General features: G+C 41.8%; 3 protein-coding genes across 3 annotated transcripts in view; 2 read left to right on the plus strand and 1 right to left on the minus strand.

The window, feature by feature from the left end:
* The window catches only part of LOC115155625 (inhibin beta B chain), an 11,773-nt gene extending 2,637 nt beyond the window's left edge, over positions 1-9,136 (minus strand). The window contains exons 1-2 of the mRNA XM_029702426.1: positions 7,979-9,136; positions 1-1,238 (exon numbers count right to left, since the gene is read on the minus strand). The exon at positions 1-1,238 is cut by the window's left edge and continues 2,637 nt beyond it. Of these exons, the coding sequence (XP_029558286.1) occupies positions 403-1,238; positions 7,979-8,378 (1,236 nt within the window). The 5' untranslated portion in view covers positions 8,379-9,136 and the 3' untranslated portion in view covers positions 1-402. The remainder of the gene's footprint in view (positions 1,239-7,978) is intronic.
* A 24,123-nt stretch (positions 9,137-33,259) lies between these two features.
* On the plus strand, positions 33,260-76,271 carry LOC115155626 (ras-related protein Ral-B). Its single transcript, XM_029702428.1, has 5 exons — positions 33,260-33,422; positions 73,079-73,285; positions 73,650-73,858; positions 74,147-74,324; positions 74,515-76,271. Exons 2-5 carry the CDS (start codon positions 73,172-73,174, stop codon positions 74,638-74,640), a joined length of 627 nt encoding a protein of 208 aa, XP_029558288.1. The 5' UTR covers positions 33,260-33,422; positions 73,079-73,171; the 3' UTR covers positions 74,641-76,271.
* A 70,696-nt stretch (positions 76,272-146,967) lies between these two features.
* Positions 146,968-722,695, plus strand: LOC115156297 (low-density lipoprotein receptor-related protein 1B-like). The gene is made up of 91 exons (XM_029703749.1): positions 146,968-147,052; positions 342,733-342,873; positions 403,554-403,691; positions 423,061-423,180; positions 429,265-429,393; positions 442,695-442,952; positions 443,535-443,697; positions 458,754-458,976; positions 462,265-462,454; positions 462,726-462,869; positions 468,943-469,179; positions 469,375-469,555; positions 472,501-472,720; positions 472,941-473,130; positions 475,663-475,785; positions 475,997-476,137; positions 476,855-476,980; positions 477,800-477,916; positions 485,319-485,399; positions 492,118-492,288; positions 495,670-495,852; positions 504,006-504,206; positions 508,074-508,319; positions 509,531-509,728; positions 510,842-511,046; positions 523,154-523,318; positions 524,273-524,517; positions 531,458-531,589; positions 531,899-532,126; positions 533,576-533,750; positions 537,785-537,879; positions 540,430-540,579; positions 556,002-556,142; positions 556,350-556,475; positions 556,823-556,954; positions 567,393-567,527; positions 567,814-567,943; positions 571,412-571,538; positions 571,687-571,838; positions 575,004-575,128; positions 575,411-575,785; positions 585,223-585,412; positions 587,152-587,356; positions 593,435-593,627; positions 595,221-595,346; positions 596,192-596,320; positions 596,924-597,043; positions 598,374-598,487; positions 599,562-599,711; positions 600,930-601,058; positions 614,786-614,905; positions 615,843-615,971; positions 625,352-625,474; positions 625,699-625,839; positions 627,311-627,498; positions 642,589-642,772; positions 646,760-646,845; positions 653,096-653,218; positions 655,970-656,151; positions 656,602-656,801; positions 657,096-657,284; positions 657,529-657,677; positions 657,936-658,029; positions 662,271-662,387; positions 662,865-662,984; positions 664,419-664,538; positions 670,218-670,334; positions 672,068-672,174; positions 673,394-673,526; positions 676,200-676,306; positions 676,672-676,804; positions 681,614-681,736; positions 681,959-682,081; positions 682,360-682,503; positions 682,819-682,953; positions 684,000-684,119; positions 692,063-692,304; positions 694,818-695,041; positions 695,432-695,538; positions 696,698-696,814; positions 697,467-697,640; positions 700,969-701,094; positions 703,006-703,170; positions 705,993-706,154; positions 707,044-707,218; positions 713,158-713,262; positions 717,418-717,494; positions 717,892-717,982; positions 718,683-718,833; positions 719,750-719,824; positions 720,932-722,695. The coding sequence occupies exons 1-91, from the start codon at positions 146,968-146,970 to the stop codon at positions 721,070-721,072; spliced, it is 13,839 nt and encodes a 4,612-aa protein (XP_029559609.1). The 3' UTR covers positions 721,073-722,695.
* Positions 722,696-1,153,433: the final 430,738 nt, after the last annotated feature.

Consider the following 1,153,433-nt stretch of genomic DNA (forward strand, 5'->3'; position numbering starts at 1 on the left):
ATCATTGTCAGTGCTTTTGTTTAGTCAATGTCCTGGTGTGCTGCTTCAGTAAGCGCTTTTCTTTCCATCTTCATCAGAGAAGAGATGAAGGACCATTATTTTTCCTCTAGAAATGGCAAACTAGAAAAATGTTATTATTTGGTGATCAACCATTTCCTTCTCTTCCCAAAACTCTGGAACCGTTCTGAAGTTCTTAATATGGAATGGACAGAACCTGGCCTCGCTCAGCCAGATAAATACAACAAACCATAAATACATCTTGTTTGTGTGTACCTGTTGGTGTGCTTCCATATAACTATATATTTATATGTGTGTCATACAAAAAGGTATTTTTGTACAAGACATTTTGACTATCGTCGTTTAACTTAACTTAACTTTCAAAGTTTAAAAAGTCACAGACACTCAGGCACAGCCACACTCTTCCACTATCATATTGGGCACGTCTCGTTTTACTATGTTGTACTCATCGTCGAAGTACAGCATAGACATGGTACTGAGCTTGGTGGGGATACAACAGGAGTTGACCGAGCCGGGGCTCATGCCCCTCATCCGGTACTGGTTGACCACTGCCGTGTGGAATGATGACGCCGACCCCGGTACCCCCGCCATGTACGCCGGGCAGCTTCCCTCGCAGTAGTTACCGTAGTAACCCGCGGGTGCGATGATCCAGTCGTTCCAGCCAATGAGGCGAAAGTCTATGTAGAACTGTCGTCTGCAGCACAGGCCTCCACTGCTCCCGTCACACTCCAGCCCCCTCTTCCTGATGCGGTGGTTCCCTTCCACCTGCCGTGCCCGAACCACCAGAAAGGGCCTGTGTGAGGGTTCTGCTGGGTCGACTAAGATAGGAACCACGTTGAATGCCTCACAGCCCTCACAACGCACCTCCAGGTCCTGCCGCCGGCCACCCTTACCAAACAGGGCCCTCACTGCCTCTGACAGAGGGAAGGTGTGCCAGCCGCTGCGCTTTAGGTCCACACGCTTCTCCACTAGGGTCCACCGACCTCCTCCCCCTGCCCCTGGCCCTGTCCCTCCCCTGGCTCCACCTGCAGCTCCAGTCCCTGCCTCATGGTAGTGGATTTTAACTGTGACTTTGCGTCGAGGCCCTTTCTCGGAGCCGGTGGGCAGCAGCCTGAAGTAGAGCCACAGGTTGGCCTGAGACACATGCAGGTTCTGGTTCCCTTCACTGGAGATGAGGAAGTGGAGGCTGGACTTAGAGGCTTGAGATGAAGCCAGCTCATCTGATCGAGAAGAGAGAGAAACGTGGGTTTAGTGATATATACTGTACAGTCAAGGGTCGAGAGAATAAACTGACCATTTTAAAGGGCAAGTTAGAAAATCTGACAAGATTCACAAAGTAAAACAGGACAGGAGGATGAAATCCACACAGTTTTCCAACTTGTGTCTCTGTGAATTAAAGTTATGTCACACTACATATGAGTGTAATTTGTAAGAGGGAAAGAAAGTGGACAAACATTCACAGGGAGCCCCAAGCAGGGAGCCAGAAAGAGCACTTCAGTCACTTCTGTCTCTCCACTCCTCCATCACCACTCTCTTTCTCATACATCACATGCCGTTAGCCTAGTTCCTTACAGTCTGTTCCTCCTGACAGCCCAGTTCTGGGAGCAGGCCCAGTTGGCTTCAGGTCTGATTGTGAACACTAGGAGAGTGGAGGAGGGGGGTGGACAAGGCCCGGGCCCCAGGGGGTTAATTGAGTTTGCTGTTTGTGTGTGTGTGCGTGTGTGCGTGCGTGCATGCGTGTGTGTGTGAGGCACTGCTGTGAAACCCCCTGAGCTCCCCGGAGCCTCTGAGACTGACAGCATAAAGACTCCATTGAGGTATTAGGAGACAGCCTCGCTACTGCCTGGCATTGAGCGCGTGGCCCAACTAACCAATAGCATGATGAGGCAAAAATAAAATACATTTGCATGACATTGGCCACTTTCTAAAATGACACAATGAAGAGATTCCAAATGTCTAAGGCATAATGGAGTTTGGAGTCGGCCGTATCTTTTTTGAAGCCTAATTATGTCTTCCAAATTACTGTGAAAACCGAGAGGGTTCTGTCTGAGGGTTAGCCAGGATCGGCTACAGCTGAGCACATGTTGAAGCGGCCAAATGTCTTTGTTTACACACTGATTAGCGTGAGTTGGTGTCAACAGCTGACCACCAAAGATGGTCCTTTTAAAGCAATCCTACGTTTACAACGTACTCCAGTAACAGTGATTTTACATTCATTTCACACAGACCTGTTCAGACTAGTTCTGCCTCCCGCTACAGTATGTCAGCTGGGAGCCAAAGTAACACACACACACACACACACACACACAAACAAACACATCCCTGTGGCAACAACAAAAGCACAAGGTGCATGCATTTCAGCAACATCGACATCGAACCCTCAGGCTGCAGTATCAAGTACGTAAGAAGAACTGTATGTGTGGAAATGCATCAGAAGTGTAGATCTAAAGGCATTGACTCAATAACAGTTTTCCCCTGTTTTAACTGCTGTCATGGCCCGAGGTAAGGAGTATCTAACCTCGCCTCATTTACTACCATGCCTTGCTGCTTGCCTCAACAGCTCCCAGTGATCAACAGGGGAGCTTCTAGGCCAGGGCGTTTCTCTATCTGTACCCTGAGTGACAGTGTATGTGAGGCAATGAAGTGCTGGGTGGGGAGAGATGGCAGTCTGAATCTCTGACTACAAAGATACTCCAGTCTGAAGCATGGTCATATGATCTTGTAAAAAAAAAATGTGGTGAAGCTTTATATTCCATCTGGGAAAAAAATAACATACATGTTTAATGACCCACAAGTTAGGGTATCTGAGACTGCCCACTGAGACTGCCCACTGGCCACAGATGTAAATTCAACATCTTTTCCACGTTGGTTCAATTTCATTGAAAAGACATGGAAACAACATTGATTCAACCAGTGTGTGCCCAGTGGGTGGCCACATTAAAATGGATGCTGAAGTGGATTGAGAATCATCCTTCTAGAAAACACTTAAACTATTTAGCTTTTCTTTCATTTTCTAAAATACCACAAAAACACATAGCCAGGTGCTTTAACCCTGGTGTGCACTGACTACAGGCTGTGGGAAGGTGAGGGGGGAAGCGAGGTGAGGAAGGAGGTTAGGGAGGAGACCAGTTAAACCAGGAGGTGTGCTTCCTGATTCGGAGTGTGCCTGGGGTCAATGTGCTCCTGGGCCAGGCATGGTTAGGGCAGGGCAGGTGAAGGGAGGGTGACATCTGGGTGGGCCTCTCTTTCTCTGGTGGAGCTAGCGCTGCTGGAGCTACAGCTGCCTCAGCGTGTCCCCACCTGTGCTATCAACACAACAACAAGGCAGGCCGACAGGCAGACAGGTCGGTAAGCAGGCGGGAAATCAGGCAGACAGGTAGGTAAACAGGCGGGAAATCAGGCAGACAGGTAGGTAAGCAGGTAATCAGGGAGGCAGGAAGGCAGATGCGCCGGCAGTCAGTGTGTGTATGTGTGTTTGTGTGTGCATGTGCGCAACATAGGCAGGGTGTATGTAGCAGGGTGCTATGCTCATTACTCAAAGTCTGTGTCAACAGAGACCACACATCGCGGAGCACCGCTGCTTTGACAGGAGCCTCGCCTCGCAGTGACACACACACACGGCTCTGACAGGCATCCCTTAGGCTGCTGGAGCACATCGCTCAGCTCTGCACTCCAGGAATTCCACACAGGGAAATAGGAGAGGGGGAAAGAGCACAGCAGGTCAGGGTGAGCTCCATTTGGCCAGCAGTTAGTAAGCTGCTTTAGTGGTAGTGGTGGAGAAATGACACACAGGGAGGGGGTTGAGGGGGGGGGTGCATGGATTGAGTGTGATGTGGAAAATGCCTGGAGCGGCTCCAGACAGGGCATGATTGATGTTTCTTCATGAAAGACTGTGTCCCAGAGTAAACCCAGAAGCCAGCCCTATAGCCCTGCAAGGTTGCATCCCAAATGGCACCCTATTCCCTCTAAAGTGCACACATTTTTACCATGGCCCATATGGCTCTGGTTAAAAGTAGTGCACTATATAGGGAATAGGGTGCCATTTGGGATACACCCCGGGGACTGGGCCAGAGTTAATGACATCCAATAATGAAGTCTTAATTCCGTTACTTGGACTGGAGTCACAGGGAGTTCAACCGGTCCAAACGGCTATACCAACGACAATCGAGATGCTCACATCTCCCCCTGCCCTCCGCTTCGCTCCCGTGGTTACGGGACACCGAATCCCGCCGCTAAAGCGAGGGCCCGCGGGACCGTGTCATAAGAGACGGGGGGTTGGCACTGTTCCTTACCTGGAACGTTGGCAGTGAGCTCAGTCTCAGCCTCTGCTCCGCTATGCAGTCTAAGACTGATTGGTGACTGAGAGCAATAGCTGCCTCCTAGCTCCTAGCAGGCTGAAAACCATACAGTTAAAACTATGTGAATAAGATAGGACAGCGTCCCACACACCTCACAGAATACTTTGGCCTGATACTTCGCAGTCATCCAGTAATGCCCAGCACAAACTCCTCTCAGCCCCTATCAGTCATCCAGTAATGCCCAGCACAAACTCCTCTCAGCCCCTATCAGTCATCCAGTAATGCCCAGCACAAACTCCTCTCAGCCCCTATCAGTCATCCAGTAATGCTCAGCACAAACTCCCCTCAGCCCCTATCAGTCATCCAGTAATGCTCAGCACAAACTCCCCTCAGCCCCTATCAGTCATCCAGTAATGCCCAGCACAAACTCCCCTCAGCCCTACCAGCCAACCAGTAATGCCCAGCACAAACTCCCCTCAGCCCTACCAGCCAACCAGTAATGCCCAGCACAAACTCCTCTCAGCCCCTACCAGCCAACCAGTAATGACCACCACAAACTTCCCTCGGCCCCTAGCAGCACACCTTGATCTTTGACTGTGACATCACCCGGCCTGTGCCTGGGCCTGGTCTAGCTGCCTCTCTCCAGGTCGCTCTAGGGGCCTTGTCCCTCTCTCCATGCCCTGGCAGGCAGTCTGGACTCTGGGCTCTGGGGGTGAGTGCCAGCTGGCCTGAAGGCAGAGGGGGGTCTACAGAACAGGGAGCAAAGCCAGTTCCATGGCACAATGCTGCACAAAGGCTCAAAGGTGTCGTGAATAATGGCAAAAGCAAAGAGGCCTGGTTGGTGAACCATTATATGACAAAAACATTCTTTAGAAAACTGTGATATGGGCACACCATGCACCCTCCTCCTCCATCTCTCCATCACCCGAACCCACAACCGGGGGTGCTCACCTAATAATTGCCTTGCGTTTAACATGGACTCAGAGGTAGATGTAACATAGTAAAATGTAATTCTGGCACACTCCAATTAGTATGTTACGTTTCATATGGTATGTATTCATTTGCAATTCGTACAATTTGTTACAAATTGCAATTCCTACAATATGTTACGAATTTGCGAAATGTATGATATGTTACAAATTCCAATTTGTTGTGGCTAATGTTAGCTAGGTCGCTAGGTAGTTAACACTAATGTTAGTTAGGTGGCTAATGTTAGCTAAAGGGGTTATGGGTAAGGGGTTAGGGTTAAGGTTGGGGTTAAGGTTAGTGTTGGGGGTTAAGTTAAAGGGTTAAGATTAGGGTTAGGGGAAGGGTTAGCTAACATGCTAAGTAGTTGCAAAGAAGTTAAAAAGTAGCAAGTAGTTGCAAAGTTGCAAATTAGTTAAGATGCTAAAGTTGACCGTGATGTGATTCAAACACGCAACCTTTGGGTTGCTATACGTTCGCGTAACCTGTCTTATGTAACATACCAAATGTATGGGAGTCCCATAGGGCGGCGCACAATTGGCCCAGCGTCGTTAGGGTTTGGCCGGGGCAGGTCGTCATTGTAAATAAGAATTTGTTCTCAACTGACTTGCCTAGTTAATTAAAGGTTAAATAAAATAAAAACATTCCCATTCGAAGGCAACAGCTAGGAATCCATCCAAGCTGATTGTGCTGTTTGTGCTGCAGGACCGGCATCTATGCTTCCTCTGCTAAAAAAACGTTAAAAAAACAGTTAAATAGGACGTTCTCACCTCACTAACCTGCCAATTATTGATTTCAGTTATCTAACTGATGATAGATTAGAGCTCATAGAGTGTGTGTGTGTACAGGGTCGGATTAATGCAGGGGTTTACAGGGGCTGAACCCGAGGCCCGTAGGGTGCCCAAGAGGGAAACAAAATAAAGAATTAAAAACTAAATATACTGTATATTATATATGTAGTATATATATTTTTTATATATATATTTTAAATGCAAACGCAACCACAGGAGGACTCAGGAGCCTGCTCTCAATAAGTGTAGACAGCCTGCTGCTGCCGCACTGATAACCATCAGATGGGGGAGGAGAGGAAATGGAGGGCCCACATGATAACTGGGGGGCCCTGCCTTGGTTGGGTAACGTAGAGAAAATATTCCAGTTTTAAAGCAAGTTTTCTGCAATTATAAATATTTTCCATGGGGCAGGGAGTAATTTTTGCAGTTTTAACACTAATTACCTGCGATTACCTGCGATTCTACACATTCTGCCATGACTTATGGCATGTTAATGATATCTGAGTGAAAGTGACAAACAAAATAAATTGGGGCCCCCTGGGGGTCAGGGCCTGGTCGGTATTCGGCCATGATTACTACAAGTTTAGATAGCTGGCTAGACTAACTTACCAATCAAAAAATTGGTAACTGACATGGCTAATTGAGTTACTGTCAGTGACTGACATAACAAGAGAAAAACTGCTGATGCACAACCATGTATGATTTGCTAATCTGGCCCTGTGTGTGAGTCCACTGTAAACCCCAATGTGCTGTTATTATTCAAAAGTTTTGAGGAAACCCATTTTTCTGTGCTCAGAAAAACGTGCTGATTGTCTACACTGTAACGGAAAACTGTAATTTATCCTGTAATTTGGGGTATTATCAACAGAAAAATACAGTATACTGCAAATTATGGTGCATTTTGGGAAAATGTTATGGGCAGGGAAAGAATTGTTGTATTTCTAATGGTACTGTAATTCCACCCCAAAGAAGGTCACCCGTGATACAAGTCAGTATTAGAAGTTCATCCATGTCTGAGGACATCAACTGGCCACTAGGGGTAACAGTGCGTGATGTTACCTTCAAGTAGGTTTCAGTTTTGTTTGGGTATTATGGACAGGGATCGAGGATGGGCGTAAGCCTCTAATGCAAAAGGTTGAATGTTCAGTGACAGAAAGTTGTTTTTTAGATTTTTGTTTTATATCCCAAACCTTAACCATTCGGAGTTAATGCTTAAACTTAATCTTACATTTTATTTCGAGAAACGTGGATGAACGTCTAATTCTGACGTGAGAATGTGAAAGCTAGTTGCGGAATACAGTACCATAGCATATCTTTGGAGTGCCAAAAACGTTTTGACCTCTAGTGGATGCATGGTAGTGTTGTTTCTGGCTTGTTAAGATATTTTGAGGTATGCACTGTAACAGGCTATATTTGTTGCACCTGTGAGTCAGAATGCTGTTCCAATTTAACACCTATGTGATTATAGCGCCCAATGAATTTAAAATGTATAGAAAACAGATTCGAGTGGCATCAAGTCTTAAACCTTAAATGGTTGAGCATTTTGCCATGTCCTTTTGGTCTGTTTTGCCCTGTAGTTGCTGCCAGTTTGGAAGCCTTTGTTAAGACCTCTAGAAGCGCAAGTGATATAAAATACCAACTATTAATTAATATGTTGTAATGTTGAAACAATTTACGTAGCAAAAAAAAACTTGTAATTACAGTAAAATCATGTCAAATACAAACCCCTCCACTCAACTAATTTCATTCATTCCGATAATGGTAGCATTTACCTTTTTCAGTTAAATATAGAGAATTTTACAGTAAGGTACTGTGTGTCACTGAATTAATCATAACTCAGAAATAAAGGGAGATAAAAGGGGTGATCAAATTAGTGATATGAATCATACGATTATCGATAATTACCTGATTCTGCAAAACTGATTATCTCCGACGTCTCCCCTTGCACCTCGTTACTGTAGGAAGCTTGTCCATCAAGGTTGGGGATCTCAACCCTCCCGTCTTCCCGTACCTTACCGGCGTGAAGCCTCCTCAACGCTGTTACCATTGCAGCCTTGGGAATAGGATGAGTGATGTTGGGTCTTTCTCTCATTTGTAACCTGTTCAAGATGTGCCTCTTAACAGCTTCCAAAAGGTCTATGTCCACCCGTTCTGACTCCTCCGGCAACCCACACGATGCGCACGACTCCTGGGTGACGGTTTGAGTCTCTGCCCCCGTTATGCGCACCCGCGTTGTCCCCAAGATACCGCGGATTGAAAGTATGCAAGCCACTAAACAAGCCAGTGTGAGATTATATCTTTTCATTTTCTATTTTTTAGACTGGAATTCCAAAGCACGCTGGAAAGGAATTGTGGTTCCTGAATACAGAGAGCAAAGTTAGAGGGTTAGGCTACTTCACAAGTATCACGATAATGATCCTACTATGCGCCACCGGGAATACACATGGAACGATGATTGATGCACAAGTTACGGTAATCCAAAACAGTCCATGTAGTTTTTGCATTCCAAAAGATCTTGCTGTCAAGAGCTAATGATTATTGCAGATATTATGTTATTTGCTTAATCTCCAGCCTTGTTAGCCTTGGGTCCTTTTTGTCCAAAGCTCACTATCAGTCCAGTTCTCATCTAAAGCACAATTCCAGAGGTTTTGGTCTTGACCAGCGAACTTGAAATGATCACTAAATGAATGGCTCTACCGCGTTTTCAAACGTATCAAAACGAATTATTACAGTCCATATCCTTTGCAAACCACGCATAGTTATCAAACGTATCTCACCGGTACGCTGGCTTTGTATTCGAAACGTCTGATGTGAAGTTCCAAATATGAGGTTACCACTGCTCTTTACATTCAATTCACTCATATAAGCGCAACTTTAGGAATCCAACTAAATTGCAATCCATTCCATAACCAACTGATCCCTTGATCACTGTCTTCTCTGTCTATTGGTGAGTTGGCTATGGGACGTCTCTGCGCCCAGTAAGAGATGCTGTTATCTTTACAGTTTTCTCCTTTGCAATCACGACACGGAGCCACCTAACACCGAAAGTTTTTATACAGGAGTTGAAACCACGTGGGGAGTTCCACCAACAGCGCGCCAGGAATAGTGCTGCTGGGAGAAAAGCGCAGCGCAGGATGGAGAGAATACCAGTGACACCTTTTAACCCCGAATATCAATTTCTCTATTATAATTTTACACTACATTACCTCATAAACAATAGATTTTATTATAGGCCTAAAACAGATTGTCATTTTGATAAATATGGAGCTATATCTGCAAGATTCCTCATACCCTAAAATTTGAAGAATTGTATCGATATTTTGAGATTATTACACACACACACACACACACACACACACACACACACACACACACACACACACACACACACACACACACACACACACACACACACACACACACACACACACACACACACACACGTCACTGTAGTTTTCGGGGTTGATTGACCATAGTAATTTTGTATTCTATTCCAATGTGTTTAACCATCACATTTTTGTAAGGTATTGACAAGTTCCGACAGTCAGTGAACGACTCGGTTTTGTCGATAACTTGGAATTGAAAGACACATTTCTGGAAACTCGTGCCATCGGTGCGCTTTTACGCACAAGAAAAAAGAAAACAAACAGCGCCATCCTTTGTTGAAACACCTTCACTACACTATTGGCCCATTAATCTGAAACTCTGTTAATTATTTCTGAGTAAAGTGCCAATGAATGCAACAGTTTGTCAAAAAACATCAACACCTTCCGATACCTTGATGTAGGTTAGTAGGACAAGTGAAATGGCGCATTAGCCAACGGTCAGGCGTGGTCGTGGATTAGGCAACAGTACTTAGTTTCCCTGGCACAAGCTTTGTTAGTCACATAAGGACACCAGAGAAAGAGAGAGAAAGAGAGAGAGAGAGAGTTAATAATAATTTATGTATCCTGAACAAAAATATACAGTGCATTCAGAAAGTATTCAGACCCCTAGACTTTTTTCACATTTTGTTATGTTACAGCCTTATTCTAAAATTGATTCAATTGTTTATTTCCCTCATCAATCTAAACACAATACCCCATAATGACAAAGCAAAAACAGGTTTTTAGAAATTTTAACAAATTTATAAAACATAAAAAACGGAAATATCACATTTACATAAGTATTCAGACCCTTTGCTCAGTACTTTGTTAATCTAATTTACAGTGTATTCCCGGAATTACCCATGCAAGTTTTCATTTTTATATTTAGATTATGGTCATTTAGCGGTGCTCTTGTCCTTAGCAACTTACAATCAGTGCATTCAACCAAGGTTGATTAAAAAAAATACTAAAAACATATCACAGTCATAGCAAGTAAAACGTTTCTGTAACCGTTACTGAAAATGTTGTTGTAGCATAATTACAGCCTTGCATTTATGGACATGGTTATAATAAAGATAAGTTTGGCCCAGTGGGAGTGCGATTTTTGAAGAGGGTGGAACCAGGCCTTTTGGCTGATCAATGGGTGGTTTCAGGTTGGGTGGAAAAGATGGTGGGTGATGTTGTGTCGGTGAAGATAACCTGAAGTTGACTTGTGATGTTTGTTTGTGTTTCTTCGGATCAGAGGGAGCAGGCGCTCGGTGCGACACAACTTGGGGGAAAGACCTGTATCTTGCTTTGCGCTTAGGAACAGGGCATCATTGAAGGGAGTGATTTCTGGGGTAGCGTTAAGTGTGGAGGTGGAGCAATTGAAGTTGAAGATTCCTGGTGTTTGTGATGGCCGCCGTTTGGTGCAACGCAGACCCAGTGGAGAGCGTGGTGAAACAGAGTTGGCGCAGTCTGCTCTTTTGAGATTTTATTTAGAATTTTCCTGCCAAATTAATGTTATGATATATGAGTTATGCTTTTAGAGCTTTTGGGTCCGAATCCATTGCGGTGTTCTAGGTGTCACGTTTATGGGCATGTTGCAGCAGTGTGTAGGAGGGAGATTCCAAAATGTGGGAAGTGTGCAAAAGGACATGGGACAGAGGAATAGTTCAGTGGAAAAAATGGTGTATGTCAACTGTAGGGTGCTCTTGTATCTTTGGATCAGAGGTGTCCAGTGCGAGAGAGGCAGGTTGAGATGGCCAGGGTCAGAGTAGTGCAGAAGGTGTCGTATGTTGAGGCAGTGAAGAAGGTAGAGGAGGGTGGATGAAGGGTGAGGGATTCTGAGAGGATCCCTGTGAATAGTAGATCTGTGCCAGAACAGAGGAATAGGCCAATGAGTGATATACAGAGTGGACAAAACATTAAGAACAACTTCTCTTTCCATGCTATAGACTGACCGGATTGTGAGACATAGATTGTGTATGTGTACCATTCAGAGTGAGAATGGGCAAGACAAAATATTTAAGTGCCTTTGAAAAGGGTATGGTAGTAGGTACCAGGCACACTGGTTTGTGTCAACAACTGCAACAGTGCTGAATTTTTCACACTCAACAGTTTCCTGTGCGTATCAAGAATGGTCCACCACCCAAAGGACATCCAGCCAACTTGACACAGCTGTGGGAAGCATTAGAGTCAATATGGGCCAGCATCAGTGTGGAATGCGTTCGGCATCATGTAGAGTCCATGCCCCAACGAATTGAGGCTGTTCTGAGGTCAAAGGAGGGTGCAACTTAATATTAGGAAGGTGTCCTTAATGTTTTGTACACTCAGTGTATGTTTCAGTAAGGTTGGCTCCATAGCATTCATAGTAATGGTTATCAACTATTCCGCAGAGATGGAACGTGAGTCACAGGAAATAAATGTTGTGGTGGCAGCTGCAGAGAAGTACTTGGGGTCAATGTTCCCTTTAAGCTGTGCAGCTCCCCTGGGACTGCAGCAACAGAAGAAATATCAGCCCACGCAGAGAAGCATGAGATAGAACTTCATTCAACATTCTAGTTTTCCCCTTTAGTTAACACTATCAACGTTTCCTTCTACTGTGGGAATTGCCAATATTGGCCACTTTCAATGGAACATACCGAAACAAAACCAACTATGCAAGACTTAGTATGCAAAACTAACTATGCAAGAGATTTTCTTGTAGGCAGAATGCACAGTTGGCACGACTGCTCCCGCTCTCCCTCCCTGGCGCCAGGCTGCCCAGCACTACACACTCCTGCCACCATCATTACGCACACCTGTTTCCCTCGCATCAGCGATTCATTGGACTCACCTGGACTCAATCACCTGCTTTCATTATCTCCCGTATATCTGTCTGTTCCCGAGGTTGTTCCCCGCTTCAACATTATTGCCGCTTTGTCCCCCCCCTGTACGGATGCTGGTCTTGTTCTGTCACTTGTCTGTTCTGTCACTTGTCTGTTCAATAAATGTTAAACTCCCTGAACCTGCTTCTCATCTCCAGCGTCGGTTCTTACAACAGGAGTAGGATTCTATTGCACTGACAGGCATGACTCAACCCGTACTCTATAGACCCCGGTGCAGCTTAACCAATCAGAGCTGCAGTATCCCTACAACGTATATACAAATAGACCATTGCCATAGTATATATACACTGCTCAAAAAAATAAAGGTAACACTTAAACAACACAATGTAACTCCAAGTCAATCACACTTCTGTGAAATCAAACTGTCCACTTAGGAAGCAACACTGATTGACAATAAATGTCACATGCTGTTGTGCAAATGGAATAGACAACATGTGGAAATTATAGGCAATTAGCAAGACACCCCCAATAAAGGAGTGGTTCTGCAGGTGGTGACCACAGACCACTTCTCAGTTCCTATGCTTCCTGGCTGATGTTTTGGTCACTTTTGAATGCTGGCGGTGCTTTCACTCTAGTGGTAGCATGAGACAGAGTCTACAACCCACACAAGTGGCTCAGGTAGTGCAGCTCATCCAGGATGGCACATCAATGCGAGCTGTGGCAAAAAGGTTTGCTGTGTCTGTCCAGAGCATGGAGGCGCTACCAGGAGACAGGCCAGTACATCAGGAGATGTGGATGAGGCCGTAGGAGGGCAACAACCCAGCAGCAGGACCGCTACCTCCGCCTTTGTGCAAGGAGGAGCAGGAGGAGCACTGCCAGAGCCCTGCAAAATGACCTCCAGCAGGCCACAAATGTGCATCAACAACAACAAACTTTTCCCACCATGACAGGTATGACACATTCACATCCGACGGTAAAAATATGGCTTCCATTCTGAATTCTTGCTCTTATTTCTCATCCTGGGGGTCCCAGTGATCAAATGAAGTGCCGTTTTCTTTGATAAAATCCATTTTTATAGCCTAACACGAAACATTTTGTAAACCGCTTGTGTCGTGAATTCCGTGTCTATCAACTTTTGACGAAGTAGTCGATGTAATTACACACACTAAACATACGTTTATCTAGTCACGGTTGGTTTCACTGCAATCCTCTGGATGTTTGTAACACAGCCAAACTTGATGGTTCTTTTTGTGGGGCATATTGACTGAAAGGAACTGATTTGAAGACAACGAGCAATGACATCATTGCACACCAATAATATTAGCGATGTTTCGTTGATTGACTGTATTTCTGACCAATGGCCACTGATCTTTTTGAAATCTAGCTTGGTAGATAGCCAATGAGCTGAGGTAAACGCCAGTATGTGATGGTTATGGGTTGGAACACCAGCCCTTGTCAGTAAACGCACGCGTAACGAACTTCATTCGCCATTGAAGATCAGACTTGTTGAAGGCACACGCCATTACGCACAGTTGTATTTTGTGAAGAGTAGTTTCAGGGATTGTATAGAAAACATTATGGTGAATAAATCTGCAAAATCGAAGTCGAAGGCTAAGTATACAAATTTGCAAAACATTTTAGAAGAAATAGACAGTGAGACAGAATATTTACTTGACGATGAATCTTTGAGTGACCATAGCTTTGATTCGGAGGCTGAGGAAATGTTTCTGCAAGGAGAGGACATTCTTCTGGACTGATAAGTGCTAATGTCGTTGTTTGAAATATAAATCATTTGATATTTTTTGGCAAAATATATTTTTTTGTGGAATTTATAGAAATATAATCAGTAATGAAATGTGATGAAATGTGTAACACACTATGTATTGCCAAAGTACACATTGGCAATACATAGTGTGTGTATGACCCATAACCTGTGTGTTTGTTTGGGTGTATGTGTGTATGTATGTATTACATTTTTTATAAAAATGGAATGGAGTAGAACAGCAAACACACACATTGCCACTGTTGGGGGGAGGGCAGGCAAGCCCACAACAATGGCCGTAGTTGAATGGAACAGCACTTCACCATAGTGACTGTGACATATTGACTCTGCTCTATATAATACATATCTGTTTATTTTACGTGATGATACAAGGCTCATACATAACAAATATTTTTTGACCAATATTTTTTGCACTTTTTTATAAAAAAATGTGTTTGTTGGAATTGCATTTTGTTACTTTGTATATAGTTATTTGCACAAAAAATGTACCTTTTTTTGACAAATATTTTTTGACCAATATTTTTTGCAGTTTTTTATTAAAAAAATTATTTGTTGGAATTGCATTTTGTTACTTTGTATATAGTTATTTGCACTAAAAATGTACCTTTTTTTGACCAATATTTTCTGACCAATATTTTTTGCACTTTTTTATAAAAATATGTGTTTTTTGGAATTGCATTTTGTTACTTTGTATATAGTTATTTGACCTAAAAATGTACCTATTTTGACAAATATTTTCTGACAAATATTTTTTGCATTTTTTTATTAAAAAAATGTGTTTGTTGGAATTGCATTTTGTTATGTTTTTATATAGTTATTTGCCTAAAAATGTATAAAAAATCTAAAAAACTGCTACATTTTTATAAAGTCTTTTTTTTGTGTTAGAATTGCATATTGTTATGTTGTATATAGTTATTGGCATAAAAATGTATCACTTCACCAATTCGGTCACTTGGATACATTTGGGCAACTTGTGTGGGACACCTGGGTGACTTCATGCTAAATGTCATGTAGCTCACTCATTCCTGAAGTTATCAGTCTGAAACTTTGCACAACTACAGTTGCCCTCTTGTGTTCTCCAACTAAATTGTCCCCAGCATCCTATCTGACTGTTTGGCATTTGTTGTACATTGAAAGATGATGCTACAACAATCACAAAACAGAAAACGTATGCTCTTTCTTTCTCTTTTCTTCTACCAGATCTATTGTATTATATTCTCCTACATTAAAATTAACTTTGCCACAAACTTCAGAATGTTTCCATTCAAATGATACCAAGAATATGCATATCCTTGCTTCTGGGCCTGTGCTACAGGCAGTTAGATTAGGGTATGTCTTCAGGTGGAAATTGAGAAGAAGGGGGAGTAGCCTCAAGAGGAATGTGATGAAAGAAATAAATGCAGAAATAAATCATTTTCTCTACTGTTATTCTGACATTTCACATTCTTAAAATAAAGTGGTGATCCTAACTGACCTAAGACAGGGAATTTTTACTAGGATTAAATGTCAGGAATTGTGAAAAACTGAGTTTAACTGTATTTGGCTAAGGTGTATGTAAACTTCCGACTTCAACTGTATATTTTTACGGTTCCCCTTTCCCATTTCGTATCATAAAGTGTAATGGATCTATAGTATTGTTCAATTGGGGGCGGTAATGCAACATATTAGAAGACAACCGCAGTTGAACCTCACGAAGAAGAAGTTTAATTACAACAAGAAATCTTATGATATATATCTGACTATCTCTGGATAGTGTCAATACAATACTGAGATATTCACGATGATGCCAGGGCAATGAAACACAGTACAATACTGTAAATGCTACTATTAAACTGTAAGAAAATGATTTCTACTGTATTTTACTGTAATTACAAGGGATTATACCAAGCAGGTTAGCTGTAGGCATTTGCATATTACAGCATATTAATTAATACTAGGTGTTTTATATGACTTGCACTTGTAAAGGCCTAAACAAAGGTTTTCCAACTTGATGTGATTATTTTATTTTTATTGATGCACTTCACAGCAGCACTGACAGATGTGTTGACATGACAACTGCGTCAGAGTTTTGAACAACCCTTCCCCCCCTTTTGTTCCATGCTGGCTGAAGACCTAGCTAGCCATTAACTAGCTAACACCAGACACAGATGAAAGGGGAAACATATAAGTATGTTTGCCATAGATGAAGTGTAACTTTTAATTACATTTGCTGACACCCTACAGTCAAATTTTGGCACCAGTAGAGTAGCTATCTAGCTATATAAACTACGACCCCTCTGCAAACATGCCTTCTCTGATGTTGCTTACAAGGCGGTACTTATTTAAGTTAGGTAATATAATATCATGTTACCATTGGTGTATTAAAATAAGAGTTAGTGTGATGTTACCCTATCCCCTTAAAAATCCCACCTTCAGAATCCAAGTGTTTGACATGGGGGACGGGATCAGTAACTTTATGATTAAACTTTATCTGGTTTCATCCAAATATTATCAAATTTCAAGAAAAACATGATTTTGACTGTTCATGATCTTTTGTGAACATCTTCTTCGGCGGTGAAGTTTAACGGCGGTCGTCATACTATATTTATGGTGCCACCATCTGTACAGGGGGGAAAAAGGAAACTCCTTAAGGTAAATAAGGAAATGCCATACAAAAAAATGACTTAACAAACCTATATCACACTCCCTCATTTCTTCAATAGCTCCCTCCCCACGCTCTGGGGCCTGAGAGGGTATCACTGCTCGTGACAGAGCCTCATGTAATCCCTTCCTTAAGAAATATTTTAGCCCCAGGAACCGCTCTGCCGCATCCACAATAATGTCCATCTTCATGGACTTTCCCTCCACTTTAGCATGACATTGATCACCATTACTATAAAAATCACAAAGTCCACCTTCTTTACACGTAACCTCCCTGGATCCTGCTGGTGGGAAGCAAATTCTGCAGCCTGCATTGAAGGCCTTCCCAACACCATGGAGTCCTCAAGAGTACATTTCGTTCCCTCCACCCTTTTGACAGCTTTTGCAAATGAAATGCTCTGGATGGCCCTTCTGCTTCTTCTTCTTTGGTATTTTGGCGGTCCGCAAACAAATGTTGTAGGTGCATGCCATCACTTACTGTATTGGCTGTGTATCAACCTACTCTTTTGCCTGGACGGCCCTGACTTTGTCAAACTCTGTTAGGGATCTACTACCACACATCACTTAAAGCTGTAATGTAACTTTTTGGTCAACCTGACCAAACTTACATAGAAATGATTGTTATAGATCTGTCATTCACAATGGAAGCAAGTCTAAGAAGTGGCAGATCTGTTTTATGTGTGCTATTTCTATACTTCCCATTCTAGAGTTTTTGTGTAATTTATTTTTGGTTTTCTACACCAGCTTCAAACAGCTGAAAATACAATATACACTGCTCCAAAAAATAAAGGGAACACTTAAACAACACAATGTAACTGCAAGTCAAGGAGGGCAACAACCCAGCAGCAGGACTGCTACCTCCGCCTTTGTGCCAGGAGGAGCAGGAGAAGCACTGCCAGAGCCCTGCAAAATGACCTCCAGCAGTCCACAAATGTGCATGTGTCTGCTCAAACCATAAGCCACCTCCAACGTCATTTTAGAGAATTTGGCAGTACTTCGAAATGGCCTCACAACCGCTGAACATGTGTAACCACGCCAGACCAGGACCTCCACATCTGGCTTCTGCATCTGCGGGATCGTCTGAGACCAGCCACCCAGACAGCTGATGAAACTGTGATTTTGCACAAGCAAAGAATTTCTGTACAAACTGTCAGAAACCGTCTCAGGGAAGCTCATCTGCATGCTTGTCGTCCTCACCAGGGTCTTGACTTGACTGCAATTCGGCGTCGTAACCGACCTCAGTGGGCAAATGCTCACCTGTGATTGCCAATGGCATGCTGGAGAAGTGTGCTCTTCATATCAACTGTACTGGCTAGATGGCAGACAGTGTTGGGGGTGTGTACGGGGGCGAAGTCAGGTGCAGTAGATCAGAGTATAGTAAATAGGCGCACTTTAATTCCGGTCCAAAAAACAACAGCACATAAAAACATAAACGTGCCAAAAACACGGAATATAACAAAAGTATGGCGCCTGACAATATCCACATAACAATAAACAATTACACACAAAGACATGGAGGGGAACAGAGGACTAAATACATGCAGTGTGATTATGGAATGAAAACCAGGTGTGTATGGAACAAGACAAAACAAATGGACATATGAGAAATGGAGCAGTGATGGCTTGAAAACCGGTGACGTTGATCGCCGATGCCGCCCGAACAAGGAGAGGAGCCGACTTCGGCAGAAGTTGTGACAGACAGTGTGTATGGTGTCGTGTGGGTGAGAGGTTTGCTGATGTCAACGTTGTAAACAGACTGCCCCATGGTGGTGGTGGAGTTATGGTATGGGCAGGAATAAGCTGAGTGGCCTACCAGCTTAGAGGGGCCTAACTTGTATAACACATCCACAGGACGGACAGAGAGGAAGGAAAAACAAACAATGGTGTTGTTTACATGGACGATACATTGGAAATAATATAAGACAAGTACTGGAAACAATAGAACACAATGAAAAATCTGGGAAACCAGGCCTGCTATTCATAGCTGACTTTGAAAAGGCCTTTGATAAAGTACGACTGGAGTTTATATATAAATGCCTGGAACATTTCAATTTTGGAGAATCTCATAAAATGGGTTAAAGTCATGTATAGTAACCCTAGGTGTAAAATAGTAAATAATGGCTACTTCTCTTAAAACAAGGTTGTCCACTATCGGCATATCTATTTATTATGGCCCTCGAAATGTTAGCTATTAAAATCACATCCAACAATAATATCAAGGGGTTAGAAATCCATGGCTTAAAAACAGGTGTCATTGTACGGTGATGATTCATGTTTTTTATTAAATCCACAATTTGGATCCCTCCACAGCCTCATAGAGGATCTAGATCAGTGGTTCTTAACCTGGGTTCGATCGAACCCCAGGGGTTCGGTGAGTCAGTCTCAGGGGTTCGGCGGAGGTCAAGACACACACCCGACTCATATGATTCGTGATGACACGCCCCGCTTGGCCATCATTGGCTGCAGGTGATCACGCAACATCGCTTGGCCTATCTGTGCTGCAGGGAATTTGGCGCGCTCAGTAGTCGAATTGTGACTGTCGTGATGGTACGTCGTGTGATTTCTTTCTTAATATTTTAATCCCTTCATACTAACTATGTCGAGCAAAAAAAGAAAGTGGTCGGACGAATATGTACAATATGGATTCACATGTATAACGGAACGTGATGAGAGTCAGCGTCCTAACTGCATGATTTGCAATGCCAAGTTGAGCAATTCTAGTCTAGCACCGGCAAAACTAAGAGAACACTTCCTTAAGCTGCATGGAGATGGACAATACAAGAACACAATGCTCGCTGAATTCAAGGTGAAGAGAGCCATTTTTCCAATTAAGAAGGGTTCGGTGAATGCGCATATGAAACTGGTGGGGGTCAGTACCTCCAACAAGGTTAAGAACCACTGATCTAGATACTTTTTTTAACCTCTCCGGATTACAACCAAATTATGATATTATGTATTGAATCACAAAAAATACAACTTTTACATTACCGTGTAGTTTACCAATAAAATGGTCTGACGATGTGGACATACTCGGTATAGATATCCCTAAATAAATAAAATCTCATTCCAATACATTTTAATAGAAAGTTAGCAAAAATAGATAAGATCTTGCTGCCATGGAAAGGAAAATGCCTTTCTATTTGTGGAAATATCAGCCTGATTAACTCAGATTACACCTAGCAAACAGTTATTTAAATTATATGAGAAAAAACGATTCCGTTTTATTTGGAATGGCAAGCTAGACAAAATTCAACGGGCATGTTTATATCATGAATATTAATTCGGGGGGCAGAAATGATTAAATATTTAAGCATTAGACCTCTCTTCAGTCATACAAAAGTTATACTTAAATCCAAACTGATTCCCTAGCAAATTAATAAGAATCTCGCTCCATGTTCAAGAATGGCCTTTTTCCCTTTATTTAGATTACAACCTTGCACTTCCAGTTATTTGAAAAGGAAATCTCCCAAATATCGCTATTTTTAAAACAAGCCATAGAAAGTTGGTTGCAATTTAATTTAATCCACCAGAAAAAAAAACAGAACAAATAATACAACAAATATTGTGGTTAAACTCAAATATACTAGATAAAAATAAAAATAAAATAAAAATAAAATAATAAAAAAAGGAATAATCTTTGTAAATGATATCATAAATAGAACTGGTGGAGTTATGTCACACATGCAGCTAACAAAAATATATGGGCATTTCTGCTCTACCCAAAATTACAACCAACTAATTGCAGCATTACCGCAAAAATGGAAGAGGAATGTGGAAGGGGGAAAGTAAGGAACTTGTCTGTCGGCCCTGCATTAAAGACCATAATTGGTTAAAGAAAATTGTGATAAATAAAAAAGCATATCAGTTTCATTTAAGGGACAAAAAAATTACAGCTGTGGAATATAGATTGTAAAATAGTTGGGAAGAGATTTTCGACATACTGATTCCATGGCACATGGTTTATGAACTGATACACAAAATGACGCCTGATTCAAAACATATAATTTTTCATTTTACATGATTATACAAAATTCTTGCAACCAATAGAATGTTATATGGGGGATACAACCTTCCCAGCTCTGCAGATTTTGCTACAAAGAGACAGAATCATTAGATCATTTGTTTTGGTACTGTCCATATGTAGCTTGTTTTTGGTTACAGGTCCAGGAATGGCTGAAGAATTGGAACATTTACCTGGAGCTAACTGCAGATAGCACTACTGGGTGATCTAGAAAGTCATAATCAATCAATCAATAATATAATAGTACTTTTATCAAAAATGTTTGTTCTTAATTTACAATCGGAAAATATGAGAATAGAAAGGTTCAGAACTTTTGTGAAACATCACAGCACAGTTTAAAAATATATGGCAAATAGAAATCCAATATGGATGGTGTTAAGTGATATATGGGAGGGGTTGGATGGAGCTGAAGGTTGGGAATAATAACAACTAATAACAACAACATAACTAATGTATAACATACTGTGCCTATAAAACTTATATAGGTTCAGAACTTCTGTGAAAGAAATAGATGGGAGAGGTTGAGGTTAGTGGAGTAAAAACAAACAAAATATAACTATTGTAAAATATTCTGTTCCCATAAAATGAATATAGTATGTACAGTGAGGGAAAAAAGTATTTGATCCCCTGCTGATTTTGTACGTTTGCCCACTGACAAAGAAATGATCAGTCTATAATTTTAATGGTAGGTTTATTTGAACAGTGAGAGACAGATTAATAACAAAAAAATCCAGAAAAACACGTCAGAAATTTTATAAATTTATTTGCATTTTAATAAAGGAAATAAGTATTTGACCCCCTCTCACAGAAAGATTTCTGGCTCCCAGGTGTCTTTTATACAGGTAACGAGCTGAGATTAGGAACACACTCTTAAAGTGAGTGCTCCTAATCTCAGTTTGTTACCTGTATAAAAGACACCTGTCCACAGAAGCAATCAATCAATCAGATTCCAAACTCTCCACCATGGCCAAGACCAAAGAGCTCTCCAAGGATGTCAGGGACAATATTGTAGACCTACACAAGGCTGGAATTGGCTACAAGACCATCGCCAAGCAGCTTGGTGAGAAGGTGACAACAGTTGGTGCGATTATTCGCAAATGGAAGAAACACAAAAGAACTGTCAATCTCCCTCGGCCTGGGACTCCATGCAAGATCTCACCTCGTGGAGTTGCAATGACCATTAGAACGGTGAGGAATCAGCCCAGAACTACACGGGAGGATCTTGTCAATGATCTCAAGGCAGCTGGGACCATAGTCACCAAGAAAACAATTGGTAACACACTACGCCGTGAAGGACTGAAATCCTGCAGCTCCCGCAAGGTCCCCCTGCTCATGAAAGCACATATACATGTCCGTCTGAAGTTTGCCAATGAACATCTGAATGATTCAGAGGACAACTGGGTGAAAGTGTTGTGGTCAGATGAGACCAAAATGGAGCTCTTTGGCATCAACTCAACTCGCCGTGTTTGGAGGAGAAGGAATGCTGCCTATGACCCCAAGAACACCATCCCCACCGTCAAACATGGAGGTGGAAACATTATGCTTTTTGGGGTGTTTTTCTGCTAAGGGGACAGGACAACTTCACCGCATCAAAGGGACGATGGACGGGGCCGTGTACAGTCAAATCTTGGGTGAGAACCTCCTTCCCTCAGCCAGGGCATTGAAAATGGGTCTTGGATGGGTATTCCAGCATAACAATGACCCAAAACACACGACCAAGGCAACAAAGGAGTGGCTCAAGATGAAGCACATTAAGGTCCTGGAGTGGCCTAGCCAGTCTCCAGACCTTAATCCCATCAAAAATCTGTGGAGGGAGCTAAAGGTTCGAGTTGCCAAACGTCAGCCTCGAAACCTTAATGACTTGGAGAAGATCTGCAAAGAGGAGTGGGACAAAATCCCTCCTGAGATGTGTGCAAACCTGGTGGCCAACTACAAGAAATGTCTGACCTCTGATTGCCAACAAGGGTTTTGCCACCAAGTACTAAGTCATGTTTTGCAGAGGGGTCAAATACTTATTTCCCTCATTAAAATGCAAATCAATTTATAAAATTTTTGACATGCCTCTTTCTGGATTTTTTTGTTGTTATTCTGTCTCTCACTGTTCAAATAAACCTACCATAAAAATTATAGACTGACATTTCTTTGTCAGTGGGCAAACGTACAAAATCAGCAGGGGATCAAATACTTTTTTCCCCTCACTGTATGAGCTGGAAGTAGAAGCCTAAGCGTTATTGTTCACTCGTTTACTCCAATTAGGGGAGGAGTGGTAGGGTTACAAAGTAATAACAAAATATGTGAATATACTGTATGTGTTTTTTTTGTACCTCTTTTTAACTAGGCAAGTCCGTTAAGAACAAATTCTTATTTTCAATGACGGCCTAGGAACAGTGGATTAACTGCCGTGTTCAGGGGCAGAATGACAGATTTTTACTTTGTCAGCTCGGGGACTTAATCTTGCAACCTTCCGGTTACTAGTCCAATGCTCTAACCACTAGGCTACCTGCTGCCCCGTATGTATGTACAGTGCCAGTCAAAAGTTCGGACACCTACTCATTCAAGGGTTTTTCTTTATTTTTACTACTTTCTACATTGTAGTATAACAGTGAAGACATCAAAACTATGAAATAACACATATGGAATCATGTATTAAGCAAAGTGTTAAACAAATCAAAATATATTTTATATTTGAGATTCTTCAAATTAGCCACCCTTTACACACTCTTGGCATTCTCTCATCCAGCTTCATGAGGTATGCGTTTCAATTAACAGGTGTGCATTGTTAAAAGTTAATTAGTGGAATTTCTTTCCTTCTTAATGCGTTTGAGCCAATCAGTTGTGTTGTGACAAGGTAGGAGTGGTATACAGAAGACAGCCATATTTGGTAAAAGACCAAGTCCATATTATGGCAAGAACAGCTCAAATAAGCAAAGAGAAATGACAGTCCATCATTACTTTAAGACATGACGGTCAGTCAATCTGGAAAATGTCAAGAACTTTCTTCAAGTGCAGTCGCAAAAACCATCAAGTGCTATGAGGAAACTGGCTGAAATGAGGACCGCCATAGGAAAGGAAGACCCAGAGTTACCTCTGCTGCAGAGGATAAGTTAATTAGAGTTACCAGACTCAGAAATCGGCAATTATCTGCAGCCCAAATAAATGCTTCACGGAGTTCAAGTAACAGACACATCACAAATGAATTGAAATACATTCCAGGTGACTACCTCATGAAGCTGGTTGAGAGAATGCACAGAGTGTGAAAAGCTGTCATCAAGGCAAAGGGTGGCTACTTTGAAGAATCTAAAAATAAAATATATTTTGATTTGTTTAACACTTTTTTGGTTACTACATGATTCCACGTGTTATTTCATCGTTTTGATGTCTTCACTATTATTCTACACTGTAGAAAATAGTAAAAATAAGGAAAACACTTGAATGACTGTTTGTCCAAACTTTTGACTGGTACTGTATATATATATATATATATATATATATTTTTTTTTTATATGCATATAAACTCAGAAAAAAAGAAACGTCTTCTCACTGTCAACTGCGTTTATTTTCAGCAAACTTAACATGTGTAAATATTTGTATGAACATAACTAGATTCAACAACTGAGACATAAACTGAACAAGTTCCACAGACATGTGACTAACAGAAATTGAATAATGTGTCCCTGAACAAACGGGGGTCAAAATCAAAAGTAACAGTCAGTATCTGTTGTGGCCACCAGCTGCATTAAGTACTGCAGTGCATCTCCTCCTCATGGACTGCACCAGATTTGCCAGTTCTTGCTGTGAGATGTTACCCCACTCTTCCACCAAGGCACCTGCCAGTTCCTGGACATTTCTGGGGGGAATTGCCGTAGCCCTCACCCTCCGATCCAACAGGTCCCAGACGTGCTCAATGGGATTGAAATCAGGGCTCTTCGCTGGCCATGGCAGAACACTGACATTCCTGTCTTGCAGGAAATCATGCACAGAATGAGCAGTACGGCTGGTGGCATTGTCATGCTGGAGGGTCATGTCAGGATGAGCCAGCAGGAAGGGTACCACATGAGTGAGGAGGATGTCTTCCCTGTAACGCACAGCATTGAGATTGCCTGCAATGACAACAAGCTCAGTCCGATGATGCTGTGACACACCAGCACCAGACCATGATGGACCCTCCACCTCCAAATCGATCCCGCTCCAGAGTACAGGCCTCGGTGTAACGCTCATTCCTTCAACGATAAACGCGAATCCGACCATCACCCTTGGTGAGACAAAACCGCGACTCATCAGTGAAGAGCATTTTTTGCCAGTCCTGTCTGGTCCAGCGACGGTTGGTCTGTGCCCATAGGTGACATTGTTGCCGGTGATGTCTGGTGAGGACCTACCTTACAACAGGCCTACAAGCCCTCAGTCCAGCCTCTCTCAGCCTATTGCGGACAGTCTGAGCACTGATGGAGGGATTGTGCGTTCCTGGTGTAACTCGGGCAGTTGTTGTTGCCGTCCTGTACCTGTCCCGCAGGTGTGATGTTCGGATGTACCGATCCTGTGCAGGTGTGGTTACACGTGGTCTGCCACTGCGAGGACGATCAGCTGTCCGTCCTGTCTCCCTGTAGCGCTGTCTTAGGTGTCTCACAGTACAGACATTGCAATTTATTGCCCTGGCCACATCTGCAGTCCTCATGCCTCCTTGCAGCATGCCTAAGGCACTTTCATGGAGATGAGTAGGGAACCTGGGCATCTTTCTTTTGGTGTTTTTCAGAGTCAGTAGAAAGACCTCTTTAGTGTCCTAAGTGTCCATAACTGTGACCTTAATTGCCTACCATCTGTAAGCTGTTTTTGCCTTAATGACTGTTCCACATGTGCATGTTCATTAATTGTTTTTGGTTCATTGAACTAGCGTGGGAAACAGTGTTTAAACCCTTTACAATGAAGATCTGCAAAGTTATTTGGATTTTTACGAATTATCTTTGAAAGACAGGATCCTAAAAAAGGGACATTTCTTTTTTTGCTGAGTTTATACACACATACACATATATATATATATATATATATATATATATACTGCTCAAAAAAATAAAGGGAACACTTAAACAACACATCCTTTATCTGAATGAAAGAAATAATCTTATTAAATACTTTTTTCTTTACATAGTTGAATGTGCTGACAACAAAGTCACACAAAAATAATCAATGGAAATCCAATTTATCAACGCATGGAGGTCTGGATTTGGTATCACACTCAAAATTAAAGTGGAAAACCACACTACAGGCTGATCCAACTTTGATGTAATGTCCTTAAAACAAGTCAAAATGAGGCTCAGTAGCGTGTGTGGCCTCCACGTGCCTGTATGACCTCCCTACAACGCCTGGGCATGCTCCTGATGAGCCCTCCATGTGCTACCTCTGGCGAGCACATGGAGGGCTGTGCGGCCCCCCAAAGAAATGTCACCCCACACCATGACTGACCCACCGCCAAACCGGTCATGCTGGAGGATGTTGCAGGCAGCAGAACGTTCTCCACGGCGTCTCCAGACTCTGTCACGTCTGTCACGTGCTCAGTGTGAACCTGCTTTCTTCTGTGAAGAGCACAGGGCACCAGTGGCGAATTTGCCAATCTTGGTGTTCTCTGGCAAATGCCTAACGTCCTGCACGGTGTTGGGCTGTAAGCACAAACCCCACCTGTGGACGTCGGGCCCTCATACCACCCTCATGGAGTCTGTTTCTGACCGTTTGAGCAGACACATGCACATTTGTGGCCTGCTGGAGGTCATTTCGCAGGGCTCTGGCAGTGCTTCTCCTGCTCCTCCTTGCACAAAGGCGGAGGTAGCGGTCCTGCTGCTGGGTTGTTGCCCTCCTACGGCCTCCTCCACGTCTCCTGATGTACTGGCCTGTCTCCTGGTAGCGCCTCCATGCTCTGGACACTACGCTGACAGACACAGCAAACCTTCTTGCCACAGCTCGCATTGATGTGCCATCCTGGATGAGCTGCACTACCTGAGCCACTTGTGCGGGTTGTAGACTCCGTCTCATGCTACCACTAGAGTGAAAGCAACGGCAGCATTCAAAAGTGACCAAAACATCAGCCAGGAAGCATAGGAACTGAGAAGTGGTCCGTGGTCCCCACCTGCAGAACCACTCCTTTATTGGGGGTGTCTTGCTAATTGCCTATAATTTCCACCTGTTGTCTATTCCATTTGCACAACAGCATGTGAAATTTATTGTCAATCAGTGTTGCTTCCTAAGTGGACAGTTTGATTTCACAGAAGTGTGATTGACTTGGAATTACATTGTGTTGTTTAAGTGTTCCCTTTATTTTTTTGAGCAGTGTATATATATATATATATATATATATATACACACGTAAATCTGAAGCAGCCTATACTCATACTTAAGATTAATTTAAAGTATAGTGGATCTGACACTTGCTAATCTCAGAAGGAAACCAGAAGAAAATATAGCCGGTCAGCATGCCCGCAAGACTAACAGTCTGTCACCAGAGACTAGTAACTTACCGACACTATACCTCCAGAAGTCCCTAAGCAAGTGGCATGGTCTCCCTCCCAGAACGAACACATTGCCCCTGTAGGAGCAGCAGGCATGCTTGTAGCGGTCGCATGGTGCAGGGCCTCTCTGGGGCGGTACGGTCCACAGGCTGGGGCTGCTACTGGTCCGTCGACTCATACTAGTGTCCTCGACCTCGGCTGTCATTGGGCTGTGACTCTCTTTAGGAAAAATGGTCACTGACTGATAACTGGGGATGAAGAAGACACAACGGAAGTTGTGTATCAGCCACTAGCCACTACTGTATGCATGTCATTTGTGACTAATGTTGAAAAAGGTACAGCAGTCACACTTCTGTAAGCCATTTATTATGGGGTTCTGATGTCATTTTCAGAGGGGAATGGAAAGGTTCCCTGGATTATGAACGGCTACTCTGTCGTTAGGTGTGATAAATCCGGTGTGAAGAGACACCTGATATCAGAGACACCTGATATCAGAGACAATGCACTGCAGCCCCAAACAACACCATTGGTCAGGACACAAATAGTCGGCCACCACCATACTCCATTTTGTCGCCAAAGTATGGCAGTCCTACATAGACACAGTTGCCATGGCAGCATTTGTTGTTGCTGCTGAAGTATGCTTGTGTCCTTTGGGTGCTTACCTTGACAGCACCCAACTCTGAATTGACCATGGAGCACCTGACTGAGTGGGGAAGTCAGTGGGGAAACCCACCCTCTGCAGGCAATTAAAACATATCAAGGTATCATTTATAACTCCTCTCACTCCTCTTGTGACTCCATACGGGCTTGAGCCTAGCTCTGTTTTGTTGTCTTGCCAAGTCTTATGTTATTCTCAGGCCAAACATAGACAGCACAAACAGATCTGGGACCAACTGAAATCAAGTATGTTTCCATAGTTAGCTGCCCAATAAGACCTTTCAGTGGTGATTTTTTGCCATGTATCATAGACTTATAAGATAAAACGGGCACCAAAGAATAGTTGATTTTCCAAATTACAATGGACAAACCACTTAGGGTGATTCCTCACGAAACTAGAACAAAACAGGACCATGATTTTTGTGATTTTCACTCAATTGAATCCATAGAAGGGTCTTTTGGAGGAAGGATTGTTGACATATTTGACATTTGTACCTTAAAGCAATTGAGAAATAATTCATTGAAGTTGGACATTTTGGCCTTATCCTGTCCTCCTTTAAGACTCCATAATGTTTCATCTGTATGTGCTACAAAGGACAAATTGGTGTCATATGAAGCTTTACTGCTTGCTCTGTAATATGAGTAGTATTTTGATTTCAATACCAATTTTCTTACATTATTATATACATATTGAAAAATATAAACATGAATATTGAAAATATATTTGTATATATTGTTGAAACTAATATACTCTACTGCCATATCAAAGTTCCAGAGTGGGATCTTTGCTAGTTTTTGAGTTATGATCCAATTTGTAAGCATTACAAATGCAGTTCATGTAAAAGTGCATTAAAATTGGTCACCCTCTGCTGGTTTATATTTTTCTATATATGTCAGAAGATTGTTATTGAAAGCAAAATACTACTCATATTACAGAGCAAGCAGTAAAGCTTCATATGACACCAATTCTTCCTTGGTAGGACATATGCTGCGTTTAGATGATACGAGGTAGACGGTAGGCAGCAAACCAGATGTCATTATTTTGAATGAGAGCATCACGGTCATTGTTGCCAACTAATTCTCAGGGGAAGTTGCTAGAGGCAGGTCGATTTGTTGCTAAAAGTTGCTAAATGACGTTGTGATGTCATTGGGTGATGATATCATTACGTAGTAACGTAAAACTGCATCATTACGTAGAATACACAATAACGTTACTCAAATTGACTGGCCATCTCGGCGAAAAATATGATTTGACAATTGTTCATTTAGATTTGTTTGTTAATTATCATATATTTTTATTTGTAAAAGTAATATAAACACAACACATTTTATATGATCAGATATTTTTAAACACAACACATTGAATTATTAAACAATTACACATTATTGAACAATTACATTTTATTTATTTTATTTTCAACTAGTAAACCTACACATTCTGAACAATTATAGTTTTAAGCAGTGTATTGGTAGTTAACGTGCTACCTAACTGATCAACAATTATAGGTACAAGCTATATATGCTATCTTATTGAACAAGCAACTTAACTCAAATAATGATGTGTGCGCTAGGCATCTCCCTTCAGCTCTCTCCAGGTTGTTGTGCTGCTTGGCTGGCTAGCTGATCAATGGTTTCCTCCAGATATTGCCACTGTTCTCGCTCACGCTGCAGTACACACTGCCACCACCGCACCAGGAGTAAGGAGTTGAGAGTGTGCAGTGACATTCTATTTCTTAACTTTGACTTGACCACACTCATTTGGCTGAACAGCCGTTCAACCTCTGCATTTGAGTGTGGCAAGGAGAGTGCCTGTGTGAAGGCCTGCCCTATACAAGAAAGGCTACGGATATTTACACTTAACACAAATATAAACGTAACATGCAACAATTTCAAAGATGTTACTGAGTTACAGTTTATATAAGGAAATCAGTCAATTTTAATAAACCCATTAGGCCCTAATCTATGGACTTCATATGACTGGGAATACAGATATGCATCTGTTGGTCACAGATACCTTTTTTTTATGTAGGTGCGTAAATCAGAAAACCAGTCGGTATCTGATGTGACCACTATTTGCCTTATGCAATGCGACATCTCCTTCGCATAGAGTTGATCAAACTGTTGATTTTGGCCTGTGGAATGTTGTCCCACTCCTCTTCAATGGCTGTGTGATGTTGCTGGATATTGGCGGGAACTGGAACAGGCTGTAGTCCAGAGCATCCCAAACATGCTCAATGGGTGACATGTCTGGCGAGTTTGCAGGCCATTGGAAGAACTGGGACATTTTCAGCTTCCAGGAATTGTGTACAGATCCTTGCGACATGGGGCTGTGCATTATCATGCTGAAACATGAGGTGATAGCGGCGCATGAATATCATGATTATCGGCCTCAGGATCTCATCAAGGTATCTCTGTTCATTGAAATTGCCATCAATAAAATGCAATTGTGTTCGTTCTCCGTAGTTTATGCCTGACCGTACCATTACCCCACCACCATGTGGCACTCTAACCAAAAGGACATGGCAAAATGTTCAACCGTTTAAGGTTTAAGACTCCAATCTGTCCAGCTTATATGGTGCACTACAATCACTTAGGAGTTAAATTGGTGCAGTATTCTCACTCACGAGTGCAACAAATATAGCCTCTTACAAGGCAGGCCTTAAAATATGTTAATGAGCCAGAAACAACACTACCATGCACACAGTAGTGGTCAAAAGGTTTTTGGTACTCCAACAATATGTTACGGTAATGTATTCTGTGGGTTGGAATTATAGTACAATTTGAAATGCAGCAATTACTTTCCCTGCCCACAACATTTTCACACAATGTACCAGAATTTACAGTATGCTGCAGTAAAATGTTTCAGAGTATTTTATAGTTGATAATACCCAAAATGACTGTATAATTTACATGTTTTCCAACACAGTGTACATTTCCCTACTAAATCAGTACTATAACCTAGTCAGTAAAATCTCAGGCTACTTACTGTACACATCTCCTTAGTAAGTGCATTTTACCGAAGTGAAACCCAGAAACTTTTCACAGATCAAGATGAGATCAAGAGATGATTTGCATTGCCTACTCATTACATTGCAATCATTTTTGCTTTATAATGTCGTCATATATTATGATTTTAAAATAGCTTACTAAACAACACAATTTCAATAGCCTAATAAAAACATATTACATTTTATTTTTATTTTAGGCTACATTTTCCATAGCCTAGGCTACTGTAACGTCTGCTTCCAACTCACACTCTCAAACACGTTGATCCCCTGAATGCAGCTCACTCTCCAGATCCCAATCACCTGAATTCTGATCACCTGTTCACACACCTGTATGTCATTATCACACACTATTTAGTTCAGTTCTTTGCACCCCATTACTGTGAGGCATGGCTTGTTTTGTGGCACACCGCTTTTGGAGTGCCCCTCCCCTGATGTGCTCCTCCCCTGATGTGCTCCTCCCGTGTATGATAGTTTTTGCCTGCCTCACTAACGACACCTATTCCCTGCCTGTACTTTAGCCTATTGGATTTCCTGTTATCTACCTATTGCCTGATATCCGGGACTACGTTACTAGCCTTTTCCCTGCCTGTACTGTTGCCCTTTTGGACCCCCTGTGCATGACCTTCTGCCTGCTCCTGTGGTCCTTTGCAATAAAAACCTGCTGCGCTTGAAACCAGCTCTCTGTCTCCCCTCGTGTTCATTACAGCTACACAGCTCAAACTGAACCCACTTACTGCATCGTTGAATAACCTATACATTAATACTTTAGTTTTAAGTTAGATAATAGAGAGCATACTTACGGATTTGATACTTGATATCCCATCTGTTCCTCTTCGTTAGATTTTGCTGCTCTTCTGTGATCATCCAGGCTTTTTGAGCAGGAAGGGTGGGTGTCTCTCAATTGAAAATGAGAAACCATTGCTCAACACTGAAAAGCATGTGATAGCCTACAATTTACAGTTGCATATAGTCAAATGGACATGTTGCCTGTAAGTGTAATTCACTTTATTACTATATAGGCTATAGTAAATATATGTCCATGACCTAAAAGGAAAAAGACAACATAGGCTTTTAGCCAATCCATCTGGACTTTAAACACTTTAAACACTTTGAGAAGCGTGATTATTTACGATACTGAAATATTCCATTCATCATCGGCCTTGACCCTATAAAAAGAACTATATGACAATTATGCTACTCTGATTCATCTTCCTTATCAAATCACCAGTCAATCAAATTTCAGTCAAATATCTTCTGTCATTGTAAAACTATCAAAAATAAATATTTCTAAAATAATTTGTGAAATCTTATCTGTCATCTCCATAACTTGAATTCAAATCAAATTTGATTAGTCACATGCGCAGAATACAACAGTGAAATGCATACTTACAAGCCCCTAACCAACAATGCAGTTTATTTTGCCCCTATAATTTGTGTAAATATGCCAATTAGAGACAAAGTGCTGCTTAATGCAATGTTAAATAATTATAACACATTATTTTCTTGGAGTGATAGAGTGTGATAATTATTTTTTATTATTCCCCATAATAGGTCATGGCATTTTTGTCTAATTTCCTTTGACATGTCAGTCTATTCTACTCTAAGATTCTATTCTATTCTAATATTCTATTCTAAGATTCTATTCTAAGATTCGATCCTATTCTATTCTTATCAACAGGTGGCACTATAATACAAATGTATAGGCCTAGGCCAGGGCTCTCCAACTCTCCTTCAAAACCTAAAGGAGGGTAGCTCTCCAGAAACAGGGTTGGAGAGCCCTTGCCTAGGCAATCTCAGCAGAGACATCCTACACATCTTATTCAATCATCTACCATATGTAATCCATAAAGAAAGACAGACAAAATATAACCGATCATTTTTGAAGACACAAAAATATATGCAGAATTAGTTATACACACACAAAGATAACTAATATCACTATTCATACAACAGAGTGCTGTGTGCCAATTCAAACGCTTTTAAACACAACACTCACTTCCATAAAATAGATAGATTGGTGAAATTAGAGATTTAACCCATAGCCTTGACCCATCCATGTCACGCCCGATCAGAGATAACCGTACTACTTCAAGTAATTAGGGAAGGAAGGATGTATTAACCTATTGAAACGGGCCCATTTGGAGAACGCCAGCGCCTGGGAGCTAGTTTCCAATAATTACCACAGCCACAAAATTGGGTATATCGTAAAAATTCCAGAAAACTAAAAAACAAATGTCTCAATTTAAGGTTAGGGTTAGGCTTAAGTTTAGCAGTGTAGTTAAGGTTAGGGTTAGGTTTAAAATCACATTTTAAGAAGATAAATTGTGAAAATAGGCGGGGTTTATGACTTTGTGACTGTGGTAACTACTGACGACGATAGGCTCTCGACATCATATCCTGTCGGGTTTCTTCCTCCGTGCACGTCCGGAAGGTGGGGTTTTGTGTTGTAGCGGACAGTTAGTCGTTCTGTGTTAAATCAGTGGTATTTAGCAGCCCTATGCCTCGGTATGCACCATTAACGCGCTTATCAAGATAGCAGCAACAAAGGGGAGAGGTCAAAATCCTGCTTTGGTAAGCTTTCATAAATATCTCATAAATATATATTTATTACAGAATATGTATTTAGCCATAGGCTTTGGCTACTTCTCTCTACTTACAGAGTGAGAGGGAAGGAAGGGAGGGAGGGAAGGAAAGAAGATCTGCCTAGATTGAAATCTGAAAATCTTTTGATTTACAGACTATATAATACATGTCCGTATTTGTGACTGCTCTTTAAAACGAAGAAAATACAATAATAAAAAATAGTGGTAGGGCCTTTCCCAGTTGCACTGATCCAACTGAAAGCACACTCCCCGAGGCAGGCGGTAACGGATATGTGGCACGAGTATAATAGACGTCCTTTGGAGACAGTCAAAATGTCCTTGTATATTGATACATTGTTGCAGTCGGCGGTATTATGGACTAAAGCGAACAATATTGCTATAATATTGCTCTTGTAACAAGGCCTAAACAACGATCATTGATGGGTAGGCTACTCTATCACTGCAATATTTTCTTATGTTTATTTTTTTGTCTGGTAGTTAGCTGTTTTAATAACCTCAACTAACAAATCATATTAATCATAGTCTACAAATGTTATGTTGATTGAAGCTTTCCCAGTGACGCTCTCAGTGGCCAATACAGCCTTCATCCTGTAGAGGTCACTGATATATTTTCCTTTATATAGCCTACGCTAACAGATGCAGTAGGCCTATTAACTAGGCTACACATTAGATACAGTAACAGTGTGTTTGGCAGTTCTATCTCTGATGACTTCCCCAGTTCATTCTTCATCTCTCCTAGGGTCTACCATGGCGATTTTAACTGACCATGCTGTAGGTAAACACTGTTAACACTTATTTAGGAATATTCTGACTGCATCTACCCAAGAATCTGTAGAAGTGGACACTTCACAGCTTGTTCCTTATTTGCCTTTTGCACGTAAACACTGTGCTGCCGACATGGTTTGTATCATGTATACATTGATTTGACCCATGTCTAATGAGGTGGACACACCCAAGGTAGCTCACATGCATGTGTGTTTAGTGAAATCTGACCAGTCAGCAAAACTCAATTTTGCTCGTCTTGTCTGTACGTTAGGACACACCTATTAATCATGGCTTAGTATCTTGGCTCTCTGAAAAGGAATGATGTGTACTGCCTGGTCAAAATATGTCACCAGGTCAACAGAGCAAGGCTACTTAGGCCCTTTAAGTAATGGCATTTTAATTTGGTACTGAAACCGAGGCAGAGTATTTATGGTCCTAATGGTGAATTATGTTAGGTGTTGAAAGTATGTAGGCTAATAACACAGATCCTTCCTGGGTATGCTCAACAACAATCATGTCATGTAACCTTTAGGAAGTTTAGAAATTACTTCAATATAGCTTTTTTGTTGTGTTTTGATCAGTGCATGCCTGTTATTTTGCAGCTGCTTGTTACTGTTGTTGTTAGGGTTGGGTTTAACCTTTACATGTGGCCTTTATCACATGACATGACAGTCTGAGGGACCGTATGGTGTGGAACACCACACCAGGGTGTGAGAGGGGCACACACATACATATATACACACACACACACACACACACACACCATGATATGGTAATATAAGACACTGAGCTGTGTAATAGTAACATTACCATACGTGGCTCAAGGTGGAGAAAGTCCTAGTTTAATTTGGTCCCTGAAGGAATACAGCCTGGAAAAACCCAGACATTTTTACTAGGTCTGTTCTCTCATGTGCTAGTGCCACATTGGACTCTGGAGCGCAGCAACCTTAAAGGATACTCCACCCCAAAAACTATATATATATATAAAATCAAGTTTTCAAGGTATGTAACTTTTAAAATACAGAAATCATCCCCATGTGATGCGTTTTGCTGACACTATTGCATTTTTTTGTGGTGACTCGCGGAACTCTGGAGATCCTCAAGGAACCCCTGGAGTTACTAAAGAAACCATTGCTAAGCTGAGGCATGGCTTTACGATAGATCTTTTTTCGCTGCCCGTTAGAGTTAATGTAATTCCTGTTCATCTGTTCTGTTGTATTGTCATCACATGTTTAAGTGATCAAGATGAGTCTGTGATGGTAGGAGTGCAATTTTTGGAGAAATTGGACCCCTGCCTTTCAGCTAGCTGATCCATTTTTGGTTTCAGGGTTGGAATTCAGTGCAGTGTAATCGGAGAAGGTAACCAGAAATGGTCCTGTGATAATTGTTTGTGTTTCTGCTGGTCAGAGGGAGCAGGCGCTCTGCGCCAAACGAATGGAGACGGGATGTGACTTGTTTTGCTCTCCAGAAAAGGGCGCCGTTTAAAGGAGTGATTACTGGGGTAGTGGTAAATGTGAAAGCGGACCAACTGAAGGGGAAGATTCCCTGTGTTTGTGATGCTCGTCGTTTGGTGCGACGCAGACAGGGTATCGTGAATGGTGAAACAGAAGAGTCAATGTCTGCTCTTTTGAGTTTTGATGTTGGTTCTTTGCCTGACAAAGTGATGTTAGGATATTTCAGCTATCCTGTACGAGCTTTTGTGCCGAACACATTGTTGTTACAGGTGTCAAGCTTATGTGCATGTGACGGCAGTCTGTAGGAAGGAGGTTCCTAGATGTGAAAAAATAAATAATAATAAATCAATATTGATCACAAGTATAAGGGAGTTATACTCCAGTCTAGTTGGTGGTGGTAATGCAACATTTAATTTATCGGATGCCAACCGCCGTTAAACCTCATCGAAGAAGAAGAACATCTTAAGGTTGAACACTGACAGTTTTGTAGCTTCAATGAGGCACGAGTTCCTCAAGAGCCTATGCAAATCTCAAATATGGAATATTTACCACTATTACTCTATGTAATCAGCAATATGAATATTATATTAGAATATGTAATATGCATAAATATTCAAGGTACATTTTTAATTAGCAGTGTACAAACTTAACATGATGAACGGGAATTATATTAATGCTAATGGGTGAACAGAAATAACTATCTCAAAGCCACGCCTCAAATAAGCCACACTGCAAATACCTGGTTCGAATCCAGGCTGCATCACTTCCAGCCGTGATTGGGAGTCCCATTGAGTGGCACACAATTGGCCCAGCATTGTCCGGGTTTGGCCGGGGTAGGCCATCATTGTAAATAAGAATTTGTTCTTAACTGACTTGCCTAGAAAAATCCAAAATACTAGTAATAGTGTAGGAAATAAAGGAATCACAATGAAATTAATGAAATCAGAATTGTATCTGGCTAGATATTGCATATGTAAACAGGCCTACACTGAGCACATATAAACTCAACATTCAACATTTTTGCCAATTGCACGCTCCCTCAAAACTTGAGACATCTGTGGCATTGTGTTGTGTGACAAAATTGCACATTTTAGGGGCCTTTTATTGTCCCCAGCACCTGTCCCCGGCACCTGTGTAATGATCATGTTTAATCAGCTACTTGATATGCCACACCTTTCAGGTGGATGGATTATCTTGGCAAAGGAGAAATGCTCACTAACTGGGATGTAAACAAATTTGTGCACAACATTTGAGAGAAATAAGCTTTTATGCATATGGAACATTTCTGGGATCTTTTATGTCAGCTCATGAAACATGGGATCAATACTTTATATGTTGCGTTTTATATTTTTGTTCAGTATATTTGTACAGGTGGTGTCGTCTTGTGCTTTCCCTTCCTTGTGTTCTCTTTGTTTCAGAAAGCACCCAAAATAAGGTTGCATTCTGAGCATTCATCTATCTTTGAAGGCGGAGTGTAGAGGCTGCACTATCAGATCCTCATTTAGGTCCTCTTAACAAGATGACACATCTTTTTACAGCAGGTGTCATGTCTAGTCTTAATTCACATCTTTTGGAGTAACTTCAGACAACCAGTCTGACAAGGCATTCACATTCTCATTCCCACAGCTGGAGTGTTCGTGCTAGGTTTGTTTGTCCCTACCTGAATAAACAGTTTTGTTTACGTCCCATTAAAGTTAAAGGATTATGAATGTCTTATGACAAGGATTATAAATTGGTAATGGCCTTGGGTATGCATGGTTGTCAGAAAGGAATTACTTTTTCAGAAGAGAAACTGTCAAGAATTCGGACTTGACATTCTGCTGCTGTTCTGCTGCTGTTCTATCTCAGAGAAGCCGCTTTATTTCGCTGACTGCTTGTGAAGGACTGGCTGCATCTCTGTTTTTAAGAGGTGGAGAAAGGTCCTGAGAATGGGACTCGACTGGTCCTGAATTCCTTCTCTCCCCCTGACCCCAAGGCACTAACTCAGTTACTGGATGTTTATTTTCACTGTCTCTGAGCTGTCTCTTTCGTTTAGAATGTTACTTTCTAATGTAATCCCTATGGTTACTTTCTGTTAAAGCAGAGAGAATATGAGGAGTATTATCTGATATACAAGTAGCAGAAGAGCCAAAACGATACGTTTCCTCCAGGGTGCTTTCTTTCCAGTTTAACCTAACCACGGTTCAGTTAGCTCCGATTCGAGACCAGGAACCTCATGCACTTTTAACAATCTTCCTAGAGACCTTAGATGGCTTACTCTGGCCTGTTTTCCAAAAAATAATTCAGAATGTAATGTCATCTGAGTTAGAAGACCATCTGCTAATGGTCTAGGCATTGAAGGTTGGGTTATACTGGCACCGATATACAGGTATTTTATGACATCTTGGGATGAGCTCCATTTTTCAGAGACTGATTCAGAAAGAGACCGTTCATTATGCCATCAATCTACTGCTCTGGTCGGAGGGAATGCTGCATATTCTCTCTGCAGGAGTGTCAGCTCCTATCAGTGACCTGGTGATTAATGCCCTGTTGGCTGCCCCTTGTGCCTACTGGAGAGAGGAGAGATAGGGGTCTTGTGGGTACCATCTACACCTGGGTGCAAATACTATTTGAAATTCAAAATACTTTAGCTGTGCTCGATTGGGCTTGAGCTTGGCGAAATGTAACCAAACCCCGCCCGCCTGGTACTCCAGGTAGACTAAAGCAAATGCTCAGCGTTTTTTAATGATTTCAAATATAAAATGACCCCAGGTCTGGGTCTTAGTTGGTACTAGAGGTCCACCTATTATGATTTTTCAACGTCGATACCGATTATTGGAGGACCAAAAAAAGCCGATACCAATTAATCGGCCGATGATTGATTGATTTCATTAATTTCATTAATTTATTTGTAATAATGGCAATTACAACAATACTGAATGAATACTTTTATTTTAACTTAATATAATACATCAATAAAATGAATTTAGCCTCAAATAAATAATGAATCATGTTCAATTTGGTTTAAACAATGTAAAATCAAAGTGTTGGAGAAGAAAGTAAAAGTGCAATATGTGCCATGTAAAAAAGCTAACATTTAAGTTCCTTGCTCAGAACATGAGAACATATGAAAGCTGGTGGTTCCTTTTTAACATGAGTCTTCAATATTCCCAGGTAAGAAGTTTTAGGTTGTAGTTATTATAGGACTATTTCTCTCTCAACCATTTGTATTTCATATACCTTTGACTATTGGATGTTCTTATAGGCACTTTAGTATTGCCAGTGTAACAGTATAGCTTCCGTTCCTCTCCTCGCTCCTACCTGGGCTCAAACCAGGAACACATCGACAACAGCCACCCTCGAAGCATCGTTACCCATCGTTCCACAAAAGCCGCGGCCCTTGCAGAGCAAGGGGAACAATTACTTCAAGGTCTCAGAGCGAGTGACATCACCGACTGAAACGCTATTAGCGCTCACCCCGCTAACTAGCTAGCCATTTCATATCGGTTACACCAGCCTAATCTCGGGAGTTGATAGGCTTGAAGTCCTAAACAGCTCAATGCTTGAAGCACAGCGAAGAGCTGCTGGCAAATGCACGAAAGTGCTGTTTGAATGAATGCTTATGAGCCTGCTGCTGCCTTCCACCGCTCAGTCAGACTGCTCTATCAATTATCAAATCATAGACTTAATTATAACATAATAACACACAGAAATACAAGTCTTAGGTCATTAATATGGTCAAATCCGGAAACGATCATTTCAAAAACAAAACGTTTATTCTTTCAGTGAAATATGGAACCGTTAGGTATTTTATCTAACAGGTGGCAACCCTAAGTCTAAATATTGCTGTTTCATTGCACAACCTTTAATGTTATGTCATAATTATGTACAATTCTGGCAAATTAATTACGGTCTTTGTTAGGAAGAAATGGTCTTCACATAGTTCGCAACAAGCCAGGCGGCCCAAACTGCTGCATTTACCCTGACTCTGCTTGCACGGAACGCAAGAGAAGTGACACAATTTCCCTAGTTAAAAGAAATTAATGTTAGCAGGCAATATTAACTAAATATGCAGGTTTAAAAATATACACTTGTGAATAGATTTTAAAGAAAGGCATTGATGTTTATGGTTAGGTACACATTGGTGCAACGACAGTGCTTTTTTCGCGAATGCGCTTGTTAAATCATCACCTGTTTGGTGAAGTAGGATGTGATTCGATGAGAAATTAACAGGCACCGCATCGATTATATGCAACGCAGGACAAGCTAGGTAAACTAGTAATATCATCAACCATGTGTAGTTAACTAGTGATGATGTTAAGATAAGTTTAATGCTAGCTAGCAACTTACCTTGGCTCCTTGCTGCACTCGCGTAACAGGTAGTCAGCCTGCCACGCAGTCTCCTCGTGGAGTGCAATGTTATGAAAACTTGAAGTCATCCCTAATTAATTGGCCATTCCGATTAATCGGTCGATCTCTAGTTGGTACCAGCCCTTCACTCTCTCTGCCCCATAAACATGTCTACTAGCAGAGCCTCTCTAGGGAGGCTGGGCTGAGGCAGAATCTCCTCTCCCCATAACGTACCCCTGTCTGTCACCTAGTCAGCTCCTCCACCTCTCCTCCAGCTCTGCTCAAATTCACCTAGAGCCCAGACCAATCATGGTCGACTGACTTTGATAAGGAAAAAGTAGGCCTACATGAGGAAAAAGGGTTCTTATAACTTGGCTTTTTGGCCCTGCTTAACTTATCTGCCAGCTACTTTGTAGTTGTTGTATCCATCTTGCCTTCTTTCCCCCTCTCCCTTCTCTCCTTCATTTCATATCTTTCTCTTTCTCTGGGTGAAGCTGAGAATCTCTTTACAAAATGCTTGTTTTCAATTCAATTTCAGTTTTAGGGCTTTATTGGCATGGGAAACGTATGTTTACATTGCCAAAGCAAGTCAAATAGATAAAACAAAAGTGAAATAAACAAACAATTAGCAGTAAACATTACTTACAAAAGTTCCAAACGAATAAAGACATTTCAAATGTCGTGTGTGTATATATACAGTGTTTTAATGATGTGCATATAGTTAAAGTAAGAAAGGGAAAATAAATAAACAAATATAGGTTGTATTTACAATGGTGTTTGTTCTTCACTGGTTGCCCTTTTCTTGTGGCAACAGTTCACACATCTTGCTGCTGTGATGGCACACTGTGGTATTTCACCCAATAGATATGGGAGTTTATCAAAATTTGATTTGTTTTCAAATTCTTTGTGGGTCTGTGTAATCTGAGGGAAATATGTGTCTCTAATATGGTCATACATTGGGCAGGAGGTTAGGAAGTGCAGCTCAGTTTCCACCTCATTTTGTGGGCAGTGTGCACATAGCCTGTCTTCTCTTGAGAGCCAGGTCTGCCTTCGGCGGCCTAGATCTTCTGCACAGATTCTGTCAGACCTGGGCCCTGACAGTAAATCTCAGTAAGACAAAAATAATGGTGTTCCAAAAAAGGTCCAGTTCCTAGGAATACAAATACAAATTCCATCTAGATACCGTTGCCCTAGAGCACACAACGCTGTGAATGATCTGAGAGACAAGGCAAGAAGGGCCTTCTATGCCAATTAAAGGAACATAAAATTGGACATACCAATTAGGATCTGGCTAAAAATACTTGAATCAGTTATAGAACCCATTGCCCTTTATGGTTGTGAGGTCTGGGGTCCGCTCACCAACGTTTGTACAAGGAGGATATTTTTGCAGAATCCTGCATGCAGAGTCTCAATTTGGTGTTGGTCCCATTTTGTGAATTCTTGGTTGGTGAGCGGACCCCAGACCTCACAACCATAAAGGGCAATGAGGTCTGGAAACATTATGCTTTGGGGGTGTTTTTCTGCTAAGGGGACAGGACAACTTCACCGCATCAAAGGGACGATGGACGGGGCCATGTACCGTCAAATCTTGGGTGAGAACCTCCTTCCCTCAGCCAGGGCATTGAAAATGGGTCGTGGATGGGTATTCCAGCATGACAATGACCCAAAACACACGGCCAAGGCAACAAAGGAGTGGCTCAAGAAGAAGCACATTAAGGTCCTGGAGTGGCCTAGCCAGTCTCCAGACCTTAATCCCATAGAAAATCTGTGGAGGGAGCTGAAGATTTGAGTTGTCAAACGCCAGCCTCAACCTTAATGACTTGGAGAAGATCTGCAAAGAGGAGTGGGAAAAAATCCCTCCTGAGATGTGTGCAAACCTGGTGGCCAACTACAAGAAACATCTGACCTCTGTGATTGCCAACAAGGGTTTTGCCACCAAGTACGAAGTCATGTTTTGCAGAGGGGTCAAATACTTATTTCCCTCATTAAAATGCAAAACAATTTATAACATTTTTGATATGTGTTTTTCTGGATTTTTTTGTTGTTATTCTGTCCCTCACTGTTCAAATAAACCTACCATTAAAATTATAGACTGATCATTTCTTTGTCAGTGGGCAAACATACAAAATCAGCAGGGGATCAAATACTTTTTTCCCTCACCTTATGTTAGACTGTCTCTCTTTGTGCCTGCTTTGTATGGTAGTGTCTCTTTGCCTGCCTGTGCTCTATTGAGGTAGTTAGCCTGAATCCCATTTGACTGACTCTGGCTGTGTATCAATGTCTCTGTGCCTGCTTGTGCCGGGGGACGCTGCTCGTGTGCCTCTCAGGCTGATTACAGTACATGCCACTGCAGATGTGTGACATTCTCCCGGTCATGTCGAGCGCCAGCGGCCCCTTTCTATCTTGGTAATGGAAGAGTGGTTTATGGTGCCAGAGCTGCACTAGCAGCGTGTTTATAAAGCAGTAGTGGGAGACAGACAGACAGACAGACAGACAGGGGTCTGGAGTCTGCTCAGTGCTATGAGAGCCCAGACAGAGAGACAGGGGTCTGGAGTCTGCTCAGTGCTATGAGAGCCCAGACAGAGAGACAGGGGTCTGGAGTCTGCTCAGTGCTATGAGAGCCCAGACAGAGAGACAGGGGTCTGGAGTCTGCTCAGTGCAATGAGAGCCCCGGCTGTGTCAGTGGGATGTGGGCCTGATATGTCTGTTTCCATCACCATTGCTCTCACTGGGATAGTTTGATTTTAAGCCACTATGGCCACATAGCATCTGAGTGAGTGGGATAGATTTGAGTGTCACAATCAGATGTGGTCAGAGAGAGAACTGGCATTCATAAAAGGATGCTTCCCCTGTAGATCTTGTAGCACCATAAGGAAATGTAACTTTGTATGTCCTCAGACTTCTAGGACCTATGAGATTAGTCATGTATAACTTACATTACTAACGGAATAATTTATACGTTACAGTATTCTTGTAATAAGATTTATATTGGAAAAACATCTAGCGCCTTGAATGTACGTCTTGGAGAGCATAAATTCACTATTAGATGTCAATATATCACCCTTTGCCAGTTGCGAAACACTTTATAGAACAAAATCATTCTATTAATTAATTGCGTTGCATCAGGATCGAAAAAGTTCAACCACCACGTAGAGGAGGTGACTATGACAACAAATGACTCCAAAGAGAAGCCATATGGATATACACTACCATTCAAAAGTTTGTGGTCCCTTAGAAATGTCCTTGTTTTTGAAAGAAAAGCAAAAACATTTGTCAATTTTTTAAATAACATCAAATTGATCAGAAATACAGTGTAGACATGGTTAATGTTGTAAATGACTATTGTAGCTGGAAACGGCAGATTTTTATGGAATATCTACATAGGCGTACAGAGGCCCATTATCAGCAACCATCATTCCTGTGTTCCAATGGCACGTTGTGTTAGCTAATCCAAGTTTACCATTTTAAAAGCCTAATTGATCATCAGAAAACCCATTTGCAATAATGTTAGCACAGCTGAAAACTGTTGTCCTGATTAACGAAGCAATACAACTGGCCTTCTTTAGACTAGTTGAGTATCTGGAGCAACAGCATTTGTGGGTTCGATTACAGGCTCAAAATGGCCAGAAACAAATAACTTTCTTCTGAAACTCGTCAGTCTATTCTTGTTCTGAGAAGGCTATTCCATGCGAGAAATCGCCAAGAAACTGAAGATCTCGTACAACGCTGTGTACTATTCCCTTCACAGAACAGAGCAAACTGTCTCTGACCAGAATAGAAAGAGGGGAGGCCCCGGTGCACAACTGAGCAAGAGGACAATTACATTAGTGTCTAGTTTGAGGAACAAATCAAATCCAAATCAAATGTATTTATATAGCCCTTCTTACATCAGCTGATATCTCAAAGTGCTGTACAGAAACCCAGCCTAAAACCCCAAACAGCAAGCAATGCAGGTAGAAGCACGGTGGCTAGGAAAAACTCCCTAGAAAGGCCAAAACCCAGGAAGAAACCTAGAGAGGAACCAGGCTATGAGGGGTGGCCAGTCCTCTTCTGGCTGTGCCGGGTGGAGATTATAACAGCACATGGCCTAGATGTTCAAATGTTCATAAATGACCAGCATGGTTAAATAATAATAATCATAGTAGTTGTCGAGGGTGCAACAAGTCAGTAACACAAGAGTAAGTGTCAGTTGGCTTTTTCATAGCCGATCTTTGAAGGTATCTCTACCGCTCCTGCTGTCTCTAGAGAGTTGAAAACAGCAGGTCTGGGACAGGTAGCACGTCCGGTGAATAGGTCAGGGTTCCAGCAGGTCTGGGACAGCAGGTCTGGGACAGGTAACATGTCCGGTGAACAGGTCAGGGTTCCATAGCTGCAGGCAGAACAGTTGGAACTGGAGCACGGCCAGGTGAACTGGGGACAGCAAGGAGTCATCAAGCCAGGTAGTCCTGAGGCATGGTCCTAGGGCTCAGGTCCTCCGAGAGAGAGAAAGAAAGAGAGAATTAGAGAGAGCATATTTAAATTCACACAGGACACCGGAAAAGACAAGAAATACTCCAGATGTGACAGACTGACCCTGGCCCCCCGACACATAAACTACTGCAGCATAAATACCGGAGGCTGAGACAGGAGGGGTCAGGAGACACTGTGGCCCCATCCGATGAAACCCCCGGACAGGGCCAAACAGGTAGAATATAACCCCACACACTTTGCCAAAGCACAGCCTCCACACCACTGGAGGGATATCTCCAACCACCAACATACCATCCCGGGACAAGGCCGAGTATAGCCCACAAAGATCTCCGCCACGGCACAGCCCAAGGGGGGGCGCCAACCCAGATAGGAAGACCACGTCAGTGACTCAACCCACTCAAGTGACGCACCTCTCCCAGGGACGGCATGGAAGAACGCCAGCAAGCCAGTGGCTCAGCCCCCGTAATAGGGGTAGAGGCAGAGAATCCCAGTGGAAAGAGGGGAAACCGGCCAGGCAGAGACAGCAAGGGCGGTTCGTTGCTCCAGCCTTTCCGTTCACCTTCACACCCCTGGGCCAGACTACACTTAATCATAGGACCTACTGAAGAGATGAGTCTTCAGTAAAGACTTAAAAGTTGAGACTGAGTCTGTGTTTCTCACATGGGTAGGCAGACTATTCCATAAAAATGGAGCTCTATAGGAGAAAGCCCTGCCTCCAGCTGTTTGCTTAGAAATTCTAGGAACAATTAGGAGGCCCGCGTCTTGTGACCGTAGCGTACGTGTAGGTATGTACGGCAGGACCAAATCGGAAAGATGGGTAGGAGCAAGCCCATGTAATGCTTTGTAGGTTAGCAGTAAAACCTTGACGCCTCACAAGTCCTCAACTGGCAGCTTCATTAAATATTACCCTCAAAACACCAGTCTCAATGTCAACAGTGAAGAGGCGACTCCGGGATGCTGGCCTTCTAGGCATAGTTGCAAAGAAAAAGCCATGTCTCAGACTGGCCAATAAAAATAAAAGATTGGTAAAAGAACACAGACACTGGACAGAGGAACTCTTTCTTTTCTTTTTATTGGCCAGTCTGATATTTGGCTTTTTTATTGCAACTCTGCCTAGAAAGCCAGCTTTCCGGAGTCGTCTCTTCACTGTTGACGTTGAGACTGCTTTTTTGCGGGTACTATTAAATTAATAAACTTTCTCCCCAATTTCGTGTTATCCAATTGGTAGTTACAGTCTTGTGTCATCGCTGCAACTCCCTTATGGACTCGGGAGAGGCGAAGGCCGAGAGCCGTGCATCCTCCAAACCACGACCTAGCCAAGCCGCACTGCTTCTTGACACAATGCCCACTTAACCCGGAAGCCAGCCGCACCAATGTGTCGGAGGAAACACCGTACACCTGGCGACCGTGTCAGCGTGCACTGCGCCCGGCCCGCCACAGTAGTCAATAGTGCGAGATGGGACAAGGACATCCCTGCCGGCCAAACCCTCCCCTAACCCGGATGATGCTGGGCCAATTGTGCGCCGCCCCATGGGTCTCCTGGTCGGAGCCTGGACTCAAACTCAGAATCGCTAGTGGCACAGCTAGCACTGCGATGCAGTGCCTTAGACCATTGTGCCACTTGAGAGGCCCCTGTGACCCCAAACCTTTGAACGGTAGTGTATACATTAAATTCTGTATCTCCACAGTGTTTAAATTAAGAATTCGATTTCACCTCCTTCCTATAAGCCACATTTAGAATGTTATACAAGAACACTGTCCATATCAGATTTTGCATATTGTTTATGAGTTGGCCCCACATATGTCTGAACGTCTTAGCCCACCACAAAGGACATCAATTCACATGAATTGATGTGATTTATTTTGGTGAGACACCTGGGGCGATTGATTTGCCCTTCGTGCCCGCTCCCGTACCCTATAATTCTATCTTTTTGTGACTAATTTGTATACAGGTAGACCAGAGGGGCTGAGTCCCTGATTGGCAGATGAGTGGCAACCCTGATTAGATGCGCTTTCTGCCCAGCTGTTATTCTTTAAAAATGCTGTTTTGAATTAAAGAAAATTGTACTTACACACTGAAGGCTGTAAAGCCAAAATGTCTGTGTACGCTATCCTCAATGCAGTAAAAAATGTCAAACTTTGATTAATGAAGATTTATGCAACATTTGACTGCGAACCCATTACACCTCTTCGTTTGTCAGATATGATTGTTGCCATCACTCTGATTGCTTTGGTTTGTGTGTTGGATTGGGCCTACAGATTGGGCCTATAGATTAGTCCTACAACTGTTAACAGATTAGAGCCATGACTGAGTGTTGGCCTCATGAGAACTAGGAGAGTAGGATGCAGATTCTTTGTTGGAAATCATGGAGAGGGAGCAGTAAATGTGTACAAGAGCTCAAGAAATGTATCCTGGGTCTCTAATGAAAGGAAAGAGAGAGTGCTAATTGAATACATCCGGACAGACATTAGTATTTGAGTGTTCATTTTTGGAGAATAAAAATTTTAGGCCTATTTTAACAATGAAAAAGCTTTGTCTCAATTCAATTGATACTTGTGAAAATTTTACCTACAAAGATATACCAATTCTTAATTTAATTAAACCAACTTTTGAATGTAGTTTTTATAACGGTGCGTGGAGCTACTGCTGTGCATTAAGCCCTATTGTTTATTCCCCAGTTCAAATAGCAATTACAGAATCAGTTCTATCATAGCGGAAATCAGACTTTTCTTTCGCTGTTACTGTTGGCCAAATTACCAGAGAAAGCAAGCAGCCTGTCCGATGTTTACCTCTGCCATGTGGATTTGTGTCATTCTGATTAGCCAACAGTTTAAGCACATTTTTTTTTTGTTGGGGGAAATCTGAAAAAAAGTCATATTATTCGAATAGTAAAATAATTTCAAATGCCCATCCCTACTTGGGAGTATGAGTGTGTGACAGTAGTTTGGGATTGGGTGGGGGTGAGTGTTCGGGAATGTAGGAGGGTGTTAGTCATTGGGAGGTTCCTTGTATCCCCTCTATTAGTAACTCCCTTAATCATTTCCAGATGACTCAGAAGAGCCATTTCTCTAATACTGGCCCCCAGCTGAAAGACTACTCCTCTCTGATGTCATCACATGGTGTTTTTGCTCTATATATTCCAGAACTTTGTGCATTTACTATATCTTCCTGTAAGAAGGAAGATATAGTAAATTGCCTTGCCCCAGCTAACACACCTGACTCCAATAATCACCTAATCATGATCTACAGTTTAGAATGCAATTTGATTCATCAGATGTGTTTGCTTGGGATGGAGGAAAAGTGTGGCACCAATCAGGCCCTCGGACTGGAGTTGCCCACCGCTGCTCTAAGACATATATGTGCAAGTGTGTTAGATCAGCCCTTATCTATGATCTATTCCCTCAATTTAAATACAAGGGAAGGCACTTCACAAGTGAATTTATGAATGAAGCGAATTAGGGGTGTTAAGAATTCGGAAGAGTGAATCTACTACTAAGCGACTAGGGTGGTTGACTCAGGCTTGAAAGAGAGACAGAGTTTAGCATCCTGCTGCCAAAATTAGTCAGAGTCCTTTGTGTGTCCCTCTGCTGGGGATGGTTAGTATGCATTGTGGGGTGTCGGGCGGCTGAGATTGGGGAGCTGCCTTATATCACAAACTAGCTACAGAATCTGTATTTTAACCGAATGGACCTTACGTACTGTTTCAAACATGATCTTTAAAGAAAGTAAACGTTGACAAATATGCAATTAAAGTAAAACCCTTTTCTCTCCTACATTATTAATACCTACTCCATGATGATAAACAATGGGTGTATCCCAATAAGTTTATCTTCTCCTTAGGGCTGACCCCATGACCCCACTGGTCGATTTGTTTGGTCGATGGGCTGTTGGTCGACCAGTATTTTGCATGAAAGTGAAAAAAATGTCATGCTCTGATCCTGTCAAAACGTCATAAAATTGCCTACCTATTACTTCTTATCCGTTGCGCAAATAGCCTACAGCTGTGTTTGTCTGTCCGGAACTCACTGGTGCAGGAAACTGAGATCCAAGAAAATTTTACATAATGTTGCAAGTTTGCCAGCATGAGCAGGCTGGACCAAGTTAATAATTGATACAATGTTTCAAGTTCCTTGCAGACAGACCATGCATAGCCAATGTGATTTAAAGGATATATATTTTTATCAGGATATTTTCTACCTGTGGGCTGCAATGTTTTTATTTCTTTGCTTTATGTAGGCTATATTTACATATTGGCAATATAAGTTACTTTTAGATTTGTATCATTTTCATTTAGATATAACTTTTATTAAGCACATGACATTGATTTTGAGATATGAAGACTTTTATAAATGAAACTCAACTTCCACGAAAGTATACATATGAAAATCTTGGCACTCCAAATGGAACAAATGTTGCCGACCACTGGTGTAACCTACTACCGTTAACTTCAGGAGCTTAACAAGGCTAGCAGCAGCGGGCAGTGGGGAGGAGGGTCACAGTTTTCTTCTGGTTAGGCTATATGATCTCTGGCTCCCTCTTTTTAGTAATTTGTCTTCATTTTTAATGAAGGACACATGGTGTCTATATTTTGAAAAATACTCGTTTTCAAATTCCAGCACTCTTGGTCGACCAAGATTTTTTTTTTCTTTTGGGAGAGCCCTACTTCTCCTGATGTGTGCACTAATCTACTACTTTATGCAAATCTAAAAGCATGGGCATTTCCACCATATTTCTTATACCAGTCATTCCCTTTCAAATCAGGGAAGTGTACACTTTGGAAGGAAGGGGAGATAATTGGGGAAAAGCCAGTCTCTCTGTACAGGGTGCTGCTTAGGTAACAGATGGAATCCCCTTTCCTCTAAACACCTGCCTTGTGATATCAACTGTAGTCCACTCTGAATACAATCAATGCAACACTAGTCCATAAGCTATCTACGATACTTATTGTAGAGAAAGACTAGAAGGGAACTTCCTGCTTGTACCATTCACTGTGTTGAAATAGGACAAAAGAGAACAAGAAACTCTCTCATCAGTGAGGTATCATGGTTGACAGTCCTGTGCCCCTAGTGCATGGTATACTGAACAGGTGATGAGGAACTGGTTAGTCCTGGTACTGTTCTGGAATGATGTGAGCTCACCCAGAGCAAATGCATACTGTAGCTTGGAGTGAGAGACAGGGTTTTCAGAAAGGGAAGGGAAGAGAGGCCTCCTAGCTGGGAGATGTTTTCTGGGCCTGTAATTCCCCACTAGATTTTTCAGGAAGTCCCCAACTGGCCTCTTGAGGTGAAGGCAGGGAGAGTCATCTGGTTTCCTGTAGATTCATTACTCATATCTAGAACAGAAATCTCTTTCTCTCTCATATTTATATAACTGGAATCTAGCCTGCCAACTGCATTCTGAACACTTTACCAGAGCTGATGTTGAAATCGAACAGCAGTTACAGTATGCTAACAAACTGGTCCCATCAGGGCTCATATTCTGAAACTCAGCAGGTTTTATAGCTTCAACTCATTTTTATGTTGAAGGAAGGAAGGAATGAATGACCCAAAATTTGTTGACGACATCGTAGCATGACACACTGAATGATTAAGTGATCTGATGTTGATCACGTTACATCAAATTAAATCAGTTTGTGTCCCAGTACTATACAAGTCTATTTCAGTCAGTGTGCTATTGATGAGTCACAGTGTAAAACTTAATTTGTAATTGGCAGGATATATTCTGTATCACATTAATATGTATCACTATTTTATTTATAGGGCTTTATTTTTCGGCTGGCGTCAAGCCAGCACAATTGTCAAATGCACGCTAGTTGGCAATTTCGTCATCTCTCAATCAATCAATAACATGTATTTATAAAGCCCTTCTTACATCAGCTGATGTCACAAAGTGCTGTACAGAAACCCAGCCTGAAACCCCAAACAGCAAGCAATGCAGGTGTAGAAGCACGGTGGCTAGGAAAAACTCCCTAGAAAGGCCAGAACCTAGGAAGAAACCTAGAGAAACCAGGCTATGAGGGGTGGCCAGTCCTCTTCTGGCTGTGCCGGGTGGAGATTATAACAGCACATGGCCAAGATGTTCAAATGTTCATAGATGACCAACAGGGTCAAATAATAATAATCACAGTGGTTGTAGAGGGTGCCTACCTTTTACCTCTTAGCTCATGTTGACCAGTAGTGTGTGCCATAGAAAGTATTTGACTCTAGCCACAAAATGAAGGAAATTAGAAGGGGGGAGGATTTCGGCAAGACCATTTTATTGCCCCCCCCCCCCCCCCTTCTAATTTCTATACAACAGGCTTCACGTCAGGATAGGCAACCAAACTTTGTGTGTGTGTGTGTGTGTGTGTGTGTTATATTAAACATAGGAGGGAGTAAAATGTAGGCAAGCAATAAACACTTCAGAACAACTACTAGTCGAATAAGACATGGGAGAGATGACGGATTTTGGTAAAGATATTTATTTATAGACTAACACACTTGAAACAAATAGGCAACTGAAAACTGCAGACATTACTAGTGCCTCGCCTGCCATCAAACCGACATAAAAAATGAACTGGGGGGGGGGTGTTTGGTACAACACCTGTTCTCTTCTATTTTCAAACCCAAGCACCAGGATTGGTAATATACCTGTCTTATATGAGCTCGCTTGCACTGAGGTGGGAGGAGTGGCAATATCTGAGGTGTGTCCTTAAACGTGCTCCAAGGTGCCAATTTCAGTATGCACTGGTGGGGATATTTTAAGACCAACCGAAAACTGGTCTTAATGGTAGTGCGTTGGTTATTGCATGGAGTTTTTTCCACGGAAGTGCAGCCTATCCAGCCATGATGCACAAAAAGCACAAGAGATTTGTTTTTTGTGCCCGTAAACCTCGTATTTAGAAACATAAAAAACAAATAGCCTCCCCTCTCAGTGAAGGCAGTTTTTTCTGTCCTGCCCAATGCATTCGCTAAGTAGTCAAGACTATCAATAAAGGGTTTGGCTCCTGAGACTGCTTTGAAAATAAGCTTCATTAAAAGATCAAGTTTGGCAACAGCAAAACAGTGAGCAGACATCACCGTTTTATCTATGTAGGCAATTACATTATTTTAGCCAGCTCCTGTTATTATTTTGGATGTGTGTTTTAAACATTTAAAAAAGAAAAATACATGAAGGCTATGGAAAGAGAGATTGGATAATCCGGTGATGCTCATATTTAGAAACATTTAAATTATTTTCCTTTAACAATTGCTTGTTTTCTGTTTGTTTGATCAGAAAACAAGCCCTTACAGTAGCCTATAACGATTCAACAGCAATGTGTCTGCTGTCTTTCTTATCCCAGCCATGCATTACCCAAGTATCCTATCCATAAAATATTTCTAAATGGTCTACTCATGAGGCTTTTGCATTATTCCCAATTCACATAGACCTACCTGCAGTACATACTCCATTCAGCTTGTACCCATCCCCATTTCCCAGGAGCGCCTCTTGTCCGGTTAATATTCATTAAAGCCAGTTACACCAATGTTGACTGTCAACACTCCAAACATGTATGTAGCAAACACGAGATGTTATTTCATATTTTTTCTTACAGTTGCTATCACTTGTTACTACAGTTTATTAAGTTACATAAAATACTGTACCAGTCCACAATGGACTAGGATGAGAATATTCTGTGCCCCCAGCTGAATTGGAGTTAAATATACAGAATCTTTTCAGTTCGCTGCAGCTAGCGACAGGAACGAGCTGCAACAAACACTCAAACTGGACAGTTTTATCTCAATCTCTTCATTCAAAGACTCAATCATGGACACTCTTACTGACACTTGTGGCTGCTTTGCGTGGTGTATTGTTGTCTCTACCTTCTTGCCTTTTGTGCTGTTGACTGTGCCCAATAATGTTTGTACCATGTTTTGTGCTGCTAACATGTTGTGCTGCTACCATGCTGTGTTGTCATGTGTTGCTGCCTTGTTATGTTGTTGTCTTAGGTCTCTCTTTATGTAATGTTGTGTTGTCTCTCTTGTCGTGATGTGTGTTTTGTCCTATATTTATATATTTTTATTTTTAATCCCAGGGCCGTCCCCGCAGGAGGTCTTTTGACTTTTCGTAGGCTGCCACTGTAAATTAGAATTTGTTCTTAACTCACTTGCCTAGTTAAATATAGATTAAATAAAAAATAAAAATGGTATACAGTGTAGTACACATGCAAATGAATGCTGACTGAGACATGTTTTATGTGCTGATACTACTCTGCATATTACACTAATAAATAGGCCTACAGGGACTGGCTGTGGAAGACTATGGCTAGGCTTGGGATTTTTACATTTTTAACTTATTTATTCACTTTCTGCTTGATTTAAAAATAACTTTGCCTTGGCAGGCTTGATTAATAAGGACTTTCCCCATTGTGAGGTGTGTCGTCGACTGACATGACTGTAAATCCTGTGTACATTAGTGTGCAGGCCCATCTTGTCTCAATATATCAGATTCATTAATCATTACATCACCCTGCTTTGAATGTATGAAACCCCTGTCGCTGTTGAAGAGTGAACATGTGTGTCTCACTGTCTGGTAGGCTATTCCAGCTGTCATGGAGGAAGACAGTGTAGTAGAGAACATGGGCTGCCTGGCTCTTCCATGCTGCTATATGGACTCACTGTGCTATCTGTTGTATGTGATGTGGAAGGGGGAAGGCAGTGGAGGACATTGGGAAGTAACAAAGAGCTCTTATAGGACCAGGGCACAAATAATAATAATAATGATAATAATCAATAATTTTGCTCTTTTATTTAGCCATCTTATATATAAAACTTTATTTGTTCATCAAATTGTGAATAACTCACCACAGTTTAATGAGAAGGGTGTGCTTGAAAGGATGCACATAACTCTGCAGTTTTGGGTTGTATTGGAGAGAGTCTCAGTCTTGAATAATGTTCCACACAGTCTGCCTTTATTTAGTTTTGATGCTAGCGATGGCCGAGAATCCACTCTCACATAGGTACGTGGTTGCAAAGAGAATCAGTGTCTTAACAGTGCGATTTGCCAAGGCAGGATACTCTGAGCGCAGCCCAATCCAGAAATCTAGCAGTGGCTTCTGATTAAATTCAATTTTCACAGAACCGCTTGTTGCAATTTCGATGAGGCACTCTTGTTCAGATATCGGTAAGTGAACTGGAGACAGGGCATGAAAGGGATAACAAATCCAGTTGTTTGAGTCATCCGTTTCGGGAAAGGACCTGCGTAATTGTGCACCCAACTCACTCAGGTGCTTCGCTATATCACATTTGACATTGTCCGTAAGCTTGTTCATTTGCACACACAAAAATCATACAATGATGGAAAGACCTGTGTGTTGTCCTTGTTAATGCAGACAGAGAAGAGCTCAAACTTCTTAATCATAGCTTCAATTTTGTCCCGCACATTGAATATAGTTGCGGAGAGTCCCTGTAATCCTAGATTCAGATCATTCAGGTGAGGAAAAAACATCACCCAGATAGGCCAGTCATGTGAGAAACTTGTCATCATGCAAGCAGTCAGACAAGTGGAACCCATAGAATTCACTGGCTTGTATGCGAAGCAGTAATTGTTTGAAAACATCTCCTGCCATGCCACTGATGCATCGTGAAACAGTGTTGTTTGATGAAGCCGTTGTCTGTATAGTTTTTTGGGCCTTTTCCCCCAGCCATATCCGGCAGCAGGAAAAATTAAGTCCTCCCCAATAGTATGGGGTTTGCCTGTCCTAGCCACTCGGTAGCTTACCATATAAGACGCTTCTAGCCCCTTCCTATTAATGGTATCTCTTGCTTTTATACATGTCTTACTACTCGAAAGTTGTCTTCATTCTCGCTCCAAAAACTCCCGTGGCTTATTTTTCAAATTGGCATGTTTCGTTTCTAAATTCCTGCGCAAGAGTGAAGGTTTCATTGAGTTGTGAGATAGTGCTTTTGCACAGACAGTGGTTGCTTCTTTAAAAGTTGCGTCATGCTGCAGCACACCTTGCGGGCTGCTGCAGCATTCTGTGGCAGCCATAATTGTCAGCCATTCTGTTCATGTGAGTTAGAGCTAGTTTGACCACCAGAGGGCATCTTTGAGAAGCATTTGATAGTCTTCTATATTGGCATTACAAGAGAATTTAAAACCTTTTTTGTAATAACATAGTATATGGGATTGATTTTAAGAAATTTGGCTTGATTAATTTGATTAATATTATGGTGTTTCTATTCCGAGAAAAATGAAACCCTCAGGGTTTCTGTTAGGCTGGAATGGAAAATATGATGCTGTACAGTGTGACGGTTGGGAGTAGGCTACAGCATAAGAGGATTGGGGGATTCTAAATTGTTTGCCTTCATTAGACAACTTTGTTCCAATATTTCTGTAAATCAGTGATATTTATTACCATAGTAATTTGCTATGGATCCATGACTAAATCAACATCTGCATTTTGAAAAAGTATTTATCATTATTTTATTAACGAAAGCATAAAGATGCTGGTGAAGAAATTCAGTATTGTGCAGTATATGCTTTTACATTTGGATAATAAAGCATTTTGAAGATAAATTTAAAAAAAATATTTTACCAGGTAAGTTGACTGAGAACACATTCTCATTTACAGCAATGACCTGGTGAATAGTTTCAGGGGAGAGGAGGGGTATGAATGAGCCAATTGTAAGCTGGGGATGATTAGGTGGCCGTGATGGTATGAGGGCCAGATTGGGAATTTAGCCAGGACACCAGGGTTATCACCCCTACTCTTACAATAAGTGCAATGGGATCTTTTAATGACCTCAGAGTGTCAGGACAACCATTTAACGTCCCATCCAAAAGACTGCACCCTACACAGGGTAGTGTCCCCAATCACTGCTCTGGGGCATTGGGATATGTTTTAGACCAGAGGAAAGAGTGCCTCCTACTGGCCCTCCAACACCACTTCCAGCAGCATCTGGTCTCCCATCCAGGGACTGACCAGGACCAACCCTGCTTAGCTTCAGAAGCAAGCCAGCAGTGGGATGCAGGGTGGTATGCTGCTGGCTTTTGCCACCTGCATTTGTTTATTAGGCTACTGTGCAGTCTGACAAGTAAACAGCCTACAATACATACTGTCGTAAACATGGGAAAGTGCCTAATTCCTTACATAAGGGAGAGCAGGCCATGTCTGTACTACAAAATGCAGGCACGCGGGAGACTGGGGTTCAATTCCCTGACGTGGAGGAAGGAGTAGGCTGTCCTTGTAAATAATAAACTGTTCTTAACTGCTTCCATATGTGTTATCTCATAGTTGTGATGTCGTCACTATTATTCTACAATGTAGAAAATAGTAAAAATAAAGAAAAATCCTTGAATGAGTAGGTGTGTCCAAACTTTTGACTGGTACTTGCTTAATTCATTTGATTAATATTATGGTGTTTATATTCCATGAAAAACCTTCTGGGTTTCTGTTAGGATGGAACGGAAAATATGGCGCTGTACAACGTGACGGTCGGCAGTGCAGTACTGGGCTATTTCGCTAAAGAATCCCTGTGTCGTGCGGGCAGGGCACGCGGGAAGACCGGGATTCAATTCCCCGACGGGGAGGAAGGAGTAGGCTGTCCTTGTAAATAAGAATATGTTCTTAACTGACTTACCTAGTTAAATTCAATCTGGAGTGCCTGCGCTCATAAATTCAGAGCATTGTCAGTTTGTAAATTCAGACCGTTTCACTCTCGGAGTGCACACTGGACGTTCGGGTCGAGGAGTAGTGTTGATTTGAGCATTCTGGCCTTACAACTGCAGTCAAGCACCCAAGCTAACGTTGGCTAGCTTGCTAGCTACTTCCAGACACAAATGAGACCACTCTGACCATTTGACTTGCCCTAGCACAGCTGGTTAGGCAGTTTTCGTGTTAACCAGAGCGTTTGTGACGTTTACTGACACCGGCCATATTCAACGGGTGTTGAGCACTCATAAATTCATTATTCTGCACTCTGGTACACTGAGACGAGAGTGCTCTGAAATTGGAGTAGATAGCCAGAGCGAATTTACGAAAGCACCCAAATGTCCATTGAGAACGCAACAAGACTATACCATTTAGCTAAACTAAGAATGACGGGAATAATCAAGTCAATAAACGTTGGCTAGTTAGCCTATAGTTAATATACTGTCAAGTTTGATGCATAACTACTAACGTTAGGTAGATAGCTAACATACCAGTACATACTGCTGTAATGATATGCTATGTGGTTTGTAAGGACAGCGTAGCTAACATTGTCAGCCAACATAACATGTAAGGTAACTTGTTTCAAAAGTCATTACTTTATTACATTGAGTAGCAAGCTACCGCGAGGACGCGCTCTATCAACTCTGCGGCTTGAGCATGCTTTTGGTGCACAGTCGATAGCGCGCTGACTTCGGGCAAGAAAGTTGAGGGTTCGAAACCTGCTCCCTGCTTGTTTCATTTGAAGTCATGCACAATTATCAGTTTATTATTTGGTTTATATTTCCCATTAATTGTCAGTTAGAGACATAGTAGTGCATTGGGACCCAAAAGCATAATCAGCGCTCTAACTCCTCCTCGGTCGTTAGGGAAAATCTGGTCTGTGATAGGAGAGGGGTTTTTCACAACTAGCTCGGCTATTTAGACTATTCTTTAGTAAGGTTGAATAGTCTATTGTTCAGCTATTAACGCCCCTCCCCAACTTGCAACAAATTGTTGTTTCTCCCATCTTGTCCTTGCCCTCTTCCACGCGTCATTCTCCGCCTGAGTAGCTCGCTTGTGCTGGCAGGATATGGCAGCATCTTCGGTTGTGCGTCAAGAATTCTGCATAGCAAGTTTGTATGAAGGTCTGGTTATTCACGGGAAAATTGTTATATGCTATGTAAGTACATTTGTGTCTTTTTTTCGAGAGCAAAACATTTTTATTTTCAATCAAAAATAATTGTTCTGAAAGGAAAAACGAGGCTTCAAAGGAAAAAAATAAATAATATTGCAATCAAATATTTTGTAATAGAGCGCAAAATTTTCTGCATTTTATTCCCCCAAAATATTTTGAGAACCAAAAATGTATTTGAAAGCAAAATTTATTTGAGTTTTGTTATCAACCACTTTCCATTTTGGCAATTTTTTGAGTGTCGGTTTGGCTACAACCAATACTGTTCAGCCTTTCTTACCAACACAATGGAAGTCATAGCGGACACCTATGAAGAACTGTGTGATGATGGCATCTCAGGTAAGCAGCACTGGGCGTTCTTCTGTACAACTTCTACATAGCTAGTAGTTAGCTCTTACGATTCAGTGTCGGTTCATAACATTCTACTATATTACTTACATACATACATACATACATACATACATACATACATACATACATACATACCGTAGAATGATAAATCATGCAATTATTATTCTCAAGCTAACCAAAAACATTTTAGCTACGAATGCCTGTTCTCACCATTTTCAGTTGAATTCATCCAACTTTCTTGCAACTCATAAGCAGGCCATGTCCTATTTGTTTCATAGTCGATATATAATCCTATTTCATGACAGTGTAACGGTTAGTTTTTTTTACAGAAGGATGAGAGCACACAATATGTCTGTCAGGGAATGCTATTCTGATATGTCAGATGAAGAGTTAGACCAGAAAGTCAGAGCCATTAAGGCAAAGATGCCCCATGCAGGCTTTAGAATGGTCAAAGGAGGTATCCAAGCCATGGGCCATTGTGTACAATGGAGAAGAGTTAGGGAGTCTTTGCAGCGTGTAGATGGTGCAGGTATCATTGCCAGAATGATCCAGCTTCGTTGCATTGCTCGGCAAAAATACTCTGTTCCTGCCTCTCGCCCACATTGATACAAGGTACTAAGAAGTATAATATCTCCATAAAATCTAAGAAGTTATTTAAAAAAATGTATTTGTACTTATTCGTAGACAAATTTTCAATGATGTATTGGAGTTGATCTTCATCAACTGGTATACATAAATTATGAAGCAGGTTAAACATTTCACTTTTAATTCCAATGCTTTTTTTCAAGATACAACATTGTCATCTTTGGTTGTATAGATAGATTTTCAAGGAAGGTAAGTATATAATTTTGTATGCATATTGTATATTTCCCATCACCTAATGAACAACCACAATACCAGGCTGGTGTTAGGCGTAGGCTAACTCTTGTATAGATGTTCCATCTGGACACTGCGGCCAATAACAAAGCAGCAACTGCTTTTGGATACTTTATGGATGGAGTCAGCAGCAATGGATGGCCTTCAAGGTAAATATTGATATAGTAGAATGTAAAAACAATTACTTGTATTATGCATATTGTAACATCTTGTGAGGAGTTACTTTCTGTATAAAAACTACAAATACCTAGGTGTCTGGTTAGACTGTAAACTCTCCTTCCAGACTCATATTAAGCATCTCCAATCCAAAATTAAATCTAGAATCAGCTTCCTATTTTGCAATAAAGCATCATTCACTCATGCTGCCAAACATGCCCTCGTAAAACTGACTATCCTACTGATCCTTGACTTCGGCGATGTCATTTACAAAATAGCCTCCAACATTCTACTCAGCAAATTGGATGCAGTCTCACAGTGCCATCCGTTTTTTCACCAAAGCCCCATATACTACCCACCACTGCGACCTGTATGCTCTCGTTGGCCCTGCCCTCGCTTCATATTCGTCGCCAAACCCACTGGCTCTAGGTCATCTATAAGTCTTTGCTAGGTAAAGCCCCGCCTTATCTCAGCTCACTGGTCACCATAGCAGCACCTACCCATAGCACACGCTCCAGCAGGTATATTTCACTGGTGACCCCCAAAGCCAATTCCTCCTTTGGCTGCCTTTCCTTCCAGTTCTCTGCTGCCAATGACTGGAACAAATTGCAAAAATCACTGAAGCTGGAGACTCAGATCTCCCTCACTTAACTTTAAGCATCAGCTATCAGAGCAGCTTACAGATCATAGCCCATCTGTAAATAGCCCATCCAACTACCTCATCCCCAGTATCTCTACTTGCACATTCATCTTCTGCACATCTATCACTCCAGTGTTTATTTGCTACATTTTAATTATTTTGCCACTACTGCCTATTTATTGCCTTACCTCCCTAATCTTACTTCATTTGCTAACGCTGTATATAGACTTTTTATTGTATTATTGACTATATGTTTGTTTATTCCATGTGTAACTCTGTTGTTGTTTGTGTTTCACTGCTTTGCTTTATCTTGGCCAGGTCACAGTTGTAATTGAGAACTTGTTCTCTACTGGCTTACCTGGTTAAATAAAGGTTAAATAAAAAAATACAAAATAAAAAAACATTGAAATACAGATAGAGATGTAGTAGTCCCAGAGTTAATGATCCAAGGTCAGTTTTGCATTTCACCTCCTGATGATTATGATGACTGACCGTGTTTAGAATTTTAAAAAACAAATCTTAATCATGCGCTCTATCTCTATCCATCTGTCTCTCGTCTACAGGTATGTTTTGATATGAGAGAGGAAGCCAGTCCCGTCATAGCCACCTCACCCATAAGATTCGGGACGACTGGGAGCCCAAGGCTGATTAGGAGACACCGCTAGAGACACTATGTAATTGTGATGAACTGAGAGAATATTAGGGTAGCACTGTAATTCATTAATCATATGCTGTCTTCCCTGCTCCTCTGTTTTACCTCTTTCCTTTTCTGTCTTCTACACCTCTCTCCCCACCTCCTCTTTCTTTCTCTTTTTTTTATAATGCACATCATATGTGCATTGAAGTACAGATTGAACTTGTATTTAGAATATTACAATTATAATATTTATAATGCATGTATTTATAACACCTGGATAATGAACTTTCAATAAAGCTTTTCACATTCTCCACTGGTTGAAATGAAGTATCTCATTGGAATACTACACCTATCCTGTGTCCTCAGATTAATGCAGATGAAGGGAGGTAGGTATGCATAGGTGTAGTGTACATTTTGTTTTTCTGTATATATGAATTACAAATCAGCCTTTTACTTAAATCATGTTTCTAGTCTTTTGCATAGTTACAATGTGTAATCATTGATTCCCAGGAGCAGGAGTGGTAAACACTGTTGAAGTGTATAATTGTAATGCATACATGCAGACACAGCATCATTCAAAGAATGGAGTTTGATACACCTGGTTAAGGATGACTGAAAAAGAATGTCTCACAGAGATTCATACCTGAACTGCACCTTTTATTTGCCAAAGAAAAGTGCATGATCAGTGAATATATTCAATGTACAGGCTACAATGTGGGCATCTCATTCGTGGTAATAACTACAGTACATGTATATAGGACTTGCATCCTTGGCACAATAAAGTTATTGTATTCTACTTTATCCATAGGCTTCATTAATGCCATTCAGACTTGAAGTTGATATGATAGCTGAGGTTCATAGCTAGGTTCTGAACTAATATTCATGCCAACATTTTTAGGGTCCATACACAGATCAGCTACATACTGTAGCTAGCTACACATCCATAGGCATACAGTTATTTTTATTCTCCACTACACAATAAGCAAATAAATAGTTAGCTAGCTATGTTACTTCAGCTGCATTGCATGGCAAAAATAAGCAAGGCATGCTAACACAATTGTACATTCAATTTGCAGTAAAAGCTTTAGCTAGCTAGATTCTTTACATCCACTGTTTCACAAGACGACAGCCTGGTTTGTTGGATTTCTCAGGAATTAAACAACACGAATTACAAATTCATACTCATGTCATAACACTAGCTGGCTAATGTTAGCTAGTCAGATAACTTGCTAAATAGTGATTTTCGTAAATTAACTTTATGACAAAAACATATGCACAATCGTTTGTCCCTACATTAACTAACACATTCCTCTCAATTGTAAATGTTTTGCTTGACTCATTATGACGTTATAACTACTTACATTTGCTCCCACCGTAATGTTTTGTCAGCCATCTTTGCTGAAGAATGTCACCAGGGACTGGTGGCCCGCATCAAATTAGTCAGTGGAACCACTCGATATGATTGGTCATATAAAAACCTTGGGACCCAAATGCATAATGAGTGCTCTAACTCCCCCTTGTGGTGGTCTGGAGCAATGAAGCTGTGACGCTGGTTACCTCTAAGTCCCGCGGTGTAAGCTCGCAACTTTTAAAGGAGGGACCACTGTATAACACACTGGCTGAGGAACAGCACTACTCCCAATATAAGTGAACCCCAAATCAATGTAGTTCTCATCATATTTGCGCCTCTTCGATGGTCCAATGTCCCTGTCTGTTATCCGGTGCTTTCCCGGGTAAGGGGGCAGTAGCTCTTCGGCTGCATCAGATTCACAACTGTCAGTGTCCATGCTAGGTGGGCTAACAACAAATGTAGAATTACTGATGCTAGTATTGGATGTGCTTGTGGAAGCAGAACAACTTGTGTCGTTGACAGGTGCCAGTGTAGTACTGCTGGTAGTAGCAGCTGGACGCAGCCCTTACTTTTTTTTAACCATTTATACATTTTCAAACAAACGGAATGAGCAGCAGCTACGTTTGGCTACATACGAACCGTTAGTGGAATTCCCGTGAGAGAATAACGGTTAATGTGATTTGGATGTTAATTATTTGACTAGGCTACCTGTATTTGACATTGAGTTGTTATTTTGCTGAACACTATATGGTTTAGTTTTATTTTTGGCAGTTAAACGAGGATACTCATTTAAAAAAAATGTTTGTCACATTTTTATTTGGTGTATCCCTGACGGCATTACGCGTACCCCTGGGGGTATTTGCGCAGCCTCTAGCTGTCAGACACAGACGGACCAGTCAGATAGGCCTAGTACATCCTTACAGCCCTGTACTGTACTAGGCTGTATATATAGGTCAGGTAGAAGGCAGTGATTCCTGCTGGGGCCTGGCACAAGGGACCGCCCTCCATTTAAACTTAGCTGAGACTTTCACTGACTGGCCATGAAGTTAGAGGAATTGAAGAAGGGATCCCATGACTCGGACTCATTCACAAGCGAATCAGGGTTTGTTCTACAATGACATTATCCGTAATGATACTGTTAAAGTACTGTAATGTAGTGTAGATTAGGCAGTAGCATTGTATTGGTACAACATTTTCAACTGAGACCTAAAGTGAATGTGTGATAAACTAGGTTGAGTTGTAGTGTAGCAGTTCCGCTTCTCTTGCCCTGTCTCATTGTGTGTTGGATGGAAGTTAGTAACACATGTACCTCCTGTTTAAAAGTGCTGAGTTCTGCAGTCAGCCAGAAGGGCCTGATGACTGCTGCCAGCCGGTGTGTCCTTCCTGTCAGTTCAGGGCTGCCTTTGTCAGTCGGCTTCCACGTTGGCATGGTTACTAGAAACAAAGACAAGAAGATACACTGGCGTAAAATATGTTACATCCCGTAAATGTAATAATGGCACTGGAGGAGATGGCTGCCGCTTTACAGTCTCCTAACCAATTGTGCTTTTGTGTGTTTTTTTGCGTTATTTGTAACTTATTTTGTACATGTTTCTGTCACCGTCTCTTAAGACCGAAAAGAGCTTCTAGATATCAGGACAGCGATAACTCACCTCATACTGGAATAATATTTTTTTCTTTAACGAGTCGGGGGTGAAGTATTTACTTCAGACACCCGACAAGGCCCAAATCCCTGTGATTCAGATGACATGGAGATATCGGGGATGTACATCGGCGTGCCTTGTAAGGATCTGATGGCGAGTGGGTAATCTGCCTCTACCATCTGTACTATTAGCCAATGTACAATCATTGGATAACAAAATAGACAAACTACAATCACAAATATCCTACCAATGGGACATTAAAAACAGAGTCGTGGCTGAACGACAACATGAATAACATACAGCTGGCGGGTTTTACGCTGCATCGGCAGGCTAGAACAGCTGCCTCCGGTAAGGCAAAGGGGTGGTGGTCTGTGTATGTTTATAAACAGCTGGTGCATGAAATCTAATAGTAAGGAAGCCTCAAGGTTTTGCTTGCCTGAGGTAGAGTATCTAATGATAAACTGTAGGCCACACTATTTACCAAGCAAGTTATCTATATTCTTCGTAGCTGTCTATTTACCACCACAAACCGATGCTGGCACTAAGACCGCACTCAATGAGCTGTATACGGCTATAAGCAAACAGAAAAATGCTCATCCAGAGGCGGCGCTCATAGTGGCCGGGGACTTTAATGCAGGGAAACTCATCCGTTTTACCTAATTTCTACCAGCATGTTAAATGTGCAACCAGAGGGAAAAAAACTCTAGACCACCTTTACTCCACACACAGAAACGTGTACAAAGCTCTCCCTCGCTCTCCATTTGGCAAATCTGACCATAATTCTATCCTGATTCCTGCTTACAAGCAAAAAAACTCAAGCAGGAAGCACCAGTGACACGGTCAGATGACCCAGATGCTAAGCTACAGGACTGTTTTGCTAGCACAGACTGGAATATGTTACGGGATTCTTCCGATGGCATTGAGGAGTACACCACATCAGTCACTGGCATCATCAATAAGTGCATTGATGAAGTCGTCCCCACAGTGACTGTACGTACATACCCCAACCAGACAAATAACATTTTATTTGAAAATAACTCTACTTCTGCCCTAGCCCCCGAGTCAGTGGAGTTTTATCTTGACATTAGGCCGACATGTCCCAGCAGTATAGCCTAGGCCCAGCTGACCGTAGCCCGTAGCTGACTGTGACGCCCCACAGCAATACATCTGCTATAATCAATTTATTATGGAGCCTGTGTGTGTCAGTATTTCTCATGTATCACTTTGGTAATAATCAACTAACCTAATGAAGCTATTAGTTTTCCTCTGTAGATAAATTATAACTTAACTGTGGCCAAGTGTGCATTAAAACACTTGAGTGTCCAGATGCATGTTAATCAATATACGCAACAGTAATGAAACATTTGTTTTGTGTCATTTTCACCATTTGGATTTAAAATTCTCTATCCCGGATCCCATTCATTTGACTGGCAGCTAGTCAAACAGTAATATGCACAGTTTAGTGAAATAGTGTTTGTGTTTGTTTATGTTACGCTGACATGTTTGCTGGAGACATTCACATGAAGCTGGGAAAGATGTGACTGAAGTCCCCCGAGGCAGGACAGAAAAGAGAGGGAAAGTCAGAAAAGAGAGGGAAAGAGAGGGGGGATGGGGAGGGGTAAAGATATGACAAAGTGGGTTGGGTGACATGCAGAGGCTTCGGAAATAGACTTAAGACTGGCTTACTGCTCTGCCTTAACAGTGACAGCTGTTTCTTATCTCTGTGTGCTGACTGTATGATAAATTGATTCCTGTTGATCTTTTCTTCTGTCTGTCATGTGCGGGTAGTGTGCTCAGTTTTTGAATGGAAATGTCTGTCTTTAGGGCTCAGACACACCAATAGCATTTGCTGGCCGAGAGTATTTAGCACCTCTGAACGTAATTTGCTAACCGAGTGGGCACCGATTTTACATGTAGAATCATGTTTGGCAGTCAGAAGTCTGCAGCGGGTGGTCCCTAAAACACAGAGCGCTGAACAATCTGCAGAAGAACACTAGATCCACATTCAGTGCGATGTGTGTGAGCCTTTAATCAGAAACCAAGCTGAAGTAGCAAAGTGTCATGACAAGCCTCCACATTACCCATAAGCACTCAATTACGTTGCGCCGGATGTCATGTATTTCAATGGGGATGTCCACAACCGAGTGGAATCTCCATGCCCCCTTGCGTTTGAAGGATCCATTGCGAGACGGACTCCATATATTTCTTATTTTTTTTACTTTACGTTGTCTTCAGACCAGCAAGAGTCTGTTACCAAACCACAGAAGAAGATGTTTTCGGTGAAGGCTTAATGGGATAGCTAGCAATTTGTTAACAATTACCCATTGCTATAAGTGAGTACTATATTAATAGTAATATTAAATAATACACTTTGGCTGCTATGCCAATTATATTATAACTGTTGCCTCACTTTTTTTCTCCCTAATATCCAATTGGTAGTTACAGTCTTGTCCCATCGCTGCAACTCCTGTACGGACTCATTAGAGGCTAAGGTTGAGAGCCTTGTGTCCTCCGAAACACGACCCTGCCAAGCTGCACTGCTTCTTGACACACTGCTCGCTTTACCCGGAAGCCAGCCGTACCAATGTGTCAGAGGAAACAGCGTACAACTGGCGACCGAAGTCAGCTTGCAGGCGCCCAGCCCGCTACAAGGAGTCGTTAGAGCGCGATGGGACAAGGACATCCAGGCCGGCCAAACCTTCCCCTAACCTGGACGACACTGGGCCAATTGTGCGCTGCCTCATGGATCTCCCGGTCATGGCTGGCTGTGCCACAGCCTGGGATTGAACCCAGGGCTGTATTGATGCCTCAAGCACTGTGATGCAGTGCCTTAGACCTCTGCACCACTCAGGAGGCCGCGATGTTTGTTTTTGATGATAATTATTGGATATAGGTCGTCAGCTACAGTGGTATCTTCAACCTAGGCTAGCTTTTAGGTAGCTAGCTGCTCTGCAGTGCAAGCTAGCTTGACTTGCTGTAAAGTTAGAGAAACAAGTTGAGGAAAAATTAACAAAACCAGTTTTATCACCTGAAACCATCTATTATATATCATGTCTTGAATAAAAAGATCATATTTTGCAATCTCCCAAAATAAATGCGATCTCTGACGAGAGATGGGCTCACCTCCATCTTGCGTACGGCCTAATGAAATACGTCACAATGTAAACCGGGCATCAATTTTACAGCAGTTATAGTTCATGTGTTTACCTGTACACCCAGAACAATTTGTTTTGCATAATTGTGTCAGATGCTCGATTAAATTCTTCGGGAAGATGTGTTAGAAAATGTACTAATGAGACTAGTGAAGTCTCCACCCCTCTAAACGGAAACATTTCTGCCAGTTTGGGGCAAGTCTATTGCAAGTCAATGGGCTGAATGTCCCCTTGAAATGATGAGTGACAAAATCAGCGTACTGGAACCAAGTTCCTCATTAGTCATTGCATCCCACAGTCTGTCGACAGATGCTACAACCATTTATGTGTATGTGTCAACAAGACATTACCTGTTCTGTGGTGGGGTGGAGGTTGTCATGGTAACCAGCTAAGCTTGGCTGTGGCCATGCCCCTGAGGGAGGGAGGGGTAGAGTGGAGAGAGAAAGTGGTGTGTCAGTAGGCTATCCTACACAGAAGCAGGACGGACAGGGCTTGGTCCCTTCCTTGACAAAGCCTTCACAACAGTGTGAAGGGAGTTGTTACAGTATATTACAGGATGCAGTTAATTTTCCAGCTCCAATTTATCATCATTACAGTGACTCTGTATATAGCCGCGGGAAGAAGTTTGGGGTGGGGGTGCTGTGTTTGTTTTGCTCTAAAATGCTATTTGGAGAACATCAAAAACACAACCAAAAAATGTCCCCCAGACAGTATCACAGCAGTATTAGGTTTACAGTATATTAGGTTTTAAAGGTCTGTGGAATGGTGTGTACAATGTACTACTCAACCTCGTCATACATAGGCTACATTGACTCATTTAGCCTGCTTGTGGAACAGTGCAACATGAAATAGATGCATAAAACTCGCTATCAAGGCCGACTTCAAATACCCACGTCAATGTAAAAGTAACCAGAGCATAAAACAGCTGACTGCAAATGCAAACTATGCCAGATAAATCCTACACATGCATTGAAATAAGGCATACATCAAAAGAATTGACTAAGGCCTACAATTGACAACGACAAGACAAATAAACTCGACCAAGGAATGAAGACAAATCTACACATTAAGGCCGCACCCGTGATTCAGTACCGCTGAATGGACAGCACCTCGGTACAGGCAGGCATAGTGGAGCTCCGTGGAATGTGGCTGAATGGACAGTGTCTCTGTCTAGTAGCCAGCTAGAATTAGGCTATTCAGTTTGTGGGCAATTAGACATTTTATGGGCACAGTTTAGTAGCCTACAATGCTTTATATGAAAATCCTAACTGCACACATATCTTTAGAAATTGTAGGATCAATTGTAAGTTGCAGACCCTCTGCTATATGAAGTCACCCTTGTGGAACGGTGCATACAGTGTAATTGTCTCGTGCGCTTCCCACCAAAATTGTTGCTCTGCATTGAGAGATGTTCATTATAATGTGTGCATCCAGTTCATTTTTGTATTTTCCTGTCTGCATTATTCACTAGAAAAGGGAAACATTCTGAGAATATTGAAACATTGTATAAAGGAGCAAGGCGGCTCAGAGAATATTGAAACGTTTGTATCAACAAGACCACTCCGAGAATATTAATATTGCAACATAGTAGCCAACGCAGAGGCAGCTTGTCTCTTTCTGATATTATTGTGTTGCCTACACAGCATCTGGGTGCTCACTATATACAAAAAACAGCCCTACATCCACACACTAGCTTAATTATGTTTAATGACGTTTTGCCAGCAAGATTGATCTGTTAGAATATCTCATTTTAATTCAGGAAGATGGACAAGCGAGACTAAGAGGTGGAAATGCATCATACCAGAGGCAGGTATACTACAGTGGCTAGAAAAAGTATGTGAACCTTTTGAAATACCTGGAATTCTGCATAAATTAGTCATAAAATCTGATCTTCATCTAGGTCACAACAATAGACAAACAGTCTGCTTAAACTAATAACACAGAAACAATTATACGTTTTCATGTCTTTATTGAACACACCGTGTAAACATTCACAGTGCAGGGTGGATAAAGTATGTGAAACCTTGGATTTATAACTGGTTGACCCTCCTTTGGAAACAATTACCTCAACAAAACGTTTTCTGTAGTTGGGGATCAGACCTGCACAACAGTCAGTTTGGACCATTCCTCTTTACAAAACTGTTTCAGTTTCAGTTCAGCAATATTCTTGGGATGTCTGGTGTGAACTGCTCTCTTGAGGTCATGCCACAGCATCTCAATCGGGTTGAGGTCAGGACTCTGACTGGGCCACTTAGGAAGGCGTATTTTCTTCTGTTGAAGCCATTCTGTTGTTGATTTACTTCTGTGTTTGGGGTCGTTGTCCTGTTGCGCTTCAAAAAGCGGACAGATAGCCCAACATTCTCCGGCAAAATGACTTGATAAACTTGGGAATTCATTTTTCCGTCGATGGTAGCAAGCTGTCCAGGACCTGAGGCAGCAAAGCAGCCCCAAACCAAGATTCTCCCTACACCATACTTTACAGTTGGGATAAGGTTTTGATGTTGGCGTATTGTGCCTTTTTCTCTCCACATGTTCCACAGTGTTGTGTGTTCCTTCCAAACAACTCAACTGTAGTTTCATCTGTCTACAGAATATTTTGGCAGTAGTGCTGTGGAACATCCAGGTGGACTTTTGCAAACTTCAGACGTGCAGCAATGTTTTCTTTTAGACAGCAGTGGCTTTTTCCGTGGTGTCCTCCCATGAACACCATTCTTGTTTCATGTTTTACGTATCGTAGACTCGTCAACAGAGATGTTAGTGTGTTCCAGAGATTTCTGTAAGTCTTTAGCTGACACTCTAGGATTCTTCTTAACTTCATTGAGCATTCTGCGCTGTGCTCTTGCAGCCATAATTGCAGGATGGCCACTCCTAGGGAGAGTAGCAACAGTGCCGAACTTTCTCCATTTACAGACTATTTTTCTTACCGTGGACTGATGAGCATCAAGGCTTTTAGAGATACTTTTGTAACCTTTTCCAGCTTTATGCAAGTCAACAATTCTTAATCTTAGGTCTTCTGAGATCTTTTTTGTTCTAGGCATGGTTCACATCAGGCAATGCTTCTTGTGAATAGCAAACTCAAATTTTGTGAGTGTTCTTTATAGGGCAAGGCAGCTCTAACCAACATCTCCAATCTCGTCTCATTGATTGGACTCCTGGTTAGCTGACTCCAATTAGCTTTTGGAGAAGTCATTAGCCTAGGGGTTCACATACGTTTTCCAACCTACACTGTGAATGTTTAAATGATGTATTCAATATAGACAAGAAAAATACAATAGTGTGTGTTATTAGTTTAAGCAAACTGTTTGTCTATTGTTGTGTCTTAGATGAAGATCAGGTCAGATGACCAATTTATGCAGAAATCAAATAAAATTGTATTAGTCACATGCGCCGAATACAACAGGTGTAGAGCTTACAGTGAAATGCTTACTTAGGAGCCCCTAACCAACAATGCAGTTTCAAAAAAATATAAGTAACAAATAATTAAAGAGCAGCAGTAAACTAACAATAGCGAGACTATATACAGGGGGGTACCGATACAGAGTCAATGTGCGGGGGCACCAGTTAGTTGAGGAAGTATGTACATGTAGGTAGAGTTAAAGTGACAATGCATAGATGACAACAGAGAGTAGCAGTGTTTTAAAGAGGGGGTGAGGGGGGCACTGCAAATAGTCTGGGTAGCCAGTTGACTAGATGTTCAGGAGTCTTATGGCTTGGGGTAGAAGCTGTTTAGAAGTATCTTGGACCTAGACTTGGCGCTCCAGTACCACTTGCCGTGAGGTAGCAGAGAGTACAGTCTATGACTAGGGTGGCTGGAGTCTGTCAATTTTAGGGCCTTCCTCTGACACCGCCTGGTATAGAGGTCCTGGATGGCAAGAAGCTTGGCCCCAGTGATGTACTGGGCCGTACGCACTACCCTCTGTTGTGCCTTGCGGTCGGATGCCGAGCAGTTGCCATACCAGGCTGTGATGCAACCAGTAAGGATGCTCTCAATGGTGCAGCTGTAGAACCTTTTGAGGATCTGAGGACCCATGCCAAATCTTTTCAGTCTCTTGAGGTGGAATATATTTTGTTGTGCCCTCTTCACGACTGTCTTGGTGTGCTTGGACCATGTGAGTTTGTTGGTGATGTGGACACGAAGGAACTTGAAGCTCTCAACCTGCTCCACTGCAACCCCGTCAATGAGTATGGGGGCGTGCTCGGTCCTCTTTTTCCTGTAGTCCACAATCATCTCCTTTGTCTTGATCACGTTGAGGGAGAGGTTGTTGTTCTGGCACCACATGTTCAGGTCTCTGACCACCTCTCTATAGGTCTATCTCTTCATTGTCGGTGATCAGGGCAACCACTGTTGTGTCATCGGCAAATGTATTGATGGTGTTGGAGTCGTGCTTGACCGTGCATTCATGAGTGAACAGGGAGTACAGGAGGGGACTGAGCACATACCCCTGTGTTGAGGATCAGCGTGGCGGATGTGTTGTTACCTACCCTTACCACCTGGGGGCGGCCCCTCAGGAAGTCCAGGATCCAGTTGCAGGGGGAGGTGTTTAGTCCCAGGGTCCTTAGCTTATTGCTTACACTATGGTGTTGAACACTATGGTGTACACTATGGTGTTGAACGCTGAGCTGTAGTCAATGAATAGCATTCTCACAAAGGTGTTCCTTTTGTCCAGGTGGGAAAGGGAAGTGTGGAGTGCAATAGAGATGGCATCATCTGTGGATCTGTTGGGGCTGTATGCAAATCCAGGTAATTCCAAAGGGTTCACACTTGCCACTGTACATGTAGGGATGCTGACGTAGGCCTACAGAAAGAAGTTTAAAAAGTTAGGTAATCATTCATTATTTGCATTCTCAATTATCATTCTGTCACTGCATGGGAATGCACATTTGTTATAGCCTAAAATTGTTAGTCTTTGAAGCCAAAAACAAGACATGTATTTTGAGGAAATGTTCTAAATAGCAAGTTGTTCAGTTTATTTTCATACCGATAGGCTTAGGTGAAACCAAAATTGCAGTAGCCCATTGGGTGAATAAATTAAAATAACAATTAGGCTCACAGCTATCACAACCTATATTTTAATAGCAAATTAAACAGCGTGTGGTTTTGAATGGTCACCAAAAAGGTGGGCTCCCCACTTCCCAATTACATGAACCCCTGGCTATCAGATTACAACAAGGTTTACTAGGCCAAGTTCAAATGCTGACATCAAATTCAAAGCAATTGGCACACTGCCTAAACCTCTGACCAGCAAATCAAATGGCACTGTCTCTGCCCTCTAAAAGTGACAGAAAAGGGGCACAGGCTGGCAGCAATGCTCCACATGGTCCTAAAGTCAGCCATTACGGTAAACAGCCATTAAATTTTAAATCGTGATTGAATATTTTTTTGTCTACTTTTTTTGTTGTTGCCTACCCACATAATGCCCCTACTGGGGGAGGAGGGTGGGGGAGCTGAGAAAATGTGTTGTTGGGGGGGTGGGGCTATGATGCTGTATGAGGGTAGTTGTTGAAACATTTGGAGATTACTTCACTTGTGCTTGGTCAATGTGTGTTGGAGAGTTGCCTAAGAAAAAGTTTCATCTACTGTTTCCATGACTCTTTCTATTGATAACTCCCAGTTTGACACTGCTATAAGAATTTCTGGAACTGTTCTCACTGAAGCTCAAAGGCCATGATTGTTAAAATATATGGCAGACGATATGTTATTAAACAGCCTTGTCAAGGGATATCAAGTTGGCCAGAGCATATTATAATTTCACCCACTGAACTAGTTTGACATAATGTCTCTTGGCACTAAAAGTCACCTGACAGCAACTACACAGTGTTCTGTGTATGCAAAGCTATTTCCCTGCCCTGAACGTGTCTGTCTCTTTCTGAGGTTTTCTATGAGTTAGGCTGTGCTTAAGAGGGATTTATCGTATTTCAAAATGACACCCAACAGTAGTAGGCATGATGGCTTGATATCATCATACAGATTTTCATATCATCATATTGTCTTTCATCCCGGGATTTACAGTATTACCAACATAGCACACAAGGGGGTGCTAAAAAGGCAAGAAATGCCCATTGGGCCTAGATTACCAGAATGCTAACACAATTAGAACAAACTAATAGCGAAATCACAAATGCTAACGAGCAAAAGCGAAATAAACTAAATTGCAAAGACAGGCAAATCCAGCTTATAAAGTTATACAAGCATAGCCAGTAGCTACCGTCATTTTTGTCATTTTTGGATAGTGTGGACATTTACAAGTGAAAGTGAATGAGAGAAATTGTGCAAATGAACAAAGTTGTGATGCAAGCTTTTCTGAAGGAAGAGCAGCATGTGCAGAGGGGAGAAGAATGGCGGAGAATAAAACACTAGTAGGAAGCACAGGGAAAAAATGGCAACTGTACATATAACTCATCTAGAGCTCTTTGACTTCTGCCAGAAAGCCATTGTAATATTTCTAATGGCAAACATTTAGTAGGAAATTGCATAAAAGTGTAACTTCATCACCTCATGTGCACCGCACAACAGAGACACGCCGATAGATATAGAAGGTTATGGACTCACCGGCTCCTGCTTTCTCTTGTTGTGCTATTTACAAACACGTGACTGGCTCAACTGTTCTACGGAACTACGGTAAGCTTCATAATGTAAAATAACGTGACAGGTGAAATGAAGAACGTAATCTACTTTCTCTGTTAACGTATTGCACCAGTTGACTGCGGGTATTAACTTAAAAAGTAGCTACGAATATTGCCATTTATTGGAGAACTTCAGAGAAATAGTTTTGATGGTATTGAAAAACCGTCCTGTGTCCTTTTCCAGATACCACAGTATACGGAATATACAATATACCGCCCAAGCCTTGTAGACTGTTGACTGGGCCTTGTGTGTAGTACTGTGTGTAATATCAGTATTGTTTGTTTGTATGTGTTTTACTCACTGTCTAACTGTTGTGCCCTCTGTGTCCACAGGTGGTGTCAGTGAGTGTTTTGAGCATAGTGACGGTGTGTGTGTGTGTCACGGTGTGTGTGTGACGGTGTGTGTGTGTGAGACAGAGACCAGCGATGGCTGCCAGTAAGAATAAGACCCAGAGTTCTCTGGCCCTGCACAAGGTCATCATGGTGGGCAGTGGTGGTGTGGGCAAGTCTGCACTCACACTGCAGTTCATGTACGACGAGGTGAGAACATGCGCACACACACACTTAGCTCAACTCATTGCATAGCTACAGCAGTATTGCCACGGTTCATGCTCACACAAACTGAGCATTCCATGTTTGCTAGCGTGTCATACATCATTGTTACATTGTGTTGAACCCTGTTATCTAACTTGACAATAATTAAATAAAAGTTCACATTACCCAAAGTTCAACTGTTTCCCGTTAAGTACTGTGACACAATGACTGTGTGGTTGAGGTGTTTGTCTTGGTCCTCTGTCCAGTTTGTGGAGGACTACGAGACACCAAGGCAGACGGCTACATGCTATCTGCCTAACGTAGTCTTGTCTGCTGGAGACATTATGACGGTTCTGTGGTTTCCTCCTAGTTCGTAGAGGACTACGAGCCCACCAAGGCAGACAGCTACAGGAAGAAGGTAGTGCTGGATGGAGAGGAGGTCCAGATCGATATCCTGGACACGGCTGGACAGGAGGACTATGCTGCTATCAGAGACAACTACTTCAGGAGTGGAGAGGGCTTCCTGCTAGTCTTCTCCATCACAGAACACGAGTCTTTCACAGCCACTGCAGAGTTCAGGTTGGTGATCCTTCATTAGTTAGCATGTATGGCAGTGATGACAGTCATATGGCGGTGAGTCAGATTGGAGAGTCACAATGATGACAGTAACGATAGAAGACCCAAGCCGTGATTTGTGTGTGTGTGTGTGTGTGTGTGTGTGTGTGTGTGTGTGTGTGTGTGTGTGTGTGTGTGTTTCTATGATTTCCTGCTTGCAAGAAGAGGTGCATGCATCTAGGACCTGTGTACCTTAAATGCTTGTTTGTGGATGTACAATCCTAATAAGTCTTTATATTGTGTGTTTTTTAGAGAGCAGATCCTGCGTGTGAAAGCGGAAGAGGATAAGATTCCTCTGTTGGTGGTGGGGAACAAGTCTGACTTGGAGGACCGCAGACAGGTGTCTGTAGACGAGGCCCGAGCCAAGGCAGAGGAGTGGGGGGTGCAGTACGTGGAGACATCAGCCAAGACGCGAGCCAACGTCGACAAGGTACAGTCACTGTGTGTGTTTGTGTGTGTGGGTGGGTGGGTGTGTTTATAATTACATATTGCAGACAATTCTCTTCTATATGTCATTTTCAAGGTGGTCAAGTGATTCAGAAATAGTGGTGGACTATCACTTGAGTAATTGTCTGTTTAGGTAAGTGTGTGTGGTAACATGGTTCCTTTTCATTCTCAAGGTATTCTTTGACCTGATGCGGGAGGTGCGGGGAAAGAAGATGTCGGAAAACAAGGACAAAAACAGCAAGGGGAAGCACAAGAATAAGAACAAGAAGAGTTTCAAAGAGCGATGCTGTTTACTCTGAACGCAACATGGACCTTTACAACACAAAACACCACGATCTATCGTTACGCTGAGGAACCAACTTGATCAGAATCACAGAGCATCCATCCTCGCGTTGAGTTGAAATATGTGTCTGTTAGTTTTGAATCTGGCCACATTAGTGTTGTTTAGCAGGTGTGGGGTCAGTTCTATTTAAACTGTCAATTCCAGAAGTTAACTAATATTCCAATTGCAATTTTGCTCATTGCTTTTCAATACAGAAAATTTGAATTTGGAATTTCAGTTTACTTGAAGTGAAATGGACATTCTTTCCAACCCAGGGGTTTACCACATTCTCAACCACTGTTTTTGCATCTAAAACTTAAGCTTTGATAGATATTCTGACTGTTTATTGTTTTTAATGGAAGGTGACCACTGTTCTACGACTTGGACTGCAATGCTTGGCCTCTCCCCTGATAACAACAACCCAATTACCAAACTGCCCCAAACATTATTTTAGTCTAGAACGTGCATGGGGATTTTAATCCAGAATGGGAATGGATCTGTGAATAGGTTCAGTCAAGGACAGAAATGTAGCGAAACTCTATTCAATACTTTTCACTGATGTCTGTTTATGTGGTATGAACATCAGACTAAGGTTTGTTTGTTAATTAACAAAACAATTATATTTACTAGTTAGTAAGAGTTGGGGACTAGGACTGAACATGTCATTGTTTCCTCTACAATAGGATAAAGCAATTGTCAATCAAGAAGGCTCATCGTCTTAGGATTCAAAGCACATGTGATATTATTAGGGCCAGTCAGTTTACATTGTCAGGAAAAACTCCTGGCCCTGGTCTAAGTATGATGGATTTTGAAGTGTGAAGTTGTAAGAGTTTACTAACCAGAGGTCCTGTGGTAATGAACAGGCAGTGTTTCTGGAGCCCCCTGCAGGCATTCCTTGGTAAATAAAGGAACTGAAAATGGAACTGCCGCCACATCCATTAGTCCTTTAGATATGGGTCAGTTGGCACCATAACCATCAGCCAGTCACCTTCTGCTTTGGGTTATTAATATTTGTACTTATTTGGGGTTTTATTCAAATGCTTTTTTGTAGAAAGTGCACTACATTGTTTCCAATACCTTAAAAAAATAACTGTTCAGAGTTCCCATGCTAGAGAATGCAAAAGCAGTTTGTGCCATCAACATAAGGATAACATGATATCGCCTACCAACTAATCACTACTCTCTATATAGATAATGTTTGTTAATTAACTGAGTGAATGTATGTGCATCAGACAACAGTTGATACTTCTGGTTCCTTTGTGTCCGTGTGAATGAAACCTGGGTCATGTTATTTGACATCAAATGGAAGAAAATTGACTGAAACAGGAAGGGACTTTTTTGTTGTTGCTGAAAAACATTGTGCCCTAATGAACGCCACTCTGGTGAGGGACACAGTTTGTTTGCTGTTATTGTTGGATCAGTCACTGTTCTGCCCTACAACAGTAAAGTAATATTTCCAACAACTGTCCTAACTGTTCTGCTCTTTTATAAAAATGTGTGTCCTCTTCTGTTGTTTTAAAGCTAGTCTACTATTGCTAGGTTTTTCACTGTCTTCTGAACAAAAAAAGACTTCAAAATGTTGCCAAATAAATGCTTTTTTCTTTGTAATATTGGTGTGGTCTTCTTAAAGTAAAATTGCTAATACAGTGTGTAAAATGTATTTCATTCAACCAAATGGGAGTAGACAATATTTCCTTTTGATGTACTTTTTTTGAATGTATATTTGGAAATGCATACTAGTATTCCAGTACTTGATAAACCTCTCAACTGTGTTTCTGATTGCATGCATGTGCCGTTATTTCGATGGATACATGTCACGTGTTATGATAATGCAAAAAAACAGAGCTCTACAACCCTGTTCCTATGGACCTGCAGTCCTGTAAGATTCCAACCCTAATCTAGCAGACTTGATTGTATTAATTAGCTGGTTGATGAACTGAATCTGGTTAGTTCCAACTGGGGTTGGATTGAAAACCTACAGGAGGGTAGCGCTCCAGGAACAGGGTTGGATTGAAAACCTACAGGAGGGTAGCGCTCCAGGAACGGGGTTGGAGTGAAAACCTACAGGAGGGTATCTCTCCAGGAACAGGGTTGGATTGAAAACCTACAGGAGGGTAGCTCTCCAGGAACAGGGTTGGAGTGAAAACCTACAGGAGGGTAGCTCTCCAGGAACAGGGTTGGAGTGAAAACCTACACGAGGGTAGATCTCCAGGAACAGGGTTGGAGTGAAAACCTACAGGAGGTTAGCTCTCCAGGAACAGGGTTGGAGTGAAAACCTACAGGAGGGTAGCGCTCCAGGAACAGGGTTGGAGTGAAAACCTACAGGAGGGTAGCTCTCCAGGAACAGGGTTGGAGTGAAAACCTACAGGAGGGTAGATCTCCAGGAACAGGGTTGGAGTGAAAACCTACAGGAGGGTAGCGCTCCAGGAACAGGGTTGGAGTGAAAACCTACAGGAGGGTAGATCTCCAGGAACAGGGTTGGAGTGAAAACCTACAGGAGGGTAGCTCTCCAGGAACAGGGTTGGAGTGAAAACCTACAGGAGGGTAGCGCTCCAGGAACGGGGGCCAGAGAGCCCTGGCATGCTCCGGTACTTTGGTGACTAAGAAAGTTTAAAAAAAAATTTACTCCCACTTTGGGCTGGATGTGTCAATGTGCAGTTCATACTTGCTTAATTTATGAGCAGAATTACTGTTGTACCTCAATTGACCATGAAATCCTTACTTTAAAAGTGACTGTTTTCTTAAAGCTGTGCCGTGCCATTTTCCCTACATTCCCTCCCAAGCCAACAAGCTTGAGCCAATGAGCTTCTTCTTCGCATTTGAGTGACAGCTAGCAAGCGGCCTGCCCAGTGTTACCCAATGAAGTTGTAGGGCGGGCCCAACGGCTCAGTGGACAAAGCAGAGAGCCCAATGACATGGTGGACATTTCTGCACATATGTGACGTAGTACGCAATTGTCGGGGACCACTTTTATATTGTGAGTGCTACTTTCATAACTACTGGCTAAAAAGTATACAAGAGTACCAAATAATCTCTTTAATGGCTGAAAATATTGTAGCCATTAAGCATTTATGTTATAATGTTAGTATATACTTGCTTGTTTCATTACAGTCATAAAGCATACAATGTTACTAAGATATTGCCCAGGAGTGTAGAGAAAGAGTTATTAGGGCCCTTGGCTTGACAGCTCAATACCCCTAAGACTGCAAGCCACTCATTGCCTTACAGCTCTATATCAATAGACTTGCTTGGACTATCAAGCTAGCTATCTAGATTTTGATGGTTATATTGTTAAGATTTTCAGGTATTTTTTTATTAACTAACACTTATTTTTATTCGGATTTAGCTGGTTTTAGACTGGCATGGGTTGTCTTGCTAGCTAGCTTGCATATAGATATCAATTTGAATGATTATGTTGGTAAATAGAAGTGCATTCATTTCGGGAGACGTTTTAACAAACATTTAATCAGATACGGTATCTTGTCAATTTTACCAATATTTCAGGACCGGGTGGATCTTTTTTCTTTCTCTTTCCGGCTAGTTCACTCGCTCCCTGATAAACTCCGTTCTAGTTTTGGGCATATTCGAACATGTGAAGGAGGAGAGGATTGGGGAAAATAGCGGGTGCTTGGGCTGCTCGGATGATCTGTTAACAGGATATTTCATCTCAACCTCACATGTAAGCCATGTACATGTGGATAATATTGTAACAACTGAGCATATTTCCATGAAACTTTGAACACTAGAAGGTTAACTGGTTAGGCGTTATACCGCTCCTTCTTGCCTTACACGTTCACATTGCCGACTCAAAAAAGTGATCGGACGGGGTAACAACTCGTGGGCTAGCTAGCTGGTTTGAAAACACGAGTTTTGCTGCCTACATCCGGAATTTCAAACATAATAAATACTGGACTTTGAACCCCAAAACTTCTTAGCTAGACTTTGGTAATTTTCCTAAACATATGATGAGAATAAAATTGCAACTTACACAGTTTTATTGTTAGTAAGAGAGGAAGAGGTGGTTATATACACACTGAGTATACAAAACATTAAGAACACCTGCTCTTTCCATGACAAAGACTGACCAGATGAAAGCTATGATCTTTATTGATGTCTACTACCATTTTTAAGCCTTGTGACAATTGAGACATGGATTGTGTTTGTGTGCCATTCAGAGGGTGAATGGGTAAGACAAAAGATAAGTGCCTTTGAACCGGGTATGATAGTAGGTGCCAGGCACACCAGTTTGAGTGTGTCAAGAACTGCAACGTTGCTGGGTTTTTCACGCTCAACAGTTTCCCGTGTGTATTAAGAATGGTTCACCACCCAAATGAAATCCAGCCAACTTGACACAACTGTGGGAAACATTGGAGTCAACATGGGCCAGCATCCCTGTGGAAAGCTTTCGACACCTTGTAGTCCATGACCCGACGGATTGAGGCTGTTCTGAGGGCAAAAGTGGAGTGGGGTGCAATTCAATATTAGGAAGGTGTTCTGAGTTACAGTTCATATAAAGAAATCAGCCAATTGAAATAAATTCATTAGGCCCTAATCTATTGATTTCACATGACTGGGCAGGGACGCAGCCATGGGTATCAGAATGAGTTTTTCCCCACAAAAGGGCTTTATTACAGACAGAAATGCTCCTCAGTTTCATCAGCTGTCCGGCTGGCTGGTCTCAGACGCTCCAGCTGGTGTGGAGGTCCTGGGCCGGCGTGGTTACAAGTGGTCTGCGCTTGTGAGGCCGGTTGACATACTGCCAAATTCTCTAAAATGAAGTTGGAGGCAGCTTATGGTAGGGAAATGAACATTCAATTCTCTGGCAACAGCTCTGGTAGACATTCCTGCAGTCAGCATGCCAATTGTACGCTCCCTTAGAACTTGACACATATGTGGCATTGTGTTGTGACAAAACTGCACATTTTATAGTGACCTTTTATTGTCCCCAGCACAAGGTGCACCTGTATAATGATCATGCTGTTTAATCAGTTTCTCGATATGCCACACCTGTCAGGTGGATGGATTATCTTGGCAAAGCAGAAATGTTAATTAACAGGAATATAAACAAATGTGTGCACAAAATGTGAAAGAAATCAGGTTTTTGTGCTTTATGGAAATTCTGGGATCTTTTATTTCAGTTTCACGCCCTCCTCTCTACATTTTCCTCTTCTGTCTCTGCTGCTAAAGCCACTTTCTACCACTCTAAATTCCAAGCATCTGCCTCTAACCCTAGGAAGCTCTTTGCTACCTTCTCCTCCCTCCTGAATCCTCCTCCCCCTCCTCTCTCTCTGCGGATGACTTCGTCAACCATTTTGAAAAGAAGGCTGATGACATCCGATCCTCGTTTGCTAAGCCAAACGACACCGCTGGTCCTGCTCACACTGCCCTACCCTGTGCTTTGACCTCTTTCTCCCCTCTCTCTCCAGATGAAATCTCGCTTCTCGTGACGGCCGGCCGCCCAACAACCTGCCCACTTGACCCTATCCCCTCCTCTCTTCTCCAGACAATTTCCGGAGACCTTCTCCCCTACCTCACCTCGCTCATCCACTCATCCTTGACCGCTGGCTACGTCCCTTCCGTCTTCAAGAGAGCGAGAGTTGCACCCCTTCTGAAAAAACCTACACTCGATCCCTCCGATATCAACAACTACAGACCAGTATCCCTTCTTTCTTTTCTCTCCAAAACTCTTGAACGTGCCGTCCTTGGCCAGCTCTCCTGCTATCTCTCTCAGAATGACCTTCTTGATCCTAATCAGTCAGGTTTCAAGACTGGGCATTCAACTGAGACTGCCCTTCTCTGTGTCACGGAGGCTCTCCGCACTGCTAAAGCTAACTCTCTCTCCTCTGCTCTCATCCTTCTAGACCTATCTGCTGCCTTTGATACTGTGAACCATCAGATCCTCCTCTCCACCCTCTCCGAGCTGGGCATCTCCGGCGCGGCCCACGCTTGGATTGCGTCCTACCTGACAGGTCGCTCCTACCAGGTGGCGTGGCGAAAATCTGTCTCCGCACCACGTGCTCTCACCACTGTTGTCCCCCAGGGCTCTGTTCTAGGCCCTCTCCTATTCTCACTATACACCAAGTCACTTGGCTCGGTCATATCCTCACATGGTCTCTCCTATCATTGCTACGCAGACGACACACAATTAATCTTCTCCTTTCCCCCTTCTGATAACCAGGTGGCGAATCGCATCTCTGCATGTCTGGCAGACATATCAGTGTGGATGACGGCTCACCACCTCAAGCTGAACCTCGGCAAGACGGAGCTGCTCTTCCTCCCGGGGAAAGACTGCCCGTTCCATGATCTCACCATCACGGTTGACAACTCCCTTGTGTCCTCCTCCCAGAGTGCTAAGAACCTTGGCGTGACCCTGGACAACACCCTGTCGTTCTCCACTAACATCAAGGCGGTGACCCGATCCTGCAGGTTCATGCTCTACAACATTCGCAGAGTACGACCCTGCCTCACACAGGAAGCGGTGCAGGTCCTAGTCCAGGCACTTGTCATCTCCCGTCTGGATTACTGCAACTCGCTGTTGGCTGGGCTCCCTGCCTGTGCCATTAAACCCCTACAACTCATCCAGAACGCCGCAGCCCGTCTGGTGTTCAACCTTCCCAAGTTCTCTCACGTCACCCCGCTCCTCCACTCTCTCCACTGGCTTCCAGTTGAAGCTCGCATCCGCTACAAGTCCATGGTGCTTGCCTACGGAGCTGTGAGGGGAACGGCACCTCCGTACCTTCAGGCTCTGATCAGGCCCTACACCCAAACAAGGGCACTGCGTTCATCCACTTCTGGCCTGCTCGCCTCCCTACCTCTGAGGAAGCACAGTTCCCGCTCAGCCCAGTCAAAACTGTTCGCTGCTCTGGCACCCCAATGGTGGAACAAGCTCCCTCACGACGCCAGGACAGCGGAGTCAATCACCACCTTCCGGAGACACCTGAAACCCCACCTCTTTAAGGAATACCTGGGATAGGATAAAGTAATCCTTCTAACCCCCCCCCCCCCCCCCAAAAGATCTAGATGCACTATTGTAAAGTGGTTGTTCCACTGGATATCATAAGGTGAATGCACCAATTTGTAAGTCGCTCTGGATAAGAGCGTCTGCTAAATGACTTAAATGTTAAATGTTAAAATGAAACATGGGACCAACACACTACATGTTACATTTATAATTTTGTTCAGGTTAGTTTAGTTAAAAATGGGACCTATTTATGAGGGCTATACATCCAGTAGCGCTCTTTTCTACTCTATGAAAACTGACATCCAGATTCATCCTGCTGTTCAGCAGGGATGGGCAAAATAAAACAATACCATGAAGATCAATGTACAGTATCAAAATAAATATTGTAGTTTCTGATTTAGGTTTTCCGAACAGCAACACCATTCTCAGTAACAGTTACAAAAATGTTTTACTTGCTATGATGTTGTTTAACTACCTTAGTTGAGCAAGTCACTCTGGATAAGCGTGTCTGCTAAATGACCGAAATATACATTTATATGTGAATAAGAACATACCAAAATAAACTGCAAAATACACTGGGTATTATTATTGGCCTTGTTTTCTGGGCAGAGCTCATTAGAATTATACTCAGCATGCTTTGCAATTGTACATTTTTAGTCATTTAGCAAATGCTCTTACATTTAAAGCGATTGAAGGGAGTTTGGGTGAGTTAGAAGGGGAGTTTTGTGATTTGGTGGTTAAAACTGTAGAGAAGAGGTTCCCACTTACAATTAGTGCATTCATCTTAAGCTAGCTAGGTGAAACATCGCATCAAGTACATTTTCCCCCAACAAAGTATTTATCAAAGTATGTTACATTTATATATAGTTAATTTAGCAGATGCTCTTATCACACCATAGTGCGATCAGACTGCTGATACCAATGTAGGGTGAAAGGGAGGCCACAAAATGTAAACATCTTGATAAAATGGTATAGAAAGGTATTTTGAAAATACTAATTACAGTGTTTTGAAAATACAAAAAACTAAATACATGTGAAAATACATTTCCCAGAAGTAATTCATATCCACATTTCAAATACCTGTAATAGAAATACTGCCCATCACTGGTAATGTGAATGCTGGTATTACCAGTAGACTAATGTTTATTTTTATTTAACCTCTATTTTACCAAGTAAGTTGACTGAGAATGCATTTTCTTATTGTCTGGTGGCTGATTAGTTAAGGTGGCTCTAGGCTTATTACCCTCCCTGACATCCAGCTCTGATACATATTTTTCTTGTGCCCCTCTTAAGCACACAGATTAGGTTTTATGTTAAACTCAAAGCTTACTTATTTAGAAATGTATGAAAAGGGCAAACTGAGGAAGGCTAATGACCAATGCAGTGTCATCAGCACACTCCAAAGCCTTTTATCATTCCACAGAGTGGCTCGTCCTCTATAACCCTCGTTATATTTGAGCTAATGTTGGGGATGAGTTATGGTCAGTGATAAAGCACCCTCAGTCCTTTTACTACACAGAAAGAGAAACAGACTCAGTGTAATTGCTCTGGAACAAAACATAAATATAATGGACATAAAATGACATATTATTAGGGCATTGCGCTATCGGCCTACTATAGGATCTTGGGGGGGGTATAGTTGTTGGCCACAAGGTGGCGGTCACACCATTAATAACTTTACATGTCTGTTTGTATTCAATGTTCTCTTCCAGTCCTGATAATAGGATGGACGTGTCCATACTGCTGATTCACTCTTTTCATATAGCCAGTAAATTACATTTGATTGCACAGTACAAGAGACTCTTGTCAGTAAGGCAAATTTCTATTTGAGTAATTGTCTCTTTGTAGATGACTGATGATGGATGGTGGATCCCCAAATCTGCTACGCAAACAAACCCCACATTGTGTAAAGGCCTGGATCCACATAGTGAGATGGGAGAGACTAAAGGAGATATGAGCGAAGTGGCGGTGGCAGAGGTCTAAGTAAGTGAGGCTTTATATACAGACGTAGGATCTTCATTTTATCACCCTGTTGCAGGAGAACGTTCCTGTAATGCAGGAAATTAAAACTGGTAGTGTATTTGAGTTTAAAAAAGCTTCAGAAGTTTGTAATTTTCACTTTGAAATTTCAGATGAGATTTTTCCTTATGAAAAATGTATGAACCTCTACAGGAATGTCCATTAATTAAAATCAACATAATAATTCACATTTCCTTTTGCTGCAGGATTATTTTCCTACTCTAGCAAATTGGCTCAAATTAAGATCCTACACCTTGCTTGAGAGTAGGCCTATCATTTTAGTACCTTATATGGCTGGTTTAATAGACCCAGATAGTCCCGGAGTTTGGTGCAAGGACAACAACCTCTTATTCAAAGTCAGCAAGACAAAGGAGCTGATCATGGACTACAGGAAACGGTGGGCCGAGCATGCCCCCATTCACATCAATGGAGCTGTAGTGGAGCAGGTCGAGAGCTTCAAGTTCCTCAGTGTCCACATCACTAAGGATCTATCATGGTCCAAACACACCGACACAGTTATGAAGAGGGCACAACAATGCCTCTTACCCCAGAGGAGGCTAAAAAATGTGGCATTGGCCCTCAGATCCTCAAAAAGTTATAAAGCTGCACCATTGAGAGCATCTTGACTGGCTGCATCACTGCTTGGATATGGCAACTGCTTGGCATCTGACCGCAAGGCGATACAGAGTGCAGTGTGTATGGCCCATTACATCACTGGGGCAAAGCTCCCTGCCATCCAGGACCTCTAAACCAGGTGGTGTCAGAGGAAGGTCCTAAAAATGGTCAAAGACTCCAGCCACCCAAGTCATAGACTCTTCTCTCATGACAAGCAGTACCGATGCACCAAGTCTGGAACCAACAGGACCCTGAACAGCTTCTACCCCCAAGCCATAAGACTGCTAAATAGTTAGTTAAATATTAAACCAAATAGCTACCTGAACTAACTTTTTGACTCATCACATACACTGCTGCTACTGTTTACTATCTGTCACTTTATTCCTAGGTATATGTACACATCTACCTCAATTACCTTGTACCCCTGCACATCAACTCGGTAATGGTACCTCTTGTACATAGCCAAGTTATCGTCATGCATTGTGTATCTATTATTACGTGTTATACTTTATTATTTCTCTATTTTCTTTCTTTCTGCATTGTTGGGAAGGGCCGTAAGTTAGCATTTCACTATTAGTCCACATCTGTTGTTTACCAAGCATGTGACGAATAAAATGTGATTTGAGTAGGCTTAATCTTGGTCTGTGAAACCAGGCCATTATAATTGCTGTCCTGTTGTGTAGCCATCAGGGAGAGGGGATTTGGGACTACAAAGGTCTCCATTGTATCACAATAGATGACCCAGAGAGAGAAGCCACCTTAAAGATCAGTGAAATTGTCTTTCTAAATGGCTGAACAGAGCCAAGTTGAGTACACTGCACTGGGAAATGTTAAATAGGCCATTTAATGATTCAAATTCAACAGCATCACAGACAGTATCTGGCCTCACCTTTCAACAACCCTGTAGGTCTAGAGAACAATACATACCGTACAGAGTTCAGCTATATTTTTTCATCAGAGCTAGTACTTCACTACTTTGCAGATGCAGTGAAGAGAGAATTCATATACACTGAGTGTACAAAACATTAGGGAACATCTGCTCTTTACATGACATAGACTGACCAGGTGAATCCAGCTGAAAGCTATGATCCCTTATTGATGTCACTTGTTAAATCTACTTCAATCAGTGTAGATGAAGGGGAGGAGACATGTTAAAGAAGGATTTTTAAGCCTTGAGGCAATAGGATTGTCTATGTGTGCCATTCAGAGGGTGAATGGGGAAGACAAAATATTTATGTGCCCTTGAATGTGGTATGGTAGTAGGTGCCAGGCATACCGGTTTGAGTGTGTCAAGAACTGCAATGCAGCTGGGTTTATCACACTCAACAGTTTCCCGTTTGTATCAAGAATGGTCCACCACCCAATCGACTTCCAGCCAACTTGACACAACTGTGGGAAGCATTGGAGTCAACATGCATCCCTGTGGAACACATTCGACACCTTGTAGTCCATGCCCCGACGAATTGATGCTGTTCTTCGGGCAAAGGGGGGGTGCAACTCAATGTTAGGAAGGTGTTCCTGATGTTTTGTACACTGAGTGTAAGTTTTAATGTGTTTACCATCATGATCTGCTGAAGTTCATGAACCTGTATTGTTTATCACCATACCTGACATGAACTATTTCCACAACCTCTACTTGTAGAACACTGATGGACACCAGAGAGGAAGAGGCAGGGTGAGAGAATTTACTCTGCCCAATATCTGTTCGCATAGGATAAGCCCTCTTTTGTATGGAGGTCTATGAGAGAGTGTTGAAATATGTGAGGCTTATTTGATCAAATAGAAGTTTTGTAATGTTTTGGCTGTTACAAATGTACTGATATAAGTGGATGCATGTGGTATTCAAGCAATTTTGAGAAAAGCAGCTTAGTTGTGCCTGTTGTTCACAGCTAGAATGGTCCCACTTGACCTCACTTGCGTTCACTCATTGAGGACATGCATTTCAGTTGTTACAGCGGTCACTTGCTATCTTGTCAATATAATAGATCATCTTTGTGGACACTTAGTACAAGGACAGCCTGGAGGAGAGAGAGGGTAAAGAAGGAAAAAGTAAACAGCATGATCACACTTGTCAAGGTATTAGGCCTAATTTATAATTAATTAGGCATCATTTATATGTGTGAAGTGTAAAAAATTATCCTGACAGCATAATTACATTTCTAATCATACTTGGCCATGACAGCCTACTTTTTACATAGTCATCAGATGAGGGTGTGTCCCAATAATATCTCCTTTCTCCTAAGTGTACACATACCTAAAAGCTTTCATCAAATTCCTTATACCAGTCATTTCCTTTCAAATCAGTGAAGGGAAGTAAACTTTTTTTTCTGTACACTTTCGGCAGAAGGAGAGATAATTGGGACGTAGCCGGGATGTTGTATCGGACAACAATTTATTTATGATTATGTGTTTGACCCTGGGTGTCAGAGGGCTTTGTGATGGAAGGGACTCAGCATGGAAGGTGAGAGAGGAAACCCCTAAGTCATGGTAGACTGCAGGGCAGTGAGAATGAGAACAATGGCAGGAGGCATAGGAATACTATCCTATCCTACTATCTGCATTGATCTGCATGAGCTGTGTGCAATGATTGCATAAGGAATTCAGTGTGCTTTGTCTGGATGGAGCTATAAAGTAGGGAATGAACCAGAGAGAGTGCCGTGAATTGAGGGGTGAATTGATGGAAATCCTCTAACAACATGAGTAACGGGTGAAATAATATTTTGTTTGGACATAAAGATGAGATGTGGCCAAAACGAACGATTGATTGTGACTCTGATCTGCTATTCGTAACAACTGACTAATAATTTTACTGAGGAAGGACCTTGTACAGTACGCTGGTGGTATATAAACTCAAAAAATGAACATCCTCTCTCAGTCAACTGCGTTTATTTTCAGAAAACTTAACATGTGTAAATATTTGTATGAACATAACTAGATTCAACAACTGAGACATAAACTGAACAAGTTCCACAGACATGTGACTAACAGAAATTGAATAATGTGTCCCTGATCAAAAGGGGGGGTCAAAATCAAAAGTAACAGTCAGTATCTGGTGTGGCCCCCAGCTGCATTAAGTACTGCAGTGCATCTCCTCCTCATGGACTGCACCAGATTTGCCAGTTCTTGCTGTGAGATGTTACCCCACTCTTCCACCAAGGCACCTGCAAGTTCCCGGAAATTTCTGGGGGGAATGGCCATAGCCCTCACCCTCTGATCCAACAGGTCCCAGACGTGCTCAATGGGATTGAGATCCGGGCTCTTCGCTGGCCATGGCAGAACACTGACATTCCTGTCTTGCAGGAAATCACGCACAGAACGAGCAGTATGGCTGGTGGCATTGTCATGCTGGAGGGTCATGTCAGGATGAGCCTGCAGGAAGGGTACCACATGAGTGAGGAGGATGTCTTCCCTGTAACGCACAGCGTTGAGATTGCCTGCAATGACAACAAGCTCAGTTTGATGATGCTGTGACATACCGCCCCAGACCATGATGGACCCTCCACCTCCAAATCGACCCCGCTCCAGAGTACAGGCCTCGGTGTAACGCTCATTCCTTCGATGATAAACGCGAATCCAACCATCACCCCTGGTGAGACAAAACCGCGACTCGTCAGTGAAGAGCACTTTTTGCCAGTCCTGTCTGATCCAGCGACGGTGGGTTTGTGCCCATAGGCGACGTTGTTGCCGATGATGTCTGGTGAGGACCTGCCATACAACAGGCCTACAAGCCCTCAGTCCAGCCTCTCTCAGCCTATTGTGGACAGTCTGAGCACTGATGGAGGGATTGTGCATTCCTGGTGTAACTCGGGAAGTTGTTGTTGCCATCCTGTACCTGTCCCGCAGGTGTGATGTTCGGATGTACCGATCCTGTGCAGGTGTTGTTACACGTGGTCTGCCACTGCGAGGACAATCAGCTGTCTGTCCTATCTCCCTGTAGCACTGTCTTAGGCATTTCACAGTACAGACATTGCAATTTATTGCCCTGGCCACATCTGCAGTCCTCATACCTCCTTGCAGCATGCCTAAGGCACTTTCACAGAGGTGAGCAGGGACCCTGGGCATCTTTCTTTTGGTGTCAGTAGAAAGGCCTCTTTAGTGTCCTAAGTTTTCATAACTGTGACCTTAATTGCCCACCATCTGTAAGCTGTTAGTGTCTTAACAACCGTTCCACAGGTGCATGTTCATTAATTGTTTATGGTTCATTGAACAGGCATTGGAAACAGTGTTTAAACCCATTACAATGAAGATCTGTGAAGTTATTTGGATTTTTATGAATTATCTTTGAAAGACAGGGTCCTGAAAAAGGGACGTTTCTTTTTTGCTGAGTTTAGTTACATCCAGTGAAGGAGATGACCGGTTACATTCAAAGATACATTTACATTCAAATGTATGCATCAGCATGTCCTATTTAAGACACGTAAACCAGTGATATTCTGATTCCCTCTCTGTGACTGGCCAAGCATACAGTATATATGCTTTGAGGTGTAGACAGTGCCAGTAGCACCCTTGGGGATAGCGTTGGGACTTTGGCCTGACACAAGATCACTTTTTATCTCCATGCTAATAAGCAGTCTATTCCATTTCCATTTGCTTTGCTGTTGTGTGGCCTTTTGCACACGGGTATAGCGATGGACTGAGAGAAACCAGGTATATTTACATATGCATTCATTGACTCTTCCCAGAAAGGTAGGTGGCAATTATATTAGTAAGAACCATGCATAATATAACAAAGACATTCAATACAGTTACTTAAATAATATTAACATCTACCATGGCAAATTATATCTGTAATGTAGACTATAGAAAAACTCATTTTCCTCTGGTTTGTGCTTTACTCTCCAAAATGAGTTTGTTGTTTTTGTTATTTATTTCAATTGAAAGTTATTATAGTGCAGTATTTTCTTATTGTATGGAGATGAACAGATAGAGATTCACTGATAATCATCTTGTTTTAGATGATGTGTTAAATTGCTTAGATCATAATAATAATTTTGCTGCTTTATTTTTAGACGTTTCCAAGGCCTTCGACACTGTTGACCATCACATTCTCATTCAAAGGTTGACTGAATTAGGTCTGATCAGGCTTCTTGCAAGTGGTTTGAGAATGATGTCACACAGGATACAATGTTTGATTTCTGATGGCGTTAACTATAGTTTCCTGGAAATTACAAAAGGTATAATTGGTAGGTATTGGGACCTCTTCTCTTTGCTCTTTATATAAATACTGTTGGTCTATCTGTTAAAACTTGCAATATTAATCTGTATGCAGATGATACTGTTAGGTATGTCACTGCCCCAACTGCAGACCAGGTGCTGTTTGAGCTGCTATCTGAATGTGTTGCCTTACAAAAAGCTCTGGTTAGTTTCATACTTGTACTTAAATGTAGGCAAGACTAAAACAGTATCAGTCAAAAGTTTGGACACACCAGATGGGTGTTTTTTTTTTATCAAATAGGGCTATCTTCTGTATACCTTGTCACAACACAACTGATTGGCTCAAACACATTAAATAGGAAAGAAATTCCACAAATTAACTTTTAACAAGGCACACCTGTGACTACCTCATGAAGCTGGTTGAGAGAATGCCAAGAGTATGCAAAGCTGTCATCAATGCGAAGGGGGGCTACTTTGAAGAATCTCAAATATAAAATATATTTTTGATTTGTTTAACACTTTTTTGGTTACTACATGATTCCATGTGTTATTTCATAGTTTTGATGACTTCACAGTTATTCTACAATGTAGAAAATAGTAAAAAATTAAGAAAAACCCTTGAATGACTAGATGTGTCCAAACCTTTGACTGATAGTGTTGTAGTTCTCTAATTCTCGCAAAATATTTTCAGATGGACTGCATATTTATTCATTGAATGGTTCTCCAATCGATCAAGTTCACATCTATAAGTATCTGGAAATTTGGATTGACAAGGATTTAACGTTAAAAAAACATACCGATGAGCTAATTAAAAAGCTAAGATTTAAAGTGGGCTTTTTTTTTTTTTTTTTACAATATATCTTGCTTAACAGGAGGAAGCAGATTGTACAGTCAACTTTCTTGCTAGTTCTTGAATATGGTGACACCATTTACCAGAATGCAACAGCCACTACTCTTAAAACCTTTGGATGCCGTCTACCATAGCCCTTTACTTTTTCCACAGGTGACAGTTTTAATACGCATCACTGCATCCTGTAACAAAAGATTGTCTTGTCCTCATTAAAGTCACATTGACCACTTCACTATTCCCTTTTTGTTTACGAAGCCCTACTACACAAGCTTCCGACTTCCCTAACTTCGTTAGTGAAGCATAAAAAACCTGAGATACCTAACCTGTTCACAGGGTTGGTTAACTCTTGAGGTTCCTTGGGTCTCCACCAAATTAGGTAAATCCACCTTCAGTTTTAATGCCCCTCATTTTTGGAATAACCCGCAGAACTCCCTAATTGTTGATGTCCCGGTACCGTGAGTGCAGTTTAGGAGTCTGTTACATTTGTTAAATGAGAATTGCATTTGTTTTGATGTAAAAATGTATTGTGGTGTTGAAATGTTTGTTTTTGAAATTGTAACCTGTATTATTTTTTATAAATGTTTTATTGGAACGTTCTTGTTGTTGCCCTCAGGGCACCATTGAAAATGAAACCATTGTCTCAACAGGCTCCCCTGATTAATTAAAGTAAAATAAAAAAAATAAGGGCTGCCTGCTAAAAACGTCTTGATGCAAAAAAGGTCACTCACTGGCAATCTGCTACCTGTCATTCAAGCCTAGCCAGGGGCAATGATGACACCCCTCAGAACCGTGCATGTCATGACTTCTCAAAGTGCAATCTCTTATCTGAAAGTATATTCAGCTTTTTTTATTCAGACATCATAGTCTGTAATTACTCATTTAGTGGAAATAGCCTATTAGCAACACACACACAGCGGTTACTACTTTATGCCTCATTTGATCTAGAAATACACTAATTAAGGAAATGTGGGCGTTTGACAAGTTAAAAAGCATTTGGACTGAGGTAGATGAAGGTTTATTAAAAAATAACCTTATTTGAGGAAGAATGAAGCCTACAGTAAATTAAATAAGTGGATGGCGTGTGCCAATTAGACTTGAGATTGGCTCTTGATTGATGTACTGCTACTATTGATATCATATATCATGGATCAAGGCTAGAGTTGAAGGGTCACTTTTGAATGAATGATGGTTGCAGGTTGTTCTGATTCATAGACTTTCTGTTTTTTGGAAGACAGACGCCAGCTAAAGTTAAACAGAAACAGAAAACGAATGTTATATTGAAAAGTAAGAGATACTTTGAAACTACATGGGTAGGACTATGGCTACTTTAAAACATGCTGGTATTTACTCTTACCTGATTTAAAGATGATATTGTCTAGCCAGGAACCAACAATTGTCAGTTTCAATTGGTACTGAACATGAATATCTACATGAAGCCCAAAATGAATAGAACAGTAACTTAATAAAATGAAACAACTAATTTACTGGGCATTTTGAAAAATAAAGATATCTTTTTTTTCTTGCTCACTTGGCAATAGAGTCCAAGAGGGTGCTATGCTTTAAGGAATTTGACTCGAAATGAAGGGGTAGACATTTAGACACAAAGGAATGCTTTCATGTTTTTCTACAGATATGACATGCAAGCTCGCATCTAGAAGCAATTATTAAAGTAAAAAACAATATTTGACAGTGCAACAGCTCCCCATTCATAGTGTCACTTTGGCTTCAGAGTACAACATAGATTCCCGCTATGCTACTGTCACATGTCCACACAAAGCAGAAACTGAAGTGGTTTCCTTAGATCCAACATTTGTCAATGTGTAGGGTTGATCACTAACACAAGCCAGGGACTGTCCTACTGTATGTCTTTAGCCAACATGAAAAGGACCAAAGGCTTTGCGTTGGAGAAACTTAATGCGCATTAAAAGATTACCAGAACAGAAGAGTGAATTTGTGTGGAAACAGCCCTTTGCAGGGTATTGATTATACAGTCGAATTAAGTTGTAGTTATGAGCAGGATTTAAACCCTCTATCCTTCAATGTTACAAGTCCTCTCACCCCAGAAGACTTAGGTAGTGGCTTTTACAGCTGGCATGTGAACATACGTGAGTTAGGAGACAGGATCAATTCTGCCTCATCTCACAACCTGATCACTTGGGCTGTGTCCCAAATGGCACCCTATTCCCTATATAGTGCACCATATTTGACAAGAACCCTGTAGGGCCTGATCAAAAGTACAGTAAGTAGTTCACCACAGCCTTTAAAGCAATAACTCCTTCATTGCTCTTCACTACTCACCTTGCACTCTGTACTCATTTCCTTTGAAAAGAAATACAAGTAAATATAAAGTTCTGTGTAGAGTAAAAATACTTTACCCACAGCACCACTAACATTGCAGCATAGCTGAGACTACCATAATTCAAACATCCACGCACAAAGCTTTTTATCGGTCACAGTTTCCTGTTACTATCCTAGCCTGTCAATTAAACCCCAAGTATAATGGAGAAGTTTTAAATAGATAACTGTGTGTTTGAGACTAACACTTGGACAGACAGAGGAAAGGAAAAGATGGGTACCAGACACAAACTATATTTAGATGATATTAGATATAATTTGTTTTTGTGGAAAAAACACAAAGAAGAACCTGTATTTATTTTTGTTATAATACCATGTTAGTTGTTCTTGGCTGTAATTGCCATCAGTGTCACGATCATCGTAAGAACTGGACCAAGGCGCAGCGTAGGTAGTGTTCCACATCTTTATTGTAAAGTGAAACTTCAGCAAATACAATAAAACGACAAACGAAACGTGACGTTCTGGAGTGCTAACAGGCAAATACACAAAAACAAAACAAGATCCCACAAAACACAGTGGGGAAATGGCTGCCTAAATATGATCCCCAATCAGAGACAACGATAAATGGCTGCCTCTGATTAGGAACCATACTAGTCCAACATAGAAATAAAACAACCTAGATTACCCACCCTAGTCACACTCGACCAAACCAACATAGAGAATAAAAGGCTCTTTATGGTCAGGGTGTGACAATCAGATAGATAAGAACAAGAGACAATCAGGTTTACATGCACATAATAATACGGTTATCGTGGATAGTCAAATATGTTGGTTCAATTAAAATGTTTTTTCCTAATAATTTTGTTTAAATTGACTGATCTGAAATGAGGCTACCTGATAAATGCAGAAAATCTCTTCATCAAAATACCACAGCGACCATGTTAATTTTTGCAAAGCCTATTTGATTCTGAGTTGGGACATATACAGTTTGTATGTGAAAACTTCTAAGTTGCATACTTTCAGTTGTTCCGAACACACTTTACTCGCCCTAAAGAGGGAGGCTCCCTCGGCTGCACGTGCGCAGATGAAATACACAGCTAGAACTCCGATTAAGGCGTTACATGTCCTAATAATTTTAAAGATTGCTCAGAAAAGCAGGTGTTTTAATCGCCATATGCTTACTTCGATTATGATCGTACGCCGATTAAAATAAGCAGAGAAAGGTGTTTACATGACTAATTCCATACTCGGCCCACTGACAATCAGTGAAATATCGAATTATTAGTGTGCATGTAAAAGTACTCAAACCTAATTTCCTTTCATTTCTATTTGGCATTATTTTAGATGAACGAACCAACTGACATTCTGAAGACAGGGTGCACTGTGCATCCCAAATGGCACGCAGAACACCATATAGGGAATAGGGTGCCATTTGGAACAGACACGATCACTAAAAGTGCATGGGTTTTTCCTCACTTCATACCTCATGAAGTGGCGGATGCAGCCAGGATCTTTGTCTTCATAGGGAAAACTACTAGGTTGCTTATCAAATGGCACCCTATTCCCTACAGTGAACTTTGTTTCACCAGAGCCCTATGAAATAGGGATGATGGTGTCATTTGGGACGGACTCTTGGAATCCTGCTTAGCTTTTGATAGGCAGGTATTTCACCCACAGCCAGCACTTTTTTTAAATGCACTTCAGCCATTGCCTGAGCATCTCTGAGCTCATTTTCTGTCTCAGTGCAGGTATGGACAAAGCCAAATCAAGAAGTAATGATGAAGCTAACCCATGTCTAAGCACTAAGAAAAACACTGAGGTGCTTTCCAAATGGCACCCTATTCCCTATATAGTATGGGCAACGGTGACAAGTAGTGCACTATTTAAGGAATAGGATGGCATTTGGGATGCACACTCTGAACAGTCTGCAGGTGTCAGGGAAGCAGATTCACATTCTTTCCCCAGGAACCTCATTAGCCCACAGCTGATTGACTCTCTAATGATTCATATAGAATTGGGGGGGTGTATTCATGTCTTTTTAATGCATAAAACTTCCTTATAGTTAGTACTAGGACGTGCATTAGAAGGGGACAGCTCTCTATGGAACAAACTAGATTGGGGACATCCTTGTCCCATTCCTTTGGATCACTTAACAGCAACTTTCTTTGAGTTCAGGGGGAGAGGAACATAATTGTGTTTTTATGATGGATAGTAGTGAGTGAGAACCATGATTTGAGTCTCTGGGAGAGCTGTGGTTATGACCAGTAGGTCAGCAATCGATTCCCAGCCACCTCTACTGAGCCACTAATAAGACACTTGGCATTTTCCCTCATGTTAGATTAGCTACTCCCCTCGTGTGTGTGTGTGTGTGTGTGTGTGCCTCTCCTCCACCCTGCCAGTTATACAGCCTCACTACGGTGAGTATGGAGTCGTGTGCGTGTATATCAGGAATACATTAAGTCCTCTGTGACTATATTTATGCAGTATTGCTGGCATAGGACTATGTGACTACAGTATTTACAGAATTGTTGTATATGTTGGGGTTTGAAAAACGTTGAAATGTCACGCCTATCTGATTCCCATGATGTAATAGTCTCAGTGAAGTTGATGCCTACTGTGAGAGCAGGATCAGTGGTCCCACTTTTAAGTATGAATTACTTTGTGCCTTATATCAAATAACAAACCTCGCTAGTGACCGTAGCAACTGGAGAAAGTTTGTGGTCAACAAGGAGGATGACTATGTGCCATAGGTCCAAATGCCAATCATTACCATCAAACCCCTCCTTTCCATCAAACCCCTCCTTTCCAAAGTGAAATAGATATACAGTACTTTGACACCAGCCTGGATACCCCAAGGTCCAATGGGTCTGATGGTAACAAATCTACGTGGACAGATGATGACAAACAAAGCCCTTTAAATGTTCCCATTTTCTCTCCACGTCAGTAGAAGTTTATGTATTGCTATTCAGGCTACAAATTAGCCAGAAAGAGAAAATAATGCAATGCCATGTCACGGCTGTCGAAAGGAGCAGACCAAAGTGCAGCGTGGTTGTAGTTCCACATTTTATTAAATCCGTGAAACTTTGCAAAACACAAATAACTGAAAATGAAAAAACAACAAACTGTGACGCAGAGGAGAACAAACACTACACAAACATATAATCACCCACAAAAACCCAGGAAGAAAAACCCCTACTTAAATATGATCTCCAATTAGAGACAAAGAGGACCAGCTGCCTCCAATTGGAGATCCGAACAAACAAGCCAACATAGAAATACAAAAACTAGAACCTAAGAACATAGAAATAGAAAACATAGAAAAACACAAAACACCCCCTGTCACGCCCTGACCTACTCTACCATAGAAAATAACCTCTTACTATGGTCAGGACGTGACATGCCAGTTGAGTTTCAGTGTGGACGGGAGGATCCCTTCTCTGGAGATGTACTTATAGGTTGTCACGTCCTGGCCAGTATAAGAGTTAATTGTTATTGTAGTTTGGTCAGGACGTGGCAGAGGGTATTTGTTTTATGTGGTTCGGGGTGGTGTGTTTGTTGTAGGGGATTTGATTTATGTATTCCAGGGTTTTTTGGGCACTGTTCCTTGGTTATGTATTTCTATGTTGATCTAGCTGGTTATGTCCTATGTTTGGTTTATTGGGGTTGGGACTCTCAATTGAAGGCAGGTGTTGTCTATTTGCCTTTGATTGAGAGTCCCATATAGTAGGGTGTGTTTGTGTTTGTCTTTTGTGGGAGATTGTTTGTGAGCACTGCGTGTTGAGCCTGCCACAATGTTGTTAGTCATGAGTATCATTTATTGTTTTGTTTTTTCTGTGGATGCTTTACTCCTTTTGTGAATTAAAAGAATGAGTATCCATATACCCGCTGCATTTTGGTCTTCCCTGCAACACCACGACATAATTCGTGACAGAATCTCCCACCAAACCAAGACCATGCAGCGGAAAGAGGAGCGGCACGCTCAGTATATGGACTATGGGGAAAGATGGACTTGGGAGGAGATTTTGGATGGGGCTGGACCTTGGCATCAGGCTGGGGAATACCGTCGCCCACGGGAAGAGATCGAGGAAGCGAAGGCTGAGAGGCGGCGGTTTGAAGCCATGGCGAGGAAGCCGGAGAGGCACTCCCAAGATTTTTTTTGGGGGGGGCACACGGGTAGTTTGGCTAGGTCTAGGAAGAACCATAAGCCAGCTACCCGTGAGTACATGGAGGAGCGTAGGAGGTGGAGAGCGCCGTGTATCGCTGAGGTGCGCAATATCTCGCCTATACGCACGCACAGCCCAGTCCGCCCTGCACCAGCACCCCACTCGTGTAGGGCTACTAGTCTCATCCAGCCAGGACGGGCTGTGCAGGCGGTGCGATCACGGCCACCTGCGAGCCTCCATGGCCCAGTCTTTCCGGTTCCTGCCTCTCGTGCTTTCTCGGAAGTGAGTGCCTCCGGGCGGGCACGTCCAGTACCAGCTCCACGCACAAGGCTTCCAGTGCGTCAGTTCAGCCCCACCAGTCAAGAGTCGCCAGAGCCGCTCGCCAGTCAAGAGTCGCCAGAGCCGCTCGCCCGCCAGTCAGGAGCCGCCAGAGCCGCCCGCCAGTCAGGAGCCGCCAGAACCGCCCGCCAGTCAGGAGCCGCCAGAGCCGCCCGCCAGTCAGGAGCCGCCAGAGCCGCCCGCCAGTCAGGAGCCGCCAGAGCCGCCCGCCAGTCAGGAGTCGCCAGAGCCGCCCGCCAGTCAGGAGCCGCCAGAGCCGCCAGACTGCCCGGAGATGCCAGAGCGGCCAGACTGCCCGGAGCTGCCAGAGCGGCCAGACTGCCCGGAGCTGCCAGAGCGGCCAGACTGCCCGGAGCTGCCAGAGCGGCCCGACTGCCCGGAGCTGCCAGAGCGGCCCGACTGTCCTCCGGGTCTGCCAAAGTGGCCCGACTGTCCTCCGGGTCTGCCAGAGCGGCCCGACTGTCCTCCGGGTCTGCCAGAGCGGCCCGACTGTCCTCCGGATCTGCCAGAGCGGCCCGACTGTCGTCCGGCCCAGTCCGAGTGGCCCGTCTGCCAAGAGCTGCCGGGGTGGCCCGTCTGCCCGGAACTGCCAGAACCGGATTCACCTCCAGAAATAGGTTGGTTGGGGAGGGGGGGTGTAGCACAGTGCCGTCGTTGACGGCAGCCACCCTCCCTTCCCTCCCTTTAGTTTAGGGGGATTTTTTGTTGTTGTTTGGGGTTTTTGTTGTTTTTGAGGTGCTTCCGGGGTTAGCACCTTTAGGGGGGGGGGTACTGTCACGTCCTGGCCAGTATAAGGGTTAATTGTTATTGTAGTTTGGTCAGGACGTGGCAGAGGGTATTTGTTTTATGTGGTTCGGGGTGGTGTGTTTGTTGTAGGGGATTTGATTTATGTATTCCGGGGTTTTTTGGGCACTGTTCCTTGGTTATGTATTTCTATGTTGATCTAGCTGCTTATGTCTATGTTTGGTTTATTGGGGTTGGGACTCTCAATTGAAGGCAGGTGTTGTCTATTTGCCTTTGATTGAGAGTCCCATATAGTAGGGTGTGTTTGTGTTTGTCTTTTGTGGGAGATTGTTTGTGAGCACTGCGTGTTGAGCCTGCCACACTGTTAGTCGTGAGTATCATTTATTGTTTTGTTTTTTTCTGTGGATGCTTTACTCCTTTTGTGAATTAAAAGAATGAGTATCCATATACCCGCTGCATTTTGGTCTTCCCTGCAACACCACAACATAATTCGTGACATAAGTACTTCTGTAATACATTTACAATACAGCTACTGTAATCCATTGTACGGTAATCCATTTACATTACCACATGTTACTGTAATCTAATTTACAGTATAACACTGGAATTGCCAATGCAGCGACATATTGCCCAGTGTTCTTGTGAGTTTTCATTTACATTTAGGTAATTTAGTGAGCGTTCTTGTCCTTAGCAACTTACAGTCAGTGCATTCAACCGAGTTTGATACAAAAAATCATATCACAGTCATAGCAAGTAAAACGTTTCTGTAACCATTCCTGAAAATGTTGTTGTAGTTAAGGATACACTGGTCTTCAAAATAATTGTCATTACAAGACATCTTATGATATATCTCTGGATAAGGCCAATACAATACTGAGATATTCACAGCAACTTGATGCCAGAGCGAATTACAATGGGTAAATGAAAGCAGAATGGCTGTATGCATTTGGATATTGCAGCATATGAATAAATATTCTGTGTTTCATATCACTCGTACTTCTAGAGGCAAAAACAAAGGCTTCCAAACTGGCCGTGATTACAGGGCAAAACAGACATGGGTCGAAAGGTTTGAAAGGTTTAAGACCCACTACCACTCTAATCTGCTCGCTATATACATTTCATTGTTAGATAACTACTACCACAAATAACTTAAATTGGTACAGGATATTCACCAAATATAACCACTTATAAGGCACAACTTAAAATATGTTAATAAGCCAGCAATTCTTTCACCTCCCACAATATTTCTCAACAATGCACCATCATTTACAATATGCTTAAGTAAATATATAGCAAAACAGCAATACAGTACAGGAGAAAACAGATGAAAATGAATTTGTTAAACACTCAACCATTGACAGTTTGTGACTTGCTGCCACACTTAGCTGTCTCCTGTATAAATATACTTGTCATGGAACTACTACCACATATCACTTAAATTGGTACAGCGCTCTCACTAACAGGTGCAACAAGTATAGCTGCTTACAAGACACGCCTCAAAATACATTCATTAATTTAGGGGCGGCAGATAGCCTAGTGGTTAGAGTGTTGGGCCAGTAACTGAAAGGTTGCTAGATTGAATTCCTGAGCTGACAAGCTAAAAATCTGTCGTTCTGAACATGGCAGTTAACCCACTGATCCTAGGCAGTCATTGTAAATAAGAATTTGTTCTTAACTGACTGGTTAACTAAAGGTTAAAAACATTCTTATTTACAAGGATGGCCTACACCAGCCAAACCCAGACGACACTGGGCGCCACCCTATGGGACTCCCAATCACAGCCAGTTGTGATACAGCCTGGATTCAAACCAGGGTGTCTGTAGTGACCCCTCTAGCATTGAGATGCAGTGCCTTAGATCGCTGTGCCACTCGGGAGCTCAATGAGTAAGAAACAACAACACCATGCACCCACTAATGTTCAAAAGGTTTTTGGCACTCTAAAAATGCAGTATGGTACTGTATTCTGAATTACAATAAATCACTGGCAGCAAATTGTCAGTAAGTTACTATAGAGTTTCAGGATAAGGTTTGTAGAATTCCTAAATTACAGTATATTACCGTATTCTGTGGGAGTACAGCATTCTCACTCACAGATGCAACAAATATAGCATCTTACAAGGCACGTCTTAAAATATATTAATGAGCCAGAGACTCCCTGCCCACAACATTTTCCCACAATACAACATAATTAATACTGTAAAACACAATTACTGTATTTTATTGTGCATTCTACAGTGTTTTGCTGTTGAAATTACAGAAAGGTCTTACAGGGAGCTGTAAACAAATGTATGGGAGTTTACATTCTACGGTAATCCACTGTATTCAGTTTACACAGTATCATACTGTTGATTAATACAGTAAGTTACTAATAAAATTACAAAATGGTTAACAGTGTAGGTTAAAAGTAGGGCTCTATATAGGGAATAGGGTGCCATTTGGGACTCAATCCTAGATTGCCCTGAATGGGCAATCGCCAACTAACTGCCTGCCCTTTCGCCCACAGAGGTCAGCCTGTTGCTTACTGTTTTTCGTGAACACTGCACCTTAGGGAATGCATTGACTGGCTGCCATCTTCAATGTTTTCATAGTATGTATTTGGCAACTCAAGAGAAGCGAGAGAGGAATTCCTGTAGCTATAAAAAACATATCTTGATGTCAAAAGGTTAAGAAAAGCTTAATAAACAAAAAGGTTAATGTCATCAATAGTTACATAATATTTACCATTTCAATTCGACACACACTGGGGCATAATGTAAGACTTCACTAAGCCTGATGCTCTGAATGATAGCTGAGTTGAATCCCTGTCCATGGTGCCGAAATCCTAAATCCCTTCTCCGTCCACCACAGAGCTCCACAGGTGCAAAGCCCCAGCATGGGCTTCATTAACTGATAGCAGCAGAGATGGAGACAGCAGCAGGGGAATGAGACTGGGAGATAGTGAGGAGTCAGATAGAAGATTTTCACCCACCTGAGACAGGAGAATGCATCCCAAATGGCACCCTATTCCCTATATAGTGCCCATAGAGCTCTGGTCAAAAGTAGAGAACTATATAAGTAATAGAGTGCTATTTGGGATGCACAGAGGGAGACAGGGGCACAGTTTGCTGTTGGGACTTGCATCCACTCACCGGGACTCTATTTCAGATGTCGGATTCCGCTCATTGCCTCTGCTGACCCTGAAGGGCAGGGTATCAGCATGATGGGAGTGGCATCAACAGTATAAGAGAGTTGAAATATCATGAACCTGATCAAATGTAGGCCTTCATGTAGTCTTCAAACAGTCTAGTCTAGTGAGTTGTTTGGACTCTTAATGGCTTCACTTCACTTTAATGTAATATATTAATATGATCGTACGCTACTTTTTACCAGGATTCAGAGTGCCAGAGAACCTGTATAGAAACTGATCCCATATGAAAACATACTACATTATACTGTGGTACAAATACTATAGTATTTAATGTAGTGTTTTGCTGACTTTACTGTAGTATTCACTGTGGTGTTTTTTGCGGATAAAAGTCTGAATACTATAGTATTTACTGTAGTATACTGTAGTATTTACAGTTAACTATAGTATGAACACTGTAGTAAAAGAACTGTAGTATATACTATAGTATTTACTCTAGTAGTGTTTTTGCAGACATTACTGTAGTATTTGTAGTGGTTTTGTTTTATCATCTTCAATATAGAAGTGCAGGCTTTCTCCTTGAGGAAACCTACTGGAGATATAGTGCATTCGGAAAATTAGACTTTTTCCACATATTGTTAAGTTACAGCCTTATTCTAAAATGTATTAAATTGTTTTAACCCCCCTCAACAATCCACACACAATACCCCATAATGACAAAGCAAAAACAGATTTTTTTGAATTTTTTGCGAATGTATAAAAATGTAAAACTGAAATATCACATTTACGTACAGTGGCAAGAATAAGTATGTGGACCCTTTGGAATTACCTGGTTTTCTGCATAAATTGGTAATCAGATTTGAACTGATCTTCATCTAAGTAACAACAATAGACAAACATATTGTGCTTAAACTAATAACACACAAATTATTTTATTTTTCTTGTCTTTATTGAATACATCATTTAAACATTCAGTGTAGGTTGGAAAAAGTATGTGAACCCCTAGGCCAATGACTTCTCCAAAAGCTAATTGGAGTCAGCTAACCTGGAGTCCAATCAATGAGACGAGATTGAAGATGTTGGGTAGAGCTGCCTTGCCCTATAAAAAACACAAACACACACTGAGTTTGCTATTCACAAGAAGCATTGCCTCATGTGAACCATACCTAGAACAAAAGAGATCTCAGAAGACCTAAGAATTGTTGACTTGCATAAAGCTGGGAAGGGTTACAAAAGTATCTTTTAAAGCCTTGCTGTTCATCAGTCAGCAGTAATACAAAATGTCTATAAATGGAGAAAGCACTGTTGCTACTCTCCCTAGGAGTGCCGTCCTGCAAAGATGACTGCAAGAGCACAGCGCAGAATGCTCAATGAGGTTAAGAAGAATCCTAGAGTGTCAGCTAAACACTTACAGAAATCTCTGGAACATGCTAACATCTCTGTTGACGAGTCTACGATACGCAAAACATGAAACAAGAATGGTGTTCATGGGAGGGCACCATGGAAGAAGCCACTGCTGTCCAAGAAAAACATTGCTGCATGTCTGAAGTTTGCAAAAGTGCACCTAGATGTTCCACAGCACTACTGGCAAAATAATCTATGGACAGATGAAACTACAGTTGAGTTGTATGTAAAGTACACACAACACTATGTGTGGAGAAAAAAAGGCACAGCACACCAACATCAAAACCTCATCCCAACTGTAAAGTATGGTGGAGGGAGCATCATGGTTTGGGGCTGCTTTGCTGCCTCAGGGCCTGGACAGCTTGCTATCATGGATGGAAAAATTGTTCCCAAGTTTATCAAGACATTTTGTAGGAGAATGTTAGGCTATCTGTCCGCCAATTGAAGCTCTACAGAAGTTGAGTGATGCAATAGGACGGTGTCTGAAAACACAGAAGTAAATCAACAGAATGGCTTCAACAGAAGGAAAATATGCCTTCTGGAGTGGCCCAGTCATAGTCCTGACCTCATCCCAATTGAGATGCTGTGGCATGACCTCAAGAGAGCAGTTCACACCAGACATCCCAAGAATATTTCTGAACTGAAACAGTTTTGTAAAGAGGAATAGTCCAAAATTCCACCTGACCGTTGTGCAGGTCTGATCTGCAACTGATCCGCATGTCACGATTCCTACCGACGGTGGCGCCCCCTCCTGCTCGGGTGGCGCTCGGCGGTCGTCGTCACCGGCCTATTAGCTACCACCGATTCCCTTTTTGTTTTTCCCTTTTTTTATGTTTTCTCACATGCCCTGAGTTAGTCATTAGGAGGGCTATTTAGTTCAGCTGGCCCGCTTCCTATTGTGCGGGATTGTCTTTCTGTGTGTCGACTGCAGTTTGTTCGACTGTGCTTGTTAGTTGTATTTTTCCCTGTTGTTGGGAGCCCTTTATTTTGTACGTTGTGGTTTGATTAAAATTACCACACCGTGTTCGCTGCTTCCTGCGCTTCTTTCCGCCACACCACAGACAAGCCGTTACACCGCAACTGATCCGAAAACGTTCGGTTGAGGTTATTGCTGCCAGATATTAAATCCAAGGGTTCACATACTTTTTCCACCCTGCACTGTGAATGTTTAAACAGTGTGTTCAATAAAGACATAAAAACGTATAATTGTTTGTGTGTTATTAGTTTAAGCAGACTGTTTGTCTATTATTGTGCCCTAGATGAAGATAAGATCAAATTGTATTACCAATTTATGCAGAAATCCAGGTATTTCCAAAGAGTTCACATACTTATTCTTGCCACTGTAAGTACTCAGACCCTTCACTCAGTAATTTGTTGAACCATCATTGGCAGCGATTACAGCCTCCAGTCTTCTTGAGTATGATGCTACAAGCTTGGCACACCTGTATTTGGGGAGTTTCTCCCATTCTTCTCTGCAGATCCTCTCAAGCTCTGTCAGGTTAGATGGGGAGCGTCTCTGCACAGCTATTTTCAGGTCACTCCAGAGATGTTCGATCGGTTTCAAGTCTGGGCTCTGGCTGGGCCACTCAAGGACATTCAGAGACTTGTCCCGAAGCCACTGCTGCATTGTCTTGGCTGTGTACTTAGGGTTGTTGTCCTCTTGGAAGGAGAACCTTTGCCCCAGTCTGAGGTCCTGAGTGCTCTGTAGCAGGTTTTCATCAAGGATCTCTCTGTACTTTGCTCTGTTCATCTTTCACTCGATCTTGACTAGTTTCCCAGGCCCTGCTGCTGAATTACATCCCCACAGCATGATGCTGCCACCACCATGCTTCACCGTAGGAATCAGCTTTCCTCCAGACGTGATGCTTGGCTAAAGAGTTCAATCTTGGTTTCATCAGACCAGAGAATCTTGTTTCTTATGTTCTGAGAGTCCTTTATGTGCCATTTGGCAAACTCCAGGTTTTTTTGGCAAACAGGCAAGTCCTTCAACCTCATGGCTTGGCTTTTGCCCTGAAATTATATATATATATATATATATATATATATATATTTTTAAATTGAACCTTCATTTAACTAGGCAAGTCAGTTAAGAACAAATTCTTATTTACAATGACAGCCTAGGAACAGTGGGTTAACTGCCTTGTTCATAACAACAGATTGTCAACTCAGGGATTCGATCTAGCAACCTTTCAGTTACTGGCCCAACGCTCTAACCACTAGGCTACCTGCCTCCCCGAAATGTGGATATGTACATGGTATGGTATTTCTGTTTTTTTATAAACGTGCAAAAAATGTGAAATGGGAAACCTGTTTTCCCTTTGTCATTATGGGGTATTGTGTATAGATTGAGATTTTTTTTTAATTTAATCAATTTTAGAATAAGGCTGTAACGTAACAAAATATGGAAAAAGTCCAGGGTCTGAATACTTTTCCAAATGCACTGTATATTAAAATAGCACATTTTCTATAACCTGTAAAGAAAATACAAAATAAAATGGAGGAAGAGGGCTTGGGTAGAGGGTACATACCCAGTTTAGGGTAAGCGGCTTGGGTTAGGGAAGGGGGTAAATAACTTCATTAAAAATGTAAAGTAGGGGATGGAAACTTGTTCTTCAGGATACTGGGAAGGGGGTGGTGGTTTGTAATTTTTGAGTGGTGGGATGAATGCTTGTGGTTGTTGATGTTTTTTATGTTTGCATCGTCCTCTACGGGATCGGTGTCCCTAAACCGGGACAGTTGTTGCTCAATATGCGGTAATGTGACTAGAATGACATTATAAACAACAGCCAATTCCGGGACATAGACATGTCTTATATGGGCAGAAAGCTTAAATTCTTGTTAATCTAACTGCAGTGCCCAATTTACAGAAGCTATTAGAGCTAAAAAATACCATGCTATTGTTTGAGGATAGTGGACAACAACAAACACTTATCATGGCAACTGGTTTGATACATTCACCTCTGAAGGTAAATCATGTACTTACATTCAGTAATCAGTAATATTTTTTATATTCAAATGTAGGAACGCTCGTTATTAAATGATTGCCTCAGACCACTCAGAACAGATAAGTACGTTGTTAGATGCTTTTTTCCCCCTTCCACGTCACTTTATGCACAAAAGATCTCTGCTATACACAAAAATCAACATGGTTATCTGCCTTTCTGTGACCAACGATAACTTTAGAATGAATGTGACTTTTGTTTTTCCATCTATTTTTTGAGATTGGACTTCAGCACGTATAGCACGTTAGAGCGTAGAGCGCACCGAGTGGTGTCACCTCATTAGTTAGTATGTGTTACACCTGTGCTGGTTGCTATCTCGTTAGTGGGAAGGTGTTTCACCTGTGCTGGCCCAGGTGCAATTTAAGAGTGGTTGGCCCTGCTTCTGGCTGTTCTTGGGCAAATTTTGTGGAATAATACTAATGTTAAGGTAAGATTGGAAAGGGAGAACACTGATCCGAGAGCAGTGATTCCTTTCTTTCGATCCTATCAGTATCAACACATGCATCAACGACAAACTTAGCGAATGTTCTCTCTGCTTCGTTATTTTGGAAAACACACCCCCCCTCCAGGTGTCGCTCATCTTCCCCATATTCCTCTGTGTATTTATACCTGTGTTCTTTTTGTCTGTTGCCAGTTCGTTTTGTTTCGCGAATCCTACCAGCGGTTGTGCCCCTGCTCCTGTCTGTTCTTGCTCCTGTTTTCTAGTCCTTCCCGGTTTTGACCGTTCTGCCTGCCCTGAGCCTGCCTGCCATTCTATACCTTACCCTACCTCACTGTATTATTGACCCCTGCCTGCCCTGACCTGCCGTTCTGGAACTTTTACAACCTCTCAGGATTACTGACCTCTGCCTGCCTTTGACCTGTTGTTTTCCTGCCCATGTACTAGAAATAAACTTTTGTTTCTTCAACACTGTCTGCGTCTTGGTCATACTTGATACCAAATTGGATTTTAATAACCACATTGTGGGCCTGTTAGAAATCATCAATTGTTAGATCAGATTAGTTGAATATGTTCCAATCCATCATCCTTCTATCCCCCACGGTCTGTATTCCATTGACCTCTTTACCTCATCTATCCCCATTACCTCCCCAATCTTTTCCAGGAGTTTAAAGTAATTGTTGTGTCTTTATCCCTACACAAGGTATCAAATGTTTATTTGTGAATTTCTTCCTTTTCTCAAAATTCTCCATGTTTGATATCAAGGAAGTTGTCAAGGAAGTGAGTTTGTATTTATACAGTATGTACCGTACCGTCAATGCAGAGCTATATGGAGCTATGCGGAGCCCTCTGCATCATTACAAAATTTGGGAGGTGCACGTGTAACCGGTGTGAGATGGCTAGCTAGTTAGCGGGGTGCGCGCTAATAGCATTTCATTCGGTGACGTCACTCGCTCTGAGACCTTGAAGTAGTTTCCCTTACTCTGCAAGGGCCGTGGCTTTTGTGGAGCAATAGGTAACTGATGCTTCGAGGTTGTCAGTTGATGTGTGCAGAGGGTCCCTGGTTCGAGCCCAGGTAGGGGTGAGGAGAGGGACGGAAGCAAGACTGTTACATTGATGCTGTTGACCCTGATCACTGGTTGCTGTGGAAAAGGAGGTCAAAAGCAGGGTTAGTGTAACCGGTGTGAAATAGCATTTCATTCGCTTTGAGACCTTGAAGTAGATGTTTCCCTTGATCTGCAAGGGCCGCAGTTTTTGTGGAGCGATGGGTATCGGTGCTACAAGGGTGATGGTTGTCGATGTGTGCAGAGGGTCCCTGGTTCGAGCCCAGGTAGGGGCGAGGAGAGGGACGGAAGCAACACTGTTATTAGGCTTCCAGAGGCTCCACAATTGCATCACATCCTCTGTACTGAGCCTCCTAACCACATTTGCTTTTAGTACACGTTCCTCCGGCACAGCGGCTCCAGCGGCTCCAGGTGCTCCGACCAACCACTAACAGCATAAAGAAGAAAAATCCATTTTTAGAACTGTTAATTGATTGCATTGTGCAAGAGTAAATGCAATTCAATTGATTATTGAATGTTATGATGGACACAGCTTTGTATTATTAAAACATACACGCAGTCTGCTCAAAAAAAATTCACTCGAGAACGAGTCATTTGGGGTGATGCAGTTCGTGAATGATATTGTGCTTATCACCCTTACAGTAGTCAAGCATGCATTCTGCTAAGAGGTCTTTCACAATCTAGTCTGGTTGTGGCCACGACTAGACCTCATTTCAAATGTATCATGAAATAATCTAATTTGTATGCCTAGCAATTAAGAAATGTAGGCTACATTGTTTAAAACACACATTTACAAGTCACAAATGAAAGCTCCAATAAGCCTCTCATGGTGAATGATGTGAATGAGAGGCTTGTAGAATCATGACTCTTTCAAGTTTTCAGTTCATCGTTTGCTGGTAGGGCATTACTGAGTTAAATGAACGAAGTGAGTCGAAAGATTTGTTATTTTTACTGAACCAGTCAAAACGATCTGAGTCAGTAAAAAGAGCTTACCTACCCATTACTATAGCATATTATAGAAGACTCAGAGAGCATCTGGATGTAGCTCTGGTACACTCTTATGGTTGTTCCGGGTGTGTCTCCTCCTTTTCTTCCTCAGGCGCTTCCTTCCCCCCTTCTCCAGGCACTCTATGTGGGCACTCCCAGACATGTTTTCTTGGAATGGGACCCCAAGGAACTTGACCATTGGGGTCATCTGGAGTGCCTGTCCATACAGTTTAAGATCCACTTTCTTGGTTCTTTTGGTGTGCCTGTAGAAGTGAACACACTGGGTTTTCAGGGGGGTTGAGCTTGACCCTCCACAGATGGGCCCTGTAGGGAACACAATATATCGTCCATACTTATTATGTAGGTTTCTCACTTATGAGTAGCAGAAATTGAGACATGGGAAGGGGAATGGGCAGGGTATATGCAAATTAAATACTGTATTATTTACTATATTTAAAAAAGGTATTTTTACAGACTGTAGTGTTTTGGCAGACATTACTGAAGTATTTACTAGAGTGTTTTTTCCCCCGGATAAAATGTGTATTTATTATAGTATACTACAACACTCTATAGTAAGCGCTACACAATTGAGGGGTACTCCAGTGTGTACTACAGTATTCTACAGTATACTACAGTTTACTACAGAATTCTATAGTAATTACTGTAGTATTCTATAGTAAACTGTAGTATGTTTTCATGTGGGATGATATAGAACATATTATAGAATGTGATTATGTCTGTCTATTGGTCTGAGCAGAAGAAGATTATCAGAGTTTATGGTGTGTTTTTTCTGGGCTGGAGGGGATTCTCTCATCCTACTGCTGCATATTCATGATCCTGTCCTCTTTTGTTGGGACAACTAAGAGAGTAACATCCTGATTACAGCTCTGGGAGCTCAGCCCTGTTAGTCTATCCATAGAGGTGCGCTAGAGGTACACTAGAGATGCACTGGTAATTATGAAGAATAATTGTGCAAGCAGGAATCCTCTAATATAAGATGAAAGACATGATACGTCCAGGTGTACTACCCTAGCAATGACCTTGAAATATAGACAGTGTTGATCCAATGGTACAGTGAATGGTGAAGTTAGCTGGTGGTGAATATCAAACACACAGTGAATATGCCGTTGATTCAATATTGCTCGACAAAATGACCCATAACAATCAAAATTATATTGCAAAATTACACTTTCTGTGATGAATATACAGTGGACATTGAGGCTGCATGCACTTGAGACTCCTGAGTGGCACAGCGGTCTAAGGCATCTCAGGGCTAGAGGTGTCACTACAGACCCTGTTTCGATCCTGGGCTGTATCACAACCGGCCGTCATCGGGAGTCCCATAGGGCAACGCACAATTGGCCCAGTGTCATCCGGGTTAGGGGAGGTTTTGGCCGGGGTAGGCCGTCATTGTAAAATAAGAATTTGTTCTTAACTGACTTGCCTAGTTAAATAAAGGTAAAAAGTAAAAAGTAAAAGGCTGTTGTACTGTATATCATGAATACTGTCATAGCTAGAGGGGAGTTGCCTGGCATGAGGCTAAATATTTGCAATACATATACCACAGCATCTTTTTGTATTATCTCTTTATTGATTTATCTCTTATGTGGACAGGATCTGTATCTCAAAGCAAAAATATGATACCCTGTCAGGATTCTGTTGATAGAACAGTAATGACTAGTTTTAGTAATAACCTTATACTGAACAAGATGACTCTATTACCATAATGTAAACTATCCAATCTGGAGGGATGTCAGAGGGGTTTACAAGAGGCAGACAGATGACAGGACAGACATTATTCTAATGGTTTCCAATGACTCTGTTAGATGTGTTTTTAATCAACATGGAAATCCACAGAGAGGAGAGGAGAGGAGAGGAGAGGAGAGGAGAGGAGAGGAGAGGAGAGGAGAGGAGAGGAGAGGAGAGGAGAGGAGAGGAGAGGAGAGGGCAGGGAGAGGGAGAGGGAGAGGGAGAGGGACTGGAGGATGCCGTTCTGTTTCAGAGTCATCAGTGTTTAATATAATCTAATGTCTCTCAAGAAGTGTCTCTCATGTGGTGTGTGACATATCATTAATGGAGGATACAGCGGCTCTCAGGACTGCTGGATAACTAAAAGCTTCATGTCACAAATTGTCCCTCTTGATTCACGTGTGCTCAGAACGAGAGAGACTGAAGCTCTATGTGTACAATGCATATTTATCAGGGCTATTGTTTTATCATCTGTGGAATGGTGTATGTGCCCTTGGACAAAATTGTAATACTAAAATATTTCAGTTGTGAACCAGACACATTTTACAGTGTAGAAACAGTACTGTCAGATGTTTGTCCTGCTATCCATCCAGTGTACAGGGTGTTTGTAATAATGTATCCTAATGTGGAGGTCTCTGCTGTGAGATCAGAGCTTTTAACAAGGGGCTGGTCAGTCAGCATACTCCACCATGTTACAATCCTTTAGTGTTCCACATGAAGTGGTGAACTCCTCCTCCAGAAAACAGACCAGCAGCATTACAGAGAGAGAGAGATAGACAGACAGACAGACAGCATGACAGACTGCATTACAGACAGACAGACAGCATTACAGACAGCATTACAGACAGACAGCTTTACAGACAGACAGCATTATAGACAGACAGCATTATAGTCAGACAGCATTACAGACAGACAGCATTATAGACAGACAGCATTACAGACAGACAGACAGCATTACAGACAGCATTACAGACAGACAGCTTTACAGACAGACAGCATTATAGACAGACAGCATTACAGACAACTCCCCAAGTCCCTGAGGGGGTCATTACGATGAGGATGAGAAGCTCAGAAGACACAACTCCTATTGACAGATAGAGTGACAGAGAGAGAGAGAGGAAGAGGACAGAGAATGACTCAGAATTAATCAAACTGGAATAGATCAGTGTCTCATGCATTCTGGTAAAGCATAGTTTAAAAAAATGTTTGATGGAAAATAATCTTGCTGTTTCAGCTATCCACTTGTTATGTTAATATTATCTTAATCTTCTCTCAGAATGAATAAATATTGTACAATCACTATTAAATATGGATGTCGCTCCCACTACCTGCTCCCCTCTCCCCCAGGTATATATTTTGATACCATGACTAGCTTTCTGTGCTCTCAAGATTACTTACTGAGTTGCCTTTTATGGATCACTTAATTTACATACAGTACATGTAAGGTGAGGTCAAAAGATGTAAAATATTAAAATGTTCAACGTCTCTTCAGTTAGCTTAGAATCAACTAACTTCGTTCACACTTCTCTCTAAAATTTTAATTAAGTGGCTGTCCCTAAAACAAGACCCTTGTAGACAGCGATCCAAACATTAATACTGTAGTGACACACTGTATCCCTTCACTAACAGCTAGTGTTATGGGGTTGTGGAGGAGACATGTCATTTCTAAACATATAACTTAACTTGATTGGTTTCACTCTTTTCTAAAAAGGAGGAATTAGTTAAATGAACAAATAACGTACCCAGCAGGCTTAGGGTCAAAAGTTCAGAAAAGTTCAAAGTTCATAACTGTAAGGGCTGTCGTGAGAGAGAGTAGACCAAGGTGCAGCGGAGTTAGTGTTCATCATTGAATATTTAATAAAGAAAGAACACTATACAAACAAGAACACTATACAAACAAGAAAACTGACAGCCAAACAGTCCTGTCAGGTGCAAACACTAACAGAAACAATTAGGGAGCCACACACGGTCCAAAACAAAGAAATACAAAAACATAGAAAAAGGAACATAGAACGCCCACCCAATGTAACACCCTGGCCTAACCAAAATAAAGAACAAAAACCCCTATCTATGGCCAGGGCGTTACAATAACCAAAAAAATACTAAACATGTTTATGCCCCAGCCTAGTAGACCTGGGCAGAAAATAGTTGTATTTTGTAGTTTATTTGAAAATGTAAACTTTTCAAATACTCAAGGTTGTCGAATATAGTTTATATAGAGTTAACTAAAAGGCAACTATTTTCTTTGATATTCAAATGTGGTGTCTCAGAAAAACTAATTATATTTGAAAGTATTTTGAATACATCCTAGAAAACCAAATAATATTTGAAGGTTTTTGAATATATGCAATTTATTTGAAAAGACTAAAAACTATTTAGTTGATGTCTGCCACATATTTCATGAAGAATCAAAAACTACAACAGTTTAATTAGTCTCAATATATGATCATAAGCACATGGTTTGGAGGGCTCTGAGATATTAATCTTAATATAGCCTATAGCTACAATTAAATACTATTAAATTAAATTAAATACATGGAGTCATCTCAACATTAGAGTAGACCACTTTCGCAGCTTCAAAATGACGTAACACATATATTTTCGTAATAAGTGAGACATAAGGTAATCCAGTAACACTTGACAAAGTTCTTACACATGTGTAGTAACTTTGATTATTACAATAGCAACATTGTTGTTCCATAGGACTTTGGAAATTGCATTATAATTGAATAACAATGGAGTTATAATATAAACTGTGTGGAAGAAAATGATCTAAGGCATTTAAACTGGAACAAACATTTCAGTAACGGGTAAAAAAAAATCGAACTAACTGATTAGATTAGTTTAGAAATGTATGCTATTTATCTTTGTGTAGCATAAAATTAATCAATCAATGTGCATGCACAAACATAGATATTGAAATTAGCAATTCAAATGATCTACCTGCAAAAGAGGCTGCTGGGAACTATCAAAATGATGGGCATGATTTTGGTTAAAAGAGATGTGTATGAGTTTTAGGCCCCTGTACTGCGTAAAACTAAGCCCTCAAAATTAAACATTATGAAATACGTATTGACACAAAAAAATGATTGGGTAAAAACAATCCAGTTTGGGTAAATGTTGAACAGAACACAGGTTGGGATATTTTGATCCAGCCAGTTGGGTGGAACAAGAAAGAAAGTAACTCTCCCAACATTTGGATATGCATTACCACTTGTGTAAGCATTGTAAAAGCTACACAAGTCTCAGTACTCAACATGTAATGACAATACAACAGAACATGAACTGGAATAAAATTTGCTCTCACAGGTGGCCAAAAAAAACAATTTGAATGCCACGCCCCTACTAACCCACACCTCCAGTCTACTGCTGCATTGGCCTATAGGCTATCTCTGAGTTCTATGCTCTCATTTCTTTAGCCTTCAATAGATCACAGTGTATGAATGTGTCCACATAGCAGAGGCTGGTGCTCTCGCCATAGTGAATCATTTTACTTGCGATTTTTATGTCTAACAACGTGACAATGATTTTGAGAAACAAAAACAATATTATTGAAATAAAACTGTTCCTCCAAAATGCGCATATAAAAATATTCATAACTGGTAAAAACGGTAGGATAAATAAGCTTCCACAAACTTGAAACTCATGAGATACCTATTTTCTTTACTATTACACCCATTTAAAAATTGTGAACATGAAAGCACGTGCACACATCAGAGATCCCAGGAAAAAACCTGCCTGCCTATGGAAATCAAAGGCCCAACCAACTGATTAGTTCTGGCGCCGGCCCTGCAGTAATACTACATCTCAGTGCCGAGGCCATCAGCTGTTTCAGCACAGCTCATGACTAATGTTGGCTAAAATAGAAACTGGTACCAGTTTTCCTCTGTTAACATCCGTTCCCACATGCTTGTGAGTTTAGCCAATATGTTTTGAGGTTGAATATTTACAGTAGTTAGGCTATATCGTTTGGAAATGTGGGCGTAAGCTAGCAATATTTGTAAGCAGTGCCCATGTTGTGTTGACAATAGCCCCACCTGTTGGAAAAATGACACTATGCAACTGCAGTAGCCTATGTAGAGAGTGGGATTGTTCATCTAAGAGAGGGCAGACGCTCAATACAGTTATTATTCAACTAAGATATTATTCATCCAACTTTTCTTTCCAATTATTTCTGCAATACTTACATCAACTGAAATGATTTTCCCTCAGTATCTTGACAGTTCAGAGATGAAAAATCAAGGCTTTGAGCTCCTCTGAAAATAGATCAAGGCTTTAGAAAAAACAAAACACAGAACAGGACAGGGTCGACTTACCATGTTCTGACAAGTCTGAAAGAGGAGGATTATATTGTCTCAGACAGCGTTTTGATAAACTGTCAACCGAACGCACAGTGCCCGAGAGAAAGTGTCAACTCTGAAAAGCTTTGGACAGATCTGTCTGTGTCCCAGACACCATTTAAGGAAATACATAACTATTTGAATCGTGTCATGTTTTCATCCAGAAAGGTTAACTCTGACTTTAGGCTATTTATTAGTATGACCAGCTAAATGTCACCAGGAGCCAGTTGTTATAAGGTGGTCAAAATACATGTATTTATTTGGAAAGATGCCTCTATCCTTTTCAAAATGTTTGGTCTAGCTATTCTCTCTAGGGGCTAGATTCAATCAAACATCACCTGCCATAACAATGCTGAAGAACAGTGTCTTTGTTGACAAACTATTGCCCATGGAAGCATTCACTTCACTGGAGGAGGATATTGTACAGAAGTATTACCATTGCATCATGAGATGTCGGTTATAAATCTGGCCTCGGGTGAGTCTCCCCCTGTGGATCTGATTGGCTCCCTGTCCTGGAGAAAGGGCCCGTGTCACATCCTGTGAAGTGTTTCAGGAAGGAGACAAGTACCCTACAGTGAAGTGTGCATGGAGAAAACAAGACCCCTGAGCTAGAGAGAGGTGTCACACTGTTTAGTCCTGAACATCTATTGAGATAAGTCTGTAGTCCTACATAGAGGAAGAGACAAATACATTTCCTTAACAGTATGTATATCCATATTGTTCAATGGTTTCTCTTTGAAGTTGATGTTGTCTCAGCAAGATAATGGTGAAGTGATGCAGAGTAAAGTCAGGATTAAAGTAATCTATTTACTTTAGTAGACAGGCTTTCAGGGGGAGTTTGTCCTCAGAAAATAAAGTTTTAATACACGTACTGTAACTATGCAACAAAAACAATGGTTTATATATTCCATTCCTTTCAGAGAAAGCAGTAGATTTTTGTAATGAATGCATTCAGAACCATCTGTTGAACATTTGCAATTGAAATCAAGTCAGCTTCTTCTTTTAGCATTAAATTCAGCATAACCATTGTCAATACAGAAAGGAAGTGCATAGTCATTGTGGGTTTCTGGGGCTTGGAATTGGATGGAAAGTATATTGTTCAGTTGCACTAAGCGGTGGTGGACTGGCCATCTGGCATTTCGGGCAAATGCTAGATGGGCTGGTCCATTTTTAGCCCAGTGGGTCTGTCTAACTAGTTTTTTTTTGCATTAAATGATCTAGAACTGGCTAATAAGGGGTGTGGGGGCCTCAAGGAAAGAAATTGTTTTACAAATGCCTGGGGCTGATTTCTGGTCCAGGTCCGCCCCTGTACCTGTCATATGTTGTAGTCGATTTTTATTGCATACAATTTAAAAGGCCTGCTTGTTAGTAAAATCTTCTTAAATGTTATCAAAATGTGCTACATCATGTGCAAGACCTTGGATTAAATAACATGGAATTTTCTCCCAGAACCAGAAAGCGGTTATATAATTTCAGGACGTTTTAAATCACCAACAGACAAAGCAATTTGAATTACAGGCCAACTTGTGAATCAGCTCACAGACGCTAAGCCTGTGTTTGCAGCCAGGTATTATTTCCAATCCATGCAAATGCAGACACCCACCCGCTAGTCGAGACCCGTGGAAATATTTGTGGAAATGCCATTGTTTGGGAGATAATATTGTGGCTGGAAAACAAAGAAGTTAGACACAATGATGAAAATGGTGACTGTTTCATTGAGCAATGTGGCAACAGGGGAAGTTGGGGCCCTCCCACTTTAGACATACAGTTGAAGTTGGAAGTTTACATACACTTAGGTTGGAGTCATTAAAACTCGTTTTTCAACCACTCCACACATTTCTTGTTAACAAACTATAGTTTTGGCAAGTCGGTTAGGACATCTCCTTTGTGCATGACAGGTACATTTTCCAACAATTGTTTACAGACAGATTATTTCACTTATAATTCACTGTATCACAATTTCAGTGGGTCAGCAGTTTACATACACTAAGTTGACTGTGCCTTTAAACAGCTTGGAAAATTCCAGAAAATTATGTCATGGCTTTAGAAGATTCTGTTAGGCTAATTGACATCATTTGAGTCAATTGGAGGTGTACCTGTGGATGTATTTCAAGGCCTACCTTCAAACTCAGTGCCTCTTTGCTTGACATCATGGGAAAATCAAAAGAAATCAGCAAAGACCTCAGAAAATAAATTGGAGACCGCCACAAGTCTGGTTCATCCATGGGAGCAATTTCCAAATGCCTGAAGGTACCACGTCCATCTGTACAAACAATAGTACGCAAGTATTAACACCATGCAGCGACCACGCAGCCGTCAAACCGCTCAGGAAGGAGACGCGTTCTGTCTCCTAGAGATGAACGTACTTTGGTGCGAAAAGTGCAAATCAATCCCAGAACAACAGCAAAGGACCATGTGAAGATGCTGGAGGAAACAGGTACAAAAGTATCTATAGCCACAGTAAAATGAGTCCAATATCGACATAACCTGAAAGGCTGCTCAGCAAGGAAGAAGCCACTGCTCTCCAAAACCGCCATAAAAAGACAGACTACGGTTTGCAACTGCACATGGGGACAAAGATCGTACTTTTTGGAGAAATGTCCTCTGGTCTGATGAAACAAAAGTATAACTTTTTGACCATAACGACCATCGTTATGGTCAAAATGGGCCGAACTTATTGTGGGAAGCTTGTGGAAGGCTACCCGAAACGTTTTACCCAAGTTAAACAATTTAAAGGCAATGCTACCAAATACTAATTGAGTGTATGTAAACTTCTGACCCACTGGGAATGTGATGAAAGAAATAAAAGCTGAAATAAATCATTCTCTCAACTATTATTCTGACATTTCACATTCTTAAAATAAAGTGGTGATCCTAACTGACCTAAGACAATTTTTACTAGGATTAAATGTCAGGAATTGTGAAAAACTGAGTTTAAATGTATTTGGCTAAGGTGTATGTAAACTTCCGACTTCAACTGTACACTACCGATAAAAAGTTTGGGGTCACTTAGAAATAACCTTTTTTTTTAAGAAAAGCACATTTTTTGTCCATTAAAATAACATTAAATTGATCAGAAATACAGTGTAGACATTGTTAATGTTGTAAATGACTCTAGCTGGAAACGGCTGACTTTTTAATGGAATACTGTATCTACATCGGAGTATATAGGCCCATTATCAGCAACCATCACTCCTTTGTTCCAATGGCATTTCGTGTTAGCTAATCTAAGTTAATCATTTTAAAAGGCTAACTTATCATTAAAAAACCCTTTTGCAATTTTGTTAGCAAAGCTGAAAACTGTTGTTCTGATTAAAGATGCAATAAAACTGGCCTTCTATAGACCAGTTGAGTATCTGGAGCATCAGCATTTGTGGGTTTGATTACAGGCTCCAAATGGCCAGAAACAAATAACTTTCTTCTGAAACTCGTCAGTCTATTCTTGTTCTGAGAAATGAAGGCTATTCCATGCGAGAAATTGCCAAGAAACTGAAGATATCATACAACGCTGTGTACTACTCCCTTCACAGAACAGCGCAAACTGGCTCTAACCAGAATAGAAAGAGGAGTGGGAGTACTTGTCCTCTTGCTCAGTGCACAACTGAACAAGAGGACAAATACATTAGAGTGTCTAGTTTGAGAAACAGACACGTCACAGTCCTCAACTGGCATTCAATAGTACCCGCAAAACACCAGTCTCAACGTCAACAGTGAAGAGGCGACTCCGGGATGCTGGCCTTCTAGGCAGAGTTGCAATAAAAAAGCCATATCTCAGACTGGCCAATAAAAATAAAAGATTATGATGGGCAAAAGAACACAGACACTGGACAGAGGAACACCTTGATGGTGTATATCAAGGTGAAGTGTGGAGAATGTTGGAGAGCCAAAGCAGTCCTGGGTTCAAACACTACTTGAAAACATTGCATACTTTTTCTGGGATTGATTGAGCTTGCCTGGAACCAATAGAATGTTCACACAATGGCAAACCCAGCCCATCTGGCACTCCAAGCAGGCTAAAGAAAATGCTAAAAAGCGTTTAAAAGATTTCAAATAGTATTTGAACCCAGGTCTGAGCCAAAACGTTAGAAACTGGGAGAGATGAGAGAGAGGGAGAGGGCATAAATGGAAGCTTCTGTGGATTTTTCTACTTCGTTTAATTGCTACAGTTTATTGTCAAAGGATTATTAACACGTAAAGCACATCATTCTCTCTTTCTCATTATTTTTCCCTGTTTCTAAGCCACCAGTTTATAGTTCAGTAAGGAGTTCATGCTGGGCTAGCGTTGTCAGCTGTATTTGCCGACTGTGACAACCACAATCATAGCCTGTCTCACTTTAAGCTGTCTCTAGTCTCTCTGTTGACCCTACACAATGACCAAATAATGGATCAAAATACTGTTACATGAAGAGAATAATCATAAAGTTGCTGAGTGCACTATTTTATATAATCAAGGATATGGTTTAGGTATGAAGCGAGAGAGTACACCTGCCTGAGCTGTGTAATTCTCACCTGATTCCTCATTGGCTTTCCATCAAAAATTACATATTTGAGGTCAAATTCCCCGTGTTGTTTCTCTAGTCTGAATTTGGTACTTTTTGGAGACTGTGAGGTTCTATGATGGGTTTCTTGAAGTCAATGATGCATAATACCTATATGTAACCAGGGTAATTGCTGAGTTACTTCGTGAACATGACAAATTGCTTCCAGATCTCTCAAGTGCTTTACGGGTAGCTGTAGGGGTCACTCTGGGATTAGAAGTGATATAGGCTGTTGACCTTGAAGGCCCCTCTTCATAAACATGGAAATGATCGCACAGCAGTGAGGCAGTGTGGGCAGTGTGGAAGTCAGACATCCATACAGTTTGGTACATTCGTTGTGGTCACCATGCTAGATATACTGTATGCTAGATATACTGTATGAAGTAACTAATGTTTTAACTCCTCTAATTGGCAGGAAGCAGGTGCTTCCAGTCTGCTAATTATATACATTAAGTTGACAAAATGTTTCTTTATAATTCATTATTTAATTTACAGTAAATAGAGTAGGTGGGACCCTTAATGCAATTCTGTAGTTGAAAATCAAATATTGTTTGTAGAATAGATTAACTGCAAGGTGCTATAAGAGGCTGGTCCAATGCCATACCTATGTGCATTCCCTGAGAATCAGGATAGAAATCAGGACAATGTCATATATTAATGAGCACAGCATAATTTGCTGTCTCAGCAACCCTGATAACGATTAAAGCTGCTATGAATGCACTGTAAAGGGGTTACCATGAATTTGACAGTAGCTTACTGGCAGCTCGGTGGCAAGTAAAATTCTTCACAGCAAATTCTCCAGTGTGAAAAAAAACTAACACTAAGAGTGTTAAATCAACAGTGGACCAATATAGACACTGGAACAGTGTTATATTAACACACTGCTTAGTGTAAAGCAGTGGTCACCAACCGGTCGATCGCGATCAACTTGTCGATCTCCAATGCATTTCTAGTCGATTGCCAAACATTTCTGTAAAAAACCCAACGATAAAGCCTTGTGTTCCTATTTTTTTTTATTAGTCTCTGGCTGTTTCTGGTAGGTGCCGCCAAATCAGCTGCCCTGCGCGCCGGGTTGGCAAACTGTTGCTATTTCATCTGTCTGAAGGTACAAACTCTGCCTTTCCAGTGGGCCTGGAGAGGCAATCAAGTGTACTATTCTACCGCTGGCCAATCAGATTGCTCAGATGACCGAGTCTGCAGTAACGTAGCAGGCATAAAAGAAAGCTATGGCTAAAATTGATACTGTGAGATTTCAAAACATTTAAAACCGTGACTAGAGAGAGACTGTCAACGAATACAGCAAAGAGCTGCTGTTTTTATGAGTGAGTTCATGTTTAGGTTCTTACTCAGCACTGTCAACACTTTGTATTCAACACTTTTATAAGCCATAAAATGTGTGTTCTTCCTATTTCCACTCAGCGCTACAACAAGCAGTGCAGCAGTAATGAATGAGTAGGAAAGTGTATCTATAGGCTTGCATTGTTGTTATTATTAGCGGCTTGGGTCTTTTTTAATATTAAGGAATATTTCACTTTCTCTGTTCATAGGAGTAACAACATGCATTAGTGCATGAGGCAGAAATAATACGGTGCGACTCGAGTTTCGCCATCAGCTGGACGACGGTGTCCCTTTTTGGTCAGTGTCAGGGGAGGAAAGGGAGAGTGCAGGGATGTTGAGAGACGGACCCTCAGTCTGCTGCTCTCTCCCTCCACTGAGACTGAACATCAGATGCAGGCACCATCAGCCCAGTAAAATAAAAAGCAAATTATTGAAATGTATGCTCACTCAGCTGTGCCTCACAAGTAATACAACAATGGATCTATTACCAGTGTGATCATATAGCCTACCTCAGGCTTTAGCCTGCTTGGAGTGCCAGATGGACAAGGTTTGCCATTGTGTGAATATTCTATTGGTTCCAGGCAAGCTCAATAACAATTGTAGTGGTGTGTATGATTATCAGATGTTGTAGGCGTTGCCTTTCTCCACTGTTTTCATCAAAACTCTGTGGCGCAGCAGTATGTCTTTGGCTTTAGTAGCTTATAATCAGTTGGAATGCCAGGTCTGCATCTTACATCGTGCAGAACTCAGAAATATCACAGGCAACCTGGATCTCAATGACAAATCAATATTTAATTTGTCCACATCAAATTGCCTTTATACAGTATGCTGCATTTCAATGGGACTGGGTAGTGCTAGTTCATGCCTCGTGTGTATTTAATGCAGAGAGAATGCAGCCAGTCAGTGCATGGATGATAACTTAGCTAACTCCCTTGATCTTAGGTTGGCTTGGCTCCTGGACTGAACCCTAGCTGCTGTGGTAATGGCGTCCGCCTCTATTTTAAACAAAACCGTAGGGGATGCATCTATTTAGCATTAAACCATTTTGTTCTGACAACTGTCCCAGGGCTATACTGACAGATTCAAATTTTACAGGCCTGGTGGAGAGCCCAAGACCAAGCTCAGATGGAAAGGATTTTAATATTTATACAAATTCTGTTTTTGACAAAACTTTTTTTGCGGCATACCTAATGCATTCTTAATTATGTCCTGTGATTCCAAGGTTTGCCTGGAGCAACAGCCCAGATATATCGTTTTAATAACTAGTGATGGGGAAACAAAGCTTCCTGAAGCATTAATGTTTACCAGCCAATTATGTCGAAAATAGGTTCATTGTTCGAGGCTGTGATTTACACACTGTACACTAGCGGCACCTGCTGGTCAAAATAATTTAGAGCTAACAAATTATTATAGATGATGTCCCACACTTCTTAACACGTGCACAGTGTAGCTTTTTTGTCTTCTACCGAAACCAATACCAAAACAATCAGGTAGTTGTTCAACGAAACAAAGCGTTGGGTGTCATTGATCATGTGCTTCTGATACAGTTATACAAGCTTCGAAGTAAACTGCTTAGCGATTTCAACGCATGCCTCGGAGTATCAAACGTAACAAGACTACAGGAAGCCTCTGGTTCTCTTTAAAAAAGTACCTTTTATTAGCTAATTCATTATGAAACAATGTACAGGTGGTTCAACAGAGAGCTCCAGAATGTTTGAACCTCATTTTAATTGTTTTATATTCAACTGCAAAACCCCAACAGTACGGCTCGCACTTTATCATACATCATAGTGGTGTGAAGCTGAATATATTGCCAAGAGGGAAACAGCAGGCGTATTTAAATTATAGGGAGATCAACTTTGATTACAGCAGTGTCCTTTGAGATGTAGACAGTAGAGGACCTGTCTTTGTGAACTAATGTAAGTGTATGTGCACGAACAGGGCTATGAAGAGAACAGGGCTATGAAGCTGAAGCTGCCTGTCAGTACCTCAGCAGCTCCCTCCATCTTACTTCTTCACAGTTAGACATCTAGACTAGAGGTTTTAGGATCAACTCATCTATAAGATAAATAACTTCAGATCCATCCAGAGATACCTGGTCTCTCTCTCTCTATCTCTCCCTTTCTCTCCGTTTCTCTCTCTCTCTCTCTTTCTCTCTCTCTCTCCCTTTCTTTCTCTCTCTTTCTCTCCCTTTCTCTCTCTCTATCTCTCCCTGCCACTCTCTCTCTCCCTCTCTCTGTCAACAGCAACAGTGTTAAAAATACCTTGGAAATGATCAGGAAGATGATGTGTCTCTGAAGACAGAGAGTGTCACCTGGGGAAAGATGCAGCTCTTAATCATCAGAGATGTACTTATCTGGCGTCTCTCTCCTTGTGGGGACCAGTGGCGACCCGTCATTCAGTAATTTGTTTAGCTAAAAAAATTATTTTGTTATTTGCATGTTATTTTGGCATGAATACGCGTCACACATCAGTTTGCAAACAATGTAAAAAAAAGTATAATCTTTGAGTTAATAAAGCTGCATACAAAAACATGGTCTCGTTTATGCTTTCTTGAGTAAGGCAGCTCCAAAATGCAGGTGTTTCAGCCAAGCTCAGTGCTTTCTGTGGTGGTGGGGCAGCGAGTGGAAAATATGGAGAGTAGGGGTTGGTAATGTTCTCTAGTTGCTCCACGATTGGCTCAGTGTTGTGTCACTCATGGGGACGCTACAGTGGGGAAAAAAAGTATTTGATCCCCTGCTGATTTTGTATGTTTGCCCACTTACAAAGAAATGATCAGACTATAATTTTAATGGTAGGTTTATATGAACAGTGAGAGACAGAATAACACCAAAAAAATCCAGAAAACCGCATGTCAAAAATGTTATAAAATGATTTCCATTTTAATGAGGGAAATATGTATTTGACCCCTCTGCAAAACATGAGTTAGTACTTGGTGGCAAAAGCCTTGGTGGCAATCACAGAGGTCAGACGTTTCTTGTAGTTGGCCACCAGGTTTGAACACATCTCAGGAGGGATTTTGTCCCACTCCTCTTTGCAGATCTTCTCCAAGTCATTAAGGTTTCGAGACTGACGTTTGGCAACTCGAACCTTCAGCTCCCTCCACAGACTTTCTATGGGATTAAGGTCTGGAGACTGGCTAGGCCACTCCAGGACCTTAATGTGCTTCTTCTTGAGCTACTCCTTTGTTGCCTTGGCCTTGTGTTTTGGGTCATTGTCATGCTGGAATACCCATCCACGAGCCATTTTCAATGCCCTGGCTGAGGGAAGGAGGTTCTCACCCAAGATTTGACAGTACATGGCCCCGTCAAATGATGCGGTGACGTTGTCCTGTCCCCTTGCAGAAAAACACCCCCAAAGCATAATGTTTCCACCTCCATGTTTGACGGTGGAGATGGTGTTCTTGGGGTCATAGGCAGCATTCCTCCTCCTCCAAACACGGCGAGTTGAGTTGATGCCAAAAAAAGCTCAATTTTGGTCTCATCTGACCACAACACTTTCACCAGTTGTCCTCTGAATCATTCAGATGTTCATTGGCAAACTTCAGACGGGCATGTATATGTATTCTTGAGCAAGGGGACCTTGCGGGTGCTGCAGGATTTCAGTCCTTCACGGCGTAGTGTGTTACCAATTGTTTTCTTGGTGACAATGGTCCCAGCTGCCTTGAGATCATTGACAAGATCCTCCCATGTAGTTCTGGGCTGATTCCTCACCATTCTCATGATCATTGCAACCCCACGAGGTGAGATCTTGCATGGAGCCCCAGGCCGAGGGATATTGACAGTTTTTTTGTGTTTCTTCCATTTGCGAATAATCGCACCAAATGTTGTCACCTTCTCACCAAGCTGCTTGGCAATGGTCTTGTAGCCCATTCCAGCCTTGTGTAGGTCTACAATCTTGTCCCTGACATCCTTGGAGAGCTCTTTGGTCTTGGCCATGGTGGAGAGTTTGGAATCTGATTGATTGATTGCTTCTGTGGACATGTGTCTTTTTACAGGTAACATGCTGCGGTTATGAGCACTCCCTTTAAGAGTGTGCTCCTAATCTCAGCTCGTTACCTGTATAAAAGACACCTGGGAGCCAGAAATCTTTCTGATTGAGAGGGGGTCAAATACTTATTTCCCTCATTAAAATGCAAATCAATTTATAACATTTTTGACATGCGTTCTTCTGGATATTTGTGTTGTTATTCTGTCTCTCACTGTTCAAATAAACCTACCATTAAAATTATAGACTGATCCTTTCTTTATCAGTGGGCAAACGTACAAAATCAGCAGGGGATCAAATACTTTTTCCCCCCACTGTACGTCACCGCAAAATCTACGGGGAGAGCTCGAAAATTCAAGCCCCTTGGGAGCTGCCTTAGAGTTACATTAGAAGTGCCCATCCAAGAAGGATCAAGGTCATTGGCCACAGATAAAATGTTGTCAAATCACGTTATATCTACCGTAGCTTTGATTGGACTGATCATGTCAACATCATACTTTTAAAATCTTAGCTAGCAAGCTAGACAACCAGGCATCATTATGAATCAAGTCGACAGTCGACTGTCTACTGGCAAATACTTTTCAATCCTTGTCATATGAAGATAAATTATAGAATAAACGTATAGGTGCTCATTGGCCATTGGACATAAACATTACACAAAAAGTTGGAAATCGCAAATTAAACAATGAGTGGTTTGGAAAGAATCAGTGGCTAACTGCGAGCGTTGCAAAGCAATCACTATCCTGCTATTCAGTGGAGTGGGTGTGTGGTCCAAGTCTGGGTTTAAGGGTCACTTTTCCAAGCTTAAAAGGATAATCATTCAACACAGTGGGCCAGAAAAGGTTGACTACATTGGCCATACTGTCAATCCAACAAATGGAAACTCGGAACTGGGAAATCTCAGACTTCAGTGAGTTCAACACAACTGGGAAAATATGTTTTGAACGGTCATCCAACTCGGAATTCCAAGTCAGGATCTCTGGCCTCTTTCTAGAGCTCAGACCTGAAAATCACTGACGTCATGATTCAACCTTGTTTTTTTTTAAAGTTCCCAGTTGTCTTTAAAGCACCATAAATCCAGATAATGCCAGACTTTGATGACAAAATTTGCCCACAAGAAGGAATGCCGAGCCACCTTCTTCTTCAAGTGAGCACAGCCCGACAAGGTGAGTCCAAATTTGTCTGCTATGCTGCTGCAATATAATGTAATATGCCAGGGAGATATGTATACTGTAGCTAAGAAAGTAATACCAAGTGTATGTTGTGTAGTAAGCTGTTACTAGCCCATGTGCCTCACCCTAATAATTTGGTCCCTTTCCCACTCTAATTACTTAGCCTACTGTTCTGACTTGGTGGTGCCTGTTTTAGAGAAATGTAATCATCGAATATTATAACAGCTTTCATTGAATGCTTATATGCCCCTTTTATTTATCCTACGGTTCTGACTTGGTGTACAGGGAGAATACTGTAAGAACTGAATTCTGTCACTGTACATTTCAAAAGTGATTAAGAAATAGTTATATTGACTAAGTCTGTCCTAGTTCGCTCATTAATGTCTTAATCGAAATTACAGATTGCCTCTTATCTGCTCGTCGTCCCCTTATGCCATAGTTTCTACATCTCAATTGTCAGTATAAACCTCATTTGTTTAAGTAAGTCAGCCATATCAACTATGTTTTTTTTAAAAGGCAGTAAACTGTTTCGCTGCCAGACAAGGCTCCTCTGATAGCCAGGTGTAGCGATGGTAAGGATCCACTACATGTCTCCGTTGGGAAAGCTTTATGTAGGCCGTAACAGCTCGTGGGCACCATTTGTCACCGTTATAGTGCAATTAATGTATTGTTTAGTGTTGTGTAGCGGCTTTGCAGGCATGCATCCACCCAAAATTTGGGGAGTTTGCACCATCAAGATTTACATGCTAAAATGCCACTGGTGGGAACACTCTCTGCACTTCTACTTCTGACTCCCAGCACCTGAATTGCAAATCGCTCTAAACATTAAGAAAATATCCTATCCCTTTTTCATGAAGGACTGTGTTACAAAAAGTATGATAACAATATGTGCCATTTTACTGTGATAACAATAGTAATACATTGGATGAATATTTTCTAAACCACCCCCCGTCAACAAACTTCATACTTCAAATGCCACAACTGTTTACTCTAGCTGGCTAATTATGCTGTTCCAAACAACACCTAAGAAGAGATTCACAGTGAGCTGTTAGACAGGTGGTTATGCCTCACTAGCATCTTGGACAACAACAGCATACAGTACATGCTTAATTAGCAAACTTACAGTTACAGTGAAACCTTAAAGCTGGAAGTGGAAACTATGCCTGAGTGGAGAATGACAGAGGAAATCTATCTTAAAGTTGTCTCCCTCCACTGCAACTGAATGGTAATCTATTTGAATAGCAGCCATGCTGCCACTGAGTGTATGCAGGCTATTTCAGCTGTGCTGCTGCTGCAGTGAGCTGAGCTGAGCTGCCTGGAGCAGGATCATTTGTTGCCAGTCAGTCAGTGTCTCTACACCACACTGACACAGAAGGAAAATATGTGTGTGTGTGTGTGTGTGTTTACCTACCTGACAGTCTGATGGAGGGAGAGTATCAGGTTTATGGACTGTGAATATACTAGTTGATAACCGAAAGAGATAGGGGAGCAATATCTTTGAGGAAAAGTTATATTCTTGCAGGTTACCTTTCTAACGTACAGTTATGCTACATGATGGATTCTACGGTGTGCTTAAACACACATACTGTAACACACAACCAACCTCTCCTGCAACATTGATGTCTGACTGGGCTGGAAAATTGAACATATACTGGAATACGTTATTCATCAAATGCTGTTTTGGAGCCGACAACATTGCACACTGTAGGTAGGAGAGTTATTGCTGCTTGCAGTGAGACCGGGACAGAGGAGAAGCAAAACAGTCCACTCTGTAACCTCACTCCATCCATCATAACAGGCCATCGAGATGAGAGGGGTGGCACGCTACGACCACAAAGTGTCAGGTTACGTAAACACTATCTGTCCCATTCATGTGCAGAAGATAAACTGTGAATAGAAGAAAGAAGGGGATGAATATTGAGCAGGCTGGGAAGGCTGAGCCGGTGCTACAGTACAGTACAGTACAGTACAGTACAGTACAGTACAGTACAGTACAGTACTTGATGGACAAGTTAAATTTGGCAAGCAGAATCAGTGGCCATGCCTTATATCTAAAAACATTGACTCTCCCTGACTCCACTTACTCTGCACGCTGTGGTACTAATACTGACTCTTCATGCCAGTATTGTGGTATCTCCAGTGTGGGATCATGCTCAGCCTATTGTGCTCAAACTAGGTTCTGTGAAATCAAAAGATGGATATTTACTGATCAGGTGAAAGCTCTTGGTTGAAGTTGACCTATTTGTCTAACAGGGACTGCAATGAGGAAGTGAAGGAAATGCTCTATATCATACATTCCCTTCCCTACAAACACACACTCACTCCCCCCCATCCCCACCACCAATTTCCCAAAATGTAGTTTAGGTAAAGTTGATTTCAGAATTGATCGCTAGCTGCAGGCAGTCATCAAAGTAAACCCTCATTGCATATTAATACAGCGACATCCAGATCAAAACAGTATCACATCTACTGCTTGCAGGCAGAAAAATAAAATGTATATTATTTGATTCTGTGTGGTTCCTCTCTTTGGAAAAATGTGTATATACAGTTGAAGTCGGAAGTTTACATAGACCTTAGCCAAATACATTTAAACTCAGTTTTTCACAATTCCTGACATTTAATCCTAGTAAAAATTCCCTGTCTTAGGTCAGTTAGGATCACCACTTTATTTTAAGAATGTGAAATGTCAGAATAATACTAGAGAGAATGCTTTATTTCAGCTTTTATTTATTTCATCACATTCCCAGTGGGTCAGAAGTTTACATACACTCAATTAGTATTTGGTAGCATTGCCTTTAAATTGTTTAACTTTGGTCAAATGTTTTTGGGTAGCCTTCCACAAGCTTCCCACAATAAGTTGGGTGGATTTTGGCCCATTCCTCCTGACAGAGCTGGTGTAACTGAGTCAGGTTTGTAGGCCTCCTTGCTCACACACGCTTTTTCAGTTCTGCCCACAAATCTTCTATAGGATTGAGGTCAGGGCTTTGTGATGGCCACTCCAATACCTTGACTTTGTTGTCCTTAAGCCATTTTGCCACAACTTTGGAAGTATGCTTGGCATCATTGTCCATTTGGAAGACACATATGTGACCAGGTTTTAACGTCCTGACTGATGTCTTGAGATGTTGCTTCTATATATCCACATAATTTCCTACCTCATGATGCCATCTATTTTGTGCACCAGTCCCTCCTGCAGCAGAGCACCCCCACAAGATGATGCTGCCACCCTCGTACTTCACGGTTGGGATGATGTTCGGCTTGCAAGCCTCCCTTTTTCTCCTCCAAACATAATGATGGTCATTATGGCCAAAAAGTTATATTTTTCTTTCATCAGACCAGAGGACATTTCTCCAAAAAGTACTATCTTTGTCCCCATGTGCAGTTGCAAACCGTAGTCTGGCTTTTTTTATGGCGATTTTGGAGCAGTGGCTTTGTCCTTGCTGAGCGGCCTTTCAGGTTATATCGATATAGGACTTGTTTTACGGTGGATATAGATAATTTTGTACCTGTTTCCTCCAGCATCTTCACAAGGTCTTTTGCTGTTGTTCTGGGATTGATTTGCACTTTTCGCACCAAAGAAAATTCATCTCTAGGAGACAGAATGCGTCTCCTTCCTGAGTGGTTTGACGGTTGCGTGGTCCCATGGTGTTTCAACTTGCGTACTATTGTTTGTACAGATGAACGTGGTACCTTCAGGCGTTTGGAAATTGCTCCCAAGGATGAACCAGACGTGTGGAGGTCTACAATTTTTTTTCTGAGGTCTTGGCTGGTTTGTTTTGATTTTCCCATGATGTCAAGCAAAGAGGCACTGAGTTTGAAGGTAGGCCTTGAAATATACTGCTCAAAAAAATAAAGGGAACACTTAAACAACACATCCTAGATCTGAATGAAAGAAATAATCTTATTAAATACTTTTTCTTTAAATAGTTGAATGTGCTGACAACAAAATCACACAAAAATAATCAATGGAAATCCAATTTATCAACCCATGGAGGTCTGGATTTGGAGTCACACTCAAAATTAAAGTGGAAAACCACACTACAGGCTGATCCAACTTTGATGTAATGTCCTTAAAACAAGTCAAAATGAGGCTCAGTAGTGTGTGTGGCCTCCACGTGCCTGTATGACCTCCATACAACGCCTGGGCATGCTCCTGATGAGGTGGCGGATGGTCTCCTGAGGGATCTCTTCCCAGACCTGGACTAAAGCATCCGCCAACTCCTGGACAGTCTGTAGTGCAACGTGGCATTGGTGGATGGAGCGAGACATGATGTTCCAGATGTGCTCAATTGGATTCAGGTCTGGGGAACGGGCGGGCCAGTCCATAGCATCAATGCCTTCCTCTTGCAGGAACTGCTGACACACTCCAGCCACATGAGGTCTAGCATTGTCTTGCATTAGGAGGAACCCAGGGCCAACCGCACCAGCATATGGTCTAACAAGGGATCTGAGGATCTCATCTCGGTACCTAATGGCAGTCAGGCTACCTCTGGCGAGCACATGGAGGGCTGTGCAGCCCCCCAAATAAATGCCACCCCACACCATGACTGACCCACCGCCAAACCGGTCATGCTGGAGGATGTTGCAGGCAGCAGAACATTCTCCACGGCGTCTCCAGACTCTGTCACGTCTGTCACGTTCTCAGTGTGAACCTGCTTTCTTCTGTGAAGAGCACAGGGTGCCAGTGGCGAATATGCCAATCTTGGTGATCTCTGGCAAATGCCAAACGTCCTGCACGGTGTTGGGCTGTAAGCACAACCCCCACCTGTGGACGTCGGGCCCTCATACCACCCTCATGGAGTCTGTTTCTGACCGTTTGAGCAGACACATGCAGATTTGTGGCCTGCTGGAGGTCATTTTGCAGGGCTCTGGCAGTGCTTCTCCTGCTCCTCCTTGCACAAAGGCGGAGGTAGCAGTCCTGCTGCTGGGTTGTTGCCCTCCTACGGCCTCCTCCACGTCTCCTGATGTACTGGCCTGTCTCCTGGTAGCGCCTGCATGCTCTGGACACTACGCTGACACACACAGTAAACCTTCTTGCCACAGCTCGCATTGATGTGCCATCCTGGATGAGCTGCACTACCTGAGCCACTTGTGTGGGTTGTAGACTCCGTCTCATGCTACCACTAGAGTGAAAGCACCGCCAGCATTCAAAAGTGACCAAAACATCAGCCAGGAAGCATAGGAACTGAGAAGTGGTCTGTGGTCCCCACCTGCAGAACCACTCCTTTATTGGGGGTGTCTTGCTAATTGCCTATAATTTCCACCTGTTGTCTATTCAATTTGCACAACAGCATGTGACATTTATTGTCAATCAGTGTTGCTTCCTAAGTGGACAGTTTGATTTCACAGAAGTGTGATTGACTTGGAGTTACATTGTGTTGTTTAAGTGTTCCCTTTATTTTTTTGAGCAGTGTATATCCACATGTACACCTCCAATTGACTCAAATTATGTCAGAAGCCTCTAAAGCCATGACATCATTTTCTGGAATTTTCCAAGCTGTTTAAAGGCACAGTCAACTTAGTGTATGTAAACTTCTGACCCACTGGAATTGTGATACAGTGAATTATAGGTGGAATAGTATGTAGAAAAACAATTGTTGGAAAAATGACTTATGCACAAAGTAGATATCCTAACCGACTTGCCAAAACTATAGTTTGTTAGCAAGAAATTTGTGGAGTGGTTGAAAAACAAGTTTTAATGACTCCAACCTAAGTGTATGAAAACTACCAACTTCAACTGTATGTATGAATCTGATATGTCACCTTTTCTTTTCAATCCGACATTGTAAATCGGAGATATGTTCTATTATATACTTCTGGGCTGCACGTGCACCATAAACATGTGAAATACAACATTGTCCAGGGTTAGATCCAGGTAAATACTTTTGGAAAGCTGAGTCATTGACTGCCAGGCTGCACCAGATGGCAGTGTGCGAGTAGGTTTATTTTGACAATGAAGCACCTGACTGCATCCATATTGTTTTGAAACTGGAAGACCTACAGACGGGATTAGGCAAGAAGAAGTCGTAATGTCTAGTTGATGTCACATTACCGAGTGTCTTTGATAACTGCCTAGTCGGTTAGCTAGCTAGCTAGCTGCGTTTTACACTTAGCTATCTATACTGAAGAAAAATGTAAATGCAACATGCAACAATTTCAACGATTTCACTGTGTTACAGTTCATATAAGGAAATCAGTCAATTGAAATAAATTCATTAGGCCCTCATCTATGGATTTCACATGACTGGGCAGGGACGCAGCCATGGGTGGGCCTTCCCTGGGGAGCCAGGCCTAGCCAATCAGAATGAGTTTTTCCATACAAAAAAGGCTTTATTACAGACAGAATTACTCCTAATTTCAGTTGTATGGGGGGGTTGGTATCAGACATCCCGCAGGTGAAGAATCCAGATGTGGAGGTCCTGACTTGGCGTGGTTACACATGGTCTGTCGTTGTGAGGCCGGTTGGACTTACTGCCTAATTTTCTATAACAACTTTTAATGTGGCTTGTGGTAGAGAAATACACATTACATTTTCTGGCAACAGCTCTGGTGGATATTGCTGCACCCGTCAAAACTTGAAACATCTGTGGAATTGTGTTGTTTGACAAAACTGCACTGTGTGACCTTTTATTGTCCCCAGCACAAGGTGCACCTGTGTACAGACCATGCTGTTTAATCCGCTTCTTGATAAACCACACCTGTCAGGTGGATGGATTAGCTTGGCAATGGAGAAATGCTCACTAACAGGGATGTAAACAAATGTGTGCACAAAATTTGAGTGAAATCAGCTTTTTCTGCATATGGAACATTTCTGGGAGCTTTTCTTTCAGCTCATGAAACATGGGACCAACACTTTACATGTTTTGAAAATTTTTGTTCAGTATAGTTAGCTAGCTAGATAATTAACTAATGTCAATTATCATAAACCATTATTAGTAGCTAAATATCTGTCAGATGTAAAGTAAACAGGATCGTTGCATGTCAGAAACAATGCATGTTGGCTAACTAGCTCACCTTAGCTAGATCACATTAGCTATCTAGCAAGCTAATGCCTACAGATGTAACTCGGAGGTGAAGCCTACTTTCGAATTAAGCAATAGAGTTGATACTTATAGAATTAATAGGATTATCATTTAGCTAGCTAGCTACCTAGGCTAATCACCCTATTTGAAGCAGTTTGGCTGTAAAATTTGCCTGGGCTCAATCACAGGCTGCATCTGATACAGTCAAATAAGGAGCATGATGTCGCTGATGTCATGATGGAGTAAGTCGAGGTAGCAATTGTTAGTGAAATTATATACGGTGCCATTAATATAAATAATAACTTAGCTACAAATTCACATGGATCCCATGTAATTTGTCATAACCATTATCACAAAATGGCATGCATATTTGTTGTCAGCTCTGTTGGGTTTCCACTATTTACCAGAGCCACAAAGTCAAAATTGGTCAATGAAAATGAAATGAAAACAAACTTTTGCTTTGGTCTTAATTTAAAGTTAGGTATAAGGTTATCAGTGTGTTTAGGTTAGCTTAGGTTTAAATCAGATTTTAAGAAGAGATATTGTAGAAATAGACGGGATGCATGACGTTGTCAGCAGGAACACGGAGAACAAAGTTTTCCTTTACATTGTATTATACCATTTCAAGAGCTAATACTACACTCAAAAGAAGTGGAGAAGCCACATGTACCATACAACTGTCTACTCCTGGAGTAACTACCTGTCAGAGAGACTGTGAGGCCCTGGACCAGTGGTAGGTCAGCGGTGAGGGCTCTCTCTTTCAAGCACACTCACCACTACCTCTATCTGTCTCACTCCAGGTGTTACAGAGACAGACTGGTCCAAGGACCTCCAGAGCCTTCTGACCAACTAGCTGCGATCTCTCCAGAACGCAGGGAAGTAAGCTCCACTCATAATAGTATACTTGCTGCACTATGTAAACCTCCTTCACTATGGCAGTCTGCTTGTGTGATGCTAGCATATTATCCAGGGCAATGGTTGGATTGGATTTACAGTACTCACTTTAAAACTCATCCTCTCTCCTCCCTTTTAAAGTATCCCAGATTAAATATTAACACTGTTATTTACCAATTGCAATAAAGCATCACATTTGGATTGGCATAGGCTTTTAAAGAACTCATTCAATATTATACGCTTCATTAAAGCCTAAAAGGTAGCATGTTCAACCGTAACAAATAATAACAATTCAACAGAACAGATTAACCGGAATGATGTTTACTCTCATGGGTGGCCAAAAACAACTTCCTAAAAGCCACGTCCCTAGCAAACCAAGCCTCCAGTCATCTTTTCTCTCTTATCTCAATAACCTAGCATCAACAAACCAACCTTGGTCTTTAAAAAAAATCCTGCAACCCAGCAGTTGGGTCATCCAAACAAGCCAGTATTTTTTAAAGTGTAAACTGTCAATATAAGGCATTATTAAATACATTGTAATGTGTTAATTCAAGACTGTTCAGTGTCTATATGGGTCCACACTTTCAGTGTTAATTTAACACTGGGGAATTTGCTGTGTGGTAGAAATGGCCAGATCTCTATCTAACATATGCATTTGATTATGGGAAAACAATTACTCCTTAGTGATTATGGGAAAACAATTTCTGACCTTTCACACTGTACATGATAAAACCGGCCATGTGATGAGAATTGATTTTATTTAAAAAAATATTTTGATTGTTTTGAAACATAATATTTGAACTTGATTATTAATTGATTTGATTGTTTGAAAAAAATCGACAATTTTGGAAAAAACGAATAAAATGACCATTCTTTCTCTTTTCTATATCTTTCTCTTGCTTTCTCTTACTTTAGCTCTCTTTAACTCTCTCTCTCTCTTTCTCTTTCTCTCTCAGAATGGCACAATTCCAAGTACTGCAAACACATAACCTCCAAAGAGACACAGACAGTGAATTGTGCATTTCCGTTAGGCATTGCTGACTGTGTTCTCTACAACAACTAGACTGCAGTAAGTATTTATCCAAAATTAACTTTGCTAGAAAATATTGTGGCTTGTTGAGGGTAAAATGGGTATGGACAAATGTTACACTCTCAAAACGTCTGTTGACTTGGAAAGGCAATTAATATTCCTGTGCCGAGAGGAGGGTTTAGTTTAAGGCTGGTCACGTGGGCCTTCCTGCCTCTCTCCGGCTCCCACAAGTCAGATAATTACCTATTTAGATCTCAACCAGACAGCTAGCCTCGCTGCTGGTGAAGAGCCCTGTGTGTGTGTGCGTGCGTGCGTGCGTGCGTGCGTGCGTGCGTGCTTGCATGTCTGTGTGCGTAGGAATTGGCCGTTTGCCACACCCTCTGAAAGGCAGCTCCATGAAGGAGGTCTGTCAGTATGAGTTAGACATGGTGTGTGTGTGTGCGCGCGTGTGTGAGAGAGATAGAGACAGGGGATGCCTCCTAACTGGAGAAAATAAACAAATAACACATTAAACCATACTATACATTGGCCCCGGGGGCAAACCCTAGCAGACAATCTGAATGCAGGTTGCGGGTAATAAAACATTCTGAAGGTTAGATATTCCCACTCAGACTGGATTTCAATAGGAATTACACAGTACTTCGCAAGCCAGCATAATGTGACAGGTTCATTGTTCCTAAAGAAAGAAACAAGTAGTTCATGTATGTTATTCCTGTGCCATTATCTTTTTACCATGTACTTCCTGAGTAACTACCTGGTATTTTCGGGAATGTAAATGATGTGATACTGATGATTTTGTGTTGTAATTTCAAATAATTTCAAGTTTTAACCTGTCTCATAGTTCATATCCTTCCAGTTAAAGGAGTCATATTATGTGCATTGTGTTGGAGGGGTTGAAGGGTTGCACACTGTAAAACCAAGTGTTTAGCATCTGAACACAACTTAACACTGTTCTGTAACCCTTTTTAAACACAGCAAAGCATTTAGAATTTCTATGAAAATGTGTCACATTGTTAAGATTGTAAACACCAGAACATTTTTACTTGCTGTAGCACTTTTTAAACACATTAACATATTTATTCAGCACAAGGCGTTTAGGTTTTAAACACTAAACACTGTAGGTGTAAAGATGTATTTGCGTATTTCCAAGCATGTCTTTCGAGTAAATGTCACGTCCTGACCAGTAAAAGAGGTTGTTTGTTATTGTAGTTTGGTCAGGGCGTGGCAGGGGGTGTTTGTTCAGAGTGTTTGTTGGTTTGTTGGGCTATGTTAGTCTATTTCTATATTAGTTCTAGTATGTTTATTTCTATGTGGTGTTTGTTGGGTTGACCTTCAATTGGAAGCAGCTGCTCCTCGTTGCTTCTATTGAAGGTCCTATTTAAGAGGGGTGTTTTTCTATGGGATTTGTGGGTAGTTGTTTCCTGTTTTGTGTTCGTGCACCTGACGGGACTGTTTAGTGGCGTTTGTTGTTTTTGTATACGTGTTTCTTTTGTTTTCCTTCTTTAATAAAATAAGAAGATGAGTTTACACGTTCCCGCTGCGTTTTGGTCCAATCCCTACGACACCCGTGACAGTAAACATGATAAATAACCACCCATGTCTGTGTTTGTTAGTGATAGAGGCATGCATGATGGATTCAGTTGTTTCTAACCATGAAAACTTTAAGTGACTATCTAAACAAATGTGTTGCAATTAATAAGAAATCCTTCTTGACCACATTAACTAATTGGTTAACTCATCATTGCCACCTGTTCTTTGATTGAATGCCTTATTTTGTTTTTTTGTTGTTTAATTTTGATATGATTAGCTTAAATTGGATTACTTACTTATAGCTTGAATTGTTTGTTTTGAATTTTAACCAAATTCATTTGATAATTACATTTTTTGGAACAACCAAATAAATTTACTTTTATGACCACATATTTAGTTATGGCCCAGCGTTCCTCGTCACTGTGGTCTGAAAAACCTAGCTCATTGGCCACATCAGACCTGCAATTCATAATATGCTGGTTTGTAAAATTATTAGTAATTCCTATCGGAATCCAGCCAGGTGGAGCATATTCAACAATTTCAATATTTTATCAGCCACAACCTACACCATGAATGTCTGATAGGGTGAAGAACTGAACAAACAACAATACCTAAACCATCTAAACTGGTAAAAAGAGGTCCATACCCTGTAAGTTATTTATCTTTGTATAGTATACGATCAATTAATCAGTCGATGTGCATGAGGAAACCTGCAACAAAGCATGCTGGGAAATATGAGGCCCCTCACGCTTCTTTTTCACTCAGAGTTGAAATGAAACTCAACACAGTTGACTAACAACACCACACGACTGAAAGATTTCTGGAATCAAATGTCCTGTTCAGTTGTGAAGAAGTGTATGTAAGGTGACAGACATTCCTAACACTGATCTGAATAAAACGCATGTAAAGTCACATCAGATTCTAATGACTAAACGGACTATCATGTTTAATCTTGCATTCTAAACACCTGTGTTTAAGATGAGAACACTCACTGGCAAATCTAAATGCCTAATGTTGAAGTTTTAAACACTGACGTTTAGGTTATAAACATGTCACATGTTTCATGGTTTAACAGTGTAGAGGGTTGTGGTCTGGGGAGTGTTGGTTGGTTGACTTACTGTCAGTGCTGATGCTGACACCTCCAGCTAAGCCAATCAATAGCGCTTAATCTCAACTCAGTGGTCATTACTCATAAGTTAGGTGTCCAGAGGCTATACGCTCCCCTCCTCTTCTATCTGCTCTTCTGGTCTCAACCCAGTAAACACACACATGCCCATACACACACACACACCCACCCACACACTCACACAAACACAGCCCACTGAGGTCACTGAGCAACCTGCCTACCAGGATATCACTCCAGCAACCTGCTCCTCTCAGCCCCCGGCATCAATCCTCTTCTCTCAAGTCAATCAGCAGGGTCTCTAACGCCCAGGGTGTGTATGTGTGTGTGTGCCTGTCTGTATGTGTGCATGCGCTGGGTGTGTCGGTTTCTGTGTGTCCGTGCGTCTATGTGCCTCAGTGTGTGTCTGCGGCCGATCCATCTACTCCCTCACTTCAACTCCCCCTCACTTCCCCCCTCTCGTCCACATACAGAGCTAAGATGGTGTTCATTATTTGGTCAGTGTGTGTCCCCACAATGAGCTGTATTTGAAGCTCCATCTGTGCGAGCTCTGCTCCTCTGGTTCTCTACTCTTCTGGGACCCAGGTGGCTTATTGGAGAAGGAGAGAGAAAGGGAGAGGGACCTAAACTGATCCAGCCAGGCAGGGAAACAGTCATTGGTTTTGTTCTCATAACATGTGGATATACTGTAGGTAGTAAGTATAACGATGTGTCGTTGTCTTTTCATGGTCAAACTTCATACAGTATACCACAGGGTAATTCAATATGTTACTCTATTTTTGGTGATCTATTTTCAAAATATATCAAATACAAAATTACAAAAAAATTGGGGGGGGTCTCTGTTATTGTTAGCACAATAATTTATTCCCCACCATTAATATTAAAATAATTATAAGGAGCTGCAAATAAGCAAGTCTCTTGTTCTCTAGATGGCAGTAGTAAGTTAAATATATCACAGTGCATTTCCAACCATGCAACAAGTGTATGTGTGTGTGTGTGTGTGTGCTCGTGTGCACGTGTGCGAGCTTATGTGTGTTTGTGTTCATGCATGCGTGTAGTACAGTATGTATCTTTTATCGAGGGCATGTGCCATGGCAGTATTGCTTGAGTATTCAAAGGTGAAGGCTTAACTCAGAAGAGAGAGACAGTGTTCCGTTGTATTGTAGCGCTCCAGTAGTTTGATATTACATTACTGTGATGGAAAATGTCATTTATACGGTAATCTTAGGTATTATCTGCAACACACTGTAAATTATTTTACTGCAGCATACTGTAAATTATGGTGCATTGTGGGGAAATTGCTGTATTTCGAATGGTACTGTAATTCCAACCCACAGAATACAATACCAAACCGTATCTTTGGAGTGCCAAAATCCTTTTGACCTCTAGTGGGTGCATGGTATTGTTGTTTCTGGCTCATTAACATATTTTGAAGCATGCCTTGTAAGAGGCTATATTTGTTGGACCCGTGAGTGAGAATGCTGCACCGATTTAACTTAATGTGGTTATAGTTTACCATTAAGATAACATTTATGGTGGATAGCTTGGAATAGCAGCAAGTCTCGAACCTTTAATGGTTGCGTGTTTTGCCATGTCCTTTCGATCTGTTTTGTCCTGTAGTTGCTTCTAGTTTGGAAGCCTTTGTTAAGGCCTGTAGAAATGTAAGATATATTCATCAAATCATCCAATATTCATTAATATATTGTAATGTGTAAACACTTTACCTAGCAGCCAACGTGCTTACACCAATCCCTTGTAATTACAGTTAAATACTGTGAAATACAAAACCCTCCCCTAAATTAATTTCATTCATTCATTCGATTACGGTAGCATTGGCGTTTTTACAGTATAATACAGTAAATTGTACGGTATGGTACTGTGTGTCATTACACAGTGCTTGTTTTCATACCTTATTGATATTACAGTATTAATACAAAATACCGAATTCTACCCAACACTGAGCTGTCTGTAAGATGCTGTCACATTCATGGCAAACCCTTTATACTGTATGCTCTGTTTGCCAAACACATATTATTGCTCATTCCTTGAATAAATTGAGAGGTTGTCATCTTATTCTGTTAAAACCAATCTAATTAACTTGAGATTGCTTTGTGTTTTAAAACAACTGCACCAGGCTTTGCAAATTATGCAAATTAGATTAGTATTTTGTAATAAAATGTAATCATATGTAATTCCTTTGATGACAATATTAATGGAAAATGTCAGGCAATTGTCAAATTAATTTATGGACATGAAAAGTCCATGTCTTTGTTGAATATGATGATTGTATCAAAATGGATTGCTGTGGACGGCTTTCTATTTCAAAACTGTAAAATCAAAGACACCTCAACAGCACTTCTATGTTGGAGAGAACATGAAAAAAATATATAATTATGGCTGACTGTGTGGGTGTAGACCCTTAAATCATTTTGATAGTGGCTTATCCCCACCGTGTGCGCACACACACACACACACACACACACACAGACACACACACACACACACACACACACACACACTTTTTAAACATGAATGAATGGACGATGGAGACGTTGCTTTTGTTCTCAACATTTTTGCGTTGCCAACCAGGCCCTGCTCTGTTGTTTTGTATTGGCCACATCTAGTGAAAATACCAATTAATTTCAATCTGACATGAGTGAGGTCAGGACACTCTAACTATGTTTCTCTCTGTCTCTCTGTCTCTGTGGGATGCTGGACTTTTTGCCATTTACAGTAGGACTGTTGTGCACAGCACAACAACACTGGCCTCGGTACCGTTGTAACCCTGCTTGCCCATCCATTTCATGCTCTGCTCTTCCATCAAATGTGTGTCAACATAAACAAGAAACAATTGAAAAAATGTTATGTTCATTTTTGTTCTGCAAACTCAAATGCTATTTTATAACCCCAGTTCTTTTGAAAGAGCAGAATTGGGCTGAATATCAATCTGACAATGATGAACCAGACCAGGAGACAACCAGGACAGGAGGGTCAACGGTAAATAGCTACTCGTTTTGTAAGTTACTTTGCTGACTCAAAATATGTTTAGTCTACTCTATTGGGTAAGGGTGAGAGGTTAGATGAGTATTCGCATTACATAAAATCAGTTCCGTTGTCTTGGTATGGCATACAGCACATTCCTCAAGACACCTGAGAAAGGCACAATAAACAACGCATAACTAATCTCTATGTGAACCCCATCATTTATGACCTTGGGGCATGTTGTTTGCATGATTGTGTGCATCTCCCTGTGTGTGTCGGTGGAGGACAAGTGAGTGACGTGATGCATGAGGGGAAGATTAATGTGTCTTTCTTGAAGCCTAGTTCTAAAAGCATGGCCGCAAGGTCGTGTGTGTGTGTGTGTGTGTGTGTGTGTGTGTGTGTGTGTGTGTGTGTGTGTGTGTGTGTGTGTCTGCCAGGTCCGGAGTGAGCGTTACACTTATTGACTGATGCAAGCCCTCCCAGGACATGGCTGCCATCATTATTAGCATAAGGGCTTTATGTCTAAGCTGACATGATTCTATAGGTGTTACAGTGTTGGTAATTAGGATCTAGGGCTGACACGACAGGCAGATAGAGTTCGTTGTACTGTTTTCTCTAGTAGTGAAATGTTTTATATGCACGAGGTGATCTCTGAAATAATGAGGGTCTCTCAATGGTGGTCACTGGTCACCAGTGTCAATGCTGGGAAAAAAGTACTTGCCCAACATGTCTTTAGAAAATGTAGCTGTAAGGAAACAAAATAAATGCCCCAAAATATTATTATATGTGATGTACAATACAATGTAAAACATTTTGAACCATACACAAACATTATTACATTTATGTTCTGTAAATTCATGTTTGTTCAAATATCATCAACACTTAGCTCTATGTATAAGCAAGTGCAAGCAAATGAGCTGCGATGAGAGAGGCCCATTCGTTCAGCACTTTCAAAATGGACAGCGGCAGAAACGCAGATCAATGAGAAAGCGAGAGGGAGAGACTCAGCCCACAATTTGAAGTATTTTATTATGTGGTCTAAAAAGGAAGGAAAATACAGTTACGAGGATCCACTTTTATAGACAATCTACCGACGCACAGACAGCACAATGAGCAAACAAAATAACCCTCACAATATGAACTGCAATGATCTATTACTGAACCTTTTCTGTAACAAAAATATAATAATGGGAAGACTGCCACTGGCAAACATGGTTACAGACCCAACAACATTATACACAGTGCCATCAGTAATTATTGGGACAGGGACATTTTTTTCTACTATTGGCTCTATATTCCAGAAGATACAGAAGCACAAATGTCATACCCCGCAAAAAAATCTAAAAATGCTAACCTGCCCTGTTATTGTAATGGTGAGAGGTTAGCATGTCTTGGGGGTATGATATTTGCCATCTGTAACTTTCTCACTCATCATTATTCAGGATTATCCTAAATTAATATAGAAGTGTTTTGGAACAAATTATATGCTTATTTACAATAAAAATGACTCCACAATGACACAATACATTATTTACTATTAATTTCTATTGCGTAGAAAATCATCTGAAACACAACCAAAACAAAGAGCAAATGCATTAAAACATGTGTTGAGTAACAAGCTTAATGTATTCATTGCATGCTATAAATATGGGACCAAATACTTAACTTTTTACTACTTTAATATACATATAAGTGAAGTTGTCCCAATTCTTTTGGTCCCCTAAAATGGGGGGACTACATACAATAAGTGCTGTAATCTCTAAACCATTCACCCCATATGGATGGAAATACCCTCAAATTAAAGCTGACAGTCTGCACTTTAACCCTATAGTCATTGTTTGATTTCAAATCCAAACTCATGGTGTATAGAGCCAAAAGAATAAAAAAAGCTTCACTGTCCCAATAATTACAGAGGGCACTGTAGTAGCTGCTCCTTGTGGAGAAAAGCACGAGCTAACTTTAATACAAAAAGTAAGCAATTAACGGCCTCAATCTAACATTGCCTAAAGTTATGAATAAGATACTAATGAGATAGCAATATACTGTAACAATGGAGATGTAAACTATGGCATAAGGGAACGATGAGTGGATAAATGGCAAGCCGTAATTTCGATTAAGACATGAGTGAGCTGAGACGGACGTAGCCTATATGCCTATTCGTTCAGCACTTTTGAAATGGACCAAAACAAAATTCAGAACATGGGCCATTCTCACAGTATTCTGCCTGTACACCAAGGCAAGGCAGAACAGTACGCTAATTAAACGGGGGACATAAGCAGGCAATGAAAGCTCTTACAATATTCGATGATGACATTTCTCTAGGCTACATGTGCACTACCAAGTCAGAACAGGTTATGTTCTGAGGGGTAGATGGACCAAATTCTTAGGGTGAGACACAGCTTACTACAAACATAAAACTGGTGTTACTGTCTTAGCTGCAGTATACAAATCTCCCAGGCATATTACATCACTGATGCAGCAGCATAGAAGACATATTTTTTGACTCACCATTGTTGAGCTGTGCTCACTTGAACAGGAAGGTGGAGCCAAGGTCCTTCTTGTGGACAAATTCTCAATTACTTTGGCATTACTTTGGCATTCTCTGGATGAATTTGAAGTCATGCTGGATTGACAGCATGGCCAATGCATTCAACCTGTTCTAGTCCATGTGTGAAGGTTTTTATCATTTTAAGGGTGTTTGTTTTGGATCGTGCTTGATGTAGGCTGCCCTCGCAAAGGGGTTGGTCGTCATAATGCCTTTGTAGCCTGTCATCTCCTTCATGCATGGTCTCAAAAATACACCTGAAAATACCTAGCAGGCAGGGGAAGCAAAAGAGTGATTGATTTGCCCACAGTTAGCCACTGCTTCCTTCCAAATCACTCAATGTTTAATTTGCGATTTCCAACTTTCTGTGTAATGTTTATATCCAATGACGGATGAGCATTGAGACGTTTTATCTCTAACTTCTCTTCATATCACAAGGATTGAATGGCTTTGCCAGTAGATTGACAACATGATTTGGGATGATGACTGCTAATCTAGCTAGCTAGCTTGCTAGCTAAGATTTTGAAAGTATGATGTTGACATGATCAGTACAACGCTTCCATTCAGCCACAAGAGCATTTGTGAGGTCGGGCACTGATGTTGGGTGATTAGGCCTGGCTCGCAGTCGGCGTTCCAATTCATCCCAAAGGTGTTTGATGGTGTTGAGGTCAGGGCTCTGTGCAAGCCAGTCAAGTTCTTCCACACCGATCTTGACACACCATTTCTGTATGGACCTCGCTTTATGCACAGGGGCCTTGTCATGCTGTCCCCAAAATGTTGCCACAAAGTTGGAAGCACAGAATCGTGTAGAATGTATGCTGTAATGTTAAGATTTCCCTTCACTGGAACTAAGGTGCCCAACCCATAAAAAATAGCCCCAGACCATTATTACTCTTCCACCAAACTTTACAGTTGGCACTATGCATTGGGGCAGGTAGTGTTTTTCTGGCATCCGGCAAATCCAGATTCGTCCTTCGGGCTACCAGATGGTGAAGCGTGATTCATCACTCCAGAGAACGTGTTTCGGCAAGCTTTACACCACTCTAGTCAACGTTTGGCATTGCGCATGGTGACCTTAGACTTGTGTGCGGCTGCTCTGCCTTGGAAACCTATTTCATGAAGCTCCTGACAAACAGTTATTGTGCTGACCTTGCTTCCAGAGGCAGTTTGGAACTCGGTAGTGAGTGTTGCAACCGAGGACAGACAATTTTTTATGCGCTATGTGCTTCAGCCCTCTGCGGTCTTGTTCTGTGAGCTTGTGTGGCCTACCACTTTGTGGCTTAGCCATTGTTGCTCCTAGACGTTTTCACTTCACAATAACAGCACTTACAGTTGACTGGGGCTGCTCTAGCAGGGCAAAAAAATTACAAACTGGCATCCTATGACAGTGCCACGTTGAAAGTCACTGAGCTCTTCAGTAAGGCCATTCTACTGCCAATGTTTGTCCATGTGTGTGTGGCTGAAATAGCCGAATCCACTAATTTGAAGGGGTGTCCACATACTTTGGTATACAGTGTATAATATGATTTGAAATCAATTTATCTGTGGCCAATGATCTTGAGCCTTTTTGGATGGGCACTTCTACTGTAAACGGCCACTTCTACTGTTTGACAGCACCCAAGGGGAGCTTGACCTGCCTAGCTCTCCCGTAAATTCTGTGGTGAAGTCGTGTCCCCATGAGTGACAGAACCCTGAGCCAATCACGGCACAACCAAAAAAGATTAACAATACCTATGTTCAGTGCTTTCGCTGGCTTCCACTCCACCACAGAAAGCACTGAGCTAGGCTGAAACACCTGCATTTTGGAGCTACCTTACTCAAAGAAAGACACCATCTGGTATGTTGCTTTATTTAACTCAAGGATTATTCTTTTTTACATTGTTTGCTAAACTGATATGTGACACAAATTAATGCTAGAATTACATGCAAAACAGGCCAACCTTTTTCATATATATTTTTTTAACCGGTGTGGATCAAAACACAGTATTTATATTACAGTAGGTGTACTTTAATATTAAATACAGAATTTTACTTGCCACTGAGTATGCTGTAAATTGTTTTTTGGTGCTCCAAAAATTAAGTATGGTACTTTCTTTTGAATTACTGGCAGCAATTGGCCAGAAAGGTTACTGTAGATTTTCAGGACAAGGCTTGTGGAATACATAAAATACAATATATTACTGTATTGTGTGGTAGTAAAACATTCTCACTCATGGGTACAACAAATATATCCTCTTACAAGGCACATCTTAAAATATGTTAATTAGCCAGGTACTTTTTCCCCGCCCACAACATTTTCCCACAATGCACCATCATGAATTATGTAAAACACATTTACTGTATTCTGCTGTGCATTCTAGTGTTTTACTGTTGAAATTACAGAAAAGTCTTAGTGTTTCACTAACCATGAGAAATTATAGGTCCCGAACAGTCAAAATCATGTTTTCTTTTGAAATTTGATATTTGGATGAAACCAGATCAAAGTAAGATGATCAAAGTATGAAAATGACTGTTGCTTCAGCATTGATAAAGTTTGATCATAAAGTTACATCAACATTTGAATACATCAACATTTGAATACACACACCAATGGTAATGTCTTATTCTCTTACCTAATTAAAATAAGCACCGCCTTGTAACCAATATCGCAGAAGTCATGTTCGCAAAGGGGCGTGGTTTAAATAGCTAGGTAGCTTGTCTACTGGTGCCAAAATTTGACTGCAGCGTGTCAACAAAAATTATTATTTGTTTCACCTATTCATCTAAGGCAGTGGTTCCCAAACTTTTTATAGTCCCGTACCCCATCAAACATTCAACCTCCAGCTGCGTACCCCCTCTAGCACCAGGGTCAGTGCACTCTCAAATGTTGTTTTTTGCCATAATTGTTTCCAGTGGTTTGCAGAAGAGGATGTCTTCCTTAATTGACCCCCCCACAAACGTAACGGACATATACCAGGAGCTGTGCCAGGTCTGCCACCTCTGCTGACTCATCCAGCTGTAATGCATAGAATTCACTGGCTTATATGCGAAGCAGTAATTGTTTCAAAACATCTCCTGCCATGTCAATGATGTGTCGTGAAACAGTTGTTTGATGAAGGCATTGTCTGAATAGTTTTTTTGTCCTTTTCCCCCAGCATTGTCTCAGCCATATCCGCGGCAGCAGGAAGAATGAAGTCCTTCACAATAGTATGGGGTTTGCCTTTCCTAGCCACTCGGTAGCTCACCATATAAGATGCTTCTAACCCCTTCTTATTATTAATGGTATCTGTTGCTTTTATACGTCTTACTACTCAAAAGTCGTATTAATTCTCGCTCAAAAAACTTCTGTGGGGCTGGAGGATCGGAAATTTGGTGGAGGATTGGTGATGATCTGGGGTTGCTTCAGCAAGGCTGGAGTCAAGTAGATTTGTCTTTGTGAAGGACGCATGAATCAAGCCACGTACAAGGTTGTCCTGGAAGAAAACTTGCTTCCTTCTACTCTATTCCCTAACTCTGAGGATTGGTGTTTCCAGCAGGACAATGCTCCATGCCACACAGTCAGGTTAATCAAGGTGTGGCTGGAGGACCACCAGATCAAGACCCTGTTATGGACAGCCCAAACTCCAGACCTGAACCCCATTGAAAACCTATGGAATGTGATCAAGAGGATGACGGACGGTCACAAGCCATCAAACAAAGTCACCTAACATCAATGTGAAAGACTGGTGGAGAGCATGCCCAGACGCATGAAAGCTGTGATTGAAAATCAGGGTTATTCCACCAAAAATGTATTTCTGAAATCTTCCTAAGTTAAAACATTAGTATTGTGTTTAAAAATTAATATGAACTTATTTTCTTTGCATTATTTGAGGTCTGACAACACTGCATATTTTTTTATATTTTGACCAGTTGTCATTTTCTGCAAATAAATGCTCTAAATTACAATATTTTTATTTGGAATTTGGGAGAAATGTTGTCAGTAGTTTATAGAATAAAGCAGAAAATGTAATTTACCCAAACACATACATATAAATACAAAAACCAGAGAAACTAACAATTTTGCAGTGGTCTCTTAATTTGTCCCAGAGCTGTATATTTAATGAAAAGTACCCTGACCTCACCCTGTAAAGTTTCAACTGAAATGATCTAACATAACTTATCTAGCTAGCTTGATAAACAGTGCTGACAACGTTATTGGGGCTAAATCATATAGCTAACATTGTGACGATATTGATTACGTTAAAAATAACCAAACAGGATAAACAAATAATTTGTGAAACCATGTGAATTATGGTGTTTGAGTTGCTTTGTGATTTGATCATTTCCCTGCAACACTGCCCACTGCATCCATGTTGCTTGACATAGGTGATTTTAAAGAACCTCCAGTCAAGGTGAGCTCCCCATCCATCCATCCATCCATCCACTCAGTCTGTCTTTCCAGACTTCTTGGTAATTTGACATGAGAGGGAAATTAATTTTTCTCACAGTTTGATCTTTTTTATAATGGAAAAATATTATGGGTTATATTTTAGTCACTCAAAAGGCTATTTTACATGGGAATCAGAATGAGTGCACGGGACCTTTAACGGATTCCCATCTTCCAACGCCTCTATGTAATATAACACAATACTATGTGTTTAAATAAGCCAAGACGTGCAACATTATGTATCCTCCCACACTCCCACCCCCCGCCTCCCATTATTTGCCTCTCTCTTATACTGCCTCCCGTACGTCTGTTTAGCTGAACACCTAGCAGATAACTACAGATCTATGTGAATGTACAGAGTGAGGAAGTGTTGTTGATCCGTTCTGCATATTTCTCTTGGCATCCCTGAAGAACGACGTTCGATTAGGGGGGCTTTCCGAGACACCCGTGATAGAAGTGCTGTGGCTGTTTAATCCACACTCCGCAACGATGTCCGAATTTATAAACGCCTTTCTCACCATATCGGGATTATTTTCGTGCGTGAAGACCCTGACAGCCGTGAATGCAGAGCAAGGTAAGAGAATCAGGGAGGCAGGGGCGTAAGAGATGCGCAGTCCGATCAAACTTGCCTGGTTCACGCTTTACCCGTAGGCTACCGATGCATGCTACCGGAATAATTCAGTTGTCTACCATTATGTTTTAACATAATGTTCCTTTTATTCGCCCTTTGCTAGTCAGCATCATTGATGCCTAATTTACAAATTGCCCACTATGGTTCTGGCGAAGGTGCAAATGTGAATGGAATGGATTGACTCCCCATTCATTCCTATTTTTTGACACCGGACTCATTTAGTCAAAATTATGGTATTTGTGTATGGTGCATTTCTATTCAGAATGATGAAGTAATGTAACTTAATACTGAATTTACTCTGAATTTGATATGCATAAGTAGACTAGATCATAGTTCATGGAATATTGTGAGTGGACCGTGGAGCCCTGTGTTTTAGGGTGTAGGATGCAGCAGGTGACAACCGCAACATGGCATGCAGTGACACGCGCACGGTGTATTCATAATGATATGAGACCTTTCAAGAGCAAACGCCTTTTATTGGCATGAAGTAGCCTACATGAATGTTATTTTCTTTGTGTGGTTGTTACAAATGGGGTGTGTGCAACAGTGGTATAAATTGGGACATTCTTGTGAAAAGTGAATTAATTGGAGAGTGGATTTGGGATGCCCCCGTTCCATAAATCAGCTGATCAATTAGATCGTTTTGATGCTCTCTAAGATTCATTTTCTACCTTTCAGCTCATCTTTTGTTTTACTTTGTTGCTCTAGTTGCTGTGTTGTGAGGTAGGCAATAGAAATATAGAAAATGTAATCAAATACACCCAACAGAGCGTGGAAATACAATGGAAACTACAGTAATCACAGGAGGTGAGAGAAACAATGTTTACTTTAGTCTTTGAAATGAAACGATTAAATTGAAGCTCCAACTCCCGGTGGACGCCCTCCTGCTCAGACAAACCACCTGAAATGCAAAGAGAGCCTTGAGTTTGTGTTTTGTCAGCATTGCGCTGCTGCTATGACTCAGGCATCTCAAATCAAAGTAAGGAAATTGGTGTTATAGGCTTTGTAAGTTCGCATGGTGTTTCAAGTGCGATTGAATTTTGGCATGGATTTCTGTACAATTCAATAAAAACAGACATACACTCTGGGCACATGTATACACACACGTCATTTAGCAGATGCTCTTATCCAGAGCAACTTACAGTAGCAATACCACACATTTTCATTTGTACTGCTCTCCGTGAAAATCGAACCCACAACACTGGCGTTGCAAGTGCCATACTCTACCAACTGAGCCGCACACTCATACGACACATTTAATTATTTGTTATTTAAATAGTTATTTTCTCTGTGTTTGAGTTATTTCAAATACTATTTTCAAATACCTGTGCTACATGGGAGTGTATTTGAGTTAGAGAGCATTTGAGTATTTTCAAATTATTTCCAGGTGTATTTCCAAATCCAACTACTTTTCTTTTCAAATAAAACATATCTAAATGCATATCTATCTTTGAAAGTAATTGAAATACCCTAAATAGTATTTGAATCCAGGTCTAACACACGCATATCTAAAACGTTGTTGCTGAGATTTTCATGTATTTCACCATACTTTTGAGTGCTCTGTAGCAATGCGATATTGACCACCTTTTCCACAGAGGTTCATTTTCTTCAGGTCTGCACATTAAATAGTCTTATAAAACGGGTTGTTAGGATCCTGGATGCTGATTGGTTGATAAGCGGGCTTCACCTTGGGCCTAAGAACAGCCCCTAGCCAGGCGTTATCACACGATAATACCCGGATTCTCATGCATTATTGCTTAATTATGCGCACAGATGATAGACATATTTGGATACGACCATTAGAATAGCTAGAGTGAAATCCAGGTAGCTTCTAAAAAGAAACTATGAACTGGTCTGGTATCCATCCCCCTGTGAATACTTCTGTAGAAACTAATTATTCATGGGAGAGATGGAGGAACCTGTTCATAAAGAAGTCAAGATAACATTACATTTTGGATTTTATAGACCTTCAGCATGCCTGGGCAAAATACCAGATACTGGTAAAGTCATTTTGGTGTGAAGTTTTGATTTTAAATTACTGTTGGCTAATGGTTTCCCTCAGAAGAAAACCAAGGACTTTCCTGTAAGTATTCGGCTTGAGAAATGTATAATACAGTATATATGCACCCTTTTTATGATATTGTACTTTTTCTTAAATCAGTCCATGCCATCCTGCATTGAGCAGAGCAGCCAGGGGGTAGCAGTACAACGCTGAGCAGACACAATGATATGATTAGAGTTGAGGTAGCTATGGCCCAAACCAACCTGCTTTTATTTTATCACAGTACCCTTGATCTCATGTGGTGACCGCCATATTAGATAACCATCACTACATACAAACAGCTCAAGGTTGTTAGAAATGTATAGCCCCTTTTACCAAGCTGGGCGAAGGTTATATGTTTCACGGCACAGGACAGGAACAGTAATGTTTCCCTAATTAAATCTAATGAGATCAGAAAGGTTGCCTTCAGGGGCTAATTAGATTAAATGAGATGCTATCTATCAGAGTGAGCATTATGCTATGCTGGACTATCGTCCAATGGGACTGAAGGCGTTCCTGTTGACGGATACAAATCAGTAGTCAATATACAGAGCTATACAGCAAATTCTCCAGTTTTAAATCAACACTGAAAGAGTGGGACCATATGCACAATGGAACTATGGTTAAATTAACACACTGCTTAATGTAAAACCTTATTTGAATATATCCCAGAGTGTTTTAGCTTTTGAGTGAATTGTAGCGTTACTAGCCATGACTGTATTTGTTAGTGACAGAGACATGGTGCGGGAGAATCTGGCGCAATGACATCGGATTGATGTGAAGCAGAAGAATGCTAAATGCTCTTGCACTGTAATTGTTAAGCTGTGGAACGATCTGACCAAGACAATATTCTGAGGGCACGGGGGGAAGGAGATCAAGGTCCAGGGCCAGTTAATTCAATTCGTCCAGGACCTGTCTGCCAGACTGAGGAAAAAACGGCAGCAATTCACTCCGATCAGACAGTCACTTGAGTAAAAAGGAATCTAGTCCAACTCCGATTCCCGGCAGTACTGTGGGTATGGAAGGGAACACAGAGAATGGAGTTCACAAGCTCCGATGAAGCCCTGAACAGGCTGCAGGAAACCTTTCCAGTTGAAAGAGAGCCCAGTGCCCTGAGGAGAGGTGGAAAAAACACACTAGGCTACATACAGTGATGCCTAAGACCAGCTTATCGTAAATTGAGACAATATTCCTTCCCCCTCCCTCCAATACAATCTCTAGTGTCCCCAAGTAAGTGTTCTTCTCTAGGAAGTAACTATAGAATTAGCCGATGCCAATGAGATACATGGACACTGAAAGGACAATATAAAAGAGGAAATATAGAATGTAAGTCAATAACTTTCAGGGATTGTTCTATGGATGTGTGTGTGTGGGCAAGACGCTGTGAGTGAGTGTATGTGTGGTTATGAGTCTGTGCATATGAATGGAGAGTGAGGGAGGGGGAATGGGGATGTCTGTGGGAGGGCGGGTAGGAGAAAATGGGTGTGCTGAGGCGTGGGGTGTATGTTGTGTGTGGATGGATGGATGAGTGGGTGGATGTGTAGAGGGGTGTAGATGATCATGAGAAGAGGGGTAGGGGAAAAGACAGAGGTTGGGATAAACAGGGCCTGAGCGGGCAAAGGAGGAGATGTGGTTATAAGCTTAGCTGGGGGGGGGCAAGGGGGAGTAAAGATGGGAGGTGGGGATATGCTTGGCTTGGGGGGGACAAGGGGGAGTAAAGATGGGAGGTGGGGATACGCTTGTCTTGGGGGGGACAAGGGGGAGTAAAGATGGGAGGTGGGGATACGCTTGTCTTGGGGGGACATGGGGGAGTAAAGATGGGAGGTGGGGATACGCTTGTCTTGGGGGGGACAAGGGGGAGAAAAGATGGGAGGTGGGGATATGCTTGTCTTGGGGGGACATGGGGGAGTAAAGATGGCAGGTGGGGATAAGCTTGGTTTGGGTGGGGTAAAGGGGGGAGAACATGGAGGGGGTGTTGGAGAGGGATGGATTTGGTTTGGGAGAGAGAGAAGGAATCAGTATTTTGCTTTAAAAAAAAATGACTTGTAAACCCCGGGTAAAATGAATAAGAGTTCTGGACAGATTAGGAAAGGAAATCAAACCATTATTATTCCTTGTTTGTCATTGCAATTAAGATTTAATGGTGGTTATTGGTGAGAATGGAGAGGGGCTATTTCCGGGGGATTGGGATGGGGTGTCGGCAGGGCTTCAGACACTTTACTTAGGTGTGCGTGGGGCCTCCACTCATCCCATCTCAGTCTCTCTGCGCACCCACTCACCACAAAAATACTTTCACCAGCCACTGTACTTTAATTTATAAGGTAATATAAACCAACCACCGTATTTAAGGGGCAGTCTTTCTTCAAAATGTTGTACAATGCATCCAGTGTTTTTGTTGGTACATTAGGAGAGGAGTCGGAGCTAAAAAGCTCTAAAAAAGGCATAGCGCCTCAAGTACAGACATACTTTGTTTAAAAAAAGTTTTGGTCTGCTAAGCCCACAAATTCTATATATGTAATGTATACACTAACTATGAATTTATAATATGATCCTCCCATTCTATGGAATTCCCACCACCCTCATATGTCATGTCTGTTAAAAATGTTTTACTTTGTTCTTCAATGATAGACGGAACAGACAAGGTTAAGTTTGATTCTATACAAGTAATAGACCAACAAAATCCAACTTATCACATGGAATGTCCACGGGCTCCATGATGGGAGAAAAAAAGATGGTTCAGCGGTGGAAAAAGTATCCAATTGACATACTTGAGTAAAAGTAAAGATACCTTAAAAGAAAATGACTCAAGTAAAAGTGAAAGTCACCCAGTAAAATATGACTTGAGTAAAAGTCTAAAAGTATTTGGTTTTAAATATACTTTTGTATCAAAAGTAAATGTAATTGCTAAAGTATACTTAAGTATCGAAAGTAAAAGTATAAATCATTTCAAATTCCTTATGTAAAGCAAACCAGATGGCATCATTTTCTTATTATTAAAAAAAAATACAGATAGCCTGGGGCATGCTTCAACACCCAGACATAATTTACAAACAAAGCATGTCTTTAGTGAGTCTGCCAAATCAAAGGCAGTAGGGATGACCAGGGATGTTCTCTTGATAAATGTGTGAATTAGGCAATTTTCCTGTCCTGCTAAGCATTCAAAATTGAATGAGTACTTTTGGGTGTCAAGAAAAATGTACGGAGTAATAAAGTACATCATTTTCTTAAGTAATGTAGTGAAGTAAAAGTAACAAAAATATAAATAGTAAAGTAAAGTACAGATACCCCAAAAAACTACTTAAGTAGTACTTTCAAGTAGTTTTACTTAAAACTTCTTGGGGCTAGGGGGCAGTATTGAGAATTTTGAAAAAAATATGTGCCCATTTTTAACTGCCTCCTAAACCAACTCAGAAGCTAGGATATGCATATTATTGTTCAGGTTTGGATAGAAAACACTCTGAATTTTCTAAAACTGTTTGAATGGTGTCTGTAAGTATAACATAACTCATATGGCAGTCAAAACCCTGAGACAAATTCTGACAGGAAGTGGATACCTGATGTGTTGAATTACCTTTAAGCCTATGCCATTGAAACACACAGGGGCTTATTAGTCGTTGAGCACTTCCTATGGCTTCCACTAGATGTCACCAGTCTTTACAAAGTGGTTTGAATCTTCTACTGTGAGATCTGACCGAACAAGAGCCTTGGAACGGTGGTGGCCGATAAGACTCTGGCGCGCGAGTTCATGTTGGGTACTCTCGTTCCAATACGTTTTAAAAGAGAATGCAATCGTCCGCCTTGAATATTATTCAAGTTCTGGTTGAAAAAGGCACTAATGATTTATGCTATACAACGTTTGACATGTTTGAACGAACGTAAATATTTTTTTCCCCCTCTTTCATGAAGACAAGTCCGGCGGGCGTAGTTCATGTGCTAACACAGAGCTTTTTGGACATAAATTATGAGCTTTTTCGAACAAAACTACATTTGTTATGGACCTGGGATTCCTGGAAGTGACATCTGATGAAGAGAATCAAAGGTAATGGATTATTTATATAGTATTTTCGATTTTAGATCTCTCCAACATGGCGGTTAGTCTGTATCGCAAAGCGTATTTTTCTGGGCGCAGTGCTCAGATTATTGCAAAGTGTGATTTCCCAGTAAGGTTATTTTTAAATCTGGCAATGCGGTTGCGTTCAAGAGATGTAAATCTATAATTCTTTGAATGACAATATAATATTTTACCAATGTTTTCGAATAATAATTATTTAATTTGTTGTGCTGATTGACTGGCGGTATTGGAGGGAAAAGATTTCCTCAACATCAACGCCATAGTAAAACGCTGTTTTTGGATATAAATATGAACTTGATAGAACAAAAAATGCATGTATTGTCTAACATAATGTCCTAGGAGTGTCATCTGATGGAGATTGTCAAAGGTTAGTGCATAATTTTAGCTGGCTTTCTGCTTTTGGTGACGCGTGTCTTTGCATTGACAAAACATTACACACAGCTATTTTCAATGTACTGTCCTAACATAATCTAACTTTATGCTTTCGCCGTAAAGCCTTTTTGAAATCGGACAACGTGGTTAGATTAAGGAGATGTTTATCTTTCAAAGGGTGTAAGATAGTTGTATGTTTGAGAAATTTGAATGATGACATTTAATTGTTTTCAAATTTGGCGCTCTTGATATTTTACCTGTTGTTGATAGGGTGTACCAGGGGTGGGACGCATGCGTCCCACATAGCCCATAGAGGTTAAGAACTTTACACCACTGATATGGTTCTTGAACACCTAAAGAGATTGTCAGCAGATGTGTTTATGTTGTTGCAAGAGTTACATAAAAAAAGAGAAATTTAACTTTTAAAGAGGAGCTGGGTTGGAGAGGCCTATGCTGCTACTTACTGTAGTAACAGCAGAGGTGTAGAGATCCTGACAAATAATAATACACAATTTTCCCTTATATCCCAGCATATGGACCAAGAAGGCCATTTTCAAATGTTGAATTGTACATTACACTGTGAAAAATACACATCGATTTCATTGTACATCCAACCAGGAGCAAATCTGGTGTTTTTAGATAGAATTCCAGCTATATTAGATCAAATCCAGACAAGAACGATTATTTTAGCAAGTGACTGAAATCATACATTTGATAACATTGACAGATGTATTAATAAAAAAGGCAAATTTAGGGAGCCTGAAAATGTTCATCTCTACTATTCATGAATTTACAACATTTTTATTTCCCGAAATGCGTTCAACCATTTACTGCATAAAAAAATGCATGACATAGGGTACTTGGATAATTCTCCGGTATTACGCTTAATTACACCAATAGTAAGTATATTTAGAGACAGAATTTGGAGAATGAACAGATCACATCTTCCGGAACCAAATTTGTATTAAATACATAAACTAAAAAATGTAATTAAACAAAAATGACAAATGTGGACAGAGAAAAGCTGACCCCCGAAACAGTAATTTGGGATGCCTGTTGGGGATCGAGGGTAACCTTAATCCCTGTGACGGGATTGCTAGCTAGGCGGGAAATTCAAAACATCAACAATCTAATAATTTCAATTTCTCAAACAATCAACTATTTTACACCATTTAAAAGATAAACATCTCCTTAATCTAACCACATTGTTCGATTTTCAAAGAGGCTTTACGGCAAAAGCATAAAGTTAGATTATGTTAGGACAGTACATAACCAAAAAAGTACAAACATCCATTTTCAATTCAAGGACAGGCGTCACCAAAAGCAGAAAACCAGCAAAAATGATGCACTAACCTTTGACAATCTTCATCAGATGATACTCCTAGGACATTATGTTATACAATACATGCATTTTTTGTTCCATTAAGTTCATATTTATATCCAAAAACAGCATTTTACAGTGGCAGTGAAATTCCGATTTTTTTTTTCTCCCTCAAATGCTTCCGGTGAATCAGCGTTACAATTTACAAAATTACTATTCGAAAACATTGGTAAATTATAATATTGTCATTCAAAGAATTATAGATTAACATCTCGTAAATGCTACCGCATTGCCAGATTTCAAAATAACTTTACTGGGAAATCACACTTTGCAATAAACGGGGTGCTATGCTAAGAACAATAGGCTAGGATATACAGGATAGCACCATCTTGTAACCATCTAATATCAATAATACTATTGTAAATAATCCCTTACCTTTGATTATCTTCATCAGAAGGCACTTCCAGAAATCCCAGGTCCACAACAAATGTGGTTTCTTTTGACAAAGTTCATAATTTATGTCCAAATAACTCCAAGTTGTTCCATGTTGTTAGCGCGTTCAGTAGGTTCCTCAAAATGTAGGGCGGGGGGGGGGGGAAGTCACGACGAAAAGTAAAAAAAAAAATCTATTTACGTTCGTTCAAACATGTCAAACGTTGTTTAGCATCAATCTTTAGGGCCATTTTTAACGTGAAACATCAGTAATAGTTCAACCCGACCTCTCCTGTGTCTTGAAAAACGTTTTGAAAAATGTCTCGCCTCACATGAACTCACATGAACACGCAGGTGCGCACAATAATGAAGTGACGACATCCCAGGGACGTCAACTTCTCTTCCTTGTCATCCGGTATCTGTTCATCATAGACGCTTCAAGCAACTTTATAAAGATCGTTAACATCTAGTGGAAGCCGTAGGAAGTGCGAAATGAATCCTTTGTCACTGTGTGATCTATTAGCAATGACTCGAAAATAGTACAGCCACAAAATTCTAATTTCCTGCTTGTATTTTTCTCAGGTTTTTGCCTGCCATATGAGTATTGTTATACTTACAGACACCATTCAAACAGTTTTAGAAAATTCAGAGTGTTTTCTATCCAAATCTGTTAATAATATGCATATCCTAGCTTCTGAGTTGGTGTAGGAAGCAGTTAAAAATGGGCACATATTTTTTTCAAAATTCTCAATACTGCCCCCTAGCCCCAACAGGTTGGCGTATATTAGGGGAATGGTAATCTGATACTCAGCAAACGTTACATCTGATTTAGAAATAAAATAAATAAATCACTATCTTACAAAAAATTTCTTAATTTAAGCAGGAATATGTCGTCACGACTTCCTCCGAAGTCGGTCCATCTCCTTGTTCGTGCGACATTCGGCGGTCGACTTCACCGGTCTTCTAGCCATCTCCGATCCACCTTTCATTTTCCATTGGTTTTGTCTTGTCTTCCCACACACCTGGTTTCAATCCCATCAATTACGTTGTGTATTTAACCCTCTGTTCCCCACATGTCCTTGTCCGGTATTGTTTGTTTGTAAGTAAGTAAGTGCTTGTGCACGTTATGTTCTGGTGTGCGTCGGGTTATGTACCCATTTCTTATTGTTCTGTAATCCGATGGGTTTTTATTATTAAACTGAGCCGTTGGAACCGCAGTTTTTGCTCTCCTGCGTCTGACTTCTCTGCCAATACGCACCCCTTACATATGATCTTTAACTGTTTAACTGTTTAACTGTTTAACTACAGGTTAAACTCAAATAAAGCATACTACTTAATAGCAAATAAACCTGGTAAGTATCACACAGCTCTCACAAAACAAATACATGCTAAACCAGTTATAATTTTAAAAGATAAAGATACAAAAGCGGTAATTATATATAATGACAATTTTAAAAGTTTGTGAACATTTATATAAATCAGAATGAAATAACAGTGGGTTGGGTCCTATAGCCTTCTTAGACTCAACAACTCTGAAGCAACTATCAGCAGAACCAAAATGATCATCATTAACAGAGATCACCCAAGAAGAAATATTAGATACTGTTAAAACATTTGCATGTAGAAAAGCACAAGGATTGTATGGCTTTCCCATAGAATTCTATTCAACATTTTGCGACCAAGTAGCCCCCCTATTTACACAAATGACAACACACGTCACTTAATTCAGTACTTCCTAGTTCCATTTATCAAACAGTTATTTCTGTTATAATAAAACCAGAAAAATCTGGAGAGTAATTGAACCGCTTGCCGAGAGAATTAGAGAGGACCCAATTGTAGCAAGTATCAGTATTGGTAAACAGGAATATAAACTAAACTGATTTGCAGATGATCTCCTGATATACCTGACCAATCTTGAAAACTCAATGCCCCCTTTGCAAAAAATACTTCCAGAATGTTAAGAATTCTCAAGTTATAAAATGAATGCAACACGTCTGCCACACTGATCCTCAACACTGGGGCCCCTCAGAGGTGTGTATTTAGTCCCCTCCTGTACTCCCTGTTCACCCACGACTATGTGGCAAAACATGATTCCAACACTATCATTAAGTTTGCTGATGACACAACAGTGATAAGCCTGATCACTGACAACGATGAGACAGCCTTTAGGGAGGAGGTCAAAGAACTGGCAGTGTGGTGCCAGGTGTCATGACGTGACCCTTTCTGGGTATAGATTGTGGCCTCCCCCTCTCTCACTCTCTCCTACACCCAGGTTCTGTTATCTCAAGTCGTAAATTCCTGGCGGAGACTCTCTCCCCCTTTTCATGCAGAGAGTTTCACAGTAGAACAATGGAACTCCCGCCAAATTCTACTACATTCCAGAATTTGAGAACTGAACAACATCCATATTTTGGAGAATGTGTAAACGGTCGGTGGAGAAGCCAGGTACGACCCGATCTATTTTGATTCATGTTTGTGACCTCATGAAAGACACTACAGCCACATTACCCTAACTATGTTTATACAGGTGCCTCAGTTATAAGGTTTGCATCTAATTATTGAATTAAATGAGTGAGTAAAGATGAAACTATTTCTGAAATTCTGTAATGTTATGTTAATCCTTTGTGAGAGAATTGTATTCCCTTTAACGTTTCACTAAGTCATTGGCCCGCCCCCGTGAGCACAGACATGATTAGGCGTCATAGAACCGCCTTTTCTACTGTTACAAATAAAAGCCCCTCCTAAGAAAATCCTCTTCAGACTGAGCAAACCCACAGTGTGAACTGTGATTACGAATAGTTTAGACCACGCATACCTCGTTGTAAGCTGAGGTGGCACAGGTTTGAGTACCAAGACTGGAAAACCATACCACGTGGTGCATTGGCTGCATGGCTGGAAATGGTTAAACTCTGAGACTATCAATCCCTACAGAATTAGAGCAAATCTTAGAAACTAATTACTAGTCTGCAGCTCGAAATTATGTCAACCTGGGATGCGAATACCGACAACCACCGAAACATCTATTCTATGAGAACATTTCTGAATGGTTCTCTGACGTATCCATTCTAACCACGAAATACTTTGATCTTCAGGGAAACAGAAAGAGAGAGAGAGACTCAGATGAACACTCCAGCAACGGACTGACGATTCCAACAGAGATCACAAGGACACATGGGCATAAATATATACTGATTGCAATTATTTCCGAATGAGTGAGCGTTCATGTGCAAAGGATTAGCATTTCAATGAATATAATTATCAACTGTGTGATCCCTTTTGTCTTTCCCGCTCTCTCTCCATCCACACCCTTTCCCGCTCTCTCTCCATCCACACCACACTTCCCTTTGTCCATCAAGCCGTCATATCGGCTTAACCCACTAGGGAATCTTCCCTATCCTTTGTTAGTAACATATATCTACTGTTTGTTTGTTTATGCATTTCTGTGATTATTTAGTTAGTTAGTTAGTAACAAAATGATTTAGCCAATTGGATTATGGTTGATTTATAGTAAAGGCTGGGTTCGTGCAGATAACCAACAATTTACGATGTTTGAAATGAGACTGACGTGAGGTAAAGAATAATTCATTAATAGAAGACTAATTGATCAGATATTAAAATATCTGAAGAGTTATATTCGGAAAATTATAACTTTGTAATCTGAAGATTTTCCGTGGTGCCCCAACTTCCTAGTTAATTACATTTACGTGATTAGTTTAATCACATAATAATAACTACAGAGAATTGATCTGATAAAATAACAGTCTTCACTTTTAATGATGCCAAAGACACGATACAGGACAAAACCTTTCCCTCAATGTGAGCAAGACAATGGCGTTGATCGTGGACTACAGGAAAAGGTGGGCCGAACAGGCCCCCATTAACATCAATGGGGCTGCAGTGGAGCGGGTCGAGAGTTTCAAGTTCCTGGTGTCCACATCACCAGCGAACGATGTGTAACTTTTAGTTAACTAAGCAAGTCATTTAAGAACAAATTCTTATTTACAATGATGGCCTTCCCCGGCCAAACCTGGGTCAATTGTGCGCCGCCCTTTGGGACTACCAATCACAGCCTGATGTGATGCAGCCTGGATTTGAACCAGGGACTACAGTGATGCCTCTTGCACTGAGATGCTGTGCCACTCGGGAGCCCCGAGCCCTGAACTATCATGGTCCTAACACAAAGACAGTCGTGAAGAGGACACAACAAAATCTTTTCCCCCTCAGGAGACTGAAAATATTTGGCATGGGTCCCCAGATCCTCAAAACGTTCTACAGATGCACCATTGAGAGCATCCTGACCGGTTGCATCACCGCCTGGTATGTCAATTGCTCAGCATCTGACCGTAAGGCACTACAGAGGGTAGTGTGTACGGCCCAGTACATCACTGGGGCCAAGCTTCCTGCCATCCCGACTGCTGAACAATTAATCAAATGGCCACCGGACTATTACATTGACACCCCCATTCCATTTGTTTTGTACACTGCTGCTACCCGCTGTTTATTATCTATGCATGGTTACTTCACCCCTAGCTACATGCACAAATTACCTCAACTAACCTGTACCCCTGCACACTGACTCTGTACCGGTGCCCCCTGTATTTAGCCTCGTTATTGTTATGTTGTTGTGTTACTTTTTATTATTTATTTATTTTCTTTTTTACTTTGGTTTATTTGGTAAATATTTTCTTAAACTCTTCTTGAACTGCACTGTTGGTTAAGGGCTTGTAAGTAAGCATTTAACGGTAAGGTCTACACCTGTTGTATTCGGCGCATGTGACAAAAAGTTTAATTTGATTGAATGTGTGTAACGTTTGTCGTCGGGAGACGAGGAAGCGGACCAAAACGCAGCTGGGAGCGAATACATGTTTATTTAACACACTAGAATTAAACATGTACACAAAATCAAGGAAAAACTGCCAATACGTTACGTGCTCAAATAACGAGACAACAACCCACAAACATCGTGGGGGAAAAGGAACTTAAATGTGATTCCCAATCAGACTTCACAAGCGACAGCTGTCTGATTGGGAAATCACCCCCGAGCCCAACATAGAAATAAAACACAAAGAAAGGCTATAACCAAAACATAGAAAATAAAGCATAGAAATGCCACACCCTGACCAAAATAGCAGAGTTCACCTGGTCAGGGCGTGACAGTACCCCCCCTCCAACGGTGCGTAGTCCCGGCGCACCAAACTAAAGTCTATTAGGGGGGGGACCCGGGTGGGCGCCTCACCCTCGGTGGAGGCTCTGGCCCCGGGCGTGTTTCTCCCCCTGCCTCCACCCTAGCCCTACCCCTCTGGCCCGGACTGGACCACTGTGGAGCGGCATGCTCAGGCTCCGGAGCGGAGCCGTCGACCGGAACATGATTGGGCACCGGTGGACCAGACACGGGCCGTGCCGGACTGTGGACACGCACCGTGGGCTTGGTGCGGGGAACAGGAACGGGCCGGACAGGACTGTGGACACGCACCGTGGGCTTGGTGCGGGGAACAGGGACGGGCCGGACAGGACTGTGGACACGCACCGTGGGCTTGGTGCGGGGAACAGGGACGGGCCGGACAGGACTGTGGACACGCATCGTGGGCTTGGTGCGGGGAACAGGGATGGGCCGGACAGGACTGGGGACACGCACCACTAACCTGGTGCGGGGAGCAGGGACGGGCCGGACAGGACTGGGGACACGCACCACTAACCTGGTGCGGGGAGCAGGGACGGGCCGGGCCGGACTGGGGACACGCACCACTAACCTGGTGCGGGGAGCAGGGACGGGCCGGACAGGACTGGGGACACGCACCACTAACCTGGTGCGGGGAGCAGGGACGGGCCGGACAGGACTGGGGACACGCACCACTGACTTGGTGCGGGGAGCAGGGACGGGCCGGACCGGACTGGGGACACGCACCACTGACTTGGTGCGGGGAGCAGGGACGGGCCAGACAGGACTGGGGACACGCACCACTAACCTGGTGCGGGGAGCAGGGACGGGCCGGACAGGACTGGGGACACGCACCACTAACCTGGTGCGGGGAGCAGGGACGGGCCGGACAGGACTGGGGACACGCACCACTAACCTGGTGCGGGGAGCAGGGACGGGCCAGACAGGACTGTGAACACGTACTGGTGACCTGAAGCGTGGAGCCGGTTTAGCCACTCGTCCTGGCTGGATGCCCATCCTAGCACGGCATGTGCTGGGCATGTCCACCGGACGCACTGGGCTGTGCGGGCGCACTGGCGACACAGCGCGCAACTCTGCATACCATGGCTTGGTGCGGGGAGCAGGGACGGGCCGGACAGGACTGGGGACACGCACCGTGGGCTTGGTGCGGGGAACAGGAACGGGCCAGACAGGACTGTGAACACGCACTGGTGACCTGAAGCGTGGAGCCGGTTTAGCCACTCGTCCTGGCTGGATGCCCATCCTAGCACGGCATGTGCTGGGCATGTCCACCGGACGCACCGGGCTGTGCGGGCGCACTGGCGACACAGCGCGCAACTCAGCATACCATGGCTCCTCCAGATCTTCCCTCTGCAGGTCCTCAATCAAACGCCTCATCTCCTTCTCTTCCTCCGCCGTCATCCCCCACGAGAGCAGTGGTCTGGGCTCTTCCTCTGCCCTTCCGGACCACCCCATTAGCCCCCCCAAAAAAAATTCTTGGGGCTGTTTTCCGGGCCTCCTCGACCGCCGCCTGCGACTCCGTCTACCGGCTGGCTTTTCCTCCTCGACCTGGGTCCGCCAGGGTCCTTTCCCCGACATGATCTCCTCCCAGGTCCAGAACTCCTTTCCCTCGCGAGCCCATCTCTCGCGCTCCTTTTCCTCCCGCTGCTTGGTCCTGGTTCGGTGGGTTGTTCTGTAACGTTTGTCGTCGGGAGACGAGGAAGCGGACCAAAACGCAGCTGGGAGCGAATACATGTTTATTTAACACACTAGAATTAAACATGTACACAAAATCAAGGAAAAACTGCCAATACGTTACGTGCTCAAATAACGAGACAACAACCCACAAACATCGTGGGGGAAAAGGAACTTAAATGTGATTCCCAATCAGACTTCACAAGCGACAGCTGTCTGATTGGGAAATCACCCCCGAGCCCAACATAGAAATAAAACACAAAGAAAGGCTATAACCAAAACAGAAAATAAAGCATAGAAATGCCACACCCTGACCAAAATAGCAGAGTTCACCTGGTCAGGGCGTGACAATGTGAAGAAAAAAAATAATGTCAATAAAAAATAATGATAACTCATAATCTACTCATGATCTTTATGTGGACCACAAAAAATATACATTTTTTAGGATGGTTGATAAGTGACAAACAACAAATATATACTGCTCAAAAAAACAAAGGGAACACTTAAACAACACAATGTAACTCCAAGTCAATCACACTTCTGTGAAATCAAACTGTCCACTTAGGAAGCAACACTGATTGACAATAAATTTCACATGCTGTTGTGCAAATGGAATAGACAACAGGTGGAAATTATAGGCAATTAGCAAGACACCCCCAATAAAGGAGTGGTTCTGCAGGTGGTAACCACAGACCACTTCTCAGTTCCTATGCTTCCTGGCTGTTGTTTTAGCCACTTTTGAATGCTGGCGGTGCTTTCACTCTAGTGGTAGCATGGAGTCTACAACCCACACAAGTGGCTCAGGTAGTGCAGCTCATCCAGGATGGCACATCAATGCGAGCTGTGGCAAGAAGGTTTGCTGTGTCTGTCAACGTAGTGTCCAGAGCATGGAGGCGCTACCAGGAGACAGGCCAGTACATCAGGAGACGTGGAGGAGGCTGTAGGAGGGCAACAACCCAGCAGCAGGATCGCTACCTCCGCCTTTGTGCAAGGAGGAGCAGGAGGAGCACTGCCAGAGCCCTGCAAAATGACCTCCAGCAGGCCACAAATGTGCATGTGTCTGCTCAAACGGTCAGAAACAGACTCCATGAGGGTGGTATGAGGGCCCGACGTCCACAGGTGGGGGTTGTGCTTACAGCCCAACACCGTGCAGGACGTTTGACATTTGCCAGAGAACACGAAGATTGGCAAATTTGCCACTGGCGCCCTGTGCTCTTCACAGATGAAGCAGGTTCACACTGAGAACATGTGACAGACGTGACAGAGTCTGGAGACGCCGTGGAGAACGTTCTGCTGCCTGCAACATCCTCTAGCATGACCGGTTTGGCGGTAGGTCAGTCATGGTGTGGGGTGGCATTTCTTTGGGGGGCCGCACAGCCCTCCATGTGCTCGCCAGAGGTAGCCTGACTGCGATTAGGTACCGAGATGAGATCCTCAGACCCCTTGTGAGACCATATGCTGGTGCGGTTGGCCCTGGGTTCCTCCTAATGCAAGACAATGCTAGACCTCATGTGGCTGGAGTGTCAGCAGTTCCTGCAAGAGGAAGGCATTGATGCTATGGACTGGCCCGCCCGTTCCCCAGACCTGAATCCAATTGAGCACATCTGGGATATCATGTCTCACTCCATCCACCAACGCCACGTCGCACCACAGACTGTCCAGGAGTTGGCGGATGCTTTAGTCCAGGTCTGGGAGGAGATCCCTCAGGAGACCATCCGTCACCTCATCAGCAGCATGCCCAGGCGTTGTAGGGAGGTCATACAGGCACATGGAGGCCACACACACTACTGAGCCTCATTTTGACTTGTTTTAAGGACATTACATCAAAGTTGGATCAGCCTGTAGTGTGGTTTTCCACTTTAATTTTGAGTGTGACTCCAAATCCAGACCTCCATGGGTTGATAAATTGGATTTCCATTGATAATTTTTGTGTGATTTTGTTGTCAGCACATTCAACTATGTAAAGAAAAAAGTATTTAATAAGATTATTTCATTCATTCAGATCTAGGATGTGTTATTTTAGTGTTCCCTTTATTTTTTTGAGCAGTGTATATAGATTACTTTATTTCATCACTCAACGATATGAAAGCAGATTTCATTAAATCGAATAATCTTCCAATAAATCTTAGAGGTAGAATAAACCTCTTTAGAATGGCATGGCTACCAAAGTTTTTGTATTTATTTTCGGTAATATCAATTACCTTCTTTAAAAAAAGTATACTTGATCATAACAGACTTTATATGGGCAAATACAATCCATCTTCCTAAGTCTGATGGTGGTTTCACCCTTCCAGACTTGGAATTGCATCAACTCGCTACCCAAGGCTTTTACTTGTGATGTACAGTATAGGTATAGTTAAATGCACTATAGAGAAATTATTGGTACATATTGAAGATGTGCATGCTCATCCCCATAATCTTTTAACGTGTCTATTTTCAAAGGATAAAGCTAAAGCACAACTTCATAGTTAAGAACACTATAATGATATGGAAGAAAATTAAATGTATATATTTAACAAGAACCAATATCCTTCCCTAAAAACACAACGTTATGGAACAATCCTTGCATAGTTTTTCAGAATTCATCGATAAATTGGCCCACATGGAAAACTAAAGGCATGGAAACCATAACTTACTTGGTAATAGGAAATACATTTATTTCCATGACAGCGTTCTAAACCAATTTTGGCTTGACCAGTGTAGGTATTTTCAAATACATCAAACTTAAAAGTTTCATATCACAAAATTGTTATTTGAAATCTTTTGGACATTAGAGCGATCTTGAGGGAATCCTATTTGTCAGAAAAGGATATTCATATGATAGGTAAACTATACAAAACCTTGCAGAGAGCCTATACAACAATAATCTCTTAAAAAAATATAAACTATGGTAACCAAGTTTTAAAAATAACTGATTTTGTCACAAGATGGAGGTAATGTTGGAACATAACTAACGAGATTAAAGTTAACGAAAATGTATGCTTAATCCATTATGAATTAATGTATAGAATTTATTACACAAGAAACAAATGTCACTAATTCTACAGCACAATGGCAGAGTCAAGTCTGAAGTTGAAATATACTAAAAGACAAAAAAATTCATTCCTTCTGGGAATGTAAAAAAGTTCTAAGTTATGGGGGAGTTGGAAGATTAAATGTCTGAGGTAATGTAATGTAAATGTACTTTTAATTTGTCTGTCTGTATATTTGAAGACATGACTTATGAGGGTGCAGTGAGATACCCGATGGGTTGGACAATACTCTTCTCATCAATTATCTATAAGAAAGTATACAAAAAAAATGTAAATCAGCCAATTGTTCACCCAATGGAAAGGTCAATGCTTGATTATCAAAAAACTGAAAGAACATGGTTGACGGAGAGAAACAAAATCATGCAGTTTAAGACCACGTGGCAGAAAGTGATAAGGGCTCTGGAGATAGGGGTGGGGGCTAGTGGGCAGGTGTGACGTAGTGATGTTGTAGTCATTTGTATTGTTTAGAAAATATTTTAGAAAGCTTATTAAAAAACGTTTTTCATGAAATGTGATGATATTTGGATGAAACCAGATCATAGTATGATTACCAAAGTATGACCAACGACTGTTGCTTCTACATTGATACATTTGATCATAAAGTTATTGGTCCCCTCCCCATGTCAAACACTTCATGAGGCGGGATTATTAAGGGGATAGGGTGACATCGCCCTAACTCTCATTTTAATACACCAATGGTAACATGATATTCTCTTACCTAATTTAAAGAAGTAGCGCCTTGTAACTAACATCGGAGAAGGCGTGTTTGCGGAGGACTGTGGTTTTATAGGTAGACAGCTACTCTACTAGTGCCAAAATGTGACTGTAAGGTGTCAGTAATTATAATTAAAAGTTTACATCTATGTCAAAGATACTTATATGTCTCCCCTTTCATTCGTGTCTGGTGTTAGCTAGTTACTGGCTAGCTAGGTATTCAGCCAGCATGGAACAAAAGGGGTGAAGGGTCATTCAAAACTCTGAAGCAGTTGTCATGTCAACACATCCGTCAGTGCTGCTGTAAACCGCAGTACAAGAAGGAAAGGTGACTGATGTTTGTCGGAGACGTAGCCTTCTGGGGGAAGTGCGTGTGCAGGAGCATGAATTCTTGAGGGAGCATGGCAGCAGCGGGTGGCTTGATACAGAGTTTCCTGAAGTCCAACTCGGAGATGGAAGTCATCATGCGAGGAAGAGGGCGGATGGTGAGATGAAGCGAAGCGGAAAGAAGGGAGTGAGGTGCAAACACAAACCGACTGCAAAATAAAGCCAAATACTTTCTCCTTTGGGTCAAGTACAGGAGAGAAAAATGCATGTTACGCGCTTGAAGACCTGATTAGTCGACAGATAGTGAAATTGAAATTGATCATGATGAACGTGAGGAGAAAGAACCAGCGTCAGGTGAGGTGAAGGCTTCCGAGCCTCACCCCAATGATCAAGAAAATGCCTGAGATTACTCTGGCCCAGTGGGAGTATGATTCATGGAGAAAGTAGATCCATGCCTTTTGGATGATCCATTTGTGGTATCAGGCTGGGTGAAGAAGGAGTTGGGTTCTGTCAATTCGGTCAAAGTATCCAGAGGTGGACTTGTGTTGATTTTTTTGTGTGTCTGCTGCTCAGAGGGAGAGGGCGCTACACTTTTAGAGACTCAGGTGAACGCGGTCTCCTGCTTTGCTTTCTAGAGTGGAGTGCCGCTGAATAGAATGATAACTGGGGTGGGGTTGAGTGTTAAGCTGACGTCAGGGATGCCCAGTGTCTGTAATGCACGCCATTTGGTGCGACGTAGACCTGGTGGCAAATGCGAGACTGACGATAAGTAAGTGTGTTTGCCGGATAAGTAATTCTAGGGTATATAAGTTGTCCTGTGAGAGCTTTTGTTCTGAAGCCACTACAGTGTTTCAGGTGCCAAGTTCATGGTCAAGTTGCAGCAGTATGTAGGAGGCAGATTCCAAGGTGTGAGAAGTGGGCAGGAGGGCATGGGACAAAAGAGTGTGTAGTTTCGGTGGAAAAAGTGGTGTTTCAATTATGGGGATGGCCATGTTGCTGGGGATCAGAAATGTATCGGCAAGGGAAGCCAGTGAGCATTTGCCCTCCCTTGATATTTTTTTTTGGCCAATCAGCATTGAGCTAGACTCAGCGAGCGCAACAGTGAATGGTCCTGGCGCACCAAAAAAAAGTGTCAAGGGAAGCCAGCTTGGATTTTGGCGTCACTCCTATTAAATTCCATTGAGAGCATACATCATTGACAGAAAAACTTGAATTGTTGCATCTCGTTGTGTTGTTGTCCTCCAGTGGCTAGCTTGCTAGCTAAAATGGTCCCTTTCCTAAATTAGCCATGGATGGAGATAAGGATTTGGACTTGTGTTTTTTCTTAAATTCTCTGTACTGGTCAATGATTATTACAGCAATTCTGATCCAACCATTAATTCATACCTTTTTGTGCCTCTGGCCTGAGAAGATAGAATTTAATATGTAGCTATAAGGCAAATGTTAACTAGCTAACGTTGCCCATGAATGGAAGTTAGGCTAGCGAGCATGCATTTTAGCGAGGTAGCCTAGGACAACAATAAGCGCGTGTACTGTATATGACAGTGATAGTCCGTTTAATCATCATGAAAGAGAGGAGGATATCATTTCTCTACAAGTAGGGTGAGTCAACATGTTTTTTCTACTTGCACGAAAATGCGCACACACAGAAATCAGAACCATGGACAGCCACAAAATATTTAGCTTTCATTGATTGGACTAAATTGTTTTTGGTATTTTTTAGTTGTCACTGTATTAGACTAAGCAGAGGTGATTTGATGATGTTGAAATGTTGAAATTGAAATGGTGCTGGAATAGTGGAAGCAGCTCCTGTTTTCTTTGTAACTTGCCGTTACTCTGTGGTTAGAAATCAATAGTTGTTTAGGGGTCTGAAAATGTCAGAAACATTAACTTGCTTGACCACGCTGTAGGTCATGTCTGTTACATGCAGTATGCGTTGTTGCTGTGACGTTTTATGATAAAACAAAAGGTGTGGTAGGATTTATTCTGCCACTGTCTTCTTATTGTCTCGGCCTTTAGGCCTATATATCATGGTCGCAAGGCATATGAATTAACAGGATATAGCGCAAACAACGCAATTATCATAACAGATGGGTTGTAATATGGCTTTTTGGGGGGTGGGGGGTGATGATTTTACCCACACACTGCAGTTTATCATGAGGTGTTCTAACTCAGGCGAGCAAAAACTCCAGACTTCCTTGACATTAAAGATTGAGCCCGAGCTGTTGTTAACAAAGAGGTACACCCCCCCCTCTCCTTTCGAGTCTGTTGTCTGATTTTGATGATGCATAGAAAAACAGCGAGATGTATATCCATGTCCTTGTTCAGCCAAGACTCAGAGAAACATACAACATTACAGTTATTCAGGCCCCATTGATAGGATAGTCTCGAACGGAGTTCATCCAGTTTATTGGTTGTCCAGTGACTGCACATTCGCCAACAGAACAGAGGTCAATGGCAGTCTATTTGTTTGGAGGTCCCCTCGCCTGGCTCTTTTTCACCGCGCATCCTCTTTCGATTCCCGGGGATTAGGGCCTCGTCCGGGGTAAGCGGAACATCTAGAGCTGCCAACTCTGTCACAGCTGTCTTCAAGAATGGACCAAGGCGCAGCGGGAATGTGGATACTCATAGTTTTTTAATACTCAAGTAAGGCATCCACAGGAAAAAACAATGAACAAGACAGCAACAGTTTTGTAGGCTAACTAACGCAGTGCAAAAACAACTACCCACAACCCCAAAGAAAAACACACACTACTATATAGGACTCCCAATCAAAGGCAACTCAACACACCTGCCTTCAATTGGGAGTCCAATCACCAACACAACACTTAACACACAAAAACCTGCCACGTCCTGACCAAAACTAATACAATTGCTCCCTCTGCTGGTCAGGACGTGACAAACTCGTTTATCCAAATCAAGGTTTTTTGGTCATAAGAAATGATGGGGGAGATATGATGTACAAAAAAAGGTAAGATCCGCTTATAAAAACATTGCAGAATTGGTCGGGAGCCCTTAAAATGGACGCTATTCACTGCAGTGCCATAGATGCTGGAACTGTGCTTAAAAGGACAATGTGAAAATAAAATATCAAAGCCAGAAAAGCACAGTTCGGGTTTGAAGTTGGAACTATAGTGTGAAGTGTGTACAAGTGATGGGAGAAACCACAATGGATATTGGTCAGCAGAGTCCCCTTATACTTGACCCCTCTTGAAACCAGGGTGAAATAGAGCTTGTTGTCTCAGAGCAGTGAGTGCTGAAAGCTAGTTTGATTTATAGAGGAAGAGATGAGGCAGTGGAGAGGGCTATTTTGTCGAGGGCAGCGCTACTGAGAAGTGATTCATACAACACCTGTATGGTTGACTCTTATTTTAGTTGGCATCATTTATCCCCATGTCTCATATTTATGGAATTGTACCCTCAAGCTTAACTTGGATAGAAGACTTGGGATAATTTTATTAACTTACAGTTTGACTGTTTGGAAAAGGTGCAAAGGTGAGATGTATTTTTTGCAGATGTTGAGATTTTGTTGAACTACAGTAAACGGATGGAGAAAGATGAAATAGTCCCAAAGCATTACACATACTAAAAGGCTAACTCAGTTAAGCTGACAATGCGAGAAACCCAATCTATATTAAAATCCCAAGATGTCAGCAATAAGAACATTTTATATTTCATGAAAGTAATAAATATTTTTGATTTGTGTACTCAGTAAACATTCCACCATATACAGGTAACTGCCAAAATAAATGGAACACTTGAGTAAATGAGGTATACAAAGTATATTGAAAGTTGAGTTCCTGAGTTAATTAAGCAATTAACATCCCATCGTGCTTAGGGTCATGTATAAAAATGCCCAGTTGCTCATTGTTTTGGCTACCTTGACTAGAAGAAGAGAGCTCAGTACTTTGAAATAGGTGTCTCAAATGTGCATAGGGAGTTTAATATATACCACACCCCCTCTGACATTATTGCATACACATACACATATATATATATATACACATATATATACATATATATATATATATATATATATATATATATATACATGCATATATATATACACATATATATACATATATATATATATACACACATAGATATATACATATATATATATATATATACACACATACATATATATATATATATATATATACACACATACATACATATATATATATACACATACATACATATATATATATATATATATACACATACATATATATATATATACACATACATATATATATATACACATACATACATATATATATATATATATATATACACATACATACATATATATACACATACATACACATACATACATATATACACATACATACATATATACACATACATACATATATACACACACATACATATATATATATACACATACATACATACATATATTTATACACATACATACATACATATATATATATATATATATATATATATATATATATATATATATATATATATAGTACCAGTCAAAAGTTGACACACCTACTCATTCCAGGGTTTTTCTTTATTTTTACTATTTTCTACATTGTAGAATAATAGGGAAGACATCAAAACTATGGAATAACACATATTGAATCATGTAGTAACCAAAAAAAAGTAGCCACCCTTTGCCTTGACAGCTTTGCACACTCTCAGCCAGGCAGCCAGCTCTAGGAAGAGTTTTGGGTGTACAAACTTCTTCCATTTAAGCATGGAGGGCACTGTGTTCTTGGGGACCTTCAATGCAGCAGACATTTTGTGGTACCCTTCTCCAGATCTGTGCCTCGACACAATCCTGTCTTGGCGCTCTACGGACAATTCCTTTGACCTCATTCATGTCTTGGTTTTTGGGTCTGACATGCACTGCCAACTGCGGGACCTAATATATGTAGACAGGTGTGTGCCTTTCCAAATCATGTCCAATCAATTGAATTTACCACAGGTGGACTCCAATCAAGTTGTAGAAAGATCTCAAGAATGATCAATGGAAACAGGATGTACCGGAGATCAATTTTGAGTCTCATAGCAAAGGGTCTGAATACTTATGTAAGTAAGGTATTTTCTTGTGGAAGAATGGTCTAATCCCTCCAGTAGAGTTACAGACGCTTATACAATCTGTGCCAAAGTGGACTGAAGCTGTTCTGGCGGCTTGTAGTGGCCCAACGCCCTATCAAGACACTATGTTGGTGTGTCCTTTATTTTATTTTTCCTGTACATGGCAATGGAACAAATGTGATGTTGCAGGCAAAGCCTGCTGCAGTGCATATATGTTAAAAAAAATAAGTTAGCTACCAATACAAGACATTCTATCAGTTATGTGCTATTGTCAGTGGACACCTCAGTTCTACACAGGATTAGGCTAGATGGAGTAGCTCATTGCCCCAGGGTATGTGAGCAGGGATTGACAGTCAGGTGCTTCTAGAGGGCTTGATGGGTTTACTGTATGCTACTGAAGCTCAATAGGACACTTATTGAAAGTGGCACCGTTGGATTTTGATTGTGTTAACTTAGTGTCACACTGCATGATCTTAATAGATGACAATTCAATCAGCTGTAGATTGGGTGGCATGGTGGAAGATCTCCAGTCACCCGCTGGTAAATTGACGGTATTGATCGGAGTACGCAGAAGGAGGAGGAGCCCGTTTGTTCGACCCACATGATCTGTTTGTGCTAATTCGACTTAATTACTCATCGGCGAGGGGTTTAATGTTACAGAATTGGTTTGTGATTAATGAATCAATGAGTGTTTCCTACTGAAAAGGGGCCTGGCTCTGCTAACTTGTCTCTCAAAGTGCCGGGCTAAGACTGCTAGAACTACGGATATGGCTGTTGCCTTGGAAAATAATCACAATTAAAAATAATCTTATAATAACCCTAATATGATCATAATTAGTTTAGTTCAAGATAAGGTTATATAAATGGTAGATGAGATAAATATATACAATACTATTGCAGAACACATTGTAAAATCTGCAAAGGTCACAGCAAATTATCCAGTGTTAAATCAACACCGAAAGAGTGGGACCATATACACACTGGAATTAACACACAGCTTAATGTAAAACTTCATTTAAATATTTCCCAGAGTGCCTTACCTTTCGAGTGAGTTGTGGCATTACCACCCATGACTGTATTTGTTAGTGACAGAGACATGTTTGTTGCATTGAACAATGTTGACTCCTATAGGCTTCACCAAGTTAGATCCTAAGTAAATATTTTATTCACATATGTGACCAACCACCTTGATTTGGTCTTATGTAGCAATATTTGAAATTGTGTTTTTTACATTGGATAAAAGTAGACTCAGAGCTAGAAAATGGTATATCATACACTGCAGTTGAGGAAAGAAATGGGAAAGTGATTCTGCTTTGAAAGTTGATACATTTGTCACCCCACCTTTGAATGTTTTGGTACACCTACAGTACTGGGGAGCTCTTCTTTCTCTACATCTATTCAGCATAGTTGACACCCCATCTTATCAAATCAAATGTATTTATATAGCCCTTCGTATATCAGCTGAAATCTCAAAGTGCTGTACAGAAACCCAGCCTAAAACCCCAAACAGCAAGCAATGCATGTGAAAGAAGCACGGTGGCTAGGAAAAACTCCCTAGGAAGAAACCTAGAGAGGAACCAGGCTATGAGGGGTGGCCAGTCCTCTTCTGGCTGTGCCGGGTGGATATTATAACAGAACATGGTCAAGATGTTAAAATGTTCATAAATGACCAGCATGGTCAAATAACAATAATAATCATTGTAGTTGTCGAGGGTGCAACAAGCACGTCCGGTGAACAGGTCAGGGTTCCGTAGCCGCAGGCAGAACAGTTAACTGGAGCAGCAGCATGGCCAGGTGGACTGGGGACAGCAAGGAGTCATCATGCCAGGTAGTCCCGAGGCATGGTCCTAGGGCTCAGGTCCTCCGAGAGAAAGAAAGAAAGAGAGAATTAGAGAGAGCATATTTAAATTCACACAGGACACCGGATAAGACAAGAGAATACTCCAGATGTAACAGACTGACCCTAGCCCCCCGGCACAAACTACTGCAGCATAAATACTGGAGGCTGAGACAGGAGGGATCAGAAGACACTGTGGCCCCATCCGATGATACCCCCGGACAGGGCCAAACAGGCAGGATATAACCCCACCCACTTTGCCAAAGCACAGCCCCCACACCACTAGAGGGATGTCTACAACCACCAACTTACCGTCCAAAGACAAGGCCGAGTATAGCCCACAAAAATCTCCGCCATGGCACAACCCAAGGGGGGGGGGGCGCCAACCCAGACAGGAAGACCACGTCAGTGACTCAACCCACTCAAGTGATGCACCCCTCCCATGGACGGCATGGAAGAACACCAGTAAGTCAGTGACTCAGCCCCTGTAATAGGGTTAGAGGCAGAGAATCCCAGTGGAAAGAGGGGAACCGGCAAGGCAGAGACAGCAAGGGCGGTTCGTTGCTCCAGCCTTTCCGTTCACCTTCACACTCCTGGGCCAGACTATACTTAATCATAGGACCTACTGAAGAGATAACCTTTAAGTCTTTACTGAAGACTTGAGACCGAGTCTGCGTCTCTCACATGGGTAGACAGACCATTCCATAAAAATGGAGCTCTATAGGAGAAAGCCCTACCTCCAGCCGTTTGCTTAGAAATTCTAGGGACAATTAGGAGGCCTGCGTCTTGTGACTGTAGCGTACGTGTAGGTATGTACGGCAGGACCAAATCGGAAAGATACATGGGCTTGCTCCTACCTAATGCTTTGTAGGTTAGCGGTAAAACCTTGAAATCAGCCCTTGCCTTAACAGGAAGCCAGTGTAGGGAGGCTAGCACTGGAGTAATATGATCAAATTTTTTGGTTCTAGTCAGGATTCTAGCAGCCGTATTTAGCACTAACTGAAGTTTGTTTAGTGCTTTATCCGGGTAGCCGGAAAGTAGAGCATTGCAGTAGTCCAGCCTAGAAGAAACAAAAGCATGGATTAATTTTTCTGCGTCATTTTTGGACAGAAAGTTTCTGATTTTTGCAATGTTACGTAGATGGAAAAAAGCTGTCCTTGAAACAGTCTTGATATGTTCTTCAAAAGAGAGATCAGGGTCCAGAGTAACACAGAGGTCCTTCACAGTTTAATTTGAGACGACTGTACAACCATCCAGATTAATTGTCAGATTGAACAGAAGATCTCTTTGTTTCTTGGGACCTAGAACAAGCATCTCTGTTTTGTCCGAGTTTAAAAGTAGAAAGTTTGCAGCCATCCACTTCCTTATGTCTGAAACACAGGCTTCTAGCGAGGGCAATTTTGGGGCTTCACCATGTTTCATTGAAATGTACAGCTGTGTGTCGTCCGCATAGCAGTGAAATTTAACATTATGTTTTCGAATGACATCCCCAAGAGGTAAAATATATAGTGAAAACAATAGTGGTCCTAAAACGGAACCTTGAGGAACACCGAAATTTACAATTGATTTGTCAGAGGACAAACCATTCACAGAGACAAACTGATATCTTTCCGACAGATAAGATCTAAACCAGGCCAGAACTTGTCCATGTAGACCAATTTGGGTATCTCTAAGGATTCACATGTGAGGCCATGCACTAAACAACCAAAGATTAAGACTTTCAAGTGGTGAAAGTAATAGCAAAAAGTAGTAGTAAAAATACACTTTATCTAGCCCTTGGCCTATATCCTAATCTGATTTTGGTGCAGGTCATATTGTTCTTCACATTACCATCTCTGGTAAACAAACACTATATAAAATAAAATAAAGGTTTATTTGTCGCATGCTCAGGATACAGAAGATGTAAACGGTACAGAGAATTGGTTCCTTGCATAGTAGTCTTTAGACATGTAGCTAGCTAAACAATGAACCATAATCCAACCCACACTACTAGCAATACGAACTGATTGTCATAGCTAGCCACCATGCATGAATCTGTAGGTATCTAAAGCTAACCAACTATATAGGATCAATGTTAGCTAGCTAGCTAACACTAAGCTATAACTAGCAATGCAAATGGCTTTCTGAAATACTATTACTACACAGATCATACAGGTAAAGTTAGCTAGCGAGCCAGCCAGCTAATGTTAGCTAGCTAGCTAACAGTATGCTTTAACTTGCAATGAAACAACTTTGACAAAATTAGATATGTATAATATCTGAAAATGTGGCTCGACTCTAGATCAGTATACATGGATGAACGCTTCTCCTCCATGGTTGCCTTAGTTTGAAGATGTCATCCAGAGACAGGTGTTTTATACAACTGCCTTCTGTGTTCTCTTTTCGACTCCCTCCGCATTTGCAGTCATACTCTGCTTCCAAAACTCGGTCAACTTCTTCCTGTTGATCGCTGTTTCTTCCTCATCACTGTCATTAGAAGACTCTACAATGTCTGGTCCAATAAAAATGTTATCTAAATCAGGGATTTCCTCATCGTCTGATTCATTTTCAGAGTCAGGTTGTCAGCATGGCACGATCATCCTCCAGAAAGTTGTCCATCACAACTTTTTCCCATTGATCTTTGTTGATAGCGCCAGTTAAAATTCAGGCCAGAAATGTTGAGATTAGTAGCAACACTTTCAGTACTCCATGATCACTTTCAAAAAAGCCACAGTAGCAAGGATTATCTATACATACTGAGCAGCTTATGTTATAGACAGAAGCATGCTACATGGCAGATCAAGTCGAACTCATCTCCCAGCATTTCCAACCCATCCATCATCTCAGCCAAACATGTGTTTTCCGTGGCTAAACCAACTAGTCTCGTAATTTAACAATTTTATTTCCATTTACAGATGGCATACAGGTTTGTAATTAACGCACATGAAAAGTTCACATGTTCTAGGCATATGCCAAAAAAAAGCATTTTGATTACACAAAATGTTTGTTTTTGCTAGTGATTTTACGTTTGATACCAGATCTTTGAGGCATGCGTTGAAATCACTAAGCAGTGTACTTCGAAGCAGTTTGCTGATGTCTGTATCACTTTAGCAGAAGCAAGTGGTCAATGGCGTCTGAAGCTTTCTTTTGATCACATGATCACCGTCAAACAACCACCTGATTAGTTTGGTAGAAGACAAAAAGGCTATGCTGCGCATGCGCTACGGACTGTTGGAGGTTATCTATAATAATTTGTCTGCTCTAAATTATTTTGACCAGCAGGTTCCACTAGTGTACACTAGTTGATCAGATCCTCGTGTAATGAACCTATTTAAGACAATTGGATGGAAAATCTCAGTGCTTCAGGAAGCTTTGTTTCCCCATCACTAGTTTTTGCATGTACATTGATTCATTCATTGATTAATCTTATGCTACACAAAGATAAATAACATACATTTTTCTAAACTAATCCAAACAGTTAGTTTGATTTTTTGCACCCGTTACTGAAATGGTTGTTCTAGTTTGAATGGTTAACATAGTCTCCACACAATTTTCCTAATCCTGACGGTCATTCTGAATGCAAGTTGCTGGTGACAAGAAAATTCCATCCATTGTACATACTAACTCTGGGTGGATTACAATAGGAATTATACATCACTTTGCAAGGAAGAAAAATTTGACTTGCATGTAGGGTTGCAAAATGTGGGTACATTTCCCAGGTTTTCCGCACATCCTGGTTGGAAGATTCCTTCAACCAGGATTTCAGGGAAGTAATTTGAATTTCGCAACTCACTTGCAGGCCTGTAAACAAACCATCAGTGTCAAGCCACTGTATTAGGGTTACATTCACCTAGGAACTCACTTGCTGAAGGAGAGAGGGAGAAAGAAAGAGAAAGAAAGAGAGAGAGAGATGTCTCATTCAGGGGCTAAAGTCTACTCTCACTCTGGCCATTAGTTTGACAGGGTGAACCGCAATCACAGCAAGGCAGCACACAAAGAGCAGGCCTGCTACTTACTGTGTGCTCATCATAACCTATAGGAGCCAGCCAGGTCTCGCTGAGGCTGTGTGACATGCTGTTCTCCCTGTTATCTTGTTTCCCACTCTATCCAGACTGGACATGAAGGTTTCCCTTCAGGAAATAACACTGCAGGTTGTCCTTTTGCCTAACTTTGAACTAGTTTGTATATTTGACCTTAGGCCTCCTCCTCTGCCAGGTACGGTTACCTTGGCAGCAGAGTTGTTGTTGCCCTGGGGGTTGTCATCATGGAGATAGCCTCCTGTTGCACTGTACTTGCTATATACACAGAGATGGAGAGAGAGGTAGAGAGGACACATGTTTTTTTTTAACTATCCTTGGGAAAAACAAGGATTGTAAAACTAAACACCTACACAAATAGATCCAGTTCTGTTGGTCAGTAATGCTCATTTCATGCCTCTGTGCCATGGCAGCAGTAGCTGTGCTGTGGCTGTGGCCCAGGCTGTAGTGTGGAGCAAGGCCCAGGGCCCAGGGCTACTGAGCCTGGCTAAAGAGACTCTCTCCTTCCCAGCTGCCACCTGGCACAGGCCAAAGGCAGAGCAGAGGGCTCAGGGGCCGATGCAGCAGTGGCCCAGAAATGAGAACAGGCCAGGGATTCATCCAACACCCAACCAGCCTCATTCAGGATCAACAAAGAGAGAGACACCCAGGGCCAGATGGTGATGTCAACATAGAAAGATAATTAATAATAGTCATTTCATGCTACACTGTCCTTTGTTAAATCAGGGTGCTAAGACATGAAAATTGGTGTTGTAAATACGTCAGTGGTCACCAACCTTTTGAGTCAAGATCACTTTCGCAGTCAAAGCTGAGAGCTACTGCTCAGATTTTTTTTTATTTTTACGTTAACCTCACAAACAGTTTTGTAGGAATGAGGTTTGGGCAGTAGGCCTAATTCATTAGCACACCATATTGGCTATATGATTGGCCTGCCAATATTGTTAATCAGACCCTATTATATTTCAAAACTCGAGCTTTGATAACAAAATAGATCAGTTGGTTTAGCACTGGTGAAGCACTGTGGCGCATTAATTGAAATAATTCGCTTTTTTATTTTACTGGAGGAATGATGGTACCTGTACCTGATGGTCAACGAGGTCAAATCACGATGTCAGTAATCTTCAGGTCGAAAAGTCGAAGCTCTAGAAAGATGCCCGAGTTTTCAAATTGGAATTCCGAGTTGGACGACTGTTCAAAACGATTTTTCCCAACTGCCTCACGGTCCCTGCTCTCTCCTTTCTTTCCTCCGGTGAGACTGACCACAGAGAGGGGACACCGTCTTCCACCTGATGGTGAAACTAGAGTTGCACCGCATCTGCCTCATGCACAAATTCATGTTGTTCCTATGACCAGAGAAAGTTAAATATTCCTTAATATTAAAATCGACATGACAAATTGCTAATAATAATAATAATAATAATAATAATAATAATAATAAACCGAAGGGCTATCAATACTTGGCTACTCATTCATTGCTGCTGCAGCCTGAGCGGAAGTACGGAGAAGCACGTTTTGTAATAGTGTTGAATAAAAACAGTGACAGTGCTGAATATAAACGTAAACATGAACTCACTTATAAAAACAGCAGCGCTTTGCTGTATTTGTTGACAGTCTCTGCGTTCATGGTTTTAAAAGTTATTAATAGTAGCCTATTAAACTTGGATGTGGCCAGGGTCATGGAAGCTCTGTCGCCACGTTGATTTGAGCTATCCAATTGGGCAGCGCAGTAGGTGCACTCGATTTAGTCAGATTTGTTCGTTGGCTTTTCTACAGAAATATTTGGTGATCGACTAGGAACACCTTGAAGATCAACCAGTCAATCGTGATCGACTGGTTGGCGACCACTGCTCTACATATAAAATATTTTTTTATGGATATGATCATACTGTATGAATGCATAGGCAACAATAGTAAACTGGGCAGTCACTGTATCAGATATATATTTAGCTTTTACTCATAGTCATAGGACATTATCGGTAAACTATTAGTGGTATGAGTCACTGATAGGAGACAGATCAATTGGAGAGGTGCAAGGCATTGCCATAATATACATTATGTTTAAGGAATGCATAGGCACTACTGTGTATGGGCATAACACACAGACACGAGGAGGCGGGTGGGAGGAGCTCATTGTAATGGTTGGAATGGATTCAAATGGGGTTTCCAGATGTTTGATACCATTCCAGTCATGACAATATGCCTGTCCTCCTATAGCTCATCACACCAGCCTCCTCTGACACACACAAACAAGCACAGGCTGTAATTTTTAGGTAGTTCATTGAGCTGCTGCACCTGTAGATAGGATTTGGCTGTGTACACTGTTACCCAGTTCAGGGCTTTGGAGGTCTAGATGGAAGAGAGAATTATTTACATTCATTGTTACAACGTATTGTAACATGGAATCTATGTGGAAAAGACATTGGATTTGAAAAAAAAAAGAATTATAAGTAAACTGTTGTTTTGAGGGTGAAATTTCAACCCCAGAATTATGTCATCACTGTAACCAATTTTCAACATAGACAACATTGAATTTTTACCTTTGAAACATCAAATCTTCAACGTTATATCCACTATCAGAAGAAAAATAAACTATAGGCTGGACAGCATCTCCTACTAGAGAGTATATCTACAGCTATTAATTGATATTTGTCACTACTACCAATGTGCTATCGTGAGAAATCTTAACTAAATAATATGTTCTGTTGCTATCGAAGTCATTCCAAAAGGGTAAGTTTAACAGAGCAAATGAAACGTAACAATACTTTGTCATATATAATCAAAACAGTAGAGGCTGCTGAGCTGATGACGGCTTACAATAACGGCTGGAACCGAACAAATGGAATGACATCAAACACATGGAAACCATATTTGATACCATTCCACTTACACTGCTCAAGGCATTACCACAAGCCTGTTCTCCCCAATTAAGGTGGCACCAGCCTCCTGTGTCAACAGCTTTTGTTTAAATTCAACCCAGGGTTCAACTAAAAGCAGACAGTACATGCAGTGCCTTCAGAAAGTATTCACACCCCTTGATGACTTTTTCCACATTTTGTTGGTTTACAGCCTGAATTTAAAATGGATTACATTTAAATGTTGTTACATTGATCTACACACAATACCCCATAATGTAAAAGTGGAATTATGTTTTTAGAAATGTGTACAAATTAATCAAAAATGAAAAGCTGAAATGTCTTGAGTCAATAAGTATTCAAACCCTTTGTTAGGGCAAGCCTAAATAACTTCAGGAGTAAAACATTTCTTAACAAGTCAGATAATTGCCTGGACTAACTATGTGTGCAATATTGGTGTTTAACTGATTTTTTAATGAATACCCCCATTTCTGTAAGGTCCCAGTGAATTTCAAGCACAGATACAAAGACCAGGGAGGTTTTCCAATGCCTCGTAAACAAGGGCAACTATTGGTAGGTGGGAAAAAAATATATAAAAAAGCAGACATTGAATATCCCTTTGAGCATGGGTAAGTTATTAATTACACTTTGGATGGTGTATCAATACACCCAGTCACTACAAAGATACAGGAGTCCTTCCTAACTCAGTTGACGGAGAGGACAGAAACTGCAGTGATTTCACCATGAGGGCAATGATGATTTTAAAAAACAGTTACCGCGTTAAATAGTTGTGATAAGAGAAAACTGAGGATGGATCAACAACATTTTACTTACTCCACATTACTAACCTAAATTTCAGAGTGAAAAAAAGGAAGCCTGTACGGAATAAAAATATTCCAAAACATCATCCTGTACAGAATAAAAATATTCCAAAACATCCATCCAGGCACTAAAGTCCAAGATGGCGTAACAGTCAGGCGTCTTTGTTTTCGTCTTGTCGTGTCCCGTGTATGTATGTATATATCTTATGCTTTGTCCATTAATGTTTTGGTTAGTGATTGTCTTATTTCACTGTAGAGCCTCCAGCCCTGATCAATATGACTTAGCTAAACCTTTTGTTCCATCAACCACACATGCGGTGACATCAACTGGTAATTAAACAGTGTCTCCAGAGACAATACCTCTCTCATCGCCACTCAATGACTAGGTTTACCTCCACTGTATTCACATCCTACCATACATTTGTCTGTACATTATGGCTTGAATCTATTCTACCGCGCCCAGAAACCTGCTCCTTTTACTCTCTGTTCCGAACGTACTAGACGACCAGTTCTCATAGCCTTTAGCCATAACCTTACCCTACTCCTTCTCTGGTGATGTAGAGGTTAATCCAGGCCCTGCAGTGCCTAGCTCCACTCCCATTCCTCAGGCACTCTCATTTGTTGACTTCTGTAACCGTAAAAGCCTTGGTTTCATGCATGTTAACATAAGAAGCCTCCTCCCTAGGTTTGTTTTATTCACTGCTTATCACTCTGCCAACCCGGATGTCCTAGCCGTGTCTGAATCCTGGCTTAGGAAGGCCACCAAAAACCCTGAAGTTTCCATCCTAACTATAACATTTTCTGCCAAGACAGAACTGCCAAAGGGGGCGGAATAGCAATCTACTGCAGAGATAGCCTGCAGAGTTCTGTGTTAATATCCAGGTCTGTGCCCAAACAATGAGCTTCTACTTTTAAAAATCCACCATTCCAAAAACAAGTCTCTCACCGTTGCTAGAGACATTCTGCCCCCAGCTGTGCCCTGGACACCATATGTGAATTGATTGCCCTCCATCTATCTTCAGAGCTCGTGCTGTTAGGTGACCTAAACTGGGACATGCTTAACACCCCGGCCATCCTACAATCTAAGCTAGATGCCCTCAATCTTACATAAATTATCAATGAATCTACCAGGTACAAGCCCAAATCTGTAAACACAGGCACCCTCATAAATATCATCATAACCAACCTGCAAATACATCTTTGCTCTCTTCAACCAGGATATCAGCGATCACTGCCTGCGTCCATAACGGGTCTGCAGTCAAACGACCACCCCTCATCACTGTCAAACGCTCCCTAAAACACTTCAGCGAGCAGGCCTTTCTAAATCGACCTGGCCCGTGTATCCTGGAAGGATATTGACCTCATTCCGTCAGTAGAGGATGCCTGGTTATTCTTTAAAAAAGTGCTTTCCTCACCATCTTAAATAAGCATGCCCCATTCAAAAATGTTTAGAACCAGGAACAGATAAAGCCCTTGGTTCACTCCAGAACTGACTGCCCTTGACCAGCACAAAAACATCCTGTGGCGTACTGCATTGAATAGCCCCCACGATATGCAACTTTTCAAGGAAGTTAGGAACCAAGAGATATTTGCATCCTGCAGCACAAACTCCAAAAAGTTCTGGGACACTGTAAAGTCCTTGGAGAACAAGAGCACCTGCTCCCAGCTGCCCACTGCACTGAGGCTACCACCAATAAATCCACAATAAATGAGAATTTCAATAAGCATTTCTCTATGGCTGGCCATGCTTTCCACCTGGCTACCCCTACCCCGGTCAACAGCCTTGCACCCCCCACAGCAACTTGCCCAAGCCTCACCCATTTCTCCTTCACCCAAATCCAGATAGCTGATGTTCTGAAAGAGCTGCAAAATCTGGACCCTTACAAATCAGCTAGGCTGGACAATCTGGACATTCTCTTTCTAAAATTATCCGCCGCAATTGTTGCAATTCCTATTACTAGCCTTTTCAAACTCTTTCGTATCATCTGAGATCCGCAAAGATGGGAACGCTGCCGCACTCATCCCCGTCTTCAAAGGGGGAGACACTAGACCCAAACTGCTACAGACCTATATCTATCCTACCCTGCCTTTCTAAGTTCTTCGAAAGCCAAGTTAACAAACAGATCACCGACCATTTCGAATCCCACCGTACCTTCTCCGCTATGCAATCTGGTTTCCCAGCTGGTCATGGGTGCACCTCAGCCACGCTCAAGGTACTAAATGATATCATAACCGCCATCGATAACAGGCAATACTGTGCAGCTGTATTCATTTATTGACCTGGCCAAGGCTTTCGACTTTGTCAATCACCACATTCTTATTGGCAGACTCAACAGCCTTGGTTTCTCAAATGACTGCCTCACCAACTACCTTTCAGACAGAGTTCAGTGTGTCAAATCGGAGGGCCTGTTGTCCGGACCTCTGGCAGTCTCTATGGGGGAGCCACAGGGTTCAATTCTCGGGCCGACTCTTTTCTCTGTATACATCAATGATGTCGCTCTTGCTGCTGGTGATTCTCTGATCCACCTCTACGCAGACACCATTCTGTATACTTCTGGCCCTTCTTTGGACACTGTGTTAACTAACCTCCAGATGAGATTCAATGCCATACAACTCTCCTTTCGTTGCCTCCAACTGCTCTTAAATGCAAGTAAAACTAAATACATACTCTGCAACTGATCGCTGCCCGCCCGTCCAGCATCACTACTCTGGACGGTTCTGACTTAGAATATGTGGACAACTACAAATACCTAGGTGTCTGGTTAGACTGTAAACTCTCCTTCCAGACTCACGTTAAGCATCTCCAATCCAAAATTAAATATAGAAGAATCGGCTTCATATTTCGCAACAAAGCATCCTTCGCTCATGCTGCCTAACATACCCTCGTAAAACGGACTATCCTGCCGATCCTCGACTTTGGCGATGTCATTTACGAAATAGCCTCCAACACTCTACTCAGCAAATTGGATGCAGTCTATCACAGTGCCATCCGTTTTGTCACCAAAGCCCCATATACTACCCACCACTGCGACCTGTATGCTCTCGTTGGTTGGCCCTCGCTTCATATTCGTCGCCAAACCCACTGGCTCAACGTCATCTATAAGTCTTTGCTAGGTAAAGTTCCACCTTATCTCAGCTCACTGGTCACCATAGCAGTACCAACCCGTAGCACATGCTCCAGCAGGTATATTTCACTGGTTACCCCCAAAGCCAATTCCTCGGTTGACCGCCTTTCTTTCCATTTCTCTGCTTCCTGCTGCCAATGACTGGAACAAATTGCAAAGATCACTGAAGCTGTAGACTCATTTCTCCCTCTCTAACTTTAAGCACCAGCTGTCAGAGCAGCTTACAGATCACTGCACTTGTACATAGCCCATCTGTAAATAAACCATCCAACTACCTCATCCACAAAAAATTGTTTTGCTCCTTTGCACCCCAGTATCTCTACTTGCACATTCATCTTCTGCACATCTATCACTCCAGTGTTTAATTGCTAAATTGTAATTATTTCACCACTATGGTCTATTTATTGCCTTACCTTCCTAATCTTACTACATTTGCACACACTGTATATAGACTTTTCTATTGTGTTATTGACTGTACATTTGTTTATCCCATGTGTAACTGTGTCGCACTGCTTTGCTTTATCTTGGCCAGGTTGCAGTTGTAAATGAGAACTTGTTCTCAACTGGCTTACCTGGTTAAATATAGGTGAAAAATGAAAAAAATGAAGTAATACTGCAAGAAATGTGGCAAAGAAATCAACATTTTGTCCTGAATACAAAGCATTATGTTTGGGGCAAATCCAACACAACGTTGAGTACCACTCCATATTTTCAATCATGGTAGTTACTGCATCATGTTATGGGAATGTTTGTCATTATTTAGTACTAGGAAGCTTTAGGATAAAAAGAAAAGGAATAGAGCCAAGCACAGCAAAAGTCCTTGAGGAAAACCTGGTTCAGTCTGCTTTCCAACAGGCACTGGGAGACAAATCCACCTTTCAGCAGGACAAACATTTTTACTTTCAAATACCTCTCCTGTGAAGTAATGACGTACACCCATTTTCCTGAAATGAGTCACAAATGGTTTAGGTAGTCTCCACTGCTCAGTTCTCCCTACCTTGGCAGTCATTCTAAATGCAGGTTGCGGGTGATTAAAAGTTCCAATTGTTGGATATTCTGGCTGGATTCCAATAGGAATTCCATGTCACTTTGCAAGCCAGCATAGCCCCAAAAAAAACAAAAAACTGTATCTCATTTGTCTGTGTAGCATAAGATTAATCAATGAATCAAAGTACATGCAAAAATTAATGATGGGGAAACAAAGCTTCCTGAAGCATTAAGGTTTTCCAGCCAATTGTGTCTAAAATAGGTTCATTACACAAGGCTTTGATCAACTAGTGGCACCTGCTGGTGAAAATAATTTAGAGATCACGTGATCAAACAAAGCCTCGGATGTCATTGATCACATGCTTCTGTTAAAGTGATACAGGCATAGGCACAATGCTTCGAAGTAAACTGCTTAGCGATTCCAGCGCATGCCTCGGAGCTCCGGTATCAAACGTAACATCAGATGTATTTTCAGAAAGGGTTACATTTTAAGGATAATATATTCACTTAGGCTCTCACTTGATGAAGGCTACTAGTGATGGCCATGCCGAGTCTTTTCAGTGAGCCGGCTCATAATTCAACAAATCTTGGCTCCGTTCACAACGAGCCAGCTCATTAGGCTGTCCAACGGCACTTCTTTCAAAATGCTGAAAAATTGCAAATCTCCAATGTAAAGCCCAAAAGGTAGGTTACCATTATGTCAATCGTGAAATGTACATTCAAATACATTTTTACCTGGCCAAATTATTAGATGGCCTGCAAAAAAAGAGCAATCTGTGTGGACCAGTGAGGATTCGCCCTCTTTAGATATTTTTCTGCACAAATACGTTGTTTTGAGCTCAAAAAGCAGAAGTAGCAGTATTCAAATCAGGGAGCCAAAGGAACAGCTCTTTCACTGATTCGGTTCCCGACGTTCACCAAAATCATCAGTTCAAAAAAAGCTGATCGTTTGTGAACTGTTCATTCACTTGCATAGAATATGTAATTAAAAGTGTGTTCAAATACCAGAATGGACATCTTTGAATGCCTGTATACTTCTTAGCACAAAAAAACGATATCTTTGACTTGCACACCACCTCAAGCCATGTTATCAAATTATGGTAAGCTTCAGGGTGGTGTATTTGGAATATTTTATCACCCACCTTTTGCATTCAGACTGATTGCAAGGTGGAGTGCAGAAAGTAGCTCAGTTGGTAGAACATGGCTTTTGCAACGCCAGGATAGTTGGTTTGATTGCTGGGGCCATCCTTAGGTAAAAAATGTAAGCATGCATGACTAAGTCGCTTTGGATGAAAGTGTCCGTTAAATGGAATATGTTGTAGTATTAAAAAGCAATACAGATTAACTCAGTGGAATTCTAATTTTTCCTCCATATACAAAGGCATCCTTAAGGTATAGTTCATCCAAATTACAATGTTATAGTTCATAGACTGCTTAAAGGGCAAGGAAACCAATATGTAATTTGGGTGAACTGTCACTTTAAGTTGACCAAAATAACCTAACTGGACATGTACTACACACCAACTTCTCATTAGAAATCATACAAAATATATGTACAGTACCAATCAAAAGATTGGGCACGTGTACCCATTACAGGGTTTCTTTATTTTTACTATTTTCTTCATTGTAGAATAATAGTGAAGATATCTCAATTATAAAATAACACATATGGAATCATGTAGTAACCAAAAAAAGTGTTAAACAAATCAAAATATATTTTAGAATCTTCAAAGTAGCCACCCTTTGTCTTGACAGCTTTGCACACTCTTGGCATTCTATCAACCATTTTCATGAGGTAGTCACCTGGAATGCATTTCAATTAACAGGTGTGCCTTATTTAAAGCTAATTTGTGGAATTAATTTCCATCTTAATGCATTTGAGCCAATCAGTTGTTGTGACAAGGTAGGGGTGGTATTCAGAAGATAGCCCTATTTAGTAAAAGAACAAGTCCATATTATGGCAAGAACAGCTCAAATAAGCAAAGAGAATCGACAGTCCATCATTACTTTAAGACATGAAGGTCAGTCAATACGGAACATTTTAGGAACTTTCTTCAAGTGCAGTTGCAAAAACCATCAAATGCTATAATGAAACTGGCTCTCATGAGGACTGCCACCGGAAAGGAAGTTACCTCTGCTGCAGAGGTTATGTTCATTAGAGGTACCTGCCTCAGAAATTGCAGCCCAAATAAATGCTTCAGAGCTCAAGTAACAGACGCATGTCAACATCAGGCCTTCATGGTTGAATTGCTGCAAAGAAACCACTACTAAAAGGACACCAATAAAAATATATTTTTGGGGGCCAAGAAACACGAGCAATTTAGAACGGTGGAAATCTGTCCTTTGGTCTGATGAATCCAAATTTGCAATATTTGGTTCCAACCGCCGTGTCTTTGGGATGCAGAGTAGGTGAACGGAGGATCTCTGTATGTGTGGTTCCCACCGTGAAGCATGGAGGTGTGATGGTGCTTTGATGGTGACACTGTCAGTGATTTATTTAGAATTCAAGGCACACTTAACCAGCATGGCTACCGTAGCGATACGCCATACCATCTGGTTTGGGCTTAGTGGGACTATCATTTTATTTTTCAACAAGACAATGACCCAACACATCTCCAGGCTGTGTAAGGGCTATTTGACCAAGGGGAGTGATGGACTGCTGCACCAGATGACCTGGCCTTCACAGGAGTGAAGTAAAGCAGCCAACAAGTGCTCAGCATATGTGGGAACTCTTTCAAGACTGTTGGAAAAGCATTCCAGGTTAATCTGGTTGAGAGAATGCCAACAGTGTCCAAAGCTGTCATCAAGGGTGGCTACTTTGAAGAATCTAATATATTTTGATTTGTTTAACCTTTCTAGGGTAGATGGGACAAAATCGTCCCGCACTATTCAAAAGCCAGTGACACATCAGAGCGCCAAATTTAAAAACACAAAATGTCATGATTCAAAGTTCTCAAACATAGGACTATTTTATGCCATTTCAAAGATAAGACTCGTTAATCTAACCACATTGTCCGATTTCAAAAAGGCTTTACAGCGAAAGCAAAACGTTAGATTGTTAGGAGAGGACATAGACAAAAGAAATCACAGCCATTTTCCAAGCAAGGACATGTCAATAAAACCCAAAACACAGCTAAATGAAGCACTAACCTTTGACGATCTTCATCAGATGACACTCCTAGGACATTATGTTACACAATACATGCATGTTGTTTGATAAAGTTCATATTTATATCCAAAAACAGCATTTTACATTGGCGCGTGATGTTCAGAAAATGTATTCCCACCAAAACCCCGGTGAATGTGCACATCAATTTACGAAAATACTCAAACGTTGACAAAATATATAACAATTATTTAAAAGAACTATAGATAAACTACTCCTGGATGCAACTGCTTTGTCAGATTTTAAAATAGCTTTACGGAGAAAGCACATTTTTCAATATTCTGAGTACATAGCTCAGCCATCACAGAGAGCTATACAGACACCCGCCAAGTTCGGGGCAACCTAAACTCAGAATTAGTATTAGAAATATTCTCTTACCTTTGCTGATCTTCGTCAGAATGCACTCCCAGGACTGCTACTTCCACAAGAAATGTTGTTTTTGTTCAAAATCATACATATTTATGTCCAAATACCTCCGTTTTGTTTGTGCGTTCAGAGCACTATCCAAAGGCATAACGCACGAGCGCGGTACCAGAGACGAAAAGTCAAAATGTTCCATTATCGTTACTTAGAAGCATGTCAAACTCTGTTTAAAAATCAATCTTTATGATATTTAACGTAAAATTGCAATAATATTCCAACCGAACAATAGCGTATTCATTCAAGGAGAAAAAGAAGGAATGGCGTGCTTGCGCATATCCAATCCCTTTGTTGCCAGGCAGTCCACTCAGTAACTGAGCTCCTATTATCTGCCCAGTAACAGGAGAAGGCTGAAACCACTTTCTGAAGGCTTTTGACAGCCAATGGAAGCCTTAGGAAGTGCAACATAACCCCACAGACACTGTAGTTTCGAAAGGGACTAGAAAGAACTACAAGTCTCAGATCCTCCAATTCCTGGTTGACTTTTTCAGGTTATTTCCTGCCATATGAGTTCTGTTATACTCAGACACCATTCAAATAGTTTTAGAAACTTCAGAGTGTTTTCTATCCAAATATACATATTCTAGTTTCTGGGGCAGAGTAGTAACCTGTTTAAATTGGGTACGTTTTTCATCCGGCCATGAAAATACTGCCCCCTAGCACAGACAGGTTAACAGACTGATGGCCTTGCAATAGAAGCTGTTTTTTTTTTTTTCCACTCTCGGTCCCCGCTTTGATGCACCTGTACTGACCTCGCCTTCTGGATGACAGCGGGGTGAACAGGCAGTGGCTCGGGTGGTTGTTGTCACAGGAAGGCCAAAAAGATCAAGGACATCTGGTGGTGTAGGTGTCCCAAAGGGCAGGTAGTTTGCCCCCGGTGATGCGTTGTGCAGACCTCACTACCCTCTGGAGAGCCTTACAGTTGTGGGCGGAGCAGTTTCCGTACCAGGTGGTGATACAGCCCGACAGGATGCTCTCGATTGTGCATCTGTAAAAGTTAAGTGTTTAAGGTGACAAGCCGAATTTCTTCAGCCTCCCGAGGTTGAAGAGGCGCTGCTGCGCCTTCTCCACACTGTCTGTGTGGGTCAACCATTTCAGTTTGTCCGTGATGTGTACGCCGAGGAACTTAAACTTTCCACCTTATTGACTACTGTCCCGTTGATGTGGATAAGGGTCTGCTCCCTCTGCTGTTCTCTGAAGGCCACGATCTCTTTTGTTTTGTTGACTTTGAGTGTGAGGTTATTTTCCTGACACCACACTCCAAAGGGCCCTCACCTCCTCCCTGTAGGCCGTCTCGTCATTGTTGGTAATCAAGCCTACCACTGTAGTGTCGTCTGCAAACTTGATTGAGTTGGAGACGTGCATGGCCACACAGTCATGGGTGAACAGGGAGTACAGGAGAGGGCTGAGAACACACCCTTGTGGGGCCCCAGTGTTGAGGATCAGCGGGGGTGGAGATGTTACCTACCCTCACCGCCTGGGGGCAACCCATCAGGAAGTCCAGGACCCAGTTGCGCAGGGTTTGGAGGGTACTATGGTGTTAAATACTGAGCTGTAGTCGAGGAACAGCATTCTTACATAGGTATTCCTCTCGTCCAGATGGGTTAGGGCAGTGTGATTGCGATTGTGTCGTCTGTGGACCTATTGGGGCGGTAAGCAAATTGTAGTGGGTCTAGGGTGTCAGGTAGGGTGTAGGTGATCTGGTCCTTCACTAGTCTCTCAAAGCACGTCATGATGACGGAAGTGAGTGCTACAGGGCGATAGTCATTTAGCTCCGTTACCTTAGCTTTCTTGGGAACAGGAACAATGGTGTACCTCTTGAAGCATGTGGGAACAACCAGACTGGGATAAGGATTGATTGAATATGTCCGTAAACACACCAGCCGGTCTGCGCATGCTCTGAGGACGCGGCTGGGGATGCCGTCTGGGCCGGCAGCATTGCAGTTTAAAATGTTTTACTCACGTTGGCTGCAGTGAAGGAGGTTTTGGTAGCGGGCCGTGTCAGTGGCACTGTATTGTCCTCAAAGCGAGCAAAGAAGTTGTTTAGTCTGTCTGGGAGCAAGACCGTGGTCCGCGACGGGGCTGGTTTTCCTTTTGTAGTCCGTGATTGACTGTAGACCCTGCCACATACCCCTCGTGTCTGAGCCATTGAATTGCGACTCTACTTTGTCTCTATACTGACGCTTCGTTTATTTGATTGCCTTGGAGGTAATAGCTACACTGTTTGTATTCAGTCATGTTTCTGGTCTCCTTGCCCTGATTAAAAGCAGTGGTTAGCACTTTCAGTTTTGCGCAAATGCTGCCATCAATCCACGGTTTCTGGTTGGGGAATGTTTTAAGACGCTGTGGGTACAACATCACCGATGCACTTGCTAATAAACTCACTCACCGAATCAGCGTATTCATCAATGTTATTGTCCGACGCTACGCGGAACATATCCCAGTCCACGTGATCAAAGCAATCTTGAAGCGTGGAATTCGATTGTTTGGCCAGTGTTGAACAGACTGGACCACGGGCACTTCCCGTTTTAGTTTCTGTCTATAGGGTGGGAGCAACAAAATGGAGTCTTGGTCAGAGTTTCCGAAGGAGGGCGGGGGAGGGCTTTATATGCATCACAGAAGTTAGAATAATGATCCAGGGTTTTGCCATGCTGATAAAATTTAGGGAGCCTTGTTTTCAGATTAGCCTTGTTAAAATCCCGAGCTACAATAAATGCAGCCTCAGGATGTGGTTTCCAGTTTACATAGAGTCAAGTGAAGTTCTTTCAGGGCCGTCGATGTGTCTGCTTGGGGGGGATATACATGACTGATTATGATCAAAATAATTCTCTAGGTAGATAATGCGGTCGGCATTTGATTGTAAGGAATTCTAGGTCAGGTGAACAAAAGGACTTGAGTTCCTGTATGTTGTTATGATCACAACACGTCTCGTTAATCATAAGTCATACACCCCCGCCCTTCTTCTTACCAGAGAGATGTTTGTTTCTGTCGGCGTGCTGCATGAAGAAACCAGGTGGCTGTACCGACTCTGACATATCCCGAGTGAGCCATGTTTCCGTGAAACAAAGAATGTTACAATCTGATGTCTCTCTGGAAGGCAACCCTTGCTCGGATTTTGTCTACCTTGTTGTCAAGAGACTGGACATTGTCCTGGGTGGTGGACCAAACAGAGGATCCGCTTCGGGAAAGTCATATTCCTGGTCGTAATGTTGGGGAGTTGACGTTGCTCTTATATCCAATAGTTCCTCCCGACTGTATGTAATAAAACCTAAGATTTCCTGGGGTAACAATGTAAGAAATACAACAAAAAAAAGAAATACTGCATAGTTTCCTAGGAACGCGAAGCGAGGCAGCCATCTGTCGGCACCGGAAGTTAAGGGACAGTAGCCATTACAGCGAAAGCATGCCATGCGATTGTTAAAGGAACGCGCCCCACATCAAAATATTTTTCCACCGGCACAGGTTTCAGAAATTCACAAGTAACGATTAAATATTCACTTACTTTTAAAAAATATTCATGATTTCTCATCCAAAGGGTCCCAGTTATAACATGTAGTGTCATTTTTTTAAATGAAATCCTTCTTTATATCCCAAAAAGGTCAGTTTAGCTGGTGCCATCAATGTGAGTAATCCACTCGTTCAACAGGCAGAGAACGGAATCCAAAAATCTACCACTAAACTTTGTTAAAACAAGTAAAAATAGGTTTCTATTGACTCCTCAGATACCCTAAAAAGTAATCAAAATATAATATTTCATACGGAAAAAAGTATGTTCAATAGACAACCGATATTAGCAGGTGCGTTGGCAGAAATATTAACAAGAATTTAAGCTAACGGCACTGTCCAATTTACAGTGGCTGTTACAGTGAAATAATACCATGCTATTGTTTGAGGAGAGTGCACAATTTTGAACATGAAAAGTTATTAATAAACACATTGGGCAGCCTTCTGTTCAAAATTTTGTATGAAGTGCAATGGTTCATTGGATCAGTCTTAAGCTGTGCACATACACTGCTGCCATCTAGTGGCCAAAATCTAAATTGCACCTGGGCTGGAATAATAGATTATGGCCTTTCAAAGATGATTATACAAAAAAATACAAAAGAACAGTTGGTTTTTTCGTTGTATTCTCTTTTACCAGATCTATTCTCCTACATTCCTTTCACATTTCCACAAACATTAAAATGTTTCCTTTCAAATGGTACCAAGAATATGCATATCCTTGCTTCAGGGCCTGAGCTACAGGCAGTTCGATTTGGGTATGTCATTTTAGGTGTGAACGATGCTTAACCGTTGTAGACAAAGAGCTTTCCACTAAGTGTACCAAAACATTCAAGGGCCATTTTCTCAAAACAAAAAATTCAAAGCAGAATTACTATCCCATTGTTCCTCAACTGTAGTGTATGAAATACAACATTCTAGCTCTCATTCATATATATCTACACACACACTTTAATCCAATGTAAAAGACTCAATTTCACATTTTGCTACTTAAAACCGAATTGAGAAGGTCGGTCATATTTTATCAGCCAGTTATTGCCATGCAAAAGTCTCATGGTAATTCACCATGAACAAACACATTTTGCGTCGCCAGGCACCCATTGCATACAAGCCGCTGATGCCTGCCTTCGGAACATCTACATTTATAAAAAGTATAAATCAATTTAACATCACAATAACACCATTATATATTTTAGTCACATCTAAAGAAACAATGATGAAAATGTATTTCAGAACAACATAATGAGTTGGCTTACTGTATGTTATCTGGCTATGCTCCCTGCCATAGGCTGTAGGTTTATGTACTGAACACGATGGAGAGCTGGTTTCAAGTGCAGGGTGCAGCAGGTGTCTTCTGTAAAGGACCACAGGAGGATGCAGGTAGCTGGGTCCAGGGGCATGCAGAAGGTCATACACAGGGGCTCCAAAAAAGGAACAGTACAGGCAGGGAAAAGGCTAGTAACATCATCTGGGAGATCAGGCAATAGTTTGATAACAGGAAATCCGATAGGCTAAAGTACAGGCAGGGAATAGGCAAAAGGCACTGTTAGTGAGGCAGGCAAAAACTATCATACACGGCGGCGGCCGCTCCAAATAGAAGTGTGTCACAAAACAAACAATACCTCACAACGATGGGGAGCAAAGAACTGAACTAAATAGTGTGTGATAATGACATACAGGTGTGTGAACAGGTGATCAGAATTCAGGTGATTGGGTTCTGGAGAGTGAGCTGCGTTCAGGGGATCTATGTGTTTGAGAGTGTGAGCTGGAAAGTGAGCTGTGTTCAGGGAATCTACATTTTTGAGAGTGTGAGTTGGAAGCAGACGTTACCGTTTGTTCATTTAGCTGGCATGATATGCTTATAAGTCCCATGCCATCATTTTATATTATATGATTTTATAGTAAGAAGAATATAATTGAACGTAGCTAAATAAAATACAAAGGATATTTTTCCCATTCTGGAGCGAGTGTGCATATAGAGTTGCTACGTTGAGCGTTAAAGTGATCATTTGAAACTAGATTTTCAGTTATTTGGCAACTTTAGTTGTAGGTCATACAAACCTTATGTCTTACAAATCAAAACATACAGGATGCGACTATAGGCTATTGATGTTGAGTAAGTAGCAACTGTTCACTCAACAACTGATCATATTTTCACCCATCAGACTATTCTCAATTTAATCTTATCTTTACCAGTATGTCAAATTAGTTTAAATTTAGAATGGCCCATTATTAATTGAGCAAAAACAGCGGCAGGGGAAAAAATAGATATCTCTATGCACTCGAGTAGCGAATGGAGGCCGTGCGCTTGTTCCATCTTTCAATGATGCCTGGTAGGCTACTTCGGTTTTATAGCTGGAACTGTACTTAATATGAGCACCTGAGAAATAAATATAAGAACACTTTCACTCCATGCATCAACCAGTGTTTTTCTGCCATGCATTATATGCGGTAGATTATGTATTGTAATGAATATTCAGTGAGAAAAAGGTGTAGATTCCCACGCAAAGCACGGCAGGCGTTTATTTTCAAAGATGGCAGACGTGGTTTGCAGACGTGGTTTGTCGTCCTCTCGTTTACTTTGTATTTTTCGTCTTTGTATACATTTAAATTTATTTTCAAATCTCTTTTCTATTTTTAAATTAAATATACCTTCCGGTAACCCGCCTCACTCAATGTTACACGAATCTGCAATTCTTTTTTTTAGACCTTATAGCCAGAACCTCCATCAGAAGCTAACCAGCTAATTAGCTACTAGCTATTTAGTCATTGTTAGCCACTGCTAGCGGCCTTTACCTTCTGCACAGGCACCAACCATTTTTTAGCCTGTATAATACCTACCAGACTTGGACTGTTTTTCTCCACTACAACGCCGGATTCCTACCGTAAACCCTGGACCGTTACTCCTGATCATCACAGTTAGCTCGCTGCCACCGAGTGTCCCAGCCTGAAGCTAGCCCTGAGCCAGGCCCACCTCCCGGCCTACTCTGTGATCACCCGGCTACCCAGCCGATGCCTCCCGGACACGACTAGAATCCACTACTCCACAGGATACTTGCCGTAAGCTCTGGACCTTTGAAGCGGTTCATCGCTGCTAGCTAGTTGCTACTGAGTGGCTATAGTGGCTAATGCCCCTGCTCCAAAGCTAGCACCAGTTAGCCGCGAGCCAGGCGCATCTCCCAGCTAGCAAACTAAATTACTACAAATACAATACCTCTTTCGCCATCCGGACACTTTGTCGATACGGCGCCCCGCCGTACCACCACGACTGGTCCGCAGACGTAATTCCATCCGCTGTGCCCTCACCCAGCCGTTGCCGGACCTCGGAGAAGACGCTTCTACTCACCCCGGCCTGCTAACTTTAAACGCTGTGTCTCCCGCGTGCTAGTGTAGTAACTACTACCCCGCGGCTTCCCTGTTCAATCTTTTGCTGTTCACTCGACCATATGATCAATTGGCTACATAGCTGATGCCTGCTGGACTGTTCATGTATCACGGTACTCCATTTTGTTTATCTGTTGGCCCTAGCCCCAAACTAGTAGTTAACAGACCCTCTCTGCCCATTCATCGCCATTTTACCTGTTGTTGTCACAGCTGATTAGCTGTTGTTGTCTTACCCTCTGTCTTAGCTGGCTCTCCCAATCAACACCTGTGATTGCTTTATGTCTCTCGCAAATGTCAATATGCCTTGTATACTGTTGTTTAGGACAGTTATCATTGTTTTAGTTTACAGTGGAGCCCCTAGTCCCACTCTACATGCCTCAGATTCCTCCTTTGTCCCATCCCCCACACATGCGGTGACCTCACCCAGTATAACCAGCACGTCCAGAGATGCAACCTCTCTTATCATCACTTAGTGTCTGGGCATACCTCCACTGTACCCGCACCCCACCATACCCATCTGCACATTATGCCCTGAATCTATTCTACCACGCCCAGAAATCTGCTCCTTTTATTCTCTGTCCCCAACGCACAAGACGACCAGTTTTGCTAGCCTTTAGCCATACCCTCATCCTACCTCCTCTGTTTCTCGGGTGATGCGGAGGTTAACCCAGGCCCCGCGTGTCCCCAGGCACTCTCATTTGTTAACTTCTGTAATCGAAAAAGCCTTGGTTTCATGCATGTTAACATCAGAAGCCTCCTCCCTAAGTTTGTTTTACTCACTGCTTTAGCACACTCCATCAACCCTGATGTCCTTGCCGTGTCTGAATCATGGCTTAGGAAGGCCACCAAAAATTCTGAGATTTCCATCCCCAACTACAACATTTTCCATCAAGATAGAACTGCCAAAGGGGGAGGAGTTGCAATCTACTGCAGAGATAGCTTGCAAAGTTCTGTCATGCTTTCCAGGTCTATGCCCAAACAGTTAGAGCTTCTAATTTTAAAAATGAATCTCTCCAGAAATAAGTTTCTCACTTTTGCTGCCTGTTATAGACCACCCTCAGCTCCCAGCTGTGCCCTGGACACTATATGTGAATTGATTGCCCCTCATCTATCTTCAGAGTTTGTTCTGTTAGGTGACAAATTGGGATATGCTTAACACCCCGGCAGTCCTACAATCTAAGCTTGATTCCCTCAATCTCACACAAATCATCAAGGAACCCACCAGGTACAACCCTCAATCCGTAAACACGGGCACCCTAATAGATATTATCCTGACCAACTTGCCCTCCAAATACACCTCTGCTGTTTTCAACCAGGATCTCAGTGATCACTGCCTCATTGCCTGCATCCGCTATGGGTCCGTGGTCAAGCGACCACCCCTCATCACTGTTAAATGCTCCCTAAAACACTTCTGTGAGCAGGCCTTTCTAATTGACCTGGCCCGGGTATCCTGGAAAGATATTGACCTCATCCCGTCAGCCGAGGATGCCTGGTCATTCTTTAAAAGTAATTTCTTCACCATCTTAAATAAGCATGCCCCTTTCAAAAAATGTAGAACTAAGAACAGATATAGCCCTTGGTTCACTCCAGACCTGACTGCCCTTGACCAGCACAAAAAACATCCTGTGGCGGACCGCAATAGCAGTAGCATAGCATAGCATCGAATAGCCCCTGCGATGTGCAACTGTTCAGGGAAGTCAGGAACCAATACACGCAGTCAGTAAGGAAAGCAAAGGCTAGCTTTTTCAAACAGAAATTTGCTTCCTGTTGCTCTAACTCCAAAAAGTTTTGGGACACAGTAAAGTCCATTGAGAACAAGAGCACCTCCTCCCAACTGCCCACTGCACTGAGACTAGGTAACACAGTCACCACCAATAAGCATTTCTCTATGGCTGGCCATGCTTTCCTCCTGGCTACCCCAACCCCGGCCAACGATGTCCTCTACAAAATAGCTTCCAATATTCTACTCAGCAAACTGGATGCAGTCTATCACAGTGCCATCCGTTTTGTTACCAAAGCCCCTTATACCACCCACCAGTGCGACTTGTATGCTCTAGTCGGCTGGCCCTCACTACATATTCGTCAACCAGACCCACTGTGTGCTAGGTAAATCTCCACCTTATCTCAGCTCACTGGTCACGATAACAGCACCCACCCGTAGCACGCGCTCCAGCAGGTATATCTCACTGGTCATCACCAAAGCCAACACCAACTTTGGCCACCTTTCCTTCCAGTTCTCTGCTGCCAGTGACGGGAACGAATTGCAAAAATCGCTGAAGTTGGAGACTTATATTTCCCTCACTAACTTTAAACATCAGCTATCTGAGCAGCTAACCAATCGCTGCAGCTGTACATAGTCCATCTGTAAATAGTCCACCCAATCTACCTACCTCATCCCCATATTGTTTTTATTTACTTTTCTGCTCTTTTGCACACCAGTATCTCTACTTGCACATCATCTGCTCATTTATCACTCTAGTGTTAATCTGCTAAATTGTAAATACTTCGCTACTATGGCCTATTTATTGCCTACCTCCTCACACCATGTGCTCACACTGTATATAGACTTTCTTTTTTCCTATTGTGTTATTGACTGTACGTTTGTTTATTCCATGTGTTACTCTGTGTTGTTGTTTGTGTCACACTGCTTTGCTTTATCTTGGCCAGGTCGCAGTTGTAAATGAGAACTTGTACTCAACTAGCTTACCTGGTTAAATAAGGTGAAATAAAAACAAATATTTCACCTTCAAAGAAGGCAGGAATCGTGGTCACAGGCAGGCAATGGTCATACACAGGTAGGCAAACAGGTAGGTGTATCAAAACTAGCACTGAAGGCTATAACTGGTTCTCACAAACGAGCTAGGAAAAGGCTTGGTAGAGTCAAAATGAACAATACCTCACAATGGCACAAACAGAATGAACTGAACTAAATAAGGAGCTGATGAGACCAGGTGAGTAACTAACACAGGTGAAATGAATGAACAAAAATGAAAGACAGGGCTACGTTCAAGAACACAGAGAAACAGGGCTACATACAAGAACACAATGAAACAGAACACAAGGTTGTCTAAGAAAATACAGTTCATGGGCTCATGAACCTATGTGTATGGGTGTTTTGAATTAATCATCACCTTAGAAAACGTTGTCCATTTAGTTAGTGTTAGGCTTTTAAATAACAACCACAATGACCATTTTTTACACAGTTTCTGTGGTCATGACTCATGACTGCTACTGTGGCAGTAATACGGTCACCGCAACATCCCTTCTCAGTACTGTACTGTATTGTACTGTGTTGTACTCACTGTACTCTACTGTACTCTACTCTACTGTGCTATCCAAACGTTTGAAACATACGTCTATGATAGGTTCAGATTAGGTCCAGTCCGGTCCGTCTGTGGGCATTAACATCAAGGCCAGTGTCGGTCGGTGCTCAGTGGGTGACAGTAAATGGAAAGAGAGAGGGCGACTCAAGGGAAGGTGTCAGTAAGAGCTGGGAGAGGTGACATTAATTGGAGGGAGAGAGACACAGAAACAGAGACAGAGGTTGTCCAGACCACCAGCATCATAAAGAAAACAGTTATGAGCTGAACATAACAGTATGCCATAGGAAGTTACTAGTCCAACTGTGGTTTGTGACTATTATGATTTCCCATTGTAGCCAATTCAGTAGCAGTAATTACATTACTGATTTTTAGGTCATTGAAAGTTTGTGAAGAAGAGACGAGGAGGTTGTTTTCAAACATTCATGCTTTCATCTATCAGTGGTTTGGTGAAGAGGAGGAGAAAGATCTGTTGATTTTGGTTGATTACGGTAAATTCACGCTCCAGTTGGCTCAATTGACACATTGTAAATCAGCCGTGTAAACTGTCTTTTTATGTAGCATAGCCAGTAAACAGAGGCTGAAATGTGATGGAGTGAATGAGAGCCTGGACATAGGAGAGGTTAACGCCTGGACCATTCTGTCTCTCACAGTGTTGCTCACATCATACTGTATGATGACTCTTCCACCTCAGTAGGACTGGGGCACTTTTCTTTTTCTCTCTGTCTCTCTCTTTATCTCTCTCTCACACACTCTATCTCTCCCTGATCACACACTTCTTTTTCTCTTCTGTCCCCACCAAAGATAATTAATGTCTTTCTGGGGAGAAAATCAAAGGCATGATGCAAGTCATGCAATCACAGGTGTGAGGCCGGAGCTGGAGCTGAGAGGGAAAGACCACACACCCCCTTTACCGCTGTCTGTATAGCAGTCTGAACAAGCTCTAAGTATGGAGGGGAAGAAATCATCTGTTTATTCGTTTATTTTGTCATGAGATGAGAACGACAAGCACCTCCTCTGCTGATGATTCATTATTGTCAAGTTGAGGGAAACCCTCACAATCAATCCCTCTGCTCTGAGCTGACATTTTACCTTGATTGGCAATTACACACCATTGTTCACAGCAACAGATCGCTCCGTTAATAATATTGTTGGGTGGTGACTCAGTCACTGCTGTTCTGTGGCTATGAAAATGGGCCTTTATCCTGTTTTGATTTGGTACTCATAAAGGCTTTTGAATTTCTAATGTTAATGTGCATTGTGCAAACATGAACCACCATTAGCGTTTTAGTGAACAGTTTTTGATGTTTGACAAATTATTATGCACCCTGATTGTTCTGCTATCCCCTGAAGCAAACTGACTTGTTTCTTGTAACCAAGTGATGGCTTGTCACTTCACTGACGTGGTGTCTGTTCTGTTCACATCACTGGATAAGCAACCTGCTCTCATTAGTATTTCAACTTTCATTTGAGTTAAGAGACAGAGCCAGAGAGCCAGAGCGAGAGAGAGAGAGAGAAAGAGAGATAGAAAGTGACAGTCTCATCACCTATGGAACAGACCAAATTATCAGAGAATACAAACACTGCAGCACAACAATTACATTGCTGCTTTGAGACATTCCCTTCTTCCATGTAATCCACTGGAGTGATATATGTGCAGATGAGGATGTGCAAGTAGAAATGCAAAAGAGCAGAAAAACAAAAACAAATATGGGGATGAGGTAGGTTGTTGGTTGGATGGGCTATTTACAGATGGGCTGTGTACAGCTGCAGTGATCGGTAAGCTTCTCTGACAGCTAACGCTTAAATTTAGTGAGGGAGATATTAGTCTCCAACTTCAGCGATTTTTGCAATTCGTTCCAGTCATTGGCAGCAGAGAATTGGAAGGAAAGGCAGCCAAAGGAGGTTTTGGCTTTGGGGATGACCAGTGAAATATACCTGCTGGAGCGCGTGCTACAGGCGGGTGTTGCTATGGTGACCAGTGAGCTGAGATAAGGCGGAGCTTTACCTAGCAAAGACTTATAGATGACCTGGAGACAGTGGGTTTTGGATTGGAGATGCTTAATGTGAGTCTGGAAGGAGAGTTTACAGTCTAGCCAGACACTTAGGTATTTATAGTTCTCCACACATTCTAAGTCAGAAGCGTCCAGAGAAGTGATGCTAGTCGGGCGGGTGCTGGCATATTATACTCAGAATCATGCTACAAGGAAGATAGACAAGGCCGTGCAATATCACCTGATGAGATAAGTGACGCCGTGGCTACTTACAGTACAGTACAGTCTGGTAGAGATCAGATGTTGACTCTGGTGTACTGCATTTTTAGATAGCTCAGCCGTCATGCCAGCCCCTCTGACTCAGTCAGTTGTTTGAGGTGAGATCAGGGCACTGTCCGGTCCAGTATGTGACATGACTCTACAAGCAAAATTGGCAGTATTTCAATGACAACAGCATACAGTAGCTGAAATAAGAAGGAGCCTATAATGTATTAGCCAATAAAATAATAACATTGTAATATATTCCATAAACCACAGTATACACTCTCAGAAATAAAGGTTTAGATTTGTTCCTAAAGGGTTTACAACTGCTTGTCATTGGGGTGATACTCTGTAAGGTCCTCCTTTGTACTTTTAGTTTCAGGTAAATAATTGTACCCCAGTTCATACCTCAGATAGAACCTTTCGCAACAAGAACAAAATATTTTTTGCCCTTATGTAGTACCACCACAGTGACAAAGCCATTTGTTCCGTGTAAGTGACAACAATGTACTGCTAACATATACCACTTAAACGGGTAAAATATGTCTACTCACAGGTGGCCAAAAATATATGCCTTGCCTTTTTGAGTTCCAGTTGGAATTTTTATTCACCCAAAACCTGCATTCATAATGACTGTCAGGATTAGGTGTTGTGAGGAGCCTACCTAAGCCATTTAAACTGGAACAACCATCTCAGTAACGTGATGCAAAACTAACTGATTGGATTAGTTTAAAAACTTTTGTTGTTTATCAATGTGTAGCATAAGATTTATCAATGGACATGCAAAAACACAGATATTAAAAACAATTCTAAAGAACTATGATGATAATAATTGTTACAAATGTGCCTTTTTAGGGTACCACCCAAGTGACAACGCTATTAATTCAGTGGTTCCAAAACTAGGGGTCGCGAACCCATGTTCAGTGTCCAAAACATATATACAGTACCAGTCAAAAGTGTGGACACACCTACTCAAGAATTTTTCTTTATTTTTACATTGTAGAATAATTGTTAAGACATCAAAACTATGAAATAATCATGTCAAAATATATTTTACATTTGAGATTCATCAAAGTAGCCACCCTTTGCCTTGATGATAGCTTTGCACACTCTTGGCATTCTCTCAACCAGCTTCATGTAGTAGTCACCTGGAATGCATTTAAATGTAAAAGTTAATTTGTGGAATTTCTTTCCTTCTTAATGCGTTTGAGCAAATCAGTTGTGTTGTAACATGGTATGGGTGGTATGCAGAAGATAGCCCTTTTTATTATGGCAAGAACAGCTCAAATAAGCAAAGAGAATCGACAGTCCTGTAAGGACTGACGCTGGAGTAGAGTAGCAGGTACGGGGAGTCAAACATTTAATCGGAACAAGACAGGAACAGCCTCAGCACACGGGTAAACAAGGACAAATGACAATCAATGCTGAAGCAGGGAACAGAGCGGAGAGCCAGACCGATATAGGGGAGGTAATGACAGAGGTGATTGAGTCCAGGTGAGTCCAATAATCGCTGATGCGCGTGACGGGGGGAAGCAGGTGTGCGTAATGATGATGGCAGAAGTGCATAATGCTGGGGAGCCTGGTGCCTTCGAGCGCCAGAGAGGGGGAGCGGGAGCAGATGTGACAAGTCCATCGTTACTTTAACACATGAAGGCCAGTTAATCCGGAAAATTTCAACAACTTTCAAAGTTTCTTCAAGTGCAGTCGCAAAAACATCAAGCGCTATGATGAAACTGGTTTTCATGAGGACTGCCACAGGAAAGGAAGACCCAGAGTTACCTTTGCTGTAGAGGATAAGTTCATTAGAGGTAACTGCACCTCAGATTGCAGCCCAAATAAATGCTTCACAGAGTTCAAGTAACAAACACATCTCAACTTCAACCTAGGAGACTGAGAGAATCAGGCCTTCATTATTGAATTGTTGCAAAGAAACCACTACTAAAGGACACCAATAAGAAGAAGAGACTTGCTTGGGCCAAGAAACACGAGCAATGGACATTATATCGGTGTAAATCTGTCGTTTGGTCTGATGAGTCCAACCGCCATGTCTTTGTGAGAGAGAGTAGGTGAACGGATGACCTCCGCATGTGTGGTTCCCACCATGAAGAATGGAGGAGGTGTGATGGTGTGGGGGTGCTTTGCTGGTGACAGTGTCAGTGATTTATTTAGAATTAAAGGCACACTTAACCAGCATGGCTACCACAGCATTCTGCAGCGATACGCCATCCCATATGGTTTGAGCTTAGTGGGACTATGATTTGTTTTTCAAAAGAACAATTACCCAACACACATCCAGACTGTGTAAGGGCTATTTGACCAAGAAGGAGAGTGATGGAGTGCTGCATCAGATGACCTGGCCTCCACAATTTACCAAACCCAATTGAGATGGTTTGGGATGAGTTGGACCGCAGAGTGAAGGAAAAGCAGCCAACAAGTGCTCCGCATATGTGGAAACTCCTTCAAGACTGTTGGAAAAGCATTCCTAATGAAGCTGGTTGAGAGAATGCCAAGACTATGCAAAGCTGTCATTAAGACAAAGGGTGGCTACTTTCAAAAATCTAAAATATATTTTGATTTGTTTAACAATTTTTTGGTTATTACATGAATCCATATGTGTTATTTCAGAGTTTTAATGTCTGCACTATTATTCTACAATGGAGAAAATAGAAAAAAAGAAGAAAAACCCTTGAATGAGTAGGTGTGTCCAAGCTTTTCACTGGTACTGTGTGTGTATATATGTGTGTGTATGTGTATGTATGTGTATTGTCGTGTCTTTGGCTATGCCGGATTAAGTGATATGACATGCTATTCTATAAAATCCTTTCTCTGTAATTAATATCACCTGATTAAGCTAATCATGTAAATGTAATGAACTAGAAAGTCGGGGCACTACGGAAGAACGTTTATAGAGCCGTTATCTTCCGAATAAACTCTTAAAGGGACACACATGTCAAGTACAGAACTAAGCCAACCTCGGCGTGAGCTTTGGTTGTGAATGGTATGAACTTTGAACGCTTATTCACTACAGAAGTGATACTTCCTAGCCATTGAGTTAGCAGCGGCCGCTGTAGACAGGGGCTAGGAAAGGACGGACGACGGTTGCAGTCTAACACAGACGAAGATACCACAACGTATCCAATTTGTGTCTTATATAGTGGCGAGGGGAGGAGGGTGTGTTTCATCGTTTATAACGCCTGTCTCTTCACACGGGCGGGCCACGGATCAAGCAGGGCACTTTTATATATATATATATATATAAATATATATATACTGCTCAAAAAAATAAAGGGAACACTTAAACAACACAATGTAACTCCAAGTCAATCACACTTCTGTGAAATCAAACTGTCCACTTGGGAAGCAACACTGATTGACAATACATTTCACATGCTGTTGTGCAAATGGAATAGACAACAGGTGGAAATTATAGGCAATTAGCAAGACACCCCCAATAAAGGAGTGGTTCTGCAGGTGGTAACCACAGACCACTTCTCAGTTCCTATGCTTCCTGGCTGATGTTTTGGTCACTTTTGAATGCTGGCGGTGCTTTCACTCTAGTGGTAGCATGAGACGGAGTCTACAACCCACACAAGTGGCTCAGGTAGTGCAGCTCATCCAGGATGGCACATCAATGCGAGCTGTGGCAAGAAGGTTTGCTGTGTCTGTCAGCGAAGTGTCCAGAGCATGGAGGCACTACCAGGAGACAGGCCAGTACATCAGGAGACGTGGAGGAGGCCGTAGGAGGGCAACAACCCAGCAGCAGGACCGCTACCTCCGCCTTTGTGCAAGGAGGAGCAGGAGGAGCACTGCCAGAGCCCTGCAAAATGACCTCCAGCAGGCCACAAATGTGCATGTGTCTGCTAAAACGGGCAGAAACAGACTCCATGAGGGTGGTATGAGGGCCCGACGTCCACAGGTGGGGGTTGTGCTTACAGCCCAACACCGTGCAGGACATTTGGCATTTGCCAGAGAACACCAAGATTGGCAAATTTGCCACTGGTGCCCTGTGCTCTTCACAGATGAAAGCAGGTTCACACTGAGCACATGTGACAGACGTGACCGTCTGGAGACGCCGTGGAGAAAGTTCTGCTGCCTGCAACATCCTCCAGCATGACCGGTTTGGCAGTGGGTCAGTCATGGTGTGGGGTGGCATTTCTTTGGGGGGCTGCACAGCCCTCCATCGGCTCGCCAGAGGTAGCCTGACTGCCATTAGGTACCGAGATGAGATCCTCAGACCCCTTGTGAGACCATATGCTGGTGCGGTTGGCCCTGGGTTCCTCCTAATGCAAGACAATGCTAGACCTCATGTGGCTGGAGTGTGTCAGCAGTTCCTGCAAGAGGAAGGCATTGATGCTATGGACTGGCCCGCCCGTTCCCCAGACCTGAATCCAATTGAGCACATCTGGGACATTATGTCTCGCTCCATCCACCAACGCCACGTTGCACCACAGACTGTCCAGGAGTTGGCGGATGCTTTAGTCCAGGTCTGGGAGGAGATCGTTCAGGAGACCATCCGCCACCTCATCAGGAGCATGCCCAGGCATTGTATGGAGGTCATACAGGCACATGGAGGCCACACACACTACTGAGCCTCATTTTGACTTGTTTTAAGGACATTACACATCAAAGTTGGATCAGCCTGTAGTGTGGTTTTCCACTTTAATTTTGAGTGTGACTCCAAATCCAGACCTCCATGGGTTGATAAATTGGATTTCAATTGATTATTTTTGTGTGATTTTGTTGTCAGCACATTCAACTATGTAAAGAAAAAAGTATTTAATAAGATTATTTCATTCATTCAGATCTAGGATGTGTGATTTTAGTGTTACCTTTATTTTTTTGAGCAGTGTATATAAAATGAGTTTTAATGACTCCAACCTAAGTGTATGTAAACTTCCGACTTGGGAAGTTTTTCAACCACTACACAAATATCTTGTTAACAAACTATACTTTTGGCAAGTCGGTTAGGACATCTACTTTGTGCATGACACAAGTCATTTTTCCAACTATTGTTTACAGACGCATTATTTCACTGTATCACAATTCCAGTACACTAACTTGACTGTGCCTTTAAACAGCTTGGAAAAAAACATAAAATGATGTCATGGCTTTAGAAGCTTCTGATAGACTAATTGACATCATTTGAGTCAATTGGAGGTGTACCTGTGGATGTATTTCAAGGCCTACCTTCAAACCCAGTGCCTCTTTGCTTGACATCATGGGAAAATCAAAAGAAATCAGCCAAAACCTCAGAAAAACAATTGTAGACCTCCACAAGTCTGGTTAATACTTGGGAGCAATTTCCAAATGCCTGAAGGTACCATGTTCATCTGTACAAACAATAGTACGCAAGTATAAACACCATGGGACCACACAGCCGTCATACCACTCAGGAAGGAGACGCATTCTGTCCCCTAGAGATTAATGTACTTTGGTGTGAAAAGTGCAAATCAATCCCAGAACAACAGCAAAGGATCTTGTGAAGATATTGGAGGAAACAGGTACAAAAGTATCTGTGTCCACAGTAAACGAGTCCTATATCGATATAACCTGTAAGGCCGCTCAGCAAGGAAGAAGTCCCTGCTCCAAACCCGCCATAAAAAAGCCAGACTGTGGTTTGCAACTGCACATGGGGACAAATATCATACTTTTTGGAGAAATATCCTCTGGTCTGATGAAACAAAAATAGAACTGTTTGGCCATAATGACCATCATTACTGTATGTTTGGAGGAAAAAGGGGGGTGCTTGCAAACCGAAGAACACCATCCCAACTGTGAAGCACGGCGGTGGCAGCATCATGTTGTGGGGGTGCTTTTCTGCAGGAGGGACTGGTGCACTTCACAAAATAGATGGCATTAATAAGAGGTAGGAAAATTATGTGGATATTTTGAAGCAACATCCAAGACATCAGTCAGGAAGTTAAAGCTTGGTCACAAATGGGTCTTCCAATTGAACAATGACCCCAAGCATACTTCCAAAGTTTTGGCAAAATGGCTTAAGGACAACAAAGTCAAGGTATTGGAGTGGCCATCACAAATCCCTGAACTCAATCCCATAGAAAATGTGTGGGCAGAACTGAAAAAGCGTGTGCCATCAAGGAGGCCTACAAACCTGACTCAGTTACACCAGCTCTGTCAGGAGGAATGGGCCAAAATCCACCCAACTTATTGTGGGAAGCTTATGGAAGGCTACCCGAAACGTTTGACCCAAGTTAAACAATTTAAAGGCGATGCTACCAAATACTAATTGAGTGTATGTAAACTTCTGACCCACTGGGAATGTGATGAAAGAATAAATCATTCTCTCTGCTATTATTCTGACATTTCACATTCTTAAAATAAAGTGGTGATCCTAACTGACCTAAGACAGGGAATGTAAACTTCCGACTTCAACTGTACATGCAGCTCTGGAAAAAATTAAGAGACCATTGCAAAATTATCAGTTTCTCTGGTTTTACTATTTATAGGTATGTGTTTGGGTAAAATGAACATTTATTCTATAAACTACTGACAACATTTCTCCCAAATTCCAACTAAAAATAGTGTCATTTAGAGCATTTATTTGAAGAAAATGACAAGTCAAAATAACAAAAAAGATGCGGTGTTGTCAGACCTCGAACAGTGCAAAGAAAACAAGTTCATATTCATTTTTACACAGCACAATACTAATGTTTTAACTTAGGAATAGTTCAGAAATCAATATTTGGTGGGATAACCCTGATTTTCAATTACAGTTTTCATGTGTCTTGGCATGCTCTCCACCAGTATTTCACATAGATGTTGGGCGACTTAATTTTTTTATTTTAACCAGGTAGGATATTTACATTTTTAGTCATTTAGCAGACACTCTTATCCAGAGCGACTTACAGTAGTGAATACATTTTTGTTTTCTTCCGTACTGGTCCCCCGTGGGATTCGAACCCACAACCCTGGCGTTGCAAACACCATGCTCTACCAACTGAGCCACACGGGACCACAGGATAGTTGAGAACAAGTTCTCATTTACAACTGCGACCTGGCCAAGATAAATCAAAGCAGTGCGATATAAACAGCAAACAGAGTTACATATGGAATAAACAAACATACAATCAATAACACAATAGAAAAAGTCTAAATACAGTGTGTGCAAATGAGGTAAGTTAAGGGTGGTAAGGCAATAAATAGGCCATAGTGGCAAAATAATTACAATTTAGCAATTAAACACTGGAGTGATAGATGTGCAGAAGATGAATTTGCAAGTGGAGATACTGGTGTGCAAAGGAGAAAAATAAATAACAATATGGGGATGAGGTAGTTGGATGGGCTATTTACAGATGGGCTATGTACAGGTGCAGTGATCTGTGAGCTGCTCTGACAGCTGGTGTTTAAAGTTAGTGAGTGAGATATGTCTCCAGCTTCATTGATTTTTGCAATTCGTTCCAGTCATTGGCAGCAGAGAACTTGAAGGAAAGGCGGCCAAAGGAGGAATTGGCTTTGGGGGTGACCAGTGAAATATACCTGCTGGAGCGCGTGCTACGGGTGGGTGCTGCTATCGTGACCAGTGAGCTGAGATAAGGCGGGGCTTTACCTAGCAAAGACTTATAGATGACCTGGAGCCAGTGGGATTGGAGACAAAAATGAAGCGAGGGCCAGCCAACGAGAGCACACAGGTTTCAGTGGTGGGTAGTATGTGGGGCTTTGGTGACAAAACGGATGGCACTGTGATAGACTGCATCCAATTTGCTGAGTAGAGTGTCAGAGGCTATTTCGTAAATGACATCTCCGAAGTCAAGGATCGGCAGGATAGTCAGTTTTACGAGGTTATGTTTGGTAGCATGAGTGAAAGATGCTTTGTTGCGAGGTAGGAAGCCAATCTAGATTTATTTTTGGTTTGGAGATGCTAAATGTGAGTCTGGAAGGAGAGATTACAGTCTAACCAGACACCTAGGTATTTGTAGTTGTCCACATATTCTATGTCGGAACCGTCCAGAGTAGTGATGCTGGACGGGTGGGCAGGTGCGGGCAGCGATCGGTTGAAGAGCATGCATTTAGTTTTACTTGCATTTAAGACCAGTTGGAGGCCACGGAAGGAGAGTTGTATGGCATTGAAACTCGTCTGGAGGTTAGTTAACAGTGTCCAAAGAAGGGCAAGAAGTTTACAGAATGGTGTCATCTGCGTAGAGGTCGCTCAGAGAATCACCAGCCGCAAGAGTGACATCATTGATGTATACAGAGAAGAGAGTCAGCCCGAGAATTGAACCCTGTGGCACACCCATAGAGACTGTCAGCGGTCCGGACAACAGGCCCTCCGATTTGACACACTGAACTCCATTTAAGAAGTAGTTGGTGAATCAGACGAGGCAGTCATTTGAGAAACCAAAGCTGTTGAGTCTGCCGATAAGAATGTGGTGATTGACAGAGTCGAAAGCCTTGGCCAGGTCGATGAATACAGCTGCACAGTATTGTCTCTTATCGATGGCGGTTATGATATTGTTTAGGACCTTGAGTGTGGCTGAGGTGCATCCATGACCAGCTCAGAAACCAGATTGCATAGCGGAGAAGGTACAGTGGGATTCGAAATTGTCGGTGATCTGTTTGTTAACTTGGCATTCGAAGACCTTAGAAAGCCAGAGTAGGATAGATATAGGTCTGTAGCAGTTTGGGTCTAGAGTGTCTCCTCCTTTGAAGAGGGGGATGACTGCGGCAGCTTTCACATTTTTGGGGATCTCAGATGATATGAAAGAAAGGTTGAACAGGCTAGTAATACGGTTTGCAACAATTTCAGCGGATAATTTTAGAAATTGAGTGTCCAGATTGTCTAGCCCGGCTGATTTGTATGGGTCTAGATTTTCTCAGCTCTTTCAGAACATAAGCTATCTGGATTTGGGTGAAGGAGGAATGGGGGAGGCTTGGGCAAGTTGCTGTGGGGGATGTAGAGCTGTTGACCGGGGTATGGGAAGCCAGGTAGAAAGCATGGCCAGCCGTAGAAAAATGCTTATTGAAATAGGAGGAGGTGCTCTTATTCTCCATGGACTTTACAGTGTCCCAGAACTTTTTGGAGTTTGTGCTACAGAATGCAAATTTCTGTTTGAAAAAGCTAGCTTTTGCTTTCCTAACTGCCTGTGTACAGTATTTTGGTTCCTAACTTATCTGAAAAGGTGCATATCGCAGGGGCTATTCGATGCTAATGCAGTATGCCACAGGATGCTTTTGTGCTGGTCAAGGGCAGTCAGGTCTGGAATGAGCCAGGGGCTCTATCTGTTCCTGGTTCTACATTTTTTGAATGGGGCATGCTTATTTAAGATGGTGAGGAAAGCACTTTTAAAGAAAAACCAGGCATCCTCTACTGACGAAATGAGGTCAACATTCTTCCAGGATACACGGGCCAGGTCGATCAGAAGGCCTGCTTGCTTAAGTGTTTTAGGGAGCATTTGACTGTGATGAGGGGTGGTCGTTTGACCGCAGAACCATTACGGATGCAGGCAATGAGGCAGTGATCGCTGGGAACCTGGTTGAAGACAGCAGAGGTGTATTTGGAGGGCAGGCTGGTTAGGATGATATCTATGAGGGTGCTCATGTTTACAGATTTGGGGTTGTACCTGGTAGGTTCATTGATAATTTGTGTGAGATTGAGGGCATCAAGCTTAGATTGTAGGATGGCCGGGGTGTTAAGCATGTCCCAGTTTAGGTCACCTAACAGCACGAGCTCTGAAGATAGATGGGGGACAATCAATTCACATATGGTGTCCAGGGCACAGCTGGGGGCAGAAGGTGGTCTATAGCAAGCGGCAACGGTGAGAGACTTGTTTCTGGAAAGGTGGATTTTTAAAATTAGAAGCTCAAATTGTTTTGGCACAGACCTGGATAGTATGACAGAACTATGCAGGCTATCTCTGCAGTAGATTGCAACTCTGCCCCCTTTGGCAGTTCTATCTTGTCGGAAAATGTTATAGTTAGGGATGGAAATTTCAGGGTTTTTGGTGGCCTTCCCAGGCCAGGATTCAGACACGGCTAGGACATCCAGGTTGGCTGGGTATGCTAAAGCAGTGAATAAAACAAACCTAGGGAGGAGGCTTCTAATGTTAACGTGCAGGAAAACCAAGGCTTTTGCGGTTACAGAAGTCAACAAATGAGAGCGCCTGGGGAATGGGAGTGGAGCTAGACACTGCAGGGCCTGGATTAACCTCTACATCACCAGAGGAACAGAGGAGTAGTAGGATAAGGGTACGGATAAAGGCTGTAAGAACTGGTCATCTAGTTCTTTCGGAACAGGGAGTAAAAGGAGCAGGTTTCTGGGGGCGGTAGAATAGATTCAAGGCATAATGTACAGACAAAGGTATGGTATTATGTGAATACAGTGGAGGTAAACCTAGGCATTGAGTGACGATGAGAAAGGTATTGTCTCTAGAGACACCATTTAAACCAGGTGAGGTCACCGCATGTGTGGGAGGTGGAACAAAAAGGTTAGCTAAGGCATATTGAGCAGGGCTGGAGACTCTACAGTGAAATAAGACAATAATTACTAACTAAAACAGCAATTGACAAGGCATATTGACATTAGGGAGAGGCATGCGTAGCCAAATGATCATAGGGTCCAGTGAGTAGCTAGGCGGGCTGGAGACACGGTGATTCAGACAGCTAGCGGGCCGGGGCTAGCAGGCTAGCAGAAGGGCCTTAGAGGGACGTCGTGACGGAAGAGGTCTGTTGTAGCCCCCTCGTGCGTTTACATCAACAGACCAGTCTGGATGGATCAGCAGGGCTCCGTGTAGTAAAAGGGTCCAGGCCAATTGGCAAAATAGGTATAGTAGTCCAAGAAATTGGCTGATTAACCTCTTCAGCTAACAGTTCGATATGCTCTAGATAGCTAGCGGGCCGCGGCTAGCAGGCTAACAGATGAGCATTCAGGGGACGTCGCGACGGAGGTGCCAGTTGAAAAAAACCCTTGAGTGGATTACGTCGATAGTCGAGTCGTGATGAATCGGCGGGGCTGTGTATCGGTAGTAAAAGGGGTCCAGGCCAATTGGCAAAATAGGTATTGTAGCCCAAGGAGTGGCTGATGGACCTCTTCAGCTAGCCGGGAGATGGGCCTGGCGTAGGCTAGCTCCAGGCTAATTGGTGCTTGCTACGGGACAGAGACGTTAGCCAGGAGTAGCCACTCGGATAGCAGCTAGCTAGCTGCGATGATCCAGGTGAAAAGGTTCGGAGCTTGCGGTAGGAATCCGGTCATATGGAGAAGAAGAAGTCCGATATGCTCTTATGCCACTCCTGGCGCTAATATGCAGGCAGCTCAGCTTTGTTTGATGGTTTCCATCTTCCTCTTGATCACATTCCAGAGGTTTTCAATGGGGTTCAGGTCTGGACATTGGGCTGTCCATGACAGAGTCTTGATCTGGTGGTCCTCCATCCACACCTTGATTGACCTGGTTGTGTGGCATGGAGCATTGTCCTGCTAGAAAAAACAATCCTCAGAGTTGGGGAACATTGTCAGAGCAGAAGGAAGCATGTTTTCTTCCAGGACAACCTTGTATGTGGCTTAACTCATGCGTCCTTCACAAAAACAAATCTGCCCAATTCCAGCCTTGCTGAAGCACCCCCAGATCATCACCGATCCTCCACCAAATTTCACAGTGGGTGCGAGACACTGTGGCTTGTAGGCCTCTCCAGGTCTCGCACCATATAAATAGTAAAACCAGAGAAACTGACAATTTTGCAGTGGTCTCTTAATTTTTTCCAGAGCTGTGTGTGAATATATATATATATATATTCAAATACGATATATATATATGTATATCTCAAAGTCATTGTAATGATGTTAACCTTAAAAATCTAAATGAAAATTATTCAAATCTTTAAGATAAAATTCAACCAGAGAGGGCCCTTAGATACACTTGAATGGCTCGGCCTGCTATGATTTAAAACCATACACTATTAAAGAGACTTTGATATTACTGTCCGGAATTGATATGGTGGAAACAATGTGTGGGGAGGCAGAAGTACAAAAACTCACACCAATACCTTTATCAGATAACACCTTGAAATGAAGAATTTATGCTATTGCTAGCAATCATGAGGAAACTGACTGATGACTCAAAAACTCCCCAGCTTATGCTCTCCAAATGGACGTTAGCTGTGAAGGCCTAGATGCTCATGCATTGACTTTTGTTCGCTATGCTGTTCATGTCGGGGGATGCTATTCACGAGGACATATTGTTCTGTCTCACGATTGCAACTGCACAGAGGATGTTCAGTGTGCTGTGTGGCTATAATGACAAAAAACAGATTCCATGGGATCGAATGGTGGGCTTTTGCTCAGATGGGGCTCCATCTATGGCGGGACGGAAGGCAGGCCTCTGCACTCTAGTTATGAATGTGTCTCCCTCTGCCATATTGAGGCATTGTATGACACACTGAGGCTTGATGGTTATCGAGGGGGGGTGTTGCAAAGATTTTTTTGCATTGTGAAAGAAACTGTTGTCATTCACAATGCAAGTAAAAAAAACAGACTTGGTTGACTTTCTGCGAAGTTAAAATGTGTCTCATTGCCTATGTATCAGACATATTTGGAAAACTGAACAAACTGAACGCAAGCATGCGGGGAAATACAAAACCATTCTACAAATGAGTGACCGAATCAGTGGACTCAGAGGAAAGAATTCTTATTGGAGAGTCTTTCAAAAGGGAGCCATGCCCCTTCTCTCAGCTGTGCATGTTTCTAACAGAAAACCGCATCAGTAAGTGTCCCACACGATTGATGACTGCTCACTTCCAACTCTTGGAAGAGCACTTTGGGACATAATTCCCAATCAGTTTGACTGTGATCCTGGTTCAGTTGACATGCCAGTAAGTGAAATCGAACAGCTGATCGAGCTGTTATGTGACCGAATGCATTCACCAGTAACTACGGAGGAGTTTTTATTTCCTGAGTCAAAGAGAATAAATACACTGCCGTGTCCCTCTGAACATTAATACCGCGTTCAAAACACCTGGGAACTCGGAGCTGGGAATTTGGAAATGTCAGACTTCTGACTTCAGTGCGTTCAAGACAACTGGGAATTCTGAAAAAAATTTGCCTCCGACATGGAAAACTCGTTTTGAACGGTCATCCAACTCAGATTTCCAACTCCGGCCTCGGGCCTCTTTCTAGAGCTCCAACTTTCCGTCGTGAAGATCACTGACTTCTTCATTTGACCTCATATTTTTCTAAGTTCCCAATTGTCTCGAAAGCACCATCAGTGCTCTCATCAGCATTAAAACCAAATATCGATCCACACCCCCAGACTCTGAGAAGCTCCTACGTGACATGCATCAAGCACACCCATCTCATTAGTGGTAAGATACATTATGTCAGACTAATTTGGAATTGACTGTCATAGCCCCACATTAAAATATGTGATTGTGAGTTGAGAAGACAATCAGAATTACTGTTAAAATATAATTCAATTGACTGCTATAGCCCCAAATAAAAAAGTAAACATTGGCTGTGAATTAATTATATACTTTTTTGGGGGTCACAAGAATTTTCAGATATCAAAATGGGGTCGTGGGCCAAAAAAGTTTGGGAACCCCTGCATTAGTTCCTTTTAGGTAGCAAAAATGCATCATTGTACCTGGGTATTAAGGGTATCGAGGGTACTTAAATTACATTTGTACCCTGGGAAACAGAAATGTACTTTCACATTGTACCCATTTTTGAGAATGAGAGTGTGATGATTGTACCTTAATATTGAAAATATGGGGTACAAAAATGTACCATTATACTCTTTATCCGCACATGTACCCTAAATAGGTAGCGAACAGTAACATATGAGATCAAATGAGTACCTCTGAAGGTTAATTTTTATACCCCAGGGAGCAGTACCGTACCCTTATTTCTAAGAGTGTAGGGAACTACTAATGTAGTTTGAATATTTCTGACGATCAAAGTGTCAAGCTAGAACCAGCCTCCACTGGCCACAGAATTCAAAGAGAAATGTCCGAGACAAGAGCTGTTAAAGAATCCCAATATGCTCCTCATCTTAAACCAGTGAAGCATCTAGCCTCGTAGCGTAAATCTCCAGAAAGAGCTTGAATTTGGGGCTTCATTCAAAGTTGAGGAGCTTCCATGAGGGGATTTGTCTCACCCTTTTACAGTATGTTGATGTGCCTAATTCATCTCACTGTAATGTTTCCCAACTAGAAATGCAGAACTGGGTGATTGAGGGAGGAGGAGCCATAATTTCACTGTTGTGGTCTTCAAAGTGATTTTCTGTCCTATTTAAATTGTATGTACTTTTCTATGGCCAATTCTACTAGGATAGTCCATCATTTGATGCAACAGGTGTATTGAGCTTCTGTTCATTCCTTTCTAGCTATCCACAAATTCTAGAAACATCCAGGATTGCTGTGCCTTTAGAATGCCTGGTCTTGATTCTATCATGTATTTGCTATGTCAGCATTATGACAATGACTGATGTCTCAGCCCATGTGTAGGAGTGACACGTCACTTGCTAGTTAGACTATTCAATCTCTGGTAATTTAGAATAGCCACTTTACAACTACGCTTGCAGATACAATTCTGATATCAACCTGTCCACACAGTTAGTCTGTGATACTTGAATGAAAATGTGGCAGGTAAATCTACAATATTTTAGGGATTGGATGAAATTGCATTAAAAATACATTCTTTGAATTTGTCTGTCTGTGTGCTGTTCTCAGGGTCTGTAGTAATGTGTTTCTCAGGGATGGCCGGTCAATCTAACGGACATATCGAGCACATCGAGTCTTCATTGTTCATGATTTTCAGAGACAGACAGTCAGTCTTATTTTAGAGTGACAGTCTGTCACAGATTAAAATGGCTGTCAACAGATTATAACACCTTGGATGGTCTCTAGATGTGGCAGCCCTGGGGGACCTTTCTGCAGATAGCACCTCAAACCTCCTTCATTTTTATATCCACCTCAATGCAATCACCTTGTCTCTTCCCGGCAGCTAGTGTTTCCCAGAGGACACATGGGGTGCTTCATTATAGTGAGGCCCCTTACCGTCCATCCTCCACTCTACTGTGACCTAATGACTTTCTACACAGCATAGCCACGGATTAAAGCTCTGAAGCTCATCCTCCTTATTTTCCTTTTTTCTCTTGCCTTTCCTTCTCAGGAGAGAAGATGCAGTCAAAGCTGTAGCAGAGTGCAGACGTGTTTTATATTTATTCGTAGTACGAGAAAATGAAAATGGCATTGCCCTTTGCTGCATTGAATTGATGTTCCCATTGTAGGATTTAAAGCTTATGTTATATAGATAGAGGCCAGCTAATCCACATACAGCTAGACAGTAAGTAGCTTTTTAGTGACTACACAGTTATCAGCGTGGTGGTGCTAAGGGATTCATTTTATGAAGCAAACAGAAGAGCCTGCCTGTGTTACAGCAAACCTGGTTGTTTAAAAGAAGTAGTGTCACAACTTCTGCCAAAGTCGATGCCCCTCCTTGCTCGGGTGGTGCTCGGCGGTCGACCTCACCGGTCTTCTAGCCATCATTGATCAGTTTTTCATTTTCCATTGGTTTTGTCTTATCTTCCTACACACCTGGTTCCAATCCCATTCATTACATGTTGTGTATTTAACCCTCTGTTTTCCCTCATGTTTTTGTCAGTGATTGTTTGTGAGTTGTGTATGCGTGTATTTTGTATCGGTGTGCTACGGGTTATTTTTACCCATGTTATTTGTGTACTTTGGTTTTGGAGTTTCTTTTTTGTTAATTGAAATACTCCAGTTTAACCAAGTTGGTTTCTCCTGCGCCTGACTTCCCTGCCACCTACAAACACGACTATGACAAGTAGCCAGTATAATCGTATTATATAGGAGGAAAGTTGATTGGACATAGATGTCTAGAAATACAGTATGCTGATGGTTGCATTTGTTTTTACCATGTTCATGATTACAGTAGTTTATGGGTGATTGACGGTTAATCACAGGCTGCTGTTGCCCTCAGACCACCTATTGAGTAGCCTGTGAAAATGGTTATGGTTATTAGTATGGGGACTGGGCCATAGGTGCAGATAGAGCTTATTAAAACCAAGACAAAAACAGATCCTAAGAACGATGGATCTTAGGAGCTTTCATAATATTTTTTATATGATTTCCAATACCTTATTTGAGTGGATTGTATGTCGTTCATCAAAGTGAATAGTAAATTGGGACTCCACTATTTGTTAAAGTCATGTTGAGTGTTGGTGTCAAAACAGTCTCATTGATAAATCTCTGTCATTGTAGCAGCAAACGATTTGCAACTGTCAAGCTAAAAGAGCACAGTGATGCTTCTCCCATCTTCTTATTATTCACACTTCAATAGATAGTGGTAAGAATTATACACATCAAGAGGAATGGTATGAGCAAGTAATATTCCTCGTAGTGTAAGACTATTAATGTACGGTTCAGTGTGTGTATTTTGAATTGTAAAACTACTGTTAAGCCGTGCATTCTAACTAGCTCATGGGACATGCACTGCATGTTAACTATTACAGGGAGTGAGATGTGTTGCTGGCAGATGAACTGAAACAGGCAGAGAATATGAGCTGCCTTTAGAAGCTTATTAAAACTTTAAATAGAAAAACAAATGCAATCGTTACTGTATGCCTGTGTCGACGGCAGCACTTCATGTCATTAGTTACTTGAGTAGGGGAACAACTTTGGTTTTAGAAGTGGGGGGGGGCATATTTTCTGTTTTATCTAGTCGGATAAACACTCCAAACAGCCTACCCGACTGCTCGGAGCCGTCCACATGGTCCTAAAGCACACTGTTGCCTCGTTTTGTATCACATTCCAATGATGAGACTGGGGGGGGGACAAAAATGCAATTTCAGAAGGTGGAGGGGACATGTCCTCCCTGTCCCCAGTGAAAGTTGTGCCCCTGTACTTGAGGATTTATTTGAATGACTTGTGGTAGTCTGCTGTGATTAAAAAGTAAGGCCTCCAACTGATGCACATTGATTGGATGCTTGTTGCTCATAAACCTGTGTCAGCCCATACTCAGCCAGCCATGGTAAAACTCAGCCGCCACAGTGCCTACATCAAAAACAATAACAACTGCTAACACAAAATCTATTTTAATTTTTTTAGTTGTCCGCCTTATCTTGTCATTCTGAAATAGTTTTTTGGTATTCTCAAGTTGTGCCCCAGGAGCATAGTTCTCTGTAAGTATTGGAAGTAAGAGGGTAAATTGTTCCACTTTTAGGTGCATAGAGCATGTTCTACAATGTAAACCACACTGGTCTGTCATTACTCAAAACATTTCAGTAAGCACGTTGCACTTAATATATCTGAGTACAGTTACTTGAAGTGTTTTTGTAGCAATTACTGAAACTGATATAGTCACTGTGACCCTTTAAGGGTTCAGATTTTAGTTGTATCAGCTTGAAAGTGTTGACTAACGCCCCCACTAAGCCATGCCTTTAAGTTTCAAGTTTTATAGGGAAATATCAAAATGTTTCAACTTAATATTCATCACCTCCAGCACCACCCCAACATCAACATATGTGAAAATGTTTGAGTAAAAAAGATAGAGAAAGACCAATTAATAGATAACTAGTTGACAATTAGTGGGCAAGGCCTACTCAGAATTGGTAAAAATCACATGATGCACACTGATGGTTTCATTGGAAACACATATCTTCCTCTATTTTTTTACTTCAAAACATAGAAATGCACCATTTTCACATAAATTGAGATTGGGGTGGTGCTGGAGATGATAAATATGAAGTTGATACAAGTTGATACAAGTCGTGCAAAACTATAGTGAAATGTCTTTCTTGCAAGCTCCAAATCCAACAATGCAGTATTCAATATCAGTGTAGCACTAAAAATAACATAAGGTAGAATTACATTTCCCAGTGTGCCTTGCCTTTTAGACTGAATTGTAGAGTTACGGTAAATGTGACAGAGACATGGTTGTTGAATTTGTTCAGTTTCAGGACTGTAGCCTTCACCAAGTGAGTTCCTAGGTGAAAACTGTCATTATAATTACACTCTTTATTACCATGCCTAACATATCCTATAAGGCCTTATTTAGAGGCCTAGCTTTACCCTAATACAGTGGCCTGAAATTCATGGCCTGCGAGAAGGTTTGCAAATAAAAAAAATATCCTGGTTGGATGATTTCCAGGAATCTTTCAACTGGGATTTCTGGAAAACATGGGACATTTACCAGAATTTTGAAACCCTACCAGCGAGTCACATTATGCTGGCTTGCAAAGTGATGTGTAATTCCTAGTTATCTCCTTTCATACCAATTGCCAGGGTTTGGATTAGGAACAATGTGAGGAAACTACCTAAGACAATTAAACTGGAACAACCATTTCAGTAACGGTTACAAAAAAATCATTAGTTTAGAAAAATGTATGTTATTTATCTTTGTGTAGCATAAGATTATTCACTCAATGTACATGCAAAAACACAGATATTAAAAACAATTCCAAAACATCAGCCTGCAGTAGAGCATACTGGGTAAAAATGTGCACTTGTTACCATAATAAAACATTATAATAATTTTGCTGTGACTTCTCATGTAGTTTTGAGTCAGTACCACATAAACCTTTTAAGTAATAATAATGATTTGATTGACTGAGTTCAATTTACTAGAAGTATTTGAGTAAAAAATTCATTGGGATTTACAGTGCAGTTCTATGTTCTGTGTATTCTATTTTCCATGTTCAGGTACTTCAAATCCATATGAATATAAATGTCATAAAGTACACCAGGAGATATCCACGAAATGCTTATCTGACTGATTATATGCAGAGCCTTTATGTACACATAATTAGAATAGATTGGATGGAGTTTATTAGTCACATGCACAGGGATGCAGATGTAATTGCAGGGTACAGTGAAAATCTTATGCTCCGGGCTCCAACAGTGCAAGTCCCTCCCCCAAATAAAGTATATACTGTGTGTGTGTGTGTGTATATATATATATATATATATATATATATATATATATATATATATATATATATATATATATAAAATAGATGTTATATTTGAGGTTCCTCAAAGTAGCCACCCATTGCCTTGATGACAGCTTTGCACACTCTTGTCATTCGTTCAACCTGCTTCATGAGGTAGTGACCTGGAAAGCATTTCAATTAACAGGTGTGCCTTGTTAAAAGTTAATTTGTGGAATTTGAGCCAATCAGTTGTGTTGTGACAAGGTAGGGGTGGTATACAGAATATAGCCCTATTTGGTAAAAGACCAAGTCCACATTATGGTAAGAACAGCTCAAATAAGCAAAGAGAATTGACAGTCCATCATTACATTAAGACATGAAGGTCTGTCAATACGGAACATTTCAAGAACTTTGAAAGTTTCTTCATGTGCAGGCACAAAAACCATCAAGCACTATACACTACTACTACTACTAACTGGCTCTCATGAGGACCTCCAAAGGAAAGGAAGACCCAGAGTTACCTCTGCTGGATACGTTCATTAGAGTTACCAGTCTCTGAAATTGCAGCCCAAATAAATGATTCACAGAGTTCAAGTAACAGACACATCTCAACATCAACTGTTCAGAGGAGAGTTTGTGAATCATGCCTTCATGGTCAAATTTCTGCAAAGAAACCACTACTAAAGGACACCAATAAGAAGAAGAGACTTGCTTGGGCCAAGAAACATGAGCAATGTACATTAGACTGGTAGAAATCTGTCCTTTTGGCCTACTGTCCAAATTTTAGATTTTTCGAGACGCAGTGTAGGTGAATGGATGATCCCCGCATGTGTAGTTCCCACCGTGAAGCATGGAGGAGGAGGTGTGATGGTGTGGGGGTGCTTTGCTGGTGACACTGTCTGTGATTTATTTAGAATTCAAGGCACACTTAACCAGCATGGCTAACACAGCATTCTGCAGCGATACGCCATCCCATCTGGTTTGGGCTCAGTGGGACTATCATTTTATTTTTCAACAGGACAATGACCCAACACATCTCCAGGCTGTGTAAGGGCTATTTGACCAATAAGGGGAGTGATGGAGTGCTGCATCAGATGACCTGGCCTCCACAATCACCTGACCTCAACCCAGTTGAGATGGTTTGGGATGAGTTGGACCGCAGAGTGAAGGAAAAGCAGCCAACAGGTGCTCAACATATGTGGGAACTACTTCAAGACTGTTGGAAAAGCATTCCAGGTGAAGCTGGTTGAGAGAATACCAAGAGTGTGCAAAGCTGTCATCAAGACAAAGGGTGGCTACTTTGAAGAATATAAAATCTATTTTGATTTGTTTAACACTTTTTTGGTTACTACATGATTCCATATGTGCTATTTCATAGTTTTGACTTTGTCACTATTATTCTACAATGTAGAAAGTTGTAAAGATAAAGAAAGATCCTTGAATGAGTAGGTGTCCAAACTTTTGACTGGTATTGTGTATATATAGTATTTGCCCCCTTTCTACTTGTACATCATTTTTTATTCTGAATGTTATCAGATCTTCAACCAAAACCTAATATTAGTTAAAGGAACCTGAGTGAACAAATAACACAACAATTACATACTTACTTAATTTGTTTCATAATCAAAGTTATGCAACACCCGTGTGAAAAGGTAATTGCCCCCTTTCACTCAATAATTGGTTGTACCACTTTTAGCTACAATGACTCCAACCAAATGCTTCCTGTAGTTGTTGATCAGTCTCTCACGTTGCTGTGGATGAATTTTGGCCCACTCTTCCATGCATAACTGTTGTAACTCTTAGCCATTTGTGGGTTTCCAATGAACTGCTCGTTTCAAGTCCTGCCACAACATCTCAATTGGGATTAGGTCTGGACTTTGACTAGGCCCTTCCAAGACTTCACATTTGTTGCTTTTAAAGCAATTTTCATGTCGACTTTATTGTGTGTTTTGGATCATTGTCTTTTGCATGACCCAGATGCTCTTCAATTCGTAGATGGAAGGCCTGACATTCTCCTGATACAGAGCAGAGACCATGGTTTCTTCTATTAAGGCAAGTCGTTCGTGTCCTGAGGCAGGAAAGCATCCCCAAACCATCAAACATCCACCACCATGCTTGACCGTTGGTATGAGGTTCTAACTTCGGAATGCAATGTTTGGTTTTCGCCAGGCATATTATGCCATGTTATTTAAAATGTTATACTTTTGAATCATCTGTCCATAGAATATTCTTCAAACAGTCTTGATGATCATCAAGGCGGTTTTCAGGCAAACCTGAGTTTGAAGCAGCTGGGGGTAGCGGCCTAAGCTACAGAGAGAATGAAAATGTCAGGAAACACAAAAGCCAGCTGGTCTGCACATATACTGAGGGTGCGGCTAGGGATGTCGTCTAGGCTGGCAACCTTGCGAGGGTCAACAGGTTTGAATGATTTACATACATTCTCTGTGGAGTCTGTAAGTATGTAGCCCTTGTTGTCCTCTGGGTCTCTCCTCAGCAGCTCAGAGTTGTCGTTGTCCTCGAAACATGACAAAAAGGTGTTTAGCTCATCCGGTAGTGCGGCGTTCATGTCTGCAATGTGGCTGACTTTCTTTCTTTTTGTAATGGTGATTGTTAGGAGACCCTGCTACATACGCCTTGTGTCTGACCCATTGAACTGCTCCTCCACTTTGACCCTTTACTTGTGTTTTGCCATCTTGAACAATCTGCGTAGGTAGTAATTGTACTGTTGACCCCATAGAGTCGATGTCCGCGCCTCTGTCGAGATCCAATTACTGGACACTGACATTTGAAAAGAGGGGTGGGCAAACTACGGCTGGCTCATCCTAATATTGAGTTGCTCCCAATGGTCCACCTGTAGATTTTTTGAGGATCTGAGGGCCCATGACAAATCTTTTAAGCCTCCTGAGAGGGAAGAGGTGCTGTCGTGCCTTCTTCACGACTGTGTTGGTGTGAGTGGACCATGATAATCCTTTAGTGATTTGTACACCGAGGAAGTTGAAGCTCTCGACCCGCTCCACTACAGCCCCGTCGATGTGGATGGGGGCATGCTCGGCCCTCCATTTCCTGTAGTCCACAATTAGCTCCTTTGTCTTGGTGACGTTGATGAAGAGGTTGTTGTCCTGGCACAACACTGCTAGTTCACTGACCTCCTCCCTATAGGCTGTCTCATCATCGTCAGTGATCAAGCCAAACACTGTTGTGTCATCAACAAACTTAATGATGGCATTGGAGTCATGTGAGGCCACACAGTCGTGGGTGAACAGGAAGTACAGGATTGGACTAAGCATGCACCCCTGAGAGGCCCCCGTGTTGAGGGTCAGTGTGACGGATGTGTTGTTGCCTACCCTGAGGCGGCCCGTCAGGTTGTCCAGGATCCAGTTGCAGAGGGAGGTGTTCAGTCCCAGGGTCCTGAGCTTAGTGATGAGCTTTGAGGGCACTATGGTGTTGAACACTTAGCTATAGTCAAAGAACAGCATTCTCACATTCCCTCATGTCCAGGGCAGTGTGGAGTGCAATAGAGATAGTATCGCCAAGTTAAGGTTGGTTGTAAATTATCTGTGCTACGCCAAACAGTACCTATCCTTTAACGCTCAATGGAGAATCACATTAGCCCGTTACAAATCAGTAGCTAGCTTCAGACAGTAACTTAAGTGCAATAACCTCCATAGCAACTATGTTTCTACACTCAAGCGGAACTTTCCAATATAATCTAGGTAATTTATGCTTTTATACTGTTATATGTTTTCCTAGGGACAACATTTGTGGTGAGAATATACTGTAATATCCTCTCAGGATCTTTTTTTAAAGCAAGATCGGAATGTAAAGCATAGGCCCCCTTTAGATGGATACAAGTCTCCAACAACCATTTAAATGTTCATTCTGCATGTTCTTGGCATGTGCCTCCAGGCCAGGCATCTAAACGACATGTAAGTGCTCCATCAGTCATCTTCTGCTGTCTGCTGGATGACCTCCTCTTCTCCTGGCCATAGACCTGAGAGCAGCTGCTGCTGGTAGTCATCAAAGTAGACTAGACTACACCAGACCTGGGATAACTATAGTTAATATAGTTACTAGACTACATCTCTGTGCTCACAACATGCAAAAGGGATGATTTATATTGAACTGAAGGGATTCTTATCAGAAAGGAAATAACCTACTGGCTGCCAATCATTGTCTTCCTGCTCTTTTAATTAAGTAGAACACCTGGGATATAATGGGTCTGTGCCCTATGGGGAGATACAGGATTTAATTTTCCTTTTTTATAGGTGTTTGTATTTCTGCTAACAGAACCTTCATCTGCCTGTTGGCACCTCTTCTTCTGCCTGATCATAGACACCTGTCATTTCCCCTCGCAGATCAATTTTTTCAGCCTTTTATATTATACTGGGTTTTATCTGGGTAGATTGCAATGCACAAGGAAGACTCTCTCTGGGTTTGTTTGAGCTGCTAGCTTTTTTACACTGTACTTTTTTACTTTTGTGCAGTGGTATAGCCTAATTAAAGTGCGCTGTATCTGTATATCAGGCTCTGGTGTGATTTGATTCCCAAGGACAGCTGGTGATAATAAGAACCTATTATGGCCAAACATCCATTCCTTTGCAAAATACAGTAGCAACTCATTCAAGACTTCAATAGTCTGGTACTCCCTGACACAATATAACACAAACTGTGTGGGATCGGTCCAGCGGGGTTCCGATCTATGGTGTAGCGAGGGGTGTTGTAAACTGAGGAAGACTGAACCTTTTAAGTTGCAAAACTCTAAATGATATATTTAATGTTCACAGAATGGCACTCGGCCGGTTCAAGAAAGAGGAAACAAAATCCAAGTCCGTTTCAGTGCACTCCACTTAAATAACAAAGATCATTTGGATAATCACCAAATTATATAGTCTCTTTTGTGGCCAAACTTGACTTTGGCTCATGGCTACGGGAATAACTCACGCAAGTTCTTCCTCTTTTAAGCCATTATTTGTCTTTGTCTCTCAATGTCCTCTTCTGTCTTTTTATCCTTTCCTCGTTCTATATTTCTTCTTATTTCTTTGTCCGTTCCTTACTCCCACCCACTCCTCCATTGTTCTCCTCTTTTCTCCCCCGTCCCTTCACCTGCGCCGGTAATAAGGGATGTGTTCAGGGAACCCTGTGACATCGGCAGGGATTCCTAGAATAGCCCCCCCCCCCTACTCTCATTGGCCCCTACACCTCTGGATGGTTCACATGTGATTGTTATTAAATCTAAATAAAATAAAATCTATTTTTTTTCATATGCACCGAATACAACGGGTGTCGTCTTTAATGTGAAATGCTTGCTTACAAGCCCTTCCCAATGATGCAGAGTTTAAAATATTATCATGAAAAGGAAAAATAGTAACACAAGAGGAATAAAATGCACAAGAATGGAGCTATATACATGGAGTACCAGTACCAGATCAATGTGCAGAGTTAGGAGGTATTTGAGGTAGATGTGTACATGAAGGCAGGGTAAAGTGACTAAGCATAAGGATAGATAATAATAAGAGTAAAATAAAGATCAGAGTAGCAGCAGCATATAATGAGTATAAAAGTGTGTTTGTGTGTGTGTTTGTGTTATGTTGGTATGTGCGTGTGTGTTATGTACAGTTATGTACAGTATGTGTATAGTATGTAATGTATGTGAATGTGTGTGGATTTTGTGTGAGAGTGTCAGTGTAGTGTGTGTGTGCATGTATAGTCTTGTGAGAGTGCATAGAGTCAGTGCAGATAGGTGCAGTGCAGATAGACCAGGTAACCATTTCATTAACTATTTAGCAGTCTTCTGGTTATTTAACAGTCTTATGGCTTGTGGCTAGATGCTGTCTCGGAGCCTGTTGGTCCGAGAGCCGATGCTCCGGTACTGGACAGTAGCAGAGTGAACAGTCTATGGCTTGGGTGGCTGGAGTCTTTGGCAATTTTTGGGCCTCTGACACTGCCTGATATAGAGGTCCTGGATGGCAGCGAGCTCGGCCCCAGTGATGTACTGGGTTGTCCTCACCACCCTCTGCAGCTCTTTGCGGTCAAGGGTGGTGCATTTGCCATACCAAGTGGTTGTTCAGCCAGTCAAGATGCTCTCAATGGTGCAGCTGTATAACTTTTTGAGGATCCGATTATACAGTATGTTGAATGTGAGTGTGTGTGCTTATTTGTGTGTGTGAGTGTCCACCCAGTAACATCCAGAGTCCACTTCTACAGTAGCTATGATCTCGGCTCACAAAGGAAGACACATCACTAGTTTTGAGGGAAATCGAGTAGAACAGCTGGAATCAAGCTGTAAAATGTGTAACGAGAGGGTAAAAAATCTCCCTGAGGAAAGCATCTCGGAGAAAGTACTGTGGAGCCTTTCAATCAGTCCAGACCAGCAGGAGACTGCAGCGTCTTCCATGAACAAAATCGCTAGTTCTGCACAATATGGTCGACAGCTAGGCAGCAGTGAAAACAAAAACATCAGGCAAAACTTGCCATCTCTACACTTTATTTTCTGAACTGTCTACACTGAGTGTACAAAACATTAGAACACCTGCTCTTTCCATTATATAGACTGGCCAGGTGAATCCAGGTAAAAACTATGATCCCTTACTGATTTCACTTGTTAAATCCACGTAGATGAAGGAGGAGACATGCTAAAGAAGTCTTTTTTAAGCCTTAAGAATTGAGACATGGATTGTGTGTGTGTGCCATTGAGGTGGAATGGGCGAGACAAAAGATTTAAGTGCCTTTGAACAGGTTATGGTAGTAGATGCCAGGTGCACTGGTTTGAGTGTGTCAAGAAATGCAACACAGTTTCCCATGTGTATCAATATGACATCCACCCAAATGACATCCAGGCAACTTGACACAACTGTGGAAGCATTGGAGTCAACATGCGCCAGCATCTCTGTAGAATGCTTTCGACACCTTGTAGTCCATGCCCCGACGAATTGAGGCTGTTCTGAGGGCAAAAGGGGGTGCAAGTCAATATTAAGAAGTTGTTCCTAATGTTTTGTACACTCAGTGTATATAATAATTGTGGAGCTGGGAGACGGAATATGAACACTACACGTGATTCAATAATAATAAGAAGGTAGCCATGTATAGGGTACTGTAGTAAAGCTTCTATTGCTTTAATTCTATGATTGTGATTCACGTTGATGGTTTGTTACAGTATGAGTTACATTTCCCATCAGGGACCGATGATTTATTCATATATGAACGGAATACCCATTCAGTTATTCATTTTAATTAAGCAGAAACACGGGCCACATCAAGGGTATGAACTGTTAGAGAGAGACTTGTCTGAGAGCTGCACCTTGCAATTAGTGGGCATCTTGCTGTGGTTATTATCAATGACATACTCTAACCGACTATGCTAAGAACTGTGCATGGAATATTTAGCTATACTATAAAACCGGACGTTGTGGGCAGAGCTAGAAAGTTGGCTGTCAGAAATATGAAAATGTAAATGTACTTTTAAACCGTCTGTCTGCATATTTCAAGACATGGCATATTGGGGTGTAGTGAGATACCCTATGGGTTGGATGATTCTCTTGTCATCACTCATCTTGAAAAAACGTATACTAAAAACGTGGAAATCAACCAATCCGCCATCATTAACACAATGTAAAAATTGAATTATTTAAATATTGAATGTGTGTGGGCTAGAGAGAAACAAAATAGTGCAGTTTCAGGCCATGTGGCAGAAAGTGATGCGGGTGGTGGAGATGGGGTGGGTGCTAGTGGGTCTGGGCAGGTGTGATGTAGTTGGTGCTTGTATGATGTTGTCATTTGTATGTTTTGTATTGTTTATAAAATATCAAATGAACCATACTATTTAGCTATACTGTAGCCCTCTGACAATAGCATATACTTACTTGTGTATTGTAGTCAAGTGACAACTAGGGTATCCCTAGCAGAAACCTAATATTTTTAATGTACTAAGAACTGTGCATATACTATGTTCAGCTATATCCCACTAACAATAGCGTACACTTGTGTATTGTACTGCAGTGAAGTGATGACTGTTCTTAGCAGCAACTGAATATTATCAATGACATAGTCTTCTGTACTAAGAACTGTGCATGTAATATGTAGCTATAGTCCTCTGACAATAGCATTACACTTGTGTATTGTAGTGAATTGACGACCATCTCTAGCAGCGACTGCTTGGATAGTCAGATTTGAAGGTAAGGCCTGACAGCGAAACGTTTGTTTGAAGATGGCCACCCGGGTTTTATTCCGTTATCACTGTTGGTTTGATTGACTGGAAGACAACAGATTGCCTCCAATCCTGGCTCTCCTTAGTGAGTCTGTCAAATCATATTTTGGCACGGGGACATGCTGTTGGAGAGCCCTGGCTGGGCTGCTGTAGCAGTCAGAGTTGGCCGTCGAAACCTTCACTGTGATTGGATTGACTGATAATCTGGTAATGTGGTCCAATAACTCTCCTGATGAAACAGCAGAAGCAGTCCTGGACCAGACAATGCTGCGAGCTGATACACTGAGCCAACACAGTCGGTGTGAAACAGATTGTGTTTACATTCGGACTGTGCCAATTTACTGCTTAAGAGCAACAGTTATCAATTCTATTGAGGTCAAAATAATTGACAGAGAATTTAATTTCCCTTCGTCCAAACATAATGTGGCTTAGAGAATGTCTGCTATTGCTGATTTGTTGCAGGTTGTTGAGGTGGGAATTCAGTCTAACCATCACTATGTTCCGATAAATAAAGAACGTTAAATATCCGAACAAGCAATGTCAGAGTCCAGAATATAAATAAATATATACAGTATGTATGTTAATGGTGTGTATAGACAGTATGGACAGTATATGAGTAGAAAAGGTGTGTACAGCAGTAGTTACATAGGATGAGCCATGATTAAAATACAGTATATAGTGGTTAAACAGCATGTAAACATTATGAAAGTGACCAATGTTCAGTGACTTTGTACATACATGCACAATGCCTTCAGAAAGTATTCACACCCCTTGACTTTTCAAAGTTTGTTGTGTTACAGCCTGAATTTAAAATGGATTCAATTTAGATTTTGTGTCACTGACCAACACACAATACCCCATAATATCAAAGTTGGAATTATGTTTATTGAAATTTTTAGAAATGAATGAAAAATCAAAAGCTGAAATGTCCTGAGCCAACTAGCATTCAACCCCTTTGTTATGGCTTTTTTTAAAAAAAGTTACTTAAGTTGCATGGATTCACTCTGTGTGCAATAAACACTATTAACATGATTTTTAATGGCTACCTCATCTCTCTACCCCACACATCTGAAATGTCCCTCAGTCAAACAGTGCATTTCAAACACAGATTCATCCACAAAGACCAGGCTGGTTTTCCAATGCCTCGCAAAGTAGGACAGCTTAGTGGATGGGTAAAAGAAAACAGACATTGAATATCCCTTTGTACATGGTGAAGTTATTAATTACACTTTAGATTGTGAATCACACCCAATCACTACAAATATACAGATGTCCTTCCTAACTCAGTTGCCAGAGAGGAAGGAAACCCCTGAGGGATTTCACCATGAGGGTAATGGGGACTTTAAAACCGTTTTTATTGGCTGTGATCAGAGAAAACCGAAGATGGATCAACAATTTTGTAGTTACTCCACAATTCTAACCTACTTGAAAGAGTGAAAATAAGGAAGCCTGTGCAGAATACAAATATTTATTTTTATTTGATTTATTTCACCTTTATTTAACCAGGTAGGCTAGTTGAGAACAAGTTCTGATTTACAACTGCATCCTGGCCAAAATCAAGCAAAGCAGTGCGACACAAACAACAACACAGAGTTACATATGGAATAAACAAACATACAGTCAATACAATAGAAAAAGTATATTTACAGTATGTGCAAATGAGGTAAGATTAGGGAGGTAAGGCAGTAAATAGGCCATAGTGGTAAAATAATTACAATTTAGCAATTAAACACTGGGGTGACTGAGGTGCAGAAGATGAATGTGCAAGTGGAGATACTGGGGTGCAAAGGAGCAAAAAAAAACTGTATGGGGATGAGGTAAAGCAGGAAACATGCGCTGACCAACTGGCAAGTGTCTTCACTGATATTATCAACCTCCCCCTGTCTGAGTCTGTAATACCAACATGTTTCAAACAGACCACTATAGTCCCTGTACCCAAGAACACTAAGGTAATCTGCTGAAATGACTACCGACCCGTAGCACTCACATCTGTAGCCATGAAGTGCTTTGAAAGGCTGGTCATGGCTCACAACACTATTATCCCAGAAACCGCCCGAACAGATCCACAGATGATGCAACCTCTATTGCACTCCACAGTGCCCTTTCCCACCTGGACAAAAGGAACACCTATGTGAGAATGCTAATCATTGACTACAGCTCAGTGTTCAACACCATAGTGCCCTCAAAGCTCATCACTAAGCTAAGGACCCTGGGATTAAACACCTCCCGCTGCAACTGGATCCTGGACTTCCTAACGGGCCACCCCAGGTAACAACACATCCGCCACACTGAACCTCAACACGGGGCCCCTCAGGGGTGCATACTCAGTCCCCTCCTGTACTCCCTGTTCACTCACGACCAAGCACGACTAAAACACCATCATTAAGTTTACCAATGACACAATAGTGGTAGGCCTGATCACCGACAATGATGAGACTGCCTATAGGGAGGAGGTCAGAGACCTGGCAGTGTGGTGCCTAAACAACAACCTCTCCCTCAATGTGATCAAGACAAAGATGATAGTTTTCCTGTGGCTCAGTTGGTAGAGCATGGTGTGTGCAACGCCAGGGTTGTGGGTTCAATTCCCACGGGGAGCCAGTACAAAAAAAAATTTGCAATTGGCCTCATTTGGCCTGCCAAATGAGTTCTGTTATACTCACAGACACCATTCAAACAGTTTTAGAAACCTTAGGGTGTTTTCTATCCAAATCAAACAATTATATGCATATTCTAGTTAATGGGCAGGAGTAGTAACCAGATTAAATCGGGTACGTTTTTTATCCGGCCGTGCAAATACTGCCCCCTATCCCCAACAGGTTAAAGGTTGGTTAAATGGGTCTTCCAAATGGACAATGACCCCAAGCATACTTCCAAAGATGTGGCAAAATGGCTTAAGGACAACAAAGTCAAGGTATTGGAGTGGCCATCACAAAGCCCTGAACTCAATCATATAGAAAATCTGTGGGCAGAACTGAAAAAGCGTTTGTGAGCAAGGAGGCCTACAAACCTGACTCAGCTCCACCAGCTCTGTCAGGAGGAATGTGCCAAAATTCACCCAACTTAGTGTGGGAAGCTTGTGGAAGGCTACCCAAAATGTTTGACCCAAGTTAAACAATTTAAAGGCAATGCTACCAAATACTAATTGAGTGTATGCAAACTTCTAACCCACTGGGAATGTGATAAAATAAATACAAGCTGAAATAAATCATTCTCTCAACTATGATTCTGACATTTCACATTCTTAAAATAAAGTGGTGATCCAAACTGACCTAAGACATGGAATTTTTACTTGGATTAAATGTCAGGAATTGTCAAAACTGAGTTTAAATGTATTTGGCTAAGGTGTATGTAAACTTCTGACTTCAACTGTATATGCTGTATTCTATACTATTCTACGGTATCTTAGTCAATTCATGTTTACATATCTGGCATTACTCTTCTCGTATGTACTATATATACTGTTTTCTAAACTATTCTATGGTATCTCATTTACTTAATAATGTTTACATATCTTGCATTACTCATCTCATAAGTATATACTGTATTCTATACTATTCTACTGTATCTTAGTCCGTTCCGCTCTGACATCGCTCGTCCATATGTATATAGTCTTAATTCCGTCCTACTTAGATTTGTGTGTATTGGGTATATGTTGTGTAATTTGTTAGATATTACTTGTTATATATTACTGCACTGCCTGAGCTAGAAGCACAAGCATTTCGCTACACCCGCAATAACATCTGCTAATCACATGTATGTGACCAATAAAATTTGATGTCTGGCCTGCTATATTCGAGAAGCAGCTTCCATATACCTTTTCTCTCCTACTTTACTTCATGTAATGGTGTGAATGGACCCCAATAACTTCTAATGTTCCATGTTAGAGTGCTACCCTGTTCCTGTCCCTTTCTGTGTCACCCTCATCTGGCATGCTACAGAGAGGTAGAAGGGGAAAGAGGGAGCATGCGTCTCAAATGGCACATTCCCTATACCGTGCACTTCTTTTGACCATAGCCCTATAGGCCCTGGTCAAAAGGAGTGCACTATGAAGGGTGTCATTTGGGAGGCAGAAGAAGACGCATTTGGCTCCTCAGTGGACCATGCTAAGGCTCAAACCTGATCGGAGCTCTCAGCCACAGCCTCAGACGTCTCGGTCTGTTCATAGCCCAGGTCTCTTGGTGCGTGACCTTATTCGCTGTGACATTTTCAGCCATTAATCTCCAGACACACTTAAGTGATGAAGTACCTCTCCCAGGTTACATTGTGCTCGTGTCCCACCATTTTCTGTGTGGCACAGAGGTCATTCAACCCTGCAGTTGTCGGCAGCGTCGAGGCGGGAGGTTCAACTGTAATTTAATCAGCTCACGAGGGACTGCAGGAGATCACTGCTTCAGTTGGTTGTTTGGTCATTTTTGCTATGTTATCACTGTGTGGTAGCATCAGTGTTTGGGATTCGTGTGCCATTTTCACAACAAAAAAGAGAGTCTCTAGTGACAAAAGAGAAAGTATTCTTCCTAATAATGTGTGTGGTTTTAGCAGCATTTACTTCCAATCTGTTTTTTTGTGTCCACAATTGTTAGTATGCTTTTGAAATTAAGCAGTGCAGACACGTAAAGTATGCTACACTGACTATTCCACGTGACAACAAAAAGCATAGCATTTTTGCGCTGTCAGATGAGGAGAAATTTCTCAACTCGGCAAAACAATGGAACATGACTCTCTCAACAGTTTTGGAAACAATAGAACCTTAATGTGTGCTGAGCTATTGCTTTTAGGGATTATTCCTGCTCATAAATAATGTGGGACTCTGGTCTAACGAATTCACACATGCAATATAGTATTCAAGATAGTTAATGTCTCCTTTCTCCCATGATTTCTTTCTGGGCTTCTATAATGGAAGACTATCATTAATTTATAATATGCTGTAGAACAATGCACCGCTGTACCCTACCTGGACACCCCAGGTTTAGTCTGTCAGCTCTGTTTGCCAGTGCAGTATATTGGGAGTAAAAGGTTACCCACTAAACCAGGGCCTTGAACAAAGCAACGATTTACAGTGATGACCCCGTCGCTTTTTCTTATCAGTGTTATTTAATCATAGTCTGTAATATCACTTTATGGATCTGTTGACGAAAAGACTCTCGACAATAGTTACACACTGGTTCCCCTCTCCTCTCTTATCACTTTTGGGGTTGACATTGCGTTAAAGGAAAATTCCACTCAAGATCTATAGCTCAGTGACTTTCAACGTGGCACCATCATAGGATGCCACTTTTCCAACAAGTCAGTTAATCAAATTTCTGCCATGCTACAACTGCCCTGGTCAACTGTAAGTGCTGTTATTGTGAAGTGGAAAGTCTAGGAGCAACAACGGCTCAGCCACGAAGCGATAGGCCACACAAGCTCACAGAACGGGACCATTGAGTGCTGAAGAGCGTAGCGCGTAAAAATGCAAGACTCACTACCAAGTTCCAAACTGCATCTGGAATCAACATCAGCACAATAACTGTTTGTTGGGAGCTTAATTAATGAAATGGGTTTTCATGGCTGAGCAACTGCAGACACACCTAAGATCACGATGCACAATGACAAGTGGCGGCTGGAGTGGTGTAAAGCTCTCCGCCATTGGACTCTAGAGCAGTGAGAATGCGTTCTCTGGAGTGATTAATCACGCTTCACCTTCTGGCAGTCCAAAGTGTTGCATCTTTTTCGATGAGGTTTAACGGCGGTTGGCATCCAATAAATGTTGCATTACCGCGACCTACTAAACTGGAGTTTTTAACTCCCTTACACTGCTTGAAAAAATAAATAAATAAACAAATACCCTACCATCTAACACTACACTCACAAAAAAAAAAACCTTCTCCACTATTGAAATCTATTTAGTACTACTTCAGGTCAACAACCTGAAAGTAAGGGAAACCACCACTTAACACACCCTGTAACTCTTCTGATATCAAGTCTCGCACACCCAAATACCTCTCTGCAGCTGCAACCACAACCTCAATTTTCTGCAACTTACAGTACCTTCCATCCCTGCACTACAGTTGATAACTATTGCTATAAATGCTAAAAATCTAATCTTACTGAAACATACAGTACAAGTCAAATGTTTGGACACACATACTTGTTGAAGAGTTTTTCTTTATTTTTACTATTTTCTACATTGTATAATAATAGTGAAGACATCTACACCATGAAGTAACACATATGGAATCATGTAGTAACCAAAAGTATTTAACAAATCAAAATATATTTTATATTTGAGATTCTGATTATTCTACAATGTAGAAAATAGTAAAAAATAAAGAAAAACCCTGCAGTGAGCAGGTGTGTCCAAACTTCTGACTGGTACTTGCTTAATTCATTTGATTAATATTATAGTGTTTCTATTCCAAGAAAAACCCTCTGGGTTTCCATTAGGATGGAATGGAAAATATGGCGCTGTATATCGTGACAATCGGGTGTAGGCTACATTACTGGACTATTTAGCTAAATAATCCACAAATTGTGTGGGCACGCAGGAGACCAGGGTTCAATTCCCCGATGGGGAGGAAAGAGTAGGCGGTCCTTGTAAATAAGAATTTGTTCTTAACTGACTTGCCTAGTTAAAGAAAGGTTACACTAAGTGCAAGCATAACATTTCTACACCCTAATTGTATAATTGTAGTCTAACCAATACCCAAATGGAGATTCAGTCAAAATAAAAATCTCATTGATTTACCAAGACCAGTCCCCATGCTTGTCTCAGAGCAGCGTGAAACGGTGCTAAAATAGTTTTAGTCTATTGCTTCAAATCCTATAGCTTCTAACTTCAATATGCTCTTTAAATAAATAAGACCTACACCACTTTTAACAGCACATTACTCAACACTAGTTAGACTCATGTCGTCTACGGTAGGACTACATACAGTATATTGAAAAATATGACTTGACTCTCCACCAATAATTACTTATAGAGGACTGGAGGATTCTAAATTAAAACCAAAAGTCGCCTCATGGGTCTCCCAGTGATGGCCGGCACAGATGTCCAACCTGCATCTGTAGCAACGCATTTTGCACTACGGAAGCCCCCATCCACAAAGTATCAAAATACAGAGAGGTGTTGGTGAAGGTATATTGTCCTACATGGTGTCCAGGTCAGGATAACCAAAACATTTCTTTATTATAGACTATCAGAAAGAATGTTGGTACTGATCCAATGCCATGAATGAATGAGTCACTCAGCTTTATGTAGGGGATTTTTATATGACTGTGCCATCAGCTTGATAATATATAACGATATTTTGGAGGTTATTTAATTTTCAATAAATCTAAAGTGAGCAATTGTAATCTGAATAAAGGCCAAACTAATACTTGTAAACATTTATTTCTGTTTTTAGAGGGAGAGAATCGCTGGGCCAATTGTGCACCGCCCTATGGGATTCCCAATCACGGTCGGATGTGATACATAATAATAATACTTAACTTAGAAGCTAACTTAGAAATACATTTGACGATAGAATTCTCCCCCTACTGTCCATCTAGGCAAGTCTATTGTCCAGCTACCTGCTAGAACAGCTGGAACGTTTTCCTGGTCAGCGCCATTATTAGTGCAATGCCCCTTAAAGTGTTGCTCTGTGCTACCCAGTGTGGCGGGGTGGGGGTCCACACCACTCCCTCCTCCTCCCTTCCCCATGGGCTAGCTCTATCTTCTGTGCCGCGGCTCTGCAGTCCATCCCATGCCCTCTGCTCTCGTGCCTTGAACCTTGCACGCTTTCAGTGGATACAGCTGGAGAACTGTAAAGCAATCCCATTGTGTGCCACTCGGGAGCCATAACCAATATGACCAATATATATTGTCCTGCTAATAACAGGGTTAATAATATATATGTAAGAATATCCAAGGGGCTTTTATATAATTTTAAATTAATAATAATAATCGCTTTGTTTAAAAAATAACATTTTGGAGATGATTTTGTTTTCAAATAATGTCAAATAAGCGAGAAAAAGGCCATTCTTGAACAGGTGGTTAGACATTGTTAGTAATTTGTAAATAAGCCTGTTTGTTATTTAGTTGTTTATTATTTATATCTGTTTTTAGAGGGAGAGAAACCAAAAACCTACAGTCATCTCATGGGTCTTCCACTTGAGGCCAGCACAGGTATTGAACCAGCACATGTAACAACACAGCTATGCCATGTCTTAGACTGTTGCGACACTCAGGCGCTGTACAACATGACCGACCGGGAGTGGGCTACAGTACTACAGTAAGAGCAAAATAATCCTAACAAAATAAAATAAAAACCTTAGTGTAACAACAGTTTTAGTAAGTAATACTGAAGTCATGCACAATCATCAGTTTCTACTTAGGTTTATGCCACCCATTCATTGTCAGTTAGAGACACAGTAGGACCCAAAAGCATAATCAGTGCTCTAACTCCCTCTTGCGCTGGTCCGCAGCATAATTGCAAAACTTTTAGTGGAGCAACCACTGTATGCAACTTTCAGTGGACACCCCATATGAGTGTCTTTTAAAACCTGTTAGCAGTTGATGTTACTCTTCAATAACACAAACCCCTAAGCAAATCAGGGGGAGGAAAATAGGTTTATTCATAGATGTTATGCTGAGAGGTAGATGGTCATTCTCCCCTGTCCTCGGTGATGCTCTCTCTGGTTCTCTCCCCACAGAACAAAGGAACAGCATGTAGTTCATATTCTTACAAACCCCTCCTAAAACCACACCTGTTTTGGTTGTCAGTGATTCTTTGTTAGTTCCCCTGTCTGTTTGAGTGACATTTTTGATTTTCTTGCTGGGTAACGTAACAGACGGACGAATCTGGGTTTGACGGATGCCAGGAGACCACTACCTGCCCCAATGCCAATTGCCAACTGTAAAGATTGGTGGAGGAGGAATATTGGTTTGGGGCTGTTTTTCATGGTTTTGGCTACGCCCTTTAGTTCCAGTGAAGGGAAATCTTAAAGCTACAGCATACAATGACATTCTAAACAATTCTGTGCTTCCAACTTTGTGGCAACAGTTTGGGGAAGGCTCGGTGTGAAAGAACTTGACTGGCCTGCACAGAGCCATGACCTCAACCCCATCGAACGATCTTTGGGATGAATTGGAACGCCGACTACGAGCCAGGCCTAATCGCCCAACATCAGTGCCCGACCCTACAAATGCTCTTGTGGCTGAATGGAAGCAAGTCCCCGCAGCAATGTTCCAACATCTAGTGGAAAGCCTTCCCAGAAGAGTGGAGGCTGTTATAGAAGCAAAGTAGGGACCAACTCTATATTAATACCCATGAGTTTGGGTGAAATTTTCAACAAGCAGGTGTTCATTTCTTTTGGTCATGTACTGCAGAGATGAAACGGTATGAACTTTTCATTTCCTGATTATAGTGACCAAAATTATCACAGTTATCAGTATTATCACGGTATTGTTAAAATGTGCTGACAATGTTCAAAAAGTACTGATGCACACACTGAAATAATTTCACCAAGTTTTAAATTGAAAACCAACAAGCAACAAATACAATTAGCAGCACTATGCACTTTTTGTGTGAATAAACATTAAAATAATAACATTAACATTAAAGATGGCACCATGTGGCCATGAGAGGTAAGTTTCCCTAGTGCAGGTTTAAATGAACACAACCTTAAGTAAGCAAACCAAATAAACAAACAACAAATAAAATGAGCAGCACTCATTTTGTAGTGAGGCACGGCAACCTTCAACCTCAGAAAGCCAGGCCTCTCAACAATTTGAAATGGCATCATGTCCTTTGAAAGGGCTGCAGTGAGGTCTTGAGCATTTTTTGATATGGGTGCATATCAAAAATATGGGTGCCTGCCTTTTTAAATGCTTGCTCGAGTGTTTGTGTCACAACTGTAGATGAGGAGGGACCAGTAGCATCACTGGGTTTGCCTGCTGCACACCCACTCTGTAAACAAGGGAAGAGTAAATGTATTATTATTACTTTATAATTATTATTAAATACACACAGTCTATCTCCTGTGTTGCATTTGAGTATATGCAATGACCCCATGCACAATTTACATAAATACACATGAGTCTTTAGAAGACAGTGATAGTAATTGCAATGAGCCCAACAATTGACATAAATACAGGAGTCTTGTATAAGAGTCTATAGTGTTTCTCCTGTTGGAACACTTTTACAACCAAGTCGACGACTGCTGGATTTTAAATGAACAAAATATGTTGGTTGCGTGACTAAACTACATAACGTGTTATTGTGTGCAATGGGCGATTAGAGTCTGCAGACACACAACGCATACAGCAGCAGAACAACGTGTAGTGTTTTTACAATAGTAGGTAACACTGAAAGCTTCAGTTTACATTATTGTCAAGCTATTATCATGTTAGACAAACCATGACATTTTCCCCCATTCCGAAGTCCCCACATCATGCATTGAGCTAAAAGTTAACTAACCTGCATTAATTTTAAAAGTAGTGGGTGTTGGTCACGAAGATGACTCAAGAGATTTGAAGTGTCGCCCCCTTTCGCAGTGTTTTTTGTTGTTGTTATTGTTGTATGTTTTGCAGACAGGGTGTTCATCTTCGACTGAGTGTCCCTCAGCACTCTTGTAAAAGCCAAAATATGACCACACTTCAGATTTGGTCCACTTAGAGGCTGAAAAATATCCCAAGCGCTGTCACTGCCTTCCGCCATGTCTTCACACAAAACAAAACCCACGTTGCATGCTGCGCCTGTGTCAGACAGTTGATAACTTTGGTTGATGCTGGATAGTATTTACCATGAGTTTTTAAAACCTGGTTTTAATGATAATTAAAATTTGAAACGGTAATGCTAATCGTCTGGAATTATACCATGGTTTATCGTGAAACCGGTAACTGCTTCGTCCCTAATGTAGTGTATTTGTTTAATTAGTTCATTGTTGATACAGTCAAATGTTTTACATGTCAGCAATCAAGTTTCAAGATATAGAACTTTCAAAATATGTCATTATGCAAAACTATCATACTGTGACAATTTGTATTTTCAAAGTTCGATATGTGTTGTATCTCTCCCTCTGCTCGTTCACTCTCTTACTCTCTTTGTGGTGTGATTTCATTCCGAAACAGTGAAATTATTTAATTGCTGGACAAAAGTACTCAACAATTTAATAACCTGAGCCGTATCATATATGAAGCCTTCAAATGTGCAAGATGAAGTGATATGAGATGGAACCTCATATTTGTTGAAAATGTTTTTCTTTAGTTACTCCTAAAATGGGAAATCACTCAATCAAAACACACTAGCCCTTAGAAAATTGGCTTGCAATGTATTATATTGTTTTAGTGTGTGTGCTGTCTAGCTAGCTACATCATGGGGTCCTCATAATGCTGTCAAAGAACGAGCTGTTGAGGACATTTAAAATGTTATCTTAGTTTTTGTTGTCTATTTCAAAGGGATATTATATCCATTCCTAACGTCACAACTTACTGGAATACGTTTGTCAATATCTGTTGGAAAAAGTCTGATTATTACCAAACAAATACCTGGTAATAGGTTTCTTTCAGAATGATCCATAAGTAATACCCTGCGAATCATTACCTTTAGAAACTCAAAAATGGACATTAACATTAACTGTACTTTTTGTGTTGAGCATCCAGAAACAGTTTTGCATTTATTTTGGCATTGTCTACATTTAAAGACATTTTGTAAAGATATTCATTGTTTTATAATTGTTAACATTCTTAATGACCTTTGTGACTGACTGTGATATGTTGTTTATTTATCTAAGTTGAATACACTGACTGTAAATCATTATGGATAAGAGTGTCTGCTAAATGTAAATGGCAACATTCCAAAATGAACGGCAAAGCACACTATTATTGGCCTTGTTTTGAGGGTGAGCTCATTCGAATAATACTCAGCACGCTTTGCAATTGTACATTTTTACATACACATTTATATTTAGTTAATTTAGCAGATGCTCTTACCACACTATAGTGCCATCAGACTTCTGATACCAATGCATGGTGAAAGGGGGCCACAAAATGGTGAACCACTATACATTTTTTTCATGAAAAGTATGTTTCATTTTGATAGTCATATTACTGCTCTCAAGTATCTTGTTACAAATACATTGGAGTGTAGTTCAGTCCAGTGAATTACATATTTCAAATACAGGTAACAGGTGAGATAAGGGCAGTGGGAAGGTAGGCCCTTAAAAGACGAGTAGGCGGCCAGTACGTTGCAATTAATTTCAGTGAACTATTAACTGAATATATTTACAAAATAATACATATAGGAGCAGTGAGCATTGTAAATGTACCACTGGAGACTCCTCAGCGGATGAAGGGGAGGACCATCCTCAGAGAATTTCATAAAAATACAAATCTTAAACATTTAAAGTGATCCTTTAAATATAAAACTATACTAAATATAATCACGTCACCAAATAATTGATTAAAACACACTATTTTGCAAAGAAGGTTTACAGTAGCCTCAACAGCACTCTGTAGGGTAGCACCATGGTGTAGCCAGAGGACTGCTAGCTTCTGTCCTCCTCTCGGTACATTGACTTCAATAAAAAACCTAGGAGGCTCATGGTTCTCACCCCCTTCTGTAGACTTAAACAGTAATTATGACAATTTCCGGAGGACGTCCTCCAAGCTATCAGAGCTCTTGCAGCATGTACTGACATGTTGTCCACCCAATCAAAAGATCAGAGAATTAATCTAGAACTGAAAGCATAAGCTACAGCTAGCTAGCACTGCAATGCATAAAATGTGGTGGGAAGTTGACTCAAAGAGAGAGAGAGACAATAGTTGAACAGTTTTGCTAGATGATGGCGCAGACAGAGATGGTCGCCTCACTTCAGGTCCTTAGAAAGCTATGCAGTTATTTTTATTTTTTTGTATTGTCTCTTACATTGTTAGCCCAGAAAATCTCAAGTGTTATTATATACAGCTGGGAAGATCTATTGGATATAAAAGCGATGTCAAATTACCAACTTTACGACCAGGAATGCATCTTTCCCGAAGCGGATCCTTTGTTTGGACCTCGACCCTGGACATGGGATCTTATCCCAGAGGCCAACCCAAAAACAACGAGGTCGCTGCAGGAGAGGCAGACGCAGCTGCCTACTGGTCAGACTCAGAAGGCGAGCACACCATCCATCGCTTCAAGGCATATTACTCGCCAATGTCCAATCTCTAGATAACAAGGTGGACGAAATTAGGGCATGAGTTGCCTTCCAGAGAGACATAAGAGATTGTAACATTCTCTGTTTCATGGAAACATTGCTCACTCGGGATAAGTTGTCAGAGTCGGTACAGCCACCCAGTTTCTTCATGCATCGCATCAACAGAAATAAACATCTCTCTGGTAAGACGAAGGGCGGGGGTATGCCTTATGATTAACAACTCATGGTGTAATCACAACAACATACAGGAACTCAAGTTTTTTGTTCACTTGAACTAGAATTCCTTATAATCAAATGCCGACCCCTTAACCTTCCAAGAGAATTCTCTTTAATTATAGTCACAGCCGTGTATATCCCCCCCAAGCATTGCTCCCAGCCTATAGACAGAAACTAAAACAGGAAACACCCGTGCTCAGGTCTAAACAACGCTGGTCTGACCAATTGGATTCCACGCTTCAAGATTTCTTCGATCACGTGGACTGGGATATGTTCCGGATAGCCTCAGACAATAACATTGATGTATAAGCTGACTTGGTGAGCAAGTTTATTAGCAAGTGCATCGGAGATGTCGTACCCACTGTGACTATTAAAACCTTTCCTAACCAGAAACCGTGGATTGATGGTAGTATTCGCGCAAAACTGAAAGCGCGAACCACCGCTTTTAATCATGGCAAGGCGAATGGAAACATGACCGAATACAAACAGTGCAGCTATTCCCTCCGCAAGGCAATCAAACAAGCAAAGTGTCAGTATAGAGACAAAGTAGAGTTGCAGTTCAATGGTTCAAACACGAGACGTATGTGACAGGGTCTACAGTCAATCACGGATTACAAAAAGAAAACCAGCCCCGTCGCGGACATCGACATCTTGCTCCCAGACAAATTAAACAACTATTTTGCTCGCTTTGAGGACAATACAGTGCCAATGACAAGGCCCGCTACCAAAGCCTGTGGGCTCTCCTTCTCCGTGGCCAATGTGAGTAAAACATTTCAACATGTTAACCCCTACAAGGCTGCCGGCCCAGACGGCACACCTAGCCGAATCCTCAGAGCATGCGCAGACCAGCTGGCTGGTGTGTTTACGGACATATTCAATCAATCCCTATCCCAGTCTGTTGTCCTCACATGCTTCAAGATGGCCACCATTGTTCCTGTTCCCAAGAAAGCTAAGGTATCTGAACTAATTGACTATCGCCTCTTCCACCTCAGGAGGCTGAAGAAATGTGGCTTTTCACCTAAAACAGTCACAAACTTTTACAGCTGCACAATTGAGAGCATCCTGTCAGGCTGTATCACCACCTGATATTGCAACTGCACCACCCACAACTGCAAGGCCCTCCAGAGGGTTGTGCAGTCTGCACAACGCATCACCGGAGGCAAACTACCTGCCCTTCAGGACACCTACAGCACCCGATGTCAAAGGAAGGACAAAAAGATGATCAAGGACAACAACCACCCGAGCCACTGCCTGTTCACCCCGCTATCATCCAGAAGGTGAGGTCAGTACAGGTGCATCAAAGCTGGGACCGAGAGACTGAAAAACAGCTCCACTCAAGGCCACCAGACTGTTAAACAGCCATCACTAACATAGAGAGGATGCTGCCAACATACAGACTCAAATCTCTGACCACTTAATATATGGCTAGGGGTTCTGCTAGCGGAACATCTGCTGAAATTGCGGAGCGCGAAATTCAAAATAAATGATTAGAACTATTTAACTTTCATACATTCACAAGTGCAATACACTAAATTAAAGCTTAATGTCTTGTTAATCTAGCCACCGTGTTAGATTTCAAAAAGGCTTAACGGCGAAAGCAAACCTTGCGATTATCTGAGGACGGCACCCCATCAAACAAACACATTACAATCATATTTCAACCTGCCAGGCGCGACACAAAACTCAGAAATAACGATAGAATTCATGCCTTATCTTTGAAGAGCTTCTTCTGTTGGCACTCCAATATGTCCCATAAACATCACAAATGGTCCTTTTGTTCGATTAACTCCGTCGTTATATCTCCAAAATGTCAATTTATTTGGCGCATTTGATTCAGAAAAACACCGGTGCCAACTCGCCCAACATGACTACAAAATATCTAATAAGTTACCTGTAAGTTACCTCCAAACATTTCAAACAACTTTCCTAATCCAACTGTATGTATTTTAAAACGTAAATAATCGATAAAATTGAAGACGGGATAAACTGCGTTCAATACCGGATAAAAACAACGTGAAGCACGTTCCAGGTCGTGAGCACCAAAACATTAGAGTGCACTAGGCTGGACCCTCGTTCTGAAAAGCTGTACTTAATTTCTCTAAAGAAAAACATCAACCAATTTCCAAAGACTGTTGACATCTAGTGGAAGCAATAGGAACTGCAACCAAGTGCCACAGAAATCTAGGTTCCCATAGAACAAATTGAAAACAGTGAACTCAACAACAAAAAAATCCTGGATGGTTTGTCCTCAGGGTTTCACCTGCCAAATAAGTTATGTTATACTCACAGACATTATTTTAACAGTTGTAGAAACTTTAGAGTGTTTTCCATCCAAATCTACCAATTATATGCATATCCAAGCTTCTGGGCCTGAGTAGCAGACAGTTAACTTTGGGCACGCTTTTCATCCGGACGTGAAAATACTGCCCCCTATCCCAAACAGGTTAATGTTGTTAACTACAACAATAAGACTATTGTAGCTGGAAACGGCAGATTTTTTTTAATGGAATATCTACATAGGCGTACAGAGGCCCATTATCATTAACCATCACTTCTGTGTTCCAATGGCACTTTGTGCTAGCTAATCCATGTTTATCATTTTAAAATGCTAATTGATCATTAGAAAACCCTTTTGCAATTATGTTAGCACTGCTGAAAACTGTTGTTCTGATTAAAGAAGCAATAAAAGACTGGCCTTCTTTCAACTAGTTGAGTATCTGGAGCATCAGCATTTGTGGGTTCGATTACAGGCTCAAAATGGCTAGAAACAAAGTACTTTCTTATGAAACTCGTCAGTCTATTCTTGTTCTGAGAAATGAAGGCTATTCCATGCGAGAAATTGTCAAGAAACTGAAGATCTCGTACAACACTGTACTACTCCCTTCACAGAACAGCACAAACAGGCTCTAACCAGAATAAAAAGAAGAGTGGGCGGTCATGGTGCACAACTGAGCAAGAGGACAAGTACATTAGAGTGTCTAGTTTGAGAAACAGATGCCTCACAAGTCCTCAACTGGCAGCTTCATGAAATAGTACTCGCAAAACACCAGTCTCAACGTCAACAGTAAAGAGGCGACTCCGTGATGCTGGCCATCTAGGCAGAGTTGCAAAGACAAAGCCATATCTCAGACTGGCCAATAAAAATAAATGATTAAGATGAGCAAAAGAACACAGACACAGGACAGAGGAAGTTTGGAAAAAAGTGTTATGGACAGACAAATCTACATTTGAGGTTTTTGGATCACAAAGATGAATATTCGTGAGACACAGAAAAAATGAAAAGATGCCGGAGGAGTTCTTGACGCCATCTGTCAAGCATGGTGGAGGCAATGTGATGGTCTGGGGGTGCTTTGGTGGTTGTAAAGTGGGAGATTTGTACAAGGTAAAAGGGATCTTGAAGAAGGATGGCTATCACTCCATTTTGCAATGCCAATTTCCTCCTACAACAGGACAATGACCCAAAGCACAGCTCCAAACTATGCAATAACTATTTAGGGAAGAAGCAGTCAGCTGGTATTCTGTCTATAATGGAGTGGCCAGCACAGTCATCGGATCTCAACCCTATTGAGCTGCTGTGGGAGCAGCGAGACCGTATAGTACGTAAGAAATGCCCATCAAGCCAATCCAACTTGTGGGAGGTGCTTCAGGATGCATGGGCTGAAATCTCTTCAGATTACCTCAATTAATTGACAACTAGAATGTCAAAGGTCTGCAAGGCTGTAATTGCTGCAAACGGAGGATGCAATGACAAAAGCAAAGTTTGAAGGACACAATTATTATTTCATTTAAAAATCATTATTTATAAACTTGTCAACGTCTGGACTATATTTCCTATTCATTTTGCAACTAATTTCATGTATGTTTTCATGGGAAACAAGGACATTTCTAAGTGACCCCAAACTTTCTAATGGTATTGTATATAGAGAGAGCTTGTCTTTTTTTTCAGTTTCACTTACTTAGCTAGCAAATGCAGCTAGCTAGTTTAGCTTACTGAAACATCCAACTCAAACAGAGGCTAGCTATGGAAGCTAGCTGGCACACTGTAACTCTTCCAAGTCAAGGTAAGCATTTGGTTTGACTAATTTATTGCCACCGGGGCCCTCTGGTGTAACTGCTTACTGACTGTACACTGTAACGTTACTGCATGATTGTAGCGGGTTTACTAACGCGTTGGTTCTATTAACTATGCTGACTATGACGTTACTTTAGCTAATATGGTGACAACAATGTAGGCTGTGTGTAGCGGATTGGCTTGGAAAGGTTTTTTCGCCTGGTCACATACAGTACAGCTGATGTGTTGTGCATTGAAGTCCACAAGCGAAGGGAAGAGGTGAGAGGAGGAGAGTGCATAGATGCGAGAAGGAATACAACGTGGCTGTGTTTTCTCTCATGATCAGGGGTGTATTCAGGGGTGTAAAATAAAATCTAGAATCGGCTTCCTATTTCGCAACAAAGCCTCCACTCACGCCGCCAAACATACCCTCGTAAAACTGACTATCCTACCGATCCTCGACTTCGGCAATGTCATTTACAAAATAGCTTACAAAACTCTACTCAGCAAACTGGATGCAGTCTATCACAGTGCCATCCGTTTTGTCACCAAAGCCCCTTATACCACCCACCACTGCGACCTGTATGCTCTACTTGGCTGGCCTTCGCTACATATTTGTCGCCAGACCCACTGGCTCCAGGTCATCTATAAGTCTATGCTAGGTAAAGCTTCGCCTTATCTCAGCTCACTGGTCACGATAACAACACCCACACCTGTAGCATGCGCCCCAGAAGGTATATCTCACTGGTCATCCCCAAAGCCAACACCTGCTTTGGCTGCCTTTCCTTCCAGTTCTCTGCTGCCAGTGACTGGAACGAATTGTAAAAATCGCTGAAGCTGGAGACTTATATTTCCCTCACTAACTTTAAACATCAGCTATCTGAGCTGCTAACCGATCGCTGCAGCTGTACATAACCCATCTGTAAATAGCACACCCAATCTACCTACCTCATCCCCATATTGTTTTTATTTACTTTTCTGCTCTTTTGAACGGCAGTATTTCTGCTTGCACATCACCATCTGCTCATCTATCACTCCAGTGTTTATTTGCTAAATTGTAATTACTTCACTATTATGGCCTATTTATTGCCTTACCTCCTCACGCAATTTGCACACACTGTATATAGACTTTCTTTTGTTTTCTATTGTGTTATTGACTGTACGCTTGTTTATTCCATGTGTAACTCTGTGTTGTTGTTTGTGTCGCACTGCTTTGCTTTATCTTGACTACGTTGCAATTGTAAATGAGAACTTGTTCTCAACTAGCTTACCTGGTTAAATAAAGCTGAAATAAAAAAATAAAAAAACATTCATTCTACCGATTCTGTTGAAAAATGTTTCTTAAACGGAAACAAACGGAACGAAACGAGGATAAACATACTTGAATTTGTCCAATAGACAAATACAAATCTGTTTGCAACTTTTGGACTAATGATTATATCCTATATCAGGTAGATGCAGGCAAGAGTGTGCACGTGTGTGTCCATGTGTCACTGTCTGTCACCTCAAATTTGTCTCTCAACCTGTGTGTACCTACGCTGTAAACTTTCATTCATAGGCTAGGTTGTAGGAACCTTATGATGGGTATAGGGAAAATTAGCCTAATCCGATCGCTGTTACATTGAACAGCGTGAATGGAATATTAATGACAGTAATCCAATATGCTGTAATATAAATAAGGCCATACTCATGAGTAAAAATTGTCCTCCCTCATGCAACACGTTTTGACTACTAGAGTCTTCCGTTGATTGCTCCTATATGTATTCTTTTGTAAATATATTCTGTTAATATTTCACTCAATTAATTGCAATGTACTGGCTGCCTACTCGTTCTTCTTTTTCTAAATACATGTAACAGGAATATTGCCCATCTCTGGGTGTTATGGACTAGTTGGATTGCTTACAGATATTGCCATTTGAGTAAAATTGCTTATAACTTTGAACTCTTTTGAAAACTACTTTTGGGGTATTTTGTCCATGGACTCTCTGTGAGCATGTGGATCCCAGGGGAATTCAGTGTTTTGACCATGTATCAATGTGTCAGTGACCTCCATCCTTTTACTGTGGATATTGGTGGGCAGAGCAGACGGTCAGAAAGCAAAGCCAGGAGTTTACTCCTCCAGCTTCTATCATTTCTCATCTCTGCTTCTGAAATGATGCTGCAGCTCCTGTGAGCTTGAAACTGAATTAATAATGAACAGTCAATAGGCAGCCAGTGTCCCATTCTCCCAGAAATCACACTGGAGTGACTTTCCTCAAGTATTGAAGTATTGAATTCAAGAAACCAATACATGTTTACTGTTAGTGATGTGGTCAGCTTTCCTAAACTCAGAACAAAAGCAGTATTTGTTTTTTAGATACCTTTTTTACTGTATGCTGGCACTACCGAAGGTTGCTATGGGAATGCTTGTCTGGGAAAATTCTGAAATACTAAGCCTTCCATAAACGGGAAGAGTACAGATGGGCCTGGTATTTTTTAACATTTATTTCTAATCTATCTGATATTACTAGACTCTAGATTCCACATTTCTCTGATCATTGTCACAAGCAGGACATATGCTTACAAAGATGGATGTGACATTGTTTGTTTTTCCTATTCTGTATAGCTGGACTCCAGATACTTTCTCCGATCATTGTTAAAAGACAAAAGCTCAGGGGCCCCAGCGTGTTCAGGATAATTAAACCAGTTACTTCTTTGGTTTTTTTTTCTCTAAAGCTATGACATATCCTGTCACACACACACATACATACATACACACTTTCTCTCACACAAGCACGCACACACACACACACACACACACACACACACACACACACACACACACACACACACACACACACACACACACACACACACACACACTTTCTCTCACAGACGCACACGTGCACACACTGTAGAGAGCTTTACTGTCATATGATGTTTTTCTACCCTCTGTTTGTGCAACACTTGTGTAATCCCTACTGCGAGACGTTTCAATTTCGGCAGGGAGGGTAAACGCTTGGAAATTAGATTGGTCTGCATCTGTTTTGTTTGGTGCAAACAACTAAAATATGCATCGGTCAGTTGCAATGCTATTTAGAGCTGTTGATCAATACTCTGGGCTGTTTTTAGGAAAAGTCTCTGAGGAGAAGCCTTGTCATTCTGTCAGACATCATTAGCTTGGCACAAAGTGAGGTAGATTGTGACTTTTAAGAAAAGAACGTGGCAGGTACAACTGACAAATACACATTCCCATTGTTACAATTCCATCTGTCTTCCTACCATTCCATTATACACAGCTTAGGAACTTAGTCAGCGAACACAACACATTACTTACATTCCCTTATTCCTCTGCCAGGTGGGCATTTACATGTTTATGTTTTGTGGGAGAAGACACTGTGGGGGAAGACTCAACTCATCCTACTGATTATATTGTTCTGGTTGCCTAGGCATTTTTACCATTTGTCTTTGCAAGTTCTATTGTGTGTGTGTGTGTGTGTGTGTGTGTGTGTGTGTCTGTGCGTGTACAGTGCCTTCTGAAAGACCCCTGGATTTTTCCACAAGTTAACGCCTTATTCTAAAATGGATTAAATAAAAACAAATCCTCAGCAATCTACACACAATACCCTAAGCACACAGCCAAGACAGCCAACGCAGGAGTAGCTTTGGGAAAAGTCTCTGAATGTCCTTGAGTGGCCCAGACAGAGCCCGAACCCGATCGAACATCTCTGGAGAGACCTGAAAATAGCTGTACAGCAACACTCCACATCCAACCTGACAGAGCTTGAGAGGATCTTCAGAGAAGAATGGGAGAAACTCCCCAAATACAGGTGTGTCAAGCTTGTAGCATCATACCAAAGAAGACTCGATGCTGTAATCGCTGCCAAAGGTGCTTCAACAAAGTACTGAGTAAAGGGTCTGAATACAGGGTCTGAATACTTACGTAAATGTGATATTTCCGGTTTTTATTTTTAATACATTTGCAAACATTTCTAAAAACCTGTTTTTGCTTTGTCATTATGGGTATTGCGTCTAGATTGATGAGGAAAAAAATGAATAAATGTTAGAATAAGGCTGTAACGTAACAAAATATGAAAAAAGTCAAGGTCTCAATACTTTTCGACTGTATATATGTAACAGTATAGCTTCCATCCCTCTCCTCGCCCCTACCTGGGCTTAAACCAGGGACCCTCTGTGCACATCAACAACTGACACCCACGAAGCATCGTTACCCATCGCGCCACAAAAGCCACGGCCCTTGCAGAGCAAAGGGGAACAACTACTTCAGGTCTCAGAGCGAGTGACTTCACCCAATTGAAACGCTATTAGCGCGCACCACCGTTAACTAACTAGCCATTTCACATCGGTTACATATACACAGCTACTACAGTGTCCTCCGTAATTATTGGGACAGTGAAGCTTTTTTTCTTTTTTTGGCGCTATACTCAAAGTTTGGATTTGAAATTGAACAATGACTATGAGGTTGAAGTTTAAATTCTATGTGACTGTCAGCTTAAATTCGAGGCATTTTCATCCATATTGGGAGAAACATTTAGAAATTACAGCATTTGTTATACATAGTCCCTCCATTTTTAGGGGAGCAAAAGTATTGGGACAAATTCACTTGTGTATTACAGTAGTAAAAAGTTAATTATTTGGTCCCATATTCTATGAGTGAGAAAGTTACAGATGCACAAATATCATACCCCACCAAAATGCTAACTTCCTCTGTTATTGTAATGGTGAGGGGATAGCTTGTCTTAGGGTTGTGATATTTGCGCATCTAACTTTTTCACTCGTCATTATTCATCAATCACTCAGGATTATCCGTAATCATGGCAGCATCCACATTCATGTAGAAATGTTTAGAAACATATTATAATCTTATTTACAATAAGAACAATAACTCCTAAATGATACATCATTTTATTTACCATTCATTTCTACTGGGCACAAGATACTATGAAACACAACCCAAACAATGAGCAAATGCATCCAAAACATGTGTTGAGTCACAGTCTTGATGTTGTCATGATGTGCTATGACTATCGGACCAAATTCTTATCTTTTTACTACTATAATACACATAGAAGTGAATTTGTCCCAATACTTTTGCTCCCATAAAACGGGGGGACTATGTACAAAAAGTGCTATAATTTCTAAACGGTTAACCAATATGGATGAAAATACCCTCAAATTAAAGCTGACAGTCTGCACTTTAACCTCATTATCATTGTTTGATTTCAGATCCAAACTTTTGGAGTACACTGGTTTGCGAATGTATTCACCCCCTTGGCATTTTTCCTATTTTGTTGCCTTACAACCTGGAATTAAAATTGATTTTTGGGGGATTTGTATCATTTGATTTGCACAACATTCCTTCCACTTTGAAGATTCCAAATATTTTTTATTGTGAAACAAACAAGAATTAAGACAAAAAAACAAGATTTAAGACAAAAAACAGAACTTGAGCGTGCATAACTATTCACCCCCAAAATCAATACTTTGTAGAGCCACATTTTGCAGCAATTACAGCTGCAAGTATCTTGGGGTATGTCTATATAAGCTTGGCACGTCTAGCCACTGGGATTTCTGCACATTCTTCAAGGCAAAACTGCTCCAGCTATTTCAAGTTGGATGGGTTCTAATGGTGTACAGCAATCTTTAAGTTATACCACAGATTCTCAATTGAATTGAGGTCTGGGCTTTGACTAGGCCATTCCAAGACATTTAAATGTTTCCCCTTAAACCACTTGAGTGTTGCTTTAGCAGTATGCTTAGGGTGATTGTCATGCTGGAAGGTCAACCTCCGTCCCAGCTTAAATCTCTGGAAGACAAACAGGTTTCCCTCAAGAATTTCCCTGTATTTAGCACCATCCATCATACCTTCAAGTCTGACCAGTTTCCCAGTCCCTGCCAATGAAAAACATCCCAACAGCATGATGCTGCCACCACCATGCTTCACTGTGGTGTCATGATGTTGCCCTCTATCTCCACATGGCCACAGTATAGAGAGAGAGTGAGTTTTCATAGAGCGAACAAAGGAATTTCTTCCACCTCACAGAACTGGAGAACCGAATGACATTTGTGTTCTGGAGACAGTATAAAAGATCGGTGAAGAATCCAGCTATGAACTGGTCCGTTTGGTACAATTTTGTGAAACTCATGAGAGACAATATGGCCACATTACCATAACCATGTTTATAGAAGAGTCTCAGGTATGAGACTTACATCTAAATGGTTGTATAAAATGAATGAATAAGGATGAGGCTATTTGTGAGATGATGGGATACTATGTAATGATGTTAATGTGAGAGAATTGTATTTCTGTTTAAAGTTTCACTAAGTCCTTGGCATGCCCCCAGGGGCACAGACAGGACCTGACGTCATGAGACAGCCTTTTCGATGTTCCGAATAAAACCCCCACCTAGGTTTTCTATCACCAGACCAGCTTACCTCGATAACGAGAGGGCCAAGGTCTGAGACCAGGCCATAAACCTGAGTATAAGCTAAGGTTTGAGTAGATGGCTGAACTTTTAGCCATACCACATGGTTAAACTCTTAGACTATCGATACCGACAGAATAATAACAAGTCTTTGATATTAATTACTAGTCTGCAGCTAGGAATTCGGTATCATTGAACGCAAAGACCGACAACCGCCGAAACATCTGTCCTATAACGACATTAATGAATGTCACAATGAACTATCCTATGTTCTAACCACGACAGAGAGAGAGAGAGAGAGAGCGGACAAACTCTCCAACAGAAACAAACTTTTCAACAGAGATCCCGACGACACACTGAGCGTAAATATATATATTGATTGCAATTATTATTATTCCCAAATGAGTGAGCGTTCATGTGCAAAGGATTAGTATTTCAATTGTTATAATTATCAACTCTGTAGTGCCTTCTCAGCTGACCCCCACTCCCCTTTTGTCTAAGAAGCCGCCATGCCGGTTTAGCCCACTAGCGCACATTCCTCTATCATTTCTTTGTACCATATCTACTGTTTGTTATGCATTTTTGTGAATTACCTAGTTAGTAAATAAATGATAAAAACATTAAAATATCTGAAAGTTATATTAGGAAAATTATAACTTTGTAATCTGAATATTTTCCTTGGTGCCCCGACTTCCTAGTTAATTACAGTTACATGTTTAATCGTGTAATAATAATTACAGAGAGTTATTTGATAAATAAGTCTTCAGTTTAATGATGCCAAAGACACGACAGTGGGGATGGTGCTCTCAGGGTGATGGAGGTGTTGGGTTTGCGCCAGACAAAGCTTAATTTTAGTCTCATCTGACCAGAGTCTGCTCACCGTACCGCCAACCCGCCTTCCCTCCGCTGAGAAAAGGGGAGTCTTCCAGCTTATGGCGAAACTCAAGTCGCATTGCATTATTTCTGCCTTATGCACCAATTCATGGTGTTACTCGTATGACAATAGAAAGTTAAATATTACAAAATATAAACATAGACACGCCGCTAATAATAACAACGCAATGTTATCGGAACACCTCCACTGATGCTACAGTACTGGTGGCTTATAAAGCTTATAAGGTGTTGAACAACGTGTTGACAGTGCTGAGTAGCAATTTAAACATGAACTTACACATAAAAACATCAGCTCATATTCGTTGAGTCTCTTTATCGTTATGGTTTTAAAAGTTTTGTAATCTCACAGTGCCAACTTTGCTGTGTGTTCGAGGCTTCTTTTTACAGTCTATGGCTCGAGGAAACTGTGCAGCCTCTGTGATCCGAGCTATCTGATTGGCCAGCGGTAGGCTTATAGGTGCACTTGATTAGCTCTCTGGGCCTGCCAGGTAGCCGGAGTTCTACCTTCAGACACGTGAAATGGTTCAAAATGGGAACACTTTTCCTCCTCAGCGCTAGGGCTGCTGAATGAAGTTCACCTACCACAACAGGGGAAACTGTCCTCCCCTTCATCTACACTGATTTGAAATTACAGCAATAATAAGGGATCATAGCTGGTCAGTCTATGTCATGGAAAGAGTTCATGTTCTTAATGTTTTGTTCTCTCAGTGTACATTCTTTGTTTCGGGAACTCTTGCTCTAATCTTATATTTTCTTTGTTCTGGGACCTGTTGTTCTGAAGATATATCTTCTTTGTTCTGGGACATCTGGGTCTAATGTTATATCTTCTTTGTTCTGGGACCTCCTGTTCTCTTTTCTTCCCCTATGTGACTCTTTTTAGCTTCTCTGTCACAAATTAAACCTTTAAAGCTCACAATGATGAAGAGTTGTAAAAGGCCCACTGTAGCTTTGTCATTTGTTTTTTTCCTTCTTCAAATAACCATTCCGTTTGTTCAGTCTCTCAAAGACAACCTTTGTCTCGGTAAGAGGGCCATACTTTACCCGACACCATGTTAGAATAAAGTGGGAAGAGAGTCAGCATTTACCCAAAGAGATTTGATAGCCGGCTGTTAGTGAACGTTGTGTAGCATGGGCAACCCTGATGCTTCTTTGTGCAGCTGTCTCATTCTGGCCCTTTCTCTCCCACTCACCCTGTGTACTGGGTTTGGGCAGTATCCAGATTTTCATACCTTTTATACCGTTCCTGTACCATACCGGGGATATCTGGTATTACTGGCAGTGCACACAAGGGGCGCTATCTTTTCCCAAACATAAAATAAGAACAACTACAACAAAATATTAGGCAGCAGGGATCTTGATCCAGGAGAGGATTGATTGTCTCTGTTGTAACCAAGAAGCTTGATCTTGCAAGCTAGCCACTTAACTAACAAGTTAGAAAACCAAATGAATAGCCGGAGCGATGAGCTGGAGATAATTTATTTTGCACATCTTAGATAGTTGATTTATAGTTGGAAGCTGTGGTGTTGCTCCCCCCCCCTCCCCCGGGTTTAAGGTATATACGCTATGTATGGTATATCGCCCAAGCCTACTGTGTACTTTCAACATCATTGCCACACATTGGGACAATGTCTTTGATAGGAAATGGTTTGTTTATTGCGTAGTTGAGGCACGGCAGATGTTTGTGTGTATATAGGGGTGCAAGATGGCGATGGTCAGGCAGTCAGCTCAATTCCCAACTGTGTGAATATCTCCCCTTTCAGTAAGGGAGAGAGAGACAGCAAAATAGTGACAGAAGTGTTAATTATAATTCCCACAAAACTCTACTGGTCCAGTTTGCTTTTGCAGTCCCAGTTCAACTGAAGAAATCAGTCAGTATAAAAGACATCACCATAGCAACAAATTCACAGCATGGAAGCATCAGCATAAATATGTGAATGTCAGATTAGTTTTGTTAAACAGAGGAGTGAGATTGATGAAATTCGAAGTGCAGGAGGCGACAGATGACAACTGTAGTGAGTGATTTCAAACAACAAAGACCACTGACGCATTTGAACAACGAAGTAAGTAAACTAATTTTATCTCCCTGTGTGACAGGCTAGGGGAAATAGACACTGTCCATGGTGCTTATTATTTGTATTTGCATGGTTGTGATCTTTAAGATGTGTATTTCCTTAAAGCTGCAAAATGTAACTTTTTGGGGGACCCGACCAAATTCACATAGAAATGTGTGTTATAGATCTGCCATTTGCATTGAAAGCAAGTCTAAGGAATGGTAGATCTCATCTATATTCACTATTTCAATGCACCCTATCCTTAAGTTTCGTTTTTGCATCTTTTACTTTCAGTTTTGTACACCAGCTTCAAACAGCTGAAGCTACAGTCTTTTTTGTTACAGAAAATATATTTCACAGCGGTAGATGGTATAGATGTTACAATGATTCTCTACACTATATTGTTTTTTTTAGTCACAAACTGAAATTAGGTGAAGTATTAGAATTTTAGCAACCAAGAAATGGCGGAGCTATTTCTGCATAGTGCTTCGTTAAACGTTTATAAGACCAAAGAAATACAGAAACTTTTTTCGGCCTGTGATGAATTTCATTATGACATTGCAATGGGTTTTTGACCAAAAAACTTGAACTATGTTTGATTTGAAGGATGAGTACATCTCCTATCTGGAAGGATAGTACAATTGTGTGAGAGAAAAAATATAATTGATGCTGTTCCTCAATGATGCGAGGAATGAGGATGAGAGCAGGAGTCAGGCAGAGTGAAGGTGGACGTATAGACACTGATTGAGAAGTAGAACAGAGTCAAGATGACTTATGAATGCATAAAATTCTTGCCTCGCTCCAGCCTCCTATAATCTCACATAGGATGCGTCCCAAATATAGTGCACAAATATTTACCAGATCCCTATGGGCCCTGGTCAAAAGTAGTGCACTAAATAGGGAATAGGGTGTCATTTGGAATGCATATTTATAAATGAAAGAGGATGAATTCTTCCCTCCACCCATACCTCCCTGTCCTTCTGACCCTCATCATTCTAGTCGTCATGTCTCATCCCTCCAGTTGACACCACCCACAGTGATCTTCTGATCCCAGTAATCCTGAAGCAACATTTAATCTACAGATAATTAGCCTGCTAACTCTTGATAACTGACAAGAGCAATGTATTTCCAATTTTGTTCACATTAGTGACAGATAAATCGATATGTTATTTTTTGGGGACATACAGATGTATGATTTTAATTTGATCACCCTGTTGCAGAATACCTTCCTGCAATGCAGGACATTTCAAACGTGTAGTGTATTTGAGGTTTCCTATCTTTTACATTTCAGACTTGATTTTCCCTTTAAAAAAACATCAACCCCTACAAAAATGTCAATTCATTATAATCCACATAATAATTCACATTTACTGTTGCTACAGGATTATTTTCCTGCTGTAGAAAACTGGCTGAAATTAAGATCCTACATCTGTAACATGAAAACACTATTTAATGGCACTTTCCTACATGTACTGTATCTATGAGCTCTATAGGCTATATAAGTCACCTCTGTGGCTCTTTGGCTAGTGCATGATAGAGATTCTTCAAGACTGTTCCATGGTACAATGCTAGTTCTCTACAGGTGTGGAGCAAAAAGCAAAACCCTGTCAGGAAGTGATTGGCAGGGCTAGTGGCAATTAAATAGACCTGTTAAGCAGAAGAGGGGATTTTGGTCTTAGAGGTGTCCCTGTGTGTCAGCGTATAGCACAGCTCCAGTCTCCTCTCTTTCTCCTGTGCCCTCAGGCTTAAAGGCAAGCTTCCCTCACTCCCTCCATCCACTCTCCACCCAGCTCCCTAATGGCAGCCAGCAATTACACACAGGACAATTACGCTGTCGTGGCTCTACGTCTGCCATACTTCACCGCTATCTTTTAATTGGAGGAGTGATGGAGTCATTTCATAGCGGATGAATGAGATGTACTCTACCTGCTCTTAGAATAGAATGGATTCCAGAATCTCCCTGGTGCTTCTCTGTAATGAGATTTCAATCCCAGACCACATTTGTTATTATTGTTATTTTATTTTTTACCTTTATTTAACTAGGCAAGTCAGTTAAGAACAAGTTCTTGCTTACGATTCGGGTTCCGAGTGGCGCGGCAGTCTAAGGCACTGCATCGCAGTGCTAGAGGCATCACTACAGACCCGGGTTTGATCCCAGGCTGTACAGCAGTAAAAAATTGTCCCAGTGTCATCCGGGTTAGGGTTTGACCGGGGTTACTGCTGTACAGCCTTGGATTGAACCGGGTCTGTAGTGACGCATCTAGCACTGCGATGCAGTGCCTTAGACTGCTGCGCCACTCGGAACCCGAATAGTCAGGGATAGGATAAGACACCGACTGTATTTGTGGAGAAGGAATGGAGTATTTGTGCTGGCCTTGCACATTTGGGACGTGAGATTTAGCCATTCTCTGGCATTGCTCATTCTGATATTTCTTAATTTATTTTATTTTATTTTTTGAATTTTTGTGTATTGTATTGTATTTTCAGCTGGTGTAGAAAATTTAAAGTAAAAGATGCAAAAACTAAATTTATAAGAATGGGAAGCATGGAAATAGCGCATATAGAACATATCTATTGCTTCTTAGACTTGCTATAACTCACATTTCTATGTGAATTTGGTCAGGTCACCAGAAAAAGTTGCATATTGTAGCTTTAAGCAATTAACTCCAACTATGTGTGCCGTTTGAATAAAAGAAGCAAGGATAAAATGTAGGTTTTAGGTGATGGACGATAGAATCAGGTTACATTTTTTCTTTAAAAAAAATCTGCCCGAGGAAATTCCTAAGAACTAACTGCACATCATACTCAATTTGATCCCACTGCCAAATGACTGGCTAAATTATGCATAACTTTTTAATTGGCTGAGCTCATAGTGGATGTGAGATTTCTTTTGTGAATATGTGATGTGAAAGGTGAGGTCGTGTTGAGTCTGGCAATGGGGGACAGCAGCCCTGGATCTGTTCCAGAGGTCGCCTAGCACAGCGGTAGACAGCCTCCTCCATGCTGTGCTGCTGTCTCCCTTCTCTCGCTTTCTCTCCTCTCACACACGCACTCTTTCCCTCTTCCAACCACCCCCCCTCTCTTTCTCTCTCTCTATATCAATCAATCGCTCTCCTCTGCATCTCTGTATGCCCTGTTTCGTTGACCCAAACCCTCATCCTGGTAGCTTTAATTTACCATCTGGCCAATCAAAAACGTTACCACAGACGGCCTTGTACATTATTTCTCAGCTCTACAGTACAGGATTGTGGCCCTGTATGTACAGTATAAAGATACCTCTTTTAAAATGAGTGTCAGAGAAGCACACAGCACAGCCATGATCTAACGTGTACACCTAACTGCAAACATTGAAAAACTTAGTTGCCCAAGATTTGTATGTGTGCGCACACACATGGTTCACTTTAATGTTGACAACCTCATGTCATCATGGTGGCGTGATATTTTGTTATGAAACCTATTTCAATTCAGTCAGAACGAAAGGGTCTGCTTGCATGGCATTTTGTGTGTTCCTTGGTTACGACCTTCAGCTAACTTCCCTACCATCATATCAGCTTACTGGCAGATCGTACCTTAGCTGTCATTTGTCCACATTGATATCCACATAAGTGAAGAGGAGAGAGGATGATTGTCAACTTCCACAGGGAGCCATGCAGAGGATATGACGGTTACTGAGATTAGTTATGTGATGAATTACCACATCAAGCCCACATAAACCATTCCAAAAGCTCTTGAATGCACAGAGCGATCGGCCCGGGTATGAATGCTAATATCAGCTGCATTAGGTTGCAGTTGACACGCTTATCAAAATTACTTCTCTCTAACTGCTAATGATCCATTAGCTTCTCTAAATGCATAATTTGCAGAGGGTCCAGAATTAACTACCTCTAAAATCCATATTCATGACAAAGGGAAAAATTCTCCATGGAAACCTTCAGCTATATATTTTCATTAAAGGCACAATAGTGACTGACTAAGCAAGGGCTCATTTTCGGGAACGGCACAAGGAGAAGATGAGAGGATGGAGCAGCCCTGTAAGATGGAGGACAGGAAAGTGGAACATGTTTTGAGTGAATATGGAATAGAGGATCATACAGAACTTTTGGAAGAGCTACAGAAGGAAATTGAACATGATGAGAGTGAGGATGAATAAAATGCGGTGTTATGTGCAGTGGTGACTGCCGAAAAGGAGCTGTGTAGAGGGAAGCAGTGTGGTGATGAAGGTTGGCATCAAGTGCAAAAAGACGGATATGTGCTTCAGTAGTTCAGAGATGGAATCTGACGATAGTGAGGATAAAGTACCTGCGGTGACTACCGCAGAGTCCGAGCCTCGTCCCGATGATGACAAATATGATTCTGGCCCAATGGAAGTGAGATTTGTGGAAAGAATGGATCCTTGTATTCTGGCTGATCCATATGTGGTGTCAGGATGGGTGGGGAAAAGGTTGGGGACTGTTGAGTTGGTGAAAGTAACTCGAACTGGACTCGTGATGATTTATTGTGTTTCTTCCATCCAGAGGGCTCCGGACAACAAGACTAGGGACAAGAAATGTGACTTGCTTTTCTTTTCGGTGCAGGGCTCTATTGAAAGTTGTGTTTACCGGGGTGGAATTAACAGTTGAAATGGAGAATACATTGTTTGTCCTGATGAGTTTTAATGCCCGACAAGGTCAAGTTAGGATGTGTTAGTTATCAAATGAGAGCTTTTGTTCCGAAAATACTGTGGTGTTTTAGGTGTCAAGCTTATGGTCATGTCGCAGCAGTGTGTAGGAGGGAGATTCCTAGATGTGAGAAGTGTGCAGGAGTGCAGGAGACAAAGGAATGTGTAGTATCGGTGGAGAAAGTTGTGTGTGTGTAAGCTGTGGGGGTGCCCATGGGACTGGAGATCGGAGGTGTCCGGTGAGAGAAAGGCAGGTTGAGGTTGCCACGGTCAGAGTAGTACAGAAAGTGTCGTATGCTGAAGCAGTGAAGAGAGTGGTAGAGGAAGATGGGTACAGGGTGAGGGGTCCTGAGAGGATACCTGTGAGTAGGCAGAGACCAATAGAGAGGGATAGGAAGAATATGTGCTTCAGTAAGGTGGGTTTCTTAGCATTCATAGCCATGGTTGTCAACTGTACTGCAGAAATGGAACGTAAGTCACAGAAAATAACGGTTGTGGTGGCAGCTGCAGAAGTTTTACTGCAGAAGATTTGCAGGGGGTGTTGAGTGGTAGTTTTCTGTCCTCCCAGACCGTTGGCCTGGAGTAGGGAGGGCTAATAGCTGGCAGGGTCATTTTCCTTTCCCTTTTCCCCAATTTTGTATTACCAGAAGTTGATGTAGATAGGCCGTGACTGGTCTCATTCTCCAGTACAGTAGGTGGTAGTGTATGCACCTAAAAGTTGGATGCGATCCTTTAACCTAATTATGAAGAAGAAGAAGATTTCAAATCAAATGTAGTTAATCTTCAAAATAAAAAACAATCCAAGTTAATCAAAAAAACAAAATAAGTAAAAAACAAATGCATTCAATGAAATATAATTTTTACAATTATCAGTCTGTCAATTTGTTAGTCAGAAGAAGAAGACTAAGGGCTCAATTCAATCAGATCCACTTTAGCCAACATCCGCATAGTAGTTGTTTTGGCGGTGTAGGAGGTGGAACTGCGGTAGAGCTGTCAAATCCACAAGCGGCTCCCGGCATCATAGCTAAAGCGGACATTGCCATTGGCTGCATGGAGTAGTATTAAGAGAAATCCCATGCAGCCATTTTTACAAGTTCAAACACTAGAATGTGAGATGTAATCTACACCTCAATTGGGATTATATAAATCCTCATTATTTTGTTTAAGGATTATTTATTTTGAGCGTCATTGTTTCAATATAGCCTACACTTTCTCCTTCTGAACATGTGGCTTGGCGACAATGATGACCTGACGGGTCCAAAGTAGTTCCATCTCCGACACCACCAAAACATCCACAAAGCAGGTGTCTGCTATCACCGGTTAACGCTTGATCTTTTTACTTTTATTTAACTAGGCAGGTCAGTTAAGAACAAATTCTTATTTTCAATGACAGCCTAGGAACAATGGGTTAACTGCCTTGTTCAGGGGCAGAACGACAGATTTTTACCTTGTCAGCTCAGGGATTCGATCTTGCAACCTTTAGGTTACAAGTTCGACGCTCTAACCACTAGACTACCTGCCGCCCATCTGATTGAATCTAGGCCTACATGTTTTTGTCTTGTTTATTTCATGGATATTTGAAAAGGCAATAATTTAGATTGCATTTCCTGTTCAATAGTGTCAGGTTCCGTAGTGGAGCAGGTTAAGAGCTTCAAGTTCCTTGGCGTCCACATCACCAACAAACTAACATGGTCAAACCAATCAATCAATCAATCAATCAATCAAATGTATTTATAAAGCCCTTCTTACACCAGCTGATGTCACAAAGTGCTGTACAGAAACCCAGCCTAAAACCCCAAACAGCAAGCAATGCAGGTGTAGAAGCAAGGTGGCTAGGAATAACTCTCTAGAACCTAGGAAGAAACCTAGAGAGGAACCAGGCTATGAGGGTTGGCCAGTCCTCTTCTGGCTGTGCCAGGTGGAGATTATAACAGAACATGGCCAAGATGTTCAAATGTTCATAGATGACCAGCAGGGTCAAATAATAATAATCACAGTGGTTGTCGAGGGTGCAACAGGTCAGCACCTCAGGAGTAAATGTCAGTTTGCTTTTCATAACCGGTCATTCAGAGTATCTCTACTGCTCCTGCTGTCTCTAGAGAGTTGAAAACAGCAGGTCTGGGACAGGTAGCGCATCCGGTGAACAGGTCAGGTTTCCATAGCCGCAGGCAGCACCGTTGAAACTGGAGCAGCATGACGGCCAGGTGGACTGGGGACAGCAAGGAGTCATCAGGCCAGGTAGTCCCGAGGCATGGTCCTAGGGCTCAGGTCCTCCGAGAGAGAGAAAGAAAGAAAGAGAAAGAGGGAAAGAATGAGAGAAAGAGAATTAGAGAGAGCATACTTAAATTCACACAGGACACCGGATAAGACAGGAGAAATAATCCAGATATAACAGACTGACCCTAGCCGCCCGACACAAACTACTGCAGCATAAATACTTGAGGCTGAGACAAGCGGGGTCGGGAGACACTGTGGCCCCATCCGACGATACCCCCGGACAGGGCCAAACAGGCAGGATATAACCCCACCCACTTTGCCAAAGCACAGCCCCCACACCACTAGAGGGATATCTTCAACCAACAACTTACCAAACCACACTAAGACAGTCGTGAAGAGGGCACGACAAAACCTTTTCCCCCTCAGGAGACTGAAAATATTTAGCATGGGCCCTCAGATCCTCAAAACGTTTTACAGCTGCATCATCGAGAGCATCCTGACTGGTTGCATTACTGCCTGGTATGGCAACTGCACCGCCTCCGACCACATGCTCTACAGAGGGTAGTGTGTACGGCTCAGTACATCACCGGGGCTAAGCTTCCTGCCATCCAGGACCTCTTTACCAGGTGGTGTCAGAGGAAGGCCAGAAAAATTGTCAAATACTCCAGCCACCCTAGTCATAGACTGTTCTTTCTGCTACCACACGGAAAGCAGAACCGGAGCGCCAAGTCTAGGTCCAAAAGGCTTCTAAACAGCTTATAGCCCCAAGCCATAAGACTCCTGAACAGCTAATCAAATGGCTACCCAGACTATTTGCGTTGCCCCACCCTCTTCTATGCTGCTGCTACTCTCTGTTATTATCTATGCATAGTCACTTTCATAACTCTACCTACATGTACATATTACCTCAATTACCTCAACACCGGTGCCCCCTCACATTGACTCTGTACTAGTACCCCCTGTATATAGCCTCGCTATTGTTATTTACTGCTGCTCCTTAATTATTTTTTATTCTTATCTCATACTTTTTTTGGGGGGGGGGTATTTTATTGAAACTGCATTGTTGGTAAAGGGCTTGTAAGTAAGCATTTCACTGTAAGAGGAATACCTGTTGTATTCGGCGCATGTCACAAATAACATTTGATTTGATGTTCCATTTTAGAAGTTCTGAGTTTGATAGCAATTAGCAGCAGGGTGCCAGACTGCTCCCGATCTATGTCAGTGACCGAAGAAGAAAAAAGCTTTCTAGATTATTTTTGGTTATTCCTGTTTTGGTCTAAATTGGAGTTTCATTTAACATCATATCTACGTGCCCTTCATCTATGGCTTTTAGTGTCTACCAACGAAATTATCCCCAGTATTTTACATTTTTACTGTAGAAACATCCTTAGCTCTCTCCAGTGACATCTCAAGTACCAGTGAAACTTTCCTTAAAAGCCAACACATGGCCTGCCCATCGTGCCAACTATAAACGGCAGACATGTCGAAAGATGTGTTGCCAGAGTGCCAGTGTGTCTGCCATCCCACCTGCCAGTGTCACACAGGTCCCTTCCCGGTCTTCAGGCAATGCATGATGGGATGGCCATCTGACGATTCTGGCTCTATTTCCCAACACCCCTACACCCTCCTCAGTCAAACTCTCCACCACATACACACACACACGAACCCACACACACGAACCCACGCACACACAAAGGAGAGAGAGGGATCTGTTAATAGTGCTGTCCTCATATTGTAAGCCACCTGCTCCTCTGCAAGTTGTCTAGAGACTAAAACATCAATTTGTTGCTGTGGGACATCCCCACTTCTACTCATCTGCCTCTGTAATGCCAAGTGATAATGCAACCTGTCCATCTCTCCTCCCCCCAAACCGTCTGAATATCAGTGACTCTCCCCTGCCAAATAGTCTTCGAGAGAGGAGAACCGTGAAGCGATCTGGAAGATTTCCATATGTTCCATTTCCAGTCATACCATATATTTAAAAAAATCATGTCAGCTGTGATGGAAACAGGAAGTTTCAGTACAATTTTATAAATGCAGACAGATAATTTGTTCATTCAACATAGTGGGATCTTTTTGTTTTGGTAAAATTAAGTATGCGAGAAATGGTGGAAATGCCTTTATGCGCAAACATTGATATAATAACCATCATATACTGTAGAAGTGAACTTGGAGTCATGCGATGATATGGTGTGTGGTCCTCCCACTACAACTCGGGAAACCATGCATTTTATTAGGCTACAGATGAAATAACTGATGAACTTCACAGGGTGGTGAAGTGCACAGTGATCTTGATGCTCCTTTCCAATAAATATTGAGGGTCTTATTCTGGTACATAATGATCGATGCTTGACTGCCGTTTGACAAAATAAAAATATTTGTCTCATCCATAATGATCTCATCATGTAGACTAGCCTACTCGCACTGTATCTGCGAACTGTTGGCTAGAGCGCACGTGCCAAGATCAGAGTACTGTAGGCACATTTGCTGTTTGTTGCAACAGTTTTTCTGAGGAAACTATCGGTAGAGTTGAAAATGCAATGGAAACACATTGAACATTAGATTTTTATTCAGTACATGAAAACTTAAGCAAAAATGTAAATTCTATCTACACTACGTCATCCCACCCTGATTTTAATTTGCATCAAGTCCTTTTGGTGGAAACACCACTGGCGGGAGAAATAGCATATTTTCTTTATGCGGATTTCAGAATATTCACATAAAAATCCAGCGCCAATTGAATGGAAACCTAGCTACTGACAGTGTCAAATTGGGGCCAGTGTCTTTACGGGCCCACTCTTTTGAGCGTTAAATTAACGCTATGCTAAGTGCTGACACTTACACGTTGTAAGTGTTAGGGAGTGACACCTCCATATAGCATTTATAACACTAGGACATGTATATAGTTTACACAAATGGTGTTATGCAATAACACCTCATATAGTATTTTTAACCATTACACCAAGAGGTATATATCTCTTGACAAGGTCACTCAGTGTTGGGTTAAAACCTGTTATGACTAGGGGTTCCGCTAGCGGAACATTTCAACAACATCCGGTGAAATTGCAGAGCGCGAAATTCAGAAATATTTAACTTTCATACATTCACAAGTACAATACCCACCATGTCAGATTTCATAAAGGCTTTACGGCGAAAGCAAACCATGCGATTATCTGAGGACAGCACCCCATCAAACAAACACATGACAATCATATTTCAACCCGCCAGGCGCGACACAAAACTCAGAAATAACGATAGAATTCATGCCTTACCTTTGAAGAGCTTCTTCTGTTGGCACTCCAATATGTCCCATAAACATCACAAATGATCCTTTTGTTCGATTAATTCCGTCGTTATATCTCCAAAATGTCCATTTATTTTGCGCGTTTGATTCAGAAAAACACCGGTGCCAACTCGCCCAACATGACTACAAAATATCTAATAATTTACCTGTAAACGTTGTCCAAACATTTCAAACAACTTTCCTAATCCAACTTTAGATATTTAAAAACGTAAATAATCGATCAAATTTAAGACAGGATAAACTGTGTTCAATACCGGACGAAAACAGTGAAGCACGTTCCAGGTCGAGTGCACCTTGAGTGACACATGAAAATAACAGGGCTACTTCTTCATTTCTCAAAGGAAAAACATCAACCAATTTCTAAAGACTGTTGACATCTAGTGGAAGCCATACGAATTGCAATGAAATGCCTCAGAAATCCAGATTCAGACAGAAAACAAATTGAAAACAGTCACCTCAACAACAAAAAAATTCCTGGATGGTTTGTCCTCGGGGTTTCGCCTGCCAAATAAGTTATGTTATACTCACAGACATAATTTTAACAGTTTTAGAAATTTAGAGTGTTTTCTATCAACATTTACCAATTATATGCATATCCTAGCTTCTGGCCCTGAGCAGCAGGCAGTTTACTTTGGGCACGCGTTTCATCCGGACGTGAAAATACCGCCCCCTAGCCTTAACAAGTTAAAGGTCCTGAACAGTCATTCTGAAATTACTTTTTCTCTCATGGCTAATGCCGGTAAAACAACTGGGACAGCTGTGCCATACAGATTGCAAAATAGTTGGGATGAGATTTTTGATGTACCGATTCCATGGTACAGGGTGTATGAGTTGATATGTAAAATAACGCAAGATTCAAGACTTCGTGCTTTTCAGCTAAAGTGATTATATAGAATTCTTGCCACCAACAAAATGTTGAATATTTGGGGCATACAATCATCAAATCTCTGCAGATTTTGTTGCGAGGATACAGAATCAATAGATCATTTATTTTGGCTACTAGACCATGGTGCTTGCCTACGGAGCTGTGAGGGAACGGCACCTCCGTACCTTCAGGCTCTGATCAGGCCCTACACCCAAACAAGGGCACTGCGTTCATCCACCTCTGGCCTGCTGGCCCCCCTACCTCTGCGGAAGCACAGTTCCCGCTCAGCCCAGTCAAAACTGTTCGCTGCTCTAGCACCCCAATGGTGGAACACGCTCCCTCACGACGCCAGGACAGCGGAGTCAATCACCACCTTCCGTAGACACCTGAAACCCCACCTCTTTAAGGAATACCTGGGATAGGATATAGTAATCCTTCTACCCCCCCCCAAAAAAAGATAGATGTACTATTGTAAAGTGGTTGTTCCACTGGATATCATAAAGTGAATGCACCAATTTGTAAGTTGCTCTGGATAAGAGCGTCTGCTAAATGATGTAAATGTTCAGGAATGGCTGAAAATGCATAACACTGATCTAAAATTGACCCTAGAAATAGTACTGTTGGGAGAACTGGAGAGACCGTGTCAGTCAATTACTAATACTCTTAGTAAAAGTTATTTATCTTCAACTCACAATCTGTGGATTCTATTCGAATAAATAGATTGAAATTGTATGTTAAACATCACAGCATAGTTGAACGATATATGCTGCATAGAAATCCAAAGAGGGTGGCCAGCAGAGATAGGAGAGATGGGTTGAGGGTTGGGATGTAGAATTGGAGACAAGTGGGAGTGGAGTTGCTGGGCGGGGCATAGAATGAAGGTCAAAGATAAAAGTCAAAAAAATAAAGTCTAAATAAAACATAACAAAAGTAAGTTTGAATGACACTGAGGGGCAATATTGTTACAGTTAATGCCGGTTTGCCTGAGGCTAATGCCGTGCAGGTGTTTGTACACATGCAATATACACACACTCTCATTCAAATGCACACATGTGCACATACACAGACAGACACACTGATGTAAATAGTGCCATACTCAAACATTCAGTTGGCCTTGCTGTTATGATTTTTGTTGTCCTTGATATGTTTTGTTTTTTGCATTGTTGTTTTCTGTTTTCCTTTGTATCTCTTTTTCCTCTTTTGTTCATTTTGTTGGTTGTTGGTGGATGGGGGGGGTCTTGGGGGTGGGGAATGGAATTACTGTATTTATTTTTTCTCAGCGGGGGGACTGTGGGGGGGGGGTCTTGGATGGTTGACTGGCAGCTCTTGGGAAACTGTGTGTGTGTGGGGGGATCTTGGAGGGCTGGTGGGAGATCTGTCAACTTGCCCTTGAGCAGGGCATTGACCCTGGTTGCTTCTGTGTTTTGCTCTGAATGGGAGGCTGTTAGATTACTAATGTGATCTAGCTGTTGATTGGCTTCACTGCAAGTATATTGTATGTTTTAAATATTCAATAAATATATATTTTTTAAAAACAACAACTGGGAACTCGGAAAAGTATGAGTTCACTCATGATGTCAGTGATCTTCAGGTCAGAAAATCGGAGTTCTCGAAAGAGGCCCGAGTTCCCGAGTTGGATGACAGTTCAAATTGATTTTACCCAGTCGGAGCTCGTTTTTTTCAGAGTTCCCAGTTGTTTTGAACGCGGCACAATTCCCAGGAAGTTTGAAAAGACATACTGAGTGGGTGATGACTTTGTATTCAGAGCTTGCCTTGGCTGACAGCTCTTTGAAACACCTGTGTCAAGCAACTTGGATGCAGAGAGCAGTGTTTCAGTAAAGCCATCAAGCAAATTTGGCAGTACACAAAGCAACTGAAACAACAATTATATTTTTTATATACATCTCCCATTTGGCATATCTGTGGTGTTGAGGTTCACAGCAGAACTGATGGATGTGTTGACTTATCAACTGCGTCAGAGTTTTGAACAACCCTTCCCCCCCTCTAATTAAAAGTTTACACTTTCCCAAAGATTGGAAAGCTGCCGCGGTCATCCCCCTCTTCAAAGGGGGTGGCACTCTAGACCCAAACTGCTACAGACCTATATCTATCCTACTCTGTCTTTCTAAGGTCTTCGAAAGCTACGTTAACAAACAGATTACCGACCATTTCGAATCCCACCGTACCTTCTCCGCTATGCAATCTGGTTTCAGAGCTGGTCATGGGTACACCTCAGCCACGCTCAAGGTCCTAAACAACATCATAACTGCCATCGATAAGAGACATTACGTGCAGCCGTATTCATCGACCTGGCCAAGGCTTTCAACTCTGTCAATCACTACATTCTTATTGGCAGACTCGACAGCCTTGGTTTCACAAATGATTGCCTTGCCTGGTTTACCAACTACTTCTCTGATAGAGTTCAGTGTGTCAAATCGGAGGGCCTGTTGTCCGGACCGCTGACAGTCTCTATGGGTGTGCCACAGGGTTCAATTCTCGGGCCGACTCTCTTCTCTGTATACATCAATGATGTTGCTCTTGCTGCTGGTGATTCTCTGATCCACCTCTACGCAGACGACACCATTCTGTATACTTCTGGCCCCTCTTTGGACACTGTGTTAACTAACCTCCAGACGAGCTTCAATGCCATACAACTCTCCTTCCGTGGCCTCCAACTGCTCTTAAATGCAAGTAGAACTAAATGCATGCTATTCAATCGATCACTGCCCGCACCTGCTTGCCCGTCCAGCATCACTACTCTGGACGGCTCTGACTTAGAATATGTGGACAACTACCAATACAACTACAGATACTTCTATGTTTCCCCTTCCATCTGTGACTGGGGTTAGCTAGTTACTGGCTATTATGGAACAAAAGGGGGGGTCATTCAACACTCTGATGCAGTTGTCAAGTCAACAAATTCATCAGTGATGCTTGAACCACATCACAAGAGACATGCCAAACAGGAGATGTATAGAAAAATTGACATCCTTAACCGTCCACTGTTTTTATATGAGTATTAAAAAAAAATCTTGACAGCTGTGATGGAAACAGGAAGTTATGTTAAAAAAAAATCTAAATGCCAACAGATAATTTGTTTCGACATTTTTGTCGGTAAAATGTATAATGAGAGAAATGGCGATGGGAAACACATATATGAATATAATTACCATCATACCATAACCTTGGAGTCACGCGATAATATGGTGTGTGGTCCCCCCACTATGACTCAGGAAACCATGCAGTTTATTAGGCTACAGATTAAATAATTTATGAACTTCATAGGGTGGTAGAGTGATTTTGATGCTCCTTTCCAATAAATATCAAGGGTCTGATTCGGGTGACATCGATGCCTGACTGCCTTTTGACAAATAAAACATGTGCACTCTTATCCATAATAATCTCATGATGTAGACCAGGGGTGTCAAACTCATTCCATGTTGGGCCTAGTGTCTGCAGGTTTTGGTGTTTCCTTTCAATTAAGACCTAGACAACCAGCTGAGGGGAGTTCTTTACTAATTAGTGACCTTAATTCATCAATAAAGTACAAGGGAGGAGCAAGAACCTGCAGACACTCTATGGAATGAGTTTGACACGTGATGTAGACTAGACTACCCGCACAGCCTACCCCAGCGTTTCCCTTGGAACCCCAAGGGGTGCACATTTAGTTTTTTCCCTAACGCTACACAGCTGATTCAAGTTATCAATGCTTGATGATTAGGTGATTACTTGAATCAGCTGTGTAGTGCTAGGGCAAAAATCTAAACAAGCACCCCTGGGGATCCATAGGACCGAGTTTGGGAAACCCCGGGCTAAAGTGATATCACATTGGAATGAAGATATGTGGTTGTGTTTGTGGACGTGCAAAAAGCATAATTAGGAATAAGAAAGTGAGGTGAGGATGAAACAGCCAGCCCATAGCGTCAGTCTCCGGGTGAAACAGTGCAACCTGACCCAACAAGGAAAGCCTAAGGCCACGACTACAAGGCACAGAGACATGCTTTATCTTTTTATTTGGGTGCAGTGCTCCAAAAACACCTGGGAAGATTGTTGTTGAGGAACATCATAACTCTTTCCCGGTTGCTGGTTCCCGCTCCCAAGTCCCAGCACCAACCCAAGGTTTCCAGTCCTGGCCCCAACACCAGCACGGTTCCAAGTTTCAGCCCCAGGACCAACCCCTCCACCAACCATGTACACAGCAGGGGCCACCACAACTGTCACTTCCATTGAGCTGCTGCTAGCCCATATCCCACCCCTCCTCGATACAAACACACGGTCAACCACTCCACCAGACCAACCACTCCATTGAAGACTCCAAACTCCTAGTAGATTCAAATTCCCAGAAGATGCGTTCCTTAACAGACAATCTAAAAACAGAAACAGAGAAAAGGACGATAGACGGCATTATATTGTTATGATTTGTTAGATGGTTTAGTGTGTTAGAATTGATTGTTTCAAATTGTTTTACTAATTGAAACTTAATATTTGAATTTCATTATTGATTGATTTGATTGAATAAATAAAAATATAAAATCTTGTGACTTTCAGAAATATAGAGGGTACCCATTGGAACCAAGTGATTTACTCTGGCATAGTTTAATGACACCCTCACTGTGCAAAGCCATAGCATCGTTATATTGGTACAACACAGTATATGTTTGTCCTAATTACTAAACAAATAAGATGATAATGGAGTAGAAAGAGTAGATTGATGATCCATAAATAACTGCGACATAACAGAATTGCAGGATACAAAACACTTATGTTTTCCATGTTCAAATCATTGTCATGCACCAACCAGGATGAATACTAAAAAGAATGTCTTTGGTATTCTATCTTCTGGTCCTTGTTTCTGATTGTTGCATCATTGCATAATGTAGTGTATTTAGGCTGCATTTACACAGGCAGACCAATTCTGATATGTTTTACTAATTGGTCTTTTGACCAATTAGTAAAATTCAGAGCTGATCTGATAGGTCAAAAGATCAATTAGTGAAAGACATATCAGAATTGGGCTGTCTGTGTAAACAGCCCTTTTTGGCACAGTGTAATTTCTTGCACAGCATACTAACTCCCACCAGTCTCCCATCTGTCCTTTTTCTACATTTCCTCCTCAAAGAATCCAGAGTGAAATGTCCACAGCCATTTTTGAGTAATGGAATCTGTATCGCTGGATGTCCAAAGCCTCAAAGGCGAAGTCTTGTCAGTTGTCATTTCCATTTCACGATGCTGCGGCTGCCTGAAACCGATTGCTGTTCTGTTCCATTCTACCCGGTCCCTATAAGCATTATTTCTGTTAAATGCATTTGAAATATGTATTTAAATGACTTCTGAGTATTGAACTACAATGTATTTTGTAACAAGATATTTTTGAGAGCTGTAATTTCTATTTTCAAAATACTAGTTCTGTTACGGCTGTCGTTAGAAGGAGTGGACCAAAGCGCAGCGTGGTACGTGTTCATGATATTTATTAGACAATGAAACACTAGAACTAAAGCAACAAAACGAAAAGCCAACAGTTCCGTCAGGTAACGAATACAAAACAGAAAACAACTACCCACAAAACAGAGGTGGGAAAAGGCTGCCTAAGTATGGTTCCCAATCAGGGACAACGATAGACAGCTGCCTCTGATTGGAAACCATACCTGGCCAAAACATAGAAATATAAATGCCTAGAATGCCCACCCCATATGACACCCTGACCTAACTAAACAGAGAAAAACGGCTCTCTCAGGATAGGGCGTGACAAGTTCACAATTTTGTGGCCCCTTTTCACTCTGCATTGGTATCAGAAGTCTGATGGCGCTATGGTGTTATAAGAGCGTCTGCTAAATTAAAATGAACAATTGAAAAGCATGCTCCTCCCCAAAACAAGGCCAATAGTAATACCCAGTGTGCTTTGCAGTTCATTTTGGTATATATATTTTCTTACATTTACATTTTTGTCATTTATCAGACAATCTTATAGTCAGTGCATTCAACTAATGTATACTGATCAAGAATATTATCACAACATGCAACAATTTCAACAATTTTACTGAGTTACAGTTCATATAAGGAAATCAGTCAATTGAATTGAATTAATTAGGCCCTAATCTATGGATTTCATATAAAGGCCCACCCACTGGGGAGCCAGGCCCAGCCAATCAGAATGACTTATTCCCCACAAAAGGGCTTTATTACAGACATAAATACTCCTCGGTTTATTCAGCTGTCCAGGTGGCTGGTCTCAGACGATCCCGCAGGTGAAGAAGCCGGATGTGGAGGTCCTGGGCTGGGGTGGTCACACGTGGTCTGCGGTTGTGAGGCCGGTTGGACGTACTGCCAAATTCTCTAAAATGATGTTGGAGGTGACTTATGGTAGAGAAATAATTTAATGTTTATCTGACAAGAGTTCTGGTGGACATTCCTGCAGTCAGCATGCCAATTGCACACTCCCTCAACTTGAGACATCTGTGGCATTGTGTTGTGTGACAAAACTGCACATTTTAGAGTAGCCTTTTAATGTCCCCAGCAAAAAGAGCACCTGAGTAATGATCATGGTGTCCAATCAGCTTCTTGATATTCCACACCTGTCAGGTAGATGGATTATCTTTCAAATGAGAAATGCTCACTAACCAGGATGTAAACACATTTGTGCACGTTTTCAAGGAAATAAGCTTTTTGTGAGTATGGAACATTTCTGGGATATTTTATTTAAACTCATGAAACATGGTACCAACACTTTACATGTTAGGGTTTATATTTCTGTTCAGTATAGATAAAGAACAACATGTCGCAATCATAGCAAATAAAACGTTTCTGTAACCGTTACTGAGAAATCTTGCTGCTGTTCAGGCTGACTATTGTAAATGTATTTCTGTATTTTTAAAAAGACAATTATTTTGTAGTTTATTTTGATACATTGATATTGATTACATGCTAGCAGATACCAGACTTGCACTCAAATCAGTGTCATACAACTCTACATTCTATTTTAGAACTGAGCAGTGGAGATTATAGCATGTAAATCTTGGTGGGGCAAACTCAAAAAATATACACTGCTCAAAAAAATAAAGGGAACACTTAAACAACACAATGTAACTCTAAGTCAATCACACTTCTGTGAAATCAAACTGTCCACTTAGGAAGCAACACTGATTGACAATAAATTTCACATGCTGTTGTGCAAATGGAATAGACAACAGGTGGAAATTATAGGCAATTAGCAAGACACCCCCAATAAAGGAGTGGTTCTGCAGGTGGGGACCACAGACCACTTCTCAGTTCCTATGCTTCCTGGCTGATGTTTTGGTCACTTTTGAATACTGGCGGTGCTTTCACTCTAGTGGTAGCATGAGACGGAGTCTACAACCCACACAAGTGGCTCAGGTAGTGCAGCTCATCCAGGATGGCACATCAATGCGAGCTGTGGCAAGAAGGTTTGCTGTGAATGTCAGCGTAGTGTCCAAAGCATGGAGGCGCTACCAGGAGACAGGCCAGTACATCAGGAGACGTGGAGGAGGCCGTAGGAGGGCAACAACCCAGCAGCAGGACCGCTACCTCCGCCTTTGTGCAAGGAGGAGCACTGCCAGAGCCCTGTAAAATGACCTCCAGCAGGCCACAAATGTGCATGTGTCTGCTCAAACGGTCAGAAACAGACTCCATGAGGGTGGTATGAGGGCGCGACATCCACAGGTGGGGGTTGTGCTTACAGCCCAACACCGTGCAGGACGTTTGGCATTTGCCAGAGAACACCAAGATTGGCAAATTCGCCACTGGCGCCCTGTGCTCTTCACAGAAGAAAGCAGGTTCACACTGAGCACGTGACAGACGTGACAGAGTCTGGAGACACCATGGAGAACGTTCTGATGCCTGCAACATCCTCCAGCATGACCGGTTTGGCGGTGGGTCAGTCATGGTGTGGGGTGGCATTTCTTTGGGGGGCCGCACAGCCCTCCATGTGCTCGCCAGAGGTAGCCTGACTGCCATTAGGTACCGAGATGAGATCCTCAGACCCCTTGTGAGACCATATGCTGGTGCGGTTGGCCCTGGGTTCCTCCTAATGCAAGACAATGCTAGACCTCATGTGGCTGGAGTGTGTCGGCAGTTCCTGCAAGAGGAAGGCATTGATGCTATGGACTGGCCCGTCCGTTCCCCAGACCTGAATCCAATTGAGCACATCTGGGACATTATGTCTCGCTCCATCCACCAACGCCACGTTGCACCACAGACTGTCCAGGAGTTGGCGGATGCTTTAGTCCAGGTCTGGGAGGAGATCCCTCAGGAGACCATCCACCACCTCATCAGGAGCATGCCCAGGTATTGTAGGGAGGTCACACAGGCACGTGGAGGCCACACACACTACTGAGCCTCATTTTGACTTATTTTAAGGACATTACATCAAAGTTGGATCAGCCTGTAGTGTGGTTTTCCACTTTAATTTTGAGTGTGACTCCAAATCCAGACCTCCATGGGTTGATAAATTGGATTTCCATTGATTATTTTTGTGTGATTTTGTTGTCAGCACATTCAACTATGTAAAGAAAAAAGTATTTAATAAGATTATTTCTTTCATTCAGATCTAGGATGTGTTGTTTAAGTGTTCCCTTTATTTTTTTGAGCAGTATATTTTAGATGCATGCCAGCAAAGCCACTACTAAACACAACACTAAACAATACATTAATTGCACTATAACAATGACAAACTGTGTCTACAAACTGTTAGGGCCTACATAAAGCTGTCCAGACAGCAGAGCTTTCTTTTCAGCACCATGGAGTGAATCTTTACCACCGCTACATCTGGCTATCAGCAGAGCTCTGTCTGGCAGCGAAACAGTTCATTCCGCCTCATATACTGCCTTTTTTTAAAACATAGCCAATATGGCTGACTTGCTTCAACAAATGTGGTTTCTACTGACAATTGAGATGTACAAACCATGGTATAAGGGACCAATGAGCGGATAAGAAGCAATCCGTAATATCTATTAAGACATTAATGAGCTAGCTAGGACGGACATAGTCAATATAACTATACATACAATACATTTTTGGACACTCCTTGATGTGCTGTGCTTACTTGATCAGGAAGGTGGCACGACGGTCCTTCTTGTGGGAAAATTTTGTCATCAAACTTTGTCATCAAAGTCTGGCATTCTCTGGATTTATGGTGTTTTCAAGACAACTGGGAACTCGGAAAAAAACAAGGACGAATCATGACGTCAGTGATCTTCAGGTCAGAGCTCTAGAAAGAGGCCCGAGTTCCCAACTTGGAATTCCAAGATGGATGACCATTCTAAACAAATTGTCCCCGTTTTTTCAGAGTTCCCAATTGTCTTGAACTCACTGAAGTCTGAGATTTCCCAGTTCCGAGTTTCCTGTTGTTTTGAACGCGGCAGAAGTCTTGCTGGATTGACAGCATGGCCAATGTATTCAACCTTTTCTGGCCCATGGTGTTGCATGTAAATATCCTTTTATGCTTGGTAAAGAGACCCTTAAACCCAGACTTGGACCACACACACTATCCACTGAATAACAGGCTAGTGATTGCTTTGCGACGCTTGCAGTTAGCCACTGATTCCTTCCAAACCACTCACTGTTGAATTTGCGATTTCCAACTTGTTGTGTAATGTTTATGTCCAATGGCCAATGAGCACCGATACGTTTTATCTATAATTTATCTTCATATAAAGGCTCAAAAAGGATTTGCCAGTAGATTGTTAACTTGATTCATGACGATGACTGCTTGTCTAGCTTTCTAGCTAAGAGTTTGAAAGTATGACGATTACATGATCAGTCCAATCAAAGCTACGGTAGATATAATTTGATTTGACAATTTTATCTGTGGCCAATGACCTTGAGCCTCCTTGGATGGGCACTTCTAATATAAATATATGGCAGCACCCAAGGGGCTTGAATGTTCGAGCTCTCCCTGTAGATTTTGCGGTGCCGTGGTGTCCCCATGAGTGACAGAACACTGAGCCAATCACAGCGCAACTAGAGAACATTACCAACCCCTACACTTTTGTATTTTCTGCTGGCTGCCCCACCACCACAGAAAGCACTGCGATAGGCTGACAGTTGGATTTTGGAGCTGCCTTACTCAAGAAAGCAAAAAAGACACCATGTTTTTATGCAGCTTTATTTTTTTTTCATTTTTTCCCCCATAATTTTCATATTTTTATTTTTTGCTGAACAGGTGGGGCTCAAAATAGGTGGGGCCCTGCCCTGAATAAAGGTCGCTTCTGGAACTGAGTCTTAGAATATCAGCTGAGGACATTAGAATATTTTCTACACTTCCGTGTTGCAGTTTGTAATAAAAAATAGGCCAATCAATGTCGGAAATTAAAAGGATTAGTGCAAGTACTATGGATAACAAGGGCAATCACCATGAGCAGACATTTGTTTATGGATAGTAGAATAAACTGTGACTAAAAGTTGACTAAAAGTTTCAATAGTTATGAGTTATTTAGCATTCTTATTTTGAAGAGCTAGTGACCTTCACGTAATTCTAATCATCGCTGGATAATTTCCAGTCTGCTGCAATAAACACTGTTTTTCCCCTCATTGAACTCCAAACATGAATCATTGATCTCATCCACAGGTGGATAGTTGCAAATAAAAATATAACATTAATTTAAGTATTAAATGTCTGATGTTTCTATAGAACGAATGGACACATTTAGTAGGTTACACACCAGTCATTATCTGCATTAATATTTCTAGAGAACATGTTAGTCAATCAATCAATCAATCAAATGTATTTATAAAGCCCTTTTTACATCAGCCTATGTCACAAAGTGCTGTACAGAAACCCAGCCTAAAACCCCAAACAGCAAGCATTGCAGATGTAGAAGCATGGTGGCTAAGAAAAACTCCCTAGAAAGGCCGGAACCTAGGAAGAAACCTAGAGAGGAACCAGGCTATGAGGGGTGGCCAGTCCTCTTCTGGCTGTGCCGGGTGGAAATTATAACAGAACATGGCCAAGATGTTCAAATGTTCATAGATGACCAGCAGGGTCAAATAATAATAATCACAGTGGTTGTAGAGGGTGCAACAGGTCAGCACCTCAGGAGTAAATGTCAGTTGGCTTTTCATAGCCGATCATTCAGAGTTAGAGACAGCAGGTGCGGTATAGAGAGAGTCCAAAACAGCAGGTCCAGGACAAGGTAGCACATCCAGTGAACAGGTCAGGGTTCCATAGCCACAGGTAGAACAGCTGAAACTGGTGCAGCAGCATGACCAGGTGGGCTGGAGACAGCAAGGAGTCATCAGACCAGGTAGTCCTGAGGCATGGTCCTAGGGCTCAGGTCCTCCGAGAGAAGGAGAAAGAGAAATAAAGAGAGAGAGAGAATTAGAGGGAGCATACTTAAATTCACACAGGACACCGGATATGACAGGAGAAATGCTCCAGATATAACAGACTATTGCAGCATAAATACTGGAGGCTGAGACAGGGGAGACACTGTGGCCCTGTCCGACGATACCCCTGGGCAGGGCCAAACAGGCAGGATATAACCCCACCCACTTTGCCAAAGCACACCCTGAGACAAGGCCGAGTATAGCCCACAAAGATCTCCCCCATGGCACAAACCCGAGGGGGGCGCCAACCCGAACAGGAAGATCACGTCGGTGACTAAACCCACTCAAGTGACTCACCCCTCCTAGGGACGGCATGGAAGAGCACCAGTAAGCCAGTGACTCAGCCCCCATAATAGGGTTAGAGGCAGAGAATCCCAGTGGAGAGAGGGGAACCGGACAGGCAGAGACAGCAAGGGTGGTTCGTCGCTCAAGTGCCTTTCCGTTGAACTTCACACCGATGGGCCAGACTACACTCAATCATAGGGCCTACTGAAGAGATGAGTCTTCAATAAAGACTCAAAGGTCGAGACCGAGTCTGCGTCTCTCACATGGATAGGCAGACCATTCCATAAGCTCTATAGGAGAAAGCCCTGCCTCCAGCTGTATGCTTAGAAATTCTAAGGACAGTAAGGAGGCCTTCGTCTTGTGACTGTAGCGTACGTGTAGGTATGTATGGCAGGACCAAATCGGAAAGATAGGTATGAGCAAGCCCACGTAATGCTTTGTAGGTTAGCAGCAAAACCTTAAAATCAGCCCTAGCCTTAACAGGAAGCCAGTGGAAAGAGGCTAGCACTGGAGTAACATGATAAACATTTTTGTTTCTAGTCAAGATTCTAGCAGCCGTGTTTAGCACTAACTGAAGTTTATTTAGTGCTTTATCTGGGTAGCCGGAAAGTAGAGCACTGCAATAGTCTAATCTAGAAGTGACAAAAGCATGGATACATTTTTCTGCATACATTTTTGACAGAACGTTTCTGATTTTTGCAATGTTACAAAGATGGAAAAAAGCTGTCCTTGAAATATTCTTCACGTTTGTCAAAAGAGAGATCAGGGTCCAGAGTATCGCCGAGGTCCTTCACAGTTTTATTTGAGATGACTGTACAACCATCAAGATTAATTGTCAGATCCAACAGAAGATCTCTTTGTTTCTTGGGAGCTAGAACTAGCATCTCTGTTTTGTCCGAGTTTAAAAGTAAAACATTTGCTGCCATCCACTTCCTTATGTCTGAAACACAGGCTTCCACGGAGGGCAATTTTGGGGCTTCACCATGTTTCATCAAAATGTACAGCTGTGTATCGTCCGCATACCAGTGAAAGTTAACATTATGTTTCCGAATGACTTCACTAAGAGGTAAAATATATAGTGAAAACAATAGTGGTCCTAAAACGGAACCTTGAGGAACACCGAAATGTATAGTTGATTTGTCAGAAGATAAACCATCCACAAAGACAAACTGATATCTTTCCGACAGGCCAGGACTGTCCATGTAGACCAATTTTAGATATCCAATCTCTCCAAAAGAATGTGGTGATTGATGCTATCAAAAGCAGCACTAAGGTCTAGGAGCACGAGGACAGATGCAGAGCCTTGGTCTGGCGCCCTTAAAAGGTAATTTACCACCTTCACAAGTGCAGTCTCAGTGCTATGATAGGGTACCCAGCCAAAAATAATCACACAGCCATTTTCAAAGCAAGCATATATGTCACAAAAACCCAAACCACAGCTAAATGCAGCACTAACCTTTGATGATCTTCATCAGATGACACTCCTAGGACATTATGTTATACAATACATGCATGTTTTGTTCAATCAAGTTCATATTTATATCAAAAAACAGCTTTTTACATTAGCATGTGATGTTCAGAACTAGCATACCCACCTTAAACTTCCGGTGAATTTACTAAATTACTCATCATAAACGTTGACAAAATACATAACAATTATTTTAAGAATTATAGATACAGAACTCCTTTATGCAATCGCCATGTCAGATTTTAAAATAGCTATTCGGCGAAAGCACATATTGCAATATTCTGAGTACATAGCTCGGCCATCACAGGCAAGCTATTCAGACACCCGCCAACTTTGGGTCTCACTAAACTCAGAATTACTATTAGAAAAATTGGATTACCTTTGCTGTTCTTCATCAGAATGCACTCCCAGGACTTCTACTTCAACAACAAATGTTGTTTTGGTTCCAAATAATCCATAGTTATATCCAAATACCTCCGTTTTGTTCGTGCGTTCAGGTCACTATCCAAAGGGTAACGCGCGAGTGCATTTTGTGACAGACAATTTCAAAATGTTCCTTTACCGTACTTAGAAGCATGTCAAACGCTGTTTAAAATACATTTTTATGCAATTTTTCACATAAAATAGCGATAATATTCCAACCGGACAACGTTGTATTCATTCAAAGAGGGAAAGAAAAAAATGGCGAGGTCTCGTGAACACGCATCTCCAGTCTCTCTGTCACCAGGCAGTCCACTGACAAACTCTGCTGCTGTTATCTGCCCAGGGACAGGAGACCCGTCAATCTGGTTTCTGTAGGCTTTAGAGAGCCAATGGAAGCCTTAGAAAGTGTCACGTAACAGCACAGATACTGTAATTTCGATAGAGATGCAACAGAAGGACTACAAATTGTCAGACAGGCCACTTCCTGCTTTGAATCTTCTCAGGTTTTTGCCTGCCATATGAGTTCTGTTATACTCACAGACACCATTCAAACAGTTTTAGAAACTTTAGAGTGTTTTCTATCCAAATCTACTAATAATATGCATATTCTCATTTCTGGGCAAGAGCAGTAACCAGTTTAATTCGGGTACGTTTTTTTATCCGGCCATGAAAATACTGCCCCCTAGCCCAGACAGGTTAAGCCATGTTTCAGTCAGGCCAATCACATCAAGATTATGATCAGTGAATAGTTAATTGACTATAACGTGAAGTGACTAGAATTGACTAGAAGTGAGGGATCTAACATTAAGTAGCCCTATTTTGAGATGTGAGATATCACAATCTCTTTCAATAATGACAGGAATGGAGGTCTTTATTCCAGTGAGATTGCTAAGGCAAACACCGCCATGTTTAGTTTTGCCCAACCTAGATCGAGGTACATACACGGTCTCAATGGGGATAGCTGAGCTGACTACACTGACTATGCTAGTGGCAGACTCCACTAAGCTGGCAGGGTGGCTAACAGCCTGCTGCCTGACCTGCACCCTCTCTCATTGTGGAGCTAGAGGAGTTAGAGCCCTGTCTATGTTCATAGATAAGATGAGAGCACCCCTCCAGCTAGGATGGAGTCCGTCACTCCTCAACAGGCCAGGCTTGGTCCTGTTTGTGTGTCCCAGAAAGAGGGCCAATCATCTTTTGGAAGGGGCAGAAAACAGTTTTCAACCAGCGATTGAGTTGTGAGACTCTGCTGTAGAGCTCATCACTCCCCCTAACTGGGAGGGGGGCAGAGACAATTACTCTATGCCGACAATTTTCTAGCTGATTTACACGCTGAAGCTATGTTGCACTTGGTGACCTCTGACTGTTTCATCCTAACATCGTTGGTGCCGACGTGGATAACAATATCCCTATACTCTCTACACTCGCCAGTTTTAGCCTTAGCCAGCACCATCTTCACATTAGCCTTAACATCAGTAGCCCTGCCCCCTGGTAAACAGTGTATGATCGCTGGATGATTATTTTTAAGTCTAATACTACGGGTAATAGAGTCGCCAATGACTAGGGTGTTCAATTTGTCAGAGCTAATGGTGGGAGGCTTCGGCGTTTCAGACCCCGTAACGGGTGGAAGAGAGACCAGAGAAGACTGACTCTGACTCATTGCTTAATGAGGAGAACCGGTTGAAAGTTTCTGTCGGCTGAATGAGCGACACCGGTTGAGCATTCCGACAGCATTTCCTTCCAGAAGCCATGAGAAAACTGTCCGGCTGCTGGGACTGTGCAAGGGGATTTATACTACTATCTGTACTTATTGGTGGCACAGACACCGTTTCATCCTTTCATACACTTAAATTACCCTTGCCTAATGATTGTGTCTGAAGCTGGGCTTGCAGTACGGCTATCCTCACTATAAGGCGATCCTTATCCTGTATATTATGAGTACAACGACTGCAATTAGAAGGCATAATGTTAATGTTACTACTTAGCTTCGGCTGGTGGAGGTCGTGTAGAACCATGTCCAGATAAAGCGTCCAGGGTGAAAAAGTTGAATGAAAAAAGTTGAGAGAGGGGAAAAATAAAAAATATAAAATGGTCATTAAAAAGTACAAAATGTTAAGTTGGCAGGTAGCAAAGAAACGTTAACAACAAACCGCACAGCAGCACGTTTGCTTGCCGGCGGACCTCCGGAGCAGGTTGTCACTTTGTTTGACTTTGTAAACGACACTTAAATGCAAAAATAATTATGGTTGTTAAAGGTCTTGTTAGGAGTGAATGGTTAGACTTGAACTTTATCTGTATTTAACATCCCCTGTATTCTCCCCATAGTCTCCCCACAGTGTTGGTGCCATTTCAAATGATTTAATGCATACAACTGAATGTAAACATGAATCCAAAGTTAAACACAATTAACACTGAATAGTAATGCAATATGTATGGCCATCATTAACAAGAAGAAACATACATGAATCAGACTAATATTAGTAAACAATTGGAGTTTAATGAATTACAATATTGTCACCAAATGATTGAAAAGCCAAAATAAGCTCATTAGAACTAAAACTATAGTAACAGTTATCATATACTTTAGGCCTAATCATATGCAGTACCGTAACACTCTGCTGTATATGAGCTGTTAGTTGTCATGATTAGTTGAGGGAAATGAATAGAGGACAATGGGAGCGTTGCCAACGAGACATCTTATTGGTCCAGATGGGAAAGTAATAGGGGAGGGGCCACCAGATGGAGGATACTAGTAGAGAAGAACGGTTAGGGCCTGTGCCATAATGTTGGAAGGAGAGAGTCTTTGAGACTACTCTCTTTTCTGAATCAGGACTTTTCCTTCACTCTATCTAAATATTATCCAGGATAGAAAATCAGTTAACGTGATATCCACATTTTATCCTTAGGATATCAGGTAAGTCGGAGGAAAAATCTGGCTCTTAGACAGATGGACTGGTTCCCATTGGGGAGATGAGCTATGTGATCTATGTTTGTCAGCCAAACATGTTACACTCCCGTGGAAAAGTGTAGGCCAGTCGAGCACATCGTGGGTTCTGCCCTCAAATCAATTGATACGACTCCCATAAACGGACCCAACGCAAATAGTAGTTTATGTAACTGTTATAATCAATGATGATACCTGCAAAACTTACATCTGTCACAAAACAGACTTGACATTCACTCTGTTAATGGACACTACTATAATCTTTTTTGGTTGTTCTGAGCATCCTCCTGTTGATCCCACCTTTACCTTAGGGTTTCCATTTTCCATGTTCTGAAATAACAGGTGCATTGTACACATACTGCAAACTGTTAGTATATACTAACACATTGTTATCGTAGCGATTAGAAGTTCATATTCTGTGGCTGAAGCATGACTCCAAGTTCGTAAAACAAATCAGACAGAAGTAAAAAGACACATGATGTTCTGTGTATAACCATTTGTTGAGTCTATAAACACAGTTTTGGTGATTAGGAGTTGTTTGCTGTAATTAGGGAAGATCTCCCAGGGAGCCAGTGGAATGGAGGGACATCACTTGATTACCTCCATTAAGGATCTCTCTCTCTCTCTCTCAGAATTAAAGGAGGATGACTTGGGAAAAGCCGAAATGGACCAACCAACCAAACAACACTTTAACGAATTAATAATTTATGCTACTGTAAATTGTCTGGATGAGTCACTGTAGAGGATGGATGTACTTTTGACCCTTTAAAAAAAAAATCATCACAAATTCCTGTGTGAGATGCCGTCACAATTATTCTCATCTTGTCACTGTTATTTTAGGTGTGTTAAGGAACCTTGCAGGATGTACAGTTATAGGTTAATCAAGAGCCAAATGCAGAATCCATTCATTCTAGACCCCTGTAATTCCTGTCCATTCCATTCAACAACCATCCCTCTGAGAATGCTCGCAGTCCATTTACCCTTCAAGCTACATTTTCCCTGTTAAGACTGGAGGGCTTTTCTTTCATCTAGCCAGTCCCAATACAGCACATTTAGATTATGCAAGATGTATGTTCTGTGAAAGGCCAAATGTAGCTCTGTGTAGAGGCGAGGCAGAAGTGGGATGTTTTTGTCATATTTATGAGGAAGCAGGAAAGTATTATTGTGTGTCCGGAGGAAGTGGTCTAATAGCAAATTCTCTGGTGTTAAATAAACACTGAAAGACTGGGACCATATGCACACTGAAACTTGTGTTAAATTAACACGTGTAAAACCTTATTTGAATATTTCCCAGAGTGCCTTGCCTTTAGAGTGAATTGTAGAGTTACCACTCATGACTGTATTCGTTAGTGAAAGAGACATGGTTGTTGCATTCATCCATTGGTAGTTGTATGAACTTCACCAAGTGAGATCCTAAATGAATATGTAATTATTATTAATATTATTATTATTATATATACAGTATATTTTTATTTAACACAATTCAATGCCTATTTTATAAGGCTGATTTTGAGGGCCTAGTTTACCTTAATACAGGGGTCTAAAACTCATACACATAACTTGAACCAAAGCCATGCCTAACTTCGTCATATTTCCCAGCATGCTTTACTGCAGGTAGAATTGTTGTATTGTTTTTAATGTGTGTTTTTGCATATACATGGATTCATTGAATCCTATGCTACTCAAAAATAAATAACATACATTTTTCTAAACTAATCCAATCAGTTAGGTAGATTTTTTGCACCTCTTACTTAAATGATTGATCCAGTATGAATGGCTTACATACAGTGGTTGCTCCACTAAAAGTTTAGAGATTATGCTGCGGGATTTAGAGGTAATTTGTCGTTTAGTACGGTACCCTGCATCACCACTTAATTGCTCCAGAACAGCGCAAATTGGAGTTAGGGTAGTGATTATGCTTTTGGGTCCTAAGGTTCTACTGTCTCTGTAGTACTGTAGCCTACTCCTGACGGGTCACATTGTACAGTGCCTTAGTGGCGCAGCGGTCTAAGACACTACATCGCAGTGCAAGCTGTGTTGCTACAAATGCTGGTTTAATACCTGTGCCGGCCTCAACTGGGAGATCCACGAGATGACTGTAGGTGTTTGGTTTTGCTCCCTCTAAAAACAGAAATAAATAATTGTCATAGGCGTCGTAAGGATAGGACCAAGGCGCAGCGGGTAAAGTGCTTATCTTCTTAATTTATTTAAAGAAAATACTTAAACAAAATAAACAAATGACGAAAAACAGTTCCATAAGGCTCCCAGGCTATACAGAAAATAACCACCCACAAAACACAAGTGAAACAAACACAACTAAATATGGCCTCCAATTAGAGACAACGACAACCAGCTGTCTCTAATTGGAGGTCATTGCCAAAAACCAACATAGAAATAGAAAACTAGATATAAACATAGAAATAGAGAACATAAACCCCAAAACAAACACCCCCTGCCACGCCCTGACCAAACTACAATGACAAATAACCCCTTTTACTGGTCAGGACGTGACAATAATTCTAAATAACAAACTGACTTTATTTACAAATTAGTAGCAATGTCTCACCCCATGTTCAAGAATGGCCTTTTTCTCGCGAGACATTCTCTATGGAAGACATGAACGGTAAAATAATGAAGGAACCCCTTTCAAGTTCAGCCGCAAGTTATTACAGGAATTATGACGCGTCGACTATTTCTCTCTAAACCATATACCTTTGACTATTACGAGCCTGCTGCTGCCTACCACCGCTCAGTCAGACTGCTTTATCAAATCATAGACTTAACTATAATATAATAAACCTTAGGTCATTAATATGGTCAAATCCAGAAACTATGATCTCGAAAGCATTATTCTTTCAGTGACCTACGGAACCGTTCCGTATTTTATCTAACGGGTGGCATCCATAAGTCTAAATATTCCTGTTACATCGCACAACCTACAATGTTATTTCATAGTTCCGTAAAATTCTGGCAAATTAGTTCGCAACGAGCCAGTATACCCTGATTCTGCTTGCAACGAACGCAAGAGAACTGACACAATTTCACATGGTTAATATTGTCTGCTAACCTGGATTTCCTTTAGCTAAATATGCAGGTTTAAAAATATATACTTCTGTGCATTGATTTTAAGAAAGGCATTGATGTTTATGGTTAGGTACAGTCATGCAACGATTGTGCTTTTTTTTCACAAATGCGCTTTTGTTAAATCATCCCCGTTTGGCGAAGTCGGCTGTCTTTGTTAGGAAGAAATAGTCTTCACAGTTCGCAACAAGCCAGGCGGCCCAAACTGCTGCATATAACCTGACTTTGTTTGCAAGAGAAGTGACACATTTTCCCTAATTAAAAGAAATTCATGTTAGCTGGCAATATTAACTAAATATGCAGGTTTAAAAATATATACTTGTGTATTGATTTTAAGAAAGACATTGATGTTAATGGTTAGGTACACGTCGCAGCAAAGAAAGTCCTTTTGTCGCGAATGCGCACCACATCGATTATATGCAAAGCAGGACAGGCTAGATAAACTAGTAATATCATCAACCATGTGTAGTTAACTAGTGTTTATGATTGATTGATTGTTTTTTTATAAGATAAGTTTAATGCTAGCTAGCAACTTACCTTGGCAACGTAAAGCAGGTGGTTAGAGCGTTGGGCTAGTTAACGTAAGGTTGCATCCCCAAGCTGACAAGGTAAAAATCTGTCGTTCTGCCCAGGAAACAAGGCAGTTAACCCACCGTTCCTAGGCCGTCATTGAAAATAAGAATGTGCTCTTTAACTGACTTGCCTAGTTAAATAAAGGTATAAAAAAAATACAAATAAAAAATCGGCGGCCAAAAATACCGATTACCGATTGTTATGAAAACTTGATATCGGCCCCAATTAATCGGTCATTCCGATTAATCGGTCGACCTCTAATGCTGAGCACTTATTGACTGCTTTTCCTTCACTCTGCGGTCCAACTCATCCCAAACCATCACAATTGGATTGAGATCAGGTGATTGTGGAGGCCAGGTCATCTGAAGCAGCACTCCATCACTCTCCTTTTTGGTCAAATAGCCCTTACACAGCCTGGAGGTGGGTTGGGTCTTGTCCTGTTGGAAAACAGATGATAGTCCCACTAAGTGCAAACCAGATGGAATGGTGTATCGCTGCAGAATGCTGTGGTATTCATGCTGGTTAAGTGTGCCTTGATTTCTAAATAAATCACATACAGTGTCACCAGCAAAGCACCCCCACACCATCACACCTCCTTCTCCATGCTTCACAGTGAGAACCACAGATGTAGATGTAACCGATGTGAAATGGCTAGTTAGTTAGCGGTGGTGCGCGCTAATAGCGTTTCAGTCGGTGACGTCACTCGCTCTGAGACTTGAAGTAGGGTTTCCACTTGCGTTGCAAGGGCCGCGGCTTTTGTGGCGCGATGGGTAACGATGCTTCGGTGGGTGTCAGTTGTTGATGTGTGCAAGGGTCCCTGGTTCGAGCCCGGGTTGGGGCGAAAAGAGGGACGGAACCTACACTGTTACATAGAGATCATCCATTCACCTACTCTGCATCTCACAAATTTGGAGTCATCAGACCAAAGGACAAATTTCCACTGGTCTAATGTCCATTGCTCATATTTCTTGGCCCAAGCAAGTCTTTTCTTCCTATTGGTGCCCTTTAGTAATGGTTTCTTTGCAGCAATTTGACTATGAAGGCCTGATTCACTCAAAAGTAGTACCCGCAAAATACCAGTCTCAACGTCAACAGTGAAGAGGCTACTCTGGGATGCTGGCCATCTAGGCAGAGTTGCAAAGAAAAAGTAATATCTATGTTCTTTTACCCAACTTAATATTTTATTTTTATTGGCCAGTCTGAGATATGGCTTTTTCTTTGTAACTCTGCCTAGAAGGCCAGCATCCCGGAGTTGCCTCTTCACTGTTGACGTTAGGACTGGTGTTTGCGGGTACTATTAAATGAAGCTGCCAGTTGAGGACTTGTGAGGTGTCTGTTTCTCAAACTAGACACTCTAATGTACTTGTCCTCTTGCTCAGTTGTGAACCGGGGCCTCCGACTCCTCTTTCTATTCTGGTTAGAGCCAGTTTGCTCTGTTCTGTGAAGGGAGTAGTACACAGCGTTGTATGAGATCTTCAGTTTCTTGGCAATTTCTCTCATGGAATAGCCTTAATTTCTCAGAACAAGAATAGACTGACGAGTTTCAGAAGAAAGTGCTTTGTTTCTGGCCATTTTGAGCCTGTAATCGAACCCACAAATGCTGATGCTCCAGAACCAGTCTAAAGATGGCCAGTTTATTGCTCCTTTAATCAGCACAACAGTTATCAGCTTTGCTAACATAATTGCAAAAGGGTTTTCTAATGATCAATTAGCCTTTTAAAATGATAAACTTGGATTAGCTAACACAACGTGCCAATGGAACACAGGAGCGATGGCTGCTGATAATGGACCTTTTGTACGCCGGTGTAGATATTCCATGAACAATCAGCCATTTCCAGCTACAATAGTCAATTGGGGGTGGCAGGTAGCCTAGTGGTTGGAGCATTGGGCTATTTTGAAGAATATATAATATATTTTGATTTGTTTAACACTTTTTTGCTTACTACAGGATTCCATATGTGTTATTTCATAGTTTTTAATTCTTCACTGTTATTCTACCATGTAGAATATAGTAGAAATTAAAGAAAAACCCTTTTGACTGGTACTGGTACTGTATACTGTTATTTATTTTTCTGAGCTTTCTTACATCTACTAGATATAGGACAAACACTTTATGATTTTTTTTTTTACTGTCTTTGCCATTTATGATTGTACTATTCAATGCGTTTCTCTGAGCTATAGTAGTAAAGGCCAACTTCAATATTTAATGATATCTAAAGGTCCTAAAATTCTAAATCAAATAGCTAAATGATCCACAGCTTAGAACCCCCCCCCCCCCCCCCCCCCCCAATGGCTTAGACTTTTAAGAATTAAACGGGGCCTGAATCTTTGCACTTTCAGAATTTTGACTACAACTGTTCTACACTCGAAAAAGAAAAAGGTTCCTGGAAGATCTTTTAGGGGTTCTTGAAATTGAAACTGTGGGGGAACCTCACTGACGGAGAACCCCCTTTAATGGTTTCTTGAATAACCTTTTGGGGTCCTTTTATTATTATTATTATTATTATTATTATTAATCAGCATAACAATAACAATAACACAATATTTTAGTTGCCAGTGTTTCTTATGATTTTCGTGGCAAAGCAGAATAAAAAAAAATATATATGAGATAAACTCCCAGCAGAGCTCCAAGTTCAATCACTATATCAACTGGTGTATTAATGTGTTGATATCCTGAGTCCTATAAGGTTTTAGAGAAACCATTAATAAAAATTTGATGATAGCCTACATATGATGTGCATAACATTTGGTATTGGTTTTGGTAGAAGACAAAAAGGCTATGAGGCACACACGTGACAGAGTGTGGGACAGCATCTATAATAATTTGGCTGCTCTAAATTCTGTCCATAGAAGGTGCCACTAGTGAGTGTTGATGAAAACCTGGAGTAATTAACCTATTTTCGTGCTTCCGGTGCTTTTTCCGATTCCAAGCTGCTTTCAAACAAGGACCTCTACTGGACACCGTACTTACTAATATAGTTAGGATTTTGTACAAGCACTCATTTGACTGGTAGCTTGGTAGGTAGAGGAGGGAGTTACGGAACATTCAGGGATGTGGGTGTCTGAGGTCGAAACCCGTTGAAAGCACACTATTTAAAACAAAATCTTTCTGCACTGTTGTTCAAATACTTTTTGTATTTAGTATAGCATCTGTTTTAAGCATCCTAAATAATGCCATAGATTCAGTTTGGAAAAATGTTCAACTTGAAGGCAAGTGAAAATAATAATGGAGAAAAAAATCCCTCTGATAATCGCATGCTGCTATTTATTGTTGACCAGCTAATGGGCATTGTGAACAGAAATAAAAAAAAAATTGCACAATTTGGTGAAATTGTCAAAGCCTTTCCCATCACTTCACATCAGGCCTGCTAAACACATTCTACTGGCTTGCAAAGTGATCCATAATTCCTTTTGGAATCTAGCCATAGAGGTGTTATCAGACATTTGGAATGTTTTATCACCCACAACCTGCTTTCAGAATGTACAAGGGAAGGGAACAATAAGAAATAGTGTGACACTACTTAAAGCATCTACATTGGAACAACCATTTCAGTAACAGGTGCAATAAAGCCATGTAAGAAATTGTATTTGTTTAGAAAATGTATGTCATTTATATTTGCGCAGCATAATATTCATTAATCAATCACAAACATAGATATTTAAACAAACAATTCTAAAAATCTACCTGCAATAGAACACGCTGAGAAATATGAAAATGATGGGTGTTGTTTTGGTTCACAGTGATGTGTATGAGTTTCAGGCCCTTGTAGGTTAAAACTAGACCCTCAGTTTAAGACCTTACAAAATGCATATGGTATTGTGTTAAATATAGATATGTTTTAATGATAACATATTCACTTAGGATCTCAATTGGTGAAGTCCACTGGACTGAAAATGGATGAATGCAACAACCATGTATCTGTCACTAACAAATACAGTCATGGGTGGTAACTCTACTCCTTACACTAAGCAGTGTGTTAATTTAACATTGGTTCCAGTGTGTATACTGTCCCATTCTTTCACTGTTGATTTAACTTTCCTAGTGTTAATTTAATTTAACACTAGTTCCAGCGTGTATATGGTCCTACTCTTTCAGTCTTGTTGTTTTAACACTCTCAGTGTTGATTTAACCCTGGAGAATTTGCTGTGCAGGAGAAACAATTGGCTGCAATAGCTACCGGTGCGGTAATCGTTCTACAGTAACTATAATTCCTAAGGTGTACATTTTAGGACATCCCTACCTGCATTGATGTAAGACCATTCCATTATAACTGACTCTGAGTCGTTGATCATCACAACTCTGAGTAGTGGAATGTCATTTCATCTCACTTAAGCAATGTATTTCATCTGACTCAATCATCAGATTATTAACTAAACACACATTTGTTTTTTTTTATCACAAATGTAATTTCCTCTTCAAGATGATAGGCACTGGCGTTCAATAAAAGTTGTGACAATAATTGAATAACTCTCCTAATCAATACAAGCAGTTTGGTAATCCTCACAGCAGTTTCTGGAGTTTAGTCATGTGAAGTATGGTGTTGAAAATTCTAATATTGAGATGCAAGTTGGAAACATTTTATTCACAGTCCTGCAGCCCCCTAGCATTCAAAGAGGTTAAACAAAGGTCATTTAATGGGTGTATTTTGAGTACTACAGTATGGGCTGTCTTGTATTGTTTTCGAGGCTCCAGGTGGAAAACTGTTTCCAGGAGGGGACAGTGGGCTGGGTAGGAGTCACCTTGCTTGTGGGGCAGGAAAGCAGGCACACACACACGCAGGCAGACAGACGGGCATGGAAACTGGCAGGCACAGAGACAGGCAGGCACATTTGGAGAGAGAGTAACCTGGTGTTGTCGCTGAGGACATCCTTGGGACCAAGTGAGTCAAGCTGGCCTGCGGCCACAGGAGTCTATCACCTTCAGACAGCACTTTGCCCATTGGGGAGCGACACTAATACTGCCTGTGGTCACTGCCGGCCCTCCATAGCTTAACACAGGGAGCAGGTGGTGAGAACACACTGCCAAAAGAGACATATTTTTGGGCTGAGATTCTGAAACAGAAGAGGATGAAAATCTTATCAGAACAGCGGTAATGGGATAGGGGTCATTCACTAAAGTGATATTTAATCACAGATTTTGTTTTGATTTACAGGTTTTATATGACATATTTGAGGCTGGAGATACAGTGCTGTTGTAAATAGGATTGCTCTTTTCATCAATAATGCTTAATCAATAATGTCTTATTGATATGTATCATGATCCTAGAAATACCATTTCAGACTAATCAAATCCCAGAACATAATGGGGTGTTTGTTGTGGGTGGCATTCAGCTGTGAGCAAATGTTAAAAGATATTAAAGAAAATGTTCACTGAATATAATATGATGTTTTATTCAAATGAAATGATTCAGAAACAGTTTGACAACTTTTATTAGAAAATGCAATATTTAATGTACCACCACCTGGAAAATATTAGATATCTTAAGAGGTTAGAGGAAAGTGATCTCATTATCTACCGGAAATCAATGTTCTGCTAACCAAAATTTGTTAGCCGCCTGGTGATGCTGCAGCAGTACAGTGAGTGGTCTGTGTAGATCAAATCAAAATGTATTGGTCATGTACACAGATTTGCAGGTGTTATTGCAGGTGCAGCGAAACGCTTGTGTTTCTAGCTCCAACAGTGCAGTAATAATACCTAGAAAACAATACAAAACACATCATCCAAAAGTTTAAAAAAGTAATGAAGAAATATTGCCCTCGGCTAGCCTGGTTCTGGTCTCAGGTTTAGGAATGGCTGAAAAAGCATAACATTAATCTAAAATTTACCCTGGAATAGCCCTGTTAGGAGATCTGGAGAGACCTGGTCAGTCAATCACTAATATACTAATACTCTTAGTAAAAGTATTTATCTTCAACTCACAATCTCTGGATTCTATTTGATTCGATAGATTCAAATTGTATGTTAAACATCACAGCATAGTTGAAAAATATATGGAATGTAGGAATCCGAAGAAGGTGGCCAGCAGAGATAGGAGGGATGGGCTGAGGGAAGCTAAGGGTTGGGATGTGGAATTGTAGACAATTGGGAGCGGAGTTGCTGGGCGGGGTATGGAATGACGGCCAAAGACAAAAGTAAAAACAAAGTAAAAAAAGCAACAAAAAAAAGGAAGTTTGAATGACACTGAGGGGCAATGTCGTTTCATCTAATGGCTGTTTGCCTGAGGCTGATGCCGTGCAGGTGTTTGTATGAGTGTACACATGCATATACACACACTCGCATTCAAATGCACACACGTGCACATGCACGGACACACACATGTAAATAGTGCCATACAAGCACTCAAACGTATTCAGTTGGCCTTGCTGCTAACGATTTTTTGTTGTCCTTGATGTCTTTTGTTTTTGCATTGTTGTTTTCTGTATTCCTTTTTTTCTGATCTCTTTTGTCGATTTTGATGGTTGCTGGAGCATTGGGGGATGGTGGCTTGGGAGGGGAGGGGTTTCTTGGGGGTGGGGAATGGAATTATAAAAAAATTAAAATAAAATGGGGGGGCTCGGATGTTTGAGGGGCAGCTCTCGGGGAACTGTGAGAAGGATCTTGGAGGGCTGGTGGCCTAGCGGTTGGGAGCTTGGTTCTGGTCCCCGTTTTGACCTTGTGGGAGATCTGTCGACATGCCCTTGGGCAGGACGTTGACCCTAGTTGCTTCTGTGAGTCGCTCTGGATGGGAGTCTGTCAGATGACTGAATCTATTTTAAATGTTGAGCGGCTTCACGTAGATTGTATGGCTTCAAGTAGATTGTATGTTTTAATATATAAAGAATGTAAACAAAATAATTATATATATGTGTGTATATATATATATATATATATATATATATATATATATATATATATATATATATATATATACACAGTGGGGGAAACAAGTATTTGATCCCCTGCTGATTTTGTACGTTTGCCCACTTACAAAGACATTATCAGTCTATAATTTTAATGGTAGGTTTATTTCAACAGTGAGAGACAGAATAACAACAAAAATGTCCAGAAAAACGCATGTCAAAAATGTTATAAAATGATTTGCATTTTAATGAGGGAAATAAGTATTTGACCCCTCTGCAAAACATGACTTAGTACTTGGTGGCAAAACCCTTGTTGGCAATCACAGAGGTCAGACGTTTCTTGTAATTGGCCACCAGGTTTGCACACACATCTCAGGAGGGATTTTGGCCCACTCCTCTTTGCAGATCTTCTCCAAGTCATTATGGTTTCGAGGCTGACGTTTGGCAACTCGAACCTTCAGCTCCCTCCACAGATTTTCTATGGGATTAAGGTCTGGAGACTGGCTAGGCCACTCCAAGACCTTAATGTGCTTTTTCTTGAGCCACTCCTTTGTTGCCTTGGCCGTGTGTTTTGGGTCATTGTCATGCTGGAATGCCCATCCACGACTCATTTGTAATGCCTTGGCTGAGGGAAGGAGGTTCTCACACAAGATTTGACGGTACATGGCCCCGTCCATCGTCCCTTTGATGCGGGGAAGTTGTCCTGTCCCCTTAGCAGAAAAACACCCCCAAAGCATAATGTTTCCACCTCCATGTTTGACGGTGGAGATGGTGTTCTTGGGGTCATAGGCAGCCTTCCTACTCCTCCAAACACGGCGAGTTGAGTTGATGCCAAAGAGCTCCATTTTGGTCTCATCTGACCACAATGCTTTCAACCAGTTGTCCTCTGAGTAAGTTAGATGTTCATTGGCAAACTTCAGACGGGCATGTATATGTATTCATGAGCAGAGGGACCTTGCGGGCGCTGCAGGATTTCAGTCCTTCACGGCGTAGCGTGTTGCCAATTGTTTTCTTGGTGACTATGGTCCCAGCTGCCTTGAGATCATTGACAAGATCCTCCCGTGTAGTACTGGGCTGATTCCTCACCGTTCTCATGATCATTGCAACTCCACGAGGTGAGATCTTGGGTCATTTTCTGCCCAGTAACAGGAGAAGGATGAAACATGTTTCGGTCCGGAGCGAGCAGTCGCACTTCGCTTCGCTCCACAGGCCATACAAACGCTTCACACCGCGTGGCCGCTGCCACTCTAACCTGGTGGTCCCAGCGCGCACGACCCACGTGGAGTTCCAGGTCTCCGGCAGCCTCTGGAACTGCCGGTCTGCGGCCAACAAGGCTGAGTTCATCTCAGCCTATGCTACCCTCCAGTCCCTAGACTTCCTGGTGCTGACGGAAACATGGATTACCACAGATAACACTGCTACTCCTACTGCTCTCTCCTCGTCTGCCTACGTGTTCTCGCATACCCCTAGAGCATCGAGCCAGCGGGGTGGTGGCACTGGAATCCTCATCTCTCCCAAGTGGACATTCTCTCTTTCTCCCCTGACCCATCTGTCTATCTCCTCATTTGAATTCCATGCTGTCACAGTTACCAGCCCTTTCAAGCTTAACATCCTTATCATTTATCGCCCTCCAGGTTCCCTTGGAGAGTTCATCAATGAGCTTGATGCCTTGATAAGTTCCTTCCCTGAGGATGGCTCACCTCTCACAGTTCTGGGTGACTTTAACCTCCCCACGTCTACCTTTGACTCATTCCTCTCTGCCTCCTTCTTTCCACTCCTCTCCTCTTTTGACCTCACCCTCTCACCTTCCCCCCCTACTCACAAGGCAGGCAATACGCTTGACCTCATCTTTACTAGATGCTGTTCTTCCACTAATCTCATTGCAACTCCTCTCCAAGTCTCCGACCACTACCTTGTATCCTTTTCCCTCTCGCTCTCATCCAACACTTCTCACTCTGCCCCTACTCGGATGGTATTGCGCCGTCCCAACCTTCGCTCTCTCTCTCCCGCTACTCTCTCCTCTTCCATCCTATCATCTCTTCCCTCTGCTCAAACCTTCTCCAACCTATCTCCTGATTCTGCCTCCTCAACCCTCCTCTCCTCCCTTTCTGCATCCTTTGATTTTCTCTGTCCCCTATCCTCCAGGCCGGCTCGGTCCTCCACTCCTGCGCCGTGGCTCAACGACTCACTGCGAGCTCACAGAACAGGGCTCTGGGCAGCCGAGCGGAAATGGAGGAAAACTCGCCTCCCTGCGGACCTGGCATCCTTTCATGCCCTACTCTCTACATTTTCCTCTTCTGTCTCTGCTACTAAAGCCACTTTCTACCACTCTAAATTCCAAGCATCTGCCTCTAACCCTAGGAAGCTCTTTGCTACCTTCTCCTCCCTCCTGAATCCTACTCCCCCTCCCCCCTCCTCTCTCTCTGCGGATGACTTCGTCAACCATTTTGAAAAGAAGGCTGATGACATCCGATCCTCGTTTGCTAAGCCAAACGACACCGCTGGTCCTGCTCACACTGCCCTACCCTGTGCTTTGACCTCTTTCTCCCCTCTCTCTCCAGATGAAATCTCGCGTCTCGTGACGGCCGGCCGCCCGCCCAACAACCTGCCCACTTGACCCTATCCCCTCCTCTCTTCTCCAGACCATTTCCGGAGACCATCTCCCCTACCTCACCTCGCTCATCAACTCATCCTTGACCGCTGGCTACGTCCCTTCCGTCTTCAAGAGAGCGAGAGTTGCACCCCTTCTGAAAAAACCTACACTCGATCCCTCCGATATCGACAACTACAGACCAGTATCCCTTCTTTCTTTTCTCTCCAAAACTCTTGAACGTGCCGTCCTTGGCCAGCTCTCCTGCTATCTCTCTCAGAATGACCTTCTTGATCCTAATCAGTCAGGTTTCAAGACTGGGCATTCAACGGAGACTGCTCTTCTCTGTGTCACGGAGGCTCTCCGCACTGCTAAAGCTAACTCTCTCTCCTCTGCTCTCATCCTTCTAGACCTATCTGCTGCCTTTGATACTGTGAACCATCAGATCCTCCTCTCCACCCTCTCCGAGCTGGGCATCTCCGGCGCGGCCCACGCTTGGATTGCGTCCTACCTGACAGGTCGCTCCTACCAGGTGGCGTGGCGAGAATCTGTCTCCGCACCACGTGCTCTCACCACTGGTGTCCCCCAGGGCTCTGTTCTAGGCCCTCTCCTATTCTCACTATACACCAAGTCACTTGGCTCGGTCATATCCTCACATGGTCTCTCCTATCATTGCTATGCAGACGACACACAATTAATCTTCTCCTTTCCCCCTTCTGATAACCAGGTGGCGAATCGCATCTCTGCATGTCTGGCAGACATATCAGTGTGGATGACGGCTCACCACCTCAAGCTGAACCTCGGCAAGACGGAGCTGCTCTTCCTCCCAGGGAAGGACTGCCCGTTCCATGATCTCACCATCACGGTTGACAACTCCCTTGTGTCCTCCTCCCAGAGTGCTAAGAACCTTGGCGTGACCCTGGACAACACCCTGTCGTTCTCCACTAACATCAAGGCGGTGACCCGATCCTGTAGGTTCATGCTCTACAACATTCGCAGAGTACGACCCTGCCTCACACAGGAAGCGGCGCAGGTCCTAGTCCAGGCACTTGTCATCTCCCGTCTGGATTACTGCAACTCGCTGTTGGCTGGGCTCCCTGCCTGTGCCATTAAACCCCTACAACTCATCCAGAACGCCGCAGCCCGTCTGGTGTTCAACCTTCCCAAGTTCTCTCACGTCACCCCGCTCCTCCGCTCTCTCCACTGGCTTCCAGTTGAAGCTCGCATCCGCTACAAGTCCATGGTGCTTGCCTACGGAGCTGTGAGGGGAACGGCACCTCCGTACCTTCAGGCTCTGATCAGGCCCTACACCCAAACAAGGGCACTGCATTCATCCACCTCTGTCCTGCTCGCCTCCCTACCTCTGAGGAAGCACAGTTCCCGCTCAGCCCAGTCAAAACTGTTCGCTGCTCTGGCACCCCAATGGTGGAACAAGCTCCCTCACGATGCCAGGACAGCGGAGTCAATCACCACCTTCCGGAGACACCTGAAACCCCACCTCTTTAAGGAATACCTGGGATAGGATAAAGTAATCCTTCTAACCCCCCCCCCCCCCCCCCAAAGATTTAGATGCACTATTGTAAAGTGGTTGTTCCACTGGATATCATAAGGTAAATGCACCGATTTGTAAGTCGCTCTGGATAAGAGCGTCTGCTAAATGACTTAAATGTAAATGTAAAATCTTGCATGGAGCCCCAGGCCGAGGGATATTGACAGTTCTTTTGTGTTTCTTCCATCTGCGAATAATCGCACCAAATGTTTTCACCTTCTCACCAAGCTGCTTGGCGATAGCCCATTCCAGCCTTGTGTAGGTCTACAATTTTGTCCCTGACATCCTTGGAGAGCTCTTTGGTCTTGGCCATGGTGGAGAGTTTGGAATCTGATTGATTGATTGCTTCTGTGGACAGGTGTCTTTTTTACAGGTAACAAGCTGCGGTTAGGAGCACTCCCTTTAAGAGTGTGCTCCTAATCTCAGCTCGTTACCTGTATAAAAGACACCTGGGAGCCAGAAATATTTCTGATTGAGAGGGGGTCAAATACTTATTTCCCTCGTTAAAATGCAAACAAATTTATAACATTTTTGACATGTGTTTTTCTGGATTTTTTTGTTGCTATTCTGTCTCTCCCTGTTCAAATAAACCTACCATTAAAATTATAGACTGATCATTTCTTTGTCAGTGGGCAAACGTACAAAATCAGCAGGGGATCAAATACTTTTCCCCCCCACTGTATATACATATAATCTCAGCAAAAAAAGAAACATCCTCTCACTGTCAACTGCGTTTATTTTCAGCAAACTTAACATGTGTTAATATTTGTATGAACATAACAAGATTCAACAACTGAGACATAAACTGAACAAGTTCCACAGACATGTGACTAACAGAAATTGAATAATGTGTCCCTGAACAAAGGGGTGGTCAAAATCAAAAGTAACAGTCAGTATCTGGTGTGGCCACTAGCTGCATTAAGTACTGCAGTGTATCTCCTCATCATGGACTGCACCAGATTTGCCAGTTCTTGCTGTGAGATGTTACCCCACTCTTCCACCAAGGCACCTGCAAGTTCCCGGACATTTCTGGGGGGAATGGCCCTCACCCTGAGATCCAACAGGTCCCAGATGTGCTCCATCGGATTGAGATCTGGGCTCTTCGCTGGCCATGGCAGAACACTGACATTCCTGTCTTGCAGGAAATCACGCACAGAACAAGCAGTATGGCTGGTGGCATTGTCATGCTGGAGGGTCATGTCAGGATGAGCCTGCAGGAAGGGTGCCGCATGAGGGAGGAGGATGTCTTTCCTGTAACGCACAGCGTTGAGATTGCCTGCAATGACAACAAGCTCAGTCCGATGATGCTGTGACACACCGCCCTAGACCATGACGGACCCTTCACCTCCGATCTACATGCACATTTATTTCTGTGTTTTAAAATACAATATACATGTATTTTAATTAAATCACTTTCAAAATACCTTTATTTTCTCATTTATTTTGATACTTTGATCTTTATGGTAATTTATTGTATTTTGAAATAAAGACCCAGGGCCCTGAGCTTAGTGATGAGCTTGGAGGACACAAGGTGTTGAAGGCTGAGCTGTAGTTGATGAACAGAATTCTTACATAGGTATTTCTCTTGTCCAGGTGGGATAGGGCAGTGTGCAGTGCAATGGCGATTGCGTCATCTGTGTATCTGCTGGGACGGTATGTGAATTGTAGTGGGTCCAGGTTGTCGGGTAAGGAGGAGGTGATATGGTCCTTAACTAGCCTCTCAAAGCACTTCATGGTAACAGAAGTGAGTGCTACAGGGCGATAGTTATTTAGTTCAGTTACCTTCATTTTCTTGGGTACAGCAACAATGGTGGACATCTTGAAACAAGTGGGGACAACAGACGGTGATTTGGAGAGATTGAATATGTCTATAAATACTTCTGCCAGCTGGTCTGCACATGCTCTGAGGACGCGGCTTGAGATGCTGTCTGGGCTGGCAGCCCTGCAAGGGTTAACACGCTTAAATGACTTATTCATGTCCAGAGATGGGCAGTATTTTTTGAAATATGTATTTAAATTACTTTTGAGTATTTTGTAATTTGTATTACACTGGGCTGAACTACACTATTTTCAAGAGCTGTAATTTCTATTTTCAAAATAAAAATACTATTTTTATAGTGGTTAACAATTTTGCGGCCCCCTTTCACCCTGCATTGGTATAAGAATTATGATGGCACTATGGTGTGATAAGTGTCTGCTAAATTAACTAAATATAAATATATGCAAAAATGAACAATTCTAATGAGCTCCACCCGAAAACAAGGCCAATAGAAATACCCAGTGTGCTTTGCAGTTAATTCGGGTATGTTCATTTTCACATATACACTACCGGTAAAAAGTTTTAGAACACCTACTCATTCAAGGGATTTTCTTAATTTTTAATATTTTCTACATTGTAGAAAAATAGTGAATACATCACAACTATGAAAAAACATATATGGAATCATGTAGTAACCAAAAAAGTGTTAAACAAATCAAAATATATTTTATATTTGAGATTCCTCAAATAGCCACCCTTTGCCTTGATGACAGCTTTGCACACTCTTGACATTCTCTCAACTATCTTCATGAGGTAGTCACCTGGAATGCATTTAAATTAACAGGTGTGCCTTCTTAAAAGTTAATTTGTGGAATTTCTTTCCTTCTTAACAATTCTTGACAATTAGTTGTGTTGAGGTAGGGGGGGTGGGGGGTATACAGAAGATAGCCCTATTTGGTAAAAGACCAAGTCCATATTATGGCAAGAACAGCTCAAATAAGCAAAGAGAAACAACAGTTCTTCACTTTAAGACATGAAGGTCAGTCAGTCTGGAAAATTTGAAGAACTTTGAAAGTTTCTTCAAGTGCAGTCGCAAAAACCATTAAGCGCTACGATGAAATTGGCTCTCATGAGGACCCCCACAGGAATGGAAGACCCAAGTTACCTCTGCTGCAGAGGATAAGTTCATTTAGAGTCACCAGCCTCAGAAATTGCAGCCCAAATAAATTCTTCAGAGTTCAAGTAACAGACACATCTCAACATCAACTGTTCAGAGGAGACTGTGTGAATCAGGCCTTCATGGTCAAATTGCTGCAAAGAAACCACTACTAAAGGACACCAATAATAAGAAGAGACTTGCTTCGATGGAAATTTGTCCTTTGGTCTGGAGACCAAATTTGAGATTTTTGGTTCCAACCGCTGTGTCTTTGTGAGACGCAGTGTGGGTGAACGGATGATCTCCGCATGTGTATATCCCACCGTCAATCATGGAGGAGGAGATGTTATGGTGTGGGGTTGCTTTGTTGGTGACACTGTCTGTGACTTATTTAGAATTCAAGACACACTTAACCAGCATGAATACCACAGCATTCTGCAGCGATACACCATCCCATCTGGTTTGCGCTTAGTGGGACTATAATTTGTTTTTCAACAGGACAATGACCCAACACACCTCCAGGCTGTGCAAGGGCTATTTGACCAAGAAGGAGAGTGACGGAGTGCTGCATCAGATGACCTGGCCTCCACAATCCCCCGACCTCATCCAAATTGAGAAGGTTTGGGATGAGTTGGACCGCAGAGTGAAGGAAAAGCAGCCAACAGGTGCTCAGCATATGTGGGAACTCCTTCAAGACTGTTAGAAAATAATTCCGTTACTGAGAATGTTGTTGCAGTTTGCCCGATCTACTTGCACATTGATTTATGTTTTAAAATACAAAATACATGTATTTTAATTAAGTGAGTTTCAAAATACAAGTATTTTCTCATTTATTTTAATACATTAATCTTCGTGGTAATTTGTTGTTGTATTTTGTAATTTTTTACCATTTCTGCTCATGTCAGCCATGGAGAATGAGAGCACACAGTCCTTGTGAGCGGAGGGGGCCAGCGTTGGAGGCTCAATCTTGTTATCCTCGAAGCAGTTAAAGAAGGTGTATAGTTTATCTGGGAGCGAGGCGTCAGTGTCCGCAACGTGGTTGGCTTTCCCTTTATAATCCATGATTATCTGGAGTCCCTGCCACATACATCTCGTGTCTGAGCCATTGAATTGAGACGCTTGGTCCCTGTACTGTAGTTTTGCCTTTTTGATTGCCTTACAGAGGTCATAGCTGGTCTGTTTGTACACATCCATGTTTCCAGTCACCTTTCCATGGTTAAATGTGGTGGTTTACACTTTCAGTTTTGCGCAAATGCTGCCATCTATCCACAGGTTTTGGTTTGAAAAAGTTCTAATTGTCACAGGGGGAACAAAATCCTCTATTCACAGAGTCAGTATATACGTCGATACTATTCTCAAAGGTGACCCAGAACATTTCCCAGTCCGTGTGATCAAAACAATCTCGAAGCATGGATTCCGATTGGTCAGACCAACGTTGAACAGTCCATACCAAAGGGGCTTCCTGTTTAAGTGTCTGCCTGTAGGTGGGGAGGATCAGAATGGAGGTGTGATTTGATTTGCGAAGGGAGGGTGGGGGAGGGCCTTGTAGCTGTCCTGGGAGGGAGATTAGCTATGATCCAGAGTATGTGATGCGTGTGTAGCACGAGATGTGTTGATATATTAAAGTCACCAGCTACAATATATGCGGCCTCAGGATTTACGGTTTCCAATTTGCACTTAGTCCAGTGTAGTTCCTTGAGAGCTGTCGCTGTGTCGGCTTGGGGGGAATATACACGGCAGTGACGATGACTGAAGAAAATGATCTTGGAAGGCAATGCAGTCGGCACTTGATGGTGAGGTATTCCAAATTGGGAGAACAAAAGGACTTGAGTATCTCTTACCACAATCACATCATGAGACAAACCCCTCTGCCTTTTTTTCCCTGGAGAGTTCTTTCTTCCTGTACATTATTCCTTTCCAGGTATGAGTTCTGCTGTGGTCTGGACTGGTCTGTGGTTATTAATTGAGAACATCAATAACAACAGGGCCGGTTCTGTCTAGTGAGGAGAGCATTCATCATGAGGCCACAGCAGGCGCTGGAGCCAGCCAGGAGAAACTGGAGGAGAAAATGGGACAGCTTTGGCCTAGCCACAGTGAGCAGAGCATGAACAGACTGGCTCGCTGCACAGTCACTTCAAATCATCGCCACCTCACCAAAGTGACAAAGTGCCATAACACAGGCCACACGTTAATGTGAAATTACTACAGCATGTTTCTGCCCGTGATCATGTGTACGGGTATCAGGGCTTTGTCTTTCTTGCTCAGTCACTTTTTTATATTGTTGCACGTAATACTATCAGGTTGGGTGACACTCTCACATGATAACAATTGTAATGATATGGAACAGCAGGAATAACAAAGTAGGTAGGCTTATACAGAGATGGATACTAGCAGAATATCAGTGATCACACCTCTTCAATGCTTGGCTGAACATAATCCTCATGTTCAATGTCATATGACCTGTTGTGTGAGCATAGTAGAGCATATTTCTGTAAATTTGGGTTTGGTTTAAGGCTTGGCCAGGTTTAGAATCCTTACAGTAAGACTGTGAATGAGTCTCTCTGTCTGTACCACACCTGTTTCCTCTGCATGCAGCAGCCGTTTGATCAGTTAGAGTGGGTAAAAAAGTGATTTTTAATGTGATGTTATATTTATATTTACGTGGCCGGATGGGTGTGTGTTCATATCACTGCTCGTGGTGGTTTGTTGGACGCTTTTAAGGTGGATGAATTAACGACGGACTGCAGTACACGGATGAGGTCAGCTGTTTATAGACTTCCACTCCACAACTCAGCTGATCTCTATTGAGACAGCAGTCTCCAAGCCCCATGGTCAAATAGCCTGGTTAAGCCAGACTGAACCAGCCCCATATTCATACTGTTGCCTGGTTAAACCAGACTGAACACAGACAAGCTTTCCAGCCCCATAGTCATATAGCCTGGTTAAACCAGACAGCATGCTGCCTACGCCAGACTGTGCTACTAAATTCAATCATAGATACAAGATTGATTAGAGTAAGTAGAAAGAAACCATTACTTTCATTTCTATTAGGTAGCACTTGGAACGCTTTGTTCCCTACGATATCTTGACTAAAATCAATAGATCTCAAAGTTTTACCTCATCATGTTCATCTCATTTATGTCGCCCACATGGAGTATGCAGTATCTCCATTCACTGAAGCACTCCATTTTACATGGGGTCCCTTTGAAGAAGAATTTGCATTTTTTATTATATTTTCATGTCTCCCTATAACACGCCACTGTGCTAGGCTCTGCGTTGGCGTCTCCTTGGGTCTGGGAGGAATAACATAACAAAATTCCATGATTTATCCAAACAGCTCTCTACAATAGCTATTGGGAAGGTTGTACTGTTCTAAAACACTGGTGTGAAACAAACCTTAGCCCTTCTTTCGACTTTATTGACTCCAAGACAAAGAAGTCTTTTAAAAGCATGCAACATTTAAATAAACAGAAATGTACCGTAAAGTGTACATAAGTAAGGAACATAGCTGATCATTTTAACAAATAGTATTTAATTGTCCTACAAGGTTAATATGACACAAAGTAAATGTCTGGCATTATTTCCTGTGTCTGAGATTCACTGTTCATCTCATTAGACTGCAGTAAAGCATCATTACCATTATTATTAAATTTCTACAGTCTAACAAACCAGTGCTAAAGCTCCCTCAAAATAACACTTTCAGCCCTCAGTTTTATTGTTCTGGCCTTCGCTCACAAGTCTAAAAAGGAGAAAGTGGTGATTAAGGAGCCTTTTCAAATAACAACCAACCCTATCCTCAAATCTTCAAATCAAAGTACCATTATAGTTTTCTGGCTGCCTACAGATTCAGCTAACAGGGGTATAATGCCTCTGTTTTACCTGTCAGGTTTGAACACTTGAAAGCTCTTTGGTCTGTTTTTAAAGAGTTGAAATGGCCACCCATTTCTCCCTCAGAGAGCTGGAGTAAGCTGAAAACTCACTGTGACTGGTGGGTTGGGGTATTAACCACTAGCCCAGACGACAGGAGGAAAGAGACAGACATAACACATCAGACAAAAGTTACTTACTCTTATCATCCAATTTAAAAACAGAAATGAGTAATGTTGTCTGAGTGCATGATTATTATTACATGTTGTTACATGTTGTCGTTTTTGTAAACCTGTCAGTCTTATAGCAATTATATTTCTTATTTTGCTAAGGAGGCCAAATATGGCCTTAACCCTAATCCTAACCTTAACCCTGACCCTTACCCTAACCTTAACTCTTACCTAACCCTAACCCTTACTTTAATTAAGACCAAAGACAAAAAGCTAATTTTTGTTTTCATGAAGTTTTACGATATAGCCAATTCTGACTTTGTGGCTGTGGTAACTAGTCATAACGCAGATTGATTGCGGACATTTATTAGCGCCCACACATCGTTGCACGTTGTTGCCATGACAACCCATAATTTATTTTAGAAATAGATGTTTGGATGCCCTTATGTTTTCTTCCCCCAGGCAACTTTAGAAGGTAATATGGTGATTATAAAGTCATTTTATTTAGATCAGAGCAGCTTTACAAAAATATAAATTGCAAAACCGTTTCCATGTGTCATTAATGACGACTTTGAAAACAACTGGAATTCTGCAGAACTATGTTATTCTCAAAACATCAAGCAGTAACTTGAATTGTTGCATATAATATGAATGAGGTGAGTCTGCTGCTGAAAAAACCGCAAGGCAATAGGTCCAAGCAATGATAAATCAAAACACTGCTTGAGGAGTAGGAACGTTCTTGGTGAACAAGTGTTCAAATGACAATACGGCATGGATGGATATACATTTTCCAAACAATGTTTGACAAGTGTCATTGTTGTTGAGGTTTCCTTGTGCTGAGAGGATGCATTACATTAGATTGCTAAGACAGTGGTAGGCTTTAGTGTTAGTGTTGTAGTGTGCTGATGTCCCTCCCTATCCATCGATCGTACCCTGGTGCATATCCGTCTCCAGGATGCCCCTATTAGGCCATTGTGTGATTGTGTGCGTGTGCGCGTGCGTGCGTTGCCTCCATTAAGCCAGTGTTTGGCTGACCTTTGTCTCTATAAGAAAACAAACAGGGAAGGAGGGAATATGTTTGTCTGAGCTAATAAATGGATTTGATTTATTTCTGTCTGCTTGGTGTGCCACACACATCTGTTTTATTTCCTCATATTTCTCAGCTCTTAACTTTGTATAATTACACTCTAACAAGGACCACAGCTCTCCATATGGTGAAGGACGAATTCAATCATGCACAATTAAAGTGTTTCACTCATTAAATACTACAGTAAAGCAAATTGATATATGCTCTCGAGTGAGAAAACAAACAAACGCTATAGACATTTACATACATGGCAAATTTCTATTTCAGTATAGCTATATTATTATGTAGCTTATTAATCTACATATAGACTCTATGCTCGGTTCATAGGCTTCATTAACACAATATAATATTTAAGTGATAATGTCTGGGAAGCCTGTGTTCTGAGGATATATTGACACGGGTGTTGTTAGGCCCGAGAAGAAGTCGAAAACCGTGCCAATATATCCTCCAAACACCGGCTTTGAGGACATTATCACTTTTATACCACGGGTCACCAACATATTCAAATAATGATTGACATATTTTGATTAATTTATTCATACTATTTCATCCTTCTACAAGATATAGTCCCAACACAAATCTAGGGTTACGACCCAAGCCGGCTGGTCGTTCATTCGTTCGATCTATTCAGTTGCCAGAGATGCGATCCAGTTGTTCAGTATTTTTGTTCTGTATCTAAGGACAAAACCCAGTTGCTCCTTCTAAATGTTCCATTGCCATACTGGCTGGCAACGTTCTTATCCCTTGCTTGCTAGCTAGCCAACTACGGCTAACTTACAGTCACGTCAAAAGGTGCAGCCAGAAAAACAGCAAAGTAGGGCATTTGCATTTGTTTAAGATGTTTTTTAGTGACACTTATTTGGATAACAATGAGCTAATGAGGGGCGATTTCGCCTGGCATAGAAAATGTGCTCACTCGTCAGGACACTGTTGTTCAGAGGAGCTAGCCAACAACACAGCTAACACAATCACTTAATACTGAAGCTGGAAAGACTGCAACCTAGCTGCATTTAGTTATACCTCTTTTCAATTGAAATTTCTTTGTATATATATCCATAAAAATATCCATTCATGATTTCGACTGGCTGAGAAATGCTGCCTGCCTGCCTGTCTCTTCCCGACACCTTGATATAGAATTTCAATATTGAAGCAATGTTGCAAATGTCAAAGAAACAGACAGCAAGGTTTAAAACAAATCTCCGCTGTTGAAAACTAAATGTTAGTACAAAGGAAATGTGAGATAATGTCTAGATGTTTTTTATAGTGGAGATCAACTTTATAAATTGCCTGGCTGGGCTGATGAGACAGTGGATTGCTGAGTCAGATGGAACAGAGTAAATAGGCATTTTAACGTCATATATTTAGCCGGTGGTAACTTTTTGAATAGACACCAGCTGGCATGCGCTTTTAACCAGTCAGCATTCAGAATTAGACCCACACGTTGTATTAAAACTAGTTAAGCTCTAGTATATTATTTTCCTCTAAAAAAGTCAGTTGAAGTTGCACTATATTATATGAATATATGTTTATTTCACCACTGTATGTGTTTGCTGCCTTCCTTTTCCCATCTGTGGTGGTCTACATCTCAACGAAGTCCAGCAGTGGCTGACAACCATGTTAATTGGCTGTTGAAAAGGTCAGATGCCAAGTAATGAAACGAGCCACACAGCCACACTGCAATTAGACATTGTTCCTGGGTAATTATCAACAGTAATGCTGCACTGCTATTTTCAAACTTTCTGCCATAATTTATAAGACTGAGTGAAACAAGGTATTACAGTGCATTCAGAAAGTATTAATACCCCTTGTTACAGCCTGAATTCAAAATTGATGAAATTGATTTATTCATCTACACACAATACCCCATAATGACAAAGTGAAAACATGCCTTTAGAAATGTTTGCCAATTTATTGAAAATGAAATACAGAAATCTCTAATTTACGTAACTATTCACACTGAGTCAATACTTTGTAGAAGCACCTTTGGCAGCAATTACAGCTGTGAGTCTTTCTGGGTAGGTCTCTAAGAGCGTTCCACACCTGAATTGTGCAATATTTTCCCATTATTCTTTTAAAAATTCTTCAAGCTTTGTCAAATTGGTTGTTTATCATTGCCAAGGATGAATTGCTCTTGTCTCAATCTTCTCATATTTTAGCTGTAAAGTAAACAGACTAACAGAGGGAGAGAACCCCCGGCACAGCCAGACATTTTATATTCCTTTCTTTTTACCTGGCGAGCCGTGAAAGCTCAGATTGATTATCATTTAGTGAATTAGATACATCTTCTCCTCTCTCTGTTCTCAGGGTTTATAGGTCCTTTAAAAGAGGATGATCTGGCCTCTCCTTGATTGATTTGAATTAAAACATCCCAGCCCTGGTAACATCCATATCATAATTTTGTCTGTTTATTCTAACCTTGCATTCCCAACTGTAACACTAGTATAGATTTCTAGTCAAACATTTAACTACAGAGGAACAAAACAAATGTATAGGTAGTCCAGATGACGAATTACCTCTGTTTCTAGTATAGCGACATGATACCTTCCGCCTTCAGAAGTTACATGTACAGAAGACCCAAGTATTGATAGCAGATACTTTACATTTTAAAACAACAAAATATTATACATTTAATACTACAATTAAACATCAAACTGTAATATTAATCCAAATATTTATTGCCCCCTGGTGATTAAATGGTAGGTCATCACCCAGTACAGTAGCCTACAATACAGTCTCTCTCTGGGGATTTTACACATACCAGACTTGATTACCCACATTTAATCTAATAACCAAATCTCATCCCCTGGTTGGTGTCTGCAGGCCAGATAGGACCATCTTCCTGCTCTCTTCACACTAAAAATACTGGGTCAAAAACATTCCAATTTGGGTTATTTGGTAAATCAGTGAGTGGTAAATATTGGACAGAACAAAAGCTGGGTTACTTTGACCTAGCCAGTTGGGTTGTTAACATTACAAAAACATTGGTTAATTTAACCATCAGTTGTGTATTTTTTGCTGTCATGCTGGGTTGACCTAGCAGCTGGGTCTTTTTGAAAGTAATCCTTAGGTTATTTTCAGGAGGCATAGTTTATTAGGGTAGTGGCTTTCAGCTAGATGGCCACCCGTGAGAGTAAATCTAATTTGTGTTTACATACTGTAAATTCAAATTTTCCATATTTTTTGGCATTTCACACATTTGTCTATAATAATATGATTATTTATGACATATAAGTAAGTATACAACCTTATTACATAATAAGGTACATCAGAATATTGTATCCAACATCAGAATTTACATAAGCTCTAAAGGAACTCATACACTGCTGTAAGGCTAATTACATTTGCAAAAATGTTACTATTCAACATAAAGATGTGCTGACTAGACAACACAACATTTGAAAAGGAATGACATTTAGTCTCATGGGTGGCTAAAAAGAATGATCTAAAAGCCACACCCCTCTTAAACCACACCTCCAGTCTTCTGATCTGACACGCTGGGTCATATCTCCATTACCCAGCACCAATAATCCAGTACCCAGCATCAATAACCCAGCAGTTTTTAAAGAAAACAACCCAACTATGTGACCCAACCTCTGCAATCCAGCAGTTGGGTCAACCAAACAACCCAGCAGTTTTTAGAGAGTACAAAGCCTTTTGAACAGAAACCACAAATGTATTACAGGAACCGTTAATGCAACCAAATGAATTTAGCTTCAGGCTCAGAAAGTGAAAAAGCATTTTATACTCAGTCTTCTTCAACAAGTCTTAAGTTTTGCTTATCATTTCCTTATCTTACTTCAGCTGCAGGGCAGAGGCTGGGACAGAGGCTGCATACCCACACATACAGTTAGGCATGCATGGTTTTCCCTGTAGCTCAGTCGGTAGAGCATGGTGTTTGCAACACCAGGGTTGTGGGTTCGATTCACACGGGGGGCTAGCACAGAACTTTTTTTTTTTTTAATGTATGAAATTAAATGTATGCATTCACTACTGTAAGTCGCTCTGGATAAGAGCGTCTGCTAAATGACTAAAATGTAAATGGTTTTGAATGCACACACACACTGTAAGCTTGTGTGTATGTAATGGATAGGTATTCAGCTATAATTACAGTACTATAGCATGGTGAGAGAACACTGCCTCAATATAAAGCCTTTAACAAGACCTTTACAAAGTTAAGATTCTCCAGTTGTAAACTCATATCTCAAAGAAAACCCTTTCTTTAACCTTCTATTAGCAATTACATAGGAGTTGTATAGCACTCTTCCACAAATGACATAGGCAAACCCAACCTTTGCTTAAGTGTAAGAACAGTAAGAAATCTTGATAGTTGTCCATTTTTAGAGCCATGGCCGCTAAACCTCTAGTCTGTTGGATAAAGAATTTTCCAGCTTTTATTTACATATAATGTATGAAAGTGTAATACTGTGGTAGTCTTAAATATTGATTTCTTATGAACTCTCAGACAAGCTACTCAGTGCTGGTCCCTGAGGACAATGTGATCGGCTGTTTTTGTAGCATCTCAGTGGTGTATTGATTCATCAAAGTCTTTCAATCAGCAATTAGCTTTCCAAATAATGAGTCCAATCTCCCAATTAAACAGTGAAACCACAGCAGGGCTGTCTTTGACCAGATTAGCATCCCGCCGAGCCCAAGTCTACATGTCTGAAGTCTAGCCCACCTTTTATCTACAGTAGGATTTATATAAGATGTATTTATTAATTGATCAACAGTATTCCAGTATAAAACCACAAGCTGCGTGACTTGTTGTAACTATGTGAAATGCAGACGTAACAATGAATTGCAACTATTTCTTCATGATCATCTCTTCCCACACATGGCAAATATCGAATAAAACAGGCTGCTCTTCTCATCGGGCGGTTGTATATGAAATGCTCTGGTGGTTTCATTTTTTTATGTTACGTTCAAATTTCAATTTACCACAATTATATTGGCTCATACTGAAGTCTAATAGGACAGGGTTATGAGAAACATTAGATGCGACATGTGCTCCCTGTTTTCTAATGAAATGAAACTAATCAGATCTGCTAAAGCTGCCTTCCAGCTGTGAGCCTGGGCTCCACTCACTGAGGGAGAAACTGGAAACTTTACATTTCATTTCTTTAGAGCAGGTGTATCTTAATCAGAGGCATCTGTGATGGTACTGTCAGCCAGCAGCAATGATACACTGCTATATCACATTAGTGAGAGGGAAGGGGTTTAATAGAAAGATTTGTATTTGTTTTATCCTTCATTTTCTTACTGATTTCCTGGCTGCTGTTTCTTTACTGGGTGTCAATATTCAGCCAAAAATGTACATCTATAGAAATCCAGTCAGCAACAAAAATGTTTGTTCAATCAAATCAATTTGTTTTAGTTCTCTTGGGTTTTGTACACATTTCTGTTGGATCATGAAGCCAAACCTTTTCTATTCTGGCAATTCTGCGAACATCAAAAATTACCTGGTTTCAGTTCGCTGTTATACCCTTCTCAGTGATAAGAGTAACAATCTACCTTCTCGCCAGCTGTACAATTTGTCATCTAGACATATTCACATCCATAGAGTTGCTGTGTATATCTTCCTGGCTTTGAACACACCATATGCAGTTGCAGAATACACTCTAAATGTAGAGTTATACACATTACTCACAGGGCATCCATGAATATAAATGTTGATGTACCTCCCAGTCATCAACATTTACACAAATGAACTTACCAATTTTGATAGACTGTATATTTGCTACATAGTAGAGTTCAGTACTTTAGTTTGACAATGTATCCCTACACAGCAAAGTTTCTAGAATGTGAAATGTCAGAATAATAGTAGAGAGAATGCTTTATTTCAGCTTTTATTTCTTTCATCACATTCCCAGTAGGTCAGAAGTTTACCTACACTCAATTAGTATTTGGTAGCATTGCCTTTAAATTGTTTAACTTGGGTCTAACGTTTCGGGTAGCCTTCCACAAGCTTCCCACAATAAGTTGGGTGAATTTTGGCCCATTCCTCCATGACAGAGCTGGTGTAAATTTGGTGTAAATTTGTGGAGTGGTTGAAAAACTAGTTTTAATGACTCCAACCTAAGTGTATGAAAGCTTCCGACTTCAACTGTAGTTAGTATGCCAAAAGTTCCAGGATGTCGTACTAAATTAGCCAAAATACGAAGTATACAAGTAGTGGATACTATTTCTGTGCTTTTAGGGCCCATAATGCAATTCTTCAGAAAATGGGCATGGCATCAATGTTTTCAGATTGGAAGAAAATGCCAGAAAATCCGACGAGAGGGGATACAAATTCATTGCTTTAACTAATTATAACAAATGTTAATAACATTTTGAGCAATGTAATAAAGTAATGACTTTTCAAATAAGTTACGTTACACGTTATGTTGGCTGACAATTTGTTAGCTACGCTATCCTTACGAACCGCATAGCATTACAGTATGTACCAGTTTGTTAGCTAGTTACCATCCTAACATTAGTTGGCTACTAATACATCGAACTCACCAGGCAGTATATTAACTATATGCCATCTAACTACCCAATGTTTATTGATTTATTATTCACGTCATTCTTAGCTACATGCTATAGTTGTTCTGAGTTCTCAATGGACATTGTTACTTCTGGCTATCTATTCCTATTTCAGAGCACTCGTCTGAGTGTGCCAGTGCCCAGAATAACTGATGGATTTACTAATGCTCAACACCCGTTGAATATGGCCGGTGTCAGTAAACATCGGCAAAAACAATCATAATTCAATTGTTGCCAGCAGCACAGTTACAGTCACCAAGTGCTGGATAACATGAGCACAGCCTATCCACCTCTGCTAGGGCGAGTAAAATGGTCAGAGTGAGGTGTATGTGTGTATGGAAGTAGCTAGCAAGATAGCCAACGTTAGCCAGTTAGCTTGGGTTCTTGACTGCCGTTGTGAGGTCAGAACGCTCGGATCAACCCTACTCCTCAGCCAGAGTATCCAGTGTACGCGCCGAGAGCAAAATGCGAGAGCGCACTCTGGCACTCTAGATTGTATTTTACGAACACACCCGCAATCGTAAAATGTCTAGCTAGTCATTTGTTATGCTAACAAGCTAGCAAGAGGTTGCATAGCAACAGCATCAACTTCCAGTAGACAGGCAAAGCGCTAGTACACTCAACTGAAATGATACTGTTTGTTTACAGTATACTAAAATGAACTAATAGTATATAGTGTACAGTATGCTAGTATGGGTATTCGAACACAGCTATACACATCACTGTAAACTAAAACCACACCCACCATTATCATATTTTCCAGCATGCTCTACTGCAAGTTGATTTTTAGAATAGTTTGTTTCAATATCTATGTTTGTGCTTGTACATTGATTCATATTTTTTTGCTACGCAAATATACATGACATACATTTCTTTGATTTGTTCCTGAAGGGGTACAAACACTTGATTTATATCTTAAGTTATAGGTATATACAAATAGGCTACCACCACAGCAAAAAGCTTTTTTTCCCCTTTGTAAGTGGTAATATTGTACCCTTACCATACACCACTTAAGCTGGTACACTTCCACTCACAGGTGGCAAAAAACAACTAACTGAAATCCACACCCCCGCTAAACTATGCCGCCAATATAATTTCCCAGTGTCCCTATCCTTTAAGGGAATTGTAGAGTTACCCATGAATGTACTTGTTAGTAATAGAGATATGCTTGTTGAATTTATTTATTTTCAAACCTGTGGCTTTCACCAAGTCAGTTTCTAGGTTTAATGTTACCATTACATTTATGTCAATAAATTATATATTTCAAGAGGCATAGTGTAACCCTAACACAGTGGCTTGACACTCATGGATACCAGGCCACATCAAGCCTGCAAGTAGTGTTTCAAATATCCAGGAACTTTCCCTAACCCTGAGATTTTTGGGATAGCTACTAGAATTTTGAAACCCTAACTGCAACTCACATTATGCTGGCTTTCAAAGTGATGTGTAATTCCTATTGTAATCCACCCAGATTTAGGATATCCAACATTTGGGATTTTCCTTGACCTACAACTTGCATTCAGAATCACTGTGAGGGTGCATTGTGAGGAGACGACATCACCACTCAAACTGTAACAGCCATTTCAGTAATGGGTGCATAAAATATAACTAATTTGATTGGGTTAGTTTAGAAAAAAGTATGTTATTTTTGTCTAGCATAAAATGGATGTATTGATTCATGTACAGTACATACAAAAAACATACATTTAAAAAAAATCTACCTGCAGTAGATCATGCTGGGAAATATAATGATGGAAATGGTTTTGGTTCAAAGTGATTTGTTTGAGTTTCAGGCCCCTGTGTTTGGGTAAAACTAGGCCCTCAAAATAAGGCCTCATGGAATAGTCTTCTTTATAACATATGGTGAAGACCACACGGCTAATAATGTATGAATGCAACAACTGTGTCTCGGTCACTAACAAATTTAGCCATGGGGGTAACTTTACAAGTCACTCGAAAGGCAAGGCAGTCTGGGAAATATTCAAATAAGGTTTTACACTAAGCAGTGTGTTAAAACTAGTTCCAGTGTGTATATGGTCCCACTCTTTCATTGTTGATTTAACACTGGATAAATTATTCATGCATTTTGACTATAAGATACATTGATTTTCAATGGTAGTTAAGTTTTGTCAGGTTCTTATCCTTCTCTATCTATGCACTATATATGAGTGGAGTTGCCCTTTGTCACCTACACAGAGACATGTTGCTTAGCAAAGTGGAGATGATGGGTAATGGATAGCTCTGTGCAGACACTGCAGAGGTAATCCATCCCACACAGTAACAGCTCTCACTCTGACTCTACAACACAGATGATGGATGCTCCTAATGTAGGATAGACACGCACATGCACACACAACCCCCCCATTGCAAAAAGATGAGCCCCAACAGAACCTTGACTGGCAGTTCACCCCGCAGCTTGACAAAGATCCTGTCACATGAAGCACCAATTAGTCACTGTGATTGGTCATCATGACGTGGTTAGGGACATAAATCCTATATAGGACCCAGGTAAAATGGAGTTCTCTGATAGGACACAGTGATTAGGTTGACCTTGGACACAACTTGGAATAGGGCCATATGATTATTAACCACCACATTTACTAACTAACTGCATATTGTCATGCATATGCATTTTTTGGCTGTGCTGCCACCTACCTCTATACAGAGTAGGCACTTCGGATGTATTATGTGTTGTGTTGCATCTAAAGAATTGTTATGAAATAATGGGGGAGGGGGGGGGTGACCTGGCTTATAGAGGCTTTCATTGCATCTTAAGTGTTGACATTTAAGAATAGGGGATAATGATCTGGTTTACAGAGACTTTTGATTCTCACTCAGGGAACTCAACCTCAAGTAACATTTTCTGAACAACATTTTTACCCCGCCGTTGATAATACGAGCATTCAGCTCTCACTTGCCAAATAACAATTACTACCGCTATGATTCAATAACCCATGAGATCCTGTACTTCCGCTGTGAGGCGCATTGTGCTATAATGCTTTGTCTTGCATGTGGAGCCAAAAGGGAAGCAAAGGACCGAACAGCTTAAGATCATTCTCATGAATCATTCAATGTTTACTCTGTGGAATTATGCCAAGCAGCAAGGAGGTGCAAGGAGGCAATTCCAGCATTGTCTTTCTCCTCTGAAACTTTTCCTGCTGGTTGTTCACTTCCTCTGCTAATGGATTGACATGGACCGGCTGCTGCGGAGAAAATAAAAGTGACACTTCTCAGTAACCCGGTCTCAGAGAATTTTGAATTATTCTGTAAATACATCTGAGTATGATATATTACGTTTCGTATGTATTCATTTGTAGATGTTCACCATCCATTTCGTATCATATGTAACGCATTACAATTCGTATTATATACAATGTGTTACACATCCTAGCTAGGTAGCTAGGCTAGAAGTTAGGGTTAAGGTTAGGAGTTAGGTTAAAGGGAAGGTTAGGAGTTAGGAAAAGCAGTTGCAAATTTGCAAATTGTTATTATTCATCCTTTATTTAACTAGGCAAGTCAGTTAAGAACAAATTCTTATTTACAATGATGGCCTACTGGGGAATAGTGGGTTAATTGCCATGTTCAGGGGCAGAACAACATATTTTTATCTTGTCAGCTCGGGGATTCAATCTAGCAACCTTTCAGTTTCTGGCCCAACACTCCAACCACTAGGCTACCTGCTGCCCCAACTAATTAGCTAAAGTTCTAAAGCTGTCTATGATGAGATTCAAACTTGCAATCTTTGGATTGCTAGATTTACGCATTATACGCCCACCTCTTCACCCCGACCAACCATTGCGTTATACGCCCACCCCTCCACTCCTTTAGTTTTGGCCTTAAGTAACCATCTGTCTTAGGTAACCATACCAAACCTAACATATCATACTAAATGGAGTGAATCGTATTTACGTACAGAATAATAAGAAGGGCCCTGAGACCAGGTTATTCTCAACGTTGAAGGTCAGGCTGTGTCTAATGAAGACCCTGTTGTCCTTTTTCATTGATTTCTGACCCAGTTCAGTTAGGATGCAGAGTTGTTGCTGCTCCACGTTGCCATGTGAGAAAGGTCCCCCGGCAGAGTCTGACATGACTTTCCTCCGGCTAGCTTAAGTGCTTAATGGAATTTGTAATTTGTAAACGCATCCTTCTCTCCTTTGTACATCATTATTTTCTCTTACGCAGAACAGTATGCTAATGAGTTGGCTATGCAAGCACTCACTTTATCTACCCTTATATCCATTATTCTTGGCCTGAGGGAAATGGACTAAGTCTTGTGTCAATACTGATGACATTCACATAATTCCATATGGGTGGAAGACTGAAAAATTAGTATAATTCTGAACTCATTTATTACAAAGAACAAAGTAATGGAGCTCTCACGTCTTCATATTCCTGATCAGAGTCAACGTGGATGGCATTTTGGTTCTAAATACCACATGGAGGGTGTCACCATGAGAGATAAGCCTGTAATAAAGATTAATTGGAGTGTTAGCGACAGGCAGCAGCATTGAAATGCATGACATTGGCTCTGCATTGGGATTCATGGCAGACATGATGTGAAGATTAGGATAGGGCTTGAACACGTCCATGCTGCAGTGTGGTTCTATTCTTAATAACCTGCTCAGTTTGGCAAAGCTCCCTCTCCTCTCATCCATAATGTATATGACCCACAGCTGGCCAGGAAGAGGAGTTGGTGCTGACGTACAGTACAGTAATATTGTGTTGCATTGTACGTGTGTGTGCGTGTATGTGTGTGTGTTTACCGTAAAACTTCAATTAATAGCCTGGGTGTTTATTTGCTTCAATCACTGAACACAATGCTTCTATTTGAGCCAGGCGTCTATTTCCTTAATGCACACAGGTTTTGCTCAAGAAAATGTTAAAAAGACTACCACGGTGTAAATTCTGACCAGTATAAACACTATAATAACAAATCCATTGCAGATCAGACTTACAAAGGCTGCCTATCATACACCCCCAATTATTTGATTCAGCACCAAGGAGAGCAGTCCCGGTTCTCACTCATTTGATGTTGTGTTTTCTTTTTAGAGGCGCCATGGCTAGCAACATGCACATGACCGTGGGAGTACCAGAGCTGTGTCCATGGTAACCTCGCAAACAATTAATTTAGCCCCATGGTTTATTTGAAACAGGTGATCATTTGCTGAAATGTGTGCTGATACCCGACTATTAAAAGGGATAGGTGGATATTTGAGACTCAGTGTTTAGTTTAAGTTTTACGGTACTTACATTTGTCCCCCTACATAAGACCTTCAGTGCCTGATGCCAGTTGAGTATTCATTGGGCTGTCACTGGACTGTCGGTTCCACAGCCACACACAACCTGTAGGGGAACATTGTGGAGAGGTTATGTCTGCGGAGCAAATTGACCAGCAAACAACACAGAGCAAAAACAAATGTCAAACTTTTAAGGTCTAATTTAAGGTTTTCAATAATACTGTTGGATATTAATTAAACTAGTCTCTCCAGCATTGTGTTGTTGCAGAGTTCCATTCCATTTTGTATATATTTAGTTCCTGCATAGGGATATATTATGGTAGAGGTTTAGCCATGGTTAGGAGGGAGGGAACATTGAATGGCAGAGGAAAAGTTTAATAAGGGCAATGTAATCATCAAGTAATGTATTTTCTATTAGAGGGCCTGCTCTTTATCAGCCAATTGTTGGATGTTCAGATTTTTCAGCCCTTTCCATGGTCAGGATGTGACAGTACCCCCCCCCAAAGGTGCAGACCCCGGATGCACCTCAAAAAAAAAAACACAAACCCCCCCCAAAAATTATCCCAAACTAAAGGGAGGGTGGCCACCGTCACCGACGGTTCTTGTGCAACACCCCCCCTTCCCAATCCTCCCCCCTACGGAGGTGGCTCAGGAGCGGGACGCAGACCCCGCTCCACCACTGGCTCACCCCACTTTGCTTCTAATTGAAGGCCAAACCAAAGAACCCTGAACATAGAAATAGACTAAATAGACACAGACATAGAAATATACTAACATAGAACATTGCCCCCCAAAAAATGAAACACACTTAACAAACACCCCCTGCCACGCCCTGACCAAACTACAATAACAACCAACCCCTTTTACTGGTCAGGACGTGACATCCCCCTTCCTTTTTTATTTTTGTATCACAAAATGTAACGTGATTGACCACACACTACCGCACAGTAGGTGGCGGCATGCACAAACAAAATGTGTGAGCGCTATGAAGCAGAAGAAGCAGAAGAAGAAGCAGAAGAAGAAGCTCATGATCAGCAAGTCTCAAACCTTTAATGGTTGAGTGTTAAGCCATGTCCTTTTGATCTGTTTCACTCTGTAGTCACTGTCAGTTTAGAAGCCTTTGTTAAGCCTCTACAAGTCCAATTCATATAAAACACCAAATATTAATTGGTATGCCGTCAAATTTAATTACATATTCTCTGTTAGCAATTGCTGTCATTTTATTACAATACAATTTAACAATAAATTACTGTATTCACATTTTGCTGTATATTTACTGCAGCGTTGTGTAAATTATAGTGCATTGTGGAAAAATGTTGTGGGAGGCGAAATAATTGCTGGCTCATTAACTTTTTGCAAGGTGTGCCTTGTAAGTGGCTATATTTGTTGCACCCGTTAGTGAGAATGCTCTACCAAATGAACTGATATGTGGTAGTAGTGCCCTAACAATTTAATGTGTATAGGGGACAGAGCAGAGTGGTAGTAAGTCTTAAACTTTAACTGGTTGTGTTTTGGAAAGTTCTTTCGGTCTGTTTTGCCCTGTAATCGCAGCCAGTTTGGAAGCCTTTGTCTAAGCCTCTAGAAATGCAAGTGATATAACACACCAAATATTCATAAATATGCTGTACTATAAAAACACCTAGCAGCCAACCTGTTTGCACCAATCCCATGTAATGACAAAATACCAATATTATGATTAGTAGCATTTACTTTCTTACAGTATTGTACTGTATAATTTCTCTATTACAGTAACTTGCAGGGAGCTGGTGGCAAGTTATTATGAATATTACAGTAATGTTTTTGGCACTAGCCAGAGATGGGTAAAGATACATCAAAAGGTATGGTATCGTGTTCCAAATACAAAATACCTTGACGACCAATGTATCCTTCACTACAACAACATTCTCAGTAATGGTTACAGAAACTCTTTACTTGCTATGACTGTAATATGTCTTTTTTAATCAACCTTAGTTCAAAGCACTGACTGTGAGTCGCTCTGGACAAGAGCGTCTGCTAAATGACAAATGTAAAATGTGTGTTCATTTACATTTTAGTCATTTTCCAGAAGCGCTTATCCAGAGCGACTTGCAGTTAAGCGGACTACATGCAAGTTTATTTCTGTATTAGAAAGTACAAAATACATGTTCTAATTATACTGTTACAAAATACATGCATTGTACTTCAGGCCAGTGAAATACAAATTACAAAAATTTTATTGAAACTATTGAAATAGCTATATCAAATACATGTAACAGAAATACTGCCCATCGTAAACCTGCAACGGTTTAGTAACCATTGTGCTTCCAGTAATGCACTGTAAATTCTAGAAATACAGTATGTTGCTGTAGTCAGGTGTTCCAGTAATATGCTGTTGTAACCGATGTGAAATGGCTAGTTAGTTAGCGGTGGTGTGCGCTAATAGCGTTGCAATCAGTGACGTCACTCGCTCTGAGACTTGAAGTAGGGTTTCCCCTTGCGTTGCAAGGGCCGCGGCTTTTGTGGCGCGATGGGTAACGATGCTTCGTGGGTGTCAGTTGTTGATGTGTGCAAGGGTCCCTGGTTCGAGCCCGGGTTGGGGCGAAGAGAGGGACGGAACCTACACTGTTACACTGTAAATGTGTGTTTCAGTAAAGGTCCTGTAAATCTACAGCAATTGACTTCTAACATTACAGAGGGCATTTAATTTTGGTAGCTAGAAAGTGTTTTAGAGAGGGTGTGTGTGTTATGGAAATATACTGGGAGACAATGTTATTCACATAAATAGATTTGAAAATACTGAGATTGAGATGATAAAATATTAGTACAGTCTCCACTAGACAATACACTGAGCCTTATTGCTAGGTAGATAGATAGCAAAACACAATATATTGTACTTATAAAATATGTCATTTATCAGGTGGTTTTACTCAAAGCAACTTACAGTCATGTGTGCATACGGGTGGTCCCCGGAATCAAACCCACAACCCTGGTATTACAAAACCAGTGCAGACCTTGGGAGACATGAGGACCAGAACATGGCTAATGAACTGAATGTTTTCTTCTCAAGATTTTAATCAGACAACCTTGTGTCGGAGGTAAAACAAATGGAAGCATCATTACAAATCAGCCCAGCAGAGGAGTTGATGATGTCATTCTTACTCTCCTCAACATGGTCTACAGACATAGAGGGTGTACTCTCCTCAACATGGTCTACAGACATCTAGAGGGTGTACTCTCCTCAACATGGTCTATAGACATCTAGAGGGTGTACTCTCCTCAACATGGTCTATAGACATCTAGAGGGCGCCAAATCCCATGTCAGGGTTTTGTTTGTTGACTTTTCTTCTGCCTTCAACACAATCCAGCCTTACATTCTGGCACAGAGACTCATTCGGGACTTCTCCTTAGATGGGGGGCTGGTTTTATGGCTGTTGGACTTCCTGAGCCAATGGTCACAGCGGATCAAAATAGGTCCCCACGTGTCGGACATTCGCAACACCAACACAGGCTCTCCTCAGGGATGTGTTTTGTCCCCACTCCTGTACATCTTGTACACTAATAGTTGTACTAGTTCCCATCCTGACAGACACCTTGTTAAGTTCGCTGATGACACTGCCTTGATCAGCCTGTTGCATGATGACGAGGAACACCATGGCCTGGTCCTAGATGACTTTGTAGAGTGGTGTGACGAATCACACTTGGTCCTCAATACCAATAAGACCGAAGAGATGTGCATAGACTTCAGGAAGTGGACAACACCTACCTCTGCAACATCTACCAGGGGTCAGAATATAGAGATTGTAGAGGAATACAATTATCTGGGTGTCCTCTTGGGCAATAAGCTTCAGTAGAGTGAATGTGCAGACCTGATCTACAAAAAGAGTCAACAGAGACTGTACTTTCTCAAAAAGCTTGGATCTTTTAATGTTAATTGTACTACACTGACTCTGTTTTACAAATCTTTCATTGAGAGTATTTTAACTTTTTGTATTGTTTGTTGGTTTGGCAATTCCACTGTCAGCCAGAGACATATGCTGAGAAGGATTATCACCACAGCAAGCAAGGTACTTAGAGTCAAACAAGACAGGCCTGGATGAGATCTTTAAGGTCAGGGCCCTCTGCAAGGCTCACAATTTTTTTTTAGACCCAAGCTACCCCCTGTACCCAGACTTTGAACTACTCCCCTCTTGGCGCCGGTATAGGGCACCCATCGGCAGGAAAAACAACTAGACAATCATTTGTGCCAGGTGGGATATCCCTCCTAAATAGCTCGGGCTAATGTCCCTATCGACCCAGTAAGGCCAGTCTCTTTTTATTGGTATGTAACTGTTATGAAAGTTGTATTGTCAATTTGTTTTGTTATTTAAACGTGTCCATGACACTGCAACAAAATTTCTCCATGGGGACAATAAAGTCAGTAAAGTAAAAGTAAAGTGTCTGCTTAAAGGTTTAAATGGTTTGTACCAGGTTAAGGCAGGTCTTTATTTTATGTAAAATGTATAGTGGTTGCACATCGGATAATAACATTCTACAAAATACAGGTGTATATTTGTGATGACAGCTGCTTACAAAGATTATTGTCTTGTACATACACTTTTGTTAGCAAAAATCAGTGCTCTGGGACTTTTGCTATAAAATCTTTGCATTTTTTTTAAAGAAAAATAATGGGTATGTTGAGCAAGTAAACAAAAATGGTTATCCTCCTTCACTGACAACATGAGAGAGTATAAGGTATCAATATAAATATGAGCTAAGGGTTATAAGCTATTAATAGCTAGGTTATATGGGGTTGGACCAGGTGTGCTTGGTTTGCAGAAGTCTCTATGGATGTTTCTAGTACCTTTGAAGCTGAATTGATTACCATTGAAGGTAGGGAGGAAGCTGGTGGAGGCTGGTGGTGACTGAGAGGCCATTTACTCTCCTGGCAGGCAGCAGGGGCCATGAAAGAAAGAGAGGGCCTCTTGACCTCAGAGCAGCCAGGGTTTCCATTGATGTGTCTACCTGCTTTCATGCCTGCCTGTCTGCCGGCCTTGAAAGGCAAAGGGCCACATTTGAGTAATTTGGTTGTACTCTCATGTCAATTTATCTCACCTTTCGGAATCAAAAGCCTTTACTTCTTGACTCTTAATGTTTGCTGGCACTGCAACTGTTGCACCCCATTTCATTTCAAAGTGAAATAGAAAAAAAAAACATTCTATGGAGTGGAAAAAAACGAACAACACTGTCTTGTCGATCCCCAGTAAAATAAATAGGACAACGACTGCATTTGCATGAGAAAGAAACATACAGTCTGACCACAGACACTGCATCACTAAATGGTATGATTATTTGAAGATAATTTCTAACAAACATCAGTGGTGGATGGATAATAGCACAAATAACAGCATAACAAAATGGCAGCTACCGTAGCAGGCTTTGGTCGGATGGAAACGTTCAGTGGAGCCTGGTCGGGCACATTATCACAAGCTTCATTCCTGACACCCTGCATCCGTTATGACGGGCGGAACACCACTGCTCATTAAATCCATTGAGCTCTTTGAAACACAGCAGATTTTAGAGAGCAGAACAGAAAACGTTATTTGGAGACAGGAAGAGAGAGAGGAAAGATGTCTTTCAGAACTGATAGTGAGTAGAACTGGAAAACCATACAGGCAGCTGCTTTTCTAACAGGGAATACAAAACAGACTACTTCTTTTGAAAGTGAAATTATAGTATAGGTTCAGTATGTTGATTAATTTAGAGATACTGTACTGTAAATTCGTCATTAAGATACAGAACTGTGCTTCATTAATTGAAACCCTACCATTATTCATTACAGAGCAGAGTGGACTTCATAATAACTTGGTGCTGTATCATAAACCAATAGGATGACAATTATGATACAATTCCTATCCAGTAAAAGGGGTTGTTTGTTATTATAGTTTGGTCAGGGCGTGGCAGGGGGTGTTTGTTTAGTGTGTTTCGTTTTTTTTTGGGCAATGTTCTATGTTAGTATATTTCTATGTCTGTGTCTATTTAGTCTATGTTCAGGGTTTTTGGTTTGGCCTTCAATTAGAAGCAGCTGTTCTTCGTTGCTTTTAATTGGAGGCCATATTTAAGTAAGGGGTTTTTGTCACTGTGTTTGTGGGTATTTGTTCCGTGTGTAGCTGTGTGCCTCACAGGGCTGTTTTTCATCATTGTTTTTGATTAAGTGTTTATTTTGGTTTTCTTCGTAATAAAGATGAGTATACACATTCCCGCTGCGTTTTGGTCCCATCCTTACGACAAACGTGACAGGGGAAAAGGAAACAATTGCCACTAACTAACCCTCCACCTATATATACACCACTATTACATACAATCAACTAACCCTCCACCTAAATAAAAATCACCACCCCATTCCACTACTTTGACCCTAACTGATCTACTTTAATGGCCTGGGAGGACGGGACTCTTTTGTTGAACCACACCTTGTAAAACATCGTACACCCAAGAGCTTCTCTGCAGCTGCCACCACAACATCCATTTTCTATGATTTACGTTCCATTTCTGCGGTACAGCTGATAATCATGGCAATGAATGCTAAGAAGCCAACCTTACTGAAGCACAAATTCGTATCACTCTGTATTGGCCTAGATCTCCTACTCACCCTTGACCCATCATCCACTGCGCTCTTCACAGCCTCAGCATTCAACACATTCTATTCTACTCTGACCCTGGCAACCTCAACCTGTCTTTCTCACACCGGGCACTTCTGATCCCCAGCAACATGGGAACCCCAACAATTGACACGCACATTTTTTCCACCGATACTACACATTCCTTTGTCCCATGCTCTCCTGCACTCTCACTTCTCAGAATCTCCTTCCTACACAGTGCTGCAACATGACCATAAGCTTGGCATCTGAAACGTCTTAGTGGGTTGGGCACAGAAGCACTCACTTCATAACTGACATACCCTAACATGACTTTATCAGGAATATTAAAAAAGACAGACAATGTCTTCTCAGTTTCACCATGCTCGCCACCAGGTGTGCATCACACCAAACGGCGGGCATCACAGACACAGGGAATTTTCCATTTCAGTTGCTCCACCTCAAAACTTAACGCCACCCCATGAATCACTCCTTTCAAATGCGCCCTGCTCCAGAGAGAGCAAAGCAAATCACAGGTCTTGTCCCTAGTCGAGGGAAGTAAAGCACCCGCTCCCTCTGGACGATAGAAACACAAGTCCACTTCGAGCTACCAGGACGTGTACTCCGAGCATGCAATGACCAGCTGGCAAGTGTCTTCACTGACATTTATAACCCTGACGGGTCTTTAATACCTACATGTTTCAAGCAGACCACCATAGTCCTTGTGCCCATGAACGCCAAGGTAACCTGCTTAAATGACTACTGACCCATAGCACTCACATCTGTAGCCATGAATTACTTTGAAAGGCTGGTCATGGCTCACATCAACATCATCCCAGAAACCCTAGACCTACTCAAATTTGCATAATGCCCCAACAGATCCACAGATGATGTAATCACTATTGCACTCCACACTGCCCTTTCCCACCTGGACAAAAGGAACACCTACGTGAGAATGCTATTCATTGACTACAGCTCAGCGTTCAACACCATAGTGCCCTCAAAGCTCATCACTAAGCTAAGGACCCTGGGAATAAACACCTCCCTCTGCATCTGGATCCTGGACTTCCTGACGGCCCGCCCCCAGGCAACAACACATATGCCACGCTGATCCTCAGCACGGGGCCCCTCAAGAGTATGTGCTTAGTCCCCTCCTGTACTCCCTGTTCACCCATGGCTGCGTGGTGAAGCATGACTCCAACATCATCATTAAGTTTGCCGACGACACAACTGTCACCAACAAAAATGATCTCGCCTTTAGGAAGGAGGTCAGAGACCTGGCAGTGTGGTGCCAGGACAACAAACTCTCCCTCAGCGTGATCAAGACAAAGGAGATGATCGTGGACTACAGGAAAAGGAGGGCCGAGCACACCCCCATTGTCATTGACGGATCTGTAGTGGAGCAGGTTGAGAGCGTCAAGTTCCTTATTGTCCACATCACCAACAAACTATCATGGTCCACAGACCAAGACAGTTGTGAATATGGCACGACAACGCCTATTCCCCCTCAGGAGACTGAAAAGATTTGGCATGGGTTCTCAGATCCTCAAAATGTTATACAGCTGCACCATCGAGAGCATCCTGACTGGTTGCATCACCGCCTGGTATGGCAACTGCTCGGCCTCTGACCGGAAGTCGCTACAGAGGGTAGTGCGAATGGCCCAGTACATCACTGGGGCCAAGCTTTCTGCCATCAAGGACCTCTATACCAGGCGGTGTCAGAGGAAGGCCCTAAGAATTACCAAAGACTCCAGCCACCCTAGTCATAGACTGTTCTCTCCTCTACCGCATGGCAAGCGGTACCGGTGCACCAAGTCTAGGTCCAAAAGGCTTCTTAACAGCTTCTACCCCACAAGCCATAAGACTGCTGAACAGCTAATCAAATGGCTACCCGGACTATTTGCATTGACCCTCTCCTTTTTTTTTACGCTGCTGCTACTCGCTGTTTATTATCTATGCATAGTCACTGTACCCCAACCTACATGTACATTTTACGTTAATTACCTCGACTAACTGTACCCCCGCTCATTGATTTGTTACCGGTACCCCCTGTATATAGCCTCGTTATTGTTATTTTACTGTTGCTCTTTCATTTTTTTTACAGTTTATTTAGTAAACATTTTCTTATCTTATTTTTCTTAACTGCATTGTTGGTAAAGGGCTTGTAAGTAATTTCACAGTAAGGTCTACTGTTGTATTCAGCGCATGTGACAAATACAATTTGATTTGAGCTACCTGACCAATTTAACACTCGGGCTCCCGAGTGGCGCAGCGGTCTAAGGCACTGCATCTCAGTGCTAGAGGCATCACTACAGATACCCTGATTCAAATCCAGACTGTATCACAACCGGCTGTGATTGGGAGTCCCATAGGGCCCGCATTTGGCCGGTGTAGGCCGTCATTGTAAATAAGAATTTGTTCTTAACTGGCTTGCCTAGTTAAATAAAGAATAAATAAAAAATAATACAAAATAATCTAAGCAGTACCCAGCCTGAGACTACATATGGATCAGTCAAAAGGCAGGGATACATATTCTCCATAAATTTCACTCCTACTAGGGCCCGGACTCTGAGGTCTGTCCCCTACACACATTCAACTGAAATGTGATAGTAGTTCCCAAACAGTTCAATTGGTCTAGCATTCGCACTAACGGGTGCAACAAATTGCCTCTTACAAGGCACGTATCAAAATATGTTAATGAGACAGAGATTCTTTCTCAACCTACATGTTCCCACAATGTATCACAATTCACAGTATGCTGCTTTAAATATACAGCAAAACAGGTAATATAGTTATTTATTGTAAAATTGCTGTAATTTTATAGCAGTGTAGCGGAAAGCCATTGAGCCTACATAATGCTTTGCTCTTTACAGTACTGTAGTACAGAATTACAGTAGCTAACTGTAAAATGTTTGTTGTAAATGTACCGCAATTTGTTACAGTGAATGAAGGCATGTGTTAAGGTGGCAAATGGCAGGCCAGAATATTTACAGGGAATGATCTATTTTAGAGCAATACAAAAATCCCTCTGGAAAGATGACTACAGCTCTACCCATAACCTCCTATTATAATGCATCTTATTATAGTGACACAAATGTTACTATTTGTTAAGGAAGTTGAGCGCTGTGCCACTTTATTTTATGGCTGTGTGCCACATTTTATTGGAAGGACTACTATAAATGTCTCTTAATATCTTCTTTTATCATACTAGCGCTCTTAGCCTTCGTCTTTGGATATGAAGATTAAGGTCTTGCAATAGTCCAATTAGATTTGATTGTAATGACAATCTTCAATATTTTCTATTCCCAGTCCCCACTCACATGGGTATGAGTCAGGAAGGACTCAGGGGTTTGCAATATGATCAATATGCTCCATCTTTAGAAGAGGCACCTTTTATAACATAAAAACTTTCAATATTTCAAAGAAGACCTTGAATGAAACGGGGAGGTTTTTAGATGGATGGCACCGGTGGAATTAGATAGAAGAAAAAGTGTAAAAGATGAGATGGTTGACCTTTTCATATCTGTCCCCGGGTAGTGAATTTGCTTGAGGGCACTATAGGGAATAGTGCAGTGGTGCATTGAATTATCACCACTACTTACGTGCTGCAAACTTGTTCCACCATCCTCCCCCTACACACACACACACACACACACACACACCCTTCCTCCTTCCCACCATAATAGTGTTCGGAATTCAGTGTGTGTGTGTGTGAAAGAGAGAGTTGGAGGTGGTAACTGAGCTGCACTTCCTATCCTCCTGCCAAATGTATGACCATATTAGAGACACATATTTCCCTCAGATTACACAGACCCACAAAGAATTTGAAAACAAACCCGATATTGATAAACTCCAATATCTATTGGATGAAATACCACAGTATGCAATCACAGCAGCAAGATTTGTGACCTGTTGCCACAAGGGCAAACAGTGAAGAACAAACAGCATTGTAAATACAACATGGATTTATGTTTATTTATTTTCCCTTTTGTACTTTAACTATTTGCACATCATTAAAACACTGCATATAGACATATGGAATGTCTTGATTCTTTAATGTTTACTGTTCATTTTTTATTTGACTTTAGTTTATTATCTATTTCACTTGCTTTGGAAATGTAAACATATGTTTCCCAGTTTCCCATGCAGAGAGAGAGAGAGAGAGAGAGAGAGAGAGAGAGAGAGAGAGAGAGAGAGAGAGAGAGAGAGAGAGAGAGAGAGAGAGAGAGAGAGAGAGAGAGAGAGAGAGAGAGAGAGAGAGAGAGAGAGAGAGAGAGAGAGAGAGAGAGAGAGAGAGAGAGAGAGAGAGAGAGAGAGAGAGAGAGAGAGAATAATATGCCTGAGCATTAATGCTTTTAAACAAATTATTCGTTCTCTGCAGGATGGAGAGGAGATAGTGGTGGGTAACACGGTGTCAAATCTTCAGCAGAGCATGTGTGAATGATCACATATAGTGTCTGACAGCTCCCGGCAGGGAAACATGTCAACATGCTGACAGATGCCCTGCTATTGGAAGATTGGGATGATTTTTTAGTTGACCAGGTTGTCACTTTGGTCAGGGCTGGGCAAAAATTATAAAGTACCACAATCAATGTGGTACTTCATATTCAATGTAGCAAAATAAACTAGAACATACTTGTATTTTATCATGTATTTACAGTAATTAAAATACATGTATTTTAAACTACGAAAATAAATTAGAAGCAGGCCTCCGAATAGCTACAATACTTTCAGTAACGGTTACATGTCAGGGCTTTCAGAAGGATCGGTGTCACAGTCTTCTCCTTCATCTGACGATATGTTAAAATCACTGTCAGAAAAGGTGGACCAATGCGCAGCGGGTTTCGTGCTCAACATATTTATTTATGAAATAATGCGAACACCACGGAAGAAAAAAATAAACAAACTAGCGACATAAAACAGTGACAGCAGGCTCAACAAAAAGCAGTGCTCTCAAACAACTACCCACGAAAAACAAAGACAAACACACCCTATTATATAGGACTCCCAATCAAAGGCAACTCAACACACCTGCCTTCAATTGAGAGTCCAACCCCAATCAACTAGACATAGAAACACAGACATAGACCAGTGACAAACCCCATAATACATACATCAACTACCCTCTGCCACGTCCTGACCAAACTACAATAACCAAATATACTCTATACTAGTCAGGACGTGACAATCGGACCAATACACAGCGTGATCGTGTGTGTACTAATGCAATAAACAATAAACTTGAAATACAAAAACAAGAAAGCCGTGACGCAGAGCAGGCATACACTACTCACAAAATTAATCACCCACAAAACACCAGTGGGACAAACATCAACTTAAATATGGCCTCCAATTAGAGACAACGACAACCGGCTGCCTCTAATTGGAGGTCATGCCAAACAAAAACTAACCCAGAAATTCAAAACAAGAAACTAAACATAGAAATACAAAAACGGACAAACATCCCCTGTCACGCCCTGACCTACTCTACCATAGAAAATAACAACTTACTATGGTCAGGACGTGACATTACAGAAACGTTTTACTTGCTATAACTGTGATATGGTATTGTTTATCTACCTTAGTTGAATGCACTGACTATAAGTCACTCTGGATAAAAGTCTCTGCTAAATGACCAAAATGTCAATGTATATGTGAAAAAGAACATACCAAAATGAACTGCGGGACAAAGCAGAAAGATGACTGTTTCCAAATAATCTGTGAGTCAACAAAATATTTTCATTGTCACGTTGTATAAATGATTGGAGACAGGCGCAGGAATACGCAATAGGGGGTTTTAAAACTCCACCCAAAAATACAACATGCCATGAAAAGGTCATCAAAAAGAAAGGAGGACCAAGGCACTCTTCATATAATTGATTAAAATGCCTTTATTAGTGAAAAGGCACAGGGACAAAGCCCAATAGAAACACGTATACAAAAACACAGGGAAGTAACCCAAATCCAAGAGCGTGGTTACACCTCTAATAAATACACGGAACGAGACCCGTAATACACGGGGCGAGACCCGTAATTACAAATGCACAACAATACACGAGAGAAGACCCGTAATAACGAGTACACAATACATGCAGCACGATCGCCGAAACCACAAAGCAGAGGTACACAAGACCAACGGACATGGGAACAATAACCAACAAGACAATAGTGAACAGAGGGCACATATATACAATTACTAATCAGTGGAATTGGAATCAGGTGTGCGTAATGAGACAGTTCAGTGACGCCTAGAGGCCGGTGACATAGACCTCGGAACTGGTGCACGGAATGAGCAGCAGTAATGGGGGAATCCGTGACATTCATCCAAATGTTGTCTGATCTGAAAAGTAGAGGGAATGCAGCCCTGCATTCCCACTACTTTTCAGATCAGAAAACTTTGGGATGAAAATACTTTTGTTGTCCTGGAGATTATTTGGAAACAGTCATCTTTCTGCTTTGTATACATTAGTCTGGGCCTACCTATTGTATTAAAAGTACATATTTGTTGCATTATTCACACACAGAATTTGCTGCTTCAAGTTTCGTAGCCTACTTCTCCTCTCCTAGTTGGGTGTGCGAGATCAAGTGTGCCTAGTATACAGTATGTGTGGTCTCAATGAAAAAGAGTAGGCTGCCTTTGCATGGGCGGCAGTTATCTTTCCAAGGAAATGTACTTCCTAAATATATCGTTTTCTACATTGCCTAGAAATAAATACTGATAACTCATGCTTGTCTCTGTCTGAAAATTGTCCCACACCTATAAGGTAGGCTATAAAACGTAGCTCAAACGAAAGTATTTCCAACTCAGCTCTCTTCATACTATGTCTAGCCTATTCGCTGATATAGACCAGTAATACCAATAGTGTAATATAATGGGCTACGCAAGAACTTCTGGTAATTTATTTTTGCGCATTTTGATATTGCCTAGAGATCGCAACATTTCTGTGACCACGGCAAGTGAGCTGTGTCATCACATAAGCCTAAAATAATATTAGGTTCGGTGTGGTTGAGTTCGGGACCAGTTCTTGCGGTAGTGGGTGGAAGTCTGATAGAAAGCCAGCAGGTGTGGGCTGGTGGGGTATGAAATGCTGCGGGTTCTGGCAGGAGCGGGATGCGCAGACCTCTACTGCAAAGCGCACTAAGTATTGTCATTGGCCTTGTTTTGGGGCAGAGCTCATTAGAATAATACTCAACATGCTTTGCAATCGTTCACTTTTACATATACAATACATTTATACAGTATTTACTTAATTTAGCAGAAACTTTTCACACCAGAGTGCCATCAGACGTCTTATACCAATGCAGGGTGAAAGGGGGCTGCAAAATTGTGAACTGCTATAAAAAAAATGGTATAGAACAGTATTTTGTAATTTGAAAATGCAAATGCTCTCGAAAGTATCTTGTTACAAAATACATTGCAGTGTGGCTCAGCCCAGTGTAATACAAATTACATAATTGTCACAGCTCACTTTGATAGCAGGAGGGGTGAAGTCAGGCGCAGGTGACTGAGATCCGTTTAACCTCTCTGGGCTAGGTGGGAGGTTTGCGTCCCACCCTAGTCAACAGCCAGTGGAATCGCGTGGCGCGAAATACAAATACCTCAAAAATGCTATAACTTCAATTTCTCAAACATATGACTATTTTACACCATTTTAAAGACAAGACTCTCGTTAATCTAACCACATTGTCCGATTTCCAAAAGGCTTTACAACGAAAGCAAAACATTAGATTATGTCAGGAGAGTACCCTACCAAAAATGATCACACAGCCATTTTCAAAGCAAGCATATATGTCACAAAAACCAAAACCACAGCTAAATGCAGCACTAACCTTTGATGATCTTCAACAGATGACACTCCTAGGACATTATGTTATGCAATACATGCATGTTTTGTTCAATCAAGTTCATATTTATATCAAAAACCAGCTTTTTACATTAGCATGTGATGTTCAGAACTAGCATACCCACCGAAAACTTCCGGTGAATTTACTAAATTACTCATCATAAACGTTGACAAAATACATAAAAAATATTTTAAGAATTATAGATACAGAACTCCTTTATGCAAACGCTATGTCAGATTTTAAAATAGCTTTTCGGCGAAAGCACATTTTGCAATATTCTGAGGACATAGCTCGACAGTCACAGGCTAGCTAATTTGACACCCAACTCAGATTTCCTACAAGAAAAATTGGATTACCTTTGCTGTTCTTCGTCAGAATGCACTCCCAGGACTTCTAATTCAACAACAAATGTTGTTTTGGTTCCAAATAATCCATAGTTATATCCAAATACCTCCGTTTTGTTTGTGCGTTCAGGTCACTATCTGAAGGGTAACGCGCGAGAGCATTTCGTGACAAAAAATGTCAAAATATTCCATTACCGTACTTAGAAGCATGTCAAACGCTGTTTAAAATCAATTTTTATGCTATTTTTCTCAATAAGAGCGAAGAAACCTGCCCACATCCTGGTTAATACGCTCCACCTGCCCATTGCTCTCAGGGTGAAAACCCAAAGTCAAACTGACCGAGACCCCCAGTCTCTCCATAATCGCCCTCCACACCCGGGACGTGAACTGGGGACCTCGATCAGAGACGATGTCCTCAGGCACCCCGTAGTGCCGGAAGACATGCGTAAACAGGGCCTCCACGGTCTGTAGGGCCGTAGGAAGACCGGGCAAAGAGAGTAGACGACAGGACTTCGAGAACCGATCCACAATGACCAGGATCGTGGTGTTCCCCTGAGACGGTGGGAGATCCGAGAGGAAATCCACCAACAGGTGGGACCATGGTCACTGTGGAACGGGGAGGGGCTGTAGTTTCTCTCGAGACAGATGTCTAGGAGCCTTACACTGGGCGCACACCGAACAGGAAGAGACATAACGCCTCACATCCTTAACCAAAGTGGGCCACCAGTACTTCCCTTTCAGACCCCGCACCGTCCACTCAACACCAGGATGACCCGAAGGAGGTCAGAGTGTGCGACCACCGGATTAGACGATCGCGAACATCCAGTGGGACGTACCTCCGACCCGCGGGACACTGGGGTGGAATGGGCTCTGAATGCACCGCCCGCTCGATGTCCGCATCCACCTCCCAGACCACTGGTGCCACCAGACAGGAGGCAGGGAGTATGGGAGTGGGATCAATGTCCCGCTCCTCGGTGTCGTAGAGACGCGACAGTGCGTCGGCCTTCAGGTTCTGGGAACCTGGGATGTACGAGAGGGTAAACTGAAACCTCGTAAAAAACATGGCCCACCTGGCTTGACGAGGGTTAAGTCTCCTCGCTGCCCGGATGTACTCCAGATTACGGTGATCAGTCCAGATGAGGAAAGGGTGTCGTGCCCCCTCAAGCCAATGTCTCCACACCTTCAGGGCCTTGACCACGGCTAACAACTTCCTGTCCCCCACATCATAGGTACGCTCTGCCGGACTCAGCTTCTTCGAAAAGAACGCACAGGGGTGAAGCTTCGGAGGCGCGCCCGAACGCTGCGATAGAACTGCTCCTACCCCAGCCTCGGACGCGTCCACCTCCACTATGAATGGCAAAGAGGGGTCCGGATGCGCCAGCACTGGAGCGTCAGAAAACAGAGCCTTCAGACGACAAAAGGCTCTGTCCGCCTCTACCGACCACCGCAGTCGCACCGGACCCCCCTTCATCAGTGAGGTAATGGGAGCCGCCACCTGACCAAAGCCCAGGACAAACCTCCGGTAGTAGTTGGCAAAACCCAAGAACCGCTGCACCTCCTTCACCATGGTTGGTGTCGGCCAATTACGCACGGTCGCAATGCGGTCACATTCCATCACCACCCCGGAGGTGGAAATGCGATATCCCAGAAAAGTGACGGTTTGTTTGGAGAACTCACATTTCTCAGCCTTGACGTACAGGTCATGCTCCAGCAATCGCCCAAGCACTTTACGCACCAGAAACACATGTGCGGCGCGTGTGGCGGAGTAGATCAGAATGTCATCGATGTACACCACCACACCCTGACCGAGCAGGTCCCTGAGAACCTCGTCCACAAAGGATTGAAAGATGGCAGGAGCATTTTTTAACCCATACGGCATGACGAGGTACTCATAATGGCCAGATGTGGTACTAAATGCGGTTTTCCACTCGTCCCCAGCTCAGATACGCACAAGGTTATACGCGCTCCTGAGATCTAATTTTGTGAAGAAGCGCGCCCCGTGAAATGACTCCACTGCCGTAGCGATGAGAGGTAGCGGGTAACTGAAACCCACGTGATGGAATTTAGACCTCTATAGCCAATGCAAGGGCGCAGACCTCCCTCCTTCTTCTTCACAAAAAAGAAGCTCGAGGAGACGGGTGACTTAGATAACCGAATGTATCCCTGTCTCAAGGACTCAGCGACATATGTCTCCATAGCCGCTGTCTCCTCCTGAGACAGAGGATACACGTGACTCTTGGGAAGGGCAGCGTTAGCCTGGAGGTTTATCGCACAATCTCCTAGTCGATGAGGAGGTAATTGAGTCGCCTTCGTTTTACTGAAGGCGATAGCCAAATCGGCATATTCTGAGGGAATGTGCACGGTGGAGACTGGGTCTGGACTTTCCACCGTGGTCGCACCGATGGAAACGCCTATACACCTGCCTGAGCACTCCCTTAACCACCCCTTAAGAGCTCTCTGCCTCCACGAAATCTTGGGGTTGTGAGTGGCTAGCCAGGGAATTCCCAGTACCACCGGAAACGCCGGGGAAACAATGAGGAACAGGCTTATACGTTCCTCATGACCCCCCCGCGTCACCATGACCAGTGGCACTGTGACTTCCCTCACTTGACCGGACCGTCGACTATCTAGGGCGTGCACGGGGAAGGGTTGGTCCAGCTGAACTAGGGGAATCCCTAACTTATTGGCGACCCCACGGTCCATAAAACTCCCAGCCGCGCCTGAATCGACTAGTGCCTTATGCTGGAAGTGAGGGGAATACTCAGGAAAACAAACTGAGGCGTACATGTGGCCGACAGAGGGCTCTGGGTGTGGCTGGTGCGGACTCACCTGGGGGGTCGACATGGTGCTCTGCCTGCCATCTGAACTCCAGGGCGAGCTTCTCCAGCACCGGTCCGCAGTGTGCCCTCTGCGACCACAGTGGGTTCAGGTGAGCCCCCCCCCCCCCTCCGGTCCTCCTAGCTGCAGTCCCTCCTATCTCCATGGCCGTTGGAGCAGGAGGACTGGGAGGTGGAACAAAAGACCCCGATTGGAACGCCCCCGGGCAGCCAGCAGGTTGTCCAGCCTGATGGACAGATCTATGAGCTGGTCCAGTGTGATGGTATTGTCCCGACAAGCCAGCTCCCGGCGGACGTCCTCTCTAAGACTACATCGGTAGTGGTCAATCAGGGCCCGTTCATTCCACCCCGATGCAGCGGTGAGGGTCCGGAACCCCAAAGCAAAGTCCTGAGCGCTCCTCGTCTCCTGTCTCAGGTGGAACAATCGTTCACCTGCTGCCTTGCCCTCCGGGGGATGATCGAATACTGCTCGGAAGCGGCGGGTGAACTCCGGGTAGTCGTCCATAGCCGAGTCTGGGCCCTCCCAGACTGCGTTGGCCCATTCTAGGGATCTATCCGTGAGACACGAGACGAGGACACTCACCCTCTCCTCTTCAGAGGGGGGGCGGACGGTCGCCAGGTACAGTTCTAGCTGGAGCAGGAACCCCTTGCACCCAGCGGCCGTCCCATCGAACTCCCTGGGGGGCGTGATCCTGATCTCACTTGAGCTGGGTTCCATTGGTGCCGGTAGAGACACAGGGTGGTGAGCTGGCGTTGGTGTGGGTGGGGGAGCAACTCTCTCCCAGCTCTCCAAACGTGCCAGCACCTGGTCCATGGTTGTGCCCAGGAGATGGAGAAGGCTAGCATGCTGTGTCACCTGTTCCTCTATGGACGGCACTTCTGCTTCTGCTGACTCCATGTAGTTGGTGCGGGATTCTGTCACGGCTCACTTTGATAGCAGGAGGGGTGAAGTCAGGCGCAGGTGACTGAGATCCGTTTAACCTCTCTGGGCTAGGTGGGAGGTTTGCGTCCCACCCTAGTCAACAGCCAGTGGAATCGCGTGGCGCGAAATACAAATACCTCAAAAATGCTATAACTTCAATTTCTCAAACATATGACTATTTTACACCATTTTAAAGACAAGACTCTCGTTAATCTAACCACATTGTCCGATTTCCAAAAGGCTTTACAACGAAAGCAAAACATTAGATTATGTCAGGAGAGTACCCTACCAAAAATGATCACACAGCCATTTTCAAAGCAAGCATATATGTCACAAAAACCAAAACCACAGCTAAATGCAGCACTAACCTTTGATGATCTTCAACAGATGACACTCCTAGGACATTATGTTATGCAATACATGCATGTTTTGTTCAATCAAGTTCATATTTATATCAAAAACCAGCTTTTTACATTAGCATGTGATGTTCAGAACTAGCATACCCACCGAAAACTTCCGGTGAATTTACTAAATTACTCATCATAAACGTTGACAAAATACATAAAAAATATTTTAAGAATTATAGATACAGAACTCCTTTATGCAAACGCTATGTCAGATTTTAAAATAGCTTTTCGGCGAAAGCACATTTTGCAATATTCTGAGGACATAGCTCGACAGTCACAGGCTAGCTAATTTGACACCCAACTCAGATTTCCTACAAGAAAAATTGGATTACCTTTGCTGTTCTTCGTCAGAATGCACTCCCAGGACTTCTAATTCAACAACAAATGTTGTTTTGGTTCCAAATAATCCATAGTTATATCCAAATACCTCCGTTTTGTTTGTGCGTTCAGGTCACTATCTGAAGGGTAACGCGCGAGAGCATTTCGTGACAAAAAATGTCAAAATATTCCTTTACCGTACTTAGAAGCATGTCAAACGCTGTTTAAAATCAATTTTTATGCTATTTTTCTCAATAAGAGCGAAGAAACCTGCCCACATCCTGGTTAATACGCTCCACCTGCCCATTGCTCTCAGGGTGAAAACCCAAAGTCAAACTGACCGAGACCCCCAGTCTCTCCATAATCGCCCTCCACACCCGGGACGTGAACTGGGGACCTCGATCAGAGACGATGTCCTCAGGCACCCCGTAGTGCCGGAAGACATGCGTAAACAGGGCCTCCACGGTCTGTAGGGCCGTAGGAAGACCGGGCAAAGAGAGTAGACGACAGGACTTCGAGAACCGATCCACAATGACCAGGATCGTGGTGTTCCCCTGAGACGGTGGGAGATCCGAGAGGAAATCCACCAACAGGTGGGACCATGGTCACTGTGGAACGGGGAGGGGCTGTAGTTTCTCTCGAGACAGATGTCTAGGAGCCTTACACTGGGCGCACACCGAACAGGAAGAGACATAACGCCTCACATCCTTAACCAAAGTGGGCCACCAGTACTTCCCTTTCAGACCCCGCACCGTCCACTCAACACCAGGATGACCCGAAGGAGGTCAGAGTGTGCGACCACCGGATTAGACGATCGCGAACATCCAGTGGGACGTACCTCCGACCCGCGGGACACTGGGGTGGAATGGGCTCTGAATGCACCGCCCGCTCGATGTCCGCATCCACCTCCCAGACCACTGGTGCCACCAGACAGGAGGCAGGGAGTATGGGAGTGGGATCAATGTCCCGCTCCTCGGTGTCGTAGAGACGCGACAGTGCGTCGGCCTTCAGGTTCTGGGAACCTGGGATGTACGAGAGGGTAAACTGAAACCTCGTAAAAAACATGGCCCACCTGGCTTGACGAGGGTTAAGTCTCCTCGCTGCCCGGATGTACTCCAGATTACGGTGATCAGTCCAGATGAGGAAAGGGTGTCGTGCCCCCTCAAGCCAATGTCTCCACACCTTCAGGGCCTTGACCACGGCTAACAACTTCCTGTCCCCCACATCATAGGTACGCTCTGCCGGACTCAGCTTCTTCGAAAAGAACGCACAGGGGTGAAGCTTCGGAGGCGCGCCCGAACGCTGCGATAGAACTGCTCCTACCCCAGCCTCGGACGCGTCCACCTCCACTATGAATGGCAAAGAGGGGTCCGGATGCGCCAGCACTGGAGCGTCAGAAAACAGAGCCTTCAGACGACAAAAGGCTCTGTCCGCCTCTACCGACCACCGCAGTCGCACCGGACCCCCCTTCATCAGTGAGGTAATGGGAGCCGCCACCTGACCAAAGCCCAGGACAAACCTCCGGTAGTAGTTGGCAAAACCCAAGAACCGCTGCACCTCCTTCACCATGGTTGGTGTCGGCCAATTACGCACGGTCGCAATGCGGTCACATTCCATCACCACCCCGGAGGTGGAAATGCGATATCCCAGAAAAGTGACGGCTTGTTTGGAGAACTCACATTTCTCAGCCTTGACGTACAGGTCATGCTCCAGCAATCGCCCAAGCACTTTACGCACCAGAAACACATGTGCGGCGCGTGTGGCGGAGTAGATCAGAATGTCATCGATGTACACCACCACACCCTGACCGAGCAGGTCCCTGAGAACCTCGTCCACAAAGGATTGAAAGATGGCAGGAGCATTTTTTAACCCATACGGCATGACGAGGTACTCATAATGGCCAGATGTGGTACTAAATGCGGTTTTCCACTCGTCCCCAGCTCAGATACGCACAAGGTTATACGCGCTCCTGAGATCTAATTTTGTGAAGAAGCGCGCCCCGTGAAATGACTCCACTGCCGTAGCGATGAGAGGTAGCGGGTAACTGAAACCCACGTGATGGAATTTAGACCTCTATAGCCAATGCAAGGGCGCAGACCTCCCTCCTTCTTCTTCACAAAAAAGAAGCTCGAGGAGACGGGTGACTTAGATAACCGAATGTATCCCTGTCTCAAGGACTCAGCGACATATGTCTCCATAGCCGCTGTCTCCTCCTGAGACAGAGGATACACGTGACTCTTGGGAAGGGCAGCGTTAGCCTGGAGGTTTATCGCACAATCTCCTAGTCGATGAGGAGGTAATTGAGTCGCCTTCGTTTTACTGAAGGCGATAGCCAAATCGGCATATTCTGAGGGAATGTGCACGGTGGAGACTGGGTCTGGACTTTCCACCGTGGTCGCACCGATGGAAACGCCTATACACCTGCCTGAGCACTCCCTTAAAACCTCTTACATCTACACGTTCCGCTAGCGGAACGTCTGCTCCAATATCCAATGATGGGCGGGGCGCGAAATTCAAACTCCTCTAAATCCGAAAACTTACACTTTTCAAACATATGACTATGTTACAGCTATTTAAAGACAAGACTCTCCTTTATCTAACCAAACTGTCCGATTTCAAAAAGGCTTTACAGCGAAAGCAAAACATTAGATTATGTCAGCAGAGTACCCAGCCAGGAATAATCACACAGCCATTTTTCAAGCTAGCATATCATGTCACATAAACCCAAACCATATCTAAATGCAGCACTAACCTTTGATGATCTTCATCAGATGACACACCTAGGACATTGTGTTATACAATACATGCATGTCTGTTCAATCAAGTTCATATTTATATCAAAAACCAGCTTTTTACATTAGCATGTGACGTTCAGAACTAGCATTCCCACCGAACACTTCCGGTGATTTTACTAAATTACTCACGATAAACGTTCACAAAAAGCATAACAATTATTTTAAGAATTATAGATACAGAACTCCTCTATGCACTCGATATGTCCGATTTTAAAATAGCTTTTCGGATGAAGCACATTTTGCAATAATGTAAGTACATAGCCCGGCGTTACAGGGCTAGCTATTTAGACACCCACCCAGTGTAGCCTTCACCAAAATCACATTTCCTATAAGAAAAATGTTCTTACCTTGCTTGTTCTTCATCAGAATACACTGCCAGGACTTCTACTTCAATAACAAATGTAGGTTTGGTCCCAAATAATCCATCGTTATATCCAAACAGCGACGTTTTGTTCGTGCGTTCTAGACACTATCCCAACGCTAAATCTCGGCCACGAGCATGACGCAAAATATGACAAAAAATTTCGAAATATTCCATTACCGTACTTCGAAGCATGTCAACCGCTGTTTAAAACCAATATTTATGCAATTTATCTCGTAGAGAAGCGATAATATTCCGACCGGGAATCTGCCTGTCTGTAAACTGAGGAAAAAACCGAAAGCCGGGGGCGGGGCGTGTCACGCGCCTAAGGCTTAGTCCATTGACTGACCACTCAGCTTTTGCTCTCGTGTGCTTCAGCCAGGGCTTTGAATGACATCATTCCTGTTTTTCCCGGGCTGTGAGACTCCATTGTTGACGTGAGAAGTGTCACGTAAGAGCAGAGATCCTTTGTAAACGATAGAGAGAATCAAGAAGGGCAAGAAATGTTCAGACAGGGTACTTCCTGAACAGAAGCATCTCAGGTTTTTGCCTGCCATAGGAGTTCTGTTATACTCACAGACACCATTCAAACAGTTTCAGAAACTTTGGAGTGTTTTCTCTCCAAAGCTAATAATTATATGCATATTCCAGTTTCTGGGCAGGACTAATAATCAGATTAAATCGGGTACGTTTTTTATCCAGCCGTGAAATTACTGCCCCCTAGATGTAAGAGGTTAACCACCCCTTAAGAGCTCTCTGCCTCCACGAAATCTTGGGGTTGTGAGTGGCTAGCCAGGGAATTCCCAGTACCACCGGAAACGCCGGGGAAACAATGAGGAACAGGCTTATACGTTCCTCATGACCCCCCCGCGTCACCATGACCAGTGGCACTGTGACTTCCCTCACTTGACCGGACCGTCGACTATCTAGGGCGTGCACGGGGAAGGGTTGGTCCAGCTGAACTAGGGGAATCCCTAACTTATTGGCGACCCCACGGTCCATAAAACTCCCAGCCGCGCCTGAATCGACTAGTGCCTTATGCTGGAAGTGAGGGGAATACTCAGGAAAACAAACTGAGGCGTACATGTGGCCGACAGAGGGCTCTGGGTGTGGCTGGTGCGGACTCACCTGGGGGGTCGACATGGTGCTCTGCCTGCCATCTGAACTCCAGGGCGAGCTTCTCCAGCACCGGTCCGCAGTGTGCCCTCTGCGACCACAGTGGGTTCAGGAGAGCCCCCCCCCCCCCTCCGGTCCTCCTAGCTGCAGTCCCTCCATGGCCGTTGGAGCAGGAGGACTGGGAGGTGGAACAAAAGACCCCGATTGGAACGCCCCCGGGCAGCCAGCAGGTTGTCCAGCCTGATGGACAGATCTATGAGCTGGTCCAGTGTGATGGTATTGTCCCGACAAGCCAGCTCCCGGCGGACGTCCTCTCTAAGACTACATCGGTAGTGGTCAATCAGGGCCCGTTCATTCCACCCCGATGCAGCGGTGAGGGTCCGGAACCCCAAAGCAAAGTCCTGAGCGCTCCTCGTCTCCTGTCTCAGGTGGAACAATCGTTCACCTGCTGCCTTGCCCTCCGGGGGATGATCGAATACTGCTCGGAAGCGGCGGGTGAACTCCGGGTAGTCGTCCATAGCCGAGTCTGGGCCCTCCCAGACTGCGTTGGCCCATTCTAGGGATCTATCCGTGAGACACGAGACGAGGACACTCACCCTCTCCTCTTCAGAGGGGGGGCGGACGGTCGCCAGGTACAGTTCTAGCTGGAGCAGGAACCCCTTGCACCCAGCGGCCGTCCCATCGAACTCCCTGGGGGGCGTGATCCTGATCTCACTTGAGCTGGGTTCCATTGGTGCCGGTAGAGACACAGGGTGGTGAGCTGGCGTTGGTGTGGGTGGGGGAGCAACTCTCTCCCAGCTCTCCAAACGTGCCAGCACCTGGTCCATGGTTGTGCCCAGGAGATGGAGAAGGCTAGCATGCTGTGTCACCTGTTCCTCTATGGACGGCACTTCTGCTTCTGCTGACTCCATGTAGTTGGTGCGGGATTCTGTCACGGCTCACTTTGATAGCAGGAGGGGTGAAGTCAGGCGCAGGTGACTGAGATCTGTTTAAATGTATATTTAATAATCCAAACAGAAAAATGCTGCAACAAGGCAGGTTGCAAAAACAAGTAGGAAGGAGGACAGCTCCAAAGATCCACATGGACAGGGCGCAGCCTGGCAACCCTAATGTCTAAACAAGCAGCTATACTGGGAAAACATACAAAAAATACCCGACTATCAAACAACATGGCAACGAACAATCCCGCACAAATCCCCAAACGAAACAGACAAACTAAATACCCCCACTAATTGACTAACACAAAACAGGTGCAGACCTAATCAGACAAAACCAACAGACACAGAAACATAGATCGGTGGCAGCTAGTAGGCAGGCGACGACGACCGCCGAGCACTGCCCGACCGGGGAGAGGCGCCACCTTCCGTGGACGTTGTGACAATAATACTCAGAAGTAATTTATATACATATTTAAAATACGTGTAACAGAAATACTGCCCATCTGTGACTTTGGTGAAGCAAGAAGTAAAAAAATGTAAGGAAGCAGACAAATAAGAAAACAAACTTGTAGAGGCTGTTTTGTAGTGGCTAGCCAATAGGTGAAGGGTGTTATGTCCCTGTCAAGAGAAAGAGGTTGAGTCACAGACAATGCCAAGACAGACCACTTGTGTATGGTTTTGACTAGATGGGACACAACTATTGTCAGATTTGACTTTTCGTAGCAGATTACAATTTACGCAGCAGGTTAGAAGAAATAACATAGCACGTTAGGAGATTTAGGTTAAGGTTAGGGAAAAGGCTGTTGGGTTATGGTTAGCTAAAATGCTAAATAAATCAACTATCGACACTAATTTCACAAAAGCTGTATCCCTTCTAGCCATATCCCTTGCATATGTATGTCTCTTGTATTGTTGGCCTAGGCTTTTGGCTAACAAGTAATCGATAAGTGTCTCCTCGTGTCCAAATTATGAATAAGCTCTGTACTGCAGAGATTGTTAAATATTTGATCTACAAAATATAATTTGGACATCACCACCACAAAGTAATGGGCTTTTATAGCTATCAGTCTTAAACAAGTTTGTGTCTAGAGATGGAAAATATTCTTAAAATAGCTTACTCACAGTGAATCTCCAGTTTTTCTGAAAAAGTTATTTAGTTAAACAAACTTTATTGATCCCTAGAGAGGGAAATTGGGTAAAGACCACATCCATTATTTTTTTATGTTTCTAGAAACTAGAGTACATGTAATAAGATCATCTCCTTTAACAAACCTGTAACCGCCTCAAACTAAATACACAATCACTTCATAGTCGTCCGACTACAGGTCCATGTTTTGAATGAAACATGTAAGCCATCCATCCCATCCCCTCCATAACATCTCTATCTCCTCTCTCCAGCCACTCTCCTCCATCCAGAGCCCATACTGTGTGACGTAGGGGAGTTTCACTGCCATGACCAGGTGACCTGTGTCCCAGAAGGCTGGCTATGTGACAGGGAGCCAAACTGTCCAGATACCTCGGACGAAGCACAAGACAGATGTAAGTCACTCACTCACACGTTCATCTATGCTACCATTCACCATACACTTCAATAGCGCCAGACACGTGTAATTCACTAATTCATTTATTCGCCCATTCACCATATACAGTACTTCAAGGTCACCATATTATTTCACATTCTGTGATCTCTTATTCCACGGTTTTACTTGCCTTTAACTGAACATATTCTTTATTCGTTCTGCAAATTCTGACCATAGAAACAGGTATTGCTTCATGCTTATATCCATTTTAGATCTTTAAGCTCATTTTATTATATTTTATGATATCAAATGTAGCTGGGTGTCCAGATAAGAATCCACTGCAGTTGCTGATAGATACAGCAGCTTTTACTGTAGCCAAGTTCACAATTCTCTCCATAATTTTACATCTTGATATTTATAGTGGAGGCTGCTGAGGGGAGGATGGCTCATAATAATGGCTTGAATGGAGTCAATGGAATGGTATCAACCCGAGTGGCGCAGCGGCACTGCATCTAAGTGCAGGAGGCGTCACTACAGACCCTGGTTCGATTCCAGGCTGTATCACCACCGGCCGTGATTGGGAGTCCCATAGGGCGGCGCACAATTGGCCCTGTGTTGTTAGGGTTTGGCCAGGGTAGGCCGTCATTGTAAATAAGAATTTGTTCTTAACTGACTTGCCTAGTTAAATAAATCTTAAATAAATAAATACAATTTTTTAAAAATCAACCACATGGAAACCATATGCTTGATAGCATTCCATTGACTCCATTACTAGCCGGCCCCTCCTCAGCAGCCTCCACTGCTTGATAATGATTACAGTACCTTTCCTATTGACCTCCAGTTTGTGAGAAGATGGTACAGTATTTTACTAAACCATGGCATGTATTCCAAGGTTGCAGTGGGCCAAGTCTTCCCCGCCTCACCAGGTATTCCATTATCATTTAGATTAATCGTGTTGGCTCCATTTTATTTACTAAGCCTGTAGAGAGAAGGCCCTGAATATTCATCATGGGAATTTGGCGCAGCTCATTATCATGGATTATGTATTTTTTTTAAGGAATTAGATCAGCTTTGAGTGCTGCAAAGAAAAGCACAGTGAAATTAAACCACCCCTGTTTATAGGCTACCGGTGCTTTGGTTCCAATACCTTACACCATGCCCAAACTGGACGCGCACCTGCATGTGCCATGGTGTGCAGATTGATTTTGTCCCCCCACACCAAATCATGACACACAGGTTGAAATACCAAAACAAACTCTGAACCAATTACATTCATTTGAGGAAAGTTCGAAAAGCATTAAACATTTATGGAAATTTAGCTAGCTTGCAGTTGCTAGCTAATTTGTCCTATTTAGATAGCTAGCTTGCTGTTATTAGCTAATTTGTCCTGGGATGTACACATGGAGTTGTTATTTTACCTGAAATACACAAGGTCCTCTACTCCAACAATTAAACCACAGTCGTCTCTCATCCTTCCAGGCCTTTTCTTCTTTGGACTTTACATGGTGATTGGCAACTAACTTGTATAAGGGGTATTACCACAACCAACCTCTGTTCATCTTTAAATCGCCCACGTGGGTATAACCAATGAGGAGATGGCACGTGGGCTTATGCTTCTAAAAGCCAATGAGGAAAGGAGAGGCAGTTGGGAGAGGCAGTTCTGCGCCACAAATAGAAGCAACTTCTATTTTAGTGCCTGGCAACGCAGACGCTCGTTGGTGTGCGTGAGCAGTGCGGGTGCGATGATTGAATAACATGTATGTGTAAATGTATTTTACACATACATGTCGGTCATGCCCCCCCCTTTTGGTTTTTCTCTGATACTACACAGCTGATTCAAATAATCAAAACTTGACGATGAGTTGGTTATTTGAATCCACTGTGTACTGCTAGGACAAAAAACTAAACGTGCACATAATGGGAGCCCCAGGTCTGAGTTTGGGAAACCCTAGTGATGGGAAACCAAGGTTTTTTTAAAGTTTTGTTGGTGCTCTCACCATATTGTGCTGAAAAATGGTTCATTACTCAGGGCATCATTATCTGTTCACAATGTACTTTAGTGACATCTGCTTGTCAGAAATAAATATCAAATCAAATTTTATTGGTCACATGCAGATGTTATTGCGAGTGTAGCGAAATGCTTGTGCTTCTAGTTACGACAGTGCAGCAATATCTAACAAGTAATCTAACAATTCCACAACAAATAAATCTAAGTAAAGGAATGGAATAAGAATATATAAATATATGGATGAGCAACGTCAGAGAGCATAGGCTAAGATGCAATAGATAGTATAGAATACAGTATATACATATGCGATGAGTATGTAAGATATGTAAACGTTATTAAAGTGCCATTATTAAAGTGACTAGTGTTCCATTTATTCAAGTAGCCAATGATTTCAAGTCTGTATGTAGGCAGCAGCCTCTCTGTGCTAGTGATGGCTGTTTAACAATCTGAAGGCCATGAGATAGAGGCTGTTTTTCAGTCTCTTGGTCCCAGCTTTGATGCACTTGTACTGACCTCGCCTTCTGGATGAACAGGCAATGGCTCGGGTGGTTGGTGTCCTGGAGGGCAGGTCATTTGTCCCCGGTGATGCGTTGTGCAGACCGCACCACCCTCTGGAGAGCCTTGCGGTTGTGGGCGGTGCAGTGCCGTACCAGGTGGTGATACAGCCCGACAGGATGCTCTCAATTGTGCATCTGTAAAAGTTTGTAAGGATTTGTATTTGACAAACCAACTTTCTTCAGCATCCTGAGGTTGAAGAGGCGCTGTCACGCCTTCTTCACCACACTGTCTGTGTGGGTGGATCATTTAAGTTTGTCCGTGATGTGTACGCAGAGGAACTTAAACTTTCCACCTTCTCCACTGCTATCCTGTCGATGTGGATAGGGGGTGCTCCCTCTGCTGTTTCCTGAAGTCTACGATAATCTCCTTTGTTTGTTTGGCATTGAGTGAGAGGCTATTTTCCTGACACCACACTCCGAGAGCCCTCACCTCCTCCCTGTAGGCTGTCTCGTCGTTGTTGGTAATCAAGTCTACTACTGTTGTGTCATTTTCAAACTTGATTATTGAGTTGGCCACGCAGTCATGGGTGAACAGGGAGTACAGGAGGGGGCTGAGCACGCACCCTTGTGGGGCCCCAGTGTTGAGGATCAGCAAGATAGAGATGTTTTTTTCCAATGGCACGTCAGTAAGTCCAGGACCCAATTGCACAGGGCAGGGTTGAGACCAAGGGCCTCAAGCTTAATGATAAACTTGGAGTGTACTATGGTCCTGAATGCTGAGCTATAGTCAATGAACTGTATTACATTATTTTTTATTATTTTTATTTAACATTTATTTAACTAGGAAGAGGGGCATTCAAGTCAGTTAAGAACAAATTCTTATTTACAATGATGGCCTACCAAAAGGCAAAAGGCCTTCTGCTGGGACGGGGGCCTTGGATTAAAAATAAATAAATAAATAAATATAAATATAGGACAAAACACACATTACAACAAGAGAGACAACACAACACTACATAAAGAGAGACCTAAGACAACATAATAGCAAGGGAGCAACACATGACAAAACACAGCATGGTAGCAACACAACATAACAACAACATGGTAGCAATACAACATGGTAGCATCACAAAACATGGTACAAACATTATTGGGCACAGTCAACAGCACAAAGGTCAAGAAGGTAGAGAGAATAATACATCACACAAAGCAGCCACAACTGTCAGTAAGTTTCCATGATTGAGTCTTTGAATGAAGAGATTGAGATAAAACTCTCCAGTTTGAGTGTTTGTTGCAGCTCGTTCCAGTCGCTAGCTGCAGCAAACTAAAAAGAGGAGCGACCCAGGGATGTGTGTGCTTTGGGGACCTTTAACAGAATGTGACTGGCAGAACGGGTGTTGTATGTGGAGGATGAGGGCTGCAGTATATATCTCAGATAGGGGGGAGTGAGGCCTAAGAGGGTTTTATAAATAAGCATCAACCAGTGGGTCTTGCGACAGGTATACAGAGATGACCAGTTTACAGAGGAGTATAGAGTACAGTCATGTGTCCTATAAGGAGTATTGGTGGCAAATCTGATGGCCGAATGGTAAAGAACATCTAGAGAGCACTCTTACCTACCGATCTATAAATTATGTCACCGTAATCTAACATGGGTAAGATGGTCATCTGAATCAGGGTTAGTTTGGCACCTGGGGTGCAAGAGGAGCGAATACGATAGAGGAAACCAAGTCTAGATTTAACTTTAGCCTGCAGATTTGATATTTGCTGAGAGAAGGACAGTGCACTGTCTAGCCATACTCCCAAGTACCTGTATGAGGTGACTACCTCAAACTCTAAACCCTCAGAGGAGGTAATCACACCTGTTTGAAGAGGGGCATTCTTCTTACCAAATCACATGACCTTTGTTTTGGAGGTGTTCAGAACTAGGTTAAGGGTCTTCAGCGGGACACCTGTCGACAACTCCAGGTGAAATGGTAGGGCGCACAATTCAAATAAATAATCATAAAAATTATACCATGCGATTGTTTGAGGACGGCTCCCCACATCAAAATATTTTTCAACCTGCACAGGCTTCATAAAATTACAAATAGCGATTAAATATTCACTTACTTTTTGAAAATCTTCCTCTGATTTGCAATCAAAAGGGTCCCAGCTACAACATGCATGGTCGTTTTGTTAGATAAAATCCTTCTTTATATCCCAAAAAGTCTGTTTAGTTGGCACCATCGATTTGAGTAATCCACTCGTTCAACATGCAGAGAAAGGAATACAAAAAGCTACCGCTAAACTTTGTTAAAACAAGTCAAAATATGTTTCTATTTAATCCTCAGGTAGCCTAAAATGTAATTAAACTATAATATTTCATACGGAAAGAAGTATGTTCAATAGGAAAGCAAAATTAGCAGGTGCGCTTCCTCTTCATTGCTCGCGCACAGACTGATTTCCAAGTCTTACTCCCAGTATTAAAACTCAAAATTCTTCCTCGTTTGGGAAGAAACAAGCATGAAACCTTGAACAAAGACTGTTGACATCTAGTGGAAGCCATAGGAATTCCAATCTGGGAGCTGGATTTGGATATGACCCTGTACGTTCCATTGGAAGAGAATGGGCTCTCAAAAAAAAAAATCCTGTTGGTTTTTGGATATTCTCCTACCATATCAATTGTGTTATCGTCTCATACATAACATTTCTACAAACTTCAAAGTGTTTTCTATTCAATAGTACCAATTAAATGCATATCCTGGCTACTGGGCCTGAGTAACAGGCAGTTTACTTTGGGCATGTCAGTCAGACAGGAAGTGGAAAAAATAGACCCTAGCCTGAAGAAGTTTTAAGGGTAGAGAAAGCTTTTTTGCTCACTCAGAAAGCTTTGTTGTAGAGCATTTAACACAAAATCCGGGGAAGGGCCAGCTGAGTATAAGACTGTATCATCTGCATATAAATGGATGAGAGAGCTTCCTCCTGCCTGAGCTATGCTGTTAATGTAAATTGAGAAGAACGTGGGGCCTAGGATCGAGCCTTGGGGTTCTCCCTTGGTGACAGGCAGTGGCTGAGACAGCAGATTTTCTGACTTTATACACAGCACCCTTTGAGAGAGATAGTTAGCAAACCAGGCCAAAGACCCCTCAGAGACACCAATACTCCTTAGCCGGCCCAGAAGAATGGAATGGTCTACCGTATCAAAAGCTTTGGCCAAGTCAATAAAAATAGCAGCACAATATTGCTTAGAATCAAGGACAATGGTGACATCATTGAGGACCTTTAAGGTTGCAGTGACACATCCATAACCTGAGCGGAAACCAGACTGCATACCCGAGAGAATACAATAGACATCAAGAAAGCCAGTCAGTTGATTATTGACAAGTTTTTCCAAAACTTTTGATAAACAGGGCAAAATAGAAATAGGCCTATAACAGTTAGGATCAGCTTGATATTCCCTTTAAATAAAAGACGAACTGTGGCTGCTTTCCAAGCAATGGGAACCTCCCCAGAAAGGAGAGACAGGTTAAAAAGGTTGGAGATAGGCTTGGCGATGATAGGGGCAGCAACCTTAAAGAAGAAAGGGTCAAAACCATCTGACCCAGATGTTTTTTTTGGGGTCAAGTTTAAGGAGATCCTTCAGCACCTCGGACTCAGTGACTGCCTGTAGGGAGAAAATTTGTAGCAGGGAAGGGGAAAAAGAGGGAGAAGCATCGGGGATAGTCGCGTTAGAAGGGGTGGGAGATGAGGAAATGTTGGACGGGCAAGGAGGCATGGCTGAGTCAAATACGAATCCTGACTTAATGAAGTGGTAATTAAAGAGCTCAGCCATGTGCTTCTTATCAGTAACAACCACATAATCAACATTAAGGGGCATGGGCAGCTGTGAGGAGGAGGGTTTATTCTCCAGGTCTTAAACCGTTTTCCAGAACTTCTTGGGGTTAGACCCACAGAGAGATAACTGTTCCTTAAAGTAACTAATTTTGGCCTTCCGGATAGCCTGGGTGCGCTTATTTCTAATTTTTCTGAACGATAGCCTTGAGTATGCGTGTGCTGACCCTTTCGCCAAATGCAATTCTTGAGGTGGGGTAACTCTGCAAGATCACGGTTGAACCAGGGGCTGAACCTTTTTAATTCTCCTTTTCTTTATGGGGACGTGTTTTTTAACAATATCACTGAAAATATAAAAAAAGAAGGTCCAAGTGTCTTCGACAGAGGGGACCAAGCTGATTCTATACCATTTTACAGAGGCCAGTTAATGAAGGAAGGCTTGCTCATGAAAGTTTTTTAGCAAGCATCTATGACAAATCAGGACAGGTTGTTTCACTGAGCAGCCATTACGAACACAGGCTGTAAAACAGTGATCACTAAGGTCATTACAGAAAACACCAGACTGATACCTATCAGGATTATTTGTGAGGATAACATCGAGGAGAGTAGCCTTTTCTGGGTGTACCTTGTGGAATTGGTGATCATCTGAGAAAGATTTAGGGAGTCCCATTGCTTTAGGACTTGGTCAGGTGGTTTAAGCATGTCCCAGTTTAGGTCACCTAGCAGGACAAATTCAGACTTAGTGTAAGGGGCCAGGAGAGAGCTTAGGGCAGGTAGTGTACAGGCCGGTGCTGATGGAGGACGATAGCTATTTGAAAGTTTAATGCTTAAAACCAGCAAATCAAATTGTTTAGGGACAGACTTGGTGGAGACAACTGAGCACTTAAGGTGATCCTTGGTAAAGATTGCCCCTCCCCCACCTTTGGAAGATCTGTCTTGCCAAAAAAGGTTATAACCAGAAAGGTTAACATCAGTATTCATAACACTCTTTCTTAACCACGTCTCAGTAATGACCAACACATCTGGATTGGAGCTGTGAACCCACACTTTCAACTGATCTATTTTAGGTAATAAGCTTCTAGTGTTAACGTGCAGAAAACCCAGGCTTTTACCAGAGCAGAATTCAGTGAAGCAGATATCAGAGCACAAGTCAGAATTGGGGCTAGCGACAGTAGATGGGCCAAAGTGTACATGCATATGTCCAGATATTATCAACAGTAATACAATCAAGGCACGGCATAGTACAGGGAGAGCTCTGCAGTGCTGACATCTGAATGTGCATCAGATGGCAACAAGATCATATTGTACAGCAATTTCATGAGGTAACATGAATACAAAGCTGGCGAGAGGTGTTGAGAATTGGATGGGAGGCCAAAAGTCTGTGTAACCAATAGAGAGTCACTGTCCCGAGTGTGGGAAAAAAACATAGTCTGTCCCACGGTTGGGTAAAGAAAGTTTGTAGTCAAGAAAGCATGCAGGAGTCATGAGGCAAAATGCACAATAATTAAAAAATATATGTAACGACTTGGGGCTAGCCATTGTAAGTTCAGAGTCACTCGCCCCAACAGTGCGTGTGTGCTGGAGGCGAGCGAAAGCTCGGGAGAGAGGGGTGAGTGTGGTGGAGGTACCTGTACCAGACAGGGGGAGACAGGCCAGGGCAGACGGTGAACAGATCGCCAGGTGGAATCTATGCTAAATGACTAAAATGTAAATGTAAATTAATCCAAGCAGCAGTGCAGCAGGCAATGGGAGTAGGTGTCACACCCACTTGGGAGAAACTTTTATTTCTGGAGGCCAGTGAATGGTCTTTGAAGCATCCTCTGAAGCCCCCTCCTGCTGTTTAAAGACTCCTGACACTTGTTGGGCCCAAAGGCCTTTTACTTCACACCTTAGTGCTAATTGAATTTGTATCCGGCTCAGTTCCCAGTTGGAATGGTGTCCTCAGGTCTTTGCTGTTTATTGGCTAGAGCACCCTCCGTATAGCTTGGAAAAATAAAACCTTGGATGCAGTAATCTCTCCGGTTAAGGCCATGCTGTGGAGGGTAGCATCTTGCATATGTACCTGCAGAAAATACAAGTTTACCTAACTCCAAATCTATCCTTTTGTAAACATAGGTATTCCTTTTGTCCAGATGGGATAGGGCAGTGTGCAGTGTGATGGCGATTGCATTGTCTCTGGACCTATTAGGGTGGGAAGCAAATTGAAGTGGGTCTAGGTTGACAGGTAAGTTGGAGGTGATATGATCCTTGATTAGTCTCTCAAAGCACTTCATGATGATAGAAGTGAGTGCTATGGGGCGATAGTAATTTAGTTCAGTTACCTTCAAATTCTTGGGAACAGGAACAATGTTGGCCATCTTGAAGCATGTGGGGACAGCAGACTGGGACAGGGAGAGATTGAATATGTCCATAAACACACCAGCCAGCTGGACTGCACATGCTCTGTGGACGCGGCTAGGGATGCCGTCTGGGCGGGCAGCCTTGCAAGGGTTAACATGTTTAAATGTCTTACTCACATCAGCCATGAAGAAAGAAAGCCCACAGTCCTTGGTAGCTGGCCACATCGGGGGCACTGTGTTATCTTCAAAGTGGGCAAAGAACGTGTTTAGCTTGTCTGGCAGCAAGACGTTGGTGTCCGTGACGTGGCTGGTTTTCCTTTTGTAGTCCGTGATTGTCTGTAGACCCTGCCACATACGTCTCATGTCTGAGCCAATGAATTGCGACTCCACTTTGTCTCGATATTGACGTTTTGCCTGTTTGATTGCCTTGCAGAGGGAACGCCTACTCTGTTTGTATTCTGCCATATTCCCCGTCACCTTGCCATGGTTAAATGCGGTGCTTCCTGCTTTCAGTTTTGCGTGAATGCTGCCATCTATCCACGGTTTCTGGTTAGAGTAGGTTTTAATAGTTAGAGTGGGTACAACATCTCCTATACACTTATTGATGAAATCAGTAACTGTCTCAGTGTACACGTCAATATTATTCTCGGAAGCTACCCGGAACATATTCCAGTCCGCGTGATCAAAACAATCTTGAAGCATGGATTCAGATTGGTCAGACCAGCGTTGAATAGTCCTTAGCACAGGTGCTTCCTGTTTGAGTTTCTGCCTATAGGAAGGGAGGAACAAAATGGAGTTGTGGTCAGATTTGCCGAAAGGAGGGCGGTGGAGGGCCTTGCATCCCGGAAGTTAGAGTAACAGTGGTCTAGTGTTTTTCCAGCGCGAGTGCTACAGTCAATATGCTAAAAGAATTTAGGTATCCTTTTCCTCAAATTTGCTTTGTTAAAATCCCCAGCTACAATAAATGCAGCCTCAGGATATATGGTTTCCAGTTTGCATAAAGTCAAGTGAAGTTCCTTGAGGGCCGTCGTGGTATCGGTTTGAGGGGGGATATACATGGCTGTGACCGAAGATAACGCTCTTGGGAGATAATACGGTCGGCATTTGACTTTGAGGAATTCTAGGTCAGGTGAACAAAAGGACTTAAGTTCCTGTATGTGTTACAATTACACCATGAATCATTAATCATGGAACATACACCCCCACCCTTCTTCTTCCTGGAGAGATGTTTATTCCTGTCGGTGCGATGCACTGAGAATCCAGGTGGCTGTACCAACTCCGACAGTATATCCCTATAGAGCCATGTTTCCGTGAAACAGAGTATGTTACAATCCCTGATGTCTCTCAGGAAAGCAACCCTTGCTCTGATCTCGTCAACTTTGTTATCTAGGGACTGAACATTAGCGAGTAATATACTCGGAAGCAGTAGGTGGCGTGCGCACCTCCTATGTCTGACTAGAAGACCGGTCCGACTTCCTCTTCTCCGGCGATGTTGTGTGAGTCTGATTATCAGATACTGTAGGCATTCTCTTTCGCCACTGTTTTCATCAAAACTCTGTGGTGCAGCAGTAGGTCATTGGCTTTAGTAGGCTAGGATAATTTGGTACACCAGGTTTGCATTTTACATCATGCTTCCCTTTTTGCCTTCTAGTTTACTATTTTTCCAAAACTGAATCTTTGGCATTATTTAGGATGCTTAAGACAGAAGCTCATACTATACTAAATAAAACAAATTATTTGAACAACAGTGCAGAAAGTGTGGTTTACCATAAAAAAAAAAACATCTCAAAATTGTGTACCTTCAACTGGTTTTTACCTCATACACGTCCCTGAATGTTCCATAGTTCCCTACTCTACTGCTAAACTACCATTCAGGTGAACCCTTTTATACAAAATCTATACTAAAAGTATGGTGTCCAGTAGAGGTCAGTGTTTGAAAGCAGCTTGGAATCAAAGAAAGCACCAGAACCACGGCGAATTCAGTGGGATCTTGCATTTTGCAATAAACGGTTTGAAAAGGTATGTGATCTAACGAAGCTTCTGACGTCATTGGTGATGTACTTCTGATAAAGTGATACACGCATTGGTACAATACTTCGAGTATACTGCTTAGCGATTTCGACGCATACCTCGGAGCTCCGGTATCAAACATAACATCACTAGGAAACCCTGTCTTAGAGCAGGGTTCCCAAACCTGACTTGGGGGCACCCCTGGGTGTATGTTTTTGGTTTTTCCCCTTGCACTACACAGCTGATTCAAATAATCAAAGCGTGATGATGAGTTAGTTATTTGAATCAGCTTTGAAGTTCTAGGGAAAAAAACAAAACATGCACCGAGGGGGCCCAAGACCGAGTTTGGCAAATATTCAACTCTTACCCTACGAGGTCCGGAGCCTGCTGGTTTTCTGTTCTACCTGATAATTAATTGCACACACCTGGTGTCTCAAGTCTAAACCAGTCCCTGATTAGAGGGGAACAATGAAAAAAAGCAGTGGAACTAGATTGAGATCCAGAGTTGAATTTGACGGCCTTAGAGTATAGAGAAAATACAGCCTTTGTTAGGAGATATTGTATGTGTTATCAGTGATGGCACCATACAATGCTTTATTAGTGCTTTGTGTTGAATGTAGTATGATTGATGGATGTATCTTATCCAACCAAATAAGAGGCTCTGTGTTTAACCTCTCTGGGCTAGGTGGGACGCTTGCGTCCCACCTACTCAACAGCCAGTTGAATCCTGTGGCGCGTTATTCAAATACCTTAGAAATGCTATTACTTCAATTTCTCAAACATATGACTATTTTACAGCATTTTAAAGACAAGACTCTCGTTAATCTAACCACACTGTCCGATTTCAAAAAGGCTTTACAACGAAAGCAAAACATTAGATTATGTCAGCAGAGTACCCAGCCAGAAATAATCAGACACCCATTTTTCAAGCTAGCATATAATGTCACATAAACCCAAACCACAGCTAAATGCAGCACTAACCTTTGATGATCTTCATCAGATGACAATCTTAGGACATTATGTTATACAATACATGCATGTCTGATCAATCAAGTTCAAATTTATATCAAAAACCAGCTTTTTACATTAGCAAGTGACTAGCATGTGACTAGCATTCCCACCGAACACTTCCGGTGAATTTACTAAATTACTCACGATAAACGTTCACAAGAAACATAACAATTATTTTAAGAATTATAGATACAGAACTCCTCTATGCACTCGATATGTCCGATTTAAAAATAGCTTTTCGGTGAAAGCACATTTTGCAATATTCTAAGTAGATAGCCCGGCATCACAGGGCTAGCTATTTAGACACCCAGAATGTTTAGCATTCACCAAAGTCAGTATAAGAAAAATGTTATTACCTTTGCTGTCTTCGTCAGAATGCACTCCCAGGACTTCTACTTCAATAACAAATGTTGGTTTGGTCCCAAATAATCCATTGTTATATCCAAATAGCGGCGTTTTGTTCGTGCGTTCAAGACACTATCCGAAAGGGTAAATAAGGGTTACGAGCACGACGCATTTCGTGACAAAGAATTTATAAATATTCCATTACCGTACTTCGAAGCATGTCAACCGCTGTTTAAAATCAATTTTTATGCAATTTTTCTCGTAAGAAAGCGATAATATTCCGACCGGGAAATCGTTTTTTTATTACAAAGAGAGTGAAAGTAAAAGCATGCTATCCCCTCATGCACGAGCCTCAGTCTGATGGCCCTCTGATAGAGCACTTGCCAAACGCGCTAGTGTGTTTCAGCCTGGGCCTTGAATTACGTCATTCAGCTTTTTCCCGGGTTCTGAGAGCCAATGGGAGCCATAAGAAGTGTCACGTTACAGCAAAGATCCTAAATGTTCAATAAACAGAGGCAAGAAGCCCAAGGAATGGTCAGAGAGGGCACTTCCTGTTTGGAATCTTCTCAGGTTTTTGCCTGCCATATGAGTTCTGTTATACTCACAGATACCATTCAAACAGTTTTAGAAACTTTAGGGTGTTTTCTATCCAAAGCTAATAATTATATGCATATTCTAGTTTCTGGGCAGGAGTAGTAACCAGATTAAATCGGGTACGTTTTTTATCCAGCCGTGCAAATACTGCCCCCTATCCCCAACAGGTTTTAAGGATGTTTTTCTTGGGACCTGACTTTTCCCAGTTGAACTCCATGTAGTTGTACTCCACCCTGCATATTCCAGGTAACGGTCATGTCATGGTACCATTTCCTGGTACCATTTGCTTGTCCGTGCCTCTGCCTCTCCCTCAGTGGAGAAGTGTAATCACCACATGTAAAGCCCCAGAGGGGAGACCAGCCAGGCATTCCATTACACACACACGCGCACACAAACACACACCTTCCATTCCATTCCATTAACGTGAGACTGTAGTAGGCCACTGGTTCAGATGCTCAGCCACGGCATAGCTTACCCTACAGGGACTGGACTGCTGACGCTCGCTACCAATACCATACTGCACCAGTGGAACTAGAAAACAGGACACTCTCCTGAAATGGCTAAAAGAAACACCAGTGAATTGTAAAGTGGCAATTCTGGGAGTCCCACAGCAAAGCAGACAGTCTCGACAGAGAGAATGAAGAATTAAAATAAAACTGTGTTTGGGAGTCCAGAACATTTTGAATGGGGTCACCAAGGTGGGGCACAGACCCAGTTGAGGGGGACCATAACATTTTGAACTTTAATCGATAGAAGGTGGATTTTTTTCAATGTACAGTGAGCTCCAAAAGTATTGGTACAGCGACACATTTTTGGTTGTTTTGGCTATGTACTCCAGCACTTTATATTTGAAATGATACAGTATAATGATGATGAGGTTAAAGTACCGACTGTCAGCTTTAATTAAAGGCTGTTTTCATCCACATCGGGTAAACCTTTTAGACATTACAGTACTTTGTGTACATAGTGGGGACCAAAAGTATTGGAACAAATTAATTTACATGACTGTGTATTAAAGTTGAAAAAACTTTTTGGTCCCATATTCATAACATGCAATGACTACTTGACTCTACACATTTGTTGGATGCATTTGCTATTTGCTTTGATTGTGTTTCAGATTATTTTGTACCCAATAGAAATGAATGGTAAATAATGTATTTTGTCATTTACTTGTATTGTAATGAAGAGTAGAATATGTTTCTAAAAACTTCTAAATTAATGCAGATGCTACCATGATTATGGATAATCCTGACAGAATTGTGAGTAATGATGAGTGAGAAAGTTACAGACACACAAATATCATACCCCCCAAAAAATGCTAACCTCACTTGTTACTGTAATGGTGAGCGATTAGTCAGCATATCTTGGGGATATGATATTGTGCGTCTATAACTTTCCTGAAATGCAATAAGGAGGGGACTTGCAGCGCGGGGAGAGTCTCAAATAATACAAAGTTCTATATTAATGTTTGGCTATGCAGACGCTTGTTCACACGCACAAGCGGTGTGAGTGAAATTATTGAATAACGTATGTGTACATTTATTTTACAATGCTCACGCAAGCAATGTGGCCGGTGTGGTTTGTGTGTAACTATGAACTGGGTGGTTTGAGCCCTTAATGCTGATTGGCTGACAGCCAGTCTATAATAGAATAAGGCACCTCGGAGGTTTGTGATATACAGTGGCTTGTATTCAGACCCCTTGACTTTTTCCACAATTTGTTATGTTACAGCCTTATTCTAAAATTGATTAAATCGTTTTTTCCCCCTCATCAATCTAAACACAATACCAAATAATGACATGAGCGTAAGTATTCAACCCCTTTGCTCAGTACTTTGTTGAAGCATCTTTGGGAGCAATTACAGCCTTGAGTCTTCTTGGGTATGATGCAACAAGCTTGGCACACCTGTATTTGGGGAGTTTCTCCCATTCTTCTCTGCAGATCCTCTCATCTCTATCAGGTTGGATGGGAGCATCGGTGCAAAGCTATTTTAAGGTCTCTCCAGAGATGTTTGATCGGGTTCAAGTCCAGGATCTGGCTGGGCCACTCAAGGACATTCAGAGACTTCTCCTGAAGCCACTCCTGCATTGTCTTGGCTGTGTGCTTAAGGTCATTGTCCAGTTGGCAGGTGAACCTTTGCCCCAGTCTGAGGTCCTGATGGCTCTGCAACAGGTTTTCATCAAGGATCTCTCTATACTTTGCTCCGTTCATCTTTGCCTCGATCCTGTCTAGTCTCCAAGTCCCTACCCCTGAAAAACATCCCCACAGCATGATGCTGCCACCACTGTGCTTCACCGTAGGGATGGTGGCAGGTTTCCTCCAGATGTGGCGCTTGGCATTCAGGCCAAAGAGTTCAATCTTCGTTTCATCAGACCAGAGAATCTTGTTTCTCATGGTCTGAAAGTCTTTAGGTGCCTTTTGGCAAACTCCAAGTGGGCTGTCATGTGCCTTTTACTGAGGAGTGGCTTCTGTCTGGTCACTCTACCATAAAGGCTTAGATTGGTGGAGTGCTGCAGAGATAGATGGGAGAACCTTCCAGAAGGACAACTATCTCCAATGAGGAACTCTAGAGCACTGTCAGAGTGACCATTGGGTTCTTGGTCACCTCCCTGACCAAGGCCCTTCTCCCCCGATTGCTCCGTTTGGCCAGGCGGCAAGAGTCTTGGTGGTTCTAAACTTCTTACATTTAAGAATGATGCTGTAGAAATGTTTTGGTATCCTTCCCCAGATCTCTGCCTCGATACAATCTCGTCTCAGAGCTCTACAGACAATTCCTTTGGTTTTTGCTTTGACATGCACTGTCAGCTGTGGGATCTTATATAAACAGGTGTGTGCCTTTCCAAATCATTTCCAATCAATTTAATTTACCACAGGTGGACTGCAAACAAGTTGTAGAAACATCTCAAGGATTATCATTGGAAACAGGATGCACCTGAGCTCAATTTCGAGTCTCATGGCAAAAGGTCTATATGGGAAGTGCCCTGTCTGACCATTTCTTGGCCTTCTGTAGCCTCTTTATCGAAAATACAGGATCTCTGCTGTAACGTGACATTTTCTAAGGCTCCCATTGGCTCTCAGAAGGCGCCAGAACGTGGAATGATAACTCTGCAGTCCCTGGGCGAAAAACAGTAGGGGTTTTGGTGAGTGCTCCTTCTGAGAACAATGACACTGGCGCGCGCGTGCATGTGACGACTCCATTTTCTACTTTCAGTGTTTGAACGGATATAACGTCTCCCGGTTGGAATATTATCGCTATTTTACGAGAAAAAACGCATAAAAATTGATTTTAAACAGCGTTTGACATGCTTCGAAGTACGGTAATGGAATATTTGGACATTTTTTGTCACGATACGCGCCGGCGCGTCACCCTTCGGACAGTGTCTTGAACGCAAGAACAAAACGCAGCTATTTGGATATAACTATGGATTATTTGGAACCAAAACAACATTGGGTGTTGCAGTAGAAGTCCTGGGAGTGCATTCTGACGAAGAACAGCAAAGGTTCTTATAGTAAATCTGAGTTTGGTGAGTGCCAAACTTGGTGGGTGTCAAAATAGCTAGCCATGATGGCCAGGCTATCTACTCAGAATATTGCTAAATGTGCTTTCATCGAAAAGCTATTTTAAAATCGGACACCGCGATTGCATAAAGGAGTTCTGTATCTATAATTCTTAACCTCTTGGCGTTCCCCTAGGATAGGGGGCGCTACAGCGATTTTTGAAAAAAAATCATGCCCATTTTAAACGGCCTCCTACTCAAACTCAGAAGCTAGGATATGCATATAATTAATACTTGTGGATAGAAAACACCCTAAAGTTTTTAAAACTGTTTGAATGGTGTCTGTGAGTATAACAGAACTCATATGGCAGTCAAAACCCCGAGACAGATCAAAACAGGAAGTGGAATTCTGAATTGCGAACTCAACTTCATCACGTTGCCTATTAATCACACGGTGAGCTATGGTTCATTGAGCACTTCCTATTGCTTCCACTAGATGTCCCCAGTCTTTACATAGTGATTTGAGTCTCCTACTGTGAAAACTGACACAATGACACGCTGTGGAACGTGGTCACACGGAGAGGGCCATCACCATTATGACGCCGGCGCCCCTGGTTACCCTCCCCTTTCGAAACGTTTTGAAACACAATGCAATCGCCCCCCTCGAATCTTATTGGAGCTCTCGTTGAAAAAGGCCCTACAGATTTATGTTATACAACGTTTGACATGTTTGAACGAACCTAAATAGGAAAAAAATGCATTTTGTTGAAAGAGTAGCCCTGCGCACGTCGGAACTTTTGGTTCAGCCTTCAGAACGCACTAACAACAACAAGCTAATAGAACATAAAGGATGAACTTTTTCGAACGAAAATACATTTGTTGTGGACCTGGGATTCCTGGAAGTGCCTAAGGATGAAGATAATCAAAGGTAAGGGATTATTGACAATAGTATACAAGACTAGATTTGATATGCGATTGTTCCAAGATGGCTAGCCTATTGCTATTGCTAGCCTATTGTTCTGAGTATCGCATCCCCTTTTATCGCAAAGTGTGATTACCCAGTAAAGTTATTTTTAAATCTGGCATTACAGGTGCTTTCAAGAGATATTCATCTATAAATCTTAGAATGACAATATTACATTTTAAAAATGTTTTCGAATAGTAATTTAGTAAATTGTAGCACTGTTTCACCGCATGCATTTGAGGGAAAATAGTTTGTCAACGTTACGTGCCGATGTAAAATGCTGTTTTTATATATATATATATGAACTTTATCAAACAAAAGAATGCATGCATTGTGTAACATGATGTCCTAGGTGTGTCATCTGATGAAGTTTGTAAAAGATTAGTGCTGCATTTAGCTGTTTTTTGGTTATTTGTGATGCATGTGGTTGGTCGGAAAATGGCTATGTGGCTACTTTTACGATATACTCCTCTAACATAATCTAATGTTTTGTTTTTGCTGTAAAGCCTTTTTGAAATCGGACAACGTGGTTCGATTCAGGAGAGGTATATCTATAAAACGATATAATTTGAAAAAAAAAAATATATATATAAAATTTTGTTAGGCTAATAGCGATAGGATTTTTCGCTGGATGTCCGTCCCACAGGGGTTAAAATAATTGTTATGTATTTTGTCAATGTTTATGATGAGTAATTTAGTAAATTCACCGGAAGTTTTCAGTGGGTATGCTAGTTCTGAACAAAACATGCTAATGTAAAAAGCTGTTTTTTGATATAAATATGAACCTGATTGAACAAAACATGCATGTATTGTATAACATAATGTCCTAGGAGTGTCATCTGATGAAGATCATCCAGGTTAGTGCTGCATTTAGCTGTGGTTTTGGTTTTTGTGACATTATATGCTAGCTTGAAAAATGGGTGTGTGATTATTTCTGGCTGGGTACTCTCCTGACATAATCTAATGTTTTGCTTTCGTTGTAAAGCCTTTTTGAAATCGGACAATGTGGTTAGATAAAGGAGAGTATTGTCTTTAAAATGGTGTAAAATAGTCATATGTTTGAAAAATTGAAGTTTTTGCATTTTTGAGGTATTTGTAATTCGCACCACGCTATACCATTGGATATTGGTTAGGCGTTCCGCTAGTGGATTTTAGAATGAATACTTACCGAAGTCACTGTATGGCCATTATACCACGGCTAAGAGCTGTGTCCAGGCACTCCGCGTTGCACATAACAACAGCCCTTACCCGTGGTATATTGGCCAAAAACCACACCCATTTGGGCCTTATTAAGTGTAATGACATTCAGCCTCCAAAGTGGAGTGCATTCATGGATGCCAAGGCAAGCCAGGCTTCCCCCAAAAATGTAACAATACAAAAAGAAACAAACTAATGAAATTATTTGTAATTTGTGTCTATCTGCATTTCATAATTTTCCTAAAATTCTCAAGAGGCTGAATCTATTTCACCAGAGAAAGCATCCGAGCGAGGTAAACATACTCTTTTTGGCCAGACAGCATCAGATACATGGGCTACACATATTTAAACAGAAAGGCGCTGTTTTGCTGTTGGTGCATATCAATATTTTCAGGGACGACCCATCAGGTCTAAACATTTCTGTGTGTGTGTGTGTGTGTGTGTGTGGGGGGGGGGGGGGCACTGGGGGGGGCACTGGAGTGGCCAATCAGATTTCAGGGGCAGCTATGGCCACCCCCTGGTCACACCACTGTGGGAGACACAACATCCTGTGAACCATTCAAGTGTGTATAGGACAAGTACTGGTATACATACAGTAGCTTAATTTACATCTACATTTACGTCATTTAGCAGACGCTCTTATCCAGAGCGACTTACAAATTGGTGCATTCACCTTATGATATCCAGTGGAACAACTTAATCACATTAGATAATTTAGGACAGGTAACGTATTTTGTGCCGAGGTTCTCTGGAGTCTGGAATGATATCCGTTGTTGTTTTTGTTATTTTTGAGTAGGAAGAGATTATTAATAAATGGTATATCTTCTGTTTTAAAACCATTCCAGTGTGTACATGATGACTACCGATATACATGTACAGTAATAGCTTAATCATATTAGTATAACGTAGCAGACAGGTAGGTATATCTCAGAGCCAAGTCTCTCTAGAACAATATGCATTGTTGTTGTTGTTGTTTACTGCATATATGAAAATATTATTAATAAGTGGGAGTGCAATTGTAATGTCCTCAAATTTTACACTATTTTGCATAAAATGCTCCCTCTTAATGAAATGATAAGCCATAGGCCGTTAGTATAGAAGGTAATGCCATCAGACATAGTAAGCCTGGTGCGTAATGTATAAACTGAAATACAGCACGGTAAGACACAGACACTGCCGACTGTCAAGCCGGTGCTTTATGACTGTGGATGTGTCCCTAATTGCACCCTATTCCCTATAGTTCACTACTTTTGAGTATAACCCTGTAAGACCTAAAGGGGCTTAGGTGGTGGGCGTGACAGGAGAAGTGTCAGAGAGCGTGGCAATGTGCGAGGATGGCCCGTCGGCGTGGCTTGTTTGTCTTTTTAAATATATTTCTTGCAATTCTACACATTTTTCCATGGAGCTGAGAGAAAATGTTGCCGTTTTAAAGCTAATTTCCTGTGATTCTACATATGTGACCGACCGGCTTGATTCCGTCATATGTAGCAAATTTTTATAAATTATGTTTTTTACATTGGATAAAAGTAGAAACTCAGAGCTAGAAATGTGCATATCATACACTACAGTTGAGGAACAATGGGAAAGTAATTCTGCATTGAAAGGTGATACCCCTGTGATTATTATTATTATTTGACCCTGCTGGTCATCTATGAACGTTGAACCCACTTGGCCATGTGCTGTTATAATCTCAAGCCAGAAGAGGGCTGGCCATCCCTCAGAGCCTGGTTCCACTCTAGGTTTCTTCCTAGGTTCCTGCCTTTCTAGAGAGTTTTTCCTAGCCACCATGCTTTTACATCTCCATTGCTTTCTGTTTGGGGTTTTAGGCTGGGTTTCTGTACAGCACTTTGTGACATCGGCCTATGTAAAAAGGGCTTTATAAATACATTTGATTGATTGATTTATTGATAAACTTGTAACCTCACTTTTGAGAAAATGGCCATTGAATGTTTTGGTACACCTACTGGGGAGCTCTTCTTTGTCTACACCCATTCAGCCTCGTTTACGCGCTCTTTAGCTCCGCCCATCTCTTTAAGTATTCACATGTGAATCCATGTACTAAACAACCAAAGATTTCAAGACTAAAGGCTAGTTTACATTACGGGTGTGTTCGTAAATTTAATCTGGAGTGCCAGAGTGTGCTCTGGGCATTCGTAAACTTAGAGCGTTGTCATATTGTCCGTCCATAAATTCAGAGCGTTCCGCTGTCGGAGTGTTCAGAGCACACACTGGACACTTTGGCTGAGGAGTAAGGTTGATCAGAGCGTTCTGCCCTAACAGCAGCAGTCAAGCACCCAAACTACCTGTCTAACGTTGGCTAGCTTATTAGCTACTTCCAGAAACAAATGAGAGAACAGCTCACTCTGACTATTTTACTAGCCCTAGCAGAGCTGGTTAGGCTGTTTTGATGTTATACAAAGCATTAGTGACTGCAACTGTGCTGCTGGCAACAATTTAATTATGCTTTTTGGCCAATATTTACTGACATCAGCCATATTAAATGGGTGTTGAGCGTTTGTACATTCGTCAGCTATTCTTCGCTCTGGCACACTCAGACGAGAGTGCTCTGAAATTGGATTAGATAGACAGAGCGAATTTAGCAACTACGTCTATCAACAATTGTCGCAGTGACAACATGAACATTCTATTAAAATGGTTACTTGCATAGTGAAGTCTTTTGTTTAGACATGTAGCTAGCTAAACAATTAACCGTAATCCCAACTCATGATGTTACTACCCTGCATGAATCTGCAGGTAGCTAACCAACCAGGTTTAATGTTAGCTATCTAATGTAACCCTCTCACCAGGCTCGAATATGACTCTCACAATATTAACTTATGTGGAGTATCTAAACAGCATGGGATGTTAGGTGAGAAGGACATCTCCAATAAGAATTCCTATTGTAAACTATCTAGGGTTATGACAATAGGGTATTAACTTCAGATGAAATTATTATAGGTTTCTGTTATTGAATCAGGATAGGCTATCCTATGCATTAAATTAGATTGAAACATTAAATGACTCCACCAAGGCAACATATATAAGGTTCAATATGTGTATTATTACATTTTCATAGCACAACAGCAAAATAAAAAAAAATAATAAACCCCAATGAGTCGTGCACAACCCATGTTGCTTAATAACCCGTTGGCGCACGTTGGAGCTAAAAAAACAAACAACGACACACATAAAGTCCAGAAGCACCTCACGCTGTGGTTACTCACTACTTATAGATATTCCTTCAGCGAAGTATGACAGTTCCTTGCAGGTTTCCTCAAAAAATCCACAACAAGCACCTCTATCAATGCAGACAGTACTCCTTAGCCGTAACCAATATCCCATGGGAATATGAACTCGTTAAGCTTTCCCAAGCAATTCTCTCTCGGTGTTACACAATGCTAGGCTAACCTCAAGGCTGTCAAATACCACCACGATGAAATGGTAGCTTCAGTCTTTACTAAGTCTTAACAAAATTATAACAACTCTCTTATAAAATAAAATCGGTATTTCCTTTCATGTCTTAGTAGTTATGGGTTTTGTTCTAATTTTGTCGTCTTCTTTTATCATTTTTTTCACCAACGGTCCTAATGTAAAACGTCCATCCTTTTCTCAATGTCTCTCTCCCTCTCTTTTGTTTCCCATGCCTCCCGTTAACCAGGTCCACTCTCCCATTGGCCACAGCTTAAAACCTCTTAAAGCACTCGTCCCGCATGCGGGATCAACATCCAGCGAAAAATCATATCGCCATATTCATAACCGAAACATAACAAAATGTAATATTTTTTTTCTTCTCAAATATAGGACTATTTTATATCGTTTTATAGATACACCTCTCCTGAATCGAACCACGTTGTCCGATTTCAAAAAGGCTTTACAGCAAAAGCAAAACATTACATTATGTTAGAGGAGTACATCGTCAAAGTAGCCACATCACCATTTTCCGACCAACCACATGCATCACAAATAACCAAAACACAGCTAAATGCAGCACTAACCTTTGACAATCTTCATCAGATGACACTCCTAGGACATCATGTTACACAATACATGCATTCTTTTGTTCGATAAAGTTCATATTTATATATAAAAACAGCATTTTACATCGGCGCGTGACGTTGAGAAAATATTTTCCCTCAAACGCATCCGGTGAAATAGCGCTACAATTTACTAAATTACTATTCGAAAACATTTTTAAAATGTAATATTGTCATTCAAAGAATTATAGATTAACATCTCGTGAATGCACCCGCATTGCCAGATTTAAAAATAACTTTACTGGGAAATCACACTTTGCAATAAAAGGGGATGCTATACTCAGAAAAATAGGCTAGGCGATACAGGTTAGCGCCATCTTGGAACAATCTAATATCAAATCTACTCTTGTATACTATTGTAAATATTCCCTTACCTTTGATTATCTTCATCAGAAGGCACTTCCAGGAATCCCAGGTCCACAAGAAATGTAGTTTTGTTCGAAAAAGTTAATAATTTATGTCCCAATAGCTTCTTCTTGTTAGCGCGTTCCGAAGGCTACTCAAAATGTACCGTAGTGCGCGGGACTTGTCGTCACGAATGTGCAAAAAATATATATTTAAGTTTGTTCAAACATGTCAAACGCTGTATAACATAAATCTTTAGGGCCTTTTTCAACCAAAGCTTCAATAATATTCAAGGGGGACGATTGCATTGTCTTTCTAAACGTTTCGAAAGGGGAGGGTGGCCAGGGGCACCCGCGTCATGATGGTAATGGCCCTCCCCCTATGACCAACTTCCAAAGCCTCTCATTCGGTCATTTTGTACCATAGAAGACTCAAACCACTTCTAAAGACTGGTGACATCTAGTGGAAGCCTTTGGAAGTGCTCAATGAATCCTGTGTTTTATAGGCAAAGTGCTGAAGGTGAGTCCACAAATCAGATTTCCACTTCCTGTTAGGATCTGTCTCGGGGTTTTGACTGCCATATGAGTTCTGTTATAGTCACAGACACCATTCAAACAGTTTAAGAAACTTTAGGGTGTTTTCTATCCACATCTACTAATTATATGCATATCCTAGCTTCTGAGTTTGAGTAGGAGGCCGTTTAAAATGGGCAAGTATTTTTTTCAAAATTCGCTGTAGCGAATGGTTCTATGTTAACCACAGGTTCTAGGTGCACTTTCTGCCCCAGTGGTAGCAGGTGATTCCGATGAAGAATCTTAAATGGGTCCATCTCCACTTTCAGGCTTCAAACGGAACACAGGTAAGTTTGACATCTGACTTTCCACCACAAATGGCGTGGAAACCCAGCGATCTGCCAGCTTATATTTTCCGTGCAGTCCTCGATTCCGTATAAGGACTCTGTCTCCAGGCATAAGTTGTGTGTAGCGAATCTTCTTATCATATCGCTGTTTGTTTTCATGGTTTTGCTTTCCAGCAGTGCTCTCAGCAAATGTGTAAGCAGCTTGTAACTGTTTTTTTCATATCAGATATATACTTGAGGTAAGTTCTCTCTGACGAGCTATCACTCGAAACTTCAAAACAGATATCCACGGGCAATCTAGCTTCACGTCCAAACATCAGAAAATAGGGCGAGTAGCCAGTCGCTTCATTCCGAGTACAGTTATACGAGTGCACTAGCTGACCAATATACTGACTCCATTTTTTATTTTGTGTAGGATCAAGAGTAGGATTAAAAGCATGTTCAACAAGGTTCGGTTGAATCTCTCGGGTTGTGGATCTCCCTGAGGGTGATATGGTGTTGTCCTTGACTTCTCCACTCCAAGCATATTCAGTAGCTCACGGATGAGTTGACTTTCAAAATCTCTACCTTGATCGCTATGCATCCTCTTGGGTAGACCATAATGGATGAAGTACCTTTCCCACAATACTTTGGCGACAGTGGATGCTTTCTGATCCTTCGTAGGAAAAGCTTGAGCGTATCTCGTGTAATGATCCGTAATGACCAGGACATTCTCTGTGTTACGTGAGTCAGGCTCAATGGACAGGAAATCCATACACACAAGGTCCATAGGTCCATCGCTTTGCATATGACCAAGCGGGGCAACTATCTTTGGAAGTAAAAAAAAAATGTTTCTACATTTTTATTATGAACACAACAAATACAAAAAAAACAGAAATATACAAACAAGAGTACATGAACCTAACAGACAGGGGTATTACATATCAAGTTTAATTTTCAATTTGTTAAATACTTTTATGGTGCGTATTGCTTTTTTGTTTTTACATTTACTGATCATTTCAAAATAATATTTCAATTCTATCTTAAATAATGTGAAAAGGGGTTTGTTCTCTGCCCACTTCATTTTATGGATAAAGAATCTTCCATGAAAGATAAACAAATTAACAATGAAAGTTAAATCAGGGTCCATATCATTTGGTTCAAAATAAAACATAATATCAGAGTCTTTCAAATTAACATTAATAGTTGTTTGTTTTAAAATAAAATCTTCTAACTCACACCAAAATCTTCTGACATAAGAGCAGTCCCAAAACAAATGGTCAAGAGTCTCTGGGTCACAATCACAAAATACACATTTGTTATCGATAGCTATTTTAAATCTATGTATAATAAAGGTCTTTACAGGGTAGATTCTGTGAATGAGTTTGTATGATACTTCTTTCACCTTATTAGATATACAATATTTACCAGATAACAATGAAACTTTGTTCCAGTTCACTTGTCCTAGGGCTGCAGTCCAGTACATTTTAGCAGAGGGAATAGTAACATATTGACATAGTTTCCTTATATACATGTTAATACATGTATAGTTTCAAATGTCAATTCCTTCTAATTGTATTGAGGCTACAAAATCCTCAACAGTTGCACTTGGAGTAGTGTTATATTCTCCTAAAAGAAGAATAGCACCTTTAGAGACAGCTCTAACAACACTTTGATACTCCTCAGGAGTGAATGTAACATTGTGTGTTCTAATAAATTCTGGATAATCATAGAGTTGTCCATCATTGTTCAGTAATTGTTTAACCCAAATAATGTTCTTGTCAAACCAGTTCTGGAAAAAAAGACTTGTTTTTGTATTTTATGTCTTTATTATTCCAGATTGTATACCTATGAGGGGAAAATTGTGTTTGTACATGAGGTTCCAAGTTAGAAGTACTTGTTTATGAAAGTTTGCAAGCTTAATAGGGATTTTACCCAAATCAAAGTTGCATTTGAGTAAGAATTCTAGACCACCAATTTGTTGGAATATTAAATTAGGGATTATATTCCAGATGCAATCCTTATTTCTTAAATAGTTTTGCATCCATTTAATTTTAAATATTATATTATAGGTTTTAAAATCCAGAACATTTAACCCTCCCTCACCTTGGGTGCTACATATTACCGCTTTTCTTAAATAATGTGGTTTATTCCTCAATATGAAGTTAAATAATTTCGTATCAACCATTTTAGTTACTGACAGAGGAACATCCAAGGCAAGGGAGGTATAAACTAATCTGGATAGACCTTCAGATTTTGATAAAAGTACACATCCAGATAAAGAAAGATCTCTTAATAACCAGGAGTTAAATATCTTTCCAATTTTCTCTACAATAGGAGAGAAATTTAAGTTGGCCCTTTCTTTCTGATCTTTGCTAACTGTAATACCAAGATATGTGATCACATCTTTTACAGGGATATTACATACTGAGTTTAAGTCACATCTTTTCAACGCAAATAATTCACATGTCCTACTATTCAGAGATAAACCTGATACATGTGTGAAGGCATTAATACACTCAATAGCTTTCTTGACTTCATTATGATCGTTCAAAAAAATGGTGGTGTCGTCAGCCAATTGTGAACATTTTATCTCTTTGTCTTGTATCTGAATACCCCTAAAACTATCCTTATTTATATGAAGTGACCAATAAAAATAAGAAGGGAGAAATTGGGCATCCTTGTTTAATTCCACGTCTAATTTCGAATCTTTGTGAAGTTCCATGGGATAATTTAACAGAGGTGTTACTATTATTGTAAAGTGTCTTAATTACATTTTGAAAATATTGACCAAAACCAAAAAATCGAAGTCTCAAAAAGAAAATAATGTTCAACTGTATCAAATGCCTTGTAAAAGTCTACAAATAAAATAAAGCTATCTTCAATAATGTGCTCATTGTAGTCTATCAAGTCCAATACTAGTCGAATATTATTACATATATGTCTGCCCTTCATAAAACCAGACTGGGTATCGTCAATGATTTGGTCAAGACCGTTTTTAAGTCTTTCTGCAAAGATGGATGCAAGTATCTTTCCATCATTGTTCATTAATGTGATTGGTCTCCAATTTTCTAACATCATAGAATCTTTGTTTGGTTTGGGTATTACAGAAATTAGGCCCTGTATCATAGAAACAGGCAGGACCCCTAAATCAATTTCCTCCTTAAAAACATTAAATATACATTCAATAATATCCTCCTGAAAATATTTATACAATTCACTGATAATGCCATCATTCCCTGGAGATTTGTTCTCTTTTAACTTGCGGATACATTTTTTTATTTCATTAATAGAAATAATTTCATCACAAGACTTTTGGAAGTCTTCATCTATGAATTTTGCACTAGTCTAGAAAGGCAGATATGTCACTAGTAGGACAGGCATTACTGGTATAAAGGTTACCATAGAATTTCGAAACATATTTTGAAATATCTTTGGGGTTTTCATTTTCTTTGCCATCTATATTGAGCTTATGAATAGATGTAAATTCATAATTCTTTCTTTCTAAATTGTAAAAGTATTTTGTATTTTTTTCACCTTCCTCCAACCATCTCCTTCTTGATCTTACAAATGCCCCTTTTGCTCTCTCTTCATACATTTGGTCCATTTCTAGTTGTAAAGAGAATAACTGACCCTTTCCTTCTTCATCAAGGTCCTCCATAGAGATTAGAGAAAGTATTTCCTTAACAAGTTTATCTTCCCTCAATCTTTTAAGTTTGGCTGTTTGTCTTATTTCATACTTCCAACAGTCTACTATTGAGTTTCCAAAAACTCCGATTCGGTTTAACTTCAGATCCATTAATATTTAAAGATAAGAATATAACTTTCTGATCAGTAAGAATTGACGGTTCAATTGATACCTTGACTACAGAATTATCTAATGAATTAGAAATCAACCAGAAGTAAATTCTTGACTGTCTGGACATGTCCTTGTTACTCCAAGTGAATTCCTTTTTATCAGGATATTTAGATCTCCAAATATTGACTAATCCAAGACATAGGTTAATAAACTCAGGATTAACTATGCAGGATCTGTCAATCATCACATTAGATACATAATTAAAATCTCCATCTAAGATCATTTTGATATCCTGAAATACACCTATAACTCTATTAATTTGTTTTTCAAATTCTTGAAATAATATCCTGTTGTTTGGTTTGTTGTTGGATGCATAAATATTCCCTAATAAAAACATTTCACTGTTGAAATGTACTGTTAAAATTAACCAACGTCCAGAGTGGTGAGTCTTACTACTGATGACCTTCCCTTTAAATGCACCTCTTAAAACTGTTACACCTGCAGAGTGGTTGTTGCCATATGATAACCAGATATCGTTACCCCATTGATTTTTCCAAAAAGATAGATCGGAAGAACAAGCATGAGTCTCTTGTAGAAAGTAAAAGTCTGCATTAAACCGTTTGCAATACAGGAAAATAGCCTTACGCTTGAGTAAATTAAGAATACCCCTGACATTAATTGAACAAAGAGATAAAGACATAAACTTCAACCAACAACATTGTTATGCTAATATAAACTTTTCCTAAGAATATGTAACTCAAAAGGATTTCCATCCCATTATTAACCTCTCCAAATATATATATATATATATATATATATATATATAAATTGTTCATAAAATTACCAAAGTATTGTTACTCCCACAAGGGGGAGACATTGTGTAGACTTTACAATAAGTAATTATTCACCTATAGTTAGTGTTTAGTTTACCAGTTCTCAGGTCAGCCTTTTCTCATTCAAGTGTTTGTGTATATTTTTATAATAAAAGGCTGCTTTTCACCTGGTAATCAGTTTTTTGGCCTGACAGTTCTGTCCGAGTTAGACTCTGGCTCTCACTCAAATGTTCTGATTTGGCCACATTTCTTTCCCATCGATGATCACTCTTGCACCGATAAAAAAATGTAGTTTTCCCTGCCTTTCGAGCTGCAGCCACCATCGGCCACAGTTTCTTTCTTGTCACTTTGTCTGCTGAGGTCAGATCCTCTGTGAACCTCAATTTTTGTTTGATGAGGAATTCACAATTCTTTGCTCGCCTCCAAAGAAGATCCCGTGTAGATCTGTTGGTGAACCGGATAATGGTTGTCCTAGGTCTCTTGTCTTGATCCTTAAGTCTTCCCAAACGATGGACGATGTCTACATTTTCCTGAAGTTTGGCTTTTGATTCGGGAATGACAGCTCCACAAATGTCAACAACGCTGCATTTGATGTCCTCACCCGCCTCTTCTGGAATTTCATGGAGCCTCAGGTTCCACCTGCGCTGGTATCTCTCCGCCTCATTCACCTTTTGCTCGAGTTCAGCCACCTTCTTTTCATTTTCCTGGCAGATAACTTCCACTTTCTTCATGTCACTTTTGAGGGTTTTCACTTCTCCAAAGATTAAGTCAACAGATTTTTTAATGGCCTCAATTTTCATCGTATTCTCCATAACCATGACCTCCAAGCCATTTGCCCTTTCATCTATCGTTGCTGTCAAAAGCATTACAATATTGTTTTGCATCTCAAGAAGTGACATACCCTCTTGGCCTCTCATCTTTTTCTCCTGGGGCTTGACTGGAGTGCCGGGTTCGTAAGGTAAAGGCCTGAGCTGGGGACTGGAGGGGTGCTAGATGTGAGCATTGTTGTCCGTGTTCACCGCATTTTCATCACCCATTGCAGTATTTCCCCCCACAGTTACATTCTGAAGAGGAGTACCCAAAATCATACTATCTTTTGTGATTAATTGTCCATCTGACGATCTCTCCATTTCTTTCCTTTTGGTTCTGGTCGTGGCAGTTTCCATGTACGTTCGACAAGCTAGTTTTTGAGCTAGCTAGCTTATCAGGCTATCTAGTGTTGTTGCAAACTTCGTTTTTGAGGTGAATAACTTGCAGAAAGTAATCAATTACTTTGGTAAATAAACTAAACCATATTCATACAGGGTTTTATGACCGTATAAATAATTCAATGGTCATAATTGGGTAAGGAAATCCAATGATTCCTTCAGCTACCAAAACAAATTATCTGCATTGACCGCCATCTTGCGCGCCATCCCAACTATCTTTGGAGGTGTTTTCCTCTGTACCCAGCGAGCACAGGTCTTACAATACTCTTCTACTTCCATCTTCATGCGTGGCCAGTAGAACCGGTCTCTGACAAGTCCATACGTCTTGTCAAATCCTAAATGACCCGAGTCATTATGCAGCGACTTGAGAACCATAGTTCTGAACTTCTCTGGAAGTAGTAACTGAGCACGACAAGATTCGGTTGGCGGATGTGTGATCCTGTACATAACTCCATCTTCCATCTTTAGCTTCTCCCATTCTCTCAGGAGCAAAGAGATTAATGGATGTTTGGTATTTGTCACCCTGGTAATATCATGTTTATTAAGAGCAACCCACATCTCTCCTAAACAAGGGTCTTCTTGTTGTGATGCAGAAAGTTCCATAGTGCTCAATCTGGATTTGAGATTTCAACATGCTCAGGTTACAGTATGCTTGAGGCACAGCATGCATAGAGGCTCCCAACTGATCAATCGCTCTACTAGATGATCCAGGAGTTACTCTAACAACATTAGACATCTGGCACATGGCACGGACATCAGATGCAGGAATATCTCTCCAATCTTGTTCCACTGCAGATTGCTGATGAGAGCAGCGAGATAAAGCATTGGCATCTATGTTCTGCCTGCCGGGCCTGTACTTGAGACTAAAGTCATAGGTAGACAACGCAGCTAGCCAACGATGACCAGTGGCATCCAATTTTGCGGACATGAGGACATATGTCAATGGGTTGCTGTCTGTTCTAACCTCAAACTTGGCCCCATACAGGTAATCATGTAGTTTATCAACCACAGCCCACTTCAACACAAGAAACTCTAACTTATGAGCTGGGTAGTTTCGTTCAGAAGCGGTCAGGCTTCGACTCACAAATGCCATGGGACGCAGACCCTCACCTTGATCTTGGTACAGTACTCCACCTAACCCTTCGCGGCTAGCATCTATATGTAGAACGTATGGCAACTGAGGATCAGCAAAAACCAACACAGGAGCTTTTGTGAGGCTTTCCTTCAATGTCTCGAATGCTAATTCACACTTCTCATCCCACCTTGATCCAAATGGTTCTGAGGGGTTAAGGTAGGCTTTCTCCTCTTCCTTGGACTTTCTTCCTTTCTTGGCAGAGGGAAGATATCCCCATAAGAGCTGATTCAGGGGGTAACTCACTTTAGAATAGTCTTTCACAAATCTTCTGTAATATCCACAGAATCCTAGGAAAGAACGCAGAGCAGTCACAGTTTCAGGCCTTGGCCATGTGGTGACAGCTTCAATCTATGAGGGGTCTGTAGCCACTCCATTCTGGGATATGATATGTCCAACATAGTTGACAGATGTGTGGCAAAACGGACACTTGTCAAGGGACAGTTTTAGGCCTTCACTTTTCAAGCGGTCTAACACCTTGAGTAACATCTGCTCGTGTTCCTCCAGCGTCCTTCCAAACACGATTAAGTCATCGAGGTAAACAAGAACTTTGAGTAGGTTAATGTCTCCAACTGTCTTTTCCATGACACGTTGAAATGTTGCAGGTGCTCCGGACACACCCTGTGGCATCCTCTCAAATTGGTAAAATCCAACTGGACAGATAAATGCAGTCTTCTTTTTATCTGTATCGCCCATCGGAATTTGATAGTATCCGCTTCTGCGATCTAACACACGGAACCATTTGCTCCCACTCAAACATGTCAGAGCGTCCTCCACACGTGGGACTGTGTACTGGTCTGGAACAGTGCGCTTGTTGAGGGTCCTGTAATCAACACATATGCATATGGTGCCATTTTTTTCCTCACCACCACAATAGGATATGCATAGGGGCTTCTCGACTCAGATATGATCCCAGAACTTTTCAAGTTATTAAGATGCTTCCTCACATCTTCAACATCAGCTGGGGCCAAGCAGCGAGATCTCTCCCTAAACGGGTTGTCTTCGGTAACTCAGAAAGTGTGGTGAGTACTCTTTGAACAACCCACACCAAACTCATGTGTTGAGAACACTTCTTTCCATTCCATCATCTTTTCACATAACTTCTTCTTCCATCCCTCAGGCACTGAAGAATCTCCAAAGTTCAATGAAGAAGATGTCAGTCTCTCAGATGAATCCTGCATACTTTTCAATGGGACACCTGCAGCAACATCTACAGGAAGCAGATGAGCAATAGGCGTACCTCGTTTCAGGGTGATCTCCTTTGTCGAGACATTCCTGACAGTAAGAGTGATTTTTCTAGACGACACATCTGCAACCATCTGGATTTCAGGCCTTACGAGTAGTTCTTCGGTGAACCGGGGTTCTTCAGGCCTCTCTACCAGAATGGTTTGAGTAGAAGGTATCCCAGAAAATTTTGGAATTCCAGTAACTGTTGCCTGCCCGCCAGGTGGCAGGGTGACAGGTTTTGTCTGTGCGAACCAGACCGTTCCTCTCTTCTCATCATCATCAGCTGAGCTTTCTATCATCCTCTCATATGCCTCTTTGATAGCAGGATGAACTTGTAGTGTGCTAAGGAAACCCTCACCTTCCTTTTCTTTGCAAGCAGTCATAAGTCTCTTCACTACAGATGTATTGGTGCCGACCAGAACAGACACGTCACCTTTCATGGCCAGATCTGCACATACCAACACAAGTGCTTCCATTGTCTTTGCTACACCCACAACCGATCCTGAGAACTCAAGCTTGAGTGACAAATAGCCATCATATTGATACTGATCAGAGCTAAGGCCCCATATCTCTACGTTTCCTATAGGAATCAATGGCAAATGCGTCAAGCACTTGTCATAAAAGGATCTGTAAAGTAGAGTAATCTGAGAACCACTACGTAGTAAAGCTTTAGCATAAATACATTCAATCTGTACAGGAACGACAGAACTTGGACCAACTAAACCTGTAGGTAGCATGTCTTTTATATGTTCATACTTGTGGCACTTGGTGGAACGTATCTTCACCGGGACGTCAGGCCGCTCCTTTACTGGGTCCCTCTGTAGTTTCCCATAGACCGCTTTTGTTCGATAAGGCATGTGTTGACTTTCTTTAAGTTCTCTTCACCTTCACAGTTTCTCTTGAAATGGCCATCTTCTCCACATCTATAACAGAACACTCCGGGTTTGCTGTCGGCTTGTGTCTGTCCTTGTGATGGATTTATTCTCTTATTTTTGCTTTTAAATGCCACATCTGACCTTTATGTGTCAGATTGAGCTGCTGTGACATTAGCAGACATGAGATGCGTCATTTCAGTTTTTTAACCTTTTATCTCTTTTCTCAGCACTTCTATCTCAGTATTAGCTTCTTTGCAAACTGTGGCAATGGGAGCAATAACTGATGACTTCACAACACTCTTCGTTGTGTTCCTGTCTTGAATCATGTCCTCCTCCTCCCTTACTTCTTGCAGTAGTTCAGTAAAGGTTGGTGGTTCACACAGTTTATAGGTCATGCAAATACGAAGCGCAACCATGTCATGTGAGGATGCACCTCTCACTATTTGGCAAATGCGTGTGTGATTCATCACTGACAGCTTAATGCCTCCTTTTCGATAAACAGCATGCAGCAATTTGTCAAGTCTCAACAGGTAAGCTGAAAGCTTCTCTCCTTCACTTTGGAATGTGTTTCTGAACCTTACCATGAGAACAGGTGCACTTTCGGTGGTACCGAATGCTGTTTCTAGAGCCTTCATGTATTCGATCGCTGTAGCATGGGGGTTTCCTGTCTTGAAGAACCTCACAATGTCAGCAGCAGGCCCTTTAAGACTTTCTATTATTCTGTTTTTTCACATTGTCACTGCACTGCCATTCCTCTAGAAAATGGGTGGTTTGTTCAGCCCATGCGTCATACTCTTCCTCTCCACTAGGAGTGGGTTTCACACCTGAGAACAAATGAAGCATACGGTAACTCTGAGTCTCAGATGACACATTGTTGCATTTCTCTACCAGTGAACTTATAGTAGTAACCAGTTCAGTGTTGAGGTCAGCACCAGAGGGACTTACCAGGCCTTTAACATCAGCTACAGTCTTCCCTTCATGTCTTAGAAAGGATAATAGCTTCGCCTGAAAATCTTCACCCTCTCACTCAACAGGAGATGTGACTTGTGAAACTACATGTACAGGCCAGGGACCCAACTCTCCAGGTATCCCAACAACACTTGGCACAGCTATTCGTTAAGGTTGTTTGATATCTCTACCAAAACATACTGCTTTTAATCAGCTGAATAAGAACAACGACCATGCAGTCTAATTTTACCAAAAGCCTTAACATAAGTCAGTGTTTCCAGCAGAACCTCATCCTCTGTCACATTGCTAAGGACAAATGCATGATTAATAGCTAGTTGTTTCTCTCTACACCAGGTAACAATCTCTTCAGCATCCATGCTGTAAGTCTATGCCTATACAGCAATGTTAGAAAGGAATCAATTAAAATGTTCAAATGGTGAGTCAGTGTAATCTTAGTATAGATGTCAGCAGTGAAAACAGTGAACAAAAAAAATCTTCACCAGAATCATTTTTGAAAATATCCATCAACAACAACAAAAATCCCGGACTAGCCCCCAAAAATGTAACCCTCTCACCGCGCTCGAATATGACTCTCACAATATTAACTTATGTATCTCAACAGCATGGGATGTTAGGTGAGAAGGACATCTCCAATAAGAATTCCTATTGTAAACTATCTAGGGTTATGACAATAGGGTATTAACTTCAGATGAAATTATTATAGGTTTCTGTTATTGAATCAGGATAGGCTATCCCATGCATTAAATTAGATTGAAACATTAAATGACTCCACCAAGGCAACATATATAAGGTTCAATATGTGTATTATTACATTTTCATAGCACAACATCAAAATAATCAAAATAATAAACCCCAATGAGTCGTGCACAACCCATGTCCAAATTATTTAAAACTTAACGGGACACACTGCCAACAGTCAGTGAAATAGCAGGGCGCCAAATTGAAAACAACAAAAATCTCATTATTCAAATTTCTCAAACATACAACTATTAAATCCCATTTTAAAGACACACTTCTCGTTAATCCAACCACATTGTCCGATTTCAAAAAGGCTTTGGCCTTTGATGGCGAAAGCATAACATTAGATTATGTTAGGACAGCACCTAAACAAGAAAAACCACACAGCCATTTTCCAAGCAAGGAGAGGCTGTCACGCCCTGGCCATAGAGAGGTTTTTGTTCTCTATTTTGGTTAGGCCAGGGTGTGACTAGGGTGGGCATTCTATGTTCCGTTTTCTATGTTTTGTGTATTTCTTTGTTTTGGCCGGGTATGGTTCTCAATCAGGGACAGCTGTATATCGTTGTCTCTGATTGGGAGCCATACTTAGGCAGCCTGTTTTCCTTTGGGTTTTGTGGGTGGTTCATTTCTGTTTAGTGTTGCTAACCTGACAGAACTGTTTGGCTGTCGGGTTTTGTTTCTTTGTTTATTGTGTTCTCAGTAAAATGAATACATGATGAGCACTCAACACGCTGCGCTTTGGTCCCTTCGACGGCCGTTACAGAGGCGTCACAAAACAAGAAATACAGCTAAAATTAATCACTAACCTTTGATGATCTTCATCAGATGGCACTCATAGGAATTCATGTTACACAATACATGTATGTTTTGCTCGATAAAGTTCATATTTATATCCAATAACCCTATTTTACATTGGCGTGTAATGTTCAGAAATGTTTTGCCTCCCAAAACTCCGGTGAATGAGCACATCAATTTACAGAAATACTCATCATAAACGTTGATCAAATATTAAACTGTTATTCAAAGAATTATAGATACACTTCTCCTTAATGCAACCGCTGTGTCAGATTTTAAAAAAACTTTACTGCGAAAGCACACTTTGCAATAATCTGAGTACAGCGTTCAGACACGAAACCAAACCCGCCATTTTGTGGAGTCAACAAAACTCAGAAATATTATTATAAATATTCACTTACCTTTGATGATCTTCATCAGAATGCACTCCCAGGTATCCCAGGTCCACAATAAATGTTTGTTTTGTTTGATAAAGTCCATCATTTATGTCCAAATACCTCCTTTTTGTGCGCTAAATGTCACGACGAAAAGTCAAAAAAAGTTATATTTACGTTCATAGAAATATGTCAAACGATGTATAGCATCAATCTTTAGGACGTTTTTAACATAAATCTTCAGTAATATTCCAACCGGACAATTCCAATGTCTTCAGAAAAGAGAAAGAACACAGCTAACTCTCACATGAGCGCGCGCCTCTGAGCTCATGTCATTTTCTCACTCATCTACTTCCAGGATCTATCCATATTCACAGTAGAAGCATGAAACAACGTTCTAAAGACTGTTGACATCTAGTGGAAGCCTTAGGAAGTGCAAAATGAACCCTAAGTCACTGTATACTGTATAGGTAATCACTTGAAAAACTACAAACCTCAGATTTCCACACTTCCTGGTTGGATTTTTCTCAGGTTTTTGCCTGGCATATGAGTTCTGTTATACTTACATACATCATTCAAACAGTTTTAGAAACGTCAGAGTGTTTTCTATCCACATCTACTAATAATATGCATATCCTACCTTCTGAGCCTGAGTAGCAGGCAGTTGAATTTGGGCACGCCTTTCAAAATACTGCCCCCTACCCTAGAGAAGTTAATAACCGTTTGCGCACGTTGGAGCTAAAAAAAAACGACGAAACACATAAAGTCCAGAAGCACCTCATGCTGTGGTTACTCACTACTTGTAGATATTCCTTCAGCGAAGTATGACAGTTCCTTGCATGTTTCCTCACAAAATCCACAGCAAGCACCTCTATCAATGCAGACAGTACTCCTTAGCCGTAACCGATATCCCATGGGAACATGAACTCGTTAAGCTTTCCCAAGCAATTCTCTCTCGGTGTTACACGATGCTAGGCTAACCTCAAGGCTGTCAAATACCTCCACTATGAAATGGTAGCTTCAGTCTTTACTAAGTCTTAACAAAATTATAACAACTCTTCTAAAATAAAATCGGAATTTCCCTTCATGTCTTAGTAGGTATGGGTTTTGTTCTAATTTTGTCATCTTCTTTTAGAATTTTTCTTCACCAACGGTCCTAATGTAAAACGTCCATCCTTTTCTCAACGTCTCTCTCCCTCTCTTTTTTTTCCCAGGCCTCCCGTTAACCAGGTCCACTCTCCCATTGGCCACAGCTTAACAAGCTACCCTATTGGTCAAAACTTAAACAAACTTAAAAGTAAACCAAACTATTCACTTATACATTAAATAAATATTTATTCAAAAAGAAATGCATTAACAACATTACAATTTAGGAGAAATTCAATCACCTTTTAAATATAATACCAATTAATTATAACAAATAAACTCAATACTTGGTTTTAACAAGAATAAACTCAATACCTGGTTCAAACAAGGGTATTTCACTAACATCAGACTATAACTAGCAAAGCAAATGGCTCTGAGATATGAATAATATTACTACACATACATGTAATGTTAGCGAGCAAGCCAGCCAGCTAAAGTTAGCTAGTTAGTTAACGGTACACTTTAACGTGAAATGAAAATTACTTTCTGGCAAAATTAGAAACGTGTAATATCTGAAAATAGAGCTAGCTTGACCATCTTACTCGTATACATGGATGGATGCTTCTCCCTCTCTGTCACGGATGCCCTTAGTTCGAAGATGTAATACGGAGACAGGTGTTTTCTCCATCTCCTTAGCTATCATACTCTAATTACACTGATTTCCAAACTCGGTCCTCCAGAAAGTGGAGAGAAACATTTATGTATTTCTACTACGTGATATCTCAAACTGTGTTCGAAAGGATTACCTACACATTCTGACCAGCTCAAATAGACAGAAGCATGTTACATGTCAGAACAATCCAAACTCATCTATCGGCATGTCCAGCCCACTCATTATCTCCGCCAATCATAGCTAGTGGGAAGGTTCTCTCCAACTTTTTCTGTGGCTAAACCAACTAAGCTCATAAATTAATAATTGTATTCGTATTTACAGATGGCATACACGTTTGTTATTAAGGCACATGACAGTTCACATGTTCCAGAAGGCATTTCTGCAAGAAAATGCATTTAGATTTTTTTTTAAAGTTGACGTTCAAATGGCTCTCCTGTGAAGTAGTGATGCGTCCTAAATGGCACTCCATTCCCTATGTACTGTAGTACAATGGGCCCTGGTCAAAAGTGGTGCACTACGTTGGGAATAGGATGCCAGATTGGACAGAGACATTGATCTGCAGTGAAAATAGACAGCCCTTTTCAAGGATATGATGTTTTAATTGAGAATACAAGTCCCCTTGTAATGTGCATGCTTTTACTGTCTTCTCATCTTATATTTCCCTTCGATAAGGGGAGGAGAAGGAGGACATGTCTCAGGTATGAAAGCCGTTCCAGGTCGTATTCTGACAGCACTGTCACGTCATTATTTTGTGTGTGACTGGAGTGAAGCAGTAGGTAATTGGATCTGGTGTTTAGATCGTTGTCCCGAAGTCAGGACGCCTAAGTGTGATACAGATCAAACACAGCCCATAGTCATTTACCCCTCATTAGCATCCGGGTGCTGTTCATAATGTTCACAATGCTGCTGTCAGTGTCTTCTCTTTAACCTGTCATGTGCATTCTGTTCGGTTATGATCTAAACTCAAATTTTCCCATCCAGAGGGGAGGGTTGTGTTGTGAGGCAGAGGGCTTTGGAAATAAGCCTTTTAATTTAGTGGCAATCTCTCCCCAGTTGGAGTAGGGCTCATCTAATTCCGGAGGCTGCTGCCACCTGCTTATGGAGAGCACAGAAACAGACACACCAACGATTATGTTTTCTCACCAGTTTGTGTGTGTGTGTGTGTGTGTGTGTGTGTGTGTGTGTGTGTGTCAGGCCTGGAATTTCATGATTTTAGGGGCAAGGCCACTTGGCCTTAAGGGAGTGCCCAATTTGCCAGGGCACCAATGCCTTTAACCAAAACAGTCAAATTGATTAAATTGATTCGGAAACACTATTCTGTTAAGAAAAACATAAGCAATTACTGTGGAAGATTGATTCGTTGCTTCTTTGAAATATTTTGTGTGTCCCTTGCCTTAGTTATCTATCTAGTACCTTCTTGCTAAAACTTGATGCTTTCCAGATGATATCCATGGAAAAGAAAAGCTTGTAGGCCTATTGTGTAGGCTATACAATAAATCCTTTGTCCTCCCGATGCTGTAGCCTACACTTACCAAACAATATAATCAAGAATTATAGTTAATGAATTAAGATGCATTGATGACTTTAAAGGAGAATTATGTAATATTTTAGCGTTGTTTTTCAGAAAATGTTCATGAATATCTGCAGTAATGACCCAACACACCTCCAGGCTGTATAAGGGCTATTTGACCAAGAAGGAGAGTGATGGAGTGCTGCATCAGAAGACCTGGCCTCCACAATCACCCGACCTCAACCCAATTGAGATGGTTTGGGATGAGTTGGACCGCAGAGTTAAGGAAAAGCAGCCAACAAGTGCTCAGCATATGTGGGAACTCCATCAAGACTGTTAGAAAAGCATTCAAGGTGAAGCTGGTTGAGAGAATGCCAAGTGGGTGCAAAGCTGTCATCAAGGCAAAGGGTGGCTACTTTGAAGAACCTCAAATACAAAATATATTTTGATTTGTTTAACACTTTTTTGGTTACTACATGATTCCATATGTGTTATTTTATAGCGTTGATGTCTTCACTATTATTCTACAATGTAGAAAATTGTAAATAATAATGAAAAACCTTGAAATTAGTAGATGTGTCCAAACTTTTGACCTGTACTGTATAGATTCTGATGCAAAATTGCATTCTAATGGTGCAGCTTTCCTATTTGTCAACCAAAGCCATATTATTTCACGCACAGGACGTTAAGTTGACTAATAAAATAGGTAAACTATTCTACTATGGCGGATAGCAGATTGAAATAGTGATTTTGCTGTCCGTTGCTCGACTTGTTGTCTGAGGAAAAGTGGACAGTTCTTCTAACATCTTCAAAGTGCGCCTCGGCAGAAATGTTTGTTCATTTTCCATATTTTTCCGGGAGTGGCAGCAACAATTTAGCAACAGCACAGAGATGGGGTAGAGCAGTGGTAGCCAGTAGGGATAGCAATAGGCCTACTTTCTTTTCTAAATTCGAAATAAGGACGGGTGGCGTTGCATCCCCGATGTGTCTGTCTTCACTTGAACTTCGGAGCTGCAAGGGCTGAGGGAAGGACCCGGTCATTGGCCAATGTAAATGAGATATCTGATAGTGCCAGTGAGTGAGGTGCTTCGGAGTGTGGTGATTGGAAAGAGCAGTGTGGATTTCACTGGCAGCCGGGAGAAGGGAATTATAATTATATTCAGCCCAAGGGCACAACAGCCACTTTGGCCGCAAGGCATGGATTTTTTTGGGGGGCCATTATAGCCACACGAGGGTGGCTGGGTAATTCGAAGCTGTGTGTGTGTGTGTGTGTGTGTGTGTGTGTTCTAAATGTGCATTGGTGTGTTCATGGTGGCCTTTGGAGATGACAAACTGTATCTCACCCAAAAGATTCAACAAATAGAGGAATGACAACCACACAGTGTACCAACAGGTATATTATATTAGAGTTTGAGTTTCACTCTTGATGTTGATTTCCCTTTGTGATTGATGAGAACTGAACTGACCACTCTGCCCTTGCAATATAGTTTGCTCAGAAATGTTTTTCTACCATGCTGCATTGCAGCTTTCTCAGAATCTTGTCTGGTTATGTTTAGAGCACATGGAATGGTTTGAGTCCTAGACCAGTTCCCATTGTGTTTCAACCATGGCTGATGGTGCATTGATGAGGATAGTAGTTTCAAGTTTCAAAGTTTATTTGCAAATTGGCCAGTGTTGATTTTTCAGTGTAACATTTCTAGTGTTGATTCTTGAGTTAAATTCACCCCTTAAGAGTGAAATTAACACTCAGCGGTGTTAAATAATCCCCAGTGTTGGTGTTAATAACCAGAGTTATTGTGTAGAGAAAACAGTCCAATCAAAACTATGCCCAATGTATCATATTTCCCAGCATGCTCCACTGCAAGTTACTTTTTAAGGATTGTTTTTAATATCTGTGTTTTTGCATGCACAATAATTGATACATAAATTTTATGCTACACAAATTCATATTTTTATGAATCCAATCAGTTACTGAAATGGTTGTTCCAGTTTAAATGGTTTAGGTAATCTTCTTCTAAACTTTCCTAACCCTTACAGTCGTTCTGAATGCAGGTTGCAACATTTCAAGCCTTGGATATCTTAACTCTGGCTGAATTCCAATAGGAATTACACATCACTTTGCCAGCATAATGTGACTTGCAAGGTTGATGTGGTCTTTAAATTATGAGTTTCCTAAGACCCCTGTGTTAAGATAAAATTCAGTTATCAAAGTAAGGCTTTTTGATATATGTAGTTTCATAGAGGTTAATATTAATGACAGTATTTGCCTATGCTTTTTCAAATGAAAGAATTCAATAACCATGTCTGTCACTAACAAATACAGTCATGGGTTGTAATTTGACAATTCACTCGGCAAAAATGCACCCTGGGAAATACGCAAATTAGGCTTTACACCATACAGTGTTAAAACCCCACCCAAAAAGGTTTTACTGTAAAACTACAGGTGTTAATTTCTTACACTGAGAAAGTGTAACAGCGTCAGCACTAAGCAAAGTGAGTCCAGCTTACTCTAAATCAAGTGTTATGTTTTACACTGTAGGTGTTGCATATTACTCTACAGTAAATCTTTGCAAACACCACAATCAACTTCATTTGAACACTTTAAGAGATTAAATGGGGAACACTGTGTCACGTCCTGACCAGCAGAGGGCGTAATTGTGTTAGTTTTGGTCAGGATGTGGCAGGGTTTTTGTTTGTGTTAAGTGTTGTGTTGGTGATTGGACTCCCAATTGAAGGCAGGTGTGTTGAGTTGCCTTTGATTGGGAGTCCTATATAGTAGTGTGTGTTTTTCTTTGGGGTTGTGGGTAGTTGTTCTTGCATTGCGTTTTGTGTGCCTGCAAGACTGTTGCTGTCGTGTATTGTTTTTGTCCGGTGGATGCTTTACTCTTTTTTTTAATTAAAATATGAGTATCCACATTCCCGCTGCGCCTTGGTCCATTCTTGAAGACTGTTGTGACACACTGCAACAGAGTTAAATCTTTAACACTTTCAATCGTGTTATTTTAACACCATTTCAGTGGGACTCATATGTTCACTGAAAATAGTGTACATTTAACACTTTCGGAGTTAAATGTACACCATTGATTTTGCTGTGCAGTGATAATAACAAAAATAATAATAGAAAATGTAATAAAAAACCACATAAGAAGTATCTTATCAGTTGAAGAAAGGCAAGAATGCAAGTATATACAGATCAGTGCCAGTACCATGTGCAGGGGTACTGGAGTGGTTGAGGTATGTTTATACATAAAAAGTGACTGGCAGTAGGATATAAATGTAAACATGGCTGAAAAGTGACTGATAACAGGAATATATAAATACTTATGGTAATGTACTAACAGTAATATATAAACTCAGCAAAAAAATAAATGTCCTCTCACTGTCAACTGCGTTTATTTTCAGCAAACTTAACATGTGTAAATATTGGTATGAACATAAGATTCAACAACTGAGACAAACTGAACAAGCTCCCTGAACAAAGGGGGGTCAAAATCAAAAGTATCAGTCAGTATCTGGTGTGGCCACCAGCTGAATTAAGTACTGCAGTGCATCTCCTCCTCATGGACTGCACCAGATTTGCCAGTTCTTGTTGTGAGATGTTACCCCACTCTTCCACGAAGACACCTGCAAGTTCCCGGACATTTCTGGGGGAATGGCCCTAGCCCTCTCCCTCCGATCCAACAGGTCGCAGCCGTGCTCAATGGGATTGAGAGCCGGGCTCGTCGCTGGCCATGGCAGAACACTGACAGTCCTGTCTTGTAGGAAATCCCACACAGAACGAGCAGTATGGCTGGTGGCATTGTCAAGCTGGACAGTCATGTCAGGATGAGCCTGCAGGAAGGATGTCTTCCCTGTAACGAACATCATTGAGATTGCCTGCAATGACAACAAGCTAAGTGCGATGATTTTGAAAAATGTTTTACCTTTAATTAACTAGGCAAGTCAGTTAAAACAAATTCTTATTCTCAATGACAGCCTAGGAACGGTGGGTTAACTGCCTTGTTCATGGACAGAACAAGAGATTTTTAAATTGTCAGCTCCATGGATTCGATCTTGCAACCTTTCGGTTACTAGTCCAATGCTCTAACCACTAGGCTACCTGCCGATGCAGTGACACACCGCCCCAGACCATGACAGACCCTCCACCTCCAAATCGATCCCACTCCAGAGTACAGGCCTCGGTGTAATGCTCATTCCTTCGACGATAAATGTGAATCCGACCATTACCCCTGGTGAGACTCGTCAGTGAAGAGCACTTTTTGCCAGTCCTGTCTGGTCCAGCGACGGTGGGTTTGTTCCCATAGGCGATGTTGTTGCCGGTGATGTCTGGCGAGGACCTGCCTTACAACAGGCCTACAAGCCCTGTCCAGCCTCTTTCAGCCTATTGTGGACAGTCTGAGCACTGATAGAGGGATTGTGCTTTCCTGGTGTAATTCGGACAGGTGTTGTTGCCATCCTGTACCTGTCCCGCAGGTGTGATGTTCAGACGTACCGATCCTGTGCAGGTGTTGTTACACGTGGTCTGCCACTGCGATGACAATCAGCTGTCCATCCTGTCTCCCTGTAGCGCTGTCTTAGGCGTCTCACACTACGGACATTGCAATTTATTGCCCTGGCCACATCTGCAGTCCTCATTCCTCCTTGTAGCATGCTTAAGGCATGTTCACGCAGATGAGCAGGGACCCTGGGCATCTTTCTTTTGGTGTTTTTCAGAGTCAGTAGAAAGGCTTCTTTAGTGTTCTAAGTTTACATAACTGTAACCTTAATTGCCTACCGTCTGTAAGCTGTTAGTGTCTTAACCTCTCTGGGCCAGTGGGACGCTTGCGTCCCACCTACTCAACAGGCAGTGTAATCCCGTGGCGCGATATTCAAATACCTTAGAAATGCTATTACTTCAATTTCTCAAACATATTACTATTTTACACCATTTTAAAGACAAGACTCTCGTTAATCTAACCACAACATCCGATTTCAAAAAGGCTTTACAACGAAAGCAAAACATTAGATTATGTCAGCAGAGTACCCAGCCAGAAATAATCAGACACCCATTTTTCAAGCTAGCATATAATGTCACATAAACCCAAACCACAGCTAAATGCAGCACTAACCTTTGATGATCTTCATCAGATGACAATCCTAGGACATTATGTTATACAATACATGCATGTTTTGTTCAATCAAGTATTTATATCAAAAACCAGCTTTTTACATTAGCATGTGACTAGCATGTGACTAGCATTCCCACCGAACACTTCCGGTGAATTTACTAAATTACTCACGATAAACGTTCACAAAAAACATAACAATTGTTTTAAGAATTATAGATACAGAACTCCATTATGCACTCGCTATGTCCGTTTTTAAAATAGCTTTTCGGTGAAAGCACACTTTGCAATATTCTGAGTAGATAGCCCGGCCATCACAGGCTAGCTATTTTGACACCCACCAAGTGTGGTACTCACCAAACTCCGATTTACTGTTAGAAAAGTTTGATTACCTTTGGTGTTCTTCGTCAGAATGCACTCCCAGGACTTCTACTTCAATAACAAATGTTGGTTTGGTTCCGAATAATCCATAGTTATATCCAAATAGCAGCGTTTTGTTCGTGCGTTCAAGACACTATCCGAAGGGTAAAGAAAGGTGACGCCCTTGCTGTTCTTCGTCAGAATGCATTCCCAGGACTTCTACTTCAATAACAAATGTTGGTTTGGTTCCAAATAATCCATAGTTATATCCAAATAGCGGCGTTTTGTTCGTGCGTTCAAGACACTATCCGAAGGGTAAAGAAGGGTGACGCCCTGACGCCCGACGCGTTTCGTGACAAAAAAATTCAAAATATTCCATTACCGTACTTCGAAGCATGTCAAACGCTGTTTAAAATCAATTTTTATGCTATTTTTCTCGTAAAAAAGCGATAATATTCCGACCGGGAGTTGTTGTTTTCGTTCAAAGAGAGAGAAAGTAAACATGGTGTCGGCTCGTGCACGTGCCTCCAGTCTCATTGTCCTCAGATCGACCACTTACCAAATGCGCTAATGTTTTTCAGCCATGTCCTGCAAAGCCACCATTCATCGTTCTGGCGCCTTCTGAGAGCCTATGGGAGCGTTAGAAAATGTCACGTTATGCCAGAGATCCCCTGTTTTGGTTAGAGATGATCAAGAAGGCCATGAAATGGTCAGAGAGAGCGCTTCCTGTTTGGAATCTTCTCAGTTTTTGGTCTGCCAAATGAGTTCTGTTATACTCACAGACACCATTCAAACAGTTTTAGAAACTTTATTGTGTTTTCTATCAAAATCAAACAATTATATGCATATTCTAGTTACTGGGCAGGAGTAGTAACCAGATTAAATCGGGTACGTTTTTCTATCCGGCCGTGCAAATACTGCCCCCTATCCCCAACAGGTTAACGACCATTCCACAGGTGCATGTTCATTAATTGTTTGTTTTTTTGTTTTGTTTTTTTCATCTTTATTTAACCAGGTAGGCTAGTTGAGAACAAGTTCTCATTTGCAACTCTGACCTGGCCAAGATAAAGCATAGCAATTCGACACATACAACAACACAGAGTTACACTTGGAATAAACAAAACATACAGTCAATAATAGAGTAGAAAACAACAAAACAAAACATGGGAAACAGTGTTTAAACCCTTTACAATGAAGATCTGTGAAGTTATTTGGATTTTTACTTATTATCTTTGAAAGACAGGGTCCTGAAAAAGGGACGTTTATTTTTTGCTGAGTATAGATGTAAACAGGAGTAATAGTGAGCAGTAGCAAGATCAATAATCAATTAACAACAGCGTATTGGTAGTAATAAGTCAAATCAATAATCATTTAGCAGCAGTGTGAGGGGGTGTGTGCGTGTGGGTGTGTGGCGTCAGTAATGAGTGTGTGTGATGGTGCATGTGATTGTATGTATGTGAGTATATTTGTGTGCGTGAATAAGAGTGACAATGAAGGTACAGTATGTGTTTCTGAGTGGGAAGAGACCTGTGGATCATAGAGTCAGTCTGGATAGTCTGTGGGAGAGAGAGGGCAGTAGTTGTTAGGCATTTAACAGTTTTATGGCCAGGAGACAGAAGCTGTTTAGGAGTCTGTTGGTCTGAGCCTTAATGCACCGGTACCGCCTGCAGACGAGAGCATGGGGAACAGTCCATGTCTCGTTTGGCTGGAGTCTTCTGCAATTTTCGAGCCTTTCTCAGTCATTACCATCGTGTCGTCAGCAAACTTGATGATGGAGTTGGAGTCATGCATGGCCCACAGTCGTGGGTAAAGAGGGAGTACAGGAAGGGGCGAACAGACACACCTGGGGGGGCCCCCGTATTGAGGGTCAGTGTTGTTGCCTACTCTCCCCACCTGGGATTGGCCCCAGGATCCAGTTGCAGAGGGAGCTGCAGTCGGTGAACAGCATTCTCACATAGCTATTCCTCTTGTCCAGGTGGCAGAGGGCAGTGTGGAGTGCAATTGAAATGGTATCGTCTTTAGATCTGTTAGGGTGGAATGCAAGTTGGAGTGGGTCTAGGGTGTCTGTGATGATGGAGTTGATGTGAGCCATGACCTGCCTTTCAAAGCACTTTATGATTACAGATGTGAATGCTACAAGGTAATTTTGGCAGGTAGACTTATAGTTATTGGGAACAGGAATCATGGTGGTCAGTGTGTGGGGATCACAGACTGGGACAAGGAGAAGTTGAAATGACCGCGAAGATGCCTGCCAGCTGGTCTGCATATGCTCTAAGAAAGCGCCCTGGAATACCGTCCAGACCCGCGCCCTTGCGATTGTTGACCAGATTAAAAGCCTTACTCATTTCGGACTTGGAGAGCGGGACTTGTACGTGTTTGTGTCCTCAGCCATAGCCTCGGGGTTGGCTGCGACAGCCCTGTGTGTTGTGGTAACTCTGTACCTATGTGTTAATCCAAGGCTTTTGATTGGGTAAGCAGCAAACCTTCACTGTGGAGACAACGTCGGCGATGCATTTCCTGATGAAGCCAGTAACGGAGGTGCTTAGCTCGTCGATGCTATCGGCAGAGTCCCGGAACATATTCCAGTCAGACCTAGAAAAGTAGTCCTGCAGTATAGCCTCCCTTTCTCTACATAGTGGACCATTTCTCTACATCGTGGACCATTTCTCTACATCGTGGACCATTTCTCTACATCGTGGACCATTTCTCTACATAGTGGACCATTTCTCTACATAGTGGACCATTTCTCTACATAGTGGACCATTTCGCTATGGAGCGTTTCATGGGTACTTACTGTTTGAGCTTCTATTTGTAAACATGAAGCAGGAACACTGTTCTGTATTTCATCCCCTTTCTCCCAACATATGCTCTAACAGTTACTATTTTCTCTCTTTTCCTCTCCCCCTCTATTAGTATTATAAAGGACAACATATCCATCTTGGCACCTGGAGAACTTAAAAAGGAGCAAATTGTATAACCTGTCAGGGTGGTTGTCATGGAACCATGGAGTGACATCAAAGTACTAACGCCTACATTAACCCCCTGCTGTTTCGATAGAGGAGATGTTGTTGGCGCGTATCAAATCAAATCAAATTGTATTTGTCACATGCGCCGAATACAACAGGTGTAGACCTTACCGTGAAAAGCTTACTTACAAACCCTTAAACAACAATGCAGTTTTAAGAAAATAGAGTTTTAAAAAATGTACTAAATAAACTAAAGTTAAATAAATATATATATCAATAATAATAAAGTAACACAATAAAATAACAATAATGAGGCTATATACGGGGGGGATGTCAATGCAAATAGTCCGGGTGGCCATTTGATTAATTGTCCATCGGTCTTATGGCCCTAGACTTGGCGCTCCAGGACCGTTTGCAGCGTGATAGCAGAGAGAACAGTCTATGATTTGGGTGACTGGAGTCTTTGACAACTTTTTGGGCCTTCCTCTGACTCTACCTAGTATATACAGTAGGTCCTGGATGGCAGGAAGCTTGGCCCCAGTGATGTACTGGGCTGTACACACTACCCTCTGAAGAGCCTTACGGTCGGATGCTGAGCAGTTGTCATATCAGGCGGTGATGCAACCTACCAGGATGCTCTCGATGGTGCAGCTGTAGAATTTTTTAAGGATCTGGGGCCCCATGTCAAATCTGTTCAGTCTCCTGAGGGGGGAAAGGCGTTGTCGTGCCCTCTTCACGACTTTCTTGGTGTGTTTTGACCATGATAGTTTGCTGGTGATGTGGACACCAAGGAACTTGAAACTCGACCCACTCCACTACAGCCCCGTCGATGTGAATGGGGGCGTGTTCGGCCTTCCAGTGTGCTTTTAGTCAGTACAAACACAGACAACACATAAGGGCTATGCCACCAAAAGTCACCAAGAGAATGAATTGATACCCTGTAAGAATATTCTATTTAGTAATACAACATGGTTAAATGCATTTTGAGCCTCTGTACTTCAGAATAAACTGTATAATGTATTGTAATGACCATAAATCAATCATTCCTATTCTGGTTTGTTTTTCAGTAGTGTAAACACAGTTAAGATTATGAAATAGTGCTATTGCCAAACCAATTATTATAGGCAACATAAAAACACTGGTTATAATCAGATAATTATCTTCCAGGAAACTGGATTATAGCCAGCTGTTATTGAGTTCAACTGTAGTTTACTGCACCTAATGTTTTGCTAATATGTATACCCCACACAATGGTGCAACATACCATGCCTTCTAAAAGAACGACAATGAATTACATTTATGTGAATGGCACTACAACAGTACAATACATGATTGTGCCAAAAGTATTGATTGACAGATTATTGATAGACTGCACAATCTGTAAATGTTTTCCCTCTATGAATGGCCAGGAGACATGAAAAAAATATTGCACAATTGTCACGTCCTGACCCTTGTAAGAGGTCATTTTCCATAGTAGAGTGGTCAGGGCGTGACAGGTGGGTGTTTTGGGTGGTTTTGGTTTTCTGTTTCTAAGTGGGGTTTTCTAGATTTCTATTTCTATGTTTTTGTTTCTATGTTTTGGCCAGGTATGGTTTCCAATCAGAGGCAGCTGTCTATCGTTGTCTCTGATTGGAAGCCATACTTAGGCAGCCTGTTTTTCATGTGTGGGTGTGGGTAGTTGTTTTCTGTTTTGTCAAGTGTCCTGACGGAACTGTTGTCGGTCGTTTTGTTGAAGTGTTTTTTTTTTCATTAAAGAAAAGAATGAGCACTATACACGCTGCACCTTGGTCTCCTTTAGACGACCCTTGTTACAACAATGTATTCCAAACAAATAGTTTGTGACAAGATTGGTTGTAGCCTTTCGTTAAATAATGTACCATATTATTCAGTTGAAGTCTCCCCCACCCTCCCTCTAAACAATTAGATTTGTGCGTTTTCATAATGATAGTCCATCTAGAAACCTCCCTTAACACAAATTATGTTACTATTTTTTCCCTTACATTAATTTGACTTTTTTTGTGATTGCTGTGCTGCTGTGTTTTGTGTTTTTTTCTAAATGTAAGTTGTTGTGAATTGGCCCCAGCCCCAGTCATCACTGCTTGAGGCTGATGTATGGGAATTTTATAGTACAGTAAGTGGTTTTGAATTTGAGGTATTAATACTCGCAAGTTTATTGAAGTGATAGCCTCCATTTCATTGCATTTTGATGACATTACTCTGCTCTCTCTCTCACAAATGTGCATATCTAAATTCTCTATGTGATTTACATTGGATTTGTGGTCAATGCACACGTCTCAGTTTTGGGTCACACTTTATTTGGATAGTGAAACTATGCTCCAACTAGTTAGTTATATAGTTATTATTAATCGTAGATGTTTGTTGATGTCCACTGGGAAGAAAAAAACAACATCTAAATGTATATTAATGTTGAGGAGACTCGAGACGACATATGGACCAAAAGGCTTGCAGCTAATCTGGTTGACATTTAAAGATACATTAACAGGGACAACATGAATGCCACTGCCTCTCAGAAAGAATACAGACTATTCCTGATGCAAAGCTTAATAGTACAATAACATAGAAATATTGCAAAATATGATATTTTCTGAGAAGTGAGCTAAAGTGAATCACTGGCCCACCCACACTCTAAGCGGTCTCCTGCCCTTAAACTAAGAGCACAGTGTGGGGGAAGAAGGGTTCATTCATAAAGAGACTAAACACAAAGAACAAGTAAACAAACACCAACTAATGAGACCTAGTTACCATCCAGGGGTTCTGCAGAGTGAGGACAGGGCAGGATACAACTCTTTACATTCACATGTTCTACCCAAACACACTAGTACCCAATTCACACTATAGGACCAAATCAAAAATAACTTATCCAAGCCAGCACAGGATGGTTCAGGTCAACCCCATGATGGTCTAGTTATTTCAATGGAAACCAGGCACTGGTGTAAAGCCTGTGTCAGGTATTCTCTAATGAGTGGAGAACAGAAGGAAATGATACTGATGTATTAACTGGAGCAGTGAGGCAATGTTCATGGGTGACCACGAAACCATGAAATGGAACCTCAGCTCTTATATGTCATCGGAACAATTTGCCTCCATTGTCCCAAGGGCAGGAAAATACAGAGCAGAATCTCCTTCCGACTTGAAGTAACATTTCAAATGTCAACGACCTGAAGGACACTGGGGGATAAAAGGTTATTTGAGAAGAGGGTAGTTTTAAGGTTGTTGAGGCTATTGAAGTTAGCGTGGTGAGTTCATTTTTAGGCCTACTCTTGGAGCCATATTCTCTTATGTGTTGTCGGAAGCTACATGGCTTTTTTTCCAAACCTAAAATACACCCACCATTGTTTTCCTAGATCTGTTCTTTGAACAAATGAACTGGCAATTATAGTACTCTTTCAGATGGACCTTATAAATCAGGGATGTCAAACTCATTTTTCCCCGGGGGCCACATTCGGTCTTCAACGAGGGCTGGACGGCCGCACTGAAAATGTAATATACTTACTCACCGACAAAATTGTCCTCTATTTAATGTTTTTGGAATTTTCAATTCTCCCTGTCTGTCTAGCTTACATTTTGGTGATTATTAGCAAGCTGGACACAGTCAAGGAACTGTATGAATGTAGGTCCATTATCATGAGGAGAGTAGAGGAGAGGAGAAGTGGAGAGGAGAAGAGGAGGCTGATTATGTGGCCAGGGTAAGGTGACTAGGTTTGGAATTCAGCCATGACACTGGGGTTGTCACTCCTACTCTCACTACCATGGGAGGTTTAATTATAACCACTCAGTGTCAGGACCTTGGTTTACTGTCCAATCCACAAGATTGAACCCTTTGTAGGGCAGTTTCCCTGATCACTTCCCTGAGGCATTGGTGTCTGCTTTGACCAAAGGGATGATTGCCCCTTACTGCCCTCACTAAGCAGCAACACCGCTGGTCTCCCTTCCACGGCTGTACCAGGCCCAACTCTGCTTAATCCTCAAACAATAGCTTGCAAGAGAGTGTGGTGGTATGTCTTACATTGGCATGACTGGGTCAGTCTCAAGTTAGGATTTGGTTCTTAGCGTCTACAGGTCTAACTATGTTTTTTTTATTTGTTTTTGTTTGCAAAGTCAGAAGCAGAATACACATTATGGGCTAAGGAGAGCTAGCGATGTGTGACCTTAATCATCAACATGGTTGGAAAAGGAATCCATTGGCACACATGCAATCACAAGGCATGAGCGTTACAAATCTAGAACAGAAGAGTTCGATGAGCATCCCTACTGATTGATTTTCTATAATTTTCTTCCAAGAATTCATCATTCCACATACACCGGTGGTGGAGCTCTGATTTAAAATGATAATTATAATGAACATAGCTTATGAAATTTTAGCCAGAAGGCTTTTCATTGCACATTAAATAGATGGATTAGCTAGCCCAGTCCCAGCTGATTTCTCACTATTCTCTCCTCCAAAGAGTGTAAATATCACCATGGTTTTTAATTTAAAATACTATGTGGATAGGGATAACGGAGATTGAAGATTTACTTTGGCAGTAAGTGGACTCACACCAGAAAATGACATTGCATATATTATTTTAAGTTAATGGAAAGGACAAAAACAAAAAAAAGCTGATTTCCATCGCATTAAATAGAGTGGACCCACTTATCTCCTTGTAAGCTCATTGTTCATATGAAAACATTTGATATCCTCAGCCCCTTGGGCAGCAATAGTCTCTCTCTCACCCCACCCTCTGTAATTGAGAATGATATTAACAGTTTTTTCTTCACAGCAACATTAGATGGGATATATGACCCTTGATGGCTTTGGAACCTGGGTGAGCCCTCATTTCCTGTGTTCTATCACTCACCCACCCACCTGCACGCAACCAATTGTGCTATTTTGTGTGTTTTTTTGCATTGTTTGTAACTTATTTTGTACATAATGTTTCTGCCACCATCTCTTATGACCAAAAAGAGCTTCTGAACATCAGAAAAGCGACTACTCACCTCGAACTGGACGAAGATTTTATATTTAATGAGTCGGAAACAAAAAATGTACTGTTGCTACCAGACCAGGCCCAAATCCCCGTAATTCGCATGAAGAGGAGATGGCGATACAGGATCGCGGGCCTTGTGAGAAGTCACCGGCGAGTGGGTAACCCACCTCTACCATCCGTCCTATTGGCCAACCTGCAATCACTGGACAATAAACTGGATGAGCTCCGTTCGAGACTATCCTACCAACAGGATAATAAAACTGTAATATCTTATGTTTCACCAAGTCGTGGCTGAACGACGACATGGATAATCTACAGTTGGCTGGGTTTTCCGTGCATTGGCAAGACAGAACAGCTACGTCCAGTAAGACGAGGACTGGTAGTGTGTGTCTATTTGTGAATAACAGCTGGTGCGCAAAATCTCATTTTAAGGAAGTCTCAAGGTTTTGCTCGCCTGACGTAGAGTACCTTATGATAAGCTGTAGACCACACTATTTACCAAGAGAGTTTTCATCTATATTTTTCGTAGCTGTCTATTTACCACCACAAACCGATGCTGGCACTACAACCGCACTCAACGAGCTGTATAAGGCCATATGAAAACAAGAGGCGGTGCTCCTAGTGGCCAGAGACTTAATGCAGGAAAACATACATCCGTTTTACCTAATTTCGACCGGCATGTAACACCTGCAACCAGAGAAAAATAAAACTCTAGACCACATTTACTCCACACACAGAGTTGCGTAAAAAGCTTTCCCTTGCCCTCTATTTGGCAAATCTGACAATAATTCGATCCCCCTGATTCCTGCTTACAAGCAAAAACTAAAGCAGGAAGTACCAGTGACTCGGTCAATACGGAAGCGGTCAGATAACCCAGATGCTAAGCTACTGGACTGTTTTGCTAGCAAAGACTGGAATATGTTCCAGGATTCATCCGATGACATTGAGGAGTATACCACATCAGTCAACGGATTCATCAATATGTGCATTGATGACGTTGTCCCCACAGTGACCATACGTACATACCCCAACCAGAAGCCATGCACTACAGGCAACATCCGCACTGAGCTAAAAGGTAGAGCTGCCGCTTTCAAGGGGCGGGACTCTAACCTGAACACTTATACAGAATCCTGCTATGCCCTCCAAAGAACCATCAAAGGCAGATCCTACTACACCAGCTCTCACGCTGGTCAGATGTGGCAGGACTTGCAAGCTATTACAGACTACTAAGGGAAGCCCAGCTGTGAGCTGACCATTGACACGAGCCTACCAGACGAGCAAAATTACTTCTATGCACGTTTCAAGCAGACAACCATAGTCCGTGAATCCAAGAACGACAAGATAACCTGCGTAAATGACTACCAACTCGTAGCACTCACATCTGTAGCCATGAAGTGCTTTGAAAGGCTGGTCATGGCTCACATCAACACCATCATCCCGGAAACTCTAGACCCACTCCAATTCGCATACCGTCCCAACAGATCCACAGATGATGCAATCTATATTGCAATCCACATTTCCCTTTCCCACCTGGACAAAAGGAACACCTACGTGAGAATGCTGTTCATTGGCTACAGCTCAGTGTTCAACACCATAGTGCCCTCAAAGCTCATCACTAAGCTAAGGACCCTGGGAATAAACACCTCCTTCTGCAACTGGTTCCTGGACTTCCTGATGTGCCGCCCCCACGTGGTAAGGGTAGGCATCAACACATCTGTCACGCTGCTCCTCAACACAGGGGACCCTCAGGGGTGCGTGCTTAGTCCCCTCCTGTACTCCCTGTTCACCCACAACTGTGAGGCGAAGCACGACTCCTACACCATCATTAAGTTTGCAGACGACACAACGGTGGTAAGCCTGATCCCCGACATCGATGAGACAGCCTATAGGGAGGCGGACAGAGACCTGACAGTGTGGTGCCAGGACAACAACCTCTCCCTCAACGTGATCAAGACAAGTGAGATGATTGTGGACTACAGGAAAAGGAGGGCCGAGCACGCCCTCATTCACATCGACAGGGCTGTAGTGGAGCAGGTCGAGAGCTTCAAGTTCCTTGGTGTCCACATCCCTAAAAAACTATCATGGTCCAAACACACCAAGACAGTCGTAAAGAGGGCACGACAACGCCTATTCCCCCTCAGGAGACTGAAAAGATTTGGCATGGGTCATCAGATCCTCAAAATGTTCTACACCTGCACCATCTAGAGCATCCTGACTGGTTGCATTACGGCCTGGTAAGGCAACTGCTCGGCATCCAACTAACCTGTACCCCTGCACATTGACTCGGTACCAGTACCCCCTGTATATAGACTTGTTATTATTATACATTTATGGTGTTACTTTTATATTGTTATTATTTAGTAAATATATTCTTAACTTTTATTTTTCTTAAAACTGCATTGTTATTTAAGGGCTTGTAAGTAAGCATTTCACCTGTTGTATGACAAATAACATCTGATTTCATTTGATTAGAAAGGTGTTAATAAGTCAGTGCTATGCTACGAACAGTATGCCTATTGTTATGCAGAGGAACTGTTATTGATAAGGCTCATGTTTAACTACAGTTATCGCCCTGTAAATAAATAAACTCCGCTACAGCAGGCTACAAACATTCCTTTTCATGTAATTGATAGAAACATCTGTATTTTGTCCTTTGTGTTTTGACTAAAGTGACATTTAAGTTTGCATGGCTGTTTTATCTCTTGACATGATTCTTTTATTAATCAATTATTGTGAGGCTGGAGTTGTGCCACTCTCATCTACAGTAATTGGAGAGACTTAAATATCACTACCTGGTTAACTAAGACATCAGTTACAGGAGCTACAGCTCCCTGCGTTTGGCATACATCTACCCATTGAAGACGTGTCATACTTAATTATCTAAAACTTTATCGGACCTGACTGTTTGATGTCTTGAAGTCTTAGTTTTGCAAACTTTTCCACAGACCCCACAGCACCATAATGAGCAGAATGTGGTTGGTAGTTTTGTGCTGGGCTATGTAGAATGATTGTCATCATCTCTCAGCTGTAGAAAGACCATCTGTGTATTCCTGCATGGTGGATCAGAACCACTGAATATTCAGTATTTCTCTCATTGCATTTGATCTACACACTCCTACACAGCAAATTATCCTGTGTTAAATCAACACTGAGAGTGTTAAATTAACACTGAAAGTGTGGACCCATGTAGACACTGGAAAGTGTTAAATTAACACACTGATTGATGTAAAGCCTTTTTCCCAGAGTGTTTTGCCTTTCATGTGAATTGCAGAGTGCCGTTTGTAAATTAATGACAGAGACATGGTTGTTGCATTCATCCATTTTCAGTCCTATGGACTTCACCAAGTGACATCCTGAGCGAATATGTTATCATTCAAAATGTATTATTTAAGGCAATCAAGGGCCTACATAACCATTAACTCTGCAATAGTTGAATTAACGTTCATGTAAAATGATGTAAAATAACACCAGTGTTGGCATTAATAACATGTTTAACCAACACCACACCCATTTCCAGCACGCTCGATTGAAGGTTGACTTAAATAATTGTTTATTCAATATCTCTGTTCTGGCATGTACATTGATTGATGACATACATTTTCTAAACTAATAAAATATGTTGCTTGGATTTTTTGTGCCCGTTACTGAAATTGTTGTTCCAGATTAGATGCTTTAGAAAGCTTAGTCTTTCCAACCCTGGCAGTCATTCTGAATGCAGATTGCGGGTGATTAAAAATGAACATCAAACCCTGCATGGATTTCAGTAGGAATTACACATCTCTTTGCAAGCCAGCATGATGTGACAGGTTGTTCATATTACCCAAGCATGTGTTAATTTAACCTTCAATTGGGTTTTTATTCACGTTCATGCTGTGTAGACCAAGCAGCTGGGTCTTTTTTAATGTGGATATCACATTTGGATTTGCATAGGTTTTTAAGGAACTCAGACACCTCTAGAAGCTTCATTAAAGCTACAAAAGTCTCTGTGTTTAACCAAAACATGAAGTAACAATTCAGCAGAACAGATGAACCGGAATTACATTTCTATGTCCAAACATTTTTTTTAAATGGTTTTCGCTTTGTCATTATGGGGTAATGTGTGTAGATTGATGAGGAGAATGTTTTATTTAATACATTTTACAATAAGATTGTAACGCAACAAAATGTGGAATATTCTCAGAAGGGACTGTATTTTATTAGGCCTTTAGTTATCCTCAATACTGTCGCCTAAAAATCTTGACTCATGGGCCACATCAGACCTGCAAATCACAATAAGATGGTTTGTGAAGTGACTGTCTCAGTAACGGGAGCAATAAATCCAACCCCTTACAGATTGGATTAGTTTAGAGATGTTTTTGTTATTTATATTTGTTTAGTATAAGATCAATTAATCAATCACTGAGCATGCAGAAACATAGATATTAAAACAAACTATTCTAACGTTCAACCTGCAACTAAGCATTCTGGGAAGAGTGATAATGAGGCCCCTCCCACGTCTTTTTCACTCAGAGATTTAACCGAAATTAACTCAACCAAGTCGAGTAACAACACCACACATTGTTAATTCCATTGTGATTGAAATAACACTTAATGTATTCATGTGGTGTCAATTTCAATCCCACTGGTGTTAACCACACTAGAATCAAGACTCAGATACAACACTCACAAACAACATGTTTTACCTTAACCCCGAGATTTTTGCCAAATTTGCTGGGTAACACATTACTTGATACCCAGCGTCATAACACATTATGACACGGTCATAACAATGTCATAACAGCTGACATAACGTTTCATAACCTGTTGTATTATGATCTTAACACTGCCATGACACATGACACATATATTTCAATCTGTTGTGACATATATTGTGTTATTTTATGGCTGTTATGACACCTACATAAAAGTGTAAAAACCCACATTGTCATGTCCTGACCAGTAAAGGGGTCATGTTGTTATTGTAGTTGGTCAGGACGTGGCAGGGGTGTGTTTGTTTTGTGTGTTTCGGGGTTTTGGTTTATGTTCCATGTATAGTCTATGTACCTTACAGGACTGTTTTTCGTCGTTCTTTTGTTCAGTGTTCATTTCTTTAATAAATCAAGATGATTCACATCCCCGCTGCAGTTTGGTCCGATCATTACGACGCTTATGACACAAAAAACCTACCACGGTAGTTATTTTATGGCTGGTTATGACACCTACATAAGAGAGTGTCAAAAGCCACATAACCTACCACACAATGCAAAACATTCCATTACACCATAGCCTATATGTCAACAGTATGTTTCTGTTATATAAATTGTTTTTTAAATGTACCATATTAAATCATTGTAATTTCACAGACATTGATATCAGACATGCACCTACTGTACCCCAATGCTCTGTTGCTGATGACTGGGATGAATGTAGGAGCAGATTTCAGGAGCAGGACAAGACACCCTCTTTTTGACTGATGACTGATATAATGGCATGTACATGATAGTCCTATCTGGCTTATATGATTATGATGGTCATAAAGCTTTTTGACAGTGTCATAAAGTGTATTTTCTTAGTCCAAGTAAAGTGACACAGGATGGGCATAATGCTTCTTGACAGTGTCATAAAGTGTATTTTCTTAGTCCAAGTAAAGTGACACAGGATGGGCATAATGCTTCTTGACAGTGTCATAAAGTGTATTTTCTTAGTCCAAGTAAGGGACACAAGATGGGTCATGATGCTTCATGACAGTGTCATACAGTGTATTTTCTACAAGTTCTTTAAAATATGATGGAAAAAACACAACTGTAAAGAATGAATTACAACAACAAAGCATTGAAGAAACAAACTTTCAAATGAAAGGAAACTTCTTCGTAGGAAAAAAACTATTTTGAATAAATGTGTGTGGGGAGGGGGTGTAGCTTATCAAACCCTACACCCCAACCCGAGCATGCCGTTCTGCCACCTCTGGTCTCTTGGCCCTCCCACCCCTATGGGATGCAGCTCCCGCTCAGCCCTGTCCAAGCTCTTCTCTGTCCTGACACCCCAATAGTGGAACCATTTTCCCCCTTAAGTTAGGACAGCAGAGTCCCTGCCCATCTTCCGAAAGAACCTGGAATCCTACCTCTTCAAAGAGCATCTTCCATAATCCCCCTCCTCATCTCTGACTTTGCTGATAACTATTTTATTGAGAAAAAGGTGTACTTACTATACCTGTGATATTTGGTTGTCCCATCAAGCTATCTTTAGATGAAATCACTAACTGTAAGTCACTCTGGATAAGATCGTCTGGTAAATGACAAAAACGTCAAATAAAAAAATGTGTCAATCCAGACATAAAATAACGCAATATATGTCACAGTATATGTCACAGGTGTAAATATATGGATCATGACAGTGTTATGACAAGTTGTCAGCTGTTATGACATATTTTGACATGGTTATGACTGTGTTATGGGTGTCAAGTAAAGTGTTACCATTTGCTGTTTGTATGGTATTCACTTTGAAAAGCATTTATTCAGGCTACTAGGGAATATTCTGTTAAAGAGTTGCACTTATTTCCCTTAAAATACACCTCTTTTCTAATGTTGGTTGAAGCGTTGGCTAGGCCAGCACCTCCCAAACTGTGGATCGCGGCAGGGGTCCAGTTGTGTCACAGGATGACATTGCCCCCCCAACATGTTTTTTGGGGAAATACATTTTCAATGTAGAAAAACACTTTCAGTGTTAACGTAAACGATTAAAACCATATAGAAATGAAATAGAAAACATAATGGACCTACATATTTTTCAATAATAGCCTATAGTCTTTCAGAATTTACAATGAACAAAATAAAAGCTAGACAATCAGGCCCCCATTGATTTTGTTATAATGTTTGAGCATAAGAACACAGGATTAGCCATGCCAAATTGCTTAACATTTTAGGAAATTGGCTTTAAAACTGCAAAATGTTATGTTAGCTCCATGGCAGGATGTGTGGAATTGCACATTTTACTCTCTACTGCCAAGATATATATATATATATATGTATATAAATATATATATATATAATTTTTGTAAACTTTTTTTTACTCGACTCGAAAGACAGCAGTTGGTGGGCCAATAAGTAAAAAAGTTTGGGAACCCCTGGTTTAGGCTACTGCTCTCCTAGTATACTGTATAGCCTACTCTATACGAGTATACTAGTATACTGTATAGCCTACTCTATACGAGAACAAAGATTACATCCTATTGTGTGCAATGTAGGCTTCATTCAGAAACGGATAGAGAAAATGTAACCTAAAAGATTGACTCTTAACACAGGTCTCAGAGGAAAAGTGTGAAAAGAGCCCAGTTGATTGGGCTGCCATTTTGCTCATGTATGAAATATGAACTATCAGAGTAGAGGTCACTTATATTTGACTTTCCCTAAATCTAGCATATCCTCGGGGCTGGGGCGATATGTCATAGTAATAAGAGACCTAAAAAGATCAAATTTCCATTAAATGTAATAAAGCAGACCTGAGAGGAGAGAAGAGGAGAGGAGAGACCATGGCATTGTTACAGGGAATCATTATGGTCTCACTTCTATTGCTCCCACAAATCTCACAAATGTTAAATCTCTTGGGAATGACAGACCCCTTTTGTAATAATAGCCACCTTAATTGTGGCATCATCCTGCCTTATGAAGTGTAATTGAAAGCTGTGAATAAGTAATCCCTCAGCGAGGACAGTTCAAGTGCTCTTGGTTTTATATGAGTTCCTACAGAGGTACATGGAGGAACACTGGGGATCAATAAGAGATCCTGTCACATGTAACAATAAATCTCCTTGTTAAAAGGCTATTGTTGCCGTTATGGTAATTGACACCATTGTATTTAGGTGTGATATAACACATTTACAGTGCTGGCTGTTTGGGGCAGATGTGTTTTATGTGCTGTCGTGGGTTGCTGCCACGCAGATGAGGGTCACCTATATGCCTCATGAATCCTTAAACAGCTGCTCTTTCGCTGTGCGTGTGTGCGTGCGTGTTGTGCTTGCGGTGTGTGCATGTGTGCGTGCGGATGCATGCGTGTGTGTGATTACATTGTTATAGGTTTTACTGTGTGGTTCAGGAGTATGGCTTTCCCATTGTAGCTCAATGAACATCTACCGTGTATAAAGAACAATACTGTCTAGTGTAAACAGAATTTGCATACTCAGGCATATGCCTCCTATATATTGCACTCTGATGTGCTGCTGTGAATGGTAATCTTGTTTCCGTAGTGGGGGAATAGTTATTTGGGAAGAGATTATAGAGTATGAAAAGAATATGTCTCAAAACAGTGGATACAAAGAATGGTCATAAAAATAAATGCTTATATGATTAATTAGGTATAGTGATAGTGTTCGCCATTCGCCTAAATAGCTACGTTTCAACCTCACATTCCGAGGATTTTGTAGTGAGCTGGTTTGGAACCATGGGTTTATTATCAAAGGCATATTAAAGCAACACCCTTGGCTGTTCCTCAGAATCTAACACCTATAATCAGGTGATGAACATAGACTTGTATCACACATCATATCATACACGGCTTGTGAGCTTGCTAACAGTGACTGTCTTCTCTGTTCCAGGTGCGGGGGATGTGGTGGAGAGATGTCCCCTGAATCACATACAGTGCATAGGGACCAGGAAGTGCATTCACTTCAACAAGCTCTGCAACGGAGCCATAGATTGTGAGGATGGCTTCGATGAAGGAGTTCACTGTAGAGGTAAGAGCTGGTTGTATCTCATTTACATCAATTAGCAGTCCATGGACCACAGTAACGGCACTGGTTTTAGTGTAGCATGTGGTAACATAGCCATTTTTAGACTGCAGTATGTCTTTTAGCAATATCAAGCTCTAGTCTTATTGCTATAATAGTGCAGAAGTCCAGTATCCTTTTCTAGCGTAGTATGGTTTCAATTTGGTACTGCAGCTGGTCTTTTATAATTTGCCCTCGGAGTGTGCCAAGGTCACTTCCTATTACCTAGGTATGTTGTCAGGAACAGAGCAGGTTATTGGCTGGTCAGTTGTATACAGGTTGTTGTTGCTCACAACATTCTAAAGCAGCATGTAACACCAATCTTCTATAGACACCTGGCTTACTGTGATACTGACAAAGCCCACCCAGCAGGCAGTACTGACTAGATGCCCGTTAGCTGCTGTCGGCTTTGCCAGTTCTGCCAATACTTTGACCTGGAAGACATACGAGTCACACTGTGTGTCGGTTCAAGGTGATGATCTTGGCTTTAGATTTGAATTGCTGAAAACAGTCTAAACGCCCCATCCCATTCGCTGTGATGCCACTGGACATTGCACTGGCTGTTCTGTTAAATTCAATGTTCTGCTCTGGTAGCATACCGTAATGTTGGCTCTGATGAATTGGCTTGGTGTGTTGGCTGAGAGAAAGACAGGCAAGGAATTGCATTAATATCGATCTCAAAGTGGTTGACATTGTAATAGAGCACTGCGTGTGTTTGTTTTTTAAAACCCTCTTAAAATGTATGATTTTGAATGAATATCAACTCCCAAAGTGATTTCATACTGTATTTGTTGAGTGTGCAGTTTAACTGCTGTATATAGCCTATAGACCGCTACAGGGCTGTCATTGGCCTTAATGCAATAGTGCAATCTAGCCATGTTCTGTCAACCAGAATGTACCTAATCCATTTGCTAAGAAGTTGTTTGAAGGCCTGTAAAGATTTTTTACAAACAAAAAATCGATGCAATCATTTTAACAGGCTCTTGTTTTAACAGTCATATTCATCCTCAAATTACTCATATCTGGCACCATGCAGGGAATGACTGTAGAATTGTATTTGCTTTCTAGCCTTTTAGTGATTCCAGAGGATGGAATATTACAAAAGCATCTAATTTAACTGGAGTGGCAGTGACCTTCTGTTAGGTCCAGCTCAGGTTGGGACACATATGTTCTATTCTACTATTATGCACATAGATAGCAGTGAGAGCAGAGCAGGCTCATTCGGAGGCAGCAGAACGAACAGAGGAGGAATTGAGGTCACTAAGAGAAGTTAGAGAGAACCAGCTGGGTCTATGACAAAACTTTTCCTGCTACCTCCTCTCCACTCCTGTTATGAATATACATGGCTAAATCCCAGGAGGGCATAATACCAAGGTGCCCATATGGAAAAGCACTAAACCCTTCTCTCTCACCTTCAGAAAATGTGTTTATTTTTAATCACATACTCCACTCTGGGCAGTGCATGGTGGAACTTCTTCTCAGGACCACAGGGCATGATCATATTTTTCAACTGAGCCACCTGGCTCTGTTTGCTTAGTACAGTCTGTAAAGTAGCCTGAGGTAACTTCCTTCCCTGAAGTCTACAGGTGCAGTGAAGAGAACATAGAGAAAACTGGCTACTGTACTAATATACAGTATACTGTACACATACTGTAACCACAATCACAACAGCAAACTACACATACAATTTCACTACTCAAGACCAAATGATAATGATAGTAGTGAAGAATAGTACTATTACTCCTACTACTACTAGCAGCCTGAAAATACTACTACTACTACCACTAGTCATACTAGCCTGCTGCTGCTACTACTACTACTAATACTAATACCACCCTGCTGCTACTACTACTACTACTACCACTACAGTACTACTAATACTACTACTATACAGGATTCTACCCTCCATAACATAACCTTCCCTCCAAATCAAACTCTAAACCTACAACCTGATTTTGGACAAAATTACCTGGAAGGATTCCTACTACCAAAGATTCTTATTTCCAAGGTCTATACAGCAAATTCTCTGGCCAACCAACGACCAGCAAAATAAGCATAAGAAAGCTGAAAACACCATCCAACCTAGAACTTAGTGAGTAATGTTTAGTCTGAAGCTACCTTTAAAGCAAAGAAGAGAAATAAATTACAATTATACATTTTACTTTATAAGGACTGAATGCTAAGTTAAGGCTACCAAGCTTGCTAGGACAGATCAGATAAATAAGCACTGAGGTGTGAAGTGAGAGGTGTCAAAGCCCTTGAGCCCAACAATGGCAGCAGAGTTTCACAGCCTCCCCCACCAAAATGCAGATGCCTTTGAAGCCCCCTCCATCTGTGCAGATGTCATTATAATACAGTACCCCTGGATTCATCTCTATTTTGAACTGATATGCAGCCAGGGCCCTTCAATTGTAAGTTACCAAGAAGAAACAACATTGTTGCTTTGATCACATCAGAAGATATCCTCCTCACAATCTCCAAAATACAACAGCCACAGGACAACTTTGTTTGGACATCGTAAAGGACCATTCACCAAAACTGAAGAGATATAGCTAGCTAACAACCTCCTTTTCTACGAGGAAAGAAACGGTGGACAGAAGGATTTTCTACAAGGAATCTGCCTCCTGAAAAAGGCTTCTCCCAAGTGGGTGTGACACCTACTCCATTTGCCTGCTATATTGCTGCTTGGATTCCACCTGGCGATCTGTTCACCGTCTGCCCTGGCCTGTCTCCCCCTGTCTGTGTCGTGAGTTGACTTTACATCAATCTGAAGACTGTTATTTATCTAATTACCTAACTATGTTTAATTGTTACCCGATTAAATTAATCATGTAACAATTAACTCATTAGGATCTGGGGCACCACGAGAGCGGTTCTTTAAAGAGTTACCATCTCTCAAATTAAACTCGAAAATGTCTTTGCCTATCACATCTATAAACAGTCAACTTATCATCATTCTGAACAGTCATAACCTCCTTGCATCTGCAAAAACTAGAGCCTTACTTATGATTCAGTACTACACAAATTGGTTTAATTATGTATTTACTAGCTAATTAAATGGGAACACAGGATAAACATACATACTCTGCACCGGTTATTGACTGGAGATGTAATATGCTGAAAACAGGTCCCTAGCTGAATGACAACAACATTGATGCTTGTTAAAGAAGATATGGAGAGGGAGAGAGAGGGACAGAGACACTTAACACTGGTACATTCAGAAACTACTCTCACCTACCATATACTTTTCACACGAACCGCCGCCGCTTTGAGTAAGAAATCATTAATATATTTACGTGAAATGCCTGGGTTCGCCAGGGGTCTCTTGGTGAACAGGGCAGCATTGGAAAGGCAGTTGGGCCTTTTCGCAGCACGCTTGTAAGACTCTGATTGTCCAAAATGGTTCCAACAAATCTTCTATAATTGTCCTTCTTTGTAGTTGTCCGGTATCCGGTGACTTGTCGTGTAGTCCTGAACAGAACTACAGAGTTGACTTTCCTAGCCAGCCATATCAATAGTTTGAGCAGAGTAACAGGATAGTCCTACTTAAATTAGCTTTCGAAGATACTTTACGTAGGACAGCTAATCAGCCGTACCAGTGATTGTCCGGGAAGTGAGTTTATCATCTCCACCTCGTGTTGAGATTCAAAGTTCAAACCACTTTAAATGTGCAGCTACAGCTTCACGTCTTTCTGGTCTGGTATGTTAATTTCTTAACCCATCATTTATACAGTTCGCTCGAAAGGGGCGGTTCTGGCAAGCTGGCACGCTCCCTGACCTCACTCCGGGCAGTAACTACTCACTGTGCAAAGTTAGGTAAATTCATTATCTCTTATAGCTTCTCAAATCACATCCCTCTCTTAACAAAAACCCTTTCATCATTGTTCATATTACATGCACAACACAGAGAATGGAAACTTCATACATGTAGTGGGTATACTTTCCAAGTTACAGTTTTCCCTTTGTAACATTTGTAATTACATCACAAAATAACAAACAAAAGTACATTAGTGTTCTAAAGTTTCAGTGCGAACAAGTCTGTTGAAACAATGAACATTCCTTTGGAGAATCTTGAGAGCGCAAGCCTGGATCTTCTCCCTTGATTTACAACAGGGCGTGAGCTGTTAACCCCCACTAGTTCTTTCCTTCCCCCTCTAGGGTGAGAGGCGGTCTGATTGCAGTTATGCATTGCAAACCTGATCTGACCTATTTGGAAGCCGATATTTCCACATGATTATTGACTCTGAAATAATGGAAATAATTGTAACGTGAAGTTAAGGTACAGTAGGCATGTAATACTGTACAAGGCAAACAGGAGTCATACTTTACAGAATGCATCATAAGTCCTTTTACAGAGAGCACTAATAGTTACCTCTAAACATACAGACTTCCCTGGATGTGTAATGTCATCCTGAACCCGTCACATTTACGGAAACATCTTGACTGGCTTCTTATTAGAGAAATATGACTGCAATAATAAGACTCCAGATGTCTTAAAATATTACAGTGATAAGGTGTAGCTGCCTGCTGCCTTCAAAACTGCACTGTTTTGACAGGCGCATCTCAGTTTGATCCACAGAAATATGGACCTCTTGCTGCAGTGTGGAGGTAAATTGTGCTTTTATCCTAAAAGGAACACTGCGCTGACGATTCCTCATGTCAAACCCCCACCTGCCAGAAGTCTCTCTGTCTGTCTGTCTGTCTGTCTGTCTGTCTGTCTGTCTGTCTGTCTGTCTGTCTGTCTGTCTGTCTGTCTGTCTGTCTGTCTGTCTGTCTGTCTGTCTGTCTGTCTGTCTGTCTGTCTGTCTGTCTGTCTGTCTGTCTGTCTGTCTGTCTGTCTGTCTGTCTGTCTGTCTATCTGCACTGCTCAGCCATGTTGGAGATTTTTTTTATGTTCAGTCGCCTTTTAAAACACATTTCATAAAAAATATACCTATCCTGAAGTTAGGTGTTATACATTATGTCTAAATGACGAGAGCCGCTCTCACTTAGGAGCAACTTCACAAGGCAAACTGCATTTCTAGTTTTTCATTTCGTAGTTATACCTTTCATCATCTAGTGGACCTAGACAGGCTTTAAGTGATACAAATTACATAATATTTTTCCATCCCTTAATTGTATTTATTTATTAGAAACAATAGATTTCTTAATAGATAAAAAAAACTCACAGAGTAATGAGAAACAATGTCACACAAGTCCTCTCCCTTCCCTCTCTCTACCTCTCAACAGCATTCAATTATCTCACTTGATTAACTTTTCATTAGCAACAATTCCAACAAACAAACAAACGATATCCACCAGGGCGAGGGAGGCTGTGATAAGAGACAACGTCCCTGTTACTAAAATGACTAGCCATGATTACAGTCCAAATAATTTCCTGCTTGCTTCCTTTGTAGCTTGAATGAACGAACCATCCTTTTAGAGGCAACTATTAGCATATTGATTGAAATCATACTTGTCTAATGAAATTGTAGAATATTCACAGAAAAAGGGGTAAATTGCTTACAATATGAACTCTGTGTTACACTCTTACTATGGCTTTATGGTGTTGTTTGGTTCATTCTTATCATTACAATTCATATGGCTGTTTGTAAGACACTGATTGAGTTGTAGTCAAGAGTTTATTTTATTTTAATTGCACTTTATATTACACTGTTTATCAGTGGTGCAGTGTTCCATGTAGGTAATGACATTCAGTTATTCAGTTCACTTAAACGTTTTGTTTTAATGGGAGTTCGTGATTTTGCCCTGTCTAAAGCAGGCAAACACTTTTCAAAGTTAAAGGCTGCATTGTCTTTTACCTCAGCTCAGATGTTAAATATTCTCTGGAAACTATGGAACCCATAACATAAGAAATACATACTTACTCTATTTAATATACTGCTTCCTGTTAGCTTATATTTGATGCAATAACACAATTGAAGGCATATGATAAAATAATAAGGCCATGAATGTTTCGTTTACTGTAGATGTGGATACCAAACTTTTAAGTCCAACTCCTTGACAAGTTACACATTTCACTCATGTTTTGTGTTTTGCCAGTTTAGCTGCATGTCAGGCGCACACACACGGCTACGTGCACACACACACACGTCATATAAACAATGACAGACTCTCACAATCAATATTTGATGCATCTCACTTTGTTTATTCGCAGTCTGGTGAGATTGTCAGTCATATCATTACTCTCCCTAATGGCTTAGACAATCTGGTGAGATCAAATCCTATTATGTAGGATTTTCCTCCTCACGAGTGGATTCTGAAATAACAATGTGTGGGGTTAGATTCACATTCTGACACTCACACACCCAAGAGATTTCTTCTAATATTTAAGGGCATGTCAGAAAAGTTGTGGAGTACCAGTTTCTGAAATCCCTCAGAAAATTGTGCTTTGAGGGATTAACAATATTTCCTGTCCCATTTGAGCCTGATTCCTGAGCTATGGGATTATATGTCTTCAAACTAACATGTACGTGTTCATGGATCGCACATTTTTTATGACTATTTACACTGTCAGGATCTAGACAGTTCTATGTCACATCAAAGCTGACACACTTAAAGCTTCTTGGATAACTTCATAACTTTTAAGATCACTTCAAGAAAAATAATTGTTCTTCTCTTCTACAGACAATTGCTTGGTGTGTTATAACTTGTAAGATCGCTACAAGAAAATGCTTTGTAACGTCTCTTCTTCAGACAATTGCATAGTGTCTTATCAAAAATCTTGCCTGATTGTAATCATACCAGGGGAGACAATTTACTGCAACTTCTGGTCCATTTGAATGTTTGAACCTTGTTACTCTGCTTACCCACTCAGAGGACACCCACAGTGATTAGAGAGCAGGATGGGTTCGTGTTTTAATACGGGAGCAGGGGAGATCCACGCCATGCCATGCTTATTAAAGCTCCTACAGGCTGGAGACGGCCCTGGCTTCTGTGTTGGGTCAGCATCTTAATTTGGTCTCACATTAATTGGAGGCCTTGAGAGCTAACGTGGGAGGCTGAGTAGGGGAATGGAGATGCTGGTTAAAGGGCCGGCCTTCCCAGATACAAAGGCCACGCATATCCCAGAAGGAAAGCCTATAATGAGTCCAGATGGGGGGAGATCACTGTTAGTCTGGCCTGCCCATTTTGTAGCTCCGTGGTGAAGCAGCACCAGCCATGTTTGTGCTGGCACAGGATCCAGTGCCACAGTGATCACTATGCAGGCCATACCTGGCCATCTGTGTGGACTCGTGTGGTGTTTGCTCAGAGCCGGTTAGGTTAGCGCAGGGTTTCCTGGGGACCCCATTGTCGTGCACGTTTTGGTTTTTGCTGTAGCGCTACACAGCTGATTCAAATAATGAACTCCTCATTTATTTAACCATCAAGCTTTCATTATTTTAATCAGCTGTGTAGTACTAGGGCAACAACCAATAGTTGCACCCCTTGGGGTTCCAGGGACCGAATTTGGGAAATGCTGAGTTAGTGGTTTGCTCAGAGCGCAGAGCCAGGTTAGGTTAGCAGTTAGCTCAGAGCCGGGTTAGTTGTTAGTTCAGAGCCGGTTTAGGTTAGCGGTTAGCTCAGTCACTGTGTTTTCAGATGGATGATCGGTTTATCTTTCCTTAGATAAAAAGGTAACCCTTTACAATAAGGTTACATTTGTAAAGGTTTTATAAACGGGTTATAATTACATTATTAATGATTATTTAATTGTTTGTAAATAAATTATATACCATTCATAAACAGTTAATATTGCATTGTTCAAAATAGTGCAGTAACTGGTCAGTGTTATCCAAATAGTGAGCCAATATTAACCTTATTTTCAATAGTTGCACAGTTGAACAATAGTTATTACCCGAGCTACCTGCATTGTGTTCCGCCACCCACCACCCGCCAACCCCTCTTTAACACTACTGCTACTCTCTGTTTATCATATATGCATAGTCACTTTAACCATATCTACATGTACATACTACCTCAATCAGCCAGACTAACTGGTGCCTGTATATAGCCTCGCTACTGTATATAGCCTTGCTACTGTTGTTTTTATTTCTTTACTTACCTATTGTTCACTCAATACTTTAAAAAAAATTACACTGTTGGTTAGAGCCTGTAAGTAAGCATTTCACTGTAAGGTCTACACCTGTTGTATTTGGCGCATGTGACAAATAAACTTTGATTTGATCAGGCCTACCACTCTTGTGTTATCAGAAACTTAATGATGGTGTTGGAGCCGTGTTTGGCCACGCAGTCGTGGGTGAACAGGGAGTACAGGAGGGGACTAAGCACACAACCCTGAGGGGCCACAGTGTTGAGGATCAGCGTGGCAGATGTGTTGTTGCCTACCCTTACCACCTGGGAGCGGCCCGTCAGGAGGTCCAGGATCCAGTTGCAGAGGGAGGTGTTTATTCCCACGGTCCTTAGCTTAGTGATGAGCTTTGTGATCACTTTGGTGTTGAACGCTGAGCTGTAGTCAATGAACAGCATTCTCACATAGGTGTTCCTTTTCTCCAGGTGGGAAAGGGCAGTGTGGAGTGTGATTGAGATTGCGTCATCTGTGGATCTGTTGGAGCGTTATGCGAATTGGAGTGGGTCTAGGGTATCCGGGATGATGCTGTTGATGTGAGCCATGACCAGCCTTTCAAAGCACTTCATGGCTACCGACGTGATTGCTACGGGGCAGTAATCATGTAGGCAGGTTACCTTCACTTCCATGGGCACAGGGACTATGGTGGTCTGCTTGAAACATGTAGATATTACAGACTCGGTCAGGGAGAGGTTGAATATGTCAGTGAAGGCACTTACAATTAGCCCGCAAATTCTTTGAGTACACGTCATGGTAATCTGTCTGGCCCCGTGGCTTTGTGAAGGTTGACCTGTAGGTTGACCTGACTGAGAGCGTTATCACATAGTCGTCCAGAACAGCTGGTGCTCTCATTCATTCTTCAGTGTTGCTTGCCTCGAAGCGAGCATAAAAGGCATTTAGCTCGTCTGGTAGGCTCACGTCACTGGGCAGCTCGCAGCTGGGTTTCCCTTTGTAGTCCGTAATAGTTTTGAAGCTCTGCCACATCCGACAAGCGTCAGAGCCAGTGTAGTAGGATTCAATTTTAATCCTGTATTGACGATTTGCTTGTTTGATGGTTCATCTGAGGTCATAATGAGATTTCTTATAAGCGTCCGGATTAGTGTCTCGCTCCTTGAAATTGGCAGCTTAGCCTTTAGCTCGATGTTGATGTTGCCTGTAATCCATGGCTTCTGGTTGGGATATGTACGTATGGTCACTGTGGGGACGACGTCGTCGATGCACTTATTGATGAAGCCGATGACTGAGGTGGTATACTCCTCAATGCCATTGGATGAATCTCAGAACACATTCCAGTCTATGCTAGTAAAACAGCCCTGTAGAGTAGCATCCGCGTCATCTGACCACTTCCGTATTGAGCGAGTAACTCGTACTTCCTGCTATAGCTTTTGTTTGGTAGCAGGAATCAGGAGGATAGAATTATGGTCTGATTTTCCAAATGGAGGGCGAGGGAGAGCTTTGTATGCGTCTCTGTGTGTGGAGTAAATGTGGTCTAGAGTTTTTTTCTTCTGGTTGCACATATGACATGCTGGTAGAAATGAGGTAAAATGGATTTAAGCTTGCCTGCATGAAAGTCCACGGCCACTAAGGAGCACCGCTTCTGGATGAGCATTTTCTTGTTTACTTATGGCCTTATACAGCTGGTTGAGTGCAATCTTAGTGCCAGCATCAGTTTGTGGTGGTAAATAGACTGTTACGAACAATATAGATGAGAACTCTCTTGGTAGATAGTGTGGTCTACAGCTTATCATAAGGTACTCTACCTCAGCAATAACTCAAGACTTTTTTAAGATTAGACATCGCGCACCAGCTGTTATTGACAAATAGACACACATCGCCGCCCCTCGTGTTACCAGACGTAGCTTCTCTGTCCTGCCGATGCATGGAAAATCCCGCCAGCTCTATATTTTCCGTGTCGTCGTTCAGCCAAGACTCGGTGAAACATAAGATATTACAGTTTTTAATGTCCAATTGGTAGAATAATCTTGATCGTAGATTATCCATTTTGTTTTCTAACGATTGCACGTTGGCCAATAGAACGGATTGCAGTGGGGGTTTACACACTCGTCTACGAATTCTCAGAAGGTCGCCGACCTGTGCCCCCCTTTTCTCAGTCTTTTATTCACGCAAATGACGGGGATTTGGGCCTGTTCCCGAGATAGCAGTATATCCTTTGTGTCGGACTCGTTAAAGAAAAATATCTTTGTCCAGTTTGAGGTGAGTAATTGCTTTTCTGATGTCCAGACATTATTTTCAGTCATAAGAGACGGTAGCAGCAACATTATGTACAAAATATGTAAAAAAATAAGTTACAAACAACTCGAAAATACTAACAAAATAGCACAATTGGCACGTAAAATAGCACGTAAAATAGCAGCCATCCCCTCTCATCTTCAGATGAGGCTTTCATTCCTAGAATAAATAAAGTGCATTCGGAAAGTATTCAGACGCCTTCCCTTTTTCCACATTTTGTTACATTACAGCCTTATTCTAAAAACATATATATTTTTATTTTTCCTCATCAATCTACACACAATAGACCATAATAACTAAGCAAAAACAAGTTTTTATTTTTTGCAAATGTATAAAAAATAAATATCCTTAATACCTTATTTACATAAGTATTCAGACCATTTGATATGAGACTCGATATTGAGCTTAGGTGCATCCTGTTTCCATTGATCATCCTTGAGATATTTCTACAAGTTAATTGGAGTCCACCTGTGGTAAATTCAATTCATTGGACATGACTATCTATACAGTACATTTACCAATGCATCATAAGGGTTTCAAACGTGGGGCAAAAGTACATTGTGGGAGCTGACCATTGGTCTGAAAATCAACCATTTCTGTTCCCGATGAGGAAATGAGAAAATAACAATTGTTTAACTGTGCAAGCATTGAAAATAAGGTTACATGGTGGGCTCCCGAGTGGCGCAGTGGTCTAAGGTGCTGCATCTCAGTGCTTGAGGGGTCACTACAGACACCCTGCGTCGCTTCCAGGCTGTATCACAACCGACCGTGATTGGGAGTCCCATAGGGCGGCGCACAATTGGCCCAGCGTTGTCCGGGTTTGGCCAGTGTAGGCTGTCATTGTAAATAAGAATTTGTTCTTAACTTACTTGCCTAGTTAAATAAAGGTTACATACAGCACATAAGGGTTCAATATTATAAGCATTTGAAAGTGCATTTATAAATGGTTAATAGCTGGAGGTAAATAGTGGCTCACTATTTGGTAAGGACTGGAAATCGCACTATTTTGACCAATTTATTAATGGTTTCTAATGCATTTACAAATTATTAAATAATGATGAATATCATTATTTACCAATAAATAAAATGCTATTTGGTCTACTCTGTGAATTTTTAGCTCAGGATGTCATTACTTACCCTCCCTCTATCCTAGGTTGAAAATTACAAGGTTAAGTGTCACGTCCTGACCAGCAGGTGGAGTAGGTGTATAAGTTTTGGTCAGGGCGTGGCAGAAGAAGTTGTGTTTTCTATGTTCTGTCTAGGTTGGGTGTTTCTATGTAGAGTTAATTGGGGTGGACTTCCAATTGAAGGCAGCTGTGTGGTGTTGCCTTTGATTGGAAGTCCTATATTAGTTGGGTGTGTTTGTCTGTGTGTTTGTGGGGAATTGTTTGTGAGCACTGCGTTATTGAGCCTGCTACACTGTTGTGAGTCGTGAGTATCATTTATTGTTTTGTTTTTTCTGTGGATGCTTTACTCCTTTTGGGAATTAAAAGAATGAGTAACCATATACCCGCTGCATTTTGGTCCTCTTCTCTCCACTACGACATTTTTCGTGACAGAATTCCCCACCAAACCAGTACCAAGCAGCGGAAGAATTCTGGCGAGGACTGGGGAGAACGACTGGTAAGGGAGCCCGAGAGGCACCCCCAATAATTTTTTAGGGGGGGGCACAAGGGCTGTTTGACGGGGCAAGACTGGAGACCCAGGCCAGCGCCCCGTACCCTTTTTAGAGGCAAACAGACTGGACAGGTCCCGTGCTTTGGGGTAGGTGCTATGATAAGGCCTGGTATTTTCAGGCCAGTATGCTCAATACCAGCACCCCGCATGTGCCAGGGGAAAGTAGGCATCGAGCCAGCAGGGGTGATGCCAACCCTGCGCTTTAGACCACCAGTGCGCCTCTACGGTCCGGTGTTTCCCGCACTAGCCTTGAGGTGCGTGTCGCCGGGCTGGCACGTCCAGTACCAGCTCCACGCACAAGGCTTTTAGTGCGTCAGTCCAGCACCGCCAGTCAAGAGTTGCCAGAGCTCCTCGCCAGTCAAGAGTCGCCAGAGCTCCCCGCCAGTCAGGTGTCGCCAGAGCTCCCCGCCAGTCAGGTGTCGCCAGAGCTCCCCGCCAGTCAGGAGTCGCCAGAGCTCCCCGCCAGTCAGGAGTCTCCAGAGCTCCCCGCCAGTCAGGAATCTCCAGAGCTCCCCGCCAGTCAAGAGTCGCCAGAGCTCCCCGCCAGTCAAGAGTCGCCAGAGCTCCCCGCCAGTCAAGAGTCGCCAGAGCTCCCCGCCAGTCAAGAGTCGCCAGAGCTCCCCGCCAGTCAGGAGTCGCCAGAGCTCCCCGCCAGTCAGGAGTCGCCAGAGCTCCCCGCCAGTCAGGAGTCGCCAGAGCTCCCCGCCAGTCAGGAGTCGCCAGAGCTCCCCGCCAGTCAGGAGTCGCCAGAGCTCCCCGCCAGTCAGGAGTCGCCAGAGCTCCCCGCCAGTCAGGAGTCGCCAGAGCTCCCCGCCAGTCAGGAGTCGCCAGAGCTCCCCGCCAGTCAGGAGTCGCCAGAGCTCCCCGCCAGTCAGGAGTCGCCAGAGCTCCCCGCCAGTCAGGAGTCTCCAGAGCTCCCCGCCAGTCAGGAGTCGCCAGAGCCGTCCGCCAGTCAGGAGTCGCCAGAGCCGCCCTCCAGTCAGGAGCTGCCAGAGCCACCCACTAGTCAGGAGCTGCCAGAGTGGCCAGACTGCCCGGAGATGCCAGAGTGGCCAGACTGCCCGGAGATGCCAGAGTGGCCAGACTGCCCGGAGATGCCAGAGTGGCCAGACTGCCCGGAGATGCCAGAGTGGCCAGACTGCCCGGAGATGCCAGAGTGGCCAGACTGCCCGGAGATGCCAGAGTGGCCAGACTGCCCGGAGATGCCAGAGTGGCCAGACTGCCCGGAGATGCCAGAGTGGCCAGACTGCCCTCCGGGTCTGCCAGAGTGGCCCGACTGCCCTCCGGGTCTGCCAGAGTGGCCCGACTGCCCTCCGGGTCTGCCAGAGTGGCCCGACTGCCCTCCGGGTCTGCCAGAGTGGCCCGACTGCCCTCCGGGTCTGCCAGAGTGGCCCGACTGCCCTCCGGGTCTGCCAGAGTGGCCCGACTGCCCTCCGGGTCTGCCAGAGTGGCCCGACTGTCCTCCGGGTCTGCCAGAGTGGCCCGACTGTCCTCCGGGTCTGCCAGAGTGGCCCGACTGTCCTCCGGGTCTGCCAGAGTGGCCCGACTGTCCTCCGGCCCAGTCCGAGTGGCCCGTCTGCCCGGAGCTGCCGGGGTGGCCCGTCTGCCCAGAACTGCCAGAACCGGAGCCACCTCCAGATATAGGTGGGTTGGGGAGGGGGGGTGTAGCACAGTGCCGTCATTGACGGCAGCCACCCACCATATACCCGCTGCATTTTGGTCCTCTTCTCTCCACTACGACATTTTTCGTGACATTAAGAAAAGAGGATTCTAATATCCTAAAGCTCTTTGCAACAATGGGACCAGCTATACTTGTTAGCAACGGAGCTGGTAGTTAGCTAAGGGCACTGGTCCCATGAATGTTTATTTTCGAAAAGCCTCCATATAGAATCATATCTTGTCCTGTCCTTAGTTATCTCCAACCAAGCCTCTATCTTACCTATATCACATAAAATCAAATGCTTGTGCAACATTGGACAAACAGTATAAGATGTTAATGTTAATTTGATTGCAATGTCTATAACATTAATTCAATATCTCCAGCATTGTTCTCTAAATTATGAACTACACATTTAAAATGAAATGAGAACACCTGAAAGCATGTCCTTCCAGTTGGCCAAGTACATAGTCTATTTATCCGCTTCTATGTCTGAGCTTTAAAATCACAAAATAAATATTATATTGCTCTGCACTCCGTCTCCCTATGGGCGTAGCGATGCACTTATCATCTGCTTTGCATCTCTCTGTAGCTGCTCCTCTACAGTAGTTAGTCCCTGATGCATAAGTGAAACGAATGCTATTTAAAAAAAAAAACATTTTACCTGTGACTGAGCAAACAAACCTCCAGTCAGCCATAGAACATCTCTAGAGGTGATTAGAGGTGACTGCTCAATGATGCACTCAAAATATATAAAAACATATGAAGGACATTATAACTGTCATGCACATGAAGGCTTTATGAATGCTACATTTAAGGTGGTACCCAAGGTTTGGCAGTTGCTTTAGCAACAGAGCAAAAGGCAGGCATCTCTCCTTACCCAGCCTTTTGTCTGGGAGTGAAATAGATGGTCTGGTGTCTGCTAGGAGATATGCGGATTAGCTTTGGTTTGGATATCTTTGGGCCCAGCGTCTAGTCGTTTTGCATGTTCTCTTCCCACAAAACAGGGAAGCATGCCAGTTAACACATCCTGAACGATAATGCCTGAATCTTACTGGGCATAGAAGAAAGGATCAAGAGAAACAATACTAGCGGGTGGGCTTTACAGAGTACATGCACCACAAAATACACAGACAGCTTGGTGCATTTGAGCTATTTCAACAAAGTATGTCTTTGTTACATAAATGACATGGTCTGTGTCAAATACAGCTCTTGCCAGTTAAATACAGTACATTTGGAAAGTATTCACACCCTTTGACTTTTTCCACATTCTGTTACGTTACAGCCATATTCTAAAATTGATTATATAATTTTTTCCCTCATCAATCTATACACAATACCCCATAATGACAAAGCAAAACAGGTTTTTCGAAATTTTTGCTAATGTTTTTATAAAAAATATAAAACAGAAATACCTTATTTACATAAGTAATCAGACCATTTGCAATGAGACTCTAAATTGAGCTCAGGTGCATCCTGTTTCCAGTGATCATCTTTGAGATGTTTCTACAACTTGATTGGAGTCCACCTGTGGTAAATTTAATTGAGTGGACATGATTTGGAAAGGCACACACCTGTCTATATAAGGTCCCACAGTTGACAGTATATGTCAGAGCAAAAACAAAGCAATGAGGTCGAAGGAATTGTCTGTAGAGCTCCAAGACAGGATTGTGTCAAGGCTCAGATCTGGGGAAGGGTACCATAAACCTGGCACCATCCCTACGGTGAAGCACGGTGGCAGGAGCATCATGCTGTGGGGATGTTTTTCAGTGGCAGGGACTGGGAGACTAGTCAGGATCGAGAAAAAGATTAACAGAGCAAAGTACAGAGAGATCCTTGATGAAAACCTGCTCCGGGGTGCTCAAGACCTCAGACAGGGGCTAAGGTTCACCTTCCAACAGGACAACGACCCTAAGCACACAACCAAGACAATGCAGGAGTGGCTTCGGGACAAGTCACTGAATGTCCTTGAGTGGCCCAGCCACAGCCATCTAACATCTCTGGAGAGACCTGAAAATAGCTGTGCAGCGACGCTCCCCATTCAACCTGACAGAGCGTGAGAGGATCTGCAGAGAAGAATGGGAGAAACTCCCCAAATACAACCCATTTTTGCTTTGTCATTATGGGGTATTGTGTGTCGATTGATGAAGTGCTTTGAAAGGTTGGTAATGGCTCACATCAACACCATTATACCAGAAACTCTAGACCCACCAATTTGCATACCGCCCAAACAGATCCACAGATGATGCAATCTCTATTGCACTCCATACTGCTCTTTCCCACCTGGACAAAAGGAACACTTATGTAAGAATGCTGTTCATTGACTACAGCTCAGCGTTCAACACCATAGTACCCTCAAAGCTCATCCCTAAGCTAAGGATCCTGGGACTAAACACCTCCCTCTGCAACTGGATCCTGGACTTCCTGACGGGCCACCCCAAGGTGGTAAGGGTAGGTAGCAACACACCTGCCACGCTGATCCTCAGCACTGGAGCCCCCCAGGGGTGCGTGCTCAGTCCCCTCCTGTACTCCCTGTTCACCCACGACTGCATGGCCAGGCATGACTCCAACACCATCATTAAGTTTACAGACAACACAACAGTGGTAGGCCTGATCACCGACAACGACGAGACGAGACGACGAGCCTATAGGGAGGAAGTCAGAGACCTGGCCGGGTGGTGCCAGAATAACAACCTATCCCTGAACGTCACCAAGACTACGGAGATGATTGTGGACTACAGGAAAAGGAGGACCGAGCACGCACCCATTCTCATCGATGGGGCTGTAGCGGTGCAGGTTGAGAGCTTCAAATTCCTTGGTGTCCACATCAACAACAAACTAGAATGGTCCAAACACACCAAGACAGTCGTGAAAAGGGCACGACAAAGCCTATTCCCCCTCAGGAAACTAAAAAGATTTGGCATGGGTCCTGAGATCCTCAAAAGGTTCTACAGCTGCAACATCGAGAGCATCCTGACTGGTTGCATCACTGCCTGGTATGGCAATTTCTCGGCCTCTGACCGCAAGGCACTACAGAGGGTAGTGCGCACGGCCCAGTACATCACTGGGGCTAAGCTGCCTGCCATCCAGGACCTCTACACCAGGCGGTGTCAGCGGAAGGCCCTAAAAATTGTCAAAGACCCCAGCCACCCCAGTCATAGACTGTTCTCTCTACTACCGCAAGGCAAGCGGTACCGGAGTGCCAAGTCTAGGACAAAAAGTCTTCTCAATAGTTTTTACCCCCAAGCCATAACACACCTGAACAGGTAATCAAATGGCTACCCGGACTATTTGCACGCTGCTGCTACTCTCTGTTTATCATATATGCATAGTCACTTTCACTATAAATTCATGTACATACTACCTCAATTGGGCCGACCAACCAGTGCTCCCGCACATTGGCTAACCGGGCTATCTGCATTGTGGCCCACCCACCACCCGCCAACCCCTCTTTTACGCTACTGCTACTCTCTTTTCATCATATATGAATAGTCACCATATCTACATTTACATACTACCTCAATCAGCCTGACTAACCGGTGTCTGTATGTAGCCTCGCTACTTTTATAGCCTCGCTACTTTTATAGCCTCGCTACTGTATATAGCCTGTCTTTTTACTGTTGTTTTATTTCTTTACCTACCTATTCTTCACCTAATACCTTTTTTGCAATACTGGTTAGAGCCTGTAAGTAAGCATTTCACTGTAAGGTCTACACCTGTTGTATTCGGCACACGTGACAAATAAACTTTGATTTGATTTGATGAGGGGAAAAAAACTATTTCATCATTTTAAGAATAAGGCTGTACCGTAACAAATGTGGAGAAAGTCAAGGGGTCTGAATACTTCCCGAATGCACTGTATGATTTATTCAGACAGTTAATTACCTTAGTGTGTATGTCAGTGTGCATTTGTATGTGTGTTTTTGGGCGTGTGTGGGCATGCGTGTTTGTGCACTGTGTGTGTGTGTGTGTGTGTGCGTGTGTGAGCTGAGTTAGTATACATGTATGTATGAATGTGTGAGTGTGTGTGTATATTCATGTGTACTGTACAGCATTGCATTGGGATTCATACAAAATTATTTCAAACATGCCTTTGAAATGAAATGATCCATCTGAGATGTCTTTATCCTTACTAGTTAATGTACTAGGTTCCAACAGCCACCCGGACAGCTTGTATATTGCACCTGCCATCTATCCACCCAACCAATACATCTTCATGTGTCAGCAAGCGGCCTGCAAAGACACATCATGAAAAATGTACTTCTGACGCCTCTATAAATCTATGAAGCATTCTACGCTTTTAAACTGTCAACTTCCTCGGTATAGTTAAGCAATAAGGCAAGAGGGGGTGTGGTATATGGCCAATATACCGCGGCTAAGGGCTGTTCTTATGAACGACACAACGCAGAGTGCCTGGATACAGCCCTTAGCTGTGGTATATTGGCCATATACCACAAACCCCCGAGGTGCCTTATTGCTATTATGGTTACCAATGTAATTAGAGCAGTCAAAATAAATGTTTCGTCATACCCGTGGTATATCTAACCGTATACCACAGTTGTCAGTTTATAAATGCATTTTAATTCCTAAAAACAAGACCAATATGAATCTATTTATTTCTGTTCTGTTGGCTCTCTCTTTCACTCCATAGATAGTGATGTACTGAGGCTTTGGTTATTGGTTATTGTCTGAGCTCACCGATGTCTTCCTGTCTAAGCATAATGTTGTCAGGAGTTTGCTTGGTTCTACCACAAGGTTCCCAGATTGTTTTAAACACCAAATAGTGCTCTGTTGTTGGTAATAGAAGAAAACAAGCCAAATCAATGAACAGTCTTAACAGGCTTCATCCTCACGGTTTCTATTTGACAGAAATTAATGTTCAGGGGCGGCATATCCATATTTCAACAGTTAAAACCTTTTTTCGCTATTTTTGAAGCTCATTCTTTTCTATCTGTCACTTATTCCATTGAACGTCTATCAAGTCTTAAATTGCCAGTCTTTTGTTCTGTTCTATACAGAGAATGGTGTAACACAGAGAACATCCTAACAATAGAATGAACTCTAGCAGCTTCAGACAAGAGAAGTTACACCTCTCAGAACTTCTGTCATTGTACTAGAATACAAGGTGTACTAGAAGTGTGCTAGAATACAAGACTGATATCTCCTTTGTTGTAAGTCCCACAAAGTAATTTTAGACTGCTTTGCTTGCGATAGACTAGCATCCCGGCCTGTCCTGGGGATGTACTTGTACATCAAGCTGCCTCACGCTACAGAAAAAGGAGATATAGGCTCTATGGGTCGTTCCTGCTTCTAGTATCTGTTCTGTACTGTGAGCAAGTTTTTCATTGGTAGCACTGGTCACGACTGACATCAGCTGTCATCCTTGACGACTACAATAAACTTAGGGTACTCTGCTTCAATTATTAGTATAATTGAGTGCAGCACAGTACATGCAGGTTTAGTCTGTAAATGGAAAACGAATGTACTTTGATCCTTTTTCTTCTCCTCTATTAGCTTCTGTGATTTCTCTGAGATTATAAGAAGGCTGTCTGCAGAGAGCATATCTACTAATATCAGTTTACAGTGTATTTCTGTTCGGCATTTCCCAGAGACTGATAGTAACTGTTGCGCAACACACCTATTGATTTTCTCTCTCTCTCTCTCTCTCTCTCTCTCTCTCTCAGAGCTGCTGTCAGCCTGCCATGAGCTGCGTTGCCGCTACGGCTGTGTCATGACGAGAAACGGCACCTTCTGTTTCTGCGCTGACGGCTTTGAGGTCAGCGAGGATGGGACAAGCTGCAGAGGTAGGTATCGTTAACGCTATCTCTTTTCTCCTTCACCCTCTGCCAAACTTCTCGAATCACTAGCGCAGGCAGGAGGCCTGTTGGAAATGAGAACCATCTGTCTGCAGGGCAAGGAGTTCTTCCCTCAGACCCCTTAAGTAGCAGCCCAGTCCAGTCTGACAGCTGCTGTGACATATCAAAGGTCAGGTCAGATATGTAACCAATGTTTGGTTCATGATGGCAATGATAGACTTAAATATACAAAACATTATAATATACTTCTACTTTTCTAGTATATCTAAAGTTTACTATAAATATACTATCATAAACCTTCAATACACTTATTAAAAGTGTACTTTTTATTATTTGGTTTTCAGTCTTTAAGTATACTAAATGTTCACTATCATTAAACTTAAACACACATACAAATGTAATCCTTTTATCAGCTTTTATTTCTTTCATCACATTCCCAGTGGGTCAGAAGTTTACATACACTCAATTAGTATTTGGTAGATTTGCATTTCAATTGTTTCATTTGGGTCAAACGTTTTGGATAGCCTTCCACAAGCTTCCCACAAAACGTTGGGTGAATTTTGGCCCATTCCTCCTGACAGAGCTGGTGTAACTGAGTCAGGTTTGTAGGCCTCCTTGCTCACACACGCTTTTTCAGTTCTGCCCACAAATTTTCTATAGGATTGAGGTCAGGGCTTTGTGATGGCCACTCCAATACCTTGACTTTGTTGTCCTTAAGCAATTTTGCCACAACTTTGGAAGTATGCTTGGGGTCATTGTCCATTTGGAAGACCTATTTGCAACCAAGCTTTAACTTCCTGACTGATGTCTTGAGATGTTGCTTCAATATATCCACATAATTTTCCTTCTCATGATGCTATCTATTTTGTGAAGTGCACCAGTCCCTCCTGCAGCAAAGCACCCCCACAACATGATGCTGCCACCCCCATGCTTCATGGTTGGGATGGTGTTCTTCGGCTTGCAAGCCTCCCCCTTTTTCCTCCAAACATAACGATGGTCATTATGGCCAAAAAGTTATATTTTTGTTTCATCAGACCAGAGGACATTTCTCCAAAAAGTATGATCTTTGTCCCCATGTGCAGTTGCAAACCATAGTCTGGGTTTTTTATGACGGTTTTGGAGCAGTGGCTTCTTCCTTGCTGAGCGGCCTTTCAGGTTATGTCGATACAGGACTTGTTTTACTGCGGATAAAGATACTTTTGTACCTGTTTCCTCCAGCATCTTCTCAAGGTCCTTTGCTGTGGTTCTGAGATTGATTTGCACTTTTCGCACCAAAGTACGTTCATCTCTAGGAGACAGAACGCGTCTCTTTCCTGAGCGGTATGACGGCTGCGTGGTCCCATGGTGTTTATACTTGCGTACTATTGTTGGTACAGATGAGCGTGGTACCTTCAGGCGTTTGGAAATTGCTCCCAAGGATGAACCAGACTTGTGGAGGTCTACAATTTTTTTCTGAGGTCTTGGCTGATTTTTTTTGATTTTCCCATGTTGTCAGGCAAAGAGGCACTGAGTTTGAAGGTAGGCCTTGAAATACATCCACAGGTACACCTCCAATTGACTCAAATGATGTCAATTAGCTATCAGAAGCCTCTAAAGCCATGACATAATTTTCTGGAATTTTCCAAGATGTTTAAAGGCACAGTCGACTTAGTGTACGTAAACTTCTGACCCACTGGAATTGTGATACATTGAATTATAAGGGAAATTATCTGTCTGTAAAACAACTGTTGGAAAAATGACTTGTGTCATGCACAAAGTAGATGTCCTAACCGACTTGCCAAAAGTATATTTTGTAATCAAGAAATTTGTGGAGTGGTTCAATCAATCAAATGTGTATATAAAGCCCTTTTTACATCAGCAGAGCTATGGAGATGTAGAAGCATGGTGGCTAGGAAAAACTCCTTGGGAGGAACCTAGGAAGAAACCTAGAGAGGAACCAGGCTCTGAGAGGTAGCCAGTCCTCTTCTGGCTGTGCCGGATGGAGATTAAGTACTCTAAAAGTATACAGTGCCTTGCAAAAGTATTTATACCCCTTTGATTTCTTCAGATTTTATTGTGTTACATAGTGGAGTTAAAATTAATTTCATTGAATTGTTTTGGTCAACAATTTTCTCAAAATACTGTAATGTCAAAGGGGAAGATGTATAAAAAAATGGTAAGATCAATACAAATTTGGTTAGGCAAGCCTCAATTAGTTCAGGAGTACAATTTGGCATAACAAATCACATAATATGTTAGATGCTCACTCTTTGTGAAATAATACGGGTTGGCATGATTTTAAATTACTAATCCTTCTTCTGTTCCCCATAAATACAACATCTGTAAATTCCCTCAGTCAAGTATTGAATTTCAAGTACAGATTCAACTACAAAGACCAGGGAGCCTTTCAAAAGCCTCATAAAGAATGGCATTGATTGGTAGATAGGTAACAATATCAAATCAGACATTGAATATCTCTTTAATGATGGTGAAGTTAATAATTAAGCTGTGGATTATGTATACACTACCTTCTGAACTGAGCTGCAGGACAGGAATGTGATGTTACCAAAACATACATCTTGTATGCAACAAGGCACTAAAGTAATACTGCAACAACAACAAAAAACACGGCGAAGGAGCACACTTTTTGGCCTAAATGCAAAGCCTTATGTTTGGGGGAAATCCAACACAACACATCACTGATTAACTGCCTCCAAGCATGGTGCTGGCTGCATAATGGTATGTGTATGCTTGACATATTGGGGAGTTTTTCAGGATAAAAAGAAACAGGATGGAGCTAAGCACAGGCAAAATCCTAGAGGAAAACCTACATAAGTGTGCTTTACACCAGACACTAGTAGAGGAATTCAACTTTCAGCAGGACAATAACCTACAACACAAGGCCAAATCTACACTGGTTGCTTACCAAGAAGACCAAGTGGCCAAGTTACAGTTTTGACTTAAAATGTCTTGAAAAGCTATGGCAAGACCTGAAAATTGCTGTCTAGCAATGTTCCCCAACATCTTGACAGAGCTTGAAGAATTATGAAAATAATTATAGGTTAATATTGTACAATCCAGGTGTTCAACGCCCTTAGAGGCTTACCCAAGAAGACCCAAAGGTGTTTCTAACATGTATTGACTAAGGGAGCTGAATACTTACACTCAAAAAAGTAAAGGGAACACTAAAATAACACATCCTAGATCTGAATGAATGAAATAATCTTAATAAAAACTTTTTTCTTTACATAGTTGAATGTGCTGACAACAAAATCACAGAAAAATAATCAATGGAAATCCAATTTATCAACCCATGGAGGTCTGGATTTGGAGTCACACTCAAAATTAAAGTGGAAACCCACACTACAGGCTGATCCAACTTTGATGTAATGTCCGTAAAACAAGTCAAAATGAGGCTCAGTAGTGTGTGTGGCCTCCACGTGCCTGTATGACCTCCCTACAACGCCCGGGCATGCTCCTGATGAGGTGGCGGATGGTCTCCTGAGGGATCTCCTCCCAGACCTGGACTAAAGCATCCGCCAACTCCTGGACAGTCTGTGGTGCAACGTGGCGTTGGTGGATGGAGCGAGACATGATGTCCCAGATGTGCTCAATTGGATTCAGGTCTGGGGAACGGGCGGGCCAGTCCATAGCATCAATGCCTTCCTCTTGCAGGAACTGCTGACACACTCCAGCCACATGAGGTCTAGCATATTCTTGCATTAGGAGGAACCCAGGGCCAACCGCACCAGCATATGGTCTCACAAGGGGTCTGAGGATCTCATCTCGGTACCTAATGGCAGTCAGGCTACCTCTGGCGAGCACATGGAGGGCTGTGCGGCCCTCCAAAGAAATGCCACCCCAAACCATGACTGACCCACCGCCAAACCGATCATGCTGGAGGATGTTGCAGGCAGCAGAACGTTCTCCACGGCGTCTCCAGACTCTGTCACGTCTGTCACATGTGCTCAGTGTGAACCTGCTTTCATCTGTGAAGAGCACAGGGCGCCAGTGGAGAATTTGCCAATCTTGGTGTTCTCTAGGAAAATACCAAAAGTCCTGCACGGTGTTGGACTGTAAGCACAACCCCCACCTGTGGACGTCGAGCCCTCATACCACCCTCATGGAGTCTGTTTCTGACCGTTTGAGCAGACACATGCACATTTCTGGCCTGCTGGAGGTCATTTTGCAGGGCTCTGGCAGTGCTCCTCCTGCTCCTCCTTGCACAAAGACGGAGGTAGCGGTCCTGCTGCTGGGTTGTTGCCCTCCTACGGCCTCCTCCACGTCTCCTGATGTACTGGCCTGTCTCCTGGTAGCGCCTCCATGCTCTTGACACTACGCTGACAGACACAGCAAACCTTCTTATCACAGCTCGCATTGATGTGCCATCCTGGATGAGCTGCACTACCTGAGCCACTTGTGTGTGTTGTAGACTCCGTCTCATGCTACCACTAGAGTGAAAGCACCGCCAGCATTCAAAAGTGACCAAAACATCAGCCAGGAAGCATAGGAACTGAGAAGTGGTCTGTGGTCTCCACCTGCAGAACCACTCCTTTATTGGGGGTGTCTTGCTAATTGCCTATAATTTCCACCTGTTGTCTATTGCATTTGCACAACAGCATGTGAAATTTATTGTCAATCAGTGTTGCTTCCTAAGTGGACAGTTTGATTTCACAGAAGTGTGATTGACTTGGAGTTGCATTGTGTTGTTTAAGTGTTCCTTTTATTATTTGAGCAGTGTATTTCTATCAATCTTTAAAAAAAAATACTAATTGTCTTACACTTTAACATAACAGAGTCTGTTGTGTAGACTGTTGACCATAAATTACAATTAAATCCATTTGAATCCCACTTTGTTGCAATAAAATGTGAAGAAATCCAAGGGGTATGAATACTTTTGCAAGGCACTGTAGTTTCTGTGCCAATAATGAGTTCTGAAGTACTTTCTGAATTTGAGTTCAGAAGAGTGCAGAGACGGTTGACAATGATAACAATTGTTTATTCCACATAAGGAAACATGCACAGCTGAGGAACATGCTTCCTGAGAGTATACCTTTTTGTATCTCAAGAAAATATACTGAAGTATACTTTCAAAAAAGTATATTTATGTCCACAAAATATTGCATACGTTCAAAATGCATTTGCCAAAAATGTGCATATTACCCAGCATCCTTTTCAGCAGCTGAAGTTTTGATTCATGATATTGTTCCTCATATTTAGCTCATTCAAATGTTTTGATGTTCATTTTCAAACTCAATGATGTTGTACTTTTAATTGCACATTACATGTTACACATTTTATTGAAATGTTAATTTATCACCATAATATGAACAACTAAAGTGTGAAATCCAATTAGTGCACGGTTATTATACATATTACTTGTAAGTTGCTGCCCCAGCTATAACTGTTTTGTAAATAGCATGTTAACATTGGTTGAGAAGATTCTTTGGTCTGTCAATGTAACCTTTACATGGCTAATTACAACATCAAATGTGGTTAATGAATGAGACTATTTCTGAAATGCCTATTTGTAAAAAAAGTAATTAAATTATAATTAAAATACCATTTTAGTATACTTCAAATTTAGGATAACTATACATAAAATGTAATTAAGGTGTATTCAAAGTATATTTGTTTTGCTCTTTATCTAATATACTAAGAATATACTTAAGTACAAACATGTATTTAATATACTTAAATGCTAATAAAAACAAATAAAATGGACATTAAAACATTAAATATATTTTAATTGTTCCAATTTAGATCATTTTAAATATTCTTAAGTCTAGTTATCACAGAGCTATGTAAATATATTAAAATATATTAGTGAAGTATTATATAAGTATATATAAAAATATTTATGTTTCGAAAACGAGGCTAGGAATATGCCTGTAGCATAAAGAGTAGAAAAGAGTGCCTGGAGTGACAGTTTTCACACTACAGGATCCAATGACTTTCCAACGTAAGTTCCTTGGTTGTGTGGTAACCCTTTCTAAGGTGGTAGAGTGAGGGCCACATTAAGTATACTTTATGTATTTGGGTCATGTTTGAGCACACCTAATTTGTTAGAAATGGCTCTCCCTTTCTGCCCAGATCATGATGAATGTGCTGTGTATGGAGCATGTAGCCAAACCTGCCTGAACACCTACGGCTCATATAGATGCAGCTGTACAGAGGGATACATCTTACAGAATGACAGAATGTCCTGCACAGCCAAACAAGGTGAGACTAAGAGAAGTGTATTACAAACAACATCATCTGCATATATGCCATATATTCTTCATTTCTATTAATAAACATAGACGATACAATGTTGGTTCTTTGTTCAACCATTCTGGGTGTCCGTATATGATTAGGCCTAGTTCATCTTAAACTTTGTTTTTCAGCATTGGGTAGCTTCAGTAGAGGAACTATTAATTTGTTCCACCACTGACCACATCTATCTTCCCCCGAGTGGCGCAGCGGTCTAAGGCACTGCATCTCAGTGCTAGAGTGGTCACTATAGACACCCTGGTTTGAATCCAGGCTGTATCACAACCGCCTGTGATTGGGAGTCCCATAGTGCGGTGCTAAATTGGCCCAGCGTCTTCGGGGTTTGGCCGGTGTACTGTAGGCCGTCATTGTAAATAAGAATTTGTTCTTAACTGACTTGCCTAGTTAAATAAAAAATATGTCTTCCACCAGGGAATGTGGTAGTAGACAGTCAGTTTAGGATAATGACGGATTTAAGGATTCTGAGGTTTTAAATGGGAACCATCTCAACACTCTGGGAGAGTTTTGTGGTGAGACAATACCTGGCGTTGCCTTGATTTATGTTATGGTCCAATAACTGGCAAACAAAGCAGCACACCTAGCTGGGGAGAGTCACACTGTTGCCAGTTTTAATCAATGTGACTGGTTTCCTACCAGGAATAAACTGAATATGATTACCCATAAACTTAACTGAACCTAATGCTCACACACATTAATATTCATTTAGCAGAGAAAGATTGCAGTACAGGGATAACTATGGGTTTACCATTAGTTGTATAAGCTCATGAATATAAATTTAAGGAGCATATTTTCTCAGAGGCCATGAGATGGGGAGATGTAGAGGATGAACAACATATTAAGGGGTTTAATGTTTATTTCAAGTTTAGAAAATATAAAGCATTGACTTGTTTTCTTCTTCTACACTGTAAAACATTTCCTGTAAAATGTACAATAACTTACTGGCAGCAAATAGCCAGTAAATTACTGGAACTTATTTTACAGTACAGCTACTGTAATCCATTGTATGGTAATCCATTTTATAGCACAAAAATATTACTATAATCTATTTTACAGTATATTACTGGAATTGCCCATGCAGCGACATATTACCCAGTGTTCTTTGCAAGTTTTCAATTTTATATTTACATTTATATTTTGGTCATTTAGCTGGCGCTCTTGTCCTAAACAACTTAGAGTCAGTGCATTCAACCAAGGTTGATAAAATAAAAATGTATAATTACATTTCAGCAGACACTCTTATCCAGTGAAACTTACAGTAGTGAGTGGACACTATTTCCATACTTGTCCCCAATGGGAATCAACCCACAACCCTGGCATTGCAAGTGCCAACCAACTGAGCCACACAGGACAATATCACAGTTGTAGCAAGTAAAATATTTGTGTAACCGTTACTGAAAATGTTGTAGTTAAGGATACATTGGTCTTCAATTTTGACTGTGTAGTTTCGGGGGAAAAAGTGGTGTTTCATTGGTGGGGGTGGCCATGTTGTTGGGGATCAGAAATGTCCTTTACAAGTGAAACAGATTAACATTTCCAGGGTGAAAGCAAAGTGTCATATGCTGAGTCAGTGAGGAAAGTAGAGGATGGTGGACAAAGGGTGAGGGAGCCTGAAAGGATCCCTGTGAGTAGTTGGCCAGTAGAAAGTGACCTGAACAGTTTGTGCTTTAGTAAGGTTGACTTCTTGGCATGTATTGCTATTGTCATTAAAGATGGAAAGGAAATGCCAGAAGTTTGAATTGGTAGTAACAGCAGCAGAGAAGATTTTGGATATCAGAGATTTTAGTGGAGAAAACCTACAGGGGGTTTTGAGAGAAGGGGTTCCAGCCTCCCAGGCCGATGGCCTGGTGTAGGATCTGTTGGGGCGTGTTGGGGATAGTGGTACAGTGCCTACAGAAAGTATTCACACCCCATGACTTTTTCCACATTTTGTTGTGTTACAATCTGAATAAAACATTTATTACATTTACATTTTGTGTCACTGGCATACACACAATACCCCATAATGTCAAAGTGGAATTATGTTTTTAAAAATGCTTACAAATTAAAAAATGAAAAGCTGAAACATCTTGAATCAATAATTATTCAACCCCTTTGTAATGCCAAGCCTAAATATATTCAGGAGTAAAAATTTGCTTAACAAGTCATATAACAAGTTGCATGGACTCACTCTGTGTGCAATAATAGTGTTTAAAACGTTTTATTTTATTTTATTTGTATTACTACCTCGTCTCTGCACCCTACATAAACAATTATCTGTAAAGGCAGTGGCGGTCAGTGCTGTTTAAAATGAGGGAGGACGCAAAAATGTTTTATGAACATGGTCTCATTTCTATTACAGCATATTGGATGACTGTCATTCATATTCCATTCACCCAGCTCAATGTAACATTGATGGGTTTAGGCTACTACATAAAACTCAAATTTTCCAAATACCCATCATGATGTTGCTATAACCTAGCCTATGAATGAAAGTTTACAACGTAGGTGCACACAGGTCTAGAGACATTTGAGCAAGGTGGCAGACATTGACACGTTCAATACGGCCTCGCACACTAGCTAGCTGCCCAGAAAGACTCACAGTTGTAATCGCTGCCGAAGGTGATTCTAACATGTATTGGCTCAGAGGTGTAAATGAGATATTTCTGTATTTTCAATAAATTTGCTAAAACTTCTCCAAACATGAAGCTGGTTGAGAGAATGCCAAGAGTGTGCAAAGCTGTCATCAAGGAAAAGGGTGGCTATTTTGAAGAATCTCAAATATAAAATATATTTAGATTTGTTTAAAAAAATGTTGGTTGCTACATGATTCCATATGTGTTATTTCATAGTTTTGATTTCTTCACTATTATTTTTCAATGTAGAAAATAGTCAAAATAATAGGAAAAACATTGAATAGGTGTGTCAAAACTTTTGACTGGTACTGTATATAGGTTAACATGGTGGTGCAATTTCGTTTTTTTCACCTTTTCTTGTGTACAAATGTGCAATGCACTTTCCAAACTGTAAAAGGCAACAAAACGCAACAAAGCGTTTAGTCTGCTGGAAAACCACGCAAAGAAGAAGACATTTCATGATATACAATGCATTCGGAAAGTATTCAGACCCTATCCCTTCTTCCACATTTTGTTACATTACAGCCTTATTGTAAAATGTATTAAATCATTCTCCTAGAGCTGGATGCCCGGCCAAACTGAGCAATCAGGGGAGAAGGGCCTTGGTCAGGGAGGTGACCAAGTTCCCGATGGTGACTCTGACAGCTCCAGAGTTCCTATGTGGAGATGGGAGAACCTTCCAGAAGGAACACCATCTCTGCAGCGCTCCACCACGGAAGCCACTCCTCAATAAAAGGAACATGATAGCCCACTTGGGAATGGTCTTGTTTCTATTACAGCATATTGGATGACTGTCATTCATATTCCATTCACCCAGCTCAATGTAACAGCGATAGGTTTAGGCTACTACGTGATACTCAAATTTTCCCTATACCCATCATGAAGTTGCAACAAATTGGCCTATGAATTAAAGTTTCCAACGTAGGTGCACACAGGTCAAGAGAAAACATTTAGGTGACAGTGACATTCAATACCGCCTTGCACACTCTTGCCTGCATCTAGCTGATATAGGGTGTAATTATTAGTCAGTTTATTTTGGATAAATTCAGGTATGTTTATCCCCGTTTTGCTCCACTTGCTTCCGTTTAAGAAAAGTTTTTCAACAGAATCGTGGAATGAATACACCCATGATCACGAGTAAACCGAGTTCACTCTCATAACAGCCACGTTGTATTCCTTCTCTCCCCTTCTCTTGTGGACTTCAATGCACAACAAATCAGCTGTATGTGACCAGGCGAAAAAACCTATCCAAGCCAAACCTCTACAAACATCCTACATCGTTGTCACCATATTAGCTAAAGTAATGTCATAGTCAGCATAGCTAATAGAACTAACGCGTTAGTAAACCGCTACAATCATGCAGTAACGTTAGTGTACAGTCAGTAAGCAGTTACACCGGCGTGCCCCGGTGGCAATAAAATAGTAATACCAAAAGCTTACCTTGATTTGGAAGAGTTCCAGTGTTGTGTTGGAAAGTCATAGCCAGCTAGCTAACATAGCATCCCTAGGCTAAACTGGCTAGCAGCATTTGCTAGCTAAGTAAGTGAAACTGAAAGTGAAAAAGAATGACAAAATCTCTCTCTAGCTTCTCCTTCGTTTTGGAATGAATGAATTTGTTCAAAACTGTTCACCTATTGTCTTTCTCTCTCTTTGAGTCAACTACTCACCACATTTTATACACTGCAGTGCTAGCTAGCTGTAGTTTATGCTTTCAGTACTAGATGACTTCTCTGATCCTTCGATCGGGGGACAACATGTCAGTTAATGCTGCAAGGCTGGAGGACGTCCTCTGGAAGTTGTCATAATTACTGTGTAAGTCTATGGAAGGGAGTGAGAACCATGAGCCTCCTAGGTTTTATATTGAAGTCAATGTACGCAGAGGACGGAAGCTTGATGTCCTCCGATTACACCATGGTGCTACCCTACAGAGTGCTGTTGAGGCTACTGTAGACCTTCTTTGCAAAATAGTGTTTTATTCAATAATTTGGTGATGTGATTATATTTAGTGTAGTTTTATCTAAAAATGGTATCATTTTTAATGTTTTACAATTTTTTTTTTTTCATTTCAATGAGGAGGATTGTCCTCCCCTTCCTCCCCCGAGGAGCTTCCACTGCTGGGCTCATTGAGTTCTACAGCAGGATTAATACATGCTCCTCAGGCTCAGCGGCTCCAGATACGTGCTCCCTTTCTGTGTGTGAGGGAAAATAGATCATGCTGCAGGCAGCATAGAGAAGAAAAATACAGAACTGATAATTGATCGCATGGTGCAAGAATGAATGCAATTAATTGATTGAGTGTTATAATTGACACAGCTTTGTAGAACGAAAAGATACACAGCCTCTGCTCCACAAACTCGATCTCGAGAAGGAATCATTTGAGGGGCTGCAGTTTGCGAACGATATTGTGCATATATATCACTCTCACAGCAGTCAAGCAATGCACTCCGCTAAGACGTGTTCACAATCTAGTCCGGTTGCCGCCACAACTAGACCTATCTAGAAATGATCATATTTGTATGCTTAGCAATCAACAAATGTACATTTTTAGAGGTCATGAACAGTCAAAATCCTGTTTTTCATGAAATTGGATGGTATTTGGATGAAACCAGATCAAAGTATGATGACCAAAGCATGAAAAATGTATTTTGCTTATCCATTGATAACGTTTGATCATAGTTACATGTCCCCTCCCCATATCAAACACTTGGATTCAGGAGGTGTGATTATTAAGTGGATAGGGTGACATCACCTTAAAAACCTCTTATGGCTAGGGGGCAGTATTTTCACGGCTGGATAAAAAACGTACCCGATTTAATCTGATTATTAGTCCTGCCCAGAAACTAGAATATGCATATAATTATTAGCTTTGGAGAGAAAACACTCCACAGTTTCTGAAACTGTTTGAATGGTGTCTGTGAGTATAACAGAACTCCTATGGCAGGCAAAAACCTGAGATGCTTCTGTTCAGGAAGTACCCTGTCTGAACATTTCTTGCCCTTGTTGATTCTCTCTATCTTTTACAAAGGATCTCTGCTCTTACGTGACACTTCGCACGTCTACAATGAAGTCTCAGAGCCCGGGAAAAACAGGAATGACGTAATTCAAAGCCCTGGCTGAAGCACACGAGAGCAAAAGCTAAGTGGTCACTCAATGGACTAAGCCTTACGCTCGCGACCCGCCCCCGGCTTTCGGTTTTTCCCTCAGTATACAGACAGGCAGATTCACGGTCAGAATATTATCGCTTCTCTACGAGATAAATTGCATAAAAATTGGTTTTAAACAGCGGTTGACATGCTTCGAAGTACGGTAATGGAATATTTAGAAATTTTTTGTCATATTTTGCGTCATGCTCGTGGCCGAGATTTAGCGTTGGGATAGTGTCTAGAACGCACGAACAAAACGTCTTGATGGAACATAACGATGGATTATTTGGGACCAAACCTACATTTGTTATTGAAGTAGAAGTCCTGGCAGTGTATTCTGACGAAGAACAAGCAAGGTAAGAACATTTTTCTTATAGGAAATGTGATTTTGGTGAAGGCTAAACTTGCAGGGTGTCTAAATAGCTAGCCCTGTGATGCCGGGCTATGTACTTAGATTATTGCAAAATGTGCTTCATCCGAAAAGCTATTTTAAAATCGGACATATCGAGTGCATAGAGGAGTTCTGTATCTATAATTCTTAAAATAATTGTTATGCTTTTTGTGAACGTTTATCGTGAGTAATTTAGTAAAATCACCGGAAGTGTTCGGTGGGAATGCTAGTTCTGAACATCACATGCTAATGTAAAAAGCTGGTTTTTGATATAAATATGAACTTGATTGAACAGACATGCATGTATTGTATAACATAATGTCCTAGGTGTGTCATCTGATGAAGATCATAAAAGGTTAGTGCTGCATTTAGCTATGGTTTGGGTTTATGTGACATGATATGCTAGCTTGAAAAATGGGTGTCTGATTATTTCTGGCTGGGTACTCTGCTGACATAATCTAATGTTTTGCTTTCGCTGTAAAGCCTTTTTGAAATCGGACAGTTTGGTTAGATAAAGGAGAGTCTTGTCTTTAAAACCTCTTACATCTACACGTTCCGCTAGCGGAACGTCTGCTCCAATATCCAATGATGGGCGGGGCGCGAAATTCAAACTCCTCTAAATCCGAAAACTTACACTTTTCAAACATATGACTATTTTACAGCTATTTAAAGACAAGACTCTCCTTTATCTAACCAAACTGTCCGATTTCAAAAAGGCTTTACAGCGAAAGCAAAACATTAGATTATGTCAGCAGAGTACCCAGCCAGGAATAATCACACAGCCATTTTTCAAGCTAGCATATCATGTCACATAAACCCAAACCATATCTAAATGCAGCACTAACCTTTGATGATCTTCATCAGATGACACACCTAGGACATTGTGTTATACAATACATGCATGTCTGTTCAATCAAGTTCATATTTATATCAAAAACCAGCTTTTTACATTAGCATGTGACGTTCAGAACTAGCATTCCCACCGAACACTTCCGGTGATTTTACTAAATTACTCACGATAAACGTTCACAAAAAGCATAACAATTATTTTAAGAATTATAGATACAGAACTCCTCTATGCACTCGATATGTCCGATTTTAAAATAGCTTTTCGGATGAAGCACATTTTGCAATAATGTAAGTACATAGCCCGGCGTTACAGGGCTAGCTATTTAGACACCCTGCAAGTTTAGCCTTCACCAAAATCACATTTCCTATAAGAAAAATGTTCTTACCTTGCTTGTTCTTCATCAGAATACACTGCCAGGACTTCTACTTCAATAACAAATGTAGGTTTGGTCCCAAATAATCCATCGTTATATCCAAACAGCGACGTTTTGTTCGTGCGTTCTAGACACTATCCCAACGCTAAATCTCGGCCACGAGCATGACGCAAAATATGACAAAAAATTTCTAAATATTCCATTACCGTACTTCGAAGCATGTCAACCGCTGTTTAAAACCAATATTTATGCAATTTATCTCGTAGAGAAGCGATAATATTCCGACCGGGAATCTGCCTGTCTGTAAACTGAGGAAAAAACCGAAAGCCGGGGGCGGGGCGTGTCACGCGCCTAAGGCTTAGTCCATTGACTGACCACTCAGCTTTTGCTCTCGTGTGCTTCAGCCAGGGCTTTGAATTACATCATTCCTGTTTTTCCCGGGCTGTGAGACTCCATTGTTGACGTGAGAAGTGTCACGTAAGAGCAGAGATCCTTTGTAAACGATAGAGATAATCAAGAAGGGCAAGAAATGTTCAGACAGGGTACTTCCTGAACAGAAGCATCTCAGGTTTTTGCCTGCCATAGGAGTTCTGTTATACTCACAGACACCATTCAAACAGTTTCAGAAACTTTGGAGTGTTTTCTCTCCAAAGCTAATAATTATATGCATATTCCAGTTTCTGGGCAGGACTAATAATCAGATTAAATCGGGTACGTTTTTTATCCAGCCGTGAAATTACTGCCCCCTAGATGTAAGAGGTTAAATAGCTGTAAAATAGTCATATGTTTGAAAAATGGAAGTTTTCGGATTTTAGAGGAGTTTGAATTTCGCGCCCCGCCCATCATTGGATATTGGAGCAGACGTTCCGCTAGCGGAACGTGTAGATGTAAGAGGTTTTAACATGAATTTTAATACACCAATGGTCATATGATATTCTCTTACCTAATTTAAATAAGTACCACCTTTTAACCAACATTGAACGCGGCGTGTTTACAGAGGAGCATGGTTTATATAGCTAGATAGCTACTCTACTGGTGCCAAAATGTGACTGTAGGGTGTCAGAAAATATAATTACAAGTTTACCCTATTCATATATGGCAATGATACTTATATGTTTTCTCTTTCATCTGTGTCTGGTGTTAGCTAGTTACTGGCTAGCTAGGTCTTCAGCCAGCATGGAACAAAAGGAGAAGGGTTGTTCAAAACAGATGCAGTTGTCAAGTCATTACGTCCATCAGTGCTGCGGTGAACTACATTATGAAAGACATGCCAAACGGGAGATGTATAAAACTTCTTTGATGTCATTGATTCAATGTCAATGTTGTTTTGTGTATCCCTAGATTTGCTTGAGATTATTTTACTGCAACACTGCTTACTGTGTCCAAGTTCCTTGACGTAGGCATTTCTAAGAGCTGCAGTCAAGGTGAACTCATGAATATTAGCTCCCCGCCCACTCAGCCCATCTTTTCAAACCTCCTGGTAATTAGCCATGAGAGATAAAGTACTTATTCTCACAATTTTTGCCTTTTTATCCAAAACAAATACTGTATTATGGGTGCTATTTTAGTCACTAAAATGGCATTTTTACATGAAAATCAGAATGACTGTTCAGGACCTTTGACAAAGGCTTCTAAACGGACAGTGATTACAGGGCAAAACAGATCAAAACGACATGGCTAGCCACTCAACCGTTAAAGGTTTGAGATTTGCTGCCACTCTGATCTTACAGCACTCTCACTAACAGGTGCAACAAATACAGCCTCTTACAAGACCTGCCTCAAAATGTTAATGACTGAGAAACAACAATACCATGCACCCACTATTGTTCAAAAGGTATTTGGTACTCCAAAAAATATGGTATGGTACTGTATTCTTAATTACAGTACATGACTGACGGCAATTGGTCAGAAGCTACTATAGCATTTCAGGAAAAGGTTGGTAGAATTCCTAAAATGCAGTATATTTACTGTGCATTCTACAGTGTTTTACTGTTGAAATTCCAGAAGGTCTTACAGTCTGCTGTAAAACAAATGTCCTTTTTTTCAGGGGTTGGCTGATGGTTGGCTGATGTTGCTCTGAGTATACTGTACTTAATACCTTCTTTTTTTTGTTTTATTTTGTACATTTATTTAACAAGCCAGGTTTATGTGGTCTGTATGTACTTTTAGATTGTTGCTTCCATCAATGCAATTGTCTGCATCATTTCCAATCCCACATATATTTTGGGGGTAAATATTTATATCTATATACATACACTACCATTCAAAAGTTTGGGGTCACTTAGAAATGTCCTTGTTTTTGAAAGAATAGCACATTTGTTGTCCATCAAAATAACATCAAATTGATCAGAAATACAGTGTACATATTGTTAATGTTGTAAATGACTATTGTAGCTGGAAACAACTGATTTTTAATGGAATGTCTATGAAGGTGTATAGAGGCCCATTATCAGCAGCCATCACTCCTGTGTTCCAACAGCAAGTTGTGTTAGCTAATCCAAGTTTTTAATTTTAAAGGGCTATTTGATCATTAGAGAACCCTTTTGCAATTATGTTAGCACAGCTGAAAACTGTTGTTCTGATTAAAGAAGCAATAAAACTGGCCTTCTTTAGACTAGTTGAGTATCTGGAGCATCAGGATTTGTGGGTTCGATTACAGGCTCAAAATGGCCATTATTAACTTTCTTCTGAAACTCTTCAGTCTATTCTTGTTCTGAGAAATGAAGGCTATTCCATGCGAGAAATTGCCAAGAAACTGAAGATCTCATACAATGCTAGTACACTACTCCCTTCACAGAACAGCGCAAACTGGCTCTAACCAGAATAGAAAGAGGAGTGGGAGGCCCGGTGCACAACTGAGCAAGAGGACAAGTACATTAGAGTGTCTAGTTTGAGAAACATATGCCTCACAAGTCCTCAACTGACAGCTTCATTAAATAGTACCCACAAAACATCAGTCTCAACGTAAACAGTGAAGAGGCGACTCCGGGATGCTGGCCTTCTAGGCAGAGTTGCAAAGAAAAATCCATATCTCAGACTGGCCAATAAAAAGAACAGATTAAGATGGGCAAAATAACACAAACACTGGACAGAAGAACTCTGCCTAGATGGCCAGCATCCCGGAGTTGCCTCTTCACTGTTGTACTTTGTAAGGATTGTTTAAAAAACAACAATATTTTGGAGATTGTATCATTTTAATGTAACCGAAAATGAGCAGTTGTAATCTGAATGAAGGGAAAAAGGCCATTCTTGATCATGGGGTGAGACATTCTTAGTAATTTACTAGAGAACCATTTCGGATTTAAGTATAACTTTTGCATGACTGATGCCTTTAGTGAGAGGTCTAATGCTTTAATGTTTAACCATTTCTGCCCTCCGAATTCATATTCGTTATATAAATAGGCCCTTTTAATTATGTCTGGCTTGCCATTCCTAATAAATTTTAGTATTTTTTGTTCATATAATTTAAAAAGCAGGTCTATGGGTGTAGGCAAAACCATAACAAATAGGTCAACTGTGATATGACTAAAGAGTTCATCAGGGTGATTTTTCCACAAATAGACAGGTATTTTCCTTTTCATGGTAGCAAGATCTTATTTATTTTTGCTAACTTTCTATTAAAATGTATTGGAGTGAGATAATTTCTTTCTTTCGGGATATGTATACCAACTATGTCCACATCCCCATCAGACCATTTTATTGGTAGACTACACGATAATGTAAAAGTATATATTTTTTGTGATCTAATTTGGTTATAATACAGAGAGGTTAGAAAAAGTATCAGAACCTTTAAGGCTGTGGAGGGATTCTAATTGTGGTTTTAAAAGAAAACATGCATCATCAGCATACAATGACACCTTTGTTTTTAAGCCATGGATTTCTAATCCCATAATATTATTGTTGGATCCAATTTTACCAGCTAACATTTTGATGGCAATAATAAATAGATATGCTGATAGTGGACAACCTTGTTTTACTCCTCTTGAACATTTAAAACTTTCTGAGATGTAGCCAAATGTACTTATTTTACTGTGCATTCTACAACCTGCTGTATTCAGTTCATGCAGTATCATACTATTGATTAATACAGTAAGTTACTGATAAAATTACAAAAATGGTTAACAGTGTGTATTTGACTTAATCAGTTTTCATCACAATGTTACAAGGTTATGATTATATAATACAATGCTTTCACCTTGCATGTTCCAAAAAGTACATAGTCCAACACTTTGTGACATTTACCTTGAACTGACATTTCATTAGTTAAAAACGTATGTTTGCCTCTTTTAAAATCTAAAACTTGGACAATTTCAATGCAATTCTAGAAATGATGTGGAAGGTAGATAGGCAGGTAGCCTAGTGGTTAGAGCATTGGACTAGTAACCGAAAGGTTGCAAGATTGGCAAGGTAAAAATCTGTTGTTCTGTCCCTGAACAAGGCAGTTAACTCACTGTTCCTAGGCCATCATTGAAAATAATAATTTGTTCTTAACTGACTTGCCTAGTTAAATAAAGGTTAAAAAAAAAATATATAGTAATTGTTTGACTCTTGTGGTACAGTAGATATATGTAGAGTTGAATGACAGCTAAAGTTTTGCATTCAAGAGAACAATGTCTCTACCAGAGAGCTTGGCTGTGCCCAAAATGGCACCCTATTTCCCTATGGGCTCTGGTCAAATGTAATGCATTACACTACATAGAGAATAGAGTGCCATTTGGGACGCAGACAATGTGCTCGTATGAAAGAACCAATGCCCCATCCATGCTGTAGTAGTATCTCAGGGTATATTATCTAGCTCCTAAAGGTTGACTTAGAGGGATCATGGTAAAGAAAAGTGCTTTTCACAGTGGACACACTAATTTATTGCCCATATTAGAAGAGCCAGCTCTGACTTGAACTTCTGTGGGGGATCAGTGGCAATGAATTAATCAAAATGTGCTTATAAAGCCCCTTTTACATAAGCAGTTGTCACAAAGTGCAGAAACCCAGCCTAAGACCCCAAAGACCCCAAAGAACAAGCAATGCAGATGTAGAAGCACAGTGGCTTGGAAAAAATCCCTAGAAAGGCAGGAACCTAGGAAGAAACCTAGAGAGGAACCAGGCTCTGAGCTGTGGCCAGTCCTATACTGGCTGTGCCAGCTGGAGATTATAAAGGTACATGGTCATTAAGGACAGATCGTTCTTCAAGACATTCAAATGTACATAGATGACCAGCAGGGTCAAATAATCCCCGTGGTTATAGAGGGTGCAACAGGTCAGCATCATAGCCAAGCATTCAGTGTTCGAGACAGCAGGTAAAGGAGAGAGAAGATGAGAGAGAGAGAGAGAGAGAGGTGAGAGAGAGAGAGGTGGGGGGGACAAACACTGTCAGTTAGGCCTCAGAAGTGGGTTGTGTTAGCCTATCAGTCACTGGGCTAAATCCCCCTTCTGACACAAAGCTGGGGAAGGAGCTTGGACTGTGGAACAAAACGTTTTGTTCATCTTCCTCCGCTTTTCATTGGGAAACAAAGTTAGTTTGCTCATGTATAGAGAAAACAGCTGGTAACTGACTTTTATTTAGATATGCTTTCCCAGCTCATCTACGACAATAATGGACATAGGGGTGTATTGGGTAGAGGAGGAGATAACAGCTGTATAGAAAATTGTAATTACCATAATTGTTTTATTGAATCTGATGTAGTTTTGATGTAGCTTTGATGTTCTTTCAGGAGTTTGTTCTGTTTAGTTATAAATTACAGAAATGTCTAGAAGAAAATCCACATTGTGTTTAATATCTTCTTAGTCCTCCTGGGTTGATACAGGCATTTTATATTCTTTGTGAAGGATTTCCACCATGTTGTTTTTCCCCAATTTCTCCAAATGTCTTTTTCTTGTGTTCCAGACCCTGGCGACGCTCCTCCAGCTCTACTGATTGGAAGGTCAGATTGCATAGCAACCACACGATTAAATGGATCTAGTCTACAGACCTTGAAACTGTTGGATGAAAATGGATCCCTTTCATTGGATTACAATTACCAGGAAAAGGAAGTGTGTTGGCTTCTTTCCTCAGACTCTTCCAGACGGCTACGCTGTGCTAAAATGAAGAATCTGAATGGATTTACAATGGAAATGGATATCAAAACAGTACAAAGTTTACAAAGTATGTCTTGCAGTGTGTCAAGTGGTCAAAGATATTCTCCAACTTACAATGTTTGGCAACTATTGATTTTTTTGCACACTCAGTCATGCCCCTTCAGAAAGCCTTAAAACGCTCCCGGTCTCTCTCTTTCTCTCCTTCTTCCTCTCTCTATGTCTCTCTCTTCTCAATGTCCATTCCCTCCCCCCCCCCTTCAAGCAACCACATGCACCCACAGCACTTAGGCCTGTATATCTTCATATTTTCAAGTCTGTTTTTTTCCCCCACTTACTTTCACAATGTAGGAAATGCCTACCCAATGCACTTCCCATGGTCACTCTCTTCTTCAGGGTCATTGTAGTGCTAGTCTATCCTGTTAATTCAATAATTTAAGGAATGCTGTTCATGCTCAGTATACCATCAATGTTAGATTCCTTCCTTACTTTGCATTCAGTTATGTGTCTTTACCTTTAATGAATGACATGAATGTCCATAATAAAATGCTTTCTAACATAATGGAAGATCAGCAGGTCTATCCTCACAATATGTCCTTAATCAAAGAAAGTTTTGGTGGCAAGAATTTAATGACTTTGTTTTCATCCATAGATGTAGAACACATGACCATTGATTGGCTCACTGGAAACTTCTACTTTGTGGACCATGTAAGAGACAGGATATTTGTTTGCAGCCATGTTGGGGACACCTGCATCACCATCATAGATTTAGATCTGACCAATCCTAAAGGAATCGCTGTGGATCCTCTTATGGGGTAAGTTATCTTTGTATGTTTACTTTGACTGGCAATTACAAGTGTAACCTTTAGTATCCCTCAAGTCCATTGGCTCCATCTATTGTCACAGATCTTGTCATGGTATGCATTTTTTTTGTGTCCATTTAACATAGAAACCAATTGGCTGGTATTCAATCAAGTGCACGGAGTGGTTTTCCGAATAGCGCTTCCAGAAATGTGTTTTCCATGGTAGTAAACACTTTGGGGGTAGTAAACACTTCAAAACTGCCACTTCTGAAAAACCATTCCAGAAACACAGTACAGTATCTTCAGTTGATTGAATAAAGCCTTTCTCAGAATGTTAAGCCTTTAAAACCTTGTGCCTACCGTATCATATAACAATATGCATGATTGCCTGTTCTTATGCAATGCAGATATTGCTTTCCTTTTGGAGCAGGTCTAGCTGTGTAAATGCTGGGGAGCCAGTGCTCCAGACAGCTCCCACTGTCACTAGGTTTCATCAGTATTTACTGATTCCCTCTCACAAAATGGCTGTGTGTGTGGGGGGGGGGGGGGGGGGGGGGTTATGGAGGTCTGATTATATTATTTCAGTAAAAGGGTTTCTGTTCTGTTGTAAGATTCCCAGGGAGAAGGAACCCAGGAGCTCAACAGACAGAGAGAGAGAGAGAGAGAGTCAGCCCCATTATTTTCATGAGGGTACAAGGACAGGCAGTAGGCATGAATTCAGAACAGCTGTTTAATGAGAAGCCTTTCTCTGAGAGATGCTGTATCTTAGCACCAGGGCTCTTGGTGGAGCAAAGGACATTTACAGTGCAAACAACACCAGAATGAGAGCATCGGAACTTCTCTTCTCGATGTGTGTTATTTGGCGGTTATATACTAACCCAGGCCCGGCATTATGGGCGGGCCTTAGGGGACCTGGCTCGCACTACCGTACCTCCTTGCCTGTCCAAATAAAATATTGAAATATTGATAATGTATTAGACCGAGACGCACGTCGTCAGGAAGACGGATTAATCTCACTTTAAACATCTGAAACAGCACTCCTCTGTCTCAGTATGTGTAGACCATGTATCTGATGCTGTCTGGACCAAAAGAGTATGGCATGTCATACTATTTCTGGCCAGATAGCATCAGATACATGGGCTACATATAGAGGGGCATAGTTTCGCTCACTCAGATTCTTTCTCCAGTGTTATAGTTTCAGCAGAGAGGAAGAGGTGAAGAGAGAGGGCTCACTTTCGCCAAAATCTGTCTAGAATAAGCCCAATGCATTTCTATGGGAATAATATGCAGACCTAAACTTGTCGCCTACCTTCCCGCCTTTGGGACGAAGGCTCCCATTGTTAGGGCGGAGACATGAGCATCTTGTCATTATGGATAAAAGAGCTAGAAAATTATATATCATACACTGCTGTTGAGGAACAATGGGAAAGTAATTCTGTTTTGAAAGTTTGCGAATGAAAGTTCCTCAGTATTTGAAAAATCTTTCCAACACTCCCGGCCTCGATAATAACCAAGCCTCGGTGTGAAAGAGAAAAATATCATGATCTGATGATCCCATATATGTAGTGGTAACGTGACAAAAAAATCAGCTGTCTGTCCCAAGCTCACTGGCACAGGAAACTCTGAGAACCCAGAATAGGCTAGTTGATACAATGTTTAAAGTTCATGAATGACAGCTTCTGGCCGGACCCAGTGATGATTTGATACAATGTTGAACTTCACTAGCAATAGTTCAAGACAGATAGGAAGGGAGGCAGACAGGCAGCATAGAGAGATTGTGATTGAAAGAACCAGAATTTACGTCAGGATATTTTTGACAATTTTTATTTGTCGGCTTATGTATTTTTCTTAGTTGACGATGAACGTTATAGGCCTACTGCTGCATTGGCCTATAGGCTATCTCTGAGTTCTATGCTCTCATTTCTTTAGCTGTCAATGGACCACACAGCGTATCAATGTTTCAATATTGCAGAGGCTGGTGCTCTTGCCATATTTTAATTTTAACATTTAGATTTGTATCATTTTACTTCAAATGTTTATGACTAACCACGTGACAATGATTTTGACAAACAAAAACATTATTATTGAAATGAAACTGTTCCACGAAAATGCACATATAACTGGCACGCAGATCTATAGAAATGGTAGGATAAATTGTAACCCCAAATTTGAAACTCTTTACTATTACACCCATTCAAAAAATGTGAATGCACAAGCACGTGCACACATAGGAGGTCCCGTGAAAAAACAGGCTTGCCTATGGAAATGAAAGGCCCGTCCAGCTGATTCATTCTGGCGCCGAGTCTGTACTAATCTCTATTATACATGGCCCCTTAAAGCTAATATGTATTTTTAACTAATTTGATGGATAAAACCTTTACAGTACTTTTCCTCAGCCTAACCTCAGCATCCAGATTATTCAACATAACTTCAGATGCATGCTTCTGGTTCTCAATATAACTCCTGTATCTCTAAATAATGCAGGGTCTACTCTGCACAGCAAAATGATTCCTGTGAAGTGAACATTTTTATTGATACAAGGATTTTAGATTGGTTTCTCACATCCTCGCAATGAATTCCCCACCTAATTCCCCAAAACACTTCCTTCCTATGAAATGTCTCTGTGTTGTTTTGCTAAAGCAATACGGCTTGTCTCTTATGAATCACTGTGAATCTATGCAGCGTGTTGCTGTGACTGTGTTTGCATGGAGAATGACAAACATTCCCTTTTAACTTCATGAAAATAGAATGAAATTACTCCCAGGACAAACATGCCTGTTTACTTTACATGGAAAAACATTAGTTGTGGAAAAGTTAGTCACTTACACACATACACACACACCAACACATGCACACACACACGTGCGTGCATGATGTGACGTGGTGTGTGTTTTGAGGGATAATGGTGTAGGAGGAGAGTGCATGTGCAGGCCCCTCCGGGAGCAGGGAGCTGGGCATGAATTCTGCCAGCTAGATTGGTTATCAGGAGGAAGCGTTTTTCTGGTCTCGTCTTCCTCTAATTGGTGAGACATAGCTACAGCTGTTTCTAGTGAGAGAGAGAGCCTGGGGCAATGGAGTGAAAACAAAAAGAAATTGGGGAGGTTGGTGATAGCAGCATAGCATGAGGAGCAATGTTAACGGAATATGTTCTGACACCACCCTACATTCTATTTTGCTGTTGTTTAGATTTTTTCTTTCTCTTTCATGAAAAGGAATGCTATTCTTTTACTTTTTGCCTCTGGAAAGCTTTGATGGATATGGTATGGTATATTCTTTCCACTTTTAAAATTATCTTTGAAAAGGAATTGAAATGAGAGTGAACTTTGTTTCATCTTGCCTGTGGTAGTTTTAGTTACACTCTTACTTCCCAAACAAATAATGTTGACTGAGGGGGCATATTTTTCCATCATCATATTTTGATGGGAGAATGGATTTTGATTAGGCTAAAAGCAAAAACTAAAATAACAACGTTTATTAGTTTAGTCAGGCCTAGAGTTCCTTTACCATTTGATTGTGGAACATACATACAGTACTTTAAACCCCTCTAAACCCTTTGATAAATAAATCCTCAACAATATGAAACCTAGTGGGCTCTCTTGGCATATGATGTTGTAGGTTCTCTGCAGTGCAGGCCTCAAATCAAATCAAATTGTATTGGTATCATACACATGATTAGCAGATGTTAATGTGAGTGTAGCGAAATGCTTGTGCTTCTATTTACGACAGTGCAGTAATATCAAACTAGTAATCGAACAATTCCCCAATAACTACCTAATACACACAAATCTAAAGGGGTGAATGAGAATATGTACATACAAGTATATGGATGAGCGATGGCCGAGCGGCGTAGGCAAGGTGCAGTAGATGGTATAAAATACAGTATATCCTCTTATGGCTAGGGGGCAGTATTTTCACGGCCGGATAAAAAACGTACCTGATTTAATCTAATTATTACTCCTGCCCAGAAACTAGAATATGCATATAATTATTAGCTTTGGATAGAAAACACTCCAAAGTTTCTAAAAATGTTTGAATGGTGTCTGTGAGTATAACAGAACTCATTTGGCAGGCCAAAACCTGAGAAGATTCCAAACAGGAAGCATCCTCTCTGACCATTTCTTGCCCTCCTTGATCATCTCTATCCAATACAGGGGATCTCTGCTGTTACGTGACACTTCCTACGGCTCCCATGGGCTCTCAGAAGGCGGCAAAAAGCTGAATGACGTAATTCCAAGCCCTGGCTGAAAAGCTTTAGCGCATTTGCTAAGTGGTCTATCAGCGGACAATGGGACTCATGCTCGTGCACGAGACGACCCCATGTTTTTATTCTATCGTCTTTGAACGGATACAACGACTCCCGGTCGGAATATTATCGCTTTTTTTTAAACAGCGGTTGACATGCTTCGAAGTACGGTAATGGAATATTTCAAAAAATTTTGTCACGAAATGCGTCGTGCTCGTAACCCTTCTTTACCATTCGGATAGTGTCTTTAACGCACGAACAAAACGCCGCTATTTGGATATAACTATGGATTATTTGGGACCAAACCGACATTTGTTATTGAAGTAGAAGTCCTGGGAGTGCATTCTGACGAAGAACACCAAAGGTAATCAAACTTTTCTAATAATAAATCGGAGTTTGGTGAAGGCTAAACTTGCTGGGTGTCTAAATAGCTAGCCCTGTGATGCCGGGCTATCTACTGAGAATATTGCAAAATGTGCTTTCACCGAAAAGCTATTTTAAAATCGGACATAGAGTGCATAGAGGAGTTCTGTATCTATAATTCTTTAAATAATTGTTATGTTTTTTGTGAACGTTTATCGTGAGTAATTTAGTAAATTCACCAGAAGTTTGCGGGGGGTATGCTAGTTCACATGCTAATGTAAAAAGCTGGTTTTTGATATAAATATGAACTTGATTGAACAAAACATGCATGCATTGTATAACATAATGTCCTAGGGTTGTCATCTGATGAAGATCATCAAAGGTTAGTGCTGCATTTAGCTGTGGTTTTGTTTTTTGTGACATTATATGCTAGCTTGAAAAATGGGTGTCTGATTATTTCTGGCTGGGTACTCTGCTGACATAATCTAATGTTTTGCTTTCGCTGTAAAGCCTTTTTGAAATCAGACAGTGTGGTTAGATAAAGGAGAGTCTTGTCTTTAAAATGGTGTAAAATAGTCATATGTTTGAAAAATTGAAGTTTTCGGATTTTAGAGGAGTTTGTATTTCGCGCCACGCCCATCATTGGCTATTGGAGCAGGTGTTCCGCTAGCGGAACGTCTAGATGTAAGAGGATATACATTTGATATGGGTAATGTAAGATATGTAATCATTATTATAGTGGCATTATTTAAAGTGGCATTTTTTAAAGTGTCTAGTGATCCATTTATTAAAGTGTCCAGTGATTGGGTCTCAATGTAGGCAGCAGCCTCTCAGAGTTAGTGATTGCTGTTTAGCAGTCTGATGGCCTTGAGATAGAAGCTGTTTTTCAATCTTTCGGTCCCAGCTTTGATGCACTCTCTCGGTCTCAGCTTTTGATGCGCCTTCTGGATGATAGCAGTGTGAATAGGAAGTGGATCGGGTGGTTGTTGTCCTTGATGATCTTTTTGGACTTCCTGTGACATCAGGGGCTGTAGGTGTCATGAAGGGCAGGTAGTTTGCCCCCCGGTGATACATTGTGCAGATCGCACCACCTTCTACAGTACCTTGCAGTTGAGGGCGGTGCAGTTGCCATACCAGGCGGTGATACAGCCCGACAGGATGCTCTCGATTGTGCATCTCTAAAAGTTTGTCAGGGTTTTGGGTGACAAGCCAAATTTCTTCAGCCTTCTGAGGTTGAAGAGGCGCTGTTGCGCCTTCTTCGCCACACTGTCTGTGTGGGTGAACCATTTAAGTTTGTCGGTGATGTGTACGCCCAGGAACTAAAATAATGTCCACCTTCTCCACTGCTGTCCCTTCGATGTGGATAGGGGGGTGCTCCCTCTGCTGTTTCCTGAAGTCCACGATCATCCCCTTTGTTTCGTTGACGTTGAGTGAGAGGTTGTTTTCCTGACACTACACTCCGAGTGCCCTCACCTCCTCCCTGTAGGCTGTCTCTTCATTGTTGGTGATCAAACCCACTACTGTTGTGTCGTCTGCAAACTTGATGATTGAGTTGGAGGTGTGCATGGCCACGCAGTCGTGGGTGAACAGGGAGTACAGGAGAGGGCTGAGCACACACCCTTGTGGGGCCCCAGTGTTGAGGGTCAGCGAAGTGGAGATGTTGTTTCCTACCTTCACCACCGAAGGCGGCCCGTCAGGAAGTCCAGTACCTAGTTGCAGGGCGGGGTTGAGACCCAGTGCCTCCAGCTTGATGAGCTTGGAGGTTACTATGGTGTTGAATGCTTAGCTGTAGTCAATGAACAACATTCTTATATAGGTATCCCTTTTGTCAAAATGGGATAGGGCAGTGTGCAGTGTGATGCCGATTGCGTCATCTGTAGACCTGTTATAGCGGTATGCGAACTGAAGTGGGTCTAGGGTGGCCGGTAAGGTGGAGGTGATATGATCCTTGAGGTGGTCTCTCAAAGCACTTCATGATGACAGAAGTGAGTGCTATGGGGCGGTAGTAATTTAGTTCAGTTATCTTTGCCTTCTTGGGTACAGGAACCATGGTAGCCATCTTGAAGCATGTGGGGACAACAGACTGGGATAGGGAGTGATTAAATATGTCCGTAAACACACCAGCCAGCTGGTCTGCGCATGCTCTGAGGATGGAGCTAGGGACGCCGTCCGGGCCAGCAGCCTTGTGAGGGTTAACAAGTTTAAATGTTTTACTCACATCAGCCACGGAGAATGAGAGGAGGGGATGCAGTCTTTGTTAGCGAGCCACGACGGTTTCACTGTATTATCCTCAAAGTGGGCAAAGAAGGTGTTTAGTTTGTCTGGAAGCGTGACGTCTGTGTCCGTGACATGGCTGTTTTTGTTTTCTTGCCTGTGATTTCCTGTAGTCCCTGTCACATACGTCACATACGTGTCTGAGTCGTTGAATTGCGACTCCACCTTGTCCCTCTACTGGCATTTCACTTGTTTAATTGCCTTGTGGATGGAATAACTACACTGTTTATATTCAGCCATATTTCCAGACCTCTTTCCATGGTTAAATGTGGTTGTAACGACCGTCGTTGCAGTGAGACCAAGGTGTAGTGGAGGATGTGTTCATCATAAAGGATTTTAATAAATGAATGAACACTACAAACAAAACACGAAAAGAAACGACAGCCAAACAGTCCTGTCAGGATTAACACAAACCTAGACAGAAAATAATCACCCACAAAACCCCAAAGGAAAAACAGGCTGCCTAAGTATGACTCTCAATCAGCAACAACGAACTACAGCTGTTCCTGATTGAGAGCCACACACGGCCGAACCAAAGAAACAAAACAACATAGAAAAATAAACATAGAACGCCCACCCATGTCACACCCTGGCCGAACCAAAATAGAGAACAAAAACCCCTCTCTATGGCCAGGGCGTTACAGCGGTGAACGCGCTTTCAGTTTTGCACGAATGCCGCCATCCATTCATGGTTTCTGGTTAGGGTAGGTCTCCAAGTTAGGATTGAGGGGGTGAGGAATTGGATGATTGGATAGAAACACTTCTGATTTGGAGATGTGGAGAGTAGTCGCACTATTATCATTTCAATTGAATTATGTCACTGAAATCACAAAATTAATGCAGATTCAGCTTCTCTTTTCAGTCCCTATATCTACACCATCTTTCATGGTTATTTAATTTAATGGACAAAAAGACAAAAGCAACAATACCTTGAGATATTGTGTGTATAATGTGCTGGTAGTCATTGTCTGTTTGATGGAGGTCATGGTACATCCCAAATGTCACCTCATTATGTTTTCAATTATTTTTTTAAGAAAGTAGTATTTAACAGAGAATGTATCACCTCACTTTCACATGCAACATGCAACAACTGGTGTTCATAAATACATTCACTGTATTTTTATGGAAGAAAGGATTTGTGATGTGCAGTTTCTCTTTTGAGGAACAACTGCACAAAGAGGAGCCCTGGAGGTTTTGCCCAACTGTTCTATGGACTAGACCAATGTGTCCTTGTGCAGATATAGTAGTATTATATGTATTGAAAGTCTAGCGGTATAAAAAGGGCCAATGAAAGGCATGCCAATGTCATTTATTGTAGGATGCATGAACCTAAAACGTTTTGAAAGACGTTCTAAAAAACTACTGTATAAGGTCACAAGATATATTTACAAAGGAGAAGAAAAATAGACTTCAGATAGGACGTGCGAAGACCATCATAGTCCATGAGCCAGGGTGGTCGGTTGCGCTCACATGGGCCGACGATGTCTCAGTGATTTTCTTGAAGGTCTATGTCCCTACAGTTGGAAAATGTGTGATAGCAGTGGAGCAATGGCAGCTTTTTCTGTGTTATCTTTCATCCCTCCATCCCATAACTTTTTCCGATAGGGACAACTAGTTGGGGCTAGGGGGCAGTATTGAGAATTTTGAAAAAAATATGTGCCCATTTTTAACTGCCTCCTACACCAACTCAGAAGCTAGGATATGCATATTATTAACAGATTTGGATAGAAAAGACTCTGAATTTTCTAAAAACTGTTTGAATGGTGTCTGTAAGTATAACAGAACTCATATGTCAGGCAAAAACCTGAGAAAAATACAAGCAGGAAATGAGAATTTTGTGGCTGTACTATCTTCGAGTCATTGCCAATAGAACACACAGTGACAAAGGATTCATTTTGCACTTCCTACAGCTTCCACTAGATGTCAACGATCTTTATAAAGTTGTTTGAAGCATCTATGATGAACAGAGACCGGATGAGAAGGAAGGGAAGTTGACGTCCCTGGGATGTCGTCACTTCATTATTGCGCGCACATGCGCGTTCATGTGAGATGAGACTTTGTATTTCAAACGTTTATCAAGACACAGGAGAGGTCCTGTTGAAATATTTATCCGTTTCACGTTCTCAAGGCCCTAAAGATTGATGCTAAACAACGTTTGACATGTTTGAACGAACGTAAATAGATTTTTTTTTTACTTTTCATCGTGACTTTTCCCTCCTCCGCCCTACATTTTGAGTAGCCTACCGAACGCGCTAACAACATGGAACAACTTGGAGTTATTTGGACATAAATGATGAACTTTGTCGAAAGAAATAACATTTGTTGTGGACCTGGGATTCCTGGAAGTGCCTTCTGATGAAGATTATTAAAGGTAAGGGAATAGTTCTAATGTTATTTATGATGTTAGATGACTCCAACATGCCGGCTAACTGTATAGCCTAGCCTATTTTTCTGAGCGCAGTAGTCAGATTATTGCAAAGTGTGCTAAAAGTTATTTTGAAATCTGTCAATGCGGTTGCTTTCATGAGATATTCATCTATAATTCTTTGAATAACAGTTTAATATTTTATCCACGTTTTATAATGAGCATTTTTGAAAATTCACCGGCAGTTTTTGGGGGAGATACATTTTCTGAATGTCACGTGCCGATGTAAAATGCTGTTTTTAGATATAAATATGAACTTGATGGAACAAAACATGCATGTATTGTCTAACATAATGTCCTAGGAGTGTCATCTGATGAAGATTGTCAAAGGTTAGTGCATAATTTTAGCTGGTTTTATGCTTTTGGTGACGCCTGTCTTTGCATTTTACAAAACATTACACACAGCTATTTTCAATGTACTCTCCTAACATAACCAAACTTTATGCTTTCGCCGTAAAGCCTCCTTGAAATCGGAAAATATGGTTGGATTTAGGAGATGTTTATCTTTCAAATGGAGTAAAATAGTTGATTGTTTGAGAAATTGAAATTATTAGATTCTTGCAGTTTCGAATTTCCCGCCATGGTATCTTGTCAAGCAATCCCGTTAACGGGATCAGAGCGGGAAGGGGTCCCCAAACAATGTCAGTATATAGCAAGCTATTGTTCACAGTGTACCTCTAGGTACATATCAGAATGACCTGTATAAATTGCTTAAGAGGAAACCCTGATACATGTTAATCTTTGTTTTACAAGTGGTTCTGAAAGGTCATGAAATTACCTTTCAAATGATACATTTGAAAGGTACTTTGAAATCACCAGCTACAACTATTGTAAAAAAATTGCCCCTATTGTGCCATTGACATTAGAATGTTGGCAGCTTAGCAATAGAATTCCATGTAGTGGGGCAGCTATGTTTTTGAATTGTTACTTTGGTCATAGAGGAACCACATTTCACACACACTGCTAGAGCAGGGGTTTAATATTTGTAGATACAAGACATTCACAGGTTTCACTGAAGCCTTTTTCCAACATGGTTGCCAAAAAACACAATGGGGTCTTATTGGATGAATTTCGCATGACCATACCTCTACGAAATATAATTGTAGTATGCCCAATAATATGTTCAAATGCTCATAGTGATGAAGAATACACAAACGAATGAGCCAGGTGTGCCAGATATACTACATTACCAAAAGTATGTGGACACCTGATTGTCAAACATTTCATTCCAAAATCATGGGCATTAATATGGAGTAGGTCCCCCCTTTGATGCTATAGCAGCCTCCACTCTTCTGGGAAGGCTTTCCACTAGATTTTGAAGCATTGCTTCGGGGACTTGCTTCCATTCAGTGACAAGAGCATTAGTGAGATTGGGCTCTGATGTTGGGCGATTAGGCCTGGCTCGCAGTCGGCGTTCCAATTCATCCCAAAGGTGTTCGATGGGGTTAAGGTGAAGGCCCTGTGCAGGCCAGTCAAGTTCTTCCACACCGATCTCAACAAACCATTTCTGTATGGACCTTGGTTTGTGCACAGGGGCATTGTCATGCTGAAACAGGAAAGGGCCTTCCCCAAACTGTTGCCACAAAGTTGGAAGCACAGAATCGTCTAGAATGTCACTGTATACTATAGCGTTAAGATTTCCCTTCACTGAAACTAAGGAGCCCGAACCATGAAAAACAGCCCCAGACCCTTATTCCTCCACCAAATTTTACAGTTGGCACCATGCATTGAGGCAGGTAGCGTTCTCCTGGCATCCGCCAAAACCCAGATTCGTCCGTCGGACTGCCAGACGGTGAAGCGTGATTCATCACTCCAGAGGACGTATTTTCACTGCTCCAGAATCCAATGGCGACGACCTTCATACCACTCCGGTTGACGCTTGGCATTGTGCATGGTGATCATGTGCTTGACAGCGGCTCCTCGGCCATGGAAACCCATTTCACGAAGCTCCCGACGAACAGTTCTTGTGCTGATGTTGCTTCCAGAGGCAGTTTGGAACTCGATAGTGAGTGTTGCAACCGAGGACAGACGATTTATACACACTACTCGCTCCAGCACTCAGCGGTCTCGTTCTGTGAGTTTGTGTGGCCTACCACTTTGCGGCTGAGCTGTTGTTGCTCCTAGACATTTCCACTTCACAATAACAGCACTTACAGTTGACCGGGGCAGCTCTAGCAGGGCAGAAATTTGAGGAACTGATTTGTTGGAAAGGTGGCTGTCACGATCGTCAAAAGGAGTAGACCAAGGCGCAGCGTGCGTAGTGTTCCACATGTTTTAATAAATTAAACTCACCAAAACAAATACAGAAGCAAACGAAACGTGAAGTAATGGTGTGCTTACAGGTACAACACAAAAACAAGGTCCCACAACTAAAGGTGGAAAAAAGGGCTGCCTAAGTATGATTCCTAATCAGAGACAATGATAGACAGCTGCCTCTGATTAGGAACCATACTCGGCTCAACACAAAGAAATATAAACCATAGAATGCCCACCCCACACCCTGACCTAACAACCTAGATAAATAAACCGTCTCTCTCAGGTCAGAGCGTGACAGTGTCATCCTATGACGGTGCCACGTTGAAAGTCCCTGAGCTCTTCAGTAAGGCCGTTTTCCTGCCAATGTTTGTCTATGGAGATTTCATGTCTGTGTGCTCTATTTTATACACATGTCAGCAACGGGTGTGGCTGAAATAGCTCAATCCACTTATTTGAAGGGGGGGTCTACATACTTTTGCATGTATAGTGTATGTCAAGATAAATTATTCTCAGAATTGTGGTAAGAGTGTGCCCAAAAATGTGTCAAAACCACTCCTTTTTTAAGCAATTTATACAGGTAAATCTGATATGTACCCTAGAAGTCAAAGGACAAGGGTCAAAGGTTCTGTCCAAAAATGTATCTGGTGGATAGCTGTCAATCTAAGCTTTCTAATGATATATAATTAAAGAGTATATGTGAGCAATAACTTCTTATACTGTATACGGACATTGTTTGTCATAGGGTAAAATCCCAATGTGAAAAATGAATGGGATGGAGGGATGAAAGAAAGATTGATATCATTGCAGTAATAGTAGCTTTCTCTGCATTATCACACATTCTCCAACTCTGGGGACATAGTCCTTCAAGAAAATCACTATGAGACATTGTCGGCCCAAATTTGGGGGTCTGTCTCATGGACTGTCATGACCGTGGCGATGATTCTTTTTATACTGTTTATTATTTCATCTGTACTCCATTAGCAACAATCATTATTCCAGAAAGCCATCATTGCTTTGCCACATGGAGGCTCATCTGTTTGAGGGAGTTGTTTCTTGCTGACAGAAGCTATTTTTCAGCCTAGCATGTATCGCTGGGTTCAAAGGTCACCACTATCTCTCCCTTGACTTACATTTTAGTCATTTAGCAGACGCTCTTATCCAGAGCGACTTAGAGGAGCGAATGCATACATTTCATACAATTTCATACATTTTTTTCCTGTGCTGGCCCCCCGTGGGAATCTAACCCACAACCCTGGTGTTGCAAACACCATGCTCTACCAACTGAGCTACAGGGAAGCTCAGTTGGTAGAGATTAAGTGGGCTCTCTGCCTCCAGCACCCCTCAGCTCTCTAACTGTCTTTCTCTCTCGTGATGGTCTGATTCTGCTCTGGTCTGGTTCTCTGTCTCAGAGAGCCAACAAGACACCATTAGCAAGGCATGTTACAATCTTAACCATTAGCAAGGCATGTTACAACTACAACCATTAATCCTATTTCGCAACAAAGCATCCTTCACCCATGCTGCCAAATATACCCACGTAAAACTGACTATCCTACCGATCCTCGACTTCGGCAAAGTCATTTACAAAATAGCATCCAACACTCTACTCAACAAATTGGATGCAGTCTATCACAGGGCCATCCGTTTTGTCACCAAAGCACCATATACTACCCACCACTGCGACCTGTAAGCTCTCGTTGGCTGGCCCTCGCTTCATACTTGTCGCCAAACCCACTGGCTCCAGGTAATCTACAAGTCTTTGCTAGGTAAAGCCCCGCCTTATCTCAGTTCACTGGTCACCATAGCAGCACCCACGCACTCCAGCAGGTATATTTCCCTGGTCACCCCCAAAGCCAATTCCTCCTTTGGCTGCCTTTCCTTCCAGTTCTCTGCTGCCAATGACTGAAACGAACAACAACAATCGCTGAAGCTGGAGACTCTTATCTCCCTCACTAACGTCAAGCACACGCTGTCAGAGCAGCTCACAGATCATTGCACCTGTACATAGCCCATCTGTAAATAGCCCATCCAACTACCTCATCCCTGTACTGTATTTATTTATTTTGCTCCTTTGCACCCCAGTATCTCTACTTGCACATTCATATTCTGCACATCTATTACTCCAATGTTTAATTGCTATATTGTAATTACCTCGCCACTTTGGCCAATTTTATTACCTTTCCTCCCTTATCTCACCTAATTTGCACACACTGTATATATACTTTTTTTCTACTGTGTTATTGACTGTATGTTTGTTTATTCCATGTGGAGCTCTATGTTGTTGTATGTGTCGAACTGCTTTGCCTTATCTTGGCCAGTTCGCAGTTGTAAATGAGAACTTGTTCTCAACTAGCTTACCTGGTTAAATAAAGGTTAAATAAAATTAAAATAAAAAAATGTATTAGCAAGGCATGTTACAACCTTAACCATTAGCAAGGCATGTTACAACCCTAACCATTAGCAAGGCATGTTACAACCCTAACCATTAGCAAGGCATGTTACAACCCTAACCATTAGCAAGGCATGTTACAACCCTAACCATTATCAAGGTAGCTCTTCCTGCATTCATATCAATGTAAAGGAGAAGAAACTGATGTTGTATCTTTCTTTACGTATCTTTATTCATCAGATTTGTGAATACATTTAGCCTTCCTTCTATTGGTTAATTGGCGATGCACATTTAATGGTCAGTTTAAAGCAATAGCATTTCCATGTAGGTATTGTAGAAGAGGTGATTCCTGGAAAGAGCTGGCTATAGACTGCTAGCTTAATAGTAGGTACTCGTGGGGGGTAATTTTAGACAGCCATACAAAACTACAAAACCATACTGGCCCTGACACACCATTTTCTTCTATGTACATGTAGGTAAAATCAGGAAATGAATAATTATATTTATAAGACTTACAATGATAAGGTTTAGTGGGGTTACTTTCTTTTCATACCATGCCTACAATTAAACCATTAGCAATGTGTTTTGTCAGGATTCTTCTTGTATCTGTTTTGAGTACCGTGTCCCTTTTTCTTGTCAACTCCTTCCATTTGTAAACCTGTGGGCTCTATACAGTAACTCCAGTTCATTTAGAACTGTCCCTGGTCGTTGGCTCTAACTTAGGTGCAGTAATTGTGTTCAAAAAGTGTTGTGGATATTTCTGAATCATTACCAATATAGGCATGAATAACCATGGCCAATCATTGTGTTGGTGGATATGAGGATGACAATAGAAGGCAGAATACAGTATTCAGAAACCCTCAACAATGATTTACATTCAAGGGCTACCTAATGAGCTTATGTTAATAAACATATATTTACTGTTATTGCGCTTCCTGGAACCTGTGTTCAATTAGTTAGTGTGTGGCACTAGCAACGCAAAGGTTACGGGTTCATGTCCTGCAGGGATCACATACACCTACTATGTATTCACTCACTGTGCTCTGTCACCTTGAATAAAAGTGTTTACTCAGTGGCATATTTCTACAAGTTTATTTATACACATTATCTTCTCGTAGGATGCTGTTCTTCACTGACTACGGAGACGTAGCCAAGGTGGAGCGCTGTAACATGGACGGCACCAACCGAACCAGGCTGGTGGATTACAAAACAGCGCAACCCACAGCCGTGGCCCTGGACCTGGCCAAGAAGCTGGTGTACTGGGCAGACGCCTACTTGGATTACATTGAAGTGGTGGATTACAACGGGAAAAACAGGCATGCAGTCATCCAGGGCAGTCAAGTAAGTGTCTAGCCTCATTGTGTTGTCGTCGTGGGGCTAAGCTGAGCTCTGCTTCTGATGATTGTCTTCTTGGGTTTACAGTTTACACGCCACGAAGGAAAATGAGTCTGAGGACATTTATATGAATATTGAGAGGGGACAATCTGAGCTGTGTTTGTCCAGTGTGTGGTTCAGTAGTTAAGAGCGTGGCGCTAGCAATGCCACGGTTGTGGGTTCAATTCTTGCAAGGATCACATACACATACTAAGACATTACAAGAATGATAAAATGTTCCTCCGTGCAGACTGTTAACTACAGCCTTTCAAAACTATACAGTGGGGGAAAAAAGTATTTGATCCCCTGCTGATTTTGTACGTTTGCCTACTGACAAAGAAAGGATCAGTCTATAATTTTAATGGTAGGTTTATTTGAACAGTGAGAGACAGAATAACAACAAAAATATCCAGAAAAACGCATGTTAAAAATGTTATAAATTGATTTGCATTTTAATGAGGGAAATAAGTATTTGACCCCCTCTCAATCAGAAAAATTTCTGGCTCCCAGGTGTCTTTTATACAGGTAACGAGCTGAGATTAGGAGCTCTTAAATGGAGTGCTCCTAACCGCAGCTTGTTACCTGTAAAAAAGACACATGTCCACAGAAGCAATCAATCAATCAGATTCCAAACTCTCCACCATGGCCAAGACCAAAGAGCTCTCCAAGGATGTCAGGGACAAGATTGTAGACCTACACAAGGCTGGAATGGGCTACAAGACCATCGCCAAGCAGCTTGGTGAGAAGGTGACAACATTTGGTACGATTATTCGCAAATGGAAGAAACACAAAAGAACTGTCAATATCCCTCAGCCTGGGGCTCCATGCAAGATCTCACCTCGTGGAGTTGCAATGATCATGAGAACTGTGAGGAATCAGCCCAGAACTACACGAGAGGATCTTGTCAATAATCTCAAGGCAGCTGGGACCATAGTCACCAAGAAAACAATTGGTAACACACTACACCGTGAAGGACTGAAATCCTGCAGCGCCCGCAAGGTCCCGCTGCTCAAGAATACATATACAGGCCCGTCTGAAGTCTGCCAATGAACATCTGAATGACTCAGAGGACAACTGGTGAAAGTGTTGTGGTCAGATGAGACCAAAATGGAGCTCTTTGACATCTACTCAACTCGCCGTGTTTGGAGGAGGAGGAATGCTGCCTATGACCCCAAGAACACCATCTCCACCGTCAAACATGGAGGTGGAAACATTATGCTTAGGGGGTGTTTTTCTGCTAAGGGGACAGGACAACTTCACCGCATCAAAGGGACAATGGACGGGGCCATGTCCCGTCAAATCTTGGGTGAGAACCTCCTTCCTTCAGCCAGGGCATTGAAAATGGGTCGTGGGTGGGTATTCCAGCATGACAATGACCCAAAACACACGGCCAAGGCAATAAAGGAGTAGCTCAAGTAGAAACACATTAAGGTCCTGGAGTGGCCTAGCCAGTCTCCAGACCTTAATCCCATAGACAATCTGTGGAGGGGGCTGAAGGTTCGAGTTGCCAAACGTCAGCCTCAAAACCTTAATGACTTGGAGAAGATCTGCAAAGAGGAGTGGGACAAAATCCCTCCTGAGATGTGTGCAAACCTGGTGGCCAACTACAAGAAACGTCTGACCTCTGTGATTGCCAACAAGGGTTTTGCCACCAAGTACTAAGTCATGTTTTGCAGAGGGGTCAAATTCTTATTTCCCTCATTAAAATGCAAATCATTTTATAATATTTTTGACATGTATTTTTCTGGATTTTTTTGTTGTTATTCTGTCTCTCACTGTTCAAATAAACCTACTATTAAAATTATAGACTGATAATTTCTTTGTAAGTGGGCAAACGTACAAAATCAGCAGGGGATCAAATACTTTTTTCCCCCACTGTACTTGCAACGGCAGGTCAGAGGGCAGTTCAGGGGGCATTTCAGGTGAAGTAATAAATGCCTTTCTTCTACCTACAAAATTAATTCTACCTTGCCCAATTCACTGTAGAGCTTAAACATCCCAAATGTCACCCTCTTCCCTATATAGTGCACTGCTTATGATGAGCGCCTCTGGTCAACATTAGTACACTATTTAGGGAATGGGGTGCCAGGGATACACCTAAGGTTTGATATCTCCTGAATATGGATTTTACTGGAATACTGCATGGTGATTAATCAGTGTGGATGAGCTTGAGAACCTGTGATGAGGTCACTTACAAATGGCCCAAATTCTTAGTCCTTCTCCCTGTACTACACTTTGGAGATGGATAATTAGGGGAATGATATTATTCAAAAGGATGCCCCTTGAAAGCAACCTACTGTAATGCGAGGGAGACTTATATTGTAGGATACGATGGTGATGGAAGGAAAGAAGGAGGCCAGGGCGTATGAAATACACCTCATTGTGTGTGCAGGTGTTCTTAGCATAATGATGCCTCTTTTTGTTCATAAATGAGTGACCTCAGTAGACCTCTGAGATGTTGCTCTGCATATCGTCTCCATGACAAATGAAAGACAGATTTTACTTTTTCTACTGGCAGACGATGTAGTGTTGTGTCTTAATCCATTTTTTAAATTCCACTTACATTTCAGCTCCAGCTCCAACACCACAGGGTTCATTTAACACAATACTAAAAATACAATACAATATGCAGGTTAAGTCATAGGTCATTGCTATATGATAACCTGTATAGAAATCACAGCCTTGGACGGAATATTCAAAGCAAACTGTTTCAACATCATATTAAAAGAAACAATATGCAGGTCAACCCTGGGCGTATAGTGATTGTGAACAGAATATTAAAAACCTCTGTAGTTTATAGATCACACAGCCTTGAAATACACTGGAAATAAATTGGCTGATATTAATATTCAAGCAAACTGTGTGTTTCTGAAGAACAAGATGGTTCACTGGTTTGCTGGTTGTGTTTTTTCTCCTGCCACATGTTTTGCCGCCCCAGGGTTGAGGTGAGGCCCAGTGGGCTTAGGCATACTTTCTGTGTACAATGATCACCCAACCCTGTCCTGTGTGTGTGTGTGTGTCTGGGGGGGGGGGGGGTTCGTGCGTCTGCATGCACATGGAAGGTGTCGGCCGGGTAAATGTAGCGTGTAGGGCATTATGCCCACTCCATGACCCTGTGATGGCTGGGGAATACACACACATCTCCTGTCTTAGATCCTGGAGCTCCCACAGTTGTGTTATAGATTAAAAGCTTTGTTATTTTTGCAGGAGTGGGGGTTCTGTTGCATGTCAATGCATTGTTCTGCTCTGTTTTAGGTGTCCGACATCCATGGATTAGCTGTCTTTGAGAACTACCTGTATGCCACTCATTCTAACCCCTCCAATGGGAATATCATGGACATCTTCAAGATTCATCGGTTTAACACCACAGAACCCAGGACACTAACCAGCCTAGGGAGTTCCAGAGGCCCAATACGAGTTTACCACAGACTAACTCAGCCAAAAGGTAAAGGATATTTGGTCTCCAGCTGTAACATGTGCATGTATGCACAGTACTTGTAACGCACAAGCTCATGGAGATGTCTGCATCACTGTGACTTGATCCAGTCAGGGTACTGCAATGCATGCTGGTGTCAATTGTATCTGTAGCCTACATGTGAAAAACAAGGTGTGAATATGAGAGAATTCTCCGTCATTTGATAAAGTACAGTAAAATGATTGTGTTAGAGCTGTGTTTAATGAGTCTAACAGACTTTTCTACTCCTCCTGTCCTCTAGTTAGGAGTCACGCGTGTGAGACGGACCCGTATGGAAAGCAAGGGGGATGCTCCCACATCTGTCTGCTGAGCGGTAGCTACAAGTCCAGGACCTGTCGATGTCGGACAGGCTTCAGTCTGGAGAGTGACGGACAGTCCTGCAAAAGTCAGTGTCATATCTCTCCCTCCTTTCCTTATGTCATAAACATGTCATATGTCCGTGTCACATCAATCAATCAATCAAATGTACTTATAAAGCCCTTTTTGCATCAGCCGATGTCACAAAGTGCTATACAGAAACCTAGCCTAAAACCCCAAACAGCAACATCTCTCCCTCCTTTCCTTATGTCATAAACATGTAATCAATGTAGAAAATATATAATGTAGATGAAATAGTTCCCTAAAACTACAAAAGTGTGTCGCGGAAGAACTGCAGCGGTGTCGCCAAAATGGTAAACAAATATATAATAATAAAATGATAATATTTTTTTATTAGGAACAAAAAATTAAGACTACAGATTAATGTATGGGACAATATACAAACGTTTTTGAGAAAGATAATTTGAAAGACAACATTTTACAGAGTAAATTTAATTTTTGGTTTCTTTTCATTTTGATAAGATATGAAAATGCAATGAATTGAAGGTTATTTGTTGATGTAAAAATCTAACTTTACCAATTTTAAGGTTGTGTCATTAGATTTGGGGTGGGATAACAAGACATTCTCATGAAAGAAATTGGGTCAAATACAGATGTAGGATTTTAAATTGATCACCCTGTTGCAGGAAAACTTTCCTGCAATGCAGGAAATTTTAAACGCGTGCTTGTATTTTAGGTTTGACATCTGAAGTTTGTCATTTCAAATTAGTTTTTTCAGACTTTATTTTCCCTTAAGAAAAACAAATCAACTTCTACAAAAATGTCCATGAATTTTAATCCAAATAATAATGTACATTTCTGTTGCTGCAGGATTATTTTCCTACTGTAGCAAATTCCCTCAAATTAAGATCCTGTTTATTGAGATGTGTGTCATGCATATTGTATAGGTCAACTGTCACTTGGTGCTAGTGAGGATGTCACTAACACACTGTTATATTAACAGTATTCCACTTATCGTGTTGCCTCATTTTGTCCAGCTAATAGCCTAGTCACCTATTAAGCAACATTGTGGACTAAACATTCAAATCCTGTTGCCTGACTGCATGCACATGGAAGGTGTCGGCCGGGTAAATGTATCGTGTAGGGCATTATGCCCACTCCATGACCCTGTGATAGCTGGGAAATACACACACATCTCCTGTCTTAGATCCTGGAGCTCCCACAGTTGTGTAATAGATTAAAAGCGTTGTTATTTTTGCAGGGGTGGGGGTTCTGTTGCATGTCAATGCATTGTTCTGCTCTGTTTTGGGTGTCCTACATCCACATCCTGTTGTTGCAGGATTATTTTGCTGCGACAATACAGGTCAAATTAAGATCCTACATCTGTATATATTGCCCAGCCTCAGATAGTCAGACAGTGATGAAGACGAACGCTGGTTGAGACTGCTCCATTAGAAGATTATGTCCCACTATTGACCTGTCAGGAGCTGCAATTCATTATGGCCTTAATGGAGTTTTAAGTTTGTTTGCATTTGTTAGCTTGCCTGATCAATCCACGGACATTGTGTAGTTGACAAAAAAAAAGCAGCAGATCAAATTGAAGACACAATCAGAGGTCCACCGCATTTCGATCGGGTGTACGAGCGCCTTGCCGCATTCCCCCTCCGAGACACATTTGATTTATACCTCCTTGCCAGATGTTCTGATGACACCAGCTCTCTCTTCCCTTAGCCTAATGAGATTCAGTGCTAAATGGTAGTGCTTCTTTATGTCGCATCGCAGCCAGTCACGGTGGGGTTTGAGATCTGGGTCTTAATTGTCTCCTGGGGTTGCCTGGCTCTCCCTCACAGGATGATAAATTGAAGTGATGCCTGTGTGGTCTGTCTCACCCAAGCCAGTATGGTCTCCTGGGTAAAGGGGGTAGAGGGGCTGGGGGTAGAGTGAGGAGAGGTCTGGTTCTGTCTTGTAGCCCTGGAGGATCCCTAGGGTCCCACCCAGAACCCCCCAGAGTGACTTGTGCTTTGCCGCAGTGGAGCTGCCTCAGCTTTCTATGCGGGCTCTCTGTCTGCCTTTCAAAGGAGATACTGTAAAAGTCTGTGCATTAGGAGTTAACAGTCATAGTACTGTTGCTTTATTAGTCTCTCTCATCTGACTTTCATATTGTTAAAGCAGAAGGCCAAAATAGCTAGTGAGTATACTGCTTTCTCAGTGTTCTTCAGCCATTTCCCCTCGCGGACTTGTTATAGGTTTCAGTTTATCTAGCCATTTCGAGGTTGGTTAGCACATTAGCACATTAGCTGAGGTGTGCACTGATTGGAGTCACCTCGTTAGACAGTGTGTGTTTCACTTGCGCAGGCCCAGCGCATCAGTTGGAGAGGCAATGTTGAGAGAGCCACACCTCACGTCAGACAACCACATTAGTTTGAAAGAAGCCTGAGTTTTGGTGTTTGGCTCCATTTTCTTTTTACACCCTAGCCTAAATTGGTGGGGGTTATTCTTTTAGTTTGTCTTTTCGGAGGCACGTTAGTGGGCATCCATGATGGGTGTCTTTTAGAACCCCTTTTGAGACCCTTTGTTTTGGTTGTCAAAGGGAGCGACAACATTTTGAGTTTGTCTTATGGGAAAGTAACAGACTGAAATGCCAGTTTGTAACAAATGTGATTGAAGGGAAGTAAAACATTAATTGGCACTGATCATTGCTCCCAATATGGTGCATAGAGGTGGGTGGAGACAATCACAAAGACAGGTGAAAGATCAGTGCGTGACAGTTAGGGCTTATAAATATTTCAGAATATATTGTCATTTTTTTTCTTCTTTTTCCCAATATAGTAATTTAGTGTTTTATTCTATGAGTTATCATTTCCATACTATACATTTCATGAATTGTTTCTTTCCAATTGCTTCTCTGTGGTGCCAGCGGTTTAAGACAGTTTATTGTAATCTTAAACAGTTTATTGTAATCTGTTTAAGTGCTGTTATTCTCAGAATTCTGAAGAGGTGATTATCAGATTGGAGGACCCGTGCATGAGGGGTTCTTCCCAGCAGTATAAGTTCTGGATTTAGAGAAAGTGAGTGTTCAAACGTATCATCCAATACTTTGTATACTTCGGTCCAGAAATGATTGAGGACTGGGCAGGAATATAGCATGTGGGTGTGGTTAACCCTACTCTCCCCACGTTACCCAGCAACTTGATGTGATGTCACAGTTGTCTTTTGATTGTATTATAAGAGTTACGAAAAATCTTGACTGAATTTTCAGAGTATTCCCTCAAGAGTAGAAAGTTGGTTGTCTTGGACGTGTTTCTAGATATGTCCTCCCAGTCCTCTTGGGTTACTACTATTTGTAGCTCGTCTACCCAATTGGTTACCGCTATAATATTCTCATATTTTGTGTCTTCTTTGAGGATTCTGTATATGTGCCCCAGCACATTCTAGGCATTTACCTTGTTATAAGTCTTTGTTATATTTCTAATTAAAGGATGTACAGTACATAATTAAGCGTTTCATTAGGTCCCACTGCTTTAGTAAGAAAGCATCTTCAGATTTCTGGAGGTTGTATTTAAAATATATATATATATTCTCAAATGTATCTATCCCCTTGCCTGTGAACATCTGATACCTGGTCAGTCCTTTTTCAGCCCATAATTTAAATGTATCACCTATCATAGTTGGCTTAAAGTTGCCGTCTATTACAATTCCTCACCGGTAGATCAGATCTGTTTGGATGCATTTTATTTTGGTGATCTTTGTCCAGACCTCTATAGTGTTATTTATACAGGTATTTTCAATCAACCTAGCGTGTGTATTGATTGTCATCATAAATATAGTTGCACTTATTCGTTTTTCCATTTGTTGGACTTCTATCTCTCCATTTAGCTGTTGATGCCGAGTGCATCCACACAATAATTGTCACGGTTGTCGTCGGGAAAGGAGGACCAAAAAGCAGGAGGATTGTGGATGCTCATCTTGAAGTTTATTTTAACTCAAAAGTGAACACCAAAATAATAAACACAACGAACTCACGATCAACAAAACAGTCTTGTCAGGCTCACACACGCTAAACAAGAAACAATCTCCCACAACTACAAACACACCCTAATATATAGGACTCTCAATCAAAGGCAAATAGACAAAACCTGCCTTCAATTGAGAGTCCCTACCCCAATTAACTAAACATAGAAACAGATTCACTAGACTAAACATAGAAATACATAAACATAACACAGTGCCCAAAACCCCCGGAATAAATCAAATCAAATCAAATCAAATGTATTTATATAGCCCTTCGTACATCAGCTGAAATCTCAAAGTGCTGTACAGAAACCCAGCCTAAAACCCCAAACAGCAAGCAATGCATGTGAAAGAAGCACGGTGGCTGGGAAAAACTCCCTAGGAAAAACTCCTGAGAAAGGCCAAAAACCTAGGAAGAAACCTAGAGAGGAACCAGGCTATGAGGGGTGGCCAGTCCTCTTCTGGCTGTGCCGGGTGGATATTATAACAGAACATGGTCAAGATGTTAAAATGTTCGTAAATGGCCAGCATGGTCAAATAATAATAATCATAGTAATTGTCGAGAGTGCAACAAGCACGTCCGGTGAACAGGTCAGGGTTCCGTAGCCGCAGGCAGAACAGTTGAAACTGGAGCAGCAGCATGGCCAGGTGGACTGGGGACAGCAAGGAGTCATCATGCCAGGTAGTCCTGAGGCATGGTCCTAGGGCTCAGGTCCTCCGAGAGAAAGAAAGAAAGAAAGAGAGAAAGAGAGAATTAGAGAGAGCATATTTACATTCACACAGGACACCGGATAAGACAAGAGAATACTCCAGATGTAACAGACTGACCCTAGCCCCCCGACACATAAACTACTGCAGCATAAATACTGGAGGCTGAGACAGGAGGGATCAGAAGACACTGTGGCCCCATCCGATGATACCCCCGGACAGGGCCAAACAGGCAGGATATAACCCCACCCACTTTGCCAAAGCACAGCCCCCACACCACTAGAGGGATATCTACAACCACCAACTTACCGTCCGAAGACAAGGCCGAGTATAGCCCACAAAGATCTCCGCCACGGCACAACCCAAGGGGGGGGCGCCAACCCAGACAGGAAGACCACGTCAGTGGCTCAACCTACTCAAGTGACGCACCCCTCCCATGGACGGCATGGAAGAACACCAGTAAGTCAGTGACTCAGCCCCTGTAAAAGGGTTAGAGGCAGAGAATCCCAGTGGGAAGAGGGGAACCGACAAGGCAGAGACAGCAATGCCCTACTAAATCAACCACCACCCCGAACCACATAAAACAAATACCCTCTGCCACATCCTGACCAAACTACAATAACAATTAACCCTTATACTGGTCAGGACGTGACAATAATTTATTTTAGTTGGGTGGCTATATAAGAATTCTTTAGGATTGGTAGTGCTAGTCCCCCTGCTTGTTTACATTGTATGATTTGTTTTACATTTGATACTGGCTTTTCTTCCTCTCCAGATGAATTTACTCAGGAGTTTGTCCCACTGTTTAAAAGTGTAAGGAGTAATAGTTATTGGTAGATTCTGGAACAGGAATACACATCTTATTATTGTTAAAGGCACTGATGGGTCTTAGGATAGGACTTTGTAGGTCCTGTTTAAACTGGTTTTCCACTGTTCCAAAGTTATACTGATGTATTTTTGTCAGGTCTTGGGGATAGTAATCCCTAAGTATTTCAGTTTATTTTGATCCCATTTAAGTTTAAATTTAGTTTTGAAGTCTTGGAAAATTGGTGGACCTACCGTCATTGCTTCTGATTTCCTTGTTTTTACTCTGTATCCCGATATGACACTCTATTGTTTTATTTGTTGGGAACTGCCTAAGGTATATTTGTTAAGTAGAGAGTCACATCGTCTGCGTACATTGCAATTTTTTGTTCTTCCTGATCGATCTTTCCTTTTCTTTTTATTGCTTTTATTTATTCATTTTAATGTTATTTATTTATCCAATTCTATATTTAACCAGATGAGTCCTATTAAGATGTGCATCTCTTTCTCTTTTTCAATCTCTCATCTGCCATGTAGAACCCAAACAGAATTACACCAATTAACTAACAAGAAGTAGAGTTAAGAGTAAAGATCCCTTTTCTGTTTCTGTGTCCTAGAACCCAAGAACGACCTGTTCCTGTTCTATGGTAAGGGTCGGCCAGGGGTCATCCGAGGCCTGGATATGAACGTGAAGTCCAGTGATGAGCACATGGTATCAATTGAGGACCTGGTCAACCCCAGAGCCATCGACTACCATGCAGAGTCAGGATACATCTACTTCGCTGACACCACCAGCTTCCTCATTGGCCGGCAGAAAATAGATGGGAACAGCCGGGAAACGATACTCAAAGATGGTGGGTTTATTTTGTGTTATATTTTTATGCTACAGCCTAATTAATGTATCCTTGATTGCAGGTACTCTTTAATAACTAGTACCAGTTATTGTAATGACATAAATACTTTCTAAATCACCCATTTACATTTAAGAAAAAGAAGAAATGCAAGTCAGGGGGAGATAGCACTAACATTGGTGTTCCATCACCTTGCAGACCTGGACAACGTTGAGGGGATCTCTGTGGACTGGATTGGTAATAACCTCTACTGGACCAATGATGGATACAGGAAAACTATTAGTGTGGCCAGACTGGAGAGGGCCTCTCAAACCAGGAAGACTCTTCTGGAGGGGGACATGTCTCACCCCCGAGCCATTGTATTGGACCCCCTCAACAGGTGAGCTCACTGAAGACGAGGCCAAATCATACAATTCCTACCGTATGTGTTACTAATGCACTGATATCAGAGAACAATATGGTTGAAAATGTTAGTTGTCTGTGTCCACATATCTATTCAGTGATTGACCCACTGTAAAATGTACACAGAAAAGAGAATATGCACAGCTCTCTAATCCTATGTGATGTTGGTTATAAACAAACAAACACCCAAGAAAAGGGTAAGGGATATTGTCTTCTCTGGGTGTTACAGTAGAGAACCATATAAAGCACACAATCCTTCTAGACCCTTTCTGTACTCAAAGCAATGGCATTTCCTAGCAGGTAGTGAACAATAGGTGATTCCTGGAAAGAGTTGGCTATTGTCAACTCTTTGGGTATGCGTGGGAGGTCTGTCTCTGTTTGGACGGCCATACAGAACTACTAAATCATGCTGCCACTGACCATGGATATACTGATTCCTTCCCAGAAATAGCTAGCTCCCGCACAGTATTGCACCAACCTGATTCTTCCCACATCAGGGGGTTTAATTTATTTTCTTTGTTATCATGACAGAGGAATAATCTCTAACTACTGACCTTCCTATTGACAGTTGGCACATCTTTATTAAAATGTTGTTTGGGGTCGTAAGTGAGCTTTGGCCGATCCATCAGCGGAAGCAGACATCTTTATGTGCCCTGCAGGATGGGTCTCCACAGGTGAAATGGCTGTTTAAGATCCTCTTCTGTTCGCCCCAGTTATATTTCCCTCTCTGCATGTCACCTCCAGTCTGTGTTAACATGATAGGGATTCACTTTGCTGACATACTGTCTCAATCACTTATTTTTCTGTATTTTAAATGTTCTTTCCCTATCAGTCTCTCTCTCTCGCACGCACACACCCCGCACACATCCTTTTGCTTTGGATATTACTTCACAGAGCTTTAGCCAGGCATTGAAGACTGCGGTGTGTGTGTTGAATTATTCAGTGGGTCATGAAGATGACTTGCAGAGACAGACAGTGCTTGATTCACCCTCTATCACACTGTTTTATGTAGTGCATGTGTTGCAGTCAACTCCATCATTGGAGAGACAGAAAAGGGTGTGCAACCCCGCCAGAGGATACAAATCCCTTAAGCATGTTTATGGGTCACTAGTGACTAGATCATGTCAAATCGTTGACCCAATCACTTTTCAAATATCACAAGTCTGAGTGAAGCCCTGAAAAGATATTGACGCAAACCAGGACCTGGTTTCCGATGTGAGGGCTAGTAGATGAACTTGTGGATTACTGTATATGTTGAATTGGGTTGGTTTGAATCAATGCTTATTTTGTGTGTGTTGAATTTTACAATGGCAAGAAAAAGTATGTGAACCCGTTGGTCATAAAATTTGATCTGATCTTCGTCTAGGTCACAACAATAAACAAACAGTCTGCTTAAACTAATAACACACAAACAATTATAAGTTTTCATGTCTTTATTGAACACACCGAGTAAACATTTACAGTGCAGGGTGGGAAAAGTATGTGAACCCTTGGCAGCAATAACCTCAACCAAACATTTTCTGTAGTTGCGGATCAGAAATGCATAACGGTCAGGAAAAATTTTGGACCATTCCTCTTTACAAAACTGTTTTAGTTCAGCAATATTATTGGGATTTCTGGTGTGAACTGCTCTCTTGAGGTCATTCCACAGCATCTCAATCGGGTTGAGGTCAGGACTCTGACTGGGCCTCTCCAAAAGGCGTATGTTCTTCTGTTGAAGCCATTTTGTTGTTGATTTACTTCTGTGTTTTGGGTTGTTGTCCTGTTGGGCTTCAATTGGCAGACAGATAGCCTAATATTCTCCTGCAAAATGTCTTGATAAACTTGGGAATTCATTTTTCCGTCAACGATAGCAAGCTGTCCAGGCCATGAGGCAGCAAAGCAGCCCCAAACCATGATGCTCCCTCCACCATACTTTACAGTTGGGATGAGATTTGGATGTTGGTGTGCTGTGCCTTTTTCTCCACACATAGTGTTATGTGTTCCTTCCAAACATCTCAACTGTAGTTTCATCTGTCCACAGAATATTTTGTCAGTAGTGCTGTGGAACATCCAGGTGCACTTTTGCAAACTTCAGACGTGCAGCAATGTTTTTTTTGGACAGCTGTGGCTTCTTCCGTGGTGTCCTCCCATGAACACCATTCTTGTTTCGTGTTTTACCTATCGTAGACTCGTCAACAGAAATGTTAGCATGTTCCAGAGATTTCTGTAAGTCTTTAGCTGACACTAGAATTCTTCTTAACCTCATTGAAGAAGAATCCTAGCGTCTCAGTCATCTTTGCAGGACGGCCACTCCTAGGGAAAGTAGCAACAGTGCTGAACTTTCTGCATTTATAGACAATTTGTATTACCGTGGACTGATGAACATCAAGGCTTTTCCAGCTTTATGCAAGTCAACACTTCTTAATCTTAGGTCTTCTGAGATCTAATTTGTTCGAGGCATGGTTCACATCAGGCAATGCTTCTTGTGAATAGCAAACTCAAATTTTGTGAGTGTTTTTTATAGGGTAAGGCAGTTCTAACCAACATCTCCAATCTCGTCTCAATGATTGGACTCCAGGTTAGCTGACTCCTGACTCCAATTTGCTTTTGGAGAAGTCCTTAGCCTAGGGGTTCACATACTTTTTCCAACCTACACTGTGAATGTTTAAATTAAGTATTCAATATAGACTAAAAAAATACAATAATTTGTGTGTTATTAGTTTTAGCACACTCTTTGTCTATTTTCTATTGAAGATTAGATCAAATTTGATGACCAATTTATGCAGAAATCCAGGTAATTCCAAAGGGTTCACATACTTTTTCTTGCCACTGTATATGTTTGATGATAAAACATATTTAATCCCCAATTAATTTGGTTCATTAGGGCTTTTTCCCCCTTAAACTCAATTGTAGGGAATGTATTATGTTTGTGAATTTCAGTTGGATGTACTGGACGGACTGGGAGGAGGATGAGGTGAACGACAGCATAGGAAGGATAGAAAAAGCATGGATGGATGGATCTAACAGACAGATATTTGTCACGTCTAATATGCTGTGGCCTAACGGCCTCACCCTAGACCATGGGACCAGCACCATGTACTGGTGTGATGCCAACTACGATCACATAGAGAAGATCTACCTCAACGGCACTGGCAGACAGGTGAGTGAAGCTGTACTCTAGCGGGCAAAAACCATTTCATCATTATAGCCATGTAATGATGTCATTTCAACCAGCTTTGCCCACTGGGATATCCCACTGTCATAGTTATCTCTGCCATTTCAGTGGTTTTTGTCTTCCCTCTGCTTTCTCAGGTCTTTGAGTACTGTTGTACAGGTTGTGCTCTTTCTTTGATAAGTGTTGTATCTGATTACTCATGCAGGTTGTGTACAATGGCAAACAGCTGAACCATCCGTTTGGGATTTCCCACTACCGTAACTCCATCTTCTGGACGGAGTACATGAACGCTTCTGTTTTCCAGCTGGATCTAACTTCTGGGGACGTTACTCTACTAAGAAGTGAGAGGCCTCCCCTGTTTGGCCTGCATGTGTACGATGCTCAGAGTCAGCAAGGTATGTCTGACTGCTTTCACTTTTCCACCCCTTATCACTAAAGCTTACCTTCGGAGAATGTAGTCTACGCAATCTTATATAGCTGTTCCTACAACTTATCACAAATTGTCCCCCACCATTACTAAAGGTTTCCTTCAGAGAATGTATTCTATGGTTAGCCCTGATGCTTATATACGCAACCTTCAAAAAAAGTGTTGCAATCTATCCACTATGGTATCTTATATAGCTGTTGGTATAATGAAAACAGTATACTCCATCGTGGGAATTATATTTCATGGCATTGGTTAGTTGTTGGATAAATTGACAGTGGCAGCAATTTTACTTTGAATTCAAGTCTATGGAAATAAAAGACTGACTCAACATAGTGCTCCCTGCTGTCTGTGTGGTGGATGATGATAGATTCCTGTTGTGGGTAGATGAATAGATAACATCAGAGAGAGATGCATGATTCGCTTTGTTGATGGTGCAGAACTGTAGGGCCTCACAGCAGGTAGAACCCTTGTTATCGTGGTGGTGAATCACTGTTTAGAGTTTAGACTAATGTGTGTGTGGAGCAGGGGGAGGTATGATTACTGTCATCTCCTCTCAGAAACAGAGAGAAGTGCCAACACTAATCATCTGCTGGGCAATCAATGGATCAAGATAAGGGGCATTTTGAGACGATTCACAGGCTTTTCATTTGTGTAATAATTTCTATTACGTTTTACATCAAAATAATACAGTTCGTTAGAGTGGTGTACGACTGTGGTATGCCAAACATGTGATGCAGAGAAAGAGTGAAAGGGAGAAAATGGCTGGCTGTATATGAGTTCTAATTCTCAGCATGGGTAAAGTAGAATTTCACTGGCCATTCCTCCAAAGCTCATGTCACCAAAGAGATGAATTGGCTCTGCTGTCCTCTGAGTATTACTTATTGACTCTCACAAAACAGAAGTCTTTATCTCATTGGCTCAGGCACTGCCTTTGGACCTGACACTAAACCAAACAAACAATGTTCTCCATGCCTCAATTTTATAAGTGACAGTTTCTTCACACATATTCCGTTTTTTGGTCTCTCTCCCTTGAGAACGGTTGGTTTTGTCCTAAAAGACTAATTATTCCCCTGAAGGGATACAACTGTCAAATCAAATCTACACAATGTCCCCAATAATTTGTTTGATATGTGGTTATACACTATACATAGAAAAGTATGTGGACACCCTTTCAAATGAGTGGATTTGGCTATTTCAGCCACACCTGTTGCTGACAGGTGTATAAAATTGAGCACACGGCCATGCAATCTCCATAGACAAACATAGAATGGCCTTACTGAAGAGCTTAGTGACTTTCAACGTGGCACCGTCATAGGATGCCACCTTTCCAACAAGTCAATTTGTCAAATATCTGCTCTGCTAGAACTGGTCCGGTCAACTGTAAGTGCTGTTATTGTGAAATGGAATCATCTAGGAGCAACAATGGCTCAGCCACAAAGTGGTAGGCCATACAAGCTCACAGAACAGGACCAAGTTCCAAACTGCTTCTGGAAGCAACATCAGCGCAAGAACTGTTTGTCGGGAGCTTCATGAAATGGTGTGTGGCCAAGCAGCTGCACACCATGTACAATGCCAATTGTTGGCTTGAGTGGTGTAAAGCTCGCTGCCATTGGACTCTGGAGCAGTGGAAGCACTTTCTCTGGAGTGATGAATCACGCTTCACCATTTGGCAGGCCGATGGATGAATCTGGGTTTGGCAGATGCCAGGAGAACGCTACCTGCCTGAATGCATAGTGCCAACTGTAAAGTTTTGTGGAGGAGGAATAATGGCCTGGGGCTGTTTTTCATGGTTTGGGCTAGGCCCCTTAGTTACAGTGAAGAGAAATCTTAACGCTACAGCATACAATGACATTCTAGACGATTCTGTGCTTCCAACTTGGGAAGGCCCTTTCCTGTTTCAGCATGACAATGCCCCCGTGCACAAAGCAAGGTCCATACAGAAATGGTTTGTTGAGATCGGTGTGGAAGAACTTGACTGGCCTGCACAGAGTCTTGACCTCAACCCCATTGAACACCTTTGGGATTAATTGGAACGCCGACTGCGAGCCAGGCCTAATCACCCAACATACGTCCCGACCTCACTAATGCTCTTGTGGCTGAATGGAAGCAAGTCCCCACAGAAATATTCCAACATTTAGTGGAAAGCCTTCTCAGAAGAGTTGAGGTTGTTTTTGCAGCAAAGGTGTGCCTGCTCCATATTAAGGCCTATGATTTTGGAATGAGATGTTCAACGAGCAGTTGTCCACATACCTTTGGCCATGTAGTGTAGATGACGTGGCACCCACCTGCCACATTCTTCTCAAACAGGAAATGGCTTTTGTGTTAAGATGTTTTATGTGTGTTTCTTCACAATTCACATTGATCTCTGCACAGTTGTTCATAGAGAGATGACGACAGACAGAACAACAGAGACACATGACAAAATACAATAATAATGCTTTAGAAGAATAGGATTTGAGGTAAACAGTGGTATTATTTTTTTCCTACTCTGTATTTCCAGGTGACAATGCATGCAGTGTGAATTATGGGGGATGCGGTACCCTCTGCCTCGCTATCCCAGGGGGCAGAGTGTGTGCCTGTGCTGACAACCAGCTCCTGGAGAAGAACAATGTCACCTGCTCAGGTACTGTAAGACCATGCAGTGAATCAGCCAGAGCAGTATATTGCACTGTAGACAAACTATGAATATGGTTTTCTCTCACAGCTATTTTGTGTGATTTCAGTGTAAAGTATGCTTTACTTTTCCATGGAATTCATTCCACTTTGGTTTAATTTGTCTCATGTCTGTTTCTCTGATATTAATGTTAGTTTTTCTGTTATGTCTGTTAATAAAGTGTCGTCTGGGGTGGTGGAGCCACAGCACTGTAAGAGCGATGAGTTTCAGTGTAGTAACCATCGTTGTATCCGTGCGTCATGGAAGTGCGACGGGGACGATGACTGTCTGGATGGGAGTGACGAGGAGATCCATAGCTGCTGTGTGTATTTATCTGTCCACCCCACCCAGCACACACACACACACACACACACACACACACACACACACACACACACACACACAAACATCACTTAGCATGCAACATTGCACAAAGTGATATTTTCTTGCTATCAACTTTTATCTCACTAAATGTCATGATATGATTCAAAGATGGTGAATACGGCCCCCCTCCCCTCTTTTCTTTCCCTCATCCCCCATCTATTCGCCTCAGAAGAGAATTTGCTGTTGAGTGGATCGATAAGATAAACACCATGTTAGACGCTTGGGTGCTGACTCATTTCTCACTATGAAAAATCCTATAATGTAATCTTCTGCCAGAATTATCAGAATTGCTAAATCTATTATCTGCTCTGCTGGAATGTCAGCATGGTTTTTCAAAGTGTTCTCCTTTGGGGACAGCCGAAGAACCCTTTTAGGTTTTAGATAGCACCTTTTTTTCTAACAGTGTATAACAAGGTTTGGGACATTCTCTGACCCAAATTCCTGCTTCGCATTGATGTCTGTCATTCTCTGTGGTTTGTACTGTACCTCAGATTTTTGTGAAGTTAAAGTTGGACTTTTAAAGTTAGAAACTGTAAATGTCATATTTTTAAATCCTTTAGAAGGCAAATTCCATTCCACAAAGAAGTTCAACTAGGACATTTTTTAAACAAAAAACCTTGCTTTGGTAATATGTGTCTCTGTCAATCTGTTTCAGCGAACCACAGTTGTTCCAATGACCAGTTCAAGTGCCTCAACAACCACTGCATCCCTAAGAGATGGCTGTGTGATGGAACCAATGACTGTGGGAACAATGAGGATGAGTCCAACACCACATGTTCAGGTAACTGATACAATACCTCAGCTTTTTCTCAGATCTGCAGTCTAGCAATTGTGTTATGTAGTAGAGCTACCTGGCGTTTTCTGAGCTCTGGAAATATATTGATGTGGTATATTTCAGTTATGCAGTTGGACTGTGTATTGTAAAGAAAATATATCAAACCTCTGCCCCCTTAAAAACTCTGCTTAGAGTTTTATGCATAAGCTCTACATTGACAGATAGGTTTCAGCACATCACAATATCAAATAGCAACATTCATAGTGGTGTCTTATGGCACTAAACAAGGCAGCAGCTACAGTGTGATCAATCTCATGTGAAAGCTCAGAATCAAAGAAGTTTAGCACTCTCAAGAGTTAACTTTTCCTGATATTGATTTAGTGTCAGAATCACTTATGTCTGACCCTGCAGAAGTGTTTTTTCCCTCCTCACAATAAGAGCTCTTAGCCTTCCAGGATCAATCAATGGATATCAGTGGGGGTGACTAATGTTGCCTTGTAATCAGATAGACATGCATGTTACACAGCACCAACCACCTCGTGTGCTATGCTGGTGCTGCTTTCCTTGCATGTCTGTCTCTGTCATGGACATAGAGTACATGTGACTGAAAGGTTTGCGTAAGGGCGCCACTCGTTTCCTCCAGACTTGATATATGTGATATATCTGTGATGGAGAGATCAATTTAAGCTCCACAGGCCTGACATTGACATGCCATATGATTGAATGATCATTAGGGTGCTGAACACGTCTGGCTTTGACTTGATACCCATGTGATTGAATTACAAATGCTCTTCTGTCTTCCATGTCTCTCTCTCGCTCTCTCAGCCCAGGCCTGTCAGCCCAACCAGTTCTCCTGTCGGAACGGACGCTGTATCCCCCTGGCCTGGCGCTGCGACCGGGACAACGACTGCGGGGACATGTCCGACGAGACATCATCCTGTGGTGAGTCAGACTCTGAATCTGCATTCTCTGGTCCTGAAACCAGTCAAGAATTTTTTTTTTTTTTTTTACACATCTACCCCCATTGACATCGATGCATGATTTATATGATTGTTAAGTGGGTTAAGCTTGAGCATGTCAAGTTAGGTTTTGGCCCTAAAAGAGTATTCAAACTAAAAGGACCTTGTAGACCTGTTAACACAATAGACCACACACTCTCTCTGGGAAGCCACAGTGTAAAGGAAAGTGCAGGGTTTAGAAACGGCAAGAGAGGCTTTCAAAGAAGATGTGACCACTGTTATGATGACACTGACAGTTCTGACGATTCTATTGACCACATCCCCAACCTTGAAAGGAAACCAAAAGGATATACTGCTGTGAGCTGTAGCTCAAAGGAAATGGTTCAGTGGAAAAGACCGCTCAGCCTATAGTGACCTAACTACACCAGAGAAGCCTTAAAAGCATTGCAAAAATATAACCTCCTGGTGAGACAACTGAATGCTAGCTTGACTATTTGAACTCTTAGTGTGTGTTCTTGTCTAGTGCACAGCAGCCGGTTTCTTATATTTCTCTCAAAGTATAGCCTTAGTGCTTTCCTCTCTCTTAAAGGAGATATAATGTTTGGTCTTAGATCCTAGTTTTTGGGAACTAAAATGCAATATCCACTTGAACAAACAAATATCCAATTTCTCAAACACAGGTTGTTGAATACCATTACTGAGCAGACTATTGGGTTACCTTTGAGTTGGCATAGTATTGGTTGTGTAGGGGTGCATGAGTGTACCAGTGTGCTTGTTATTGGTTGACCAGTAGTGCTGTGAAATAAGAATAGAGATATTTTAACATGTCCTTTTCATCTGACACACTGTTTTCATTCTGTTTCCCCTAAAACAAATTTTCTGACAAGAATGTCCCATTTCTTAATTTATTAGGACCTTGAATACTTTCTTGTCTCTCTATTTTCTTTCGCTTGCTTCATTCATGTAAGAAGTGAGTTTTAGCACTTACATTACTTAGTCCTCTGGGCCAGGAGCTCAGAATTCACTAGCTCAGTGTTCTAACTTACAATTAGAAAGTTGCTGCCAAATAAGACTTGTAGTATTATTTTATTAACGTTTTATTATTATTGCAGAATTACAGGATCTATCAAAACTGATATCAAAGTAAGTTTTAGTGCATGTAATTTGAATGACCGAACAGTTTATTTAGTTTTCATATGGTAGACTTTATTTCTGTATGGTACTATAGTCAAATCTCGCAACTATACTATTTTGACTCGTTCAGAGGGAACTTTCCTGGCCATAAATTCTGTATTTAGTGATGTGATGTGGAAATAGAATTACTCAAAAAGTGTAAAAGAAGTGGGAAAAAATCATTTGAAAGGTTTTTAAACCTCTTTGATGTTAAGTCCCCTATTTAGCAGACTTTGAGAGGTTCTGGACCGGCTACGACTGACATTTTGGTGTACAAAGCGCTCTGTGAACATCGCTTCACACCCAACATTTGCATCGGGAGTGACGTGTAACATTTTCTGGCCTATCCAGACAACGAATCGATTTTCTCTCCCTCTGATCGACAGAGCCCAGCCTGAGAGATGGCATATTAAAGGGGACAGTCTAGCGATTTCAGCAATCGTGGTCCCATGTTGCTCTGATATTCGCAGCCAGATATAGAGCTCTCAACATGAAAAAATACTAAATCATTTTGTATAATTGAAACACAACCACTTTATGTTGGTCCCAGAGGGATGAAATCACATTGTTTGTAATGCTGAAGTTTTAACGTGTCTGCAGACATTCGAGTGGTGTCTCTGCGTCGACTCAGATGAGGCTTGGTATGGCAGAAAATGCTCTGTCGTCAGTTATATGAAATGGGGCCAAATTTGTAGTCACTAAATACACTACATGGACAAAAGTATGTGGACACTGCTCGTCTAACTCATTCCAAAACCATAGGCCTTAATATGGAGTTGGTCCCCTCTTTGCTGCTATAACATCCTCCGCTCTTCTGGGAAGGCTTTCCACTAGATGTTAGAACATTTCTGCGGGGACTTGCTTCCATTCAGCCAAAAGAGCATTAGTGAGGTCGGGCACTGATGTTGGGCCATAAGGCCTGTTCCAATTAATCCCAAAGGCGTTTGATGGGGTTGAGGTCAGGACTCTGTGCAGGTCAGTCAAGTTCTTCCACAGTGATCTCAACAAACCATTTTTGTATGGACCTCGCTTTGTGCACGGGGGCATTGTCATGCTGAAACAGGAAAGGGCCTTCCCAAACTGTTGCCACAATGTTGAAAGTATAGAATTCTCTAGAATGTCATTGTATGCTGCAGCATTAAGATTTCACTTCACTGGAACTAAGGGACCTAGCACGAACCACGAACAACAGCCCCAGACCATTACTCCTCAACTTTACAGTTGGCACTATGCATTCGGGCAGGTAGCGTTCTCCCGGAATCCGTCAAACATAGATTTGACCGTTGGACTGCCAGATGGTGAAGCGTGATTCATCACTCCAGAGAACGTATTTTCACTGCTCCAGAGTCCCTTAGCGGTGAGCTTTACACCACTCCAGCCGAAACTTGGCATTGCACATGGGGATCTTAGGCTTGTGTGTGCCTGTTCGGCCATGGAAACCCATTTCATGAAGCTCCCGACAAATAGTTATTGTGCTGACGATGCTTCCAGATGCAGTTTGGAACTCAGTAGTGTGTTGCAACCGAGGACAGATGATTTGTATGCTCTACGCCCTTCAGCATTCGCCGGTCCCTTTCTGTGAGCTTGTGTGGCCTACCACACAAGCTCACAGCTTGTGGCTGAGCCCTTGTTGCTCCTAGACATTTCCACTTCACAATAACAGCACTTACATTTCACGGGGGCAGCTCTAGCAGGGCAGACATTTGACAAACTGACTTGTTGGAAAGGTGGCATCCTGTGACGGTGACACGTTGAAAGTCACTGAGCTCTTCAGTAAGGCCATTCTAATGCAATGTTTGTCTATGGAGGTTGCATGGCTGTCTGCTCAATTTTATACACCTGTCAGCAACGGGTGTGGCTGAAATAGCAGAATCCACTTATTTAAAGGTGTGTCTACCTACTTTTGGCAATGTAGCGTATGATAATTTTCATTTTATAGTTATAAGAAAGATTAAATCTCATAGTAAGTCATTTATAATTTTACTGTTACTATATTTTGAAAGCATTTCAGTCATTTCAAGCCCTATTCCCCCCACTTTTGTTGAGTAGGGAAAAAAGAATGTATGATTTTTTTATATTTTCATGTTTTCATAATATTTGTACTATGCATTTTAGCTTCTATCCTCAAATGTGAGTCAATGTGTAACTATTTTTACCAGAAAAGTGAGTTCCAGAACTTTCTAGAACTATGCAGCATTATAGTTTTTATTTATGGCCATCTCATGAAAATGAATTACTCTTGGATATGTCTATTTAGATGAAAATCTACATTTTGCTGTAACGTTCAACCTCCCATCCCTTCACTGTATGTAGTAAGGATGGCACATATCAGTCTCTGATGATCAGTGCCAGGCGCTGCATAGTGTTGCATCGACTCCGACTCTCCTTTGTGTGCCTACTAAGCTGCTTCAATACACAGTCACCTTCAACCAGAGTGTAAGCTGTAATTAAAGTTTATGCTCGGCTTCATTCAATCATAATCAAGCTGCGCTCCAAAACATATTCTCTCCCATACTGTTGTTTGAGGTTCCTCAGGCATTACTGCTCTGTAGGAGTTCTCACCGCATCTCTGGCAGTTCAATTTGCTCCACTGCAGCGACGATGTGTTTTAAACACCTGAAGCTCCACACATCGTGGTGCCACTGCCATTTGAGATGGATGCTAATTTGAATTTTGTTTGCCAGAAGTATGGTAGTTGTCAACCTGTATGTTGAACCCAGAATCTCCCCTCCATCGACTAGACTGAGAAACTAACCAGACATTATTTATGCATGTTGATATTTATTTTGAATGAGTGTTAAACCTCAACCAGACGGTCGGTGTCGGAGATAACTAAAATCCTTAGAACGAAAATGTAGAAGATGAGTGTGAAAAACATTCACTATGTCCTAGCTAATGCCCTAGGTGTTTGTAGCAGTAGGGATTCCAAATAATCCAATAAAATGTAGTCTCTGAATTCAAACCAGTCAATAAAGCTCCTGGCCTCCAATGGAAATATCTCAGAAAGTGTGTTATATGTGATGTGAATACAAATGCAGATCACATGTATTTAGCGGTCATCCACATCCATATGCCCAGATTCACATTGACACTAATAGTGGGTGGAATATTTAGCCACCAGCACCATCAACAACAGTTAGAGAAAGTGAGAGCTGGTGTCTCTTTGAGCACACTGGAAGAAGTAAGGAGCAGATGTTGGTTAATTACCGAGGTGTTAGTTGGTTTTAAACAGGCAGCTAGCAGAGTCACTGTCTGTCAAAGCAGCAAAAGCTGGTGTGTTTAGGTGGTTGTTTTTCCACCAAGCTCACCACTTGGTGGAAAAACCAACCTTGCTTAACTCCCAATGGGAAAACTGTTTCTTGTTGTGCTGCCACTGCTGCACTCTGTCATCAATTAAAGCAGCGTTTCTTTCTCTACATTATTTTGGATTAACCAAAGGCAAAACATCTGGACATGTATCATGTTTGTTTCTGTCTCCAATTACATTTTTTATGTCAAGTTTTTGTCTTAATGCCTGAATCTGTATTTTTGCAGCTGTCATTGATGAGACTTAATTATGAGTTTTGATTAGTTTGAATGTGATTTGAAGCACTTCTTAGAATCTTAGATTAGCTTTTCTACCTGAAAACAAGCATCATAGTTTTTTTCTAAGAAATACAGAACACATTTTAACCGTTCCAAAAGGTGCATGCAAATTAAGGGTGCCATTTACAACAGCTACACTTGCATGCAACACACTGTATGTCCATGGAGAACAAGAGCACTTCCTCCCAGGCTAGGAAACACTGTCACCACCGATAAATCTACGATAATCGAGAATTTCAATAAGCATTTTTCTATGGCTGGCCATGCTTTCCACCAGGCTAACCCTACCCCGGTCAACAGCTCTGCACCCCCCACAGCAACTTGCCCAAGCCTCCCCCATTTCTCCTTCACCCAAATCCAGAGAGCTGATGTTCTGAAAGAGCTGCAAAATCTGGACCACTACAAATCAGCTGGGCTAGACAATCTGGACCCTCTCTTTCTAAAATGATCCGCCGAAATTGTTGCAACCCTTATTACTAGCCTGTTCAACCTCTCTTTCGTATCGTCTGAGATCCCTAAAGATTGGAAAGCTGCCGCAGTCATCCCCCTCTTCAAAGGGGGAGACACTCTAGACCCAAACTGTTACAGACATATATCTATCCTACCCTGTCTTTCTAAAGTCTTCGAAAGCCAAGTTAACAAACAGATCACCGACAATTTCGAATCCCACCGTACCTTCTCCGCTATGCAATCTGGTTTCCGAGCTGGTCATGGATGCACCGCATCCATGCTCAAGGTCCTAAACGATATCATAACCGCCATCGATAAAAGACAATACTGTGCAGCCGTCTTCATCGACCTGGCTTAGGCTTTCGACTCTGTCAATCACCGCATTCTTATCGGCAGACTCAACAGCCTTGGTTTCACAAATGACTGCCTTGCCTGGTTCACCAACTACTTCACTGATAGAGTTCAGTGTGTCAAATCGAAGGGCCTGTTGTCCGGACCTCTGTCAGTCTCTATGGGAGTGCCACAGGGTTTAATTCTCTTGCCGACTCTTTTCTCTGTATACATCAATGATGTCGCTCTTGCTGTTGGTGATTGTCTAATCCACCTCTAAGCAGACGACACCATTCTGTATAATTATGGCCCTTCTTTGGACACTGTGTTAACAAACCTCCAGATGAGCTTCAATGCCATACAACACTCCTTCCGTGGCCTCCAACTGCTCTTAAATGCAAGTAAAACTAAATGCATGCTCTTCCACCGATCGCTGCCCGCACCCACCCACCCGTCTAGCATCACTACTCTGGATGGTTCTGACTTAGAATATGTGGACAACTACAAATACCTAGGTGTCTGGTTAGACTGTAAACGCTCCTTCCAGACTCACATTAAGCATCTCCAATCCAAAATGAAATATAGAATCGGCTTCCTATTTTGCAACAAAGCATCCTTCGCTCATGCTGCCAAACATACCCTCGTAAAACTGACTATCCTACCGATCCTTGACTTCAGCAATGTCATTTACAAAATAGCCTCCAACACTCTACTCAGCCAATTGGATGTAGTCTATCACAGTGCCATCAATTTTGTCACCAAAGCCCCATATACTACCCACCACTACGACCTGTATGCTCTCGTTGGCTGGCCCTCGCTTCATGTTCATCGCCAAACCCACTGGCTCCAGGGCATTTATAAGTCTTTGCTAGGCAAAGCCCTGCCTTATCTTAGCTCACTGGTCACCATAGCAGCACCCACCAGTAGCACGCGCTCCAGCAGGTATATTTCACTGGTCATCCCCAAAGCCAACTACTCCCTTGGCCACCTTTCCTTCCAGTTCTCTGCTGCCAATGACTGGAACGTTTGCAAAAATCACTGAAGCTGGAGTCTTATATCTCCCTCACTAACTTTAAGCACCAGCTGTCAGAGCAGCTTACCGATCATTGCACATGTACATAGCCCATCTGTAAATAGCCCACCCAACTACCTCATCCCCATATTGTTTTACATTTTTGTTGCTCCTTTGCACCCCAGTATCTCTACTTGCACATTTATCTTCTGCACATCTATCACTCCAGTGTTTAATTGCTAAATTGTAATTATTTTGCCACTTTGGCCTATTTATTGCCTTACCTCCCTAATCTTACTACATTTGCACACACTGTATATAGACTTTCTATTGTGTTATTGACTGTACGTTTGTTTATCCCATGTGTAACTCTGTGTTGTTTGTGTCGCACTGCTTTGCTTTATCTTGGCCAGTTCGCAGTTGTAAATGAGAACTTGTTCTCAACTGGCCTACCTGCATAAAAAAAGGTGAAATAAAAAAACACCTCAAGTATTAGAATATTCGTTAGCCATATTTCCATTCATTTCCATATGTTTAGCATAACATTCAGTGTGGTGTTGAGATAGCTCTTATTAACTTACTTAGGAATTGATTTCAACCTGCAACACACATATAGTGAAAAAGATTAGTAATCGGGACACTGTGGGTTAATACAGGGCTTGTTTTAAGGGTGTGCTGTTGACCACACACAAAACAATATATACTGTTGCAATATGAGTTGGAATGGAGTGTTTGTAACCAGTTTTAGACAAAGTATTTTCAGAATAAATGTAGCCCTACGGGTTTGGGCTTTAAATAACTGTAGTTGACTGTCTCTTTGCTCTTATGTCTATAGCATTGCCGACCTGTGAACCACTCACCCAGTTCAGCTGTTCCAATGGGAGATGCATCAGTGTCAAGTGGCATTGTGACTCAGGTACGTTCCTACTGAAAACCTACAGCAGTGTTTCCTCAACAACCATCAGGGCTTCAACAAAAATAAACAACTTTGAGGTCAGAATACTTGAGGACCGGAGTAGAAAAACACTGAGCTACTGTACATTTCACTTGCACCTTGTATAACCCACAACCTTGAAATCAACCACGATCTCCTTCTGTAACGAAAGTGGTTCGGAGAACCACACTCTTCCCACTATGCACACCACGTCATTTCAACTTGGATATTTGGGTAATATTTGGTTGAGACATTGATCAATGAGATTATATCCTTTACTCAACCATTTTTTGTTTAGTTGTCATCTAAATGTGTTATCAATGTGCGCGCTTTCAACCATTTGAAAGCACAAAAAGTTAAAATGGGAATACTTTATCAGATATTTGGTATTTATACAACAACTTAATGTGTTGTCTGTGCTTTATCTAATAGAACAACCAACTGTTCTGGATTGCAGTTGAGATTACAGTAGAAGTATGTAGTGCAAGTGATCAATGCTGTTTGAGATTTGCACAGATTATTGTGCAGAATCAGCAATTGTGAAGATTTCTACAGACCTGCAATCTTTGCGTGCTATCTTAAACATGCACACTTCCTATGATTACATAAGAAGACATTTATAGTTACAGTAAGAGAGCCTTAACTTTAGGCTTTTAACTGTATTACAAAAGTCCTATTGAATTGTGTTTGGTTGCCTTCAGATAGTACTCACACGCCTTGACTTTTTCCACATTTTGTTGTGTTACAGCCTGAATGTAAATGTTGTGTCACTGGCCTACACACAATACCCCATAATGTCAAAATGGAATTATGATTTTAGACATTTTTACTAATTAATAAAAAATGAAAACCTGAAAAGTCTTGAGTCAATAAGTATTTAACGCCTTTGTTATGGCAAGTCTAAATAATTTCAGGAGTAAAAATTCACATAAATTGCATGGACTAATTATGTTTAACATGATTTTTGAATGACTACATCATTTCTGTACCCCACATACAATTATCTATAAGGTCCCTCAGTCGAGCAATGAATTTCAAATACAGATTCAACCACAAAAACCAGGGAGATTTTCCAATGCCTCACAAAAAAATGGCACGCATTGGTAGATAGGTAAAAATAATACAAGCTGACATTAAATGTCTAATTGAGCATGGTGACGTTATTAATTACACTTTGGATGGTGTATCAATACACACAGTCACATTTTTTACATTTTTTTTTTCACTACAAAGATACAGGTGTCCTTCCTCACTCAGTTGCCAGGGATTTCACCATGAGGCCAACGGTGACTTTAAAACAGTTACAGTGTTTAATGGCTGTGATAGGAGAACACTGAGGATGAACCAACAGTATTGTTGTTACTCCTACCAACAATATTGTAGTTACTTCTACTAACCAAAATGACAGAGTGAAAAGAAGAAGACCTGTACAGAATACAAATACTCCTAAACATCCATCCTGTTTGCAATAAGGCACCAAAGTAAAACTACAAATAAAAGTCTGGTAAAGAAATTAACTTTATATCCTGAATACAAAGCGTTAGGTTTGGGGCAAATCCAACATCACACTTCACTGAGTACCACTCTTCATATTTTCAAGCATGGTTGTGGCTGCATCATGTTATGGGTAGCTTGTCATCAGGAAGGACTAGGAAGTTTTGTAGCATAAATAGAGCTAAGAACAGCCAAATCCTAGAAGAAAACCTTCTTCAGTCTACTTTCCAACAGACACTGAGAAACAAATGCACCTTTTAGCTAAACAATAATCAACTGTGGCTCAGTTGGTAGAGCACGTCAATTGCAATGCCAGGGCTGTGGGTTCGATTCCCACGAGGGACCAGTATGGACAAATATGAAAATGTATGCACTAACTACTGTAAATCACTCTGGATAAGAGTGTCTGCTAAATGACTACAATTTAACAACCTAAAATACAAGGCCAAATATACACTGGTTGCTTACCAAGTTATAGTTTTGACTTAAATCGTCTTGAACATCTATGGCAAGACTTGAAAATGTCTGTCTCGCAATGATCAACAAAAACTTGACAGAGCTTGAATAATTTTACAAATAATCATGTGCAAATATTATACAATCCAGGTGTAATTGCTGCCAAAGGTGATTCTAACATGTATTTAATCAGGGATGTGAATACTTATGTAAATTAGATATTTCTGTATTTCATTTTCAATACATTTGCAAACATTTCTAAAAACATGTTTTCACTTTTTCATTGTGGGGTATTGTGTGTAGATAGAATTTATCAATTTTTATCCATTTTGAATTCAGGCTGTAACACAACAAAATGTGGAATAAGTCAAGGGGTATGAATACTTTCTGAATGCACTGTATCTAATGCTTGGATAGTTTCATCTGAGCCACTGGCTTAATCCTATTCTTTAACTTTTATTTTTGGTTTAGTTGGAGATGTGAATCCAACATATAACTTGTTAACTTGTCAACACAACCAAGCGAACGAAACAGCGCCTCGCTGTCTCAGTATGTGTAGCTTATCTAGGCTATCTGAAGCTGTCTGGTCAGAAAGAGTATGACATTGCTGCCACCTGTAACATTGAATGTAAGGGAAGCCCGAGCGCATTTGGCCTCCCATGATAAAAAATATATAAAATAATAGCATATCAGCGTTGAGCTAAACTGAGTGAGCTCAACTGTGAATGGTCCTGTCACACCAAAAAAAAGTATCCAGGGGAAGCCAGGTTGGATTTGGCTTCATGGTAATCACATCACAAGCCAAATGTCATTATTGACAGAACAAAAGTTGAATTGTTGTGTTGTTGTGTTGTTGTTCTACGGTGGCTAGCTAGCTAGCTAAAATGGTCCCTTTCCTAAATTATCCATGGATGGAGATAGGGATTTGGACTTGTGGTTTGACTTACATCTCGGTACTGGCCAATGATTATAACAGTGATTGTGATCCAACCATAAATTCATACAATATGCCCCTAGCCTGAGAGGATGGAAGTTCAACAAGTAGCTACTAGATGTAGTATGCTAATGTTAACTTAGATTTTTGGTTTAGATGGAGATGTGAATACAACATTATCAATTATTAACTTGTAGACAAACTGGAATTAAAGCCAGACTAAGTCAATGGCACAGATGGAACTATCCAAGCAGAAAATACAAGATCCCCTTCAAATGTTGATATTTGGTTGTGTTGACAACCAAACACAATTCAATAACAAGTTGAATTCCTCCACTATTGGTGGAGGAACACAATGGCGCCGACAGAGAGGGCTGCCTCTCTTCTAGTTCTTAGAAAACTTTGCATTATTTTGCATTATTTCGTTTTCTTATGTGTTACATTGTTATCCCAGAAAATGTTATGTGTTATTACAAACAGCCGGGAAGAACAAAAGGATATCAGAGGAGGCACGCTCACCACCCACCGCTTCCGAGTATATTACTCACTAATGTTCAGTCCCAGGATAACAAAGTTGATGAGATCAGGGCAAGGGTTTCTTTCCAGAGAGACATCAGGGATGGTAACATACTCTTTTTCTCGGAAACATGGCTCCCCCGGGATATACTGTCGGAGTTGGTACAGCCATCTGGATTCTCAGACCATTGTTATTCCAACTTCCGGGATCCTTTCGAGGCCCTCCCCCGCTCTCCTTTTGGCAAATCTAACCACGACTCCATTTTGCTCCTCCCTTCCTATAGGCAGAAACTCAAACAGGAAGTACTCGTGCTAAGGACTATTCAAAGCTGGTCTGACCAATCAGAATCCACGCTTCAAGATTGATCACGCGGAATAATATTGACGTGTACACTGAGACGGTTGCTGATTTCATCAAGAAGTGTATAGGAGATCTTGTACCCACTGTGACTACCCTAACAAAGTGCGAACCAAGGTGACTGGGAATATGGCAGAATACAAAAAGAGTTGTCATTCCCTCCGCAAGGAAATCAAACAGGAAAAACATCAGTATACAGACAAAGTGGAGTCGCAATTCAACGGCTCAGACACGTGACATATGTGGCAGGGTCCACAGACAATCACGGACTACAAAAGGAAAACCAGCCTCTTCGCGGACACTGACGTCTTGCTTCTGGACAAGCTAAATACGTTCTTTGCCCGCTTTGAGGATAACACAGTGCCACCAACGTGGCCAGCTACCAAGGACTATGGGCTCTCCTTCTCCTAGGCCGACGTAAGACATTTAAACGTGTTAACCCTCGCAAGGCTGCCGGCCCAGACGGCATGCCTAGCCGCAACCTCATAGCATGTGCAGACCAGCTGGTTGGTGTGTTTACGGACATATTCAATCTCTCCATATTCCAGTCTGGTGTCCCCACATGCTTTAAGATGGCCATGCTACTTTCTTGTACCCAAGAATGCAAAGGTAACTGAATTAAATGACTGTCGCCCTGTAGCACTCATTTCTGTCATCATGAAGTGCTTTGAGAGACCAGTCAAGGATCATATCACCTCCACCTTACCCGTCACCCTAGACCAACTTCAATTTGCTTACTGGCCCAAAAGGTCCACAGATGATGCAATCGCCATCACACTGCACACTGCCCTATCCCATCTGGAAAAGAGGAATACCTATGTAAGAATGCTGTTCATCGACTACAGCTCAGCATTCAACACCATAGTACCCTCCAAGCTCATCATGAAGCTTGAGTCCCTGGGTTTGAACCCCGCCCTGTGAAATTGGGTCTTGGACTTCCTGACGGGCCGTCCCCAGGTAGTGTAGGTAGGAAACAACATCTCCACTTCACTGATCTTCAACACTGGGGCCCCACAAGTGTGCATGCTCAGCCCGCTCCTGTACTCCCTGTTCACCCATAACTGCGTGGCCATGCACACCTCCAACTCATTCATCAAGTATGCAGATGACACAACAGTAGTAGGCTTGATTACCAACAATGACAACGAGACAGCCTACAGGGAGGAGGTGATGGCTTTGGGAGTGTGGTGTCAGGAAAATAACCTCTCACTTAACGTCAACAAAACAAAGAAGATGATCGTGGACTTGTAGGAAACAGCAGAGGGCACCCCCCGATCCACATCGATAGGACAGCAGTGGAGAAGGTGGAATGTTTAAATTCCTCGGCGTACATATCATTGACAAGCTGATATGGTCCACCCACACAGACAGTGAGGTGAAGAAGGCGCAACAGAACTTCAACCTCAGGAGGCTAAATAAATGTGTCTTGTCACCTAAAACCCTCACAAACTTTTACAGATGCACAATTGAGAGCATCCTGTCGGACTGTATCACAGCCTGGTATGGCAACTGCACCGCCCACAACTGCAGGGCTCTCCAGAGGGTGGTGCGGTCTGCACAACGCATCACCGGGGGCAAACTATCTTTTCTCCAGGACACTAACAGCACCTGATGTCACAGGAAGGCCAAAAAGATCATCAAGGACAACAACCACCCTGTTCACTGCCTGTTCACCCCGCTATCATCCAGAAGACGAGGTCAGTACAGGTGCATCAAAGCTGGGACCGAGAGACTGAAAAACAGCTTCTATCTTAAGGCTATCAGACTGTTAAATTGCCATCACAGACTTGAAATCATTGACCACTTTAATAAATGGAGCACTAGTCACTTTAATAATGTTTACATAACTTCCATTACTCATCTCATATGTATATACTGTATTCTATACTATATACTGTATCTTAGTCTATGCCACTCTGACATTGTTCATCCATATATATTCTTAATTCCATTCCTTTACTTAGATTTGTGTATATTAGGTATTTGTTGTGAAATTATTAGATATTACTTGTTAGATATTGCTACACAGTCGGAACTAGAAGCACAAGCATTTCGCTACACCCACAATAACATCTGCTAATCACATGTATGTGACCAATAAAATTTGATTTGAGTTTGTCTACAAATTAATAATTGATGTTGGATTCATGTCTCCATCTCAACCAAAAATGTAAGTTAAAGAATAGGACTAAATCAAATCAAACTTTAAATGCAGTTTGATTTGATTTACTCCTATTCTTTAACTTTAACTTTTTGTTGGGATGGAGACATGAATCCAACATTTCAAATTCAGTTGAACCCTGAGTTGAATTGAAACAATAGCTGTTGATGACTTCACAAATGCTATATACTGTATTGTAGGCCTAAATAGCATACTTGATGATTTATGACTCAGAAAATATGGTTACATTTAATTTGCTCTGGTAGACCTCCCTTTGGAATGACTTTGATAGCAACTATTTTGTTATTAAGTGGAGCTTTCTTAATGATCATTCTCACAATTGCACATGGTTTTAGTCAGTGACAAATATCAAAGCTAAGCAGGGCTGAACTTGGTTAAAACCCTGGAATGGAGACCAAAGGAATAACTGTACATATATCAACTCTTCAATAGGAGTTTCTGCCCAACCTGTCATTTTTTTCTGATAGTGGATGTAACGTTATACAGCGTTTGTCTATGTTGAAAATTGGTTACCATGATAACATAATCCTTTCACCCTCAAAACACATTGATGACTTTTTTTCAAATCCAATGTATTTTCCATGTCACATTACTTTGACAAATTAAATTGAAACAACTTTGATTCAACCAGTTTGTGCCCAGTGGGATGTGCAGAGTACGATTACCTTGCCTGAAACGTGACTTCTGAGACCTCCCCAATCTAATGTACATTCTTATGACATGAAGGAGTAAACTTGCTATTTTTCCTCTGTGTCCCAAGATGATGACTGTGGAGATGGTAGTGACGAGTTGAGTTGTGTCCACTACTGCTCCAACACCCAGTTCCAGTGCTCCAGTGGGAGATGTATTCCAGACCACTGGGCCTGCGATGGGGACAACGACTGTGGGGACTTCAGTGATGAGAACACCACCTGTGGAGGGTCTGGAGCTGGTGAGAGAAACCGTGCTGTTTTTTGTAATTCCTTATTGTAGCACTTTTTGAATTCGTAATGCAAATGCAACTTCATAAGTGATAGTGCCATCCCTCATTTTGACAAATTAATGTACTCTGCACTAAGTATCATGTTAACTATCCCAACATCGTGAGTACAGTGCCTTGCAAAAGTATTCACCCCCTTGGTGTTTTTCCTATTTTGTTGCATTACAACCTGTAATTTAAATGTATTTGTATTTGGATGTCATGTAATGGACGTACACAAAATAATCCAAATTGGTGAAGTGAAATGAAAAAAATAACTTGTTTAAAAAAAATAAAAAAAATAAAAAACGGAAGCAAGGGGCACCACCAAGGAGCTCTCCAAAAATGTCAGGGACAAAGTTGTGGAGAAGTACAGATCATGGTTGGGTTATAAAAAAATATCAGAAACTTTGAACATCCCATGGAGCACCATTAAATCCATTATAAAAAATGGAAAGAATATGGCACCACAACAAACCTGCCAAAAGAGGGCCGCCTACCAAAACTCACGGGCCAGGCACGGAGGGCATTAATCAGAGAGGCAACAAAAAGACCAAAGATAACCCTGAAGGAGCTGCAAAGCTCCACAGCAGAGATTGGAGTATCTGTCCATAGCACCATTTTAAGACATTTTAAGCCATTACTTAAAGAAAGAAATAAGCAAACATGTTTGGTGTTTGCCAAAAGGCATGTGGGAGACTCCCCAAACATATGGAAGAAGGTACTCTGGTCAGTTGAGACAACAATTGAGCTTTTTGGCCATCAAGGAAAATGTCTGGCACAAAACCAAGACCTCTCATCACCCCGAGAATACCATCCCCACAGTGAAGCATAGTGGTGGCAGCATTATGCTGTGGGGATGTTTTTCATTGGCAGGGACTGGGAAACTGGTCAGAATTGAAGGAATGATGGATGGCGCTAAATACAGGGAAATTCTTGAGGGAAACCTGTTTCAGTCTTCCAGAGATTTGAGACTGGGATGGAGGTTCACCTTCCAGCAGAACAATGACCCTGCTGAAGCAACACTCAAGTGGTTTAGGGGAAACATGTACATGTCTTGGAATGGCCTAGTCAAGGCCCAGACCTCAATCCAGTTGAGAAGATTGCTGTACACTAGCGGAACCCATCCAACTTGAAGGAGCTGGGGCAGTTTTGCCTTGAAGAATGGGCCAAAGTCCCAGTGGCTAGATGTGCCAAGCTTATAGAGACATACCACAAGAGACTTGCAGCTGTAATTGCTGCAAAAGGTGGCTCTACAAAGTATTGACTTTGGGGGGGTGAATAGTTATGCACAGTCAAGTTTTCAGTTTTTTTGTCTTAATTCTTGTTTGTTTCACAATAAAAAATATTTTGCATCTTCAAAGTGGTAGGCATGTTGTGTAAATCAAATGATACAAACCCCCCAAAAATGTATTTTAATTCCAGGTTGTAAGGCAACAAAATAAGAAAAATGCCAAGGGGGGGTGAATACTTTCGCAAGCCACTGTAGATGCTTTCAAGGTGGGCTAACTACTCATCCTCATTACTGCACATGCAGCATTGAGCGTAACTATTAATTATTCATTTGGCATTTAAATCAGTAGAAATATATATATTTTTTAAAGATAATTTGTTTAATTTTAAATTAACTGTTAATTGACCTGGTCTAATGTCCTTAAGTATTAATTTTCCTCTCTCAGCTCTCGCTCTGCTGATCTAATCTCATCTACTGTTCACAACAGTACAACATCAAGATTTGAATATTTTATTCTGGTATAATTACCTCAGAAAGCTGAGCCTAGCCCGAGCAGCTGAAATGCTCACAGCTCACTACCTTGTCACTAGAATGAGGAAGTTATTCATCAAACCGTGTCCTGATGTCCAGGCCCAGCTCCAGCCTTTTCCTTTCTACTCTAACACAGTGTAGTGTTGCTGGGTTGTGGTCCACCCCTGGGGTTAAAGCTCTGGCTCGGAAGGCCCTGACTGTTATGGAAATACTTCTGATCTCTGATTTCAGAAGTTTTTTTTTTCCTGGCAATGTGGAAATGGTTAGGTTGAATACAGTCGGTCTTGTGACTGACTACCTAGCATGATTAAAAATAACATTTGAAAGATCAATCACACAGATCATTTTGCCATAGCTTTGAATGGAATAGAATTTACATAACCCAATATTGTCAAAAGTTTGCCCACTGGGAACCAATTTTCACATTCACAGAAGGATTCTATTTAAGTGATAATGCCAGAGAAGCCGGTGTTTGGGGGATATATTGGCAAGGGTGTTGTTCGTCGAGGGACGGCAAACTGTGCCAATATATCCTCCAAACACCGGTTTTGAGGGCATTATTACTTTTATACAATGGGTTACCAACATATTCAAATAATGATTGACATATTTTCCCCAAAAATTATTTTAATGAATTTATTCAGACTATTTCATCTTTCCACAAGATACAGTCCCGACACAAATCTAGGGTTGCTACCCAAGCCGGCAGGTTGTTCGTTCTATCGGTTCGGTTGCCAGAGATGCAACTCATTCATTGTCTTTTTCTTCTGTATCTATGGATGCAACCCAGTCATTCATTCTAAATGTTCCATTGCAATACTGGCTGGCAACGTTCTTATCCCTTGCTTGCTAGCTAGCCAACCACAGCTAACTTAAAGTTACGTCAAACAGTGCAGCCAGAACAACAGCAAAGGAGCTGCATTTGCGTTTGTTTAAGTTGTTTTCTAGTGCCATTTATTTAGATACATCCATAACAATGAGCTAATGATGCGCAATTTCAGCTGGCATAGAAAATGCGCTCTCTCGTCAGGACAATGTTGTTCAGGGGAGCTAGCCAACAACACAGTCACTTCAAACGGAAGCTGGAAAGACAGCACTCTAGCTGCATTTCATTTCGTTTGACCAGTTTTTTACTAACATTTCTTTCCATATATCCATAAAAATTATGCCAGCTGATTCATGATTTTGACTGGCTGAGAAAAGCTGCCTGCCTGTCTGTCTCATCCCGACACGTTTATTTCTATGCGACAAATGGAGATTGAATTTCAATATTGAAACAATGTTGCAAATGTCGGCGAGACAGACAGCAAGATTTATACAAATCTCCGCTGTTGAAAATCAAATGCAAGTCTTAATGAAACAAGAGATAATGTCTAAATGCTTTTATAGTGGAGATCAAGTTCATAAATTGCCTGGCTGGGCTGATGAGACAGTGTATTGTGCAGTAAGATGGAACAGCATTTCAACGTCATAGCTTTAGCCGGTGGTAACTTGTGGAATAGACACTGGTTGGAATGTGGTTTTAACTAATGAGCTTCCAGGATTAGACCCACCCATTGTATAATTATTTATTTATTTTTCCCTTGCAGCATTGCCTCCTGTGATAGAGTGCAGTGGGGATGAGTTCCACTGTACGGAAGACGGTACGTGTATCCCAGAGCGCTGGAGGTGTGATGGGGACAAAGACTGTGAGGACGGTAGTGATGAGGTGGCCTGTGAGGGCACCAAGAGGATTTGTGACCCCAAGGCCAAGTTCACATGCAAAGACACAGGTAGGATGGATACTTCTCTGTCAGTAATCGTAATCCAGAACCAAAACTTCCTAGCTACTCGGTTTGCCTAAGAAAATATTTTGTCTGACGGTAGTGTACAATCTTTGACCATTACATTAATGCTAAACTAGAAGCAAATTTAAAAGGATGACATTGACCAACATCAAATAGCAGAGCTAGAAACGTGTTTAATACACATATAAACTCTAGCCTCACCAACTCTCTATGTAGTACGTCATGGAAACCGCATATATTTTATAGGTCCATCTCTACAAAAAAAGAATGGCATGAAAAAAACAATTTAGCTGGAATTTATAGTTGCCGCTTCGCTTTATTGGCTCCTGATTTTAATTTTTTTGTACATAATGTTTCCGCCATCATTTCCTATGACCAAAAAGAGCTCCTGGACATTACAACAGTGATCACTAAACTCAATGAAGATTTATACTTCAATGAGTCGGCGACACAGGACATAATGCTTAACCCGAACCAGGCCCTAATCCCTGATTCGGAAGAGAAAGAGAGGCCGATGTGCGGGTACCATTGGCAGGACAGAACGGCAACGTCGGGTAAGCTCAAGGGGCGTGGTGTGTCTCTTTGTTAACAACAGCTGGTGTGCAATCTCTAATATTAAGTAAGTCTCGAGGTTCTGTTCACCTGAGTTAGAATATCCCATTAGAAGCTATAGACCATGCTATTTACCTAGAGAGTTTTCATCTATATTTTTCAGAGCTGTCAAATACCACCAAAGAATTATGCTGGCACAAAGACGACCCTCAACGAACTGTATAGGGCCATAAGCAAACAAGAAAATGCTCATCCAGATGCGGCGCTACTTTTGGCTGATGATTTTAATGCAGGAAAACTGAAACCCATTTGACCTCATTTCTAACAGCATGTCACCTGTGCAGCTAGAGGCGAAAAAACTCTAGATCAACTTTACTCCACACACGGACGCATACAAAGCTCTTCCTCGCCCTCCATTTGGCAAATCTGACCATAACTCTATTCTCCTTATTCCTGCTTAGAAGCAAACACTCAAACAAGAAGTACCGCTTATGTGCTCAATACGGAAGTGGTCCGATGAAGCAGATGCTAAGCTACAGGACTGTTTCGCTAGCACACTGGAATATGTTTCTGATGGTATTGAGGAGTTTATTACATCAGTCACCGGCTTAATCAATAAGTGCATTACAGTGACCATACATACAGTGTTCATATCCCAACCAGAAGCCAGGTATTACTGGCAACATCCACACTGAGATAAAGGCTAGAGCTTCAGCTTTACACTAATCCCGCTATGCCCTCCAATGAACCATCAAACAGGCGAAGGCGTCAATACAGGACTAAGATGGAATCTTACTACACCAGCTCTGATGCTCATCGGATGTGTCAGGGCTTGCAAACTATTACGGAAAAACAAAGGGAAAACCCAGCTGCGAGCTGCGCAGTGACACAAGCCTACCAGACGAGCTGAATGCATTTTATGCTTGCTTCGAGGCAAGCAACACTGAACCATGTGTGAGAGCACCAGCTGTTCCAGATGTCTGTGTAATCACACTTTCAGTAGCTGATTTGAGTAAGACCTTTGAACAGGTTAACATTCAAAAGGCCGCAGGGCCAGGCGGATTACCAGGACGTGTATTCAGATCATGCAATGGCCAGCTGGCAAGTCTTCACTGATATTTACAACCTCTCCTGACAGCTTGTAATACTGTAATACCTGCATGTTTCAAGCAGAAAACCATAGTCCCTATGCCCAAGAATGCCTAGATATCCTGTCTAAATAACTATCGCCCCATAGCACTCACATCTGTAGCCATGAAATGGTTCGCAAGGCTGGTCATGGCTCACATCAAAACCATCATCCAAGGCACCTGTGCGCCACTCCAAATCACATACCGCCCCACCAGATGCAGACATGATGCAATCTCTATTGCACTCCACACTGCCCTTTCCCACTTGGACAAAAGGAACACCTACGTGAGAATGCTGTTCATTGACTACAGCTCAGCATTCAACACCATAGTGCCCTCCAAGCTCACCACTAAGTTAAGGACCCTGGGACTGAACACCTCCCTCTGCAACTGGTTCCTGGACTTCCTGACGGGACGCCCCCAGGTAATGAGGGCAGGCGAAAACACATCAGCCACGCTGACCCTCAACACAGGGGCCCCTCTGGGGTGCATGCTCAGTCCCCTCTTGTACTCCCTATTCACCCAGGACTACGTGGCCACGCATGACTCCAACACCATCATTAAGTTTGCCGACAACACAACGGTGGTAGACCTCATCCCCGATAATGATGAGACAGCTTATAGGGAGGAGGTCAGAGAACTGGCATTGTGGTGCCAGGACAACAACCTATTCCTCAACATCAGCAAGACAAAGGAGTTGATCGTGCACTACAGGAAACAGAGGGCCGAGCACGCCCCCTCACATCACTAAGGATCTATCATGGTCCAAACTAACCAACACAGTCGTGAAGAGGGCACAACAACGCTTTTTCCCCTGATGAGGCTGAAAATATTTGGCATGGGCATCTGAGATCCTCAAAAAGTTCTACAGCTGAACCATTGAGAGCATCTTGACTAGCTGCATCACTGCATGGTAAGGCGCTACAGACGGTAGTGCGTACGGCCCAGTACATCACTGAGGCCAAACTCCCTGCCAATCCAGGACCTCTATACCTGGCGTTGTCAGGTGAAGGCCTTAAAAATTGTCAAAGACTCCAGCTACCCAAGTCATAGACTGTTCTCTCTGCTACCACACGGCAAGCGGTACCGATGCACCAAGTCTGGAACCAACAGGACCCTGAATAGCTTCTACCCCAAGCTATAAGACTGCTAAATAGTTAGTTATTAAATAGTTAACCAAATAGATACCCGGACTATCTGAATTGATACTTTTTTGCACAAACTTTTTTGACTCTGCTACTGTTTACTATCTGTCGCTCTATTCCCAGTTACAGTATATGTATGTACATATCCTCTTCAATTACCTTGTACCCCTGCACATCGATACGGTACTGGTACCCCTTGTGTATAGCCAAGTTATTGTTACTCATTGTGTAATTATTATTACTTTTATTATGTGTTTTACTTTTCTATTATTTCTCTATTTTCTTTCTCTCTGCATTGTTGGGAAGGGCCCGTAAGTAAGCATTTCACTGTTAGTTCACACCTGTTGTTTACTAAGCGTGTGATGAATTGTCACGTCTGATTGGAAGCCATACTTAGGCAGCCGGTTTTTTCCTTTGGGTTTGTGGGTGGTTGTCTTCTGTATAGCCTGTGTGCCTTATGGAACTGTTTCATCGTCTCTTTATTTTGTTTTGAGTGTTCTTTCTAAATAAAGAACAAAGATGAGCACTATACCCGCTGCATTTTGGTCACCGTTCATCGACGCCTCTGACAGAACCACCCACCTGTAACGACTGCCTTTAGAGAGAGTGGACCAAAACGCAGCGGAGTTAGTGTTCAACATATTTAATTATTGCCAGAACACTATTCAAACAAAAACAAGGAAACAGACAGCCGAACAGTCCTGTTGGAAATTACGCTAAACAGAAACAATTACCCACAAAACCCCAACGGAAAAACATGCACTTATGTGTGACTCCCAATCAACAGCAACGAACTTCAGCTGTGCCTGATTTGGGAGCCACACACGGCCCAAAACAAAGAAATACAAACGCATAGAAACAGAACATAGAACGCCCACCCAATGTAACACCCTGGCCTAACCAAAATAAAGAACAAAAAAACCCTCTCTATGGCCAGGGCGTGTCAGTACCCCCCCCCAAGGTGCGGACTCCGGCTGCAAAACCTGACACTGAAGGGGAGGGTCTGAGTGGGCCCTCTTACGGCGGCGGCTCAGGTGCGGGACGTAGCCTCTGCCCCACCCTTGGCGTCGCCCTCTTAGGTGGCGCACCTGGCCGTGCCGAAGGTCTGGTTGGCGACCCTGGCTTCGCCCGGCTGGCAGGCGACCCTTGTTGCGCCTGGCTGGCGGACGACCCTTGTTGCGCCCGGCTGGCGGGCGGGCGGCGCAGGCTGCGCCCGGCTGGCGGGCGGCGATGGCTGCGCCCGGCTAGCGGGCGGCGATGGCTGATCCGGGCAGACGGGCCACTCTGGCAGCTCCGGGAAGACGGGCCACTCTGGCAGCTCCGGGCAGACGGGCCACTCTGGCAGCTCCGGGCAGACGGGCCACTCTGGCAGCTCCGGGCAGACGGGCCACTCTGACAGCTCCGGGCAGACGGGCCACTCTGGCTGCGCCGGAGGACAGGCGGGTGATTCTGGCTGCGCCGGAGTACAGGCGGGCCACTCTGGCTGCGCCGGAGGACAGGTGACCCACTCTGGCTGCGCTGAACAGGTGGGCCACTCCGACAGCTCCAGACAGGTGGGCCACTCCGGCAGCTCCGGACAGGTGGGACACTCCGGCACATCCGGCACGGCGGGCCACTCTGGCACATCCGGCACGGCGGGCCACTCCGGCACATCCGGCACGGCGGGCCACTCTGGCAGATCCGGCTCAGGATTCACCAGGCTGGGGAGACATGAAGGAGGCCTGGCTCTGGGCGCAGGCCCTGGACTCACCAGGCTGGGGAGACCCGCTGGAGGCCTGGTCTGAGGAGGCGGCACAGGAGAGACCAGGGTGGAGGGATCCACCGGAGGACTGGTCCTTGGAGGAGGCACAGGACGAACCAGGATGGGAAGAACCACTGGAGGACTGGTCCGAGGACGAGGCACGGGCTTGACCAGGATGGGGAGACCCACTGGAGGACTGGTCCGTGGAGGAGGCACGGGCTTGACCAGGATAGGAAGACATGCAGGAGGCCTGGTTCTGGGCGTAGGCACAGGACGTACAGGGCTGGGAAGACATGCAGGAGGCCTGTTTCTGGGCGCAGGCACAGTCTTCAACAGACAACCAGCACGCACCTCAGGACGAGTATGGAGAGCTGCCTCAGGTGACATTTCCACGACACGCTCCATAGGGCGAATGCCGTGCCTTATGTACCAAACTAGCAGCTCTCTCATCTCTCTCTCCTTTAATTTCCCCATTAACTCCTTCACAGTCTCTGCCTCGTACCCCTCGCTCACCTCCAATGTCAACCCGACTGGCTCTGGTTCCGACCTCGGCTCCGCCGACTGTCCCGTGTGCCCCCCAAAAAAAATTATTGGGGCTGCCTCTCGTGCTCGTTGCGCTCTCTCTCCTCATAATATCGCCTCTCCGCTCTCGCCGCTTCAATTTCCCACTACGGGAGGCGATACTCCCCAGCCTGAGTCCATGGTCCCTCTCCATCCAGTATCTGTTCCCATGTCCACGAGTCCATCAATCTGTTCTCCTGTTGCTCCTTCCTCCTCTGCTGCTTGGTCCTGGTTTGGTGGGTAATTCTGTAACGACTGCCTTTAGAGAGAGTGGACCAAAACGCAGCGGAGTTAGTTTTCAACATATTTAATTATTGCCAGAACACCATTCAAACAAAAACAAGGAAACAGACAGCCGAACAGTCCTGTTGGAAATTACGCTAAACAGAAACAATTACCCACAAAACCCCAATGGAAAAACATGCACTTATGTGTGACTCCCAATCAACAGCAACGAACTTCAGCTGTGCCTGATTTGGGAGCCACACACGGCCCAAAACAAAGAAATACAAACACATAGAAACAGAACATAGAAAGCCCACCCAATGTAACACCCTGGCCTAACCAAAATAATGAACAAAAAACCCCTCTCTATGGCCAGGGCGTTACACCACCAAAGAAGGACCAAGCAGCAGAAGAAGGAGCATCAGGAGAAGTATTTGGAGTCATGGACGTGGGAGGAGATCCTCGATGGCAAGGGTCCATGGAGCCAGGCTGGGGAGTACCAGCGATCGAAGGAGGAGCTGGAGGAAGCAAAGAGGGAACGACGGAGGTACGAGGCGTTGTATCCTCCTATTCAGGAGGTGAGGAGGCAACCCCCAACATTTTTTTTTGGGGGGGGGCATAAGGGGAGTGTTGCTAGGTCAGGGGGGAACCCTGACCTAACTTCCCAAGCTATACGGAGGGAGCCATGGAGGAAACCAGAGCCGGTCAAGGAGTCAAGAGCGGATGACGACACTGGATTCCGGAGAAAGGGAATGGTGGCGAGTGCACGACTGAGCAGACGCACAGAGGGAGGATCTAGGCAGCATGGAGGTGTGCGCACTATGTCGCCCATAAGCACTCAGAGCCCGGTGCGGTCGATACAGGCTCCGCAACATTGTCGTGTGACAGCTAGCCAGCAGCCAGGCTGAGAGGCATCGCTTGAGGCCCCCTAGGCTGAGAGGCGTCGCTGGAGGCCCCGGGCTGAGAGGCGTCGCTGGAGGCCCCGGGCTGAGAGGCGTCGGTGGAGGCCCCGCGCTGAGAGGCGTCGGTGGAGGCCCCGCGCTGAGAGGCGTGGCTGGAGGCCCCGGGCTGAGAGGCGTCGCTGGAGGCCCCGGGCTGAGAGGTGTCGCTGGAGGCCCCGGGCTGAGAGGTGTCGCTGGAGGCCCCGGGCTGAGAGGCGTCGCTGGAGGCCCCGGGCTGAGAGGCGTCGCTGGAGGCCCTGGGCTGAGAGGCGTTGCTGGAGGCCCCGGGCTGAGAGGCATCGCTGGAGGCGCAGCCCGGGGCCTCCAGCAACGCCTCTCAGCCCGGGGCCTCCAGCGACGCCTCTCAGCCCGGGGCCTCCAGCGATGCCTCTCAGCCCAGATTCTTCTGAACGGGAGCTACGCCCAGAGCCAGAGCCACCTCCGTAGTGGGAGGATTGGCGAAGGGGGGGTGTAGCACAGGAACCGTCGTTGACGGTGGCCACCCTCCCTTCCCTCCCTTTAGGTTTGGGGTTGGTTTTGTGTTTTTTTGTTGTTTTGGAGGTGCAGTCGGGGTCTGCACCTTCGGGGGGGGGGGTACTGTCACATCCTGACCAGTAAAGGGGTCATTTGTAATTGTAGTATGGTCAGGGCGTGGCAGGGGGTGTTTGTTTTGTGTGTTTTGGGGTTTTTTGGTTCTAGGGGATTTTGGTTCTAGTTTTCTATTTCTATGTTTCTTTTTCCATGTTTGGCCGAGTATGGTTTCCAATCAGAGGCAGGTGTTTTTCGTTGTCTCTGATTGGAAGCCATACTTAGGCAGCCTGTTATTTCCTTAGGGTTTGTGGGTGGTTGTCTTCTGTATAGCCTGTGTGCCTTATGGAACTGTTTCGTCGTCTGTTTATTTTGTTTTAAGTGTTCTTTCTAAATAAAGAAGAAAGATGAGCACTATACCCGCTGCATTTTGGTCACCATTCATCGACGCCTCTGACATGAATAACATTTGATTTGAAATTTGATTTGAAGTGCAACAGAGGTGAATCCAGTTTTTATCGCAGGCCTCTAAATTAGGATGCTCTGTAATCCAGGCTTCACACAGTCACTGGCCTAGCTGCATTAATTAATGATGATACTGTAAATTCTGTAAATTCTGGTATATCTGTGCCTCTTCCCCTGCAGTTATTCCACCTGCTCTGGCTGCCTCTTTGTAATACACATGGCGAGCAAGGGGAATTTGAGATTATCCCTGGTAGCAGGTATCAGGAGACTGTAATTATCTAGCTGTGGATTTTCAATTGAAGTGAAACATTTAACTCAACTGTGGCTGTGCCTTTCTGTTGATGGCAGGAAGAAGATAGATTTTTTACAAAATATCTCAGCAGTAATGAAATGTAGTACTGTATATTCTAGTCTAAACTCGTGATACAGTACACTGTGCATATTTTACAGTCTGTAGACTGCAATCACCTCATTCTGTGGAAAAGATTATGATATGGATCATGCTATGCCTTAAATTGCTTTCAGGCTGTTGGTATGAATTCTTTATTCGTGATTTAGATGTCAAATAGTTTTTTTTCAAAGTGCCTGAGGGATTATTCACCAAGTTTATTACAGATGCTTGAAGTTCACTGTGTGGTTATGTTGATTGGTTCCTTTTCAGCATTTGCAGTAGTGTATTCCCTTAGGGTTCTATTTCAGAGGTTCTACTTGACTGTGTGGACAGTTGATCATTGACATTGTCTCTGAGGAATATCTTCTGTATTTTTTTTGGTTGTGTTTATGGATTGTGCGCATTTGTGTGTGTTTGTGTATGTCTGTATGTATCTGTATACATGTGTGACACCATCAGGAAAGTGTATCACCAAGAGCTGGGTTTGTGATGGAGATATCGACTGTGAGGATCGTTCCGATGAGGATTCCTGTGAGGCAGCTGTCTGTAAGCCTCCAAAATACCCATGTGCCAACGACACCTCCATTTGCCTGCCACCAGAGAAGATCTGCAACGGCAAGACCGACTGTGCTGACGAGTCTGACGAAAGGCCTTTCTGTGGTAATAAGGAGAGATATTATTTGTAGTACACCATATTGCTTGATACCATAGAAATAGATTAGTCTGTGGTCTTTCTGCCTAGTTGAGAAGAAGTGTTCCATGTTTTTAAGTGGAAGAGATGTGTTTAGAGCAGTGGTATTCAAAAACTTTTTCATCTGGGACACCATTTTTTCTCACCAGAATTTCTGGGGACTCCATTCTTGTTGTCAGAAATTTTAGCCACCCCACCCCAAATCTAATGACACAACCTTAAAATCTGTAAAGTTTTATATTCACATAAACAAATAACCCTTCACATTCATTACGTTTCCATCTCTCTTAGACAGTGGTTCTCAAACCTCTTCTCGGGGACCCCCAGATGTTTCAGAATTTGGTTGTAGCTCTGAACTAACTCACCTGATTCAACTTGTCAAGTTGAATCAGGTGTGCTAGCTCTGGAATAGATTGAATACATGGAATGGCTGGGGGCCGCCAAGGAGAAGTTTGAGAACCACTGCTCTAAAAGAACCAATACATACATTTACTCAATAACATTGTATTTATCCAATTATCTTTCTCAATAATGTTTCTATATTTTCCCATAAAATAATCTGTGCGCTTAATTTTTTATTATTTTTTGGCAGCCCCACTGCAATTCTCTGACCCTGACTTTGAATACCACTGGTGTAACGATTATTTTTCTACAGGACATTTTTTACAACTATCTCACTGAGCCACCCACCCCAGAGTATACAAGATGTGTTAAGTGTGCAAGTTCTCATTGAACACGCACAGATCCCAGAAACATATGTGTGAGAGACAAAACTGTCTCTCCCTATGGAGTAGTATTATATCTATTCTCATAGCCTTGAGAGCAGCTCGATGACGCGCCAACATGCTGTTGATTCAGAGACCAATGGGACTGAACATGAAGAATAGCTGTTTGTCCAACACAGATATGTTTGTCAAAGACCCATCGGAGGAAAAATATGTGAAACTCATGTGAATAGTACACATCTAATCCATTTGATTGAACAACCTAAACTTATATGTTCATTTCAGAGTTGCTAACAGAATCAATCAATAAAATATATTTATAAAGCCATTTTTACATCAGAAGATGTCACTAAGTGCTTACACAGAAACCCAGCCACTATGGCCCCGTCCGACAATACCTCCGGACAGGACCAACTAAGCAAGATATCCTGTTACATCTAGATGTTCCGCTAGCGGAACACCTGCTCCAATATCCAATGATGGGCGTGGCGCGAAATACAAATTCCTCTAAAATCCCAAAACTTCCATTTTTCAAACATATGACTATTTTACAGCATTTTAAAGACAAGACTCTCGTTAATCTAACCACACTGTCCGATTTCAAAAAGGCTTTACAGCGAAAGCAAAACATTCGATTATGTCAGCAGAGTACCCAGCCAGAAATAATCAGACACCCATTTTTCAAGCTAGCATATAATGTCACAAAAACCCAGAAGACAGCTAAATGCAGCACTAACCTTTGATGATCTTCATCAGATGACAACCCTAGGACATTATGTTATACAATGCATGCATGTTTTGTTCAATCAAGTTCATATTTATATAAAAAACCTGCTTTTTTACATTAGCATGTGACGTTCAGAACTAGCATACCCCCCGCAAACCTCCGGTGAATTTACTAAATTACTCACGATAAACTTTCACAAAAAAGATAACAATTATTTTAAGAATTATAGATACAGAACTCCTCTATGCACTCGATATGTCCGATTTTAAAATAGCTTTTCGGTGAAAGCACATTTTACAATATTCTCAGTAGATAGCCCGGCATCACAGGGCTAGCTATTTAGACACCCACCAAGTATAGCACTCACCAAAATCAGATTTACTATTAGAAAAGTTTGATTACCTTTGATGTTCTTCGTCAGAATGCACTCCCAGGACTTCTACTTCAATAACAAATGTAGGTTTGGTCCAAAATAATCCATAGTTATGTTCCATCAGCGACGTTTTGTTCGTGCGTTCTAGACACTATCCGAATGGTAAATAAGGGTCGTGCGCATGGCGCATTTCGTGACAAAAGATTTCTAAATATTTCATTACCGTACTTCGAAGCATGTCAACCGCTGTTTAAAGTCAATTTTTATGCAATTTTTCTCGTAAAAAAGCGATAATATTCCGACCGGGAATCTGCAATTAGGTAAACAGCCGAAAGCAAATAAATCACGGGGTCGACTCGGGCACGAGCATGAAGCCCTTTGTCCTCTGATAGACCACTTAGCAAAAGCGCTCGTGTGTTTCAGCCAGGGCTTTGAATTACGTCATTTAGCTTTTTCCCGGGCTCTGAGGGCCCATGGAAGCCGTAGGAAGTGTCACGTAACAGCAAAGATCCTTTGTAATGGATAGAGAGAATCAAGAAGGGGAAGAAATGGTCAGACAGGGTACTTCCTGAACAGAATCTTCTCATGTTTTGGCCTGCCAAATGAGTTCTGTTATACTCACAGACACCATTCAAACAGTTTTAGAAACGTTGGAGTGTTTTCTATCCAAAGCTAATAATTATATGCATATTCTAGTTTCTGGGCAGGAGAAATAATCAGATTAAATCGGGTACGTTTTTTATCCAGCCGTGAAAATACTGCCCCCTATCCATAACAGGATATACTGTAACCCCTCTCACTTTGACAAAGTACAGCCCCCACACCACTAGAGGGATATCAACAGACCACCAACTTACTACCCTGTGACAAGGCTGAATATAGCCCACAAAGATCTCCTCTACCGCACAAGCCCGATGGGGCGCAAGACCGGACAGGAAGATTACGTCAGTGACTCAACCTACTCAAGTCGAGTACAGTGCAAAAAGCCTATTTCGCACATAGTGCACTACTTTTGAACCGAGCCCTATGCAGAAAATTGTAAATGGAAAAGGGTATTGGGAAGAGGGTGCAATTTGGGATACACCATTTGAGAAAAGGCCCAGCTTCATAACCAATTAGGTCATACAGGGAGACCTTGAGGGGCCTGATTGATTTGAGCCAACTCAGCAGGAGTCATTCCTCCAGCTGTAACCAATGGGTGCACAGCGCTCCTATATCCTCCTCCACCCTCCACACACGCAGGCAACTAGGGGACCCCCACAGAGAAAATGCAATCGTTTTTTGTCTGTACCAAGAAGATCGTCTAAATCATGACTAGCTAGCAAAGAGACTTCGGATCTGTAGTGTCCTTTTCTCACCAGAATGCCTTTTCACTTACAATAATCGGGTGCCTAGCTGCTTCAGAGAAACGTATTCCATTACAGACTGGGGAGTGAATGGGAAACAGACTGCACAAAGAAAGAAAAGTAATTCTTATTTGTTTTCCCTCTCCATATTAGTTTTGTGAAAGGAATAGTAGACAACTGCACAACTTTCCGATTTCATTTTGTGTCTTGGCTATAATAAAGGCGTTATCCCTCAGGTCATAACAGAACTGTGGAGCCTCTTTCATTATGTAATAGCTTTCGTTATGTTGTATATGCAGTGGAAATATTCTGTCATCATGCTTGACTAGCAATCTCTAGCTCAGAGCAAAAAGTGTTATTCTTGTGCCAGCAAGTTTTAATTCTGATATTATTTGCATTCCCATTCTTTATTTAAGCATACCATGCAGCGTATTGCCCAACATATTGTGGAATATTATTTTTCTAACCTCCGTTTAGGATCCCCCTGTCCATTAACTACCCAATGCTCTTTTGAAAACCATCTCAGATAAGTGTTTGGTTCTTGCTTCCTGTCCTCTCTCTCTCTACTTCCAGATCGGAGTCGGTTCTTACTTCCTGTCCTCTCTCTCTCTAATTCCAGATAAGAGTTGGTTCTTACTTCCTGTTCTCTCTCTCTCTGCTCCCAGATAAGTGTTTGGTGGCCAAGGTTGGCTGCAGCCATCAGTGCACGGTGGTACCAGGGACGGGGGTGGTCTGCTCCTGCCCTCCAGGGCTCCACCTGGACTCTAACAACAGGACGTGTGAGGCGGTGGACTACTGCAGTAGGCATCTGAAGTGCAGCCAGGTGTGTGAGCAGTACAAGACCACCGTCAAGTGTTCCTGCTACCCAGGCTGGAGGCTTGGCCCTGATGGAGACAGCTGCCACAGCACAGGTTAGGTGACAGAGTGTGTCTGTGTGGGGGTTGTGAGGACTGCGTGTGTAGAGAGAATAGAGTAGAGTAGTACTTTATTGATCCTAACTTGGGAAATTGTTTTATTGCTCAGCATCATTAATAAATTACAAAAACAAGACCAGCATGCATGATAAACACATTTTTTTTAAACACTTGATAAGACATACAGGATGGTTCCTCCACGTTAATAGCCATTAATGATAGAGACCAGTGTAAGATAGGTAAAAAATACTGTTGTCTATCCTACTCCTGGGAATCAAGCAACAACAACATTCCTATTAAGAAGGCATCAGAAAGAAGGCATTGTGTGTGTGTGTGTGTGGTGGAGGGGGGGTATTTTACATAAATCCAATCACACAGCTTTACATGACTGGAACAAACCGTCTACTTGTGTTGTAGTTTGTGTGATTGGATTGATGTTTTGGATGTTTTTTTTGCTTCTGTGCTGCTGCTCGTAAACGAGGAGAACATGGCAGAACATGCAGCCTTGATGTGTCACATTCAGATTTATGAAGCTCGTTTTTTACTACTCGCCTCTCTATTTCCCTCAGAGATCGATGGCAGTTGCAGTGCTAATCATATGTTAAAACAGGGAAAGAATAGGCAATTTACTTAAGAATCACATGAACATTTTATTGGTTTTTACATTAATCAATTTTCTGCGCACAATAGAAAACTGTGTAAGAACCTCATTTAATTTAGACAAATGGGCTAATGAATCTGTGTTGATGTTTCATGCAAGAGCTCTAGCTTTTGTACAGAGAATTTCAGGTATAACTGAATTATAAGTAGGGAATTGTCAGCATAGCAAGTAGCAAACATCCCTTCTCCCTATAGTATCCAGTCTTTCTCATTGTTCTGTGATTTGAGGATAATATGTGTCTCCATAGTCAGGATAGGATTTCTGTTCTGTGCATAACACAGGTTTTGCCTTAGAGTAACCTTGTATCTGGAATTCTCTGAAGATAAGGTGTGTGTACCAGTGCCCAGTCATGAAAGAGCATGATCCAGTGCGTGTGCATGGGCGTGTTTGTGTAGTCATACGTACCTGTGCATGTCCTCCGCTAATGGCTCCAGTTCAAACCGCTCATGTTGGTATTGTTATGGCATCGGTCACCTCCGCTTTAACATCGGTCACCTCCGTTTTAACTCTTTCCTCTTTGTTTCCTTCCTTTCTTTCCTTCGGCCAGATCCCTTTGAGGCTTTCATCATCTTCTCTATCCGGCATGAGATAAGACGGATAGATCTTCATAAGCGAGACTACAGCCTGATGGTGCCAGGGCTCCGGAACACAATTGCGCTTGACTTCCACTTTAATCACAGCCTGCTCTACTGGACAGATGTGGTGGAGGATAAGATCTACAGAGGACGCCTCTCAGACTCTGGAGGTATATAGGTCCTATACGTTAGATCTAGGCTACATGTTAGATCTAAATGGTGTATTCTATTGGGCTTTCAGACTCTGAAGGTACATAGGTCTAAGCTGCACATTAGATCGTAAAAGCTGTGATGTATTGAGGGTATCAGAGTCTTTAAATACTTTGGTTAGGCTAAGCGTTAGATCTAAATGCTGTGATGTATTGGATGAGGAGGATAAACATGGCTTCCTTCCCTCCCACTCTTCAACTGTAATGGAACTTTTTTTAGACTTTCCAACTATATAATTTAGTTCAGTAATGTTCTCAGTTTAGTTCTACTTAGCACCTCTTTGATGCTGTGAGCGATACTGTCCCTCCATTGAGGAGTTATTTCAGTAGGGTAATGCTGAGTGTAGTGGGTAGACTCTAGGACACTCAGTAGTCTTCCCACTGTTATAGTACGTCTCTGAAGACTTTGATGAATTACAACTTCTTGTTTGGTATTTGGGTTGGTGTTTTGTGCTGCACTACATTCTGTGCCTCTGCTGCAATAGAACTCTTTCTCTTAATGTGTTCTTAATATTTTACATTAGGAAGGTGTTAATGTTTTGTACACTCAGTGTATTTCTCCCTTTTGTGATCCTTCCACAAAGGCTCCAGCAGCAGAGGATCACTGTAAACAGCTGGATTATAGACATACTGGCAAAACCTTTTATGTTTAATGGAACACTTTTTTCTTACTCGAGTTTTTTTAGCTACGGTTTTCTCCTCATAAAATGTAATTTTGTTGGCAGACCAACAAACAAATCCCCTCAATACGGGGGAAATTATCAGGATGAGTTGAATACATCCCTTCTCCAGTCTTCTCTCACCTAGTGTGTGTCAGTGGAGGTTGCTGATGGTAAGATGGCTCATAATAATGGCTAGAACAGAGCGAATGGAATGGCATTAAACAAATAGAAACCATGTGTTTGATGTATTTCATTCCATTCCACTGATTCCGCTCCACGAGCCTGTTCTCCCCAATTAAGGTGCCACCAACCTCCTGTGATGTGTGCATTGATGACCATGGTGCTGTGAGTTGGTCCGTCTCACCGGGTCTAAAGGGTGGTGACCATGGTCCTGTGGTTGGTGTTCCATCAGGTGTGACAGGGATCGAGGTGGTTGTGCAGCATGGGCTGGCCACTCCAGAGGGGCTGGCGGTGGACTGGATAGCAGGGAACCTGTACTGGATCGACAGTAACCTGGACCAGATTGAGGTGGCCAGGCTGAATGGAGATATGAGGACCACACTGATAGCTGGATGGATGGAGCATCCACGGGCCATCGCTCTGGACCCAGGACAAGGGTGGGTGCTAACTCACATCAGACCTGGGTTCAAATAGCGATTGTTTTCTGTAAAATACTTTGAGTGTTTGATTGAGTCTGTCAGGAGTGACAGATGTGCAGGGTTTACACTTTTGGTATTATTCAATTTGTTCTGTTGTGCCAGACAAGCTCAATCAAACAAAGCTAAACTATTTGAAAGAAAACAAATACTATTTAAATCCAGGTCTGACTCACATACTGTACACAATCAATCAGGTTTGAGGTCATAATATGAAAAACAACCGCCTTCATATTCTTCTACTTCCATCTCCCTTGATGTATGAAGATGTCTGCTATGTTAAGGTCCATTAGTGATAAAAATATAGGACACATTCATGATAATACTGTGGACATTCTAGCGAAGACAAGTGATATGGCTAATATTTTCCTCTTCCCTGACTCATGCACTTTAGCACTCTTACTTTTTCTATTTTAATACATTGCTTCAATTAATCTCTGAACAATCTCACAGGCACAAAGTTGGATGAAAAAACAGAATAAGAAGATTTTTTGGCATAGTGGGTTTAGCCTAGTTCTTCCATTTATGCATACTGATGAATTACGTTTATGTGATCATAAAAATCGTTTGGTTTATTTTGTTTTAAAACAAAGTCCAGACATTCAGAAAATTCAATTAAGTAGTCTTATAAGAAATAAATCTGCACTGCACATTTTAAGGGGGATGACTGCATTATAGAGGATAACATATTATGATTAATGGATGATTTCTGTGCCTACAGGAAAAGTTTCTCTCCATAGCAATAATTCTAATGTAATTACTTGAATCCACTCAAAAGAGTGGGCCATTGATCTAAGGGGCCTGATCCAATGAATACGGCTATTGATCTGTAGAAGGATATTTTCCCTAACACTGTTTCATTGTCATCATTGCCTAATTTAAGCCTATGCTCTTTAAGGGCTCTATGGGTCTCCCGCACTTGCCTGTGATTCTGTGGGCAAAAGCAGGATAGTTGCCATGTTTGGGCAAAGAAATCGCAGTGTTCATTTACAGGCTACATTGAGCCGTAGAATGTCATAAAAAGCAGATGGCTTCCAATTCCAGCCAATGTCACAGATGCTGTGGAACATGGATTGGTTTGGTGCAGTTCTAGGCCACTCAGACTGCTGCCAATGTGTATGTTCACGAGTCCTACTGACGGCTATACACGTATGGCTATGTAGTTATTGTAGTTTGCAATGCTATTACATTGACAAAAAAGTGAAAATCTTATGAAAGACCCCCCCCCCAAAAAAAATTAAGGGGACTATCTCGTACGAATGGCTTAGTGTCTCTTTTGAACAATTTAGTGTCTTGTTTGAACAACTTTTTTATTAAGTTGTTCAATTAAGATACTAAATCATTCAAACAAGATACTAAGTTATACTACTCAACAAGCTGGATGCAGTCTATCACAGTGCCATCCGTTTTGTCACCAAAGCCCCATATACAACCCACCACTGCGACCTGTATGCTCTCGTTGGCTGGCCTTCACTTCATCATCGTCGCCAAACACATTGGCTCCAGGTCATCTACAAGACCCTGCTAGGTAAAGTCCCCCCTTATCTCCGCTCACTGGTCACCATAGCAGCACCCACCTGTAGCACGCGCTCCAGCAGGTATATCTCTCTGGTCACCCCTAAAGCCAACTCCTCCTTTGGTCGTCTCTCCTTCCAGTTCTCAGCTGCCAATGATTGGAACGAACTACAAAAATCTCTAAAACTGGAAACACTTATCTCCCTCACTAGCTTTAAGCACCTGCTATCAGAGCAGCTCACAGATCTCTGCACCTGTACATAGCCCATCTTTAATTGAGCCCAAACTACTACCTTTTCCCCTACTGTATTTATTTATTTTATTTATTTTGCTCCTTTGCACCATATTATTTATATTTATATTTTAACTTTTAACTTTCTTCAAACTACAAATCTACCATTCCAGTGTTTTTTTCTTGCCATACTTTATTTACTTTGCCACCATGGCATTTTTTTGCCTTTACCTCCATTATCTCACATCATTTGCTCACATTGTATATAGTCTTATTTTTTTTCTACTGCATCATTGATTGTATGTTGTTTTACTCCATGTGTAACTCTGTGTTTTTGTATGTTGTCGAACTGCTTTGCTTTATCTTGGCCAGGTCGCAATTGTAAATGAGAACTTGTTCTCAACTTGCCTACCTGGTTAAATAAAGGTGAAATAAAAAAATAAAAAAATAAGTTGTTCGAATGACATACTAAGTTGTTAGGACGAGATAATTCTAAAAGTGTATCTGTTTTCTTTTTTCGTCTTGGCCTTCAGGGATTCCGTACCCTTAGTCTTGGTCATCTGAGGGAAAGTAAGAATAATACACTTAATCTTCAATGTTTGCTTTAGAGCTGTCCCCGAAGAAAAACATCTTTGCCAACCAAAAGTCGTATGTTCTTTTAAAACATGTATTTTTCCATATATAGACACACCCTATGTGTTTTAATATAATCAACTACAAAATATATGCATTGAGCTTGTCTGATGCTTTAAGCGCACTGTTTGATGAAATAAGACACAAATGACTCAAAGGAGCCTGAGATCAAGATAACCGCCATCCTCCTCCCACTCCTACACCTACTGGCTTTTGCAGATTCTGGCTTTACTCTCCTGAAGTTGCCGGTAACAGGCTACATGAGGAGTCGGCAAACTTTCTCATGTGGAATGCCAATTTATCTTACTTACCATTTCTACCGATCTGTGTGCCAGTTATGGTTTTCATATGCACATTTTCGTGGAACAGTTTCATTGCATTTATAATAACGTCTTCGTATCTCAAAGTCATTGTCACATGATTAATCAAAATTCGATCTAAATTGAGTTTATTTGAGTTTATTTTATTTTTACAGGGACAGTGCACATTAATCAACGTTTCAGTAAAAGTGCCGGTTTTAGCCAGCCGGCTAATTTTCAACCGCAGTCCCTGGGTTGAAAATGAAAATGAAAATGATACAAAGCTAAGAAGTAATGTCTATTGCCATTGCCAACTATCTAAAAATAGCCTATAAAGCCGATAAATAAAAACATTGTAGCCTGAAGTTAGAAAATATTCTGATAAAAATAAATATCCCATACATCACATTGCCTACACATGGCCTGTCTGCAACAAACTTGAAACATTGTATCAACTATTAACTTAGGTCTGGCCCTGAAGCTCATGCTAGCAAACTTGCAACATTGCATAAAATATTCTGGGCCCTCAGAGTTTCCTGCACCAGTAAGCTCGGAACAGACACAGCTGTAGGCTATTTGCTCACGAGAAAAGAAGTAATCAGATAGGACTATTTTATGACTTTTCCACTGGATCAGAGCATTACGTTGTTCCCTTTCACGTTAAGTGGTTATCGAAAGGGAGAGCTCGAAAGATTTTTCAACTACATTGAGGAACTTTTGTCATTCCCAGTCAGTGTAAAAACAGACTTTGTTTACTTGCTGTTTGAGGTGAAGAAAACATTACTTTGAGAAGCTCTGCAGCTCATTAGTCGTGTTGCGGTAAGCCATTCAGAAATACTATCAGATCCCCAAATGACGCATTTATATGCGTCCTTTTGCATGCAGGCCAGGTAGCTTATAGGCCTACTTCAATGCATAATCAGGTGCGTGTTCTTACTCAACATTGACAGAAGCGCTCCAAACAAAAGACAATAGCTTTGTTTAAATACTCATACTAACCATACTATTTGTAATGTAAATTGAGTATGTAGTATGCTTATTAGTCATATTATGCATATAGTTAGTATGCCAAAATTCCCAGTTGCCGTACTACTACATTCGCCAAAATACAAAGTATATATGCAGTGGACACTATTTCAATGCATTTAGGGCCCATAATGGAATTCTTCAGAAAATGGGAGTAGCTTCACAACATAAATGGAATTAAACAAAAAAACTTGTTTCTCAGAAATGTAGCATAGGTTGTGCGCTTTGCAAACAGCGTGTCCACTCCAACAATGAGATTGGAAAAAGGCTGGAATAATAATATGTTGAATGCATTAACAGAAATTACGGTAACCAAACAAACATTGTAGATTCGACATTATATGAATTAACGGTAAATGTACTACGGGGGAATTGATAGACACTAACAATCAAATGCTAACAATTCACACAATGAAGTTATGAAACAGTGAGTATGCACAAATTGACGGGCGAGAGTACATTCTGGAGAGGGACATCTTAGCCAAATGCCACTTCTACTTCAATCCCTGGCACCTCCACGATGGATTAGTCTCGGCCTCCGCAATGGATTAGTTCACTGAGATGGGCACGAATAAGACAGGTGTCTCGTTTCATAAATACATTTAAAAAAATAATAATAATTACATATAATTATATTATATACCCCCAAGCCATGACTCCCCAAGGCCCCTTGTCTTTTTCCACATTGTGTTACGTTACAGCCTTATTCTAAAATCAATTACATCGTTTTTTCCCCCCTCATCAATCTACACACAATTCCCTATAATGAAAAAAATGTTTTTTAGAAATGTTTGCTAATTTATTTAAAAAAAGGAAATCTTAAGTATTCAGACCGTTTACTCAGTACTTTATTGAAGCACCTTTGGCAGTAATTACAGCATCGAGTCTTCTTGGGTATGACACCACAAGCTTGAAACACCTGATTTGGGGAGTTTCTCCCGTTCTTCTCTGCAGAATCCCTCAAGCTCTAAAAGGTTGAATGGGGAGCATTGCTGCATTTTCAGGTCTCTCCAGAGATGTTCGATGTCCGGGCTCTGGCCGGGCCACTCAAGAACATTCAGAGACTTGTCCCGAAGCCAATCCTGTGTTGTCTTGGCTTGTTGTCCTGTCTTGGCTGTGTACCACCGACAACGACAAGACAGCCTATAGGGAGGAGGTCAGAGACCTGGCCGGGTGGTGCCAGAATAACAACCTATCCCTCAACGTAACCAAGACTAAGGAGATGATTGTGGACTACAGGAAAAAGAGCATCGAGCACGTCCCCATTCTCATCGATGGGGCTGTAGTGGAGCAGGTTGAGAGCTTCAAATTCCTTGGTGTCCACATCAACAACAAACTAGAATGGTCCAAACACACCAAGACAGTCGTGAAGAGGGCACGACAAAGCCTATTCCCCCTCAGGAAACTGAAAAGATTTGGCATGGGTCAAATCAAATCAAATCAAATTTATTTATATAGCCCTTCGTACATCAGCTGAAATCTCAAAGTGCTGTACAGAAACCCAGCCTAAAACCCCAAACAGCAAGCAATGCATGTGAAAGAAGCACGGTGGCTGGGAAAAACTCCCTAGGAAAAACTCCTGAGAAAGGCCAAAAACCTAGGAAGAAACCTAGAGAGGAACCAGGCTATGAGGGGTGGCCAGTCCTCTTCTGGCTGTGCCGGGTGGATATTATAACAGAACATGGTCAAGATGTTAAAATGTTCGTAAATGACCAGCATGGTCAAATAATAATAATCATAGTAATTGTCGAGGGTGCAACAAGCACGTCCGGTGAACAGGTCAGGGTTCCGTAGCCGCAGGCAGAACAGTTGAAACTGGAGCAGCAGCATGGCCAGGTGGACTGGGGACAGCAAGGAGTCATCATGCCAGGTAGTCCTGAGGCATGGTCCTAGGGCTCAGGTCCTCCGAGAGAAAGAAAGAAAGAGAGAAAGAGAGAATTAGAGAGAGCATATTTACATTCACACAGGACACCGGATAAGACAAGAGAATACTCCAGATGTAACAGACTGACCCTAGCCCCCCGACACATAAACTACTGCAGCATAAATACTGGAGGCTGAGACAGGAGGGATCAGAAGACACTGTGGCCCCATCCGATGATACCCCCGGACAGGGCCAAACAGGCAGGATATAACCCCACCCACTTTGCCAAAGCACAGCCCTCACACCACTAGAGGGATATCTACAACCACCAACTTACCGTCCGAAGACAAGGCCGAGTATAGCCCACAAAGATCTCCGCCACGGCACAACCCAAGGGGGGGGGGGCGCCAACCCAGACAGGAAGACCACGTCAGTGGCTCAACCTACTCAAGTGACGCACCCCTCCCATGGACGGCATGGAAGAACACCAGTAAGTCAGTGACTCAGCCCCTGTAAAAGGGTTAGAGGCAGAGAATCCCAGTGGGAAGAGGGGAACCGACAAGGCAGAGACAGCAAGGGCGGTTCGTTGCTCCAGCCTTTCCGTTCACCTTCAGACTATACTTAATCATAGGACCTACTGAAGAGATAAGTCTTCAGTAAAGACTTAAAGGTTGAGACTGAGTCTGCGTCTCTCACATGGGTAGGCAGACCATTCCATAAAAATGGAGCTCTATAGGAGAAAGCCCTACCTCCAGCCGTTTGCTTAGAAATTCTAGGGACAATTAGGAGGCCTGCGTCTTGTGACCGTAGCGTACGTGTAGGTATGTACGGCAGGACCAAATCGGAAAGATAGGTAGGAGCAAGCCCATGTAATGCTTTGTAGGTTAGCAGTAAAACCTTGAAATCAGCCCTTGCCTTAACAGGAAGCCAGTGTAGGGAGGCTAGCGCTGGAGTAATATGATCAAATTTTTTGGTTCTAGTCAGGATTCTAGCAGCCGTATTTAGCACTAACTGACGTTTGTTTAGTGCTTTATCCGGGTAGCCGGAAAGTAGAGCATTGCAGTAGTCGAGCCTAGAAGTAACAAAAGCATGGATTAATTTTTCTGCTTCATTTTTGGACAGAAAGTTTCTGATTTTTGCAATGTTACGTAGATGGAAAAAAGCTGTCCTTGAAGCAGTCTTGATATGTTCTTCAAAAGAGAGATCAGGGTCCAGAGTAACGCCGAGGTCCTTCACAGTTTTATTTGAGACGACTGTACAACCATCCAGATTAATTGTCAGATTCAACAGAAGATCTCTTTGTTTCTTGGGACCTAGGACAAGCATCTCTGTTTTGTCCGAGTTTAAAAGTAGAAAATTTGCAGCCATCCACTTCCTTATGTCTGAAACACAGGCTTCTAGCGAGGGCAATTTTGGGGCTTTACCATGTTTCATTGAAATGTACAGCTGTGTGTCGTCCGCATAGCAGTGAAATTTAACATTATGTTTTCGAATGACATCCCCAAGAGGTAAAATATATAGTGAAAACAATAGTGGTCCTAGAACGGAACCTTGAGGAACACCGAAATTTACAATTGATTTGTCAGAGGACAAACCATTCACAGAGACAAACTGATATCTTTCCGACAGATAAGATCTAAACCAGGCCAGAACTTGTCCATGTAGACCAATTTGGGTTTCCAATCTCTCCAAAAGAATGTGGTGATCGATGGTATCAAAAGCGGCACTAAGATCTAGGAGCATGAGGACAGATGCAGAGCCTCGGTCTGACGTCATTAAAAGGTCATTTACCACCTTCACAAGTGCAGTCTCAGTGCTATGATGGGGTCTAAAACCAGACTGAAGCGTTTCGTATACATTGTTTGTCTTCAGGAAGGCAGTGAGTTGCTGCGCAACAACTTTTTCTAAAATTTTTGAGAGGAATGGAAGATTCGATATAGGCCGATAGTTTTTTATAATTTCTGGGTCAAGATTCGGCTTTTTCAAGAGAGGCTTTATTACTGCCACTTTTAGTGAGCTTGGTACACATCCGGTGGATAGAGAGCCGTTTATTATGTTCAACATAGGAGGGCCAAGCACAGGAAGGGAAGGGTCAGGAAGGGTCCTGAGATCCTCAAAAGGTTCTACAGCTGCAACATCGAGAGCATCCTGACTGGTTGCATCACCGCCTGGTATGGCAATTGCTTGGCCTCCGACCGCAAGGCACTTCAGAGGGTAGTGCGTACGGCCCAGTACATCACTGGGGCAAAGCTGCTTGCCATCCACCACCTCTACACCAGGCGGTGTCAGAGGAAGGCCCTAAAAATTTTCAAAGACCCCAGCCACCCCAGCCATACACTGTTCTCTCTACTACCGCATGGCAAGCGGTACCGGAGTGCCAAGTCTAGGACAAAAATGCTTCTCAACAGTTTTTACCCCCAAGCCATAAGACTCCTGAACAGGTAATCAAATGGCTACCCGGACTATTTGCATTGTGTGCCCCCCCCCCAACCCCTCTTTTACGCTGCTGCTACTCTCTGTTTATCTTAAATGCATAGTCACTTTAACTATACATTCATGTACATACTACCTCAATTGGCCAGACCAACCAGTGCTCCCGCACATTGGCTAACCGGGCTATCTGCATTGTGTCCCACCACCCACCAACCCCTCTTTTTAAGCTACTGCTACTTTCTGTTCATCATATATGCATAGTCACTTTAACCATACCTACATGTACATAATAACTCAATAAGCCTGACTAACCGGTGTCTGTATATAGCCTTGCTACTCTTATTTTCAAATGTCTTTTTACTGTTGTTCTATTTCTTTACACACACACACACACACACACACACACACACACACACACACACACACACACACACACACACACACACACACACACACACACACACACACACACACACACACAGACACACACACACACACACACACACACACATACCTTTTTTTCGCACTATTGGTTAGAGCCTAAGTAAGCATTTTACTGTAAGCATTTCACTGTAAGTAAGCATTTCACTGTAAGGTCTACACCTGTTGTATTCGGCGCACGTGACAAATAAACTTTGATATGATTTACTCAGGGGCGTTGTCTTGTTGGAAGGTGAACTGTTGCCCCAGTCTGAGTTCCTGAGCACTCTGGAGCAAGTTTTCATCAAGGATCTCTCTGTAATTTGCTCCGCTCATCTTTGCCTTGATACTGACTAGTCTCCCAGTCCCTGCCGCTGAAAAACATCCCCACAGCATGATAGTGCCACCACCATGCTTCACCGTAGGGATGGTGCCACGTTTCCTTCAGACATGACGCTTGGCATTCAGTCCAAAGAGTTCAGTATTGGTTTCATCAGACCAGATAATCTTGTTTCTCATGGTCTGAGAGACTTTAACTTCAAGCGGGCTGTCATGTGCCTTTTACTGAGGAGTGGCTTCTGTCTGGCCACTCTACCATAAAGGCCTGATTGGTGGAGTACTGCAGAGATGGTTGTCCTTCTGGGAGGTTCTCCCATCTCCACAAAGGAACTCTAGAGCTCTGTCAGAGTGACCATTGGGTTCTTGGTCACTTACCTGACCATGGCCCTTCTCCCCCATTTGCTCAGTTTGGCTAGGCGGCCAGCTCTAGGAAGAGTCTTGGTTGTTCCAAGCTTCTTCCATTTAAGAATGATGGAAGCCACTGTGTTCTTGGGATCTTCAATGTTGCAGACATTTTTTGGAACCCTTCCCCAGATCTGTGACAATTTCAAGTCTCATAGCAAAGGGTCTGAATACTAATGTAAATAAGATATTTCTGTTTTAAATCTTTTATATATTTGCAAACATTTCTAAAAACCTGTTTTCACTTTGTCTTTATGGGGTGTTGTGTGTAGATTGCTCAGGAATTGTTTTTATTTAATACATTTTAGAATTAGGCTGTAACGTAACAAAATGGGAGAAATGTCAAAAAAGTTTGGACACGCCTGCTGCGTGAATCAGGCCTTCATAGTTGAAATGCTGCAAAGAAACCACTACTAAAGGACACCAATAAGAAGAGATTTACTTGGCCAAGAAACACGAGCAATGGACATTAGACCGATGGAAATCTGTCCTTTGGTCTCATGAGTCCACATTTGAGATTTTTGGTTCCAACCGCTGTGTCTTTGTGAGACGTGGAGTAGGTGAACGGATTATCTCTGCATGTGTCGTTCCCGCTGTGAAGCATAGAGAATGAGGTGTGATGATGTGGGTGTGCTTTGCTGGTGACACTGTCAGTGATTTATTCAGATTTCAAAGCACACTTAACCAGCATGGATACCACAGCATTCTGCAGCGATACGCCATCCCATCTGATTTGCGCTTAGTGGGAGTATCATTTGTTTTTCAACAGGACAATGACCCAAAACACACCTCCAGGCTATGTAAGGGCTATTTGACCAAGAAGGAGAGTGATAGAGTGCTGCATCAGATGATCTGGCCTCCACAATCCCCCAACCTCAACCCAATTGAGATGGTTTGGGATGAGTTTGAACACAGAGTGAAGAAAAAGCAGCCAACAAGTGCTCAGCATATGTGGGAACTCCTTCAAGACTGTTAGAAAAGCATTCCTCATGAAGCTGCTTGAGAGAATGCCAAGAGAGTGCAATGCTGTCATCAAGGCAAAAGGTGGCTAATTTGAAGAATATATTTTGATTTATTTAACCTCTCTAGGGTAGGTGGCACCAAATCGTCCCACCTACGTAACAGCCAGTGGAATCCTGTGGCCCGTTATTCAAATACCTTAGAAATGCTATTACTTCAATTTCTCAAACATATGACTATTTTACAGCATTTTAAAGACAAGACTCTCGTTAATCTAACCACACTGTCCGATTTCAAAAAGGCTTTACAACGAAAGCAAAACATTAGATTATGTCAGCAGAGTACCCAGCCAGAAATAATCAGACACCCATTTTTCAAGCTAGCATATAATGTCACAAAAACCCAGAAGACAGCTAAATGCAGCACTAACCTTTGATGATCTTCATCAGATGACACACCTAGGACATTATGTTATACAATACATGCATGTTTTGTTCAATCAAGTTCATATTTATATCAAAAAACAGCTTTTTACATCAGCATGTGACGTTCAGAACTAGCATACCCCCCGCAAACTTCCGGCGAATTTACTAACAATTTACTAAATTACCCACGATAAACGTTCACAAAAAGCATAACAATTATTTTAAGAATTATAGATACAGAACTCCTCTATGCACTCGATATGTCCGATTTTAAAATAGCTTTTTGGTGAAAGCACATTTTGCAATATTCTAAGTAGATAGCCCGGCATCACAGGGCTAGCTATTTAGACACCCAGCAAGTTTAGCCTTCACCAAGCTCCGATTTACTATTAGAAAAGTTTGATTACCTTTGGTGTTCTTCGTCAGAATGCACTCGCAGGACTTCTACTTCAATAACAAATGTTGGTTTGGTCCCAAATAATCCATAGTTATATCCAAACAGCGGCGTTTTGTTCGTGTGTTCAAGACACTGTCCGAATGGTAAAGAAGGGTTACGAGCACGACGCATTTTGTGACAAAAAAATTCTAAATATTCCATTACCGTACTTCGAAGCATGTCAACCGCTGTTTAAAATCAATTTTTCTGCCATTTTTCTCGGAAAAAAGCGATAATATTCCGACCGGGAATCTGCAATTAGGTAAACAGACGAAAGAAAATAAAGCACAGGGTCGACTCGGGCACACGCCTAAGCCCTTTGTCCTCTGATCGGCCACTTGTCAAAAGCGATAATGTGTTTCAGCCAAAGGCTGCCTCGACATCGTTCAGCTTTTTCCCGGGCTCTGAGAGCCTATGGGAGCCGTAGGAAGTGTCACGTTACAGCTAAGATCCTTAGTCTTCAATAAACAGAGACAAGAAGAACAACAACTTGTCAGACAGGCCACTTCCTGGTAAGAATCTTCTCAGGTTTTTGCCTGCCATATGAGTTCTGTTATACTCACAGACACCATTCAAACAGTTTTAGAAACATTAGGGTGTTTTCTATCCAAAGCCAATAATTATATGCATATTCTAGTTACTGGGCAGGAGTAGTAACCAGATTAAATCGGGTACGTTTTTTATCCGGCCGTGTAAATACTGCCCCCTAGCCCTAACAAGTTAACACGTTTTTGGTTACTACATGATTCCATATGTGTTATTTCAAAGTTTTGATGTCTTCACTTTTATTCTACAATGTAGAAAATATGTATTCAACACAGTGAATGGTTTTGTTATCTAGTTCGTGCTGTTGTCTAGTTTTGTCCATTTTCAAATTATCTGAATTTATTCCTTACATGAAGGCTTTTTCTTCAAGTCCTCTGTAATCTATCAGTCTTCTTTGGATCATCTGAATGAGTTTTATTGTCTTGGGTTTTCTGCTTGCTCTTCGTAGTCTAAGGCTGGTTACTGTAGAGCGCTTTGTTGATGTTGAAGTAAAAACATCTTTATACATTCATTTTCTTGGTTGATTTAATGTTTTTAGAATCCTGTTCTGGACAGACTGGGACGCTACCTTCCCCCGTATCGAGGCTGCTTCAATGAGCGGAGGAGGACGACACATAGTGTTCAAGGACATGGAGATAGGAGCCTGGCCCAACGGTCTAACTCTGGATCATTTGGAGAAGAGAATCGTCTGGACTGACGCTCGGTAATTCACTTACATGTTATAATGTTTTTTGTAACCTTTATTTACATATAACCTTTACAAGTCAATTAATAACAGATTCTTATTTACATTGACAACCTATCAGGATAGGAGCACAGCAGTGATGAACATTAGGCTGCAATTATGCATATTTGGATACACATATGGTATAAGCATGAACAGCATGCTATATTCTTTGCCTCATCTCCTTTAGGGAGATGTTCAGTTACAGCGAACAGAAGGCTAATTTATCTAAATGTGCCGTAACCACAGGAAGACGTCTATGATGAGAAAATATCACTTGTAAACCTTCTCTTCTATCGTCAGAATATACATTAAGATAAACATTCTACAGCATTCCCAAAAAACACCTTATGACATCCTTGTTAAAACACCTTCCTCACTATTTGGGAACTGGTGGGAACTGTGCTTTAAATTAACTTTTCATTTAAAAGTAAATAAGGAGCTGCAATGTATACTACCCTGGTAGCCTTACCTGGCTAGTCTTTTTAATCTGTAGACATTCACCTTACTTACTCTTACTTTAACATACAATACATTGAATCAAGAGTAAATATACCAAGTGAATGAGCAGCTGCAATGTACTGTTCAGTACTCCCATGCCATAGCTAGTCTATTTACTGTATATAGACCGGCAGCCTCATGATGAAATCCATACCACAGTGTCTCTTTTCACCAACAGCTCTCATGCCTTCTATGCTAGTCTGTATATACTGTATATCTTTCTCTGTACAATCTCATGACATCCAGATAATGTCTTTTCCCTCTAACAGCTCTGTTGTCATCTTATCTGAGCTGTATGTTATCTACCTGGCTAGTCTGTTATCTATATGAAGACAGTCTAATCTATCATGTCTCCGATGCCACCTACTCTGGCTAGTCTGCTTACTGTATAGAGTCACCCTCATACTGTATCATATCTTCTCCCTCTCACAGCTCTGATGCCATCTACTCAGCGCTGTACGACGGCAGTGGGGTCATAGAGATCCTAAGGGGACATGAGTATCTGTCACACCCCTTTGCTGTGTCCCTGTTCGGGGGCAGTGTCTACTGGACAGACTGGAGAACTAACAGCCTGGCCAGGGCCAACAAGTGGACGGGCCGTAATGTCACAGTGATCCAGAAGACCAGCGCTCAGCCCTTTGACCTACAGATTTTCCACCCCAGCAGACAGCCACAAGGTAAACAGCCTAGACCTACACTGCTAGCCGTTTTTGTAATTTTATCAGTAACTTAATGTATTAATAAACATTATGATACTGTATAAACTGAATAAAGTAGATTACCGTAGAATGCACAGTAAAATTCCATACATTTGTTTTACATCACACTGTAAGACAGTTCTGTAATTTCAACAGTAAAACACTATAGAAGGCACAGTAAAATACTGTATTTATGTTTTACAGTGGTAATTATGGTGCATTGTGGGAAAATGTTGTGGGCGGGAATGAGTCTCTTGCTCATTAACATATTTGAAGGCGTGCCTTGTAAGAGGCTATATTTGTTGCACCCGTGAGTGGGAGTGCTGTACCAATTCAAGTGATATGTGGTAGTGGTTACCTGACAGATATGTTTATGTAGGGTACAGATCAGAGTAGCAGAATGTCTTAAACTTTTAATGTTGACCATTCATGTCCTTTGATCTGTTTTGTCCTCTAGTTCCTGTCAGTTTACAAGCCTTTGTTAAGGCCTAAGGTGTAATATAAAATACCAATAGCAATTACTGATTTTATTTTCATACATTTTAATAATAAAGTAATGTATTGCTGTTATGCTATACAGTTTTTGCATATCAGATTGGGCTCTGTTTCCTGCAGTGTGAATAGCCAAAAGCTTCATGGAATTGGATATTTCAAGCCACATGTCAAACCACCTTCTTAGGTGGTTTGAAGTAGATGAAAATCTGTTTCCTGGCCATGTGACTTGTCTGAACAGTAAAATCTGATATATTTGCCCTTGTTCTTTTTAGAATAGTTTTGAAAGTTGGATCGTCTTATCCTTTGAGGCTTTAATTACAATGATTTTGAACAGTCACAGCAACTGGGAAATGTCCATGGCAGGCATAGTTGTCACCTTAGCTTGCTACATAACTTCTGAGTGATAGGAAGCACGAGCACCACCACCAATCAGCCTACACCGCTGCGCACACACCCGTTGTCACAATGACAACTAGCGTAGCCATGTCAGCAAATGACTGCTGTCTGAACACACACACATTCGATTTGGTCACTTGTAGCTTGCTGTTTGGACACTCGGTATTCCAAAACGGATTTGAAAAACAAAACTGATTTGAGTATTAAGGCCTGCAGTGTGAACAAGGCTTTAATGGTTAAATATTTACCCATGTACATTTGATCTGTTTGGCCTGTAATCACGGCCAGTTTGATGCCTTTGTTCTTAATTGATTTGTTTAGGACTAAACAGCAATGAAGATTCTCCATATAAAGTATTTTTCTCACTTCCCTGCTGTATCCTGAAAACTGGTTGCATATAACTCTTACTCAAATTCTGATAATAATATGTATCAGATTTGGCCCATTATTTTCTAGATGAACTGATTCTACTCATAATTTCTCTGTGTATTGACTAAGAAGCTTTTCCGAATAGGTGAATCCCCTGTTTTATTGAGATGAAGAGAGAGACTATAATGGTATTCATTTTAGCTGCTTCTCTGCCATCATTGGGGCTGCCAATCATGGGGCTTCTCAGTATACCTACAATGAGAAGGGGCTGAATGATTGAAAAAGGTGGTCATGCAGAGAATTAGCTTGAATTAATGGTACCTCAGAATGTGTTTTCTCCCTCTGCCCAAATTAGGCTAATTGGTTCATGCTAAAGTGTCAAGCCGTTTAAAAAAATAATTGAACTAGAATTAATGACAGGAACTGCAGAATGAGAGCGTATTACGAATAATCCTGTCGACACAGATGATAGCCTTTCTCCGTATATGCCCATTGGAAGTCAGAATAAAGGAACTAATTAAATCAATTATGCAGATTATGCATATAGGTGTATGGAAAGTAAAATAGTCTTACCAGTTGCCACCTGATTTCATTTCATAATCCGTTTGGCATTTCAATATACTGTCATTTTCAATGGTTTTTTGTTAATGCCTCTTTGACTATAGGTTCAGTGCAGATAGCATGGCAGAAGGCCTGAATATATTACTCTCATGTAATGTGCATAATCAACAGTTATATTTCCGGGCTCAGAGTAATTTTTTTCAGCATTGAGTGGGTGTTCATTCATTTCACTTTGTTTTTAAATGAATTTGCAGAAATTGATTGATCTGTAAAACAGCTGATCATCAATGAATCATAACATCTTGGATGCCGGTATTCTCTTTCCTTTAACGACCACCGGATTTACTCTCAGACCCTTAAAAATATAATATTTCCTAAGAATGTATATCGCCGGCCATGAACGAGCATTCGTACTTTAGTAATCTTGTTTGCATCTATTCAGCAATTCCGGAATGATGCCAATGTGGTAGGACTTAATGTATGTTTCCACCTCTGTAACTGCCTGCCCGAGACTGTTCTGCTTAGATAAGTGAGCAAATTGAACTGCACGTTTAAAGAAGCCAGTAAGTATGTCTAATCCCATTTTAAAGAGCCCAGTGGGGGAGAGTTGGCTAATATCCACTCCAACCAGTCAGTCCTAAAGCCTGTAGATGCTGGTGCTCTCTGCTTGGCCCTGCAGATCTGGACCAGAGAGAATAAGAGAGGGAGGGAGGGAGACCACAGGAGAGCTGTCAGTGGTACAGTACTTGTCTCTGGGGGTGTTTGGTGGGTGCCAAAACTGGAGCTTGTCTCGGGGCGTCAACAGTCTTGTTGTAAATACATTGTGTGTGTGTGTGTGTGTGTGTGTGTGTGTGTGTGTGTGTGTGTGTGTGTGTGGGTGGGTGGGTGGGGTTAAAACAGGGAGGAGGTGCCAATGATTAGTTAAGGGAAAAGTCGGTCCCAATGCCTCCCAGTGAGGAACTGTAATTGGTTAATTATAGCTACAATAACACATCAAACAGATCCTAACACTCTCCCCTCACTGCTCTGGTGATACACAGCAGACTAACATGATCATATTGGAAATACAAGAATAGTGTCCGTACATTTGTCAAATGATGTATCTCAGATTGCTTTATATTCTATTTACAAAGACGCAGTACAGTGTAGTAAGTACCAGTAGTTGAGTAATGATGATTTCATATAAAGTATTCTGTATTCATGGCTGCGTTAATGTAACCAAATCTACTGAGTGTGCCTGAAATGTTATTAAACAAAATGACCTCTGAATGCATCTCCACATCTTTGCACTGTGCTTGCAGAGATTAGGAATGAATACATCTGATCAGCATGCATAGTGCATGCAATCACTGCATGGAAGTAAGCAGCTGCTTCAAATACATACAGAGTAATAATATTTGAAGCTATAATGATAATTTTGTATTCAGAAAAAGGGCAACTCACATTTACAAGGTAAATATGTGTCTTTCCTACACAGCCACCTTGTCACATTTGCTTCTGAGTGATGGAACGAAAGAGAGGAGTGTTGTTGATAATACAACCTGGTTATAACACATCTTGCTTGACAGAGCCCCAACTCCCTGCATTAGTTTAACATAAACACGTTGAATTATTAATTCGATTTAGAAAATACACCTCCATGTGTGGCTGAATATCTATGCAGTCGTATTAAAAAAAATATGTACCTTTCAAAACAGTGACTGTTAAAAAAAAAAACAACTGCATAATACACTTCACTCCACATATTTTACTGTAACATTTACCATGACTACCTGAGGCTTTTTATGAATATTCTAGCACCTCCTGAGAGTTGAGATTTACAACAGCCAAGTGCCCCAGCCCTGGCTTACACTACGTAGTATACCCAGTAGACTTTACAGTTTGCATTGAAAAGATATCACTCTTTGGAAACTAGCATATTTCTGCTCTTTATGTTAGCTAAGCATGGGGGTTTATTTATTCATGAGACGTCTGCTAGTCTAGAAATGAACAAAGTCTTGCCCATCTTATTGTCATTTCTCAAGGCTGAATGCTGAAATGCATCCAGGCTTTGGTTTCCTATCATGAGTCAAGTGTTGTTGGGTATGTTTTCAACTCACACAGACAGAACAGACGGAGCAGACGGAGCGATTTTCTCTCTACTAAACCATCTGAATGTATAATGTATTCAACGAGACACAGTCCAGGAAATGAGTTTGGAAATGAGTTTGTCAAACTTGCTTTAGGTAAATCACTGCAAAAAGGTATCTTTATATCTGGTTTGAAAATGTATCAAAAGGAAATATCTATCCAATCTGAAAAAGCGGTGCATTTATTCATCTGAAGTGACTGTTGACAAAGAAGGAGAAATTCTGTTTGTTTGTATACTGCTTATATACTGCTTATATAGGGAGCAAATTCTCCAGTGTTAAATAAACACAAACGATGTTTCCATACAACCATTTCATGCTGATTAATAATATATAATTTTATAAATGCCGACAGACAAGTTGTTCGTTCGACATGGTGGGATAGTTTTGTGTCTGTAAAATTCATTATGCGAGAAATGGCGGTGGAAACACCTTTATCTGCAAATATTGATATAATAACCATTGTATCAAAGTAAACTTGGAGTCACGTGATGATACATTTTTTGGTCCTCCAAAAAGAACTCGGGAAAGCATGCATTTTATTAGACAACAGATTAAATAAGTTATGATGAACTTCACAGAGATGTGAATGTGCAAGGTGATGAGCTTGATCCTCTCGCCAATAAATATCCAGGGTCTTATTCTGGTGACATGATGATCGATGCTTGGATGCCGTTTGACAAATACAAATAATATCGGTTTTATCCATAATAATCTCATCATGTAGGTAGCCTACCCCCACTGTATCTGCGAGCTGTTGGCAAAAGTGCATGTGCCAAGACAAGAGTGGGCACATTTGCTATATAAACAGTGTTTGTGACAAAACCATTAGTAGAGTTGAAAATGCGATGGAAACCCACTACGTGATCACGCTCAGCCTTAAATCCGAAAAAGTACATTTGATGGGAACATCTCTGGTGGGGAAATGTGCATATTGTTTTATGAAGAGTTTTGAATATTTGCCAGAAAATCTGTAACAAATTGGATGGAAACCTAGCTGTCGAGCGTGTTAAACACTGAAAGCGTGGACATGTATAGACACTGGAACAGCGTTAAATTAACACAATGCTTAGTGTAAAGACTTATTTCCTAGAGTGCCTTGCCTTTCGAGTGAATTGTATAGTTACCACACATGACTGCATTTGATAGTGACAGACATGGTTGTTGCATTCATCCATTTTCAGTCCTAAGGACATCACCAAGTGAGATCCTAAGAAAAATGCTATCACTAAAATGTTATTATTTAGCACAATACAATGTGAAATCCATAAGGCCTTATTTTGAGGGCCTACACTCTAAACATAATTCAATACTTATAGATTTAATTGTTAACACTCATTGGTGTAAAATAATCCCAGTGTTGGTGTTAATAACCAGAGTTGAAACAAAACCACGCCCATCATTATCATATTTCATAGCATGGTATATTGCAGATTGATTTTAAGAATTGTTTTTTTCAATATATATGTTTTAATTTAATTAAATGTTGTACATTGATTGATAAATTAATGTTAAACAATAAATAATGGATTTATTGTGAAGGTGTAAGCTATATAACATGGATTTATCAGACTTTTTAGTGTATAGATGCTCCAAAGGACTGCATCAGTGGCTTGTAGGCTGTGTGTGGAAGCCAGGAGATACTAAATGTGTTTATGTTAATTAATAGTCAATTTGTATCTATTTATTTAATTTAACCTTTACATAACAAGGCAAGTCAGTTAAGAACAAATTCTTACTGTGCCTCGACACATTCCTGTCTCGGAGCTCCACGGACAATTCCTTCGACCTCATGGCTTGGTTTTTGCTCTGACATGCACTGTCAGCTGTTCGACCTCATATAGACAGGTGTGTGCCTTTCAATATCATATCCATTCAATTGAATTTACCACAGGTGGACTACAATCAAGTTGTAGAAACATTTCAAGGATGATCAATGGAAACAGGATGCACCTAAACGCCCATTTTTTTTGCATTTGTATTATAACTTTTTTTTTACCCCTTTTCTCCCCAATTTCGTGATGTCCAATTGGCAGTTACAGTCTTGTCTCATCGCTGCAACTCCCGTATGGACTCGGGAGAGGCGAAGGTCGAGAGCCATGCGTCCTCCAAAACACAACCCAACCAAGCCGCACTGCTTCTTGATACAATGCCCACTTAACCCGGAAGCCAGCCGCACCAATGTGTTGGAGGAAACACCATACATATGCGAGAGAAGCAAAACTGAACCACCCAAGCCTTACCAGGAGTAGGGAGTTACTCTACCATTTATTTATTACTCTTTAGTTTGTGTAACTAGGTTTGCTGAGTCAGCATCCATTTCAAATGCAACTGCACCAAAGATGTCCCACCTACCCCATCCATTTCTCCTGATGCATTGCCAGTGATTTAGACCACTTGAAAGCAATGTTGAAACACGAGAACCAATTTGGATGGTAGTAGGTGTGGATAGGGTGGATTGCCATTTCGTCAGCGTTATTGTTGTATCAGAGAGAGTATCAGAGGGATTCAGCATTATGGTTGAACAGTACAGGTGGCCAACTGGCCATGGAAAAACTTTACACACAGTTTTACAGCTGTTCCTTTATTTCCTGCATTTCAAAATAACCCTTTAATTATATTGGTCATTTGCAGATTTTCAGAACTAAGCATCTGTATGTTATGTTTTTATAAGCTTTGGTGCCCTTTACCCTGTCAGGAAGGTAAGCAGAACTTTTGACCATAGGCCCAAAACCAGATCATACTTCTGTATTTCAACACTAGTGCACTACCAATTACTCTGTTATGTACTTTATAAAAAGGACTTCCTACAAATGTTTTCCACAGAAATGAGATTCTTGGGAGGCTTTTTGTTCAATTCACTTCATGTATTCATCATGGCCCAAGTGTTTCTCCTCCTTTTGCATCTTTTTCTATATTTTTGCTGACAAGTCTCAACCTGACCCCCTCCTCTCTCTCACTCTCTTCAGCGTCTAACCCATGTGAAGAGAATAATGGGCGTGGCCCATGCTCACACCTGTGTCTTATCAATTACAACCGTACTGCATCCTGCACCTGTCCACACCTCATGCAACTGACCCTCAACAAACAATCTTGCGCCGGTGAGTGGGACAGCCATCTTCAATCCTATAACACCTGTATCTATCATTTTTGTTATCAAAGTCACAAACAAGTGGGATATTGTACACAATCACAAAACAAAGAACCATAAAAATGACAGAATTATGTTTTTACATATTTATGATTTCATTGGCATTTGTGAAGTATTGACTTGGGATTATGATTAGGGATAAACGTCAGCATTTGCATGTCATATCTTACCCCATAACCATATCTGACTAAAAAGGTTAACCGCTTCACAAATCAATGGTAGTCATTGATATTTCTCTCCTAATCTGATTTCTCCATAGTGTTGAAAAGGTTCCTCCTGTACATCCGGCGGTCAGAGATCCGTGGGGTGGATATTGACAACCCTTACATGAACGTCATGACGGCACTGACCGTCCCAGACATTGATGATGTCACCGTGGTGGATTACGACACCCAGGAGGAGAGGATCTACTGGGCGGATGTAAAAACACAGACCATCAAACGGGCCTTCATCAACGGCACCCGCCTGGAGACTGTCATCTCTGGAGGTAGTTAATGGCTGAATCCCAGTTTGTAGGGTATGGGGTGCCACTTGAGACACAGGCACTGTCTGTCCTTCATAAGTGTGTAATTCAGAGAGATAATAATGTATCAGAGATGGTTGAGTCATGGTGAGTTACCTTGCCTAAGACATGACGACTCGTGTTAACTCCCTGAGCTTATTCCCAGGCTTTAGCTCAGTTAGCTAACATAGTCTTGTGGTGTGAAGGAACTCTGGGAACAATACTGTATAGGTCTTTAAATAACGTAGTGCCAGGGCCTGCCACTCATTTGATTAATAACAAGGACATTTACATTTTGAGAGCTTGGGACTATAAGGTTCCATCTGTAAAAAGATGATTCTGAGATAATTGGCTTTAAAGTTCCGAACCCTCATTGGTTTGAATGGTGCCAGCAATTATTTATCTCATATTCTTTTGAACTTAACAACATGAATGGGGTTATTTAGAGTACTATATAGTTAGAGAACATTGAACAGAACAAGATCATGTCAATAACAACATTTTGACAAAAAATGCAGGTAGGACCTTAAAGTCCCAAGCTCTCAATTTTCTGATTGGCATTACTAAGGGATGAAAAGAGTCAAGACAAAGGCAGGAAATAACTTCTACGATCATTATTTGTTTTGTTGTGGCTTTGATGGGAATATCTGTTTTGCCAAATTGTATTGCATGAAAGTACGTATTCAAAGCGCAAAAGACAATTGCTGTTTTTCAAGAAGAGCCTCCTCTCTTCTTTCTTTGATTATCCACAGAGCACACCCTAATTCCCATTCTTTACATTTGTGCCATAGATTTAATTCATGACCACCTGATAAAGAACAGAACCCTGCCTGCATAAGCTTTTTGACACACTCTATTATAATCTTTACTTTGGTAACACATTATTTTAAGTGTCGATAATAAAGCATTTATAAACCATTTCAAAGGCATTTACAAACGTTTGCTCACCATTTATTAATCATGACTCCTTCATTTGTAAATGTTAGTAAGCTAGTTATTCACACATGTATATATATTTCACTAAACATCCTGTGTTGTGTGCTTATTCTTTTACTAGGTACTGCTGTCTACTATCTACCAATTGCATGTTCATATTTTTGTAAGAAATTACACTGGTCACTCAAACATTTCTAAAGTATTAATAAAGTATAAATAGCGTTTAATAAATTATGAACACACACTTTATAAATACCTTATAAAATAATGGTTTATTACGGATCCATAAAATGAAGTGTTATCTTTACTTCCTCTTTATTTAAAAAAATATATAAATATATAAATTGTTAGGAAACATAAACAACATTGAATACCAATGTTTTGGTACCTGTTTGCTGTCCCAAGGTCTGTATATTATCCTGTCTAACTGATGACCCATGTGATTCTGTAAAACTAGATGTTGGATTGACAGCCTCACTCTCTTTGTTATCCCCTCAGATATACTAAATTGCCGTGGGCTGGCATTAGACTGGCTCTCTAGGAATTTATACTGGCTCAGCTCAGAGAATGACGAGTCTCAAATCAATGTCGCTCGCCTGGATGGTTCCCTGAAGACCTCAGTCATTCATGGGATTGATAAACCAAGGTGCCTTGTTGTGCACCCCACTAAGGGGTAAGTAGATTAAACCAGCATCTGTGTACTTCATCATTTTCTACTGGGCTCACCGTCAGCGTGGGATTAGGAAAAACAAAAACCTTCCATGGGTAGACAAGACACTGATGTTTTCATAAAAGTACATTACCAAGCTTCTGTCATGAAAAAAAACAGAATCTGCAGCAATTATTCAGTGGAAATATTTATATTGTGTGCAATTTAGCCACACAGTATCAACATGAAAAAAGTAAACAGCTCTCTACGACTAAATTTATTCATCCTAATCAGACAGGTGTTTTACATTGACGATACATTGGAGATAATATAAGACAAGTACTGAAAACAATAGAACACTATGAAAATCTGGGAAACCAGGTCTCGTATTCATAGCTGACTTTGAAAAGGCCTTTGATAAAGTATTACTGGAATTCATATATAAATGCCTGGACTATTTACATTTTGGAGAATCTCTTATACGATGGGTTAAAGTTATGTATAATAACCCCATGTGTAAAACAGTAAATAATGGCTACTTCTCAGAAATAATTAAATTGTCAAAAGGAGTAAATCAAGGCTGTCCTTTATTAACATATTTATTTATTTATTTATTTATTATGGCCATTGAAATGTTAGCTATTAAAATCAGATCCAACAATAACATAAAGGGGTTAGAAATCCAGGGCTTAAAAAAAGAAAGTGTCACTGTATGCTGACAATTCATGTTTTATTTTAAATCCGCAATTTGGATCCCTGCACAGCCTCATTGTCATGCCGTGTGTAGGTGGCAGGGAAGTCAGGCGCAGGAGAATCAAACTTGGTATAAATGGAGTAGTTTAATAATGTAAAACAAAACCTCCAAAACCAAAGTACATAATAAAATAAACGTGGATACAAGAACTCGTCGTGCACCAATCTAATATCACGAGCATAACAACAAACAATCTCTGACATGGACATGAGGGGAAACAGAGGGTTAAATACACAACATGTAATGAATGGGATTGGAACCAGGTGTGTAGGAAGACAAGACAAAACGAATGGAAAATGAAAAATGGATCAATGATGGCTAGAAGACCGGTGACGTCGACCACCGAGCACCGCCCGAACAAGGAGAGGCATCGACTTTGGCAGAAGTCGTGACACTCATAGAGGATCTAGATAAACAGAATTATGATAAATGCACCATATTACGTATTTGATCTCTAAAAAATGTTACTTTTACATTACTGTGTAGTTAAAATGGTTCGACAGTGAAGTGGGCATACTGTACTCGGTAGTTATATCCCAAAATAAATAAATAATTTCACAACAATACATTTTAATAGAATTTAGCCAAATTATATAAGGTTTTGCTACCATAGAAAGGACAACACCTGTCTATTTGTGGAAAAATCATCCTGATGAATTATTTAGTCATATCCCATATACCTACTTACTTAAAATGTTCACCTTTTGTTGCCTTACAGCCTGAATTGGAAGCACATAAAATGTGACTTTTTCCGGCTTTATTAACAAACAGTAACCCACAATATCCAAGTGAATTATTTTTCTTAAAAACTCTTTAAAACCTTTTCTTAAAAAAATTCTAAAAATTAAAACCGTAAAAAATACATTATTTGGGTAAGTGAACCCCCTCCCCTTCCTGTAAGGCAACAAAAGGTGAACATTTTGAAATGGGATGGTGACTTTCTATTCCCACTGTATGGCCTTACCTACACCTAACTAAAAAATATTCCACCTTATTTGGAACGGCAAGCCAGGAAAAATTAAACGGACCTATTTATATAATGAATATGAATTCGGAGTGCAGAAATATTAAAGCATTGGATCTCTCACGAAAGGCTTCAGTTATACAAAAACTATACTTAAATCCAAACTGGTTCTCTAACAGATTAGTAAGAATGGCTCACCCCATGTTTAAGAATGGCCATTTTCCCTTCATTCAGATTACAACCTTTCACTTCCGGTTATATGACAAACATTTTTAAAACAAGCAACAGATAACTGGTTGCAATTTCAGTTTAATCCACAAATAAAAAATTTTAAAAATTAAAAGTTAAAAGTGAAACAAACATTAGAACATATATTATGGTTAAACTCAAATATACTAATTGTAAGACATTTTTTAATACTGTATAATCTTTGTAAATGATATCATAAATAGGACTGGTGGAGTTAAAAAACATAAAACAAACATGGAAATGTCTGCTCTTCAAAATTACAACTAACTGATTGCAGCATTACTGCAAAAATGGAGGAGGCAAGTGGAAAGGTGAGAAGGTAAGGAACTTGTCTGTTGGCCCTGCATTAAAGACCAAAATTAGCTAAAGAAAATTATGAGAAATAAAAAACTATACCAGTTTAATTTAAGGACCAAAAATTTGACAACTGCACCATACAGGTAGCAAAATAATTAGGAGGAGATTTCCGATGTACCGATTCCATGGCACAAGGTTTATGAACTGATACACAAAACGCCGGATTCAAAACTTACTGTTTTTATATTTTAAATGATTATACAAAATGTTTGCAACCAATAGAATCTTATATATATATATATATATATATATATATATATATATATACAGTGCATTGAAAATATTCAGACCCCTTGCATTTTTCTAAATGGATTAAATATAATGTTTCCCTCATCAATCTACGCACAATACCCCATAATGAAATGTTTACAAATGTAAAAAAAAAAAACAGAAATACCTTATTTACGTAAATTCAATTGATTGGACATGATTTGGAAAGGCACACACCTGTCTATATAAGGTTCCACAGCTGACAGTGCATGTCAGAGCAAAAACCAAGAAATAAGGTTGAAGGAATTGTCCGTAGAGCTTCGAGACAGGATTGTGTCAAGTTACAGATCTGGGACAGTGTACCACAAATGTCTGCAGCATTGAAGGTCCCCAAGAACACAGTGGCCTCCATCATTCTTAAATGGAAGAAGTTTTGAACCTCCAAGACTCTTCCTGGGCAATCGGGGGAGAAGGGCCTTGGTCAGGGATGTGACCAAGAACCCGATGGTCACTCTGACAGAGCTCTAGAGTTCCTCTGTGGAGATGGGAGAACCTTCCAGAAGGACAACTATCTCTGCAGCACTCCACCAATCAGGCCTTTATGGTAGAGTGGCCAGACGGAAGCCACTTTTCAGTAAAAGGCACATGACAGTCCGCTTGGAGATTGCCAAATGGCACCTAAAGGACTCTCAGACCATGAGAAACAAGATTCTCCGGTCTGATGAAACCAAAATTGAATTCTTTGGCCTGAAAACCAAGTGGAGGAAACCTGCCACCATCCCTACAGTGAAGCATTGTGGTGGCAGCATTATGCTGTGGGGATGTTTTCAGCGGCAGGGACTGGGCTACTGGTCAGGATTAAGGAAAAGATGAACGGAGCAAAGTACAGAGAGATCCTTGATGAAAACCTGCTCCAGAGCTCTCAGGACATTTACATTTACGTTATTTATCAGACGCTCTTATCCAGAGCGACTTACAAATTGGTGCATTCACCTTATGATATCCAGTGGAACAACCACTTTACAATAGTACATCTATAGGACCTCAGACTGGGGCGAAGGTTCACCTTCCAACAGGACAATGGCCTTAATCACATAACAAAGACAACGCAGGAGTGGCTTCGGGACAAGTCTATGACTGTCCTTGAGTAGGCCAGCCAGAGCTCAATCAAACATCTCTGGAGAAACCTGAAAATAGCTGTGCAGCACCGCTCCCCATCCAACCTGACAGAGCTTGAGAGGATCTGCAGAGAAGAATGAGAAAAACTCTGAGTAAAGGGTCTGAATACTTATGTACATGTGATTTTATATATATGTGTATATATATATATATATTTTATAAATTTGCAAAAATGTCAAAATAACTGTTTTTGCATTGTCATTATGGGGTATTGCGTGTAGATTGATGAGAAAAAAAACTACCATTTAATACTTTTCAGAATAAGGCTATAATGTAACAAAGTATGGAAAAAGTAACATGTAATGTAATGTCTGTTAACTGTTGGCTTCTGTTCTTTGACTTTAGGAAAATCTACTGGACAGATGGCAACACGATAAACATAGCCAACATGGATGGGAGCAACAGCAAGGTTCTTCACCAGAACCAACGAGAACCAGTCGGTCAGTTGAACATTATAGCTATGTTTGTTCAGACTGTGGAACATTACTGCATGTTCCAACACTATGTTTCCAACATTCTTTATCATGGGACAGATTCCAATGTCATACACAGGAGCAGTACAGCAACCTGGCAGTACCTGCTTTGGCCAATGTAGGGTGTACATTTGAGGACTTCCCTAGTCCTGATAACGAAAGGCCTAAAATGAACACCATACATATTTCTACCCGCATATCCCTTGATCATAAGCACTGGTTGATGTGTTTTTTCTACTATTCTTATAAAGAAAAATTACAAATGGTTGGAATCTAAATAATTTGCTACACTTGACTAACTGAAAACATAATCTGCTGCCATACACAGTTGTTCAACCTGAAGCTTGTATACTCAGATGATACAAGCTTCAGTGAACAATGGTGCATCTGCAGGTTCATGCATCAAGCAGCTGTTCTGTTCTCACCGCATATGTAGACCTGCAAGGTCAAGTCTTCACTTTCTCAGTTAAACACAGTATCATTGTATTTGATGGGTCTCAATCGGGTTGACTTGATGGGCCCTGTCAGAAATATAAATAGATGGTTCACAATATACATCACATTACATCATGTATGATGATGGGCCAGACCTGCGGACGGGAGTAAATTAATGATGTGTTGTGACTGTGAATCTGCCTTCCATAAATCCACACACACACAGAGAAAGCTGTTCATAGACACAATTGAAATAGCCTCCAGTTGCCACCATCAATAGTGCCGTTCTGTCAAATCCCATCATGTCCTCTGGAGATTGGTCAAATTATTTATAATGTCAAGTGGAGGTCATAGCGATATCCTAGGCAGGCCGCAACGAATCATTCCAACAACCACACACACACACACACACACACACACACACACACTCGCAAACACGTAGGCATGCACACACTCACAAACACCGACACAAGTGCACACCCACATTAACACTCAATCCTATAGATACAAATAAAGGCCATATGGAGTCACATCCCAGGCCGCAAAAAGTATTCCAACAATCTCACACTCACCCTCACAGTATCATCTCCGTACCTAAGAAAGGGAAAGTAACTGAACTGAATGACTATTGACCCGTAGCACTCGACTCCGCCATCATGAAGTGCAGTCAAAGATCACATCACCTCCTCACTTCCTGACACACTCAACCCTCTCCAATTCGCCTACCACCCAACAGATCCACGGACAATGCAATGACCACTGTACTGCACGCTGCCCTCACCCACCTGGACAAGAGGAATGCATATGTGAGGATGCTATTCATCGACTACAGCTTGGCCTTCAATACCATGGTGCCCTCTAAGCTCACCACAATGCTCACGGCCCTGGGACTGAACTCATCCCTATGCAACTGGGTACTGGAGTTTCTGACGGGCCGCCCCCAAGTGGTGATGGTAGGCAACATTACCTCCTCCACACTGATCCTCATAAGGGTTAGTCCTCAGTCCCCTCCTGTTCTCCCTGTATACCCACGACTGTGTGGCCTCAACTCCATCATCAAGTTCACTGATGACATGAGTAGGCCTGATTACGAACAACCACGAGACGGCCTACATGGAGGAGGTTGGCACTCTGACAGTGTGGTGCCAGGTGAACAACATATCCCTCAACGTCAGCAAACCAAAGGGGCTGATTGTGGATTTTAGGAAGAACCAGACTGGGCACGCCCACATCCTCATCAACGGAGCCGCCATGGAGACGGTTAAAAACACATCTAAAATGATCAAACCACACAGACACAGTGGGGAAGAAGGCACGACAGTGACTCTTCAACTTCAGGAGGCTGAAGAAATGTGTCATGTCTCATTGGGCCCTCACTGTGTTCTACAGGAGTACCATCGAGAGCATACTGTCGGGCTGCATCACAGCTTGATATAGCAACTCCACCACTGCGGACCACAAGGCGCTACAGAGGGCGGTACACTCAGCCGAACACACCATTGGGTGCACACTGTCTGCCCTCCAGGACACCGAGAACATCAGGTGTCGCAGGAAGGCCAAGAAGATCATCAGGAACCTCAGCCACCCGAGCCACGGACTGTTCTCACGGCTTCCGTCACTCAGACGCAGACAGTATAAGAGCATCATGGTTAGCACTAACAGACTGGCCAATATATTCTACAGCCAAACCATCAGGCTGCTGAATAGCAGCCTACGGACAATTACCCTGCCCACACCCCAATTAGCATTATACTGTATATATGTATCCTTGTCACAGTTGTAAACATGTACCGTGTATATATATATATACACACAGTATGTTTAATTGTTTTATTATTATTGTTTCATTCACACCTGTACTGTTGGAGCTTGGAGCTTAAGTATTTCACTGTACACTGCAAGTAGGCTACATCTGCGACCCTGTGTATGTGACGAAATAAAAAATAATCTAATCAATGACACAAACGTATTATACATCTGACTGGAAAAATAAAATGCACTATATTTCACCACCAGATTTTCGTTTTATAGTGACATAAAGGTTTAATACCTATTATTAACCCTGTCATTCTTCTCCCCCAGGTCTCTCCATAGACTATACAGCCAACAAGCTGTACTGGATCAGCTCTGGTAATGGCACTATCAACAGGTGCAATGTGGACGGTAGTGGTCTGGAGGTGCTGGAGAGCATGAAGAGGGAGCTAACCAAAGCCTCAGCATTGGCCGTTATGGGTGAGTAGTGGCTAGTTCCAAACATAGTGTACCCACATCCAATGACTGGTGGTCCTTTGTAGCTCAGTTGGTAGAGCATGGCACTTGTAATGCCAGGGTTGTGGGTTTGATTCCTGGGACTACCCCTTTATAAATGTATCGCTCCATTACTGTAAGGAGCTTTGGATAAAAGCATCTGCTAAATTGCATATATTAATGACTTGCAGGTGCCGGGTACACAAAATATAAACTCAGGAAATAAATAATATATACCTGCACATTGATGAAGGCTCCTGCTGTTGTATTGTGCAATGTTTTGACCTGAAGGTCTTTATCAGGCTTGAATAGTGGAAAATGTCAGCCAGTGCCTCAGATCCACGTCATAGATTAAGGGAGAACGTGGGGAGGATTAGGGCCTAGGTGTGGTATTTGTTGCTAGTTAACTGGCTCCTGGATAAAGCCTTTTAACCAATACTATGTTTTGACTGTGACAGTTCTGCTTCACTGTGTGAAATTGTCTGGGCATTAGATAATTAAACCACTGGTTGGAGCTGCAGCTTGACTGATGATAGATTGTTTTGTAATGAGAATGGATGTGGATGGCCATTGTGGAGTGTTGTTGCTTGGTATCAGTGCTGGAGGCAATATGTTGGAGGACTATCACTTGGATTTGTGTGTTTTTATGTGTTTGTTTCATACGGAAATGTGCTGAAACATTATATTCCTCCAACATGGTCCTTTTTTTCAATAAGATGGCATTTATTTCTCAAGACCATTTGTTTTGTTCTGCCATTGCACCGTACAAAATACAAAGACTTATGAATGAATGAACTGATTCCCAAACTTGATGACACTTTCATGCAAAAGGCTATGCGTAGTCAGTCTACATTAAGTTGAAAAGTTTGCAAAGAGTTTAGAATCTGTGAATGCATCTTTTTCAATAAACATTTATACATAGTGGGAATAGAAATTAAAATGTTATCATTCTCTATTCTTTTTCCTCCACTGGCAACTAGTCAGCAACATGGTAGTACTTAAATTGAAGAGAGGAAAGTAAAGTTTGGCCTCAGAGGATGACAAACATATGCCAAACATCCAAGTAGGGGAATGTTAATGGGATTGATTTAAAACCAGATGGAAAGGGAAAGTAAGACCACAGTGTCTCATAAGACATTTAATTCAGCACAAAGCATCTGGCTTCTTAATTGCATTACATTCGATTCACCATTTTGGATTCAGGATACAATTTTTTTTTAAACTACACTTCCTAACAGTTACAATCTGGACAATTGGGAGGAAGCCTCTTGCTGTATGAATGTACATGTATGTTTGCCAGGAGTGGTAATGAGAAGCAGTGACAGAAGGTTTCCTTTTTTAACTTGGTGTTGATGGTCAGAAACGTTGTCAGAGGAAAATTCACTGTCCTTTGATACACAGTACTGTATTTAGGCATTGCAGTGCAGTCCTCGTTCCTCCGTGAACAAACGTGTGCCTCTCTCTCGCTGTGAGTTTAAAAATACCTAATTAGGCTGTCAGAACGTGAAGAAACGAATTTAGAAGTTTGCTTCGTTACTTTATAGTGTCTGCTTAGAGTCTGGAGGTATGGAAGTTGGAACAAACATGACAATACATTCACTTCATATATTAAAAACACTTTTTAAGTTGGCAGCCATTTTAGAGTTTTACTTTACGGAGGAAGTACAGTAAAGTAAAATGTTCTCGCTGTTAAAATGGAGACCGAGTTGGAGACTTCATTATCGCATTCCACAAAATGTGAACCAAAATGCAAGGTGACAAAGATTAATGACCTGATATCAAAGCAGTAGAAACTTCCAGTAGAACAGTGGAATGATGTGTTCACAACAAGCCATCTATCACACAGTTTGGTTGTAATGTTTTTCATTGCTTTGACTGGGATATTTCTATTCTGCCAAAGAAAGAAAACAATTGTGCAATGGTTTTATATTATAAGTGTTTATGTTGGATTTTGGAAAGGGTGTGTGTTTGTGTGTGCGTGTGCATGTTTGTAAAACAGTCCTCAACCAGGTGTTTGTAACTCTTAGTTCATAACAGCCATTATCATAACAATGTCATGGTGTGATGGTTATGAGCTTGCTAATGAGAACAGTGTCACAGGTCAGACTAACTTTTTGGCAATACAAAGGTAGCTGCATTTAGAGTAGCTTACACAGTAGCTTTGTGACTTGGCAAATTGTAACCGATGTCCATTGAATTGCAAATATTGTGTTTGAATGCATTTTCCTTGCAACTTTATAGCAATTTGGTTCTAATTTCAAATCACATATTAGTTTTTTTATTATTCAACCGAAAATGAAAACCAACAATCTGAACAGACACAAACAGTCAACACCACATAATGTCATATAAAGATCTCCAGCCCATGATAAATCTGAAAGAAAAAAGGAACATTTAGTAGATTATAGGCATTGGTTGAAGTTTAGTGTTAATAAATATCCCTACCATCATATCTAAGCCAATATGAAACCAATATCGATGGAAATTCACAAATCAGCTTGCCTGGAGGTACACAACACACTCCCCACCTCTCATCAAATCAAACGTTATTTGTCACATGCACCGAATACAACAGGTGTAGAGTAGACCTTAGAGTGAAATGCTTACTTACAAGCCCTTAACCAACAATGCCGTTTTAAGAAAAAAAAAGTAAAAAATTAAGAGATAAGAATAACAAATAATTAAAGAGCAGCAGTGAATAACAATAGCAAGGCTATATACAGGGGGTACCAGTACAGAGTCAATGTGTGGGGGCACCGGTGTCAAGGTAATTGAGGTAATATTTACATGTAGGTAGAGTTATTAAAGTGACTATGCATAGATAATAACAGAGAGTAGCAGCAGCGTAGAAGGGGGGGGGCAATGCAAAAAGTCTGGGTAGCCATTTAATTAGATGTTCAGGAGTCTTATGGCTTGAGGGTAGAAGCTGATTAGAAGCCTCTTGGACCTAGACTTGGTGCTCTGGTACCGCTTGCCGTGCGGTAGCAGAGAGAACAGTCTATGACTAGGGTGGCTGGAGTCTTTGACAATTTTTAGGGTCTTCCTCTGACACCACCTGGTATAGAGGTCCTGGATGGCAGGAAGCTTGGCCCCGGTGATGTACTGGGCCGTATGCACTACCCTCTGTAGTGCCTTGCAGTCGGAGGCTGAGTAGTTGCCATACCAGGCAATGATGCAACCCGTCAGGATGCTCTCGATGGTACAGCAGTAAATTATTTTGAGGATATGAGGACACATGCCAAATCTTTTCAGTCTCCTGAGGGGGAATAGGTTTTGTCGTGCCCTCTTCATGACTGTCTTGGTGTGCATGGACCACAATAGTTTGTTGGTGACGTGGAGCTCTAAACCTGTTCCACTACAGCCCTATCGATGAGAGTGGGGGCATGCTTGGTCCTCCTTTTCCTGTAGTCCACAATCATCTCCTTTGTCTTGATCATGTTGAGGGAGAGGTTGTTGTCCTTGCACCACACGGTCAAGTCTCTGACCTCCTCCCTGTAGGCTGTCTCATCGTTGTCAGTGATCAGGCCTACCACTGTTGTGTCATCCGCAAACTTAATGATGGTGTTGGAGTCGTGCCTGGCCATGCAGTCATGAGTGAACAGGGAGTACAGGAGGGGGACTGAGCACTGTCATGACGTTGCCCTCTTTGGGTTTTCTGTGCACCATTCCCCTACCTCTGTCTCCCACACCCAGGCTGCTGTGGTCAGAAGAGGTCGTAAATTCCTATGAGAAGATCCTGCCTCATGGCCCCAGTATAGAGAGAGAGTGAGTTTTCATAAGACCAAATAAGGAATTCTTCTACCTCACAGAACTTGACAACTGAACAATATTCAGGTTCTGGAGAAGGTATAAAAGATCAGTGAAGAATCCAGCTACGAACTGGTCCGTTTGGTACAATTTTGTGAAACTCATGAGAGACAATACGGCCACATTACCATGATCATGTTTATAGAAGAGTCTCAGGTATGAGACTTACATCTAAATGGTTGTATAAAATGAATGAATAAGGATGGAACTGTTTGAAATTGTGTAATGTGATTTTGGACTGTTTAACCTCTATGGGCTACTCAACAGCCAGTGTAATCCCGTGGCGCGATATTCAAATACCTTAGAAATGCTATTACTTCAATTTCTCAAACATATGACTATTTTACACCATTTTAAAGACAAGACTCTCGTTAATCTAACCACACTGTCCGATTTCAAAAAGGCTTTACAACGAAAGCAAAACATGAAATTATGTCAGCAGAGTACCCAGCCAGAAATAATCAGACACCCATTTTTCAAGCTAGCATATAATGTCACATAAACCCAAACCACAGCTAAATGCAGCACTAACCTTTGATGATCTTCATCAGATAACAATCCTAGGACATTATGTTATACAATACATGCATGTTTTGTTCAATCAAGTTCATATTTATATCAAAAACCAGCTTTTTACATTAGCATGTGACTAGCATGTGACTAGCATTCCCACTGAACACTTCCGGTGAATTTATTAAATTACTCACGATAAACGTTCACAAAAAACATAACAATTATTTTAAGAATTATAGATACAGAACTCCTTTATGCACTCGCTATGTCCGATTTTAAAATAGCTTTTCGGTGAAAGCACATTTTGCAATATTCTGAGTAGATAGCCTGTGATGGCCGGGCTATCTATTTTGACACCCACCAAGTGTGGTACTCACCAAACTCCGATTTACTATTAGAAAAGTTTGATTACCTTTGCTGTTCTTCGTCAGAATGCACTCCCAGGACTTCTACTTCAATAACAAATGTTGGTTTGGTTCCAAATAATCCATAGTTATATCCAAATAGCGGCGTTTTGTTCGTGCGTTCAAGACACTATCCGAAGGGTAAAGAAGGATGACGCGCCCGACGCGTTTCGTGACAAAAAATTTCAAAATATTCCATTACCGTACTTCGAAGCATGTCAACCGCTGTTTAAAATCAATTTTTATGCTTTTTTTCTCGTAAAAAAGTGATAATATTCCGACCGGGAGTCGTTGTTTTCGTTCAAAGAGAGAGAAAGTAAACATGGTGTCGGCTCGTGCACGCGCCTCCAGTCTCATTGTCCTCAGATCGACCATTATCCAAATGCGCTAATGTTTTTCAGCCAGGGCCTGCAAAGCCACCATTCATCGTTCTGGCGCCTTCTGAGAGCCTATGGGAGCGTTAGAAAATGTCACGTTATGCCAGAGATCCCCTGTTTTGGTTAGAGATGATCAAGAAGGCCAAGAAATAGTCAGAGAGAGCGCTTCCTGTTTGGAATCTTCTCAGGTTTTGGCCTGCCAAATGAGTTCTGTTATACTCACAGACACCATTCAAACAGTTTTAGAAATTTAGGGTGTTTTCTATCCAAACCAACAATTATATGCATATTATATGCAATTATATGCAATTATATGCATATTCTAGTTACTGGGCAGGAGTAGTAACCAGATTAAATCGGGTACGTTTTTTATCCGGCCGTGCAAATACTGCCCCCTATCCCCAACAGGTTAAGGAAATACCGACATGCACCACTACTTTACTTTGTACCAATACTTTTGGCTGTTTGAGAAGATTTGAATCCTAAGCAACCAGCCTACACGTAGTTTGAAGTACAATACCAACATTGGGTCCCGAGTGACACAGGGGTCTAAGGCACAAAATTTCAGTGCTAGAGGTATCACTACAGACCCTGGTTTGATTCCAGGCTGTATCACAACTAATTGGGAGTCCCCATAGGTTGGTGCACAATTGGCCCAGCGTCGGCAGGGTTAGAGTTGGTAGGACATCATTGTGAATAAGAATTTGTCCATAACTAACTTGCCTGGTTAAATAAAAAAAATAGCTACTGTTGTAGGTCAAAGCTGTGTGCTGGAAAATCTTGGTGTAGCATGGGTGGAGTAGGCATTGTGGTGCTCATGTGCATTTCCTTTCATTTTTGGCTTCAGATCAATGCCTATTCTCACTTAAAACATAGCCTTTTGTTTTTAATATGAGTTAAGGTTCATGTTCACGTCAAGGACCCACATTTACAGAATGCAGAATAATCTGTTGAGAGCTATAATAATAAATTAACACTCTGGTATCCATCAGGTTCAACAATATAATAGTTTTCTTTTTCATATGTTCCTGGCTATATATGCCATCTGTTCCGAAGGGAAATCGCTTATTAGATAGCGTTAACTTTATTTTCTTGCTAGTATTAGGGGCTATTCTCTGTTGTGAGTTAGCGAATCAATGTTATTGAACGCTGATTAAACACCAGTTCCTTCCTGTAGCTGAGGCCTTTGGTCTGCTTTGAGTCAATCAATGAAAGGCTGTGTTTGGTGTGGTTAGGCTCAACCATCAGCCTGTTTCAATGAAGAGAGATTGAGACCTAACAGGAGGCTGGATCTATCGCCCCATTTTGTGTGTGTGTTTGTGTGTGTGTGTGTGTGTGTGTGTGTGTGTGTGTGCGTGCGTGCGTCTGTGTGTGTGACTGACCATCGATGAGAGGTTTACCCAAGGTTGCCCTGCCTGACAAGTTATCAATAGTTTAGTTTGCGACTGTGGTGTGGAATTGAAGCTAACTGTTACTTGATTCCTGCTGTTGTGTCATGTCATTCTGAGAATGTTCAGTTGAAGTGCTAAACAGCATGTTGAGACTCAGATTGACAGGTTTATTTTTTTTATTTAGTATTTTTTTTGGGGGGGGGTGGAAAATCAGCTTTAATATTGCAGATAGATTGTGTCTTCCATGAATGTAATTGTCTGCATCATTTCCAAACCCCCTATAGCCTATTCCCCCTCAGGAAACTAAAAATATTTGGCATGGGTCCTCAGATCCTCAAAAGGTTCTACAGCTGCAACATCGAAAGCATCCTGACTGGTTGCATCACTGCCTGGTACGGCAATTGCTCGGCCTCTGACCGCAAGGAACTACAGATGGTAGTGCGTACTGCCCAGTACATCACTGGGGCTTAGCTGCCTGCCATCCAGGACCTCTACACCAGGCGGTGTCAGAGGAAGGCCCTAAAAATTGTCAAAAACCCCAGCCACCCCAGTCATAGACTGTTCTCTCTACTACCGCATGGCAAGCGGTACCGGAGTGCCAAGTCTAGGACAAAAATGCTTCTCAACAGTTTTTACCCCCAAGCCATAAGACTCCTGAACAGGTAATCAAATGGCTACCCAGACTATTTGCATTGTGTGCCCCCCCCCCAAACCCTCTTTTTACGCTGCTGCTACTCTCTGTTTATCAAATATGCATTGTCACTTTAACTATACATTCATGTACATACTACCTCAATTGGGCCGACCAACCAGTGCTCTCGCACATTGGCTAACCGGGCTATCTGCATTGTGTTCCGCCACCCACCACCCGCCAACCCCTCTTTTACGCTACTGCTACTCTCTGTTCATCATATATGCATAGTCATTTTAACCATATCTACATGTACATACTACCTCAGTCAGCCTGACTAACCGGTGTCTGTAAGTAGCCTCGCTACTTTTATAGCCTCACTATTGTATATAAGCTGTCTTTTTACTGTTGTTTTATTTCTTTACTTACCTATTGCTCACCTAACATCTTTTTTTGCACTATTGGTTAGAGCCTGTAGGTAAGCTACACCTGTTGTATTCGGCGCACGTGACAAATAAACATTGATTTTGGCCATAAGTGAACAAAAAAATTATCATCCGGAAGCGGAAATCCTATTGGCCAGTGACTTTAATGCAGGCAAACTTAAATCCGTTTTAACTCATTTCTACCAGCATGTCACATGTTCAACCAGAGGAAAAAAACTCTAGACCACCTTTACTCCACACACAGAGACGCATACAAAGCTCTCCCTCACCCTCCATTTGGCAAATCTGACCATAATTCTATCCTTCTGATTCCTGCTTACAAGCAAAAACTGAAGCAGGAAGTACCAGTGAATTGCTCAATACAGAAGTGGTCAAATTTGTATTTTTTATTTTTAACTAGGCAAGTCAGTTAAGAACAAATTCTTATTTTTAATGACAGCTTAGGAACAGTGGGTTAACTGCCTCACTCAGCGGCAGGACGACAGACTTTTACCTTGTCGGCTCAGGGATTCGATCTTGCAAGCTTTCGGTTACTAGTCCAACACTCTAACCACTAGGCTACCTGCCGCCCTCAATGACACTGATGCTACGTTACAGGACTGTTTTGTTAGCATAGACTGGAATATGTTACGTGATTCATCCAATGGCATTGAGGAGTATACCACCTCAGTCACCGGCCTCATCAAATAGTGCATCGGTGACGTCGTCCCCACAGTGACCATACGTCATATCCCAACCAGAAGCCATGGAGCTGAAGGCTAGAGCTGCTGCTTTCAAGGAGCGGGACACTAATCTGGACGCTTATAAGAAATCCCGCTATGCCCTCAGACGAACCATCAAACAAGCAATGTGTCAATACAGGACTAAGATGCTCATTGGATGTGGCAAGGCTTGCAAAGTATTACGGACTACAAAGGGAAACCCAACCACGAGCTGCCCAGTGACTCGAGTCTACCAGACAAGCTAAATTACTTTTATGCTTGCTTTGAGGCAAGGAACACTGAAGCATGCAGTGGGGGTTTGACACCTTAACACTCGGTCGTAAATTAGGCAGGAGGGGAGTCTCTTCCTTTGCTCCTCAGTATTGGGAAAGAAATCACTTTGTTACAGAAGGTTTTGCTACCCAAAAACTCTAACATCCAACAATGAACACTGGGACAATATATTTCAACATCCGAATGTGGGGAATGATGGGAGATGGAACAAGGGAAATTAATGTCTATTTTGTTATAATGAAAACATAACTTGAAGAGCTTTCACACTATGTATATCAGGTTTGCGTCCTTTATGTTGTGTAGGAAATATCAAGGCTGAAGATACATTTTTTGTTAAGATAGGATTGTGATTATAGTTCTATAACGAGATTGTCACGGGTGCCGTAGGGATTTGACCAAAACGCAGCGGAAATGTGTATACTCATCTTCTTTTTTTATTTGGCAGAAAGAAGGAAAACCAAAACAAAAGTATACAAAAACAATGACAATAAACACTCCTGTAAGGCTTACAGCTATACAAAGAACCCACAAAATCCCATAGAAAAAACACTCTTTTAAATAGGACCTTCAATTAGAAGCAACTAGGAGCAGCTGCTTCCAATTGAAGGTCAACCCAACAAACACCACATAGAAATAGACATACAAGAACTAACATAGAAATAGACTAACAAAAACATAACCCAAAAAACCCCAAAACACTCTAAACAAACACCCCTCTTAAATAAGAACATAGCCCAACAAACCCCGAAACACTCTAAACAAACACACCCCTGCCACGTCCTGACCAAACTACAATAACAAATAACCCCTTATACTGGTCAGGACGTGACAGAGATCCTAGTAATGATGATACTTTGTCTCGTAACTAGCCACGCCCTAGGGAGCTCATAGAACATGTCAGCATGATGAAAACGACCCTTTTTACCCAAGGGTATAAAAGATTGAGTTAAGAATTAACATACCAGACTAGAAGGACCACCAGCTGCAGCTAGGTCTACATTGGCCACGACCCTGAAAATTGAAACAAGTTGAAGAAGACAAAGTAGACTAACAATCAAGGTTACAGTTGAGTAACTGTTCTAAGTACTGTATCTAAGAAAGTTAATTTAAGTAGAATCATCCGGTTATTCTCTTCAAACCATCGTCGACTACACTGCTCTCATCACAACCCTGAGGATAATCGACATGGCTGATTAGCTGTCCTCAGAAGACCAGTCTTCCAGAACGAGTGAAAGTAAACACAGACAACCAAGGAGAAGGACATTGTGACCTCTTGTGGACAAAGACTTACATTTACCAATCTGAAGGAGAAGGTCCAATCGGACCCTTTTCACGAAGTGGAACCTTTTTCACAAAGGCCTGGGTCCAACAGAGATACACGACGAAGACCTTCAACATGTAAGTACATGCATTACTTCTTACCCGAAAGGGCAGCTGTTCGGGGCAAGGTATTAGGATTACTGTGAGCGAAGTTTCCAAGTGTTGTCTCTCTTTCTCTCTCGCTTTCTCCCTCTCTCTTTAACTCTCCATCTTTTGTAACAAGTGTCATATTGTGTTAGTCTGCTAGGGACCTGTTTTCATCGTATTAAGTTTCTAATCAATATCTAATACCGCGTGTGTGTGTATCCTGTGTTATCATTTAGTCTGTTAGTAAATAAATAGTAAAATCAATTTGTGTGGTACGGAATAATCAGTAAGACTCGGGTTTGTGCAGATTCAAGAAGTCTGCGACTTTCAGAATGAGACTGACATAAGGGAACTATTAATAAGTGACTGTTATCGATATCTATAAATTATTGAGTTTAATTCGGGAGATTGTAACTTGTTAAACAACTTCTTCCATGGTGCCCCAAATTCCTAATGAGTTAATTGGTACATGCTTAATTTAATCTGGTAACAATTAACCATAGTAGGTAATTATTCGATAAATAACAGTCATCACATTAATGAGATACACGTCACGACACTGATCCTCAGCGGTGCGTGCTTAGTCCCCTCCTGTACTCCCTGTTCACCTACGACTGCGTGGCCAAGACCGACTCCAACACCATCATGAAGTTTGCTGACGATACAACAGTGGTAGGCCTGATCACCAACAACGACGAGACAGACTATAGGGGGGAAGTCAGAAACATGGCAGTGTGATGCCAGGAAAACAACCTCTCCCTCAATGTGAGCAAGACAAAGGAGATGATGTGGACTACAGGAAAAGGAGGGCTGAACAGGCCCCCCATTAACATCAACGGGGCTCTAGTGGAGCGGGTCGAGAGTTTCAAGTTCCTTGGTGTCCACATCACCAATAAACTATCATGGTCCAAACACACCAAAACAGTCGTGAAGAGGGCAGGACAACACCTTTTCCCTCTCAGGAGACTGAAAAGATTTGGCAAAGGTCCCCAGATCCTCAAAAAGTTCTACAGCTGCTATTCGCTGTTCATTATCACTGCATAGTCACTTTTCCCCAACCTACATGTACAAATTACCTGTACCCCCGCACGTTACTTTTTATTTCATTTTTTACTCTAGTTTATTTAGTAAATATTTTCTTAACTCTATTTCTTGAACTTTATTGTTGGTTAATGGCTTGTAAGTAAGCATTTCACGGTAAGGTCTACAGCTGGTGTATTTTGTGACAAACAAAATTGTATTTTATTTTATTTGATAGTTATGATAAAGGAAAACATAATACTTAGGCATATTTGTTTTTTTAGACACTGCTTGGGTGCAATCATAATCATCTATTAGATTTTCCCTGCTGACTGATAAAAATAAAGTAAACAATATCCTTGAGAATAGTTCATTTGCAGAACCGAACAATACACCAAATTGTAACACCCAAACATTTAAAGCAGACAATCAAATGTCACAACGGTGCAATTTAATATAGAAATATCTATATTATTATAAGAAAGTGTTGTAAATAATAGTCATATTTCCGTTGAAGCACCTCCGCTGTCTGCGACTGCAAAATTGAATAGCACGTCTGTGCATAACCATTGCCTCACTGAAATATCAACATTTAAATTCTCATACATGTGTTGAATCTTTGTTGAAAATGGCACTGATAATAAATATGAAAGCATTGCTAATCCTTCTGCTAACTTCAGAACACATTTCATTCATTTTCAGATTGGGAAAGTGGACCAATATTTATTCAGGGTACACCTCTGTGGCCCTCTCTTAAGGTTCTGGCATTAGCACGCAACAGTTCAGTGTTAGGTGAGGTTGGTTGCACTCCGCTGGGTTTTTGAATGAAAAACCCCTGTCACATCTGAGTTGAATGCTCTAGTCTGGAGCCAGTAGTAAGCATCACTGGATTTCACCAGGGGGGCTGGAATAGGGTGGTGTTTGTTCCACGTACTGTACACACTTTCCAAACATGGACACGTATAGACAGCACTCTCTAAACTCATGGTATAACTCTCCTCTCCTAACCACTTCCCCTGCACAATACCAGATAGGTACTCTACATAGGGCTGTGATGGTCATGGAATTTTGGATGACAGTTATTGGTCAGCCAAATGACAGCGGACAACTTAATAATCGTTTGAATAGCAAAAACATATATTTACATACAGTGCATTCAGAAAGTATTTAGACCCCTTGACTTTTTCCACATTTTGTTATGTTACAGCCTTATTCTAAAATGGATATATTTTTTTATTTTTTTACCAGCATCATTTTTTTGAATGTTTTGCTAAGTATTTAGACCCTTTACTCAGTAAATTGTTTAACTTGAAGCACCTTTGGCAGCGATTACAGCCTCGAGTCTTCTTGGGTATGACACTACAAGCTTGGCACACCTGTTTTTCCCATTCTTCTCTGCAGATCCTCTCAAGCTCTATCAGGTCGGATGGGTAGCGTCGCTGCACAGCTATTTTCAGGTCTGTCCAGAGATGTTCAAGTCCGGGCTCTGGCAAGGCCACTCAAGGACATTCAGAGACTTTTCCCGAAGCTACTCCTGCATTGTCTTGGCTGTGTGCTTATGGTCATTGTCCTGTTGGAAGGTGAACCTTCACCCCAGTCTGAGGTCTTGAGCGCTCTGGAGCAGGTTTTCATCAAGGATCTCTCTGTACTTTGCTCCTTTCATTTTTCCCTCGATCCTAGTCTTCCAGTCTCTGCCGCTATAAAATATCCCCACAGCATGATGCTGCCACCACCATGCTTCACCGTAGGGATGGTGCAAAGTTTTCCTCCAAATGTGACGCTTGGCATTCAGGCCAAAGGCTCATCAGACCAGAGAATCTTGTTTATCATGATCTGAGAGTCCTTTGGGTTCCTTTTGGCAAACTCAATTGAATTTACCACAGGTGGACTCCAATCAAGTTGTAGAAACATCTCAAGGACGATCAATGGAAACAGGATGCACGTGAGCTCAATTTTGAATCTCATAGGAAAGTGTCTGAATAGTTATGTAAATAAGGTATTTCTGTATTTATTTGTAAGAAATTTGCTAAATAATGCCTTAAAACCTGTTTTCGCTTTGTCATTATGGGGTATTGTGTATAGATTGATGAGGAAAAATGTTTATTTAATCAATTTTAAAATAAGGCTGTAACGTAACAAAATGTGGGAAAAGGGAAGGGGTATGAACACTTTCCGAATGCACTGCATATATACAGTATATCGATTTTTAAAATGTTATTTAAGAAACACATTTTCTCTTCTCCTCCGCTCTTAAACGCACGAATGCTCGGCCGTCCTGTCCTGCACAAATGCCGGCCGTCCCATCTTCAGTCATCTGTTCTTTCCACACACAAAATAAAATATAAATTAAATGTGTTTTTTTGGGGGGGGTTTACGGTTATGACAGTTATTTTATTTTCATGATGGTCTTCATCCATAACTGTCAGTTACATAGTTATATAGTAATTGTGCCAGCCCTAACTCTGCATTCTACAACAGTGTAGTAGAGCCACTGAAACAAGCAAATCAACAAACATATACCCGTGTGTAGTCCAGACACAGGATAAGAGTACTGGTTTATTTGGGGATTTAACTACATTAAATGTTGCATCATCAGTAACCTATTACATTGTCAGAATGTATATATTCCAGGTTTTATGCATGCACTACATACAGTTGAAGTCGGAAGTTTACATAAACTGAGTTTAAATGTATTTGTCTAAGGTGTTTCACAATTCCTGACATTTAATCCAAGTTAAAATTCCTTGCCTTAAGTCAGTTAGGATCACCACTTTATTTTAAGAATGTGAAATGTCAGAATAATAGTAGAGAGAATTATTTATTTCAGCTTTTATTTCTTTCATCACATTCCCAGTGGGTCAGAAGTTTACATACACTCAATTAGTATTTGGTAGCATTGCCTTTAAATTGTTTAACTTGGGTCAAACGTTTCGGGTAGCCTTCCACAAGCTTCCCACAATAAGTTGGGTGAATTTTGGCCCATTCCTCTTGACAGAGCTGGTGTAACTGAGTCAGGTTTGTAGGCGTCCTTGCTCGCACACACTTTTACAGTTCTGCCCACAAATGTTCTATAGGATTGAGGTCAGGGCTTTGTGATGGCCACTCCAATACCTTGACTTTGTTGTCCTTAAGCCATTTTGCCACAACTTTGGAAGTATGCATGGGGTCATTGTCCATTTGGAAGACCCATTTGCAACTAAGCTTTAACTTCCTGACTGATGTCTTGAGATGTTGCTTCAATATATCCACATCATTTTCCATCCTCGTGATGCCATCTATTTTGTGAAGTGCACCAGTCCCTCCAGCAGCAAAGCACCCAAAAACATGATGCTGCCACTCACATGCTTCACGGTTGGGATGGTGTTCTTCGGCTTGCATGCCTCCCCCTTTTTCCTCCAAACATAATGATGGTCATTATGGCCAAACGGTTCTATTTTTGTTTCATCAGACCAGAGGACATTTCTCCAAAAAGTACGATCTTTGTCCCCATGTGCAGTTGCAAACCGTAGTCTGGCTTTTTTATGCCGGTTTTGGAGCAGTGGCTTCTTCCTTGCTGAGCGGCCTTACAGGTTCTGTCGATATAGGACTCATTTTACTGTGGATATAGATACTTTTGTACCTGTTTTCTCCAGCATCTTCACAAAGTCCTTTGCTGATGTTCTGGGATTGATTTGAACTTTTCACACCAAAGTACGTTTATCTCTAGGAGACAGAACGTGTCTCCTTCCTGAGCGGTATGAGGGCTGCGTGGTCCCATGGTGTTTATACTTGCATACTATTGTTTGTACAGATAAACGTGGTACCTTCAGGTGTTTGGAAATTGCTCCCAAGGATGAACCAGACTTGTGGAGGTCTACAATTTTTTTTCTGCGGTCTTGGCTGATTTCTTTTGATTTTCCCATGATGTCAAGCAAAGAGGCACTGAGTTTGAAGGTAGGCCTTGAAATACATCCATAGGTACACCTCCAATTGACTCAAATGATGTCAATTAGCCTATCAGAAACTTCTAAAGCCATGACATCATTTTCTGGAATTTTCCAAGCTGTTTAAAGGCACAGTCAACTTAGTGTATGTAAACTTCTGACCCACTGGACTTGTGATACAGTGAATTATAAGTGAAATAATCTCTGTAAACAATTGTTGAAAAAATGACTTGTTTCATGCCCAAAGTAGATGTCCTAACCGACTTGCCAAAACTATAGTTTGTTAACAAGAAATTTGTGGAGTGGTTAAAAAAAAGAGTTGTAATGACTCCAATCTCAGTGTATGTAAACTTCCGACTTCAACTGTATATGATCAGGTCTCCCTTGCAAAGAAGTCAAGTTGACCTCAATGGGACTTTTTGGATAAATATAGGTACATAACAAAAAACTCCTCAGACAGTTAAAGTTGATAGATAATGTTACCTTTTCTCAGGTAACAAATTGTGGTGGGCAGATGATGATTCAGCCCAACTGGGGACTGTGAACAAGAGAGACGGACGGACTCCTGTGGTCCTGAGGAATAAGACCAGTGGAGTGGTGTACATGAAGGTCTATGACAGGGAGGGACAGAGAGGTGAGGAAGCTACACAGGCACACACATTTATTTATTCACTTTTCAATCCCATCTGCTGACATTCATAAATGTGACGCCATGATGTACTACAGTACCTATAGCGCTCTGCATAACATATCAGATGTTATCTTAGTAAAGATGTCCATGAAGCTAACATAATGGTATCCTTTCTCCTTACTAATATACTATTCACCATGTCCTTTCCAGGAAGGAACCCGTGTCAGGTGAACAATGGAGGCTGCTCCCAGCTCTGCTTCCCCACATCAGAGAACACCCGTAGCTGCTCCTGTACTGTGGGCTACAACCTGCGCACCGACCGCATGTCTTGTGAGGGTAAGACAACAAGTCTGATTCACAAATAGCACCCTATTCCATACATGGTATACTACCTTTGAACAGATGGGGGCATTGAAAGCATTGACCAGTTCAGACACCCTAGCATCGAAGTTACCACAAGGTCTGTGAAATGAATTGACTGTTGCTAAGTAGCACTATAGAAACCTCTGTAATCATACAAAACATACTGCATTTCACTGGGGTAAATGTACTCTCTGCATATTAACTTACAGTATGTTAATCTTGGAATTCAGAACCAAATCTTGTGTGAGTGCAGTTAACATTTATGTCAACAGTCTGTCACAAGAGACTAACAATTAAGTAATCCCTGTTATACCCTGTAGGCATTGAGTCATTTCTGATGTACTCCATCCATGAGGGGATCAGAGGGATTGCCTTGGACCCCAATGACAACATGGAGGCTCTGATGCCCATCACTGGGACCCTGTTCGCTGTGGGGGTGGACTTCCATGCAGGTAGACACCACCAGGGCCAGTGATGGGCATCTCAGAGTAGGAGGGTTGATCAAAGATCTGTTTTGGCTTATAAATCATAATAAATAAGAGTGGGGACCCAGGACTAGCAGAACACAGTCATTTACAGCACTCATCTCCTCAGTCAACAGTTAAACCTACAGTTCATTGATTTGATGATGTCTTCCACAGCATACATGAAACATACTCCAATTGGCAGTTTGTATTCAAGAGAAAAATGGCAAGAGAGAGGGAGAAAGAGAGAGAGCGAGAGAGTGTGAGAGAGAGAGAGAGAGAAAGAGACAGAGCTGTATTGTAGTATGCTCTCTAACCCTGTTGAATAATGGTTAATGGTGCTGTTGAGTTCTGCAGAGATGAAAGAGTAATACGTCCACGTTACTAGAGACGCAACACGAGAAACACCAACCATTTCTCCACATGCCCTGAACCAGGCCTGTCACAAAGCAATTCCCCAGATATTGTATCAAATGAAGGTGACATGGACATTATAATACATAAACCCAATGGCCTATGCTGGCATTTGTTATAAAAAAGGGTTTTGTCTTGCGTAATTCATGTTCTAAATATGGTGGATTAATTTCAGTTACGAATGCTATGAATAAACTAAGGGCTAGTTGAGCCACGAGACCAAATGATAACAAACAACCATATAGGCATACCGGGAAAGAGAAGGTTTATCTAACACAAACACAACACACACACACAACACACACACAACACACACACACAGTAAGTGTTACAGAAATCCTTTCTTTACAAATATATCCCATGAATTGGAGCTAAGTATGGTGAGGAGAGTTGTCACCTGACCACATTTGATAGAATAGGATGAAGGTATGGAAAAACATACTGTATAATTGCAAGGCAGGACTTACCACACTACCCAAAGCGAAAAATAGGAAATTAGGAAACTACCGGTAGTCTAAAGCAACAACAAAAAAAAGATTAGAAGATTAAACCCGGAGCTAAAATTAGCAGCTAGCAGGCTGGGTGGGTATGTATAAGGTATTGGTTGCCTTCCCCTTTGTTGCTGTTATACAGGTGAACATGCAAACTCTAGCTAAACTCAGAGTCAGCCAGCAGCAGCAGTGGATAGCTCACGCATACTATTTTCATGTCATTATGAGGTAGGTCATTGGTGCAAAAAAAACATGAAAGCCTTCCAGCTGGAACATGTCACATGTAAGATATGTGTTAACAGAGTGTGAATTCTGTGTAAACAGGAAGGGGCAAATCAACATATGATTCTGCCTATTCTCCCGACAACCTGGGCCCACTGTACAGACAGGCAAATACCGAAATGTACTTAAGGCTTTAAGGCTGGACTTGAAAATGAATGGCAATTTCATCCTGTCAGATATGAAATAGAGAGTTAGCCATTTAGATACTATGTTTTGCATATGCAATTTATTTTCCAATAAAACCTATACAATAGCCTTTTCATTTCCCGGTATTGCATGTCAACAAAGAAATAAGCAGTCGTGTAAAGTACTTAAGTTAAAATACTTTAAAGTACTACTTAAAGTGGAACTGACAGCGTTTTAACTACTTTGCAAATATGAAACAAACAGGCAATCATAATACACTATGTATACAAAAGTATGCGGACACCAATTCAAATGATTGGATATGGCTATTTCAGCCAAACCCGTTGCTTACAGGTGAATAAAATTGAGTACACATCCATGCAATCTCCATAGACAAACATTGGTAGTAGAATGGCCTTACTGATTTTCAACTTGGCTCCGTCAACAAGTCAGTTTGTCCAATTTCTGCACTGCTAGAGCTGCCCTGGTCAACTGTGTGCTGTTATTGTGAAGTGGAAAAGTCTTGGAGCAACAACGGCTCAGCTGTGAAGTGGTGGGCCACACATACTTTTGGTAAAAAATATAAAATTCCCAGTTTATGCTACAAAACCAACTTCGTTAGAGGTTTAAGAAATATGTTATATTTGACAAAATATCCCATGATGTACATTAAGGCATTGTTGGCAGAATAGATGGATGCAGTTCAATGCAAGATTCATATAATGCACCAGTCCAAAAAATAATGCTATCAGGTTGTAAATCACAACTGGCCTGGTACATTGTTACTTGTGTCCACAAATTCGGAATGTACTGTTTCCGTTTCAATGACTTAATGTTTTGGACAAAAACGGATGAACATAGCTAAGGCTGGGAATGTCAATACAGTCAAACTAGCAAGGGCAACGATCACAAGTCAATCATTATGTGGCTAATAGGCTAGTGTATCTATTTATGTAGCTAGCTATTTAGTTGCTGGGAGGATGTCATGTCATTGGAGGAGTGGGTGAGTGACAGACTTCTTCCCCTCATATAATTTTTCAGTGGCTACAGCTAGAGATCCAGGTGTCATTTGGTTAGTTATCAATAAATGTGGATTGCTTTGCTAGCTAGCTAGCTAAACTGAACTTGAATGACTTTTATCCACTTAGCATATCTCTTGCATTCGTAAATTCTCTTGCACACTCAGACGAGTGCTCTGAAATCAGAGTAAATAGCCAGAGTGAATTTATGAATGCACCCAGTGTCAATAGTGCAGTGTGCGCTCAACGCTAGGAGAGCGAAACACTCTGAATTTTCGAACAGACAATCTGACAACGCACTGAATTTATGAACTACCCAGTCTGTTACACTGAAGGCAATTTAAGAACTTTAAGAACGCACCCTTAGTTGTCAAACAAATGTATTTGCCATCGATCAAATGGGCTGGTAGCCTAGTGGTTAGAGCGTTGGACTAGTAACCGAAACTGTTCCGGCACTGTTCCTAGGCTATCATTGAAAATAAGAATTTGTTCTTAACTGACTTGCCTGGTAAAATAAAGAAAAAATTCAGTTGGGTCAAGCATGCATTGGCAGGCAAGATGGAGAAGGATGAGCCGGCTACTCTTCCCCATTGTTTGTCAGTGCAATTTTGACAGCCATCCAGCTGAAAAAGTTTGAGAGGGTTTATTAGGTGTTAGCTCATCTCGCTCTGGCTAGCAATAGTTGTTGATGTGTAGGACTGTAAAGTTCCCAAATGTAAGTGGACTACCCATGGTATTTACATATTTGCAGAGATCCATTCGGGTGTATTTTGTGGCTTGTGGCGAATGCTTTCTAATGATCTAAAGTCGTGCTGTTGCTACTGCCTGTAAACACACAGTCCGGTTCAAAGTGAATGATGGCAAGCCCGTGTGGCAAATGGCTTATTTGCATAAAGGCCTACTGTAGCTCTGATTGGCTATGGCGCACCGGTCTGTGTAGACTAAGGTCTGTGTTTATTAGGTTTTATTTACTGCAGCATCTGTTAATTGTCCAAACGCACGGCCACTTTCCCACTCTATTGCTCAAGAATTTTCACAAATGCCTAACTTTACGTCATTCCCAAACATTCTATGAATTTATGAAAACGTGAAAATGACCATATCAAAGTGTGCTGTCAGTTCCACTTTATGTACTTTTTTGGGGTATCTGTACTTTACTTTACAATTTATATTTTTGACAACTTTTAGTTTTAGTCCTCTACATTTAAAGAAAAAATTATGTACTTTTTACTCAATACATTTTCCCTGACACCCAAAAGTACTCATCACGTTTTGAATGCTTAGCAGGGCAGGAAAATGGTCCAATTCACACACTTATCAAGATGATCATCCTTACTTCAAGATGGCGCCGACAGAGAGGGTCGCCTCACTCTAGTCCTTAGGAAACTATGCAGTATTTTTTTTTTATGTATTATTTCTCACATTGTTAGCCCAGAAAATCTCAAGTGTTATTACATACAGCCGGGAAGAACTATTGGATATCAGAGCGACGTCAACTTACCAGCACTACGACCAGGAATACGACTTTCCCGAAGCAGATCCTTTGTTTGAACCACCCAAGGCATTCAAACTGATTCCAGAGGCTGACTCAAAACAACAACGCCGCAGAAGAGGTAGACGGAGCGGCCTTCTGGTCAGACTTCGGAGGCGCACACACCACCCACCGCTTCCAAGTATATTACTCGCTAATGTCCAGTCTCTAGATAACAAGGTAAATTAAGTTAAGGCAAGGTTTGCTTTCCAGAGAGACATCCAGGATTGTAACATACTCTGTTTCACGGAAACATGGCTCTCTGGGGACATGCAGTCGGTACAGCCGCCAGGATTCTTTGTGCGTCGCGCGGACGGAATTAACATGTCTCCGGGAAGAAGAAGAAGGGGGTGTATGTTTCATGATTAACGACTCATGGTGTAATTGTAACAACATCCAGGAACTCAAGTTCTTTTGTTCACCTGACCTAGAATTCCTCACAATCAAATGCCATCCGTATTATCTCCCAAGATAATTATTGTTTGTTATTGTCACAGCCAAGTACATCCCCCCCTCAAGCTGACACCACGACGGCCATCAAGGAACTCCACTGGATGCTATGCAAACTGGAAACCATATATCCGGAGGCTGCATTTATTGTAGCTGGGGATTTTAACAAAGCAAATTTGAGAACAAGGCTACCTAAATTCTATCAGAATATTGATTGAAGTACGCGGGCTGGCAAAACACTGGATCACTGCTACTATAACTTTTGCGATGCATACAGGGCCCTCCCCCGCCCTTCGTTTGGCAAATCTGACCATGACTCCATTTTGTTCTCCCCTCCTATAGGCAGAAACTCAAACAGGATGTAGCCGTGACAAGTACCATTCAACGCTGGTCTGACCAAACGGATTCCATTATTTTGATCACGCGGAATGGGACATGTTCCGTGTAGCCTCAGAGAATAATATAGATTTATACGCTGATTCGGTGAGTAAGTTTATAAGGAAGTGCATATGAGATGTTGTACCCACTGTGACTTTTACAAACATAGATGGCGGCATTCTCGCAAAACTGAAAGCGCGATCCACCGCATTTAACCATGGAAAGATGACTGGGAATATAGCCGAATACAAACAGTGCAGTTATTTCCTCCGCAAGGCATTCAAACAAGCAAAAAATCAGTATAGGGACAAAGTTTAGTCGCAATTCAAAGGCTCAGACACTAGACGTATGTGGCAGGGTCAACAAACAATCACTTGATTGTCTACAGACAATCACTTAGCTCATCTTCAACACTGGGGCCCCACAAGGATGCGTGCTCAGCCCCCTCCTGTACTCCCTGTTCGCCCATGACTGCGTGGCCATGCACGCCTCCAACTTGAAGTTTGCAGATGACACAACAGTAGTAGGCTTGATCACCAACAATGATGAGACAGCCTATAGAGAGGAGGTGAGGTGATTCATAGCGTGGTGCCAGGAAAACAACCTCTCACTCAACTCCAACAAAACAAAGGAGATGATTGGGGACTTCAGGAAACAGCAGAGGGAGCACCCCCCCATCAACATCAACGGGACAGCAGCGGAGAAGGTGGAAAGTTCTAAGTTCCTCGGCGTACAATTCACAGACAAACTCAAATGGTCCACCCACACAGGCAGTGTGGTGAAGAAGGCGCAACAGTGCCTCTTCAACCTCAGGACGCTGAAGAAATTTGACTTGTCACCGAAAACCCTCACAAACTTTTACAGATGCACAATTAAGAGCATCCTGTCGAGCTGTATCACCGCCTGGTACGGCAACTGCACCGCCCACAACCGCAAGGCTCTCCAGAGGGCAGTGCGGTCTGCACAACACATCACTACCCACCCTCCAGGACACCTACAGCACCCGATGTCACAGGAAGGCCAAAACTTTCATCAAGGACAACAACCACGCGCTCCACTGCCTGTTCAACCTACTACCATCCAGAAGGTGAGGTAAGTACAAGTGCATCAAAGCTGGGACTGAGAGACTGAAAAATAGCGTCTATCTCAAGGCGATCAGACTGTTAAACAGCCATCAATAACTGCCTACATACAGAATTTAAATCATTGGCCACTCTAACAAATGGATCACTAGTCACTTTATTAATGCCACTTTAATAATGATGTTCATATATCTTGCATTACTCATCCCGTATGTATATACTGTATTTTATACCATCTATTGCATCTTGCCTATGCCGCTCAGTCATTGCTCATACATATATTTGTATGTACTTATTCGTATTCCATCCCTTTACTTAGATTTGTATGTATTAGGTACAGTGGGGGAAAAAAGTATTTGATCTCCTGCTGATTTTGTACGTTTGCCCACTGACAAGGAAAGGATCAGTCTATAATTTTAATGTTAGGCTTATTTGAACAGTGAGAGACAGAATAACAACAAAAATATCCAGAAAAAAGCATGTCAAAAATGTTATAAATTGATTTGCATTTTAATGAGGGAAATAAGTATTTGACCCCCTCTCAATCAGAAAGATTTCTGGCTCCCAGGTGTCTTTTATACAGGTAACGAGCTGAGATTAGGAGCACACTCTTAAAGGGAGTGCTCCTAACCGCAGCTTGTTACCTGTAAAAAAGACACCTGTCCACAGAAGCAATAAATCAATCAGATTCCAAACTCTCCACCATGGCCAAGACCAAAGAGCTCTCCAAGGATGTCAGGGACAAGATTGTAGACCTACACAAGGCTGGAATGGGCTACAAGACCATCGCCAAGCAGCATGGTGAGAAGGTGACAACATTTTATGCAATTTTTCACAAATGGAAGAAATACAATAGAACAGTCAATATCCCTCGACCTGGGGCTCCATGCAAGATCTCACCTCGTGGAGTTGCAATGATCATGAGAACGGTGAGGAATCAGCCCAGAACTACACGGGAGGATCTTGTCAATGATCTCAAGGCAGCTGGGACCATAGTCACCAAGAAAACAAATGGTAACACACTACGCCGTGAAGGACTGAAATCCTGCAGTGCCCGCAAGGTCCCCCTGCTCAAGAATACATATACAAGCCTGTCTGAAGTCTGCCAATGAACATCTGAATGACTCAGAGGACAACTGGTGAAAGTGTTGTGGTCAGATGAGACCAAAATGGAGCTCTTTGACATCAACTCAACTTGCCGTGTTTGGAGGAGGAGGAATGCTGCCTATGACCCCAAGAACACCATCTCCACCGTCAAACATGGAGGTGGAAACATTATGCTTTGGGGGTGTTTTTCTGCTAAGGGGACAGGACAACTTCACCGCATCAAAGGGACGATGGACGGGGCCATGTACCGTCAAATCTTGGGTGAAAACCTCCTTCCCTCAGCCAGGGCATTGAAAATGGGTCGTGGATGGGTATTCCAGCATGACAATGACCCAAAACACACGACCAAGGCAACAAAGGAGTGGCTCAAGAAGAAGCACATTAAGGTCCTGGAGTGGTTTAGCCAGTCTCCAGACCTTAATCCCATAGAAAATCTGTGGAGGGAGCTGAAGGTTCGAGTTGCCAAACGTCAGCCTCGAAACCTTAATGACTTGGAGAAGATCTGCAAAGAGGAGTGGGACAAAATCCCTCCTGAGATGTGTGCAAACATGGTGGCCAACTACAAGAAACGTCTGACCTCTGTGATTGCCAACAAGGGTTTTGCCACCAAGTACTAAGTCATGTTTTGCAGAGGGGTCAAATACTTATTTCCCTCATTAAAATGCAAATAATTTTATAACATTTTTGAGATGCGTTTTTCTGGATTTTTTTGTAGTTATTCTGTCGCTCACTGTTCAAATAAACCTACTATTAAAATTATAGACTGATCATTTCCTTGTAAGTGGGCAAACGTACAAAATCAGCAGAGGATCAAATACTTTTTTCCCCCACTGTAGTTGTTGTGGAATTGTTAGATTACTTGTTTGATATTACTGCACTGTCGGAACTACAAGCACAAGCATTTCGCAACACTCGCAATAACATCTGCTAACCATGTGTATGTGACCAATAATATTGTATTTGATTTAGATTACTGTCTCTGATCTGGCGGACTCACTTGTGTCTGAGTGTTGGAGTGTGCCCCTGGTTATCAGTAAAAAAAAGAATTTAAAAGAAATCATGCCTTCTGGTTTGCTTATTATAAGGATTTTGAAATGATTCATACGTTTACTTTTACATTTGATACTTAAGTACAATTGAAGTCGGAAGTTTACATACACTTAGTTTCGAGTCATTAAAACTCGTATTTCAACCACTCCACAAATTTCTTGTTAACAAATCATAGTTTTGGCAAGTCGGTTAGGACATCTACTTTGTGCGTGACACAAGTCATTTTTCCAACAATTGTTTACAGAGATTATTTCACTTATAATTCACTGTATCACAATTCTAGTGGGTCAGAAGTTGACTGTGCCTTTAAACAGCTTGGAAAATTCCAGAAAATGATGTCATGGCTTTAGAAGCTTCTGATAGGCTAATTGACATCATTTGAGTCAATTGGAGGTGTATCTGTGGATGTATTTCAAGGCCTACCTTCAAACTCAGTGCCTCTTTGCTTGACATCATGGGAAAATCAAAAGAAATCAGCCAAGACCACTGGATTATCCTTGGGAGCAATTTCCAAATGCCTGAAGGTACCATGTTCATCTGTACAAACAATAGTATGCAAGCATAAACACCATGGGACCACGCAGCCGTCATACCGCTCAGGAAGGAGACGCGTTCTGTCTCCTAGAGATGACCGTACTTTGGTGTGAAAAGTGCAAATCAATCCCAGAACAACAGCAAAGGACCTAGTGAAGATGCTGGAGGAAACAAGTACAAAAGTATCTATATCCACAGTAAAATTAGTCCTACATCGACATAACCTGTGAATGCGCTCAGCAAGGAAGATGCCACTGCTCCAAAACCGCCATAAAAAAGTCAGTCTACAGTTTGCAACTGCACATGGGGACAAAGATCATACTTTTTTGAGAAATGTCCTCTGGTCTGATGAAACAAAAATAGAACTGTTTTGCCATAATGACCAACGTTATGTTTGGAGGAAAAAGGGGGATGCTTGCAAGCCAAAGAACACCATCCCAACCATGAAGCACGGGGGTGGCAGCATCATGTTGTGGAGGTGCTTTGCTGCAGGAGTGTAACGGCTGTATGTGGAAGTAGACCAAGGTGCAGCGGAGTTAGTGTTCATCTTTAGTTTTAATTTACTAATGAACACGATACAACAAAACAAGAAAACCGACAGCCAAACAGTACTGTCAGGTGCAAGATACTGAACAGAAACAATCCCCCACAAAACCCAAAGGAAAAACAGGCTCCTTATGTGTGACTCCCAATCAGCAACAACGAACTACAGCTGTGCCTGAATGGGAGCCACACATGGCCCAAAACAAAGAAATACATAAACATAGAAAAATGAACATAGAACGCCCACCCAATGTAACACCCTGGCCTAACCAAAATAAAGAACAAAAACCCCTCTCTATGGCCAGGGCGTTACAAGGAGGGACTGGTGCACTTCACAAAATAGATGGCATCATGAGAAGAAAAATTATGTGGATATATTGAAGCAACATCTCAAGACATCAGTCAGGAAGTTAAAGCTTGGTTGCAAATGGGTCTTCCAAATGGACAATGACCCCAAGCATACTTCCAAAGTTGTGGCAAAATGGCTTAAGGACAACAAAGTCAAGGTATGGGAGTGGCCATCACAAAGCCCTGACCTCAATCCCATAGAACATTTGTGGGCAGAACTAGAAAAGCGTGTGCGAGCAAAGTGGCCTACAGACCTGACTCAGTTACAGCATCTCTGTCAGGAGGAATGGGCCAATATTCACCCAACTTATTGTGGGAACCTTGCGGAAGGCAACCCGAAATGTTTGACTCAAGTTAAACAATTTAAAGGCAAAGCTTCCAAATACTAATTGAGTGTATGTAAATTTCTGACCCACTGGGAATGTGATGAAAGAAATAAAAGCTGAAATAAAGAATTTTCTCTACTATTATTCTGACATTTCACATTCTTAAAATAAAGCGGTGATCCTAACTGACTTAAGACAGGGATTTTTTACTAGGATTAAAAACTGAGTTTAAATGTATTTGGCTAATGTGTACGTAAACCTCCGACTTCAACTGTATATTTTAGCAATTATATTTTTGTTTTGATACTTAAGTACATTTTAAACCTAATATTTTAAGAGTAGTATTTTACTGGGTGTCTCACTTTCACTTGAGTTATTTTCTATTAAGGTTTCTTTAGTTTTACTCAAGTATGACAATTGGATACTTTTTCCACCACTGGAAATTAGGTCTGAATGGATGTACGGATACGGTAACAACTATCATACTTTATATCATCATAATAATAAAAGATTGCTCCATGAAGAGCTACATAATGTTCCATAAAAAACGGGTATATTAAGAAGGAGGCTATGTAATGTACCTACCTTTTCCACATTTGTACAAAAGGATCAGGTCCACACTCTAGGAATACCAAGACTACTAAAGAATACCAAGAATACCAAGTTTGCAGTCTACACAGAAATGTATATAGAATATTACAAGTGTGCAATTTTTTTCCTTACTTTGTTTCCTGCCTATCCACAGGTAATGACACAGTGTACTGGACAGACATGGGCCTGAACACAATCTCCAGAGCCAAGAGGGATCAGACCTGGAGGGAGGACATCATTACTACGGGCATCAGCAGGGTAGAGGGCATCGCAGTTGACTGGATTGCTGGTCAGTATTGTCTTCTGTAAAACGTAAAAAATGGGTTCTTGCTATGTGTGTACACCCCCCCCCCCCCAAGATTTTATCTCATGGAACTAACCTGTATAAATAAAGGTATACATAAGAAATATTCAAATAAAATTGAAAGATAGCCATTGGGATAAATGATGCAAGTCTACGGAAGTGAGATTTTGAATTACATGTTCGTGTTGTGATTATCTCCTTAGTTTCTGATGAGTAAGAGTAACAATGTTCTTTGTACTCTAATAACAGTATATTTGTCTTCCTCCCACAGGTAACCTTTACTGGACAGACCATGGTTTCAACCTCATAGAGGTTGCCCGTCTTAGTGGTACCTTCCGTTGTGTAGTCATCTCAGAGGGACTCGACCAACCAAGAGCCATCGCTGTTCATCCACAGAAAGGGTATGTCTGTTTGTTTGTCTGTGTGTCTTTGTGCGTACGTGCTTGAATGCGTGTTTGTACGTGTGCCAGAGGCGTCAATTGGGTATGCATACCCTAGCTCAACACCAACAATTTAAAATAGGCTACTAAAATCATTCCAATCCTGATTAAAAGGATAATGTAGTTTAGTGCTATTATTCTGCTTACTTTAAGACCTTGGGGAAGCCTGGGAGTGGGAGGTAAGGCTGTTTGTATGGCTGGTAGGCTTTATGGAAAGCAGAAATCTGTATGTAATGATGAGATGCTTATGTCTCCGCCGTAACAATGGAAGTTGTTGTCCCAAAGGCAGGAAGGCAAGTGATGGTTGGAAGTGCAGAATCGTCTAGAATGTCATTGTATGCTGTAGCTAAGATTTCGGAACAGATGGTGAGTGTTGTAACTGTGGACAGACGATTTTTGCGTGCTAAGCACTTCAGCACTCGGCGGTCTCGTTCTTTGAGCTTGCGTGGCCTACCACTTTGCGGCTGAGCCGTTGTTACTACTAGAAGTTTCCACTTCACAATAACAGCACTTACAGTTGACCTGGGAAGCTCTAGCAGGGCATACATTTGACAAACTGACTTGCTGGAAAGGTGGCATCTTAGGACTGCGCCACGTTGAAAGTCACTGAGCTCTTCAGTAAGGCCATTCTACTGTCAGTGTTTGTCTATGGAGAATGCATGGCTGTGTGCTCGATTTTATACACCTGTCAGCAACGGGTGTGGCTGAAACAGCCGAATCCATGTACTTTTGTACGTATATACATTACCAGTGAAACGTTTGGACACCTACTCATTCAAGGTTTTTTCTTTTTTTGACTATTTTCTCCATTGTAGAATAATAATGAAGACATCGAAACTATGAAATATGAAATGAAATAACACATATATAATCATGTAGTAACCATAAAGATTCTTCAAAGTAGCCACCTTTTGCCTTGATGACAGCTTTGAACACTTGGCATTCTCTCAACCAGCTTCATGAGGAATGCTTTTCCAACAGTCTTAAAGGAGTTCCCACATATGCTGAGCACTTGGCTGCTTTTCCTTCAATCTGCAGTCCAACTCATCCCAAAACATCTCAATTGGTTGAGGTCGGGTGATTGTGGAGGCCAGATGATCTGATGCATCACTCCATCACTCTCCTTCTGGGTGAAATAGCCCCTACATTTTGAGTAAAGCCAGTGTGTCTATGTATGCGGGTGACTCAACACTCTACATGTTAGCTACCACGGTGACTGAAATGACTGCAACCCTTAACAAGTGGGTGGAAAGGAATAAGTTAGTCCTAAATATTTCTGAAAGTAAAAGCATTGTATTTGGGACAAATCATTCACTAAACCCTAAACCTCAACTAAATATTATAATAAATAATCTTGAAATTGAGCAAGTTGAGGTGACTAAACTGCTTGGAGTAACCCTGGATTGTAAACTGTCATGGTCAAAACATATTGATACAACAGTAGCTAAGGTGAGGAGAAGTATGTCCATAATAAAGCGCTGCTCTACCTTCTTAACAGCGCTTTCTACAAGACAGGTCCTACAGGCCCTAGTTTTGTCGCACCTGGACTACTGTTCAGTCGTGTGGTCAGGTGCCACAAAAAGGGACTTAGGAAAATTGCAACTGGCTCAGAACAGGGCAGCACAGCTGGCCCTTGGATGTACACAGAGCACTAATATTAGTAATATGCATGTCAATCTCTCCTGGCTCAAAGTAGAAGAGAGATTCACTTCATCACTACTTGTATATATGAGAGGTACTGACATGTTGAATGCACCGAGCTGTCTGTTTGAACTACTGGTGAACAGCTCGGACACCCATGCATACCCCAGAAGACATGCCTCAAGAGGTCTCTTCACAGTCCCCAAGTCCAGAACAGACTATGGGAGGCGCACAGTACTACATAGAGCCATGACTACACGGAACTCTATTCCACATCAAGTAACTGAACCAAGCAGTAAAATTTGATTTCATTCAAAAACAAATAAAAAATACACCTTATGGAACAGCAGGGACTGTGAAGCAACAAAAACATAGGCACAGACACATGGATTACACACACACACACACACACACGATAACATACGCACTATACACACGTACACATGGAATTTGTGCTGTAGATATGTGGTAGTGGTGGAGTAGGGGCCTGAGGGCACACAGTGTGTTGTGGAATCTGTGGATGTATTTTTATGTTTTTAAAATTGTATAAACTGCATAATTTTACTTGACCCCAGGAAGAGTAACTGCTACCTTGCAAGCAGCTAATGGGGATCCATAATAAATACAAATACAAAACCTCGTGAAGCTGGTTGAGAGAATGCCAAGAGTGTGCAAAGCTGTCATCAAGGCAAAGCATGGCTACTTTGAAGAATTTCAAATGTTAAATATGTTTTGATTGTTTAACACTTTTTTGGTTACTACTTGATTCCATTTGTGTTATTTAATAGTTTTGATGTCTTCACTGTTATTCTACAATATAAAAAATCTTGAATGAGTAGGTGTGTCCAAACTTTTGACTGGTACTGTATTTATTTATAAATAATAAAAATAAATCCTTGGAGGAAATCCCTCCCACTCAGACCAGTAGAAACATGCTCAGACCAGTATAAACACGCTTAGATGTGCTCCTAGCTCCTGCAGTGATGTTTGTTGTCATGCCTGACCTATGTGAAGTTGTTTAGCAGTTGTAGGTGTTGTGTGCAGTCACAGTATGATTCGTTTCAGTTTGCTACTAAAGGTCCGAGATCGACAGTTGACACTGCGTGAAAGAACAGCTGGAGGCGCATGACAGGCTCACATTTCAACCATTTTCTGAAAACAGAGGGCTGTAACACCAAAGTATCCTCTCTAGACCCAATAGAAGTAGGCTTTGAGATTAACTACATTGTAACACTATATGATTTCAGTTACATAGCCTCTGATAACCTCCTTATCACATTCGATCAGACATGTTGTGTATCCTTTCAGATCTGTTAATGTTGTCCAAGCAGTTATATGTCAATAATATTGCTGTTTACCACTATGCCTCTCTCTCCTCTCTCTCTCTCTCTCTCTCTCTCTCTCTCTCTCTCTCTCTCTCTCTCTCTCTCTCTCTCTCTCTCTCTCTCACTCTTCTCTCTCTCTCTCTTCTCTCTCTCTCTCTCTCTCTCTCTCTCTCTCTCTCTCTCTCTCTAATGAAATTCAAAGTGCTTTATTGGCATGGGAAACATATGTTTACATTGCCAAAGCAAGCGAAATAGATAATTAACAAAAGTGAAATAAACAATAAAAATGTACAGTAAAAGTTTAAAATGAATAGAGACAAATGTCATATTATGGCTATGTGCAGTGTTGTTACGATGTGCAAATAGTTAAAGTACAAAAGGGAAAATAAATAAACATAAATATGGGTTGTATTTACAATCTCTCTCTCTCTCCCTCTCTCCTCTCCCTCCCTCCCTCTGGTAGGTATCTGTTCTGGACAGAGTGGGGCCAGAGCCCCTGCATAGGGAGAGCCCGTCTAGATGGGTCTGATCAGGTCACCCTGGTCAACACTGGCATTGCCTGGCCCAACGGAATCTCCATAGACTATGAGGTACAGTACAGGGCTTCCTCCTGATCCATCCATGTGCTATTTGCTCTTATCCATCCACCCCATCCTAAAGCAGTTTTATAACAGCATCCTATCCTCATCTTCCTTTGTTTGGATAAAATGTACCCAATTTACCCCCATAACTTTGCAGGAAAATAGATTATACTGGTGTGATGCCCGCACTGACAAGATAGAGAGGATCAACCTTGAGACGGGTGAGAGCAGGGAGATTGTACTGTCAGTGGCCAACGTAGACCTGTTCTCCGTGGCAGTGTTTGGAGCTTACATCTACTGGTCTGACAGGTAATTTATTATTTCCTTAAATGCACACAGAGTGGGCTGCAAAGTCCGATCCTCTAACCCTTAATCTCAGAGGTCTCAGTGGGGAGATCCTCAGGGGAGTATTTTTACATTAATAGGTGCACCATCTCTTTATGTAAATGTACTAGCATATCTCAATGTCATTATCAAGGGCAAGTCCCTTTACCTTTTGCTAAACCAGTTATCTTGAGGTATTTCATGCTTGCTTGATTATTTTCTTTATGATAAAGTGCCATTGTTAAAATAAATTATGCCAGCCTTTTCTATTTTCTGTCATTGAGAAAAGTTTTACGTTTTAATGTCACATGCACAAGTAGTGAAATGACTTTCTTGCAAACTCAAAACCCAACAATGCAATAATCAAAAACAATGTAATACTAGAAAAAAAACACATGAGAAATAAGAAGAACACAATAAGTATGTAAGCATACTATATACATGGTCAGTTCCAATACTATTTAAAATGTGCAGGAATACTGGAGTAATGGAGGTAGATATGTATAAGGGTAAGGTGAGTAGGCAAAAGGATATAAGATAAACAGAGTAGCAGCAGCTTGAATGTGAGTGGGTGTGCGTGTGTGTCGAGTCAGTATAAATTAATGTGCATATTTTTTTTATATTTTGTATTTTTATTTCACCTTTATTTAACCAGGTAGGCCAGTTGAGAACAAGTTCTCATTTACAACTGCGACCTGGCCAAGATAAAGCAAAGCAGTGCAACACAAACAACAACACAGAGTTACACATGGAATAAACAAATATACAGTCAATAATAAAACAGAAAAAAGTATATATACAGTGTGTGCAAATGAGGTAGGATAAGGGAGGTAAGGCAATAAATAGGCCATAGTGGCAAAATAATTACAATATTGCAATTAAACACTGGAGTGATAGATGTGCAGAAGATGAGTGTGCAAGTAGAGATACTGGGGTGCAAGGAGCAAAATAAATAACAGTATGGGGATGAGGTAGTTGGATGGGCTATTTACAGATGGGCTATGTACAGGTGCAGTGATCTGTGAGCTGCTCTGACAGCTGGTGCTTAAAGTTAGATATGGTGTGTGTGTGTGTGTGCGTGTGTGTGTGTGTGTGTGTGTGTGTGTGTGTGTGTGTGTGTGTGTGTGTGTGTGTGTGTGTGTGTGTGTGTGTGTGTGTGTGTGTGCATAGAGACAGTGCAAAAATAAAAGGTAAATAAAGATACAAGGTTGACTCAAGCCTTCCTACCACACCGCCTGATGAAGATGTCCTGGATGGCAGGGAGCTCGCCCCCAGTGATATACTGGGCTGTCCGCACCACCCTCTGTGGGATGCGATCGAGGGCGGTGCTGTTGCCATACCAGGCAGCTATGCAGCCAGTAAAAATGTTCTCAATGGGGAAGCTGTTGAACTTTATGAGAATTTGAGGGCCCATGCCAAACTGTTTCAACCTCCTGAGGGGGAGATGTGCTGTCACGGCTTTATGATTTGGACACAGAGGAACTTGAAGCTCTCGTGCTCGCCCAAACCCCCCCCCCACCCCCCATTTTCTGTAGTCCAACTCCTTGGTATTACTGACTTTGAGGGAGAGGTGGTTGACGGCAGTGTGGAGAGCAATTGAGATTGCGTCCTCTATGGATTTATTGAGGAGGTATGCAAATTGGAGTGGGTCTAGGGTGTCTGGGATGGTGGAATTAATGTTTGCCATAACCAGCCTCTCAAAGCACTTCATGATTACAGAAGTGAGCGCTACAGGGCGGTAGTCATTGTGGCATGAAGCCACAATGGGCACAGGAATGATGGTGGTCACCTTACAGACTGGGACAAGGAGAGGTTGAAAATTACTGTGAATATGCCTGCCAGCTGTTCTGCGCATGCTCTGAGAATGCGCTCTGGAATACTGTCAGGTCCCCTGTGGCCTTTCGGGTGTTGACCTGATCAAAGACCTTCCTCACATCGGCCTTGGAGAGCAAGATCACCCAATCCTCTGGGTCGGTGATGACCCTCATACCCGGCACGATGTTGTTGTCAAAGCGTGGATAAAATGCATTGAGTTTGTCTGGTAGAGAGGCATCGGTGGGCAGATCACGGTTGGGTCTTTCTTTGTAATCCGTCATGGACTGTAGCCCCTGCCACATGCGGCGGGCGTCGGATCCTGTGTAGTATGATTCCACCTTATTCCTATATTGTCCTTTTGCTCGTTTGATGACTGTGCGGAGGTCATAGCGGGACTTCTTGTACTTATTCCTGTCCTCGGCCGTAGCCTCAGGGTTGTCTACGACAGCTCTGTGTGTGGTAGCCCTGTCCTTTAGTTTAGCTCCAACCTCTGTGTTAATCCAGGGCTTTTAATTGGGGGAACCAGTGAATCCTCACTGTGGGGACAACGTCGCTGATACATTTTCTAATGAAGCTGGTGACAGAGGTGGTTAGCTTGTCAATGTTAGTGGCGTAGTCTCAAAACACATTCCAATCAGCGCTAGCAAAGCAGTCCTATATCTTAATTTCTGATTCTGGTGACCATTTCTAAATGGAGCGAGTCACAGCTACTTCCTGTTTTGAGTTTCTGCTTGTAAACAGGAAGCAGGAGTGCGGAGTCATGATTTGATTTGCAGAGGGAGGGCCTTGTATGCTTGGTTGTAGGTAGAATAACAGTGGTCTAGGACTTTATCACCACTAGTGGCATTAGAGACGGGTTGATGGAAGTTGGGCACCACGTGTCTTAGTGACCCAGAATTAAAATTGCCGGCAACCAGAAAGGCAGCCTCTGGATGTTCGTTTTCTTGCTTGTTTATAGCCGTGTAAAGTTCGTTAAGTGCCAGCTTGTTATTTTTCTTGTCCTGCTGTGGAATGTATACAACAGTCACGATAACTGCTGAAAACTCCCTCGGGAGGTAGAAGGGTCGGCATTTGACCTTCAGGTATTCTAAGACGGGTGAACAGTTGGTCGACACTTCCAACGCGCTGGAGTTAGGACACCAATTAGTGTTGATGTAGAGGCAAACCCTCCCCCTCTCAATTTCCCTGACTCCACTGTCCTGTCCGCCCGTTGGATAGCAATGGGGGGCATCTTGTCCAAGAGCCAAAAATAAAAGTACTTTTAAGAAACAAATAAAAATAAAAAATGTGTGTCATTGATGACTTTTCAAAATGTCTCTCTCTTTCTGTCCTCAGAGCTCACTCCAATGGTTCCATCCGACGAGGCTTCAAGAGTGACGGCAGCGAGGCAGTGACCATGAGGAGTGGTCTGGGGGTCAACTTGAAGGATGTGACAGTATTTAATAGAGGGCGGGAGAAAGGTTGAGGTTTCAACTTAATGCTCCTTATTGATTCTCACCCATCATCAGTAGCATTGTTAAATACATTGTTCATAATCAACTGGGAGCCATCTAGTACAAGGGAAAGATAAACCGTAGCTATAGGCAGTGCATGTACAATACAAAAGTGACGTCATATCACACCAGCACTTCTAGTTCTGGCATTACACTAAACAATTAACTTCATAACCATTAAATTAATGAGGGTAAAGTAATCTTAGGTAGAATATGCCTTGAACACAGTGTTTGTGTCTGCCAACCCAGGTACCAACCCATGTGCCAGGAGCAATGGGGGCTGTCAGCAGCTCTGCTTCCACCTGGGCAGTGGGCGTAGGACCTGTTCCTGTGCCCATGGCCACCTGGCTGAGGACGGCTTTGCCTGCGAGCGATACGAAGGCTATCTGCTTTACTCTGAGAGGACCATACTGAAGAGCGTTCACCTCTCAGACGAGAGCGACCTCAACTCGCCCGTCCAGCCCTTCGAGAGGCCCACCTACTTCAAAAACGTCATAGCACTGACCTTTGATTACCGCCAGAAAACAGCAGGAGGGACCAATCGCATCTTCTTCAGCGACATCCATTTTGGGAATATCCAGATGATTAATGATGACTGGACAGGACGATCAATCATAGCCAAAAGTTAGTGCTGCTTTATGTTTTGATTTGATGATTTTGAGTTTGTTTATTTACAAGTGCCTGCATATATACGTTTATGCCTGACAGAATAAATTGTTCAGATTTTATTATTCTACTATATTTTACTTTCTAGTGCATCCATTCATTTATTTTCCTCTAAATCTTGATCCCGTTGTAATCCATTTGTGAAAAGCTATTTGTGGAGAATATAGTGGCTCGGTCCTAGGATGTGTATACAGATGTAGGATCTTAATTTGATCTTAATTTGATCACCCTGTTGCAAAATAACTTTCCTGCAATGCAGAACATTTAAAACTTTTAGTGTATTTGAGGTTTAAAATGCTTCTGAAGTTTGTAATATCCACTTAGAAATGTCGGACTTGATATTCCCTTATAAAAAATTTTATCACTCCCTACAAAAATGTCCATGAATTACAATCCACATAATAATTCACATGTCCTGTTGCTGCAGGATTATTTTCCTGCTGCAGCAAACTGGCTCAAATTAAGATCCTACATCTGTAGAGCATTGTAATGGCCACCTCTATTTTTCTTGCCCTAAATGGGAACAATTTAACTGTCAAATAAAATGCTTAAGATGGGGGAGTTTTTTAGGTCTTACTATTGATGCAGAAAATTACCCAGCTCTCATTTTCACCACATTTTGACCAAAACAGAAATAAGTGGCCTGAGAGAGTGATACAGTATATTCACCACTCTGGGCAGCAAAGCAGCATTTGCAGCATTCGCAATAGGATTAGCTGGCAATGGGTATCAGTATTGCAAGGAACAGCGTCTGCATAAAATAAGCTTAAGTATTTAGGGATTAAGGAAGTTTATAGGACACATGGGGGCTTGTGAAATTGACATCTAACAAAGATAAATTCAAAATATCTCTATTTGGCTTGAATTTAATAAATACATATAGAATGTGAAACACATAACACCTGGACCTTTTATAGCCTGCTAGTCAGTCAGTCATTCTAGATGGCAGGAGGAGAGCCAGCAGAGCCGTTGCGTCTGTTCTCCCTGTCAATCTTTGCTAGATAAGCTGAGTGGAGGCAGATGAGCAGGGAAAGCCTCTGTTCTGCACTGTTAGCATCTTTTGCCTCTTTCTGAAGTCTCCTCTGAGCTCATGTCACTCACTCACCCCTCACACTCTGGAAGAACAGCATCACCACTCACACTCTGGGAGAACAGCAGAAGTCCACTGATCCATATCCTCATGTTCTACTGTTGGCAAAATTGACAGAGACAGATGGGATGACTGGAAATATACTTTTTTGTTCTTTTGGCTTTGACCAAGAGGAGCAATTATCATTTTGAAAAGAAGCACTGACATATAAAGAGAAAAAGCTATGTGGCTGGCAAATGTCAAGTTGGTGTATGTGTTTGATATCCTTCTTTGCACCTCTTTGTGTAATTGGTAGACCTCAATCCATGCCTAGCCTGATCATGTGTAGAGTTGGAGTGATTTATTTAGCGCCGAAACATCCATTGCCTTTACTTTAGCTTAGCTCGTTATAGGGTTGCCCTCGAGTAAGGAAAATCTAGGTTGACCGAAAGTCGTCTCTTCTTTCGACCAATCGATGGGTCTACATTTTGAAACGTCTATTTTTTCATATAAAGATACACCCTATGTGTCTGAATAAAATCAACTATATATGCATTGAGCATGTCTGATGCTTTAAGGGCACTGTTGGATCAAATCAGACACAAATGACTCAAGAGGGAGACAGAGATCAAGATAACCAGAAGAAAAAAAACGTAACCTGTCCCGAGCATCCTCCTCCACTCCTACTGGATTTCGCAGATTCTACCGTTACACTCCTGAAGTTACCTGTAATAGGCTACACGAGGAGTCTGCAACCTTTCTCATGTGGAATGCCAATTTATCTTACTTACCATTTCTACCAATTTGCGTGCCAGTTATGGTTTTCAGATGCACATTGTCGTGGAACAGTTTCATTTAAAATCTTTGTCATGTGGTTCATCAAAATTCTATCCAAATCTAAATGAAAATGACCTAAAAAGTTACTTCTGTTGCCATTGCCAACTATGTAAAAAATTGTCTATAAAGCAAACAAATAAAAACATTGCAGCCTGTAGGTAGCCAATGTGACTTTTAAGATATTTTTATTAGGATATTTTATACGCATGGCCTGTCTGCAATGAACTTGAAACATTGTATCAACTATTAACTTTGGTCGGAAGCTCATGCTAGCAAACTTGCAACATTGTCTAAAATATTCTGGTCCCTCAGAGTTTCCCGAGTCAATGTGCTTGGGACAGACACAGCTGTAGGCTATTTGTGCAAGCGATAAGAAGTAATCAGATATGCCCTATTTTATGACGTTTCCACTGGATCAGAGCATTACATTTTTCCCTTTCACGCTGAGTCGCTGTCGAAGGGGGGAGAGCTGGATAAAAATGTTTTTAATACATTGAGAAACCTTTGTCATTCTCAATGGATGTAAAAACGGACTTTGATTGCTTGCTGTTTGAGGTGAAGAAAACATTACTTTGAGAATCTCAACAGCTCATTAGTGGTGGTGGGTTAAGACAATCAGAAAAACTATCAGATCCCCAAATGGGCACATTTATATGCGTCCACTTTCGCACAGGCCAGGTAGCCTATAGGCCTACTTCAATGCATAATCAGGTGCGCATCCTTACTCAACATTGCCAGGAGTGCTCTAAACAAAAGACATTGACTAAATTGACAAAACTCGTAAATGGAATAAATAAACCAAAACTTGTTTCTCACAAGTGTTGCATAGGTTGTGCACTCTTCAAACAGTGCGTCCACTCCGAGTGGAATAATAATATATTGATGAGAACGGTAAAAGACTGGAATAATAATATATTAAATGTATGAACAGAAATTACTGTTATCAAACATTAAGTATAGGAATTAATGGTAAGTGTACTACTGGTTGTAACGGAGTGCGTAACTGGCTGCAGGGAAGTCAGGCGCAGGAGAGCAGAAATGGGTAGCAAACTGAGCCCTTTACTGAGGCGAAAAAAACACGGCACTCAGAAAACTCAACACACACGGGTTACTATAACCTGGCGCAAACCAGCCTGGAGTACGCATACATTTACAAATAACAATTCCACACACAGACATGGGGGGAAACAGAGGGTTATATGTAAGATGAGTAATGAGGGAATGCAAACCAGGTGTGCGGGAAAACGACAAAACAAATGGAAAATGAAAGGTGGATCGGCGATAGCTAGAAGACCGGTGACGTCGACCGCCGAACGCCGCCCGCCGAACGCCGCCCGAACAAGGAGAGGGATCGTCCTTGGCGGAAGTCGTGACACTGGTGATATATGTAATGAGGAATTGATAGAAACTAATAATCAACTGCAAACAATTCACACAATGAAGTTACGAAACAATGAATGTGCACAAATTGGTGGGCGAGTGCGCATTCTGGAGAGAGACATGCATTGTGCAGCCACACTCCCCTTCTTCTTGGACTGTGCCATCCCAGCAGCCTCTGCAATGGATTAATCTCGGCCTCCACAATGGATTAGTTCACTGAGATCGCCTCAAATAAGACAGGTGTCTTGTGTGCCATAATATATATATACTGCTCAAAAAAATAAAGGGAACACTTAAACAACACAATGTAACTCCAAGTCAATCACACTTCTGTGAAATCAAACTGTCCACTTAGGAAGCAACACTGATTGACAATAAATGTCACATGCTGTTGTGCAAATGGAATAGACAACAGGTGGAAATTATAGGCAATAAGCAAGACACCCCCAATAAAGGATTGGTTCAGCAGGTGGTGACCACAGACCACTTCTCAGTTCCTATGCTTCCTGGCTGATGTTTTGGTCACTTTTGAATGCTGGCGGTGCTTTCACTCTAGTGGTAGCATGAGACGGAGTCTACAACCCACACAAGTGGCTCAGGTAGTGCAGCTCATCCAGGATGGCACATCAATGCGAGCTGTGGCAAGAAGGTTTGCTGTGTCTGTCAGCGTAGTGTCCAGAGCATGGAGGTGCTACCAGGAGACAGGCCAGTACATCAGGAGACGTGGAGGAGGCCGTAGGAGGGCAACAACCCAGCAGCAGGACCGCTACCTCCACCTTTGTGCAAGGAGGAGCAGGAGGAGCACTGCCAGAGCCCTGCAAAATGACCTCCAGCAGGCCACAAATGTGCATGTGTCTGCTCAAACAGTCAGAAACAGACTCCATGAGGGTGGTATGAGGGCCCAACATCCACAGGTGGGGGTTGTGCTTACAGCCCAACACCGTGCAGGACGTCAGAGAACACCAAGATTGGCAAATTCGCCACTGGCGCCCTGTGCTCTTCACAGATGAAAGCAGGTTCACACTGAGCACGTGACAGACGTGACAGAGTCTGGAGACGCCGTGGAGAACGTTCTGCTGCCTGCAACATTCTCCAGCATGACCAGTTTGGCGGTGGGTCCGTCATGGTGTGGGGTGGCATTTCTTTGGGGGGCCGCCCAGCCCTCCATGTGCTCGCCAGCGGTAGCCTGACTGCCATTAGGTACCGAGATGAGATCCTCAGACCCCTTGTGAGACCATATGCTGGTGCAGTTGGCCCTGGGTTCCTCCTAATGCAAGACAATGCTAGACCTCATGTGGCTGGAGTGTGTCAGCAGTTCCTGCAAGAGGAAGGCATTGATGCTATGGACTGACCCGCCCGTTCCCCAGACCTGAATCCAATTGAGCATATCTGGGACATCATGTCTCGCTCCATCCACCAACGCCACGTTGCACCAGTGACTGTCCAGGAGTTGGCGGATGCTTTAGTTCAGGTCTGGGAGGAGATCCCTCAGGAGACCAGCCACCACCTCATCAGGAGCATGCCCAGGCATTGTAGGGAGGTCATACAGGCACGTGGAGGCCACACACACTACTGAGCCTCATTTTGACTAGTTTTAAGGACATTACATCAAAGTTGGATCAGCCTGTAGTGTGGTTTTCCACTTTAATTTTGAGTGTGACTCCAAATCCAGACCTCCATGGGTTGATATATTTAATTCCATTGATTATTTTTGTGTGATTTTGTTGTCAGCACATTCAACTATGTAAAGAAAAAGGTATTTAATAAGATTGTTTCTTTCATTCAGATCTAGGATGTGTTGTTTAAGTGTTCCCTTTATTTTTTTGAGCAGTGTGTATGTATGTATATATATATATATATATATATATATATATATATATATATATATATATATATATATATATATTTGCCACTTCTCGACTACAAAACATCTTGGTCGACCAAACTAGCCTATCGACCAAACAATCGACCAGTCGACTAATTAGGGTCAGCCCTAGCTTGTTAACTCACTGTTCATAGTTTGTTGGATTCAGGACTCTGGTTAATCGACTAAACAATGTTATCAGAATCAGACTGTCCACCCTCTCCCTTTCCATATACCCTCTTCATTACACTCCTCTCCTTCTCTCTCCTCTCCCTTTCCTCTACCCTCTTCTCTACCCTCCACCTCCTCTACCCTCCTCTCCTCTCCTTCACCCCCTTCTCTCCTTCCTCTCCACAAAGTTCTACTGCGTACCCTGTCATTGAAGAAGGGTGAAGATGTTAATCATCCATATTTCCCTAATGAAGCTCCACGTCCCCCATTAATTACTCCCTGGCCTCTCCAACGATTTCCGGCAAACCAAGCTGTCAGACGCCTTTTATTGCGAACAATTAATTAGCAATCGGGCTGACTCAGATAGTGCCTTAAGTATTCTGTATGTATGGTTTATGGCTTATAGAAAGCACCGGATTCAGTCCGTATCTCCAGAATTGACGACCTGTTCACCATTAAGATCAATTAAGCACTCACTCCACAGCAGATTGTAGAGTATACTGTATGTTCCATTGAGTTGGAGTTCTAGGATATAATTCAGGTGGGAATGTTTCATCCAAGATCTTCACTAATGGTTCAGTGAATATGTTAGATATCTTTGTGCAAAGCAAGGACAGAAATATGTGTGTTTTCCCTACTAGGACAAGCATGTTGTTTATGTTTGTCTTAATCTTGTCCACCAGCCGGCTGTCTCTGTCGAACAGTCTGGTTTCATATCGCCTCAGAAAGAGACTTGAATGGAGGTTGTGACAAGAGCAGACAAAACAACCGCAGATTTTTATTGGGTGATCTCTCAGTTCATCACCATCCAGCGCAGCCTTAGAAGCCCCCCCCACATACACACACACACACACACACCCCACCACCACCCTGCATTTTGGACTTCAAAGCGTGAGTAGCACAAGTGATTTAAACAAGGAAGTGGGTTCGTAAAAAATCTGAAAACTTACAAATAGTTTTCACACAAACTTTATATGCCCAAATTTAAACAGGATCAATCGGGTTTCGCAAAAAATTATATGGTCAATGTGATCGAACATTTATTTAAAGTGTCGATTTTCACAATTTTTCAGTCCCATCTAAGACAGCTGTAGCAGGCTTGCTCCCTCTCTCACCTAGATTTTAAGCTGCACCCCTTTCAAGTCCCACTGTTGCACTGTGTCAACACCCTCTATATGCCATAGCAATTGAGCCTGGTAGGGTTATGGTTGAACTAGTACTCTGATGCAACCCTGTTTTCATGCCAAGCACATACGGTTTGCCGTATCTATTTGGTCACTATTGAATTGCCATGTATTAATCCCTGCTCACTAAGTTAACAGTAGAAACTACAATGAATGAGAGACCTGGAATATGTAAGCTTAATATTTTTTCAGTGACCTCTATTACCAATCGATATATGAACAACAACGGTTTGTAGCAGAGACTACCCTGTGCTGTATATGCTTACATTGGTATTCATGGATTTTAGTTTACTTCATATTTTCCTGGAATTAGGTTTGTTTGGACTTGTCAATGTCTTGTCAACTGTGTGAGTGCCATCAGATGTATTACGGGTTGATTAATGTCTTGTATATTCCATTTAATTATTTAGAATGAACTGGTGGATGGATTTGTTAGTACACAATGTGCAGAGGTTATATCCTGTGTGCGGCAGTTACAATGAATTCAACCTTATGGCTGTAATTCCCTGCACCACAAATGAAAGAAGCATGGTGGTGTGCATGTTAACATATAGGAGCGGTTTCCCAGACACAGATTAAGCCTAGTTGTAGAATAAAAATAGTTTTCGATGGAGGTTCTCCATTGAGTTTGTTTTTTTACTCCAAGACTAGGCTTAATCTGTGTCTGGGAAACCGTCCCTTCATGTCTAGACTAGGACTGTTGCGGTGACCATATTACCTCCACACTGGCACTCATGAGTCGTGACCGCAGTAAAATTCCATGTGACCGTTGAGTCACACTAAGCTCCTCTTATGCACTCTGGACATGTGTTGGTAGTACCCAACTCACTAACGACCATCAGGTCGCTAATGGCCTGGTACTCAGGGCTCCATTGTCCCTCTAATCACTCTGACATCAATGGAAATGCATTCGAAAATCACATCAAACACTTATCATCAAAACAGTATCATGCTTTTAAAACTCACCTCAATGTGATTTATCAATTTGAAGAAAGAAGTTCAACAACAGGTTGAAACTGAGTGGAAAACATGGTCCTTGTGCCTAACATAACGAAATGGACTGCGCTTTCTAAGGTGATGATTAATTCAAAACACCCATACACATATTAGACCTTATGCATACACATAGGCCTATATATGAACCTGAGCCCTATTTTTAAAAACCTGAATTAAAATAATGATTGTGCCATTATACAATACATAGCCTACCGCATATTACGCATGGCAGAAGAAAATAAAGTAAGATGTCTTTGGTACATAATTTGGTCTAGCCTATACTCCAAAATTAAACAAATTCTACTAATCACCTTTGAGTGTGGACGGTATTATTGTGCAAACTGGAGGGACTGGTTACCTTATGCTACCCTCCAAACTTTCAAACCATGATTCTGGGAGAGAACTAGGCATTGCAGTTGGTTCATTGATTGTGCAGGGCGGCTTACAGAGTTAGCCTACAATTATAGTCCATTTTGTATTTGATTTTGAATAGCCTAGTAATAGGGAATTTTTAAAAATATTTTCATAATTAATAGGCTGAGACATTACCTTTAGCTACAGAATATCTCACCACTGTGAGTTTCCATCTCTTCCACTCTCTCATCCATTCCTTTCTCAAGCACGCAGAGAGAGGGGCTGTCAACAGTTTATTTAAATATGTTTGGTTGTGAAAATATGTTTCTATCGATGTTCCCGAACAGATTTCACTTGGTTTCCCAAATTAAGCACTAGGTTGTCGAGCCCATGGCATACAGAGTTTGTGCAGAATATCACCTGTCGCGCAGTGAGAGGCTGGATGCTCCTCAAACAGTGGCTGATGCATGTAGTGAAATAACTGGAATAGCCTACCTGGCATGATGAAAAACGAACCGGAGGGAGGCTATTTGAGTGCATAAGGATGACATGTGTTTTTTCCCCTGTAATTGATAATGGGCCATTCTAAATTCAAACCAATTCGACATATTAGTAAAGAAAATATGACATTTAAAATAGTCTGATGGAAAATATCATAACATGATCACTTGATGAGAGAACAGCATGTGCATTCTGTGGCAGGGAACAGAGTGCAAGCTTTTTTTTTGCTACTTTCTCAAATCATAAGTAACCTATAGTTGCATCATATAGCCCATATATGTTTTGATTTATAAGACATTCTAAGGTTTGTGTCATTCACACCTAAAGTGAATGACACAAATGATCACCTGTATGCTCAACATAGCCACTTCATATGCGTATTCGCTCCAGAATGGGAAAAATATAATTTATATTTTTTCAGCTAAGTTCAATTATATTCTTCTGAGTATAAAATCATAAAATATTAAATAAAGTAATGTTTATTAAAGTAATGTTTATTTTTGTTTATTAAATGAAAAAGCCTACAGCCGATGGCATGGTGAATAGCCAGATAACATACAGTAGGACAACTCATATACAGAAATACATTTCCTTCATATAATAATGTTTCTTTAGAACTGCCTAAAATAAACAATGGATTAGTTGTGATGGTGTATATTAATGTGATTTATTAGCTTTTTTAAATGTAGATATTCCAAAGGTAAGCATCAGTGGCTTGTATGCGTGGATGCCTGGAGATGCTAAACATGTTAAAAGTGTTCATGTTAATTAACTGTCAATTACTGTGAGACCGGCAGGCTTTTTCCATGAAAATAACAGGCTGACAAAATGTCATGACTGCCACAGCCCTTGTCTAGACATCAATGACTTTGTTCCCCGTGAGGTGGATTCAGTTCTGTCCACCTTTATCAATGGAGTCAAAGCACTGCATTACCCGTTGATTTAATGCCATGCCCATTACATGTATGTATTTCAAATGAACTAGTGGAGGCTGGATGATTGGATGATGGTGGTGATGTCCTTGTCTGTGTCCCCCCAGATGTGGGTTCAGTGGAGGGGTTGGCATACCACCGTGCCTGGGACACTCTGTACTGGACTAGCTCTACCACCTCCAGCATCACCAGGCACAGTGTGGACCAGAGCCGGCCCGGGACCTTCAGTAGACAGGCTGTGGTCACACTCTCTGAAGACGACCACCCCCATGTGCTCGCCCTGGACGAGTGCCAAAAGTATGTAGTTCTAGTTCTATTAAGTCTCCCAATAGCCTGGTCCCAGATGTGTTTGTATTGTCTTGCCAACTGCCATGTTCATTGTCACAACATGGGAGTTGGCAAGACATCACAAACACATCTGTAACCAGGCTAGTCTCTTGTTTTTAATGATGTCAGAATTTGTGTGGACCAGAAATGTACTTCATTAGCTACTACTTCAGATACCATAATGTAATTCTATGCCTGAAGCTATGTTTGTACAGTATATGCTCAACAGATATATAACATATATACATTTTGGTAGCATTAAAACACAAGACATGCCTCCTTGGACAAAGGGAATTGTCTTGCTGTCTAAAGACAATTCTGTCTAACGAATGTCACCTCTTGAACGGATCTCAGTGGGTTTAATTTTGTTAGAGCAATCAGTAGAATGTTATATGAGAGATTTTCATCCAGTTCTGTAGAGAAGATTGGATCCCTACGGTGTAGTGAAGGTGAGACATTTAATTGGTTTGACACACTCACATTTGAAGAAATACTGCCTGCAGTGCTTTCACAATAACAAACTAATGTTCCTGTTATATCCTTTAAGATATAAAAGTATGTCTCAAACTACAGTAATTATGCATGCCATGGAGGTTTTCACAGAACACTGACCCAGAGTTCACAAACGAATTTGAGTGGGTATGCATGCAGTATGCAATTTGGCATTTTCACTACAGAACGCTGCTAATTTAAATGTAACCTAATATGATAAATTAGCACTCTCTGACATAGTATTCTAACTAGCCCCTATGAATTCTCAAGACTTTCAATGCTGTAAACATTGTCTACTATAGGGAGGGTCCATCATAACCATATATAGGCTTATCTCTATTTTGCTCAACTTCAAAAGTATACATTGTTCATATTTGATCAGTACAATACAATACAATACCTGGCAGTTTGATGAGGATATAATCCCTCTACTTTCTCTTCTAAGAAGTGAATATGTACCTGCTGTACACTGTAATACAATTCACATATTCCTTTAATTTTGCAGAACCTACTTCTTCAGATAGATAGGGATCTTCCCTTTATTTACAATCCCACACGATTATAATTTTCCGTATTCTTAGTAGTCCCCTCAAAGAAATATGAATACCAATTCCATTCAGCATTCATTGATGCTAATCTGGTTTTTATTAAATGGAAAGTGAGTATCAAAAATGAAACTGCAGCACCAACCTTATTAGAGATGGGAGCTGCAGTAGCTCCTGCAAGGCGACACTAACAAAGCCGACAGAGACAACATGAGGAGCAGATGACAGGTCATGCAGACCATCGTGAGCTATGGGATCACGACCAGATAGAGCCATAGGCAATTTAAAACAGCTGCCTATGAATAATTCTCCCAGCTATTAGTGTTTATTTTCCCCTACGAAGAAAGCCAAGGAGCTTGACAAGTTTCAATTGCAGTCCTATTAAAGCCATCATACACTCCCCTAATTCAATTTCAAAGAGCATATATTTGTTTTGTCCTCTTCACTGACGGGGGTATAAAGATGTCTGAGGGGAAATGTCCATATAGAGAGAGATTGAATCTGGGTTATCTGTTTGCAGTGAAGGTGGAAATTGCTTTTAAGACTTGAGATAAAAAACTTGTAAACATAACTGCTATTATCTATCTCTCCTGTTTCCAGTCAACGGACTCCTTTAAAACGGTTTCTCATTCTCCATCTAGTTAATAGTAGGTTTTTGAATGTTTATTTCAGCCTGATGTTCTGGACTAACTGGAACGAGCAGCGTCCCAGTATTATGAGGTCCACCCTGGCAGGAAACAACATGAAGGTGATCGTCAGCACAGACATCCTCACTCCTAACGGACTCACCATCGACCACAAGGCTGAGAAGATCTACTTCTCTGATGGAAGTCTAGGGAAGATAGAGAGGTGTGATTACAATGGCTTACACAGATATGTGAGTATGACTGACATGAGGATTCTATATGTATGCCACTCTAAATGCAACCACAGTTACACTATGTTACTGTGTTAGACTTTGGGCCGGATTACAAAGAACTTTCAATGGAGATTATCCATTAAGCATGCTTTTTAGTCCAGGACTAGGTTTAATCTGTCGTTAAAACCTAAGGGCTCAACTAATTTCATACCTCGTTGATGTCATTAACACATTCTAATGATGCAAGACATACTGCAGCTCGTTTGACTTGGGGAGCAGACAAGACCACAGAATTTGAGCATATTCATTCAATCTCACCTCCTTCACTAAGGACCAAAAGTATAGGTAGTTCAAAAAGGCAATTACTTCTTGTTGAACCAACATGTGCTCTGACGTTGTCACTGTCCATAGCTTTCTATGGAGGAGAGAAATTATATTTGAAACATGGTAGACACAAAGGCAATGATTCTCTGCTGAAATGTCAGTGTTATGCCCCCTTAAGCTGAAATGGGACTCATTTTCTACCCGCTACATTATCTTCCATTCCTATTGAGCCTGATGGTGTTTCAGCCGTCATACAAGGGATGGCTTCTGTAATACCTACCAGCATTCTTTTCATATATTATATCTCAAAAGACAGAGTCAATTGTTTACTTAATTATAGAAGTAATTTCCCTTCAAATTGTAAAGGAAAGGACCAGTCTCATTTTGTCTGTGAGAGGTTGCTTGCATAATATATATTCATAGTGGTGGAAATTCAGAATATGTACTGTATCCTTCTGTATCCCCGGCATGTAAGGGATTACAATACAATGTGGCTCTCCTTTTTGCCGACGGATTTCAATTTGTGCTTGACACGACCTCTGTGACCGAGGACTTTGGCCCATCTCAATTAGTTACCCATACGTTTGCCAAAGCAGGGTCATGCGGCTCAAAAGTCACACCGTTTGGGTTCCCGCGTGCCCCGCCTGCGGTCTCTCTCATGCTAATGAAGGCTCACACAGAAAAGCCCTGTGGGGGTGAGCCCATCACTCTCCCTATTATAATGTGAAAATTAAACAGAGCTAACGGGTTATCAACAAAGCAGCGGTGAGACACCCTGGGTGGAGAGAGGTGGGGAGACAGAGGGAGAGAGAGAGAGGGTTGGGAGAGAGAGAGCGAGCGAGAGTTGGCTAGAGTGGGACTTCCTGACATTATGTGTGATGATGTGGGGGCGGTGCAGGGCGGTATGTGGGCGGGGTGGTGCAGAGTGGTACTGTATGGCAGAAGGTCCACAGAGGGACTCCATGGCTCCTGCAGCTGAGGGATCTGGAAGTGTCATTACTGCCTGACAGCCTAACACTGTGACTGTGTGACACCCCCTCTCCCCTTCCCCCTGCTCTGACAGACATGAGATGAACACAGAGTACAGCAAAGGGCTAAAAAGGCCCACTTGCCTTCCTCACTCCAGTGTGCCATTTTAAGTGGAGCCGTCGTGTCATTAACCATGCTGCCAAAACTCCAGAGCGCCCGCTGGAGTATGTGATGGGGATAAGATGTCAACACATTAATGCAGTGAAAATACGACCTTTTAAGTGTTAACAGACTGAATACTAATACTAATCGAATACTAATTGAGAACTGCAAGATCTTAGGGCTGGTCCAACTCGAGCTGTCATTTTAAAAAAATGCACCCCCCCCACCCCAACTTTAAAAATATTTTCACATGACCCTCCCCTTGTACTATAAACAAAGAAATCACCCCATCCACCCTCATAAAATGTACAAAAAAAGGATGATTACCACCAGAAATAAAAATAACTGTGGCAATCCTGCATTCATAAATGTGCATGTGGACTTGACCACTTAAGCATGGTTTTGTGGCAGGGCTACGGGCCAGAAGGTAAAGGGTTTGCCGACCACCACGGACAAGCTCAATCTCACTGCCTGTCTTATTACACTACGAGGTAATGATTAGCTAGGGGGAAATCAGATTTTCAACATTTTGATGCTTTTTATTTTATAATTATATAAAATATATGCAACAATTTTACACCAACAGGTTTCTGTACCAATGCACCACACACAACCAATAAGCATAATTGCATACCGATTCTCGACTTCGAGTTTCATTGTGGTTTGCATTTTCAACACCACAATCAAATAGAGTATGTCGGTCTTGACCAATAGAAAATACATTCCTCCGTACTCAGTATCGAAGGCTTGGCTTGACAATCTCCAAATGTCATTAAACTTTTTGGTGTTTTATAACAGATGTCTCTTTCCATTCATGATCATTAGAAAACCCTTTTGAAATTATGTTAGCACAGCTGAAAACTGTTGTCCTGATTTAAAGAAGCAATAAAACTGGACTTCTGTAGACTAGTTGAGTATCTGGAGCATCAGCATTTGTGGGTTTGATTACAGGCTAAAAATGCCCAGAAACATTCTTGGCCAGAAACTTTCTTCTGAAACTTGTCAGTCTATTCTTGTTCTGAGAAATGAAGGCTATTCCATGAGAGAAATTGTCAAGAAACTGAAGATCTCGTACAACATTGTGTACTACTCCTTCACAGAACAGCGCAAACTGGCTCTAACCAGAATAGAAAGAGGAGTGGGAGGCCCCGGTGCACAACTGAGCAAGAGGACAAGTACATTAGAGTGTCTAGTTTGAGAAACAGACACCTCACAAGTCCTCAACTGGCAGCTTCATTAAATAGTACTCACAAAACACCAGTCTCAACGTCAACAGTGAAGAGGCGACTCTGCTGGCCTTCTAGGCAGAGTTGCAAAGAAAAATCCATATCTGACTGGCTAATAAAAAGAAAAGACTAAGATGGGCAAAAGAACACAGACACTGGACAGAGGAACTCTGCCTCGAAGGCCAGCATCCCGGAGTCGCCAAAATCAAATCAAACTGTATTTGTGGGTAAGGGTAAAAGTGACTAGGCAATCAGGATAAACTGTATAACAAACAGAGTAGCAGCAGCGTATGTGAAGTGTGAAAGTGTGTCAATGTGTGAGTGTGTGTAGCGTCAATATGCATGTTTGTGTGTATGTGTTTTGTGTGTGTTGGAGTGTCAGTGTAGTATGTGTGGGTAGAGTCTATCGAGTGTACATAGAGCCAGTGCAAAGGAGTCAGTGCAAAACGATTAAGATAAATAAATAAGGGAGTCAATGTAAATAGTCCGGGTTGCCATTTGATTAACTGTTCAGCAGTCTTATGGCTTGGGGGTAGAAGCTGTTCAGTATGATGGTTTTGGAGTGACAGTCACAGGGACCAGGGCTTGAGTCCCAGTCAGGGTACCATATTGGTGTCAGGTGTTAGAGGGCGTTATTGAAAATATGTCCCAGCAAGTTTTAGTTACAGTACATTTGTGTTAAGCTAGTGATGTTTCTGACAGATTTCTGTACTGCACATGTGATGGCAGAGTATGTAAAACAAATGTGCAACCGATTGATATAAATCATCATGATATCATTCTGCCAGGTAGGCCTACTTTGCATTCAACATTTAATTGGGAAGGGTTTGGGGGAAAAACTTTGAAAATGACTGTTTCAGCAGGCATTGTGGATTTTATAGAGCCAACATACAGTATATCTTGCTTTTAGAAGTGTTTACTTCAGGCCGACTACTAGCATCTATTGAGTTGCAATGTCTCATAAATTGAATGTCCAAATAAACTTAAAGTATCTACAAAATTTGTTTTGCAGTGACACAATTCAAAATGAAGGATACAGCTAAATTGTTTCCTTTTACTGTTTGCGATTCACAGATGATTCTTATGATTCCCATGATTCGATTTACCACGATTTAACCAAACCCCAATTACTACAATGGCGTAGCACATCATTCATTCAAAGAAATGTTTCAAAATAATCTATTCCAATGAATTAAATGAATCACTATATATTTTGTACTATTTTGAGAAATGTGAAGAGGGGAATCGGTTATACAGTAAATTCAACTTTTATGGCCTAAACAAAATCAATAGGAGAGCTTTATGAGCTGCGTGTCTCATGTCTTGACTGTTCTTTCATGTGTTCTTGCAAAGAACACCTGGCCTCTGCTGCCTGTCAGCTATTCCTCTATGTTCTTGTGGATTTATATTAAAATTGGTGCAGATTTGAATGATTTTATGTGTGATATGTTTGCTAGTTAACCTACTGCAGACCTGGGCAAACAATCCACCTACCACTATTGACACTATGAATAGAGGGCAGGATAATGTTGACTGTATAGTAAGCCTCAGAAAGCGTAGTGCATAAGGGAAGTACCAACACACCTTGATAGAGGAGACACATGCAAGCAGATGAGGAAATGTGGCTATATGGAAGAAATTAAATAGTAAAACCTGCAAAATGTGCAATCTAAACCAGGGGGAAATGCACAACCATCCCCTGTGTCCAATAACAAAATCACATAACCCTCCCCAAAGCCTAAAGAAAAGTTTTAAACCTTTTTTAAACCTTTTTTGGACTAGCACCCCCACCCTAGTCAATTTACAACTGTACCTAAGCAAGTCATACAATACTTTTAAAGTTCTCAAAGTACTCCCTGACAAAGGCCATGTTAAAATGAGTCAGAGTTTTAAATTGTTTGTTCTATTGAACATGCCATAACAATAAATTAATTTTATTCATATGAATAGTGCCTTGGTCCTTTTAGTTTTTTTGCTGACCATTTAACCCCTTTGCCAAAGAACATCTACCTACAAAGTTCTACTATTATATCCCAGCAGCGCTTCACTTCCTTTTGTTTTCTACAACTCATAAAGTTTGGTTTTATTTACTCAGAACTCTAATGTGTGTGCTGAGAGTCGGGAAGCAAGTTCAGGGAGTGAGTGTTTTAATAAATAAACATAACATAATACAAAACACAAACAACGCACAGACATGACACTGGAACAGAAACAATAACGCCTGGGGAAGAAACGAAAGGGAGTGACATATATGGGGAAGGTAATCAGGGAGGTGATGGAGTCCAGGTGAGTCTGATGATGCGCAGGTGCGCGTAACGATGGTGATAGTAGTGCGCCATAACGAGCAGCCTGGTGACCTAGAGGCTGGAAAGGGAGCACACGTGACAAGAACTTTCATAATGTGCTTAAACCTGAAACGAGACAATTATAAGTAGACTATAAGAGATTTTGAACACAGTGGTAATTAGTCCCTGTGTATAAAACTAGCATTCTCCAGAGGGATTTCCGTCAAAATCCCTCTGGCTTCCTTGTCATCTCCCTCTCTCTCTCTCTCTCTCAATTCATAGGGGTTTTATTGGCATGGGAAGCATATTTACATTACCAAAGCAAGTGAAATAAACAATCAACAAAAGTGAGAAGACACAAAACATTAAAAAAAATATTAGAATATAACATTGAATATTACACTCAAAAAGATAAAGACATTTCAAGTGTTATATTATCCACGATGTACAGTGTTTTAGCAATGTATAAATAGTTGTAGTAGGAATAGTAGGGGACGATAAATAAAGATAAATATTGGTGGTATTTTCAATGTTGTCTGTGCTCCACTGGTTGCCCTTTCTCTTGCTCTTTCTCTCCTGCTGGCCAGTTGTTTTCCCTGTAACAAGCTGTGCTCCTTGAATCAACACCTGTCCTATTCATCCCTGTATGCCAGCAGGGCTAATGTGATAATGGTTACATGCATGTCCCACTAATTGCTGAGACTACAGAACTGCAGGAAGACCTGCCTAGTGGCCCCAGCATAGAAAGAGACTCCCAAAGGAGCCGTCTGTCTGATGTATTCCTGCCTCCCTCTCTGTGACACTGTCATACATTTACATAGCAACAACATCTGGGTTTAGCAGTAACCTAGGAGAGGTTGTATATGTTTGTGTGTACAGGGGTTGATGATGCAGTGATTCATTTATTTCTTCGTGCTATGTATTCAAAGTCTGTTTTTTTATTTTATGTTTTCATCAATATTTACTAATTTGATGTTTAGATGTAATTGACATGAAGTCTTTGAAAATCATATATGTTTTACTAGAGTACAAGGAGGTAGAGGACTTAAGCTATGGCTTGGTATTGGCACTGTAGACATATTAGACAAGTTATGAATGCTTTCACTGATGTACTGCTTTGTAAATCACAGGTCATCGTGAAGTCAGGGCCAGGAACTTTTTTTGGCCTGGCTATTTATGGGGACTTCATCTTCTGGTCGGACTGGGCTCGCCGGGCCGTGCTACGATCCAACAAGTACACAGGTGGAGAGACCAAGGTTCTGCGAGCAGATATCCCCCACCAGCCCATGGGAATCATCGCTGTGACAAATGACTCCAACAGCTGTGAGTATCTAGACTTACGACACCAACTCCCTGGAATCTAGACTTACGACAACAACTCCCTGGAATCTAGACTTACGACAACAACTCCCTGGAATCTTATCTCAAAAAGACAGGGATAGACTGTTTGTGAATGTTTGGGAGCCCATGTATGTCTGTGCAATGCACTTATGCACACACATGATTTCCCTACAATATGGAATGTGTAAGAGAAGAATAGATCTATTAGTGTAATAGTATTTTTTTTCATCTGTCTGTTGCAGATCTGTGCATTTTCCTACATTTGTCTGTTTAATTTAGATTGGGGTTTGGGGTTCTCTTTACTTATTGGTTTTCCACTAGGACTCACAGCAGTGTATCTACCTACCAGGGCTCCTTCTCTTGATTTGAAGAAAATGGTGGGAATGACAAATTAAGATGGTTTTATTTAGCTGGGGAGAAACTAAAGCTGGCAACGTAATTAATAAAAAATAATCCCTGAGTTCGATAGGAGGGCTCTGAAGTGTGCATACTAGGACATTGGGAAAAGTACTTAAGAGCTTCCCAATGGCTTGACTCTCTCTGTGAAGATGTCGAGGGACTTTTCCTTCTCATTTATTTCATCATCACAAATGATCGCAGACATCTTTTTGACCTCTCCGTCTTGCCAATTGATAAGTAACAACCTGCAATGTTTAAATTAATAAAACATTTTATCCAAAGCTAATTACATTACAGGTAATGCATCCATTTTTAGTATGTATGTGATCCCTGCGGGCATTGAACCTAGATTGCTACCGTCACGCTATTACATGTAAAGCTGAGTCACACAGGACCACTGTTCATCTCACCCCAGTTTTCCTCCTCCAGATAGTTAAATGTGAAGTCAATGTTTCCACATTTTCATCAGTCTTCCTGTCTGTCCTTCCTGATCCTCCCATTCCTCTGTAATCAGATGAGGCCACACACACACACACACACACACACACACACACACACACACACACACACACACACACACACACACACACACACACACACACACACACACACACACACACACACATACCTCACACACATATCCCCCACACACAGACACTGATGCGTGAATGAGAGACAGAGGGTTGGAGGGGAGGGAAGGAAAGGAAAGCTATGGTTCATTTGTCACGTGTCTCTCCGGTGAGCACTGGTGATGCCTGTGCTTTATTGTTTCCCCTCCCTCTGCATCCTTCGCTCTTTCTTTATCAGGGAGGATGAGACCATACCTGCTTGTTCCTGTTACACTGACTGAGCTGATGCGTTCTTTATGGTGGGCTGGTGGGAGGTGGGAGCTGTGGGTTTGGACCGTTGGCCTTGAAATAAACTCTATGTTAATTGAGGTTTAGCCGTTAATAAACTGGTGACATTCAGTTTAGTTTATTGGTCGTTCTTCAGCGTTAAATGTTCTTAAAAACAGTTGATAATAAAAATTCTGAATGTCTTTGACATTGCAAAATACTGTAATAATTGCAACCTCACTTTGTCTCTGTCTTTTTGCCTCGTGTTATGTCTATAAAGCATATGTTGTTGGTCTCCTGTTGTGTGTATAATATCTCTGATTGGCCATGTGTTCTGTAGGTGAGCTGTCCCCATGCAGACTCAATAACAGTGGCTGTGGTGACTTGTGTCTGTTGACCCCAGATGGAAGAGTCAACTGTAGTTGTCGGGGAGCACGTGTGTTATTAGATGACAACAGATGCATTTGTAAGTTATGAGATCATTTATTTTTTAACCCCTTTTTCTCCCCAATTTTGTGATATCCATCTAGTAGTTGAAGTATTGTACCATCGCTGCAACTCCTGTACGGACTCGGGAGTGGCGAAGGACAAGAGCCATGCATCCTCTGAAACATGACCCCGCCAAGCCGCACTGCTTCTTGACACACTGCTCGCTTAACCCGGAAGTCAGCCGCACCAATGTGTTGGAGAAAACACCGTACCACTGGCGACCAAAGTCAGCGTGCGAACGCCCGGCCACCACAAGGAATCAGAAGAGCACGATGAGACAAGGACATCCCCGCCGGCCAAACTCTCCACCAACCCGGACGACACTGGGCCAATTGTATGCCGCCACATGTGTCTCCCGGTCACGGCCGGCTGCGACAAATCCCAGGATCAAACCCAGATCTGTAGTGAAACCACTAGCACTGCAATGCAGTGCCTTAGACCGCTGTGTCACTTGGAGTCCCGAAATGTTCCTTTTTAACCAACCATACATTCAATAATCTTGCAATTCTCACAAAAAATATAACTTAGTTGATTGGTTTAGATCAGATTTTCAACTTTTTTTAGAGAAATGTTTCCTCTTTAGTAATTATCTATACACTTTTATTCACTGGCAAGGACAGACTGTTTTAGGTAGTTGTAATACATTAGCACCCAATTAACTTTGTTTCAGAGGGGAATATGCAGTGTTTGTACTTTTAACATAAAGGTCATACTGGTGCAGATACTGCTAACTTTAAGACCACAGCTAAAGCCATTGTGGTGAGAAAATGCACAAATATTTGACTTAACTTGTTTAACTACCTTAGTCATCTTCTTTTGCAGCAGAGAATTCCTCCTGCAACATCCACAAGGAGTTTGAATGCGGAAACGGCGAGTGCATCAACTATCAGTTCACATGTGATGGAATAGCGCACTGCAAAGACAAATCAGATGAGAAAATGCAATATTGTGGTAAGCAATTGATCTTATATCAGCATTTTGGTACTTCAAATCTCTCTCAGTCAACAAAAATATAATGAATGATCTACTACTACATGCAAGCAAGCACAAGCCCATTCATATAATGGATGTGCTGTAGCTAACCATATGGCATGACAATGATAGCAGGGTTGGCTACAGCACATATGAAAGGGAAAGGGGGATACCTTGTCAGTTGTACAACTGAATGCCTTCAACTGAAATGTGTCTTCTGCATTTAACCCAACCCCTCTGAATCAGAGCGGTGCAGGGGGCTGCCTTAATCAACATCCACTTCTTCGACAACCAGGGAAGGTGTCTATTCCATACAAATTTCAGTCACTTCAGGAAGTATACTGAAATTCCAATTCCAACTAACTTCAATGCTTTTCAATAAGGAATTGGAATTTGGTGTACTTTCTGAGTGGAATTGAAATGGAATTGATCCCAACCCTGATGACATCCATTGAAGAATTGGCTAGAGCACATTCAGTGTGGGACTGCACAGTTGTTATCTAGAGGATGTCATAAGAAGAAGATTACTACCATTACCATTTCCTATTGGAAGTGAACACATTTGTTATGTAATTTCACCAGATAACAGGAACTGTAGGAGAGGCTTCAGGGCGTGTGACAACCAACGCTGTGTGGCCAACAGTCATTTCTGCGACGGGGTGGATGACTGTGGGGACAACTCAGATGAGGCCTTTTGTAACAGTGAGTATGGATAGATCGACCGCTTAATCTCCCAGTCAATCCTGACCAGGTTTCTCTGTGTGTGTGTGTGTGTGTGTGTGTGTGTGTGTGTGTGTGTGTGTGTGTGTGTGTGTGTGTGTGTGTGTGTGTGTGTGTGTGTGTGTGTGTGTGTGTGTGTGTGTGTGTGTGTGCGTGTGTGTGTGTGCAGCATATAGCAGGCTTCACACTGGGCTGAGCCTCTCTTTAATGAGCCCCAGCATCACATAGCTCCTCAAAGACCAAGGGCCAGGAGGATATTGGGCACAAATTGTTCAGAAAATCATGCAAAGATTGCCCCGGCCCGAATCTCCAATCTTTGTCATTGCTATTCTAATCAAGTGGCATTCTTTGCTATTATTTTCAATTTAGTTTCTGTGGCTGTTATTCAGCTGCATGCAGTTGGCCCAGAGGAAAACAAACCCAGCACTCTTTAACAGGAACGTAATGTGCTTAAACCTGAAATGAGACAATTAAGAGAGGCCATGAGGCAGCAGTAGGATTCTCTAAAGATGGATGAAGCTCCCAAGGACTGAGATTTCAGGCACGTCTAGCTGTAATGACTCTCAAAGCATGCAGTCGGTTAGTTTTTTTAATGGCAAATTATCAACAACACCCCTGTTTCTATAACCATTAAAACATTAAATTTTTTGCATTTAAATGAAAATACCATAGTTTCCGTAGATGGTAACTCGAGCAAGAAAACCCCTTTTTACTAGATCGATCAAATATAATGTCCCTGTAGGTTCTCAGTATCTAATTTGCATTTGTTTATTAGTAGTGCTCATAAAAACAGACAATAAATGGCATTCGCATAAACTAAATGATCATTAATAAGTCCTGTTGTTTTTTTGTTTTTTTTACCTTTATTTAACTAGGCAAGTCAGTTAAGAAAAAATTCGTATTTACAATGACGGCCTACACCAGCCAAACCCGGACGACGCTGGGCCAGTTATTCACCACCCTATGGGACTCCCAATTATGTCCGGTTGTGGTACAGCCTGGATTTGAACCAGGGTGTCTGTAGTGACACCTCTAGCACTGAGATGCAGTGCCTTAGACCACTGTGCCACTCGGGAGTGGACTTGATGATTCGTATACCTCTGCTTATTTGCTTCTCACGCATGCACCCACATAATGCACACGTAGACAAACACCTGACATCCTCCCTATCCTAGATATCCTTCCTAGACCTGATGCTAAACACTACTAAGCCTTCTACCTGGGTTACACTATTAACTGGTCCCTCTCTTCCTGGTGAGTTGTTCCTAGCATCGGGTCTTTTCGAAGGGTTCATTTCTCTCTCTCCTCTCAGATGTCACGTGTGCATCGTTTGAATCCTCATGCCAGGATGGGAGCTGTATCCCCGGCTCAGCCTGGTGTAACCAGGTCATTGACTGTGCTGATGCCTCAGATGAAAAGAACTGCAGTAAGTTAAGCCTTTTTAAGGTATGGTATGTGTCATGATCCAGAAAAGTGCACCATGCTAACATGGTAACCTCATCACCATTGATGGATCGCTTGTTTTCAGTCATTCAGCATTATCCAGATTGTAGTTTCTTTGTTATTACACAGGTAAATAAGCAACTTAATGTACAGTGTTACTAACTAGGCCTCCATCCGATTGGCAAATGATTTTCATGCAAATATTCTAAAATCCGCACTAAGAAAATATGCGCATCTTCCTACTAGTGGTGTGTTTCCACCAAACAAACTTGTTGTGGATAAAGTAGTGTACACAAAATGTACTTTTTCGGTTAAGTTTTCATGTAAGTTTTCATGTAAGTCTAAAGTTCAATGTGTTTACATCATATTTTCAACTCTACAGATAGTTTTGTCACAAACTGTTGTGTTAAATGGCAAATGTGCCTACTCTGGTCTTGGCATGTGCGCTCTTGCCAACAGCTCGCAGATACAGTGCTGGTAGGCTGTGCGAGTAAACTAGTCTACATGATGAGGTTATTATGGATAAGAGCAAGAATTGTTTTATTTGGTACGGCAGTCAAGCAATCGTCATCAAGTCACCAGAATAAGACCCTTGACATTTATTGGAAAGGGGCATCAAGATCACTGTGAAGTTCATCATAAGTTAATTCATATGTAGCCTAATAAACTACATGGTTTCCCGAGTCGTAGTGGCAGGACCACAGGACCACAAACTTGCATGACTCCAAGTTTATTTGCCATATGATGGTTATTATATCAATATTTGTGCATAAAGGCATTTCCACCGCCATTTCTCACATTATTAATTTTACCGACACAAAAAGATCTCACCATGTCGAACAAATGTTCGGTCTGCATTTACAAAACTGTACCGAATCTTTCTGTTTCCATTACAGCTGTGGTGAGTTTTTTTTATGCGGTATGACTTTACTTACATAAAAACTGTGGATGGAAACCTGGCTAATGTTACCTTTTTATACCTTAGTGTTACCTACTGTTAGTGGATTTACAGTAGCTCGTGTTTAGCTAGCTAAGGTTAGCTAATGTTTTTGTGTAGACAACACAGACTGCTCTGAATTCTACAAACTGGGGGTGAAAGAGAAAGGCTTCATCAGCTGTAATTCCACCTCCCTCTGTATCCACCCCTCCTGGATCTGTGATGGAGCCAACGACTGTGGCGATTATGCAGATGAGACCAACTGCCAGGGTGAGTCTCTTGTCTTGTCTTCTCCTCTCTTCTCTCCTCTCTCTGCCTAAGGAAGACAGATTGAGGAAGTCAGCTTCAATTAGAGAAGACTTGCATAAAATCCAAAAACATAGATATACCATTTTCTGAAGTGATTAGTGGAGCGGATCAAGAGTTTCAACTTCGTTGGTGTCCACATTACCAACAAACTATCATAGTCCAAACACACCACAAAAGTCTTGAAGAGGGCACAGCAACACCTTTTCCCCCTCAGGAGACTGAAAAGATTGACGTGGGTCCCCAGATCCTCAAAAAGTTTTACAGCTGCACCATTGAGAGCATCCTGGTTGGTTGCATCACTGCCAGGTTTGGCGATGATGCTCGGCATCTGACCGGAGCGCCAAGTCTAGGTCCAAAAGGCACCTTAACAGCTTCTACCCCCAAGCTATAAGACTGCTGAACAATTAATAAAATTACCACCAGGACTATTTACATCGAAGGGGATGGGCTTTGTTTTTACACTGCTGCAACTCACTGTTTATTATCTATGCATAGTCACTTTACCCCTACTTACAGTATATGTACAAATGACCTCGACTAACCTGTACCCCACACATTGACTCGGTACCTGTACCCCCTGTTTATAGCCTCGTTATTTTATTGTGTTACTATTTATTTGATTTTTTACTTTAGTTTATTTAGTAAATATCTTCTTAACTCTATTTCTTGAACTGCATCGTAAGTAAGCATCTACATGGCAAGTTCTCATTGGTCCAAATTGTCTATACATTGCGCCTGAAATGCGATACGTGTTATCTGGCCATTGGCACAATTTTATTGCCAGGAATTCTAATTGGTCAACCACAGGCTAGGGTTGGGGGTATAAAACTACATCCTGTCTCTTTGTTCTGTGGAGAGAATCACTGAGGACAGGGGAGAATGAACATCTTAGATTCAATTGTTAGATTACTTGTTAGATATTACTTGCATGGTCGGAACTAGAAGCACAAGCATTTCGCTACACTCACAATAACATCTGCTAACCATGTGTATGTGACCAATAAAATTTGATTTGATTTGTCTACCTCTCAGCATATAACATCTATGATTTCTCCTCTTTGAATAAACCTATTTTTCTCCCCCTGATTTGCTTTGGGGTCTGTGTTATTGAAGAGTAACATCAACTGCTAACACCACTGAATCACCTCTCAGATGACTCTTCCCTTCCATTGTTGTCAGCCCTAGTTTCCCATGGGCAGAAGTGTGAAGAGGGCCACTTCGCCTGCCCCAGCGGTAACTGCATCTCCAGTGTGTGGCTGTGTGATGGACAGAAGGACTGTGAGGATGGGGCAGATGAGTTTCAGTGTGGTAAGGCTTTGCTATGTTGATAGCCCATTACATTACAAAGATAATATTTCTAAGATGGCTTGTCTGAATGACTTAAAGACATCTATAGGAAGCCAAAAATCCAGTGTATTTATATGGACAGAAAGACTGTGATTACTAGGCCGATGAGGTTCAGTGCAGTAAGGCTCAGTGCAGTGGGTAGACACATTTCATTGCATTACAGAATACAATTTTTTAGTTGGCTTGTCTCACGGCCGGCCTGCTCATTAGGCAGATTGACGAAGGCAGAATTTTCTGAGCTAAACTGACCAAGACGCACCTCCAACAGCAACACATAAAACCTCACAGATTTCTGCCCAAAAACGATGCCAATTTCTCTCAACCAGTGGCATGTGGGCGTTTTAGGTTAGCGCTGATGCCACCTTTTGATAAGCAGTGCCCACTTTGTGAAAGGTAGGGGCTAGGGGCGCAAAATATTTTGCTTGTCCATTCCAAGCGCGCCCATCCAGGGTGCTGTTGGAGAGATGCAGCTCTGCAGCGCTCCACCAACATTCTGTCAAAAATAAATACATCTAACATAAAAAATGTAGCATATATAGGATATGGTAGAAAGAGTATGTGGTCTTTTCTGTAATCTACAGGTTGGAGATAAAATGTATGACAATGTAATGAGACAGACAATTTTTACGATCAAATAGCCTAACATAAATGGCGCTCAATCAAATAAAAAATGTGCTGTCATGTTAACAAGCAACATTTCCTAAAAACAGGACAGGTCAAAGTAAAATGGACAGTATTAAATGGACAATCACAACTGTTGTCCAGGAGTTTCACCCCATTGTCATGATCAGTGGTTTCAAGTTTGTATCCGTCAATTTTTGACAAGCTAATCATAGTGAAAAAGAAAATACTTCTGCATTACCCGCTGTGTAAACACATTGCAAATTGACTCGCAATAACTCCAGGGTAGCTGATATTCAGAGCTTAAATAGCCAAATTAATTAGTCACAAGAATCAGGACTAATAAAACCAATGCAATGGCCTGTTTTACACACGGTGGGCCTACTACATTAGTGGGCATTCATAAAATGTAATTGGAGGCCGACATGGTAGGCTACATCCCAGTAAGCACGAGCCAACGTCTTTTGGACTTCATTTTTTTTGTCCTGGCTGGACGTCATTTTTTGGTGTTTTACAAATGGTAGGCTTACCACATAGATGAGCATTCATAAAATTTTAATTCAGGCAACACTGTTTGCTACACCTTAGTAAGCACGGACCGACGCCTTTTGGACATATTTTTTTGGTGCAGTTCTGGACCAGCCTTGATTTCAACATCCACAGACATTGGGTTTTGGTCCAGACCAAATCAGATTTTCTCCGGTCTGGATCAGCCTTGATTTCAACATCCACAGACATTGGTTTTTGGTCCAGACCAAATCAGATTTTGTCCGGTCTGGATCAGCCTTGATTTGGCCCAAACATAGACGTAGAACACCTATAAATTACTTATTTTCAACTTTCATTCAGAACCAAAAATGAGCATGATTTCAACATCTGCAAACATCCGTAAAATATGTACTTTCATCATCCGGAAAATAAGTATTTTCAATTTCATTCAGAACTGTCTGGAAAAGACGCCTTTTCAACATTCTGGAAATATGTATTTTAAACATACGGAAAATACCTTTTCACCACCTTTCAACTTACTTATTTTAGACGTCTTTTCAACGTCATTATTCTTATTGGGACTATTCTAGTTTTGCGGGGGCAGCATTCTTTGGTCTCACCTATGGCGGCAGAACGGCAAGGACCGGCCCTGGCTTGTCTGAATTATTTCTAGACAACCACAGGAAGACACAAATCCAGTGTTAGCAGTGACAAATCACTAATGATTGGAGTTAATTGTCTCTACTGGATATTGTATTGTTCGTCCTCATTGTGTATTTAATTGCTTGCCAAGTTGTCTGCTAGCCTACTTATGTGTATAGAGCGTATACCTCCAGCCCTGATTTTCAAATAAAGCCACTTAAAAAGGACACAGGGGTGCTTTTTCTCTGGCTTTGAATTAGCATATTCTCCCCTTGTGTGTAACAGTTAATTAGTTATCCATTAGTCATTGTGAATTGTTACCAGAGATGGAAACATGTGGGTTCACTGAGAAGTGGCTGACATCTGAACGGATCACATGGAATGTTCTCCCACACTGACCTTTCACACGGAACCTTGCACATGGAACCCTCTCACCAGGGAAGACAAGAACACTTCTAGCCTACCTCTTTGATCCTTTCTAATGTAGGTGTTACTTACCATGACAAAGACTTTCCACCTAGATAGCTAAACCAAAATTGAGTCATGGTCTGGTAAATAGAATTTTCAATCAAACAGATGACTTATTTATGTATACCGTTTATGTTTCATTACTTTTGCTGTCAAAGTGATGAAGAAGGATCTTCCAAGAGCGTTTGAGTGCCACTGAGGTGGTAATACTTATCCTGACCTGCATCACAGCTAGGCTTCAGATGAATAAATACCCTGAACTACTGAGGAATTAATTAATTTAGACAGAATGGCCCACACAAGTAACACTTTCATATGTTATTAACTGTCTTGAAGAGTAAGATCATATTTATTGAAGTGAAATAAATCACAGTAGATTGTCTAAATTAAGAGCAGAATGAGGTTTGGTAATCATGTTAACTGGGTGACTCAAATTCATCTAACACAACATGATTCTGTGTACCATCAAATGACTGAAAAACACATTCTCATTCATTTAGCTAAGTGCTTCATTACTGTTTGAATTTATTTGAATTTGAAATAATGGTATTGCGAATAAAAAAAATGCACCGTAGCTCCTTTCAAAACTAAGCAGAATGATGCTGCTGTCTAAATGTCATTCAGTCTGTTAGATGTTCAGAACTGGCATTCTCAGGACAAATGGCAAATATTCCCATTTCACTGAGTTGATTAACATATAAAAAGCCAGAGCTATTGATAAACTGAAAGTAAAGGAAAAAGATTAGAAGTAAATGTCATTATATCACTGGAAATCCAAAATCTCACAACTGATTAGATGAAATACTTGTCTGTCATTGTAAAATGTCTGATGATCTTTCCCTGTACAGTGAAATACCACTGAAGCCTAAGATATGAAATATTAGCATCTCCAGAATGAGCCTTTGTCGAGACATCTGAAAGAGACAGAGGCATTGGATCTAGGCCCCCAAGGGAGGGTGGTTCTTTGAATTTAAATGAATCCAGATCTGAAGGTACATATGTGTTCCTGTCTGTGCGTAGGGCTGTTACAGTGACCATATTACTGACACACCGGAGGTCACAAGTCATGATGGCAGTCAAATTCCATGTGGTAATTAGGCTTCTCCAAGCTCTGATGCTGCTGATGGTCAGGAGTAGCATACCAAGCTTGCTAACTGCCTGGTACTCAGCATTCTCTTGTCCCTCGATTTACTCTGACATAAATGCAAATGTAATCGAAAATCGAATCAAACACTTCATGAGAGCCCATGAGCTCATGTTGCACAACATTTCTATAAGTTATGCAATTATATGAGAAAACTGAATCGTAATGGCCTCTATTAAAAAGAGGAGGATCCCATCAGTTTTCTATAGGTTAGGCCTAATATATTTATTTCTCAAGTTTCCTAGTATTAAGCACATTTCTTCTCTTTTATAATAGGAGTATAGCCTACCTGGCTGGCATGCACATGAATCACAGGAATAGAGTCCTCCATTTGCTATTTAAGTGCAAAGATGACATGTATTTTTTCGCCTGTCCCTGATTCGAGACAGGTGCGTGATAATGGTCCACTCTAAATCAAAACTAATATCCCAAATGTATTATTTAGTATATATAAAGATGAGAGTAAATCAAGAATAGTCTGATGGGTAACAATATTGGCCTATCACTTGTGAATGATGCCCAGCTTGTGTGCAGTCAGGGAAGAAACTTTTTCAAATCATAGTCGCAAACCTCATGTAGCCTAGCCCATAGCACTCACCGACCGGTAGCACGCACGTCTGTAGCCATGAAGTGTCTTGAAAGGTTGGTCATGGCTCACATCAACACCATTATCCCAAAACCCTAGACTCACTCCGATTTGCATACCGCCCCAACAGATCCACAAATGATGCAATCTCTATTGCACTCCACAGTGCCCTTTCACACCTGGAAAAAAGGAACATCTATGTGAGAATGCTATTAGTTGACTACAGCTCAGCGTTCAACACCATAGTGCCCTCAAAGCTCATCACTAAGCTAAGTACCCTAGGACTAAACACCCCTCTGCAACTGGATCCTGAACTTACTGATGGGCTGCCCCCAGGTGGTAAGGGTAGGTAACAACACATCTGCCATGCTGATCCTTAACACGTGGCCCCTCAGGTGTGTGTGCTCAGTCCCCTCCTGTACTCCCTGTTCACTCATGACTGCATGGCCAGGCATGACTCTAACACCATCATTAAGTTTGCCATTGACACAACAGTGGTAGGCTTGATGACCAACAACAACGAGACAGCTTATAGGGAGGAGGTCAGAGACCTGGCTGTGTGGTGCCAGGACAGCAACCCCTACCTCAATGTGATCAAGACTAAGGAGATGATTGTGGACTACAGGAAAAGGAGGACTGAGCACGCCCCCATTCTCATTGATGGGGCTGTAGTGCAGCAGGTTGAGAGTGTCCACATCACCAACAAACTATCATGGTCCAAGCACACCAAGACAGTCGTGAAGAGGGCATGACAAAACCTATTTCCCCCCAGGAGACTGAAAAGATTTGGCATGGGTCCTCAGAGCCTCAAAAGGTTCTGCAGCTGCACCATCGAGAGCATCCTGACTGGTTGCATCACTACCTGGTATGGCAACTGCTCGGCCTCCGTCCGCAAGGCACTACAGAGGGTAGTTTGTACGGCCCAGTACATCACCGGGGCTAAGCTCCTTGCCATCCAGGACCTCTATACCAGGTGGTGTCAGAGGAAGGCCCTAAAAATTGTCAAAGACTCCAGCGACCCTAGTCATAGACTGTTCTCTCTGCTACCGCACGGCAAGTGGTACTGGAGCACCAAGTCTAGGTCCAAGAGTCTTCTAAACAGCTTCTGCCATCAAGCCATAAGACTCCTGAACATCTAATCAAATGACTACCCAGACTACTTGCATTGCCCCCCACCCCCCTCTTTTACGCTGCTGCTACTCTCTGTTATTATCTATGCATAAGTCACTTTAATAACTCTACCCACATGTATATATTACCTCAATTACCTCGATTAACCGGTTCCCCCGCACATTGACTCTGTACCGGTACCCCCTGTATATAGCCTCGGTATTGTTATTTTACTGCTGCTCATTAATTATTTGTGACTTTATTTCTTATTTTTTTAGGTATTTTTCTTAAAACTGCATTGTTGGTTAAGGGCTTGTAAGTTAGCATTTCACTGTAATGTCTATCAAATCAAATCAAATTTATTTATATAGCCCTTCGTATATCAGCTGAAATCTCAAAGTGCTGTACAGAAACCCAGCCTAAAACCCCAAACAGCAAGCAATGCATGTGAAAGAGGCACGGTGGCTAGGAAAAACTCCCTAGGAAAAACTCCCTAGAAAGGCCAAAAACCTAGGAAGAAACCTAGAGAGGAACCAGGCTATGAGGGGTGGCCAGTCCTCTTCTGGCTGTGCCGGGTGGATATTATAACAGAACATGGTCAAGATGTTAAAATGTTCATAAATGACCAGCATGGTCAAATAATAATAATCATTGTAGTTGTCGAGGGTGCAACAAGCACGTCCGGTGAACAGGTCAGGGTTCCGTAGCCGCAGGCAGAACAGTTGAAACTGGAGCAGCAGCATGGCCAGGTGGACTGGGGACAGCAAGGAGTCATCATGCCAGGTAGTCCCGAGGCATGGTCCTAGGGCTCAGGTCCTCCGAGAGAAAGAAAGAAAGAGAGAAAGAGAGAATTAGAGAGAGCATATTTAAATTCACACAGGACACCGGATAAGACAAGAGAATACTCCAGATGAAACAGACTGACCCTAGCCCCCCGGCACATAAACTACTGCAGCATAAATACTGGAGGCTGAGACAGGAGGGATCAGAAGACACTGTGGCCCCATCCGATGATACCCCCGGACAGGGCCAAACAGGCAGGATATAACCCCACCCACTTTGCCAAAGCACAGTCCCCACACCACTAGAGGGATGTCTACAACCACCAACTTACCGTCCGAAGACAAGGCCGAGTATAGCCCACAAAAATCTCCGCCATGGCACAACCCAAGGGGGGGCGCCAACCCAGACAGGAAGACCACGTCAGTGACTCAACCCACTCAAGTGACGCACCCCTCCCATGGACGGCATGGAAGAACACCAGTAAGTCAGTGACTCAGCCCCTGTAATAGGGTTAGAGGCAGAGAATCCCAGTGGAAAGAGGGGAACCGGCAAGGCAGAGACAGCAAGGGCGGTTCGTTGCTCCAGCCTTTCCGTTCACCTTCACACTCCTGGGCCAGACTACACTTAATCATAGGACCTACTGAAGAGATAAGTCTTCAGTAAAGACTTAAAGGTTGAGACTGAGTCTGCGTCTCTCACATGGGTAGGCAGACTATTCCATAAAAATGGAGCTCTATAGGAGAAAGCCCTACCTCCAGCTGTTTGCTTAGAAATTCTAGGGACAATTAGGAGGCCTGCATCTTGTGACCGTAGCGTATGTATAGGTATGTACGGCAGGACCAAATCGGAAAGATAGGTAGGAGCAAGCCCATGTAATGCTTTGTAGGTTAGCAGTAAAACCTTGAAATCAGCCCTTGCCTTAACAGGAAGCCAGTGTAGGGAGGCTAGCACTGGAGTAATATGATCAAATTTTTTGGTTGTAGTCAGGATTCTAGCAGCCGTATTTAGCACTAACTGAAGTTTGTTTAGTGCTTTATCCGGGTAGCCGGAAAGTAGAGCATTGCAGTAGTCCAGCCTAGAAGTAACAAAAGCATGGATTAATTTTTCTGCGTCATTTTTGGACAGAAAGTTTCTGATTTTTGCAATGTTATGTAGATGGAAAAAAGCTGTCCTTGAAACAGTCTTGATATGTTCTTCAAAAGAGAGATCAGGGTCCAGAGTAACACCGAGGTCCTTCACAGTTTTATTTGAGACGACTGTACAACCATCCAGATTAATTGTCAGATTGAACAGAAGATCTCTTTGTTTCTTGGGACCTAGAACAAGCATCTCTGTTTTGTCCGAGTTTAAAAGTAGAAAGTTTGCAGCCATCCACTTCCTTATGTCTGAAACACAGGCTTCTAGCGAGGGCAATTTTGGAGCTTCACCATGTTTCATTGAAATGTACAGCTGTGTGTCATCCGCATAGCAGTGAAATTTAACATTATGTTTTCGAATGACATCCCCAAGAGGTAAAATATATAGTGAAAACAATAGTGGTCCTAAAACACCTGTTGTATTCGGCGCATGTGACAAAAAAAATGATTTGATTTATAGGTTTTGATAAGGTTTGTATCACAGCTAAAGCAGACAAATAACTTCTTAAAATTAAGCACATTAACCTGTTTTACGGCGGGAGTAGAGCATAACTTTGAGAATGGCGTTTCCCGCTAATTGATTTCATTTTGGAATATTGCACTTATAGTCTACTGTACTGCCGTGTGAACATTGCTGTGCTTATTATGTGAAAAAAATTGCCTAATAGTTGATCAACATTTTAAGCTAAACTTTCTGATCTGTTGCATCAGCCTAATTGGTTTTAAACATTTTTTTATGCTTGTGGTTGTATTAATTTGGGATCTATAGCATCACACAACTGTCCCAGACTGTGTTTAGAATATTTATTTCTATGCACAGAATAGAATAGGTTAACTTTTGTACTATGGGGGATAGTAGATAGACATAGGCTAATGCTTCTGCTGTCCGTTAGGCCTACTCATCTTGTTGGCTGACGGAAAGTAAATGTGAACAGTTCTTCCAACATCTTTAATATGCGCCTCGGAATTCAATAAGGACGCGTGAAGTTGCGTACCCGATATGTCTGTCTTACATTTACATTTACATTTAAGTCATTTAGCAGACGCTCTTATCCAGAGCGACTTACAAATTGGTGCGTTCACCTTAAGATATCCAGTGGAACAACCACTTTACAATAGTGCATCTAAATCTTTTTGGGGGTGGGGGTAGAAGGATTACTTTATCCTATCCCAGGTATTCCTTAAAGAGGTGGGGTTTCAGGTGTCTCCGGAAGGTGGTGATTGACTCCGCTGTCCTGGTGTCATGAGGGAGCTTGTTCCATTGTTCCACCATTGGGGTGCCAGAGCAGCGAACAGTTTTGACTGGGCAGAGCGGGAGCTGTGCTTCCTCAGAGGTAGGGAGGCGAGCAGGCCAGAGGTGGATGAACGCAGTGCCCTTGTTTGGGTGTAGGGCCTGATCAGAGCCTGAAGGTACGGAGGTGCCGTTCCCCTCACAGCTCCGTAGGCAAGCACCATGGACTTGTAGCGGATGCGAGCTTCAACTGGAAGCCAGTGGAGAGAGCGGAGGAGCGGGGTGATGTGAGAGAACTTGGGAAGGTTGAACACCAGACGGGCTGCGGCGTTCTGGATGAGTTGTAGGGGTTTAATGGCACAGGCAGGGAGCCCAGCCAACAGCGAGTTGCAGTAATCCAGACGGGAGATGACAAGTGCCTGGACTAGGACCTGCGCCGCTTCCTGTGTGAGGCAGGGTCGTACTCTGCGAATGTTGTAGAGCATGAACCTACAGGATCGGGTCACCGCCTTGATGTTAGTGGAGAACGACAGGGTGTTGTCCAGGGTCACGCCAAGGTTCTTAGCACTCTGGGAGGAGGACACAAGGGAGTTGTCAACCGTGATGGCGAGATCATGGAACGGGCAGTCCTTCCCTGGGAGGAGGAGCAGCTCCGTCTTGCCGAGGTTCAGCTTGAGGTGGTGAGCCGTCATCCACACTGATATGTCTGCCAGACATGCAGAGATGCGATTCGCCACCTGGTTATCAGAAGTGGGAAAGGAGAAGATTAATTGTGTGTCGTCTGCGTAGCAATGATAGGAGAGACCATGTGAGGATTTGACCGAGCCAAGTGACTTGGTGTATAGTGAGAATAGGAGAGGGCCTAGAACAGAGCCCTGGGGGACACCAGTGGTGAGAGCACGTGGTGCGGAGACAGATTCTCGCCACGCCACCTGGTAGGAGCGACCTGTCAGGTAGGATGCAATCCAAGCGTGGGCCGCGCCGGAGATGCCCAGCTCGGAGAGGGTGGAGAGGAGGATCTGATGGTTCACGGTATCAAAGGCAGCAGATAGGTCTAGAAGGATGAGAGCAGAGGAGAGAGAGTTAGCTTTAGCAGTGCGGAGAGCCTCCGTGACACAGAGAAGAGCAGTCTCAGTTGAATGCCCAGTCTTGAAACCTGACTGATTAGGATCAAGAAGGTCATTCTGAGAGAGATAGCAGGAGAGCTGGCAAAGGACGGCACTTTCAAGAGTTTTGGAGAGAAAAGAAAGAAGGGATACTGGTCTGTAGTTGTTGATATCGGAGGGATCAAGTGTAGGTTTTTTCAGAAGGGGTGCAACTCTCGCTCTCTTGAAGACAGAAGGGACGTAGCCAGCGGTCAAGGATGAGTTGATGAGCGAGGTGAGGTAGGGGAGAAGGTCTCCGGAAATGGTCTGGAGAAGAGAGGAGGGGATAGGGTCAAGTGGGCAGGTTGTTGGGCGGCCGGCCGTCACGAGACGCGAGATTTCATCTGGAGAGAGAGGGGAGAAAGAGGTCAAAGCACCGGGTAGGGCAGTGTGAGCAGGACCAGCGGTGTCTTTTGGCTTAGCAAACGAGGATCGGATGTCATCAGCCTTCTTTTCAAAATGGTTGACGAAGTCATCCGCAGAGAGAGAGGAGGGGGGGAGGGGGAGGAGGATTCAGGAGGGAGGAAAAGGTAGCAAAGAGCTTCCTAGGGTTAGAGGCAGATGCTTGGAATTTAGAGTGGTAGAAAGTGGCTTTAGCAGCAGAGACAGAAGAGGAAAATGTAGAGAGGAGGGCGTGAAAGGATGCCAGGTCCGCAGGGAGGCGAGTTTTCCTCCATTTCCGCTCGGCTGCCCGGAGCCCTGTTCTGTGAGCTCGCAGTGAGTCGTCGAGCCACGGCGCAGGAGTGGAGGACCGAGCCGGCCTGGAGGATAGGGGACAGAGAAAATCGAAGGATGCAGAAAGGGAGGAGAGGAGGGTTGAGGAGGCAGAATCAGGAGATAGGTTGGAGAAGGTTTGAGCAGAGGGAAGAGATGATAGGATGGAAGAGGAGAGAGTAGCGGGAGAGAGAGAGCGAAGGTTGGGACGGCGCAATACCATCCGAGTAGGGGCAGAGTGAGAAGTGTTGGATGAGAGCGAGAGGGAAAAGGATACAAGGTAGTGGTCGGAGACTTGGAGGGGAGTTGCAATGAGATTAGTGGAAGAACAGCATCTAGTAAAGATGAGGTCAAGCGTATTGCCAGCCTTGTGAGTAGGGGGGGAAGGTGAGAGGGTGAGGTCAAAGGAGGAGAGGAGTGGAAAGAAGGAGGCAGAGAGGAATGAGTCAAAGGTAGACGTGGGGAGGTTAAAGTCACCCAGAACTGTGAGAGGTGAGCCATCCTCAGGGAAGGAACTTATCAAGGCATCAAGCTCATTGATGAACTCTCCAAGGGAACCTGGAGGGCGATAAATGATAAGGATGTTAAGCTTGAAAGGGCTGGTAACTGTGACAGCATGGAATTCAAATGAGGAGATAGACAGATGGGTCAGGGGAGAAAGAGAGAATGTCCACTTGGGAGAGATGAGGATTCCAGTGCCACCACCCCGCTGGCTCGATGCTCTAGGGGTATGCGAGAACACGTAGGCAGACGAGGAGAGAGCAGTAGGAGTAGCAGTGTTATCTGTGGTAATCCATGTTTCCGTCAGCGCCAGGAAGTCTAGGGACTGGAGGGTAGCATAGGCTGAGATGAACTCAGCCTTGTTGGCCGCAGACCGGCAGTTCCAGAGGCTGCCGGAGACCTGGAACTCCACGTGGGTCGTGCGCGCTGGGACCACCAGGTTAGAGTGGCAGCGGCCACGCGGTGTGAAGCGTTTGTATGGCCTGTGCAGAGGGGAGAGAACAGGGATAGCCAGACACATAGTTGACAAGCTACAGAAGAGGCTACGCTAATGCAAAGGAGATTGGAATGACAAGTGGACTACACGTCTCGAATGTTCAGAAAGTTAAGCTTACGTTGCGAAAATCTTATTGACTAAAATGCCGAAAATGCTAGCTAACTAACACAACACTACACTAATCAAGTCGTTCCGTTGTAATGTAATAGTTTCTACAGTGCTGCTAGTCGGTAGAGGTTGGCTATTATACAAAAGCAACTTTGTAGCTAGCTAACATAACATAACACTAATCAAGACGTTCCTTTGTAATGTATTTAGTTTCTACAATGCTGCTCGTCGGTAATAGTTGGCTGGGTATGGAACAATGGCGTCGCGGGGGACGGAAATAGCTGGCTAGCTAACCTAGCTAACCTAGCTAGCCTCGATAATTACTAAACTACACAATTATCAAGCTATGACAAAGACAGCTATGTAGCTAGCTAGCTAACACTGCACTAGTCAAATCGTTCCGTTGTAATGTAATAGTTTCTACAGTGCTGCTAGTCGGTAGAGGTTGGCTATTATACAAAAGCAACTTTGTAGCTAGCTAACATAACATAACACTAATCAAGACGTTCCTTTGTAACGTATTTAGTTTCTACAATGCTGCTCGTCGGTAATAGTTGGCTGGGTATGGAACAATGGCGTCGCGGGGGACGGAAATAGCTGGCTAGCTAACCTAGCTATTACTAAACTACACAATTATCAAGCTATGACAAAGACAGCTATGTAGCTAGCTAGCTAACACTGCACTAGTCAAATCGTTCCGTTGTAATGTATTAGTATCTACAGCGCTGCTAGTCGGTAGCGGTTGGCTAGCTAGCGGTGTTGACTAGCTAGCAGCTAGCAGTGTTGACTACGTTAGGAGGACGAAAAAATAGCTGGCCTCGATAATTACTCTAATTACTCTAAACTACACAATTATCTTTGATAGCTAAGAAAAAATTGTTCAGATCAAACAAACCAAACCGTTGTAATGTAAAGAAGTGTAATATTACCTGTGGAGCGAAGCGAAGTGCGACTGCTCGCTCGGACCGGAAGTACCTTCACTTGTAGCCTGTGAGTAGGACCCAATCATGTGACGGGCATTGGCTAATAAGAATTGGGAGAGATCTGAGAGAGCCATGTGAGTGAGAGGTGCTTCGGCCCACACAGCCGGGGGAAGGGAATTGTTATTATTATATTCAGCCCAAGGGCACAACGTCCACTGGCCGCAAAAGGCATGGATTTTTTTAGGGGGCATTACGGACACACAAAGGGGATACCGCCGGGAAATTCAAGGCATTATCAAGTACTTGTCTAATGGTGAATGCGAGACTGATGAAGTGTGTGCAAAAAAAGCCTTTAATGCAACTTTTTTCAAATCATCATTAGAGTCGCATCATGCAGACTTAGAATGTATTAAAAATCGAAACTTATAGCCCAACATTTGTATCACAACTAAAGTTGCATAAATACCTCTAAATTAAGCATATAGGAGGAACTGTTTCTTTGTTAACTACTCAACACAGAATATCCGCACGTGAGCACTCCCTCAAATCGTTTGAAGGAAATATCCTTTCTATTCTCTTCAGCTATGTTCAATTGAATTCTTCATTCTTTAAAATAATATAAAATAAAGCCATTTTCAAAGAAAATCTTGTCTGCTAAATGAACTAGTGTAGCCCACAGCCATAATGTGTGACATGGCCAGATCATGGCCTAACATAAGGACAACTCAGAGTATGCTATTCTGTTCTTCTGACTACATTTTCTTCATATCATGTTTCTTTAGACCTGTTTAAAGTAAATCATGAATTTATTGTGATGGTGTAGGCTATAATAAATGGATTTATTAGACTTTTTAAAATTTAGATGTTCCAAAGGTCTGCATCAGTGGCTCGTAGGCTATGCGTGGAAGCCAGGAGATGCTAAATGTGTTTACGGACTTTAACGGTCAATTACTGTGAGACCGGCAGTTATTTGCTTGACAATCATCGGCTGACAAAATGTCATGACCGCCACAGCTCTATCTGTGCATCTGTGATTATGTACAGTTCAACAATATAAGGCTTCTGTTGATTTTCAGCATGGAAAGTAGTGACCCTAATAGGAAAAGCATATATGAATAGACGCCAGCAGTCAAGACGCAGCCTGTACCGTGTACCGTGTAACATTTGCACTTGTCTTTTCTTACTAGCACTGACTGCTAATTACTCCTTTATTGAGAACACATTTTACTTACCATGACTGCAATATGTGTTATTCTGCATAATTCCATTAAGTAAAAGTAAAGCTCCATCCTTTTGATGATTATTTTTTCATTATTTCTACCAGTCAGCTCCCCTTGGAACACTACGGAATTTTTATATTAAAAACTGAAGAAGAGAAAACACCCACAAAGTATTTTATTTGGCTCCAAGTCCAGTCAGCCTCTCTGGAAATAGAAAGGCTAAGGGGCAGATGATAACCCAAACACTTGTTGTGCTTTGATTAAAAATATCTGGGCGACTTCTACTACTACAGGGTATTGTTGTTTTTGTCCTGTTTTTCTTTCACTTACGTGTTTTGATTCATGGTATTATGAATGTGCTTCTCCCCTAGACTCCTCTTGCCTGTGGAACCAGTTTGCCTGTTCTAAGAACAAGTGTATCGCCAAGCAGTGGCTGTGTGATGGAGAGAACGACTGTGAGGATGGACTGGATGAGAGTGTGCAGATATGTGGTAAGTACCCAAGGTCATACTCATGTATCTCAAACATGCAGTTTGAGACCAGTCTGAGGCCATTCCCAGTTGGCATTACAACCTCATTACAACATTGTTTTGAGACCAGTTGGAGACCTTTTAGTTTTAGACTAGTTTCTAGACTATTGAAATGATGATATCACAGAAATTATGTTAGAGATATATTGAAAATACTTTGATGGGTGGTGAGGCCAAGAGGCAGAGCAATTTCACCATGTAAATGAGATGTAACAATAATGAATTTGCCAATAAAAAGAAATAATCATACAACAATAAATATAAAATGTTTGCTGAGAATATTGGTATAATTGGATTGTAATGGAAATGTCAAGGCAATATGAATGAAATAGCCCTAAGCTTTTTCCTTGCACTATTGCAATCAAAAGCAAGGAAGTGCATTTTAAACAGACAAGCATTATTGAGCAAATGTACTTACCTTTATTGTCACAGTATGAGGCTTTGTATTGTCTCTGAGGCCACATAAAATGTAACAGATCTTGTACGATATAGGCCTCTGCTTGAATATACAGATTCATTTGACCCTGTTTTCTACAGCAGGAAAATAATCCTGCAGCAACTGGAAATGTGATTATTGTAATTAATGGACCCTTTTGTAGGGCTTGATACATTTTTCGTAAGGGAAAATCAAGTCTGAACTGTCAAAGTGGAAATCACAAACTTCAGAAGCATTTTTTTAAACTAAAACAGTTATACAAGTTTCACATATCCTGCATTGCAGGAAAATTATCCTGCAACAGGGTGATCAAATTAAGAGCCTAGATCTGTAAGTGGCAGGAATGGATATGATAATTTTTCCATCCTTTACATTGTTACTCGTAGTTGTCTTAGGTTATAGTTCAGCTTAGCCCATTCTGCAGTTTGTTTGACCTGCCTCTTTCTCGCTATTGACCCTCAGGCTTGGTAACGTGTGCTCCAGGGTTATTCAGCTGCCCTGGGTCCTACGCCTGTGTCCCTAAACGCTGGCTCTGTGATGGGGAGAGAGACTGTCCTGATGGCAGCGACGAACTGTCTGCAGCTGGATGTGGTAAGTTTGCAATGAGCCTCCATATTAATTTTAAATAGTAAAGACTGTATTGTCTGTGGCTCTATCTGCTGGTGTGATGTTGTGTCATCTACAGTGCATTCAGAAGGTATTCAGACCCCTTCCCTTTTTCCACATTTGGTTACATTAAAGCCTTATTCTAAAATTGATTAAATTAAATGCTTTCCTCGTCAATCTACACACAATATACCCCATAATGACAAAGCGAAAACAGGTCATTAGAAATTTTAGCAAATGTAAAAAAAAATTATGTAAATACCTTATTTACATAAGTATTCAGACCCTTTGCTATGAGACTCTAAATTGAGCTCAAGTGCATCCTATTTCCATTTATCATCCTTGAGATGTTTCTACAACTTGATTGGAGTCCACCTGTGGTAAATTCAATTGATTGGACATCATTTGGAAATGCACACACCTATCTATATAAGGTCCCACCGTTGACAGTGCATGTCAGAGCTAAAACCAAGCCATGAGGTCAAAGGAATTGTCCGTAGAGCTCAGAGACAGGATTGTGTCGAAGCACAGATCTGGGGAAGGGTGCTAAAAAATGTCTGCAGCATTGAAGGTCCCCAAGAACACAGTGGCCTCATCATTCTTAAATGGAAGAGGTTTGGAACCACCAAGACTCTTCCTAGAGCTGGCCACAATTTGGGGAGAAGGGCCATGGTCTGGGAGGTGACCAAGAACTTGATGGTCACTCTGACAGAGCTTCAGAGTTCATTTGTGGAGATGGGAGAACCTTCCAGAAGGACAACCATCTTTGCAGCACTCCACTAATCAGGGCTTTATGGTAGAGGGGCCAGACGGAAGCCACTCCTCAGTAAAAGGCACATGACAGCCCACTTGGAGTTTGCCAAAAGGCACCTAAAGGACTCTCAGACCATGAGAAAGAAGATTCTCTGTTCTGATAAAAACCAAGATTGATCTCTTTGGACTGAATGCCACGCATCACATCTGGAGGAAACCTGGCAGAATCCCTTCGTTGAAGCATGGTGGTGGCAGCATCAGGCTGTTTGGATGTTTTCAGTGGCAGGGACTGAGAGACGAGTCAGGATCGAGGGAAAGATGAACAGAGCAAAGTACAGAGAGATCCTTGATGAAAATCGTCTCCAGAGCGCTCAGGACCTTAGACTGGGGCGAAGGTTCACCTTCCAACAGGACAACGACCCTAAGCACATAGGCAAGACAACGCAGGAGTGGCTTCGAGGCAACTCTCTGAATGTCCTGTGGCCCAGCCAGAGCCCGGACTTGATCCCGATCAAACAGCTCTGGAGAGACCTGAAAAAAGCTGTGCAGCAACGCTCCCCATCCAACCTGGCAGAGCTTAAGAGGATCTACAGAGAAGAATGGGATAAACTTCCCAAATACCAGAATGCCAAGCTTGTAGCCTCATAACCAAGAAGACTGAAGGCTATAGTTGCTGCCAAATATGCTTCAACAGTAAAGGGTCTGAATAGTAATGTAAATGTTATGTTTCAGTTTTTATTTAATTTCTAAAGAACGTTTTTTGCTTTGTCATCATGGGGTATTGTGTGTAGATTGATGAGGGGAAAAAACAATTGAATCCATTTTAGAATAGGGCTGTAACGCAACAAAATGTGGAAAGGTATGCGGGTCTGAACACTTTCGAAATTCACTGTATGTCAATGTTAAAGGAAAATTTCACCGCTAGACACTATTTAGGGTGTTTTTCCAGTCTCCCTCTAAAATGATGAGTTATGAAAAGTGTTTCGGACATAATTATTATTTATATTTTTGAGCTGGGAGAGTTCAACCAATGACGCCATCGGTTGAATGAGCATGCTGTCTGATCTAAAAAATAAATGGAGTAATCTTTTGTAGCAATTGTTGTGGCATTTGTGTATCGCCAATTGCATGATCACTTTAGCAGCAAGGATATATTGTTGTCCTTATTCAATAGAGCGATTGGACTCAACGATGCTCCAATCTGCCACAACATTGCAGGGTATCTAGATTGACTCATTTTCCCTGGCTTTGTAAAGATTTCAGCCTGATGAGAACCCTACTTCCTTGTCCAATTATGTTCCCACCCTTGAAGGCTTTTCAAAATGGGGGCAGTACTAGTTTCTACAGGTTCATGGGAGCTATGTTACTGTCTGTCTGAGATTGCTAAATAATGACAATGACTGCTTCTGATGATTCCTGTCACCAAGAAGAGCTGGACGACGAAACACTTTTTGATGTTATTTTACATAGGGACATACAGACCTATACATTTCAGCTGGAATAAACAGAAGAGGAATTGATACAGCGACAACAAGAACTGCGAGACCAGCAAGCAGCGATTGGGAGTCACGGTCAGACTTCAACTCATGGGGCCTATGCGGGTGCTATCCAGCCATGCCGATAGAAGAGGAATGTTTGTGCTTCAACGAATTCGATCGCCAACAATTCTTACTGGAGAGGGTCAGTGCAGACCCAATGCATGGAGTGTGCGTGTGTGTGACAGACCATCGAAGTTTCGCACATATGGATAGACGGGTACTGGATACTTTCTTCAAAACTTCAAAGATCATCTGGCGGTGTCAGCCTAGACCAGCTGGACCAGGAGGACAAATGAGTAAGTTGTTTTTCTGTCGGTACCTAGCTAGCAATATAAGCTTTCGTGATCGAATCGGCATAACCGGGCTTGCTAGTACCATTACAAGTCAAGTTAGCCAGGTTTAGCTAGCTAGCTAGCTTTGTTTGCTTTACCCTAAATATAATGAACCCTTATTTTACAGCTAGCTAGTTAGTTAATGTTAGCTTGCTAGTCTAGCAAGCCTCAATGCATCTTATTTGGAGCAAAACTGGAGAAATGTTTTGATGATGATGAAGAGAAAAGGAATGACTTTGGCATTATGACTCATAATAGTCTTTGAGTTTCTATACCTGTGTGTTGTAGCTAGCTAACTAATGTGTTTCTGTACCGTGCTGCTACATTAGGAATACAGACAATACACAATAATTGCCAATGAAAGTCTAATAGTGTTTTTTTGTCATTATCTTATAGACAATACCGTTTGGTGGCCTCCAGATTTATTTTGGAATTTGTTCTACGTGGGAATAAGCTAGGCAGAGGACACTGAATCCCCTTGTCTGGGTGTGTTGTTGTTGGCCATTCAAGCAATTTATCCCTCACACAATGGACAGTAGGTTGGATACAAAGAAGTTGATGACCCGAGGAGATGTGAAAGGTCCCATAACAACAATCCCTCCTTGTATTAAAGTGACTCCGAACACCTCACTGCACCCACCAAACACACCATATGCAAGTATTCCCTTTGTAGAACTGTAGTATACAGTACCAGTCAAAAGTTTGGACACCTACTTGTTCAAGGGTTTTTCTATATTTTTTCACTATTTTCTACATTGTAGAATAATAGTGAAGACATCAAAACTATGAAATAACACATATGGATTCATGTAGTAACCTAAAAAGTGTTAAACAAATCAAAATATATTAAGATTTTGGATTCTTCAAAATAGCCACCCTTTGCATTGATGACAGCTTTGCACACTCCTGGCATTCTCTCAACCAGCTTCATGGGACAGTCACCTGGAATGCATTTCACTTAACAGGTGTGCCTTGTTAAAAGTTAATTTGTGGAATGTCTTTCCTTAATGCACACTCTTGGCATGCTCTCAACCAGCTTCATAGTTTTGATGTCTTCACTATTATTTCCAATGTAGAAAATAGTACAAATAAAGAAAAACCCTTGAATGAGTAGGTGTGTCCAAACTTTTGACTGGTACTGTAATTATAAGCATTAGTAGTATATTTTACTGCTACTATATATATGTGATAAATTGCCATAACTGTTCCTGCATACTGCTGTGTAAACTCACCTCGATCTCCAGAGCAAATAAACTTTGAATTGAATACAAGCCATGTCTACTTATTTGCTACATTGACAGAATAATCAACTTTTTTATTGAAACGTGTTTACTTGCCAGCAAATGAAAGTTGAAATGATACACCAACTCCCTGCATCATTTGTTTAAGCAGTAAGATTGTAGCTAGTTACTTCCAAATACATTTCATGAATATTGTAGCTAGTTACAATGAATTGATCCAGGAGTTGAAGTCAACACTTTATTGGTTTCTTGTGCAGTAGGAATCATTTAGTCACTGGTCAGTACACTTGTACAAAAGATTCTATTAAACCTTTTGTCAAACTCCATTATATACACTGGGGGATAAAAATGATTTGATCCCCTGCTGATTTTGTATGTTTGCCCACTGATTTTTTATTTATTTTTATTTTATTTCACCTTTATTTAACCAGGTAGGCAAGTTGAGAACAAGTTCTCATTTACAATTGCGACCTGGCCAAGATAAAGCAAAGCAGTTCGACAACATACAAAAACACAGAGTTACACATGGAGTAAAACAACATACAATCAATGATGCAGTAGAAAAAAATAAGACTATATACAATGTGAGCAAATGATGTGAGATAAGGGAGGTAAAGGCAAAAAAATGCCATGGTGGCAAAGTAAATAAAGTATGGCAAGAAAAACACTGGAATGGTAGATTTGTAGTTTGAAGAAAGTTAAAAGTTAAAATATAAATAATATGGTGCAAAATAAATAAAATAAATAAATACAGTAGGGGAAGAGGTAGTATTTTGGGCTAAATTAAAGATGGGCTATGTACAGGTGCAGAGATCTGTGAGCTGCTCTGACAGCTGGTGCTTAAAGCTAGTGAGGGAGATAAGTGTTTCCAGTTTTAGAGATTTTTGTAGTTCGTTCCAGTCATTGGCAGCTGAGAACTGGAAGGAGAGACGACCAAAGGAGGAGTTGGCTTTAGGGGTGACCAGAGAGATATACCTGCTGGAGCGCGTGCTACAGGTGGGTGCTGCTATGGTGACCAGTGAGCGGAGATAAGGGGGGACTTTACCTAGCAGGGTCTTGTAGATGACCTGGAGCCAATGTGTTTGGCGACGATTATGAAGTGAAGGCCAGCCAACGAGAGCATACAGGTCGCAGTGGTGGGTTGTATATGGGGCTTTGGTGACAAAACGGATGGCACTGTGATAGACTGCATCCAGCTTGTTGAGTAGGGTATTGGAGGCTATTTTGTAAATGACATCGCCGAAGTCGAGGATTGGTAGGATGGTCAGTTTTACAAGGGTATGTTTGGCAGCATGAGTGAAGGATGCTTTGTTGCGAAATAGGAAGCCAATTCTAGATTTAACTTTGGATTGGAGATGATTGATGTGAGTCTGGAAGGAGAGTTTACAGTCTAACCAGACACCTAGGTATTTGTAGTTGTCCACAAATTCTAAGTTAGAACCGTCCAGAGAAGTTATGCTGGATGGGCGGGCAGGTGCAGGCAGCGATCGGTTGAAGAGCATGCATTTAGTTTTACTTGTGTTTAGGAGCAGTTGGAGACCACGGAAGGAGAGTTGAATGGCATTGAAGCTCGTCTGGAGGGTTGTTAACACAGTGTCCAAAGAAGGGCCAGAAGTATACAGAATGGTGTCGTCTGCGTAGAGGTGGATCAGTGATTCACCAGCAGCAAGAGCGACATCATTTATGTATACAGAGAAAAGAGTTGGCCCAAGAATTGAACCCTGTGGTACCCCCATAGAGACTGCCAGAGGTCCAGACAGTAGGCCCTCCGATTTGACACACTGGACTCTGTCAGAGAAGTAGTTGGTGAACCAGGCGACGCAATCGTTTGAGAAACCAAGGCTACTAAGTCTGCCGATGAGGATGTGGTGATTAACAGAGTCAAAAGCTTTGGCCAGGTCAACGAATACGGCAGCACAGTATTGTTTCTTATCGATGGCGGTTACGATGTCGTTTAGGACCTTGAGCGTGGCTGAGGTGCACCCATGACCAGCTCTGAAACCAGATTGCATAGCGGAGAGGGTGCGGTGGGATTCGAAATAGTCGGTAATCTGTTTGTTGACTTGGCTTTCGAAGACCTTAGAAAGGCAGGGTAGGATGGATATAGGTCTGTAGCAATTTGGGTCAAGAGTGTCACCTCCTTTGAAGAGGGGGATGACAGCAGCTGCTTTCCAATCTATGGGAATCTCAGACGACACGAAAGAGAGGTTGAACAGGCTAGTAATAGGGGTTGCAATAATTTCGGCAGATAATTTTAGAAAGAAAGGGTCCAGATTGTCAAGCCCAGCTGATTTGTAGGGGTCCAGATTTTGCAGCTCTTTCAGAACATCAGCTGAATGGATTTGGGAGAAGGAGAAATGGGGGAGGCTTGGGCGAGTAGCTGTGGGGGGTGCAGTGCTGTTGAATGCAGTAGGGGTAGTTAGGTGGAAAGCATGGCCAGCCGTAGAAAAATGCTTATTGAAATTCTCAATTATAGTGGGCTTATCGGTGGTGACAGAGTTTCCTATCCTCAGTGCAGTGGGCAGTTGGGAGGAGGTGTTCTTATTCTCCATGGACTTTACAATGTCCCAGAACTTTTTAGAGTTGGAGTTGCACGAAGCAAATTTCTGTTTGAAAAAGCTAGCCTTGGCGTTTCTAACTGCCTGTGTGTATTGGTTTCTAACTTCCCTAAAAAGTTGCATATCGCGGGGGCAGTTCGATGCTAATGCAGAACGCCACAGGATATTTTTGTGTTGGTTAAGGGCAGTCAGGTCTGGGGAGAACCAAGGGCTATATCTGTTCCTGGTTCTAAATTTCTTGAAAGGGGCATGCTTATTTAAGATGGAGAGGAAGGCATTTAAAAAAAATAACCAGGCATCCTCTACTGACGGGATGAGGTCAATATCCTTCCAGGATACCAGGGCCAGGTCGATTAGAAAGGCTTGCTCGTTGAAATGTTTCAGGGAGCGTTTGACAGTGATGAGTGGAGGTCGATAAAGAAAGGATCAGTCTATAATTTTAATGGTAGGTTTATTTGAACAGTGAGAGACAGAATAACAACAAAAATATCCAGAAAAACGCATGTCAAAAATGTTATAAATTGATTTGCATTTTAATGAGGGAAATAAGTATTTGACCCCCTCTCAATCAGAAAAATTTCTGGCTCCCAGGTGTCTTTTATACAGGTAACGAGCTGAGATTAGGAGCTCTTAAATGGAGTGCTCCTAACCGCAGCTTGTTACCTGTAAAAAAGACACATGTCCACAGAAGCAATCAATCAATCAGATTCCAAACTCTCCACCATGGCCAAGACCAAAGAGCTCTCCAAGGATGTCAGGGACAAGATTGTAGACCTACACAAGGCTGGAATGGGCTACAAGACCATCGCCAAGCAGCTTGGTGAGAAGGTGACAACATTTGGTGCGATTATTCGCAAATGGAAGAAACACAAAAGAACTGTCAATATCCCTCGGCCTGGGGCTCCATGCAAGATCTCACCTCGTGGGGTTGCAATGATCATGAGAACGGTGAGAAATCAGCCCAGAACTACACGGAGGATCTTGTCAATGATCTCAAGGCAGCTGGGACCATTGTCACCAAGAAAACAATTGGTAACACACTACGCCGTGAAGGACTGAAATCCTGCAGCGCCCGCAAGGTCCCCCTGCTCAAGAATACATATACATGCCTATCTGAAGTTTGCCAATGAACATCTGAATGATTCAGAGGACAACTGGTGAAAGTGTTGTGGTCAGATGAGACCAAAATGGAGCTCTTTGGCATCAACTCAACTTGCCGTGTTTGGAGGAGGAGGAATGCTGCCTATGACCCCAACAACACCATCTCCACCGTCAAACATGGAGGTGGAAACATTATGCTTTAGGGGTGTTTTTCTGCTAAGGGGACAGGACAACTTCACCGCATCATTTGACGGGGCCATGTACTGTCAAATCTTGGGTGAGAACCTCCTTCCCTCAGCCAGGGCATTGAAAATGGGTCATGGATGGGTATTCCAGCAGGACAATGACCCAAAACACACGGCCAAGGCAACAAAGGAGTAGCTCAAGAAGAAGCACATTAAGGTCCTGGAGTGGCCTAGCCAGTCTCCAGACCTTAATCCCATAGAAAATCTGTGGAGGGAGCTGAAGGTTCGAGTTGCCAAACGTCAGCCTCAAAACCTTAATGACTTGGAAAAGATCTGCAAAGAGGAGTGGGACAAAATCCCTCCTGAGATGTGTGCAAACCTGGTGGCCAACTACAAGAAACGTCTGACCTCTGTGATTGCCAACAAGGGTTTTGCCACCAAGTACTAAGTCATGTTTTGCAGAGGGGTCAAATACTTATTTCCCTCATTAAAATGCTAATCATTTTATAAATTTTTTGACATGCGTTTTTCTGAATTTTTTGTTGTTGTTATTCTGTCTCTCACTGTTCATATAAACCTACCATTAAAATTATAGACTGATCATTTCTTTGTAAGTGGGCAAACGTACAAAATCAGCAGAGGATCAAATACTTTTTTCCCCCACTGTACATATGTACAAGAGCTAGCAATATCTATACCACAATTCAGTTGTGAGCATACTAGGCATTCTATATTATACTACAACATCAGTCTAACTAAAGATGGATTTTGTGTTGGTTGAATGTTCCAGGCAGGGTCCTGAATGTTCTTCAGCTGGTGAACCTTGTCTTGTGTTGGGCAATGCCAGCTGGTCTTGCAGATGCACTCCATGACCTTTGACTCAGACTATACACTTTGGCTCTTGCCAGCCCCGTGCAATCTTCCTCTTCCGAGTCAGATGATGTTGAGCTTGCGCTTGTTCCCGGCTGAAAGCTTTCAACCAATGGGTCTACATGATCTGTACTACTAAAGCTGGTGTCAAGGTCATCATCATCGAAATCAGCAGCAGGATTAGTCTGTAGGAATCACATTAGTCAGTGATTGTGGTTTGCTTACAACCAGGAAACGTAGATAGCCTGTTTCTACTGCTGAGATGCAGAAATGCTTGTACAGTATTGCGTGTAGTAAGGAAATTCAAGATTTTTATGACACCAATTATATGTAAAAAAAATTATAGTACATATTATTGGACGTATATACAGTAAAAGAGCAGCAGTGGAATTTCCCTTTTTGTTTTTGTAACACAAGTGTTAAAGACGCAAGTCAAATTCCTGAAAAAGGCCTCCCCCACCCCCACCCCTACTTCCTTCAGTGCTGACTCCATATTGTTGAGCATATGTACTTCGACGCCACATCTCTAGAGCAGGGTTTTCCTGGGGCCCCATCTGGGTGCACGTTTAGTTTTTTTCCCAAGCACTACACAGCTGATTCAAATAATCAACTAATCATCTAGCTTTGATGTTTTGAATCAGCTGTGTAGTGTTAGGGCAAAAACCAAAATGTGTGCACGGGGGGGGGGGGGGTGACGTGACAGGACAATGTTTAAACCCTGCTCTAGAGTGCCATGATATTGTCAACTCATAGTGTAACCCTCCAACCATATTTCTCACCCCCCCAGCACCCAACAACACGTGTGATGACAACTCCTTCCTTTGCCACAACAAAGTCTGCGTTCCCCAGCGTTTTGTCTGTGACCATGACGACGACTGTGGTGATGGATCTGACGAGTCACTTGAATGTGGCAAGTAGATTTGTTGCTTTGTCTTTTATTACCTCCATAGAGTAATAACTAAGTTATAACATTATAATAAGTTACAACAGAGATTTAACTAATTAATACCTTACTGTAAGTTGGAAGTAGAATTACTTTTCAGTAATCTAACTGGGATCTGCGATGATGTGTTGGCCTGTGTAAGTGTCAGTTGGTGAGGCTGCAGCTCTCTCTTTGTTTTTCTGTATCTGCAGTGTACCGGCCCTGTGGACCTGAGGAGTTTCGCTGTGGGGATGGTCGCTGCCTGCTCAGTGCTCAGTGGGAGTGTGACGGCTGCCCAGACTGTCCTGACCGATCTGATGAGCTGCCCCTGAACCTCAAATGCCTGGCCGCAGGTAGTGTAGTTTACTGCTGTTCAAATGCCTGGCCGCAGGTAGTGTAGTTTACTGCTGTTCAAATGCCTGGCCGCAGGTAGTGTAGTTTACTGCTGTTCAAATGCCTGGCCGCAGGTAGTGTAGTTTACTGCTGTTCAAATGCCTGGCCACAGGTAGTGTAGTTTACTGCTGTTCAAATGCCTGGCCGCAGGTAGTGTAGTTTACTGCTGTTCAAATGCCTGGCCGCAGGTAGTGTAGTTAACTGCTGTATTGTAGTTTACCGCTGTACTGTACTCTGTGCTGTTAGTACCGTCTGGCCGCAGGTAGTATATTCTACTGCTGTTTGACTGGCCGCAGGTACTCTAGTCTACTGCTGTTTGGCTCTCTCTATTACTGTCAGCAGTCTACAATAAGAGAGGATAGAAACCACACAAAAAAATGCTGGGTTGAATATGTAATATGGTATGGCCTATTGGGGACGTGGCTTTCAGATATTTATTTTAGCCCGTCTGTGATAGTAAATGTCATTCTGCTTCATATGTTCTTTTGTGTTGTCAACACATGTTGAGCAAAGACACTTTTGTAGCTGTAATGAGTCTTACACAAAAGTATGAGTTTCTCAAGTGCCTGTGCATATCCCAATGTTGGGACTGTTACCACTTTGTCTAAATAATATTGCTATTAAGTGTATATGAATACAAACTTAACATGATGAACAGGAATGACATTTACTATTACGGATGGGCAAAAATAACTATTTGAAAGCCACACCCCCAATAGGCCATGCCACATTACATATTCTTCTATAAAATGTAGAACATTATTATTTAAATATTATATAACAAAGTGGTAACTCTCCCAACATTGGGACATGCATAGGCACTTGAGGAACTCATACTCTTGGGTATACCTCACTAAAGGTCAGAAGGTAGCATATCGGTTAAGAGCTTTGGGCCAGTAACCAAAACATTGCTGGTTCAAATCCCCAAGCCAACTAGGTGAAAAGTCTGTCAACATACCCTTAAGCAAGGCACTTAATTCAAATTGCTCCTGTAGATCACTCTGGATAAGAGCATCAGCTAAGTGACTCAAATGTAAATGCGTTAGTACTCAACAAACAGATAATACAATAGACAGATGAACCAGAATGACATTTACTCTTAAGGGTGACCAACTCTCTGAAATCCATGCCTCTACTAAGCCATGCCTACAGTCTTCTGCTCTGACCTGGTGAGTCATAGCTTACAACGCAAATGAGTGGCCAAACTGGCTTTGTCAAAATTACCCAATGTGTATTCTGCAAAATATTTACCAAAATTGGGTTGTTTTTCACCCAGCATTTTTTTTGAGTGCAAAGATAGAAAGACAGTAAGAGTAAAACTTTCAGAATATCATCAATCTAAGTGAATCTCATTTACCACAATGCAGTTTAAATGATTGCTATTGTAAATGCTTTTTGCCTCACCATTGACAGTTATAAATTATCTTCCAGGGAGTCTGTGCAACGGTTCCTTCTTCATGTGTTCCAATGGACGCTGCATCTCTGAAGGGATTCTGTGTGACAAGAAAGATGACTGTGGAGACCGGTCCGATGAGAAGAACTGCAACGTGAACGAGTGTCTTAATCGCAGAGTCAGTGGCTGTACACAGGACTGTCAGGATCTTCCTGTTGGATACAAGGTAGGAATCAGCACAGACTTAAACAGGCTTTGATGTGTAGCTTGGACAACTGCACATGTATCGTATATTCAGAATCATAATCAAGGTTAGGTTTTCTTTCCTAGGGTTTTATGAATTCTAGATATCCCGTCTTTATTTCAGCCAGAGACAGATTTGTAAGTGGACAGACATCACCCGCTGGAAGGCTTACAGATATTATCAATAATAATATAGCCAGAACAATAGAAATGTTTCAAATATGTACATGCAGAATCTGACTTTAATCAAGTTAACTTAGTTTTTTTCTGAATGTTTTGTATTAAAAGAAGCCTATAACATGGACCTGGTAAAGTGCCAACATTATTATCTCAGTGTAAATGATTATGTCGTGTCTGAGGCTATATTAGGCTTTCCCACACAAGATAGGAAGACAAAGTTATACACACACTACAGTAGGATCCTATCATCATTAGGGCCGGGATGATACCAGCATCGCCGGGACGATACCAGCATTGCGATACTCGTTAGTATCGTGGCAAGGAAACGACTTTAACTTCTTTATGAAAACAGCTCTGATGTTGGAAACAAACATTATGTTGTCATCTAGAGTAACATTTATTTATTTTCCAAGCTATAGTTGGACAGGAAAAGGTGCAACGTTCGCTCACCATGAAAAATGTGTCGTTTTTTAAGACAAGTTTAAAAGATTGATGTTTTGTCCTGCTTAACAAAGCTATAGCACACAATATTTGACATACAGCAGGTTTTTAAAGGACCAAAGAGTTTGGTCTGCTTCTTGTTTTTAAAGGAAAAAATATTGTGATAATGGTATTGTCCGTGCCCTCATCATCTTGAACACAAACCTATGCTATGGATACACGCAATGAAAAATTTGAAAATCGTTTCGAGAGGCTTCCGTGCCATCCGTTTGTTTGCCGGGATCCTTGGCGACAGGCAGGCAGGCTCCAGAGAGAGAGAATGCGTCACAAATGGCACCTTATTCCCTATATTTGAAACAAAGGACAATGTACAACAAACCATTAGTCGTAGAAGTGAAAAGTGATGCGTTGCAGCTGAATTAGCTAAAAGCTCATTTACATCTGAAAGTTACATCTGCAGTCAACATTATTCTGACAGTTATATAGTGCACTACTTTTGACCACAGTCCTATGGGCCCTATATAGGGAATAGGTTGCCATCTGAGATGCAACCAGAGAGAAGGACAGTTCTGCTGAGTGTTCAGCGGGGTGACTGTGCTAGTCTGCTGTCTGGCCCGGATCCAGGGCACAGCCGCCACCAAGGTGACCTTGCGGCCATCAGAGATATCAGAATAACACATCCTGACCTTCACTCTGGGCTTTCCCTCCTGCCCCTGTCCTACCCCATGCTCTCTGCATCACAAAGTGACCAAGAAGGACAGACTAAAACAGTCTTCCCTGGCCTGGCTGTCTAGATATTAAAGCAGAGCAGAGCTGTATGACCAGAGAGCACATCAATGAAGACCCCTAGTAGCTAGCTCATCCATCTGTAGGCCTGAACACATAGATCGGCAGAAAGGACCTCAAGGTTGGGAATTCTGGATCAGAGAGTCTTTAAAGCAGGGGCCAGTAACAGCTGATATAAGCATTTTGAGTTATTTTGGTTCTGGAGTTGCTGAATGGCACCAATTGTCTTTTATTTTTTGTTTGCTCTTGAGCTATGACATCATACTGATTTCGCTCTGTTTTTATTGGTCTTGTGTGTAATTTTGTGAGTAGATCTACTGGCACATTGAGGAGCTACACAGCAAATTCTCCAGTATTACATTAAATCAACACTGAAAGAGTAGGACCATATACACACTGAAATGAGTGTCAAATTAACACACTGCTTAGTGTAATACCGTGTTAAAATATTTCCCAGAATGCCTTGCCTTTTGAGTGAATCATAGAGTTATAACCCATGACTGTATTTGTTATTGACAGAGACATGGCTGTTTCATTGCCAGCAGCATACCATCCTGTGTCCTACTGCTGGCTTGTTTCTGAAGCTAAGCAGGGTTGTCCTGGTCAGTCCCTAGATGCAAGACCAGATGCTGAAGGAAGTGATGTTGCAGGGCCAGTAGGAGGCACTCTTTCCTCTGGTCTAAAATAATATCATGATACCCCAGCGCAGTGATTAAGGACATTGGCCTGTATAGGGTACTGTCTTTTGGATGTGACATTAAACAGGTGTCCTGACTCTCTATGGTCACTAAAGATCCAATGGCACTTATCGTAAGAGTAGGGATGTTAACCCTGGTGTCCTGGCCCTCATACCATCACGGCCACCTAATCATCCCCATCTTACAATTGGCTGTAACTGTAACTATTCCTCAGGTCGTTGCTGTAAATTAGAAGGTGTTCAGTCAATTTACCTGGTAAAATAAGGGTTAAGTAAAACAAACAAATTAATTGCATTCATCCTTTTTCAGTCCTATGGACTTCCCCAAGTGAGATCCTAAGTGAATATGTTATCATAAAATGTTTATTTTATTTAACACAATGTCATACGTCACATGTCAAACTCATTCCGTGGAGGGCTGAGTCTCTATGGGTTTTTGCTCTGGGTTTTCGCTTCCTTGTACTTGATTGATAAATTAAGGTCACTAATTATAAAATAACTCCCCTCACCTGATTGTCTAGGTCTTCATTGAAAGGAAAAAACAAAACCAGCAAACACTAGGCTTTACATTGAATGAGTTTGACACCCCTGCGGCATACGCATTTCAAAAGGTCTTATTTTGAGGGCTTAGTTTTACCCTACAGAGGCCTGAAACAAATTGTATTTTACCTTTATTTAACTAGGCAAGTCAGTTAAGAACAAATTCTTATTTTCAATTAACTGCCTTGTTCAGGGGCAGAACAACAGATTTTTACCTTTTCCGCTCGGGGATTCGATCTTGCAACCTTTCGGTTACAAGTCCAATGCTCTAACCGCTAGGCTACCAAAACCACTAATCTAATCACTGTGATACCAAAACCACACCCATCATTATCATATTTCCCAACATTGTCTATTGCAGGTTGAGTTTTATAATTGTTCAAGAAATATTTTTGTGCATGTAAATTGATTAATAATAATCTTATGCTACGCAAAAATAAATGACAAACATTTTCTAAACCAATCCAATATGTTACTAGGACTTTTTTCACCCATTACTGAAATGGTTGTTCCAGTTTTGATGCTTTAGTTAGTCTCATATCTTACTCTTCCCAACCATGTAAGTCATTCTGAATGCAGGATGCGGTGATAAAACATTCAAAATATTTGTACAAGCTAAATTCCAATTGGAATTATGCATCACTTTGCAAGCCAGCACAATGTGACTTGCAGACCTGATGTGGCCTGTAGACCTTGAGTTCCAGGCCACTGTATTATACCCTTACAAAAAAAGGTTTGATTACAGCTGAGTGTTTGTGGGTAGGTCTCTAAGAGCTTTTGCACACCTGTATTGTACAATATTTTCCCCATTATTCTTTTTACACTTTTCAAGCTGGTTGTTGATCATTGCTAGAAATCAATTTTCAAGTCTTGCCATAGATTAAGCCTGTTTAAGTCAAAACTGTAACTAGGCCACCCAGGGACATTCAATATCATCTTGGTAAGCAACTCAAGTGTATATTTGGCCTTGTGTTTTAGGTTATTGTCCTGCTGAAAGGTGAAATCATCTCCCAGTGTCTGTTGGAAAGAAGACTGAACCAGGTTTTCTCTAGGATTTTGCATGTGCTTAGCTGTATTCTTTTTCTTTTTATCCTAAAAACCACCCTAGTCCATGCCGATGACAAGCATACTCATAACATTATTCAGCCACCACTATGCTGGAAAATATAAAGAGTGGTACTCAGTGATATGTTGTGTTGGATTTGCCCCAAACATAACTATTTTTATTAAGGACAAAAGTTAGTTTCTTTGCCACAATTTTTGCATTATTAATTAAGTGCCTTGTTCTGAACAGGTAGTGGTGTGTATTCATGGATGCCAAGGGAAGCCAGGCTTCCCCAAATATTTGACCAATAACATTCTTTTAAGTTATAAAATCATTTCTCTTTTGTCTCTGAGTTTGAGTTTATTTATTTTTATTTTTACAGGGACAGTGCACATTTATCAACGTTTCAGTAAAAGTGCCTGTTCTGTGTTTTAGCCAGCCGGCTAATTTTCAACCGCAGTCTCTGGGCAGGTTATTAGAGAGAATTGGGCCAGTAACCAAAAGGTTGCTAGAACAAATCCCTGAGCTGACAAGGTAAAAATCTGTTGTTCTGCCCCTGAACAAGGCAGTTAACCCACTGTTCCTAGGCTGTCATTGTAAATAAGAATTTGTTCTTAACTGACTTGCCTAGTTAAATAAAGGTAAAATAAAATAAGAATTCATCCATCTCAAGACATTGGGGGCCTTCGGTCCAGAAATACAGTCCCAACAATGCCCCCTTTGTCCATCTCGGACTTCACATTTTCCAGATGAAAGCAGTTGGCTTTTTCTGTGGAGTGTTGTGCTCTGAAGCCAAACTGCATGGATTGTAATGTGAAGGGGCTGTTGTTGTGGTGGGCAATCAGTTGTTCTGCTACACACTTTTCAACATCCTTCAACACCACAGGTAGTATACTAATGGGCCTGTAGTTACTCACGTCAGCAAGGTCACCCGATTTAAAGATGGCCGTTATTATGGCCAGCTTCCAGACCCTTGGAAACACCCCCTGATCAATAGATATGTTGGTGACCTTAGTAATGGGGCCAATGAGTGACTCTTTGTAGATTTTAAGAAAGGAAGAGTCCAGCCCAAACACATCTTTGGATTTATAGTTCTTTAGTGAGCTAATCACCTTGTTCCCCTCTGACTCAGAAACCTCCCATATGATGAAGACAGGTTGAGTGTCATTCACTAGCACTGAGCCCAAGAAACCAGTGGAGGAGTTCTGTGTCAGTAACCTGACAGAGTCAACAAAGTAGGAATTGAAGGCTATTGCTATTTTGACTGCATCCTGTGTTAGATTGTCATTTACCATGATTTCTAGTCTTTTTGCAGTGTTACTATGGTATTTCCCTGTTAACTTTTTTAGATTCTCCCAGATCAATTTAGAATTTCCCTTTGCTTCACCAATTATGTTAATAAAAAAGTTTACCTTGGCCTGTTTGATTTATTTCATCACCTTATTTCTCAACATGGTAAACCTACGTCTGTCATGCTCTAATTTGGACTTTAGGGCTATTTTTAGAGCATGATCTCGTTCTTTCATTAGTTTCCAGATTTCTCCATTTAGCCAAGGAAGAGTGCTCCTTTAGCCAGGTTTGGATTTGATTTTCTTTAGGAAGCCATTTATTGTTGTCTGGATTGTGGATAGAAAAACCTATCAGCTTCCACATCTGTATAGGACAAGAGATCATTCCAGTTAATTCCCTTAATTGCATTTTCAAAATAATTTTATTCACTCTTAGGTATTCTGAGTTGATCAGGCTTTCTAACAGTAGAGAGGTTAAACCTGTTCTTAGAAAGCTTTCTGGCTACAAGTGTCAGATTATGATCACATAGCCCAGTAACCATATTGAATGATTTAGTCACTCTCTCTGGTTTATTACTGAACACCAGATCAATCTGTGTTTTAGAGCAACATGTCACCCTGGTAGGCCCTTTAACTAGCTGTGTAAGGTCAGAGGTATTAGTGATCCATTTCAGAGTTTTCCTACAAGACTTGTCTTCATAATTAATGTTAAAATCTCCAGTTAAGATGACCTCTTTCCAAAAATAACATTCCCTAAGCATGTTATTAAACTTAAAAAAAAAAAACACTTTTGGTGGAAGGTGGTCTATACATTCCAATAAGGGTAAAAGACATTTGGGGAGACAGTGTAACGTTTAGGCCAATACAGTCTAGTTCATTATCACATGACCACTCAATTTGTTTACATCGGATATGTTCTTTAATTTAAGTCATCAGACCCCCTCCTCTTCCTTCAATCCTGTCTCTCCTGAAAACATTGTAGCCAGGCACAATCAAAGCAGTATATGGAAAGTTTTTATGGAACCATGTCTCTGAAAGGCAGAGGAAGTCAAGGTTGGAGCCTGTGAGATGTTGAATTTGTTCACTTTTTGGAATGTCACTGCAAATGTGCCTTGCGCTTAGCTCGTGGGTCCCAGATGACTTGACACATTGAAAAAAGTAAAATGTTCTGTGTTTTCTGATGGCTGGGTTTAGGCCGTTTTGATTAGGGGTAGTTCGGTAGTGCAATTAACTATCCCTTCCGCTTGCACTGGATGCGGGGAACTAATTAAAACAACTTGCATGCCAGAAGCAGAGTCAGGGATTGCGTATAGCAACTTGGATATGTTTGCAGAGTCAAATTTCATTTTGGAGCCGGGTGACTCGAGAGAAACCATGGGACCATAGCACTCACCCACTTCCGCAGCGGCGACGATCAGTGGCCATCAACTGCTTTCCACTCCGGTGAGTATCGCTGGCTCGGTGATGTTAGGCCCAGGGTTGAGTTGCACATCCACAGAAAGCAGGAGGGTAGTGAATAGGTAGTTTAACAGTTTCCGATAAATGTTGGACCTGTGTTTGTTACTCCTAAATGGTTCAGTGGAATAGGGAGCGAGGTTGACTTGGCCATTATTCAGAACATTATGGTATGCTGTGTACTGTCCGCTCCTGTGTAACGGTGAACCGATGTGTTTGGTGTTGGTATTCTCCGGCAGTAGATAGGACGCACTGAGATAATCAGTAAAGCAGCTATGTAACTGACAATCGTCAAATAAAATAAAATGTTATTGCTCACATACACATGGTTAGCAGATAGTTAATGCGAGTGTAGCGAAATGCTTGTGTTTCTAGTTCCGATCGTGCAGTAATATGTAACAAGTAATCTAACAATTTCACAACAACTATCTTATACACACAGGTGTAAAGGAATGATTAAGAATATGTACATACAAATATATGGATGAGCGATGGCCGAACGGCATATGCAAGATGCAGTAGATGGTATAGAGTACAGCATATACATATGAGATGAGTAATGTAGGGTATGTAAACATTATATAAAGTGGCATTGTTTAAGTGACTAGTGATACATTTATTACATCCAATTATCAATTATTAACCTCTCTGGCGCAGGTGGGACGAATTCGTCCCACCTACGTAACAGCCACCTGAATTCAGTGGCGCGATTTTTGAATCGTTTGAAATACTATTACTTCAATTTCTCAAACATATGACTATTTTACAGCTATTTAAAGACAAGACTCTCCTTAATCTAACCACACTGTCCGATTTCAAAAAGGCTTTACAACGAAAGCAAAACATTAGATTATGTCAGGAGAGTACCCAGCCAAAAATAGTCACACAGCCATTTTCATAGCAAGCATATATGTCACAAAAACCCAAACCACAGCTAAATGCAGCACTAACCTTTGATGATCTTCATCAGATGACACTCCTAGGACATTATGTTATACAATACATGCATGTTTTGTTCAATCAAGTTCATATTTATGTCAAAAAACAGCTTTTTACATTAGCATGTGATGTTCAGAACTAGCATACCCACTGAAAACTTCCAGTGAATCTACTAAATTACTCATCATAAACGTTGACAAAATACATAACAATTATTTTAAGAATTATAGATACAGAACTCCTTTATGCAATCGCTATGTCCGATTTTAAAATAGCTTTTCGGCGAAAGCACATTTTGCAATATTCTGAGTACATAGCTCGGCCATCAAGGCTAGCTATTCAGACCCGCCAACGTCGGGCAGCCTAAACTCAGAATTACTGTTACAAAAATTGGATTACCTTTGCTGTTCTTTATCAGAATGCACTCCCAGGACTTCTACTTCAACAACAAATGTTGTTTTGGTTCCAAATAATCCATAGTTATATCCAAATACCTCTGTTTTGTTCGTGCGTTCAGGTCACTATCCAAAGGGTAACGTGCGAGTGCATTTCGTGACAAAAAATGTCAAAATATTCCATTACCGTTCTTAGAAGCATGTCAAATGCTGTTTAAAATCAATTTTATGCTATTTTTCTTGTAAAATAGCGATAATATTCCAACCGGGCAAAGTATTCATTCAAAGAGAGAAAGAAAAAATGGCGAGTTCTCGTGACCGCGCATCTCCAGTCTCACTGTCCCCAGGCTGACCACTTACAAACTCTGCTCCTATACTTTGCCCAGAGACAGCAGACACCCCATTCCACTTTCTGGAGGCTTTAGAGAGCCAATGGAAGCCTTAGAAAGTGTCACGTAACAGCACAGATGCTGTAATTTCGATAGAGATGCAACGGAGGACAACTAATTGTCAGACAGTGCACTTCCTGCACGGAATCTTCTCAAAGTTTTGGCCTGCCATATGAGTTCTGTTATATTCACAGACACAATTCAAAAAGTTTTAGAAACTTTAGAGTGTTTTCTATCCAAATCTACTAATTATATGCATATTCTAGTTTCTGGGCAGGAGTAGTAACCAGATTAAATCGGGTACGTTTTTTTATCCGGCCGTGAAAATACTGCCCCCTATCCCAAAGAAGTTAAATACTGAGCTGTAATTGAATAACAGCATTCTTACATAGGTCTTCCTCTTTTCCAGATGGGTTAGGGCAGTGTGATTGCGATTGCATTGTCTGTGGACCTATTGGGGCGGTAAGCAAATTGGAGTGGGTCTAGGGTGTCATTTAGGGTGGAGGGGATATGATCCTTGACTAGTCTCTCAAAGCACTTCATGATGACGGAAGTGAGTGCTATGGGGCGATAGTCGTTTAGCTCAGTTACCTTAGCTTTCTTGGGAACAGGAACAATGTTGGCCCTCTTGCAGACTGGGATAGGGATTGATTGAACATGTCCGTAAACACACCAGCCAGCTGGTCTCCGCATGCTCTTAGGACGCGGCTAGGGATGTCATCTGGGCCGATAGCCTTGTGAGGGTTAACACGTTTAAATGTTTTACTCACATTGGCTGAGGTGAAGGAGAGCCTGCAGGTTTTGGTAGCGGGCCGTGTCAGTGGCACTGTATTGCACTCAAAGCGAGCAAAGAATTGTTTAGTTTGTCTTGGAGCAAGACATCGGTGTCCACGACGGGGCTGGTTTTCTTTTTGTAATCCGTGATTGACTGTAGACCCTGCCACATACCTCTCATGTCTGAGCCGTTGAATTGTGACTCTACTTTGTCTCTATACTGACGCTTAGCTTGTTTGATTGCTTTGCAGAGAGAATGGCTACACTGTTTGTATTCGGTCATGTTTCCGGTTGCCTTGCAATGGTTAAAAGCAGTAATTTGCGCTTTCAGTTTTGCGCAAATGCTGCCATCAATCCACGGTTTCTGGTTGGGGAAGGTTTTAATAGTCACCATGGCTTCAACATCACCAATGCACTTGCTAATAAACTCGCTCACCGAATCAGCGTATACATCAATGTTGTTGTCCTATGCTATCCGGAACATATCCCAGTCCACGTGATCGAAGCAGTCTTGAAGCGTGGAATCAGATTGGTCAGACCAGCGTTGAATAGACCTGAGCACAGGTGTTTGCTGTTTAGTTTCTGTCTATAGGCTGGGAGCAACAAAATGGAGTCGGAGTTGCAATGTACTGGAGATAAACGCATAATTGCGCTTTTTAAATCTCTGTGTTTTCATAATTCGCAAGTGGTTGAATCTCCCCGGAGAAATCATCCAAGGGAAGTTAGCAGCGCCCCCCAGTCTCAGTATGTGTAGCCAATGTATTTGATGCTGTATGGAACAAAAGAGTATGACATGTTGCCACCTTTGCATTTGATTGATTGATGCCAGCAAGCATTTGGCCTACATTGATAAACAAATTAGAAAAGAATCAGCCAATCAGACCTTTGGTGGCATGAGCTGTATGCTAGTAGCTTGAACAGACACCTCTTCATGCCAACACTTCTTACAAAAACAAGTAGTGATGAAATCAATCTCTCCTCCACATACATGTTAGCTCTCCAAGTACATTTATGGGCCAGCCTTGCTGCCCTGTTCTGAGGCAATTGTAATTTTCCAAGGTCCCTCTTTGTGGCACCTGACCACAGTAGTCCAGGTGCAACAAAACCAGAGCCTGTTGGACCTGCCTTGTTGATAGTGTTGTTAAAAAGGCAGAGTAACAATTTTATTATGGACAGACTTCTCCCCATATTAGCTCCTGTTGTATCAACATGACCATGACAGTTTACTATCCAGGGTTATTCCAAGCAGTTTAATCATGTCAATTTGCTCAATTTCCACATAATTTAATACAATGTTTAGTTCAGGTTTAGGGTTTAGTGAATGATTTTTCCCAAATACAATGCTTTTAGTTTTTGAAATATATAGGACTAACTTATTCCTTGCCACCCATTCCTAAACTTACTGCAGATCTTTAAGTGTTGCAGTGATTTCACTCGCTGTAGTAGCTAATGTGTATAGTGTTGAGTCGTCCGCATACATATATACACTGGCTTTACTCAAGGCCAGTGGCATGTCATTAGTAAAGATTTTTAAATGTAAGGGGCCTAGACAGCTGCCGTGGGGAATTCCTCATTCTACCTGGATTATGTTGGAGATGCTTCCATTGAAGATCACCCTCTGTATTCTGTTAGATGGGTAAGTCTTTATCCCAAAATATAGCAGGTGGTGTAAAGCCATAACACACGTTTTTCCATCAGCAGACTATGAGCGATAATGTCAAAAGCCACACAAGTCCAACAAAACAGCTCACACAATCTTCCTATCATCAATTTCCCTCAGCCAATCATCAGTCATTTATGTAAGTGCCATGTTTGTTGAATGTCCTTCCCTCTAAGTGTGCTGAAAGTCTTGTCAATTTGTTAACAGTGAAATAGCATTGTATCCGGTCAAACATAATTTTTTTCAAAAGTTTACTAAGGGTTGGTAACAGGCTGATTGGTTAGCAATTTGAAACGGTCAAGAGAGCTGTACTATTCTTGGGTAGCAGAATTACTTTTGCTTGCCTACAGGCCTGAGGGCACACATTTTCTAGTAGGCTTAGATTGAAGATATAGCAAATGGGAGTGTCAATATCGTCCGCTATTATCCTCAGTAATTTTCCATTTATTTGGTTATTCGAAAATATAATAGATGTTAAAATGTCAAATAACATTTTGTTAAACTTCTAAATAATCAATAATTCAAAGAATAAATAATCAATCCAACTTAAATTAATCAAATCAAAAGAAAAACAAACAATTACCCCAGAAAACTAAAAAAAATGCATTCAAACAAATAACATTTAACAATCATCAGTCAGTCAGTCATGGTTGGTCTGATGGAGTGGTTCACTGTGTGTTTGTGTCTTTGTGTTGGGGTAGGGGTAGGGGTAGGGGAAGGTGTGGGGTCTGAGCTGGCAGTTGCTGAATGAAGTTGGCAGTTGTGGTTGGTCGGTGCTGTGTCCAGGGTTGGTGCTGCGTCCATGGTTGGTGCTGCTGTTGGGGCTGGAACTGGGAAATATTGGGTTGATGTCGGGACCGGATTGAAAATCGTGCTTTACCAGGGCTGGAAAACCAGGGATTGGTGCTGGGTCTAGTGCTAGGACTGTGGGCCTTGGAGAAAAACAGGAACATTGGCTGGTGCTGGGTTTGGGATCTGTAGAGGGGAGGAAAGACAACCTGAGGAGCAAGCAGGCACACATGGGAGTCCTAGACCCATAGTTCTATGGTGGTACTTCCCTGTGATCTTTGGTACCTCCTCTGCACCTCATCTGGTGGTCTGATGCTGGGACTGGCCAGTGTTTTAATTTAACACTGGTTCCAGTGTGTATATGGTCCCACTCTTTGTGTTGATTTAACCAGTGGTGTAAAATACTTAAGTATTTATTTTTATTGAACCCTTATTTTACCAGGTAAGTTGACTTAAAACACATTCTCATTTACAGTAACAACCTGGGGAATAGTTACAGGGGAGAGGAGGGGGGATGAATGAGACAATTAGAAGTTACTTTAAAATACTATTTAATATGGCTAGACTTGCCGCTAGCGGGACACCTCGATAACATCCTGTGAAATTGCATAGCGCGAAATTCAAATTACAGAAATATAAATATTTAACATTCATGAAAATACAAGTGTAATACATCAACATAAAGCTTAACTTGTTAATCCAGACGCTGTGTCAGATTTCAAAAAGGCTTTACGGCGAAAGCACACCATGCCATTATCTGAGGACAACGCCCCGCATACAAATGCATAAAAAACATTTTTCAACCAGGCAGGTGCGACACAAAAGTCAGAAATAGCGATATAATAAATGCCTTACCTTTGAAGATCTTCTTCTGTTGGCACTCCAAAAGGTCCCAGTTACATCACAAATGGTCCTTTTGTTCGATAAAGTCCTTCTTTATATCCATAAAAACTCAGGTTAGCTGGCGCGCTTCATTCAATAATCCACCGGTTTCCCTCCTTCAAAATGCATACAAAATGAATCCCAAACGTTACCAATAAACTTATCCAAACAAGTCAAACAACGTTTATAATCAAACCTAAGGTACCCTAATACGTAAATAAATGATAAAATTTAAGACGGAGAATAGTATGTTCATTACCGGAGATAAATAACAAAGAACGCGCACGGAAACACTACAGCCAAAATGGGAGCCAGTTCGAAAAACTACAACTTCTCGCAAATTTTTCCAAAAACCAGCCTGAAACTCTTTCTAAAGACTGTTGACATCTAGTAGAAGCCCTAGGAACTACAATCTGGGAGGACTTTGACTCATAATAAACATGAAAGCCATTGGAAACAGTGGTAGGCTGAACATTTTGTTTTTTTGGATGGTTTGTCCTCGGGGTTTCGCCTGCCATATCAGTTCTGTTATACTCACAGACATTATTTTAACAGTTTTAGAAACTTTAGAGTGTTTTCTATCCAAATATCCTAGCTTCTGGGCCTGAGTAACAGGCAGTTTACTTTGGGCACGCTTTTCATCCGGACGTGAAAATACTGCCCCCTAGCCCAAAGATGTTAAACCTGTTGAGGACAGACATTCCGCTAGCGGAACCCCGTTCCGCCAGCGGGTCCCCTCGCCAACAGCCAATGGAATAGCAGGGCGCGAAATACAAAACAACAAAAATCTCATAATTCACATTTTTCAATCAATCAACTATTTTACACCATTTTAAAGATAAACTTCTCGTTAATCCAACCACATTGTCCAATTTCAAAAAGGCTTTACGGCGAAAGCATAGCATTAGATTATGTTTGGACAGCACCTTGACAAGAAAAACCACACAGCCATTTTCCAAGCAAGGAGAGGCGTCACAAAAACCAGAAATACAGCTAAAATGAATCACTAACCTTTGACGATCTTCATCAGATGACACTCCCAGGACTCAATGTTACACAATACATGCATGTTTCGTTTGATAAAGTTCATATTTATATCCAACAACCATTTTACATTGGCGCGTGATGTTCAGAAAATGTTTTGCCTCCAAAACCTCCAGGTGAATGAGCAAATCAATTTACAAAAATACTCATCATAAACGTTAATAAAATTTACAACAGTTATTGAAAGAATTATAGATACACTTCTCCTTAAGCAACCGCTGTGTCAGATTTCAAAACAGCTTTACGGCGATAGCACATTGTTCAATATTCTGAGTACAGAGCTCAGCCATCAAAGCAAGCTATACAGTTACCCGCCAAGTTCTGAAGTCAACAAAACTCAGAAATAGTATTATAAATCTTTACTTACCTTTGCTGATCTTCTTTGGAATGCACTCCCAGGACTCCCACTTCCACAAGAAATGTTTTTTTTCTCGATAAACTCCATATTTATGTCCAAATACCTCAGTTTAGTTAGCACATTCAGATCACTATTCCAAAGGCAAAATGCGCGAGCGCAAAACCCTAGACGAAAAGTCAAAAAGTTCCTTTACCGTTTGTAGAAACATGTCAAACGATGTTTACAATCAATCCTTAGGGTCTTTTTATCATAAGTCTTCGATAATATTCCAACCGGACAATAGCGTATTCATTACAGAGGAAAAAGAAGGAACGGCGTGCCTGTGTGACCGTGCTGTAAACAACTCATTGGCCTCAGGCAGTCCACTTGTTGAATCACCTCTTATTCTCTCCCCAGTCACAGTAGAAGCATGAAACAAGGTTCTAAAGACTGTTGACATCTAGTGGAAGCCTTAGGAAGTGCAAAATGACCCCACAGACACTAGTTTGGATAGGCAATCACTTGAAAATCTACAAACCTCAGATTTCCCACTTCCTGGTTGGATTTTTCTCAGGTTTTTGCCTGCCATATGAGTTCTGTTGTAATGGTCGTCGTAATAAGTGGACCAAATGCGCAGTGGGTTGAGTGCTCATTATATATTTATTTAGAACACTTAAGAAAACAAAACAAGAAAACGCACGAATGAACAGGATTACAGGCTAAACACAGCTATGCAATCACAACTTCCCACAAAGGGACAGGTGAAACAAGGCTACAAAACAAGTATGACTCTCAATCAGCATAACGATGTACAGCTGTTCCTGATTGAGAGCCATACCAGGCCAACACAAAGAAATAAACAACATAGAAAACCATAGAAATACAAAACAAGAACATATCCCAAAAACCCCGGAACACATAAATCAAACACCTCTCTTACATAAATACATATCCCATAAGACCCCTAACCACATAAAACAAATACCCCCTGCCACGTCCTGACCAAACTACAATTACCAATGACTCCTTATACTGGTCAGGACGTGACATCTGTTATACTCACAGACATCATTCAAACAGTTTTAGAAACTTCAGAGTGTTTTCTATCCAAATCTACTAATAATATGCAAATATTTGACTCTGGGCTCGAGTAGCAGGCAGTTTACTCTGGGCACGCTTTTCATGCCCCCTGTCCCAAACAGGTTTTAAGGTATCTTTACCTAGGATTTGTTGTGTGGAGTTAAGTGAGTGTTGTTAAAAGACAATTAGACACAATTGAATAATGCAGCTGAATGTCCATCTGTCTCTGCATAGCATTTTACTGTATCGACCAGCTGCTGAAATATCTTGAGTAAATGGAATATAAACTATTATTTGTTAAATTTGTCTAGACTAAAATGCTTCATTACTTTTTTGTTTGTGTGATGTCAGTGCAAGTGTTGGCCTGGATTCCGGCTGAAAGATGATGGGAAAACGTGCGTGGACGTTAACGAATGTTCCTCCAGCCTGCCCTGCAGCCAGCGTTGCATCAACACCTACGGCTCCTTCAAGTGTCTGTGTGTCGAAGGCTACGAAGCCCTGGAGCGAAACCCCAACACCTGCAAGGCTCTCTCAGGTAAAGCTATTCACATGTCTTGGCAGCAAGCTTGTACTATAATATACTGTAGTCCGTTGGATTAATTCGCTTTTACATAATTTAAATTGACGTTCAAGTGGTATTCTAAATGATGTTTACCTGCATGTATATTTAGAAATGTCGAGCTTGTACTGTAATATACTGGTACTGTAGTCTGATCAGGGCCGGATTAATGCAGGGGCTTACCGGGGCTGAAACCCCTGGCCCTTGGGGGCACAACAGGCAGCAAAAAAATAAATATGTATTTATATATATATATGTATGTGTGTGTGTGTGTGTGTGTGTGTGTGTGTGTGTATATATATATATATATATATATATATATATATATATATATATATATATATATATATATATTATTATTATTATTATTATTATTATTATTTTATTATTATATATATATATTATTATTTTATTTTATTTTTTTCAAACACAGGAGCCACTCTCAATTTTCAAAATACCAGAGAGCATACTTTAGCCATAGAGGATCAATAGTTTCAAAAAAAGAACTGTGGATTACAGTTTTTGACAATTGCTTACACATGATTTCTGAAACCATGGCTCTTTTTCTCTAGACTCAAAACACACACACAACATGCAAAATGTCACACGTCTCTTGCAAAACCAAACACTTCATTCAAAACTATTTTAGCTCTTCTCAAAATGCTGTTTTTACATCAAAACTCTACACACAAACCATCAAATGATTTGCTATTATACACGCCAACAACACACGGATGTGACAAATGTCTTTTGCATGTTCAGTGTGCAGTGGAGTCCACGGCAGTTTGTCATAGCACTCACACATATGTATGTGCACAAATATATACAGTATGTATGCATATTCAATATATATTTACACTATAAACAGAAATGCACAGGAGGAAAAAATGTAATGTATTTTCATCTAGATTTTGGGATGAACAGTAAGAGACAAAACAAATACAGTAGAAGATAAACAAATAGGCTTGTTACTGTAAAGAAAAAAAACAATTAGGGTGCATCCTGTCTCCTATTTGGAGCTGGCTACAGCACCTCATCAACATCACAAGCGATATTCTCTCTGGCTAAACAGCGGGGGACGTAGCCCTGGCATGCCCCCTAGTCAATGTCACCACAGGCCTCCTCCATTGCCTGGAGAAGGGGTATGCGTTGGTGGGGTTGGCGATCGTATACCTTCCAATACCACCCCGAAAATAACTCTTCTATTGGGTTTAGAAAAGGAGAATATGGTGGCAGGTTGAGCATCAAAACTTGCGGATGGTCAATGAACCAATTGCGGACCAGAGCAGCCTGGTGGAAACTTACGTTGTCCCAGATGACAACAAACCTGGACTGCTCTGGTCCATTCTTCTGGTCATTGGGAATGAGGATATTATGCAGGGTGTCAAGGAAGGTGATAATGTGGACAGTATTGTGAGGACCAATAGTGGCATGATGATGGACACCGTTCTGACTAATGGCTGCACACATTGATGTTGCTACCACGCTGTCCAGGGACACTCACGATGGTGCGGTGTCCTATGAGGTTTCTTTCCCTGCGTCTTGTTTCGCCTAGGTTAAAGCCGACCTCATCAACGTAGACGAAATCATGATGCTCTGCAGCAGCATCTAGTTCCATAACTCTCTGAAACAGACAAGACAAAACATTATTGTATGACAGTATGAATAGACAGAGCAGTCAATATGTAGCATAATACACTGAAATACAGTACCAATTACAGGTTAGTATAGCTTACTTGTACGTATTCATAGTGCAGTTGTTTCACTCTGTCAGAATTTAGTTCAAATGGTACTCTGTAGAGCTGCTTCATACGAATCTGATTGCATTTCTGGAGACGGCCAAGTGCAGATAAACTTACCCTATTTATGTTACTGAATGTGTTGTCAGTGATGATGTGGTGTTGCAGTTGTCGTAAACGTATGCTATTGTTTGAAATGACCACATTCACTATGTGTTGTCCCTGCTCTGCTGTGAACAGACGTTTTCTTCCCCCATTGAAGGGTCATCTAGCAATTCTGCAAAAACATGATGTGAATGGTTAGGGTGCAAGATTTCTTTCAGTATGAAATGAAATGTTACTGTAGTGCTGGAAGTGCTGCAGTGCTGTAAGTACAGTAGCATGGTATAGAGGGTAGGTTTACTTACCTGTTCTCATTTTGAAATGTCCAAATGACACTTGCTGCAGTGTAGCGGGCTCAAGTTAGGCTGGACCCTCTGCCCAGCCTCCCTGAAACTCAAACCATGGTTGACCACATGGTCAACCAAAGTGGCCCGGATGTCATCTGTGATTGTTCTCCTTCCTCCTTCCTTGTCTTCATCCTCTTCCTTGTCCTTGTCCTCCTCCTTGTCCTCGTCCCCCTCTTACTCTCACTCCTCTTCCTCTAACTCTCTCCAAAATTGGCCTCCATTGTCCAAACCAAGAAAGCCAACCTGAAGCCTATTTATAGTGCTCAAGTTCTGATTTCTAAGTGAAGAAATTAGCTGTGTGTTTTCACATGGGTGTAGGTAATCGTAGCATTTTAATCGTAGCATTTTGAAAGGCAGTGTTTTCCAAATGAAACACAAGACGTGTTAGTTTTGAATGATGTGTCTAATGTAGAGAACTGTGTTTAGTGTTTTGCAAAAAGTGTGTTTTACAATTGCAAACTGAGTGTAAAGCAGATAATATGCTTGCAGTTTTTCAGACTTGGTCTGAAGATTAGGTACATGAGTTAATGGTTTCACTGAGAGTGCCTCAAATGCCACTTTTAATGTGTAAGCTATTGTAAAAAACTGTATATTTTAGGACAAGAGCATACATGTAACTGCCAAAATAAAGGAAACACAAACATAAAGTGTCTTAAAAGGATGTGGGGCCACCTTGAGCTGCCAGAACAGCTTCAATGCACCTTGGCATACATTCTACAAGTCGACCTAAACCATGCCAGGAAAATGCACCCCACACACCATAACATAAACTTTGTATTCCTCATTTACTCAAGTGTTTCCTTTATTTTTGAAGTTGCCGGTTGCCTACAGTCGGGAAGGCCACAATTTGGGCAGCATGCGTGCCAAATAAACAGCTTGTTGTGTTGTGGTCATAGACATATAATCCATAGAAGGATTTTGCAACCTCTTACCCTGGCAATTTGATTGTTAAACTCGTGGATGCACTAGTAATGCCTGCCGGTCGTGAATGGAAACTGCCATCTATGGATTATATTTTTAGGGTTGGTTGCGGCTGTCTGTTTGCCTTTTGCAAATTTCTAAATGTAATTGCAGGAAAAACGTACAGTTTGGAAGGCAAATGCCTACTACTGAAAAAAGAAGACTAATCTGTCAGTAGAACCAATAGAACAAATGTTTCTCAACAACCCAATTTTTAGAGAACAGCAGCACTGTTGTACAAAGCAGCTCATCTTGAGATAAGCTATTGCCACGATGAGCGCATCGGCCGTCACCGTGAGTAGTAGCCTATGGCTTCATCTTTAGATGAATCAATATGACACTGGCAATTATAATTAGTAGCCTGTAATGTAAGCTAATGTCTTCTGATGTAGAATTGCATGAAATGTGTTTTGAGTCTGATGGAATGGTTCCAATTAAAGAAATGTTTACCTTATTCTCCCAAATTTCATGGTATCCAATTGGTTGTTAGTCTTTTCTCATCTCTGCAACTCCCGTACGGACTCGGGAGAGGCGAAGGTTGAGAGCTCGAAACACAACCCAACCAAGCCGCACTGCTTCTTGACACAAAGCCACTTAACCCGCCACAGGAGTCGCTAGTGCGCGATGGGACCCTCCCCTAACCCGGACAATGCTGGGCCAATTGTGCGCTGCACCATGGGTCTCCCGGTAGTGGCCGGCTGCGACAGAGCCTGTATTCGAACCCAGAATCTCTAGTGGCACAGCCTTAGACCACTGCGCCACACTGGAGGCATTTACCTTATTCTAAATGATGTTTATGGTTCTCTTCCTTTCAGTGGAGGAACCTTTTCTCGTACTGGCAGATCATCATGAAATCCGGAAACTAAGTGTGGATGGATCCAATTACACCATTTTGAAACAGGTAAGAGGAAACCATATATCTACACAAGTGGTGGTATTTGTTTTAAACTGATGACAAAATATGCATAGGAATCCCTAGTATGTCTGTCACTCTGTTTTGGCAAAGTAAGAAAAAATGACAGAAACCAGAAATCACGTGAATACAATTAGACCTGTAACCATACCTGGTTTGCATATATTTATCACTGTCAGTCAGATTACCTTGCAACTACTCTGCCATTTTGTTTATATTTTAAATGTTAAAATTGTACACATTTAGCAGACGGTCTTATCCAGAGTGACATATAATTAGTGGATTCATCGTAGATCTTTCATGCAGTCAGATGGCCAAATCGCCCTATTGTGGCCTCATTGGTTGAATGTTAATGATATTTTTCATAATTAAGAACATTTAAAAAATGTCAAATGTTTTTGTTATATTTCAGTCTTCTGTGATGTATATAAAGTGTAATATTGGGATTCAAACTGTTATACATTTCAACTTTATATCTGACATGGTGCAGGTGTTTTCTTTTTTCTAAGCACATAACCTTGTGTGTGAGGTGTATGCTTTTGTTTAAAAGTAGATATGTTTCAGACTACCAAGAAACACTCTGTGTGACCCTTATATTTCCCACTACAGTAAAGGTCAAAACACTGTACACAGCTGATAATATAACGTTAGAATTATCAGTCCCGCTTTAAATAACATTCAGCTTATAAAGGCTTCATAATGCCTTCATAAGCATTACATGAATGTGTTACAAAGCATCTATATAGGCTGTCATTGTAAATAAGAATTTGTTATGAACTGACTTGCCTAGTTAAATGAAGGTTAAATGTTTAAAAAAAGACAATCACATGTCATGCTTTGTAAAGGCTTCATACATGTAGCATAACTATGTGACATAATCAACAATGTCAAGTTGAATATGATTTAAACATGTGCTTAATAAAGATCATTTTATTTGGTTATTCCAAAATTCATTAAGGTTTAAAATGTTCAACAAGTTAAAATTCAAATCCGTAATTAATTTAAAATTCCAAATAATAAACAAATCAAACAATAAGTAATCAATTCAAATTAGGCAAAATAAACTAATGGTCATCCAATCAAAAAAACAAAAGCAATCAATGAATCAAAAAAGAATCAGAAAATTCTGTCAGTCCAGTCAGTCACGCCACAATATGTCTGTGTCTTTGTGTTGGTGGAGGGGAAGGGGTGGGGTCTGTGCTGGCAGTTGCTCAAAAGATTTGGCAGTTGTGGTTGTTCGGTGCTGTGTCCAGGGTTGGTGCTGGGGTTGGGGCCGGGACTGGAAGTCGCGCTGGGCCCGGGACTGGAGGCCAAGGGTTGGTGCTGGTCTAGTGCTGCGGAACAGGGAAAAAAAACACGAATTGGGAACTGGGGCTGCTGCAGGTGCTGGGTCGGGATCTGGATCTGTAACGGGGAGGAAGGACAACCTGTGGAGCAAGCAGACACAAGGGAGCCCTAGACCCAGAGATCAAAGGTGGTGCTTCCCTGTGGCCTGTTCGCTCCAGGTGACAGTGTGATCTTTGGTCCCTCCTCCGCGCCTCGTCTGGTGGTCTGGTGCTGGGACTGGCCAATGGGATCTGGATTTGTGTTGGATCTACAGAGGGGAGGAAGGACAACCTGAGGAGCAAGCAGACACACAAGGGTGCCCTAGACCCAGAGGTCAAATGTTGCACTCCCCTGTGGTCCACTCGCTCCAGGTGAAGGTCTGTGCTTTATAAAGAGTGACATGTTGTGCTGAAGGATGGCACACGCTCTGAATTACACACATTACACCTAATCTCATTCCCAGACACTTCCACCCACCCTGGTGGACCAACGCATCAAACTTAATCTTCATTAGCTAGGTTTAGGTTTCAAATCTAATTTTAAGAAGAGAAGTTGTGGAAATGGGTAGGGTTTAGTCATAATTATGACTTTGTGGCTGTGTTAACTAGTGTCGACCAAGGGGAACGATGACAAATACTTTACTCAGTAAGGTCCCTCCCATAGAATTCAATGGTCACTCCCACTAAGGCCAACTTTGAATGGTTGGGGACGACATTATACCAAGAAACACTTACCTTGATGAAAGCCCCCAAAATAAGGAAATTTAAAGTGGCTTTCTTATGGAACCAAGTCACATTCCTCAGTACATAAACACGCACACAACAATATAATGAGTGAATGGGAACAGAAGAGGAATGAATACCTGGTGCGGTAGTCTCAGGTTCGACTACTCCAAATCATCTTGGCTCTGACACACACAAACACAAGCTTTGCAGGTCCATCAAATACCTTTCATCAAATTGAAATACCTTTCACACCCTACAGTAACCTGTGGATCATGAGCACCTTCAAAAATCAGCAGTACATTATAACATATTTATTGACACTTTATGTAGTGTCCTGTAATACTTTGTTTGAAGTGAGATGCCTTCGATCATTCATAACAAATCCATAAAGACTCTATATCGCATGTGTCTGTACTTACTTTAAACTTCTTAGGGATAGCCCCCTTTTTTTCAATTTTCGCCTAAAATGACATACCCAAATCTAACTGCCTGTAGCTCAGGCCCTGAAGCAAGGATAGATGCATTATAAGTCACCGAAATTATTTGAAATAACGATTGAGGTAGCTATATAATATAACTCAACACTTAACTACTAAAACTAATTTTAATTACAATAAATAAAAGCCTCTTAAAAGGATCCAACCCTTTTTTTAAATTTTCGACCTAAAATGACATACCCAAATCTAACTGCCTGTTGCTCAGGACCTGAAGCAAGGATATGCATATTCTTGATACTATTTAAAAGGAAACACTTTGTGGAAATGTGAAATTAATGTAGGAGAATATAACACATTAGATCTGGTAAAAGATAAGAAAAAAACATGCATTTTTAATTTTTTGTACCATCTTTGAATTGCAAGAAAAAGGCCATAATGCATTATTCCAGCCCAGGTGGAATTTAGATTTTGGCCACTAGATGGAAGCAGTGTATGTGCAACTTAGACTGATCCAATGAACCATTGCATATCTGTTCAAAATGTTGTATCAAGACTGCTTAAATGTGCCTAATTTGTTTATTAATACATTTTCAAGTTCATAATTGTGCACTCTCCTCAACAATAGCATTATATTATTTCACTGTAATAGCTACTGTAAATTGGACAGTGCAGTTAGATTAACAAGAATGTACCGTAAATTCCGGACTATAAGCCGCAACTTTTTTCCCACGCTTTGAACTTCGCGGCATGTGCTCTGAATCAAAGGGAAACTACACTCAAAAATCTAAGTTTCTTAGATTTTTTTCCAGACCTCAAAAGTCGTACCCTGATGTTGTTTAAGTATTGTTGGGAACACAGAATTTTTTTATTTTATTTTTTTTTTATTAAAAAAGTATGACAAAACTGGGGGAAAAGCATGAAAGAAATTGGGAAATCCGAAACCTGGAAAAAGAAAACCGAGAAAACTGAAGAGGTCGGGCCATCCTAGAAATGTTTTAGAGTAATATAATATGTACAATTTAGCAGAAGCAGACGCTTTTATTCAAAACTACTTAGTCATGCATGCATACATTTTTATGTATGGATGGTCCCGGGAATACAACCCACTATCTTGGTGTTGCAATGCTCTACCAAGATGCATGACAAGGTTATAAATTCTTTGTGAAGCCTCAGTTTAATTTGATTTATAAAGCCTTTATTAAGCAGTGCTTATCCCACCCTTAATAAAACACAGATTTATGTCATATTTGACATGGGTGATTATGTCAGAGTTATGCCACATTTATGACCCCTTTATAGAGCATTACATATGGTTATAGATGATTTGTGACACATTTATGTAGTGTTTATGAAGGCTTTATGAAGCCTTTATAAGCTAGTTGCAAGTCACTTAAAGCGGGACCGATATGTCTATCTTTATCTTCACTATTCATTTCCATTTTTTGTTTCATTTCACTTTTGTTTATTGTTTATTTCACTTGCTTTGGCAATGTAAACATGTGTTTCTTATGCCAATAAAGCCCCTTTGAAGGAGAGAGAGAGAGCGAATCATCTCTAATGAGTCACACAGGGTCGTGAAATGGAATTGCCAGCACTGTGAAACCTTTAAGGGTGCAACACTTAAGATGTGTATAGTGACATGTCTGTAATAACAAGGGGCCCACACTCCCGACCCTTAGAAAACACCCTCATGTAGCCCTACTAACACTCTATGCCTCCAACATGAGTCATTATGTAAATCAGTTACATTTAGTGTCTTCATTGGACTGAGTACTGACAACTTTTTGTATATCATTGTCTAAGCTAATTGATACATGTACAGTTCTTGTTTGTATTTGTCATTTGCTATCTTTATATATTATTTTGTAAGTGCTCCAGGTTACTTAGATACAGGTATAACTATTTGGAGAGATACTTCACATCAGAAGCATTTTTAGCTATAAGAGGCCTTGGTAGCCTTGCCTGACCTTGTTATGAAGTTGAAATGAGAGTTGGGAAGTTGTCAGAAAAGCCACAGTGGCTTACTTCTTACAGAGAGAGCTCTATATTATATATCCTGTCTATCCATCTACATTCAGGCAACACATTACATCCCTCTGTCCTTCTCCAGCTTGTCAACCTTCCAATTTCAATGTGATTATTCACCCGTCCTCCCTGTGGGGTAGTTGACCTGCCCATGTTGATTGGCAGAGGGAAATAGTCTTACCCAGATGCCTCTGGAGATCCTATTTCAATCACTGTTAGGCCTCATCACTACTGCCATGTTATCACATGTTCATTATGTGAATCACACACTCTGAGAATGGAGTTTAAGCTGGGAGAATTCTATAGGGGCCTATTGAGAACCATCTCCTCCTTTCCTGACTGTTCTGTTGAGTGGCCTGGCTGGCCTCAGCAGCAATCATTCACTTTAATCACCATGCTAGCTTTAATGGTAGCTAAAGTGGGGGATCTGCATAATATATGCATATTACAGCCGTCTCTACTAAGTGGCCCCGCTGCATTGCTGTCTGGCTAACACTCGTGTCAATGTAGCACACCATCACATGTTCAATGCAGATCATACCACTAATGATTAATCTAAGATTACCTAATCAGTGTACAATATTAAACTTTTTTATCATATGGAATGTATCTGGCCTTATAATACTACAAATATATTTGAGGCTTACCATCTCCCCCGTTATCATATAGTTAGGCCTACAATAGGCATTATTAGACCTGATGATAGGCCTACATACAATAGGCCTACTTTAGACCTTAGTCTTTTCCCTATTTTGTATTATACCATGTAAACGATTGAGTCTGTCTGTGTGCAGTTCTTCCTACCAGAGAGCTGCTGGTTGCACTTAAGAGCTGTGCTGCTCTCAGAGAGAAGAAAGAGACCTCTCTGCTCCCACGGAGAGGTCCCTGAGGACTCTTTGGCGCAGGCTGTCTTTGAGGGCGTTGATGATCTGATGAAGATGTCTGATACAGCCTGTCAAGATTCTCTGACACCTTATCCTGGCACCCGCTGTGCAGCCCAGTAGGGGAGGTGCGATTGTTTAGGGAGATGTTACTGTCTGACTGACAGGGGGGTCTTCTTAGCCTGGACAGCAAGAGATGTACCTCACTCTTATTTCTTTGATAGCTAAGGCTCCTCTTGGTGGGGCTTCAGTTTTCACTGGGTTTCTGAATATAGCTGGAGGCAGTCACTGCAATTCACGGGGGAAATCATCCAAAATCAATATTGTTACTGCATTTCACAGGTGGACACATTAACTAGGCCTAAGTGTGTTTACAGGTCATTATGTGTGTATTACTTGCATCTGTGAAACACCCAGTTTCAGAGTCTCACTGAAGAACATGCCCTCACTTGTAAATGCTCTCTTACGGCTCTTTACATTACTGAAGCAGTGAATGAAAGGTTACCATGATGTACCAATTAATCACAACATTTATTTAAAAGATGTTCTGCTTTTGAATGTTGCTTATTTTCTAAATTGCACTCAATTGCGATTTGAAAAGTAATTTAACTAGTGAAAGGAGTGTTTCATGTAGTATTTGTCACCATTTACACTGTAGCTTCTGCCTTAATATGCAGGTTTGGGTCATTGGGGCACTCACTATTAATGTCTGACTGATTACTGTTGTTTGTTTCTTGCTGTTTTTCTATGTGGTTTGTGTATGTAATATTTGAACTGCGGTAATATTTTCCTCTTCTAGGACAATAAATATAAACTAATCTAACAATGTCTATCTTATATCCAGGGCCTGAACAACATCATCCACATAGACTTTGACTACAGGAAGGAGTTCATCTACTGGATAGACTCTTCCAGACCCAGTGGACGGAGGATCAACAGAATGAGACTCAATGGGAGTGACCTTAAGGTACTGCTGCTAGAGGGGAGTGATTTATATGTAGCATGCACTTAGCATGAAACACTCTTAACAACACAACTGACCGGTGGACTATGTTCGGGAAGAGCAGTAATAAGATTATCATATGAAAGACCAGACCAGAGACCAGGATGTGAAGTTTAAATAAGTGCCTGCTTGTTTATTTTTTGGAAAATAGATTTTAGTTCTCAAAAATAATAAAATATGCAAAAATGTTTCACAGTGTTATTCACACAATAAACAATGTTAACAAAATAATATTATAGGCCTAGTTAAATTTCAATACCTTGGGTTAATAGTATATGGTTCTACAGTGTTTCAATGTACTGACCTGTTGCACCCTCTACAACCACTGTGATTATCATTTGACCCTGCTGATCATCTATGAATGTTTGAACATCTTGGAGAACAATCTGGCCTTAATGGCCTGGTACTGTTATAATTGCCACCCGGCAAACCCAGAAGGGGACTGGCCACCCCTAAGAGCCTGGTTCCTCTCTAGGTTTCCTCCTAGGTTCCTGTCTTTCTAGGGGCTTTTTCCTAGCCACTGTGCTTGTACATCTGCATTGCTTGCTGTTTGGGGTTTTAGGCTGGGTTTCTGTATAGAACTTTGTGACATCTGCTGATGTAAAAATCGCTTTATAAATACGATTGATTGGTTGATTGAATACCTCAGGTAAAATTGGGTGCACCCTTCTATAGTAATATCAAGTATCACCAGTAAATATCCAGATCAATTCAATATAGAAAACAAAATAACTTTCAAATTCACATTCCCAACAGTCCTACCACACATATGGAGTGATCAGTCCCATCAAACATTGTAGGGCAGCCCCATTTAAACTGGAACAACCATTTCACTGACGTCTGCTAAATGCAAAAACACAGATGTTAAAAACTATTTTTTTTAATCAACCTGCAGTAGTGCATGCTGGGAAATATGATAGTGATGTGCATGGTTTTGCCTAACTAGCCTAACTTCTTAAAATTTGTCATGGCTAAAATGTTGCTGTGTTCGCGCTGCATTAGCATCAAATGGTCACCTCATTCAGATAAAGAGTAAATTGACCTTGTTTTGTATACCTGCTGCTGGCTGGCTGAGGCTCACTCCAAGCTGTCAGTTGTCACTTTTCAGAGAGTAAGGGCCAGTGTGTTGACTTCGGATCCGCAATGCAATTGGTCAATAATCTAACACAGCTTTCAACACATTCATTTCAGGAATTGACAAAAAATGTGTTGAGAATTGTACACAAATGTGTTAAAAAGAGTGCACACTGCCAGCAGCACCCTGCCACGGCTCAGCCACGGCTAAAGGATTTGAGATAGATCTGTCGTTTTAGCATGGAGGTTAATTATGAGAACAGTGAATAAAGCAGACCATAGTTTAAGCCCAAGAATATTACTTATTTAAAGCATAAGACATGGAATGGGCAAAGCTAGGGGATTTGTGCTTATTTACTTCAGGGTAGAGGCAAGTTAATCCCAGTGAAATGAACTGCATATGTTTCTTCTCTTTTGCGGCGAGGGAAATAATGGTGGATATTTTGCATGTACCATATTTAGACTTCCAGAAATGGATGAGTGTTTTTCTACATACATTACAATGTGTTTTCTATGGCAATGCTTGACAATGTAATTTAGACAATGATGTTATAAGTAGCCCCCTGGGTTATAGGTAATGTTCTAACTAACCCTAAACTACAATAACATTATACTGTTGCGCTGACAGAACATTACAGTGAATAATGAGTACAGTGTTTTTTTGTTAATCATAGTTCTAATCTGCCTCTCCAATAACAGCCCTTAGCAAGCCTCCAGTATGTGCGCCTCTGGGTGTTTACTCTGTGCAAACATAAGGCATGTTAATGATGAAACAGGATGATAAAGCATAATTGAAGTTAATCAGAAGCAGAATAGGTGATTTCTAGTCTGAGTACAGCTCAGAGACCAGGGGAGCGCCTCCAGTGAGGTCTGTATAAGAAAGTAGCCAGCCCACCTAAATGAAAGACACAGAGCATCATTATGTTGGCTCCGTTGTTTGAAATACTTCACAGCTTTTATTTGGATTGTGATTATAGTTCTATGCTCATTGTCTATAGTCAGCAGGGTTTGGGGGACCTTACATGTTGACAAGATTCAAATCCACATGAAGAAATATTTCAAATCAATGCCACAAAAAGAGAAGCTAGCAGAAGACCACAGGCTCTACCTAAGGTGTTGTGTATTAACCACTCCCCCCTCTGTCTTTTTACCGCATCCGGAGCAAGTTTCCTGACGGAAAACACTCCTCAATCTGTGACATTTTGGAGACTGTTTGAAGCTCCAGTTTAGTCTAAATTACTGCTTAGGGGACAGCCCAGTCGATTTGGCAAGGCTATATATCTCTTGCAAATGAGGATAGAGAAGGCCTCAAAGCGCATGATGTCCCTTAATGGCAGATTGCATGGGTGTTGTTGGGTCTGAAATAGTGTTTCAAGGCATCAGTTTCATGTGCCAGCTGGCACTATTATTGTTTATTCCTAACAACTTGTTTGCTAATTCAAAAGCTGCCTAAACTGAGAGACATTGATTGAAAGTTCCTGTATAATTCCACCATCATTAAGGATAAGGTTTTTCAAAAAACTTTGCAACAATCTTTCATATGTTTTGGACATTAATCATATGATGATCATATGATGTTTTGGTTGTTGTTGTTGTCATTGTCTCTGCTAGTTGTTTATCTCCCTCTCTCTTTCTCACCAGATAGTCCATCGGACTGCGGTCCCCAGTGCACTGGCCCTGGATTGGATAGGGAAAAACCTGTACTGGTGTGACATCAAGAGGAAGAGCCTGGAGGTGTCTAAAGCTAACGGCCTCTACCCCTCTGTCCTGGTCAGCACTGGTATCAGGAACCCTACTGACCTGGCCCTGGATCCACAGTCAGGGTACTGTATCAGACAATTGGGATCTCTAACCCTAACCCCACTGACAACCTAGACAAACACTCAAGCACGACTACACACTAAGCTGGACTGTCCGACTTTCAGCAGACAGGAGGCTTGTCATTAGGGTCTGTTCATGTTAGGGCTCAATCCAGAAGAAAGGTTATTTACGTGTCAAATCAGCAATTGGTGACCCCTCCCTTACGGAATTACTTGGCACATTGTTAAACAAATGTAATATTCAATAATGACTGTAAGTCACTCTGGATAAGAGTGACTGCTAAATTACTAAAATGTAAATGTACAATGTGATATACTGAGCAGTCTACTTTTACACCTGAGTGTTTTTATGGCACTGAACACTAATTTTGTTTTTTCATTGTCATTTTCCTAATGTTAACCTAACCTTCTAATGATGTTTTGTAAGACCTCTCCACATTCCTCCATGTGTAGGTATGCATTCTGGGTGGACTGCTGTGAATCCCCTCACATCAGTCGTGTGGGTATGGATGGTCGAGGGCATGCTGTTATCATCGACAAAGAGATCTACAGCCCCACTGCCCTCACTATAGATTATACCAACAAGAGGCTGTACTGGGCAGATGACAACCACATTCTGTTCGCCAACATAGACGGCTCACAGAGACACAAAGGTAAGGAAGAATATAATGTTGGACTTTTTCCAATATAAGAATATGTGATTAATCAGGGTTTCTACCCGGGTCTCCTGCTCACCACAAGACAATTTCAGCTGAGCCAAAGCCTAGGCATTAGATTGGGAGCTAACGCAAGTCTTGAGGTCTCAGGCTAGGTTACTCATCACACAAGTGTGATTGCTAAGCCACCTCCATTACACGTGTATGGTGTTTTTTTGTGAGACAGATGTGCTTTCACTTTTCTCATCAACTAATGATGGGTCTACTGTTTTGTATTGTGTCTCTCTCCAGTGTCCTATGATCACATCCAGGGGGTGATGGGTCTGACACTATTTGAGGACTTTGTCTACTGGACAGATGGGAAATCCAAGTCACTCCGACGAGCACATAAAACTACTGGGGCCCAAGGAATTGAGCTGCTCAACTCCTGGCAAGCCATCAAATCTGTCAAGGTTTACCATTCACTACGCCAACCTGAAGGTAGAGTAACCCACACAGCACAGTAGTCCCCTCACTTACCCACCTGCCAACCCAAAGGCATGGTCATATACTGTATGGTTACATAGGTTATTACTATTATGTAGTTTATGATATTATTATATAGGATGCGATTATATAGGGCATGGTATTAAGAATGTTGCTAATGTTCTATTTAATTATGTTGTACTTTCGGTTTTGTTCTCCCCACCCTCTCTTTGTCTCTCCCCCCTCTTTCTCTTTGCAGTGCCCAAGCACCAGTGTCAGGTGGCCAACGGAGGATGTAGCCACTTGTGTCTCCTTTCTCCTGGCAGGGAACACAAGTGTGCTTGTCCAACTAATTTCTACCTTGCTGCTGACAACAAGACCTGCCTCTCCAACTGCACTGCAAGTCAGGTCAGTGCCTATCCCTTCTTACACTCCTCAGCACTTGTAGATATGGTAACTCTGTTATTCTATTCTGTTTTCCCTCAAGGCAGATCTGTTGTTTCATTCCCTTTCTCCTTGTTTATCACACTGTCTCTTCTCTCCTGCCATGCTTATGCAGCTTAAGTCCCATGAAAATAGTAGTGTTGCTTGTTTTGCTTTGCTTTGAACAACAGTTTTTTTTGTGATAAGTTGGAATTCTGTCTAGTTAATTTGTGTGTTTTGTAGTTCCGCTGTGGGACCGACGAGTGTATTCCTTTCTGGTGGAAGTGTGACACTGTTGATGACTGTGGCGATGGATCAGATGAGCCTGCTGACTGTCGTGAGTACCATGTTTTCTCATTTTATACCAACTATGCATTACTGGACTTCTTGACTTCCTTGTAGCTCAGTGTTAAATTAAAATATTGCTTCCATCATATTTAAACTAATGTGACACCAATGTCGATAAAACTTAGCAGACACTCTCCCCGCCTCTTGTCATGAGATGTCCGGCTGTTACTGAGAACCACGTACCGGATTTTTAACAAGGTTGTTAGCATTAGGAAAGAAAGATAATTACTTGCCTCGACCTAGCTCAGTGCTTCTCAATTATTTTCTGTTACGCCCCCCTAGGAAGAAGTAAACATTTCGCGCCCCCCAACTCTCCGCCGCGACTGTAAATAGTATCATTTGTCTATAAAATTGTTATAAGTACACCTCTGCATAACATTGTATCCTTATTAACATTAAAGAAAAAAGAAAGAAATATAGATCAACTTACAACAAAGAATAACTTTATTAACATTGTTTTTTTAGTTTGTAACAGAAAAGACTTCAAGTGCATCAATTTGCCTGAAATTTCAAAAAAAATTCAACCCTTATTTAAACTGTACATTTTTTTGACCATTTGATACTGAAAAATAAAATTAAATATAATCAATAAATAATAATACATTCAAATTGATCAGCAACATTAACTCAGGAGCACAATATATGAAACATTTTGACCTATAAAACAAAAATGAATAAAACAATTTGTGCTGATTTTTTTTAATCAAAATGAGGAAGTCAGGATTAATGGCTACAATGAGCACGTTTTGCAGAGCACAGCTTTTCGAAGCGGGGTTTGAAGCATGATACTGCAACTCTCAGCTCCTGCTCAATGTTTAGCTGGGACCTGTACTTGGTCTTCAGTGCAGCAACAGCAGAGAAGCCAGTCTCACAAAGATAAGATGTTGCAAAAGGAAGAAGAATGCCCATGGACCTCTGCCCTAAGAGTGGATACTGCCTCTCTACACTCAGCCAGAATTCACTCAGTGTCTGTGATGTGAACCTCAGTCTGAATGTGGAGTCAGACGTCATATCAATGAACTGGTCCTCCTCTGCAGAGCTGAAACCAGTTGGAGCTGGTGCATTGAAAAGATCTCTCACCCAGTCATATTGGGAACTGTTTTCAGGGAAGTACTTTTTAAAGAATCCCATCAGTGATGAAATATGCTCCTTAATATATGGAATCACTGAGGTGGCATCATAGTCAGTAGTGTCAACAAATTCATGCAGGTTCTCGAATGAATCAGTATTTCCTTCATCAAGTCGCCTGCCCCACATAGCAAGCTTTCGAGTGAAAGAGCTGATCTTGTCTGTGACCTGAGGGAGGTGTTTATCTTTCCCTTGAAGCTGTAGATTTAGTTCATTTAGCTTTCCAAATATGTTACTCAGGTAGGCCAGTTTTGCCAGGAAGTTCTCATCACTAAATTTTTCTGTGATGTCATACTTGTGCTCCTGCTCCAAAAACATTCTTATCTGCTCTCTGAGCTCAAAAACTCAGGACAAGACTTTTCCTCGTGACAGCCACCTTGCTTCACTGTGAAACAGCACAGCTTGATGTTCAGCTCCCATCTCCTCACAGATAGCAGAGAAGACTCTTGTTTTTAGTGGTCTGGTCTTTATAAAATTGACTACACCTACAATGTCAGTCATAACCTCACTTAATTCAGAGGAAAGGTGCCTTGATGCCAGTGCTTCTCTGTGTATAACACAGTGTGTCCACTCAGCATTAGGTGAGGCCTTCTTGATGAGTGCCCGAAGTCCTTTTCTCATCCCTGCCGTGGTCTGTGCACCATCACTGCAAACACAAATGCAGTTCTCCCACTTTAGCCCATTCTCAGTCAGGAAGCAGTCCAGCATTTTGAATAGCTCTTCAGCTGTGGCTCTGTCTCTGACATATTTACAAAAAAGTAGATCCTCACACAGGGAGTTTGTTTATCACTTATGTACGTTTTGACATGACAAACAGTCTTTGTTGCTGTCAGTTGCTTCATCGAACTGTAAGGCAAAACGTTTGTCTTTGAGTTTATCTACCAGCTGTTCTTTAAGATCGTTAGCAATGTCATTTATACGTCTGGTGACAGTGTCATTGGACAGAGGGATAGTTTTTATTTTTGCAGCACCTGCGTCATCCAGCATGACAGAGACCATGTCTAATGCTGCAGGCAGTATCAGCTCCTCTGCTATGGAGTGGGGTTTTTTGCACTGAGCAATTTGGTACGCCACTTTATATGATGCTAACAGTGCTCGCGGGTTTACTGAAGAAGCATTCACAAAGCGGGACGATTGTTGACAATATTCGGCACGTTTTCGCTGAAAAAACTCAAGCGGCTTATCAGCGTGATTGGGGTGTAATGTCTATAAGTGACGCCTTAATTTATTTGGCTTCATGCTGCCAACATTTTTAGACACAGTAAACATACCGGTCTTTCCTCGTCTCCCACCATAGTCACAGTGAAGCCAAGCGCTACATACGCTTCGTCATATTTCCTCGTCTTAGCTTTCGGGAGACTTACGTTTGTCTCATTATCTCCGTCTCTCTCCGCCTTTCTTTTCATCCCTGTTAAATATTTTTCCATGGTGTCTCTTAAGGGTTTGTTATCTGCACTTCATATCTCCTGCTCTGTACTGTGTGCTCTTGTTCGGTTAAAAAAAACCTACTCCCCGCAGCAAGAAAAAGCATGTTCCCCGGGGTCACGCGCCCCCCCTGGCATCGCTCCGAGCCCCCCCAGGGGGGCGCGCCCCGCTATTTGAGAAGGACTGACCTAGCTCAACATTTAGGCATCGGATAAGAACGAGATTTCAGCGTCCATAAAGTGACCATTAGACTTGCCACCTTTTGGACTGAATAGTTTTTGATGAAATGTATAATTTGTAGTTCTCAGTTGCCCATTTCTGTACATTAAGAACCAACAATGTGCTTTCGTTTTGTAGCATTTCTGACAATGCTAACATATTATTTAGCCAAAGCTCAGAGTTTTAAAACCAGGACCAACAACTCTGTTTCTAGCAGCTGTAGCTAGCTAACACCAGTTGGATGAAAGTCATCTGTGTAAACTAAATCAGAGCACATCCAAAATAAGGTAGCAAACGTCCTTGGCCACTATCAAAGCCAGTTAGCTAGCCAACTAGCCAGTAGTTACAAGCTAACTAGACTGTTCTATAGCTGTATAGATGGTGCACCAACCACAACTCAATGTTGACAATATTTCTTTGTTAGATAAATTCTTCCATAAAGCAGAGCTAGCTAAGTAAAGTTCATAGTCAACACCAAACTTTGCATTTTCTTGCAAAGAAACAGTTAGCTATGTTGAATCTAAACCCGGCCAATGCACATGCAAGTAACGCATCTGCTGTGCAATGCACTGAGTGTACACGCTGGCTAGCTAGTTAGCTAGATCAACACATGAGTCCGACATGTTGCTGTTCGTGCATCCAGTAAATAATGATTGTTTTCAAGTGCAATTTTAGTAACAATGGTTTTGGGAAACAGCTCTGAGATTTAATGATGCACCTACGAAGGCTCTAATGATAAACTTAGCCTTAAGATGCTTTTGGGAAACCTGGATAGGGCTGTCGCGGTAAACGTATGACCACCACACCAGTAGTCGTGAGTCATGAACGCAGTCAAAATCCTTTGACCGTTGGTCATGGTAATCCCTTCCAAAACTGTGCAAATAAATGGAGCTGATGGGTAGCCTACCAAACTTGCTAACGGAATCCTAAGCAGCCTGCATACACATTGTTTGAAGTACAATAGACTAACATGGCTACTTTAGTACTTGAAAGCTGTGTGCTGGAAAACCTTGGTAGAGTATGGGTGGAGTTGTCGTTGTGATGCTCATGTGAATTTACTTTCTTTTTTGGCTTCAGACCAATGCCAACTTCTCACTTAAAACATATATTTTTTTATTTTTAATATCTATAACTCAACCTTTGAAACTATATTTTTTATTACACTTGACTTACTTTATTGCTGTGAACTTTTACTGTGATCTCTCAAATTAGGATTACAGGATAATTGCTGTATATTTTGAAATGCTCGCTAACATTTGCTACTTAGTTACACATGTTTTATTTGAGGGATATTTTTAGAAATACAAGAACTGCTGTTTTACGTTGTCATTAAGTATTTTTTTTATTACAAATGTGTATCTTATCACCATACGTGAGCGTACATAATGTTCAGTGTACAAGTACTGTAATTAGCTGTTTTGCTTTCCCTGAGAACTTTGCTAATATATTTTCATGCAGCTGAATTCAAATGTCAGCCTGGGCGGTTCCAGTGTGGCACTGGCCTCTGTGCTCTTCCTCCCTTTATCTGTGATGGAGAGAACGACTGTGGAGACAACTCAGATGAGGCCAACTGTGGTAAGGAGGAAGACTGGGAATGTTACTATAGAAATTGAATGCCTATGCATTCCCATGCAAGTAGATGGGTGAAGTCAAATTGCTGTGGTCTCAGGAGTCTGTAATCTGATATCTGGCCACAATAGCATATTGATTAAAGAAGAGACTGGTTGTTACTGTCCTTCACATCGAACCTGTTGATGAGAACATAAGACAGTAGCCAGCAGCTTCATACCTTTCTTACTGCTTGATACCTTTTAATACTTTTTGTTGCAATTTAAGTATTGATTTCTGTCACAATAAAAAGCCCATGTGGGAATGTGCTTTAATTTCAAAGCATTGTAAAACATGTTATTAGCTTGTTTTTGGCTTAGCCAACATTACTTTCAATTTATCTTAAGGTGCCCTTTTGTCCTACATATTTTCTTTGATGGATGCTTTTCACCTTAAATGGATGCTCCATCGGTTCTAACTCTTCTCCTCCATTTTGTCTTTCAGAGACGTACATCTGTCTGTCAGGGCAGTTCAAATGCACCCGGAAACAGAAGTGTATCCCTCTAAACCTCCGCTGTAATGGACAGGATGACTGTGGAGACGGAGAGGATGAGACAGAATGTCGTAAGAAGAAGAACCTTCTGTATTAGTACCTGACGGATAGTTTAAGGAATCTTTAGGATTACTTTTTAACTTAGGCTAGACTTTTTCTCTAAGATTATTTTCAGTTTTATAGCTTTTTCCCCAAGAAAGAGTGAGATGGAACTTATTATGTGAAGGTTTAACGGTGGTATCTGACAAGTTGAGACAAGGTCCTTACCGGTGAATTTATAATAAAACTCAGACAGCCTACCCTTAGGTGCAGCCTTAAATAATATTGAGTCAGATAGTGATTAGGTATTCCAAAGGCATGCTTGATTAGCGCTTTCCCTGTGTGAGAGTATTAGCTATCATTGAATTAGAAAGTGAAAGAGAGAACAGAATAGTGAGAGGTATTTCTCTTCTGTTATGGTAACTCTAGCTATCAGCAGTAGCATTATACGTCAGACAATTATCTGTGGGTTGCTACATTTGTTTTGCCTGCCTCTGATTTCAAGATGGAGAGAGTGTCACTATGGTGTTCTCCCCTTGAATTAGACCGTATATTTAAATGTGTAAATGTAAAAGATATTTTCAGGAGTACTGTGCCAATCAAAAGATAATGGTACATATGTGGGATCGTAATTTGAGCCAGTTTGCTAGAGAAGGAAATAAGTACAGCACTAACAGGAAATGTGAATTATTATGTGGATTGTAATTGAAGGCCATTTATTTAGGGGTTGATACATTTTTCGTATGGGAAATCAAGTCTGAAATGTCAAAAAGGAAATAACAAACTTCAGAAGCCATTTTAAAGCTCAAATACTCTACAAGTTTTAAATGTCCTGCATTGCAGAAAAGTTATCCTGCAACATGGTCATCAAATTAAGATCCTACATCTGTAGCTGCAACTGTGATAATGGAAGGTAAATAACGGAACAGAAGACAACTGCTGCTGCTTTTGGTATGCAGTAATACTATACCACAGTTGGTATAGTATCTGACTTCGATTGTCTAGGCTGCATATACAGTATATCGGTTTAACTGTTTATTGTGTTACCCTGTTTGCAAATCAGTTATTTCTGAGCCAGAGGCTGATAATAATAATAATAATATAACTATAATTATTATGATTACACCTGTAAAGTATAGTAATACATGTTATTACGACAGCATGTTTTCTCTTTGTTCCTGCCTCTGTAAATTATAGGTATTTTACACAGCTGGCCTGTTTATCCATGTGATCAAGGCTGTTCTTCTGTTAACATTCTGTCAATAATAGTGTTGTTTGCTCATCTTTCACTCCTTATGCCACTTGCTCCCTCTCTCTTGGTCTCGCTCTCTCTCTCACTCCCTCCCTCTCCCCTCCATTGATCCCTCCCTCTCTCTTTCTCGATCTCTCTCCCTTCCTCTCTCCTTCCCTCCTTTCCTCTCTCCCTCCTTGGCCTGGTGTAAACCTGGGCCCACTCCTCTCCACAGCGGAGAGTACATGTTCCCCGGAACAGTTCCAGTGCAAGGCCTCCATGCACTGCATCTCCAAGCTGTGGGTGTGTGATGAGGACCCGGACTGCACAGACGGGTCAGATGAAGCTAATTGTGGTGAGTGGGGGAGCGCTTAAATCATAATTCAAATAAGTCCTCTAGTTTTATTGAGCCATGGCTGAAATTGTGATTAGGAAATGAATACATTTTACACATGGGCACATTCTCATCTGCTCTGTACTGATTGAGTTGAAGCAGCCATAGAGAATGCCTACTGGTAGTTTATCACCACAGGATGTCAGACTTGTCAGTAGTGTGTATGGCACTACTGACAAGTCTGACATCCTGTGGTGATAAACTATGTTTGGTGTATGCCCCCCGCCCCCAAAAATGTATTTTCAGGTTAGAATAGTCTTTTCAGGTTATTTTCAGTGGTAGAGAACCTTTCAAACCTCCCACAACTATACTGCCCTACCAAGCAAATAGGCAGTAACTGCTCATAGTGTGGAACTAAGATTTTGAAATTTTTTATTTACCTTGGTTTCACAGTAACTTTAGGCAGTTACTGCTAACATGACCCCCATTTTCTCCAAAACAAAATACAATAGAGGCAGGATACTTGTCCACATGACTAAGCATGTATTTAATGTAGCAAAAATGACATTAACACATTTTCGCCCAAATGAGCAGTTATTGCCTTTTTGCTTGGTAGGGCAATATATCTTCCACTGGATATTACTTTAAACTGTGTAGCCTACTGGAGAGCATCTGCGCTAACTTGAATGCCATTTGTTCTGAGACACAATTCTGCTACGGTGAGGGAAAAAAGTATTTGATCCCCTGCTGATTTTGTACGTTTGCCCACTGACAAAGAAATGATCAGTCTATAATTTTAATGGTAGGTTTATTTGAACAGTGAGAGTCAGAATAACAACAACAAAAAATCCAGAAAAATGCATGTCAAAAATGTTATAAATTGATTTGCATTTTAATGAGGGAAATAAGTATTTGACCCCCTCTCAATCAGAAAGATTTCTGGCTCCCAGGTGTCTTTTATACAGGTAACGAGCTGAGATTAGGAGCACACTCTTAAAGGGAGTGCTCCTAATCTCAGCTTGTTACCTGTATAAAAGACACCTGTCCACAGAAGCAATCAGTCAATCAGATTCCAAACTCTCCACCATGGCCAAGACCAAAGAGCTCTCCAAGGATGTCAGGGACAAGACTGTAGACATACACAAAGCTGGAATGGCCTACAAGACCATCGCCAAGCAGCTTGGTGAGAAGGTGACAACAATTGGTGCGATTATTCGCAAATGGAAGAAACACAAAAGAACTGTTAATCTCCCACGGCCTGCGACTCAATGCAAGATCTCACCTCGTGGAGTTGCAATGATCATGAGAACGGTGAGGAATCAGCCCAGAACTACACGGGAGGATCTTGTCAATGATCTCAAGGCAGCTGGGACCATAGTCACCAAGAAAACAATTGGTAACACACTACGCTATGAAGGACTGAAATCCTGCAGTGCCCGCAAGGTTCCCCTGCTCAAGAAAGCACATATACATGCCCGTCTGAAGTTTGCCAGTGAATATCTGAATGATTCAGAGGACAACTGGGTGAAAGTGTTGTGGTCAGATGAGACCAAAATGGAGCTCTTTGGCATCAACTCAACTCGCTGTGTTTGGAGGAGGAGGAATGCTGCCTATGACCCCAAGAACACCATCCCCACGTCAAACATGGAGGTGGAAACATTATGCTTTGGGGGTGTTTTTCTGTAAAGGGGACAGGACAACTTCACCACATCAAAGGGACGATGTACGGGGCCATGTACCGTCAAATCTTGGGTGAGAACCTCCTTCCCACAGCCAGCGCATTGAAAATGGGTCGTGGATGGGTATTCCAGCATGTCAATGACCCAAAACACACGGCCAAGGCAACAAAGGAGTGGCTCAAGAAGAGGCACATTAAGGTCCTGGAGTGGCCTAGCCAGTCTCCAGACCTTTATCCCATAGAAAATCTGTGGAGGGAGCTGAAGGTTCGAGTTGCCAAACGTCAGCCTCGAAACCTTAATGACTTGGAGAAGATCTGCAAAGAGGAGTAGGACAAAATCCCTCCTGAGATGTGTGTGCTGGAAGAAGATGAAACGGCGCACTGGAGACCAGACGCGCTGAGCTGGCACAATCCGCCCTGGCTCGATGCCCACTCTCGCATGGCACTTGCGGGGGGCTGGCCTATAGCACACCAGGCTATGAGCACCTACTGGAGACACCGTGCGCTTCACCACATAACGCGGTGCCTGACCAGTACCACGCTGCTTCCGGTAAGCACGGGTAGTTGGCTCAGGTTTATCGCCTGACTCCACCAATCTCCCCGTGTGCCCCCCCCCAAAACATTTTTTTGGGGCTGCCTCTCGGGCTTCCTTGCCAGCCGTGTTCCCACATAACATTCGCTCCCCTCTCCTGCTGCCTCCGCTCTCCTGGCTGCCTCCACCTGTTCCCATGGGAGGCGATCCCTTCCAGCCAGGATCTCCTCCCATGTGTAGGATCCCTTGCTGTCCAGGATATCCTCCCATGTCCAGGAGTCCTTCTTACCACGCTGCTTGGTCCGTTGGTGGTGGGTAGTTCTGTAACGTTCGTCTGTGGAAGGAGGAGTAGACCAAAGCGCAGCGTGGTACGTGTTCATGATGTTTATTATAATTGAACACTGAAACAAAAAAACAAAGAGGAACAAAACGCAACAGCTCTGTCAGGTGAACACATCAAACAGAAAACAACTACCCATACCAACCCTGTGGGAAAAGGCTACCTAAGTATGGTTCCCAATCAGAGACAACGATAGACAGCTGTCCCTGATTGAGAACCATACCCGGCCAAAACAAAGAAATACCAAAACATAGAAATAGGAACATAGAATGCCCACCCTAGTCACACCCTTGCCTAACCAAAATAGAGAATAATAACCTCTCTATGGCCAGGGCGTGACAACTCCCTTTAAGAGTGTGCTCCTAATCTCAGCTCATTACCTGTATAAAAGATACCTGGGAGCCAGAAATCTTTCTGATTGAGAGGGGGTCAAATACTTATTTCCCTCATTAAAATGCAAATCAATTTATAACATTTTTGACATGTGTTTTTCTGGATATTTTTGTTGTTATTCTGTCACTCACTGTTCAAGTAAACCTACCATTAAAATTATAGACTGATCATTTCTTTGTCAGTGGGCAAATATACAAAATCAGCAGGGGATCAAATACTTTTTTCCCCCACTGTATGCTGGTTAAGTGTGCCTTGAATTCTAAATAAATCAGACAGTGTCACCAGCAAAGCACTCCCACACCATCACACGTCCTCCTCCGTGCGTCACGGTGGGTACCACACATGTGGAGATTATCCGTTCACCTACTCTGTGTCTCACAAAGACACGGCGGTTGGAACCAAAAATCTCACACTTGGACTCATCAGACCAAAGGACAGATTTCCACCAGTCTAATGTCCATTGCTCGTGTTTCTTGGCCCAAGCATGTGTCTTCTTCTTATTGGTGTCCTTTAGTAGTGGTTTCTTTGCAGCAATTCAACCATGAAGGCGTGATTCACACAGTCTCCTCTGAACAGTTGATGTTAAGATGTGTCTGTTACTTGAACTCTGTAAAGCATTTATTTGGGCTGCAATCTGAGGTGCAGTTACTGTCTTCTGTATACCAACCCTACCTTGTCACAAAAAAACTGATTGGCTCAAACGCATTAAGATGGAAAGAAATTCCACTTTTTAACTTTTAACAAGGCACACCTGTTAATTGAAATGCATTCCAGGTGACTACCTCATGAAGCTGATTGAGAAAATGTTAGGAGTGTGCAAAGCTTATTACCTTGAATAATTTCACATAGAAAATATATTTAGATTTGTTTAACCTTTTACATCTAGACGTTCCGCTAGCGGAACACCTGCTCCAATATCCAATGATGGGCGTGGCGCGAAATACAAAGTCCTCGAAAATCCGAAAACTTCCATTTTTCAAACATATGACTATTTTACACCATTTTAAAGACGACTCTCCTTTATCTAACCACACTGTCCGATTTCAAAAAGGCTTTACAGCGAAAGCAAAACATTAGATTATGTCAGCAGAGTACCCAGCCAGAAATAATCAGACACCCATTTTTCAAGCTGGCATATAATGTCACAAAAACAAAACCACAGCTAAATGCAGCACTAACCTTTGATGATCTTCATCAGATGACACTCCTAGGACATTATGTTATACAATACATGCATGTTTTGTTCAATCAAGTTCATATTTATATCAAAAACCAGCTTTTTACATTAGCATGTGACGTTCAGAACTAGCATACCCACCGAAACTTCCGGTGAATTCACTAAATTACTCACGATAAATGTTCACAAAAAACATAACAATTATTTTAAGAATTATAGATACAGAACTCCTTTATGCAATCGCGGTGTCCGATTTTAAAATAGCTTTTTGGTGAAAGCACATTTTGCAATATTCTGAGTAGATAGCTCGCCATCACAGGCTAGCTATTTTGACACCCACCAAGTTTGGTACTCACCAAACTCAGATTACCTTTGCTGTTCTTCGTCAGAATGCACTCCCAGGACTTCTACTTCAATAACAAATGTTGGTTTGGTTCCAAATAATCCATAGTTATATCCAAATAGTGCCGTTTTGTTGTGCGTTCAAGACACTATCCGAAGGGTAAAGAAGGGTTACACGCCTGGCGCGTTTCGTGACCAAAAATTTCAAAATATTCCATTACCGTACTTCGAAGCAGGTCAAACGCTGTTTAAAATCAATTTTTATGCGATTTTTCTCGTAAAAAAGCGATAACATTCCGACCAGGAGTCGTTGTTTTCCTTCAAAGACAGAAAATTTTAACATGGAGTCGTCTCGTGCAAGCGCCCCCAGTCTCATTGTTCTCAGATCGACCACTATCCAAATGCGCTACTGTTTTTCAGCCATGGCCTGCAAAGTCATCATTCAACGTTCTGGCGCTTTCTGAGAGCCTATGGGAGCGTTAGAAAATGTCACGTTACAGCAGAGATCCCCTGTTTTAGAGATGATCAAGAAGGATAGAGATGATCAAGAAGGCCAAGAAATGGTCAGAGAGGGCGTTTCCTGTTTGGAATCTTCTCAGGTTTTGGCCTGCCAAATGAGTTCTGTTATATTCACAGACACCATTCAAACAGTTTTAGAAACTTTGGAGTGTTTTCTATCCAAAGCTAATAATTATATGCATATTCTAGTTTCTGGGCAGGAGTAATAATCAGATTAAATCGGGTACGTTTTTTATCCGGCCGTGAAAATACTGCCCCCTATCCATAACAAGTTAACCCTTTTTTGGTTATCACGATTCCATATGTGTTATTTCATAGTTTTGATGTCTTCACTAATATTCTACAATGTAGAAAATAGTAAAATAATGAAAAACCCTTGTGTGTCCAAACTTTTACTGGTACTGTACATTCTTTTCTGAAACATTTGTTGCAAATACTTTATTTGCTTCTAAGTGTTTAATATTGCAAACTTGTCATAGATTCTGTTAGGAGATCTAAGCCGTTGGCAGCACAGTCAGGTATTTCATCCTACGCTGTCTTAGCCTCTCTCGAGTACGAAGGAGGTTTTGAACTTGGTGTCAGGCTTGCACTACGAGGAAACCCTGAGGAAATGATGATTACATGTATAAATATAATAGCTCCACCATTAATATTCATGCTTTTTGAAGCCATTTTCATCTGCTTGTTTGTTTGTTTGTTTGTTTCCTGATGTAAAAAAGATGAAAAGACCTGCGGACCTCATGAATTCCGCTGTGAGAATAACAACTGTATCCCGGACCACTGGAGGTGTGACAGCCAGAACGACTGTGGAGACAACTCAGATGAGCATAACTGCAGTGAGTATGCCCATCTATGCTGCTCTCTACTCTCTTAGCTCACTTCTAGCCATTTGGCAACTTATATATACATCAAAGGGCTAATGCACTTGCGCAGTTCAGTTAGTATTTTGGAATTGTTTGAAGATTAACTGACTCCCCTCTTGGTCTTTGTCTTTGTATACTGTACCGTTCCTCTGTTTAACTTTGTAAAGAGATCCCACAATCAAAGTAACGTAGGCAGCTCAATGGAGCCCTGTTCTTAACTGTTTCTAACTCGGCTATGCCCTCTGAGCATGTTCTCCTCTCCAAATCCACTTTGGATCTAAAAGAAAGTCAGAGCTCCAGATTCTTCAGCTTTGAACCCATCTTTCCTCTCCTTCCCAGGCTCACTTTTTTTGTTTAGATATTCATAACCAACTACTGGAATGAAGTTTGTTTACGTATGAAAGGGATTTGTTAAGCCAGCTAGCCCATATCTCTGCTCTGTGTGTGTGTGTGTGTGTGTGTGTGTGTGTGTGTGTGTGTGTGTGTGTGTGTGCATTTTATGCTGAGTATGCGTCGTACATTTTATTTATTATGGGCTTATTCCCCTTACCTATTAATGTCGCTTAAAATGCAAATAAATCCCAGTCAAGTGTTGGATGGTAAAGAATTAAGTAGGTGCACTAGCTAGGCTAGCAGACAGGAGAGCGAGAGAGGCTGCAAATCACAATATGCTGCAGACTTCAGGCTCTGTTGGGACCTTTTCTCTAACTGCAGCTCATAACCACAACTACCTTCACTCATACAGTCAGTTAACAGTCCACGATAACCAGGGGATGAGGGGAGGACCCCAGCACTTGAATTTGATGGTGCTTAAATATGGTATAATGTTGTCCTCAGAGACCTAGACATTCAGTGCACCTGAATGTGGAGGTTGCCAGATAGTAGGGATCAGGAGTATACTGGCTATGAATGTATTTACATCTTGAGCCACTGGCATTCCAACTATCATGTCCAACAAATGTCTTTGACGAGCCAACAGTAGGCTTACTGCCAGGGCCCAGTTTTTCCAAAAGTTATCTATCTAGATTTCGTCTATCGGATGGGATTTAACACATAGAAATAGAAGAAATTAACAGATGAATCATTGACTTGAATGGGGACTCTCATTCTATTCATTCTATTTCTATGCCTTTAATCCTATCCGAAAAGTATGCAAAATCCAGATGATCTTTTGAAAAACTGGGCCCAGATTAAGCAATGCTTAAAAGATATCTCCTGTAAAAGGGCCCTTACACAAAACCTCATGATTTCACATGTGGAAGATGTAAGAATTCCACTTATGAATCATGAGAAACATGTGTTTTAGGAGAACTTCACGTGATCATGTGAAATTCATGTTTTTTTTTCATTAAGGGGGCTCTAGGGGATTCACTTCTCTCATGATACCTCTTATAAAGGCCCATGCGTGTGTTTTCTTAGAGGTTGGTTGCTTTTCCACGGCTATTTCAAGTGTAAATAGTCTATATAGCCTAGCCTATAACACACATAGTATATATATAGTCTTTAAGTAGTCTATAATGGACATCACTTGTTAGGGAGTACTAGGGCCTTGTAGAAAATGATGAAGATCCATCCTTGGATGGCGTCGTTGTGTAACTAGTCTAATTAAAGTTATGTGGTGGAGCGTATATCGTGTTTGAGGGCCCGACTCCTATGTCATTTCTATTTCAAGTGTAGTGATGTCCTTGTCCTCTCCCTTGACTCAGAGCCAGTGACCTGTAACCACAAGGACTTTGCCTGTGCTAACGGGGACTGCATCTCCGCTCGATTCCGCTGCGATGGAGACTATGATTGCCCTGATAATTCAGACGAGGTCAGTGATCCCTGTTGTCATTTAAAAACAGCCCATAATGTAGCCTGTAAATAGCATGTTATAGCCTGTAAACTGTGTGAGTCACAACCTCTTGAATAATCTTATTTGAGTGAATTGACCCTTATTAATCTTAACCTTATGTTTCTATCTTGCTTTTTCTTTCATAAATGTGAATGTTTTATAAGGGATGCATATTGAATTGCAAATAGTATTTGATGGCATTATGATATTCAAATCGTAAAATATTCTGAATTTTATTGGAACGCAGACGATAATATTATGGATGACAATGTCCTAATAGAGAGACATTTTATGTTTGTTCTGTTATGCAAATGTGTGAACAATTATGCAAACTGGTTTACTAACCAAAAATACAAAATTAACTAGGCATGCATGGGAATTATGGACCTGTTTTGTGGAATGTAATTTTTTTTTTAAGCGTGAGCTATTCATGAAATATGAGCCAATCAATAGAAAATATTCAGGTTTCCATTGTGTGATGGCTGAGGAGAGAGAGCCATGGAATTACTAATTTATTATGCCTTGTAATTTATTGCTCTGTTAAATACCCCCACGGCAATTACAGCATACAGTATGAGTAATCCCCTCCAAGAGCAACCTCTCTTAACACATTATTGTGTGTGGTCCCAATGACATCATTCTGGGTCAAACTGAATATATGATTTTTTTAGTTAACCTTTATTTAAAAAGGCAAGTCAGTTAAGAACAAATTCTTATTTACAATGACGGCCTACACCGGCCAAACCCGGATAACGCTAGGGCAATTGTGCGCCGCCCTATGGGACTGTGTTGTGATACAGCCTGGAATCGAACCAGGGTGTCTGTAGTGACGCCTCAACCACTGTGATGCAGTGCCTTAGACCACTGCGCCACTCGGGAGACCAAATGTAGTTTAAAAAGTAGTATGCTATGCATGATTTCTCTTGTAAAAAAAACGAGTTATTTTGTCCACCCTATTCTTACCTAAAACTGACTAAACAGGCAATGAAGACTCAATGGGTGTCAATGCCCGGCAATAACCTGCCATCCTGCACATAAAAAGCATTAAAATTGTCAATGAAAGTGTTATGCATGGGTTATAAATGAGCTATTAAGTCCTAGTGAAGGTACCTTTCAAAGAAAGTATTACCATACTGTATACTGTATAAAAATTGGAACGTCTAAATGTGAGCTTCTTGTCCTTTATATCTCTCTACAGAAGGACTGTGAGGCTCGGTGTGCTGAGGACCAGTTCCAGTGTCTCAATAACCTCTGCATCTCCCTCAAGTGGCTCTGTGATGGCCAAGAGGATTGCAAGACAGGAGAGGACGAGAGGAACTGCCAGGGGACAGGTACGGTATACGAGGAAAACAAGGTAAAAAGGTCACTTTTCCCCCCCAAAAAAAACATTTTAATGTAAAATTGAAGTAGTTGTTAAAAAGCTGAGTACCACAAGCTCCTGCGGTAACATGGACTGTTGTAGTTTATATTCTTTGGTTGAAAAACAAGACAAAGTTAGAGTTTTTCTGGACTTTTTTATGGGGAGTAGGGTAAGATGAGGACATTTTGGTGTGGAGTGGGGTGCTTTACCTCCTATGATAGTTACAAGGTACAAGCAGTAGAATTGCCAAGGCTGCTTTCTGTGTCACTTGTAATTAAATACAGTTGCAATTCTATACGCCATGTGTTTTTACCCACAGTAAAGCCATAAGAACATAATGAACTGTATAACGGATAAAAACACTTCAAAAAGTGATGCAAGCGAGTCCCCCCCCCCAAACATTTTTTTTAATCGAATAAAAGTTTAGAGTTTGCTAAAAACACCTAGCAACCTCGCCAAGAGATTTGTACTTTTTGGTATTTTAGCGAATAGCAGGGCAGGGAAAGAAGCTGGGTCGCTGTCATGAAAGACAAACATCATACGCGTCGCGCCATTAGGAATAGGACTATTTGGGTGTACCTGTGCCAAAACTCTGCTATTGATCATTCTTTAGCTGGTTCTCCATGTTCTTAAAAAAAAGAATGGTGAGCCAACATGTTTTAAACACTTTTACCTACTAAACAAATGTTTTCATGGCTTTTGCTTGTCCCTCTAAAGCAGACATATTGCAAGCAATACGGCGCCTTCGGAAAGTATTCAGACCCCTTGACTTTTTCCACATTTTGTTACGTTACAGCCTTATTCTAAAATTGATTAAATCTAAAAATGGCCTCAGCAATCTACACACAATACCCCATAATGACGAAGCGAAAACATGTTTTTGCTAAAATATAAAAAATAAAAAACAGAAATACCTTATTTGCTATGAGACTCGAAATTTAGCTCAAGTGCATCCTGTTTCCACTGATCATCCTTGAGATATTTCTACAACTTGATTGGAGTCCACCTGTGGTAAATTCAATTGATTGGACATGATTTGGAAAGGCACACACCTGTCTATATAAGGTCCCACAGTTGACAGTGCATGTCAGAGAAAAACCAAGCCATGAGGTCGAAGGAATTGTCCATAGTGCTGCGAGACAGGATTGTGTCGAGGCACAGATCTGGGGAAGGGTACTAAAAAATGTCTGCAGCATTGAAGGTCCCCAAGAACACAGTGGCCTCCATCATTCTTAAATGTAAGAAGTTTGGAACCACCAAGACTCTTCCTAGAGCTGGCTGCCCGGCCAAACTGAGCAATAGGGGGCAAAGGGCCTTGGTCATAGAGGTGACCAAGAACCCGATGGTCACTTTGACAGAGCTCTAGAGTTTCTCTGTGGAGATGGGAGAAACTTCCAGAAGGACAACCATTTCTGCAGCACTCCACCAATCAGGCCTTTATTGTTAAGTGGCCAGACGGAAGCTACTCCTCAGTAAAAGGCACATGACAGCCCGCTTGGAGTATGCCAAAAGGCACCTACAGACTCTCAGGCCATGAGAAACAAGATTCTCTGGTCTGATGAAACAAAAATTGAACTCTTTGGCCTGAATACCAAGCGTCATGTCTGGAGGAAACCTGGCATCATTACTATGGTGAAGCATTGTAGTGGCAGCATCATGCTTTGGGGATGTTTTTCAGCAGCAGGGGCTGGGAGACTAGTCAGGATCGAGGCAAAGATGAACGGAGCAAAGAACAGAGAGGTCCTTGATGAAAACCTGCTTCAGAGCGCTCAGGACCTCAGACTGGGGCGAAGGATCACCTTCCAACAGGACAATGACCCCTAAGCACACAGCCAAGACAACGCAAGAGTGGCTTCGGGACAAGTCTCTGAATGTCCTTGAGTGGCTCAGCCAGAGCCTGGACTTGAACCCGATCGAACATCTCGCTCCCCATCCAACCTGACATAGCTTGAGAGTATCTGCAGAGAAGAATAGGAGAAACTCCCCAAATACAGGTGGAACAAACTTGTAGCGTCATACCCAAGAAGACTCGAGGCTGTAATTGCTGCCAAAGGTGCTTAAACAAAGTACTGAGTAAAGGGTCTGAATACTTAAATGTAAATGTGATTTTTCCGTTTTTTTTAATTAGCAAAATATTTTAAAAAACGTTTTTTTGCTTTGTCATTATGGGGTATTGTGTGTATATTGATGAGAATAAAACATCAGCAATTTAATCAATTTTAGAATAAGGCTGTAACCTAAAAAAAAAATGAAAAAAGTCAAGGGGTCTGAATACACCGTTACACATTGTGCCAATGGGGTTAACCCACTTGGTGGTAATTGCAACATGGCTCATAACCTCATCCGAAAGCCCCAATGGTGATGATTGCGTGAGTGGGTTTTAGCACAGCAGTAGGCAGCACACAGCATGCTCTAGCCTGAGGGAAGACGACATATTTAGACCTAAGATCTGTTCAAAGTCCAGCACCGCTGGTTTGGACAGAAACAATGGGTTGTAGCGTTTAATTTTTCACGAATTCACAACAGTGTGCAGACCACATACAAACCGGCCCCACTCATGCTGTGAATGATGGGTTTTATATTATTATGTTGTGGAGTGTGTGCGCTCAATAAAGCTCTCTATCTCTGATCTGGGTGTTTCCAGTGCTCCCCTCTTGCTCCCTAAATGAGTATGTGTGTGCCAGTGGAGGCTGTGTCTCGGCCAGTCTGAGATGTGATGGACAGGACAACTGTCTGGACGGATCAGATGAGGTGGGTGTGGCTCTGCTTGGTACTTTAACCTCGTCCGATATCAATCAATCTATAACTCACTTACTGTAGCTTTCTTTAGCTTATTTACGTAAAACGGCAGAGATAAGAAGAAAAAACAATGATTTTTTTCCAGTGCTGTAGCTGATCTTCCCACACGGTATGAAGCATTTGTAGGGATTGTCCTATTTGTAAGGATCATCCCTACATAATTTGGTGCCCTGTGTAAGGTGAATTCCTAACAGTATAAAAAAGGATGTGATTGAAGACACTTGTATCAAACTTTTTTCACTGAGAATGGCTTGACTGTGTTGGACATTTAATAGTGTATAACGCTGCTTACGTGTTTTGTGTTGCCATGTCGACAGGCGGGCTGCGTGAAGGAGTGCAAGGAAGATGAGTACTTGTGTCTGAACCACGCCCACTGTATCCCACGGAGATGGTGCTGTGACGACGTGTTTGACTGTGTGGACCATAGTGATGAGGAGAACTGCAGTCAAGGTACGACAGGGGCTGGCAAACTCACTTCACATATCAATGTACTACAAAACTTTAACTGCAGCCAGAGTTGGACAGGTATTAGAAATGACAACGGGACTAGTCAGAGCTAATTTGATTCAGTTGCAGTTGAAACTTTGAGAGATGGGGTGGAAACTGTGTCCTCTTAGGAAGTAGTTGTTTTTCCATACAGGTCTGTTTTCATTTTATTTAAATTTACAGGCAACATGTCCTACTACAGTAGAAACATGCCTTTCAGGTGTTACACACACACACACACACACACACACACACACACACACACAAGCTGAAACGTATACAGCCAGTGTGTGTTATAATAGGACATGTTACCTGTAAAAGAAAATTGAACAAATATTCAATTGCAACCAATATTCCCTAAAGAAATGTGGGGCACTGAGCAAATTTTTGTCTAGTGAGCGGAAACTTGAACACTCTGAGAATTTTGTGCAACTTTCGGCGAGCTTTACATATAATCGCTGAGGCTGTACCCTTACAGTTTTAGACAGTAGCCAATAGGCTATTTGAGCATAACGTAGGCCTACCAACAAAACCAATGGAGCAAAACCCATAACATTTTCACATGGAAATAGCTTTTGATTTCTATGATATAGCCTACAGTAGCCTATATGTGGTGTTCAATGCAGGCGTACATTGCATTATATATTTATATTATGAAGGGCTTGACATTAATGAAGGATTTTTTTACTTGGTCTGTAACACCATGGGCCAAATAGGTGACTGTAACATTGTTACATTGTATTGTGTTGTATGATGCAAGAAACCACTTTACAAAATAAAATGAATTACAGATGGTTGCCTCACTTTGAGTTCTTAGGAAACTATGCAGCATTTTGTTTTTTATGTATTATTTCTTACATATAGTATACTAAAAGCCAATGTCCAGTCTCTTGACAACAAGGTAGACGAAATTCGAGCAAGGGTTGCCTTCCAGAGAATGTAACATTCTCTGTTTCATGGAAACATGGCTCTCTCGCGATACGTTGTCGGAATCGGTTCAGCCACTGAGCTTCTCCATGCATCGCGCTGACAGAGATAAACACCTCTCTGGGAAAAGGAAGGGTGGTGGTGTATACTTTATGATTAACGACGCATGGTGTAATCATAACAACATACAGGACCTTAAGTCCTTCTGCTCACCCGATCTATAATTCCTTACAATCAAGTGCCGGCCATTTTACCTACCAAGAGAATTGTCGTCAGTTATAGTCACAGCTGTGTACATTCCCCCTCAAGCAGACACCAAGACAGCCGTCAAGGAAATTCACAGGACTGTATGCAAACTGGAAACCATACATCCTGAGGCTGCATTTATTGTAGTGGGGATATTAACAAAGCAAATTTAAATCAACCTAAATTCTTCCAGCGTATTGCTTGCACTATGTGCATGGGCAATACCCTCGACCACTGCTACTCTAACTTCCGCGATGCATACAAAGCCCTCCCTTCGGCAAATCCGACCACGATGCCATCTTGCTCCTTCCGTCTTATAGGCAGAAACTCAAGCAGGATGTAACAGTGACGAGAACCATTAAATGCTGGTCCGACCAATCGGAAGCCACGCTTCAAGATTGTTTTGATCAAGTGGACTGGAATATGTTCTGATCAGCCTCAGAGAACAACATAGACCTATACGTTGACTCAGTGAGTGCGTTTATTAAGAAGTGCATCGGAGATGTTGTACCCACTGTGACTATTAAAACCTACCCTAACCAGAAACCGTGGATGGAGGGCGGCATTTGTGCAAAACTGAAAGCACGAACCACCGCATTTAACCATGGAAAGAGGTCTGGGAATATGTCTGAATATAAACAGTGTAGCTATTCCTTCCGCAAGGCAATCAAACAAGTGAAATGCCAGAACAGGGACAAGGTGGAGTCACAACTCAACGGCTCAGACACGAGACGTATATGGCAGGGTCTACAGGAAATCACAGACTACAAAAAGAAATCCAGCCACGTCACGGACACCGACGTCACGCTTCCAGACAAACTAAACACCTTCTTTGCCCGCTTTGTGGATAATACAGTGCCACCGTCACGGCCCGCTAACAAGGACTGCGCCCCCCCCATCCGTCCATCACCGTGGCTGACGTGAGAAAAACATTTAAACGTGTTAACCCTGACAAGGCTGCTGGCACAGACGGCATACCTAGACGCGTCCTCAAAGCATGCTCAGACAAGCTGGCTGGTGTGTTTATGGACATATTCAATCGTCCCCTATCTCAGTCTATTGTCCCCACATGCTTCAAGATGGCTACAATTGTTCCTGTACCCAAGAAGACAAATATAACTGAACTAAATGACTGCCGCCCCGTAGCACTCACTTCTGTCATCATGAAGTGCTTTGAGAGACTAGTCAAGGATCATATCACCTCCACCTTACCGGCCACCCTAGACCCACTTCAGTTTGCATACCGCCCCAACAGGTCCACAGATGACGCAGTCGCCATCACACTGCACACTGCCCTATCCCATCTGGAAAAAATAAATACCTATGTAAGAATCCTGTTCATTGACTACAGCTCAGCATTCAACACCATAGTACCCTCCAAGCTCATCATCAAGCATGAGGCCCTGGGTCACAACCCCGCCCTGTGCAATTGGGTCCTGGACTTTCTGACGGACCGTCCCCAGGTGGTGAAGGTAGAAAATAACATCTCCACTTTGCTAACTCTCAACACTGGGGCCCCACAATGGTGCGTGCTCAGCCCCCTCCTGTACTCCCTGTTCACCCACGACTGCGTGGCCATGCAGTCCTCCAACTCAATCATCAAGTTTGCAGATGACACAACAGTAGTGGGCTTGATTACCAACGACAACGAGACAGCCTACAGGGAGGAGGTGAGGGCACTCGGAGTGTGGTGTCAGGAAAACAACCGCTCACTCAACAAAACAAAGGAGATGATTGTGGACTTTAGGAAACCGCAGAGGGAGCACCCCCCTATCCACATCGAGGGGACAGCAGTGGAGAAGGTGGAAAGTTTTAAGTTCCTCCGTGTACACATCACAGACAAACTGAAATGGTCCACTCACACAGACAGTGTGGTGAAGAAGGTGCAACAGCGCATCTTCAACCTCAGGAGGTTGAAGAAATTTGGCTTGTCACCTGAAACCCTGACAAACTTTTACAGATGCACAATCGAGATCCTCCTGTTGTGCTGTATCACAGCCTGGTAAGGCAACTACACCACCCTCTCAAGGCTCTCCAGAGGGTGGTGCGGTCTGCACAACGCATCACCGGGGGCAGACTACCTGCCCTCTATGACACCTACAGCACCCAATGTCACAAGAAGTCCAAAAAGATCATCAAGGACATCAACCACCCGAGCCACTGCCTGTTCACACCGCTACCATCCAGAAGGCGAGGTCAGTACAGGTGCATCAAAGCTGGGACCGAGAGACTGAAAAAGAGCTTCTATCTCAAGGCCATCAGACTGTTAAACAGCAATCACTAACTCAGAGAGGTTGCTGCCTACATTGAGACCCAATCACTGGCCACTTTAATAAATGGATCAGTAGTCACTTTATACACTGCACTCTAAATAATGCCACTTTTATGTTTACATATCTTTCATTACTCATATCACATGTATATACTGTATTTTATTCCATCTATTGCACCTTGCCTATGCCGCTCGGCCATCGCTCATCCATATATTTATATGTACATATTCTCATTCACCTCTTTAGAGTTGTGTGTATTAGGTATATGTTGGGGAATTGTTAGACTACTTGTTAGATATTACTGCACTATTGGAACTAGAAGCACAAGCATTTCGCTACACTCGCATCAACATCTGCTAACCATATGTATGTGACAAATAAAATAACATTTGATTTGATTTATTTTTTACCATACAGAGAATTAGACAATGTAGGCTACCCCTCTGCCTATTGGGTTATTTCCATATTCAAGCCTGTCTTAAAATACAACACTGCCCCATAAGCTTTTACCTGACTGGCTTTTCAAAAATAGCTTGAAATATAGTCTACACGTTTTGTGCTCTTGTAGGAAGCAGTATTGCTGACCTATACTTATCTATAACTGGGCTAATAACTCGCTAACTTGCAAAGAATATCAACAGAATGTGCACGCAAACGGCTCTGCGCTCTGATCTGAAGTCATCTGAAAAGCGCATTCACTCACACATGATTGAAAGAACACAACCACTAATAAAATTATACTCCATTGCACTCTGGCTCTGCCTACAATAAAATCACAGACTCAATCTTGCAAAGTTAGATTTGTTTTGGTCTATAGTGCAAACTATGGGGCGAACTGAGTGAAGTTCAATCTCTTGCGTATTTGCATGGCATTTCTTCTGTGCGGCAGTCCAGGACGAAATGTGCGCACGCGCGCAGTTTAGAGGGAACATTGATTGCAACTATGGGTAGAGTTGAGCATGTTTACTGGAACACTGTAATACAGATTACATGCCTGTCAATATGGTATACACATTCGCTTTTCTTCCTTCATAGTACCATGTCAGCAACAAGGGGTGTTGAAACTCACACATAACACATGGCTAGTAGCATAGCAATCACCATTCTAGCCATGTGTTTTACTGTGAAAGGTGTACCAAGAATTTGTCATATTCTGACTAAGCAAAGGTCACTTTGCTAACAAGAACGTTCTTTCATACAGACACTATAGTGATAGCACAATGCTATTGAATAGAAGTTTAGAACGAAATGGAAAAACCTAGCTATAAGACAACCTTGTGAAAGAAAGCCCATAGCACTACTGTTAACCTTCCGTTTGTAATTTCAGGCATCTTCTTCTGTCGTCCTGATGAGTTCATTTGCAACAACACCTTATGCAAGCTCCATGCGTGGGTGTGTGATGGCAAGGACGACTGTGGAGACAACTCAGACGAGGACACAGAGATGTGTGGTGGGTTGAAATAACAACTTAGATCTTTGATGGATATTTTATTATAACTCTATGCAAGGTCATATTCATGTTTGAAATGGTGGATACTGTTGAATGGACTAGAATGGACTTTGTAGAATGGACTACAATGGAATAATTTTAATAGATTAGAATGGACTATGTTGAATGAACTAAAATGTATTTGACTGTCTGCAATACTTGTGTTATTCTTCTCCCCTCCAGCCAAACTTTCCTGTCCCCCCACACGGCCACACCGATGCAGAAATGACCGTGTGTGTCTGCGCCCTGACCAACTGTGTAACAAGGTTGATGACTGTGGGGATAACTCGGATGAGGAGGAATGTGGTGAGTTTACACCAGCTACAGTTCAAATTACATTACATTTTTCATAATCAAGAATGTTGAACTAAGGAAATTGTATATTCCAATAAAACATTATTCCTAATCCTATCAGTGCGACAACAGCAACAATGTTGTATTAGTCAAGTTCCTTTGATATCCCTACAAACTCCACATCACATCATATAAAGATATCTCAGAGTACCACTCATCCTTTCATGCAAATGCCTTCTCTGTTGCCGATGCAGCCTGATGTGTGTTTGGCTTCTGTGTGCGTCCCAAAGCAGAGGTGGTGTCTGGCAGACCCAGACGGTGTGGGAAGGCAGAGTTCACCTGCAGTACCCAGCGATGCATCCCAGCCCAGCTGCAGTGTGACCTCTTCAATGACTGTGGGGACGGGGGATCGGACGAGCAGGACTGCAAGGCCTGTATGTGTGTGTGTTTTGTGTGTCACACAGATCAATATCCTGCTGTTTAGATGGAAGTATTAAATGTTTCTAGGGAGGAACTTGATCCGTGAGATAGTCTAGGGCTCTTCTGCTATATTCTTCTGCTAGATCCAAATGTTAGATGATGTCAGAACATTTATGGCAATACATGACCCAAATTTGCTGAGTTTTATGTTTGTTTGAAGAAAGTTGATCTTCACCTGGCTTCCACACATCAATGGAACAACTTTTTGCAAGTATATTCGATGGATGGAAATGTGTTTTCATGTGCAATCACATTGTCTTCGACTGTAGCTTCCAATGGAGACATATGTGGAAAGAAAACAAACCCATGTGGGGAGGATGCAATTTGCAATCAGACAAACACAAATGCAATATGTCAGTGCAAATCTGGCTTCAGGAGGAATCTGAAGACTGCCCAGTGTGAAGGTACTGTACGGCCTGGTTTTCCCCTCACTGTTTAATTAGACAGAAAAACGTTACTGTAATAATAAATGGCATTCTTTAACACATTAAAAAATATATACATTTAACTAATATGGTTAAATATGTACATAATGTAGCCGTGGTTAATGAACAATATACATAACATATTGCTTTCTAGTTTTTCCTTGCGGACACCGATTCCTTTAATATATTTATCTCCAAGTAGGTGTTTATAGTATCTTAGTAGCTTTCACTTACAGATAATGTAGTAAGCCATCCAGTTTCAATGAGCTTAAGTAATTACGGATTGAGTAGCTAAGTTTTGCATAATTTAGTTGGAGATAACGATATCTGCGATTATAAATTGAACTCTAAACCTGGCTTTTGCCTCCTAGTTATTGCTTTTGTGCTCATTGGTTATTGATTATTCTATTAAGGGGGAGAGTAACTAAATACTCAAGTTGTAATTTCCACTTTCGGGAATGGGTTAAGACTCTGCTTTCTGAAAGATAACCAAGGCCCATTTAAACCTAGACTTCCTATGCATGTTGTCATCACATCAGCTGACTGTTACTCTGAATATGACTAAGTAACTGAGATCAACATGTGAAAACTGAACCAGTGTTAACAGCAATAGTTGTTTTTTTTAGCAGGTTGGCATTACTGGTAGGCAGCTCTGCAGGGTAGTCTCTAGGTGGCACAGCCACAAAGTCATAACATCAGATTTTAAACCTAACCTTAACCCTGAATTTAGCCACACTGCTAACCTTATGTCTAATCCTTAAATTAAGAACAAATAGCACATTTTTGTTTTCATACATTTTTATGATATCAAATGTTGACATTGCAACTGTCCAATCTAGTGCAAATCCCACTTTTTTTACAGTATTTTTTATTTTAATTTCATTATACAATAGGTATCCTCAAATCCTATAGGTTAGGGCAATATCAACATTAACTGACATTTCTGATTTGCGAGGTATGGCAGCTTAACTGTTTCCATGTGCAGTACAGTAACTGAATGAACATGTTTTTCATTTTCTCCTCAGAAATCAATGAGTGTCTTGAGTTTGACACATGTGCTCACTATTGTACAAACACTAAAGGATCCTACAAGTGTACTTGTGACAGGAATTTCAAGGAAATCAATAGAAACTGTATAGTAAAAGGTATGGACCATTTTATTACTGTATGTTCAAACTGAATTACATTGAACTCATCTTGATGTGCCACATATTGAGCTAGGATTTTTTTACTGTTGTAGTTTCAATTGATGTACAGTATTGTATCTGGTATTTTTAAGCTAAAATGAATTAAAACAGTATACTGTTAGTATAGTATGTATTTCTATAAACTGCAAAATGTTCTTGAATATTGTATACCCTTTATATGAAAAGATTAGTTTTATTCAATAGATGAAACTGTACTTCAATGTAAAGATACTGTCATAGTCATCAGATAACCTTTGCATTAAGACAACAGGATTGTATAAGTAACACTGAATGTATACAAGACCAGCCATTTAACAATTTAGATAGTATAAAACTGAGCTGTTTCTGATGTTACCAATAAGGATTTCATTAATAATGACTGGCAATATTCACTAAAATCTATTTCACATCTTTTCTCCAAAGTATTAAAGTTATGGGTGTATACACCACTGTGATACACTGCACTGTGATACAGTGCCTTCGGAAAGTATAACATATTCTAAATGTTGTTGTGTTACAACCTTGAAATTAAAATATATTAAATAAAATAAAAATCTCAACCATCTACACACAATACCCCAAAATGACAGTGAAAACATGTTTAGACATTTTTGCAAATGTATTGAAAATGAAACATAAATATTCACACCCCTGAGTCAATACTTTGTAGAAGCACATTTGGCGTCGATTACAGCTTTTGTATGTCTTGATCTGGGGATTTTCTCCCATTCTTCCTTGCAGATTTTCTCAGGCTTTGTTAAGTTTCCAAAGATTTTCAATGGGATTCAAGTCTGGGCTTTTGCGAGGCCATTCAAGGACTTAAACATTCTGGTTTGTCTGTATGCTTGGTGTCATTGTCCTGTAGGAATGTAAATCTTCGCCTTCACCCATCTAGGGTTGTTTGCACTCTGAAGCGGGTTCTCATCAGGGATTTGCCTGTATTTGGCTCCATTAAATGTTTCCTCTATCCTTACCAGTGTCCCAGGCCCTGCCACTGAAAAACATCCCCATAGCACATCACCCAGTAGTGATGGTGTAAGACGGGTGGTGAGCTGTGCCTGGCTTTTTCCAGACATAGCGCTTTGTATTTAGGCCAAAGAGTTACATTTTTGTCTCATCAGACCACATCTCAGAGTTTTTCACTTGCCTTTTTGCAAACTCTAGGCATGCTGTCATGTGTCTTTTTCTCAGGAGTGGCTTCTCTCTGGCTACTCCTATAATGCCCAGATTGGTGAAGTGCTGTAAAGACTGTTGTCCTTCTGGCATGTTCTCCCATCTCAGCCAAGGAACTCTGTAGTTCTGTCAGTGGTCATTGGGTTCTTGGTCACCTCCCTGACCAAGGTCCTTCTTGCCCGGTTGCTCAGTTTGATCGGACAGCCAGCTGTAGGCAGAGTCTGGGTAGGTCCATATTTTTTCAGTTTCCCAATGATGGAGACCACTGTGCTTTTGGAAACTTTCAACACTCTAGAAATTGTTCTATACCCTTCCTCAGATATATGCCTCATCACAATTCTATCTTGGAGATCTAGTTTCTGCTCTGACATGCATTGTCAACTGTGGAACCTTTTATATAGACAGGTGTGTTTCTTTCTAAATCATGTCCAAACAATGGAATTGGCCACAGGTGGACACCAAATCCAGTTGTAGCGACATCTCAAGGATGATCAAGGGAAATTGGATGCACCTGAGCTCAATTTGGAGTGTCATAGCAAAGGGGTGTGAATACATATGTACATGAGATATTTCTTTATTTAATATTCAATAATTGAGCAAACATTTATAAAAAACATGTTTTCAATTTGTAATTATGGAGTATTGTGTGTAGATGGGTGAGAGAAAAATACATTTAATCCATTTCGATTTCAGGCTGTAACACAACAAAATGTGTAATAAGTCAATGGGTATGAATTTTTTATATTTTTTTATTTCACCTTTATTTAACCAGGTAGGCTAGTTGAGAACAAGTTCTCATTTGCAACTGCGACCTGGCCAAGATAAAGCATAGCAATTCGATACATACAACACAGAGTTACAACAGGAATAAACAAAACATACAGTCAATAATACAGTAGAACAAAAGAAAACAAAAAGTCTATATACAGTGAGTGCAAATGAGGTAAGTTAGGGCAATAAATAGGCCATGGTGGCGAAGTAATTACAATATAGCAATTAAACACTGGAATGGTAGATGTGCAGAAGATGAATGTGCAAGTAGAGATACTGGGGTGCAAAGGAGCAAGATACATAAATAAATACAGTATGGGGATGAGGTAGGTAGATAGCCCATCTGTAAACAGCCCATCTATGTACAGGTGCAGTGATCTGTGAGCTGCTCTGACAGCTGGTGCTTAAAGCTAGTGAGGGAGATATGATTCTCCAGCTTCAGAGATTTTTGCAGTTCGTTCCAGTCATTGACAGCAGAGAACTGGAAGGAAAGATGACCAAAGGAGGAATAGGCTTTGGGGGTGACCAGTGAGATATACCTGCTGGAGCGTGTGCTACGAGTGGGCGCTGCTATGGTGACCAGTGATCTGAGAAGGCGGGGCTTTACCTAGCAGAGACCTTTAGATAACCTGTAGCCAGTGGGTTTGGCGACAAGTATGAAGCGAGGGCCAACCAACGAGAGCGACCAGGTCGCAATGGTGGGTAGTGTATGGGGCTTTGGTGACAAAACGGATGGCACTGTTATAGACTGCATCCAGTTTGTTGAGTAGAGTGTTGGAGGCTATTTTATAGATGACATCGCCGAAGTCGAGGATCGGTAGGATGGTCAGTTTTACGAGGGTATGTTTGGCAGCATGAGTGAAGGATGCTTTGTTGTGATATAGGAAGCCGATTCTAGATTTAATTTTGGATTGGAGATGCTTAATGTGACTCTGGAAGGAGACTTTACAGTCTAACCAGACACCCAGGTATTTGTAGTTGTCCACGTATTAAGTCAGAGTCGTCCATAGCAGTGATGCTGGACGGGCGAGCAGGTGCGGGCAGTGATCGATTGAATAGCATGCATTTAGTTTTACTTGCATTTAAGAGCAGTTGGAGGCCATGGAAGTAGTGTTGTATGGAATTGAAGCTCGTCTGGAGGTTAGTTAAAACCTCTTGAGCGTCTCATCCCGTTAGCGGGATCATTTTCCAGCGAAAACTCCTAGCGACATTAGCATAACGAAATTCAATATTTTTTTTTTCAAATATAGGACTGTCTCATATCGTTTTATAGATACACCTCTCTTGAATCGACCCTCGTCGTCCGATTTCAAAAAGGTTTTACAGGAAAAGCACAACATTAGATTATGTTAGAGGAGTACATGGTAAAAGTAGCATCATTTGAATTTTCCGACCAAGCTCATGCATCACATATAACCAAAAAACAGCTAAATGCAGCACTAACCTTTTACAAACTTCATCAGATGACACACCTAGGACATCATGTTACACACAGCATGCATTCTTTTGTTCAATAAAGGTCATATTTCTATATAAAAACAGCATTTTACATCGGCACCTGACGTTGACTAACTATTTTCCCATAAAATGCGTCCCGGGAAACAGTGCTACAATTTCATAAATTACTATTCGAAAACGATTTTTTTATTTTATATTGTCAATCTAAGATTTATAGATGAATATCTCTTGAAAACACCCGTCATAACAGATTTTAAATTAACTTTACAGGGTAATCACACTTTGAGATAAAAGGGGATGCGATACTCAGAAAATGAGCTAGAAAACCTAGCTCGGCGCCATCTTGGATCAATCGCAAATCACATCTGATCTTGTATAATATTGTCAATAATCCCTCACCTTTAGTTGTCTTCATCAGAAAGCACTTCCAGGAATCCCAGGTCCACGACAAATGTATTTTCGGTCGAAAAAGTCCATCCTTTATGTTCCATTAGCTTGCTGTTGTTAGCGCGTCCGAAGGCTGTATCCAAATGCTCCGTCGGGCGCGGGACTTGGCTTACGAAAAATTACCTTTTTCCCTCCTTTAGGTTCGTTCAAACATGTCAAACGTTGTATAACATTAATCTTCAGGGCCTGTTTCAACAAGAGAGCCAATAAGATTCGAGTGGGACGATTTCATTGTGTTTCAAAACGTTTCCAAAAGTGGGGGTAGACACGGCCGCCGACGTCACAATGCTGATGACCCTCCTACTGTGACCAATTGCCACAGCGTCTCCTTCACTGAGTTTCGACAGTAGAAGCCTCAAAACACTTTGTAAAGACTGGGGACATCTAGTGGAAGCACTAGAAAGTGCTCAATGATCGATTTTTCACGTTGTGAATTTCAGGCAAGGCTGTGAAGTCGAGTCCACAATTCAGAATCCCTCAGTATATGCATGTCCTAGCTTCTGAGTTTGATTAGTAGGCCGTTGAAAATGGGAACGAATTTTTTCCAAAATGCGCTGTGGCGCCCCCAGTGGTAGGATATTCTCAAGAGGTTAACACAGTGTCCAAAGAGGGGCCAGAAGTTTACAGAATGGGGTCGTCTGCGTAAAGGTGGATCAGAGAATCACCAGCAGCAAGCGCAACATCATTGATGTATACAGAGAAGAGAGTCAGCTCAAGAATTGAACCCTGTGGCACACCCATAGAGACTGCCAGATGTCCGAACAACAGGCCCTCCGATTTGACACACTGAACTCTATCAGAGAAGTAGTTGGTAAACCAGGCGAGGCAATCATTTGAGAAACCAAGGCTGTCGAGTCTGCCAATAAGAATGTGGTGATTGACAGAGTCAAAAGCCTTGGCCAGGTCGCTGAATACGGCTGCACAGTATTGTCTCTTATCGATGGCGGTTATGATATTGTTTAGGACCTTAAGCGTGGCTGAGGTGCACCCATGACCAGCTCTGAAACCAGATTGCATAGCGGAGAAGGTACGGTGGGATTCGAAATGGTCAGTAATCTGTTTGTTAACTTGGCTTTCGAAGGCCTTAGAAAGACAGGGTAGGATAGATATAGGTCTGTAGCAGTTTGGGTCTAGAGTGTCACCCCCTTTGAAGAGGGGGATGACCGCGGCAGCTTTCCGATCTTTGGGAATCTCAGATGATACGAAAGAGAGGTTGAACAGGTTAGTAATAGGGGTTGCAACAATTTCGGCAGATCATTTTAGAAAGAGAGTGTCCAGATTGCTGATTTGTTTGGATCCAGATTTTGCAGCTCTTTCAGAACATCAGCTATCTGGATTTGGGTGAAGGAGAAATGGTGGGGGCATTGGCGTGTTGCTGTGGGGGGTGCCAGGCAGTTGACCGGGGTAGGGGTAGCCAGCTGGAAAGCATGGCCAGCCGTAGAGAAATGCTTATTGAAATTCTCTATTATAGTGGATTTATCGATGGTAACAGTGTTTCCTAGTCTCATTGCAGTGGGCAGCTGGGAGGAGGTGCTCTTATTCTCCATGGACTTTACAGTGTCCCAGAACTTTTTTGAGTTAGTACTACAGGATGCAAATTTCTGTTTCAAAAAGCTAGCCTTAGCATTTCTTACTGCCTGTGTATATTTGTTCCTAACTTCCCTGAAAAGTTTCATATCACGGGTGCTATTTGATGCTAATGCAGAACGCAACAGGATGTTTTTGTGCTGGTCAAGGGCAGTCCGGTCTGGAGTGAACCAAGGACTATATCTATTCCTAGTTCTACATTTTTTTGAGTGGGGCATGCTTATTTAAGATGGTGAGGAAGGCACTTTTAAAGAATAGCCAGGCATCATCTACTGACGGGTTGCGGTCAATGTCATCCCAGGATACCCCGGCCCGGTCGATTAGAATGGCCTGCTCGCAGAAGTGTTTTAGGGAGCGTTTGAGAGTGATGAGGGGTGGTCGTTTGGTCGCAGAACCATTACGGATGCAGGCAATGAGGCAGTGATCGCTGTGATCTTGATTGAAAACAGCAGAGGTGTATTTGGAGGGCAAGTTAGTTAGGATGACATCTATGAGGGTGCCCGTGTTTACGGATTTGGGGTTGTACCTGGTAGGTTCATTGATAATTTGTGTGAGATTGAGGGCATCAAGCTTATATTGTAGGATGGCCAGGGTGTTAAGCATGTCCCAGTTTAGGTCACCTAGTAGCATGAGCTCAGAAGATAGATGGGGGCAATCAATTCACATATGGTATCGAGGGCACAGCTGGGGGCAGAGGGAGGTCTATTGCAAGCGGCAACAGTGAGAGACTTGTTTCTGGAAAGGTACATTTTTAGAAGTAGAAGCTTGAATAGTTTGGGTACAGACTTGGATAGTAATACAGAACTTTGCAGGCTATCTTTGCAGTAGATTGCAAAGGGGGGTCTGAATCCTGGCTTAGGAAAACCACCAAAAACCCTGAAATCTCAATCGCTAACTGTAACATTTTCCACCAAGATAGAACTGCCAAAGGGGGGTCTGAATCCTGGCTTAGGAAAACCACCAAAAACTCTGAAATCTCCATCGCTAACTGTAACATTTTCCGCCAAGATAGAACTGCCAGTTAGCGATGGAGATTTCAGGGTTTTTGGTGGTTTTTGGTGGTTTTCCTAAGCCAGGATTCAGACCCCCCTTTGGCAGTTCTATCTTGGCGAGCTAGCAGTTAGCAGACGGGGTTAGCAAGCAAGCAGTTGGCAGACCGGGGCTAGCAGTTAGCAGACCGGGGCAGGCAAGCTAGCAGTTAACCGACCGGGGCTAGCAAGTTAGCCTTTGGGGGACGTCGCGATGGGGGTAAGTCTGTTTTTGCCTCTTCGTGCGGTGACGTCGATAGACCAGTCGTGGAATTAGTAGGGTTCCAAGTAGCTCTAAGTAGCTAGTAGGCCGCGGTTAGCAGAATGGGCCTTCAGCGGATGTCGCGCCTGAGGGGCCTGTTGGAATCCTCGGGCAGATTATGTTGGTATTCCAGTCGTAGAGGATCGGCGGGGTTCCATGCCCCGTACCGGCAGTAGAAGGGGTCCGGATATTGTAGCCCAGGATTGGGCTTCGGTGGTAGCACAGGAGCCCGGGCCAGGCTAGCTTCAGGCTAATTGGTACTTGCTCCAGGATGGAAACGCAAGCCAGTTGTAATCACCCGGGATTGCGGTTAGCTAGTTGCGAAGATCCAGATGAAAATGTTCAGAGTTTGCAGTAGGAATCCGGGGATATGGGGAAAAAAATTAAATAATAATAATAGGTCCATTATGCTCTGGTTTGAGTCACGTTGTTCGAACTGGCGAGAGCTTTCCGGGCTAAAGGTTAGCTGATGACTGCTAGCAATGGTTTGCTGACTGATAGCTGGTTAGCTGGCTAGCTTCAGTTGAGGGATTCCAGATCCGAAGTAAATAGAAATACTTTAGAGAAAAAAAACAGATCCACGCAACATTGGGTGAGGCGGGTAGCAGGAGAGTATTTAGAAGTTGAAGTTTAGGAAAATATTTTTAAAAAGATATGCGAAGAAAAAGATGTAAGAAGATATATACAAGGGACACGACAGGACAAAGACATCTGACTGCTACGCCATCTTGGATTACAATGAATGCTTTCTGAAGGCACTTTTCCCATTTTAATGACATATCCCCTCTATCCCCACTATTCCTACTGATTGGCACCACGGGTAGTAGTAGTAATAAATGACTGGTCTTGTTACTATGTGATTATGTATTATTATCCTGATCAACAAGGAACATGTTATATATGGGGGCAGTTTGTTGGACACAGATTCATCCTAGTCCTGGAATAAAAAGAAAAATGAAAAGTAGAATCTCCATCAAAAATGCTTTTTAGTCCAGGCCTAAGCTTAATGTGTCCAGAAAACTGCCCAATAATGTTTATATATGACTTGATTGCCATATATTATACTTTTTTGCTTCTGTAAATGAAATGATGCTGTCAAACTGTTGTTTAAAACCCCAAATGGAATTTAGCCACTTTTCATTTTTTTTGCATATTAATAACTCAACAACGGGCAGGACCAGAAGATCGAGTGCTCTACATAGCTAATGACACTGAAATCCGAAGTTTTGTGTATCCGTTTAACCAGAGCCATGGACACAAACTCCTCACTCGCATCGAGGACAATGCCCGCATTATTGGGATGGATGCTCTGTTACACCAACAAAAGGTTATCTGGGCTACCCAGTTTAACCCTGGTGGACTTTTTTACAAAGAAATCCTAGACAAGAGTCAAACTAAAACTAATGTCGGAAACATAGTAAGTATTTCCAAAGGTGTGGTTAGGGTGGTTGGAAAGTCTACTTTACTTTTAAATGTATGATAGAGTTGTCCATTCAATGTCCGCTTACTATTATCCACAGGATATCTACAGTATTGTTTAAGTAACACTATCACAAGATATGCATGTTTTTTTCATTTTTAAATCCATTGAAGCTGCAGTATGTCTTGGTTACTGCAATTAAGCACAATTAATTATAGAATGATTAGCTGTGAGAGCGGGAATATAGCAGTGAGTGCTTGAAGATTAAATGTATCTCATATAGTCACATATCTCCTGTGAGCTAGAGTACAGAACATTAGGAAGGTGCCAAGCTTTTTCCAGGTTTTGTTTGAATTAAAGGAGAATAACAACACATTTGGTGTGTATGTTCCTAACCCCCTCTGCCTTGATGTTGGACTATCTGTCAATGTGCGCACCTCTCTCACTCAGGGAGACAAGGTGGAGCTAGAGGGAGAGCTACGTCACAGGGTTATACAGCCCCCCACCCAGTGCAGTGCTAGATAGAACTTTATGGAATAAAATATAAACGTTCTGTCACAGCGAAAATACTAAAATAGGGAAATCCAATCGATTGGGAGATATGGCATAAAATTTTTTGTGAACAATTTGAGTCGCGGGTTCACAATTGTACCTTTTCTGAGATCCCGGCCAAACAAGGAGGGAACAGCAGCCAGCTCATGCAACAACACACGCACAAGGGGACTCCTCAGAAACACAACACACTGGCAGTTTTCAAAATGGCCTACATTCGACGTTAGCACATCACCCAACACAACACGCCTTTTACTATATTGTCAGAAGCATTATCAGACCTCGCTAGTAGCCTATTTCATTTCTCTCTTTCAATGCTCTGGAAACTAAGCAGAAAATGCTGTGCTCTAAAGATGGCATCGTAGCCACATAAATACATAATTGTCAATCTGATCAGAAACACTGTGCCCACAACCTTTATCTCCTAAATGATGTTGCTGGTGTATTTTAGGCAATAAGGTTTTTCCCCAGTGCGAGTACAGTACAACACACATAACAAGCTCGATAAATGTATACTGAAGAAAAGTTTCACCCACATTTAGATAAGAAAATATCCGCCTACTTTTCTATCATGTCAACCATCCATCCAAAACAAATAATTCCATGTGTCTGCCTTTTGTCTTGATAAACTTTCACATAGCCTATTCCATGATATGGGGTAATCCAATGAGCAACACTGCAGCTGTTGATTGCAGTGATCATCATTCTTGTATGCTATACATAATCAATATACGACTTTCACATGTAGGGTATTTGATGCAAGGGTATTTGATTTAAACATAGGCTATAGGAATACTTTTCAATAATGGTTACATTATGACATTCTTCTGCTTGCTCGAGGAAGGCAATTTGGCCCTGGCTTGCAAATTAAATCCCCTGCATAGTTTTGCAAATGATTGCATTATTTTACCGATTTGAAAATGTAAATGTAGGCTAATAATCATTTTAATAATAGAATATTTGATCTTCCCCAATGAAAACTTGGACAGTGAGCATAAGTCGCGTTTCGAAAGCCTAGCTACTGATGCATGCATCTATCTATTATATCTGCAACATAAATTAATTTACAAGGATATGTTTGCTGTCAGCTGGCTACTAGGAACATTACAATCTAATGACACATTTGTGCATAAATTAACCTTTTAGCCCATATGTGTCATCCTATGAAGTGGTTGTTACGTTGCACACTCACTAGTCTTTCACTCTAAATTTAGTAGATATATTTTGGTGTGTAGCCAACTGTCAGAGGGAAGATGGACAGTGTTGATTGGCAGGAGCAAGTATGTACAATGGGGTTGCAAGGTAAAAGTGGAAGGCGGAATAAGGTCGGCTCCTTTCCTCCTTGCTTGGCAGAGATCTCCGAAATGGTCAAATTGTGAACCCGCGACCCAAAAGGATCACATAAAATGTATATGCCATATCTCACAATCGATTGGACTTCACAAATGTTGTATTTTTGGTTTGATAGAATGTTTATATTTTCGTATTTTTAAAGATATTACACAAAGTTCTATCTAGCGCTGCGGTTACTGGAAAGTTTTATAACTCTGTGATGTAGCTGTAGTTCTACCTCGCTCTCCCTGAGTGAGAGATGTGCACGCTTTGACAGACAGTCCATCAACTAGTCAGAGGGGTTTAGGAACATAGATACATTTTTCAAATTTGCCGTTGTTCCCATTTAATGCAATGAATGTCTCGGACGATTCATTTTTCTCATTTGTAGATATGGCTACTGACAAACTCGAAGAAAGCCAGTAAATTGTTTTACGATGAATTACACATCTATCAATGTCATTTGGAGATACTATTATTCAAATACCATGATGTACATTGATCTAAAGTTTGAGCCATTCCTCACATCTGAATGTTAAACGTTTATTTGCCATATTTAATACAAATATCTTCAGTCTTTGTCACGTTCACGCTTTCATGTTTACAAGCTCTGATTTTCCTTGCAGTGTTCAGACTTCCGTAGACCGAGGGATGTGTCTGCTGACTGGATTACAGGAAATATCTATTGGACAGACCATTCTCGGATGCACTGGTTCAGCTATTACACAGCCCACTGGACTAAGCTCAGATACTCTATAAACGTGGGCCAGCTCAGAGGGCCAAATTGCACCCGTCTGATAACTGACATTGCAGGAGAGCCGTACGCCATCGCTGTCAACCCACCACAAGGGTAAGAGCATCCTTTTCATACAATGTTCAATTTCATCATTATGTTGTCACTTTATACCTTTTTGCTTTGTCATTATTTTGTTACTCTGCTGAAGGAAGATGGCTGTGCAATTTTGAAAAATGCATCCAAGATGGTTTCCAAAATGTGTTTTCTTTACTGATTTGTTAAGCCATACATATTTGACAGGGATTCCAGGGATTCCATAAATATATCAGTGATTCTATAAGTATAGACAGGGATTACAGGGATTCTATAAATATAGCAGGGATTCCAGGGATTATATAAATATAGACAGGGATTCCAATCTCTGTACATTTAATCCCCTGATATCCATTAGACCAGATGCTATGGAGACCCAACAGAAAATACTTGTCTTTGTACCTTCTACAGGATGATGTATTGGACAGTAATAGGTGATCATTCTCATATTGAGGAGTCGGCTATGGATGGGACTATGCGTAGGATCTTTTTGGAGAAGAACCTCAGGAGACCAACAGGTATCTACAGTACAGTTTCTCCTCATGTCACATTAGTATGTTTGATTTAGCTAACATACTGTACCATAGGATAACACTTTTTCACAACTGAATGAAGTGTGAAGACTGAAACAGTAGGGAAATGTCATTACACATACGCATCATATTTATCAGCCTGTATTTTCCAAGTCCATACATATATTTTCAATAAGATGTGATGTTGTAGACTAGCCTAGTTCCAGATCTGTCTGTGCAGTCTTGTTAAAGGCAATGACTGTAGGAGTTGGTAAGTCAGCAAATACCGATCTGGGACCAGGCTAGTTGTAGACTAGAGGATAAAGCTGTTTAAAATAAGGCCATGAAAAAAGTTCATGAATGTCTCTGACAGACCAAACCTATTGTTATGGTCCTGGGGGAGACACTTGGTGCTGATCTAGTTTTTAAAGATGGTTTGGCCTCCTTTAATATCAGGGACCCATGAACTGTCCCAGTCAAGGTAGGGGGAATTCACAACCTGTGTAAAAACGCACACCCATTTAATCACCATGGCAACTTGGGTATTTTATCCAGGCAAACACATGATAGAAATACATAGTAGATTTAACACCAAAAACCTGTAATAAAAAATAAATAAAAAAATATGCTGGTATATGCAGTACCAGTCAAAAGTTTAGACACATCTGGTGTGTCTAAACTCTACTCATTCAAGGGTTTTTCTTAGTTTTTACTATTTTCTACATTGTATAATAATAGTGAAGACATCAAAACTATGGAATAACACATATGGAATCATGTAGTAACCAAAAAAGTGTTAAACAAATCCAAATGTATTTATATTTGAGATTCTTCAAAGTAACCACCCTTTGTCTTGATGACAGTTTTGCACAAACTTTTGACTGGTACTGTATATATCCTGTAGCATGATTCCATTTAAATGTCAATGACTTTCTCTCGGCTGCGTAGGAAGTGAGGTACCAAAAGGAAATAGATGAAATAACTGTCAGTTTATGCAGTCTATCTGCAGTTTATATGGAATGTTGACAGCTGCAATCCATGCAGTTGTGTTCAAATATTTCAAGAACATTGTTTATAATCTGAATGCTCTCAGAATGAAGGCATCTATATTGATCTTTACAAAATTCATGAGGAAAATAAAGCTCGTTTTCTCATCCTCCCCCAGGTCTGGCCATCGATTACTTCAACCAACGTTTGTACTGGGCTGATCCTGAGCTCTCCGAGATAGGCAGTGTGAGATTGGATGGGTCGGACCCTCTGGTTGCAATCAGGGACAGACACGGTAACACCACCCCGAGAACAAAACAAAGATTTACTTTCCAAGCACATACTAGTTACTGATGTGATCGTTGTTTAATTTCCTCTACATTTTATCAACAGATTGCTACAATAACAGAGTGTGTGCGTTTTTTTTGGGGGGGGGGGGTAGTGGCCGTGGCCAATGGCACAGTCTACCACCAACATGTTTAGAGGCCCTCTTGGCCACAGAGACAGCATTTTGTTCTTTTAAAGTAAATTTCCTGCAATTCTATACATTTTGTCATGGGGAGGAGAGAAAATTACGTTTTCAAGCTATTCCTGCAATTTTACATATTTTGCCAATGCTTATGCCGTGTTTGCATGCTATCTGAGGGACTCATACATTATAACAAAATCAAAAGGGGCTCCATGACATGACAATTTTTATTATCCCTGACTGTCTAGTTTTTATTTTGGTGATTGTTAGTTCTCAAAGGAAACTATATAGCTCCATTATCTTTTCTACATACTTTATATTTGGTTTTAGTCATTTAAGTTTGCACTGAAAACCTTTTACCATCCCAAATAGGATTTTCTAACAAACATATATATTATTTTATTTTTTCAAACTGTGTTCATGGTCATATGCTTCTTTCCACCCTGCCTTCATTCTGTTTCCATGGCTGTGTTCACAGGAATATCCCAGCCGTACAGGATTGACATATTTGAAGACTACATCTACGGGACTGGGCTAAAACATGAAGTCTTCAGAGTTCACAAGTATGGCAAACAGCCTGTGGAGTTTCTCCACTTGGGTCTCGAGAAAACTACCAATGTCCTGATCTCCCACCGATACAAGCAGCAAGATGGTAAATATATCATATCTACTGCTGTGTTTCAATGGGTATTTTACTGAATAAAAATAAGGGTCATGGGTTAATAAGGGTCATGGGTAATGCAGGGAAATTCTGAGGGTCATGTGCATAGTGAAAGTACCATTTGAATAGGCTTCAAGCTTAAATGGGGGCGGCATGTAGCCTAGTGGTTAGAGAATTGGACGTGTAACTGAAAGGTTGCAAGATCAAATCCCCGAACTGACAAGGTGAAAATCTGTTGTTCTGCCCCTGAACAAGGCAGTCAACGCACTGTTCCTAGGCCATCATTGAAAATAAGAATTTGTTCTTAACTGATTTGCCTAGTTAAATAAAGGTAAAAAATGGAAGCATAATAAGGGCAACTAACATGATATTACAGTAACATGCCTTGTCCATTGCTATTTTGGTTAGTTATTATTGGCTTATTTCACTGTAGAGCCTCCAGCCCTGCTCAATATGCCTCAGCTAACTCTCTTGTCCCACTTCCCACACATGCGGTGACCTCACCTGGTTTAATTGATGTCTCTAGAGACAATACCTCTCTCATCGTCACTCAATGCCTAGGTTTACCTCCACTGTATTCACATCCTACCATACCTTTGTCTGTACATTATGCATTAAATCTATTCTACCGCGCCCAGAAACCTGCTCCTTTTACTCTCTCGCCTTTAGCCATAACCTTATCCTACTCCTCCTCTGGTGATGTAGAGGTTAATCCAGGCCCTGCAGTGCCTAGCTCCACTCTCATTCCCCAGGCGCTCTCATTTGTTGACTTCTGTAACCTTAAAAGCCTTGGTTTCACATACTACCCACCACTGCGACCTGTATGCTCTCCTTGGCTGGCCCTCGCTTCATATTCGTTGCCAAACCCACTGGCTCCAGGTCATCTATAAGTCTTTGCTAGGTAAAGCCCCGCCTTATCTCAACTCACTGGTCACCATAGCAGTGCGCTGCAGCCGTAGCACGCGCTGCACCCGCAGCACGCGCTGCAGCAGGTATATTTCACTGGTTAACCCCAAAGCCAATTCCTCCTTTGGCCGCCTTTTCCATTCCAGTTCTCTGCTGCCAATGACTGGAAAGAATTGCAAAAATCACTTAAGCTTGAGACTCATATCTCCCTCACTAACTTTAAGCAGCTTCTGTCAGAGCAGCTCACAGATCACTGGACCCTTACATATCCCATCTGTAAATAGCCCATCCAACTACCTCATCCCCATACTGTATTTATTTATTTATTTTGCTCCTTTGCACCCCAGTATCTCTACTTGCACATTCATCTTCTGCACATCTATCACTCCAGTGTTTAATTGCTATATTGTAATTACTTCGCTGAGTCATCTCATCTCCCATGTTAGGAGCAATCAAACAAATATATCCTTCATTCTCTATCTCTCCACTTCTCTTTTCACTGTAGCTCTCGGTTGCTATTTGTTATCTGTATCGTGTTTAGAGTTGTGGAGCGTCAGACACTAAAGGGCAGCTGAAGCGTCCCCCAAAGACTCATTAGTCCAGCTTCTGCTGCTGCTCTCTGTTTATTATCTATGCATCGTCATTTTACCTCTATCTACATGTATATATTACCTCAATTACCTTGACTAACCTGTGCCCCTGCACATTTACTCTGTACCGGTACCCCCTGTATATAGCCTCGCTACTGCTATTTTATTGGTGCTTTTTAATCATTTGTTATTTTTCTATTTTCTATTTTAATTTTTTATTTTATTTATGTTTTACTTCAGCTTATTTTAGTAAATACTTTCTTGACACTTATTTGTCTTAAAACTGCATTGTTGGTTAAGGACCTGTTGTATTCGGCGCATGTGAAAAATAAAATGAGATTTGATTTATGTAGCCTATTCTTTGGGCAGCAGAAGTTACAGCACAGCTAGCAGAACAGGAAGACAAGGAATGTTACATACTGACCAGACCGCACGTGGGCTGATTTTGTCCCCCCACACCAGACGCGATCAGGACACGCAGGTTGAAATATCAAAACAAACTCTGAACCAATTATATTAATTTGGGGACAGGTCCAAAAGCATTAAACATTTATGGCAATTTAGCTAGCTAGCTTGCTGTTGCTAGCTAATTTCTAATGGGATCTAAACATTGGGTTGCTATTTTACCTGAAATGCACAATTTCCTCTACTCCGACAATTAATCCACAGATGAAAAACTGAATTTGATTCTAGTCATCTCTCCTTCCTTCAGGCTTCTTCTTCTTCTTTGGACTTTAAATGGCGGTTGGCAAGCAACTATAAGGTGCATTGTCACAACCGACTGGCATGTGGTCCTCAGTTCATCTTTCAATCACCCACGTGGGTAAATGTGCCTAAAATCCAGTGAGGAGATGGGAGAGGCAGGACTTGCAGCGTGTCGAGCGTTACAAATAGAATCAAGTTCTATTTTAGTGCCTGACTATGCAATGATTGAATAACATACGTGTACATTTATTTTGCAAAGCACGCGACGCGTCCGGGTCTGGTCAGCATGTTGCTGTTGTTTTGATGTCTTCAGCAGAACACATGGACACCCTATTATTTCGCTAGCTTTGAACCACGATGATCCCTATCACCCCAAACACAGTAAATTGGTGTAATTGGAGAACTGTGTTTTTTTGTTGTTATTATTGAAAACCCAACGCTTCCATTGACTTATTGGAGGAATATGGCAGCATGCAGCTGATGTGGTGCATATCAAAGTAGTGTTCACTAACAAGAAAGGAAAGGGGGATACCTAGTCAGTTGTGCAATTGAATGCATTCAACTGAAATGTGTCTTCCGCATTTAACTCAACCCCTCTGAATCAGAGAGGTGCGAGGTGCAGCCTTAATCGAAATCTATGTCATCGGCGCACAGGTATAGTAGTGCTTTGGGACCAGGAATTGAGTGGAATATGGACCATATTTCTTGTTGATTCTGAATTGAAATACATTTGTGCACAGTATGAACTAAATCCATAATGTTTAGCCTCTTCCCTGTCTGTTTGCCTCAGAATGGAGCAATAGTAATAAAGGAGTGGATGTTTTTTATTTGACGGCGTGTATTGAAGCGTCGGCTTGAATGATAAATCGTCTTGGCATTTTAATAGTTTTATTTAACTAGGAAGTGAGTTAAGAACAAATTGTTATTTACAGTGACGGCCTACCCCAGCCAAACCCGGTCAATGCTGGGCCAATTGTGAGCCGCCCTATGGGACTCCCAATCACGGGCGGATGTTATACAGCCTGTATTTGAACCAGGGACTGTAGTGGCGCCTCTTGCACTGAGATGCAGTGCCTTAGACCACTGCGCCACTCGGTTTGCCTCTTGTCTTTCTGCAGCGGTCAACCCGTGCCTGAGAATGAACTGTGACTTCATGTGTCTACTGAACCCAACGGGCGCCACCTGCACCTGTCCAGAAGGGAAGGTACTGGTCAACGGCTCCTGCAGTGATGTCAACGTCTCAGGTAAGCTCGTTAAGACCCCTGCTTAGACCTCACCTACTGCCTGCAAATGTAATTTCACTTCTAAAACTGCTACAATAGCAAGACCCAGCTGAGAAGGAACTTGGCCAAGTAAAATCTTTCTGAATCGCTCAGCATTTTGTGTACAGTCGTGTCCAAAAGTTTTGAGAATGACACAAATATACATTTTCACAAAGTCTGCTGCCTCAGTTTGTATGATGGCAATTTGCATATACTCCAGAATGTTATGAAGAGTGAACAGATGAATTGCAATTAATTGCAAAGTCCCTCTTTGTCATGCAAATGAACTGAATCCCCCAAAAACATTTCCACTGCATTTCAGCCCTGCCACAAAAGCACCAGCTGACATCATGTCAGTGATTCTCTCGTTAACCCAGGTGTGAGTGTTGACGAGGACAAGACTGGAGATCACTCTGTCATGCTGATTGAGTTCGAATAACAGACTGGAAGCTTCAAAAGGAGGGTGGTGCTTGGAATCATTGTTCTTCCTCTGTCAAACATAGTTACCTGCAAGGAAACACATGCCGTCATCATTGCTTTGCCCAAAAAGGGCTTCACAGGCAAGGATATTGCTGCCAGTAAGATTGCACCTAAATCAACCATTTATCGGATCATCAAGAACTTCAAGGAGAGCGGTTCAATTGTTGGGAAGAAGGCTTCAGGGAGCCCAAGAAAGTCCAGCAAGCGCCAGGACGTCTCCTAAAGTTGATTCAGCTGCAGGATCGCGGTACCACCAGTACAGAGCTTGCTCAGGAATGGCAGCAGGCAGGTGTGAGTGCATCTGCACACACAGTGAGGCGAAGACTTATGGAGGATGGCCTGGTGTCAAGAAGGGCAGCAAAGAAGCCACTTCTCTCCAGGAAAAACAACAGGGACAGACTGATATTCTGCAAAAGGTACAGGGATTGGACTGCTGAGGACTGGGGTAAAGTCATTTTCTCGGATGAATTCCCTTTCCGATTGTTTGGGGCATCCGGAAAACAGCTTGTCCGGAGAAGACAAGGTGAGCGCTACCATCAGTCCTGTGTCATGCCAACAGTAAAGCATCCTGAGACCATTCATGTGTGGGGTTGCTTCTCAGCCAAGGGAGTGGGCTCACTCACAATTTTGCCTAAGAACACGAATTTTGCCTAAGAACATGAATAAAGAATGGTACCAACACATCCTTCGAGAGCAACTTCTCCCAACCATCCAGGAACAGTTTGGTGACAAACAATGCATTTTCCAGCATGATGGAGCACCTTGCCATAAGGCAAAAGTGATAACTAAGTGGCTCGGGGAACAAAACATCGATATTTTGGGTCCATGGCCAGGAAACTCCCCAGACCTTAATCCCATTGAGAACTTGTTGTCAATCCTCAAGAGGTGGGTGGACAAACAAAACCCCACAAATTCTGACAAACTCCAAGCATTGATTATGCAAGAATGGACTGCCATCAGTCAGGATGTGGCCCAGAAGTTAATTGACAGCATGCCAGGGCAGATTGCAGAGGTCTTGAAAAAGAAGGGTCAACACTGCAAATATTGACTCTGCATCAACTTCATGTAATTGTCAATAAAAGCCTTTGACACTTATGAAATGCTTGTAATTATACTTCACTATTCCATAGTAACATCTGACGGAAATATCTAAAGACACTGAAGCAGCAAACTTTGTGGAAATTAATATTTGTGTCATTCTCAAAACTATTGGCCACGACTGTACTTCAAAAGAAGACTTGAAATTATAGCATAAGATGACATGCTTGTGCAATATCAACCTCTTTTTACTGGCCCAGGGCTAAATTCATGTCTCTGTAGACACTGATCATATTCATAGTTTACAAATAAAAGGTACTTCAAAAACAAGATCATCATAATGAACATACTGTACGGTGTCTTGATGTGTTGAAGGCGAGCTGTGTCGGCCACCGTGTGAGAACGGCGGGCGCTGCCTTGCCAATGAGAAAGGGGACTGGCGCTGCTACTGCTGGCCTGACTTTTCTGGAGAACGCTGTGAGGTCAATCACTGCAACGACTACTGCCTCAATGCAGGCACTTGCATGGGCTCACCGCTGGGTGAGTCTGCTGTTAAAATCCATATATTGATTGGTGGATGGCTGGATTGATTGATCATGCGATTGACATAAGGTGTTATGTGCCCAGGTGTCTTTACTAATACGTTGTTAAGTTGAAGAACTCTCTAGGTTGTTCGGAGTGAGCAATATCTGAAGATGCTTGTGCTGCAGTATTACAACATTGATTGATTTATTTTGGTAGTATAAGCATGAAGCATATTAGGCTTTGTGTACACAGGCAGCCCAATTATGATCTTCTTTTGACAAATCAGGTCAGCTCTGAAAAAGATCTGATGTGAAAAGATGTGATGTGTCAAAGGACCAATTAGTGGAAGAGTTATCATATTTGAGCTGCCTGTGTAAACGCAGCCCTAGAGTCAAGACATTTTAAAAACTGAACTGATCATGTGTCATATTGTTTGCCACTCATCCTGTCTAACATGGATAAACTAAAATAGTGCAGAACACTTGAGTTTTACTTTATGTCTCTTTGCTACATAATGCATGCAAGAGGGCAATTATTCACAACATCTCAGTCTCTTACCACTGATGGACTGTGTGGACTCACAAGAGATATTACCCATAGAGATAGATACATTTGGGTTACTGTGGTTTCCTGACCGTTAATCAAATAAATAATACATGTTGTGAAGGTTTGTGTAAATGTTAAATCGCTTCATGGATTGCAAGAAAGGCATTTCACTGTACTTGTGCATGTGACATTAAAACTTGAAACCAAAAAATGCCGAAAGTCCATTTTAGAGAGTGTGCTAAATATAATACCTGAATGTTGAACGCTGACATGAATAACATAAATACGGTGATTGAACAGTTGTAATGCTCCTGTCATGACTGGGGTAGATACAGTGCATTCAGAAAGTATTCAGACGCCTTGACTTTTTCCACATTTTGTTACGTTACAGCCTTATTCTAAAATTGATTAAATCTATTTTTCCCCTCATCAATCTACACACAATACCCCAAAATGACAAAGAAAAAAATGTTTTTTAGAAATTTGTGCAAATGTATTAAAAATGTAAATATGACATTTACATAAGTATTCAGACCCTTTACTCTGTACTTTGTTGAAGCACCTTTGACAGTGATTACAGCTTCGAGTCTTTTTGGGTATGACTCTATAAGCTTGGCACACTTGCATTTGGTGAGTTTCTCCCATTCTTCTCTGCAGATCCTCTCAAGCTCTGTCAGGTTGGATGGGAAGCGTCGCTGCACAGGTATTTTCAGGTTTCTCCAGAGATGTTCGATCGGGTTCAAGTCCGGGCTCTGGCTGGGCCACTCAAGCACATTCAGAGACTTGTCCCGAAGCCATTCCTGCATTGTCTTGGCTGTGTGCTTAGGGTTGTTGTTCTGTTGGAAGGTGAACTTTCGCCCAATCTGAGGTCCTGAGCGCTCTGGGGCAGGTTTTCATCAAGGATCTCTCTGTACTTTGCTCCTTTCATTTTTCCCTCGATCCTAGTCTTCCAGTCTCTGCCGCTATAAAATATCCCCACAGCATGATGCTGCCACCACCATGCTTCACCGTAGGGATGGTGCAAAGTTTTCCTCCAAATGTGACGCTTGGCATTCAGGCCAAAGGCTCATCAGACCAGAGAATCTTGTTTATCATGATCTGAGAGTCCTTTGAGTTCCTTTTGCCAAACTCAATTGAATTTACCACAAGTGGACTCCAATCAATTATGGGATTATTGTGTGTAGATCGATGAGGTAAAAATGAAATGAAATCTTTTTTAGAATAAGGCTCTAACGTAACAAAATGTGGAAAAAGTCAAGGCGTCTGAATTCTTTCCGAATGCACTGCACAGTATTTAGACACTGGTCTACGACTTTTGAGTTTAATCTTTTAGTCTGGAAGTGAAATGTTTCCCCTTTAAACATATGTTCTCATCACCTCGTAATAAATGTGTCATCTTTCATTAAATACTTTATCTTGCAACAGTCTGGCCATTCTATTCACAATATCTAAGTACACTCTTGCCCAGGGGGAATGAAGACCAGCTATTTGACAGTTTAGGAATAATATGTTGAAAACATGATCTCAGTCAATTGACTTCAAGCTGTCAGTCTTTTGTATTATGACAGCAGTATTTGTCTAGTGAGCTTGACAGGTGCGTGAAATGTGTTTCAGTGATATGCAATAACTTATTCATATGTGAGTGAAGCAAAGTGAGTATCGCAGCAGGATTTTAAATTATTTGGAGAGTTGCAGGCAAGTTTTGTTCTTTCTTTGTTGACGATCAGTCTTATTTTGTGCTTGGTTCACTAGCCCAGTCAGTGCTCTGTGTTATATGTCCAATGCAGTCAAAGAGGAGTGAAAAAAAGTGATGGGATATTTGTTCTGCTGCTGGGCATACAGGCACTGACTGTTCGGTCTGTTTATTCATGCTTTGCGACTGACTGATTTTTCATAAAGTAAGAGGTTTCACTGTGTTGAGCAGGCATGGGGAGTATTGCTCTTAACGAGCAATGGAAGCTGAGCTTGGGAGAGCTTACTGTCAAATGTTTTTCCTCAAGTACCCCAGTTTGGTGATAAGGAGAACAGGCCTCACTGGAGGCAGACACTGTTATCAATTAAAGGACTGGAAATATTTCAATTATATCTCTCTGACCTCCAGGGACCTTGTGTTATTAAGAATCCGCTATCTTTGGTTTTTCGGCTACTTGATACTCAGCTTTGGGAACAAGAACACACAGCCTTAAAAACACTTGAGTTGATAACCATGCACATAATTGTCAGCCAAACTTCTCTTCTCTCCCCCTTTCTCCCACCCTCTCCTTCCTCTGTCCTCTCCTCTCTCCCTCCAGGCAAGCCAACGTGTCGGTGCCCTGTAGGGTTTACAGGTCCATTTTGTGAGAAACGGGTGTGTGATAACCACTGTCTGAATGGTGGTACCTGTGATGTCAGCTTAGGGAACCAGCCGGTGTGCCGCTGCATGGCAGAGTATACTGGAGACCGCTGTCTTTACCGTGAGTAAAGGGATCCAATTGCATATTGACTCTTGGAGTTGCCCAATGTTTCTTGTGGTGATCCTCTATAGCTTTGTTTGTAGAGCATGGCTCTTGCAATGCCAGGATAGTGGGTTTGATTTCTGGGACCACCCATACATAAAAAATGTATGCATGCATTACTGTAGCTCGCTTAAGATAAAAGTGTCTGCTAAATGGCATCTATTGTATTGATGTCAAAATATATCTTGGGGAGGGCCACATTTATATTGCAAGTGGTATGGAGAGCCTCTGATTTGTTATGAGGGGAACAGCCCCCCCCCCCTCCCTCCTTAGTCACACTCTCTAGAAATCAGAAATATTTTCAGTTTTTCATATTTAAGGTTCCAACAACAACAAGAAAGTCAAAAAAATAAACCTGTTTGTTTTTACCAGAAAGGACAATTCCTTCTTAGCTACAAATACCACGTTTGGGCGAGAGAGTAATTATAAATGCCCCTCTAAACAACGTCTGGGGGTTTCTGTGCTGCACTGATAAATATGTCCTTCTCTTATGTAGGCTTTGTCATTATAAATTGTGAGGAAAACAATTTCAACTGACACTATTAGTGCATTCCAACTGTTACTTGCCCAAGGGGTGATACGTTTTCATCTATGGATGAGATGCCATTTGTTGCAGATAATTAAGTCTCATTAAAAGCCTGTAAAATTCTAATCAAACCAGCTAAAACTATGCTCCGTTTCCTCATTATGAAATGCACCTCTCTCTCTACTTTTCTCTCTCTCTCTCCCTCTGTTTTTTTCTCTCTCAATATCTCTCCCTCTCTCTATCTCCCTGTCTCTGTCTATCTATCTTATTCTCTCTCTCCATGTCTCTTTCTCTTTCCTCTGTTCTTTCTCTCATCTGCAGACATCTGCCACCACTACTGTGTAAACTCCAAGGCCTGTACATTGTCCAGTAGTGGCCATGTAGAGTGTGTGTGTCCGGTCAGATACGAGGGAAACAAATGTGAGGTGGATAAGTGCCTGAGGTGCCATGGAGCACCTTGCCTCATCAACGATGATACAGCAGATGTGGTCTGCAAGTGAGTTACAACATTGCTTTATATTCTGTGTTGGGTTAACACCTTACACAGTAAAACCAAGTGATTAGTATCTGCACACATAAATATACTCTCTTCTGTTACACTTTTTACATGTGTCAAGGCATTTCAAATGTAATTTCGGAACATAAACACCAGAACATGTTTATTTTCTGTAACATTTTTTAAACACATGAACACGTTTATTCAGCACAAGTTGTTAAGGTTTAAACACTGGGGGTGTTGTTTTAACAGGATGTGAAGATGTATTAGCATATTTCCCAGTATGCTTTTCAAGTGAATGTGAGAGACACAGTACGCACCCATGACTGTGTTTGATAGTGACAGAGAGATAGTTGTTGCATTCAGTAGGTTCTATTTCACAAGTCTTCACCAAGTGTATGCTTAAGTAGTTGTTCCAATTAAAAGTAAACCAACATACTGTGCTTTTATAAAGTATTTAGACTCCTTGACTTTTTCCACATTTTCTTAAATTACAGCCTTTTTCTAAAATGAAAAAAACATCAATAATCTACATGCAATAACCCATAATGACAAAGCAAAAAAAGGTTTTAACATTTTGGGGCAAATTTATTACAAATAAAAAACAGAAATACTTTATTTCCTTAAGTATTCAGAACCTTTTGCTATGAGACTTGAAATTGAGCTCATTGCATCCTGTTATCCATTGATCATCCTTAAGATGTTTCTACAACTTCATTGGAGTCCACCTGTGGTAAATCCAGTTGAATGGACATTATTTGAAAAGGCACTCACCTGTCTATATAAGGTCCCACAGTTGACAGTGCATGTCAGAGCAAAAACCAAGCCATGAGATCGAAGGAATTGTCAGTAGAACTCCGAGACAGGATTGTGTCGAGGCACAGATCTGGAAAGGGTACCAAAAAATGTCTGCAGAGTTGAAGGTCCCCAAGAATATAGTGGCCTCCATCATTCTTAAATGGAAGAAGTTTGGAACCACCAAAAACCACCCGGCCAAACTGAGCAATCGGGTGAGAAGGGCCTTGGTCAGGGAGGTGACCAAGAACCTGATGTTCACTCTTACAGAGCTCCAGAGAGCCTCTGTGGAGATGGGAGAACCTTCCAGAAGGACAACTATCTCTGCAGCACTCCACCAATCAGGCCTTTATGGTAGTGACCAGACGGATGCCACTCCTCAGTAAAAGGCACGACAGCCCGCTTGGAGTTTACCAAAAGTCACCTAAAGACTCTCAGACTATGAGAAACAAGATTCTCTGGTCTGATGAAAACAAGATTGAACTCTTTGTCCTGAATGCCAAATGTCACGCCTGGAGGAAACCTGGAACCATCCCTACAGTGAAGCATGGTGGTGGCAGCATCATTCTGTGGGGATGTTTTTTAGCGGCGGGGACTGGGAGACCAGTTAGGATCGAGGCAAAGATGAACGAAGCAAAGTACAGAGAGATCCTTGATCAAATCAAATCAAATGTTACTTGTCACATGCGCCAAATACAACAGGTGTAGACCTTACTGTGAAATGCTTACTTACAAACCCTTAACCAAGAATGCAGTTCAAGAAATAGAGTTAAGAAAATATTTACTAAATAAACTCAAATTAACCAAAACAGTAACACAATAAAATTACAATAACGAGGCAAAATACAGTGGGTACCGGTACAGAGTCAAGGGGTAAAGTGACTATGCATAGATAATAAACTGCGAGTACACACTACCCTCTGTAGCGCCGTATGGTTGGATGCCGAGCAGTTGCTATACCAGGTGGGGATTCAACCAGTCAGGATGCTCTCGATGGTGCAGCTGTAGAACTTTTTCAGGATCTGGGGACCCATGACAAATCTTTTCAGTCTCCAGAGGGGCAAAAGCTGTTGTTGTGTCCTCTTCACGACTGTCTTGGTGTGTTTGGACCATAATAGTTTGTTGGTGATGTGGACACCAAGGAACTTGAAACTCTCGACCCACTCCACTACAGCCCTGTCCATGTTAATGGGGGCTTGTTCGGCCCTCCTTTTCTTGTAGTCCGCAATCAGTTCCTTTGTCTTGCTCACATTGAGGGAGAGGTTATTGTCCTGGCACCATTCTGCCAGGTTTCTGGCCTCCTCCCTATAGGCTGTCACATCATTGACGGTGATCAGGCCTACCACTGTTGTATCGTCAGCAAACTTAATGATGTTGTTGGAGTCGTGCTTGGCCATGCAGTCGTCGGTGAACAGGGAGTACAGAAGGGGACCAAGCACGCACCCCTGAGGGACCCCTGTGTTGTGGATCAGCATGACAGATGTGTTGTTGCCTACCCTTACCACCTGGGAGCGTCCAATCAGGAAGTCCAGGATCCAGTTGCAGAAGGAGGTGTTTAGTCCCAGGGTCCTTAGCTTAGTGATGAGCTTTGAGGGCACTATGGTGTTGAATGCTGCGCTGTTGTCAATGAACAGCATTCTCACATAGGTGTTCCTTTTGTCCAGGTGGGAATAGGCATTGTGGAGTGTGATTGAGATTGCGTTCATCTATGGATCTGTTGGAGTGGTATCCGATTTGGAGTGGGTCTAGTGTTTCTGGGATGATGGTGTTGATGTGCGTCATGACGAGCCTTTCAAAGCACTTCATGGCTACCAACATTAGTGTTACATGCGGTAGTCAGTGTACACATCCTGGTAATCTGTCTGGCCCCGCGGCCTTGTGAATGTTGACCTGTTTAACCTCTCTAGGGGGTGTGGGATGCTACCGTCCCACCTGGCCAACATCCAGTGAAATTGCAGAGCGCCAAATTCAAAAACAGAAATACTCAATATAAAAATTCAGAAAACATACAAGTGTTATACATCGGTTTAAAGATTAACTTCTTGTTAATACAACCACGGTGTCAGATTTCAAAAAGGCTTTACGGTGAATGCATACCATGTGATTATCTGAGAACAGCGCCCAGCAGACAAATCATTACAAACAGTTACCAGCCAAGTAGAGGAGTTACACAAGTTACACAAGTCAGAAATAGTGATAAAATGAATGACTTACCTTTGATGATCTTCGTATGGTTGCACTCACAATACTCCCATTTACTCAATAAATGTTCATTTTGTTCAATAAAGTCCCTCTTTATATCCAAAAAACGCCGTTTTGTTCGCGCATTTTGTTCAGTAATCCACAGGCTCAAAGGCAGTCACAACAGACAGACGAAAAATCAGAGTATCAGTAAAGTTCGTAGAAACATGTCAAACGATGTTTATAATCAATCCTCAGGTTGTTTTAGTCATAATAATCAATAACATTTCAACCGGACAAAAGCTTTGTCAATTTAAAAGGAAAACAAGAAAGGCGTGCTCTCGGTCGTGCGCATGAAAAACCTCTGGGACACTAAATGGTCCACTCATTCAAAGTGGTCTTACTCCCTCATTTTTCATTATACAAGCCTGAAACAATTTCTAAAGACTGTTGACATTTAGTGGAAGCGCAATGTGAGTCATAAGTCAATGGATACTGTAATGGCATTCAATAGAAAGCTAGAAAAATTTAAAAAATCCCACTTCCTGGATGGATTTTCCTCAGGTTTCGCCTGCCATATCAGTTATGTTATACTCACATACATTATTTTAACAGTTTTGGGAACTTTAGAGTGTTTTCTATATGCATATCCTAGCTTCTGGGCCTGAGTAGCAGGCAGTTTACTTTTCATCCAGAGGTGAAAATAGTGCCCCCTACCCTAATGAAGTTAATGGTCTTGCTCACATCGGCTACAGAGAGCGTGATCACACAGTCGTCCTGAACAACTGGTGCTCTCATGCATACTTCAATGTTGCTTTCCTCGAAGTGAGTCTAAAAGGCATTTAAGCTGCTCCAGAGCGCTCAGGACCTGACTGGGATGAAGGTTAATCTTCCAACAGGACAATGACACTAAGCACACAGCCAAGACAATGCAGGAATGGCTTCGGGACAAGTCTCTGAATGTCTTTGAGTGGCCCAGCCAGAGCCCGGACTTGAACCCAATCGAACATCTCTAGAGAGACCTGAAAATACCTGAGCAGCAACGCTCCCCATCCAACCTGACAGAGCTTGAGAGGATATGCAGAAAAAAATGGGAAAACTCCCCAAATACAGGTGTGCCAAACTTGTAGTATCATACCCATGAAAACTCGAGGCTGTAGTCTCTGCCAAAGGTGCGTCAACAATGTACTGAGTAAAGGGTCTGAATGCTTATGTAAATGTGATGTTTCAGTTTTTATTTTTCCTAAATTAGCAAACATTTCTAAAAACCTGTTTTTGCTTTGTCATTATGAAGTAATGTGTGTAAATAGATAAAGAGAAAAAAAACAATTTAATTAATTTTAGAATAAGGCTGTAACGTAACTAAATGTGGAAAAAGTCAAGGGGTCTGAATACTTTCCAAAGGCACTGTATAATGCTTTTCAGAAGACATTTAGTTTAGGCCTAATTATCGTCAACATTGTGGTCTCAAAATCCTGGCACATGGGCAACATCAGACCTCCAAATCACAATATGCTTGTTACTGAAATGATTAGTGATTCCTATCGGAATCTTGTCAGAGGAAGGATAGCCAACAGTTGGAATATTTTATCACCCACAACCTACACTAAGCGTGACTGCTATGGTGAACTACTTAATAACTAGACTACCTAAACCATCTAAACTGGAACAACCATCTCAGTAACGGGTACAATAAGTCCAACCCCTTACAGATTGCATTAGTTTTTGGAAATGTTTAGTTATTTATCTTTCTATAGTATAAGATCAATTAATCAATCAATGTGCATGAGGAAACATATATTTTAAAACAACCTATTCTAAAAAAAATCAGTTAGCAGAAATGAACTCGAGTAACAACACCACCCGATTGAAAAGCTTTCTTGAATCAAATGTCCTGTTCAGTTGGGAAGAAATGTAGATAAGGTAGCAGACATTCAGTGCCAAGCCGCACTGCTCACTTAACCTGGAAGCTAGCCGCACCAATGTGTCGGAGGAAACACCATACAACTGGCAACCGAAGTCAACATGCATGCGCCCGGCCCGCCACAAGGAGTCACTACAGCGCGATGGGACAAGGACATCCTGGCAGGCCAAACCCTCCCCTAACCCGGACGACGCTGGGCCAATTGTGTGCCGCCTCATGGGTCTCCCGATCAGCTGTGACACAGCACGGGATCGAACCCAGGTCTGTAGTGACACCTCCACTGCAATGCAGTGCCTTAGACTGCTGTGCCACTCAGTAAAACCTCAAATCACATTTTATGACTAAATTCTTTCTAAACCAGTTGATGGGGAAGTAAACACTAGTGTTTAAAATCTGAACGCTATATAGGTGTTCTCCTGGTTGGAAACTGACTGTAAAAAGCTGACTATCATCAAATAAAATCAAATGTATCATGGTTAATATTGCATTCTAAACACCTGTGTTTAAGATGAGAACACTTACTGGCAAATCTAAATGCCTAATGTTGAAGTTTTAAACACTGACGTTTAGGTTATAAACATGTCACATGTTTCATGGTTTTACAGTGTAGAGCTAATGCTTGATGTACTGTAGTTGAATAGTCTTCCATCTAAAGACTTTACCGATGTATTTTCTATGGTTAAAGTTTTTATTTCTTTTATTTAACCTTTATTTAATTAGGCAAGTCAGTTAAGAACAAATTCTTATTTACAATGACGGCCTTCCAAAAGGTGAAATGTTTTGTCCAATATACGTTTTGTCCAAATATTGGACAAAACACAAATCACGACAACAGAGACAACACTACATAAAGAGAGACCTAAAGACAATAAATTGCATTTACAAATCACAGATTCAAATATTTCAATGCATTTGACAACAGAAAATAGGCCTTAATCACTACGAATAATCCGTAGTCTTGCATTTCCAAACAATGTAAGAAAGACATAAACCGTGGGCCAACCATCAGTGACACCACCTTTCCTCTATTTTCCTCCAGCTGTACTAATGGCAGGATAGCACCCAGCTGTAAACTATGTGATGGCTACTGTTACAACGGAGGTACCTGCCACCTGGACCCTGACACCAACCTACCCTTCTGTCAGTAAGTACAGTAACTACTAGCAACAGCCCGGAATAACAATAGCCTAAGAATGTTCTCTATTTGTACTTTATTCTTTCTTTGTTCTTCATTACCATTCAGTTATGCCAGGAAGGCTGGCCTATAATGGAACCAAAACTCATTGGTATTTTATTCTAATGATTGATTTTTGAAAATAAGTGGGGAGTTGTTTTTCTTTTTTCTTTTTTTACACAGGGCTAAGGTCCTAAGTAAAGAGAATGTTTGACACCAGTGGATGCAGGCCATGTCATAGCAGGAGGCAGGGTGTTAGAGCTCAATAAGAGAATGAGTCACACCTGGCTGTGGATATAGATCTTTAGAAAGCTAGCCCTCTGTGGCAGAGTAGAAGTAATAAAGCTCTGCGTGGGGTACAGCTACAGACATTGGAAGGTAACTGAAACTACTGAAACATTACTGTTCAGAACATATCACACTGTTCTTTTGTCAGTGTGTTTCTTCTCGGTGGTAGGTTTCAGGAGAACAATTTAGTATTTTGATCTTCAGTGGTAAGGACAGTGTTACACACGCTATGAGCAGCAGGAACTCAATGGCAGTGACTGGTAGAGGACAATAGATTGGCTCTCAGAGACCTGTGGGAATCATCCAGGAAAGAGAATGCTCTGCGCTTCTGGTAGTCCACAAATATTAATTTCAGCTCTGCTATTATCAGGTGTGGTTCAATGTTAAAGACCTCCCCACAAAGATGATTGGAAATCCATCTGAAAAGACGAACCTTGTTGCTCTATCTTTTTACTGTCCCATTGTCCATTCAATTAAATGTGTGGCCGTGACTGGCACGATTCAAGGGATATAATCAATTTCTATGCAAATGATCCCATTTCTTTTTCCACACGGTTAACAGGTCTAGATAATGTGGTTTATTCATTGGGGCGGCAGCGTAGTCTAGTGGTTAGAGCGTTGGACTAGTAACCGAAAGGATCGAATCCCCGAGCTGAAAAGGTGCAAATCTGTCGTTCTGCCCCTGAACAAGGCAGTTAACCCACTGTTCCTAGGCCGTCATTGAAAATAAGAATTTGTTCTTAACTGACTTGCCTAGTTAAATAAAGGTCAAATAAATTGGCTGCGAGGCATAGAGATTTGGTGCGATGATGGATATGTCTGTGTCAAGAAATCATAATGTTTGACCTTAAACTATAACAGAGTAAATTAATATCTCATCCAAGCCACCCCAGAAACTCCACAAGCAGAAATATCATTGAGATGGTAATTAGCAGAAAACTGTCTTAAAGGTCTAAGGGATTTTCAAAACTGATCAGTGTGTTCCGCCAGTAAATATTCCACATGTATATAAACATAAAGTGGGCATTACAATTGTTTTGATGAATTATCAAGATCAACATGTTCCTAACTAATCAGAATTTGCTTGTTTGTTATTTTTCTGTATTGAAATGTTTCTGTTCATTTTGTTTATAAATACTGTAAATAAGCTTGCGAATTTATAACAACATTTTGAAAATCTATATATTTTTTCCTCAATGGATATAGCTGTCATTAGTTTATTTAGCTAAACATAACATTTCTACTGTAGTTTAGTTTTAGATTACTTTATTCATCATGAATGATACAAACAAAAAAAATAGTTTAGAACAAATCTATGTAGTATTTTGTTTGTTGCCATGTTGAAAGGTTTCCATCTGCCTATACAATATCTAGCCTGGTTGTTTTTATCGCTGTCACTCCACCACACTGTTTTACAGCTGCACGTCAGGGTTCAAGAACCAACGTTGTGATGAGCTGGCCAACCCATGTGATTACTTCTGTCAGAATGAGGGGATGTGCACTATCACTGCCCTTAACAAACCCCGCTGCAAGTAGGTCCCTTCCTACATCACTTCCTGTGGCTGTTCCAGAGGTCTCACCCTCCCACCTCTCGTCATTCAGCTCCATTTTGGCCAGTGTGATGCTCTATATGGCTGTTTGAGGTCTCACCCTCCACCCTCTCATCATTCAGCTTAATTTCAGTCAGTGTGATGGTCTATATAACACTTTCCCACTTCTAAAATAGTATTTACTCCCTCTTCAACTAACTGCTAACCAACTGCATGTCATACAGCCCGAGCTGACATGCCCTTCGAGTGACATTCAAGTGCTGTCTGATTGTGAATATAAGGGGATCTGTTGTCCTCAATGCATGTTTGGTGATTCATTTTGCAATGTGTTAAGAGAGAAAATCTGGAGTTGGGATTGCATGGTCTCTGCTGTAGCTCTGAAATAAATCCATTCACAAGCATGTCAGGGATTATGCTGTTTTTTTTCTCTTTTATTTCACCTTTATTTAACCAGGTAGGCCAATTGAGAACAAGTTCTCATTTACAACTGCGACCTGGCCAAGATAAAAACAAAGCAATGCGACACAAACAACAACACAGAGCTACACATGGAATAAACAAACGTACAGTCAATAACACAATTGAAAAAAAGTCTATATACAGTGTGTGCAAATGGCGTGAGGAGGTAAGGCAATAAATAGGCCATAGTAGCAAAGTAATTACAATTTAGCAAATTAGCACTGGAGTGATAGATGTGCAGATGATGATGTGCAGGTAGAAATACTGGTGTGCAAAAGAGCAAAAAAGTAAATGAAAACAATATGGGGATGAGGTAGGTCGATTGGATGGGCTATTTACAGATGGGTTGTGTACAACTGCAGCGATCGGTTAGCTGCTCAGATAGCTGATGTTTAAAGTTATTGAGGGAGATATAAGTTGTTGGCTTTGGGGATGAGCAGTGAAATATACCTGCTGGATCTCGTGCTATGGGTGGGTGTTGTTATCGTGACCAGTGAGCTGAGATAAGGCGGAGCTTTACCTAGCAAATACTTATAGATGACCTGGAGCCAGTGGCTCTGGCGACGAATATGTAGCGAGGGCCAGCCGACGAGAGCATACAGGTCGCAGTGGTGGGTGGTATATGAGGCTTTGGTGACAAAACAGATGGCACTGTGATAGACTACATCCAGTTTGCTGAGTAGAGTGTTGGAGGCTATTTTGTAAATGACTTTGCCGAAGTCGAGGATCGGTAGGATAGTCAGTTGTCACGCTCCTCTTCGTCTGAAGATATGGAGAAATTGCTGTCGGAAAAAGTGGACCAATACGCAGCGGGTTGCGTGCTCATCATTATATTTATTAAATGTGAACACCAAGAAAAAACAAGAAACAACGACCGACAGGAACAGTATTGCAGGCTATAACGAATACTAGCAATGAAAAATCAACAACCCACATACCCCAGGTGAAAAACACACTCTTAATATATGACTCCCAATCAGGAACAACGATAACCAGCTGTTCCTGATCGGGAGCCACACAGACCAACAAAGAAACAGACAGACTAGAAAAACCATACAACACAAACCCTTCTGCCACGTCCTGACCAAAATACTAATGCAATACTCCCTCTGCTGGTCAGGACGTGACATCAGTTTTACGAGGGTATGTTTACGGGGGTATGTTTAAATAGATTACAAACCCTTTTACAGATCCGCTCATCAGTTTCTCATCAGATCTTACCTAGTATTTTCCCTAACAATATTTTATTTGATATTTTACCCATCAGAAAGGATGATTAATTTGTAACCCCCCCCCCCTCCCTCCATTAAAATGCATGATTGTTTGTGCTGTGACATTCTTTCCATAAGGGAATGATTCATTGTCTATATGCGTGGGATGCAATTCTTATTTCTGATCATTTGGTGTTGTGATTCTTGGAGTGCATGTAATTTAGTGTAATTTCATTCCTTCTATCACCAAACAGTTGCAGTGTTCAGATCGCTCATGCTTTACATACACCTCAGCGTCAATCACGCCCAATAGGAAATCACCTCCTAACTAGTCATTCATTACTCCCATTGGATCCCATCCAAACAACAAACCAGAGATGAATCCATATTGTCATACTGTTTTCTGCTGAATATTCATCCTGTTAATCTACTCACTGTTTTCTAACCAGCACTACTTTTAGATGTCTTCTATCCAAAAAGGGTTTCTCTAAGAAAATCTGTAAAAATGTTATCCATGGTTGAGTGTCTGTTCCCATAGCACTCGTTTTATGTGTTGATTAAGGTAGAGACAGCTAAAGACTATGGTTGTTTTCTCCTCTCTGATTGGTCTGTTCCAGGTGTTCAGTCAATTGGGCAGGCACACAGTGTGAAAGGCCCGCCCCCAAGAGCAGCAGATCAGACAACACCAGTGGAGGTGAGTGCAGAATTCAAAGGACTCACCCAGTGTCATACACGGCTTACTACCCATCCTCTAGTTAGCCTTAGGGTTGTGGTCAGATGGATTATCTATTACTGTAATATATACCCCCATATGCTTTGGCTGTTCAAGAAAGCTCATTGGATGACATTTTACATACGTTATTATCCAGAGCAACTTAGAGGAGCAACTAGGGTTAAGTGCGTTGCTCGAAGGGCACATCGGCAGATTTTTCACCTAGTCGGTTCTGGGATTTAAACCAGCAACCTTTCAGTTACTGACCCAACGCTCTTAACAACTAGGCTACATGTTAACTCTTGTAATGAGACTGTGATAACGCTAACAGAAATCCAAAATGCTAAAGCAGTTTCATCCTTTCTCTTCTCTGTTTCAGGGAGCATAGCCATTATCGTGCCTCTGGTCCTGCTGGTGATCTTGATCACAACGGTGGTGGCAGGCATTTTCATCTGCAAAAGAAGGCAGAGGTACACTATGTTAAGCCTAATAAGTAACTATGCTGGCTGGTGTGTCCTGTGATATGTGTATAAGTGTATTGCATGTGTTGTGATTTAGATTTTGTGATCACCAGACACATTTTCATATGTGACAATAAAGTATTAAAATCAATTGAAATGTTGATGTGGCTGGTGATCTCAGGTACAAGCCAGGTCACCTGTGATACAAGTCAGTATTCAACATCCGTGTCTAAGGATGTCTGGCGATGACATGGAAACCGACCACTAGGGGAAACCGTGAGCACTGTTACCTTCAAGTAGATTTCGGTTTTGCTAGGGTGTTGTGGACATGGATGGCGGATGTGTGTAAGCACCTGCCTCTGATTCCAAAGGTTGCAAATTGAAATCCAGCAATAGAAAGTTGTTCTTGTTTTAAGCCTATTCCAAACCTTAACCCTTAACCATTCAGAGTTAATGCCTAACCTTAAGATTTCAGAGTTTTTTCCCTAAACTTAACCCTAACCTTAAATATTCGGTTAAGGTTAAGGCCTAAACTTAACCTTAAACACTTTGAAATTTGATGTTTGGAACAACTTCGAAATTTGACGTTTGAGAAACATGGATGAACATCTAATGCTAACGTGAGACTGTGATAGCTAGTTGCAGGTACTGTACAACATACCACAAATTATCTTATGTTAATGAGTGTTAGTTGTCCTCCTCCTCCCAGGGGGAAGAGGGTGACGAGGCAGCCCATGACGAATGGAGGGATCAACGTGGAGATAGGAAATCCTACCTACAACATGTATGAGGTCGATCACGACAACCATGCAGATGCTGGCAGCCTTCTGCGACCAAACTTTACACTGGACCCTCATAAGGTTTGTATTGAAAGACTATGCACAAAATCCACCATTCTTTTTGTGCGTAATAACATTTTATGCAAAAACTAAATGCAAAAACTCTGTTTGGTTGAATATTGTAAGAGTGTACTGCAAAGGAAAATCTTTTTGTGTTTCTATATTTATTTGGGATAATATAATTTACAGAGACACAACATTGTACTCTCATCTGTTAATCCATCAGTATGCAACCATCATCCATCCATTATTGGTATCATAGTCATGTAATCAGTAGTGTGATTAACAAAATGAGGCTTTAGCATCTCCTCATGTGGCATACCAAATACAATTTCTACCAGACTTTCTGTCCACGGTATGATCTGATATAGATGTGTAGTTACATTAACAGATGGAGCACAAACCTCAGGTATGTGGAGAGAAATATTATTCAGGCGCTCTGTACCAAGGGAACATTTTATCTTCTGTTGATTCATTTTCTTCATGGGCCTCAACACGCACTAACGCCCCGAATACCAAATAAATCACAACAGCTTTACTGATCTATCTTGTTATCTAACTTGCCTGCTACCACTTCAAGCTTAATGCGTTTGCTTCTTGCCATGCCAACTTTGACATCTGGTAGTGTCAGTCCCACCTGGATCCCTTTGCATTAGAAAGGTAGAGGCTGACTGAATCACAAGTAGCTAACTCCACTATAGCGTTTCTTTATCATATCAGTGAATACTGTAGGTGCCATGGTTTTTGTTGAATTTGAATCCTCAATCTAATTTCTAAAACCAAATATAGATGGACAATTGTTGATCTCTTATTCTAATCATCACATAATTTTGAGTTCCTCACTGATGTTGATATATAATAGATTTTCAGTTGGATTATATTGAGAACAGGTTGGCCTTGTGGCATGGTGAACATTGGCAGAACTTGTGTGTTGCAGGGCTGGTGTGTGAAGTCCAGTGACCCTCGCACCCTGGGCATACATACTGTTCCCAAGGAGGTGATACCTGGACAGGTGATTTCTCCCATCCTTCCCCTTAGTTTAGACAACCAACCTCTTACAGGGGAAGGCATGCTGTTATACCGTTCACTATAGAAGGAACAGACGTGAGCTGTAGAACGTTTGTAAATCTCCTTTTGGAAGGAAACCCGCGGACTTGTCAATAAAAAGGAAGCTGAATGACACTTTTAGTGCATTTTTGTGGTTTTAGATATGATTAAATTAATCTTGAAGTATTTAAAAAGGAAAAGTATCATTGCACTTGTAAAATGTACATCTTCTGAATGTATGCTACAACCAATTTGGATAAAACATCCCGTTGAAAAATATCATTGTTAATTTAATGCATATTATGAGTAAACCCTGCGACTGCACATGTAACTCTGTTGCTTTGGCTAATGTGCATGAGCTATATCCTTCTTTTTTTCCTGCTACCTTGCAATAACAACCTTACAGTCTTAGCTGTCTTCTTCATCTTTAACCTTCTCTAACATAAACATAGAAATGCCAAAGTCGTCTGTTGTCTCTGTGTCGAGAAATAATATTGCAATACTGTGTGTATTGCAGTGCAACATATCAGAAACCTTTTTTTAAAGGGATACTTCAGGATTTTGGCAAAAAAAGGCCCTTTATCTACTTCCCCAGAGTCAGTTGAACTTGTGGATACCATTTTCGTCTCTGCATGCAGTTTGAAGTAAGTTGCTAACTAGCGCTAGCACAATTGCTAACAAGCTTTAGTGGAAGTTTTTCTTTGAGTGGAAGTCTATGGGTATCTACAAGCATGCTATCAGATACCCATAGAAGTCCAGTCATTGCGCAATGCTAGTTAGCATTGGCTCACGGAACTACCTCTAACTTCCTTCATACTGGACACAGAAACATAACAATGGTATCCACAAGCTCATCTGACTCTGGGGAAGTAGACAAAGGGCATATTGCCAAAATCCTGAAGTATCCTTTTAAGTCACAGTAACTTATAGTAAGTTACAGATAGTACTGTAGGATATTGTCATCATACAGGGCACCAGATTATGTAGGGTATTTTCCTATGCATTGTTGAGAACTGTGCTAATATGATGTGCCTGTCAAATATCTAACAGCATTTTTACTTCCTCAATGCAGCCCTTGAACTATTCCAACCCAGTGTATGCAAAGATCTACCTTGATGGACAGAACTGTCGCAAACCGGTCATCAACATAGACGAAAGGAGAGGGCTACTCCCAAAGAAACTAGAGGGGACAATTCGGGAAACCGCCGCATAGCCTGAATACACTTTCTACTCCTTTTATACGACAGTGTACAAATGTATAAAAACAAGGAAAATAAGAATTTTCTATTTCCTATCAGGCTCCTGTCCTCTCGGTTAGGTTTGTTGGTTTTTAGCATCAGCATTACCTCTTCAGTTGTGTGCTGAACACTTTGATTTAAAAAAAATGTGTTTCCGTTGTTTGCTTTCTGTTTGTCAAACATTTGTTATTTAGTATATACTGAATGACACTGAAGTAAAGCTGCTGATTTGCAAAATAACTTAACACCGGAACTCTTCTGTTGTAAACAAACGTCAAGATCGATACAGTACTTATTTCTGAACCTATATATGTCTGTCTCTTGTTAGGCCGAGATTTAATCAGATCAAGCGTTAACCGGCGATAGCCGACACCCACTTAGCTGATGTTTTGTCGGAGGTGGAACTGTGTTGAATCTGTGAAATCGGTGAGCAGCTTCTCTTGTGATCATTGTCACGAAGCCAAATCCATCCCATTCGTTTTAGAAGTTCAGAACGAGAAAGTGTAGGCTATGTGGAAATAATGACCTTCAAATTAATCATCATTAAAAAAAATAATGAAGGTAGTCCATCAGCCTCACATTCCAGTGTTTGAACTTGTAAACAAGGTTGCATGGGATTTCTCTTCATTTGACTCTGTGCAGCCAATGGCAATGTCCGCTTTGGTGTCGATTGTGGATTTGACAGTGCTCACGCAGATTCACCTCAGACACTGTCAAAATATCAGCTATGCAGATGTTGGCTAAAACGGATCTAATTTAATTGGGGCCTCAGTGGAACCAATAACTTGTTATTTTGGTGCAGTATACAGATCTAAAGCAGGTTTATATATATTTTTTCTGAATAAATTATATATCATCTTCTAAAACAATAACAATTTGAGATTGGTCAAAGTTTTATGTGCCATGGTTTCCATTGTCATTGATTTCCTCAGAACAAAAACTGTTAATCTTCACAATAACATGTTATAATTTCATGGCTTCATACCTGAGCAATGAATTTATTTTCTGTCTTTGTGTTTGTATCGTTTGATTCAGCCAAGATGGAAACAATCCAGAAGTGGCCAAGGTTAGTTTTAAGAGGATTATTTTCCGTTAACCATCTAATTCAGTTCTTTACAGTATTATATCATCATGTTCATGTAATAATTCCAAACATATATATTTGCTCTGCTACAAATAGAAGATATTTTACTTAGGTAAATGAAATGTATATTCCATCTAAGATGTTCTGTTTGGATCATAGAAATTATTGAAACTCAAGATGAACGTTATGAGAACAGAATCACAGACATCCATATTTTTGTAGGTCTCTTGTTCCAACAACATATCTGTATCAACTTTACAGCATAAGGATGTGAACACGGAAAAGGATTTAGCACGACTCTATGGCTACAAAGTTACTTTAGATAATTATAAAGATACTTTCTGTCACTTTCAGAAAAGGAAAGACGGTAGATATAACACATTTTATAATTTTGTATTTGATTTGTATGTTGTTTGGCTGCTTGTATTTTGAAGAAATGTATTAAATGTAAGTACTTTTATATAAAATGTAAATCAATATAAAATAAAGTGGGCGAATTTCCATTTCAAAATAATTCTTTGGGTTTCTGAAATCTCAGCTTGATAATGGCGCTAACATCAGACTTCAACACGATACAGCTAGTGCTTAAGCAAGACACCTGTTGGAACATTTCCCTTAACTCACAAAGCTGTCATATTTCCAGGGTTTGATTGGTCCATGACCTAACAAGTCAATCACCAGCTGTGACATCTTATCTGTGGTATGAAACAGGCTCAAAGGACAGGAGGATTAGTGTGTGTGAGTGTGTGTGTGAAGGCTAAGTGCATTCATTACCTCCAACGATGAACACTCCATCAACGCCCGCCACACAGCACACTGAATGGTAATTCAGTCCCTTGGAGTTATAACACAACGGCCGATAATCTGCACCCCTCTGTGTTTCACCTGCTCCGTCACCATGGCAACTGCGCTACCAAGAGGGAGGACAAACCGACTGACTGCTCTTTGTCCAGTGCTGCTCCCAGTTCTGTCCCCTGGCATTTTCCTCCCCAGCTATCAACATGAATCTGTACAGTAAAGTGCTGCTATGGGGGGGGGGGGGGCTGCTATTTGATGTGGCTAAACTCTGGCTTATCTCCAGATTCTGAGAGGATTTGCGTCTCACTGCTATCATTAGGAGCCAGACATTTTATAGGTACTATAATGTATATTGAATTAGTCACATCAATCAGGTCGTTTTATGAATTAATTTATTACAAGTGCCATGTGATGTCACTGTAGCTACCCTATATCTTCTATCTGTCAACAGTATGTTGCTGATGTGGTTTAAATTACATGCCTTGATGTTGTCTTTTGACAACAGTTGAATGATTTAGAGAACTGCTAAGATATTATAAATACATTTAGCATATTTGATAACCTGTCAATTGTTCATTGGTAATGAGGTCTTCATGGCACACTTTGAGAAAACAACTGTTGAATGTTTAGCTACAAAAGTGTCAAACATGACAATACATTGTGTTTACCTTGAGGATTTAATTACCTGTCGATTAAATTGTATTATGGTAAAGTGGGTTACATTACATGCCTGCTTTGAGAATAAATAAAATGGTCTCTGAACTTTTAACTACAAAAACATTGCAAACTGAAAACAGTACTATATTTCTGACCTTGTGTAAATGTAAATTGTATGTTGCTGAAGTGTGTTACAGTACATGACATCCATTGAGAAGGAAGACAACTGTTGAATGGTTACTGAAGATACAAACTGTTGAATGCTTAGCTACAAATTGTCAGAACATGTCTGTATTTGTGACCTTGAGGAGTGAACGGTGATAGCCATACTGATGGTGTGGTGGTGATGAGTGTGTCTGAGTGATCCATTGATTAATGCAGCAGGGTGTTTGATGAAACCAAACTGATTGCACTGCTGTGAGTCTAGCCACCTTATCAAGTTCAGTCTGATGAGCAATTACCTGCACTATATCTTATTCATGTCTTTTCCTCAATGTTGGATTTGATACTCCAGGAGTGTGAATAGAGTTGATGCACAGTAAAGATACTTATTAGAGTTATTTACTTAGACAGTGGATAGTCCTCCCCATGTCTGGCGGGCTACTCTCTGTCCAATTTGTGATTTGAATCAGAATAGAGGACAGTAGTTCGACACAGCTTGGTGCACTCCATCTGAAGTGTATGTAGTCCTGCCTCCAATATTACTGAAAGAACAACTGAGAGGAGGTATGAACATAGGTCTCCTGTCTACAATGATACTAAACCCAGCAGAAGTATGATGTACTTGTGCTGTGGAAATACATCTGAGGAGGAAAGCTCTCACAGTCCCACTCAGTTAGCCTATAAAGTGCAATAAAGGAAAGGGAGAAAAATGGAAATTGAACAACAAACCCAGAGCTCTCAGGATCCCTGTCCCCCTCCCCTCACCTTGATCTCTTTTCCACTTAGCAAGCATCATCATACTCCCGCATAAACATACTCCTGCTCTTATTGATTCTATCATCCCCTGGACAGAATCATTAAGAGCCGGAGTCATATTCACATTATTAACTACAGGGCCTGCATACAGTGAGGGCGAAAAAGTATTTGATCCCCTGCTGATTTTGTACATTTGCCCACTGTCAAAGAAACGATCAGTCTATAATTTTAATGGTAGGTTTATTTGAACAGTGAGAGACAGAAAATCCAGAAAAACGCATGTCAAAAATGTTATAAATTGATTTGCATTTTAATGAGGGAAATAAGTATTTGACCCCTCTACAAAACATGACTTAGTACTTGGTGGCAAAACCCTTGTTGGCAATCACAGAGGTCAGATGTTTCTTGAAGTTGGTCACCAGGTTTGAACACATCTCAGGAGGGATTTTGTCCCACTCCTCTTTGCAGATCTTCTCCAAGTCATTAAGGTTTCGAGGCGGACGTTTGACAACTCAAACCTTCAGCTCCCTCCACAAATTTTCTATGGGATTAAGGTCTGGAGACTGGCTAGGCCACTCCAGGACCTTAATGTGCTTCTTCTTGAGCCACTCCTTTGTTGCCTTGGCCGTGTGTTTTGGGTCATTGTCATGCTGGAATACCCATCCACAACCCATTTTCAATGCCCTGGCTGAGGGAAGGAGGTTCTCACCCAAGATTTGACCGTACATGGCCCCGTCCATCGTCCCTTTGATGCGGTGAAGTTGTCCTGTCCCCTTAGCAGAAAAACACTCCCAAAGCATAATGTTTCCACCTCCATGTTTGACGGTGGGGAGGGTGTTCTTGGGGTCATAGGCAGCATTCCTCCTCCTCCAAACACGGCGAGTTGAGTTGATGCCAAAGAGCTCCATTTTGGTCTCATCTGACCACAACACTTTCACCCAGTTGTCCTCTGAATCATTCAGATGTTCATTGGCAAACTTCAGACGGGCATGTATATGTGCTTTCTTGAGCAGGGGAATCTTGCGGGCGCTGCAGGATTTCAGTCCTTCACGGCGTAGTGTGTTACCAATTGTTTTCTTGGTGACTATGGCCCCAGCTGCCTTGAGATCATTGACAAGATCCTCCCGTGTAGTACTGGAATGATTCCTCACCCTTCTCATGATCATTGCAACTCCACGAGGTGAGAACTTGCATGGAGCTACAGGCCGAGGGAGATTCACAGTTCTTTTGTGTTTCTTCCATTTGCAAATAATCGCTCCAACTGTTGTCACCTTCTCACCAAGCTGCTTGGCGATGGTCTTGTAGCCCATTCCAGCCTTGTGTAGGTCTGCAATCTTGTCCCTGACATCCTTGGAGAGCTCTTTGGTCTTGGCCATGGTGGAGAGTTTGGAATCTGATTGATTGATTGCTTCTGTGGACAGCTGTCTTTCATACAGGTAACAAACTGAGATTAGGAGCACTCCCTTTAAGAGTGTGCTCCTAATCTCAGCTCGTTACCTGTATAAAAGACACCTGGGAGCCAGAAAGCTTTCTGATTGAGAGGGGCTCAAGTACTTATTTCCCTCATTAAAATGCAAATACATTTTTGACATGCATTTTTCTGGATTGTGTTGTTGTTATTCTGTCTCTCACTGTTCAAATAAACCTACCATTAAAATTATAGACTGATCATTTCTTTGTCAGTGGGCAAACGTACAAAATCAGCAGGGGATCAAATACTTTTTTCCCTCACTGTAGGCATAGTGTAGCCGGGTACAGCACAACACAGCCTGTCTGCATCAGTGTCACTGAAGGCTGCTCATCTCTACATAGGGAAGAATGGGATAGAATCAGAAACATAAACCCATGTGAATGGAAATGTGTTTCTCTCTATTTGGATAATATTAAAGTACCTTGGTTTATTGAAGTGTAAGTTATGGATGAAACAATGACGTTATGATGTTTTCTGGAGAAATTAATTTGATCAAAACTGTGCAACTATTGACTTTCTCTTTGAGTCAACTACTCACCACATTTTACGCACTGCAGTGCTAGCTAGCTGCAGTTTATTCTTTCAGTACTAGATTTATTCTCTGATCCTTTGATTGAATGGACAACATGTCAGTTCATGCTGCAAGAGCTCTGATAGGTTGGAGGACGTCCTCCGGAAGTCGTTATAATTAGGTTTAATGTACCCAGAGGAGGACGGAAAATAGCTGTCCTCCAGCTACACCATGATTCTACCCTACAGAGTGCTGTCTAGGCTACTGTAGACCTTCATAGGAAAACCGTGTTTTAATCAATTATTTGGTGACATATCTAGTATAGTTTTATCTAAAAATAATACATGTTTTAATGTTACACTATTTTTATGAAATTCACTAAGTAGGATGGTCCTTCCCTTCCTCCTCTGAGGATCTTCACTGATCCCCAGTCCTTAAAACCCCCACCCACCCCTAATGTGGATCACTTTTTATTATACTTAAAAGTGGAAACCAAGGGTGAGAATGATTTGCTCTTCAGCTCCAGTCTGGTCATATATCTGGCTATTGTCAGAGGGGGTTTATTTGTCAGAGGGGTTTTATGCTGGCCTTGTAGAAATGGTTCGGGAAATCATGGGTAACAAATTACAGCATTGACAAGGTTCATGAATCTGTTTTATTATGAGCACTTTGTAAAGCCTGGGCTCTGTCCCTAGAAAGAACTCTAATAAACTACATATGAAAAAGCCATAAGACACATGTAGCCTATCCAATGAATTAACAGTCTTCTTCTCTGTATAGCCAGATCCCCTTTGAATAAAACTTAATTTGTAACATAACTCATTGACATGCAAATATGGCTCCAAGCGCTAACGGTTGCTGCGGTTCTACTTCTACAACATACCTAGACTAGTGAATGGACAGATAAGAGTCCTGTATGGTTCACTTATTGGTGGTCTTTCCTTCATATGTGGTTAGTGATTGGTTTGTCCCTCAATCCCTGTCCTTGATCACCACAGAAAGACTGTCACTAGCCTTGTTTTTCTGATATTGAACAGTGCGTAACAGTTCCGGTCAATACATTTCAACAAAATTAATCCCTAGCCCAATGAAAATGTTGCCCCTGTGAACAATTCAGTCTTATAGCCACCCAGGGAGAGGTGAGAGGGATTGATGTAACTTGTTTGTTCAGATGTGCTCAGGCATGCATGGTTGGAGGGGCACTTTGTGTGCCTGCCATGGAATCAGTGGACACATCTGACTCATCACTCATGCACTGGCCATTTCCATGCACCATTACTCATGGTACATACACAGCCTGTGTACCACGTGCCAGACGGACAGGTTCGCTTGTGTTCTCTGGTAACATAATCCTCCATCCGTCCCACAATCCAATTGCTCTTTGTTCTCCACAGCAGATCCAGCCGAGCTCAGTAGCTTAGTATTATCTCTCTGTTTCTCTATGCCAATCTCATTCTGCCATTTACTGCCTTGTCGGTCCAACGGCAAGGCCCTCTAGGGGCTTGTTGAATGGCATTTCTCCCTCTAAAAATGAAAGACTGGGAGGACATGTGGATTCCTCCCCCTGCTGCTGCAGCCTCTGGGTAATAGAGAGTCAGTAGTATCCAAAAGTATGGCTCTGTGTGGCCTGGCCATTCCTGGCATGCTGGGCGCTGGCTGCAGCTATAATCACACTGTTGGTCTAAATCTCCCATCAGACATGGACGCTCCTGCCAGCTCCCAGCTCTAAGGGAGGCAGTGACCTGCTGCGGTAGCAGATGTTGAAGAAATGATAAGTGAGGTTTTTGTAGACTCTTTCCCATCCTTGTTGTATATTACTGACTCGCTGCACGTCAAGGCACCTGCCAGGCCCACAAGAATGTGAGGGGTGAACGATTTGATGGGTAGAGGAAGTCGATTGTAATTCTTATGGATTTTTCCCACTCTTTACTCTTTAGGTCCATCATGTCAGACGTGGTCCTGTATGGCTCAGTTAGTAGAGCATGGCTCTTGCACCACCAGGGTTGTGGTTCCCATGACTGGAAGTCGCTTTGGTTAAAAGTGTCTGCTAAATGGCATTGATATTAGATGCATGTTTCCTTTTTTACTTTATAATGAATAGTGATGTTAAAATACACCTGTTTATACAAATATCTGTCTAACATTAGATATTCAATAAACACAGATATATCTCACCCCACAATAACACCTACCGTAACATATCCCTGTAAGCTCTAGGACGCGAAAGCACAGCTAATTGATTTAAATCATCCCACTGAGTGTGCCGTTATCTAATTGCTGAGTTGTACGTATCTGGTGGCATTGTTTTAAGAGATCCTGCTGATGAATAGTTAATTGACTGTGACTGTGCTTGGCCAGTGTGTCAGGCCAGATTGACTGAAAAGTATTGTCCATACCATTGATTTTGTTTCATCTATAGTTTGTACTGTTAACTGGGATGCTGCTGCCTACGTCGTGGTTAATGGATTGAAATACATTTCTTATTCTTACACTCACTTGTCAAATATCTGGGCAGCAGGTAGCCTAGCAGTGAAGAGCATTGGGCCACTAACCGAAAGGTCACTGGTTTGAATCCCTGAGCTAACTAGGTGGAACTTCTGTTGATGTGTCGTTGATCAAGGCACTTAAGCCTTGTTGCTCTGGATAAGAGTGTCTGCTAAATTATTGAAATGTAATATAGACTGTTGTTTTTAACTTATATATATCACTAAAAATCATATAAACAAACCTATTATCCCATTGTACATGGGCATTCTGATGCCTGTAAAACATATTTTTTCAAAGTGTAGGGACAACACACATGCTGTGTAAATATGGGTTATTATCTTCAAGCAGTGGTGTATCTGAAAGAGAGGATCCACTAGAAGTACTTAACATCCATTATTTACAAGGACTGATAAAAATATCAATACTTTTTGGTCTAAATTGGACTGTTGAATGTAGAATAATTGCTTTACATTGAGTCCTGTGGCATTGCCCTGTTGAAATCTAAATAATATTAGACCTATTAAAAGGATATTGACAATAAAGCCCTTTATCTACTTCCCCAGAGTCAGATGAACTCCTGGATACCATTTGTATGTCTCTGCATCCAGTATGAAGGAAGTTAGAGGTAGATTCATGGGGCCAATGCTAACTAATGTTAGCTCAATGACTGGAAGTCTATGGTATATACCAGCATGCTAGCAGTTACCATAGACTTCCTCTAGCTAGCAACTTCCTTCAAACTGCACGCAGAAACGTAAAAATGGTATTCATGCGTTCATCTGACGCTGGGGAAGTAGATAAAGGGCTGAAGGTTCCCTTTAAAATAGGTGTGATATCGCTAACAAAATGAAAAGGAAAGGTTTTATCAAACTTTATCGGGGAGAAAAAAGGCATTTGAATATACATTTTTTTACTTGACAAAAGCTGTTAGAATCAGTACCAGTCAAAAGTTTGGACACACCTACTCATTCAAGTTTTTATTTTTTTATTTTTTACTATTTTCTACACTGTAGAATAATAGTGAAGACATCAAAACTATGAAATAACACATGGAATCATGTAGTAACCAAAAAAGTGTTCAATCAAAATATATTTTATATTTTAGATTCTTCAAAGTAGCCACCCTTTGCCTTGATGACAGTTTTGCACGCTCTTGGTATTCACTCAACCAGCTTCACCTGGAATGCTTTTCCAACAGTCTTGAAGGAGTTCCCACATATGCTGAATACTTGTTGCCTGCTCTTCCTTGACTCTGCGGTCCAACTCATCCAAAACTATCTCAATTGGATTGAGGTCAGGTGATTGTGGAGGCCAGGTCATCTGATGCAGCACTCCATCACTCTCCTTCTTGATCAAATAGCCCTTACACAGCCTGGAGAAAATCAAATGATAGTCCCACTAAGCCCAAACCAGATGGGATGGCCTATCACTGCAAAATGCTACGGTAGCTATGCTGGTTAAATGTGCCATGAATTCTAAATAACACAGACAGTGTCACCAGCAAAGCACTCCCACACCATCACACCTCCTCCTCCATGCTTCACGGTGGGAACCACACATGTGGAGATCATCTGTTCACCTACTCTGCGTCTCACAAAGACACGGCAGTTGGAACCAAAAATCTAAAATTTGGACTCATCAGACCAAAGGACAGATTTCTACAGGTCTAATGTCCATTGCTCATGTTTCTTGGCCCAAGCAAGTCTCTTATTCTTATTGGTGTCCTTTAGTGGTGGTTTCTTTGAAGCAATTTGACCATGAAGGCCTGATTCACACAGTCTCCTCTGAATAGTTGATGTTGAGATGTGTCTGTTACTTGAACTCTGTGAAGCATTTATTTGTGCTGCAATTTCTGAGGCTGGTAACTCTAATGAAGTTATCCTCTGCAGCAGAAGTAACTCAGGGTTTTTCTTTCCTGTGACGGTCCTCAAGAAACCCAGTTTCATCATAGCGCTTGATGGTTTTTGCGACTGCACTTGAAGAAACTTTCTTGACATTGGTTTTTGATGGTTTTTGTGACCGCACTTGCAGAAACTTTCTTGGCATTTTCCGGATCGCTTATTTGAGCTGTTCTTGCCATAATATGGACTTGGTCTTTTACCAAATAGGGCTATCATCTGTATACCAACCCTACCTTGTCACAACACAGCTGATTGGCTCAAACGCATTTAGAAGGAAAGAAACAGCACAAAATAACGTTTAACAAGGCACACTTGTTAATTGAAATGCATTCCAGGTGACTACCTCATGAAGCTGGTTGAGAGAATGTCAAGCGAGTGCAAAGCTGTCATCAAGACAAAGGTTGGCTACTTTGAAGAATCTCAAATATAAAACTTAAACATTGATTTACTGATTCTGTGAGCAATTTTTGCATCAATGAGCAGCAGAAATGTTGTTACATGTACATGTAGGTAACATATGTACATGTTGTTCATGGCTATTAGGACATGATGACCAGATGTAGATTTTTGTTTTATTGTCCACAAACAATATATTAACAGTACACAAAACAAGTTGTTTTAAGGAACATTTTCCTCCAGCCGGAGGCTTTCTGTGTCCTTGCTCAGTAATCAGAAACCTCTGCAATATGAGCCAATCACTCCACTGCAGAATCTCTCTCTCTCTCTCTCTCTCTCTCTCTCTCTCTCTCTCTCTCTCTCTCTCTCTCTCTCTCTCTCTCTCTCTCTCTCTCTCTCTCTCTCTCTCTCTCTCTCTCTCTCTCTCTCTCTCTCTCTCTCTCTCTCTCTCTCTCCTCTCTCTCTCTCTCTCTCTCTCTCTCTCCTTTCAAGCAGCAACATTGTTCTGAGAGCATGGAGTGGAGGGACCTGCAGATATGGAGGAGGGGGAGAAGAGGAGGGTAGGTCATAAAGCCCTCATAGACTGTGGGGCTCTGGGCTGTGCAGAGAGAGGCTTAAAGCTTGCCAAAGCATTTCGAGCCTTGACTGTCATCTTCTCTTTCACAACCCATTTATTGTGTCCAAGAAGAAAAAATACCAGGTACAGAGGGTCATGGAACCCACTGTCCAAAAAAGCAAACTATGATGCTGTCACAAAAAGTTATAAAGTACAGGTTGAGATAAAGAAACAATCACCACTGAGCAAAATGATCATTGAAGATGGACATGCTATTGTTCTTGGCATCTGTTGTTTAAATGCAGGTTAAAATAGATATGCATTAGGAAACTTTAAAGCTTACCTAAATTCGATCACACTTTATTTGGATAGTCTATCTGTAGATGCTCTACACTCTTATCAAAAATGGTTCCAAAGGGGTTTTTCAGCTGTACCCAAAGGATAACCATTTTTGGTTCCAGGTAGAACTCTTTTGGGTTCCATGTATAATGCTCTGTGGAAGGGGTTCTACATGGAACTCATGGTACACACACACACACACACACACACACACACACACACACACACACACACACACACACACACACACACACACACACACACACACACACACACACACACACACACACACACACACACACACACACACACACACACGATAACATATGCACTATACATACACATGGATTTAGTACTGTAGATATGTGGTAGTGGTGGAGTATGGGCCTGAAGGCACACAGTGTGTTGCGAAATCTGTGAATGTATTGTAATGCTTTAAACATTTTATAAACTGCCTTAATTTTGCTGGACCACAGGAAGAGTAGCTGCTGCTTTGGCAGCAGCTAATGGGGATCCATAATAAATGCAAATACAAATACAAAGGGGTTCTACCTGGAACCAAAATATGTATTTCAAATGGTCCTCCTATGGGGACAGCCTTTTAGGTTCTAGATATCACCTTGTGTACAGATGGTCATGCTATCACCAAACTCTGTTGGTAAGCAACCGCTTGCTAAGGTTACATTTAGGGAAAGGTTTAGAATAAGGGTAAAGGTTAAGGTTAGAGTTATGGTTAGGGTAAGGGTTGGTCGATAGCTATTGAAATTTTACTGACAGTCTGTAAATAGTCTGTAGAGAGCATCTACAGATAGACTATCCAAATAAAGTGTTACCGTCAATTCATGGGATCATCTTTCTCATTGTACATATTATCCCCTGAGCTATATAACCGTTGGGTGAATACTATGTTGACAGGTGATGCACGTTTAGTGATCCTAAATACTTTGTCACTTCGGAACACTGTAGCAAACACATATGTTGGGCGAAAAGTATGATGGGGTGTTGTGCATTTAGTGATTCTAAGACATCCAGGAAAACATCTCAAATCAATTAAGATTTTATTGGTCACATACATGTGATTAGCAGATGTTATTGCGGGTGTAGCAAAATGCTTGTGCTTCTAGCTCTGACAGTGCAGTAATATCTAACAAGTAATATCTAACAAATTATACAACATATATCCAATACACTCAAATCTAAGTAGGAATGAAATAAGACAATATACATATGGATGAGCGATGTCAGAGCAGAACAGACTAAGATAGAGTAGAATAGTATAGAAAAACAGTAAATAGATATGAGATGTGCATCAACACCAGAGTGCCCTCAAAGCTTATCAATAAGCTAAGGACCCTGGGACTAAACACCTCCCTCTGAAACTGGATCCTGGACTTCCTGACGGGTCGCCCCCAGGTGGTAAGGGTAGGTAACAACACATCTGCCACGCTGATCCTCAACACAAGGGCCCCTCAGCGGTGCGTGCTCAGCCCCCTCCTGTACTCCCTGTTCACTCATGACTGCAAGGCCAGGCATGACTCCATCACCATCATTAAATTTGCAGATGACACAACAGTGGTAAGCCTGATCACCGACAACAACGAGACAGCCTATAGGGAGGAGGTCAGAGATCTGGTCATGTGGTGCCAGGACAACAACCTCTCCCTCAACGTGATCAAGACAAAGGAGATGATTGTGGACTACAGGAAAAAGAGGACCGAGCACGCCCCCATTCTCATCGATGGGGCTACAGTGCAGCAGGTTGAGAGCTTCAAGTTCCTTGGTGTCCACATCACCAACAAACTAACATGATCCAAGAACACCAAGACAGTCGTGAAGCGGGCACAACAAAACCTATTCCCCCTCTGGAGACTGAAAATATTTGGCATGGGTCCTCAGATCCTCAAAAGGTTCTACAGCTGCACCATTGAGAGCAACCTGACTGGTTGCATCACTGCCTGGTATGATAACTGCTCGGCCTCCGACCGCAAGGCACTACAGAGGGAAATGCCATATGGCACAATACATGACTGGGGCCAAGCTTCCTGCCATCCAGGACCTCTACCAGGCGGTGTCAGAGGAAGGCCCAAAAAATTGTCAAAGACTCCATCCACCCTAGTCATAGACTGTTCTCTCTGCTACCACATGGCAAGCGGTACCAGAGCACCAAGTCTAGGTCCAAGATGCTTCTAAACAGCTTCTACCCCCAAGCCATAAGACTCCTGAACATCTTGTCAAATGGCTACCCAGACTATTTGCATTGCCCCCCCCTCCCCTCACCACTGCCACTCTCTGTTGTTATCTATGCATAATCACTCCACTTTTATGTACATACTACCTCAACTAATCGGTGCCCCCGCACATTGACTCTGTACCGAAACCCCCCTGTATATATTGTTATTTTGTACCGCTGCTCTTTAATTACTTGTTACTTTTATCTCTTATTCTTACCCATATTTTTTTTTTAACTGCACTGTTGGTTAGGGGCTCGTATGTAAGCATTTCACTATAAGGTCTTCACCTGTTGTATTCGGCGCATGTGACTAATAAGATTTGATTTGATTTGAGATGAGTAATGCCAGATATTTAAACATTAAGTGACTAAGATACCGTAGAACAGTATAAAATACAGTATATACATATGAGATGAGTAATGCAAGATATGTAAACATTATTAAAGTGACTAGTGTTCCATTTATTAAAGTGGCCAGTGATTCTTAGTCTATGCCTATAGGCAGCAGCCTCTAATGTGCTAGTGATGGCTGTTTAACAGTCTGATGGCCTTGAGATAGAAGCTGTTTTTCAGTCTCTCGGTCCCAGCTTTGATGCACCTGTACTGATCTTGCCTTCTGGATGATAGCAAGGAGAACAGGCAGTGGCTCGGGTGGTTGATGTCATTGATGATCTTTTTGGCCTTCCTGTAACATTGGGTGCTGTAGGTGTCCTGGAGGGTGGGTAGTTTGCTGGAGGAAACAGGTACAAAAGTATCTATGTACACAGTAAAACGAGTCCTATATCGACCTAACCTGAAAGGCCGCTCAGCAAGGAAGATGCCACTGCTCCAAAACCGCCATAAAAAAGCTACGGTTTGCAACTGCACATGGGGTCAAAGATCGTACTTTTTGAAGACATGTCCTCTGGTCTGATGAAACAAAAATATAACTGTTTGGCCATAATGACCCTCGTTATGTTCGGAGGAAAAAGGGGGATGCTTGCAAGCTGAAGAAAACCATCCCAACCGTGAAGAACGGGGGTGGCAGCATCATGTAGTGGAGGTGCTTTGCTGCAGGAGGGACTGGTGCACTTCACAAAATAGATAGCATCACGACGGAGTAAAATTATGTGGATATATTAACGCGACATCTCAAGACATCAGTCAGGAAGTTGAAACTTGGTCGCTAATGGGTCTTCCAAATGGACAATGACCCCAAGCATACTTTCAAAGTTGTGGCAAAATGGCTTAAGGACAACAAAGTCAACAATTTACAGGCAATGTTACAAAATACTAATTGAGCGTATGTAAACTTCTGATCCACTGGGAATGTGATGAAAAAAATGAAAGCTGAAATAAATCATTCTCTACATTTATTCTGACATTTCACATTCTTAAAATAAAGTGGTGATCCAAATTGACTGAAGACAAGGTATTTTTACTAAGATTAAATGTCAGGAATTGTGAAAAATGTTGTTTAAATGTATTTGGTTAAGGTGTATGTAAACATCCGACTTCAACTGTAAATATGTCTATGAGCAATGTCAGAGTGCTATAGACTAAGATGCAATAGATAGTATAGAGTACAGTATATGCATATGGGATGAGTAAATCAAGATACGTAAACATTATTAAAGTGACATTACTAAAGTGACTAGCGTTCCATTTATTAAAGTGGCCAATGATTTCAAGTCTGTATGTAGGCAGCAGCCTCTCTGTGTTAGTAATGGCTATTTAACTGTCTGATGGCCTTGAGATAGAAGCTGTTTTTCAGTCTCTCGGTCCCAGCTTTGATGCACCTGTACTGACCTCGCCTTCTGGATGATAGCGGGGTGATTAGGCAGTGGTATGGGTGGTTGTTATCCTTGATGATCTTTTTGGCCTTTCTGTGACATCGAGTGCTGTAAGTGTCCTGGAGGGCAGGTAGTTCGCCCCCGGTGATGCGTTGTGCAGACCGCACCACCCTCTGGAGAGCCCTGCGGTTGTGGGCGGTGCAGTTGCTGTACCAGGTGATGATATAGCCCGACAGTATGCTCTCACTTGTGCATCTGTAAAAGTTTGTGAGGGTTATACGTGACAAGCCAAATTTCTTCAGCCTCCTGAGGTTGAAGAGGCGCTGTTGTACCTTCTTCACCACACTGTCTGTGTGGTTGGACCATTTCAGTTTGTCAATGATATGATCGCCGAGGAACTTAAAACTTTCCACCTTCTCCACTGCTCTCCCGTCAATGTGGATTAGTGGGTACTCCCTCTGCTGTTTCCTGAAGTCTACGATCATCTCCTTTGTTTTTTGAGGTTGAGTGAGAGGTTATTTTCCTGATACCACACTCCCAGAGCCCTCACCTCCTTCCTGTAGGATGTCTCATCATTGTTGGTGATCAAGCCTACTACTATTGTGTTGTCTGCAAACTTGATAATTGAGTTGGAGGCGTGCATGGCCACGCAGTCATGGGTGAACAGGGAGTACAGGATGGGGCTGAGCATGCACCCTTATGGGAATGAACAGCATTCTTACTTAGATATTCCTCTTGTCCAGATGGGATAAGGCAGTGTGCTGTGTGATGGCGAGTGCATCGTCTGTGGACCTTTGGGGGCGGTAAGCAAATTGAAGTGGGTCTAGGGTGACAGGTAAGGTGGAGGTGATATGATCCTTGACTAGTCTCTCAAAGCACTTCATGATGACTGAAGTGAGTGCTACAGGCTGATAGTCATTTACGGACATACTCAATCCCTCCCAATGTTTACACCATAGTCTACATGTCAACAGTATGTTTATGTGTGATAACGCTCTCGGTAGCCGATGTGAGCAAGACCTTTAAAAACTTCTTAGGGATAGGGGTCCCGCTAGTGGTACAACTTCAGGGGAAACTGGAGGCGGCGCAATTCAAATAAATAATCATAAATATTATGGATATTAAATATTTACGTACATATAAGTGTCTTATATCGGCTGAAAGCTTAAATTATTGTTAATCTAACTGCACTGTCCAATTTACAGTAGCTATTACAGCGAAAGCATGCCATGCGATTGTTTGAGGACGGCGCCCCACGTCAAAATATTTTTCCACTGGCACAGATTTCATACATTCACAAATAACGATTAAATATTCATTTACTTTTAAAAATCGTCCTCTGATTTGTCATCCAAAGGGTCCCAGCTATAACATGTAGTGTTGTTTTGTTAGATAAAATCCTTCTTTATATCCCAAAAAGTATGTTTTGTTGGCACCAACGATTTGAGAAATCCACTCATTCAACACGCAGAGAAAGGAGTCAAAATATGTTTCTATGTACTCCTCAGATACCCTAAAATGTAATCAAACTATAATATTTCTTACAGATAGAAAGAAGTATGTTCAATAGGAAACCGATTTTAGCAGGTGCGTACTGTCTTCATGGTGCTTGCAAACACGAATTTCCAAGACTGTGTCTTTCTGCTAAAACTTATATTTCTTATTAATATTTGAAGTTACAAGCCTGAAACCTTGAACATAGACTGCTGACACCCTGTGGAATCCATAGGAATTGCATCCAGGGAGCTAATATTCAATATGACCTTACTCTTGCATTTCTAAGAGGATGGTCTCTCAAAAGAAAATAACATTCCGGTTGGTTTTCTTTTGATTTTCTCCTACCATATCTATTGTGTTATATTCTCCTAAATTATTCTAACATTTCTACAAACTTCAAAGTATTTTCTTTCCAATGGTACTAAGTATATGCATATCCTGGCTTCAGGGCCTGAGTTGCAGGCAGTTTACTTTGGGCACGTCATTCAGGCGGAAATGGAGAAAAAAGGAGCCAAGGGTTTTTCTTTATTTGCGAGGGTACCAGACAAGCTAAATGCCTTTTATGCTCGCTTCGAGGCAAGCAACACTGAAGCACGCATGAGAGCACCAGCTGTTTCAGACGACTGTGTGATAACGCTCTCAGTAGCTGATGTGAGCAAGACCTTTAAACAGGTCAACACTCACAAAGCTGCTGGGCCAGACGGATTACCAGTACATGTACTCAAAGCATTCATGGACCAACTGGAAAGTGTCTTCACTGATATTTTCAACCTCTCCCTGACCGAGTCTGTAATACCTACATGTTTCAAGCAGATCACCATAGTCCCTGTTCCCAAGGAAACTAAGGTAACCTGCCTATATGATTACCACCCTGTAGCACTAACGTCGGTAGCCAGGCAGTATTTTGACGTCCGGATGAAAAGCGTGCTCGTAGTAAACTGCCTGCTACTCAGGCCCAGAAAGTAGGATGTGCATGTTATTAGTAGGTTTGGATAGAACACACTCTGAAGTTTCTAAAACAGTTTGAATGATGTCTGTGACTATAACAGAACTCATATGGCAGGCAAAAACCTGAGAAGAAATCCAAACAGGAAGTGTGGAAATCTGAGGTTTGTAGTTATTCAAGTGATTGCCTTTCCAAACTACAGTGTCTGTGGGGTCATTTTGCACTTCCTAAGGTTTCCACTAGATGCCAACAGTCTTTAGAACGTTGTTTCATGCTTCTACTGTGAATGGGGAGAGAATAAGAGCATATGGAGTCAGATGACTGAGGCTCAGTTGGTAGAGCATGGTGTTTGCAATGCCAGCATGGTGTGTGCAACGCCAGGGTTGTGGGTTCAATTCTCACGGGAGGCCAGTAGAAAAAAAAAATTGAAATGAAATGTTTGAAATGTATGCATTCACTACTGTAAGTCGCTCTGGTTAACTTGTTATGGATAGGGGCAGTATTTTCACGGCCGGATAAAAAACGTACCCGATTTAATCGGATTATTACTCCTGCCCAGAAACTAGAATATGCATATAATTATTAGCTTTGGATAGGAAACACTCTAAAGGTTCTAAAATTGTTTGAATGGTGTCTGTGAGTATAACAGAACTCATTTGGCAGGCCAAAACCTGAGAAGATTCCAAACAGGAAGCGCCCTCTCTGACTATGTCTTGGCCTTCTTGATCATCTCTATCCAAAACAGGGGATCTCTGGCATAACGTGACATTTTCTAACGCTCCCATAGGGTCTCAGAAGGCAGCAGAACGGTGAATGATGACTTTGCAGGCCATGGCTGAAAAACAGTAGTGCATTTGGATAGTGGTCGATCTGAGAACAATGAGACTGGCGCGCATGCACGAGCCGACACCATGTTTTTATTTTTTCGTCTTTGAACGAAAACAGGGTTTCCCGGTCGGAATATTATTGCTTTTTTACGAGAAAAATCGCATAAAAATTGATTTTAAACAGCGTTTGACATGCTTCGAAGTACGGTAATGGAATTTTTTGAAATTGTTTGTCACGAAACGCGTGGATATAACTATGGATTATTTGGAACCAAACCAACATTTGTTGTTGAAGTAGAAGTCCTGGGAGTGCATTCTGACGAAGAACAGCAAAGGTAATCCAATTTTTCTTATAGTAAATCTGAGTTTGGTGAGTACCAAACTTGGTGGGTGTCAAAATAGCTAGCCTGTGATGGCCGGGCTATCTACTCAGAATATTGCAAAATGTGCTTTCACCGAAAAGCTATTTTAAAATCGGACACCGCGATTGCATAAAGGAGTTCTGTGTCTATAATTCTTAAAATAATTGTTCTGTTTTTTGTGAACGTTTATCGTGAGTAATTTAGTAAATTCACCGGAAGTGTTCGGTGGGAATGCTAGTTCTGAACGTCACATGCTAATGTAAAAAGCTGGTTTTTGATATAAATATGAACTTGATTGAACAAAACATGCATGTATTGTATAACATAATGTCCTAGGAGTGTCATCTGATGAAGATCATCAAAGGTTAGTGCTGCATTTAGCTGTGGTTTTGTTTTTTGTGACATTATATGCTAGCTTGAAAAATGGGTGTCTGATTATTTCTGGCTGGGTACTCTGCTGACATAATCTATTGTTTTGCTTTCGCTGTAAAGCCTTTTTGAAATCGGACAGTGTGGTTAGATAAAGGAGAGTCTTGTCTATAAAATGGTGTAAAATAGTCATATGTTTGAAAATTGAAGTTTTCGGATTTTCGAGGAATTTGTACTTTGCGTGTTACGTTCCCCAGTTTCTGTGTTGTAGTTTGTATATTTGTGAGTGTGTTTCAGGTATGACTTCCTGAAGTTCTCCAAGCAGCTGATTGGTCGGCCTCATTGCTGATTGGAGAGCTGACCCCGCCCCCTCGTCAGGACGCAGCTGTCTCAATTAACAACCCCAATATAAGCCAGTGTGCTGTTGCTCAGAAAAGAGGAAGAGACACAGAGATGATTGCAGAGAGATATTTGTTGGGAGACCCAGAGAGAATGGTTGAGAGTTATAGCATGTTGGTGGTTGCTAAGACATTTGGTATGTACTGTGTTAGTTTGTTGCTCAGAGAGAGCTTCTTTAATGTCCTGAGTTAATAGTTTTTTTCTCAGTTTGTTGTGCAGACATTTGGAATATTCTGTTACATTTGTTCCCAGGGGGGAAGGGGAAGGCACCTAGGGAGTGCTTAGGCAAGAGGCCCGCGGGCATACATATACCCGTAGTAATTTATTGTCTATGCACACTAGGAAAGACCTGGGCGGACCATCCCCTGTATTTTGGTTAGTGCACCAGGTGGTGCTAGTTAGGTAAGTAGTGGGTAGGCAGGTAAGGTAGGAGAGGGGGCTTTGATATTTAGTTTCTTTGCTTTGGTTCCGTCTAGCCCCTTTTCCCCAAAATTACCGCGTGAAGGAACAAATTCCCAGTAAACGGTATTTTCTGCCTTTGTGTCATCCTTGCTCACACCTACACTTCCATACCTCTTTCACACCACGGAGAGTTAAGTTGTAGCAGGGTGTTGCGTTCCCTCTTTCTAGAGGCGTGCGTAACACGCACCACGCCCATCATTGGATATTGGAGCAGGTGTTCCGCTAGCGGAACGTCTAAAGAGCGTCTGCTAAATGACTAAAATGTAAATGAAATGTAAAATGACATGAGCTCAATCGTGCGTGCTCCCGTGAGAGTTTGGTGTGTTCCTTTTCATTTCTGAAGACAAAGGAATCGTCCGGTTGGAATATTATGGAAGATTTATGATAAAAACATCCTAAAGATTGATTCTATACATCGTTTGACATGTTTCTACGAACTGTAATATAACTTTTTTGACTTTTCATCTGAACTTACTGCGCGAGCACAGTGGATTTGGATTACTCGACTGAACGCGCGAACAAAATGGAGGTATTTGGACATAAAGATTAACTTTATCGAAGAAAACAAACATTTATTCTGGAACTGGGATACCTGGGAGTGCATTCCGATGAAGATCATCAAAGGTAAGTTAATATTTATAATGATATTTGTGACTTCAGTTGACTCCAAAATGGTGGGTATCTGTATGGCTTGTTTTGATGTCTGAACGCTGTACTCAGATTATTGCAAAGTTTACTTTCGCCGTAAAGCTTTTTTGAAATCTGACACAGCGGTTGCATTAAGGAGAAGTGTATGTATACTTCTTTGAATAACAGTTGTATATTTTATCAACGTTTATGATGAGTTTTTGTGTAAATGGATGTGCTCATTCACCGGAAGTTTTGTGAGGCAAAACATTTCTGAACATTACACGCCAATGTAAAATGGGGTTTTTGGATATAAATATGAACTTTATCGAGCAAAACATACATGTATTGTGTAACATGAAGTCCTGTGAATGCCATCTGATGAAGATCATCAAAGGTTAGTGATTCATTTTAGCTGTATTTCTGGTTTTTGTGATGCCTCTCCTTGCTTGGAAAATGGCTGTGTGGTTTTTCTTGTCTAGGCGCTGTCCTAACATAATCTAATGTTATGCTTTCACCGTAAAGCCTTTTTGGACAGTGTGGTTGGATTAACGAGAAGTGTATCTTTAAAATGGGATATAATAGTTGTATGTTTGAGAAATTTGAATAATGAGATTTTTGCTGTTTTGAATTTGGCGCCCTGCTATTTCACTGGCTGTGGGCGAGTGTGTCCTGCAGGTGTCCCACATACCCCAGAGAGGTTTTAAGCGCTTTGAAAGGCTGGTCATGGCTCACATCAACAGCATCATCGCGGATACCGAAGATTCACTCCAATTTGCATACCGCCCCAACAGATCCACAGATGACACAATCTCAATTGCACTCCACACTGCCCTTTCCCACCTGGACAAAAGGAACACCTATGTGAGAATGCTGTTCATTGACAACAGCGCAGCATTCAACACCATAGTGCCCACAAAGCTCATCACTAAGCTAAGGACCCTGGGGCTAAACACCTCCCTCTGCAACTGGATCCTGGACATCCAGACTGACCGCCCCCAGGTGGTAGGAGTAGGCAACAACACATCTGCTATGGTTATCCTCAACACTGGGGCCCCTCAGGGGTGTGTGCTTAGTCCACTCCTGTACTTCCTGTTCACCCACGACTTCGGGGCCAAGCATGACTCCAACACCATCATTAAGTTTGCTTACTACACAACAGTGGTAGGCCTGATTACCGAAAACGATGAGACAGCCTATAGGGAGGAGATCAGAGACCTGGCAGTGTGGTGTCAGGACAACAACCTCTCCCTCAATGTGAGCAAGACAAAGGATCTGATCGTGGACTACAGGAAAAGGAGGGCCTTACAAGCCCCCATTAACATCGAAGGGGCTGTAATGAAGCGGGTCGAGAGTTTTAGGTTCCTTGGTGTCCACATCACCAACAAACTATCATTGTCCAAACATTCCTAGACAGTCGTGAAGAGGGCACACCAACACCTTTTCTCCCTCAGAAGACTGAAAAGATTGTCATGGGTCCCCAGATCCTCAAAAAGTTTTACAGCTGCACCATCGAGAGCATCCTGACCAGTTGAATCACCACCTGGTATGGCAACTGCTTGGCATCCAACCATACAGCGCTACAGAGGGTAGTGTACGGCCCAGTACATCACTGGGACCAAGCTTCCTGCCATCCAGGACCTATGTACTAGGCGGTGTCAGAGGAAGGCCCAAAAAATTGTCAAAGACTCCAGTCACCCAGGTCATAGGCTGTTCTCTCTGCAACCACACGACAAGCAATACCGGAGCACCAAGTCTTGGTCCAAAAAGCTCTTTAACACCTTCTACCCCTAAGCCATAAGACTGCTGAACAATTAATCAAATGGTCACCCATGACACCCTTTCCCCACCCTTTGTTTTTACACTGCTGCTACTCGCAGTTTATTATCTATGCATAGTCACTTTACCCCTACTTATACGTACAAATTACCTCGACTAACCTGTACAGTTCTACAGCTGCACTATTGAGAGCATCCTGACCAGTTGAATCGCCGCCTGGTATGGCAACTGCTCGGCATTTGACCGTAAGGCACTACAGAGGGTAGTGCATACGTCCCAGTACATCACTGGGGCCAAGCTTCCTGCCAGGACGTATATACTAGATGGTGTCAGAGGAAAGCCCCAAAATTTGTCAAAGACTCCAGTCACTAATGTCATAGACTGTTGTCTGCTACTACACGGCAAGCGGTACTGGAACGCAAAGTCTAGGACCATTTGGCTCCTTAACAGCTTCTACCCCCAAGCAAAAAGACTGCTGAACTTTTAATCAAATTGCTATTTACATTGTCACCCCCCCATTTGTTTTTACACTGCTGCTACTTGCTGTTTATTATCTATGCATAGTCACTTTACCCCTACACACAAATTACCTTGACTAACCTTCCCCCCCGCACATTGACTTGGTACTGGCCCCTATATATAGCCTCGTTATTGTTATTTTGTTACTTTTTATTTTTTTTTAATTTGGTTTATTTGGTAAATATTTTCTTTACTCTTTCTTGAACTGCATTGTTGGTGAAGGGCTTGTAAGTAAGTATTTCGCGGTAAGGTCTACACCTGTTGTATTCGACGCATGTGACAAATAAAGTTTGATTTGATTTGACTCAATACTATTTAGAAATAATATATATTATTAAAAAGAAGATTGTATTTCATTTAATTTGTTTATTAATAATCTAACGTATTAGAAATATTCACAGTCTATGGGTTTATGGTGATAATTTAGGCTACATGGCTCGAATGCAATGCAATTTCATCTGCCATTTCTGGAGAAGTGCAAATATGATCTGTAACATGGTTCCAAGATGTTTATAAAACATAGAACTTGAAAGCAGTGAGTGGACATTCCCCTTTGTCTTTATATTGGACCTTTATCCAGCTCCTTTTGGATCAATTACGGTGCCTGTAACTGTATTTTGCCTATGATTCATTTTTATTTGAATTCGATTGGAATTGTGTAATGTCTTTTTAGGCCTTATCAATAGCTCTGTGAATTTAATCTTGCTTATTGACTATGTTTGGCATGTCCATGTCCAGACTACAATTTACAGTAGACCTAGCCCCTGTATCAGTGCAAATGCTATAGCCTATGCTTAACAATGTATTTCCATATTGAAGCAATGCAATTACAACTATGTGGAATGCAAACATTCATCATATTTTGCAAATATGGGGCAGACTATTTAACCAACTAGGCTGTAAAATACTAACATCTGAATTGGAGTTGATGACAACGCAATACATAAAAGACCATAAATACACAGCTTGAAGCAACCACATATTTAGACATGAGCATGTTCTGATTGGCCAGTGAGGGGCCAAGCCTCTACACACCCACAACTTGTTTGTTCGTCAAATCCCAGCCCTTTCTCGCCAACGCCAGCAACTGCAATGATAATTGTGGTTGTGAAAATAGCAATATCCAACACAACTATCACATGCAGACAGCATACGGAGCGAACTCTGAGCGGGATTTCTCCTGCAGCTTCTCAGATGGTTTCTGCTAATGTAAAACGTGCTTTAATAAGCCCATTCAATGTGCACCAATACAACATACAATCATAGCGCTTAGATTTACCATTGCGTTTGTTAAAATATAGCCTTAAATCTCAATAGTGTATAATGCGTTCCATACCTTGTGGGCAATATAACAAATATATGACAATATAAAACAGATGTTAAAATGTACCTTGAAGCAATAGGTAAGGGATAAAATCATTAATTGCTGTCCTTGGGAATTAAAAATGACTTACAGCAGAAGGGTGGGGGAGACAGCTGGATATCTTTGTATCATTAAGAGACTCACAGTGAAAGGAGACTCACAGAATAATAATGTAGAAAATAGTAAAAATAAAGAAAAACCCTTTTGACTAGTAGTAGTCCAGGAACAATTTGGAACCAGTACTTGGAGCACTGTTGAAATATATCTTCCCCTTTTCCAGAAAATATATGCTGTAAGACATGTGTGTAATATTGGCAGACAATCAATATTGAGACAAAACAAATAAGAGAAACATTGATTATTTCCATGCAGATACCTTAGATTCATTTTACTGTACTAGCATTGGGTGTTTTAAGGTGCTTTACATGCGTAGAGAGATGGCACTGAACTTTGCATGCTTTAATAACTTGTAGTAATTTCAAGGTCATATCAGAGTAAGATCCCCCGTCGAAGGCTGGCACCATCAGAAAATATTGAGTGAACACAATCACATGCAGCCCTTGCCTTGATTAAATTATCCCCCAGTCAGCACGTTTAGTACATGGGCCCGGATGGCTTCGTCTAATAAATTAAATTATTAAATAGCAGGGGTCCTATAGATGTGGCCTTTTGAAAATTATGCTGCACATGCTGTTCAGAGAAATGGTTTCCAGCTGTACAACTTTATATTAATAATAATTCTGGAAATTCAGCCTATGCTTAATTTAGCAGAACCACATCACCTCTTTCATTTCTTTGTGCATGTGGGTTGCAAATATAATTATACAAATGCAGTTTTAGCCACTGCTTCACTTGATTATATCAGCTTGCTGAGGTTTGTCAATCTGAATGAATCAATAAATACACTGAACAAAAATATAAACGCAGCATGCAACATTTTCAAAGATGTTACTGTTCATATAAGGAAATCAGTCAATTTAAATAAATACATTAGGCCCTAATCTATGGATTTCACATGACTGGAAATACAGATATGCATCTGTTGGTCACAGACACCTTATAAAAAAGGTAGGGGCATGGATCAGAAAACCAGTCTGTATTTGGTGTGACCACTAGATACTGATCAGGCCGTTGATTGTGGGCTGTGGAATGTTGTCCCACTCCTTCTCAATTGCCATGTGAAGTTGATGGATATTTAACCTTTTATTTAACTAGGCAAGTCAGTAAAGAACAAATTCTTATTTACAATGACAACCAAGGAACAGTGAGTTCAGGGGCAGAACAACAGATTTTTACCTTGTCAGCTCAGGGATTCAATCCAGCAACATTTCAGTTACTGGCCCAACGATCTAACCACTAGGCTACGTGCCGCCCCAAATATTATATTGGCGGGAACTAGAACACGCTGTTGTACACATCCATCCAGAGCATCCCAAGCCTGCTCAATGGGTGACATGTCTGGTGAGTATGCAGGCTATGGAAGAACTGGGACATTTTCAGCATCCAGGAATTGTGTACAGATCTTTGCGACATGGGGCTGTACATTTTCGTGCTGAAACATGAGGTGATGGCACTACAATGGGTCTCAGGATCTCGTCACGGCATCTCTATGCATTCATCCGCCAATAAAGTGGTAAAATGCAATTGTGTTCATTGTCCGTAGCTTATCTGTGCCCATACCATTAACCCACCGCCAACATGGAGCACTCTGTTCACAACGATGCCACATGACGTCTGCCATCTGCCCGGTACAGATGAAACCAGGATTAATTTGTGAAGAGCTCATTTCTCCAGCACACTTCTCAGTTACAATGCCAAAATGCAGTCAGGAACCTGGTGAGGATGATGGTTTCTGCAGAAATTCTTTGGTTGTGCAAAACCACAGTCTCATCAGCTGTCCGAATGGCTGGTCTCAGACAATCCCGTAGATAATGAAGCCGGATGTGGAGGTCCTGGGTTGGTGTGGTTACACGTGGTCTGTGGTTGTGAAGCCGGATGGACGTACTGCCAAATTCTCTAAAATGACGTTGGAGGCAGCTTATGGTAGATAAATTAACATTACATTCTCTTGCAACAGCTCTGGTGGACATTCCTTCAGTCAGCATGCCAAGCGCATGCTCCCTCAAAACTTGATACATCTGTGGCATTGTGTTGTGTTGCCCCCAGCACAAGGTGCACCTGTGTAATGATCATGCTGTTTTGTCAGCTTCTTGATATGCCACACCTGTCAGGTGGATGGATTATCTTGGCAAATGATCACTAACAGGGATGTAAACAAATTTGTGCACATTTGAGATAAATAAGCTTTTTGGGTATGGAATATTTCTGGGTTATTTTTTTTCAGCTCATGAAACACTTTACATATTGCGTTTCAGTGTAAATACATACTATACATTGTGTACCCTCTGTGTTATTACTCAGAACAGCATAACAACTAATCATTATGGAGGCTTTCTTATTTTACACAGTTATTCATATGTACACAGCAAATTCAGTTTTAAATTAACACTGAAAGTGTGGACCCATATAGACACTGAACAGTGTTGAATTAAATACAGCCAGCCAAAGGCTATGCAACTCTGAGGGATTTAAAGATGAATGTAGATGAGAATACAAGCACATGGGAGTACAGATGTCGTATCTTAATTTGAGCCAGTTTGCTACTGCAGGAAAATAATCCTGCAGCAAGAGGAAATGTGAATTATTATGTGGATTATAATTAATGGATATTTTTTGTAGGGGTTGATACATTTTTGTTAAGAGAAAATCAAGTCTGAAGTTTCAAAGTGGAAATTACAAACATCAGAGGTCTTTTCAGACCACAAATACACTATAAATAAAACATGTCCTGCACTGCAGTTCTCCTGCAAAAGGGTGATCAAATTAAGGCCAAGATTCAATCAGATCAACCCGGTAACTGGCAATAGCGACACCTGCATAGCTGATGTTTTGGCGGTGTTGGAGGTGTAACTGCTTGGAGCTGTCAAATCGGTGAGTAGCTGCTCTTAAACATTGTCACGAAGCCACACCGGTCCCACTCGCATTAGAAGTTCCGAATCGAGAAAGTGTAGATCAGGTATATAGAAATAATGACGCTCAAATGTAAAATCATTCAATTAAATATTTTGGATTTCAATCAACCTAATCGAGGTGTAGATTAGCCTACATCTCACAATGTCCGCTTTAGGTATGATGCCAGGAGCTACTTGTGGATTTGACAGCTTTAATGCAGTTCCACCTCCAACACCGCCAAAACAACCACTATGCGGATATCCGCGTAAGCATTCTCTGCAGTCAAATCAACAATTCAGCTTTTTTGGGTGGAATGTTATTAATATTAGTAATTAATAAACATTATTTTATTATATAACACTGAAAATCCTGTGTTTCTATGTCATCAAACGGTTGTGTTATGTGTCAGTCTTTTATGATGTTCACTACATATACAAAAGTATGTGGACATCCCTTCAAATTAGTGGATTCTGCAATTTCAGCCACAACCATTGCTGACAGGTGTATAAAATTGATCACACATCCATGCAATCTCCATAGACAAACATTGGCAATAGAATGGCCTTACTGAAGAGCTCAGTGACTTTCAACGTGGCACCGTCATAGAATGCCACCTTTCCAACAAGTCAGTTTATCAAATCTCTGCCCTGCTAGATCTGCCCCGGTCATCTGTAAGTGCTGTTATTGTGATCTAGGAGCAACAACAACTCAGCCACGAAGTGGTAGACCACACAAGTTCTCAGAACGGGACAGAGTGAGTAGCGAGTGAAAATTGTCTGTCCTCGGTTGCAACACTCACTACCTACCTCCAAACTGCATCTGGAAGCAATGTCAGCACAATAACTGTTCTGTAGCAGTGGTGATGAATCACACATCACCATCTGGCATTCTGATGGATGAATCTGGGTTTGGCAGATGCCAGGAGAACGCTACCTGCCCCAATGCATTGTGCCAACTGTAAAGTTTGGTGGAGGAGGAATAATGGTCTGGGACTGTTTTTCATGGTTTGGGCTAGACCCCTTAGTTCCAATGAAGGGAAATCTTAAAGCCACAGCATGCAATGACATTCTAGCCGATTCTGTGCTTCCAACTTCTGCACAGAGCCCTGACCTCAACCCCATCGAACACCCTTGGAATGAATTGGAATGCTGACTGTGAGCCAGGCCTAATTGCCTAACATCAGTGCCCGACCTCACTAATGCTCTTGTGGCTGAACGGAAGCAAGCCCCCTCAGCAATGTTCCAACATCTATTGGAAAGCCTTCCCAGAAGAGTGGAGGCTGTTATAGCAGCAAAGTCAGGACCAACTCCATATTAATGCCCATGATTTTGGCATGAGATGTTCGATGAGCCGGCGTCCACATACTTTTGGTCATGTAGTGTATGTTAATGAGCCAGGCTTCTCAACTGACAGTGACTGCAGGGCAAAACAGAAGGACATGGCTAGCCACTCAACCATAAAAAGGAATGTTATTTGGTTATGCATAAGTCATACATAATTAAAATTACAAAAAAAAGTTTCAAGCTGGGTATTCAATCAATTCAATAAATGTTATGTCAATAAATAATAAGCAATCAATCCATTATTAAATAGAAAACAAGAAAAAAAAGCATAATGTCCAAAAACATTTTCTATTTGTCACGACTCCTGCCGAGGGTGACTCCTCTCCCTGTTTGGGTGGCACTCGGCGGTCGTCGTCACCGGCCTACTAGCTGCCACCAATCCCTTTTTCCTTTTCTGTTGGTTTTGCCTTTATTTAGTGCACCTGTGTTCTATTTAGTAATTAGTTGGGTATTTAAGCCCGTTTCCCCACCTGTTCTGTGTGCGGGCTTGTTTTGTTCTTTCACACTGTGTGTTGTGTTGTGTTGTGTTGTGTTGTGTTGTGTTGTGTGGTGTGGTGTGGTGTGGTGTGGTGTGGTGTGGTGTGGTGTGGTGTGGTGTGGTGTGGTGTGGTGTGGTCTGGTGTGGTCTGGTGTGGTCTGGTGTGGTGGAATGTGTTTTTTTCGTATGAGACTCTGTATTTTGATTACGCCCTGTTGTATTTTTGGGTGAATACTCTTTTTGGTGGTGCGTCTATTAAAGCACTATAGTAAATGCTCTTTTTTCCTGCGCCTGACTCCACACCCACAACGTCCGTCGTTACACTATTTCAAAAACCTAAAGTTTCAGCATCCTTAAAGAGTTAATTCGTTCCGTTTTTGTTTTAGTGTTTTTTGGGGAGTAGATCTTGCCTTTTTAAGTTTTTAAAAGGATTGAGATTAGCTGCCACTCTGTTCTAGTCTCAATGTAAATTGAATTGTTAGGGAACCAGTACCACATTTCACTTAAATTGGAAAAGCACTCTCACTCACGGGTGCAACAAATATAGCCTCTTACAAGACACGCATCAAAATATGTTAATTTTAGTGATGTTACATTTGATATTGGCTCCAAGGTATGCGTCGAAATCATTAAGCAGTGCACTTCGAAGCAGTGTCCCGATGCGTGGGATGTCATCTATAATCATGTGGCTGCTGCCACGAGTGTACAGTATGTTGATCAAAGCCTTGAGTAATGATCCTATTTTCGAAACAATTGGCTGGAAAACATCAATGCTTCAGGAAGCTTTTTTACCATGCACCCACTTGTGTTCAAAAGGTATTTGGCACTTCAAAAATGTGGTACGCTACAGTATTCTGAATTGCAGTTAATTACTGGTGGCAATTGGCCTGTAAGTTACCGTAGAATTTCAGGACAAGGTTTGTAGAATTCCTAAAATATGGTATATTACCGTATTCTGGGGGGTTACAGGATTCTCAACAAATATAGCCTCTTAAAAGTCTTAAAATATGTTAATGAGCCAGAGACTCCTTCCCCACCCACAACATTTCACTACAATGCACCAAAGTGATACTGTAAATACTCATTTATGGTATTTTACTGTGCATTCTACAGTGATTGACTGTATTCAGTTTACACAGTATGATACTGTTGATTAATACAGTAAGTAATTACTGTATAATTATAAAAATGGCTAACAATGTATATAGTTATTTGTTGTATTCCATTTCTCAAGTGACTCTCCAGGCTTCATAACCTTGTCAGGCATTTCCATGAGGCCCATGCTATCTGTCATTGAATAAAAAGTAGCGTTGACATAGCATCTGCGTCTTTTGGAACTATGAGCTTACAGTACAAGTAGCATAATGATGACACAAAGCCTAATAAACCATTCTTCCCATTGTCAAGGCATTGTGATTGACAGAGCCATCTCTCAAAAGTGCACTCAAGTGCTCTATGAACCTGTTGAAGAACATTTTGAAATAGACCAATCCCAGCAAAGGTTGAAGGAAGCATTCAAACAGTAAAATAATGAATCTCAGCTCCATGGCAGTTATGTGCAGGATGATTTGAGATAAAAATCTTATTTTTCCTTCAACACCTTACTCACTTCCTTTCTCAATAAAAAAAATGTGTCTATTCTTTGAAAGCAGCTGGAAGCCATGAGTCTCATTCTAAATGCAATTATATTTGTGCTTTTCACCCCCGCCACACTGTGGATCTGCTTAGAACCCTAGCGGTAGGGTCATGTATTATTAAGCCAAGTCTTTTGTTATTGATGTATTTAAGGGAAGGAAGCGGGAAGTGTCTGAATCAAGGCCCTTCCTTTTTGATGTGGAAAATTGGACTCTCCACTCTCCCTCGAGGGCCAGATTGATCTGATAAAAAGCATTTCCATTATTTCAGTATCTTTGTGCTGTTTGGTTATCACATTTTTTGTAATGTTTCTGTATGGATGATGTTCTTGCCTGGTCATTCTGTGCAATCTGAAAGTTCTAATGTGTTTTTTATGAGTAACAATGGAATATTTGATAGCACTTTATTTGAAGGGGTTATTCCTAGGTACCTATAACCATATAATGACTATTACTGCGCATCAAACGGTCATCCAACTCGGAATTCCAACTCGGGAACACGAATTCCCAGTTATTTTGAACGCAGCAATAGAATACCACAGTATGAGTCATTATACCGATAAAACCTATAGAGGTCAAACAGGGAAATGGTTCCAATCATTTATCCACTTAAACACTTAAAATAAGGTCTGTGTTTCGTGTAGGCTTACCCTGGCATGACGTTTTGATAACCATGTGAATCTCTCTAGGACAAGGTGACTTTTATAAATATATTCGATTCTATTTACCCCACAAAATGAAATGCTAATTAGCTTCTAATGTGGTGAGTTCCCAGTTCCGAGTTCCCAGTTGTTTTGAACACAGCATTAGTAGGAGCGTGACTTTCAGCAAGCTATTTTAGGCCACCCATGAGTATAAATGTAATTCTGGGTAATCTATTCTGTTGAATTGTTATCGCGTGTTACGGCTGGGTAGGGTGTAGGGCACCGCAAGTTATAGGACCAAGATTTTGCTTTGTCCTCTCGCTCTCTTTTCTTGTACCGACAGTGCATGTTGCTGTTTCTTTAGGGGTTCATTTGGCATGAGCTATGGCTAGACAGTAGCCTGTGAGAGTTCAGGTTCAGTAAACCATTTTTATTTGAAGACTCAAGAACTGTTGTGAATATTCGCTCATTTATGAGTTATCAAGGTCATTACAATACAGTAAGTTACTGATAAAATTACATGAATGGCTAACAGTACAGTGTAAACTCATAGAGATGACAGATTATAAAATATGCACTAGTTTGATCAGGGGAATTAGGAAGCTGATGTAGAGGCACTAAACCGTGAGGTGAGGTGTATTACATAATACTCTCCATAGATAGGCTAATACGCATATTTAGCAGCATTCTTCCCCTTTTACCTTTTCTCTAGCAGCTAATTTATCTGCTCTTTCTCCGTGCATGGCTGCACTATCCTGACCAAATGGAAAAAAAAAATACTCTTATTGAGCTTAACTGACCATAATAAAAAAATGTGTGGGCTAAAGGTTGACCTGCTTAGTGTTTATGGAGAAAAGGGTTTTATTTTTAACAGTTGATGACGTCAAATCAAAACTATCACTGGAAGGAAGTAGTGCTGAAGCCAGATTCTTCATGGCCTTTCAACACTAGAGGTCTGTGTTAATGAGTCTATGGGGAATGATTTAGCTACCTGCAATTGGAAAATCTCCACATACTCTAAAAGGTCCCGAACAGTCATTCTGATTCCCATATAAAATAGTATTTTGAGTGACAAAAATATCACCCATAATATATAAGTTTGAAAAGACCGGCTGAGTGGGCAGGGAGCTTATATTAAGGAGTTCACCTTGAGTGACAGATCTTTGAAACACCTACAGTATGTCAAGAAACTTGGACGCAGTGCCCAGTGTTGCTATAAAATCATCTCAATCAAATTTGATGATACACAAAACAATTCAAATAACATTGCAATTGCATCAAGGATCTCCCATTTGCCATGTATCTGATGGATGTATCTGATGGATTTGTTCACATGACAACTCCATCAGTGTTTTGAACGACCATTTCCCCCCCTTTTGTTCCATGCTGGCTAAAGACCCAGCTAGCCAGTAACTAGTTAACACCAGAAACATATGAAAGGGGGAGACATATAAATATCTTTGCCATACTGTAGATGAATAATGTAAACATTTAATTATATTTGCTGATACCCTACAGTAAAATGTTGGCACCAGGAGAGTAACTATATAAGTATATAAACCACGCCCCTCTGCAAACAGGCCTTCTCCGATGTTGGTAACAAGATGGTACTCATTTAAATTAGGTAAGAGAATATCATGTTACCATTGGTGTATTCAAATGACAGTTAGGGTGATGTCACCCTGTCCCCTCAATAATCCCGCCTCCTGAATCCAAGCGTTTGACACAGGGGAGGGGACCAGTAACTTTATGATCGAACTTTATCAATGTAGAAGCAACAGTAATTTTTCATACTTTGGTCATCATACTTTGACCTGGCTTCACCCAATTATCATCAAATTTCACAAATAAAACATTATTATGATTGTTCATGACCTTTAAGACAACAATGAAGACTAGAAAATGGTTTGGTTATAGAGTGAGAACAGATGTTTTAAGTAACCGGAAGATTAGTGGTGAAAGTGAACAGCCTTGCCTTGTCTTAAACACAAATCTGTAGCAGAGATTAAAACTCCTGAATAGAAGTTCCCAGAACAGTAAAGTGCACAGGATGGATCTACTCAAATTAAGATTTTTCAAGCAAAGAAATCAGCCAAGACCTCAGAAAAAAATTGTAAACCTCCAAAAGTCTGATTAATCCTTGGGAGCAATTTCCAAACACCTGAAGATAACACATTCATCTGTACAAACAATAGTACACAAGTATAAACATCATGGGACCACGCAGCCGTCATACCGCTCAGGAAGAAGTTTTCTGGACCTGCGCTCTGTCTCCTAGAGATGAACGTACTTTGGTGCGAAAAGTGCAAATCAATCCCAGAACAACAGCAAAGGACCTTGTGAAGATGCTGGAGGAAACAGGTACAAAAGTATCTATAGCCACAGTAAAATGAGTCCTATATCGACATAACCTGAGCAACGAAAAAGCCACTGCTCCAAAACCACCATAAAAAAGCCAGACTACAGTTTGCAACTGCACATGGGGACAAAGATCATACTTTTTGGAGAAATGTCCGCTGGTCTGATGAAATAACAATAGCACTGTTTGGCCATAATGACCATCGCTATGTTTGGAGGGAAAAGGGGGAGGCTTGCAAGCCGAAGAACACCATCCCGACCATGAAGCACGAGGGGGCAGCATCATATTGTGGGGGTGCTTTGCTGCAGGAGGGACTGGTGCACTTCACAAAGTAGATGGCGTTATGAGAAGGGAAAATTATGTGGATATATTGAAGCAACATCTCAAGACATCAGTCAGGAAGTTAAAGCTTGGTCGCAAATGGGTCTTCCAAATGGACAATGACCCCAAGCATACTTCCAAAGTTGTGGCAAAATGGCTTAAGTACACCAAAGTCAATGTATTGGAGTGGCCATCACAAAGCCCTGACCTCAATCCTATAGAAAATTTGTGGGCAGAACTGAAAAAGCATGTGCGAGCAAGGAGGCCTACAATCCTGACTCAGTTACAGCAGGAGGAGGAATGGGCCAAAATTCACCCAACTTATTGTGGGAAGCTTGAGGAAGGCTACCCAAAACCTTTTACCCAAGTGAAACAATTTAAAGGCAATGCTACCAAATATTAATTGAGTGTATGTGAACTTCTGACCCACTGGGAATGTGATGAAAGAAATAAAAGCGGAAATAAATCATTGTCTCTACTATTATTCTGACATTTCACATTCTTAAAATAAAGTGGTAATCCTAACTGACCTAAGACAGGGAATTTTTACTCTGATTAAATGTCAGGAATTGTAAAAAACTGAGTTGAAATGTATTTGGCTAAGGTGTATGTAAACTTCCGACTTCAACTGTACAACAAGGTCTTCCTCCCAAATAACCCATATAACCCATATAGTCATTACATTTTTTTATTTATATATTTTTTAAATTTAGAATTTCTGAGCCATCACAATCTTACAAAACCCCTTGATAATAGTCAATGTATTGCGAGACGTCTGAGGCTAATGTTTCCGTCTTGGAAAGAGCTCAGAAGACGAAGCACAGAGTTATCGTGCATGGATTGTGATAATAGGTGATATGGAGCAGACCAAACTTGAAGACAATGAGCTCGGATTCAATCAGTCTGGTCATAATGTTATGTGCCAATAAGTAAAATACATAAATATCAGCCTATCCCAGCACCATTTTTAGGATCACTAGCTACGTATCCCCACTCATATTAGAAGAGTTGAAAAAAGTTGAATGATGGACATTTACTAAGACTCACCTTTCAAGAGATGAAAGCTCTGCTAATGATGACATCAAAGGATGTCTGTCATTTATTCAATAATGCAGTTGCAGTTTTTAAATCCATAATATGGCATCTGAAAATTGTGTAAAATAAGCAACGGTGTGCCGGAACCAAACTATAACTATAAATAATGGAAATCAAGATTGACTGAGGGCAATGTGACTTTCTGCTGGTTATACATTATACAAAGTATCCATAGGAAAGCTCGAGAACATACTAAAGTGCTAAAGCGGATCTCAGATAATTTGTACATTTAATTTCTTGAATAGATTATCTGGTAATTCAGTGGCATCCAGTCATTGACCTCAAATGGTATTCCGATAACGTCATTGGAAAACCATTTTATGTGGAATTTGGAAATATATACATTTCATTTGAATGCAAAATTAAAACATTAAACCAACTATATGATATATTTAAATTATTGATTTTTGGTGTTAAACAATGAAGGCAATTTGAGCTTCACTGAGTAATACCATTTATTCCATTCACAAACACAGTGAGGCTGTTGTGCAAACTCAAGAGAAAACTTTACCGCCTTGGCAAATCACTGCATTAATGGTTGAGTGGCTAGCCATGCCCTTTTGCTCTGTTTTACCCTGTAGTCACTATTCGTTTGGAAGTCTTTGTTTAAACAATTAAATAACTATTTAATACGGCTTTATTTTGAGGGCCTACACTCTAAACATAACAAATAACTCTGTAAGTGTTAAATTAACACTCATTGGTGTAAATTAAGCCCCAGTATAGGTGTCAATAACCACAGTTAAATATGCTCCCTCTAATTCTGTCTCTCTCCCTCTCCTTCCCCTCCCAGAGGACCTGAGCCCTAGGACCATGCCTCAGGACTACCTGGCCTGATGACTCCTGGCTGTCCCTAGTCCACCTGGTAGTGCTGCTGCTCCAGTTTCAACTGTTCTGCCTGCAGCTATGGAACCCTGACCAGTTCACCGGATGTGCTACCTTGTCCCAGATCTGCTGTTTTTGACTCTCTCTCAACTCAGTTTCAATTTAAGGGGCTTTATTGGCATGGGAAACATATGTGAAAAAGCAAGTGAAATAGATAATAAACAAAAGTGAAATAAACAATAAAAAATGTACAGTAAACATTACACTCACAAAAGTTCCAAAATAATAAACACATTTCAAATGTCATATTATGTCAATTTACAGTGTTGTAATGATGTGCAAATAGTTAAAGTACAAAAGGGAAAAGAAATAAATATAAATGTAAGTATTTACAATGGTGTTTGTTCTTCACTGGTTGCCCTTTTCTTGTGACAATAGGTCACATATCTTGCTGCTGTGATTGTACACTGGTATTTCATCCAATTGATATGGGCGTTTATCAAAATTGGATTTGTTTTCAAATTCTTTGTGGGTCTGTGTAATCTGAGGGAAGTATATATGTATCTAATATGGTTATACATTTGGCAGTAGATTAGCAAGTGCAGCTCAGTTTCCACCTAATTCTTTGGACAGTGTGCACATAGCCTGTCTTCTCTTGAGAGCCATGTCTGCCTTCGGTGGCCTTTCTCAATAGCAAGGTCTGTAAATGTCTTTAATTTTGGGTCAGTCACAGTTATCAGGTATTCTGCCACTGTGTACTCTCTGTTTAGAGCCAAATAGCGTTCTAGTTTGCTCTGTTTTTTTGTAAATTATTTTCATTGTGTCAAGTAATTCTCTTTTTGTTTCCTTATGATTTGGTTGGGTCTAATTTTGTTGCTGTCCTGGGGCTCTGTGGGGTCTGTTTGTGTTTGTGAACAGAGCCCCAGGACCTGCTTGCTTAGGGGGCTCTTCTCCAGGTTAAGTTCTTTGTAGGTGATGACATTACTATGGAAGGTTTGGGAATCGCTTCCTTTTAGGTGGTTGTAGAATTTAACAGCTCTTTTCTGGATTTTGATAATTAGTGGGTATCAGCCTAATTCTGCTCTGCATACATTATTCTTCATGCAGAGTCTCAATTCGTTGTTTGCCCATTTTGTGAATTCTTGGTTGGTGAGCGGACCCCAGACCTCACAACAATTAAAGGGCAATGGTTTCTATAACTGATTCAAGTATTCTTACATGCTGACCAGATCGCATGCGCCATCGGACACATGTTGATTTTGTCCCCCCACACCAGACGCGATCAGGACACGCAGGTTGAAATATCAAAACGAACTCTGAACCAATTATATTAATTTGGGGACAGGTCGAAAAGCATTAAACATGTATGGCAATTTAGCTAGCTAGCTTGCTGTTGCTAGCTAATTTGTCCTGGGTTTTAAACATTGGGTTGTTATTTTACCTGAAATGCAAAAGGTCCTCTACTCTGACAATTAATCCACAGATAAAAGGGTAAACGTTTGTTTTCAAGTAATCTCTCCTCCTTCACGCTTGTTCTTCTTCTTTGAATTTATATGGCGGTTGGCACCAACTTTAAAAGGTGCATTACCACAACCGACTGGAGTGTGGACCTCATCTTTCAATCACCCCCGTGGGTATATACTTCTAAAAACCAATGAGGAGATGGGAGAGGCAGGACTTGTAGTGCATCAAGCATCACAAATAGAACCAAGTTAAAAAAATAAAAAAAAACCATAAAAAATAGAACCACGTTCTATTTTAGCACCTGGCTATGCAGACACTGAGCAGTGTGATGCAATTTTATTTTACTAGGCAAGTCAGTTAAGAACAAATTATTATTTTCAATGACAGCATAGGAACAGTGGGTTAGCTGCCTTGTTCAGGGGCAGATTTTTTCCTTAGCAGCTCAGGGATTTGATCTCGCAACCTTACAGCTTCTAGTCCAACACTGTAACCACTAGGCTACCTGCCGCCCCAGACTGCATGCACCATCGCGAGGATGAATAACTTATGTGTCAATTTATTTTGCAACGCTCGCGCACACGATGTGTTTGGTTTGGTCAGCATGTTAGCTAGATCCTAATTGGTATGTCAAATTTTATGTTCCTTTTGATGGCAGCTTTGTGGAAGTTACCTGTGGCGCTGATGTTTAGGCCGAGGTATGTATTGTTTTTTGTGTGCTCTAGGGCAATGGTGTCTAGAAGGGAATTTGTATTTGTGGTCCTGGCAACTGGATCTTTCTTGGAACACCATTATTTTTGTCCTACTGAGATTTACTGTCAGGGCCCAGGTCTGACAGAATCCGTGCAGAAGATCTAGGTGCTGCTATAGGCCCTCCTTGGTTGGGGACAGAAGCACCAGATCGTCAGCAAACAGTAGACATTTGACTTCAGATTCTAGAAGGGTGCTGCAGACTAGTGCCCTCGCCAATTCGTTGATATATATGTTGAAGAGGGTGGGGCTTAAGCTGCATCCCTGTCTTGTGGAATTTTAATTGCCCACTTATTGTTTGTGTCCATGGGATTTTATAATGTCGTATGTTTTTCCCCCAACACTACTTTCCATCAATTTGTATAGCAGACCCTCATGCTAAATTGAGTCTAACGCTTTTTTGAAATCAACAAAGCATGGGAAGACTGTCTTTGTTTTGTTTTGTTTGTTTGTCAATTAGGGTGTGCAGGGTGAATATGTGGTCTGTCGTATGGTAATTTGGTAAAAAGCCAATTTGACATTCGCATTTTCACTGAGGAAATGTACAAGTCTGCTGTTAATTATAATGCAGAGGATTTTCCAAAGGTTGCTGTTGATGTATATCCCCCCTATTTATTGGGGTCACATTTGTCTCCACTTTTGTGGAATGGGGTGATCAGTCCTTGGTTCCAAATATTTGGGAAGATGCCAGAGCTGAGGATGATGTTAAAGAGTTTAATAAGCATAGCCAATTGGAATTTGTGGTCTGTATATTTTATCATTTCATTTAGGGGCTGGAGGGTTTGTATTTTGTCCTGTTGTTCATTCTGGTGGTCTTTAATAGTTGATTCTAAGATTTGTATCAGCTCATGTATGTGTTTTTGCTGTTTGTTTTTGTTATAGAGTCAAAAGATTAGACAAGTGGTTTATTCATACATCTTCATTTTGGATTGATAACTCTTCGTGTTGTTGTTTGTTTCAGGTTTTTCCAATTTTCCCAGAAGTGGTTAGATTCTATGGATTCTTCAATTACATTGAGCTGATTTCTGACGTGCTGTTCCTTCATTTTCCGTTTTAGGGACAGACGTTCCGCCTCACCTATATCCAATGGTAGAGCGTGGCGCGAAATACAAATACCTCAAAAATGCTAAAACTTCAATTTCTCAAACATATGACTATTTTACACCATTTTAAAGACAAGACTCTCATTAATCTAACCACATTGTCTGATTTCAAAAAGGCTTTACAACGAAAGCAAAACATTAGATTATGTCAGGAGAGTACCGTGCCAAAAATAATCACACAGCCATTTTCAAAGCAAGCATATATGTCACAAAAACCAAAACCACAGCTAAATGCAGCCCTAACCTTTGATGATCTTCATCAGATGACACTCCTAGGACATTATGTTATACAATACATGCATGTTTTGTTCAATCAAGTTCATATTTAAATCAAAAACCAGCTTTTACATTAGCATGTGATGTTCAGAACTAGCATACCCACCGCAAACTTCCGGTGAATTTACTAAATTACTCATGATAAACGTTCACAAAAAACACAACAATTATTTTAAGAATTATAGATACAGAACTCCTTTATGCAATCGCGGTGTCAGATTTTTAAAAAGTTTTTCGGCGAAAGCACATTTTGCAATATTCTGAGTAGATAGCTTGGCCATCACAGGCTAGCTAATTTGACACCCACCAAGTTTGGTGCTCACTAAACTCAGAAATACTATAAGAAAAATTGGATTACCTTTGCTGTTCTTCGTCAGAATGCACTCCCAGGACTTCTACTTCAACAACAAATGTTGTTTTGGTTCCAAATAATCCATAGTTATATTCAAATAGCTCCGTTTTGTTCGTGCTTTGAGGTCACTATCCAATGGGTGACGCGCGAGCACATTTCGTGACAAAAAAATTCTAAATATTCCATTACCGTACTTCGAAGCATGTCAAACGCTGTTTAAAATACATTTTTATGCTATTTTTCTCGTAAAATAGCGATAATATTCCAACCGGGCGACGTTGTATTCATTCAAAGGCTCAAAGAAAAAAATGGAGTAGTCTCGTGGACGCGCATCTCAAGTTTCACTGTTCCCAGGCTGACCAGTAAAAATTATCCTGCTGTTCTTCGCCCAGAGACAGCAGTCACCCCATTACACCTTCTGAGAGCCAATGGAAGCCTTAGAAAATGTCACGTTACAGCACAGATGCTGTATTTTCGATAGAGATGCTACAGAAGGACAACAAATTGTCAGACAGGGCACTTCCTGTATGGAATCTTCTCAGGTTTTGGCCTGCCATATGAGTTCTGTTATACTCACAAACACCATTCAAACAGTTTTAGAAACTTTAGAGTGTTTTCTATCCAAATCTACTAATTATATGCATATTCTAGTTTCTGGGCAAGAGTAGTAACCAGATTAAATCGGGTACGTTTTTTTATCCGGCCGTCAAAATACCTCCCCCTATCCCAAACAGGTTAAAGCATTTATGTATTGTTTTAGTGATTCACAATAGTGAAGGCATACTGTAGGCTCAGGTTTTCTGGGTCTATGTTTTTGGTTGGACAGGTTTCTCAATTTCATTCTTAGGTTTTTGCATTCTTCATCAAACCATTTGTCATTGTTGTTAATTTTCTTATGTTGTCTGCTTGACATTTTTAGATTTGATAGGGAAGTTGATAGGTCAAATATACTGTTTATGTTTTCTACTGCCAAGTTTACACCTTTACTATTACAGTGAAACCGTTTGTCCAGGAAATTGTCTAGAAGGGATTTAATTTGTTGTTGCCTAACTGTTTTTTGGTAGATTTTCACACTATTTTCCTTCCATCTATAGCATTTCTTAATAGTCCCATGTAGCTCAGTTGGTAGAGCATGGTGTTTGCAACGCCAGGGTTGTGGGTTCGATTCCCACGGGGGACCAGTACGGAAAAAAAACTATATGAAATGTATGCACTCTCTACTGTAAGTCGCTCTGGATAAGAGCGTCTGCTAAATGTCTTAATATTATTCAGTTCCTTTGGCTTTCAAGCCTCATGATTGAGAATAGCTCTGTTCAACTAGAGTGTGATGTTGCTGTGATCTGATATGGGTGTCAGTGGACTGACTGTGAATGCTCTAAGAGACTATGTTGAGGTCAGTGATAAAGTAGTCTACAGTATTACTGCCAAGAGATGAGCTGTAGGTGTACCTACCATAGGACTCCCCTCGAAGCCTACCATTGACTATGTACATACACAGCGTCCGACAGAGCTGCAAGTGTAGTGACCTGGTTATGTTGTTGTAGTTGTGTCTAGAGGGTCTTATAGGGGAGGGAATGCTGTCACCTGCAGGTAGGTGTTTGTCCCCCTGTGTGCGGAGCGTGTTGGGTTCTAGTGACTTCAGACCTTTTTATATTCCAGGATGAGATAGTAAAAGCTTTGTCTTCCATATTTTCTAGTGTTGTTTTTTTGTGGTTTAGGCCTAGACCTTCACAGTAGGTGTGAGCAGAGCATGGTGAGCATCTGATACATAACTCTTAGGTCGCAGGATGGGGCTTGGGCGGGTATGATAGTGGGGGTTGGGCCTGTTGCTCTGCTCATGGCCTGGGCGTATGTCATGTTGTCATTTTGAGCTCCTTGCCACAGGGGCGGGGGGCATGGTGTGGGCAGAAGGGGCATATGTCTGATATAGGGTGGCCTATATAGGGTGTGGCCAGGTTTTAATTTGGGTGGTCATAGCTAGTTGTGGTGTGGTTGGTGATGCTGTGGTCTGGGTGTAGGTCCTCTTGGCATGGGTTCACTCAGTGCAGGTCCTTCGGGAGGGGGTCTTGCAGGTCTGGGGGGGGTGTACATTGCTCTGTTGCTCCTGTGGGAAGTACTGGGGGTACGGTTGAGGGTGACGTCCTTCTGGGTCCTGGCAAAGTTGGGATTGCTGCCTTGTAGAGGTGGACGTTGTCGTAAAGGCTGTTCAAGTCCAGGGTGGAGTGGTGGGCCAGGTATACATTAGGTTTTGAGGCACAGTCTCATGAAATTCCTGCCCGCTTGACCTGGTCGCTCCTACCAGGTGGCGTGGCGAGAATCCGTCTCCGCACCACGTGCTCTCACCACTGGTGTCCCCCAGGGCTCAGCTCTAGGCCCTCTCCTATTCTCCCTATACACCAAGTCACTTGGCTCTGTCATATCCTCACATGGTCTCTCCTATCATTGCTACACACAATTGATCTTCTCCTTTCCCCCTTCTGATAACCAGGTCGCGAATCACATCTCTGCATGTCTGGCAGACATATCAGTGTGGATGACGGATCACCACCTCAAGCTGAACCTCGGCAAGACGGAGCTGCTCTTCCTCCCGGGGAAGGACTGCCCGTTCCATGATCTCACCATCACGGTTGACAACTCCATTGTGTCCTCCTCCCAGAGTGCAAAGATCCTTGGCGTGACCCTGGACAACACCCTGTCGTTCTCCGCTAACATCAAGGCGGTGACCCGATCCTGTAGGTTCATGCTCTACAACATTCGCAGAGTACGACCCTGCCTTACACAGGAAGCGGCTCAGGTCCTAATCCAGGCACTTGTCATCTCCTGTCTGGATTACTGCAACTCGCTGTTGGCGGGGCTCCCTGCCTGTGCCATTAAACCCCTACAACTCATCCAGAACGCCGCAGACCGTCTGGTGTTCAACCTTCCCAAGTTCTCTCACGTCACCCCGCTCCTCCGCACACTCCACTGGCTTCCAGTTGAAGCTCGCATCTGCTACAAGACCATGGTGCTTGTTTACGGAGCTGTGAGGGAAACGACACCTCCGTACCTTCAGGCTCTGATCAGTCCCTACACCCAAAGAAGGGCACTGCGTTCATCCACCTCTGGCCTGCTGGCCCCCCTACCTCTGCGGAAGCACAGTTCCCGCTCAGCCCAGTCAAAACTGTTCACTGCTCTGGCACCCCAATGGTGGAACAAGCTCCCTCACAACGCCAGGACACCAGAGTCAATCACCACCTTCCGGAGACACCTGAAACCCCACCTCTTCAAGGAATACCTGGGATAGGATAAAGTAATCCTTCTAACCCCCCTAAAACAAAGATATAGATGTACTATTGTAAAGTGGTTGTTCCACTGGATATCATAAGGTGAATGCACCAATTTTTAAGTCGCTCTGGATAAGAGCGTCTGCTAAATGACGTAAATGTAAATGTAAAATAGTTGCTTTCACCCGCTGTATGGTGGTGGGGGGAAAGTATTTTTGTGGTAGCATGGTGAAGATGGGGAAAGTTGAAAGTGGAAAGTGGAAGAAGCTTTTTCAATCACTCCCTTGAGTGCTGTTTCCACACTTTCCTGCTGGGCCTTCAGGTCATTTGTGCTCATGTGAATTATGATGTGGCTGGGTGACCCTAGTCTGTCCTCTGACAACAGCTCCAGGGCATGCCTAGTGTTTGGGCACCAGAGTTTAGCCACTTTGTGTTTGGGAAAAAGTTTACCTTCTGACATTTGAGTCAATGAGGACCACAATCTCTGGCTTTTGTGTGTTGTCAGTGGATGTGGGGGGGTTGTCAGGAGTGCTCTCGAGGGACCTGACAGGAATGGTGGTGTTTGTTGGGTTGGTGGCTCCTGTGTTGTCTGTCTCATTGTGGTGTTGAGGTTGTGGTCCGGGTCCAGGTCTGAGGTGGGCTGTTCTGCTGGCTTGTCTGGGGGAGTGTGCTGCTCTTTGTCTCTTTAAATTCTCTCACCTCAGTCCATAGTGCAGCCAGCTCTCTCACAGCTCTCTCAGTCCATCTCCACCTTCTGCCCTATGCGTCTTGTTGGGGGGGGGGGGGGGGGGGAGGGGGGTGTTGTTGTTCTGGTCTGTTTTGTGGGTATGTTCTATCTTATTTCAATATCTACGTTTTAGATTCTACGCTTTATGTTCCTTGTTTTAGGAACATAAAGCAGGATTTAGGCTACTAACTGCCTAGCCAGTTGTATCTCAATCTTGGGTGCAATGATCACGTTCCCGCACTGACTGACTGTGTGGAGGCTCATTAATTTAACGTTACGCTAGCCTACATGATACACTAGTAAAGTAATAAAATATATAGCTTTCGGCTATATTAGCCACGACTTACCGTTCTTTGTGCAGCTTCAAATGTCGAACAAAGTTCGAAATTGTTGAGCCTCCATCTGTAATTTTCTTCCTGCATGTTTTGCAAGTTGCAATCCGTTTTTTGTTGATACAGCGTCGTCTTTATATCTGAAAATAATAATTTTGCGTATCATCTTTCCAAGGGTTCAATCTGAATTCTGCACGCCACGCACAACTTTTTCTCAGCTGGCACAATTTGAATGGCTGCTGTCCAATTCAATCTCTAATCCGTTAAATGAAGAGTTGATGCGCTGCACACTTTTTTTAATAGCATCATTTTTAATATTTGGGCTTGGGGAGGGTATCAAGTCAGGTCGAGTCATAAGGCTCAAGTCCAAGTCAAGTCATGAGTCATTGGTGTTAAAGTCAAAGTCGCGTTGCAAGTCATCATATTTGTGACTCGAATCCAAGTCATGTGACTCGAGTCCACACCTCTGCCCGTTACTGAAATGGTTGTTCCAATTTAGATGCGTCAGGTAGTCTCTTATTTCAATTTACAAACCCTGGCATTCATCCTGAATGCAGGTTATGGATTACCTATACATGGTCACAAGCTGTCAATTTCATATCTCTTAAATAATTATGAATAGATCCGCCATTGAGCACAAAAAAACACTTGTTACAGAATATTTGAAATTGAAGTATGCTGACCAAAGTATGAACAATTACTGTTGCTTTTACATTGGTAAAGTTTGATCATAAAGTAACTGGTCACCTCCCCCAAGACAAAAACTTTGATTCAGAAGGCGGGATTATTAAAGGGATAGGGTGTCAACTCTCTAATATTAATACACCAATGATAGCATGATATTCTCTTACCTAATTTAAGTAGGTACCGCCCTGTAAGCGACATCGGAGAAGGAGTGTTTGCAGAGGGGCGTGGTTTATATAGCTAGATAGCTACTCTGCTGGTACCAAAGTTTGACTGTAGGGTGTCAGCAAATATAATAAAACATTTACACTAATCATCTATGGCAAAGATACTGTACTTATATGTTTCGTCTTTCATCTGTGTCTGGTGTTAGCTAGTTACTGTCTAGCTAGGTCTTCAGCCAGCATGGAATAAAAAGGGGGGAAAGGGTTGTTCAAAACTCCAATGCAGTGGTCAAGTCAACACATATGTCAGTGCTGCTGTGAACCACCTCACAATAGACATGCCAAATGGGAGAAGAATGAAAGAAAATGTATGCAATTGCAATGTTGTTTGACTTGCTTTGTGTATCATCAAATTTGCTTGAGATGATTTTACTGTAACTCTGCTGACTGCATCCAAGTTGCTTAACATAGGCTTTTCAAAGAGCTGTCAGTCAAGGCGAGCTCATGAATATAAACTCCCCGCCCACTAAGCTTGTCTTTTCAAACTTCCTGGTAGTTAGCAGTGAGATAAAATACATGTTTTCTCATTTATTTAGCATTTCTATCCAAAACAAATATTATGGGTGATATTTTAGAACCCCAAAAGGCTATTTTACATAGGAATCAGAATGACTGTTACGGACCGTTAACCACCAACTGGGTTTTTATTCAACTTCATGCTGGGTAGACCAAGCAGCTGGGCCATTTTTTATATATTCCATTGGAATATATACAGGGGGTGTGGCTTATTAGGGGCATGGCTTTTAGATTGTAATTTTTGTCCACCGGTGAGAGTAAATGTCATTCCTGTTGATCATGTTAACTTTGTACACCGCAACATTATTCAAGGACAATGTAACCACTGTTAATATTTTTTTGGGAATTAGAATATGCAGTGTGCAATATTATTCAAGGACAATGTAATATAGCACACTACATATTTTAATATAAAAAGGTATTCATTTTAGTGGTTACCATCCCACTGGGATTTGCATAGGCTTTTAAGGAATTCATACACTTCTGTAAGCTTCATTAACAGGATTAGCTAGAATGAAGTGTATAAAAGATGTCATGCTGAGAGAGGATTAAACAATTTAGATGCAATACCGCCAATCATTGAGATATGGTATTATTGTGCTGCTTTGTGAGGTGCATTTTGGTTATGTTTAACCTTTTGCACTCATACCCGTATACAAGTTCAAAATGACAGATTTGGGCACTGATAAATGCCTAAATTAGAAAGCAGTGGCTGTACTGTAACATGCTATACATGACGTCAGAGTTCTGACTCTGTGCTTCACAGCGCTGTATGGGTTTTGACTGATAGCCATTCTGAACTTGAGCACATCGCCCAACAAGGAGTTGCCTCCATCCCTCCCGCTAATTGGGCAACTTTTGCAAACGTTTTGTTGTCTGAGTGAGGGAAACGCTTTAAATTAAAAAGACTGTGTTTTAGAAGATGGGAAGTAGAGGATTCTAATAAATACACCTTGATGTCATACAAGCAAGCCAAACACCCCGTGAGTCCAAATGTGCACTTTCCATATCATAAAACGCATGTCATATACAGTGTCAACGTTTATGATCACTATATTTGATGTACAGTTAGTTACACAATGACATGTCGTCACACCCCGGGTTGTTCTGAACAGAATGAGCCTATATTTGTCTATTGTGGAGAGAATTTGCGGAGGCACACGCACCTGAATGTACACATGACTATGCGCACCAAAATGATCTGATATGTTTCACTGAATTGCATTGTGAAAGCCTAACACGGTCATATTATATTTCATAATTTAGCTAGTCATGTTGGCAATAGAACAGGCTTTCAAATGGTACCCACCTGACAAAGATTGCAATTTATAATGGACCGTTTTTGGATTGTGTAAACTACAACAGTAATTGTGTGATGGCGGAGATGCAGGATCATGTTCCAAACAAAATAACTCCAAGAGTGCTTGCTCTAGTTCCTCAATGGCACAGCTAAGAGAGCTCAAAAAACCACCCTACTACGTTTCCATCCACAGTTTTTAATGCGAATAAAGGCATATATCTAAAAATAAATCATGAAATCTGTGATGGAAACCGGAAGTGCCGGTACAAGTTTATAAATGCCTACAGATAAACTATCATTAAAGTAAAATATTCAATGGAAACACATTGAATTTTAGATTTTTATTCGGTACATGAAAACTTAAGCGAAAAAGTATATTTTGTGTGCACCTCTGGACATCAATGCGCATATTTTCTTCATGCTGATTTTTTTATATTCCCATGAAAATCTGTCTCCAGTTGGATGGAAACCTAGCTACTGTTGAAGACTCTTCTTTGAGTCAAAAGTGCATTGAAATTGCACACTTTGGAGAGGTGTGTGGCTACTCGGAGACACCAGTTAGTGTCATTCAAACCATTGTAATTATTTTGTCATATGTTGCATCGAACCCACATTTTCCAGGAATATTCTTATCATGTTACTGAATCAATAAATCAACAAATACGGCAAAAAGTACAGTAAATGTATAATGCACATACAATCAACAGTGTAATGTTTGGATTCAGTCTTGTACCAGGTGAACTGTTGTGTCCTCACCTTTGGTCTAATAATTTCCCCAAAGTCTTCAATTGCTACCATTACAATGCATATGGGGGAGGAGGATTATTTAATATACTGTTTGAAGAGGTAGGGTTTCAGATGTTTTCGGAAGATGGGCAGGGACTCGGCTGTCCTAGCTTCAGGGGGAAGCTGGTTCTACTACCATTGGGGTGTCAGGTCAGAAAAGAGCTTGGACTGGGCTGGGCAGGAGCTGCCCTCTCATAAGGGTGGGAGGGCCAAGAGACCTGAGATGGCAGAGCCTATCGATATAGGCCAATATCCACAGGTGTAAAGGCTTAATAATGAATGTCATAAGGTCTAATAAATTGTGTAGTAATTGGATGAAAAGGACAGGTGCTTATTAGAAACAGGCAATGTAATTATTGTACCAGTACAACTCAGGTTTATGGCAGGGAGAACCTCCCAAGCACAAGAAGACTGACATACTATTATGAAACACCTATCCCCAGAGACTCTGTGCAGTGGTAGGCTCAGTCTTTTCTGCCTATTAGCTAAAGTTCTGTCTACATCAAAGTTTGCTGCTCTGTTCAATCACCGAATACGCCTGGAATCTGATCGTTAGGCCCCCTCCATCAGTGTCTGTGTGGGTGTGAGTATATGTTTTTGTGTGTATGTGTTTATGCATGTGTGTGAGGATGGATGGATGATTCAGCAGGCCTCTGGAAGAGCTCCTAGAGCGCCCAGGTTCAGGTTGGCATCTCATCTTATTACAGAGGAACGGGAGGAACAGGAAGGACAGACAGGAGGAGGAAAACGTGACAAGACTACTTCCCTTTGTCCTTTATATTTTGGAGTTAGTCACTTCCTGTATATACTGTAGTTGTCCCCTTTGCCACTTGCCAAAAAACTAACTTTTCTTGAAGAAACAAATAATAATATAATCATACTGAATAATAACATTACTTTTTAACTAGGTTTCCCACTTTGCATATGTATTCATCATAGTTGTTAATTCAGGGCTTTGATTAGTAACCCAAACAAGATGGGACTGAAGGTGGCCCATTAAACTCAGAGAGCCAGATGTTGTTGCTATGTAAATGTATGACAGTGTCACAGAGAGGGAGGCAAGAATACATCAGATAGACAGCTCCTTTGGGAGTCTCTCTCTATGCTGGGGACACCAGGTAGGTCTTCCTGCAGGTCTGTAGTCTCAGCAATTAGAGAAGCTTTTCCAGAACTCGGTCCTGGCGACCCCAAAGGGTGCACGTTTTAGTTTTTCCCCTATCACTACACAACTGATTCAAATAATCAGAATTGTATGATTAGTTCATTATTTGAATTAGCTATGTAGTTATAGGGCAAAAACCTAAATGTGCACACCTTGGGGTCCCCAGGACTGAGTTTGGGAAACGCTGCATGGGTGGAACATGCTTATAACCATCAAAACATTAGCACTGCTGCCATACAGGGATTCAATTTTTATTTATACATTTTTTATTTCACCTTTATTTAACCCGGTAGGTAAGTTGAGAACAAGTTCTCATTTACAACTGCGACCTGGCCAAGATAAAGCAAAGCAGTGCACACAGAGTTACACATGGAATAAACAAACATACAGTCAATAATACAATAGAAAAAGTCTATATACAGTGTGTGCAAATGAGGTAGGATAAGGGAGGTAAGGCAATAAATAGGCCATAGTGGCGAAATAATTACAATATAGCAATTAAACACTGGAGTGATAGATGTGCAGAAGATGAATGGGCAAGTAGAGATACTGGGGTGCAAAGGAGCAAATAAATAAATACATAAATAACCGTATAGGGATGAGGTAGTTGGATGGGCTATCTACAGATGGGCTATGTACAGGTGCAGTGATCTGTAAGCTGCTCTGACAGCTGGTGCTTAAAGTTAGTGAGGGAGATATGAGTCTCCAGCTTCAGTGAGTTTTGCAGTTCGTTCCAGTCATTGGCAGCAGAGAACTGGAAGGAAAGCCAGCCAAAGGAGGAATTGGCTATATTGGGTTGACCAGTGAAATATACCTGCTGCAGCGCGTACTACGGGTGGGTGCTGCTATGGTGACGAGTGAGCTGAGATAAGGCAGGGCTTTACCTAGCAAAGACTTAAAGATGACCTGGAGCCAGTGGGTTTGTGATAGACCATCCAATTTGTTGAGTAGAGTGTTGAAGGCTTTTTTGTAAATGACATCGCCGAAGTCAAGGATCGACAGGATAGAGGATCGACAGGATAGATGAGTGAAGGATGCTTTATTGCAAAATAGGAAGCTGATTTTACATTTAATTTTGGATCGGAGATGCTTAATGTGAGTCTGGAAGGAGAGTTTACAGTCTAACCAGACATCTAGGTATTTGTAGTTGTCCACAGGTGTGGGAGGTGTGGGCATCGATCGGTTGAAGAGCATGCATTATGTTTTACTTGCATTTAAGAGCAGTTGGAGGCCACGGAAGGAGAGTTGTATGGCATTGAAGCTCGTATGGAGGTTAGTTAACACAGTGTCCAAAGAAGGGCCACAAGTATACAGAATGGTGTCGTCTGCGTAGAGGTGGATCAGAGAATCACCAGCAGGAAGAGCGACATCATTGATGTATACAGAGTAGAGAGTCGGCCCGAGAATTGAACCCTGTGGCACCCCCATAGAGACTGCCAGAGGTCCGGACAACAGGCCCTCCGATTTGACACACTGAACTCTGTCTGGAAAGTAGTTGATGAATCAGGAGATGCAGTCATTTGAGAATCCAAGGCTGTTGAGTCTGCTGAAAAGAATGTGGTGATTGACAGAGTCGAAAGCCTTGGCCAGGTCGATGAATACAGCTGCACAGTATTGTCTCTTATCGATGGCGGTTATGATATCGTTTAGGACCTTGAGCGTGGCTGAGGTGCACCCATGACCAGCTTGGAAACCAGATTGCATAGCGGAGAAGGTACGGTGGGATTCGAAATGGTCGTTGATCTGTTTGTTAACTTTTTGGGGCTCATTGGGACGCTGAAAATGCGGAGCGCCAAATTCAAATTATAAAAATTAGTAATAAGAAACATTCATCAAAATAAAAGTGTTATACATCGGTTAAAAGATTAACTTCTTGTTATTCCAGACGCTTTGTCAAGTTTCAAAAAGGCTTTACAGCAAAAGCATATCATGCGATTATCTGAGGACAGCGCCCCGCATACAAAAGCATACAAACATTTTCCAACCAAGCAGAGGCGTCACAAAAGTCAGAAATAGCGATAAAATAAATCACTTACCTTTGAAGATCTTCCTCTGTTGGCAATCCAAAGGGTCCCAGCTTCACAATAAATGGACGTTTTGTTCGAGTCCCTCTTTATATCTCAAAAACTCTGTTTTGTTGGCGCGTTTTGTTCAGTAATCCACTGGCTCAAAGGCGGTCAAAACATGCGGACGAATACATCCTAATAGTACCGGTAAAGTTTGTCGAAACATGTCAAACGATGTTTATAATTAATCCTCAGGTTGTCAATTATCTAAATAAATGATAATATTTCAACCGGACAATAGCATATTCAATAGAAAGGAAAAAGAATGAAGAGCGTGCACACAGTGCAAACCATTACTGCATGATTTCATAGACCACAAAACTGAAACCATGTCTAAAGACTGTTGACATCTATTGGAAGCCATAGGAACTGCAATCTGGGCCCTAAACCCTTATATAGTCAATAGGCTTTCAATGGAAAACCACTCACATCAAAAGAATCCCATTTCCTGGATGGATTTTCCTCGGGTTGTCGCCTGCCATATCAGTTCTGTTATACTCACAGACATTATTTTAACAGTTTTAGAAACTTCAGAGTGTTTTCTATCCAATGCATATCCTAACTTCTGAGCCTGAGTAACAGTCAGGTTACTTTGGGCACGTCAGTCATCCGAAATTCCGAATACTGCCCGCTAGCCCAAAAAGGTTAACTTGGCATTCAAAGACCTTAGAAAGGCAGGGTAGGATATATGTAGGATATATATAGGTCTGTAGCAGTTTGGGTCTAGATTGTCTCCCCCTTCGAAGAGGGGGATGACCACGGCAGTCTTACAGTCTTTGGGTATCTCAGACGATACGAAAGAGAGGTTGAACAGGCTAGTGATAGGGATTGCAATAATTTCGGCAGATAATTTTAGAAAGAGAGGGTCCAGATTGTTTAGCCCAGCTGATTTGTAGGGGTCCAGATTTTGCAGCTCTTTTAGAACATCAGCTATCTGGATTTGGGTGAAGGAAAAATGGGGAGGCTTGGGCAAGTTGCAGTGGGAGGTGCAGGGCTGTTGACCAGGGTAGGGGTAGCCAGGTGGACAACATGGCCAGCCGTAGAAAAATGCTTATTGAAATTCTCAATTATCTTGGATTTATCGGTGGTGACAGTGTTTCCTATCCTCAGTGCAGTGGGCAGCTGGGAGGAGGTGCTCTTATTGTCCATGGACTTTACAGTGTCACAGAACTTTTTGGAGTTTGGGCTGCAGGATGCAAATTTCTATTTGAAAAAGCTAGCCTTTGCTTTCCGAACTGCCTTTGTATATTGGTTCCTAACTTCCCTGAAAAGTTGCATATCGCGGGGGTTATTTGATGCTAATGCCACAGGATGTTTTTGTGCTGGTCAAGGGCAGTCAGGTCTGGAGTGAACCAAGGGATATATCTGTTTCTGGTTCAATTGTTTTTGAATGGGGCATGCTTGTTTAAGATTGTGAGGAAAGCACATTTAAATAATAACCAGGCATCCTTTACTGACGGAATGAGGTCAAAATCCTTCCAGGATACCCGGGCCAGGTCGATTTGAAATGCCTGCTCACTGAAGTCTTTTAGGGAGGGTTTGACAGTGATGAGGGGTGGTCGTTAGGACCGCAGACCCATTACGGACTCAGGCAATGAGGCAGTGATTGTTGAGATCCTGGTTGAAAACAGCAGATGTGTATTTGGAGGGCAGGTTGGTTAGAATGATATCTATGAGGGTGTCCGTGTATATGGATTTGGGGTTGACCCTGGTGGGTTCATTGATAATTTGTGTGAGATTGAGGGCATCATCCTTAGATTGTAGGATGGCCGGGGTGTTAAGCATGTCCCAGTTTAGGTCACCTAATAGCACGAGCTCTGAAGATAGATGGGGGGCAATCAATTCACATTTGGTGTCTAGGGCACAGCTGGGTGCAGAAGGTGGTCTATAGCAAGCGGCAATGGTGAGAAACTTGTTGTTTCTGGAAAGGTGGATTTTTAAAAGTAGAAGTTCAAATTGTTTGGGCATAGACCTGGATAGTAACTCTGCAGGCTATCTCTGCAGTAGATTGCATCTGCGCCCCCTTTGGCAGTTCTATCTTGTCGGAAAATGATATAGTTAGGGATGGAAATTTCAGGGTTTTTGGTAGTCTTTCTAAGCCAGGATTCAGACACGGCTAGGACATCCGGGTTGGCAGTGTGTGCTAAAGCAGTGAGTAAAACATTCTCAGGGAGGAGGCTTCTAATGTTAACATGCATGAAACAAAGGCTTTTGTAGTTACAGAAGTCAACAAATGAGAGCGCCTGGGGAGTAGGAGTGGATCTAGGCACTGCAGGGCCTGGATTAACCTCTCCATCACCAGAGGAACAGAGGAGGAGTAGGATAAGGGTATGGCTAAAGGCTATAAGAACTGGTCGTCTAGTACGTTCTGAACACAGAGTAGAAGGAGCAGGTTTCTGGGCACGGTAGAATAGATTCAAGACATAATGTACAGACAAAGGTATGGTAGGATGTGTGGCTCAGTTGGTAGAGCATGGTGTTTGCAACGCCAGGGTTGTGGGTTTGACTCCCACGGGGGACCAGTACGGGGGAAAAAATGTATGAAATGTATGCATTCACTACTGTAAGTCGCTCTGGATAAGAGTGTCTGCTAAATGACTAAAATGTAAATGTAATACAGTGGATTTAAACCTATGCATTGAGTGACGATGAGAGAGATATTGTCTTTAGAAACATCTCTTAAACCAGGGGAGAACACCACATGTTGGGAGGTGGAGCTAAAGGGTTAGCTAAGGTGTATTGAGCTGGGCTAGAGGCTCTACAGTGAAATATCCCAATAATTACTAACCAAAACAGCAATGGACAAGGCAAATTGACATTAGGGAGAGGCATGCGTAGCCGAGTGATCATAGGGGTCCAGTGAGTAGCTATGCGGGCTGGAGACACAGCGATTCAGACAGCTAGCGGGCTGGGGCTTAAATGTTGCCTAACACTTAAATCTGGCAGGTACAATGCTTTATAACTCTTGACAAGCTTTATAATCAGGGTTATAATGAGTTACAGTATATCTCTCTAAGTATCCAACATTTCAACTGACTTAAATAGCTGGTCATTTGACAGGACCATTATGTAAGGGATAATCAACTAGGGGCTATGCGTTATATCGAAAATAATGAAGGAAGTGGAAGGTGTGTTCCACAACCTGCTAGTGGAGTGGACCTGACCTTCCACGGTGTTAATTTATTTTCCAGAGAACACATAGAGCCCCGAGTTGATTATCCCTTTTATACTATGGTTATAATTTAACACATTTGCCTCTAGAAATGTGTTAATTTGCCTGTAGAAATGTGTTTAACTGCCGGTTGAAATGTATTCAACATCCACTGAAGTAGCTAGCAAGTTAACTAGATAGCTACAGTAGTTTCCGTGGTAACCAAACAAACATACTTGCTAGTTTAGCTAACCAAACCATCAGTCCAAGCTATGAAAATCAAATTCAACAATACCAATAATGTTTTCTATTTGACTTTTGCTTTTAAAAACATCTCAAACTAAATATGTGAGAATTAACTATAGCCATTGAATTCTACCGTCCCGATCTACCGTGCGTTATAGGGAAATCATGCATGCTCTAGAATGCCCTTCAAGCCAATAACAAATGAATATTCAACAATGCCATGGTATAATTAAATAATAAGGCCCGAGGAGATGTGGTATATGGCCAATATACCACGGCTAAGGGCTGTTCTTTAAGCACGACGCAACGCGGAGTGCCTGGACACAGCCCTTAGATGTGGTATATTGGCCATATATCACAAACCCCCGAGATGCCTTATTGCTATTATAAACTGGTTATCAACGTAATTAGAGCAGTAAAAATAATTGTTTTGTCATACCCGTGGTATACGATCTGATGTACCACGGCTGTCAGCCAATCAGAATTCAGGGCTCGAACGACCCAGTTTATAAGAGTTGATAATCAGACATTATATGGGGGTCATAAATCTGACAAGGCAATACAACCTGTAGGAAGGTCTCTCTCGCTCTCCTGTCTCTTATTTTATTTCCACCAGGCCTTTAGAATGCATAGGAGCTAGGCCACTTGAGGACTTAATTGTAGCTCGCTTTTGACGCTTTTGGCGAAGGATGAAGCAACGGAGAATAAAGCTCCCTAAATAAGGTTTGACATTGCAGTTGCTTAGAGAGTAAGATGGTAACCCAGGCTAAGGCAGCTGTAGGTATTGATGTGTATCCTCTGAAATAATTTCAATTAGTGCATTTAAGATGCACAATTAATATTTTTCAAAAGCAATTGCAAAGAAATTAGGATTTATTAGAAGCACTGAGGAACTGAATCAATCACTGTCATGTCGTAATATGCTGTTTGTGTTGTAAAACAGGTGGAATATTGATGGTCATCAGGAAACAGCACAAGCGCTCAGTTCAGAGGTTAAATTGGCTTGTCTAAACCGTTCAAATATGTAATACATTTTTGACATGATATGTTGGTTTCAGTCAGCATGTGCAGTAAATGTGTTTAATAATTGGTAATTTCACAGAAAAATGTGAAGGTAAAAAACTAAATATGATCCATTGACAATATAATGTTGGCAAAGATGTAAGGTGATAGGATATGCCTCAACCTGCTGTAGTCATGTACAAACCACAATGTCAACCTTGAACCAAGAGACTTGTAAACTACATACTGCTTTTTGATTAATGATACTTTTTGTCAAGAGTAATTTGATAGCAAATGCCCATTAGTTAGTCAAGCTAATAGAAGTCTGTTAAGATAAAGGATGTCGATCAATCATCACTGGTTAATTTTTTATTAACTCAAGGCGTCTGAGGCCCATTTGAAAAAGTTCCAAATAACTGCCCTGGGAAACGCTCTCAGAGGTGGGAGGTTTAATTTAGTCCAATCAGATTCTGTTTCATCTTGAACCGGAGGTCAGCACATCTGCAGAATATCAAGTCCTCCTGCTAATCACACTTCTTGTGAGTTGGCTCGACATGCCCTTTACATAGTGCTGGTAATGAGGAGGACGATTGAGGACTTCAGTTCATGTTAAATCAAATATGTGTCTGGATCTCTTTTTTAAGTGATAACATTTTTACTGATAGGGCGCTAGATGTTAATTTCCCAAATGTTTTACTTAATAAAATAAAAATATGCATTAGTTGAATAGAATTCAATCAATCCTGTAGGCCTCAGGTACCTCTAACCACTAGGCTACCTGGGGTGGCAGGTAGCCTCGTGGTTAGAGCATTGGACTAGTAACCGAAAGGTTGCAAGACCGAACTGACAAAGTATAAATCTGTTGTTCTGCTCCTGAACAAGGCAGTTAACCCACTGTTCCTAGGTCGTCACTGAAAATAAGAATTTGTTCTTAATTGACTTGCCTAGTTAAATAAAGGTAAAATAAAAAATACAAATATTAAGGTGATACAGACACAGCTAAAACAAAATCACAGAAACATAATATACTAGTAGTATATTGTGGGTAAATGTATATAGCCTAATGTAAATACATGTGTACTTCTATAATGGTATACATATCACACTGGAAAAAGGACAGCACTGTACTGTTATCCATTTTTATCAAGAGCTGATGATAGAGTGGAAAAGGATATATTTTAATCTTAAAAGTCCCCTTTTGACTGACAAATGGGTGCCATTTTGTAGCAAAGAAAATACATGTCAAGTACTGTACATACAGTACGTTTCTTACTTGCCAAATTAACACTGAGGGGCGGTTTAGCGAACAGAGTTTAATTTAAATCAGGACTAGGCTAATTCTACTTAAATTACTCCAGATAGAAAAATGGCTTTCTGAGATGTTGCTTAACTTCAGATTAATTAGTTCTAGACTAGGGAGTCTCAGACTAAGGTAAATAAAGACTAACCTGTTCATTTTTGTGAATCCTGATTAGATTAACAATGTGCACTTGGTGCTGGCCTTACGATGCTTCAAAAACCAGGAATGGGACACTAATACACAAGCATTATGTGGAGTTGGAGCAAGTCACCTAAACCAAACAATGGACAGAGGTAAAAGAAAATATTCAAAGGATTTCAGTGTCTTTGAAAAAGCCCTCTTGAAGCGAATTGTGTCAAAACACCCAATTATTGACAACAAACAGCATGATTCATGGGGGACTAAATGTATTTGTGCGACAGAAATTTAACACAAACAATTTCATCCATAATTACTTATATGATTTCTATATTGTCTTGTCTTTCTAAGGTCCTGTGGAAAAACATGAAAATCTACATAAAGGAGACAAATGCTTTTGCTCGTAGAGAACGTTTCAAGACTGGTAAGACCAGAGACACTTGTAGGGAAGGAGGGAGTTGAAAGCCTTGGCACAAGCAAACAAATAATGTCAGCTGCATTTTCTTTGTGCATACGGAAGCAGTCACAGAAATAGATTTTTTTTTTAAATAATTCAATGCGTTGCTCCTGCTTATAACCGCCCTTCTGTCTGGCCTTGGTGGTGCTCTTTGATCATTATTGAAATAGTCCAGGTAATCCATTTTCCTCTATTGCAATTTCAGTTTATCCAGTTTAAAAGTGCAATTTATTCTTGGATTAGGTTTCATCTGTGTCCACGAAAATACCCCTGAGATTGTTAAATCAACACTGAAAGTGTTGAGTCTGTGGAACCATATAGACACCGGAACAGTGTATTCCTATAACTCATTCACTGTAACAGAAAACTGTCATTTATATGGTAATTATAGCTATTATCAACAGTAAAAAAAACTTTGAAACTTTTTACTGCAGAATACTGTAAATGATGGTGCGTTGTGAAAAAATGGTGGTACTTCCAATGGTACTGTAATTCCACCCCACAGAATAGAGTACCGTACTGTATCTTTGGTGCGCCTAACATTTTTTGACCACTAGTGAGTGAATGGTATTGTTTTTATTTTTAGTAGCATGAAATGAATTAATTAATCAACCAATCAATTTACATGCACAAACTTATATATTGAAACAAATGAGAAATATAATAATGATGAGCGTCGTTTTGGTTCAGTGATGTGTATGCTTCAACCCTCTGTATTAGAGTAAAACTAGGCCCTCAAATTAAGGCCTTATGAAATACTATACGTATGGTATTGTGGTAAACATCCCGAACAGTCATTCTAATTCCCATGTAAAATATCCTTTTGAGTGACTAAAATATCACCCATAATATTTGCTTTAGATAGACTACCAGGCTAACTACCAGTAATTTTCAATAGACAAGCTGAGTGGGCAGAGAGTTTATATTCATGACCTTACCTTGACTGACAGCTCTCTGAAACACCTACCGTATTTTAAGCAACGTGGATGCAGTGAGCAGTAAAATTATCTCAAGCTAATTTAATGATACTCAAAGCAACTTAAACATTAAAATTGCATCAATGAATGTTAAAAATGTTTAATATGTCTCACATTTAGCATTTATTTTGTGAGGTGATTCACATCAGCACTGACGGATGTGTTGACTTGACAACTGCGTCAGAGTTTTGAACAACCCAACTGGTATCACAACTGGTATCATAAAATGTATTGCAGCTTTCGACCATTTTGGTTGTCATAACTTATTTATACTTATCTGTACAAAATATCATTAGTTAACTGGTTTGACTTGAGTATGTACATCTGGTCACCTCCAAAGTAACTATTTGTTCCCCCGGAAAAAAAGTTACTTTCCACAAGGCATGGTTAAAACTATAGTTCTCCAACGTCTGAGTCAAGCAAACCTGTTATTACCAAACAATCCTTGTCATACTTTCCTCATCTTGAGTAGGCCTACACACATCTTATCTCTAAGTGCTGCCACAAAACTCTTACACATGGAAAGCGTATTGATGGGTTTGACAAGAGAAAGGGGGTTTAATATTCTCCCCACTCCAGAAGACAGGTTGCCTCAGATCTGTTACTTACACAAAACAACTTTGAGGTGCGACGATATGCACATTTTGCACTAACAAGCTTGTGCCTCGTTTCAAAAGATATTTGTGTTGACTTAATGTTTTTCTCCTTATATCAAAGACCTGAGAGCTCCTCCACTGTTGTTGTTTATTGAAAGGATCTGAGCCACGACTTGTAAAAGGGGAATAAGGTAAAAGGCACTGTACTATATAAAGTATGTGCACAGGCTTATGCACCAATTGATATGGAACTAAAAGGGCTGTTTGTGTTATTTCTCATCAGAACTAGAAAAAATAAGAATATACTGACGTGCACATGTTTTCTAAATTATACCGTATGTCTGTGAATTATGACATATAGCAACTCATTGAAATACAGTAGTGTTCCTCTGTGCTTTGAGTTTGTGTTTATTCACCACTTGTTAGTGTGTGAATTCACACTATGTTAACAGTTATCTCACATGTGACAGGATCCAGCTGGAAGGCTTTCATCTGCTTTATGCTCCGCTTGTCTCACTCATAACAACATGCAAATGATAGGCTTGTTGCTGCTGCTTGAGTAATCAGTGGCCCAGGTTGCCTCTACTCACCTGATGTCAAGAGGAGAGAACTGCAGTACTGGGAAAATCATGGAAGGATGGGGGGATGATGCTTAGAGGAGAGAGGAAGGGAGAGAGGGAGGGACAGAGGGACTTAGAGGAGGTGTGCTGTCCATCTGTCAATTAACCACTCACTTTTATAAGGAGATTTATGCTATGCTCAGTCAGTACATAGGTTTAGAGGTGTTGATTAACAAGAAAGTGTCTGTATTTCTCATCTGTCTCAGATACAGACATGTTAATGTCATCATAGAGCTTCTCCAGCTAGACAATTTAGTTCCTTAGAAGATGTGGGAATATAGGTTTTTGGTTTAACATTGGTTGTGGAAACGAAGCCATAAGTTTCCTGACCGGTAAAACTGAATTTTTTTTCTACATTCTGAGAACAGAAGTGAACATTTTTCCTGTTCTGGGAACGTTTATTTTTAGGTTGCGGGGAGGTTCTGAGAATGGTTTATTCTGATTCCTTTAAAGTTTTCCTGGAATGTTGTATTAACGCTCTGAGAACAGAAATCCTAGGTTATTTGGAGGTTTTTTAATAACTTTTAAACTTGCACTGAATATTTCAATAAGAGTATAAATAACATTGCTAATTTATTTTGGGTTAACTTTTTTAAAACTCCAAGCACATATATGACACATGGAAATGTGTGGCTCAGTTGGTAGAGCATGGTGTTTGCAGTGCCAGGGTTGTGGGTTCGATTCCCACAGGGGACCAGTACGGAGAAAAAAAAATGTATGAAATGTATGCATTCACTACTGTAAGTCGCTCTGGATAAGAGCGTCTGCTAAATGACAAAAATGTAAATGTATTTCCTTAATCATGCAAGCACATTTCTTTGTTATTGTGACAAGGTATCAGTGAGATTCGAACCTATGATATTTCATTCTCAGGGCAGTATTTCTGTTAGATGTATTTTAATTACTTCTGAGTATTTTGTAATTTGGATTACACTGGGCTGAATTACACTCCAATGTATTTTGTATTGTAATTTGTATTAGTATAATTTACCTATGTTTCCTTTTCCAGCGAATCACGGGGATCTGGGCCTGGTCGGGTGTCCAAAGTATAACCCTCATGTCCGACTCATTGAAGAAGAACTCCTCGTCCAATTTGAGGTGAGAAATTCCAGTTATGATGTCCAGAATCTCTTTTCGGTCATAAGAGACGATAGGCAGCAACATTATGTGCAAAACAAGTTACGACCAACGCAAAAAAAAATGTTGGTATATAAACTTAGCAAAAAAAGAAACGTCACTTTTTCAGGACCCTGTCTTTCAAAGATAATTTGTAAAAATCCAAATAACTTCACAGATCTTCATTGTAAAGGGTTTAAACACTGTTTCCCATGCTTGTTCAATGAACCATAAACAATTAATGAACATGCGCCTGTGGAACGGTCGTTAAGACACTAACAGCTTACAGACGGTAGGCAATTAAGGTCACAGTTATGAAAACTTAGGAGACTAAAGAGGCCTTTCTATTGACTCTCCTCTAACTAATGGAAAACTGGTCATTCAAACATCACCGGAACATTACAGGTAACATTACAAAAATGTTCTCTCTCCATAGAACTGTTAGCTGGGATGCTACCATTAACTTAAGTAATTTCTCCTGGTGTGAACAATTACAACAGAGGAAAGGGTAGAAAATTAATTATCTGTGAGCTATCTTCCTCCCAGGTTAAACACTTGAAGTTATTCATGAAAGTTTCAAGAAGCCTTTTTAATCAGGGCCCATTCAGTTTGATGTGTCTCTGTGGGGAGGATGGTGCTGAGGATTCTATAGCCCAGCTGGAGAACAAAACAGGGGACCTATGGGAGACTAATCACACACTGAGTACAATAATATGATAAAAACACATTCAGCTAAAGCACACACACTCATTAAAATAATCACAGTGGAAACCCTCATCAGTATTTTCTAACAGTATTCATCACTTAGGTGTGTACTCTGCTAATAAATAGGAAAAGGCAGATGATTCATCTCAAACAAATGGGGCCATTGTACATAGAATCAGTGGAAGATCAAACTCACAAATGCACAGTCCTCCCATGTTATCTTGTGCATACATTATGGTTTCCCATCAGTCTCAAGCATGCTAATAAATTGTCATACACAAAAAAATTGTTACAGTAGGCACAGTATACTTTCCCTAGCCCAGAGTGTGTAATCATAATCTCTGTAATAAGATAAAACCCTTCAAGTTGAAAGTTGAAACCCATGTCAACATTGAAATATAACTTGAAACTTCATCTAGTCATTAGAGTGCATAATTCTGAACATAAAAAGTTATTGATAAACAAATTAGGCACATTTGGGCATTCTTGATACAACATTTTGAACAGAAATGCTGTGGTTCATTGGATCAGTCTAAAACTTTGCACATACACTGATGCCATCTAGTCACCAAATTCTAAATTGCACCTGGGCTGGAATAATACATTATAAACTTTCTCTTGCATTTCAAAGATGATGGTACAAAAAAATACAAAAGAATGGTTGGTTATTTCTTTGTATTATCTTTTACCAGATCTATTGTGTTATATTCTACTACATTCCTTTCACAATTCCATAAACGTCGAAGTGTTTCATTTCAAATGGTACCAAGAATATGCATGTCCTTGCTTCAGGGCCTGAGCTATAGGCAGTTAGATTTGGGTATGTCATTTTAGGATAAACATTTTTTTAAAAGGGGCTAATCCTTAAGAGGCAGCATTGTATTGGGTACAGTCATATCTAAATGACAGGAAAATGTCCACCTATATCAATTGGTAGTTTTCTTCTCCTCGTGCTTTAAACTGTGGAATAGCGCAGGGCAGCTGCCTTGGGCCACTTATTACTTAATATATACAAACAACCTTGCTTTTGCTTTATCTGAATCTCAAGCTACTATATTTGCAGATGATACTACAATTTATACAGCAAGACAATCGGTTCAACAGGTACAGCAAGCTCTACAAGTAGATCTGGGTAATATCAGGGAGTAGGAAAACCAAGGCTATGTTAGTCTGTTCCACCAGGAAAAGGCCAACACAACATGTTATGCAATTAAGTATGGGGGAGTACAAATTGGGGAAGGTGGCAGAAGCCAAACTACTAGGGGTGCAGTTAGACAACTGCTTATCATGGTTGTCTCAAATAACTAATATACAGTATGTATAATGTTTTTTTACTGCATGCATGATCAGAAGGATAGCTAAAAAAGATTCTTAAGCAAGCAACCCAAGCATTAAGCAAACAACCACAACTACTGTTCTGTGTTCTGGGGAAATGCATCAGCAAGTGGAATTAGGAGGCTGCAGATTGCACAGAACAAAGCAGCAAGGATTGTTTTAAGGTGGAGATATGATTCTTCATGTAGTCATGCACAATACTCTTGGGTGGTCATCAATCAACAAGATAATTGAAAACAAACATGCTAATTTTATTTCACAATGTACACCATTTAAAAGGCCAAACTCCATTCGCAACAGTATTCAGTATTCAGACAGACATTCAGTTAATACTAGGAATAGATTGTCTACTGTCTATGTGTTATCCTGGCAGAAAAGAGAAATAGGCAAAACATTTAGATTCAGAGCAATAAATAAATTGAATAATTTATCTAAGCAAACCAGAAACCTTTCAATATATAAATTCAAACAATACTTTAGAACCATTTAAATGTAATACATTTAAATGTTGTGCAGGACTATGGTAGATGAAGGAATCGATCTATCTTTTCAGACTGTTAGAATATTTATCTGGTCAATATGTCAGTGTATTATATCTGTTGTTTGTAACAGTGTGTTCGATGTGAAGATGTGTTTGTATTATAAATTGTATTTTAATGGTTAAGGACTCTTGGAAGATTAGTCCAAATGAAGACTAAAAGATATTGTAATAAAATCAAATAAAATCAAGCACAGATGGCGGATGGAGCTTTTTCTCTCTTGTCTTACACGTGTTAAATGCTGTTAAGGTTATGGTGTAACGCTGGTGGTTCAACAGGCAGTATGGTTCACTATGTTCATTCTCATGGGCATTGCGGTCTCAGGAGGATGCTAACTCATGAAGAGAGAACAGTACAATTGACACACAAAGTAAGACAAGAGGTAACAGTGGAATACAAAGTATTGTTGAGATGGAAAGCGATATCCCTCTGCACTGTGTTCTTCCTGTTCATAGTGGGGAAGCGGCGGGTCAGTCCTTCATTCTGGGATCTTGTGAGATGAGGCCAAACAAAGTTTAATCTCTCTTTGGTAGGGGGCAGTATTTTCACGTCCGGATGAAAAGCGTGCCCAAAGTAAACTGCCTGTTACTCATGCCCAGATATGCATATAATTGGTAGATTTGGATAGAAAACACTCTAAAGTTTCTAAAACTGTTAAAATTATGTCTGTCAGTATAACAGAACTGATATGGCAGGTGAAACACCGAGAACAAACCATCACTCCCCAAAAGAATTCGGCCTACCACTGTTTTCAATGACTGTCAATTTTATTATAAAGCAAAATCCTCCCAGATTGCAGTTCCTAGGGCTTCCACTAGATGTCAACAGTCTTTAAAAAGAGTTTCATCCTGGTTTTTGGAAAAATGAGCCCGAAATTGTAGGTTTTCTTGGTGGCTCCCATTTTGGCTGTAGTGTTTCCAAGCGTGTGGAAGAGAGCGCGTTCTTTTGAATTTTTCTCCGGTAAAATCAAATCAAATGTATTTATATAGCCCTTCTTACATCAGCTGATATATCAAAGTGCTGTACAGAAACCCAGCCTAAAATCCCAAACAGCAAGCAGTGCAGGTGTAGAAGCACGGTGGCTAGGAAAAACTCCCTAGAAAGGCCAAAACCTAGGAAGAAACCTAGAGAGGAACCAGGCTATGTGGGGTGGCCAGTCCTCTTCTGGCTGTGCCGGGTTGAGATTATAACAGAACATGGCCAAGATATTCAAATGTTCACAAATGACCAGCATGGTCAAATAATAGTAATCACAGTGAACAGGTCAGGGTTCCATAGCCTCAGGCAGAACAGTTGAAGCTGGAGCAGCAGCACGACCAGGTGGACTGGGGACAACAAGGAGTCATCATGCCAGGTAGTCCTGAGGCATGGTCCTAGGGCTCAGGTCCTCCTCCGAGAGAAAGAAAGATAGAGAGAATTAGAGAGAGCATACTAAAATTCACACAGGACACCGGATAAGTCAGGAGAAATATTCCAGATATAACAGACTGACCCTAGCCCCCCGACACATAAACTACTGCAGCATAAATACTGGAGGCTGAGACAGGAGTGGTCGGGAGACACTGTGGCCCCATCCAACGATACCCCCGGACAGGGCCAAACAGGCAGGATATAACCCAACCCACTTTGCCAAAACACAGCCCCCACACCACTAGAGGGATACCTTCAACCACCAACTTATCATCCTGAGACAAGGCCGAGTATAGCCCACAAAGATCCCCAACGCTACTATCCCACCTGCCCATTAGAAGTTAACTCTCTTCGCACACTGTTCACTATTTTGGTAAGTGTATCAGTATCTTACTGTATTAATCAACAGTATGATACTGTATAGACTGAACGAAGTAGATTACCATAGAATGCACAGTAAAAAACTGTACATTTGTTTTACAGCACACTATAAGACCTTTCTGTCATTTCCACAGTAAGTCACTGCCTTTCTGGTCCAGCGGAAAAGTTGGGGAACGTCGGAAGGACTGGGGAAGAACGAATGATAACAGTGACTTGGGATTCCCCATACTGCTCTTTATGGTTACCTCCCCACTAGGGAATCCAACTATAAACGGCACATGGTACATACAGAGAGCTTCCCCCGTGGAGGCACTTGCACTGAACACACCTACCAACTGTTTGTGAGTGTTCTGTGGCCAGGTGGGTCTGGGCTCTGGTTGCTCCCTCTTTCTTCCAGCGTCCAGCCTTTCCATCACGTTGCTCCTGCGCCAATACCAGCCCAGGCCTATGAACATAACCGCCACCACCCCTGCTCCCTCTCCATTCCTTTCCCCCTTCCTCGCTCTACACTCATCCCTCTCACAGAACCAGACCAGAACCTGGAACATTTCATCACCAAACCAAAAGAGGCACGGAGGAAGGACCAAAGCTGTAGACTTGCGCCTGGGGCGAGCAGGCCACAGGGGAGTACCATCACTGACCTCCGGGTCTTATTCTTACAGGTGTGTCTGCTCATTCCTCAGGTTGTCCTTTCTCCCCTCTGCAGATCCAACACCAGTCCTGGATTCAGCGCCAGACCCAGTTTCAGTACCAGTCACAGCATCAGAACACCGTAAGAGCCGCAGAGGAGGGACCAAACACCAGACCTTCACCTGGAGTGAGCTGACCACAGGGGAGTGCAACATTTGACCTCCGGGACTAGGGCTCCATTATGTGTCTGCTTGCTCCCCAGGTTGTCCTTCCTCCCCGCTGAGGATCCAGGACCAGTCCCAGCACCAATCTAGATCCCATTGGCCAGTCCCAGCACCAGATGAGGGTCCAAAGATGACACTTTCACCCGAAGTGAGCAGACTATATGGAAGTACCACCATTGACCTCTGGGTCTAGGGCTCCCTTGTGTGTCTGCTCGCTCCTCAAGTTGTCATTCCTCTCCTCTACAGACCCAGATTCTGACCCAGCACCTGCAGCAGCTCCAGTTCCTGGTTCCTCCTTCCCAGTTCCTGTTTTTATTTTCCCCGGTCCCCAGCACTAAACCTTGTCCTCCAGTCCCGGCCTCAAAAACTAGTACCAACCCAGGTTTTCCCGGTTTAAGCCACAACACAAGCGCCAACTCTGGACACAGCACTGAACAACCACAATTATCAATTCCTTTCAGCAACTGCCAGCCCAGACCCCACCCCTTCCCCTCCCCGAACACAAAGACACAGACACATTGCTGACGGACTGACTGACTGAATGGACTGACCAATTTTTTCTGTTTCTTTTTTGATTAATTGATTGATTTTGTTTCGTTTTAGCTTGATTGGATGACCATTTGTTTTTGCCTAATTTGAATTGATTACTTATTGTTTTTTGAATCATTTTTTGATGTTTTAATTGTAATGAATTATACTGTAATAATATTATTATCTCCCAGACAGCATGGGGCCTAATGGGGCTGAAGGCATGGAAAAAGATAACATGTCCTCCAGCCTACTCTCAATTGATCCCTTCATCAATATTCCCCATCAGGTTGTCTGGATCGGGGGTGGCGGAGATCCAGGTCAAAGACATTTTAGATCTCAATTTACGACAGGATGACGCCTTGGTGCGATACAATCTACAACCTAGAACCCCCTGGCCGCGAGACATGGGTGGCTCATTAACTTAGGGCTAGAGTCCCGCTAGCAGGACACAAGCCGACCACATCTGCCGAAAGACTGATTTGCTTCAGGTGGTAACCTAACAAAAACTCCAAATACTTGTTCGTTTTTCAAAAAAGAAGCTTGAAACCTTGAATAAATACTGTTAACAGCTAGTGGAAGCCATGGGAATTGCAATCTGGGTGACGGACATGCATAGAAACAATAGGTTTACATAATAAGAGCCTGAGAGCTCAGAAAAAAATAATTCTGGATGGATTTTCTTCGGATTTTCGCCTGCCATATCAATTCTGTTATAGACTCAGACATTATTTTAACCATTTTAGAAACGTGAACGTGTTTTCTATCCAATGCTACCTATATGCATATCCTGGCTTCTGGGCCTGAGTAACAGGCAGTTTACTTTGGGCACGTCAGTCAGGTGGAAATTCTGAAAAAGGGACCCTAGCCCTAACAAGCTCGACTAAAGGAGAGATTTAGCATTATAATGGTTAGCCTACCTTTTCATCAGAGCTCATCAACTTGAATATTAAGGGTCTGCTAAAAATAATAACTTAAGCTGGCAAGTGAAGTTATACAGTGCAATGACTACTGACCCGTAGCACTCACGTCTGTAGCCATGAAGTGCTTTGAAAGGCGGGTCATGGATCACATCAACACCATTATCCCAGGAACCCTAGACCCACTCCAATTTGCATACCGCCCCAACAGATCCACAGATGGTGCAATCTCTATTGCAATCCACACTGCCCTTTCACACCTGGACAAAAGGAACACCTATGTGATAATGCTATTCATTGACTACAGCTCAGCGTTCAACACCAGAGTGCCCTCAAAGCTCATCACTAAGCATTGGACCCTGGGACTAAAAGCCTCCCTCTGCAACTGGATCCTGGACTTCCTGACGGAATGCCCCCAGCTGGTAAGGGTAGGTAAAAACACATCCGCCACGCTGATCCTCAACACTGGGGCCCCTCAGGGATGCGTGCTCAGTCCCCTCCTGTACTCCCTGTTCATTCATGGCTGCATGGCCAGGCACAACTCAAATGCCATCATTAAGTTGTCCTATACCACAACAGTGGTAGGCCTGATCACTGACAAGGACAAGAAAACCTATAGGGAGGAGGTCAGAGACCTGGCCGTGTGGTGCCAGGACAACAACCTCTCCCTCAACGTGATCAAGACAAAGGAGATGATTGAGAGATTGTTTGGCGACAACAGAGATGGACGCCTCGCTTCGCGTTCTTAGGAAACTATGCAGTATTTCGTTTTTTTAACATATTATTTCTTACACTGTTACCCCAGGAAATCTTAAGTCTTATTACATACAGCCGGGAGGAACTATTGGATATAAGAGCAACGTCAACTTACCAACATTACGACCAGGAATACAACTTTCCCGAAGCGGATCCTCTGTTTGGACCACCAACCAGAACAATGGATCGGATCCCAGTAGGCGACCCAAAACAACGGCGCCACAGAAGGGGCAGACGGAGCGGAATTCTGGTCAGGCTCCGTAGACGGGCACACCGTCCACCGCTCCCCAGTATACTACTCGCCAATGTCCAGTCTCTTGACAACAAGGTAGACGAAATTCGAGCAAGGGTTGCCTTCGAGAGACATCAGAGTTTGTAACATTCTTTGTTTCATGGAAACATGGCTCACTCGGGATAGGTTATCAGAGTCGGTACAGCCACCCATTTTCTTCACGCATCGCGCAAACAGAAACAACATCTCTCTGGTAAGAAGAAGGGCGGGGGTGTATGCCTTATGATTAACGAGTCGTGGTGTGATCATAACAACATACAAGAACTCAAGTCCTTTTGTTCACCGGACCTAGAATTCCTTACGATCAAATGCCGACCTCATTATCTACCAAGAGAATCCTCTTCGATTATAATCACAGCCGTGTGTATCCCCCCCCCCCAAGCAGACACTTCGACGGCCCTGAAAGAACTTCATTGGACTCTATGTAAACTGGAAACCACATATCCTGAGGCTGCATTTATTGTAGCCGGGGATTTTAACAAGGCTAATCTGAAAACAAGGCTCCCAATTTTTATCAGCATATCGAATGCGCGACTCGGGCTGCAACACCCTGAATCATTGCTACTCTAATTTCCGCAACACATATAAAGCCCTCCCTCGCCCTCCTTTCGGCAAATCTGACCACAACTTCATTTTGTTGCTCCCAGCCTATAGACAGAAGCTAAAACAGGAAACGCCTGTGTTCATGTCTGTTCAACGCTGGTCCGACCAATCTGATTCCACGCTTCAAGATTGCTTCGATCACGTGGACTGGGATATGTTGCGGATAGCATCGGACAATAACATTGATGTATACGCTGATTCGGTGAGCGAGATTATTAGCAAGTGCATATGTGATGTGGTACCCACGGTGACCATGAAATACTTCCCCAAACAGAATCCGTGGATTGATGAAAGCATTCACGCAAAACTGAAAGCGCGAACCACTGCTTTTAATCATGGCAAGGCGACCAAAAACATGACCGAATACAAACAGTGTAGCTATCCGCTCCGCAAGGCAATCAAACAAGCTAAGCATCAGTATAGAGACAAAGTAGAGTCGCAATTTAACAGCTCAGACACGAGAGGTATGTGGCAGGGTCTACAGTCAATCACGGACTACAAAAAGAAAACCAGCCCCGTCGCGGACACCGATGTCTTGCTCCCAGACAAACTAAACAACTTCTTTTCTCGCTTTGACAACAATACAGGGCCACTGACGCGGCCCGCTATCAAAACCTGCGGGCTCTCCTTCACCGCAGCCAACATGAGTAAAACATTTAAAATTGTTAACCATCGCAAGGCTGGTGGCCCAGACGACATCCCTAGCCGCGTCCTCAGAGCATGCACAAACTAGCTGGCTGGTGTGTTTGCGGACATATTCAATCAATCCCTATCCCAGTCTGCTGTTTCCACATGCTTGAAGAGGGCCACCATTGTTCCTGTTCCCAAGAAAGCTAAGGTAAGTGAGCTAAACGACTATCGCCCCATAGCACTCACTTTCGTCATCATGAATGCTTTGAGAGACTAGTTAAGGATCATATCACCTCCACCCTACCTGACACCCTAGACCCACTCCAATTTGCTTACCACCCCAATAGGTCCACTGACAACGCAATTGCAACCACACTACACACTGCCCTAACCCATCTGGACAAGAGGAATACCTATGTAAAAATGCTGTTCATCGATTACAGCTCAGTATTTAACACCATAGTACCCTCCAAACTCATCACTAAGCTCTAGACACTGGGTCTCGACTTCACCCTGTGCAACTGGGTCCTGGACTTTCTGACGGGCCACCTCCAAGTGGGGAGGGTACGAAACAACATCTCCACCCCGCTGATCCTCAACACTGGGGTCCCACAAGTGTGTGTTCTCAGTCGTCTCATGTACTCCCTGTTCACCCATGACTGCGTGGCCATGCACGCCTCCAACTCAATCATCAAGTTTGCAGACAACACTACAGTGGTAGGCTTGATTACCAACAACGACGAGACGGCCTACAGGGAGGAGGTGAGGGCACTCGGAGTGTGGTGTCAGGAAAATAACCTCACACTCAACGTCAATAAAACAAAGGAGATGATCGTGGACAAGACAGTAGTGGAGAAGGTGGGAAGTTTTAAGTTCCTTGGCGTGCACATCACGGACAAACTGAATTGATCCACCCACACAGACAGCACTCAAACTTTTACAGATGAACAATCGAGAGCATCGTGTCGGGCTATATCACCGCCTGGTACGGCAAATGCTCCGCCCACAACCGTAAGGCTCTCCAGAGGGTAGTGAGGTCTGCACAACGCATCACCGGGGGGAAACTACCTGCCCTCCAGGACACCTACACCACCCAATGTCACAGAAAGGCCAAAAATATCATCAAAAACAACAACCACTCGAGCCACTGCCTGTTCACCCCGCTATCATCCAGAAGGCGAGGTCAGTACAGGTGCATCAAAGCTGGGACCAAGAGACTGAAAAACAGCTTCTATCTCAAGGCCATCAGATTGTTAAACAGCCATCAGTAACATTGAGTGGCTTCTGCCAACATACAGACTCAATCTCTAGCCACTTTAATAATTAATAATTGGATGTAATAACTGTATCACTAGTCACTTAAACAATGCCACTTTATATAATGTTTACATACCCTACATTACTCATCTCATATGTATATACTGTACTCTATACCATCTACTGCATCTTGCCTATGCCGTTCGGCCATCGCTCATCCATATATTTATATGTACATATTTTTTTATCAGTCCTTTACACTTGTGTGTATAAGGTAGTTGTTGTGAAATTGTTAGATTACTTGTTAGATATTACTGCACGCTCGGAACTAGAAGCACAAGCATTTCACTACACTCGCATTAACATCTGCTAACCATGTGTATGTAACCAGAAACATTTATTTTATTTTATTGTGGACTACAGGAAAAGGAGGGCCGAGCATGATCCCATTCTCATCGACGGGGCTGTAGTGGAGCAGGTTGAGAGCTTAAAGTTCCTTGGTGTCCACTTCACGAACAAAGGGCTAGGCGTCCCATCAGCGGGGCACATGTCGACAACTTCCGGTGAAACTGGTGGGCGTGCAATTCAAATAAATAATCATAAGAATTATGGGTATTAAACATTTAGGTACATACAAGTGTCTTATATCGGTTAAAAGCTTAAAGTCTTGTTCATCTAACTGTATTGTCCGATTTACAATAGGCTTTACTGCGAAAGCATGCCATGCGATTGTTTCAGGACGGCGCCCCACAACAAAATATTTTTCAACCAGCACAGGCTCCTTAAAATCACAAATAGTGATTAAATATTCACTTACTTTTTGAAAATCTTCATCTACTTTGCAATCCAAAGAGTCCCAGCTACAACAGCATGGTCGATTTGTTGGATAAAATCCTTCTTTATATCCCAAAAAGTCTGTTTAGTTGGCACCATCGATTTGAGTAATCCACTCGTTCAACATACAGAGGAAGGAATCCATAAAGCTACTGCTATACTTTGTTAACCTCTCTAGGGTATGTGGGGTGAAATCGTCCCACCTACGTAACAGCCAGTGGAATCCTGTGGCGCGTTATTCAAATACCTTAGAAATGCTATTACTTCAATTTCTCAAACATATGACTATTTTACACCATTTTAAAGACAAGACTCTCGTTAATCTAACCACACTGTCCGATTTCAAAAAGGCTTTACAACGAAAGCAAAACATTAGATTATGTCAGCAGAGTTCTTCGTCAGAATGCACTCCCAGGACTTCTACTTCAATAACAAATGTTGGTTTGGTTCAAAATAATCCATAGTTATGTTCAAATATCCTCTGTTTTGTTCATGCGTTCAAGACACTATCCGAAGGGTAAATAAGGTTGACGCGCCCGACGCGTTTCGTGAGAAAAAAATTCTAAATATTCGATTACCGTACTTAGAAGCATGTCAACCGCTGTTTAAAATAAATTTTTATGCAATTTTCCTCTTAAAAAAGCGATAATATTCCGACCGGGAATCTGTTTTAGTACAAAGAGAGAGAAAATAAAAACATGGTGTCGCCTCGTGCACGAGCCTCAGTCTGATTGTCTTCTGATAGACCACTTACCAAAGGCGCTAATGTTTTTCAGCCAGGGGCTGGAATTACATCATTCAGCTTTTTCCCGGGTTCTGAGAGCCTATGGGAGCCGTAGGAAGTGTCACGTTACAGCAAAGATGCTAAGTTTTCAATAAACAGAGCCAAGAAGCCCAAGGAATGGTCAGAGAGGGCACTTCCTGTACAGAATCTTCTCAGGTTTTTGCCTGCCATATGAGTTCTGTTATACTCACAGACACCATTCAAACAGTTTTAGAAACTTTAGGGTGTTTTCTATCCAAAGCAAATAATTATATGCATAATCTAGTTTCTGGGCAGTAGTAATAACCAGATTAAATCGGGTACGTTTTTTATCCGGACGTGTAAATACTGCCCCCTAGCCCTAACAGGTTAAAACAAGTCAAAATACATTTATATTTAATCCTCACGTACCCTAAAATGTAATTAAACTATAATATTTCATACAGAAATAAGTATGTTCAATAGAAAAGCAAAATAACCGGTACGCGTCCACTTCGTTGGGCACGCACAGACTGATTTTCAACTCTGACTCCAAGTACCAAACCTCAAAATTCTTCCTCGTTTGAGAAGAAACAAGCCTGAAACCTTGAACAAAGACTGTTGACATCTAATGGAAGGCATTGGAATTGCAATCTGGTCGATGGAATTGCATATAACCCTTAGCATTCCATTGTAAGAGCATGTGCTCTCAAAATAAAAATTCTGGTTGTGGTTTCTTTGGATTTTCTCCTACCATATCAATTGTGTTATAAATCAACCTGCATTAGACCATGCTGGGAAAAAAACATTTGTTATCCTATCTTTAAAATATTATTGGTGTGACTTGTCATTTAGTTTTGCGTCAGTACCATATAAACATTTTACGTAATAATGAATTTTCATTGACTTTGAGTACAACTTACTAGAAGTATTTGAGTTAAAAATGCCTTGGTGTTTGCAGTGTGTCCATGCCATAGAGACAGTATTCCTCACATTGGAATTAATGTAGCCACTCGACCAACCACCAGGATACAATTATTGTATTTTGTTCCTACCCAATCCTATTCATTTAGCCAGTCTCTAGTGTTTGTACCCAGAACATGCACCTTTTCTCAGTTTATCAATCAGCCCCTGTGCTTGGGGAGAGGCATTCCTGTGGAGAGATTGAACCAGGAAATCAGCCTACACTGGTAATTAGTTTTCCCATTTGCCTGCTGACAATTGAACCGCTTTCATCAAAATACCACAGGCTGTGGCAGGCGTACCACTGCACCAACCACCAACACAGCGCAGCCGCCCTATAGTGCACTGTGCACTGCTTCCCCTCTCAAACAAGCCTTCAGCCCCGTATCAGCCTAACTCTTTATGTCATCCATTTAGCAGTGTTGAAATCTCATCTCCCATGCACATTTTCTTTCCAAAGAAAACAACCTCCCAGTGACAGAGATGTCAAATCCACTGATTAGCTGTGTAACTGGGCTTTGTCTGGGAGCCAAGGCCATTATTGTGAGTCGTAAAAAAGCCTTTGAACAATGTCAGCCTTTTTCTGCAGGTGTCCACATTTTTCAGAAAGGCTCATTAAATTTATGCAAATGACATTGTCACCCCTTGATTCATGCAAATTCAGTCCTAGTGTTGTGCCTCAGTGTTATGGAATAGTTAGAAAATAAAAATGCTTTCCAGAAACAGAAACCCACTTGATAGTCTTATTCATATGTATATTCTGATTATCTTTTATATTTTGATAGTTGTCAGAATGTAGAGACATTTGCTTTATTGTGATTAACACTTTGCTTAACAGTTCCCTAATTATTAAAAAAAAGTTTTCTTCTCCCCTCATAAGGACCTAATATCTATGCATGGCTGACTGTGTATATGGTTAAAAATGCATGACGAAGTCACCTGCCACTGTCTGCTGGGCCAATCAAAGCAGCATTCTGTTATCTCCCAATGTGCATGCCTCTATCTTTCCATCCACTATTTTTAGCTATGTTCTTCATTGGGCAGGGCATTTGAGCAGGCATTAGAAAATATGGAAAATCAAAATCATCTTCCTCCAAAAACAAGACCTCTTAGAGACTGCCAGTAGGATAATAATCTACAATGATAACTGAATATGTCTCCACTTTACAGCAAGGTAAGAGTGGGCAAATGTTTTATTATTTGTGTCAGGTAAAGTAAGACAATGTAGGTTAAAGGCCCAGTGCAGTCAAAATGTGATTTTCCTGTTTTATATAATTTTGTACAACAGCAGATGAAACGAACACTGTAAAAGTGTGATTTGTTTTAATTTGTGTTATTTCCTGATAGTTGCTGGTTGGAAATACAATCTATACAGGACCTTCTAATCAGCAGGTTTGCATGGGTGAGAGTTTCGGCTTTCCATGGTGATATCCAAATGCGGTAAATCGCAGTCTACCGGTTTATGACCTGTGTTGTGAATGGGCAAACACGGTGAGGGAGGAGTGCCCTTATCAAATTTAACAGCAATTTATCCCGCTCGGTCATGTTGTCAACAAAACAGCATGGTGCATTGACCAGAAACACATATCTTTTCCATAAAATATGTTTGAACTTTCAAAAAGTTTTTATTGGGGAGGCAGATTTTAAACAATAGTTTTGCATGTGAAAACACAGAATCATACTCATTACTCCACATGTCTAATCTAGCCTAGGGTACATCACTTTTGTTTTGACATGACTTCGCCATGGGCTTTGAACAGGGCACCTGGCTAGCACCTGGTAAGGCTGCCCGTTTCCAAACGTAATGCTATCACTTTTAGCCTGGTGCAAACTGCTTATACCGGGGTAACCCAGGCCAGATAATCGAATGCCCTCAATAACAGCTAGTTTTCAGTTTTCCCCTCCCCACTCAGACTACTTCCAGACAGTCCTAGCAAGATTCTTGCATGAGAAATGATTTTTTACTAAAAAGCTCTTTTGCCCATTTTTATGGAAATCTATTCCAGCAAGGTAATTGTTATCCAGAAAGGATTGATAGAAAAACAGATGCATTCAATCCAGAAACGTGCATGTTATTTGTCATCAGCAGGGACTGTATACGCTATTGGGTTCCATTTTACAATAAATGTCCCTCCTACCAACTTTGTATTTTCGTGGTAGTTACATAGGCAGGAACACATAGCTGCGGGAAGTACTTTGGGGGTGGGGGTGTTTTTTTGGGCCAACGGGGGGATGCAGAAAAAAAAATATTGCCCGCGCTGAAGACGACTATATCGATCCGCTAATACAGGACTAGTAAAGGGCCAGTGCAATACTTTTTTGAAACAATTTAAACTAAATGAATTTGAGTATTTGAGTGTTTACCAGCATTTCTAACTTGAGTCTAATAATGATCTGTACAAAACAGTTAGTTTGATAATACTTGTGGAATATAAAAACACTTGCTTGTTATACAGTATGTTTCCAGATTCTTGAAATGCTGCAAATGCAACTTATTTCTATGTGAAAACTGAAATGGTCTATTCATTCCTTTACTATTTTAGTGACACTCTTATCCAGAGCAACGTACAGTAGTGAATACAAATATTTTCATACTGGTCCCCTGTGGGAATCAAACCCACACCCCTAGCATTGCAAGCACCCTGCTCTACCAACTGAGCCACATCACTTGATGTTTCAATATACTCAATTACTGTATTGTGCATTGTTTTTCTTCATGGTGATGAAAAGTCTACATGTGCAAACCTAGATAACCAACCTATATACAATACAGTCACGTACAGTACATTCAGGGGTGTGTAAGGATGGTAAATTAATACTGCACAAAAAGTGGTTATTTTCTGTTATTTGACGAAGATATATATTTTTTATGTTAATATTTTGTGTCTTTGCCCATAAATTCGCACCTTTTGATGGAAATGTTTGAGGACAGGGTTTTGTTTTTTCTGAATTCCGTTAGAATTAAAATAACAGAGAAAGGGACAGGGAAACAACTCTTACCCAACTATTGAATCCTGCAAGATGCATTTCTTAACCGTTCCGCTAGCGGAACACCGCTCCAATATCCAATGATAGGGCTTGGCGCGAAATACAAACTCCTCGAAAATCCGAAAAACGTCAATTTTTAAAACATATGACTATTTCACACCATTTTAAAAGACAAGACTCTCCTTTATCTAACCACACTGTCCGATTTCAAAAAGGCTTTACAACGAAAGCAAAACATTAGATTATGTCAGGAGAGTACCCAGCCAGAAATAATCAGACACCCATTTTTCAAGCTAGCATATAATGTCACAAAAACCAAAACCACAGCTAAATGCAGCACTAACCTTTGATGATCTTCATCAGATGACACTCCTAGGACATTATGTTATACAATACATGCATGTTTTGTTCAATCAAGTTCATATTTATATCAAAAAACAGCTTTTTACATTAGCATGTGACGTTCAGAACTAGCATTCCCACCGAACACTTCCGGTGAATTTACTAAATTACTCACGATAAACGTTCACAAAAAACATAACAATTATTTTAAGAATTATAGATACAGAACTCCTTTATGCAATCGCGGTGTCCGATTTTAAAATAGCTTTTCGGTGAAAGCACATTTTGCAATATTCTGAGTAGATAGCCCGGCCATCACAGGCTAGCTATTTTGACACCCACCAAGTTTGGTACTCACCAAACTCAGATTTACTATAAGAAAAATTGGATTACCTTTGCTGTTCTTCGTCAGAATGCACTCCCAGGACTTCTACTTCATTAAAAAATGTTGGTTTGGTTCCAAATAATCCATAGTTATATCCAAATAGCGGCGTTTTGTTCGTGCGTTCAACACACTATCCGAAGGGTAACGAAGGGTGACGTGCCGGTGCGTTTCGTGACAAAAAAATGCAAAATATTCCATTACCGTACTTCGAAGCATGTCAAACGCTGTTTAAAATCAATTTTTATGCGATTTTTCTCGTAAATAGTTCAAAGACTGAAAATGTAAAATGGCCTCTTCACGTGCACGCGTGCGCCCATCTCATTGTTCTCAGATCGACCACTATCCAAATGCGCTACTATTTTTCAGCCAGAGACTGCAGAGTCATCATTCAACGTTCTGGCGCCTTCTGAGAGCCTATGGGAGCCGTAGAAAGTGTCACGTTACAGCAGAGATCCTCTGTTTTGGATAGAGATGACAAAGAAGGCCAAGAAATGGTCAGACAGGGTACTTCCTGTACAGAATCTTCTCAGGTTTTGGCCTGCCATTTGAGTTCTGTTATACTCACAGACACCATTCAAACAGTTTTAGAAACTTTGGAGTGTTTTCTATCCAAATCTGCTGTACTTTGCCCAGAGACAGGAGACACGTCATTCCGCTTTCTGAAGGCTTTAGAGAGCCAATGGAAGCCTTAGAAAGTGTCACGTAACAGCACAGATGCTGTAGTTTCGATAGAGATGCAACAGAAGGACTACAAATTGTCAGACAGGCCACTTCCTGCATGGAATCTTCTCAGGTTTTTGCCTGCCATATGAGTTCTGTTATACTCACAAACACCATTCAAACAGTTTTAGAAACGTTAGAGTGTTTTCTATCCAAATCTACTAATTATATGCATATTCTAGTTTCTGGGCAGGAGTAATAACCAGATTAAATCGGGTACGTTTTTTATCCGGCCGTGAAAATACTGCCCCCTATCCATAATAAGTTAACTATAAACTGGGTGGTTCAAACCCTGAATGCTGATTGGCTAATAGCCATGGTACATTAGACCACAAGTATGAAAAAACATTTATTTTTACTGCTAATTACATAGGTAACCCATTTAAATTAACAATAAGGCACCTCGAGTGTTTGTGGTATACAGTGCCTATGTAACGTTCGTCGTATGGAGTGGACCAAACTGCAGCGGGTATATTTATCATCTTCTTTTATTTGAAGGAAAAACAACAAAACACTTAAAGAAAACAAACGCCGAAAAACAGTCCCGTAAGGTGCTCAGACTATACAAGGAACAACCACCCACAAACACAAGAGAAAATTTACCCACTTAAATATGGCCTCCAATTAGAGGCTACGACAACCAGCTGTCTCTAATTGGAGTTTGTTCCAAAACACCAACATAGAAATAGAAAATATAGAACATACACCAAAACCCCCAAAACCCCCAAAACAAACACCCCCTGCCACACCCTGACCAAACTACAATAACAAACAACCCCTTTTTCTGGTCAGGACGTGACAGTACCCCCCCCCCCCCCCCCAAAGATGCAGACCCCGGATGCACCGAAACACAAAACCCCACAAAAAATAACCCTAAACTTAAAGAGAGGGAAGGGAGGGTGGCCACCGTCACCGACAACTCCCGTGCTACACCCCCCCTCCCTAATCCTCCAACTACGGAGGTGGCTCAGGCTCCGGCCTTAGTCCCCCTTCTAACCTGCCCACCCCCATTGAAGGCTCATGGCTGTAGACCACTGCTGAAGGCTCTGGGCTAAGGTGCGTCGTTGGAGACCTCGGGCTGAGGAGCGTCTCTGGAGACTCAGGGCTGAGGAGCGTCTCTGGAGACTCAGGGCTGAGGAGCGTCTCTGGAGACTCAGGGCTGAGGAACGTCTCTGGAGCCTCAGGGCTGAGGAACGTCTCTGGAGACTCAGGGCAGAGGAACGTCTCTGGAGACTCAGGGCAGAGGAACGTCTCTGGAGACTCAGGGCAGAGGAACGTCTCTGGAGACTCAGGGCAGAGGAACGTCTCTGGAGACTCAGGGCAGAGGAACGTCTCTGGAGACTCAGGGCAGAGGAACGTCTCTGGAGACTCAGGGCTCAGGAACGTCTCTGGAGACTCAGGGCTCAGGAACGTCTCTGGAGACTCAGGGCTCAGGAACGTCTCTGGAGACTCAGGAACGTCTCTGGAGACTCAGGGCTCAGGAACGTCTCTACAGGCTCAGGGCTGAGGGCCGTCTCTGCAGGCTCAGGGCTGAGGGCCGTCTCTGCAAGCTCAGGGCTGAGGGCCGTCTCTGCAAGCTCAGGGCTGAGGGCCGTCTCTGCAGGCTCCGGGCTGAGGGCCGTCTCTGCAGGCTCCGGACTGTGGGCCGTCTCTGCAGGCTCCGGACTGTGGGCCTTCTCTGCAGGCTCCGGACTCTGGGCCGTCTCTGCAGGCTCCGGACTCTGGGCCGTCTCTGCAGGCTCCGGACTGTGGGCCGTCTCTGCAGGCTCCGGACTGTGGGCCGTCTCTGCAGGCTCCGGACTGTGGGCCGTCTCTGCAGGCTCCGGACTGTGGGCCGTCTCTGCAGGCTCCGGACTGTGGGCCGTCTCTGCAGGCTCCGGACTGTGGGCCGTCTCTGCAGGCTCTGGACTGTGGGCCGTCTCTGCAGGCTCCGGACTGTGGGCAGTCTCTGCATGCTCCGGACTGTGGGCCGTCTCTGCATGCTCCGGACTGTGGGCCGTCTCTGTCGCCGGAAGGTCTGGATGGGGCACTGTCGCCGGAAGCTCTGGACGGGGCACTGTCGCCGGAAGCTCTGGACGGGGCACTGTCGCCGGAAGCTCTGGACGGGGAACTGTCGCCGGAAGCTCTGGACGAGGAACTGTTGCCCGAAGCTCTAGACGGGGAACTGTCGCCGGAAGCTCTGGACGGGGAACTGTCGCCAGAAGCTCTGGACGGCGCACTGTCGTCAGAAGTTCTGGACGGGGCACTGTCGCCGGAAGCTCTGGACGGTGACTGCGCACTGTAGGCCTGATGCGGGGTACTGGCTTTGGAGGCACCAGACTAGTGACACGCACCACAGGGCTAGTGCGAGGAGCAGGAACAGGACGTACTGGACTGGGCAGACGCACTAAAGGCCTGATGCGTGGGGCTGGCTTTGGAGGCGCCAGACTATAGACACACACCTCAAGGCTAGTGCGAGGAGCAGGAACAGGACGTACTGGACTGGGCAGGCACACTAAAGGCCTGGAGCGTGGGGCTGGCTTTGGAGGCGCCAGACTGTGGACATGCAACTAAGGGCTAGTGCGAGGAGCAGGAACAGGATACACTGGGCCATGAACCCTCACCGGCGGTCTGATGCTTGCTACTTGCATCACCGGTCCTGGCTCTATGCTGGCTCTAACATGACCTCTGTGAGGAGATTTCACCAAGCGCAACGGACTGTAGCTGCGCACTGGCGATACCGTGCGTATCTCCGCATAACATGGTGCTTGCTTGATCCGTCGCTCCCCATAATAAGCATGGAGAGTTGGCTCAGGGCTAACCCTTGGCCCAGCCAAACTACCCGTGTGCCCCCCAATTTTTTTTGGGGGGGGGCTGCCTTTCAGGCTTCCTTGCAAGCTGTGTTCCCTCATACCTTCGTCGTTGGTCCTTTTCTCCTGCTGCCTCCGCTCTTCTGAGTGCCTCCACCTGTTCCCATGGGAGGCGATCCCTTCCGGCAGGGATCTCTTCCCAAGTGTAGGATCCCTTGCCATCCAGGATGTCTTCCCATGTCCAGTCCTCTTTACCCTGCTGCTCCTTCCTCCGCTGCTTGGTCCTTCGTTAGTGGGTGGTTCTGTAACATGTGTCGTTGTAAGTAGACCAAAATGAAGCGGGTAAATTTATCATCTTCTTTTATTTGAAGGAAAAACAACAAAACACTTACACAAAACAAACGATGAAAAACAGTCCCGTAAGGTGCTCAGACTATACAAGGAACAACCACCCACAAACACAAGAGAAAATCAACCCACTTAAATATGGCCTCCAATTAGAGGCAACGACAACCAGCTTCCTCAAATTGGAGGTCGTTCCAAAACCCCAACATAGAAATAGAAAAACCAGATAAACACATAGAAATAGAAAATATAGAACATACCCCGAAACACACAAAACAAACACCCCCTGCTACGCCCTGACCAAACTACAATAACAAACAACCCCTTTTTCTGGTCAGGACGTGACAGCCTACGGAAAGTATTCCGACCCGTTGACTTTTTCCATATTTTGTCAGGTTACAGCCTTGTTCTAAAATGGATAAAATAAAATATAACCCTCAGCAATCTGTTCACAATACCCCATAATGACAAAGTGAAAACAGGTTCTTAGAAATGTTTGCTGATAAAAAATAATAATACAGAAATACCTTATATACGTAAGTATTCAGATTCTTTGCTATGAGACTCGAAATTGTGCTCAGGTGCATCCTGTTTCCATTGTTCATCCTTGAAAATTTTCTTCAACTTGATTGGAGTCCACCTGTTGTAAATTAAATTGATTGTACACAATTTCTAAAGGCGCACACAGTTGGCAGTGCATGCCAGAGAAAAAAAACAAGCCATGAGGTTGAAGAAATTGTCTGTGGAGCTTCGAGACAGGATTGTGTTGAGGCACAGATCTGGGGAAGGGTAGCACAAAATGTCTGCAGCATTAAAGGTCCCCAAGAACACAGTGGCCTCCATCATTCTTAAATGGAAGAAGTTTGGAACAACCAAGACTCTTCCTAGAGCTGGCCACCCGGCCAAACTGAGCAATCAGAAGAGAAGGGCCTTGGTCAGGGAGGTGACCAAGAACCCAATGATCACTCTGACAGAACTCTAGTTCCTCTGTAATGATGGGAGAAACTTCCAGAAGGACAACCATCTCTGCAGCACTCCACCAATCAGTCCTTTATAGTAGAGTGACCAGACAGAAGCCACTCTTCCCACTCCTCAGTAAAAGGCACATGACAGCACACTTGGAGTTTGCCAAAAGGAACCTAAAGGACTCTCAGACCATGAGAAACAAGATTCTCTGGTCCTGATGAACTCAAGAGTGAACTCTTTGACCTGAATGCAAAGTGTCACGTCTGGAGGAAACCCGGCACCATCCCTACGGTAAAGCATGGTGGTGGCAGCATCATGCTGTGGAAATGTTTTTCAGCAGCAGGGACTGGGAGACTTGTCAGGATTGAGGCAAAGATGAACGGAGCAAAGTATAGAGAGATCCTTGATGAAAACCTGCTTCAGAACGCTCAGGACCTCAGACTGGGGTGAAGGTTCACCTTACAACAGCACACTGACCATAAACACACAGCCAAGACAACGCAGGAGTGGCTTCCGGACAAGTCTCTGAATGTCCTTGAATGGCGTAGCCAGAGCCTGGGCTTGAACCCTATCAAACATCTCTGGAGAGACCTGAAAATAGCTGTACAGCGACACTCCCCGTCCAACCTGACAGAGCTTGAGAGGATCAAGCTTGTAGCATCATACCCAAGAAGACTCGAGGCTGTAATCGCTGCTGAAGGTGCTTCAACAAAGTACTGAGTAAAGGATCTGAATACTTATGCAAAGGGCATATCTCAGTTAAATTTTTTTAAATAAATTACCAAAAATATCTAAAAACCTGTCTTTGCTTTGTCATTATGGAGTATTGTGTGTAGATTAATGAAGAAAGAAAACTTTTTCATACATTTTAGAATAAGACTCTAACCCTATTGTTTTTACCACGGCTAAGGGCTGTATCCAGGCACTTCGTGTTGCGTCGTGCATAAGAACAGTCCTTAGCTGGGGTATATTGGCAATATACTACACCTCCTTGTGCCTTATTGCTTAATTATCCAACTACCTTTTTTTTTGCAAAGCTGAGATGCTGAAAGAATGTTTTTGGCATGCTATAAACATCTATATTGGGTCGCTAATATTAGTAAAGGCCCAGTGTACTACTTTGTGGAAAAACATATATTTTAAAATATATATATTTTGCATTCATATTTGGGGGGGGTTCTGAATTTCCAGGGGGTGCTGCAGCACCCTCAGCATCCCTACTTCCCAAGGCTATGCAGGTACAGTGAAATGACAGTGAAAGCACACATTGTTACAGGCCAGAATTCATTTGTTGCCAAATCTCAGACAGGATTAAACTGTTGCAATCACTGCAGATAGTAATTTTCTGCATTGTGCTTCCAGAAGAGTATTTTATTTGCAGAGCAGAAGATTATGGATGTATGTTTAGAAACTAGCAGTCCCCATTCAGTATTTGTACTGAAGAGACACATTTGATTTGCACATGTATTTTTCTTCTTTCCTCATGCCATTTCCCCCAGTAAAACCCATCCCTGATCCCTGCCCCCAGGATGTTGGCCACACATAATGTATTTACAACCTGATTGGTGACGCCACCAATAAAGCTCAATTGTGGCACGCACCAAACATCCCCAGAGACAAGTACTGTCCCCCCTCCACTGCTTTTCTGTGGCCTCCTTCCCTCCCTCCCTTGCTCCCTCCATTCCTCCATCTCTCTGGTCCGCATGGCCAAGCAGAGAACATCAGCGACTGGCTAGAGTGGATATTAGCCAATTTTCCCCACTGAGCTCTTTAAAATTGGATTAGACATATTTATTGATTTATTTAGAAATGCTGTTCAATTTGCTCACACGTATCTACACTTAAAAATAAAGGCGTAAATTGAACCAAATAAGGTTATTGAGAGTGATCACATAAGGGAACCATTTTGGGGTCTCAGAAGAACCACAATGAGATGGTTCTTTGAAGCGTGCCACCCGTGGCGCACCCTATCAACAGCAGGTGCATTTCAAGAGCGGCAAATTTGAAACCAAATAAATGTCAAAATTCAAATTTCTCAAACATACAACTAACTTACAGCCTTTGAAAGATAAACATCTTCTTAATCTAACCACGTTTATCGATTTCAAAAAGGTTTTACGGGGAAAGCATAAAGTTAGGTTATGTTAGGAGAGTACATTGACAATAGCTGTGTGTAGTGTATTGTCGATTCAAAGACAGGCGTCACCAAAACCATAAAATCAGCTAAAATTATGCACTAACCTTTTACAATCTCCATCAGATGACACTCCTAGGACATTATGTTAGACAATGCATTCATTTTTAGTTCTATCAAGTTCATATTTATATCTAAAAACAGCGTTTTACTATGGCGTTGATGTTCAGGAAATCGTTTCTCTCCAATACCGGCAGTCAAGTCATGACAACAAAATAATTAATTAATATTAGAAAACATTGGTAAAATATTATATTGTCATTCAAAGAATTATAGATTTACATCTCTTGAACGCAATGGACTTGCCAGATTTAAAATTAACCTTACTGGGAAATCACACTTTGCAATAATCTGAGCACTGCGCCAGAAAAATACGCATTGCGATACAGACTAACCGCCATGTTGGAGAGATCTAAAATCGAAAATACTATGTAAATAATCCATTACCTTTGATTCTCTTCATCAGATGTCACTTCCAAAGAATCCCAGGTCCATAACGAATGTAGTTTTGTTCAAAAAAGCTCATCATTTATGTCCAAAAACCTCCGTGTTGTAGCACATGATCTTAGCCAGACGGACTTCACTTCACTTCAAGAACGGAAAAAATATATTTTCGTTCGTTCAAACATGTCAAACGTTGTATCGCATAAATCATTAGGGCCTTTTTTAACCAGAACATGAATAAAATTCAAGGCGGACCATTGGGTTCTCTTTTAAAACGTTTCGGAATGAGAGTACCCACCATCAAATCGCACGCCAGGTGTCTAATGGGCCATCGCCGTTCCAACGCTCTTCTTCAGTCAGATCTCACTGTAGAAGACTCAAAACACTTTGTAAAGGCTGGGGACATCTTGTGGAAGCAATAGGAAGTGCCAAAACATTCCTCACCCCCTTTGTTTTTCAATGGTATAGGCTTAAAGTCAATTCAACACATCAGGTATCCACTTCCTGTCAGAATCTGTCTCAGGGTTTTGCCTGCCAAATGAGTTCTGTTATACTCACAGACACCATTCAAACAGTTTTTGAAACTTTAGGGTGTTTTCTATCCATATATAATAAGTATATGCATATTGTAGTTACTGGGTAGGATTAGTAACCAGATTAAATCGGGTAAATTTTTTTATCCAGCCGTGAAAATACTGCCCCCTATACCCTAACAGGTTAAAGCTGGGTCATAAAATTTAGAGAGAACTTTCTCTTCCTTGCCCTGCAGTATTGGAAGACTGAAACTCCTTTGTTACAGAGAGTGTGGCCCGCCTAAAAACTCTAACATTAACAGATTGGACATTGGAACATTACTTCTGAAAACCAAATGTTTTGAATGGTTGGTGGGGATCTAAAGAATAATCATGTCATATTGTTTATTATTTTGGGATATCATTAAGAATGTTATAACTAAATAACTGTATTTCTGAGTGTGTACACATTCTAGTTGTCAGGTTTTCATCTAAATGTTGTATAAAATATATGATTAAATATGAGATTATTTTTGGGAAGACAGCAATGTGATTTTAGCCTTCTAAAGGAGATAATTGTTTTCCATATAAACTTGTGCCAAGTCAGTAACCACGCCCAAGTGAGCACAGACATTGTGTTGGTGTGATGGACTGCCCCCTTTTTACCCAAGTATAAAAGCCTTCGTAACAAAATGTACAATAGACCAGCCAACGTACAGCGCGAGCTGAACGTGACAAATGGCGTAAACTCTACAGGCCAGAAAATGTGAGACAAAAGTCCATACATTTGAAATTGTGAAACTTTGAAACTCTCAATCTTTATACAAGAAGAAGAAACTCACTAGACTGTAGCATTTACCAGTCTGCAGCTGGCATGTAAATTAGTCTACAACATTTGACCAAAGACACGAGGGGGAATCCCTCTCAGACAACCATTCGTACATCTGAAGTATCTGTTCGGATAACCACTCCGCTACCAGAGAAACTACAAAGGACGTTGTGACCTCTGGTGGAGTAATCAGTCTTACATCCCTTGACAACTTCACCATAGGACCCATCGAGTTCAACAGAGACAGACGACGATCAAGGACTGCTACGCATAAATATATATTGCATTTCTAATCTGAATGAGAGGTGGTTAGAGTGCTAAGTATTCGTATTTCCGTCAGCGTGCCTTTCAAATGTAACAATGATAGTTGGCTCCCTTTGTCTCTCCCTTTCCCTCTCTTTCCATCCCTCCATCTTTTATAACCAAACGGTCATGCTTTTGTTTGTCCACTAGGGACCTGTTTTCATTGTTTTATGTTAGTAATCAATAACCTATATTTGGGGGCGCGTTTATGTATTCTGTGATATTATTTATTTAGTTAGTAAATAAATAGTTAACCTGTTGTGGAAAGGGGGCAGTATTTACACGGCCGGATAAAAAACGTTCCCGATTTAATCTGGTTACTACTCTTGCCCAGAAACTAGAATATGTATATAATTAGTAGATTTGGATAGAAAACACTCTAAAGTTTCTAAAACTGTTTGAATGGTGTCTGTGAGTATAACAGAACTCATATGGCAGGCAATAACCTGAGAAGATTCAAGGCAGGAAGTGGCCTGTCTGACAATTTGTAGTCCTTCTGTTGCATCTCTATCAAAATTACAGCATCTGTGCTGTTACGTGACACTTTCTAAGGCTTCCATTGGCTCTCTAAAGCCTTTAGAAAGCGTATTGACGCGTCTCCTGTCTCTGGGCAAAGTATAGCAGCAGAGTTTGTAAGTGGACTGCCTGGGGACAGTGCGCTTTCACGAGACCTCACATTTTTTTTCCTTTCACTCTTGAAATGAATACAACGTTGCCCGGTTGGAATATTATCGCTATTTTACGAGAAAAATAGCATAAAAATTGATTTTAAACAGCGTTTGACATGCTTCTAAGTACGGTAATGGAATATTTTTTTTAAAATTGTCACGAAATGTGCTAGCGCGTTACACTTTGGATAGTGACCTGAACCAACGAACAAAACTGAGGTATTTGGATATAACTATGGATTATTTGGAACCAAAACAACATTTGGTGTTGAAGTAGAAGTCCTAGGAGTGCATTCTGGCGAAGAACAGCAAAGGTAATCCAATTTCTCTAATAGTAATTCTGAGTTAAGGCTGCCCCAACGTTGGCGGGTCTTGATGGCCGAGCTATGTACTCAGAATACTGCAAAATGTGCTTTCGCCGAAAAGCTATTTTAAAATCGGATATAGCGATTGCATAAAGGAGTTCTGTATCTATAAATCTTAAAATAATTGTTATGTATTTTGTCAACGTTTATCATGAGTAATTTAGTAAATTCACTGGAAGTTTTCGGTGGGTTTGCTAGTTCTGAACATCACATGCTAATGTAAAAAGCTGTTTTTTGATATAAATATGAACTTGATTGAACAAAAAATGCATGTATTGTATAACATAATGTCCTAGGAGTGTCATCTGATGAAGATCATCAAAGGTTAGTGCTGCATTTATCTGTGGTTTGGGTTTTTGTGACATATATGCTTACTTTGAAAATGGCTGTGTGACTATTTTTGGCTGGGTACTCTCCTGACACTGTCCGATTTCAAAAAGGCTTTACAACGAAAGCAAAACATTAGATTATGTCAGCAGAGTACCCAGCCAGAAATAATCAGACACCCATTTTTCAAGCTAGCCTATAATGTCACAAAAACCCAGAAGACAGCAAAATGCAGCACTAACCTTTGATGATCTTCATCAGATGACACACCTAGGACATTATGTCATACAATACATGCATGTTTTGTTCAATCAAGTTCATATTTATATCAAAAACCAGCTTTTTACATTAGCATGTGACGTTCAGAACTAGCATACCCCCCGCAAACTTCCGGCGAATTTACTAACAATTTACTAAATTACTCACGATAAACGTTCACAAAAAGCATAACAATTATTTTAAGAATTATAGATACAGAACTCCTCTATGCACTCGATATGTCCGATTTTAAAATAGCTTTTTGGTGAAAGCACATTTTGCAATATTCTAAGTAGATAGCCTGGCATCACAGGGCTAGCTATTTAGACACCCAGCAAGTTTAGCCTTCACCAAACTCCGATTTATTATTAGAAAAGTTTGATTACCTTTGGTGTTCTTCGTCAGAATGCACTCCCAGGACTTCTACTTCAATAACAAATGTTCGTTTGGTCCCAAATAATCCATAGTTATATCCAAACAGCGGCGTTTTGTTCGTGCATTCAAGACACTATCCGAAAGGGTAAAGAAGGGTGACGAGCGCGACGCATTTCGTGACAAAAAAATTCTAAATATTCCATTACCGTACTTCGAAGCATGTCAACCGCTGTTTAAAATCAAGTTTTATTCCATTTTTCTCGTAAAAAAACTATAATATTCCGACCGGGAATAATAATAATAATATTCCGACCGGTAAAAAGACAAAAGAAAATAAAGCATGGGGTGGACTCGTGCACGCGCCTAAGCCCATTGTCCTCTGATCGGCCACTTGCCAAAAGCGCAAATGTGTTTCAGCCTGGGGCTGGAATGACATCATTCAGCTTTTTCCCGCCTTCTGAGAGCCTATGGGAGCCTTAGGAAGTGTCACGTTACAGCAAAGATCCTCAGTCTTCAATAAACAGAGGCAAGAAGCTCAAGGAATGGTCAGACAGGGTACTTCCTGTAAGGAATCTTCTCAGGTTTTTGCCTGCCATATGAGTTCTGTTATACTCACAGACACCATTCAAACAGTTTTAGAAACTTTAGGGTGTTTTCTATCCAAAGCCAATAATTATATGCATTTTCTAGTTTCTGGGCAGTAGTAATAACCAGATTAAATCGGGTACGTTTTTTATCCGGCCGTGTAAATACTGCCCCCTACCCCCAACAGGTTAACGAGAGTCTTGTCTTTAAAATGGTTTAAAATAGTCATATGTTTGAGAAATTGAAGTAATAGTATTTCTAAGGTATTTGAATATCACGCCACGGGATTCCACTGGCTGTTGAGTAGGTGGGACAATTTCGTCCCACATACCCTAGAGAGGTTAAACATTTGTGGCAATTTAGCTAGCTAGCTTGCACTTGCTAGCTAATGTGTCTTATTTAGCTAGCTTGCTGTTGCTAGCTAATTTGTCCTGGGATATAAACATTGAGTTGTTATTTTACCTGAAATGCACAAGGTCCTCTACTCCGACAATTAATCCACACATAAAACGGTCAACTGAATTGTTTCTAGTCATCTCTCCTTCCAGGCCTTTTCTTCTTTGAACTTATATGGTGATTGGCATCTAAACTTTCATAGTATTACCACGACGACCGACAGCTCAGTTCGTCTTTCAATCACCCACGTGGGTATAACCAAGGAAATGATGGCACGTGGGTATCTGCTTCTATAAACCACTGAGGAGATGGGAGAGGCAGGACTTACAGCGCGATCTGCGTCACAAATAGAACTGACTTCTATTTTAGCCCTTGGCAACGCAGACGCTCGTTGGCGCGTGCGAGCAGTGTGGGTACAATAATTGAATAATATAGATTTCTACATTTATTTTGTAGTCAGGGTATAAGCCTCGTCCAGCTAGAGGGGTGGGATATGGCAGAAACCAAAGAACACTGTTCCACCCTCTATTAGGAAGAACAGAAGAAGATTCAGCACAAGTCAAAACTCCGGGGCTTGGAGGAAGAAGGTACGGTCAAAGAAAAAACCCATCCTGTCCCTATACAACAACTAAGGGGACTCTGTGACCAACCCTGAGGACATCCTGGGGGTGGCCCATGAGCTCTACGGTAGGCTGTATGACATCAAGCCTGCCAACGAAGCTCTCACGGCCACCTTCCTAGATGGGCTAGATAGAGTCACCAAGGATGGCGAAAGTGAGAACTCCAACCTAAGCGCCGTGGAGCTCAACCAGGCTGCGCACTCCCTGAACAAACACAAAGCACGAGGACTGGATGGAATCCCAGGAGAGTTCTATCAGACCTCCTGGGATCTCCTCTGATGATGTGGTGGAGGTTTTCAGAGCAGTATACAGGGTAAAGAGACTGGGTGGGTCCATGTGACAGAGTACGGTCTCTTTCATCCCCAAGAAAGGGAACTCAAGGATCTCCAGAACCTGTGCCTCATTAACCTACTCTCCATAGACTACAGAATCATGACCAAGGCCACCGCCACACCGGCGGTCACAAGTCATGATAGCAGTCAAATTCTACGTGATTGTTTAGTCAAAGTAATTAGGCTTCTCCAAGCTCTGATGCTGCTGCTGATGGTCATTAGTAGCTTACCAAACGTGCTAACTGCCTTGTACTCAGCACTCTATTGCCCTTCTAATCCCTCTGACATCAATGCAAATGTAATCGAAAATCTAATCAAACACTTCATCACAGCCCATGAGCTCATGTTGCGCAACATTTCTATAGGTTATGCAAATGCGTCAGAAAACGCAATTGTGATGGCCTCTTAAAAAGATGGCCTTTTAAAAAGAGAAGGATCTCATCAGCTTTCTATAGGCTAGGCCTACTATATTTATTTCTCAACTTTCCTAATATTAAGCACATTGCTTCTCTTTACTAAAGGTGTATAGCCTACCTGGTTGGCATGAAAATGAACCGAGGGAAAAGCGTCCTTCATTTGCTATTTAAGTGACATTTTTTCCACTGCCCCTTTTTTGAGACAGGTGCATAATATTGGTCAATTCTAAATAAATAAAAATATTACACGTATATGTAAAGACAAGATTATATTAAGAACAGTGTGATGGGTGACAATATTAGCCTATCACTTGTGAATTATATTTTATCACTTGTGAATGATGCCCTGCTTATTAAGGCAAGAAACCACTCATGCTTTTTTTTTGCAACTTTTTCAAATCATAGTCACACACCTCATGTAGCCCATAGGTCTATATGTTTTGATAAGGTTTGTATCACAATTAAAGTGGCCAAATAACTTCTTAAAATTAAGTACATGAATCCACTTTACAATGGGTGTAGAGCCTAATTGGCATACTGTACATACACAGCGTGTGAGTTTGAAGTTTGGGGAAGGTCATTTTCACCATAAAAATGCACCTTTATAATAAAAGCATTAGATGCATAATCGCATTCTGGGTCACTTTTGAGAATGGTGTTTTCCTGCTAATGGGACATTCGCGCTTATAGCCTACTGCCGTGTGCGCATTGCATGTTTGGAATACTTATTTATTGCATAGAATAGGTCTACTTTTTACTATGGGGGAAAGTAGATTGACGTTCGTTAGGCCTACTCATCTTGTTGGCTGATGAAAAGTAAATGTGGACAGTTCTTCCAATATCTTCAATATGCACCTCATAATTCAATAAGGACACACGCAGTTGCATCCCGGATGTGTCCGTCTTCACTTCTAGCCTGTGAGAAAGACCCAATCACCTGAAGGAGAACCACGAGTGTGAGGTGCTTCTGCATGCAGCCTTGGAGAAGGGAATTATAATTCTTATATTAAGTCCAAGGGCACAATGGCCACTGGCCGCAAAGGGCATGGATTTTTTAGGGGCATTACAGCCACACAAATGGGATGCAGCTGGGAAATTCGAGGCATTATCAAGTGCTTGTCAAATTGTGAATGAGACAATGATGAAGTGTGTACAGCCTGTGTAAAAAACAAAGCGGAGCTCATGATTTTCATGCAACTTTTTTCAAATCATCATTAGTCACATCATGTAGCCTTAGAATGTATTACATATCAATTCAAATAGCCCAACATTTGTTTTACAACTAAAGTTACATAAATAACTCTAAATTAAGCATATATGAGAACCTGTTTCTTTGTTAACTGCTCAACACAGAATAGCCGCATGTGCACGCTCACTCAAATCATTCAAAGAAAATATCCTTTCTATTTTACTCAGCTATGTTCAGTTGTATTTTCATACTATAAAATAATATAAAAAATTGTCACGAAATTCTAAGCAAATCTTGAGTGTTGAACTAGTGTAGCCCACAGCCATATGGCATAGCCAGATAGGGGCCTAACATAAGGACAACTCAGAGTAGGCTATTCTGTTCTTCTGAAATATAATACATTTTCTTCATATCATATTTCTTTAGACCTGTCTAAAATAAGGGATTTATTGTGATGGTGTAGGCTATATTACATGGATTTCTTATATTACATCGATTTTTAAAATGTAGATGTTCCAAAGGTCTGTATCAGTGGCTTGTAGGCTATGCGTAGAAGCCAGGAGATGCTAAATGGGTTTAAGTTAATGAACAGTCAATTACACTGAGACCAGCAGTTATTTGCTTGACAATCACTGGCTGACACACAGCCCTACCAAGGCCGTCATGAAATGGTTCCAGACCCACCTTCCCTCAGTAATAGCCCCAGACCAGACCTGCAGCATCTGCGGTAGTTCCATCAAGTTCCATCCTGATGAGAGATCTCATCCTGCACTCCCAGGAGTGGATGACCTCTTTGGGCTTTCTCAGCCTAGACCAGGAGAAGGCTTCCTGCAGAGGATGTTAACCAAGATTAACTTCCTCCAACACCTCATCCACTGGATGGAATGCTGTGACCAGAACATCTCAAGCAGAGTTCTGGTAAACAACACCCTCACAGACCCATTCCCCATCAGATCTGGCATACGCCAAGATTGCCCCAGATCCCGGTTTCCAGCATCAGACCACCAGACGAGGTGCGGAGGAGGGAACAAACACCAGACGACAAAGGAGTCCCATAATTGACCTACGGGTCTAGGACTCCCCAGCGTGGTGGCTTGCTCCTTAGATTGTCCTTCCTCCCCTCTGCAGACCCATCTTCAGACCCAGCACCAATCCAGATCTAGATTTCCAGGACCAGACCACCAGACCAGACGAGACGCGGAGGAGGGATCAAAGATCACACCTTCACCCAGAGTGAGCATGCCACAGGGAAGTACCAACATTGACCTCTGGATCTAGGGCTCTCTTGTGTGTCTGCTAGCTCCTTAGGTTGTTTTTCCTCCCCAAAATATATCCCGATCCAGTTCCAGTTGCCGGCCTCCAGTTCCTGTTTTTCCCACACGCCCAGCACCAGACTCAGCACCTACCCCTGGTTTTCCAGCCCTGTTACCAACACGATTTCCAACCCGGCCCCAACACCAACCCAGGTTTTCCCGGTCCCGGTCCCAGCCCCAACACCAGCACCAACCCTGGACATAGCATCGACCAACCACAACTGCCACCTCCGTCCAGCAACTGCTAGCTCAGACCACATCCCTTCCACTCCCCCAACACAAAGACACAAACATACCGTCAACCACCCCACCAGGCCCACCATAACTGAATTATTCACTGAATAATTGACATTCTGATTTTTTTTTAATTGAAATAAATCTTGTCTGTCATCACAGCACAGAAAGGGAATTGTACAGGCTACTATTATGTCAGTGCTTGATTATGGAGATGTTTTATATATGCATGGATCAGCATCAGCACTGAAGAAATTGGATGCGCTTTGTTACTGGTGCAAACTTTTGCACACATCATTGCCTTTTGTGCACTTCGGGTGACTGTGACTCCCTGACTTTTAGAAGGGCCAGACACTGGTTGATATTTGTTTATAAAGCCGTTTTATAGAAACTTCCGAATTATCTAAACTCAAAAATCCAGTGGTCAAACAGTATTTATCAGACAGATGTCACAGGACATGCTAGTGCTAGAGATACCCCGGATTCACTCTGAGTTAGGCAAAACAGAATTTGAATATCATGCTCCACACTCATGGATTGAATTGCAGAGAGAACTCCAGTTAGACGTTTTGGTGCCTGTAAGACATTATAAACTGTGATTGCTTTTTGTAGTGTGTGTTTTTCTTACAGAAACCTATAGAAGGTATTTATGCATCTTCAAAACAGTTGTTATAGTTTAAAAAGTTTAAATGGTGTCAAAAAGCTGTATACAAGCAACCTATTACAGACTGGTCTGCACAATAGCAAATACCGATAGATGTCCAGTCATGCCAAGAGTGTTCAAAGCTATCATCAAGGCAAGGAGTGGCTACTTTGAACAATCTTAAATATAAAATATATTTTGATTTGTTTTAATATTTTTTGGTTACCACATGATTCCATATGTGTTATTTCATAGATCTGATGTCTTCGCTATTATTCAACAATGTAGAAAATAGTCAAAATAAAGAAAAAACATTGAATGAGTAGGTGTCCAAGCTTTTGAGTGGTACTGTAATGAAGTGTTAAGCCAATGTCAAAGCAGCACAGCAGTGGCACTATGCATTGCCTTGTGCAACCTGCTTTAATATTGTTGCTTGGAATAGTTTCAGTCTTTTATGATGCATCATTCCATGTTGTATATTTCATCTCTCTCAGTGGTGGTGAAATAAATGCCACCATTTTCATGCATTAAAAACAAGACCATTTCATGCACAGATTGCCAATCTCTCATTTCAAGAGTTATAAGCCCCCAGTTTAACCTGTGTCTTTGTGAGTTTGTCATACAAGTTAATACACGGCATTAAATCAAATCAAATTGTATTTTTCACATGCGCCGAATACAACAGGTGTAGACCTTGCAGTGAAATGCTTACTTACAAGCCTTAACTAACAATGCAGTTTTAAGAAAATACCTAAAAAAAAGTAGGAGCTAAGAATAACAAATAATTAGATAGCAGCAGTAAATAACAATAGCGGGGTTATATCAAATAAAATAAAATTTTATTGGTAACATACACACGGTTAGCAGATGTTAATGCGAGTGTAGCGAAATGCCTGTGCTTTTAGTTCAGACAGAGCAGTAATATCTCACAAGTAATCGAACAAATTCACAACGACTACCTTATACACACAAATGTACAGGGATGGATAAGAATATGTACATATAAAAATATGGATGTGCGATGGCCGTGCAGCATAGGCAAGATGAAGTAGATGGTATAGAATACAGTATCTACATATAAAGATGAGTAATGTAGGATATGTAGACATTATTAAAGTGGTGTTATTTAAAGTGCCTAGTGATACCTTTATTAAATCCATTATTACATTTATTAAAGTGGCAAGAGATTGGAGTCTGTATGTTGGCAGCAGCCTCTCTGTGTTTGTGATGGCTGTTTAACAATCTGAGGGCCTTGAGATAGAAGCTGATTTTCAGCCTCTCGGTCCCAGCTTTGATGCACCTGTACTGACCTCGCCTTCTGGACGATAGCGGGGTGAACAAGGAAGTGGCTCGAGTGGTTGTTGTCCTTGATGATCTTTTTGGCCTTCATGTGACATCAGGTGCTATAGTTGTCCTGGAAGGCAGGTAGTTTGCCCCCGGTGATCCGTTGTGCAGACCGTACTACCCTCTGGAGAGCCTTGCGGTTGTGGGCAGAGCAGTTGCCGTACCAGGCGGTGATACAGCCCAACAGGATGCTCTTGATTGTGCATCTGTAAAAGTTTGTGTGTTTTAGATGACAAGCCAAATTCCTTCAGCCTCCTGAGGCTGAAGAGGTGCTGTTGCGCATTCTTCACCACGCTGTCTAGGTGGATGGACCATTTCAGTTTGTCCGTGATGAGGACCTTAAAACTTTCCACCTTCTCCACTACTGTCCCGTCAATGTGGATAGGGGGATGCTCCCTCTGCTGTTTCCTGAAGTCCACGATCATCTCCTTTGGTTTGTTGACATTGAGTGAGAGGTTATTTTCCTGATACCACACTCCGAGGGCCCTCACCTCCTTCCTGTAGCCTGTCTCGTCGTTCTTGGTAATCAAGCCTACCACTGTAGTGTCGTCTGCAAACTGAGGGACCACGCTGTCATGGGTGAACAGGGAGTACAGGAGAGGGCTGAGAACGCACCCTTGTGGGGCCCCAGTGTTGAGGAACAGCAGGGTGGAGATGTTGTTTCCTACTCTCACCACCTGGGAGTGGCCCATCAGAAAGTCCAGGACCCAGTTGCACAGGGCGGGGTCGAGACACAGGGTCTCGAACTTATCTTCTTACGGGCAGGTGGGACGGTAGCGTCCCACCTGGCCAACATCCGGTGAAATTGCAGAGTGCGAAATTCAAATTACAGAAATATAAATATTTAACATTCATGAAAATACAAGTATTACACATCAAAATAAAGCTTAACTTCTTGAATCCAGCCACTCTGTCAGATTTCAAAAAGGCTTTACGGCGAAAGCACACCATGCGATTATCTGAGGACAACGCCCCGGATACAAAAGCATGAAAAACCTTTTTCAACCAGGCAGGTGCGCCACGAAAGTCAGAAATAGCGATATAATAAATGCCTTACCTTTGAAGATCTTCTTCTGTTGGCACTCCAAAAGGTCTCAGTTACATCACAAATGGTCCTTTTGTTCGATAAAGTCCTTCTTTATATCCATAAAAACTCAGTTTAGCTGGCGCGCTTCATTCAATAATCCACCGGTTTCCCTCCTTCAAAATGCATACAAAATTAATCCCAAACGTTACCAATAAACTTATCCAAACAAGTCAAACAACATTTATAATCAAACCTCAGGTACCCTAATACATAAATAAACGATACAATTTAAGACGGAGAATAGTATGTTCGTTACCAGAGATAAATAACAAAGAACGCGCATTCATCCACGTGCATGGAAACACTTCAGTCAAAATGGGAGCCACTTAGAAAAACTCCAACTTCTAGCTCATTTTTCCAAAAACCAGCCTGAAACTCTTTCTAACGACTGTTGACATCTAGTGGAAGCCATTGGAACTGCAATCTGGGAGGACTTCGACTCATAATAAACATGAAAGCCATTGGAAACAGTGGTAGGCTGAATTTTGTTGGGGGTGATGGTTTGTCCTCTGGGTTTCACCTGCCATATTAGTTCTGTTATACTCACAGACATCATTTTAACTGTTTTAGAAATTTTAGAGTGTTTTCTTTCCAAATCTACCAATTACATGCATTTCCTAGCTTCTGGGCCTGAGTAACAGGCAGTGGGCACGCTTTCATCTGGACGTGAAAATACTGCCCCCAACCCAAGAGAGGTTAATGACGAGTTTGGAAGATACTATGGTGTAAAATGCTGAGCTGTTGTCAGTGAACAGCATTCTTACATAGGTATTCCTCTTGTCCAGATGGGATAGGGCAGTGTGCAGTGTGATGGCGATTGCGTCATCTGTGGACCTATTGGGGTGGTAAGCAAATTGGAGTGGGTCTAGGGTATCAGGTAGGGTGGAGGTGATATGATCCTTGACTAGTCTCTCAAATCACTTCATGATGACCAAAGTGAGTGCTACTGGGCGATAGTCATTTAGTTCAGTCACCTTAGCTTTCTTGGGAACAGGAACAGTGGTGGCCATCTTGAAGCATGTGGGCACAGCAGACTGGGATATGGATTGACTGAAAATGTCCATAAACACACCAGCCTGCGAATCTGCAAATGCTCTGAGGACGCGGCTACCTTTACATTTAAGTAATTTAGCAGACGCTCTTATCCAGAGCGACTTACAAATTGGTGCATTCACCTTATGATAGCCAGTGGAACAACCACTTTACAATAGCGCATCTAAATCTTTTAAGGGGGGGGTTAGAAGGATTACTTTATCCTATCCTAGGTATTCCTTAAGGAGGTGGGGTTTCAGGTATCTCCGGAAGTTGGTGATTGACTCCGCTGTCCTGGCGTCGTGAGGGAGCTTGTTCCACCATATGGGTGCCAGAGCAGCGAACAGTTTTGACTGGGCTGAGCGGGAACTGTGCTTAGGCAGAGGTAGGGGGGCCAGCAGGCCAGAGGTGGATGAATGCAGTGCCCTCGTCTGGGTGTAGGGCCTGATCAGAGCCTGAAGGTACGGAGGTGCCGTTCCCCTCACAGCTTCGTAGGCAAGCACCATGGTCTTGTAGCGGATGCGAGCTTCAACTGGAAGCCAGTGGAGAGAGCGGAGGAGCGGGGTGACGTGAGAGAACTTGGGAAGGTTGAACACCAGACGGGCTGCAGCGTTCTGGATGAGTTGTAGGGGTTTAATGGCACAGGCAGGGAGCCCAGCCAACAGCGAGTTGCAGTAATCCAGACGGGAGATGACAAGTGCCTGGATTAGGACCTGAGCCGCTTCCTGTGTGAGGCAGGGTCGTACTCTGCGAATGTTGTAGAATATGAACCTACAGGATTGGGTCACCGCCTTGATGTTAGTGGAGAACGACAGGGTGTTGTCCAGGGTCACGCCAAGGTTCTTAGCACTCTGGGAGGAGGACACAATGGAGTTGTCAACCGTGATGGCGAGATCATGGAACGGGCAGTAATTCCCCGGGAGGAAGAGCAGCTCCGTCTTGCCGAGGTTCAGCTTGAGGTGGTGAGCCGTCATCCACACTGATATGTCTGCCAGACATGCAGAGATGCGATTCGCCACCTGGTTATCAGAAGGGGGAAAGGAGAAGATTAATTGTATGTCGTCTGCATAGCAATGATAGGAGAGACCATGTGAGGATATGACAGAGCCAAGTGACTTGGTGTTTAGCGAGAATAGGAGAGGGCCTATAACAGAGCCCTGGGGGACACCAGTGGTGAGAGCACGTGGTGCGGAGACAGATTCTCGCCACGCCACCTGGTAGGAGCGACCTGTCAGGTAGGACGCAATCCAAGCGTGGGCCGTGCCGGAGATGCCCAACTCGGAGAGGGTGGAGAGGAGGATCTGATGGTTCACAGTATCAAAGGCAGCAGATAGGTCTAGAAGGATGAGAGCAGAGGAGAGATAGTTAGCTTTAGCAGTGCGGAGAGCCTCCGTGACACAGAGAAGAGCAGTCTGAGTTGAATGACCAGTCTTGAAACCTGACTGATTTGGATCAAGAAGGTCATTCTGAGAGAGATAGCAGGAGAGCTGGCCAAGGACGGCACGTTCAAGAGTTTTGGAAAGAAAAGAAAGAAGGGATACTGGTCTGTAGTTGTTGACATCGGAAGGATCGAGTGTAGGTTTTTTCAGAAGGGGTGCAACTCTCGCTCTCTTGAAGACGGAAGGGACGTAGCCAGCAGTCAAGGATGAGTTGATGAGCGAGGTGAGGTAAGGTAGAAGGTCTCCGGAAATGGTCTGGAGAAGAGAGGAGGGGATAGGGTCAAGCGGGCAGGTTGTTGGGCGGCCGGCCGTCACAAGACGCGAGATTTCATCTGGAGAGAGAGGGGAGAAAGAGGTCAAAGCACAGGGTAGGGCAGTGTGAGCAGGACCAGCGGTGTCGTTTGACTTAGCAAACGAGGATCGGATGTCGTCGACCTTCTTTCGAAATGGTTGACGAAGTCATCCGCAGAGAGGGAGGAGGGGGGGAGGGGGAGGAGGATTCAGGAGGGAGGAGAAGGTGGCAAAGAGCTTCCTAGGGTTAGAGGCAGATGCTTGGAATTTAGAGTGGTAGAAAGTGGTTTCAGCAGAAGAGACAGAAGAGGAAAATGTAGAGAGGAGGGAGTGAAAGGATGCCAGGTCCGCAGGGAGGCGAGTTTTCCTCCATTTCCGCTCGGCTGCCCGGAGCCCTGTTCTGTGAGCTTCCATTCAGTCGTCGAGCCACGGAGCAGGAGGGGAGGACCGAGCCGGCCTGGAGGATAGGGGGCATAGAGAGTCAAAGGATGCAGAAAGGGAGGAGAGGAGGGTTGAGGAGGCAGAATCAGGAGATAGGTTGGAGAAGGTTTGAGCAGAGGGAAGAGATGATAGGATGGAAGAGGAGAGAGTAGCGGGAGAGAGAGAGCGAAGGTTGCGACGGCGCAATACCATCCGAGTAGGGGCAGAGTGAGAAGTGCTGAATGAGAGCAAGAGGGATACAAGGTAGTGGTCGGAGACTTGGAGGGGAGTTGCAATGAGATTAGTGGAAGAACAGCATCTAGTAAAGATGAGGTCAAGCGTATTGCCTGCCTTGTGAGTAGGGGGGAGGTGAGAGGGTGAGGTCAAAAGAGGAGAGGAGTGGAAAGAAGAAGGCAGAGAGGAATGAGTCAAAGATAGACGTGGGGAGGTTAACCTTTCTAGGGCCGGAGGGACGAAATCGTCCCACCTACTCAACAGCCAGTTGAATCCTGTGGCACGTTATTCAAATACCTTAGAAATGCTATTACTTCAATTTCTCAAACATATGACTATTTTACAGCATTTTAAAGATAAGACTCTCGTTAATCTAACCACACTGTCCGATTTCAAAAAGGCTTTACAACGAAAGCAAAACATTAGATTATGTCAGCAGAGTACCCAGCCAGAAATAATCAGACACCCATTTTTCAAGCTAGCATATAATGTCACATAAACCCAGAAGACAGCTAAATGCAGCACTAACCTTTGATGATCTTCATCAGATGACAACCCTAGGACATTATGTTATACATTACATGCATGTTTTGTTCAATCAAGTTCATATTTACATCAAAAAACAGCTTTTTACATTAGCATGTGACGTTCAGAACTAGCATACCCCCCGCAAACTTCCGGCGAATTTACTAACAATTTACTAAATTACTCACGATAAACGTTCACAAAAAGCATAACAATTATTTTAAGAATTATATATACAGAAGTCCTCTATGCACTCGATATGTCCGATTTTAAAATAGCTTTTCGGTGAAAGCACATTTTGCAATATTCTAAGTAGATAGCCCGTCATCACAGGGCTAGCTATTTAGACACCCAGCAAGTTTAGCCTTCACCAAACTCCGATTTACTGTTAGAAAAGTTTGATTACCTTTGGTGTTCTTCGTCAGAATGCACTCCCAGGACTTCTACTTCAATAACAAATGTTGGGTTGGTCCCAAATAATCCATAGTTATGTTCCAACAGCGGCGTTTTGTTTGTGCGTTCAAGACACTATCCGAATGGTAAATAAGGGTCATGCGGATGGCGCATTTCGTGACAAAAGATTTCTAAATATTTCATTACCGTACTTCGAAGCATGTTAACCGCTGTTTAAAATCAATTTTTATGCCATTTTTCTCGTAAAAAAGCGATAATATTCCGACTGGGAATCTGCAATTAGGTAAACAGACGAAAGAAAATAAAGCATGGGATCGACTCGGGCACGTGCCTAAGCCCTTTGTCCTCTGATCGGCCACTTGTCAAAGGCGATAATGTGTTTCAGCCAGAGGCTGCCTCGATATTGTTCAGCTTTTTCCCGGGCTCTGAGAGCCTATGGGAGCCGTAGGAAGTGTCACGTTACAGCTAAGATCCACAGTCTTCAATAAACAGAGACAAGAAGAACAACACCTTGTCAGACAGGCCACTTCCTGCATGAAATCTTCTCAGGTTTTTGCCTGCCATATGAGTTCTGTTATACTCACAGACACCATTCAAACATTTTTAGAAACTTTAGGGTGTTTTCTATCCAAAGCCAATAATTATATGCATATTCTAGTTACTGGGCAGGAATAGTAACCAGATTAAATCGGGTACGTTTTTTATCCGGCCGTGTAAATACTGCCCCCTAGCCCTAACAGGTTAAAGTCACCCAGAACTGTGAGAGGTGAGCCATCCTCAGGAAAGGAACTTATCAAGGCGTCAAGCTCATTGATGAACTCTCCAAGAGAACCTGGAGGGCGATAAATGATAAGGATGTTAAGCTTGAAAGGGCTGGTAACTGTGACAGCATGGAATTCAAAGGAGGCGATAGACAGATGGGTCAGGGGAGAAAGAGAGAATGTCCACTTGGGAGAGATGAGGATTCCAGTGCCACCACCCCGCTGGCCAGATGCTCTCGGGGTATGCGAGAACACATGGGCAGACGAGGAGAGAGCAGTAGGAGTAGCAGTGTTATCTGTGGTAATCCATGTTTCCGTCAGCGCCAAGAAGTCGAGGGACTGGAGGGTAGCATAGGCTGAGATGAACTCTGCCTTGTTGGCCGCAGACCGGCAGTTCCAGAGGCTGCCGGAGACCTGGAACTCCACGTGGGTCGTGCGCGCTGGGACCACCAGGTTAGAGTGGCAGCGGCCACGCGGTGTGAAGCGTTTGTATGGCCTGTGCAGAGGGGAGAGAACAGGGATAGACAGACACATAGTTGACAGGCTACAGAAGAGGCTACGCTAAGATTGGAATGACAAGTGGACTACACGTCTCGAATGTTCAGAAAGTTAAGCTTACGTTGCAAAATCTTATTGTCTAAAATGATTAAAATGATACAGTACTGCTGGCTGGTGAAGTAGGCTAGCTAGCAGTGGCTGCGTTGTTGACTTTGTTTGAAAGTGTAGCTGGCTAGGTAACCTCGATAGTTTCAGTGCTACACCTTATCATGATACAAAGGCAACTATGTAGCTAGCTAACACTAGCTAACCTGGCTAGCTAACCTCGATAATTACTCTAAACTACACAATTATCTTAGATACAAAGACAGCAAAGACAACTATGTAGCTAGCTACACTAATCAAATCACTAGGGATGCTGTCTGGGCCAGCAGCCTTGCGAGGGTTAACACTTTTAAAATGTTTTACTCACGTTGGCCACGGAGAAGGAGAGCCCACAGGCTTTGGTAGTGGACCATGTAATTGGTACTGTATTGTCCTCAAAGCGAGCAAAGAAGTTGTTTAATTTGTCTGGGAGCAAGACGTCGATGTCCTCGACAGGGCTGGTTTTCTTTTTGTAATCCGGTGATTGACTGTAGACCCTGCCACATACATCTTGTGTCTAAGCCGTTGAATTGCGACTCTACTTTGTCTTTATTTGATTGCCTTGCGGAGGGAATAGCTACACGGTTTGTATTCGGTTATGTTTCTGGTCGAATTACCCTGATTAAAAGCGGTGGTTTGCGCTGTTAGTTTTGCGCAAATGCTGCGATCAATCCACGGTTTCTGGTTAGGGAAGGTCTTAATGTGCGGGGACTGGTGTTGAGATAATTGAGGTAATATGGACATGTAGGTGGAGTTATTAAAGTGACTATGCATAGATAACAACAGAGAGTAGCAGCAGAGTGAAGGGGGGTAGGGCAATGCAAATAGTGTGGGTAGCCATTTGATTAGCTGTCCAGGAGTATTATGGCTTGGGGGTAGAAGCTGTTTAGAAGTCACTTGGACCTAGACTTGGCGCTCCGGGACCGCTTGCCGTGCTGTAGCAGCGAGAACAGTCTATGACTAGGGTGGCTGGAGACTTTGACATTTTTTAGGGCCTTCCTCTGACACCGCCTGGTATAGAGTTCCTGGATGGCAGGAAGCTTGGTCCCGGTGATGTACTGGTCCGTATGCACTACCCTCTGTAGTGCCTTGCAGTCAGAGGCTGAGCAGTTGCCATACCAGGCAGTGATGCAACCCATCAGGATTGTGCAGCTGTAAAACCTTCTGAGGATCTGAGGACCCATGTCAAATCTGAATAGGTTTTGTTGTGGCCTCTTCACGACTGTCTTGGAATGCTTAGACCATGTTAGTTTGTTGGTGATGTGGACACAAAGGAACTTGACGCTCTCAGCCTGCATCACTGCTCGGTCCTCCTTTTTCTGTAGTCCACAGTCACCTCCTTTGTCTTGATCACGTTGAGGGCGAGGTTGTTGTCCTTGCACCACACGGTCAGGTCTCTGACCTCCTCCCTGCAGGCTGTCTCATCGTTGTCGGTGATCAGGCCTTCCACTGTTGTGTCATCAGCAAACTGTATGATGGTGTTGGAGTCGTGCCTGGTCGTGCAGTCATGAGTGAACAGGGAGTATGGGAAGGGACTGGGCACGCACCCCTGAGGGGCCCCCGTGTTGAGGATCAGCATGACGGATGTGTTTTTACCTACCCTTACCACCTGGGGGCGGCCCGTCAGGAGGTCCAGGATCCAGTTGCAAAGGAGGTATTAATTCCCAGGGTCCTTAGCTTAGTGATCAGTTTTGAGGGTGCTATGGTGTTGAATGTTGAGCTGTAGTCAATGAATTGCATTCTCACATAGCTGTTCCTTTTGTCCAGGTCTGAAAGGGCAGTGTGGTGTGCAATAGAGATTGCATCATCTGTGGATCTGTTGGTGCAGTATGCAAATTGGAGTGGGTCTAGGGATTCTGGGATAATGGTGTTGATGAGAGCCATGACCAGCCTTTCAAAGCCTTTCATGGCTACAGATGTGAGTGCTACTGGGCCGGTAGTCATTTAAGCAGGTTACCTTAGTGTTCTTTGGCACAGGGACTAGGGTGGTCTGCTTGAAACATGTTGGTATTACAGGCTTAGACAGGAAGAGGTTGAAAATATCAGTGAAGACACTTGCCATTTGGTCAGCGCATGCTCTGAGTACACGTCCTGGTAATCCATCTGGCCCTGCGGCCATGGGAATGTTGACCTGTTTAAAGGTCTTACTCACATCAGCTGCGGAGAGCGTGATCCCACAGTCGTCCGCAACAGCTGATGCTCTCATGCATGTTTCAGTGTTACTTGCCTCGAAGCGAGCATAGAAGTGATTTAGCTTGTCTGGTAGGCTCATGTCACTGGGCAGCTCTCGGCTGTGCTTCCCATTGTAGTCTGTAATAGTTTGCAAGCCATGCCACATCCGACGACCATCGGAGCCGGTGTAGTACGTTTCGATCGTAGTCCTGTATTGATGCTTTGCCTGTTTGATGATTCGTCGGAGGGCATTGTGGAATTTCTTATAAGCTTCCGGGTTAGAGTCCTGCTCCTTGAAAGCGGCATCTCTACCATTTAGCTCTGTGCGAATGTTGCCTGTAATCCATGGCTTCTGGTTGGGGTATGTACGAACAGTCACTGTGGAGACGATGTCCTCGATGCACTGATTGATAAAGTCAGTGACTGACGTACTCAGCCTATCTAATGTACTCCTCAATGCAATCGGAAGAATCCCGGAACATATTCCATTATGTGCTAGCAAAATAGTCCTGTAGTTTAGCATCTTTTTCATCCTCCATCAAACTTTACAGTTGTGTTTTTTTCATGTTCAAAGTTGATTGAAAGTTGACCTAATGCTGGGAGGAAGGATCACCATGATGCAATGATACATTGTGGTGAATGTGGAACTCTCTACATCAGCATTTTACATCAACGGTATATATTCTCTGTTCTTTGCATACACTGTGGAGCACACAGTGACATTTAAGAAATTGCCTGGACTAACACGAATGAAACAAGGCAGTCAATAGCAGGCAGGTGGCGAATCGCATCTCTGCATGTCTGGCAGACATATCAGTGTGGATGACGGATCACCACCTCAAGCTGAACCCCATCAAGACGGAGCTGCTTTTCCTCCCGGGGAAGGACTGCCCGTTCCATGATCTCGCCATCACGGTTGACAACTCCATTGTGTCCTCCTCCCAGAGTGCTAAGAACCTTGGCGTGACCCTGGACAACACCCTGTCGTTCTCCACTAACATCAAGGCGGTGACCCGATCCTGTAGGTTCATGCTCTATAACATTCACAGAGTACGACCCTGCCTCACACAGGAAGCGGCGCAGGTCCTAATCCAGGCACTTGTCATCTCCCGTCTGGATTACTGCAACTCGCTGTTGGCTGGGCTCCATGCCTGTGCCATTAAACCCCTACAACTCATCCAGAACGCCGCAGCCCGTCTGGTGTTCAACCTTCCCAAGTTCTCTCACGTCACCCCGCTCCTCCGCTCTCTCCACTGGCTTCCAGTTGAAGCTCGCATCCGCTACAAGACCATGGTGCTTGCCTACGGAGCCGTGAGGGGAACAGCACCTCCGTACCTTCAGGCTCTGATCAGTCCCTACACCCAAACGAGGGCACTGCGCTCATCCACCTCTGGCCTGCTGGCCCCCCTACCTCTGAGGAAGCACAGTTCCCGCTCAGCCCAGTCAAAACTGTTCGCTGCTCTGGCACCCCTATGTTGGAACAAGCTCCCTCACGATGCCAGGACAGCGGAGTCAATCACCACCTTCCGGAGACACCTGAAACCCCACCTCTTTAAGGAATACCTGGGATAGGACAAAGTAATCCTTCTAACCCCCCCCCTAAAAGATTTAGATGTACTATTGTAAAGTGGTTGTTCCACTGGATATCATAAGGTGAATGCACCAATTTGTAAGTCGCTCTGGATAAGAGCGTCTGCTAAATGACTTAAATGTAAATGCACTGGTTTATCTCTATAAACCACTCCACTCCAAATGAGAGTAGTGCCACCATTTCTGTTAGCATATAGCAAATGTATAGAGCTTTCTGTGAGATTGCTGGTTGGATCAATACTAGCTGGCTCCTGCAGGATGTCTTCCGTTCAGACACATCTGATCGCAGTTTAAGAAGGCTAGAGGGTAATCTCCCATTCTCCTCCTGATGTGAACAACAATGAGTCTGTCACGCCCTGATCTGTTTCACCTGTCCTTGTGCTTCTCTCCCCCCTCCTCCAGGTGTCGCTCATCTTCCCCATTATCCCCTGGGTACTTATACCTGTGTTCTTTGTTTGTCTGTTGCCAGTTCATCTTGTTTGTCAAGTCAACTAGCATTTTGTCTCAGCTCCTGCTTTTCCACAGTCTCTCTTTTTCACGTTCTCCTGGTTTTGACATTTGCCTGTCCTTACTCTGAGCCCGCCTGTCTGACCACTCTGCCTGCCCGTGACCCTGAGCCTGCCTGCCGTCCTGTGCCTTTATCCCTACTCTGGATTACCGACCCCCTGACTGCCTTGACCTGTTGTTTGCCTGCACCTGTTGCTGTAATAAACATTGTTACTTCAACACAGTCTGCATTTGGGTCTTACATGAAACGTGATAGAGTCAGGGTTATCCAACAAGGAAACTACTGGAACTTTATAATTATTAACCTGTTACTAGGGATATATTCTGACTTGATATCTCAGCACTTAACTCACATGTTTTGCAAGTCTCCCATTGTTGTCAATGAATGATTTACACAAAAGTCTGACTCACAAAACTTTTTTAACCCTGAACCTCTGGACCTTAGTGAGGAGGTTGGACACTGGGTCATTCCATACAATTTGATTAGGTAATATTTCATCAAAAGAGCAAGCATGGCAAGCATGCAGAAATCTAGGCATATGTACTAAACACTGATTGTGCAAAATCTCCAGTGTTTAAAAAACTGTTAAATCAACACAAAGGGTTGAGTCTGTGGACCAATGCAAACACCAGAACAGTGTTAAACTAACACATTTAAGACAATACCATATGTATTTCATAAGACCTTATTTTGAGGAACTAGTTTAATCTCGAAAACAGGAGCCAGAAACTCATACATAAATAGTTTTTTAACAATAACTTATTCACTTAGAATCTCACTTGGTGAAGTCTACAAGACTAAAAATGTATGCATGCAACAATGAACTCTCTTTCACTAACAAATACAGTCTTGGGTGGTAACTCTAGAATTTGCTCGAAAGTCAAGGCACTCTGGGAAATATTTTAATAAGGCTTTACACCAAGCAGTGTGCTTTTATTTACACTGGAGAAATTCCTGTGTACATACAGTTGAAGTCGGAAGTTTACATAGACTTAGGTTAGAGTCACTAAAACAATTTTCAACCACTCCACAAATTTCTTGTTAACAAACTATAGTTTTGTGCATGAAACAAGTAATTTTTCCAACAATTGTTTACAGACAGATTATTTCACTTATAATTCACTGAATCACAATTCCAGTGCGTCAGAAGTTTACATACACTAAGTTGACTGTGCCTTTAAACAGCTTGGAAATATCCAGAAAATGATGTCATGGCTTTAGAAGATTCTGATATTCTAATTGACATAATTTGAGTCAATTGGAGGTGTACCTCTATATGTATTTCAAGGCCTACTTTCAAACTCAGTGCCTCTTTGCTTGACATCATGGGAAAATCAAAAGACATCAGCCACGACCTCAGAATTTTTTTTTAGACATCCACAAGTCTGATTCATCCTTGGGAGCAATTTCCAAATGCCTGAAGGTACCACGTTCATCTGTAAAAGCAATAGTACGCAAGCATAAACACCATGGAACCACGCAGCCGTCATACCACTTAGGAAGGAGATGCGTTCTTTGGTGCGAAAAGTGCAAATCAATCCCAGAACAACAGCATAGGACCTTGTGAAGATGCTAGAGGAAGCAGGTACAAAAGTATCTATATCCACAGTAAAACGAGTCCAATATCAACATAACCTGAAAGGCCGCTCAGCAAGGAAGCCACTGCTTCAAAACCGCCATATAAAAAGCCAGACTACAGTGTGCAACTGCACATGGGGACAAAGATTGTACTTTTTGGAGAAATGTTCTCTGGTCTGATGAAACAAAAATAAAACTGTTGGCCATAATGACCATTGTTATGTTTGGAGGAAAAAGGAGGAGGCTTGCAAGCTGAAGGACACCATCCCAAGCACGGGGGTGGCAACATGTTGTGGGGGTGCTTTGCTGCAGGAGGGACTGGTGCACTTCACAAAATAGATGGCATCATGGAGAAATAAATGTATGTGGATATATTGAAGCAACACCTCAAGACATCAGTCAGGAAGTTAAAGCTTGGTCACAAATGGGTCTTCCAAATGGACAATGACCCCAAGCATACTTCCAAAGTTGTGACAAAATGGCTTAAGAACAACAAAGTCAAGGTATTGGAGTGGCCATCACAAAGCCCTGACCTCAATCCTATAGAATATTTGTGGATAGAACTGAAAAAGTGTGTGCGAGCAAGGAGGTCTACAATCCTGACTCTGATGCAACAGCTCTGTCAGGAGGAATGGGCCAAAATTCACTTAACTTATTGTGGGAATCTTGTGGAAGGCTACCTGAAACGTTTGATCCAAGTTAAACAATTTAAAGGCAATGCTACATAATACTAATTAAGTGTATGTAATATTCTGACCCACTGGGAATGTGATGAAAGAAATAAAAGCTGAAATAAATAATTCTCTCTACTATTATTCTGACATTTCACATTGTTAAAATAAAGTGGTGATCCTAACTGACCTAAGACAGGGAATTTTTACTAGGATTAAATGTCAGGAATTGTGAAAACTGAGTTTAAATGTATTTGGCTAAGGTGTATGTAAACTTCCGACTTCAATTGTAATACAAAAACAGCAGTGTGTAACTACATCAGAAAAAAATCTGGAGTTGAACCCCTGTCCTCTGTATGACCTCCCATCTGGCCTCCTTTCTCCATCTCTTGTCGAGGAGGATCTTGGTCATATGTTGAAGATGATGCATCTCATCCAGAGGCCTTATCATCAATAATCGGCTGTAAAAGAGAGGCTCTTATCAGAGCTCTTCCTCTGCGAGCTGGAGAATTTCAGCAGGCTTCTGGCACTTAATCAACATTTATTAGCTTTAGTTACAATGTCTCCATTATGGTTATTGTCTGGCTCTGATGGCAAGGGTTGACAATTCAATTTAAAGTACGCTGTTATCACGCTCCTGCCCCGCAGATCATGGTTGACACCTGGAGCCAAGCAGTGGCCTCAGGCAGGGAAAACATTACTTACTGAATATCTGCTGCTTCCCAGTGATAGCAGGGGGAGACATTTCCAGACCAGACACCTCTGGCTCAGGGAATCGCTTGTTCAATTTCCCGTTATCTTTCTTACAGCTAGCAATTCAAACACCCTCATGACTGATAGAGGACAAAAAGTAAGATCTATCATCTCCCGTTATACACTACACGACCAAAAGTATGTGGACACCTGCTCGTCAAAAATCTAATTCCAAAATCATGGGCATTAACATGGAGTTGGTTCCTCTCTTTGCTGCTATAACGGCCTCCATTCTTCTGGGAAGGCTTTCCAATAGATGTTGGAACATTGCTGCGGGGACTTGCTTCCATTCAGCCACAAGAGCATTATTGAAGTCGGTACGTATGTTGGGCAATTAGGTCTGGCTCGCAGTCAGTGTTCCAATTCATCCCAAAGGTATTTGATGGGGTTGAAGTCAGGGCTCTGTGCAGGCCAGTTTTGTTCCCCAAACTGTTGCCACAAAGTTGGAAGCACAGAATCGTCTAGAATGTCATTGTATGCTGTATCATTAAGATTTCCCTTCACTGGATCTAAGGGGCTCAGCCGAACCATGAGAAACATCCCCAGACCATTATTCCTCCTCCACCAAACTGTACAGTTGGCACTGTGTGCAGGTAGCGTTCTCCTGGCATCCGCCAAACCCAGGTTCGTCCGTGGGACTGCCAGATGATGAAGCGTGGTTCATCACTTCAGAGAACACATTTCCACTGCTCCAAAGTCCAATGGTGGCAAGGTTTACACCACTCCAGCCGAAGCTTGGCATTGCATATGGTGATCTTAGACTTGTGTGCGGCTGCTCGGCCATGGAAACCCATTTCATGAAACTCCTGATGAACAGTTATTGTGCTGACTTTGCTTCTAGAGGAAGTTTGGAACTCGGTAGTGAGTGTTGCAACCGAGGACAGACAATTTTTAAGCGCTTCAGCACTTGATGGTCCCTTTCTGTGAGATTGTGTGGCCTACCATTTTGCTTCTGAGCCGTTGTTGCCCGAGACGTTTACACCCTCACAATAACAGCACTAACAGTGGAAGCTCTAGCAGGGCAGAAATTTGACTGACTGGCTTGTTGGAAAGGTGGCATCCTATGACGGTGCCACATTGAAAGTCACTGAGCTCTTCAGTAAGGGCATTCTACTGACAATGTTTGGCTATGGGAGATTGCATGGCTGTGTGCTCAATTTTATACATGTCAGTGGTGTGGCTGAAATATCCAAATCTACTAATTTGAAAGCGTGTCCACATACTTTTGTATATATAGTGTATAAAAAAATCTCACAATCAGGCGGTCATATGGTGTTGTGGTTTGTGGGGATATTCCAGTCAGCAGCTTGGAGGTTTCGGCCAGGCTGAGAGTTTTGCTGGGATGTGATTCAGGGAGAATGCCGGAATGGCGACAGTGGGCACAGACAGTCATGGTGGACTTACTCTTGACATGAGAATCTGCATGAGAAAGCTTTTGATTTATTGCTTCCTCATCTGCCTGACAAGATGGTACGCTGAGAGGAACTCAATCGCATGCTCTGCTATCTGTTGTAATTACAACAGATTACAACTCAAATCCAGAGGGGAACAGTCATCATAGCAAGAGATTAGATTAGATATGTCAAGTCAAGCGATAAAGAGATGGGCAATCTGTCATTTCAAACTCAGAACTTTTGTAAAACTGTCAAACATTTTATGTTGGCTTGTCATGATCAGGCTTGGCGGGAGCTTTCAGCAGTCATTATTTCAACTCTAATTCGGATTTTTCTTTTATGGATTTCTCAACCGCATAAACCGTTAAAGGCCCACTGCACCTGTTTTTATATCAATATAAAATCATTTTTGGGTAACAATTGAGTACCTTACTGTAAAGGCGTCCATTAAAATTGATAATTTTTTAATTTATTTTTAATAAAAAAAAAATGCTGTTATTGGCAGAGAGGTTTGGAACAGAGAGGTTTGGATCTGCAAACCATGAGAAAGTTTATGTATGTTTTTATTTTAGTTTTATTTAAGTTTAAAAAAATAAAACAAAAGGAAAAAAGTATTTGATCCCCTGCTGATTGTGTACGTTTGCCCACTGACAAAGAAATGATCAGTCAATAATTTTAATGGTAGGTTAATTTGAACAGTGAGAGACAGAATAACAACAACACAATACAGAAAACTGCATGTCAAAAATGTTATAAAATGATTTGCATTTTAATGAGGGAAATAAGTATTTGGCCCCTCTGCAAAACATGACTTACTACTTGGTGGCAAAACCCTTGTTGGCAATCACAGAGGTCAGACGATTCTTGTAGTTGGCCACCAGGTTTGCACACATCACAGGAGGGATTTTGTCCCACTCCTCTTTGCGGATCATCTCCAAGTCATTAATAAGGTTCCGAGGCTGACGTTTGGCAACTCAAACCTTCAGCTCCCTCCCATTTTCTATGGGATTAAGGTCTGGAGACTGGCTAGGCCACTCCACCTCCATGTTTGACGGTGGGGATGGTGTTCTTGGGGTCATAGGCAGAATTCCTCCTCCTCCAAACACGGCAAATTGTGTTGATGCCAAAGAGCTCCATTTTGGTCTCATCTGACCACAACACTTTCACCCAGTTGTCCTCTGAATCATTCAGATGTTCATTGGCAAACTCAGACAGCATGTATATGTGCTTTCTTGAGCAGGGGGACCTTGCGGGCGCTGCAGGATTTCAGTCCTTCATGGAGTAGTGTGTTACCAATTGTTTTCTTGGTGACTATGTTCCCAGCTGTCTTGAGATCATTGACAAGATCCTCCCGTGTAGTTCTGGGCTGATTCCTAACCGTTTTCATGATCATTGCAACTCCACGAGGTGAGATCTTGCATGGAGCCCCAGGCCGAGGGAGAATGACAGTTCTTTGTGTTTCTTCCATTTGCGAATAATCGCACCAACTGTTGTCACCTTCTCACCAAGCGGCTTGGCGATGGTCTTGTAGCCCATTCCAGCCTTGTGTAGGTCTACAATCTTGTCCCTGACATCCTTGGAGAGCTCTTTGGTCTTGGCCATGGTGGAGAGTTTGGAATCTGATTGATTGATTGCTTGTGTGGACAGGTGTCTTTTATACAGGTAACAAACTGAGATTAGGAACACTCCCTTTAAGAGTGTGCTCCTAATCTCAGCTCGTTACCTGTATAAAAGACACCTGGGAGCCAGAAATCTTTCTGATTGAGAGAGGCTCTAATACTTATTTCCCTCATTAAAATGCAAATCAATTTATAACATTTTTGACATGTGTTTTTCTGGATGTTTTTGTTATTCTGTCTCTCACTGTTCAAATAAATCTACCATTAAAATTATAGACTGATCATTTCTTTGTCAGTGGAAAAACATAAAAAATCAGCAGGGGATCAAATACTTTTTTCCCTCACTGTACAGTAGCGAGGCTGTAAAATCGCGAGGCTACATACAGACACCGGTTAGTCAGGCTGATTGAGGTAGTATGTACATGTAGATATGGTTAAAGTGACTATTCATATATGATGAACAGAGAGTAGCAGTAGCGTAAAAGAGGGGTTGGCGGGTGGTGGGTGGGACACAATGCAGATAGCCCGGTTAGCCAATGTGCGGGAGCACTGGTTGGTCGGCCCAATTGAGGTAGTATGTACATGAATGTATAGTTAAAGTGACTATGCATATATGATAAACAGAGAGTAGCAGCAGCGTAAAAAGAGGGGTTGGGGGGGCACACAATGCAAATAGTCCGGGTAGCCATTTGAATACCTGTTCAGGAGTCTTATGGCTTGGGGGTAAAAACTGTTGAGAAGCCTTTTTGTCCTAGACTTGGCACTCTGGTACCGCTTGCCATGCGGTAGTAGAGAGAACAGTCTATGGCCTGGGTGGCTGGGGTCGTTGACAATTTCTAGGGCCTTCCTCTGATACCGCCTGGTGTAGAGGTCCTGGATGGCAGGCAGCTTGTCCCCAGTGATGTACTGGGCCGTGCGCACTACCCTCTGTAGTGCCTTGTGGTCAGAGGCTGAGCAATTGCCGTACCAGGCAGTGATGCAACCAGTCAGGATGCTCTTGATGTTGCAGCTGTAAAACCTTTTGAGGATCTCAGGACCCATGCCAAATCTTTTTAGTTTCCTGAGGGGGAATAGGCTTTGTCGTGCCTTCTTCACGACTGTCTTGGTGTGTTTGGACCATTCTAGTTTGTTGTTGATGTGGACACCAAGGAACTTGAAGTTCTCAACCTGCTCCACTACAGCCCCGTTGATGAGAATGGGGGCATGCTCGGTCCTCCTTTCCTGTAGTCCACAATAATCTCCTTACTCTTGGTTACGTTGAGGGATAGGTTGTTATTCTGGCTCCACCCGGCCAGGTCTCTGACTTCCTCCCTATAGGCTGTCTCGTCGTTGTCAGTGATTAGGTCTACCACTGTTGTGTCGTCTGCAAACTTAATGATGGTGCTGCAGTCGTGGGTGAACAGGGAGTACAGGAGGGGACTGAACACACACCCCTGGGGAGCTCCAGTGTTGAGGATCAGTGGCAGATGTGTTGCTACCTACCCTCACCACCTGGGGCCGCCCGTCAGGAAGTCCAGGATCCAGTTGCAGAGGGAGGTGTTTAGTCCCAGGATCCTTAGCTTAGTGATGAGGTTTGAGAGTACTATGGTGTTGAATGCTGAGCTGTAGTAAATTAATAGCATTCTCACATAAGTGTTCCTTTTGTCCAGGTGGGAAAGGGAAGTGTGGAGTGCAATAGAGATTGCGTCATCTGTGGATCTGTTTGGGCGGTATGCAAATTGGAGTGGGTCTAGGGTTTCTGGGATAATGGTGTTGATGTGAGCCATTACCAACCTTTCAAAGCACTTCATGGCTACGGACGTGAGTGCTACGGGTCTGTAGTCATTTTGGCAGGTTGCCTTTGTGTTCTTGGGCACAGGGACTACGGTGGTCTGCTTGAAACATGTTGGTATTACAGACTTAATCAGGGACATGTTGAAAATGTCAGTGAAGACACCTGCCAGTTGGTCAGCACATGCCCGGAGCACATGTCCCGGTAATCCGTCTGGCCTTGTGTATGATGACCTGTTTAAAGGTCTTACTCACGTCGGCTACGGAGAGTGTGATCACACAGTCGTCCAGAACAGCTGATGCTCTCATGCATGCCTCAGTGTTGCTTGCCTCGAAGCGAGCATAGAAGTGATTTAGCTCGTCTGGTAGGCTCGTGTCAATGGGCAGCTCGTGGCTGTGCTTCCCTTTGTAGTCTGTAATAGTTTGCAAGCCCTACCACATAAGACGAGCATCGGAGCCAGTGTGGTATGATTCAATCTTAGCCCTGTATTGACGCTTTGCCTGTTTGATGGTTCATCGCAGGGCATAGCAGGATTCCTTGTAAGCTTCCGGGTTAGAGTCCCGCACCATGAAAGCGGCAGCTCTACCCTTTAGCTCAGTGCGAATGCTGCCTGTAATCCATGGCTTCTGGTTGGGGTATGTACGTACAGTCACTGTGGGGATGATGTCCTCGATGCACTTAATGATAAAGCCAGTGACTGATGTAGTGTACTCCTCAATGCCATCGGAAGAATCCCGGAACATGTTCCAGTCTGTTATAGCAAAACAGTCCTGTAGTTTAGCATCTGCTTCATCTGACCACTTGTTTATAGGCCGAGTCACTGGTGCTTCCTGCTTAAATTTTTTGCTTGTAAGCAGGAATCAGGAGGATAGAGTTGTGGTCGGATTTACCAAATGGAGGGCGAGGGAGTTTTGTACACGTCTCTGTGTGTGGAGTACAGGTGATTTAGATTTTCTTTCGTCTGGTTGCACATTTAACATGTTGATGGAAATTTGGTAGAACTGATTTAAGTTTCCCTGCATTAAAGTCTCCGGCCACTAGGAGTGCCGCCTCTGGGTGAGTGGTTTCCTGTTTGTTTATTTCCTTATACCGCTGACTGAGTGCGGTCTTAGTGCCAGCATCTGTCTGTGGTGGTAAATAAACAGCCACGAAAAGTATAGCTGAAAACTCTCTAGGCAAGTAGTGTGGCCTGCAATTTATCACAATATACTCTACTTCAGGCGAGCAAAATCTAGAGACTTCCTTAGATTTCATGCACCAGCTGTTGTTTACAAATATGCACAGACCGCCCCCCTCTCGTCTTACCGGAGTGTACTGTTCTATCTTGCCGTTTCAGCGTGCATCCCGCAAGCTGAATATCCATGTCGTCATTCAGCCACGATTCCGTGAAACATAGGATATTACAGTTTTTGATGTCCCGTTGGTAGGATATTCATGATCGTACCTCGTCTAGTTTATTGTCCAATGATTGCAAGTTGGCGAGTAGTATTGACGGTAGCGGCAGCTTTCCCACTCGCCTTTTTTCCGGGTCCTGATCAGGCATCCGGCTCTTTGTCCTCTGTACCTGCGTCGCTTCCTCTTGCAAATAACGGGGATGCCGGCCCTGCCGGGTGTTTGGAGAATGTCTTGTGCATATTGTTTGTTGAAGAAGAAAATCTTTGTCTAATCCAAGGTGAGTGATTGCTGTCCTGATATCCAGAAGCTCTTTTTTGACGTAAGATACAGTTGCAGAAACATTATGTACAAAATAAGTTACAAATAACGTGAAAAATAACACATAATAGCACAATTGGTTGGGCGCCCGTAAAACTGCTGCCATTTCTTCCGTAGCCATTTTTGATGTTGTTTTGATCATGGGCACTAATGTTGGGCGATTAGGCCTGGCTCGCACTCTGCGTTCCAATTCATCCCAAAGGTGTTCGATGGGGTTGAGGTCAGGGCTCTGTGCAGGCCAGTCAAGTTTTTCCACACCGATCTCGACAAACCATATGTATGGACCTTGCTTTGTGCATGGGGGCATTGTCATGATGAAATAGGGCCTTCCCCAAACAGTTGCCACAAAGTTGGAAGCACAGAATCATCTAAAATGTAATGTTATGCTGTAGCGTTAAGATTTCCCTTCACTGAAACTAAGGGGCCTAGCCCAAACCATGAAAAACATCCCCAGACCATTATTCCTCCTTCACCAAAGATTACAGTTGGCTGTATACATTCGGGCAGGTAGCTTTCTCCTGGCATCCTCCAAACCCAGATTTGTCCGAATGGTGACGCGTGATTCATCACTCCAGAGAGCGTGTTTCCACTGTTCCATAGTCCAATGGCGACGAGCTTTACTCCAGCCAAAGTTTGGCATTGCGCATGGTGATCTTAGGTTTGTACGCGACTGCTCGGCCATGGAAACCCATTTCATTAAGCTCCCGACTAACAGTTATTGTGCTGACGTTGCTTCCAGAGGCAGTTTGGAACTCGGTAGTGAGTTTTGTAACCGAGGACAGACGATTATTACGTGCTTCAGCACTCGTCGGTCCGATTCTGTGAACTTGTGTGGCCTACTACTTGCGGCTGAGCCATTGCTGCTCCTAGACATTTCCACTTCACAACAGCACTTACAGTTGACCTGGGCAGCACTAGCAGCGCAGAAATTTGATGAACTGACTTGTTGGAAAGGTGGCATCCTATGACAGTGCCACATTGAAAGTCCCTGAGCACTTCAGTGTGGCAATTCCACTGACAATGTTTGTCTATTGGGATTGCATGGCTGTATGCTCAATTTTATACACCTGTCAGCAATGGGTTTGGCTGAGATAGCCAACTCCACAAATTTTAAAGGGTGTCCACATACTTTTGTATATATAGTGTACTTCCCTAGAAGTAAGAGAATGTGAGGGATTTAGAATCAAACAATTAAAATATGTTATGAGAAAATTTGAACAGTCTTCAAACACATCTGAGGCAGTTGGCTCAAATTTACCAACTTTAATAATCACTGTGGACATTAGTTAAAAAGAGGCAAAATATGTTGATGTGGTATACAAAGGGAAAATACTAAAAGCATTGTGGTGTGCAAACACCTGCCAAAATGTCACAACAGATGTGAAATACTACAGCACCTGTTCGTTGAAATAGTACAGCACCTGTTTGTTAGATGTGACGTGCTTCTCTGGGAGTCCGGGGTGATTACAATGTTTTAGGTCTACACACATTGATACGATTTGATTCCACGATGCCAGTTATTTTAAATTAACACCTGGTTGAATTGATAGTCAGATTAAGTCTTTGAGATGAAGGCTCTGTTTTCTGAGAGCCAATCGGAAATAGTCATAGGAGAGTAGAGCCAATTAATCTCTTCAGTGACGAGCTTTGGAGGAATGGCCTGGTTAACTTCTGGTGGCATGCTGAGAAGGTTGGATCCAAATTCAGCTGCTTTTTTCTCTCATCTGATGCTCACAAACCATGACGTTCCCTGCTGCCAGAGAATATCTTTGAGATGTGTTGTCTGTTTCCTAGTTTATTTTACACAGTATAATTGAAATATTTATATGAGTTTTATTCTAATTTAATTGATTGTCAAAACACAGATAACACCCGGGTGGAAGGATTTCAGCAGCTGAAAATACTGAGTGATTTTTATGGAAGGATTTCCTTAAACTTGGCGCATAACACATCTGTAATGACATACCAACTGGCACAGCAACATGTATTCTGCCTCAAAGCATGAACGCTGGTGAGACAGTTTCACTTCCAGGGCTGGGTTGTGGATAGTGATGTTCTGTTCTCTTTGCTCTTTGTTTTTACTCCTGCTTAGTAAAGGCCTTCCCTTGAGGAGCTTTGACTGGTGTTTCTGAGAGTGGATGATAGTAATCATCTCTCCCTGATCCACACAGAGCCAGGGTTGAAAAGGGAAAACTACTTTGATAATACTCTACAGGATAGCAGGGACTCTCAGTGCTGTGAGGTACAACAGTTTACACTCTGACAATTTAGACTAGACAGATTAAATCATAACACATTGTGCATTCTCACATTGTGGAAACATACCAACAATTCAGTTGTTATTGAATTCTAGCCTTTAAAAAGGAACTGTAACGCCAGATTAATCAACAGTCCAACAAGCTGGTCTCGCCTCCCCACAGGTGATGTTCTGAACAACTCTGTCTACATTCTGGATGACTGTATTGAACATATGGTAATACTCACTCTTCCATTCATGTGTTTTCCTTTGCAGCTGCACTGGGATGCTTCTATACTAAATCATTGAGGTTTGTGGTATAGACATGCCAGACAGCAACAGCGTGGTATAATTTCCTAGCAGAATCCTAATACTTCAATGCAATTCCAATTGATCAATTTAACTGCCTGTAGACAAGACACTGAAAGGAAAGCTGACATTTCTATTAAGGCTGAAAATGTTAGCTTTATTTCACTTGTCTAGCAGCCCATGTTATGCATTATGTACATTAACTTAGAATACTGTATCTTCACTGCTTAATCTAGATATAATGACATCCAAGTACTTGCATTGTCAAACTGCATATTTACACCTTAAGTGGTAAATCAAAAAGGATAAAACATTTATGGAGGCACTTACAGTAACACAGTAGACACCATTGGGCCCTAGGTTCTGTGTCCATGCACTAATGATGATTTTCGACTAACACCCACCAGTGTTACACTAGTGTATACACCCTTATGTTATACTAGGGAAATTATGTTTCCATATCTGTAGGGCTGACAGTGGGGACTTGTGGAGAGCAGAATCAACAACCTCTGCATAATCAAAACAGATGCTTTGTGAGAAGGTGTTAAAGGTCACAGTTAGCCATTCTTATGTAAATGAGAGCTGAAAAGTACCAGTGGCCTGGCTTTGGCACCGAGTCAGAGCAAGTGCCGACCCGCAAGGATGGAAACAGAAAACTCTGAGACTTTTGTGTAAACACTGTATGGAAATGTGTCTACTACAGTCAGTAGCTCTAATTGAAGATTTGATTTGGGAGAGAAAAAAGCCTCCCAACCCAGAGGGACTATCCCAATTAGAAAGGGGAATATGCTTTTGAACAAGATCAAATCGAATCGAATCAAATTGTATTGGTCACATACACATATTTAGCAGATGTTCTTGTGGGTGTAGCGAAATGCTTGTGGCGAAATGCTCCTAGCTCCAACAGTGCAGTAATATCTAAGAATCCACAACAATACACACAAATCCAAAAGTAAAATAATGGAATTAAGAAATATATAAATATTAGGACGAGCAACGTCGGAATGGTATTGAGTAAAATACAGTAGAATAGAATACGGTATATACATATGAAATGAGTAAAGCAGTATGTAAATATTATTAGTGACTAGTGTTCCATTATTAAAGTGACCAGTGATTCCATGTCGATGTATATAGGGCAGCAGCCTCCAAGGTGCAGTGTTGAGTAACCAGGTGGAAGCCAGCTAGTGATGGCTATTTAACAGTCTGATGGCCTTGAGATAGAAGCTGTTTTTCAGTCTCTCGATCCCAGCTTTGATGCAGCTGCACTGACCTCGCCTTCAGGATGATAGCTAGGTGAACAGGCCATGGCTCGGGTGATTGATGTCCTTGATGATCTTTTTGGCCTTCCTCTGACATCGGGTGCTGTAGGTGTCCTGGAGGGTGGGTAGTTTGCCCCCGGTAATGCATTGGACAGACCGCACCACCCTCTTGAGAGCCTTACGGTTGCAGGTGGTGCAGTTGCCGTACCAGACGGTGATACAGCCAAACAGAATGCTTTTAATTGTGCATCTGTAAAAGTTTGTGAGAGTCTTAGGTGACAAGCCAAATTTCTTCAGCCTCCTGAGGTTGAAGAGGTGGTGTTGCGCCTTCTTCACCACACTGTCTGTGTGGGTGGACTATTTCAGATAGTCAGTGATGTGTATGCCGAGGAACTTGAAGCTTTCCACCAACTCATTTGTGGTCCCGTCAATATGGATAGGGGCATGTTCCCTCCTCCCTGTAGGCTTTCTCGTCATTGTTGGTAATCAGGCCTGCTATGGTAGTGTTGTCAGCAAACTTGATGATTGAGTTGGAGGTGTGTATGGCCACGCAGTCATGGGTGTACAGGAGGGGGCTGAGTACATACACTTGTGGGGCCCCTGTGTTGAGGATCAGTGAAGTGGAGGTGTTGTTTCCTACCTTCACCATCTGGGGGAGGCCCGTCAGGTAGTCCAGGACCCAGTTGCACAGGGCAGGGTTCAGACCCAGGGCCCCAAACTTAATGATGAGCTTGGACGGTGCTATGGTGTTGAATGCTGAGCTATAGTCTAGGAACAGCATTCTTACATAGGTATTCCTGTTGTCCAGGTGGGATAGGGTGGTGCGCAATGCAATGGCGATTGCATCGTCTGTGGATCTATTGGGGCGGTAAGCAAATTGAAGTGAGTCTAGCGTGTAAGGTAAGGTAGAGGTGATATGATCCTTAAAGCAGTATCAAAACCCATTGTATGTAGGGATCACAAAACTGTAGCCATATCTAGGAAAACCAAAGTTCCAAATGCTGTTCCTAATTTTGTGTGTAAGAGGTCCAACAAGAGGTTTTGTAGTGATTCCTATGTTGATTATGTAAATAATATTTGCTGGTCCGTGGTGTGTAATGAGGCGCAACCAGACGCTGCACTTGACATATTTATAAAATGTCTTACTCCAGTTAGTAATAAGCATGCACCCATTAAGAAAATGACTGTAAAAACTGTTAAATCCACATGGATTGATGAGGAATTGAAAATTGTTATGGTTGAGTGGGATGAGACAAAAGGAATGGCAAATAAGTCTGGCTGCATAACTGATTGGCAAACCTACTGCAAATTGAGAAATCACATGACTAAACAGAACAAAAAGAAGAAACTATACTATGAAACAAAGATAAATGATATAAAGAATGATCGTAAAAAGCATTGGAGCACCGTATCATGTTTTTGGTATTCATCCAATGGACCCACAACATTATAGAATTTTAAAAACAATACAGCCATAACAATTTACATAAAAATACTTAATACTTAACTTAGATGTTGACTATTATCAATTACAAGCAATATAGACAGCATACATGGTTAATATTTGCCAATTACCTCTGCTAGATCACAGTTATCAATAAAAGCACTATCAAGCACTTGATAAAGTGATTTTTATGAAGAAACATCAATTAAAATCAAGACATGGGTGGAATAAATCATGTTTCTGTTGAACAAATATAAATTAAACAAGGTTTTCATCACTATTGATGTTAATTGCTTTGAACTGAACAAATTAGAAGGACAAATTGTACATTCAGTATTTTATGGAAATAATAAATGAACACAAATTAAGGCCGGTCTACACACCACATGAGGGACAGAGTTTTACTGTGTGTGTGTTGCAAATGTATTTATTCCACTTGATGCATGTGTACTGTGTCTTCCTGTCCTTCTTGTGACCACACACATCGCAACACTGCTTCTTGTTGCTACCGGCTGCAATTTAGAATTATGAAAACACTTACTTCAGGAATTTTACTAACATCTCACTCACTCACTCACTCACTCACTCACTCACTCACTCACTCACTCACTCATATATAAATTCAGAAAAAAAAGTCCTCTCACTGTCAACTGCGTTTATTTTCGGCAAACTTAACATGTGTAAATATTTGTATGAACATAACAAGATTCAATAAATGAGACATAAACTGAACAAGTTCCACAGATGTGTGACTAACAGAAATTGAATAATGTGTCCCTGAACAAAGGGGGGGTCAAAATCAAAATCAAAATTAACAGTCAGTATCTTGTGTGGCCACCAGCTGCCTTAAGTACTGCAGTGCATCTCCTCCTCATGGACTGTACCTGATTTGCCAGTTCTTGCTGTGAGATGTTACCCCACTCTTCCACCAAGGCACCTACATTTCTGGGGGGAATGGCCCTAGCCCTCACCCTCCGATCCAACAGGTCCCAGATGTGCTCAATGGGATTGAGACCCGGGCTCTTTGCTGGCCATGGCAGAATACTGACATTCCTGTCTTGCAGGAAATCACGCACAGAACGAGCAGTATGGCTGATGGCATTGTCATGCTGGAGGGTCATGTCAGGATGAGCCTGCAGGAAGGGTACCACATGAGGGAGGAGGATGTCTTCCCTGTAATGCACAGCGTTGAGATTGCCTGCAATGACAACAAGCTCAGTCCAATGATGCTGTGACACACCACCCCAGACCATGGCGGACACTCCACCTCAAAATCGATTCCGCTCCAGAGTACAGGCCTCGGTGTAACGCTCATTCTTTCAACGATAGATGCAAATCCGACCATCACCCCTGGTGAGACAAAACCGTGACTCGTCAGTGAAGAGCACTTTTTTCCAGTACTGTCTGGTCCAGCGACGGTGGGTTTGTACCCATAGACTACGTTGTTGTCGGTGATGTCTGGTAAGAACCTGCCTTACAACAGGCCTACAAGCCATCAGTCCAGCCTCTCTCAGCCTATTGCAGACAGTCTGAGCACTGATAGAGGGATTGTGCGTTCCTGATGTAACTCAGGCAGTTGTTGTTGCCACTGTACCTGTCCCGCAGGTGTGATGTCTGGATGTACCGATCCTGTGCAGGTGTTGTTACACGTGGTCTGCCACTGCGAGGATGATCAGCTGTCTGTCCTGTCTCCCTGTAGCGCTGTCTTAGGCGTCTCACAGTACAGAAATTGCAATTTATTGCCATGGCCACATCTGCAGTCCTCATGCCTCCTTGCAGCATGCCTAAGGCACGTTCACGCAGATGAGCAGGGACCCTGGGCATCTTTCTTTTGGTGTTTTTCAAAGTCAGTAGAAAGACCTCTTTAGTGTTCTAAGTTTTCAGAACTTTGACCTTAATGGGTTCAATGTCATCCAAATGACAAACGCGGTGTACGCCGAGATGTCCAAGATGTTGAAGAATATCACAAGTGGCCAGCATAGGGTTCTTCTTTTGCTACTGTAACCAGTCACCAGCTTGTCTAAATTGTCCACCCCTCCTTTTGTGGCATTGGAGTCGATTATGATTTCTAGTTTAATGTTCCTGGCCACATATTCTCCCATCCCTATGCAGCATAATCATGAGTACCACATTTTTGCTTTTCTTTGACACGTAGAACCCTAGGGACGTGTCGGCCGTGAACACAAACATAGAGGAATTGATTTCCGTGTATTCAACAGCTGAGGTGGGAGCTCTGGCTTGTGTTTTCATAATGTTCCTACCATCATCAGCTTCCTCTTGAGGAGCTCCTGTCCCAGTTTGTGCAAAGTAAAAACGTTATTGCATGTGATGTTGTGGCCACCGAGTCCCTGTGTCACTTCCAGGACAACCCGCATTCCTTGGATCTTCTCAGGGGCTTCTCCATCTGGCTTCCCCGTATACACTTGCACGTTCCAAGCAAGTAGAAGCAGCATCACAGGCAGCCCAGATCTTGATTCCATATTTTGCGAGTTTAGACGGTATGTACTGCCTGAAGGGGCAGCTGCCCCTAAATGGCATAAGCTGCTTATCAACAGTAATCTTGGGCCCAGGGTTGTGAAACAGAGGAAGGTGGTTCACCCACTGGTTCCACACTGACCTGATTGCAGCTAGCTTGTCTCACTGCCGCCAAACTGGTCTGGTGTCTCGGTTATTGAAGCGGATAATTCTAGAAACAATGTGGACATTTTCCAGAGACATTGTTGCACAGAAAGGTTATCTGCCAGTTTCTGCATCCCAGTCACCAATCTCTCCTTGCTGTTGTTATGCTGGCAAGTTTTGTGCTTTGGTTGTGTCTATTGTGGGACCTAGAGATAGCTGTTTTTTAGTCTGTGGTTGGGTTATGACTTGCTGCCTATAAATGTGCTGATCCTACAAACTGTGTGATTCAATATAACTAGCTAGCACACTCTGTGCATTGATTCTGGGATTCTGTGGATTACCCATTGGATCTGAAAACATCAGCAAGGATAATAACTCCAAAGTACGCATGTAAATGAATTTGGTCCTCCTTCCATCTCTCTTCCTTCTCTCTCCAAAAACACGCCTTCCCTTCAAATTAGTGCAGTCCAGAATGATTTTCTGGATGGTGTCTGGGATGAAGAGTGAAAACAAACACTTAATGTCCTGCACATGAGTAACCACCATCCGCGTCAGCCCTGGTGGCATCCTTATCACATTGGCAGCCATACGGGGTGGCTCATTCCTTGGGCAAGAGACCATTCAATTTCACATTGTTTTGACATCCATATTTCTCCTTCTGCAGGATGGTGATGAGTTGGTTGCTGACTGGCTGGTCCTAGGGCTGGCTGAGGGTCAATCTCATCCTCTTCTTCCAACACACTGTCAGACGTCCGAATTGACAGACATGATCCTCATATTCTGAAAATTCTTCATCTTCCAAAGTGAAAGACGGTCCTTCCACATTAGATTCTCTCTCTACAAAAATTATTTCCAAGGCCCTCTGAGCAGAGATTATTTGCCATACTGATTGATTGTGGTAAGTAGCCACACATGCAAAGCTATTTATTTGTTGTGTCTCTCCCCCAATTTACACCTGGCTGGGGTAGATTGTGGGAAAATACAGAATTTTTTACAATGTATCAAAATAATATATTGAAATAATCTATTGTAATAACATTGTGCAGGTTTTCACACAGCACAAAGGGTAAAGAGTGTGAGAAAAGCGGGAGACAGGTAGACAGGCAGGGAGACAGACAGGTTATTGGTGCTATGTTGAAACAGCAGGCCCATGGAGGAGGAAGACAGAGTGAAGGCAAACAGCAAACCTTTTTGAAAAAAAATGTACTTGTTTTCACCTACACACACAATTTTCCACACTTTTATTACCCTGAAAATGTGTTATCGTACATGTTCATCACAGAAAATGAGCCAAGGCCAATGAGTCTCAGGTTGAAAAAATAATTTATTATATCATTTTTATTTTAGTAAACATTGAATATGGGTCCCACAGACCCGAACACCACATAAGGGTTAAATTACATTTTGGGTGAAAAGGCAAACTCGGCTCCATCATTAATTGAATCAGATGGCCCATTCATCACAAAATCCACTGATATTGCCAACTACTTTAATTATTTTTTTTTTGGCAAGATTAGCAACCTACACATCCAAGTATAACTGACCAAATTTTGAAAGGGGAAGGTAGGTTGGGAAAGGAAGGGCGGGTCAGATGGGATTGGAGGAATGACTTCATTAGGGAGCAGTCTCTGCAGGGCAGCCCTGGACAGTCAGTTGGAGAGTGGTGACATGGTGGCGAAGCAGTGGCGCGATGACCAGGCTGAGTAGTAGAAGTGGAAAAGGTCTTAGAGTGGAATCACACAGCCAGCCCTAGGACCAGCCCGTCAGGACCTATCCAGGATATGCTGCAATGTCTCAATTTGCTTACTCCGGATGTCCAGCTGAGACATACTGTTTATTCCTCAATAAGCTGACAGTTTCCACATTAGAAATTTGTCCGGTCAAAATTATCCTGGAACTATGCAAAGTATGTGGAGCTCCTACATGGGAGGAAACAATCATTGTAGTCTCTGAAGGTGGTAGCCGGCAATCTGGTAAATGTCAGTTTCCCCGTATGGTGGAAAATGGTAGACACCATTTTGGAAAAAGTCAGTTAAAATCTACACAAATAAAATAGGTTTGCAAGGAATCAGCTAAAATTGAATCAATGCACAGTGTGCTAGCTAGTTATATTGAATCACACAGTTTGTAGGATCACCACAGTTAAAGGCAGCAAGTTATAAACCAACAACAGACTAAAAACCAGCTATCACTAGGTCCCACAATAAACACAACCAAAGCACAAAACTTGCCAGCATAACAACAGCAAGGAGAGGTTGGTGACTTACTCAATGCTATTAAATGCTGGGGCACATCAAAACAGCAACGCAACGGAGGAAGTGTTACCAGTATCATAGCCAGGAGAGAAGCACCTTGGAGGGGATGTATACTGAACAAAAAAATAGACGCATGTAAAGTGTTGGTCCCATGTTTCATGAGCTGAAACAAAATATCCCAGAAATGTTCTGTACCCACAAAAAGCTTATTGCTCTCAAATTTTGTATACACATTTATTTACATCCCTGTAAGCAAGCATTTCTCCTTTGCCAAGATAATTCATCCACCTAACAGGCAGAGAGACAGACATGACCTCCACCTTCAGCTTCTTCACCTGCGGGATCGTTTGAGACCAGCCACCCGGACAGCTGATGAAACAGTAGTATTTCTGTCTGTAATAAAGCCATTTGTTGGGAAAACTCCTTCTGAGTGGCTGGGCCTTGCACCACAGTGTGTGGGCCAGTCTCCCAAGTGGATAGACCTATGCCCTCCCAGTCTGCACCCCTGCCCAGTCATGAGAAATCCATAGATTATTAGGGCCTAAGGAATGTATTATGTATTACATTTCCTTATATGAACTGTAACTCAGTATAATTGTTGAAATTGTTGCATGTTGCCTTTATATTTTTGTTCAGTATAGATTCCAGTACAGACCAGTGGAAGCCGGGAGGGAGGCAAGCGCGGGAGAGTCAAAAATAGTAAATCCAAGTAAACTAAACCAAGTGAAGTTTGGCAGTAATCCAAAAACATCCAAGGCACAATGTCAAGTAGAAGCGTGAAAGCAGGTGTCTGCTCAGTTAATGCCCCAGTGCAGGCCCCAGTGTACGGTAGGGTGTCCAGGTAAATCATCAAAAGTTTCAGCGGAGCTGTTTTGTATGTCTCCTTAAAAACTCCCTTTCCCTATTGTTCAATGTGTTCAAAGCCAGATGAAACAAAGCTAAATGGAGACAAAAATCCACTAAAAGATTTTCAGCTACAAACACTGATCAGAGAAATAGACATGCTTTCCGCCATCTTGAAAACGTGTTTTATCAATTGCTTTCACCTACTACAGTAGTTATGTTGGTCTATTGTACTTAAAACAATGTGTATGCAGGTTGCTTAGAATTCAAACCTTCTCAAAACAGCCTAATTCATACTCTTAGAGGAGGTGCTCCAACAATAATGTGATTTGTACCACATAGAAGTTAAAGTATTGGATTCTTCACACACCACACTAATCCCATTCCACTACCATTTCAATCTGTTTTTTATTATATGAAAGCAAGCTTTGCTTTTACAGTTACAAGACCATCATGCTTGATTGAGCGAGCTGTTTTGCCTTGTAGTAATGTGGTACCTGCCTGTATTTCCTTAAACCTTTATTTTAGCAATACATATAAAAATATGTATTTCATAACATATTTGTTGGGTCAGTAGCACCCAACAGGTGTGGACAGAGTTGGACAGAGTCCCTCATATGAAGACTATAGAGCCTGTCTCCATTCCTGATTTATGTAACCATTAGTTTACCTGTGTAATATTGACATAAGCTCAGAAACACTTGTCTTGCCAATGTGGTCCTGTTTTATCAATTGCTGTGCTGTGCAATGGGCAGTTCATTACCTCTGTCAAAGGATTTTGTAGCTTAAAGTTAAGTGTGTATTTGTATTTATTTTTGCAATAAATATGGTGACGCTAAAAAAATACACATTTACAATAGGACTACATCTGCAAATACATACAGCCTAATGATATATGAGTGCCCAAAACATTAAGGACACCTGCTCTCTTTCCATGACAAAGACTGACCAGGTGAATTCAGTTGAAAGCTATGCTTATTGATGTAACTTGTTAAATCCACTTCAATCAGTGTAGATGAAGGGGATGAGACAGGTTAAAGAAGGAATTTTAAGCCTTGAGACAAATGAGACATTGATTGTGTATGTGCACCATTCAAAGGGTTAATGGGCAAGACAAAAGATTTAAGTGCCTTTGAACAGGGTATGGTAGTAAGTGCCTGGCACACTGGTTTGTGTCTCGAACTGCAACACTGCTGGGTTTTTCATGCTCAACAGTGTTCCTAATGTTTGGTATACTCAGTGTATTTATAAATTATGTGTTTTGTCTCACAGAATTTATTGTCCAGGGCCTGGTTTCCCAAAAGCATCTTAAGGCTAAGTTCATCGTTAGAACCTCCATAGGCACAATTAGGCTTGGGCGGTATACCGTGTATTTGTAAATAGCCAGGGGATGGTTTTTCAATACCATCAAAACAATTTATTTTCTAAGTTATTACCTCAACTTGTGCAATACGTTAGGAGATAAAGCAGATTGCGTTCTTCATTTCACCTGTCAAGTTATTTAAAATTATGAAGCTTACCGTAGTTCCCCAGAACAGTTTGTCCAGTCATGTGTTTGTTTGTAAATAGCACAACGGATGAAGCGAGCTGGTGGGTCCATAGCGTTCTATATCTATCAGCGAATCTCTGTTGTGGGGTTCAAATGAGGTGATGAAGTTACACTCGTATGCAATTCATTACTAAATGTTTGCCATCAGATAACTTATAATGGCTTTCTGCCAGAAGTCAAAGAGCTGTGGATGAGTTATCTGTACAAATGCCATTTTTTCCCTGTGCTTCTGACTAGTGTTTTATTTCCTCTCTGTTCTTTTCCCATCTGCTCAGTGTACGCACGCTGCTCTTCCTTCAGAAAAGCATGCTTTACAACTTTGTTCATTTGCACATTTTCTCTCATAACGTTCACCTTTAAATGTCCACACTCACAGAAAATTACATTTGATAGCTACTAGCTATGCTTTTAGAACTTTATGAGCTGGATTTGCCTGGATTTGCAATTAGTTTATATTCGCTTTCACTCATTAGCATTTAGCTAACTGCGCTATTAGTTTGTCCAAATTTTGTTAGCAATCTGTTAATAGAGGCCCAATTGGCTTTTCTTGCATTCCTAGCACCCCCTTGTGTGCTATGCCAGTAATACCATAAATTCCTGGATGAGACAAGAACAGTATGACAATATGAAAATCCTTATTTCACTCAAGCCAAACATCCCCAGAAATCTCTCCACACAGAGCTGTGCATAACAAAGTTAAACCAGAGTTGGTACAGGTACATAATAACTTCAGTACCAACAGAGTGAAAAAGCTAATTTATTGCTTGTAATTGGTATAAATGTGCCTCAAGTATGGACTGCTTCAACTGGCACCAAAACTTCTACTCCAATAAACTTCTACTCCAACATGAACTAACTGAAAGCCACACCCCCACTAAGCCATGCCTCCAAAATAAATTCCCAGTGTGCATTGCCTTTTTGAATGAATTGTAGAGTTACCATCCACGACTGCATTTTATTTTCAATCCTGTGGTGTTCATCAAGTGAGTTGTTAGATGGACATTAAAATACGAGTATAATTTGTGTCATGAATTTGCATAGTTTAGAATGCATTATTTGTATGCTTAGTGAAATCCTAATTCAACCGGCTGACGAACTTTGTTAATCAGTTTCCAGATTTCCTCATAACTCCCTCCCATTTTAAGAAATCTTCCATCCAGGATTTCTGCAAGAACTGGGAATTTTACCAGAATTTTGTAACCATATCTACAAGTCACATTATGCTGTCTGATTTTAATTATTTTAGAAAAAGGTATGTTATTCATCTTTGTGTAGCATAAGATTAATCAATCAATGAATGTGCACACAAAAACACAAATGAAAAAATAAATAAATATCAAACTGCAGTAGAGAATTCTGGGAAATATGGCAATGATGGGTGAGGTTTGGGTTCAGAGTGATGCGTATGAGTTTCATGCCCTTTATTATGTTAAAACTAGGCGCCTCAAAAGAATGCCTTATGACATAAGGTAGAAGGATGTTATCTGTCAATTGTTGGTCGGTATTGGGTCCAAATCCAGCAAGTATTGTGAGGAATGATTTATAGGTTCCTCCCTGTTTCATTTTTCATGAAGTGTCTTTTTGGTTAGCCTGCTGACACATTAAGATGAAGTGGCATGTTTGATAAATGTCAGATGCAATATAAAAGCTATCCGGGTGGTTGTAGGAATCTAATACTGCCTCTGATAATGCCCCCAACATCCCTTAGCAGCACATGATTTTTATGTCTTGTGTTATTTCATGTCAGAACCAGCTGGCGGTCTTGTTTAGGATCATTTAAAAAGAGGGATTCTATCAGGACTGTGAGAGGGGAAAAACGCACATAGAGTAGCGATAGAGATGATATGACGTCAGACCATGTTCCATGATCCATTTTCACAAAAATACATTTGCATCCACAAACTCTAAATTATACTGAATTGTGTGTAGTACGTTTTGTAAAGCTAAAAGTAGTTTTCTGCGATATCTGTGGTCTGACTTAGGACAGAGACATGTTGGGGCTTGTCTCTCTGCATGCCTGTGATTGAAAGTGTTCCTCATCATTTTCCCTTTAGTTCTCTCTCTGACTGTGAAGTATCAGACAGTTCTGTGTAATCGATAAACCTTGTGGATACATACCTAGAACACAGGCGAGCTGTCAACTCCAAAGGGCCGTGTTGAGAGACCTGTACACTCCTGCCCTTCAAATCTACTCTTTCAACAGACCCTCAAAGATGTTTATAAGCATACTATATATTTACAATGGATCAATTACATTTATTATAATGTACATAATTTTATATTGTACAGAAACACAGTCCATTAACTGCCTCAGCAGCCCTTCAAGGGGGTTCCCTGAATCAGTGTGTGCTCTTGCAACTTATTAACTTCTTCAGGATTGGTGTGTCCCCTGCAGGATGGTTGAGCTAACATAGGCTAATGCGATTAGCCTGAGGTTGTAAGTAACAAGAACATTTCCCAGGACATAGACATATCTGATATTGGCAGAAAGCCTAAATTATTGTTAATCTATCTGCACTGTCCAATTTACAGTAGCTATTACAGTGAAAGAATACCATGCTATTGTTTGAGGAGAGTGCACAGTTTTGAACATGAAAAGTTATAAATAAACAAATTAGGCACATTTGGGCAGTCTTGATACAACATTTTGAACAGAAATTCAATGGTTCTTTGGATAAGTATAATACTTTTAACATACACTGCTGCCCATACACTAGTGGCCAATATCTAAATTGTACCTGGGCTGGAATAATACATTATGGCCTTTCTCTTGCATTTCAAAGATGATGGTACTAAAAAAACGTTAGTTTTTTCTTTGTATTATCTTTTACCAGATCTAATGTGTTATATTCTCTTACATTCTATTCACATTTCCACAAACTTCAAAGTGTTTCCTTTCAAATGGTACCAAGAAAATGCATATCCTTGCTTCAGGGCCTGAGGTATATTTGGGTAAGGCATTTTAGGCGAAAATTTGAAAAAAAGGGTCCAATCCTTAACTCCTACACAAGCATTTGGAATCAAGCTGTCAAATCAATTGGGTTGAAAACGTCCTGCTTACTCACATTAAAATGAATCTAGCAGAAAAATTGAAAGAGTGAAAGCTAAGGTTTTCCCATTGGTTTGGCAATCCTCTCTCCTGCTAGCAATCACCAATGGATGATGTGGTCGGACGTTTAAAAATATCTCTGATAACTACAGTATCTTCACTGCATTAGAGGCTTTTACCTTAACTATGCACACCATATGTTAATCTTTTTACAAGCTTTAGCAGTCCACAGGTAATTTGGATCATTTGGATCACGAAAACATTATCTTCCACGTTCCACTTTTCCCCTCCCATTAGATATGTTCTGATGTGCTAATATGGGATATCGTACCGCTAATGTTGGATAGTTCATTTTAAAACCCCTTTGAGGGTCAGCAAAGAGAAAAATACGATTTTAAACATTGCAAAGACATTATCTTTTTTTAAATCCCAATGTAGCATAACCAAACCTCCCTGTGTTAGCCATTTAAGTGATGCAGCATGCACCTTCTGAAATACATTAACATTGGATTCTTTGAGAACACCAAGCAGAAACAAAACCACGTTTTTCCACAGGTGGGACTTGTTGATTTATGACTGGGTTTAGAATGCAGCCCCCTGAGTTAAACCATGGTAGGAGAGAATAATAAATCTACCACTGATCCTGGTCAACCCCTAGCCTGAAATTCTACAGTCCATTTGGCCCCCAATGTCAGCTCTGTTAGCCTGGGTCCACTTCTAGTAGTAAATATTTAGCTCTCTGCCCAAAGGGGAGGTAAGGTGTAGGCATAGCTAGCTGACTGTGTGTACAGTACTGTACACTCACCTGATCTGCTTGGACACTGTGTGGGAATCTTAAAAGTGAAAAAAACATGCAGTTGACCTCCCACATACAAGTTCCTTACGTATCAAAATCCATAAGAATATCCTGAAATTGTTTGCTTTGCTCCTTTTCAGTTTGGGCCCAACGGGGAACTTGCACCAGTGAAGTTGCACTTAAGATTCAGACCTCTGTGAGAATTGTGCCCTCTGAGACCTTTGGAGTTTTATTATACATTCCATAATAAGTGTACAGTATGTTTTCATTGCTGTAGCTATGGACTTGCTTTGAAATTATCCAGTCGGATAAGTCTCTTTAGGATTCTCACAGCATGGACTGTCATCAATTAACACTTATTGCAATGTCAAGTTGCTTTGTGTCAATGTGATTAATCGTGATTAATCATGCAGCTTTGGTTCATCAAATCATTTTCCCACTGTGAGATGGACCAAGGTCCAAATACAGCAGCGTTTGACATTCCCCTTTGATCTCCAACGATCAAAGACAGTGTATAATGTACTCATGTTTGCATGATGCTTCACCATGGTGATGGAACTGTCACCATGAAACAGCCCATCATTTATCATATTAACAGAGATATCATCATGACTTTGAACTAATTTTGTAATTGGCATTTCCTTTTGAAGTGGATGTTACAAATGTGGCTTTACTATAATAAATGAAATGCTCACCTTAGATTTTGCAGCAGTCGTTTCATCTATTAGACCAAAAGCTGTGTTTATCTTCTAACCTCACTCTACCTGCAAGGCCAGTGCCAGTGTTTTGATATGAATTTTGCCTGGTGTTGTTGGGAGTGTTTGTCTGACCCTTGCATGACCCTTGTGGGGATGAGGGACTTGGAGTGATTTAGAGAGTGATTAAGGTGGGAAGCATGTGCGTGATCTAAATCACATTTAATGGCATGATGAGTTATCTCCAAGCTTGTTTACAACAGAAAGACAGAAGGATAAGCATATCTTTCTCCCAGCAAGATCCTGTCAATGACAAAATACTACAGTATCTGCATTGTGGAAACATACAATTTCATAACAGCCTGTCATAAGCGTCGTAAGGATTGGACCAAGGCGCAGCGGGTAAAGTGCTCATCTTCTTAATTTATTTAAAGAAAACACTTAAACAAACAACGAAAACAGTTCCATAAGGCTCCCAGGCTATACAGAAAATAACCACCCACAAAACACAAGTGAAACAAACCCCAACTAAATACGGCCTCCAATTAGAGGCAACGACAACCAGCTGCCTCTAATTGGAGGTCCTACCAAAACCCCAACATAGAAATAGAAAACTAGATTTAAGCATAGAAATAGAAAACATAGAACCTAAACCAAAAACACCGAAACACACAAAACAAACACCCCCTGCCACACCCTGACCAAACTACAATGACAAATAACCCCTTTTACTGGTCAGGACGTGACACAGCCATTACTCCTATTGTATAAGAAGATCATTAATGCAACATAAACTCCTTGGATCATCATCTAAAATGTAGAAATGTGTGTATAGAAAATACATAGTTATAGCTGCAATAAGGACTTTTTTATTATTAATTTAATTTATTTATATAGAATTCATTTTATTTTATTGTACTTTTATAATTGATGCCAATGAATGACAAAATTCAACTTCAATTTGCTTCCATCTGGTTGGTTGTGTTTGAATCACTATGGATGTATTTGGTCCTGGTTGTTTAACCTTAGAGGAACCCTAGCTGTTTAAGATGCTAAAGGGATCTGCCTTTGCATGCAAATACTCCTCTGTTTTAGACATAGTCTCTGCATATACCACAGTATGATCAGTCCCTGTAGAAATTGTATGTTTTTTAAAGCCCCCTTTTAGTACCCATGTTGCTGATCAGGGTTGTGGTTTAAACGTGTATTTATTCAGTATATTACCATCCCATTCAGCACGTACATAAAAATGACTAACATCCTGAAAGAGTCCTCCAAGGAGGGAATGGAGGTCTGATTATTCCAGTTATCAGCAGCTAAAATGATTTATTTTCTGTTGTAAGATTCCGAGGGAGAAGGAAACCAGGAGAGAGAGAGAGAGAGAGAGAGAGAGACCCCCATTATATTCATGAGGGTACAGACAGTGGCCATGGATTCAGAGCAGATTTTTAATGAGAAGCCTTTTTCTGAGATATGCTGTATCTTAGCACCAGGGCTCTTAGCAGAGAAAAGACCATTCAAAGTGCAAACAACACCAGATTTTGACAAGGAAATTGTGTTTTGATGCCACCTAATGCAATTATTTAGCAGTATAATTACCCTTTAAATGACCTCTGTGGCTTCCACAATGTGAGTTATCAATAACTATCTACTCAGTTTTAACTAGTTGAGAAATAGGGAGTATAGATGTTATACTGTAGGCCTCAATTTAAATATACGGTAACACTTTACTTGACACCTAGCATTATCCAGATTCCACCTGGCGATCTATTCACCATCCACCCTGGCCTGTCCCCCCCCTTCTCTCCCGAGCACCCATTCACTGTTGGGGCGAGTGACTGTGAACTTACAATGGCTAGCCCCAAGTCGTTATATATTGGAAAAAAACACCTCTCGCCGGCTTTGTATTCATGTTACCTGATGAAATTGTTGTACAATATGACCTTGTTGCCATCTGATGCACATTCAGATGTCAGCACTGCAGAGCTCTCCCTGTACTATGCCGTGCCTTGATTGTATTACTGTTGATGATATCTGGAAATGTGCATGTACACCCTGGCCCATCTACTGTTGCTAGCCCCAATTCTGACTTGTGCTCTGATATTTGCTTCACTGATTTCTGCTCCCGTAAAAGCCATGGTTTTCTGCACGTTAACACTAGAAGCTTATTACCTAAAATGGATCAATTGAAAGAGTGGGTTCAGAGCTCTTATTCAGATGTGTTGGCCATTACTGAGACGTGGTAAGGAAGAGTGTTTTGAATACTGATATTAACCTTTCTGGTTATAACCTTTTTTCGGCAAGACAGATCTTCCAAAGGTGGGGGAGTGGCAATCTAACAAACACACCCACATAAAGAAAATTAAAATTAAAAACAGGTTCAGCCCCTGGTTCGACCGTGATCTTGCAGAGTTACTCCATCTCAAGAATTACATTTGGCGAAAGGCTCGGAACGCATACTCAGGCTGACTGGCTCTCGTTCAGGCAAATTAGAAATAATTGCATTCAGGCTATCCGGAAGGCGAAAGTTAGTAAGGAGCAGTTCTCTCTCTGTGGGTCTAACCCCAAGAAGTTCTGGAAAACCTGGAGAACCTGGAGAATAAACCTTCCTCCTCACAGCTGCCCATGTCCATTAAAGTTGATGATGTGGTTGTTACTGACAAGAAGCACACGGCTGAACTATTTAATCACCACTTCATTAAGTCAGGATTCCTATTTGACTCAGCCATGCCTCCTTGACCGTCCAACATTTCCTCATCTCCCACCCCTTCTAATGCGACTATCTCCAATGCTTCTTCCACTTTTTCCCTGGCCCCACTACAAAGTTTCTCCCTGCAGGCAATCACTGAGTCCGAGGTGATAGAGGAGCTCCTGAATCTTGACCCCAAAAAAACATCTGGGTCAGATGGTTTAGACACTTTCTTCTTTAAGGTTGCTGCCCCTATCATCGCAAAGCCTATCTCCGACCATTTTAACCCATCTCTCCTTTCTGGGGAGGTTCCCATTGCTTGGAAGGCAGCCATGGTTCGTCCTTCATTTAAAGAGGGAGATCAAGCTGATCCTAACTGTTATAGGCCTATTTCTACTTTGCCCTGTTTATCAAAAGTGTTAGAAAAACTTGTCAATATTCAACTGACTGGCTATCTTGATGTCTATAGTATTCTCTCTGGTATGCAATCTGGTTTTCGCTCAGGTTATGGATGTGTCACTCAATGATCCTCAGGTCCTCAATGATGTCACCATTGCCCTTGATTCTAAGCAATGTTGTGCTGCTATTTTTATTGACTTGTCCAAAGCTTTTGATACGGTAGACCATTCCATTCTTGTGGTCCGGCTAAGGAATATTGGTGTCTCTGAGGGGTCTTTGGCCTGGTTTGCTAACTACATCTCTCAAAGAGTGCAGTGTATAAAGTCAGAAAATCTGCTGTCTCAGCCACTGCCTGTCACCAAGGGAGTACCACAAGGCTCAATCCTAGGCACCACGCTCTTCTCAATTTACATCAGCAACATAGCTCAGGCAGTAGGAAGCTCTCTCATCCATTTATATGTAGACGATACAGTCCTATTCTCAGCTGGCCCCTCCCCAGGTTTTGTTAAATGCTCTACAACAAAGCTTTCTTAGTGTCCAACAAGCCTTAACCTTGTTCTGAACACCTCCAAAACAAAGGTCATATGGTTTTGTAAGAAGAATGCCCCTCTCCCCACAGGTGTGATTACTACCTCTGAGGTTTTAGAGCTTGAGGTGGTCACTTCATACAAGTACTTGGGAGTATGGCTACAGTACTTGGGAGTATACAAGTACTTGGGAGTATGGCTACAGTACACTCTCCTTCTCTGTCCTTCTCTCAGCACATATCAAACCTGCAGGCTAAAGTAAAATTTCACCCCAGCTGCCAAACTAACCCTGATTCAGATGACCATCCTACCATACTAGATTACAGAGACATAATTTATAGATCAGCAGGTAAGGCTGCTCTCGAGCGGCTAGATGCTCTTTACCATTCGACCATCAGATTTGCCACCAATGCTCCTTATAGGACACATCACTGCACTCTATACTCCTCTGTAAACTGGTCATCTCTGTATACCCGTCGCAAGACCCACTGGTTGATGCTTATTTATGAAACCCTCTTAGGCCTCACCCCCTCCTATCTGAGATATCTACTGCAGCCCTCATCCTCCACATACAACACCCATTCTGCCAGTCACATTCTGTTAAAGGTCCCCAAAGCACACACATCCCTGGGTTGCTCGTCTTTTCAGTTCGCTGCAGCTAGCGACTGGAACGAGCTGCAACAAACACTCAAACTGGACAGTTTTATCTCAATCTCTTCATTCTAAGACTCAATCAACACTCTTTCTGACAGTTGTGGCTGCTTTGCTTGATGTATTGTTGTCTCAACCTTCTTGCCCTTTGTGCTGTTGTCTGTGTTCAATAATGGTTGTATCATGTTTTGTGCTGCTACCATGTTGTGTTGCTACCATGTTGTTGTCTTGTTGTGTTGTGTTGCTACTATGCTGTGTTGTCATGTGTTGCTGCCTTGCTATGTTGTTGTCTTAAGTCTCTCTTTATGTAGGGTTGTGTTGTCTCTCTTGTCATGATGTGTTTTGTCCTAAATTTATATGGTATTTATTTATTTATTTATTTTAATCCCAGCCCCCGTCCCCGCAGGAGGTCTTTTGTCTTTTGGTAGGCCGTCATTGTAAATAAGAATTTGTTTGTAACTGACTTTTCTAGTTAAATAAAGGTTAAATGAATAAAATAAAATTACACATTATGACATGGTCATAACCATGTAATAATACGTCTTATACAACAGGTGGGAATAATCCTGAATGCTGATGGGTGAAAACCGCATTCCAGCTGGTGTCTATTCCACAAGTTACCACCGGCTAAATCTATGATGTTAAAATGCCTATTTACTCTGTTCTATCTGACTGCGCAATCCATCAGCGCAGCCAAGCAATTTATAAACTTGATATCCACTATAAAAATCTTCTAGACATTATCTCACATTTCTTTTGGACTAACATTTGTTTTCAAGAGCGGGGATTTGTATAAACCTTGCCATCTGTCTCTCCGACATTTGCAACATTATTTCAATATTCAAATTCGATCTCCAGCTGTCCCATAGTAATGAATGTGTCGGGAGTCGGGATGAGACAGACATGCAGGCACCGGCAGGCATAATTTTTATGGATTTAATACAAATAAATGTAATTGAAAAAAGGTAAAATGAAACAAAGTGCAGCTACTTTGCAATCTTTCCAGCTTCAGTTTGAAGTGATTGTGTCAACTGTGTTGTTGGCAAGCTCCTCTGAACAACAGTATCCACATTTTCTATAGCAGGCGAAATCGCACCTCATTAGCTCATTGTTATCGATGTATCCAAATAAATGTCACTAGAAAACAGCTTAAAACCTGTTGGGGCTAGGGGGCAGTATTTGCACGGCCGGATAAAAAACGTACCCGATTTAATCTGGTTACTACTCCTGCCCAGGAACTAGAATATGCATATAATTATTAGCTTTGGATAGAAAACACCCTAAAGTTTCTAAAACTGTTTGAATGGTGTCTGTGAGTATAACAGAACTCATTTGGCAGGCCAAAACCTGAGAAGATTCCTTACAGGAAGTGGCCTGTCTGACCATTTCTTGCCCTCCTTGATCATCTCTAACAAAAACAGGGGATCTCTGGCATGACGTGACACTTCCTACGGCTCCCATGGGCTCTCAGAACCCGGGAAAAAGCTGAATGACGTAATTCCATTCCCAGGCTGAAACACACTTGCGTGTTTGGCAAGTGCTCTATCAGAGGGCCATCAGACTGAGGCTCGTGCATGAGGGGATAGCATGCTTTTACTTTCACTCTCTTTGTAATAAAAAACGATTTCCCGGTCGGAATATTATCGCTTTTTTACGAGAAAAATGGCATAAAAATTGATTTTTAACAGCGGTTGACATGCTTCGAAGTACGGTAATGGAATATTTATACATTTTTTGTCACGATATGCGTCGTGCTCGTAACCCTTTTTTGCCCTTTCGGATAGTGTCTTGAACGCACGAACAAAACGCCGCTATTTGGATATAACAATGGATTATTTGGGACCAAACCAACATGTGTTATTGAAGTAGAAGTCCTGGGAGTGCATTCTGACGAAGACAGCAAAGGTAATAACATTTTTTTATAGTAAATCTGACTTTTTAAAGACTCGTTAATCTAACCACACTGTCCGATTTCAAAAAGGCTTTACAACGAAAGCAAAACATTAGATTATGTCAGCAGAGTACCCAGCCAGAAATAATCAGACACCCATTTTTCAAGCTAGCATATAATGTCACAAAAACCCAGAAGACAGCTAAATGCAGCACTAACCTTTGATGATCTTCATCAGATGACAACCCTAGGACATTGTTATACAATGCATGCATGTTTTGTTCAATCAAGTTCATATTTATATCAAAAACCAGCTTTTTTACATTAGCATGTGACGTTCAGAACTAGCATACCCCCCGCAAACCTCCGGTGAATTTACAAAATTACTCACGATAAACGTTGACAAAAAACATAACAATTATTTTAAGAATTATAGATACAGAACTCCTCTATGCACTCGATATGTCCGATTTTAAAATAGCTTTTCGGTGAAAGCACATTTTACAATATTCTCAGTAGATAGCCCGGCATCACAGGGCTAGCTATTTAGACACCCACCAAGTTTAGCACTCACCAAAATCAGATTTACTATTAGAAAAGTTTGATTACCTTTGATGTTCTTCGTCAGAATGCACTCCCAGGACTTCTACTTCAATAACAAATGTAGGTTTGGTCCAAAATAATCCATAGTTATGTTCCATCAGCGACGTTTTGTTCGTGCGTTCTAGACACTATCCGAATGGTAAATAAGGGTCGCGCATGGCGCATTCCGTGACAAAAGATTTCTAAATATTTCATTACCGTACTTCGAAGCATGTCAACCGCTGTTTAAAATCAATTTTTATGCCATTTTTCTCGTAAAAAAGCGATAATATTCCGACTGGGAATCTGCAATTAGGTAAACAGCCGAAAGAAAATAAATCACAGGGTCGACTCGGGCACGAGCATGAAGCCCTTTGTCCTCTGATAGACCACTTAGCAAAAGCGCTCGTGTGTTTCAGCCAGGGCTTTGAATTACGTCATTCAGCTTTTTCCCGGGCTCTGAGGGCCCATGGAAGCCGTAGGAAGTGTCACGTAACAGCAGAGATCCTTTGTAATGGATAGAGAGAATCAAGAAGGGGAAGAAATGGTCAGACAGGGTACTTCCTGAACAGAATCTTCTCATGTTTTGGCCTGCCAAATGAGTTCTGTTATACTCACAGACACCATTCAAAAGCTAATAATTATATGCATATTCTAGTTTCTGGGCAGGAGTAATAATCAGATTAAATCGGGTACGTTTTTTATCCAGCCGTGAAAATACTGCCCCCTATCCATAACAGGTTAAAGGAAAAACACTTAACCAAAACAAACGACGAAAACAATCCAATAAGATGCACAGACTATACTGGAAACAACCACCCACAAACACAAGTGAAAACAAACACATTTAAATATGGCCTCCAATTAGAGAAAACAACAACCAGCTTCCTCTAATTGGAGGTCCTACCAAAACCCCAACATAGAAATAGAAAAACTAGAGTAACACATAGAAATAGAAAATGTAGAACATAAACCAAAAAACCCGAACCACACAAAACAAACACCCCCTGCCACACCCTGACCAAACTACAATAACAAATAACCCCTTTTACTGGTCAGGACATGACAGGCGCTCAAATTGTTTTATTCTGGTTGGTTTTTCTTTGGATTTTCTCCTACCATATCTATTGTGCTGTGGGTCTCCTACATTATTTTAACATTTGTAGTCTTCCCTGTGGCTCAGTTCGTAGAGCATGGTGTTTGCAATGTCAGCATGGTGTGTGCAATGCCAGGGTTGTGGGTTCAATTCCCATGGGGGGCCAGTACAAAAAAAAAATGCATGGTATGAAATGTATGAGCACTATAACCGCTGTATGTAAGTTGCTCTGGATAAGAGCGTCTGCTAAATGACTGAAATGATAGAAACTTCAAAGTGTTTTCTTTCCAATGGTACCAATTATATGCATATCCTGGTTTCAGGGCCTGAGTAACAGGCAGTTACTTTGGGCACGTCAGTCTGGCGGAAATTGAGAAAAAAGGACCCTAGCCTGATGAAGTTTTAACACATAAACAAACATTACATGATGGAACATTACAATGATTCACAGTGATAATTATTCCAGTGTTCTGTGCAGTGCACATCGCATATAAATAATAAAGAATATCAATAAATAATAGTGGATAAGGTTATTCAAGCAATAACAATAACCTTTGTATTTTCACTATCAGTATCTCTCTCCATTTCAGACATGATTGGATCTATCAGGAAGAACGAAACAAAATCACTTTGAATAGATTGATGTTGAAACCTGTTGGAGACTATCATAGCGCACAAAGAAGAAGATGGGAAACATTGATATCTGCAGTAAGAAGCAATCATTGTGATGCTTGCTTAACCTGTCTCTTCCACAACATGCAGTAGGCACATCCTCAGTCAGGGATCTATATGGATTAAGGAAACAATTTCACACACACTTGTGTTTCTAAATAAAAATCCTTACCTTTCTGTGCTATAGATACATCATTTATGTCTTCTCAGGGAGAATTATTGGAATCCATGACTTCTGATCATGGACAAAATATTTATGTCTCTCACACCACAGTTCCTTACCATGAGAAGCAAGCTGATCATTCACGGGCATGGCATCATGTTTGAATGTCAATATGTTAAAATTGTAAACTGCCCAGGGACATTTCCAGTCTTGTACGATTATTGTTTTTTGCAAAGTTAACTAGAAGACTGTAACAACTGTAACACAGAAATACAGTGCATGAGAGTGTTAGATAGGTTATCAATAACAAGCATTTTTCTAGGCTCTTCTCTACCTTATTGGTGAGACATGGCTACATGTCAGCCTTGGGCATTGGGGTGAAAACAAAAATAAATTGGGGAGTTTGGTGCAGCATAGCATGAAGCATAGCATGAAGAGCAGTGTTATGTTCTGATACCACCCTCCATATATTTTGTGTTCTTCAAGTTGCTCTCAGCTACAATACTTTTAGGGCAAACAGTGTACATGTATATTTGTGCCTTATTTTGAAAAACTACATATAGCCTGAGTAACCTATGGGGCAAATGAAAACTATATATTGAAAACTTCTCCCTGCTTGTATACATTATTTCCGTCATGGTGATCCACCCTGAAACTCCTGAATTACTGCGAGCATGCGCTGACCAACTGGCAAGTGTCTTCACTGATATTTTCGACCTTTCTCTGTCCGAATCTGTACCAACATGTTTCAAGCAGGCCACCATAGTCCCTGTGCCCAAGAACACTAAGGTAACCTGCCTAAATGACTACCGACCCGTAGCACTCATGTCTGTAGCCATGAATTGCTTTGAAAGGCTGGTCATGGATCACATCAACACCATTATTCCAGAAACCCTAGACCCACTCCAATTTGCACACCGCCCTAACAGATCCAGAGATGATGCAATCTCTATTGCACTCCACACTGCCCTGGCCACCTGGACAAAAGGAACAACTAAGTGAAAATGCTATTCATTGACTACAGCTCAGCATTCAACACTGTAGTCCCCTCAAAGCTCATCAATAAGCTATGGACCCTGGGACTAAACACCTCCCTCTGCAACTGAATCCTGGACATCCTGACGTATTGCCCCCAGGTGGTAAGGGTAGGTAACAACACATCCGCCACGCTGATCCTCAATACGGGGGCCCCTCAGGGGTGCGTGCTCAGTCCCCTCCTGTACTCCCTGCTCACTCTTGACTGCACGGCCAGGCACAACTCCAACACCATCATTAAGCTTGCCGATGACACAACAGTGGTAGGCCTGATCACCGACAATGACCAGACAGCCTATAGGAAGGAGGTCAGAGACCTGGCCGTGTGGTGCACCCAGTACAGAGTCAATGTGCGGGGGCAGCAGTTATTTGAGGTAATGTGTACATGTAGTTAGAGTTATTAAAGTGACTATGCATAGATGGTAACAACAGAGAGTAGCAGTGCTGTAAAAGAGGGGGAGAGGGGGGGCAATGCAAATAGTCTGGGTAGCTATTTGATTAGATGTTCAGGAGAATTATGGCTTGGGGTAGAAGCTGTTTTGAAGCCTCTTGGACCTAGACTTGGCACTCCGGTACCGCTTGCCATGCGGTAGCAGAGAGAACAGTCTACGACGAGGGTGGCTATAGTCTTTGATAATTTTTAGGGCCTTCCTCTGGCACCGCCTGGTATAGAGGTCCTGGATGGCAGGAAGCTTGGTCCCACTGTTGTGTCATCGGCAAACTTAATGATGGTGTTGGAGTCGTGCCTAACCCACATGGGAGATTGAAACACTAACAATGTTCACACTCCAGGCCAGCTGGAAGCAGTAATGCACCTTAAGGTTGGTTGCCAACCGCCATATAAAATCCACAGAAGAAGAAGAACGATTTAACAATGAGAGATTAATCAAAGAAAACTTTTGTCTGTGGATTAATTGTTGTAGTAGAGAACAGACAATTTTGTATGACTCAAAATGGGTAAAAAATTAAACAAAGTTCCAGTTAAAAAAGGACCATACATTTCAGGTAATATAACAACCCAAAGTTTATCTCCCGGGACAAATTAGCTAAAAACAGCAAGCTAGCTAAATGTTCATGAATGTTTCATGTGTGCTTCGTCTGTCTCCCAATGAATATACACTGAACAAACATATAAACGCAACATGGAACAATTTCAAAGATTTGACTGAGTTACAGTTCATATAAGGAAATCATTAAATTGAAATAAATAAATTAGGCCCTAATCTATGGATTTCACATCAACGGACAAGGGCACAGCCAATGGTGGGCCTGGGAGGGCATATGCCAACCACTTGGGGAGCCAGGCCTAGCCAATCATAATTAGTTTTTATCCACCAAAGGGCTTTGTTAACTTCTCTAGGGTAGGGGGCAGTATTTTGACGTCCGGATGAAAGGCATGCCCGTAGTAAACTGCCTGCTACTCAGGCTCAGAAGGTAGGATATGCATATTATTAGTAGATTTGGATAGAAAACACTTTGAATTTTCTAAAACTGTTTGAAAGATGTCTGTGAGTATAACAGAACTCATATAGCAGGCAAAAACCTGAGACAAATCCAACCAGGAAGTGTGGAAATCTGAGGTTTGTTGTTATTCAAGTGATTGCGTATACAGTATAGAGTGACTTAGGGATCATTTTGCACTTCCTAAGGCTTCCACTAGATGTCAGGCGTGTGCTCACGTGAGAGTTAGCTGTGTTCGTTTTCTTTTTTGAAGACATTGGAATTGTCCGGTTGGAATATTACTGAAGATTTCTGATATAAAACATGCTAAAGATTGATGCTATACATCGTTTGACATGTTTCTATGAACGTAAATATAACTTTTTTAGACTTTTCGTCGTGACATTTTGTGCGCACTTCCTGCATTTGGAGTAGTGAACTAAACGTGCGAACAAAAAGGAGGTATTTGGACATAAATTATGGACTTTATCGAACAAAACAAACATTCTGGGAGTGCATTCTGATGAAGATCATCAAAGGTAAGTGAATATTTATAATGTAATTTTTGTCATTTCTGTTGACACTGGCGTGTATCTGTATGGGTTGTTTTGATATCTGAGCGCTGTACTCAGATTATTGCCAAAACTGCTTTCGCAGTAAAGCTTTTTTGAAATCTGACACAGCGGTTGCATTAAGGAGAAGTGTATCTATAATTCTTTGAATAGCTGTTGAATATTTTATCAACGTTTATGATGAGTATTTCTGTAAATTGATGTGCTCATTCACCGTAAGTTTTGGGAGGCAAAACATTTCTGAACATTACATGCCAATGTAAAATGGGGTTTTTGGATATAAATATGAACTTTATCGAGCAAAACATACATGTATTGTGTAACATGAAGTCCTATGAGTGCCATCTGATGAAGATCATCAAAGGTTAGGGATTAATTTTAGCTGTATTTCAGTTTTTTTGACGCCTCTCCTTGCTTGGAAAATGGCTGTGTGGTTTTTCTTGTCTCGCCGCCGTCCTAACATAATCTAATGTCATGCTTTCGCTGTAAAGCCTTTTTGAAATCGGACAATGTGGTTGGATTAACGAGAAGTGTATCTTTAAAATGGGATATAATAGTTGTATGTTTGAGAAATTTGAATTATGAGATTTTTGTTGTTTTGAATTTGCCGCCCTGCTATTTCACTGGCTGTTGAATAGTGTGTCCCGTGGGTGGGACGCTAGCGTCCCACATGTCCCAGAGAGGTTAAAGACAGAAACATTCCTCAGCACCCTCTGAAACGATCCCACAGGTGAAGAAGCCAGATGTGGAGGTCCTGGGCTGGAGCGGTTACATGTGTTCGGCAGTTGTAAGGCCGGTTGAATTTACTGCCAATTTCTCAAAAATTATTTTGGAGGAGGCTTATGGTAGAGAAATTAACATTACATTCTCTGGCAACAGCTCTGGTGGACATTCCTGCAGTCAGCATGCCAATTACACAGTCCCTCAAAACTTGAAACATCTGTGGTATTGTGTTGCCACACCTGTCAAGTGGACGGATTATCTTGGCAAAGGAGAAATGCTCACTGACAGGGATGTAAACAAATGTGTGTACAAAATTTGAGAGAAATAAGCTTTTTGTGAGTATGGATAATTTCTGGGATCTTTTATTTCACCTTATGAAACATGGGGAGCAACACTACATGTTGTGTTCATATTTATGTTCAGTATAGTTGGTTTCAAAGTTGGTTTTGGTATGTTAACTTGAGTGTCATGATGGGGATAGACAAAATCAACATGCACACGATGGAACATGCGGACACACGCGTGGAGCCGGTTTGGTCAGAATGTTATCTGTAGGTGGTGTTGTCTGTAGGTGGTACTACACTGGACTATTTCCATGGTTGTCGTTGTCTGCAGATCAGTCATTATACTGTAACCTAAAGCCACGTGGAGGTGCAGACGTGTGGGAGTTGAGTTTCTTGCTGATGGAAACAATTTTCCAGCCCAAGCTGTGCTAAGGGTTCAAAGGCCATCCTATCTCTCCCCTGACTTGACTTGCATGGATTAATTAAGTGGGTTCCTTTCACTGTATCTCTTCCTTATCAGTGGAATATGCTGTGTTTGCATTTGCACATAGTGCAGTGCAAATACATGCACTACTACAGTAACTAAATAAATAGCACAAGATCACAAGGCCAACTTAATTTAATTTTGCAAGTGGTTACATTTCTGCTCACCGCAGAGGATAATGAAATGTGGATACACACATTTTGGCACTATGCTCTATTTTGAGATCCCTTGCCACCCTCTATTACTTTATGTGTAATTGGATAAACTTTATATAATATATTTCATTTTTAATCCATACTGGAGTAACTTTTGATCTGTAAAATATTATAGGACAAATATGAGGAACCAGCATTAAACCATTATTTGCTGACATCCAGTGCATGGGTGTTTAGCAGTCAACCCTCCATACTCTTTTACTGTTGTTGAATAGTAGCTGGACCCTCAAGGCACCCTAAATTGGTTCCCTTGGTGAATTTATCATCCATTGATTTAATTTAATTCCATCATTTTGGCTCCTGGTCCAAGCTAAAGTAATGTTCTCTGGAGTGGTATTCTGAGGCAGTTTTCATGCTGAGGTGGATGGTGAGTATGAGAGGCAAGCAGGGCCATAGGCGGAGATAATTGCTCTCTGAGTGCACCTGAGGTAAATAATATCATATAAGAGAGTGTGCTGTTGTATAAGTGTGATTCATAAAGTAAAAATAAATTCCATTGAAATGTTGGCCAATGATGCTACTTTACAATCCAAGCAGCCCACTCAACAATTACATCATTCTCTGTTAAGCTTAACCTGATATGGATAGGGGGCAGTATTTTCACGGCGTGATGAAACAACGTACCCGATTTAAACTGGTTACTACTCTTGCCCAGAAACGAGAATATGTATATTATTAGTAGATTTGGATAGAAAATACTCTGAAGTTTCTAAAACTGTTTGAATGGTGTCTGTGAATATAACAGAACTCATATGGCAGGCATAAACCTGAGAAAAATTTAACCAGGAAGTGTAGGATCAGAGAAATGTAGTTCTTCTTTCTAGTCCCTTTCGAAACTACAGTATCTGTGCTGTTATGTTGCACTTTCTAAGGCTTCCATTGGCTGTCTAAAGCCTTCAGAAAGTGGATTGAGCCTTCTCCTGTCTCTGGGCAGAGTATAGGAGCTCAGTTACTGAGTGGTCTGCCTGAGGACAAAGAGATTGGATATGCGCGTTCCTGCGAGCACGCTGATTTTCTTTTCCTCCTTGAATGAATACACTATTGTCCGGTTGGAATATTATCGCAATTTTACGTTAAAAATACCATAAAAATAGATTTTAAACAGCGTTTGACATGCTTCTAAGTCTGGTAATGGAACATTTTGACTTTTTGTGTCTCGAATTGCGCTCGCACAATTTGGATAGTGACCTTTGGATAGTGACCTGAACACACGAACAAAACGGAGGTATAACTATGGATTATTTCGAACAAAAACAACATTTCTTGTGGAAGTAGCAGTCCTGGGAGTGCATTCTGACGAAGATCAGCAAAGGTAATAAAATATTTCTAGTACTAATTCTGAGTTTAGTGAGCTCCGTGATAGCGAGTTATGTACTCAGAATATTGCAAAATGTGCTTTTGCCGAAAAGCTATTTTAAAATCTGACACAGCGATTGCATAAAGGAATTCTGTATCTATAATTCTTAAAATAATTGTTATGTATTTTGTCAACGTTTATGATGAGTATTTTTGTAAATTCACCAAAAGTTTTTGGTGGGAATACATTTTCTGAACATCATGCACCAATGTAAAAAGCTGTTTTTGGATATAAATATGAACTTGATTGATCAAAACATACATGTATTGTATAACATAATGTCCTAGGAGTGTCATCTGATGAAGATCATCAAAGGTTAGTGCTTCATTTAGCTGTGTTTTGGGTTTTATTGACATATACAGTGGGGGAAAAAAGTATTTGATCCCCTGCTGATTTTGTACGTTTGCCCACTGACAAATAAAGGATCAGTCTATAATTTTAATGGTAGGTTTATTTGAAAAGTGAGAGACAGAATAACAACAAAAATATCCAGAAAAACACATGTCAAAAATTTTATACAATTATTTCCATTTTAATGTCCCCTTTTCTGCAAAGGGGACAGGACGACTGCACCGTATTGAGGGGAGAATGGATGGGGCCATGTATCGCAAGATCTTGGCCAACAACCTCCTTCCCTCAGTAAAAGCATTGAAAATGGGTCGTGGCTGGGTCTTCCAGCATGACAACGACCCGAAACACACAGCCAGGGCAACTAAGGAGTAGCTCGTAAGAAGCATCTCAAGGTCCTGGAGTGGCCTAGCCAGTCTCCAGACCTGAACCCAATAGAAAATCTTTGGAGGGAGCTTAAGTCCGTATTGCCCAGCGACAGCCCCGAAACCTGGAGGATCTGGAGAAGCTCTGTATGGAGGAGTGGGCCAGAATCCCTGCTGCAGTGTGTGCAAACCTGGTCAAGAACTACAGGAAACGTATGATCTCTGTAATTGCAAACAAAGTTTTCTGTACCAAATATTAAGTTCTGCTTTTCTGATGTATCAAATACTTATGTCATGCAATAAAATGCAAATTAATTACTTAAAAATCATACAATATGATTTTCTGGAATTTTGTTTTAGATGCCGTCTCTCACAGTTGAAGTGTACCTATGATAAAAATTACAGACCTCTACATGCTTTGTAAGTAGGAAAACATGCAAAATCGGCAGTGTATCAAATACTTGTTCTCCTCACTGTATATATTATTTTGCCATCAGAGGACACCAGCAAGCAGGGCACCTCATGCGTCTCATGGCAATGTTTCATATCATGCAGGAAGCAGCGCCATGTTCACAAAGCCTGCCCTCAGAGGATAATAAACTGCATGTGTGGTCTCACCCACAGCACGGAGATCTCCTGGGTAGGTGCTGGATGGGAGTGTGGATACAACCTCTCTAACCCTTCTCTCCTGAGGGAGGGCTAGCGGGCTGGCGGGGTACCGTAGGCTTGGCTAAGCATTAATTTGCACCTATCAATCCCTAGGAGCCTTAGCTCTCCGTGTAACCACCACCGCTGGGTCCTTAGAGTCATTTGTTAGAGTTTGGATTCAACCATGTCTTTCTCTACTGTGGAGACAGTGTTGGAGAGTAGTGAACTACATGTAGTTCAACTAGTAATTTAATTACATTTTACGTTTTGCAGTAGCTTGGTGGTAGTTGAACTAAATTCAAATCTTGTTTTTGTTTTCAGTAGTTTATTACTTTTGTTTTGCCATGAAGCGGTGTAGATGTATACTGGAACTACACCCTTTTGCAAAAATAAATAAAATATGGGTGAAGTAGGTAACAATTTCTGTTAATGTGGTCCTTATTACAGTGTAATTACATATAGAATTACACTGTAACAAGTATTGTAATCAACTATTGTAATTAATTACACTGTAATAACAACAGGTAACTGGTGGTAATTGCATTCTGTAATTACAGGGGTGTAACAACAAATGTTAAAGTTTCTGATAGCATCCCAACGCACCATATTTCATCCTGCACAAATTACGTGATAAGTGTAAGCCAATTGAAAATTGATCACGTCATTAACCCAACTGTGCAATAAAGATATGGAGTCTGATGCCAAGGCCCAATAGCAAAAAAAAAATGTGTTCTATCATTTAACGGTACTTTTGACAATGGGTCAATTACCTTAACAATCTTTTTTTTTGACACATCAATGAACAGCTAAGGTTCAACTTGTAAACCTATTACGCTTGGTTGAAAAATGGTTTATAAATGCACTTGGTCATAAGACAAACTCTTATTCCACCATGTAACCTTCCAAGGGATTCACTATTGAGGAACATTCTCACTTTTGGATGGGATGTATTGGTGCAATTATTTATTTATACCAGGAATGAAAGCATCATGTCAAGATCTGCCCATCTACGCAACACACTCGAAATAATGACGACTTTGAACGTGCCCACATGTTGACACGGACGTCATGTAACAGTGTGAAAATAACGGGGTCAAGTAGATAGATGGTCAGTGTGAAAACTTAGGACATGAAAGATTGCTGCAAAAGTTTAGGCCAACCAACTATGCTAACAAGCTAGCTAGTTACATCTACAGAATAGACCTTCCATGAAATCTGTTGAGTTTTTTTGGATTAGCAAGCTAGCTAGTTTTCTAACCTTGACAAGCTAACTAGCTATCTAAAGCTGGCAAATATGCTATGGTCGCTACTCGCTAGCTAACGTTATCTGGGCGCCTATGTAGATATTCCATAAAAAATCTGTCGTTTCCAGCTACAATAGTCATTTACAACATTAACAATGTCTACACTGTATTTCTGATCAATTTGATGTTAATTTAATGGACAGAAAAATTGCTTTTCTTTCAAAAACATTTGTAAGTGACCCCAGACTTCTGAATGGTAGTGTAGAAGCTCATCTTTTGTTTGTTGCAAAGAAAAATCCATATCTCAGACTGGCAAATAAAAAGAAAAGATTAAGATGGGCAAAAGAACACAGACACTGGACGCCTTCATTTCTCAGAACAAGAATAGACTGACGAGTTTCAGAAAAAAGTTATTTGTTTCTGACCGTTTTGAGCCTGTAATCGAACGCACAAATGCTGATGCCCCAGATACTTAACTAGTCTAAAGAAGGCCAGTTGTATTGCTTCTTTAATCAGAACAACAGTTTTAAGCTGTGCTAACATAATTGCAAAAGGGTTTTCTAATGATCAAATATCAATCAATCAATCACATTTATTCATAAAGCCTTTTTTACATCAGCCAATGTCTCAAAGTACTGTACTGAAACCCAGCATAAAACCCCAAACAGCAAGCATTGCAGATGTAGAAGCATGGTGGCTAGGACAAACTCCCTAGAAAGGTAGAAACCTAGGGAGGAACCAGGGGAGGAACCAGGCTATCAGGGGTGGCCAGTCCTCTCCTGGCTGTGCCAGGTAGAGATTATAACAGAACATGGCCAATATGTTCAAAAGTTCATAGATGACCAGCAGGGTCAGATAATAATAATCACAGTGGTTGTGGAGGGTGCATCAGGTCAGCACCTCAGGAGTAAATGTCAGTTGGCTTTTCATAGCCGATCATTCAGAGTTAGAGACAGCAGGTGCGGTAGAGAGAGACTCCTAAACAGCAGGTCCGGGACAAGGTAGCACGTCCAGTGAAAAGGTCAGGGTTCCATAGCCGCAGGCAGAACAGTTGAAACTGGAGCAGCAGCACGGCCAGGTGGACTGGGGACAGCAAGGAAATCCTGAGGCATGGTCCTAGGGCTCAGGTCCTCCGAGAGAAGAGAGAGATAAAGAGAAAGAAAAAGAGAGAGAAGGAGCAAGAGAAAGAGAGAGAAAGAGATATAATTAGAGGGAGCATACTTAAATTCACACCGGATAAGACAGGACAAATACTTCAGATATAACTGACTGACCCTAGCCCCCCCGACACATAAACTATTGCAGCATAAATATATACTGGAGGTTGAGACAGGAGGGGTCGGGAGACACTGTGGCCCTGTCCGACGATACCCCCAGACAGGGCCAAGCAGGCAGGATATAACCCCACCCACTTTGCCAAAGCACAGCCCCCAAACCGCTAGAGTGATATCCTTTTCAAATGATCAACTTGGATAAACTAACACAACATGCCATTGGAACGATGGTTGATGATAATGGGCCTCTGTACGCCTATGTAGATATTCCATTAAACATCAGCCGTTTCCAGCTACAATAGTCATTTACAACATTAACAATGTCTACACTGTATTTCTGTTCAATTTGATGTCATTTTAATGGACAAACAATGTGCTTTTCTTTCAAAAACAGGGACATTTTTAAGTGACCCCAAACTTTTTGAATGGGAGTGTATAAATCCCTGAGATTAAATAGCTATAGCCCTGAGATCTATAGCAGTATAGTTGAGATGTGAAAGTCTGGGCTATATGGAGCCTCATCATCCTTCCCAGGAGTGGATGTGTAATGTCATGAAGTTGGCCTGTGGGTAAAGGTTTATGACCCCCCATTAAAGGGACAAGGAAGATCTCTGTTGGGCAACACGGCCAGCATCTACGACCAACCTACCGAAGCGCAGATCAGAGTAAATATTTATTGTATTTTCCTTTTCCAAATCGGCGGTTATTTAGAATGTTTAAGATTCTATATTTACGATAGCATAGCTGCCTACGCCCTGATAGAGACCTAGCTTCTCCCTTTGTTCCTCAGTCTTCCCGCTCTTTCACTCAAACCCAACCCCCTTTCCTTTGTGTAACCAGCCATCATGTCGGCTCCGTCCACCAGGGTCGTTTTCTATATGACATAATTTGCATTCTGTGTATATGTAATTCTGTGTGATTATTTAGGTATTTAGTAAATAAATAATTAAACCAAAGTTTGTATTGCTGATTCAACTTGTTAGCCAGGGTTCGTGAAGATAACCAAGAATTTACGATGTTCAGATGAGACTGAAATAAGGTGACGATTAATATTGACTGCTATTGATGTAAAATATTACTAGGTCTTTAAGAGTTTATTCGGAAGATAACAGCTCTATAAACACTCTTTCGTGGTGCCCTGACTTTCTAGTTAATTACATTTACATGAATAGCTTAATCAGGTAATATTAATTACAGAGAAAAGATTTTATAGAATAGCATGTCATATCACTTAATCCGGCATAGCCAAAGACACGACAGTAGTCAGTGAGGCGTTGTAAACAGTTTACATTTCAAAGACATATATATATATATATATATATATATATATACCGTACATAATTATAATAACTGTAATATTGATACTCATTTTTACTTAATTTATCTTACTATTACTATTCATTCTTACTTGGTGGTTTCATTATACGTATGTTAGTAATGAAAGAGTCAGGTGTCAGATGTGACACTATTACAAAGGCTAAATGTTGCCTTTTTTTGCAGGAAAAGCCCAGCAAAGAAAACATTGACACTGATATGAAGTGGTGTTGTGTTGTGTGTGAGGAATAGCCAACATGAGCTGGTCCTCCTCCTCTTCCACACACACACATATGTGTGTGTGGGTTTGTGTGTTAGAGGGATAGCGAACACAGCCAGGTCCACCTTCTCTTCCACATCCATTTAAAAGGCAGTGTGATCTCTATCAGCCTCAATGAATGGTATTCCCCTGGGTGAAATACGTGCCTCTGTCACATGATGTCATCCTTCACCTCACTATGTCCCCCATTCCTCTCCTCCTCCCCTCCTCTTCCCTCATCCCCAGTTCTGTCACATCATATCTGGGTCAACATGATAAAACACAAGATTAATTTCCATCATCCTGACCTCGCTGTGATTTGGGTCTTGTCCAGAGCAGCATGTTAGGGGGTAAGATGCCGTGGAGCAGCGGCGAGGCAGCATTGGTAGCACCACTTCTCTTCTGCATGGCGACACGATGCAGCCTGAATGCATAGAGACAACAGGCCTAGCTCCATTACCCCCACTGTCACATTGTGTTTCATGTATCACCCTTGGCGTGAGCCCAGGCTCCACGTTTGGCAAGCAGACATGTAGGATTATACACTCACTGAAGAAGGACATATAGACCAGACAGATCCGTTATGCTTGGTTATCAAGGGGTTCAATCCTGTCAAAACATTGCCCCGCTAGCTTATGAATAGCGGTGTAGAATACCACAGAAAATGATCTAGTATTAAATCAACAATGAAAGAGTGGGACCATATAGACACTGGAACCAGTGTTAAATTAACACACTGCTTAGTGTAAAACCTTATTCAAATAAGGTTTTTCAAGTGAATTGTAGTGTTCTTCTTCTTTGGTATCAGGGCGTTCGCATATTTTGTTTGTGCATGCCACCACCTTACAGTGCGGGAGTATATGGTCAATCACGTTACATTTTGATACAAAAATGTTAAATAAATTGCACCACCAACTAACCTTCTACCTATATACCACTATTACATATACCACTATTTAATTAAAATAAAAATCACCACCCCATTCCACTACTTTGACCCTAACTGATCTCACACCAGGCCGATGGCCTGGGAGGACATGAGTCTTTCATTCAACACACCTTGTAACTATTCTGCAGTTAAACCTCATACACCCAAGTACTTCTTTGCAGCTGCCAACACAATATCTATTTTCTTTAATTTACGTTCCATTTCTGCAGTACAGTTGATAACCATTGCAATGAATGTTAAGAAGCCAACTTTCTGAAGCACAAATTCGTATGACACTGTATTGGCCTTGGTCTCCTACTCACCCTTGACCCATCATCCAATATGCTCTTCACAGCCTCAGCATACAACACCTTCTGTTCTACTTTGACCCTCAACTTCTCTCACAGACCGGCTACTTTTGATCCCCAGCAACATAGGCACCCCCACAATTGACACGCACAGATTTTTCCCCATCAATATTACCGGTAATACCCTTGTTAGAACTAAGTATTGAGTTTATTGTTGTTAGAACCAAATATTGAGTTTATTCCTTATAATTAATTGGTATTAGATTTAAAAGGTGATTGAATTGCTCCCGAATTGTAATTTTGTTAATGCATTTCTTTTGAAGAAATATTTATTTAACGTATAAGTGAATAGGTTGGTTTACTTTTAAGTTTTGACCAATAAGGTCGCTTGTTAAGTTGTGGCCAATTGGAGTTGACCAGATTAACGGAATTCCTGGGAAAAAAAGAGAGGGAGAGTGACATTGAGAAAAGGATGGACATCAGATTATGATAAAAGAAGACAATAAAAATAGAACAAAACCCATACCCATCGAGTTTTGATGGGAAATACCGATTTTATTTTATAAGAAAGTGTAACGGTCGTCGTAGTGGATGGACAAAGGTGCAGCGGGTTGAGTGCTCATTTTAATTTTATTAGAACACTTATAAACAAAACAAGAAAAACGAACGGACGACAAACAGTCTTGCAGGCAACACTTAGCTATGCAAAGAACAACCTCCCACAAATCCCATGACAAACACATTCCTATTTATAGGACCTTCAATCAGAGGCAACAATAGACAGCTGCCTCCAATTGAAGGCCCCAACCCCAATTACCTAAACATAGGAATGACTAGACAGAACATAGAAATGCACTAACATAGAACAATGACAAAAACCCCAGAATACATAAACCAAACACCCCTCTACATACACACACACCCCGAACCATATAAAACAAATACCCCCTGCCACGTCCTGACCAAACTATAATAACAAATAACCCCTTTACTGGTCAGGACGTGACAGTACCCCCCCCCCCCCCAAAGGTGCAGACCCCGGATGCACCTAACAAACAAACAAAATAATCTTACAAAAATAAACCCCTTAAACTAAAGGGAGGGAAGGGAGCTTGGCTGCCGTCACCGACGGCTCCCGTGCTACGCCCCCCCTCCCCAAACCTCCTACAGTGGAGGTGGCTCAGGCTCATGCCTTAGTCCCCTACCTGACCAGTCCACCCCCACTGAATACCTCGGCCTGAAGCCTGTCACTGTAGACCCTGGACTGTACTCTGGGAGCTCTGGACTGTAGGGCGACTCCGGGAGCTCCGGACTGTAGGGCGACTCCGGGAGCTCCGGACTCTAGGGCGACTCCGGGAGCTCTGGACTGTAGAGTGTCTCACTCGGTTCCGGACTGTAGGCCGACTCACTCGGTTCCAGACTGTAGGCCGACTCACTCGGTTCCGGACTGTAGGCCGACTCACTCGGTTCCGGACTGTAGGCCGACTCACTCGGTTCCGGACTGTAGGCCGACTCACTCGGTTCAAGACAGTGGGCCGTCTCTCTAGGTTCCGGACAGTGGGCCGCCTCTCTTGGTTCCGGACAGTGGGCCGCCTCTCTTGGTTCCGGACAGTGGGCCGTCTCTCTTGGTTCCGGACAGTGGGCCGTCTCTCTACGGGGCACTGTCGCCGGAGGCTCTGGACGAGGCACTGTTGCAGGACACTCTGGACGAGGCACTGTTGCCGGAAGTTCTGGACGAGGCACTGTTGCCGGAAGTTCTGGATGAGACACTGTTGCCGGAAGGCCTGGTGCATGGGGCTGGCTTAGGACGCGCCAGACTAAGGACACGCACCACAGGGCTAGTACGAGGAGCAGGGACAGGACGAGCTGGACTGGGCTGACGCACTGGAGCCTGGTGCTGGTAATGGAGGTACCAGACTGGAGACACGCACCCCAGGGCTAGTGCGAGGAGCAGGAACAGGACGTACTGGACTGGGCTGACGCACTGGAGGCCTGGTGCGTGGGGCTGGTACTGGAGGTATCAGACTGGAGACAATCACCTCAAGGCTAATGCGAGGAGCGGGAATAGGACGTACTGGACTGGGCTGATGCACTGGAAGCCTGGTGCGTGGGGCTGGTACTGGAGGTATCAGACTGGAGACAATCACCTCAAGGCTAATGCGAGGTGCGGGAACAGGACGTACTGGACTGAGCTGTCGCACTGGAAGTCTGGTGCGTGGTGCTGGCTTCGGATGTGCCAGACTGGAGACACGCACCTCACGGCTAGTGCGAGGAGCGGGAACAGGATACACTGGACCGTGAAGGCGCACTGACGGTCTCGAGCGCAGTACTGGCTCCACCCTTACTGGCTGGATGCCCGCTTCCCCCTGGCAAATGCAGGGCGCTGGCACCGCGCACACTGGCCTGTAAATGCTTGGCCTCAACGCCGTGCGCATCACTCCAACGCACGGGACCTGACCAGTAATAGGCTGCCTCCAATAAGCACGGGGAGTTGGCTTGCGGCTTAATCCTGGCCCCGCCAAACTACCCGTGTGCCCCCCCCAAAAAAATTATTGGGGCTGCCTCTCAGGCTTAAATGCCAACCGTGTTCCCCTGTAACAGTCCCGGTCTTTGTTCCACTTTTTCCGTTCCTCTCTTGCTGCCTCCACCTGTCTCCATGGCAGGGTCTTGTCCCCTGCCATTATCTCCTCCCATGTCCACGATGTCCTCCACTCCCTTTTATCGCTGGCCCAGGATCCTTCCTCCTCCTGGGCCCGCTGCTTGGTCCGTGGTTGGTGGGAGGTTCTGTAACGGTCGTCGTAGTGGATGGACCAAGGTGCAGCGGGTTGAGTGCTCATTTTAATTTTATTACAACACTTATAAACAAAACAAGAAAAAAATGAACGGACGACAAACAGTCTTGCAGGCAACACACAGCTATGCAAAGAACAACCTCCCACAAATCCCATGACAAACACATTCCTATTTATAGGACCTTCAATCAGAGGAAACAATAGACAGCTGCCTCCAATTGAAGGCCCCAACCCCAATTACCTAAACATAGAAATGACTAGACAGAACATAGAAATGCACTAACATAGAACAATGACAAAACCCCGGAATACATAAACCAAACACCCCTCTACATACACACACACACCCCGAACCATATAAAACAAATACCCCCTGCCACGTCCTGACCAAACTATAATAACAAATAACCCCTTTACTGGTCAGGACGTGACAGAGTTGTTATAATTTTGTAAAGAAAGACTTAGTTAAGACTGAAGCTACCGTCTCATCGTGGAGGTATTGACAGCCTTGAGGTTAGCCTAGCATTGTGCCACACCAAGAGAGAATTGCTTGGGTAAGATTAACGAGTTCATGTTACCATGGGATATCGATTACTGCTAAAGAGTACTGTCTGCATTGATAGCTGTGCTTGCTATGAATCTTGTGAGGAAACCTGCATGGAACTAACATACTTCACTGAGGGAATATCTACGAGTAGTGAGTAACCACAACGGTGGGGTGCTTCGGGACTTTGTGTGTCGTCATTTTTTTTTAGCTAAGCAAGCTCAAAATAATTTGGACATGGGTTGTGCACGACTCATTGGGGTTTATTATTTTTATTTCTTTTGATGTGGTGCATTTAAAGTGTAATAATACACATATTGAACCTTATGTATGTTTCCTTGGTGGACTCATTTCCTGTTTCAATTTAATTTAATGAATGGGAAAGTATATCCTTATACAATAACAAAAATCTATAATCATTCTATCTGAAGTTAATACCCTAGTTGTCATCACACCAGATAGTTTACAACAGGGGTTCAATTTCTGAGTCATCAGTGACAGCAGAATACAGTTTGTACTTGGTGCCATTCTTTCTCAACACATAGCTTACCACTACACTCGGTTCTTCTCCTTCCTAGGTGTCCATAACCACATCTATCTGTTCACCACGCTCTTGCCACGCCTTCATCCGCTGTATTGCCTTGAGAGCACGCACTGATGGTGTTTCTCCAAAACCCAACTTCTGTTCCTTAGCTAAATCTGGCCTCTCCATGCCACTCTTCTATCGTCCATTCAACAATCTGACCCAGAAGCCCCTCAACCTTCACCAATATAATGATAAAACCACTTAAACTTGTTCAAAACATCCACTAACGGTAGATGGTTTAGGTACTCTCATTCATTCATCTTTCTAACCCTGAATGCAGATGAGGGGAATCCACTCTATCTGGATTCCAATAGGAACATCCATTTGCTAGCCAGCAAAATGTGACTTGATACTAGTTTTGCTTTAGCTTATGCTGGTCACCAGTGTCCAAAACACAGTGAAGACTGGTCACCAGTGAAAACACAACGAATGCTGGTCTGCCAGCAATAACAAAACGAAGGCTGGTCACCAGCGAAAACACAATGATGGCTGGTCACCAGAGAAAACACAACAAAGGCTGGTCTGCCAGCATAACCAGCTAGACCATGCTGGTCAGACCAGCTTGACCAGCATAGGCCATCATAGACCAGCATTGACCAGCATGACATTTATGCAGATCTATGCAGGTTTTTTTTCAGCAGGGATAACGTTGAGAAAACTTGTCCAACTTTTACCACATTGGAGTTGTCCTAATTATTTATCTAGAATCAGCTTTTTATTTCGCAACAAAGCCTCCTTCACTCACGCTGCCAAACTTACCCTAGTAAAACTGACTATCCTACCGATCCTCGACTTCAGCGATGTCATCTACAAAATAGCTTCCAATACTCCACTCAGCAAATTGGATGCAGTCTATCACAGTGCCATCCGTTTTGTTACCAAAGTGCCTTATACCACCCACCACTGCGACTTGTATGCTCTAGTCGGCTGGCCCTCGCTACATATTCGTCACCAGACCTACTGGCTCCAGGTCATCTACAAGTCTTGCTAGGTAAAGCTCCGCCTTATCTCAGCTCACTGGACACGATAACAACACCCAGCCGTAGCACGCGCTCCAGCAGGTATATCTCACTGGTCATCCCCATATCCAACACCTTCTTTGGCCGCCTTTCCTTCCAGTTCTCTGCTGCCAGTGACTGGAACAAATTGCAAAAATCGCTGAAGCTGGAGACTTACATTTCCCTCACTAACTTTAAACATAAGCTATCTGAGCAGCTAACCGATCGCTGCAGCTGTACATAGCCCACCCAATCTACCTACCTCATCCCCATATTGTTTTTATTTACTTTGCTGCACTTTTGCACACCAGTATTATTACTTACACACCATCATCTGCTCATCATCATCTGCTCATCTATCACTCCAGTGTTAATCTGCTAAATTGTAATTACTTTGCTACTATGGCCTTTTTATTGCCATACCTCCTCAAGCCATTTGCACACACTGTATATAGACTTTCTTTTTTTTCAAATTGTGTTATTGGCTGTACGCTTGTTTATTCCATGTAACTCTGTGTTGTGGTTTCTGTCGCACTGCTTTGCTTTATCTTGGCCAGATCGCAGTTGTAAATGAGAACTTGTTCTCAACTAGCTTACCTGGTTAAATAAAGGTGAAATAAAAAATAAAAAAATAAAAATCCATTATGAATAACAGCAAATAGATGACACATTATAGTGACAGCATTTAGGACAGACTCATCCAGTTGAAATTACTTATCAGTTTGTATAGAGAGTGAAGTGATTCATCCATCAAATTGCTGTCATCGAAATACTTAACAATTCTCAACAGCGTTGTTGGAGCTTGGCCAGTCAGAGTGGGACTGCTAGAGCTACGCAGCAACACAGAACTCTCCACCACCAACCCAAAATTAAAATCATGTCTCATCGATTTTACGGTCAACTAAATATGTGAATAAATTCTAAAACCTAACATTGTAAATATGATAATCAATGTGGGTCTATGCGTTCTAAGGAAAATAATAAATGCAATGGAAGGTGTGTTCCAAGACGTGTTAGTGGAGTGGAACTAATCTTCCCTGGAGTTGCATTATTTCCCATAGAATACATAGTCCAAGTTGATTATTCCTTTTATACCAAGGTTATATTTTAACACATTTGCTGCTAGAAATGTGTTCATTTGCCAGTAGGAATGTATTCAATATACATTGAATTAGCTAGCAAGTTACCTAGATAGCTACAGTAGTTGCCTTCCTAACCAAACAAATAGACTTGCTAGCTAACCAACCCATCAGTCTTAGCTTGCTATTATGAAAATCAAAAATGTGTTAAATTATAGCTTTGCTATAAAATTGTTTGTTTTACCTTCATTTAACTAGGCATAAAAGGAAATCAGTCAATTGAAATACATTAATTAGGCCCTAATCCATGGATTACAGAGTGACACATCTCCTTTGCATACAGTTGATCAGGCTGTTGATTGTGGCCTGTGGAATGTTGTCCCACTCCTCTTCAATAACTGTGCGAAGTTAATGGATATTGGCAGAAACTGGAAAGCGCTGTTGTAACCATTGTTTCAGAGCATCCCAAACATGCTCAATGGGTGACATGTCTGGTGACTATGCAGGCCATGGAAGAACTGGCAAATTTTCATCATCCAGGAATTGTGTACAGATAGATCCTTGCAACATGGGGCCATGCATTATCATGCTGAAACACAACGTTGATATCAGAAAACCGCTTGCCCACATGACGCTATACATGCTGTCTCCAACTGCCTGGTACAGTTGAAACTGGCATTCATCCATGAAGAGCACACTTCTCCAGCTTGCCAGTGGCAAGCAAAGGTGAGCATTTGCCCTCTGAAGTCAGTTACGACGCCAAACTGCAGTCGGGTCAAGGCTCTGGTGAGGACGATGAGCACGCAGATGAGCTTCCCTGAGATGGTTTCTGACAATTTTTGCAGAAATTTTTCTGTTTTGCAAACCCATAGTTTCATCAACTGTCCGGGTGGCTGGTCTCAGACGATCCAGCAGCTGAAGTAGGTGAAAAGGGGAGGTTCTGGGCTGGTGTGGTTACACGTGGTCTGCGGTTGTGAGGCCGGTTACACGTACAGCCACATTTTCTAAAAGATGTTGAAGGTGGCTTATGGTAGAAAAATAACATTAAATTCTCCGGCAACAGCTCTGGTGGACATTCCTGCAGTCAGCTTGCCAATTGCACGCTCCCTCAAAACTGAAGACATCTTTGACATTGTGATGTGTGACAAAAGTGCACATTTCAGAGTGGCCTTTTATTGCCCCTAGGTCAAGGTACACCTGTGTAATGATCATGCTGTTTAATCTGTTTCTTGATATGCCACACCTGTCAGGTGGATGGATTATCTTGTCAAAGCAGAAATGCGTCACTAACAGTGATGTAAACAAATTTGTGCAAAAAATAGTTTAAAAAATAGTTTTTGTGTGTATGGAAAATTACTGGGAACTTTTATTTCCGCTCATGAAACATGCGACCAACACTTTACATGTTGCATTTATATTTTTGTTCAGTATATAACAGGATATAACTTGTAACCAGAGTCTTCATGTCTGTATGATACGTGTGAGCTGATTGCAGTGTATGCACGTTCTGATTCTGTATGTATGAGATGTTTGTGTGGCGGATTAGACCGAATTCTTTCCACTTAGCAGAGAGCCAAAAACCATGCTCTGCACAAAAGAGTTCCATTGAGTGTTTAAGTTCTCTCTGACAGATCGGTTGGCAGGTCGCGTTTGTCTGTTTTGCAGCAGGGCCTCATGGTCTGGAACTAAGTGTGATTATTATTGACAGGTGCAAGTCCCCTCAGTACACAGATTGCATCATTATTAGCATAAGGGATTTATATTTAAGCGCCAAGTCGCCGCCACTTCACACATCACAGCGCTGCTTATCAAGGGTAAATGTCAACCATAAGTTGGTTTCTGATGCTTTTCTTCAACCAAACAAGTAGCTATGACATGTGAGAAGTAGTTATGGTGCGTGAAACAGAAAAGTGTTAAAGGTCATGAACAGTAAAAATCTGTTTTTTCATGAAATTGGAGGATATTTTGATGGAACCTGATCAAAGTTTGAAAAATGACTGTTGGTTCTACATTGATCATATTCGATCATAAAGTTACTGGTCCCCTCCCTGTGTCAAACACTTGGACTCAGGAGGCAGAATTATTAATACACCAATGGTAATACACCACTGGTAACATGATATTCTCCTACCTAATTTAAACAAGTACTGCGTTGTAGCCAAGATCAGAGAATGTGCGTTTGCGGAGGGGCGTGTTTTATACAGCTAGATAGGTACTCTACTCGTGCCAAAATTTGACTGTAGGGTGTCAGCAAATATAATTTAAAGTTGATCATATTCAACTTTGGCAAAGATACTTCTATGTTTCCCATTTCATCTGTGTCTAGTGTTAATAACTCCTTACATCTCGGGGTTCCGCTAGCGGAACGCCTCGCCAATATCCAATGGAAGAACGTGGCGCGAAATACAAAAACCTCAAAAATGCAATCATTTCAAAAAATGCAATCATTTCATACATACGACTATTTTACACCATTTTAAAGACAAGACTCTCGTTAATCTAACCACATTGTCCGATTTCAAAAAGGCTTTACAGCGAATGCAAAACATTAGATTATGTTAGGAGAGTACATAGCCAAAAACAATCACACAGCCATTTTCCAAGCAAGCATATATGTCACATAAACCCAAAACACAGCTAAATGAAGCACTAACCTTTGATGATCTTCATCAGATGACACTCCTAGGACATTATGTTATACAATTTTCACGGCCGGATAAAAAACGTACCCGATTTAATCTGATTATTACTCTTGCCCAGAAACTAGAATATGCATATAATTATTGGCTTTGGATAGAAAACACTCCAAAGGTTCTAAAACTGTTTGAATGCTGTCTGTGAGTATAACAGAACTCATTTAGCAGGCCAAAACCTGAGAAGATTCCTTACAGGAAGTGCCCTCTCTGACCATTTCTTGGCCTTTACACTCTCTTTATTGAAAACTGAGGATCTCTGCTGTAACGTGACACTTCCTACGACTCCCATAGGCTCTCAGAAGGCGGAAAAACGGTGAATGATGACTCTGCTGTCTCTGGCTGAAAAACAGTAGCGCATTTGGTAAGTGGTCGATCTAAGAACAATGAGACTGGAGACGCGTGCACGAGCCGACACCATGTTTTTATTTTCAGTGATGGCTGAGCTATCTACTCAGAATATTGCAAAATGTGCTTTCACCGAAAAGCTGTTTTAAAATCGGACATAGCAATTGCATAAAGGAGTTCTGTATATATAATTCTTAAAATAATTGTTATGTTTTTTGTGAACGTTTATCGTGAGTAATTTAGTAAATTCACCGGAAGTGTTCGGTGGGAATGCTAGTTCTGAACGTCCCATGCTAATGTAAAAAGCTGGTTTTTGATATATATATATGAACTTGATTGAACAAAACATGCATGTATTGTATAACATAATGTCCTAGGAGTGTCATCTGATGAAGATCATCAAAGGTTAGTGCTGCATTTAGCTGTGGTTTTGTTTTTTGTGACATTATATGCTAGCTTGAAAAATGGGTGTCTGATTATTTCTGGCTGGGTACTCTGCTGACATAATCTAATGTTTTGCTTTCGCTGTAAAGCCTTTTTGAAATCAGACAGTGTGGTTAGATTAACGAGAGTCTTGTCTTTAAAATGGTGTAAAATAGTCATATGTTTGAGAAATGGAAGTTTTGGGAATTTTGAGGAATTTGTAATTCGCGCTATGCCTATCATTGGATATTGGAGCAGGTGTTCCGCTAGCGGAACGTCTAGATGTAAGAGATGTCCGTCAAGGTGAGCTCATGAATATAGGCTTCCCGTACAATCTGCCTGTCTTTTCTCACATTTTGAGCATTTCTATCTGTCACAACTTCCGCCGAAGTCGGTTCCTCTCCTTTTTCGGGTGGCGCTCGGCGGTCAACGTCGCCGGTCTTCTAGCCATTGCCGATCCACTTTTCATTTTCTATTGGTTTTGTCTTTGTTTCCCACACACCTGGTTTACGTTTCCCAATTACTGGTCATGTATTTAACCCTCTGTTTCCCCCATGTCTTTGTGTGTGTTTGTTAATTGTTAAGGTCGGAACGTTTCCGGCTGTTTTTTTCCAGGTGCTGTTTTCACCCGTGTTTTGTGGCAACCGTTATTGTTCGCACATTGGTATTGTTACTTTGTGCTATTTTCTTAAGTAAAGTGCGTTGTTCACTCCACTACTTGCCCCTCTTTCACCCAGTCCCAGTGGGATTCGTCTGGCCCTCCCTAGGGAGTAAGATGGGACGGCTGCACAATGTCAGGGTTTCCTATTACAACTGGAGGTCTACCTAGCAACCGTCCACCCGGCGCCATCGGACTGAGAGAGGGTGTCCGCCCTCGTCTCATGCCTCTCAGGGAAAGCCCTGGAGTGTGCCAACGTCGTGTGGGGAGAAGGAGATGCGGCGCTGGACCACTTCGAAGATTTCACCCGCTGCTTCCGGGTAGTCTTCGACCACCCGCCTGGGGGTAGAGTGGCGGGTGAACGTCTCGTACATCTGAGGCAGGGGATGAGGAGCGCCCAGGAGTTCGCTCTGGACTTCCGGACCCTGGCTGCTGGCGTGTGATGGAACGACAGGGCCCTGATCGACCACTATTATTGCAGTTTGTGCGAGGACGTCCGTCGGGATTTGGCCTGCAGGGACACCACCCTCACTTTCAATCAGCTGGTGGACCTGTCCATTCAGTTGGATAACCTGCTGGCTACCCGCAGACGTCCAGATCGGGGCCTGTCAGTTCCATCCCTCAGCACCACCGCTCCGATGCCCATGGAGCTGGGAGGTACTGCACTTAGGGAGACCAGAGGAGGTTCCGTTTCATGCACCATCTGTGGCCGCAGAGGGCACACTGTCGGTCGGTGCTGGGGAGGTTCCTTTGGGAGTTGAGGCAGCAGGCAGGGCATTCTCGTGTCACCCCAGGTGAGCCGGCACCCTGCTCACCCAGAGCTCTCTGTTGCCCACATGTTTTCAAACGTTACTTTTCCTGAGTTTTCCCCGCATTCCCAGCATAAGGCGCTCGTCAATTCAGGCGCAGCTGGGAATTTCATTGACAGATCATTTGCCCATAGATTAGGGATCCCTATTGTTCCAGTGGATACGCCCTTCCCAGTTCACGCCCTAGACAGTCGACCATTAGGGTTCGAGTTGATTAGGGGGTGACGCAGGAGGGTCATAAGGAGAGAATCAGTCTCTTCCTTATTGATTCTCCTGCGTTTCCTGTGGTGCTAGGCCTACCCTGGTTAGTCTGTCATGATCCAACTGTTTCGTGGCAACAGAGGGCTCTCACATGGTGGTCACGAGAGTGCTCGGGGAGGTGTTTAGGGGTTTCCGTTGGTGCTATTACGGTGGAAAGTGCAGACCAGGTATCCACCGTGCTCATTCCCCCTGAATATGCCGATTTGGCTCTTGCCTTCTGTAAGAAGTAGGCGACTCAATTACCACCCCATCGACAGGAGGATTGTGTGATAAATCTCCTGGTAGACGCCGCACTTCCAAGGAGTCACGTGTATCCCCTGTCACAAGCGGAGATGGCGGCTATGGAGACATATGTCTCCGAATCCCTGCGTCAGGGGTACATTCAGTCTTCCACTTCACCCGCCTCCTCAAGTTTCTTTTTTGTGAAGAAGGAGGGAGGTCTGCACCCGTGTATTGACTATTGAGGTCTAAATCAAATCACGGTGAGGTACAGTTACCTGGTACCTCTCATCGCCATGGCGATTGAGTCAATGCACGGGGCGCGCTTCTTCACGAAACTAGATCTCAGGAGCGCGTACAACCTGGTGCGTATCCAGGAGGGAGACGAGTGGAAAACGGCGTTCAGTACCACCTCAGGGCATTATGAGTACCTCGTCATGCCGTACGGGTTGATGAATGCTCCATCAGTTTTCCAAGCCTTTGTAGACGAGATTTTCAGGGACCTGCATGGGCAGGGTGTAGTGGTGTATATTGATGACATTCTGATATACTCCGCTACACGCGCCGAGCATGTGTCCCTGGTGCGCAGGGTGCTTGGACGATTATTGGAGCATGACCTGTACGTCAATACTGAGAAATGCCTGTTCTTCCAGCAGGCCGTCTCCCTTCTAGGGTACCGCATTTCCACCTCAGGGGTGGAGATGGAGAGTGACCACATTTCAGCCGTAGGTAATTGGCCGACTACCACCACGGTAAAGGAGGTGCAGCGGTTTTTAGGATTTGCCAATTACTACCGGAGGTTTATCTGGGGTTTTAGCCAGGTGGCGGCTCCCATTACCTCACTACTGAAGGGGGGTCCTGTACGTTTGCAGTGGTCGGCTGAGGCAGACAGGGCTTTTGGTCACCTAAGGGCTCTGTTTACCTCGGCTCCCGTGCTGGCCCATCCGGATCCTTCTTTGGCGTTCATAGTGGAGGTGGACGCGTCCGAGGCTGAGATAGGAGCCGTGCTCTCTCAGCGCTCGGGCATGCCACCAAAGCTCCGCCCCTGTGCTTTCTTCTCGAAGAAGCTCAGCCCGGCAGAGCAAAACTATGATGTAGGGGACCGGGAGTTGTTGGCTGTGGTGAAAGCCTTGAAGGTGTGGAGACATTGGCTTGAGGGGGCAAAACACCCTTTTCTCATCTGGACTGACCACCACAACCTGGAGTACATCTGGGCAGCGAGGAGACTGAATCCTTGTCAGGCAAGGTGGGCCATGTTTTTTACTCATTTTGTGTTTACCTTGTCGTACAGACCAGGTTCCCAAAATCTACCTTCTGGTGCTGTTGCCTTATCTGGGCAGGATGAATGAATGTATACCTACAGCCACAACTACACCATATTAAGCCAAACTTCTGTTCATCAGGATCTGTGGTTGCAGTATAGGCTGCATGAACTTCAGCCGGAGCCACAACTACTGTAGCCTATTGACCATATAACCATGTTCAGCCTTGTGTTCATTGTAGTCATATAAACTCAGCAAAAAAAGAAACATTTACACTACATTTACATTTACGTCATTTAGCAGACGCTCTTATCCAGAGCGACTTACAAATTGGTGCATTCACCTTATGATATCCAGTGGAACAACCACTTTACAATAGTACATCTATATCTCTTTTGGGGGGGAGGGTAGGGGGGAGGGTTAGAAGGATTACTTAATCCTATCCCAGGTATTCCTTAAAGAGGTGGGGTTTCAGGTGTCTCCGGAAGGTGGTGATTGACTCCGCTGTCCTGGCGTCGTGAGGGAGCTTGTTCCACCATTGGGGTGCCAGAGCAGTGAACAGTTTTGACTGGGCTGAGCGGGAACTGTGCTTCCGCAGAGGTAGGGAGGCGAGCAGGCCAGAGGTGGATGAACGCAGTGCCCTTCTTTGGGTGTAGGGACTGATCAGAGCCTGAAGGTACGGAGGTGCCGTTCCCCTCACAGCTCCATAGGCAAGCACCATGGTCTTGTAGCAGATGCGAGCTTCAACTGGAAGCCAGTGGAGTGTGCGGAGGAGCGGGGTGACGTGAGAGAACTTGGGAAGGTTGAACACCAGACGGACTGCGGCGTTCTGGATGAGTTGTAGGAGTTTAATGGCACAGGCAGGGAGCCCATCCAACAGCGAGTTGCAGTAATCCAGACGGGAGATGACAAGTGCCTGGATTAGGACCTGCGCCGCTTCCTGTGTGAGTCAGGGTCGTACTCTGCGAATGTTGTAGAGCATGAACCTACAGGATCGGGTCACTGCCTTGATGTTAGCGGAGAACGACAGGGTGTTGTCCAGGGTCACGCCAAGGCTCTTAGCACTCTGGGAGGAGGACACGATGGAGTTGTCAACCGTGATGGCGAGATCATGGAAAGGGAAGTCATTACCCGGGAGGAAGAGCAGCTCCGTCTTGCCGAGGTTCAGCTTGAAGTGGTGATCCATCATCCACACTGATATGTCTGCCAGACATGCAGAGATGCGATTCGCCACCTGGTTATCAGAAGGGGGAAAGGAGAAGATTCATTGTGTGTCGTCTGCGTAGCAATGATAGGAGAGACCATGTGAGGATATGACAGAGCCAACTGACTTGGTGTATAGCGAGAATAGGAGAGGGCCTAGAACTGAGCCCTGGGGGACACCAGTGGTGAGAGCACGTGTTGCGGAGACGGATTCTCGCCACGCCACCTGGTAGGAGCGACCTGTCAGGTAGGATGCAATCCAAGAGTGAGCCGCGCCGGAGATGCCCAACTCGGAGAGGGTGGAGAGGAGGATCTGATGGTTCACAGTATCAAAGGCAGCAGATAGGTCTAGAAGGATGAGAGCAGAGGAGAGAGAGTTAGCTTTAGCAGTGCGGAGAGCCTCCGTGACACAGAGAAGAGCAGTCTCAGTTGAATGACCAGTCTTGAAACCTGACTGATTTGGATCAAGAAGGTCATTCTGAGAGAGATAGCAAGAGAGCTGGCCAAGGACAGCACGCTCAAGAGTTTTGGAGAGAAAAGAAAGAAGGGATACTGGTCTGTAGTTGTTGACATTGGAGGGATCGAGTGTAGGTTTTTTGAGAAGGGGTGCAACTCTCGCTCTCTTGAAGACGGAAGGGACGTAGCCAGCAGTCAAGGATGAGTTGATGAGCGAGGTGAGGTAAGGGAGAAGGTCTCCGGAAATGCTCTGGAGAAGAGAGTAGGGGATAGGGTCAAGCGGGCAGGTTGTTGGGCGGCCGGCTGTCACAAGTCGCAAGAATTAATCTGGAGAGAGAGGGGAGAAAGAGGTCAAAGCATAGGGTAGGGCATTGTGAGCAGGACTAGTGGTGTCGTTTGACTTACCAAACCAAGATCGGATGTCGTCAACCTTCTTTTCAAAATGGTTGACAAAGTCATCCGCAGAGAGGATGGAGGGGGGAGGAGGATTCAGGATGGAGGAGAAGGTTGCAAAGAGCTTCCTAAGGTTAGAGGCAGATGCTTGGAATTTAGAGTGGTAGAAAGTGGCTTTAGCAGCAGAAACAGAGGAAGAAAATGTGGAGAGGAGGGAGTGAAAAGATGCCAGGTCCGCAGAAACGTCCTCTCAACTACGTTTTTTTCAGCAAACTTAACATGTGTAAATATTTGTTTGAACATAACAAGATTCAACAACTGAGACATAAACTGAAAAAGTTCCACAGACATGTGACTAACAGAAATTGAATAATGTGTCCCTGAACAAAGTGGGGGGTCAAAATCAAAAGTAACAGTCAGTATCTGGTGTGGCCACCAGCTGCATTAAGTACTGCAGTGCATCTCCTCCTCATGGACTGCACCAGATTTGCCAGTTCTTGCTGTGAGATCTTACCTCACTCTTCCACCAAGGCACCTGCAAGTTCCCGGACATTTCTGGGGGGAATGGCCCTAGCCCTCACTCTCCGATCCAAAAGGTCCCAGACGTGCTCAATGGGATTGAGATCCGGGCTCTTCACTGGCCATGGTAGAACACTGACATTCCTGTCTTGGAGGAAATCACGCACAGAACGAGCAGTATGGCTGGTGGCAGTGTCATGCTGGAGGGTCATGTCAGGATGAGCCTGCAGGAAGGATACGACATGAGGGAGGAGGATGTCTTCCCTGTAACGCACAGTGTTGTGAATGCCTGCAATGACAACAGGCTCAGTCCAATGATGCTGTGACACACCGCCCCAGACCATGACGGACCCTCCACCTCCAAATCAATCCCGCTCCAGAGTACAGGCCTCGGTGTAACGCTTATTCATTCGACGATAAATGCAAATCTGACCATCCCCCCTGGTGAGACAAAACCACGACTCGTCAGTGAAGAGCACTTTTTGCCAGTCCTGTCTGGTCCAGCGACGGTGGATTTGTGTTCATAGGCGACGTTGTTGGGGATGTCTGGTGAGGACCTGCCTTACAACAGGCCAATAATCCTTCAGCGCAGCCTCTCTCAGCCTATTGCGGACAGTGAGCACTGATGGAGGGATTGTGCATTCCTAGTGTAACTCGGGCAGTTGCTGTTGCCATGCTGTACCTGTCCCGCAGGTGTGATGTTCAAATGTACCGATCCTGTGCAGGTGTTGTTACACATGGTCTGCCACTGCGAGGACGATCAGCTGTCCGTCCTGTCTCCCCGTAGCGCTGTCTTAGGCGTCTCACAGTACGGACATTGCAATTTATTGCCCTGGCCACATCTGCAGTCCTCATGCCTCCTTGTAACATGCCTAAGGCACGTTCATGCATATGAGCAGGGACCCTGGGCATCTTTCTCTTGGTGTTTTTCAGAGTCAGTAGAAAGGCCTCTTTAGTGTCCTAAGTTTTCATAGCTGTGATCTTAATTGCCTACCGTCTGTAAGCTGTTAGTGTCTTAACGACTGTTCCACAAGTGCATGTTCATTAATTGTTTATGGTTCATTGAACAAGCATGGGAAACAGTGTTTAATACAGGGAAACTTAACCTCTCTGGGGTATGTGGGACGATTTCGTCCCACCTACATAACAGCTACTGAAATTCCAGTGGCGCGATTTTTGAATCGTTAGAAATACTATTACTTCAATTTCTCAAACATATGACTATTTTACAGCTATTTAAAGACAAGAATCTCGTTAATCTAACCCCACTGTCCGATTTCAAAAAGGCTTTACAACGAAAGCAAAACATTAGATTATGTCAGCAGAGTGCCCAGCCAGAAAAAATCAGACAGCCATTTTTCAAGCTAGCATATCATGTCACATAAACCCAAACCACAGCTAAATGCAGCACTAACCTTTGATGATCTTCATCAGATGACACACCTAGGACATTGTGTTATACAATACATGCATGTCTGTTCAATCAAGTTCATATTTATATCAAAAAACAGCTTTTTGCATTAGCATGTGACGTTCAGAAAACGCATAACCCCCGGCAAACTTCCGTTGAATTTACTAACAGTTTGCTAAATTACTCACGATAAACGTTCACAAAAAGCATAACAATTATTTTAAGAATTATAGATACATTACTCCTCTATGCACTCGATATGTCCGATTTTAAAATAGCTTTTCGGATGAAGCACATTTTGCAATAATCTAAGTACATAGCCCGGCATTACAGGGCTAGCTATTTAGATACCCACCCAGGTCAGCATCCACCAAAATCACATTTCCTATAAGAAAAATGTTCTTACCTTGCTTGTTCTTCATCAGAATACACTGCCAGGACTTCTACTTCAATAACAAATGTTGGTTTGGTCCCAAATAATCCATCGTTATATCCAAACAGCGACGTTTTGTTCGTGAGTTCACAGTCCTGTCTGGCCCGTCCCTGCTCCCCGCACCAGGTTAGTGGTGCGTGTCCCCAGTCCTGTCCGGCCCGTCCCTGCTCCCCGCACCAGGTTAGTGGTGCGTGTCCCCAGTCCTGTCCGGCCCGTCCCTGCTCCCCGCACCAAGTCAGTGGTGCGTGTCCCCAGTCCTGTCCGGCCCGTCCCTGCTCCCCGTACCAAGTCAGTGGTGCGTGTCCCCAGTCCTGTCCGGCCCGTCCCTGCTCCCCGCACCAGGTTAGTGGTGCGTGTCCCCAGTCCTGTCCGGCCCGTCCCTGCTCCCCGCACCAGGTTAGTGGTGCGTGTCCCCAGTCCTGTCCGGCCCGTCCCTGCTCCCCGCACCAGGTTAGTGGTGCGTGTCCCCAGTCCTGTCTGGCCCGTCCCTGCTCCCCGCAACAAGTCAGTGGTGCGTGTCCCCAGTCCTGTCCGGCCCGTCCCTGCTCCCCGCACCAGGTTAGTGGTGCGTGTCCCCAGTCCTGTCTGGCCCGTCCCTGCTCCCCGCACCAGGTTAGTGGTGCGTGTCCCCAGTCCTGTTCGGCCCGTCCCTGCTCCCCGCACCAGGTTAGTGGTGCGTGTCCACAGTCCTGTCCGGCCCGTCCCTGTTCCCCGCACCAAGCCCACGGTGCTTGTCCACAGTCCTGTCCGGCGCGTTCCTGTTCCCCGCACCAAGCCCACGGTGCGTGTCCACAGTCCGGCACGGCCAGTGTCCGGTCCACCGGTGCCCAATCCTGTTCCGGTCGACGGCTCCGCTCCGGAGCCTGAGCATGCCGCTACACAGTGGTCCAGTCCGGGCCAGAGGGGTAGGGTTAAGGTGAAGGCGGGGGAAAGAACACGCCCGGGGCCAGAGCCTCCACCGAGGGTGAGGCGCCCACCCGGGTCCCCCCCCCTAACAGACTTTAGGTTGGTGCGCCGGGAGTACGCACCGTTGGAGGGGGGGTACTGTCACGCCCTGACCAGGTGAACTCTGTTATTTTGGTCAGGGTGTGGTATTTCTATGGTTTATTTTCTATGTTTTGGTTATAGCCTTTCTTTGTGTTTTATTTCTATGTTGGGCTCGGGGTGATTTCCCAATCAGACAGCTGTCGCTTGTGAAGTCTGATTGGGAATCACATTTAAGTTCCTTTTCCCCCACGATGTTTGTGGGTTGTTGTCTCGTTATTTGAGCACGTAACGTATTGGCAGTTTTTCCTTGATTTTGTGTACATGTTTAATTCTAGTGTGTTGAATAAACATGTATTCGCTCCCAGCTGCGTTTTGGTCCGCTTCCTCGTCTCCCGACGACAATCGTTACATTTACGGGGAAAGCATAAAGTTAGGTTATGTTAGGAGAGTACATTGACAATAGCTGTGTGTAGTGTATTGTCGATTCAAAGACAGGCGTCACCAAAACCATAAAATCAGCTAAAATTATGCACTAACCTTTTACAATCTCCATCAGATGACACTCCTAGGACATTATGTTAGACAATGCATGCATTTTTAGTTCTATCAAGTTCATATTTATATCTAAAAACAGCGTTTTACTATGGCGTTGATGTTCAGGAAATCGTTTCCCTCCAATACCGGCAGTCAAGTCATGACAACAAAATAATTAATTAATATTAGAAAACATTGGTAAAATATTATATTGTCATTCAAAGAATTATAGATTTACATCTCTTGAACGCAATGGACTTGCCAGATTTAAAATTAACCTTACTGGGAAATCACACTTTGCAATAATCTGAGCACTGCTCCAGAAAAATACGCATTGCGATACAGACTAACCGCCATGTTGGAGAGATCGAAAATCGAAAATACTATGTAAATAATCCATTACCTTTGATTCTCTTCATCAGATGTCACTTCCAAAGAATCCCTGGTCCATAACGAATGTAGTTTTGTTCAAAAAAGCTCATCATTTATGTCCAAAAACCTCCGTGTTGTAGCACATGATCTAAGCCAGCCGGACTTCACTTCACATCACGAACGGAAAAAATATATTTACGTTCGTTCAAACATGTCAAACGTTGTATCGCATAAATCATTAGGGCCTTTTTTAACCAGAACATGAATAAAATTCAAGGCGGACCATTGGGTTCTCTTTTAAAACGTTTCGGAATGAGAGTACCCACCATCAACTCGCACGCCAGGTGTCTAATGGGCCATCGCCGTTCCAAAGCTCTTCTTCAGTCAGATCTCACTGTAGAAGACTCAAAACACTTTGTAAAGGCTGGGGACATCTTGTGGAAGCAATAGGAAGTGCCAAAACATTCCTCACCCCCTTTGTTTTTCAATGGTATAGGCTTAAAGTCAATTCAACACATCAGGTATCCACTTCCTGTCAGAATCTGTCTCAGGGTTTTGCCTGCCAAATGAGTTCTGTTATACTCACAGACACCATTCAAACAGTTTTTGAAACTTTAGGGTGTTTTCTATCCATATATAATAAGTATATGCATATTGTAGTTACTGGGTAGGATTAGTAACCAGATTAAATCGGGTACATTTTTTTATCCAGCCGTGAAAATACTGCCCCCTATACCCTAACAGGTTAAAGAGGTCAACGTTCACAAGGCCGCAGGCCCAGACGGATTACCAGGACGTGTACTCCGAGCATGCGCTGACCAACGGGAAAGTGTCTTCACTGACATTTTCAACCTGTCCTTGACTGAGTCTGTAAAACCAGCATGTTTCAAGCAGACCACCATAGTCTCTGTGCCAAAGAACACTAAGGTAACCTGCCTAAATGACTACCGACCCGTAGCACTCATGTCCGCAGCCTTCAAGTGCTTTGAATGGCTGATCATGGCTCACATCAACACCCTTATCCCAGGGACCCTAGACCCACTCCAATTTGCATACCACCCCAACAGATCCACAGATGATGCAAACTCTATTGCACTCCATACTGCCCTTTCCCACCTGGACAAAAGGAACAACTACATGAGAATGTTATTCATTGACTACAGCTCAGCATTTATCACAATAGTGCACTCAAAATGCATCACTAAGTTAAGGACCCTGGGACTAAACACCTCCCTCTGCAACTGGATCCTGGATTCCTGACAGGCCGCCCCCATGTGGCAAGGGTAGGTAGCAACACATCTGCCAAGCTGATCCTCAACACAAGTGCCCCTCAGCGGTGCGTGCTCAGTCCCCTCCTGTACTCCCTGTTCACTCATGACTGCATGGCCAAGCACGTTTCCAACAACATCATTAAGTTTGCCAACGACACAACAGTGGCAGGCCTGATCACGACAACGATGAGACAGCCTATAGGGAAGAAGTCAGAGACCTGGCCATGTGGTGTCAGGATAACAATCTCTCCCTCAATGTGATCAAGACAAAAGAGATGATTGTGGACTACAGGAAAAGGAGGACTGAGCACACTCCCATTCTCATCGACAGGGCTGTAGTTGGGCAGGTTGAGAGCTTCAAGTTCCTTGGTGTTCGCATCACCAACAAACTATCATGGTCCAAGCACACCAAGACAGTCGTGAAGAGGCCACGACAGAACCTATTCCCCATCAGCAGACTGAAAAGATTTGTCATGCGTCCTCAGATCCTCAAAATGTTCTACAGCTGTACCATTAAGAGCATCCTGACTGGTTGCATCACTGCCTGGTATGGCAACTGCTCGGCCACCGACCGCAAGACACTATAGAGGGTAATGCGCACGGCCCAGTACATCACTGGGGCCAAGCTTCCTGCCGTCCAGGACCTTTTCACCAGGAGGTGCACTAAAAATTGTCAAAGACTCCAGCCACCCTAGTCATAGACTGTTCTCTTTGCTACTGCATGGCAAGCGGTACCGGAGTGTCAATTCTAGGTCCAAAAGGCTTCTTAACATCTTCAACCCCAAAGCCAAAAGACTCCTTAACAGCTAATCAAATGGCTACCCAGACTATTTGCATTGACCCCCCCCCCCCCCCCCGTTATGCTGCTGCTACTCTCTGTTTATTATCTTTGCATAGTCACTTTAACTCTACCTACATGTACATATTACCTCAATTACCTTGACTAACCTGTGCCCCCGCACATTGACTCTGTATCAGTACCCCCTGTTTATAGCCTCCACATTGACTATGTACCGGTACCCTCTGTATATAGCCTCCACATTGACTCTGTACCGGTACCCCTGTATATAGCCTCACTACTCTTATTTTACTGCTGCTCTTTAATTATTTGTTATTTTAATTTAAGTGTTTAACTTATCTATTTTTTACTTCCACTTATTTTTCTTAAAACTGCATCGTTGGTTAATGGCTTGTAAGTTTCACTGTAAGGTCTGTTGTATTCGGCACATGTGACAAATAACATTTGATTTGATTTGAGAGCCCTCTTTTTTTTTTGCAGGTCGCATTAATTAAAGTTGCCTGCTCTCAGCAAAACACCTTCCAATCCCTCACAGATATTTTTCTGCAGTGTTTGCTTAATTGAAATGTATGCATGACTTTGATGTGCTGATCAAGCCTTTCAGTGCCCATACCTCTTACTGTGCACCTGTAATAAACCTTCCGATCCCAGACCCAGAAAAGAGTAAGGGAAGAGGTAATAATAACATTAGAACATACGGACATTGAATAAGACATAAATCACATTATTCTAACGTGATTTTATGACAGAATACCATTTTTTGGCTATTTGATATGATGGCAACTGTACTGCAGTATGCCAATATCTACTGTATACTGTCTTAATGTAAATGATTTTGTAATTGTGGGGGCTAACAAGACAGATAACATTAGAAAAACAAGATTATTCCAGGGTCTTCCAGTTTTTGTTTACATGCATTTGATATGAGGTATACAGTTGTGAAGTATGGCACATTTTTTATCATTATTGCGGCGGCTTACAAGACAATGCAGTACTAGAAAAAACAACATACTGTAATTCCAGGGTCTTCATCCAATTATATCTGTTTAGAGTACAGTATGTGCCTTAGAATGGGCAGTGAATCAGTTAATCACCATTGAGCGCTAAACAAAACATTGATGGACATTTACTGTGATTACCAGGATCTTTTATCGGCAGAATCAGAAGATCAGAAGATGGTTTGTTATTTTCAGAACTCAATGTGGGATAATGATCAGTTATTTCACCTCATCTTCCAAACACTGGAAATGTTATTGAATTGCGTAGATGGGTGAAAATAAATGATCTATTTAATCCATTTTTATTCAGTCTGTAACACAACAAAATGTTGAATAAGTCAAGGGGTACGAATACTTTCATGTTGTTACCTGGGATTTGATCACACAACCTCATGGTTCACAGCATTCCGATCTTCCTGCTATGACACATTTCACCTGATTTCAAACTTTGGACTTCAAAGTCAATCTCAGCTTTGCTAAAAACACACTCAAGAAAAAATTTAATTAATGTGGATCAGAATCGTCTAGAATGAAATTCTATGCTGTAGTGTTAAGATTTCCCATCACTGGAACTATGGGGTCTAGCCTGGACCATCCTCCCACCAAACTTTACAGTTGGAACTATGCATTGGGGCATCCGCCAAACCCAGATTCGTCCATCGGGCTGCCAGATGGTGAAGCGTGATTCCTCACTCCAGAGAATGTGTTTCCACTGCTCCAGAGTCCAATGGCATCGAGCTTTACACCCCTCCAGCCAACGCTTGGCATTGTGCATGGGGAACTTAGGCTTGTGTGCAACTGCTCGGCCATGGAAACCCATTTCATGAAGCTTCCGACGAATAGTTATTGTGCTGACATTGCTTCCATAGGCAGTTTGGAACTCGTTAGTGAGTGTTGCAACCGAGGACAGACGATTTTTATGCGCTATGCACTTCAGCACTCGGCGGTCCCGTTCTGTGAGCTTGTGTGGCCTATCACTTCGCGGCTGATCCGTTGTTGCTGCTAGATGTTTACACTTCACAATAACAGCACTTACAGTTGACCGGGGCAGCTCTAGCAGGGCAGAAATTTGACGAACTGACTTGTTGGAAAGGTGGCATCCTATGACGGTGCTACGCTGAAAGTCACTGAGCTCTTCGATAAGGCCATTCTACTGCCAATGTATGTATTTGGAGATTGCATGGCTGTGTGCTCTATTTTATACACCTGTCAGCAACGGGTGTGGTTGAAAAAGCCGAATCCGCTAATTTGAAGGGGTGTCCACATACTTTTGTATGTATAGTGTATATAAATATTCCCTTTACCCATAAGAATGTTCTTAGCTTTTTCCATAGGGTTTAATTCAACAATGCCAATAGTTTTTTCAACATGTTGCTTTTGTTTTTTTAATAGTAATTGTTACATAAATATACCTTGCATTATTTTTTTGTTATCATTAACTGAGAAAACAAAATTGGTTGGTATCAATGGAGTACAGTTATAATATGACGCATTTTATACACTGTAAAAAACATATTGTATTTTTTACAGTAAATTACTGACTGCACGGTAGCCAGTAGATTACTGTAAATTGTAAATGTACAGTACATTACTGACAGCTACTGAAACAAAAATGTACAATACATTACTGGAACACCTGACCACAGCAACATGGTGTATTTCTAGAATTTACAGTGCATCACTAGAAGCACAGTGATTTGTAAACTGTTGCAGATTTACAGCACAGGCAGCTAATGTATTTGATATCGGTATTTCAATAGTTGTAATACCAATTTAGTAATTTATATTTCACTGACCTGAACTACAATTCATGTTTTTGTAATATTTTAATAAGAATACATGTATACTGAATTTTCTAGTACATATACAGTGGCAAGAAAAAGTATGTGAACCCTTTGGAATTATCTGGGTTTCTGCATAAATTGGTCAGAAAAAAAGATCTGATCTTCATCTAAGTCACAACAACAGACACACACAGTCTGCTTAAACTAATAACACACAAGTTATTGTATTTTTCTTGTCTATATTGAATACATATTTTAAACATCCACAGTACATAATTTAAACATAATTTAAACATCCACAGGCTAATGACTTCTCCAAAAGCTAATTGGAGTCAGGAGTCAGCTAACCTGAAGTACAATCATTGAGACAAGATTGGAGATGTTGGATGGAGCTGCCCTGCTCTATCAAAAACACTCACAAAATGTGAGTTTGCTATTCACAAGAAGCATTGCGTGATGTGAACCATGGCTCGAACAAGAGAGATCTCAGAAGACACAAGATTAAGAATTGTTGTCTTGTATAAAGCTGGAAAGGGTTACAAAAGTATCTCTAAAAGCCTTGATGTTCATCAGTCTACGGTAAGACAAATTGTCTATAAATGGAGAAAGTTCAGCACTGTTGCTATTCTCCCTAGGAGTGGCCGTCCTGCAAAGATGACTGCAAGAGCACAACACAGAATGCTCAATGAGGTTAAGAAGAACCTTAGAGTGTCAGCTAAAGACTTAAAGAAATCTCTGGAACATGCTAACATCTCTGTTGATGAGTCTACGATACGTAAAACACAAAACAAGAATGATGCTCATGGGAGGACACCACGGAAGAAGCCACTGCTGTCTAAATAAAAACATTGCTACACGTCTGAAGTTCACAAAAGAGCATCTGGATGTTCCACAGCGCTACTGGCAAAATATTCTGTGGATAGATGAAACTAAAGTTGAGTTGTTTGAAAGGAACACACAACACTATGTGTGGAGAAAAAAAGGGACAGCACATCAACATCAAAATGTCATTCCAATTGTAAGGTAGGATGAAGGGAGCATCATGGTTTGGAGCTGCTTTGCTGCCTCAGGGCCTGGACAGCTTGCTATCATCGACGGAAAAATGAATTCCCAAGTTTGTCAAGATATTTAGCAAGAGAATGTAAGGCTCTCTTTCCGCCAATTGAAGCTCAACAGAAGTTGGGTGATGCAACAGGACAACAACCCAAAACACTGAAGTAAATCAACAACAGAATGGCTTCAACAGAAGAAAATACGCCTTCTGGAGTGGCCCAGTCAGGGTCCTGACCTCAACCCGATTGAGATACTGTGGAATGACCTCAAGAGCAATTCACAACAGACATCCCAAAAATATTGCGGAACTGAATGGTCCAAAATTCCTCCTGACCATTGTGCAGGTCTGATCCGCAACTACAGAAAATGTTTGGTTGAGGTTATTGCTGCTAAAGCAGGGTGAACCAGTTATTAAAACCAAGGGTTCACATACGTTTCCCACCCTACACTGTGAATGTTTACAAGGTGTGTTCAATAAAGACATTAAAACGTATAATTGTTTGTGTGTTATTAGTTTAAGCAGACTGTGTTTGTCTATTGCTGTGACTTAGATGAAGATCAGATCAAATTTTATGACCAATTTATGCAGAAGTCCAGGTAATTCCAAAGGGTTCACATTTAATTTTTTCTTGCCACTGTACAAACGTGCAAGTAGCACGCTTAACTCAAACATTCTCAGTAACGATAACATAATCTTTTTACTTCCTATGGCATGTTCTTGTTTATCTGCCTTAGTTAAACTCAAAAGGCAAGGTACTCTGGGAAATATGCAAATAGGGCTTTACACAAACCTGTGTGTTAATAAAAAAAAAAATTGTGGACCTGTATAGACACTGGACTCTCAGTGTTGATTTAACACTGGAGAATTTGCTGTGTGGGTGTTTTTAAATAATGTGTGGTGATGTTATGTGTGTTTGTGAAAACAATTAGGAGCTTCGCTGCTACCATCATCACAGAACACAAAAGGATAAATGGCAGTGCGACACCAGAAATAACTAGAATGTGTAATAAATTAAGTCTAGTTTAAAGCAAGCAGATGGATAATGATATGCCTTCGGAGTGCAGGAGAATTTACTGACTCATTTGAGTTGCCATTAAGAAAATATTGTTCCTTATTAGAACAGACCAGAAATACAGTGTCTTCAGAAAGTATTCATACCCATTGACTTATTCCAAATTGTCTTGTCTTACAGCCTGAATTAGAAATTGATAAAATATTTTTTCCCCTCACCAATCTACACACAATACCCCTTACTGACAAATTGAAAGTGTTTAGACATTTTTGCAAATTTATTGAAAATGAAATACAGAAATATTTAATTTAATAACTAGTATTCACACCCTTGAGTCACTACATGTTAGAATCCGCTTTGGCAGCAATTACAGCTATGATTCTTTCTAGGTAAGTCTCTAAGAGCGTTCCACACCTGCATTGTGCAACATTTGCCCATTATTCTTTTCAAAATTCTTCAAGCTCTTTCAAATTGGTTGTTGATCATTGCTAGACAACCATTTTCAGGTCTTGCCATATATTTCCAAGCAGATTTTAGTCAAAACTGTAACTCGGCCACTCAGGAACATTCACTGTCTTCTTGGTAAGCAACTCCAGTGTAGATTTGTCCTTGTGTTTTAGGTTATTGTCCTGCTGAAAAGTGAATTAATCTCCCAGTGTCTGGTGGAAAGCAGACTTACCTGGTTTTCCACTAGGATTTTGCCTGTGCTTAGCTCCATTCCATACATTTTTTTATCCTGAAAAACTCCTCAGTCCTTAACAATTACAAGCATACCCATAACATGATGTAGCCACCACAATGCTTGAAAATATGGAGAGTGGTACTCAGTAATGTGTTGTATTGGATTTTCCCCAAACATAACACTTTGTATTCAGGACAAAAAGTATTACATTAGTACCTTTTTGCAAACAAGATGCATGATTTGGAAAATGGTATTCTGTACAAGCTTCCTTCTCTTCACACTATCAGTTAGGTTAGTACTGTGAAGTAACTACAATGTTGTTGATCCATCCTGTTTTTTCCTATCTTAAACAAGCATTTCACCACACCAGCAATAACATCTGCTAAACACGTGTATGTGACCAATAAAATTGGATTTGAAACTGTTTTAAAATCACCATTGACCTCATGGGGAAATCCCTGAGTGGTTTCCTTCCTCTCCGGCAACTGACTTAGGAAGGATGCCTGTATTTTTGTAGTGACCAGGTATATTGATACGCCATCCAAAGTGTAATGAATAACTTCACCATGCTCAAAGGGATATTCAATGTCTGCTTTTTTTTATCCATTTGCCAATAGGTGCCCATCTTTGTGAAGCATTGTATTTGTATTTTTTTATGGATTCCCATTGGCAGCAGCTACTCTTCCTGGGGTCCAGCAAAATTAAGCCAGTTTATACAATTTTAAAAACAATACAATACATTCACAGATTTCACAACACACTGTCGCAACACACTGTGTGCCCTCAGCCCCCTACTCCACTACTACCACATATCTACAGTTGTGGTAGTAGTATCTAAATCCATGTGTATGTGTGTGTATAGTGTGTATGATATTGTGTGTGTGTGTGTGTGTGTGTGCATGCATGTGTCTGTGCCTGTTTGTGTTGCTTCACAGTCCCCGCTGTTCCTTAATAAGGTGCTTTTTTAATCTGTATTTTAAATCAAATTTTACTGCTTGCATCAGTTACTTGATGTGGAATAGAGTCCCATGTTGTCATGGCTCTATGTAGTACTGTGCGCCTCCCATAGTCTGTCCTGGACTTGGGGACCGTGAAGAGACCTCTTGCTGCATGTCTTGTGGGGAATGCATGGGTGTCCGAGCTGTGTACCAGTAGTTTAGACAGACAGCTCGGTGCATTCAACATGTCAAAACCTCTCATAAATACAAGTAGTGATGAAGTCAATCTCTCCTCCACTTTGAGCCAGGAGAGATTGACATGCATATTATTGTCATAATCGTGTATGTAGGTGGCAGGGAAGTCAGGCGCAGGAGCAACCAAATTGATTAGACTGGAGTATTTAATGAAAAAACAAAATCCAAAACCAAAGTACAAAATAACATGGGTAACATAACCCGTCGCACACCGATACAAAAAACACACGTGACATAACATCACAAACAATCACCGACAAGGACATGAGGGGAAGCAGAGGGTTAAATACACAACAAGTAATTAATGGGATTGGAAACAGGTGTGTAGGAATACAAGGCAAAACCAATGGAAAATGAAAAACTGATCAATGATGGCTAGAAGACCGGTGACGTCGACCGCCGAGAATCACCCGAGCAAGGAGGGGCATCGACTTCGGCAGAAGTCGTGAAAGTTATTAATATTAGCTCTCTGTATACATCCAAGGGCCAGCCGTGCTTCCTTGTTCTGAGCCAATTACAATTTTCCAATGTCCTTTTTGTGGCACCTGACCACACAACTGAACAGTAGTCAAGGTGCAACAATACTAGGGCCTGTAGGACCTGCCTTGTTGATAGTGTTGTTAAGAAGGCAGAGCATCGCTTTGTTATGGAAAACCTCCTTGGTCTTTGTGGTTGAATCTATGTTGGAAGTCCACTGCTCAGCTGAGGGACCTTACAGGTAATTGTATGTGTGGGGTAGAGAGATGAGGTAGTCATTAAAATATCATGTTAGACACTATTTTTGCACACGGAGTCCATGTAACTCATGTGACTTGTTAAGCACATTTTTACCTGAACTTATTGAGGTATGCCATAACAAACGGGTTGAATACTTACTGACTCAAGGCATTTCAGTTTTTCATTGAAAATCAAGTTGTAAAAATTGCAAAAAACATAATTCCACTTTGACATTATGGGGTATTGTGTGAAGGCCAGTGACCAAAAAAAAGTTAATTTAATCAATTTTAAATTTAGGCTGTAACACAACAAAATGTGGAAAAAAGTCAAAGGATGTGAATACTTTCTGAAGGCACTGTATGTCCTGAACATGGAAGTCTGCACTACAATTTCCCCGGAGCTCTCCATGGCAAAGACATCACTCAGAAATACACCGCTAAGAGAGGAAGATTCAGAACTGTAACACATATACATTTGGGTGTGCACACCCCCACGCACACTCTCACTCACTCACTCCCTCCCTCAAACACACACACGCACACATGCACGCACGCACACACACACACACACACAGGGTGAATAGATATTCATATAACAACGACAGCAAATAAATATCCTTTTAGATTCCATACCTAATCAAAGTCACTTCAAGGTGGGACACTGGCTGCCTATTGACTCTGTTCATTATTTATTCTGTTTCAAGCTCACAGGAGTTGCAGCATGATTTCAGAAGCAGAGATGAGAAATGATGGAAGCAGGAAGAGTAGTACTCCTGCCTTTGCTTTCTGACCGTCTGCTCTGCCCGACAATATCCACAGTAAAAAGATAGAGGTCACAGCCTCACCCATATAGGGTCAAAGCACTGAAGACCCCCAGGATCCACATGCTCAGTGACTCCATGGACAAATACCCAAAAAGTAGTTGAAAAGATAAACATTTTGATGCTGCCTCAGAGTCTAGGCATATTGTAGTTCCAGGTGGACCAACCTACTATCAGAGAAGATACTGATGGCATCTAGTTACTGAATGGATGCAGTGATGGAATTTAAAGGGGCAATCTGGGATTGATACATCAATTTGGATTTTTTGAATTAATTATATATAGCCATTGATTCTTGAAGAATATAACATACACTGTAACAAATTGCTGTACATTTTCAATACAATTTTACAGTAAAGTATTGTATTATTATTATTATTATTATTATTATTATGTTTACAGCAGTATACAGTGAATTATGATGCACATCTCAAAGCTGCAGGCTAAAGTCAAATGTAGATTTTGTTTCCTCTATCGTAACCGCTCCTCTTTCACCCCAGCTGTCAAACTAACCCTGATTCAGATGACCATCCTACCATGCTACATTACGGAGACATAATTTATAGATCGGCAGGTAAGGGTGCTCTCGAGCGGCTAGATGTTCTTTACCATTCAGCCGCCAGATTTGCCACCAATGCTCCTTATAGGACACATCACTGCGCTCTACACTGTTCTGTAAACTGGTCATCGCTGTGTACCCGTCGCAAGATGCTTATTTATTAAACCCTCTTAGGCCTCACTCCCCCCTATCTGAGATATCTACTGCAGCCCTCATCCTCCACAAACAACACCCGTTCTGCCAGTCACATTCTGTTAAAGGTCCCCAAAGCACACACATCCCTGGGTCGCTCATCTTTTCAGTTCGCTGCAGCTAGCAACTGGAACGAGCTGCAACAAACACTCAAACTGGACAGTTTTATCTCAATCTTATCAGAGACAGCAGGGGTTCAAAATGTAGAACCCAGTTCCTACATTTTATTATAAAAATTGATTTTATCAAACAAAGATATGCTGCATTTTATCTCTGGGACCCTCAGGATGACAAATCAGAGCAAGATTACTGAGTGTAAGTACATTATTTACCTTCAGAGGTGAATGTATCAAACCAGTTGCCGTGATAAAAGTGTTTCGTTGTTGTGCACTCTCCTCAAACAATAGCATAGTATTTTTTCACTGTAATAGCTACTGTAAATTGGACAATGCCGTTAGATTAACAAGTAAATATGTTATCATTAAAACATTATGTTGCTTTTCTAATTGAAGATTGAAGAATGTTTTTCTTTTGATTAGTGTAAGTTGTATTGGTTACTTCTTGTATTTATTATTTTGAATTTTAACTAAAGAAATAAAAATTATAAACTTCTGCAGAATTTGGGAAAAAACTAATAAAATTACTTAAAACACTATGCCTTCACCCCTCTCAGCATCCCCCATTCCATCATCACATCAGTACAGGGGGCCACCAGGCAATCAGTGGGGAGGGATGCCTAGACCTGTGAACAGCCAAGAACTACCCAACAACACAAATTACCCCATACACTTCTGCAACAAAATTCTCTAGTTGGCTGTTCATTGTTGCCTATCCACTAGGGAATCCATACATAGACGGTACAAGGTACATACAGAGAACTGCACCCATGGATGCACTAACAATAAACACACCTACAGTACCAATTGTTTGTGAGTGCTCTGTGGCTCTGTGGTCCTGTTTGTTCCTTCCAGCATCCAGCCTTGATTCTCCCCTCTGCAGATCCAAAACCAGTTCCAGCACTAGAACACTTTGCAGCCGCATCACTCCTCCTCCAGCACAGGCCGAGGGACAAACCTTCCACCCCCCTTCTCACTCTCCAACTCTCTCGCCTTCCCTACCGCTACATTTGACCCTCTCACAGAACCAGACCAGAAGCAGTAAGCATTCATCACCACACCAGAAGAGGTGTGGAGGAAGGACTAAAGATCTACACTTTCACCCGGAGTGAGCAGACCACAGGGGATTGCCACCACTGACCCCTGGGTCCCTTGTCCCTGCTTGCTCTTCAGGTGGTCCTTCCTCCCCTCTGAAGATCCCAGGTTCCATCACCGGACCACCAGACGAAGCGCTGCAGAGCAACCAAAGATCAGACCTTCACCAGGAGCGAGTAGTAGGCTTTGGCAGTATACCTTATATACCGTATACTGGGGTATTTGGAAATAGCCACAGGATGTTTTTTCAGTACCGTCAATACTGTTTTTCGTATTTGTAACTACTTTTAATTAAATACCTGCAGTCAACTTGTTCAATACGTTAGGAGATAAAGAAGATGCCATTCTTAATTTCACCTGACACAGCATTTTTCATTATGAAACATACCGGTAGTCCCCAGTCATGCTACAAGTATTTCGCTACACCCGCAATAACATCTGCTAAACATGTGTATGTGACCAATATAACTTGTATTTGATTTGTTTGTTTACAGGAACCCAATGACAAAAGACCGGAGCCTTTTGAGTCATTCACTGTTGTACAAATCAAATCAAAGTTTATTTGTCACGTGCGCCGAATACAACAGGTGTAGACCTTACAGTGAAATACTTACTTACAGGCTCTAACCAACAGTGCAAAAAAGGTATTAGGTGAACACTAGGTAAGTAAAGAAATAAACCACAGTAAAAAGACAGTGAAAAATTAAAGTAGCGAGGCTATAACAGTAGCGAGGCTACATATAGGCACTGGTTAGTCGGGCTGATTGAGGTAGCATGTACATGTAGATATGGTTAAAGTGACTATGCATATACGATAAACAGAGAGTAGCAGTAGCGTAAAAGAGGGGTTGGCGGGTGGTGGGTGCAGGGGGGGTTCTGGGTGGGGGGGGCAGGAGGGGCCAGTGTCCCTGTGACAACAATTTTGGACCCCCTTGTGGCCCCCATAAATGTGGAGTATGAAATAATATTTGCTATCGTTCTTTTTTTACATCCGTTATTAGACAGTGGCAACGCGGAACACTAATGATTATGAACATGGTCTTTTGCCTGCTAATGCCTGCAATGCAGTGAAGAAAACGATATGACAACAATAACGTCTAATGTAACTGGCCCTTCTAACAGTACAACTGGCCCCAGCTTGGCCTCCCCAGTTGAAATGGTCTAGAACTGCCACTGGGTGGGTGGCGGGACACAATGCAGAGAGCCTGGTTAGCCAATGTACGGGAGCACTGGTTGGTCGGGCCAATTGAGGTAGTATGTACATTAATGTATAGTTAAAGTGACTATGTATATATGATAAACAGAGAGTAGCAGCAGCGTAAAAGAGGGGTGGGGTCGGCACACAATGCAAATAGTCCAGGTAGCCATTTTATTACCTGTTCAGGAATCTTATGGCTTGGGGGTAAAAACTGTTGAGAAGCCTTTTTGTCCTAGACTTGGCACTCCGGTACCGCTTGCCATGCGGTAGTAGAGAGAACAGTCTATGACTGGGGTGGCTGGGGTATTTGACAATTCTTAGGGCCTTTCTCTGACACCGCCTGGTGTAGAGGTCCTGGATGGCAGGCAGCTTAGCCTGTTGGGGATAGGGGGCAGTATTTGCACGGCTGGATAAAAAACGTACCCGATTTAATCTGGTTACTACTCCTGCCCAGTAACTAGAATATGCATATAATTATTGGCTTTGGATAGAAAACACCCTAAAGTTTCTAAAACTGTTTGAATGGTGTCTGTGAGTATAACAGAACTCATATGGCAGGCAAAAACCTGAGAAGATTCCTTACAGGAAATGGCCTGTCTGACCATTTCTTGCCCTCCTTGATCGTCTCTATCCAAAACAGGGGATCTCTGCTGTTACGTGACACTTCCTACGGCTCCCATGGGCTCTCAGAAGGCGGGAAAAAGCTGAATGATGTAATTCCATCCCCGGGCTGAAACACACTAGCGCGTTTGGCAGGTGCTCTATCAGAGGGCCATCAGACTGAGGCTCGTGCATGAGGGGATCCCATGCTTTTACTTTCACTCTCTTTGTATTAAAAAACGATTTCCCAGTCGTAATATTATCGCTTTTTTAAGAGAAAAATGGCATAAAAATTGATTTTAAACAGCGGTTGACATGCTTCGAAGTACGGTAATGGAATATTTAGAATTTTTTTGTCACGAAATGCGTCGTGCACATCACCCTTATTTACCCTTTCGGATAGTGTCTTGAACGCACAAACAAAACGCCGCTATTTGGATATAACAATGGATTATTTGGGACCAAACCAACATTTGTTATTGAAGTAGATGTCCTGGGAGTGCATTCTGACGAAGAACAGCAAAGGTAATAACATTTTTCTTATAGTAAATCTGACTTTGGTGAGTGCTAAACTTGCTGGGTGTCTAAATAGCTAGCCCTGTGATGCCGAGCTATCTACTTAGAATATTGCAAAATGTGCTTTCACCGAAAAGCTATTTTAAAATCGGACATAGCGAGTGCATATAGGAGTTCTGTATCTATAATTATTAAAATAATGATGTTTTTTGTGAACGTTTATCGTGAGTAATTTAGTAAATTCACATTTTTCACATTTTTCTAATACTAATCCAATCTGTTACTTGGACTTATTGCACATTCTCATATCTTATTCTTTCCAACCTGGCAGTCATTCTGAATGCAGGTTGCAGGTTAACCTGTTGGGGATAGGGGGCAGTATTTGCACAGCTGGATAAAAAACGTACCCGATTTAATCTGGTTACTACTCCTGCCCAGAAACGAGAATATGCATATAATTATTTGCTTGGATAGAAAACACCCTAAAGTTTCTAAAACTGTTTGAATGGTGTCTGTGAGTATAACAGAACTCATATGGCAGGCAAAAACCTGAGAAGATTTCATTCAACAAGTGGCCTGTCTGACAAGGTGTTGTTGTTCTTGCCTCTGTTTATTGAAGAGTCAGGATCTTAGCTGTAATGTGACACTTCCTACGGCTCCAATAGGCTCTCAGAGCCCGGGAAACAGCTGAACGATGTCGAGGCAGCCCCAGGCTGAAACACATTATCGCTTTTGCCAAGTGGCCGATCAGAGGACAAAGGAATTAGGCGCGTGCCCGAGTCGACCCAGTGATATATTTTCTTTCGGCTGTTTACCTAATTGCAGATTCCCGGTCGGAATATTATCGCTTTTTTTACGAGAAAAATGCATAAAAATGAATTTTAAACAGCGGTTGACATGCTTCGAAGTACGGTAATGAAATATTTAGAAATCTTTTGTCACGAAATGCGCCGTGCGCTTGACCCTTATTTACCATTCTGATAGTGTCCTGAACGCACGAACAAAACGCCGCTGTTGGAACATAACTATGGATTATTTTGGACCAAACCAACATTTGTTATTGAAGTAGAAGTCCTGGGAGTGCATTCTGACGAAGAACAGGAAAGGTAATCAAACTTTTCGAATAGTAAATCGGAGTTTGGTGAAGGCTAGACTTGGTGGGTGTCTAAATAGCTAGCCCTGTGATGCCGGGCTATCTACTGAGAATATTGTAAAATGTGCTTTCACCGAAAAGCTGTTTTAAAATCGGACATATCGAGTGCATAGAGGAGTAATGTATCTATAATTCTTAAAATAATTGTTATGCTTTTTGTGAACATTTATCGTGAGTAATTTAGTAAATTGTTAGTAAATTCGCCGGAAGTTTGCGGGGGGTATGCTAGTTCTGAACGTCACATGCTAATGTAAAAAGCTGTTTTTTGATATAAATATGAACTTGATTGAACAAAACATGCATGTATTGTATAACATAATGTCCTAGGTGTGTCATCTGATGAAGATCATCAAAGGTTAGTGCTGCATTTAGCTGTCTTCTGGGTTTTTGTGACATTATATGCTAGCTTGAAAAATGGGTGTCTGATTATTTCTGGCTGGGTACTCTGCTGACATAATCTAATGTTTTGCTTTTGTTGTAAAGCCTTTTTGAAATCGGACAGTGTGGTTAGATTAACGAGAGTCTTGTCTTTAAATAGCTGAAAAATAGTCATATGTTTGAGAAATTGAAGCAATAGCATTTCTAAGGTATTTGAAAATCACGCCACAGGATTCAACTGGCTGTTACGTAGGTGGGACGATTTGGTGCCACCTGCCCTAGAGAGGTTAAAATCAATTTGTATGTGATTTTTCTCGTAAAAAAGCGATAATATTCCGACCGGGAGTCGTTGTTTTCGTTCAAAGAGAGAGAAAGTAAACATGGTGTCGGCTCGTGCACGCGCCTCCAGTCTCATTGTCCTCAGATCGACCACTATCCAAATGCGCTAATGTTTTTCAGCCATGGCCTGCAAAGCCACCATTCATTGTTCTGGCGCCTTCTGAGAGCCTATGGGAGCATTAGAAAATGTCACGTTATGCCAGAGATCCCCTGTTTTGGTTAGAGATGATCAAGAAGGCCAAGAAATAGTCAGAGAGAGCGCTTCCTGTTTGGAATCTTCTCAGGTTTGTCCTGCCAAATGAGTTCTGTTATACTCACAGACACCATTCAAACAGTTTTTGAAACTTTAGGGTGTTTTCTATCCAAAGCCAATAATTATATGCATATTCAGTTACTGGGCAGGAGTAGTAACCAGATTAAATCGGGTACGTTTTTTATCCGGCCGTGCAAATACTGCCCCCTATCCCCAACAGGTTAAAATGGTGTAAAATAGTCATATGTTTGAAAAATTGAAGTTTTTGGATTTCTGACGTGTTTGTAATTCGCGCCACGCCCTATCATTGGATATTGGAGCGGAACATCTAGATGTAAGAGGTTATAATTGAGATGCATAAGATATTTACAATTCTAAACAAACAATTCTAAAAACAATCCTGCAATAGAGCATGCTAGGAAATATGATAATGATTGCCGTGGTTTTGGTTTAACACTGGTTATTAATACTAACACTGGGGTTATTTTTAAACCAGTGAGTTAACAATTATAGAGTGAATGTAACAACTGAATCAACACTAGAAATGTTACACAGAAAAATCAACACTAGGTAATACTGATCAATTTGCTGTGCAGAACTACCAAATGGATACATGCCGATGGTTCATGAAGACAACAATCTAGCCCTTCTGATCTCTGAAGTATTTGATTACTCTACTGAAAAAAACAGCATAGACCAGAATGCATTTCAATCTGGTCCATGCTCATCTATGCTGATCCATGTTGGTCTATGTTGGTCAGTGCTGGTAAGATGATGGTCAAACTGGTCTACCCAGCATGGTCTAGATGGTTCTGCTTACCAACCAGCATGGTCTAGCTGGTATTGCCAGCAGACCAGCACGGTCTAGCTGGGCAAGCTCGTCTGACCAGTATGGTCTAGATGGTTCTGATGGCAAACCAGCCTTTGTTGTGTTGTCACTGGTGACCAGCCTTCGTTTTGTTTTCGTTAGTGATGTTATATTTTATACCGGCGCTCCGAGCCATGCATCGAAATGGCTAAGCAGTTTACTTCAAAGCAGTGTGCCGATGTCTGTATCACTTTTATCAGAGTCATGTGATCAATGAGGTCCAAAGCCTTGTTTCATCAAACAACCACCTGATTGGTTTGGTATTGGTTTTGGTAGAACACATAAAGGCACTCTCTAGGGCATGTGGGACTCCATACAGTATATAATAATTTGGCTGCTCTAAATTATTTTGACCAGAAGGAGGCACTAGTGTATACTGTGTTGATCAAAGCCTCGAGTAATGAACCTGTTTTTGACACAATTTTCTGGAAAACCTCAATGCTTCAAGAAGCTTTGTTTCCCATCACTAGTTTTCGCTAGTGATGTTATGTTTGATACCGGAGCTCCGAGGCATGCGTCGAAATCACTAGGCAGCTAACTTCGAAGCAGTGGGGAGGTGCGTGTATCACTTTATCAGAAGTATGTTATCAATGACATCCAAAGCTTCATTTGATCATGTGTTTTTGCAATCCGTGTTTTGCAAAATGCGAGATCCCACTGTTTTCGCCATGGTTCCAGTGGTTTCTTAGATTCCACGCTGCTTTCAAACACAGACCGCTACTGGACACCATACTTGAACATATAGTTAGGATTTTGTATAAAAACTTTCACTTGAGTGAAATGGTGTTGCATGGTGTTGCAGCTTAGCAGGTAGAGTAGGGAACTATGGAACATTCAGGGATGTGAGGGTATAAGGTCCAACCTTGTTTATTTCTATTTGATGTGAAACCACACTTTCTGCAATGTTGTTCAAATAATTTGTTTTATTCAGTATATTACAAGCTTCTGTCTTAAGCATCCTAAATAATGCCATAGATTCAGTTTTTGAAAAATAGTAAACTTGAAGGCAAAAAAGGGAAGCATGATGTAAACCTGGACTTTATGCAAACTGGAAACCATATATCCTGAGGTTGCATTTATTGTAGCTGGTGATTTTAACTAAGCAAATTTGAGAACAGGGCTTCCTAAATTCTATCAGCATATTGATTGTAGCACTCGGGCTGGAAAAACACTGGATCACTGCTAATCTAACTTCCGAGATGTATATAAGGCCCTCCCCCATCCTACTTTTGGCAAATCTGACCACGACTCCATTTTGCTCCTCGCTTCCTATAGGCCGAAACTCAAACAGGAAGTAACTGTGCTAAGGATTATGCAACACTGGTCTGACCAATCAGAATCCACGCTTCGATCACGCGGACTGGGATGTGTTCCGGGTAGCCTCAGAGAATAATATCGACGTATATACTGATTTGGTGAGTGAGTTGATAAGGAAGTGTATAGGAGATGCTGTACCCACTGTGACTATTAAAACCTACCCTAAACAGAAACAGTGGAAAGATGGCGGCATTCGCACAAAACTGAAAGTGCGAACCATCGCATTTAGCCATGGCAAAGTGACTGGGAATATGGCATAGTACAAACAGTGTAGTTGTTCCCTCCGCGAGGCAATCAAACAAGCAAAATGTTAGTATAGAGACAAAGTGGAGTTGCAATTCAACGGCTCAGACATGAGACATATGTGGCAGGGTCTACAGACAATCACGGACTACAAAAGGAAAACCAGCCACGTCACAGACACCGACGTCTTGCTTCCAGACAAGCTAAACACCTTCTTAGCCCGCTTTGAGGATAATAGACTGCCACCAACGCGGCCTGTTACCAAGGACCGTGGGCTCTCCTTATCCGTGGCCCGACGTTAGTAAGACATTTAAACGTGTTAAACTTCGCAAGGCTGCCGGCCTAGATGGCATCCCTAGCTGCGTCCTCAGAGCATGCGCAGACCAGCTGGCTGGTGTGTTTATAGACATATTCATTCTCTCCCTATCCCAGTATGCTGTCCCCACATGCTTCAAGATGGCCACCATTGTTCCTGTACGCCAGAATGCAAAGGTAACTGAACTAAATGACTATCGCCCGTAGCACTCACTTCTGTCATCATGAAGTGCTTTGAGAGACTAGTCAAGGATCATATCACCTCCACCTTACCTGACACCCTTGACCCACTTCAATTTACTTACCACCCCAATAGGTCCACAGACGATGCAATCACCATCACACTGCCCTAACCCATCTGGACAAGAGGAATACTTTTGAAAGAATGCTGTTCATTGACTATAGCTAAGCATTCAACACCATAGTACCCTCCAAGCTTACCATTAAGCTTGAAGCCCTGGGTCTCAACCCCGCCCTGTGCAATTGGGTCCTGGACTTCCTGACGGTGGTGAAGGTAGGAAACAACATCTCCACTTTGCTGATTCTCAACACTGGGGCCCCACAAGGTTGCGTGCTCAGCCCCCTTCAGTACTCACTGTTCACCCATGACTGCATGGCCATGAACGCCTCAAACTCAATCATCAAGTTTGCAGATGACACAACAGTATTGGCTTGATTACCAACAACGACGAGACACCCCACAGGGAGGAGGTGAGGGCTCTCGCAGTGTGGTGTCAGGAAAACAGGTGCATCAAAGCTGGGACTGAGAGACTGAAAAATAGCTTATATATCAAGGCCAGCAGACTGTTACCTCTTACATCTACACGTTCCGCTAGCGGAACGTCTGCTCCAATATCCAATGATGGGCGGGGCGCGAAATACAAACTCCTCTAAAATCCGAAAACATCCACTTTTCAAACATATGACTATTTTACAGCTATTTAAAGACAAGACTCTCCTTTATCTAACCACACTGTCCGATTTCAAAAAGGCTTTACAGCGAAAGCAAAACATTAGATTATGTCAGCAGAGTACCCAGCCAGAAATAATCAGACACCCATTTTTCAAGCTAGCATATCATGTCACATAAACCCAAACCACAGCTAAATGCAGCACTAACCTTTTATGATCTTCATCAGATGACACACCTAGGACATTATGTTATACAATACATGCATGTCTGTTCAATCAAGTTCATATTTATATCAAAAACCAGCTTTTTACATTAGCATGTGACGTTCAGAACTAGCATTCCCACCGAACACTTCCGGTGATTTTACTAAATTACTCACGATAAACGTTCACAAAAAGCATAACCAAATGTATGGTATTTTACTGAGCATCCTATGGTAATCTACTGTATTCAGTTTACACAGTATCATACTGTTGATTAATATAATAAGTTTAAGTAAATTACTGATAAATTACAAAAATGTCTAACAGTATACAGTTGAAGTCAGAAGTTTACATACACATTAGCCAAATACATTTAAACCCAGTTTTCACAATTCCTGACATTTAATCAGAGTAAAATTTTCCTGTCTAGGTTCGGTAGGATGACCACTTTATTTTAAGAATGTGAAATGTCAGAATAATAGTAGAGAGAATTATTTATTTCTGCTTTTATTTCTTTCATCACATTCCCAGTGGGTCAGAAGTGTAAATACACTCAATTAGTATTTGGTAGCATTGCCTTTAAATTGTTTAACTTGGGTCAAACATTTCGGGTAGACTTCCACAAGCTTCCCACACTAAGTTGGGTGAATTTTGGCCCATTCTTCCTGACAGAGCTGGTGTAACTGAGTCAGGTTTTTAGGCCTCCTTGCTCGCACACGCTTTTTCAGTTCTGCCCACACATTTTCTATAGGATTGAGGTCAGGGCGTTTTGAAGGCCACTCCAATACCTTGACTTTGTTGTCCTAAGCCATTTTGCCACAACTTTGGAAGTATGCTTGGAGTCATTGTCCATTTGGAAGACCCATTTGAGACCAAGCTTTAACTTCCTGACTGATGTCTTGAGATGTTTCTTCAATATATCCACATCATTTTCCAGTCTCATGATGCCATCTATTTTGTGAAGTGCACCAGTCCCTCCTACAGCAACGAACCCCCACAACATGATGCTGCCACCCTCGTGCTTCACGGTTGTGATGGTGTTCTTCGGCTTGCAAGCGTCCCCCTTTTTCCTCCAAACATAACGATGGTCATTATGGCCAAACAGTTCTATTTTTTTTCATCAGACCTGAGGACATTTCTCCAAAACGTACAATCTTTGTCCCCTTGTGCAGTTGCAAACCGTAGTCTGGCTTTTTTATGGCGGTTTTGGAGCAGTGGCTTCTTCCTTGCTGAGCAGCCATTCAGGTTATGTCGATATAGGACTTGTTTTACTGTGGATATAGATACTTTTGTACCTTTTCCCTCCAGCATGATCACAAGGTCCTTTGCTGTTGTTCTGGGATTGATTTGCACTTTTCGCACCAAAGTACTTTCATCTCTAGGAGACAGAATGTGTCTCCTTCCTGAGCGGTATGACGGCTGCGTGGTCCCATGGTGTTTATACTTTCATACTATTGTTTGTACAGATGAACGTGATACCTTCAGGCGTTTGAAAATTGCTCCCAAGGATGAATCAGACTTGTGGAGGTCTACAATAGAAACTTAGTTCTTGGCTGATTTCTTCTGATTTTCCCATGATGTCAAGCAAAGAGGCACGGAGTTTGAAGGTAGGCCTTGCAATACATCCACAGGTACACATCCAATTGGCTCAAATGATGTCAATTAGCCTATCAGAAGCTTCTTAAGCCATGACATAATTTTCTGGAATTTTCCAAGCTGTTTAAAGGCACAGTGAACTTAGTGTATGTAAACTTCTGACCCACTGGAATTGTGATACAGTTAATTATAAGTGAAATAATCTGTCTGTAAGCAATTGTTGGAAAAATTACTTGTGTCATGCACAAATTTGATGTCCTAACCGACTTGCCAAAACTATTGTTTACTAACAAGAAATTTGTGGAGTGGTTGAAAAACGAGTTTTAATGACTCCAACCTAAGTGTATGTATACTTCCGACTTCAAGTGTATATATGAATTCAAATCAAATCAAATCAAATTTATTTATATAGCCCTTCGTATATCAGCTGAAATCTCAAAGTGCTGTACAGAAACCCAGCCTAAAACCCCAAACAGCAAGCAAAGCATGTAAAAGAAGCACGGTGGCTAGGAAAAACTCCCTAGGAAAAACTCCCTAGAAAGGCCAAAAGCCTAGGAAGAAACCTAGAGAGGAACCAGGCTATGAGGGGTTGCCAGTCCTCTTCTGGCTGTGCCGGGTGGATATTATAACAGAACATGGTCAAGTTGTTAAAATGTTCATAAATGACCAGCATGGTCAAATAATAATAATCATAGTAGTTGTCGAGGGTGCAACAAGCACGTCCGGTGAACAGGTCAGGGTTCCGTAGCCGCAGGCAGAACAGTTGAAACTGGAGCAGCAGCATGGCCAGGTGGACTGGGGACAGCAAGGAGTCATCATGCCAGGTAGTCCCGAGGCATGGTCCTAGGGCTCAGGTCCTCCGAGAGAAAGAAAGAAAGAGAGAAAGAGAGAATTAGAGAGAGCATATTTAAATTCACACAGGACACCGGATAAGACAAGAGAATACTCCAGATGTAACAGACTGACCCTAGCCCCCCGACACATAAACTACTGCAACATAAATACTGGAGGCTGAGACAGGAGGGATCAGAAGACACTGTGGCCCCATCCGATGATACCCCCGGACAGGGCCTAACAGGCAGGATATAACCCCACCCACTTTGCCAAAGCACAGCCCCCACACCACTGGAGGGATGTCTACAACCACCAACTTACCGTCCGAAGACAAGGCCGAGTATAGCCCACAAAATCTCCGCCAAGGCACAACCCAAGGGGGGGGCGCCAACCCAGACAGGAAGACCACGTCAGTGACTCAACCCACTCAAGTGACGCACCCCTCCCATGGACGGCATGGAAGAACACCAGTAAGTCAGTGACTCAGCCCCTGTAATAGGGTTAGAGGCAGAGAATCCCAGTGGAAAGAGGGGAACCGGCAAGGCAGAGACAGCAAGGGCGGTTCGTTGCTCCAGCCTTTCCGTTCACCTTCACACTCCTGGGCCAGACTATACTTAATCATAGGACCTACTGAAGAGATAAGTCTTCAGTAAAGACTTAAAGGTTGAGACTGAGTCTGCGTCTCTCACATGGGTAGGCAGACCATTCCATAAAAATGGAGCTCTATAGGAGAAAGCCCTACCTCCAGCCGTTTGCTTAGAAATTCTAGGGACAATTAGGAGGCCTGCGTCTTGTGACCGTAGCGTACGTGTAGGTATGTACGGCAGGACCAAATCGGAAAGATAGGTAGGAGCAAGCCCATGTAATGCTTTGTAGGTTAGCAGTAAAACCTTGAAATCAGCCCTTGCCTTAACAGGAAGCCAGTGTAGGGAGGCTAGCACTGGAGTAATATGATCAAATTTTTTGGTTCTAGTCAGGATTCTAGCAATAATTCTAGCAATAATAATTCACTTTGCTCTGATAAGACCTATAGGAAACTCCCATCTCTAGCACATAGACCTTGTAAAAGATCACTTCTCATTCACTTACATATCACATATATATCCCAAAGGACCAAAAAGACATACAGATGTAGGATATTAATTTGATCACCTTGTTGCAGGACAACTTTCTGGCAATGCAGGAAATGTTTTACTTGTAGTGTATTGAAGGTTTAAAAAGTATTCTGAAGTTTGTGATTTCCACTGAGAAATTTCAGATTTGATTTTCCCTTATGAAAAATGTATCAATCCCTACAAAAACGTTCATGAATTATAACCCATATAATAATTCACGTTTCTTATTGCTGCAGGATTATTTTCCTACTGTAGCAAAATGGCTCAAATTAAGATCCTACATCTGTATTGACAATTTGCTGTTATTACAGAGGTTGATTAGTGTGGAGTTAGCAGGACGATGTGGATTTTAAATGATGGAACATCACCGTCAACACCCTCAGTGCCAAACACTTAGCTGTGATTCATTTTTGGTAGAATACTTTACCTCAGTGGGGTACGATAAGGCCTCCATACAGACATCTGCCACAACAAATTATGTTGTTATGTTGTCCAATGCCTATTGTGACCTGTGAGCTTCAAACTAGGTACTTTTCCTCTTCTGTCCTCTATTCAGACCCCTTTAATATTGAGGGACATCATTGAGTAGACTTGGCTGCAAATCCAAACTTCCACTTGATGTCACAATGATGTCAATTAAAGTTTGGCTTAAGTGGAAGTTAGTATTCACCTCTGAGACTCCTCCTGGTACAAGTCTCAGATTTCTATGACTGCGATGTATGATTAATATCTATGATGTACTCTCTCTACAATGCTTTTAGGAAACCTTGAAATGAATGGGACCAAATGAGTTGGTCCAATTAATATCCATTTGAAGATTTATCTCTCTCTTCCTCCAATGTACCCATTAGCTTTCTCCTAACCACCCAATGTGCCATGGGTTCACCTCAAATCCATAAGAATAATGTGGTTGAACATCTAGCTAATTGTTACTGCTGAATTGACAGCTACCATTTCAGTCTTGGACTGACTACTGTGAACTTTGTATCCTTAAATTCTTAATCACAGTAATTAAGTGTAATTAGACAATGGGGATCTTAAAATATGCATGCAGCACTTAACTTTGCCTTTCTCCCTGAATATGCTATCAATCACACACATAGCTACTTAGTGAATGCTGAGTAGCTCCTAAATTGTCTTGTAAAGGCATTTTGCCTATTACAAAACTTTCCTTCTACAGTTATACTACCTAAACTCCTTTTCTTTCATTTCAGACACCTCACAAGTCCTCAACTGGCAGCTTCATTAAATAGTACCCGCAAAACACCAGTCTCAACGTCAGCAGTGAAGAGGCAACTCCGGGATGCTGGCCTTCTAGGCCGAGTTGCAAAGAAAAAGCCATGTCTCAGACTGCCCAATAAAAGAACAGATTAAGATGGGCCAAAGAACACAGATACTGGACAGAGGATCTCTGCCTAGAAAGCCAGCATCCCAGAGTCGCCTCTTCCCAGAGTCGCGGGATATTCCCCAATACAGGAAGGGGGGCCCCGAGTGAAAAAGTTTGGAAACCCCTTGAATGGGGTACCATGACCTTCTTGATCCTAATCAGTCAGGTTTCAAGACTGGGCATTCAACTGAGACTGCTCTTCTCTGTGTCACGGAGGCTCTCCGCACTGCTAAAGCTAACTCTCTCTCCTCTGCTCTCATCCTTCTAGACCTATCTGCTGCCTTTGATACCGTGAACCATCAGATCCTCCTCTCCACCCTCTCCGAGCTGGGCATCTCCGGCGCGGCCCACGCTTGGATTGCGTCCTACCTGACAGGTCGCTCCTACCAGGTGGCGTGGCGAGAATCTGTCTCCGCACCACGCGCTCTCACCACTGGTGTCCCCCAGGGCTCTGTTCTAGGCCCTCTCCTATTCTCACTTTACACCAAGTCACTTGGCTCGGTCATATCCTCACATGGTCTCTCCTATCATTGCTACGCAGACGACACACAATTAATCTTCTCCTTTCCCCCTTCTGATAACCAGGTGGCGAATCGCATCTCTGCATGTCTGGCAGACATATCAGTGTGGATGACGGCTCACCACCTCAAGCTGAACCTCGGCAAGACGGAGCTGCTCCTCCTCCCAGGGAAGGACTGCCCGTTCCATGATCTCGCCATCACGGTTGACAACTCCCTTGTGTCCTCCTCCCAGAGTGCTAAGAACCTTGGCGTGACCCTGGACAACACCCTGTCGTTATCCACTAACATCAAGGCGGTGACCCGATCCTGTAGGTTCATGCTCTACAACATTCGCAGAGTACGACCCTGCCTCACACAGGAAGCGGCGCAGGTCCTAGTCCAGGCACTTGTCATCTCCCGTCTGGATTACCGCAACTCGCTGTTGGCTGGGCTCCCTGCCTGTGCCATTAAACCCCTACAACTCATCCAGAACGCCGCAGTCCGTCTGGTGTTCAACCTTCCCAAGTTCTCTCACGTCACCCCGCTCCTCCGCTCTCTCCACTGGCTTCCAGTTGAAGCTCGCATCCGCTACAAGTCCATGGTGCTTGCCTACGAGCTGTGAGGGGAACGGCACCTCCGTAACTTCAGGCTCTGATCAGGCCCTACACCCAAACAAGGGCACTGCGTTCATCCACCTCTGGCCTGCTCGCCTCCCTACCTCTGAGGAAGCACAGCTCCCGCTCAGCCCAGTCCAAACTGTTCGCTGCTCTGGCACCCCAATGGTGGAACAAGCTCCCTCACGACGCCAGGACAGCGGAGTCAATCACCACCTTCCGGAGACACCTGAAACCCCACCTCTTTCAGGAATACCTGGGTTAGGAAAAAAAGTAATCCTTCTAACCCCCCCCCCCCCTTAAAAGATTTAGATGCACTATTGTAAAGTGGTTGTTCCACTGGATATCATAAGGTGAATGCACCAATTTGTAAGTCGCTCTGGATATGAGCGTCTGCTAAATGACTTAAATGTAAATGTAAATGTAAAGCTCATGAGCATCTACTTACTACTTTTTAGCTACTTTGCAACTACTTAGCGTGTTAGCTAACCCTTCCCCCTTAACCCTTACCTTAACCCTTTTAGCTAACCCTTCCCCTAACACTCATCTAACAGCATACCACCCCACTTCCAACTCCTGGCTTGATTCTGAAATTAAGCAGGGTTGGTCCCTGCATGGGAGACCAGATACTGCTGGAGGTGGTGTTGGAAGGCCAGTAGGTGGCACCATTTCATCTGGTCCAAAAAAAACAATCCAAATGCCCCAGGGCAGTGATTGGGGACATTGCCCTGTTTAGGGGGATGTTAAATGGGTGTCCTGACTCTCTGTGGTCACTTATAGTAAGAGTAGGGGTGTTAACCCCTGTGTCCTGGCTAAATTCCCAATCTGGTCTTCATACAATCAAAGTACCCTAATCATTTACAATTGGCTCATTCTTCCCCAGGTCGTTGCTATAAATGAGAATGTGTTCTCAGTCAACTCACCTGGTAATTTTTTTTTGCTTTTATCTAACCCTTCGCCTAACCTTAACTAACCCTATCACCTAACCCTAACCTTAAGCCATTTATCTAACCCTAACCCTAACCCTTTAACCTAAATCCTAAACGTAACCCTAACTTTAACCCTAAGCCCTAGCCTAGCTCACATTAGTGAGATATCGTTAGCCACCTAGTTTTACCCTAATACATGGGCCTGAAACTCATACACATCACTTTGAACCAAAACCACACCCATCATTATCCTATTTCCCAAAATGCTCGAAAGCAGGTTGATTTTTAGAATTGTTTGTTATGATATCTATGTTTGTGCATGTTCATTGATTGATTAATTAATTTGATGCTACACAAATATAAATAACATACATTTTTCTAAACTAATCCAATCAGTTAGATTTTTTTGCACCAGTTACTGAAATGTTTGTTCCAGTTTAAATGGCTTAGATCGTATCCCTACCCTTATCATTAATGCAGATTGCATATGAATACAAATTTGAACTGTTAACTGTCCCTATAATGTCTGTGTTGTAATAGAAATTACACAATTCCTTCTTAACTTCTTAGGGCTGGGGGGCAGTATTTTCACGGCCGGATAAAAAACTTACCCGATTTAAACTGGTTACCACTCTTTATATGCATATAATTGGTAGATTTGGATAGGAAACACTCTACAGTTTATAAAACTGTTTGAATGGTGTCTGTGAGTATAACAGAACTCATATGGCAGGCCAAAACCTGAGAAGATTCCATACAGGAAGTGCCCTCTCTGACCATGTCTTGTGCTTCTGTGCTTCTGTGGCATCTCTGTCGAAAGTACAGCATCTCTGCTGTAACGTGACAATTTCTAAGGCTCCCATAGGCTCTCTGAAGGCGCCAGAAAGTGGAATGAGATCTATGCTGTCTCTGGGCTAGGTACAGGAGCTCTGTTTGTGAGTGGTCAGGCTGGTGGCTCAGAGACAGGAGATGCGCGGCCCCGAGAAGTGGCCATGTTTTTCTTTCAGCCTTTGAATGAAAACAACGTCACCCGGTTGGAATATTATCGCTATTTTACGAGAAAAATAGCATAAAAATGGATTTTAAACAGCGTTTGATATGCTTCTAAGTACGGTAATGGAATATTTTGAATTTTTTTGTCACGACATGCGTCCGTGCGTCACCCTTCGGATAGGGACCTGAACGCACGAACAAAACGGAGGATATTTGAACATAACTATGGATTATTTTGAACCAAAACAACATTTGTGGTTGAAGTAGAAGTCCTGGGAGTGCATTCTGACGAAGAACAGCAAAGGTAATCCAATTTTTCTACTAGTAATTCTGAGTTTACTGAGCCTCGATGTTGGCGAGTGTCTGTTTAGCTAGCCTTGATGGCCGAGCTATCTACTCAGAATATTGCAAAATGTGCTTTTGCCGAAAAGCTATTTTAAAATATGACACCGCGATTGCATAAAGGAGTTCTGTATCTATAATTCTTAAAATAATTGTTATGTTTTTTGTGAACGTTTATCGTGAGTAATTTAGTAAATTCACCAGAAGTTTTCGGTGGGTATGCTAGTTCTGAACGTCACATGCCAATGTAAAAAGCTGGTTTTTGATATAAATATGAACTTGATTGAACAAAACATGCATGTATTGTATAACATAATGTACTAGGAGTGTCATCTGATGAAGATCATCAAAGGTTAGTGCTGCATTTAGCTGTGGTTTTGGTTTTTGTGACATATATGCTAGCTTGAGAAATGGGTGTGTGATTATTTCTGGCTGGGTACTCTCCTGACATAATCTAATGTTTTGCTTTCGCTGTAAAGCCTTTTTGAAATCGGACAATGTGGTTAGATTAACGAGAGTCTTGTCTTTAAAATGGTGTAAAATAGTCATATGCTTGAAAATTTGAAGTTTTTGGTTTTCTGAGGTGTTTGTAATTCGCGCCACGCTCTATCATTGGATATTGACGAGGAGTTCCACTAGCGGCACATCTAGATGTAAGAGGTTAATAAAGTTTCAGAGCTCTAGGTCTCACAGTTCTTTGATGGTTCGAATGCAGTTAACAATTGCAGGCTCTGCGTGTTTTTAAGCCCCACACTGTGTCACTCCACATTGAATGTGCATGTGTGTGAGTACAGAAAATCACAGAAAATCACAGAAATCGCGTAGCGCTCCGAAACCCGCCTTAAAACTTCTTAAGGCTAGGGGGCAGTATTTTGACATCTGGATGAAAAGCATGCCCAAAGTAAGCTGCCTGTTACTCAGGCCTAGAAGCTAGGATATGGATTTAATTGGTAGATTTGGATACAAAACAATCTAAAGGTTCTAAAACAGTTAAAATAATGTCTGTGAGTATAACAGAACTGATTTAGCAGGTGAAACCCCGAGGACAAACATCCCCCCCAAAGAAATTCAGCCTACCACTGTTTTCAATGGCTGTCACTTTTATTTTAAGGCGAAATCCTCCCAGATTGCAGTTCCTAGGGCTTCCACTAGATGTCAACAGTCTTTAGAAAGAGTTTCATGTTGGTTTTTGGAAAAATTTGCCAGAAATTGTAGTTTTTCTAGGTGGCTCCCATTTTGGCTGTAGTGTTTCCAAGCGCGTGGAAGAGAGCGCGTTCTTTGGTATTTTTCTCCGGTAAAGACGATTCTTAAATTTGATTATTTATTTATATATTAGGGTACCTGAGGTTTGACTATAAACATTGTTTGACTTGTTTGGAAAAGTTTATTAGTAACGTTTGGGATTCATTTTGAATGCATTTTGATGGAGGGAAACTGGGTGGATTATTGACTGAAGCGTGCCAGCTAAACTGAGTTTTTATGGATATAAAGAAGGACATTATCGAAAAAAATGACCATTTGTGATGTATCTGGGACCTTTTGGAGTGCCAACAGAAGAAGATCATCAAAGGTAAGGCATTTATTATATTGCTATTTCTGACTTTCGTGGCACACCTACCTGCTGTCCTCAGATAATGGCATGGTGTGCTTTCACCGTAAAGCCATTTTGAAATCTGACACAGCGGCTGGATTAACAAGAAGCTAAACTTTATTTTGATGTATTACACTTGTGATTTTATGAAAGCGAAATATTTATAACTCTGCAGTTTGAATTTCGCACTCTGCAATTTCACCGGATGTTGGCCAGGTGGAATGCTACCGTTTAAGATAAGGGAGGACGATTCCATTTTTTATGACCACGGCCTTATTTCTATTACCGCATAGTGGATGACTATCATTCATATTCCATTTACCCAGCTCAGTGTAACATCGATAGGTTTTGGCTACTACATGATACAAACATGTTTCCTATACACATCAAGAGGTTGCTACAACCTAACAGGTCGAGAAACAAAATGTAAGTAATCAAGGAGTCCGACAGGGACACATTCAATACCACCTTACACAGTCTTGCCTGCATCTAGCTGATCTAGGTTGTAATCATTAGTCCAACAGTTGCAAACGAGAGTTAAATGTAGATATGCTTATCCCATTTGGTCCATTTTGTTCTGTTTGCTTCCATTTAAGAAATATTTTTCAACAGAATCGGCGGAATGAATACACCCCTGATCACACATAAACTGTTCACTTTCATAGCAGCCACATACAAAGAGCATGAACACACAATTCCTTCTTGCATCTACGCGGTCTCCTCCTCTCACCTTTTCCCCTCGCTTGTGGACTTCAGTGCACAACAAATCAGCTGTCTGTGAGCAGGAGAAAAAACCTTTCCAAGCCAAACCTTCATATCATGCTAACACAGCTGCTAACACAGCCTACATTGTTGTCACCATATTAGCGAACGTCATAGTCAACATAGCTACTAGAACTAAAGAGTTAGTAAACCCACTACAATCAAGCAGAATAGTCACCAAGCAGATTAACAGTTACACTGGCGGGCCCTGGTGGTAATAAACTTACCTTGACATGGAAGAGTTCCAGTGCTGGATAGCCATAGTCAACTAGCTAACATAGCATACTTCTCTGTTTGAGGTGGGTGTTTGAGTAGCCTGAACTAGTTAGTTCCATTCACTAGCTAAGAGAACGTTAAAGTGAAAAAAATACTATGAAATATAGCTAGCTCTCTCTCTAGCTTCTCCTTCATTTTTAAATAAATTAATGTGTTCAAAACTGTTCCACTATTGTCTTTCTCTCTCTCTGAGGTAACTACTGAGGTAACTACTCAGCACATTTTATTCAGTGCAGTGGCCAGCTAGCTGTAGCTGTGGCTTTCAATACTGGATTCATTCTCGTATCCATTGATTGGGTGGACAACATGTCAGTTCATGCTGCAAGAGCTCTGATAGATTGGAGGAAGTCCTCTGGAAGTTGTCATAATTACTGTGTAAGTCTGTGGAAGGGGGTGAGAACCATGAGCCTCCTAGATTTTGTATTGAAGTCAATGTACCCAGAGGAGGAAGGAAACTAGCTGATCTCCGGCAACACCATAGTGGTACCCTACAGAGTGCTGTTGAGGCTAATGTAGACCTTAATTGAAAAACAGTGTGTTATAATCAGTTATTTGGTGATGTGAATATATTTAGTATAGTTTTATCTAAAAAGGAATAACTTTTTCGATAAATTCTGAAATTTACTGAGGAGGATGGTCCTCCTCTTCCTCCTCTTAGGCGCCTCCACTGGTATACAGTGATGAACATGGTGCGTGGTGTGCGCATTTAAAGGTCCCAAACAGTTATTCTGATTCCCATGTAAAACAGCCTTTTGAGTGACTAAAATAGTTGTTTTGGATAGAACATTTATTTTTTGCTCATGGATAACTACTTGGTCATTTGAAAAGACAGGCTGAGTTCACCTTGACTGACAGCTCTTTGAAAAGCCTATGTCAAGCAACTTGGGTGCAGTGAGCAGTGTTACATTAAAATCCTCTCAAACAACATTGAAATTGCATCAATGATAATGTATTTTTGTATATACTGTCTCTTGTCATGTGGTTCACAGAAGCACTGATGGATAAGTTGACCTGAGAACTGTGTCTGAGTTTTGAACGACCCTTCCTCCCTTGCTGTTCAATGCTGGCTGAAGACCTAACTAGCCAATAACTGGTTAACAGACACAGATGAAAGGGGAAACATATAAGTATCTCTGCCATAGATTAATAGGGTCAACTTTTAATTTCATTTGCTTCCCCTCTACAGTCAAATTTTGGCACCAGTAGAGTAGCTATCCAGCTCAGTGGCGGTTCTAGCTTGTATGGCCCCCTTCAGCTCCCCCCTGCCAAAAAAAAGCACCATTCTGCACTAACTGTAATTTTTATTCAGACATTTGGAACAACACAAATAAATAATCATAACATTTAAAACTATATAAATGTAAAAATATATACAAAAATAAGACTCAGAAATATGAAAAAGAAGTAACAAAGACAAATAGAAACAAATTTGTGTTGATTTGGCTCTCGAGCATCAATACATTACCCATCCACCAACACTGTCAACCAAGAGTCAAAACTAAACCAATTCACCTTGGTGGTGTGCGGATTGGTTTAATATTATTCTTAACGATTTCACACAAACTAGAAAAAATATGTCTGTGAAACTACATATTCACAGTATTATAAATAAATGGTGGTTTATTTGGTAGCATTTCGTAGTGTGAATGATTTTACTAATTGTATTAGTACTGTACAAAGTTAGAGGTGCACTATTTTATAGATTGCCCCGCTCCCCCTACCTCGGGCTTCCAGTGGGGAGACCTGAAGTCAACCTACCCTCCCGCCCACCTACCCATCTCGTACTTCTGAGTTGGAGACCTTCCCAGGCAGTAGCCTGCCTAGCTCACAGACTAGAGTCAGGGTGCCCACTCTGACAAGGTTAATTGACCCACAGTCCCACATGGTGACATGATATCAATGACGTGACGTGCAAATGAGCAATAGAAAACCAATCGCGCAAATGTCACCATTCCAAAAAATATTGCGTGTGCTCCCAGTGCCGCTCCCGGCAAGATGCCGCCCTGGGCAGCTGCCCATTTCGTCTATACCTAAATCCACCACTGATCCAGCTATATAAACCACACCCCTCCGCAAACACACCTTCTCTGATGTTGGTTACAAGGGGTACATATTTCAATTAGGTAAGAGTATATCATGTTACCATTGGTGTTTGAGTTAAGGTGATGTCACCTTGTCCCCTTAATAATGAATCCAAGTGTTAGACATAGAAGATTGGACCAGTAAAAATGTTATCAATGTAGAAGCAATCCTGTTATTTGTCTTAGTGTAGCATAAAATTAATCAATCACAACACACAGAAAAACACAATTAAAACAAACAATTCTAAAAATCAACCTGCCATAGAGCATGCTGGGAAATATGATAAGGATGGGCGTGGTTTTGGTTTAAAGTGGTGTATGAGTTTCAGACCCCTGTATTAAGGCAAAACTAGGCCCTAAAAATAAGGCCTTATCTACTGATATTAAATCAAATCAAATCTTATTGGTCACATACACATGGTTAGCAAATGTTAATGTGAGTGTAGAGAAATGCTTGTGCTTCTAGTTCCGACCATGCAGTAATATCTAACAAGTAATCTAACAATTTCCTAACAACAAAGGAATGAATAAGAATATGTACATATAAATATATGGATGAGCGATGGCCGAACGGCATAGGCAAGATGCAGTAGATGGTATAGAGTACAGTATATATACATATGAGATGAGTAAAGTGACTAGTGATACATTTATTACATCCGAATTTTAATTATTAAAGTGGCTAGAGATTTGAGTCAGTGTGTTGGCAGCATCCACTCAATGTTAGTGATGGCTGTTTAACAGTCTGATGGCCTTGAGATAGAAGCTGTTTTTCAGTCTCTCGGTCCCAGCTTTGATGCACCTGTACTGACCTCGCCTTCTGGATGATAGCGGGGTGAACAGGCAGTGGCTCGGGTGGTTGTTGTCCGTGATGATCTTTTTCGGCCTTCATGTGACATCATGCGGTGTAGCTGTCCTGGAGGGCAGGTAGTTTGCCCCCTGGTGATGCGTTGTGCAAACCTCACTACTCTCTGGAGAGCCTTACGGTTGTGGGCGGAGCAGTTGCTGTACCAGGCGGTGATACAGCCCGACATGATGCTCTCAATTGTGCATCTGTAAAAGTTTGAGTGTTTTTGGTGACAAGCCAAATTTCTTCAGCCTCCTGAGGTTGAAGAAGCGCTGTTGCGCCTTCTTCACCACGCTGTCTGGGTGGGGGGACCATTTTAGTTTGTCTGTGATGTGTACGCCGAGGAACTTAAAACTTTTCACCTTCTCCAATACTGTCCTGTCGATGTGGATTGGGGGGTGCTGCTGTTTCCTGAAGTCCACGATCATCTCCTTTGTTTTGTTGACGTTGAGTGTGAGGTTATTTTCCTGATACCACACTCCGAGGGCCCTCACCTCCTCCCTGTAGGCCGTCTCATCATTGTTGGTAATCAAGCCTACCACTGTAGTGTCGTCTGCAAACTTGATGATTGTGTTGGAGGCGTGTATGGCCACACAGTCATGGGTGAACAGGGAGGACAGGACATGGCTCAGAACGCACCCTTGTGGGGCCCCAGTGTTGAGGATTAGCGGGGTGGAGATGTTGTTTCCTACCAGGACCCAGTTGCACAGGGCGGGGTTGAGACCCAGGGTCTGTGGACCTATTGGGCCCGGTAAGCAAATTGGAGTCGATCTAAGGTGTCAGGTAGGGTGGAGGTGATATGATCCTTGACTAGTCTCTCAAAGCACTTCATGATGACGGAAGTGAGTGCTACGGGGCGATAGTTGTTTAGCTCAGTTACCTTAGCTTTCTTGGGAACAGGAACAATGGTGGCCCTCTTGAAGCATGTGTGAACAGCAGACTGGGATAGGGATTGATTGAATATCTCTGTAAATACACCAGCCAGATGGTCTGCGCATGCTCTGAGGACACGGCTAGGGATGCCGTCTGGGCCGGCAGCCTTGCGAGGGTTAACACGTTTAAATGTTTTACTCACATTGGCTGCGGTGAAGGAGAGCCCCCAGGTTTTGGTAGCGGGCCGTGTCGGTGGCACTGTATTGTCCTCAAAGTGAGCAAAGAAGTTGTTTAGTTTTTCTGGGAGCAAGACATGGGGGTCCGCGACAGGGCTGGTTTTCTTTTTGTAGTCCGTGATTGACTGTAGACCCCGCCACATACCTCTCGGGTCTGAGCCATTGAATTGTGACTCTACTTTGTCTCTATACTGACGCTTAACTTGTTTGATTGCCTAGCGGAGGGAATAGCTACACTGTTTGTATTCGGTCATGTTTTCGGTCGCCTTGCCCTGATTAAAAGCAGTGGTTCATGCTTTCAGTTTTGTTCGAATGCTGCCATCAGTTTTGTTCGAATGCTGCCATCAATCCTGGTTGGGGAAGGTTTTAATATTCACCGTGGGTACAGGATCACCGATGCACTTGCTAATAAACTGGCTCACCGAATCAGCGTGTACATGAATGTTGTTGTTCGACGCTATCCGGAACATATCCCAGTCCAAGTGATTGAAGCAATCTTGAAGCGTGGAATCAGAGTGGTCGGACCAGCGTTGAACAGACCTGAGCACGGGCGTTTCCTGTTTTGGTTTCTGTCTATAGGCTGGGAGCAACAAAATGGAGTCGTGGTCAGATTTGTCGAAAGGAGGGCGAGCTTTGTATGCGTCACGAAAGTTAGAGTAACAATTATCCAGAATTTTTCCAGCCCGGGTCGCACATTTGATATGCTGATACAATTTAGGGAGTCTTGTTTTCAGATTAGCCTTGTTAAAATCCCCAGCTAAAATAAATGCAGCCTCAGGATATGTGGTTTCCAGTTTACATAGAGTCCAATGAAGTTCTTTCAGGGCCGTCGAGGTGTTTGCTTGGGGGGGATATACACAACTGTGATTATAATCTAAGAGAATTCTCTTGGTAGATAATGTGGTCGGCATTTGATTGTAAGGAGGTCAGGTGAACAAAAGGACTTGAGTTCCTGTATGTTGTTATGATCACACCACGACTCATTAATCATAAGGCATACACCCCTGCCCTTCTTCTTACCAGAGAGATGTTTGTTTCTGTCGGCGCGATGTGTGAAGAAACCAGGTGGCTGTACCGACTCTGATAATGTATCCTGAGTGAGCCATTTTTCCGTTTGATATCAGAGTTTGATATCAGAGCTCCGAGGCATGCTCCAAAATCGCTAAGCAGTTTACTTCAAAGCACTGTGCAGATGCCTGTATCATTATCAGAAGCACGTGCTCAATGACATCCGAAGCTTTGTTTTGTCGAACAACCACCTGATTGGTTTGGTGTTGGTTTGGTCAGAGAGGAAGAATCACAGCTAGAGGGATAACTGTGCTTGTTATCGCACGGGTATCTGCCCTCTCATTGGCTAGAATGGTCCCATCTGACCTTGCCTCCTCCCGACTGCCTTCCTATTTTTGAAGACATTTCTTTTCATTGTTAGAATGGCCAATCTGGTCAATATAATGGATAATCTGAGGTTTGGTAGAAGACAAAGTCTACCCTGCGTGTTGACTAGCTAACTCATGTTAGCTAGATTCCATTAGCTAGCTAGCTATTGCCTCAGAGGTGTAGCCTACTTAACCCTCTACAGTCTAAGCTCTGTCTAAGCTGGGGGGGTTTGACTAAACTATATGTTAATGTTTTAAGAAGGTCATAGCAAGGATAATTTAGCTACTTATATAAATATATGAAAAAAAGGTATTTGGCCAAACTGATATTAGCCCATTCAAACGCATTGAATAATAGATTCACCAGATGGAACCACAGACAGTCCCAAAAAAACACCAAAACAAAGATTTTTCTGAAGTGTCTGTCCTATGTCTGAGAGATCTAAGAAAGATCAGGAAACATTTCTGATTGCTTTTTGAAACTATAGGCTGTTTTTGCAAAACTCTACACACTAACCACAAAACCTTACACCAAACCAGCAAAACATTATAGATCTCTTGCAAAAGCAAACAGTTCTTGCAAAACTATTCAAACTCTTAAAAAAATTGGGTTTTGCGTCAATACAGTACACTCAAACCATCATTTAAATAAGCACACGAAGCACCAACTACGCACTGATAGTATACATGAAAAACACTTGTATCTTTTGCTTTTTCTGCATGCAGGGCATAGCAGTTTGCAATAAAGTTTTGTCATACATGTAGTAAACACACATACACACAGGTATTCAAATGTGTAAAGTTTGGATGTGTATTTTGAACATAACACATTAGAAATACAAATAAGGGGGAAAAGGATGTTTTTTTCCTCAAAACGTTCTAACACTCCTCAAACAAAAAAAAGCTCAGTAGAAGGAAACAAAAACATTTGTGCTAGAAAAAAAAGAACAGAAAAAAATAGGCTACATCTCGCCACCTTTGTGGGTCTGCCCATAAGACTTCATTCACATCACATGCGATGTTGTCTTGAGCTAGGCAGCGTGGAAAGTATCGCCTGGAGTGCTGTATCCAGGCCTGGCATGACCCCTGATTGATGTCTTGGTGGGACTTGCAATCATACACCTTCCAGCGCCATGCAGAGAAGAATTCTTCAATAGGATTCAAAAACGGAGAGTATGGGGGGAGATTGAGTGCGATGAAAAGTGGGTGACCTGTGAACCAATTACGGACCACAGCAGCCCGGTGGAAACTAACATTGTCCCAGATTATAGAAGTCCTTGTTTATTTTCAGTGTGTTTAGTTTATAAACTGTTTAACTCAATCATCGTGTGGCCGCTCTAGGTCGTGGTTGTTATCGTTTGGGACCGCACCGGTTAGGGATTGCATGTATTAGTAGCAACAGTGTTGCGAAGCTTTGACATACAAACCAACAAACCATCAGACGGTCAGACAGTACAACTGCAAGCCTGAAGTCAACAGCTAAGATCTCTCTTGCTCCCTCTCTCTCTTTCTCTTCCCTCTATCATTCCAGTGCTTTACACTGCAGCAGACTTTCTATTTTTCAAATGCACTTCCCATTAATTTTCATTAGCGCTGGACTATTATTGCCCTGCCAGAAGTATTTGGGTTGATATTTAAGTTAAAAGGGAGGTTGCTTGCAAGTTGTGCATTTTATTTGAACTGTATTGGGGTGGTGTGGCCGAGAAGATTTTGGACATTTTAAGGCCTTTGTTCTGTCTATGAACACCCCCACATTCATATCCTCTGCACTCCTCCACTGAAAGGGAATACAGATTATTTCTTACGATCTTCAAAAATGAAATACGTTTGTATTCAGCGTGTGCCTTGCAGAAACGTGTGTGTTTGTATTCAGTGTGTGACTGTCAAACCTCAGACGGACAAACAAAAAGACGGTGGGCTGGGTCAAACGTGGGCGGAGTCAAAGTTTGACTCCGCCCACATTGAGCCTGGCCCCGAACTGCACACTGAAAAAAAAAAAATGTGGGCAGGGTCAAACGTTTGACTCCACCCACATTGAGCCCCAGCCGAACTGCACACTGCAGTCAAGGGTACTTGTGCAGTTCTCCAGCTGTTTCCCACCCCGCCCCACTGGGTAGCACAGAGCAACACTTCAAGGGACATTGCACTAATAATGGCGCTGACTAGGGAAACACTCCCGCTGTTCTTAGTGCCAGTCTGCACGTTCAAACTAAAACAATGAAGCTAATAATGGCGTGAAAAATGCCCCTTAGATATGAATTCGGAGGGCAGATATTATTAAATATGACATTCTATTTACAGCAGTGATGGACAGCTGGTGGCATTTTGAAAACAGGTTTTCAAACACTTGTTGCCAGATTAGCAGCATAATCAAAGTGAGGACAATTGGCGATCTGCTGTATACTTGTGGCCTATTTAAACTGAAAGTCTCACGTTTCCAGTACTCCTCACCCCACCCCAAACTACACCCTTAACACAGTTCCATTCAAAAGAGCTGTTAATCTAAAAAAAAATACATTTTCGACCAAAGAGAAATGGACATCATTTTCATCAAGCCAGCTTCTTTTTATGGTGCTACCCTTTCCAGGGTTAGGACTGTAACTACAAGAGGATTTGACAATGAGCAGGAGCTGAGAGGATCACCAAAACTGAAGATATTTTCTTTAAAAAAAATGTATATAGCCTATGAATGTGTATGCATACTGTGTAATAACATCGAAAATTAAATAAAGGTTAAATAAAAATAAAAATAAAAATGTTATTGTGTTAAAACGTGAATGTGTTTTTGAAGAGCATACAACCATGCCGACAACCATCCGTGGAGATCAGTGGACAAAGGCTGGACAATGGGCCACACCGAAATAAAAACGCATGGTTCCCAAAAAAAGAGGTTAGTTTTGATCGATTCTTAAAATGTGTACCCAGAATTTGTGTGTTGGAGTCACTTTTAATTGTTAATTGATCTACCGTTTCTATCATAGGCCACTGTAATCAATGGGGGCTCAGGGCGGTACCATTCTGCTCATCTGATGAAGGTGCACATGGATTAGATTCAAATTTTGAAGACCGAGATCGAGTCATTGAAGGCAGACCAGCAGAAAGAGAAACATTATCTGAGGGCAGAGATATGCACGAAAGCTGATGCAAGCCAGGTGGCATTGGTGGAGAATGGTGCATTTGAGAGGGCGAGGATAGAGATGGAGTCACAATCCATGCCAGGCACACCTGTGAGCTCTGGAACTCCACCTCCGACAGGCAGAGTCAACATACCTGGTGGGTACATCAGGTCGTCCGTTCACCCTGACATTTCCATTCCTCTTCTGACAGAACTTGACCAAGACAAATGTGGCTTACGAGTGAACCTTTGGGAGTTAATCATTAATACTGTCTCAGAAGTTTCTGTCCATGATTGATGCAATTCGAAAAAGCATTATAGACAGAGTTAATGAGTACTTGAGGTCACCGAGAAAGTCTGGACATGGCCTGCTCTCCCTTATGTAAGGAATTAGGCACTTTCCCATGTTTACTACAGTATGTACTGTAGGCTATGTTTAATTGTAGCCTAATAAACAAATGGGCCAGATGTATACAGAATGGTGTTGTCTGCATAGAGGTGGATCAGGGAATCATCCGCAGCAGAGCAACATCATTGATATATACAGAGAAAAGAGTCGGCCCGAGAATTGAACCCTGTGGTACCCCCATAGAGATGGCCAGAGGTCCGAACAGCAGGCCCTCTCATTTGACACACTGAACTCTGTCTGCAAAGTAGTTGTTGAACCAGGCGAGGCAGTCATTTGAGAAACCAAGGCTATTGAGTCTGCCGATAAGAATACGGTGATTGACAGAGTCGAAAGCCTTGGCCAGGTAGATGAAGACGGCTGCACAGTACTGCCTTTTATCGATAGCGGTTATGATATCATTTAGTACCTTGAGCGTGGCTGAGGTGCACCCATGACCAGCTCGGAAACCGGATTGCACAGCAGTGAAGGTACGGTGGGATTCAAAATGGTCAGTGATCTGTTTATTAACTTGGCTTTTGAAGACTTTAGAGAGGCAGGGTAGGATGGATATAGATCTGTAACAGTTTGGGTCTAGAGTGTCACCCCCTTTGAAGAGGGGGATGACCGCGGCAGCTTTCCAATCTTTAGGCATCTAGGACGATACGAAAGAGAGGCTGAACAGACTGGTAATAGGGGTTGCAACAATGGCGGCAGATAGTTTTAGAAATAGAAGGTCCAGATTGTCTAGCCCAGCTGATTTGTACGGGTCCAGGTTTTGCAGCTCTTTCAGAACATCTGCAATCTTGATTTGGGTGAAGGAGAAGCTGGGGAGGCTCGGCTCGGGCAAGTAGCCTGCGGGGGGAGGGGGGGGGTAGCTGTTGGCCAGGGCTGGTGTAGCCAGGAAGAAAGCATGGCCAGCCGTAGAGAAATGCTTATTGAAATTTTCGATTATCATGGATTTATCGGTGGTGACCGTGTTACCTAGCCTCAGAGCCGTGGGCAGCTGGGAGGCGGTGCTCTTGTTCTCCATGGACTTTACAGTGTCCCAAATCTTTTTGGAGTTAGAGCTACAGGATGCAAATTTCTGTTTGAAAAAGCTAGCCTTTGCTTTCCTGACTGACCGTGTATTGGTTCCTGACTTCCCTGAACAGTTGCATATCGCGGGGACTATTCGAGAGGACATATACTGTACAGTACTGTATTTCTTCGTCAGCATCTTTATGCTTTCGTTAATAAAATAATGATAAAAATACAATTTCAAAATGCAGATGTATATTTAGTTATGGATCCATAACGAATTACTATGGGAATAAATATCACTGAATTACATTGGAAAATAAACAAATTGTTGCTTACTGGAAAATATTCTTTCAAACACACGGTCACGTTGTATAGCGCCATTGTGACTATTAGCAGGTAGCTGGACATCTACATTACATTTTAGTCATTTAGCAGACGCTCTTATCCAGAGCAACTTACAGTAGTGAATGCATACATTTCATACATTTTTTTTTGTATTGGCCCCCCGTGGGAATCGAACCCACAACCCTGGCGTTGCACACACCATGCTGGCGTTGCAAACACCATGCTCTACCAACTGAGCCACAGGGAAGACCAATAGACTTGCCTAGAAGGAGGGTAATGGGAGAATTCTCCCATCGCAAATGTATTTCTTAGTTAGCTTGGCTGTATCACAACCAGCTGTGATTGGTTGCAATTTCAGTTTAATCTATCAGAAAAGACAAAACAAATAACACAACAAAAAGTATTATTATTATTATTTTGTATCACATCCAACCGTGATTGGGAGTCCCATGGGATGGTGCACAATTGGCATAGCGTTGCTCTCACTCTAAAAACAGAAATAAATGATTTGCCCTTTAGAAATATTATTTTGACCTTTATTCAGATTACAATCACTCACTTTTGTTTTTTTGAAAACTAAATAACCTCCAAAATGTCATTATATATTATCAAGTTGATGGCACATGTACAGTATTATAATAGCCCTCTCGATTGGTGCAGCTGTCTAAGACACTGCATTGCAGTGCATAATGCGTTGCTACAGATGCAGGTTGATACCCGTGCCAGCTGCTACCGGGAGACCCATATGTAATTATTGGTGGTCATGCTATTGAAAATAATATTTTGCGATATACTGTAAGCCTACAGTAGGCGACATGAGTCTCACTATTGTTGAGTAATGTGCTGTTAAAAGTGGTGTAGATCTTATTTATTTAAAGAGCATATTGATGTTAGAAACAATAGCATTTGAAGCAACAGCCTACCCGCTGTGATAACTATTTTAGCACTGTTTCGCACTGGTCTGAGACAGGGATGGGGACTGGTCTTGATAAATCAATGAGATGTTTATTTTCACTGAATCTCCGTTTGGGTATTGGTTAGACTACAGTCATCTTCTTATGGGCAGGTGGGACGGTAGCGTCCCACCTGGCCAACATCCGGTGAAATTGCGGAGTGCAAATTTCAAATTACAGAAATATATATATTTAGCATTCATAAAAACACAAGTATTATACATCAAAATAAAGCTTAACTTCTTGTTAATCTAGCCACTGTGTCAGATTTCAAAAAGGCTTTATGGAGAAAGCACACCATGCCATTATCTGAGGACAGCGCCCCGCATACAAAAACATAAAAAACATTTTTCAACCAGGCAGGTGCGACATGAAAGTCAGAAATAGCGATATAATAAATTCCTTACCTTTGAAGAGCTTCTTCTGTTGGCACTCCAAAAGGTCCCAGTTACATCACAAATGGTCCTTTTGTTCGATAAAGTCCTTCTTTATATCCATAAAAACTCAGTTTAGCTGGCGCGCTTCCTTCAATAATCCACTGGTTTCCCTCCTTCAAAATGCATACAAGATGAATCCCAAACATTACCAATAAACTTATCCAAACAAGTCAAACAACGTTTATAATCAAACCTCAGGTACCCTAATATGTAAATAAACAATACAATTTAAGACGAAGAAAAGTATCTTCATTACCAGAGATAAATAACAAAAAACGTGCTTTCACCCACACGCATGGAAACACTACAGCCAAAATGGGAGCCACTTAGAAAAACTACAACTTCTAGCTCATTTTTCCAAAAACCAGCCTGACACTCTTTCTAAAGACTGTTGACATCTAGTGGAAGCCCTAGGAATTGCAATCTGGGAGGACTTCGCCTCATAATAAACATGAAAGCCATTGGAAACAGCGGAAGGCTGAAATGTTATTTTTGGGGATGGCGTCCCACCTCGATAACAGCCAGTGAAATTGCAGGGCGCCAAATTCAAAACAACAGAAATCCCATAATTAAAATTCCTCAAACATACAAGTATTATACACCATTTTAAAGATAAACTTCTTGTAAGTCCAACCACAGTGTCCGATTTCAAAAAGGCTTTATGGAGAAAGCACACCATGCGATTATGTTAGGTCAGTGCCTAGTCACAGAAAACCATACAGCCATTTTCCAGCCAAGGAGAGGGCTCACAAAAGTCAGAAATAGCGATTAAATTAATCACTAACCTTTGATTATCTTCATCAGATGGCACTCACAGGACTTCATGTTACACAATAAATGTCTGTTTTGTTCAATAAAGTTAATCTTTATGTCCAAAAACCTCAGTTGAAATTGGCGCATTATGTACAGTAATCATTGTCTCAAACAAACATCCGGTGAAAATGCAGAGATCCACATCAAATTACAGAAATACTCATCATAAACATTGATGAAAGATACAAGTGTTTAACATATGATTAAAGATAAACTTCTCCTTAATGCAACCGCTGTGTCAGATTTCAAAAAAGGCTTAGCACACCACGCGATTATGTTAGGTCAGTGCCTAGAAAACCATGCAGCCATTTTCCAACCAAGGCGAGGTGTCACAAAAGTCAGAAATAGCGTTAAATGTAATAACTTACCTTTGATGATCTTCATTTGGTGGCACTCTCAGGTCTCCATGTTAGACAATAAATGTTTGTTTTGTTCGATAATGTCCCTCTTTATGTCCAAAAACCTCTGTTTTGTTGGTGCATTTAGTTCAGCTCTCAACATCAAGACGAAAAGTCAAAAAAGTACAATAAAAGTTAGTAGAAACATGTCAAACGATGTTTAAAATCAATCCTCAGGTTGTTTTTGTCATAAATAATCAATAATATTTCAACCGGACAAAAGCTTCGTCAATAGAAAAGGAGAAACAAGAAAGACGCATTCCCGATTACGCGCTGGACTCATGTCTGGAAATTTCCACTGTCCACTCATTGAAAGTGCTGTATCTCCCTCATTTTTCAGATTAAAAGCCTGAAACAATGCCTACAGACTGGCCACATGTAGAAGAAGCCATAGAGATCGTGAACTGGGTCCTAATTCTTTGTATGGTGGATAGGCTTTCAATGGAAAACCAGCCTTTCAATATAATAGTACTTCCTGGATGGATTTCCCTCAGGTTTTCGCCTGCCATATCAGTTCTGTTATCCTCTATGGGCTAGGTGGGACGATAGCGTCCCACTCTATTCAACAGCCAGTGGAATCGCGTGGCGCAAAATACAAATACCTCAAAAATGCTATAACTTCAATTTCTCAAACATATGACTATATTACACATTACATTACAGTCATTTAGCAGACGCTCTTATCCAGAGCGACTTACAGTAGTGAATGCATACATTTCATACATTTTTTTTTTTTTTTTTGTGCTGGCCCCCCGTGGGAAACGAACCCACAACCCTGGTGTTGCAAACACCATGCTCTACCAACTGAGCTACAGGGAAGGCCATTTGAAAGATAAGACTCTGGTTAATCCAACCACATTGTCCGATTTCAAAAAGGCTCAGCGAAAGCAAAACATTAGATTATGTCAGGAGAGTACATAGCCAAAAACAATCACACAGCCATTTTCAAAGCAAGCATATATGTCACAAAAACCCAAACCACAGCTAAATGCAGCACTAGCCTTTGATGATCTTCATCAGATGACACTCCTAGGACATTATGTTATACAATACATGCATGTTTTGTTCAATCAAGTTCATATATCAAAAACCAGCTTTTTACATTAGCATGTGATGTTCAGAACTAGCGTACCCACCGAAAACTTCCGGTGAATTTACTAAATTACTCATCATAAACGTTGACAAAATACATAACAATTATTTTAAGAATTATAGATACAGACCTCCTTTATGCAATTGCTATGTCAGATTTTAAAATAGCTTTTCGGCGAAAGCACATTTTGCAATATTCTGAGTACATAGCTCAGCCATCACAGGCTAGCTATTCAGACACCCGCCAACTTCAGGGCTCACTAAACTCAGAATTACTATTAGAAAAATTGGATTACCTTTGCTGATCTTCGTCAGAATGCACTCCCAAGACTTCTACTTCAACAACAAATGTTGTTTTGGTTCCAAATAATCCATTGTTATATCCAAATACCTCCGTTTTGTTTGTGCGTTCAGGTAACTATCTAAAGGGTAACGCAGGAGTGCATTTTGTGTCAAAGAATTTAAAAATGTTCCATTACCGTACTTAGAAGCATGTCAAACGCTGTTTAAAATCAATTTTTATGCTATTTTTCTCGTTAAATAGCGATAATATTCCAACTGGACAACGTTGTATACATTCAAAGAGGAATAGAAAAAAATGGCGAGGTCTCGTGAACGCGCATCTCCAGTCTCTCTGTCACCAGGCAAACTGGTTTCTGAGGCTTTAGAGAGCCAATGGAAGCCTTAGAACGTGTCACGTAACAGCACAGATACTGTAATTTCGATAGAGATGCAACAGAAGGACTACAAGTTGTCAGACAGGCCACTTCCTGCTTGTAATTTTCTCAGGTTTTTGCCTGCCATATGAGTTCTGTTATACTCACAGACACCATTCAAACAGGTTTAGAAACTTTAGAGTGTTTTCTATCCAAATATACTAATAATATGCATATTCTCATTTCTGGTCAAGAGTGGTAACCAGTTTAAATCGGGTACATTTATTATCGTACCGGCCGTGAAAATACTGCCCCCTATCCCAGACAGGTTATACTCATAGACATTATTTTAACAGTTTTGGAAACATTAGAGTGTTTTCTATCCAAATCTACTAATTAAATGCATATCCTATCTTCTGGGCCTGAGTAGCAGGCAGTTTAATTTGGGCACGCTTTTCATCCAAAATTCCAACTGCTGCCCCCTACCCTAGTGAAGTTAACAGTTTTGGAAACTTTAGAGTGTTTTCTATCCAAATATACCAATTATATCCATATCCTATCTTCTGGGCCTGAGTAACAGGCAGTTTACATTGGGCACGCTTTTCATCCGGACGTGAAAATACTGCCCCTTACCCAAGAGAGGTTATACAATTAGGGTGTGAAAATGTTATGATCTTAGTACTGTAACCTACACCCGACCATCACATTGTACTGCGCCATATTTTCCTTTCCATCCTAACGGAAACCAGGAGGGTTTTATGTTTTTCTTGGAATAGAAACACCATAATATTAATGCAATTAATTCATCAAAATTTCTTAAAATCAGTCCCACATACTATTTTCTTACAAAAAAGCTTTTACATTCTCTAGTACAGCCACTATTGAAGGTTATTAAATGCTTCTCAAAGATGCCCTCTGGTAGTCAAACTAGCCCTAATTAGCTTTAATGTTTACAATGGCTGACACTTAAATAACGTGGCATTGAATTCTGCTATACCATGCAAGCTGTGCTGCAGTATGGTGCAACTTTTAAAGGACGAACCACTGTAGCTACACTCTTAGAAAAAAAGGTGCTATTTTGAACCTTAAGACCCTTTTTTTACATTTTTGCCTAAAATGACATACCCAAATCTAACTGCCTGTAGCTCATGACCTGAAGCAAGGATATGCATATTCTTGATACCATTTGAAAGGAAACAGTTTGAACTTTGTGGAAATGTGAAATGAATGTAGGAAAATATGACATATTAGATCTGTTAAAAGATAATACAAAGAAAAAAACTTTTTTTTCCCATCTTTGAAAGGCAAGAGAAAGGCCACATTGTATTATTCCAGTTTAGGCGCAATTTAGACTTTGGTCACTAGATGGCAGCAGTGTATGTGCAAAGTTTTAGACTAATCCAATGAACCATTTTATTTCTGTTCAAAATGTTGTACCAAGTCTGCCCAAATGTGCCTAATTGGTTTATTGATACATTTTCAAGTTCATAACTGTGCACTCTCCTCAAACAATAGCATGGTGTTCTTTCAATATAATAGCTACGGTAAATTGGACAGTGCAGTTAGATTAACAATAATTTAAGCTTTCTGCCCATATCAGATATGTCTGTCCTGGGAAATGTTCCTGTTACACCGATCCCATAGAGGTTAAAGGGTTCTTCGGCTGTCCCCATAGGAGAACCCTTTGAAGAACGCTTTTTGATTGCAGGTAGAACCCTTTTGGTTCCAGGTAAAACCCTTTTGGGTTCCATGTAGAACCCTTTCTAAAGAGGGCTCTACCTGGAATCCAAAATAGTTATCTTATGGGGAGAGCCAAAGAACCCTTTTAGAGCCCTTTTTTCTAAGAGTGTAGTTAGCTAGCTACCTAGGCACATTTTTCCGTCATCATAATTTTTTAAGCAGTTTGGCTACAAAATTAGGTCTTAACAATCTCAACAAACAAAGCAAATGACAGTTACAGTTTACAAATGACAGTTTACGATCAATGGTGTGCCCCTTTATGTGTCTCTCCATCACTGGATGACTGGCCTGCCTAATTGCTTTTTTAGATGAAGTAAGAGCTGAGCAGAGGAGAAGAGCTGCAGCCTGGAGGAATGAATCTGAACACCAATGAAACTAAAGTCCAGACTGGAACAGTCAGGTGTGCTGTATCTAAGATAGACTAGTGAGGGATGACAGATTCATCTCTGTTTGGATCCCAAATGGCACCTTATTCCTTATATAGCGCACCTCTTTTGACCAGAGCCCTATGTGACCTGATCGAAAGAAGTGCCCTATAGGGAATAGGGTGCCATTTGGGACGTATGTGACAGCTCTCTGGGAAATGGCTCAAGACGTTTTGGCAATAGATTGATGTTGGGTCTTGACATGCTGGGACATGGATGGATATCTGAACTCTTGAGATTGAGTATTATGACTTATGATCGATTATAATGCACCACTACCATGAAATGTCTCAGAACAGTATAATTGAAGTGACAATGTTTGCATTTGAACCTCAAATGAGATGTTCCACCAGTAATTATATTTCTATGCTCATCACCTCAGTTTCCTTGTGTTTATTTGTAGGTTTATCGCTAAGTGAGTCATGGTTATAGGCCTATACATAATTTGTATTGCAACCTCAACATTTGTATTTTGTTCTGATGGATACAACACATTTTTCTTTATTATCTCTGAATCAACAAAATGTTACATTTACATTTGAGTCATTTAGCAGACACTCCAGAGCGACTTACAGCGCATTCATCTTAACATGGCTATGTGAGACAACCACATATAGCAGTCGTAGTAAGTACATTTCTACTCAATAAAGAAGTTATCAGCATAGTCAGTTCTAGTAGGAAATGTCAAGTGCAAGCAAGTGCAAGCTTTTTGCAAACAGTTTTGAATTGCAACTTACTGTAAATGTCTCAACTGTAAAAGCGCCTCCAATTGTTTGAAACAGCTCAATTTACCCACTCGGCATTTTGACCTCAACTCATTAGCTCAGAACAATGACAAAACTTGAGTCATGAGTTGTACAAATTGTATGATGTGTTCTGGCTCTCTGCATGATTCTATATAACAGGCTGGGACAGCGGAGGGTGGGGGATGGGGCTGCGTGAGCCAAGTGTCTTCTCTTGATTGTGAACATCAATCATACACTCTCTCACTGTGTCTGTGTGTCTCTTTGTGTGTCTCTTTGTGTGTGTGTGTGTGTGGGGGGGGGGGGTGATATTGAGAGCTGGGGCAATGAGCTGTGTCATTTTAATGTCCCATTTCAGCTTGAGTTCCGACCTCCTGCTAACCAAATCTATTGCTTATTCACTGTCTGCCATGCTGTTGTGATGAGTCATGTCAGGTTGCAGGCAGAGAGAGGCAGGAGGAGGCTGCATCATGGTATACTATCATAAAGATGGAGGCCTTCACTTGAGCTTGACAAAGTTCAGAAGGTCTCTAACTGGAATGTGATACAGCGGGTGGCTTTGTACTACATTGTAAAACATTTCCTGTACAAGTTACAGTAACAAACTGGCAGCAACTGGACAAAACGTTACTGTAATTTATTTTACAGTACAGATACTGTAATCAATTTTACAGTACCAAAAATGTTACTGTAATCTAATGTATATTACTGTAATTACCCAGTGACATATAGCCACACTGTAAACACATTGTCACGTTCATCGTAAGGATGGGACCAAGGTGGGAATGTGTAAACTCATCTTCTTATTTATTGAGAAGAAAACGTGAACACAGAAAAACAAAATAACAAAATAACAAACAATGACGCTAACAGCCCTGTAAGGCACAACACTATACTAGGAACAACTACCCTCAAAAACCCATGAAAAAACACCCCTACTAAATAGGACCTTGAATTAGAGGCAACGAGGAACAGCTTCCTCCAATTGAAGGTCAACCCAATAAACTAAACATAGAAATGGAAAAACTAGAACGAACATAGAAATATACTAACATAGAACATTAACAAAACAAAAAAACAAAACACATAAAACAAACACCCCCTGCCACGTCCTGACCAAACTACAATAACAAATAACCTCTTTACTGGTCAGGACGTGACAAACGTATTACAGTCAATTACTGGAAGCACAGTAGGCAGTAGGTTACGGTATATTTAAAGTAAAATACTGGCATCACAGAAGCCAGTAAATTACTCTAGATTTACAGGACCTTTAATGAAACACAAATTACACATGACTACAGCAACATGCTGTATTTCAAAAATGTATAGTGCACTACTGGAAGCACAGTGGTTCAAATCAAATCATATCAAATGTTATTTGTCACATGCACCGAATACAGTGAAATGTTTACTTACAAGCCCTTAACCCACAATGTAGTTAAGAAAAATACTTTAAAAAATAAGAAATGAAAAAGTAACAAATAATTAGAGTGTAATGAGTACGATGGGAGACAGAGTGCTGGTTTCAAGCGTAGGGCGCAGCAGGTGTTTATTAGTACAGGACCACAGGAGAAGGCAGGTAGCTGGGTCCAGAGGCAGGCAGAAGGTCATACACAGGGACTCCAAAATGGTAACAGTACAGGCAGGGAAAAGGCTAACAACGTAGTCCAGGAGATCAGGCAAGAGGTTAATGACAGGAAATAGGCAAAAAAGCATAATTAGTGAGATGGCCAAAAACTACGATACACGGGAGGACTAAAACAGACATAAACAGCACTCCGAATAGCATGTGTATCAAAATAAACAATACCTCACAATGATGGGGTGCAAAGACCTGAACTAAATAGTGTGTGTAAAAGGGGGGGTGGAATGCAAATAGTCTGGGTAGCCATTTGATTAGATGTTCGGGAGTCTTGTGGCTTGGGAGTAGAAGCTGTTTAGAAGCCTCTTGGACCTAGACTTGGTGCTACGGTACCGCTTGTCATGCGGTAGCAGAAAGAACAGTCTATGACTAGGGTGGCTGTGACAATTTTTAGGGCCTTCCACTGACACCGCCTGGTATAGAGTTCTTGAATGGCAGGAAGCTTGGCCCCAGTGATGTACTGGGCCATACGCACTACCCTCTGTAGTGCCTTGTGGTCGGAGGCCGAGCAGTTGCCTTATCAGGCAGTGATGCAACCCATCAGAAAGCTCTCGATGGTGCAGCTGTGGAACCTTTTGAGGATCTGAGGACCCATGCCAAATCTTTCTCCTGAGGGGGAATAGGTTTTGTTGTGCCCTCTTCTCGACTGTCTTGATGTGCTTGGACCATGTTAGATTGTTGGTGATATTCACACCAAGGAACAGCCCCGTCGATGAGAATTGGGGGCGTGCTCAGTCCTCCTTTTCCTCTAGTCCACAATCATCTCCTTTGTCTTGATCACATTGGGAGATAGGTTGTTGTCCTTGCACCACACGGTCAGGTCTCTGACCTCCTCGCTATAGGCTGTCTTGTCGTTGTCAGAGATCAGGCCTACCACTGTTGTGTCATCGGCAAACTTAATGATGGTGTTGGAGTCGTGGCTGGCCGTACAGTCATGAGTGAACAAGGAGTACAGGAGGGGACTAAGCACGCACCCCTGAGGGGCCGACGCGTTGAGAATCAGCGTGGCAGATGTGTTGTTACCTAGCCTTACCACCTGGGGGTGGCCCGTCAGGAAGTCCAGTATCCAGTTGCAGAGGGAGCTGTTTAGTCCCAGGGTCCTTAGCTTGTTGATGAGCTTTTAGGGCACTATGGTGTTGAACGCTGAGCTGTAGTCAATGATTAGCATTCTCACATAGGTGTTCCTTCTGTCCAGGTGGGAAAGGGCAGTGTGGAGTGCAATTGAGATTGCATCATCTGTGGATCTGTTGGGGAGGTATGCAAATTGGAGTGGGTCTAGGGATTATGGGATAATGGTATTGATGTGAGCCATGACCAGACTTTCAAAGGACTTCATGGCTACAGACTCGAATGCTACGGGTCGGTAGTTATTTAGGCAGGTTACCTTAGTGTTCTTGGGCACAGGGACTATGGCTGTCTGGTTGAAACATGTTGGTATTACAGACTCAGAGAGGGAAAGGTTGAAAATGTCAGTGAAGACACTTTCCAGTTGGTCAGCGCATGCTTGGTGTACACGTCCTGGTAATTTGTCTGGCCCTGCAACCTTCTGAATGTTAACCTGTTTAAAGCTCTTACTCACATCGGCTGCGGAGAGGGTGATCACACAGTCGACCGGAACAGCTGATGCTCTCATGCATGTTTCAGTGTTACTTGCCTCGAAGCGAGCATAGAAGTAATTTAGCTTGTCTGGTAGGCTGGTGTCACTGGGCAGCTCTCGGCTGTGCTTCCCTGTGTACTCTGTAATAGTTTGCAAGCCCTGCCACATCCGATGAGCATTGGAGCCGGTGTAGTATGATTCGATCTTAGTCCTGTGCTAGCGAAACAGTCCTGTAGTTTAGCATCTGCTTCATCTGACCACTTTTTTATTGACCAAGTCACTGGTGCTTCCTACTTAAATGTTTGCTTGTTAGCAGGAATCAGGAGGATAGAATTTTGGTCAGATTTGCCAAATGGAGGGCGAGGGAGAGCTTTGCACTCATCTCTGTGTGTTGAGTAAAGGTGTTCTGGAGGTTTTTTTCCCTTTGGTTGCACATTTAACCTGTTGGGGATAGGGGGCAGTATTTGCACGGCCGGATAAAAAACGTACCCGATTTAATCTGGTTACTACTCCTGCCCAGTAACTAGAATATGCAGATAATTGTTTGATTTGGATAGAAAACACCCTAAAGTTTCTAAAACTGTTTGAATGGTGTCTGTGAGTATAACAGAACTCATTTGGCAGGCCAAAACCTGAGAAGATTCCAAACAGGAAGCGCTCTCTCTGACCATTTCAGGCCTTCTTGATCATCTCTAACCAAAACAGGGGATCTCTGGCATGACGTGACATTTTCTAACGCTCCCATAGGCTCTCAGAAGGCGCCAGAAAGATGAATGGTGGCTTCGCAGGCCCTGGCTGAAAAACATTAGCGCATTTTGTAAGTGGTCGATCTGAGAACAATGAGACTGGAGGCGCGTGCACGAGTCGACTCCATGTTTACTTTCTCTCTCTTTGAACGAAAACAACGACTCCCGGTCAGAATATTATCGCTTTTTTATGAGAAAAATAGCATAAAAGTTGATTTTAAACAGCGGTTGACATGCTTCGAAGTACGGTAATGGAATATTTTGAAATTTTTTGTCACGAAACGCGTCGGGCGCGTCACCCTTGTTTACCCTTCGGATAGTGTCTTGAACGCACAAACAAAATGCCGCTATTTGGATATAGTATGGATTATTTTGAACCAAACCAACATTTGTTATTGAAGTAGAAGTCCTGGGAGTGCATTCTGACGAAGAACAGCAAAGGTAATCAAACTTTTCTAATAGTAAATCGGAGTTTGGTGAGTACCACACTTGGTGGGTGTCAAAATAGCTAGCCGTGATGGCCGGGCTATCTACTTAGAATATTGCAAAATGTGCCTTCACCGAAAAGCTATTTTAAAATCGGACATAGCGAGTGCATAAAGGAGGTCTGTATCTATAATTCTTCAAATAATTGTTATGTTTTTTGTGAACGTTTATCGTGAGTAATTTAGTAAATTCACCGGAAGTGTTCGGTGGGAATGCTAGTCACATGCTAGTCACATGCTAATGTAAAAAGCTGTTTTTTGATATAAATATGAACTTGATTGAACAAAACATGCATGTATTGTATAACATAATGTCCTAGGATTGTCATCTGATGAAGATCATCAAAGGTTAGTGCTGCATTTAGCTGTGGTTTGGGTTTATGTGACATTATATGCTAGCTTGAAAAATGGGTGTCTGATTAATTCTGGCTGGGTACTCTGCTGACATAATCTAATGTTTTGCTTTCGTTGTAAAGCCTTTTTGAAATCGGACAGTGTGGTTACATTAACGAGAGTCTTGTCTTTAAAATGGTGTAAAATAGTCATATGTTTGAGAAATTGAAGTAATAGCATTTCTAAGGTATTTGAATATCGCGCCACGGGATTACACTGGCTGTTGAGTAGCCCATAGAGGTTAACATGCTGATATAAATTACATAAAATGGATTTAAGTTTCCCTGCATTAAAGTCCCCGGTCACTAGGAATGCCGCCTCTGGATGAGCGTTTTCCTGTTTGCTTATGGCCATATACAGCTCATTGAGTGCGGTCTTAGTGCCAGCATCGGTTTGCGGTGGTAAATAGACAGCAACGAAGAATATAGATGAAAACTCTCTAGGTAGAGAGTGTGGTCTACAGCTTATCATGAGATACTCTACCTCAGGCGAGCAAAACCTCGAGACTTCCTTAGATATCGTGCACCAGCTGTTGTTTAAAAATATACATAGACCCCTTGTCTTACCAGAGGCTGTTTTTCTCTCCTGCCGATAGTGTATAACCCGCAAGCTGTATGTTATTCATGTTGTCGTTCAGCCACGACTCGGTGAAACGTAAGATATTACACTTTGTAATGTCCTGTTTGTAGGATATACGTGCTTGTAGTTCGTTCACTTTATTATTGAGGGATTGTACGTTGGCCAATAGTACCGATGTTAAAGGCAGTTTAGCTACTCGTCGCCGGATCCTCACAAGGCACTCCGATCTCCTTCCGCGAAACCTTTGTCTCCTTCTCCTGCGAGTTACGGGGATGAGGGCCTGTTTGGCTGTTTGGAGTAAATCCCTCTCATCCGACTCATTAAAGAAAAATGATTCGTCCAGTTCAAGGTTAGTAATCGCTGTTCTGGTGTCCAGAAGCTCTTTTCGGTCATAAGAGACGGTAGCAGCAACATTACGTACAAAATAAGTTACAAACAAACAAAATAGCATAGTTGGTTAAGAGCCATCTCCTCCAGCTCCATCATTTTATGGTTAGTATACTGTTGCAGATTTACAGTGCAGGCAGCTAGTACCAAGTAGTGCAGTAGTTCTGTTACATGTATTTGATATACATAGGTGTTTCAATAGTTTCAAAACTTATTTTGTATTTTGTATTTCACTGGCCTGAAGTACGATTCATGTAACAGTTTAATTATAATACATGTATTTTATATTTTTAATACAAAAATAAACTTAAAAATGAACCCGCTTAACTACAACACCATTCCCGAAAAATATGTTACCATTACAATGAACAGTTTTTCTGATTCCCATGTAAAATAACCTTTAGAGTGACTTAAATATCACTCATAATATTTTGGGGGGATGGAAATGCTCAAAGTTTGAGAGAAAGTACTTTCATTCTTATGGCTAACTACCAGGACAATTTAAAAGCCTGACTGGGTGAGGGGCTTGTGTTCATGAGCTCGCCTTCACTGACAGCTCTTTGAAACACTGATGTCCAAAGACTTGAATGCAGTGTTGAAGCAAAATCATTTAATGCAAACTTGGTGATAAACAAAGTAACTCAAATATTGAAATTGCATCAGAGATGTCAATTTTGATTTATACATCTCCGATTTGGCATGTCTCTTGTGATGTGGTTTACAGAAGCCCTGACTGACCCCCCAAAATAATTATATTTGCTGAAACCCTACAGTCAAATTTGGGCACCAGTAAAGTATTTATATAAACCACACCCCTCTGCAAATACGCCTTCTCTGAAGTTGCTTACAAGATACTGATCACTGAGATGCAGTCCCTTAGACCGCTGTGCCACTCATGAGCCCTAAAACATTAAGGAGTCATTGTGCATATCTAAGTGACATTATATTCATAGGAGCTGACAACTCTCCCGTGACATGGAACTAGTCAAAGGGATTCAAATCTAATTAAATTGTTGGCTTTCATATTTCAGCCAACGTTCTTTTATTTCATTTTCACATCTATGACTCCCTGTTTGCTTAAAACAAAATCCAAGGTAAAGCGGACTTTTATTCATTTGACAAGAGCCTTGAAATTTACAGTAGAAGTATGATAAGTGTCAAAAGTCCCACAAAATAAGAGAAGGGTGCAACTGCAGCCCAAAAAATCAAATCAAATTGTATTGGTCACATACACATGGTTAGCAGATGTTAATGCGTGTGTAGCGAAATGCTTGTGCTTCTAGTTCGGACAGTGCGGTAATATCTAACAAGTAATGTAACAATTCTCCAACAACTACCTAATACACACAAATCTAAAAGGGTGAATGAGAATATGTACATATAAATATATGGATGAGCGTTGGCAGAGCGGCATAGGCAAGGTGCAGTAGATGGTATAAAATACAGTATATACATATATGAGTAATGTAAGATATGTAAACATTATTAAAGTGGCATTATTTAAAATGGCATTGTTTAAAGTGACTGGTGATCCATTTATTAAGGTAGCCAGTGATTGGGTCTCAACGTAGCTAGCAGCCTCTCTGAGTTAGGGATTGCTGTTTGGGGCGTTCCAGCATGTGTGCATTCCTTCATCTGCAGAAAACCCTCTTCATACTTCTATTGGTCCATTGACAGCTGACTCCAGTACATAGGCAGCAGGCAGGGGCGCTCCAGTACAGTAGGTGGCGGTAATGTACCATAACGTTGGGTGCCAACCACCGATAAACCCCACAGAAGAAGAGAAAGCGGCAACAATGGTAGCTAGCTATAGCTGGTACACACCGGTAGAGAGTCCTTTCCCCCGCTTGTCAGGCACTGTTCTCCCTCAGTTCTGTTAACGATGGTGTTCGGCAGGCGGGAGAAAAGGACACTGTGTGCCAGCTTAGCCAGCTGGTCCTAAGGGAGGACTCCAGGTACACAGCAGGTGGGAACGACACCATGTAGCTAGCCTGCTGTGTACCGGAGTAACTACTGGTAGACAACACTGGTAGACAGTGTCCTTGGCCCAAGTCTGTTGAGCACGGTTTTCTCGGTTACACAGCAGGCGGGGGCGAAACCGTGTACTAGCTAACTAGCAAGCTAGCACACGATGCAGGAATGCCCACATGCAGGAACGCCCCAAATTGCTGGCTGCAGTTGCACACTACTGCAATATAAAACATTAGGAAACAGGCTTAATAACATCCCCACTTGCTTTACTTTACTTGAACACATTGCCAACATCAATACTTAACTGTTCACATATGATTAAAACCACTCAAAAGTTATTGTAAAAACTTTTACTACTGTAACCAAAAACATAAATTCTAGCTGTTACAGTTCACAACACAGCAGGAAAACAGAGAAGCTGAAATTCAAAGTGCCTTCCACTCAGAAGCAGCTAAAATCTCAGGTTTTTATGCAGTAGCTATGCAACCACTGCCTCACCGAGCGTGTCTGGTTTATGAAGCTGACTGGCTTGCTTTTTTATGAGAAATTGAGAATGACTTATGAAATAGCAGCACCAAATGGCCTTAAGCCTCACCATGATAAACTGTGTCTGCTCTCAGAACCCCACTGTTCTGTTCAGACTCTCTCCATTTGCCTGCTAATAGCCCACAAAAACATGAAGCCAGCAGAGAAAGTACAGGGATAATTTGTTGCTCTCTTATCAGATGCGCAAAGATGTGCCGGAGCCAGTTCTGTTGACACAGCAGAGCACGGCCCACTCATGATCACTTCTCTGACTGTAGTTTTAAAATGGCTGAGTCCTAGGCTAGCTGTCAGAGAGTGATGTTAGGAAGACATACTCATGAAAGTATCAAATCTTTGATATGGTAAACAGGAAGTAGCAAACTATAGAACTCGCTAACCTTGGTATCGAGGCAAACTTTAGTACATGATACATGAATTAAATAATTATGTTTATTTGCTACTGCTGTATAGCAACATCAAAGAAAGGCTATTTATATAAATAGACAAAACACCCTTATTGGTGAAGAAAAAAAACAAATGATGCCACATGCTGGCAATTATTCCCGTGCCTCAGAGAAATGTTAAGTTATCACACTTACCTTAACCAGCATTGTCAAGATGGTGTGGAGGTATGCTGTTATAAAACTAAATCTATCGGAGCAACCTGTTTTACCATTACTTGAGTTTTCAATAAAGACAAAATGCTGGCTTAAATACAAATGATACGTCTCTATTTTTTTCACATCTCACATCTCTGTCTTAGAATCCAAGATGGCGTAGCAGTCAGAGGTCTTTGTCTTTGTCCTGTCGTGTCCCTTGTATATATATCTCTTTATTTCTTTTTCTTCGCATATCTTTTTAAAAATATTTTCCTAAATCTCAACTTCTAAATAGTCTCCTGCAACCTGCCTCACACAATGTGACATGGATCTGTTTTTTTCTAAAGTATTTCTAATTACTTCAGATCTGGAATCCCTCAACTGAAGCTAGCCAGCTAACTACCTACCAGCTATCAGTCAGCAAACCATTGCTAGCGGTCATCAGCTAACCTTTAGCTCGGAAAGCTCTCGCCGGTTCGAACAACGTGACTCAAACCAGAGCATAACGGACCTATTATTATTATTTTTTTTTCCCCCCCATATCCACGGATTCCTACCACAAACTCTGAACATTTTCATCTGGATCTTTGCAACTAGCTAACGGCAATCCCGTGTGACTACTCCTGGCTAGTTTTTCCATCCCGGAGCAAGCACCAATTAGCCTGAAGCTAGTCCGGCCAGGGCTCCTGTGCTACCACCGAAGCCCACTCCTGGGCTACAATATCTGGACCCCTTCTACTGCCGGTACGGGGCACGGAACCCCGCCGATCCTCTACTACTGGAATACCGACATAATCTGCACGAGGATTCCAACAGGCCCCTCAGGCGCGACGTTCACTTGGCTATGCATGCGTCTCTCTAATATCAATATGCCTCGTCCGTTACTCTCCTGGTTAGTGATTACTGTCTAATTTCACTGTAGAGCCTCTAGCCCTGCTCAATATGCCTTAACCAACCATGTTGTTCCACCTCCTACATATGCGATGACATCACCTGGTTTAAACGTCTCTAGAGACTATATCGCTCTCATCATTACTCAATGCCTAGGTTTACCTCCAATGTACTCACATTATTACGTTCTCCCCTCGGGTGTAGCTCGTCTGAGGAGGAGACGTAAATGCCTGGGCCTAAACACACCAGGTAACACGGATGAAATGGGAAGAAATGTGGGGTGCAATGGGCGATGAATAAATCAGACCACAACCAGAACTCAATGTTAACCCTCAGGGGATGTTTAGTAAATTATTTAAAATAAACAATATAACACACCCATAAATAATCAGTAAGACACAAAACAACAACAAGGGAAGGTAAGAGAAGGGAATGTTTGGGATCGGGGTCCAAGTAATGAAAATAAACAAAAGGTCCCTCCTCTTCTACACACCTAAACCTTCCTAACACACTCTAAACCCTAACCCACTGTCCTACCTGGTTCCAAGAAAAATACAAGGGTGACACCCGCCCGGCTAACCTAGTGTATAAAACAATGGGTTATCTACGTGAGAATGTACACCCATGGGCAGATCTACCTTTTCCCTTTTCCAAGACCTAGGTAGGGTGGAGCGCCTCAGGAGGACAGGCTGAAACACAAACAAAGAAATTAACACAAATAATCAAACAAAAAACAAGTGTCCTCTCTCTCCCCCTCTCTTCTCTTCTCACACGACAAACAGATATCCTCTCTGTAATCAGCTACAGCCACGCCCACCATCGTTAGCCGCAACTCGGTACACCTGTAATGCTCAGGACAAACACACTAACAGGGGAAAATGGGGAACAAGAAAAACGTAACACGTAACACGCCCCCCACAAAAAAAGAGTAAACCCCTGGGTTTATGATAAAACCCTTACATACATTTTATAATACCACCTACTTACATCACCAAAGTTATCAAGGCCTTGTTCTATTATTACTTATCTTTGTTTTAACTAAGCACGGGACAAAGCGTCCGCAACTATGTTTTCTGAACCCTTTATGTGCTGAATTTCTAAATTATAACCCTGCATAACCAACGCCCAACGCATAAGACGTTGGTTGTGGTTATACATGCGGCTCAGGAAAGTTAAAGGGTTGTGGTCTGTGTATACCACAACAGGCAACACACTGGAGCCAACATAAACTTCAAAAAATTGTAGGGCAAATAACAGCGCCAGGGTCTCCTGTTCGATAGTGGAATAACGTGACTGACAGCTGTTGAATTTTCGAGAGAAATAACAAACTGGGTGATCTAGACCATCGTGTTCCTGTAATAGTACAGCACCTGCACCCACTGAACTGGCACCCACCTCCAACTTAAATGGTTTCTGGAAATCAGGGGCAGAAAGAACAGGAGAAGTACACAATAGTGCTTTTACAGAGTCAAAAGCAGATTGACACTCCGCGGTCCACTCAAAGGACACGGAAGGACTGAGTAACCTAGTCATTGGGGCTACAACTGTTGAGAAATTCCTACAAAATGTACGATAATAACCCGTCATGCCTAAGAATCTGCGTAATTCTCGGCGAGTGGCAGGGGCAGGAAACCGGGTGATAGCATCCACCTTAGTTGTTACAGTACGCACCTGACCCCGACCCACCTCTTTACCCAAATATGTAACAGTTGCCTTTCCAAACTCACATTTGGCTAAGTTAAGGGTCAAAGAAGCGTTGGCCAAGCGTGCAAACACAGCCCTCAATGTGCTCATGTGATTAAGCCAGGTAGTCGAATGAACAACCAGGTCATCCAGATATGCAGTACAATCAGGAACATCAGCCAATACAATATTTACCAAACGCTGAAACGTGGCCGGAGCATTCCTCATTCCAAAAGCCATCACTGTGTACTGGCAGAAACTGTCAGGAGTTACAAAAGCAGACACCTCAGAGGCACGAGGGGTTAAAGGCACCTGCCAATAACCTTTTAACAAGTCAAGCTTCGTAACATATGCAGCCGATCCAATGGTGTCTATACAGTCATCCATGCGAGGTAAAGGGAATGAGTCAGGTATAGTAACATTATTCACTTTCCTGTAGTCAGTGCAAAATCTTTCAGTCCCGTCAGGCTTTGGAATCAGCAGACAAGGGGAACTCCAAGGACTGCCACTGGGGATTACATCTCATTTTCCAGTAAATAAGTTACCTCTTTCTTCATCACTCCTCTCTTGATTGAATTCACACGATAAGGGTGCTGTTTGATTGGAGCAGCATCACCTACATTTATATCATGTTTCAACACATTGGTACGACTGGGAACATCCTGAAAGAGACTTGGAAAATCAGTGATTAGTAATTCAATATCAGCCCTCTGCTGATCATTCAAGTGCAACAAATGGGTTGGGAGAGACGCCACCATCTCCGAATTACACAAACGAGCACACTGCTCAGGAGTATTCCGCATCACCAAACCGTCCTCATCATTTATGCTGACTCCTGGGTGATTAACCAGGCTCACAAAAGCAACAGAGGATACAACAGGTTTTTCACTGGTAATGGGAGACTCGATACCACCTCTAACAAGATAGGCTTTAATCATGTTAACGTGACATACCCGGAATGGTCGTCTACGGTCTGGCGTTTTGATAACATAATCTGTATCACTGAGTTTTCGGTCCACCACATATGGACCAGAGAAACTGGAAGAGAGACACGAGCCGGGTACCGGCAACAACACCAAGACTTGGTCACCTGGTTGAAAAGAACGAGACACAGATTTAACATCAAAATGACGTTTCATTTTCTTTTGTGTGGAAGACAGATTTTCTCTGGCTACAGCACAGGCGTCATGCAACCGCTCCCGAACTTGACTAACATAGTCTAGTACATTAGTAGAGGACCCAACTGAATCATCAGCCATAAGTTGTTCTTTCAGTACCTTGAGAGGCCCTCTCACGGTATGACCAAAGATTAGCTCAGCTGGGCTAAACCCAAGAGACTCTTGTACGGTCTCCAGAATAGCAAACAGCACGTAGGGCACCCCCTCATCCCAATCTTTTCCTGTGTCCATACAGTATTTACGCAACATATCTTTTAGCGTCTGATGCCAACGTTCCAGCGCGCCCTGACTCTCCGGGTGATAAGCGCTAGACATCTGATGGGACACTGACAAGGACTTCAACACACTTCCAAACAATTTTGATGTAAAATTTGTGCCTTGATCCGTCTATACAATTTTTGGAAATCCAAAGGTAGAGAAATACTTAATCAGCGCCTTCACAATTGCCTTACTTGTGATTTTACGCATAGGAATCGCCTCTGGGTACCTTGTAGCAGTGCACATTATTGTTAACAAGAATTGATTACCCGACTTAGTCCTGGGTAAGGGACCAACACAATCGATGATTACTTTCTCAAACGGCTCTCCCATAACCGGAATAGGGCAGAGAGGAGCCGGGGAAATAACCTGGTTAGGTTTCCCCACCACTTGGCAAGTACTACATGTACGGCAATAACGAGCCACATCCCGTTTCATTCCCGGCCAGAAGAAATGACGGAGGATTCGGTCGTAGGTTTTAGTCACCCCTAGATGACCAGACCAGGGAATATCATGAGCTAGGGACAACACCTTCGTCTGAAATGGGGCAGGAACTACAATCTGGCAAACAGAACTCCAATCATTTTCTAGGTCAGCACGGGGAGTCCATTTTCTCATCAGAAGCCCCTTCTCAAGGAAATACATCACCCCTTTCCTGTGTTTCTCACTCAAAGGTAACATGGAGGAAAAACATTTGGCCAAGCCCACATCCTCTATCTGGGCAGCTATTAGCTCCTCCCGAGTAACTGGCAACCTTAAACAGTCCACCGAGGAAGCCATTGTCTTGTCTTTATTCCCATCATCATGATCAGAACTCACTGGGAACACAGGAGTAGAACACTGAATATCTTCCCCATTCAACATAGGTGCAAGCACAGAGTCAGCTAAGTCTACCATGGTACCTAAGCGACGTGACTGCGCACGCGTAATTGCACACGCTGGAAATGCTTCGGGAAACGTAGTTCCCAAAACATCAGCACTTGACTGAGCATCAGGCTTGTCTAGCACTTCTAACACAGGCACAACTTTGCCTCCTGCTAGATCGTTACCCATGATTAGGTCAACCCCCTTTACAGGAAGCTCGGACTGTACACCGATTCTGAAATATCCACTCACTAGATCAGAAGTCAAATGGACAGTATGTAACGGAACAGGCACACAACCCATTTCGATCCCCCTCAATAATACACTAGAGCCACAATAAGACTCTTCTGACCAGGGCAGAACACTCGAGAGAATTACAGACTGAGCTGCACCAGTATCTCTCAATATCAAAACTGGCTTTTGGTCTCCAGAATCACCTGTCAGGGAAACAAAGCCTTTAAATATGAACGGGTCGTACGTTTGATCAGGACGACTTACTACAACTTCAGGACTCTCCTTTACAGAGCTCTTATTGGTTACTTTAATCAAACCCACACTTTTATGGAGTTTAGGGGTTGAAGCTGGTGACTTGCGTTTTAGAGACATACATTCCGAAATTACGTGTCCTACTTTATGACAGTAAAAACATGCGCGTTCCTCCTTTTGATTCAGCCTTGTACTTCCTGAGTAACGGGGTGAATAGTAGACAGAAGAGGATACAACCGGTCTAGTCTCACTACGGGGTGTGGGAAACACCGTTTTATGTGTTAACACAAATTCATCTGCAAGCACCGCGGCGTCAGATAACTTTAACACTTTCTGTTCATTAAGGTATACAACCAACCGCTCTGGGAGGCTGTTTTTAAATTCTTCCAATAACATTAATTCACGAAGACCTTCAAAGTCATTGATTTTACTCGCTGAGCACCATTTGTCAAAGAGAGACTCCTTCTCTCTAGCGAATTCAACAAAAGTTTTTATAGAGGATTTGGAGTGCTTTCTAAACTTTTGTCTATAAGCCTCTGGCACAAGCTCATACCCACGGAGCACAGTAGCCTTAACTAGGTCGTAATTAAGACTATCAGCGAGAGAAAGAGCACCCAATACCTCCTGCGCTTTACCGGACAACTTACATTGGAGTAAAAGCGGCCACACATCCCTAGGCCAATTCAAAGCCACTGCTATGCGTTCGAATGCACAAAAGTAAGAGTCAACCTCAGATTCACGGAATTGTGGAACTAAAGCAATATGCCTGCTAATGTCAAAGGTAGATCCTGGGGTGGAAAACACACTATTGGAAACGGCAGGGACAGCGGCCAGCCTCGCCATCTCCACCTCTAATTCCAATTTGCGCATTTCAAAGTCCATCTGCCTTATCTTAAGGTCCTTTTCTGCTTCCAACTCCAGTCGGCGCATCTCATCCTTTCGGATTTGTGCTCGCTCTTCTGCCTCCATCTGTAAATGTACAGCCGTAGGCATAGGAGAAAGAGGGTCAAATCGAGGCAAGGTGGCCGGGGCCTTATACTCGACCTCATCGTCGGGCCTAGACGGGGTACCCAGAGCATCCACCACCTCTCCAACCGTAGGCCGAGGCAAAACCAACACCTGCTTTTCCATCAGCGCCGCTAATACCAATGCCTTTACCTCCGCCTTAACAAATCCCCTTGGCACGGAGATATCGAAATGGTCTACCAAAGTCTCTAAATCCACTCTCCTACAATTCTCAAAACCCTCCCACGTTGGGTTATCCAGAAAAAACTTCAGGTTAAAGTTGGCCATATTCCAAATCCACCACCTAACTACTACACAGCACTAAACACTACACCAAACACAACAACCACCCAATCCACCTTTACTACCCTAGTGTGCGGGCACAAGCTGGATCAAAAATATCCCGGATGAGCCCCCATATTACGTTCTCCCCTCGGGTGTAGCTCGTCTGAGGAGGAGACGTAAATGCCTGGGCCTAAACACACCAGGTAACACGGATGAAATGGGAAGAAATGTGGGGTGCAATGGGCGATGAATAAATCAGACCACAACCAGAACTCAATGTTAACCCTCAGGGGATGTTTAGTAAATTATTTAAAATAAACAATATAACACACCCATAAATAATCAGTAAGACACAAAACAACAACAAGGGAAGGTAAGAGAAGGGAATGTTTGGGATCGGGGTCCAAGTAATGAAAATAAACAAAAGGTCCCTCCTCTTCTACACACCTAAACCTTCCTAACACACTCTAAACCCTAACCCACTGTACTACCTGGTTCCAAGAAAAATACAAGGGTGACACCCGCCCGGCTAACCTAGTGTATAAAACAATGGGTTATCTACGTGAGAATGTACACCCATGGGCAGATCTACCTTTTCCCTTCTCCAGGACCTAGGTAGGGTGGAGCGCCTCAGGAGGACAGGCTGAAACACAAACAAAGAAATTAACACAAATAATCAAACAAAAAACAAGTGTCCTCTCTCCCCCTCTCTTCTCTTCTCACACGGCAAACAGATATCCTCTCTGTAATCAGCTACAGCCACGCCCACCATCGTTAGCCGCAACTCGGTACACCTGTAATGCTCAGGACAAACACACTAACAGGGGAAAATGGGGAACAAGAAAAACGTAACACGTAACACACATCCTACCTTACCTTTGTCTGTACACTATGCCTTGAATCTATGCTATCGTGCCCAGAAACCTGTTCCTTTTACTTTCTGTTCCGAACGTGCTAGACGGCCAGTTCGTATAGCCTTTAGCCGTACCCTTATCCTACTTCTCCTCTGTTCCTCTGGTGATGTGGAGGTGAATCCAGGTCCTGCAGTGCCTAGCTCCACTCCCACTCCCCAGGTGCTCTCATTTGTTGACTTCTGTAACCATAAAAGCCTTGGTTCCATGCATGTTAACATTAGAAGCCTACTCCCTAAGTTTGTTTTACTCATTGCTTTAGCACACTCTGCCAACCCGGATGTCTTAGCCGTGTCTGAATCCAGGCTTAGGAAAACCACCAAAAACCCTGAAATCTCCATCGCTAACTATAACATTTTCCGCCAAGATAGAACTGCCAAAGGGGGCGGTGTTGCAATCTACTGCAAAGATAGCCTGCAAAGTTCTGTATTACAATCCAAGTCTGTACCCAAACAATTCGAGCTTCTACTTCTAAAAATGTATCTTTCCAGAACAAGTCTCTCACTGTTGCCGCTTGCTATAGACCTCCCTCTGCCCTCAGCTGTGCACTCGATACCATATGTGAGTTGATTGCCCCCCATCTATCTTCTGAGCTCATGCTACTAGGTGACCTATACTGGGCCATCCTACAATCTAAGCTTGATGTCCTCAATCTCACACAAATTATAAATGAACCTACCAGGTACAACCCCAAATCCATAAACACAGGCACCCTCATAGATGTCATCCTAACTAACTCCCCTCCAAATACACCTCTGCTGTTTTCAATCAAGATTTCAGCGATCACTGCCTCATAGCCTGCATCCGTAATGGGTCTGCGACCAATCGACCACCCCTCATCACTGTCAAACGCTCCCTAAAACACTTCTGCGAGCAGGCCTTTCTAATTGACCTGGCCGGGGTATCCTGGAATGACATTGACCTCATCCTGTCAGTAGATGATGCCTGGCTATTCTTTAAAAGTGCCCTCCTCACCATCTTAAATAGGCATGCCCCACTCAACAAATGTAGAACTAGGAATAGATACAGTCCTTGGTTCACTCCAGACCTGTCTGCCCTTGACCAGCACAAAAACATCTTGTGGCGTTCTGCATTAGCATCGAATAGCCCCCATGATATGCAACTTTTCAGGGAAGTTAAGAACAAATATACACAGGCAGTTAGAAAAGCTAAGGCTAGCTTTTTCAAACAGAAATTTGCATCCTGTAGTACTAACTCAAAAAAGTTCTGGGACACTGTAAAGTCCATGGAGAATAAGAGCACCTCCTCCCAGCTGCCCACTGCTCTGAGGCTAGGAAACACTGTTACCACCGTTAAATCCACTATAATTGAGAATTTCAATAAGTATTTCTCTACAGCTGGCCATGCTTTCTTCCTGGCTACCCCTACCCCTGTCAACTGCCCGGCACCCTCCACAGCAACCCGCCAAAGCCCCCACCATTTCTCCTTCACCCAAATCCAGATAGCTGATGTTCTGAAAGAGCTGCAAAATCTGGACCAGTATAAATCAGCCGGGCTAAAAAATCTGGACCCTCTCTTTTTAAAACTATCTGCCAAAATTGTTGCAACCCCTATTACTAGCTTGTTCAACCTTTCGTATCGTCAAAGATTGGAAAGCTGCCGTGGTCATCCCCCTCTTCAAAGGGGGTGACACTCTGGACCCAAACTGCTACAGACCTATATCTATCCTACCCTGTCTTTCTAAGGTCTTCGAAAGCCAAGTTAACAAACAGATTACCGACCATTTCGAATCCCACCGTACCTTCTCCGCTATGCAATCTGGTTTCAGAGCTGGTCATGGGTGCACCTCAGCCACGCTCAAGGTCCTAAACGACATCATAATCGCCATCGATAAGAGACATTACTGTGCAGCTGTATTCGTTGACCTGGCCAAGGCTTTCGACTCTATCACAACATTCTTATTGGCAGACTCGACAGCCTTGGTTTCTCAAATGATTGCCTCGCCTGGTTTACCAACTACTTCTCTGATAGAGTTCAGTGTGTCAAATCGGAGGGCCTGTTGTCGTACCTCTGGCAGTCTCTATGGGTGTGCCACAGGGTTCAATTCTCAGGCCGACTCTCTTCTCTGTATACATCAATGATGTTGCTCTTTCTGCGGGTGATTCTCTGATCCACCTCTACGCAGACACCATTCTGTATACTTCTGGCCCTTCTTTGGACACTGTGTTAACTAACCTCCAGACGAGCTTCAATGCCATACAACTCTCCTTCCGTGGCCTCCAACTGCTCTTAAACGCAAGTAAAACTAAATGCATGATATTCAATCGATCACTGCCCGCACCTGCTCGCCCGTCCAGCATCACTACTCTGGACGGCTCTGACAACAAATACCTGTGTGTCTGGTTAGACTGTAAAGTCTCCTTCCAGACTCATATTAAGCATCTCTAATCCAAAATTAAAACTAGAATTGGCTTCCTATATCGCAACAAAGCATCCTTCACTCATGCTGCCAAACATACCCTCGTAAAACTGACCATCCTACCAATCCTCGACTTCGGTGATGTCATCTAGCCTCCAACACTCTACTCAACAAACTGGATGCAGTCTATCATAGTGTATTCCGTTTTGTCACCAAAGCCCCATACACTACCCACCATTGCGACCTGTACACTCTCGTTGGTTGGCCCTCGCTTCATACTCGTCGCCAAACCCACTGGCTACAGGTTATCTACAAGTCTCTGCTAGGTAAAGCCCCGCCTTATCTCAGCTCACTGGTCACCATAGCAGCACTCACTCGTAGCACGCACTCCAGCAGGTATATCTCACTGGTCACCCCCAAAGCCAATTCCTCCTTTGATCATCTTTCCCTGCTGCCATCGACTGGAACAAACTGCAAAAATCTCTGAAGCTGGAGACTCATATCTCCCTCACTAGCTTTAAGCACCAGCTGTCAGAGCAGCTCACAGATCACTGCACCTGTACATAGCCCATCTGTAAACAGCCCATCTATCTACCTACCTCATCCCCATACTGTATTTATTTATTTATCTTGCTCCTACCCCAGTATCTCTACTTGCACATTCATCTTCTGCACATCTACCATTCCAGTGTGTAATTGCTATATTGTAATTACTTCGCCACCATGGCCTATTTATTGCCTTAACTTACCTCATTTGCACTCACTGTATATAGACTTTTTGTTTTATTTTGTTCTACTGTATTATTGACTGTATGTTTTGTTTATTCCATGTGTAACTCTGTGTTGTTGTATGTGTCGAATTGCTATGTTTTTTCTTGGCCAGGTCGCAGTTGCAAATGAGAACTTGTTCTCAACTAGCCTACCTGGTTAAATAAAGGTGAAATATATATATCTTTTTTTACATGTTGTGTTTTTCTTCAATCATTCACAGCCCCGACATGTGACTTTTGGAGAAAATGTATTTAAATATCATGCTGTATTATCTTAAGATATATACAAAGGCTTAGTGCAGTTCAATCCAAAAAGAACACTATTCAAATCAATTCAAATTGTGTTTGTCACATGCGCCGATTACAACAGGTGAAATGTTTACTTACAGTGAAATGTTTACTTACAAGCCCTTACCCAACAATGCAGTTAAGAAAATAGAGTAAAAAAATATTTACTAAATAAACTATAACACAATAAAATAACAGTAACAAGGCTTCAGCAGGTGCCAGTACCAAGTCAATGTGCACAGGTACAGGTTAGTCGAGGTCATTTGTATATGTAGGTATGGGTAAAGTGAATACTCACAGATAATAAGCAGTGAGAAGCAGCAGTGTAAAAAATAAAGGGAGCGTGCCAATGCAACTAGTTCGGGTGGCCATTTGAGTGATTGTTCAGCAGACTTATGGCTTGGGGGTAGAAGCTGTTAACCTGTCTGGGCTAGGGGGCAGTATTTTCACGGCCGGATAAAAAACATACCCGATTTAAACTGGTTACTATTCTTTCCGAGAAACGAGAATATGCATATTATTAGTAGATTTGGATAGAAAACACTCTAAAGTTTATAAAACTGTTTGAATGGTGTCTGTGAGTATAACAGAACTCATATGGCAGGCAAAAATGAGAGAAAATTCCAAGCAGGAAGTGGCCTGTCTGAGAAATTGTAGTTCTTCTTTCTAGTCCTTTTTGAAACTACAGTGTCTCTGGGGTTACGTTGCACTTTCTAAGGCTTCCATTGGCTCTCTAAAGCCTTCAGAAAGCGGATTGAGGTGTCTCCTGTCTCTGGGCAGAGTATACTAGCACAGTTTGTCAGTGGTCTGCCTAGTGACAAAGAGATTGGAGATGTGCGGTCCCGCGCATCCTCTTTGAATGAATACACTATTGTCCGGTTGGAAAATTATCGCTATTTTACGAGAAAAATACCATAAAAATTTATTTTAAACAGCGTTTGGCATGCTTCTAAGTACGGTAATGGAACATTTAGATTTTTTTTGTCTCGAAATGCGCTTGCGCGTTACCCTTTGGATAGTGACCTGAACGCACAAACAAAACGGAGGTATTTGGACATAACTATGGATTATTTGGAACAAAAACAACATTTGTTGTGGAAGTAGCAGTCCTGGGAGTGCATTCTGACGAAGATCAGCAAAGGTAATACCATTTTTCTAATAGTAATTCTGAGTTTAGTGAGCCTCGAAGTTGGCGGGTGTCAAAATAGCTAGCCGTGATGGCTGAGCTATGTACTCAGAATATTGCAAAATGTGCTTTCGCGGAAAATCTATTTTAAAATCTGACATAGCGATTGCATAAAGGAGTTCTGTATCTATAATTCTTAAAATAATTGTTGTGTATTTTGTCAACGTTTATGGTGAGTAATTTAGTCAATTCACCGGAGGTTTTGGGTGGGGATGCATGTTCTGAACATCACATGCCAATGTAAAAAGCTGTTTTTGGATATAAATATGAACTTGATTGAAGAAAACATGCATGTATGTATTGTATAACATAATGTCCTAGGAGTGTCATCTGATGAAGATCATCAAAGGTTAGTGCTTCATTTAGCTGTGGTTTTGGGTTTATGTGACATATATGCTTGCTTGGAAAATGGCTGTGTGGTTATTTGTGGCTATGTACTCTCCTAACATAATCTAATGTTTTGTTTTCGCTGTAAAGCCTTTTTGAAATCGGACAATGTGGTTAGATTAATGAGACTTGTCTTTAAAATGGTGTAAAATAGTCGTATGTTTGAAAAATTGAAATTATTGCATTTTGAGGTTTTGTATTTCGCGCCATGCTCTTCCACTGGCTGTTGAATAGAGTGGGACGGTGACGTGCCACCTAGCCCATAGAAGTTAATGAGCCTTTTGGACCTAGACTTTTGCTCCGATACCGCTTGCCGTCTGGCTGGAAGGACTCCCTTGTTTCTTTGTGTTCACTTAAAGAAGAGTTCTGTGTGCAGTCAATGTGATGGGAAGAGACCTGTTTGCAGGAAACAGGGCCTTAGAGGAAGTGGAGTTCTCTCAAACATTGTGATCAATGCTGAGTGTACAAAACATTAGGAACACCTGCCTAGTATTGAGTTGCACCACATTTTGACCTCAGAAAACCCAGCAGCTTTGCAGTTCTTGACACACTCAATCTGGTGCGTCTGGCACCTACTACCATAACTCGTTCAAAGGCACTTAAATCTTTGTATTGCCCATTCACACTCTGAATTTCACACATACACAATCCATGTCTCAATTGTCTCAAGGCTTAAAAATCCTTCTTTAAAACCTGTTAAGGTATAGGGGGCAGTATTTTCACAGCCGGATGAAAAACGTACCCAAATTAAACTGCCTACTACTCGGGCCCAGAAACTATATGCATATTATTAGTAGATTTGGATAGAAAACACTCTGACATTTCTAAAACTGTTTGAATGATGTCTGTGAGTATAACATAACTCATATGGCAGGCAAATACCTGAAAAAAATCCAAGAATTGTAGTTCTTCTTTTGAATCCCTATCGAAACTACAGTGTCTGTGGGGTCACGTTGCACTTCCTATGGCTTCCATTGGCTGTCAACAGCCTTCAGAAAGTTTTTTCATCCTTCTCCTGTTACTGGGCAGAGAATAGTAGCTCAGTCAATGAGTGGACTGCCTGAGGACAAAGGGCTTGGTGATGTGCTAGCCCGCGAGTGCGCCGTTCCTTCTTTTTCTCCTGGAATGAATACACTATTGTCGGGTTGGAATATTATCGCATTTTTTAAATTAAAAATACCTTAAAGATTGCTTGAAAACAAGGTTTGACATGTTTCTATGAACGGTAATGGAACATTTTGACTTTTCGTGTCTCGAATTACGCTCGCGCATTATGCCTTTGGATAGTGATCTGAACACCCAAACAAAACGGAGGTATTTGGACATAAATATGGATTATTTCGAACAAAAATAACATTTCTTGTGGAAGTAGCAGTCCTGGGAGTGCATTCTGATGAAGATCAGCAAAGGTAAGAGAATATTTATAATATTAATTCTAAGTTTAGTTGACCCCAGAACTTGGCGGGTGTCTGTCTAGCTTGCTTTGATGGCGAGCTATGTACTCAGAATATTGAAAAATGTGCTTTCTCTGTCAAGCTATTTTAAAATCTGACACAGCGGTTGCATCAAGGAGTAGTGTATCTATAATTCTTTAAATAATTGTTATGTATTTTGTCAAAGTTTACAATGAGTATTTTTCAAATTGATGTGCTCCTTCACCGGACGTTTTGGTGGGAATACATTTTCTGAACATCACACGCCAATGTAAAATGCTGTTTTTGGATATAAATATGAACTTTATCGAACAAAACATACATGTATTGTGTAACATGATGTCCTAGGAGTGTCATCTGATGAAGATCGTCAAATAACTAAACATAGAACTACAAAAGACTAGATAGAACATAGAAATATACTAACATAGAACAATGACTAACAAACCCCGTACTAATAAATCAAATAGTCAGAAACCTTAGCCATGATTGGCTGAGATAATGATTGGGCTGGACATGCCGAGAGATGAGTTTGGATTGGTCTGCCATATAGCACGCTTCTGTCTATTTGAGCTGGTCAATATGTCTAGGTAATCCTGTCTAACTCGGCTTTGTTTTAAATGTATGGCCTAGTAAAACTGCATAAGTGTTGCTCTCCACTTTCTGGAGGACCAAGTTTTGAAATCAGTGTAATTCCAGTATGATAGCTAAGGAGATGGAGAAAACACCTGTCTCTGGATTACATCTTCAAACTAAGGGCAACCATGGCATCCGACAGGAGACGTGTCCATCCATTATGTATACAGGTTAGATAGTCTAGCTAGCTTCATTTTCGTATATTTCACTTTTCTAATTTTGACAGAAAGTGGTTTCATTTCAAGTTAAAGTGTACTGTTAGCTAGCTAACGATTGTTGGCTGGCTCTCTAGCTAAAGTTGTGTATGATGTTATTATCCGTATCTTAGAGCCATTTGCTTGGCTAGTTATAGCCTAATGTTAGCTTGCTAACATTGACCCTGGTTGGTTAGCTACCTGCAGATTCATGCAGGGTAGTAACGTCATGAGTTGTGATTATGGTTCATTGTTTAGCTAGCTAGCTATGTGTCGTAACAAAAGACTCCGCTATACAAGAAACCATTTCGGGTGCGTTCGTAAATTCAGTCTGGCCATCTACTCCGATTTCACAGCACTCTAGTCTGAGTGTGCCAGAGCGCAGAATAACTGATGAATGCTCAACACCCGTTGAATATGGGCGGCGTCAATGAAATGTTGTAAAAAAAAACAGCATAATGTGGTGGCTAATTTCTGCATTACCAAATAAGGAGAGTTACAAACTTCACACACCAGTCAGAGTTATACTTAAAACTACGTCTTTAATAATTAAGATGCTTTTGCAAAAGTACTTGACTTTCAATGATGCGCTATCTCTAATGAATCATTGAAAAGTGACTACACAAAAGTACAAAGAGCTTTTATAGCCAAGATGCACCCCTTCAACGTACATGACGAACCACAGATCTTAGGAACAGTTCACAAAGGTTAAGTTTTGTATGAAAGATATCTATAAAACGTAGCAGACAGCAACTGCAGAATCAACAGTGTTCATTGTATAGACCAGTGTCTGGTCCTCCTAACCCAAACTGGAACTGTCTCTCCCTGGTACGGTATAGAACAGAACCATTAGCTCATCCAATGGAATGCTCTTTAGGTGTTATTATCAAAAGACATCGTAAATCTCCTCTGTCAGTGCTATCTCATAGAGGCCCACCCTCAGTAAAACACATACACATACACACATATGTAGACAATGTTCCATTCTGTCCTCTTCCCTTTCTGATACTCTGCATAGCACCAGAGACATGTGAAATACAAACCTGACCTCTCCCCTCACTGGGCCCCAGGTGACTGAGCCCAAGCTGAGGGAAAAGTGCAACTGAAAGACACCAGAGTCCAAAGGGATACATTCTAATGACAATTATCTCACATAAGCATATTATGCAAATAAAGCATCTTAATTATCTATGTTACCCAACTAATTCTGATTCATCCACCACAATAATTAAATTGTGGCCAGCAGCACAGTTACAATCACCAATGCTCTGGATAACATGAAAACAGCCTAACCAGCTGTTAGGCTGGGCGAGTAAAATGTTCAGAGTTTGGGTGGGGGCTAAACCTTAAGAGGGTGTGAAAGATGCTGAATGGGTGTAGACAAAGAAGAACTCTCCAGTAGGTACCAGAACATTCAAAAGTGAAATCTCCTCCATCTCCACTAACTGAAGTTAATTGTATGGATAAAAAAGAAACAATAATGTAAAATTGCCATACCAGTTGACTTATACCAAACCTTTTTTGATGTACTCAGAGGACAGTTATTAGCATGTTTTCACCACTCCAATAAAAATGGTAGAATATCAGACACTCAGCAAGGGCTGATTTCATTATTACTGAAATAGGACCCAAGTGGTAAATATAAAGATCAAGTCCATTTAAAAACATTTCAACACTTCAGTGTTGTGATAAAAAACGTGTATTGTCAGATATTATTCATCCTAATGAGACATGTTTTTTACATGGATGATACATTGGAGATAATATTGGACAAGTACTGGAAACAATATAACACTATGAAAAATCTGGGAAATCAGGCCTGGTATTCATAGCTGACTTTGAAAAGGCTTTTAATAAAGTATGACTGGAATTTATTTATAAATGCCTGGAATATTTCAATTTTGGAGAATCTCTAATATGGGTTAAAGTTATGTATAGTAACCCTAGGTGTAAAATAGTAACAAATGGCTACTTCTCAAAACGTATTCAAATCAGATCCAAGAATAATATCAAGGGGCTGGAAATCCAGGGCTTAAAAACAAAGGTGTTGATGCTGATACCCCACAGCCACATTGAGGATATTTATACTATTTCTAACCTTTCTGGATTACAACCAAAATGTTATATTACCGTGTAGTTTACGGTGATGTGGACTTACTCGGTATTCATATCCCAAAAGAAAGAAATGAACTCTCTACAATACATTTTAATAGAAATTTGAACAAAATAGATAAAATCTTGCTAACATGGAAAAGGTAATACCTGTCTATTAGTGACAAAATCACCCAGATTAATTATTTTGTCAAATCCCAGTTTACCTTCCTACTTTCTTATGGCCCTGCCTACACCGAAAGACCTGATTTTAAAATTATATGACCAAAACAATTGTAATTTTATTTGGAACGGCACGTCAGACAAAATTAAACTGGTCAATATATATGATGAATATGAATTTGGAAGGCAAAAATGATTAAATATTAAAGCATTGAACCTCTCACTAAAGGATTCAGTCATGCAGTGGTTCCTCCTTTAAAACCTGTTTGGGGTAGGGGGCAGTATTGAGAATTTTGGAAAAAATATGTTCCCATTTTTAACTGCCTCCTACACCAACTCAGAAGCTAGAATATGCATATTATTGTTCAGGTTTGGATAGAAAACACTCTGAATTTTCTAAAACTGTTTGAATGGTGTCTGTGAGTATAACAGAACTCCTATGGCAGGCAAAAACCTGACAAGGTTTCAAGCAGGAAGTACCCTGTCTGACAAGGAGTCGTGCGTCTTGCATCTTTTTATTGAAAAGTAAGGATCTTAGCTGTAACGTGACAATTCCCAGGGCTCCAATAGGCTCTCAGAGCCCGCGAACTAACTGAAGGTTTACGAGGGAGCCTCAGGTTGAAACAGATTATCGCCTTTTGTAAGTGGATGCTCAGAGGACCTTTGAATGATGCGCGTGCATGAGTCGCTCCCGAGGAGAAATTTTATTCGGCTGTTTAGGCTCAATGCATACTCCCGGTCGGAATATTATCACTTCTCTACGACATAAATGGCATAAAAATTGGTTTTAAACAGCGGTTGACATGCTTCGAAGTACGGTAATGGAATATTTAGACATTTTTGACACGCCAATGCGCCATGCGCGAGACCGTGAAGAAGCATTCTAGAACTCACGAACAAAACGTCGCTGTTTGGATATAACGATGGATTATTTGGGACCAAACCAACATTTGTTATTGAAGTAGAAGTCCTGGCAGTGTATTCTGATGAAGAACAAGCAAGGTAAGAACATTTTTCTTATAGGAAATGTGATTTTGGTGGATGCTGACCTGGGTGGGTATCTAAATAGCTAGCCCTGTAATGCCGGGCTATGTACTTAGATTATTGCAAAATGTGCTTCATCCGAAAAGCTATTTTAAAATCGGACATATCGAGTGCATAGAGGAGTAATGTATCTATAATTCCTAAAATAATTGTTATGCTTTTTGTGAACGTTTATCGTGAGTAATTTAGCAAACTGTTAGTAAATTCAACGGAAGTTTGCCGGGGGTTATGCGTTTTCTGAACGTCACATGCTAATGCAAAAAGCTGTTTTTTGATATAAATATGAACTTGATTGAACAGACATGCATGTATTGTATAACACAATGTCCTAGGTGTGTCATCTGATGAAGATCATCAAAGGTTAGTGCTGCATTTAGCTGTGGTTTGGGTTTTTGTGACATTATATGCTAGCTTGAAAAATGGCTGTCTGATTTTTTCTGGCTGGGCACTCTGTTGACATAATCTAATGTTTTGCTTTCGTTGTAAAGCCTTTTTGAAATCGGACAGTGGGGTTAGATTAACGAGATTCTTGTCTTTAAATAGCTGTAAAATAGTCATATGTTTGAGAAATTGAAGTAATAGTATTTCTAACGATTCAAAAATCGCGCCACTGGAATTTCAGTAGCTGTTACGTAGGTGGGACGAAATCGTCCCACATACCCGAGAGAGGTTAAAGGTTGAGTCATACTGCAGCACACCTTGCGTGCTGGTGCAGCATTCTGTGGCATGTCATTTAATTGTCAGCGATTTTTTCTGTTACTGCAAGTTATTTCTAGTTTGACCACCAAAGGGCATCTTTGAGAAGTGTTTGATAGTATTCCGTATTGGCATTACCAGAGAATTTAAACCTTTTTTGTAATAACATAGTATATGGGATTGATTTTAAGAAATTTGGCTTAATTAATTTGATTACTATTATGGTGTTTCTATGCAGAGAAATGAAAAACGAACTGTTAGGATGGAATGGAAAATATGGCGCTGTACAATGTGACGGTCGGGAGTAGGCTACAGGATTGGAGGATTCTAAATTGGTTGCCTTCATTAATTAGACAACTTTGTTCCAATATTTCTGTAAATCAGTGATATTTATTCCCATAGTAATTTGTTATGGATCCATAACTAAATCAAAATCTGCATTTTGAAAGAGTATTTTTTTTATCATTATCTTAACGAAATGTGTTTATTTGTTTATTAGGCTACTGTGCAGTCTACAATACATACTGTAGTAAACATGAGAAAGTGCCTAATTCCTTACATAAGGGAGAGCAGGCCATGTCTGTACTACAGAATGCAGGGCACAAGGGAGACCGGTGTTATTTCATAGTTGTGACATCTTCACTATTATTCTACAATGTAGAAAATAGTAAAAAATTAAGAAAAATCCTGGAATGAGTAGTTGTGTCCAATCTTTTGACTGGTACTTGCTTAACCTCTCTAGTACATGTGGGACGAACTCGTCCCACCTACGTAACAGCCACTGAAATCCAGTGGCGCGATTTTTGAATCGTTAGAAATGCTATAACTTCAATTTCTCAAACATATGACTATTTCACAGCTATTTAAAGACAAGAATCTCGTTAATCTAACCCCACTGTCCGATTTCAAAAAGGCTTTACAACAAAAGCAAAACATTAGATTATGTTAGCAGAGTACCCAGCCAGAAATAATCACACAGCCATTTTTCAAGCTAGCATATCATGTCACATAAACCCAAACCACAGCTAAATGCAGCACTAACCTTTTATAATCTTCATCAGATGACACACCTAGGACATTGTGTTATACAATACATGCATGTCTGTTCAATCAAGTTCATATTTATATCAAAAACCAGCTTTTTACATTAGCATGTGACGTTCAGAAAAAGCATAACCACCGCAAACTTCCGGTGAATTTACTAACAGTTTGCTAAATTACTCACGATAAACGTTCACAAAAAGCATAACAATTATTTTAAGAATTATAGATACATTACCCCTCTATGCACTCGATATGTCCGATTTTAAAATAGCTTTTCGGATGAAGCACATTTTGCAATAATGTAAGTACATAGCCCGGCGTTACAGGGCTAGCTATTTAGATACCCACCCAGTTCAGCCTCCACCAAAATCACATTTCCTATAAGAAAAATGTTCTTACCTTGCTTGTTCTTCATCAGAATACACTGCCAGGACTTCTACTTCAATAACAAATGTTGGTTTGGTCCCAAATAATCCATCGTTATGTTCCAACAGCGACGTTTTGTTCGTGAGTTCTAGAATGCTTTTTCGCGGTGTCGCGCATGGCGCATTGGCGTGTCAAAAATGTCTAAATATTCCATTACCGTACTTCGAAGCATGTCAACCGCTGTTTAAAACCAATTTTTATGCCATTTATGTCATAGAGAAGTGTTAATATTCCGACCGGGAGTATGCATTGAGCCTAAACAGCCGAATAAAATTTCTCCTCAGAAGCGACTCATGCACGCGCATCATTGAAAGGTCCTCCGAGCATCCACTTACAAAAGGCGATAATATATTTCAACCTGAGGTTCCCTCGTAAACCTTCAGTTATTTCGCGGGCTCTGAGAGCCTATTGGAGCCCTGGGAATTGTCACGTTACAGCTAAGATCCTTACTTTTCAATAAAAAGAGGTAAGACGCACGACTCCTTGTCAGACAGGGTACTTCCTGCTTGAAACCTTGTCAGGTTTTTGCCTGCCATAGGAGTTCTGTTATACTCACAGACACCATTCAAACAGTTTTAGAAAATTCAGAGTGTTTTCTATCCAAACCTGAACAATAATATGCATATTCTAGCTTCTGAGTTGGTGTAGGAGGCCGTTAAAAATGGGAACATATTTTTTCCAAAATTCTCAATACTGCCCCCTATACCAAACAGGTTAATTCATTTGATGCTTGTAAATAAGATTTTGTTCTTAACTGATTAGCCTAGTTAAATAAAGGTTACACTAAGAGCATAACATTTCTGCACCCTAATCTTCTAATTCTTGTCTAACCAATACCCAAATGAAGATTAAGTGAAAATAAAAATCTCATTGATTTATCAAGACCAGTCCCCATATCTGAGAAAATCTAAGCGGCTTTTATATAATTCTAAATTAATTAATAATAATAATAATAATAATCCCTTTGTTTAAAAAGTAACGATATTTTAGAGATTTGGAGTGAGCGAGAAAAGGGCAATTCTTGAACATTACATTTACATTTACATTTAAGTCATTTAGCAGACACTCTTATCCAGATCGACTTACAAATTGGTGCATTCACCTTATGATATCCAGTGGAACAACCACTTTACAATAGTGCATCTAGATCTTTTAGGGGGGGGGGGTTAGAAGGATAACTTTATCCTATCCTAGGTATTCCTTAAAGAGGTGGGGTTTCAGGTGTCTCCGGAAGGTGGTGATTGACTCCGCTGTCCTGGCGTCGTGACGAAGCTTGTTCCACCATAGGGGTGCCAGAGCAGCAAACAGTTTTGACTGGGCTGAGCGGGAGCTGTGCTTCCTCAGAGGTAGGGGGGCCAGCAGGCCAGAGGTGGATGAGTGCAGTGCCCTCGTTTGGGTGAATGGACTGATCAGAGCATGAAGGTATGTGGGGTGAGACATTCTCACTAATTTGTAAATAAAGCCAGTTTGTTATTTAGTATTATTTATTTATGAAGAAACCTAAATTGATTATTTAGCAGACATCACTTGCTTATATTCATGAAGATGATGAGCGATTGGCAAACACAATATGTAATCTGCTGGCATCGTGGCACGACATCAACATTGCTCTAATTACAGTCAGAAGACAGTTGAAGAAACTTGCGTGGACTTATGGAAAGGCTCGGTAAGACATGTTACATATATTTATATATATATAATTTTTTTATTATCAGAACATTAACCATGTGTGTTTGCATGTTTTGTACTGTTCTGTAGTTTCGACCCAATGATTCGTCTGACAAACAAAGAACTTTGCGTCCTGCAGGCCCAGGCATGGATCAAAGCTGGCGAGACATTCAAAAATGTTATCTTCAAAGACGAATCAACCGTGGCCCTTGAGCAATTTGCTCAAAATTGCTACAGAAAAAAAGGAAGAAGATCAAACAAGCCGAGTCCCAAGCATCTGCTCAAACTCCATGTGTGGGGGGCAGTTTCTCGCCAGGGACCAGGCCCATATTTGATTTTTGATGGTAAGTTTCGCTATTTACAAAGCGAAAGGTACATAAATATTGTAGCCCACGCCCATGCCTCCTTTTTCAGGTATCATGGCTCTAGATTTCTTTGAGGAAGAAATCAACAAGAGATATGCTGGACCCTATGTCAGAGAGGTGTTTCTGGGTAAACATAGTTTCTTTCAAGGTAGGATTATAGAAATATTTTGTTACGTTTAGGCCTATTTACATGTATATTTCTATTTTTGTACCTAATTTTGGCTGTTAGGCTAAATTTATTTTTTTCTTCTCCAAATGCAGACAATGACCCAAAACACACTGCTTCCCGGGTTTGCATTGCAAATGAGGGCATAAACTGGGTCAAGATGACAGCAGAGTAAGTAGACCTTTATGTAGTAAAATAAATGTTAAATAAAAATAAATAAATAATCAACAACACCTTCGGTAGGCCTACAGTATATCTACAAATATTTTTTTCATCTCTACATGTAGGCCTCCTGATTTAAACCGGATCAAACTAGTTTGGCATCAACTGAAAACATTAATTCATAACTCTGCCAAGCCGACAAGCAAAGATGAACTGGTCAAGGCCATCAAGATGTTTTGGCTAGAGAAATTGACGATACAACATTGCAACAAATACATTGATAATCTCAGCAAGGTTTTACCTGTGGTCGTGGAGCTGGGTGGAAGTGCGACTAAAATGTAGTTTATATAAACATCCGCATTTGAATTTCTTTTTTTCTCATTAATTTATTTTATTAAAGAAAGCATAAAGGTGTTGCTGAAGAAATACTGCAACATGCAACAATTTCAGACATTTTACTGAGTTACAGTTTATAACTGTAGGCCCACCCAGTTGGCAGCCATGCCCACCCACTGGGAAGCCAGGCCCAGCCAATCAGAATGAGTTTTTCCCCACAAAAATAGTTTTATTAAAGACCGAAATACTCCTCAGCACCCCCATCACCTCCCCTCAGATGATCCTGCAGGCGAAGAAGCCGGATTTGGAGGTCCTGGGCTGACGTTACATGTGGTCTGCGGTTGTGAGGCCTGTTGGATGCACTGCCAACATTTCTATAACAACATTGGAGGCAGCTTATGGTAGAGAAATGAATATTAAAGTCTCTGGCAACAGCTCTGGTGGACATTCCAGCAGTCAACATGCCAATTGCACATTCCCTCAAAACTTCAGACATCTGTGGCATTGTGTTCTTACAAAAATGAATTTTTTAAAGTGGCCTTTTATTGTCCCGAGCACAAGGTGCACATGTGTAATGATAATGCTGATTCATCAGCTTCTTGATATGCCACACCTGTCAGGTGGATGGATTATATTGGCAAAGGAAAAATGCTCACTAACAGGGATGTAAAGAAATTTGTGCACAACACTTGAGAGAACTAAGATTTTTGTGCATATGGAAGCTGGGAGCTTTTCTTTCAGCTCATAAAACATTGGACCAACACTTTCCATATTGCATTTATATTTTTGTTCAGTATACTTGAAGAATTATCATGTCTAAATCTGAAATGTCAATAAACTACAAATTGCATGAACAGATCACTCAGTAGTTGTCAAGTTGTGTATGGTTCACACTGCAGCTCTTTGCCCAAACTTGAAAAAGGCCTTTAAGGACTGAAGGACGCAAGGGACAACTCAATTTTCTTCTGACTTCTTTTATTTCTTTAGTCAGTTAGTTAATTAGTTCTTTAGTTAGTTAGTTAGTTAGCTAGTTAATTAGGTTGATAACCTTTAAAGGCAAAACACAAAAAGAAATATACATTACTTCAAGTAAGGTCATTTCAAAATAAATATATAATCTTAATGTAGTCATATTATCTCAATTATACTATATACTAAATTAGACAATTGGTCTCAATTCTCAACACAAATAAACACCTAACTGGCAACAATTTTACACAACAATGTCCATGTGCCTACCGGTTGAGTCTCCAGAATCCTAAATGAGCTGAATGTGTATGAATGAGAGTCTCCTCTTCCAGTGAAATGCTTTTCCACCAAACATTTCACCACCTGCTATTGCCCCTCTTGTTATGATGTCAGCACTGTTCAGGCCTCCCGGGATCCACCACCAGTCTTCGACGGATGTGGATATCTGGATCTCTCCAACTCTGTTCGCGAAGAAAGATTGATACCCATAACTGTCTCTCTGGATAGCTCCCACCACAGTTTGACTGTCCAGCAGATGGAGCCATCGTTCAATTTCTATACGACTGTTTTTCAACGTACTTTCGAAGTCGTGCTGCGCAGACAGCACCGCAGATTTCAGCTTTCACTGCCTCCCCCTTTTGGTCCAAAGGTGTGAGTTTTGCTTTGGACTCAACCAACCTGACTTGGATGCCTTGCTCGGTTTCCCATCTGAAGTACACTACGGCTCCATAGCTCTTCTCACTTCCGTCAGAGAATGTTATTCCCCAAGGTTTACCAATCCAGTTGACTTATGTGAGGCTTCTGTGGAAGGTGATTTGGCTAAGACGTGTGTACTCCTCAAACAGTTTGATGGCTTCTTCTCTCAATTGTTCAGACAGAGGTTTGTCCCACGTGTTTCGGGTCAGAGTTTTGCCTCCAGCTTCTTGAAACGCCTTTCTGACAAGAATGGCGCCATTTTGTTTGGCAGGTGTGACGAGGCCTATTGGGTCATACAGGCTAGCTACTTGGCTTAGCAGTTCTCTTCTCGTCAGTGGGTTTGGAGTTTTCCCTCTCACCTCTTCTTCAAGGAGATTTTGTCCGACTCTCATCTTCTTTTTCCTCTTTGATTGATTGAAGTCATAAGGTACAGTTTGTCCTCTTCAACAAGGTATCCAAATCCAAGGGCTTTATTGTCTCCGTTCCTCATCTGGTTTGGGAGAATAAGTACTGTGCCTGACTCCGCTCCTTGTTCTCCTGGTACGATCTCCTGCCTCCCACTTTGGCCTGACCGGACCCAGGGTTTGAGGAAGAATCCGCCTCTCCTCAGGATCTCTTCAACTCTTTTGGTGTCCTTGTCCAGCTTTTGTAAGTCATTATGGGAAGTCAGGATGTCATCGACATAGGCATCCTCTTCAAGGATCCTACGTTCCTCCTCCAGGTGAGCAAACATGGGCAGTTTTGCTGTCTCTCTCATGGCCAGTTGTGCAATGCAGCCTGCTGGTCGATCGCCAATGTTGACTCTGGTGATGGCATACTCTTCAATCTCTTCCTCCTCAGTGTTTCTCCAGAGAAATCTGTGGAGATGCATCTCCAGGTTTTCTAACCACACCGAATTGTACATCTTACTGATGTCGCCAAGAGCAGCATGGACACCTCTTCTGAACCTGAGTAGTACTGCTCGGATGGGATTGAGGACATCAGGCCCTTTCAGCAGCAGGTCATTCATGCTGACCCCTTTAAACTTCTGGCTGCTGTTCCATACCAGTCGCACAGGTGTTGTGACAGAGTGTGGGTTTGGCGCCACCAAGTGGCTGACATACCATACTGGTCCTTTCCAGCTGGCGATCATCTCTTTGGTGAGTTTCTTTGCTGCTCTTCTCTCCACCATTTCATGTACTTGAGCTGTGTATGCTCTTTTCCACTCTGGCTCTTTTTTGAGTTGTTTTTCTGTTCTTAAGAAGGTGGCTTCAACCCCACTCCTGTTGTAGGGAAGGGAACTTGGATCTTGAATCCAGGGATATTTTGTGTCCCAGTGCGGTTCATCGCTGTGAGCATCTGCTTTGATGTAGGTGAGGCCTTTCCTTATGATCTCCAGCTCCCTTTCCTCACTCAGAGTCATTTCCTTGCCTCCTGGTTGCCTCCTGGTTGACAATTGCCGCACCGGCATCCTCCACACTTCGGTTCGCAAGCTGCTCCAATGCTATCCCATTTCCACCAATCCAAGAACTCTCTGCGAGCAACTGTGCTTTTGGTTTCAGCTGTGAACTCTTGTGCTTTTAGTTATCTCTTGATACTTGACAGCGGTTGCTCTCATGGATCGAGCAAAGTGTGTTCCAGACCTGTGCGCGCCCATATCGACTTCTTCAAACAGATCTGGATGTGCTCCACCAACAATCTTTCCTAGTGGGCTCTCCCATAAGACAAGGTCTCCAATCACCTTCACTCTTTGCGGAGCAAGTCTTCCTTCGCGGTGGCTTATCAGTAGCTCAATGCTCTCCGGTCTCCTCAGATCTCCTAGACTGACTTCTGGGAAGAACTTCTTGAGTTGCTCAGGTTTGATGACTGTGGATGTTGGCAATTTCATTCAAACCATAGCAGACAAGCTCATGGGCTCTTTCTGTGCCTCTAGGCATTTTGACCCTCACTCTGAGGAGATATCTTCTGGTTTTAACCTTCATGGCCATCCCCCCAACTCCATGGACGACTAAAGTGATGTTTTCACTTCGAAGATTTAATCTCCTGGCAGCTCTGTGGGTGATATAATTTGTGTCTGATGCCAAGTCGATCAGAGTTCCAATTTTTTGTCCTGCATTGGCAGTTACCTCGAGCAGCATTAGAATAACTGGCAATTCTTCTACTGCACTTGACACAATCTCTCCAAGCTGGATCTTTTCACCACAGTTTGTCTTTGCGGTGATGTTGGTGAACGCTCTCTTGAATTTGTCCGCCATCTCTGGGGAGAGTTTAGATACAAATTCTTCCTGCTCCTCAGTCTGCGTATGCCTTCTCACATTGAATTGTCTTCTTTCTGAGTCACTCCTCCTGAAGTCTCCCTTCAGGCATAGAAAGAAATGGTGGTCTTTTTTACAGTTTTTGTTCCTGCACAGGTATGTCTCTTTGCATTCATCATCTTCTCCATGACAGACCAAGCACCTCTTGCAGGCCCCCAGCTTTTCTACAGCAGCCAACTTTTCCACCGGCTTCAGTTCCTTGAAACGCTTGCAAAATAATATATTTTCTCTGTGCTTTTCATCACCACACACAACACAGCCTCCTTTCGTTGTGGACCGTGTGGACGCATATTTCCTCTCCATGCAAGCATTTCTCTTTTCTGGCCTTTCACTCACTCCCAGCTGCTCCATTTTTTCAAGAATTTCCTCTTGTGTTTTCAGGAATTTAAGAAGGTTCTCAAAGTGATTGTCTGGTGTGACATTATTCCTCGGATTAACCATGAAGACAAGCCACTCTCTCTTGATGTCATCAGGTAACTTGCTTTCTATGGATCTGATCACCAGAGGGTTGTTGATGGCTCTTGTGTTTCCAAGCTCCGTGAGGTCATCCAGGGCCTTCTCTATAGTTTGGATCATGTCGATAACTTTCCTAGGCTGATTTTCCCTTAACAACCCTCCAGATGAGCTTCAATGCCATACAACTCTCCTTCCGTGGTCTCCAACTGCTCCTAAATACAAGTAAAACTAAATGCATGCTCTTCAACCGATCGCTGCCTGCACCAGCCCGCCTGTCCAGCATCACTTCTCTGGACGGTTCTAACTTAGAATTTGTGGACAACTACAAATACCTAGGTGTCTGGTTAGACTGTAAACTCTCCTTCCAGACTCACATCAATCATCTCCAATCCAAAGTTAAATCTATTGGCTTCCTATTTCGCAAACAAAGCATCCTTCACTCATGCTGCCAAACATACCCTCGTAAAACTGACCATCCTACCAATCCTCGACTTCGGCGATGTCATTTACAAAATAGCCTCCAATACCCTACTCAACAAGCTGGATGCGGTCTATCACAGTGCCATCCGTTTTGTCACCAAAGCCCCATATACTACCCACCACTGCGACCTGTACGCTCTCGTTGGCTGGCCTTCGCTTCATAATCGTCGCCAAACACATTGGCTCCAGGTCATCTACAAGACCCTGCTAGGTAAAGTCCCCCCTTATCTCCGCTCACTGGTCACCATAGCAGCACCCACCTGTAGCACGCGCTCCAGCAGGTATATCTCTCTGGTCACCCCTAAAGCCAACTCCTCCTTTGGTCGTCTCTCCTTCCAGTTCTCTGCTGCCAATGACTGGAACGAACTACAAAAATCTCTGAAACTGGAAACACTTATCTCCCTCACTAGCTTTAAGCACCAGCTATCAGAGCAGCTCCCAGATCACTGCACCTGTACATAGCCCATCTATAATTTAGCCCAAACTACTACCCCCTTCCCCTACTGTATTTATTTATTTTATTTATTATTTTGCTCCTTTGCACCATATTATTTATATTTTAACTTTGAACTTTCTCCAAATTATAAATCTACCTTTCCAGTGTTTTACTTGCTATACGTTATTTACTTTGCCACCATGGCCTTTTTTGCCTTTACCTCCCTTATCTCACATCATTTGCTCACATTGTATATAGTCTTATTTTTGTCTACTGTATCATTGATTGTATGTTGTTTTACTCCATGTGTAACTCTGTGTTTTTGTATGTTGTCGAACTGCTTTGCTTTATCTTGGCCAGGTCGCAATTGTAAATGAGAACTTGTTATCAACTTGCCTACCTGGTTAAATAAAGGTGAAATAAATAAATAAAATAAATAAAATGTGATAAAGGATTACATTTCCAATATAATTATAAAAATGCAGTGGCGTAAAGTACTTAAGTAAAAATACTTTAAAGTACTACTTAAGTATTTTTGGGGGTATCTGTACTTTACTATTTATATTTTTGGCAACTTTTACTTCACTACATTACGAAAGAAAATAATGTAATTTTTTCTCCATAGATTTTCCCTGACACCCAAAAGTACTTGTTACATTTTCACAGAATAATTGTCCAATTCACACACTTATCAAGAGAACATACTTGGTCATCCCTACTGCATCTGATCTGGCAGACTCACTAAACACAAATGCTTCGTTTGTAAATTATGTCTGAGTGTTGGAGTGTGCCCCTGGCTATAAGTCAATAAAAAAAGAAAAGAAAATTGTGCCGTCTAGTTTGCTTAGGAAATTTAAATGATTTATACCTTTACTTTTGATTCTTAAGTACATTTTAGCAATTCCATTTACTTTTGATACTTAAGTATTTTTAAAACCAAATACTTTTAGACTTCTGCTCAATTAGTATTATACTGGGTGACTTTTACTTTGACTTGAGTCATTTTCTATTAAGGTATCGTTACCTTTACTCAAGTATGACAATTTAGTACTTTTTCCACCACTGTAAAAATGAATATCAAACAGCAATATAATGTATATTAAATTAAATTAATACAGCATTTTAATATTATTGATGCCTTTATCTCTCCTTACAGGGGATTAGACAGATGAACTGCAAGCACCAAATGGCCAAGCCTCAAAACCAGAAACATGTGGAGACATCAACGGTTGTCATTTAAATAAATGCTAACATTTTTATTGATTTTCCTGTATCTGTGCATGAGTCCAACACAATCCATTGTACAAAATAAGTAATTCTCAAGTGAGGGACATCTCAAGGAGATTAACCTCCAACATTCATTACCTTGTTCAGTACGTGATGGCACATTTAGCCATTTCTTTGTTCCAGCCTTTACTAACACCTCATTCAACTAATTGTGGTCTAAATTGAAGACTTGCATACAGTGCAATCCCCTAGGACAGAAAATCATGTCTGTATTTTAGAATGAGCTTCATAAGCTACAATGTCCTGACAAATCTGCATGTTAAACAATAACATTGGTGAATCTATTTCTATCTAACATTGTGATGTTGCACACTCCTTAATTAAATCCTGGGATATGGTGATTATCCTGGTGGCTTAGAGGTTCCCAACAAGTTATTTACATCTGCAGGGTGTCAGTTTGAGATGTCCTTAAAGCTAGAACAAGCAGTGACAAGTGGGAAGAAATTAATCTCACTTCTCAAATTTGTGCTGGTTCAAGTCGCTGAAGCCACAATTACCTTTATTAATGTGCAATTGTTTTGTTAACAGTTTTGCATATTTTTAGGCTCGTTCAGTTGTTTACAGTAAGAGTAGAATAACTTAGCCTCTAATTTGAACTAGTAACACCAAACCCAATCAAGCAACTCTATAGGGGAAGGTAAAGCGACAAGAGAAAGTTAGCTAATGTTAGGTAAACAGACACTGCATGCAGCTAGCTAGCAAGTTAGCTAAACAAACTCATCAACAGAATGCAAAAATAACTTGTCTGGATAGCAAGCCTAGAATGAACAGAACACAGCTGGCTGCATTTCCAAAATGTTCATCTAATGTAACATCTTTTACCTCCAGACGAGCCAATGCAATCAGGTGCCCACTTAAGCGAAATGCAATCAGGTGCCCACTTAAGTCCCTGAAAACAAATGAGATAAATATATTTGCTAAATGTCTTTAGCTGGCTAGCACGTTCACCGTTTCATGATTTAAAAACGTCCACGTCTTCTCATGTGACATTGCTGAATCTAAGATTAATTCTCGTTGTTCATCTCTTAACAGCCGATAAGCAGGACGAGAACACCTACACATCTGATGTGTTAGCTAGCTAGCTTGGCAATGGGCTGATAAACAACAGTCATTCAACATTTTAATTCAAAATTCCTATGAAAGTAATTTGCTGAATATTTCAAAATAATTTGGTAAATAAGTAAATGTTATTCATTATTCTTCCAAGCGGGGATGTTTGTCCACAATTAATTACATAAAAATGATTATTCGCTGCTCCACAAGGTGTTCTGGGATAGCGTCCTCGGCGAAGGGAACATGGGATGCTGCCTTCAAAATTGCCTGAATGAAGGCACCTGAGAAGGCAGCATTTTAAGGTAACTTGGGATTGGGACATGTCAATTTTGACGTCCTGACTAGAATTGATGCCTCAGAAGGCAGCATCCTTGTCGATTGGGACACAGCCATTATATACAGGAGGCTGTCCACTTCAAGAAACTTTTGGAAAGAAGTTGATTGTACTGATATTTTGAAAACTTTTCACTATCTGAAATCCTAAGTCACACTGCATGAGAAGTCTTTGGCAGGAGGGATGCAGGATACAAGGCTGAGAAGGAGGAATCCAACTAGAAACACTGGAGGTATGTTAGTTTGAACTCCGCTACATTTGTTACCTGAGAGAAATATAGATTTGACAGTGATAAACAATAAACTGGTGCTTCTAAAAAAATCTACATGAAAGACAGATTCATTCATTCAGTCTAAAGCCTGTTTGGGCTAGGGGGCAGTATTGAGAATTTTGGAAAAAATATGTGCCCATTTTTAACTGCCTCCTACACCAACTCAGAAGCTAGGATATGCATATTATTAACACATTCGGATAGAAAACACTCTGAATTTTCTAAAACAGTTTGAATGGTGTCTGTAAGTATAACAAAACTCATATTGCAGGCAAAAACCTGTGAAAAATAGATTTAAAAAAATGTGAATTTTGTGACTGTACTATTTAGTGTCATTGTTTTATAGATACCATAGCGAGAAAGGATTCAGTTCGCAACTCCTACGGCTTCCACTAGATGTCAACGATCTTTATAAAGTTGTTTGAAGCATCTGTGATGAATACAGACCGAATTAGAATGCAGGGAAGTTGACACGTCATCACTTCATTTTTTGCGCCTGCGCATAAATCTGAGAAGAGTGTGTTTGTCATAATCGTTTATCTAGACACTTGATAGGTTATGTGAAAATATTACTGATGTTTACTGATGTTTCACGTTAAAAATGGACCAAAAGATTAATGCTAAACAACGTTTGACATGTTTGAACGAACGTAAATAGATTATTTACTAGGTTTTTTTTAGCTTTTCGGCGTGACTTTACACCCCCCCACCACGTTTTGTGGGAGCCTACTGAACGCTAACTATTTGGTGTTATTTGGACATAAATTATGAACTTTGTCAAAAGAAACCACATTTGTTCTGGACCTGGGAAACCTGGCAGTGCCTTCTGATGGAGATAATCAAAGGTAAGGGGATATTTACAATGTTATTATCGATATTAGATGATGCTAACTGTATAGCTTAGCTTATTGTTCTTAGCATAGTACCCCGTTTATTGCAAAATGTGATTTCCCAGTAAAGTTATTTTGAGATCTGGCCATTCGGTAGCAATTACGAGATGATAATATATTATTCTTTGAATGACAATATTATAATTTACCAATGTTTTCGAATAGTAATTCCGTGATTTGTAATGCTGGATTCACTGGGAGCATTCGAGCCGAAAAAAATTCTGAATTTCACCGCGACTGTAAATGCTGTTTTTGGATATAAATATGAACTTGATGGAACTAAAAATGCATGTATTGTATAACATAATGTCCTATGAGTGTCATCTGATGCAGATTGTCAAAGGTAAGTGCATAATTCTAGCTAGTTTTCTGTCTGTTGATGCCCTTCTTTGAATTGGCTAAACATTACACACAGCTATTGTCAATGTACTCTCCTAACATAACCTAACTTTAAGCATTCTCCGTAAAGCCTCTTTGAAAATCGGACAGCGTGGTTAGATTTAGGAGATGTGTATCTTTCAAATGGAGGAAAATAGTTGATTATTTGAGTATTTGAAATGATTACTCTTGCAGTTTTGAATTCCCCGCCATGGTCACATGACAATGAATCCCAATACTGGGATAAGATCGGGATAAGATCCCCAACAGGTTGGATAAAATCTTTATTTCACAATAACAGAAAAGGAATTCATAGAAGATTACTAATATTTCAAGCATCATAAAATACTTTGTCTAATTACATATTATTACTATAGTTGTACTACTAAAATCCTACATTAGTGATTAGCAATTACAAAAACATTAGGTTTATAGACGACATGAATGTTAACAAATATATAATATTGTTAACATTCATGTGGTCTATACAATGTACACTATGTTGGGTAATTGCAACCAAATTTGTTAAAAAGTTCCACTCAACAAAACAAATCCTACTTACCTTCGCTGCATTAAATGTGTCCGCATTTAGGTTGTTGAGGGGATGTTCCATTCAAAATAAAAATGTATTACCGGGTTTTTGTAAAAGTCTATGCACTCAGTTTAGGCAAGGAGGCAGAACATAAAGAGTGACTGCAGCAGATTGCAGTGGAGTCTGATTTTGAACACCTCGGCTATGGCAGTGAAGGAGTCACAGCCGGTCAGTTCCCTCATTCTGGAGGAGAACAGAGATATGACAGACAAACTGTAAAAGCAGTGTACATTACAATACACACCAATAACAGTATCAGTGGAAATAGGAGTGAAAAGGTGGCTTAATTACATCAGAAATCATATATTATTGGATGAAATTGACTGAATAGTTAGTTCAAGACGTGTATTTTCTGAATAATAATAATAATGATTTACAATAATAATAATGACTAAACAATTGATAATAAATATGAAAATACAAATGAAAGATAGAACATAGCATCAAACCTGAATAACTAGTTGCAAACAGACCATTTGGCCGCGCCAATGTTCTTCTCATATTTGTCAAATCAAATCAAATTTTATTGGTTACATACACACGGTTAGCAGATGTTATTGCGAGTGTAGCGAAATGCTTGTGCTTCTAGTTCCGACAGTGCAGCAATATCTAACATGTAATCTAACAATTCCACAACATCTACCTAATACACACACATCTAAGTAAAGGAATGGAATAAGAATATATACATATGAATATATGGATGAGCAATGACAGAGCGGCATAGGCAAGATAAAATAGATGGTATAAAATACAGTATATACATATGAGATGAGTAATGCAAGATATGTAAACATTATTAAGGTGGCATTATTAAAGCGACAAGTGATACATTTATTAAAGTGGCCAATGATTTCAAGTCTGTATGTTGGCAGCAGCCTCTCTGTGCTAGTGGTGGCTGTTTAACAGTCTGATGGCCTAGCAGGGTGAACAGGCAGTGGCTTGGGTGGTTGTTGTCCTTGATGATCTTTTTGGCCTTCCTGTGACGTCGGGTGCTGTAGATGTCCTGGAGGGCAGGTAGTTTGCCCCGTGTGATGTGTTGTGTAGACCGCACCACCCTCTGGAGAGCCTTGCGGTAGTGGGCGGTGCAGTTGCCGTACCAGGCGGTGATACAGCCCGACAGGAGGCTCTAAATTGTGCATCTGTAAAAGTTTGTGAGAGTTTTAGGTGACATGCCAAATTTATTCAGCCTCCTGCGGTTGAAGAGGTGCTGTTGAGCCTTCTTCACCACACTGTCTGTGTGGGTGGACCATTTCAGTTTGTCGGTGATGTGTACAACGAGTAACTTAAATCTTCCCACCTTCTCCATTGCTGTCCCGTCGATGAGGATAGGGGTGTGCTCCCTCTGCTGTTTCCTGAAGTCCATGATCATCTCCTTTGTTTTGTTGATGTTGATTGAGAGGTTGTTTCCTTGAGAGGTTTCCTCACCTCCTCCCTGTAGGCTGTCTCGTTGTTGTTGGTAATCAAGCCTACTACTGTTGTGTCGTCTGCGAACTTGATGATTGAGTTGGAGGAGTGCATGGCCATGCAGTCATGGCTGAACAGGGAGTACAGGAGGAGGCTGAGCACGCACCCTTGTGGGGCCCCAGTGTTGAGGCTCAGCGAAGTGGAGATGTTGTTTCCTACCCTCACCACCTGGGATGGCCCGTCAGGAATTTCAAGACCCAATTGCATAGGGAGGGGTTGAGACCCAGGACTTCAAGCTTAATGATGAGCTTGGAGGGTACTATGGTGTTGAATGCTGAGCTGTAGTCAATGAACAGCATTTTTACATAGGTATTCCTCTTGTCCAGATGGGATAGGGCAGTGTGGAGTGTGATGGCGATTGCATCGTCTGTGGACCTATTGGGGCGGTATGCAAATTGGTTTTCCTTTTGTAGTCCATGATTGTCTGTAGACTCTGCAACATACGTCTCGTGTTTGTGTCATTGAATTGCGACTCCACTTTGTCTCTATACTGACATTTCGCTTGTTTGATTGCTTTGCTGAGGGAATAACTACACTGTTTGTATTCCGCCATATACCTTTCCATGCTTAAATGTTGTAATCTATCCATGGTTTCTGGTTAGGGTAGGTTTTAATAGTCACGGTAGGTACAACATCTCCTATGCACTTCCTTATAAACTCACTCACCGAATCAGCGTATACATCGATATTATTCTCTGAGGCTACCCGGAACATGTCCCAGTTCGCATGATCAAAACAATCTTGAACCATGGATTCCGATTGGTCAGACCAGCGTTGAATAGTCCTTAGCATGGGTACATCCACTACAATATAAAAACTTGTCCCCGAGGACATTCCCATTGTCGGCTTCTTTTCACGATACTCTTTCTCCTCTAACTTTCATTTTACTTCAATGAAAAAGGTCTCCATCTTCGTAATCAACAGTAGCCTAGGCCAAGGTTCCTTTTACTGGCTCTCTCTCTCTCCTGAGCAGCAGGCACACGTGAGGTGGTCAGCGAATGCTGGTCACCAGTGAAAACACAACACAGGCTTTTCACCAGCGAAAACACAACGAATGCTGGTCACCAGTGAAAACACAACACAGGCTTTTCACCAGCGAAAACACAACGAATGCTGGTCACCAGTGAAAACACAACACAGGCTTTTCACCAGCGAAAACACAACGAATGCTGGTCACCAGCGAAATCAACAACGAAGGCTGGTCACCAGCGAAAACACAACGAATGCTGGTCACCAGCGAAAACACAACAAAGGCTGGTCTACTCTGTTTTTTCAGCAGGGATAGAAAACAGTTTGTGTCTCTGATTGTTTTGTTCTATGTTGTGAGTAATGAAGAGGTAAATAAATCAAGCTTGGACATGCACACACACACACACACACACACACACACACAGACACACTGTAGACAGTTGACACAATGAACAAACACAGAAGAAAAGCAAAGTGTCTGTTTTAGAGGAGAATGGCAAGCCTACGCAGTAAGAAGTAATTTATTCCAGAAGGTGTGTTTATTGGTTACCTACTGTGTTAATGTTGACATCAAAGCAGTTTCATACAGTTGATTTGATGGTGAATACGCACAATGCAACACAAAGCAAAATTAATTATACTTCCACTGATGTTTATATAACCAGGTATGGTCATGCGTGATTGGGGAGAGAAGTTGACTGAGGGGTATGTTTACTGTACCACAAACCTTTTTAAGATCACATATACACTGTGATGCATGCACATCATGTTGTTTTAGATTTATTTAGATTTCATTATGCATAATCTTACTCCATATCCCTTAACACCATGTCAACATCATATCAATATAGCTCCTCAGTTCCTGTGAATGCATTTCAGTTTGACTGCCCAGAGACTGATCCAGTAGCGGGGGTTCAGTTTAGCCCACAATTTTGCCCCTTAGGGCTACCGTAGCATACAGTGCCAGTCAAAAGTTTGGACACACCTACTCATTCAATGGTTTTTCTTTAGTTTTACTGTTTTGTACATTGTAGAATATTAGTGAAGACATCAAAACTATGAAATAACACATATGGAATCAGGTAGGAACCAAGAAAATGTTAAAAAAAATGTAAATATATTTTATATTTCAGATTCTTCAAAGTAGGCAACCTTTGCCTTGATGACAGCTTTGCACACTCTTGGCATTCTCTCAACCAGCTTCATGAGGTAGTAACCTGGATTTCAACTAACAGGTGCGCCTTGTTAAATGTTAATTTGAGCCAGTCAGTTGTGTTGTAACAAGGTAGGGGTGGTATACAGATTTGGTAAAAGACCAAGTCCATATTATAGAAAGAAAAGCTCAAATAAGAGAAATAAGAGAAAAAAACAGTCCACCATAACTTTAAGTCATGAAGGTCCGTCAGTCCTAAAGAAAAACCATTGAATGAGTAGGTGTGTCCAAACTTTTGACTGGTACTGTACAAATCACAATAAAAACAGTATATATATATATATATATATATATATATAGATATAGTATATATTTCCTAAGCTTTCTTATAACTCTGAGATAAAGGACAGATACTTTTAAACCTTACTCCTTATGATAATTATTTTTGTCAATTACTAACATCTTATTCAATGCCTCTCTAAGGGCTATAGTAATAAAGGCCAAATTCTATATATTTATTCTATACCTAAAGGGGTCCTAAAATTCCACATCAAATAGTTAAAGGATCCATGGTATGACCATCTTAAAACTGTTCATTGTTTTGGAAGATTTGGAATTTTTTTACAATACGAAACATACACATACAAAAGACAACATACAGACACAAACAAACATCAACACTATCACACCTGCCCAGACCCACCCCTATCTCCAGTGCCTCCAATTTGCTCCACCACATGTCCTAAAATTGGACAATTTTCTTCCTTTCCCTCACCACGCTCTTTCTGTCAATATCGGGTGTATGAGAGGTGAAGTCAGGTGCAGGAGAGAAGCGAAATGTAACCAAGCGCACTTTATTATAGTTCCAAAATACAAGAGCACTACATAAATAAAAATGCGCTCAAAACCACGCAACATAACCAAAGTAAAGCGCGTAAATCAAACACCACGAAAAAACATGAAACAATTACACATAAAACATGATGGGAAACAGAGGGTTAAATACAAGTAGATTGATTGGGGAAATGATAACCAGGTGTGTATGGAAACAAGACAAGACAAATGGATAATAGAAAAATGGAGCGGCGATGGCTAGAAAGCCGGTGACATTGATCGCCGAACGCCGCCCGAACAAGGAGAAAAGCCGCCTTCGGCGGAAGTCATGACAGTACCCCCCCCCTTGACGCGCAGCTCCAGAGGCGCGCCAACACCGGCCTCGAGGACGACCCGGAGGACGAGGCGCAGTGCGATCCGGCCGGCGACGGTGAAACTCCCGCAGCAGTTCAGGATCCAAAACATCTGCAACCGGAACCCAGCACCTCTCCTCCGGCCCGTACCCCTCCCACTCCACAAGGTACTGAAGGCCCCCCACCCGACGCCTCGAATCCAGGATGGAACAAGCGATATACGCCGGGGCCCCCTCGATGTCCAAAGGGGGTGGAGGGACCTCCCGCACCTCAGATTCCTGGAGCGGACCAGCCACCACCGGCCTGAGGAGAGACACATGGAACGAGGGGTTATTACGATAATCAGAGGGAAGCTGTAATCTATAACATACCTCGTTCACCCTCCTCAAGATGTTAAATGGCCCCACAAACCGCGGACCCAGCTTCCGGCAGGGCAGGCAGAGGGGCAGGTTACGGGGTGCGAAAACCGGGGTCTCACTGCGGTGACGGTCCGCGCTGGCTTTCTGGCGACGCGCGGCTCGCTGCAGATGGACACAGACAGCCTCCCATGTCTCCTCCGCGTGCCTAAACCAGTCGTCCACCGCAGGAGTCTAAGACATGTGTAAACAGGGCCTCCGCAGTCTGTAGGGCCGAGGGAGACCAGGCAGAGGGAGGAGACGACAGGACTTAGAAAAACGATCCACAACGACCAGGATCGTGGTATTTCCCTGTGAGGGAGGAAGATCCATTAGGAAATCCACGGACAGATGTGACCAAGGTCGTTGTGGAACGGGTAAGGGATGTCGCTTACCTCTGGGCAGGTGTCTCGGAGCCTTACACTGGGCACACACCGAGCAGGAGGAGACATAAACCTTCACATCCTTAGCCAAAGTGGGCCACCAGTACTTCCCAGTCAGACAGCGCACAGTCTGACCGATCCCCGGATGACCAGAGGAGGGAGATGTGTGGGCCCAAGAGATCAACTGGTTACGGACAGCAGACGGAACGTACTTACGTCAACGGGACACTGGAGGGGAGCGGGCTCTGTACGTAATGCCTGCTCAATGTCCGCATCCAGATCCCATCTGACCGGTGCTAATAGGCAGGAAGCCGGGAGTATGGAAGTCTGATCCATGGGTCACTCCTCTGTGTCATACAGCCGGGACAGTGTGTCTGCCTTATTATTCTGGGAACCTGGTCTGTAGGATAGGGTAAACACAAAACGGGTAAAGAACATGGCCCACCTTGCCTGACGAGGATTCAGTCTCCTTGCTGCCCGGATGTACTCCAAGTTGCGGTGGTCAGTCCAGATGAGAAAAGGGTGTTTAGCCCCCTCAAGCCAATGTCTCCACGCTTTAACCACAGCCAACATCTCCCAGTCCCCCACATCATAGTTACGATCCGCTGGGCTGAGCTTCTTCGAAAAGAAAGCACAGGGGCGGAGTTTCGGTGGCGTGCCTGAGCGCTGTGAGAGCACGGCTCCTATCCCAGCCTCGGACGCGTCCACCTCCACTATGAATGCCAAAGAGGGATCCGGATGGGCCAGCACTGGAGCTGAAAGTAAACAAAGCTCTTAGTTGCCCAAAAGCCCTGTCCGCCTCAGCCGTCCACCGCAACCTTACAGGACCCCCCCTTCAGCAGTGAGTTAATGGGCGCAGCAACCTGACCAAACCCTGGATACATTTCCGGTAGTAATTGGCAAACCCTAAAAATCGCTGCACCTCCTTTACCGTGGTAGGAGTCGGCCAATTACGCACGGCTGCAATGCGGTCCCTCTCCATCTTCACACCTGATGTGGAAATGTGATACCTTAGGAAGAAGATGGCCTACTGAAAGAACAGGCATTTCTCAGCCTTGACGTACAGGTCATGCTCCAACAGTCGTCCAAGTACCTTGCGCACCAAAGACACATGCTCGTCCAGTGTTGCGGAGTAAATCAGAATGTCCTCGATATACACCACTACACCCTACCCATGCAGGTCCCTGAAAATCTTGTCTACAAAGGATTGGAAAACTGATGGAGCATTTATCAACCCGTACGGCATGACGAGGTATTCATAATGCCCTGAGGTGGGACTGAACGCTGTCTTCCACTCGTCTCCCTCCCAGATACGCACCAGGTTATACGCACTCCTGAGATCCAGTTTCGTGAAGAAGCGCGCCCCATGCATTGACTCAATCACCGTGGCGATAAGAGGTAGGAGGTAACTGTACCTCACCGTAATTTGATTGAGACCTCTATAGTCAATGCACGGGCATAAAACTCCATCCTTCTTCTTCACGAAAAAGAAACTCAAGGAGGCGGGTGAAGTAGAGGGCCGAATGTACCCCTGATGCAGGGATTCAGAGACATATGTATCCATAGCCACCGTCTCCGCTTGCGACAGGGGATACACGTGACTCCTGGGAAGCGCAGCGTCTGCCAGGAGATTTATCGCACAATCCCCCCGTCGATAAGGTGGTAATTGATTCGCCTTCTTACAGAAGGCAAGAGCCAAATTGGTATATTCTGGGGGGGGTGTGCACGGTGGAGACCTGGTCTGGACTTTCCACCGTGGTAGCACCAACAGAAACCCCTATACACCTCCCTGAGCACTCTCGCGACCACCCCGTGAGAGCCCTCTGTTGCCAGGAAATACTGTGGTTATGCAGAGCCAACCAAGGAAGGCCTAGTACCACAGGAAACGCAGGAGTCAATGAGAAAGAGACTGATTCTCTCCTCATGACTCCCCTGCATAACCATACCCAAGGAGATGGTGGACTCCTTGATTAGACCAGACCCTAATGGTCGACTATCTAGAGCGTGTACCGGAAAGGGTCTAACTATAGGAAAAATGGGGATCCCTAACCTAATGGCTAATGCTCTGTCTATAAAATTCCCAGCTGCGCCTGAATCGACGAGCGCCTTAAGCTGGGAATGTGGGGAAAACTCAGGGAAACGAACAGGCACAAACAGTTGATCAACAGAGGACTCTGGATGAGTGTGGTGCAAACTCTCCTGGGGTGACGCCAGAGTTGCCTCGACTCCCAGAGGAACCAACACGGCACCGACCGGCAGTGTGTCCTCTGCGGCCACAGATGGCGCACGTGATGGATCCTCCTCCAGTCTCGCTATGCGCAGCCCCTCCAAGCTCCATGGGCACCGGAGCGGGGGTGCTGGATGATGGAACCGACAGAGCCCCCTCTGGAAGTCCGCGGGTGACCAGCAGGTTATCCAACCGGATGGACAAATCCACCAGTTGGTCAAAGGAAATTGTTGCATCCCTGCAGGCCAGCTTACGTCGGACGTCCTCTCGTAGGCTGCATTGATAGTGGTCGATGAGGGCCCTGTTGTTCCATCCTGCTCCGGCTGCCAAGGTCCGGAATTCCAGAGCGAAGTCCTGGGCGCTCCTCGTCCCCTGTCTCAAATGGAAGAGCCTCTCCCTCGCCGCTCTGCCCTCAGGTGGATGGTCGAAGATGGCCCTGAAGCGACGGGTGAACTCCTCGAAGTGGTCTGGCGCCGTGTCTCCTTCTCTCCACACGGTGTTTGCCCACTCCAGCGCTCTTCCTATGAGACAGGAGACGAGGGCGGCCACTCTCTCCCCTCCTGAGGGAGCTGGGTGCACAGTGGCCAGGTAGAGATACAGTTGTAACAGAAATCCCTGCCACTGTGCTGCCGTTTCATCATACTCCCTGGGAAGGGAGAGACGCATCCCACTGGAATTCATTCCGGATGGAATGAGTGGCGACAACCCCGGTTGTGCTGGTCGAGGCACTGGAGAGACAACGCGATCCATCATGGCACCAAGATGATGTAACATGGCCGAATGTTCCTGGACGCGCTCCTCGACTCCTCTAACTGGGGTACCTGCCCCTGCTGACTCCATCGTAGGTGTGTAATTCTGTCAATATCGGGTGTATGAGAGGCGAAGTCAGGTGCAGGAGAGAAGCGAAATGTAACCTAGCGCACTTTATTATAGTTCCAAAATACGAGTGCACTACATAAAAATGTGCTCAAAACCATGCAACATAACCAAAGTAAAGCGTGTAAATCAAACACCACGAAAAAACATGAAACAATTACACACAAAACATGATGGGAAACAGAGGGTTAAATACAAGTAGATTGATTGGGGAAATGATAACCAGGTGTGTATGGAAACAAGACAAGACAAATGGATAATAGAAAAATGGAGCGGCGATGGCTAGAAAGCCGGTGACGTCGATCGCCGAACGTCGCCCGAACAAGGAGAGGAGCCGACTTCGGCGGAAGTCGTGACACTTTCAATATTTACATAATAAAGCATATTATTTTTCCATTGTCTTAGCGATGCGAGATTGGTTGATTTCCAGGTATTAAATATAAATGTTTTTTTCAAGATAATTGACAAAAAGAGTATTGTCCAACTCATCTGAATCGCACGGCACCCTCATATGACGTCTTGAAATATGCAGACAGACAGATTAAAAGTAAATTTACATTGTGATACTTCTGACAGCCAACTTTCTAACTCTGCCTGTAACTTTTGGATTTCATACCATTCCCAGAAGGCATGGATTATTGAGTCATTGTTAGTTTTACACTGAAGACATGACTCTGTCGTTGTGCTATAGAATTTGTGAATTTTGTCTCTTGTATGATAAATTCTATACATTCGTTTATAATTAAGCGTACATTTTCGTGAACTGTAAATTCCTTAGTTATGTTCCAACATTCCCTACATATTGTGCCAATATCAGTTATTTTTAAGTCTTGGTTCCAATAGTTTATATTTTTTCTTAGATAGGTAAGAAATACAAAACCTTGCAGAGAGCCTATCATATGAATATCCTTTTCTGATTCAAATTCAAATAATTCCATATGTTAGTTTAGAAGAAAACACTTTTAGGGATTAACTGATTTGCAGGAGAAAGGATGGGTAAATCCCTTGCTCAAGGGCACATCAACAGATTTCTCACCTAGTCAGATCTGGGATTCAAACTCGTGACCTTTCAGTTAATGGCCCAACACTCTTCACTGCTAGGTTACCTGCCGCCCGTATCTCTCAGATCTCTGAGATGAGAAACCGTTATATTACCTACCAGGTTTCATCACCGTCCATCCATCCACCTTAGCAAATGATGTAGCCCAGTTCTAATTATTAAAATTGTATCCTGTATCCACCTGTATTACTACTGCACCCAGTGTCATTAAGGCTATGTAATTGCTTTCTCTGGCATACATCCTAGTTGATTGGCTATGGGTTGAAGATGTGGAACAACACTGGCTCTGAGGATATCAATCATGCCAACTACCCCTCTCTCTCCTCAGGTTGTAAGGATGGTGAATCTCCTCTCATTCAACCACTGACTGAGATAAAACAGCTAAATGACAATCAAAATACATATGTTCGACATTCCATTGATGTTCGACATCACACCCACCCACAGGCATACATCCAATCGATTGAAATCAAATCGAAACAAATCAAAGTTTACAAATATTTGCAGGTGTTATAGCAGATTATGGCTGTGGTATGATGTTGTCGTGGCAACCGTGCTATCCTTCTTTGTGACAACCCCAGCTAGCCTACTCTAGGCGGTGGTGGATCTTTATGGCAACTTTCCTTCTAGAGGCTGTAGCAAGGCCGGCAGCCAGGGTTAGACACACACAAACAAACACACCATGCACACCTACACACAGACACTTGCATGCTCGCGTGCATGCACACACTCGCACGAGCGCTGCACGCACACACAGAGAGAGAGCGACAAACAGGGTTCTTCATCAGCAGCGAGGCCAGCTGTCAAGGTGAAATATAAATAGGTAATTATCTGACTTGTGTGAGCCCGAGAGGAAAGATACAGCCAAAGCACCACGTGACCAGCCTACAACCAAACCCTCTTCTCAGCACAGGAATATGAGTTGCTGCTCTTGTCGGTGACCAGAGCCTTTGTATTCTTGCATTCAGGCTTTTTTCCTCCATGAAAAGCTCCAAAAGGTCATTTCCCACTTTTCCATAATTCATCCACCCATTGATTGTTTACTTATTTTAACAATGTTAACATTTAAGGATGTTTTCATCTCAGGCATCATTAATTGATTGGCGACAGATTTTCATGTGAATATGCTAAAATCTGCATAAAAGCAATATGTGCATTTTCCCACCAGAGATGTGTTGCCATCAAATTGATTTGTTGCAGGTAAAAGGCTGTGCATGAAGACATAGTGCACACAAACTTACCCTTTGCGTTAAATTCCCATGTACCAAATAAAAAATGCAAGGTAAATGGGTTGCCATCGCATTTTAAAATAAACTGATGGTTTTCTCACAAACATTGTTGCATCATATAGTGAGTGTGCCCACTCTGGTATTGACACATGCTCTCTAGCCATCAGCTCACAGTTGCAGTGCGGGTATGGTCTGCATGATAAGATCATTACGGACAGAGGAGCGAGAATATTTTTATTTGTCAAATGGCAGCCAAGCATCGATGATCATGTCACCAGAATAAGACTCTCTATATTTATTGGAAAGGAGCATCAAGCTAATCACCTTGCACTTTCACCATCCTGTGAATTTCATTATAACTTATTTAATCTGTAGCCTAATGAACTGCATGCTTTCCCGACGAGTCGTAGTGGGAGGACCACACACCATATCATCCTATGACTCCAAGTTTACTTCAATATGATGGTTATTGAATTAATATTTGTTCATAAAAACTTTTCCACTGACATTTCTCGCATAATTAATTTTACAGACACGTAAAGATTCCACCATGTCTAGTGTATTTTTTTTGGTCGATATTTGGAAAGTTTACAGACAAATGTTCTGATTCCATCAGGCCTGTCATGAAATGTTTTATCCTGTTGGGGCTAGGGGGCAGTATTGAGAAATGTGAAAAAAATATGTGCCCATTTTTAACTGCCACCTACACCAACTCAGAAACTAGGATATGCATAGTATTACCCGATTTGGATAGAAAACACTCTGAATTTTCTAAAACTGTTTGAATGGTGTCTGTAAGTATAACAAAACTCATATGGCAGGCAAAAACCTGAGAAAACCTGAGAGAAAAAAAGAATTTTGTGGCTGTACTATTTTTTTTGAGGCATTGTTTAATAGATACCACAGTGAGAAAGGATTCATTTCGCAACTCCTTCGGCTTCCACTAGATGTCAGCGATCTTTATAAAGTTGTTTGAAGCGTCTATGATGAACAGAGATCGAATTAAAATGCAGGGAAGTTGACGTCCCTGGGATGTCGTCACTTCCATTATTGCCTGCACCTGCGCAATCATGAGACGCGAGACATTTTTCAAAAACGTTTTTCTAGACACAGGAGAGGTCGGGTTGAAACATTACTAATGTTTCACGTTAAAAATGGCTCTAAAGATTGATGCTAAACAACGTTTGACATGTTTGAACGAATGTAAATAGATTATTTTTTAAACTTTTTTAACTTTTCGCCGTGACTTCACACCCCCCCGCGCTACTTTTTAGTAGCCACCGAAGCGCTAACAACATGGAACAACTTGAGTTTGAGTTTATTTTATTTTTACAGGGACAGTGCACATTAATCAACGTTTCAGTAAAAGTGACGGTTTTAGCCAGCCGGCTAATTTTCAACCGCAGTCCCTGGGCAGGTTATTAAAAACAATTACAATATAGACAATCATAGAACAGTGAGCACACGCAGAGTAACATAGGACAAGCAAGACATAGCATACAGACAGAGCAACATAGGACAAGCAAGATGTAGCATACAGACAGAGCAACATAGAACAAAAAGCAACAAGACAAAATCCATAAAAACAAAGTGTTTCCACACCTCACAAGCTACAGACAACATGGAAAGCGGCAATACACAGCTAGGGATTATGTTCACAAATCTGATTGACCTTTAGCCATGTCTTCATGCATTTTGTGAAAGTGTGATATGCGGTGCAGTTATGTGTGTCTGATGGCAGTGTATTCCAGACATGGGACGCTCTCACAGAGAAAGCGGATTTACTAAAGGTGCTTTTCCTTAAGGGAACTATACAGTCACCTCTCATGGCAGACCTTGTGGATCTGCTGCCATATGTTTGGATTTTCTGTTTAACAAAAGTACTGAGTGGAGGGGGAGCTAGGCCATTTAGGATCTTGAATACAAGACATGCGTCGGTGTATTGCACCAGATTTTCCCAACTCAGGAGCTCATGCTTTCTGAGGATGTAACAGTGATGATGGCTATTGGGCTTCCTATCGAGCACTTTGAGAGCCTGTTTGTAGACAGACTGAATAGGTTTTAATGTTGTATAGCAAGCTTGGGTCCAACTAGTCAAGCAGTATGTTAAGTGGGGGAGTATCATCGATTTGAAGTACAGTCTTGCTACCTCTGTGGTCAAACAATTTCGTATAAATCGGAAATTAGCTAGGTTGAATTTGGTTATTTGAATTACCTTTTTCACATGCTTTTTAAAAGAGAGGTTGGAATCAAGTATGATTCCAAGGTACTTAAAATCAGATACCACCTGGAGCTTTTCCCCTGACACATAGACATCTGGCTCAGTAGCATCTGTTGCCCTCTTTGTGAAGAACATGCAAACAGTTTTTTTCACATTGAGATGCAAACACGAGTCACTGAGCCACTTTGTAACCTGGACCATTACAGTAGTGAGTTCTTGTACAGCTTGTTGTTTGCTCTTTGCATGCACATATATCACTGTATCATCTGCATACATTTGAACTTCAGACCCAGTGCAGACGGAAGGCAGATCATTAATGTACAGGCTTAACAAGAGGGGCCCCAGTATTGACCCTTGGGGCATGCCCACATCATAGCTAGGAGTGGGCGACAGCTCATTGCTCACTCTGACACACTGAGTTCTGCCTTCAAGGTATGATTTCATCCATCTCAAGGCATCGGGGGAAAAGTTGAACTTGGACAATTTTGTGATGAGAATCTCATGGTTAACAGTATCGAAAGCCTTCCTTAGGTCCAGAAACACAGCCCCAACAACGCCCCCTTTGTCCATCTTGGACTTCACATTTTCCAGAAGAAAGCAGTTGGCCGTTTCTGTGGAGTGTTTCGCTCTGAAGCCAAACTGCATGGAGTGTAATGTGAAGGGGCTGTTGTTGAGGTGGGAAATCAGTTGTTCTGCTACACACTTTTCAACAACCTTCGACACCACAGGTAGTATACTAATGGGCCTGTAGTTACTCACGTCAGCAGGGTCGCCCGATTTAAAGATGGCCGTTATTATGGCTGACTTCCATACCCTTGGAAACACCCCCAGACCAATAGATGTGTTGGTGACCTTAGTAATGGGGCCAATGAGTGACTCTTTGTAGTTTTTAAGAAAGGTAGAGTCCAGCCCAAACACATCTTTGGATTTAGAGTTCTTTAGTGAGCTAATCACCTTGTTCACCTTTGACTCAGAAACCTCCCTTATGATGAAGACAGGTTGAGCGTCATTCACTAGCACTGAGCCCAATAAACCAGTGGAGGGGTTCTGTGTCAGTACCTTGACAGAGTCAATAAAGTAGGAATTGAAGGCTATTGCTATTTCGACTGCATCCTGTGTTAGATTGTTATTCACCATGATTTCTAGTCTTTTTGCAGTGTTATTATGGTCTTTCCCTGTTAACTTTTTTAGATTCTCCCAGATCAATTTTGAATTTCCCTTTGCCTCACCAATTATGTTAATAAAAAAGTTTGCCTTGGCCTGTCTGATTTCTTTCATCACCTTATTTCTCAACATGGTAAACCTACGTCTGTCATGCTCTAATTTGGATTTTAGGGCTGTTTTTAGAGCATAATCTCGTTCTTTCATCAATTTCCAAATTTCTCCATTTAGCCAAGGAAGAGTGCTCTTTTGGCCAGGTTTGGATTTGATTTTCTTCAGGAAACCATTTATTGTAGCATGGATTGTGGATAGAAAAACCTCACTATCAGCTTCCACGTCTGTATAGGACAAGAGATCATTCCAGTTAATTCCATTAATTGCATTTTCAAAATAGTTTAATTCACTCTTAGGTATTCTTAGTTGATCCGGCTTTCTAACAGTAGAGAGCTTAAACCTGCTCTTAGACAACTTTCTGGCTATAAGTGTCAAATTATGATCAGACAGCCCAGTAACCATATTGAATGATTTAGTCACTCTCTCTGGTTTATTACTGAACACCAAATCAATCTGTGTTTTAGAGCAACAAGTCACCCTGGTTGGCCCTTTAACGAGCTGTGTAAGGTCAAAGGTATTAGTGATCCGTTTGAGGGTTTTCCTACAAGCCTTGTCTTCATAATTAATATTAAAATCTCCCATTAAGATGACCTCCTTCCCAAAATCACATTCCCTAAGCATGTTATTAAACTGATCAAAAAACACACTTTTGGTGGAAGGTGGTCTGTACATTCCAATAAGGGTAAAAGACATTTGGGGAGACAGTGTAACGTTCAGGCCAATACATTCTAGTTCATTATCACATGACCACTCAATTTGTTTACATCGGATATGTTCTTTAATGTAAATCATCAGACCCCCTCCTCTTCCTTCAATCCTGTCTCTCTTGAAAACATTGTAGCCAGGCACAATCAAAGCAGCACATGGAGAGTTTTTATGGAGCCATGTCTCTGAGAGGCAGAGGAAGTCAAGGTTGGAGTCTGTGAGTAGATGTTGAATTTGATCACTTTTTGGAATGACACTACGAATGTTCAAGTGCCCTCCTAGTAGTCCCTTGGGCTTAGCCCGTGGGTCCCAGATGACTCGAGAGTGATTGACACATTGAAAAAAGTTAAATTTTCTGTGTTTTCTGACAGCTGGGTTTAGGCCGTTTTGTTTCGTTTTGATTAGGGGCACATAACTTGGAGTTATTTGGACATCAATTATGAACTTTGTCAAAAAAAAACACATTTGTTGTGGTCCTGGGATTCCTGGAAGTGCCAATGGATGAAGATAATCAAAGGTAAGGGATTATTGACAATAGTATTATTGATATTACATGGTTACAAGATGATGCTAACCTATATAGCCTAGCCTATTGTTCTTAGCACAGCACCCGGTTTATTGCAACTTGTGATTTCCCAGTAAAGTTATTTTGAAATCTGGCAATACAGTAGCATTTACGAAATGTTAAACTGTAATTATTTGAATGACAATATTATAATTTACCAATGTTTTCGAATAGTAATTTTGTAAATTGTAACGTTGTTCACCGGAAGCATTTCAGAGAAGAAAAAAATCTGAATTTCACCGCTACTGTAAAATGCTGTTTTTGGATATAAATATGAACTTGATGGAACAAAAAATGCATGTATTGTATAACATAATGTCCTAGGAGTGTCATCTGATGGAGATTGTCAAAGGTTGGTGCATAATTTTAGCTGGTTTCTGCTTTTGGTGACGCCTGACCTTGAATTGAAAATGGATGTTTGTACTGTCCTAACATAATCTAACTTTATGCTTTTGCCGTAAAGCCTCTTTGAAAATCGAACAATGTGGTTAGATTAAGGAGATGTTTATCTTTTAAATGGTGTAAAATAGTTGATTGTTTGAGAATTGAAATTATTAGATTTTTGATGTTTTGAATTTCCAGCCTTGCTAGCAATCCCGTCTCGGGGTTCATTGCTACCCCGTATCCCCAACAGGATTTATCAGACATGTACTTCACGCACATAAAAAGGTTGGATGGAAACCTTGTTAGCGTAGTGAATGCATATTATCCACCCTCGCTCTCTCTGTCTCTTCTGCTGCTCATGTGATGAGTTCTACCTCCTTGTATTATCTTCCTCGCCTGAAACTGAACCCTTTGTCTGTGGTGCCTGGGTGCCCCCTATAGGGATCAGCACTGAACAAAGACTGAGAGAGGAGTGCTCTCAGAATGTACTGTGCATCAAATCTACACACAAAAAAATTATGGTTCTAAATAATACCAGATAGGGGTTATTTGACTTGTAACCATAGCAGAACCCTTTTGGTGCTATATATAACCCTTTTTTGAAGGTTCAATAAAGACATGTTCATAAGGTTCTAAATGGAACCTGTATTGTGCTATAAAGAACCCTTTCAGAAGGTTCTATAAATAACCATTTAAAAGGTGCATAATACAGTAGCACCAAAAATATATAACCCTTTTTTATGGTTATTTCTAGAACCTTTATGGAGAATGGTTCTATAAAGAACCTTTCTCAATCTCAAAGGTTCTTTGTAGATCGTTTTGAAGAACCATAGAAAAATAAATATTCTGGTCAGCTATATTGTATGTTGTTAAAATTCCATAGGTGTTACTGTTGTGTTAATTGACAAGTTGAATCAAGTGAGCTACCTCTGGAACAGCTGTGGGTCCCTGAGGAGAGAATTGAGAACCACTGACCGATTAAGTCATTTTCAACTGACATAAGGCCATACCTGAGTCTTTCACAAAGACACCATCACTGGCCATATTCATATATAATATACACTGAGTGTACAAAACATTAGGAACACCTTCCTAATATTGAGTTGCACCCCCTTTTGCCCTCAGAATAGTCTCAATTCATCGGGGCATGGACTCTACAAGGCGTAGAAAGCGTTCCACAGGGATGGTGGCCCATGTTGACTCCAATGCTTCCCACAGTTGTGTCAAAGTTGGCTGGATGTTGTTTGGGTGGTGGACCATTCTTGATACACACAGGAAACTGTTGAGCATGAAAAACACAGCAGCGATGCAGTTCTTGACACATTAAAACCGGTGTGCCTGGCACCTACTACCGTAACCCATTCAAAGGCACTTATATAATTTGCCTTGCCCATTCACCCTCTGAACAGCATACATACACAATCCATGTCAATATTGTCTCAAGGTTTTAAAATCCTTATTCTACATGTCTCCTCCCTTCATCTACACTGATTGAAGTGGATTTAACAAGTGACATCAATAAAGGCTCAGATTACAGCTTTCGCCTCATCACTCAATGTAATGGTAAGAGCAGGTGATTCTAGCATTTTGTACATTCAGTTTGTAATGGCATTACACAATGCAACAGATCAACTGGAATGACACTCAAAAAAGAGCCCCAAATATTCAAACGATTTTTAAATTTCAATTATCACTAAAAGAGGAAAGAACCCTTTTGTGAACTGTAAATAACCATTGAAGAGCTCAAAGGGTTATTTTTTGTCATTATGGTTCCACATAGAACAATCAACCTTCCCAAAGAATCCTTGAAGAACCCTCATTGTTTTGTGTGTAATAAGAGAGAACAAGAGCCTATAAACAAATGGTAGTCAGTGTGCTTACAACTATTATGATAGGTGATGTGTTATTCAATTATTGAAGTAGTCCTTGGTTCCAGTTTAACACGCTTTAATAAAAACTAATACTCATACACGTCTCACAGCTCAATGCTATTCTAGTTCTCATATTGTGGTTACATCTTCACTACTATAACAGCTAGTGGATCTTAATTTTGCAATGTAGTATAATAAAATATCCTAAAATAGGGTCTATATCAGAATTGTGAAGAGAATTTGATTTTCTATCCCTTCCCTTATTTATATGACCTTTCAACATTGTAGAGGTGGTTGAGATCTCTGGACAAATATCTCTGGAAAAAACAGTAGACAGAAAAGTATACTGTTGCTACCTTAAAATCTAACAAAGGTACAGTTAGGCATGGGTATATTAGAGGTATTCAGTCACTCTGGGAGGCTGATAGAAAAACCTTTATTGTCAAAACCTCTTAACAATAACAGCAATCATTTCAAACAAAGAAAATAAAAAAAATTCAATCAACTTCCATTTGTCCTTAGACAGTGAATAGCTGACTGTTTACAAATGATCCCGCTCTAGGCAGCTCAGTTCAGCTCACTGCAGCAGCAGCACAGCTGAAATAGAATGCAGTCATTTGCTTCTATTCAAAGGGACAATTGTAATGGGGAGGACTAGAGGCAAATGTCTGAAGATAGATTTCCTCTGTCCTCCATTCAAGCATGCCAGCAACAGTTTAAGTTTTCTGAGAAATTAGGCATATTTCAATTTTAAGCACTAACTAGCCACGCACTGTATGTTGTGTTGGCTGACATTGTACTTCAGAGCAATATGTAAAAAATGTAAAATACTGTAAATGTGTAGTAATAATGCAAGACACTCACATACAGTACACACATGCATAGAAAATAGATAATTCTCCAGTGTTAAATCAACACTGAGTGTTGATAGACACTGGAACAGTGTTAAATTAACACTCTGCTTGGTAAAGCCTTATTTCCCAGAGTGCCTTGCTTTTCAAGTGAATTGTAGAGTTGCCACCCATGAAACTGTATTTGTTAGTGACAGAGAAATAGTTTTGCATTCATCCATTTTTAGTCCTATGGACAACGCCAAGTGAGATTCTGAGCGAATATGTTATCAAAAATGTTTTATTTAACACAATACACTATGCATTTTATAAGGCCTCATTTTGAGGGCCTACTGTACACTCTAAACACAACAATTAATTCTGTAAGTGTTGAATTAACATTCTGTGGTGTAAAATACCAGAGTTGAACCAAAACCACACCCTCATTATCATATTTCCCAGCATGCTCTATTGCAGGTTGATCTTAAGAATTCTTGTTTCAATACCTATGTTTTGCATATTTATTGATGAATGAATCTTATGCTTCTCAAATATATATGACATGCATTTTCTAAACTAATCCAATATGTTACCTGGTCTTATTGCACCTGTTACTGAAATGGTTGTTCCAGTTGACATTGTTTAGCTAGTCTGATATATCTCATTCCGTGCTCTCATTTTCATTTTGAACACAAGTTACGGGCGATAAAAAAAATGCAAAAGTTTTGTTATCCCCATCTTGCTGGATTTCAATAGAAATTATGTATTACTTTGCAAACAGTATAATGTGACAGGTTGATTGAATTCCCCCAAAATGGGTTAATTTAACCATTAATTGTGGGGGGGGGGGTTTGACCCTCATGCTGGGTTGACCAAGCAGCTGGGTCTTCTATTTTATTTTACTTAATCTACAGGTTATTTCCAGGAGGTGTGGCTTATTAGCAACAGTTATTTTTGGCCACCCGTGAGAGTAAATGTCATTCTTGTTGATTATGTTAAAGGTCATGAACAGTTAAAATAATGTTTTCATCAAATTGGATGATAATTGAAGGAAACCAGATCAACTTTTGATGACCAAATTATGAAAAATTACTGTTGCTTCTAGATTGACAGAGTTTGATCATGAAGTTACTGCTTGTACCCTCCCCCATGTCAAAAACTTGGATTCATTATTAAGGGACAAGGTGACATCATATTACTGCACCAATGGTAACATGATATCATCTTACCTAATTTAAATAACTACTGCCTTGAAACCAATGTAGGAGACGCGTTTGCATAGGGTTTTGTTTAATATAGCTAGATAGCTACTCTACTGGTGCCATAATTTGACTGTAGGGTGTCAGCAAATATAATTAAAAGTTTACACTGTTCATCTATGGCAAAGATACTTACATATTTCCCCTTTCATCTGTGTCTGTTGTTAGTGTAGCTAGTTACTGGCTAGCTAGGTCTTCAGCCAGCATGGAACAAAAGGGGGAATGGTCGTTCAAAACTCTGAAGCAGTTGTCAAGTCAACACATCCATCATTGCTGCTATGCATTGCATCACAAGAAACATGCCAAACAGAAGATGTATATTTAATTAAAAAAATATGTACATGATATAATGTCAATCTTGCTTGAGATGCTTTGTGTAACACCAAATTGAGATTATTTTACTGCAACACTGCTCACTACATTCAAGTTGCTTGACATAAGTGTTAAAAATAGCTGTCAGTGAAGGTGAGCTCATGAATATAAGCTCCTTTCCCACTCAGCCTTACTTTTCAAACTTTCTGGTTGTTAGCCATGAGAGACAAAGTACTTTTCGTGACGACTGTTCAGGATCTTTAAGTTTGTACACTGTTACTTAAATAGTTCCTTGAATATTATGGTACATTAGATATTCTGATAAAACATTAACAGTATATCAAATTGGGATTTGCATAGACTTTTAAGGAACTCATACACTTCTGTAAGCTTCAAAAGTGCCAGAGATTCAACAAAACAGATGAACTGGAATGACATTTACTCTCACAGGTGGCCAAAAATAACTTGCTGAAAGACACGCACCTACTAAGCCAAGCCTACAGTCTTCTGATCTGACCCGCTGTATAATAGCTCAATAACACAGCATTAACAAATCAGCCTTGCCCCCCCCCAAAAAAAATATATATATATATTTATGTGACCCAATGCCTGCAGCAACACAGCAATTGGGTAATCCAAACAGCCCTGTATTTTTTTCTGTAAGTCCTCAAAATAAAAAACAACAAAATGTCATAATTCAACTTTCTCAAAGATACAACTATTTTACACCATTTTAAAGATACACTTCTCCTTGATGTAACCACACTGTCCGATTTCAAAAAGTCTTTACAGCGAAAGCAAAACATTAGATTATATTAGGAGAGTACATAGACCAAAATAAGCACACAGCCATTTTCCAAGCAAGGACATGTGTCAATAAAACCCAAAACACAGCTAAATGAAGCACTAACCTTTGACGATCTTCATCAGATGACACTCCTAGAACATCATGTTACACAATACATGTATGTTTTGCTCAATAAAGTTCATATTTATATCCAAAAACACCATTTTATATTGGCGTGTGATGTTCAGAAAATGTTTTCCCACCAAAACTCCCGGTGAATGTGCACATCAATTTACAAAAATACTCATCATAAACGTTGACAAAATACTTAATTATTTAAAGAATTATAGATAGACTACTCCTGGATGCAACCGCTTTGTCAGATTTTAAAATAGCTTTACGGAGAAAGCACATTTTTCAATATTCTGAGTACATGGCTCAGCCATCACAGCGAGCTATACAGACACCCGCAAAGTTCGGGGAAACCTAAACTCAGAATTAGTATTAGAAATATTCTCTTACCTTTGCTGATCTTCGTCAGAATGCACTCCCAGGACTGCTACTTCCACAAGAAATGTTGTTTTTGTTCAAAATAATACATATTTATGTCCAAATACCTCTGTTTTGTTCGTGCGTTCAGAGCACTATCCAAAGGCATAACGCGCGAGTGCGGTACCAGAGACAAAATGTTCCATTACCGTACTTAGAAGCATGTCAAACGCTGTTTAAAATCAATCTTTGTGGTATTTTTAATGTAAAATTGCGATAATATTCCAACCGGACAATAGCGTATTCATTCAAGGAGAAAAAGAAGAAACGGCGCGCTCGCGGGACCGAGCATATCCAATCCCTTTGTTGCCAGGCAGTCCACTAAGTAACTGAGCTCCTATTATCTGCCCAATAACAGGAGAAGGCTGAAACAACTTTCTGAAGGCTTTTGACAGCCAATGGAAGCCTTAGGAAGTGCAACGTAACCCCACAGATACTGTAGTTTCAAAAAGGACTAGAAAGAAGAACTACAATTCTCAGATCCTCCACTTCCTGGTTGACTTTTTCTCGGGTTTTTGCCTGCCATATGTGTTCTGTTATACTCACAGACACCATTCAAACAGTTTTAGAAACTTCAGAGTGTTTTCTATCCAAATATACTAATAATATGCATATTCTAGTTTCGGGGCCAGAGTAGTAACCTGTTTAAATTGGGTACGTTTTTCATCCGGCCGTGAAAATACTGCCCCCTAGCCCAGACAGATTAAGGAATGACTATTCTAGACGTTTGGAGCCTTTTCTGGAGTGGTTGGTCTGGTGGAGTGGTTGACCAGTCTGTGTACTTGTGTTGGGGGGAGGGGAAGGGGTGGGGTCTGGGCTAGCAACGGCTCGATGGTGGGGACATTTGTGGTGGCCGCTGCTGCGTCCATGGTTGGTGGAGGGGTTGGTGTTGAAGCTAAAACTTGGAACCGTGCTGGTGTTGGAGCCAGGATTGGAAACCTTTGTCTGGTGCTGGGTCTAATGCTGGGACTGGGGATAGGGAACCAGGAGCCAGGAACCAGGAACCAGGAACTGGGCAGGTGCAGGTGTTGGGTCTGTAGAGGGGAGGAAGGACAACCTGAGGAGCAAGCAAACCCATAAGGGAACCGAAGACTCAGAGGTCAATGGTGGTACTATTCTGTGGCCCCTTGTGGTGGTGAATGGTTCCTGGTTCTGGGCTGGTGTCGGTTTTGTGAGAGTGATAGGTGTAGAGCAGTGGTTCCCAAACTTTTTATAGTCCCGTACCCCTTCAAACATTCAACCTCCAGCTGCGTACCCCCTCTAGCATCAGGGTCAGCACACTCTCAAATGTAATTTTTTTGTCATCATTGTAAGCCTGCCACACACACACTATATGATTCATTCATTAAACATAAGAATGAGTGTGAGTTTTTGTCACAACCTGGCTCATGGGAAGTGACAAAAAGCTCTTATAGGACCAGGGCACAAATAATAGTATAATAATAATAAATAATTTAGCTTTTTATTTAGCCATCTTACATATAAAACCTTATCTGTTTATCAAAAATTGTGAATAACTCACCACAGGTTAAGGAGAAGGGTATGCTTGAAAGGGTGCACATAACTCTGCAATGTTGGGTTGTATTGGAGAGAGTCTCAGTCTTAAATCATTTTCCACACACTGTCTGTGCCTGTATTTAGTGTTCATACTAGTGAGGGCCAAGAATCCACTCTCACATAGGTACGTGGTTACAAAGGGCATCAGTGTCTTAACAGCGCGATTTGCCAAGGCAAGAAACTCTGAGCGCTCTCTTGTTCAGATATCGGTAACTGGACTGGAGGTAGGGCATGAAAGGGATAACAAATCCAGTTGTTTGTGTCGTCCTTTTCGCGAAATCATCTGCGTAATTGCACACCCAGCTCACTCAGGTGCTTCCCTATATCGCATTTGACATTGTCTGTAAGCTTGAGTTCATTTGCAGACAAAAGAATCATACAATGATGGAAAGATCTGTGTGTTGTCCTTGTTAATGCAGACAGAAAAGAGGTCCAACTTCTTAATCATAGCCTCAATTTTGTCCCGCACATAGAATATAGTTGTGGAGAGTCCCTGTAATCCTAGATTCAGATCATTCAGGTGAGAAAAAACATCACCCAGATAGGCCATCCGTGTGAGAAACTCGTCATCATACAAGTGGTCTGACAAGTGAAAATTATGTTCAGTAAAGATAACTTTAAGCTCATCTTTCAATTTAAAAAAAAGTGTCAATACTTTGCCCGTCGATAATCAGCGCACTTCTGTATGTTGTAAAATCGTTAAATGGTTGCTGTCCATATCATTGCATAATGCAGAAAATACATGAGAGTTCAGGGGCCTTGCTTTAACAAAGTTAACCATTTTCACTGTAGTGTACAAAACGTATTTTAAGCTGTCAGGCATTCCCTTGGCAGCAAGAGCCTCTCGGTGGATGCTGCAGTGTACCCAAGTGGTGTCGGGAGCAACTGCTTGCGCGCGCATTACCACTCCATTATGTCTCTCTGTCATGACTTTTGCGCCATCAGTACAGATACCAACACATCTTGACCACCAAAGGTCATTTGATGTCACAAAGCTTTCCAGTACTTAAAAAATATCCTCTCATGTTGTTCGTGTCTCCAGTGGTTTACAGAAAAGGATGTCTTCCTTAATTAACCCTCCATAAATGTAAGGGACATATACCAGGAGCTGTGCCAGGCCCGCCACGTCTGTTGACTCATCCAGCTGTAACGCATATAATTCACTGGCTCATATGCAAAGCAGTAATTGTTTCAAAACCTCTCCTGCCATGTCACTGACGTGTCGTGAAACAGTGTTGTTTGATGAAGAAATTGTCTGTATAGTTTTTTGGCCTTATCCCCCAGCATTGTCTCAGCCATATCCTCGGCAGCAGGAAGAATCAAGTCCTCCACAATAGTTTTGGGCTTGCCTGTCCTAGCCACTTGTTATCTCACCATATGAGACACTTCTAGCCCCTTCTTATTAATGGTGTCTGTTGCTTTTATATGTCTTACTACTCAAAAGTCGTCTTTATTCTTGCGGCTTATTTTTCAAAATGTCATGTTTTGTTTCTCAATGTCTGCGCAAAAGTGAAGGTTTCCTGCATGGGAGTAAAGGTTAATGTGATTGGATGTAAACTATTTGATTTGGCTACCTGTATTTGACATTGTGTTGTTATTTTGCTAAACATTATATGGTTTAATATTATTTTTGGCAGTGAAACAAGGCTACTCAGGCGAGAAAAAAAACTCACCCAAATGTATAGCCCGTTGGAAAATATAAATGTGAAATGTGAATGTGAAAAAATAAATAATAATAAAAAATAATACATATATTTATATACAGTTGAAGTCGGAAGTTTACATACGCTTAGGTTGGAGTCATTAAAACTCGTTTTTCAACCACTCCACAAATGTCTTGTTAACAAACTATAGTTTTGGCAAGTCGGTTAGGACATCTACATTGTGCATGACACAAGTCATTTTTCCAACTATTGTTTACAGAGAGCTAATTTCACTTAGAATTCACTGTATCACAATTCCAGTGGGTAAGAAGTTTACATACACTAAGTTGACTGTGCCTTTAAACAGCTTGGAAAATTCCAAAAAAATGATGTCATGGCTTTAGAAGCTTCTGATAGGCTAATTGAGATCATTTGAGTCAATTGGAGGTGTACCTGTGGATGTATTTCAAGGCCTACCTTCAAACTCAGTGCCTCTTTGCTTGACATCATGGGAAAATCAAAAGATATCAGCCATGACCTCAGAAATAAAATTGTAGACCTCCACAAGTCTGATTCATCCTTGGGAGCAATTTTCAAACGCATGAAGGTACCACGTCATCTGTACAAACAATAGTACGCAAGTATAAACACCATGGGACCACACAGCCGTCATATTGCTCAGGAAGGAGACACATTCTGTTTCCTAGAGATGAATGTACTTTGGTGCAAAAAGTGCAAATCAATCCCAGAACAACAGCAAAGGACCTTGTGAAGATGCTGGAGGAAACAGGTACAAAAGTATCTATATACACAGTAAAACAAGTCTTAAATGGACACAACCTTAAAGGCCACTCAGCAAGGAAGAAGCCAATGCTCCAAAACAACCATAAAAAAGCCAGACTACAGTTTGCAACTGCACAAGGGGACAAAGATTGTACTTTTTGGAGAAATGTCCTCTGGTCTGATGAAACATAAATAGAACTGTTTGACCATAATGACCATCATTATGTTTGGAGGAAAAAGGGGGATGCTTGCAAGCCAAAGAACACCATCCCAACTGTGAAGCACAGGGGTGGCAGCATCATGTTGTGGGGGTGCTTTGCTGCAGGAGGGACTGGTGCACTTCACAAAATAGATGGCATCAAGAGAAAGGAATATTATGTGGATATATTGAAGCAACATCTCAAGACATCAGTCAGGAAGTTAAAGCTTGGTCGCAAATTGGTCTTCCAAATGGACAATGACCCCAAGCATACTACCAAAGTTGTGGCAAAATTGCTTAACCTGTTTGGGCTAGGGGGCAGTATTGAGAATTTTGGAAAAAATATGTGCCCATTTTTAACTGCCTCCTACACCAACTCAGAAGCTAGAATATGCATATTATTGTTCAGGTTTGGATAGAAAACACCCTAAAGTTTCTAAAACTGTTGGAATGGTGTCTGTGAGTATAACAGAACTCCGATGGCAGGCAAAAACCTGACAAGGTTTCATGCAGGAAGTGGCCTGTCTGACAAGGAGTCGTGCGTCTTGCATCTGTTTATTGAAAAGTAAGGATCTTAGCTGTAACGTGACAATTCCTAGGGCTCCAATAGGCTCTCAGAACCCGGGAAAAACCTGAAGGATGACGAGGCGGCCTCTGGCTGAAACAGATTATCGCCTTTGGTAAGTGGCCGATCAGAGGACCATTGAATGAGGCGCGTGCATGATTCGCCCCCGTGGAGAAATTTCATTCGGCTGTTTAGGCTCATTGCAGATTCCCGGTCGGAATATTATCGCTTTTCTACGAGATAAATGGCATAAAAATTGGTTTTAAACAGCGGTTGACATGCTTCGAAGTACGGTAATGGAATATTTAGACATTTTTTGTCCCGCGATGCGCCATGCTCGTGACCGTGATGTAGCATTCTGATAGTGTCTAGAACTCACGAACAAAACGTCGCTGTTTGGATATAACGATGGATTATTTGGGACCAAACCTACATTTGTTATTGAAGAAGAAGTCCTGGGAGTGCATTCTGACGAAGAACAAGAAAGGTAAGAACATTTTTCTTATAGGAAATGTGATTTTGGTGAAGGCTGAACTGCGTGGGTGTCTAAATAGCTAGCCCGTGATGGCTGGGCTATGTACTTAGAATATTGCAAAATGTGCTTCATCCGAAAAGCTATTTTAAAATCGGACATATCGAGTGCATAGAGGAGTAATGTATCTATAATTCTTAAAATAATTGTTATGCTTTTTGTGAACGTTTATCGTGAGTAATTTAGCAAACTGTTAGTAAATTCCCCGGAAGTTTGCGGGGGGTATGCTTTTTCTGAACGTCACATGCTAATGTAAAAAGCTGTTTTTTGATATAAATATGAACTTGATTGAACAGACATGCATGTATTGTATAACATAATGTCCTAGGTGTGTCATCTGATGAAGATCATCAAAGGTTAGTGCTGCATTTAGCTGTGGTTTGGGTTTATATGACATTATATGCTAGCTTGAAAAATGGGTGTCTGATTATTTCTGTCTGGGCACTCTCCTGACATAATCTAATGTTTTGCTTTCGTTGTAAAGCCTTTTTGAAATCGGACAGTGTGGTTAGATTAAGGAGAGTCTTGTCTTTAAATAGCTGTAAAATAGTCATATGTTTGAGAAATTGAAGTAATAGTATTTCAAACGATTCAAAAATCGCGCCACTGAATTCAGGTGGCTGTTACGTAGGTGGGACGAATTCGTCCCACATGCGCCAGAGAGGTTAATGACAACAAAGTCAAGGTATTGGAGTGGCCATCACAAAGCCCTGACCTCAATCCCATAGACAATTTGTGGGCAGAACAGATAAAGCGTGTGCGAGCAAGGAGGCCTACACACCTGACTCACTTACACCAGCTCTGTCAGGAGGAATGGGCCAAAATTCACCCAACTTATTGTGGGAAGCTTGTGGAAGGCTACCCGAAACTTTGACAAGCGGTACCGGAGTGCCAAGTCTAGGACAAAAAGGCTTCTCAACAGTTTTTACTCCCAAGCCATAAGACTCCTGAACAGGTAATCACATGGCTACCCGGACTATTTGCATTGTGTGCCCCCCCAACCCCCCCGAACCCCTCTTTTTACGCTGCTAGTCTCTGTTTATCATATATGCATAGTCACTTTAACTTTACATTCATGTACATCCTACCTGAATTGGCCCAAACAACCAGTGCTCCCGCACATTGGCTAACCGGGCTATCTGCACTTTGTTCCGCCACCCACCACCCGCCAACCCCTCTTTTACGCTACTGCTACTCTCTGTTCATCATATATGTATGGTCACTTTAACCATATCTACATGTACATACTACCTCAATCAGCCTGACTAACCGGTGTCTGTATGTAGCCTTGCTACTTTTATAGCCTCGCTACTGTACATAGCCTGTCTTTTTACTGTTGTTTTATTTCTTTACTTACCTATTGTTCACTTAATACCTTTTTTGCACTATTGGTTAGAGCCTGTAAGTAAGCATTTCACTGTAAGGTCTACAACTGTTGTATTCGGTGCACGTGACAAATAAACTTTGATTTGATCTTCTGGAAGAAAGGCTCTAGATAGATGACATACAGCAGAGGCAAGGGGGCAGCCTTGGCGTATGCCGGATCTGATGAGGAATGGGTTTTTGAGGGTGTGGCTTACCAGAACTCTGCTTGTAATGTTCTGGTTGCATAGTTCAGTTTAGTAGATGAGGTTTTGGGGGAAGTTCATCTTGGTTAGCACCCTCTGCAGAAAGCTATGGCTAACCCTATCAAAAGCCTTCTCCTTTTCTGATGAGGATGCTGCAGGTATGGACTGGGGCTATTAATGAGGGGAGGGGTGTCTGGAACTGTTTGGTGAGGGCCTTGGTCATGATTTTGTAGTCAACAGAGAGGAGGTTGATGTGGCATCAGTACCGGGGGTACTAAAGGTCCCCTTTCTTAGAAATAAGAGAGACCGTAATCTATTGCATGGACCCACCCAGCCTCTTTTCCCTGTATACTACGCTGAAGACCTCTGCCATGTCGTCCTTGAGGAAATCCCAGAAAGTCTGATAGAACTCTCCTGGGATCATGTCTGGTGCTGGTGCTTTGTGTTTGTTCAGGGAGCACACGGCCCAGTGACTGTCTAGACCACCTAGGAAGGTGGCCATGAAAGCTTAATCGGCAGGCTTGATGTCAAACAGCCTACCGTAGAACTCCCTGGCCAACCATAGGATGTCATCACTGTTGGTCACAGTGCATGGTATTACTTTCTAAGTATTTGCAAGTATGCAAATTGTGTTTTATATATATATATATATATATATATATATATATATATATATATATATATATGTGTATGTGTATGTTATATATATACACACTCTCTCACAAGGCATTCTGCATATATATATATTTGCAGAATGCCTTGTGAGAGTGTGTCCCCACAATGAAAGAAATGCCAGAGAAGTGGGTCCCTAATGATTAAGAGCTGCATATTTCCCCAAGTGGCACCTCTCTCTGTCACCAGAGACATATCTTCCTGATCTTTTCCAGGGTCTAATGCTGCTGCTGCTGCTGCTGCTGCGGACCAGAGACAGATGGCAGACAGACCGAGGCCAGGTAACTCTGGATGGACCTGGGCTTATTTATCTTGCAGATGAGTTAATTATTAAGCTTAGATGACTAACTGCAGAGATGATAGTAGAGCAGGGGAGGGAGATGTGTTGCTGAGAACTTCATGCAGTAGCTCTGTTTCATACAGTGTCTTTGTAAAGTATTCAGACCCCCTGACTTTTCCGCATTTTGTTATTTTATAGCTTTATTTTAAAATGAATTTAAAAAAAAAATTCTTCATCAATCAACACACAATTCCCCATAATGACAAAGAGAATAAAGTGAAATACCTTATTTACTGTATTCAGACCCTTTGCAATGAGACTCTAAATTGAGCTCAGGTGCATCCTGTGTCCATTGATCATCCTTGACATGTTTCTACAACTTGATTGGAGTCCAATTGTGATAAATTCAATTGATTGGACATGATTTGGAAAGGCGCACACACACCTGTCTTTATAAGGTCCCACAGTTGATAGTGCATGTCAGAGAAAAAAACCAAGCCATGAGGTCAAAGAAATTATATGTAGAGCTCCGAGACAGGATTGTGTCGAGGGAAGGGTACCAAAACATTTGTGCAGCATTGAAGGTCCCCAAGAACACAGTTGCCTCCATCATTCTTAAACGGAAGAAGTTTGGAACAACAAAGACTCTTCCTAGAGCTGGCCGCCCAGGCAAACTGTGCAATGGGGGAGAAGGGTCGATGTTCACTCTGACAGAGCTCCTCTGTGGAAGCACAACCATCTCTGCAGCACTCCACCACGAAGCATAATGTTTCCACCTCCATGTTTGACAGTGGGGATGGTGTCCTTGGGGTCATAGGTAGCATTCCTCCTCCTCCAAACATGGCGAGTTGAGTTGATGCCAAAGAGCTCAATTTTGGTCTCATCTGACCACAACACTGTTGTCCTCTGAATCATTCAGATGTTCATTGGCAAACTTCAGACGGCATGTATATGTGCTTTCTTGACTGAGAGGGGGACAAATACTTATTTCCCTCATTAAAATGCAAATCATTTTATAACATTTTTGACATGCATTTTTGTGGATTTTTTTGGTTGTTATTCTGTCTCTCACTGTTCAAATAAACCTACCGTTAAAATTATAGACTGATCATTTCTTTGTCAGTGGGCAAACGTACAAAATCAGTAGGGGATCAAATACTTTTTTCCCTCACTGTAACTGATTATACTTTACAGTATGCCTCCTCTTCATTATATACCATCAGTTAGATAGAGGCTGTACCCAAGCACTGCTCACAATGAATCCATCATAAGCAAACTACAACCCATTAAAAGTGAATAATAGAAAATAAGCAGTGCTGTGCCGTGGGCCTCTAGACCTGCCTGCTCCTTGTGTTTGCTTCACTGAATAGGAGACATATTGTATTTAAAATTTTGCTCCAGAAACTTTATCTTGGCATTTTTACCATTGCTGTTTGACCCGTGACTTTGGTTTACTTCTGCGCTGACCTCTATGGAGGAATATGAATAAATCTAAATGATAATGGACACTCCATCCCAAGAACCTCTCACTGTTCTGTTTATCGATCACGTCAATCAAATTTATTTTAAACTCGCCTGAAGAGATGAGCTGGAGAAAGCTTTTATGAAGATGGACAACTTGTTTGGCATAGGAGTGGCTTTGGATTTGTTACTGTTTTCACATCCAACAATGTATAGGCCCATATGCATTCAATAAATTGTGCAACTCCTTCGAACATATTATTAATATTAAAAAACATGTTTTCTCTTCCATTGCAAGGAGAGAGAAGTTTATATAGCAAACATCTATCAAAATATGTCTGAAAGGCATATTTATGAAATTCTGAAATCGACATTCTGTTTCTCCATACTATTCTTTGATTGTGTGGCTTTGATGCTGACCATACACATTGTGGTTTGCAATCGCAGAAAGATGCTGCAATAAACATATAAACTCTTTGTAACTGTACTACCTTATATCTTAAAGTAAAGATGGAGAATAACAAATTGGGAATGAAAGAATCATGCATTCTGTATCACCAAAGCCATAAATACCTCTCCAGACACTGCAGATTCACAGTCAATTCTTGATCACAATGGAATTCCTCTGGAATTCCAAACCTACAGAATATTCCATCAAGTATTTTGGTGGTATAATGCATGTAGGAAAAAAAATCTAATTAACTATAGCAGAGTACCACATACTGTACATTTCATTTTTTGTCCTAAAAAAACACAGACGGTATAAAGCATCTTACTAATCGTTGCCGCTTAATTTCATAGGATCCACGCATGCAATCCTTTCAGTGACCTTTGACCTTTAAGGCATTCCTCTAAGTGACCTTTGCCTTGCCCATTAAACAGTACTTCCAAGGTCAACCAGCAATGTTGCCTTTCCTCCCCCTTGTATGACATCTCAGCTAACCAGACCACAGCTATGAGACATCAACTTCCATGAATGCAACTTGTCACAATCACAAATAACTAGCTTTAACTCCAACCGAGGCACAATGCTTAATAGGCCAAAACAACTGAAAGAAATTCTTCAAACCCACGGCAATATATCAGTGAGAGATTGATTACCAAAATGTAGGCTGGTAATCAAATAAAACATTTTTTAATCAAAACAAATAACCTCTCTCTGTGATCTCAAAGCATCAAAGTCCAAATAAAGAATTCCTTGGCTACAACTTGTGATTTGCAGTAACTTATGTTTTTATGAAAAACAACTCATTTAAACGCATGCCAAACCATGCTGTTCAACAACCTCAGGTCTCCTGGCACTCCCTCAACTGCAGAGACTTTGGGTGTGTTGTGTTCTTGTTCCAATGATAGAAAAAACTTTCCATTACCTTCAGATCATATTAACTTCAGTCTATGGCCAAACCCTAGCTGTACACAGAAAGCCCATGATGTTCATTACTCCATTTCCGTGTGCCTTACTACTCAACTGAAATATCACATATGAACTGTAACATTTAGGAAGTGTAACTAAGACTGCACAGTAATCACTATAAATCATCTTAAGAGGGGTCTAACTGAACATGAACCATACAACGCCTACTTTCTTCAGGGAAAATGTTAAAAAGACATGACAAGATGCAGATCTTTACATGGGAATCAGAATGACCATTCGGGACCATGAACTAACACACTGCTTAGTGTAAAGATTTATTTGCATATTTCCCAGACCGCCTTACCTTTCGAGTGAATTGTAGAGTTACCATCCATGACTGAATTTGTTAGTGACAGAGATATTATTATTCGTTCATTTGGTTTTAGTCTCACATTTTTGAGGGTGCATGGCAGCAGTAGGTGGCTTGATGCTGAGTTTCCTGAAGTACTACACTGAGATAGAAGTCATCATGTTGGTGTACTGGGTGAGGAAGTGAGGTGCAAACCCAAACTGACTGTGAAATACATGCTGGATGCTTTCGGGTCTGGTACAGGAGAGAGAAAAATGTGTGATACACACCTGAAGACCCTGAGCAGTTGATGGATAGGGAACTTGAAATTGATCCTGACAAATGTGTGGAGAAAGAACCTGCTTTGTGAGGTGAGGGCTTCCGAGCCTCACCCCAATGATCAGGAAAATGCTTGAGATGACTCTGGCCCAGTAGGAGTACGATTCCTGGAGAAAGTGGATCCATGCCTTTTGACCAATCCATTTGTGGGATCAGACTGGCTCCCGAGTGGCGCAGCGGTCTCAGGCACTGCATCTCAGTGCAAGAGGTGTCACTATAGTACCTGTTTCGAATCCAGGCTGTATCACATCCAGCTGTGATTGGGAGTCCATTGGGTGCCGCCCAACGTCGTCCGGGTTTGGCCGGAGTAGACGGCATTGTAAATAAGAATTTGTTCTTAACTGACTTGCCTAGTTAAATAAAAAAGGAAGGAGTTGGATTTTGTCAAAGTATCCAGAGGTGGACATTTTTTTCAGGTGCCAAGTTCATGGTCATGTTGCAGCAGTATGTAGGAGGGAGATTCCAAGGTGTGAAAAGTGTGCAGGATGACATGGGACAAAAGACTGTGTAGTTTCGGTGTAAAAGGTGGTGTTTCAATTGTGGGTGTGGCCATGTTGCTGGGGATCAGATACGTCCTTTACGAGTGAGATAGATTGAAGTTTCCAGGGTGAGAGCAATGCAGAAAGTGTCATATGCTGAGGCAGTGAGGAAAGTAGAGGATGGTGGGCAAAGGGTGAGGGAGACTGAGAGCATCCCTGTGAGTAGTAGTTCAGTACAGTGACCTGAAAAGTTTGTGCTTCAGTGAGGTTGGCTTCTTGGCTGTTATTGCTATGGTCATGAGCCAGCAGCATACCACCCTGCATCCCACTGTTGGCTTGCTTCTGAAGCTAAGAAGGGTTGGTTCTGGTCAGTCCCTGGATGGGAGACCAGATGCTGCTGGAAGTGGTGTTGGAGGGACAGTAGGCGGCACTCTTTCCTCTGGTCTAAAAAAGCAATAAAAATATCCCAATGCCTCATGGCAGTGACACTGCCCTGTGTAGGGTGCTGTCTTTCGGATGGGACGTTAAATGGGTGCCCTGACTCTCTGAGGTAATTAAAAGTCCCATTGCACTTATCGTAAGAGTAGGGGTGTGTGTTAACCCTGGTGTTAACCCTGGTGTTAACCCTGGCTAAATTCCCAATCTGGCCTTCATACCATCACGGCCAGCTTACAATTGGCTCATTCACCCCCCTCCTCTCCCCTAAAACTATTTCCCAGGTTGTTGCTGTAAATGTTTTCTCAGTCAACTTACCTGGTAAAATAATGGTAAAATAAATAAAAAATTAATTGCATCACACAGATGGAAAGGAAATCACAGTTTGAATTGATAATAGCAGAAGTTTAAGGGTATCAGAGATTTTAGTGCAGAAGAACTATAGGGGATTTTGAAAAAAACTGTTCCAGCCTCCCAGACCGACGTCCTGGATCTGTTGGGGCCAAGGTAGTGAGAAGGGGTGTTGGTATATACAGTACTTTTTTGTGAACAAATGTGCAATGCTGCCCCTTCCAAACTGTGAAAGGCAGCAATACACAATATAGTGTCTAGTCTACACGAAGAAGAGAATAATATTTTCAGTCCTATGAGCTCAAAATCTAAGTTAATATGTTATCATTAATTTTGTATTATTTAACACAACACCATATGTTTTTCACGCGGCCTATTTTGAGGGCTTACACTCTTGGTTGTTGGGATGACCAAACTGCTGGGTTGCATCATTGGGTCACATAGTGGGTTGTTTTTTAAAAAGAGCAAGGTTGGTTTGTTGATGCTGTGTTATTGAGAGATGGCCCAGCAGGTCAGATCGGAAGACTGGAGGCTTGGTAGGGGCGTGGCGTTCAGGAAGTTATTTTTAGTCACCCATGAGAGTAAATGCCATTCCGGTTCATCTGTTGTGTTGATTTGTGATCACATGTTACTATTGAAATAAATAAATAAAATTAATTGATTTCTTTATTCTCTGTTTATTTTAGAGATACCTAATTTGGATTGATTGTTTTCAATTGTTTATTATTTTCAATTTGAAATGAATGTTGATTGAATTTTAATTTATGTGATGTTTTACCTCTAAAGAACTTTGAAAAAACACAAATAAAATGACCTAATAGCAGTGTATTTGTTCCTTAATATCCTATGCAAATCCAAATGTGATGTCCCCAATGGGATAGTAACCACTTTGTTGCAATACATAAATAATCATGTTAAAATCATCCTGCAAAAGAGCATGCTGGGAAATATGATATTGATGGCTGTGGTTTTGGTTCAACTCTGGTTATTACAGTTTTTTTCCAATCGCTTACACATTAAAAGTGGTACTTGAGGCACATTCAATGAAACCATTATGTACCTAATCTTCAGACCAGTCTGCAAAATTGCAAGCACATTATCTGCTTTACACTCAGTTTGCAATTGTAAAACACACTTTTGCAAAACACTAAACACAGTTCTCTACATTAGACACATCATTCAAAACTAACAGGTATTGTGTTTTGTTTGGACAAGGAGGAGGCCTGTGGTGACATAGACGAGGGGGCATGCCAGGGCTGGATACGCCACTCCAGACGTTACTTCCCCAACTGTTTAGCCAGAGAGAACATCGCTTGTGATGTTGATGAGGTGCTGTGGCCAGATCCAAATAGGATACAGGATTTTGTTTATTTAAAAAATATATATTTAACCTTTATTTAACCAGGTAGGCCTGTTGAGAGCAAGTTCTCATTTACAACTATGACCTGGCCAAGATAGAGCAAAGCAATGCGACAAACAACACAGAATTACACATGGGATAAAGAAACGTACAGTTAATAACACAATAGAAAAGTCTATATACAGTGTGTGCAAATGTAGTAAGATTAGGGAGGTAATGTCACGTTCGTCGTATGGAGTGGACCAAAATGCAGCGGGAATGTAAGTGCTCATCTTCTTTATTTATAAAGAAACGTGATACAAAACACTTAAACAAAACAACGACGAAAAACGGTCTCGTAAGGACAAAATGACTATACAGAGAAACAACTACCCACAAATCCCATGACAAAAACACCTGTATTAAATAGGACCTTCAATTAGAGGCAACGAGGAACAGCTGCCTCCAATTGAAGGTCAACCCAATAAACTACGCATAGAAATAGAACAAATAGAACGAACATAGAAATACACTAACATAGAACATAAACCAAAACACCCCGAAACACCCTAAACAACCACCCCCTGCCACGCCCTGACCAAACCCTAACAACAAACAACCCCTTTTACTGGTCAGGACGTGACAGGTAAGGCAATAAATAGGCCATAGTGGCGAAATAATTACAATTTAGCAATTAAACACTGGAGTGATAGATGTGCAGAAGATGAATGTGTAAGTAGAGATACTGGTGTGCAAAGGAGCAAAAAAATAAATAACAATATGGGGATGAGGTAGTTGGGTGGACTATTTACAGATGGGCTATGTGCAGGTGCTGTCACGACAGTGACGGATGGTGGCGCCCCTCCTCGGCCGGGCGGGGCTCGGCGGTCGTCGTCGCCGACATACTAGCTGCCATCGATCCCTTTTTGTTTCACTTTCGTTTGGTTAGGGAGCTGTTGGCTGTGGCCAGAGCCCTGAAGGTGTGGAGACATTGGCTTGAGGGGGCGCGTCACCCTTTTCTCATCTGGACTGACCACCGCAATCTGGAATACATCGGGGCGGCGAGGAGACTGAACCCGCTTCAAGCCAGGTGGGCGATGTTCTTTACGAGATTTCGGTTTAACATCTCGTATATCCCAGGTTCCCGGAACACTAAGGCCGACGCACTGTCTCGTCTCCATGACGCCGAGGAACGGTCCACCGATCCCACGGCCATCCTTCCAGCCTCCTGCCTGGTGGCACCGGTGGTCTAGGAGGTGGACGCGGACATTGAGCGGGCGTTACGGACGGAGCCTACTCCTCCGCAGTGTCCAGTGGGTCGTAAGTACGTTCCGCTCGGTGTTCGCGATCGGCTGATTCGGTGGGCTCACACGCTTCCCTCCTCGGGTCACCCAGGGGTTGAGCGGACAGTGCGTGGTCTTAGTGGGAGATACTGGTGGTCTACCTTGGTGAGGGACGTGAGGCACTATGTCTCCTCCTGTTCGGTGTGCGCTCAGAGTAAGGCTCCCAGGCACCTGCCTAGAGGGAAATTACAACCCCTCCCGGTTCCACAACGACCATGGTCCGACCTGGCGGTGGATTTCTTGACCGATCTCCCGCCGTCTCAGGGCAACACTACGATCCTGGTCGTTGTGGACCGGTTTTCAAGAATTCAAAGTCCTGCCGTCTGATTCCGTTACCCGGTCTTCCTACGGCCCTGCAGACCGCGGAAGCCTTATTCACCCACGTCTTCCGGCACTACGGGGTGCCCGAGGATATCGTCTCAGATCGAGGCCCCCAGTTCACGTCCCGAGTGTGGTGGGCGTTTATGGAGCGGCTGGGGGTTTCGGTCAGTCTGACCTCGGGGTTTCACCCCGAAAGTAATGGGCAGGTGGAAAGGGTAAACCAGGAGGTGGGCAGGTTCCTGCGGTCCTACTGCCAGGACCGGCCAGGGGAGTGGGCAAGGTTCGTGCCATGGGCCGAAATGGCTCAGAACTCTTTGCGCCACTCCTCTACCAACATGTCACCATTCCAATGTGTGTTGGGTTATCAGCCGGTCCTGGGGCCATGGCATCAGAGCCAGACGGAGGCCCCTGCGGTGGAGGAATGGGTGCAGCGCTCAAGGGAGACCTGGATCGCTGTGCAGGAATCCCTGGAACGAGCCAGGGAGCAACAAAAAGCGAGCGCTGACCGGCACCGCAGCGAGGCCCCCGTGTTCACCCCAGGGGAGAGAGTCTGGCTCTCGACCCGGAACCTGCCCCTCCACCTGCCCTGCCGGAAGCTGGGTCCGCGGTTTGTGGGGCCATTTAAAGTCCTGAGGAGAATAAACGAGCTGTGTTACAGATTACAACTTCCTTCTTATTATCGTATTAACCCCTCGTTTCATGTGTCTCTCCTCAGGCCGGTGGTAGCTGGTCCGCTGCAGGAAAATGAGGTACGGGAGGTCCCTCCACCCCCCCTGGACATCGGGGGGGCCCCGGCGTACACAGTCCGATCCATCTTGGACTCCAGACGCCGGGCGAGGGGCCTGCAGTACCTCGTGGACTGGGAGGGGTACGGCCCGGAGGAGAGGTGCTGGGTACCGGTGGAGGACATACTGGACCCAGCGCTCATCCGGGAGTTCCACAGCCTCCATCCGGATCGCCCTGCGCCTCGCCCTCCGGGGCGTCCTCGAGGCCGGCGACGGCGCGCTGCAGGAGCCGCGCATCAGGGGGGAGTACTGTCACGACAGTGACGGATGGTGGCGCCCCTCCTCGGCCGGGCGGGGCTCGGCGGTCGTCGTCGCCGACCTACTAGCTGCCATCGATCCCTTTTTGTTTCACTTTCGTTTGGTTAGGTCTAGGTAGGCACGCACCTGTTTTGGGTTAGTCATTAGAAAGGGGGGGTTATTTAGGTTAGCGTAGGATGTATGTGTTTGTACGTGATTGTGTTGCTTGTCCGGGGTTTTGTGCTAGAGGAACGTGTACTGGGTTTTTTTTCCCCTCTGCTTGTGGCTTATTTTCATTGTTTGTACACCACCGCAGAATCATTTAAGGGCTGCGCCCCTATACTTTTGGCGACCACATCCAGTTGTTTTTTAATAAAGAAGTGTGGTCGAGAACTCTCTGTCTCCTGCGCCTGACTCTACCTCTCCTGTTGTTTTCTCGAGCCAGCTCGTGACAGGTGCAATGATTGGTAAGCTGCTCTGACAGCTGATGCTTAAAGTTAGTGATGGAGATATAATTCTTCATTTTCAGTGATTTTCTTTGCAATTCGTTCCAGTCATTGGCAGCAGAGAACTGGAAGGAAAGGCGGCCAAAGGAGGAGTTGGCTTTGGGGGCGACCAGTGAAATATACCTGCTGGAGCGCGTGCTACGGGTGGGTGCTGCTATGGTGAACAGTGAGCTGAGATAAGGCGAGGCTTTACCTAGCAAAGGATGCACCCTAATTGTTTTTTTCTTTATAGTAACAAGCCTATATGTTTATCTTCTACTGTATTTGTTTTGTCTGTTATATTTCATTTTTCCCCCTTGTATTTCTGTTTATGGTGTAAATATATACTCAATGTGCTTAAATACTGTATATATTTGTGCACATACATATGTGTGAGTGCTATGACAAACTGCCTTGGATTCCACTGAACATGCAAAAGACACAAGATAGTAGTGTTTTACATTTGTCACATCTGTCTGTAGTTGGCGTGTATAATAGCTAATCATTTGATGGTTTGTGTGTAGAGTTTTGATGCAAAAACACCATTTTAAAATAGTTTTGAATCAAGTGTTTGGTTTTGCAAGAGATGTGTGATGTTTTGCATGTTGTGTGTGTGTTTTGGGCTTTTGTGTATGGAGTCTCGAGAAAATGATCCATAGTTTCAGAAATCATGTGTGAGCAATTGTCAAAAATTGTAATTTAACACTCAGGGTGGGTTGCACCAACATGGATTGACTCTTACAGTTGTCCACAATTGTTTACACATGTTTGCTGAATCTTTGGGACATTTTCCCAAAACTCTAAACACAAAATGCAAAACTACTATGAATATCCAATTAGTAGGTTTATGCCTTTTGCATTTTCAGTGTTACACTGTATCCGGTTGCAAAAGATTGTTACAGTAATGTATACCTACTCAAATATACACACACAAATGCAATACAGTAACAAAAACATTGTCATTTATTTCCAAAATGCAGTATTTTTTAACACTTTCCATAACCAACAGGAGAAAACCAGGAAAAACATTCAGTAAGAAAGCGTTTTCTGTACAAAAATTGTAAAAAAAATGAAAGTGGCTCATTCTTTCTAAACTCTAAACACAAAAAGACAAAAACACATGCAAAATGTAAGAAAAAAGACATTAGGCTGCATCCTGCCTCCTATTTTGGTCTGGCCACAGCACCTCATCTACATCACAAGCGATGTTCTCCCTGGCTAAACAGCGGGGAAAGAATCTTCTGGAGTGACGGGATCTAGCCGCCGAAAGCCCTCACATCAACTTCACCACATGCATCCTCCATTGCATGTCATACACCTTCCATCGCCATGCCGAAAAAAACTCTTCAATTGGATTTAGGAATGGGGAATATGGTGGGAGGTATAGAACAATAAATTGTGGGTGGTCGATGAACCAGTTGTGGACCAGAGCAGCCCGGTGGAAACTCACGTTGTCCCAGATGACAACATACCTGCGCTGCTCTGGTCCAACCTTCTGCTCGGCTGGAAGGAGGATGCCGTGTAGTGTGTCCAGGAATGTGATGAGAAGTACTGTGTTGTAGGGACCAAGGATGGCATAGTGATGGAGGACGCCTTGCTGGCTAACGGCTGCGCACATGGTGATATTCTCTCCTCGCTATCCAGGGACATTCACAATGGCACGGTGGCCAATAATGTTCCATTCCCGTCCCCTTCTTTTGGCTAGGTTGAAGCCAGATTCACCAATGTAAATATAAACGTGCGGAATTGTAACATCATCTAGCACCAACACTCTCTGAAACCGACAACAAAACAATATGTGACATAGACCTAGAGCAGTCAATAAGGTGAGGCACAATACACTGGATTATAGTACTGTAATGTGTCTAAACAGTGCTGATATGATAGTAAATTCACAATACAGTACTTACTTAAACATGTTCATAGTGCTGTTCTTTAACCCTCTCTGAGTTTCGTTCAAATGGCATCCTGTAGACCTATTTTATCCGGATTTGGTTACGCTGTAATACACGGTCCAATGTAGACAAGCCCACCTAGTGAAATGTTATTGAATATTGTGTTGTCTGCAATTATGTGGTTCTGGATTTCTCGTAGTCTAATGGTAATGTTTGACACCACCATGTTCACAATAGCGGTCTCCTGTTCTGGTGTGAACAGCCGGGGTCTTCTACCATGGCCTGGCCGTCTCTCAGTTCTGCAGAAGATCCACAAATATGATATGATTGGTTACAGTAAGCTAAAATAATCTATATTCTTTCAATATGAAATGAAGTTACTGTAACATTGGCCAACAATCACTGTGTAACATAGGCCTACTGATATGTCGGACTGCAGTATACACACATACATTGTATACACATACAGTGAGGGAAAAAAGTATTTGATCCCCTGCTGATTTTGCCACCAAGTACTAAGTCATGTTTTGCAGAGGGGGTCAAATACTTATTTCCCTCATTAAAATGCAGAACAATTTATAACATTTTTAACATGCGTTTTTCTGGATTTTTTGTTGTTGTTATTCTGTCTCTCACTGTTCAAATAAACCTACCATTAAAATTATAGACTGATCATTTCTTTGTCAGTGGGCAAACGTACAAAAACTTTTTTCCCTCACTGTACATAAAGAGCATAGTGTAGATGGTACTGTAGGTAACTTACCGGTTCTCATTTCTGAATGTACAGATGATAGATTCAACCGTGTAGAGGCTCAGGGTTGGGCTGAACTCTCTGCCCAGCCTCCCTCATACTCAATCCATTGTTGAGCACATGGTCAACCAATGTAGCCCTGATCTCATCTGAGACAACTGTCCTTCGTCATCATCCTCTTCCTCCTCTTCCTCTCACTCCTTCACCTCTAGCTCTTGCTTCACCATTGACTTCCATTTTCCTCCAAAACAGGAGCTCATCTGTGGCCTTTTATAGTGCTAAAGCTCTGATTTCTAAGTGAACAATTCAGCAACTAGTGTTTACACCTGTGAGGAGTGGGTGTTGCCAATTGGTGTATAGAGCTTGCTTGTGCTTGGCATTGCTTTCCAAAGGGACTAAAGAGATTTTAATTTTGAGTGTTGTGCCTAATGTAGAGATCTGTGTGTAGTGTTTTACAAAAAGTGTGATATACAATTGAAAACTGAGTGTAAAACAGGAATTGTGCTTGCAATTTTGCAGACTTGGTTTAGGGATTTGGTACATGAGTTTCAGATTTTCAGGCCACTGAAGAAGGTTTAAGTTAATCAAATGTCACTGTGTGTGCGCTGTATTTTTGGTGTGATTAACAATTTCAGCTCCTGTGGCTAATCATGTTTCTAAAACTTAGCTAGTAATGACCAGTGCTGGTTTGTTTCCATAGAAACAGAATTAGAACATATTTCTGTGGTGAATCCATTATAACATGTGTCACTAACCATAATTTAGTGATTTAACCTTAGATGAACTAATCCTGGTTTAAAATTAAGTGGCGCAACACATCTCTGATTAATTATAAACCTTGATTTACAAAGTCTAGATTAGATCTAATATAAGATTAATTTAAACCATGTTGGTTTAACACTGGAGAATTTGCTGTGTAGTTAATACCACTTAGCATCTGTGGAACTGTAAACCTGGATATCATCTCCTAACATCAAAAGAAAGAAAAATGTATATGGATGTTAATGCAAATAAAGTCATGAATATCAGACTTAATATAATGTATCACTGCTGTTTAGTTAAGCCAACTAGTTATAAATTAATCTACTTTACATGGTGTTCGCATTGACTTAACAGGGAGAATGTATAATCTTCATGATCACAAAGTTACAACAGTGTCAGCCAACACAAGACATAATAGTAATAATAATAGTAATAATAGCTAAATATAATGTGTGTAGCATTGGTTACTTTTTGTATATACTTAGACCAACATGGCACTGATGTTGTCTTGAACTTGTATTGGGGAAGATCTAGGCCATGGAGTAGGCTGCGCCTTACTTCAGACAGATTAGCGAGACCAAACAACTAAACACACAGCATGATGGTTCCCATGGTTCCCTTAAAACGCAAGCAGAATTCAAAGTGACATCAAAGTCCTCACACATCAAACACCATCATTAGTTCTTTATCATCCTGTTGCAATAGAAGGGAGACAGGTGCACTCTGGTTTTTCGCTCCATCAGTCAGTCAGTCAGGCTGCCGATTATCTTTCTCAGAGAGAGCGGGACCATCGTTGCCTCGCCGGCATCCCTTACTAACGATAGGATTATGGGGAGATGCAATTAAGAGCTCGACAGGGAATCAGCATCTGACACACTTAGATATGATTCAGAGGTACACCTTCCAGATATTTCCACGTTAACGCTCAAACAGTGATGTGCAACGCACACCTTGAGTCATGTTAGATGACTTCGGTTCCGCTTCAAATGTCATGGCGTTAATTTATTCCGGGTTAGTGGGGGTTCCATACTGCTTGGGTTGAGGGCAATGACTTATTTGCTGCAGCAAACCAATTACCAAATGCAAATTATTACAGTATATGTATGGCAAGGGCAAGATAGTCACTTTAGACAAAGATTAAGTGATACAGCAGCCTCTCAAAGCCTGTGATCTAGTGAATAGCTAAAAAAAACATATAAGAGGTATTTCATATGAAATAGTAACAACATAACCAACCAATACAGCCAATGAAAGTACCAACAATGACCTTTCAAACATGACATTATTGTAAGCAACTTCTGTATCTGTTATGCAATCTCTGCATATACAAACAGTTTGTTTCCTTGCTAGTTAGTGAGCTGCCACCACCCAGCACTCCAGAGCCGTCGCAAAACGTGTGGCGAGACAGCAATCTTTGAACATATGAAAACAGTTTATTGTTTGCTAGCTTGTTAGTGAGCCGCCACCACCCAGCACTCTAGAGCCGCCACCACACCACTTTCAAAGCAGCAGCACCGAATGCGTTTACCAGACATATTCATTAGTTCATTAAAAAAAACGTAGAAAAACATTTTGCAACGAAAAAAAATTCTGGAGTTTCTTATTGGAAAAGTTGACATAGTATCTCCCCCAATTTCAGCATTCTCTAGTGAAGCCCACCCTGTCCCTGGGATTTCATGCATTAACCCAGACACTGACTCTGATGGTAGATTTACTTGTCAGTCGGTGGTCCCCTTTCTGCAGCCTAGAGAGCCTCATCAACCATTCCTCTCAACAACCTAAGTTTGGTTGCTACAGCACCTCGTTGTTTGACTCTGCACTTGGTTTCTTTTCTCGCTCACACTTATCTCCTGCCTGCCTCATGAGAGACTGTAAAACAAGATACGTTTTAACTAGCTAAAATAATCAAATCTTTAGCTAGCTAAAAACATTACTAATGTTAGCTTTAGTAGCTTAGCTAGATAGCTAGGTTAATGCAATCATGCAGCCAGCAGCTAGCATTAATTATTTAGATGTGTTTGGCACAGGATAAAGAAGATGAGTTCAGTTTCACTGTCTTAAAAATATGAAAAATGTGTCCACCGAGCAGTCTACACAGACAATATGAACATGTTTGTCCAACCATAACAGATGGATGGCTAATGCAGAATGAGTGAATTGTTGGATTCTAGCACCACCATAACTTTCACAAATACAGTCATGCAGCCATCATGGCGTAAGTCTTTTTTTCAACTAGTTAGTGCATAGGTGTACTGAAGTGGTAATGCAGGTATGGTTAGAATAGAGTGCAATAGAATGACTGATCTATTTCATGAAAAGGGGGGAATTATTTTCAGTGAACGTTTTGAAATTAGTTCATTTAATTATTAAATATATGGATTTTACCGGCAATCAGTTCCTACAGTGAGCGCCAGGGAACCAACCTCTGGTGGGCCAGATGGACACCAGAACAACAACACAAGAATAGTGGTTTTATGACTTGTGTATAATGTTAAATGTAATTCTGCCTGCATCAGTAGAAGCCAGGAGATGCTAAATGTGTTTATGTTAATTAGCGGTCAATTACCATGAGACCGGCAGTAATTTGATTGTCAATCACCGGCTGATGAAATTTCGTGACCACCACAGACAGCCCTAGTCTGGGTTTTTTAGCTACTGGCCTGACCCATGCATCTGACCAATATCCCAACAGCTCCACTCTCTTCCTTGAATGGCGCCCAGCATGGAAAACATAAGGAAGAAGTACATTGAAGCTCTCAAGCAAAGCTCTCAGCAGTTGAGCAAACATGATCTTATGTGATCATTACGAACTACAAATACTCATGGTTGAACCCGGTCTAGTAGAAATAGTTCCTCCCCTGGGGCTAATCCTCTGGTAGCAGGCAAGCAGACAAGGCAGATGCAGCTTCAATTCACAGACTGAAACAAGAGGGCTGGTCGGCTAATGGTCAGGGATGACCTAATAGAAGACTATTGCTTTTTCAAAAATGTATTTGATTGCTCTATCATCCAATGTTTTTTTTCTTCTCGCTTCATACTTTTCCAATTTTTAGCCATCATATGTTAAAATGTTTATTCTATTCCACTGAGCCATTTACTTTTCATTCGCATTCTCATATTTTATTATTTCTTATTGTTGATGCATTGTCGAGAAGTAAACTGCAAGTAAGCATTTCGTTGTACACAATGTCTATGCTGTACATACGACTAATAAAACATGAAACTTAAATCTCTCTCTCTCACTCCCTCACTCACTCAATCAGAGTTGTGTCTTCTGAGCTGCTCATCCTCATCGTAATGACCCCCTCAGGGACTTGGGTAGTTGTGTCTGTCCGTCTGTAATGCTGTCTGATTGCCTGTCTGTAATGCTGATGGCCTGTTTGCTGGAGGAGGAGTTCACCACTTCATGTGGAACAATAAAGGAATGAAACCTGGTGCAGAATGCTGACTGACCAGTCCTTGTTAAACGCTCTGATCTTCACATCCAGATAAGGAGACATTATTACACAGACACTCTGCACTGGATGGGTAGCCAGTCTGGATAGCAGGAACCAATCTAGTGGTTACTGTTAGACTTGTTCAGCCAAGTGGATATATCCAGATTGGAGTTCTCACAACCTGTGTTATTAGCAATGTATATTTGTTCAAACATATCTCAATTAAACTATAAAACTGTTAGGTGAAACTCCAATTCAATATTAATGTGTAGATTCAATATTTAATAACTCACAGTTGTATCGGCTTAGACAGGTTTGAAGAATATTGTGTCTAAGCGAGCTGGGAACATTGAGAACCTCGGAAGGAAGCTGCTCTCTCAATGATCAGATTGTAATGTTCTGTTGTTTATAATGAGTGTCAGTGTCTAGACTAGACAGTCCCATAATTCAGGTCTGAAATTTGTCCTTTTCTAAAGCCATCCCATTCAGACCTGAGAGCCACTGTATCCTCCATTAGTTCTCTGTCACACACAGGGAGCCATTATATTATATTCAACACTGATTACTCTGAGCCCCTCCCATCCCCTCTGTGTACTTCCCTGTTGATTAAAAACAAATCTAACATAGTCATTGGAATCCATTAGAATCATGTCTGTCCTGTCATATGTCTGCCACGTGGCAACCCTTTCTGACATCCCTACAGATTGGGAAGTTTCTTGTTCAGGAAAATGTCATCGGGATACATTGAGTGTCTATCATGATGTCAATTACTTGTTAGTTTAGTTTAGTTTAAAGATGATAGCGGCTGAATTAGCAAGGGCCTCTATCCCAGAGATGTACAGTATTAATCATTGTACATTGCAGTAGATAAAACTCAACAGTAGTCTCATACAGTTAACATTGGAATGTAATCAGAATCCCTTTTCTAGCCTTCAATATTAGCACACGACTGTTTCAATCTATTGTGTTATTTTGTATTCTGTATTCTTTGACAAAGTTTAGGATGATACTGATGTCTTCTCATTAACATCAAATTTAGTGTTTAGTTTTATGGTAATTGTTATGATGATGTCTTACTCAGTCATTATGTCATTATTCAAATACACTGAGTTTACAAAACATTAGAACACCTGCTCTTTCCATGACATACTGTAGATTAACCAGGAGAATCCAGGTGAAAGCTATGATCCCTTATTGATGTCACTTCAATCAGTGTACATGAAGGAGAGGAGACAGATTAAATAAGGATTTTTAAGCCTTGAGAGAATTAAGACATGGATTGTTTATGTGTACCATTCAGAGGGTGAATGGGCAAGACAAAATATTGAAGTCTCATTGAACGGGGTATGGTAGTAGGTGCCAGGCCCACTGGTTTGAGTGTGTCAAGAACTGCAATGCTGCTGGGTTTGCCATGCGCAACAGTTTCCCATGTGTATCAAGAATGGTCCACCACACAAAGGACATCCAGCCAACAGCATTGGAGTCAACATGGGCCAGCATCCCTGTGGAACGCTTTCGACACCTTGTAGAGTCCATGCCCTGACATGTTCTAAGTGCAAAAAGAAGTGCAAACCAATATTAGGAAGAATGTTTTGTACACTCAGTGTACAGTATATCCAACACATTATATGTTGAGGTAAACTTTTATGCCACTGTATATCATCATAAAGAACATCATAATGTTGGTTGTATAATTACAGATTTTCAGACCTGTTACTACATGTATTATCTAACATAGCCTACTGTATTAGAAGATGGCCTTGAAGCATAGTATGTTACACAAAATAAGTAGTATGAATGGTATATTCCCTTAGTGTTCGACATGCACCTCCAATAACATCATTCATGGTAACGTTAAATCATCAGCTATATTTTAGGAAAAGTTTGGGATTTTGGCAATTAATGCCCTTCATCTACATACTTCACCAGAGTCAGATGAACTTGTGAATACCATTTGTATGTCTATGCATCCAGTATGAAGGAAGTATGAGGTAGTTTTGAGACCCAATACTAACTAGCGTTAACGCAATGACTGGAAGTCTACAGGGACATAGCAGCTAACATGCTAGTTGTTCCCTTAGACTCAAAGTTATTGTCTTAACGCTAGTTGGAAACTTCCTTCAAACTGAAAACAGAGACATAAAAATGGAATACACAAGTTCATCTGACTCTGGGGAAGTAGACGTAGGGCTTCATTGCCAAAATCCCTAACTATCCCTTTAAGGTTTTTACTAGGATGATAACCTCAGTCTTGTTACCCCTATTGGCTTAGATAATTCCAGTTTGGTCGATTTTTTTGTATAATTAACACACAGCAAATTCCCCAGTGTAAAATTAACACTGAAAGTGTAAACCATGAGAGTAAATGTCATTCCAGTTCATCTGTTCTGTTGAATCGTTATCAACTTCTATGGTAGAGAAATGAACGCTTTTTTGGATTTTGAATGAAGCTTCCAGCAGTCTATGATTTCCCTTTCAAGCCTAACAAATACTGATGCGCCATCCCCAATGGGGTTGTAACCACACACACAGAAGCAGGCAAAGCTCTCCCTCACCCTCCAGTTGGCAAATCTGACCATAACTGCTCTTGTATCACATCCGGCCATGATTGGGAGTCCCATAGGGTGGTGCACAATTGGCCCAGCGTCGTCCGGGGTAGGCTGTCATTGTAAATAAGAATTTGTTCTTAACTGACTTGCCTAGTTAAATAAAGGTAAAAAAGAATAATAATACGGAGGCTTAAAAGAAAACCTGCTACGCCCTCCTAAGATTGAATCCTACTACACCGCCTCTGAAGCTTGTCGGATGTGGCAGAGCTTGCAAACTGTCACGGATTAAAAAAGGAAACCCAGCCGAGAGCTGCCCAGTGACACAAGCCTACCAGACAAGCTAAATGCGTTCTATGCTTGCTTCGAGGCAAGCAACACTGAACCATGCGTGAGAGCACCAGCTGTTCCTGACGACTGTGTGATCATGCTTGCCATAGCCGATGTAAGAACTTTACAGATTAACATTCACAAGACACTGGCGAGTACCTTCACAAACATTTTCAAACTCTCCCTGACCCAGTCTGTAATACCTACATGTTTCAAGCAGACCACCATTGTCCCTGTGCCCAAGAACGCCTAGGTAACCTATCTAAATGATTACCACCCCATAGCACTCACAGCTGTAGCCATGACAAGCTTTGAAGGCTCATCATGGCTCACATCTACACTGTCATCCCAGAAACCCTGGACCCACTCCAATTCTCATAGTGCCCAAACAGATCCACAGATGACACAATCTCTATTGCATTCCACACTACCCTTTCCCACCTGGACAAAAGGAACACCTACGTGAGAATGCTGTTCATAGACTACAGCTCAGCATTCAACACCAAAATGCCCTCCAAGTTCATCAATAAGCTAAGGTCCCTGGGACTGAACACCTCCCTCTGCATCTGGTTCCTGGACTTCCTGACTGGCAGCCCGCAGGTGGTTACCATGAATATCCAATAACACATCCCCCATGCTAACCTTCGACGCCTGGATTTTTTGTTGCTATTCTGTCTCTCACTGTTCAAATAAACCTACCATTAAAATTATAGACTGATCATTTCTTTGTCAGTGGGCAAACACAAAATCAGCAGGGGATCAAATACTTTTTTCCCTCACTGTAACATTTCTAAAAACAAGTTTTTTCTTTGTCATTATGGGGTGCAGTGATTTATGAGGAAAATAAACATTTTGATCAATTTTAGAATAAGACTGTAACATAACAAGATGTGGAAAAAGTCAAGGGGTCTGAATTAGGGATCGACCGATTATGATTTTTTAACGCCATTACCGATTATTGGAGGACCAAAAAAAGCCGGTACCTATTAATCGGCCGATTTTTATCTATATATTTGTAATAATGAGAATTACAACAATACTGAATGAACACTTATTTTAACTTAATATAATATACTGCTCAAAAAAATAAAGGGAACACTTAAACAACACAATGTAACTCCAAGTCAATCACACTTCTGTGAAATCAAACTGTCCACTTAGGAAGCAACACTGATTGACAATAAATTTCACATGCTGTTGTGCAAATGGAATAGACAAAAGGTGGAAATTATAGGCAATAAGCAAGACACCCCCAATAAAGGAGTGGTTCTGCAGGTGGAGACCACAGACCACTTCTCAGTTCCTATGCTTCCTGGTTGATGTTTTGGTCACTTTTGAATGCTGGCGGTGCTTTCACTCTAGTGGTAGCATGAGACGGAGTCTACAACCCACACAAGTGGCTCAGGTAGTGCAGCTCATCCAGGATGGCACATCAATGCGAGCTGTGGCAAGAAGGTTTGCTGTGTCTGTCAGCGTAGTGTCCAGAGCATGGAGGCGCTACCAGGAGACAGGCCAGTACATCAGGAGACGTGGAGGAGGCCGTAGGAGGGCAACAACCCAGCAGCAGGACCGCTACCTCCGCCTTTGTGCAAGGAGGAGCAGGAGGAGCACTGCCAGAGCCCTGCAAAATGACCTCCAGCAGGCCACAAATGTGCATGTGTCTGCTCAAACGGTCAGAAACAGACTCCATGAGGGTTGTATGAGGGCCCGACGTCCACAGGTGGGGGTTGTGCTTACAGCCCAACACCGTGCAGGACGTTTGGCATTTGCCAGAGAACACCAAGATTGGCAAATTTGCCACTGGCGCCCTGTGCTCTTCACAGATGAAAGCAGGTTCACACTGAGCACATGTGACAGACGTGACAGTCTGGAGACGCTGTGGAGAACGTTCTGCTGTCTGCAACATCCTCCAGCATGACCGGTTTGGCAGTGGGTCAGTCATGGTGTGGGGTGGCATTTCTTTGGGGGGCCGCCCAGCCCTCCATGTGCTCGCCAGAGGTAGCCTGACTGCCATTAGGTACCGAGATGAGATCCTCAGACCCCTTGTGAGACCATATGCTGGTGCGGTTGGCCCTGGGTTCCTCCTAATGCAAGACAATGCTAGACCTCATGTGGCTGGAGTGTGTCAGCAGTTCCTGCAAGAGGAAGGCATTGATGCTATGGACTGGCTCGCCCGTTCCCCAGACCTGAATCCAATTTAGCACATCTGGGACATCATGTCTCGCTCCATCCACCAACGCCACGTTGCACCACAGACTGTCCAGGAGTTGGCGGATGCTTTAGTCCAGGTCTGGGAGGAGATCCCTCAGGAGACCATCCGCCACCTCATCAGGAGCATGCCCAGGCGTTGTAGGGAGGTCATACAGGCACGTGGAGGCCACACACACTACTGAGCCTCATTTTGACTTGTTTTAAGGACATTACATCAAAGTTGGATCAGCCTGTAGTGTGGTTTTCCACTTTAATTTTGAGTGTGACTCCAAATCCAGACCTCCATGGGTTGATAAATTGGATTTCCATTGATTATTTTTGTGTGATTTTGTTGTCAGCACATTCAACTATGTAAAGAAAAAAGTATTTAATAAGATTATTTCTTTCATTCAGATCTAGGATGTGTTGTTTAAGTGTTCCCTTTATTTTTTTGAGCAGTGTACATCAATAAAATCAATTTTGTCTCAAATAAATAATGAAACATGTTCAATTTGGTTTAAATAATTCAAAAACTGTGTTGGAGAAGAAAGTAAAAGTGCAATATGTGCCATGTAAAAAAGCTAACGTTTAAGTTCCTTGTTCAGAACATATGAAAACTGGTGGTTCCTTTTAACATGAGTCTTCAATGTTCCCAGGTAAGAAGTTTTAGTTTGTAGATATTATAGGACTATTTCTCTCTATGCCATTTGTATTTCATATACCTTTGACTATTGGATGTGCTAATAGGTGCTTTAGTATTGCCAGCCTAATCTCGGGAGTTGATAGGCTCGAAGTCATAAACAGCACAATGCCTGAAGCACAGCGAAGAGCTGCTGGCAAATGCAGGAATGTGCTGTTTGAATGAATGCTTACAAGCCTGCTGCTGCCTACCACCGCTCAGTCAGACTGCTCTATCAAATCATAGAATTAATTGTAATATAATAACACACAGAAATACGAGCCTTAGGTCATTAATATGGTCAAATTCGGAAACTATCATTTCAAAAACAAAACGTTTATTCTTTCAGTGAAATATGGAACCGTTCCGTATTTTATCTAACGGATGGCATCCCTAAGTCTAAATACTGCTGTTACATTGCACAACCTTCAATGTTATGTCATAATTATGTACAATTCTGGCAAATTAATTACGGTCTTTGTTAGGAAGAAATGGTCTTCACACAGTTCACAACGAGCCAGGCGGCACAAACTGCTGCATATACCCTGACTCTGCTTGCACAAACGCAAGAGAAGTGATACAATTTCCCTAGTTAAAAGAAATTCATGTTAGCAGGCAATATTAACTAAATATGCAGGTTTAAAAATATATACTTGTGTATTGATTTTAAGAAAGGCATTGATGTTTATGGTTAGGGACACATTGGTGCAACGACAGTGCTTTTTTCGCGAATGCGCTTGTTAAATCACCCGTTTGGCGAAGTAGGCTGTGATTCAATGATAAATTAACAGGCACCGCATCGATTATATGCAACGCAGGACAAGCTAGATAAACTAGTATTATCACCAACCATGTGTAGTTAAGATTGATTGTTTTTTATAAGATAAGTTTAATGCTAGCTAGCACCTTACCTTGGCTCCTTGCTGCACTTGCATAACAAGTAGTCAGCCTGCCATGCAGTCTCCTCGTGGATTGCAATGTAATCGGCCATAATCGGTGTCTAAAAATGCAGATTACCGATTGTTATGAAAACTTGAAATCGTCCCTAATTAATCGGCCATTCCGATTATTCGGTCGACCTCTAGTCTGAATACTTTCCAAATGCACTGGACATACCTACATTTCCTCGTACCCCTGCACATCGACTCGGTACTGGTACCCTGTGTATTTTGCCAAGCTATCATTGCTCATTGTGTATTTATTCCTTGTGTTACTATTTTTTTCTATTATTATTATTATCATTATTTCATTTCTTATATTCTGCATTGTTGGGAAGGGCATTTAGTAAGCAGTTCTGTTGTTTACAAAGCATATGCCAATAAAATTTGATTTGATTTGAGATGGTTGAATAATTACCAGTGTACCGCCAGTGTACCTCTGAACAGGGACTGGGATAGATGAACAGAGCTGAACTCCCAGAGCTGTAATCAGGATTTTCCTCTTTTATCGTCCCGACAAAAGAGGACAGGATCATGAATATGCAGCAGTCGGAGGAGAGGTTCCCCTCCAGGCCAGAAAAAAGGCTGATAATTACATCTTCTTCTCCTCCAACTAAAAGAGAGCATGACTTTGAAGATATTATCACCTTCTATTTAGGTACCCCCAACTACACCGTTACCATAACACCTCACTTACTTGCTTGATGTAAATATCACACATTTTGTGATTCTGAGAATATACAGTAAATCAAATCAAATCCAATTTTATTGGTCACATACACATGGTTAGCAGATGTTAATGCGAGTGTAGCGAAATGCTTGTGCTTCTTGTTCCGACTGTGCAGTAATATCTAACAAGTAGTCTAACAATTTCACAACAACTTCCTTATACACACAAGTGTAAAGGAATGAATAAGAATATGTACATATAAATATATGGATGAGCGATGGCCGTGCGGCATAGGCAAGATGTAGTAGATGGTATAGAGTACAGTATATACATATGAGATGAGTAATGTAGGGTGTGTAACATTATATAAAGTGCCACTGTTTAAAGTGACTAGTGATACATTTATTACATCCAATTTTTATTATTAAGGTGGCTAGAGATTTGAGTCAGTATGTTGGCAGCAGCCACTCAATGTTAGTGATGGCTGTTTACAGTCTGATGGCCTTGAGATAGAAGCTGGTCTCTCAGTCCCAGCTTTGATGCACCTGTACTGACCTCACCTTCTGGATGATAGCGGGGTGAAGAAGCAGTGGCTCGGGTTGTTGTTGTCCTTGATGATCTTTTTGGCCTTCCTGTGACATCGAGTGGTGTAGGTGTCCTGGAGGGCAGGTAGTTTGCCCCCGGTGAAGCGTTGGGCAGACCTCACTACCCTTGGGAGAGCCTTACGGTTGTGGGCGGAGCAGTTTCCATACCAGGCGGTGATATAGCCCGACAGGATGCTCTCGATTGTGCACCTGTAAAAGTTTGTGAGTGTACCATTTATTTCTCTGTCTGTGTAATTCTACCAGTGTGAGAGTTCGTTGTGAGATCATGTTATATATCAAGGCCCTTCCCTCAAACACTCCATTGTGTTATTTAATTCCTAAAAGCAACAACAATCAATAAAGAACAACATCCTAAATAAAGAATATCTGAGTCATTACAAAAACACGTATTATAACGCAGCATTATAGTGAGTATGCTAGAGTAGGTAGCATTGAATATTGACTATTGAATTACATCACTGCTTATGGCTGGCAAATAATGGCCTTAGGAAGCCAGCATTATGCATATTATTGATTAACTGATAAATAACATCAACAGCCCAATACAATGATGGAACAATGTCCAGTAGTCAAAAGCTTGCATAGTAAACATTCTGCAGAGCTGCATTTTTATACACTGCTCAAAAAAATAAAGGGAACACTTAAACAACACAATGTAACTCCAAGTCAATCACACTTCTGTGAAATCAAACTGTCCACTTAGGAAGCAACACTGATTGACAATACATTTCACATGCTGTTGTGCAAATGGAATAGACAACAGGTAGAAATTATAGGCAATTAGCAAGACACCCCCAATAAAGGAGTGGTTCTGCAGGTGGTAACCACAGACCACTTCTCAGTTCCTATGCTTCCTGGCTGATGTTTTGGTCACTTTTGAATGCTGGCGGTGCTTTCACTCTAGTGGTAACATGAGACGGAGTCTACAACCCACACAAGTGGCTCAGGTAGTGCAGCTCATCCAGGATGGCACATCAATGCGAGCTGTGGCAAGAAGGTTTGCTGTGTCTGTCAGCGTAGTGTCCAGAGCATGGAGGCGCTACCCGGAGACAGGCCAGTACATCAGGAGACGTGGAGGAGGCCGTAGGAGGGCAACAACCCAGCAGCAGGACCGCTACCTCCGCCTTTGTGCAAGGAGGAGCAGGAGAAGCACTGCCAGAGCCCTGCAAAATGACCTCCAGCAGGCCACAAATGTGCATGTGTCTGCTCAAACGGTCAGAAACAGACTCCATGAGGGTGGTATGAGGGCCCGACGTCCACAGGTGGGGGTTGTGCTTACAGCCCAACACCGTGCAGGACGTTTGGCATTTGCCAGAGAACACCAAGATTGGCAAATTCGCCACTGGCGCCCTGTGCTCTTCACAGATGAAAGCAGGTTCACACTGAGCACGTGACAGACGTGACAGAGTCTGGAGACGCCGTGGAGAACGTTCTGCTGCCTGCAACATCCTCCAGCATGACCGGTTTAGCGTTGGGTCAGTCATGGTGTAGTGTGGCATTTCTTTGGGGGGCCGCACAGCCCTCCATGTGCTCGCCAGAGGTAGCCTGACTGCCATTAGGTACCGAGATGAGATCCTCAGACCCCTTGTGAGACCATATGCTGGTGCGGTTGGCCCTGGGTTCCTCCTAATGCAAGACAATGCTAGACCTCATGTGGCTGGAGTGTGTCAGCAGTTCCTGCAAGAGGAAGGCATTGATGCTATGGACTGGCCCGCCCGTTCCCCAGACCTGAATCCAATTGAGCACATCTGGGACATCATGTCTCGCTCCATCTACCAACGCCACGTTGCACCACAGACTGTCCAGGAGTTGGCGGATGCTTTAGTCCAGGTCTGGGAGGAGATCCCTCAGGAGACCATCCGCCACCTCATCAGGAGCATGCCCAGGCGTTGTAGGGAGGTCATACAGGCACGTGGAGGCCACACACACTACTGAGCCTCATTTTGACTTGTTTTAAGGACATTACATCAAAGTTGGATCAGCCTGTAGTGTGGTTTTCCACTTTAATTTTGAGTGTGACTCCAAATCCAGACCTCCATGGGTTGATAAATTGGATTTCCATTGATTATTTTTGTGTGATTCTGTTGTCAGCACATTCAACTATGTAAAGAAAAAAGTATTTAATAAGATTATTTCTTTCATTCAGATCTAGGATGTGTTGTTTAAGTGTTCCCTTTATTTTTTTGAGCAGTATACATTAGTTTATGAGCACATTCCCCTGTATGTGCAGCACAGACCATGTATGCACATTTGGTTGTTTCAAGATTTGTATGTTTTCGCTGCATCACAGTAATTTGTCTTCTTTATCTTGTATCCAATACCATTGGTAATAATAAGGAGCACTACTTTTGTTTTTCATCTAGGAGGTTGCTGCTAACAGACTGTCTCTTCTTTATCTGTATTGCCATATCATCATCTCCCTCCCTCCCTCCCAGGCTGTCACATTATTTCTGGGAGGATTATTACTGTTTAGTTTGAAAAGTGGCCTTGAGAGCAGATGGTTCCAAATCCTTCAGAATAATTGTCTGCAGCCAGTTGTAAGAGAACAAGATATTTGCACTGTAAATCACATATTACTATTACACCATGCAGCCAGTTTGCCTGGATTAGAAAGTATGGGTCTTTTGCAAGATAACTTACAGCGATTTTCATGGAATAAAGAGTTGTAAAGAAACCTGTCATACATCCTCTCTGTCTGACTGACTGTCTGTTTCTGTCCTCCATACCTTCACTCCTCCATTCCAGTCTCTGTTTTTCCACTGCTGATATCTCCATTTCTGTATGACACTCTGTCTGAATTTTTGTTTCTATCCTCCATCCCTCCATCCCAGTGTCTTTATTAGTCTTTATGACTCATGCTAGTCTTACATATGAAGTTGGGATCTTTTGAGTTAAACCCAAATGTGTTTTGGAGAATAGACATCACACCGACTCAAGTTTACATTTAGGGCTGTAGTCAATCGAACATGGCTAGAGAGAGAGAGAGATGTGCAATGTTTACAGTGAGACTACAAGAAACTCGACTGCATAGCAATTCACCTGGGCAAAAACAATAATGTATTGGCCTTTACCAATGCCAGAACTCTGTGAACCTGTTTTGATTGAATACGTTTTCATTGTCTCTGGAACTGAAATCTAACAGGCCTGCCTCAGAATGCATTGCCTCTCAGCTTTCTCTTCTTATGCCTGCCTCAGTATTTACAAGAGACAGTTTGCCAACATTGCAACATTAAGGAAAGGAGAAACCACAGTATTACACCATGAGGCAGGTAAGCCATACAGTTGAATCACTGAGTGGAGAGAGAGAGAGAGCAAGAGAGTCAGTCAGTGCTTAGCTTTCTCTTTTCTTTCATCAAAGTATTTACATAAGCCGTGCCCTGGCCAGCATCCTGAGGTGTCATCGCAGGCATTAGCCTGCCTGTCACAACAATCACATCACTGTTTGGTCAGGTCCCTCCATCAGCACCTCATTACCTGCTGTCAATGTTTATGTGGCCTGAGCGGCCCTGGCAGGTACTGTAAATGCATTACTGAGAGAAGTACTCTCTCTCCCTCTTTACTGACCGCTTATCTCTCTCTCTCACATCCGTTCTCTCTCTTCCTTTCTCTCTTATTCTTTCACTTTCTCTCTCTCTTCCTCTTTACTGACCACTTCTCTCCCTCTCTTGTTATTTCCCTTTCTCTTTCTCTCTCTCTCTCTGAGAGGTACTCTCTCTTTTCTCTCTCTCGCTCGCTCTTTTATTGTATGTCTGAAAGTGTTGGCGTTTCTAATGAGGAATTGAGAGAATTATGAAGCAAGCCAGGGATTGTTCTCTCTGGCTGCATAACTCTTTTTTTGCAGACCTTTCTGGAATTTGTAAGTGTTCCATTAGAATCACCTCAGAGTAGTGTTGTCCGAATCAGAACAGTAAGAACAAAAGTTTAGAACACCTGTGTGTGCTCACATGAAAGAGCTTTAGTGCTTATCACTCTATGGCACATTTCAAGCACCTGGAATCGGATGCCAACATATCCTCTCACTCCAGGAAAAGGATTTCAAACTAACGACATCCATTGTTAATTATGTTACTTTGTGTTTATTTCCAATTAGAGAAATGAATTGTAGTGTTATATAGGGGTGACTGTTTGAATAGCCCATTGTTCATCTTTACCTCCACAATGTGCTAAATATAGAAGCAGGGTTCTTCATACGGCTTCATGTAATTAGGCAGAATAATTACTCTCTCGAAGTAATCAACACGTTGACACCAGACCAGATCCATCTAGGTTGCATCCCAAATGGCAGCCTATTATCGATGTAGTGTGCTACGTTTGACCAAAGTAGTGCACAATATAGGGAATAGGGTGCCATTTGGGAAGCATCCCTAGGGCGGCAGGTAGCCTGGTGGTTAAGAACGTTGAGCCAGTAACCGAATCCAAAAGCTGAATAGGTGAAAAATCTGTCAATGTGCCCTTGAGCAAGGCGCTTCACCCTAATTGCTCCTGTTAATCACTCTGGATTAGAGTGTCTGTTAAATTATGTAAATGTGGTCTGCACAAACAGGGTGTAAACAGGCTTATTATTTGAGGAGGAAATATCAGATTTGCTTGAGAAATGTATGAAAGTGAGCCCTTTTCTTCCTTTAGGAACACCTTACCTGCAGCGAAGTTATTTCTGTAGGAATACCTTTACATGCAGCCAAGTTCTTCACCTGCAAGACTGACTGCTTCCAAGTCTAACAAATGCTCGAGGAGAAGAAAAGCACCACATAAGGAAGAAAGCACAAAGACAAAGTCAGGGTGTTTTAACCCCCCCCCCCCCCCCCCCCAAGGCTTTTTCTCAAAGAAATATGGCAGTCTTAGCAGCCAAGTCAAAATTATAAATTGATGAACAGAATTATAGAACATTACGTAATTATGCAGTGAAATTGAATCGAAATTTAAAAAAAAGTTATTTTACAACAATGTTTTTATTGAAAGTAAAAATGATTCTAAAAAAGGTATGGAACACAGTTAAGGGCTTACTTGGTACATCTATCTCATCATGCCCATCTAGTGTGGAGGTTGACGGGAGAACAATAACAAAACCAGTTGATATTGCCAATCACTTTGCAGATTTTTTGACAAAGAAAATGTATTTACTGAGCAACAATGTAAACATACATTCTTCCAAACAAGCTATTGTCCAATGGATTGATGATCATATTATGGGCAATAAGGCCTGCGCTTTTAGTCTACAAACGGTGTCAGTGGAGGAGGTCATTACCTGATGGTAAATCTACAGGTTATGGTCTTATAGACAATTTTTTGCTTCGCTGTGCTGCTCCCCAGATTGCAGTTCCACTGAGATACATATGTAATTGGTCACTGGAAAAGGGGATGTTTGCAAATGTATGGAAGCATGCGAAACTGTGTCCTATTCCGAAAGACTGCAAAGAACCCATTACTCCTGCCAATAGTCGACCAATTAGTCTACTCCCTACACTCAGTAAGATATTGGAGGGTATTGTGAGTAGACAAATATGGGAGTACATGGAAAAGAATGATCTGATTACAGCCAATCAGCATGCTTATCGCAAAAACCATTCCACTACCACTGCATTGGTTGATATGACTGACCAGTGGCTCAATGCTATGGATAATGGCAAGTTTGTGGGTTTTCTATTTTTAGATTTCAGTGCAGCATTTGATTTAGTGGATCATGAAATAATTTTGACAAAATTAATGCATTATGGTTTTAAGGAGGTAGCATTGGATTGGGTACAGTCATATCTAATTGATAGGAAACAGTCCACCTATATCAATGGTTAATTTTCTTCCCCTCATGTGTTAAACTGTGGAATACCGCAGGGCAGCTGCCTTGGGCCACTTTTTTATTTAATATATACCAACGACCTTCCCTATGCCTTAGCTGAAACTCAAGCTACTATATTTGCAGATGATACTACAATTTATGCAGCAAGACAATCGGTTCAACAGGTACAGCAAGCTTTACAAGGAGATTTGGAGAATATCAGGGAGTGGGTTTGCCAAAACAAACTTGTTTTAAACACCAAGAAAACCAAAGTTATGTTGGTCTGTTCCACTAGGAAAAGGCCAAAACAGCATAGGATACAATTAAGTATGGGAGGAGTACTAATTGAAGAAGTGGCAGAAACCAAACTATTGGGAGTGCAGCTAGACAACTGCTTATCATGGTCGTCTCAAATAACTAATCTATGTAAAAGAAATATATTAAAACAGTATGCCTAATCAGAAAGATAGCTAAATATTTACCAGAAAAAATTCTTAAGCAAATAACACAAGCATTAATTGAGAGTCAGGTGAACTACTGTTCTGTGGTCTGGGGAAATGCATCATCAAGTGAAGTTAGGAGGTTGCAGATTGCACAGAACAAAGCAACAAGGATTGTTTTAAGGTGGAGATATGGTTCTTCTGTTGCAGTCATGCGCAATGTTCTTGGTTGGTCATCAATCGACAAGATAATTGAAAAAAACATGCTTATTTTATTTCATAATTTTCCTAATTTAAAACGGCCAAGTTCTATTCACAATGGTATTCAGTTGGTAAGAGACAGACATTCCGTAAATACTAGGAATAGATTGTCCATCATCTATATGTTATCCAGACAGAAAAGAGAAATAGGCTAAATAACATTTCAATTTAGAGCAATAAAGAAATTGAATCAATTAACTAAGCAAACCAGAAATCTTTCAATATATACATTTAAACATTATTTTAAAACGATTTAAATATAATACATAGAAATGTTGTGGGACTAGAGTAGATGAAGAATCAATATTTTTTAGATTGAGCATTTATTGGGTCATTATGTTAGTATATTATGTATGTTTGTAATAGTGTGTTATATGTGAAAATGTGTTCGTATTATAAATTGAATTGTAATGTTTAAGGACTCTTGGAAGATTAGTCCAAATGGGGACTAAAAGAGATCCAAATCAAATCAAAATCAAAATCAAATCAAAATGTATTTTAACATTTTAATTGTCATTCATTTAGCAGTCAAATTGTCTCCTAAAGTGTTCATCAATAAAGCATATGATGAAAACTTTCCTTCTCCAATGGAATATTCAAGAGGGATAGATAGAATTCAATTGGTTTTGGGGATTTTTAAAAATCTTTCATTCCAGTCTGTCTCCTCTCCATGCATTCTCTCCTGAGACTGAATCCTCTCTGCTTTGCTGGAACAGCTTTGTTTTCTTATCTGCTGTATTTCCTCCTTCCATTTTCAAACTACACAGCACTCCATCAATTCCCTCTGTGAGATGGGGAAAATGGGAACAATAGGGAGAAGGTTTTCAGTGTTATTGGAAGTCTAGCTCATATTCATTTCCATACAGAAATCTCTCTCTCTTTCTCTATTGCTCTGTCTCCCTTTCTCTCTCTCTTTCTCTCTCTGGAATGGTCCTCCACTTCCCTTAGTATGCCACATAGCAAATTCCCCAGTGTAAAATTGACACTGAAAGTGTGGACTCGTATAGACACTGAACAGTGTAGACACTGAACAGTGTTGAATTAACACACTGCTTAGTGTAAAGCTTTATTTGCAGATTTCCCAGAGTGCCTTGCCTTTTGAGTGAATTGTAGTGACAAAGATGCTTGTTGCATGCATTCTTTTTCAGTCCTACGAACTGGGTTGTATGTCTCCCTCTACTCTCTCTACCCTCTCTCTCACTATCCTTTTCTTTGGATGGACCAGGAGGCAGCAACGGTAGCAGTGGCTTGACTGCGGCTGGCGCTGTCTCCCAGGCCAGAATTGCCGGAAGGACTGGGGAAGACAGAAAGGTAACAGTGGCTTGACCACGGCCCGACCTGTCTCCCCAGTTCACCGACCACCCCATAACCCCCCCCCCCTTCCCCAGAATCCAGAACCAGCACTGGACCAGCTGCTTGAGGAGGAGATGACGGACTGCAGGCCTTGATATGAGTAAAGTGCTGCCGAGGCGTGCCTTACTCCCTCTACCCTTGGCCTGCAGCCCTGCCTTTCTTTTTTCCCATCTGCCCTCCTCAGGCCACCGCCAACTACCCAGAGCAGACCAACAGAAGGAGAGACCATACCAGACATCTTCACCACCAGAACAAGCAGAGGAATGACCAAAGACACCAACCTATGACCACAGGGGAGGTCCTCCATTGACCTATGGGTCACGGGCTTCCATGTGTGTCTGCTCGCTCTGAGGTTTGTCCTTCCTACCACTGCAGGATCGGCGTAGACCAATGACCAAACCAAGTGACACCACCAAGACCAGACCAGAACAAACATTCTCCTCCAAATCCTACCACCCTCCCACCCCCACCTAAACAAGATGACTGGGATGAACCCAGGTACGATGCACTGCTACAATGCGGTGAGGTTGAAGCTAATCCCCATCAAGGAGGCTGCTGAGGACAGAACCACCAATCGAGGGGGAGCAGCAAGAGCAGCAGCAACAACAACCGCCAGAACAGAAACCATGACCTGGCTGGAATTCAGCAGGGCAGTTCTCCAAAGAGGTATGGACTGAACTGCCTGGTGAAACCCCCAGGGCCACAGGAATCATTTAAAGGCCGTTTCAAGACCCCCCCCCCAGTTACTAGAACAGTTTTAATAATAACAAATAATGTATTACATTTCTAAAGCACTTTTCATAAGAATCTCAAAGCACTTCAAAAGCAAAAAACAAGCAATACATCATCATGAGTAGCCTAGCTATAGTTACGTCAACCAATCGAGTCCAAGTCTTTGAGTGCATGCATCCTCCAAAGATGGAGAGAGACAGTTCATCAGAGGAAAGTGGTCAGGGAGATTGTTGATGAAGAGTCTAGTGTGGTTAAAATACAGGAATTTTAAATATAAAGTCCAATTTAAAACGTTTACAGTAATTCCACTCTCAGACACGGAATCAAAATCATTTACAGTCTATTTCCACAGCAAAAACATCCAAGAGTTACACCTTTTCACCACCCTCAAGTCAGTGGCTAGGGGGCACAAAAAAGGACTGAGGCACAAAAATGGCTAGTTCAGTTAATACCAGACCCAACAGGAGTGGGCAGAGTCCAACAGGGGCTCTTACAACAGTCCACTACTATGGCATGCCCAAACTGTGCAGGATCTGTGGTCAACTGGGCCATCTGGCTGCAGCCTGCACAGCCATCGTCTGCAGAATCTGTAAAGGGGACCATCCCACCTTGGCCTCTACTTCCACACGACCCTGCAACCTGTGCGGGAAAGGGGGCCACATATTTAAAACCTGACGCAATTCCTATGCCGGCAGGGCAATGGCCAATTCCACCAACAACACTAACCCAAATCCCAACCCCCCATGCCTCCACCAGACAACAACAATGAAAATCCAGATCTTTCCACAGGCACCGCCAAACCCACCACCAAAGACATCCCAAAAATGGACCCCACCCCTGTCACCAGCCAAGACTTTCTAGAAACGGCCCCCACCTCCACCCCACCCCTGCCGGCACCTCAACCAGCACCCCCTTCCTGGCCAACTCCACCACAGGAGGTTGGTGGCACCTTAATTGGGGAAGCTCGTGGTAATGACTGGAGCAGAATCAGTGGAATGGTATAAAATATGTCAAACATTCGCACCATTGGAATGGTATAAAATATGCCATTCCATTCGCACCCTTCCAGCCATTATTATGAGCTGTTCTCCCCTCAGCAGCCTCCACGGAACTCCACCCCTTCAAATCCCGGGCCAGAGGGGGAGCTGGTTCCCAAGCCCACCCGCCAAAAGAACCCCGCCCCCCCCCCTTTCCCAATTCCTCTACTCCTCTGACAATCAAGAAGAAGAACCACAAGGGCCAGAACACACAATATCTAAACGACATACGAAAAATGGAAAAAGAAGACAAAACAACACACCAGCAAGATACCAGACCACAAAACAACCCCAGAATCAGAACCCCAAAGCCAGCACGCAGGCCCTCAAAGTCCCCTACCCCTTCAGAGGAACCGTCTCCCCTCCAAAACTTTTCCCATACCACTCCATTCTTGCCTACCCACTCTTTACCACCCCTGATACCACCACCCTAGCCCCTACAGTCCCAGATCCATCCCCCATTGTCCTTACTGCACCTGACCTCACAACTCCCAATTCCCTTCAAAAAACCGACTCCCCTCCTCGACCCCTTAGCATACCACCCCATTCAACCCCCCCAGCCCATTACTACCCCTGATCGCTCCTCCCCGCCCCTTACTATCCCTGATCCCCACCTCCCAACATCAACCCAGCCAACACATCCAGGTGTACCCCACCTGGATTTATATGGGCTTCATGGGTTACAATTTGGCAAGGGCTCTAAATGGTTACCTTTCAGTGGTTCCCAAACTTTGTATAGTCCCGTACAAACATTCAACTTCCAGCTGGGTAACCCCTCTAGAACCAGGGTCAGCATACTCTCAAATGTTGTTTTTTGCCATCATTGTAAGCCTGTCACACACTATATACGATAGATTTATTAAACATAACAATGAGTGTGAGTTTTTTGTCACAACCCGTCTCATGGGATGTGACAAAGAGCTCTTATAGGACCAGGGCACAAATAATAATATAATAATAATCAATAATTTTGCTCTTTATTTAACCATCTTACATATAAAACCTTATTTGTTCATCGGAAATTGTGAATAACTCACCACAGGTCAATGAGAACGGTATGCTTGAAAGGATGCAAATAACTCTGCAATGATGGGTTGTATTGGAGAGAGTCTCAGTCTTAAATCGTTTTCCACACAGTCTGTGCCTGTATTTAGTTTTCATGCTAGTGAGGGCCGAGAATCCACTCTCACATAGGTACGGGATTGCAAAGGGAATCAGTGTCTTAACAGCACAATTTGCCAAGGCAAGAAACTCTGAGCCCAATCCAGAAATCTGGCAGTGGCTTCTGATTAAATTCAATTTTTACAGAACCGCATGTTGCAATTTCGATGAGGCGCTCTTGTTCAGATATCGATAAGTGGACCCAAGGCAGGGCATGAAAGGGATAACGAATCCAGTTGTTTGTGTCATCCGTTTGGGAAAGTACCTGCTTAATTGCGCAACCAACTACTCAGGTGCTTCGCTATATCACATTTGACTATGTCCGTAAGCTTGAGTTCATTTGCACACAAAAAAAATCATACAATGATTGAAAGACCTGTGTGTTGTCGTTGTTAATGGAGACAGAGACAAACTCCAACTTCTTACTCATAGCCTCAATTTTGTCCCGCACTTTAATATAGTTGTGGAGAGTCCCTGAAATTCTACATTCAGTTCATTCAGGAGAGAAAAAACATTACCCAGATATGCCAGTCGTGTGAGAAACTCGTCATCATGCAAGCGGCCAGACACATGAAAACTATGGTCAGTAAAGAAAACTTTAAGCTCGTCTCTCAATTCCAAAAAGCGTGTCAATACATTGCTCCTTGATAACCTCTCTTGGGCAGGTGGGACGCTAGCATAAAATGACGTCAAGTAAAAAGGCACTGAGTTTGAAGGTAGGCCTTGAAATACATTCACAAGTACACCTCCAATTGACTCAAATGATGTCAATTAGCCTATCAGAAGCTTCTAAAGCCATTAAATCATTTTCTGGAATTTTCCAAGCTATTTAAAAGCACAGTCAGCTTAGTGTATGTAAACTTCTGACCCACTGGAATTGTGATACAGTGAATTAGAAGTGAAATAATCTGTCTGTAAAAAATTGTTGGAAAAATTACTTGTGTAATGCACAATGTAGATGACCTAACCCACTTGTCAAAACTGTAGTTTGTTAATAACCAGCGCACTTCTGTATATTGTAAAAGCGTTACGTGGACGCTGCCCATGTTATTGCATAGTGCAGAAAATACACGAGAGTTCAGGGACCTTGCTTTAACAAAGTTAATCATTTTCACTGTTGTGTCCAAAACGTTTTTCAAGCTGTCAGGCATTCCATTGGCAGCAAGAACCTCTAGCTGGATGATGCAGTGTGGATGCTGCAGTGTACCCAACTGGTGTCGGGAGCAACTGCTTGCACGCGCATTACCACTCCACTATGTCTCACTGTCATGGCTTTTGCACCATCAGTACAGATAGCAACATGAGCAGCAGCTACGTTTGGCAACATACGGACCGTTAGTAGAATTCCCGCGAGAGAGTAACGGTTAATGTGATTGGATGTTAATTATTTGACTAGGCTACCTGTATTTGACATTATGTTGTTATTTCGCTGAACACTAGATGGTTTAATTGTATTTTTGGCAAAAAATACAAATGTAAAGCCAGCTCCATTGGAGAATATAAATGGACTGTTTGAAAATGTGAAACACATTTTTATTTGGCGTACCCCCGACATCATTGCGTGTACCCCTGGGGCTACACGTACCCCAGTTTGGGAATACCTGCCTTAGCTGATACCCAGTTGGGTTAACCTTTAGGGTCAAACACAGGCAAACCCATGTCGGCAGCTAGCGGGCCGGGGATGGCAAGCTAGCAGAAGAGCCTTAGAGGGACGTCACGACGGAAGAAGTCTGTTGTAGCCCCATCATGCTGTTATGTCATCTTGGATCAGCAGGGCTCCGTGTGGTAAAAAGGGGTCCAGGCCAATTGGCAAAATAAGTATAGTGGCCAAAGAATTTGTCCGATGGGCCTCTTAAGCTAACAGTCCGATATGCTCTAGATAGCTAGCGGGTCGCGGCTAGCAGGCTAGCAGATGGCATTCAGGGGATGTCGCGACGGGGGAGTCAGTTGAAAAAAATCCCTCGGGCGAATTACGGCGGTAATCCAGCCGTGATGGGTCGGCAGGGTCCAGGCCAATTGGCAAAATAGGTATTGTAGCCCAAGGAGTGGCAGATGGACTCCTTCGGCTAGCCGGGAGATGGGCCTAGCAAGGCTAGCTCCAGGCTAATTTGTTCTTGCTTCGGGACAGAGATGTTAGCCAGGAGTGGCCAATCGGATAGCAGCTAGCTAGCTGTGATAATCCAGGTGAAAAGGTTCAGAGCATGTGTTTGGAATCCGGAGATATGGAGAAAAATAAGTCAAATTTGCTCTGGTTTGAGTCGCGCTGTGCAGACTGGCGAGAGTTGTCTGGGCTCAAGGTAGATGATGACCGCTAGCAGTGGCTAGTTGACTACTAGCTAGCTGGCTAGCTTCTGTTGGGGTTCCGGTTCAGAAGTAAATAAAATAGCAGATCCGAACCACATTGGGTGAGGCGGATTGCAGGAGAGTGTGTTGAAGTTGAGGTTAAGAAAAATATAAAAATATATGCCAAGAAAAAAGATATAAAAAGATATATACACAGGGACATGACAAGACACAACAAGAGGAGGACAAAAGATGTCTGACTGCTACGCCATCTTGGTTTTTACCAAGAAAACACCTCCAGGCTGTGTAAGGGCTATTTGACCAAGAAAAAGAGTGATGGACTGCTGCATCAGATGACCTGGCCTCCACAATCACCTCTGCTGCAGAGGATAAGTTCATTAGAGTTACCAGCCTCAAAAATTGCAGCCCAAATAAATGCTTCACAGAGTTCAAGTAACAGACAAATCTCAGCATCAACTGTTCAAAGGAGACTGCGTGAATCAGGCATTCATGGTCAAATTGCTGCAAAGAAACCACTACTAAAGGACACCAATGAGAAGAAGAGAGTTGCTTGGGCCAAGAACACAAGCAATGGATATTAGACCGGTGGAAATCTGTCCTTTGGTCTGATGAGTCCAAAGTTTAGATTTTTGGTTCCAACCACTGAGTCTTTGTGGGACGCAGAGTAGGTGAACGGATGATCTCCGCATGTGTAGTTCCCACTGTGAAGCATGGAGAAGAAGGTGTGATGGTGTAGGGGTGCTTTGCTGGTGACTCTGTCTGTGATTTATTTATGTAACCCACCCCACCGTTGTGGTTACTCACTACTCGTAGATATTCCCTCAGCGAAGTATGGCAGTTCCGTGCAGGTTTCCTCACAAGATCCACAGCAAGCACAGCTATCAATGCAGACAGTACTCCTTAGCAGTAACCGATATCCCATGGAAACATGAACTTGTTAATCTTCCCCGAGCAATTATGTCTCGGTGTGGCACGATGCTAGGCTAACATCAAGGCTGTCAAATACCTCCACAATGAGATGGTAGCTTCAGTCTTTACTAAGTCTTTCTTAACAAGTGACCTTATTGGTCAAAACTTAAACTTAAAAGTAAACCAACCTATTCACTTACACATTACCAATTAATTTGAACAAATAAACTCAATACTTGGCTCTAACAAGGGTATTACATTTAGAATTCAAGGCACACTTAACCAGCATGGATACCACAGCATTCTGCAGCGATACGCTATCCTATCTGGTTTGCGCTTAGTGGGACTAGCATTTGTTTTTCAACAGGACAATGGCCCAACACACCTCCAGGCTGTGTGTAATGGCTATTTTACCAAGACGAAGAGTGATGGAGTGCTGCATCAGATGACCTGGCCTCTTTGGGATGAGTTGGACCACAGAGTGAAGGAAAAGCAGCCATCAAGTGCTCAGCATATGTGGGAACTCCTTCAAGACTGTTGGAAAAGCATTCCAGGTGAAGCTAGTTGAGAGAATGCCAATAATGTGCAAGGCTGTCATCAAGGCATATGATTCCATATGTGTTATTTCATAGTTTTGATGTCTTTACTATTATTCTACAATGTAGAACATAAAAAAAAAAATATTAAAACCTTGAATGAGTAGGTGTGTCCAAATGTTTGACTGGTTCTGTATATATTGAAAGGTTGGTCATTTAGCAGACATGCTTATTCAGAGTGACTTGCTCATAAACAACAACATATCACAGTCATAGCATTCTATTTTAAAATAGAAAATACATGTATTTTAATTAAATACATTACAAAATACAAGTAGTTTGTAGTTTATTTTGATACATTGATCTTTAAGGCATTTTGTATCTGTATTTTTTAATTGTATACTGAACCAAAATATAAACGCAACACGCAACATGAGTTACAGTTCATATAAGGTAATTAGTCGATTTAAATAAATAAATTAGGCTCTAATCTGTGGATTTCACATGCCTGGGAACACAAATATGCAGCGCAACACATATCCTTCGCATAGAGTTGATCAGGCCGTTGATTGTGGCCTGTGAAAGGTTGTCCCACTACTCTTCAATGGCTTTGCGAAGTTGCTAGATGTTGGCGGGAACTGGGACATGCTGTCGTACTCGTCAATCCAGAGTATCCCAAACATGCTCAATGGGTGACACGTCTGGTGAGTATGCAGGCCATGGAAGAACTGGGACATTTTCAGATTCCAGGAATTGTGTACAGATCCTTGCGACATGGGGCGGCGGATGAATGGCACGACAATGGGCCTCAGGATCTTGTCACGGTATCTCTGTGCATTCACATTGCCATTGATAAAATGCAATTGTGTTCATTGTCCGTAGCTTATGCCTGCCCATATCGTAAACCCACCCCCACCATGGGGAACTCTGTTGACAACTTTCACATCAGCAAAATACTCGCCCACACGACGCCATACACGTGGTCTGCGGTTGTGAGGCCGGTTGGACGTACTGACAAATTCTCAAAACTAAGTTGGAGGTGGCTTATGGCAGAGAAAAATGTACATTAAATTCTCTGGCAACAGCTCTGGTGGACATTCCTGCAGTCAGCATGCCAATTGCATGCTCACTCACAACTTGTGACATTGTTTTGTGTGACAAAAATGCACATTTTAGAGTGGCCTTTTATCGTCCACAGCAGAAGGTACACCTGTATAATGATGATGCTGTTGAATCATCTTCTTGTTACCACACCTGTCAAGTGGATAGATTATCTTGGCAGAGGAGAAATGCGCACTAACAGGGAGGTAATCAAATTCATGCACAACATTTCAGAGCAAGAAACTGTTTGTGCATATGCAACATTTCTGGTATCTTTTAGTTTAGTTCCTGAAACATGGGACCAACACTTTACATGTTGCGTTTATATTTTTGTTCATTATATTTTGTAATTTCTGCCATTCCCTGTGAATAAGGCCCAATTAGAACCAATGTAGATGGTTGGTGGTCATTTTGGAAAACTGGTCTTTTAGAATATAATAGGTTATCAAATCTGCATTGTGCTATGGCTAGATATCTTTATGTAGTAGTTGACTCAATTGTTTAAAGACAGAGGTCTCATCATAATTGGTTACTTGTCTCTCTGCTGGACATAATGCATTCATACACAGCAAATTCCCCAATTTTAAGCATACATTGGTCTTCAAAATAAATGTAAATACAAAAAGATATCAATATATCTCTGACTATCTCTGGATCGTTCCAATACAATACTGAGATATTCACGGTAACTTGATGCCAGAGCAATGAAACAGTAAAGTAAAAGTGAACATTAAACTGTAAGATGTGTGTGTATAGTTTACTGTGATAGAGCAAGCAGATTGGCAGCAGGCATTTGCATATTACAGCATATTAATACTAGGTGTTTTATGTCACTTGCACTTCTAGAGGCCTAAACAAAGTCTTCCAAACAGGCTGTGATTACAGGGCAAAACACATCAAATAGACAGCAAGGATGCCCACATATATTTTGGACTGTGTATGTTCTTCTGAGTTCTCTTTTAATGAAAGTCAGTTTAAAATGAATAGTTTGTTTAGTCTGTCATGGATAGGGAGGGGTGTCTGAGAAATAGTGTGTGCTTGCGTCCATGCATGTGTGTTCGTCCTTATGAGTATGTCTGTGTATGCTTGTGTGTGTGTCTCTATGTGATAGCTATCAGTAGAAGGGTCAATGTTCAATTTCCAGCCACTAGCACAGACTTTAAATTAAATGATCTGACATGACCGCTAAACACCAGTCCCCTGACCACCACAACGTACTAAGGGAAGTGGAGGAACATTCCAGCTCTGGTGGACTGTCAGTCAACCCTTCCCTGGGAAAGCAATGTTGGAGAGGATACAGGGAGATTAAGATAGAGAGAGAGAAAGCCATAGAGAAAGAGAAAGGGAGACAGAGAGAGAGAGAGAAAGAGAGAGAGAGAAAGAGAGATAGAGAAAAGGAGACAGAGAGACAGATAAAGGGAGACAGAGAGAAATGGAGACAAAGGGAGAGAGAAAGGGAGACAGAGAGAGAGAGAGAGAGATAGAGAAAGGGAGAGCGAGAGAGAGAGATTTATGTATGGAAATAAATATGAGCCAGACTTCCAATAAATCTGAAAATCTTCTCCCTATTGTTCACATTTTCCACAGTTGTCAGAGAGAATTGATTTGAAAACGGAAGGAGGAAATACAGCAGATAAGAAAATGATGCTCTTCCAGTGAAGCAGAGAGTATTCTGTCTCAGGAGAGAATGTATGGAGAGGAGACAGACTGGAATTAAAGATGATCAAAGGTCCCCAAAACAAATTGAATTCTATCACTCTTGAGAATTCTATTGGAGAAGGAAAGGTTTCAGCATATGCTTTATTGATGAGCACTTTAGGAGACGATGTGACTGCTAAGTGGATGACAATTAAAACCTTTTTTGGGGGGGGCAAAACACCCTGTCTTTGTGCTTTCTTCCTCACGTGGAGCTTCTCGGCTTCTCATGCATTTGTTAGACTTGAAAGCAATCAGTCAGCCAAGAAATTGGCTGTAGGTATGGTATCCTAATAGAAAGAACTTGGCTGCAGGTAAGGTATTCCTACAGAAATAACTTGACTGCAGGAAAGGTATTCCTACAGGAAAAACTTGGCTAATTTTCATTCATTTTTCATGCAAATATGATATTAACTCCTCAAATAATAAGGCTGTTTCCACACCCTGCTTGTGCAGACTACATTTACGTTTGAGTCATTTAGCAGAAACTCTTATCCAGAGCAAATAGGGTTAAGTGCTTTGGTCAAGAGCTCATCGACAGATTTTTCACCTAGTCAGCTCAGGGATTCAAACTAGTTACTGACCCAATGCTCTTAACTGCTAGGCTATCTTCGACCCTACAGTTGCTTCCCAAATGTCACCTTTTTCCCTATATAGTGCACTACTTTGGACCAGAGCCAGAGTCAAAAGTAGCACACTATACACAGTTGAAGTTGGAAGTTTACATACATCTTAGCCAAATACATTTGAACTCAGTTTTTCACAATTCCTGACATTTAATCCTAGTAAAAATTCCCTGTCTTAGGTCAGTTAGGATCACCACTTTATTTTAAGAATGTGAAATGTCAGAATAATAGTAGAGAGAATTATTTATTTCTTTCATCACATTCCCAGTGGGTCAAAAGTTTACATACACTCAATAAGTATTTGGTAACATTGCCTTAAAATTGATAACTTGGGTCAAATGTTTTTGGGTAGCCTTCCACAAGCTTCCCACAAGAAGTTGGGTGAATTTTGGCCCATTCCTCCTGACAGAGCTAGTGTAACTGAGTCAGGTTTGTAGGCCTCCTTGCTCGCACACGCTTTTTCAGTTCTGCCCACAAAGTTTCTATAGGATTGAGGTCAGGGCTTTGTGATGGCCACTCCAATACCTTGACTTTGTTGTCCTTTAGCCATTTTGCCACAACTTTGGAAGTATGCTTGGGGTCATTGTCCATTTGGAAGACCCATTTGCGACCAAGCTTTAACTTCCTGACTGATGTCTTGAGATGTTGCTTCAATATATCCACATAATTTTACTTCCTCGTGATGCAGCAAAGCTGCCTGGTCCCATGGTGTTTATACTTGCGTGCTATTGTTTGTACAGATGAACGTAGTACCTTCAGACGTTTTGGAAATTGCTCCCAAGGATGAATCAGACTTGTGGTGGTCTACAATTTTTTTTTCTGAGGTCTTGGCTGATTTATTTAGATTTTCCCATGATGTCAAGCAAAGAGGTACTGAGTTTGAAGGTAGGCCTTGAAATATATCCACAGGTGCACCTACAATTGACTCAAATTATGTCAATTAGCCTATCAGAAGCTTCTAAAGCCATGACATCATTTTTTGGAATTTTCCAAGCTGTGTGAAGGCACATTCAACTTAGTGTATGTAAACTTCAGACCCACTGGAATTGTGATACATTGACTTATAAGTGAAAGAATCTGTCTGTAAACAATAGTTGGAAAAATTACTTGTGTCATGCACAAAGTAGATGTCCTAACCGACTTGCCATAACTATAGTTTGTTAACCTGTCTGGGACGCTTGCGTCCCACCCTAGTCAACACCCAGTGGAATCGTGTCGCGCGAAATACAAATACCTCATAAATGCTATAACTTCAATTTCTCAAACATTTGACTATTTTACACCATTTTATAGATACACCTCTCCTGAATCGAACCACGTTGTCCGATTTCAAAAAGGCTTTACAGCAAAAGCAAAACATTAGATTATATTAGGAGAGTACCCTTCCATTTTCAAAGCAACTAGCATGCATCACAAATACCCAAAACACAGCTAAATGCAGCACTAACCTTTGACAATCTTCATCAGATGACACTCCTAGGACATCATGTTACACAATACATGCATTTTATGTTCGATAAAGTTCATATTTATATATAAAAACAGCATTTTACATCGTCGCATGACGTTCAGAAAACATTTTCCCTCAAATGCTTCCGGTGAATCAGCGCTACAATTTACAAAATTACAAAATTACTATACGAAAGCATTGTTAAAATGTAATATTGTCATTCAAAGAATTATCGATTAACATCTCGTGAATGCAACCGCATTGCCAGATTTAAAAATAACTTTACTGGGAAATAACACTTTGCAATAAACTACGTGGTATGCTCAGAAAAATAGGCTAGGCGATACATGTTAGCGCCATCTTGGAACCATCTAAAATCAAATATACTATTGTAAATATTCCCTTACCTTTGATTATCTTCATCAGAAGGCACTTCCAGGAATCCCAGGTCCACAACAAATGTAGTTTTGTTCGAAAAAGTTAATAATTTATGTCCCAATAGTTCCTTCTTGTTAGGGCGTTCCGAAGGCTACTCATAATGTACTGAAGCGCGCGGGACTTGTCGTCACGAATATGCAAAAAAACTATATTTACATTCGTTCAAACATGTCAAACGTTGTATAACATAAATCTTTAGGGCCTTTTTCAACCAGAGCTTCAATAATATTCAAGGCGGACGATTGCATTGTCTTACTAAACGTTTCGGAACAAAAGGGTTCTCATGGGCGCCCGCGTCATAGTAGTAATGGCCTTCCCACTGTGACCAACTTCCCAAGCCTCTCTTTGGGTAAGTTTCTACCATATAAGACTCAAACCACTTTGTAAAGACTGTTGACATCTAGTGGAAGCCTTAAGAAGTGCCAAATGATTAATAAGTCCCTGTGTGTTTGGGAAAGGCTTGAAAGTGAGTCCACACATCAGATTTCCACTTCCTGTTAGGATTTGTCACAGGGTTTTGACTGCCATATGAGTCCTGTTATAGTCACAGACACCATTCAAACAGTTTTAGAAACTTTAGAGTGTTTTCTATCCAAATCTACTAATTATATGCATATTCTAGTTACTGGGCAGGAGTAGTAACCAGATTAAACCGGGTGCCTTTTTTATCCGGCCGTGCAAATACTGCCCCCTATCCCCAACAGGTTAACAAGAAATTTGTGGAGTGGTTGAAAAACAAGTTTTAATGACTCCAACCTAAGTGTATGTAAACTTCCGACTTCAACTGTTGCCTGGTTTCCCAAACTCGGTCCTCGTGACCCCAAGGGCTACATGTTTTGATTTTTGCCGTAGCACTGAACAGCTGATCCACTAATCAACTAATCATCAAGCTTTGATCATTTCAATGAGCTGTGTAGTGTTAAGGCAAAAACCAAAACGTGGATCCCTTGGGGTCCAGAGGACCGAGTTTGGGAAACACTGTTATATAGGAAATAGGATGCAACCTAGATGGATCTGGTCTGCTGTCAACATGTTGATTACTTTGAGAGAGTAATTATTTTGCCCTAATTACATGAAGCCCTGCTTCTATATTTAGCATATTGTGGAGGTAAAGACGAACAATGGGCTATTCCAACAGGCACAATTCATTTCTCTAATTGGAAATAAACACAAAGTAACATAATTAACAATGGATATAGTTAGTTTGAATTCCTTTTTCTGGAGTGAGAGGATATTTTGGCATCCGATTCCAGGTGCTTGGAATGTGCCATGGAGTTATAAGCACTAAGCTCTTACTTGGAAGAACACACAGGTGTTCTAAACTTTAGTTTTTACTGTTCTGCGGTGATTCTAAATGAACACTGACCCATTCCAGAAAGCTCTGTAAACAAGCGTTATGAAGGCAGAGAAAATGATCCCTGAGAGAGAACGAGAGAGAGAGAGAACGAGAGAGAGAGAGAGAACTAGAGAGAGAGAGAGAGAGTGTATTGCATTTTAGGTAAGATCCAGATGCAGGCAGTGTCGAAGTAACAAAAGTTTATTACTAGAACAGGTGGAGGCAAAACGACAGGTCAAAGGCAGGCAGAGGTCAGTTCTCCAGAACAGAGTCAAAAGGTACAGAACGGCAGGCAGTCCCAGGGTCAGGGCAAGCAGAGGTCAATAATCCAGGGCGGTGTGACAAGGTACAGAAGGCAGGCAGGCTCAGGGCAGGCAGAATGGTCAAAACTGGGAAACTAGAAAACAGGAACTATAGAAAAAGACAGGAGCAAGGGGAAAACCGCTGGTAGGCTTGACGGACAAAACGATCTGCCAACAGACAAACAGAGAACACAGGTATAAATACACTGGGGATAATTAGGAAGATGGGCAAAACCTGGAGGGGGCTGGAGACAAGTACAAAGACAGGTGAAACAGATCAGGGTTTGACAGAGAGATAGAGACAGACAGAGAGAGAGAAAGGGAAGAGGTTGCTAAAGAGTAAGATATAGAAAGAGAGAAAAAGCAAAAGAATAAGAAATTGAGAAAGAGAGAGAGAATGAAGCAGTCAGTAAAAAGATAGAGAGAAAAAAAGAGCAAAAAAGAGCAAGAGAGAGAGAGAAGCGGTCAGTAAAGAGAGAGAGAGTACCTATCTTAGTAATGCATCTACACATTCCTTTCATTACCTGCCAGGGCCGCTCAGGCCACATAAACATTGACAGCAGGTAATTAGGAGCTGATGCAGGGACCTGACCAAACAGTGAAGTGATTGCTGTGACAGCCAGGCTAATACCTGGAATGACACCTCAGGATGGTGGCCAGGGCACGGCTCATGTAAACACTTACAGAATTCCGATTTTTAAAAAGAGAAAGCTAAGCGCTGACTGACTCTCTCTACCTGCTCAATCTCTCTCTCCCTCTCTTTCACCACTCAATGGTTCAACTGTATGGCTCACCTGCCTCATGGTATCAAATCAAAGTTTATTTGTCACATGCGATGAATATAATAGGTGTAGACCTTACAGTGAAATGCTTACTTACAGGATCGTACCAATAGTGCAAAAAAAGGTATTAGGTGAACAATAGGTAGGTAACGAAATAAAACAACAGTAAAAAGACAGGCTATATACAGTAGCGAGGCTATAAACGTAGTGAGGCTACATACAGACACCGGTTAGTCAGGCTAGTTGAGGTAGTATGTACATGTAGATATGGTTAAAGTGACTTTGCATGTATGATGAACAGAGAGTAGCAGTAGCGTAAATGAGGGGTTGGTGGATGGGACACAATGCAGATAGCCCGGTTAGCCAATGTGAAGGAGCACTGGTTGGTCGGCCCAATTGAGGTAGTATGTACATGAATGTATAGTTAAAGGGACTATGCATATATGATAAACAGAGAGTAGCAGCAGGTGTAATACTGTGGTATCTCCTTGCCTTAATGCTGCAATGCTGGCAAACTCTCTCTTTGTAAATACTGAGTCAGACATGCTTTTTGAGGTATGCCTATAAGATTTCAGTTCAAGAGCGAATTAAAACCTATTTAATCAAAACAGGTTACCAGAGTTCTGGTATTGGCCAAGGCTAAGACATTCTCGTTTTTGGCACCCTATTCCAAATGGGAATTTGGGACGCAATCACACTCAAAAAGACACATTCAGCATATTGATTCTGTAATAATTGTAGGATTTGTCCACATTACCAATCTAGGCAATTCTGATAGACAACTGCCCTGGGGAATGCCCAAGCCCCTTACATATTTCAATCTTTACTAATGACCTGTCACTGGCACTGAGTAAAGTCTGTAAGTGTATGTATAATGATGACTCAACATTATACACATCAGCTACCACAGTAAGTGAAATCACTGCAACACTTAACAAAGAGCTGCCGACAGTTTTAGAATGGGTGACAAGTAATAAGCTAGTACTAAATATTTCAAAAACTAAATGCATTGTATTTGGGACAAACCATTCACTTAAACCTCAACTAAATTTAGTAATGTATAATGTGGATATTGAGCATGATGAGGAGACTAAATTGCTTGGTGTAACCCGTGATTGTAAACTGTCATGGTCAAAATATATTGATGCAATGGTAGCTAAGATGGGGAGAGGTCTGGCCGTAACAAAGTGCTGCTCTGCTTTCTTGGCATTGCTATCAACAGTCCTACAGGCCCTAGTTTTGTCACACTTGGACTACTGCCCAGTCATATGGTCAAGTGCCACAAAGAGCTGTCCGTTCAAACGACTATCACACAGCTCAGACACCCCATGCATACCCCACAAGTCATACCACCAAGGGTCTCTTCACAGTCCCCAAGTCCAGAACAGACTCTGGGAAACGCACACTCTCCGTCTTGGTCAAATAGCCCTAACACAGCTTGGAGGTGTTGGGTCATTGTCCAGTTGAAAAACAAATGAGAGTCCCACTAAGCGCAAACCAGATGGGATGGCGTATTGCTGCAGAATGCTGTGGTAGCCATGCTGGTTAAGTGTGCCTTGAATTCTAAATAAATCACAGAATGTGTCACCAGCAAAGCAACACCATACCATGACACCTCCTCCTCAAAGCTTCATGGTGGGAACCACACATGCGGAGATCATCCGTACACCTACTCTGCGTCTCACAAAGACACGGCGGTTAGAACCAAAAATCTCAAATTTAGACTTATCAGACCAAAGGACAGATTTCCACCGGTCTAATGTCCATTACTCATGTTTCTTGGCCCAAACAAGTCTCAACGTCAACAGCGAAGAGGCGACTCTGGGATGCTGGCCTTCTAGGCAGAGTTGCAAAGAAAAGCCATATCTCAGACTGACCAATAAAAATAAAATTTGGGCAAAAGAACACAGACACTGGACAGAGGAACTCTGCCTAGAAGGCCAGCATCCCGGAGTTGCCTCTTCTGTTTGTTTGCGGGTACTATTTAATTAACTTCTTAGGGCTATGGGTTACGCTAGTGGTAAGATTTCCGGTGAAACTGGAGGGCGCGCAATTCAAATAAAAAATATTGTGGATTTTAAACATTTAGGTACATATAAGTGTCTTATAATCGGCTGAAAGCTTAAATTTGTTTTAATCTAACTGCACTGTCCGATTTACAGTAGCTATTACAGCGAAAACATGCCATGTGATTGAGGACGAGCCCCACATCAAAATGTTTTTACACTGGCACAGGTTTCATACATTCACATATAACAATAAAATATTCAATTACTTTTTGAAAATCTTCCTCTGATTTGTCATCCTAAGGGTCCCAGCTATAACATGTAGTGTCATTTTGTTAGATAAAATCCTTCTTTATATCCCAAAAAGTCTGTTTAGTTGGCACCATCGATTTGTGTAAACCACTCGTTCAACTTGCAGAGAAAGGAATCCAAAAATCTACCCCTTAACTTTGTTTCAACAAGTCAAAATACGTTTCTATTTACTCCTCAGATACCCTAAATCGTAATCAAAATATAATATTTCTTTCAGAAAGAAGTATGTTCAATAGGAAACCGATTGTATCAGGTGAGTAATGCATTCATGGCGCGCACAAGCACAAATTTGAGTGACTGCGAAGACTGTGTCCCTCTACTAAAACTGTTATTTCTTATTCGTTTTTTAAGTTACAAGCCTGAAACCTTGATCATAGACAGCTGACACCCTGTGGAAGCCATGGGAATTGCATCCAGGGAGCTAATATTCAATATGACCTTTCTCTTGAATTTCTAAGAGGATGGTCTCTCAAAAGAAACAATTCTGGTTGGTTTGTCTTTGGATCTATTGTGTTATATTCTCCTACTCCTCCATTAACATTTCTACAAACTTCAAAGTGTTTTCTTCCCAATGGTACCAATTATATGCATATCCTGGCTTCAAGGCCTGAGCTACAGGCAGTTTACTTTGGGCACGTCATTCAGGCAGGAAGTGGAGAAAAAGGGGCCTAGCCCAAAGAATTAATGAAGCTGCCAGTTGAGGACTTGTGAGGTGTCTGCTTCTCAAACTAGACACTCTAATGTACTTGTCCTCTTGCTCAGTTGTGCACTGGGCCCTCCCACTCCTCTTTCTATTCTGGTTAGAGCCAGTTTGCTCTGTTCTGTAAATGGAGTAGTACACAGCGTTGTACGAGATCTTAATTTTCTTGGCAATTTCTCGCATGGATTCCATGCATGGATTCCCGAAATGAAGGATTCCAGCCTTCATTTCTCAGAACAAGAATAGGTTGATGAGTTTCAGGAGAAAGTTCTTTGTTTCTGGCCATTTAAGCCTGTAATCGAACCCACAAATGTTGATGCTCCAGATACTCAACTAGTCTAAAGAAGGCCAGTTTTATTGCTTCTTTAAACAGGACAACAGTTTTCAGCTGTGCTAATATAATTGCAAAAGGGTTTTCTAATGATCTATTAGCCTTTTAAAATGATAAACTTGAATTAGCTAACACAACGTGCTATTGGAACACAGGAGTGATGGTTGCTGATAATGGGCCTCTGTACGCCTATGTAGATATTCTATTAAAAATCTGCAGTTTCCAGCTACAATAGTCATTTACAACATTAACATTGTCTACACTGTATTTCTGACCAATTTGATGTTATTTTAATGGACAAAAAATGTGCTTTTTCTAAGTGACCCCAAACTTTTCAACGGTAGTGTATGTATGTGCACCTTAAACAAAGAAGTAAACTCATGAGATCTTGATAGCGCCATTCTTTTGCTTTCACGTCATTGCACCTTTCTTCTTCTGAGGTTTAACGGTGATTGGCATCCAATATGTTGCATTACCACCCACAACTGAACTACAGTATTACACTTTGTGAAACAAAATGGGAATGGGAAAATAAATAAATAAATAAAAATAGAAATATATTTTAATTACCCGACCCACTATACTCATTAAAACCAATCACCTTATTCCACTACTTTAACCCTATCTGATCCTACCCCAGGCCAACAGCCTGAGAGGACGGGACACTACCACTTAACACACGCTGCAACTCTTCTGAAGTCAAATCTCGTACACCCAAGTACTTCTCTGCAGCTGCCACCACAACATATATTTTCCGTAATTTATGTTCCATTTCTGCTTTACATAACCATTGCTATGAATGCTAAGAAGCCAACCTTACTGAAGTATATACTGTATCACTCATTGGCCTATCCCTCTGTGCTGGGATATGTCAATGAGTGATATAGATGGCGCCAACGGAGATGGCAGCATCACGACTAGCTCTTAGGAAACTTTGCAGTCATTTTTTTATGTACTATTTTTTTAATTATTAGCTCAGGAAATGTTTTGTGTCATTACATACAGCCGGGAAGAACTATCGGATATTAGAGCGGCGGTAACTCACCAGAACTACCAGCATTAAGACCAGGAATACGACTTCCCTGGAGCAGATCCTTTGTTCACTCTCCCCAGAGCAATTGAACTTATTCCAGAGGCCGACCCAAAACATTGCCGGTGGAGGAGAGGCACTTGAGGAAGTCTGCTGGTGCTACTTAGGAGGTGCACACACCACCCACCGCTTCCAAGTATATTACTCGCTAATATTCAGTCTTAAGATAACAAAGTTGATGAGCTTAGAGCAAGGATTTCTTTCCAGAAAGACATCAGGGCCTGTAATATACTTTGTTTCACAAAAACATGGCTCGGAGTCGGTAAAGCCAGCAGGATTCTATGTACATGGTGCAGTCAGGAATAAATATCTCTCAGGGAAGCAGAAGGGCGGAGGGGTGTGTTTTATGATTAATGACTCATGGTGTAATTCTAGGAACATACAGGAACTCATGTCATTTTGTTCACCCGCCCTGAAATATCTCAATTAAATACCGACCATATTATCTCCCAAAAGAATTCTCCACCGTCATCGCCACGGCCGTTTACATCCCACTTCAAGCCGAAACCTCGACAGCTCTCAAAGAACTTCACTTGACTTCATGCAAACTGGAAACCACACATTCTGAGGCTGCATTTATTGTAGTTGGGGATTTTAACAAAGCAAATCTGAGGACTAGGCTGCCGAAGTTGTATCAACATATCGACTGTCCTACTTGCGCAACTAGGGCTCTCTACCATTGCTATTCAAACTTCTGGAACGCTTGCAAGGCCCTCCCCCACCCACCTTTCGGCAAATCTGACCATGACTCCATCTTGCTCCTCCCGTCCTATAGGCAGAAATTCAAACAGGAAGTGCCCGTGCTTCGTACTATTCAACGCTGGACTGACCAATCGGAATCCACACTTTGTTTTGATCATGTGGACTGGGATATGTGCCGGGTAGCTTGCGAAAATAATCTATACGCATACACGGATACAGTGACTGAGTTTATAATGAAGTGTATAGGAGATGTAGTACCCACTGTGACTATTAACACCTACCCCAATCAGAAACCATGGATAGATGGTTGCATTCGCGTGAAACTGAAAGTGCGAACCACCGCATTTAAACATGGCAAGGCGACTGGTAATATGGCAGAATATAAACAGTGTTGCTATTCACTCCACAAATTAATCAAACAAGATAAACGTCAGTATAGAGATAAAGTGTTCAATTCAAAGGCTCAGACACAAAAGGAAAACCAGACACGTTGCCGAGACCAACGTCTTGCTTCCGGACAGGCTAAACACATACTTTGCACGCTTTGAGGATAACACAGTGCCATCGATGTGGCCTGCTACCAAGGACTGTGGACTCTCCTTCTCCATGGCCGACGTGAGTAAAACATTTAAACGCGTTAACCCTTGGAAGGCTGCCGGCCCAGACGACATCCCTAGCCACGTCCTCTGAGTATGCACAGACCAGCTGGCTGGTGTGTTTATGAGTATTTTCAATCTCTCCCTATTCCAGTCTGCTGTCCCCACATGCTTCAATATGGCCACCATTGTTCCTGTACCAAAGAAGGAAAAGGTAACTGAACGTAATGACTGTCTCCCCGTAGCACTCACCTCTGTCATCATGAAGTGCTTTGAGAAACTAGTCAAGGTGTTACAGATCCCGCCGGAACTGTGTCATTACGCACACCTGGTCCCCATTCACACTGATTGTATTTGTGTAAATGTGCCGTTTGTTTCACCATTGGGCTGTCGATTATTGTTCCAATGTCCGTTGGCCGTGTGAGTACCTGTGCCGTGTTGTTTTGGCTTTCGTGCCGCTTGTATTGCGCAGATGATTACGGGTCTCGTCCCACATGGTATCATTGTGCGCTGTGTATTTATTTGAGGTACTCCTCGCTCTTTTGTTCGGGTCTCAACCCTGTGTTTTGTATACGTGTTTTGTTTGGTCTTTGTCCCTGTACCTTTACATGGCATGCTGTAATTTGGGTCAATAAAAAACCCTATTACGCATTCCTGCGCCTGTCTCCCGATCCCATCATACCAACGTGACAAGGATCATATCACATCTACCTTAACTGTCACCATAGACCCACTTCAATTTGCTTACCGCCCCAATAGATCCACAGACGATGCAATCACCATCACTCTGCACACTTACCTATCCAATCTGGACAAGAGGAATAACTATATAAGAATGCTGTTAATTGACTATAGCTCAGCATTCAACATCATAGTACCCTCCAAGCTCATCATTAAGCTCAAGTTCCTGGGTCTGAACCCAAGCCTGTGCAACTGGGTCCTCGACTTCCTAACGGGCCGCCCCCAGGTGGTGAAGTTAAGAAACATCACCTCCACTCCGCTGATCCTCAACACTGAGGCCCTGTTCACCCACGACTGTGTGGCCAAGCACGCCTCCAGCTCATTCATCAGGTTTGATGACGACACAACAGTAATAGGCTTGATTACCAACAATAACGAGACAGCCTACAGGGAGGAGGTGAGGGCTCTGGTAGTGTGGTGCCTGGAAAACAACCTCTCACTCAACGTCAACAAAACAAAGGAGATTATCGTGGACTACAGGAAACAGCAGAGGGTGCATCCCCCTATCTACAATCGACAGAACCACAGTGGATAAGGTGTAAAGCTTCAAGTTCCTTGACGTATGGCACTGACAAACTGAAATGGACCACCCACACAGACAGTGTGGTGAAGAAGGCGCAACAGAGCCTCTTCAACCTCAGGAGGCTAAAGAAATTTGGCTTGTCACCTTAAACCCTCACAAACATTTACAAATGCACAATTGAAAGCATCCTGTCAGGCTGTATCACCACCTGGTATGGCAACTGCACCACCCACAACCGCAAGGCTCTCAAGAGGTAGGTGCAGTATGCCCAACGCATTACGGGGGATAAGCTACCTGCCATCCAGGACACCTACAGCACCCAATGTCACAGGAAGGACAAAAAGATCATCAAGGACATCAACCAGCCGAGCCACGGCATGTTCACCCCGCCATCATCCATAAGGCGAGGTCATTATAGGTGCATCAAAGCTGGGACCAAGAGACTGCAAAACAAGGCCATCAGACTGTTAAACAGCCATCACTAGCACATTAGAGGCTGCTGCCTATAGGCATAGACTAGAAATCACTGTCCACTCTAAGGAATGGAACACTAGTCACTTTAATAATGTTTACATATCTGGCATTACTCATCTCATATGTATATACTGTATTCTATACTATTCTACGGTATCTCATTCACTTAATAATGTTTACATATCTTGCATTACTCATCTCATATGTTTATACTGTTTTCTATGCTATTCTACTGTATCTTAGTCGGTTCCTCTCTGACATCGCTCGTCCATATGTATATAGTCATAATTCGTTCCTACTTAGATTTGTGTGTATTGGGTATATGTTGTGTAATTTGTTAGATAGTACTGCACTGTCGGAGCTAGAAGCACAAGCATTTCGCTACACCCGCAATAACATCTGCTAATCACGTGTATGTGACCAATAAAATTTGATTTGGCACAGATCTACTATTCACAGGAATCCTCTCAGAACCCTTGCCCTTGACCCATCCTCCTCTACTTTCTTCACTGCCTCAGCATATGACACCTTCTACACTACTCTGACTCTAGCTACCTCAACCTGCCTCTCTCGCACCGGACACTTCAGATCCCCAGACACATGTGCACCCCTACAGTTGACACACACAACTTTATCCGCCGAAACTACACAATCTTTTATCCCATGCCCTCCTGCACACTTCCCACATCTTGGAATCTCCCTGCGACATTGCACCTGAAACAGCACAGTGGATTCACCACAAAAGCTTTAACAGGATAATTGATATATCCTAACATGACCTTGTCGGGTAAAGACTGACTCAAAACTCAAAAGGACTGACAGTGACTCCTTTGTTTCACCACGCTCACCACCAGGTCTGTGTCGCACCAAACAGTGGGCGTCATTATCAGGAATCTTCAACTTCAATTGCTCAACCTCCACACTTAACGTTACCCCATAAATCACTCCTTTCAATGGTGCCATGTTTTTAAGTGCAAAGCAAGAAACATATCTTGACCCAAGTTGCGTGACATAGAACGCCCACTCCCTCTGATCAGAAGAAACACAAACAAATATCAGAAGTTCACTACAGGTTACCTTAACTGATTCAACTGCACATCATTCCTTTCCCACCCTCCCTGAAACCACAAATGGATTCACCAAAAGGCAAGGATCCACTTTCTCCAAAAATGTCACTCCTACTTGACCAGATTTTTCTTTATCATGGCCATCGATGCCATGCTCAGGCTCCGAGCTCTTCATCACACTTTCCACCTCATTTAACTCACCTTCATTCACTTCCATTTCACCTCCAGAACTCGGTCTGGCACACGGCTCACTCTGTTTGCACTTGACACCAATATTCTTCGACACCCCATTTCCACTTTTATCGCCATCTTCCTCAAATTCAAATCCAACCTCTGCTTTCCTCATTTTCTTCGACTTCTTTTTCCCCCTCCATTCCTCCTCAGAAATCCACCTTTCTGTGTCCCTGTCCCAATATTCCTCTTCTCCCATCTTTGCTTACAGTGGCATCCCAGTGTAATTCTTTCTCAAAACACTCCCCCGTCTGTCTTTCTCTGCATTAGATCTCAGCATTAGATCGTTGGAAACCTCTAATCTCTTGTAATGTTCTCGACATCGTCCTCACACCTTCCTTCTCATACATTATCTTGCTCATTCCTCTGTCATTAACAAATACAGTCATTGGTGGTAACTCTACAATTTACTCAAAAGGCAATAGCCAACCCTAGCACTTAAAACCTGTTGAGGATCTTATCCCGATCTTATCCCGGTATTGGGATTCATTGTCATGTGACCATGGCGGGGAATTCAAAACTGCAAGAGTAATCATTTCAAAAAATCAAATAATCAACTATTTTCCTCCATTTGAAAGATATATCTCCTAAATCTAACCACGCTGTCCGATTTTCAGAGGCATTACGGAGAATGCATAAAGTTAGGTTATGTGAGGAGAGTACATTGACAATAGCTGCGTGTAATGTTTAGCCAATTCAAAGAAGGGCATCAACAGACAGAAAACTAGCTAGAATTATGCACTTACCTTTGACAATCTGCATCAGATGACACTCATAGGACATTATGTTATACAATACATGCATTTTTAGTTCCATCAAGTTCATATTTATATCCAAAAACAGCATTTACAGTCGCGGTGAAATTCAGAATTTTTTTCGGCTCGAATGCACCCAGTGAATCCAGCATTACAAATCACGGAATTACTATTCGAAAACATTGGTAAATTATAATATTGTCATTCAAAGAATAATATATTATCATCTCGTAATTGCTACCGAATGGCCAGATCTCAAAATAACTTTACTGGGAAATCACATTTTGCATAAACTGGGTACTATGCTAACAACAATAAGCTATATGCTAAGCTAAGCTAAGCTATACCGTTAGCATTAGCATCATCTAATATCGATAATAACATTCTAAATATCCCCTTACCTTTGATTATCTCCATCAGAAGGCGCTGCCAGAGATCCCAGGTCCAGAACAAATGTGGTTTCTTTTGACAAAGTTCATAATTTATGTCCAAATAGTTAGCGTTCAGTAGGCTCCCACAAAATGAGGTGGGCAGTGTAAAGTCACGTCGAAAAGCTAAAGAAAACCTAGTAAATAATCTATTTACGTTTGTTTAAACATGTCAAACGTTGTTTAGCACTAATCTTTTGTTCCATTTTTAACGTGAAACATCAGTAAACATCAGTAATATTTTCACACAACCTATCAAGTGTCTAGAATAAACGATAATGACAAAGGCACTCTTCTCAGATTCATGCGCAGGCGCAAAAAATGAAGTGATGACGTGTCAACTTGTAAGCTTTCTAATTCGGTCTGTATTCATGACAGATGCTTCCAACAACTTTCTAAAGATCGTTGACATCTAGTGGAAGCAGTAGGAGTTGCGAACTGAATCCTTTCTCACTGTGGTATCTTTAAAACAATGACACTAAATAGTACAGTCACAAAATTCTCATTTTTTTTTATCTATTTTTCACAGGTTTTTGCCTGCAATATGAGTTTTGTTATACTTACAGACACCATTCAAACTGTTTTAGAAAATTCAGAGTGTTTTCTATCCGAATGTGTTAATAATATGCATATCCTAGCTTCTGAGTTGGTGTAGGAGGCAGTTAAAAATGGGCACATATTTCTTTCAAAATTCTCAATACTGCCCCCGTGGCCCGTAGAGGTTAACAGGAACTGTGTATCGTTTGAGTGGAATCCAATAGTTTGGTTGACTTCCATCCAAGTCCGGTTAGTCCAAGAAGGTGTTGTACTGATAAATGAGGATAGATGTTGAAATCAATGGGATTCCATAGAAGCATGTTCTCCTTAATAACCCCCCGTCTAGATGACCCAGTGGGATGTTCTACATCGGCAAGATGGTGTTTATATGGGTCCACAGACTCAACATTTTCAGTTTTTAACACTGGAGTATTTTCTGTGCAGTTTTACAATCCACCATTATACTGTAGATTGTCTCTCGAAGCATTCAGAGCTGGATTGTGTGTTTTTTTATTTGATTTATTTCAGCTTTATTTAACCAGGTAGGCCAGTTGAGAACAAGCTCTCATTTACAACTGCGACCTGGCCAAGATAAAGTCATCACCACACATGGGAGACATCATTCACCATGGGACACACAATGCCTTACAATTGGTGTGGTTGTTGTCTGCGATAGTGCTCATACAGCAAGGTCACTCATGAGTTCTTGCATTGTGTGTTTGAATTAAAGTCATCGCCACAAAATAAACATTCATTATTTCGGGGGAAAATAAGATCCTGACATTCTTTATTTTCTTTGATGGAACATGCAAGGATGTGATTGTACTCTAGCCTTGTGTGACATTCAATTTTTTTCAAAATTCTCTCATTTTCAAAATTGTATAGTGACAGCAAGAAAACTCACATAGCTTTTGGACTGTGTATTTTCTTCTGAGTACTCTTTTAGCCTTACTAGGGTAGGTGGGACGAAATCGTCCCACCTACGCAACAGCCAGTGTAATCCCGTGGTGCGATATTCAAATACCTTAGAAATGCTATTACTTCAATTTCTCAAACATATGACTATTTTACACCATTTTAAAGACAAGACTCTCGTTAATCTAACCACACTGTCCGATTTCAAAAAGGCTTTACAACGAAAGCAAAACATTACATTATGTCAGCAGAGTACCCAGCCAGAAATAATCAGACACCCATTTTTCAAGCTAGCATATAATGTCACATAAACCGAAACCACAGCTAAATGCAGCACTAACCTTTGATGATCTTCATCAGATGAAAATCCTAGGACATTATGTTATACAATACATGCATGTTTTGTTCAATCAAGTTCATATTTATATCAAAAACCAGCTTTTTACATTAGCATGTGACGTTCAGAACTAGCATACCCACCGCAAACTTCCGGTGAATTTACTAAATTACTCACGATAAACGTTCACAAAAACATAACAATTATTTTAAGAATTATAGATACAGAACTCCTCTATGCACTCGCTATGTCCGATTTTAAAATAGCTTTTCGGTGAAAGCACATTTTGCAATATTCTCAGTAGATAGCCCAGCCATCACGGGCTAGCTATTTAGACACCCACCAAGTTTAGCCTTCACCAAAGTCAGATTTACTATTAGAAAAATGTTATTACCTTTGCTGTTCTTCGTCAGAATGCATTCCCAGGACTTCTACTTCAATAACAAATGTTGGTTTGGTTCAAAATAATCCATAGTTATGTTCAAATATCCTCTGTTTTGTTCGTGCGTTCAAGACACTATCCGAAGGGTAAATAAGGGTGACGCGCCCGACGTGTTTCGTGACAAAAAAATTCTAAATATTCCATTACCGTACTTCGAAGCATGTCAACCGCTGTTTAAAATAGATTTTTATGCCATTTTTCTCGTAAAAAATCGATAATATTCCGACCGGGAGTCGCTGTTTTAGTTCAAAGACAGAGAAAATAAAAACATGGGGTCGCCTCGTGCACGCGCCTCAGTCTCATTGTCCTCTGATAGACCACTTACCAAAGGCGCTAATGTTTTTCAGCCAGGGGCTGCAAAGACATCATTCAGCTTTTTCCCGGGTTCTGAGAGCCTATGGGAGCCGTAGGAAGTGTCACGTTACAGCAAAGATCCTCAGTTTTCAATAAAGAGAGTCAAGAAGCCCAAGAAATTGTCAGACAGGCCACTTCCTGTAAGGAATCTTCTCAGGTTTTTGCCTGCCATATGAGTTCTGTTATACTCACAGACACCATTCAAACAGTTTTAGAAACTTTAGGGTGTTTTCTATCCAAAGCCAATAATTATATGCATATTCTAGTTTCTGGGCAGTAGTAATAACCAGAGTAAATCGGGTACGTTTTTTATCCGGCCGTGTAAATACTGCCCCCTAGCCCTAACAGGTTAAGGTAGCATTTACTATCTTTTTAAACATATAATACAGTCAACTTTACAGTATTGTACTGTGTGTCATTACACAGTACTTGCTTTGATACTGTATATATATATTTTACTGTATTTTACTGAGCTGCCTGTAAACTACTGTCAAATTTAAAGTAACCACTAAACAGTGAAGGCCTATGTAGACTACACTGTAGGTAGGCTATTTATCTTTTAATACAGTCATCTCGCTTTCATTTGAAACAGCTTTTTATCCTTCAGTTGTTGGTAACAATTGCAAAGACATTGGCAACTTTTTATTTGTAGCCAATGTCGTGTCTTTGGCATCATTAAAGTGAAGACTGTTATTTTATCAAATCAATTCTCTGTAATTACTATTACGTGATTAAACTAATTATGTAAATGTAATTAACTAGGAAGTCGGGGCACCAAGGAAAATATTCAGATTACAAAGTTATAATTTTCCTAATATAACTCTTCAGATATTTAATTTCTGATCAATTAGTCTTCTAATGAATTAATTAATTATTCTTTACCTCACGTTAGTCTCATTCCAAACGTCATAAATTGTTGGTTATATGCATGAACCCAGCCTTTACTATGAATCATCCATACACCAATTGTCTTAATCATGTATTTACTAACTAACTAAATAAATAATCACAGAAATGCACAAACAAACAACAGTTATGGTTACAAGGAAATGATAGGGGAGGTTCCCCAGTGGGCTAAGCAGATATAACGGCTTGGTGAACAAAGGGAAGTGGCTGTGGACTGATAAGGGCGGGAAAGACAAAAGGAGTCACTACACAATTGATAATTATAATAATTGAAATGCTAATCCTTTGCGCATGAACGCTCACTCATTCGGGAATAATTGCAATCAATATAGTGTATATTTACGCCCAGTGTGTTGTCGTGATCTCTGTTGGAATTGTCAGTCAGAGTTTAACCATTTCCCGCCGTGTAACCAATGCTCCACGTGGTATGGTTAGGAATTCAACAACCATTGCAACAGCTTTAACTGAGGTTTTTCTGGAGGGGGTTTCCTCAGGAGGGGGTTTTATTTGTAACAGTAGAAAAGGGCTGGTCCATGACGCCAGATCATGTCTGTGCTCACGTGGGCGGGCCAATGACATGGTTAAACTTAAAAGGGAATACAATTATCTTTCATTAAAGGTTTAACATCACCTTACATCATTTCACAAATAGTTTCATCTTTACTCAATCAATTTATACAATAATTAGATGCAAACCCCATAATTGAGAAATATACATATTCAGAAATACAGTTATGTGTGTTTGCTGTCCTCTCTGAGGTGACCAAATGAAACACACTCATCATACCCGTCCCTAAAGTGTCCACGGACCATTCCCACCTTCTCATAAGTGGACCTTTTGTGTCAAATACCCATTTTGGGGATTTAGGAGTTTGCCATGTGAAATCCTTTGTTCTCTCTATGTGTCTCTTTCTGCATGGCCAGAGGGAGAGAGTCTCCTCCAGGAATTTACCAACTGAGATAACAGAACCTGGGTGAGTGAGTGAGTGAGTGAGTGAGTGAGTGTGAGAGTGAGAGAGGATGCCACGATCTATACCCAGAAAGGGCCACGTCATGACACCAACTTCGTTGAAAAGTTATCGGCGGTCACAGAGAGACAGATCTTGATTCTATGTTAAGCGGAGATCTTCTGTGTATCAAATGACGCGGTAGGGAAAAACATATCTAACGACACAGTTGTTCCACGAGTGGTCTGAGGCAGTCGGTAAATGACAAGTTTTTTCAAGCGCAACTTTAGTAACAATGGTTTTGGGAAGCAGCTTAAAAATATAACCTGTTTAGGATATGGGGCAGTATTTTCACGGCCGGATGAAAAAAAGTACCCAATTTAAACTGGTTACTACTCTTGCCCAGAAACGAGAATATGCATATTATTAGAAGGTTTGGATAGAAAACCCTCTGACGTTTCTAAAACGGTTTGAATGGTGTCTGTGAGTATAACAGAACTCATATGGCAGGCAAAAACCTGAGAAAATTCCAAGCAGGAAGTGGCCTGTCAGAATTTGTAGCTCTTCTTTTGATTCTCTATCGAAACTACAGTATCTGTGGGGTTATGTTGCACTTTCTAAAGCTTCCATTGGCTGTGTAAAGCCTTCAGAAAGCGGATTGAGCCGTCTCCTGTCTCTGGGCAGAGAATGTAGAAGCTCAGTTTCTCAGTGGTCTGCCTGGGGACATAGAGATTGGATATACGTGTTCATGCGAGCACGCTGTTTTTTCTTTTCCTCTTTGAATGAATACACTATTGTCCGGTTAGAATATTATCGCTATTTTACGAGAAAAATACCATAAAAATGTATTTTAAACAGCATTTAACATGCTTCTAACTACGGTAATGGAACATTTTGACTTTTTTTGTCTCGAAATGCGCTCTCTTGTTACCGTTTGGATAGTGACCTGAACGCACGGACAAAACGGAGGTATTTGGACATAACTATGGATTATTTGGAACAAAAACAACATTTCATGTGGAAGTAGCAGACCTGGGAGTGCATTCTGACGAAGATCAGCAAAGGTAATACAATATTTCTAATAGTAATTCTGAGTTTGGTGTGCCCCGAACTCGGCGGGTGTCAAAATAGCTAGCCGTGATGGCTGAGCTATGTACTCAGAATATTGAAAAATGTGCTTTTGCCGAAAAGCTATTTTAAAATCTGACATAGCGATTGCATAAAGGAGTTCTGTATCTATAATTCTGAAAATAATTGTTATGTATTTTGTCAACGTTTATGATGAGTAATTTTGTAAATTCACCGGAAGTTTTTGGTGGGAATGCAAGTTCTGAACATCACACGCCAATGTAAAAAGCTGTTTTTGGATATAAATATGAACTTGATTGAACAAAACATAAATGTATTGTATAACATAATGTCCTAGGAGTGTCACCTGATGAAGATCATCAAAGGTTAGTGCTTCATTTAGCTGTGTTTTGGGTTTTTGTGACATATATGCTTGCTTGGAAAATGGCTGTGTGATTATTTTGCTCTATGTACTCTCTTAACATAATCTAATGTTTTGCTTTCGTTGTATTACCTTTTTGAAATTGGACAATGTGGTTAGATTAACGAGAGTCTTATCTTTAAAATGGTGTAAAATAGTCATATGTTTGAAAAATTGAAATTATTGCATTTTTGATGTTTTGTATTTCGCGCCACACTGTTCCATTGGATATTGGCTAGATGTACGAAGGTAATAATGATGAACTTAGCCTTAAGATGGTTTGGGGAAACCGTGTTCGTAGGACCAGACTATCAATTGATGTCTATAAATTACATGGACGAGATGTATTATTTTGAATATATAATAGTACCGAGAGAGAGAAGTATCTATTGCCTTCCACTCCTGTAAATGTTTAGTATTCCGTCTGGGTTGCTAAGAGCAGGGTGAGCAGGGGGGAAATGAGACTGGGTATTGTATTTTCGGTCCTCACTTCCCCACAGATAGTCAGTCTCTCTCTCTTCCCCCTCTTTCTTCTTCCTTTACACTGATAGGGGTGATGGGGCACACTTCGAAGAGCCTGTGATATGCCGTGGTCCCTACTCTTCCTGCTTCAACAGGGTTCAAACACATTAGCTGGGGGGCCAGTTAGGGGTGAGAGAAAACCCAGACCTGAGTTACTCTGGTGTCTATGAGCAAGACAATACCTGACCTTGGCCCGGTCCCATCTGTGTGAGCCTGCCTGACGTTACACTATAGGCTCCTCTCTGAATTAGATTCAGAAGGATGAAGGTAGAGGCAGCGCAGTTGTGCAGTATACAGTGAGGGAAAAAAGTATTTTCCCTCACTGTAGAGTGGCCTGTAAGTTAATTAGAATATGTTCTTACCTGGTCAATTTACCTGGTAAAATAAGGGTTAAAACATGTACAGGAACTGATGGAGGTTCAAATCATCAATCACTATGACTTTCAATCCAAATCCAGACATTTATTTATTCGCCTTTAAAGAGATTCTTCAGTACTTTTAAATACTTTTTTGCAAGTTGTTCTGAAAGTAGCGCTTACGAGCCAAAAGTGGTCCATCTAATCTGTTAGTGGTTGGAATTATTGCACCCATTATTGAGATGGTGGAGCCAGTTCATATGGTTTAGGTTCTTTTGACAGCTTTATGCTCTCTACCTTGCGATCAGTCTGAATGGGTGATGAACTATTCCAAATGCTGCAAATCTGCCATTTGGATGGATTTGATGGGAATTTAACACCAACCTCAAGGTCATCATAATTTGATAAAATAGCTTGAGGTAGTGTATAATTTGTAGATATAATTCGGCTTTGCTGTGAAGTAAACAGGCAATCAAGATGACCATTCTTGTATTTGAACACACTTATAATTACATATTTTATATAGCTCTCTATGAAGGGCAGACATGCAAGTGAATGCAATGACTAAGTCTCTGTCACTAACAAACAATCATGGGTGGTAATTCCAACGTTCACTCTGAAGGCACACTGGGATATATGCAAATGTCAGCAAATATCTGCATATCTCACAGAGTGACTGCTAGTGAATGTTGGAATTACCACCCATGAATGTGTTTGCTAGTGAGAAAAACATGGTATTGCATTCAACTCCTATAATTCTTGTAACTTCCCCCAATTGAGTGCCTAAGTGAATATATCATCTTTAAAATGTAACCTTTTTAAGAAAATACAAATCTTAATGCTATACCTCAAGAGCCTAGTTTGATTCTAACACAGTGGTCTGAAGCTCCTGGTTTGCAAGCCACATCTGGCAAGTCATATTATGCTGTTTGGCAAAGTGATATGTAACAGAGTACCACAATATAAGTCAGAATACCCTTAAAACCTAGCAGTCAAACAGGGAAATGGTTCCAATCCATTTTCTACCATTCATTTTTTCCCATAGGGGATTTTAGAAACACTTAAAATGAGGGCTGGGTTTTGTGTAGGCTTACCCTGGTGTGACATTTTGATAACCATGTAAATCTCTCTACGACAAGGTGACTTTTATCAATATATCCGCCTGTATTTACCCCAAAATTGAAATGCTAATTAGCTGCTAATGTGGCTATTATAAAGAACTACAAATGCCATGAGGTTCTGGATGAGACTGCTGAATCAAGGCAAAGTTAAGAATTTCTGGATTAACTCTCTAATGTTAGCTAAATGTAGTAATGAATTAATTGGCAACATTTCTTTAAATGGACAATTCTGTGAACTGTCATATGCAAGTTTTAAATTGACACAATACCTGTTGGTAATGGTGTCAGCAATGACGTACAAGAGCTTGCAGGGATTTGTAGTTTTGCATGATGTCTTCGTTGATGCTATGTAGCGTTTTTGAATCTGAAAGTAAATAGAGCTGAATATGTTGATAAAAGTCACCTTGTCCTAGAGAGATTTACATGGGAATCAAAACGTCACGACAGGGTAAGCCTACACAAAACACAGCCCTTATTTTAAGTGTTTCTAAAATCCCTTATGGGGAAAAATGTATGGTGGAAAAAACAATTGGAACCATTTCCCTGTTTGACTGCTAGTTTTTATGGGTATTATAACACCTCCACTGTGGAGCTCTATTGGAATCCAGCCAGAGACAGAATATCCAACAATTGGAACTTTCAATCACCTCCAACCTGTATTTAGAATAACTGTCAAGGTATGGAGAAATGGACAAAGGAGACTACCTAAAACATTTAAACTGGAACATCCATCTCAGTAATGGGTACAATAAGTCCAACTCCTAACACATTGGATTAGTTTAGAAAAATGTATGTTATTTCTCTTTGTACAGCATAAGATCAATCAATCAATGTGCATGAAAAAACACATATTGAAACAAACAATTCAAAAAATGTACCTGCAATATAAATCGTACAATCACCTCTGATTATTAATACCAACAGGTTCTTATACAACACGGAGTGTCTATTAACTCCTGAATTAATAACCTCTTGTTCATTTCATGGAGAGAGGAATGCCACTCTTTATTTTTTTATTTGTTTTACAGACACAGAATGAAAGGTTGAGGTGGGAATTGAGCCCTGATGTCCAATGTTGCCCACATGACCACAGCTCATGACGAGCTGCTCATTTCTATCATGAATCTTGTTTCGAACTATGCATTTAAGCGCTTGACAACATGTGTAAACGTTACATAAAGGGTTTTTAGAATATGGAGCTTTTTTCCCCAAACAAATCAAATCAAATCAAATGTTTTTATATAGCCCTTCGTACATCAGCTGAAATCTCAAAGTGCTGTACAGAAACCCAGCCTAAAACCCCAAACAGCAAGCAATGCATGTGAAAGAAGCACGGTGGCTGGGAAAAACTCCCTAGGAAAAACTCCTGAGAAAGGCCAAAAACCTAGGAAGAAACCTAGAGAGGAACCAGGCTATGAGGGGTGGCCAGTCCTCTTCTGGCTGTGCCGGGTGGATATTATAACAGAACATGGTCAAGATGTTAAAATGTTCGTAAATGACCAGCATGGTCAAATAATAATAATCATAGTAATTGTCGAGGGTGCAACAAGCACGTCCGGTGAACAGGTCTGGGTTCCGTAGCCGCAGGCAGAACAGTTGAAACTGGAGCAGCAGCATGGCCAGGTGGACTGGGGACAGCAAGGAGTCATCATGCCAGGTAGTCCTAGGGCTCAGGTCCTCCGAGAGAAAGAAAGAAAGAAAGAAAGAGAGAATTAGAGAGAGCATATTTACATTCACACAGGACACTGGATAAGACAAGAGAATACTCCAGATGTAACAGACTGACCCTAGCCCCCCGACACATAAACTACTGCAGCATAAATACTGGAGGCTGAGACAGGAGGGATCAGAAGACACTGTGGCCCCATCCGATGATACCCCCGGACAGGGCCAAACAGGCAGGATATAACCCCACCCACTTTGCCAAAGCACAGCCCCCACACCACTAGAGGGATATCTACAACCACCAACTTACCGTCCGAAGACAAGGCCGAGTATAGCCCACAAAGATGTCCGCCACGGCACAACCCAAGGGGGGGGCGCCAACCCAGACCGGAAGACCACGTCAGTGGCTCAACCTACTCAAGTGACGCACCCCTCCCATGGACGGCACGGAAGAACACCAGTAAGTCAGTGACTCAGCCCCTGTAAAAGGGTTAGAGGCAGAGAATCCCAGTGGGAAGAGGGGAACCGACAAGGCAGAGACAGCAAGGGCGGTTCGTTGCTCCAGCCTTTCCGTTCACCTTCACACTCCTGGGCCAGACTATACTTAATCATAGGACCTACTGAAGAGATAAGTCTTCAGTAAAGACTTAAAGGTTGAGACTGAGTCTGCGTCTCTCACATGGGTAGGCAGACCATTCCATAAAAATTGAGCTCTATAGGAGAAAGCCCTACCTCCAGCCGTTTGCTTAGAAATTCTAGGGACAATTAGGAGGCCTGCGTCTTGTGACCGTAGCGTACGTGTAGGTATGTACGGCAGGACCAAATCGGAAAGATAGGTAGGAGCAAGCCCATGTAATGCTTTGTAGGTTAGCAGTAAAACCTTGAAATCAGCCCTTGCCTTAACAGGAAGCCAGTGTAGGGAAGCTAGCACTGGAGTAATATGATCAAATTTTTTGGTTCTAGTCAGGATTCTAGCAGCCGTATTTAGCACTAACTGAAGTTTGTTTAGTGCTTTATCCGGGTAGCCGGAAAGTAGAGCATTGCAGTAGTCGAGCCTAGAAGTAACAAAAGCATGGATTAATTTTTCTGCGTCATTTTTGGACAGAAAGTTTCTGATTTTTGCAATGTTACGTAGATGGAAAAAAGCTGTCCTTGAAGCAGTCTTGATATGTTCTTCAAAAGAGAGATCAGGGTCCAGAGTAACGCCGAGGTCCTTCACAGTTTTATTTGAGACGACTGTACAACCATCCAGATTAATTGTCAGATTCAACAGAAGATCTCTTTGTTTCTTGGGACCTAGGACAAGCATCTCTGTTTTGTCCGAGTTTAAAAGTAGAAAATTTGCAGCCATCCACTTCCTTATGTCTGAAACACAGGCTTCTAGCGAGGGCAATTTTGGGGCTTCACCATGTTTCATTGAAATGTACAGCTGTGTGTCGTCCGCATAGCAGTGAAATTTAACATTATGTTTTCGAATGACATCCCCAAGAGGTAAAATATATAGTGAAAACAATAGTGGTCCTAGAACGGAACCTTGAGGAACACCGAAATTTACAATTGATTTGTCAGAGGACGAACCATTCACAGAGACAAACTGATATCTTTCCGACAGATAAGATCTAAACCAGGCCAGAACTTGTCCATGTAGACCAATTTGGGTTTCCAATCTCTCCAAAAGAATGTGGTGATCGATGGTATCAAAAGCGGCACTAAGATCTAGGAGCACGAGGACAGATGCAGAGCCTCGGTCTGACGTCATTAAAAGGTCATTTACCACCTTCACAAGTGCAGTCTCAGTGCTATGATGGGGTCTAAAACCAGACTGAAGCGTTTCGTATACATTGTTTGTCTTCAGGAAGGCAGTGAGTTGCTGCGCAACAACTATTTCTAAAATTTTTGAGAGGAATGGAAGATTCGATATAGGCCGATAGTTTTTTATAATTTCTGGGTCAAGATTCGGCTTTTTCAAGAGAGGCTTTATTACTGCCACTTTTAGTGAGCTTGGTACACATCCGGTGGATAGAGAGCCGTTTATTATGTTCAACATAGGAGGGCCAAGCACAGGAAGCAGCTCTTTCAGTAGTTTAGTTGGAATAGGGTCCAGTATGCAGCTTGAGGGTTTGGAGGCCATGATTATTTTCATCATTGTGTCAAGAGATATAGTACTAAAACACTTTAGTATCTCCCTTGAGCCAAGGTCCTGGCAGAGTTGTGCAGACTCTGGACAATGAAGCCCTGGAGGAATACCCAGATTTAAAGATGAGTCCGTAATTTGCTTTCTAATGATCATGATCTTTTCCTCAAAAAAGTTCATAAATTTATTACTGCTGAAGTGAAAGCCATCCTCCATTTGCGAATGCTGCTTTTTAGTTAGCTTTGCGACAGTGTCAAAAATAAATTTCGGATTGTTCTTATTTTCCTCAATTAAGTTGGAAAAATAGGATGATCGTGCAGCAGTGAGGGCTCTTCGATACTGCACGGTACTGTCTTTCCAAGCTAGTCGGAAGACTTCCAGTTTAGTGTGGCGCCATTTCCGTTCCAATTTTCTGGAAGCTTGCTTCAGAGCTCGTGTATTTTCTGTATACCAGGGAGCTAGTTTCTTATGACAGATGTTTTTAATTTTTAGGGGTGCAACTGCATCTAGGGTATTGCGCAAGGTTGAATTGAGTTCCTCGGTTAGGTGGTTAACTGATTCTTGTCCTCTGACGTCCTTGGGTAGGCAGAGGGAGTCTGGAAGGGCATCAAGGAATCTTTGGGTTGTCTGAGAATTTATAGCACGACTTTTAATCTTCCTTGGTTGGGGTCTGAGCAGATTATTTGTTGCAATTGTAAACGCAATAAAATGGTGGTCCGATAATCCAGGATTATGAGGAAAAACATTAAGATCCACAACATTCATTCCATGGGACAAAACTAGGTCCAGAGTATGACTGTGGCAGTGAGTAGGTCCAGAGACATGTTGGACAAAACCCACTGAGTCGATGATGGCTCCGAAAGCCTTTTGGAGTGGGTCTGTGGACTTTTCCATGTGAATGTTAAAGTCACCAAAAATTAGAATATTATCTGCTATGACTACAAGATCCGATAGGAATTCAGGGAACTCAGTAAGGAACACTGCATATGGCCCAGGAGGCCTGTAAACAGTAGCTATAAAAAGTGATTGGGTAGGCTGCATAGATTTCATGACTAGAAGCTCAAAAGACGAAAACGTCATTGTTTTTTTTTTTGTAAATTGAAATTTGCTATCGTAAATGTTAGCAACACCTCCGCCTTTGCCGGATGCACGGGGGGTTTGGTCACTAGTGTAACCAGGGGGTGAGGCCTCATTTAACATAGTAAATTCATCAGGCTTAAGCCATGTTTCAGTCAGGCCAATCACATCAAGATTATGATCAGTGATTAGTTCATTGACTATAACTGCCTTGGAAGTGAGGGATCTAACATTAAGTAACCCAATTTTGAGATGTGAAGTATCACAATCTCTTTCAATAATGGCAGGAATGGAGGAGGTCTTTATACTAGTAAGATTACTGAAGCGAACACCGCCATTTTTAATTTTGCCCAACCAAGATCGAGGCACAGACACGGTCTCAATGGGGAAAGCTGAGCTGACTACGCTAACTGTGCTAGTGGCAGACTCCACTAAGCTGGCAGGCTGGCTAACAGCCTGTTGCCTGGCCTGCACCCTATTTCATTGTGGAGCTAGAGGAGTTAGAGCCCTGTCTATGTTCGTAGATAAGATGAGAGCACCCCTCCAGCTAGGATGGAGTCCGTCACTCCTCAGCAGGCCAGGCTTGGTCCTGTTTGTGGGTGAATCCCAGAAAGAGGGCCAGTTATCTACAAATTCTATCTTTTGGGAGGGGCAGAAAACAGTTTTCATCCAGCGATTGAGTTGTGAGACTCTGCTGTAGAGCTCATCACTCCCCCTAACTGGGAGGGGGCCAGAGACAATTACTCGATGCCGACACATCTTTCTAGCTGATTTACACGCTGAAGCTATATTGCGCTTGGTGACCTCTGACTGTTTCATCCTAACATCGTTGGTGCCGACGTGGATAACAATATCTCTATACTCTCTACACTCGCCAGTTTTAGCTTTAGCCAGCACCGTCTTTAGATTAGCCTTAACGTCGGTAGCCCTGCCCCCTGGTAAACAGTGTATGATCGCTGGATGATTAGTTTTAAGTCTAATACTGCGGGTAATGGAGTCGCCAATGACTAGGGTTTTCAATTTGTCAGAGCTAATGGTGGGAGCCGTCGGCGTCTCAGACCCCACAACGGGAGGGTCTGATGTGCCAAACCAATTAGGGAAAAAACTGGATAACGTAATAATTAATAATATAGTAGTCACTGAATGGAATAGAGTATTTATTTAGCATTTTCAACATTATTTCATGCTCTTCATATTTAAACAGCTTTAACTTATCTATGATACTCAATAATTGAATACATTATATTTAGGACAATGTTTTACATCTTGATTGTACGTTTTAATTTGAAAAGCATCTTACTGTATTATTTTATAACATGAACAGTACCAGTCAAAAGTTTGGACACGCCTACTCATTCAAGGGTTTTTACAATTTTCTACATTGTAGAATAATTGTGAAAACATCAAAACTATGAAATAACAAACATGGAATCATGTAGTAATCAAAAAAGTGTTAAACAAATCAAAATATATTTTATATTTGAGATTCTTCAAAAGTAGCCACCCTTTGCCTTGATGACCGCTTTGCACACTCTTGGCATTCTCTCAACCAGCTTCATGAGGTAGTCACCTTAAATGCATTTCAATAACAGGTATGTCTTGTTAAAAGTTAATTTGTGGAATTTCTTTTCTTTTTAATGCATTTGAGCCAATCAGTTGTGTTGCAACAAGGTAGGGGTGCTATACAGAAGATGGTATTACCAAATAGGGCAAAGTCCACATTATGTCAAGAACAGCTCAAATAAGCAAAGCGAAACCACAGTCCATCATTACTTTAAGACATGAAGGTCAGTAAATTTCAAGAACTTTGAAAGATTCTTCAAGTGCAGTTGCAAAAACCATCAAGCAATATGATGAAACTGGCTCAGAGGACCTTCAACATTATAAACAGGAAGGAAATTTGCTCTCACAGGTGGCCATAAATAACTATTTGTAAGCAGCACCCCTACTAAGCCACGCCTCCAGTCTGCTGATCTGACCCGGTGGGTCATAACTCAATAACCCAGCATCAATAACCCAACTAAGTGACCCAACTGGCTGGGTCAGAAAGAACACGTGTTCTGTCCACTATTTAACCAAATTGGGTTGTTTTCAACCAAACATTTTTTAGAGTGCATACGTATTTCATAAGGCTTTATTTTGAGGGCATAGTTTTACCCTAATACAGGGTTCGTACACATCACTTAGAACCAAAACCACCATGTTCTTTTGCAGATTTTTATTTTAGGGTTTCAAAATCTGTTTGTGCATGTATATTGATTGATTAATGCTATGCTACACAAAGATAAATAACAACAACAAAAATATTGTTAGATTTTTTTCACCAGTTACTGAAATGTTGGTTCCAGTTTAAATGCCTCAGTTTACAGTGCCGTCAGAAAGTAATCTTTCCACATTTTGTTGCGTTACAGACTGTTCCAGGTTTTTCCATTTCTATTTTGAAGGGGGGTGTTACGTACAACTCTTGGAGGAGGGAATGCAACAGCCTGCTACAACTAAACTCCCCGTGGAGTGAAAAAGGTATGTGATTGTAGGTGCGGGTTAGGATGGCAGAGGCAAAGAATATTACCGTTTACAGGGAATTTATTTCTTTAAGACGGTAATGTGGGGGAAAAGGGGCTGGATGGAACCAAAGCAAAGAGAGTAAAAGTGGCCCCTCTCCTACCTTACCTACCTGCCTACCCACTACTTACCTAACCTTTTAGCACCTCCTGGCGCGCTAACCAAAATACAGGGGGTGGTCCGCCAGGTCTTACCTAGTGTGCATAGCCAGTAAATACTATGGGTTATGTATGCCCGCAGGCCTCTTGCCTGAGCACTCCTAAGGTGCCTCCCCCCCGGGAACAAATAAAACAGAATAATTACTAACTTAAAGTGAACAATTTCAATAATCAAAAACACTGAGTCCTATTGGCATACACATACCTTAGAAATATGTGTATTTCTCTGTATATATCAATGATGTCGCTCTTGCTGCGGGTGATTCCCTGATCCACCTCTACGCAGACAAAACCATTCTGTATATATCTGGCCCTTCTTTGGACACTGTGTTAACTAACCTCCAAATGAGCATCAATGCCATACAACACTCCTTCCGTGGCCTCCAACTGCTCTTAAATAAAGGTGAAATAAAGAAGAAATTAGAAAAAGGAAGTAGCAGCTACAAAACACTTTCAACAAAACTGTCACTGGGTAACAAGCAACACAAGGCATCAAAGATGCTCTCTCTTCTCCTTACAAAGGAACACTGGCTTTTATCCAGCTGGAGAAGGAGTTGGTAATTGAAAACAGCTGTTTCCCCTGACGAGAGGGAGGGTTCAGAGCTCCAATCATCGATGGGGACGACCAATCAGCTGCTTAGAATCCAGGAAGCCATTTCCTGAAATACACACATACAAACACATACAAACCCAAAACAACACAGAAACTGGGGAACGTAACAGGCGGTTTTCATCTTCTTGGCCAAATGTAGTGGCCGCTAATGGTGGGTTTCTTTAAGGTCCCAGTTGTTGTTCCTAGTCAACTTTCAATGGACACCCCCATGAGTGTCTTTCAGACCCCACCTAAAACCCAACCTACTTCGTTTTGGTTGTTGTCAGTGACTCTTTGTAAGTTTCACCTTCTGTTACAGCGACGTTTTTGGTTTTCTTGCCTGGGAACGCAACATGACTGAATTCAAAATGGATTAAATGAAATAAAAAATATATCACCCATCTACACACGATACCCCATAATGACAAAGTGAAAACATGTATTTAGAAATGTTTGTGAATTTATTGATGATTAAATATCTCATTACATTCTGTAAGTATTCACACCCCTTAATCAATACACCTTTGCACCTGTACATAGCCCATCTGTAAATAGCCCATCCAACTACCTCATCCCCATATTATTATTTTGTATTCTGTTCAGTCTTCCTTCTTTTCACTCTGTCAATTAGGTCAGTATTGTGGAGTAGCTGCAATGTTGTTGATCCATTCTCAGTTCTTCCATCACAGCCATCAAACTCTGTAACTGTTTTAATGTCACCATTGGCCTCATGATGAAATCCCTGAGTGTTCTCCTTCCTGTCTGGCAACTGAGTTAGGAAGGATGCCTGTATCTTTGTAGTAACTGAGTGTATTGATACACTATATGATATTCAATATCTTCTTTTTTTTACCCATCTACCAATAGGTGTCCTTCTTTGCAAGGCATTGGAAAACCTACTTGGTCTTTGTGGTTGAATCTGTGTTTGAAATTCACTGCTCGACTGAGGGGACCTGACAGATAATTGTATGTGTTCGGTACAGAGATGAGGTAGTTATTAAAAAATCATTTTGAACACCATTATTGCACACAGTGAGTCCATGCAACTTATTATGTGACTTGTTAAGCATATTGTTTATCATTAACTTATTTAGGTTTGCCACAACACAGGGGTTGAATACTTATTGAATAAAGACATTTCAGATTTTCATTTTTAATGAATTTGTAAAAAGTTCTAAAACATAATTCCACTTTGACATTATGGGGTATTGTGTGTAGGCCAGTGACAAAATCTCTGTTTAATCCATTTTAAATTCAGGCTGTACCACCACAAAATATAGAAAAAGTCAAGTGGTGTGAATACCTTCTAAAAGGCACAGTATAATCCAAAACAATGTATATAATAACTCCATTATTATACAATTATAAAGTGATTTCCAAAGTCCTGTCTAACAACAATGTTGCTAATGTAATAATTAGTGATCGGGAAACTACGTTTTTCCTGAATCATTGAGGCTTTCCAGCCAAATGTGTCAAATGTAATTCAATGCGTATCTATGTATCACGACACAAGGAGAGACCCAGATGCAGATGGTTTGAGCTCTGGTATTTATTATAATCCAAGGGATAGACAGAAGGTAGGTCGGGACAGGCAAGTGTTCATAGCCAGGGCAGAATCCAAAAAATGGTACAGGGCGGCAATCAGGCTCGAGGTCAGGAGTAGGCAGAGTGGTCAGGCAGGAAGGTGGGCAAACAAGACGAACTGGCACAGACAGACAGAAAACAGAGTTATAAATACAGAGAGGAAACGCGGGGAAGATGGGCAACACCTGGAGGGGGGTGGAGACAATCAGAAGTGAAACAGATCAGGGTGTGACATCTGGGTCTCAATACCCCAGCCCACAGAAATCACAAGGCTTGAGGTAGGGAGGATGGTCTCGGAGTCAGAAGATGTGGCAGCGGGACTGTATAGGCAAGAGAGGCCGTCAGCTTTAACATTCTTGGACCCTGGGCAATAGTAAACTGTGAAGTTGAACCTGGTGAATAACAGAGCCCACCGGGCCTGCCTGGAGTTAAGGCGCTTGGCTGTGTGGAGATATTCCAAATTCTTGTCATTGGTCCAAACCAGAAACGGATGTTCTGCTCCTTCCAGCCAATGTCTCCACTCCTCCAGTGCCATCTTGACCACCAGCAGTTCTCGGTTACCTACGTAGTAGTTTCTTTCTGCAGAGTTGAGACGATTGGACAGGAAGGCACGGGGATGTAGGTTTTGGTTCTGGGTGGATCGCTGGGACAGGATAGCCCCCACTCCAACGTCAGATGCATTGACCTCAACCACAAACTGACGGGACGGGTCCAGATGGACGAGGATGGGGCTGTAGTGAACCGATGATTCAGGTCAAATCAAATTTCAAATCAAATTTATTTATATAGCCCTTCGTACATCAGCTGATATCTCAAAGTGCTGTACAGAAACTCAGCCTAAAACCCCAAACAGCAAGCAATGCATGTGAAAGAAGCACGGTGGCTAGGAAAAACTCCCTAGGAAAAACTCCCTAGAAAGGCCAAAAACCTAGGAAGAAACCTAGAGAGGAACCAGGCTATGAGGGGTGGCCAGTCCTCTTCTGGCTGTGCCGGGTGGATATTATAACAGAACATGGTCAAGATGTTAAAATGTTCATAAATGACCAGCATGGTCAAATAATAATAATCATAGTAGTTGTCGAGGGTGCAACAAGCACGTCCGGTGAACAGGTCAGGGTTCCATAGCCACAGGCAGAACAGTTGAAACTGGAGCAGCAGCACGGCCAGGTGGACTGGGGACAGCAAGGAGTCATCATGCCAGGTAGTCCTGAGGCATGGTCCTAGGGCTCAGGTCCTCCGAGAGAAAGAAAGAAAGAGAGAAAGAGAGAATTAGAGAGAGCATATTTAAATTCACACAGGACACCGGATAAGACAAGAGAAATACTCCAGATGTAACAGACTGACCCTAGCCCCCCGACACGTAAACTACTGCAGCATAAATACTGGAGGCTGAGACAGGAGGGATCAGAAGACACTGTGGCCCCATCCCCGGACAGGGCCAAACAGACAGGATATAACCCCACCCACTTTGTCTCCAACCACCAACTTACCGTCCTAAGACAAGGCCGAGCATAGCCCACAAAGATCTCTGCCACGGCACAACCCAAGGGGGGGCGCCAACCCAGACAGGAAGACCACGTCAGTGACTCAGCCCACTCAAGTGACGCACCCCTCCCATGGACGGCATGGGAGGTCCACAAAGGCTCTGTCACAGCTGGGGACCACATGAACGGTACGTTGGGAGAGGTGAGTGCAGAGAAGGGGGCCACCAGGGTGCTGTAGCCTCGAATGATAAAGGGGTAGAAATGGGCAAACATCAGGAAACGTTTTAGCTGCACCCTGGACATAGGTTGGGGCAAATCCACTACTGCTTTCACCTTTTATGGGTCCATCTGGACATTTCCTTCAGCGATGACATATCCCAGAAAGGAGAGGGTAGGACGGTGGAACTCGCACTTCTCTGCTTTCACAAATAACTGGTTCTCCAGGAGGCACTGAAGGACTTGTTGAACATGGAGGACGTGTTCTTGGGCAGAAAGGTAAATAAACAGGATGTCGTCGAGGTAGACGAACACGAAACGATTAAACATGTCCCGGAGCACATCGTTTACCAGGGCCTGGAAGACAGCGAGTCTTGGTGAGTCCAAACGGCATGACCAGGTACTCATAATGTCCGCTGGCACTGTTGAAGGCTGTCTTCCACTCATCCCCTTCGCGTATCTGAACCAGATGGTATGCATTCCGAAGGTCCAACTTGGAGAAGATGGTAGCCCCCTGGAGAGGTTCAAAAGCTGAGGAGAGGAGTGGTAGGGGGTAACAATTCTTGATCGTTATGTCATTAAGGCCCCGGTAGTCAATGCACAGACACAGGGTCTTGTACTTCTTTTCCACAAAGAAAAACCCTGTGCCGGAAGGGAGTGCAGAGGGACGGATGCCCCCAGCAGCCAGAGAGTCCTCAATATACTCCTCCATGGCCGTGGTTTCCGGGCCGGATAGGGAATATAGCCAACCACGAGGCGGTGTGGTGCCTGGGAGAAGGTCAACGGCACAATCGTAGGGATGATGCGGGGGAAGAGAAGTAGCCCATGCCTTGCTGAAGACCTCCAGGAGGTCATGGTACTCTGCGAGAACGGCAGAGAAATACGAGGCTTGACTTAAGTCCTGAGGGAAGGCTGCGCCGCTTTGAGGCAATGGGAATGGCAGAACGAACACCAACCCAGGATTGAACTCGTGCTCCAGTCAATAACGGGGTTGTGTTTTTGGGGCCAAGAAAATCCAAAAACAACAGGAACTTGGGGGAAAAATCAATGAGGAGAAGCTGTATAGCCTCACTGTGATTTCCTCAAACCCGCAGATTAACCTGTTGAGGACAGACATTACGCTAGCGGAACCCCTAGCCAACAGCCAATGGCATCGCACGGCGCGAAATACAAAACCAACTAAAATACCACAATTCAATTTTCTCAAACAATCAACTATTTTACACCATTTTAAAGATAAGACTCTCGTTAACTTCTATGGGCTAGGTGGGACGTTTGCGTCCCACCCTAGTCAACAGCCAGTAGAATCGCGTGGCGCGAAATACAAATACCTCAAAAATGCTATAACTTCAATTTCTCAAACATATGACTATTTTACACCATATTAAAGACAAGACTCTCGTTAATCTAACCACATTGTCCGATTTCAAAAAGGCTTTACAGCGAAAGCAAAACATTAGATTATGTTAGGAGAGTACATAGACACAAATAATCACACAGCCATTTTCCAAGCAAGCATATATGTCACATAAACCAAAACCACAGCTAAATGCAGCACTAACCTTTGATGATCTTCATCAGATGACACTCCTAGGACATTATGTTATACAATACATGCATGTTTTGTTCAATCAAGTTCATATTTATATCCAAAAATAGCTTTTTACATTAGCATGTGATGTTCAGAACTAGAATACCCACCGAAAACGTCCGGTGAATTTACTAAATTACTCATGATAAACGTTGACAAAATACATAACAATTATTTTAAGAATTATAGATACAAAACTCCTTTATGCAATCGCTATGTCCGATTTTAAAATAGCTTTTCAGCGAAAGCACATTTTGCAATATTCTGAGTATATAGCTCGGCCATCACAGCTAGCTATTTTGGCATCCGCCAACTTCGGGGTCACCTAAACTCAGAATTACTATTAGAAAAATTGGATTACCTTTGCTGTTCTTCATCAGAATGCACTCCCAGGACTTCTACTTCAACAACAAATGTTGTTTTGGTTCCAAATAATCCATAGTTATATCCAAATACCTCCATTTTGTTTGTGCGTTCAGGTCACTATCCGAAGGGTAACGCGCGAGCGCATTTCGTGACAAAAAATAAAGCATGTCAAACGCTGTTTAAAATCAATTTTTATGCTATTTTTCTTGTATAATTGCGATAATATTCCAACCGGGCGACGTTGTATTCATTCAAAGGCTGAAAGAAAAAAAAATTGAATTCTCGTGAACACGCATCTCCAGTCTCACTGTCCCCAGGCTGACCACTTACAAACTCTGCTGCTGTACTTTGCCCAGAGACAGCAGACACCCCATTCCACTTTCTGGCGGCTTTAGAGAGCCAATGGAAGCCTTAGAAAGTGTCACGTTACAGCACAGATGCTGTAATGTCCATAGAGATGCAACAGAAGGACAACAAATTGTCAGACAGGGCACTTCCTGTATGGAATCTTCTCAGGTTTTGGCCTGCCATATGAGTTCTGTTATACTCACAGACACCATTCAAACAGTTTTAGAAACTGGGCAGGAGTAGTAACCAGATTAAATCGGGTACATTTTTTATCCGGCCGTGAAAATACTGCCCCCTATCCCAAAGAAGTTAACCTGTTGGGGCTAGGGGGCAGTATTGAGAATTTTGGAAAAAATATGTGCCCTTTTTTAACTGCCTCCTACACCAACTCAGAAGCTAGAATATGCATATTATTGTTCAGGGTTGGATAGAAAACACCCTAAAGTTTCTAAAACTGTTTGAATGGTGTCTGTGAGTATAACAGAACTCCTATGGCAGGCAAAAACCTGACAAGGTTTCATGCAGGAACTGGCCTGTCTGACAAGGAGTCGTTCTTCTTGCCTCTGTTTATTGAAGAGTAAGGATCTTAGCTGTAACGTGACAATTCCTAGGGCTCCAATAGGCTCTCAGAACCCGGGAATAACCTGAACGATGACGAGGCAGCCTCAGGCTGAAACACATTATCGCCTCTTCCAAGTGTCCCATTAGGTGACAATAGAACTAGGCGCGTACGCGATTCGCCCCCGTGGAGTATTTTCATTCGGCTGTTTAGCTTATTGCAGATTCCCGGTCGGAATATTATCGCTTTTCTACGAGATAAATTGCATACAAATTTATTTTAAACAGCGGTTGACATGCTTCGAAGTACGGTAATGGAATATTTAGAATTTTTTTGTCACGTTCTGCGCCATGCGCACGACCGTGATTTACAATTCTGATAGTGTCTAGAACGCAAGAACAAAACGTCGCTGATGGAACATAACGATGGATTATTTGGGACCAAACCTACATTTGTTATTGAAGTAGAAGTCCTGGGAGTGCATTCTGACGAAGAACAGCAAAGGTAAGACCATTTTTCTTATAGGAAATATAATTTTGGTGAAGGCTAATCTTGCCGGGTGTCTAAATAGCTAGCCCGTGATGGCTGGGCTATGTACTTAGAATATTGCAAAATGTGCTTCATCCGAAAAGCTATTTTAAAATCGGACACATCGAGTGCATAGAGGAGTAATGTATCTATAATTCTTAAAATAATTGTTATGCTTTTTGTGAATGTTTATCGTGAGTAATTTAGCAAACTGTTAGTAAATTCCCCGGAAGTTTGCGGGGGGTATGCTTTTTCTGAACGTCACATGCTAATGTAAAAAGCTGGTTTTTGATATAAATATGAACTTGATTGAACAGACATGCATGTATTGTATAACATAATGTCCTAGGTGTGTCATCTGATGAAGATCATAAAAGGTTAGTGCTGCATTTAGCTGTGGTTTGGGTTTTTGTGACATTATATGCTAGCTTGAAAAATGGGTGTCTGATTATTTCTGGCTGGGCACTCTCCTGACATAATCTAATGTTTTGCTTTCGTTGTAAAGCCTTTTTGAAATCGGACAGTGTGGTTAGATTAACGAGAGTATTGTCTTTAAATAGCTGTAAAATAGTCATATGTTTGAGAAATTGAAGTAATAGTATTTCAAACGTTTCAAATATCGCGCCACTGGATTCAAGTGGCTGTTACGTAGGTGGGACGAATTCGTCCCACCTGCGCCAGAGAGGTTAACAGGCACAGGGCTGTGGGTAACTCTTCCAATGGAGCGGCCATCCAGTGCTCTAGCGTCCATGGGAACAGAGAGGAGGTGAGTGGGGATACCTAATTCAGAAACTAGGGTAGCGTCCATAAAACTCTCCTCTGCTCCAGAGTCAATGAGCACCCGGAGAGACTTAGACTGGTCTCCACCCTAGTCAACAGCCAGTAGAATCGCGTGGCGCGAAATACAAATACCTCAAAAATGCTATAACTTCAATTTCTCAAACATATGACTATTTTACACCATATTAAAGACAAGACTCTCGTTAATCTAACCACACTGTCCGATTTCAAAAAGGCTTTACAACGAAAGCAAAACATTAGATTATGTCAGCAGAGTACCCAGCCAGAAATAATCAGACACCCATTTTTCAAGCTAGCATATAATGTCACATAAACCCAGAAGACAGCTAAATGCAGCACTAACCTTTGATGATCTTCATCAGATGACACACCTAGGACATTATGTTATACAATACATGCATGTTTTGTTCAATCAAGTTCATATTTATATCAAAAACCAGCTTTTTACATTAGCATGTGACGTTCAGAACTAGCATACCCCCCGCAAACTTCCGATGAATTTACTAACAATTTACTAAATTACTCACGATAAACGTTCACAAAAAGCATAACAATTTTTTTTAAGAATTATAGATACAGAACTCCTCTATGCACTCGATATGTCCGATTTTAAAATAGCTTTTCGGTGAAAGCACATTTTGCAATATTCTAAGTAGATAGCCCGGCATCACAGGGCTAGCTATTTAGACACCCACCAAGTTTAGCCCTCACCAAAGTCAGATTTACTATTAGAAAAGTTTGATTACCTATCCTGTTCTACATCAGAATGCACTCCCAGGACTTCTACTTCAATAACAAATGTAGGTTTGGTCCCAAATAATCCATAGTTATGTTCCATCAGCGGCGTTTTGTTTGTGCGTTCAAGACACTATCCGAATGGTAAATAAGGGTCATGCGCACGGCGCATTTCGTGACAAAAGATTTCTAAATATTTCATTACCGTACTTCGAAGCCATTTTTCTCGTAAAAAAGCGATAATATTCCGACCGGGAATCTGCAATTAGGTAAACAGCCGAAAGAAAATACAGCATGGGGTCAACTCGGGCACAAGCCTAAGCCCTTTGTCCTCTTATCGGCCACTTGGCAAAGGCGATCATGTGTTTCAGCCTGGGGCTGCCTCGTCATCGTTCAGCTTTTTCCCGGGCTCTGAGAGCCTATGGAAGCCGTAGGAAGTGTCACGTTACAGCTAAGATCCCCACTCTTCAATAAACAGAGACAAGAAGAACGACTCCTTGTCAGACAGGCCACTTCCTGCATGAAACCTTCTCAGGTTTTTGCCTTCCATATGAGTTCTGTTATACTCACAGACACTATTCAAACAGTTTTAGAAACTTTAGGGTGTTTTCTATCCAAAGCCAATAATTATATGCATATTCTAGTTACTGGGCAGGAGTAATAATCAGATTAAATCGGGTACGTTTTTTATCCGGCCGTGTAAATACTGCCCCCTAGCCCTAACCGGTTAAAGCTTAAAGCTGTCATGATGATTGATGTGTAGTGACCTCGTTGAACTGGGGAATGTGTTGTAGTGAACTTAGGGCTTTTGTATATGAAAACAGTAATGTCCGGGGGTATTGGACAGCCGCACTATAAGTAAGCGCTGTCAATACTACAAGCGACCTCGATAAACCCCAGAACACTAAAGAAATTAAACATGGATTTTGTGATCAGTGGCACACACGTGATGACCGTAACAACGGGAGCAGGACCTCGGTTAAAACATAGAGGAAGAGTATAAAGCAACAATATACGATGCGCCAAAAATGCGGTTTCTAAATATGTATAGAGACCAAATTCCGCCCGCAACGGTGTTGAAAGATCAAGTGTTGATGTCTAATGGACAGCTATGGGGTTATCTGTTTGATTACCCGGCCTGTAGAGTGAAACTCTATAATGTAGCCAAAGGAGAAGAATATACAGACCAGACTTTAGGAGTGGACTACAGGATTGAAGACTGGCATGTGTTTCGCAAGGTGGTGTGTCCCGAACTGAGAGTTATCACAAAGGGGTATAGCTTGTTCACGGGCTACGAAACCCGTTGGGAAGGTGCCCCTGACTCCTCAGGAAGAATATTTCATAGGGTAAAAATACAAAGAAAGAATGGACATCCATGTGGGTGCGTGGAGTTCTATATCAGCAACGAGAAAATCCGCAACGAAAACATCCATGAAGGCGGCCTGACTGGGGATTTTAGGTTGCATATGCTTATTCCTTTTAAAGTTGGGATATAATGGAATTGAAAATGTTACAGTGAGTGGATGCTCTTTTTGTACAGAGCCAACAACGGCAGAGTATTGTTGAAATAAGGAAGTGCATGATATATACAAATCCTAAGGATTATGATCCAAAGGAACCCCAGAAGGTTCATCCTCAGAAGGGTCATCCCCTGAAAAAAACTAAGTACGTGGCTGTTACATTAACCACGCCCCGATACCAAAGGAATGGTTCAACAATAAAAGGGGTGACCATAAAGCCTCTGGTTCTTCATTTCAGCATATACCATGGATATTCAAATACCATATCAGGACTCCGATACGTAATGGGTACCAGACCCTAAGGACTCTATGCCTCACTACCCTCCTTTCTACTCCCCCCAGGCAAGCCCCCCGACACCCCCTACATGTACACAGCCTGAGGATGTGTTTGATGTGGTGGTCAGTATTATTTTTGTGGACGCCATCAAAGCCTCTGTAGCCGCACTTTTAGATGTGGTGATTGGAGAGTATATAAGAGAAAAACGCATCGGTTGTGAGATCAATCACCCCAGCCAACGACGACATCCGTGTTTATATGACCCACCCAGGTACTACTTCTTCAACCATTTTGAGGAGCTGGTGAAAAGACTGTGGTCCAGCTGCTTTATACCATCGATGGTCAGAGCCCTGGAATCTATGGGTCTTGTGCCATCTATTCCCAGGGTTTACGGTGTAACCGAGGCTTTCCTACATGAACTGAAGGAGGTGATCTACATCCACGAGAAACACCGGCACACACTGGTGGACGACAACAAATACAAGGAAGCTTTGGTGGCTGATGTGGTGACTTTCTGACTCAATAAACCCCAAGAGAACGAGTAACAATATATATTTTTTATTTAGATGTAAAGCATTGGGTAACTATATGCATACAATGTTAGAGAGAATAAATAAATAAAATATTTTGAGAGAATTTACAAATGTTATGCAGCAAATTATTGAAAATAAAGTGAACAATGTATCGCCCTACACAACCCACAATACAGGGCTTAAATTCATAGTGGGGGACTTGGTACATATATTCAAGTTGAGGGGTGTTTTCATCAAAAAATATGAGCAAGGTTACAGCGATGAGTTGTTCACAGTTACCGAATGTCTACCACGTATACCCCCTGTCTACAAGTTAAAAGATTATGATGGGGAGCCTATAGAGGGTTCCTTTTATGAGAAGGAACTACAGAAGGTACAGTTGGGTAAAAACAAAGTATTTCACGTGGAGGAGATTCTGGATCAAAAGAGAGAAAAGGGTAAAAAAATGGGTGTTGGTCCGTTGGAAAAACTGGCCTCAAAAGTTCAACAGTTGGGTATTAGAGGACGAGGTGGTGGAGGCAGTGGGGGTTAACTTAAACCCTCATGCATGATAAAAACACCATCATTCGAGTGTACACAGGAGTGCATCATGAAGCACAATGGATTCTACCTGACTCTCCCCAGTAATGCGTCTGCACATATATATATGAATAACCAAAGTTCGAATTATACAAACAATTTTCCAAAGCCTATAGAGTTATCAGAGGCCTGGGAAGTAGGTCTCAGCGAGATTACATACCCCCATAGTTGGTATAATATCAAGGATAAGGACCGTGAGTTTTATTGCAAAAGGATATCGGAACCCCCAAAGTTCATAAAGCTTAAAAAAGGGTTCTATAGAACTGTAGAGAGGATCATCTCAGAGTTGAACAACCTCCTAACCCTGAACAATATGGATATACTCTTGAACTACAACCCTATTCATAAATGTGTACAAATCTCAGGGGATGCTGATAGGGGTATAAAGACCAGTGGTAATTTAGCCTACATGTTGGGGATGAGTTCCAATAAATGGACGTATGTGAAAGATATACATGCAGGGTTTTACAACATATTTATGTATACCGACATCATATCCTATCAAAGGGTAGGAGACAGTTATGTGCCCCTCCTGAGAACAGTTCATATAGAGGGAAAGGATGGTGATGTAGTCACTGTTAATTATGACAAGCCACACTATGACCTGTAAGCAAGAAATATATTGAAAACATTCTGGTTGAGCGTAAAACGGATCAGAACAAAAATATTGAATTTCCTTATGGTAAAATGATTGTAAAACTCCACTTTAGACCCACCAAAACCTCTCTACATATCTAATATATTATTAGTATGAAATCTATCTTTTTTATAAACATAATACAAATAAATTAAAATGGTTATGGTACACAACCACCATCTCGACCCTAACTGATATGTCTCATACTTTGTTAATCTGTCAAGGGGTGGGTGTAGCTGGTGCATGGAAGTCAGGCGCAGGAGAGCAGAGATGAGTGGACAAAGCACTTTGCTTAGGAAAGCATTAGCACAGAACGCAACCACGTCACAAAACAAATGCCCAACGAACAAGTAAGGCAGCACAAAGTACAAAAACCCAACTACAAAGTACTGACTGCCATAAAACAAAACCCGGCGCAAACCAGCCGGAAGCGTGCAATAAACAATTTCACACACAGACATGGGGGGGAACAGAGGGTTAAATACACGACAAGTAATGAGGGAACTGTAAACCAGGTGTATGGGAAAACAAGACAGAACAAATGAAAGGTGGATCGGCGATGGCTCGGAGACCGGTGATGTCGACCGCCGAACGCCGCCCGAACAAGGAGAGGAACCGACTTCGGCGGAAGTTGTGACATGATCAAGTGGGTAATGGATTACCTGGCTATCATGGATCCCCTACCATGTATGGTTCGGGGATAGGAGGTATATTTCGTAACCTTTTAGGATGGTTTTACAGTTTATGAAGAGAGGCCTCAGCATAGCCAAACCACATTTAAAATCAGCGGCCAAAAATATTGTTAGTGAGGTTGTAGCCAATGCTATGACCAGACGGTGCTTCATCAGATCCCGAGCATCAAGAAGGCTCGGGTCTTATGTTGTTGTCTCGAAGACCAAAAAAGAGACCTCCGGGTATAAGGTGCAGGCCAGTCCTTAAAAAGCGGAGGTTAACCGTTAAAAGAAACTCAGTAAGTCAAAGACGACAAAGTGAGGAGATCTGGACCAAAAACGGCAAAAAGAATACTCAGAAGTATTTTCTAAAAGAACAAGCAACATGTCTCTTTTACACCGCATGTCCTCTGAAGCTATAAAGACAGAGCTCGATCTTTTCACGGCCCCCTTAACCCAATTTTCAATAAATAGGTCCTGTTATGTGGAGATAGCCCCACTCTCTGCCATTACAGTCAACGGTCCTATAGAATTTTTCATCCCAGGCCATGGTGACAACTACCTGGACCTCAACAACATCTTATTGCATTTATGTCTCAAAGTGACCAAAAGAGATGGTACTAATATTGCAAATGATGCCAAAGTGAGTCTCATTAATCACCCCTTGGTGACCATCTTCTCCCAAGTGGATGTGACTTTGGGTGAATGACTTATCAGTCAAAGCAGTGCCACCTATCCTTATAGGGCTATCCTGGAATGTTTACTAAACTACTCCGAAGACACTCTGAAGACACAATTCAGCGCCGGGCTGTTTAGCAAGGATACTGCAGGAGCATCTATGGAAGACACAGACCCCAGCACAGGTGAAAACAAAGGACTGGAGGCACGTGCTCGCTACTATGCTGAATCTCGAGAGTTTCATCTGCTAGGGCCTATACACTCTGAAATTTTCTTTCAAGAACATTTGCTCTTAAATTCGGTTGATTTAAGGCTAAAGTTAACCAGGGCCAAGGATGAGTTTTGTCTGATGTCTGCCCAAGACGGTAACTTTAGTTTAAAAGTGTTGGGGGCAACGCTTTTTATTAAAAAAGTGTCTGTATTTCCGGCCATTCGTCTGGGTCATTCACAGGCTTTGATGAAAGGAAATTACCTTTACCCTCTCCAAAGAATTACCATGAAAACATTTAGCATACCGGTGGGAAGTAGAATCTGTAGTCAAGAAAAACTTTTTCTAGGCCCTTTACCCCGCTACATCGTTATAGGCTTGGTTGATCACGCCTCTAATACGGGCAGCTTACATTAAAAAAAACTTACATTTTCAACATTTCAATGCAGAGTATGTAGGTCTCTGTCAGGACGGTCGTCAGGTCCCTGCTAAGGCTTTCCAACCACAATTTAATAACAACATATCGGTGCGAGAATTTTACAATCTATTCCTGGCTACCGGGAGGCATCTAAAAGATCTCTCTTTACCTATTGACAGAAATTATTTTGCAGAGGGTTACACATTGTATGCATTCAATTTATCACCTGATGATGACACCTCAGGAAATCTGTCTGTGGTGTCCCAAGGTAACCTTCGTCTGGAAATGCCTTTCCGTACACCTTTAGCTTGTACAGTTAGCATGATTGTTTATGCATGCTCTGATTCAATCTAGGAAGTGAATGCCCGAGACAAGTCTTAGTGGATTATTATTAAGATATTAAGGATCGTTGAGCAAAGACATGATTACCCAAGAGCTAGAAGGTCTCATGAGCCGCTTGATTGGAAAACAATTTTGTGGAGTATGGGCTTGTGATGAACTACCTATTGAGAAATAGAAGGAGCGACCGGCCATGTTTATTGTCAATACCCATCCTAATCACATGCCGGGTGAACATTGGCTAGCTGTGACATTAGAAGATGAAGGAGGAAGAAAATTCGAAACTTTTTTTGATTCCTACGGTTTTCCCCCCGGATTTTTGCATTTCCCCACATCTATTAAACAGTTTTTGACCAAAAATGGATCAAAGACCTACTACAGCATCAAACAAGTACAAGATAACCTTTCCACTACATGTAGTCAACACTGTGTATTCTACCTATGCCAAAGAGCCCGTGGAGTTTCTTTTGAAGATGTTATATCTCTTTATAATGATGATTTAAGAAGTAATGATAGCGTCGTAGATTGTTTTGTTAGAAAATATCAAAAGTGTTCAAGTATGTGTCCTTTAAGACCGTGTAATCAAGGCGTATGCTCACGTCAAATGTTTAAAGAATGTCACAAATGTTAAATTGTATCATTTTTTCAAACACATTTTTTCAAACACATTTTGTACCAAGTAAAGCACGGACAGGTTTCGATGATGAGTATATTGTGTAAAAGCTCGGGCAATTTCAGGATGTTCGCTACCGGAAAATAGCATATTGTCCAAAACCAGCAGATTGTTTTTATGAGGAGTTCATCATCAGACAGGGATGCGGGTATTTCTTCAACAAACTTGATTTTTATTTTATTCAACAGCTCATCATACAAAGGTTGATAACATGAATAACACCACACAATATTGTCAGGTTTCTGAGATAATACATGTTCAGAATTCTCTAAAATACTTTTTACAAAACAAGTAGTATTGAATGGGCCTGCGATTAAGGCCGAAAATGGTAGTTACAACCTGGGATCAAAACCTTCTACAGCAGCCATTATATCTTAAGGGTTAAGACACACGGGGCTTGTAACATAAGTCAGTAACCAAAGGGCAAGGTGGTCCCGTCAGGTAAAAGCAATCTCTTGTCATAGACTATCCGGAATCTTTTAGTATGTGGGGCATTCCGTAGATGGAAACCCTTTTAATCCCTAACAATCTTTTTGTAGGAGTTCAAAATTTCCAATTCACTATTCCGGTCATTTATGAACCCCTTGACCAAGCGTGTGATTGATTCCAAGTTTACACGCGGAGCATTTTCATAGTTTTGAGTCACGCCTTTGAAACAGTTTTGTACTCTAGCACTTTGTTTTATTATGGGTGCTGGTTCAGTACACATCCCTACATTCTCTATCCTAAAGTAGGCTGCCGGTCTTTGAGGTCACGTAGGTCAATTCATTGCTCTCTTTGCCTTTATAAAGCTCTTTTATATACTGTAAACCCCCTCTGTAGCTAACATCTACAATAACCATTAGACGTACGAGTCAGAGTTATCATACACCGTGTCAGGGCTTGCTAACTCTGGAAATTCCTTTGGTAAATCAGCTCTTTGCCCCTTACATGTGGAATAATCTCCAAGCTTCTCTAAACATTGATGTTTTGGTGTCTGTAGGTTAATCTCTAGACTGCTGAATGAGGCCTGTTACAACTTACTTACAAAGCCTTTAAAGGAGTTTGTGAAACCATTCAGTCATGGATGTATGTAAACATATTTAATACGTATTGCTTGTTACAGAATAATACTGTTGTACATTGAATAGCTATTCATCCCTGTTACAACTTGATGTGATGGTTTTCTATGTCTGTACATGTTTATAATCCACATAGTGTGTGTGAATAGTGGCTTCCTTAAAGTTATTACCCCCCTAAACCTGAATCTGAAATTACCTTTTATGATCTGTCATTATGCAAACATTTGTTTATTAGATTATATTTCTCATTAAGAATAATGTTGTTTTAATTCTATATGGGTCATGCTTTGCTTTGGTCATGTGTTCTCTTATGGGTCAATGATTTTAATTACAATATAGAAATGATGTTCTCAGCTCAATTACTTAGAAGGGCTTGTGTTCCCACCCCTCCCGTGTGTTCCCAGGTACATATTTGGGAGCCCTTATACATTCAGGATGTAAGGCTTACATCCTGAATGTATAAGGGCTCCCAAATATGTCAAATAAAAAATACATACAATTGACAAAGACATATCGGAAAATTCGATGTCCTCCAGTTTTAGAATATCTTCAAGGAATATTGTTTCTTCCTCAGCCTTGTCATTTACAGCATTGAAATTGTCAGGTTTCAATGTTTTACTATGTATGTCCTGGGCGCCGAATTCCTCCTCGGCCTCTTCCTCTCGACATATTGGGCCTTCTGTGTCCGTATACGCCTGGGAGGAGTCTGAAAGAAAAATAAATACAAAATAGGGTATTAAAAATAAAATATATATTATATAAAAATGTCAATTTCAAATACATTTCAGATATATTAATATATTAACACAGCTCTCGCTGTTAGGCCTTGGGGTTTAGTTAAATTACCTCTGTTTTTTGTCGCCTGCTGATCTGAGGAATCCTGGATAACGCGGGTCCTATCCCAATGTCCTCTGGCTTTGTAGATTCTGCATGGTTTGTATAGCTATCGTTGGAGTCTGAAAAAAAACCTTATTTGACATTGTTTTAACATATTCTATCGAAACATGTATAACTAATAAAATTCAAAATGAGGGGGTCATTTGCAGACAGGGTGCCTCCAAAAACAGCATGGGGTTATTTCCCAAGGATGTTAGGGACCAACAGTCAAACCCCACAACAACCATAGAATAGGCCTAGACATCCCCTAAGGTTTAAAAACAATGTTCTTTTCTAAACAATATCAACACTATCCGCTCATTTGCACACAGGTTTTCTCCAAAAATAATAATTAAAAACATAAACAGTATTCCCCGGTTTGTAAGTTTATTCCATACTATGACTCCGGTAGGACACAGCTGCTCATCTGAAAAGTATGTACACATGAAGAGAAGCCTTTCTGCAAGCCTATACACATGGAGAATTTTGAAGGTGAGGATGTGAAAATAATATATTATCTTAGATTTTGTGCGCGTTAGGAAGTTTGTGGGAAATGTTTGATATTACCTGTTAGAAATTACTGCACTGTTTGGAACTCTCTCTCTAATAAGGTTTCCTCAAATATTAAACCATTGTTATATATGGTTTTTACAGATATTCTAAAAGTGGAGGACATCGAATTTTCAGGTATGTTTTAATGTCAATTGTATGTATTTTTTAAAGTTAAAATGTACATATTTCGTATAAATATATTTTCATATTATTTAAAAACGTCTATAGGATACCCGACATTTACACAGCTGCTACCGGGAATAATTAATTTGGATCATCCAACATCAGCTGTTATAACCATCTCTGATGAGGATTCAGAGGGGCAAACAGCGGCCGGTTCTTCTTTACGCAGCCCTACGGCCAAAAGACATTTTCGACGTAAGGACATAAATAAAATGAGTAATAAACTTTTATACATTAAACAAGTGTGTACACTATTTTAAAAAGCTAATCTTGTGTTTACAGGGGACAGAACCCCAACAAGAATATCAGAGGAAATTCGGACTCTACCTATGAACGACTTCGAGGGTAATGAAACAGACGACATTCTACCATTCTGTACGGCCGTCTTTACCATAACTCCAAACAACACAAGAAGCGAAACTTTAACACACAGCTACACACCACCTGGAATCTCCACCCAAGCGCTATATAATCTAGCACTTAAGGCGCATCACAATACTTTGGCAGAAGTGCACCACGTAGAATCACACCAGCCTGGTTGAAATATGTTTTTCATGATATTGTATGTGGGGCGCTGTCCTCAGGTAATCGCGTGGTGTGCTTTCGCCATAAAGCCTTTTTGAAGTCTGACACAGCGGCTGGATTAACAAGAAGTTAAGCTTTATTTTGATGTATTACACTTGTGATTTTATGAAAGTTAAATATGAATAATTCTGTAGTTTGAATTTCGCGCTCTGCAATTTCCCTGGATGTTGGACGCTACCGTTCCACCTGTCCATAAGAAGTTAAAGGTGAGATACAATTTTAAAACCCTTTATTTAATTCTAAATCTTTAGTACAGACCTTTTAAACATGTTATAATTAGTTAAACAATTTTACTGCGCAATATTTAACCAAGGCAGAATGTTTTTATCCACACATTTTTTTTATACAACAGATATATATTATTACCGCACAGTACTACACTTTAATATCTGTTAAATGCTTATATTTATAACGGTCTGTTGTAGGAAAGACTGTATTCATATAAAAATTAAAAAGCATTTTTTAAAACAACTGCAAAGACACACACCCCCCGAAAAACCCATTGTTTTGAAAAATACACACACACACACGCCCGCACACACACACACACACACACACACCTTTTGAGGTACATAGACAGAGAGAGCCTGATATTTCAACCTCCTTGACGGTAAATGAGATGCTCGGGAAAAACGTGTGTTTTTAGAGCCTTATGTGCAAATGACCCCTTAATGTTGAATTCTTTCAAGCACAATTGTCAAGACACACATACATACACACACAACTGTTTCCCAGAAGCCTTTCTCTGAGACACACGCACACTGAGAGAGAGAGTCCTTTCGTTAAAGGTGAGATACCATTTTAAAACCCTTTATTTAATTCTAAAACTTTAGTACAGACCTTTTAAAAAATGTACTTCTCCTTTCTTACAGAAAATGGGGAGGCTTTATAGTCAGCCAACACAACCATCCGTTTCTAAATCACCATTTTCAGTGTCTGCCTGGTTCAGACAATGTCTATTCCCTGCAAGATATCCAGCTCCAGCCAGGTTCCGTATGTTTTCTTTCCCTGGATAGATCAAACGTCTTGCCTTTAGGCCCTGGGTCTGTCTTAAGGATAGAAGCGCCCAGCGGCGTAATTGTTCACGATGTTGGAAAAGATTTTCCAGCTAAAGCTAAAGATAGGCATAAAATAGTTGACAGCCGTGCAGGCTTTTGAAAATACATACGAACTAACCGATTTTGTAGCATTTGAACTATTGAATTGGGTAAAACCTAAAAATGTCACTTTAGAGTCAGGACCATACTCCACTGAAGAGATTCTTATGGCTTTCAAATCATCTCGCCCGCAGACTTCCTCTTCCAGCGCGTACCCGGGCAGGGTTGTCCCACTCAGGGCGTGTTCGATCTGGCATAGTGCCAGCCGTATCTTAAGCCATTCTCTCATCCGCAGCGCAGGAGAAAAACTCCCGGGTTTTGTTTGATAAAGTGTGCTGTGGCCGCTGTTTGTGAAAATCTTCACAGTTGAATCTTCCGGTTGGAAAATGTAACCCATATGTCCATCACTCATATCCAACACTCCATTAAAACAATCAGGGGCATCACACAGAATGTCTTCAATGTTTTTGTCATTGTGTTCTTGACACGAGGCACAAAGTACACCTAAAATTGGCCTAGGAGACATGTTTAATTTCCTCTTTAGCGTTCTGGGTTTATTTTTATTTCTTATTTAGGGGTTTATCGAGGTTGCTTGTAGTGTTGACAGTGCTTACTTATAGTGTGGCTGTCCAATACCCCAGGACATTACTGTTTTCATATACAACAGCCCTAAGTTCACTACGACAGGGGGGGCCATACTCTTTGAAATGTTCAAACACATTCCCCAGCTCAACGCGGTCACTACACATCAAACATCATGACAGCTTTAAGCTTTAACATAAACAGATGCACTATCTGGTTAATAACCTGTCTGGGCTAGGGGGCAGTATTTTCACGGCCGGATGAAAAACGTACCCAATTTAAACAGGTTACTACTCTGGCTCAGAAACTAGAATATGCATATTATTAGTAGATTTGGATAGAAAACACTCTGAAGTTTCTAAAACTGTTTGAATGGTGTCTGTGAGTATAACATAACTCATATGGCAGGCAAAAACCTGAGAAACAATCCAACCAGTAAGTGGATTGTAGTTTTTCAAGAATGGGCCTATTCAGTATACAGTGACTTAGGGTTCAATTTGCACTTCCTAAGGCTTCCACTAGATGTCAACAGTCTTTAGAATGTGTTTCAGGCTTTTGCAGTCAACAGAGAGCGAACAAGACCTTCTGGAGTCTGATGACCGAGAGAATGACAGGCCACAATTACAAGCGTTCACATGAGGAGGTAGCTGTGTTCCAAAACGTTTTTCAAGACACTGGAATCGTCCGGTTGGAATATTATTGAAGTTATAAGTTAAAAAGGCCCTAAAGATTGATGTTTTACAACGTTTGACATGTTTCAACGAACATAAATATAACTTTTTGTCATTACATTTTCGGCGCGCTTCCTACATTTCCTACATACTGAACGCGCAAACAACAAGGAGTTATTTGGACATAAATTATGGACTATCGAACAAAACAACATTTATTGTGGACCTGGGATTCCTGGAAGTGCCTTCTGATGAAGATGATCAAAGGTAAGTGAATATTTCTAATGCTATTTATGATTTTAGATGACTCCAAAATGGCGGGTATCTGTATTGCCTGGTGTATTTTTCTGAGCGCAGTACTCAGATTATTGCAAAGTGTGCTTTCCCCGTGAAGCTTTTTTGAAATCTGTCACAGTGGTTGCATAAAGGAGATGTTCATCTATAATTCTTTGAATAACAGTTTAGTATTTTATCAACATTTATAATGAGTATTTTTGTAAATTGTTGTGCTGATTCACCGGCAGTATTGGAGGCAAAATATTTTCTGAACGTCACGCGCCAATGTAAAATGCTGTTTTTGGATATAAATATCAACTTTATCGAACAAAACATACATGTATTGTATAACATAATGTCCTAGGAGTGTCATCTGATGAAGATCGTCAAAGATTAGTGCTTCATTTAGCTGTGTTTTGGGTTTTATTGACACATGTCCTTGCTTGGAAAATGGCGGTGTGATTATTTTTGTCTATGTACTCTCCTAACATAACATAGCATATACAGATGGGACTATCCGGACTATCCAAAATAAAGTGTGACCTTAAATACTAATATATTCGATCATATATGGAAAAAAGAAACAATTTCTTTACTAAATACTGTGCCATTATGATACTGAAAATATGTTCTAAATTGTTGTTGGTTCTGTGACCTGTTCATCCTTCATGCTTGGATCCTTTTTTTCACATAATGTAGGCCTATTCTTTCTAATACTGTAGATATTCATAAATTAATACACATTAGCTCATCACTTTGTTAGACGTTTTGTTTGAATTTCATCCTTAAAGAGTATAAGCCACATTAAATCCATCCTCTTTGAGTTAAGTCACATCTTCTCCCTGCAGAACCAAATAAATATATCCCCTCATGTAGTAAGAAGAAAAAGGCAGTATATGTCCCAAATGGCCCCCTATTCCCTACATAGTGTATTAGTTTTGACCATGACCTACAGTATAGGGCTTTGGTCAAAAGTATTACACTATGTATGGAGTAGGGTGCCATTTGGGATGCAGATATATTCAAAAAGACATTCAGCAAACTGATTCTGTAATCATCTAAGGATTTGTCCACAAACCAATCTAGGCAATTCTAACTGCCTATTATCACCAAAAAATAATTCAGTGTAGTGTGACAGAGAAAAATACCAGATAACGTGTTCATGGGATTTCAAAGTCACCTTCATTGATATCCCACAATGCTTTGAGGCAGCACACACTCTAAGATTATGATTAGGTTGTTAACATTGGAAAGTGTTCTTTAGATATTGCCAATTGTGGCCAGAAATCTCACAAACACAAATGCTACAAATGGATATTGTTTTGTTCCTGAAAAAGTATGAAGAAGACAAAGACACTTTTGGCCCCCACACTGTTAAAATGATGTGCTTTGTAATACCAAAACTAATGGCAACTGAGCTGCCACCAACTTGAAGGAGACGAAACCTTAACTTTGCTGGAGTATTGAAACACATCATCCTGAGATGTTTTGAACCATTAAATGGTGTGTTTTAACATCACTTAACTCCATTGGGGTAGCCCCACCTTCTTCTCAATTTCCGGCTGAAGACATACCCAAATCTAACTGCCTGTAACACACACACACACACACACACACACACACAATGTATAGCCAATGTGTACTTTACACATTTCATTAATGATGATATTTTTATATATTGCAAATAAAATAAGAAAATCAAAAAGAAATTCTCAAATTAATCATATTTGATATTATTAATTTCAAACAACGACATTAGAATGAGAGTAGCCTTACCAGTCCAACATAGCATCCTCTCCGTGGAGAAACATGTCTTCCGCCTGTGAGTCAAAACTAGCCTCGCTGAAAGATTCATCTTCCTGAAGCAACCCGGTCTCGCTTTCTCTATCAATTTCCTCTATAATTTGGGTTAAATCAGTACACCTAGACTTTGTTTTAGCTTTTCCTGATTTATTCGCCATAATTTAAATATATAAAATTGCTGAAAATTATCTTGATTATGTATTGCTATGCGTAACACTCGTGTCTCCGTCAAGTAGGATTTGCAATGGCGAATGAGCCTTTTTTACACTAGAGTTTACTACAAAGGCTGGTCTTCGAAGGTTTAACCATTACATATTGCCGTTTACCTCAGCTCATTGGTTATCTTCCAAGCTAGATTTCAAGATGATCAGTGGTCATTGGGACAAAATACAGTCAATCAATGATAGACCGGTGCTACCATTGGTGCGCAATGAGGTCATTGATTGGCGTCTTCAAATCAGTTTGCTTCGGTCAATACGTCCTGGGGAAAAACCCATGACGTTTGGTTGTGTTATTAACACCCAGAGGATTGCAATGAAACCAACCATGACTTGATAAACGTTTGTTTAGTGTGTGTAATTACCACAAATGTTTCGTCCAAAGTTGAATGAGACGGAAGTCACGTTGCAAGCGGTTTACAAATGTTTCATGTAAGGCTATAAAAATGTTTTTTATCAAACAAAACAAACATTCACTGTGTAGTTAGGACACATGGCATTGCCACCAGAGGAAGATCTTCAAAGGTAAGCGATTTATTTTCTTGATATTTCTGACTTTCGTGACGCTAGTGCTTGGTTGGAAAATGCTAGTAATACTTTTGCGTTCTGGGCGCTGTCCTCAGATAATCGCATGGTATGCTTTCGCCGTAAAGCCTTTTTGAAATCTGACACAGCGGCTGGATTAACAACAAGTTAAGCTTTAAAATGATGTAAGATACATGTATTTACAAGAATGTTTAATGTTACGAATGGTGTATTTAGAATTTTAGCGCTCTGCAATTTTCTGGATGTTGGCCAGGTGGGACGCTACCGTCCCACGTACCCTAGTGAAGTTAATCGAGTGTTGCGCAACTCCTTGCACAACCAGAAAAGGTTGAAAACACTAGTGTTTCAAATTCTGTCTAGTGCAGAAGTAAATTATTTTTTCTGGAATGAATTTAATTGATTAATGTATCTGATCATTTGTCAGTTTCAACCATTTTGGCACAGTGCTCAATCCATCAGCAGTACCTGGAGGTTTTATCAAATAAAATACAATTTTATTGGTCACATTCACATGGTTAGCAGATGTTAATGCGAGTGTAGCGAAATGCTTGTGCTTCTAGCTCCGACCATTCAGTAATATCTAACAAATAATCTAACAATTTCACAACAACAAAGGAATTAATAAGAATATGTACATAGAAATATATGGATGAGCGATGGTCGAACGGCATAGGCAAGATGCAGTAGATGGTATAGAGTACAGTATATACATATGAGATGAGTAATGTAGAGTATGTAAACATTATATAAAGTGGCATTGTTTAAAGTGACTAGTGATACATTTATTACATCCAATTTTTAATTATTAAAGTGGCTAGAGATTTGAGTCAGTATGTTGGCAGCAGCCACTCAATGTTAGTTATGGCTGTCTGATGGCCTTGAGATAGAAACTGTTTTTCAGTCTCTCGGTCCCAGCTTTGATGCACCTGTACTGACCTCGCCTTCTGGATGGTAGCGGGGTGAAGAAGCAGTGGCTCGGGTGGTTGTTGTCCGTGATGATCTTTTTGGCCTTCATTTGACATCAGGTGGTGTAGGCTTAACTGTACATACAGGGAATAGAAAGCATGTGACGCATGTGACGTTTTCAGACGCTTTAAACATGCAAACTGAATGCGTAAGAAAGTTTTAACTACCATCGGTTTCAAAATAAGTAATTCAATGAGGTTTTCAATGAGAGAAACAATGACAAAGAATGACAGAAAAACAAAATACATAAAATAATCCATTATTTGGTACAAAATAAGACAAATCCAAATCTATATGCAAACTCTTGTTTCCTACTTCTGCTCCTCTGGCTTCCACGTCTCTCCTAGCACAGTGTAGATACTTTTCTGAGCTGTGTATCCCATTGAGGTTTAACCCTAGGAAGACAAAAAGATGTCTTCTGATTAATTTGCTATTGACCATAGAATTCTGTTTAACAGGGACTTGGGCTGTAAGAAACTATTCCCACATACAATGCCTATAGAAAGTGTACACCCTCCTTGGATTTCTTCACATTTTATTGTGTTAGAAAGTGGGATTACAATGGATTGAATTGTCTTTTCTTTTGCGACCTACAAAATACTCTGAATGTCAATGTCAAAGAAAAAATGTAACATATCTTTTTTTAAGATTAATGAAAAATAAAGCAGTAATATACCTTGATTAGATAAGAGTCACACCCTGATCTGTTTCACCTGTCTTTGTGCTTGTCTCCCGGCTTTTGACCATTCTGCCTGCCTTGAGCCTACCTGTGGTTCTGTGACGTCCCTCTGAGGCCCTTCTGCTAGCTTGCTAGCCCCAGCCCGCTAGCTGTCTAAATCACCGTGTCTCCAACCAGCCTCACTACTCACTGGACTCTTATGATCATTCAGTTACAAATGCCTCTCCTTAATGTCAATATTCCTTGTCCATTGCTGTTCTGGTAAGTGATTATTGTCTTATTTCACTGTAGAGCCTCTAGCCCTGCTCAATATACTTTAGCCAACCCTTTAGTTCCACCTCCCACACATGCGATGACATCACCTGGTTTAAATGATGTTTCCAGAGACAATATCTCTCTCATCATCATCTGATGCCTAGGCCTACCTCCACTGTATTCACATCCTACCATACCTTTGTCTGTACATTATGCTTTGAATCTATTCTATCGCACCCAGAAACCTGCTCCTTTAACTCTCTGTTCCGGACGTACGAGACGACCAGTTCTTATAGCCTTTAGCCATACCCTTATCCTACTCCTCCTCTGTTTCTCTGGTGATTTAGAGGTTAATCCATGCCCTACAGTGCCTAGCTCCACTCCTATTCCCAAGGTACTCCTATTTCTTGACTTCTGGAACCGTAAAAGCCTTGGTTTCAATCATGTTAACATTAGAAGCCTACTCCCTAAGTTTGTTTTATCCACTGCTTTAGCACACTCTGCCAACCCGGATGTCCTAGCCATGTCTGAATCCTAGCTTAGGAAGACCACCAAAAACCCTGAAATGTCCATCCCTAACTATAACATTTTCTGCCAAAGGGGGCAAAGTTGCAATCTACTGCAGAGATAGACTGCAGAGTTCTGTCTTACTATCCAGGTCTGTCCCCAAACAATTCGAGCTTCTACTTTTAAAAATCCACCTTTCCAGAAACAAGTCTCTCACTGTTGCCACTTGCTATAGACCACCCTCTGCCCCCAGCTGTGCTCTGGACACCATATGTGAACTGATTGCCCCCCATCTGTCTTCAGAGCTTGTGGTGCTAGGTGACCTAAACTGGGACATGCTTAACACCCCGTCCATCCTACAATCTAAGCTTGGTGCCCTTAATCTCACACAAACTATCAATGAACCTACCAGGTACAACCCCAAAGCTGTAAACACGGGCACCCTCATAGATATCATCCTAACCAACTTGCCCTCCAAATACACCACTGCTGTTTTCAACCAATATCTCAGCGATCACTGCCTCATTGCCTGCATCCGTAATAAGTCTGCTGTCAAATGACCACCCCTCATCACTGTCAAACGCTCCCTAAAACATTTCAGCAAGCTGGCCTTTCTAATAGACCTGGCTCGGGTATCCTGGAAGGATATTGACCGCATCCCGTCAGTAGAGGGTGCCTGGTGATTCATCAAAAGTGCCTTCCTCACCATCTTAAATAAGCCTGCCCCATTCATGCCCCAGGAACAGATATAGCCCTTGCTTCTCTCCAGACTGGACTGCCCTTGACCAGCACAAAAACATCCTGTGGCGTTCTGCATTAGCATCGAATAGCCCCCCTGATAACTTCAGAGAAGTTAGGAACCAATATACACAAGCAGTTAGGAAAGCTAAGGCTAGCTTTTTCAAGCAGAAATTTGCATTCTGTAGCACAAACTCAAAAATATTCTCGGACACTGTAAAGTCCTTGGAGAAAAAGAGCACCTCCTCCCATCTGCCCACTGCACTGAGGCTAGGAAACACTGTCACCACCGATAAATCCACTATAATTGAGAATTTCAATAAGCATTTTTCCACTTCTGGCCATGCTTTCCACCTGGCTACCCCTACCCCGGTCAACAGCCCTGCACCCCCCACAGCAACTCCAAACTGCTACAGACCTATATCTCTCCTACCCTGCCTTTCTAAGGTCTTCGGAAGCCAAGTTAACTAACAGATCACCGATCATTTTGATTCCCACCGTACCTTCTCCGCTATGCAATCTGGTTTCACCACATTCTTATCGGCAGACTCAACAGCCTTGGTTTCTCAAATGGTTGCCTCGCCTGGTTCACCAACTACTTCTCTGATAGAATTCAGTGTGTCAAATCGGAGGGCCTGTTGTCCGGACCTCTGGCAGTCTCTATGGGGTGCCACAGGGTTCAATTCTCGGGCCGACTTTTTTCTCTGTATACATCAATGATTTTGCTCTTGCTGCTGGTGATTCTCTATTCCACCTCTATGCAGACGACACCATTCTGTATACATCTGGCCCTTCTTTGGACACTGTTAACTAACCTCCAGACGAGCTTCAATGCCATACAACTCTCCTTCCGTGGCCTACAACTGCTCTTAAATGCAAGTAAAACTAAATGCATGCTCTTCAACTGATCGCTGCCCGCACCCGCCCGCCCATCCAGCATCACCACTCTGGACGGTTCTGACTTAGAATATTTGGACGACTATAAATACCTTGGTGTCTGGCTAGACTGTAAACTCTCCTTCCAGACTCACATTAACCATCTCCAATCCAAAATTAAATCTAGAATCGGCTTCCTATTTCGCAACAAAGCATCCTTCACTCATGCTGCCAAACATACCCTCGTAAAACTGACCATCCTACCGATCCTCAACTTCGGCGATGTCATTTACAAAATAGCCTCCAACACTCTACTCAACAAAATGGATGCAGTCTATCACAGTGCCATCCATTTTGTCACCAAAGCCCCATATACTATCCACCACTGCGACCTGTACGCTCTCGTTGGCTGGCCCTTGCTTCATACTCGTCGCCAAACCCACTGGCTCCAGGTCATCTACAAGTCTTTGCTAGGTAAAGCCCCGCCTTATCTCAGCTCACTGGTCACCATAGCAACACCCACCCATAGCACGCGCTCCAGCAGGTATATCTCACTGGTCACCCCCAAAGCCAATTCCTCCTTTGGCCGCCTTTCCTTCCAGTTCTCGGCTGCCAATGACTGGAACGAACTGAAAAAAAAAATCACTGAAGCTGGAGACACATATCTCCCTCACTAGCTTTAAGCACCAGCTGTCAGAGCAGCTCACAGATCACTGCACATAGCCCATCTGTATATAGCCCATCCAACTACCTCATCCCCATACTGTTATTTATTTATTTATTTATCTTGCTCCTTTGCACCCCAGTATCTCTACTTGCACATTCATCTTCTGCACATCTACCATTTCAGTGTTTAATTGCTATATTGTAATTACTTCGCCACCATGGCCTATTTATTGCCGTACCTCCCTTATCTTACCTCATTTGCACACACTGTATATAGAATTTTTCTACTGTATTATTGACTGTGTTTGTTTATTCCATGTGTAACTCTGTGTTGTTGTATGTGTCGAAATGTTTTGCTTTATCTTGGCCAAGTCGCAGTTGTAAATGAGAACTTGTTCTCAACTAGCCTACCTGGTTAAATAAAGGTGAAATAAAAATAATATAAAAAAAACACCCTTGATTACTGACCTCTGCCTGCCCTGACCCTGAGCCTGCCCCCCTGTTTTTGTAATAACCTTTTGTTGCTTCGAAACTGTCTGCATCTGGGTCTTCTCCTGCGTTTTGACAATAACTATTTACCACCCTGAGTCAATACATGTTAGAAACCCCTTTGGCATTGATTACGTCTGTGAGTCTTCTTGGGTTAGAGCTTTGCACATGTGTATTTTGCAATATTTGCTCATTATTATTTTCAAAATTACTTCAAGCTCTGTAAAGGTGATGGGGATCATGACTAGACAGCAATTTTCAAGTCTTGCCATAGATTTTTAAAACTGTAACTTGGCCACTCAGGAACATTCACTTGCTTCTTGGTAAACACTCCAGTGTGCATTTGGCTTTGTGTTGTAGGTTATTGTCCTGCTGAAAGGCAAATTCCTCTCCCAGTGTCTGGCGTAAAGGAGTCTGAAACAGGTTTTCCCATTATTTTATCCTGGAAAACTCCCCAGTCTTTGTAGATGGCAAGCATACCCATACCATGATGCAGCCACCACCATGCTTGGCAATACAGAGGCAGTTACTTAGTGATGAGTTGTGTTGGATTTGCCCTAAACATAAGGCTTTGCATTTAGGCGAAAAAGTGTATTCCTTTGCCTTTTTTTGCACTATTACTTTAGTGCCTCGTTGCATACATATTGATGTTTTTGAATATTTTTATTCTGTATATTTGTATTCTTCTTTTTACTCTGTCACTTAGGTTATTATTGTGGAGTCACTACTAGGCCTGTGGCGGTCATGACATTCTGTCAGCCGGTCATTGCCACGCAAAAGACTGCCAGTCTTGTGGCTATTGACTGTTAATTAACATGAACACATTTAGCATCTCCAGGCCTCCACGCATACAAGCTGCGTGCCTTTGGAACATCTACATTTAAAAAAAGTTAAATAAATCAATTTAATATACACTATTGCAATAAATCCCTTATTTATTTTAGGCAAGTCTAAAGAAACATTATGATATAAAGAAAATGTATTTCAGAACAGAATATGAGTTGGTCTACTGTATGTTATCTGGCTATGCGCCATGCCATAGGCTGTAGGCTTGTTAATTTAGCAGGCAAGATATACTTATACGTCCCATGCCATTATTTTATATTAACCTATATGATTTTATAGTAAGAATAATATAATTCAACAACTGAATAAAATAGAAAGGATATTTTTCCCATTCCGGAGTGAGTGAAGTGGCTATGTTGAGCATAAAAGTGTTCATTTCAAGCAGGCCCTATATGCTAGATTTTTTAGTTGTGAATGATACAAACCTTAGAATGTCTTATAAATCAAAACATGCAGTATTTGGACTGCATGATGCGACTATAGACTACTGATAATTTGACAAAGTAGCAAATAAAAACACTCTGTTCCTTGCTTCAGGCTGCACACGCTGATCATATTTTCATCCATCAGACTATTCAATTTAATCTTGTCTTTACTAATATGTAAAAAGTGTTTAGATTTAGAATGGCCCATAATGAAATGGGCAGGAACAGTGACAGAGGGAAAAATATGCAATCCAAATGCATTGGAATCGCGAATGGCGGCCACTTTCTTGCCTGTTTCATGCCGGGTAGGTTTGTCTGTTTTAATAGTGGAGCACGTGCTTAATATGAGTAGCTGAGAAATACATTTAGTAGCAGCTGGGACCCTCCTCTTTCAAGTGACAACAATCAAAACTCTGCTTTCACGCGGGTTTGCATATACAGTGAACAAAAATATGAACGCAACATTTGAAGTGTTGTTTCATGAGCTGAAATAAAATAGCCCAGAAATTGTCCATATACACAAAAAGCTTATTTCTCTCAAATTTTGTGCAACATTTAGTTTACATCCCTGTTAGTGAGCATTTCTCCTTTGCCAAGATAATCCATCCACCTGACAGTTGTGGCATATCAAGAAGCTGATTAAACAGCATGATCATTACACAGGTGCACCTTATGCTGGGGACAATAAAAGCCACTCTAAAATGTGTGGTTTTATCACACAACACAATGACACAGTTGTCTCAAGTTGAGTTTCTTTATTTTGACTATTTTCTATATTGTAGAATTCACTTTTAACAAGGCACACCTGTTAATTGAAATGCATTCCAGTTGACTAGCTCATGAAGCTGGTTGAGAGAATGCCAAGAGTATGCAAAGCTATCATGAAGGCAAAGGATGGCTACTTTACCACTTTTTTATTTACTACATGATTCCATATGTATCATTTCATAGTTTTGATGTCTTCACTATTATTCTACAATGTAGAAAATACTAAAAACAATGCATCGTAAGTATTTAATATTTTTTGTGGTCCACGTTGATTGCTGTAGTTAATTATTATTTTTCTTTTTCCTATTGCCATTATTTCTTTTTTTCCCCACATTAATTTCATATCCTGATATTTTTTAGTATTCTGACATTTTTTTTAGCGAAGGGGGCATTGGGTTTTAAATAATGATCAGCCTTTTCGGCATCAACAGACATGGAACATCATTGAAAGTTATAAACTGGGTGGTTCGAGCCCTTGATGCTGATTAGCTGACAGCCGTGGTATATCACACAGTGTACCACGGGTATGACAAAACATATTTTTACTGCTCTAATTACGTTGGTAATCAGTTTATAATAGCAGTAAGGCACCTTGGGGGTTTGTGGTATATTTTACCAATATACCACAGCTAAGGGCTGTGTCCAGGCTAAGAACAGCCTTTATCCGTGGTATATCGGGCATATACCAAACCCTCTAGTGCCTAATTGCTTAAATCTATATCTTGTTCTTTTATTTGTTTCTAAGTGTCTTTTTTTAATAAACCCACTTTGATTGATATGTATCAAGTCTGATAAGACTTTTGCCATTCTATTTCTTATAAGCTTTGTTATTATTTTATTGTCACATACATTTTATTAACTTTATGGGTCTATCAGCAGGGGACACTCCAGATTTTCCTGGTTTTAATATAACTGCAATAACTGTTTGATACATGGAACTAGGAAGTACTAAATTGAGTGACATGTGTGTTGTCATTTGTGTAAATAAGGGGGCTACTTTGTCCCAAAATGTTCAATAGAATTCTATAGGAAAGACATCCATTCCTGGTGCTTTTCTCCATGTGAATGTTTTAACAGTTTCCAATATTTCTTCTTTGGGAATTTGCTGTGTTAAATTTTCCCACAATGCACCAAAATTAATACGATAAAATACATTTACTGTGTTTTTACTGAGCATTCTATAGTGTTTTACTGTTGAAATTACAGAAAGATCTTACTATGCACTGTAAAACAAATACAGTATTTTACTGTGCATTCCATGATAATCTAACGTATTCCGTTTATACAGTATCATACTGTTAATTAATTCAGTAAGTTACTGATAAAATTGCAAAAAGGGCTAATGATGTAGCCACATCTATGGGCTTTTATGTTTTTCTGCCGCGCATAATGTGCAGTAGCGTATATACTATCGGCTATGTATTGAATAAAGGCACAATCATTTGGACTTTTTTGGGCTTGGGCTCGCTCATAAAATGTCTTTAATGTATGGCTCATCAGGCTCAGGTAACATCAGGCTTGAATTTTCATGCAGATCAAAGCTCTAATGAAGTCTAGATATATATGCTTTATATTCTTTAGAATCATACTTCCGGTTTTGGCAGGAAATACCGGGTTACCTGAGTGAATTATTCTCGGGAATGTTGGTAAAATACCGGGAAAATATTTAACCCTATTAGCGGTCATGTCAGATAATTTCATTTGAAGTGTGTTCTATTGGCAGGGAATTGACCAGTGACATTCTTCCTGATAGCTCTCACATAAAGACACACACACAAGCATACACACAATCATAATCACGAAAAACACGGACATGCAAGGACGCACACACCCCTCTCCATCATTGACAGACTACACAATAACTTTTTATTATATTTTTAGTAATATTTTTCTCTTTTTTTTTCTCCAACATTTCCACAAACATTAATGACATCACAATTGCTCAGACCCACGTGTTGCCACCGTATCCACACCTAATATTGTTTCTAATACTTTTTTAATAGGGATTAAGAAATGAATGGATTCATTAATTAAATTCATTGATGGTAGGGGTTTACATTTCACAGTATTTAAATGTAATTACAAGGGATTAGTTCAAGCAGGTTGGCTTCTAGGTAAAGTGTTTACACATTACAGTATATTAATGAATATTTGGTGTTTTATATCAGTTGTACTTCTAGAGGCCTTAACAAAAGCTTTCAAACTGGCAGCGACAACATGGCAAAACAGACCAAAACGTAGTGATGTTACGTTTGATACAGGAGCTTCAAGGCATGTGTCGAAATCGCAAAGTAGTGTACTTCGAAGCATTGTGCCGATGCCTGTATCACTTTATCAGAAGCAAGTGATCAATGAGTTAAATAAAGGTTAAATAAAAAAAACACAAAATGACGTCCGAAGCTTCATTTCGTCAAACAACCACCTGATTGGTTTGGTAGAAGACAAAAAGGCTATGTTGCGCAAGCGCTACGGGGTGTGGATTGTCATCTATAATAAATTATTTTGACAAGCAGGTGCACTAGACTACACTGTGTTGATCAAAGCCTCAGTAATGAACCTATTTTCAAAACATTTGGCTGGAAAACCTCAATGCTTCAGGAAGCTTAGCTTCCCCAACACTACCAAAAGGACATGGCAAAATGCTCAGCCATTTAATGTTTACAACTCCAATCTGTCCCCTATACAAATTGATGGGGCTCTGCTTCTTCTTTTCCTTCTTTGGAATTTGGTTGGCGGATCGCATCCAACTTTTAAGTGCATACACCGCCACCTACTGTACTGAAGTGAGAGGCCAGTCATGGCCTACCTACATTAAATTCTCTTCATTATTCCTGTTCCTCTAAGAAAATGAAATATACCCCAAGACACCACCTACACTCATTAAAAACCCACTACCCCATTCCACTACATTGACCTTTTCTGCTCCTGTACCATGCCAACAGCCTGAGAGGACGGGACACCACCCCTCAACACACCCTGTAACACTTCTGAAGTTAAATCTCTTCATAAATTATTTTATTTAACCAGGAAGGGCTCATTGAGATTTGAATTCACTTTTTCAAGAGCGTCCTGGCCAAGATAGGCAGCACCAAGTCATTACACAATTAGACAGACAGACAACATGAAAAACTACAGGTTATCTAGTAAAAAAACATAGAATTCACAAAAGTATAACAAAATCATAAAGCAGCAAATTAAAAACATTGACAAGTAAGGGAATCAGCCTCAAAATCCTTCATCAATGATTTTAAAACACCAATCGGGACAATTTCTTCCAGTTTAAAAGTATTTTATAAGGCGTTCCAAGCCGATGGTGCAGAGTACATAAAAGCCATTTTACCAAATTCAGTTCGGACATTTGTAACAGTTAGCAGGATAAAATCCTGCGAACGAAGAGAGTACCCACCACATTTATGAACAATAAAAATGGCCAAATAAAATGGTAGTAAACCCAAAATGGCTTTGTAAATAAAAGTATACCAGTGACTGAGCCTACGAGTGACTAGAGAAGGCCAGTCAACCCTGGTATATAAAGTGCAGTGGTGCGTAAGTGTTTTGCAGTTTAAAATAAATCTCAAAGCTCCATGGTAAAGGGTGTCAATTGATCTCAAACACTGAGCGGAAGCATTCATAGGCCTTATTCCTAAAATAAAATCCCAACGTCAGCTTCAAATTTTTTGTAAGTTGTTGAATATGCAATTTAAAAGAGAGGCTGTCATCAATTAAAATTCCAAGATATTTACATGAGGTTACAGTCTCAATCTCATTGCCCTGACAGGTAGTAATAGGTGAAAGGTTCAGAGGTCTATTTCTTGCTTTAGAAAACACCATTAGTTTAGTTTTGGCAGTATTGAGGATAAGCTTCAATTGACACAAGGTATGTTGAACAGTATAAACAGCAGTTAGCAAGTTCTGGAAAGCTTTTGTGAGAGACGAGGCACAACGATAAATAACAGTATCATCTGCATAAAAGTGAAGTTGCGCATTTTGCACATTTTTGTCTAAATTATTTATATAAACAATGAATAAGAGGAGACCAAGTACAGAGCCCTGGGGCACACCATTACAGACAGACAATTTAACCTCTCTAGGGTAGGGGGCAGTATTTTCACATCCGGATAAAAAACGTACCCGATTTAATCTGGTTATTACTACTGCCCAGAAACTAGAATATGCATATAATTGTTTGATTTGGATAGAAAACACCCTAAAGTTTCTAAAACTGTTTGAATGGTGTCTGTGAGTATAACAGAACTCATATGGCAGGCCAAAACCTGAGAAGATTCTGTACAGGAAGTGCCCTCTCTGACCATTTCTTGGCCTTCTACACTCTCTTTATTGAAAACAAAGGATCTCTGCTGTAACGTGACACTTCCTGAGGCTCCCATAGGTTCTCAAAAGGCGCCAGAACGTTGAATGATGACTCTGGTGTCCCAGGCTGAAAAACAGTAGCGCATTTGGTAAGTGGTCGATCTGAGAACAATGAGAAGGGTGGGCGCGTGCACATGAAGAGTCCATTTTTGATTTTGAGTCTTTGAACGAAAACAGGGTTTCCCGGTCGGAATATTATCGCTTTTTTACTAGAAAAATTGCATAAAAATTGATTTTAAACAGCGTTTGACATGCTTCGAAGTACGGTAATGGAATATTTTGACATTTTTTGTCACGATATGCGTCCGCGCGTCACCGTTCGGATAGTGTCTTGAACGCATGAACAAAACAGAGGATATTTGAACATAACTATGGATTATTTTGAACCAAAACAACATTTGTGGATGAAGTAGAAGTCCTGGGAGTGCATTCTGACGAAGAACAGCAAAAGTAATCCAATTTTTCTTATAGTAAATCTGAGTTTGGTGAGTGCCAAACTTGGTGGGTGTCAAAATAGCTAGCCCGTGATGGCGAGCTATCTACTCAGAATATTACAAAATGTGCTTTTGCCGAAAAGCTATTTTTAAATCGGACAACGCGATTGCATAGAGGAGATCTGTATCTATAATTCTTTAAATAATTGTTATGTTTTTTGTGAACATTTATCGTGAGTAATTTAGTAAATTCACTGGAAGTTTGCGGAATATTATTGGGTATGCTAGTTCTGAACGTCACATGCTAATGTAAAAAGCTGTTTTTTGATATAAATATGAACTTGATTGAACAAAACATGCATGTATTGTATAACATAATGTCCTAGGAGTGTCATCTGATGAAGATCATCAAAGGTTAGTGCTGCATTTAGCTGTGGTTTTGTTTTTTGTGACATTATATGCTAGCTTGAAAAATGGGTGTCTGATTATTTCTGGCTGGGTACTCTGCTGACATAATCTAATGTGTTGCTTTCATTGTAAAGCCTTTTTGAAATCGGACAGTGTGGTTAGATTAACGAGACTCTTATCTTTAAAATGGTGTAAAATAGTCATATGTTTGAGAAATTGAAGTAATATCATTTCTAAGGTATTTGAATATCGCGCCACGGGATTCCACTGGCTGTTGAGTAGGTGGGACGATTTCATCCCACATACCCTAGAGAGGTTAACAGACATGAGCCCATCAAATTGTTCTATCAGACAGAGAGTTAGCAAACCATGCAACTGCAAGCTCCTAAAGACCTACGCTCGACAATCTGTCTCAGTATAGGATGATCAACTGTATCAAAAGCCTTAGTGAGATCAATAAAAAGTGAGACACAGTGCTGTTTTTTGTAAAGGGCTTCAGTGATATCATTTAAAACCTTCATGGCTGCTGTAATTGTGCTATGCTTCTTCCTGAAGCCCGATTGGTACATTGATCAAATAGAGTTAGTATATAAAAACTATTTTAGCTGTTCACTAACAAGGGTTTCAAGTATTTTTGCCATGGGTGACAGCTTTGAGATTGGCCTACAATTATTTAAAAGAGTTGGATCTCCCCTTTTAATAGTGGTAGGACAAACGCTGATTTCCAGATCTTTGAAATTTCATTACATTCCAGGGTTAGATTGAACAGATATGTATGTTAAGCTAGGAAATCAGATGCCAGTTTTAAAAAGCAGGGATCAAGAAGATCAGGACCTGCAGGCTTTCTCTGATCTAAGGATTTCAGGGCTTTATATACCTCCTGCACTGAGAATGGCAAAATGTGAAAAGTTTGACTAGCTCTCACTGGTTCATCCACACAGGGTTGTACAGAGACAGAGGATACTGAATCAAACAGCCTACCAGATGATGCAAAGTGCTCATTGAAACAATTCAGCATTTCAGTTGTGTCATATACAGCAACAGAGTCAGTGGTAACATACATAAAATTTCAGACTTGGCCTTCGTGAGAAGAAAATAACATTTGTTTTGTAACTGCCTAAAAAGAAGCCAATCAGCATCAGAACATGATTTCCTTGCTATAGCCCAGGCTAGATTACGTTTATGAATAATACAAGACAGCTCAGAAGATAACCATGGATTATCCCGCCCTTTAACCCTGAACCTGCGGAATGGGGCATGTTTGTTTACTATTTGGAAAAAAACATAATGAAAGAATTTCCAGGCAGTTTCCACATCAGGAATAAGCTCAATCTTGCTTCAGTCAAAATAAAACAAATCATGAATGATAGCCTGCTCATTAAAACTCATAAAATGTATCTTACGAATAAAGCGTGGGTTTGTCTTAGGAACCTTAGTATTTCTAACAGCAACAACAGCACAATGGTCACTTAAATCATTACAAAAAACACCAACCACAGAATATTTCTGTGGAACGTTTGTTAATATCAAATCAGTCAAGGTAGATTTCTCTGGACATTGAGATTTGGGCGGGTGGGTGAGTTAATCAACTGGGTAAGATTCATAGAATGACAAAACATTTTAATATCATCCGACACTGACTTTAACCAACAGTTGAGATCACCAATCAAGATAATTTCACTGTAAAGAAGTTTAGACATGAGGTGCATCAGAGAAGAAAATGCTTCACCGAGAGCAGAGGGGGGTCTATAACAGCCAATCACAGAGAGACCCATTGAAGAGAGACCCATTGAAACCTTAAGATTCAAAGCAAGAAATTCCAACGGTTTACATATAGTTTCAGACTTTGCCACACTTACAAGGAATTTAGTCTTTACATATATAGCCACACCCCCACCTTAACTCGACCACTGTGATACACATTCCAACCATTTGTTCAAATATCCTTATCAAGAACAGACTTGCTGAGCCAGGTTTCAGAAAACACAATTATATCAGCTTCAGCTAATTTAGCCAAAATCCTAACCTCATCCATTTTTGACAACAGGCTGCGTACATTTAAATGAAAAATACCAAAACCAGATCTAGATTTAAAATCAGAGGGTGTTTGGAGACATTGCATGTCAGGGCCAGGGTTAGGTTGCACATTACCTGATGTCAACAAAAGAAAAATAACTAGGCACCTCTGTTTAATAACCTTACACTGCTTCTCTTTTTTAAGAGACCTACTGCAAGCGAATTCTACAAGTGAGTTTCCAAACAATACAAAACAGTCATTTAAAACCATTATACTTTGGTAATGACAAGTTTGTACTGTTGACATCATGCCACAAATGCATCGGCACTTGGACGAGTGGACCGAGTGAAAAAGAGCGAGTTCCTGCAGACAAAACGTCTAATGGACGGGAGAGCACATTGTCAGATGTTCTCACCCAGCGACAATGTTTGTTTTCTTCAGAGTTCAGTATAGTCAGTGCATAAAGACATACCGCAAAAATTGTCATTTTCTCTGAGAGACGTAAGAAATAGAGGACAAGGAAAGGTAATGGGAGAGATGGTCTGTGTGTATGTATGAGTCTGTATGTGAGTGTGTGCGCGTGTGAGTAGATTGGGTGTGGGGGTCGATTGAGAGAACAGGTTGGGGATTGTTGAGCTGCCTCTGACAGCCAGGCGGAGAGCGAAGAGGAGCAGCTTGGACGAGACACTCAGCGGAGGGAAAGCTAAGGATAGAACTCAGGCCAGCCAGAGATAGGGTTACTTTGGTAAACTTCAAGTAAAGAAGTGCAAATAGCGAAGAAGAAAAAAAATGTATCCGAGTTGAGGGAGACCCAAAATCTTAACACCAGCAAAACAAAATATTTTGCACTACACAACAAGGAAATTGTGGATTTGCTCCACCATAAAGGAATAGGTTATTAGTAGGGTAAAATCTACTAGTGACAGACAAACGACTTGACATGCGGCCATCTTGGATCGTGAAGGCATACCCAAATACATCTCTGCAGTTGCTACCACAGCATCTATTTTCTGTGGTTATGAACGCTAAGAACCGTACTGAAGCATAAATAACTTGTTGGCCTATCCCTCTTTGCCAGCACAAATCTACAGCTCACTGGAATCCTCTCAGGATCCCTCACCCTTGACCAATCCCCCTATACTTTCTTCACTGCCTCAGCATATGACACCTTCTGCACTTCAACGGGCTTCTCACGCACCGGACACTTCCGATCCCCAGCAACATGGGCACCCTTACAGTTAACAAACACAACTATCTCAACCAAAACTGCACAATCCTCTGTCCCATGCCCTTCTACACACTTCCCACATCTTGGAATCTCCTTCCTACACACTGTTGCAACATGAGCATAAACATTGCACCTGAAACAAAGCTCTAACAGGATAACTGACACACTACATGACCAAAAGTATGTGGACACCTGCTCGTCGAAAATCTCATTCCAGAATTATGAGCATTAATATGGAGTTGGTCCCCCCTCTGCTGCTATAACAGCCTCCGCTCTTCTGGGAAGACTTTCCACTAGATGTTGGAACATTGCTGCGGGGACTTGCTTCAATTCAGCCACAAGAGCATTAGTGAGGTTGGCAACTGATGTTGGGCGATTAGGCCCAGCTCACAGTTGGCATTCCAATTCATCCCAAAGGTGTTTGATGGGGTTGAGGTCAGGGCTCTGTGCAGGCCAGTCAAGTTCTTCAACACCCATCTGTACGAACCAGTTCTGTATGAACCTAAATTTGCGCATAGGGGCATTGTCATGCTGAAACAGAAAAGGGCCTTCATAAAACTGTTGCCACAAAGTTGGAAGCTCAGAGTCATCTAGAATGTCATTGTATGCTGTAGCATTAATAATTCCCTTCACTGGAACTAAGGGGCCTAGCCTGAACCATGAAAAAGAAGCCCCAGACCATTATTCCTCCTCAACCAAACTTTACAGTTGGCACTATGCATTTAGGCAGGTAGCGTTCTCCAGGCAGCCACCAAATCCAGATTTTTCTGTAGGACTGCCAGATGGCCGTGTGGTGCCAGGACAACAACCTCTCCCTCAATCTGATCAAGACAAAGGAAATGATTGTGGACTACAGGAAAAAGAGGACCGAGCATGCCCCCAATCTCATCGACGGTGCTGCAGTGGAGCAGGTTGAGAGATTCAAGTTCCTTGGTCATCACCAACAAACTAACATGGTCCAAGCACACCATGACAGTTGTGAAGCGGGCACAACAAAACCTATTTCACCCCAGGAGACTGAAAATGTTTGGCATGGGTCCTCAGAACCTCAAAAGGTTCTACAGCTGCACCATCGAGAGCATCCTGACTGGTTGCATCACTGCCTGATAAGGCACTACATAAGGTATGCAAACGGCCCAGTACATCACTGGGCTCAAGCTTCTTGCCATCCAGGACCTCTATACCAGGGGGTGTCAGAGGAAGGCCCTGAAAATTGTCAAAGACTCCAGCCACTCTAGTCATAGACTGTTCTCTCTGCTAACACACGGCAAGCGGTACCGGAGCGGCAAGTCTAGGTCCAAGAGGCTTCTAAACAGCTTCTAACCCCAAGCCATAAGACTCCTGAACATCTAGTCAAATGGCTACCTAGACTATTCACATTGCACCCCCTACACCCTCCCCTCTCCACACCACTGGCACTCTCTGTTGTCATCTATTCATAGTCACTTTAATTAACTCTACCTACATGTACATACTACCTCAACTAACCAGTGTCCCCGCACATTGACTCCATACTGGCACCCCCCTGTATATATTATTTTTTACTGCTCCTCTTTAGTTACTTGTTACTTTTATCTCTTATTCTTATCCGTAATTTTTAAACTGCACTGTCGGTTAGGGGCTTGTAAGTAAGCATTTCACTGTAAGGTCTACACCTGCTGTATTCGGCGCATGTGACTAATAAAATGTGATTTGATTTGGTGAAGCGTGATTCATCACTCTAGAGAATGCGGTTCCACTGCTCCAGAGTCCAATGGCGGCGAGCTTTTCACCCCTCCAGCCGACACTTGTGGCTGCTCGGCCATGGAAAAACATTTAACGTATCTCCTGACTAACAGTTATTGTGCCGACGTTGCTTCCAGAGGCAGTTTGGAACTCGGTAGTGAGTGTTGTAAGCAAGGACCAATGATTTTTATGTCCGGGCAGTCCGGTTCTGTGAGCTTGTGTGGCCTATCACTTCACGGCTGAGCCGCTGTTGCTCCTAGATGTTTCCACTTCACAATAACAGCATTTACAGTTGACCAGGGCTGCTCTAGCATGGTAGAAATGTGACGAACAGACTTGTTGGAAAGGTGGCATGCTATGATGGTGCCACGTTGAAACTCACTGAGCTCTTCAGTAAGGTCATTCTACTGCCATTGTTTGTCTATGGAGATTGCATGGCTTTCTGCTTGATTTTATACACCTGTCAGCAACAAGTGTGGCTGAAATAACTGAATCCACTCATTTGAAGGGGTGTCCACATACATTTGAATATATAGTGTATATCCTAACATTACTTTGTCAGGTAGACTCTGACTCAGAACTCAAAAGGACTGACAGTGACACTGTTTCACCATACTCCCCACCGGGTCTGCGACACACCAAACGGCGGGCATCACAAACACCCGGAATCTTCAACTTCAACTGCTCCATCTCCACAGTTAACACTTCCCCAGAAATGACTCCTTTCAATGGTGCCCTGTTCCTAAGAGCAAAGCTAGAAACATATCTTGACCCAAGTTGCATGACACAGAGTACCTGCTCCCTCTGGTCAGAAGAGACACAAACAAATATCACACGTCCACTACAGGTTACCTTCACTGATTCAAATGCATCCAACTCCTTTCTCACCCACCCTGAAACCACAAATGGACCAAAAGGCTAGGGTCCACGTTCTCCAAAAATGTGACTCCTACTGGACCAGATTCTTCTTTATCATGTCCACACTCAGCGGTCCTCACCACAGGTACTTCATTCTCACTCTTCTCATGTTCCATCTCCGAGCTAGTGGAGCATGTATCCCTATTTTTGCACTTGATGCCAACATTCCTCACCACACCGCTTCCATCTACACTCAGCTCCTTCTCGGGGGTCATCACTGCACCTGCTACTGCAGTTAATTCAAGAAGGCTTGTGCAATCTTCCACTCCATATTTACACTTAATATGTTTCTCTTTTCTCCTTTTTTTCCTGTCCACCATTTCACTGTCTTGATGCTGCACTATAACCACATAGCAGTTAAACTGGTATAGCATTCTCACTCACAGGTTTAACAAATATAGCCAATTACAAGGCACACCTCAAAATAAGTTCATGTTACAGAAACAAAAATACCATGCATCCACTAGTGGCCAAAAGATTTTTGATGCTCCAAAGATACGGCACAGTACTGTATTCTGTGGGATGGAATTACAATACCATTGAAATGCGGCAATATTTGCCCCGCCCACAAACTTTTCCCACAATGCACCATAATTTAAAGTATTCTGCAGTATTTCTAAAACCATATAATTTACAGTTTTATGTTACAGTGTATAAATTTCAATGATATTGAAGTTTATTCCATGTTTATTCAATTGAGTTTCATTTAGCAATTTGGCCAAATGTTATGATGTGTAGCCTAACGTGCGCAGTGATGTGCCAAATCTTGATTTAGTGCATTATTATAGGGTAAACATTAGAATAAGCCGCCTCAATATTTGCAGCCATATGTGATAATATCTCTAGGAGCTTATCCGTTGTCAGTATTGTGGCATAATCTTACCTCTAATGTTAAGGTAAGATTTGAATGGAGAAAGCTGATCCGAGAGCAGCGCTCTCAAATATAACATATATTTGGATTAGTTTAACACTTTTTTATTTACTACATGATTCCATGTGTGCTATTTCATAGTTTTGAAGTCTTCACTATTTTTCTACAATGTAGAAAATAGTAAAAAGAAAGAAAAACCCTTGAACGAGTAGGTGTGTCCAAACTTCTGACTGGTACTGTATACACACACACACTCACACAGTGGAAGAAAAAGTATCCAATTGTCATACTTGAATAAAAGTAAAGATACGTTAATAGAAAATTACTCAAGTACAAGTGAAAGTAACCCAGTAAAATACTACTTGAGTAAAAATCTTGAAGCATTTGGTTTTAAATATACTTAAGTATCAAAAGTAAAAGTAGAAATAATTAAAAAATACTTCAATTAAGCAAAACAGACGGCACCATATTTTTGTTTTTTTAATTTACAGGGGCACACTCCAACACTCAAAGATAATTTACAAATGAAGCATTTGTGTTTAGTGAGTCCACCAGATCAGAGGCAGAAGGGATGACCAGGCATGTTGTCTTGACAAGTTCGTAAATTGGACCATTTTCCTGTTCTGCTAAGCATTCAAAATGTAACGAGTACTTTTGGGTGTCAGCTAAAATGTATGGATTAAAAAGTACATTATTTTCTTTAGGAATGTAGTGAAGTAAAAGTTGCAAAAAATATCAATAGTAAAGTAAAGCACAGATGCCCCAAAAAACTACTTAAGTAGTACTTTAAAGTATTTTTACTTAAAGAAAAAAATAAGCAAACATGTTTGGTGTTCACCAAAAGGCATGTGGGAGACTCCCTAAACATATGGAAGAAGGTACTCTGGTCAGATGAGACTAATATTGAGCTTTTTGGCCATCAAAGTAAACACTATGTCTGGCATAATCCCAATAACACCCCCCAAAAATCTATTTTAATTCCAGGTTGCAAGGCAACAATAGGTAAAATGACAAGGGGGTGAATACTTTCGCAATGTGTGTGTGCAGTGGTGTAAAGTACTTTTAAGTTAGGGACAGACGTTCCGCTAGCGGAACGCCTCACCAATATCCAATGGTATAGCGTGGCGCGAATTACAAATACCTCAAAAACACAAAAACTGACGCGCCGGCGCATTTCGTGACAAAAAAATTCAAAATATTCCATTACCGTACTTCGAAGCATGTCAAACGCTGTTTAAAATAAATTTTTATGCAATTTTTCTCGTAAAATAGCGATAATATTCCAACCGGGCGACGATCTATTCGTTCAAACACTGAAAGAAAAAAATGGAGTCGTCTCATGCACGCGCGCGCCAGTGTCATTGTTCTCAGCAGGACCACTCACAAAAACTCCTGCTGTTTTTCGCCCAGAAACTGGAGAGCTCTCATTCCACTTTCTGGCGCCTTCTGAGAGCCAATGAAAGCCTTAGAAAATGTCATGTTACAGCAGAGATGCTGTATTTTTGATAGAGATGCCCTAGAAGGAGAACAAATTGTCAGACAGGGCACTTCCTGTATAGAATCTTCTCAGGTTTTGGCCTGCCATATGAGTTCTGTTATACTCACAGACACCATTCAAACAGTTTTAGAAACTTTAGAGTGTTTTCTATCCAAATCTACTAATTATATGCATATTCTAGTTTCTGGGCAGGAGTAGTAACCAGATTAAATCGGGTACGTTTTTTTATCCGGCCATGAAAATACTGCCCCCTATCCCAAACAGGTTTTAAGCAATGGCTTTTTTCTGGCCACTCTTCCGTAAAGCCCAGCTCTGTGGAGTGTACGGCTTAAAGTGGTTGTATGGACAGATACTCCAATCTCTGCTGTGGAGCTTTGCAGCTCCTTCATGGTTATCTTTGGTCTCTTTGTTGCCTCTCTGATTATTGCCCTCCTTGCCTGGTCTGTGAGTTTTGGTGGGCAGCCCTCTCTTGGCAGGTTTGTTTTGGTGCCATATTCTTTCAATTTTTTAATAATGGATTTATTGGTGCTACGTGGGATGTTAAAAGTTTCGGGTATATTTTTATCAAGCAACCCTGATATGTACTTCTCCACAACTTTGTTCCTGACCTGCTTGGAGAGCTCCTTGGTCTTCATAGTGCCTATTGCTTGGTGATGCCCCTTGTTTAGTCGTGTTGCAGACTCTGGGGCCTTTCAGAACAGGTGTATATATACTGAGATCATGTGACAGATCATGTGACACTTAGATTGCACACAGGTGGACTTTATTTAATTAATTATGTGATGTCTGAAGGTAATTGGTTGCACCAGATCTTATTTAGGGGCTTCATAGCAAAGGGGGTGAATACATATGCATGCACCACTTTTCTGGGGTTTTAATTTTATTTTTTAAAACAAGTCATTTTTTAAATTTCACTTCACCAATTTGGACTATTCTGTGTATGTCCATTGCATGAAATCCTAATAAAAATTCATTTAAATTACAGGTTGTAACGCAACAAAATAGTAAAAATTCCAAGGGGTTGAATACTTTTGTAAGGCACAGTATGTATTGTACAGTTGGACCAACATCTTTAAGCATACAGTAGCAGATTTTAGACACTCAACAATCTTCATTTTCTGCTGTGTACATATATAGATGAAATACTTTTGATGTGAATATGAAACTACAGCATAAAGAGTTTGCAATATTTAACATACATTATAATTTATATTGCACTGCACACACATGCAATGTATTTTAAATGAACATATGATCCGGGTGACTTTGCTGATCCATAAAGCAAACAGAGAACAGAAGGAATTTTCAAAGACTGGACTACATATCAATCTGCATATATTAAATCTCGCAGCTCCCAGGAACACCATATGGAATTGTTTGTGAGAATACATAGGGAGACAGGGGCTGTATCATCCCAATCAGCAGCCTATTCCCTACATAGTGCACTACTTTTGACCAGAGCCGGAGGGTGCCATTTAGGAGCCACACAGATACTTTCCAAATAACGTATTTAAAAAAACTGTTCCCCTGTCTTTTGCACTTTGTCTACTACGCCTCTAGTTCTCAATTGGTGTTGTGCTTCTACATTTTACAGCATTTATTATGATCGTAGAACAACTATTGGTTTATATTTCCTTGGGTGTTTTTGTGAAACACAGGGAGGGAGTCTTTGTAATCAAACAGATCGGAGATGGACAGAACAGGACCTGCATAAAGAATAAAACTATTTGAGGTGCGGCCAGACTGAGCTGCTGTGATTGCTGGAAGCATTAATCATTTGAAACACTGAAAACGCACTGACATGCGTACACGCGCAAACACACAAACAAACCCCTAAAAGCCTCCACTCTAGTTAATGTAACTCATCTCAATTACTGAATGTCTTATTGTTTTCTCTAAAAAAAGGTCCATACTCCTAACTGTTAGGAGCCTTGAATGCTGAGCCAACGTTTGCCCACTTAAATTGTTTAGCCATAATAAAGTAGAATTCTCATTTGGTCCTGCAGGCTGGTCTAATAGACTAGATGTAACAGAGTACACTAAAATCCGGGAACCTCAAATTTGTATGATATGTTACATATGGTTACATAAGACAGAAGGTTGCTTAAGGCAAAAAGGAAAGGAGTATGGGTGGGCTTATAACACGAACGTCTAGCAAACCAAAGTTTGTGTTCGACCCTCTTCATGGACAACTTTAGCATTATAGCTAATTAGCAACTTTGAAACTACTTACTACTTTTTGCCTACTTGCAACTACACTGAACAAAAATATAAATGCAACATGTTAAGTGTTGGTTCCATATTTCATGAGCTGAAATAAAAGATCCCAGAAATGTTCCATAAGCACAAAAAGCTTATTTCACTCAAATTTGTTTACATCCCTGTTAGTGAGCATTTCTCCTATGCCAAGATAATAATTTCACCAGACAGGTGTGGCATATCAAGAAGCTGATTAAACAGCATGATAATTACACAACACAATTATTGTGCTGGGGACAATAAAAGGCCACTCTAAAATGTGCTGTTTTGTCACACAACACAATGCCACAGATGTCTCAAGTTGAGAGAGCATGCAATTGGCATGCTGACTGCAGGAATGTCCATCAGAGCTTTTTCCAGAGAATTTAATGTTAATTTCTCTACCATAAGCCGCCTCCAACATTGTTTTAGAGAATTTGGTAGTACGTCCAACTGCCCTCACAACCGCAGACCATGTGTAACCACGGCAGCCCAGGACCTCCACATCCGTCTTATTCACCTGCAGGATTGTCTAGGCTGAATTGGAACGCCGCCTGCAAGTCAGGCCTAATCGCCCAACATCACTGCCCGACCTCAGTCATGCTCTTGTGGCTAGCAATGTTCCAACATCTAGTGGAAAGCCTTCCCAGAAGAGTGAAGGCTGTTATAGCAGCAAAGGGGGGACCAACTCCATATTAATGCCCATGATTTTGGAATGAGAAGCTCGATGAGCAGGTGTTCATATACTTTTGGTAATGTAGTGTATACCGTAGTGTATACCGTAGCTATTGTTAACGATCTACACAAAATACTCTGTAATGTCAAAGTGGGAGAAAAATGTGAACATATTTTTTTTGTTAATGGAAAATGAAACACTAATATATCTTAATTGGATACGTTTTCAAACCCATGAGTCAATACATGTTAGAATCTCCTTTGGTAACAATTACAGCTGTGAGTCTTTCTTGGCAAGTCTCTAAGAGTTTTGCACACCTGGATTGTACAATATTTTCCCATTATTCTTTAAACAATTCTTCAAGCTCCGTCAAATTGGTTGTTGATCATTGCTAGACAGCCATTTTCAAGTCTTGCCATAGATTTTCAAGCCGATTTAAGGCAAAACTGTAACTAGATACATTCAGGAACATTTAATGTTGTCTTGGTAAGCAACTCCAGTGTATATTTGGCCTTCTGTTTTAGGTAAATGTCCTGCTGAAGGGTCAAATCAAATCCAATTTTATTTGTCACATGCGCCGAATACAACAGGTGTAGACCTTACAGTGAAATGCTTACTTACAAGCCCTTAACCAACCATGCTTAAAAAATGTTGAGTAAAAAATTGATAAGTAAAAAATATAAAATATTAGTGAATAGTAACAAATAATTAAATAGCAGCAGTAAAATAACAAGCAAGGCTATATACAGGGGGGGAATTTGTCTCCAAGTGTCTGTTGGAAAGCAAGCTGACAATGTTTTTCTCTAGGATTTTGCCTGTGCTTAACTCTATTCTGTTTCTTTTTATCCTTTAAAAAACTCCCTTGCCGACGACAAGCATACCCATAACATGATGCAGCCACCACCATGCTTGAAAATATGGAGAGGAGTCATTAATGTGTTGTATTGTATTGGATTTAAACCAAACATACGATGTTGTATTCAGGACAAAAAGTGAATTTCTTATTTTTTGCCGTATTACTTTATTTTTTACTTATCTATTTTTCTTAAAAGTGCATTGTTGGTTAAGGTCTTGTAAGTAAGCATTTCACTGTAATGTCTACACCTGTTGTATTCTGCGCTTGTGACAAATAAAATGTTTTTTGATTTTACATCAATAACTCAGCCACATCCCAAGTCCCTGGTGCCGACACATTTAGAAAGAAAAAGATTGTTTAGCATTTTGTTTAAATGCACTGATGAAGACCAAGAAACACGTGAGAAAAGTGTGAGAAAACAGAAATCCATTTTGGGTAAAAAATACTAAGAAAAGATTTCTGTTTTCAAAGATGTAGTCTACAATGCAATACTCGTGATCATTTTAAGGAGAACAAAATCTACTTAGCCTACATTTGAACACCACCGCAGAAGCTTCGCTATTCGGCATCTTCCCAATTAAGTAGCCTAGTTTTATTGTTTGGCTTCTTGAAGAGAACTAGGGCCTAATTACTCGCAGCCCACCTCTTCCAATGCATTGTGGAAAAGTGTGCATCGAATTCTACTTGATGAAAAGCCAAAATGAGTATAATATTCTGGTATTTAAACCATACTCAATTTTAGAAAATTCACATACTGTCACGGCTGTCGTCTTCATCTTCCGACGATAGTGCGAAATCGTCATCAGAAAAGGTAGACCAATACGCAGCAGGTACGTGTATGCTCATTTTGACTTTTATTTACTATCAACAATGAACGTACAAAAAATAACAAAACGAAACGAGAACGAGCTAACAACCACAAACAGTCTGGCAAAGCCTAGGGCTGAACACAGAACAATCACCCACAATCACAAACACAAACATACCCTTATATATGGGACTCTCAATCAAAGGCAGATAGACAACACCTGCCTTCAACTGAGAGTCCCAAAGCCAATTAACCAACATAGAAAAACACTCACCAGATTAGACATAGAAATACATAAACATAGACTATAAACCAAAACCCCGGAAATACTAAATCAAACACCCCCTTTCAACAAACACACCACCCTGAACCACATAAAACAAATACCCTCTGTCACGCCCTGACCAAACTACAAAACAATTAACCTTATATACTGGCCAGGACGTGACAGTACCCCCCCCTTAAAGGTGCTACCCCGGAAGCACCTTAACAAAAAAAAAATACCCCCAAACAATACCCAAAAGAAAAATTCCCCCTTACTAAAGGGAGGGAAGGGAGGGTGGCTGCCGTCAACGACGGCACTGTGCTACACCACCCCTCCCCAACCCACCTATATTGGAGGCGGCTCAGGTTCTGGCCGTTCCAGGCAGTCTGGGCAGTCTGGCAGTTCGGGGCAGTCTGGCGGCTCGGGGCAGTCTGGGCAGTCTGGCAGTTCGGGGCAGTCTGGGCAGTCTGGCAGCTCGGGGCAGTCTGGGCAGTCTGGCAGCTCGGGGCAGTCTGGGCAGTCTGGCAACTCGGGGCAGTCTGGGCAGTCTGGCCGCTCCGGCAGGTCAGGGCAGTCTGGCCGCTCCGGCAGGTCAGGGCAGTCTGGCCGCTCCGGCAGGTCAGGGCAGTCTGGCCGCTCCGGCAGGTCAGGGCAGTCTGGCCGCTCCGGCAGGTCAGGGCAGTCTGGCCGCCCCGGCAGGTCAGGGCAGTCTGGCCGCCCCGGCAGGTCAGGGCAGTCTGGCCGCCCCGGCAGGTCAGGGCAGTCTGGCCGCTCCGGCAGGTCAGGGCAGTCTGGCCGCTCCGGCAGGTCAGGGCAGTCTGGCCGCTCCGGCAGGTCAGGGCAGTCTGGCCGCTCCGGCAGGTCAGGGCAGTCTGGCCGCTCCGGCAGGTCAGGGCAGTCTGGCCGCTCCGGCAGTTCAGCGCAGTCTGGCCGCTCCGGCAGTTCAGCGCAGTCTGGCCGCTCCGGCAGTTCAGCGCAGTCTGGCCGCTCCGGCAGTTCAGCGCAGTCTGGCCGCTCCGGCAGTTCAGCGCAGTCTGGCCGCTCCGGCAGTTCAGCGCAGTCTGGCCGCTCCGGCAGTTCAGCGCAGTCTGGCCGCTCCGGCAGTTCAGCGCAGTCTGGCCGCTCCGACGACTGTTGACTGGCGGGCAGCTCCGACGACTGTTGACTGGCGGGCAGCTCCGACGACTGTTGACTGGCGGGCAGCTCCGACGACTGTTGACTGGCGGGCAGCTCCGACGACTGTTGACTGGCGGGCAGCTCCGACGACTGTTGCCTGGCGGGCAGCTCCGACGACTGTTGCCTGGCGGGCAGCTCCGACGACTGTTGCCTGGCGGGCAGCTCCGACGACTGTTGCCTGGCGGGCAGCTCCGACGACTGTTGACTGGCGGGCAGCTCCGACGACTGTTGACTGGCGGGCAGCTCCGACGACTGTTGACTGGCGGGCAGCTCCGACGACTGTTGACTGGCGGGCAGCTCCGACGACTGTTGACTGGCGAGGCTGGGTTTACGCACTTGCCGTTTAGTGCGGGGAGCGGGAACAGGACGAGTCGGACTGGGTGGACACACTTCCGGGTCCGCACGAGAGACAGGAGCTGGAAACCCAGGGCTATGGAGGCGCACAGCCGGTCTAGATCTTACCTCCTGCACAACCCGCCTTGGCTGGATGGAACTAGTAGCCCTGTACGAGCGGAGTGCTCGTACAGGGCAGACTGGGCTGTGCAGGGGCCTGATGGTAGCCGTGCGTAGAGCGGGAGTTGGGTAGCCTGGTCCTCCGAGGCGTACCGGCGACCAGATGCGCTGCGCAGGCATCCTCCTACCAGGCTGGATGCCCGCTCTAGCACGGCACCTGCGAGGGGCTGGAATAACTCGCACCAGACTGTGCGTGCGTATGGGTGAGATAGTGCGCTTCTCAGCAAAACATGGCGCTCCCCACCTCATACGCTCCTCCATATAACCACGGGTAGCTGGCTTCCGGCTCTTCCTTCGCCTAGCCAACCTACCCGTGTGCCCCCCCAAAAAAGTTTCTTGGGGGTGCCTCTCGTGCTTCTCCCTCAGCGCGTCTCTGGCCTCGTACCACCGCCTCTCTGCCTTGGCTGCTTCTATTTCCCACTGCGGGCGGCGATACTCCCCAGCCTGATGCCAAGGTCCGGCCCCGTCCAGAACTTCCTCCCAAGTCCACTTCTCCTGCCAGTCCAACTCGTAATTCCTCCGCTCCTTCCTCTGCTGCTTGGTCCTTTGGTGGTGGGTGATTCTGTCACGGTTGTCTTCGTCTTCTGACGATATAACGAAATCGTCATCAGAAAAGGTAGACCAATACGCAGCAGGTACGTGTATGCTCATTTAGACTTTTATTTACTATCAACAATGAACGTACAAAAAATAACAAAACGAACCGAGAACGAGCTAACAACCACAAACAGTCTGGCAAAGCCTAGGGCTGAACACAGAACAATCGCCCACAATCACAAACACAAACACAAACACACCCTTATATATGGGACTCTCAATCAAAGGCAGATAGACAACACCTGCCTTCAACTGAGAGTCCCAAAGCCAATTAACCAACATAGAAACACACTCACCAGATTAGACATAGAAATACATAAACATAGACTATAAACCAAAACCCCGGAAATACTAAATCAAACACCCCCTTTGAACAAACACACCACCCTGAACCACATAAAACAAATACCCTCTGTCACGCCCTGACCAAACTACAAAACAATTAACCTTATATACTGGCCAGGACGTGACACATACTCTATATTCACATACTGAAAACCCATCACGCGCGATTGTGTTGTTTCCCGTTATTTGTTGATTTTGGTTGCGCCTCCCCATTTCTAATTGATCAGCTGTTGTCAAAGCCGAAAAGAGTATAACATTGGGTATTTAAAGTATATTCTATTTTCGAAATGTCACATACTATTAAGCTTTATTTTTTCGCATACTTAAACGCCTATTATTTGTGACACAAGTGTAGTGTATTCGGACATGGCCAGCTTCTTTCCTTTTGCAAACACATTTTATCCAGGTCTTTATCCAGGTCTTGTTTTTTTCTCTCTCCTTTTGTCTTTCTATGCTTTCAGTTTCGTGTTGAATATATTTTAGGAAAGAAAGGATGAGAGCTGTTTTTATCTAAAGATAAGTCACAGGGGCAAAAAGGATGACAAGGTTACAGTGAAAATGGTATCTCTCCTGATGTTATTTTGAATGCGACTAAACTAGCATTTAAAAACAGCTCATGTTGGCACCGTTTTGTAAAGGCGGAGGTGACTGTAAAACAGTTAATGCATTTGTTGTAGTTTTAGTTATCCTTTTCCACAAGCAGTCAGTCTATGTACGCGTTTGAAGAATCAAGTGATTACTAGGCTGCACCAGGCTGCACCAGGCTGACCTACACCATGGCAATTTATACAGACAAAAGAGAAAAAAATTGCACATCCATCTTATCATGTGCAGGACAAAAGACCACATTTCGATCAGAGTTGGATCTTCACCAGGGTGTATAACCTGACAAAGATCCTACTCGAATCGGAATTTTGTATTTTTTGTGTGTCTGATTAAATCACCATGGGAACATACCAGAGTTGCGGACATTCCTAAATTCCTAACCTACACAGACACCAACAAACTATCTCCAGGCAACCCCAACAACCTAGCACAGGATTCATTTCTGAAATCTGAGATTTTCACAAACCCCAGCCACATACTAACCAATTCCAGAGTGACACGGGCCGATAGTCCATGTTATACCCAATCTATTTTACAGGGGTGTTTTATTCAGCAATCAAGAATTGCAGTCATAGATTAATACACAGCAAATTCTGCAGTGCTAAATCAACACTGAGAGTGTTAAAATAACACTGCAAGTGTGAAACCATATAAACACTGGAAAGTTATGAATTAACACGCTGCTTGGTGTAAAGCCTAATTTCTCAGAGTGCTTGTCGTGTGAATTGTAGAGTTACCACGCATGACCATATGTGTTAGTGACAGAGACAGGGTTGTTGCATTCATCCATTTTCAGTCCTTTGGACTTTACGTAGTGAGATCCTGAGCGACTATGTTATAATTAAAATGTAATTATTTAACACAAGACGTATTTTGAGGGCCTACACTCTAAACATAACAATTAACTTGGTAAGTGTTGAATTAACACATATTGGTGTAAAATAACCCCAGTGTTGGTGTTAATAACCAGAGTTGAACCAAAAGGCTGTCTATCTCAACTCTTGCAGAATTTCAATAGGAATTACACATCACTTGGCAAACCAGCATGACATATAGGTTGCATGAATAACTAGTGATGGAAACAAAGGCTTTCTGAAGGCTTTGGCACTTTCACCAAATTGTGCAGAAAAACGGTTAATTACTCTGAGCTTCATTATCTGTTCACAACGCACATTAGTGGCATCTGCTGGTCAACAATAAATTGCAATGTGTGATTATCAGATAGACTTATTTTTTTCACTGCTTTCATCAAAAACCACGGCGCAGTTGGCTTTAGTAGCTTTCCTTTTTTGCTTTCAAGTTGACAATTTTTCTAAAACTGAATCTATGGCATTATTTACGATGATTAACCCTCTACAGTCTAAGGCCTGCCATTCACCTTTTATGACTCTGAGTGGCCCTGAGGTGGTGAGCAGACAGAAAACAGAAAACGATCAGCAGATCGTCTTGTGATCTGCATGTGCTACTAGGTAAAACACCAGCCAGGCATTTGAGTACTGTGGATGTGTATCCGAAGAGAAGAGAAGTCAGGAACTTTTTTCTACTCTTTGTAACAAAGAAAAAATGGCACCAAAATAAAGCAAAGGGCATAAACCCGTTACCTGGACAATGTATGAAACTGAAAAACTCGTGACATGTTGATATAAACTTAAAGCATACTGTGACATTTTTATTCTCCTTTCCTATGTCATTAAAAATTGTATAATGAGTATTTGATGTAACATCAAATGTATGCATTTTACCAAAAGCATGTTTGGTACCTATAGGTTACATATTTAATCTTGGGGACAGTTAAACTACCTTCTGTACAAGTAGAAACATTCTGTGAACATCTCAGATTTATCTCATATGAAGACACAGTTGAAGTTGGAAGTTAACATGCACTTAGGTTGGAGTCATTAAAACTCATCTTTCAACCAATCCACAACTTTCTTGTTAACAAACTATTTTTTTATTTATTTTTTATTTCACCTTTATTTAATCAGGTAGGCAAGTTGAGAACAAGTTCTCATTTACAATTGCGACCTGGCCAAGATAAAGCAAAGCAGTTCGACAACATACAACAACACAGAGTTACACATGGAGTAAACAACATACAGTCAACAATACAGTAGAAAAAAATAAGACTATATACAATGTGAGCAAATGATGTGAGATAAGGGAGGTAAAGGCAAAAAAATGCCATGGTGGCAAAGTAAATAAAGTATAGCAAGAAAAACACTGGAATGGTAGATTTGTAGTTTGAAGAAAGTTCAAAGTTCAAATCTAAATAATATGGTGCAAAGGAGCAAAATAAATAAAATAAATAAATACAGTAGGGGAAGAGGTAGTAGTTTGGGCTAAATTATAGATGGGCTATGAACAGGTGCAGTGATCTGTGAGCTGCTCTGACAGCTGGTGCTTAAAGCTAGTGAGGGAGATAAAGTGTTTCCAGTTTCAGAGATTTTTGTAGTTCGTTCCAGTCATTGGCAGCAGAGAACTGGAAGGAGAGACGACCAAAGGAGGAGTTGGCTTTAGGGGTGACCAGAGAGATATACCTGCTGGAGCGCGTGCTACAGGTGGGTGCTGCTATGGTGACCAGTGAGCGGAGATAAGGGGGGACTTTACCTAGCAGGGTCTTGTAGATGACCTGGAGCCAATGTGTTTGGCGACGATTATGAAGTGAAGGCCAGCCAACGAGAGCATACAGGTCGCAGTGGTGGGTTGTATATGGGGCTTTGGTGACAAAACGGATGGCACTGTGATAGACTGCATCCAGCTTGTTGAGTAGGGTATTGGAGGCTATTTTGTAAATGGCATCGCCGAAGTCGAGGATTGGTAGGATGGTCAGTTTTACGAGGGTATGTTTGGCAGCATGAGTGAAGGATGCTTTGTTGCGAAATAGGAAGCCAATTCTAGATTTCACTTTGGATTGGAGATGATTGATGTGAGTCTGGAAGGAGAGTTTACAGTCTAACCAGACACCTAGGTATTTGTAGTTGTCCACAAATTCTAAGTTAGAACCGTCCTATAGTTTTAGCAAGTCGGTTAGCACATCTACTTTGTGCATGACACAAACAATTGTTTACAGACGTATTATTTCACTTATATTTCACTGTATCACAATTCCAGTGGGTCAGAAGTCTACATACACTAAGTTGACTGTGCCTTTAAACAGCTTGGAAAAATCCAGAAAATTATGTCATGGCTTTAGAAGCTTCTGATAGGCTAATTGACATAATTTGAGTCAATTGGAGGAGTACCTGTGGATGTAGTTCAAGGCCTACCTTCAAACTCAGAGCCTCTTTGCTTGACATCATGGGAAAATCTAAAGAAATCAGCCAAGACCTCAGAAAAAAATTGTAGACCTCCACAAGTCTGGTTCATCCTTGGTAGCAATTTCCAAACGCCTGAAGGAACCACGTTCTTCTGTTCAAACAATAGTACGCAAGTATAAAAACCATGGGACCACGCAGCCGTCATACCGCTCAGGAAGCATTCTGTTTCCTAGAGTTGAACGTACTTTGGTGCGAAAAGTGCAAATCAATCCCAGAACGACAGCAAAGGACCTTGTGAAGATGCTGGAGGAAACAGGTACAAAAGTATCTATATCCACAGTAAAACGAGTCCTATATCGACATAACCTGAAAGGCCGCTCAGCAAGGAAGAAGCCACTGCTCCAAAACCGCCATAAAAAAGCCAGACTACAGTTTGCAACTGCACATGGGGACAAAGATCATACTTTTTGGAGAAATGTCCTCTGGTCTGATGAAACAAAAATAGAACTGTTTGGCCATAATGACCATTGTTATGTTTGGAGGAAAAAGGGGGAGGCTTGCAAGCCGAAGAACACCATCCCAAACGTGAAGCACGGGGGTGGCAGCATCATGTTGTGGGTGTGCTTTGCTAAAGGAGGGATTGGTGCACTTCACAAAATAGATGGCTTCATGAGGATGGAAATTATGTGGATATATTGAAGCAACATCTCAAGACAGCAGTCAGGAAGTTAAAGCAAGGGTCGCAAATGGGTCTTCCAAATAAACAATGACCCCAACCATACTTCTAAAGTTGTGGCAAAATGGCTTAAGGACAACAAAGTCAAGGTATTGGTGGCCATCACAAAGCCCTGACCTCAATCCCATAGAACATTTTTGGGCAGTGCTGAAAAAGCGTGTGCGAGCAAGGAGGCCTACAAACCTAACTCAGTTACACCAGCTCTGTCAGGAGGAATGGGCCAAAATTCACCCAACTTATTGTGGGAAGCTTGTGGAAGGCTACCCGAAATGTTTGACCCAAGTTAAACAATTTAAAGGCAATGCTACCAAATACTAATTGAGTGTATGTAAACTTATGACCCACTGGGAATGTGATGAAAGAAATAAAAGTGTCACATCCTGGCCAGTATAAGGGTTAATTGTTATTGTAGTTTGGTCAGGACGTGGCAGAGGGTATTTGTTTTATGTGGTTCAGGATGGTGTTTGTCATGAAGGGGCATTTGATTTAAGTATTCCGGGGTGTTTGGGCACTGTTTGATGTTCATGTATTCTATGTTTAGTCTAGTGTGTCTGTTTCTATGTTTGGCTAATTGGGGTTGGGACTCTCAATTGAAGGCAGGTGTGTCTATTTGCCATGGATTGAGAGTCCCATATATTAGGGTGTGTTTGTGATTTGTGGGAGATTGTTCCGTGTATAGCGTCAAGCCTTACAGGACTGTTTATTGTCGGTGTGTTTCTTTTTGTATACGTGTTTATTTTGGGTTTGCCTTCTTTCCTTATAATAAAGAAGATGAGTATACACATACCTGCTGCGTTTTGGTCTCATCACTACGACAACCGTGACAAAAAGCTTAAATGAATCATTCTCTCTACTATTATTCTGACATTTCACATTCTTAAAATGAAGTGGTGATCCTAACTGACCTAAGACAGGGAATTTGTACTAGGATTAAATGTCAGGAATTGTGAAAAACTGAGTTTAAATGTAGTTGGCTAAAGTGTATGTAAACTTCCGACTTCAACTGTATATCATCGGCCCATATAGATCCCCACAGTGGAGGTGTTATAAAACCCAGCAGTCAAACAGGGAAATTGTTCCAACCGTTTTTCCACCATTACATTTTTCCCTTTGGGGATTTTAGAAACAATAAGGGCTGTGTTTCATGTAGGCTTACCTTGGCGTGATGTTTTGATAACCATGTAAATCTCTCTCGGACAAGGTGACTTTTTAAAATACATTCGGCTCTATTTACTCTCATATTTCGAAAATGCTAATTAGCATCAAAGAAGACATCATGCAAAACTACAAATTCCTGCAAGCTCCTGCACGTCATCTCTAGCTGACACATTTACTAACCAGTATTGTGTCAATTTGAAACTTGAACATGACAGTTCACAGAATTGTCCATTTAAAGATATTTGACTATTTATTTATTACTACATTTAGCTAACATTAGATAGTTAATCCAGGCATTTTTACCTTTGCCTGGATTCAGCAGTCTCGAATGGAACCATTTCCCTGTTTGACATCTGGGTTTTATGGGTATTATGACTCATACTGTAGTATTCTATACCACACAGATACAGATGAGTGCCTTGATTGGACTTGAATCTAATACAGTTGAACTGAGTCTATGAACTGACTGAGTTACCACTACCTTGCTGTTGGTAAGCGGTTGCATGAATGTCACATTTTTAACTGTGACAGTTGCTGCAGTTATCTTGGAACTGATGTTACACTACCATGGTAGGTAAGTGGTGTGTTATACAATGCAGTTTATACCCACTCAACCTACAGCTAAACTACTTAATCTACAGCGAAACTACTCAACCCTGTTAGTTCTCGAGAGAGAGAGTTTTCCACTGATCAACTAAATCCCGATTGAACTAATGGCTGTGCTGATTGAAGGGAACGTTGCCTGGGCAAGCATGAAAAGTGGTGGAAAAACATTAAAGAGGGATTTTATAGCAGGCTTCTCAGTAAACCCACCCAGTAGTTAACATTTTCTGATGCATTTTCAGCCTTGGTTCTCTCCCCAATCATATAGGGCACAACAACACATCAAGCATAACTGAACTGACACATTTCTCAATAGCTTGGTCTGCAGTGACAGAGATATTTAAAATATATATATTGGTCAAAACCATGAAGGGGACTGGGACACAATGTCTTTGGCCAGATTTCCCGGACACAGATTAATTAAACCTAGTCCTAAACTGAAAATAATCTCCATTAAAATGGCTTTTGAGTCCAGGACTAGGCTTAATAAATGTGTCTTCTAAGAAACTGTCCTTCAATGCAGTTAGATTCAGGACACAGGAGTCCAAAAATTGTGCTACATGGTTCTACCTGGAACCAAGAAGGGTTCCAGGTAGTGCCGAAGAACCCTATATGGTTTTAGGTAGAAAATGTTTTTCTAAGAGTGTAGACACAATAGACAGACCAGGAAGGAATTAATTTAATTGCGAAGGTTAGCTTGAGCCAATTTGCCCATATTAACAAGGAGGTGCAATGGAACAACAGAAATAATCATTGGCATTAGGGCAGCAATGTACTGTACTTGGTCACATTAGTTTTTTTTTCATGTCTTTTTATTCTTTCTCATACGATTTGTGTTTCTGTAGCGATGGCCAATCACGCACACATACACACCTCATTGCAGAGCAATGTGGATACTACCATAGTATTCCTATGCCTCCTACCATTGTTCTCATTCTCGCTCCCAAGCAATTGAGCAGAGGAAATGAGTTAGAGGTTGCCTCTCTCACCTCCCATGCTGAGTCCCTTCCATCAGAAAATCCTCTGACACCCAGGGTCAAACGCATCAATGAGTGCTACCTGAGACCTGACAGTCCCACATCTCATCCAAGCCATACGAATGCATGGCATCCAGGTAACTTCCAAAATAAAGGAAACACCAATATAACGAGTCTTAATAGGGCGTTGGGCCACCACGAACTGCCGAACAGCTTCAATGTACCATGGCATAGGTTCTATAAGTGTCTGGAACTCTATTAGTAGGGATGCAGCACCATTCTTCCACAAGAAATTCCATCATTTGGAGGTTTGGTGGTAGAAACATTGTCTCAGGCACCGCTCCAGAATCAAGTGTTCAATTGAGTTGAGATCTAGTGACTGACTGACTGACTCTCTCACACACACACACACACACACACACACACACACACACACACACACACACACACACACACACACACACACACACACACACTTTAAAACCCCTATGCTCCTTTGAGACCCCTCTTTCAAAGTCACTGACACTTAGCCATGGTAGACAAAATAATGGGCAACTGGGATTTTTTTATGCATGATGCTTAATTGTTTAATCAACTCAGGAACCACACCTGTGTGGAAGCACCTGCTTGCAATACACCTTGTATCCCTCCTTTACTCAAGTGTTTCCTTTATTATGGCAGTTACATGTATAGCATATCCTCTTAGCTCCTCAGCCAAACCCATTTAGAAATTCAAACTCACATTTGACCCTACCTCGGACTATACAAACAAAAATTGTAATTGTCTCAGAAATACCCCCCAACAATTTGAATCTGACCCGTGCTCTGCAAAGTATATTGAAAGTAAGGTTCAGCATATAATCCTTGTGTCTATTGATAGTGGGGCTGATGCCCACCACAGCATGGCTTACTATTGTGGTATACACCTCCACATCTGCCTCTAGTCTCACTATCTCACATGTCAGGCCTGAAAGGAGGTGTGTGTGTGTGTGTGTGTGTTTAACTGGGGACATTTTGTTGGTACCCACAAGGTCAAATGTTATTTTAAGGTTAAGGTTAGAATTAGTGTTAGGGTTAGAATTAGGTTTAGGAGCTAGGGTTAGGTGTTAGGGTTAAGGCTAGGGTTAAGGGTAAGAGTACGGGTTAGGGTTATGTTTAAGGTTAGGAAAAATAGGATTTTGAATGGGACTGAATTGTGTGTCCCCACAAGGTTAGCTGTACAAGACTGTGTGTGTGTGTTTAACAGAGTCATTAGCAGCAAAACTGCTGCTGAGATTTCTCATTTCACGCTAGACCTTTGATTGTTAGGCAAAGCTACAGATGTGGGATCTTAATTTGATCACTCTTTTGTTCCTGAGAATTTTCCTGAACAGCAGGAAATGCAAACTTGTAGTGTATCCGAGATTTAAAAAGCTTCTAACGTTAGTAATTTCCACTTTAAAATGCAAGACTTGATTTGCCCCAATGAAAAATGAATCAACCCCTAAAACAATGTCCATTGATTATAATATACATAATAATTTACATTTCCTGTTGTAGCAGGATTATTTTCCTGATGTAACAAACTGGCTCAAATTAAGACCCTACATCTGTATGCTGTTGTGCAGTACAGCATGCACTCATTTCTAATGAACCCTGAATCTTTAATATTTCTTACTTTTCATAGTTGAGGTGAACCATTTCATTTTAGAGAAGAAAATGTATACTTTCAATGTACTGTTCAATGCTAGACACCTACAGTACCAGTCAAAAGTTTGGACACACCCACTCATTCAAGGGTTTTTCTTTATTTTTACTATTTTCTATACTGTAGAATAATAGTGAAGACATCAAAACTAACACTAATGGAATCGTAATCTTAGGTTACTACATAGTAACCAAAAAAGTGTTAAATCAAAATATATATTATATTAGCCACCCTTGATGACAGCTTTGCACACTCTTGGCATTCTCTCAAAGAGCTTCATGAGGTAGTTACCTGGAATGCATTTCAATGAACAGGTGTGCCTTGCTTAAAGTTAATTTGTGGAATTTCTTTCCTTCTTAATGTGTTTGAGCCAATCAGTTGTGTTGTGACAAGGTAGGGGTGATATACAGAAGATAGCCCTCTTTGGTAAAATACCAAGTCTATATTAAAGCAAGAACAGCTCAAATAAGCATAGAGAAAATGACAATCCATCATTACTTTAAGACATGAAGGTCAGTCAATCTGGAACATTATAAGAACTTCGAACGTTTCTTCAAGTCCAGTCTCAAAAACCATCAAGCACTAAGATTAAACTGGCTCTCATGAGGACAGCAACAGGAAAGGAAGACCCAGAGTTACCTCTGCGGCAGAGGATAAGTTCATTAGAGTTACCAGCCTCAGAAATTGCAGCCCAAATAAATGCTTCACAGAGTTCAAGTAGAGTTCAACCTCCAGGCTGTGTAAGGGCTATTTGACCAAGAATGAGAGTAATGGAGTGCTGCATCAGATGAGTTGACCGCAGAGTGCAGGAAAAGCAGCCAACAAGTGCACAGCATATGTGGGAACTCCTTCGAGACTGTTGGAAAAGCATTCCAGGTGAACCTAGTTGAGAGAATGCCAAGAGTGTACAAAGCTGTCATCAAGGCAAATGGTGGCAACATTGAAGAATCTAAAATATTAAATATATTTTGATTTGTTTAACACTCTTGGTTTTGATTTTTGATTACTACATGATTCCATGTGTTATTTCATAGTTTTGATGTCTTCACTATTATTCTACAATATAGAAAATAGTAAAAATAAAGAAAAACCCTTGAATGAGTGGGTGTGTCCAAACTTTTGACTGGTACTGTAGGTGTCTAGTATTGAACAGTACATTCGAAGTATATATTTTCTTCTCAAAAAAGGAAATGGTTCACCTCAACTATAAAAAGTAAGAAATATATGAGTAGGTGTGTCCAAGCTTTTGACTGGTACTTCATATATTTCATCATAATTCAGATCAAAATGTCTTTATTCATCCCAATCTCTCACCGAGGTTGGTGAGACGGCTTGCTCTAATAAGACTAAAACCACCAGGAGACTTCCACTTCATGATGTAGGCAAGACAATAAATGTTAAGCAATGGGAGCTTTTGATCTCTGATGGCACCCATAGTGTCTGTCTCAAATGGCACCTTGTTCCATTTATAGTGCACAGCAAAATTAACCCTTGGGAATTAACACTGAAAGTGTAGACCTGTAGACACTGAACAGTGTTGAATTAGCACACTGCTTAGTGTAAATCTTACAAAAGCTATGCTGCTAATAAGCCACGCCACCTGAAAATAACCTATGGATTTCATTTTAAAAAAAGACCAAGCTGCTTGGTTAACGCAGAATAAAAGTGGCCTACCCCGGACGATGCTGGGCCAATTGTACGCTACCCTATCGGACTCCCAATCACGGCCAGATGTGATACAGCCTGGATTTTAACCAGGGACTGTAGTGACACCTCTTGCACTGCGATGCAGTGCTTTAGACAGCTGCACCACTGAGGAGCTCACTCCTGCAAAGTGAACTGTAAGTCCTATTGAAATCCAGCCAGAGAGGGGATAGCCAACCTTTTAAATCACCCTCAACCTGCATTCAGAATGACTACCAGGGTTGAGAAGACTGAAATATGAGACTACCGAAACCATGTAAACTGGAACAACCATTTCGGTAACGGGTGTTAGTCCAAGTAACATATTGGATTAGTTAAGAAAATGTATGCCATTTATATTTGAGATGCATTAGATTAATTAATCAATGTACATGCAAAAACATAGATATTGAAACCAACAATTCTTAAAATCAACCTGCAATAGAGCATGCTAGAAAAAATGATAATGATGGGCGTGGTTTTGGTTAAACTCGGGTTATTAAGAGCCATTTGTATCAAAAATAGGTTGATTACTCGAGGCTTTGATCAACACAGTATACACTAGTGACACCTGCTGGTCAAAATATTTTAGAACAGTCAAATGATTATAGATGACATCCCACACCCCCTGGAAACATGCACAGTGTAGACTTTTTGTCTTCTACCAAACCTATACCAAACCAATCAGGTGGTTGTTCAATGAAACAAAGCTTCAGACGTCATTGATCACATGCTTCTGATAGAGTGATACAGGCATCGGCACACATCAGTAGTTATTAACACCAACACTGGGGTTAATTTACACCAATGAGTGTTAATTCAACACTTACAGAGCTAATTGTAATTGTTATGTTTAGAGTGTAGGACCTCAAAATAAAGCTTTATGAAATATATATTGTATTGTTTTAAATAATTACATTTTAATTATAACATTCGCTTCACTTAGTGAAGTCCATAGGCATGAAAATGGATGAATGCGACAACCATGTCTCTGTCACTAATAAATCTAGTAATGGGTGGTAACTCTACAATTCACTCTAAAAGCGAGGCACTCTGGAAAATCAGTGTTCATTTAACCTCTTAGTGTTGATTTAACACTGGAGAATTAGCTGTGTGCTTTTGATAGGGCTCAAAAGTAGTACACTATATAGGGAATAGGACCCCCTTTGGGATGCACAATAGTCCTTCTCTCAACAAGCCTCATCTATAAAATCATTAACCTGTGCTATCTGTCATCACCATGCTAGACTACTTCACACAGAACTCAGGGGTGAGCACAATGTGCTGTAAAGAGTGCTCCATTCTATGCATACTTTAGGTTAAATCCCCAATGGCACCCTATGCCCTTCATATTGCACTACTTTTGACCAGAGCTTAGGCTTTAGGGCCCTTACTTAGGCTTTAGGGCCTATATTCCATCACGTTTGCCCATTGTCCCTGCAATATGTTAACCTCTATGGGCAAGGTGGGACGTTAGCTTCCCACTCTATTCAACAGCCAGTGGAAGAGCATGGCGCGAAATACAAAACCTAAAAAATGCAATAATTTCAATATTTCAAACACACGACTATTTTACACCATTTGAAAGATAAGACTCTTGTTAATCTAACCACATTGTCCGATTTCAAAAAGGCTTTACAGTGAAAGCAAAACATTAGATTATGTTAGGAGAGTACATAGACACAAATAACCACACAGCTATTTTTCAAGTAAGCATATATGTCACAGAAACCCAAAACACAGCTAAATGCAGCACTAACCTTTGATGATCTTCATCAGATGACACTCCTAGGACATTATGTTATACAATACATGTATGTTTTGTTCAATCAAGTTCATATTTATATCCAAAAACAGCTTTTTACATTGGCATGTGATGTTCAGAACATGCATTCCCACCAAAAACTTCCAGTGAATTTAGAAAATTACTCATGATAAACGTTGACAAAATACATAACAATTATTTTAAGAATTATAGATACAGGACTCCTTTATGCAATCGCTATGGCATATTTTAAAACAGCTTTTCGGCGAAAGCACATTTCGAAATATTCTGAGTACATAGCTCAGTCATCACGGCTAGCTAATTTGGCACCCGCCAAGTTCGGGGCTCATTAAACTCAGAATTAGTATTAGAAAAATGTTATTACCTTTGCTGTTCTTCATCAGAATGCACTCCGAGGACTGCTACTTCCACAACAAATGTTGTTTTTGTTCCAAATAATCCATAGTTATGTGCAAATACCTCCATTTTGTTTGTGCGTTCAGGTCACTATCCAAAGGGTAACACGCGAGTGCATTTCGAGACAAAAAAATTCAAAATGTTCCATTACCGTACTTAGAAGCTTGTCAAACGCTGTTTAAAATCAATTGTTATGGTATTTTTCTCGTAAAATAGCGATAATATTCCAACCGGACAATAGTGTATTCATTCAAATATACAAAAGAAAAATGGCGAGGTCTCGTGAACGCGCATATCCAATCTCTTAGTCACCAGGCAGTCCACTGACAAACTGTGCTCCTATGCTCTGCCCAGAGACAGGAGACGCCTCAATCTGCTTTCTGAACGCTTTAGAGAGCCAATGGAAGCCTTAGAAAGTGTCACGTACCCACAGATCCTGTAGTTTTGATAGAGAAGCAAAAGGAGAACTACAAATTCTCCAGACAGGCCACTTCCTGCTTGGAATTTTCTCAGGTTTTTGCCTGCCATATGAGTTCTGTTATACTCACAGACACCATTCAAACAGTTTTAGAAACCTCTGAGTGTTTTCTATCCAAATCTACTAATAATATGCATATTCTCGTTTCTGGGCAAGAGTAGTAACCAGTTTAAATCGGGTTTGTTTTTTATCCGGCCGTGAAAATACTGCCCCCTATCCCATACAGGTTAAGAGCACTGCAATGGGATGAATAATGAAGGCCCTGGTCTCTCCAGCCTCCTGTGTGGTGTTGACCGACTGTGGAGGAATAATCACTTTGGCCTTGAACAATGTTCATTTCCCTATCTATGTTAAGCTCCTCCCTCCTGCCTGCATGGCCTGCCTCGCATTCTGGGAAATCAGAATGCACCCGTGTTATGAACACACTGTTGGAGAATATAGAACAGAGTTCAATACATTGAAAAAAATTACAACACTGATGTGTTTGTATTGTAATTTAAGCTGTCAAATTCTTACTCAATTGAATTCAGGAGAATAAAAAGCAACAATCTCACCTTTTGGCAGCTCAATGAATAGTATTTGGCTCCTCTTTTTAAACCAATATACCAGCTGTCGGCTGTGCAGAATCCAACTGTGCAGAAAAAATGCAAAAATTCCTTTCTATATCAATAGCTTTCTGTTGCCCTGTAACAATAAGGCAAACACTATTTTAGAGATGGACACAGTTTGGAAGAATTTAGGAGGGAGAGAAAGGATGGGCATTGTGTTTGACAATGATGTGAACGCCACCAGGTGGTCAAACAACACACCCGTTGTGACGTCAATTGTTTCAAGGCTTAAAATCCTTCTTTAACCTGTCTCCTCACCTAATCTACACTGATTGAAGTGGATTTAACAAGTAACATCAATAAGGGATCATTGTTTTCACCTGGATTTACCTGGTCAGTCTATGTCATGGAAAGAGCAGGTGTCCTTAATATTTTGTACACTCATTGTATATATTACAGTGTATCCACCAAGTCTCAGGTGAGGTGGTGGGCTAGTGCCAATTTGAATGATTAAAGCTCATAGTTTGCAATTTTCAAAAGGTTATGGACGGAGCAGGGGCATTTATATGCAGAATTGTCACAAAGATGGCATCACTCTAAAGGTTACAAAACACATAAAGGCAGACATTAACTCCAAAGACCTAAAAGCATTCCCTCAAAATATGTGCTTTTCTCCTGCAGGGGATAACCATCCATA

Source organism: Salmo trutta, chromosome 20 (genome assembly GCF_901001165.1).
Source record: "Salmo trutta chromosome 20, fSalTru1.1, whole genome shotgun sequence".
NCBI classification, from domain to species: Eukaryota; Metazoa; Chordata; class Actinopteri; order Salmoniformes; family Salmonidae; genus Salmo; species Salmo trutta.

Excerpts from the sequence above, each read along its gene's own strand:
- LOC115155626 (XM_029702428.1), top strand. The coding sequence starts at position 73,172 with ATGGCTGCCAGTAAGAATAAGACCCAGAGTTCTCTGGCCCTGCACAAG. Across the intron at positions 73,859-74,146 it reads ACAGCCACTGCAGAGTTCAG|AGAGCAGATCCTGCGTGTGA; the intron begins GTTGGTGATCCT and ends TGTGTTTTTTAG. Across the intron at positions 74,325-74,514 it reads CGCGAGCCAACGTCGACAAG|GTATTCTTTGACCTGATGCG; the intron begins GTACAGTCACTG and ends TTCATTCTCAAG.
- LOC115156297 (XM_029703749.1), top strand. The coding sequence starts at position 146,968 with ATGTCCGAATTTATAAACGCCTTTCTCACCATATCGGGATTATTTTCG. Across the intron at positions 646,846-653,095 it reads ATTACACCATTTTGAAACAG|GGCCTGAACAACATCATCCA; the intron begins GTAAGAGGAAAC and ends TCTTATATCCAG. Across the intron at positions 653,219-655,969 it reads TCAATGGGAGTGACCTTAAG|ATAGTCCATCGGACTGCGGT; the intron begins GTACTGCTGCTA and ends CTTTCTCACCAG.